The sequence below is a fragment of the Alligator mississippiensis genome, chromosome 2, assembly GCF_030867095.1.
Source record: "Alligator mississippiensis isolate rAllMis1 chromosome 2, rAllMis1, whole genome shotgun sequence".
Classification (NCBI taxonomy): Eukaryota; Metazoa; Chordata; order Crocodylia; family Alligatoridae; genus Alligator; species Alligator mississippiensis.
The window spans coordinates 229,796,264-230,764,692 of NC_081825.1; the positions used below are offsets into that span (position 1 = coordinate 229,796,264).

The 968,429-nt window shown below is 43.2% G+C and overlaps 9 protein-coding genes and 4 long non-coding RNA genes across 37 annotated transcripts; 7 read left to right on the forward strand and 6 right to left on the reverse strand.

Annotated features, from left to right (window-relative positions):
- Window positions 1–9,436: 9,436 nt before the first annotated feature.
- On the forward strand, window positions 9,437–14,485 carry LOC132248764 (uncharacterized). The gene is made up of 3 exons (XR_009460136.1): window positions 9,437–9,603; window positions 11,592–11,659; window positions 11,785–14,485. It is a non-coding gene; the product is annotated as an uncharacterized LOC132248764 (long non-coding RNA).
- Window positions 14,486–42,012: 27,527 nt separating this feature from the next.
- On the forward strand, window positions 42,013–673,738 carry GPHN (gephyrin). Of its 15 annotated transcripts, none has more exons than XM_059722870.1 (26): window positions 42,013–42,164; window positions 277,981–278,059; window positions 346,694–346,751; window positions 411,556–411,648; window positions 425,641–425,679; window positions 452,973–453,067; window positions 465,488–465,554; window positions 470,375–470,647; window positions 472,019–472,126; window positions 488,386–488,520; window positions 527,356–527,412; window positions 569,912–569,954; window positions 585,640–585,777; window positions 596,838–596,894; window positions 598,942–599,034; window positions 603,047–603,102; window positions 611,242–611,361; window positions 614,132–614,190; window positions 614,412–614,565; window positions 615,716–615,837; window positions 650,962–651,049; window positions 652,602–652,660; window positions 657,423–657,487; window positions 660,628–660,731; window positions 670,623–670,719; window positions 672,730–673,738. In XM_059722870.1, the coding sequence occupies exons 1-26, from the start codon at window positions 42,101–42,103 to the stop codon at window positions 672,861–672,863; spliced, it is 2,457 nt and encodes an 818-aa protein (XP_059578853.1). In that variant the 5' UTR covers window positions 42,013–42,100; the 3' UTR covers window positions 672,864–673,738. The 15 variants fall into 15 exon arrangements, with proteins under 15 accessions (XP_059578853.1, XP_059578856.1, XP_059578852.1 ...); XM_059722869.1 differs by having other exon boundaries at window positions 42,014–42,164; window positions 652,587–652,660; XM_059722873.1 differs by lacking the exon at window positions 472,019–472,126 and having other exon boundaries at window positions 652,587–652,660.
- On the reverse strand, window positions 235,055–360,967 carry LOC109280500 (uncharacterized). The gene is made up of 4 exons (XR_009460138.1): window positions 360,662–360,967; window positions 326,086–326,299; window positions 283,836–284,004; window positions 235,055–236,622 (listed from the first exon to the last, which is right to left on the reverse strand). It is a non-coding gene; the product is annotated as an uncharacterized LOC109280500 (long non-coding RNA).
- LOC109280499 (uncharacterized) lies at window positions 503,275–510,598 on the reverse strand. Its single transcript, XR_002086843.2, has 2 exons — window positions 510,349–510,598; window positions 503,275–503,594 (listed from the first exon to the last, which is right to left on the reverse strand). It is a non-coding gene; the product is annotated as an uncharacterized LOC109280499 (long non-coding RNA).
- LOC109280498 (uncharacterized) lies at window positions 519,136–631,978 on the reverse strand. Its single transcript, XR_009460137.1, has 3 exons — window positions 631,832–631,978; window positions 596,675–596,868; window positions 519,136–521,257 (listed from the first exon to the last, which is right to left on the reverse strand). It is a non-coding gene; the product is annotated as an uncharacterized LOC109280498 (long non-coding RNA).
- Window positions 673,739–681,431: 7,693 nt separating the features above from the next.
- GARIN2 (golgi associated RAB2 interactor family member 2) lies at window positions 681,432–692,799 on the forward strand. Its single transcript, XM_059721344.1, has 5 exons — window positions 681,432–681,585; window positions 682,559–682,761; window positions 683,648–683,951; window positions 687,846–688,108; window positions 692,658–692,799. Exons 1-5 carry the CDS (start codon window positions 681,436–681,438, stop codon window positions 692,773–692,775), a joined length of 1,038 nt encoding a protein of 345 aa, XP_059577327.1. The 5' UTR covers window positions 681,432–681,435; the 3' UTR covers window positions 692,776–692,799.
- Window positions 692,800–708,796: 15,997 nt separating this feature from the next.
- PALS1 (protein associated with LIN7 1, MAGUK p55 family member) lies at window positions 708,797–803,469 on the forward strand. 4 transcript variants are annotated; one of them, XM_006266428.4, is made up of 16 exons: window positions 708,797–708,857; window positions 734,700–734,776; window positions 745,362–745,447; window positions 754,172–754,685; window positions 767,963–768,171; window positions 775,317–775,394; window positions 778,958–779,104; window positions 782,897–783,058; window positions 784,038–784,115; window positions 786,088–786,271; window positions 787,367–787,438; window positions 788,422–788,493; window positions 790,470–790,637; window positions 791,765–791,967; window positions 794,367–794,477; window positions 800,311–803,469. In XM_006266428.4, the coding sequence occupies exons 4-16, from the start codon at window positions 754,319–754,321 to the stop codon at window positions 800,485–800,487; spliced, it is 2,028 nt and encodes a 675-aa protein (XP_006266490.1). In that variant the 5' UTR covers window positions 708,797–708,857; window positions 734,700–734,776; window positions 745,362–745,447; window positions 754,172–754,318; the 3' UTR covers window positions 800,488–803,469. The 4 variants fall into 4 exon arrangements, with proteins under 4 accessions (XP_006266490.1, XP_006266491.1, XP_019332305.1 ...); XM_006266429.4 differs by having other exon boundaries at window positions 767,966–768,171; XM_019476760.2 differs by lacking the exon at window positions 745,362–745,447.
- Window positions 803,470–804,375: 906 nt separating this feature from the next.
- Window positions 804,376–820,533, reverse strand: ATP6V1D (ATPase H+ transporting V1 subunit D). Its single transcript, XM_006266430.4, has 9 exons — window positions 820,357–820,533; window positions 817,414–817,531; window positions 815,495–815,574; window positions 813,166–813,233; window positions 811,973–812,017; window positions 811,374–811,477; window positions 810,666–810,732; window positions 806,523–806,601; window positions 804,376–805,114 (listed from the first exon to the last, which is right to left on the reverse strand). Exons 1-9 carry the CDS (start codon window positions 820,395–820,397, stop codon window positions 804,973–804,975), a joined length of 744 nt encoding a protein of 247 aa, XP_006266492.1. The 5' UTR covers window positions 820,398–820,533; the 3' UTR covers window positions 804,376–804,972.
- Window positions 820,534–820,650: 117 nt separating this feature from the next.
- On the forward strand, window positions 820,651–836,263 carry EIF2S1 (eukaryotic translation initiation factor 2 subunit alpha). The gene is made up of 8 exons (XM_006266431.4): window positions 820,651–820,867; window positions 824,330–824,571; window positions 826,136–826,215; window positions 826,802–826,953; window positions 832,124–832,230; window positions 833,940–834,037; window positions 835,005–835,148; window positions 835,703–836,263. Exons 2-8 carry the CDS (start codon window positions 824,331–824,333, stop codon window positions 835,826–835,828), a joined length of 948 nt encoding a protein of 315 aa, XP_006266493.1. The 5' UTR covers window positions 820,651–820,867; window position 824,330; the 3' UTR covers window positions 835,829–836,263.
- Window positions 836,264–848,580: 12,317 nt separating this feature from the next.
- PLEK2 (pleckstrin 2) lies at window positions 848,581–864,498 on the forward strand. The gene is made up of 9 exons (XM_006266432.4): window positions 848,581–848,711; window positions 853,265–853,429; window positions 854,396–854,577; window positions 855,685–855,776; window positions 856,286–856,473; window positions 857,058–857,159; window positions 859,312–859,395; window positions 862,310–862,388; window positions 863,794–864,498. The coding sequence occupies exons 1-9, from the start codon at window positions 848,664–848,666 to the stop codon at window positions 863,919–863,921; spliced, it is 1,068 nt and encodes a 355-aa protein (XP_006266494.1). The 5' UTR covers window positions 848,581–848,663; the 3' UTR covers window positions 863,922–864,498.
- A 923-nt stretch (window positions 864,499–865,421) lies between these two features.
- LOC109280563 (galectin-related protein) lies at window positions 865,422–876,985 on the reverse strand. Of its 2 annotated transcripts, none has more exons than XM_019477217.2 (4): window positions 876,738–876,985; window positions 869,473–869,561; window positions 868,515–868,689; window positions 865,422–867,904 (listed from the first exon to the last, which is right to left on the reverse strand). In XM_019477217.2, the coding sequence occupies exons 2-4, from the start codon at window positions 869,514–869,516 to the stop codon at window positions 867,761–867,763; spliced, it is 363 nt and encodes a 120-aa protein (XP_019332762.1). In that variant the 5' UTR covers window positions 869,517–869,561; window positions 876,738–876,985; the 3' UTR covers window positions 865,422–867,760. The 2 variants fall into 2 exon arrangements, with proteins under 2 accessions (XP_019332762.1, XP_019332761.1); XM_019477216.2 differs by lacking the exon at window positions 876,738–876,985 and adding an exon at window positions 872,685–876,401.
- A 190-nt stretch (window positions 876,986–877,175) lies between these two features.
- ZFYVE26 (zinc finger FYVE-type containing 26) lies at window positions 877,176–947,826 on the forward strand. Of its 7 annotated transcripts, none has more exons than XM_019476813.2 (43): window positions 877,176–877,272; window positions 879,053–879,363; window positions 880,847–880,925; window positions 881,699–881,788; window positions 884,406–884,958; window positions 885,435–885,565; window positions 886,343–886,507; window positions 888,123–888,211; window positions 888,507–888,667; window positions 894,871–895,056; window positions 895,917–896,573; window positions 897,502–897,591; window positions 899,513–899,581; window positions 900,938–901,089; window positions 902,972–903,170; window positions 903,786–904,049; window positions 904,225–904,344; window positions 904,983–905,147; window positions 906,172–906,399; window positions 907,800–907,905; window positions 908,274–909,013; window positions 909,546–909,742; window positions 912,368–912,472; window positions 913,294–913,416; window positions 917,057–917,233; window positions 918,549–918,795; window positions 920,740–920,838; window positions 922,271–922,419; window positions 922,876–923,045; window positions 924,123–924,179; window positions 924,367–924,398; window positions 927,400–927,533; window positions 927,652–927,872; window positions 928,572–928,719; window positions 932,861–933,070; window positions 933,805–934,023; window positions 936,345–936,542; window positions 937,795–937,997; window positions 939,527–939,668; window positions 941,432–941,491; window positions 942,654–942,836; window positions 943,577–943,621; window positions 945,304–947,826. In XM_019476813.2, the coding sequence occupies exons 2-43, from the start codon at window positions 879,173–879,175 to the stop codon at window positions 945,511–945,513; spliced, it is 7,764 nt and encodes a 2,587-aa protein (XP_019332358.1). In that variant the 5' UTR covers window positions 877,176–877,272; window positions 879,053–879,172; the 3' UTR covers window positions 945,514–947,826. The 7 variants fall into 7 exon arrangements, with proteins under 7 accessions (XP_019332358.1, XP_019332360.1, XP_019332359.1 ...); XM_019476815.2 differs by having other exon boundaries at window positions 933,808–934,023; XM_019476814.2 differs by having other exon boundaries at window positions 927,403–927,533.
- A 1,782-nt stretch (window positions 947,827–949,608) lies between these two features.
- Window positions 949,609–960,892, reverse strand: LOC102567292 (retinol dehydrogenase 12). Its single transcript, XM_006266433.4, has 7 exons — window positions 960,731–960,892; window positions 957,660–957,778; window positions 956,684–956,839; window positions 955,616–955,720; window positions 954,863–955,072; window positions 953,832–954,021; window positions 949,609–951,351 (listed from the first exon to the last, which is right to left on the reverse strand). The coding sequence occupies exons 1-7, from the start codon at window positions 960,805–960,807 to the stop codon at window positions 951,249–951,251; spliced, it is 960 nt and encodes a 319-aa protein (XP_006266495.1). The 5' UTR covers window positions 960,808–960,892; the 3' UTR covers window positions 949,609–951,248.
- Between the last annotated feature and the right edge of the window lie 7,537 nt (window positions 960,893–968,429).

Sequence of the window (968,429 nt, forward strand, 5' to 3'; positions counted from 1 at the left end):
AGAGGCGACCTTGTGGCTGCCTATAAGTTCATCATGGGGGCACAGAAGGGAATTGGTGAGGATTTATTCACCAAGGCGCTCCTGGGGGTTACAAGAAATAATGGCCACAAGCTAGCAGAGAGCAGATTTAGATTGGACATTAGGAAGAACTTCTTCACAGTTCGAGTGGCCAAGGTCTGGAACGGGCTCCCAAGGGAGGTGGTGCTCTCCCCTGCCCTGGGGGTCTTCAAGAGGAGGTTAGATGAGTATCTAGCTGGGGTCATCTAGACCCAGCACTCTTTCCTGCCTATGCAGGGGGTCGGACTCAATGATCTATTGAGGTCCCTTCCAGCCCTAACATCTATGAATCTATGAATCTATGAAAAAGAAAAAAAAAAGGAAGGAAGAGACTTTTTTTGTTTGTTTTGTGTGCTAATCAGCTGCCGCGGGCAGTCAATTAAGCTGGCACTGCCGCAATTACAAAGGAAAGAAAAACATCTCCAGTTGCTCGCAACTCCAGCAGCCAAGCATCCATGGTGAAGATAAGTACAGAGAGGGGTTGTCCCGAGTCCCTGCAGTTGGGAAGGGAGCTCGGCACTGACAACAAGAGGTTTTTTTATTTCCCATTTTTTTTGTTTTTGCACCTAAACTGGATCTGACAACATAAATAGGTGCCAGTCGTTGTTGGGTTGGGGAGTCACCACCCCTCACATTTTATTTAAATCATCAAAGTCTTGGCAAGTCAGACACAAGAGAGGAAACCGACCCAACCATGCTGACCAGCACCAGCCTGTGAAAAGAAGTGGGCCGGTGAACATCAACTGGGCGTAGAGGCATGCACCCGTACTCGGTGACCTCCCGACACTAGGGTTCCCTGTTACAGTGACCTACCCTTTGTTTCCTTTTTTAACTAGCTGTCAGTCCACAAAAGAACCTTCCTTCCAAACCTGTGGCTACAGTTTTTTTAAAAGCCTTTGTTAAGGGACCTCATCAAAAGTTTTTTGTCAACTGGATCTGTCTTGTCCACATGCTTGTTAACACTCTCAAAGAACTGCAGCTGATTGGTGAGGCAGGATTTCCTTCTACAAAAAACATGCTGACTCTCTCCCAGCAGATCATAGTTGTCCATGTGACTATTGATTTTATTCTTTACTATAGATTCTACCAGTTTTCCCAGGATGGAAGTGAGACTCACTATTGTGTAATTCCCAGGATCACCTCTGGACCCCTTTTTGAAGATGGGTGTTATATTGGCTACCCATATTTTTTGTATTTGGCTACCTGTGTATTTTCATATTTTTAATGCTTTTGTACAGTCAAAGTAATTAACACAGTGCTTCCTAACAGAAGACCATTTTTAGTGTTCAGTTTTGGCCATAAAATATGTAATAACTACTTGTTCTTTTACTCCCTGAACTGTTAAAACAGTTCAGAAACTACTAACAAGGTAGAAGCAAAATAAGTGGGAGGCACATGGTGGGGAGGGGGAAAGAGAGATGGACAGGCAACAGGGGACAAGGCATGGGAGGGTAAGGGGCAGGGATCAAGCCCCACCATCTGCCTCCACACTGTTTCCCCCCTGCCCTTCCCACCTCCCATACTGCCATCTACCTGCCTGCCCCTCAATGCCTTTCTCGCTGTCTGCACCCCCCACCTACCCTCCCACTACCTTTCTTCTACTGCCTTCCCACCAACTGCTCTTCTACTGCCTTCTCCACTGCCTATCCCCATACCACCTCCCCCCCTGCCACTCCTTTCCCCACTGCAGCAATGGGGGGTGGGGATGGAATTTAAAATGACCCTCCAAGAATTAATTCTATACATGGAAAATCATAACAGATTTATACATTTTCCATCTATAGTATCTAAATATTGGGAGGTCATCTTAAATTCAGGTTCATTTTGGCTTCAGGTAAATATGGTAGCCCCCACAGCCTCCCTGGGTGTCACTCTTATCCCCTTCCCCTACCCAGCTGGCTTCTCTGCTCTGTTTGCTGCCCTGTACCCCTGGCCAATCTCCTGCTCTGCTTTCTGCTTCCTGCCTTGTGCTCCCTGCCTTTCTGCTCTGCTTTCTGCCCCCTACCCCATCTACTTCTGTGTTCCCTGTCCTCTTCCCAGTCTGCTACACGCCACACACAGAAGCTGCCTATACCATTTATGGCACAAATGCCACAGGTTGGTTACCTTTCTCTAGAGAGCGTATAACCAATAAAAGCCAGAGCTACCGGAAGAGTATAGCTGTATCTCAGTAGAAGATGAATAGGAGAAGGAAAAACACCACCACACAACACTGCTCCCCCCCCCCCCCAATGAAGAGAAGAGAAGAGAAGAGAAGATCTATTCCTTTGCACTGGAAACACTGAGCACCTATACACATGCTCCAGGGTGGGGGTAGGGGACATTTTAGGAAGTCACTCTAATTAAAAGTCTTAGGCATATGGGGTTTGTTTTTTTTGCCTTACCCTTCCAGAATGCAATTTTAAGTTTTTCTTTTAAGTTTTATGATGAGGTTTTAAAAAAAGAATACCACAGCTGCCTGTTTGGTAGAACTCTGACATTTTCAGACAGTCAAACACCATTAAAACACAAAATATTAATTATTCATACTGTCTGTGTGGAACACAGAAGTAGTAATTGTAAATAATACCCTGCCTGGGTATTTCATACATACAACACTTTTTAAAAATTGCCTTATAAGCAAAAAAAAATTCCCTACTTCTTTCAATTTTACCTGAATAAGAGGTATACTGGTGAGCTGGCTATTTGAAAGGCAGGACACAGATATAAACGCCAATCTTTTACTGGATGTACCCAAGGCACAATATACACATTGCCTATTTGACTGCCCCTTACAACAGAGCCCAAATTCTTACAGCATTCTCAGTGGGAAGGTAACCAACACAGGCATGATCATAGTGAACTTAGCAATAGTTCCAAAACATAAAAGACTACAATCTTCTGTCTGAAATGTCATTTATGTATGTAGATAATAAAGATGGTGCCTATATTTATTCTCATGACCAAGATGGTTAGAACTAAGAGTCCATTTTAATTTTATTTATTCTAAGACACACCTGACCAATTTTTTTCTTGCCTGCATTATTTTTAGTCATTTAAATAGGTGCTTAATGAGGGCAAAGTGGGTATAAACACAAATAATGATCATTATTTGTGTTTCATGCTTGGAATTACGCTGCTGTAAAAGACTACAAAAAGTAGCCTGGAGACAGTGGAGAAAACTGGTCTATTTACAACTGGACAGCACCCTCCATCATCCAATGTTGGCATAAAACTGACTTAGATACAGGAAAAAGGGAGGCAAAAGAGCCAGAAAACCTTCTTGGCTGAGCAGGGAAATCCAGGAGAGCCTTCAGAGGAAGAGGCCTACAGGCTGTGGAAGCAGGGGGCAGCCACTGAGAAGGAATATACCTGCTTGGCTCACGCTCGCAGGGAAGCAGTGAGGAAGGCCAAAACAGATACAGAACTCAAGTTGTCAACAAAGATTAAGGATAACAAAAAGTCCTTCTTTAAGAACATAGGGAGCAGGAAGAAGATGCAAGGTAACATAGGGTCGCTACAGAATGGACTAGGGCAACTCTACCTGACTCAAGAAGTCTATGGGCCAATGAGAGGCAAAGCGCTGCTCGACCTGGTGCTGGCTACTGGGGAGGACCTAGTCGGTGACCTAGTGATCGATGGGAAGCTGGGTGACAGCGACCACGAGCTGATCACCTTCACCATCCGCCGAAAAGCTGGCAAGTCGGTCAGCAACACGCAAGTCCTTGACTTCAGGAAAGCCGACTTTGACAAGCTCAGGAGGCTTGTCAGTGAGGCCCTAAGGGACTGTGACCACAGGGAGAGGGGAGTTCAAGACGAGTGGTTGCTCCTCAAGGGAGCGAGCCTCAATGCACAAACTAAGTCTATTCCATCTCGGAGGAAAGGCAGCAAGAGGGCACAGCAGCCCCCCTGGCTCTCCAGGGACCTAGCAGACCTCCTGAGGCTAAAAAGAAAGGCCTACAAAGGATGGAGGATGGGAGTCACCTCCAAGGAGGATTATTCTGCACTGGTCCTGTCCTGTAGGGAGCAGACCAGGAAAGCCAAGGCTGCAACTGAACTCCAGCTAGCTTTGAGCATCAAGGATAATAAAAAGTCCTTTTTCAGATATGTGGGGAGCCGGAGGAAAAGCAGGGGCAACGTTGGACCCCTGCTGAACCAGATGGGGCAACTGACAACTGACGCTCAGGAAAAAGCCAACCTATTAAATAGGTACTTTGCGTCGGTCTTTCATCAGCCCCATGGGACGCCTGTGCCTGCTACAGGGCTGGGAAGTCCGGGTGAGGGTGATCCCCTGCCCTCCATTAATGCTGACTTTGTGAAGGAACATCTTGAGAAGCTGGATACCTTCAAGTCAGCCGGCCCTGACAATCTTCACCCCAGGGTACTCAAGGAGCTGGCGAACATCATAGCCCAGGCTCTAGCGCGGATCTTTGAAAACTCTTGGCGCTCTGGTGTAGTGCCCGAAGACTGGAAGAAGGCCAACGTGGTGCCTATCTTCAAGAAAGGGAGGAAAGTGGATCTGGCTAACTATAGGCCCATCAGCCTGACTTCTATCCCGGGGAAGATCTTAGAAAAGTTTATTAAGGAGGCCATCCTTAATGGACTGGCCGACGCCAACATCTTAAGGGATAGCCAGCACGGGTTTGTTGCGGGTAGGTCTTGCTTGACCAATCTCATTTCCTTCTACGACCAGGTGACCTATCACCTGGACAAGGGAGATGAGATTGATGTCATATATCTTGACTTCAAAAAAGCCTTTGATCTGGTGTCCCATGATCGTCTCTTGGAGAAACTGGCCAATTGTCGCCTTGGGTCCCCCACGATCCACTGGCTGGAAAATTGGCTCTGGGGTCGGACCCAGAGGGTAGTAATTGATGGAAGTCACTCATCATGGTGTCCTGTGACCAGTGGGGTCCCCCAGGGCTCTGTCCTTGGACCCATACTGTTCAACATCTTCATTAACGATGTGGACACTGGAGTCAGAAGCGGACTGGCCAAGTTCGCCGATGACACCAAACTTTGGGGCAAAGCATCCACGCCAGAAGACAGGCGGGTGATCCAGGCTGACCTGGACAGGCTCAGCAAGTGGGCGGATGAGAATCTGATGATGTTCAACGCCGATAAATGCAAGGTTCTCCACCTTGGGAAGAAAAACCCGCAGCATCCTTATAGGCTCGGCAGTGCTATGTTGGTTAGCACTATGGAAGAAAGAGACTTGGGGGTCATCATTGACCACAAGATGAACATGAGCCTGCAATGCGATGCTGCGGCTAGTATAGCGACCAAAACGCTGGCTTGCATCCATAGATGCTTCTCAAGCAAATCCCGGGACGTCATTCTCCCCCTGTACTCGGCCTTAGTGAGGCCGCAGCTGGAGTACTGCGTCCAGTTTTGGGCTCCACAATTCAAAAAAGATGTGGAGAAGCTTGAGAGAGTCCAGAGAAGAGCCACGTGCATGATCAGGGGTCAGGGAAGCAGACCCTACGATGACAGGCTGAGAGCCCTGGGGATCTTTAGCCTGGAAAAGCGCAGGCTCAGGGGTGATCTGATGGCCACCTACAAGTTTATCAGGGGTGATCACCAGTATCTAGGGGAACGTTTGTTCACCAGAGCGCCCCAAGGGATGACGAGGACGAATGGTCACAAACTACTACAAGATCGTTTCAGGCTGGACATAAGGAAGAATTTCTTTACTGTCCGAGCCCCCAAGGTCTGGAACAGCCTGCCGCCGGAGGTTGTTCAAGCGCCTTCATTGAACACCTTCAAGATGAAACTGGATGCTTATCTTGCTGGGATCCTATGACCCCAGCTGACGTCCTGCCCTTTGGGCGGGGGGCTGGACTTGATGATCTTCCCAGGTCCCTTCCAGCCCTAATGTCTATGAAATCTATGAAAACTTGTAACTGATAGGATGGAAAAAGCAGAGCTCTTCAATAATTTATTTGCTTTTGTTTTCCTGGACACAGATACAAATATACCTCCCAATAAGTCTTTAGTGTGGAGTAAGAGTAATACCAATCCACTAATGGTTAGCACTGACCTAGTAAAGGGGCACTTGGAAGGGTTGGATGTATTTAAGTCGGCAGGCCCTGATGATCTTCACCCAAGGGTACTAAAGGAGTTGGCCAATGACATAGCAAAACCACTAGTGCAACTGTTTGAGCACTCATGGAACTTGGGACAGGTCCCAGAGGACTTGAAAAGGGTCAACGTGGCCCCTATTTTCAAGAAGGGTAGGAAGGAGAACTCGGGTAATTATAGACCAGTTAGCCTCACCTCTATTATCAGCAAGATCTTAGAAAAATTCATAAAGGATCACATTTGCAGGGGGCCAGCCGGTAACTCAATGGTAAGGGTCAACAAGCATGGGTTTATAGCAGGCAGATCCTGCCTGACTAATCTGGTTTCTTTTTATGACCAGGTCACGAAGTGCTTAGATGCAGGAGCGGAAGTAAACATTATTTACCTGGATTTTAAAACGACTTTTTGACAGTGTCGCACCCAAATCTTACAAGCAAACTGAGTAGCTGTGATGTGGATTTTCTCACAGTAAGGACCCCTACTGAACAAGAAGGAGCAATTAGTGACAGACAGGGGGAATAAGGCTGAGCTATACAATGAGTTTTTTTGCCTCAGTGTTCCTGAACAGGGCTCAAGGTAAGTCTCCTAATGGGCTCTTAGATGGACATCAGAGGGACACCAGCCCACCAACTGTCGACGCTGACTTGGTGCAGAGTCACTTGGATGGACTGGATGTGTTCAAGTCAGCAGGCCCAGATGAGCTGCATCTGAGAGTACTGAAGGAATTGGCCGGTGTCATAACAGAACCACTGGCACAGCTATTTGAGAACTCGTGGCGCTCGGGTTGAGTCCTGGAGGACTGGAAAAGGACCAGTGTGGTCCCTATTTTCAAGAAGGGGAGGAAGGAGGATCCGAGAAATTATAGGTCAGTCAGTCTCACCTCCATCCTTGAAAAGGTCTTTGAAAAGATTATGAAGGATCATATTTTGGGGAGTCCAGTGGGAAAAATAATGCAGCAGGAAACCAGCATGGATTCGTAGCAGGTAGATGATGCTTGACCAATCTGGTTTCATTTTATGACAGGGTCACAAAATGCTTAGATGCAGAAGTAGAGGTAGAGATGCAGAGGTAGAATAGAGATGTCATTTTCTTGGACTTTAGCAAGGCCTTCGATATGGTATCTCATCCTATTCTCATAAATAAACTAAGAAGCTGTGACATAGATGTTTACATGGTCCGATGGGTGGCAAATTGGCTTAGCGGTCACACCCAGAGAGTGGTAGTAGATGGGTTGGTATCGACCTGGAAGGATGTGGGTAGTGGGGTTCGGTCCTTGGACCTGTACTCTTCAATGTCTTCATCAGTCACTTGGATGTGGGTGTAAAGTGTACTCTGTCCAAGTTTGTGGATGATACTAAATTATGGGGTGAAGTGCATACTCTGGAGGGTAGAGAACGATTGCAGGCAGACCTGGACAGGTTAGAAAAATGGGCAGAACACAATAGGATGCACCACAACAAGGACAAGTGCAGACTGCTGCACCTAGGGTGCTGCACTGGCTGGGAAGTGACCCTCTCAGTAGCACAGAAGTGGAAAGGGATCTTGGAGTCATAGTGGACTCCAAGATGAACATGAGTCATCAGTGTGACAAAATCATCAGCAAAGCTAACCGCACTTTATCATGCATCAGCAGATGCATGACAAACCCAGAGAGTCGTGGTGGATGGGTCGGTTTCGACCTGGAAGGGTGTGGACAGTGGGGTCCCGCAGGGCTCGGTCCTTGGACCGATACTCTTTAATGTCTTCATCAGCGACTTGGAAGAGGGAGTGAAATGTACTCTGTCCAAGTTTGCAGATGACACAAAGCTATGGGGAGAAGTGGACACGACGGAGGGCAGGGAACAGCTGCAAGCAGACCTGGACAGGTTAGATAAGTGGGCAGAAAACAACAGAATGCAGTTCAACAAGGAGAAATGCAAAGTGCTGCACCTAGGGAGGAAAAATGTCCAGCACACCTACAGCCTAGGGAATGACCTGCTGGGTGGCACGGAAATGGAAAGGGATCTTGGAGTCCTAGTGGACTCCAAGATGAACATGAGTCGGCAGTGTGACGAAGCCATCAGAAAAGCCAATGGCACTTTATCGTGCATCAGCAGATGCATGACGAATAGGTCCAAGGAGGTGACACTTCCCCTCTTTCGGGCGCTGGTCAGACCGCGGTTGGCATACTGCGTGCAATTCTGGGCGCCACAATTCAAGCGGGATGCGGATAACCTGGAGAGGGTCCAGAGAAGGGCCACTCATATGGTTAAGGGCCTGCAGACCAAGCCCTACGAGGAGAGACTAGAGAAACTGGACCTTTTCAGCCTCCACAAGAGAAGGTTGAGAGGCGACCTTGTGGCTGCCTATAAGTTCATCATGGGGGCACAGAAGGGAATTGGTGATTATATATTCACCAAGGCGTCCCCGGGGGTTACAAGAAATAATGGCCACAAGCTAGCAGAGAGCAGATTTAGATTGGACATTAGGAAGAACTTCTTCACAGTTCGAGTGGCCAAGGTCTGGAACGGGCTCCCAAGGGAGGTGGTGCTCTCCCCTGCCCTGGGGGTCTTCAAGAGGAGGTTAGATAAGCATCTAGCTGGGGTCATCTAGACCCAGCACTCTTTCCTGCCTATGCAGGGGGTCGGACTCGATGATCTATTGAGGTCCCTTCTGACCCTAGCATCTATGAATCTATGGATCTATGAAAATAGAACCAAGAAGGTGATACTTCCCCTCTATGTGGTATTGGTCAGACCACAGTTGGAGTACTGTGTCCGGTTTTGGGTGCCGTACTTCCAGAAATATGTTGATAGACTTGAGAGGGTCCAGAGGAGGGCCACTCATATGGTTAGGGGTTTACAGGACAAGCCCTATGAGGAAATACTGAGGGACCTGGACCTCTTCAGCCTCTGCAAGAGAAGGCTGAGAGGTGATCTTGTGGCTTCCTACAAATTCATTAGGGGGACACAGCAAGGGATCAGAGATGCTCTGTTCACCAGGGCGCCACTTGGGGGAACAAAGAACAATGGTCACAAACTGACAGACAGCAGATTTAGGCTAGATATCAGGAAAAACTTCTTCACAGTAAGGGTGGCCAAAATTTGGAATGGGCTTCCAAGGGAGGTGGTGCTCTCCCCTACCTTGGGGTTCTTTAAGAGAAGGCTGGATAGGCATCTGGCTGGGGTCTTCTGACCCCAGCACTCTTTCCTGCCTAGGGCAGAGGGTCAGTCTCAATGATCTGTTGAGGTCCCTTCTGACCCCTAGCATCTATGAATCTTTGAATCTATAAGTCTGGGAGTCAATTTTTGCTATGGATCATATACAGCTTGTGGCAGAGCACAGGGTGTCTCTGCTACTTTAAGGGCCTGGAGCTGGCAGCCTCCAGGTGCCTGATTAGGGCAGCCATTTTGAGGCTTAGGCTGCTTATATAAACAAGGCAGTTTGGCTGTAGGAGGTCAGGCAGCAACATTGTCTGGCTGTAGGGCTGCTGTGAACGACCTGGAGGTAAGGGGGAGCTGCAAGGGGTTGGCAAGGAGGCTCCTGGTCCTGGGCATGACCTGAAACTGCACCCTGCTGGGAGTGGGTGGTCTGGTGGGGCTCTCAGTGGCGCGGGAGCCCCCAGGAAGTGCCAGGCCAGTTATCACCCCGGTGAAAGTTGGGTCGGGGTGCCTTAACCCCTAGCTCCCACCAGCACCGGGTGGGTAACCCTGCATATGTTGGAGGGCCTAGAAGGCCAGTGTTGTGAGGGGCCCAGAGAGGGCGGACCCCGAGAGTGGGAGTGATGTGGGCGTGGTGCTGCGGTTACCCCCGAGAGGACAGGGAGTAGTGGCACGGTAAGGCCCAGTGACAGAGTGAACGGCTAGAGAGACCCAGCCCAAAGGGGAGAGTACCCTCGACTGGCCCAAGCTGGGGCCAGGACTATGGTAGTCAAAAGGGCTGGGGGCCCACCGCGAGGGACGCCCAAGAGCCGGGGGCCTGGGGTCCCGACTGGCCTTGAGGTGGGCCAGGGCTAGGTAGCCGAAGGTTCCTGGAAAACCACACCCGAGAGTGGAAGATAGCTTCGGGGAGGCGAGGTAGCCTGGATGAAGGTGGAGTGGCCGCCTGATCAGGAAGGATCAGAGAGGGGTCCTGTTAGGACGATTCTGGGGCCCAGTATGGGGCTGGTGATTATAGTAACACCATGATGCCATCTGCGAGGCTTGGGCTGCGGTATTAGGGGAGGTTGGAGCCGCAGAGCGCCCCCTGGCATCGGGGCACTACAATGGGCAGCCTCCTGCTTAATTGACATCGATATATGAATCAATTATCATCAAAGGCGTGGTGGGCGAGATAAGCGGGCGGTTGCCCAGAGACAGGCGGGCGGGCCACGAAGAGCTCGGCCCTGAGTAGGCCTCCTGTCACGGTGACAGGCGGGCGGGCCACAGAGTTCGGCCCCAGGTGGCCCCCTGTCACACAGCTATTCTAATATTATAAAAGCCTAAGTCTGTCTGTCAGTCTGTACGTAATGCTTTATTCACACTCTGATTGGCTGACAGAAACAGTCAATCGGAGTGCTCCAAGTGTGGGACAGCACTACCATTATTCCAAAGCTGCGCCAAGGACCAGACAGAGGGTGGGGGTGCCAAGGCCAGCACTGCACCCTGCTCCCTGCAAGTGGTGCTAAGAACTGAACAGGAGGTGGGGGAGCCGAGACCAGCAGCGCTGGCCTTGTCTCCCCCATCCCACTCCCTGCAAGAGGCAGAACAACAGCAGCATGGGGCATTAGGTGGTAGCACTCTATCCCAGACCCTTCCCCCACGCCCCGCCCCTGTCATTCTTGACGGTCAATTGGCTAGCTGTCATATATTTATCATACCAGAATGCTGAGGTAGTTTCCTCTGTGACCAACTGAGCGAGATCTTAATGAAACAATCTATCTGATAATTAAGGTAGGATAAAAGTGTTACTAAGAGATTCAAGAAGCTACAATAGAGTTGATTTTTGTCCAACTGTTGGTGGATTTACTTAAACTTTGTTAAAGTTAACAATTTTGAGTTCCTCTAGGAGAGGGGTTTTCAACCTTTTTGGGTCAGTGTACCCCTGGCGGCCAGTCGAGAAGACAGGAGTTCCCCACTGGCCAGACAAGTGGGGAGGGGTCTGGGGGGGTCCCCCAGCAGTCAGTCAACAAGTGGAGGGGTCTCTCAGCAGCTGATTGGCAACAGGGGAGGGCATGGTAGATTGGCAAGCATGCCAGCTGCACAGTGGCAGCGGAAGTGTTGGTGGTACCCACTGCCAAGTACTTCCTGAAGCCATCCCAAGTACCCCCAGGGGTACGCGTACACCCAGTTGAAAACCCTGCTCTAGGATTTTCACAGCTGATAGCAGAACCTGGGGCAGTTTTTTTTGACTCCGACTATGTTTTTTTTTTAAATTACAAGTGTGTTTTTGTGACTTTTTTTATCCTGATCCAAACTTCCCCATAGTAATCCGTACTTTTGTGACTTTTGGACTAGGTTGCTGCAGTATGTTCTTTATAGGACTACTCTTGTAGACCATTTGAAAACAACAGCTGGCACAGAAGGTAACTGTCTTCAAAAGCACCATTATTTGTTTAGTATATTATACCAAATATCATACACCATCTGTAACAAATGTACTAATTTCATATTCATGTTTGGATGAAACTCAAGATGTTTATCTTTAAAGCTTTACAAGGCTTGGATCCTTGATACCTGAAGACTATGCCTCTCCTCAAGAGTACCGTTTTGAATTAAGGAGGAACTGCCTTACCTAATGGCTCCCAGATTTGAATGACTTGGAGACGGTGTGAGGTATGCCTCAGTGGCCTCCACCCCCAGCTCCTTATTTGCTTGCCTCATACAGGTAGGATAGGGCATGTCAAGCAATGGAATTACATGGAAAAACCTACTCTTACCTTTTAGTCCTTTCAGCATTGTAAAGAAAATAAAATTTAATGCTGTAGTAAATGCTACATAAAAAAACTTTTTTTATAAATCTTGAAGTCAATAAATAACTTTTTTTTTTTTTGTCACAAAGGCTACTAAACCGATATCGGATAGTAATTAATAATGGGTTACTAATGACAGGCTGAATTTAAGCCAGCAACCTAAAGTTGAAAGGCTTCATATACTATTACTATCTTCCCAAGACATACAGTTTCGTGACCTCATGTAGATTTGCGTCAATAAACTAGAAGTAAAAGTCTCTGTTTCCCATTACTGATCCACTGAGCCAGCTAGGCCCCGACCTCACTTGGATTTGCACCAATGGAACAGAGATAAAAGGCTATGAATACCATTAAGTATCCATTGAACCAGCTATCCCCTGACTTCACTTGGATCTGCACCAATGGAGTAGGGGTGAAAGGCTGTGTCGCATTGCTGATCCACTGAGGAAGCTAGCCAGCTTCACTTAAATAAAGATTTAAAGTATGATGACGTACTGGAAAAAAAATAAGGAGCATCTGAGAATTAGAACTATATAACAATAATATTAGACAAGTATCATAAATATTCTTAAGTATCTTGCTTTCTGACAAACTTCAACCAGCTTAGTGAAACAGTATTCTCCTTTAATGCCATTAAATTGCCTCACTTTAATATGATCAAGATTTTTGTATATAATAAATATTTTCTCATGTACACTCCATCTATTTCACACACCTGATTCATTAAGGTAGACCCTATGCAGTGTCTGTGATATAAGAGACCTACTGTTATGTCAACTAATAGCCTAAGACATTGTGGTATAAACCAGAAAAAAGTGTTTCATGAGACAAAGTTCTGTTAATTCAGAGGTATTTTGATCATTAGTTATGGTGAGCAAAGTAACGTACAAAAGTACAGACAGTTTCATGGGAGTTTACTAAAAAAAGTATATGATTTATAGCTGAGATGACCAGGACAAAATGTGAGTAACCATTTATCAAGTGTGCATTGACTATTATGAAGAACATCTGTTGTTCTCTGGACAGGCAATATGAAATCTCTGTTGTGGATTGTGAGCATTATTTCCAAGGATGATTGGATAATAGTAACAAGTACATTACAGACCTGTGGGGCACAGCATAAATCATGTTCAGTATTCATTTGCTTTATACCCTGATGCAAGCTTTACCACAAAAAGTAACTTCTGTTTACAATCTTCATTTAAACTGATGTAGTCTCATTTTCCTGTAATTTCATTAACAGCCTAACTGGTACCACCATAGATAAATCCTGCAATACTGAGTTGATTTTTTTGCTTGTGACTCATTATTTTTTTTTTTTAAATTAGTGTAAGCTGTTTTGTACCATCCTCTAATACATTCTTAAAATAAAGATGGTAATTCAAAAGTCATAAAATACAAAAGGTAAGGTTATGCCTATGACATCTCAACTCTGTCCTTCCCCGTATTGGTATATTAAATAGCAACAGCTCCATAAACTAGGCAAACAAAAGTGAGAAGATTGTGTGACGGGCTAGCTGGCAGTGACTTAGCCCAGGTGTTTTGAAGGGGCAAAAGATGATTGGAGGACTTGGGATTCCCTTTCCTCACCAATCAGGCCCCAGATACTCACCCTCCGTGTCCCCTGATTGGCCCCTTGGGTCACCTGGAGTGGAATAAAAGGGGCAGCACAGCTGACTCAAGGGGGGACCAGTGAGGGACCACAAGGAAGGAGCTTCAAATTGCTGGACCAGCAGGGCAGGAGCAGTTGCCCCAGAAGCACCTGAAGGAGTGGGACCTGCAGGCAGCAGTTGGACCCTCAGCAGCGCGGCATGTGGCCGGCAGGAGAGGCTTCCTGCTGGGCTCCAGGTTCCCCTATGAGAGGCTGTCACCAGCAGGAGAGGCTTCCTAGCTCCAGCAAAGATTTGAGCAACAATCTGAGAGGTTCCCAGCCCTGTTTCCAGCTTCTCCAATAAGAGGCCAGGCAGCTCGATGTGAGGCGAGGGTTCCAGAAAGGGCAAGGCCCCTCACCAGTGTGCATAATGCCAACAGTGGTGGCTGTGTGGTAGTGTTTCTGCCTACCATGCAGAAAATCTGAGTTCAAGTCCCAGCTGTGGTGACTTGGGATAAATGAAATAACAAGGAGAAATCTTTGTTGCAGTGGAAAGTGGTCATTATGTTTTCCCTCTTTCCCCCCCTCCAGGTACCCAGGCCCTATATTCCTTGTTACTTGACATTTTGTATTTTGTGCCTTTTATATTTCCCCAACCAGTATTGTTTGTTGTGCTGTTTGTGTTTATATATTTTGTTAACCCTGTCTTTTGTCAATGATTGTAAGTGTTTAACCTTTGTTGAATCCTGCCCCCTTGGGGCGTTGTATTTTCCCTTATAGCTCTTGGTTTATGCCTGTTATGTTCCCAGTACTGTTTTTTCATTAAAAGGTATATGGTTAAGGCCTCATTGGTGGTCTGGCTCTGCTCTATAGGGGAAGGAGTCCCTACACTTCCCACAGCACTTGTGCACATGCTTTGATCCCTTCAGTTGGAGAGGGGGTATCTCTTGGAGTACCGCCCGGGTTACAATGGTGTGGAAATTTTGAGGAAACTGAAAAATGTCATTAAGTTTCCTGTGTTTTAGAATAGTGGGGGATAATCTTTTTGGCAGGCATGCCACAAATTAACCCTGCAACCTCCTTGAGTGCCACTCTACTTCCTTTCCCTTCTCAATCTGCTTGTCAGCTTTCTGCTCCCTGCCTGATCTGTTGCTTTGATTTTTTTCCTTCCCTGTGATCCCTGCTTGACTTCTTGCTTTGCTTTCTGCCCCCTGCCCTATCTGCCATTCAGCTGCCTGTCCCTTCCCCAGTCTACCACATGCCACACAGAGGCTGCCCATGCCACTTGTGGCATCCATGCCTTAAGTTGGCCACTCCTGTGCTGGAAGATTTCAGATGAGTATTAAAAAAACAAAAAAACCCACCCTTTTGCTCCATTAATAAGATGGCACACTGGCAATTGTACTAACAGCAATGATGTAATATGTCTGTATTCACCCTACTGTTTTGCATGCTGGTTTACTCCCATCCACTTCTGCATCATACTAAATCAGTGATGCCCAACTCATAATTGCAGTGCCAGTACTTTTTGGGCCTGGAGCTATGGCTATGATAGTAGTGTTTTAGCAAAATAGAAATACTGGCATATTACACCACCAAAGCACTCCTAACTATACTAGCAAAGCTGAGCTTTGTTGTAGTATTGTAAAACTACTCAACATGACCAAAGCGAGCTGTATCAATAAAAGCATAGTTTTTGCTGGCATGACTGCATTTATACTAGGGGCTTCTGCCAGCACAGCAATGTCAGTGAGGGATCACACTTCTTCACTCCCCTATAACCATGCTGGCAAAGTCTTCAATATAAACCTAGTCTGAGCGGTGAAAAAGGGTATTAAAGCAGCTGGAGATAGCCACTCTTTATGCTAGCCACACATATCCTCAGTTTAAGGTAAAGGCTGGGGGAATTGCAGGGATGGAAAATGGATAAGACATGGAGGGGAAGCATTAATTAGGGCTGTCCCCACGCACCCCTACCTTTTGCTAGGACCAGTGGCCTTGAGTCTGAGAGTAGTAAGTGGCTCTCTGTATCTGTCCTACCATTCCTTGTACAGGTCTCCCAAAACTTATATTTGGAAGTTAAAAGGTCAAACTGCCATATATTCAAATTCCACAAATTTTTTTGTGCAAAGGGACTTCCCAGGTTCTTCTTCTAAAACACACTCAGTTCTGATTCAATGGTCTGGGACAGACATTGCATACATTGGTTTGAGCCAAATCAGTCAAGTCTGATACTACATTCAACTCGGGTTTATCTCAAACCGGTTTTGGCCATTTTGAAACTGGTTTATGTGCAGTGAATGTCTGTTCTGTTACAGTTTTAAACAAGTTTCTGATCAGTTAAACTGGTTTATGTGTAATGTCTGTTCCTAGCCAATAGGCAGTTTTTGCTGGAGTTTTTTAAAAGGCCATTAAAAGGTGTTGGAGGCAACTGCAGCATAGTAGTGAGGGGTGCTTCAATAGTACCTGAAGAAACCCTCAAGCATTGGACACCCATGCACCCACACTCCCCTCATCAAGACTGGTAGCATGCTATACTAGCTGCTGATTTTAAGTGATAGGATTTATTTGGGGTTCAGACCAAAACCACATATTGATAGTATCGACTGATTTTTCAAGAAATGAGCACAGTAGCTGTATACTTTCAGGATAAAGAGTCATTTTTGAACTTCTTTAGTGAGCTAGCACAGATGTAAATGCAGCACAGCCTGAGAATGAGCACTTTCTCACCATATTAAAGGTATTTATCATCATTATACAGAAACTGGTTACTCAGGATAGTTACCAACATGTTGGACACTACTGTGATGTAGGATGTTCACAGTTCAGAAAGGAACGCTCCTTAATGAAAATTCAGCCATTTTTTCCTTAGAGTAGCAGGTAGGTTCAGTCCTTTTGTAAATGATAGATATTTTGAATAAGGACAAATAATACAAGGGAAAAGCTTGTTAACAATTCTGCTGGATTATAACCTAACTTTTTCAAATATACATTTGGCACAAGTTATGAGAGAGATAAGAAAGCAGCTATTTTTTCAAGTAAGGGCTGAAAACAGGTTGAGACGCTCAGAAAAAAATTCTTCATGGACCAATTAACAGATTTATCTGAAAATCTTTAGAAGATCCTCTCAAAATTATGGCTGATGAGTAATCAACCATTTTTAAAGTTTCTCATGACCATGAAATGCTTGGCTTTAATCCTGTGAATTTTCCTTTTTTCAAAATAGCCTCAACTCCCATTATTTTCTGTTGTTAGAAGTATTTATGACTGAAACCAAACTGCCCTCAGTGCAAAAGGCCACCATTCTCTACAGGCTTATTCTGCATGTTCACTTCCTCAGTTCCTACTTTTTTCCTTTGATCATGCTGACTTCATCTATTAACATTTTTTTCTTTCCTTCTGTTCCACCATCTTCCTAGCTATACAACTTTGTTTCTACAACCTAATTGAATCCTGCATTCTACGCTGTAACTGTTAACCACCTTCCCAAACCCCCTCTGCTGTCTACCTCTTTCTCTGCTATGGACATCACTAGTTTCTTCACAGAGAAAACTGACAAAATATTACATGTACCTCCCCAACTCCACTGACATTTTCTCATTTCCCCCTCTTACAACTCTTTCCTCCACACCCTTTCATCAGCATAGATGTTTCTAACTTTTCTCCTCTAGCCCCTCCAATTGTCCCAGTGGCCCCTCCTGTCCCATCTCTTGATCTTATTCCCACCCTTTCCTTGTTGCATAATCTCTCATTCTCCTCCGGTTCTTTCCTTTCACAATGCATGTGTCTATATGTTCATTAATGCACTGTAGTTACTGCACATTAAGTTTAGTACCAATGGGCATTTATACACATATCATTTGTTGTTGGACTTGCTGAAGATCTGGCATGTCAGAGCAGACTCAATTAATTAACTCCACACGCGAGCTGATGTGCATGCACCCTGCTGCATTGCTTGCAGTTGTATAAGTAGCGAAATGCGTGTCTGCGTGCAGAAAATGGCTGTGGCGCAGTTTTGAACTACAACACCTTCAAGGTGTTTCAGGTCAAAAGTGGATTGCTATCATTTTCTGCACGCTGACACGTATTTCGCCGCCTGTACAACTGCATGTGTCACAGCGCCAGGCACTTTTCAAAGTGTCCCACGCTGTGGCACATGCATGCATAAAAATGCCCTGTATTACCAGGTATTAAACAATGTGCAGTAACTGGTACTACTGCTCAGTAGTGCCGGCGCATGCCTTTTAAGTGATGCTAATGTGCACTACACTAATTCTGCTATGCATTAGCGTATTAGCATGGTTTCTGCTGTGACGCTTGCGGCTGGGCACCAGTGGTGCCTACCACTTTAAGGGCTAGATCAAACACTCAGCAGGTGTTTGATTACAGTGGCCATTTTAGAACTCTGGCCACCTATATAAACAAGAGCAGTTTACTGCTGGGAGCCAGGCAAGAAACACTGCCTGGCTGAGCTGCTACATGGGAACATCTTGTAGGTAGGAGCAGGAGGCTCTGGTCCTGGGCATGGCCTAAAACTGCACCCTGCCAGGAGTGGGTGGCTTGGTAGAGCTCCAGTGGCATGGGAGCCCCCAGAAAATGCTAGGCCAGTTACCACCCTGGTGAAAAATGGGTAGGGGTGCCTTAACCCCAGCCCCACCTTTGGGTGGGTAATATGTTCCATCTAATCCAGGGAAGGCCAGGTAAGATTCTTGAAGTGCCTGAGCCTGCTGGAGTAAGTGACCCTGTGGAGCCAGGCACGCTTTGTGAAGCACCTGAGCTGGGAATGGGGGACCCTGATCCCTGAGTGCAGGCAGGAGGCTACTGAAGGACAGGATTGGTCAATGCTGGGGCCAGGACCCAGACAGGGGTCAAAAGAACCAGGGGCCCACCACGAGGGACGCCCATATAGAGCAAAGAAGCTTGGGGTCCCGACTGGCCTGAGAGGGGGCCAGGGCTGAAAGGGAAGCTGAAGGTCCCAGGGAAGGGGCCACAGCTAATGGGCAAAGGAGATGGTTGAGTTGGCTGCCTGAGGTGCCATCTGCGAGGCTTGGGCTGCAGCATAGGGATGGAACGGAGCCGCAGATAGCGCCCCCCCCAATATCGAGGTGTATAATGGGCAGCATCCTGCCTAATTATTACGTCTATATTATTACATCAAGGCGTGGCAGGAAAGAGAGGTGGGTGGGTGGCTGACCCGTAGACAGGGGGCATGCCGGTACTTGCACCAGGCATGAAAGCTTCCCCTGTCACAACACACTAATGCATAGTCGAATTAATCCACTGTGCATTTAGTGTCTCGTGTAGGCACGCCCAATTGAGCATACTTTAGTCTTTCCCATCCCTACTATGATACATTATCTTTCCAAGTGCTCTCTTCCAACTTCTTTTCACTTTTTAGCTAGACAGCACTGACTGTCCTGTTTACAGGACTGTCTGCTCCTCTAACCGTATTTTGAATTTGGTTTCTGATCCTTGCATTCCATTGAAATCAGTCTTGTTGAAGTGTCAAATAATCTCTTCCTGGTCAGAGACCAGAACCAGTATCCTGTTCTTGTACTCTTGGATTGTCAGCCAACTTTGAAAGAGTCATCCATGCTTTTCTTGAAATCATCTACTCCGTTGGCTTTCATGACTCAGTTTTCTCTTTTATTTTTGTCTTATTCCTCCAGTCCTTCCTTTAGCATTTCCTTTGAAATAACTTCATCATCCTACCTCCAGCTTTCTTTGAGGGTTCCACAGAAGTCTGCAATTGGCCCCTTCTTCTCCTTCAACAATTGATCTCTGGATAAACTCATCTGCACACACAGATTTAGCTACTATCTCTGTACTGATGACTCATAGATCTGCTTTTGTATTCCAGACCCTTTCTTCCTGTCCAAAACAAAATCTCAGTCTGTTTCTCTGATATCTATTTGCAAATGTCCAGCCACGAGCTTAACTTCAAAATGGCTAAAACAAACCACGTAGTCATTTCTTACCAGCATCTCTACCTTCTCCCCTTCCTCTTTTGTCCACCACTATGAATTCCAATACTATCCTTCCTCTCACTGAGGTCCATATCCTAGGTGTAATCTTTAAGTCAGCCCTCTCTATTGAGCCTGACATCCAGCCTGTGTCTAAATCTTACTGATTTTTTTTTTCTGTATAACATTAAGAAGAATCAGCTTTCCTATTTATCCACACAGCTATAACTTTTGCCAAGCTCTCCACAGCTCATGTCTTCATTACTGCAACATCCTGTTCTCTGGCTTTGACTAATACAATCTTACTGTGCTGATAAAAAGATCATTTTCCTAACTCATCAGATTAGCAGTCACTTCTCTCTCTCATATCCATTCACTGGTTCCCTTTTCTTGTCTTTGATTTCAAGTCCTATTTTACCCTATCCTCCTCTCCATCATCTATCATCTTCCATTCACTAGCAATACACCAATTTGCACTGCTGCCCCATTTATTATGCAAACTTTTAACTGTCTGCTTAAGTTTTCAACAGGATCTTTGTGCTTCCTCTGATGCTCCCCTTCACACTTGATAGATCTCTTTAAATATCCACAAAACTACCATATGTATCTGAATCAAAGACAACTTTGAATTTAGGATAATCCCCCAATAGTTAGATTCTATTCTGTACAGAGTAAATTTATACATTTTTGTTTTATAATTTTCCATGTATAGAGTCTGATTATTGGAGAGTTGACTTAAATTTGTTCCCCCACAATGCTATAATGGGGAAAGCAGCAGCAGGGAGGCAGACAGTAGGGGAGAGGTGGGGGGGAGTCAAGTGTCTCACCCCTCCCTCCCCCCATCACTTGCTCCCACTGCTGACTGAATTCCCCAACATCTATCCCTTCCCTGTAGTGCCTGAATCCCCTGGCACCTTGTCTTCAGCCACCTGTCCCCTTTGCCTCCCTGGCGATTGCCACCCTGCTGCTTATCCTCACTCTCAGATCCAGCCCCAGTCCCGCTCCACCTTCGGACATGGACAAAGTCACTTTGCCCCCCACCCAGCCACACAGCAGCAATTACAGCTATGGTAACTCCAGACCTGTCCAGAGGGTAAGTGTTGGGGGGCAAAGGGGTGGAAGTGGTGGTCAGGGGGAGAAGCAGGGGAAGGTATTGGCTACAGCTGTAACTATTGTGCGGGCCGGGGAGCAATCCCAGGTTCTCGGGGGCTTTTGCGCGGCGCAGGCTGTGGCCAGCAGTCCTGGCACGCAGGTCGGGGAATGCAGGCCGGCGGGCTAGAATTAGGCACGGACGCTTAGCGGTTGATTAAAGATTATTTTACTTACACCGAAGATGGTCGCAGTGCAGGCAGGAAAACTTGCTTGAGTTGCGGTTACAGACAGAAAAGAAGAGAGGCGGACAAGAGTTCCTTCCACATGAACCTCTAGTCCAATCCGGTTGAAGGCTCTAAACATGCGAGCCCGTCGTGTCAACCAAAGAAAACAACTTGAAGCAGAGAGCTCTGGATACACTCACGCAAAGTTTGCTAGGCTCCGTGGAACTTGCACACAGGGAAGGGTACATCGAGGGATCGCTCGGCGACGGGGAGAGGCCAGAGGTTGATCAGACCCCTGTAGCCTTCTTAAGGTACACGCTGGGTCCGATAGGCTCCGCAGCGCTTAGAGATCTTCACAAGACGTGAAGTTCTCCTCCTCCAGATGGTTGTGGAGTCCTCCAACTTGGGCGGAAACCGCTCAAGCCTCTTATACGGCTAGCAGGCCAATCGCTAGCCGCCACGTGGGAATAATTTAGAACTGGCCAATAGTGGGATGCAAATTTGCATGCGAATGGCGGGAACTCCTTGCACCGTGCATTTCTCTTTTGCAACTAAGAAATGCACCCTGCAAAGAAAGCTCCGAGTGGTGGGAAATAATTTAGCAGTGCCGAAGTGCACACAAACAAAATCACACCCTTGGGTTGTGACAACTATGACCTGAAGCCTAGGTTGGGGCCAGAGTTGGAGCCACAACAACTGCTGCCTGCTCCACCCCTGCCCAACACGCACTCGAATCCAAGATAAGGGGCTGTTTTCTCCATATCCAATGCAGGGAAAACAACCTCATCTTGGATTTGGGTAAATACAGTACCTTGTTATCTCCCTTTTTTAAAACTCTTCTTTGCCATGTTGCCTACAGAAAAACTTGACAACAGTTAGGCAGCTGGTGTGCTGTACCTATCATATATAGCAATATTGTTTCCTTGTGCTTTCCCATCTGTCTGTCTCCACTTTGTCTTTTGCTTTGTACTTGCATTGTAAGCTGTCTGGGACAGTACTCCCTAGCAAAAAGGGGTACAGGACACTAACAATTGAAAGGGAGGGGAAAACGCAAGGAAAAGTGAAAGTAAGGGGTGGTTTATACATATGTAAAAGAGTCTGTGTGTGTGCTCGTGTGTGTAAAAAAAAAAAAAAAAAAGTCAAAGGTCCACCTGATCCAGCAATCCATTGGGCTAATATGGTCAGGGCATGTCACTATCTGTAGCCAACAGCACGTGAGAGTGTGATGTTACTTGTCTCAGACGGCCGGAGCCGACTTGAGGTGATCTACAAATTGCTCGGCCGTTGGGCAGGCTGGTGAATGGAGAGGCAGACAAAACGTATTGGTTGCAAAAAGGCTTTACTTACACCACTAGTAGCCGCGACGCAGGTGGTCCGATCGCGTAAATAATTACACGAGTTGCTCCAGCTGGCAAAAACCCGGGCCAGCAAATCCGTAAATGAACCAGGCATGCAGAAAAAGGGGTTACGTCGAGGGATAGCGTTTGGCGACAGGGAGAAAAATCGATAGTTGATCAGGGTATCGATTTGCTCTGCCACGAGTCAGGAATTCTCTTAAGTCACTCTGCAGTGTGCTCAAAGTTCTCCGACTTGGGCGGAAGTCGCACAGAACTTTATGCGGCTAACAAGCCAATCGCTAAACGCCACGTAGGAATAATTTAGAATCGGCCAATGATGGGACACAAATTTGCATACGAATGGTGGGAACTCTTGCACCGGAGTTTTCTATTGCAACAGAAAACTTTTGCTGTGCACAGAGACTCTCATGTGGCGGGAAAAATTCCATCGTGCCGAGGCACTTAAAATCATTGGGTTATGACATGCCCCCTTGCCGACGGCACAGCTGGAATTTTAAACACATGAACGTGCCTCAAGTAAAGTTCGTCTAAGGACTCATTGGTTTTGCAACGCTTAAGTAACAAATATATATATATATATATATATATATATATATATAGACAAATAACTTTATAGACCGGTCTGTAACAAACTATAAAATATGACAACTTGAACTTATAACAATAATTATTAATCATCAGTTGACTGGGAAACATCTACTTGACACTCTTCCTCTATGTCAGTCGACGGAGTGTGGTCCTCAATGACATAGTTGCCACGGAACGTTTGTCTTCTTCCATAACAGATAACTCCAACTAAAATGCTTACAAATATTAGAAAGAAAGCTCCACCCTTTACACTACCGATAATGGTACCCCAATTGCTTTCCTGCATCGCTGTTCAGGTTAAGGCCGATGCCAAACCCGCAATGTTATCAGTCAAAGGATACCATGGAACCATGGATGATTGTGTAGTAATAATAGAAGGATCTAATATCTGGATAGTTTGTTGATCGCTTCTTTGACCAATGGAATTTGTCACCCTACAAATATAGGTTCCAGTGTACTCATAGATTAATGGGCTGTTAAAATATAGCGTATCACTCATGGACACTAAACCCGCAGGCCGCTGTTCATCTAGCCTGGTCCAGGTGACTTTTATAGGTGGCGGATTAGAATTAACATTGCACTTAAGCTGAACAATTTCTCTGCCGAAAGCCCAATTTCCGTCATAACCAGTTATTGAAACGTCAGGGGCATATTGGATGTCCAGTACATGAGAGTGTCTTATTTCTTTGTTTAAAGCTGGGTGTTTCACGATACAAGTTATACGCCTTCCCCTCGCAAATTTAGTGGGAATGATCTTATATCGGCTTATAACTGTTACCGTTCTATTTGGAAAGGAAATTGAATTATATTACATTTTACCAAAGTCTCCTTCCCAACTTATATTTGCAGCGGGTTTCCCAGTAGCTGCTGTACAAATGGCTGCCACTGCCCACTTTCCATCATCTATTAGAGAATTTGGCCCTTTGCTAAAACTTACAGTGGACTCAACAAGTACAGTTACAATTGCTAACGATTGTGTATTTCCCAATGGGAATGTAGTTACTTTGCATATATACTCTCCTTCATCAGAGAGACTCACATTATGCAGACTAATCGTTGCATTAATGGGCGAAGAACTTCTAGACAACACCCTCCCGTGGTATTTTTTTTTAACAGAGACCCCATATTCGGGATTATGCACAACAATAGTTTGTGCACTTTTATCATATATCTTTTCCCATGAAACTTGTATTATGGTTTCATTTATGTCAATCATACATTTTAATGTGACATTCTTCCCCAAAACTGCTGTTACGTACGGATCAACAACAGGTCTAACTAATACACTGCAGCAGAAATGAGAGAGGAGCAGCGCCAGAGCGAGTTCTGGCCCGGCAAACATTCGCTGCCTCGGTGCCCCCTCCATAGCCGTTACTTCGTTGACTCGAAGGAACTGCAGTTGGGTGCTCGACGGATCTCGCAATCGAGCAGTTGTAGATTATTGCTTTGGTGAGGTCACGCCTGTAAAGAAAGAAAACAACAAAACAAAAGAGAATCGTAATTGAATTTACTATAAAGATACTAGGTGAACGTCGGAACGACGAGTCATCCAGTTGTGATGAACGATAATAGGGGGACGATTGGGCTTTTCCTCTAATAGGACAGTATAGGTATTAGGGTACTGTCCCAATCGTAGAACTGTTCCTTTGTGAACTTGTGGATGAGATTGGCAGGGGTGCGATATTGAGACCCACACTAACTCATCTGGTTGGAATTTAGGTTCCCAAGGTAGAGTTTTTTTGACATTAGCTTCGTCCCATAACGTTTTGGCGGTGTTCAGTGAGATGAGAACATCATGATTGAATTTAGTCCAGTTTTTAAACGTCCCTCCCCCTCTGAGATGAAGTTGTTCTTTGTATAGGCCTATGTGTCTTTCTACAACGCCATTGGACTGCAGGTGGTACGGCAGATGGAGATGCCATGCTACATTGTGAAGACGAGCAAATTTGTCTAGAGCGTTAGAGTTAAAATGGGGTCCCCCATCAGACTGAATCTCATGAGGAGGTTGCCAGGTGGCAAATACAGCAGTTAAAGCAGAAACAACAGCAGTGGCATTGCTTTTTCGTAAGGGAATGACTTGTAACTGTCTTGTTCCTAAGTCGACGACAACTAATCCTTTATTTGGCGGCTTAGACCCTGGGAGGGGTCCTAGCAGATCTACCTGCCAGACTTTTCCTGCCTGGAACTGCGAAGAGTCAAAAGCTCCAAGCTGATGTTTGGTTCGATGACACTTCTCCTTAGCACATATCTCACAGGCCTGAGCTACCTTTTCCCAATCGCGCCGAGCTCCATACGAGGCCAGCTCCGTAATGGTTTGGTGCCAACGTTGATGGCAAGCTCGCGGTCCTGGGTGACCCCAATTTTCATGAAGCCACGCAAGGAACGGACTTACTTCAGTACCAGAGTTAGTGGTAATGGGTAACACTACGTCGGTCTGAAGTGGGTCTTCTAAGAGTTTATCGATGACCTCATGCACTGGGTCAGTGTCCGGACGATGTGACTTAGTGTGCCTAACCAACGGGAGCCGTGCAAACTTAGTTAATGTTTTCCAGATGTCTTGCCAATCATCCAAATTTTCGGTGGGAAGGGCTGTACCAGTAAGAATCTTGTAAATATACTGCGAGTCAATTGCGATAATTGGAACTGGGAGCGTATCGTCATGGTGTGTCAGACAATGCTTCAGTACCTTGAGGAATCCTAACAATTCACATTTTTGGGCCGAGTTATCATCCAGGTAGGCTTGAAATATTTCCCTATCGTGACAAGCCTTGCAATAGTACCCATAGCCTCCGCCATGTCGGGAGGTTCCATCTGAAGCCATCCATGCCGGGGCAGAGGTTCCATAGAGTGTAGGGACCTTTTCCTCATCTCCTGGGCTAGGATTGGGCGTCATATCTTCAAACTTCCAGCAGTGCCAGCTGTAATGGTGGGTAAGCACCAACATATTCCACGTTTTAGGCTCCCCCTGAAAATGCGGGTCGACTTTTTCCGCATCCAGCAAGGGTAACAATGTGGCACTGGGAGCGCGTAGTGTCCCATGCCCCCTTGCTAATGGTTCCACTAGTTGTCCAGCCAGGAGGATTTTTCCTATAGCTCCATACCGGTGTTGTGCCACTTGAAGCGTCTTATGGGCAGTGTATACTAGCTCATCGCGAGGGTTGTGCACAACAGCCCATACGTGATTTGTGGTGAACCCAAGGGTTACGATTAATGGCTCACCAAGATCAATTGAGTGGAGCTGTGTGTTTTTAACCATGGCTAACAGACGAAGTAGGTTCCGCTGATCTCCTTCCGTCCAAGGTGTGGATTTTCGGGATTTGTCACGGATCTGTCACTGTAATTTAGTAAGGAGCGCCAAACAACTGGGTTCAACATAATGCTGGTACCAGTTCAAGTGACCCAAAAGCTGTTGAAAGTGTCTCTTAGTGACAGGGAGGAATGTCTTTAATGGATCAATGTTGGGACCATCATGTGAGATTCCGTGGCGGATGGAACCAATATATCGGGTGCCGAGGAATGTGATGTCATCTACAGGATGTAGGCATGACTTTTCCTCGTTGATCGTCCATCCTTCACTCTGAAGGTAAGCGACTAGTTGGTTAACTATATTAATAACGACGGAACTATCACGACCCATGACAGCAATGTCATCGACATAACTCCAGATTCTTAATTCCTCCTCTGGGGGGAAGAGAATGTGAGGCATGAAAATTCTTCAGGGTATTGTTCATGACACCACTAGCCAGCGACAGAGCGTTGCGATACCCCTGCGGGCAAACCGTCCATCTGTACATAGTGCCATCAATATACATATTTAGTACTCCTTCAGGGTCAGTTATCGGAATTGAAAAGAACATGTTTTTTAAATCCAGTGTGACCCCGACCCACTTACTTCGCTGGTATTGAGCCATCTCGAACATGCATTGTGGTAGAGTAGAAGGATTAGGTTGTTGAAGTACTTGACATCTTTTGTTGGCCTCCCTATAATCGACGACTAGGCGGGCTTCGTTGGGTTTTCCAGGTTTCGCGACTCCCCATCCTGGTGACAGGTAGGTGCTAGCAGTAACGGTTTTAATACAACCTCGTTGCTCGAGTTGCCGCAGGAGGTCAGTAAGGGACTTTTTTAGGGGACCCTTGGTTGGGATTGGTCAATACCGCCAGGTGGAGATGTTACGAAGCGTTGGTCGATGCCAATCCTGTTCTGGAATAATAATGGGTAACGCTTGTAGCACTTGTTCTTTAAGGTCAAGCGCTTTAATCCCCGGGATTCCTAGAATGTTGATGCCCCCTAGTACGGCCTCTAGAGTGTATTGATGACCTTGGACTAAGAATTTGACTTTTGTTGTGACTGCAATAGCGCTAAGTCCTTGTACCTTAATCATTTTGGTGGTTTTCTGGTGGGGTATCGTTGAGGTAATTACATTAACTTGAGCTCCAGTATCGAGGAGGAAGAGCACTCGTTGTTGGTCATCTGGATCAGCAGAGTTGTAGACAATAAGTTCGGCGTAAGGACGAGGGTCAGTGGGGTCAGGTTGGAGTTGGAGAAGGCCGCCGGCGGAGCCAACGGCCATTACTCGTTTTCTGGCTGATCCTTGAACTTGAATCCCAATGCTTCAGCCAGACAGTGTTGGGTCTTATCCCCCAAAATACGCAATTGCTGTTTTGTGAGTCCGGAATGACTGAGAAGGAACCCGAACCTGGTTTTTTCCTCCAATGTTCTTTGAGGTGACCATCATAGTTCTCGCCGGGGGTTAAATTCTTGGCGTCTTGGTCTCGGTGCTTCAACCGGGTACGCCGAAGGTCGGTCTTTTACATCATCAGAAGTTCCTTCACTTTGCTTCATGAGCACCTGCAGTCGTGGGAGATGGCCCAAGAGGTTTCCCACCGGCTGACCCACCATCGGATTCAGAAAGAGTCGGAGCGTAACAGCATTTGTCCCTCCATATACCTCTACACAGGCGTCTATAGCTTCCAGAGGCGTTGGAATTGCTCCAGGGTCTGATAGGTGGCGATGAGCCCATCTCTCCTTGTGTTGGGTTGCCGTTAGCCCCACTGGATTCGCTCTTGGGCTCCATGAAAGATATGACACTCCAATTATGGCCAAGAGAAGTTGTTCCGCAGTGGCCTTCTGCGGGCGACCCTCATGCCAGGTGTGGAATTTGTGGGTTACCTGTCCCACTACAAGCGCCGGGAGTGGGATGGGCCAGTGTGTACTGTCTGTGACCACATTCAGATCAGTAGCACACCCTCGGCTCCACGCCGCTTGTCGGGTCAGGGCATTTGCTTCTTCCTTGTCTAAGATGTCAGATCCAAATTCTACTATTAGTCGCCCCAGTCACATGGCCAAAGTCTCTTCCGGTTTTATTTTAGATTCCCTGCAAAGTTCCTGTATTTCTGGTTGGGTGCATGTGCGAGGTAACAGTGGTACGCGTGGTACCTTCTTCATCTACAACATGCTTCATTACAGCTATCGGGTGAGCTGCGGCAGAGAGAGAGTTAAATTCATCAGGCAGGAGTGCTGGATACATTCCTCCTCCCATTGTCCCCTCCCCGTGGCAAGGAGGCGGGGCTGTTGGGAACAACATCACCTCAGGGGGCGGGGTTGCTAGGCAGATTCCCGCCGGTTCTTCCGAAGCTCCGCCCCTCTTTTCCGGGTTCTTCGGATGGCTCACGTTTCTCTCGGCGCCATTTTCTACCAGCAGCACCATGCGGCCGGCACTATTGATAAGCGTCACTCTGGAGTTCTCCGCCGTCCGCTCCAGCAACTCCTTGCCCGCCGTATGCAGTTGAACCTCCAAATTTGCATATTCCCTTAGTAGACCCGCTACTGAACAGAACAACACATTCATCATTTTTCCCTTTTTCCACTTGGTTAAACCCCATCTGGTCGCGTGACAGCCCTTGGTCTCCAGATCCTCCTGGAGCTGAACAAGGAGCTCATGACCCCGCGACCCAGGCACCAAATCCGGACAGTTGAACCAGTCCGTTGGGGTGGGTTCCCATCCTTCCCTCAGGTATCAGGTGCATTGGGCAAACTCCTGAGCGGGGGTCAGCTTTTCTGCCTTCCGCGCCTTCACCCTGGCTAGGGATGTGGTCGATGTTTCCTCGGGGGTCGATAGTAGACCCGGTTGCTCCCTATTATACACCCGAACTCCCCAAGGGATAGCTTTGTTCTCCACTCTTTTATGACTGCTTCTTTTTTTATGGAGAAGTAGCCGTCAATATTTTGTTTGTTCCCTTCTACCGCCTGGTGGTAGGCGATATGTGCCCATAGATCGTTTGCATTTTCCACGCGGCAGATCCCGGTGTGCCAAGGGCAGCACCCAATTAGGTTCGTCTCCATCGCCGTGCCCTTAAATCCCATCCTCGTCACCATGTCTCAGACGGCCAGAGCCGACTTGAGGTGATCTACAAATTGCTTGGCCATTGGGCGGGCTGGTGAATGGAGAGGCAGACAAAACGTATTGGATGCAAAAAGGCTTTACTTATGCCGCTAGTAGCTGCGATGCAGGTGGTCCGATCGCTTAAATAATTACACGAGTTGCTCCAGCTGGCAAAAACTCGGGCCAGCAAATCCGTAAATGAACCAGGCATGCAGGAAAAGGGGTTACGTCGAGGGATAGCGTTCGGCGACAGAGAGAAAAATCGATAGTTGATCAGGCTATCGATTCGCTCTGCCACGAGTCAGGAATTCTCTTAAGTCACTCTGTAGCGTGCTCAAAGTTCTCTGACTTGGGCGGAAGTCGCACAGAAATTTATGCGGCTAACAAGCCAATCGCTAGCCGCCACGTAGGAATAATTTAGAATCGGCCAATGATGGGACACAAATTTGCATACGAATGGCAGGAACTCTCTTGCACCAGAGTTTTCTATTGCAACAGAAAACTTTTGCTGTGCACAGAGACTTTCATGTGGCGAGAAAAATTCAATCGTGCCGAGGCACTTAAAATCATTGGGTTATGACATTACTAAAGTCACATTTAGCCACCTCTGACTCCTTAGCCTAGGGGTGGGCAAAATACAGCCCATGGACCTCATCTAGCCTGTGGGGCCCCTCCATAAGTCCTCTATAAGCCTTGCCCTGGGCTGCCCCCTGCAAGCCAGTGCCTCCATGCAGGAGGTGCTGCTCTAGTTGCTAAGCAACCCCCCACCTCGCAGCCTGGTCTGACCCGCCCAGGGCTAGGGGGCACTGGAGACAAGGAGCCTCTGCTTGGCAGAGGCTTTTGATGGTGACGCCACGGCTGTTCCCAGCCTCCTTGCCTGAGAGAGTGGGAATTCAGGGAAAGGTCCCACCGGGCTGGGGCCAGGGACTCTCACTGAGGGATAGGGAACCAGGAGCACAGGGAGCCATGTACTATGGGACAAGGCTGGGCTGGCCCTGCATATTGTAGGAGCTGTGAGGTATGGGGCCAGATGGGGCTGGCCCTGTATGCTGCCACTACACGCGGCCAGGAACTTGGGCAGAAATGTGTGGAGCTGCACGTTATGAGGCTGAGTGGCGCTGGCCCCAAACCCTGCCTCCACGTGTGGCTGGGGACTGGGCTGGGAGCACGGGAGCTGCATGCAGAGACTGGCACCCAATGGGGGTGACTTGAGACCCTCTGGGTTAGAATACGAGGGGAATGTGGTGAAGGGGATATAATGGTAGGAGTCTACTACAGATGTCCAAATCAGGAGCAAGAGCTTAACCACGGATTTGCTAGGGAACTGGCTGAGCCTACACGCTATTGGTACATGGTTGTCATAGGAGACTTCAACTACTCAGAGATCTCATAGGAAGCATACTCAGACAAATCCGATCGGTCACAAAGCTTTCTCACATGAGTGGATGAGCTCTACCTGTCTCAAGAACTTTACAGGCCAACAAGAGGTAAGGCGCTGCTGGACCTGGTATTGGCCAAAGGGGATGATCTAGTCTGCAACCTAAGAATTGAAGAGAAGCTGGAAGACAGTGACCACAAGTTGATCACTTTAACTATCCATCACAAAGCTGGCAAGTCAGTTAGCAATGAAGAAGTCCTCGACTTTAGGAAAGTCGACGTTCATAAGCTCAAGAGGCTAGTTGTTGAGGTCCTGAGTGGCCATGATCTGACAGGGATGGGAGTTCATAATGAGTGATTGCTCCTTAAGAAAACAATCCTTGAAACATAAGGGAAGTCCATTCCAGCCCATAGGAAAGGTGGTAAAAGTGCTTGGCAACCCCCTTGGCTCGTGAGGAACTCATGGACCTCCTACGTCTAAAAAGAGAAGCTTATAAAGGATGGAAGATGGGAAACGCCACTAAGGAGGAGTATCCAGCACTGGTCTGCACTTGTAGGGAGCAAACTAGGAAAGCCAAGGCTGTTACCAAACTCCAACTGGCTACACAAATCAAGGAAAATAAAAAGTCCTTCTTCAGATACATAGATTCATAGTTGTTAGGGTTGGAAGGGACCTCAATAGATCATTGAGTCTGACCCCCTGCATAAGCAGGAAAGAGTGCTGGGTCTAGATGACCCCAGCTAGATACTCATCTAACCTCCTCTTGAACACCCCCAGGGTAGGGGAGAGCACCACCTCCCTTGGGAGCCCGTTCCAGACCTTGGCCACTCGAACTGTGAAGAAGTTCTTCCTAATGTCCAATCTAAATCTGCTCTCTGCTAGCTTGTGGCCATTGTTTCTTGTAACCCCCGGGGGTGCCTTGGTGAATAAATACTCACCAATTCCCTTCTGTGCCCCCGTGATGAACTGATAGGCAGCCACAAGGTCGCCTCTCAACCTTCTCTTGCAGAGGCTGAAAAGGTCCAGTTTCTCTAGTCTCTCCTCGTAGGGCTTGGTCTGTAGGCCCTTAACCATACGAGTGGCCCTTCTCTGGACCCTCTCCAGGTTATCCGCATCCTTCTTGAAGTGCGGCACCCAGAATTGCATGCAGTACTCCAACTGCGGTCTGACCAGCGCCCGATAGAGGGGAAGTATCACCTCCTTGGACCTATTCGTCATGCATCTGCTGATGCATGATAAAGTGCCATTGGCTTTTTTGATGGCTTCGTCACACTGCCGACTCATGTTCATCTTGGAGTCCACTAGGACTCCAAGATCCCTTTCCACCTCTGTGCCACCCAGCAGGTCATTCCCTAGGCTGTAGGTGTGCTGGACATTTTTCCTCCCTAGGTGCAGCACTTTGCATTTCTCCTTGTTGAACTGCATCCTCTTGTTTTCTGCCCACTTGTCCAACCTGTCCAGGTCTGCCTGCAGCTTTTCCCTGCCCTCCGGCGTGTCCACTTCTCCCCATAGCTTTGTGTCATCTGCAAACTTGGACAGAGTACATTTCACTCCCTCGTCCAAGTCACTGATGAAGACATTTAAAGAGTATCGGTCCAAGGACCGAACCCTGTGGGACCCCACTGCCCACACCCTTCCAGGTCGAAACCGACCCATCCACCACGACTCTCTGGGTGCGACCCTCCAGCCAATTCGCCACCCACCAGACTGTGTAGTCATCCAAGTCACAGCCTCTTAACTTGTTCACCAGTATGGGGTGGGATACCGTATCAAAGGCCTTCCTGAAGTCTAAGAATACGACATCCACCCCTCCTCCTGTGTCCAGGCGTTTCGTAACCTGGTCATAAAAAGAAACTAGATTGGTCAGGCACGATCTGCCTGCCACGAACCCGTGCCGGTTTCCCCTCAGCATAATTTGTCCTGCTGGGCTCTTGCAAATGTGAGCCTTGATAATTTTTCAAAGACTTTACCAAGGATGGAGGTGAGACTGACTGGCCTATAGTTGCCCGGGTCCTCCTTCCTCCCCTTCTTGAAAATGGGGACCACATTGGCCCTTTTCCAGTCCTCCGGGACTTGGTCCGTGCGCCACGAGCTTTCAAATATTCCCGCCAGTGGCTCTGCAATGATGTCGGCCAGTGCCTTCAGCACCCTTGGATGGAGCTCATCCGGGCCTGCCGACTTAAAGGCATCCAGTTCTTCCAAGTGACTCTGCACCATCTCAGGGTCTACACATGGTAGTCTGGCGCCTTGCTGCTGCCTCTCTACAACCCCAGTGAGAGACTTGTCGTGCCCCTCACTTAGGAACACTGAGGCAAAGAACTCGTTGAGGAGTTCAGCCTTGTCCCCTCTGTCCGTCACCAATTGTTTCTGCCCATTTAACAGGGGTCCTATTCCTCCCTGGGCCTTCCTTTTACTCCCTATATATCTAAAGAACAATTTCTTGTTGTCTTTTACTTGGGTTGCCATCCTCAGCTCCATGGTAGCTTTGGCCCGTCTAACTGCCTCCCTACAAGCACGAGCAGAGGAGGTATATTCATCTTTGGTGATCTCTCCCTGTTTACACTTTTTATGTGCTCCCCTTTTGGCCCTTAAGCTGCCCTGGATTTCTCTGGTCAGCCAGGGAAGCCTCCTGGCCCCTTTCCTTCTTTTGCCTCGCTCAGGGATCGTCTTGCTTTGTGCCCGAAGGATCGTTTCCTTAAGGCACAGCCACCCTTCTTAGGCTCCCATCACTTCAAATCTCCTACTCTGCAGTGCGTCCTTGACTAATCGCCTGAGTTCATTGAGATCAGTTTTCCTAAAGTCTAGCACTTTCACCCTACTAGTTACCTTACCCACTCGACGTCTTATGGTGAATTCTATTATTAGGTGATCACTGTCCCCCAGATGGCTACCGATCTGGAGGTCCCCTACCATGTCATCGCCCGTTGCCAATACTAGATCCAGTATGGCATTCCCCCTAGTGGGACCGTGTACCTCCTGTGTCAGGTGGAGGTCCTGTACACAGGATAGAAACCTGCGTGAGCTGTAGTACTTTGCTGTCTGTGACTCCCAGCAGATGTCCAGGTAGTTTAGGTCCCCCATGACTACCGCCTCTTTAGCTTTTATGGTCTCCGAGAGCTGCCTCAGGAGCCCCGAAAATCTTTCTTCCCCTTGATGTGGGGGTCTGTAGCAGACCCCTACCACCAAATCCCTTTCTCCTTGCCCCCCATGTAGCCTAACCCACAATCCTTCTATTTCCTCATCCTTGGATTCCGTCTTGATGAGGGTTGATGTATATTGCTCACTGACATAGAGTGCAACCCCTCCCCCTTTCTTCCCCACCCTGTCCTTTCTGTACAATCTATAGCCCTCAATATGTACCGCCCAGTCATGGGATGAATCCCACCAGGTTTCCATTAGCCCCACTAAGTCATAGGTGTTTAGTGCAAGCAGGAGCGCTAGTTCATCCTGCTTATTTCCCATGCTCCTAGCATTAGTATATAGGCACTTGAGCCCTGCGACTGGTGCCTTTGCTGCCCCCCCGCTCCGAGTCCCAAGGGGCCCTTTGATTCTTACCTTCTTGTTTCTTACCTGTGCCGTAGTGCTGGCCTCCCCATGGCTTTCAGGTTCCCAATGCTCTCTTTCTTCAGGCTGGGCTGTCCTTGTGGATGCCACATGGTTTGGTGGTTCACAGCTTCCCCCGCCCTCATGGGAAGTTGGAAAAAAAAACAAGTGCAACATTGGACCCCTTCTAAACCAAATGGGGCAGCTGATAACCAATACCCAGGAAAAAGCCAATCTGCTTCATGATTACTTTGTGTCAGTCTTTCACCAGCCCAAAGGGACCACCCTGCCTGACAAGATGCAGAATCCCCAGAAAAAGGGTGAATATACATCCACCATTGGCGTACACCTTGTGAGGGAACATCTTGAGAGGCTGGACACCCACAAATCAGCTGGTCCAGATAGATTGCACCCTAGAGTGCTAAAGGAACTGGCTGACATCATAGGATGGCCACTGGCAAGGATATTCGAGAACTTGTGGTGGTTGGGCAAGGTACCTGAAGATTGGAAGAGGGCCAATGTGGTGCCAATCTTCAAGAAAGGGAGGAAGAAAGAGCCGGGAAACTACAGGCCAATCAGTTTGACCTTAATCCCTGGAAAGATCTTGGAAAAAATCATCAAAGAAACCATTAATGACAGGCAACATTCCAAGGGATAGCCCACACGCCTTTCTTGCGGGTAGGTCTTGCCGGACGAATCTCATTTCCTTCTATGACCAGGTGACACATCATCTGGACAAAGGATAAGAGGTTGATATCATATATTTGGACTTTAAAAGAGTCTTTGACCTGGTGTCCCATGATGTCATGGCAAAATTGGGGAACTGCGGCCTCGACAACCCTACAGTCTGATGGCTGGGGAACTAGCTCTGAGGTCAAACCCAGAGAGTGGCAGTTGACAGAACCAAATCAACATGGCACATAGTGACCAGTGGTGTCCCCCAAGGCTGTATTCTTGGACCTGTAATCTTTAAGGTATTAATAAATGATCTGGACTCTGGTGTTAGAGGCAGACTGGCTAAGTTTACTGATGACACAAAACAATGGGGAAGAGTGTCCACACTAGAGGATAGGCTGGTGATCCAGGCCGAAATCAACAAGCTTACAAGGTGGATGTATGAAAACCTGATGGCATTCAACACTGAGAAATGGAAGGTGCTCCACCTTGGAAGGAAAAACCCGCATTGCACTTATAGGCTCGATAGTGCTACACTCTCTAGCACCACGACTGAAAGAGACTTGGGGGTCATGATTGACCACAAGATGAACATAAGCCACCAATGCAATACCCCAGCTGGCAAAGCAAACACAACTCTGGCTTGAATTTACTGATGCATCTCAAACCAGACCCAGGAAGTCATCCTCCTTCTGTGTTCGGCCTTGCTGAGACCGTAGCTGGAGTACTGCATCCAATTCTGAGTTCTGCAATTCAGAAAGGGTATGGAGAAGCTTGAAAGAGTCTAGAGGACAGCCATGCACGTAATCAGTGGGCAAGAGAGCAGGCCTTATGAAGAGAGGCTGAAAGCCATGGGACTCCTCAGCCTGGAGAAGTGTAGGCTCAGGGGTGACTTGGTGGCAGCTTATAAGTACATAAGGGGCATGCATCAGGAACTGGGAGAACGTCTGTTCACCAGGGCACCCCAAGGGAAGACAAGGTCCAATGGTCACAAACTTCTAGAAGACCACTTTAAACTGGATATAAGGAAAAACTTCTTTACTGCCCTAGTCCCCAAGGCCTGGAATAGACTCTCCCCAGAGGTGGTGCAAGCACTTACTCTGCACACTTTCAAGAAACATTTGGATGCCTACCTTGCTGGGATCCTTTGACCCTAGCTGACTTCCTGCCCCTTGGGCAGGGAGCTGGACCCGATTGATCTTGCAAGGTCCCTTCCAGCCCTGATGTCTATGAAATATATGCTATGGGACTGGTGGGGACTGGCCCCACATGCTGCCACCACATGCAGCCAGGGACTTGGGCAGGAGCACAGGGAGCTGCATGTTGTGGGGCTGGCCTCCCACCTTGCCACCACATGCAGCCAAGGACTCAGGCGGGAGTGTTATTGGGTTGGGTGGTATGTGGGCTGGCCCCACATACTACCACCACCTGTGGCCAGGACTGGGGTGGGAGTGTGGGGAGCTGCATGCTATGGGGTGGGTAGGAGTACTCCCGGAGTACTTCTGGGGTAAGAGGAGGGACTTCCAGTGGCAAAGGTCAGGGATTAGGGGTGGGACTTCCAGACCCAAGATGGTGACCAGGGGGCAGGGCACCTGTCAAGGGGCGGGACTACCCTTGCAGCCCTTGACAGCTCACCAAAATTTAAGCAGTTTTCCAGCCAAAATAACTGCATGCTCCTGCCTTAGCCTGAAAGAACAAGTGTCCACTTACAAGATGAATTGGGAGCAATGCCTCAGTCATACCTTTCACAGCAGTAGCAGAATGCTTTAAGAGTTCCTTTCACTGCACCCCAAAAATCTGTATGGCATACAATTCTGGTTGTCATATTAAGTTGTTGTATTCTGAGTGCCTTGATATAGGTAGAATTCACATTCCATTACTGGTAGACCTGTGTCAATTATCTTCTAGACTTGGAGCAACAGATGATTGCTAAATCCTGATGTCAGCCATTTAAATGCAAGTACCTTGGTGTAATGGGATGGCTGAAGAAGCTTAATAAAACTAGTCCAAACATTTTTTTCTGAAATAAAGGAAGGTTCAAAGAGTGTGAAATTCCCAAACAGAATTAAGAATGTACGTGTGAATGCTGCATTTCAGAAGCTGCAGGAGCCTGAGAGGCTGAAGGAGAACTCAAAAGGAAACCACAGACATGCAAGGCCAGAGAAAGTTTTTTATAAAGCAGAGAACTCTGCTTCTATTAAACTAACCAAAGTGAAACCAAGCTGATCTGAGGTGTAGAGACTTATTATTCATAAAAGTCATGAGCTGCAGGAAAAGGATGTTGAATTTTGAGTTAAGCCTGGATAATACTTCAGGATTGCAAGAAAATGCAATGTGTCTAGAGGTGGCTGTATATCTTTCATGCTATCTAAAGAGTGATTGTTTTTAGGAATTCTTTAAAAACCTGTGCATCTTTGCTTCAGCTCTTACATATTTGATAAACTGCAAATCCAGAGCTTCAACGAGGCTGGGAGAGCCCTGGGAAAGGCTGTGCTTAAACTACTGAAGAGTCGCTACTGTTTACGGAGGCCTCAGGACACCTTGGCTGTGAGACTGAATTTCTGGGAAGGTATAACAGACAGAGAACTGGTGCCCAGAAAAGGTGCCAGAGACACCCAGCGGAAAGAAAATGCTGCAACTTGTCAAAGGGAAAATTATAAGAATGTAGGCCCATCTGTGAAGCTCAGGTGCAAAGGCCTGATGAGTGCCCAGCTGCAGACTCCAGGAGTGCACAAAACAAAGCCTGGAGAGAAAATGATTTAGAACAACAACGAAGAGGAACAGAATGGCAACTCTCCCATCCCAGTGGATAAGATTTTTTTTTTGAAGGGATGGGAGCCCAAGAAGTGGCTGTGCCTTAAGGAAATGATCCTTCGGGCACAAAGCAAGACGATCCCCGAGCGAGGCAAAAAAGGGAAACAGGCCAGGAGGCTTCCATGGCTGACCAGAGAAATCCAGGGCAGCCTAAGGGCCAAAAGGGGAGCACATAAAAAGTGGAAACAGGGTGAGATCACTAAAGATGAATATACCTCCTCTGCTCGTGCTTGTAGGGAGGCAGTTAGGCGGGCCAAAGCTACCATGCAGCTGAGGATGGCAACCCAAGTAAAAGACAACAAGAAATTGTTTTTTAGATATATTGGGAGTAAAAGGAAGGCCCAGGGAGGAATAGGACCACTGCTAAATGGGCAGAAACAATTAGTAACAGATAGGGGGGACAAGGCTGAACTCCTCAATGAGTTCTTTGCCTCAGTGTTCCTAAGTGAGGGGCACGACAAGTCTCTCACTGGGGTTGTAGAGAGGCAGCAGCAAGGCGCCAGACTTCCATACGTAGATCCTGAGATGGTGCAGAGTCATTTGGAAGAACTGGATGCCTTTAAATCAGCAGGCCTGGATGGGCTCCATCTGAGGGTGCTGAAGGCACTGGCCGACATCATTGCAGAGCCACTGGCAGGAATATTCGAATGCTCGTGGCACACGGGCCAAGTCCTGGAGGACTGGAAAAGGGCTAACGTGGTCCCCATTTTCAAAAAGGGGAGGAAGGAGGACCCGGGCAACTATAGGCCAGTCAGTCTCACCTCCATCCTTGGTAAAGTCTTTGAAAAAATTATCAAGGCTCACATTTGTGAGAGCCCGGCAGGGCAAATTATGCTGAGGGGAAACCAGCACGGGTTTGTGGCGGGCAGATCGTGCCTGACCAATCTAGTCTCTTTCTATGACCAGGTTACGAAATGCCTGGACACAGGAGGAGGGGTGGATGTCGTATACTTAGACTTCAGGAAGGCCTTCGATACGGTATCCCACCCCATACTGGTGAACAAGCTAAGAGGCTGTGATGTGGATGACTGCACAGTCCGGTGGGTGGCGAATTGGCTAGAGGGTCGCACCCAAAGAGTCGTAGTGGATGGGTCGGTCTTGACCTGGAAGGGTGTGGGCAGTGGGGTCCCGCAGGGCTCGGTCCTTGGACCGATACTCTTTAATGTCTTCATCAGCGACTTGGACGAGGGAGTCAAATGTACTCTGTCCAAGTTTGCAGATGACACAAAGCTATGGGGAGAAGTGGACACACCGGAGGGCAGGGAACAGCTGCAGGCAGACCTGGATAGGTTGGACAAGTGGGCAGAAAACAAGAGGATACAGTTCAACAAGGAGAAATGCAAAGTGCTGCACCTAGGGAGGAAAAATGTCCAGCACACCTACAGCCTAGGGAATGACCTGCTGGGTGGCACAGAGGTGGAAAGGGATCTTGGAGTCCTAGTGGACTCCAAGATGAACATGAGCTGGCAGTGTGACGAAGCCATCAGAAAAGCCAATGGCACTTTATCGTGCATCAGCAGATGCATGACGAATAGGTCCAAGGAGGTGATACTTCCCCTCTATAGGGCGCTGGTCAGACCGCAGTTGGAGTACTGCGTGCAATTCTGGGCGCCACAGTTCAAGAAGGATGCGGATAACCTGGAGAGGGTCCAGAGAAGGGCAACTCGTATGGTCAAGGGCCTGCAGACCAAGCCCTACGAGGAGAGACTAGAGGAACTGGACCTTTTCAGCCTCCGCAAGAGAAGGTTGAGAGGCGACCTTGTGGCTGCCTATAAGTTCATCACGGAGGCACAGAAGGGAATTGGTGAGTATTTATTCACCAAGGCACCCCCGGGGGTTACAAGAAACAATGGCCACAAGCTAGCAGAGAGCAGATTTAGATTGGACATTAGGAAGAACTTCTTCACAGTTCGAGTGGCCAAGGTCTGGAACGGGCTCCCAAGGGAGGTGGTGCTCTCCCCTACCCTGGGGGTCTTCAAGAGGAGGTTAGATGAGTATCTAGCTGGGGTCATCTAGACCCAGCACTCTTTCCTGCTTATGCAGGGGGTCGGACTCGATGATCTATTGAGGTCCCTTCCAACCCTAACATCTATGAATCTAAGATACGGTAAATGAGGTCCTCATTGAACAGCCTGTGTTAAATGCGTGTTTCTTAATTTTAAATCTAGATGTTTATATAAAATTTGTGGGAAGGCATGTTCCCCCAAAAGTTCATGACTCAGAAATCAAACTGGAAAAAAGGTTAAAAAAAGGAAAAGTTATTTAAGCCAATCTCATGACTGTTAAGGGAGGGAAATTAGTTTAATATTTTAAACTTTTAAGCTAGTGTTTCTACGAATTTGGGGAAGTTATGCTGCATTATTCCTGAAACACTGGGGTCTGTTTTACATACAATGAGGGATTAAACCCATTTGAGTTTAATCCCTCTTTATATATAAAACTGAACCCAAACTTAATTATGAGTCCAGAAATGCCTCTGTGGTAACTTAAATATATTGAGTTTTGGTAGTGCTGAAGTGATGTTGTTGCTGTGATAGCCCAGGAAATATGAGAGGCAAGAATTCTTGTGGGTGGTATCTTTTATTGGACCAACTGCATGGCTGGTCAATGCCTATCTTCAACTAATACCAACCATGCAGTTGGTCCAATAAAAGATACCACCCACAAGAATTCTTGCCTCTTAAATTTACTAGGTAATTTAAGGAGTACAGGAACATAGGAATTTCTACATGGGATCAAACAAGCAGTCTGTCCAGTCAAGCGACCTGGCTAAAATACTGTCCAGTACAAGCTGTTTCACACAAAAGCTGCAAGAAGCCCTTGAGAGGGTCTTGCATTTCCTTATGCCTACAAGCATGAGAAATGTTATTCCTTCCAAAACTACGTGATTATGGAAAAATGCAGCACATGTGAGTCCACGGTTGATCGGAGTGGTTGAATCTGGTGCAGTATCCATATATCTTAAATGCAATGTATGCATATGCAATAGCATATCTACATGGAGTGCAGGTGAATATAGTGCAGTAGGTGTGGATGCAGCACAGTATGCAGCGATGACAAAAAGAAACTGGGAATCAAACTGCAAATGCAGTACAGTATACTCAGTTCTAGTGCACAGTCTTGGAACAGAAAAAAACCTATGTATACACTTACCTGGAGTATCAATTTATCTGAACTATATGTAATAATGGATGCTTCTTAAAGAAACCATATTATTATAAAGGGAAATTAGTAGCTAATGAGCATAGGAGTTAGGGGCATAGCCTCTGAATTCAAACTTCCTAGATCTTAAAGCCTGGAGGTGACAGGTGGGAGAGAGAGGGGAAAAGCCCAGGTCAGACCCAGTTCACTCCCCCTGTCAGTAGCCTCTCTGCCAGTGTGATACAGGCCTTTTTAACGCACAGAAATTTCATGGCCATGTGCCCACATGGGCATGGTTAAGCCCCCTTCTTGTGCAAAGGGGCTACTGGTTGCATGCCAACTGATTTCTAGGGACAACTTAAAGCAATTACGGGGATGGGGTGAGGGGCAGAGGTTGCTAACAAGTGCTCCAAGGGGGGACACTGAGCTGTGCAACACAGGATACTTGGCTTGACCCTGACCCAGTAAAAGGATTCTCATGGTAGCCCATTTTGAAGCTGTTACTGGTGGCACAGAGCTATGAGGCACGTTTCCTGAGTGAGGCATGCTGACCTGTACTAGCAGGCCCCTGCCTGAGGAGCCCCCCTCGTTTCCCAAGGGCAGATCCAGCGGTCTGCAATGAACTTCTCTGTGTGCCATTCAGTCACAAAAAAAGGGCAGCAGGGCTGATCCACCTAACGCCACCTCAACCCCCACCCCCAAACCTCCCTGCAGCTTGGCGCCACGTGAGCACCAGGGGCCGTGCAGCGGCACCAGCTGCTGCTGTGGGCTTAGCCCCCGGCCCCAAACTTCCCTGCTACGGCTGTGGCACCACCAGGAGGGCAGGCGCGTGGCGCTGTGCCAGATGCAGCGGCCCGGTGAGTGGCACCTGCCTTGCACACGCGCCTAGCGCAGGGCATCTCAGCCCACGGGTGGCGACCCAACAGCGGTCGCAAGATTATATGGAAGGGCCACGAACAAACTTGAAAAATGGATTCTCCTTTACAGGAGAGAACAGTGAGAACCGGCGGCTTTCCCCTTCCCCCGCCGGCCCCACACACTGTGCCAGGCGGCGCGGCACAACAGGTGACGCCGGGGGGCGGGGACACCGCTCGGGGCTCGACTGCTCCTGCCTGAGCTCCGCAACGCATGCTCGGCTGGCACCGCCTGGCTGGTGCCGCCAGCTCCGCCCCCCCACCGTAGCCCCGCCTCCCGTCCCAGTGTGCTCGCGCCGCTCTCGCGCTCCCTTCCCTCCCCTCCCCTCCCCTCCCCTCCCTCCCCCCCGCCCGCTCGCTCCCGGCAGTGCGGTGGCTGCGCTGGGAAACATGGCGTCGGAGGGGATGATTTTAACCAACCACGACCACCAGATCCGCGTCGGCGTCCTCACAGGTAGTGGCGGCCGCGGGCCGGACCGGGCTGGAGGGAGGCGGGTGGTGCGGGCCGGTCTCGCTGCTCGGCCGCCTCGCGGGCACCCCCCCCCCCTCCTCCCCCCCCGCGCCAGCCCCGGGCTCCGAGGCGCCGCTGCGCAGGCAGGGCCGGGGCGGGCCGGCCCGGGCAGGGCGGGGAGCCCTGGCGGGTAGAGCCGGGCTGGGCCGCGGGAGCCGGGCGCCGCTGCCGCATGCGGGCGGTTGGGGCTGGCGCGCTCGCTCGGGCCACAGGTGCGCGGGGGGGGGCAGTGGCAGGGGGGGTCCCCGCCAACCCCTTTGCCCGCTGAGGGGAGCCCTGGAGGCATCTGGGCAGCGCCCCCTCCGCGGCCTGCGGGCACGTGCGCTGATGCACGGATGAGCCTCTCATGTCCCCCCTCCCCCGGCCCTGCCATGCGGCGGCTGCTGCACCGCGCGGCTCCCGGCCCCGGAGGAGCCGCCGCGCGTTGCGGGCTACGGGGGGGCAGAGCCCGGAGAGGGGCCGTCCGGCGCCTGAGGGGCCTCGGGGGCCGAAAAGCTTGGCAGAAAGTTGCCGGGGGGCGGTGGGGACGCGGGTGGCCGCCGGCGCCGCCGCGGAAGCTCCCTGGGCAGGGAAGCGAGTCTGAATGTGAGCTGTAGAGGGAAACCCCCGGGTGCTGCTGCGCTGTTCTTGCCGCGGGTGCTGAAATCGCCGCCGGCGGAGCGCAGGGAGCGGGCGGGGGCAGGCAGGCTGGCTGGGTACCTCGGGCAGCCTCAGCCGGAGCGGCGCAGAAATCCGGAGCGGTGCTGAGGTCGCCTGACCCTCAGTGAGAACCAACCGGTTTGGGAAGGTGTGAAAGTCAAAGTGCAAGTGGCTTTTTTTACCTTGTGTTCTTGTCTGCCAAGGCATGGGTGCTCGTGTCTTACGAAAGTTCAGGTGTGTGCAGGGAAGGGCCTGGGAATGAGAGAGCCTTCATTGCATGCTGTGCGTGTCCTTGTGTTGCCTGGCTCGGGTCTTTCCCCTGTTGACTTATGGCTTCGAAAAGTTCTTATTAATTCCTTTTTTTTTTTTTTTTTTAATGTAAAATGATCTTGGCTATAAGTGGTGCTGCAGTCTGTTATGCCCAGATAGTGTGTCAGTGGTCAAGGCTCATTCTTGCAGGCTTCGCTTTAAATTTTTATACTTGTGCATCATAATTGTGACTTTGATGAGAGGGAGGCCTTTTACCCTTCTCAACTAAACCTCCTCCTCCAAACCAAAGCGCACTCCTTTTTTTATTAATGACATGATTTTGAATTCAAGTATTCTTTCCCGCGATGGTAAGGGAGGTTTGGGTACTTAATAATATTAATTGCCTGTTGCAGTTTAGCCAGTGTACATTCACAGACTTGCACTCCTGTTATATAGATGTGCTGTTTGCAAAGGATGCCATTGGCTGAGCTTCATTCTCTTCTCTGGCATTTCAACTTATTGTTTCAAAGTTAATATTTGCATTTTGAGGATTTTCACCCTCTGGATGTTTTTATCTCTTCTCCAGCTGTGAGTTCAGCAAATTTAGTATGCCGTCTATTGAAATTTCTCATAAAAGTGAACTAATAATTGTATGTTGGCTAATGTCTCAAAGAATAAGAGTAGGAAGAGAAATGTTTAATATTAGCACTACTTTTTCTGGCTTAGCTATTTAAACTCATTCAGAAATTAGAAATCAGATAATTAACATAGCATGGGCTCTTTAGCTTTTCTAATTAATATCGTAGTCATATATTTAATTATGTGAGTTAGTACACACATATGTGTTTATCAGCGTAAACACATAGATTTATATTACTGTCCAACTCAGTGTATTTTAATTTAGAATAAATTGGTATTGCAGCATTACAGTAGAAAAGGTTATCTGTGTTTTTGTGATTATGCCTCCTTAACAGTCAACTTATTAAAGGTGCTCTCAGCTGCTTTTACTTATTTTACAGATTGAAAATAGTTCAGTAATAAATGATAGCTAAACTGAATATCTGATCTTGTAACTTCAATTACACTCAAGTAGGTTTTCAGGATAAAGTTATTGTAAATGATCGGGTTGAGTATGTGCTGCTTTTTACAGTTTGCTATTTAGAAATAAACTTTGTTGATTTATCTCTTAGTTTGACAATTGTAATAGTAATAAGAATTCTGCTATCTCTGTGATAGGGTATTTCACACTAAAAAGTATACAACAGTGGCATCTTAATCTCTTGTTCCAATTAATGCTGCATGTTGCAGAGTTGTCAAAGTATTTGTTAATTAAGGGTTGACAGGAAGAATTGAATTTGAAAAGAGGCCAGCATTTCAAAATTAAGATGCTCTTTGAAATTCATAAATTTCCTTTGTATTGTACAACATGTAAAAGCTGACTTGCACACTTTAATTCACACTTATTGTTCTGTCTTTATTCAGGAAGGTGTGGGTTTGATACTCACTTCTGAGAGTGGGATGGGCAGGTATAAACAATAACAAAACTATCAACTTCAGAGCTTTCTGTAAACTTAGGACATATTTCCCCCATGTGTAGGAAATGCCATCGGCTTATGGACAGATAAATGCTCAGTAGTTTTTGTGCAGTGTTCCTTTCAAGACCCTCTCTTTTCAGAATGTGAAGAGTCTGCCACCATTAAAATATCTTAGTATAAATCTGGTGTTGAGAGATAAATGTATCACCCAGTTTAATTTCTAGATTTCAGTTTTCTAACTTGGCTATATTGCTCATCATATATATTAATGGTACACATACAATGGTCATGAATAATAAACATTCACATTAACTCCTATCTGATGAGGTGAATACAGCATTTTATAGGTGCCTATGATTTTTCCCTTTGGCAAAGCAAGGGAATAAGCTAACACAGTCCTCTTGATTAAGGGCTCAGTTTTGTAATCTTTCAGGTATTTTGCTTGTCGGAAAAGAATGTAAATAGCAGAGACAAGGAGGAGAAGCGGAAAGAAACTGATCTACCTTCCTGCTGTAATTAAAAAAAATAAAGGGGAAGTGAAGTGGCTGGAAAACTCCACTGTTAGTGGCCTAACATGCAGTCAGATTCCCATTGACCCAAGAGATGCCAGAATCATTACCATATTTCAGGAAGGAGATGGATCCGATTGCAGCAGTTGGAATGTGTGGATTTTGGGTTGGCCACCTCAGTCATCTGTGGACTCACTGATGACTTCCCTGTTTACTGGGAGACTGTCGGATTTGTATCAAGGAATTGCCAACAACCAACATGTCAGTTGCCAGTTATACTAGAGTACTGTGGTGGGGATCTACCTTTAGGAGAAGTTTCAGCACAAGGAAGTTGGCTAACAGGGCAAAGGAAATAATGTACACAGTATCTAGGCATTATCATGAGTTGATGCCCCTATACAGCAGTGATTCTCAGCCACGAACACCTTGGGGGTGCCACAGTCTTTTGAAGGGTGCCATGAGGTATGAGGAGATAAATGTAGGCTCAGTTTAATCCCTGCCTTCCCATGGCCCTAACCCCACTGTCTGGTCTCTTGGCAAGATAGTAAGCATTGTAATAAATCAGGTTTTGAAATGGGGTGCTGTTCAGTTCAAAAAGAGTTATGATGGGGTATTTCAAGTCAAAGGAGGGGTGCCTCAAGTCCACAAAGGCTGAGAACTTCTGCTATACACTAGCAGGCTATCTTGCATTAGCAGTGATAATGATTGTCATATCATCTGTCCTAACAAGGAAAGAGGTATATTGTGCTATGGAATAAGGTGGCTTAGGGATAACATGCTGCTGCTGCTACTGTACAATGTTATGCAGTATTTAGGCTAGGATTTGAAGTGACCTAGACAAATTAGAGAATTGGACCAAAAAAAAAAAAATCTTGTGAGGTTAAATAAGGACAAGTGCAAAATCCTGCACTTAGGACAGATCAGTCCCATGCACCGGTGTACAGGCTGGGGACCAACTGGCTAAGCAGCAGCTCTTCAGAAAAGGACCTGGGGGTTACAGTGGACAGTAAGCTGATTATGAGCCAGTAGTGTGCCCTTGTTGCACAGAAGGCTAACAGCATACTGGGCTGCATTAGTAGGAGTGTTGCCAGCAGATCGAGGGAAGTGATTCTTCCCTCTATTTGGTACTGATGGGCACGTCCAGATGAGCACGCATGTACCTCTTGCCCCATCTCAAAACCATTTTAGACAGGGCAACAGAAACATGCAGGAATGAAAAAATGTTCCCCACTCGGCAAGTTTGCAGCACGGGGAGAAAATTAGACCCCTGGATATCCAGGAGTCTAAAAAAATAGAAGTTTAAAAAAGCGGAGCAGGGCACAGTCTGGGACCGTGCCCTGAGGCAACCGGAGGCTGGGTCCTCCACGGAGATGCTCTGGCTGCCAGAGCATCACTGTGGTTGGCCCCTCACCCTCATGCTGAAACATGCGGCCAGTCAGGTCGCATGTTTGTCATCAGGGCTCCAGTGCCGGTGAGTAAGAGGGGGAGGGGGGGGGTTGGGGGAGGGGACCGTGAAGGGGACCCCTGCTGGCCCTGTCCACTCCCCCGGCCCTGCCCCGACCCCTGCCTTGCCCAACCCCACCCCCTGCCCGGCCCTTCCTCCTGCCAGTCCCCCCAAGGCCCCAAACCCCTGCCTTGCCCTGCCCTCCCCCTGCCAGGCCCCCCCCCGTTGGGAGACCATAGCCCTTGTGTGGGGGCCGAACCCCTTGTGGGAGGGCAGCAAAATATATATTCATGTATTCATGAATTCATGAAACATGTATTTAGAGTTCACTTTATTATTATGATAAGAGACTTGCTTTAACACTGTAGATATATCAATAAAACATTGCCCAACTGATCGCTCACTCGCTCGCTCATGCGCTCTCTCTCTCTCTCTCTCTTTTTATAGTGGTCTTTTGTTTTACTTGTGGAGGAACATGGATTTGGGGGTATTTTACAGAGTGACTTTGGGGGGTTTTTTTAATCAGGGATTTTTCAGTTTTCCAAAAGGGAACACCAGAATTCCTGCTAGGGAGGCCAGTTGCAGGGCCCTGCCTGCTCAGAGCTGGCACCTTGAACTTAGCTAGCTGTGGCTGACCTCCTGGCCAACTGGGGCCAGGAGGGTATGCTTTGTCAGTTCAAAGCAGGCCACCACACCTGGAACATCTTCCGGGCGATAGCTGCCCAGATGGCTGGGCAGGGGCACACATGGCAGTAGTGCCACACAGAGGCCAGCACTGCAACCACAGTCCACTGGCAGCTGGCCCAGAGAGGCAGATGCCACTGCTGGCTCTGCAGTCCCCATCTGAGTCTGGCAGGTACACAGCAGGTCACAGCCAGGCAGCAGCTCCCACTGCCAAACTACTGCAGTGGGTAGAGGGTGCAGGGAACTCTTAGGGCTGCTTCAGCAGTCCAGCTGGCACAAGGGGTAGTGTCCCCAGGTACCAATTGGCTGGGCCCAGCAGCTCCTGAGAGCTAGTAGCCCTGAGCTACTTGCCAAGGCACTTTTTTATACTGCTGGGACCAGGACAGGACAGCTTTTTATACTGATGGGGCCAGCACAGGTGCTGGCCCCAGGCTCTAGCTCCCCCTGGCTACAGATCTGGGAGGAGCCAGGCAGGCTTATTTTGTTCCACGTGGCATGGTTTGCTCTACAACAAAGTGCATGTCCGAGCACATGCACTGAGGCAAAAAGCCCCGGCTCAAATTTGCACCGCTTCTATTTGAGCTGCTGCAAGCGCACATGCTTGCATATGTGGACATGCCCAGTGAGGGCACATCTGGAGCACTGTGTCCAGTTTTGGGCCCCCCACTACAGAAGGAATGTAAACAAATTGCACAGTTCAGTGGAGGGCAATGAAAATGGTTAGGGGGCTTGGAAACATGGTGAAGCTGAAGGAGCTGGGTGTATTTAATCTAGAGAAGACAAGACAGAGGGGATTCAACAAAGCAGCGTTGGCAACTGCCTGAAGGATGGTTCCAAAGAGGATGGAGCTAGACTATGCTTAGTGGTGGCTGAGAACAGAACAAGGAGCAATTGTCTTAAGTTGCTACAAGGGAAGTTTGAGTTAGATATCAGGAAAAACTCACATCTGTGTAGTAAAGCACTATAACAAGTTACCTAAATGCCTAGAGGGGTGGTGGAATCTCCATCCTTATAGATTTTTAAGACCTAGGTAAACAAAGCCTTGGCTGGCATGAGGTAGTTGGAGGTGGTCCTGCTTTGAGGTCCTGTCCAACCCTAACTTTCTAGATTTGGGGTACAAAGACTTCAGCCATCTCAGTTCTGAGGTACCATGTAAAATCTTTTAAACCTTTTCTTGAAAATGTGTGTGTGGAAAGAAGCCAATCATTTTTATATAACAAAGGCTATTTTCTGTTTATGTCTGAAAATAAGAGTGTGGGACCAAACATCAATAGTCTAAAAGTGTAGTGTATTAGAAGTTCAGTCTAATCGGTAACCAAAATAATGAAAGACTGGATTGTTCCACCAGTCACTTTTTTGGGGATCTTTAAATATGGCTAGCCTGTCACAGAGGATTATAATTTACCATTGAATCTGGGTGCACTGGTAAATCGAAAGGGGACAACTCTACCGCTGTGGCTGTTACTGCCACTGTGTTATTGGACCTTTAGTCCTTTGTTCTCCAAATTCTGAGAGGTGTCCTGACTTGAGGGAGAGGGACACACTCATGTGACATAGTCTGTGATGATGGAAATGGCAAAGTTCTAAACAATGCATGGAATGTGAGGCTTGAGTTCTTGTCGTCATCCTTGCCTTGTTTGTCCTTTTCTTTCCCCAACCTATTTGAACTCTCTTGCACTCACTTTCTCTCTCTCTTTGCAAGCATCTGGCTTAGCTTCATCTCTTGCAATGTGGCTCTGTGGTCTGTGACCAAAAAGGCAGCTAAAAGCAATGTCTGAAACATCCAGAAGCTCATACAAGTTAGACAGATCTTGGCATCCTGATAAGACCGTATGCTAGGTCTGTCTTTTGCCTGCAAGTCAGAATCGGCATCAGAAACAGAAGCTACAACTTCTGTCTTTGCTGTTCCTTTTCTTTTCCTTACCTTTTGTGTGTGCTTGTCTTGTCTTTAGGGATGTAGGATTGGGCTTTGACAGTAGCAGCAGCAACAACTTCAACCCACCTCAACTTTTTTTCTTTTTTTTCTCAAAACATGTTACCATGTTTACCATCTAGAAGTTGGAAGTGCGTTTGTTCCCTATTCCCCATAAAATCTCCCTACAAATAAAGAGAATAGGTGTTAATATTAAAACTAAGGCATTAATTAATGCTTCACATTTTAAATGCTTTGACTGTTCTGCCTTACTTCTTAATAAAGATATAGAAATCCTTTCTTTAATGTGAAGTGGTACTGTGTAACTAAATAGGCCAAGGTCTCCGTACTCAACTTCAAACTTTGTTTAACTGTTTAGTATTGCACAGTAATAAGGTCACATTAACACCTTTACTCTAGTCTCTGGACTCATTTATTTTATCAAAATTAACATAATCAGTACCGCATCGGGGACTTTGAAATAAGAATCTTAAATGGTCAGAATCCTATGTCTCTGCTTGGTAGAAGATATCAACTACCAAGATAGTTGATACCTAGATAGACTCAACATAACTGAAATAAATGGTATTTTAGTATGATATATAAGTATCTAAGTCTTGGTATAACAAATGGGGAACACACATGCATACCTTCTAGCCATAAGAAAAATGTTCTTTATGGTGCATGTGTTTAGGGTCTGGAACAAACTCCCCCCAGAGGTGGTACAAGCACCTACTCTGGACTCTTTAAAAAAAACAGGTGGATATATTTCTTGCTGGGGTCACTTGATCCCAGCTGACTTCCCACCTATGGCTGGGGGGGCTGGACCCGATGATTTCATGAGGTCCCTTCCAGCCCCTAATGTCTATGAAATCTATGACGTCTATACTGTACTGGTCTTATTCATTGTCTGTGCTCTACCAGAATGTCATTGAGTTTAGCACTTGCTTCACACACAAGTCTCATTCTACCAGCTTTGGAGTTAAAGTTTCAGTTTCCTCTGTCCTTGTCTCTTCTGTTACAAAGACCAAGTTCTTATGATTTCTCTGAGAAACTATCTTGAAGAGCCTGGAGGATTCGGTTATTTTTGCCCTTATTCATAAAGGTCTTGATTGACTTCAAGCAAAATGGGAAAACAAATTTTCCTGGTTCACCTGAATTTCAGACATTTATTACAGGATGTGGTGAACTCTTTCATTGATTTCACTCGCTCTCCCCCTCCTTAAAAATATGTCTGATGAAAGACAGGACCTACTTGCAGGCTCTTGTGCAATGTCACATTGTCTTAAGGGTTGTGACAGTTAAAGCTGGTTTGTTCTCTTTATGATCCATGTAACAAAAGACAAGTTTCTTTGGGTAAATGTGATCTCTTTTATTAGACCAACCAAATAGTTGGAAAAAATGTTTTTGCAAGTTTTCCAACTATTTAGTTGGTCTAATAAAAGATACCACATTTAACCAAAAAACACTGTCTGCATACATCCTTAGAGACCAACACTGCTACAGCCAACACCCACATAACAAAAGAGGCATTTCAGCAGCCTTTCCTCTGAGAACTAGGTTCAAGCCAGTGGCTTTTCCCAGGGTCCTCCCTGATCTTTAAATAAAACTGACAGGGGGCAAACTCAAGGCTGCATCCCAAAGCAGCCCACCCACCTGCCTAGGGCAGTCTGCCCTGACTCACCTGCCACGACTTGATTGTTAACTAGATTTATTAAGTGGGAGGCTGCCCATTCCTTGCCCTGATGCCAGGGGGTGCTATCCATGGCTCTGACCCTCCCTATACCAGGGCCCATGCTTCGTGGCATCCTGATTATGATTGGTCCCTGGTCTGAGACCAGAGCAAACTCAGTCCATAGGTTGGGTTCCATTCATTCTCACATTCACGCTGCACCCCACTCTCACAGGGTCCTCTGGCATACCGCCTATTACTGGGCCATACTCTACTGCCCTTGCTCCTCTTGAGCAGCCCCTCTTGGGCCATCAGGCTTCGCTATTTGCACCCTGGCCATAGCGCACGGTCCTTCAGTTCCCACGAGTTCCCCTACTCTACGTGGCCTAGCCTTGTGCCAAACCCCTCACCAGGCAACTGCTCTCATGCTCACACTACTGAGGCTGGCCCATGTACTGTCCTTCAAGCCGCTTTCGCAGCCCTACTCGGTACGCCTCTGGTGCAGTCCTTCAAACCACTCTCGCAGCCCTACTCTGCATCCCAACACACTCAGTACTTCAGGCACCCCCTACTGCACCCTACTCTGAGTGGGCCCTCACACTATGCTCCACAAGCTACCCATTCTGGGATCTCACATCCCTGCTGGGCTCAGGTTTCTCACTAATAAAACACCTGGCCCCCCTTGTTCCCCCTGCTCGCACTATTACCCTCCAGATGGTGGGGCTGGAGTTAAGGCGCCCCAACCCACCTTCCACCAAGGAGGTTCACGGTCCTGGCACTTCTTGGGGGCTCCCCCACCACAAGGAGCCCCACCAGGCCTCCTTACCCTGTCAGGGTGCAGTTTTAGGTCCTACCCAGGACCAGGAGCCTCCAAGCCATCCCCCTAGCTCCTGCTCTTACCTCCAGGATGTTCTATCCCATAAGGGAGCTGGATAGTGCTGCTTCCTTGGCTGGCGCTGCCTGTCTGGCCTATGTTTGAAAATGGCCATCCTAATCAGGCACTGCCGGCTGCCTGCTTCAGCCCTTAAAGTGGCAAGCACCCAAAGGTGCACTGCCACAAAAACCCTTTCTACTAGTTGTCTCTTCAGCTGAAATAATAGGGTGTGTTAGATGTTACAGACAGGAGTAGTTTTTCTTTTTCACAAGTATAGGTCTGTTCTCTGTAGAGTTTTTGGGTTCATCTCTGTATTAGGCCCATAATAACTGAGAGATCTTCCTGTCTGCCAATTGCTCAATGCTCAGACTCCCTCCTTTTCTGTCTTCAGTAATACTTTCTTCTAAATTTCTGTCTTCACTGATCTTAATCAGACAGTCCAGTTGGGCTCTTTGTAGTATGACAGTGTTTTGGGAAAGGAATGATTCTTTGTTTTTATATCTATATGGCGGCTATAGGGCTCTGAAAACTTTTCTCTTGTAGCATGGGAGGGTCACAATATGCAAAAGGGTCAGAACTGCAAGCAGTTGGATAAAGCAGGCTTCTCTGCTTATGTCTCGTGGTTCATTTTCCATGCTTTGCTTCTACCTTTTGGACCATGTGGTATGGAGTCACAGGAGATAAATGGCATAAGCAGTGATTTATTGCTTTTCTACATGATGGTGTAATTTATTTTTATTTTTTTTGGAAGACGGCAGCTGTTGCTCTGAGGGCCCGTTTGCCCACATAAAATAGGGGCCAGCGAACCCTGCTATTTAATGTTTCTTCAATCAGTGTTGAATCACCTAAGTACACGTGTGTATATATGTTTGACATTCAGTGGAATGGGAAACAACCAAATTATAATCCTAGGGAAGTAATCAGAAGATAATAATTGCATCTCTTCTCCACTGAAGGAGGAAAATGATTTCAAGTTTAAGTAGAATTAAAATAAACTTTAAAACTTGCTTTGTATGCTGAGATTTCAGGAGAGTAAGGAAAGTGGCTTTAGTTAAATGGCTGGTCTTTTTGTTTTAATGATGTCAGAGTAAACTGATCAGTCCATATTGTTTAATGCCCAGCTTACAGAAAACTGATATCCAAACATAGCAGCCTTTCTCAGCCTTAGTATTACATTAGCACCAGTTTGGTTTATTTTTTTTTTGAAAGGATAAAGGTCTGTCTACATTTAGGAATGCTGTTAAGCCACATTGGCATTTCACCTGCATTTTGAGATAATGGGAGCAAATGTGCTGGAAAGAAATGAACAAAAAATACTTCTACATTGAAATACCTTGCTTGAAATACAGAATTAAAAAATATATTGAACTTCAAACTTAGCTGATTTTGTAATGAATATCATTATTTCACTGTTTCAGTTATTCAAGAACAAACACTTAATAAGGCAATATATGGAAAAAGGGGTACTTTCATGCTTATTAATTCAAACGTTTCCACTTTTGCCTGAGCTTTCCACAAAGGAAGACCACGTTTAGAACATTTTTGGATTTACATGAAGTCCAGAATACAAACAGCAGCAACAAAAAATGGAGGGTATGGGGGCTAAAAAACAAACAGTAACAGTGTAGTCCTTGTTACTTCAGCTGTTCAAATGAAAACTAGTTCTCATTTTGAGCTTATATGTTTCAAGTACCTAGATATGACTTCAATGTTTCCATCCTGTGCCTGCCTGTAGGCGCTTGACTTTCTGAAACGGTTTACCCTTTGGGTGAAGTATTACAGACTTGGTCTTTATCTACAGCTAAATTATTTTTTGAAAGTTTTTTGAAAACAAAAATAAATTAGGGGAAGTCAATTCTTACATTTTTTTTAATCCTGTAAAAATCGGTGCCGCCTTTAGTGAATAGAAAAGTAACGTCATTAGGTGTAGAAATTTGTTGCCAGGGTGCTCTTATCAACTGATTTTGTTTCTGACCTCTTCGAAGATATTCTTCTGCAAATATGAAGCTCATTTTTGTAGAGGTTTCTTGCTAATTTAATGGAGTGTACTCCTAAATGCATACCTAATTTAGTTGTGAAGTGAGAAAGTTTGCAGAAATTTGTAAAATGGCTTACTTCATTGTACATTTAGCAAGTTAAAAGCTTCATGTTTCCAGAGGTCTACACAACAAAGGTTCGTTCCTATGGAGCTCTCGAGGAGTATGAGATAGCATGTTTAATGTTATCTAGTCAAAACATTTTGCATGTTATAACTCCCCTCCCTTACATTCAGTCTAGGCTCCATAATTAATCATTCAAAAGTATTTTTTCAGTTTTACTTAGTGTAATTTAATTTCTATGACTATATGGAATGTTGTAATTGGCTTACCTTTAGAGAAGGTAATTTTAGTATGTCTTAACTTTTTAGGGCCTGTTCTTATACTGTGAAGTAAATGGCAAACTTTCCAGTGACTTCATTGGTGAAGCTGCCCTGAGCCTTTCTGGGTAGGATGGGATATAAATCTAAACAACAGTATTAAAAATTATTTTTCGATGCAGTAACAAAGCATATTTTTGCAGGAATAATTGTTTGCAAAGGTAATTGAACTGAAAATGTAAGTGGGTTACCTATGCCTACCAACTTTAGTATTGTTCTGTGTTGTGCTTAATAGAAAACTTCTTTATTTTTCTTCTTGTTCTAAAAATAATGTTAAGGAATGCAGACAGTATGATGTAGCAGTTTATTACTTATGTATATTAAGGTATAATTGTGGAAGAACTGTGTATTACAGATAGTGATTGTTTAAAATGTTATATGTGCAATTTGGACTTCAGCATTTCTTGAATTTTTAAATCCTTAACTATTCATAGATTCATAGATGTTAGGGTCGGAAGGGACCTCAGTAGATCATCGAGTCTGACCCCCTGCATAAGCAGGAAAGAGTGCTGGGTCTAGATGACCCCAGCTAGATACTCGTCTAACCTCCTCTTGAAGACCCCCAGGGTAGGGGAGAGCACCACCTCCCTTGGGAGCCCGTTCCAGACCCTGGCCACTTGAACTGTGAAGAAGTTCTTCCTAAAGTCCAGTCTAAATCTGCTCTCTGCTAGCTTGTGGCCATTGTTTCTTGTAACCCCTGGGGGCGCCTTGGTGAATAAATACTCACCAATTCCCTTTTGTGCCCCCGTGATGAACTTATAGGCAGCCACAAGGTCGCCTCTCAACCTTCTCTTGCGGAGGCTGAAAAGGTCCAGTTTCTCTAGTCTCTCCTCGTAGGGCTTGGTCTGCAGGCCCTTGACCATACAAGTGGCCCTTCTCTGGACTCTCTCCAGGTTATCTGCATCTCTCTTGAATTGCGGCGCCCAGAATTGCACGCAGTACTCCAACTGCAGTCTGACCAGCGCCCGATAGAGGGGAAGTATCACCTCCTTGGACCTATTCGTCATGCATCTGCTGATGCACGATGAAGTGCCATAGGCTTTTTTGATGGCTTCGTCACACTGCCGACTCATGTTCATCTTGGAGTCCACTAGGACTCCAAGATCCCTTTCCACTTCCGTGCTACCCAGCAGGTCATTCCCTAGGCTGTAGGTGTGCTGGACATTCTTCCTCCCTAGGTGCAGCACTTTGCATTTCTCCTTGTTGAACTGCATTCTGTTGTTTTCTGCCCACTTGTCCAACCTGTCCAGGTCTGCTTGTAGTTGTTCCCTGCCCTCCGGCATGTCCACATCTCCCCATAGCTTTGTGTCATCTGCAAACTTGGACAGAGTACATTTCACTCCCTCGTCCAAGTCACTGATGAAGACATTAAAGAGTATCGGTCCAAGGACCGAGCCCTGCGGGACTCCACTGCCCACACCCTTCCAGGTTGAAACCGACCCATCCACCACGACTCTCTGGGTGCGACCCTCCAGCCAATTCGCCACCCACTGGACTGTGTAGTCATCCAAGTCACAGCCTCTTAACTTGTTCACCAGTATGGGGTGGGATACCGTATTGAAGGCCTTCCTGAAGTCTAAGTATATGACATCCACCCCTCCTCCTGTGTCCAGGCGTTTCGTAACCTGGTCATAAAAAGAAACTAGATTGGCCAGGCACGATCTGCCTGCCACGAACCCGTGCCGGTTTCCCCTCAGCATAATTTGTCCTTCTGGGCTTTCACAAATGTGAGCCTTGATAATTTTTCAAAGACTTTGCCAAGGACGGAGGTGAGACTGACAGGTCTATAGTTGCCTGGGTCCTCCTTCCTCCCCTTTTTGAAAATGGGGACCACGTTGGCCCTTTTCCAGTCCTCCGGGACTTGGCCCATGTGCCACGAGCTTTCAAATATTCCCGCCAGTGGCTCTGCAATGATGTTGGCCAGTGCCTTCAGCACCCTTGGATGGAGCTCATCCGGGCCTGCCGACTTAAAGGCATCCAGTTCTTCCAAGTGACTCTGCACCATCTCAGGGTCTACGCATAGAAGTCTGGCGCCTTGCTGCTGCCTCTCTACAACCCCAGTGAGAGACTTGTCATGCCCCTCACTTAGGAACACTGAGGCAAAGAACTCGTTGAGGAGTTCAGCCTTGTCCCCCCTGTCTGTCACCAATTGTTCCTGCCCATTTAGCAGGGGTCCTATTCCTCCCTGGGCCTTCCTTTTACTCCCTATATATCTAAAAAACAATTTCTTGTTGTCTTTTACTTGGGTTGCCATCCTCAGCTCCATGGTAGCTTTGGCCCGTCTAACTGCCTCCCTACAAGCACGAGCAGAGGCGGTATATTCATCTTTGGTGATCTCTCCCTGTTTCCACTTTTTATGTGCTCCCCTTTTGGCCCTTAGGCTGCTCTGTATTTCTCTGGTCAGCCAGGGAAGCCTCCTGGCCCCTTTCCCTCTTTTGCCTCACTCGGGGATCATCTTGCTTTGTGTCCGAAGGATCGTTTCCTTAAGGCACAGCCACCCTTCTTGGGCTTCCATCTCTTCAAATCTCCTACTCTGCAGTGCGTCCTTGACTAATCGCCTGAGTTCATTGAAATCAGCTTTCCTAAAGTCTAGCACTTTCACCCTACTAGTTACCTTACCCACTCGTCGTCTTATGGCGAATTCTATTATTAGGTGATCACTGTCCCCCAGATGGCTACCGATCTGGAGGTCCGCTACCATGTCATCTCCCGTTTCCAGTACCATATCCAGTATGACTACCGCCTCTTTAGCTTTTATGGTCTCCGAGAGTTACCTCAGGAGCCCCGAATCTCTTTCTTCCCCTTGATGTGGGGGTCTGTAGCAGACCCCTACCACCAAATCCCTTTCTCCTTGCCCCCCATGTAGTCTAACCCACAATCCTTCTACTTCCTCATCCTTGGATTCCGTCTTGATGAGGGTTGATGTATAATGCTCACTGACATAGAGCGCAACCCTTCCCCCTTTCTTCCCCACCCTGTCCTTTCTGTATAATCTATAACCCTCAATATGTACCGCCCAGTCGTGGGATGAATCCCACCAGGTTTCCGTTAGCCCCACTAAGTCATAGGTGTTTAGTGCAAGCAGTAGCGCTAGTTCATCCTGCTTATTTCCCATGCTCCTAGCATTAGTATATAGGCACTTGAGCCCTGCGACTGTTGCCTTTGCTGTCCCCCCGCTCCGAGTCCCAAGGGGCCCTTTGATTCTTACCTTCTCATTTCTTACCTGTGCCGTAGTGCTGGCCTCCGCATGGCTTTCAGGTTCCCAATGCTCTCTTTCTTCAGGCTGGGCTGTCCTTGTGGGTGCCACATGGTTTGGTGGTCCACAGCTTCCCCTGCCCTCATCTTCCCCTCCCCCCGGCGAGCCTAGTTTAAAGCCCGCCGGAGGAGATCCGCCAACCTAGAAGAAAACACACGCTTACCTTTGGGGGACAGGTGAAGCCCATCCCAGCTGAGCATGTCCCTCGTCGTGATGTGTGGGTCGTTGTCCAGGAAGCCAAAGCCTGCCTCGAGACACCACTGCCGAAGCCGCCAATTGGTCTCTCGGATACAGTTCTCATGCCGTCTTCCGCGTCCGTTCACTGGTAGGATGGAAGAGAATACCACCTGTGCACCGAACTCCTTCAGCATGCCGCCCAGAGCACTGTAGTCCACCATCAGGTGATTGGGGGTTCTCCTGGCCGCATCATTAGTACCCACATGGACTAGGACCATGGGGTAATAATCGGTGGACTTGATCCTTGCCTGGATTACCTCCGTCACATCCCGAATCTTTGCTCCAGGGAGGCAGCATACCTCTCGTGCCGAGGGGTCCTGGCGACAGATGGGCCCTTCCATACCTCTCAGGATGGAGTCGCCTATGACGAGCACTCATTGCCTCCTCATCTGGGTCCTTTTGGATCTCTTGATCTGTTTGGAGTGTGAAGAATGTGGTGTTTCTTCCTGCCCAAGGGTTTCCTCCTCCCCTTCCATCTCCTGCAGGATCGCCAGGGCCTCGTACTTGTTCTCCAGTCGAACTGGAGAAGCTGGTACCGATTTTCTGCGAGCTGCTCCGGTCCTGGATGTGACCGTCTGCCACTCTGCTGTGGAGGGCATTCCCCGGGCTGCTTCTTCCTTCGGTGCCTGGTCCTGCAGGGAAAGGAAATATCTGTCAATTTCATCCTCCACCTCCCTGATTCCCCTCAGCCTGCTTACCTCCTCCCGGAGTTCCCTCACCTGCGCCTCCAGAGCCCCAAGACGGGCACCTGCTGGACAGGTGTGGGTGGAGGCCTCAGACCAGCCCCGGTTAGCCTTGTCCCCCTGGGCAGAGGCCCTAGCAGCACTCCTCGTAGACACCATTCTGAGCTGCTGTTTGTAGATCTGTGTGGTGTCTACTCCCTACCCGTACAGGAGTCCCACTCCTGGCCCTCCCGGCCCGCCCGCCGGCGGGAACACTCGCGCAAACGCCGGCGCGCTCTCACAGAGCACGCCTGTTTGCACGCTCTGTTCGCACTGCGCAGCTCGGGAGCGCGGCTCCCTACCGGCTCAGCTATATGGGACCCGGGGGGCTTCCCCTCCGGATCCGGCTCAGCTGTGCCGGGTCCCTCCACCCCACTTACCTTCGGGGGATCAGGTGTTGCTGCCCCCGCTGCCGATTCCTCCGCTGCTGCTGCTGCTGCCGCCACTGCCGCCGCCTCCAGTCAGTCAGTTGGTTAAGGGGGCACAAGTGCGTGCGGGACACGCGTCTGCCTGGCTCCTCTCCTTCCCGCTGCAGGTTCCCGAGTGCTGGGAACTACGTCACCCTGCGGCTTTAAAGCCCGTGGTTTGAATTACCTGCCCCTGCTCCAACGGCCAATCAGGCGCCCCGGTCTACCCGGAAGTGCCTGCCGGCAGTTCTGCCCCCTACGCTCCCCTGCTGGTGGGATCTGCTGCCGCCGGAGCCTGCTCCCCAAGGGTTAGCCCCGGGGGTGCTCCCTGGCCTGGGGGGACAGTCCCCTCCCTAGCCCTCCCTGTTTGCGCACTCTGTTTGCACTGCGCGGCTCGGGAGCGCGGCTCCCTACCGGCTCAGCTATATGGGACCCTGGGGGCTTCCCCTCTGGATCCGGCTCAGCTGCGCCGGGCCCCTCCGCCCTACTTACCTTCAGGGGATCAGCTGTTGCTGCCCCCGCTGCCGATTCCTCCACTGCTGCTGCCGCCGCCGCCGCCTCACTATGTCACTCTTGTTAGTGGCTTTTTAAAACATTTGTTCATAATTTTCATAGTTATAAGAAAACTATATATTTCTGGGAATATATAGAATTATATAACTTTAATTTTCATCTAGTTTTGATAATAGAAGAAGTTGAATAAATTAAAAGATAACAGCTATTTATGACCAGAGGCTATTTATGTCCACAGTAAAGGGTATGGAACTGTAACATACCATTTCAGGGTGATTTAGCTGAAGTGTATGTTGAATAATATTGATGGGATTATTGGTCCACCGATTTTAAGTTCCTGTTGTCAAAGTTGATTATGAAATACAGACAAAATTATGCATGCTTTATCATATTTTAAATGTAGAAAATAGCATATAAGTTGTTAAGTTTTATATAGGACCACTATAAAATGTGGGACGGGAATTACCCAAAGGACTAACTAGCTTACATCCAGGTATAATATGCTAATAATGTTATTATATCAAGCAAGCAGAATAAGGAAAATAGGGGCATGTTAAAGGAGGTCTTGGGTTACTATTCTGAAGACAAATTTGGCCCAGATCCTATTCCAGCTCAAAGACATGTGTAATAAATACATGGCTTCTAGGTACCAATGTTACTAAGATAAATCCTGTTCCATCTCACATAGTAGTCACAAAACTAGTAAAATGACTAGATTAATTATGTGCATCCATTTTCCTTAAAAGAGTCCTTGGCAAATGGGCTTGATTTACTGTACATGCGTAGAAGTAAGCCAAAATGGCTGCATAGATGCTTAATTTCACCTCAGTTCTGCTGCAGTTCAGTTTTATTCAAGAAGCTCACAGATTCTGCATAAATTCTTGATTTCTTGGATATAAGAAATGCCAAGCTGAATAAGCAGCTTGGGATGATGTTGGTAGCTTGCTGAAGGAGGATGTGCCATACTTCTGCCCAGATGTCTAATGATAAAGGCACTTCCCACAACTGTTGTAAGCATTAGGATATTAGGGGAAAAGGTGGGTGAGGGGTCCTCCTCCGAGTCGTTCTTTGCTTTACATTGAGTGCAGTTCTGAGTTAGATGTACCAATTCCTGTAGATGTCTCCTTTCTGACTCCTGGTATAATGAAAGTTCAGGGAGATGTCTTTCCTCTGTGTGAGCTGAATCCTAATATGACAGCCACATAAGGCTGCTTATTGAAAAATGGTGGTACTGTGCACCACTTCAGGACTAAATGCAATTGATTTCTGGAGGCAGGCAAGACTTTCTGCTGAAAGAATGGGAGGGATATATGCATCCCTATTTGGAATAGGATTGTTCCCTGGATTTAGATGTGTATTTTGGGGGAGCAAGTGATTGCTAAGTCATAGAAACATAGAAAGTTAGGGTTGGAAGGGACTTCAGGAGGTCATCTAGTCCAACCCTCTGTTCAGAGCAGCACCATCCCCAACTATATCATCCCAGCCAAAGCTTAGTCTAGCCGGGTTTTGAAAACCTCCAAGGATGGAGCTTCTACCACCTTTCTAGATAACCTGGTCCACTATTTTATTACCTTCCTAGTGATAAAATTCTTCCTAATGTCTAACCTAAACTTCCCTTGCTGCAACTTGAGACTCTTGCTTCTTGTTCTCTCATCTGCCACCACTGAGAATAGTTTAGCTCTATCCTCTTTTTAACCCCCCTTCAGGTAGTTGAAGGCTGCTGTTGAATCCCCTCTTAGTCTCCTCTTCTCTAGACTAAATAAAGCCAGTTCCCTCAGTCTTTCCTCATAAGTTATGTTCCCCAGCCCCCTCGCCATTTTGTTGCCCTTCACTGGACTCTCCCCAATTTGTCTACATCGTTTCTGTAGTGGGGGCCAAAACTTGAACACATTACACCAGATGTGGCCTCACCAGTGCTGAATAGAGGGGAATAATCACTTCCCTTGACCTACTGGCAACACATCTACTAGGGCAGTCTAGTATGCCATTAACCTTCTTGACAACAAGAACATACTGCTGGCTAATATTCAGTTTATTGTCCACTGTAACCCCCAGGTCCTTTTCTGCACAGCTGCTGCCCAGCCAGTCAGCCTGCAGCCTGCGCTGGTACATGGGATTGTTCCATCCTAAGCGCAGGAATTTGCACCTGTCCTTATTGAACCTGACATTCTTTTTGGTCCAATCCTCCAATTTGTTTAGGTCACTCTGAATCCTTTCCCTACCCTCCAGTGTATCTGCTACTCCCCCAGCTTGGTGTCATCTGCAAACTTGCTGAGGGTGCGCTCCATCCCATATCCCAGGTCACTGATGAAGATATTGAACAAAACCAGCCCTAGGACTGACCCCTGGGGCACTCAACTTGACACCAGCTGCTAAATAGACATTGAGCCATTGATTACTACCCTCTGAGCCCGATATTGCAGCCAGTTTTCTGTCTACCATATAGTCTGTTCATTCGGCCCATATTTCCTTAGCTTGCCTGCGAGAATTTTGTGGGAGATCGTATCAAAAGCCTTGCTAAAATCAAGGTACACCACATCCGTCGGTCTCCCCACATCCACCGAGCCAGTCATCTCGTCATAGAAGGCAATCAGGTTGGTCAGGCCTGACTTGCTCTTGGTGAATCCATGCTTGCTGTTTTTAATCACCTTCTTGTCATCCAAGTGCTTAGAAATGGATTCGTTGAGGATCTGCTCCGTGACTTTTCCAGGGACTGAGGTGAAGCTGACTGGTCTGTCATTCCCTGGATCCTCCTTTTTCTCTTTCTTAAATATGGGCACTATGTTTGCCCTTTTCCAATCATCTGGGACCTCTCCTGATTGCCATAAGTTTTCAAAGATGATCAGCCAACTCCCTCAGCATCCTCCGGGGCATCCATCCAGTCCTATGGACTTGTACGCATCCAATTTTTTTTAGGGAGTCCCTAACATATTTTTTCGCCACTGAGGGCTGCTCACCTCCACCCTGAATTGTGCTGCCCAGTGCAGCAGTCTGGGAGCTGACCTTGCCTGTTAAGACAAAGACAAAAAAGGCATTGCGCCCTTGAGCTTTTCTGCATCCTCTGTCACAAGTTTGCCTTCCTCATTCAGTAATGGACCCACACTTTTTCTTGCTACGGACATTCTTGTAGAAACCCTTCTTGTTTCCCTTCACATCACTTGCTAGCTGCAATTCCAACTGCACTTTGACATTCCTGACTTTATCCCTGCATACCCAAGAAATGTTCCCTAGTTATTGGTCCAAGTTTCTGCTTCTTACAAGCTTCCTTTTTGTGATTTAGTTGACTGAAGAGTTCCCTGCTAAACCAAGCTGGTCTTCTGCCATACTTGCTAGTCTTCCTGTGCATTGGGATGGTTTGTTCCTGCACTCTCAGTAAGACTTCTTTAAAGTATAGCCAGCTCTCCTGGACTCCTCTCCTCCTCAGACTGGCTTCCTGCCTGTGAGTTCCCTGAGTTGAATCAAAGTCTGCTTTTCTGAAGTCCAGGGTCCCTGCTCTGCTGCTTTCCATCCTTCCTTTCTGCAGGATCCTGAACTCAATCATCTCATGGTCACCGCTGCCCAAGTTGGCATCTACTAGTACATTCCCCACCAATTCTTCCCTGTTTGTGAGTAGCAGGTCAAGAAGAGCATGGTTCCTAGTCGGCCGCTCCAGCACTTGCACCAGGAAGTTGTCCCCAACACTCTCCAAAAACTTTCTGGATTGCCTGTGCATTGCTGTATTGCTCTCCCAGCAGATGTCAGGGTGATTGAAGTCCCCCATGAGGACCAGGGCCTGTGATCAGGAAACTTCCACTACCTGTTTGAAGAAAGCCTCCTCCAGCACTTCCTCCTGTTCTGATGGTCTATAGCAGACCCCCACCACAATATCACCCTTGTTGCTCTCTCCTCTGAACCTAACCCAGAGACCCCCAGCAAGCTTATCTTCAGTTTCATACTGGAGCTCTAAGCAATCATATGGCTCTTTTACATAAAGTGCAACTCTTCCTCCTTCTCCCCTGCCTGTCCTTCCTGAACAGTTTGTACCCATCCATGACAATGCTCTAGTCATGCAAGCTATCCAACCAAGTCTGTTATTCCAATCACCTCATAGTTTTGTGATTGTGCAATGACTTCCAGTGCTTCATGCTTGTTTCCCAGGCTCCACACATTTATGTACAGGCACTTGAGGTAACTAGTTGATTGCCCTGATTTCTCAGGAAGTATGAGAGCACCTCCCCATTCCCTCTCCTGCTTGTTCTTCCTGCAGGTCTCCCGTTTCACCACTTACCTCAGGGCTTTGGTTGCCATCCCCCAATCTTATATCTGGTAGGTGAAGTAAAAGTCTTACATTTGGTAGGTGAAGTAGAATCTAGGCCAAAGTATTTTATTGAGCAATAGGGAAAAAAAGTTAGAAAAGCAAGAATTATTTTATTGCCTTGTATGTGATTAAGATGTGTTGTATTTTAGGTCTATACAGCACCTAACACAAGCCTTATTCCCGCTTCAGGATTACACTAATATAAATACTGATAATGGGGGAATCTTGTGTGCTTGGGTCCCCAAGCATTGGTTCTTTTTAAATCAGTGATAATGTTTTGCCTTTGCCATTCAGAAGAAGCCAAGATTTGTATCGGCAGCATTATTTAAGTATAACCTAGTAAGTAATTTCAGTACCTCCCTTTTTACTGTACTAAGTCTGATCTTTGAGTGTTCAAAGTGGAGAGGAGATAATTTACATTCTCCAGTCCAGTGAAGTGTGAGTATGTAAAAATGGCCATAGATCAGAGGTACTCAACTCCCAGCTTGCAGGCTAAATCCAGACCATGAAGCCATGCAATCCAGGCTGTGGGGCTCTCCCTAGGTCTGAAACTTTGCTGGGGGAACAGGGGTAGTGTTAGTTGCTACTCCCCTGCTGCCAAATTTCTGCACCACTTATCCAGACCATGGGGCCAAAAGATTGAGCACTGCTATAGGTCTTAGGTTCTCAGTATCTTCTGTCAGAATCCAAATATATTTTTTGTTGGTCTATATACCTCTTTTGTAATAAGCTTTAGTATTCAGATGGCAGAAGAACAGGTTCTTAAAGGGCTGATTCTGTGTGTTGGTCCCTAGAAGTGGAGTCCAGTTATGTGGTATTTTTGAAAAATACAAAAAAAGCTTTATTTTGGATGAATTTAAGACCTCCTTAATCTCTAGAAAGTATTTGATTTGGGTACATTTTAAGATCTGCTGTTCCCCATTTAAGGCAGGCATGCAATATATTTGTATATTGGCCAGTTTCTTTCACATGCTGCAAATGGGGGTAGATGGGAAGCAAGAGGAATTGGAGGTTATGTTGTACAAAGACCATATTGCCACCTTGTATGCCTGCCAAATTCTCAGGTTGTAGTCCTGGACCAAGTACCTGAAGAAGTTCTGTATTGTGCAGCATTTGAAAATTTGATGTTTCCCAACATCTGCTCTTAAGTGTGGTGTTTGTGTAGTCATATGTTTTAACAGTACTATCATTGGTAATGTTGCTGTCTTTGAAACTTGGACCTAAGAGTTTTGCAGCCACAAGTGGACATGTACTGTTAAATTAAATTTTTTTTGAGAATTTACCGTGGCCATTTTTGTACCCTCATAAGTGTTTTGATTCAGGTACACTGATTGCAGAAGCAGTTGGCTGTTGACTCTTCAGAGTTCTGCAAATGAACCTTGCAAAAGATATCTTCATCAAGATATCTTTAACTACTTTAAGACTCTCGGTCATTACTTTCTGATGCAGCTTTTTGTTTAATAAACTTTCAAATGACATCCCCATGCAGATACGATGAGTAGTTTCATATATTTTATAATATTTTGTGTTTTTCATAGTTGTTTTTCAGTATCCAACTTTGAAATATTTAAGAAGCAGGTTTAAAGCACAGAAATCACATCCTGTTACAGTAATTTGTAGATATTTGTCTGATGATATCCCATTCTGGTTTCGTATTACTAGCATTGTCAGTCAACCAAGTTAACACTTCCCTTTTTTTCCACTGTCGTTTTTAATCTAGTATTTTATTGAAGGACTCAGTCAAGGGGACAGAGCTTCAAGGTGGCAGCTGTTTCTCCTCTCCAGTTCTCAGTGTCTCCAAATCAAACTCCACTTCAAAGATAGAAATCACTAGAAACAGGCATGCAGTAATCTATAAGAAAGACCACCTGTATATACTTCTATTTTCTTGTAAAGGTGGTAGTGCCCTTTACTGACTTGGGTCATTAATAATATGCCTTCGGTCCGTGGTCAAATGAGCGGCCCCAGGGGGCAGATGAGTGGTGCAGGCTGGTAGGCACCCAGATGTCTGGACCCAGATCACATTTACCCTGCTGGGTCCCATGTGGTGAGATCAGAGTCTGAGGACCCTACACTACTCCTGCCCCCATTCCCTCCTCCCACATGCTGGGCTCAGGGCCCTGAGACTCTATGCTGCTTCTACCAGGCTCCTTGTGTCAAGATTGGGGCACCAGGACTTTTTCCTGCCTGTGCCTGGTTCTGTGTGGGGATCAGGCTTCAGGGCCCCATGCCATCTTTATGCCTTAGGATTGGGCCCTATGCATTGGACCCATGGAGAGCCCTATGGGCCTGATGACAAGGTGCCAGAGGGCCGGATCTGGTTGATGGGCTAGGAGTTGAGCACTACTGCCTTGAGGCAAGGGGTGGGAGGTAGATAGATGTTTGGGCCTATGGTAAATAGGAACTGCAATTCAGAACTTACTTTTTACCTAATACTATACTTCAATTGAAATATTTAGTTTCCTCTGAGTAACTGTCCATATCCACCTCTTCACTGGTGGGTGTGTCTTGTCCTGAGCTTTGACCAGGGCTTTTTGGCCTTGGCACTATTCACTATTTGCTTCTCAACCTCCTTGAAGGCTCAAATTAAGTGTAGTATACTGTAGTGTCATGCCTCCTTGTGCCCTCACCCTGAGGGGATAAAGGACTGTATGTACTTTCTGTTCCTTAGTTCCTCTCAACTGCCTGGCTTGAAGTGCTTCATCTCTAGTTTCTAGAGACCTTTGAGCTTCAAGATATACTGCAAAGCCACAGTCTGCTGGCTGCTTGCTCTTAGAAAACACTTTTAGCCATCCAGGAAGAGTGTTTGAGATGTAGTATGTAGGTTACCTTCCCTTCAGGGACAGCCTGCTGCTCTTGAGTTTTTGGATTGGTGCCTGCTTCTCTGCCCCACTCTTCCCCAGAATAGAAGACCACAGTTTGGTGGCTTTCTCTCTAATACTTGGCTGGACTGTGCTCTTCCCATACTTACCTGGGCTGAACTCATCCTTGTGGATGCAGGGCATCTTTTTAACCTTCACCTGGCTACCCAGCTCAGCTCCGATGCTTAGCACTGCTTGAGTCCTATTCAGCTGAAGAGGCTGGTTGAGGCTGTCTTCAAGCACCAGTCATGGACTAGCTCATGTTTTCTTGCCCAGTGGCCTTTCCTTAAGTAAAGGACCTAGTCCTACATTGGGACTTGAATTTGATCCTTTCATTTTTAATGGCAGTTCTGTTTAAATCTGTAGCTGCCTCTACTCCACTCCATGACAATGGCTCTTCTGGTAGCTGTTAAACTCTGAGAACTCATCACAAGTTCCTGCCCAAAGTGACCTCCAGTTGGAACAGCAGCATTTTATCTTGCTGATCTTCTCTAAGCCTCATGTGTCCTGTTTAGAGGCTTTGCATCATTAAGCAGATGCAAAAAAGGGAAGGAAAATGGCATTAGCCTATTATTTTCACTGAACAAAACCATTCAGAAAATCTCTTTGGCTCTTTATAGCTAAGGGATCAATTCAATTTCCCCTGTACTCCCCCATCTCCTGCAAGAGTCTTTTTGTTTTTTCTGGACACTTGCATATCAGCTCCTAATTTACTATTGCAATCCAAAGCAATGTGTTAAAGGGTTCCCCCCCGGACTTCTCTCTCTTCTGTGCAGTTTCTCTGTCTGCAGTCTGATGCTTGAAGCAGATAGTATGTAGTTGGAAGTGGTTTCTAGATTGGTTTTTGGTGTGGTAATCACTTGAGGTTTAGCAGAGTGGACCTCTGCAAGAAGCTATTTGGGAAGGACCTCAAACTATCTTTGTCTACTAGGATATGGAAACTCCCTGCCTGCTGTGGCTGATGAGTAAAAGCCATGCCTTCAGTGAAGTGCAAGCAAGAAAAAACTGCAGTATGGGGGTCTACTTAATTTAGGACTAGGAGAAAAGAATTTGGGGGAGTAAGTCAAGATATGTTTTCCTGTTTCACATGTAAACTTATTCATATGTGAGCTTATCTTTATTCCTGTGAATAATAGCTAGATGGGCACATAGTCCACTCCAGGCATGTGTGCCTGTTGTAGAGCCAAGTATTTAAGGAACTGAAGAACTGGGAAGATTCGACAGTAGGCCTCTAGAACGCTCAAATATTAAAAGCTGATAGGAAAAAATTATCTGACTGGATAAATGAAGAGAAATTAATCCTGCATCTTATATTAGTGGAGAAGTAAGAGGAATGAACTTTAAAAAAGCCTTTAAAAAAATGACAATTGTCAGTTTCAATGAAATGCTTAAATATAAATATATACACGATAAGAAATTCTTTTTACCATGGCTAGGCTGAGCCTAACAAAGAGGAGAAATTTGAACACTAATTGCTTATGATGGGGACATCTGCTGTAGTCTAGTAACTTCCTTTATTACTATTTCTGTTATAATTTTAGTGAGCTTCAGTGTTTGGATGCCACTGTAAGAACTGAATAGATTCACTTCAGGGTATATAACAATACTTTTTACTTTAAATGACAGTTACATTACCTTAACAAAGGTCTGTAGGGCAAGAAAATGCAACTTAATTAAGGTTCGGAAATTAGGTTTGGAACCTTTTCAGCATCTAGGTCAAGGAAACCTGTTTTACAAGATTTACTGATTATGGATTTTGGCAAATATGACTTATACAACAGGACAGGCTAAAGCTGATGACAGTAAAGTTCTGCTAACACAGACTTATTTTTATAGTTGCAATTAATAATTATTGTTTTTAAGCATAATTGGGGGAAAAAGTACTTTAATTAAAAGTTCAGCCTTACCAGATCTGGTCTTCCTTATATTCTGTAGGCCATACACCATTCATAATCTGTCACCTTGTTTGCATTAGGAATTGTTTATTATGCCTAGACACAATTTTTTTTTCAATCACATTGTCAAAAATAAACATCATAAGTTTGTGCTCTGTGTTGTCTTGTTTATCTTCTTGGAGCTGTTTTATTTTATTTATGTATTTATTTATTTATTTATTACCAAACAGTGTTCTTATTTATAGTGACAGCAACATGCTAACTGTTTAAAAGTTTTATTGATTTATTTATGAAATGTCTTTTGACCTGAATACTTTCCTCACTTTTGAAATAGTTATGTTTTAGACTTATACACCTGAGAGAGAGACCATATTTATTCACATGCCACTCTTCCCCCCACCCACTTCCAAATAATATATACACTTTGTTTTGGGAAGGAAAAGATAAGAATCTGGAAAAATCTTTTTCTTAAGTGACCCAGCATAAGGTCAGCATGGCTGAAAGCTGGCCTCAGACAGGAGAGGCAGAGCCTACTCCTCAGCATTATTCAGTCTCTAGCTGCAAGTTCAGAACTACAGTTCTACTGGTCAGCTGCTGTGAACTTAAAGGCTGCATACACACAAGTGTAGACATTTGGTTCCCTGGGGACAATTAGCTGCGACACACCTTGTGCCATGGCTAGTTGTGCCTGGGGAATAGTTGTGTCACACGCCCTCTAGCGCACAGCAGGTTACCCCAGGTGCTGGAGCCAGCACTGGGCTGGCCGCAGCAGCCTTACCTGGGGTCCTGAGGGCCTCCCGGGGTGCTGCAGCAGCAGCAATTCTGCCGCTTAGAGCCTGGCTGGCAGCTGGAACGTGGCTCCGGTCAGCTAAGCTCTGGTTTTGAGCAGTGTGCGCTGTCTCCGCATGTACCACTCTGCTCTTTTTCTATACAGGTTTTTTTGACCTCTGGATATCCAGGGGTCAACCCCCCAGCTCCACCCCACTCCCTTGCAGCACAGAGAACAACTGAATGTGCAGTATGTGATGCCACAGATATGTCTGCAGCGCCACATATTGCACGGTCACGCTTGTCTTGATGTGGCCAAAGGCTGTACTCTATCTCTTCCTCCTGGGCTGGGAGAGAAGCACAGTCCATGGCAGCCATTATATGCTTGAGCTCTGGTATAAAATTATTTTCTTTGATTAAGGCAGACAAGGTTTTTTGGGTGAATCTAATATCCTTTATTAGACCAACTTAATTTTTTATTCCATCCAGGAAGAGTATATACCAACTGCTGAAACTTCCTCAGCCCGACGAAGGGTTTTTGAAATACTTATACTTGCTTAAAATTTTTTTTCCAACTATTTAAGTTGGTTTAATAAAAGATATCAGATTCACCCAAAGAACCTTGTCTGCCTATGTCGTTAGAGCAACACGGCTACAACCTACACCTCTGTTTCCTAGCTTACGACATACATACCAATTTGGGAGGGCTGATTTTTTGGGGAAAAGATGGGGGATGGGGGTATGTTCATGCACATGTAAATGTGGTAACTATTAATTGTGAGAGATTGTGCCAATTAAGCATAAGCTCATAAGGCAGATTGGTCACTGACATAATATGGGGTGTCCTTCAGGACCAGGAGTGCAAGGAAGACAGGAAGCTTGAGTACTGGGGTGCTATTAGGGGGAATCCATCTGTTACATAAAAATGTTGTTATGCATTTACTAAAAGACAGCTCTGTGATAATATGCTACAGACAAGTGTAGTACATGCTTAGTCTTCATGGGTACTAATTTGTATATAGACATACACAGTGTTTGGAGATCAACTGGCTATGAGGTTGTTTAAATGGAATTTTAACAGATGTATCATATGTGGAGTCTTCGCTGCCCACCATGCAGTGAAAGGAATGGGAAAATCTGCTTCAGATGGGTAACAAATTCTGAAATGCAAAGTAGCCACAGAAGAAAAAACATCCTAATGCAAAAGAAATAGGGATTGTACTACTTTGACCATGGGATGTTGTTTCAAGAAGGATTGCTGGGAAGAGATGGGATCCACCTTACAAAGAGGGAAGAGCATCTTTGCAGACAGGCTTGCTAACCTAGTGAGGAGGGGTTTAAGTTTCACCATGGGATGGAGAACAAAACCCTAAGGTAAGGTGGGGAAGTGGGTGACCAGGAGGAAACACAAGCAGAAGGATGCAACAAGAGAGGCTATCTCATTCTTTCTGAAAAAGTAGGGCAATCGGCTAGTTACCTCGAGTATCTATACATGAATGCACAGATTCTGGGAAATGAGCAGGAAGAATTGGAAGTCCTTCATAGTCATGGAACTCTGTTATTCCAATCACAGCAGAGTTTTGGTGGGATAGCTCACATGGCTGGAGTTCTGTTATGGATGGGAATAAACTGTTCAGGAAGGAAAGGCAGGGGAGAAGAGGAGGAAGGGGTTGTGCTTCATATAATGAATGTGCCAGGATGAAACTAGAGATGGGCCTGTTGAAAGTCTTTGGGTTGGGATAAGGGGAGGGAGCCACAAAGGTGTCATGGTGAGGTGTGTGCTGTAGACCAACAGACCAAGAGAATGAGGTGGATGATGCTTTCTGCAAACGTCTAGCAGAAGTTTCCCAATCACAGGCCCTGGTTCTCATGGGGAATCTCAGTCACCGTGATATTTGCTGGGAGGGCCTTATAGTGGTGCAGAGGCAATCCAGGAAATTTTTGGAAAGTGTTGGGGACAACTTGCTGCTACAAGTGTTGGAGAGACCAACGAGGGGCCATGCTTTTCTCAACCTGTTTCTCACAAATAGGGAAGAACTGGAGGGCAATGTAACAGTGGATGGCAACTTGGGCAGCAGCAACCACGAGATGACTGAGTTCGTGATCCTGAAGAAGGGAAGGAAGGAGAGAGCAGCACAGTAAGGACCCTGGACTTCAGAAAAGCAGACTTTGACTCACTCAGGGAACTGATGGGCAGGATCCCCTGGGAGGCCAGTCTGAGAAGGAAAACAGTCCCGGACATCTGGTTGTATTTCAAACGAACCGTACCGAGGGCATAGGAACAAACCATCCCGAAAAGCAGGAATACTAGCAAGTATGGCAGAAGGCCAGTTTGACTTAGCAGGGAACTCTCTTCAGTGAGATGAAACACAAAAAGGAAGTTTACAAGAAGTGGAAAATTGGACAAACAATGAGGGAGGAGTATAAGAGTATTGCTCAGGCATGCAGGGATAAAATCAGGAAGGCCAAAGCATGTTTGGAGTTGCAGCTAGCAAGAAACATGAAGGGTAACAAGAAGGGTTTCTACAAGTGTGTCAGCAACAAGGGGAAAATTGGGGAAACTGTTGGGTCCTTTACTGAATGGGGGAGGTAACCTAGTGACAGATGATGCAGAAAAGGCTGAAGTACACAATGCTTTTTTCACCTCAGTTTTCATAGGCAAGTTCAGCTCCCAGACCACTGCACCTGGCAGAACAGTTTGGGGTGGAGTTGAGCAGCCAACAGTGGCAGAAGAACAGGTTGGGGACTATTTATAAAAGCTGGATGTGTACAAGTCCATGGGGCCGGACACAATGCACCCAAGGGTGCCTAGGGAGGTGGCTGATGTGATTGCAGAGCCACTGGCCATTATCTTTTGAAAACTCATGGCGATCAGGAGAGGTCCCAGATGATTGGAAAAAGGCAAATATAGTGTCCATCTTTTCAGGTAAGGATGAAGGGGGAGGATCTGGGAAAATGTAGACCAGTCCCTGGAAAATCAAGGGGCAGATCCTCAAGGAATTCATTTATAAACATTTGGAGGAGAAGGTGACTGACTAGAAACAGTCAGCCTGGATTCACCAGGGGCAACTCATGCCTAACTAACCTGATTGCCTTTTATGATGAGATAACTGGCTCTGTGGATGCAGGGAGATCAATGGATGTGATATAACTTGACTTTAGAAAGACTTTTTGATACAGTCTCCCACAACATTCTTGCAAGCAATCTAAGGAAGTACAGGTTGAATTAATGAACTGTGAGGTGGATAGAAAACTGGCTGGATCATCAGGCTCAGAGGGTAATAATCAATGGCTCAATGTCTATTTAGCAGGTGGTGTCAAGTTGAGTGCCCCAGGGTTCAGTCCTAGGACTGGTTTTGTTCAATATCTTCATCAATGACCTGGCATATGGGATGGAGTGCACCCTCAGCAAGTTTGCAGATGACACCAAGCTGGGGGGAGTAGTAGATACACTGGAGGGTAGGGCTAGGATTCAGAGTGACCTAAACAAATTGGAGGATTGGATCAAAAAATGTCATGAGGTTCAATAAGGACAGGTGCAAAGTCATGCACTTTGCACAGAACAAACCCATGGATCCATACAGGCTGCTGCTACTGTACAATGTTATGCAGTATTTAGGCTAGGATTTGAAGTGACCTAGACAAATTAGAGAAGGGTGGTTCCAAAAAGGATGGAGCTAGACCAGGGGTAGGCAACCCCCGGCATGGGTGCCAGAATGTGGCATGTGAAGACATTTTGCTTGGTACATATGCCTTGGGGTGGATGGTGGGGAAGGGGTCAGTGTGGCACTGCCACAACAAGGATGTGGTCTCGCATGGCTCCCTCACCATTCACCCCTGGCACTCCAACATCTTACAAGTGGAGGTGGTGGGTGTTTTTGGCACTGCGCCTAAAAATATTACTGACCCCTGAGCTAGACTGTTCTTTGTGGTGGCAGATGACAGAACAAGAAGCAATGATCTCAAGCTACAGCAAGAAAAGTGTAGGTTACAAATTAGGAAAAACTTTCTCATGAGGATGGTGGTAAAGCACTGAAACAGGCTACTCAGAGAGATTTCAGAATCTCCATCTTTGGAGGTTTTTAAGACCTGCCCAGACAAAGCTTGGGTAGGATGATCTAGATGGGGTTGGTCTTTCTTTTAGCCAGGAGGTTGGACTTTGGTGACTTCCTGAGGTCCCTTCCAACTCTAATTGTCTATGATTCTGTGTAAAAGACCGATGTGATCAGGGGCTTTTGAAGGACTAGAATTAAAATAATGGAGTTCAAGAAAAAATGTGAAAAAAGAAGAACTATACAGGTTATACAACTGAAGAAAGTGGTATTGGAAAATACTTGCTGAAATAAAAAGGAGGTTGGTATATTTCATGGCTACTGTGCTTTAACTGTCTTTTAAAATATTAGGATGATTAGGAGGTTTTTGCTTTCACTTGTTTAGTGAATATGATACACCTGTTAAAAAGACAAAATTAGGAGGAATGGTTTAAAAGTAATTAAGTAATCTGAACTTTGTAAAAGCAACTAGTTTTAGTAGATTCTCTTTACTACTTATGGAGTTTTTCCTCTTCAAGATTTTTCTAAACACTGGAACTTGCAACAACTCTGAGGTAAATCAGTATATGTTACCTCCATTTTACAGACAGTGAAACTAAGGCATGCCAAAATTGTTGTTCATCTAAACAGGAAACATGCAGTGCCAGAATTTTACCTCCTCTGCTGACTGGTATCTGAATCATTCACTATGTATTTTCTGAATACTTTTGAATCTTACATCTTCCAACAGCTTTGGTAAAGGGTACAAGTCACAGCTGGTGCTTAGGAGGCTCTCTAAGGGCCTTTTTATTTTTTTAGTCTAGTGTAAAATGCTTGTATATGCTGCTCATTCTTTCAGTACTAGACAATATTTAAAGAAAATAAGGGGCAATATGGGTTTGTCAAACATACAGAATGTCAAAATGGTCCTTCGTTGTTTTTCATACCAAACTTTTTTGGTTAAGCTAACAAGCAAAATTAATTAAGGAAATGTAGTGAACTTAGTATACTGCGACCCTAGCAAGGTTACTAATATGGTTTCATGCAGCACTTTCATGGAGGGTTGGAGTGGGAAATGTGGATTAGATTAAGCTGTTTATACAGTTGGCTACAGAAGTCTGATAGAATTTTATATTGTTTTGCTTTGACCAGGATACTGCTGTGTTCATTGTGACTTTAAGCGCACTTAATGAATTTCAGTATTAATGACTTGAAGGATGGAGTGAGAGAAGAGGGGCGTGTCTACACACTGCCATATGGCAATGTTGCTAGGGCACCATGCTTTAGTACTTCCTTTTGGAAATACTAGTGCACAGTGCAGTATGGGTGGTTACTACAGTGGTGTAGCTGATACACATGTGTAAATGTATGTGCTTAGTATGTCGCCATAGCACGCTGTATGGCAACGTAGCATGTCACTACATTGCCATAGGGCAACGTGTTTACCTCAGGCACGTCTACTTGGAGATAAAGTTTCCAGGATGGTATAAACATGGAAGAAATTACATGTTCATAGAGGATATATATTTAAAAAAATCAATACAACATTGATAAACTGAGAATAATGGGATGAAACAAATTTACTAAAACTTCAGTAAACAATAATCCAAGAGATATAACCAGGAGTCCACTAGTGTGCAGGGTACCTGTTCCTTGGTTTTGTAGTTCTCAAACTCTGCTCTGTAGCCACTGATGATGTGTATATCTACGTTTTGAGAGCTAAGTATATGTTGAAAGGAGAGTTTAATGTGCAGAAGATTTCTTACACAATGTGAAAACGGATGTGTTAAGTAGCAATACTTGTTGAACAATGTAAAACCATCTGTTGATAATAGACATGGTGTTGAGTGAAGCAACAATGCTTGTTAAAAAGGCAAGTGTTGCGTTGAGCTGTATTAACAAAAGAACTCTTTATAATACTTAACTAGTCCATTTCTCCTCATATTAATTAAACTTTGTTTGGAGTACAGTATTGCATGCTGAGTACCAGGTTTTTTAAAACAAAGGCATTGTGATTGCACAGATAAGTCTGGTTCTTTTTTCCCCTCCCATCCCCAAATAAACAATGTAGAGTGTATGATTTGGAGTCTTACTAACTGGAGAATGTGCTCCCATTCAGTCTGACAGATTTCTACCCTGCTCTGCCCTCTCCTTCCCTTCCCCCACTCCCTCCAAGGAAAATACTTAGTTGTTCTCCAAACACAGACAACCCCAAGTAGATTTATTTCTCAAAGTAGAGACAGATAGTTGTCAAAAGTTAAATTTTGCAGTTAAGTAAACAAAAAAGGTAATTGAGAGGCTATTCTACTCAGTTAGCTATGTGTACCAAATTTTATGACTCTTTAGATACTTAAACTTTTAGGGCACTTGCACACATGCAAGGAGCCTGCTCTGACATGTCAGAGCAGACTCGATTAATCGAGTCTGCGGGAGCGCGGGTATTGACACACTGTGGCAACCTTATGCGTCATATATCAGCAGCACAGCATGCCTCTGTGCTGAGAAAATGTCAGTGGTGTGCTTTGAACTAAAACATGTTCAATGTGCTTTAGTGCAAAGCGCACCACCACCATTTTCTCAGCGCAGAGGTGTGCTGTGCTGCACACGATGTGCACACGCTTTTAATTAGCGTGGCTTGCTAATTAAAAACACCCAGTACTGCGTCGAGCACATGTAGAAATGCCCTAACTGTCTCCTATATATTTTCAGTTAGTCTTTTGACCACTAATATGTGCAGTAAAACCCCCAAGTGCTTGTTAAATTCTGAGCTAGCCAAAAAAGAGTTAGAGGTATCTAAAGCTGTAAGTGATTTCTTTTTTCTTTTTTTTTTTTTTTAAGACTTAGCAGGAGAAATTTTGGTTCTTCCCTTTTAAATGCTAGGAGAGAATGTAGGAATTTGTTCGGTTAGCCACTCTTTAATCTCTTCTTCCTCCTCTTGGCTCAGTTTAATATTACTATTTGGAATGAATCATATTGGAAAATGTAATAGCTCTTCAGAACTTTTCCTTGTGAAAGTCTGACTCTTTGGTAACTAAATCAGGACAAACTTCCATTGGGACCCTCAGTTTTTTTTATTAGCCCATAATCTGACAGATTGCATAAAAGTATTCTTCATTTTCTTTCTCTAGTTGTTCTTTATTCTTTTTGGGTTTTTGTGTGCATGCGCCTCTTGTTTTTTCTTCTTTTTAATGGGCATAAAATGAAAGCTGTCTTTTGATCAACTTAACATTAGAAAACTGGGGCATCAACCTTTCTTCCTTTCTCTTTTTTTTCCTCTCGCCTTTCCTCTTTTCTCTCTTTTTTCCCCCCTCCTTTCTCTTTTTTTTTTCTCCCCCCTTTTTTCCTTTCTCTTGACTTTTTGAAAACTATAGCTGTTGTGGACCTTCTGAACTCCCATAATGGTGTTTGGGACTGAAAGACGCTTGAACAGCAAGCCAATCATCCATATATCAGAAGTTTAGGATGATTGCATCTTCTGAAATGTATTCATCTTTTTGTGGTTTGTTTGTTTGTTTTTTTTTCCTTGTCTGAGCAGATGTCAAGACCTCTTTGTCATTTTTCTTTGCATTCTTGAATGGCATCTTCAGGAACTTGGACAGAAAATGTTGTGATCGTATTCCCTCCTTTTTGGACATAGAGTCAAAAGCTTTAAGAAGAAACACATTATCCCTGTATGGCTGCTTGTAACCATTATTATGTTTTGACCATGTTGCCAGTGCTGATTCTTTTAAGTCTTCAATTTTTTTCCTTTTGTTTCTTCATTTTGCAGCATTCCTAGTGGACCTACAAGTTGTCTACTGTCTGGAGGAGTATATCCAGAGCGAAGTGCTTTTATATAACACAAAACGAACAATTGAAAGAAATGATTGAAGGTGATGGCATAAAAGGAGGCTGCAGTTTTCTTATCAAGTTCAAGTCTTTGCCTCTTCACTTTTTTTTTTTTTTTTTTTTTTTAATGGCTTAATCACCAATTGATCTCTGCCCTTTTTTTGGGAGAGAATAATGGACAGAGCTTGTTCCAGAATGAATTTGATGGTGATGGAGGTGTTGGAAGGCTTGGAACAGGGACTTAAAATATCATCATGGCATCAAAAATCTATCTTGCAGGAGCCTCTGACTCATAAATCTTCTGGTTTTTCTACCTCACTAGATGTTTAATTCAGTGGCCTTTTTGTTTTTGAAGAATCTGAAGAAATTGACTTTCTACATATTTGGAATGAACGCTAACTTTTCAGTCTTGCTGCTTAAATTTTTCTTCACGCTACTGTTTACTTTAGAATCCTTCATTTTTGTTATTTTAGGCCATTGCCTGCTTCTTACTACATCATTCAAGTTCAGGCATGTTGAATCTGAGAAATTAATATTTATGTTTGATAAACATCAGTTCCCCATTTTGCAATATTCATCGACTTTCCTGTTTAGTGTCTAGTAGATATAATGCTGTGAGGACTGAGAAGATAAACTAGCTTCCTTTTTATATTGAGCCATAGGATCAAGTGTTATGCTGAGTAGGAGACCTGAAGGCAGGGTGGCAACTGGGGCAGCAGCAGCTCCAGATGCCACCACTTTTAGGGGTGGGATGGTACAAAAGCAGCCACCATTGCAGTGGTGGCTGACTTGGCTGTTGTAGTCAGCATGGCAGGAGCCAGCAGTACCCCCTGCTGCCTTGCAGTTTTCCCAGGTGCAGAGCTACCCTTTTATGCCTCTGGTTATGCCATATTCCAAAAGTTGCTAGATACTAGCTAATCTAATCCTTCTAAGTAGTTACAGTGCCAACCACTCCTTTCTTTTAGTTGCCTAATCACAGTTGATTCCACCTACTAAATGCATTTCTTTGCCCACTCTCCAGTATGTCCCATCTGTTCCCTGTAGGCTTATGAACTATTTTATTCCCCATTTTTAGATAGTGCTACTTATTTTTGGAAGGGTCAGCATGGTAAATCTTTAAAATGAGTTGAATGTTCATAAAGGACACCTGTCCCCTAACAATTTAGCACCTGTATCTCAAGTTCAACACCCCAACATTGAGTTAGTGAGTCATTAGTTTGTAAAATGTAAGCTTCTCTAATTTTTCTTCTTGTTTCCCAATAGATGTAATAAGAACCATGTTGTTTTTACTTCCTTGTAAACTTTATAGAAAAGTTTAAAGGAGAACCTAATCAGAGGTCATCCAAAAATGAAAGAAAATTCTGTGAAAATATGTATTCCTTTTTTCCCAACTAATGTGAAACCCAATTTTCTTTTATTGTGTTAAGAATAACATTTCTACCAGTTTAATTAAAAAAAAACATACAAAAACACCCTCAAACCGTCTTTTTTTTCACCATATTAGATTTAAAGCTGATCATCTACAATTTCAAGGCACTTTCTAATGCTCCTGTGGGAAATGAAATTCAATATTGCTCACAGATAAAGAACTGAAAAGCAGGGGAGTTAATTGACTTTCCTCATAGGGCATTGTCTGTATTGGAGAGCTGCTGGCACCTTGACTGTGGTGACAGAGCAAAGCTTTCTAGTGAAGACATGGCATATGATGGCAAAATAAACTTTTCATGATGGTTTGTCTACACCAGCTTCCTGAATGATGGAAGCTCCCTGAATGATGGAAGCTAAGTCCATATAAACTGCCTTCTGTCTGAAATACATTTATGCCAACAGAGTTTTGCTCACATAATTACATTGCTTCGCAGGGTGAAAAGTCCATAGCTACAGGTGTGATCTTTTTGCAATATTAGCCAACATTGCTACACAGGTAAAACTTGCCATTTAGACCAGTCCTGAGACCAGTGATTCTCAGACGCTTTAAGGGGTGCAAAAGGAGGTGTGAGGAGATAAGCAAATAAGGGGAGGCTCACTGCCTAGATGGTCCCCTGCCCCCATTGCCAAGCCCCTCTGCAGAGATGACCATGGAATAAATATATTATTTTTTGGATTTGGTTGCTGTTTAATTCACAAAAGTTACGGAGGGGTGCCTTGAATCTAATGAAGTGCCTTGAGTGTAGAAAGGTTGAGTACCACTGCCTTAGATGCAAGCATTTGACAAAGCTGAGAAGCAGATTCTTCAGGTAGTACTTGAGAGAGATCCTCCTTCCTTTCCTAGTCAGAGAAAACCAACTTCAGCAGGTTGAGGTGAGGAAAGAATAGTGGGATAACAGCAAAAATACATATGATGTACATGAGAAGAAAAAATAAGAAATAAAAATCCAAATAACTGTCCTGCCTCTGTTTGAGTTTGTATTGTGTTCATGTCTACACACACCCAACACCCGACTAATTCAAATGTTTTCTCCGTGTCTCTTATTAACTCTACATTGTAAATGTTGTTAAGTGAAACCGTGCCTCTTTCTGTGTTAGCCATTATTAAAATGATCAAAATTTCAAAACTCAAGTTTATTGGGTTGCTAATATATTATAAGAAATTCCTAAAAAAATGATGTGAAACAAATGGTGTGTAGAGATCTCAGTGTCATGTATTTTCAGTAATATTGCTTTGTGGCTGTTAGATTACTTGGCAGAGCATTGCCAGAACATAGCCAGGGATTTTACTGTAATGCTAATTGATAACTCTCTAGAAATATCAAAACCTGTAATAAGTGGCTTGATTATGATTCAAACCCTATAAGTTATGAGGGGCACTACACCATGTGCCAGCTGTATATTAACAGGCATAACATGATATAGATTTCCTTCTGTAAGTCAGAAAAAAAATGACTGTATTCTCTGCATGTATACTAATTGTTCATAGATTTGTAACAGGACTCCCAAGTCTAAAATCTAACGGCTTCTATTTGTGATAGGTACTAGGTACTAATGCAAGAGTGCCTTCCATTATTGAGGTCACAGGTAGTGTCACAAAGTAGGACGTATTGTTTTTACCATAATGTAAACATGAAGTCATATTTATCAATGTCAGGGTGCTGCTTATTTCAAAGCTTGCATTTAGACTTAAGCTTTACTTATTAACTTAATTCTGATGTGAATCTATGGCCCATTAGTTTGACTCAACAATTAGTGTGTGTTATGTTGAGTCAGGAGTTTGCAGTTACTGGGTTAAGGTATAAATGTAGCTCTGAGAGAAAGTACAATATCTGGTAATCCCATACTTTGGGGATTTTGCTAATTGCAGATTGGGGCCAGGAAGACTCTCTCTCCACTGTCCCCTTAATGAATGCTACTAGCTTTTCTTTTTGGGCTCATAGGAAAGAAGAAAGGTCACAGCTAAGACTGGGGGTTTTAGCTGAGATACGTTGAACTTGTTGCCAGAAAACCTAGAGGTTCCTGACTAGAGGGTCTTGCTCTTTTGCTCAGGGTCATAGTGATTACTGGATTTGGGATCAGGAAGGAATTTTTCCCCTGTGTCAAATTGATACAGACCCATGAAACATTTTCCTTCCTCCATAGCATGGGACATGGCCATTTTCCTGGGATCTTCTGAGCACATATTAACCAACTAATTCATTATTGTTTGCATTGGTAGCACCTTGGTTGCCTTGCTTTTAACCTATGACATATTAGAGGGTGTTCTGGGTATTGTCTTGTAGTTGTGTATGGTGGTTTGAAGTTATTTTTTGGAGACTTGTGGGGGTTAATGATTGTCTTTTGATATAGGTGACTGGACTTAGTGCCCCAGAAGCCCCTTCCAGTCCTGTGATTTTGGTTTAATAACTTCAGAGTTGAGCTGTTTTCACTGAGCAGATATTTCCTTTGGACACTTCTGTCCATGCACAAAACTATTCTTGATGATTTTTTTTATGCACTTCCACAGACAACCCCAGATGTTGAGTATATAAAATCTGGATACATAAGATATTATAGGTAGTTCACAACATACAGTCCTTCAGTGACCTGCATAGATCTGTTTGGAGCCTAAGCACTTAGGCAGCAACATTAATGGCTACTAATTGCATACACAAATTTAATCATTGCTTTGCAAATTCCTATAGTACTTCTAAGGCCATGGTACATTTGCCACCTTGGCAGCGGTATTCTCAGGTACACTGTGCTGCCCCTGGGTGGCCTGTTCCCTAAACCAGAAGCAGTCTAACCACATCTGCACAGCTTTTTTGACAAGCCAGTAAGCACAGCTTAATGATAGTGCCAAGTAGCTCACCATATTCTATCTAGCTTGCCTGTGGCACTGCATTTTTTGTCACTTTTTTTTTTTCTTATTTCTTGTAACCCATGAGTGAAGGAAGAATTGAATATGTTCTTGTAATCAAGTTTAGTTGTAACTTTGTATGTGAAAAATTAGTATTTGTAAGCTGTTAGAAAGGCTCAGCATCTTAATTCAGGGTAAGAGAAAGAAATTGATTTTTATAACATCTAAGGATCAGCTTATAAAAATTACTTACATGGAGAATCTTATTGGATCAACTAAAGGTGTGAAATTAAACCAGTGTAGTTAAACTAAGCTAACCCTTATCTAGGCACTTTAATTTCAGTTTGAAAATGTCTGTTTTGATTTAGTTGGGTTAATTAGACACAGGTTTAATATAAACCAAATGAAAAACCCTGTAATCAAACAGTGTCCACACATTGTTTTGCATTGATTTAGTTAAAGTAGTGCAAGTTTTTTTGCATAGACCAAGATTAAGATGGATTCTTCTTTGGATTTGATAAATAATTTAAGAAAGGTTTAAAAATATAAATATTTAGGGAAGTTTACTTACCTATGAGAGAAAATCTATAGTCTACAGTAACATGTAAAGAAATATTTTTAAATTAACCTAACTTCCAGATTCATATTTCAGTAGGATTTCTTGGTTTCTGACAGTAAAGATGTTTTATGGGTTGAAGTGGAATAATGTCTTTCATTGACCAAAGTTTTTAGTGAGGTTTTTTAACTAAACAGGCACTTGCTGGGCACAGACAGAGATAGCAACAGGACTTTGTGTCAGTGGGAGAGGAATAGATGAGGAAGACTTACAGGTGTTTGTTTAGGGGACAAATGCAGCTATTAATTCCCAATTTTTATTAAGGCATATTTGATACCTGTACATCATACGGTTGCTTCCTTTTAACTTGCCGTTTGACTTACAAGAAAAAACAAGTAAGCTGTGGTTCATGCTTTTAATCACTTTTTGCTTCTTATTATTCTAAACATGATCATTTCATACATATTATTTTGCTGTTTGGCAGTAGAGTAAAGATTCTTCTTCTGAATTGCTTTTCTAATTTGTGTAACTATCCTGGCTTGGCAGATTAAAAATACTTCATTCATGCTGTTCCATCCAGCTTTCTGTCTCCATGCATAAATGCAAGAGGGTCTATTTAAGCTCTTGGCTTTTTCATGTAAAGTTTCTTTGATCATTACCTTTACTGTCTTCTAGTTTAACAGCAACTTGACTGTGAAAGGCAATACCTATAGCAACAAGAAAAAGGTTGGAAAAACTTAGTAATGGGGCAGTTTAGGATTCATTTATTTATCTCCTTCCCACCTTCCCCTGGTAACTGGGGTGTAGTGCCTGAAGTGGCTGTGGAAGGAGAGGCAAAACTGGGCTTTCCTATCTTCACCACATAAACTTGCTACTCCCCAAAACAGGTTACTTCTTCAGGTAGAGCAGAGCATTTTAACTGCCAGCAACAGTGCAAGGGGGGGTGGGAGGGGAGCAACTCGGGTGGGGAGCTCCTGATGCTTATACATCAGCAGGATGAAGTGGAATCACCCACATGGTGGTGGCACTGGGAGGGGGTCTTGGGTGGTAGCAGTGGGAGGTGATTACTTCTGTGGTGGTAGTGGCAGGGGCAGCTCACACACAGTGGGGAGGTGGGACTTGTGCTTCTCTTTGGTAGCAGTAGGAATCACCCATGTGATGGTGGCAGCAGAAGGGCTCATGCCACAGGAGTGCTGCACGTGGCAGGGATCCTGTGACCTGTCTGGCATGGAGCTTCCAGCCATTCTGACATTGGAGGAGCTTCTAGCTTAGATGCAGATTGATCCCTTCCCTTGGCATTTAAACTGTAGTAAACCCTGAACCCTTTCATCTGTCTCGTTGGATAAGTGAAAGAGAGAAAAATTTTGCTTCCTCAAGTTACAGACTGATTATAAAATGCTTTCTCCAGCCTTTGCCAAGCTGTATTAGGAAAAAAAAGGTTGTAGATGCAGCTTTTAGGCTTGGGGGCTAGGATAAATTAAAGTTATTGTATTTACTCATATCCAAGATGCGGTTTTCCTCCTCCATTTCACATGTGGGGGGAGGGGAAAGGAAAGCCCTTCATCTTGGTTTTGAATAGGAGGTTGGTGTGGGGGGCAGGGGACAGGCACCTGCTGTGGTTCCAGTTTTGGTGCTGGCTGGGGTCAGGGCTGAAGCTGCAGCTACTGCCTGCCCTCCTACCACCTCCCCGGGGCAGCCTCAGCCCCTGTAACCTCTACTTCCCCTCCCCTTGCCTCCCCTCTCCTTATCTTAATGTAGCTGCCTTAGGTTCTGTGCCTCAGGCTGGAGTCAGAGCAAGGTTAAGCAGCAAAGGGGTGGAAGAAAGTGGGGAGGAGCAGAGGCTGTAGGGAGGCAAGCACAGGGGGATGAGGGGTAGAGGTCAGGTTGCTTGACCCCCACCAGCTGTGGATTTTTATTAATATTTTGAGCAGCCTGAAGCTCTTGTGTGCTGTATTACTGCTCTTTCCACTCGCTTCAGAGCATGTGTGGCTATACAGCCTTGCCTGCTTCGTCATTTTAATGGACCTACTGCTAAGTTTCCTCAGCAATGAGGTAAGTTGTCTAGCCCTTGGCCACTAGCCTGCCATTGCTAACTGACAATCCTTATAGCTGGAACCTGGAGGAAGGGTAGGCCTGAACTTACATGGTGAAACAGTCAAGACATTAAATAGGACCTGATGGCAGTTCTCCTCAAAGCATCTGAGGGATTGTTTTTATTGCAGCTATGGTATGTGGCATTTGAGGGCTTGAGTGTGCCCTGTTCATCCTGCCTGCCCAAGTCCGCAAGTGTGATCCACACTTGGGCTAAATAGTCAAAAATCCCAAAGCTGAATCGATTCAGGTACACTGATGTTTTTTTTTTTACAGGTTAGTCTAAGATGCAGAGATTAAACAGAAACAACTGGACACACATTCACTTTTGATTCAGGAAATGCAGCCACATACCTGTAGTGATTCGGGCCAGAAGCCAGTGCAAGGTGCTAGTGCACAGCTCTCTGGCACAGCCAGCATGTGCTGGGTGTTCGCTACTTCTTCCTGCTGCCCCCAAAGTCTCTGGGATCTGCAGCCCAGGATCACAGAAGCAGGACTCTGTGGGGTTGCTCAACACTTCTTCTTCCTGCTTCCAGGTGCCTCTGAGATTTGTAGTCCACAGTCACAGCCAGCAGTAACTTTCAGTAAGTTTAGCTGGGCATGGCAGCTCTGTGCTGAAGAAAGGGGGATTTAACTGGGGGAAGGAGGGTTTAAACCCCCTCCCGGCCCCAGACAGGGCTCGTCTGGCAGAGGCAGTCCCTGCCTCAGCCCAGCCCGGCGCTGGAAAGCACACGGGTGCTGGGGGACTCTGATTTAACTTAAACCAGGAAGGGGTCTGGGATAGAAGTTTCATAAACTGATTTGACCCAAATCAGTTAAATCTGGTTGAATATAGTATTAGACTTATCTTAAACCAGTTCCAGCCATTTTGAAACTGGTTTATGTGCACTGAATTTCTGTTCTGTTACAGGTTTCAGTCAGTTTCTGATGACTTAAAATAGTTTGTGTAACTTCTGTCCCTAGCCCTGGAAGCTCACAATGGGATACTTTTGGCAATGCAGCAGTGGGCTTGAGAGCAAGATGGTAAGGGTGAGCCTGGGTTAGCCTCACTGGCAGTCTTTTGGGTTTTGAAACAAAGTTGTAAATTCATGGTGGGGTGCGCTCAGTCCCACTAGAAATGGGATGTGCTGCTGCTGCTGTACACACAAGCCCTGTAGGCATGTAGTTTAGTAGCTTTTACTGCTAACTGATGTCAGCGCAGAGTTTAAATGTTTATATTCCTTTAGTATTCGGTCACTGCCAAAGAACAAAAGCCCACACCATAGATTCTGTTGAAGTGGATATACAATTAAGTTATCTGTCTGTAGTGCCATTATAGAAGGAGGGATAAATTTCAATAACCAACATATAGAGAACTTGGTGAGCTTCTAAAAGTGTAAATCCTTTGTAGGATATTTTGGAAATTTTTAGCTGCTTTTCATAAAAGCCTAATGTGACTTGTTTCTTCAAGCATTTTACTGTGCTCTCGTTTTACTATTTTCTAAAAGTAACTTAATTTTTAAAGACTTCAATTTTATGACCTTGTAGAGCCAATCCTCTGATAAAATCACCTCCTTCTTGAAGAACAAAAAGGCATTTCTTTTAGTATTCAAATCATCAAGAAGACTTGAGTGATCGGAGACCCTCACCTGCAGTCTTTTTTATTTTTTTTAAAGGTTTACAAACTCTCTCCTTCCAAAGACAAGTACAGTCTTTCACCTAACTTACTACCTTGAGCTTCTATTCTCTAGAGATACAGCTGAATTGTTAGTTGGTGCACAAAAAAAACTTAAAAAAAAAAAAAAAAAAGAATCGGAGTTGGAATTTTTTTTCCGCATGGTGATATTAGAAAGACTGCAAAAGCATCTGACTGCTGTTTAAGTAGATAAAGTCAACTGCTTTTTCTCATATTCTGTTTGTATTCTCCTCTCCTTTGTGGAAGGCTGTCTTGCTGCTTTCCATTCTGTTTAAATGACAGAGCACTTAGCACTTAGTGCTTATGCTGAAAAAGGTAAAAATCAGTTTTCTTAAATTTTCCTTCTGGAATGGGTTGCCTGATATTTTCCCTTAGAAGCCTAGCCCTATTACATACCTCAATATTTTGTTGTAGAGATATTTGATCTTTCACCTTCCTTTCTTTGTGGGAGAAACAAAATTCCTTTGAGGTTCATTTGAGTTATCCTCTTCTGTTTTTCATGAGCCTTATGAAAGTTTGGTATGGGGTTGAAGTTTTTCCTGGCATACCTACCATCAGACTTGATTTCCCATCCTTCCCTCTGCCTTTCGATCAAGCCAGCTCTGCCAGTAAAGGCCCTGTTGGTAGATGCAGTTTTATCAAAAGACAGCCTCTTTGTGCAGTTTACTCAATTTGAAGAACTGATTCAAGCTTTAATAGCAAAAGAACACTTGCTGGTACATCTACACTAATGTGGTTTGCTGGTATTGCTTGACTTACAGATCTAAATTGGCAAATGGTTTCAAGTTGGTAGACAAGCCCCAGTTTCCACATTCTTTGTATCTTTGTATCTGTTGTGGTTTAACAGGATAAATAGGCAACTTTTTTCCCTAAATTCAGGACTTCTCTTGAATCAGTTGGGGAAATAGTTGGTAATCAAAAGGAAAACAAATGCATGGGAATAATGAAAAATCATATGAATGATGAAGTGACAGGCATCTGTTTTGAGCAGGGGTTGGCAACATTTTGCTACCCTGGACCAGGGCTTGCTCCCTGCTGTGGGCCACAAATCTGTTCCCTTGGCGAGCTCAAGCTGCCAGCACTTTCTCTTGCTGCAGATACTCAGTCCCTGTTCTATGACAGTAAGCGCAGGCAGGAGAGAGCAGGACTACTGAGGAGTGTGCTGTGGAGGAGATGGATGCTTTAATGCAATTGTGTGCTGCCCAATCCTCTCTGCTGCCCTGGTCTGGGGTGGACCTTCCTAGGCTGGATCCAATATCTCTACGGGCTGGATTCAGCCTGGAGCCTGTAAATTGCTTACCCCTGGTTTAGGGAATGTAAAATTATGAGGAATAAAAACTGCTCATAACTTTATTTTTTTTCTACTTTTGCCTAATTATAGCAAAACACTTTATGGTATTTCATAAAAAAATTCTATATAAAATGCCAGTTTTAGTTGGTAAAATGCTGTTTACTGAAATTAAAGTAACTTAAAAAAAGAACATTTCAGTTTTCTTCAGAGCACAAGAGCAAAATCAGTGTCTGCAGACTGGAAAACGGCAAAAGTCAAAATAATTTATCAAATTACAAGAGAACATTGTAAATGGCAGTGTCAAAGTGTCTTGAGCATTGGGTCTAGTATAACTTTAAAACATGACAATTATATTTTCCTAGAACTGGCAAATAGCTTTTCACAAATGCTTGTAATAGCATACATTGCTTTTGCTAAGTCTCACACTTAGCTGTTTCTTGCTGTCTTGGTGGTGATTTTAGTCACCTACAGAGGCTGGTCTCCTTTAAATACAGTCCATCCACAGAAATGGCTAAAGCATATTGACTGAGTTTCCATTCTTAGGTCTTGTGTTGATAAGCAAAAAAGGCATAGCTTTCAATTGTGTTAGATCCATTTAAGTTTGTGTAACAGTTAAAATGCTCCCCCAGGCTATATGTAATACAGCCATCTAATGTACATTTAAGACATAGTAGTCTAGATCTTCCTGAGCATTAAGATGGAATTGAATCATGTTTAAAGAGTATTTTTTTCATGATGTTTATTTCCTGCCCAGAAAGGCCATTGTGGTGATGCCTTGGGCTCTGAAATATTAAGAGGGCTCATGTCACCACCCAGTACTCAGACTGGAACTGTTGTGTGATCTGTTGCTGTGATTTATTACATATTTGTATAAATTTTTTAAACTGGATCATATCTTTGTGTAGATGCTTTGCTTTTGAAGTGGTAAAAAGAGAGGCTAGAATTTGTACTTTTGCTATATAAGAGAACCCAATTATGTTTCAAATTATCTTAATTATATGGGGCGTTTACTTCAAGGGTGGAGATGTGATTTTTCGTGTTAGGGTGCAACCTGCCGACTGTAACATGTTTTGTAAATTATATCGCCTGTTCAAAGCTTAAGCTAAATTTAATTGTTAAACTAAAATGAGATGTTAGCATTTGTTCCCGCAAATATAGCTCTCTCTCCCTTCCTTTTAACACTGGAAGAGAAGTACCTTACTTTACTTTTCATCATGGATGGATAATAATGGTCACGATGTCATGGGCAATAATGATAACAAGGACAGGTTACATTATTTTTTTCATAAATGCTTATTAAAATACAGACTGACGATACTAGCTCATTTTTATAAATTGTGACAATTCTGTCAAAGTACATAATTTCTGATTTTTAGCTTTTAATATTAAATAAGAAAGAATATTGTAAGAATTCTAAGGTTTTGCTAGACCTAGACACCTACTGGACCACATAGATATGAATACATGGGAGTTGTTTGTTTGTTTTTAATTTGGAGGAAAAACAATGATTAACAGCTAATTCTTTCATTTTCCTACTTTGTCAAGTCTTGTAGTCTAGCTGTTTTGGTTTAGGGAAAAGCTGTGTTAATGTAACTTGTATTTTGACTTTGGTTTCATTCCCCTGTGAAGACCTAAAGAAAAGAGAGCCAGGGAAAGTCCCAGGAGGGATTTAGAGGAAGGGAAATATGAGAAAAAGCTGGGAATTGATGCATCTCTTATGGGGAAAAATGGAAAGTGTAAAAAATCTATTAAAAGGATTTGTCTCTGTGGGAGTATGGAAAATAAAGACTTTCAGATCTCATATCTCACATAAAATACTTTTCTAAGACAATGGGGAAATATGGGTTGGCCCTTTGGGAAATGGAGTATCAGAATTGGATCAGAAATAATCTTGGTTGGGATGGCCGTAAGGATCAGCATGCCTGGTATACTTCTGCAGTTTGAAAGGCTCTCCTCATGGACTTCTTTGCTTACATAAATACCAGTGGTTCCTTATGAAAAAGAAGTAGGAGATTTGAAAACTGGGAGATTCTTAGTGCAGGTGGAGGCTAACAGAAAATAAGAGTATATAAGCCACCATCCTATTTTAGGCAACATTTATATTTTTTCTTTTTTAATACTATCTGTAAGATGAAGCTCTTTTCTGAGGGATTCTCAAGCAGATCCCAGGATGTCATCTTCTCGCTGTGCTCGGCCTTGGTGAGGCTGCAGCTAGAGTACTGCATCCAATTCTGGGCTCCACAATTCAAGAAGGATGTGGAGAAGCTTGAGAGAGTCCAGAGGAGAGTCACGCGCATGATCATAGGGCAAGAAAAGAGGCCTTATGAAGAGAGGCTGAGAGCCATGGGACTCTTCAGCCTGGAAAAGTGCAGGCTCAGGGGTGACTTGGTGGCAGCCTATAAGTACATCGGGGTGTACATCAGGACCTGGGGGAACACCTGTTTACCAGAGCACCCCAAGAGATGATATGGTCAAACGGACACAAACTCCTCCAAGACCATTTTAGGCTGGACATGAGGAAAAACGTTACCGTCCAAGCCCCCAAGGCCTGGAATAGATTCCCTCCAGAGGTGGTGCAAGCACCTACTCTGGACTCTTTTAAGACACATTTGAACATCTACCTTGCTGGAATCCTTTGACCCTAGGTGACTTCCTGCCTCTGGGGCAGGGGCTGGACTCAATGATCTTCCAAGGTCCCTTCCAGCCCTAATGTCTATGAAATCTATGAAATATTCAAACCATTTTAACAGCTTCCCTCTTGCTTCCAAACATATCCACCTTAATTCCTACCTCATCCCCCTCCACAAGGACAAACAGCATGTTTACATTTTAGGCTAGGGACAGAAATTATGCACAAACCTGTGTAAGTGATTGGAAACTGGTTCAAATCTGTAATGCTACAGAAGCTCAGTGTACATAAACCGCTTTCAAAATGGCTGAAACTGGTTAAGATAAACCTGGAAGGGGGGCAGTACCAAACTAAATGGATTTAGGTTAAATTGGTTTTTTGAACTTTTGCCCCAGATCTCCTCCAGCTTCAAGTTAACTCTCAGTCCCTCAGGATCCCAGGATGCTTTGCACCTCCACCAGAAACCCACTTTGCAGCGTGGGTGGGCTAGCCTTGGTCCAGACTGTCTGCTCTAGCTGAGCAGAGGCATGCTGTAGTGCCCTTTGGCTTCTGACCTGAGCCACTGCAGGCATGTGGCTGCATTTCCACAATCAAAAGTGAAGTCTGTTCACTTGCTTGTTGGTTTAATCTACGTGACTTAGACTAACCTGTGAAGATTGAATCGATTCAGCCTTGGGCTTTTTGACTGTCTGTCCTTAGCTTTAATTACAAAAGTATTATCAGTGCATTGTGCTTTCCTAACTTCTCCCTCCGCATGTCCCCACACAAGCCCTACTAAAGTGTCCACCCTTTCCCATCCCTACCTCCCCACCTAAAGTAGGAAGGTACTTCATTGCCCCAAGTAAAGTCAGTAGTTTACCTGACTTTCCAGTATGGTGAACTCCTTGGTGGCCCACTGGTTGCTACCTTGGTTGAAATCATGGTATTATTTTATGGACTTAAAGGATCAGATCCAGTGGAGGGAGGAAACAGATAACAGGCCAGTCTTTCCCCCAGGGGCCACTTCACTTCAAATCAAACTTACGTCTCCCCTCATGCCACCTTCCCTCTCGAGTCTTTTCTTCTTTCTTTCCTCCCCTCCTTGTTTTAGAAAATTAGGTTCTCGCTTTTAATGTTTCAAACCTCACACAAGTTTTTCTATCCAAATCACATCAGGTAGTGTTCCAAACATAAGCAGGATTTACTTTATATAAAGAAAATCCATTCCTATTCATTTTCATGCAGGTCTTGCAAATTAGTAGCTTTAGAAGTCTCCACTTCAGGTTTCCTATATGTATTTGCAAAGGTCTGTCTCTTTTTGTTGACAATTTTTCACTCTTTTTTTTTTTGTTGCATGTTTCAACATCTGTGTCTGAAACTGCTTGTGCTTTGGAGTTGTCTTCAGAAATTTTAATCTGCTGAGTACTGTGATTCCTGCCTTATCTTTAATGGTCTATTGTTATCCTTCCTGAGCAAATAGGAGCTTAGAGGGATAGCCCCATCTATATTTTATTTTTGCTTCTTGGAGACAGGCTGCAGTCTCTTCCCGCTCTTGTCTTTTTTCTTTGGAGAGGAGTATGATATATCTTGGAAAATCTGTTCTTTGTATCCACCCAATTTAACTGCACAGAGCTCTCTAGATCTTTTCATAATCTGGGCTTTTTGTTTTTGCAAAGTAATGCATTCTGAGAATTCTGTATCTCGATCACTCTCTGTGTTGGAAGGAGCATCGAGATCTGTGTGCTCTGACTACGGATATTGGTGCGCTTGTTTTCAGTTCTAAAAAGGTTTCGATTGCTTCATTTCAGAATTTAGTAAGACCCCCTTTCTCTACCCTTCAGGGAGATCCTTGTTTCTGATTTTTGTTCCTATCAGCATGGTTTTCCAAATCTCCATTTTTTTTTTTCTGAGAGCTCCTTTTTCGTCTTTTTTTCCATAACAAATTAATTTTGTTTGGGAGTTCTGTATTGGCTTGAAAGCTTTTCTCCACATTTTTCCTCAATATCTGTAAATTGTTTCTAAATTCTGCTATCTCTGATATATTTTTTATCAAGCTTTTACTTCTATAAAAGATTTGAGAAACCTGAATTGTGATATGAACTCACCAAAGTAGTCTGTGGTGATAAAAGCTGCTTTGCTCTTCTGTTTTTCTGCCTTTTTTGGCTTTATTTCCAGCCCCAGTAGCCATCTTCAATTCTTCAGGGTCCACCTGCTGCTCGGCAGTTTCTTCTTCTTGGGAGTTCCTTTGGAGAAAATAGCTTCTCATATGTGTCTCCTTATATACAGCTGCCCTCTAACATTTAGGGGAAAATATTTCTGAAGCCTGAAAGGGGTCAAGGAGAGGCGATGCCTTTGGACTGTGCCAGATTTTCTTGAAGCTCTAGCTCAAAGCAGCCATTTTCCCCAGCAACATCACATGACTCCTCAGGTAATGTATTTTTAATGTTTGCATTGCCATGGTATCTTGACACCAGACATGGCTTGCCTTAGGTTTGTTCCTTAGGACCTTAGAATCATTTGGTCTTTTAACACATCTTCCTATTTTGTTTCTTGTTCTTCTTTGAATAGTGTGGCTATAGGCCTTCAGAGAGAGTCTTTCTGTTTTCTTACGCCTTTTGTGAGTTTTACCGTTAGCCTGGTCAGCTATTATTGTTTCCATTTAGATGTCTGCGTTATATATATCACAGATGGAGAAGTGTTTGCTAAGTCACTTAGGACTACAAGTCTTGAGCTAATATTTGGTTTTTGAATCCTCATAATTAGCTTGAACTCTTTTTTTAATAACTAGCCTCCACTGCTCCCTTAGGGAAATAAGAGCTCCAGGGTGATTTTAAAACATATGGCTTATTTGTAACACAGAGTTGCAGAATATTTAAGAATTATTTTAATAGTGCATTATCATTTAATGTTTAAATTGCAGGTCTCCGGAGACTGGAACCATTGTAAGCCTCATTGAGCTAGGTATTGTATAAACATAATAAATGAGATCCTTGTCCCAAAAAGCTTAAAATGTGTGAAAGGCAAAAACTTAATGTGTGGATGAACCAAATGCCACAAGACAAATAATTCTGATTGGGCACCCCATAACACACTGTAATGTAGCTAGGCCATATTCATTCTCCATTCTGAGAATTGTTTGGTTCTTGTTGTTTTGGGGGTTGGGGGTTTTTTTTGTGGGTGGGGGGGAGGGGGGGCTGAGTGTTGTGAGAGACCTACTGAAAAAAAAAAGTCAAACTAAACCTCCCTTGATTCTGTTTTTTCCCTTCATTCCATTATCCTTCTTAGCATTAAAATCCAGCATCATTTTCAAAGTGCTATCAGAATATTAAGGGTCGCTTTCCTAAAAATCTGCGTGGAGTTGACCCTGGAGCTCCAATGATAGAATACCTACCTAAGATTTCCATTCAGTTTGGAAAAGTGTATGGCCATCAGTATCCAGAAGCTTGCCATCCTAGTTGTTATCAAGTAGTAACTAATTAGGATGGTGTTGGTAGATCAGTTGTGTTGGACACATATGCTGCTATCAGGAAAGTGCTTAAAGTTGTATAGATTTGTGCGGTTGGGCTTTCCAGAATGCATTGTAACCATTCATGGGAACCAGGTATCACATTTGCATATTTTAATTAATCTAATTGTAAATAAGAGAAGATTTTATTGATCGTTATATAACACAGAAGTTAAAAAACATTGCACAATTAACAGCAAAGTGCTGAGTGAACATATGGGATAGCAATTGGGAGAACTGCCAGAGGTGGAAGAATTGATCCAAAATGGATATGCATCCACAGCGAACTTGTTGCAGGAAATCTCAGGTTAATTTTAATGTGGGTTGAGATGCCATAGGATTTGAAACAGAAACTTTTATTTGTGGATGCCAGGATCCTGAAAAAAAGATTCAAGTTAACTCAGACCAGCTTGCAGGAGGGAAGGTGCTAATGAATCTTTACTTATGTGGAATTCTACCAAAGTATACACTTTTTGCTTACGGGTTGCTGTATTAAATAGCTGGACTAAGTTCTGTATGCAGCAGCTCAGCTTCGAGGAGTCCTTCCTGTCCCTTTTTTGTGTCTTTGTGACAAGGTAGTTAACAGAATTCACAGATTTGTTGGAATCTGACAGGCTGTGCCTTGAGTGCTTCTGCTATGGCTTCAAACTTGCAACCTCTGGGCTGTGAACTGTGGACTGTGCAACTTTTAGTCCCAGCCCCAGCTTTTAGGAGTGAATGTGAACTTCTCATTGCAGGGCAATGATTCCTCAAGCTAAATTATATGAATATTTGGTTTGCTTAGTTTCTAGAAGCTAAATACTTCTAGAAATGGGTCTCCCAAAAAGTTTGTTTATTTTATTACATTAATGGAGAAACCAAGGTCTTATTTAGTTCTCCATGGCTGGAAGTTTGATGGATGTGGCATAGGATCTTTAGAATTCTGCCCAAGGCAGCAAAAATTGTGCCAAGCTCCTCAGGACTATCAGGGGAAATTTGACATGTTAACATCAAAATGTTGAAATGAGTTGAATTCTAAAGATCTTTTTTATTTTGACTGAGTTAATTTAAGTAAAATATTGTACTGATTTCATGTTGTAAAATACATCACAACCTAATTACACAGTGAAATGTTTTTACAGTGTTATAATAAACCAGACGGAAATGCTCATTTGGAGTCTCTTTTCCATTTGCTGCCAAGGAGTTGTATGTAATTAATGTTTGATACCAGGTTAAAAGTCACTGTGAGTTGAGGATGTCAGTGCTTTAGCAGGGGTAGTTGAGTCAAGTACAGTGGGTGTGCAAATGATTGCACAGACCTGTGTGTTGAGCATCTTTTGTTTTGCAGGGTATGGATATACTTACCATTTAGATTATTTAAAATGCAGTATAAACCTGAAGAAGATAGATGTATAGTCTGTTAAACTGGTTTAAAGCTGCCTGGAATTACTCAAGAGTGTACCTGGAAAATTAAGTACTCTTCTGAACCAATTTTCTGTGAACTGGGTCAGTGTTACATGTGGACACCAAGTACTCCATAACATGGTGGTCATGGTTGATCCGGTGAGTATCCCACACTGCATCACTGCTCAGCGCCCCTCCCCTACTACTGTAACTGGCTGCTCTAGAACTTTCCTGCCCCTTTTCATGTCCTTTTCTTCACACTTTTTTATCAATGACTTCCCTTTCACTGCTTGTTCAAGAAAGGCTGACTTTCTTAACAATCAGCTTCCCACTCCTTACACAACCAACCCAACCTGGTGGCCTTCTATGACCAGGTCTCAAAATCCTTAGATGCAGGTGTCGCGGTAGACATAGTCTTTCTGGACTTTAGGAAGGCCTTCAACACTGTCTCTCACCCCATTCTCATTAAAAAATTAGGCAACTGTGGTGTCGAAGCCTACACCGTCAGATGGGTTGCTAATTGGCTGGAGTGCCGCACCCAGAGAGTGGTGGTGGATGGGTTATTTTCGACCTGGAGGGATGTGGGCAATGGGGTTCCCCAGGGCTCGGTCCTCGGACCCCCACTGTTCAACATCTTCATCAGCAACTTGGACAAGGGGGTGAAAAGCACCTTGTTCAAATTCACAGATGACACTAAGATGTGGGGAGAAGTGGGCACACTAGAAGAGAGGGACAGGCTACAACTAGATCTGGACATGTTACAGGGGTGGGCGGATGAGAACAGGATGGGTTTCAATACTGACAAGTGCAAGATATTGCACCTGGGGAGGAAGAACCAGCAGCATACCTACAGGCTGGGGAACTCCCTTCTCTTCAGCACAGAGGCAGAAAAGGATCTTGGAGTCATTATTGATGCCAAGATGAACACGCGCTGCCAATGTGGGAACGTGATCAGGAAGGCTAACTGCACCTTGTCATGCATCCATAGATGCATCACAAACAGGTCCAAGGAGGTGATCCTCCCCCTCTATGCAACATTGGTCAGGCTGCAGTTGGAGTACTGCATCCAGTTCTGGGCGCCGCACTTCAGGAGAGATGGTGGCCAGCATTGAGAGGGTCCAGAGGAGGACCACTCACATGATCAGGGGGCAGCAGGGCAGGCCCTACGAGGAGAGACTATGGGACCTGAACCTGTTGAGCCTCCCCAAGAGAAGGTTGAGAGGGGATCTGGTGGCCGTCTATAAACTGACCAAGGGAGACCAGCAGGCAATGGGAGAGTCCCTGTTCCCCTGACCACTACCGGGAGTAACAAGGAATAACGGCCATAAGTTAACGGAGAGTGGATTCAGACTAGACATCAAGAGGCACTACTTCACAGTCAGGGCAGCTAGGATCTGGAACCAACTTCCAAGGAAAGTGGTGCTCGCTTCTACCTTGGGGGTCTTCAAAAGGAGGCTGGATAATCACCTTGCCGGGGTTGTTTGACCCCAGCATTCTTTCCTGCCCATGGTAGGGGGTCGGACTTGATGATCTGGTCAGGTCCCTTCTGACCCTACCAACTATGAAACTATGAAGCCCTTCATCATGCTTCCCCAGCCCCTGGGAACCAAAAAGCCTGAGTTCATGTATTCTTTCCTAGGTGTCCAAAGTCAGGCAAGAACACTTCATAGTTTGGTAGCCTGCACTTGACTGGATTTTATTGACCTCCATATTCAGGAGAGAAGTGAACACAAAGTGAAAATGCCCCTGGCCAAAGATCAGTCACTCCTTGGGATTCCCAAAGCATGGCTACAAGATCTCCTTATTGACTGCGAGGCATACTGGGCTAGGTTCTTACCCCCCCTGCCCCTCCCCCAGCATTGGAGCACAGCATTTCAACACCTAAAAGTTGACAGTTCTGGCTAGAATGCTAGGACAGTATATATATGGACATTTATGACCTGTGACAACTGTGAACCAGTTCCAAATCAGTAACATTTGGGAATGGTTCACTTGTGACGTGTGTCTACATCCTGACCTCTGACAACTGTGAATTGGTTCCCAATCAGTGACACCTCTGAAGTGGTCCCGTTGTTATATGTGTCCCACACCTGCCATTTGCATTGCTGCTCAACACGTGAACTGGCTTACTATTGCTACTGACACGCTCTTTGCCTTTTGCACTTTTCCTGCCAAGACCAGACTGTTGGTGATGATCACACAGATCTTTGCCTTCCCTTTCCTGGGTTTTCCATTGTTGCATATATGTGAATAAGAGCTCAGAAGAGGCTTACCAAGTACTTTATTGGGCAGCTCTACTGTCTTCCTCTGCTGCAGTTCATGATACAGGAGGTCTTTGACGACATGCCAGTCCTTTCATGTATCGATCAGGCTGAATATCAACATCGGAGAAGAGGGAGACATTAGTGAATTTGAATTGGAGTGGGGGGGAACTACTTTGGGATTTCTGTAATGTGAAATTGAATTGTTTCTAGAAGTCAAAGTATGCACGTATTTTTGTGGTCAGACAATTTTTTGATGGCTAGCTATCAAAAGATTATAGAAGCATATGATAAAAAGTGAGATTTAAGTTACCTTTTTAATTTTCATTGCTTCTAACAAAATATTAATAAAGATTTTTAATGAGCTGGATAACTCATGAAATTACCATCTGGTACTACATTTACTACAGTTGCTGTCAACAAGATTTCATTGATACCAGGGTTTTTTAAACACATGCTGTACTAGCCCAAATATGGCACAATCTTAGCTTGTTTTAATTTGACATGGGGATACCCAGCGTTTACCCAAGTAAATTCTACATAGGCAATTTGCCAGGAACTGAAAGGTTGCAGCCAATTTGCATCAAGTTGATCAAATTGTTGTCGCTCTTTAATAGAGTTTTGTTTGGGGAGGCTGCAGTCCCAGTACTCCATGTTGTAATACATCTGAGCAAAAGACAGGGAAAAAAAATGCCTCTAAGGATTTTAATTTTCTGTGGGCAACTTTCATATTTCAGAAAGAAAAAAGAAAAAAAAAATCCCATGAGAAGCTGTAAACCATTCTTTTAAGATCCATGGGTTAAATTTGGTCTGCCAAGGTATTCTTTGTACACCAGCAGTCTAGAGTTATCTGTCTATTATTATGATTATGATGAAGATTAGATGGCTGGTATTTCAAAATTAGTTGCTCTTGCCTAGGTCTACATGTTGAGACCAAAAGCTAATGCTGATGTGAGTTTAAATGTTACTCTATAAACAAATTACAACAGAATAATATGCTAAGCAGCATGTAATGAATGTGGTTAGTGTGAGTTAATCTAACAATGTCTGCATCCAGCGATCGGATGTTTCTTATTTTCTTTCTAAAACAAGCTCTATTTGACTAAGAGTATGTCTACATTACAATCACTGCTGTAATTGTGGTATAGTGTAGGAATATCTAAGCTAGCTTTAAACTTGTTAAGTATGCACTGGTAGCAATTTAGCTTTAACACCATGGGGCTCTGTACAGGCTGCTAATCCTGTAATTACTTCGGTGGCTGGCTTGCACTGAGCTTCTTGATTCACAGCTCCCCACACCTTGGAACATGTAGTGCCAGCTGCATGCCTGGGCATCCCATTGCATGGTTTAAATTAACATCTGCTGGGGGCAAAAATATCTAATTACTGGAGAAAATCGGATACTTGTTAGGATTGTATAGGGCAGGGGGTAGCAAGCTGTGGCCCACAAAGCCATTTAATCCTGCCTGCAGATGTGGGACTTCAACAGCCTGAATAACCCATTTGGGTCAGATCTGGGAGGGCCTAAAGTAGGCAGGTACTTGGACCTGCTGTCACTGCCACTTTCCCCAGCGGCTATACAGGGAAAGTACCCAGCACTGCCTCTTTTTCCTGCAGTGGCACAGGGAGGGTGTCCACAGCTAGTGCTTTTCCTTGCAGCGGCAGGGAGCTTCGGTAGCAGTTGCTTTCTCCTGCCTCTGTGGGTATGAGCGCCAGCCAAAAAAGTTGCTGACCCCTGGTACAGGGAACCAAAAATCAGTTAAAAGTTAAGATTCCACACCATGTGAAGAGCCCGTGAATATTATTTCTAGAGAATTTAATTCAAGATTTTAGGAGAACAATTTTATTTCTTTTTTGGATTTCTGTGCTTACAGGGAGGGCTCAGACATGGCTATTTCCTGGTTAAAAAGGCCTGTTCTTATTTTACATGACTTGGATTAAAAATGTGCAGTCTTTTCTATATTTATCTATCACTAAAATTCTCTGAACATTTTAAATACAAAAGAGATGCTCACAAAGTTGGCTTTTCCATCTTTGGGTAGAGATAGCAAGCACTAAGTTTTACTTTTTACTATACCGTAACTCTAACAAAGTGCTTATCTGCTGGGGTCTCTCAAAACATACGAGATGTCACTTAATTTGGTTACTTTATATTAAATTCAGGTAGAAGGGAAAACATTTCAATTATTTCGCCACTTCTTGAAGCATTTCTTCAGATGGAGAAATTTTGGAATCCTCTTTTTTGTTCTTGGTTTGCCATTTGTCACTTCAATTTCTTATACAATAAATAAAGAATAAGTTTTTATTGTGCTTTGAAATGTGTGTTATTTATAGGCAGAAGGCAAGGTAGAGGTGTACCTTTATAGACTAACTGAATCAAAGAAGATAAATTCTCATGATCCAGAGCTACTTGTCAGCTATAATAGTTGCCTGGGGTTTTGGAAGTATAATCCGTATCAAAAGGGATACAATCTAAACTGTTTCCCTTTTTGGCATGATGCTAAGAAGCTGTGGGGGTGAAGGCATGGGGGTCTCCTTGCTTGAAAGATGAGGAAGAATAGCCCAGTTTAATGGATCAGCGAGAGCCAGGTGCATATTTTGGAGGTAAAATACTGTCTGTTACATTTCTCTGACCTCTAACCTCTTGATTCACATCTGGTATTGAGGTACCCCAAAGCAAAAGTAGTATTTTAGAAATAGCTGTAAATATAATGTAAATGGGGATCATACCTTCTTTGTAACAGCATTTCATTTACGCACCAATATTTATTTATTTATTCTTGCATATACACCAGGGTAGCCCAGCTGGTGGCCGATGAGCTACATCCAGTCTATGAGGGGTTAAAGTGCAGCCTGTGGCCTTCCACTAGGTTGTCACATCCCCTATCACTCCTGTATCTGTGGCAGCAGCAAGAGTCTGGGACAAGAGAGCATGGCAGGAGGGGGCCTGGTAACCTTGCTGCCCATTTGGAGGGGGAAGGGGGAAAAGGGGCTCACAGTAGTGGTGGTGGGGCTCACAGGAGCAAGGGTGGATGGGCTCTCATGGCAGCGGAGGTGTGGGGCCTTGCCTGCATGGTGGCATCAGTGGCGGATAGGATGGCCATCATAGAGGACATTCCGTTTTTCTGCTTCTCTGTCCTCTATTGATATGAAACCAGAGGCCATGAAAACATTCAGTTTCATATCAATAGAGGGCAGAGGTCCTCTATTATGGCCACCCTACAGTGGTGGGGCTCATACAGCAGTGGCAAGTTGGGGGGGCTCACCCACGTGGCAGCAGGAGTGCTCACGCTGTTCGCCCTCAGCTGTATGGTGGAAACAGCAGGAGGGCTTGTGCTGTTGATGTGGCAGCAGCAGAGTGGGATGGCATGGGGGCACTCCCATGTGGCAACAGCACCAGGGGCTTGTACTGCTTGCATGACCAAAGGGGCTGCATATGTGGCCCCCATGGCATGCAGCCTTCACGGTGTGTGGTATGGAGGTCCCATCTGCTCTTAAGTTGGACAGCCCTTATTTATGCAAACATTCTCTTTGGTTGATGTGTATCTCTGACGAATTGTTTTTAATCTCATTTGTCAGCTTCTGACATTGGGTATTCTTGTCCTTTAGTACTGATAATGTTTTAGTTTGAGGGAAAAGAGTTCAAGATAGCTTTGTAGATACCCAGTTGAAAATGGATGGAGAAAATCTAGTAGTGGTGAAGGCTTGAAGTCTGGTTATCAGGTCACTACTCTTTATTATCTATCTCTGTTATCATTCTTAGTATCTACAACATGTTGTGCTTTGGTGGAATATTCCCCCTAGGTGGAATGCTGTTTTTTTTTTATTAATACTCAGATAGTGTAAGTATTGGGAAGCACTTCTTGCTTTAAAGAGGTTGATATGTATAATATAAAATAAAACTAATTTTTGTATTAGCTGTTTATACAGTTTGACTTCACATTTTTCACTTTATTTCCATGGGGGTTTTTTGGCAAGGAAATCCTCTTTTTAATATTTGAGTTCGATAAGTGAGCCACTTAAGTAAATCTTTCATTTAAGGGTTTGTGGGAGTTGCTTTTTTAATACATGTACTGGGATGAAAAAGGCTGACTCTGCTCTAATAAAACTAAAAGTGCAAGAAATCATTTGGAATATGGGGAAAATAATTTGGTTACTCTGAAATACTTTGGACATGCTCATTTGAAATAAGGGGTGCTGATTAGGCAATAATATACTCCATACACACAGAACTATCCCCAGAGACTTTTGATAGATAAAGTACTAAAAAAGTCATATTCCATTATTCTTTTTATTTCAAATATATTTTGTATGATAATAGGCAGGTAAGGTTCTTTGGGTAGATGTGATATCTTTTATTAGACCAGCTGAGTAGTTGGAAAAAAGTTCTTTGCAAGCTTTCAGGTGCAATCACCCTTCTTCAGGCATAGGAAGTCTTTCATTCTTTTTTTATTAATGTTAGTGAGTTCTAGTAAAAAGTGAATCATGGAATAGGCACTGCCCTAGTGTTGGAAAGTGTTGGCTATCCTATTATATATCGCATCAGAATAGTGTTATGGTTAAGGTTGGGTTCTATTTTTCGTGTAAGACATAAAGTACATTCTCTTTTGATGTTTGTAATGGTGATTGTCTGAATTTTAGAAAATAATTTCTAAAAGATGCTTAAATTTTCTGATACTTTTAAATAAATTGGTACCAGTTATGAAATTGGCTTGAAATTCACCTTAAAATTAATGTTGTGAGTTATGTGCTTTTTTTTTTTTTTTTTTTTAAGGGCCTGCTGTAGCTTAATGGCCACAAAGTACTTTTTTTCTATAGAGGAGTAGTTTTGTTTGGTTTGGGGATTATGTGACTTTTGTTTGTTTTTGTCAGCAGCATTCCTTGTCACTGAGTCCTTATGGGCACATCTACATGTGCAATTAATGCGACTGAATAAACTCTCATGCAATTTGAGCTAAACTAATCCAGACATCACTGTCTCCACACGTGTTTAAGTTCAGTAATTTACTCCACCTTTGGATAGTACTCTTGTCCGAGAGCACAGTAAATTTAGTCCAAACTGACCTAATTGCACATGCAGATGGTTATGCTTTATTGCACAGCAAATTAGTCTACTGTGCAGTAAGGCTTACATTTTTTGTAACTTCTGAATCTTTTTGAATGGCTAAATCAAGTATGATATTATCTTTCATCTTATACTTCCTGTAATATTCCTTGCATTTGAAATTGTGCGATGACCAGTGTGATGTTTTGTTCCTCTCATTCCTCCAGAGCTACACAGGCTACTTAGTGTTTGGACTTCTCCTTGACAAATGGCAGTGAAATGCAAAGAAATTAGTAGCATAAGAGTGATGTGTGGTACCCATGATGATTCAGAAATAATGTGCAAGACAAGGATTTTTTAGGGTTATATCTTTTTAATGGACAAACTATACAAGTTGGGATAAAGTTAGGCAAGCTTTCAAATGCAGGACGCACTTTGTGAGGTCTCTGATCACAGGAAGCCAAGCATAGTAAAGGCACAGGCCTATGCTGTACCTGGCTTCCTGTGATCAGAGATCTGATAGGTTCTATAGGAAACCTCATCTATCTCTATATCGATATAGATATTAGAAAGACCATATTATTTATTTTCCAGAAAATTGCAAGGATCAGCTGTTCAGTGAATCCTGGAGTATAGTTTTTGATCTGTCTGAATATTTTCTTGGAGAATATTGGTATAAACATACATACTTTTTTTAGTTGCTTTAAAAGGGAAGGCGGAGCTGCTACTTGGGAGTGCTCTGTAGTTGTTACAGTCTAACTAATCTGCATGATCCTGTAGTAATACAAGTTACCTAAATCACCCAAATTTTAAGCCTGAATGAAGTAGTAGCATAGCCATTTGTACCCATTCTTCTAGCATCTTCTTTGCAACCCTTTGTGCATATAGTTTCACAGAACTTTGTAGGAGGATGCTAGAGGTCCTGTGGTCTAAAGGGTGGTAGAATTTGGAGAAAGTGATGTTGGAATGCTAGTATTTGTACTGGTGCAGAGTTGCGGGTTGTATTCTCTGCTGTGGGGTGTCTGCGGTAAGGTGTAGAATGTATGAGTTGTTGGTTCCTTTAAGATCTTATTTTTTCTTCTTCACTTTCTTGCTTTCTGGTTTGTGTTTGGCTGGCAGTTTAAGGATGGTGTATACCAGACATGGCCAACCTGTGGCATGGTTGCCACAGGTGGCACAGGCAACCTCTATATGTGGCACATAGTAGAGTGGGGAGGAAATGGGCAACATAGTAACAGAAAGCAGAGCAGCAGGTTAGGCAAAGAGCACAGGGAAGGAGGAAGAAAGCAGAGCAGCAGATCAGGCAGGGAGCACAGGGCTGGAAGCAAAAAGCAGAACATCAGTTTGAGCATGGAAAGGGAATTGAATTGTTATTTGGGGAGAATGCAGGGCTGATGTGGCATACCTGCCAAAGAGGTTGACCCCCATTGGCCTATGCAATGAAGTCTTTATGTATAGTTTATACAGAAGTGTCTCAACAGATTTGCACTGTGGTGTGTGTCATTCTCTTAGGTTTTTTAAGTAACTTTCCAACTCCTATTTCTGTTAGTTGTAGGTAATCCCAATAAGAAGCAAGGGGGGCAAGAGTGCCCGAAAGCCTCCCTGGCTCATCAAGGAAGTCCGGGAATGCCTGGTTGCCAAAAAGGCGGTGTACACGCGGTGGAAGGAGGGAACTATCTCCAAAGAAGAGTATATCTCCACTGCTCAGGCCTGTAGGGGGGCTGTTAGGAAAGCTAAGGCGGACATAGAGCTAGGACTAGCATCCAAGATCAGGGATAATAAAAAGTCCTTTTTCAAATATATAGGGAGGATGAAGAAGGCGCTGGGAAATGTGGGGCCCCCTGCAAGATACGCTGGGCGATCTGGTGGTTGTGCCAGAAGAGAAGGCAGACATCTTTAACAAATTCTTCACCTCCGTTTTCTTGTGCAGGGACTGGGACTCCCCCACAGTGATTCAAGACGGACTCGAGGGGAATGCCCCAAGACCTAAGGTTGAGGAGGACCAGGTTAGAGTGCTTCTGGAGGGGCTGGACGTGTTCAAGTCAGCAGGTCCAGATGCTCTCCACCCCAGGGTGTTGAGGGAGCTAGCGGGGGTTATTGCAGGGCCCTTGGCACGGCTTTACGAGTGCTCGTGGTGCTCGGGCCAGGTGCCAGATGATTGGAAGATAGCCAATGTGGTCCCCATCTTAAGAAAGGGAGGAGGGAGGACCCGGGCAACTATAGGCCCGTCAGTCTTACCTCAATCCTGGGGAAACTCTTTGAGAAGATCATCAAGGAGCACATCTGTGATGGGCCGGCATCAGGGGTGATGCTAAGGGGCAACCAGCACGGTTTCATTAGGGGCAGGTCATGTCAGACCAACCTGATTGCCTTTTACGATCAGGTCACAAAAGCATTGGATGCAGGTGTCGCCGTGGATGTAGCCTTTCTGGACTTCAGCAAGGCCTCTGACACTGTCGACCACCCCATCCTCATTAAAAAACTAGGCGACTGTGGCATTGATGCCTACACGGCCAGGTGGATTGCTAATTGGCTGAAGTATTGTACTCAGAGGGTGGTGGTGGATGGGTCATATTCGACCTGGGGGGAAGTGGGCAGCGGAGTCCCCCAGGGCTCAGTCCTTGGGCCTGCGCTGTTCAATTTCTTTATCAGCGATTTGGACGATAAGGTGAAAAGCACGCTGTTTAGATTCGCTGATGATACCAAAATCTGGGGTGAGGTGGGCACGCTAGCAGGGAGGGAAAGACTGCAGAAAGACCTGGATAGGTTGCAAGGGTGGGCTGACAAAAACAGGATGCGTTTCAATACGGACAAGTGCAAGGTGCTGCACTTGGGCAGTAGTAACCGGCAACACACTTATAAGATGGGAATCTCCCTTCTTGAGAGCACGGAGGCAGAAAGGGATCTTGGAGTCATCATTGACTCCAAGATAAACATGGGCCAACAATGTGAGGTCACAGTCGGCAGGGCTAACCGGACGCTATCATGCACCCACAGGTGCATCTCAAGTAGAGCCAAGGAGGTGATCCTCCCCCTCTACGCGACACTGGTCAGGCCACAGCTGGAGTACTGTGTCCAGTTCTGGGCGCCCCACTTCAAGAGGGATGTGGACAACATTGAGAGGGTCCAGAGGAGGGCCACCCGCATGATCCGGGGACAGCAGGGCAGACCCTACAGTGAGAGGCTACGGGACCTGAATCTGTTCAGCCTTCACAAGAGAAGGCTGAGGGGGGACCTGGTGACCGTCTATAAACTCACTAGAGGGGACCAGAAGGGTTTGGGGGAGACCTTGTTTCCCCTAGCGCCCCCCTGGGATAACAAGAAATAACAGCCACAAGTTGTTGGAGAGTAGGTTCAGATTAGACATCCATAGGAACTACTTCACAGTTAGGGTGGCTAGGATCTGGAACCAACTTCCAAGGGAAGTGGTGCTGACCCCTACCCTGGGGGTCTTTAAGAAGCAGCTCGATGCCTACATGGCTGGGGTCACTTGAGCCCAGTTTCTCTCCTGCCCAGGCAGGGGGTTGGACTTGAAGATCTGCAAGGTCCCTTCCGACCCTACTTCTGTGATTCTAGGTGAAGTTGCATAGCTTACTTATTGCACGTTCAGGTCATCAGCCTATTCGAAATAGCTCATTCAGAAAAGTAGTTTGGTAACAAAATAGTTCATCTACTTTGTTCTGTGACTTTTAGCTTTCTTGATTGCACATTTATGTGTAAACAGTTAAAATGTATTAGAGTCTTTTGTCAGGAGAACCATTATGAAAATAAGAGATTTGTCATGATCAATGCGCCCAGTGTTTCACCTTTCTAGGCAAAGGCTTTTCTCCCTGGCACCGATCCATCTATCACATTCACTCAATCCAAGGACTGACTTGTAGTAAAAATAGTAGGCTGACAGTAATCGTCCTAGAGCTGACCTTATTTGGCATGCCTGTCAGCACTGAAAGAAATCTGACTCTGTGCAGCAATGGAAAAAGTATGCTTCTAAGATCCTAATGCAGGGGAATAGATTTATGGTTGTAGGGTTTTCTTTTTGTTTATTTATTTTTGGTTTTTGTTTCTGCTTTCTCTTTGCTTTTTTGGTTCTGGTTGTTGAAAAGTTTCATAGGCATATGAATGTAATTGTGCAGTAACATCAAAGGTTAAAGGCTTGTATGTGATGTTTATGGGCATTTTGATTTGGGAAGGATTTATTTAATAGATTTTTGTAGTCAAGATCAATATGTGGTCCTACATCTGAAACTAGGATTGCTTGGCAACTGTGAGAGTTAAAGGATGCAAGGTAGCTTTTTGTCATCCCCAAGTGAGTCTCCATATTTTAGGATCATAACCTTTAACAACTGAGCACTCAACCCCTCTTTTTTTCTGCTTCTGAGGATCTACTGTCTGTAGATCCTCTGTTTTGAGCCTTTCTTCTCCTGATGGTTCTAAGGCTTTCTAGGAGAATAATAGTATAACTAGTTCAAATCCTAGACCTTTTAAAATTTATATAGGATGCTCACACCCTGCTTGACATTGGGGTACTAATGATACTATCTCTATAGCATTCTAACTGTAGGAATTAAGAGCCATGGACTGGAAATTGAACTTTGGTCTCTTTCTTGGTAAAGCAAATAACTCCTAGTTGACCATGGCATAATTTAAAGTAATTTGTTCAATAGCATGTAATGCTAATTTTACTTTTAAGTATTGAATTAAAACCGTGAGATAGGTGAACACTTCCTTTACAATTCCTCATAGTGGTAAACCTGTTTAATTGTTATTTTGCATGAGAGCAAGAGGCTGGAGAGGTCTTTTGGATGCATCTGGGATGAGGAAACAAATACTATATGATCCAGGAGCTGCAGTTTGTCAAAACAGAAACCAAGCAAGCGAAAAAGAAGAAAAGAATTGTAAAGTTTATGTAATACACTAAGAGCTTGAAGAAACCAGCATGTAAACTTGTAGAAGTGAGTTTTGTTTTTCAAGCTCTATTTTTTTTAATATTGAAGGTCCTCGAGGTGTTGCAGCATCTTTTCCAGGGATAGCTTCATTTCTGAGCTATAAGTCGGGATCCCATGCAACATGGGAATATCAACCTGGGTCTTCAGGCTTTTGTAAAAAAATTTTCCCAAACTATTGACAGGCTTGTCCCTAAGGTACTTGGAAAAGAATGTGGCTTTCTTCTTGGCAGTCTCATCCATGCAGACAGTTTTCATCACATTAATGCGGTGTTCTTTCCTGATAAAGTGGTCCTGAGGCCATCTTTCGACTTTGATCACAAGAATACAGAATTTCACCTGATGCAGTTAACTTGATTATTTATAGGGACCTACATAAATCACAGTGAGACTGAACAATTTTCTCTGGTTGGTTTCAGCATAAAGAGCAAATTTCATGGATATTTCCCAATGTGCTCTGCCAGCCCCGCCCCTTGGCACTGATTAGTGGAGAGGCCCCAGAGGGGGAGGGGACAGCATCATCTTGAATGCTGACTGTCTTTTGTGCGGCCCCACCCCTCAGCGCTGATTGGTGGAGAGGCCCCACCGGGGGAGAAGTGATGTGACGACAGCTGCCATCTTGTCTGCTGCCCTTCACTCCTCCCTGCCAGTCAGTGCCTTCCTCCCCACACCTACCTCCTCTTCCCCAGGTGAGTTGCAAGGCTGGGCCGTGGCAGCAAGGACCACTGGGGAGTCAGCATTTTATTTTTATTAATTTTTTTTTTAAGTTGCTTTTGTGGACAGTCCCACATTTCATGGTTTCCATGAAATCACAAATTGAGTAGACCCCTAATTCTTTACTTTTGTCTGAAATTCATCTGTGGAAGAAAGTCATATAAATTATGCTACTATTTGATGCTATTAATATTTTATCTGTACAAAATAAGTAGGAGAAATTCTGATGCTTTATTAGTTTTATACAGGAAGTTTTTAGAGAGCTGAAAAAGTTTAAAGGCAACTATTTCCAGGTGGATTAATTGCACTGAAGTTTTTAAAATCATCTTGCTGCCAGTAAATTCCCACCGATGAGGAGTTGACTGTCCTTACCAGATGCACGGTTTCATTTTAAGCAGAGAAGCAAGAGGTATCTTATGATTAAACAAGCAGGTTATTTATTGACTTCAGTACACGTCTTAATAAAAACAAAACTAATATTTGCCTCATTCTTTATTCCCCATTTTTCGGAACACCGAAGACCTTTTCCTGTTCTAATTTTTTGTTTTAATTAGAATTTTTATTTTTTTTATATAACTATTAACATATGTGGTTTTCCATAACCTTTTATTTATGTATGTAATGGAAATAGATTGCTCTCTTATAACCTTTTATAGAAAAAATTGAATGATTCTGAAATTCTGTGGCTTTGTGAAGATTATTTTTTGCCTTTAAATGTCACAATAATGGAAATATTTTTATATTTCTCTTTCCATTTGTGGGAGGATCTTTCACTGCCTTCTGCTTTCCATTTTGTGATGGTTTTGGTAGCAGCCTGCAAGCACACTAGGAAAAGGGAAAAAAAATTGTAGTAACTTTGGAACAGCAGATCTTGGTCAGCTGTCATACATTTCTGTTAAGCTAAAGACAGTCTTGTTTTAATTTTGAATATTTCCCCATTGCTTTTTACAGTTTTTAGTTAATTTTCCACAATGTTGTAGTAAATCTGAGAAACTGCATGTTTGTAATGACATGCTGCAAACTAAAGAGTGCTTAGGGGCAGATGACCTAAGGACCATTTTATCAGGACAGAACAACACATTAATGTGATGAAGACTGTCTGCATGGATGAGACTGCCAAGAAGAAAGCCACTTTCTTTTCTAAGTACCACAGGGACAACAAGCCTGTTAATAGTTTGAGAAAAAACTTTTACAAGAGCCTAGAGACCCAGGCTGATATTCCCATGCCGCATGGGATCCTAACATATATCTCAGAAATGAAGCTATCGCTGGAAAAGATGCTGCAACACCTTGAGGACCTTCAGTATTCTAAAAATAGGGCTTGTAAAACAAAGAAACTGGGAGGGCGCAAGTTGAGGGTATTTGGGGTATTGGTTCTTGATGCGTGAGAGGCAGAAAAAAATTGTCATGTGAAGTCTTGTGAAGCAGCAAGCTCACACACAAGGAACATTTTCTTTTTTTCCCTAGGTTTTTCCTTTTTTCCAAACAAACCAACTTTACAATCTAATGAGCACTTAAAATTTCTGTCATCTTAAAGTTGACTTTTGGGGCTGGGAGGAATATGGATAGGGCTGAGTGGGGGAAGTAAGTTGATTCACTTGCCAAGCCTGCCACTGAATCTTTTTGAAATAAAAGAAAATTTTATTTAGCATAATTGTTTACATACATTTAAAAAAAGTCAAGTCTGAGGCAGCAGTTTGAGTAGTTAACTGAGGGTAGCTGTGAGACAACTGCATACGTTCTGTACTGTTTACTATTTTAACAATTAATTCTGAGTATGAGGTTTTAAAAGGTAGCTAATATTCACTAAAGCCCCATTTCTAGACAGCATACCTACTTAGGTTGGCATAGAAAGCCCCTTTCTATAACATGGAATAATATCAGTGACTTAAGTGCTTTCCTGATTTGGGGCCTAATTTGTCCAAGATTATAACATTTCATATCTGCCCACTTTTATTATAAAGCAGTTGGTGCTTAAAATTTGGTAGATCACATTTTATGGGTCAGATCCTGCAATCAGATCAACAGAGACAAATGACTACATGGACTACTGATTTGCCTGTATTTTTTTCCTGCCTAAGGTACATATTTGGATTTTGTGGCTGTGATAAGACATCTATAGAACCTGTCTTGCAAGTATTCTTGTATGAACCTAGAATAATGCCTGGACTTGCTAGGACAGTTGTCTTAAGTTCTTTCAAAAACTTGCTTCTTACCAAAAATAAGCAGAGTATTCTCAGGTTTAAGGTAATGAGGTAAAGTACCAAGGCAGGAAATTCTAGGATAGTTTGAAGCTTTCTTTAAATGGTAAAAGAAGAAAAATAGGTATCAAAAATAGTTACTTTCTTTAACACTGAGGCTTACATAGTGAGAGAACCTCAATATGGTTCTTTGCCTCTCTTTTTAAATATCCTGAAAGTGTTATGGAGCCCAGTTTGTCTTAATTTTGTCAATGAATTTCTGTATAGGATTCAAAATGCTATGCAAGTGATAAAGGATTTTTTAACTATATAAACATATCTTATTGGCAAAACCAGTAAGGGAGGCTATGTAGGAGAGTTTGACAGGCTTGGACCTATACACTAAATCAAAGCCTTGAGTGAATTTTTCACATTTGAGAGGCAAAATAACTCCAAAAACACATCAAAGAGTTACTCAACACAGCTCACAAAGACACTCTTATGGACCCAGAGGGACAGACTTCCATCTTCAGCTCCCTCTGTGCAAAAAAGTTTATTTCCTACCTATGGGGACTTTTTACCATCTTGTACCATCTACACTTTTCCCAGAGCCTGGGAAGGGACTTTGATCCTGAAATCTTGCAGAAAGGGACAATTGTCTTGCCATTTTCCAGTTGGTCTAATAAAAGGTATCATTTTGGAACCAAGAGTTCTAGTTTTTTGTATGTCCAAAAACACAGGGTATTCTATAGAGATACTTGTGGTCTTCACCATATATATACTAGCAGGTGCCATTATAATAAGACAGTGTTACTTCACAGCCTCCTGATGAGTTACAACATCACGATGGCATATACTCCCACTCAGAATTTATTTTCAGAAATGACAGAAACACCTTGTTATAATTAATCATTTGCATAAAAGCATTGGAATGTACTGAGGAAAATATACAAAGAAATCAACAGTCTCTGGAGATCAAAAACCGAATTAATTTTCACTGTTAAGTTCTGTAATCTGTGCAGTGAGAGACGAGATGTCAGAGTGAGAGGAAAAACAATACAATTTCACTGTCTGTTTTTGAGGTGATACTCATTATACCTATGTTTAGATTTATTCTGTGTAGCAGACCTTTTTCCTTCAAAAAAATCTTTCTCTACTTTGTCTAATGCTTTCTCTACTGTGAAACATATTTTGTTAAGTAAAGTCTACTTATAGGGTTGTTTTATTTAATGTCCATATCTGGTTGCTAGAAACTGCAGTCTGTAGAACAGATCTTATAATAAAGTCCTTTTGAATGGCAGAACATTTGATCCACTCACTAATAGGTGATCTGTTGACATTGAATCCTATTGTCATGACAAAACAGTTTACTCACTGATTGCTGAAAAGGGGAAGTCTCTAGAAGAGAATCCTTTTGAAAATAATGATGTTTACCTCCATATCTGTGAGCAGTCCATATCCTTTCAGACTACAAGGATCAGAGGAGCATTTTCTTACTGTTGGTACAAATGTTTCCATAGCTGAAATAACCTTTATTTCTGCATTTGTCATTCTGAAGGTAAAGTGAATTTATCAGCATTTAGTAAACATGAAGTTGGCTCTTCCCTTTCAGGGTGTACAAGGGTATAACTCTTTAACAGTGGGGACTCTGACCTGCACTTTTGATAGATGGATCACTCATGCCTCCCTTGGGTTGTAAATCTGGTACCAATTTTGTTAACCATGCCTACCTTTTGCATCTTTAAGAGGAAAAAGAATTGCTTTGCACAGTTGATCTAAGATTAGTTTCCTGCTAGCTGCCCAATCAGTTAAGGGAGCAGGTTTAATGAGAGCCCTGTCATGTTAAAAAAAAACCAAAAAAACAACAACAACAAAACAAAATCAGTGCCTGGGCTTTCTTGAATATATTTCCAGTGATTCTTTTGACTGATTTTAATGCTTCATTTTGAAAATAGCAGTGCTGAGTACTTAGAACCAGTGCAGGACACAATTCTAGCAGTCGAAATAACAGAAGTAAGATCTTGCTTTCTCTATTTTGTAAGTGTGATTTCTCTTGTGCACAAGTCTTAGAGCAGAAAGGGTAAGTGTTATCAGACAAACTGTGTAATATCCAAAATCATTTTTAGTTTTATTAAAATCTCTAATTCTAGTGTGTCCATACATCCAATTTTTGCTAGGACAGACCTATTTTAAACACCTCTCCTGGATGTCCTGTTGGTGCATTCAAATTCTTTTGTCCCACTTTTAGCGGGACACCAGAATGGGTGTTTTAAAATTCCACTGGATGAAAATGGGACTGTCCCTGCCCTGGAGTTTGGTGATAGTTGAACGTATTGGAAAAAGCCAGTGGCTTTTCCCCAGCCCTCAGTGGCTCTTGACAGCCTTCCTCTGGGGGGTGTAGAAGGTGGAGTGGTGTCCCACTTTCTGTCCAGGAAATAGTCACCCTGTCCAATGTAGGAAATGTGCTTTAATGCAGCAAGGCACATTTTTTTAGGAGCACAGAAGAGCTCTGGATGGAGCACTGGTGTGGGCACGGGGCAGGCCTGAAGTGCTGCAGCTACCTCTAGAGCTGCAGCTCCTGCCAGCAGCTCCAGAGGTAGCTGCCGCACTGTCTGGCATCTGGGCACACAGGGTGTGAGATGTGTGGGTGGGCGTGGTGTTTGTGGGGGAGGTGTGGAGTTTGTGCAGGGGTTTGGGGTGGTGGGTTTGTGGGGGTGGTTAGGGGGTGGGGTTTGTGGGTAGATTGCGGGGGAGTTTCTGGGTGTTGGGGGAGCTCTGTGGGGATGGGGGGACTGTGGGGTTGAGGGGGGACTGCTTGGGTGGGTGAGTCCCCTGCTGCGAGCCCTTCCCCCCCGCAGCAGCGGCCATTGGGATGCTCATGCTCACTCCTGGCTGAGACCCCTGGCAGCACGGGGCTGCTTCAGACTGGCAGCTGCACATGGCATTGACCTGGCCCAGCCCACACATCCTCGGACAGAACTGGGCCGGCTCCTGCTGTGACCTGCAGCTTCCAGCACTGCAGGCAGAAGCTGCATGCCTTTGGGCCAGGCCGGGTCCTGCTTGCATGTACCCCGTGTGCTGTCACGCTGGGCCAGCTCCATGCAGGCAGGATCTGGCCGGGCCCAAGGGCATGCAGCTTCTGCCTGCAGTGCTGGAAGCCATGGTAACAGCAGGAGTTGACCCGGTTGTGTCCAAGGGCACATGGGCTGGGCATGTGCCCGTATCGGGGTCTAAAACACTGCTGCAGCCTTGCCTCGCTCCTATTTGACTCAGCACACTGGGACAGCCTTAGAGATGTTCTGGCCAGGTGCCAGAGTGTCTCTTTGTAGGACCCAGCCTCTGGTTGCCTCAGAAGCATGCCGTGTACCGCTTTTTCCCAGTGTGTGTTGTTGGGGTTTTTTATACTGGGATTTCCCAGTATCAAATTAAAGCCCATGCTGCAAATATGCAGCACAGGGAACATTTTTTCATTCCCAGCATGCCTCTTGTGGCATCTCAAACTGCTTTCTCACTCATGTGCTCACTCATCTGGACATGACCTAAGGTGCCATCCTGTCCTACCTTTTGCCTGACTTCAAACTAACATGGCTAACTGCCTTTCTTGTAAACAAATGACTCCATAACCTGGGACTTTAAGGAAAAGCACTGAATATTGTGAACTTGTGATACTTATCGCCCTCAAATTTTGTGTCCTTCTTCTTTTCATATAGCTCCTGTCTCTTGCTGTTCAATTCTGTCCCCAGCAGAAGTAGAAGTTCTCTGTCTGGTGTATGTAGAATGAGGGTGAGGTTAGGTGGAATGGGAGAATACTCTCAGTTGTTAGAAGAGTAAAACAAGGCTGTAAACACAGTGATGAATAGTCGGTCATTGGCATAAAGAGAGAGGCAGGGAGCACCAGCTATAGGAATCCTGCTTACTCAGCACACTAGAGGCAGCTTACTCCATCCACTTTATAGTCTTAGAGAAGTAGGGCTGGAAGGGACCCTAAGAAGTTATCTAGTCCAAACCCCTGCCTGAAGCAAGATTATCCCTGTCCAAAACACCCTGTACAACCATAAATCTAAACCAGAGGTCAGCAACATTTTGGGGCAGAGTGCCAAAAACACCACAACCTTGACTTGTAAGATGTTGGTATGCCAGGGACAGATGGTGGGGGAGCTGTGAGGGGGCCCTATCCTTGTGGTAGCACAGCCCCAACCCCTTCCCTGCCGTCTGCCCGGAGGCATCCGTGCACCTACCACCAGCAACAAGCTAGACCAGGGCTCTGCAGATCTTGGTGCAGCAGCTTGCAGCCTCCTGGCCACCTGCTACAGCCAGCCCAGGCTCTGGGCAGGCCCCTGCCACCCACTGTGAAACCCGGGCTGCTTACAGCAGGCAGCAGGGAGCCTGCAAGCCATTGCACCCAGGTCTGTGGAGCTCCGGCCCAGCTCACTGCTGGTGGTGGGTGCACTTGCACCTTGAGGCGGACAGAGGGGGATCTGCGAGGGGCCTGATCCTTGTTGTGGCAGTGCAGCCCTGGCCCCTTCCCTGCCCTATTTGCATGCCAAGCAAGATACCGTCACATCCCACATTCTGGTACATGTGCCAGGGGTTGCCAACCCCTGATCTAAACTCTACATAAGACTACCCTCAACCCTGAGACACTAAGTAAATTAGAGTGACTGCCCCGTGTTTTGTAAAAGTATGTTTTAAGATGCACAACCATCACTAGGGGATGTGGATATCACCATTGTAAATACTCTTGTGATACGACCTTAGAAATTTTGCCAAGTTATCCTATATACTAGTGGCTCACTTAGGTGAACCAGTCCTGAACTGCTGGCACGGTGTACAACTGGAGCTCTATTTGAGCAACAGTAATTGCTTTGAACAAGATAAAGGTCTGCTTTCTTTTTCCATTTTTGGAGCAGCCAGTTGTGTGTTGGGAGACTATGGCATATGATCCTGGTCTGTTACTTGTGGGTGAGTAACAGCAGCTAGGACCTCCCTTTTGAACAGTTGCTGTGGTTCGGTAGTGTTGGGGACACATTGCAGTCACCTGTTTGAATAGCCTGCTCTTCTAATCTCATTGTATGTGTTTGTGTTACTTTTGTAACTTGTCAATATCAGTGATAAAAAATAAGGCCTGGCCCTTCTGGCCTTGGAATCTGAGACTGTGACTATCCCTCTTCAGAAACATCTGTTGGGAGAACAGAAATGTCTTCATTGCCTCAACATACTAATAACATTTGCATGTTAAGATTGTGACTATCATAGGACATCAAGTTCCAGGACTTCCAGTTGTCACTTGCAAGATTCAAGAAGAACATTTTCCCTTTAATGAACATCTGACTAGAGGCACGAGAAATTGACTGCAGAGATGGGATGTTCTGCAGTGGATGGGTCCTCTGAGGTGGCCTGGAAAGTTCTGTTTCTAGATGCCAGCCTAATGTGTCCTGCTGAAGTATTCAGGGGCATGCTGATGTACAGATTTGGGGGGGAAAGGAATTTTCTTTCAAGCCAGATTGGTGGCGTTTTCCCAACATGTGGGGCGTGGATCAACTGCTAGGGTCATTCTGGACTTTTCTCACCTGATCAATTTGCTCCTATTTCAGGAATTTTTTGGCATTGATGGCATTTCACTCTAGCTCTCTGCTTGTGCCATGCAACATTTCAGTTGTCTTCTGAAGAGTGAAATGTTCCAGCTAAACTGAAGTCTGAGTTTGATATAAGGATATCTGGATAAAATTTGATGGTGTGTGATTATGTAGGAGGACAGACCAGATGGTCTAATGGTCCCTATTGGCCTTAAACTCTGAAATATTTGTAGTTTGAGGTTAACATGGGGAATGTAGATTTTTCTAAAAGTGTAATTACTTCAAGTTAATTCACAGTCAGTTAACTTGAGGTGTTAAAAGTCTAGGCCCAGTTACTTTAGCTACTCTCAAAACCAAAAACAATTATAACCCTAATTCTTTACCTGCTTCCCACAACTCCGCAAGGGTGAAACTAATTCCTGGTAACAATGATTATGCCCAGTATGGCTGATAGATCACAAACTTAATGGGATTTTTTGTACTTTGTAATGTCAGTGTAGACAGCCTTCTGCTGCTGAGCCAGAGCCCACATGCATACATACAGTATTTAGGTTGTGTCATATGATATAAGGTACAATTTGTATTTGCTATTTTTTGTGTCTAGCTGCAAAAAGGGAGGGGCTTTGTGCTTCTAAATATTATTTTCCTAAAAGGTTCTGCCCCCACCCTCCCCTCACCTGGTGCTAGCTAGATTCTAGCTCGGTGGCTCAACTACAGTGTTGCTAAATTCTAGAAAGTTACAGAGGGATTTCTTGAGGCTAAAAAGGTTGAGAATCGCTAGTCTGTTCCTTTTTCCTAGCCATAGTAACCGTGCCTGTTTCAAATTTGGACCAAATGTGGGGTTTGTTTGTTTTTGTTGGGTTTGGGGGGGGGGGGGGGGGGCTTTTGTAGGTGTGATGACGGTGGTCTTATGTACGTAGTCACCCGCTGGTCAGGTATCCCCTCCCCCTCATCTCGTCTGCCACGACTTTGCTGATAAACTCTTACGAGGAGGGTCCTAGTGCAGATCTTCTTGGAGGGGTCCCTTCCCGACACGGGTGTACTCAGTTACGGAGTGCGTTGTTCCACGGGGCTCCACCGCCCCTACACCCCGTCCACTCGCCAACCGGTCCTGGGCTGGTAGGATGGTAGTCTTCACTTCCCCGTCGGCTTGCCCTGCCGCCGGACTCCAGCACGGAGGGATTTGGGCTAAGTGCTACAGCTCAGCCTGCTCATCCCTTGCTTTCTCTCTGTCTTTTAGTCCTCCTCGTATCTCTTTGTGCCTTTTCACCTTATCCCTTTTTTAGAAGTAGAGTTCTTCTGGGACAGGGAGGCTCATGGAGCTGCCTTCCCCTTCCCAACGCCTTCCAGGGGTTTCTGCCCCTCTCCCTTGCTCTTTCTTCCCTAGCTCCCTGTATCCACAGGGGAGTACAGATTTCTCCCTGCTCTCCTCTTGCTGAAAGCTCAGGGCTTTCCTCTTGCTTGTCCCCAGAAGAGGATTGGAGGCGTGCCCTGCCTCCCGTGCCAGGACGGCACAGCCTGACTTGTGCCTCTCCCCAGCAGAAGCGTCAGAACAGCAGGCGTGCTGCCCGCTTGCTCGCTCTCTTTCTCGCTCCCCCTCCCTGCGGGTGCTGCTGGTGTTTTTAAACCTTCCCGCAGCGGCCCTGTTGGCCGCTGCAATTGGCCCAGCTGCTTCTCTCACTGGGAACAGCTGTTTCAAAAACTGCCGTAATGGCGGCTCGCGCGGCAGTAGCCGCAGCTGCGGCTGCCATCACGGTTCCGGCTCCTGCACCACCGCGTTTTCCAGAGGTTAGTCTTCCCCCCCCGGGGTTCTACCTTGGGGTTTTGTGCACCCCGCAGACCTCTCTCACTTCCTCTCGTGCTTGTGGAGGCACGCCGCCACCACAGTAGGGAAATAAAATTCCTAATTTTGGGGAAGAAAGAAACCTTTCTGTCAGTTTAGGGATATTCTTAATGCTAATAAGACATGTTATTCAGTGAATGTGTCATGTAATGTGTCATGTAATTTTGGCTTTTTATTTTTAGTGTCATCCATTATGCTTTTTTCCTATGAGTGGAAATGATGTGTAGATAGTATCTTTAAAATAAAATTTCTTTAGTGCCAGAGGATGTCTTGCCAACCTTGCATTATAAGGAAGACACAGAGTTAAGGATCTCTTGAGATAATTTTTTTAAGTATTACAGGTTATTTAATTTTATTTTCTTTAAATATATCGTCTGCAAAGGAATCCTACTCTTCATAGTTGGTAGGGTCGGAAGGGACCTGAGCATATCATCAAGCCCGACCCCATGCCATGGCAGGAAAGAGTACTGAGGTCAAACAACCCTGGCAAGGTGTTCGTCTAACCTCTTCTTAAAGACCCCCCAGGGTAGGAGCCAGCACCACTTCGCTTGGAAGTTTGTTCCAGGTCCTAGCCGCCCTGACAGTGAAGTAGCGCCTCCTGATGTCTAGTCTGAATCTACCCTCTGCCAGCTTGTGACTGTTTTTTCTCGTCACTCCTGGTAGTGCTCGGGGGAACAGGGACTCCCCCAATGCCTGCTGGTCCCCTCTGAATAGTTTGTAACCGGTCACTAGATGCCCCCCTCAGCCTTCTCTTGAGGCTGAACAGGTTCAGGTCCCTTAGCCTCCTCGTAGGGCCTGCCCTGCTGGCCCCTGATCATGCGAGTGGCCCTCCTCTGGACCCTCTCCATGCTGTCCACATCCCTCCTGAAGCGCGGTGCCCAGAACTGTACACAGTACTCCAACTGCGGCCTGACCAGTGCCGCATAGAGGGGGAGGATCACCTCCTTGGACCTGCTCAAGATGCATCTGTGGATGCATGACAAGGTGTGGTTGGCCTTCCTGACCGCGTCCCCACGCTGTCGGCCCACGTTCATTTTGGCATCAATAATGACTCCAAGATCCTTTTCTGCCTCTGCACTGACGAAAAGGGAGTTCCCTAGCCTGTAGGTATGCTCCTGGTTCTTCCTCCCCAGGTGCAACACCTTGCACTTGTCAGTGTTAAAACCCATCCCGTTCTCATCTGCCCACCCCTGTAACCTGTCTAGGTCCAATTGCAGCCTATTCCTCCCTTCTAGCATGCCCACATCCCCTCACATCTTAGTGTCATCAGCAGATTTGAACAGGGTACTTTTTACCCCCTTGTCCAAGTCGCTGATGAAGATGTTGAACAGTGTAGGCCCAAGGACCGAGCCCTGGGGTACCCCACTGCCCACATCCCTCCAGGTCAAAAATGATCCATCCACCACCACTCTCTGGGTGTGGCCTTCCAGCCAGTTAGTGACCCATTTGACTGTGTAGATGTTGACGCCACAGTCCCCTAGTTTTTTAATGAGAATGGGGTGAGAGACAGTCTCAAAGGCCTTCCTAAAGTCCAGAAAGGCTACGTCCACTGCTACCCCTGTGTCTAAGGATTTTGTGACCTGGTCATAGAAGGCCACCAGACTGGTCTGACAGGACCTGCCTCTAATGAACCCATGTTGGTTGCCACTAAGCATAACCTCCCCTGCTGGCCCCTCGTGGACATGCACCAGGATAATTCTCTCAAAAAGCTTACCCAGGATCGAGGTAAGACTGACTGGCCTATAGTTTCCTGGATCCTCCTTCCTCCCTTTTTTGAAAATGGGAACCACATTGGCCCTTTTCCAGTCATCTGGCACCACACCAGAGCACCACGAATGCTCGTAAAGCCGTGCCAGGGGTCCTGCAATGACCTCTGCTAATTCCCTCAGCACTCTGGGGTGGAGATTATCAGGACCAACTGATTTAAATACGTCCAGTCCCTCCAGAAGTTCCCTGACTAGATCCTTACTGACCCTAGGCCTGGGTGCGCCTCCCCCGGGGCCTGAGGGGGTCCTGGCGGGTGAGCTGATCCAGTCCCTGCTCAGGAAAATGGAGGCAAAGAAATTGTTAAATAGGTTAGCTTTGTTGTCTGGTGTGATGACCAGATTTCCTAGTGTGTCTTGCAGAGGCCCCACATTACCCGGCACCTTCTTTTTGCCCTCTAAGTATTTAAAAAAGAACTTCTTTTTGTCCTTGATCCGGGTAGCTAGTCCCAGTTCCATCTCCACCTTGGCCTTCCTGACCGCCCTGCAGCCCCGGGCAACCGAGGTATAGTCCTCCCTGGTGATGGCGCCTCCCTTCCATTGGGTGTACGCCTCCCTTTTAGCCAGGAGACGTTCCCATATGCTTTTGGTGAGCCATGGGGGCTTTTGCACCTTCTTGCCACCTTTGATCCGTGTTGGGATTGTGCGGGCCGGGTCAGGCCCCGGGCCCTTTTCGTCGCTCTGCACGCGGGCTGTGGCCAGCAGCCCGGGCAGGCCGGGTCGGAGAGGGAGGTCGCTGAGCTAAAATTAGGCACAGACACTTAACAGTTGATTTTAAGATTGTTTACTTACACCGAGATGGTCGTGGTGCAGGCTGAGAACTTGCTTGAGTTGCGGTTACAACAGAAAACACGAACACATGGGGAGTTTGCTAGGCTCCACACAAACAGAACACGAACAATCACGTGGAGTTTGCTAGGCTCCACGCAGACAGAACTCCGGATGTCCAGGACAAGCGCGCATAAAACTCGTCAATACGTCTTATAGTAGGCTCCGTTCAAAGACGGGAAGAGGTGGGCGGTGGATCAGGCCGCCAAACTCCTCTGAGCAACACACAGGGTTTCTATTACCCTGCCGCGCACACCCAGAGTCCCCACAAGATGGATGCGGAGTCCTTTTCGGCTTGGGCGGAAACTGCTCAAGCCTCTTATACGGCTAGCAGGCCAATCGCTAGCCACCACGTGTGAATAATTTAGCACTAGTCAATTGTGGGGCACGAATTTTGCATACGACGAGCAGGAACTCCTTTGCACCGTGCATTTCTGTGTTGCAAAGAAAATGCATCCTGCAAAGACAGCTGCAAAGTGGCGGGAACTCTCTCCTTTGCACGCGGGTTCTCTGCACAGCAGAACTCCTCCGTGCAATGAAGCTGTAAACCCACGGGGATAATTCTTAGTGCCGAAGCACACACAAAAAATCAGACCTTTGGGTCATGACAGGGATTACCTCCCTTTGGGCTTGGAAGATCGTCTCCTTAAGGAACGACCACTCTTCTTGGACACCTGACTCACCTCCCCTCTGGGACCTCAGTGCCTCCCTGACTATTCTCCTTACCTCATTGAAATCCACCGTCCTGAAGTCCAGGGCTGCTGCCTTGCTGCAGGCTTTTGCCACCTTGTGCTGGATGGTGAATTCCAGCAGGGGGAGCAGAGGGAAGCTTTTAACAAATAAAAGCTCAATTGATAAGAGCTTAAGTGTCATCTCATTTGTATTTAGATTTACTCTGTGGTACTTGGATCTAAAGCTGTGAGCAAGAAAAATAGAGTGGAATGCGTGTCTTGTTTCATCTATTTCTTTACTGGCTGTAGTTTAACTTTATCCTTGGGTAACTTTCTGTAGATTTTAATTAAACTCCTCCAAAATGTCGATTTACAGAAGTTTAGAGCAATTGCACAATGGTTTTTTGCAGTTTACATAAGGCAAATAGAAATAGACTTCTGTATATTCTCATTACTCCCATCTCTCACCCTTCCCCCTGCTCCCTCAGTAAAAATCTCTTCCAGGAGGAATTTTAAGCCATTCTGAGGATGGTTGAATACAAAAAGATTTTAGCCAGGCTTTGGCTCAGTATGTTAACTTCCCCAAAGGCAAGCCTGGAGATGTAGGATACTTGCAAGGAAGTATCCAAGGAATCAAGAGGGGAAGCCCAATGCAAACTGATAGGAGCTCCAAACAATCTGATATAGTCTGAAGGCTTTGCTGCTATATCTGGGCACCCCTTATGTTCTGATTGTGACATGCATCAACTGTGCATTGTTATAAATATGCATACACAGGGGAAGACAGTCTGCACTTCTGTAAAGTATTCACCTCCTGAATTTTAACCTAGCACAGTTCATACGTTCACTTTTCAGTCCCTCCCTCAAGCATTCTTACAGCATTTATCAATCAGTAGCTATCAAGAAGGTGCCTTTTTATTGGTAGGCGGGTGAGTGAGCAGTGCTGATTTGCTTCCCTTAATATAGTAGTCTACAAGGACAAAATCACTGAGATTCTGTCTCAGATTTATGGCAAAAGTGGTCTGAGATTTTTACCTGTCATAGGTTTTACTTTTGGAAGTCTTTTCCAAACTTCCTGCTCATCGAGTGGAATTTTAGTTTTGGTTTGCATTTGTTTTTTTTACCTGCAGTAAATGTAAAAAGGGTGCTTTCTATCAAGAAAATAATTATTGCATATAGGTATAATTGTTAAGGAAAACGATTAGGAAGCAAACTTTTTTCTTTGTACAAGGAAATAATGTATTGATACACTTTAAGTAGAAAGTGATTCCCGCAGTTTAAAGATGAACTATACAAAAGTCATGGAAGTTTCAGTAGCGTATCTTATACAGGTTCCCCGATGGAGTTTTGCTAAGAAGAACTTAGAATTCTTTATTCACCTTTGAAAATTTTACTCTCTAGACTAAGCATTATGCTCAGATGTGAAGTTTGCAAGAGTAGTGCTACAGTTCATATTTAACTAGAAGCCCTTCTAGGGCACCGCTTTCTAGCCTCGTGTTACTGGGAATGCAGAGGGGTGTTTGAAGAAAAAAGGTTACTTAGTAGTAACTGATTTTTGAGAATTGCTCATACATTCCCATTTCTTGCTCACTTTCCATTCTCCCTCAAATTCTAGCCCATGTAAATAGGATTTTCTGGTATATGGAGAAGGAGCAAAGGCAACCGTGGCAGTGGTGGATTCATTATTTTATATGGGGCAGGACAATGATGTCATTCTCACCTGAGGACACTCATTCACCTCACATTAAGTTATGGCTTGTTAAGGCAGTTTTGCAATTTGATGCCTGGGTGTCATATCCAGGCATGAATGTCCAGAAGCAACTTTGAAAAGCAATTAATACTTGCATCTAATTCCTCCAAAGCTGTTTATTAATTTCAAATTTACACTTGAAACATTTAAAGCAATGTACAATGTATTGGTTGAAGAGGAAGTTTTAAGCATTCAGAAGAAGTAAACGCTGAAGTTGGCAGGACATTTATGCAATCCTAACTGTACGGATTACTCTAGTCCTGCTAGAAAAACAGAAGGGAAGAATTAAGTACCTGTCATAATCAAAGAACAAGTGTTTTCATCTAGAATTTAAATAAAGGGAAAAGAGGTGAGGAGACAAAACAAAGGAAGGCTGTTCCAAATGTCAAAGATCTTCAAGCTCTTTCATCAGCAATGGTAAGGCTATGTAAAAGGACAGAACTGGCCAATGCTAATTGAGTCAGTATAGCTGATTGGAGGTTTGGCACAGCTCTCTACCCTGTTTGGACTTGGGAGATGCTTCCAGCATCCCAAATGTTCAGCTATCTTTAGATTGCTTTTTTAATTCTTCCCCGGTTTTAGGTTGTTCTTTTAGCTTGAATTTTTTTAAAGCTCTTCTTTAAGCTTTCAAATATCCTGAATACTCTGTCCTATGGATATATTACAAAATATGCACAGAATATTTAGTTCACTCAGGTTGACATAATCCTATGACAAGTAAATTAAATAATTTAGTTATGTTGCAGCTCTAAGCTTGACTTAACTAATGAATGCAAATGTTAGTCTATGAAGCAGCAAAAGGAAAGATTAGAAAGGGAAGAAATAATCAGGACTTACTGTAAGAAATGGAGTTTGTTTCTGCTAAGTATGCAATTATTTGTCCTCTACAACAGCTACGTGAAAAAACCCCAACTGTTGGGGCTGCAGATATATAGTTTATTCCCAGAAATTCAACACTTGAGAAATTATTTTGGGTATGTTATAAAAGTAGTCCTAATATCATATTTAAAGAAATGGTCGGTTCTTCACAGCATTGTGATACAGTATATCATGGCATAGTAAAAAAAATGGTTAGTCCATTTTAAGCCCCCTCCTCCTTTTCCTTTAAAAAAAAAAAAAAAAAATTGCAGATTTTTTTTTCCTTGTCTGCACCAGCAGAACTTGGTGAGAGACTAACTGTAGGATTTTGTGGCTTGTTTAACTTTCTAAATATGCAGGAAAGAAGAAGCACATAAGAAGCAACATTTCTTAATGTATGATTTCTACCAGAGGGTCAAGGTAAGTATGAGCACCACACATTTGAATATCTTGGAAACAGTGCAGCTGTACTCCGGCGCTGATTGCCACTTTCTCTTTCTTTCCTCACACATTTCATTTGAGAATACTCTACCCTTGCCTTATTCTTGCTACTTGCTGGGACCCTCCAGCCTAAGCAGCACCAATAGACACCATTTTACATTAGGTATGCTTATATGAAAGTATGAAAATCTGGTCCTTTCAGCTATACAGCTGTGCCCAAGCCACCAAGTAGCATATCTGAATTATAAGAAAAGTAAGGCCAGGGCATGAGGTTAAGTACCAGAGCTTGTTCTAAAAATGTTAAGTAGATAGTTACAAACAATAGGTAAACTTCTCTAATTGATAAGTAGAGGTCCTCTAATTGATAAGTAGAGGTCCTCCTAAATAATGGCCACAAGCTAGCAAATAATGGCCACAAGCTAGCAGAGAGCAGATTTAGACTGGACATTAGGAAGAACTTCTTCACAGTTCGAGTGGCCAAGGTCTGGAACGGGCTCCCAAGGGAGGTGGTGCTCTCCCCTACCCTGGGGGTTTTCAAGAGGAGGTTGGATATACATCTACCTGGGGTCATCTAGACCCAGCACTCTTTCCTGCCTATGCAGGGGGTCGGATTCGATGATCTATTGAGGTCCCTTCCGACCCTAACATCTATGAATCTCTTGAAGAGGACCTAGGAGGAGTCTGTGGATAAGCCTTTAAGGCTAGAGACAGACATTACACATAAACCAGTTTAAGTAATCAGAAAGTGGTTTAAACCTGTAACAGAACATAAGTTCAGTGCACATAAACCAGTTTCAAAATGGCTGAAACTGATTTAAGATGAACCTGGTTGAATGCAGTATCAGACTTAATTGATTTGGGTCAAACTATGCAATGTCTGTCCCATACCCCTTCCTGATTTAAGTTAATCCCAGATGCTTTGTTGGGCTGTGCTGTGCTGTGCTGTCTACTCCAGAGAGCAGGGCTGGCCCTAGCCAGAGCTCTGGTGTAGACTGCAGGCACAGCAAGGTCTTCCTGGTTTCTCCCTGCCCCACCCCCACCTCCCTGCTCAATGCTCAAGCAGAGATTCCCCCCACCCCACCCTCCTGCCCATGTCCCACAGCACGGACCTCAGCCCCACAGACCCCTAGGCATGTGGTATGCTAGCTAATGCTGAGAGGTGTCTGTGTGCGTCTCCAGTTTCACTGAGATAGGCAGACAGGACACTGTCCGGTTAGGGATTTTTGGAACTAATCAAGAGGTCAGCTGGTAATGTCCCTTTATTCCTTCCTTGGAAAAAGCTGTTTAAGAAGAGCTTGAACTAATGAGAGAGGCTCTTGTTTTGTTGATGGGCTGTGTTATCAGCTCCCTGCTGGCTCCCTCGCTTGTCAGGTTTGCAGACGATATGAAGAAGCAGGGAGAGGGAGATTGAAAAGCTCAGTATCATCAACAGATGCATGCACTGCATACCCCCACTTTGCCTCAGAGTGCTGGCTGGGGTCTGGGGTCTGGCAACACTCCCGCCCCTTGAGCAGTGAGCAAGTAAATCCTGGGACTATGTAGGCAGGGTGGGGGTTTAAAATCCTCCCTAATCAGAGTCCTGCTGGCCACACCCCCCTCAGCTCAGCACTATGGAAGAAAAGGGCGGGCTGCTCTAGCGCCCCCTTGCTACTAGCCTGAGCCACTGCAGGCAAATGCATTTCTTCAGTCCAAAGGGAATGTATGTACAGTTGCAAACTGATTCAATATAGGTAGGTTAGACTAACCTGCAAAGAATGAATCAATTCAGGCTTTTTGAATGTCTGTCCCTAACCTAAAACTATCTCTGACTTCAAAGCTTCTATCAGAGTAGGGGTGGGCAACATGGTAGAGCTGGTCAGCAGCTAGACTTTATTTCCCAGCAGCCCCTGCCTGCTTTGCTTTGGCTGGTCTCCTCCATGGAGACCCCAGGAGCAACAGAGCTATGATGGCATGGGGCCTTCTCCTTGGGAGTGGCCTGAGTGGTGCTAGCAGAGTGTATGGCTAGGTGGGAAGCTGCTCCAGGGCCGAAAACGTGTGACAGTGACAGCGTGGGCCAGAGCCAGAGAAGAGCCGCGATCTGCTGCCTGCACTGCACACCTCTGGGGAAGTAGACTGCAGCTGTGCCCCGGCTCTGTCCTGCACTGTCACCGCTGCAAGATCCTTGACCAGCCCCAGAACAGATCCTGCCTATCCATGCACCTTGCCACCACTGCTCGGTCCAGTCTCCATGGTGACCCTGGCCCTGAGCTGTCACAGCCCTTGCTGCTCCTGGGGTCTCCATGGAGACCAGCCAGAGTAACGCTGGTAGGGGCTGCTGAGAAATGGAGTCCACTGTGGACTCCTTGATCCGGCCTGCAGGCCAGACTTTGCCCACCCTTGTATTAGAGCCAAAGTAGCAAGTATAGGGAAGACTGGGAGTAGATGCTTATGGTTTGGAAGGTATATAGTCCCAAAAAGAACTGCAAATATATATAGAACTTACTGAGGGCAAAGATGGACAATATGGCTAAACAGAGACAGTCAAAAAGCCCAAGGTTGAATTGATTCAGTCTTTGCATGTTAGTCTAAGATGCAGAGAATAAACTGAGAAACAACTGGACAGACATTCACTTTTGATTCGGGAAATGCAGCCGCATATCTTGAATGGCTCAGGCCAGAAGCTAGGGGGTACTAGAGTACAGCATTCTAGCACGTAGCCAGCATGGCCTGTGTGTTTGCTTCCTCTTCCTGCTGCCCCCGAGGTGTCTGGGATTTGCAGTCCAGAATTACTGCAGCAGGACTCTCCAGGGTTGATTGCCACTTCCTCTTCCTGCTTCCAGGTGCCTCTGGGATTTGTATTCCACAGTTGCAGCCAGCAGTAAGTTTTTAACAGGGCAGAGCAGCTCTGTACCTGGGTGAAGGGAAGTTTAACCCCCCTCCCTGGCCCCATACCCCAGCCAGGGTTTGCCCAGGGGGGCAGAGGAAGGGGTGGGGAACAGTCCCTGCCTTCCCCCCACCATCTTTTCTCTCTTCGACTAGACAGCATAGCCCAGCCCAGGGCTGTAAAACATACTGGAATGCTGGGGGACTGTGATTTAACTTGAACCAGAAAGGGGTCTGAGACTGAAGTTTCATAAATCAGTTTGACCCAAATCAGTTAAGCCTGATTATTACAACCAGGTTTATCTTAAATCAGTTTCAGTCATTTTGAAACTGGTTTATGTGCACTGAACTTCTATTCTGTTACAGGTTTACACCAGTTTCTGATAACTTAAACCAGTTTATATGTAACTTCAGTCCCTAGCCTATATGATGTCTGACAGTGTTACCAGATCCTGAGAGTTGGAGAACCTAGAAACTTCTTCTGCATTTTTGTAGTTCATATAGGAATTCCGTGGCGTTTCCTAGATAGGAAGGGCTGAAAAAAGCAATCCATGGTTTATCCAAGGCAACTTGTGCAGATACAAGTTGGCTGGGTTTCATTTATGGAACCTCTGCCACTTACCTTCTGTTCCTCATTTTCTCCATTCTTGTACCACCTGTGCAGAAGACTCTCCAAGCAAATTGACTTAAATGGTTTCCCACTGATCCATGATCTTTTCATCTTCACAGCCCCTGTAGAATGAATGGTTGCCTTTCCTGATTTTTCCCCTCTTTTATGTCCTGCTCCAAAAAGTACATCTGCTGATAAGTTAGTCAGCCCAGCCTTCTGCATGCCATCTGTTTCCTGAGGGAAATGCTTGCAAAGGGACAAACATAACTGCTGCTACTCTGGGTGGAAATTACTCAACAGCTATCTCCATAATATTCATTCTTTTAAAACCTCTGCAGCTAGTAGAATTGATTATTTTTCTGATGGAGTCAGAAGTGGCACTAGAAAATATTATTTGGGGCAGGGGGGGACTGGGCAGTGCAGAGTGCACCTGCCTGACCCCACCCTTCCCTCCCACAGGGCCATTCCAGGGCTGGCACGTGCTGGTGATGTGCGCACAGCAGCGGAGGAGAGTGCAGCGGGGGTGCAGCTCTGTGATGGTGGTGCTAGAGCTGGTGTCACTGTCTCAGTTTGGGGAGCCTAAGCCCGATTAGCCCTGGCCTTCCGCCCTGTGAACGGAGTCCTCTTTGTCTTGACCTATCTTAGTCAGTATCACTTATTTTGGTATAGTGGAGGACAGAGAAGGAGACCATTCTCTATTATGAACTGGAGATGAAGAAAGTGTTATCTTGGCAATTTTATATCCAGAGCAATCAGTGAGGAATGGTGGTGAAGTTGAGAGGAGGGCATCTGTCTTAAGTTCAAGCTCCGTGGATATTTTGTGAATTTAGTCTAACTTGCTAGTAGGTGATACCCAGTAGTCAAATGACCAGGGGTATTAGTGAATGCACAATGTAAAGCTGCGTATCTCTGGAAAATGAATAGAAATTGGTTGGTACAAAACAAAAAAAGCTAAAATGCAAATCCTAGCTCTAGGTTAGGACTAGGCTTGCCCTTGTTCCCAGTGCTTTTTTTCCCTTAGACTAACTCAAGCACTTTCAGGCCCCAAATATGTCAAGTGCTGCAGTCTCTGTAGCAGGACTTCTGCTAAACTGCAATCAGGGAAATTCTTCAATAGTACCTCATAGCTTAGATTATCTTCAGTTAGTGGAGGATGTGGATTTTATTTCCTTGATTTTAAGTTCCCAAGTACAATGTGAAATTTTTGTTAAAAGTTTTACATATTTTTCTCATAATATCTTCATATTCTCCATAATGTTTTCCGGGAAAAGTTGAGGTAAATCATTTGTGCCATCATCCAGTACCTACCATTTATTGACAACGCAAACTCCTTTCTTATTCTTATCCCACTTCTCTTAGTGTTTCCAGTCAACGTCAGAGGACAATCTTGACAGATTTATCAATTATGCCCATCCTTTCTCTCAACTTCTCCAATGGGCTAATTAAGGCTCGTTTGTTGTGTGTGTGTGTGTACATGCTGTTGTTTGTCCTTCTGATTCTCATAATGTGAACTGTAAATTAATCTGAATGCGGGGAGGGTCTTCAGATATGCTGCATTTATCTGAGACTATGAATCTTTGCATCATGAGCAAGTTAACCAGTGTCTCGAGCTTGACAAAGAAACAGTACTTGAGTGAGTGTATAGGATCTCAAGTGAGCCATTTTAAGCATAGCAGAAGACCACTGCTGAAGTTAACTAGCCTGCAGTTTTGATAGTGTAGAACTTAGAGAATTCTGGCCATGGATCCTGAACCATTGCATTTAAATTTTTCAGTTGCATTAAATTAGCAGTATATATTAGTAGTGATAGATAATATTTCATGCAAAATCCTATTAGAAATTTTTTTTTCATTTTAATGCAAGGCAGTTTGTTAAGAAAAATATTCCAGTCTTGTCTTCAGAATTGCTATTTTAACTGTATAGCACTAAATCAACTGCTTCTGCAGTAGAGTTACAATATATGACAGGCTGCTAAAATATTTTAATAAGCTTTATAAGAAAAATGTCAACATCTCTAGGAAACAAAACTTAAAGTGACTAGTGATATGTTAATATGTCTAGCATTTTTTTGAACTTCCAACTTTTCAGACTCTGAATTGAGATTCCTGTTATGTTGATGTAATGCCTGTCAGCATTTTCTGCACTGGATTTGGTTTCTGTACAATGCAAAATTTTACTTTAGAATTAAATAATTGATTTACTCTTCTTTGGGCTTGCAGTAATCACAAAAAGTAGAAGGAAAAGAACATTTTAATGATTTTTTTTATGGAGTAATTTGTTGTAAACTATCAGGTGTCTATTTCAGTTGTTTCCTAAATTACAGACAAGAATTGAAAACGTCTAGGATTTTTGTATATGTACACTGTTACTAGGAATGCTCAGAATAATAGAAAGTAGGTAGGCGATGATTCAATCTCAGAAATATACATTTTAAACCTTTCTCTCTCAAAGTTGGTTTAGTCTGGTGTCACAGTTGTGCTGGCATAGCTACGTCTTTGGAGCTGCCTACTGGGGATGCAGTATATTAAGACGAGGAGATTTCTACTGACATAGCTACAGACCCCACCTCCAAGAATGACATATGCCAGAGCTGTTTCAACTTCCAAAACATCTGTGGCCGTGTGCCCCATGGACTGCACACAGCAGTGGCAGCACCAGCAGGGGCCACAGGCCCTCAAGGCTGCATGCCCTGTGTGCTTGGATGCAGGTACTTGCCCACTGTGCTGCAGCATACATGCAGGTTGGCATCCCCCTGTGATGCACAGTGCCCTGCCTCACTTTCAGCTTCCTGAAGGCTCGCTCCACTGTGGCACTGTCATGCAGGTACTCTGGGCTGTCAGCTGTCCCACAACCATAGGTTGCATGGTGCTGTGCTATATTCTACCCTATGGGGCAGGGCCATGCACCAACAGCCAAGGAAAGGAGGAGCCCTGGCTGCAGAGCGGTGGAGGCAGTGGTCAGGTGGGAGCCCAGAGGCCTCATGTTAATTCCTTGTGGGCTGTCAGCTGGAGACAGATGCGAAGGAGACAAAAGCATTCATGGCTGTGTTGGCCTCCCCACTTTTCAAGCTGATGTAGTTGTGTTGGCAAAACTTTGCAGTGTAGACATGGGTTTATATTCTCACTGTGACTTTGAAATGTTTTGAATTCAGGATACCACGCTTAGCTTTTGAAAACAAACATTAGAAGGCTAAAAGACTTCTTTCTTTCTGTTCTTTCTATAAAAAAGGTTATTTTTATTTTAATCTGAATTACTGTACTTGTTTTAGGATGCGCTTGGGTGTCGCTGTGGAAAAACAGGTTGGATATGAATAATCCCAGTATTTTCAACTGTGTTCTTTTTTGTTAGTTGGGATTTCTGCCTACAAGGCAGGGAAGAAATCCCAACTTTGTAGCAAAAGTTTTGAGATTAAAAATTTTAAACAGGTTTAATATAACCTTGATTTATTTCAAGTCTTGGTTTTTTTTTATCAGGCTAATGTAATTCTTTAATGCCTTATAAAGGAATCCAAATATGTGTAAGGAATGACTTCTTATTGACTTTCATGACTTCCTCATTTTTAAAAATGACAGCTTTATAACATTAACACATATTGGTCTTTCCATATTAAAAATGTAATATTCTTCTTCTGTGTTTCTTTACCTAATGAGTGCTGCTTTAAAAAACATTTGATCATGTACAGATGAAGGGAAGATCATCTTTTTAAATTTGTCATTAATACTAGATGCATGTGATGAGGTGTTTCTGTCACTGAGATAAGAAATACTGATATCACTGCATCAGTTTTTTCTGATAGTTCAGGTAACAAATGTGCGGGCTGGGAGCAGTCCGAGGCTTTCGGGGGTGTGCAGTGGGCTGTGGCCAGCAGCCCTGGCACGTGGGTCGGGGAATTCGGCACGGTGGACTAGAATTAGGCACGGACGCGTAGCGGTTGATTAAAGATTACTTACACCGTAGATGGTCGCAGTGTAGGCAGGAGAAACTTTGCTTAAGTTGCAGTTACAAACGAAAAGAAAACTCGCACAAACAAGACCCGTAGAAAACTCGAGCCTCTTAAACCCGGAAAGAGCTCTGGATACCACGATGAGAGTCCAAAAGGTGACTCTACACGAAAGCGTGCAGGGAAGGGTACGTCGAGGGATCAGGCGGCGACGGGGAGAGGCTAGAGGTTGATCAGGCCCCTATATCCTTCTTAAGGCACACGCTGGGTTTGTTAGGCTCCACAGCGCTTAGAGTTCTTCACGAGATGGATGTGAAGTCCTCCTCCTCCACGAGATGGTTGTGGAGTCCTCCTCCTCCAACTTGGGCGGAGACCGCTCAAGCCTCTTATACGGCTAGCAAGCCAATCGCTAGCTGCCACGTGGGAATAATTTAGAAACAGCCAATAGTGGGAAACAAATTTGCATGCGAATGGCGGGAACTCCTTTGCACCAGGGTTTTCTCTATGCAACTGAGAATTGCACCATGCAAAGAAAGCTCCTCGTGGTGGGAAATAATTCCGCAGTGCCGAAGCATACACAAAATCATACCCTTTGGGTCATGACAACAAATATGGTGACAAACATTCCTGTTTCCTAATTTCCTAATGGGAAACTATTGTGAATACTTACTGTCAGTCTAGCTGATTGTTTGAACTAACTTGACATGACTTAACTACAGAAGAGTTTCAGAGTATTAACTCAGTTTTCACAATTGTGAAATTCCCTATCCGCCTATCTATATTTTAATGTGTTATATAAATTATGTTGTTAGGTAGCCAGATGTGCACATGTAGCGTGGATATATATTTTTTCCTCCCCTTTACTACAACTAGGTTAATCTAATTGTATAATAATATACAAAGCTTTCACGATGCAGAAATATATTTTGACTGGTGTCAGCAAACACAAATGAAAATAAATGTGAATCTTGATGGGCGTATAATTATGCAAACAAATAAACACCAGAGTATATTGCTCCGCAATTTAGTTGTATGCAGCACATTGAGCCCAGTCAGAGCAGTCCTGGCTGGCAACAGCCCAGGGCTGCTCTGACTAGGCACAGTGTGCTGTGGAAGGGCTGGCTGGGGCACAAAGGTACTTCAGTGTGGGGCTGGCAAGCTGTATTGAAGCATCCTTGTGCCCCAGCCAGCAAGGCAGCATCTACATGTGTGCTGCTGCGCACAAATAAACTCCAGAGCAGGCTAGTATTTGTATTTAAAAGTACTAGCCTGCTCTGGAGTTTATTAGTTTCATGAGCCCTAATAGGGGTACATGTGCAAACACAGAAATGTTTACTGCAGAGCTAATTAAGCAAATCTGTAGTAAACATATCATGTAGTTGCCCAGTGTTTACTCATCTACTGCTTTACTTTCCCCTACTCCAAATAAAAATAATAAAATAAACCATAACATAGGCCTGGGAGACCAGAAATTCATAACCCCACTGCACAGTAAAAAATCTGGGCTTAACACAGACAGTGCCTTTGTGGCTCATTACATTTTAAATAGTCACACTATACCACTACCTTATATATTCTAATGAACTTTTTCTATCTTTGTAAGGGCTCCTAATAATACCTCTTCAATTTTTAGGGTGAGGACTGACCTAATGCTTGAACCTTCCAAGAATTCAATTTAAATTCCACCTCCCCACTTTAAAGACCTTGCACTTCAGGTACCCAGGTTCATTTGGAGCAATGGGAGAAATGGAGGGGCACTTGTTACTGGGAAGCTTGTCCAACAACTCTCCCTGCTATGCAGATGGTTCACTAAAACATATCACAAAAAGCCCTTGCCTGTTAAAAAAAAATGCTAGGACATTTAGCCTTTAGTGGGTACATCTATATGTGCAATTAAGGCAAAGCAATAAACTCCAGAGCACTTTGAGCCAGTGTAAACTGCTCCCGGACACAACATCTACACATGCACTCAAGACAGCAACAATTTGAGCTGGGGTGAAGCAGGCCCGGGCTGGCAGCAGGCATCAGGGTTCAGTCCCGAGCTCGTGGTTACAGCATCAGGCCGCAGAGAGGCTGGCAGGAAGCAGGAGTCTGGTCCCTGGCTGACTGGGCTGACCAGGTGCCCGTGGTCCTGTCCACACGTGCTGTCACATTTCATTACTCTGCCTTGGGATAGTATTGTACCTGATGGTACTATATTATGGAGTTAATAGTTAACACTCTAATACTGGCACACATGTAGATGATGATGTATTACTACAGAGCTGGTTAGTTAGCTCTGCCATAAAGCATGTGTGTAGATGCACCCAATTTTAGTTAACAGCACTGAACCCTGCATGTCACCTTATGTAGAGAGGGAAAATTTTACATGGATAAATACTGTAATTCTTTTTTTCTTCATGAGGATTGAGAGAGTCTTTTTTTGTTTTTATTTGGTCTAAAATGATGTGAAGTCAACTACTGTTTGGTGTCCTGTGGCATTATTGATGTGTATAACATCAGAATTGGGTTTTTTTAGTTTGTAAGTGGTTAAGTGAAAATCCTCAAGAGATTGTACAAGCCTTTAACTTTTCAAGACGGAATCCAAGGATGAGGAAGTAGAAGGATTGTGGGTTAGGCTACATGGGCAAGGAGAAAGGGATTTGGTGGTAGGGGTCTGCTACAGGCCCCCACATCAAGGGGAAGAAATAGATGCGGGGCTCTTGAGGCAGCTCTTGGAGACCATAAAAGCTAAAGAGGTGGTAGTCATGGGGGACCTAAACTACCCGGACATCTGCTGGGAGACACAGACGGCAAAGTCCCACCGCTCACGCAGGTTTCTAACCTGTGTACAGGACCTCCACCTGACATAGGAGGTACACGGTCCCACTAGGGGGAATGCCATACTGGATCTGGTATTGGCAACGGGGAATGACATGGTAGGGGACCTACAGATCGGTAGCCATCTGGGGGACGGTGATCACCTAATAATAGAATTCACCATAAGACGTTGAGTGGGTAAGGTAACTAGTAGGGGGAAAGTGCTAGACTTTAGGAAAGCTGATTTAAATGAACTCAGGCGATTAGTCAAGGACACTCTGCAAAGTAGGAGTTTTGAAGTGATGGGAGCCCAAGAAGGGTGGCTGTGCCTTAAGGAAACGATCCTTCAGGCACAAAGCGAGATGATCCCTGTGTGAGGTAAAAGAGGGAAAGGGGCCAGGAGGCTTCCCTGGCTGACCAGAGAAATCCAGGGCAGCCTAAGGGCCAAAAGGGGAGCACATAAAAAGTGGAAACAGGGAGAGATCACCAAAGACGAATATACCTCCTGTGCTCGTGCTTGTAGGGAGGCAGTTAGATGGGCCAAAGCTACCATGGAGCTGAGGATGGCATCCCAAGTAAAGGACAACAAGAAATTGTTTTTTAGATATATAGGGAGTAAAAGGAAGGCCCAGGGAGGAATAGGACCCCTGCTAAATGGGCAGAAACAATTGGTGACAGAGAGGGGGGGACAAGGCTGAACTCCTAAATGAGTTCTTTGCCTCAGTGTTCCTAAGCGAGGGGCACGACAAGTCTCTCACTGGGGTTGTAGAGAGGCAGCAGCAAGGCACCAGACTACCATGCGTAGACCCTGAGATGGTGCAGAGTCACTTGGAAGTGACTGGATGCCTTTAAGTCGGCAGGCCCAGATGAGCTCCATCCAAGGGTGCTGAAGGCACTAGCCAACATCATTGCACAGCCACTGGCGGGAATATTTGAAAGCTCGTGGCGCACGGGCCAAGTCCCGGAGGACTGGAAAAGGGCCAGTGTGGTCCCCATTTTCAAGAAGGGGAGGAAGGAGGACCTGGGCAACTATAGGCCAGTCAGTCTCACCTCCATCCTTGGCAAAGTCTTTGAAAAAATTATCAAGGCTCACATTTGCGAGAGCCCGGCAGGACAAATTATGCTGAGGGGAAACCAGCACGGGTTCGTGGCACGCAGATCGTGCCTGACCAATCTAGTCTCTTTTTATGACCAGGTTACGAAACGCCTGGACACAGGAGGAGGGGTGGATGTCGTATACTTAGACTTCAGGAAGGCCTTCGATACAGTATCTCACCCCATACTGGTGAACAAGTTAAGAGGCTGTGACTTGGATGACTACACAGTCCGGTGGGTGGCGAATTGGCTAGAGGGTCGCACCCAGAGAGTCGTGGTGGATGGGTCGGTATCGACCTGGAAGGGTGTGGGCAGTGGGGTCCTGCAGGGCTCGGTCCTTGGACTGATACTCTTTAATGTCTTCATCAGCGACTTGGACGAGGGAATGAAATGTACTCTGTCCAGGTTTGCAGATGACACAAAGCTATGGGGAGAAGTGAACACGCCGGAGGGCAGGGAACAGCTGCAAGCAGACCTGGACAGGTTAGACAAGTGGGCAGAAAACAACAGAATGCAGTTCAACAAGGAGAAACGCAAAGTGCTGCACCTAGGGAGGAAAAATGTCCAGCACACCTACAGCCTAGGGAATGACCTGCTGGGTGGCACGGAAATGGAAAGGGGTCTTGGAGTCCTAGTGGACTCTAAAATGAACATGAGTCGGCAGTGTGACAAAGCCATCAGAAAAGCCAATGGCACTTTATCGTACATCAGCAGATGCATGACGAATAGGTCCAAGGAGGTGATACTTCCCCTCTATAGGGCGCTGGTCAGACCGCAGTTGGCGTACTGCGTGCAATTCTGGGCGCCACAATTCAAGAGGGATGCGGATAACCTGGAGAGGGTCCAGAGAAGGGCCACTTGTACGGTCAAGGGCCTGCAGACCAAGCCCTACGAGGAGAGACTAGAGAAACTGGACCTTTTCAGCCTCCGCAAGAGAAGGTTGAGAGGCAACCTTGTGGCTGCCTATAAGTTCATCATGGGGGCACAGAAGGGAATTGGTGAGTATTTATTCACCAAGGCACCCCCGGGGGTTACAAGAAATAATGGCCACAAGCTAGCAGAGAGCAGATTTAGACTGGACATTAGGACGAACTTCTTCACAGTTCGAGTGGCCAAGGTCTGGAACGGGCTCCCAAGGGAGGTGGTGCTCTCCCCTACCCTGGGGGTCTTCAAGAGGAGGTTAAGTAAGCATCTAGATGGGGTCATCTAGACCCAGCACTCTTTTCTGCATATGCAGGAGGTCGGACTCGATGATCTACTGAGGTCCCTTCTGACCCTAACATCTATGAATCTATTAACTGTCATTTAACTTTTAATTCTGTAGAGAAATTGCATTATATGCCTTGTGTCCCAGTTTGAAAGTAGAAAGCTAAACTGCTCTGCTGTAAAACTATGGTAGACTGCTAGAATGAAATCTTGTATTGAATACTCTTATTTAGTGAAAGGCCACTCCTTAAAAATGTTTAGTGAACAAGCACTGAGAAATTCAGATATAGATATGGTTCTGTGGAGTGCAAAATGGCGGAGATACTAAAGCAAAGGGTAATGAAAAATGATGCCTCAAATAGTCAGTCTTATACAGTAAGGTGTCTACAAGAATTGGTGTTAAGTATGTTAAACAACACCGTATCTATCCGTGACAATCACAGGGTAAAGTGCATGCAAGTAAAATCTCTGTAGGCCTGGTGGGGCTACACAAACATATAGTATTTAATGAGAACTGGGCACTAATTCTTTGACTGCAGTTTTAAAAAGGGGACTGGGAGTTTTAAGGCAAGATAGCTCAACTGTCTTGCAGTCAGCAAGCTCCTTTTATATAGTGTTTTTTCCAAAACTAGGGTCCTGGTCACATGTTCAATTTAAGGCGTTACACAAATGAGCCACAAGGTTATTTAGTTTATAATGTAGATTATAATGCATCCCAAATGATGTGGAATAACTGTATGGCTCATATACTGCATTATCATGTCCTAAATTGAGTTGCATATGTGGCCAGTTACTATTTAAGATGTGATTAACAAGTTAATCACATCTTAAATTTAAGGTGCATCAGAGGCCTAAATTCCTTGTTCTTTCTCCCCCTGCTGTAAAACAGAAGATTTAATCCATAGTTTGGGTTTGAATAGTAATATTTTAAGGAAACCACCAAACAAACTAAAAATAAATTACTCTTCTTTCTCTCATTTGGAAAAAGTGAAACTTTTTTTGAATTACACAAGCATGCAAACAATAACTTTGACCAGCCTGTGCTTTAAAAACATCAAAAGCTGAAGCTTGGAACTTCAAACCTTTTTTCTTTCATAAATCTGTTACTTACTAAAGTTAATTTTATTAATATTTTTATTTATGTGGGGCAAGAACCTCAAGATTCTAAAAACTTTCCCCAGGTTTGATTCTGGACATCCTCTTCCCTGTGCTGGTTGTGTGCAATTCACCTCTGTACCTGTTCTCTGCACTTACTTCACTTCAGCCTTACTCTACCTGTTGTCAGTGCTATCTCCCCTCTTCCTTTTCCCTTTCCGATCCTTTTAGCTAACCTCTTTCCAATGTCTCTGTTTTTTTCTTAATATTCTCTTCACAGAGCTCCACCTAAATTATTTTTAAAATAAGGCAGATATAACATTCCAAGTCATCACACTGTTCATTCTGCCTGTATATAATAATCCCTTTTATTCTGTCTTTTGCCTCATGGATTTTAGAGTAGCGTGTCCCTGAATTTTATGGTCTTACTCTGTGCTTGTTCATTGCATAACACAGAGGCGTCAAGCAAAATTGGGGCTTGCTGAAGTACTACTGTAATTCTAGTCAAGGATTGGAACCCATTAGTACTTCTTTTGTTTATTATCGGGCATGTCTATGTCTATCCTGAGTCTCCTAGGCTACGTATAGACTTTCAAAAAGTTGGGGGAGGAATTAATCTAAGTTATGTGGTTTTCTCTAGGTGACCTAGTTTATATTGGGAGTGAACAGCATACACTTTCACCCTGGGGGTGTGGGAGGAGAGGAGCACAGCAAGTCTGCACTGGCAGAGGCTTGTAGGTGAGGGATGCTCCTGCACACCTAACATGCCCTATAGGGTCCCCAGGCTGCTGGAGACTGCCAAGAGCCTGGGCCACCTCTGAGTGCCAGGTGTGGGCAACCCTAATCCTAACCCAGTACCTCACTGTGGACCCTCCCCCATACCCATCCAAGCTCTAGAAGAGCTCCAGAGCAAGTGCCCTCCCTTGTTAATTGCACGTGCGTTAATTGCCAGCCCGTACCTCACCATGCTGCCACGCTGCCTGCTCCCAAGGCTGCAGACCCAGGAGCTGGGGTGTGTCCTGCTTGTTACCCTGTGTGACTCTTGCCAGACTCTGCAAGACCTCACACGTAGCCATCTGGACATGACCCAGCAGCCAGTAGTCATGGAACACAATTTCCTGCCTCCGAGCCAGCAGCTAGCCATCCCACTTGGGATCAGCTACCCCACACTGTGCCCGCCAAACATCCTGGACTGGGCCATCTATTTCTACATGGCCAATAAGGACAAGGCCACCCAGGATGCCATGGAAACTGGGGTGCTCTGGCCCCACCTTCAGACCATTAAGTGCTGGTTCTAGACCCATGCCACCAGCAGTGACCATTGGGAGTGGATCATCGTGGACACTTGAGATGACAAACAGTGAGTCCAGACCTTCTGCTTGCATTGGGCCACTTTCATGGACATTGCTGCTCAAGGGCTCCCCCCCATGCCCGGTTGTGTGCCAGGACATCACCATATGGCCACCCTTCACTCTGGAGAACCAGGTGGCCATGGCCATCTTGAAGCTGGCCACCCCCAACAGTCTCTGCTACGTTGTCAACCAGTTTGGTGTGGGCAAGTCCATGGCCAGAGAGGCTTCCTGGGAGAGGTGTGTCTGGTCATCCAGGGACTCCTAACTACTTCATCCACCTCATCAACCCACAGGAGGTGGTCACTGGCTTTCACCATACGGGCTTTTCCAACTGCATAGGGGCTGTGGATGGCACCCGCATCCCCATCCTTTAACTGCCCCAAGTTGCCTGGGTTTTCATTAGCTGAAGGGGTTACTTCTCTGTCATCCTTCAGGGTGTTGTTGACCACCAGGGCCTCTTCACACACATCTCCACCATCTGGAAGAGCAGTGCCCACAATGCCCATGTCTTCTACAGCTCCCCTCTCCCCTACATTATGGAGAATGGTGCTATGCTCCTGGGGTCCCCAGTTTCATCATCAGCATCATACTTGTCTCTACTCTTATCCTTGGGGACTTGGCTTTACCCCATCCTGCCCTGGCTCATGAAGCCCTACACTGGGCAGCTGGACTGCTGAAAGGTGCATTTCAACTACTGCTCAAGCAGGTGTTGTATGACTATGGAGTGTGCCTTTAGCTGCCTCAGGGTGTGCCGGTGGCCTCTCAGCATGTGCCTTGTGGTGGAGGAGAACCTGCTGTGCTTTGTTGTCATCACATGTATCCTCCACAATATCTGCAAGACCAGGGGGAAGGTCTTCTGTAAAGCCTGGTCAGAGAAGGCACAGCATGCATGGCTTTGGGATGCTGGGAAGGGACAGTCTGATGGGAGCACTGGCCCCACACACTGGTAGGGAGTCTGGGTCTGTGAAGCCCTGTCTGACTGACTACCACCTGGCCATGGGGACTGGGAGTGCTTCCCTGATTCATGTCTCCGAGTGCCTGTGCCCTTGCACCAGGACAATTGATCTCTTTCCCCAGGCTGCTCTGGCCGTGCATCCCAAGTGGCGCTGTCCACAGCTCCGACTGCCTGGATACTGTTCTGCTTTCCTCCACCCCACACCCCTGAGGGACACACACCAGGATGCTGGGGATTGTGGCATGAGGAAGAGATGTGCTTCTGTCTACAATGTTGTAGTTGCCAAACTTTTCTTGCTTTTAATAAAGGAAACCTGTTGAATGTTGCCTGTTTCAGCCCTTGGTCTGCCTTCTCATTGATACAAACCAGCAAACCTTTGGCTCAGGGGGGAGGTTTGTGAAATGGGTGAAATAACCTGGAAGGGTGGTTAAGATGGGGAATGAGGAGGGGGTTGGGGTCAGAGGGAGTACTGCAGGGGCAGGACTTGACTCAGAAACATGGAGTCAAAGCGCAGGGAGGGGGCTTTAGACATGGCACACTAAATCCCAGACTCAGGAGTGAAGACCAGGGCCAGGTGGGTGATCTTGCACCCAGTGTCCACCTGAGGGCTGCAGTGGGGAGGAAGAGAGGCAGCTGCAGGGTGTGGGAGGCATCACCACAGCAGGGGCCTTGTACTCCTGACACTCCCTCATGGGAATCCCACCCCCAGGTTTCAGTCTCTCTAGGGACCCTGACCCACCTGCACTGGCTCCTGCTTGGGAGGGGGATCTCTCTCTGCTGGCATCTGCGTCACAGAGTGCCTGACTCCGGCCTCTTAGATGTGATGTGTGAGTACCAGGGTCAGAGGCTATGGGGCTGGGCCCAAGCAAAGGGCTTCTCCTGGGCTGAGTGTTGGGGTCTACCTCCATGTACAGGGTGGGGTGCTTCATGATGGGGTGTTGCGAGTTCAGGGGCATGGCCCGAGGACTGAGTTGCCCAGGTCCCAGGGCTCATGTGGGGTGGACAGACTTTCCCCCATTGCCTGCCTTATGTGATATATATTGTGTCTGTACTGGGTGGCTCTACCACTATAGCTATGGCAGCAGCAGCCTCATGGGCTAGCGACAGAAGTCGCACATAAACCGGTTTAAGTGATTAAAACTGGATTAAAGCTGTAACAGAACAGAAGTTCAGTGCGCTTGAACTGCTTTCAAAATGGCTGAAACTGGCTTAAGATAAACCTGGTTGGATGTAGCCTTAACTGATTTAGGTCAAACTGGTTTATGGAATTACTGCCCCAGATCCCATCCTGGTTCAAGTTAACTTGCAGTCCCCAAGCATCCCAGGATGCTTTGAAGCTCTGGGCTATGCTGTCTGCTCTAGCACAGCAGGGTCTGCCCTGCCGCCTAGCCAGAGCACTATCACTACTCTGGCTGGTTGAGGAGGACCAGGGGGGAAACTGGCATTGGACCCCTAGCCAGGTGCTAGTGCTGGGGGTGGGGGAGAAGTGTGTAATTGGGGGGTTGACTGCTCCCTGGAGCTGGTAGCCAGGCTGGGGTCCTTTAGCTATGCCTCTTCCTCAGCCTCTGGGCTGGCTGAAGAGGAGGGGGAGCCCACAGCGGGGGATTGGCTCCACCCCTCAGGGACTGAGGGGGCTCCCGCTTCTGGGGAGGGAGTCAAGGCCCTACTGCAGGCTTCCTGCCTGCCACAGCCAGCCCAGAGGCTGAGGAGGGGGCATGGCTGGGGGACCTCAGCCCAACTCTTAGCTCTTGGGGGCAGAGCCAAGTCCCTATCACAGGCTTCCCCTCCACCCCCCAGCTGCACCCCAGAGGCTGAGGAGGAGGCATAGCTGGGGGACCCCAGCCCAGCTGCTGGCTCCTGGGGACAGAGCCAAGCCCTCACTGTGGGCTCTTCCTCACTGTAAAGTTTAATATTAAGTCTGGTAACAGGGAATCCCCTACTGTGCTAGGTGCAGGGCTTGGGGGACCCTGCCAGGGGTGGGGAACCCCCTCTGAGGCTCTGGCTGGAGGGACTGTTCCCCCTGGGGGAGGGGGACCACAAGGGTTTGGGGGGCAAGTGATGGGCTGCCAATCAAGAATGAGCCCTGTTTGGCTGCATTTGGATGCCTTCAGGAGTGGCCAGCAGGCTGGGAGGTATGCTCTTCAGCTGGTCACTGCAGGGGTCTGACTTCCTTTCTGGTTTCAGAAATGAATGTCTGTTCACTTGCTTATCAGTTTAGTCTGTACAGTTTAGAGAAACCTGCAAAGATTGAATTGATTCAGCCTGGGGCTTTTTGACTATCTGTACTTAGCCATAGTGTAGGCATGGCCTAAGGTTTTGCATTATATAGTTTACTGGAGTCTGTTTCTAAATTGGTATACCCAGTATAAAAAGCTTTGTGTAGATCCGTTTATTTATGCACACTTCATTTCCTTAAAATTCCATCACCACTCCTAGTTCCTTGGCTATAAATCTTTGGACTTTTGTGGTATTTTAATTTAGGCTCCAGTCCTGAAAACCTTCATATATATATATATATATATATATGAGTAGGGCTACTTGGGTGGCTTAAACTCATTCATAAGTGTTTGCAGGGCTGATATCTTGATTATTAGAAAATAAAGTGCAGAGTTTGAATTTCTACTATGTTAAAAACTTTTTTTTAAATTGCAGGCATTTTTCATTCATTATAAAGGAGCACCCCCCCACCCCCTTTTCTTCTGCCCACCCCAAAACCTCTTAAACCAAGTTTTTTTTACTGTAGATCACTGTTAAGATTTCTTTCACATAAAAATTACAAATTGCTGGTGCAGTGTCTGGTAGAGCTGGTGCTTTCAGGACCAGTGCTCTGGTCCTTTTCTGAACTGAAAAATGTAAACGTTTTTCGTTTGGAATCTGGCAGGTATGTAAATTTGTCCCTTCTCTACTATCTTTTAGATAGCAATTAAGCTTGATGTTGTAAAGCCACTTGAACCGCTCAATAAAGAGAAAGTGTTTATTTTTTAAAAATTGGAGCAGACTCTTGTCATCTTTAACAGATTATTTTTAAGCAGCCCTAGCAGTTATTTGCTCACCTGCAGTGTTAGTTTAGTACTTTGTTATGCACTTTAATTAAAGTGAAATTATCAAAGGCATCAGTTTTTTTAATGCAAATGCCAACATATTTCCCTCAGTCCTGATTGTTGTTTGGTGATAAGGAAACTTGCATTAAAATCAGAAAACCATTTTACTGTGACTAGTTTATGTCTAATTATTGCACTAAAATTAAAAATAGAGGCTAGCCAATCATTGTAACCCCAAATTACTTGTTAAAGTTTGGGGAGTAGCATTATTATATAAATGTTCCAGCAGACTGAGTGGGGTATACTCATGTGAAATTAAAAACACACATCCTAACAACATTATAATAAATAATATATTTTGCTTTGGATGCCTCACCATAGCTTGATACCCTTTCCACAAGGTAAAACATACAGCCCAGATAGTTTATATTAGAGGAAAATTTAAAAAATAAGTCTACAGAGCCCTGCAAATCCTGTTGTCTTTGTCCTGTAGGATTTACAGCTAGACCAAGTCCATGTCTTCAGTGTTAGCCATACTTGAATTCCTGTGAGGCAAAAGAAGCATATATTCAGTCTTGATATTCAGAACTTGTTGGATTGTTTGCTTACTGTCAACAACAAGAGTCTATAGATGCTTCTAACCTGAATCCACAAATGATTGTGATGCTGAAAATATTAGCTAGTTTTACTGAAGATGAAATGGATAAAATAAAAAGGATGACACTCAAATTTGTGAAGCATTCCATATTAAAAAAAACAACAAACCTGAAGTAAAATAAAGTTGGCTCAACCTCTGCAACATTCCTTTTGTAAACTCTTCTGTACTGTGATACTGAAAATACTTTAGTTCTTGTGTGAGTGAAGTAGAACCTACATTTCTCTACTTATCTGTGAGGATTTAACATAGCTTTTGAACATTGATTGATTGATTCCTGGTATTGTCATGGACAATAGAGAATGGTTGGGACTTAAGTCACAGTTGCTCAGTAGTCATGGCTTTTGATTCTTTTTATAAAATGAATGATAAAACAGTCTTTTTTGTAACTTCTGACATATGCTTTCTCTGTTTCTATAATCTGTTCTTCTGGTGGCTATGTAGCATTTCTCTATTTGGATACATCCACAGTTTTCATTGTTACAACAGTGAAAAAGTTCATTACTATTCTTATAATGGGAAAATACTAGCACACAGTCCTAGTATGGCAATACGTTCTTCAAGATCAGAATGCAGCCACTAGCATACGCCATAAAGTGATGCGTTAGGTTAGGTCTCTGTGTACTCTTGGAACGAGGAGGGGTGTCTTAGTAGAAGTTCAGACTAGAGATTTCTGAGGCTTAGTTTTTCCTGCATAAACTTATCCATTTGGATGGTCTTCTTCCTGTGAGAGGCTGGAGGCCTGAGCTACTGCTCCACGATTTTGCTGAGGGAAGTAAGTGGATGGTGAGGTTAAATATCAGAATGGAATCCCACCCATGTACAGGTGCTTTTGTCGCACTTTTTTATAAACACATTTTTTTTCTTAAAATAGCTATTTCAAATAATCTATGAACAGAAACCTTCTAAATTTTTGTATTTGTGTATGTATTATGTATGTGTTCATACACAGATGTCTACTCTCAACATCTAAGGTTCTAAGTCTGTTTTAATAAAAGAAATCATCTGCATCTTCTAGAACAGAATATTGGCATCATGTGTAAGCAATACAGCAGTTGAGAATAACATAACAGAATGGAACAATTCCACAAATTTGACACTACTCTTTAGAATTAGATTACTATAGAATATAAATATGGGGGAGTTCTGTGAAGGAGTGTAGTGAAACAGAGCTGATGATAACTTACATCTACTTTGATGTGACTGCTGTATGATGATAACCTGCTCACACTGGGTGATACTTCATTTGCATACTATTTTTTGTAGAAAGAGTACATACAATTTTATTTTTGGTGATTTTTCTGAATTTTCTTATGATAGAGCCCCAAGCAAATGTAAAATATGAGATTAATCTGGCTTTATGCTGACTGTATAGTTGGCTTTCTTTCATTGCAATTACAGGTCTGTATTACATGTACAATGAAACGTTTAATTAAAAAGGGCAATATTTTCAAAGGATTGAACATAAACTGAATTTTCATTTTTAATTTGTTAATTTGACATTCTTAATACACAGTGGCAAGAAAGTCTTACGCTCAATGGGTGCTCGTACACACAATGGGGGTTTAGTTCTCTCTAAACGGAAACAGTGGGTTTTTAATTGTGTTGTTTAAAAGCCCACTGTTTCAATGTAGGGACTTCTGTCACCTGCCTCCCCCCCCCCCCCAACCTGCTGCCATGGGCAGGCTCCACCAGAAAAACAAAAAAGTGGTGAGGCGTGATGGAAGCCGCCAATCCCAAGTTTCCCCGAGCACGTCTGGGCTTCCAGCGTCCTGTACACCATTGTACTTTGTTACACAGCAAACTAAAATACCTTGGATGGGTTTTACCTTGCTACGTAACAAGGTCATTTACAGCGAAATATGCTGCTGAAGGTGTAAACAGCAATGCAATTAAAGCAGGGCAAAAAGGCAATTAAGCCGCTTTAAAGGCCAGTTTTGTCACATGTACAAGCACCCTAAAAGTCTTTGACAGAGAACTGAGGCTGAAAATGCCCTCTCAAAAAAAAAATAAATAAATAAAATAAAAGGCTGTCCACTTTGGTCAGAGGATGGTCCAGCAGAGGAACTGACACATCTCAAATTGCTTCTGTTGCACAACGTACAATAGATTTATCCAGCATCAGTCAGATCTAATGGTCTGAAGATCAATTAATCTAGGGGTGGACAATGCAGCTCTGTCCTGGCTCTAGACCACACTGTCACTTCTACAACATCCTGGCGCCGGAGCAACTCCCCGCCCAGCTGTCTCTCCTGCCAGTGTTGCTGGGACCAGTCTCCTTGGAAACCCTGGCCCCACACTGTCACACTGCTGCTACTGGGGTTTTGCACCATAAATGTTTTAATTTCTAATCTAGACAGAAAGAAGATGATAAGGGAGATGGATAGACAGGGGAATGGGGGCATATCTAGGCTCCATGAGATAGAGAAGAATGGAGGCAATGATGCAGGTTGAGGAGAGATGCTGGAGTATTCCATGGAATCCTTAAACTAGATGAAACTGCCACTCGGGGAGCTTGTAGGGGTGCATGGAGGGATGTAAAGATTCCCTGAGGAGAGCAGTGAGCTCAGCATATAGTAATAATGAGACATGTGGTTCTCTAGTTAACAAACTTGAATATTCTCTTCTGGTTCCTTCATCAAATTAATCTGGTGGGTTGTAAGACTTGGCTATTTTTTCGCAGTTGAGTGAAATGTATTTGATGAAAGCTTGGCATTCAAGATAAGCTCTGGTCTGAAAATGACTTGGTGAATATGGCATCAGAGTTATACATTTGTGTCTCAATTACTTGATATCTGACTTAATCAGTTTCTAAATCCATTTGTAAATCCAATTCTTTTGCCAGCCCTTCAAACTTAATTCTGAAAGCCTATCTGTATGCCTTCCTGTTTTCATGAATAAGGAGTAATGAAAAAAACCACCAAATGTGGCCATCTGTACCACCCTGTTATCCTCAAATATTCCCCTTAATTACCCTCAAAAGCCTATTGTTGTCAGAGTGGTTGTACAAGTGTTGTTGATAGTATAATTTGAAAACGGTAGGATTGCTCAGGTGGCACTGCAGTTGAATCATAATTAATAATTTTAATGGTGTTTCACAAGCTGTCATGGAATCCTGTGTAGTCTCCTAAAACTTGAATTGGTTCTGCAGGGCAGACTAGTAATATATTCTCAGATAAAACTTTCAAAGGAGCCCAACAGGATCCGGCACTTGGTTAGAATGTTAACTTTCTTAGGCTTTAAAAATTCTACCTCATCAATAAAATAGGTAGCCACTGGATACATGTAATAAGCAGATCTGCTGAGTAAAATACCACTATTCACAGTCTTTTTCAGAGTAAATCTTAATTTTAAAGACATTCTGTCTGATATGTCATTCCTCTCATTGGTTCCCCTTTAAAAACTAATAAAAATGATTCTTTGCCTACCATAAGGCCAGCTTTTTAAAATTAAGCTAAAAGTTAAAGTTTTCATTATACTTTCCGTTTTCCTTTAAGCAATCATTTTTAATAGAAATGGAATCAGTCTTTGTGGAAGCATGTACTTTGGCATGTTTTAATTAAAATGGATACTTCCACATTTGATATGAGCTGTGTCCTGTATATGATGATGGCACTGATTACAGAACACTGTTCTTCTAACACATCTGTTGTTAACCAGGGCTACGGAATGGTCCTAGGGGGTATGTGCGGGTGGGCAGGGATGGAGCACCACTATCCACCACCCTGTGCTGCTGTCTCGCAGGAGCAGGGCTAGGGGCGGTGGTGAGGGCACAAGGCCCCTCTGCGGGCTGCACAGGCGTCACCTAGCCGGATGGACCTGGACAAGGGGGAGTTGGAGCTCGCATGCGGCGGCTGCCACCGCCTTCTACCAGCCCGCGCCTTTGCCGCCACCATGTGCGATCTCCCTTCCCCACCTGCTCTGCATCCAGCTGCCACCATTGGAAGGGGTACGGTTCTTTAAAAAGGTTGAAAACCTGTGTTCTAACGTGCTGTTGTTTTCCTGAAGTATTTTATAAATGATTTAAGAATCTAATATTTAAAGATAGCTTCAGCAGACTTGAAAACATATTTTTCTTAATATTTTAATATATTTTGATTATCTTAACTTCCTGGAGTGCTTAATTTTTGGAAATGTAAATCTCTAGGTATTTTGCAAGGTTTTTATTAAAACGTAAAACATAAAGTGCCATTAAAGCAATCTGAAGTTATAAATACATTTTTTTTTTTTTTGGTTTATTTGTTTTTTCCAAAAGAGTAGATTGGTAAGCTATACAACATTTGTTTTCTGCATGCTTGAAATTTCCTTACAGTCATTTGAGACAGATCTACATACAACTTTTTATTATATAGGGTAATGCCTATCCTGTGTTTTGCATCTTAATACAACAGAGCCTAGATCTCAATAAAACCTCTTGATGTTCCTTTATTGTAAATGACGATACAATTTAACCTTCTGAGCAATGGAAACAATATCAACCTTTAATTTGCCTCCAAGCAAACTGGTATTATATTTAGAAAGTGTTAAAGAAAAGTATCTGACTGTCAAAAATAGTAAGAAGACATCTCAAATATATCATGTAGATGTTCTGTGCTCTAAATTAAGTATTGTTTTCTCTCCCGTACCCTTTTTTTAGGATATAGATTTTTTTTTAAATAGTCGTTTTAAGGTCAATACGGCCTTAGAGAAGGTCTACTGGGCTTTGTGAATGTTAAGAGGAAAGACTAATGTTACTCAAATATCTGAAAGCTGGTAACCTGTAATAAAGTGCTGTTTCCCTCACTGAAACTAGAGTAAGGGGGAGCACAAGGAATAATTTCCAGGTTTTTCCACGTCCTTTTTTTCTCTCCCACTTTTTTCATTTCTTTATCTCAGGTTGTGTCAACTTATGTATATGTAAGATTGCTAGATTCCATAACCATACATATAGTAATTCAGGTCACAATTTATATTTACAGAGAGGAAAATCCTCTATGTATACAAATGTGAGTTTTCAATACTTAAGTTTTGCAGAGTAAGTCTGAGGATGTGAACAGTGGATGTAGGATAAAGTAAGTGGGAGTTCTTCCATTGACTTGAATAGATAGGGCCAGGCACTCTAATACAAGCTTCTGAATTAACTAGCTGGAGATTGAACACATCTTGTATCTTTTCCCCTATGCTAGGGTATCTTTGGCCACACCTATACATTTGCCCCTCCTGCCTGGTCCCAGGTCTGTTGCCATGGCAATCCACACATCCACTAACTCCCACTGGTGTATATGAGCAATTAGGCAATGCTGATGATGTGCAAGTCCCTGAGTGAGCCTGAGTGACCCCTATGGCTGGACCTAGGATAACTTTCTTGAATTTATCTCTGTCCCAGTTGAGAATCACTGAACTAAAATCTAAATTCAGAAACATGACAGAGAGGTCCCTTGAGGCTAAAAAGTTTGAGGACTGCTGACCTAGTGGGTGCCAAGTGAGGGCAGTGGTGACAAGACTCACCTTCCTGTGCTCCACTCTCTCTACCACCTGTCTTCACCCATCCCAGATCTGTACCTAAAGGGACAAGGGAGGCCACCACCTCTGAGGCTGGTGCTTCAGGGTTTTACAAGCTGATGACTAGAGCCATGAGACCTGCCAGCCCTGAAAGAACGGGAGGAGTGTGGGGTGGGGGGAAGAGTGGGGGAGGTTGAACTGGGTGGAAAAAGTATTGCTTTGGCCCCACATCTACCCACTGCCCAATAGAGCATGTTGCTCAAAGCATGGGGATAGAGAGAGGACCAGTATGGGGGCTGCCTGGTCATGAAGGGTAGCAGTGGTAGAGGACCCCAGAAGAGCAACTGTGGGCACCACTGGGGTAGCTGGGTAGGCACAGGATGCCAGGCAAAGGGGGAAAAGCCCTTACCTCCTCACATAGGGGTGGGGTGCTGCATCACATTCCAAGGGATCTCATGGCACCTTGGTTGAGAATCCCTGATTCATACTGTAATAAAAGGTAAGGAAGGAGGAAGAGAAGATGGTTCTGGTAACCTCTGTTGGCTGAGGAGCTCAGGGCTTTTAGATTTGGTTAGTCTTGGAGTTGGCCTGCTCAACTGTCTATTATGTCTTCTTGTCTGAGCCCAGTAATGCCCAAGAATTGAAACGGCTATACTTCATTTGAGAGTTCAGATAAATTAACAAGTTCTTGGCTTGGCCAAATAAAAGAATGACTTAAAGTTTCACCAGAACATGCTCCGGATTCAAATTCTGGCACAAGGAAAATGACATGACTCTGGTCGAGGCCAAAAACAAGACTTGGAGTTATTTCAGTAGAGATTATCCATAATCAGTCTTTGCTATCAGATGAATATATATGGTATATTGGTGACAATCCGTAATAAACCACGTATTTCTTTACTTAGAAATTGAAAGATATCCAATTGGAAGACTTTTGCCACTGTCTCTCACAACATTCTTATTAACAAGTTAAGGAAGTACAGACTAGACAAAAGTAGTGTAAAGTGGATACATAACTGGTTGGATCATTTTTGCTCAGTGGCTCAGCATCTAACTGGGAGAAGGTATCAAGTAAGGTTCCCAGGGATCTGTTCTGAGTCTGATATTGTTTAATATTTTCATTCATGATCTGGACAGTGGGTTTGAGTGCACAGTTAGCCAACTTGCAGATGACACCAGGTTGGATGGAATTGCAGGTACACCAGTGGGGTTGAACTAGGATTTCAAATTACCTGGATAGACTGGAGAAATGGTCTACAATCAAGCAGATGAGTTTCAGGAAGGACAAGTGCAAAGTCCTACACTTCAGATGGCAAAATTGCATATACAGATACAAACTAGGGAATGATTGGCTAAACTAAAATACTACAGAGAAAGACCTGGGAGTTACAGTAGACCATAAGCTGAATATGAGCCAATGGTGTGCTCTTGTTGCATTAAAGACAGCAGCACACTGGGCTGCATCAACAGGACTGTCACTTGAAAATCAAGGGAAGTGATTCTTTTCCTCTATTCAGCACTGGTGAGGCCTCACTTGGAGTGTCCCATTTTGGGCCCCATACTTCAACAAGGATGTGAACTTATTGGAAAGTCCAGTGCAGAGCAACAAAAATGATTTGAGGCTTTGGGAGCAAGACTTATGAGAAAAGGTTGAAAGAGCTACGGTCTGTGGAAGGGAAGACTGAGAAAGTCTGCAACTAGCTGAAGAAGTGATTATAGAGAGGTTGGAAATGGGCTTTTCTCTGTGGCCATAAGGGACATAACTAAGAACAATGGCCTCAAACTGCAGCAGAGGAAATTTAGATTGGAAATTAGGAGGAACTTTCTGACTTTGAGTGTGATCAAACATTGGAACAGGCTACGTAGAAAAGTTGTGGAACCTCCATCCCTGGAAATTATCAAGAGCAGGTTAGATGGATACTGGAATCGTTTAGTCGGGGATGCTCCTGCCTCAAGTAGGGGCTGAATTAAATGACAGTGTGAGGTCTCACTGGTTTTTTTATGATTTCATGGTAGCTGCACTAGTCAATTCTCTGTCAGTATGCAGGATGCAAATACACGCACTTTTTATCTTTAAAAACACTAAACAAGTGTCCTCTTTACCTTATGCAAAGGTGTGTTTCTTGTCTGTGATTAGCCGTATATTTTCAGTAACTCAGCTTGAAAATTTTCAAAACTAACTAGTAAGCCACAGGATTTTACTTTCTTAGTGCTGCTTTTATCATCCTGAAGTCGACTCTGCCTTTGTTTTCCAAGGCGGACTCCAGACTTCTAGGCTAGGGACAGACATTCAAGAAGCCTGAGTCTGAATTGATTTAATCTTTGCAGGTTAGTCTAACCTGGCTAGGCTAAATTACTTGGTAACTGCACAGAAATCCCAGACATTCAGGCACATGCCTGCAGTGGCTCAGGCTAGAAGTTGTGGGGAGCTAGAGCAGCTTTCCCTTCCCTTGCACATTACTGAGCTGAGGTGGGGAGTGGTCAGGCCCCAGCAGGACTCTCTCTGATTAGCCCAGCAGGGAATTGATAAGTGTTTATCACCCTGTTAAGAAAACAACAGAGATGTTACCAGCTGTCTGTTGATTCTACCTGTTGATTCAGCATGAAGGGTAGCCAGCATGTGGTCTGCTAGCTAATACACAGATGCCTCTTGGCCAGGCAGAGGGGAGGGTGGAAATCCTGCTTAGCAGGGAGTGGTGAGAGGGTGCGGGGGAACAAACAACTCTTTTTAAAAAGTGTTTCCAAGGAAGGACATTAAGCTACCTGTTGATTAGCTCAAAAATGCCTGTCTGCCATCTCCCACAACACAGACTGTAGCCAGCATGTGGTCTGCTGCCTAATGCTGAAGTGTCTGTGTAAGGCAGAGGGGAGGTGGGAATAACCCCTGTTTAGCAGGGAGAAGCCAGGCAGATGCTTTGTGCCTGCAAGTCACTGCCAAGGAGCTGCAGCTAGGGAGCAGAGGGGAGGGGCCAGCCCTGCTGTGAAGCAAGGAGCCCTGCCCAACCCAGAGAGCATGCCAGGATGCTGGGGGAGTCTGGTTTATCTTAAACCAGCAAGGGGTCTGGGACAGACATTGAATAAACCAGTTTGAGCCAAATCAGTTAAGTCTCATACTGCATTCAACCAGGTTCATCTCAAACCGGTTTCAGCCATTTTCAAACTGGTTTATGTGCACTGAACATCTGTTCTATTACAGGTTTAAACCAGTTTCTGATCACTTAAACTGGTTTATGTGTAATGTCTGTCCCTAGCTCTACAGTCATAGCAGGCACTGTTGCTTACATATCATTATCCAAAACATTCACCAGGAAAAGTGGTGTCCTTCTGATGCAAGAAGGATACTCAGCATTTTGGGGAACCAGCTTGAAGCTTTGAAATGTTTTCTTTTATTAATGTTCTACCATCTGGCAGCTAAGGACAAAAATGAACATTTTATAGACCCTCTCTCTTCTGTGGGTGGATAGGCTGAGTAAATGGCTCAGAGAGGCCATAAACATTTGCCCCAACTCTTCTCTCAGGCTTTGTGCTTAATTGCAGCGTTTGGGTGCACACAAGGATGGAATATTTAGCTAGGGCTTGTTTCTTGGCAGTGATCCTTGGTTTGGTAGGGGGAGGTGGCTTAGCGATTATTTTGTTTACCTGAAAAATTCCTGCCTTCCAGTAAGTAGATTACAAATTAATCCCCACACTGGACAAACTTTAACTTTTTATTTTGTAGCCAGAGTCTTTTGGCAAAAAGGAATAGATTGTTCAAGTAATTTGTTTTATAGTGAAGCTGAAGATCTTCCTAAATTAGCTGTAACATCAGATTTGTTAAAACAACTAATTACATGACAACAGGTAGAGGAGTTGGTTTGAATTGTCAGAATGTTTAGGGGTCAAAATACTTTCTTTTTGATAGCTGTAAAGAAGTCTTGTGTTCTGCCTCCTTAACAGGATATAAAAGTAAGATTCAAAATTAGCTATTTTATAAACTTTCATATTAAAAGAAAAGTTATAAGAAAGCACAGATACATTTTCCTGTTTTCTTTTATCAATAGCAAATCAGTCAGATTTGTTCATCTTATTAATCACTCATTTCCTCCTCACTTCTTTGTAGGACTCCTCTACTCTGCCGGCCCTGCTAAACTCTAAACACATAGGTGACTCACAGATTGCCTCCAGAAGGACATTCTGGAACTGAGATCTGTAGTAGAGATTAAATATCGTTTAAAAAGTGTCTGTTTAACCTCCTCTAATGATCGATGAAATGGTTAACCAATAACACATATCTAGTCCTGGCCAGGGAGTGTGGAGCTGAGAGCTGGTGCCTGCCCCACCCCACCACCAGGGAGGGGCTTCAGCTGCCTGCCCAGAGCAGTACAGGAAGCCAGGGACTGTGCACAGACCCACTCAGACACAGCTGCTTCTGGGAGCTGCTCTCCAGGGCCTTTCATAGTTTCATATTTTTTAGGGGCTGGAAGGGACCTTACAGATCATTAGGTCCCCCCTGCACTTGGGCAGGAAAGACTGCTGGGGTCAGATGACCCCAGCTAGATTGATGGGAGAAAGGAGGCAGCGGCAAGCCCTGCCAGACAGCATAGCCCATGTGAAGCCATGGCTGACAGCAGCAGGTGAGGGACTTCCCAACCTGCTGCAGCCACCAATGCACTGGGAGGGAGGGAGCTGACTAGCTATAGGTCATAGTCACCTCTCGCCCCACTGCCTCCTCTCCTCACTCCTCCCTGCATCCTGCCCGCCCTGCTGCCTTCCTGTTCCTGAGGCCCTGTGCTGCTTCCCTTCCCTGCCCGACTGCACCCCTCAGTAAACTTTAACTGGTAATGCAATACTGGTGTTAGTACTCGTACAATGTACTTAGTGTTTAAATATTTAAAGGTTTAACTTCTCACATCCCTAATTTCTAGGTCTCCTTTTGTTTTTTTCTTCTTCATTCCTGTGAAAAATACAGCAGTCCCAGATACTCCGCTTTAAAATAGCCAATAGTATATGGACCACTCACTTTGTTAACCCATAGCTAAGGCTCTACTTAATTCATGTGGAGGCGAAGTAAAAATTGTGGGCCATTCACAGTGCCTGCCACCATTTTGTGGTCTCTTTACAGTGAGCCCGCCACCCCCTTCCATTGCTGATTGGTCAAGGGGCCCTGGCAGCCCTGCCCCTCACCAGTGATTGGCCAAGTGAGCTGCCCTTCATGCAACCCTCCCCCCCCCTTGCTGCCGTTTGGCAGAGAGAGCAGGGCCACACAAAAGGCAGCCTTGTCCACCAATCAGTTGGGAGGAAAGGGGGGCAGGGAAGCTGCCATCTTGGCTTCTCCCCTTTGTGCCAGTGGCTCCCATTGTCCCCAGCGGGCTTTGAGCCTGGGCTGTAGTGGCCACTGGCTCCTACTGGGGTGTCAGCCTTTCAGTTTAAGGTTGTTTTTTTGTGGGGATTCTGTGCAAAATCAGAGGGAATGCCAAATTTGAGGTGATTGTGGAAACTGCCTTTTTCCATGGTTTCCTTGAAAATGGCAAAATTGTAAATTGCGTAGATCCCTACCCATAGCAAGTGGTTTTTCAAATGGGAAGAAATGTCACAAAGATGCAAATTCTTTATATGAAATTTTCTGAACCTGCTGGAGGTAGTTTTGGCCATTCTCCGAGAGGGGCAAGTAGAGCTTGAGTAGCCAGACAGGTGTTAGGATCCTAGTGCTGTCCCAGGCATGTTGTCCATTCTGCTTTATTCAGTTACCTCTTTTTTCATGAGCATTATGACAAGCCCATCCCTGGGGTACCCCTAGAGCCCAGAGTTTCTCCTTGCTGCCCCACTGCTTGTGCCAAGTAACAAATCAAGGTTTGACCTGGGATAACTCTCTTTATCCCTGCAAGCCTCAGCTCTACCACCCTTGTACCAGACCTTACAGCTGCAACAGGGGAATCTCTGCCAGCTCCAAGTAGCTTCCTTTTGGGTAGTGAAAGAAATTTTAGGTTTCCCCCTTCTGTAGAATGCGCTAGTCTGGAATATCATTAAACCAGATATCACTTTTCACCATAGGCAATCAGTAAGGAGTCAAACAACAAAAGGATTTATTATATAGCAGAAAAAAAAATCATACCAGATAAATTGACCACAAGTTTGAAGACAGAACAAAAAGACAAGTAAAGTTTCTTACTCTGTCCACTGGCTACCTCCTAGCCCCATAACAGTTCTGCTGGTATCTCCAGAAATCAGTCTTCTTGCTGATTCTGCCAGCCCTGGTTGCTGGGGACTTGGACCCTTCCCTAGCCTGGGAAAAATCCAGTGGCCCAGAATTACACAGATAGCCTACTAAATAACTCCAAGTCAGCTCTGTCCCCTCCCCCCCACCCCTATCAGTACTATCGCAATTGCCCATGGGTTTAAAAATTCTCTAGAAATTTATCTTCCTGGAACAGCTGGTATTCCTCTGGCTAATGGACCATTTCTCTTGGGTGCCTTTGCTATAATGGAGTTGCTTTTCCTCATTACAGGCAGACACTGCCTTGGTTGCCCAGCCTAATAATGTCTCCTTCTGCCTGTGTCTGGGAGTTGCAGTTCTTCTTGCCCTAGTAATACAAAAGCAAGAGAGATTTAGCAATTCCACCCACTCCCTTTTCCTTAAGTATGCATCCCTCAGTTCCTTGGCTAAACTATAATGATATATACAGACAGCATAACATAAGCCATAAAGTGATAACAACAACATAAATGGATACAGCTTAACATGGCCTTTTCAACAAGACCACACACCATAGCAGTGAAATAAACACACGAAAGCGTTTATGACCATGGGTGGACCAGAATTTTGCAAGGAAGGGATGTGGGAGCTGTGACCTGCACTGCGGGAGTGGCTGCACCTCCCACTCCTACCCCTCTACCCTTCCCACTGGGGCAGGCAGATTTTGCCACAGAAGCAGCAACAAGGAACTATTTTTTTAAAGTCCCTAAAACAGATAAATCTTCCCTCCCCACTCCTTTCCCTTCCATGCTCAGTGGCATGTTCTCCTTCCTACCCCCTTCCCCTCCCTTTCCCCCTCCTGCCACAGTCCCCAGCTGGCCCTGGGGCAGAGTGGGCACTCCAGAACTTCTGCCCCACTTCGGGCAACACATGTAGCAAGGCTCAGCTTGAGACAGCCGGGGCAGCTGCAGCCGCTGGTGGGTTCCAGCTCCACCCCCAATGCCTGCTCCCAGGCTAACAGGGAAAACTGAAGTCGGGGAATGGGCAGGGATGAGGGACCCACCTGCTGCTGCTGTTGTCCCTGGCTGAGCCTGGCTCAGCATGGCAGTGGACAGCAGCAACTCTGGAGCTCCACACCCTGTACCCGGGATAGCTGAAGACAGCTAGTGATGGGGGAGGGAAGGAGAGGTGCCACTAAGCATAGAGGAAAAGGGATGAGGGGATTCGTACTTGCTTCAGGGACTTGCAAAAACTCCCCAGTTCCTGCTTCTGCAGCGTGGTTGCCTAAAGGTGCATGCATTCATCCATACTGGCTCTGCTCCTACACCCCCAGAACCCCAGAGGAGTTTGAGACAAGTGCCATCATTCTTAACAGACATTGCTTGCCATGGTATTAAAAGAGAAAGGATTTGTGTCCTAAAGATGCTACAGTTAGATCCTTTCATGATCATCTCTAATGTCTGGCATTGCAGCCTTACAAACACAGACAAAGCCTTAATTACAGATAGTAAATTAGGCTTTATAACCTGCAAACTGTTTCAGGCATGTGACTGATTTGCTAATGGAAGTGCTGTTACAAATCATACTGAGCTCACTGGGTATTAGTATATGGCTAACTAGGGCTACTTTGAATATCCAAATATAAATGGTTGTTCTTGGATTTTATAGAGGGAATCTTCTGAATGAGCAAAGTCATTTTAATAGCTCTTGCTTTTCTATGTCCCAGTATGGGCTAAAATAAACACCTGTTTTCTCACACTCTAATTATGGGATAGAATTAATAGTGCTAAACCCCTTGCAAAAGTGGTAGACTTAAACAAAATAAATTGTTTTCTACCATGAAGTTTGGTATCAGTTTGACAGTGTACCTCCTCAAGTACAAGTCAGCTTTATTGCAATGTTTCCATATGTAAACATGTTGATTGTATTTTGAATCAGTTCCTATCTTCAGAAGATTCATCCAGAGATGCTTTTTACATATGACCAAATATCTTGGGGGCGGGGATAATTTATTTATTTATTTTTTTTGCATTCTGTAATTCAGGCCTGTCAAATATATGGCCCGCAGGCTGGATCTGGCCTAATGGAAGTGATCCATCTGGCCTACTTGCAGGCCAGGGAATTTAGAGGTGCAGCTAAGAGGGGTGAGCCTGCTCCGAAAGCTGGGCCCTGAAGCCCTGCTGGATATGGCTTTTGATAGCAGGCAGATATGCCAAGACAGTCCTGCTCACCCTGTAGCTACTTGTCTCACTGCCACCACTGCTTTTGATGCCTCCACTGTGGCATGCTGCTGTTTGCTTCTGCAGTATCTGCCACCATTTGTTGGTCCAGGAGTAACCCCATAGTCCAGATCCAGCCCTTGGCCTGGCATGAGTTGCTACTTTTGCCATTATCCATTATTTGGATGTATGGTTTTATGGTCTGATGCAATATGGAGATTTAAGTTCCTACAGCATTCATTTGACTTTACTGATTGCCTTAAGCCCTCCACTGTGCCTTGGAAGTGAGTTGCATTGACTGATGCTGTTTTAACTGTCACATTAAGAAAAGCTTAAGTTTAGAATTCCTTTCACTACTCCTAATGACAGACAGGTAAATAAAATGCGTATGGTTCTACCTTGCAAAACTTCGTTAAGATTGGTTTAGATCATAGACCTGCTTTAAGAAATTTCCGTTTTATAAAATGAGTACAGTGGTTCCTATTTCACACTCCTCTCCTCATTCAATACCAGAGATGTCACAGCAATGCCTGACTGCACGAATGGCCTTTTGAAACTGTTAGAAACCACAATGAGTTGGAGCTGTCCATAGAGTAGCTTCAATATGTACCATAATGTACTTTGAATGGAGCTGAGGGTTGAAGCCTGTGTGTGCTGACTGTTACAAGGGCCAGTTATTTTTGTCCAATTTACTGTTGCAATGCATTGATTTCCACACACCTCCCCCTAATCCCTCCCCGGGTTTGCCACTTGGGCCCACAGGAAATGTGAAGACCTGAATTTGACCTTAGTCAAGGAGTGCTATATTGAGAACGTAAAACAAGAACAAGCTGCTTGATCACAAGCAGAAATATCTGTCGACAGTTTTGTGCTCTGATCTTGGGAATATCGTTTGAAGTGAAAGAAAAAATACAAATATTGAGAAAAATGATAAAGCAAGGGAGTGAATAACTCTGTGTGTAAGATGCATTTATTTAAGAATCTATTTGTGGATTGGGGATCTAATTTTAGGCGTCCAGTTCAAAAAAAAAATTCAGCCTATATTTGTTTTCTTTTAAACTTATAACATGGGAAAAAATGTTGGATTCATATCAAAAGGATTAAATCATTATTGTTGGAATAAATGTATCAAAGCAGAACTCCAGCACCACTATTCACCTGGAAAGCTTTTGCAAAAAAGAAAGTAAGTTTTAATACAACAAATTTCTTTCGATTTGCCATTTTTCTCAAGCATTCATACTATTTGTATTTTTCCATTCTCAAATTGCATTTCCCAAAACATGACAAGAAACCTGCACAGGTTTTTTGTTTTTTGTTTTTTTGTTTTGGTTTTTTCGGGGGTTCTGGTCTAGCTCGCCTGCAGATCTTTGGTACTTCTGGAAAATCAGGTAATTGTTTACTTACGAGTATAACTTTAGGTAGCCACGTTAGTCAGGAGTTTCAATTTTTAATATTTCAAGAAAATGATTCCGACTATATTTGATATATTACAACTTAAATCCAATTAGTATTAGAATTGTAATACACATCTTAATCTGCAATAAGTAACTATGCTATTTACATTTTGTCCTTTCTTGAAAATATAATTTTATTCCTTCATCAAGCCCATCCCTCAAATAAAATACAACATCTGATCTACTGAATCCCCTCTTCCATGCTGTTCCCTTTTAAGACACACATTTCTAAATGTAATGATGTTTTGAATGTTATTGAGATGATTATGTTTTATTGTTATTTACATGAAGGTTTTTTGCCCCTTGTTCAACAAATATATTATTTTGTTTAGTCCAGTACAGTGGAAGACATGACTGGAAACATAACGGGTTTATAAGTACCGCTGATATCAGCAGACAGGTACACACATCTGGAAACTTTACATTGTAGGCATCAAATTATTTTTGATCACACCAAGTTGTAGATTGACTCTTAAAATGGCTTGACTCTTAGATTGGCTCTTTAAAATGGAAAACTTGTATATCTGATGTTCCATTTTGGGGACATTTGGTCATTTATTGTCTGGTGCAGTGCCCTACATTGTAGTAGTTTTTCATTCTACTCTCCTCCTGTTGTACAGGAGAATTTCAGGCAACTAAACTAGCATGGATCCATTTACAAGGATGCAGAAAATTGCAAGAGCAAAGGAGATATTCAGAATCTACCAGCATGTTAGTAAATGTATCCCCCTCCACATGGCTGCTGCAGGGAAAGCAGTGGCAGCAGCGGGGCAGGTGATAGGGGAGACTGTAGAGGGGCAATAGGGGAGCAGGCAGTGGTGGAGGAAGAGATGTGCGGCTGGGCAGTGGTGGGTGTCAATCACCTTGCCCTTGCCCTCCCACACTCCCCCTTGCTACCTGTCCCTACCTTCCCCCCCCCTGCCTCTGTCCTCCCACCCTTGTCTTAGATTTGAGTAAATATAGTAATACTGCTTTATCATTCATTCTGTTTTCTCATCCTGTAGAAAACTGTAGAAGATGAGTGTATGCAGCAAGTAGTCCTAAAGACTAGGGACAAACATTACACATAAACCAGTTTTTAAGTGATCAGAAACTGGTTTAAACCTGTAACAGAACAAATCGTAAGTGTACATAAACCAGTTTGAGAGAAACCTGGTTGAATGTAGTATCAGACTTAACTGATTTGAGTCAAACTGGTTTATACAATGCCTGTCCCAGACCCCATCCTGGTTTAAGCTAAATCAGAGTCTCCCAGCATCCCGGTATGCTCTCTGGGTTGGGCAGGGCTCTCTGCTCCAGAGAGTTGGGCTGGCCCCTCCCCTCTGCTTCCTGGCTGCAGCTCTAGCAGAGACTGCAGATACAGCACCCTCTGTCTGCCTTCCTCCTGTTCCTCCCTTCCCCCTCACCACTCCTTACACAGACATCTTAGCATTAGCTAGCATACCACGTGCCGGCTATGGTCCATGCTGTGGGTGACAGGACACAAAGGCAGACAGCACAGTGTCAGCTTAGGGGTTTTCAGAGCTAATCAACAGGTAGCTGGTAAGGTCCCTCCATTTCTTCCTTGGAAAAAGTTGTTTAAGAAGAGCCTTAACTGATGAGAGAGGCTTTTGTTTTCTTAATGGGCTGATAAACACTGAATTAGGGGTGATAGACACTATGTTATCAACTCCCTGCTGGGGGGGACACCCCTCCCTAATCAGAGCATCCTGCCAGGGCCTGGCCATGCCCCCGCTCAACTCAGCATTGTGGAAGGGAAGGGAGGGTTGCTCCAGAACCCCCTAGCTTCTAGCCTTAGCCACTGCAGGCATGTACCTGCATTTCTGGAATGAAAAGGGAATGTCTATCTACCTCCAAATTGATTCAGGCTTTGCAAATGAGACTAACCTGCAAAGATTGAATGAATTCAGGGTCAGGCTTTTTGAATGTCTGTCTCTAGCCATAAAGGAAAGCAATCCTATTTTAAGAAGTGGCATGGAAAACTTTGATATAGAGATATCTTTAGCATTAGTAAAGCACAGTAAAAGTGGCAAAGAACATATATCAGCTCTTCAAATTTTTGGAGTCTCAACCTTTTTTTCTTCCATCTCAGATACAGTATGTCTTTTAACAAGTCAAATTATTACAGGATTTTAGCCAATGACTGACACAGGCCTTTGCACAAATAGCTACTTCCCACTTTGTTTTATAAATAAACATTTTTTTGAACTTCTCAGAGCTTAAGAAAACTGTTCTTCATAGTCTCCTTTTGAGACTTAAAATGTGGTAACTCGATATTATCCTTAATAACTTTATTTTGTAGGAAAATTAAAAGACAGAGCAAAGGGGAGTAATTACGAGCTCTTTGAACTTCACTTAAAACTACCCCTCCTCAGTTTCAGTGATCTGCAAAGGGGAAAGAATAGTAGAAGAACAATTTGTATGCTGCTCAGGACTTCTCACATGCCTTAAGCCTCTGAAGACCCATTTAAATTCATCCATAAAAATAGCAGGTACCCTTCCAACTATCCTGAGAAAAAAAACTACCTTGTGGGGTCAAAACACATTTTTGCTGAGTAGGTACCTGAGCTTTCTCTGTTCGCCTCATGTTTTATGTATTGCTTTTTGTTTAGAGGAGCTATAATTTAGTAGAAAGAACCTTCATAAAGAACTGCTTTCTCTAGTTTTCTGAATTGCCTGTGACAAGCCTTTGTGGGAAACAAATTATTAGCATCGTCTCATTTTACAGTGTTTTATTTCCAGTGACATATAACTTCTTAAGTTCCATAAGTATTAAAGTAAGTGTCTCCAAGTCTCATAGACAGTTGGTTTGTGTGGAACATACACAGTTGAACTTGGATTATATTTTTCTACATTAAAATGTGGTAACTGTCAAAATTGTGACTCAATAAAAAAAGTCTTTTAATATTCACTCCCCCTCAGTGAATTCCACATCCATTTTGCTCTGCAAATATATCAAAGGTAGGTATTTCTAAGTGAAGTGTCAGTTTGTACTGGAAAAGAAACCTCCGTGTCTGCCCTGTGGATCAGTACCAAACCTAAAGACTTAAAAATTGGAATACAACTTGTCTTTTTGATGATGCATGATGTGTAAAAACTAAGAGAGTTCTGCTTGGTCTCTCTCTGGCTATGTTGTTTTTTTCATTATCAATAATCATTAAAACTTGGCTTTGTTAATAATTGCAAAGAGATGATCAGACAGTACCATAGAGTTTGTTCCGTTTCAGATTGGATGGAGCATTGGTGTTAGCCTCTTCTCTTCCTGCAGCCTCTCTGTTGTGTACAGTTCTCCTGTCTCAGCTGGAGCAACAGCAGCTGATACCTTCTTAATGAAGCCCATATTTTCTCACTACTTCACACTATTGGAACTTAAAGTGAAGCAGAAAAAGTTGGAAGAAGACAACATGATGTCATGAGGAAGGAAAGAAAAACCTCAGTCCTGCCCCCCAGTCTGCCCTTCTCTGAGGCTGGCATAACGTACCTCTTCCTGCTAGCTCCTGTTGTTCCATCTGGCTTTTTCCCTTGGTACTGTCATCTGCCACGTCTTGATGGAACAAACTGACCCATTGCCCCAGTCATGCCACCTTTCAGTCCCTGACAGGCTTTGCTCTTCTGGGCTCAGAACTTACCCCCTAGTTTTTATTCTTTGTCTTCTCAAACTTTTGTGTTTGAGACCTTGTACATTTTCTGCTATCAGGACTTCGGTTGTCTAAACAGCAACATTTTTACTAACTTATACCTGTTGGTATTGTATAAAAAACTGCTCCCTTTTTAAGTTTTATTTTAATACAGTAATGTATCTCTAATCTGAAATGTAATATGGTACTGTAATTTGGAACTGGTATTGTATGGTATTCTCTTTTATGCTTTATTTAATGCACACAATACTTTACTTTTAGAGATTTGAAAAACTTAAAGAATATGAGATTTGGTAAATGCGTCACATCTGCAATGAGAGACTGATTATTTTTTCTATAAATAGCTTTAACAAGCTGAACAAAAAACTTTTAAGGTTAACAGTTGAGTTAATCATGTTTTATAAATAATTATGCAAGAAGAACTAGAAGATAAAGGCATCAAGAAAACTAATAGTTAGAGTTTAGAGTTTTGGATTTGGAAGTTTGAAATGGAAAGAAACAGCTTTTCCACAGAGTGTAATTTTAGAACAGATTATCAAAGGGACTGGTAAATTCATCATCATTTTGAGATTAGATATCTTTCTTTACAGAAATATCTTTCATTTATGTTCTATTTGAATCATAACATGTTGGGCTCTACAGTTTTCATTTATGTAGTACAGAAGAAGAATCCCTTTCACCATGGGAAATTCTATTGAGTATATCATACAAGAATGTTAGGCTAGGACTAGTTAACCATAGTGGTCCTGACTGTTGAAGTTGATGAATAACTGTAGCTGGTTTAATGGAGACATTATTTCATGCTATGGATCTATGCACTTAAATTCTAGATGCTAAGTTACTTAAAAAAAAAAAACTTGGCTTTAATGTACATAATCCATATATGTATGCACATGTGCATACATATGCACACACACACACACACAAATAGTCAAACAATCGGCATAGTTGTGTAAAAGTTCCCAGAGTTGCTGGACTTTGAGTTCTGCCCCTGTAATTGCCACATAAGTAGAAATATGGATGATACATTGTGGTACTTTTTTAGTGACGGTTTGGGCAAGGATTTTTTCCTGCAAATAGCTAACATTTTTCATATTAGTTCTAAATTATAAATCTAGTTGTTTTCCTGTACTAAATATTTTTTTTTTGTAAATTCTGATTTTCATATTAGTTCTAAACTATATATCTAGTGTTTTCCTTTAATGAGTGTTTTTGTAAATAGTTATTCCTGAATTATTCCAGCTGTTGACACTTTTATTCTAGAACAAGAATGTCCACACCTGGAGATATTCAGGATTATAATATGAGGGAAAATGTTCTGTATATAGAGGAGAATGAACCAGTAATCAAAATAATTATTTAAGGGTGTGTTCTTGCATGTACATTGTCTCTTTTCTTGACCTTTATAAAATCTATTTTGTCAACTCTTTGGGGCTGGAACAGTGTCATACTCTATACAGTGCAAGTATAATGGCTTCTTGATTTTTATGTGGGATTTTCCAGGTGCTTTAATATTAATAAAAAAACTAAGTGCCTTCAAATTGTTTGGAAAAAATATGGGAATTTCATTTGCTTACAAGAGGGGATTTTTCCCATTTTTTTTTATATGTTGTCATGACTCTTTTTTGGTTTCTTCAGCTTTTACTACAGGAATCATAATATTAACATGTAGATGGAACACGTAAAATCTTCCTGAGGCCTCAAAACTACACTCTTCATTAAAACAATTTCCCCATGAGTGTTCTTTTTGGAACGCTTACAGCAAAACGTTTTTATGTAAAAACCATTTTTTGCATCTTTCCATTATTACTTACTTGGAGGATAGATGTGCATATAGGTAGATGCATCTTTTAATTTAAACTACTCTTCCTGATTCACTCAATGATATCACACACCAGTGAGTTTCTACCATCACAACTGTTTCCATGACAACAAATTGTGTCAACACTGTGAATCAAATTTGAGATTTGGGATGAGTATAAAAGGAGAGAGTTTTTATTTACTCTAATGTCTTGCTAATTGGCAGTGATTGAAAGGAAAACATAAATCATGTGTTTAATGGGATTTTAGCAAAATGTTGTTAAATGTTTGCTTGATTCTTCTGGTTCTTTAAGACCACTTTTCTTAAACAGTTTTAACTGTAATGTTTGAGGACAAATTCAGTACTTGTCAGAGTGAAAAGTCAATACAGTGTAAAACTCTTAACAACTTTTGTTGTCTGAATATATTCATTTTTGTCAATACAGTTACTGAAATCCCCTGTGGCTCTGCCACCCCATTTGAAACTTGACATTTCCAAAATGGAAATATCTCACTGAATTTTGATGAATTGGAATGGCATGAGAGAGATTTTTTGTTTCCCCCTAAGGTCCGGGGAAAGATCTGGCAGAGGAATTTTTGGAAGATCTTCTTTAAACACTGTCAAGGATCCAGTCGTTCCATTTTCAGCAATCAGAAAATGAGGGCAGTATTCCAAGCATAATATAGTCATTGGTGACCTTTGAAGTTATGTTATCAGTACTGAGTGCACAAACCGTAGAGTCCCCAGGTGTACAGTCACTTGGCTTTTCAAAACCTCATGTTATTGCACATTACTCTAGTACTAATATTTTCTGTTTCTAAATATTGTAGTTTGCTCTCCCTCAACCTTTTCTTGTTTAGGTCACTTAAGGCACTTCAGCAAGCCTCATAGAATCTACTTAAAGAATAATGGCCACACAAATACTTGCTTAAATCTTGAAGATATTTTTAGGGGGAACAGTTTTATTTTTTTAATGTTAAATCTGTCATTCACAGTTTGTATTCAGCTGTTGCACAAGTGGAGTTTCAAGCAGATAAAGGGTAATATATGATCTCATACATGGTGTGCCTATAACACCAATGGAATTGTGGTGTAGTGTGAAGCTACTGGTATGTTCTGAGATCTGAAGTTTCACACGACAGATCAGCCAACCGCTGGTATGTGTAGATACCTCATTGCCTAAATCAGCAGTCAACAAGGTTATAATGGCAGGCGGAATCATCCGGCCTCAGATTCAACCTGGGCTGGTGCATCTGGCCCAACTGCTACTGGCTCTTCTCCTGGCTGCCTGATGACTGTCTAGCTGTGTGGCTTAGAAGCATCCCAGGCTCTGTGGGCTGGATCAAATGACTTTGTGGGCCGTATATTGCCTTAATGATTAATTGCACTTATAGCGAGTGTAGTGATGATGAACAACAGTACTCATGAGTATTCCTCCTGGCAATGTCTCAACTGTGTAGTACATCAGGAAGCACACACAGTTTGTGCATAACTACCTTGTTAATGTTACTTCACTTTTTCCCACTGAAGGAAGGATTAGATTACTTGAAAAAGCTTTACTTATAAAGAAGTGCATCCAGTATTAAGTACAGTACTAAAAGTTTTATTTCTATTTTAAATGTCCACCAATATCTCTGGTTTTAAAGACAATTCCTGATCCCAGGGCTACTTTTGGCTCCTTGTTTATAGCCTTGTGTGAAGGAAGGGATTGGAAGGGCAACACAACCACTGTGTACCATGGTGAATAATTAAGTTAAATGTCAAGAGATTCCATCATGTATTACAAAAGTGATTTTTAATAACAGCTATCCCATTTATATGGAGCATTTCATCCTGAAGGATGCAAAAGAATTTTACATACTTGATGCATACCTTGCTGGTGCCTTATATTTTCATATATTAGGGAATATTTAAATAAATTTAAACAAAATAACTGACAGTTTGTATTTGTAGAAAAGGCTTAACTTAACTAACTTCAAGAAAAAATATTTGTTAGTAATTTCCTCTACATTTTAGACTCCTCTACTGTTTGTTTCTAGGCTCAAGAGGAAGTCTCAGAAATGAGATTATTACAGCAAGATATCAAGTGGATATTTGAAGATTAAAATTAGGTAGACAAACTTTTGGGTGTTTTTTATTTTTAACTCCAGATATGTGTTTTGCCTTCTTTACATAATCATAAGTGATATATTTTGCAACTGGATTTTAGCTGCTTTGATGATTTCCAGGGCAGAAATAGAGTCCATGTTATAATTCTTGATTTGTATGGGCTCTGGATTTAAAATGTGTGTGTCAGCAAAGTCAGCAGATGTGAATTATGACTCACAGGCAGCAGATAGAAATAATAATATACATAGGCACAGTCACTTTTCCAAGCATAACTGTACTTTTAATTTTACTGTGGGTCTCAAGTTAATACAGTATTATACAACAAACATAAAAAGCTGACTGATTCTTTTATTTTTTCAAGTCTTAAAAATCTATTCATTTGCTTTAAGTAATTACAATAATTATGTTAGAAGCCATTTTATAAAAGACAGAAGGACCGGATAAGGAAGGAAGGGAGAATCTTATTTGTGAACTATTAGCAGTCTTTCATTAAGAAATGTAGTAGTTTTTCCATGTGTAAACAGAGTGCTGTGTTTTTAATCATGGTGATTTTAAAAGCGTGTTCGGCTTTTTCTTAGATGAGGTGAGATAAGTGGGAACAACAATAAGTAACTAGAATTGGATTTTCGATTACTTTAACATTGTAGAGGTTTCACGAAGGGTAATATGTTTGAGTCGGGGAGGCTAAGTGACAAACTGTGTCTTGCAACAAGCTATGACTTCTGGGTAATATATTGCCAGTCATGTGATATAGTGTATCATCTACAGAACAGGTTCAGCTTCTGACACAAAAAGTCCCATGGTTCAAACAGGACCTTTTAGGTTCTTCTGCCCAAGGTTAGGTAGATTATGTTTAACAGTATTTGATTCTTGTCAATGTCAATGCAAGTGGGAATAAAAGTGAGCAATCAGAATAATATTTGTTGTTTATTCCGAAGGTATAAAGGATTTGGCTGCAATCCTTCTAGATAAAGGCATGCTTTATGATATTAGAAAAGTAATTCTTCCTAGGTATTTAATAAGCAGTGTTTGATTTACTCTTCTGAGGCTTAAGTGTTGTCATGTAGGTGATAGATAAACAGGTAAAAATGTGAGAGAGTAGCATGTTTGCCATATTGTATCAATTAATAGAAGAGAAATTTTAGCTACCAGAATTTATTCATTTCTAATATTAAACTTATTTACAAATGCATGCATTCCTCTAGAAATTCCTCTAGAAATATTATTGGCTACTTTTATGCTGTGACTGAATATATTAATCAAAATTGCAGAGTAGATACATTTTAAACATAAAATATTAATAATATCAGTTTTGGGGTATTGCTATGCTGTATATAAAAAAAAATAAAAAATACAAGGCACTTGTTTGCCTACTGGTTTTTACTCGTGTGCTTGATGCCCACAATGAGAAACACATGGGGTGTCTGATTCCTGTTTTTATTTATTTAAAATAATTATTTTCTTTCAAATCTTCTGACCAGCAAGCTTGGATTGCAGTTAAACTGAATTGTAGTGCCTACAGATCCTGCTCTGTTTCAGGGAAATCAAATTATAATCTCGTAGATGGGAGGTTCGGGAGAAGAATACAGCAGTTGTGTAGGGTGTATGTATGATTGCTTGTCACAGGATATTTTTTGTAGGAATACCAACAGTGATGAGTTAGTAGTTCATCAGATGACAGAACAGTGATGAGTGGCAGTATATGGCACAAAGAATACTCAGATCATTGCCAGAGTTGCTAAGATACACATTTTTTCTCTAATATCTCTCTTCACTCCTGTAATACTTTTTTTAAAGATGATTGCATATATTGATATTCTGATTAGAAATGCATCGTTCCTGCTACATGAAAACTAAGAAAATAAACTGTTGGCTGCCTGGGAGATTTATATCCTGTTCAGACAAATCTACTGTAAACCTTTAGGCTCATGGTATTTGACATCATTAATAACATAAACTATGGTAAATGACACGCATAAAATGCATAGAGATAGATGGTATGACTTCCGTTATATCATCATTTATAATGTTTGTACTCAAACATATTGATATTCATTTGATGACTTGCAGAGTCATGTGGCAAATTAATTTATCCTGCACTTTGACTGTTTCACTTGCCTTCATCCTATTCAGTTATTTCCATGTGACTTGCTGTAAGTTTTTGAATGCCTGAATAGCACCAGAAGCCACCATTTCAGTTAAAAATAAACTAGCTAAATGTTAACTCCCTTTTTCAAATTCTTCCCACCCCTGCTATATGTTACAACTTTTTCCAGGCCCAGAACAGACGAGACTCAGTTCTGCACTACTGCCAGCTTTTCTAGAATGTCTCAAAATTTAAAAAGCTTTTATATTGTCAACTCGTAGCACTAGAAATAAAGGCGTCCTGACTGTACTTCCTTTCCTCAGCTGAGCCTTCTGTAAAAGTAGTATAGGAACCATTATGGGAATTCTGTCTTCCAAGGATTCCTCCATAGTGAAGGAATTTTCATCAGTTTCAACTGGTGGGTTTGCTTAAGGCTTTCTAAATATTATGGCAGGAGGTGGGTTGTGGAATTTTTATTCAGGGAATAGGGATGACCTTGTTGATCATTTGCGATTATCGTTCTTTATGACAAAGTCCACACTCAGCATGTGCTTCCCAAAAAAATAAGGGAATAGTCTGAAAATTTGAAAATATTTCACTTTGTTGTTGTTCTGAATTACATTGTTCTCTCCAAGTTTATTTTTATGACATTAAAATTTATAAAGGACTTGAAAATCAATTAACTGTTCAATTAGGATTGTCTGAACATATATGTAGTTTGTTGGCCTGTTTGCTCATATCTGGTGTATCTGGCACTATGACTGGCTTAGCTTTTCTGCCCAGGCAAGCCCTGCTATCAATTGCTAGGCTTAGCAGCTGAGAGCACCGCTCTGAAAACTGGCAACCATACTGAACCCAGACAACCAAGCCCAAACTTGGCAGGTTCTCCACTCACAAGCCCTCTCCCAAGACAATCTAAAGCCTCCTAATTCTGCTGTCTTCTCAAGAAGGAGTCCCCACGGTTTGCTGGCCTGTTTGCTAGTTTCTAGTACTGTTTCCTCCTGGTAGAATTTAATAAGAGTCTTCAGATATCTGAAGCATGATTATAAATTTAGAGGATGGTGCTTTATGGTGCTAAACTATTTTGTGTCTGAAGGAGACTGGACAAAAAGCTATGGTTTTAAATTACATCAAGAGAAATTTAGATTGCATACTAGGAAGAACTTTCTTGCCAGAGTTTATGGAATCTCCATAAAATCCTTGAAAGTTTTTACGAGCAGGTTAGGTGACTGATTGGGATGATTTAGTCAGGGGTGATTCTGCCTGGAGCAAGGGGTTACATGACCTTGAGAAGTCCCTTTTACTTTTCTGTGATTCTAACTTCAGAATGCTGTAACAATAATAACTAGGTACATCTATAACAGGCAGCTATTATTAGATCAGTAGCCAGCTACACAGAGTTCGAATTATGGGGGAACTTGCGGGGGCTGGGCCCTCCATAAGAGACTAGAGTCCCCCTGTAAGATTTGAAAATTATAACCTGGGGGATCTCCAGTTTTATTAGGGCTTCATGATGGTCAGCCCAAGTTTTTTGGGGGTTTTTTCAGACCCCCTCAAGAGTCAGTGCAATTCAAACCCTGCAGCCACAGATACAGGTTGGCAATATCTGTGTTCTTTCTCAGACCCCAGTACTGCATGCAGATGTTGAGTAAGGCATTGGTTTGATGATTTTCATGTTGTTGAAGCTGTTCAGTCTCCTGTTTAGCTATTTAAAAAAAAAAGCTGGATGAGACGCAGCTAAGAGTAGCCTATTGTAAAGAAGAACTGGTCAGACAGCTGGAGATAAGGGAGCAGACATTTTAAATGGATCTCTTACCATCATTCAGTTGCTCTATGGATTTTAAGCTGCCTTAAAGGACAGTGCATTATAGTTAGCAGCAGCAGCTGGTGATGGGAGTCTGGTTTAATGTCCACGCCAGTTGGTCTGACTTATGCTGCAGGTGACTTACCATGTAAAGAAGAAACTCTCTGATTGTTTTCAACTCTGAGGCTACGGACAGTTGTTATATTTGTGCCAAGAGAAATACTGTTTGTGGGCTTTTTTGCAGAAGAGAACTGGAGCTTTTTTCTTCTGCAAAAAAATGAGATCACTTCCAGACGGGAAGACTTCTCCTGTGCCAACTTGAGTGACTGTGTGCTTTTCTCAAGTACTGAGGACCCCCAGTATCCCATAGTTTTCTGCTCCTTCCCTCCTCCAGGGGGAAGGAAGAACACTGGCTCCCTGTTAGCCAGCCTAGTGGTGAGCTGTCAGGGAGCCCTGTGGGGGAGATGGGCAGGATGCGGGGTGGGAACACATGACAGGAGGATGGACCCTGTTACCATTGTTTAAACACTTGACAGTCCCTGAACTATTCAGGCAGTGGTGCCAGTGCCCCTCATCGCCCTGCCAATGTGAACAGACCTGGGTCACTCTGGGTCTCTGCAAGGAGTTGGAGGGGGCATTCCCCTAAAATTCAGTTTGTCCTTGGTGTTCCTAGTATGGGTCAAGCCATGGGTTTCTACAACCTGGGCCCCACTGATCAGTAGGACTGGGCAAGGAGGAGGGGATGCCATTCCCCATGGCTTAAACCATCCTAAGGCTCCATCCCAGGATCTTGAGATGATTCAGCTGTGATGCATCTGCCTCCCACCCCATGCACAGCTCGGTTACCCTGAAACCGTGCATAGGGCTAGGAGGATGCTTTCATGGGTTGAACCACTCTACATCTCCAACACCATTCCCACCATGGTACATATGTCTACCACCCCTTGCACAGAACTGGGGTGACCTTGGTCTTTCTGATTGGCTGCTGGGGAGAGCAGTCTCCCCATTTAGTTGCACCTGTGGCACAAAAGAACCAGGTCAGCCACTGGTTCTTTTGAAGGTATCCTGTGATAAGCCTTTCTAAATCCTGTACTCCTGGTTCTCCAGCTTCTGACCCTGCTTGGTATTGTTTCTGGACTACTGGCTTTTTGGAAATTATCCTTGGATCTGGTAACTCGGTCTCTGACTATAGAACTCTGATTCAGCCTGTAACTTGGATGTGGACTCTGCCTCTGGACTTCCCTCTTGGTTCTGGTAACTTGGATTAGCTCCTACCCTTTCTAGTGGCCTAACCATTAGGCAATATCACCTATGATCCAGCCCTCCACTAGGCCACACCAGCTATGATTCCGGTTGGCCAGGAATGCTCACCTTGGTAACTTTGTAAAAACATGTAAAAAAAAAAAAAATTACTACATTCCTTTTCTAGGGGGCAAGAAAAGGAAAATTTACTCTTTTGGGGGTTTTTTTTATCTAGAAGCAATGCTACTGTCAATATGAGGCTCTGTGGCCAAGAGACTCACTTGGCCATTCATCTAGTGGCGATGTCACTGGTTACATACAGGAAGATTCCAAGATCATAAAGTGGCTAAAACAAAGTAATATGGTAACACTGTGTTCATGAGGGTGCAAGATCAAAGTAGTAATGCATTCTCATTACTAATACTGCGACTATGGCTCATGGCATTAACAAATAAAGTGTAGTAAGTGGCCACGACACATTTGATGTTTGCTGGTGCAATGACATAATGGAGAACAAATCCACTGCTGACTGCCTGGAAAGGTAACTGGTGAGGCCCTTGGCGCTGACCCCTCACAGCTCAATGTGTGTACTGATCATCATAAATTTGGAGCATCAGCAGTTGAGCTTTTTGCAACCCAAATAAATTCTTCACAGCAGTGCTGCCCAACTTCTGAGTGGCCAGGAGCCGCATGCAGCGCTCCTTGCAGACTTTGGGATGCACACCATGCTGGCCACATACTGTAGAGGCTGTGTGACATGTGGGCTTAGTGGGTGTGTTCAGATATGCGTGGATGTGCAGTGACATGTACACATGCAGGCATTCCTCTTGCTGCTAATTTGTAGCACGGTGGAGGGGTGGGGAGAGGAGGCAGAGGGGTGACATCAGTAGATCTGGGTGTAAAAAAACCTGCCTTAAAGCAGGGCAGCGCACATTGGTGGTAGCGTGTGCCACTAGAAACCAGATCCTGGCCAGCCAGAGCCACACCAGCTGCCAGCCAGGCTCTGTGCTGCTGGTTTGCCATGGCTGCAGCCCCTGGAGGCCTTCAGGAGCCCAGGTAAAACTGCTAGGGTCAGCCCAGGTGCTGGCCCCAGCTTCCCCTAGCCCACCTGGGGCTACATGCCATGTGCCAGAGTGTGCATGCACAGGAGTTTCCTGGGGACAAGCAGCAGCACATGTGCCACAGCTGTTTGACCCTAAGGAAATGCACATTCCCACTTGTGGGGATGCGCCCCCTGGGAGCAACAGTACACTGCCTGTGCATCCCCCTGCACCATGCAGGCAGTGTGAGCCACTGTGCTGCCTGAGTCCCTCTCCCTATTTGTTGCCACCATGCGGGTCCCTCCCCCTTGTTGCTGCTGCATGAGCTCCTGTCCTACTATGTTTCCCTGCCACAGAGACCCCAGGTGATGTAGCAGCAACTTCAGTGGGGGGACTGGCAACCTCTGAGGGGCTGGATGTGGCCTGTGGGTCACCAGTTGGACAGCCCTGCTTCACAGGAAACAGCAACAAATCATAGAAGCCACAGAAGCCTCTTGTCTGTCAGAAAGGTTCACTCTTTTTCTTTAGTTCTCTTCTGCACTGAAGTTCTGGAACAGAACTTCCATAATAGTGCCATTCTGTCTATGTGGGACTCCATTCACAGAAAGAGCGATTGCCATTGTATTCTCTTATGCACCTAATTTTCAGGGAAGATCTAAAGTCCTGAGATCTTCTGAGATATCCTTGTCCAGGAAATCTATCATTTTAGCTTGAAATTTGAGAGGTGACTACAAGGGTTATTCAGCATTCATAAATACACACTTGTTTTCAAAACCTTGGCCAATTCAGAAGATTCTATTTCTGGTGTGATCCAGTGAAGGCAAAACTGAATTAGTCAATAATCATTAGATCTAAAGATAAAATACCTTTCCTAAATATTCCTTAATCTTTAGTGTATTGAAAGTGATAAAACAAGGTTGAATTTCTACATATTTTTACAAGATTTTTCAGACTAGTGGTGTTCCTGAATTTTCAGGAAGTCCTTCATGTACCAGATTGGAAACTTTAGTTGGAAAAAGGCCTCTGAAAGGGAACATAAACTGTGTAGCTTGTTTCTTTATTTCAGATTATTACAGTAGTCCTAATCATGGGTAACTTTCTGTTGTGGTTCAGTGGTATAGTCTCTTTGTCTGCCATGTGGGAGACCTAGGTTCAATTCCCAGGACACTTAGCTAAGATGGCAATGGGAGATGTGCTCTGGCGCCCTCCTGTCTACTGGCTTGATGAAGACCCCAAGGTGGGGTCTGTTTCTATTTGACAACAAAGGGGCTAGAGGGTTGTTAACCCTCCTCAAAACGTTGGGGGAGCTTCATGAAATATTATCTCTGTAGGTTGGTGGATTTAAGGCTTTGATTGGTCGGGTATTGGTTTACGGCTCAGCCGCATCTGACACCATCAGAATGCATAAAGACACAAAAAGTTGAATTAAGAAATTGTATTAATAAACAACATTAACCAATATGAATGTACAAACAAACAGAAAAACATATTCAGGGATGTATTATAAACAGGAGAACAGATTACACACGCTACGGACACTGGGTTAGATTCATAGATTCATTGATTTCGTATTGAGGATTTCTACTCCTTTCCTCTCCTGGGTACTTAGCACGTCAGGCTTAGGGTGGGTAATACGTTACCAAATTTAAGTAAATGTTGAGGTAAAGGAACACTAGCTTCAGGGAAGCCTCCAACTGCTCACCAGGGTATCCAGATAAGTTTCTGTTCTTTACACTCATACATTCTTACTCACTTTAGAAAGCAACAGACACACAATTCAGACACTTGCTTTGCAGAGAGCAGAAAACAGATAGCTATTAGCAAAAGATCAAAGAGCAAAGAACAGAAAGAGCACAGAACGGAGAGAGCAGAGCAGAGTAAAAAGGCAGAACAAAAGGCAGGAAAAGCCCAGAACAAACTTATGCACCTTCTAAACATTTTGAACTCCCATACATATTAATCAAGTCTTCTCCAATCATTCACAGGAATGACATGTCACCGGATGTTTATTACAGCTCAGGTCAAGTGGACAGGCTAGACACTCTTTGAGCCAGAGCAAGTTATTTTGCATGTATAATATGTATATCTAGGTCATGACCTCAGAAAGGGCAAACGGTCAGCTTTTCCAGAGCCTTTGTTCCTTCTGTTCATGTGAGCATGCTCACAGCATAATCAAGGCTGAGAACTAGGGGTGTCTACCTGGGTCAGTGCAGACCTTCCCCTGCTTTCCCAATTGACAGCTGAATGTCAGTTCAGTTGGTTATTGGTTCAACCTAGGCAGTTTAAAGGAAGCTCTCTAGGTTGAATCGATTCATCCTCAGGCTTTTTGACTGTCTATACTTAGCCTTAAAGTGAGCAGAAAGCAAATCTTTGCTATTTGGGGTGTTGATAAAATAAATTATACTTCTGATTGTTTGCTTGTACTTTATATGTATTATATCAGCTTAATTTGAATGGAGTCCCAGGCAGCTAGGCTTCTTTCATGCATTTCTTTCTTTTAGACTTCAATTAAGTTATTTATGAATAAGGAGAGTTGAAAGAAATGAAAGGGGAAGATGTTAGAAGATAATGCTGCTTTTATATTAACAGTTTGCTATTCTTAATGTAGGACAGGTTGGTCTCCTGTATGTACTACAGTAGGCTGAGTACCAGCATTACCTATTTGATCATCCTGCCTTGTCTCTACTGAATGCAACCAATTTGGCATATCCAGTGCCTGTTCTCATTTATCTGTTCAGCTATACTGTGTTTGGGAAGAGAGCTTAAACAGCGATGTAGCATCACTGCAAATACATCACCCTTTCTTCTCTTATCTCTAAAATATGAAGGAGAGTTTGTTTTGAACCTTCAGTTTCTGCTCCTACCTTCTGCTCCTCTCCTCCCTAGAAGACAGACTTTGTTTATAGCTATTTTAAAATGGCAGGCATTTAAAGTGGCGAGACATCTCATAGATTACCCTAGCAGGGTTTAAAAAAAATCTCTGCTGTGTTCAGCTATATTTCTAAAGGAATCTATATTGACTTGAAACGTTGTCATTGTCATATCACTGAAGTTTTCCATGAAGCTGGGAAAATTCATATGAAATTCTTTAAAAAGAAGATGAAAATTAGGAAAAAAAGAGACTTCCATTTTGAAATGTACTGTGTTCACATTTAAGATGCATAATTAGGGTTATGGAAATACTCAAAGGTTATATCTATATGGCTGTGTAGAAAAGCAATTCTTTCTCTCCCACAGCAAACCACTTTTTTATTGGAAATAAGTTGGTAAACTATATAAGTTATGGTAATAGAATCTCAACACAGTGCAGACTTGGTATACAAGATCTTTATAATGACACTAGGTAAATGCTTGCTAGCTCATACGCAGTTTTTTACATAAACATTCATGTATAGGAGAATGCTTTGAGTCAGATCAGAGATGTGAATCTCACTGTTCCACAGGTGAACAATTTGTCCAACAGCTCATCAGCTATTTTAATGTTGGTATTTAGTTGGAGATTAACTCCTTTGTATAAATAAATAATGGAGTGGGAACTTGCAGTTCAGTTTACCGCATCCCACTAGATGCAAGATGAAGGGCCATGACCGCTGGGTTGTAGCGTCAGTTTTTCTTACTCTGCGGCTCAGTAAATATTTAATTAGCCGTAGATAAGTGGAACAACTGCAAAAGATGAACTTGAGAGACAAACAGTAGTCCACCAGTATAAAAAAGTCAAAGGCCAACATTTGTCAAAGGTCCACGAGAACAGAACCATCTCATGTGATAGAACTTTGGTATCTGTGTTCTGTCTACCCATTACTTAGGTAGGGAAAAGACTGCCTAAGCACCTACATGCCCCCTTTTGCTATAATACCTGAATACCATAATCACATTAATGAATTTTCTTCTTACTGCATCTGTGGAGTAAACAATTATGCTTTTAAATAATTTTTACAGAACAGGAATGCAACCCAGTCTAATGACTTAAAGTAGGGCTCAGCAGCTTTTAGAGTGGTGGGCAACTGCTTGTGACCTCGCTGTAGCTCCCTTCTGTGGTGCCCTCTACAGCACCTACATTATCTGCTTCTGCCTCCATTATGTGTTGCTGCCTCTGCCATGTACCACCAATTCCCATCCCCAAAGGCAGTAGGAAGGGGTGAGTTCAGCAGTGATAGTGAGCTGAACATGTTGGAGGGGGCAAGGGAGTGCCATGTATGTTGGGGTCAGCAGCATAACATGGAGTGGAGAGGCGGGATGCACTGGTCAGTGGTGCATACTTCCACAGGCTTTATCTGGCTGGTGGGCCATAGGTTGCTAACCCTCCTGCCTTAAAGCAAAGATGATACTAAGGGCTCATCTAGACCTTCATTTAAAGTCATGATAGGATCTGAAGCATGATCCACACAATTGTACTTCCTGCCATAACACACATTAATGGTAGGAGATGTGATTGTAGGATCCACCATTAGATCCTATCATGCCTTACGGGCAGTATAGGGGAAGCTTTGGATTTCAATCCAAGGTTCCCGTTGCACCAGCAACTAAAAAGCTTCTGCAGCTGTGAGTCCCATATGACAAGACTTGCAGCCATGGAAGAATCTCACAGCTGTTGGGACTGAAGAGTCCTGCAGCTACAGACTCTCTGCCCCAGTGGCACACCACAGAGCCAGACACAGAGTCTCACAGCTGCAGGACTCTCCACCCTGGTGCTGTAGAGAGCCCATTCAGCTGGGAGCCTGGTCAGCAGGTAGGGCTCCCAGCCACAAAGGTAGACCCCGCTACATGTGCAAATTAAAGCTGGATAGCAACCAGCTGTAAACTTAGTACACATTTTTGAGGTCTAACTTTATAGCTGGTTGGACCTTTAAATGGCATGATGGGTACTTTGCACATGTAGCTGGTCTCAGTTAATTGTGCTATACCAATAACATGTATAGCAGGGCTGGTATTATCACAAAACCATCCTGGGATATGTCTTGCTACAATCTTTTCTCTCCCTCTTAATTCAGGTTTTTCCCTTCTTGAGCCAGTGAAGGTTGAACCTCATTTGGGGACTAAGAGATAAGAGTGACTTAAGACTTTCAAGTAAGACCGCAGAAATCAGCACATCAGTTGCAGCCCAACAATGTCATAATTTTTTGGTGGGGGAAGGGTTCATATTTCAAGAGGCCTGATCTATCAGTAAGGGGGTTGCAAGGTAATTGAAACAGTTTGTGTTTGTTTTACAGTGGAGTGCAAAATATTTAAAGGCTCTTTAAAATACCTATTTATAAACAGAAAACTGTTTATCAGGCTTCTAACTAGACTTAATCTGGTTCATCAAATTTTGCACTCTCTGGATTTCATAATTATTTGGTTTTGTTACTGTTCCCCTTTCTCTCTCATTTTTGAATAAACCAAACTTTGGTACAGGGAATGGGTCTTACTCTGTGATTGCTCAGTACCTACTAAAGTGGAACCCTGATCTTAACTGGGGATGTTGGTCACTGTAATATTGCAAATAATAGCAATAGCATTCATGTCACTTCCCATATATTCCTCATCTTTTTGCAGCATCTCTGACATTATAGTGTAATTATGATGTCATTTGCTTTTAAGATTTCTTTTTATCAAACTTTCTGAAAAAAATTTATTATTGATACTAGAAATTGTGGGATCCTTTTTTCCTTGTTTGCGGTTTTTCCGGACAATATCATCTTCAGTGTTCTGCATGTTGACAGCTCTTCAAAATTTTGTTTCCATTGTTTATTCTTTGCTTGCTCATCCTCAATTATACCCACTTGCTTGTCAAAGATGAGTGCTATATTTATCAAATGAGTATCAGTTGTATATATGTTTGTGAGATACAGTGTATAAGCATTTAATTGTAACAGTTATGCATGGAAGAACATACACATCTGCTTAAATATCATGTGTAAAATTGTATGTTATAATATTGCTATAATATGCATTCTGAGCAAGAGTGAAAAGGGGATCAATGGTGAAAAAGGAAGCGAGTAGGAGACAGTGACCAAGAATATCCACTGTTCTATAACTGTTGGATGGATTTTCTACAGACGTTGGGCAAAACAATGGGAAGAACTGGATTTTAAACAAAGAGCTCTTCCTACCCCTGTCCCAAGGACAAAGGTTTATATATATAAAGTTAAGGTACACTTCACTGTAGAAAGCCAGAAATCTAAGGGCTGTTTATATTACACCCTGGAAGTAGATTTCTCTAGAGAGTGTGGAGCTAAGTCCTATCCCTGTGACTTACAGGTTTGGTCCTGCCATCTAAGCTGCAGAGCAGTGGGTAAATGCATTATTAGGAATAGTGGACCTGTTAATTCAGAGAAAAGAAATTATCAGGTAAGAATACATTTACCTTTCCAGTGTAGTATGATTTCCTAGCTGCACTCTTAAATTCTGGGAAGTTTCTGCCTTGTAAAGTAATAATTTGGAGTTTGAAGAGAATACAAATATTTAAAATGCATTGTTTTCACATTTTAATGCATATCTCATATAGTTCCTTGCTGTAGACCACCTTATTATGGATGATATTAGAGACAGATGCATTTATAGGGAGGAATTGGCACCTAGTTAGAAGAAACAATTTCCCATTGATATTAACTGAGGGATTTGGACCACAGTAGTGTGGCAAGTCAGGGTAGAGCTACTTTTGGAGGGAGTAGTGGGGTGGAGGGCTAAAAAAATATTTTGTTTCATTCTGCTCTCTGTCAATCAGTGCAGCTACTAGCTGCCTTCATTGATTAATTTTGTGGGCAAAAGAAGAAGGGAGTATAATGCTGAATTGGAAGTAATCCAAGAGTAGATAGCTAGTGGGACTGGGGCTCAAGAATCAAATGACTGCTGAGGGCTGGATGCTCTGAAAAGGAGCTGCAAATTACTCCAGAGGAAGCATTCTGAGGAGTCAGAAAGGCAGAAAAAAGAGCTTTTTTTCCTATCTGTGTTTATCCTACCTTCAAAAGTGTAGTGACAAAGGAAAATAATTATACAATGATTATTTTATATACAATTATTTTTATATTATAATTATTTTTCTTGGTTTTAGTCAAAGGAATCGGAAAGTTGGTCGGTGGTAGGCTACCTCAGGAATATATTAGCTTACCTGCTCATATACTTTAGCCTGCTTATAACTCTGGCATTCCAAGTTGTCTTGCTCATTCTTTTGGTTGCCCTCCGGTGTCTGTCTGCTGTTTCCTCCAGTTTTTTCTAGATAAAAATTAAATTAGGAGTTAAATTCTCTTTTATCTAAATGTTGAGGCATGTCACCATGTTGAGTTTATTTTGGAAGAGACTGAGTTTTGGTAACGTTCTGCTGCATCTATGTAATAACATATCCAATGACCATACAATTGTAATTAAGACATTGTTAGCGTTTGTATTTCCTGAATTAGACAAAACTGATTTTTAAAGATCCAATTTCTTATTTTTCATCTCAAGCTGTATTAACAGGTTAGAGGTAGGGCACCATAGCAGTCTTACCCACAGCTTTTGATACCTCACTGTATTTCTAAAATTGTAATGTGTGCATTTGGGATAATTAAAGCATTTGTTTGGTTTCTCTTGAATCTGTGATATGTCCTCTCAACCTTAGTTTCATTTGAATGTAGCTTTTTGTCTTGAAAGTTCTTGGTGCTTTCTAAATTTTATATTTTGTGTATGTCTTTATAAAAGACAGATTTAAGCATGTTATGTTATATATACAGCACTAAAACCCCCAGACTGAATGCTACCTTGCAATAGTTCCAGTTATTTGAATATATGCAGCATTAATATTTATTATTTAATTTTGTTTAAATGTAAAGGGCAGGTTTATTTGAACACTAAAGCCTCATAAAGAAGTTAGCGCATACTGGATAATTCAGTTGTATTTCCAGCTGTTCTCTGTCACAAGAACTGTGCAGAGCCACTGGAGTGTACCATCTGGATCTGACTTTTAATTTGCTTTTGATTTATTGGTTTAGAAAGGTGTGTTAATAAGAAGTCTATGATGTTTATGTTGGCGTGGCAGAGGTCAGTCACTTGACTCCTGATACTGAATCTGCCCTTGAGAGGTTCCTTCATACTCCTGCCCCAGTTACCCTGGCACATCTTTGCATTCAGTGAAACCAAGTCCTCATTTTAATTTTCTTGTGCATTGATACTACTATCGTTTTTGGTTTGCTTTTTGTTTTTGTTCTAAGTCTGCTTTCTTTTTTCTTGTTATATTAAGTGGTCTTTTCATCTGAAGCTGTTACTTTCCAAACCTGTTCTTTCTAAGATAATTTTAGATTTGTGCAGACAGACCCCCAAATCCTCCTGCTGTAACTTGAAGTTGGTGGAACTCTGCATATATGTAGGTTTCTAACTGCATGGGTTACATTGCCAAATTGGGGCCAGAGTCTGTAGCTTCTGCTCAAATAGGTTCCATGATAAAGACATTGATTGTAGTATTTAGCTATTATAAATAATCAAATAACCTTGGCTTCAGCTTCCAGCTGCTGGGGCAGGGGGGTAGGCAAAGCACTCTGCTACTGACACAAAGTCCCCAGCCTGCATTGTACTGAAGCCAGGTTCTTGTCCTGCAGCTTGTAGAAGTTGCTGGCTGCTGTTCTATGCTGTAAAGAATGTCACAATAAAGTAAAAAATGGAGATATCTAGTAGCCAGTGTTCTCCCCCAAACTGGATTAACTGGTATGTTATACAGGCTCTATTTACATGTTATACTTAAAACATGATTAACCAATTAATCATGCCATAAGTGGTCACCTGGCCACGCGGTCATTCAATTAATGGCATAATAAAGAGAGGAATAAGCAGCAAAGTTATTCCACAAAATGTGTAAAACGTTGTAGCTGCTTCCTATAATTGATTGAATGTGTGGCCAGAGGCCCCTGTGACTGGGAGTCCTGTCAGCTGCACAATGCTGCTGGCAGGGAGGGTGGGGAGGAATCTGGTTTACAAGCCTGCAGTCATGCTTCCTGCCATGCACATGTGGCACAGCAGGAAGTGTGATTATATGGATTGCACGTTAGATCCCATCATGCCTTTTCCTCCATTTGGAGAGCATCTCTCAGGCTAGCCTGCACCCTAGCAAAGTGATGCTCATGGTTTTGCCTTGCAGGCCAGATCAACGGCACAGGGCCAGCCTGTAGGCTGGATCAGGCTTCATACTGCTCCTGTGCACTGGGAACCTGCTGGGCTGAGGGTCCAGGGGCTCTGCATGCTAGGATCAGGCTCCATGCCATCCTTTGTGCCTGATCTAGTACACAGGACCACAAACTGCAGGGCTCCCCACAGAGTCGTGGCAGGCCCCATGGGCCGAAGACGTAGCATGGGAGCCAGATGTGGCCCGCAGGCTTAGGGTTAAGCACCCCTGCCCTAGCATATTTGATAAGATTTGTTCCCAGGGAATTGAGAGCCTCAGCCCAGAAGACTTCAATGCTTGGTGCTATACTTGATCATTTTCTACTTATTCTGCTGCTGCTTAGATTTTTTAGACACGTTATCGGAAATATAAGTCCTGGAGAAAATTAAACAAAAGGTTAGCGTAACATTATAAAGAAGCATACTTCTGAATCTCCCAGAGGGCTGGAGGAGTCCTACAATTTTTAAATTAAAACAATTTCAGAGTTTATACACAGTGAATGATACTGCTGTAGGTGGATATTATTCTGTTGCTTACCCAAAGTGGCTGCTGTTATTTGTACTAGAAATCTGTTATTGGCTGAAAGAAATTGGTACGGTAAAATAAAGAGATATCATCAAAGGTTAACTAAATCTATTCATATTTAGAGAAAAATACACCTCTTAACAGAGGTTGATAAAGTACAGAGAGCACAATTTTGAGGTAATAGGGTAAATAAAACTCTTGTCACTTAGATTCACAAAAAAATAAGTTTTTCATATTGTAATATAAGTCACTTTTCCAGCCTGCCTAAGGGATTTTTATGTACTTAGTTATTTTTTCATACATTTACTCCAGTCCTTATAGCATGAGTTAGTAGAAATACCTGTAGTTAAGGTTGCTTGACCCTTTACCAATTCTTATACCTTTAATAAACTTTTACTCTTCACACTTACATTTTTCAGCTGGGTGTCTGGCTGAGAGTTGAATTTTCTTTGCAATTTTCATATTGTTCAGCCATTTCTGACTCTGAGAATGAGGTCAGGGCAGTATCCTGTTTTTCTAATTTAAAGTTCTTGCAGCTGTTTCATTGAGATATCATAGGACTGTCTTGCTTTGAATCAGCTTGACATTTGGATGGCAAATCACTGTTTGCTTTTCATAGTCCTTGGGAAAATCCACCCAAGTTTGGACAGTTTTTAAACCTCTAAAGCCATGATTTGCACATGGTTACTAGAAGCTTGTTAGAAGCTGGCAGAAAAGTTATTTATTTTGTCTCCACTGACTATGCTTTTGTCCCACTGAGCTTTATACCAGTCATTTTGAACATGTTTTACCCCAGCGGGGCTCACTGAACCTGTAGTAACCTGAGGCATAGGAGAATTTTCTCCAGCTCCTTTTGCAGCCTAGATGACAGTGAGATGTGCTACTGGGCACCAGAACTGAAGGCAAAACTGTGCTCTTAAAACTCCTTCTGATCAATACCAGACAGCAGGTTGCCATCAGAAAGAAGCAGTCAGATTAAAGTGCCACGGGGTGAAGAGCAGAGATGGGGCAGTAGTAGGCTGGTAATAAGCAGGGAACATGGTTTTCTCTGATAAATAAAAAAAATCGCACATTTCTGATGAAAACCTGCAGATTCTCTGATAAAAACACCAAATTCTGTGATTGAAATGAAACACCGCTATGTATATAAGTTTCGGTTGAACACAATGTTTTATGAATATATTTACAATTTTAAAGCAATTTGGAAGCTTACCAGTGCCTCAATCACTATAATAAAATTAATTATAAATACCTAAAAATATTGGCATTTGATTTTGGGTTTTTATCATGGAAAATCAGAACTCCCCCTGCCCCCTTCACTTACCAGGACACAGGTCCAGGCCCCTTACTCCCAAGCCACAGCCCCTTAGCAGTGCGCCCCCCAGCCCTGCCGGAGAGGGACTTCAGCTGCCAGGGCTAGGGGGCCAGGGACCTGGGTCCTCAGTCCCCTGCCTCCCACAGCATTCCCAAGCCCCAGCTGCTGCCTGTGGGAGGCGATGGCTGCTGTGGCCCAAGTGGGGAGCAGAGCACAGACACTGGTGCCCCCTTCCCTGCGGGTGGCATGGTTGGAGTAGAGCCCGTGGGCAGGGGCAGGCTGCCTGCTGCAGGCTCGGGCTCCCTGTCTTGCTGCCCTCCCCCTCGGGCCTTTGCAGCCCAGCGGGTGGGACCCAGCATGGCAGGGCAAGGCGGAGCCAGGCAGGGAAGCTCTTTGCTGCTGTGATCCCTGTGCCATCCTGGCAAAGCACCATGGACCTCCCCAGCAACAGTGAGGGGCACAACTCCATGCCGCTGCTCCTGCTGTTGCCAGGCAGGCAGGGGACACTTTGCCAGGGTGGCGCAGGGCTCACAATGGCAGCAAGTTCCCCCCCTGGCCCTGCTCTACCCTGCCATGCTAGATAGGTCCCACCTGCTGGGCCATAGAGGCCCCAGGGGGAGGGCAGCAGGGCAGCCTGCCCCCACCCATGCACAAATCTGGGGGGGCACGTGCCTCCCATGACCTCCCCAGAAGTGCACACAGCGGCAGGAAGACAGCCCCAGCCCCTACTCCAGGATGAGCCGCCCATGGCCCTGACCCACTCCCTGCCGGGGCCCTGCGGCCACACATTCTAGCCGCAAACCCCAAACACCCCTGACTGGGCAGCAGCTCCATCCCTGCCCAGCTCCCTCCTTCCCTATGGGGGCCTCTATCACCCCTTCCCCCATTTACCTATGGGAGCTGCTCTCCAGACTGCCTGGTGCCCATGTGCAGGTACATGAATATGATGCTCCCTGCCTGATCGCCCTCCTCCCACTCCTTCCAGTCCCTTGCAGGCTGGAACTCTACGAGCCTGCAGATTGCCCTTTGCAAAAGTTGAAAATCCATCTGTTAAAATGAGAACTCTGCTTTTTTCTCAGTTAAAAGAGAAAATCTGCTTTTTTTTCCCCCTGTGTTTCCATGGAGTAGACAGAGAATTGGGTGAGCTGGAGAAGAGGAAGAAGCAGAATATGGATGGGTTGGAGAGAATGCCTGTCAAGCCAGGCCTCTCTTGGTCTGCTATCTGGTGCCATGTAAACCAGTACAGCCTGTTCCATGGTCGGGTTGTTGGTGACTAAACTGGTGACCCTACCCGGGCTAGCCTGGAGGAGGAGGGTGTATGGACATCCAGCAGGACTAAAAACAAGACCTGTCAAAGGGTGGATGAGCTTCCTGTGAGCCAACAGCCATCCATATCTGGAGAGGAGATGAATGCCATCAGGTCACTTTACCCAAAGAATCACAAATGATGCACAGCATTTAAGGTACCCCAACAGTTGCAGTGGCCTTGGGACTGACTGGACTTGACTTGACTTGACTTGGGGAGAAGGAGGAAGAGCAAATGGAGAATGGGACAGGCTGGAAGTGCAATGACGCAGGCAAGGGAAAAAGCTGATGGGGGCATACCAGGGAACAGGGGTCTATAGCTATTAGAGTAGACTTCTCTAAAGTAACTGGATTCCTGAGTCCCAATATTCCTTTGTTGTCTGAAGTTAACTGTGAAACATTATGTCAAACTGATTGTTTCATCTTTCCCGTGTGACTACCCGTATAGAGGGATAATCATCCGCTACTATTACTTGATTCGAGTAATAGAGGTTTGTGCTGTGGATCCACTCCTGCCTATGACCATGTGAGGATCAGCATTTTTTCACATGATAGCATCTTTATATTTTTGTTAGCTTAAAAAAAGAGGCAGGTAATTAAAGACTGTATATAAGGTATGTGCACACGGGGACAAAATTAATGTTGCACATGCAGCGTATATTCTGGAACTTCTACATTTCTTAGTCTGCAATATGAATAACTTGCTTTTAATGTAGTTTCTTAAAAATGTAATATAAGATGTGTAATTAAGATCCCTGGATTCTGTAGTTCTCTGGTAGAAGCTCATGTTGATTTAGCATTTTTAATTAAATTTATTTTTTTTGGAAAGGAAGGAAATATTCTTCTCTCTGGTATTTTGAGTTTTACAGATTGTTTTTGGATTACTTTCAGTCTCACCTTTCTTGGCTAAGATACTCTAGCTGGAGATATTTTTAGTCAGTTTGTATAGCACTTTTAATGATTCATCTTTTAAAAATACTGCACAAAAATTGGCACACTTTCATTTTGCTGTGGTTACTATAATGTTTAACTTTTTCCCATTAATCGTAAAAGCATGTTAAAAATCAGTTCAAGTTGTAGAAGTCAGCTTGTGTTTATGGGTGGGTGAGAGGGACAGGAAGACATCAGGTAGCCAGAATATGAGAACTCTTCCTTATAATTTGCAACAGATGGTTAAGCAAAGAAAGTGCTGATTTAGGAAGAAAAGGGGAATTGGGAGGCTGTTGGTTGCTAAAAGTGTTCTAGTATATGAATTTTGTATGTAACCAAACTTTCATTTTTACATTATTGCCATACTGTTCTTTCCTGCCATATGCATATACACCTAATATTATGCTGATGATTTTCTGGAATGGATACTGTTGAAGTTAAAAGAGATATATAGATATTGTTTATGTGTTAAGAGATATAGATAGGGCTTGGACTTCAGGTCATATGAGGAGAGGCTGAAGGAGCTAGGCATTTTGAAGGAGCTTAAAAGGGGACACGAGAGCAGTCTTTAAAAGACATGAAGTGCTATCATAAAGAAGAAAAAACATCTTTTCTCTCTTGCTGCAGAGAGATCCATGCAGATCTATGCAGAGATGCAGTTCAGTGGTTTAAAATTGCAGCAAAGTAAGTTTAGATTGGATATCAGGAAAAACGTTACTGTTAGAACAGTGAGTCAGTGGAATAGACTGCATAGGGAACTTGTGGACTCTCCATCACTGAAGGTGTTCAAGAAGAGGTTGGATGGCCACTGGTCAGGGATGATTTATGTGTAGTTATGCCTATGTTCCACTATGGGTATTTCTAATGCTTCTGGTATTTGCTGGTTGCTATGTGGGTCTGGAAAGGACTTCCCTCTTCTTCCCTCCTCCTGCTGCTACATGCATCAAGGTTTTTTTGCAGGGGGAGGGAGAGGGGTTGTTGTTTTTTTTAAGCCTTCCTCAGAAGCATTGGGTGTTAGCTTCAGCCAAGGCCGGGAATTGTGACTGGGGTGTGCCAGTGCTCCTGTTGGAACTTAAACCTGGAGATTCCTGGTTAGAAGTTCTTGCCCTTCTACTCAGGGTCAGATCAGCTACCATATTTAAGATCAGGGAAGAATTTTAGCCCATAGTCAAATTGGTATGAACTGTGGAGAGTTTTGCCTTCCTCTTTAGTAGAGGGCATGGCCCTCTTCCTGGATCTCTTGAATATATATAAACAACCTTTACAGCAGCAGGACACTGGCAATCATGGTCCCCCTGCTTGCCCTGTGGCATGGTAAGGTGTTATGGCTGGTGTTGTCAGGGTTTTCCGTGTAGTTCTGCAAAGAGGTTAGACTGGATTTATATGGGATGGTTTGAATAGGGATGATTCCACCTCAGGTAAGGGGTTGGCCTGGATGACCTGCGGACTTCCTTTCCAGTTCTCTTCTCTATGGTTCTATGCTATCAAAGACACTAATGATTGAGTGCTATTAACATGTATATTTGGAAAAGAAAATAATAGACAGTAATAGAAATGCTTTACATTATATTTGGGTATGGGGTAAAAAATCATTTGACAATTCCATGTTGAATTTTTTCAATATGTGAGACCATGAGTGTCTATAAAATTATGAACTTTAATTTCATTGTGGTGTGGGGGGGAGATTCTAGCACTTGCATTTTTTTAAATAAGCCTCCAAATGAGATCCAGCCTTGTCCATCATCCTGAATCTTGCTTAAAGCAATAAAGAGGCATAAACTACTGGAGGTCAAAATGCTCGGCCCAGTCCATTATGCAAGAATTTGGATTCTGCCTTGAATAATTACTTTGGGATTAAAGTGGGAAAGGAATGTGTCACTTAAACTGTCTGATCTCACAACAGAAGAGCTCCTTTGTTGCCACTTAAAACAGATTTGAGCTGCACCTGTCAATTTTAATCTCGTGGCTTCATAGTCATCTGAGATAAGAACAAACTAAATACAGCACAGTCCATTATTCATACAAGGACTAAAATAAACCTTTTCAGCAGAGACCACCTAAATGGGGGATAGCAGTTCAATCATTTCTCAGTGGTCCTAAGACGTCGATAACAATGCATCAACAGCTATATTTCTAAGGTGCAGATAGTGGCAAATATTTTCTTTTTACATTCTTCAGATGGAAGACGGGAGAAGGATTTTCTCACTTGAAGAGCAAAGACAACTGCTATAAACCACCCATCAAAAAATTTTGTCAAGTCTCAATTTTTTACCATTCATGTTAACAAGATTAGCTGTGGGCAGCATCAGTCTTTCATGATGTGACTAAAGAAATAAGAAGGGTTAGAATGGATAAAATAGAATCTGTTTGAATTAAAATAATTTTGGGCAAAAAATTTTATGTGGGTGATGCTAGGAATCTGCTTTAGATCCCTGTCCTGATTGGAACTGGGTATGGATAATAATCTCCAATATCATTAGAGATAAGTGCTACAAGGGAGACACTAACTTTCCAGATATAAAGTGAGTAATAATAGTAGCACCCAGATAATCCTGGATTCCTGGCTATGGTAGTGAGTATGGTATTTCACCAAATAGTCACTAAAACTAGAAGAGGTTAGAGTTATACTAACTTGGATTAGTAGTGAGGACATCATAGAAGAATTGGTCATAGAACAACCTAGCCTTGAATCAATCACAAACTGATTAAACTTGAATTAAAGATTGATGCAAGCAGGTCTGCAGTTAAGTTTCTTGACTTCAAAAGGGTGTATTTTGAGGCAATAAGGGAGCTAATTAGTGAAGTGACTTGAAGAGCTGACCTCCTCTTGAAACTAACTTGAAGAGCTCAAGGACTTGCTTGTGAAGGCTTGTAATTTCTTTATGTATCTCATGAAAGGGGAAGAATGTGTAAGCAGGTGCTCTGAACCCCACTATCCCAAAAAGGATAGAAGTAAACAAAGATAAGATGAGATGCGATGAAATGAGATGCAACATGGGTTTGCCAAAGGTAGATCATGCTAGACTATCTGGGTATCTTGTCTAAATAATCTGGTATCTTATTAAAGAGAAATCTAATATATGTGGACTTTAAGAAGTATTTGATATAGCACTGCATGGGAAATTATTAGTCAAAGTGAAGAAGATGAAGATTTGTATAATAATTTGTAAGGTGGGTAAGAAACTGGCTGAAGAAGAAAGGGTAATAGAAGTAGTAGCTGGCTGGGAGAAGTTATTTCCCAAGGATCAGTTTTGGATCTGACCTTGCCACAAAAGTGTGTATTACAGAAAGTTATTAATAAAACAAAGCTAAGAGATAATATCACAATAAATAAGACTATAGGAATTGGATAACCTTGAGGACTGGAATAACTGAAATGGGATGAAATTTAAGGGTATAAAATGCAAGGCCATGCCTTTAGAGACTAATAATAAGAATTTCTGTTTTATAGGCTGGAAACTCATCAGCTAGAAACAACAGAGGAGAAAGGTTTAGGCCTACATGTTATTTGCAGGATAGCTGAAAGACATCAATGTGATGTGGCCATGAAAAGACAAATGTAAGGATAGCGTTAGTCTAGGTTATTTCCTGCAGAGATGAGGAAGTATTAATACCATCATAACACAATATACTAGCTTGATATCATTTGTAACATTGTGTACATTTTTGGTTTCCCGTGTTCAAGAAAGAAGAAATTCTAATACCGCATTGAAAGGATACTTGGCTGGTCACGGTAGTGGAGAGCCTATTATAGGAGATGAGGATAAGGACTTGACTTATTCAGCCTAGCAAAATGAAGGCTGAGAATGGGATATGATTGTTCTCTACAAATATGGACCATGTTACATAGGACACTTAGTATGAGTTAACTCTGTGGAATGTTATACAGTATTAAAGTTAGAATGGATTGAGAACAGGTGCATGATAACGCTTACTACAAACTCTAACATGCACAGTTTGTATTCTGCTACTAGGGGGCAAGTGAGCGGGCATCCTGGCATGTCATGCGGGAGCCATTTTTTCCTAATTTTATAATAGTAGTTGAAAACAACTGAGTATAGAAATCAGTGCTGAATGACTGACCATTTTGCTGAGGATGCTAATTCCAATCCCTCCTTGGCCTGGCATGGGATCTCCAATCCCTCCTTGACTGACTGTCCCAGCTGGGATTGGATCTCCAGGGGCCTTCTGAAAATGATGGATGGTGGAACTAAATAAATCCTTGCCCTGGCTATTCTAATCCATAGGCACTCTGTGCTTTGGCAGTGTGAGCTTCTTTGAAGATCATGATACTACCATGGGCATCATGCTGGCCCACTTGCAGGAGGCCCAACATGATGCTGCAGAAGCTGGGGTGTTGTGGCCATGCTATTGGATGCCACTTGGTCACTGCTGAGCGTTACCAGTGATGCTGGACTGGTGGGAGCAGCTTTTGCTCAAAGCCTGGAATAAGGAGCAGTGGCAGCAAAACTTTAGGATGTCCCATGGCACATTGATGGATCTTTAGCTGACCTGGTCCCCTTGTAGGGGTTGGTCCTGGGGCTGGTTTTGTTCAATGCGTTCATCAGCAACCTGGAAGGTGGCTTAAAGTGCATCCTCAACAAGTCTGCAGATTACACCAGTTTGTGGGGAGTAGCATATATGCTGGGGGTAGGGCTAGGATTCAGAGTGACCTAGATAAATTGGAGGATTGGGCCAAATGGAATTTCATGAGGTTCAACAAGGACAAGTGCAACGACCTGCACTTAGGATGGAACAATCCCATGCACCATTACAGGCTGGGGGCTGACTGACTGGGCAACAGCTCTGCAGAGAAGGACCTGGGAGTTACAGTGGACAATAAGTTGAATATGAGCCAGCAGTGTGCCCTTGTTGACAAGAAGGCTAACAGCATACTGGGCTGCACTGGTAGGTGTGTTGCCACTAGGTCAAGGGAAGTGATTATTCCCCTCTATTCAGCACTGGTGAGGCCATATCTGGAGTGTTGTGGTCAGTTTTGGGTCCCCCACTACAGAACAAATGTGGACAAATTGGAGAGGGTACAGCAGAGGGCACCAAAAATGGTGAGGGGCTGGGGGACATGAGTTATGAGGACAAGCTGAGCTAACTAGGCTTATTTAGTCTAGAGAAGAGAAGATTGAGGAGGGACTTAATGGCAGCCTTCAACTACTTGAAGAGGGGTTCAAAAGAACTGTTTTCAGTAGTGGCAGATGACAGAACAAGGAGCAATGGTCTCAAGTTGCAGCAAGGGAAGTTTAGGTTAGATATTAGTAAGAATTTTCTCACTAGGAGGGTAGTAAAACACTGGAACAGGTTACCCAGAGAGGTGGTAGAATCTACATCCTTGGAAGTTTTTAAGACCTGGCTTGACAAAACTTTGGCTGGGATGATCTAAGTTGGGGATGGTCCTGCTTTGAGCAGAGGGTTGGACTAGATGACCTCCTGAGGTCCCTTCCAACCCTAATTTTCTATGATTCTATGAATGTGGACAGCAGACCACAGATATTCCTAAAAAAGTGAAGAATCAGCACAGAGTTGAATAAACTTTCTTCAGAGTTAAAGGGAAAAAATTGGCTAGTCAACAGGAAAGGTTGCTCAGTAGATCAAATTTCAGTGACCCATGTACCGTAGGAACTAGACTAGAGAAGTGCATTGATACATAGTTTTTCATTCTTATCCATGACTCTGTGTATGTGTGTGTGTGTGTGTGTGTGTGTGTGTGTGTGTGTGTGTGTGTTAGAGAAGGGGGGAGGAGGAAGGAAAGAAATGAAGACATAAAACTAGTCACCAATTAGTGTTCTCTGATAAACTCTTTTTCTGTTGGACTTATCAATAACTGTCTAGAATTTAAGCCAGCAAACTTCTTAAAATCCTTTGAATTATAGCTCTAAGAATATTCTATAAAAAGGGAACAAACATGGTTAAGATGAATTGGCATCACAGAAAGTGTAGATTTGGGTATACTCTATAGCAGGGAATTTCCTTTCTTAAAATGCTTAGATTTCCTGTCAATTTTACAGTGAAGTTTTTAAATATTCTTGGAAAGGTAACATACTTTCAACACTAATACATACCTACAGTTCTAACTTCAACAAAATAATTGTGACATTAATAATTTTTTTAGGACGGTTTCTATTTATTGTCCAATGTAATGTATATAGTCCCAGAATGTTTAGGGAAGGGGGAGGTAGAACACGGTGGATTCCTTTTTCTTTTGTCTAATGCATTGCTTTTTCAGACCTGAAGGAGTATGAGGTCAGTAAGAAAATGATTCTGTTAACATCAAATTAATGGCATTATTATGTGTAATGCTGCTTTGAGGTCACATAAGGAGAATAGCTATAGTGAACACAAGGCATGGATCACAGAGCTCTGGAGCTTCTGCTCCAAAGAATGGCTCAATTCTTTCTAGAATCATTGCATTATATGGAGGTAAGAAGGGAGGCTGGGAGGGATGTCATTATTTGAAGAAGGATAGGAATTAAGTCTCTCTTATTAGCTTCTGTGGCTGCTTTTTAATCAGATTCGTTCGCCTGGGATTTTTACTGATTTCTTAGAGCACTGTTGCTAAGCAATTTGTTCCTATGGCTATCTAGTGAAACCATAAAATGCTAACATTGCAATTTGAGGGACTTGTATTAATATTACATATAACTTCTTGTCACATTTTAAGCTCTCTGTATTTTGTTGCATCTTAAGCCCCTTCTGCAATCATTAAATATATCTGTGAACTACATAAGGGTGCCCTTGGCTAAAACAAAGATTTCAGACTAAAAGTTCTAGTGTTACTGATATTAAAGAACCTTGTTTTACACATGGACATTCTTCAGAAGCTCCCCTTACCTATCTTTGAGGTATTCAGAATTGCACACTAACAGCCAGTCCTGGTTTTCCTAGTCTCCTTTTGATACGCTTTTGGACACGTACCTCTGAAGTCATGTTCCTCTGTGCCATTTATATTTTGGCAGCTCTATGTGGGTATTTGTTTTACTAGTTAGCTATGGGACTTTTTGGATGGCATCTTCCCTTCTAGAAGAAGCTGCTTTAACACTGTTCTTCACACTGTTATAATTCTGTTCTGACCAATTTGGTGCTCTCTTCTTTAACAGAGGTTACATTTCCAATCAGCTGGTTAGAAGCCATTTGCTGCTAATAATCATCACATCAAACTTAGTGTAGAAGTGCTTTGTGTTGTACAACACGCAATATGGGTACAGTTTCATTATTTTATCTCAAGCCCTTCATCACTAGAACTTTGACTGGTGTGTGTATAAGTGGTGGTTAGCCCTGCAAGTGAGAGAACACAATTCTCATTACTCAGCAAATACCGCTACTTGCTATAAGGAGCACCATGCTGAACTTTTGAGAGAGATCCAATCTTTCTTTCTACACAAATACTGGTTATACTGCAAGCAGACAGGGTTCTTTATGTGAATCTGATCTCTTTTATTAGACCAGCTCATGTAGCTTGAAAAATTCTTCTTTGCGCAAGCTTTTGGGTACAAATATCCTTCATCAGGCTGAAGCAGCATCTGCAGTTGGTCTGTGCTCTTCCTGGGTTTCTTGCATGCATACCGACCTCTGGCTTCTTTATTATTCATTCCATCCAGGAAGAGCATAGACCAACTGCAGATGCTTCCTCAGCCTGACAAAGGGTATTTGTACCTGAAAGCTTGCACAAAGAAGAATTTTTCCAAGTACTTGAATTGGTCTAATGAAAGATATCAGATTTACCCGAATAATCTTGTCTGCCTATGCCTTTAGACCAACATGGCTCCAACCTATACGGCTATACCACAGGGTAGCACAAGCATGATGGATTTTGAAATCAAAACACTGCAAGCAGTGATCATAGTGCACAAGCTGTGTAACAGAATTCTTACTAGATAATGCTGCAGAGAAGTTTTGAGCCTGGATTTGGAGGACAATGAGCTGACTTTGTGGCTATTCATAGGGGGTTCCTTCCATACATGCAGGGCACGGAACAATGAAACTAATTAAACAAATGAATGATGAAGGCTGGCTGTGGTGGCGGATTAGGGATGGGAGTCAACATTCCAGTAACATGTAAGAAATGACAAATAGGGAAAAGTCAGTTGTGAGGCCCACAGTGGATTGATTTAAACTAAAGGCAATTTAAGTCAGTATTTTAAATAATTAATTTTAATCAGCATTTTCACTTGTACTTCAGTTATTTTCTAAAGGCAGTTATAGTCTCATTGATTGATAACTGTTAAAATATGTAGATGTAGTTAATATAGCCTTTATGCTAGATTTGGTACTTTTTTGCTGCATACAGGGAATGCTATAACCGTATACACTTACTTAAGCAATTTTCATTTACATTTTTTAGTTTTAGTATGTTAGCATGTGGTGAATGATGCATTACTTATTTACTAGACGGCTAACGTTGAGCTCATGGTGTGTGTCAAGCAACTGCTTCAGAATGGTAACTGAGATCTAAGTGAAGAAAAAAGTTTACGAAAAATCAGAAATCCATTAGAGTGAAACAGATTGGGGTCTGAGGCCACTCAGGGTATCTCAGTGGATAGTCAAGATGAGATATATGAAGATGTCTACTAGTCATAGGTTAGGACCTCATACACGTGGTGGTTTTTCCAGTCTTTTGCACATGGTAGCTGAGGCATTGGTCCCATACAGGATCAGATTCTTTTTATGTGACCTGTTTTTCGGTATCTATAAAGCTTGAACTCAGAAGTTAAATTTTTCCCCCCACTGGTTCCTCCTTTACATAAAAAGTCACACAACCTGTAAATCAGTATCTGATAGTTTCTCATAGATCTCTTGAGTGCATATTAACAACTGTTACAGAAGTAGGACATTGGCTGCCATGGTCATCCTGCTTTACCTGTGGCAAGTTAGGATGTTGTCTAGTGTTGGGTCAGGGTAAATGGCAATTTTACTAAGAGTTTAAATTATGCACTTATGTAGGATGGTTTGGATAGGGATGATCCTACCTCAGGCAAGGGGTTGGACTAGATGACCTATAAAGGTCCCTTTTAGCCCTACCTCTCTATGAGTTTATGGGATTCAGCATATTTTTATATCTAAATGTTTTAAGAAACTGTAATAAATTTAGGCTTTAACATATTTTATATTCAATTTAGATTTCATTTAAACAAGTTTATATTTAAAAGACAAATGTCATTTTAAAGAATAAGAATATTATCTTTTTAAAATTAAAATAAAATACTTTTCTATCAACCATGGAAAACACTTAAAAGAAAAGAAAAATCATTTGAGTTTGCTGCAGTGGATGAAGGGTATTCATGGGAGGAATGCATGTTAAAGATGAGTCAGGACCATTGTCCTTGGAGCAGTATTTCAAATGAATAATAGTGGAGCACAGGAAAAGACTATAGTGGTCATTCAAGACACAAAATGAAGGCTGGAATGCCAGGTTTTATTCATGTGAACCAAAAGGGAAGTTTGGGCTTTAGAACAATCATTGCAGAAAAAAACGATGGAAGTTAGAAAGACAGTGGGTATGAGAATAAGGTGGTTAGTTTTCTTCTTTTGAAGCAGGGGTATTCTACCACCCAGCCCACACAGCTGTCATCTGGCAAAAATTTGGTGGGAGGGGAGCAATGGGAGCATTCATTGCTACTCTCCTGCTGCCAAAATTTCTGGATTTTTGGCAATGGATCACAGCTCAGTCCCAGGCTCAGCTTGACTGTCACCACCCTGCAATCCTGATCCCCCACCCTGCCTACCCGTTCTGCTCATGGATGCTGCTCCCTGCCTGTGGCCCCATCCCATCCACCCAGTCATGTGCCCTACCCATGTGGGTCCTGCCCGCAATGGTGGGTGTAGGCACACAAGCCAGCATGCCCAGGTTGTAAGGCCAGGTCAGGAGTGGCATCCAGAAGGAGCCACTGCTGGGGCTGCCAGAAAATGGGAGTCCAGCTGCCATGCTGCCCCAGCCCTGCAATGTACCTAGGGATAGCAAGACCAGCCGCTTACACCGTGGCCCAGACTGCCCCCTGTACCTGGGCTGGACGGGGCCAAGGGACCCAGTCTGGGCCAGACAAAATGCCTTGGCTGTGTTTTGCCCACCTCTGTTATATACAGTTCTATCAGTAGGATTTTCAGTTGCTTGAACTGAACTGCTTAACTTCTATTGTTTCATTTGAACATTTGCACACACTTTTAATCCAGGGGAAGGATGACTAACCTGGTTACAGTCCGGTCACTGTATTTAGGAACGATTTCAAAACTCCTTCCATTCAAGCTAAGCGCAGATATGTCCAACCTGGGAAGGGGAACACAAATAGAAGAACTCCAGGAGCAACTCCTATGTAAATTTTGTGGAGGAAAGAGTGGTCCTGAGATTACCAAGGACTTTTAGTGTAAAAGTTGGTCCTGGTTAACAATCAGATGAATGTTTTTATACCATCGTATATACCTTGTTGCTAGTGTATCTGGGAGGACACATGCAAGGTAGTTTCAATGAACAGTTATTGTGGTTTGCTATTTTTGTTGCAGAGGCATCTGGTGGTCCCAGCTAAGATTAGGTAAGGCTAAATGTGTGTAGGCACTGTATGACCACACAGTGAGGGATAATCCTTGCTTGCAAGAGCTTAAAATGTAAATAGATAGGACAGGCAGACTGTTGGACAGGAAAGCTAAGCAAAGAATAATTAAATGACTTAACAAGGTCATAAGGCAAGTTGGTGACAGGGCCAAACCCTCCCCCCTAGGTCTGACTCTGTGTACAGTATCCTTTTCACTAGAACACACTCTCCCAGTAACAATAGGAACTGTTAGGAGTTTGGGAGGTGTATTTGGGGAATTAAATTAAGCTTCTAAGTCCATATTTATACATCCAGGGTGCATCTACACGTGCAATTAATGCAAAGCAATAAACTCTGGAACTTATTGCTCCAGTGTTTATTGCTTCCAGGTGCACCATTTGAATGTGCATCTGGCACCGCAACACACTAAACCAGGTTGGAGCACCTGTGGTGGGTGGGAGGTCCTGGGGGTCAGCCTGCCAGCCCAGGGATGCTCCCCCCAGCTCAAGTGCTGTACAGGGGCTGGCTGGGGCACAAGAATGCTTCAGTGTGGGGGCTAGCCAGCAGGCAAGTACTATCCTGCTGCAGAGTTAATTAGTTTACTCCAGCCTAATAGGGAAACAGGTGTAAGCACCCAATATTTACTGTGTAGCTAATAAGTTAACTTCACAGTAAACCTCAGGTAGACATGCCCCCATTGTATTAACATCTTGACCAAAAGTTCTGTTATTGTCGTCTTATATTTTAGTCTGTTATCATATACAATCTACAATTATCAACTCGGTTTTATATTGCCATAGCCAATTCCATCCCATTCAGAATCTGGCCTTTGGAGCAAGGGTGACCCACTTCCATTTCAGCTGGGGATTCCTCTCCCTAATAGCTTGGCTGCTAAAGAGGTGGAGCTGTAGGCTAAGTACAAACATTCAAAAAGCCCAAGCCTGAATTGATTCAATCTTTGCAGGTTAGCCTAACCTGTGTAGATTGAACCAATTTGCAAGTGAATAGACATTCACTTTGATTCCGGATATGCAGCCATATGCCTGCAGTTGCTCCGCCTAGAAGCTGAGGGGTGCTAGAGAGAGACCTCCCTTCCTTTCAGCAGCAGCCACAAGGCTGGAGAGAAGCTGACCTGGGGGGTGGGAGGTGTGGCCAGGCTCTGGTAGGCCAGAGTATGATGCAGAGTATGATGCTAGGAGGGGGTTAAACTCCCACCCTGGCCTTCAGCAGGGGTGTGCCTGGATGAGGAGGGGGAAGTAGCTGTTGCTATGTTTGTCCTTGGGGTGGGGCATGGCCAGACACTGGCCAGAGCAGCATCTCAGGTGAAGGGAGGGCATGGAGGGGGATTAAACTCCCCTGTCTCCCCTCTTAGGCATGGGCATGGGGATCCCAGCTGCGATCTGCTTGGCTTTCTGCCCTGCTGTCCACTTGCATGGCAGGGGGGCTTGCCAGAGCTGGCCAGCATGGCCACGCCATCTGCCCACCTCACCTGGGGCTGAGGCTGTGGCTGGGGCTGCAGGGCTGAGCTGGGCCAGCCCGCAGGTGCTACTGAGGGCAGGTGCAGAGGGGCCGGCTGAGCTGCGGGGGCTTGGCCCTTCTCAGCCAGCTGTGGCTTAGGCTGGGGCCATGGGAGCTGTGCGTCCAGATTGTTCCCAACTCACTGTGCCCAGGCTGGGCCAGGCTTTCATAGAGCCACAGCCATCTGGGAAAGGCTGGCTGCTCCATGCCTGGACTCAGCAGTGCCTGCAGCCAGCCTGGCTTGGCCCCAGGTGAGACAGGCAGGTAGGAGCACTGGCCTGGGCTGGGCCACAGGGGTAGGGCCCTTCCCAGCCAACTATGGCTCTATGACAGCCTGGCCTGGCACGCACGGGAGGCAGCTGGCCAGGCAGCAGTGCAAAGGCGACACCATTGCAGCAGTGGGCAGGCACTTTGTCAGCCGGACTGGCTGGGTAGGACGAGTTCTTTGTGCCCATGGCTACCCAGTCCAGCTTGAGGGCACCGGCAGACCCAGAGCCCAGCAGCCGCCCACTGCAGGGGCTTGTGTACCCACAGCCACTGTTCCCCCTGCATGGTGCTTATCCATCCGTGTGTAGCTGCTACATGAGATAGATGAGCAGGCATCATTTGGGGCTGGACTCGATGATCTTCCGAGGCCCCTTCCAGCCCTAATGTCTAATGTCTATGAAAGGCACTGTGCAGGGGACATGGTGGTGGTGGCTGCGGGCACACAAGCCCCCATGGCAGGCAGCTCCTCGGCTCTGGGCCTGCTGGCACCTCCAAGCTGGCCCAGGCAGCTGTGAACATTAAGGACTTGTCCAGTATGACCACTCCAGTTGCCAAGATGCCTGCCTGCAGCTGCAGTGGCGTTGCCTCTAAGCCCCTGCTTGGCCAGCCACCACCTGTGTACGGGCCAGGCTGTGGGGGTAGGACCTTTCCCAGTCAGCTGTAGCTCCATGACAGCCCCAGTCCAGCCTGGGTGTGGGAAGCCAAGAGAATCCAGTCACACAGCTCCCATGGCCCCAGCCCACACTGCAGCTGGCTGGGAAGGGCCCTGGCCCCGCAGTCCAGCCTGGTCTGACCCCTCCACGCCTACCCTCAGCAGTGCCTGTGGTCTGGCCCAGCTTAGCTCCGCAGCCCCAGCCTCAGCCCTGAGTGAGGCGAACGGATGGCAGGGCCATGCTGGCCAGCTCTGGCCATGTCCCTGCCCCTGCCGCTAAAGCGACAAGGACCCTGACGGGCGGCTCCGCCTCAGCCAGGCAGAACCCAGCTGTGGTCCCCCAAAGGGAAAGGGGAGGGAGGCCAAATAAACCTGCTCCTCACCTCAGGGGGCCATGCCATCTGGCATCTGGTCAACCTCTGCCCCTGTCCCGGCTAAAGAGCAGAGGGTCAGGGCCACCCTGCTTTCTATGGCAGACAGCACAGCACAGCACAGCCCAGCCCAGGGCTCAAAAGTATGCTGCAGTGCTGGGGGACTCTGACTTAACTTAAACCAAGAAGAGGTCTGGGACAGAACTTCCATAAACCAGTTTGACCCAAATCAGTTAAGACAGATTTAATTTTATTAGTAGATGTTAAGAGTTATTAAACCAAAAAGATGACAAAGCCACGAGGGAAATACAGAGCACCCGAGCAAGGGACTAACATGAGAGGGGTGGGGGTAAGGAGTGGAACGCAACTAGGTTACAGAAAATGCAATGTTAGCCAACTAACTCCCGGGGTGGGGGAGAAAGGGGAGGGAGGGTGTTCGCAGCGCTGAGAGGGAAGCAAGATAGATGCACACAAACCTGTACAATGGTCCGCAATGGTGGAAGGAGTAGGTTCAACCTACATTCAACCAGGTTTATCTAAAATCAGTTTCGGCCATTTTGAAACTGGTTAATGTGCACTGAACTTCTGTTCTGTTACAGATTTAAATTAGTTTCTGATCACTTAAACTAGTTTATGTGTAACTTCTGTCCCTAGCCCTAGAGACAGGAAGTATATCGTCACTGGCATCTCAAGTTGTCTTAGCTTCTAGAATAGAATCTATTTGGGGACTGACTTGAATACAGTTTGATTTGTTTAAATCAGCATTTATGAGTTTTTTTCTTTTCATTGAAAGCAACCAAACAGAACATTCAGAGGACACTATTTTTAACAAACAGATACCTGTGGGCAATGGCCAGCAGGGTTCTTGGTTCATGTTCTACTCTGCTACTCCTGCCTAAAGAGTATTAAAAAAGAAAAGAAAGTTTACCTATGCATCACCAGTTTGGCATTCAGGCTACAGAATGGAGACTCTTACAAGATGATATATTCATGAAAGTAGATTCACACATAATTAACTTGCCCTTCAGTGTGTGGATGAGGGAGAAGATTAAATTGGTATGCAGAGGGAAACCTGGGGAAAATAACTGAAAAATGAGTTTTTAAGTTGTTTGGAGTTGTATTTAATTTTTTTCTGGTAAGATAATTATTTTGATTCCTGAAGTTTAGCTGAACCAGAATGTGGCAAGAGAAAAGGGAATCAAAAGTTAAACTAAAGAATTTTTTTTTGTGATATGTTCTTGATAACAAATTGTCTTAGTACTATCTCTCTTCAAAAAATTCTGACAGGGTTCTGAAATTATATGTCTTTACAACAGTGAACTCTAAAGCATGAGATGCTGTTCTTTCCAGAGTCAAAGATAGAACGTTTCATGAATAGTACACAAAATGACAAAGAATCTGGATAAATCAGAGAAAAGCAATAAAAATAGAAAGAAAAAATGTAGGCAGTAAAGGAACAGGTGGTAGAATATTCAGGATATACAAAACTGTGTATAGATTGAAAGGAGGGCACCACCTGAAATTTTGGATAACGGGTATTTTGGAGCGCCAGTGAAGAAGTGGGTCTTGGACATATGATAGTATTTATGAAAATCCTCATGTGTAAAGTACTGAGCCTCATTTTGAAGGAGGACCTGTTTTCTGTTGTAATGGCTTCATAAATTCTAATGTGAGAAAAAATAATTAGAAAAATTAAGCAAAAATTTGATTTGTATTTCCAGTATTCACAGCAGGGAATGTATACGTTTGTAAGGATGCCCTCTATGAAAGGTGCAGACTACTATCCTTCAACTGAACCCCACTGTGAAGGCAAGTTCCACAGTGGACCACTGTTAGAGCGGGGTGAGGTATGTGCATGCGTGCACCCACATCTGTCCTAGTAACAATGGGAATCATTATATAACAGCTAAGAAATTGAAGAAGTTTATAAAAGATGAACTAAACTATGAAAGAAAATACATAACTATCTCTTTGCTTGTATTCTTTTCTTGTTTCCTACCTGGCTAATTTGTCAGCTTTTCTCGCAATAGTTTTTTTTCTGCCATGCATCCTGAGTGCATGATACTGTCTCCCAGAGTTTATGTGCAAGACCTCTCCCTACCCTGTTGTATTTAAGTTTCTGTTAGCATATGTAAGCTTGTTTTCGTGACCAGCTTCCACCCTGCTACTTCCAGCATTTTTAATCAACTTTGCAGGCCTTTTTGTTTGTTTGTTTGTTTCCTTTTTTCCCCTAACATCTGTCTATCTGCCTGTCTTTAGAGAGTTAGTTCATTGAATCATGGAGCATCCCTTCTTTAATGTCTGGAAAGCACTAACATATTGTGGTTATTCCATAAACACAGAATACTCTCTGGCAAGTGGTGATAAAAAGGAAGGCTAGGCTGAATAACTGTTTGAAAGATATGAACCTTGATGGAAAATGAAAACATTACTGGTCAATACAATGAAAGTTTAGGAATATGGTTAGTATTTTAAGGGCAGAAAAGGAATTCTCATTTTTATTTTCATGATGTAGCTGTAAAAATGATACAGATATGTCCAATGATACATTAGGCCTTCAAAGACCTGTCTGAAGTCTTATATGAAAGGACAGTTTGGCTTCAAATCAGAAGCCCAGTCTAAATCAACTGTTCAAATTTCAGTTAAATTGAGCGAGGGGAGTTGCTACCATTGCAATCAGCAGTCTTAGTGTGCGGACCGGGAGCGATCCGGGCCCTTTTTCGCGCCGCGGGCTGTGGCCAGCAGCCCGGGCACGCTGGGTCGGAGAAAGCAGGCGACACGCTAGAATTAGGCACGGACTCGTAACGGTTGATTCAAGATTGTTTACTTACACTGAAGATGGTCGCGGTGTAGGCTGGACAGTTTCCCAGGCAAAGCTCCTCTTAAATCCCCAGTTTGAGGACTCAGACTGTACTCGGATCACTCCCACGGAGTTGTCAAGGCTCCGTGGATCCTTTTGCACGCAGGGAAGAGGGATACGTCGAGGATTGCGCTCGGTGACGGGGAGAGGCTAAAGGCTGATCAGACCCCTGTTGCCTTCTTTGAATACGCTGGGTCCAATAGGCTCCACAGTGCTTAGAGATCTTCATGAGACGTGAAGTCTCCTCCTCCTGATGTTCATGGAGTCCTCCCTTGCGGGGTTCTCCTCGGAGTTCTCCAACTTGGGCGGAAACCACCCAAGCCTTTTATATGGCTAGCAAGCCAATCGCTAGCCACCACGTGGGAATATTTTAACACAAGCCAATAATGGGGCTCGAATTCTAATACAAATGGCGGGAACTCTTTGCAAAGCGCATCTCTGTGCTGCAAAGAAGAAATGCACCCTGCAAAGAAAGCTCCAAAACGGCGGGAAAATAATTCAGTGGTGCCAAAGCACACACAAAAACAAAATCACACCCTTGGGTTGTGACACTTAGTTGGGCTATTTACTTATGATGATGTGTCACTGATTGTTCAAAAGATTAATAACTGAAATACACATTGCTGCAGGATAGTTTATGAATAATAGGCCTTTATCACCCATGATCTCCACAGCAGCAAAAATGCATTTTTATCCTGTTGCTTTCCCAGCCCTACTCATCATGGTTTATATATTACTTTAAAATTAGTGTAGAACCTGAATGAAATAACATTCCTGAACGTGCATTGAAGGAATCTGTTAATTTAAACTATTTTTTCTTTAGAAAAATAATAGTTTCACACAAAGCTGAAAACATTTACATAAAGTCTTATACTAGCTCCAAAATGCTACTTTAAAAATATCTTAAGTCCCCTCCCCCAAACTAAAATTGCTGCTATATTATTTCACCTGGTTTAGAACATCTACATTTATTTGCATCTACACATGTATGTGAAAAATCAAATAAAAGAATAAAGCCAATCTCCATCCCTTATTCTATGCCTTCCCCCAAAAGGAAGAGAACTGAAACCTTGTGGAGGGTGATCTCCCTTTGCGTAGTGCCCCTTGCTGTAGTTAACTCATCTAGAGGAATAAGAGTCATTTCATATCCTCTTAAAGTCTCCTTCATGGATATATAGCTTGGGTCAGAACCCAGTCTCATGTTATCAGAATATATCAGGGACAAAGTAGTGACTCATATCTTCATAATTAAAAATGTACAAGAAATCTGACTCAGATTACAACAATTTTTGTATTGAAGGTTTTGTTTACTCATTTTTCTACTAGAAATGTTCGTGTGTTTGCTTTTATTTATTATAAAACTAAAAAGATTTTTCAAAAAATTCCTTAAGTATTTACTGTGCTGCTGTTTGTTGACTTGCTTTTAACCATTTTTCATTAATTAATTGCATCAAACAACGAAAAACCAAAATCTGAGGTATGTATTAGTAGGGCTGCGTGAAATTTCACCAGCTGTTTTGTTTCCAAGCTGTTTCAACATGTTTCAAGCTTGAAACAGCAAAATTGAAATGAAACAAAAGGCTTCAAAACAGCTTTGAAACTAAACGAGGGCACTTGAAATATTTCGAAAGTGTTAGATTTCTCCTGGGGGTGCGTGCCCCTGCATCTGCATGTCAGATGAGAGGAGGCTGCCTCTGCCTCCTAGGACCAGCTCTGGGCACGGGCTGCACCCAGCACCAGGGAAGATTGCTGCTGCCACTGGTCCCAGGAGGCAGTGGCAGCCTCCTCTCATCTGGCGCACAGATCCAGGGGCCCACACCCCTGGGAGGGCTGTCAGGCTGTGCCGGACTCCTCCCAGGGGTGCGAGCCCACGGATCTACACACCAGATGAGAGGAGGCTGCCATTGCCTCCTGGGACCAGCGGCAGCAGCAGTCTTCCCTGGCACTGGGATTAGGCTGTGCCCAGTGCCAGTGCCAGTCCCAGGCGGCGGCGGCAGCCTCCTCTCATCCAGTGCACAGATCTGGGGGCTTGCACCCCTGGGAGGAGTGTCAGGAGTTTTGCTTTGAAGTGTTTGAGGTGCAGTTTCTCAGAAACCTCTGTACCTATCTCCTTGAAACTTGGCAGGCTCAATAAAGGACAAAGTTTTTGGTATTTTCATGATTCCCTATTATAGCCCATGGATGAAATGTCAAAATGCGGCAAAACAGCGAAACAGTTTCGACGAAACAAAACAGGACAGTGCTTCAAAACTAAACAAAACACTGTCCCTTTGAAACGTTGAAATGGATGTTGAAATGAAATGGTGTTTCGCAAAGCCCTATATATTAGAATCATCATAATTAAGAAGAGCACTCTCTAGACGTTGCTATTGGTACACCTAATTTTTTAAAAAAGAAAAGTTTTTTTTATCTTTTGTATTAAAGGCAAAGTTAAGAGAGAACTTTTTCATAAACATAGGAATGATGCATTCTGCTGATATTGTCCAATAAAAATGTAGAGATTATCATACAGTAAAATTACTGATTGACAGTTTCCCATGTTCTGATCAGCTCAGACAATTCAGCTTCATTTTGTAGTGATGTTTTTGATGGCAAAATATATAAATATGGGGAGTAGCTTTTGTGTTTAGGTAAATGCCAAAATGTCATTGAGAGACTTGAAAATAAAAATGATCATTGTAAGTATATTTCAAGTATGTGAAGGTTATATATACTGCATAACTAAACTGGATTAAGTTAAGAATGCTTTCGACTTGGCTCCTCCATGAAGTGATATACTTGGGGTTATACATTCAGAATTAAAAACTGGCATAATATTTGGTGCATCTTCCTTAAGCTACCTGCTCCTGGAGTCATGTAAATGTGACAGCCTTGACTGTCATTTTTAAAAATGTTCAAGTTTCTAATGTAAATAATTTTGGAGAGGCCTGATTCATACTTTTTAATTGCTTGGGATTGGCACTGGTGATTTTATCTAAGACAAGATGTATTAATGTGATATTAGCAAACATACATAGGTATCTATCAAGTTTAAGGAGCTGGCCAATTTCACGGGCAGATCCTGGGGCCGGCCACCGTTTTTGCGGGCTGAGTGGGGTGCCCTCCCCCCCCCCCAACCCCTGTGCTTCTTATTGGCGGAGGGGCCCTGGCAGTCCTGCCTTTCCCCACAGATAGCCACATGGTCTGAAACCATAGTTTAATTACCCTAATTAAGCCCAGGGAAGCCATTAATCCACATGCGATTAAGTGTGGATTAATGGCTTCCCTAGGACTTAATCAGGGCAAATAAGCCACAGTTTGGGGCCATCCCCAAGAGGTGGGATTTGTGCTTTTGGCAGGCTTGCTGCAAAAAAGTATAAATGAACTTACCAGCAAACAGAGGAAAGTGTGTGAGAAGCCTTGTAGTCTTGGAGCATGGCAGGGAAAAGGTTGGAGGGGGTAGGAAGGTAACAGGGGAGAGGGGAGTGGCAGGGAGGAGGGGGAGTGGGGTGGGGCTGTGGTCAGTAGCCTGCTGTGAGCAGCCCAGTCCCCCACAACTCCCTGCCCTCTCCCCCTGCCCTTCCTCCTCTGCCTTCCCCACTCCCCCATGCTCCAAAGCATCAGGGCTTCCCCTACACTTTTCTCCGCTTGCTAGTAAGTTTGTTTGTTTATTTTTGCAGCGAGTCCACGCTTTTTATGCGGAGCCTGCCTAAAATTGTAGTTTCTGCAAAAATCGTGTAATCGCAATTTTGTTAGGTCCCTAAACACACATGAAGTCTAGTGAGTACAACGCATGCTTCCTTTAAAATGCACTAAACTGGTACAGCTAAGCACAGGCAGGGCCACTGTGGAGAGCAGGCTGCAGAGCCTCATTTCCCCTTCTTTGGGGGGCAGATATGGAGTGAGGGGACAGAACATTGACTCTATTCTCTGATCTGATTTGTGTTCAGAAACAGGTGAAATAATAAAGTAGCAATTTTAGGTTCCCCCTTGGGCAAACCACCGCACCTCCCATACTAAGGGTAGATTTTGATTGGTCCCAACAGCTGTGCTAGGAAGTAAGGGGAAAAGGAGACTTCCTACTGTACCAACTGAGCAGCAAAGCTGCTGCAGTTCAGGAATGGGGAAAAGGGAAAGTAGGGGCAGTGTCCAGTTACATTCTTCTACCTGAAAAGGCATTCAGAGTACACTGAGTATTCAGATCAAACTGATTAACAACAAAATCCAGTCTGAGGGTCGTTTGCCCTGTGCAATATTTAGAACTGTTACAGGGAACCCTAACCCTATTAACTGAAATCGAAGCGGGAGCAGGACTTTTGTAGGTTGCAGGATCACTGCCTCAATGGCCAGCCCCAACAAGAACTCCAGCCTTGAGGCCTGGGCCTGCTAATGACCTTGGGAAAGCTGCAGGGTAAGAACAGCCTGACAGCTTATTAAGCTAAGTAGGAAATGCTGGGCACATCTCCTGGGGCAACAGTCAGCTGACCGGAAGAGGCATGGCTTGGCTGCATATAAACCCACTCTCTTAGTCCAGGCCTGCAGGCTGCAGGGGAAAGCTGGGAGGCAGAATGGGCTGCCGGGGGGAAAGGAGGTACCCTAGGGCTGGGGGAATTGAGGCCACGCCTTATGATGATGACATTAGTTGTAGACTTGAGGGGGTTGAGTTGGAGTTACAACCTTTATGGTTAACCCCTTATGTCTTGGTTTTCTTTTCTTTATTTAAGTTTATGTCCAGAGGATGAAGTGGGGCTGCAGGGAAGGTCCAGAGACCACAGGGCAGGTTGCCAGGGGTACTCTGTGTAAAGACTAGCTTTGATCAGAGACATGTGGGATCGGGGCCCTGGAACCCAGAGTCCAAGGCAGTGGACCTGGACTGAGGGGGTTCAGTCATATAAAAAGGGCAAAAGCTGAGAAGGCTGAAGCCTGGGCAAGGGTTTGGGGCCTAAGGAGCCTACTGTCTATTTGGGACCAAGAGATTCTTTACAAGGGGCAAATGAGTCATCTGTGAGGCAGAGGCATGACCACAGGGGCAGCTGGAGCTCATGATTCTACACCCTAAGGCCACTGAGTCCCTTTAAGGAGGAAGTACACCTATGGGGATGAGGACAGAGAAGTAAAAGGCACCAAGGAATAGGTCACCCCAGCCCCTATGGGCAGCCTCTCTTTCCTATATGCAACATCAAGTCGTGGCAGCTGAGAGACAGGAGATAGAGGAGACAAGAGAGCATGGGCAGGCCAGTCTGGCCCTAGGGGCACTGGAACCTGTGGAAGGCAGAATACCTGAGCCTGTCACAAGCTCTATAAAAGCCATGCTATTGGTTCATTGTAAACTATTAAGGACAACTTGTTTCACTGCATAATCAGGTACAATGAATTATGGTTTGCTTTCTTTAAAAAAAAAATGATTGCCGCAATAAAATATACATGTAATTATTTTAAAATAATTTCTTTGAAGACATCACTCTGTGATCTTCATCATTCATTAAGTTATCTTGTTTTCCTTTTAAGCCTGACAGAGGCCAGATGTAAAATACTTTCAATTAAAATTCAGATTAGTGTCTTTAATTATGCAGATTGTATTGGTTTCTTAATATCTGTGGAAACCTTGAGTTGAATCTGCAAAGGTTTTGATTTATTTTGGAGTCAGATACAAGTTCATTTAAAATAGTATGTGCCTTTATACATCATCTTTCTTAAACAACTATTTTAACGATAAACTACAATCTTATTATTATAACTGAGTTTACTGTATGAGTTATGACAGGTCTCCTGGAGTTGCATTTTTTTCCATTAATGTGTGTAAGTTTTCAATCCCTTGTCTTACAGCAATAGTGCTCAATCTCCAGTCCACAGACATGTGTTGTCTGGCCTGTGGGGCTCTTCAGAGGTCTGCATATTTGTCAGTGGGGGAGCAGTAGCAACATTAATTGCTCCCAGAGCTGCCACTGCTCCCCCAATGCCGAAATTCTTGAACCACGCATGGGGAGCGTTGCTGGTTGAGAGGACATGATCCGCATGCCAAATCACTCTGGCGTGTAATTGCTTCTCAGATAGATCTGGTGCATGGGGTCATGTTGTGGTAGAATTCAGATGTACGATCACGTCGCTGCGCAGGACTGCACCCATAGACCTACCCCATGTTAGATTAGGCCTCTGGACTGATTCCACACTACTCATCTGGCCCTTTAGACTGGAGAAGTTGAGCACAGTAACACATTTGTTTTCTGAGGGTCAGTAGTAGGGAAGGGAAGAAGCTATTTAATAATCTTGGAACCTTGTAGTACTGTGAGAGTCCCTAGCCAGCTACACTCTTTCCACGGTTTGCAATTTTTTAAAAGTATTTTTGGTTTTTGTTGGGTGTTTTTTTTCTCTCCCACTTATCTTTCTTCATTATGACAGCTTTTAATAGTAAATGTTACAGCTTAGCCCACTGGGCCAAGAATTATGAATTGCTTGGTCTATTCATGCTGTGCATGCAAAACATTCTTGCTTTAGCAAAATGCTGTAATTTTTATATGAAGATTTTTTTTAAGTTTTTGTCATTTGAAAAATGTTTAAAATACCCACAAAATCTTCAACATATGTCTTCCAGTTGCAGCTGCTGGTTTTACTTAACCTGATAGCTACTGACTTCTGGTTCACCTGAAGTGTGTAAATTTGAAAGAATGAATTAGATTCTAGTTTTTTCTTTCGTGTCCACATAGGCCAGCTTCAGTGCTGATTGCAAGGACGTGTGATATAAGTAGACTTAAACTTTGCCAGCAATTAAGACATTATTTGCCCATAAACAGCATATAATTTGAATGCCATGGAGTAAGAAAAATTATCTATGACATTTTTTGGACTGTTACTGCAGTTTTAATAGAAGCTTATTTTAAAATGTTTTGCTTGGTTTTTTTTAAAGAAATATCTAGATATGGTAGCATGTGGATAACTAGAAATATAGTTTAAAAAACATTTTCCAGACATTGAGAATTGGACTAAAGTTCGCAATAAAACAAGAGGTCGTGTCACTAACCTAATCAGCTCTGAGTACAAAAGTGAGGTACAGATTACAACTTTGTGAAGGACATTTGTTTTTACATGGGGACTGCTCTCTTATAAGAATAAAAATAAGATACTATATTAACTTTCAGTTTGCTCACACCTACAAATCTTTTTACTGTTCCTTGTTAATTTTCCTTAAATATTCTAAATGCTAAATGGATATTTAAATATTACATGGACATGTTGTTGAATTTTATTAATTTATCTTTCTAAAGATCTCTGCCTTTCTTATTAAATTACCATCTACATGTGTCTTTTACATTATATATACTATATACTACTCTATGTAGTACTATACATACTGTATTTATATGTAGGTACATTCTTTAAATTGTTATTTTTTTATATTTTAATTTAAAAATTAAAAAGCAAATATTTCATGTAAAAAAATTAGTTTGATTTACAAGTTTTCCTTAGTCACCTTCTTATGCTTTGTCAATGTGACACAGTTTGTAATCTGTAATTTAGCTATTTTGCCTGCATTCATTATGATAGTATATGAATGAATAAAAGTTTAAATTAGGAATCCATTACATTTCTGCTTTCAAATTTTAGCTTGCACTTGCATTTTGACTACCATATTGTTATGAACTATAAAAACGAAGTAATAAAGACAATAAATATACCAATCTAGCATCTGTTTCTGTGTCCTTACAGTATGATCTGATTTTTTTTTCAAACCTGTTTACTCTTCATATATTTTATTATGCATAGAGCTGGGAAAATACCACAGAAATGTTGAGCAATAAAATAAAAACAGTAAGCTTATTGCTATTCATTAGGACTGTGTGAAATAGCACCATTTCGTTTCGACTTCCATTTTGCTGTTTTGATGGGACAGTGTTTCATTTCAAGTTTTGTTTCATTTCAAAGTACTGTTCCGTTTAATTTCATTGAAACTGTTTTGCTGTTTCAGTGCTGTTTTGACGTTTTGCCCATAGGCTATAATAGGGAAGCATGGAACTTTATCATTTTTTGGCAGATTTGGATGAAAACAGCAGAGATGGTAGCCCCTTTTGAGGGCATGAAGCCTGCCAAGTTTCAAGGAGATAGGTTCAGGGGATTCTGAAAACTACCTCAAGCTGCTGACAAGTAGAACTCATGACATTTGTGACTTTGTATGTGTGTTAAGGCATGCCCTCACTGGCCCTGGGGCCTCTACACAACACAGTAGTATGTCCCAATGAGGTCTCCTCCTCCCCTATAATCTCAGCATGATCCACCACTTTAAATAACAGCAGGTAATAACTTAGTAAGCAGCACACTAGCACCAGCAGCATCTCAGGCAGCCCAACTGTCACAGAGCCTTCCTTTCCTTTCCTGCAGGAGCTTCTTCTCCAACAGCTGCCAGATAACTCTCCCTGCCAGCCCCAGCCCTGGGACTTAGATGTGCCCAGGGCCCTGCGTCCTTCCGGTCAGCTGACGAGGGACAGGTGCTTGGGGTGTTGGTCTAAGGACATGGCACTGGTCGACAAGGTTCTTTGGGGCAATCTAATCTGGTATCTTTTAGTAGACCAACTGAATAATTACAGAAATATATCTTAGCAAGGTTTCGGGTTGAAAAACCTTTTGTCAGGCTGAGGAAGCACCTGCAGTTGTGTGTCTGTTGTTCCTGGATGGAAGGAATAGTAAAGAAGTCAGAGGCTGGTGTGCAAAGCAGGCAAGAAAGCCAGTCACTTAAAATAGAAATGGAGGTGTCAGGGTGAGGGACAGGCTGTGGGGGGGAGGGGGGTGTAGCAGTGCAGGTAAAAGTGGAGAGGTGCCTGGGGAGTCAGATGTCTGGCAGGTTGTAGGAGCTTCTGTGCCTAGGAGGTTGATGAAGTGCAGTTCATAGGCTCATCTGTGAAAAGTGATGTGTAAATTCAAACTAGCACTGAACCTCACTAACCTCATCACCAGAAGCCAACTTTCTACAGCCCGAAACACACCAAATGGATCTAGGCCATGCCATGATAAGACATGCAAAACCCACCAACAATATCTTCAGTATGGAGATATCTTCACAATACAGTACATATACAGTACACCAAGTGCCCTGATGGAAAATATGTGGAGACACCAAGCAACCACTGCGCACCAGAATGAGCGCACACCAGAAATCTATCAAAGCCGAGAACAGAACACTACCTGTTTCCAGTCTCTCAGGCCTCATCCTCAAAGGGAATTTACAAACTACTTTTCACAGATGAGCCTATGGACTGCACTTCATCAACCTCCTAGGTAGTAGGTGTGTATATATATATATGTGTATTTATGTTATGTATATTTGTTTGTATGTCTGTATGTATTTATGTAAGAAAATAAAAATATAGAATTTATATAGGAAAATACATACATACATACATACATTTATATATTATAATATGCAGTACAATTATGCTGTGCTTCCCTACTCAGTGAATGGAATGCACGCTGTGAGAGAGAGCACAGATTTGAAAAGAATCAAAATAGACTAAACAAAAAGAGGATTTTGAGGGAGGAATAAATTGAAAGGAATCAATAAATATAATAATAATAAAATAAAAGGGTATAGAAACAAAGCAAAAGGTATTGCTGAATCCCACTTGCTAGACTAGCAAGTAGGAAATGACTGGTAGGCTTTGTTGTCTAACACTGCTGAGCTTCTGGAAGACAGCTCAGTAACTGGCCCCAAGGCAGAAAGCAGCCCAGTTCAAACCATGCTGTTTTTATGCTGTTTTTCCATCCCTACCCCAAAGCACTGGGATTGGAAGGGACCTCAGGGAAGGATCACAGTCATTGGCCAGCTACACAGTCAATATCAAAGCAGTCTTTTCCCACTCTTCCCCCTCCCTTTCCTTACTTTCTGTTTCCCTGCAGGCAAGCCCAGCTTCAGCTTTGAAACTTAAAATGTTTCAACTGCCCTCATTTCATTTAGTTTCGAGGCTGTTTCGAAGCCCTTCATTTTGTTTCGATTTCGCTGTTCTGAGCTTGAAACGAGTCAAAACAGCGTTGAAACGAAACAGTGGGTGAAATTTTGCACAGCTCTACTATTTATGTATCTTTAAAAAAACAAATGACATGCAAGATTTTGTTTGGAAGACATTGCAGAGAGAAAATGTGATTTTTTTTTTTTTGTGCATACATATTTTTAAATAAATGTGTGGCTATCCACATCAGTATTAACACCAGAAGTAAAGCCATCTTGAGATCAATTTGGGGGGACAATGCCATATGAACTGTCCACGGGATAGCTAGAAAAACTCAAGGCAATAGTCATGGTAAATAGTTTGCAAAAGCATGTAAACTAAAATGTATGTACTGACACTATTCTTCAAAATCTTTCAGTTACTAAACTTTGTCATTTTAAATTGCACTAAATTTAATAACAGACAGACACCTGCCATTGTTGCATCTGTTACCTGAATGGACTTGCCCACATGGGTATGTTGAAGGACTAGACCCTGTTGAGTAAATAGTTGTGAAGTTATGTAAGATATAATCACCATGGTAATTTCTGCATTTATTTAGAACCTTTCTTCCTAATAAGTGGATTCTCCAGAGAAGGATCACTCTGCAGGTAATAAATGCTAAATATGATAGACCCCTTACAGATAAATGATTTGGTCCACCTAAATATTTCTAAATTTTTTTTTTTTTTTAAATCCTGAAGATTCTGCACTGCTTTCACAAAAGGCTTAGAACATTGTATACATTCAATTAGCCTTAGATTTTAAATAATCTGAAGAATATGTAATGGGGTGTAATAAATACTAGAGTCAATGAGTTGCTTAAAAATTGGGGACAGAAGTTAAACTAACTCTTGGCTGAGGATGAAGTCTCCTTAGAGTGACTGTTGTACTTTAAAAATGGTCAGAGTTCAAATATACTGCCAAGTTGCACAGTTTTTAATGTTGCTTAAATTGAGAATACATAGAAAATCATGTATCTGGCTGCCAGAGTTGGACTGATTTTTCCAATGGGTATAATGTAAAACACTAAAACCAGCAGCTCAGCCCAATTCCCCAACAGAACACAGGGCCAGATACAAGTAGCCAGAACACTTCATTTGAGCCGAAGCATATGCCCATTTCCTGCCACTACTAGCCAGTGTAGGTCAGCCAACCTTTTACCTTTTCCCATATAAGACCCTGACCTGGAAGGGGAAATGTCTGGGCTACAAGGTGCAGCCTTGTACCTTTGCTGCTGCCCCCTTGGATTGTGCTGCTACTAGAAGTGCAGTGATGCATTGGTCTGTATCATATCCGTACCAATAAAAGAAAAATTGACATTATTGGCAATCGGCCTTTTTTGGCTGATATGGTTGATAATGTTGCCAGTAAATGCTACGTGCATGTGTTCAGCGGCAGCATTCGCACAGCCGGGACTGCAGGCCAGCAGCGTGGGGAGCTGTGTCCAGCTGGTAAATTGACAGGCGAGGGAAGGGGAATGGGAGAGGGAAGGGGCTTAGGGGGCAGATTGAGCCCCCTGCATTGAAGGAGGGAGTGGGGCTGGGACTGGGGCAGGAGAAGCCCAGCTGGGTGAGGAGCATGGCGCTGGACGGACCCAGTGGCTCATCTGGGGTGTGTGAAAGGGGCAGCTCCCACTTCTGTGTGCACCCCCAGGGAGGCATGGGGGGCATGTGCCCCTCCCAGATCTGTGTGCAGGGCAAGGGTGGGCTGCAGCTGTGTGCTCAGGGCCAGGGCTGTTCCAGCCTCTTCCCGGTGGCTGTGCTTGGGCGGGGTGGGTGGCAGCAGCACTTGGACAGGGGATTCGGGGGAGGCTAGAGCCACCTCAGAATTTATCAGCCACTCCTCCCAGTGCTGCTGTCACCTACCCTGCTCTGCCCAAGTGGAGCCACTGGGAAGAAGATGGAGCAGCTCCAGGTGTGCCCTCTTCCCATTCACAGATCTGGGAGGTCACATGCTCCACCATGCCTCTCCAGGGGATGTGCACAGTGGTGAGAACTGCCCCCCACCGTCCCTGGACAAGCCACCAGTTCCATCCCACGTTCTTCCCCACCCCAGCTGGGCAGTGCCTTCCTCAACCCCAGCCCCACTCCCTCCCTCACTGCAGAGGCCTCGATCTGCCCCTGCCCCACTCCCTTCCCCTCTCCATGCTCCTTCTCCCAACAGACTTATAAGCTGGACACTGCTCTCCAAGCTGCCAGCCTGCATACTGGTAATCGGATCAGCCGATATAGCTGGTCAATAATCGTCCAGCAGTATTGGCCCAAAATATCTTTATTGGTGTACCCCTAGCTGCTACTGACTTTGAAAGATTCTGTGAATACCTGATCCAGCTAGCCTCCTGACTTCACACTCTCTCTGTCCCTTTGGATCTCTAGCTTGATTTCCTGGACAGATCTCCTTGCTTCTGAGTTACTGGCTTCTCCTGACCCTGAGTTGACCCACAGATCTGGCTGCCCACAGCCTGGCATCGGACCAGCACTGGAGTAGAAGTCATGAGAGCACCTTCCAAAGTTGCAGTGAAAAGCAAGCATAGTCAAGTATCTAGATCTTGTAGTTCCAGTTCAAAGCACAGCAACAACACCTCCATTAAAATAACTTCCCCTCAAAAATCAGGAAATGCTATTGTACACACCTGGCTTCTTGGAGTGTCTCTCCCGTGGGCCTGGAGCAGGTGCTAGGGGTCTGCTGTGGAGGCTGCTCCTGCTGCCTCAATGTGTGGTCGCGTTCTCCCTGAAGGATACCCCAATACTGTCCTGCCACATCTTGGATATTATGTTCGGTAGTGAGATTCTCTCCCGCAGCACCGAAAGCATCAGGCTTCATCACTACTGTGTGTTCCTGTGGCTCCACCTCCTCTACACCCCAGCCATGCGCCAGCCTATTGGGACAGCCAAATGATGGACAGTTCAACTCTGCTTAGATGTTATATCCTACTCCTTCTCTGCCTTTCTGGCCCGTGGTGGTCATAACAGTTTTCCCTGCCCCAGCACACAGATGTACTTGCGTCGGTGAGGCAGCCTCGATGATGGGTCTGGCCTGTCATCATCAGGATCCCCTGAGTGGCCCCAGCCCTCAGCGGCAATCCTGTGGCCTTTCTCCTGGCCCCAGGGCTTCAAAGTAAAACAAAAGATGAATAGATAACCGAAACTCCAGGGAGAGGCCTCAGCCCACTCCCCACTCACGCATCCCATGTCTGACGGCTTTCCATGACTCAGTGTCCTTCTCCAGACTGACTCCCTTGCTGTCTGAGGTGACATGTCCCTTTTAATTAAGCCCTGGACCCTTCTTCTGGGTCCCTCTGGCCCTTCCTTGTAGGCATTGGGAGGCCCCTTCTCGACTCAGGGAATGGTCCCACAGCCACCTCCCTGCTGCGTCCCCCTAGCTGATTCCCCACCACAAGCTTTTATCCCAGCTGGACAGCGTTCTTTGATGACATCATCAGGCCACACTGGCCCTAGTCTCAGAGAAAAGTGGCCGATGAACCACATGGGTGCTCCTCCCCTCTGTCACTTGTCTGGCCTGACTGTTCCTGGGGGAAGTAAAGTTTGCCCTGTTCTCTTATTTTTCTGGGATAGCTAGAATTAAGGTTGCCTACACAAAGTATATTGTCAGAGCTTTTACAACAATAACAGGCATGTTAAATAATTCACTGAAGTTTTTGTCTATTGTTGCTTCATGGCTTATAATTCAGAAGATCATAAGGTCTTCAAGAAAGGTTATTTCCTATAGCCCAAGACAAACCAAATAGGCATTATTGCATGTATTTCAAAAATCTTTCATTAAATGACTAGACACAGAGGGTATCATCTGGATAGGACTGATCCTATTGGAACTGGAGTTATAACTTCACTATAAAGGAGTCCAACAGAAAAGTAGGACATGTACAAGCGTTATGTTTGGATTGACCTAACCAGGGTTAGGTTGATCTAAATGCCTAATCATTCAGGTGTGTAGAGGGCTCAAATCATCCCAGAAATGATGTGCCTGATCTAAGTTAGTTCACTTGTACATGTTCACAGTGCAGCCCTGGATCTGGAAAAGCCCATTTGCTTGCCCCAGCCCCAAAGCTCTGTTATTCTGATCTGTTCTGACCCTGACATTTTAAGCCCCCAACCTCCTGAACTGACAAGGCAACCACCCCCTTCCCCACTGGGTCCTGCCAGACCTCCCAGTGGAATCACTAGGCCCCTTCTCTCCCCACCCCAAATTACTTATTCCAGTTTCCCTTTCTGCCACTCCCGCTCTGTGTTCACATGGTTTAAAGTAAGCTGCCTGAATGTAGACTGGGTATGGCAAATGGCTACACACTCCCTCAGATAGCCATGTCAATCATGTCAAATTTCCAAATCTAATCTACTTCCTACTTCTAGAAACTTGGAAGCTTTTTAAATTTTAGAGTAGGTGAGCAATAATTAATGGAGGTTTTTTTGTCTTCCAGTTCCAGACTTTCTGGAATTCCTAGTAATGGTTGTGGATTTGGGTCTGAATGTAAGCTCCATTAAGATATTTTATATGGTACTGAAATATCATATTCTATAACATACAACACACTTTTCCCCCCAAAAAACAGTCCCCAAAATTGGGATGCATGTTTTAAGCAGGGAAGCTGTTTTCCTTGCTGGAAAAGAAGCATGGCTGGAGACACTGCGTGACATGCAGCAGCCAAGAGGGCTGCTGCCTGTGTCTGCTCAGCAGACTAAAGTCTTATATCAGGGGTGAGCAATTATTTCAGGTAGAGGGCCGCTTAACAAGTTTAGGTGAGCTGTTGAGTGCCACATGGGTAACCCCGCCCCTTGATGGTTGCCCCACCCCCTTGTCACCACTTTGGATCTGAAGTCCCACCCCTAACCCTGACCTTTTGCCATTGGAGGTCTCTCTCCTTGTCCCCTGGAAATATTCCTTTTGGGGGTGGGGGGGGTGCAATCTTAGAACCAGAAAAAAACCCCAATCATACACTAAAAGTCAAACACCTACTATAACATTTTAAAATATTATTACAAAAAATATTTTTGTCATGATTTGTGTTTGTGTACTGTATATAGAGATAATTGAATAATAACTCTAAAATAAATTCTTAGTCTTGTATATTGTGGGGGGGTGTATGGTGGGGGCATGGGTTTGGGGTATAAATGGCAGATGTGAGTGAGGTGTATGGTGTGTGGGTGTGTATGGTGGGGTGTGGGTGGGATGTGTGTGTAGGGAGAATTGTGAAGGCTTGTGGCTGTGTGTGTGGGGAGAGAGAGTGTATGTTGGGAGGTGTTTTTATGTGTGGGGTTGTGGGAAGTCCTGTCCCTGCCACTTCCCTACCTGCTGCCTGGAGCCAGTGGGAAACCAGGAGAGCAGAGCAGGTCTCCAGGGGCAGCAGCAGCAGCAGCAGCCCCACCCAGAAGCTGTTTGCTGGCTGGGCTGCGCCCTTCCACCCATGAAGGTGGGAGTGAGGCGCAATAGGGTATGTTTGGTGCTGTGTCCACCTGGGCACCTTGTTCCCACCCTCATGGGTGGAAGCACTGTGGGGGTGCAATTTGTTGCGGGGGGAGCGGGGGAGGCACTGTGGGCTGGATGAAAGTGCTTGGATCTGGCCCACGGGCTGTATTTTGCCTGCCCCTGTCTTACCTTAACCCAATCACAGTCATAGCTAATGGTTAAGCACTGTAGCTTGTACTTAAAAGTAACAACTGGGCTGTTAGTAGTCTCCTGATAAGGCTTGCAATGTGTAAACAATACTTTATTTTTAGAGACTTGTATAAAAACTACTTACAGTAAAGAGCTAATAATCTTGTTACTGCCCTTGCAAGAGTCTGGGATTTAACTTTGCATAGCATAGAGTAAATCCCCCTGGAAACATAGTGTCCATGAAATGTGGCATCACAGGAGACAGTCTTCCACACCAGGAAGTTCCTGATGCTCCATTTCCTGGACGCTCTATATAGTTGCCAGGAGGATTTACTCCATCATACAGTGGCCAAGACTGAAAAAATCTGTTTCTACATTCTGCCTTCCAAAAACAAGATATGTTTTTTTATTTTCTGGTGTTTGAATACAGGAAAATATAGTACTTCTCTTGTGGGCTGTTACCCAAATATGTCCAAAATACAGAAAACTTTGGAAAAAATAATGTGGATATGTAAGCCTCTCTCCTTATCTTTCCCTATAATTTGGTGTTCAATGTTTCATGAGATGTGCGCTTGTTTTTTTTCAAGTTTTTTTTATGACATCTCAACGCCCTGGAGGGGATCTTAAATTATCAATTGTACTTGAAGGTCATATTGTACATGGCTATACGTTATGCTAGAAGATCATGGAGTCTCAGGCTCTAAGCTCTAATGGGCAGTATATCATTACAGAAAAGTTGTCCTTAGGCTTTTTTCTTGAATTGGGCCTTATGCAAAAGAAAATCCTCTGTGGTGTACAGGGTTTTGGCCCTGTGATCCAGAAGAGAGATTCAAAGACTGTCTGCTGGTTGGAATGAGCCCTGTGTGCCAGGATCAGGCCATGGGACCCAGCACCACCCCCTCTTGCCCACAGGCCTGATGTAGCCTCCTTCTGCCCCCACACACTGGGACTGGGAGTTGGGGCCCAGTGCTGCCCCCTCCTAGTTTTGCACACTGGGATTGGGCACCCTATCCAGCGCACAGAGCTCGGGGTTCCCCATGGGTCCAGAAATTTGGCAGCAGGGGAACAGTGGGGAGCCCTGCTTGCCATATGACATGGTACTGCAGGCCAGATATAGCCCACAGGCTGGGGGTTGATCACCCCTGTTCTAATTCATGAAATTCCAAGTATGTATTAAGTGGAAGTAATCCTGACTAAATCTTCATTGTGCAGTAGAGTATCCATTTTGTACTGCCAGAGTGATCTGTAATGTACACGTCATCTCATAAAGATTAAACTTACTCTGAAGTACGGAGTACTATCAGGCTGTTAATTCTTTCATAGTCCACAAACACGAGGGTGAACCAATTTATTCTTACAAACATTCTATCGCAGATAAATAGTAAGGGCTTATTTTATTAATCGTTCATGTAATGATATTGCATGTGAAATAGTATAATAAATCAACATAAACTTGACAAAATTAAATGAACACATTTTAATTTGGTAATGTAGCAACCTATGTTTTTAATCATATTTGTTTGCCTATTTAGTAATCTGTAATGGGTCTCCTAGTCATCCATTCATATTTAAAATGTTTTATTATAATTAAGTTATGCAAATTTAAGTATTTTACTAATGTTTTTTTCTTCTGTTTCTAATCAAATGATCAACCGGTATATATAAAAACAAAAGAAAACAAAATCCTGCCAGTATTGAATCATAGAAAATTAGGGTTGGAAGGGACCTCAGGAGGTCATCTAGTTCAACCCTCTGCTCAAAGCAGGACCATCCCCAACTTAGATCATCCCAGCCAAAGCTTTGTCTAGCCAGGTCTTAAAAAACTTCCAAGGATGTAGATTCTACCACCTCTCTGGGTAACCTGTTCCAGTGTTTTACTACCCTCCTAGTGAGAAAATTCTTACTAATATTTAACCTAAACTTCCCTTGCTACAACTTGAGACCATTGTTCCTTGTTCTGTCATCTGCCACCACTGAAAACAGTCTAGCTCCAGCCTCTTTTGAACCCCCCTTCAAGTAGTTGAAGGCTGCCATTAAATCCCTCCTCAGTCTTCTCTTCTCTAGACTAAATAAGCCTAGTTAGCTCAGCTTGTCCTCATAAGTCATGTCCCCCAGCCCCCTCACCATTTCTTTTGCCCTCCACTGGATTCTCTCCAATTTGTCTGCATCCTGTCTGTAGTGAGGGGCCCAGAACTGAATATAGTACTTCAGATGTAGCCTCACCAGTGCTGAATAGAGGGGAATAATCACTTCCCTTGACCTACTGGAAACACACCTACCAATGCAACCCAGTATGCTAACTAATAGGATTTAAAGATGGTCACAGTAGGTTCTTGTTTCTTCCCGTATTATATTGTGATAACTATTTTTTAAAGCAGTTTTCACAATGTAGGAAAATAAGATCAAATAGATCAAATAGTTTTGGGCTTACATATATTAAATCAAAATTTAGAGATGGGTAACTTAATATATATGAGGCAAAAGAGCAATCAGTATCATTATCGTGCATCCACAGGTGCATCTCAAGTAGGGCCAAGGAGGTGATCCTCCCCCTCTACACGACACTGGTCAGGCCACAGTTGGAGTACTGTGTCCAGTTCTGGGCACCCCACTTCAAGAAGGATGTGGACAACATTGAGAGGGTCCAGAGGAGGGCCACCCGCATGATCCGGGGACAGCAGGGCAGACCCTACAATGAGAGGCTACAGGACCTGAAGCTGTTCAGCCTTTACAAGAGAAGGCTGAGGGGGGACCTTGTGACTGTCTATAAACTCACTAGGGGGGACCAGAAGGTTTTGGGGGAGACCTTGTTTCCCCTAGCACCCCCCAGGATAACAAGGAATAATGGCCACAAGTTGTTGGAGAGTAGGTTTAGATTAGACATCCATAAGAACTACTTCACAGTTAGGGCGGCTAGGATCTGGAACCAACTTCCAAGGGAAGTGGTGCTGGCTCCTACCCTGGGGGTCTTTAAGAAGCAGCTTGATGCCTACCTGGCTGGGGTCATTTGAGCCCAGTTTTCCTCCTGCCCAGGCAGGAGGTTGGACTTGAAGATCTACAAGGTCCCTTCCGACTCTACTTCTATGATTCTATGATTAAAGGAAACTGCTCTTAAGATAAAAAAAAAAAAACAAACCAGGACAAATGTAGCAAATACTTTGAAAAATCAGTAATTTTCTTAGGCAGGTGTTTCTTGGGTTATCTCAGTCTGAGACTAAATCATAGAACAGTGGGGGCCAGCCTTTTTGATAGATATGCCATAGATTAGCATTGTAACTTCCCAGAATGCTACTGCCATTCCCTTCCCCTGCCTGATCTGTTGCTCTGTGTTCTGCTCCATACCCTTTGCTCTCTGCCTAAATCTGATGCTCTGCTCTCTGCTTCCTGCCCTATCTGCCACTGTGCTTCCTGTTCCCTCTCTAGTTACCCACGTGGCATACACAAAGGCTGCCTGTGCCACTTGTGGCATCTGTGCTAGAGGTTGACCACCCCTGCCACAGAAGATGCTATCCCTCAGCCTGTCATTCCACTCAGCAGTGAAATCTCCGATTTTGACCTTAACAAGCAATGTTTCAAGATTAAAAAATCTTTTCCGTCTAAAATTTATTCCTATAATTTACATCCTTGATAATGCAATATGGACATGGTGATATTCCATGGTACTAGCTTATAAATCTTCATAAACAGTTGTATAGATTTGGCCTGTAAGAATATGAGCATTCCATTATACAGGAAATTATACATGTACGCAGATCAGTATTCCCTTGTCACCAGTCATGGTATAGATTCCACACTACATTTCATTTTTACTGTGGGTAAGAAATTCCTACAAGAAGAACACCACCACTTATGTCAGATTTAAATGTATCCTTTTATCTTTTGTAACCTCATCTCTTTGTTCAGTTGTCTATCACACTATGGTTGAATGTTAAAGAAAAATGGGTAAGATAAAAATTGTGTTTTAATAGCTTGGCTAATTAAAGTTTAAACAAATTTGTTGTATTTAATTATTTTTGTTTGTTTACTTTTAGTATTTCACTTAGCATGGGCAATGAAACAGAATGTTATCTGTTGTACTGTGTTTTCTCTGTGGAGCTTAGGTTGAGAGTATATTTAGAAGAAGTGATGGTATTCTCCAAAGGGCAGCCTGCAAGCCAAAACTCACTAATTTGAGATGCCAGATAGAGACATAACTTGCGGCAGAATGTGCAGGTGTAAACTACAGAGATGATGCCCCTCATAGTCAGCTTTCTTTCATTGGGGTTCAGATGATTCACTGGTCAGATTATAGGAAAGAAGGTAACTATTTATACATGGTTGATGCTCTGCAGTTTCAAGCAAATAGTACTGTTTTCATTTACACTTGGTTACATTTTTCCAAGTTTTACCCCACAAAACCTTGCTGACTTAGTGGCAGAGGGAGTACAGAAATAAAGCTTCTGCTGCTAGCCCAGCAGCATTTGCTGCTCTGTGAGCCACCTGTGCCCACGGCACAGAACTACCCAACTAGGCCACTGAGGACCACTGCAAACATCCTTGAGGTCTCTGCCCTTTTCACTGGATTTTGAATAATTGAAATCCATAAAATAGTTTCAGCATTCAGCAAGAGACTTTTGTTCCTTGTTTGAAAGTGGACTGCAGCATAGGGGTATGTTGGCATGTTCCCATGAAGTTGCAAACTTCTGAGCAAATGTAGAAAAAGCAAAATCATATGATTTCATATGGGGTAAAAAGTGAAGTCATATGATAAATGTGAAAGATGTCACAATGTACTTCTGGAAGGTGTTCCAATATTATAGTAACAAGGGCTCGGAATTTCTTCATCTTTACCTTCCCCTTCTCTTTGTCCAAAGCCACATTACAAGATTTATTTTCCCCTGATTTCATGATTCTCATGGGTATTTGGCTCCACAAAATTCTGTAATCATTTTGACTTGGGGCCTGTGAAGGCAGAATAACCTTCCAAAAATAAAAGGGAAAGCCAGAAGCTGTCTTCTTTGTTTAGTGTTTGCATTTAGCTTTGCTTAAAGGAAGATTTTTATTCTTTTTGCTCCTAGAATGGTCTCTGCAGTAAGATCCTTTTTTCCCCCCACATACTACCTGTTAGTTGCTGCTTCATTAGCCATTCAGTCCACTATCCAGTCCATGTACCCATGTCCTGCTCGTACATATGATTCGGTGTTGTAAGTCACTACTGCCCTTTTGGTTGAACTGAGCACTGATCCCCAGGAACATCATGATGTTGTAGCTGCTTTGAAGAAATAGTGGTTGTACCTCCACTTACACTTGGCTCGTTAGAACAAAACCCAGTCAAGCAGTTAAATTAGCAGTCAAAACTTTCTGGAAATGTATGGATGGCTAATAAGCAAAGAGAATAATTCTTTACTCCTTCCCAAGAACCTGGAACCAAAGCCATGCTCTAGGATGATTTAGTTATTTGCTTGTCTAGAGAAGATGGAAACCTGTTGTTAGCATCTTGAATGGAGAAGTTATTTCATAAAGGAAAACACACCTTTATATTCATATTATAGTAAATTTGGTAAAAAACAAATCATAACTATAAACCATTCTCAACTTGACCACTTCTTTAAATAGTTCCAAAATATCAGTGATTCCCTCCACTATAGTGCCTCAACTGAAAATTATTACTATTTCTTTTCTTATCAGTTTTGCCATTTATGAATATCCTATGAAACTTTTATCAACATAAGGAAGAATATATGAATGACCAAGCATGACCAAGCTATAATTGAAATGTCTACTTAGCCTAAAACCAAAATTACAGTGAGCATGTTTTTGTAAAACTGCAACACAGTGAGCTTTTTTCAAGGTCCTTAACATTAAGGACCTGCCACATGTGGCATGGCAGGAGGCACGATTGTGTGGATTGCGCATTAGATCTCACTGAGCCTTTACCTACAGGTGTAAACATGCCCTAAGTAACAAAAAACGGTTCATGTTATCAGATGCAAAACTGTGTCTTTATATTCATTAGGGTCACACATTTTTGGCCTGAAGAGTTTCCTGGGTGGCTAGACTTTGGGCTACTTCAAATTCTCCAAAGCTATCTACCTAGGCTGCTTACGGATGTGAAAAAAAAACCAAAACAAAACAAAAAAACCTGCTGCTTTATTTTAAACTCGGTGCACTCTTACACCAAGCCCAACACATGCCCAGAAGAGGCAGCATGTTAGTTGGACCTGGCTTGCCCAACATCTGTATAGACTGAACACCTTAGTGGGGCTTTTTTGGTGCTTTTATGTAAGAGCTGATTGAATCAGCTTCAGATAAAAGCACCAAAAAGCCCCACCTAAGCACCCGATCTATACCAATGCTGCACAGTGAGGTCCAACTAATGTGCTGCTACTTCCAGTAAAGTGTGGTTTGTTTGGGTTTTTTTTAACATCCTTAAGCAGCCCAAGATGTGTAAATCCTGTTTAGGGCCCATTGCAGTCTAGATCAGTGCTAGGCAACAGTTTAAGTCCGTGTAAGTCCCTGATTTCTTGAATGGCTTTTGGACTAACTCTAGCAACTCTTAAATAGTAAGAGCAGTAGAATGGGTGTGGTGCCTGGAGCAAGACATATATATTTTAGGTGTTGCATTACTTAAGTGGAGGCACCTATGTGGTTGATTTGGATCTGGTGCTAAGATTCTGTTGGTCCATCCCTCCCCATCACTCCCCAACAGATTCTTTAAAACAGGTTTTAGAACTGTAGAGCATATCAGTACCCACCTTTTTACATCTTTTCACATACAAGTTCAATCGAGTCATCAACTTTTAACTGATTAGGTGATGCCCAGGAAATTATTAACAGTTTGCAAAAGATCTTTCAGGGGCAATGGCCTTGCCCTGTGTGTATGAAGATATGATCAGAATTTGTTCTGCTGATGAAATGACTTAGTTCCACTGATTGCAGTTGTTGTGGCCTTTCTTCTGAATTTAGGGGGCAGAGTGCTGTAGAAACCCAGAACTAATTCACTAACAGTTTAATTAAGTTCTTTTTAGACTGATATCTTAAATACTTTTCATGATCCTTAAGAATTATATTGCTTCCAATGCAATTCAGTCATGTTATAAATTTTCTTTCAAGTCCATAGGTTAGTTTCATGCCTATAGCTATAGGCAACCATCAATCCTCTGGATCATAGTGTACATGTAAGAGATCTAGTCAGATGCCTGATGAATCTATTTGTGACTGACAAGCCCAATTTGAGAGTGACATGTCATGTTACAAGTTTCACAGACCCATATGTTGTCTGAGTTGGAGTCCAGGATTACAGCATGCTGCTTTCTTCTTTCTTGCTTTGTTTACATCCTCTGGATCAAAGCTGCTTAATGTTGTTCTGTACCCAGTGACAGATGTTCCCTCCAGATCAGACAAGATTCTGCACACTCCTCCCAGCTTTCTACGTTGATATTGAACAACTTCATATAATTTTTGCATGGCACTGCCATAGAAGGCAACCCTACATTCTAGAGCCATCTCAAATCATCCTGTTATACAAAATATTCTAAAGGATATGGTCTCCTCCCACTCTCCTGACATGGTCAATCCATTGCAACCTCTTCTTCTTGATAGTGGTTTCTAAATGTGTCAGTCCTGTGTCCAGTATCTCTGTGTTTGGTATTCTGTCTTTCTACTTTATTTTCAGGATCTTAAGCAGACATCTCACGTAAAAGCTGTTCAGTCTCTTAGTGTGCCTAGCACAGGGATCAGCAACCTTTGGCACACGTGAGGAAGGTGGCACATGGCATGCTTTTGATTGGCACGTAGACTGCTTCCCACCCCTTGGGGTGGGAAGAGCCGTGCCCAGATGGAGTAGCAAGTGGCTGCTCGGGAGCAGCCTTGCGCTGCCACCAACCCCAGCCTGGTAAGAGCCCCTTGGGCCCCAGACCCAGCCTGGCACCACTATCAGCCCCGGCCCAGTGCCGCCCCTGGGCCAGGGGCCATCGGAACCCGTTGGCCCCGGCCCCATCCTGATGTTGCTGATGGCCCTGGCCCTGCAGTGGCAGTGGGCTGGGGCCAGCAGCAGTGATGAGGGCTGGGGCCAGGGCCATGGACCTGTGCAGGCCCTGGCCCCAGCCATGTGCTGCCAATGAGCCCGGCCCTGGTCGGCACCACCGCCAGTCCCAGCACAGTGCCGCTACCAGGGCCAGGGCCCGCGCGGGGCCGTGGCCGTGTCTGTGGACCTGCTCAGGCCTTGGCCCCATCCTGGCGCTACCGACCACCCTGGCAGCCAGCTGGTGCTGAGCCAGGCGAGACCCAGGCCCCGGCCATGGCGGTGGTGCCAGCTTCCGGCGGGCCCAGCCCCAGCCCTCACCACCGCCGCCACTGGCCCCAGCACAGTGCCGCTGCTGAACTGGGGCCATTGGCAGCGTGGGGATGGGGCTGGAGCCCGCATGGGACCTGCCCCCATCTCGGCGCTGCTGACAGCCCCGGCCACGTGCTGTTGGTGGGCCCCAGCCCTGTGTGGGCCCAGGCCCAGCCAGCACCACCAACACTGCTGCTGCCCCAGCCCTGGGCAGCCCCAGCCTTAGCCCGCTGCTGCTGCCGGCCCCATCCTGGCACTGGCGACGGCCCAGCTGCAGCTCCAGCCCCATGCGGCTGCGGGGCCCAGCCCAGTGCTATCAGTGGGCACTGGCCCCAGCTCCAGCCCCAGCCCCGCACTGCTCATGGCCAGGCTCCAGCCCCAGCCTCTTGTTGCCCGTGGTGGTGGGGGCGCTTTAACTAAAGCTTGTTGAATGAGCTTTAGTTAAACCACCCCTGCCTCCATTTTGATGTGTGGGATGCTGAATACACATGACACCACAGATGCTTTAATTAAAGCAGTTCTCAAAGCCTCTCAAATTAAAGCACCCTGTCCATACCACCCCAGAGCACATGTATAGATGCCTTCAGTGCCTCTATGGTTCTAGTTTCTGCCAGAGAGCAACAAATTAAAGCTGATGCTGACTGCCTAATTCCTCAGAAAGGACATATTTCTGTCAGGGTGATGTCCTTAGCCTTTTTCCAACCGAGGAATACTTGCAAGGTAGTGGGGGCTAGGGTTTTGAGGCCTAAATTCCCCTAACTCAGGAGTTTGCAACATCATGGTATTTCATAGGAGCTATCTTGCCACGAGTCGCCCTATCACATTGCTACCTAGCTCTCCAGTTGGATGTAGTTTACAGACATACCCAGGACCTACTGAACTACTGAACAGGTTAATATTTTCAAAGCTGTGACTTTTTTTATCTCTAATTTCAATCAACTACGTTCATTTTCACAGGTGTCCAGCAGTCTTGGAATGTTTCAGTAAATACACCTTTTTATAGAATTTGCTTTAATGACATTTTGAGAAACATTTTTTGCCAGCTTGCTTCTGTTATATTAAATACACATTTTAATGGACGCTAGGAATGTCAGTATCTGTACTGGAAAATTTTGTTTCTGCTGAAAGGGAGAGCTCATTGATGTGTGGAAGTGGTGCTGTACTAAGATGGCTACACTACTTCTTCAGTGCATGTGATATGAGCCCAGCCTGTCTCAGTATGGTGGTACCTGGCACCTTACTTGACCTTTAAAAACCCATCAGGTGGAACATTCAGTTCTCTCTGGAAACACCTTAGGTTTAATATCAGCTTGCCCTCTTTGGCCAACACTTACGAGCAACAAAGTTGGCTCAAAAGGAAAGCTTGACTAACCTTTGGTTAAAAGAATTGAGAGGATCTTTCATAGATTCATAGATTGTAAGGCTGGAAGGGACCTTGGAATCTCATCGGGTCCATCCCCCTGCATGAAGCAGGAAAGATAACTAGTCTCCTCGTGAAGATTTCCAGGGTAGGTGATTGCACCAACTCTGAAGGGAGCTTATTCCACAGGCTGAACACCCTGACTGTAAAGAAGTTTTTCCTAATGTTGAGCCTGAATCAGTCTTCTAGGAGTTACTCAACAACCATCTTTGACATAGGGAGTGAAGCTACATAAAAAAGTAAAAATTCTGTTAGAAAAAATTGACTAAAGTTTTGTTCAAATCTTACATGATTTAAACAAGGTGTTCTAACAGTTGTCATGAAATGATGTGACTACTTTCACAAAGGTAAATTATTTGATAATAAGTCTTTCATATTCTGAATAATGTGAAATTGAACACTTTTATCTTGGATTTGTTGCCTTGAATTTAAACAGAAAACAAACCAGGAGACTCCTACTGCCCTTTGAATGAAATACCAATAAGGTAAATGGTCCAACAGAAGAGAGCCACAGGACACTGAGGGGAATGTATGGTTCATTACTGTGGTTTGTTTTCCATTCAGATGTTGAGGAAAAGGATAAAATAGGAACAAAATTGACTTCTGCAAATAATGGTTTTATGTCAGGGGTTTTCAACCTATTTTAACAGGAATCCCCCTTCTGTCTCAAAAGTTTCAGCTCATGTACCCCTTTATATTTTTTCTTGTTTTTAATGTGCCACCCGTGCCCCCATGGTAGGAGCACATGGAGCCCCCTCAGCACGGGAAAGCCACACAGGCCCTTTATGGCACAAAGGGAACCAGCTGCAGCTGCAGCCATTGCTAGCTGGGGTAATAATACTGCAGTGCCCCTGGCTGCCCCCAGGTGCTGCTGGCTGCGCGTGTGAGATGGGGTTGAATTGTGCCCTGTGTCATGTCTGTCAGGGCCAAGGGCCGCGTAGCCACTGACCCACCTACCACATCGCTCCCGGCAGCAAGGCCCGGAGGGAGGGTGGCAAGGGCAGCGGCACCACCCAGCTGGCTGAGGAGGCTTGCACAAGACAGCCACCACCACCATGCACCATGATGTGTCGCTGCCACTGCCTATGGCCACGCCCCATGCCACTTTTCCACAGCCAGCCGCGCCTGTGACTCCACGGGCTGCTGACGGGCCTGGCCAGTTGTGCACCACCAGGGGCGGGCACAGAACTCATTCCCCTCCTGCCATTCAGACCCTCGCAGTTCTACAGGAAGGGGGTGGCCACAGTGTCTCATTGCCATCGGCTATTGGCTGAGGGTGGCGGCCTGGTGGCCAGAGCAAGCTGGGGTGGGGGGCCGGGATGCACCTCAGTGTGCCGCGTAGGGCCAGCAGCACCCAGCATGGCCCCCCACCTCCCTTGGGTAAGAGGTGAAGCGTGGGAACGTGCCATGGGAGATGCCACCGCCACACACCGGGGTGCAGTCAGTCCCCATGTGCCTGCCTGCATGGCCCCAACTCCTGGTGACATGAAGTGGCCTGTGTACTCCCTACAACCTTTTTAAGTACCCCTAGGGGTATGTGTTCCCCCAGTTGACAACCACTGATTTATGTGTTTATATAAACTTAAACTGGTTTTTTTTAATACTGTAGTTAATTCTATGAGATTGTATATAAACGCAGATGAGTATTCAAAAGGATGAGTTATTTCATACTTATCTTTGATTTTTTTTTTTTTTAGCTTTTTATAAACTCTTTCATATCTATAGTGGTAGTTATTGAGATACCATAATAGGTCAATAATTAAGTTGATTTTGAAGAGTTTTTTTTATGTGCATTGTCTTTGGTCATTTTTTAAATTCAAACAGTATGAACGATTTCTCTCAGTGCTGTTCAAAGTAAATTAGTTACAGTTTAATTACTGTCATATTTTGATAATACATAGGAACTTGTAGCAACTGGTATTGATTTTATACTGAAAATTATAGACATCCTGAGAATCAACATTCATACTGCATTTCTAAATTCTCCTTTCGGTGAATGTTTTACTGTCCTACTGTAACTGGAGAGGTCTAGAATGTTAATCAGAGCAGTGTTTTAGGTGGGGAAAGAACTCTTCACAGTCGATGTTGCTTGCTGATTACAACTCTAAAAGAAAAGCCACACCTGTCTGTCACCTCTGTCTCAAGTTTCACCATCTGTAAAAAGTGATATTTAATCTCCTCTAAGTGTATATTATTTTTATCTTGTCTCAGGAAGTAGACTGTACCACAATGTTTCTTCATTTAGATCAGTGTATAGAAATTGAATGAGAATTTCCTTTCATTACTGCAAGCGATTTGTTTTGAAGTGGTGATGTGGAGATAAAAGGCACTGTGTCGCATTGCTAATATTCTTGGTCATCCAGACAGTATTTCCTTCTCCCGTTTCCATTTGCATATCTGTAAGTTTGTAAATGAAAAGGGATGTTGGCAGAATAAAATCATGATTTAAAAATATTTCATTTCATATACTAACAGTATTGCATGTTATAAAAACCAAAAGCATTTTTTAAAAGTTTTTAAGAACCTAATTTATTTTTCCTAATTGTTTATATTTTACTTTTTGTCTTGAGCCTAGGCATGAAGGTAGTATATATTTGAAAATGCGATCTTGGCATAGCTTTACCTTCTAACTCTGATTGTTAATAAAAGAGTATTACTAGCAATACCCATTAAAAAAACTCTGAAAAACCATGTATGTTGATTATGTGCTTCTTGAATCTGAGATGGACAAACAAATCAAGATAAATAATAAGAAGAATCTTTTACAAGAACTGAACACCCATCAGTTCTCTGGATGTTACTTAATTCCAAGTATCTGATCATGAGAAGTAAACACCTTTAGTTTTATCAGTCAGCATATCATAGGATCAGGCTCTTAGAGCAGTGGTTCTAAACCTTTCTAGACTCAAGGTGCACACTGTTAAACCCAACACACCCCTAGTTAGACACAAGGCACCCCTCGGAAAATACCAGCTTTTACTTTTCCCTCGTTTTTTGACTAAAGACAAATAATAGGGTAATTTTCTGTTGCAAAGAATTCAGAGAGATCACAGCAGATCAGAATGTTTTTAACACAATGAATTCCTAGTTGAAATCTCGGTTTGTTTGTAAATCACGTTTGCACACCTAACAGCACTAACATTACATGGTGCCCCTGGCACCCTTCAAAGGACCTCAAGGCACTCCAGGGTACAATGGCACCTTGGCTGAGAATCACTGCCATAGAGGTGTAGTATCATTGATATCAGTTGCTTTCATAGACTTTTTACCCAAACAAAACTTCACAGATGTTCAGGCAGGGTCAGTCAGAGAAAGCTTTTATCCTTAAGGTGCAACTGGGCCAAACTCTAGCTAGCACTAACACTGATCAGCATTTAAGCAGCTCAAAGTGCAACGTGTAACAACGCCCTTACTTAATAACTATGCTTTATAGCCTCCAAAGTTCAGTGGATAATTCCACAAATGTTTTTACATTGAGCTGTCTTTTCATACATGTGTTTGGACTTTGAAACAGATTGTCACAAATTGTTGTTGAGGTCAAGAATTTAGCAAGAGGGGTTGGATATTTGCAGAGATAACAGAAATATCAAGAGTTATAATACTTAATGTTAAAAATATTATGGGGGCTGTGAACTTTGTATTTCAGAGTTTGACAGTCTTTAGCTACTAGATTAAAAATGCAACTTTAACGTAAGTCAGAATTTCTCTTATCTGCCTTCTGTGGGTTTCTTGCACCTTTGTCTCTAGCATGTTGTGGTGGCTGCTGTTGAAGGTGAGATACTGGAGTAGATGGACCACAGGTCTGTAATTGCACACAATCTAAAAAACTTCCTTTTCCCTATTGCCTCATTTTAAAGGCAGGCCAAATTCTAACTCTAAACAAAATATGTCCCTTTAAAAGGACAGAGTGATGAATAAGATTTTGTTCTTTATCTTGGAAGTGTGTGGGTGGCTAGATAGATGGAAGAGATACTTCAAGCTGTTTGCTCAGAGCCTTGTTCATGTTGAAATATGCACTTACAGAGCTGCTTCGTGTAGCTTATTCCTAGTGGTTCTGATTTCTTTGCTTCATCCTGAAATCACTAAGAATTTTAATCGTTCTTTGGCTATTTTAAGATTCCAACCTTTTATTTTCTGCTGTTTCTGTGGGAGTGTGAATCTTCATATATTTAGCATCTTGATTTATCTAGCATAGAATTTACACTTAGCAGGGATATATTCAATTCCAGTTGAAGTGGAGTTGTATCAAAGATGAATTTGGCTCATTGAGTCTTGTTAATGTTAAAACTCTGATATTTGAGAGGAAAGAGATTTAAGAAAGTGTTTAGACAAATCAGCCAAACTTGGATCCCTAGAAAAATTCTGGAACAAAGTCTGTAAGTAACTGCAAAATTATAAAGTGATAAGCAGGGATCCTGGCTTTCTCTGTTAAAAAAAAAATCCAAAATTCTCTGATTAAAAAACCCCAAATACATGTTTTTTTGTGATTAAAATGAAACTATATATATTGGTATCAGTTGAACACAATGTTTTATTGATATATTTATAATTTTAAAGCAGTTTGGAAGCATACCAGTAGCTTAATCCTTATAATAAAATACATTCTAAATACCTATATATTTTGGTGTTCAGTTTTGGTTTTTTTATCATGGAAAATCAGAGCTCCCCCTACCCTCTCCACTCACCAGCTGCAGCCATCCCTCCTGCTGTGTTGTGGTGCTGAGAAGCCCTGATATGCTAGTACCCTGCCTGTGCCGTTGCCCTTCACGCCCAACCCACAACCTCCCACCCCCTCCCCAGCCATGCTGGTGCCCCTCACTCCCGACCCGGTGCCCCCTGCCCCAAGCCCCCTCAGTGTGTGGGGCATAGGGGATGCCATAGGTGACATGGGGCATGGGAGGGTATGTGCTCCCCCATTCCCCTTCATGTGCTGCCTATGCCTCCCAACCTCCCACGCATCACCTATGCCCCCCCCACATCACCTGTGCACCCCCTGTCCCTCTCCGTGCATTGCCTATGTTTGCCCCATAGACTTACCTGCAGGGAGCTGTGGGAGATGCTCTCCACTGTGCTTCCTGGCTGCATTGCTGGCCATGTACATCTGTGCACTCAAAACATGCACATGTCCCCCTGCCTCTGATTGCCTTCCTCCCGGTCCGCCCATCCCCAAGCACCCCTTACAGGCTGGAACTCTCCCAGCCTGCACAGGGAAACCTGCAGATTCCTGGGGTTTTCTCCTTTAAAGAGGAAAATCTGTGATTTTCTACGGGAAATGGAAAACCTGGATCCCTGGTGATAAGCAGCCAATGTGGACTTATCAAGGATATATATTTCAAACAAATGTAATTTCCCCTCATAAACAAGATAAATTGCCTTCTGTGTAAAGGGGGGATCAATATATATGTTACACTTTGACATTAGTCATGCTTTTGACATTGTTCTATGGCATTCTCATAAGTAAGGTAAAGAAATATGGTCTGGTATATAATTACGATAAGGGAGATACATAGCTGCTTGCAAACCAGCTCTCAGATTAATTATCTGTGGTAAACTGTGAAACCAGGAGAGTATTTCTAGTTGGGTTTTGCAGGGGTGTTTCTTGAGTTGATTTCTATTCAAATATTAGTGGTAACAACTTGGATGATGGGACTGATATTTCATAAAATTTGTGGATACTGCCAGTCTGGAAGGATTTGCAAATGCTTTGAATTCTGATGCTGTCCTCCAAAGTTCGTAAACAGTAGAACAGGCTACCCTGGAGAGGTTGCACAATCTTCTTCATTGAGGATTTTTAGGGATAAGTTAGACAAACACCTATGAGAGACAGTCTAGTTTGGGGGTGGGCAATTATTTCAGCTGAAGGGCTGCTTAACAACTTTTGGTGAGCTGTTGAGGGCCACAAAAGTAGCCCCGCCCCCTGACCACCATCTTGGGAGCAAATGTTCCACCCCTAACCCTTCACCTTTGCCACCAGAAGTCTCCCACCCCCCTCCCCCCTTTTCCCCCAGAAGTAGTCCTTTTGGGAAGGGGGCTTGCCATCTTGGAACCAGAAAAAAAACCCCATATACTAAAAATCAAACATCTTCTATAACATATTTTAATTTTATTTCTGAAAAAAATGTTATCCTGATTTACGTATGTTTACATAGCATACACAGAGGTAATTGCATAAAAGCTCAAAATAAAATATATTGTGTGTGAGGGGTGGATGTGGGATTTGTGGGGGGGGTGTGGGGCTTATGGGGGAGTGGTGAAGGGGTATGGGTGTGGGATTTGTGGGTGGGTGGGTGTGGGATGTGTATGTGTGTGGGCCTCCCTGCCACCCCACATTGTGCACAAACCTCACTGCTAGTGGCGGCAGCAGGTGGCAGGCCCTCAGGCACTCCGACTGGCCCATGGCAGTCAGAGCCCCCAGGCAATGCATGGCTCTGGCTGAATCCCAGGATCTGCATGCGGCTGCATGGAGCTCTCCCAGGCCAACTCACTGGCACACGCCTTCAAACCAAACGAGGCTGCTCTGTGCCAGCATGTGGGGCTCCCAGCGCTCCAGAGGAGAGCCACGCACCATCAGGCCAGGCTGGCTCCGTGCCTCCACATGGGGCTTCCAGCACTCCAGCAGGGAGCCACATGTGGAAGCACAGAGCCCACCTGGCCCAGTGGTGTGCATACTGGGAGCCACGGGGAATTGTAAACCATTGGGCCAGGTGGGCTCCATGCCTCCACGGAGCCCCATGTGGAGGCACGGAGCTGGCCTGGCCTGGCCTGATGGCACACAGCTTCTGCCTGCAGTGCCAGGAGCCCCACGTGCTGGCACAGAGCCAGATCAGTCTGGCTTATAGGCACACACCAGTGGGCTAGGTTGGCTCCATGCCACCACATGCAGCTACTGGGATTCAGCTGGAGCCGCATACTACCGGGCGGGTCTGCCTGCAACAGGCCAGGAGTACCCCAAGGGCCTGCTGCTGCTGCTGCTGCTGCTGCCAATGACAGGGTCTGTGCACTGTAATGGGAGTGCCCACACCTACCTACAAACCCCACCCCCTTCCTGCAGTCAGGAGCTCCCCTCCCCACTCACCAGCTGTCCAGTTGAATGCCATTGCACTCAGTGCCTCCATGTGGGGCTCCCAGATGGAGCCCCACAGAGGTGGAAACACAAAGTCCACCTGGTCCAATGGTGCACAACCTCTGAAAGCCCATCTCCTGCTGGCTTTTAGAGGGGCAGCCACAGGCTGTTAATTGTATTTTAGAGGGACCCCACAGGCTGGATAGAATGACCTGGTGGGCTGGATCCAGCGTGCAGGGCCATATTTTGCTTTCCCCGAGTCTAGTTATATTGGCTCTTGGCTTTATGCAGGGGGCTGGACTCTTGAAGTCCCTTCCCAACCCTAAATATCTACAATTCCCCTACTCAGCTTTCCTTCCTGATTTGTTCTCCCCATTCTCTTGCCTTCCTGCAGTCATCTTTGCCTTTATTAATAGGACAGACAAAATCATGCTGTTATTGTAGAAAACATGAGATTTGTCTCCCACACATACCTCAAAAATACACGGATATCTTTTTATACTGTTAAATTATGCTTTGAGCATACCTAAACTAGAAACAAAATGCATTTAACTTCTTAGGGTATTCATTTTATCTCTCAAATTAGTTACTCAGGATAAGTCATTACTTGCAACAACAACCTCTAAAGAGAACTTCAGGTACTACTGAAAGAAGTTTAAGTGATTTAGCAGGTTACGTGGCTAATCACTTAGATAGAAAGTGGTATCATCTAAAATTCAGGTCTGTTCCACTAATTTTATATCTGTGTTGGCTTGACAGGACATTTTTCACTAAGGTACTAGTGGAAATCTAACTCCAGACGGGTAGAATCTGCACCATTAAACACTGCCCTCAAATGAAATTATTCTGATTAGGATTGTCTTTAAAAGATTCATGTACCTCTCCAATATATAGGCCACCCTTGAATCTACTGCCTGTAAGAGGGTATTGTTTTCCATTAAATTGTTCAGGAAAGATAAAGAGTATTTCAGCATTAAGTTACAAACAATATGTGGAACTCTGCTGCTTTTCTCCTACAGAACTGTTGTTGAAATAGGTATGAAGAAACTCATCAATTATTGCATCCTTCTGCAGCTTGTGAAGGTGTAAACCACATATGTTTGAACAAGGACAACCAGATAAAGCACCTTCCAAAGATTGGCAGTGGCTTTAACACCATCTTGGCTTTCAAATAGTAAACATGAGATGTATGTGAAAGGCAGTATACAAAGAATAACATTTCCTGTACTCTACTTAAGACAATTATTTTGGCCAACCATCATATTTGTTGAGTCAGAAACTAATCCTCTTGTATTTGTTTATGGTATATTGTAGTCCATGTAGACAGGTTTTGGAGACAAACATGGGTTTCTGCACTTAGAGAATTGCAAGCAAGTATTGCCAGAAGATCTTGCATCCTGATCAAGTTACATTAGAGCATGATACAAATCTCCTTGTGGTTGCTTGAATCATTACAGCAAAAGGTTCTCACCTGGCATGGTTCATAGCTGACTGTATATGATATTCTGACAGTTATCTGGTGTTGGACTGTTTTGTTCTTCCAAATTTGTGTGATGGGAAAGATGAAAAACATCACTTTAATCAGCCTGATGAAATGATTAGCGAAGTCATGGGGAATGACATGCTATGTCATTCTCGACAAAACAGCATTTCAGGAAAATTAACCTCTTTCGAATGACTGCTGGAGGATAACAGAATTTATATTCTGCTATGCAGAGACTGATACTACACAGGTTATGTGTTTTGAAGCTGTCAGATACTTCCTTAAATCGTTAATGCCAAATTGCTGATACAGATATCTTCATATTAGGCTGCACAATAGGCATGTTTCTCAAACCTTTGTTTTCCTTACTGAATGATACCAGTAACCATTCTGGTTTAAATATGTGGCAGCATGTGTGATGTTTTTTAAGAGCTGTAAAAGATGGTTTTCTGCAGTGATACAGATGCAAGAGGCTTATTAAATATATGCATATATTTTAAGGATAATCATAACTGAGACGATGCAATCTTTGATAGGATGCCTATCTTCTTAAAATTATTCCTTCAAAAATGTACTTATGGAAAGGAAAAAAGTGTGGAGTACTTTTATAATTCTTATACATGGGTATTGCACAACTCAGTGGAAAGCTCTCTGAACATAATGCACATGAAACATATTTATGCAGTTAAAACATGAATAAAATATAAATTGTATGCATTTTAGAACCAGACTGTATACACTGGAAAATTAACAATGAACATGCAAGAAACATGAAGCATTCTTTTTCTTTTTTCTTTTTTTGTTTTAAGAGAGATTAACCTTCAAATCTCTAGACATTTAAGTGTTTTAATAATATTAAACATCCTAGTAATTAGTATAAAACCTTAATCTAAGCAGAATTTTCTATAATGCAGCACAGTAGTTTTAAAACTCTTGAACATTTTGAATAAAATCATTTCACTTGCATTCAAAACATTTAAAATAATTTTATAACTTTGTTTTGACTATTTTGATCAAGTACATGAATGTATACATTATTCAACAATTATACTAATGTGTTCAGGTTGTTTTAAAAATCACACTACAATTGTCCAAATACCTACAAATACTTCATTTTTATTTTAATTTTTCTTCACTCCTACTGCCTAGGACTTCATCTGTGCTGGAGACCCACCAATCCTCATACTCCACAAAGAGTTGCTGCAGATTTCCAGGCAGGGAAACTGTATAACAAGATGCCATGGAAGGGGACTGGGGTAGGAGAAAAGCTGCTGCTAGGTCCAGGACAGATAAAACCAGTGGGTGGTAGGAGACATAGAAGTGCTATTGCTGTTCCCGGCACCTTACCTTTTCACTGACCCGTCTACCTTTCTCATGCTGTCTCATGTCCCTGAATCCTCTCTCTGCTGTAAAGCTGATCCATAGATGAAGGCAGGAGTCAGTGGCAGCCCATTTCTGTGTCCTTTACCTGGAGATTTGTGTCGAGTTCCAGCATCATTTCCAACTCTGAAAATTGAAACAAAGGTGTGTCTCACATCAGCACAAAGCATCATACAGGTAACAGAATCCAGTAGTTCATGTTTAATTTATGAGGTGTGATAATACTGTGAAGAAGTTGGGGAGATTAATGGGAAGAGGACAGTGGGAGCCTTGGCAAGAAGGAGAGAACTCTGAGACGGGTCAGGGACCTGGAGGCAGATCCAAACTGAGAGCCAGCAATGGGGGAATGGTTGAGTGAATTACAGGGAAGACATCTAATAAGAAGTTGAGAGTGTGAAGCAAACTAGCACTGCTAGGGGAAAAAAATGGAATGAAGAATCACAGAGTGGAGAGATTGGGCCAATGAACCTGAGGGAGGGGAAGTTGAGGAAGACTGAAATTGGCAGCTGGGGGCAGAGATCAGAAGTAGGAGCCACTTCAGGGGATTGGAGAATGCAACAGAAGCAGGTGTGAGGAAAGAAACTCATGAAAACCACAGCCCAGGTGAGTAAACATTTCACAGAGACCTGTTTTCCCTCCTTCACACTAGTTGGGGAGTAGACAGAAACTTGGCTGTGGTCAGTGTGTCAGGCAACACAGTTCTTATCAGATGCAGTGAGAGTTGTGGATCCTTAGCACCTGTTGAGTCTTTGAAATCTTTGGATTAAGTAGTGTAAATAATATAGAATCATAGGGCTGGAAGGAACCCCGAAGGATCATCAGGTCCAGCCCCCTGCATGAGCAGGAAAGACATCTGGGGTCAGACAACCCCAGCCAGGTGACTGTCCAGCCTTCTCTTGAAGACCTCTAGGGTAGATGATTGTACCACCTCTGCAGGGACTTGTTCCATAGTCTGGACACCCTAGTTGTAAAGAAGTTTTTCTTAATATTCAGCCTGGAACTACCTTCCAGGAGTTTGTGGCCGTTGTTTCTAGTTTTCCCCCAGGGCACCCTGGTGAACAGTTGTTCACCAAGCCCCTGACGTACGCCTCTGACATAGTGGTAAGCTGCAATCAAGTCCCTTCTCAGCCTTCTTTTCTTTAGGCTGAAGAGTCCAAGATCTCTCATCCTCTCCTCATATGGCTTGCTATGCAAGTCCCTGTTCATGCGGGTGGCCCTTCTCTGGACCCTCTTGAGCTTTAGCACGTCCTTTTTGAAGTGCGGTGCCCAGAACTGGACGCAATACTCCAGCTGCAGCCACACCAATGTTGAGTAAAGCAGGAAAATCACTTCTCTGGATTTACTGGAGATACATCAATTGATGTATGCCAGAGTTTTATTGGCCCTAGCAGCTACTGCATCACATTGCCAGCTCATATTCATGCTGGGGTCTATTGTTACCCCCGGATCCCTTTCATTTGTAGTGCTGGTCAGGTTAGCGATTCTAATATGAATTAGGAAGAAAAACTAATTACTAAATATATATGCGAATTCCTTATACTGGGAAGCAGAAATGTTGCAGGTATCTGACAGGAAATTAAAGAATCCCAGCTCCTGAAAATCCCAAGTGGAGATGGTAAAGGGCTCAGCCCCTGTTGAAAAGGAATAGTTGTAAAACTATTTATTGAACTTCTGTCCCAGATCCCCACCAGATTCAAATTAACTCACAGTCCCCCAGCCTCCCAGGATGTTTTGTACCTTCCCTGCGAACCCTCTCTTGCAGGGTGGGCGGGCTAGCCTTGGCTCAAGCTATCTGCTCCATCTGAGCTGGGAGGTATGCTCTAGGGCCTCTTGGCTTGTGGCCTGGGCCACTACAGGCATGTGGCTGCATCTCTGGAATCAAAAGTGAATGTCTGTTCACTTGCTTATTGATTCAATCTACGCATCTTAGACTAAGCTGTGAAGTTTCAATTGATTCAGCCTCAGACTTTTTGACTGTACTTAGCCCAAATGTCATAATATTTTTGCAAGGTGAAATGTATTCCTTCCTCATGTGCTCTTTAATTCCTCTCTGGCTGGGTTTTACATACATGGTTTCCATTAAAGAGAATGGAACTAAGTAATGATAGGTTCAAGAAAGTGAACTCAGAACATAGTTTATGGTTTCCTAATCTACTTTGCATGAGAATAGAAAACTAAGTAGTTGAATAAATTACGTCTAGAGATATCATGTACGTATTCATATTTAATATACATGCATATTGATACAGAGGATATTCTTCCTTTTTTCTAATCAAAATTACGTTGCCCTATGGCATAGGATGGATAATATTTCTGTGTTATGTTTAAACTTTGCTGTCCTACATGGATATGTACTGGAAGACAGTGAAGAAAGAGACAGAGGCTGCCTGAAGAAACAGAGGCTGCCTCTTATCCAGAATTGATCATTTTGAGATTACTCTTTTGTCTTACCTATGTCAAAAGATTACTAGTAACTTCCACAATGATCTGTATTAGCAAAAGTGGTATATTCATTAATGGTATGAAAAACAGGGGTGTCAACAAAGTGGCAAAATTTGCAGAATACAAGAATTTATTTAGGTTATTCAGTAGAAGAAAAGATCTCAATTAAGTAGGTGAATGGACAAAATGATTACAAAGAAAATTCAAGTTTGTTTAAATGCATGTTGAAAAGAATGTTTTTAATTTAGAGATCGTTATGGATTTCTAAATTTCGGGAATAACTCTTGATCATCAACATTGAGGTCATCAAAGTTAAAAAAAAATGGAGTAAAAAGATGAAGTTTGGGAACTGTCAGTGAACATAATTATATATGTATGGAAGAATTTCTATTGGAAGCACTGGAACTCTCTTATTTGGTGAAGAACCAGAGGAAGCACAAGACATTGCAAGGCCATGTATGGGATAGGGAAGTTAACAAGGTGCTTCTGTTTGTCCTTTTGTAGAACAGCAAGAGGATGTTCCTTTGAATTGAAAAATAACAAATTTAAAACTAATAAAAGGCTGTTTTACAGAGTACATAATTAGCTTGCAATACTCTTTGCCATAAAATAACCATGATACTAGGAGCTTAGCAGGGTTCTGGAAGTAAACTGGGTGCCGCAAGTAAACTGTATGTTCTGCAGAACTTTAATTGAAACTTAACTTTTGAAAAGTATTTAATTGAATATTATTCCAGATAGCAACTTCTGATATTTAGTTGGATAGTCCTTTCATAGTATGTGATATGCCAATAGTTTTTATCTTGAAAACACATTGTAGAACTTGTCAGGGGTGAAGCAGTAGGTTTTGACAGTTGTCTGTGGAGCAGATGGGACTTTTGGCACTTTATTGGAATTGTAATACAAATAAATTAGTTAAATGATTCTTCTGAAATGATCAGCAGTGAACTAGTTAAATCGGTTCACTTTGAAACTGCCTCTTTAAGGTTTCATATAGCTCAGTAAAGCATCTGGCAGGTATTAAAACAATGGTGCAATTGTGATCAAAGGACATTATACTGTACCCCACACAACACACCTCCTGGCATGGCAGGAAGCACAGTGTTTAGGATTTTTCGATACTAATTATGCCACTGTGGAGCTGTCCCCAGCCCAATCCTGCAGATGAGGCAGGAAGCTGCTGTACCCTGGACCCAGGGCTGCCCCCAATCCACAGCATCCCAAATTTGTCAAACCCAGCTCTGGGTTGGGTTGGAAACCCTAGGCTGTCTGTGGCTGGGTCTCACAATCAGCTGGTTGTCAACCAGCCCTGGAGCAACCCCAGAAGTGCCCAGCTGCACACATGATTTTTAGATGTCCCAGTATGGGGAAGCCTCTCTCTCATCTGGGGTCCCCAGGTCCCAAGCCATCTAAAAAACACCTGTTCAGCTTAGCAACCCAGCATTTTAAAGTTCCTTGCCCTGCAGGCTGCTTTGTTCAGGGTTCCCTGGTTTCCATCAAGGGGGTCCCCTTGGCTTCCTGCTCATTAGAACCTTGCTATCCACTCCCCCTACAGCCCATTTTTGGCATCAGAGCCAGGACTATCCTGATCCTGATGTTAATCCCCCTCCCTACGCTGATGCTGATAATCGGCGAATGTGATCCTGGGGTTGCTCCAGGGCTAGTTGACAACCACTGCACCTTGGGATGCCAGAGGATCCTTCAAAGACCTATTACTAGGGACCTACTTAAATCACAATTTTGCAATTTTTGTGGAAACTGTGAAAAACAGTGGTTTCTGTGATCACTGCTAAAAGTTGTATTTTCCACGATTTTGCATGGAGCTGCCCAAAGAAAATAACTTATTGGAATACAAAGAAAGTGCTGCAGTCCCTGCAGCCCTAGAGCATGTGGTTTGAGAGAGAGCTACTGAGAGGCTGAACTACTGATGTAGACTCAGTGAAGGCGCCAGTCAGAAAAGCGAGAAGGTTTTGGCACCATCTTTTAACAAGTCAGTTGCAATGCTGCAGCAATGCTGCTGCCTGAAGATGATGAGTGAAAAGAAATCCAAGGAAGCTAAATACATTTCAGCTCAGGATTGTGTAAGGCAGTTCCCTGTAGGAACCTTGCATGCAGATGGTGGTAAATTGTTTTGTTCATTCTGCAGTGAGACTGGATGAGTTGAGGGAAAACAGCACTGATCCACGTTTAGAGTCTGAATTGCATATAAAGCAAACAGCTAGCTGCTGCAGAGACTGAAGGTCAGAGCAAGAAACAAGTAACTGTGTTCTCAATCTTTAAAAGAACCACTGAAAGTAGTTTGACCAGAAGAGAAGCTTACATTAGTGCTAGTGGAGGCATTCATGTCTGCCACCATTCCTCTGGAAAAAATTGATAATCCTCAATTAAAGGACAACTTAAATAAACATGTGCCAAATGCTGGCAGTTTCCCATGTGCAACTTGAATAAACACGTGTCAAATGCTGGCAGTTTCGCCAAGATTATCTACCAAGAGTAATTGCTTCACATATTCAGTCTACAAAATCTGCACTGGCAGAATATAAATCAATCTCTATTGTAGCAGATGAAGCAACCGATACCCAAGATAACTATGGTCTGCACATTCTAATTGTACCTGGGAGCTGGATGGACCGCGGCCTGCCTGTTTTTCAAACAGCTGGTTCACCTCATGCCTGTCAATTTTTCTACCGTGGCACAAGCTGTAGTGAAGGCTGCTGTAAACTATGGCTTAGAATGTAACAAGATCTCAGCATTTCTGTCTGATAATGCAATGTATATGTGCAAAGCTTTTTCTGATGTGCTCCATGAAATGATGCCCAATTCAATTCATATAACCTGTGATGCACACATTCTTTCTTTAGTAAGTGATATCTGGCGTACACACTTTCCTGATGTGGATAGCCTGGTTTTCTCATTTAAAAAAGTATTCAAACATTGTCCAGGATGTAAGCTTTGATACAGGGAGTCCATCACCAATCACAGCAGGGATCTACATGCGACTGTAGATTCCACCAGAGCCAGTGCTTACAAGGTGCAATTTGTGATTTAATGCAGTTCATTACCATGCAAAGTATATGAAATATTCCCAGACAAGGTTCTTTGGGTAAATCTGATATCTTTTATTAGACCAACTCAAATTTGAGGGGTGGGGATGTAGGATTTGCCCTATGAACACATTTGCATACTCTGTCCCTCCCTCCCTCATTGTGCCTGCACGCAAACACACACACACATATGCACGCACACACTGACTCTGTCCCTCCCTCCCTCATTGGACACACACACTCTGTCCCTCCCTTGTTGCATGGATGCACACCCCACCCCCCCTACTCCTAGCCCTAGGGTACCAGTGCAGGTCCTATGCTCCCACGTTCCGGCCATGCAGCCAGGAGCCACGTGGTGCAGGAGTGGCTGGTGAGCAGGCAAAAAAGTGGTGAAAGCGGCAGGGGGTGTGTGGAGTGGGAGTGAGCACGTGCACAGAGCACAACAACAGCTGGGTGTCAGTGTGGGGCCCACATCGGTGTCCTAGGGCCAGCACCGGTAGGACCCAGAGTGGTGTGGCAGGAGCACAGGGCTCAGGCCATCAGGAGATCTGGAGACAGGCTGGCTCTCCCCTTTCCCTGCTGGCACAGCCTGGCCTGGCTGCATAGATCCCTGCTGGTCCCAGCCCCGTGCTCCTTTGCCCCGCTCTGGGCCTCGCCGGCGCTGGCCCCAGGACACTGGTGTGGGCCCCGTGTTCCACACACCTGCTCACTCCCCCCCCCAGTCGCCACTTTCACCACTTCCCTGCCTGCCTGCCCACTGCTCCTGCACCACATGGTTCCTAGATGCATGGCTGAACCGTAGGACTCAGCTGGAGCTGGCCCAGCTGGACCCTGAGGACAGGGGTGATCCCTGTGCCCGTCCCCTGCCTCCTCCCGACACTCTTTCTTGAATTTCCCTCTGGTGCAGGGAGGTAGGTAGGAAAGGTCCCAGACCAGAATGCTCTGCTAGGCAGAGGCTTCCAGGTGGAGGAGGGGGGTGGGCTGGAGGTGGCGGGGGCTGGGCAGGCTGTGCTGCTGGGTCTTCCCTGCTCCCCTGGGTCTTACTGCCCCTGGCACCTGTCATCTTTGACATCTACTGCCCCTGGCTCCTGTCATCCTGCCCATGGGCCATATGTTGCCCGCCCCTGCCTTAGACCAACACAGCTACAACATATACCCCTGAAATATTCCCAGCAATTCCCATGCAAGGAGCTTGAAATCACACCCAGCACACAGTGCATACTTAAAGTATGTGATCTTATAAGACAGGGTGACAGTGAAGATCAAGTTAAGTTTGTGGCTGAAAATGTGATCCAGTTCATGGAGCTTCTAATGTGGTTTGAAAGTTGGCATCCTTTGATCCACCAAGCACACAACAAGCTAATGGATTTGATAAGCTGGGTTGAAGACACGGCATCACAACAACTTTCAAACTGTCAATGTGAAAACCAGCAGAGGCCAGAACTGGTCCAGGCAATAGCTGTGAAGTTGAACCAGTACTACAGATATAAACGGTCACTACCACTGTGGTTTAACAATTGGCTGCCTCCTTTTTTTAGTGCTGCTCACATTTTTTTACTCCAATCAAGTGCCTTTTTTGAGTTGTAACCTTCAGCTACTAAAATCAATCCCTGGAAGGCAGACAGAGTATGACAAGGAATGTACTGCTTACATGAACTTTGTTAAAAAGTGCTAGATGCCTTTGACTGTGACTGTGTTTTGGGATCCTGTTTCTGATCAATTTCCATATCTCTACAACTTGGCAAAACACTGCCTTACCATTCCAACCAATTCAGTGGACACAGAATTAGGGCTGCGCAGGACTTCGGTAGCCGATTCAATTCGGAAGAGATTCAACCTCATTTGGTGGCCGAATCTGCAAATCCAGATTGAATTGGGAGGCCAATTAAAAGGTCCGAATTGAATCAGAAGCCTCCGAATCTATTTGGAAAAGATTTGGTGCTGCTTCAGAGATTCGGCCATAGACTAAACAAGCAACAGTCCTCACCACGCTGGACACAGCTACCTCCAGCTGGGAAGTCTGTTGTGGTGGGTGGAGTGGAGAGGGAAGAGGCATGGGGGAGGGAGAGATTGGGACTGGGGCTGGGACAAGCTGCCCAGCCGGGGCGGGGTGGGATGGGACTTGGGGAGGGGAACAGCGGGGTGCAGGATGCGGGCATGACAGTGCTGGGAGTGGGGGCTATGCCCTGCTGCCACTTGTCTAGCCGAGGTGGGGGGGGCTTGATGCAGGTGCAGCTCGCTCCGGGCAGAAGGGGGCAAGTGGCAGCAAGTCATAGCCTTCACTCTCAGCACTGCTGTGCCCACATCCCATGCCCCCCCACCTCCCTCCCTGAGTCCCGCCCCCCGCCCCGCCCTGGCTGGACAGCTTGTCCCAGCTCCAGCCCCAGTCCCTTCCTCCCCCATGCCCCTTCCCTCTCCCTTCCACTCATCACAACAGATTTACCAGCTGGAGGCAGCTGTGTCCAGCGTGGTGAGGACTGCTGCCTGTTTAGTCTATGGCCAAATCTCGGAAGCGGCACCAAATCTTCAGATCCTATTCGGTCGAATCAAATTGGGACAGTGATTCGAATCTCTGAATTGAATCACTGTCCCTCCAAATCAGCCGAATCCAAAGCGAACACTTGCAGCTTCGTACAGGCCTACATAGAATGTTCAATCTCAGTGTATGGATAAATGTTCACACCACAGAGACAGAGGATGTCAGCTGCAACTGCTGGTGGGTGCTGCATGCTAGTGTTTAACAACTAACATAAATTGTTTCTGACAAGGTTAGCATTATTGAGTATTACTAAACTTTTTGTAGAACACCAATAATAACTTATGATGACATTAGTTACAATTCATATTATGTATAAATTTATATTCATAATATATTTCAATTTAGATTTAATACTTAGATTTATAATAAAGCAGTACCTAATTTGATATTTATGCTGACTTTGCTATTCAATTTTGCTGATTGCTTGCCTCCCAACCAATCAGCAGCAAGGGCCAGGGCCACCCAGACCCCTTGGCCAATCAGTGATGCGAGGGAGGAGGCTTGCAGCAAAGAGACCACAAAATTGGTTCTATGCACCATGAGCAACCTGCAAAAATCCCTTTGTCTCACTGTGATTTAGGTAGGTCCCTACCTATCACCCTGTGTGTAACATATCATATGTTCAAATGAAAGCTTGATAAAAACCAACTACAAAAGTATTTTGCATTTTTTCAAACAATATCTTCATAGTTGGCTGGCCATTTTTATCATGCAATAATTATTATGCACATGTAGCATGTCTAAATGTTTTGTGCAATTATCCAGTTAATTGCATGATAAATGTAATGTGTGTCAGGGACGTAAGGCAGTTTACACTTCTTCCAACTATTTTTGCAGGATATCTGCAGACTTTACAATTAGTTCCCTTTTTCAAAGTTTTATTCAGAACTATTATAAAACGATGATTGAAATCTCATGTACCAGTTCCAGGTCAGTGTTGTGGCAAGTAGATAGTTCCCTAGTTGTACAATTGGGGCACTATTTATAAGCATACTGAAAGCATTCATAGTTATACCAGATAGATTAAAATAAGATTTGAGATTAAATAGAATTCTCATTTTTTCTTTCTCATCCCCATCAAGTTAGAAGTGTGGAATAAAGGATAGACTTCCTGTCCTGAGCAGAGATAGCCAGTGGAACATTCCTTCTGTGCTGGAGTATATTGCCAGCAGAAAGCAACTATGCCAACAGGCAACTATGCTGCTGTCCTGTGCCAGTCATCTTCTCTTCTGCCTCAGCACTGAGGGCAGGGGAAGGGACATACGAGGGCTGAAGAAGATGAAGATTCATGGAGCAGATCCTTGCTACATCTGATCTCTTTATACCTTTGGAGACAGGAACTGGAGAGACTTTGTGCCAGTGCCATAAGTTTTAAGTGCTTCCTGACATCTATAATTTACACTGTACCTGGATAGTCAGGTCAGACCAGGCCAAGTCTGCTACTATTATGACAGTAGACAGTACTACCTGCAGCTGTCAATGCTGAGAGCTGGGTGGTGGGAGATAGCCTAGTAACCTCTATGGTTCCAACAGCTTTGGGTGGAGGAGTAACTTAGAGAGGGGTACTAGCCCTTACCCCTGGTGGAGGCAATGCCACCAAAAAGCAGATGCCATGGCAGGGTGGACTGCACTCCAGCCTTGGTTGGCAACCAGTCTAGGAGTAGAACCCCCAGAAGGTGGATGGATTGAAGAACTACTTCATACCAGCAGCTCCTGTAATCAAGCTGGCTCCAAACGTACTGGCTTCTGCCTTTCCTTTGGAATCAACCAGCTAAGCCGAGAGGGGACCATTGATATATGGGCAATTCACGCATCTCCATATCAACTGCCCAGGCCACTGCAGCCCAAACTGAATGGAGAGGACACTCCATCTTTGCTCCTTGTATAGGCACAACACAGAAGGGGACAGTCAGATTATAAACTTCACTCAATTAGTGTACAGTAGAGTGCTATGGATCACCTTCATCACAGGAGGAACCAGTTATATTCCACTGGTCAGCTACTGCCTGCCTTAAGCTGGGCAGCCTCCAGCCAATAAGGTGCTGACCCACCATGGTCTGCCTGCCTCATTCAGTGTGTGTGTTGCAGTTAGAAGTGGGATTCAAATCTAGTGCAGTTAAGGATTGACATGGCACCTCGTTCGATTAATGGCAGAAAGGCTTTAGTAACTGTACCACAAATGAGCTATAAAACTAAGTGACAAAAAAGACTCCTTCCAAATGAGCTATCACAAAAGTCCTGCTATATTGTAGCTGCTATAGTGTCCAGTGTCTCACATCAATGCAGGCAGGTAGTGTTTTCAGTCTTTGCAGCCTTCACTGGGCATGGATCCATGTTGAGAGTGATCAGCTGGGCATAGGTTACAATGTTGCACTGATTTCTACCTCTCTCTCTCTCTCTCCTGAGCATGCATTTTGCCAGTAACTCTGTTTCGTTCTTATACTCATCAATTGTATAGCTTCAAAGCATTCCTCCTTGATAGTTGGTTGATTAGAGTCCAAACAAAGCAGGTAGGAAGGAACCATCATAATACAATTGCTAACTGCTTGGATCCTGTTTTGGGGAATCCAGTTGTGAAACTTGTTTTTGATCAGTCTGGAGGATACACGTCAATCAAGTGGAATAGGTTTTGATTGACTGAATGGGATACCTTAAGGCAAAGGTTCCCAAAGTTTTTATGCCGTGGCCCAGCAAAGCGCGGCCCACAAGTGGCAGCTGCCCAGTAGTCACAGCCGACCATGGCCAGAATTTCTGGCCAAAAGACAGGTAAGGATACCTCCATCCCCCCCACCATGGGGGAGTGGGCCAAACCCCGCACTACCATGGGCCCTATGGAAGGAGCTGTGGCCTCCCCACCCAACTCTGGGAAGGCAGGAGTGCAGAAGATACTGATCTACATGAGGCCAGATTTGCAGTTTGCAACAGGTTGGTAAAAACCACCATTGAAACCCCTACTGGAACATCAGATTGGATCATCTCACTTCAGCTATAATAAACTGACAGTTTTGTTAACATCATTAATGTCTATGCACTAGGGCTGTGAGAAGCTTTGGTCCCTGATTCAATTCAGCGGAGATGCGTCCTGATTTGGTGGTCGAATCTCCAAATCTGAATCGAATCAAAGGACCCTTTAATCTCTCCGAATAGAATCAGAACCCTCCAAATTGATTCAGAGAGATTCAGAAAGATTCAGAGATTCAGACGTAGAGACAGCATTAAATGTTTTTTCTACAAACCTTTAGGGAGCAGGGGCTCATGAGTACTGCAATGCTGGTGCACATGGAGTGTCCCACGTAAGACGATCCCCGAGCGAGGCAAAAGAGGGAAAGGGGCCAGGAGGCTTCCAAGGCTGACCAGAGAAATCCAGGGCAGCCTAAGGGCCAAAAGGGGAGCACATAAAAAGTGGAAACAGGGTGAGATCACTAAAGATGAATATACCTCCTCTGCTCGTGCTTGTAGGGAGGCAGTTAGGCGGGCCAAAGCTACCATGGAGCTGAGGATGGCAACCCAAGTAAAAGACAACAAGAAATTGTTTTTTAGATATATTGGGAGTAAAAGGAAGGCCCAGGGAGGAATAGGACCCCTGCTAAATGGGCAGAAACAATTGGTGACAGACAGGGGGGACAAGGCTGAACTCCTCAACGAGTTCTTTGCCTCAGTGTTCCTAAGTGAGGGGCACGACAAGTCTCTCACTGGGGTTGCAGAGAGGCAGCAGCAAGGCACCAGACTTCCACATGTAGATCCTGAGATGGTGCAGAGTCACTTGGAAGAACTGGATGCCTTTAAGTCGGCAGGCCCGGATGAGCTCCATCCAAGGGTGCTGAAGGCACTGGCTGACATCATTGCAGAGCCACTGGCGGGAATATTCGAACGCTCGTGGCACACGGGCCAAGTTCCGGAGGACTGGAAAAGGGCTAACGTGGTCCCCATTTTCAAAAAGGGGAGGAAGGAGGACCCGGGCAACGATAGGCCAGTCAGTCTCACCTCCATCCTTGGTAAAGTCTTTGAAAAAATTATCGAGGCTCACATTTGTGAGAGCCCAGCAGGGCAAATTATGCTGAGGGGAAACCAGCACGGGTTTGTGACGGGCAGATCGTGCCTGACCAATCTAGTCTTTTTCTATGACCAGGTTACGAAACGCCTGGACACAGGAGGAGGGGTAGATGTCGTATACTTAGACTTCAGGAAGGCCTTCGATACGGTATCCCACCCCATACTGGTGAACAAGTTAAGAGGCTGTGACGTGGATGACTACACAGTCCAGTGGGTGGCGAACTGGCTAGAGGGCCGCACCCAGAGAGTCGTGGTGGATGGGTTGGTATCGACCTGGAAGGGTGTGGGCAGTGGGGTCCCGCAGGGCTCGGTCCTTGGACCGATACTCTTTAATGTCTTCATCTGTGACTTGGACGAGGGAGTCAAATGTACTCTGTCCAAGTTTGCAGATGACACAAAGCTATGGGGAGAAGTGGACATGCCAGAGGGTAGGGAACAGCTGCAGGCAGACCTGGATAGGTTGGACAAGTGGGCAGAAAACAACAGGATGCAGTTCAACAAGGAGAAATGCAAAGTGCTTCACCTAGGGAGGAAAAATGTCCAGCACACCTACAGCCTAGGGAATGACCTGCTGGGTGGCACAGAGATGGAAAGGGATCTTGGAGTCCTAGTGGACTCCAAGATGAACATGAGCCGGCAGTGTGACAAAGCCATCAAAAAAGCCAATGCTTTTTGGCTAAATAAATCCACTTTATCATGCATCAGCAGATGCATGACGAATAGGTCCAAGGAGGTGATACTTCCCCTCTATCGGGCACTGGTCAGACCGCAGTTGGAGTACTGCGTGCAATTCTGGGCGCCACACTTCAAGAAGGATGTGGATAACCTGGAGAGGGTCCAGAGAAGGGCAACTCGTATGGTCAAGGGCCTGCAGACCAAGCCCTACGAGGAGAGACTAGAGAAACTGGACCTTTTCAGCCTCCTCAAGAGAAGGTTGAGAGGCGACCTTGTGGCTGCCTATAAGTTCATCACGGGGGCACAGAAGGGAATTGGTGAGGTTTTATTCACCAAGGCGCCCCCGGGGGTTACAAGAAACAATGGCCACAAGCTAGCAGAGAGCAGATTCAGATTGGACATTAGGAAGAACTTCTTCACAGTTCGAGTGGCCAAGGTCTGGAACGGGCTCCCAAGGGAGGTGGTGCTCTCCCCTACCCTGGGGGTCTTCAAGAGGAGGTTAGATGAGTATCTAGCTGGGGTCATCTAGACCCAGCACTCTTTCCTGCTTATGCAGGAGGTCGGACTCGATGATCTATTGAGGTCCCTTCCGACCCTAACATCTATGAATCTATAAATCTATAAGCATGGGGGGCTCCCCAGTGCACTCAGCAGCAGACCCAGGAGTGGACCAGAAGCACTTTCAGTTCACTTCCAGGTCTGCCGGAGAGTGCGCAGGGGGGGCCCCCCGCACCTCCCCAGCTCAGCAACTGGTGCCTCCTGGGTCTGGGGGGGTACCCGGGGTCCCCCTGAGGCTGATCACTGAGCTGGGGGTGCAGGGGGGCCCCCCTTGTGCTATCCAGCACACCTGGAAGTACTTCCAGTCCACTTCTGGGTTCATTGCCGAGCATGTGGAGGAACCCCCTGCACTCCTGTGGGACAGTGCCCTGCACCAACTCATTGAGTACCTACCATCAAACAAGAGGCTTCTCCTAGGACTTTAATGCTCGAGTAGGTGCGTATTATGACTCTCAGCCAACCTGCCTGGGACATCACGGCATTGGGAAAATGAGTGAAAATCGCCAACATCTTGTATTGTGCACCTTAAACCACTTGTGTATCACTAACACCAACTTTGCAGGCAAAGAGCATCAAAAAGTATCATGGAGACACTCCTGATCTGGCCACTGGCATCAATTAGATGTTGTGATCACTAGAAGGAAAGACTTGCCCAGTGTACTAGACACCCAAACTTATCACAGTGCAGATTGTGACACAGACCACTCCCTTCTTGTCAGCAAAGTGAAAGTGAGACCAAAGAAACTGCACAGAGCCAAGCAAAAGTCAGCCAAGAATTAGCATACACAGCACAAAAGTTCAAAGCAAATGCCTTGACTTTCACGGTACCTTTGAGCTAGCGATGTCTACAAAAGCAACAACTGCAAATGCTGAAGGAACTTCAAGTGGACTAAGAGCAGTCATCCAAGAAACAGCCATAGAAGTATTTGAGAAAAATAAATTGTCAAATAAAAACTGGTTTGAGGCACACTCCACAGAGATGCTACCACTTGTTGAAGCCAAGAACACAGCCTACTTGAAATACAACCAGAAGCCAACAGAAAGTTCCAAGGCTAAGCTGAAGCATGCCAGGACAGTGGTACAGAAAACAGCAAGATGCCATGCAAACCAGTACTGGACTGACCTATGTCAAGAGATTCAGTTTTCCTCAAACACAGGAAACCTGAGTTATGTATGACAGCCTGAAGAAAGCCCTTGGCCCAACTATCACCAAAGTTGCCCCTTTCAAGTCTTGAGATGGCAAAATAAAAATCACCAATAAAATAGACAGATACCACGTTGGGTCGAACATTACTTAGAACTTTACTCCCATGAAACAGACGTTTCAGAAGAGGCACTGAATCAGCTTCCAATACATGCCACAGTTCAGTTTTGAGATGAAGAGTGGAGTGAAGCAGGGTTGTGTCCTAGCACCCACACTCTTTGGGATCTTCTTTTCTATGCTTCTGCAATACAGGTTTGATAGCTTGGAGGAAGGCATATACCTTCACAGAAGTTCAGATGTCAAACTCTGCAACCTATGACGTCTAAAAGCCAAGACAAAAGTGAGGCATACTTATTAGAGAGCTACTTTTTGCTGACAATGCTGCATTCACTGCCCATGAAGAAGGCCAACTACAAATACTCATGAATCGCCTCTCCCATGCTTGCAGGTTTTTTGCCCTGACCATCAGCATCAAGAAGACTGTGGTCCTATGACAGGGTGTTTGCCAGTCACCATCTATCAGTCTTGACAACACACCTTTAGAGGCAGTAAACAAGTTCTGCTACCTTGGATCCACAGTGGCTGACAACCTATCACTGGATGAAGAGCTAAATGTGCGCATTGGAAAGGCAGCTACCACTTTCAGTAAGCTCTCCAAATGATACAAAGCTCACAATCAAAACTAACCTGCTTGTGCACAAAACCTGCATCCTCAGTGCCCTGATGTGTAGCAGAGACATGGTCAACATATGTATATCAAGAAAAGAAGCCGAACAGCTTCTACCTACTCTGTTTACAATGCATCCCTGATATCAAGTGGCAAGACAGAATCACCAACACAGAGGTCATCGCCAAAGCCATTGTACTACTTAAACAGCAGCACCTACTGTGGCTTGGCCATCTTCACAGGGTGGAAGATGGGCGTGTCCCAAAGGACATTCTGTATGGGCAAATTGCAGGTGGGGAGAGAAGAGTAGGGCACCTAAAATTGTGCTTCAAAGACATCTGCAAGCAGGATATGAAGGCTTTTGGAATCAACCCAAACCTTTGGGAAGCCTTAGCAGGTGATAGATAAAGTGGAACAATCATGAAGGCCAACATCATGATGAGAAATGGTCACTTGAATTACAACAGAAATGTGACCCAAGGAAACAGCCTGTCAGTACAGCAGCCTCTAATGCCACATACACCTGTGACAACTGTGGCAGGGCATGCATCTCACATTGGTCTGTACAACCACAAGAGAAAATGCATCACCAGTCAGTAAAATAGCTGCAAGGTCCACCATCACTTACTGATGAACAGATGCCATATGCCTGGATAGTTCAGATTTAAATAGCTGCAGTGAGTTCCCTGATGCTGCTCTCGTATCATCATTGTGTCTGGATAAAAGTTGGATGGCATGGAATATCTATTCCATGGAGCTCTTCTGATCTGCTAGCAATTTGCTCAGTGGTAAGCATCTTGTAATGCTGTTTGGCAGAGCTAACTTTAGCTGTGCAGAAGTGGAGCAGACTGTGCAGGAAGAAAGAGTTAATTATTGACCAGATGTATGCCCACTGCCAGATTGCTTCTAAGGCACAGGAGGTGAGTTGAAAATTAGTAGATAGAAGGGCTGGAGAATAGATGTCTAGGAATTTTGGGAGAGCTTTGGCGGACTACCTAAACATAAGCACAGCTGCACACAGTATTAACACAAAGGGAATGAGTTGGGGTTGAACATGCCATAAAGTCAACACATGTACTTTATCCCACTTCCCTGACTAAGCATATGGGGTGATGTACTCTAGCATAAGACCAGATAGCTGGCTCTTATGTACTCCCACAGGAGTACTAGGCAATTTGGTCTTACGCTAAAGCCAGCTATCATCATTTAAAAGCTATGCTTATCTTATATGCTACAGAGTGTTTTATATTTTGTTAATTAGTTCAGAGATTTAAAAAAAAATCTTTTTCCTTCACTGGATGAAACCTGAGAGAACAAAATTAGGAAAAGGGCATTTTCCAGAATAATAGGAACTTCTTCAGAGAATGTCTAGAAGTCAGGAAGACTAGGGACAGAAATTACACATAAACTAGTATAAGTGATTGGAAACTCATTCGAATTTGTAACACAACAGAAGTTCAGTGCACGTAAACTGCTTTCAAAGGCTAGGTACAGTCAAAGAGTCCAAAGCAGGTTAGTCTTTGCAGGTTAGTCTAAGCTTCAGAGATTAAACTGAAAAACAACTGGACACACATTCACTTTTGATTCAGAAATGCAGCCACATGCCTGCTGTAGTGCAGGCCAGAAGCTGGGGAGTGCTAGAGCACAGCTCTCTGGCTTGTAGCCAGCATAGGCTATGTGTTCACTTGCTTTCCTGCTGCCCCCAAGGTCTCTGTCTAGAATCACAGCAGCAAAACTGCAGGGTTGCTCATCACTTCTTCCTGCTTCCAGGCACAGGCATCGACTGCTTCCAGATGCCTCTGGGATTTGTAGACCACAGTCACAGCCAGCAGTAAGTTTGAGCGAGGGAAGGGGTGTTTAACCCTGCCCCTTCCTGGCCCCAGGCCCCAGCTGGGGTTTGCCTGGCTGGGGGCAGTCCCTATCTCTCCCTCCCCAGTCCAGAGCTGGAAAGCATGCTGGGATGCTAGGGGACCATGATTTAATTTGAACCAGAAAGGGATTTGGGACAGAAGTTTCATAAACTGATTTGACCCAAAATCAGTTAAATTTGATACTACCTTCAACCAAGCTTATCTTAAACCAGTTTCAGCCATTTTCAAACTGGGTTATGTGCACTGAGCTTCTGTTCTGTTACAGGTTTAAACCAGTTTCTGATGACTTAAACTGGTTTATGTGTAACTTCTGTCCTGAGCCAAAATGGGCTAAACTAGTTTAAGGTAAACCTGGATGGGTAAACCCAGATAATATCAGACTTAACTGATTTAGGTTAAATAAATCAGTTTATTGAACTGTCCAGTTCCCTTCCAGATTCAAGTTAACTCTTAGAGCCCCAACATCCCAATATGCTTTGCACCTTCCCTACAAACTCCTCCTTGCAGAGTGGATGGGTTAGCCTTGACCTAAGCTGTCTGCTCCAGTCAAGCAGGGGGGTATGATGCTCTAGTGCCCCCTGGCTTCTGGCCTGAGCCACTTCAGGCATGTGGCTGCATTTCTGGGAGTACATGTGAATGTCCATTCTCTTGCTTATTGGTTCAATCTGCACAATTTAGACTAACCTGTGAAGATTGAATTGATTCAGCCTTGGGCTTTTTGACTTTCTGTATTTAGCTGAAGGGTGTAGAATTGTTAGAAGACATGCCTGCAAAGAGATCCTATACCATGAAAGTGTTTGTCATCTTCTGTAAACAAAAATTCTTTAACTTGTAAGCATGAACGCCACACGCCCCTGGAGGTTGGGGGGGCATGGCGAGCTCCCGCAGGTGGCAGCAGCACTGTTGGCAGTGGGGGCATGGTGGCCATGGGAGCTGGATACTAGCAGTGGTGGCCAGCAGCAATCGCAGACCACCCGCAGGCACTGCCAGCAGTGTTGGAGGTGAGAGGGGGGGCGGCAAGCGGTGACTGCCCGCAGGTGCCTCCGGCAGTGTCAGAGGTGCCTTGTTGCAGGGGGTGCACCGCCACACTCAGGGGGTGCACATGCACCCCCTACGCATTGGCAATGCTTGTAACAAATTGGCAATGTTAAAATAATCTTCTGCAAGATGCTACTTACAAACAAGTTGATTTATTATATTTTCCCTTGGATGAAAATTCCCTCCCCTCCTCCTGTTTCTCCTCTTACTCTATAAAATATTTTTATAATTCCAGTTGAGGTAGCTGTAGCAATAGAGACATTCGTAATAGAAATATCTGTTGAAATAAAAGTAATGACTCTTTCCTGAAAACTGACAAGAGTCCAATGAGGACATGTCGCTTTCAGAATTTAATTCATTAACTTCAAAGCACTGGGAATTTAGTATGGTGCGCAAACTACTGTAAGTGTCATTGCATGTTGCTGCTTTTTATCCTTGCAGAATCCAACCTGACCATTATCAAGAGGATAGCACAGCTGAGTTGAAGTGCAAGTGTGACTTATGCATAAAATTAATACGAGATTTGAAACACCAAATAAGTTTAGTGGCCCTGGGCCAAACAAATATTGTAAGATTTAAGAGATACATCATTAGAAACAGTTGTAATACATGGGGTCACTGAATACAAAGGATAAATGTCTTGTTTAATTAACATTGGAGAATGTGAGATGCCCAAGAGGATTTTGGGAGGTTCACAATCTGCAAATCAGCTGCTTCTGAAATATATTGTACAGCATATGACTAGAAGAAACTCCTGGGTCATTGACTTCAGTCCCCTGCTATCAAAGGCAACCCTGTCATTTATTTTGTTCATGAATCTGTCAGACTTAATCTTAGGTGGCTTGTCCCCACTCTTATTAGAAGGAGGTGCCAGAACCTCATTCCTCTTATGCTTGGAAACAGTCTAATTTTCAGCCTCAATTTTATTCATAACCAGTTTTTACCCATTTTATTATGCCTACATTATGCTTTAGCTTAAATAGCCTCTCCCTCCACCTCCCTCTCTCCTTTGCTCTCTCTCCCCCCCTCCCCTCCCCGCCCACCTCCTCCCTCTCCGGGTCTTGTACCGAGTGGCTAAAGGGACCATGATCTGCATGGCAAATTTCCTTCTGGGCCAGGTCAAGATGGCAACCCAGAAAAGCTGCATAAACCAGCTTGCAGGGGCTGGCTCCAATAACACCCTCTAACTTTCACTTCTTGGTCTGGGCATGTCTCATTTGTGTTTGGACACTTTGCCTTGCAACTAAATGTGAACTAGTTGGGGTCACACGGGGCCCTTGAGGAGGCTGTCTGTGAGGTAGAAGATGGACAACTAGTCCTAAGTGAAGAGCTTTTGTGGGGGGTGGTCAGTCTCTGGTGATATGAGTGCTTTTGGTCTGAGAAGTTTTTCATGCTCAGACTCTAGGAGGGCCCACTTACACTTCCGCGCTTACTTTCACTTTGTAAATAAAATAGTTTTATAATAAAGGTTTAAAAGTCAAGGTCTTTCCCTCGTATATTTATTCCTACCTCTCTCTTTCTCTCATATATTTATTCCTACCACAATATATTTATAGATAACAGTTATATCCCTTTTGTTTTCCTGGGCTGATCAAGTGAAACACTTTTAGTATCTTCTTCTGCAATAGGCACCCCAAGATTTCTCTTATCATCCAAGTAGCCCTTATCTGAATTTATTCGGTTTGGGAAAGGCATTAGAATGTGCATTCAGTGGTGTTAATACCTCACTGCCTCTATGGGAAATCTCACCTGATATGTTCAAGGATCTTACATGCCTTTTTCATGGCCACAGCATATTTATGGCTCCTTACTGGAATGTGATAGATTCATACATTTAGGTCTTCCTTTTTCTTTGTTTCTGACTGATGAACCCCCATAACACAGCTGAATTTCTTGTTTCTTAGTCTCCAACAGCATGACTTTGTACATTATATTTTATCCTATTTCAATTGCTTCAGTTCACAAGGTCATTCTGTTCCTTCTGTATGATGTTCAGAAGCTGCTCTGTATCGATGGTGCCTCCTGGCTTTGTGTCACGGACAAATTTCAGAAGCACAGTCCTTTTTGTTCTATTTATAGATAATCTGTCAATCCCAAAACTAATTCTTGAGGAAATCTGCTAGTAATCTCCCCCCAACTCTGACAGTTGCCCTTTCAGCACAAGCTGTTGTTTTCTCTCTCTTATCCTGTTCCTTACCCATGTTTATAAGTCTTTTACTAGTCTCCATCTTCTCCAGCTTAGTTAAATGTTCCATTCGGAGCTTGAATGAAATCCGGATAGAAGAAATTTAATGCATTTTCTTTCTCTAGAAAATCAGTCTTTCGAATACAAGTATCAGGCTAGTATGGCATTTCTCAGAAATAGATATTAGGTTTGCTATTCTCCAGTCATAAGGTACCACTCAGGAGTTGATAAGTTTATTAAAATCCATTGTTCTGGACTTCTGATCTCATGTGCCAACTCCTCCTGAATTCTGGACTAGAGATTATCCTGTTCCATATATTTGAGCGTGTTAGGTTCTTTGAGTTTTGTTTCCACTTTGTCTCTGGTAATTTCTCTTTCTGTATGTTGATTATCAGTAGTCATCTGGCCTCTGCTCATACCTTCTGTTCTATCATCCATACTGAAAACAGAGGCAAGGTACTGATTTAGTTTTAGTGTTATACTTTAATCCCTCACCCACCCTCACCGCATGGTAGCCGTGTTTCTTATTCCATTTTCCTCTAAATTTTATACACAGGGCAAAAAACTAAGAAGGTTAAATATTTGTTTTAATTTCATTTGCAAGGTATAGCCCACTTGACTTTTGACAAGTCTCACATTCTCCCTACATTTTATGATTTCCAGAGCATATTTTTTTACTGTGGCTTGTAGACAGCATGCTTACTCTCTTGTTCTTTCAGGCAGTTATTTATCCAAATAGGTCTGAAGCCATTCCCTGCAATTTTTTCCCCTTTCTTGCAATACCAAGTTCAGATAGGCTTTTTGTCTTTCACTAAAAGAAATCCCAAGACACCTTTATATTCAAGTTTTCATTCCAGTTCAGAAGCATAGCTGAAGGAGAGCAACTGGAGAACCGGCCCCAGGCACCGAGTTGGAGTGGGAGGGGGAGGCAGGCATAAAAATAGCACCCATGGCCCTGATGACCTGTCTGATGCCACCAGCAACACAGCCACTAATGCTGACCTGTTTAGCACAGTGCAAGGTGAAGAAGTGTACACGTACACCACTGGTCTAGCTGACATCATAACTAGATTGCTTAATTGCTCAGTTTCCCCTTTTTTGCAACTGAAAACCTTTAGTTACTGATCTGTTTTTATTTCTTTCTATTTAATTTAAACTAAATCAACATGTCTCCCACAACATTCTCACAGGCAAGCTAAGGAAGTATAGGTTGGATGAATGGACTGTAAAGTGGATAGAAAACTAGCTGGAGCATCAGGCTTATCAGGTAATCAATGCTTCATGTCTAGTTGGCAGCAAGTATCAAGTTGAGTGCCCCTGGGGCCGTTTTTGTTCAATATCTTCATCAATGACCTGGAAGATGGCATAGAGTGCACCCTCAGCAAGTTTGCAGATGACACTAAGATGGGGGGACTCATAGATATGCTGGAGGGTAGAGTTAGGATTCAGAGAGACCCAGGCAAATTGAAGGATTGGACCAAAAGAAATCTTATGAGGTTCAATGAGGACAAGTGCAAAGTCCTGCACTTAGGAAAGAACAGTGCCATGCACTGGTACAGGCTGGAGACCGACTGGCTAAGCTACAGCTCTGTAGAAAAAGGCCTGGGGGTTACAGTAGCCAGTAAGCTGAATATGAGCCAGCAATGTGTCCTTGCTGCCAAGAAGGCTACCGGCATGCTGGGCTGCATTGGTAGGAGTGTTGCCATCAGATCAAGGGAAGTGATTATTCCCCTCTTTTCAGATCTGGTGAGGCCACATCTGGAGTACTGTGTCCAGCTTTGGGCTGTTGCTATAGAAAGGATGTGGGCAAATTGGAGAGAGTGCTGTGGAGGGCAGTGAAAATGGTGGAGGGGCTGGGGCACATGACTTCTAAGGAGAGGCTGAGGGAACTGGGATTATCTAATCTGGTGAAGAGAAAAAAGAGGGGAGATTTAATATAAGCCTTCAACTACTACCTGGAGAGTGGTTCCAAAGAAGATGTATATCAGGCAAGTTAGTCTCCTATAATGATACAATTACCAGCACCATTTATTTCTCTAATAATATTACAAATATCTTTATCCTTTTACTGTATTCCCCAGGGTCAGATTGGATACCTTGATTGCTACACCATTAATACCTTTTTTACCCCAATGATTCTGTGTTTTATGCATGGGGCCTCATTTCTTTTACACTCAATTGTATTTTTGATACATAGCACTGCTGTACTACCTTAGCATTATTTTTCTCTTTCCTGACTGTGCATAAGCTTCAATATTTGTATTCCAGTCATAAATTGCTTTTCCATCTATGTTCATGTTATCCCAACAATATCCAGTTTCACATCCTACACCAGTAGTTTGAGTTTCTATCATTTTGGTTCCTTCACTCCTTCAATTAATATACAAACAACTCTGGGTTTTTTGTTCTGATCTCATGCAGTTTCAAAGATGGGTTAGATATAGTCCTTTCATTCACTGTTTCACCCACCTGTTCTTGGCTACAGCATCTCTCTGTGTTTTTCCTCAGTGGGTCCAACTGGTCTGGCACCTACAAAAGACTTCCTTTTGGGAGCATAATCACTAAGCAGATGCAGTGAAACAGAACAGCTTCATTGAAATAAAGTGTTATTTATCCACAGGGACATAGCATTCAGAGGGAAAGGGGTTAAAATAACAAAAGGCATGCATATGTCTTATCTAAGGCTTAGGCAGGCAAGGCTCCTGCCTATATCCTTAGACCATCATGGCTACAACTGAAAACCCAGGTGTCTAAGACGTAGCATTTCCCCCAAAAGTTTAGGCAGAATCAATTTATCCCCCTGCCTTTGAGGACTGAGTTTCTTTCTGCTTTCTTGCTGATGCCACCTGTGCTCCTTTTCTATCCTGAGCTTCAGGGAATAGGTGTTTTAAAGCAGGCAGACCCCTTTGATCTGTGTGTCCACAAGTTGGGGTCCCAGTTCTTGTCTAGTGAGTGGTATACCAGGAATAGAAAGACAATCAAAATGAGTTGAGTCATTGTCTTATAAATGTTGATGGATGGCTGTCTGTCTGAAACAGTTCTACTCCCTGTGGAAGAAACTTTAACTAACTCCCTAGTTATCATATGGCAGACCACACCATAAAAATAAAGATCTTCCACATTCTTTATGGAAAACCTTTAACAGAAATAGAGAAGATAGTAAGAGTATTTTTATAAAATGCAATTAGAGTCCATCATGCTTTATAGGAATGACAGATGCAGTTCCTGTGCCAAAACAGTTACAGCCTAAGTTTAGAAATAACACTATGAATTGTATTAAGTTTGGAGAGAAGAGACATTGAAGACTATGTGATGATATAAAGTGATTTATTTCTCTGGTATCCAGGCATACTTTTTTTTTTTCATTCTGATTTTTTTATGTCAATTTGAGATTTGTCTATCTTTACCAACTCTTTATCAGAGAATGATATAGTTTGGAGAGATGACATTACAATCCCCCTTATTAGGAAGAAAAAAAATCAAAGAATTTGTGAACAGCAGCTCCTTTTTATAGACCACAGTCTATCTTCTCCTTTTTTAGTGCTTTTGCTTCATTCACTTTGAAAGCGTGAATTCTTTTATTCTCCTTCACTTCCTCCACCTCCATCTTTTCTCACCGTCTTTGCTTCTTTTTCTACAAACTCATAATACTTGGTATTTTCTGGTGAAATGACAGAGCAAGATTTAAAGTTTAACACTTTTTATAAATTTGCAACTGTCTTACCTGCTGCTATGGGCTACTTGCCCATATATGATCTATAACCATCCTCATTTAGATAAGTGTGACTTATGTTCAGTAATTTTTTCATTTTATTTCTTCTACCTTATCATTATTTGTAGGTGTGCACTGACAGAGATTTTTGGGCCCAATACCAATAGCTGGTTTTTAAGGAGACGTATCAGCCGATACCAGCCCAGCAGCTTGGAGAGCTGCATGCAGCTGGTAAGTCTGGTGTGGTGAAAGGGGCATGGGGGGGGCAGGTCAAGGCCCCCACAGTGAGTGAGGAGTGAGGCTGGAGCAGTGGCTGGGGCAAGCTCTGCCCATGTGGGTCAGGCACAGGTTGGAGCTTTAGCTCGTTGGCCCATCCAGGGGCTGCAGGGACGGGTGGGGGGCAGCTCCCACTGCTGCATGCTGCTCATCCAGGAGCCGTTGGTCCAGTACTCACCTGCTGGTCCAGTGCTCACCCGCTGGTCTAGTGGTTCCCACTGCTGCACCTGCCACTTGTCCAGGAGGGCATGTGGGGACAGGGGGGCATGTGCCCCTGGATCTGCGCAGGATGGGTTGGGGCCAGGATTGTGTGGGGCTCTTCCTGGCCCGGCCTGACCTGTCCCACCCCACCCCTTACAGATCTGGGGGCACACCCTCCCTTCCGCCCACCCCCCTGCCATGCCCTCCTGGATGAGTGGTGGGAGTAGCAGCAGGAGCTGCTGGATAAGCAGACGAGTAGCAGCAGGAGCCACCCCTCCCCACCTGCCAATGAGCCGTAGCTCTGTCCAGCCCCACCCTGGCTGGGCAGTGTTTGTCCCTCCTCACCCCCAGCCCCAGCTCCACTCCTCCCTCACCACAGGGGCCTTGATATGCCCTCCCCATGCCACTTCCCTCCCCCTCCCTTCCACCACACCAGACTTACCAGCTGCATGCAGCTCTCCAAGCTGCCGGGCTATGCTCCTTGCTGTGCTGTGGCTGCACACATGCATGGGCAATGCTTGGCCACATCAGGCCAATTTCCAGTACAATTAATTAACTTTATATCGGTGCCGATCCAATGTCGGACTGATGTATCGGAGCACCTCTAATTATTTGATAATGTTGAACTGCTGACTACTGTTCTTATGCCATTTTCTATCTACAGATTTTGTTTTTGTGCTATAATAGGTCAGGCCTGAAAAAGAAACTACAGTGTTTTATTTTGTAGTTCTTTGTTTTTCATAGTTCTAGCAAGCTACTGTTAAACTAAATCTTAATCATATCATCTGATGCAGAGGAACAGGCTCTTGAGGCCAATAAAGATCTTTGCAAACACAAGGGTGTGTGTGTGTGTGTTTTGGGATTGCAATCTTACTCAAAAGAAGGTTTTTCCATCAATCTATGCCCCATACAGTATTTTGATGAGCTCTTGTACTGCTTGTTTTTTAATGTCTAAATTCAGTCTTCTCCCTTAGAAGTGTATTTTCATAACTTTTTGTCTTTCTGAATATTTTCTGTCCATTGCAAATAGCTCACTTCATTTTCAGCTTATCATTATCAAATCAGAAATTGTGTAAAGCTGTATATGTAAATGCTTCGTTTTGTTCAGCAAAGGCGTACACTTAAACTCATTCTATTTAGTTTATCAAAGAGAAGGTTGAGAGGTGATATAATGAGTGTCTACCAATTCCTATGGGGGCAGCAAATGTCTGATGACTTTTTAAGATAACAGGCAAAGGTACTGCAAGATCAAATGTCTATAAATTGTAGCTAGACAAATAGTCTTCAAATGTTTACCAGTGTTAGTTGAAACTATTAGAGAAACTGGTGGATATGTTGCATTCTCTGTCATTTAAAGTCTTTAGATCAAAATTGTGCATCTTTCTAAAAGTTGCTGCAGCTCAAGCAGAAGCTATGGCAAGTATTATGCAGGAAAACAGGGTAGATGATCACAATGGTTCTTTCTGACCTGAACATATCTGAAATTATGTTCTTGCTACTGATGCATTGTTTGTCTGTGATAATGGTATCTGGTAGAAGGGAAGATGGAGGAGCATGTGTTGGTAAATCAGCAGAAGCACAGGAACACTTTTGGTGGGTGGTGAGGAGAGAGGCTGGTGTTTCAGAGCTGAGCAAATTGAAATCACCTTGCATAAAATATATTTATATTTTCTTACTGCTGCTCAGATATGTCTCTTTTGAAGTGGCTGCATTAGCGTCAATTAGTTAAAAGGCAGTTTATTTGTGGAAGATATACATCTCATACAGCTGGCATTTTCATTCAAGGAGGTGAATCTGCTGTAAATGAACTATAATTTACAATTCCTCGTTATTAAGAAAAAACACAGGTGCACTTTTTTCCCCAAAGGTGCTGAGCCTACGGTTCTCATGGAGTTCAGTTGTATTAAGGCTCCTCAAAACCCCTGAAAGTTAGTTAATACGTAGTCCTGTGAAGTTAAGTTTGAACCATTTTTTTTTATGAACCACTAATGTATATCCTGTTAGTAAATTTAAACTGACAACCAAACAACAGGATTATCCTGTAACCTCATGATTTAGGTCCTGAATCTCACTCATCTCTAACTCCTCTCAGTGATATCTGGTAATGTTTATGTGGGAGTTAGTTGTTGAAGTAAATAAATTTATTTGCAGTTGTGCTCTTAAAGAATGCTTAGTACTGGTATTCAAGCTGTGACTCTTGATGAAGGCTCATTGTCAGTAGAGAACCGAATTATAGGTTTGAATGTTTTTAAAGCAACTGCGTTATTCTAAGAAAAGGGAATAAAAACAAGCAGAAAGAATTTCTTGACATGAAGATCACATTTTTAATCTGTTAAATGCTACTGTGAGCAGATTATAAAAAGAAATGAAAAGAGGAAAAAACCCCAAAACCTGAGCTCAGTATCATGCCTACCATTCCGTGGACAATGAAAATAAACAGGACTGAGACATTGTAGTATTACATGCATGACAGGTGTCCCTCCTGCTTGTCTACACAATTGCTGGGGCAGCATACACTGCCAGAAAGGGAGCCTGGCTAGCTAGAGCCACTCTGGCTGCTAGCCAGGCTCCAGGCAGCTGGCCCGGCATCACTGCTGCCCCAGGAGGCCGCCAAAACCCTAGTAAGGCTGCTGGGGCCAGGACAGATACTGGCCTCAGCCTCCCCTATGCCATACGGGCCACTTTGCTGCACACCAGAGCACGTGTGCAGGGGTGTGCCCAAGGGACAAATAGCAGTGGCATAAATATGTGCTGCTGCTATTTGTCCCGTGGGAAATGCGCACTCCTACATATTCACACTCATCGGGATGTGCCATAGCAGTGCAACATTCTGCTGATTTTTGTAATTTTAAAAAAAATTATTAACACAGACTCCAACATCTGGATCTCTCAGATGATAATTTCTTCAAAGATTAAATGAAAAATGAGTTCACACAATGCAAACTTAATCTTTGTCTAATTTGGCAAAAGCCATACTGCTTCCAAGATCAGCTTGGATGTGAAAATACTACCGCTGTAAGAAAGGCTTTTGGTTCCCTGGAATTACTGCTGCTTCTTGTGCATGCTTTGACAGTCAAGTTATAGTAAATACCTGAACAAAAGCAATTCAACATCCTGACTTTAATAGTACAATATTCTACTATTTGTATTTTAAACATGATTTCTTCTCAGTTTAAAGATATCACTACAATTTATGAATTATAGATTTTTTTGGTTCCCTGCTATTATTTTACTATAAGGAACCATAGACATTCTTGTCATTTTTAGGCATATATGAAGTACACATGTATTTAACAAAATTGTTTTTGGAGTGACCATTTCTAATTCTGCTGTGATTACTATTACTATTAGCAACATTTTAAATCTTCTGTTGGAGCAGCAAAATATATTATTTTAAGTCTCATAAATAAGAGGTTTAGTTCTATATTATTACCATTAGTTCGGTGCATGTGTGTTATAAAGGCATACATTTTATTGGAATTTCATACCAGTCTCTGTCTGTCTGTCAGGTTTCACAGTAATTCTATATTCACCAAAGCCAGGATAGAAGAAGAGGAGACCTGACCATATTTACCTGAATCCAAGACGACTCTGAATTTTTAAGAGGACCCAGTACTTAGATTCTATACATAGAATATTTATAACTCTGTTATAATTTTCCATGTACAGAGTCTATTTACTGGGGGTGTCATCTTAAATTTGTTCATCCCTCTGCCATTACTACAGTGAGGCAAGCAGTGGTAGTCGGGCAGGTGGTAGAGGAATCGAGCACTCTGAACCCTGCCTGCCCCAGCACCTGCCCCTCCACAAGGCCTGTCTCCCCACCACTACCCCCACCCTGTTCCAGCACCCCCCTGCCATCTCCTTCACCTCAGCAGCCTCTTCCCCCACATCTTCCCTTCCACTGCAGCCTCTTCCCCCCTACAGCCATTTACCCTCCAGCTCCTTCTCAGACCCCACTCCAGCCTAGGGCATGAAGCACATGGTTGCTGTACGCTCTGTTCCCTGGGCTTGGACCCAGGACTGGGGGGTAAGTGGTGGTGGCAGAGTAGATGGGAGGACAAAGGCAGTGAGGGGACAGGTAGTGTGGAGAAGGGAGATGTTGCAGCCGGGTGGTAGGCATGGATGAAGAGAGCAGGGGTGAGGTAGTAGGGGAGTAGCAAGGGGCAGTTGCGGGATGCAGAGGCAGTGGAAGGGAGCTATGGTTGTGACTCTGACTCCAACACCCCAGGTTAGGGCTGGAGTCAGAGCTACAGCAGCTGCTTGCCCTCCCTCCTGCCATGTTAAATTGGGGGGGGGGGGTTGTCTCCTATTTAAGTAAATATGGTATATAAGTGGGGCTCAAATTCCGGCCTGTGGACTAGATCCAGTTGATGTTGCCATGTTATCCAGCCTGTGGGCTCTCCACAGGTCCAGCAATTTGGCTGTGGGGGAACAGTGGCACCATTTCTGGACCTGTGCAGAGGCTCATGCTCTGCTCACTGGATCAGGTGCCTGATCTGGTGTGCAGGGCTAGTGCTGGACCCCAGCACCCAGAAAGGGCAGTGTTGGGCCTCAGGGTAGGCTGGGGAGGGGGTGATGCCAGACCCGTGAGATCTGATCCTGGCATGTCGGGGTCTGGGAGGAGCAGTGCTAGGGCTCAGCACCCATGTTTGGAGCAGGGAGGGGATGATTCTGGGTCCCAGGGACTGATCGGGTGCTGGGTTTGGGTCCCAGGGTCCAGTCCTGGCACGTGGGGCTGGATCTAGCCTGCAGACCGGCCTTATGCTTCTCATCTTGCCCATGGGGCCAGAAGCTTGAGTGCCACTGTGGTTTATTAAATATAACATGTCAGCAACTCTTTCATTCTTTTAATGAGTTCTGATAAAACAGGACCCACTTTAGCTGGTCCGGTTTTACAACACTGGTCTGAATATGAATACCCTTTGAAGTAACACTTTATCTCTTATAATCCATATACAGCCTTAGCAGGTTTTTCTAGCATGGCTGTTTCTTATGTTTTATACATGACAGCTACTTGCATCTAAACTGTGTTTTGAATTGGCTGCATTACTACATGTTTTTTGCCCAATATTACATATACTGGGTGCATCTACAAGAGACATTTACTTCAGAGCTGCCTAATTAGCTCTGCAGTAAAGTCTCAGGTTCTATACGTGCGACTCTATTAGGCTGCAGGAAACTAATTAACACTGCCTCAGGTTAGTACTTGTAAATGCAAGTACTGTTCTATGGTGGAGTTCTTTAGTGCACAGCAATGCATGTGTACATGCTGACATGGCTGGCTTGGGTACACGGATGCTTCAGTGCAAGGGCTTGCTTGCCTTCTGGGTAGCCCCTCAATGGAGCACCCTTGTGCCCCAGCCAGCCTCTCTGCAGCACGTTGAGCCAGGTCAGAGCAACCCTGGTCTGGCAGGCTGACCCCCCAGGCTCCTTGCCAGCTCTGACGCAGCTCAACATTCTGCAGTCCCAGGCACACGTTCAAATGTGGTGCAATAAACTCAGGCACTATGTGCACCGGAGTTTATAGCTCTGTGCTAATAGCATGTGTAGATGCACCTCTGTGTAGTTACCTAACATACATTAAAGTGATATAACTAATTTTTCCTTTTTCACTCCGTATTCATTTCCCATCTTAGGAAAGATGTTTAAAAACATTTTTCCCCCCAATTTCTTCTTTTTTTAAAAAAATAGAACCTGGATATTTGGCCTTTAACAAAGATTGATGCTTTTACTGTTTGAAGTAAGCTTATTTTTCCTTTAGCTATTAAGTTCATTAGGGTCTTTTTATTTTCTGTAGGTGTGTATGTAAAAAATGCTTTGGGTTTACATAGAGTATTTAAGTGGAGGTTTCAAACCCAGCTTACTAACTTAAGTATTCATGGCTCAGATTCAGTTTTTCTGGACGGAACTGAACTGTCCACAGCCTACTGGCATATGTCAGGGACTATAGTGTTGCAGTCCATTTGCAGCCAAGCAATAAAAATCATGTATGCCAGAACAGTTTCTTGTCAAAAGGTCCAAGATGTTTAGTTAATGTTCCTTCCACCAGGAATACAGTAAAGAGGATGGACTTTGAAGCGAGCAGCAGTTTGAATAGTAGGCCCACATACCCAATATGCCAAGTCAAACATGTGCCAAAAAGAGGCAGACCTGAAAAAAATTTGATTCTTAGACCAGATCCAGTGAAAGATGCTAGGGCTGTGTAACAGAAGACTTTAAATGACTCCTATGCAGCTACATCTCATGGTTTTAGGGGTCATGCTACAGGTCATGCTGATAAAGATGTTATTCAACATCTTTAGCTGGTCCGGTTTTACAACACTGGTCTGAATATTCAACATCTTTATCAGCAACTTGGAGGTGGGCGTGGAAAGCACACTGTCTAAATTCACTGATGACACAGAGATATGGGGAGAAGTGGGCACACTGGAGGGGAGGGACACAGAATCCAGCTAGATCTAGACAGGTTACAGAGGTGGGCGGATGAGAATAGAAAGGAATTCAACGCAGACAAGCGCAGGGTACTGCATCTAGGGAGAAGGAACCAGCAACACACCTATAGGCTGGGGAACACCCTTCTCAACAACACGGTGGCTGAAAGGGATATTGGAGTTATTTTTTACTCCAGGATGGACATGAGCTGCCAATGCGAGGAAGCGGTCAGTAAGGCTAACCACACCTTGTCGTGCATCTACAGATGCATCACAAGCAGGTCCAGGGAGGAGATCCTTCCCTTTATGCGGCACTGGTCAGGCCGCAGTTGGAGTACTGCATCCAGTTCTGGGCGCCACACTTCAAGAGGGATGTGGCTAACCTTGAGAGGAGGGCCACTCGCATGGTCAGGGGGCAGCAGGCCAGGCCCTACAAAGATGGACTAAAGGGCCTGACTCTATTCAGCCTCTGCAAGAGAAGACTAAGAGGGGAACTGGTGGCAGTCTATAAACTCACCAGAGGGGACAAGCAGAAAATAGGTGAGGCTCTGTTCCCCTGGCCACCTTGGATAACAAGGAATAACGGCCACAAATTGATCGAAAGTAGGTTCAGGCTGGACATCAGGAGGCATTACTTTATGGTTAGGGTTGCCAGGCTGTGGAATGGGCTCCCAAGGGAGGTGGTCATCAAGAGGAAGTTGGATAGATATCTGGCTGGGGTATTATGATCCCAGCACTCATTCCTGCCCAGGACAGGGGGTCAGACTTGATGATTTGTTCAGGTCCCTTCTGACCCTAGAAACTATGAAAGGGAACGTAAGCAGGACTTGATTTCTAGCTGGCAGAATGGCTTCTTGGACCAATAGTTACCCAATGCAATGACCATCCAGTGCCAGATTGATATACATTAATAATAGGACTCTACAAAAATGAGTTAAAGCCACTGTAAAGAATCTAACCTCAGAAGCCAGTACTACTACATCCCAGACGTAAAAAAAAGAAAGAAAAAAAGGCATACTTATGTGATAGGAATGCTATTTCTGATTAAGAATAGGTTTTCTTAAAGAGGCATTTTTTATTTTAAAGGAGAAATTTATTGCTGTATGTTTAGAACTTTAGGTGTTAACCTCCAAGAGCAGTGTTGTTTATAGCTTGAGGTTAAAGGGGATTGTTCTTCTTGTAAGTCAGATTGAGCTTTATTGATTTACAGGGTCTGGTATTTGTAGAAGTAAGCTCTTAGTCTTTGAATCAGGGATGATGTTTGGAACAGGCATGGCCAGTCAGGAAGGTCATCTGTTATGCAAGCAAAGTCCGAGGTCCAGGAAGCCAGGTGCCTGAAGCCAGAGTCAGGGGGAACCAGCAGCCAGTACTGCTACTGGGTCAGGGTGAGCCAGGAATCCAAACTGGAATCAGGAGTGGGAGCCAAGTCAGGGTGTGTCAGAGCCAGCATCATAGTCAAGGCGTGCCAAGGTTCAGAACCAGAGTTGGGGTATACTAGGAGTTAGATCCAGAATCAGAATCCAGAGCCAAATCAAGGTAAGCCAAGAGTCAGGGCCAAAGATCTGAGAAGGAAAGGAAGGAAGCAGAAGAAAGCCTGGAGCACAAGTACCTAAGTCTTTAACCAGAGTACTGCAGCCTGGGTCTAGCTTTTAAGGGCTGGAGTAAATAAGGCCTGTTGCCTTTGGCTTTAAGGTATTGGCTGCCTTGATTGCCCCTGTAGGACCAGCTGCCCCATGGCAGTAATTGGGGCTGGCTGCAGATAGTGCCTGCTTCACTGCAGCTTCAGCGGGTGAAGTTCCATGACCCTCTTATTGGGACTACCTGGGCCTAGGGTTCTGATCTGGCCTCATTACAGGAACAATAGTATGTAAATTCTTCATTGGGATTTCTTGGTATGGTTGTAATATAAACAGTAATAATTATTTTTAAAAATTCTATTAAAAAATCAGTCAGTTGTGGAAAGTCCATAGAAAAAAACATCCTTAAGACAGCCAGGTCAAAAGAGATCAAGACATTTCCTTAAGATGATTTAATAGTAAATTAATGATTTTTGCCATTGTAAAGCAAAAATAAAGAGGTATTTTACAAGAAGAATGCAAAGTATGTAATCTATCCATATATCAGGCGGTAATAAGGTACTGCAAGTATTAGTAGCTAGTTTTAGAAAATTGATTTATGAGTAGGAACTAAAGAGACTAGGCTTATTCAATTTAAAAATTATGCTTGAGGGGGGACATGGTTATAAGGGTTTACAAAATACTAGGCATATCTATATGAGATGTCTACTGTGGAGCTGCCTAATTAGCTCCCAGTAAACGTCTTGGCCCCTACATGTGCACACGAAACTAATCTACTCTGGGTGTAGACTAGTACTTGTAAGTACAAGTATTAGCCTGCTCTAGAGCTTTTCTGTGGGCATATGAGGATGCTTCACTGCAGGGGCTGCCTGGCAGCTAGCCCCATGCTAAAGCAGCTTCATGCCTCAGTCAGCCCCTCCACAGCACATTGAGCCTGGTAGGAGCCCATTGGGGCTGCTCTAACTGGGCCCAGTGTACTGCATACAAACTCCAGAGAAATATGCTCCAGAGATTTTTGCTTCCAGGCGCACATTCAAGCAGTGTGCCTGAGAGCAAAAAACTCCAGAGCAATTTTCCAGAGTTTATTTGTACACATTGATTACATATATAGATGTGCCCACTAAGTGGTAAAGTGAAAGTAAAGAGGAATTTATTATATACTATCTCGCACAATACAAGAATTAGGGGGGGCACAAAATTAAACCAGTAGGTAGTAAGTTTAAAACTAACAGAAGGAAGTTCTTTTTCATGCAGCATGCAATTAAACTGTAGAACTCATTGCCAAAAGATGTTGTGGAAACTGACTGTTTAGCCAGATTCAAAAACAGTTTGGACAAATTCTTGGAGGTAAGGGGCATTGGTAGCTATTGAGCAGGAGAGTTAATGGTACAGCCTCTGAATCAGAATTTCCTAGACTTCTGGCTAGGGATAGAAATTACACATAAATCGATATAAGTGATTGGAAACTGTTTCAATCTGTAACACAACAGAAGCTCAGTGCACATAAACCACTTTCAAAATGGCCAAAACCAGTTCAAGATAAACCTGGATGGATATAATATCAGACTTAACTGATTTAGGGTAAATTGATTTATTGAACTTCTGTTCCAGATCCCCTCCAGATTCAAGTTAACTTTCAGTACCTCAGCATCCCAGGATGCTTTGCAACTCCCAAGCAACCCTCCCTCCATCCTCCCCACAGGGTGGTGGGCTAGTCTTGGCCCAAGATGTCTGTTCCAGCCAAGCAGGGAGGCATGCTCTTGTGCCCCTTGGCTTCTAGCCTGACCCACTACAGGCATGTGGCTGCATTTCTGCAATCAAAAATGAATTATTGGTTCATTCTGTGCAGTTTAGACTAACCTGCAAAGGTTGAATCGATTCAGTGTTGGCCCATGCTGGAAGCAAGCTACAAGTGGGAGAAGGGAGAGGAACAGTGGAAAAAACTCTGGTCATTCCCTCCTCACGCTCCCTTTCAGCATCCACTCTCTGCCCCCGTGTGACAGAATACTGGCCAAGGTGAACCTATGGTCTGACCCAGTTAATGACAGTTCTTATGTTCTTATTTTTGTTGGGATTTGTTCTTGCTATAAGACAATGGAAAGGCCATAGCATTTTTCATAGTCTAAATTATTTTTTAGCCATTGTTAATTGAAGCTAGTCAAAAACCAATAGAGATGTCTGGAAACCAGGAGAGAGGAATTGGGATAGGAATTAGCATATACATTTTTACATTGTTCTAGAAATAGAAGGAAGAACTGAATTTTTTTTTTTTTCAAAATTACAGGATACCTTTTTTTATTTCCAGAGCATAATCCTAATTCAGTCTCATGGGTTATGAATGACTGTAACAAAAACAGTTAAAAGGGGAGAGGGTTGCTTTGTTGTTTTGTTTTTAAATGCTTCATAATAATTTTTACTCTGATCTGGGAATGGTCAGTTTCTATTAAAGGGATAGATTATGATTTTGAAACTACAGCCTTGCATAGGGGATGGTACAAAATTACAGAACACAGACTGCATCCTGTCTTCTTGGAAGGAAACCAGGGAGGTTTATACTTTAAGCTAAAAACAGATGACTGGGGTTAGACACAGAACAGCCCCAAAGATCAATAGTTGGAGGCATGGTGAGTACTGACAGAGCTGAAGCTTTTGTGATGTTTACGTTATGTTTGGACTCAGTAATGAGTAGATGGATAAAGGCAATAAATAGCAGTGATAAAAAACTGGACTCATTTCATTCTGGCATTTTTTGGGAGTCAGAATAAAGTCAAGAAACTTCTACTGTGCACACCAGCTGGTGGTTATTTTCTGCAGCTCTGCCTCAAATTTAGCCCATGTGCCACATTAATTTCATCTCTTAAAACAGGGGTTTTCAACCTCTTTTAACAAGTGTACCCCTTCTGCCTCCAAGTTCAGCTCATGTACCCCTTTATATTTTTTCTTGGTTTTAAGGGATGGGGGGGTGCAGATTGAGGCCCCCATGGTGAGGGAGGAAGTGGCGCTGGGGCAGGGGCAGGTGCTGCAAAGCTGGGACAGAGCTGCAAGAGCAGTTTGTCTGAGAGGTGGGGGGGGGCAGTTCCTGCCACCGCATGCACCCCAGTGGAGGTCCAGGAGGCACATGCCCCACAGATCTGTGTGTGGGGCAGAGGCAGTTGGTCTTCAGGCTGGACTCTGCACCTCACTGTCCCAAGAGCCACGCGATCCCATGTACCTCCTGCAGCCATGCGGGCAGGACACACGCACACACACGCACACAGATGCAGGCACAGACATGCAGATGCAGACACAGACATGTGCGCACACACACGCAGACAGACACATACCCCAACAGGTAAGTGTGTGTGGGGGGAAGGGGTGGGGCGGGGGAGAGGGATTGGACTAGCGGAGGCAGATTGAGAATTCTGGGGCAGCAGGGCTGGGCGGGTGAGGGCAGCAGTGCCCTTCTGCGGGCCACATACATGCCAACCAGCCGGGGGGGGCGGGGCTTATACGCAGCAGCTGCCAATGCCCCACACTGCCACCCCCACTCTGCTTTCCCATGGCCAGTCGCACGTGTGGCTCAGCAGGCTGCTGACAGGCAGTGCGCAAGGTGCGAGGCACATCAGCAGCCTGCAGAGCCACATATGTAACCAGCCACAGGAAAGCAGTATGGCTGTGGCACGGTGGTTGCTGCATGCGCGCCACCCTCAGCCCTGGCCAGCTAGGTGGTGTGCGTGCAGCCTGCAGAGGGGCACCGCTGCCCTTCCCCCCACAGCACTGCTCCTGGGAGCGGGCACAGAGAGTGAGCTGAGGTGGGGGGTGGGGAGGTATTGCAGTGTGCCATGTGGGGCTGGGGCCACTGGCGCCCGGCACCTCTCCCCCTCCCCTGGGTAACAAGCAAAGTATGGGAAGGTGCCAGGGGAGATGCCACTGCCACACTTCAGGGCATACTTCATCCCCACCCGTCCACCTACCCTCGCATACCCCCTATGGCCTTTCTAAGTACCTCTGGGGGTACATACACCCAGTTGACAACGTTCTGTCTTCAAAGCATGTTTTATGTGTGGGGAATGAGCTTGCTAGTCAAAATGATTAGGTATGGTAATTGTGAACTCATCAATTTTGCAAATGCCTACGTAATTAATGGTGAAAGTCTGGATCTCTCTAATGCGAGTTGCTACGTGTTTTAGCAGAGAAAGAATGTGCACCCTGGAAATTATGGGGGGGCATAATTTAACAGAAATGTATATTAGTGGAAACCTCTTCAATCCTGTTTACTTAGTTATAAGTTTAAATTTGAGTCATTTAATAAAATAACAAGCATTTTGCTGATGCTGTTCAAATGAAAGTAATGTGTCATTTAGTCCATCTTCAGCCATATTTATCAGTAAAAACAGTAGTGATTTATTTTGTCCATCATATGCAGTTGTTTCACTTTTTGCATTCTTATTTTCATGCATTTATTTTTGCATTCCATAATATCTTTTTAGCTTTCGATTGTGCATGCAATACTCAGTGAAGCTAATATATTTTAATTAACTTTTCTTTGTTTTTTGCCTTCTTCAAGAGTATCAGCAATTGTTCTCCTTTTCTGATATGTGCAGATCAGAAGCTATGCTAATGAATGTATGTGTGATTTGTGAAATGCAATTTAATAATCCAGTAACGCTCCGTAAAATATGCGCTCCAGAAGGCTTGAAGTTAAAATGTTTACCACATTTGTGAGAAAATCTTAGTCTTTTGCAACAAAACTTTACATTTCAAACCAGGGTGGCAAAATTCTGCCTGAGGAACACATTTTCATAAATGCCCTGTTCAAAGTCTCTACAAAAGTGGAAGACAGGGTGCAAAGGTAGTAATAACCTACCTTTTCTCTTCCACATTATTGGGTTGGCTGTTTGCTCTAAGGCTGCTTTCATTTGAATTGAGCAATAACACCAGAGTCCTGGTTATTCACAACTGGATTTGAAATCAATCAAGAGTGAGAATATTTCTGAAGTGTCACCATTTTCTGCTTCTGGCTGGAATGGTCACGTTGTACAAACAGATTCACTTGTGGTATTTTAGCATTTCTACATTTTGGTCATAGGTATGAATCAGAAATGTTGGGGGCGATTAATAATAATAATATAATAATGTTTCTTATCACTATTATCATTTCATCATTATTATTAAGAGCAATGATGATGATAACAACAACAGCAACAACAGAACAAACTTCCAAAGTTTGCCAATATGTCAGTGAGATTTGTAAATCTTTGTTTTAGCTGATTAGCTGGGAAGCCAGCACTACTAGTTTCATGGAGTGGGCTTTTTGTGTGTTTATGTCTGTTTACTTAAAAGACTGTTATTTTACTGCCATAGTTAACATTGCACTAGGATTTGCATTTTAACAAGAGTGAAAACTGCTTGTAACAAATCAGTCTTGAATTGGAAGATTAATTTTAAATGCTTATTGCAATTTAACTTTTAGAATTTTCTATAGCCAAGTATTGGTTATTTTTGCTGTTCCAATAAAAAGTCATTTATGACTTTAAATTATCCACTTTGTAGCAGGAAAGTTCAGTCTTACCATTGAGACCTTGAAAACTAGGTAGCAAAGAGGCTAGACTGGTGTACCAAGCTGCTGCTCTCGAGCAATTTTATTTTTTCAAAAGAGAAAGGAGGTTGAGGGAATTGGGTGATATTTGTTAAGTATTACAATGCTGCAGTACAAAATGGGATCAGTGTATTAAAGACCAGCAATATTGGGTTGTATATTAGTAAATATTGTCACATAATGTTTTACTGGCTTTCAGGATGCCCTTGTGGCTGGGAGATCACAGAAGTTGCTATCCCCCAGGCTAGGTACAGACATTCAAAAAGCCTGAGGCAGAATTGATGTAAGTTATGTGGTTTACGTTAAGCACCCTAGGTTAGATCAGGAGTAAAGAGAACACTTGTTCACCCTTTGGTGAGGGGGCCACGCAGGCTGTCTGCACTGACCAAGGCAGGCAGTTGGGGGCACTCCTGCATGCCTCCCAGCAGTCTCCCCGAGCTTCTGGACACTGCCGAATGCAGTTGAGCACGGCTGAGTGGCCGAGCCACCCCTGATTGGCTGCCGGGTGCACACACTTCCCCCTGCTGCCATGTCATCCATCAGCCACAGGCATCCATCAGCTGGAAGCAACCAGTCCAGGGTGGGGGTATGGGTCACTCTAATTAAAAGTCTTAGGCATATGGGGTTTGGATTTTTTGCCTTACCCTTCCAGAATGCAATTTTAAGTTTTTCTTTTAAGTTTTATGATGAGGTTTTAAAAAAAGAATACCACAGCTGCCTGTTTGGTAGAACTCTGACATTTTCAGACGGTCAAACACCATAAAAACACAAAATATTAATTATTCATACTGTCTGTGTGGAACACAGGAGTAGTAATTGTAAATAATACCCTGCCTGGGTATTTCATACATACAACACCCTCAAAGAACTGCCTGGGTATTTCATACATACAACACTTTTTAAAAATTGCCTTATAAGCAAAAAAGTTCCCTACTTCAGGTAGGACAGAAGTGGCGGGGGGCAGGAATGGGGCTCCCAAGCTGCTGAGGGGAGGCAGCCCCAGTGGCACACCTCACATTCCTGGCACAGGCTGGCAGGGCACAGAGTGTGTTGCCCCCCCCCCCCCGTCCCGGTTCTGTCTGAGCCCCAGGACCCATGCACTGGAGCAGATCTGAGAAGGGCTCAGAGGATTCATCCTCACCCCCAGCCCTGGAGCCAGCACAGAGCTCTGGTTGAAGCCAGGAGGGATTGTTGGGGGGTTTGGCAGAGATAAAGATGGATCTTCAACTCTGCCCAGCCAGGTGAGTCCAGGACCTAGAGCCAGACTGCAGTGCCAGGGGCCAGCAAAAGACCCCAGGAAAGGCTCTTGCCATGCACACTCGCACATACTCATTACACACTCCCCAAATCAGGGCATTGGCTCAGGACTCTCCACACTGCCACCATGCACTGCAGGGAGCTAGGAACCCATGAGATGTGTCATGGTGTCTCCAGGAGCAGGGTGGGAGGGGGCAAGCAGATGCCTGGAGCCCATGGCTGGTCAGGAAAGCACTCATCTGGCCCCAGCTGGGGTTTTGTCCTTTGTTCCACTGATTCACTCTATTCCCAGGTGCTGCTGATAAGAACATGCTGGAAACAGACTTGCCTGAGTCAAGCCAGCCCAGCCAACAGCAGTTAGCAGTCAAGTGGCAGGGAAGGGACACTCTGTGCCTTGCCAACCTGTGCCAAAAATGCAACATGCACCTCTGGCACCGCCTCCCCCCCAGCAACTCACAAGCCCTGCTTCCCCCTCTCCCACCTTTGTCCTGCCTGGGTCTGACATCTGGCCTGAGGCAGGAGATGGCCCACTAGGTGCTTGGCCAGAGCAGCTGAACGCAGGCTGAGTTCCAGTGCACCTCCCTGCAAGAGGGGGCTAGCAGGGCCATAAAGGAGCCTGCCTGGGATGCTGGCAGAAAGCAACCTAACTTAATTTGATAGGGGATCTGGTACAGAAATTAGATGCACCAGACTAACCTAATTCACATAAATTTGAATGTGCATCGATCCAGGATAATGTTAGACTGGGTTCCACTATTTTTACTCTGGTCTATGTGCTCCAAACTTCTGTATGATTATGGGTTTGGCTCAATTTCTAAGCATGTAGTCTCGATTATGTATAATGTCTGTACCTAGCCCTAGCCACAGGGGGCACAAGCTATATGTGCTGATTAAAGCTGGATAGAAATCAGGTGTCAAGTTATTACACATTTTCAGGCAATAACTTTATAGCTCGTAGGACTTTTTAAGGTGCCATAGTTAATTTGTATGTGTAGGCAGTCTAAATTAATGTCACAATTAACGAGGTAATTGAATAACAGATATAGCATGTAGATGGGACCTTGGTGTCACATACCAGCAGGTGTGAATTTGAGAGGTATGCTGCTCATCAGTAGAGATGTTGGAGAGGGAGAACAGGTCTGCCGGCTCTTGCAGTTGCTCTTGGTTACATTGCATCTTCTTTCCCAAAAATGCTGGAGAGTCTGTCATGTTTTAGGAAGTGAATGACTATGCAATTCTTCATGGAGGGTCCCTCAAGCTGGCAGGTTATTTCATTGCTGCTAAATGTGGTTGGTTGCAGTTGACAGTGACTTTCAGTAACTTTTCAGTCTGACAAATGGTTACAGCCAAAATCCTCTTAAGACACATCACAGTCTTTCATATTCTTCAGAAGTCTTGACACAGTCTAGAATATTTTAAGTTCCTTAATTTTATTGACTTTTTTTTTTCCATTAAAGCAATTGCCTGCTTTTTTCTTACTCAAGCATAGTGTTATTCCAAAGGGAAGTATGGATGTACAACAAATCAAAGAAATAAGATTTGAACACCAGATTTAAACAACAGTGTGCTTAGAAAATAAAATAAAACACTTCTTCTTTTAAACTTAATCCTATGTAATTGTTGCAGTAAATCTTGAGTGGGTTCTTGCCCTGGAACTGTTTTCAACAGAATTCAGAGATTATTTATAAGTTATGTTCCTGATTTTGCTATCTAAATTTTATGTTTTACATATGTACAAATAAACAATTTATACTGGCGTGTAAACTATATCAATTTAAAATGAAACATAAACATACAGCTATTGTCAATATTTCAAATCATATAAAGAGGTCTAAATTATGTATGATTAATTATTATAATTACGTGACTTTGTGCATATTGAAGCCTCTAGTGTTGGGTTGGATAAAATTGTGTGGTTGTGTAATCAGAGCAAAGGAGCAGGTGTGTTAAGGCTCCTAATTGAAATTCTTCCTGATTCTCACCATATGACCTGTGGCAAATTGTTTAATCTCTTCTGCTTTGTGAACACATCTGTAAGTTAGGTAGAGCCTCACTGAAAAGCTCTAGATTTCCTGGGGATATACACTTATCTCCAAACTAAATGTTTTTAATGGTATGGCAGAAATTGTACACAGTTCCCCAACTTTAAACTATTGCTTTTCTCTCTTTTTAGTGAGTGACAGTTGCTTCAGGAACCTTGCTGAGGATCGTAGTGGGATAAACCTTAAAGATCTGGTTCAAGATCCTTCTTTGTGAGTATCTGGGGTTTTTTTACAGCTAAGCATAGAAAGCCTCCTCATGATCACTTGTTTCTGGAATTTTAATTAGGTACAGATTTTAGTTATGATGCAGGAAATTTTGTTTAGTGGCAGCTTGTGTGCCATGTGCTGGGTCTGTAATACCAGCAGATGTGACCAGAACCATACATTGTCTTTCACAGTGGAGGTAGGGGAAAAGGAATGGCTTCATTCATGATTTAATTCCCAAGGAGCACAGATAATAGACAATACTGTGTCAGCATAAGAATGGGATCAGAGGGAAAATAGTCTGAGAATATTACTGATTTAAAAAAGATTGTGCCCATCTTTCTCTTCCCTCTTGGTTTGTAGGCTGATTATATTATCAAACTAGATATGAATATCCTGATTACAAGTTTATTCTCAGTTTTCTTAGGAGTCCCTCTTCATATATTTTTAAAACTCCTCTTTTCTTCAGTATTTCTTCTTTCATGCTAAATAAAATGTTGGTAACTTCTCTTCTGACTAGGAAAAATGTCAGCTACTGCCCCTCATGTCATGAAACAGACACAATCATTGGAAGTCTGAGCAAGAGACTGAAGAAGCATAAAGGTTTATGAGTATGCCTTATAATTGTACTTACCTAGTGCAGTCATCTTTCCATTTATTTCTAGTTCATCATGTAAACATAAGTTGTCCTTACAAGTCCAGAACTAGGAAATGGAGCCATGTTTAAGATAGGGTCAAACATGACTTTTCCTAGGTTCCTCTTTAACTAATGTTAAAAATGTTTTCCCCACTGATGTAGGCTGTCAATCACGTTCAACACCTGCTATTAGAAAATGTAATCCCCTCTCTTATGGATTGTCCCTTGTACACTGGATGTTGATCATATTTGGCCTTGTTTATAACAGCAGGGCATCAGAGTTCAATCCTGGTCAAGTATTAGCAAAGAGGAGGGCATATCTGATCTCTAATGTCTGTTCAAGCATGGAAGATTAATAGTCGATGCAGGCTAACAGTTCCATTTTTACTAGAGTAAAGAAATCAAATACAAGTCTTGAATTTGCAGATTGAAAGAACAGGCTTATAATATATTTGATGTTTGATAATCAGTTTCACAAAAAAGTATAAAGAGGAAAAGATGACGAGTATGTTCATTACCTGAGGTTAGAATGGTTAGAATCAGGAGTCATAATCTGCAAAAATGATTAGATCAACGGTTCCCAAACTCTGACAGATTGCGCACCACCAATTTATAATGATACAACATAAAGTAATTATAATAAATCTGTTAACACGTACCACTGACAAGTTGTCTGCGTACCACTGGTAGTACACATACCACATATTGGGAACCATTGGATTAGATATTTTAGTTTAGCTTTTGGTTTGGGTGTCCAGTTTAGGACCACTTCAGGAATCTCTTTATCAGTCTGATTGCTTTGTGCTTTATTGATTCTGGAGAATTTTACCTGCTGTTACAACAGGCAAGTTTGATTTCCAGAACTATACCTAGCAAGAATCTTTGAAGAGTTAAATATAACTGGAGGCCTGTGGTAGGGATTCCTTACCAGGGATGGTGACTTTTGCTTATTGTGGAGTATCAGATTTGCTTTTTATTACCTCCAAAGTAATGAAATTCCTCCCTTGCCCATAACCTATATGAAAAAATTGTAATCCATTAGTTTGTTTAATCTATGGAAATAAAATGCAACTCTGTTTCTGTAGCATAAGAAGCAATAAGTGGCTACTGTGATTGATTAAAATGTGAGAGGATCTGAAGGATTGTATTGATGTTAGTCTTAAAATATCCATTACTTCCTCAGAGATAATATTCAGGACATCTCTTGTATGGCAAACTATATTACAAGGGGGGAAATGTATTTTTCCCTCTTAAGAATATGAATATGTTATACTGTTTCTTTGGCTTTTCTAATGGATACTCTTAAGAGGTGAAAATGCATACTGAGTAACTGTATGAGCAGTTCTCATAAATGTGTAATTGTGTGAGGGTATGGCCAGTATGAACACTTAAGGAGTGTTTTTGCACATGATGCCAAAAACATCTGTCCTTTTGTAAGGGGAAATGCAAGCTAGCTATTGAAGCCAAATTTTTGTCTGCCTTCTGCTACCAGAGCAGTGCAAAAGGACATAGAAGAGACAAAAGTCAGTTCTACAATGTTAATAAAGGAGTTGAACCTAACATTTTTGTTAGGAGAATAGTATTTAATTAAATTCTGAAGAGCAGGTGACTGAAATTATTTTTATATGGTGTCATGTTGAATAGCAGCACTGTGACTGCTTTATTTCTTTCCATTAAGTTTCTTTGTCTCTGTCATGTATGACATTAGAATAAAAGACAATTAGGTAAAATTTTCCCAGTGCTTAACTTAGAAATTGCTGACCTGCCAACAGATTCCAGTACACCTCTTATATCTGTCACAAGTAAAACAGAAAACTCAAGAGAATTTAAGTTTATTAATTTATATTATTATTGATCACTTGTATATAGTGTTAATATTTGAATTGACATTATCCTCATATGATATAGGTTCTGGATAAAAGGTGGTAGAGATGGGTTATAATACTCTTGCCACCTGACTTGAAATAAGGTTTTCTTTTACACCAAACCAGCATCATGTGATATAAAATGTTTGTGTCAAATACTTTCCATCTCCTGCGTGTGGTTCAGTTGCTTTAACTATTTTTTCAACGATACAGTCATTTGTCATTTTAGCTCCTGTCCCAGGTCTAATTTCTAATTTTGTTACCAAATAGAAGGTTATTCTATTCTGTAAAATTGTGATTCTACCCTGAAAAAGGACCCTGTACACTTAGGGTTTGGGGGTTCTATCTTTAGCACCTGAGTGATATTGTATCAAATATACTGAAGTACCAGTAAAGGATCATTAGCGACGCTATTAATTCAAGCAGTGGTCTGATAAATAATATTCTTTCCTTGTCCCACAACATTATCAGAGTATAGGTTCACTTGGCCAGATTTGTCCATCAGTCGCTCTTAAATATTTGTGCTGTCTTGTAATGTACAAGTTCCAGGTCAATTGCCCTGAAAATGTAAATCAATAACATTTTCATTAATAATACACTGAAGTCAATCATATCAAATGGAAAAATCGAGAGTTATAGGGTAGGAAGCTGTATGGTAGAAAAATATATCTTTTGATAGACTCTCTGATCCTTTGATGAAGTTGCAATTCCCAAGAAGTCCTCTGAAAAAGACAATTTTACATACTACTCTACTGTGTGAAATCCCTGTCTCTGGGGCAAGAGAAAAAGAGAAGATTAAAAATTGCCTCAGAAATCTGCCTATAAAGTTTCCTCAAATCCCAGACAGGTGTCTTTTGAAATACCAAAACAGAGCAGAATAAGAAACTTCATGCCCTCAAAAAAGAAAATATCTAAGATTACATTATTGTCTCTAAACATTTCAGTAGCAATACATTCTTAGTCTCCACTGGTATGGTTTTTTTGATACTAGCAAATTATCATATTTACCCAAATCCAAGATGACCCTGAAATTCAGATGACCCCCTGATAATTAGATTGTATCCATGGAAAATTTATAAATGTGTTCTAATTTTCCATGGATAGAATCAATTTTTTGGAGGATTATCTTAAATTCTACCCCCTTCTACCCCTCGCCCACTGCAGTGGGGAAAGAAGTGGTAAAGGGCAGGTGGTGGGGAAAGCAGTAAAAGGGCAGGTGGTGGGAGAGGCAGTGGGGGCATGCAAATAGGGCATCTGGTGGGGAGGCAGTGCAGGGGCAGGTGATGGGGGGCAGTGCAGGACAGGCTGTAGCAGTGCAGATGGTAGGGCACAGGCAGTATGGAGGCAGAGGGGTAGTCTGCCTTTTGTCCCACAACCTCAGGTCCCTGTCTGTCCCTCTATAGTCTTGGTCCCCTTCCCCTCCTCTCCTTCCCCCTATCTCCCACCCAGGCAGCTTCTGCCCCACCCCAACTACAGCATCTCTCCCCATATCCACTGCTGCTTTCCCTTGCTCTGGCACTGGCAGACTTCATCCCCACTCCAACCTGGGGCACAGGACACAGCTCCAGCCTGGCCCTATAGCAGCAGTGCCAGCTCCACATTAATGCTATGGGGCCATGCTCTGTGTCCTAGGTTGGAGGAGGGGCAGCAGGGGGCAGAAGATGTTCTCAGGGAAATAAGGGAGCCTAGGGGGCAGATAGAGGATCAATGTGGAAGGGGGAGAGGGCAAGGTTGCAGGGAGGGACAGGCAGCTTCAAGTCACTCAGCTTCAAGATGCAAGGAAAAGTTATCTTTGGTACTGGTACTTTTTTTTCTTTACTGTACTAGAAATTTTTTTCATGTCAAATTTCCCAGAATCTCCCATTTTAAATTAACATTCTAGACTTACTAGATCGGTACGAGGCACCAATGACAGACACATACTGGAAAATTATTTTTTTGCCATGTGAGAGATTCTCACACAATATCTATGGACTTCATCACACAGAAGATTTTGGTACTTCTGTTTCTTTCCTTATTTTTATTTCTTCTGAACAGATGGAGAGAGAATAGAAAGGAAGAGTTTAAAAATAAATTAAATCTCTAATAGGAGGCAAGTCAAGTCAAAGTGTCTGCTGATCTCAGCATGTTGAATAGAACACGCACACATTTGAACATTCATAGTAAACACGTACATAACATCTACATAACATGTACATAACATCTACAATGATATCTCATTTCCAAAGTTCTGTTGAAAAGTCTGTGCTGGTAAGAGAAAAAAATAATTGCAGTGTATTACTGAACTGAAGAGAATTAATGGATGGCCCAGAAACAAACCTGTCTTTATGTCTAGGAACAGACATTCAAAAAGCCTGAGCATGAATTGATTCAGTCTTTGCAAGTTAGTGTAACCTGCCTGTCGGGCTGCCACCATCTAAAGTGTGCCCTTGCACCTGATGGACATTCACCTGTCTTCTCCCACTCGTTGTAACCCTCTGCCAGCCTGCTCAGGGTGGCTCTCCCTCTCCCTCTCTCTCTCCCTTCCCCCCCCCCTTTTATTCCCTCCTGCCACGACTTTTGATGGTTTTTGAAGATGTAAAGAAAGGGGAGAGGAAGGGGTGTTGACATCACTGCCCCGATCACTGCCAGCTGCTGGTTCATGCCCGGATTTTTGCCCAGCGAAAAACCCCCAGAAGAAATGAAAAGCCGAAAAGCAAACTTATTGGATCCATTGGTCCCTTCCTTGGTTGTCGGGATCAAGACAATTTCTTTTACTTAGTCTGTCTTTTCTCAGACATTTGAGCCTCAGCGTTAGAGACAGATCGAGTTTCCCTTTTCTTCCTTCTCCTCTTCTTTATCCTCCCTCTCTCTCGGATTGCCACAACGTTTGGCTTAATTGCCTGCTGGAGGTGGTTAATCAATGTAAGACAAGCCACGGGAGAGAGTATCCGCCGCTCTCTCTCCCTCTTCCTGTCTGATTGCTGCCGCGTTTGGGTCAATTGGCTGCCCACAGCGGTCAAATTAGCGCCAAACAAAAAAGGAACCAAGCTGGGGGAGAAAACACCCGCTCCTTTCGCTCTTCCACTCTGATTGCCACCGCATCCAAATTGATTGGCTGTCGGCAGCAGTTAATCAATGTTCAAATTAAAAAAAACAAGTTGAGGGAGAGAGTGCCTGTTTTCTCTCTTCCTCTCTCTCCCTCCCTTGGATGAGGACTCCTCCAAGCCCCAAGACCCTTTTGGCATCTTGCCCCATTCCCGGGGCTTCAGTCTCAAGCAGGACATGGCCATCTTCTTACCTGCCCACCGCCTTCCATTCTCTCTCTCCCTCCGGTTCTCTGCTCGGCCCCTGGATATTGCCCCAGCTGCTGCAACCCATCAATCTGCTTCACCTGGCAAGGTGTTAAAGTGGATCTGGTGCACGCTGGCAGCTCCCGCTGTAGGATGGAGACTTTATTTTGGCTGGCCCTGTTGGGGAGACACACCAGGTGAGTATCCTCTGGTCTTTCACACTGCCTAGGTTGAACCGTTTTGCAAGTGTACAGACATTCTCTCTGGACAGAGGAAATTCAGGTACATGCTTGCAGTGGCTCAGGGTAGAAGCTGGGGAGTGCTAGAGCAGCCCTCCCTTCCCTTCTACAGTGCTGAGCTGAGGGGGGACATGGCCAGGCTCCAGCAGGATGCTCTGTTTAGGGAGGAGTATAAACCCCTGTCTTGTCTGTACAATCCCAGGCTTTCCCAGGGTCGCTGCTCAAGGGATGGTAGTGTTGCCAGTCCCCAGCAACACTCTGAGGCAAAAGGTTGCAGTGCATTCATCTGTTGATGATACTGAGCTTTTCAATCTCCCTCTCTCTGCTTCTTCATACTGTCTGTAAACCTGACAGGCAAGGGAGCCATCAGGGAGCTTATAACACAGTGTCTATTAGCCCATCAACAAAACAAAAGCCTCTCTCATTAGTTCAAGCTCTTCTTAAAAAGCTTTTTCCAGGCAAGGAATGGAGGGGCATTACAAGCTGACCTGTTGATTAGCTCCAAAAAGCCTTAAGTGAACACTTCTGTCTGCCTGCCCCAGTGAAATTGGGACAGGCAGACAGGCACACACACACAGACACCTCTCAGCATTAGCTAGCATAGCACGTGTCTAGGGTCCATGCTGTGGGAGATGGGAGGGAGTGAGAGGGGGATCCCTGCTTGAGCAGCGAGGGGGGAGGGCTGGGGGAAGCCAGGCAGACCCTGCTGTGCCGTCAGTCTCTGCTGAAGCCCTGACTAGGGAGCAGAAGGGCAGAGTCAGCCCTGTTCTCTGAAGCAGAGAGCACAGCCAAGCCCAGCACCACCCAGCCTAGGGCTGTAAAGCATCTGGGATGCTGAACTTCTGCTCTGTTACAGGTTTAAACCAGTTTCTGATCACTTTAACCAGGTTATGTGTACCATCTGTCCCTAGCCTACATGCTCTTACTTAATCATTTACAGTCCTTTCATAGCACTGACAAAGTAGGTTGTTGCCTATTAAAGCTCATGCTACTCTGAACTAGTTAATCTCAGTAGTTGCTGACCAATGAGGAAAAAAAACCAAGCAGCGCTTTACTGGAAGAGACATCACATTAGTTTCACCTGACTCCCCAGCATCTGTATAGATTGGGAGCTTCAGTGGGGGTTTTTGGCACTTTTATCTAAAGCTGATTCAATCAACTATTAGATAACAGATCCAAAAAGCCCCACTGAAGCGCATGATCTATACAGATGTTGGGCGAGCCAGGTCAAACTAATGCAATGTCTCTTCTGGGTATATGCTGTGCTTGGCACAGGGGCACACCGAGCTGAGAGTAAAGTACTGTTGGGGGGAGTGGGGGTCATGTTTATAAGCAGCCTAAGGTACCAGCCTGTCCTACCTTCTGCCTGTTCTAAAGGGAAAATCTGAGATCTGTGAATGTTGGTCAACTTGAAATATATTCAGTTTCACAAATTGAATTAAAAGTAATTTAATGTTATGTGCCTGTCTTTGAATGCCTGGGCAATGGTGTGTTTTTATAGTTGCATTTTCTATTTTTTAAGCAACTCATCCTACTATTTGAAAAATGAACACAAATGACAGACAAAGCAGATGTAATAGGATCCTGATCCTGCAAATAAACTCTTGTGTAACTTTATATACATGTTTAAAGTTGTTTGTGTGATCTGTGTGTAAATGCCTGTATACAGTAAAATGGAGACTCTGCCAAGTGCTATCAAACATACAAAGTAAATTATGAAATACAATCTGTAATCACTGCCATTTATGTTAACATTTGCTATTATTACTTGCAGTAATAGCAGATTAAATTTTTTTTTGACAGAATATTATTTCACCACTGAAAATTTTGTTTTTGAATTCTAGACACCTAGCAAGCAAATTCCCAGGTAGTTTTATCTTTCTTTTCCTTAAAGCCAAAGTCTAAAATTTTATAAAATGCAAGAGACAGTACACCTAATTACAAAATTAGCCATCACACACTCCTCCTGGGTGCATCTACACGTGCACTTTAATATGCAGTAGCCTATTTTACTGCACATTAAGGCATCACATCAAAAACTGTGCTAATACGCTAATGCACAGTAAAAATAGGCTACTGTGCACTAAGTGTCACTAAAAAAGTATGCTTTTGCTACTATGCATTAGGACAGCCTATTTAGTACCTCACATTAGATGTACTAAATTTAATGCACAGTAGCAAAAGCACATTAATGAATATGTAGACACTCCCATCTTTTCTTACTTTTTTGGTTTGGGGGGGGAGGCGGGGTTGCCACAAACTTTCTGCTTTTATTTCTCTACCTACATTTCTGAAGCATTGCCCCAACATCATGGTATTTTAAGTCCTTCCTCCTTTTCCATGAACATGTGAGATCATTTCATGAAGCTCTTGGTTTGGGAGGCAATGTAATAGTAGAATTCTTTATTTCTATCTGTGTATAGAAACAGGTCTGACAGACCGTGGCTGGAGAAGCTCGTTAAGTGCACATAATTAACACCACAGCAAATAAATTGTCATGTCTATGTCGCTCTATATTCATACCTATTATATTTGATACAGGTATACAGGGAATATGGTGGTATGGTGTAATAAAAGGTACTATAAATATGAGAATGATAGTTGAATTATTTATGAATCATAAAGCTGAGTATGGTAGCAGGAATAGCTAAAGCTGACAGTGTTAATAGGAGCAGTTGTTCTGTCTGTTCTCTGCCTGGAGCTGTATCTGCATGTGTGTTGTATTCATATGCTGCAGGAGACATAGTGGGGAAGCACGTGAAAATATACTTGCTACGTGCAGAAAATTAAGGAGCTAGTGTTGAACAAGTTTTTGTCCATGTGCTCAAAAGTTTTATGTGGCTTCAAGCTTTTTGGAGTCCTTTTCTGGGTCCTTTTTGGAAAGAGAAAATCTAGCTGTGGAACCAGAAGATAACAGATTTGAATATCTGATGCTTTTTTAAAAACATAATTTGCTGTTCCAGTAGTGAATTCTGCCCATCATTACTGTTGGGTAAGCATAACATTTTCCCATTAGAATTATATATGTATAGTGGAGTAGGAAACAGATAGATTTTTTTTCTTGAGTTAAGGCAATGATCTGTTTTTAAAAAATTGGAGTTTTAGAGTGTGCCCCAAGAGATGAATAAGGCTAAGCACAGAAATTACACATAAACCGGTATAAGTAATCAGAAACCAGTTCAAATCTATAGCCCAACAGAAGCTGAGTGCACGTAAACCTCTTGAAAATGGACAAAACCAGTTTAAGATAAACCTGGATGGATGTAATATCACACTTAACTGATTTAGGTTAAATCAGTTTATTGAACTTCTGTCCCAGATCCCCTCCAGATTCAAGTTAGCTCACAGTCCCTCAGCCTCCCAGGAGACTTTGCACCTCCCGCACAGAGTCAGTGCATCCTCCAGTTGTTTCATATATTTTATAGATTCATAGATGCTGGGGTCGGAAGGGACCTCAACAGATCATCGAGTCCGACCCCCTGTCTAGGCAAGAAAGAGCGCTGGGGTCAGAAGACCCCAGCCAAGTGAATGTCCAGCCTTCTCTTAAAGACCCCCAAAGTAGGGAAGAGTACCACCTCCCTTGGAAGCCTATTCCAAATTTTGGCCACCCTTACTGTGCAGAAAAAGGTTAGCCCCAACAAGATGGATAACCAGAGCTCCGCAGTGTGGCCCAGCCAAAGAACAAAAGAGCCCCGGAGCCTAGAGCAGGGCCTGGGAAAGGGGAGACCTAGGCATAAGGCTAGGTAAACCCAGCCAGCAGCAGCTAGGTTCCTTTGGCCCCTCCCCCCCCCAAGAGCTGGAAGAACTCTCAGTGCCCAAAGCGTGTCACAGGGCCAGGAGGGGACGTCTCAAAGTGACGCAGACAACACTGGTGGGGCCTCTGATTGAGCAAAGGGCTCTGAGGCCCAGTCTGCGGCTCCTCAAAGAAAACTATAAGTTGCTGGCAGAGTCAAGTCCCGCAGGGGAGGCATTCCTGAAATAAGGCACTGCCCCCGCCCCTCCAGAGGGAAGCCCCGGGTGGAAGTTTCCCTCCCAGCTAGACCCATAGAAGGGGAAGCACCCCTTGCTAGCTGGGATCCAGGGGTAAATGCACCTTATATTGTGTAAAACTGTACCTCATATTTGGTATAATTGTTATCATAATTATGAATATGTTGTACAAAATGTTATGAAATTGGGTTAGTTTGGTATAATAGATTTTTGGCTTATCATATTGTAAATATTTATTTGTATACCTTTGGTGTTGTTAAAAGATATTGCTAAGAATATTTTTTGGAAAGTTTTCTTTTGTTATCTATTAGAATATTTACCTATATATATTTTGAATAAGAAATAAAATGTATATTACAATTCAATAAACTGTAAATAGTTAAGAGTATTGGCGTGGCGTTGACTATAGAGCAGGGGTTGTCAACCCCCAGCACACATGCCGAGCATGGCACACAAGGCCATTTTCCTTGGTGTGCGTTGGGGCCAGGACCAGGGCAGGGAGGCAGCAGCTGTTTGCAGTCTCCCGGCTGCAGCCAGCCCCAGCTCTGGGGAGCTGCTGCCAGCTGTGAGCCTGGGCTGCTCCCAGCAGGCAGCTGGGATGCTGGAAGCCCTGCTGAAAGCCTCCAAGGCTCTGTGGGACACGTGCAGCAGGGCCCTATCCAGCCATGTTGAGGGGGGTGGCAGGCAGCCTGGCCCCACAGGGGGAAGGGAGAGTGGCCCAGCCCCAATCAGGCCCCATTGAGGAAGGGAGCATGGGCCAGCCCCAGCCCATCCACACAGAGAGAAAGGGGTATGGCCTGGGCCCTATTCAGCTGCACTTGGGAAAGTGTTTTGGCTGTGTGCGGGGAGGGGATGTGGCCTAGCTCTGACCTGACACATGAGGCTTGGGAATTTGATAGCAGGGGAGGGTGGCAGTATTAATGGTCCCCACTGCCAAATTTTCCAACCCATGGGGAGCCCTTCAGACCAGATGCCATAGCTTCATGGGCCACAGTTGCCCTGTGGGCCACAGGTTGAACATCCCTATCTTAGATGAATCTGAATCAAGAGAGCAGAAAGAGCCAGCAGAGACCAAAGACAAAAAGTCTGGCAATTAATATTGTACTTCAGTAGTTTTGTGAACAGAGTGTTACTGCATATGAATATTTTTGGCTTGTTGTTTTACCAAAATAGTGACGCTTAAAGAAAGTGTAAGCCAGTTCATATTTTAAATACTAATAGTTTATATAGAACTTTAAAGTCAATGGCATCAGAGCACTTAAGGAACCAAGCAAGAATTTAGCCTCATAACCCATACATGGGAAAGGTAAGTTATGTTGCCTTCTATGCTCAGGTGGTTAGATAGAATATGCAACCTGGCAGTGTTGTTTGTTGGGATAAAAGCTATATGAAGCAAGTCAAATGTATTCTTAGTACATATATTTTTTTATTAATAGAAAAGGTAAAAATCCACAGGAGAAACAATAGCAGCAGTCAGTTTATTTTCTCAAGAATCCCCTCATGTGCTAGGCTAGCAAGCTCTCTGCCTAAGAAGCTCTCTATTTCTTTGTTTCCTTTTAAGGACCATGCTCACACTTCCTCCTGTCTTGCTGTCTCCAAACACATAGCCTGCTGTCTCCAGGCCTGTTAATCCATCTGGTTTAGTTCTGCCTAGTCTCCTGGCCCAACAGAGTCAGTGTGTGGCAGGGTACCTGGAGTGGTTGCTGCACACAGAGGTAGTTGCAACTTCTGGTTGCCTGTGCCACTATAATTCCAGTTGCACAGCTGAAGCAAAAGCTGGTTGTTTTGTCTCCCACCCCTGTCAGCCCCTGGGGTGATTGCCTCTGTTACCCTGCCCTAGTTATGTTACTGCTGTGGCCTGTTGCTTTGGGCTGTAATCCCTGCTTGTGTCCAGCTTATTCTAAGGAGGTTGAATTGGTTTGGGCTTGTGGGGGGCGGTGGTTTTTTTCCTGTTAAGTCTGGAATAAATGGCTTGACATACCCCCTGAACTTCGTGAAGTCTATATTCATCTGAGGTCCAAGACTCCACCAATGGCCACCATTTGCACTTATGAACATAACACTGTTATTAACCTTATTCTACATGTGTGGAAACGACTATTAAAGGTGAGCTGCAGACACTGTAAATTTACCAAAGCCAGCTTTAAACTACTAAAGCAGGTATGAATAGCAACATAATTCCAGCAGATCAGCACTCAGTGCAGACTAACCACCTGGGCATTTGTATTTCTCTTCCAAAAGGTCATCTAGCCCTCTCTGAGTTGAGTGCTGCTCTGGCTATATTATTATCAATGCCTGGGCCAACTAGTTAAACACTAGGTTAGCTGTGTCTACATGAGTTGCAGTCTGAGCAGTGCTTCGCATTTAGATGACTTGCCTGAATCAGAGGTAATGTCAAGAGTAGAACTTGGACCTTCTGACTTCCTATCTGATTCCAAAAGGCTGTAATTATATGGAATAAAATCACTTCTATTCTGGAGTAGAAGATCTACAAGAGAAGTAATGTTGGTATGGTACAGTGCTTTAATTATACCACTGTAATTGCCATTCAGTTTCCCTATGTAGACAAACCCTTGATTTCTGATTTTGGAAGTTTGAATTGGAAGACTTTCAAAATTAGTCTCAAACTTCTTAAACTGTTGAAAATCATTATGTATTCTCTCCCTTTTTGTGTTACAAAGGATAAAGTACAAAGTGTGAAATATCTAGAATATTAGAAAGGCAGAAATAAGGCTGAAGGATTTTCACAAGTAAAATATTCTTGAAGAATTCATATTCCCCACTTCCTACACAGCTCCAATCATTTTTAGCTTTCAGCTTCAATATCCATCTGACTTTATAGCACTTTTAGTTATAACAAGAGTACAAAATTGCAAATGAAGTTTGCTTTGAAGTTCATTTTTACTGATGCCTTGTCAGATAAATTGAAATTGCTTCAACCTTTTCACCTCACAGGTTTTTCATGAGTTCCATCATTTTCACTAAAAATCTTCTTTCAAACAGCTCAATTTGTCTTGAAGCATCTAAGTGAATGATAGTCTATAAGGGAAAACCCAAGCTTTCAAGAGGCTAAAAAAGTCAAATTATGTTTTGCCTTTGTATGTCTGAACTTCAAGTGCAGGACCTCTTGGTATCTATTTGGAGAGACAGTGACCCAATTGATCACAACTGCTATGAAAACACTGCTTTTCCATTACTGGAGGCAACACCTCCCCCACCCCCCAAAGAAAACACCCCACCCGCCCCCAAAACAAAACAACATACTCGACTCTAGTGTTCTGTAGCTGTAATAAGCATGAAGACAACAGAATGTCACTTGCTATAGGAAGTTAGAAAACAGCATTTCAGCAAAAAATAGTTTGCTACAGTGAAAATCTATTTTAAAAACCTTTGATACATTTACCATTGTGTCTGCACAAAATGAATCTGCCAAAAGGAATTATATAAAAAAACCAAAGAAAGCCAATAGTATCCATATTTAGTAAATAAAACACTTAGTAAAGTAGCAAAGATGCACTGAACCTCACCAAGTTTTTAAACTACCATGAATTTTTATAGCTCATATTTTGAATACTGAGCATACCACCCACTCCCAAATAAAACTCCTTTTTTTTTTTTTATTCTGCCTTACCAAAACAATAATGTTTCACTCTTTGCCAAAAGCTAAATGCATGGCACACCTCACTCACCCTCAGCTAGTTCACTGACTGCTTCAGGCAAAAGTTAGTTTTAACACTGTCAGAGTCGCTTTCACATTGGTAGTAGCTTTTGCCTGCCAATATGGCAGTGACTATGAAAGGGTTAAAAGTAGACTGCTCCTGCTGAATGCTAGCTGGGAAGAAGCAGAACCATTACATGCTTCCATTCCAGTGGAGAAGTCAGCTTCCCTGCTGATTTCTGACAAGTACCCTAATTTGGAGAGCTAATATTGGGGGGAAACATGATATGTGAGTAAATACACAATATCCATATGATAGAAATACAGTGCAGGTTTCAAAGCTTGGTTCCTTTCAAAACATTTTGAACCCCTGGAAGTTTGTGTTGAATTTGAGGTAACGATTCAGTGTGTTACGACTTCATCCAAAAGTAAATTTTATTTTTCTTTTGTCAATACTGTGTACATTGTATTGCATTAATTTTTATAAAGATAGAATCATGATCATTTTTAATTATTTGTTTCATTGTACTGACATGAAATACTTTTGGTAGATGAATAGGTAGTATAATCTAAACAGAAATTTTAAAATGCCTGCTTTCCATTTTTTTCATACCACTGGTCTCTGTCGCTTAGCCTCACTCAGTACATTAAGTGAGACAGGAACCATACCTTGCATGTTCAGAGAAATGTGCCAATATTTTCAGGGGTTAAAATGTATACAGTTTCCCCAAACCCTTAATGATACAGGCCAGACAGCCAGAAAGTCAATCAGTTCAGTAGTTCAAGGTAGTCCAAGCAAATCAGATTATACTTCATATTATGACCTGCCAGGGCTTCAGCCTCCCAGAATTGTAAGTCTTCATCCAGGACTAAGCTGTCATTGTGTACCTTCAGTGTCTTCACTAAACCATTTTACTTGACTGCTACTTACATGTGGTTAGCAAAAAAAAAAAAAAATGTCTGCCAGAAACTTGCTTTTGAGAGATTCAGAAGTATTGTAATTCAATTCTCAGCTATGTTAGCCATAGCTGATAGTAATTTAATTAACTTTGTCATTCTTGCCAACCTAGAATTCCCTGCCTCACCTTCCTAGAGGTTGTGTAACTTGCCAGACTCTTTTCCTCTCCTTGGAACCCTCTGGGATGGGGGAGTGGGGCAAGAGGAATGTTCCCTGTGCACATTACTCTCCAATGATTCTGGTGGCTCACCATGCAGGTATCCTGAAATCAAAATGGAATGACGTGAGACTATACATAGGCCACCCAAAAAGCTTCAGTTGCAAGTGAGTAACTTTCATTTCTGACATCCCTGTGGATGAGTTGTATGATTTACAATGCACAAAAAATCTGTGGTTGGAGATTAGCCATTAAACCATTTAATGTAATGGTGAACCAGGGACTTGTCAGAGTGAAGTGAAATAAAAATGTTACTAAGAAAGAACATTAAAAATGTGTGAAAAAAATTACAAAATATGTGTTTCTATTTATTTATTTTTCTGGACTGATTCATTTCTTGTTAAGCTAAGAGAGATTTTTCTGTCCTCCACCAACATTTTGTGGGCATGTCAAGAAATAAAATTAAAAACTCAGCACTACAATTTTAATATTGCTCACTTGGGATATGATCATGGACACAAAGAGCCTTGGGTATTATATGTTAAGAAATAGAATCATGAAGATGATTAACAAGAAAAATTTGGTAGACGTAAGATCTGTGGAATATTTTCTCAAGAGAAGTGATACTATTCTGATTGTTTGTAACTTTCTAAACAAGACCAAACCCAGCAGGGGAATACACAAATAATACTGGAGCTTTTTTTTGTCCTCCAGTTTTAATTTGCTCATTGATACCAGTGGGAACATTCACTTTATTTGTTTAGGTATTGATATGTCAATGGGCTCTTCTCTACAGTGTCATATCACTGCAGCAGCGTTAATGAGATTTATTCCAGTAACATAAATCAGTTAGACCACTTTCATTATGTCTGTATTACAGATGAGACATTGAAAACCTCAAAAAGAGTACCATGTTTTTTCACATGCCACACTCCTCAAAATAAGGCATGCATTTAGGCTCATCATGGCTGAGTGCTGCTGGTGTATGTCTCACTCTTTCTTCTTGCAAACTGCAGTTCAGACTTTAATCCTGTCACCATCACTGTCATTTTGGCAGTGGTAGTGGCAGGTTTAAAACTTGAGCTGCAGAGTTTGAAAGGAGAGAGTGAATGACCTGAGCTGCAGACTCCACCTCTCTTCCATGTGGCCGGGGAGAGAAGGGAAGTCAGCATAGCACCTGGTAGGCATTACAACATCCTCATACCTCCTTTCCAACCCAGAATTAGCTTCCTTGCTTGAAGTGTACATCCTGATTTAGGATTGCTAAATTTTGGGGGAAAGGTGCTTGTAGTATGGAAGTAAATATAGTAAGCAAATTGCTCCAGGTGTGTTAGAAGTGTAGTGAAGAGCATATATCTAAAGTATACGTAACATTCCTGAGTTCTATTCTAATGCCTTGACTCCCAAAGCATCTGTCCTCCCTAATGTTGCTTAGATGTGCTCAGAAAAGGCTTGATGGTAGGATGATGTTCTTTGGAATTTACTACCTCCTTAACTCAGCTGGCCTGGATGGAATGTACCATAGAGTGCTAAATTGGGGGTCTTTAAGAGGAGAATGGACAAGCAACTGGCTGGGGTCATCTGACCCCACTGCTCTTTCCTGCCTGGGACAGGGGGTTGGACTCAATGATCTGCTGAGGTCCCTTCCAACCCTAAAATCTATGAATCTATGAAAAGAACTGGCTGACATCATCATAGCTTGGCCAGTGACGAGGATATCTGAGAACTTGTGACTCTCTTGTGAGGTTCCTGAGGATTGGAAGAGGGCCAATGTGGTGCCTATCTTCAAGAAAGGGAGAAAGAAAGATCCAGGGAACTACAGGCCAATCTGTTTGACCTCAATCCCTGGAAAGATATTGGAAAAAAATCAAAGAAACCATTAACAACAGGCTAACAGAATGCAATGTTCTGAAAGATATCCAACATGGCTTTGTTGCGGGTAGGTCCTGCCTGACCAACCTTATTTCCTTCTGTGACCAGGTGACACATCACCTGGACAAAGGAGAAGAGGTTGATATCATCTATTTGGACTTCAAAAAAAGCTTTTGACTTGATCTCCCATGAAGTCCTCATGGTTAAACTGGGGAACTGTGGCCTCAACAACCTTATGGTCTGATGGGAACTGGCTCCGTGGTCAGACCCAGAGAGTGATAGTTGATGGAACCATGTCAACATGGCACATGGTGACCAGTGGCATCCCCCAGGGCTCCGTACTTGGACCAGTACTCTTACATATTTATAAATTATATGGATTTAGGTATCAGAAGTGGACTGGCTAAATTCGCTGATGATACCAAACTATGGGGAAGTGTGGTCACACTAGAGCAGGGGTAGGCAACGTTTTTTGGCTGCAGTGCCGAAAAAACCACAATGTCTACCTTTGAAGGTGCTGGAGTGCCGGCATGCCAGAAAAACAAAAGGGGGGGGAGGGGAGGTACATGGCAGGACACATTGCATATTAGTATATTTAATAATCATAAATGTTGCCTTTGTTGTTGTGTTTTCCTTTTTTGTTGAGCAGGTTGCAATGAGAGAGAAAAAAAGAAACAAATAAGAGAAAGGAGAGAGAGAGAAAAAAAGGAGAGAGAACCAGACACATGCACACGCACACATTTTCCCCCAGCAAACTTCCTGCCCCTTAGGCAGTGGGCTGGACCCAATGATCTTGTGAGGTTTCTTCCAGCTCTAATATCTATGAAACTTGCTCTGAAAGACCTAGGTTGATTGTTAGGATACCTTGCAAGGCCTCCTTATTTACCTGAGCTTTCACTGAGGGGCATATTAAATAGAAAGGAGTATAATTCAGATGTTTAAGAATTCTTTTGATGCCAAAATTGTTTTTCAGTCTTTTTGTAATAACTTTTCAAAAGATGATTAACATGGGAATTTAATAAGATGTCCCACTTCAGCTTCCTTTCTAGCCTTTTTTCTGTTAAAGATCCATATGTTATCAGGGATCTCTTTCCTATCTTGTTATTTGTAGATGGTGATCAGATCTCTCTAAAGCATCCTTTGTTAAACTAGATTTAAATTCTATATTATTCCACTATAAAGCATATTTTCCAGAACTCAATTCATTCTTGTAGCTCTTTTCTATATCCCTTCCAATTTTCCAATAGTCTTTTAAAAGTGTAAACACCAAAATTAGAAACAGTACTCTACAAATGGTATCATTTTGACAAGGTTTACTGGTGCACTTACATCCCACTTTGATTTCTAGTCTACTCAAAGTTTAAAACCATCTCCCTAGCAGTGGCAGCAGTATTTCTAGTCTGGCAGTGCTAAAGCTTCTATTTTACTTAATTTCAATGAAGTTATATTTGTTTTTGCTTTAATCTTAAACCAGATATTACAGCCATAGGCCCTTCACATATCAGTAAATCTTCTAGTTTATTTTTAACTGGAGAAAGATATGTTTTTATATGTGATGTTACACCTCACCATCTCCACCCCTCTTTTCAAAAGTCTAGATCTGCCCATGATATCATTAATATGGTGGCAATACAGTTCTCCTGCTCTTACTTGATATTCCCTTGCTTATTCATTCAAGGATCTTTGTTTGCCTTTTAGCAGCAGCAGCATTGGGTTGGGAGCTCATGCTTACATAGTTACGTGTTATGATATCTAAATCTTTTCTAGTTTCAGTACATTCCAGGATACTGACTCCTATCTTATAAGTCTGTTGCACATTTTTGTTCCTTGATATAAGACTCTGCAGTTGGCTCTGTAAAGCACAGTCAAATGAGTGTACCTTACCCAATGATCCAAGATGGCATCTCTTAATGACCCATCCTCCTCATTATTTGCCATTCCATCAGTTTTTGTGTCATCTGAAATTTTTAACAGCAATGACAATTAACTTTGAGGTGTGTGTGCCAAGCAAACTGCTTTTGCATGCCACATTCTGGCATCTGTGCCAGGGGTTGCCTACCCCTGCTATAAAGCATATGAAGAATTAATGAGGCTATCTAGTTCTCAGAGTTATAAACATCTAGTATCCCCATATATGGAACTAAGTAGAAAAGAAATTCCAGCTTGTATATGAGTAGTATTGTGGATAGGGAAATTAGTTAGCATAAAATCGTAATTAAGTTAGTCCTTTAAGGCAAAATCAGATCTTCTGTGGGTGGTCAAGAAATAACTATTCACAGAATATTACACTTTGACTTTCTGTGTGAAACATCAAGATGCATGCAATTTCTAGCTGTAGGCTTCGAAAACGGAAGGACTAAAGTTCAGATATAGAGTGGCAACCAGTAAGTTACTGGCATTTTCTAAGTGCTGGATGTGTTTGGTGCTTTTCTTAAGGAACAATACAATGAAAATATGATACATATCACTGTAAATAAACTATCAAAACAACCACATTGGGAAATTTAGAAGCAATTTTTTTTCAAAAGTGACTAAGATTTTGGGTGCCGTTAAGGGAAGACATTTATATATTTCTTCAGTGGTAGGGCTATCAGTCTCTTGGATGCAGGGAGCGTCTTGGATGCAGAGACCAGATTAGCCTCCCAACAAGGAATATATTGTTGTCACATTACCAGAGGACCAGATTGATTTTCTATAAAACAAGTCTACATTTTTTCAGTTTAGACTGCTGTGAATCGACTCGATGCTGTCAATCTATGGCTCCTTTTAGATTAATCCTATGACATTTTTTATTTTATACCCCAGTAAAAATAAATGTGAATGCTCATTGCCAAAAGTTTTATAAAGCTCTTACTGTGCATGTCTACACTTGCGCTTTAATGCACATTAGCTTATTTTTATGTGCATTAAAGCATTACTTTAAAATTTGCTATTGAGTTAATGCTCATTAAAATAGGCTAAGAGGCATGGGACCATTCAGCCCAAAGAAGTGAAGGCTCAGGGGTGACTTGGTGGCAACCTATCAGTATATAAGGGGTGTGTATCAGGAACTGGGAGAATGTCAGGTCACCAGGGCACCCCAAGGGAAGACAAGGTCTAATGGTCACAAACTGCTGGAAAACTGTTTCTGACTTGACATAAGGAAAAACTTCGCTACCATTCAAGTCTCCACAGTCTGGAATAGACTCCCCCCAGAAGTGGTGCAAGCATCTACTCTGGATACCTTTAAGAAATGTATGGATGCTTATCTTGCTGTGAAGATCTGACCCCAGCTGACTTTCTGTCCCTTGGGCAGGGGGCTGGACCCGATGATCTTGTGAGGTCCCTTCCAGCCCTAATGTCTATGAAATCTATAAAGCCTTAATATAACGTTTGAGCTTTTATTTACAGTAGCCTTATTTCAGAAAAAAAAAATTATTTCCAAAGTTGGAAACTGTTGTTCATATGCTGTCCCGCTACTACTGGCTGATCTATGACATCTTATCCAGGACTGTTTGGTATAGGATCATAATGCATCCTTAAATATTTAACATTTTCTCTAGCTCTCACCCTATCAGTCTCTCCTATTTTGTCCCTTGACCAGACTGTTCAAATCAGAGTCATTTGAGATAATCCACATGTAGTATGAATTTTAGGCTTGTATCAGTTGTTGAGGCTTGTCACCATTCTTACTTACGTCTCTTTGCTATACATTTAGATATATTATAAGGCCAGATTTAAAAGATCTAACTAATCTTATGTCCTTTTTCATTTACCTTTTCTTAAGTTCTCTGTAAAGGGTTACAAAATAATCTCTTATGTATAAATAATTGAATTTGGGTACACACAGGCATAATAATGGAATCAGTTTCTGTTCATCAGCTTCTCCTAGTGCTAAAAGTTGTCTATATGATGTAAATTTATAATGGCAAGTAAGATTAATGTATGGAAATACAATATTTTCCATAGATCAAAGAAATATGTACACTGCTTCTAAGCATTTGCATAACAAACAGCAAATAGATGATATCCTGGTCCTACTGAAGTCAATGGCAGTACTCCCATTGAACTCACGGAGGCAAAGATTTCACTCCATTTGTTTCTCTTTAAAATATACTATAATGTTCATATTACCATCTACTAGGAACTGCAGAAGGAAGCAAAAATATAGTAGAAAGGCCTGAAAAAATTGAAAAGCCAAGAGATTTTAAAATACTCTAGGTTTTTGGGGTTTCAGATTTTGAAACTTTAACATGCAGTGGCTGAAGTAAGTTATATTGGAAAGAAATCAAATGAAGCTAAGGATACTAACAGGTGTGGATTTTTTACCTCCCAGGCCTATTGGTCTTTTTCCTTCTTTTCTGCTTCAAGCATTCTAATCATTTGAAACTGGAATGGCAGTGTGTTGCTGGTGATCTAGTTGGAAAAGTTGAGTTAATAGCTTAAGTGCTGAATTTAATGGATTATAAAAATGAGAAAATTATTAAAGCATTATCAAAAAGTAGACCTTTGCTAAAATACAAATCTTGTTTCCATAGATTGGCTTAATACAAGTAAAAATATAAACGTGGCACATTAAATTAGCAACAGTATTTTTGTGCTCTCATACCAATTGCAGATTTTTTCTCCTTTTTCCCTCTATTCCCTCAGCTATCACATTAGTTTTTGCCAGAAAGTGTATAACTTATTTTGCTATATAACTTATTTTCCCTTGCATTACCAATTTCCTCTAAAAATATTCACAGAAGATGTACTTTTAGTAGCTGAACATTTTGCAGGAAGTTCCCTCCTTCCTCCCCAACAATGTAGGTGTTGCAACAGGAGGATAGAAAGTCAGTTTTTCTGTAACATTTCACTGGAATGTCCCATGTATGTAGGGAGGAAAACTTGTTGTGCTGTCTGTCTTTATGCAGCTGCTGAGGAGCTCCTCAGTAAGCTGCTAAATACTGTGAGTTTTTTTACAAGTAAATGATTTATATCAAGAGTTGTCCAAAAAACTCCCAGGTAATCTAATTTGTGGGAAGAATCTAGGGAGCTCTTCTGAAAAGAACCCCCCCCCCCCCCAACAAAACTCATTTCTTAAGGATCTAAATGAATTGGAAAAGATGATCAAATGCCTTTAGAAATAGTTTGTCAAAGTAATGGCAAAAACCTATGACCTCTTGCCTCATACTAGAATCAGAATCATTATAAGCTTCCTGCAGTTAAGGTGCAAAAGAGAAAACAAAGACTGTTGTAGGGAAGTTCTATTGATAATTTTTTTATCATAGAGCATAAACAATAACAGCTATAAAATGAACACAACTGTGGCCAGGATATAAGTAAGCTTCTTTGTGGCTTAAGGAACAAATAAATGCCAAAGATGAAACCTGTAGAATCCAAAATGTTAGAAATGAGTCTTGTAAGAGTATGGATACATGCAGTCATTAGAATTTTAAATGCCTTTAAAATGTTCCAATTGTTACAGGTAGCTAGAGGGCCATTTGGACACACATACAAGCCCTTCAAAATGTTCTGTAAGTGTTTGAAAAGAGTATCTCTTTACACGATATACCACTCTGAAGTGGATCACTTTTGGTTGTGTGCCCAGGAGCACGTGGGAGCCAGGCTGAGGCTGCAACAATCCCCACCTTTCTTACAGGACCCCTTGATACCTCACCGACATCTAAACTGAACTTTCCACCCTTAATCCTCTCTACCCCTCCCCTCCCAGAATAGGTTTGGGCTATCTGAGAGCCTGCCCCCACTTACCTATTTCCCCTGCCCGTGGCTCATTTACCTCTCCATTCTGCTCTGCTCTTGGCTCTCCCGCTTCCTCCCCCCAGTGAAGGGAGGGGAAGGAGGGAGCTGAGAGTGGATGGTTGTGCTACACATTCAAATTAAAGCTGGATAGAAACCAGCTATGGATTTTTCAAGCACTAGCTTTGTAGCTAAGTTGCTCTTTTTATAGTTGCATAATTTTTATCATGTGATAATTACTTTGCAGGTGTGGCTGGTCTAAATTTATTGTACAATTAACCAGTTAATTGTGTGGTAATTTCTTTGCACTTGTGGCTGGTTATCACATGATTAACTAGTTAATTGGGGTATAGTACACTGATGGTTTTTTCATCCCACTTAAAATTGAACATAGTTATGCTATAGGAAAAAACATGTATTGGAGGGACTCTAGTCAACTGGGAAGATTCTACCACATATGGTGGACATGTCCCAGAATCAAATGGTTCTTTAACAAGGAAAACAACAGGATGTCAGGGTGAGGAAAAGAAAGATGACCCTTGTGTGTTCTTACTGAGTCTTCCTGAGTGATAACCAGGGATCTGGGTTTTCAGTCTCCCATGGAAAAACAGCAAAAACCATGGATTCCCTGTTTTTATCGGAGAAAACATGGATTTCTCTTTTTAGCAGGCTCAGGCTCACAATTGCCCTTTGCCCCTGGAGCATAGAGGTAAGTGGGGCTGTGGGGCAGGGCTGGGAAAGATGGTTGGGGGCTGAGGGACTAGGGGGTACTGCTGGCACATTGCAGCTGGGAGCAGGGCCAGGGATTGAGGGCAGGGGTGCCCCTCTGCAGGGGGCTTCACGGGCAAGCGATGCAGGGCGCAGTGTGGTGGTGCCCGCCATGTGTGGGCCATGCGCATGCCAACTGGCCGCCTGCCTGGGGGAGGGGGAGAGGGAGGTTAGCATGCAGCCGGAGCACAACTCCATGGCTGGCTCTGCAGTCACGGTGACGGATGGGGGCACGGGGCAGGACCGGGGGGGCTTGGGCTTGCACACGATGGCTGCTGCCACTTACCTGGAGGCCTATGATGGCTGCTGCCTGCAAAACCTCCCGCTGCCACCACGCAGCCATGGCCGGAGCTGTGCAGCTGGTGGCAGTGGCGCAGCGCGGCGCAGAGTGGTGGTGGGGATGGGAATGGCTGCGTGCCACCTGGCCACCACCACCCAGCGCTGTGCCTCTGCTGCCAGCCACACAGCATGGGGATGGCTCTGTGGCAGCAGTGGGAGGTTTTGTAGGCAGCGGCTGTCACTGCTGTCATGGGCCTCCAGGTAAGCAGCAGCAGCCGCCACGTGCCAGCCCAAGCCCCTGTGCCCCCATCCCTCTCTGTGGCTACAGAGCCAGCCACAGAGCTGTGCTCCGGCCGCATGCCAGCCTCCCTCTCCCCCTCCCCTGGGCAGGCAGCAGGGCGGCATGTGTGCGGCCCACACATGGCAGGCACCACCACACTGCGCCCTGCATCGCTTGCCCGCAAAGCCCCCCCGCAGAGTGGCACCCCTTCCCTCACCCCTGGCCCTGCTCCCAACTGTGATGTGCCGCCTGGGGGCCAGCAGCACCCCCCACTCCCTCAGCCCCCAAACATCTTCCCCAGAACCTGGCCCACAGCCCCCAAACCCCACTTACCTTTAGGATCCAGGGACAGAGGGCATGGCTTCGTGGTGGCAGTGCTTGCCCACAAGGCCCCCCCACCCTGCATGCAGCCACCACCACCCTGCAATGCCGCAGAGTCGTGCAGCCGGTCACAGAGCATGCCACTGCATGCAAGCCCCCCATTTCACCCCCTGGCTGTGCAGCACATATGTGGCATGCACATGGTGGTTGACACTGCACTGCCGCTGCCACGCCCTGTGCCACTTGCCCACAAAGCCATACAGGTGGCTGTGGGATGGTAGCACAGAATGCAGAGGCAGAGTTGGAGTGGTGGCCTCCGTGTGAGAACCTCCTGTCAGGCTGGCCGGCATGTGTGTGGCCCACAGAGTGGCACCTCTGCCCTCACCCCCTGGCCCTGCTCCTGGGAGTGGGCACAGGGGCACACTTCCCCACTTCTTGATCTACCCCCCTAGCGCCTTCCCTTTTCCCCCAACCTGCCCCTTCCCTTCCCCCCACACACACTTGCTGGGGTGTGTCTGTATCTGCAGTGTCTGTATCTGCATGTCTGGAAGGCTGTTGCGAGGAGCATCAGGATGGCTGCTGAGACTGTTGGGGTGAGTGTGGGGCACCAGCAGTGCTGGGGGGGGGGGCTGGGGGGGGCTTTAATTTTTATCACAGATTTTGGGTTTTTAATCAGAGAAGTTGCAATTTTTAATCAGAGAATTTGCAATTTTTAATCAAAGAAAACCAGGATCCCTGGTGATAACTACCTCTGCAACATACAAAAACTGTAAGGAATTGATCACTCATCTTCTAGCAGCTGCAAAAATTACATTTGCAAAAGCCCGGAAAAGAAGTGATATCCCTATAAGTGTTTGACTGGTTCTAAAAAGTTTGAGTAGTTTTAGTAATGCCAAAGTTGTCCTATCAAGTCAGTGTTTTACAAGGGAGAAGATAAAAAAAGGTGCTTATTTAGAAATTTGTTGGAAATTCTTGTAACATGCTAAAAAAAAAAAAAATCTCTTGGCTCCAAAGCAAAAAGTTTGAGAAAATGTTTTGAATACTGAAAGAAAGTACAATTTTTATAAGTTAACACTTTAGAACAAATTTGGAATAAATTTAAAATTTAAAAGCAGAGATGAGTAGAAGATAGTGAGATTTTCATTTTGCAGAGTTCTGACTAAAAAAGAGGTGAATTTTTATATAGAGATGATGAAACAATGCTTAATATTGACTGAAACATAAAAGAACTGTCAGAAATTGAAAGGAATAAAAGAAAAGAGCATAAAACTCCTGTAGACATTGAGTTAAGGAAGTACTGTAGATGGAAGAGAAATATCTGTTTTAAGTATATGTTAGGGGATTAGAGGTATCTTTAAATGTTGTATTTGTTATTTGATAAATTGGGTTTGTTGCACCTTTGTATTGGCTGAGACAGTAGTATTAAGATTAACTTGAGCATAAACTGTAGAGAGTTGTGAATATAAATTTCCAACTGTAAGGGAGGAAACTGCAGTTAAACTGGATTCGTATTTACTGTTGAAAACAGCATATCAGGAGGGCTGCTCAAAATTGAAGCTCTTTTGAAATTCACTAAAGGTACTTATATTCACACCACTGGCATTTACCCAGCCATGTAACTTCCACCTTTGGCTATTGCATACAGTTATCAATTCCACATGCAGTGAGGGCATGCAAGTCTTCATATAGCTACTGTGCGTGCTCAGTAGGGTGTGCGTTGGCAGGGCAGGTATGTCTGAGAATCAAGATCCTCCCATGTTTTAGCACAATAGCTTTGTCAGGGCAGTCATCCAGGAAGTGGGAAATTCAGACTCTAGGGCCACCCACACCCTCAGCCAGAGTGGGTTTGAAGCTACATTTTTTTCAAACAACTGACCATTGTTTCCAAATCATATGACCTGGGACTCATAGTGGACTTTGTCATGATATCTGCTGATAGGCTAATGTGGCAATGCATAGGCTGTCCATCAAGTTTTTGAAGTGGCAGGGATAACGTTTTAATACAGGTTGTAGAGAGGCTAAGGGGCAATTCTTCTCAATACGCTGAGAAGAGAATTGGTTAAGAATTGTAAAGGTGGAAGACAACCTGGGTGACAATTGACAGAATTCAAACTGGGATATGACAGGATAGGCTGCAGAAAAGGATCTGGGGGTTATAGTGGACTATAAACTCAATATGAGCCAACAATGTGCTTTTGTTGCAAAAAAAAAAGAACCCAATAGGATATGGGCCATATTGGCAGGAGAGTTACTTGCATGTTTAGGGAAGTGACTCTCCTGCTCTATTTAGCATTGTTGAGGCCTCAGCTAGAGTACCATGTCCAGTTTTGGGTACTCCACTTCAAGAAACATGGACAAATTACAGAGTCCATTGGAGAGTGCCAAAACTGATTAGAGGTCTGGGAAACATGACTTACAAGAAAAGATTGAAAGAATTGTCTGGAGAAGAGAAGACTGAGGGGAGATCTGATACATGTTCTAACACCTAAAGGATGGTTATACAGAGAATGGTGATAGACTCTTCTCTGTGACCTCAGGGCATGGGACAAGACATAATAGTTTGAAGGTGCAACATGGGAAATTTAGGATATCAGGAAGAACTTTCTCACTAGGAGGGTAGTTAATCATTGGAACGAGCTACTCGGAGAGGTTGGGGAATCTTTATCCTTAGAAATTTTTAAAAGTAGATTAAACAAACATTTGTCTAGGATGGTTTATTTAGGGATGATCCTGCCTTGAGTAGAGTTGTTGGACTAGATGGCCTCCTGAAGTCCCTTCCATCCCTACTTTTCTGTGATCCTGATCTCTCTGACTTCCATTACAGCTAAGAGGGGGAGGGAGATATATGGAGCCAGGTGGAAGAGAACAAACTACAGGATGTGTGGCTAAGTGAGGTGGCTGCTACCCTGAAAGGGAGGGGACCTTGGATTCTAGTCTGGATCTTTGTTTCCGGTGGGGCAGAAACATTTTCAGTGGTCTTCATTTGTTTTATCCATTGAACATTAAATGACAGGGGAAGATTCAGCTTTATCAACAGGGCTGAAAAAAGGACTGAATAATATCTAACCTGTGGCCTGGTGGTTAGAACTTGTGTCCACATGATGTGTAAGTACAAAGGTGGCAGTTATTTGGCTGGGCAAGTTCTTATGCATTTGAGTGCATAAAGAACTCAAAACAGGATATTGCCGTAGGTGCATAAGAGGAAAGATCCTTAATAAATCTAGTGAGGTTGAAAGGGTAGAGAATAAGATGGTAGTGAGTGGAAAGAAAGGAGGTCTCTCTTCAGTGTTCCCCACAGTACCATTGTTCTATCATCTGCATGTACTTAATTGTGGTAACAGGGCAGCCAAGATATGGTTACCTGCCATCACTGTCACAGCAACTCCGCAGTGCCATTTCCATTATTACCAGCCTGATACCACCCGCAGCCACATTTTTACTCATGTATTGGGTTCATTTCTTAGCATACAGTCCTTTATCTGCAGCACCTAGCACCTTGTTTTGCTCTATTGGAGGGGGAGAATCAGCCAGGGAACAAGCAATTGCAGCAGCATGGGAAAGAGCAGACACAAGCTAAGTCCAGGGTATTTTGAAAGTTTAGGAGCTGGTTGCTGTGGCACAGGAAAGACTAGGAAACCCCAGGGCTGCACCATACCCAGCTGGAGAGAGATGTGCCTCCTGTGATGGGCTGAAGCCATAGTCTTAATTTTGTTCCAGGCTTCAGCTTTAAGAATATGGGCCAATCTCACACATGGAAGAGAAAGAGAAAAAACATAAAGGGATCCTCCTTAGTATTTGCCCCATTAGTTGTTAGTGACTATTTAATTGCTAGTTAAGAGTTATTTTAGTTTCTTTCTTTGGTTTCTGTTGTGTTGGAAGGCAGGGACCCATTACACCACTGCAGGGACCCATTACATCACTGGCCTGTGCTGGCTCCCAGCTGTGCATAGTATGCACTTGATGTATATTAAAGTAGGTACTCACCATAACACTACATCTTGCTTCCCACTCTCAAGGAGACTTAATGTACAAAAATTATCTAAGTTACATTATTCTATTTCTTGCCAACAGCAGCATAAGAAAAAGGCAGTAAAGCTTTGCAGGGTGTGGGGCTTTGAAGTTAATTAATTAAATTATTACTGTCTCATACCACAGCAGAGCCACCACAGATGGAGGACTCAGTACCTGTGACTACTTTGCTGGGGGGATCCTCCATAAAACTGTTCGTGCAAAAAGTTAGCAGCCTGCTCTCTTTGAGCAAACACAAACAGATCTTTTGTCATGGGACAGCAGATGCCTGTAGCTAAACTGAACTAGCCAGAAATTATATATACTCAGCTAATCAAAGAACATACAGGGCAAAGTGTGTTGGACTGCAGAGAAAGTCAGAAAAAAATATTAACATTAAAACAAAATATTAAAGAAAAAAGGAAACAGGAAAGCTCTAAAGAAAGTGAAATAAAATACTTTAATTTTTAGATCAAATTATACTGAAAAAATGTAATTGAAAGCTTGTTAACATTGATATAATTTCACAACAGTTTTCGGTGGGAAAAAAGTTTTTAACTAGTAATTATCCAGGCCTCTTGGATTGGCTTCAGTGAAGTTATGCCAATAGGGAAATGGCCCACTGTGTCCAATGGCTCTATTTTAATTGTTGAGACATGAAGGATTTTTGGTACTTTTCATGCATAAAGCTCTGTCATTGATAATTCTCATACAGTGCCTTTGTAATCTTGCTTTATCTACATAATATTTTCCAGTTGCCTCAGTATAGTTAATACTCTACAGTTATAGTTCAGTGATTTACAGTAATAGTAATAGTTATAGTTCAGTGATTTACAGAAGCTCAAACAATCTTACCAAAGCCAGTAATAATAGAAGAGTGCTATAAGAAAACAAAATAAGCAAACACACATTATTTTGTACATTTTAACTGTTGGCCATTTATAGATGGAACTATGACATACATGGAGCTTTCTTCGTATAACTGCCTGAATTTGGCCCAGCTTGCCAAGTCACTTATTTATGGATTATTTTAATGGCAGTATAGTTTAATAACGGGTTTATTTTAATTTATTTTAATGATAGATAAAGAGGAAAAAAGCTAAAGCTTTATATTTTATTTTTAAAGTAAATTCAGTGCTAGTAAAAGGTGCCAAAAAGACTGTCCTGTGGACTGAAATCTTTCTTTGAAGCAGATATGACTCAAACAGTTGAGAGTATAAACTTTTTGGTACTGTCTGTGCACCAACTCTGAAAGTCAGAATCTCTGGTCTGGTTCAGTTTCCATGACCCATTTAATCTTTGGCTTTTCTGCTAAGATTACCAACCAAAAGCACTAATTAATGCAAAATTTAAATGAGGGATTTGTTTGTTTGTTTGTTTGTTTTAATGAAGGTGCCTGTTCACTTAGAATTCTAAGAAACTGTCTTATTTTCACAAATCCACAAATAACTGACTTGTAATTGGGCGCATCTACATATGCAATTAGCACAGAGCAATAAATGCCAATGTATATTGCACCAGAGTGTATTGCTCCCAGGTGCTGCATTTGAACATGTGCCTGGGACTGCAGCTCGTTGAGCTGGGTTGGAGCAGCCCCAGGTGGCTGGGGGCCCTGGGAGTCAGCCTGCCAGCCCTGGGCTGCTCCAGGAGGGGCTGGCTGGAGCTCAAGCCCCTGTGGAGGGCCTGGCTAGAGCTCGAGGGTGTTCCAGGGCAGGACTACCTGGCAGACAGCCCCGACACCGAAGCACCCTCGTGCCCAGCCAGCCCCGTCCATGTCTACCTATGCATTACTGCAGAGTAAAGAACTCCACTGCAGGATAGTACTTGTATTTACTATTAGTTAATTTAATGTTAATTAATAGTAACATAGTGGAATTAATTAGTTTACTCTGTCTTAATAACACCACACATGTAGACAGTGGTGTTTTACTGAGGAGCTAATTAGGCAGCTCTGCAGTAAACAACTCATGTAGACATGCCCCCTGGCAAGTTGGGCAAGACTCAGGTACCTTTCATGGAGAATGTTTCATGTCACAGTTGCAACTATATTTCTATTTATTTAGATGTATAATATTGTCACTCAGTTGCTTAATTTTTATATTTAAATACACTATTAATTTGCCTCATTTTAAAAATCAAAATTCATTTGTTTTAGCTGCCATCTCTGTAAACTCAGCCTGAGATTCAGAAATGCTTCTGAAATATGTCTCCAACTCAGACATCATAATCAGGATCTACAATGAACATTTAATTGGAAAGATTTTGATGCGTGAGGCGAAACAAAATCTATTTGCTCCCATGTGTTTGAATTTGTTCCTGTAGAATTAATAGCAGTTAAAAGTGGTTCAGTTAACAGGTACAATTTCCACAGAATCATGAAACACATTTATCAGGTCTATTGTAGTTAGCCTGTTGACTGTCCCAGTGCCTTATGTTTGCTCCAGGATTTTGCCACAAAGAATCGTTACTTTTCATTTGTCACAAATTGTTCTAAATTTGTAGTTTATTTTGAGAAATTATTATAGAAGATAATTCTATAAAGAAGACAGGAACTGAAAGCACATTTTTACCTACTGAATGGGTAGTTTCCTTGATTAGGCTGAAAAAGGGACATTCTACCTTTAAAACTGAAGCATCTGGAATCTAGGCTCCAAATATGTGAAGCTATTTGCTAAGCCACATGCTGCCTTTGGTTTACATAGACCAGTAAATCTGACCTGATAACCATTTTGTCAGCTTTTAAGAACCACAAGCATGCATTCCTAGTAGCTTAAGGTATGGGAACATTGTAACTATGAAACGTATCTTGATGTTTATCCTGGGCAGCACCATACACCACCAATAAGCATTTCAAATCAGGTGATGTGGTTTAGGGAAATATGAGCTAAGGCTTTAGTTGCTGCTATATAATGATAGCTCTGCTGTTTATAAGCTGGATAAAATATTTCTGATAAAAATACAGCTGTCTGATACTAAGTCATAAAATGTATTCTATTAAATCTACTTACAGGTACTGTAATAAAAATAATTCATGTAAGATCCAGAAAATATGCAGTTTGCAATTTCTTTCATAGATTTCATAGACATTAGGGCTGGAAGGGACCTTGGAGGATCATCGAGTCCAGCCCCTGCCCCAGAGGCAGGAAGTCAGATAGGGTCAAAGGATCCCAGCAAGATAGATGTTCAAATGTTTCTTAAAAGAGTCCAGAGTAGGTGCTTGCACCACCTCTGGAGGGAATCTATTCCAGGCCCTGGGGGCTTGGACGGTAACATTTTTCCTTCTGTCCAGCCTGAAATTGTCTTGGAGGAGTTTGTGTCCATTTGACCATGTCATCTCTTGGGGTACTCTGGTAAACAGGTGTTCCCCCAGGTCCTGATATACACCCCTGATGTACTTATAGGCTGCCACCAAGTCACCCCTGAGCCTGCACTTTTCCAGGCTGAAGAGTCCTTTGAAACTCTCTGGTTCTCTTTCCAAACCCCATTCTGAACCCCATCCTTTGAGTTTTACCACTGGACAGGGAAATCAAGCTGATGTTTAGTAGGGGTGTGCAAAATTACTGTATTCGATTCGGATTTGAATTTGGCCCAAATCGGGGACAGTGATTCGATTCATTGATTCGGATCACTGTCCTGATTCAATTCAGCCGAATCCAAATCTGAAGATTCAATGCTGATTCAGAGAATCAGCGATTCGGCCATAGACACAGCTTTAAATGTTTTTTCTACCTACCTCAAGGTACCAGGCATGGCTCGTGAATGCTGCAATGGTGGGGTGGATGGAGCATCTCCCAGAAGCATGGGGGGAGCCCCCACATACTTGATGGCGAACTCGGAAGTAGACTGAAAGTACTTCCGGTCCACTTCTGGGTTCGCCTCCAAGTGCACAAGGGAGACCCACAGCTCCCAAGTGCAGTGATCGGCCATGGGGGACTCTGGGTGTCCCCTAGACCCAGGAGGCAACAGTCGCTGAGCTGGTGGGGCACAGGGTGGGGCCCTAGCATGTTCCCTGGCAGACCCAGAAGTGGACTGGAAATGCTCCGATTCACTTCCGGGTCTGCTGCCAAGCGCACTGGGGACTGCCCCCTCCCCCCCCCACACTCCTGTCACTCCTGTGGGATGCTCCATCCGCCCCACAGTCTCAGCATTCATGAGCCACCTGGTACCTTGAGGTATGTAGAAAAAATATTTAAAGCTGTGTCTATATCTGAATCTCGGAGGGTTCCGATTCAATTCAGAGAGATTAAAGGGTCTCCTGGTTTGATTCAGATTTGGAGATTCAGGTGCCGAATCGGGCCAACTCTCCGTTGAATCGAATCAGTGACCGAAGCTTCACATAGCCCTAATGTTTAGCAATGTTCAGTTTGGATAATTATTGCTACTAAACCTCTGGCTCCTTGCTGTGGTGACAACCTGGTCTGGAGCAGGGGCAAAGCTGCAATCCCCTGACTGTGCACTCCTGCCCGGAGCATGCAGACTATAGATTGTGGCTCTACCCTGGCTCCCAAGCAAGCTGCACACGTCGCAAGATCCCAATGGCTCCGAGCAGCCCCCGCTCTGCTCTGTTGCATCTGCTGCCAGTGCGGTTGAGGCTGGTCTCCATGGCAACCCCAGCCTTGAGCTTTCTCAGCACAGGTGTGGCTGAGGTATCCATGGAGACCGGTCCTAGCCATGCAGGCAGGGGCTGCTGGGAAATGGAGTCTGACTATCGGCTGGATTGGCCATTTTGCCCACCCCTGGCATAACAGTTTCTGTGGTACTATTCTTGCTTATAGAATGGCAAAACTTTCACTTACTTAAATGGGAGAAAAAGCAGCTGTAAAGGCAAGAAGAGACGATGCGATAGATCTAACAAAGAGCTTTGGGCATGGATAAATAGGTTGTTTACTGTGGGTTAAGAAATAGGGAAGCTTTACTACGTATCAGCTGCTCCACAGTAACCGCCTGTGTGCATGTTTCTGTTTCATGGTTAGTGGAAACTAAACTTATATGCTCCTCAGGTTTAATTTTTGGGGGATAGAAAAAATGTCTAGACAGAACACAATCTCTCTCCTTTAAATGTAATGATTGAAAATATTTCAGAGAGGATCAGTAGAAAGGTTTTTTATTCCCAATATTTCTTTCCTACAGTAGATTTCAACTTGACTAGTTAATATTGTATTTACTCAAACCCAAGACAAGGGTTTTTTTTTCCCCCAAAGTGCCTGGGGGGAAAAAAACTTTCTTAGATTTGAGTACCTGCCCAGGATAGACAGTGGCTCTGCTCTGGCTTTAGTGCCAGGTTTGGGGCCAGAGTTAAGCTGGAGCTGAACCACAGTTTTCCACAGGCTGAGGCAGCTTCTGTGGTGGAAGAGAGAATGCTCAACAGGGGGAAAATGTAGGTGGGAACACACAAGACCCCAAAGCCTACCCCCCTCCTCCTGGCCACTTGCATGAGGGACAGAGGAGCCAGGAACAGGCACAGGGGGCAGGGCAAGGGGTGTGAGGACAGGCAGAGTTGGCAAGAGGCAGGGGTCTGGTCCCTTGCCCCCTGCCACTGCTTCAAGAGGATGAATTTAAGATGACCCTCCAATAATTAGATTCTATACATGGAAAATTATAATAAATTTTCCATGTACAGAATCTAATTATTGGGAGGGTCATCTTAAATTAGAAGTAGTCTTGGGCTCAGGGTTCTATAGTAATTACTGAAATACAACTGGCCTTGTCTACATTAGTTTTAGGACACGCTAGTTAAACTTTCTAGTTAATGCAGTCCAAAAATGCCTCTTTTTATCCTAAGTTAGACATGCTGTCAAGATGCATAAGTATAAATAAGGAAAATGTTTGGCCTGCAGAACCTTTAGGGCTGGTGATAATGCATGAGAAAGAACCCAAACTTTGACTTTTAGATTCCAGCAGAGACATAACCGAGTAGCCACCAGTACCTAGGGCAGCACTGGTTGTTGTAGTGCCAATTGCACTGACATGATCAGCTGCCACTGCAGTTGCAGCTCTTTTCATGCTTTCATCTTCCCAACAAAGGTGGCTCCTGGGGCTGTCCTCCCCCACCTTCCCCCACCCCTGAGTTACACTACTCAGAGGGATTTTAGAAGGAGCTTGCAGGGTTGGCTAGTGTGGGAAAAAAATTACTTGTAGGCTGAGCAGTGTTGAACTTGAATTTACTGAGAAACAGATAGTAAATAAGCGACTGCAGTTCTGTTTTTAACAATACATTTTCCTGGTAGAACTGACTTTACCTATGGAGCTTGGTTTGAGGCTAGCAAGCCCCAACCATGTGTAATTCTGTAGCTATATTCATCACCAAGGATCCGGGTTTTCCATTTCCCATGGAAAAACAAGAAAAAAAGGGTGGATTTTCCCTTGACCAGAGAAAAATGCAGATTTTTCATTTTAACAGAGAAACACATGGGCAGGGGGTGCATCACCAGAGCAGCACGGGGCTTGCAGCAACTGCAACAAGCTTCCTCACCCGGGTCCAACCCACTGGGCTGCAGAGGCCTTGGGGAATGGCAGCATGGCAGGGAGCCCAAGCCCACAGTGGGCAGCCTGCCCCATGCACAGATCTGGGGGGGTATGGGTCACCCTTTCCCCCCTCTGGGAGTTTGTACAGCAGTGGGGAGCCAGTCCCACCCCTCCACCCAAGTCCACAGCAGGCAGCCTGCACCTACCCCACCACGGGCTCCACTCTGGCTGTGCCACTGGTGGGAAAAGGTGAGCTGGGCTCCCCACTTGGGCTGCAGCAACCTCCTAAAGGTGACAGTCAGGGCTCAGGTGCTGCTGCAGGGGGCAGGGGGAAAGTGGATGCGGACCTGGCTCCCTGGCCCTGTAGCCCTGGCAGCTGGGGGCCACCTCCAGCAGGGCTGGTGGGGAGCAGGGGGCTGTATGTGGGTGCAAGGGACACCAGCAAGCCCCAGGGGCCTGTGAGTAGGAAATGAGAGACACCAGCAGGTCTGGGGGTTGTGGGTGGGGAGTGAGGGGCCTGGACCTCCATCCTAGTGAGCTAAGGGGGCAGGGGGGGGACTCTGATTTTCCATGATAAAAAACTGAAAATCAAATACCAAAATGTATAGGTACTTAGAATTTATTTTACTATAGTGATTGAGACACTGGTAGGCTTCCAAATTGTTTTAAAATTGTAAATATATCAATAAAACATTGTGTTCAATTGTTACCTATATATATAGTAGTGTTTCATTTTAATTGTGGATTTGGGGGGGGGTTTATCAGAGAATTTGCAATCTTTTTATCAGGGAAAACCAGGATCCCTGTTCATCACATCAGCATACCAAATTGCTGGCTATGGTAGCAGCTCACCTAAAGCATCAGTAGGTAAATATCTACACCTATTTAATTGATTGGTTAATGAGGGCTCACTTATCCCTAGAAACATACTCTGCCTCCAGGCCATCTGCTGTCAGTTTCACTTGCTTGGACATCCATACTAAATCAGATGATAATTTTCACAAGAGTTGCTATGATTATGATTAAATGATGATATTAACCTCCTTCATAAAGCACTTTGAGGTCTACTGATGAAAAGTGACACATAAGATAAATGGTCTTTCCCAGGAATTGGGCATTCCATTTTCTTTAGCCAGGGGCATACAAAGGAGTGAGGTTTCTGTGGCCCTTGATACACATTACATATAAGACACTATTAACAAGTGCCTTAAATAGTAACCTGGCCACACGTTCAAGTCAATTTAAGGCATGATAATGCAGTAAATGAGCCACAATTTTATTCCACATATGTTTGCTAGGACTGTGCGAAACAGCGGTGTTTCATTTCGACTTCCATTTTGCCGTTTTGAAGGAACAGTGTTTCATTTCGCTGTTTTGAAGCACTGTTCCGTTTTGTTTTGTCAAAACTGTTTCACTCTTTTGATGCTGTTTCGATGTTTTGCCCATAGACTATAATGGGGAATCATGAAAATGCCTATAACTTTGTCATGTCTTTCCTAATTCAAATGAAAACACCAGGGATGATAGTCCCTGCTGAGGCCATGAAGCCTGATAGCTTTCAAGGAAATAAGTGCAGGGGTTTCTGGGAAACTGCACCTCAAACTGCTAACAAGCAAAACTCATGACTTGTGACTGACTGTATGTTAAGGTGCAACAGGGTGAAAACTGCAGGGATGGTAGCCCCCGCTCAGGCTATGGAGCCTGCCAAGTGTCAAAGTGATAGTCTTAGGGGTTTCTGGGAAACTGCACCTCAAACTCGTGTCACTTGTAAGTGTAAAAACACAGAGAAGACTCAGTTCAAACAATGCTTTTTAATTTTATGCTGTTTTTCTGTCCCGCCCCCAGAGCACTGGGATTGGAAGGGACCTCAGGGAAGGATCACAGTCACTGGCCAGCTACACATCAATAGCAGAGCAGTCCTTCCCCCCTCTTCCCCTTCCCTCTCCTTAGTTTCTATTTAGCTGCAAGCAAGCCCAGTTTCGAAATTAAAAATGTTTCAAAATTTTCTAAGTGTTTCGAGTGCCCTTGTTTCATTTCAAAGCTGTTTTGAAGACTTTCATTTTGATTTAGCTGTTTCGAGCTCAAAATGCCTCAAACCAGCTTCAAAACAAAACACCTGTCAAAATTTCACACAGCCCTAATGTTTACCAACTTAATGGTTCATTTGTATCCTGCCTTAAATTGGATGTGTGGCCAGCAAGGTTGGGACTGGCCTATGACAAATCCTGGCACTCAGTTGAGTGTTGGGATCCACCATGGGGCAGCCCCAGGGTCTGGGACATAGCTGTCCCCTACCTAGCTGTGCCAGGGGGAGAACTAGTCCCTGAAACTAAGACCCCTGCCCAACCCTGAAGGCATATGGGGGTGCAGTGAGCCCAGCACTGGAGAGTGACTCTGATCTTGGGCTCATTGCACCCCAGACCTTTAAAAATTGCATGTCCAGCTGATCCCCATGGACTGGGGATGTTAGAAAGCCACTTGTGCAGTTTAGCTATACACACAGATTTTAAAGGTCCCAAGTGCAATGGGATTCTGGGATTAGGGAAATCCCAGGGTCCCCATGCTCCAGGATCTGTAAATTCTATGTGCTGGGTGGCAGAATTTACTCATTCTGATGCATGGGGACCTTTGGTTTGTACTGCTGCAGTCCAATCCTGAGGTTCCTGTGCAGGGTTGAGTAAGAATTATGTGTGCTGCCGAGCTGGGGTTTTGACAAGCAGCTGACTGTCACCAGGGGCTGGAGACTGGATGGAGGCAGTTGCAGACCCCAATTCAGTCCTAGGCCCCAGCTGACAATCAGCTGATTGTGGGCATCTAGCTTTCAACTTGCTGGTGCAGCGGGAGCACAGAATCATGATGCCAGGCTCTCTCTGCACCGGCAAGTAAGGGATCTAATCCCCAATACCAAAACTGCACATCCTGCCATATGTGTATGGCATGGCTGGAGGTGCAATTGTTGGTATTGCAGATCAGATCCCTTCATGCCTTTAAGCAATTGTAGGTTAGTAGCCTAACAGCTTAGAGTGCACAGCCTGAACAACCAGGTACCCATTTATGGATAGTCAACAGGTGGCAGTCTTCAGCATGAGTCTAGAACAAAGCTGAAATTCTTGCCTCTGGATCCATACCAAAGCACCTTAATTATTCTACTACTTCACCTGGTACTACATATGAGCTAGCTAACGCCCAGTTGATACTCTATATCTTCTGCAGAACTGATTTTAGGAGATAATAACATCTACTGACAGGGACTGAACCAAAATAATACAGAAAATATGTGATTTATAGTTTATTTGAAGATAACCAAACCATAGCCAAAGACATCTGTCTGGTTCAAAAAGGAATTTTATTTGTGTTATTTGTGTTGTTGGCTTATGTAGTTATATTAAAATCCCTGCTGCTCCTTTTCCTTCCTTTGCTTCCTTCCTCACTTTGATTTCTATTTCTTGATACATTTTGTTCTCATATCTCATCCGTAGATTATAAACTGTTCAGGGTGAATTATGTGTGTATATAGTTGCACAGCACTTCCAATCCTGATGAGAAACCTTTAAAATCTACTCCAATACACACATTTTTGGCATGGCATGTTTCAAAGTAAAGGAAAATGCTCTCTGCTTATAAATTGCCTAAACAGATCAAACTGTTGTATTCAAACATAGCATGTCCTTGCTGGTGAATTAATGTTTGAAATCTTAAAATACATTTCACCAGATATAAAGAAGTTTCCATACCAAATCTGAAAATGTCCTTTTATGTAATGCTGAAGTGTAGCTGAGCTCATACAGTTAAGGTATTACCCTCTTGACCTGGTGACTAGATGATATCTATTCAGAATAATCCTGCTCTTTTAAAATATGTTTTCCTCAGACTCATTAGAAAGTTATTTCTAGTTTATCTCCCTAAGGTAGGGATTGATAGAGACAGTACAGGGAGTAGAAAGAAAAGTTACTCATCAATAACTGGTTCTTTGAGTAAATCCATACTCCCCACCTTCTGTCACTACTTCTTCAGTATTTCTGATGTGGTCTCTGATTATGTTAAAGGAACTGACAATACTTGAGGCAATGGTTCCTAAAATATCTTGCACTGAATATTTGTTTTTATATAACAGCATGTGCACAGTCAAAATGATCAGTGTTTTTTAGGTTTCTCTCAATATCAAGTGTGCAAGCATATTCCAGTGTAAATTTATACTGTCAATACATTCAAAAACTGTAGTTTCTGGTAAGTAACCTTTCTTTGCTACCTAGCATATCCAGCTTTCCTTAAATTAATGTCATTCTGAATGGATTGAACATTTCAGTATTTTAAATAACTGCTTAAAGGTTTCAAGGGTTAATGTTGGTCTCAAATTCCTCACTGTTATGGCATATGACAGGTGTTTTGAGAAAATATAAACAATATACATAAGGGAAGCATGCATACAATTGAATGTTTATATGGTTTTGAAATGTGTCAGATGTTACTAATAAAATGTGCCAACTGGAGCAGTTCCATCCATTTTTGCATGAAAAACTCATACACTTCATTTCTTTACAGTTTATAGCAGATGTTAATTCAGAATTTATTTGCTGTAAAATTCAGTTTTAGTGAATAAAAGTAAAAACAGAGTTTATAAGTATAATTATGAGAATGGAGGATAAATTCTTCAGTTGTTTAAAGCCAAACAAATTACCTTTAACTTTTTTTTTACTGTCTTTTAAAACTGATTTGTTTCAAATATCCAAATTGGACACAAAAAACAGTCATGTGATAGAGTTATTTAATTCTGGATCCTGAACACTTTTTTAAAGTAATCCTCTAAAATTTAATATTTGGGATATAACATTATTAATGAAGTATAAAACATAAAGTTCTATACATTATTTCAAATAGTGATTTAAATGTCCTGCAAACAAGTGCTTTTTTATCTTAATATACTTCTATTTTTTAAAGTAGATCAGGCAGGAACAGAGCTACTCAGTTGAGGATAAATTGTCCACTGTTTCAAATGGCATGCTGGTAACAATATAATTTGGCCATATACACACAAGCAATGGGCAACAGCTGATTTTAATACTATTCTGTGTTTGGTGTGTTTTGATTTTCCAGAATGAGAACAAAGCTTTAGATATCACAGTTCTCCCTGGCTATGTTTTCCTCTTCCTGCTGACAAGTCCTTGGTGTTCTGCCTCTAAAATTGCATAGACAGGTAGGGCAGGGCGTCTTTATATGTATTCCCGAGAGGAGCACTTTAATTAGAACAGCTCTCAGGAGCCAATCTAACTAAAGCGCCCACAGCATCTTGTGTATTCAGCATCCCAAACTTCAAAATGGTAGCAGGGGCACTTTAACTGAAGCTTGTTCAAAGAGCTTTTGTTAAAACGCCCCACCACCATCTTAAAGCATAGAGACACTCAGTGCACATGATGCTGAGGCTGCTGGAGCCTGCTAATTAGCACGCTCCAGCAGACTCAATTAATTGAGCCTGCACCAATGTGTTCAAATTAGAAGGCATCGGAGCAGGCGCTGGGCATGTGAATAGGTGCCCTTAGAGACTGGTTCAGGAGAGTCCTGAGCTTTGTATGTCTTCAGATTTTATTTAAAATGTTCAAATGGATTCCTTCTTGTTTTCTTTGGATGTTTTCATTATCAGTTTGAGCAGACTGAGTTTACCGAGACCATTATCATAGCATTTTCATTGCCCCTGTTTTCTTGCTTAGGTAAAATAGCACACAGGTTAAGGAAAGCCAAGCAGGAACCAAAGATCAGCTCCTGGAGTTCCCTTCCTCCATCTTGATTTAAGGGAACACTCTTTCTGCTGGGCTAAAAAAGAAAAAAAATTACACAGACACTAGAAGACAGTTTCTGCCTCAGAGTTACTCACTATTCCAGCATCAACACAGCTTACCCTCCCCTCATCACCCTCCAGTGAGCTACAACCTCTTCTCAGTCAAGCACAGATTCTCTGGGTACTGTTCTTCTTCTTGCTTCTTCAGGTGCTCAAGAAATACTTGCCCAAAGATTAATCTGTAAATCACTCCTCCTCAATGCAGGAGACTTCACTGAACCCCAACACTTTAAAACAGAAGATCAATACTAATTTTACTTACTTTTTTAGGAAAGTTCCATTGGGAGCTGGAGTCTGGGCTTCTGCAACAGTATCTGCTCAGTGTGCTCAACATGTCTGTCTTTATCATGAGATTCTCACCTACCATTTTTCCTGTTCATCCTGCAGTTTTTTCCTTAAGCTGGTGGATGGATTGATGTCTATGGAAATTGAGCTAAATTTTATCTCCCACTTCGTTCTCTTTTGTCACGTTGTGTGCATGTTCTGTAGTGGCCTTACACCAAGGATTTTGTCCTGTGATACAACCCTGTTTTCTGCCTAACGTTATTGACATTCCTAAACTTCTATCTGATCAGCCTGAGAAATCAAAAATACAAATACAGGATTTTTTTTGGTAATATTTTATTAGACTAACTGTAGAGTTGGGAGAAAGATTAGCTGTTAGTCTAACATCTCTCCCAAGTCTGCAGTTGGTCCACTAAGAGGTATCACCAAAAAAAAAAAAAAATCCTTGCCTCTTGCATATTTTCTGGGCCATCAGTGCTACATCACTCTAGCTCTGCCAAAATATATAATAATAATTAATAAGATAGACTGAATCTGTGGACAGCTCTTCTGAGCACCCATGTTCCTTAGCAGTGGAACCAGTTCCAGGTCCAGAATGAAAAGGAAAATTTGCTTCCCGATTTCATGCTCTTCCATAACAGTATTTTAAAGTTCTGAGCAGTTCCCAGCCAAGTATCTCAGACTTCTGCAGTGAACCATAGCTATTATTTGTATTACTGTAGAACTTAAGAGCAGTGGTTGTGGACCTAGATCTAGGGGTGCACCAATAGAGATTTTTGGGGTCAATACCAATAATTGATTTTTAAGGAGGCATATCGGCCAATACCGATCCAATTTCTAATACACAGTCTGGCAGCTTAAAGAGCAGTGTGCAGCTGGTAAGTCTGTTTTGGCGGAAGAGGGTGGGGAAGGGAAGGGGTGTGGGGGGCAGATCGAGGCCTCTGCAGTGAGGGAGAGAGTTGGGTTGGGGCTAGGGCTGGGGCAGACGCTGCCCAGCCGGGGTGGGGCAGGGCACGGGACAGAGCCACAGCTCGCCTGGGGGGTATGGGGGGGCGACTCCCACTGCTGGGTGCACCCCGGGAGGGCACGGGGGGGCATATACCCCCTGGCGCATCTGCAGGCTATGGCCAGGGCAGCGCTGGGCTGTTCCGGGAGGGGGGTTGGCCCAGGCTGCGCTCTGGGTAGGCAGTGGCATCTCTGGGAGGGGGGCTACAGGAGGGAGCTGCAGCCATTGCAAAGTTTGCTGTAGCCCCTACAGGCCCTCCTCCTAGTGCCACCACCCACCCTCCCCAACTGCAGCCTGACCCAGCCCCTGCTGGGAGGAGCCCGCTGCAGGCCCCCCCCCCGCACAGATCCCTCCCCCCACCCTTTTACACCACAACAGTCTTACCAGCTGGAGGGACCTCTACAAGCTGCTGAGCTGTGCTCCTCACTGCCTACGTGCTATGCTGTGGCTGTGTGTATGCATGAGGCATTCGTCAGCCACACTATCAGCCACATCAGGCCGATTTCCAATACAGTCAATTTTCTTTATATTGGTGCCAATCCAAGATCGGACTGATGTATCGGTATACCTCTACCTAAATCCCATTATGATGGTAAGTACTGCACACAATAAAACTCCAGAGTTTATATTCTTTGGAGAATACAAGTTGATGAAGAGGTTAACAGTAGTGTATAAGGAAACAATGAGACAATATTGTAAGCATAATAGAAAATGGCCTTAGCTTGCTAGCACCCTACTTATCGTTGAGTGTTTAGAGATAGGGCAATACTGAATGTTCAGGAAGGATTTGAACTGTGACATTGACTTAGTTTTCAGGTGTATAGGGAGCGCTCCTTCCAGGCATAGGGGGCAATATGAAGGAAAGCAAGAAGATTTGAAAATATAACAAGTGAATAATAGCATTTTGAGTCAACATCTTGGGTAGTGAGAGAGACAGTAGATAGGATGGAATTTTGACTGTGATGACCCTTGAAACTGAAGGCAAGTATCTTATTTTTAATGCAGTAGAGAAGTGGGGGAACCAGTGCAATGATGCAAAAAGAGGGATGACATCATTAAATGACAGGCTAGAAAAATTATTTCTACATTAACACTCTGAATAGATGTGGGAAGGGCAAGATAGTATTTGCAAGGCCAGAAAATAGGATATTGTAGTAACTGGAACATGTAGAATTTTCTAGTACTTACATAATTTTAAAAAATAAACCGTGGCTTGCTCTGCCTCAGAAATTTAACTGGGACCTTGATAATGATATCAGCTTCATAAGAACCATATTCTGGTTTCAAGGGCAATAACTTTTTCTAGTTTGTTTACTTGAGCTAAATGGGTTTTTTTCCTACTCAAAAAGATATTCCAGATGTTGCATATATGATACCTGTCTTCCTTAAACAGGTACAAATTACAATAAAAGTGTAACATAAAACAGATTTGAATTACTAATTTTCCTGAGATGTAGAAAGAGACATACATTTCAGTGTTTTTTTCTGAAGGCTTCTGTGATCTGCAATGATGAGTCAGTTTTTTTCCTGGAAAACATATTCTCACAAGGGAGGCAGGGTATTACAAAAATAAGCTCTTTTTACCCCCTTTCTTTAGGCTTAGCTCGTAAAGGTTACAGAATTTAAATTTTATTTCTTTTATGTATAAGATTCATTGTTTTAATAATATCTCTGAGGACAGCACAACTTTTTCCTTGTACTTGCGGTTCTTCAATTTTTTTTAACATCCTTTTTTATTATATTGCTATTAGTGGACTTCATTTTTTCTATAATTCACACACTTATGTGTAACCAACATTGAATTTTCCATTAGATGGCTTAATAGTTGAAAGAATTGTGCCTTGCAGAAGGCATTCCACCTGTAATAGTTTAGGACTTACCAAGAGAAACCTGCCATACCTGCAACTAAGATATATCCCCTGCATACCATAAATAAAATAGGGAAAATATAGCCTTAGGATCTCCTTTATGAATATCGACTGCCTTATTGCTGTGCTGTAGGCATTTAAGGGAGAAAACGTCTCCAAGGCTCTACTGGAATTATTTTTAAAATATCACTTGAAACTATCTTTGAAGACATAAAATCCTTTATAAAACATAAGTTATAATTCAAACAACCACAAAAGAAGGGGTGTAAACCAAAAGCAAACATCCCAGTGCAACAAAAGAACAGCACTAAATCATAGGTTGGTAATGGAACTCACAAAAGATCCATCTCTATGTATCTTGTTCAAATCAAGTTGAAGAAACTTAATAAGCTTTAAACTGAAATGAAACTTTGACACTATTTCCAGTGGAAAAGCTCCAGTAAAACTAAGTGCTAGGAGTTTCACACTTTTATCAAGTATGAACTATTTCCAGTAGACCAGCAACACATTACACTGCACCAAACACCACAATTAGTAAAACCTGCTCTGCTTCCAGGCTTCCACCTCTCTCTTCCTGCAGAGATGTTAGACCTGTTTCAGACCCATTTGTTTAGTCATGTTGCTAGGTACAGACATTACACTTAATTCAACTTAAGCGCACAGAAACTGCTTTAAAGCCGTAACAGAACTGAAGTTCATGGCACATAAAGCACTTGAAAAATGATGGATCCTGCTCTAAGTTTCTCCTGGATGGATGTGTACTAATTAAAATTACTTTCTGTTAGAGTGCTTTATTGAATCTCTGTGTCAGGTCTCATTGAGGGTTAACTTCGGGCACAATTGCCATCATCCTAAGTGGCATTGTGCAGTAGGGCTGTGCGAAGCTTCAGGTGATGATTTGATTTGGAGGAGATTTGGCACGATTCAGCAACCGAATCTCTGAATTGAATCGGGATACCAATAAAAAGGTCCAAATCAATTCAAAGCCTCGCCAGGCCCCATCCCCTGCCTACTCCCCCTGAGCACCCCCCAGCCCCCACCCACTCTTGCAGCCCTGTCAATGGCTGCCCTGCCTGGCCCCAACATCCCAGCTTTTTTGCCTTTTTTTTTTTTTTAAGTCCTGTACTCACCGGCTGCTGCAGTGTCTGTCAGGGCTTCTGGGGGCTCGTGGCAGAGCCCCCCCATGCCGCACGGGGCAGTGGGGGCAGCAGGGATCACCCCCCCAACAGCTGGCAGGATCTTGTGAGTGCAGGACTTTTTTTTTTTTTTTTTTTTTTAAAGAGCCAGGAAGCTGGGGCCAGGCAGGGCAGCTATTGACAGGGCTGGGAAAGTGGGCAGGGGATGGGGCCTGTTTGATTCAGAGATTTGGCCAATTTGGCGGTGGCTGAATCTCTGAATCAGATTCTGCTGCATCAATTCGGGACCGTGATTTGAATCACTGAATCAAATCACTGTCCCCCAAATCGACCGAATCCAAATCCGAACCGAATACTAGCTGTTTTGCACAGACCTATTGTGCAGGGCTATGCTCTAGCCTCAGGCAGAGGTCATTTACTGTGCCCAAGCATCGGGTCAGCCCTGCCCCCCCGCCCCAAGCTGTCACTGACCCGAGTCACTAACCGCCTCTGATCCCAGTCCTGTGTTCAACCTGGCAAGAGTGTGGGGTGAGGGAAGGGCTCTGGGGTCTTCTCCCCCGCCCCACCATGTGGACCTGGCCCACCTACTGTTCTCAAGATCCCAGCCAGCAAGTTGTGGGGGCCTCATAGTGGGGAGGGCTCCATTTCCTGCCCTCTTCCCTGATAGCCACTGCTGACTGTTGCCAGCTGATGGGGGGGGTGCAACTGGGGAGAAATGCTGCCCTGGCAGCCTCCTGGGAGACATCTGGCAGTGCCACCATTGGCAAGTGTGGGCAGGCTACAAGTCCTCCCCACCAAACAGCAAACATCTGTTTGGTTGGCTTCCACTCTAGCACTTTGAGTAAAGTGTAGAAGTTAGAGCTCTCCTGCTAGGGGCCTTTTTGAACATCTGTACTGAGCCATTGTAAGCAAGTCCTCTATTAAGGTTCTAAGAAGGAAGCTGCTCTCTGAATTCGCCACAGTAAAGGGACACCTGAGACAGAAAAATAACAGGGAACTGATTACTCAAATGTGATGAACAAAATTGGCACTTCACTTTTTTGGCTGGATGGATGTTCCCCTTAAAAATATTTTCTTGCTCCTCAAGTTGTTTCTCTTAAATGCTTGCTCAGCTCACATCAGAAGTGAAAACAGGCCTCTTTCAGAATTACTTTTCAGTTAATTTTTCCCTTGATGGAGCAATTATGAGAATGGTATCTAGATGTATTTATACAGGTTCTGAAAGCATGTATAATCAAGGAAAATTATTTCATAGGCAGCATGAAGTAAAACTACCTTGGGGGATCTGTGGAAGATGATATTCTGAATCTCTCCTTCCACCCTTTAAAAATATTACTGTTTTAATGGTTTGTGGTTTAATAGTTGCATGCATCAAGCAAGAATATAATTATTTTTCCATTGTATGAGAGACTAATATATATTTTTCTCTCTTTATTTATCAAACCAAATCCTGCAAATTCTGTGACAGTCACTACTACAACTTCGCATCCTGATTCATATAATTTAGTTTCAAGCCTCATAGAAGGGTTAAATTGCTAGTGGGTTTTACAGCTAAAGAATAGATCCAGTCAACTGGCAGTGTATCTTTAGGGTCTTACCTTGTCCTTAAAGTTCAGGGTAGAGGGATTGATCCATTTCAACTTAATATTATACTTTTTCTGCTGGGATTGATACATAATCACCTTTACCAGTATTGATATTTTATATTAAATATCTAAATTTGAAACACATTTTCTTTTAATATAACCTATCAACCTACATATTTTCCTCTTTTTTTTGATTGGGCAAGCTTAATTTTCTTTGCTCTGAAACAAGGAAGTGGGGGGTCCAAATCATGTGCTCCATAAGTCCTTAAAATATGTAAAATTGATCATTCTTTGATAGTTCCTTTTAGCAAGGAACAAATTCATACCTATCTTGACTTGGTCTAAATGCAATTTTTTCACTTGGGGCACTGACAGACATGAAAAACAAAACAGCACTTCACCAGAAGAGGAAGCACATTAGTTTGACCTGGATCCCCAACATCTGTATAGGCCAGGTGCTTCAGTGGGGCTTTGTGACACATTTATTTAAAGCTGAATAGATAAGAGCACCAAAAAGCCCTGCTGAAGCACATGATCTATACAGACGTTGGACAAACCAGGTCAAATGAACACAATGCCTCTTCTGGGTATGCACTGCACTTGGCACAGGGGCACACCGAGGTGGAAGTGAAGTGCTGTTTTTTGGTGTTTTTTCACATCTGTAAGCACGAAGATTATATTGATTGGCACACAGAGTTCACTTGTATTGTGATTCATTTGTGCCTGTCCCAGAAGTTTACACAAGATTGACATGAATATAAGATGGTGGAACCTCTGCAGAGTTGGCCTACTTCTATGTGCACTATACCAGTGTTAGTAGTAATATTATTAGGGTATGGACACCCATAACACTTAGACCAGGTTAGGCATAGTTTAAACCTGAAGTGGACAGATGTATGAATCAGTACAGAAGTACAAGCTGCCTGGAATGGTTCAGTGTCCCTGGAAAATCAAGTACTCTTTTGTACTGGTTCACTTGGAACCACATCTTTGTACACAATGTGCAGATACCAAGCATTCCATGACACAAGTCCGGTTGGTCCTCCACACGCATCCCACACTGCATCCTCCTCACCATGTGCCCACTGCTCTGTTCTTCAAGTAGTCATTTTGGTACTCAGCCAGAACTGTACTGCCCCTGCCAATGTCCCCTTTTCCCCCTTTTGGCACTTTTTATCAATGAGCTCCTTGCACTGCATATTTGATAAAAGCTATCTTTCTAACAAAGCTGTATCCTCACTCCCGACTCAACCACTTCATCATGACCCCCCATCCCTCTGCAACCCTAGGAACCAAAAAAACAAGGGTTCAAGCACCCTCTGCCCCAGCACACTGCAGAGTTTGGTCAGTTGCATGCTACTGAGTTTTACTGCGCTCATATTTACGAAAAAAGGGAAAACATAAAATTGAAAATGTCCCCCGTTGCAAGTCACTCACTGCCTGCAACCCCAAAGCACAAGTGCAAGCACTTCCCCCCTGACCCCTGCTCACCCATTGTGAGGCATGCTGAGATAGGTGCTCATTCTAATCTCTTGGTGTCGGAGCCACAGCACTTCAGTGCATGAAAGGTAGTAACCATTCTACATGGATGCTAAGGCACTATACACATGTACACCTCTGACCTGTGACAGTTGTGACACTTAAGAATGGTTCAATTGCTACATGTGTCTACACCCTTAATTACTGGGATTAGTTATTTGCATTTTGAAAAAACAAGGTTTTTTAGTTAGATAATTAGTCTTAGGTCATACATATGCACACATGTACACAAGCTCTACAAGTATGGTGGTTTCTTTTTTTCAATTCCAGTCCCCTTCTCTTTCCTACTCACCTTTTTCACACCATTTTGTCAAAATAAGAAGTGGACATTCTTACATCCTTCTGCTTCTTGGAGGTAGAGAAAATATGTCCTTGAAGTTCAGGGTAGAGGGGTTTAATCCAATTATTTTCTGCTCTCAAAAGAAAGAAGTCCATTCTAGACTAACATTCATCCATAGCCATTATGTCATATGTGGTAGTGACCTCCAGATGCAGGGTCTGGATGCCTGAGTGAAACAAGATGAACAAATCTATATTTAATAGAGGTATTTTTAAGCAGGAAGAGAGCCAAATCAAGAATTTATTTTTAACCACTGAGTTGATGAATCTTAGAGAAACCTTTAGCCATAGAGCAGGGGTGACAACTTGAAAAAGGCCTAGCATGCTAAAAATGTTCAATAGAATAAATGACAAGTTTACTAGGTTAAGCTCTTGTCTTTCCCCCCTCCACTTTCTAAAAGGAATTGCTTCCCCCCTATCAACTTGCAGAACCACCATTTGGCAATCAAGGATTTGGCATCCTGTAAAAATTAGCACTGGAGAAAAATGTTGCTGTGTAAGTCTAATGATGTCATCTCACTTTTAGCACTGTCAATACCTGCTTAATTGACCCATATGTATAGAGGTTCCTTTTAGCTGTCAATAGAAGTTATTTCTTTATGGAATCATTCTATTTCAGTCGAATGAGTCTCATCTTATACTGAGTAGATTAATTTTCCTCTCAAAATCAATCAGATATGTAGTGTATTTTAAAATAACCAAACAAAACTCCCATGAAATTAGGAAGGTTAAGTTAAAACCTAACTTCCAAAGAGGAGAGAAGAAACATAAAAGTTAGTACAGATAGGACTACTAATATACAATGTAAAAACCATAAAACATTTGGAGAATCTTAGTGAAAAAACGTATATATAGTAACACTCAGGGAGTCCATCTACACATTCCATTAAAGCAACGTGATAAAACTCTAGCAGAGTTTGTGCTAGAGTCAGTTGCTCCTAGGAACAGCATCTGCACATGCTCCCAGGACCTCAGCAGTGTGAGCTGGGGTGGAGCAGCCCTGAGCTGACAGCAGGCTCCAGGGATCAGCTCTGGGTGTTGGCATTGGGCAAAAGAGTGCTAAAGTGTGGAAACAGGTGGAAGGAAGGCCCCACACTTTAGCACCCTCATGCCCCAGCCAGCCCCTGTCACCATCTACACATGCTTCAGTGCACATACTTATTCCACTGTAGGATAGTACTGACCTCTACAGTACAATCCATGGCAGAGTTAAGTTACTGCACCCTAATACTAGCACATGTATAGATAGTAATGCTTTACTGCAGAGCTAATTAGTCAACTCCACAGTAAAGCGCACGTGCAGATGCACCCAGTGTGAAGTTACAGGTTACATTTAGACTATACTAAGGTCACTTAAAATGCAAGCGTCTGTACATTAAAGTTATTTAACTCATGCTAAGTGCCCTGTCAGTGTCTCAAAGTTATGCCACTTCAGGCAAGGGTTAACTCTGTGCTGTGCTATCTAGCATGTGTTAGGGTAACTTCAATCTGCTCCATGGAGCTAAAATGAGCAACTTGCAGCCCTTCATAATCCCAGGATGCATGACTCCTAGTGCCATCCTCCCCAGCCAGAGCAAGGATAGAGCCCAAGTGACCTGGCTCCTAGCCATGCCCTTGTTTGCCAGCCCTCTAATGGCAAGCCAGAGCTGTTCAGGCAAGAAGTGGTATTAACCTGTCGCATGTGACTGCTTACAGCACATTCTAACTTTAAACCGTTTAACATTCCACAGGTGTAGTATGGTCTAAGTGTCATGTGTAACTTCACCTTCAGTCATGTAACTACGGTAGGGCAAGTGGGGCACCATCCCCAAATGCCAATTTAGAAGCTGTGCCCGTACTGCAAAAGCAGCAGCTCTGCCTCCATTCTTCCCACCTGTCACACATTTTTTGGTGCTTGGCACTGTGAACTGTCCCTTGGCAAGGAAGCACTTAGGATAATACAAGATTAATAGTAGTAATATTTATTATCTTTGCAGTGCTGTTACAACTAGGGACCTCAGATAGGAATCATGGTCTTTCTGTGCTTTACTCTGTACAAATACAAATGTTCAAAGAGTTTACAATCCAAATATAACATGAGAGGCAATTTGGGACTATACCAGAAATAATAAGAATGCAAGATCACAATGAGGCAAGTAAAAAGCTTTGTGAGAGTGGGATTTATGGAAAATATATTCCATCCTGAACAAATTGTTCTTCAGGATTTGAGAAATGCATTTTGTCCTACCTATTATAAATGAATGCTATGGAAGATGGACATGAAGGTCTAGTTCGGGGGTAGACAACCCCCATCATGGGTGCCAGAGCGTGGCAAGCAAAAGCATTTTGCTTGACACATGTGCCTTGGAGCAGACAGCAGGGAAGGAGCCAGGGTGCACTGCCACAACAAGATCGGGCCCCTTGCAACTCCACCGCCATCTGCCCCTGGCATGCCAACATCTTACAAGTTGAGGTTGCGGGTGTTTTTAGCACTCTGCCCAAAAACGTTGCTGACCCCTGGTCTAGTTAAACATTTGTATGCAATCCGAAGCAGAATATAAATGAGGAAATTTGCAAGGAAGTTCTTGGAAAGTGTTAGACTGACATTTTCATCAAAATAAGTCAGCTTAATTCTTTGATTTTATTCACGGTCACTGCTCCTATAAATTAGAGTGACAATCTCCAATCTTTAATATGATGGCAGTCCCCAGGAGAGACCCAGATCCTCCTTGTAATTACCAACTTATTGAAGGGTTTTAAATGTGGATTACTTGAAATTGTTTCTGATATACAGTCTCCTACAAACTGATTGATTGTGAAAGAGCAATCTCTGTGGGACTGTCTCATTCTGTATCTGAAATGGTTAAGTATTTCCTTGCACCTTCTACATGCTCTTACTCCTGAGTTAAGAGTCATTTGGATTTGTCTCTTAGTCATCACTGACAGTTTTTTCACTGATAAATTTGCTGGAGGCATACCCACATGGCATGCATGTGGAAAGGGCTATATATGATCAATCTTTTCCATCTGTATTCTATGATTCATTGCATGTTATCCTCCAACACCAGCAGTAGCTGTGGTTTAACTCAGGGTGAGGTCAAGCACCTGCAGTTCCAGTATTTTGACTTCTGTTTTGGCCTTTTAAAAAAAAAACTTGTCTGCTTCCTAGCAAAGAAGGAAACCTCAGCCTAGGCTTTTCCATGGGTGTTGCTCTATGTATTGTGTTTATTTCCTAAGAGAATTTTTTCCTCAACAGTAGCTCAAGTAGACTTTTATATACATCTAAGATGAAGCTAGTATAGCTCAGCTGATTCAGTGGAAGGTGTCTGCAAAAATGACTACAGCTCTACACACAGGGTTCTACAACCTGAAATCAAAAGAATCCAGCAAAAGGATTTGCTTTTCCATGCAGCATATTACAACTTCCATCCCTGTTATATGAATCCTATAACCTGAGATGTCTGCAGACTGTATTATTGGCTCTCCTCCATGTTATGCAAAGTGTTATCCTCTGACACCCAACAAATTTGCCTTCATTTGAGCTACATGTGGGTGTCTCTTTGATAATCCATTCCTGGCTGTAATGCTGCAAATTCTCTGTGCTTCTCCTAGCCATGTACTTACTTTCCAAAAAATATTCAGCCCGTACAAAAAAGTATTTCCAACAGGGCAAAATAGGAAATTTTACCATGACCACTACTATAACAGTTCACTCTGCTTTCTAGAGTCGTCAGCCTGCCAATTGAATCCCAAAACATGAAAGCATCCTTCTTTGTCTAAACCATGAGAATTTATGACTGGTTTTATGAAGATGATTTTTTCTGGTTCTGCATATTTTTTCTTTCATGAAGCTTCAAATCTTGCTCATGTTGTTTAATGAGCTGGCTGGTCAAGCATCTGATGTCCCAGTGGGAACTTTCAAAGTCACTGAGCACATTTTTACTTAAACTTGGCTGACATTTCTGTCTGTTTGATTTAATGTATGACTTCCATAGTTAAATTACCAATCAGCTGGAGCATACTAAAATCAGTCCTCAGAGCTGTAAACACACAATCATCCAGCACACAATTCATTTTCTTCCTCTATATAGCAAGACAACACTCAGGTTTTGTCAGCATTTGGAAGCAATTTAGAATGATGTTTTACTTAGAAATTATTAAAATTCTTTATCCTATTTTCAGCCCAGTTGAGATACAGTGCCTCCCCTCCTCCTTGTAATCTGCTGGAACAATTGCAATAGAAACAATGACATGGTGCTCTTTCATCTGAGGAAATGCGTCTTTTAATGGTCCATTTGCTTGTGGTTTCCTTATACTAGAATGCACGTTTTCAAAAGCTGCTTTATGTATCAGTGCTATATAGAGCAACCTGCCAGATTATTTGGCAGAGCTAAAAAAAAAAAAAGCCATATATATATATATATATATATATATATATATATATATATAATGTCATTTCCATATTGTTTGTCCATATACAGGGATGGTGGCACATGTGGCATGTGGTCAGAGCCCCAGCTTTCACATGATTCCAGGGCCTAGGGGATGAGTACTGCTACTCCTTCCTTCCCAGTCACCCCCTCCTTTCCCCTGCCACTGAATTCAGCACAGGAGGGAAGAGTGAACAGTATTCAGCCCCTGGTATCTGGAGCCATGCAAAAAAGCAGGGAATTCAGTCAAACCCCACCCCAATCAGCTGGTGCACTCAGAGTTTGTGGCCCATGCAGAGCTCTGGCAAGGCAGCAAGTTCCCTGTGCATGCGTGGCACAGGCAAAGTGGTGATGGTGGGGGGAGTGGGGCACAACCCCTCTTGCCCCATTCTTGGATCTGCTGCTGTAAATATAAATCGTTTTTTCATTCAGGCATCTTGAAGCACTTTTCAGTTAACTAAGACTCCTGATCCCAAGTGTGTAGATATCATTAATGATGGATGCATCCTATGAGTTTGAAGTGCTATGAGCCTTTTGAATTCTTTTTAATTAGTTTGTTTAGTGAAAACTAAAACAGTTGGAGAAGCACATGCAACTTTAGTCTTCCTTTTCTGTCTTCTTTCACTTGGAAGGAGCAGTCATGACAGTCCTGACACCTTTCACCTCCCCGTTCCTTCATTGGTGAGAAAAAGTAATAATGAGACTACACCTTATCCATTTTTCTTCAGCAGGTTTTGAGCTACCTCTTACTGTATTGTGTGTCTTCTTAGGACCAACTGCTCTTCCCGCCATCATTTTCTGGGCCTGCATACTCCCTCCAGGCAGCAAAGATTTTTATAAATACTAGTACTAGGAAAAGAAACTTCACAGGACATGCAATCTACTCACCAGCCATCTGGCTATGGAAAGACCTAGAAGTTGTCCCATCTCATTATACTATCCCTTTAAACACTGTAGTGAAGAGATACCTGGCAGGACATTAGATTGCGTGAGACATCATAAATCACATTCACCTCTACATAGGATAGCTCTCTTAGCTAGACGTCTTTTAATGTAATGTTGTGCAGTTTGGGTCATTTCTGCTCCATTGTACTCAAACAGTTGTTGCAGTAGGACAGGGAAGTATTATTTCTTAGACCTATTGCTACAGGGCACTGTAGATGACCTGTCCCCTAAGCATTGGGGTTTTTTTATTTGGAGTATAAAGAAAAAGCCTCCTTCTTTCTCCCAGTGACACAGAGTTGGTGAAAGGGTAGTCTGTAGGCAGAGAAGATACAAAAGGGCTTGCCATGTGGTACTCTCCAACCCAGCACCTTATAATATATCAATAGTAGAAAACAGAATTGTTTTTTTGCCAAAAGGGAATTAAAGTGAGATTGTCTCCATGACCACCTCTGTGTGGGAGGAATAAGAGATGGATATCAGGGATCTTCAAACTCCCCTTCTCCTTTTAATAAGTACCTTGGCACTGGGCTCTGCAACTGCAGTTGTTGGGGCAGGGGGAGGTTAAGGAAAGATTTTTTTAAACAAAATGTCAATATAAAACATTTCCAGAGAGGAGCGGCATTTTTAAGCACATTAAACTATTTGAAATTGTGGAAAAATACCCAGATTCTTCAGTCTTTTATACTCATCTTTCCTGAAGAAGAGTAGAGAAAATACGTTTTAAAAGTTTAAGAATAGAGAAAATAACTCTTCCTATGAAAAAAATCACATTTTATTCTAGTTAAACAACAAAAGAGTGGAAGAAAATAGGTTTTTTCACACTTTCTTATTTTTTAATTTATCCCATGGGAAAACCATGATTTCCTAACAGCAAAGTTTTGACTGAAGATTTTTCTCCTGAAAATTCACCAGGGGAAAAAAATTCCATTTTTCAGCCAATTTGTCCTGTCTGAGTCGCAGGTATTGTCGTCAGCAGCAGACAAAGCTGAGAGAATATGTATCTTCCATCATTTCACTTTTTTGCTTAGGTTTGAGACTACAATGGTCAAATGTGCTTAAAATTAGCAGATTGAAACCATCTCCCTGGTTATTACGGCCATCTTCAGAAGAAGGACTAGATCTGCAGCATGCGATACATCCCACAGCTTAGCAGTTTGGAATTCTTTTCAGTAGGAAAGTTGCTATATGGTATACCGTAGTGAAGTAAGGTCTGCCTCTGGTTCCCCATCTGCTTGTATTCAGTTGTATTGGAGCTGTGGCTATAGTAGTGTACTTTGGAAATCCTGAATACCAGTTGCTAGGGGGACAAATATCAATTGCTGTAAATTAGAGCGGTCCTGTGTCAGGTTTCATTTATACTCCCAAATCTGGGGGAAAAAAACAAAGGTTCTCTGAAGATACATTAGCTGCCTCAACCCTTTAGTCCTACACTGTTTGCAGTCATCTGGGCTTGACGTTCTTAGATACTGCTATTTGCTTTATGTCACACAAGTCAGCACTGGAGTTGAAAATGGAGCACAGAGATCCTGACTGCCAGTCCTTTGATCTTCTCACAAACGTAGGTTCATTCTCAAATAACATTTCATATCTCTAATAACCTGCTTAGTTTATAAATCAATCAAAAGACAGAGTGCCGTTTTGATAAATAACATGAACATATTTGTGAAATAGGGCTGGAAAAACGTGACCAGAGTGATTTTTGTTTGGCTGTTTTAAAGAGGAAAGGAGAATTTCACTGAGATCTTTAATGACATGTAGCTTTCTGATGGCATTGAAATCTTTGACATCATTTAGACAGCATGATCTGCCTGAGAAAAGATTAATGTTAATTAAAGTGGCATCTCAGAACTTCTGCAAATGACAGCAGCCAGGCTGGGTGTATGGTTATTTTTAGAAAACTCCATTGCATTCAGCATGACTCATTTATTAAGTTTAACAGATGAATCAATAGCTCAGCTTCTTATGGTAGTCACTAAACATAGAACTATATATGACATCCTGCATTCACATCTTTGCTCAGAGCTTACGTTCTGGAAGCCAAGCAACACTGCATCAGTCCAAGGGCACCAGAGAAGCTTAAGTATATATATATATATATATATATATATATGTGTGTGTGTGTGTGTATACACACATATATATGTGTGTGTGTTTTATATATATATGTGTGTGTGTGTGTGTTTTATATATATATATATATATATATATATATATTTCATAGCAGACTAAATGTATTTCTAAATGAAAACAGAAAAAGGTAGTAATGACAGGTAAAGCCCATTACAGTTCTAGCTTGTGAACCACACAAAAAAATTGGTGCAGACAAAGGGATCCTGACATTTTTGGCTTATTTTCAGACTACTAGAATTTTAAAAAATGAGAGTTTTATTTCTGCTTAACCTACAGCTCCAGAACATGAAACATCAAGCAGGTTGTAAGATGCATCTGTATTAAAATAATAATTTTCTCTCTATCAGTATTGTCTGATATAGAACAATACATCAGTTACACTTTATTATTTATCTCTTTTTTACTCCTCAGTTTCTGTCTGCCTCCACACAGTCCCTTTCTGGGCTACAGCCTTTTCAAACTTTTTTAAACTTGGTGCCTCTAGAGATCCCGTATCTGTCTGGAAATTCATGCCTATCCTGTCCTGTGGTATTTAGTTTTTGATTACTGAACAATTAAACTTCTGCTTGCTTCAGCCCAAATTATCCTGGCTCCACTTTACTGTGCACTATTCCTTATGCCGTTTCTAGTCCTCAGAGTACTCCAGGATCCTTTCATAGCTCTTTTTAAAATCTCTTAACAAAACATTTTGTCATAGGACATCTGTGGCACCCCTTTCATAATTTTTTTCCCAACACCTTGTGTTTGCATAAAAAGACATGAACTTCTGTCCTGTCTCAGACCCCTCCCCAAATAGAAATACTCTTCCTTCTAGGTTCTCTAATCTATCTGGCTTTTTTCAGATTCCCTTCTTACGCTGATTTATACCGGCTGAGGATATTGTCCACCAGATTTTTTTAATTAGTCTCATCACCTACGTTGGGAAGTAATTTCACTTCTTCCTTGGAGAGGTACTTAGAAGGTAAAAGGGTCTAAATCATGGGCAGGCAAAATATGGCTCCCAGGCCAAATCTGGCCAGCCAGGCAATTTCATCCTACTCACAGGCACCTGCCAGCTAATTGTACCCTGCCCAGCCCACGCACCTCTCTCACACCGTCATGGGCAGAAGGGCTCGACCTAGTCATGAGACAGCTTCTGGGTGGGGATGCTGCTGCCACTGCTGCAGCCTCTGGGGGACCTACTCAGCTTCCCTGGCATCCCGCTTGCTCCAGGCATCAGGTAAGGAAGTGGTAAAAGCGAGGGGGTGGGAAGCTGCAGCTAGGCAGGAGCGTGGAGCTGGGGCTGGTGGCAGCATGGAGAGCTTAGGTGGGCAGGGTGTGGGTGTGAGAGAGGGTGGGGACCCCTAACACACTCCCCCTCATGGCATGTTAGGTCTGGCGGTAGCAGCAGCAGGCGGTGGGCTCTCGTCGCCCACACAGGTGCTGCTTTTTGGTGGCACACAGCTTTGGCCAGCACTCCACATGGCAATGAGGAGCACAGCCAGACTGGTTGTCTCTATTGTGTGGGGGTCCCCACGATGCACATGCAGCTCCTGGCACTTGTGCACTACCAGGGGAAGCCCCACATGATGGAGCCAGGTGCCTTTCCTGCCCTTTGCCATGCAGGTCCCAGGACTCCTCCAGAAGTGGAAGGGAACCCCGCCCCCTGCTTTCTGACAGCCAGCTCCATCACACGGGGCTTCACCCCAGTGGCACATGAATGCTGGGAGCTGCACAGGTGCTATGCGGAGCCGTGCGTGATAGAGACGGGCTTCCTGGCTACAGCTGCAGACTGCTGGGTGGTGACACCTGCATGAGCCACAAACATCCCAAGCGCCCACCACCTGCTGCTGCTGATGATTGCGGGGGCTGTGCACCATGAAGAGTAGTGCGTGGGGGGTCCCCACACTCCTCCACCCTCTCTTGCACCCCACAAATGCCACACACCCACACCCTGCCCCCCACAACCCTCCCACATATACACCCCTCCAAAATACCCTATTGCCCCCGCACACACATAGCCACACACTCTCACAGCCCCCCACGTACATGCTCAACCACACACCCCCACACAATATACAATAAAACTTTTATTTTTGAGTTATTATGCAATCACCTCTCTATATAGTATGCAAACACAAATCACGACAAAAATGTTTTTTTAATAAAATTCAAATACGTTGAATAAAATTCAAATATGTTATATAACATATGTTATATGTTCAAAAATGTGTTTGACATTTAGTATATGATTTGATTTTTTTCTGGCTCCGACATGGTAACCCTCCCCCTCCCAAAAGGAGTACTTCCGGGAGGCAAGGGGAGGGACTTGAGGTTCAAAGATGGCAGCCAGGGGGCGCGGCACCTGTCAAGGGGCAGGTTTAGCCTTACAGCCCTCAACAGCTCACCAAAACTCATTAAGCAGCTCTCCAGCCAAAATAATTGCCTGCCCCTGTTCTAAATGCCATGGAAGGGTTAGGTTCATATTTCACCCTGTTACAAAGATTCTCCCAATAGCAATAGAAATTTGAGTATATACAGCTTCTGCTTTTGAATATGTGGGGGCATAGTACTGGCCTATTTGAGCTTTGTGTTATGAAGCAAAACCAGAGACATTTTTGAGCTTCACCTGTTGTTGTAGTGGTATAGATGTGGGTCCTGGTCCTACACAAGTCCTTTCTGGTTCAGCCTTAAAAAAACCCTCAGTTATCTGCTGCTTCTCTTGGCCCCAAACACACATACATGTATGTCTTTGTGAATAACAAAGCAAAGCAGCTTGTATTGAAGTAAGAGTAAGTGTGCTATTTAGTAATGTCCTTAGGTAGGCCAAGGGGAAAGAAACGTTGTTTGGGGAGAGAGAAAAAGTGCTAAGATTTCTGCTGAAAAGAGTAAAGTAAATGCCCAGTTTTTCTTTTAATGTCTGTGACTGTCAGCACTTGACCAATCATTTATTTGTTAAGGGAGAAATAACTCTATTCATGATTTTATTTAGGATGCATTATAGTCAAGAATATAAACACCACTGTGAATACTGTTTGCAAAGTAACTGATCCTCTGCCTCTCTGGCTATAATATTGTTTCTCTGCCAGTAAATATTCTGATCACAAAGTGAAAAAGTTCGCCCCTCATTGAGAAGTCTTGCAGTGAGTCCATGAACAAAAATAGTGCTTGGGAATAGAAATAAGACTGTCCCAAAGCACTGTGAGAAAAATGCATTAAAGTACAGGTATTGTGCCACATACATTCATGTATCATATCCTAGATGCATTCATTAACTAAAAACTGACGTGTCTTTGTCTGAGTTGCTTGGTGTGTCCCCTTTCAATATTCAATACTGTCAATATTCAAACCTTGGATTTGCAGATTGATGATACATATACATCCATGCCAAGGTTATAGCAGTAATAACAGATGGAAGTACTTCCCCAAAATCTTAAAAATTATATCTTTCAGTCTTCCTCTCATTGGATGCAAGAATTTTTGGGATGCATTGCGACCTTGGTTCAATTTTAATATTTTTCAGATATATAATTTTCTTATCACTCAGCATGACATCTTAAGCTGTGGACAGAGGTTAAGCTACTTTTTGTAGAGTGCTACAAAAAGCAGGTATAGACATGCACCCCACTTGTAGGTTAGAGAAATGGTGCAAGTGCTCCAGAAATGTTTCTGGTTGAAACAGAAATGTCACTATAGTTCTGCATTTTGTAGTACCACATGTAGCACCTGTACAGTGTAATGTAGGGCTACAGGGGGTCTCGAGCCACTGTTGCTGCCACAGCAGGTGGGATTGCAGAGGGCAGCTCTCTGTCAGAGAGCTGTCACTGCTGTCCTGGCCCCTGGACATGTGGGGCAGTGAACTGTCAAAAAGCCCTGTTTTTTGTTAAGTTTTAAGGTGCAATCCTGCCCTGCTTTCTGGGATGATGATTGAAGACACTGATGTAGTTTTGACTCAGTAAGTCCATCCATTTCCCCAGCATCAGAAAACCTCTGTTCAGAGCTACATATCCCAGGATGTCCTTCACGGAAGCCTCACTCACTTGCTCACACTCCTGTGCAACTGCTGCCATTGCTGCTCTGCCCTCCCCACTGCCCACAACTGCAGGTCTTATGCCCCTCACCTACCCATCCTTATGCTACTGCACAGTTCTGACACCTGATTTGAAGTATCACTTTGTAGTTCTAAAACATGTTCACAGCCTTAACAAAAATTAATAGTTTGATTCAGCCATATGAGTCTATTGATTCAATTGCTCTGAATTATTTAGGTCCCTGGCAAATGCTATTTTCATTGCGTTATGGGTGCTGAGAAATTTTGTCACATGATAGAAACATCACCCGATGTACCTGGCTTGGCACTCTAAGGGCAGGCTGTCCTGAGGAGAAAAGTATTGTGCAAGTTGTACTACCAAGTCTCAGCAGTTGGGGAGCTGGAGAGCTGCTGTCAAGGGTGATCTAGGTCACCTGCCCCCTTCCTTCTGTGCACCACAAACCCCTGTCCTGCCAATCAGCTGATCAGTAAGACCAAGCAAGGGGGCATTCCCCTATGGTTTGACCCTTTCCAGATATCCCTGGGAAGGGTTGAGCTGTGCCAGCTCTTTCTCCATCCCTTGCACAGAACTTGGGGGATGGTGATGGATCAGTCACTGTCCCAGTGTGGCAGCTGGGGCTGGAAATGCAGCCCGAGTTTGCTGGCAGGATGGTGCAGAGGCAGGAAGCAGTGTACCTTGGAATGCAGGAGGACCCAGCCAAGCATGTGGAATAGGCTACACATTCAAACTAAAGTGAGAGGCAAAACAGCCACAGAGCTGTTCCATATTTAACAAGTAACGTCTTTAAGGCTGCTTTACCATTTTTATCATGAGAGAAATTGTTTGAACATGTGGCATGATACAACTTATTGCAATATTAATGCAATATCTGCCAGTGGCCTTATTGACTTGATCTGGGAAGATGTATCATAGATACAGTCTTTGGTCGGCTAGGGCTACTTTGTGTCTTGATGTGACCAGCGGAGAATTCTCCCTCCGTAGAACAGTTTCCCAGTGTTGTATATTTGGCTCTTTTGGTTTCCATGCATACCATTTCCACCCCTTCAGGTATAAGGAAAAAGAAGAGATATGTTCGGGTGGGTCAGGGGTGTAGGATAGCTGGGAATGGAAAGGAGAGGTATTGCAGAAGGAAGTTCAGCTACACCTGGTCTGCAGTGACATAAATTCCCTCATGGACATTACTTCAGTAGCATTAAGGTTTGGCCCTAATTTACACCACTATAGAGTGGATTTTAATTATGTTACAGCAACTAGCTCCCAGAAGTTTTCCCTCTAAACCACATCTAAGGGAAGGTCAGGCATGAGTTTGTGTGTTATACTATCACTGGGGGGGGAAAAAAACAGAAAACAGTAATTCTTCACCAGTGCAACTCTGACTGAGGATAGCAACAGCAGAAGCTGCAGCGTAGTGAGGCCTGATGCATTTCTATACATGTCATCTACCAGGTCACAATAAAGTTAGAAGGCATATGATGAAAATGTCTTTGCCCTGCCTATAATTAAGTATTCACCACTGCTAACTAACCTATGGACATACACATTGTGTGTGTGTGTGTGGGGGGGGAGGAACAGAAAACAGTAATTCTTCACCAGTGCAACTCTGCTTGAGGATAGCAACAGTAGTGGTAACTTATGAGGAGGATTGTTTCTATGAATCACGAAGCAAAGCAGCAAATTCATGAGGAGGGTTTTTGCTCTGTATCCTTTGTACAAAGCATTCCAACTCCATGTACCACAATCATTTTTGAAGGTGACTAGTTTGCAGAGAAATATATAAGCAGAATACATGGGGGAGATCTTGCATATTTAAACTGCTCTTTCTTTCTCTCTTTTTATTAAAAAAAGCACAATGCATAATAAATTAAGCTGTATTTCATTATGATGTACCTGTCTGTAAATCCTTTTCATTCAAAGAAAAAAATCTAAGACAAATAATAGAGAGATAATTTATCTGTATAAATATTTTATAATTCTCCACTGGTGTGCCATTAAATTCTTTTTCTAAATGGCTTCCATTTCTATAGGACCCAGAAAATGATTAGTGCTATTCTGCTGCAGAGCCAGCAGGGGGAACATTAATTAACTAAATGATATTTCCAGAACCGCATTATCATTTTCAGTGGTTCTGCTCCATGAAATGAATGAAACCATATTGACACATCCTGGGAGAAGAACATAACTGCATGCGAAATAAGGACCAAATCCTACAAATACCATCAAGCACAGAACTTATTACTATGAATCTTAGCATGATTTTTTCAACAAAAATTGCAATAGTCATTCGTTGCAGCATGCAGCCTTAACATGCATATCCTTTAGAAGTTCTCAGTGGTTTCAGGACAGACAAGGATGTGATTTCTTTTCCTATGCCAGTTGCATTACTTCAAATAATCCAGATTTTAACTAAAAAAGGGCGCGTCTACACATGGTTATTTAATGCGGGTTAGCCCAATTTAAGCCGCATTAAGGGTGCGTGTCTACACGTGTGCCCTTAATGTGGCTTAAAAAATGGCGATTTTAGGCTATGTGAGCCTAAATTTGATACCTGCCCAAACCAAGTATCAAATTTAAACTGGATTAGTTAATGCAGATTTAACAAATGTGTAGATGCATTACTCCACGTTAACACAGGGAATAGTCCTAGGTCTGCCCAGCCACTAAGGGGCTGGCTGAAGCCCAGCACCAGGGCTCCTAGCTGGCTGTCTCTCCTCCCCCATGCCTGGGCTGTTCTCTGTATAGTTTGCCACTTGTACATGGTTTTTTTATTGTTGGTAGGTGGGGAGGGTGGTGGAGGTGTGCTGTTTGTTGCTGGGGAGGAATGAGGGATAGGTGTTATGAGAGTAGTAAAGTTTTTTTGTTTTAAGCATGTGCATACCTTGAGAGTGGTGCTGGGGGTGGCAGGCCAGGTGGGCTAGAGCAGGGAGTGCAGGAGGAAGGGATCAGCCAGGGCCTCCTGCAGCCGGTGCCCTGGCCCCTGGCTGGCGGGTACATGGCTGTCCTGGGTTCTGGGCATGGGGGTGCCTGCTGGGACCAGGCACCCCACTGGTCATCACTGGCAAGGGCCAGGCTGGAGCAGCAGGGTGCAGGGTGTCACTGGCAGGGGCAGGGGCAGTCCTGGTACAGGAAGGCAGGATGGGCAAGGAGGGAGCTACCGTGTGCTGCTGGGCACCTGGTTCCTGGGCAGGGAAGGGGCTGACCAGGGATTAGAGGGCAGGGGTATGTTTCCAAGATGGCTTCCAAATGTTGGCATCTGGCTCTTTCTTCAGCATGGCTGCCAAGTGCTGGCATCCTTGAGTCCAGAGGCTGGAGCTGCCCCTGGTGGCCACAGGGGCACTTGGCAAAGTGAAGCGACTTGGGACTAAAGTTAGTCCCAAATTCCACCACATGAAGACACCTGCCAAAACCATTTTAATCTGCATTAGATTAATGTACATTAAATTTAAACTGGCTTAAATTCACATGTGATTGCACCCAAAGTGAACCAGAGATTGAGAGAGCTATGGAATACATATTTTTGTTCAGCAGTTTGCTAGATAGACTTATCTAATTTATTGAGAAATTGGCAGTATAACTAGCCTATACTCCCTGTGCACAGATACTTTCAAGTTAGGTATTATATTTATGATCTTTTTTGAACAATTGTTCTATACAGAATTTTAAGTGATAGCTTCTGGCTGACTAGGAAGCAGGAAAGTTAACTGATTTATATTGACATTTGCAGGCTGCTTTCCTAGCAAAGAAAAGTCTATGTTTAACATGTCAGTAAAAAAGATTTAAATTGACAAATTAACCCAAAAACTAGATATCTGTTAAAAAGAACCAGCAACCTCAGCTTGTATTATAATAAAAGAAATCTTTAAGATATTGCTTCATTGGTACCTCAGGGCAATCAGGTTAAAAATATATCAAGCTTGAATACTGCAGAACACTGGAAGTATGGGAATGGAAATTGTATATGTATATGGTGAACATGTCTAATCATTGGAGAATATTGGGGTGCAATATGTAACCAAATATTACAGGTTGTTAGGTATGTATTGCCAAGTGATCCTTTGGTACTATTCTTGTAGCTGTCATGTTGCTGATAAGTGATAGTCTTCTTGGAAAGAGAAAAATAGCCCAAAATTAGGGAAATGTTTCCCAAGAATACAGAAGATATACAAGAAAATTAAATCTTTCAGTTATGCTGCAAAACACACTGAAGATGAGTAGATACTTAAATTGTTGGAATGAATGGATAGTGACTATGTAATGAATGCTCAAAATACATTTGCCTGCAAAAAAAAGGGCATACACATACAGTGTTTTTTATAATAGCATTTCATACTTATGATTGGTTTGAGGAATATAGATAGGATCAGCAGTTTCACTCAAATTTAATAAAATCAACTTGGAGGCATAAAGAAGTTCTTGCTGTAGTATGGTTACATCCTGTTCAATAGGAACATTTGATGATTATGTAACTCCATGTTGTTTTTTTCTAAACAAAATAATGTTTGTCAATGCATGTTTAATGATTTATTCTAAAGATATTAATGTCAATGATTTGTAAACCTGATAAAAATGTTAAGTAAATAGTTGTTTATAAAAGGACAAAACCATTAAGGACTTTTAATTATCAGCTGGAATAGGACCCCTGCTAAATGGGCAGAAACAATTGGTGACAGACAGGGGGGACAAGGCTGAACTCCTCAACGAGTTCTTTGCCTCAGTGTTCCTAAGTGAGGGGCACGACAAGTCTCTCACTGGGGTTGTAGAGAGGCAGCAGCAAGGTGCCAGACTTCCATGCGTAGATCCTGAGGTGGTGCAGAGTCACTTGGAAGAACTGGATGCCTTTAAGTCGGCAGGCCCGGATGGGCTCCATCCGAGGGTGCTGAAGGCACTGGCCGACGTCATTGCAGAGCCACTGGCGGGAATATTCGAATGCTCGTGGCGCACAGGCCAAGTCCCGGAGGACTGGAAAAGGGCTAACGTGGTCCCCATTTTCAAAAAGGGGAGGAAGGAGGACCCGGGCAACTATAGGCCAGTCAGTCTCACCTCCATCCTTGGTAAAGTATTTGAAAAAATTATCAAGGCTCACATTTGTGAGAGCCCGGCAGGACAAATTATGCTGAGGGGAAACCAGCATGGGTTTGTGGCGGGCAGATCGTGCCTGACCAACCTAGTCTCTTTCTATGACCAGGTTACGAAACGCCTGGACACAGGAGGAGGGGTGGATGTCATATACTTGGACTTCAGGAAGGCCTTCGATACGGTATCCCACCCCATACTGGTGAACAAATTAAGAGGCTGTGATGTGGATGACTGCACAGTCCGGTGGGTGGCGAATTGGCTAGAGGGTCGCACCCAAAGAGTCGTGGTAGATGGGTCGGTCTCGACCTGGAAGGGTGTGGGCAGTGGGGTCCCACAGGGTTCGGTCCTTGGACTGATACTCTTTAATGTCTTCATCAGTGACTTGGATGAGGGAGTCAAATGTACTCTGTGCAAGTTTGCAGATGACACAAAGCTATGGGGAGAAGTGGACACGCCGGAGGGCAGGGAACAGCTGCAGGCAGACCTGGATAGGTTGGACAAGTGGGCAGAAAACAAGAGGATGCAGTTCAACAAGGAGAAATGCAAAGTGCTGCACCTAGGGAGGAAAAATGTCCAGCACACCTACAGCCTAGGGAATGACCTGCTGGGTGGCACAGAGGTGGAAAGGGATCTTGGAGTCCTAGTGGACTCCAAGATGAACATGAGCCGGCAGTGTGACGAAGCCATCAGAAAAGCCAATGGCACTTTATCATGCATCAGCAGATGCATGACGAATAGGTCCAAGGAGGTGATACTTCCCCTCTATAGGGCGCTGGTCAGACTGCAGTTGGAGTACTGCATGCAATTCTGGGCGCCACACTTCAAGAAGGATGTGGATAACCTGGAGAGGGTCCAGAGAAGGGCAACTCATATGGTCAAGGGCCTGCAGACCAAGCCCTACGAGGAGAGACTAGAGAAACTGGACCTTTTCAGCCTCCGCAAGAGAAGGTTGAGAGGCGACCTTGTGGCTGCCTTTAAGTTCATCACGGGGGCACAGAAGGGAATTGGTGAGTATTTATTCACCAAGGCGCCCCCGGGGGTTACAAGAAACAATGGCCACAAGCTAGCAGAGAGCAGATTTAGATTGGACATTAGGAAGAACTTCTTCACAGTTCGAGTGGCCAAGGTCTGGAACGGGCTCCCAAGGGAGGTGGTGCTCTCCCCTACCCTGGGGGTCTTCAAGAGGAGGTTAGATGAGTATCTAGCTGGGGTCATCTAGACCCAGCACTCTTTCCTGCTTATGCAGGGGGTCAGACTCGATGATCTATTGAGGTCCCTTCCAACCCTAACATCTATGAATCTATGAATCTTTCCAAGTACAAATTTTAAACTACGGACACTTGAAGGGGGAAAAAAGCCAGCTGCTTAAGAAACATTTCTCTGTGGTGGTTGAAAAAAATTAATTTTTCAACTCCTGCATTGATGACTGTCTGTAGAGTGAAATGTACTTTAAGTGCTCCTTCACATACCTTCTAATGTACACCAGTATAGAAGTGCTGGCACAAAAGAATACTACGTTGGCACTGTATTGTGGAATATGGAAGCTTTAAATATTTGATTTGTATTTCAAATATAGCATATGCTGGTAGTGGTGAAAGGTTTTTATCACCTAATGCTGTTGCTGTCTGAGAGCGTTTATTACTTATCTGATCAAAATAGACTTTGACTTCCATGGGTTTGGTATTGGATCTTAAAAAAATAATAAACAGAATATAAGGGGTAGTGGCTTTTTATTGACCAGGTTAGGAAATACATTCCATTGACAGGAACCAACAGGAAAGAAAGTGCAGAGCTGATCTTGAAAGAAACAAACAGGTCAACTGATTTTACTATATTGATTTATTAGTTTTCTACGTATCGGTTCTGTGTAGCCATTGTTTAAAAAAGATCCCTCTTTTACCATCCTGCCCTTGCATTCCATCCTCTGTGGAATAATTGTGTTATTCATATTCATGTTACCTCAGTCCATCCAATCTTGATACAGCTTCCCTCTTCCTTCTTGGAGTTTTGTGTGAAATTAATTTTCCAGCTCCACAGGGCAGATCTATAATGTCTTTTTATATGAATTGGAATTTAGGTAGTATTAAAATAAAATAATAGTCTTTGTTCTCAGGTCTGTTCCTAGTGAAAAGGTGTACATGTCTCGAAAAACCATCACAACAAGGGGAAAATAACCTGACAGCATGATAAGAGTCCTGAAACTGAATTGGGCACAAAGCTTGAATGTTCCTCTCATCTCAAAAAATAGTGTATAGACTTCAGAACTGAGAAGGGTAAGGTAGTAGTAGTGAGGCAGAGCATGTCTACAATACAATGCTATGTAGCTTGGGTACCAAAAGCAATCTAGCTGCTTTAGTGTGGAGCTGTGGCTGCTAAGTAGTAAATTAGCCAGGGCAGAGCTACACATTTAGATGGCTAGCTGCTTGTAGTTACCTCATTGACCTCTTAAGGTGTGTACAGAAGTGCTCTGTACACGTTTTACAGTGCTGTAATTTAGAGCACTTGTTATAGCATTATAGAATTACAGCACAGTGTTTTTAAACATGACAGAAGTGCACTGTCAGGTGTGGGGGTGGCTCTGTCAGGTGTGGGGGTGGCACTTCCCAGGTTAGGAGACACGGGGTGCTCTACAGCCTCCTGGGGCTTCTCCACTGATCAGAAATTTTACCAGCATACAGAAGTTACTTAAGAGCACAAGCAGAAGTGTAGCTCCCTGCTATAACTGAGAGTGCTTTGCAGAAAGTGTTCTGAGTTATGATCCCCCAGACCAAACAGAAGTTCACTCTTGGTTCTAGGGTAGAAGGGATGCAGCTGCTGTCTGTCAGCCTGTAGCCAGTTTCTCCTAGCAATGACCCCTCCTCCGTGCCTGCTCCCTAGCACTGTTTTCAAATGGGAGGAGGGAGAAGGGAGCAGAGGGAGCTCAATGTAGGGATTCTTCAGCCAGTGCTGGAGCATGGGGTGCTCCAATACACACGTCCCACCTTCCAGCAGTGGCTGAAAAAATCCCAAACCAAAGTCCCTCCAGTCCCTTTTCCCCCTTCTATTCTGAAAACAGCAACAGGCTGGGAGGCAGCACAGACACAAGTTACAGAAGATGCTCTGTTTTGAAATGTCTTCATCTGAACACCCAAGTGGCCATTTTTTAAGCAGTCTGCAGCCATGCATATATGTTTGCTTATGGCTATAGACCGCTTTCTGTAGCCAGATTGGGCAAAAATTGTCACTTCTGTCTGCGTCCTAAATTACAGTAGGTTGCTAACGTACTATAAAATACAGTGCATCAAATTTAATACCTCATTTAACAAAAGTTAATTTAAAGGACCATACCCATTTTTAAAGTGCTATAAAACTGTGCATTTCTGTTAAGCTATGGCAATAAAGTGCTTTAAATGGTGAAAAAAGCAACTTCTGTACACACCTTTAGAGACAGCTCAGGTATCTATATATGACACTGCATTGTTCACTGTAGATATACCTAGAGAGGAAAGAAAGCTTTGCACTGCCACAACCTATATTGTACAGTACAGGTATGCATAATTAGAGGTCTTCATCCTCCAAGGCATTCAGGCACATTTCAACATAGAATTTACAAGAAACACTTTTAAATTGATGGAGCTGTCCAAGTAAAATTGTGATAAGCACTAAAATAGTTAAACTCATCCATGCCAAAAAAAAAATAAATCTTGGAATCCAATATTTAGTGACAGTTGAAATAAAAAATAAAACCACAGTGATGATAATTTCTGCTCGGTTGACCTACTTTTTACCTTTCAGGCTAGTCAAGTACACCTTGCTTCTAATGCTTGTTTTGGCTTCTTATGGGAGATTTTTATTTGGATAGTGACAGAAAAGTTTTCTGAACTGCTAAAATGCCAAGATGGCTTTATTTGTCTCTGATCTAGCAGCAACAGAATTAACACAGTCCATACTTTGTGTTATTGATTTTGAGAATATTTTCTTCTCCCAATTTCAGGTTGGGTGGGACTATATCTGCATACAAGATAGTGCCAGACGAAATAGAAGAAATCAAGGTATAGTATTACTACTGTCTTTCAACACTCTGGAGTGTTTTGTTGGAGAGAATACCCAACTTGTTACAAGGAAAAGGCAGACCTTGTTTTGTGCTTTGAAATGCACAAAGTATGTATGGTCTTCATTTTATACCCTAACTAATAAATATTGAAAATAGTAAAAAAAAAAAATCATCTTAAATATTGAATAACTGACTTGACCAACTATCTAGAGCAGTCTGTGAAATTAAAGAACAGCTTGAAGATAAAAATGAAACTTTTGTCTTTCCCGTACACTTCTCAAGTCCCCTTTTCTATCTAAGCCCTAACTACTAATTATGTTTGTTGAATATGTTCAGTGATCTGTATCTCTATAGGGCCAAATTTTTGGGGTCAACCTAAAGGAATCTCAGTACCACAGTCACATTTTCCCCTTCAGTTTTTCACTTGACACCTTTATTTGAAACATTTGGGGCCTTTTATCATACAGTCAGTATTAATCCAAGGTTATGGCCAAACTTTGCACAGCCCAGTGTCTATTTAGTTTCTTGAATCCAAGTTTAGAAACCTAAAATAAACCTAGCCTGATTTTCAGAGGTACTGATTACCTTTAGCTCCCATTCACTTTGTTAGGTTTTATTGATGTCCAGCAGTCATGTAGTTTAAGTCTCAGGATGGATTCAGAAATGTAACTGTAGACATCTAACTTTGAAAAGGTTTATCTGTTTTAAACTTTTACAAATATGTAATCTGGTGTTCACATTTGTTCTGAAATCAAAAGCACATTTAGGTTTAGCAATGCTATCTTTTTATCTTAAAAAGAGGTAGATGGAAACAGTGGGCACACAAAGAAGCTTCAAGAATTCTTTGATTCGATGGATGACGGTTTTTCAATTAATAGGTTATAGCAGAATTCGGTCAAACCAAATACACTCAAGGAAAAAAATATAGCAATTTGTGTTATTTCTTGTTGTTCAATGGAGTGATGTACATTTACCCTAGGTTAGAATATAGCTCTTAGCAGTGCCTGTGTAACTGGTGTTGTAATGATATCTTGTGAGACTTAAAATAAGAAACAATCAACTTGACTATCCCATTGCCTTGCACCACTTATTGTTATTTAGGGTTGTACAAAGTGAGTTAAAAATGGCTACAAAAACTAATAAATCAAATAATTAGATATTATAACCATTTGACCCAGTTATGACTTCACAGTGTGCAAAAGCATTAAAATATCAGGCATTCTAGACCAAGTTCATATTTAATGTAATAAAATATAACTTCGCTGTAATTGCACCTTCTCACACGATAGCAGAATCTATCTGTTTGCCACCACTAAAAAACCTAAGCTTCTCCCTTCTTTGAAAATTAGTATCATATTTCATATTCTCAAAAAAGAAACATGAATTGCAAATCTGAGAAATTGATTAGATTTTTTTTCATGAGATTTGGAAAATAGCACCAATTTTTAATTTTAACTCATAAACTCCTTCAATTTTGGAAACCCAAACAGTGGCAGCTTGCTAGTGTATAAGAAATGGAAAGTGAAACTGACTTGCCAGATTTCACTGGGTAAATAAGTGAAATGGAAAAAGAAATAAGAAAGCAAATCAGTTGTATGATATGTTCAGTTTCAGTGTAAGAACACAAAGTGCACTTTAAATGTTTTGCTCTTGAAACCTGCTAAAAGGCTGTAGATAGAATTAATTAGTGAAACATTTCCGACTGAAACACACTTAAAAGCATTTCTTAAAGGAAACCTTTCAGCCAGGGGACACATTCCTGTGCAGTTCCTGGCTGGAACATTTAGAAACAGAACAGCCTCCTTTTATGCCAACCAGTGGGTGCTAGAGAAGCATGCAGTGTGACCTGTGGCTCTATACTTCACTCTCTCTTCCCTCCCCTCACAGGGATAGGAGGTAGAGCAGAGAAGTTGTGTGGGAGGAGGGTTCCCTAACCACACTGCTAAAAATCTGACACTCTGGCTCCAGTACCCTCTACCTCTCTTCTCCCCCTCTCAGGCAAATGGAGAGGCAGAGAGGACTGTAGGTCCTGGAGTTGGCAGGTGTCTGGCAGGGGAGCAGCCAGATGTAAGCCAAACTCCAGGTGTTGCTTGGGTTACAACCTGACAGCTCCCTGCCTCCCCTGCTGAGACATAGCAAAAAGTAAAATAGTATCTTAAATAAAGAGGTCCTCTTTTGGAATAGCTATTTTTGACTTGGCTCCAGGCATTCTCATGTTGGTCATTTAGTGGGATAGTTTAGTTTAATTTTTTTAAGACTCTCCACACCTGGTTTTATATAGAAATAGTTGTTCTGGAACAGCTAGTCCTGCAGAGGTATTCTGGAATAATTGCCCATGTAGGCAAGCCCTAAATAACAGATGCTTTTAGAGCAGGGGTTTTCAACCTTTTTCAATAAGTGTACCCCTGGTGGCCAGACACAGAGCGGCGGCGGCACAGGGTGGTAGGTGGCGGCTGCCGCATATGAGCTTCCTCACTCCCCTCTGCGTCCAGCTGTCCGGGCAGTGCCTGCATGGCCCACTGCCCTCACTTGACCCCAACCGTGGTCCTGGGAGGTGGCGGCATGGGGTGGTGGGTGGCAGCGCTCCATCCCTACCTTCCTGTGCATACTCCCTAGGGCCTTCCCAAGTACCCCCAGGGGTCTGCATACCCCCGGTTGACAACCCCTGTTTTAAAGCATTTCAAAGGTGTACTTGCATACAGCTGGTGTTTGAAATGTTTTAATTATTACATGTGTCCTCATTCAACAGACTGTTTTGGTCCACTTCTTTTCATCTCTTGGTACTCAACTACCTTGAGATTCCAGAGGGGAAGAAGTATGTTCTTCCTTCACCTCAGTACTGTCAGTGTAGCTGTATAAGAAAGAGTCCACTGCACTAAGCCAGAGACCTTCAGCTATTCTGAGCAGTTGAAGAAGATGCATGCTTTTCTTCTCTCCAGTAACTATCATCTCTTGTGTGGAAGCTGTTTCAGGGTTTGATGTTCACATAACATGCTCTGTGGGTTTATACTTTGTGTATGTGTGTACAGTGTGTCTGTTTTATGCTATATATTCATCTCTTTATGTACATTTAAAGCATGTGGTATGTCTATACACAAGATGTATTCAGAGTATGTATCTCTTCAGTACATATGTGTTGCTGCATGATCAATTTGGGGCAAAACTCCCACTCCCAGGCAGCAAAAATTGTGATATTGTGTGACTAAGGTACCACAGATGACGCATGGGAGCTAAGCTGTGTAGAATAACCAAGGTATGTGATTATAATTACTTTGATAATAATCAAAGTGATTGTAAACATGATTTAATCAGCAAGCAGGAACTTTGGCTTAAATAATACATTTTAATCTTATCTGCATTTTTACTTTTTAATGCTTCTTTGGAGTGTGTGTGTGTGTGTGTGTGTTCCATTGCAGGGTTCACATGCAAACAAGAGGGTTCTACCAACAGTGTTTTCCAGGCCCACACATACTCTATATTTGCATTCAGTTGCAAGGGTATATTCAGCTCCAGAGGTACATGAAGTCCAGTGTGAGAGCACCTTTCACTCCAGTCCCTTTAACTTGGCCTTGGTCTCAGGTGGAACACCAGAGTCTTCAGCTTCACTTAACTTGTTCAGGTTCTTATTCTGTTTGTGTGTAGCTCTAAGTTCTTTAAGTTTTTAAATATTAGTATATTAGTCATATGCGGTGAGACTAAAGGGGCTAGGTATGTTCAGCTTGTGGAAAAGACACTTAAGAGGGACATGATAGAAGTCTTTGAATATTTGAAGAGCTATCATACAGAAAAGGAAAATCACCTTTTCTCTCTTGCTGCAGAGAGGAGGAAGGATGTAAACCAATAGCTTGAAGTTACAGCAAAGTAAGTTTAGTTGGATATCCAGAAAAAACCTTCTTCACTGTTAAAACAGTGAGGCAGTAGAATAGATTGTATAGGGAAGTTGTGATATTGTGCACTCTCACTGGAGGTGTTTAAGAAGAGGGGTACAGCCACTGGTCAGGGGTGATCAAGATGTAGTTATGCCTATGTTCTCTTATGGATATTTCCTATGTTTCTGGGCTTCGCTGGTTGCCCCTTCACCTCCCACCCCTTTTCTGTTACATGTATCAGGGTGTTTTTAAGCCTTCCTAGTGGCATTAGGAGTTGGCTACAGCCAAGGCTGGGGACTTTGACTGGGGTGTGCCAATGCTGCTCTGGACCAAAGCCCCTATCTTAAATGTGCAGAATACACATAGGAAAAATTATCAAAATGTTTTTATTTAAAATTAACAGCTTTATTAAGCAAAGGAAGTATCTGTAGTTAGTGAATTAAACTGATGGATTCTGGTCAGCATGTCCTTCAGTATTTTAGAAATAGTAGATCATACTTCATGTTTATACAAAGATTAGAAGAAAACACTTCCCTGTTTTTTTCCACATCCAGACTGACTTCTTAGCCAGCGCCCCATGCTGCAACCGCTCACAGCCCATGTGGGGCTGCCTGTGCCTGCTCAGGACAACCCTGTGCAAGCTGTGAGCGGCTGCAGCAGGGAACGCTGGCCATTGGGGGGGGGGGGCGCTTTTCCCTACACTCAGCACCCACTCATTCACTGCTGGCGATCGCAGGGTCATGGCTGCACACTGCCCCCCACCTGTACCGTGGGGCTGAGGGGGGTACTGGGAGTGAGCAGGCACGGGAACCAGTGGGAGCATGCGGCCCACACTGGTGTCCCCTCTTAGCTTTAAATGAGCTAAATTAGTTGAATAAACTGAAAAGGAGATATTCTCTGAACATGTAGAAGAAGCTACTGCACTCAGAACCTGGCGTAATACATCAGCGAGTGCCAGTTCCTGGGGTTTAGCCAATGACTGGTACCACTTTCTCTAAAATTTTGCAACAGAATATACTTGAATATTTTTACATCTTTAAGCTATTTTAATATAGTATAGTAAATTTAATCCCTAATTTAGGTTGTTGATTTCAATTTTAAATTTTAAGTTATTGTATTTACTTACCTACCATAGGCACCTTTTCCCAAAAATCAACCCCCATTTAATGTCCTAAGCAGGCAAGGTGATTTTCTGCCTGCAATAGAAGCATCCTGCTTTGATTCCTGCTCTACCCAGCAGCAGCAGTGGCATTTCTATTCATGCAGTTTGGGGAGTCATTTTATTTAATGACTCATTGTTCTTTGCTCTACTGTTGTTAACAACCATCTCTCCTTTTTAATGGTCTTGATGTTCTATTAATTAAGTGAATCTTTTTTCACGCAATATTGCTGCCTGCTAGCTGTTCCTCATCTCTCTTCCTCTATTTCACAGACCTTTTTTAGCTCTTTTTAAAAGAACTCTGACTATGCCTTGAACTAATCCTAATAAAATGGAGCCTTTTTGTAGGTGGCACTTTCCTTCAGCTGATATTAGATACAAGAATTCAAAAATGTTCTACTTGGGAATGGACTTTTGTCCCTTATGTCCAGAGCCTGAGGTTTTTATTAGAATCACAGTGTCCTACATTAATATTCCTCCCTGGGCAACAGTTTGCAATTTATTAGGGGGGAAAAACACTTGATCTCACCCCCTGTCATGTAAACGTTATAAATAGCCCTCCAGAGCTATACAATATAACTGCTAAAGGCTCTTAGAAGCAGAGTTAGTCCCCTGGCTTTGAATAAATGTAGATGGCAGCAGTTATAAATTGCCTTCTCCAGACAGTTGTGAAAGAACAAGCTCTTAGAGTGGATAGAGACCTTGATCTATCATCTGCCATCCTTCCTTTTCAGTATTGTGAAGGAGACAAAGCTGTGCTAGGTCAAAATTCCTGAAAAAAATGTCAACCCAGATTCAGGATGGAGGTACTCTCATTTACTTTGGATGTGACCTCCCAAGGGGATTGCCTCTCATCAGGACTATTTGAGATAGGTTATTTGGGCATTGTAACAAGATAATTTTGCTGACGGTTCATGCAGTTCTTCTATAGTGACCAACACTTTCAGTATTCTTCAGTAGCAGTGTTTCTGAGGTTTTTTTGTAAGTTTACTAATGTCCATTCTAAACCTCTCAAGCAGAAAGGTATCCATATGTGCCACTTCCTAGATAAACCCTAAGAGGAGCATCTTCATAGGAGAAAGCAGAAATCATTACCAGCAAACAACTCAGCTACTTCAAGAACATAGCTTTGTCATAACACAGAATAAGGGCCAAGTGATTCCAGCACAACTGAGCATATTGTGTAAAAATGAATAGATATGCTGCTGATTATAGGATATCTGACGCACAGAGTTTTGTTAACAACATGTAGTGATCTGGCTGATCTGACTGGAGAACATATGCAGAGAGAAATTTTGGTTTAAGGACCTGGTCTGAAGTAGAAATTAGATGCTGTAAATCAACTAGTGTATGCTCTTGTGTGAAATACCCACAAGTTGCTCACAGCAGCAGCGTACAACAATAATAACTGGGTGATGACAGATAATACCTCTCTAATGCTTGAATCAATGGTCAGAAAAGAATCAGGTCACTGATGCTTCAGTAGGATTCCAGCCATGCATATCTTCCACATAAAAAGTTGAACAATGAAATACATTGCCTAAGCAGAAAATCAAGCAAGTGCAGCTTATGTCCTGAACTATTTGAATTCCAGAATAATATCTCAGGAGAAGCTATAATCAATCTGTTCATTTTGAGGTTCAAGAACAATAAAACTCTAAAAAGAAAGGACCAGAAATAGAATCCCAACAGCACAGAAGTGATGGTAGTTGACAGATCTCATGATTTGAGGGAGATAGGGATACCTATCATTGATGGGGTTCATTCTCCCCTTATCACTCAGGTTCTTAGTCTGGGGGTGCTTTTTGATCCTTTGCTGCACCAGTGTTCTGAGATTGCAGCAGTGTCCGTGAGTCCCTTTTGCTAACACCATCTGGTGAAAAGCCTGTGACCTTTTATTTTGCATTCAAATTTGACTGCCATAGTCTAGGCTTGCAACCTCAAGGCTGGACTACTGCAATGGGGCTACCTTTGGTAACTGTCTGGAAGCTGCATATAGTGCAGAACACCCACTTTCTGATGGGTGTGAGTTACCAAGAGTGCATTTACTTCAGTGCTCAAAATTCTGTACTAGCTTCCAGTAGATTTCTGCGTGCAACTCAAGGTGCTGGTTTTGACCTATAAACCCCTAAGTTTAGCCTGGCTATATATACCTAAGGAACTACCTGCTCCCCTATATTCCATCATGATCCCTAAGGTTAGACAAGAGCAACCTCTTGCAAGCTCCTTCTACACACCAATGTTGCTTGGGAAAAATAAATGAGCAAATACTTTCAGGAATCACTCCTGAGCTTTGGAACTGTCTTTCTATTGAGGCCTATCAGAGCCCAGGCTTGGACATCTTCCACAAATACATAAGGCCTTCCTATTTGGGTATGCTTTTAGCAGGTGGCGTTAAGTTCTGTGGCATTGTTTGGAGTTATTGTAGGGGATTTGGTTTATTCCTTTTTTTTTTCTTTAAATGAGAAATCCTTGGCAATTGGCACCTTTAACTAGAGATGCCTAAAATCTATGCTGTTATCTTCCTCACAACTATCAGTTCTCTTGAGTTCAACACAAAGAATGTCTGGAAGGAGAAGTCTGAGGCATTCTGATGGCCATGTGGTGGCCAAAGAGACCACAGTTCTCAGACCTGATCAACTATCAGTTCATCTCTTTTCCCAGCAGAAAGAACCTCTTATCTGAGATCCAGACCTACATAAGGAACCAGAAGACATTAGCTTAGATGTGCATATTAAAGCAAATTAAAAAAGAAAAATATGGTTAAAAAACCCAATAATTTCCTTCTTTGGCTTCAAGGAAATGGTTGCTAAGTAGGATATGTTCCAGTATCTACTCAAAGTTCAAGTACTAGTACTGAGCCAATAAATGTGACAATATTCATAGCCACGAGATGGCCTAGAGATCCTTCAGTAAAGTTGTCAAACCACAGACAATTTAAAGTCAGTTAGTGGTCATATTAAAAAAAAAAAAACAATAGATAGAACTTGATTGTCTGTATACCTATGCTTTAGTTGGTTATTTTTGGCATCCTTATCAATTACCTTTCCATGAATATAAACGATTGCAACAATGTAATTATGGACTTCCTTTTGAGTCACTGGGAAAATATGCTTCTACTTCTCTTCAGCTGTAAAAATGTCAGAGCACAAAACGTTATCTACAGCACAACAATAATATACAGCACCTTCCATAAAGCTGTAATAGTACTGATGGCCAATTTGCCAGCATTCACACTATGCCTATCATACTTTGTAGATACTTGAGAGATACCCAAAACATCCACTATAAAACTTAAGATGGTTTGGCTGCTGTGTGGAAAGGGATGAAAACAACGAGAGTAATTGAAAACCTTTGCATGATCTACTGAGGTTTCTTCTCAAAGTATGCCATAATTTTTATAGGGGATGTTTTGGGTATCTCTCAAGTATCTACAAAGTGTGATAGGCATAGTGTAAATACTGGAAATGTCATTATGCCTCTGTTCTTTGGTGTTTAAATTTGTCCATACTATTATATAAGTACCACTACAAGAGTGGATCTTCATACAGAATAAAAAAAACACTTATTTTTATTTACCTGCTGTCACGGCACACCTCGCTGCCCCGCTCCTAGAGAGGGAAAAGCCCCAGCAGCCATAATGAGTACAGCTGCAGGTTGCCAGGGCGACTAATAAGAATCAGCTGCCTGTAGGGGGCAGGGCCTGGCTCCTATAAAGCTAAGAGTGAAGGCCAGGCTAGCAGTGGCCTGCCAGCAGCCAGGGAGGTAGGAGCTCTGGGAGTGAGGATGCGGAGAGGAACCTAGCAGCAAGTACTGCTGATATGGAGCAATGTTGTTGGAGCCATAGGGCTTTGAGTTTGCATTATAGCCAGGCGGCTTGAGTTTGCGTTTGCATATTTTACACTGGAGGCTTGGGTGAGGCTGTAGGGGTTGGAGGAGGCCTCATAGGGACCCCATAGGGGCGAGGTGCCCTAGCGCCAGGGAAGGCGCAACTTGCGCGCCAGTGGAGGCGCAGTTGAGTGCAACCAGTGGGTTGCGGGCGGGGAACTGAGACCCCGGGTTGTGTGCGGGGTGCATAGACCCCAGCCACAGAGAGGCGCGTCTTGAGAAGGCCCAGTGTGGGCACAACAGGTCCCAGAGAGAGGGACGATTTTATTAGGGAGCCCAGCGTGGGCACAGTGAGCCCCAAAGAGGGGGCAGCACTACTAGGAAGCCCAAGGCGGGCACAAGGAGCCCGAGAGGGGCCAGATTGAGAAGCCCAGGACGGGCGTAGTGAGCCCAGTAATCGGCTAGCACTGCAGGGAAAAACCCAGGACAGGGGCAGGGTGCTGCGGTGGACCCAGACAGAAAGGGTTAGCAGCACAGCGCCCCAAGAGAAGGACAGGGTGCTGCGGTGGTCCCCAAGGAAAGGGGATAGCAGCACAGCGTCCTGCAAGAGGGGAAGCAGCGCAGTGGGCCTGAAAGACCGCAGGCTCGAGGTAGGAGTCCCAAAGTGAACAAGGTCCCTGAGTGGGACAACATTTTTAGAAGAGGCCCCAGAGAAGAGGGGCAGTGTTAGAGAAGGCCCCAGAGAAGGGGGGCAGCATTTTAGGAAGCCCAAGGAGGGCACGGCGAGCCCCAAAGAGGGGAGTGCCTTGTGAGAGAAGACCACAGAGAGGGGGCAGACTATATAGAGAAGGACACACCAACGTCAGGTACATCAGTGAGGCTTGGGGCATGGTATTAGGGGTGGTAGGAGCCACGCATGGCCCACAAGGCTAGGGTGCTTGAGTAGCACCCATCATACGTGGAGACCTACGAGGGGTTCAGGAGTTTACGAGCCCGAGGAGATGCAAGGCAGCCTCCCTATTACATTTTCCTTAAGAGCAAAGACGTGGCGGGCGAGTATGGAGGGTGCCCTTGGGCCAAATTAGCGCGGAGAGAGGGCCTTGAGGAGATCACGGCCTTCCTGAAGGACCCCGCCATGACACCTGCATATTTTGTTTCTTCTAGTAGACAAACCCACCGATCTGTCCTTGGAAACCTTTTTTGATATGTTCTAATAATCATCTTTTTTTAATAGAGGAAGTGCTATACTTCCAACAAAAGTCCTTGTTAGTAATTTCACAATTCAAGAAAAGAGTCTTTATAATTGTAACTTTGAAAGTTACTGCAAATTGAGTGATACCTCAGAGACTGGTGAATATTTCCCTGCCTATGACTGACAGGTCAGGGTCTGTTTTTTGTACTGTACAAACTCTGAAATCTCACTGTAAAAGATCAGTAGATCATCCTACTGCAAGAAAAAAAATGTTCAGGTAAGTCTGGGTGCATTTTCAGTTATGTCAAATCTTAATGCTCCATAACTGTCTTGTATTTTCAGTTTTTCATGTTTCCTGCATGCACAGAATCTTACAAAAATAATCTTATAAAAAGAGGGCCTCGGGCAGGGTGACAGAGAGACTAAGAGGCTGTAGTAACATAAAAGTGACCTGAATACTTTGTTTGGCTGAGGAAGGATTTTCTTTAATATAAGTGAGATTAATAGGTATTTGTTTTACAAAGGGACTTAATGGGATGAGAGTATTGCTTTGCTTTTTGCCATGAAAGATTCCAACCAGTGAGCCTGATCCTTCATATATCTGTATGCGTGTGTGTGTATAAAATACGCTCATAGATGTGTTGGCACATAAATACGATAAAAATAAATCCTGCTAACCATTGACAGAAATGTAAATATGATTTTCAATCCATTAAATAAATAGATTGTCTAAATTCAATTTGATGCATGACCATGCTATATGTGACCATAGAAAGAAGCAGACTTATTAAGGAAATAGGTGTGCTGTTCAGCATAGTACCTGCAAGGATCATTTTATGAGGGATTCCAGTATGAGGATGTTCCTTTCGAAGCTATTTTTAGTATTCCTCGGAGGGAACATGTACTGCATCTCTGAAATCATCAGCTTCAGTAGGCTTGCATGGTTCCCTTTGGAAACTCATTTATAACTTTAGTTTACTGTCAGATATCAGATGTTGACTGCAGTACAAAAATAAACACGGTTCAGTTAATTTTACTTTGCCAGGAACTTTATAAAAAATTTATTATGCAATTTTCCCCAAGGTAAGGTTAAAAAAAAGAGCATAATATTTTATTTAATATGTGCAAGTTCTTTCAGTCCTCCAGACTTTTTTTACCAGCCAAGATTATTAACCTGTTTGTGAAGCAATTACTCTAAAAAACAGAATTTAAAAAGCAAAGGACAGAATTAGTTCTGTAACTTAGGCTTTCAAGAATAAATAAAAATATGTTTTAATCTTAAGTGATTTTCATATAGGATCATGATCTACCGGAAAAGACAATGAAAATATTAGATTTGATACTCATTTCTTGAAATGAAGCCTGTGCTAAATTAATTCAATCAGATTGCTTTAATTTCATTGTCTAATGTTTATCAGTCCTGAGATTTTCAAGTATAATACGTGTATATTTTTACATAACCACAGAATGCCTCAAAGAAATTTAAAATAATATCAATCTGAAAATGGAAAAAACCTAACTTGAAGGATATACACTGTTTACAGCCTGCTTTTTTGTTATCTGGCAGAATGGTTATACCAAGATTGAGATGATTTCACCAAGTTTTAGAGAAAACATAACAGGATATTATAGGCTTGATTTTAAAGTTGTGATCAAACATGGAAAACTCAAGTCTTAACAGATCAGAGTAAGAATGGGTGGCAACTGTTGATCCTCCTGGATCATGGTATATGCATGAGGGACACCCAGACCTTCAGTGTATATGCCTGGGTAGGAATTTTTGGAGCAGTGGAGGCTGCCCAGACCTTCCATCCTCCCTTTAGGCCACTGAGACAGAATCCAAAGACCAGACTGAGTCCAGATGTTTGATGTTTCCATGGCTGTAGTTGTATAAGTGCCTGGGAAACTAATCCAGGTCTCCTGTGTGGTAGGCCAGGATTCTACCACTGAACCACAGGGGACTCCCTGAGTAAGAATATTTTATGTGTAATTAATTAGTTTAAAAATTTATGTGCAAAAATTAAGATTATGCAAACATATAGTCTTATGGGGGTGGAAGATTGGTTGTAGATTCAACTTATTTGAATCCCTTTATTGCTGTTCTTGTACAAATGGAGCTAGTCTTTCTTTTCCCCTGGTTTGCAAGTTGGTTTATAAGAATGGAAGAAAAGTACAGTGTTGTCCCTCTTAATGCAAGCTGTTAGTCCAGAGGCATAGCAAGCTCCTTCAATTTGCTGGGGTGGGGGGTAGGTGAGGAAGAGTATTCCAGCCAGTGGACGTGAGTGGGGGGGAAGGAGGAGTGAACTCTTACCTGGTTCAACTCTCAGACTCTGGTGGCAGCTGTTACTGCTGTGGGACAGGCCCACCGCACACCAGCTGCAGCATACCCATGGTACTCCATTCACTTCCCACCACCTGCCCTTCCAATACAGTGCTGGGTGTAGGGCTATGCCTGTCCAGCAGCTATGACCAGACAGAATGGAGCTGCACCTGCTATAGCAAAGAGTCCTGGGGATTGGATGCCATTTTGATGCCCTGCCTAAGCAAGCACCGGGGGCTTTGCTCTCTCCACCTCACTCTCCAGTTATGCTATGGTTTTTGCCTAATATTTTGGGCTTCCCTCACTTATCCTGGAATGGGAACTGATTATATGAATCAGGTATTTCTTTAGCACAATTCCATCTAGTTACCAAGAATTTACACGAAGTCTAGTTTCCCCAAACACAGCGGGAACAAACAACAGATGGCAATGTCATTGTTCACAGATTCAGGCCTGCTTTCCAGCTAGTGCGGAGCCAAAGAAAGTTCTCACTTCTCTTCCTCCCAGAGGTGCACTGACTGCTCGTGCTCTGGCTTTCCTGCATGGCCCATTTTTAACACACACAGATGCACACAGTTCTACAATCAACACCCCAGCCCCTAGGTTTGCAGGCAGACCCAGAAGGACACTTACTAAGACTTGTCTACACTTGAAGCCTCTACCACTAGAGTGTAACTGTCTTGGCAGAGCAACCTAGTGAAGATACAGTATATGCTGGCAAAAGCAGCTTTTCTGCCAGCATAGCTACACCACTTTCCTGAATAGCAATCTGAGTAAGTGGTGCTCAACCTTTTGGCCTTATGGGCCAAATGAGTGGTACAGGGCCCATCTGTAGGCTAGATTGGGCTTGGAGCCTGGAACTGCCCTCTCCCACCTCCTGCTTACCAAGATTGGGCCCCAGGGGCCTGGGGCTGCCTCCACCCAGCCCTGTGCACAGCAATTGGATGTTGGATGCAGCATGCAGGGTCCAGGGGTCTCCACAGGTCTGGAGATTTGACATCAGGGTAGTGGTACCACCACTTCTCCCCTCCCCTCCACCAAATTTACAGGCCAGATGACATGGTGCCATGGGTCAGACCTAGCCCAAGGCCTGAGGATAAGAATCCCTGATCTAAGCCAACAAAACCTCTCTTCTGTCAACATAGCAGCATCTGTTCTGATAGCTAGGAACTGGTGAGATGGCTCTGTCCATTCCTCTACCTTCTTTCCATATAGAGATAGATATATGGGACCCAGAACTACTCTTCCTGATCCCCTCATACTGGCATGTGGTAAGCCAGCAGTTTCCAAACTGTGAGTTGCAACCCCAAATGGGGTCACAACATCAGCAGACAGGGCCGTGGTAGTGAGGGGCCATGCTGAGGAAATGGGGTCATGCTGAGGAAATGGGGCCATAAATAGGGTCATGCTGAGGAAAAGTTTGGGAAGCAGTGGTGGTAAGCCCTGCACCTCTGAGGAAGTAGGAGTTCCTTCCCTGTCTGCTCCCATGGGTGAGCTTTGGATACCTAATGTCTAATGGAGAGGGGATGAAAATACTCACTTAGTTTAATGGAGTAGGTCACACTTTTCAGAACTGTTGTTTCAAACTCTATTAATCTCCATCCAGTGTTCTCATTCAGATGGGAACATCCCATTGAGATGAACTAGGTGCTTCACAGCTTTCTGAGTCTCTTAGACGTAGATAGATAGAGACATAGGGTGCATCCAGACAAATGCGGCCATGCGGCATATGGCACCACAAACATGTCAGCAGCGCCACATACCACACAGTTAGGTGTTCTCTGCACTGCAAGGATATCCAGGGGTCAAAAAAAACCTGCGGGAGAAAAAAAGGAGGAATGCATGCATGGGCAGTGCACACCGCTGAAAAGCAGAGCCAGGCTGCCCGGAGCCACGCTGCAACTACTAGCCAGGCTTCGCCCAGCAGGATCGCTGCTGCTGCAGCTCCAGAAGGTCCCCAGGACCCCAGGTAAGGCTGCTGGAGCCAGCACAATGCTGGCCCCAGCCTCCCCTACCCCCCCTCAGGCAACTTGCCACAGCTACTTGTCCCCAGGGAACCAAACATCCACACTCATCTGGACACAGCCATAGGATTCAGATGTGAGGCAGGGAATCTCTACTCTCCTGCCCCTTTCCTTGCCCAGCTGGTACCTGAACTCTTTACATCCACATCACCTTCTCAAGTCCTCAACTTTACCAAAGGAATAGTGTGGCAATGAGGAACATGAAACTAGCTTGTGTGCATGCGTGTGTATGTACATGTCTGTATATGGAAAAAAAGGAGAATGGTTGCACCAGTGGTGTGTAATGTGTGTGGTCAGAATAATGTGAAAATGGCAATAGAGTTAGAGGTGGGGATGTGCAGTGCTCAAATACTGCGTTGAGCAGTGAGGTACAAAGATGGGAATCGGATATGTGCAATGTGTATTGCTGGAGAGGTTTCCTCTCTGTCTCCCGAAAGCCTTCCGTTGTGTTCTTCAATATGTGTCCCTCCATTTCAAAATGTCCTTCTGCTTGTGTTAGTTTCTGCATTATTTGTAGATCTTTATCCCGAACTCCCAAGTCTTCACCCTGACTCATAGTTATGCCAGACTAATTCCTCCATCATTTGATAGAGCTTCACTTAACACAGTGAAGGTAGCTGGAATGCATATAAATAAATGCCAGGTTTCAAATCTGTGAAGTACAATGTAAATACTGGATTTACATGAATCTAAGATGATCCTAAATTTAAGATGACCCCCACAATATTTAGATTATATACATAGAACATGTATAAATTTGTTATATTTTTTCCATGTGTAGAATCTTCTTATTGGAGTCATTGTAATTCATCCCCCCCAACTGCCCCGCCCGCGAGGGGGGGGGGCAGGGGGCAGGCAGTCAGGAGCCAGATGGTATGTGGAGGTAAAGCATTTTGCCCCCTGGTTGTGCCTACCCCCCTGCTACCTCTGTTCTCTGCCTGTTCCCCTGCAGCCTTGGGTCCTCCCTTCCCCCCCAAGCTTCTGCTCCCTGCTTCCCCACAGCCTCTTCTCTGTACCAGCAGGCTTTGTCTTGTTCTAGCCTGTAGCACTGAGTAGGACCCTAGCCTGGCCTCATAGCAGTCATGTGGGCTGTACATTGCTGCTATGGGGCCAGGCTGGTGCTGTGCTCAGTGCCCCAGGATGCAGCATGCACAGAGCCTGCTGGCATGGAGGAAGGGTAAGGGGAGGAGGGAGAGGGGCAGGGGATCAGAGGCTGGTTGGGAAGCAGAGATGGAGAGAAGAGGCTGCAGAGGGGAGATTGTGGGCTGCGGAACTGGTGGGGGAGGTCGGGCAGAGAGCAACTGTGGCTATGGTCCTGACCCCAGGTACAAGTACAGGCTAAGCCACAGCAGCTGCCTGCCACCTCCCCACTCCCCGACCTCATACTTGATTCTAAGATGAGGGGCTTCCCCCCATGTTAAATGGGGAGAAACCTCATGTTAGAATTAAGTAAATACAGTAGTAACTTATTCTCTTAAATCCTTCTGATTATTATAGCATACCCCTTATAGAACCTGTGCCAATACCATAGGACAAGGTTAAGATTACACTGTGGGGGTTGAAATGAACATTACATTTATTTCCTGATTTTCAGAGTTTTACATTTTCATCACCTTATTAATTCCCTAATATTCAGAGGTTTAACTTGAAATATTCTCCACATTCTGGAAGGGGATAAGTCTCTACTTGGCAGCTTCAATTCTGCATTAAAAAGTTTTGGCTTTTAATATAGTTTTAGGTACTAAAAAGTGTTGATCATCTAGGTCAAAAGGGTCATATCACCTGTATTCTAAAAACAGGGAGGTCGCAGTTGAACATCACAGTTTTGGTAATATAAAGAGTAAAAGGGTATATGCAACATAGGTAATTTAATATAGTTATGAAATTTAGTTAATGTATTTCTTGTCAGTTGAGTTTGAAAAATGACCTTCCATGAGTGATGGTAATATTGCACCATTCCCATTCTCATTTGAACAGTAATTTTCCACTATTTGCATTTACCCCTGAGTTAACAATTCTTTTGTAAGTCCTTTTCCTAAAAGGCTCATACCTAATTTCAGAACCATGATTGGAGGTCATTTCCAGTTTCACCTCTCCATTTTTATTTTGCATTCACAAAATGCAACAAAAAAAACAACATCAGTAAAATTATTGGCAAAATATTATATCATTTTGTAGTGTCTGCAGATAATGAAGCTTGTGCCTGGAGTTTAATAGAGATGTTCACAAGTGACAAATTAGTTAAATTCAATAATGTACTCCCATGTTTTTACTACAAGTTTTAAATGTACTTTCATGCTAAATTTACATAAATTGAAAGGTTAACTGTAATCAGGCACTGGATATGCTTTGGATATGTATTTCCTACTGCTTACTAATCTACTGATTTTAGGAAAAATGAATTTCTAGCAGCAGAAAGCATTTAATATGTGAACTGAGGCAGCAACAATGTCTGAGTGTAACCCAGCAGAGATATCTGTTCTTTGGAAATCAATTGAATAAACTGTACTTTTGTGGAAGATTTATAACCTGTTGGGTACACATTATTCCATAGAATGAAATGGTCTTTGCTTGATTTGTTTTGTTGTTGTGTTTCTGTTTCTATGCATGTTTTTACAATGAGAAAGTTATTTTCTTACGGTTTTCTTTTAATGGCTAAGATGACATAAATATATTTGAATTTATTCTCTGTGGGGTAACTTCTGTTTTATTACTGTGATGCTTAGAATTTCACACTGTTTTACCACTGATTAAACATCTCTTTGACCCCTCGTCACTGGCTGAATGTATCCCATTAAACAAGGCTTATGCTGATGCTTTCCCAGTTAATCACTATCAAAAGGCATGGTTTCTAAGTCTGAACTTAGTAATTTGAAAATATCCCTGTAATATGAAGTTGTTCCAGTTTACTTCAAGGAGAGACCAGGTAAACCTGAGCCAATTACTCCTGCCTCAAGTAGAGGAATGGAAGAGGTTAATCCCGGGACGTCATTATCCCCTTGTACTCGGCCTTGGTGAGGCCGCAGCTGGAGTACTGAGTCCAGTTTTGGGCTCCACAATTCAAAAAGGATGTGGAGAAGCTTGAGAGAGTCCAGAGAAGAGCCACGTGCATGATCAGAGGTCAGGGAAGCAGACCCTACGATGACAGGCTGAGAGCCCTGGGGCTCTTTAGCCTGGAAAAGCACAGGCTCAGGGGTGATCTGATGGCCACCTACAAGTTTATCAGGGGTGACCACCAGTATCTGGGGGAACGTTTGTTCACCAGAGCGCCCCAAGGGATGACAACTAGGTCGAATGGTCATAAACTACGACAAGACCGTTTCAGGCTGGACATAAGGAAGAATTTCTTTACTGTCCGAGCCCCCAAAGTCTGGAACAGCCTGCCACCGGAGGTGGTTCAAGCGCCTACATTGAACACCTTCAAGAGCAAACTGGATGCTTATCCTGCTGGGATCCTATGACCCCAGCTGACTTCCTGCCCTTTGGGCAGGGGGCTGGACTCGATGATCTTCCGAGGTCCCTTCCAGCCCTAATGTCTATGAAATCTATTAATTTAAATTAGAGTTAGACTCGAAGGGCGCAACCAGATGAGCATACACATGCCTCTTGCAGCATCCCAAACTAATTTGAGATATTGCAAGAGGCACGCTGCGAATTAAAAAATGTTCCCCACCCTGCATATTTGCAGCAAGGGCTCAAAATTTGATATCTGGATCACCAGGTATCAACAAAAACAAAACAAAAACAAAAAGACACAGGGGGGGAAAAAGCAGGGCAGGTAACCCAGAAGCTGGTCCTCCAGAGTTTCGATTCTGGCCAGAGTATCTCTATGTGCTTCTGCTGCCCCAGCACATGGGGCATGCACCCTTAGAGTGCTGGGGCAAGCAGAAGTGCAGCAAGGGTCTGGGTTGACCAGGACCCAGGCACTGTTGGGGTAAGTAGGGACTGTTGGAGGGGATTGTGGGTGTGGCAGGGGGGGTTATGCTTGTGTGGGGGGGACTGTGGGAAGAGGTTGTGTGTGGGTGGGGGGGCCGGTTGGGGGGGGGTGTGGGTCCCCTGCAGAGCTCTGTCCTGCAGCAGCAGCCATGGGGCACTCAAGACCCACTGATGCCAGTCCCGCCATGGCGTGGTGAAGCCCCGGCCTCCTTAGAGCCAGTGCTGCCTGTGCTGCTTGTTGCAGGTATAGCCCAGCTCAGCACAGGGTCATGCGCCTTTCTGCAGCCCAGGGCCACTCAGGCCGTCACCTGGGGGTCAGTGCTGCTCACGGGGACCATGCGTCATGCTGGGCCAGGTCCTACCTCCATAGAACCAGCCTGGCCCAAAGGTGCATGGGGCCCATGGAGGCAGGACCTGGCCTGGCACAACACACGGTCCCCATGAGCAGCATCAGCCCCTGGGTGACAGCCCAAGTGGCCCGGGGCTGTAGAAAGGTGCAGTGCCGCAGCAAGCCAGGTCACACCCGCCAGGCAGCACAGGAGGCCCTGGCTCTGAGGCAGCCAGAACCATGCCACACTGTAAGGGAGCTCTGACAGCAGTGGGCCCCGAGCACCCCACGGCCACTGCTGCTGCATGGGTGAGCTGTGGCTCCCGCGGGGGGAGCTGGCGCCCTGTGTCGGGGCTGTGGGACTTTTGTAGGGGGAGCTGGGACCCTGCAGGGGGGCTGTGGGCTTGCAGGGGGGGACTGGGGCCTTGTGGTGGGGCTGTGGCCCTGCAGAGGGGGACAGTCCATGTGCTGCGGGAGGCTGCACCCTGTGGGGGGCAGGGAACCCACCCTCCTGAGCAGCCCCCCACAATCCCCACCCACACACCCCATGCCCCCCCACATCCCTTCACACCCACCCACACTCACCGGCATCCACCCACATGTCTTCCCACCCCACTTCTGCAAACCGCACATCCCCCCATTACACACCCATCATGCCCAGCTGCCAGACAGGATGAGACCTGCTGTCAGGAGCTGTGGCTGCAGGCACAACTGTCCCCACATCCTAGTTAGTGAAGGAGTCAGGGGGAGCGCTAATTGTTCTATGATAAGAAAACCAAAAGCGAACATCAAAACGTATAGGTATTTAGAATTTATTTTATTATGATGATAGAGGCACTGGTAGGCTTCCGAATTGCTTTAACTTTGTAAATATATCAATAAAATTTTGCCCATCTGATCTATTGATCTCTCTCTCTCTCTCTATAGATACATAGACATATATGGATATATAAATATATAGTGGTCTTTTGTTTTAATTGTGGAAGATCATGGATTTGGGGACATTTTAAATGAGTGAATTTGGGATTTTTTTTTATCAGAGATTTTGCAGTTTTTAAATAGGGAACACCAGAATTCCTAGTAAGGCAGGTGGCAGGACCCAGGCAGAGGAGCCTGCTCAGGGCTGGCACCCAGGACCCAGCGAGCAGTGGCTGACCTCCTGGCCACATGAGACCAGGAGGACATGCTTAGACAGTTCAAAGCAGGCCACTACACTGAGAACATCTTCCAGGCAATAGCTGCCCAGCAGGGCTGTGCGAGGCTTCAGACTGCGCTTCGGATTCGGAGAAGATTCGGACACTTTGGATGCCAAAGCAGCATGTCCAGATTGAAGCACTGGCAAAACTCGTGACATAGATGACCCTGTGTGTGTTAAGGCACAGCAGGGTGAAAACTGCAGGGGCAACTACGTCTGTCTTGGGGCGGTGGGGGACAGGACTACTGCAGGCCTGGCTGCTAAGCTACTGTTACCAATCAATCATGATTCACTCAGGGATCAGCTCAGTATACAGTAGCTAGCTAATGTAACCAGTTAATGAGCAAGGATTAACACCTACAAAACCACAGACTAAGGAGAGGAAAGAATCAATACAGACAATCAACTGCCCCAGGACAGACGCAGTCAGTTGCACAAGCACACATGTCATGAGTTTTAGACAAAATTAAAGTCAGACAAAACTAGTCAGACTCAGACCCCTAAGCAGTCTGTCAGCAGCTAGGGGTGCAGGGCCCCAGAACCCCTGCACCTATCTCCTTAACAGCTGGCAGGCTTTGTGGCCTTTGCAGGGGCTAGCAGGCCTGCAGTTTTCACCCCACTGTGCCTTAACACACACAGGGTCATTTATGTCACGAGTTTTGCCTGTTCGCAGCCAGAGGTGCAGGGCCCCAGAAGTCAGACCCCCCCTGCACCTATCACCTTGAAACTTGGCAGACTTTGTGGCTTCAGCAGGGGTGACCACCCCTGCAGTTTTCACCCCACTGTGGCATAACACATACATGTGACATGAGTTTTGCTTTCAAGAATTTGGGGTGGTTTCCCCAAACCCCCCCATACCTAGCTCCTTGAAACTTGGCAGGCTTTGTGGCCTCTGCAGGGGCTACCATCCCTGCAGTTTTCACCCTGCTGTGCCTTAACACACACAGGGTCATCTATGTCATGTTTTACCTGTCAGCAGCTTGAGGTGTAGTTTCCCCAAAACCCCTGCACCTATCTCCTTGAAACTTGGCAGGCTTTGTGGCCTCTACAGGGGCCACCACCCCTGCAGTTTTCACCCCCCTGTGGTGTAACACATACATGTGACATGAGTTTTGCTTTCACAAATTTGGGGTGCAGTTCCCCACAAATCCCTGCACCTATCTTATTGAAACTTGGCACGCTTCATGCTCTCAGCAGAGGCTACTATCCCTGCAAGTTTAATCCAAATCAGACAAAAAACAACAAAGTTATAGTTATTTCATTGATTTCCCCATTATACCCTATGGCCGGATCTCTGAAGCTTATTTAAGCTGCTGCAAGCGCATGAGCCTGCATGAGTAGATGCGCCCAGAGAGTTGTAAACAGTCTGACTAAAAATGTCTCATTATATAGATTGCACAGTGTAACAGGTATCTGCTCTGGGCCAACCTAAACGTGGCCCACACTGGGACTTCTCAGCAATGCCACCTTCTCTGGGGCTTCTCAATTGCCCCTCTCTGGAGCTGGGGTCTATATACCCCGAATGCTGTGCTCTCACTGGCACTTGGGTCCCCACACTAGTGTGAGTCCCCTATGAGGCCTCCTCTAACCCCTAATAGCCTCACCCAAACCACCAGTTTAACAAACAGCAACATAAACACAAGCCCTCTGGCTATAACTTAAATGGAAGCTGCTTGGCCATAAGAACATTCAAGCCTACCCGGGGATTACTCTATCCCTCAGCAGTGCCAAACACTGCTCCTGCAGTCAGGCCTCCCCTCTCTTCCATAACAGAGCTCCTTCCTCCTGAGTTGCTGGCAGGGAACTGACTCTGGCCCCAGCCCCCAGGGTTTATAAGGGAGCCAGACCCTGCCCCTTCTGGTCAGCTGACCTTACCTGGTTGCCCCGGCAACCTACAGCTGGGCTCCTTATTCCCTACTAGGGAGGAAGCCCTAGCAGTTTCCCCTCTTTGGGAGCAGGACACTTCAGTGCTCTGTGACACACAGTTTATAATCTTTTGTGATATCATAATCTGTCATACATAAAGTCCACTATCTGAAACAGTAGGAAACACCAGCTATTTCTACGATAAAGCAAAAAAGGAAATCTTATTTGACTTCAGATTTCCAGGGTATATGGGCAAGATCCTTGACCCTACTCTGGCAGTGCAAATGACTTATAAAGATGGCTTAAATGGCCTCCTAAAGATTTGCTCAGGTGTTTGTCCTGTTTTCACTGAAGTGAAAACTTGAACAAAGATGGCCTTATCTTGCGCATTTCACGTGTTATATTCAGCCACTTAGAAACAAGAGTGTGAGTTCAGTTAAAATTTCAATCCGCTCTTAAGAGGAAAGCAGTCTAAGTACAATCAGATAACTTGACAGATGTTGCAAAAAACATATTAAGGCAGTAGTAGCAGGGTAATGCCTCCATTACAAAGGTTTTGTAAAGAACTAGCAAAATAAATTCTAATAGCCATTCCAATTCTCAGGCAATTCTTCTATGCAGATCTTCCAAGCCTCTCTGATTGACTGTCCATAAACTTACCTCTAATTCTGGATCTCATCTCCTAAAACCAGCAAAACATCTTGATCCAGATCTTACAACACTTCAGCTAGCAGTATAAATGCCAAATGGTTAGCTACCTTTGAGAGAATTAACTACCTCTGATATGCAGGATACGCTCACAGTAAACAAACTTTCACTAGATCTTTGTGTGTACATAAATAAAATACATTTTCTATTTGAACTTGGCAGCAGTGACCACCACTGTCAAAAACTCGGTTCTCAGCCGTTCTGGACTACTTATTGTTCCTTAAGCAATCATGTCTATTGCCACTTTCAGAAGGTGCACTTGGCATCTTGGCCATATGCCTGTACAGGAGTCTTCAGTATTGTCTTACCTGAAAGTGAAGTAATTTATGAACATCTGAAGAAGTGTCTTTCCTCCAATTAAAGAAACTATTCTGGTTGGGCTTATACATTTTCATTCTGTCAGGATTCATGTTGTTTTTAAACCTCTTGCACCATGCATTGCTCCTCACATTTCTATGAAAACTATGAAAACAGCTTTCTTAGTGACAATACTGTTGGCTATGACAGTGGGAGAATCATAAGCACCGCTGGCACAACTACTATACACAGTTTTCCAAAATAACAGATAATCACAAAGCCACGTTCTGTTCCTACCTCAGGCACTTTCTACCTAAAGTGATTGAAACTACATAATTCACTTACTAGTATTTTTCCAAAACCACAATCCATAAAGGGAATGAAATGTTACATTCCTTGTTGTACACAGATCATTTTTTCCTGGATAGAAATAAGCTCTTCAGAAAGTTGCCAGGATTGTTTGTGGTTTATGAAAAAATGTCAAAGATGAAGTTGTCTCAGCGCAACAATATCTCCAATTGGATCTTCTCTTGTGCCAGGTTTTGATATCCATTTGCTGGTAAAATCCCATTTGACACACTAAGGCCCCCTCTACATGTGCAGGTAAAGGCGTGGTGGGATCTAATGCACTATTCACACAATCACAGCTCCTGCCATGCCACATGTACAGGCAGGAGGCACAATTGTGGGATTGCACATTAGATCCCATCACGCCTTATTGCCAGGGCAGGAGGGATCTGGGATGAGCACCAACAAGAAGCAGGCTCCTGCAACTGAGAAGCCCCACACATCCCAGTTGAGGGGCTCCCAGCCATTGGGATGCCCCATGCACCACCAGGACTGGAGAATCCCTGCTGCAGCAATCCCCCTGCCCCAAGGATGTGAGGAAGCCCCCAGAGCCAGAGGATCACTACTGGGGTGATTCCCTCACCCCAGGGATGCAGGAAACCCTCTGGGCCAGAGGATGATTATGATCCTCTGGCCCCAAGGGTTTCCTGCAACCCCTGGAGCCAGGGGATCATCCCTGTGGTGGTCCTCCAACCCTGGGAATCTCCCTGCACCCTGGGACCCTAGATCACAGCAGCCATGATCAGTAGGTCTTGGGATGCAGGAAACCCCTGGACTCTGGGGATCACAGCTGCCATGATACCTAGGGCCTGGGAGTTTTTCACTGGGCATGGTGCACCCCTGTGGCTGGGAGCCCCATCAGCTAGTAGGGCTCCCAGCAGCAAAGGAGACCTTCTTACATGTGAAAATTATAGCTCAATAGCAACCAGTTACAAAGTTATTACACATTTTCAAGGTCTAACTTTTTAGCTGATTTTAAAGATTTCATAGACATTAGGGCTAGAAGGGACTTTGAAAATCATCAAGTCCAGCCCCATGCCCCAAAGGCAGGAAGTCAGCTAGGGTCAAAGGATCCCAGCAACATAAGCATCCAATTGTTTCTTGAATGAGTCCAGAGTAGGTGCCTGCACCACTTCTGGAGGGAGTCTATTCCAGGCCTTGGGGGCTCGTACAGTAAAGAAGTTTTTCCTTATGTCCAGCCTAAAACGGTCATGGAGGAGTTTGTGACCGTTGGACCTTGTCATCCCTTGGGGTGCTCTGGTGAACGGACATTCCCCCAGATCCTGATGCACACCCCTTACGAACTTATAAGCAGCCACCAGGTTACCCCTGAGCCTGCGCTTTTCCAGGCTGTTGAGTCCCATGACTCTCAGCCTCTCTTCATAAGGCCTATTCTCTTGCCCTCTGATAATGCATGTGGCTGTCCTCTGGACTCTCTCAAGCTTCTCAACATCCTTCTTGAATTGTGGAGCCCAGATTTGGATGCAGTACTCCAGCTGCGGCCTCACCAAGGCCGAGTATAGTGGGAGGATGACACGCTGAGATTTACTTGAGAAGCATCTATGGATGCAAGCCAGGGTTTTGTTTGCTTTACCAGCTGCTACATCACATTGGTGGTTCATGTTCATCTTGTGGACAGTCATGACCCCCAAGTCTCTTTCAGCCATGGTGCTAGTGAGCATAGCACTGCCAAGCCTATAAGCGTGCTGCGGGGTTTTTTCCCCCAAGGTGGAGTACCTTACATTTTTCAGTATTGAACGTCACCAGGTTTATATCCGTCCACTTACTAAGCTTATCCAAGTCAGCCTGGATCACTAGCCTGTCCTCTGGTGTGGACGCTATGCCCCAAAGTTTAGCGTCATCGGCGAACTTGGCCAGTGCACTTCTGACACCAATGTCCACATGGTTGATAAAGATGTTAAAGAGAACTGGTCCAAGGACAAAGCCTTGGGAGACACCACTGGTCATGGAGCGCCATAATGATTCGCTACCATCGACCACTACTCTCTGGGTCCAATATCAGAGTCAATTTCCCAGCTCTTGGACTGTGGTGTAGCCGAGGCCACAGTTGGCCAATTTTTCCATGAGGTCATGGGACACCAGATCAAAGGCTTTTTAAAAGTTCAGATATATGATGTCAATCTCTTCTCCCTTGTCCAGGTGATAAGTCACCTGGTTATAGAAGGAGATGAGATTGGTCAGGCAAATCCTACCTGCGACAAACCTGTGCTGGCTGTCCCTCAGGATGTTGCCATCAGCCAGCTTATCAAGAAGGATCTCCTTGATAATTTTCTCCAGATTCTTACCCAGGATTGAGATCAAGAGCTTTTTATTGTGATAAGTACTTTGCGCATGTAGTTGGTCTCCAGGTAATTGTGCAATACCTGTGATGTGTAATACCTAAGTAACGGCCCATTCAACAAAAATTCAACCCTCCACAATGTCTTGTCTCAGGAACCTATCAATTCTGGGCATATGTAAAAAAGCAATACAGTCCTTCATTTACATGTTGCTCAGAATTATGTGATCATCCAGGTTTCTAGAGAAGATACAGCTTCTGTAGAACTGGGCTATATTTGCTTTTTAAATAGACTTCTGCAGTAGAATATAACAGTAGAATATAAATATGGGCAGTCACTTGAAGAAGGAGAAAAGGAGAATTGGTCACTTATCAGTACAGAAACTGTGGTTCTGCAAGATGTGTTGTCTCTAGATATAACCCATAACCCACTCTTGCCTTGCTATTATACTGGTCTTTCCACCTAAGATTCTGAAAATGATGGAGGAACTGGGGACAATTAGAGATGTACTGCAAACTTGAAAACCTCTAGGTCACATATTGCCCCAACAGGTGCTGCTGACTAAAAATGTCCTGCTTGAGTGCACTGTACATTCAGCCAGTAATGGTGGAATATATATATTCCATACATATATATGGATGGATGGATGGATGGATGGATGGATGGATGGATAACAGGCAACACATTTCAAAGAAGCAGAGTTATTGCTGAGGAACCATTTCTGCATTTGTATTAATTTCACAGTTAAGTGACTTTGCATGCAGTCAGCTGCAAAGTTGAGAGTGACCCTGTCCTGCTGTAGCCACATGACCAGACTTCCTCTCTTTGATTGCTAGGAAAGTAGAATATGGTGACCTGTGAATTTTTAATCAGTTTTCACTGTCAGGCTGGTTCTTTGTTTAAAATCTACTGTGTTCATTGTCACTTATAAAAAAATAGTTGGTATTTTAAACTAAGTAATTTTTTTCTTGTTTGTGTTCTTACTGGATGCAGTATCTGCTGTAAGCACAGATTAATTTCTGACACATTTTTTCCTTATATGGAACTGTAGGGTCACAGTAAGGTGAAGATCATCTTTAAAGCTAAAATAAGAAACTGTAAGTGAGAAACTCAGATCCTTAAAATAAAGTCATAATCAGAAAAATTACTTTGAGGAATGAGTTCCAAAATCAATGTGGTAAATATAATTTCGTTTGAAAATGGTTAGTCAGTAGTATTACAAGCTGTTTTTACATGCACCAAGATTTACCACAATATATCATGGGGTTCTACATTTATTTTCTCTAAGGCCCACTGACAGGCCTTAAGAAGAAGATACGATGGGATCTGATATTCAGGGATCCTGGTTTTCTCTGATTAAAAAAAAAAAAAAATCCCTGGTTTTCAGATTAAAAAAAAGTAACCCAAAATCCACATTTTTCCGTGATCAAAATGAAACACCACTACATACCATCTATTTATTAGTGGTGTTTTATTTTAATCACAGAAAAATGTAGATTTAGGGGGTGTTTTAAATCTGAAAATTGGAGATTTTTTTTTTTTAATCAGAGAAACCAGGAACCCTGCTGATGTGCAATTCCAACAATCAGCCTTCCTGCCATTCCACATGTGCATTGTGTCCTGGGCTCTGCCTGCACTGGTAATCTTCACTCCTGCTGCTGCAAGCCCTGTCAACTGATCGGGGCTCCCCAGCTCCTGCATTGGGAGTGTGCTCCAGAGGCTGAGAGCATTGACCACATGTTCAGTTAAAGGCGTGATAGGAACCCCACCACAAAGTTATTATACATACTTTGTGGAATAACTTTGTCATTTATTCCTGGTTTTATCACTCCATTAATTGACTGAACATATGGCCAGGTCACTAGTTAAGACATGATTAACCAGTTAATCATGTCTTAAGTGAAACGTGTCAGGGACCTAGCTGTGTTAAGTTTAACTCTAATGTTAAAAAAACTATATGGAATCTAAAAATCTATGTTGATACTTACTGGCTTCCATCTCACTTGGAATTCAAATTCTATAACCAGCTATAAATTGATATTTCTATTGGTGATAAGAAAGATAAAGTAGACTGCAGCTTGATCTCCCCATATAGCCTTGGCTTTTACTGAATAGCAAGAATAAGTTTGTTTTTTGTTGTGAAGTTAGCAATTTCAAATGCATAGAAGCAAATATATGAAACAAGTGGTCAACTTACAGATAGTTTCTAATAATTTTGAAATGCAGGGATATCCAATTAGAATGATTTGCAAAGATCTCTTTCCTTTTGAAATTAATTGCCATATTCTTAGTTGCATCACATATAATCCCCCATCTCTGTTTCAGAGAGATATGTGGTGTACATGGATGACACGTCCTGACAAGCAAAGATACTTTTTTGATTTAAAAAGCCCTAGGGTCTTGTTGTTTTGATCAAGATGTTCAATTGCATATTGATATATGCTGCTTATGTGGGGGAGATTTATTTCAGGTTTTAAAAGGGCTATTTCTTGTTTCTTCATACAATAAAAATTAAAACCTCCAAAATTGCCCCATAATTTCAATAATTATAAAAGACCATAAAAGTACATAAAACACTAATAATTAATCCATTCCCTCTCCAAACACACATACAACCCCTTCCCAGAAAAGCCTATAAAAGGATGATCCTTGAAGTATTTGCAAAAAGATAACCTAGATCAAAGTAATGAAAGATATGACTTAATAAGATTTGGACACCCCATACAGAACATCTAGTCAGCAGCCCCACTTCTTTCATACACAGTGATAGTGGGGGCAACATTTTTGGCAGGTATGCCACAAATTAGCCCTGAACTCTGGCTGAGTGTCAGTCTGATCCCCTTTTCTGTTGAACTTGCTTTCTGCTCTCTACTCTATGATCCCTGCCTGATCTCCTGCTCTGCCTTATGCTTCCTGCCCTATCTGCCACTGTGCTGCCTGGCCCCTCCCTGATCTGCTGCATACTACTCAGAGGCTTCCTGTGGCACTTGTATGGCAGGTTGGTCACCTCTGCACTATGGTGTTACAACATGGACCACTGTGCAAGAAAAGTCAAAGGACTCTCACCTACAGGGAAGTTTTGGATAACAGATTATATTTGTTGTAAAGAGTAGCAACCAAAGGCAAAATATTTGCTTTTCTGAAATACCTTTGAGAGAGAGGGGGGAAAATGTCATTTCTGAAATACAGTCAGATCTTGATTTACACGGTGGTTTCATTCTTGAAAAAACACCATGCAAATAGAAATTGTGTAAAAAGATACCAAAGGTCTATGGGAAATAAGGGTTTAGGTTCCAGATGCGGCTGATAATTTGGCTAATAAATGCCTGTGCGTGTGTGCAGCCACAGCACAACACACAGGCAGCGGGGAGTGGAGCCCGGCAGCTTGGAGAGCTGCATGCAGCTAGTAAGTCTGGTGTGGTGGAAGGGGTGCGGGGTGGGAAGGGGCATGAGGGAGGGAGATCAACACCCACCCACCCCTCACAGTGAGAGAGGAGTGGGGCAGGGGCAGACACTGCCCAGCTGGGGCGGGACAAGTGCGGGTCAAAGCTGTGGCTCATCTGGGAGGCATGGGGGGGGTTGGCTTCTGCTGCTGCATGCTCCCCAGGAGGGCATGAGTGGGGCATGTGCAGGCAAGCTGCAACTGTGGGCTGGAGCCAGGGCTGCACCGGGCTTTTCTCAGCGAGGGTTGGGCAGATGGCAGCAGTGCTGGGAGGGGGCTATGGGGGGACTGCAGCCACCCCAAATTTCACCGTAGCCCACCCATAGCCCCCTTCCAGCACCACTACTGGCAGCCCCAAACCCAGCCTGGCTCATCCCCTGTGGAGAAGAGCCCCACACAGACCCAGCTCCAGCCTGCAGCTGCAGCACACTCCACCCCACCCCACACAAATCTGGGGGACACATCTCCCCCAGTGCCCTCCCAGGGTGCATGCAGTAGGAGCCACCCCTCCCCCCCACAACTCCTGGACAAGCCATGGCTCTTTCCCACACCTGCCCCAGCCTCTGCCCCATTCCCTCCCTTACCATGGGGGGCATTGATCTGCCCCCCCTATGTCCCTTCCCTCCCCCCTCTCCTTCCACCACAACACAACACACTTACCAGCTACACTGAAAGCAGCATGGTGGAGCAGGGGAAGGAAGTGACCAGCTGATTCTAGACTCATCTGTGCATCTTGGCCACTGCACTGCACCATGTAAAAGTGAATCCATACCATGTACAAAAATAAAGGGTCACAGTTACTTCACTGTGCATAACTATAGGCCAGTCAGTCTCACCTCCATCCGTGGAAAAGTCTTTGAAAAGATTATTAAGGATCATATTTGTGCGAGTCCAGCAGGAAAAATAATGCAGACGGGCAACCAGCATGGATTCATATCAGGCAGATCATGCCTGGCTAATCTAGTTTCATTTTATGACCAGGTCACAAAATGCTTAGACACAGGAGTAGAGGTAGATGTCGTTTTTTAGATTTTAGAAAGGCCTTTGATACGGTAGCTCATCCCATTCTCATACATAAATTAAGAGGCTGTGACTTAGATGCCTACACGGTCCGGTGGATGGCAAATTGCCTTGAGGGTCGCACCCAGAAAGTGGTAGTAGATGGGTCGGGATCAACTTGGAAGCATGTGGGTAGTGGGGTCCCACAGGGCTCAGTCCTTGGACCTGTACTTTTCAACGTTTTCATCAATGACTTGGATGTGGGTGTGAAGTGTACTCTGTCCAAGTTTGCGGATGATACTAAATTGTGGGGGGAAGTGAACACTCTGGAGGGTAGGGAACAATTGCAGGCAGACCTGGACAGGTTGGATAAGTGGGCAGAACACAATAGAATGCACTACAACAAGGACAAATGCAGAGTGCTGCACCTAGTGCGTAAAAATATCCAGCATGCCTACTGGCTGGGGAATGACCCTCTCAGCAACACAGAAGCAGAAAGGGATCTTGGAGTCATAGTGGGCTCCAAGATGAACATGAGTCATCAGTGTGACAAAATCATCAGCAAAGCTAACCAAATTTTATCATGCATCAGCAAATGCATGACAACTAGAACCAAAAAGGTGGTACTTCCCCTCTATGTGGCATTGGTCAGACCGCAGTTGGAGTACTACATCCAGTTCTGAGTGCTGTACTTTAAGAAGGATGTGGATAACCTTGAGAGGGTCCAGAGAAGAGCCACTCGTATGGTTAAGGGTTTACAGGCCAAGCCCTATGAAGTGAGACAAAGGGCCTGGACCTCTTCAGCCCTTGCAAGAGAAGGCTGAGTGGTGATCTTGTGGCTGCCTACAAATTCACTAGAGGGGGGAACAGCAAGGAACTGGAGATGCTCTGTTCACCAGGGTGCCTCTTGGGGTAACAAGGAGCAATGATCACAAACTGACAGAGCAGATTTAGACTAGACGTCAGGAAAAACTTCATGGTAAGGGTGGCCAAAACTTGGAATGGGCTTCCAAGGGAGGTGGTGCTCTCTCCTACCTTGGAGTTTTTCAAGAGAAGGCTGGATAGGCATCTGGCTGGAGTCATCTGACCCCAGCACTCTTTCCTGCCCAGGGCAGGGGGGCGGACTAAATGATCTATTGAGGTCCCTTCTGACCCTAGCATCTATGAATCTATGAACTGAAACCATGCAATTCAAGGCCCAACTGTACATGATACTGTCTAGGAAGTGAAACCCCTTCCTCTCCCCACCCATCTCACTTCCTAATATGTTTTCTTTCTAATTGGGCATCCATATTGAATTAGAATTTGTTGCTCCTAATTTTCAAAATTTATATCTCTATATGTTCTATGCCGTCTCTTTCTGGATAAGCTAGCAAATCATCTTAGTGATAAAATGGTAAAAACTAGCATTTTGTTTTGGTAGCGTTTCTGTTTGCACTTTTGAATTATCAGTCGGGTTTCAGAAATGTTTAACCATCCTTGGAGGAATAGACGAGGAAGAACATTCCACTGAGTCATCAGAGTTCAATAAAGGTGCAGGAGTAGCAAAACTTTGCTTTTTAAAAGAGTTGTTTCAAGGAATATACAGGGATATTTAGGATGATTCTATAAGAAACTTTTGCATTTCATTTCAGATGCATGCTTGGGCATCATTTATAAGCACTGGCAGAAGTAAGTGGAATATTGTCAGCTTTATTAATAACACTTAAGGCTGGCATTTATATATTCATTTTCACTTTAACCACATCTACAATCTTTGTTTTTTCCCCCTGTTTTACTACTATTATTATCCTATATTTCCATAACTAAAAGAGTGGGTTGCTTTTAATTTTTCTTGTTACAGTTTCACAGTGGTCTCCTACCAGAAATCTATCTGCTTTTCTGCAAATTCTTCTGGACAGCTCTCATTGGTAGGGTGGTCTGGTGTTTGAATATGGGTTGAAATCAGTGGGAGCGATTGGATATTCATTGCTTGAAAATGAAGCTATTTATGTAGGTTTCAGCCCCTAGTTTTTAAAATCGTGGTCCTATTTCATGGAGAGAGGGTGTTTTTGTAATATCTTTTATTGGAGCAACTGTATATGTGGGAGAGCTGTTAGATAAGCTTTGGGGCTGCAGGTGAATTCAAAACAACACTATATAACAAGTATGAGATGAAAAATGCTAGATTCCAATTTAAACTGTTATTTGAAGAGGCAGAGTATAAAAAATGAGATTGGAATTTGGCCTGGACATTAGAATTAGTAGGTTAGTCTTACAAGCAGTATTATTATATTGTTAATGATGAGAGGCAAGGATATCTTAGGGTGATATCTTTTATTGAATGCAAGTACTAGTCTTAAAACAGTATTATTAGAATGGCTTGGTTTGGCTTGGCTTGTTCAAGTCAGACCTGATGAAAAATGTCCTGCATTCTAAAGCTTGCATAACTCCATCCCAACTATATAGTCGGTCCAATAAAATATATCCCCCTAAAAAATCTTTGCTTCTCTCATAATTTCTGGACCATCACAGCTACAACATCACTCTTACACTCCCATTGTTAATGTCAGCATATGATCAGGACCTCAGTTTTTCATCTTTTCTGAAGGGTAACACACTTCTAAATGCTGAAATAGTGGATGTTTTTAAACAAACGTATCTTGGATATCAAAAGCAAGTTTATTTAGCACATAACATTTCTCTCCACATACATGATCTTTTCAAGAAATAAGCAATACATATCCTAATGGGTTTAATACACAGGTTTCAAGTTTATTATTAATCTAGCAGCTATGGGCCATAGAACACAATAAAGTAAATATAAATTCTAAAATAAATCCATCCCAAAAAAATGAATAAAGATTTAAAAAATGCAAAAAATAAAAACACTTAAACAACCCTACATTACAATCACTAAGCCAATATTACAAAACAAAATATCAGGGATTAGAATTACACTATTTCATGCAGGTGATAAGGAGTCATTCTCTCACATATTTTTGCCTTGCTTTAGTACCCAACCAGCAAGTAGGTTGCCTGGTGGGCCAAGAAGATATGATTGCTGCAGAGAGGGAGGGAAAGCCAAATTTTATGTACTGCTTACAAATGGATATGAATATTATAGTTTATCAATATACAAAGTCTTTTAGTTTCATTTTCCCTATATTCTCTTAACTTTCTAGACAGTCCCAGGTCTTTAAGGGAGACAGATTCCAGTCTGTGCCTGACTCTCCCCAAACTCAGCCCATATAATTGAGACATTTTTGCTAGATAGCAAATGTTCTGTTTTTTAAGCTGGCATCATAAAAGGCACCTGAGCCATGAATGTGACTAACCATTTATTTCTCTGCTGGCAATATAAATCATGAAAATGTAGATAGTGTGGTAGCTCTTTAGTCTTGCCAGAGCCACATGAGCAAAAGCAACTAAAGGTGCTTGTACACGTGATGAAAATTGGGCATTCTTACAGTTTAATTGCATCACGCTGTACACATGTGCCGGGGGGGGGGGTTATGATTTAAATACGTTTGCTACATTGCGAACTAAACCACATCCGCGTGTAGTTTAGTTTGTAACATAGCTATTTGTAATGTTGCAGCCTTTGACATCTCACCTCCTCCCACTGCGGGCAAGGTGGGCTGAAAGCAGAAGCAGAGGAGCCCGATCCTTACAAAGAATGCCTGCATCTCCTGTGGCCGGGGGGTAAGCTGCCAGTGGGCCACGTGGCCCCTGAGCTGCAAAGGGCCCCAGTTCTTCCTTCCATGGTGGTGGTATTCCATGGGGCTGCCCGAGCAGGCTGCAAGCAGGTGGGTGCTGCCCCAGCTCAGGCTCAGGGAGCAGTTGGATTGGACTGGGTGCTGCCTGCAAGCTGGGGTGGTGCCTGCCCGCTAGCTGCCCACCTGGGTGGCCCCAGAGGATGCTACCACAGTGGAGGGAAGGTCCGGGGGGCCCCACAGCTCAGGGCCTGCTGGCAGGTCACTCCCCAGCCATGGGAGATGTAGGCAAGCTTGGTGGGAGGGAAAAAAAAAAAATCAGGCCCTTCACCACTTTTTTTTTTCCTTAGCAGAGCCTGCTTGCATGAACTGCCACCGGGCCATGCAGCCCCTGAGCTGCAGTGGGGCCTGGTCCTTTCCTTCATGGTGGCAGCATCCCACAGGGCTGCCTGGGCAAGGTGCCAGCTGCGTAGGTGCTGCCCCAGCTTGCAGGGAGCACCCGCCAGATCCAACTCTTCCCCAAGCCTGTGCGCTGGAAGCCTGCCAGGCACTACTCCCCATGTGGGCTCTGGGAAGAGTTGGATCCAGTGGGTACTGCCTGTGAGCTGAGGCAGCACCCACACAGTTAGTACTCTGCCTGGGAGGCCCCAGGGGGCACTGCTGCCATGGAGGGAAGGTCCAGGCACTCCCCATTCAAGGGCTTCTGTCATCACTACAGCTCAGGAGCCCAGTCCTTTTTTTTGCTGCAGAGTCTGCCCATCTCTCCTGCAGCCTGGGGACAAGCTATTGGGAGTCCCTGAGCTGTGGGGGGCCCCAGACCTTCCCTCCACAGCAGCAACACCCCCTTTATAGCACCCGCCCACTAGCAGCCCTGAGGGACACCGCCGCTGTGGCGGGAAAGACCAGGGCCCCTGCAGCTCAGGGGCCACTTGGCCTGCCAGCAACTCTCCCCCTGGCTGTGGGAGAGGCAAGCAGGCTCCACAAGGGAAAAAGAAAAAAGATTGGGCCCCTCGCTACAGTGATGACAGAAGCCCCTGAATTGAAATGGTACCATTTTAATTGTTGTAATTAAAAACCCACCATTTCAATTTAAGGGATTAAACCCCCATAATGTGTGCAAGTAGCCAAAGGCTGCATCTAGACTGGAAACTTATCCTACCCATTAGTGGGAACCTCAACCAGGCTGCCTTGATGCTTGCAGACTGCTTCCTGAACCAGAAGCAGTGGAGCCAAAGCTGCATGGTGATAGGGTAGGCTAATTAGGATACTTTTGCTTAGGGCTGCTAATTAGTCCACCCACAGTGCTACTCAGAGACAGCTACAGGAGTCTGCATCCAGTACAGGAGGCAGATTAGGTGAAACAGTACAGTGTGCTTGAAGGTGCCAGTCTCATCCATGATAAGTTTGCAGTCTAAATATGGCTTTGATGTCTCACTAGCAGCATACTCCCCTAACACATAGAAGTCATTAGCTGTGTTAGTCTGATGTTAGAAATAAGGGCAGGTAGCACCTTAGAAACTAACTTTTTCAGAATGGTTTAAGCTTTCACAGGCCTACATCATGACCTACAGCAATGACCATGAGATGACTGAGTTCAGGATCCTGAGGAAAGGAAGGAAGGAGAGCAGCAGAGTATGGAATTCAGAAAAGCAGACTTCGATTCCCTGAGGGAACTGATGGGCAGGATCCCCTGGGAGGCCAATCTGAAGGGGAATGGAGTCCAGGAGAGCTTGCTGTGCTTTAAAGAAACCTTACAGTGGTGCAGGATCAAACCATCCCAATGAGCAGCAAAACTAGCAAGTATGGCATAAGACCAGCTTGGCTTAGCAGGAAACTCTTCAGTGAGCTAAAGCACAAAAAGGAAGCTTACAAGAAGTGGAAACCTGGGCAAGTGACTAAGGAGGAGTATAAGAGTTTTGTTTAGGCATGCAGGAAGGCCAAAGCACAACTGGAGTTGCAGCTAGCAAGGGATGTGAAGGGTAACAAGAAGGATTTCTACAAGGATATCAGCAACAAGAGAAAGATCAGGGAAAGTGGGAGTCCATCACTTGAATGGGGGAGGCAACCTAGTGACAGGTGATTGGTTAATTGTGCAGTTACCTGGAGACCAGCTACACGTGCAAAGTAGCTATCACACATTAAAAAAACTCCAGCCAGCTATACAGTTAGACCTTGAAAATGTGTACTAACTTTATAGCTGGTTGCTATCAAGCTTAATTTGCACATGTAGAAGGGTCTCTCTGCTGCAGGGGTACACCATGCCCAACATAAAACTTCCAAGCCCTAGGGATCATAGTTGCCACAATCCTAGAGTCTTGGGGGTGTAAGAAACCCCTGAACCCTGGGGATCACAACTGCCATGAAACTCCATTTCATGGAGTGCAAGAAAATCAGCAACTCCAGGACAGGGAGATCATTACAGCAGTGGTCCTCCAACTTCAGGGGTATGTGGAGTGCCCCTGTGGCTAGAAGCCCCTCAACTGGGCTGCATGGGACTCCAGCCATGGGGGCTTGCTTCTTGCAGGTGCTCACCCCGGGCTTCCCCTGTCCCAGCAATAATGTGCAATGGGATCTAATGCACGATTCCACAATTATACTTCCTGCCGTTCACTTAGTCCCCTCTGTTCAGCACTGGTGAGGCCACATCTGGAATACTGTGTACAGTTTTGGGCTCCACACTATAGAAAGGATGTGGACAAATAAGAGAGGGTGCAGTGAAGGATAACAAAAATGGCTAGGGGCTGTGGCACATGACTTCTGAGGAGAGGCTGAGGGGAACTAGGCTTATTTAGTTTGGAAAAAAGAAGACTAAAGTGGGATTTAATAACAGCCTTCAAGTACCTGAAGAGTTCTTAGAAAGAGGGTGGAACTAAGCTGTTCTTAGTGGTGTCAGATAATAAAGCAAAGAGCAATAGTGTCAAGTTGCAGCAAGGGAAGTTTTCGTTAGATATTAGGAAAAACTTTCTCACTAGGAGAGTAGTAAAATCACTGGAACAGATTACCCAGAGACATTGTGGAATCTCCATCCTTTGGGGCTTTTAAGACACGAGTCGACAAAGTCTTGGCTGGAATGATATAGTTGGGGGTGGTCCTGCTTTGGGCATGAGGTTGGATTAGATGACCTCCTGGGCTAGGGACAAACATTACACATAAACCGGTTTAAGTGATCAGAAACTGGTTTAAACCTGTAACAGAGCAGACATTCAGTACACATAAACCAGTTTCAAAATAGCCAAAACCAGTCTGAGATAAACCTGATTGAATGTAGTATCAGACTTAAATGATTTGGGTCAAACCGATTTATGCAATGTCTGTCCCAGACCCCTTCCTGGTTTAACTTAAACCAGACTCCTCCAGTATCCCAGCATGCTCTTTGAGCTGGGCTCACTGCTTCAGCCCAGCCAGGCTGGCCCCGCCCCTCTTCTCCCAAGCCAGAGCAGGGACAGGCAGGGCAGTGGTCTAGCCAGAGAGGGGTTTAATTCCCCCATCCCTGTGCCACCAACAGGACCCAAGCCACATCTGCTGGGCACTCCCTCCTCACTGCTGTAGCAGCGGGGCACTATGGCCCCTGAGGCAGAGGGGGACAGGGAGGAGGGTTCGTCTCCCCTCTACCCTGACTGGCAGCTAGGTCTGCCCACCATTGCTGCCACACTTGCTCCCTACCCTCTGCTGTTCCCTCCACTGGGTGTTAAAAATATCCAAGTATTTCTTTTAACTGCGGTTGTTCCTGAGATGAGGAAACCAAGGGGACATATTTGTTCTATGGACAACTACCATATATACTGGTTTGCACATATATTCTGCTCTCAGCTTAATTAAAAAATTTGCATTCTTGCCTCCTGTCCCAGCCAGGTCAGTTTCCAAGAAGCCTAAGGAGTGGAGAGAACAATAGATTGGCTCAATATAGGGAAAGCTTAGCTTTATATCTTATTAAACACATCTTCCAGACATAACCTTGGAAGGAGGTCCAGGCTCATGTGCTGAATATACAACCAGTAATTGATAGAGTGTCCACTTAAAGTGGAGTTTAATCAAAATAATGTGCCTACCCCTGTTCTTAATAAATGAACTGAGATATTTGGGAGGCTGACCCTTAAATTCCCCCCAAATTCCCCACTATGCAGTGATCATATGCCTTGGCCCACCAGACAACCTATTGACAGGTTGGGTGCTAAAGCAAGGAAAAAATGTGAGAGAATGGGTTGACAAATAAATTATTATTTTTGCTGTTGTTACAAAAAAATATCCCTACTGAAGATATTGAAGGTCTTAACTCTCACAATTTACCATAAGCTTAACATAGCCCGTTGCTACCAACTTCCCAAATAGTGATGAATTTTTCTCTGTTCTACCAGTTGAAATTCCTTCCAAAGAGTCTTTAATAATTCACCTTTTTCTTGAGGTATCTCAAGGTGAGAAATTCACATGAAAGATTTAATGATTGCTCTCCACTATCTTGCCATTGAAACTTTAAGGACACCCTACGGGCATGTCTACACATGACACTACGTCGCTGTAGCAACGCATTACAGCAATGTAGAATCAGCAGGCAGAAACCGTGATACCACGGCTATATCACCATAGCAACCCACTCCTTCATTATAGTGCGTTGCTATGGCAACGTAGCATCTAAAAATAACTATGTGCTGCTGGCACGGTGTAGTACAGGCTGTTATTGCACCATCATTTAGTACTTCCAAAAGACACAGTAACAACAGCACCATAGAAGCACGTGTAGACACGCCCTATGATGATTACAATCGGAATTATATTCTGGGACCCTCTAGGACTTGTTGTCTCAAGTATGAATGGTTTGACATCTATAGTTTTGGTTTAATGAATGGTGGAAATAAATGTACCTATGGCAGAATATAGAACAGTAGCCATGGAGTCCATATAACTAGGCCATTTAAGTTTTTGTTGTAATATTGCCATCTCAACTAAAACTGGATCTGTCCACCACCACCCTTCTTGGATTCCTTGTATCCACACAAACACTTTCCATTACTGAAAATATTTCTGGATGACTTTATGACTGTGTAGACCAGTGATTCTCAACCAGGGTGCCGCAAAACCCTGCGATGTTTTGAGATCCTTTCAAGGGTGCAACAGGGTGTCATGCAATATTGGCATTGTTAGGTGTGCAAAAATTTTTCACAAGATAAACCAAGAGCTTTCATATAACAATCCATAGTGCTAGAAACATGCTGACCTGTTGTGGTCTTTCTGAGTTCTTTGCAATAGAATTGCTGTCTTATTTTTTTGTAGTCTAAAACCAAGTGAAAACTAAAAGCTGGCATTTTCAGAGGAGTGCCTTGAGTCCATTGAAGGATGCCTTGAGTCTAACAATGTTGAGAACCATTTGTGTAGACACTTTATCACTTTCTCATAGTAAGCTTGCAGCAATCTAGAGATTGTGTATCCCTCCCCCACCAATCTTCTGCATTATAGTCCCCCATCCCTTCTAAAGTTCTTTGGGATAAAAAGAGATTACAAAAATGTATTATACTTGTAATTAGTACCAAGAAGTCTGGCTTCAAAACCACACCAGCATATTATTGTATAGCTAAATCCATAAAAACAATGTGTTTGTAAGATTTAGTGTAACATCAGGTTTTGCTACTAGTTATAAAGATACTTAAAGAGATCAATGTTCTCATGTAACAGCATAAATTAGACATATTAGGAAATGAGATTTTATCTCATACACCAAAGAGGTCTCAGTACTTCTGAAGTGGTGTTTTTAGAGTATATAAATAGCCTAGGATTCTTTAAAAGGTTACTGTGTGTGTCTTTTAGAGCTTCAACACAGAGGAAGAAAGAGTACTTCCTAGCCTAGAGGGGTTTCTTTGGTTTCACAACTCTAAAAATGACTCATGTTTGAGCAAAGAGATTTCTGTTTCAGTGAAGCATCAGAAATTTCAGACAGATAAGCTCCACTTACTGTCTGATTCAAACGCAGCAATAGCAATAAGGATACAATTTTTTTGGCTAGAACCTTATGAACCTACAGGGGTGCTCTCAGTACAACAGTTTCTATGCTTATCCCTTTACAAAAAATCTTCAATAGATAGAAACATGTTAAGAGAGACTTATTCTCTCTCTCTCTCTCCGGAAAAAAGAACCTATCTGTATGTGAAGAGACTCCATTTTGGTGAATAATAGCAATATTTCCATGATCATTTAATTGGAAGATGTAGACTACATCACTGTCCTAGATAGATATCTGAGCCTTGATAAAAGAAGTCAAAGCAGATTTTAAAAGCCCGTAAGAAATGTTCTCAAAATAGAACAGAACAGTTACAAAATGCAAACTACGAAAAACACCTCACTTAAGATTTATAGTTAAAATGGGTTATAAAAAAGTCACATACCCAGTTATTGGTTAAAAAAAACATTAACCCTTGATTATAATTTTGAACAGCCTGAAAATGTATTTCAGGTGTGAAAAGTAAAAATAGTGGAAGTTCTGGCTAGCAAGAGTTAGCAAAACTCAATGACTTTTGCAGATCATTTTATCATTTGCAATGTAGTGTTAATGATGTTATTCTGAAAAATGACTAAAACTGACATTGTGGAGTTCTGTTTGTCTCTCATGGTGAAATTTCAATTACTTTAGTTTACCTAAAATGTCATTCTCTGTGATTACCAGGTGATTGATTATCAGACCACCCTAATGTTTCATAACCTATTTGAAGGATGCAGAAATTAGGAAATACGAATGTTAAGTTTGTATGCATAATCCTAATTTAGTTCCTTTGTGCATATTAATTGGTCTGCAAATTTAAATATATAATCACACACTTTTACAAATAATATATGATCTCATACACTTTCTACATCCTCAGATACACATGTGCAAAAATTGTAGTTATAGCATATAAGACACAATCAACAAGATTCGACAGGAAGCACATTGAGCAATTCAGAGGCTCCTTACAAAGGTCTCCCTAAGTATCATTACAAAAATGAACAAAGTAGTATCACTGCACTGTAAGTATTCATGTTAGGACAGAAAACAGGTCTGGAAAATTTCATCCTGAAAAATGAAAGTATCTGACAAGTACAAGAAACTGAAAATACAATGTGTGGCCTACTTTATAAGCTCTAAAAAATGTTTGTATAATTTTTAGCCATGCTAATTCACCCATGCTTCTAGGAGTTAAACTGGATTCTCTCTTGTTTTTTGCTTATCAGCATCAGCAGTAAAGGTTCTGCAAGCCCTGTTATGCTTCAGTGATACATATGCAACATTCATTATATTAAATACATTTTCACAAGTATAACTAAGTGATGAAAACTTGGTAAGTAATTCTTTTAATGGTGCACAAAAAAGACAGACTCCAACTTCATGTCTTTCAGCTGTTTTGGCTCCGCTGCTCTAATTACAATGCAACATAGACTAAAGCTACACAAATGGAATGTGTCTTTTGAGTAAGGGACCAGTATTACCACATTGATTTACTTGGAGCAGACCTGCAGGTTCCTTCGGGTAACAATTCTGCACACATTCGATAAAAACTTTAATTCCTAAAGTGCTTGTTGACATATGTTCCACTTCTGTTGCATGTGTTCCCTATGCACCAAAAAAGAGACCACTTGAGCTAGTAGTGTCCACTGATTGCACTTTTGCCTTCATGCCCCCTTAGTGTGCATGTAAGTAGGGATAAAAATCCCCAGCCCCCAGTTCGTTATAACTATTCTGGCTCAGAAGAGTTTTATCTAATTTGATGTCTGGTTTGGCAATTGCAATATTAATAGTTTTCCCTTTTTGAATCATTTTAGTGCAGGTATAGTTATATGTTGTTATGTAGATTTTATATCCACATTTAGTCTTTACTTCCAAGTCTTACTTATAGCCCGATACCAGGACAGAAGTTTTAATTCTTTTTGCCCTGTAGCACTGTTATTGCTTAGATTGTAGACACAATAGGAAAAAGTATAGGAACTGTAAATTCTTCATAAGAAGTGTGATTAAGTCTGGGTATAATAAATTAAAATTATATCTACTAAAAAAAACAAGTGATGCTTACTTTGAAACCTGGTTGGAGATTTGTGTGGCCCAGAGCATTCCTTGCTGCAGCCACTGCTACTCTCTCTGCTTTAATGATAGAATCCCCCTTTACTGTGGTTGATACCCATTTTGAGGATTATAAATACCACTTTTCAAAGTAGCAGAGAGGTAGGATCTTCTTAGAAAACTGTTCTCTAGTGAGAAGGGGAGAATCATGTGGGCTAAGTACAGACAGTCAAAAAGCCCAGGGCTGAATCAATTCCATCTTTGCAGGTTAGTCAAAGCTACATATATTGAACCAATAAACAAGTGAACAGATGTTCACTTTTAATTCTGGAAATGCAGCCATATGCCTGCAGTGGCCCAGGCCAGAAGCCAGGGAGTGCTAAAGCATACCTTCCTGCTTAGCTGGAGCAGACAGCTTGGGCCAAGGCTAACCCACCCACCCTGAAAGAGGAGGTTTGTGGTAGAAGTACAAAGCATCCTGGGATACTGGGGGACTGAGAGTTAACTTGAATCTGGAGGGGATCCGAGACAGAAGTTCAGTAAACTTATTGAATCTAAATCAGTTAAGTCTGATACTACATCCAGATTTATTTTAAACCAGTTTTGTCCAGAAAGCAGTTTACATGCATTGAACGTCTGTTGTACTACAGATTTAAACTAGTATCTGATCACTTATACTGGTTTATTTGTAATTTCTGTCCCTAGCCCTAAAAATGAAATGTTGATCCACCTGGTGCCCAGATAAGGAGGACTTCATTAGCCCTTAATTCCCCTGTGTAAAGATCTTCATTTAGTTGGCTGCCATCCCCTAACTATGACAGTTGACAGTACTAACACAGTCAAAACCATTGCTTTCACACTCAGTCCATTCAATATGCTGTCGATGCTGCTGCATTTGGTTTCTGTTCATTCAGAACCAGCGCATTATGGCACTTACCCTTTTGGAACCAGTATTGATGGTGTCCTTTGCACCAGTGTTCCATGCTGTTCGGTGCCAATACTCTGAACCTCAGAACTGATAGGCATGAATGTAAGTTCACAGCTGGTACCAGCTTACATGGTACTAAGAAACTGGCCATTTGGGTTTTGATGGAGTCCAGTTTCTTGGCTTCTGTAGAGCCAATTATGGATATATCCAAGACTTCCTCAGCAACGGTGAAGAAGCTTCATCCTGGATGAATCTCAGGTAACTAAATAATTTTATAAACTATCATTTAGTGAAGGAAGTCAGATATATGAAATCACAAAAATGTGACAGTGAGGAGACTAAGCCCTTATTCCAAGTAAAACTAATGTTCATGGCCCTACTGGTTTCTGTGGCCTCAATGACACTCCAAACACACTTTGAGGTTCATTTAGAGAGCTAGATCACCCTCTTTACAAGATCCCCTGTTCCACAAGAACAGCAGCTTCATCAGATTATGCTGCCTTTAACAGAATCTTCACCTTGAGTCAAGTTAGCAGGGCTTACCTTAATATGAATTCCTGCCAGCACATATGTTGTCCTTACCACCTGACAAAGCTGTAGAATTTCGTGCTGTATTTCCACTGGATGACTACTAACTGTCCCAAAACTTCTACAAAGTATGCGAGAGGCACTAAAGATCCCAATGCAGATATTTCAGGACATGTTAGACATTCTGCATATTGTTCTCTCCAAGAGACTTGCAGTGCTCAAGTGAAGGTGTATAGAACCAGCTCAGTTGTAGCAGACTTCAACTTTGTTTACACCAGCTGCAAAGATTAATAGATTCATAGATGTTAGGGTCGGAAGGGACCTCAACAGATCATCGAGTCCGACCCCCTGCATAGGCAGGAAAGAGTGCTGGGTATAGATGACCCCAGCTAGATGCCTATCTAACCTCCTTTTGAAGACCCCCCAGGGTAGGGGAGAGCACCACCTCCCTTGGGAGCCCATTCCAGACCTTGGCCACTCTAACTATGAAGAAGTTCTTCCTAATGTCCAATCTAAATCTGCTCTCTGCTAGCTTGTGGCCATTATTTCTTGTAACCCCTGGGGGCACCTTGGTGAGTAAATCCTCACCAATTCCCTTCTGTGCCCCCGTGATGAACTTATAGGCAGCCACAAGGTCGCCTCTCAACCTTCTCTTGCGGAGGCTGAAAAGGTCCAGGTTCTCTAGTCTCTCCTCGTAGGGCTTGGTCTGCAAGCCCTTAACCATACGAGTGGCCCTTCTCTGGACCCTCTCCAGGTTATCCACATCCCTCTTGAATTGCGGCGCCCAGAATTGCACACAGTACTCCAACTGCGGTCTGACCAGCGCCCAATAGAGGGGAAGTATCATCTCCTTGGATCTATTCATCATGCATCTGCTGATGCACAATAAAGTGCCATTGGCTTTTCTGATGGCTTCATCACACTGCCAACTCATGTTCATCTTGGAGTCCACTAGGACTCCAAGGTCTCTTTCCACTTCTGTGCCACCCAGCAGGTCATTCCCTAGGCTGTAGGTGTGCCGAACATTTTTCCTCCCTAGGTGCAGCACTTTGCATTTCTCCTTGTTGAACTGCATTCTGTTGTTTTCTGCCCACTTGTCCAACCTGTCCAGGTCTGCCTGCAGCTGTTCCCTGCCCTCCGGCGTGTCCACTTCTCCCCATAGCTTTGTGTCATTCCCCATAGCTTTGTGTCATCAAAGGTGATGAGATTTTGTGAGATCAAAGGTATCAAGTTCCTTCTGTAGTATTTTAATCCACCTGTTCTCATCTTAGTCCGTGCTATTTAGATATTATTGCAACTCTAGCAAATACAAATCCCAAAATGCTCCTAAAGTGAAGGAACCAAAGAAGTTGGAACTCCTAGAAAAAACAAGGCTATGCTTCTGCAAATTTACAACTTCAAATAGCAAATTATCAAGCTCTTTTTTTCTTTTCTCGCTAAGATTATTTTAAAGTAAAGCCTGGACAAAATCTCTCACAAGCGTAGAGATGAGTTTAAGTCTTTTATCACAGAAAGGTCAGATAATGGCTAAGACATCCCTAACAGCTCCAGCTGACATAAAAGTTTCCATATCAAGATCTATGGTAAACTTCTTAACACGTTTAGCCCAATTCAAAATCTTTACATAGCCAAAAGACACAGGAGACAAAACTTTCAAGATGCACATACCCCAAAGTCATGTATCTGTGCACAGTACCTCCGCTGAAATAATAACTTGTCATTAAATGTCTTCTGTTCAGGTGCTGCATTTTAAACTGCCTGGAAGCTGCACACAGCTTACAAGCTGCAGTTTGGCATTCAGATTTATTCACAAGACATAATATATCATGGCCACAATCCTCCAGGCTCCTGAAAGAGATTCAGAATATGTTGTTGGATCTTCTCTTTGAAGGGAATTCTCTTTTTGGTTAAAAAATAGATGAAGCCTTATACACACTAACATATTTGCCTGCTGTGTTAGTCTTGGGTATTTAACAGGTATTTCCTGATCTTTGCTTAGATCTGGAAAATGTGACCTTGTCTTCCAGTGCAATATATTATAACATGATTCCTGCACTGTTAACAAAATTCCTTAGAAAAAGCAATGGCATAGAGCTCTTCTATAGCGATCACAGCTGCTCATTGACCAGTGCCTTTCTCAAAGCATTAAGTGTGATGGTTATACATCAAGAGTTAGCATGAAGGGAACTCACTTTACAATGTAACGAATCAGGATACATTCCAAGACCTCGACTGTACTGACCCCCAGACCTATTTCTACCACTTTTACAAGACAGTTTTGGTACTCACAAACAGAAGAGTGCACACAAGCAGAGGGCACTACCATAATGGGGATGGGAACTATAGAAACACGTGACAATGAGCGAGGAGCACAGATCCACACAGGAGACTATATTTTGGTGTATGTCACTCCCACAATGCACCGCACAAAGCAGCTGACTGCAGGCTTCCACCACACTAATCACATAAGAGTGAATTTACTTCACATACAACATAGACATAAGAATATAAATCCTGAAATAGGTCTTGAAATCTTTCAGATGATGAAAGAACTCACAACTAGTAGGTGTGTTCTCTTTGCTAAGGTAGTCCCTACTATATAAACAGTGCTGATGCCTCATCATTACAAGGATAGTGAAATCACCTTGAAAATCAGATGCTGAAAGGTTGCTGGTCATGATGGGATGACTGTCTTAATATCATTATGTTTAACCAGAAGGCAGTCTGTCTTCTTAGATGAACAGCATCAATACAATGTTCTCCAAGCTGGCCACCAAGGAAGTACCAGATCTACCCCCTTATGCGAAAAAGACTTATCTGGAACTGGTGTTTTTGTCATAAGCACAACAATGTTAATAATTCATCTTCCAACTCTCCAAAATACTCTCAGGGATTATCTTAGAAAACATTTGTCTCACAGCCACGAACGGGTATTCCATTGCTGGGTATTCCCCACAGAGAGGTGTTTGAAACTGAGCACGACAAAAAATGCAACACCTTCTGTTCCAAAAGAGAGTAGAGTCCAAATTCCCAGTAAGCTATCTTTCTAAACCCATGACCTTACAGTCTACTTTATGCTTATTCTTAAATCCTTTTGGTCCCACAAATATGAAGAAAGATCAAACGAGACAAATCCAGGACCATATTGGTGGCTCCACTTTGGCCCAGACAGTATTGACTCCCAGAATTAATAAGTCTTTTGTTTACTCCTCAAATTACTCTGTCTTTTGTTCCAGCTTGATCAGCCAGAACAATGAATGCAGGCCACATCCAGCGCACATAAAATGCCACATCACCATTTGTAAGTTGTTTGACTATACCAGACCTAGAGAAAATTTGTTCAGAAAACAGGTTTTCTGTTTTCTTGTATCTTGGATACAAGATCTACATGTATTGCAAAAATGGCTCTTCTTTTTGTGGTACTTTCAGGAAAACGTATCACCTACAAGGGCTTAGATTGCCATACATTCTAGAATATTTGTATTCAAAGCCTAGTCTTTTTAAACTGCTAGGCTATATTACATGTTTATCTGACAGGTAATTCATCTCATCAACCACAAATTTAGGATCATATGTGGTTCTGTCATCCTTCAGTAATTAACTTTTTAAAGGGATGTATCAGAGCTTTTTCCCAGTATTTTTTCTAATATGAGAGATGGCTCCATCTTGGGATCTTGATGTGGCATTTACCAGTCTCATTTGTCTATGCTAAAAAGGAAGGCTGTTTTCAATTATCTCCAGAAACAGAGTTGGTGAAGTTCAAATCCTGATGGCCCTGCTTCCATTTCATATGAATGAAAAGCCTCACCCTGAGTTCCTTCCAAAAGCTGGGTGAGATTTTTATTTATACAAGCTCACATATATACCTCTTTTCCTCAGCCTAGTGTACATTAGGTGTCCTTTGTGCACTATTTTATTTAAACAAAACATGGTTATTTTGAGTATTCCCCTAGACTTCGCATTTTTGCTGCTGAAAATTCAAGGGGTAAAACTATCTCAACCCACATAATATTAAAACGGGCACTGTTGGGTTGCATTAAATTAGCATAGGGATAGGTAAGCTAGACTTTTCTACTTTTTTTTGCATTCTAGCAGGGCTCAGAAAACCCTTGTATTTTGCCTGAGGAGTATCCCTTCATATGGCAGAGTTGCATCTGCTACTTGGAGTAGGGTTCATAACACAACTTGATTGTTTGGACATCTTGTTCAGATGCCTGTTTTGGTATAGACTCTTTGGGTAGATTAGCAGCACTCTCCTCCTTTTGGTGCATTACTTGTTACATTGCATGTTAATCAGCCCAAGTGTAACACATAGAGAAGCATTCAAAGAAAAAAAAAGTGATTTACCTGTTTGTAATTGGAAGTCATTGAGATGCATTGTCTTTGTGTATTCCAGAACTCATGCTGCTTTGCTTGATGCTGGTCAGTCAATTAATATAGTCTTGGGAGTTCAAAAATATTAGTTGCTCTTCCTCCTGTTACATGCTGTCTGTAAGAGAAGTTTCTAAGGCAAGACAAAGCATTCCATTGTGTGGTGTCTTGACTACATGCACACCAAAGTGCAACATAGATAGCACAACATACTGAATTTCAGTCATAAATATATGTGACTCTATGTTATCATGACATAGGTTTTTAAGGAAGAAAATCAGGAGGGAGCATTAACTCCTGTATCCCAGCACAAAGATGAAAATTGACATATGCAATGGGAGGGAAACAGATTTGGTAGAATCTGTTACGTCCAATTAATCTGAGGGTGGTGTCTCCAAAACCAAACATTTACATTCTAGGATGAACAGCATCCACCCTTTAAAAAATATAAGAGGAGAAAAGTTATCCAGTAAAAACTTCTCAAAACAATAACATTCTGGTTCAGTATGAACAGGAAGCTGTTCTAGATTCAATCAGTTGTTTTCTTTTTTCTTGCATTTTAATCTGTAATTGCTGTTTAGCCTATGTTGTTCTGGGAATAAGCATAGGGATGTATATCAGATGCCAGTGGCCCAACTGGGAGAAATATCTTAGGCAAGCAAGAGTTAGGATTTATTTAATTTTTAATTGGTTGCAAGTAAAATTCTGAGGAGAGATTTTAAGTTTTTATAAGCTCCATAATGTTTATTTTAGTAAAATAAAGATTCTCTGTTGAAAATATTACATTTATAATTGAAAGAAGTGACTCACACTGAACTTTGGTATCTTTATGAATATGTAAGTTTATACCATGAGTCTGCCAGGTAGAGAGCTAATTGTGAAGACTGTGTCAGGAAATAGATATACTTGAAAAATATGTGTGTTTAATTCTGACTCTTGTGACCTGTCTCAGCATTGTTGCTACTTCCAAGCTCTGGAAAGCATGATATCTACTGAAGTGTAAGGGTAGCACAGTGCAGCAGCATCTACTCATGTGCAGCCACCAGATTAATTTCCTCTGCCTATTCTGGGAAGGCATAAGTGGTAGCAACACAAGCTGGAGGAAGCATTGCACTCAAAATAAGCACATGGACCATTACTGTCTTTGTCACTGTGTGGATTCTCATAATTCATCTGAAGTTACAGACAGCTTTGTCTTCATTAGGTTTTATCTCAAGTTTGTTAACTTGCATTAATAATACCTCTCTTTCCTTTTTTTTTCCCGCTGCCCCAAAAGATTTCTACTAGCTACCTTCTCTCTGAAGCTTTTGCCAATCTCATCTCTCCTACTTTCTTTCTATTTAACAAGTTACCTTAAAATTGTGACTCCCAATCGTAGTGCTTTGGCTACTATATGCATAGCCAGTGTTTGTATATCTCGTCTACATCCTGCCTACTCACTTGCATAGACTGGACATACTTAAGCAGTATAATTCAGTGTCTCTTTTTTTTTCTGGAACAAGGATAATTATCATGAAAAAGAAGCAGTTGTGTATGGGAAAACTAATTTACCACAATACCTGCCAAAAATATCAAGTTTGGAATAAAGGCTGAAAAACTTTGAAATGAAATGGAGAGACTGAAATGGAAATTAAATTAAATGGAGTGATCTTGAATCTGAAGAGGGATCTTGAATTGGAAGCATAGAAGACTTCCGGTGGGGTCTAACCTGTAAATTAGGAATTTAAGGAGCAGCCAAAAAAATGCTTGGACTGACTCAAGTCGTATTTTCATTAGTTTGTTTATAAATTCAAACTAGAAGATAGATTGAATGTTAACTTTTCACAGGGATCATGTCTTAGATACTTGGAAGAGTAGCCTGCTCACAGAAATATTTTAAAATTGCAAAATTTGGCTGAATAACAGTCAGTATTCCCAAGCTGCAACTTCAGACACTTCTTTTTAGAACTAACTGTAAAGATATTTCTATATGCAGTTATTACAACTCATATCGTGGAATGATATGGAATGAAGCTCCACTCTGAAAAACTCCAACTAGTACAAAATGAAGCACAAAAACAGCAGACAATAAATTATCCCACTGCTCTGCTCTCTCTACCAGTTTCTATTGATTACAGAGCCCTAGTCACTGTCTCTGTCCTGATACTATAAGCGATTCATGAGATTCTTCCAACATAAGTGAAAGGTTGCTTCTCCACATTTGGAGAATGATTTCATAGATTTTCAGGGTCAGAAGGGACCTTAGTAGACCATCGCGTCCGGCCCCCTGCCCTGGGCAGGAAAAAGTGGTGGGGTCAAATGACCCCAGCCAGGTGTATGTCCAGTCTTCTCTTAAAGACCTCCAAGGTAGAGGAGAGCACCACCACACTTGGATGCCCATTTCAGATTCTAGTAACCCTTACTGTAAAGAAGTTCTATCTTATTCTAGCCTAAATCTGCTCTCTGTCAGTTTGTGGCTGTTCTTTCTAGTTACTCCAAGAGGCGCCTTGGTAAACAGAGTTTCTCCTGTTTCTTGCTGCCCCCCCCCAACAAATTTGTAGACGGCCACCAAATCCTCCTCTCAGCCTTCTGTTATGGAGACTGAAGAGATCCATGTCCTTCAACCTTTCCTCACAGGATCTGTCCTGCAGGCTGTTAACCATACGAGTGTCCCTCCTCTGGACCCTGTCAAGGTTACCCATATCCCTCTTGAAATGCAGCGCTCAAAACTGAACTAAGTACTCCAGCTGCTGCCTCACCAGTGCGGCATACCAGGGAAGTATCACCTGCTTTGACCTGTTCGTGATACACCAGTTAATGCATGATAGAGTGGAGTTATCGCTATTGATCACTTTGTCACATTGTCAACTCATGTTCATCTTTGAGTCAACTATGCTTCTGAGATACCTTTCTGCTTCTGTGCTGCTTAGAAAGTCATCTCTCAATCTATTGATCTCCCACAACAGTGATATTTCACCAGATCAATGAAACTCTCAACCAGTAGGTGAAAATTGTGAGTATAGTGGCATATCACACATTGGGTGATAAGTCTTTTGTGGGTCCTCCAGCATCCAAAGGGGCACTGCTTCCTCCCCCGCCTCACTAGCCACCTATCTGCATGGGGAGAGAGATCATCATTGGGACTAGGACTCCTGAGGGGCTCTCCTTCCCAGAAACTTGGTAACCCCCAAACCTGGCAGCCTTTCCTGCCTTTTCTGCCATGGAGGGACTTTAGGGCATAGCACTTTAAAATGCTAGCTTACAGGGAGCCAGGTTGCACATGCAATTTTTAGGCATCCTGGGGTCCCAGGGCTCCAGGATTTCTAAAAACTGCAGTCCCAGGGCTATCCCAAAGCAAGCTAACAATCAGCTGATTGTTGGGCCCAGCCCCATATAACTCAGGGTCTCAAGCCAGCCCCAGGATTGTCTGGAGACAGCTTTGATAATCATCTGATTCTTGAGCCTAGCCCCAGACAGCCCAGGGTCTGGAACCTTCTGTGGGCTAAAGCTTACAGGGAGCCTGATGAAAGCTAAAGGCAACCCTGGGTCTGAGACAGTCACACCCTGATTGGGATTGGAGGAATTATACCATCCCAATGTGCAGCAAGAGTAGCAAATGTGGCAAGTGACCAGCTTGGCTTAGCAGAGAACTCTTCAGTGATCTTAAATACAAAAGGGAAGCTTACAAGAAGTGGAAGCTTGGACAAACAACTTGGGAGGAGTGTAAGAATATTGCTCAGGAATGCAGGGATGAAGTCAGGAAGGCCAAAGTGCAAGTGGAGTTGCAGCTAGCAAGGGATGTGAAGGGTAACAAGAAGGGTTTCAAGAAGGGTTTCTACAAGTATGTTAGCAACAACAGGAAGATCAGGGAAAGTGTGGGTCCCTTACTGAATGGGGGATGGGATGATTAATAAAAGGCTAAAGTACTTGCCTTTTTTACCTCAGTCTTTAAAGGCAAGGTCAGGTCCCTGACTATTGCACTGGGCAGCACAGTTTGGGGAGGAGGTGAGCAGCCCTCAGTGATGAAAGGACAAGTTAGGGACTATTTAGAAAAACTGGATTTGTACAAATACATGGGGCCAGATGCAGTGCATCCATGGGTATGAGGGAATTGGTTGATATGATTGCAGTGCTGCTGGCCATTATTTTTTAAGACTTTTGGTAATTGGGGGAGGTCCCAGATGATTGGAAAAGGACAAATATAGTGCCCATCTTTAAGAAAGGAAAGAAGGAGAATCCAGGGAACTATAGACCAGTCGGCCGCACCTCAGTCCCCAGAAAAATCAAGTTGCAGGTCCTCAAAGAATCCATTTCTAAGCACTTGTAGGAGAAGAAAATGATCAAGAACAGTCAGCATGGCTTCACCAAGGGAAAGTCATGCCTGACCAACCTGATTACCTTCTATAATGAGATAATTGGCTCTGTAAATGTGGGAAAAGCAGTAAGCATAATATACCTTGACTTTATCAAGGCTTTTGATACCATCTCCCACAGCATTCTTGCAAGCAAGCTGAGGAAGAATGAGTTGGACGAATGGACTGTAAGGTGGATAGAAAGCTGACTGGATTGTCAGGCTCAATGGATAGTAATCAATGGCTCAATGTCTAGCTGGCAGCCAGTGTCGAGTGGAGTGCCCCAGGGGCCAGTCCTGGGGCCAGTTTTGTTCAATATCTTTATTAAGGATCTGGAAGATGAGATGGATTGCACCCTCAGCAAGTTCACGGATGCCACTAAACTGGGGGGTGTAGTAGATGCACTGGATGATAGGATTCAGAGTGACCTAGACAAATTGGAGGATCAAGCCAAAATAAATCTCATTAGATTCGACAAGGAAAAGTGCGAAGTCCTGCACTTAAGATAGAACTATCCCATGCACTGCTACAGCCTGGGGACTGACTGGCTAATCAGCTACTCTGCAGAGGGACCTGGGGGTTACAGTGGACAATAAGATGGATATGAGTCAGCAATGTACCCTTGTTGCCAAGAAGGGTAACAGCATACTGGGCTGCAGTAGAAGCACTGTCAGCAGATCAAGGGAAGTGATTATTCCACTCTTTTCTGCACTGGTGAGGCCACATCTGGAGTACTGTGTCCAGTTTTGACAGTCCAGCAGAGAGCAACAAAAATGGTTGGGGACTAGGGCATGTGACTTATGTGGAGAGGCTGAGGGAACTGGGTTTATTTAGTCTGCAGAAGAGAAGACTGAGGGGGAATTTGATAGCAGCTTTCAACTACCTAAAGGGTGGTGCCCTAGAGGATGGAGCAAGACTGTTTTCAGTGGTGACAGATGACAGAACAAGGATCAATGGTCTGAAGTTGCAGCAAGGGAGGTTTAGTTTGGATATGAGGAGAAAAATTCTCACCAGGTAGGTTGTGAAGCACTGGAACAGGTTACCTAGAGTGGTGGTGCAATCTCCATCCTTAGAGGTTTTTAAGGCCCGTTTTGAGAGAGCCCTGGCTGGAATGATCTAGTTGGGGATGGTCCTGCTTTGAGCAGGGGGTTGGACTAGATGACCTCCTGAGGGCCCTTCTAACCCTAATTTTCTATGATTCTATGATATGTTCCATCCCAAACATCATACCTCCTGCCATGCACATCTGGTATAGCAGGAGGCATAATGTTTTGGATGAGGCATAAAAGTCCTCTGATCCCAATCGTGCCATTATTTTAACATCTAGCATGGGCCTAGTAGACAGAACTTCCCCAGGCCCTGGGCCAAAACTATAGGACTCAATCCCATAAGGTACTAAGATGACTAAAGGCTTCTGTAGAGTCAAACTAAATGTAAAACTCGGGGGGGTATTTACCATCCCCAGAATTTTTTTGGTTTGTTATTGTCATATTGCTATTCTTCAGATGTTTTCAAAGTTTGATCCTATTTCATTTTTAGCTTTCTGAAGAGCTTCATAATATGTTTCGTGCTCTAAGTTGCAGTTATTTGATGGGATCATAATGGAAATATTAGGTGCCTGAAAAAGAGTCAAATATGTGGCAAACCAATCTTTGGTAGGGTCTCAATAGCTAGGGAACATCTGTGGCTACCAGTAATGATTACTGGACCCTTCCACTTACAAGGCCAAATAGAAAAAGATTACTTCACAGGGATTAAGTACATTCTGGTGGGAAGTGTGCTGTTTGCCTTGCTGTACATGACCCTCTGTTCAATCAATGACAAAAGAGCATGAGTTTTGATGTTAGAGAATGATGTCTGATTTATTTTTCTAGCTGTAATTTGGTGACAAGTCCTTAAGATATTGAACCTGGATTCTCTCACTCTGGTGGATTTTTTTTTAACTTGGGGTGAGAGAGGAATCTTGAGAATCTCTTTGGAAATAATAGGAGCAAAAGGAATGTAATCTCTCAAGCCAGAAAAATCAACAAGGGTTTTCCAGTTGTGTGTGATAATCCCACTGAAGTAGGTATAAGCTATGTGTGTATCAGTAGGCAAAATATAATTCCAGATGAAGTGAAGGAAAAAGAATATGCATGGATCTCTTTTTTGTACTTGGATCCCTTGCTGCACCTAGAGTCTTAGCTTGCAGTCGTGGCTATGAGTACCTTTCACCATTTCCATCTGCTACCTTTCACCATATCCACGCCTTCATAATATCGAGGCTAAATTACAGCAATGCACTTATGTGGGGCTGCCCTTGAGAACTGCCTGTAGGCTACAGCTGGTGCAGAATGCAGCAACCTGCTTTCTGATGGACACAGGTCACAAGGAGCACATTACTCCAGTGCTCCAGAGTCCGTGCTGGCTTCCTGTAGCTTGTTGGGTACAAGTCAGGGTGTTAGTCTTGACCTATAATGCTCAAAATGGCCTGGGTCCTGTGTACCTCAGGAACTACCTCCTCCTTCATGCTCCATCAAAATCCTTAAGGTCAGCCAAGAACAATCATTTCTGTCCTAAATTCACTTGGCCAAAACACTTGGGATGCCATTCTTGATTGTTGCTCCTAAGTTCTGGAACTCCCTTCCACTTGAGGCCCACCAGAGCCCAAGCCTGGCCATCTTTCAGAAGTAGTATAAGACCTTCCTATTTGGTCATGCTTTTAGCAGCTGGGGTTACATTTTCAATATTCTTTGGGGAAGTTTTTTATTATTTTATCTGTTTTCATGACTTTATTATTGCAAGCTACCCTGAGACTTTATGGAGAAGGCAGCATAGAAATCAAAGAAAGAAATCATGTTGGGACAAGTATGATCTTGGAAACAAAGTAGTCTTATATGGGTCTCTGAAAACTGATAAGACCCCCATTGATACAGATGGTCTGCCTTGAATCAACAAAAAAGGTGGTTTATCCTGTTTTTTGTAAATGATTCAGGTTATTAAATGAAGAATCTGTTGGTCAGCAGAATATATCAAACTGATTCCAACCCAGTTAAATAAATAATCTGAAGAGCCATCTTCCCACCATTTCTTCCATACGTTCTCACTTTACATTCACCCATTCAAGGCAACGGACATTATAAAAGTATATATAGTTAACTGTGTTCACACTGTGATTATAATATTGTATGACTTAGTTTACCTCCTTAGCCTATGCACAAAGAAGGAGAGGTTAAGGTACAAGGTTGACTACAGGATAGAGAAATACACCTTTAGCATTAGCAGTCTTGAATGGTTATGTTAGCATACTGATGGAGATGAGATGGCCAACCTCCAGGGGTACAAACAGGACAAAAGGGAGAGCAGGCTAGAAAGTCTGGGGCCAGAAAATTCAGGGGGAATGAGAAAAGGTAAAAGATCTCTGGGGAGCTGGATCAGACTAGAAGGGAACAGCTGAGTATCTTTGGGGGTGATCAGGGCTGTGGAGACTGGATTCAGGACACAGCAACTGCTTGTCCCCTTTGGAGGGGACAGAGAACCTCTAGCCAGCTGGACTCTGCCCCAATAAATGCTTTTACTGACAAAAGTGTCTGCTATGCTGCTTGGAACTGTGGATTGCACGGGTCACCCATGAGTGACTGGTGCCTCCCGAGTCTGGGGGGGCACCAGATTGCTGGGGGGGGGCAGCCGCCAATTGGCAAAAAGGAGAAGGGGGTCCCCCAGCAGCCGATTGCCAAGCCAATGGCGAAACCGGAAATGCACTTCCGCTGGCACTTCCGGTTTCATAGCTGGTGCTTCCAGGGGGTGCACAGCTGATCTCAGGGGGTGTACGTGCACCCGTGTGCACCCCCTACGCATCACCAGTGGGGTCACCCCAAGAGAAGGGGAAGTCCTTCTCTCAGAAGAAGACTTGGATGCTAACTCCCGTAATCAAGAACACAGAGAACGAGGGGGATGAGGGTCTGCAAGGCCAGAGTCTCGGAGTGGAAAGGAGCTAAGACTCTTCCCTTTCTCTAGAATCTAAGCATGGAATGGATTCAAGAGTACTCTTAGAGACCAGACAAGGCTCCACTGGTCCCAAGCAAGCCCCCGCTTGGGGGGCTTTAACAGTACCTCACTATATGCTCTAAATCCAGTTACTTCAGGGCCGGATTAACCCTTTAGTGGGCCCTAGGCAAACAAACTCATGGGCCCCTACTTTTTTCACTCAATAATTATAATATGTAAAATAAGTAAAAGTAGGCCCCTTCTTCACTTAGGGCCCTAGGCATATGGCTAGTTTGCCTATGCATTAATTCAGCCCTGGTTGGTAACCCTCACACCAATACATCAGCGCACCCATGCCCCATCAATTTTTCAACTCCTTTTAGTGCCACATCAGAGTTTTTTTCTCCTTCTTCCAATCCCTGAGTTCTCCAAGCCCCCCTCATTCGTGTATCCTTTGCAGACGCTTTCTAAATCCTCAGTTTCAGATGTGTGGGAAAATAGCAGGTCATATTGTTTCCAGATGACAAATAATCTTGACAGAATTAAAAAAAAAAAAAAAAAGAAGAAGAATCTCCTAATATCACTTCTCTGTTTAAGTAAATGCTGTAGTTGCCACAGTGTTAGATATTTGTGGAATAAAGAAGAATCTATAGGGATATCACCTAATAGAATGGACTTTCAGCCTAAATGTCTTGTGCTTAATTTCATCCGAATACTCCTAGTTATTGCTATCTTGTACCATCCTAAGCAATTTATCACTCTCTTTGGTATTTAAGCTTTTACCATGCTGTGCTTCACAATGGCTACCATCGCTTCCAGCTGTTGTTTCAACTATATTGCAGAAATGGCTATCATATCCCCTCCAGCTGCTGTTCCTACTAGATTGCAGAAATGGCTATTGCATTCCCTCCAGTGGCTGTTCCTGTTGGGCTGCAGAAATATGTTTCTCCTGAAGCAAAAAAATTTTGGTTTCCAAAAGCATTTCAGAATGGCCTATTTAAATATAAGTGTAAGATTTTAGTGTATTAAAGGAGAGGCAGCAATCCTCTTCTGCTCCATACCGATTCTACCCTGACACACATCTGAGCAATTTAGTTAAGAAATGTTGATGGCTATATTAATAGTTCCTTTGTAGTCGTGAACCAGATTCATCATCCTGAACCTTGGTCACATAGGGAAAGTAGTAGATATTCTAAAGAAACTTATAAAGGTTTTAAAATCTCTAACAGAGCAATAGCTATGCACTTTGTGAAATGAATTGGCATAAAAAGTCAAATTGCACAGAAGGCAATCTAAATTCCATATTTTTGGGTATGATCTCTTATCTCTTCCTAAAAGGGAGGCTACGGCCAGAGCAATGTCAGCAATCCAGAGGAGGTATTTGCAGATGCACTTTGCATGCATAGTATGCATGTATGTAAGAGTGAGCACGTGCACATAACTCTCTTTCAGTGTGTAATGCAAATAAGTATCTTTCTATTCTGTCTCCTGTTTCAACTTAGAGATCTGTTTGGTAATTTCAGTTGCATAATGAATATATCTAAAAGATTTTAAATGATTGCCTCAAACTGGGTAAGTGGTACGTATATAGAGAGACAACTTGAAGTTTGAATTGTGTTTTAGAAACAGTTAGCAAGTGTGTCAAAATACTGTACAAACATTGTAAGCTATGGAATTAATTAACAGCAGGCTTAAAGACTGAGTACAGCCCCTTTTAAAAAGCGTTCTGATGCTGTATGAAAGCTTGACTGTTTGCATCTGTTACTAATTACTTAATTCTTGTGATACATCTGTTTTAAGTTGTGGAAAGTTATGAGTCATATTCCATAGTTGAAGATATACCAAAATAACACATCTTATTGAAAATGATTTTACAAGCAGCATGTACAACATAGCACAATAAATGGTGTTATAGACATCAACCGTGGAAATAGCCATTATGCCTCCCTTCTAAAAGAATACAGCTTCAGCCTTCTTGGAAAATGAACACAACTGGAATGGATTTATACCTGTTTAGCAAAGGGGCTGATAATGCCTTTTTCTGGTAAGACTGACAAATGCTGGCAAAAAGAGTTATTTCTTCATATTTTAAACATTAGACGCTTATTTTACATCAAAATGTATTAAAGCAATATTTTATTCTTACCAAAGAGAATAAAAACAAGAACCAAGGGAAATGTCTTATCATTTATTAAAGATGGAGGTTCAGTACATTCATGAAAAAAATACTCTGCCAGCCATTAGTATTGAGAGGTTCCTGGAAAGAAAATGCCAGATACTGAAGGGCTTTTTGAACTAGTAGAGAACCTGTGGCTAAAAATGAAAGCCAGGCAAGCTTTTAACAGGGAAGGTGATCAACTATTGAAATAAGCTATCAAAAGAAGTAATGGATTGTCCATCTCTCAATTAATTCTTCTAATCAAGACTGGATGTCTTTGCCTTATGCTTTAAGGCAGTGGTGCTCAACCTATTTGGCTGGCAGGCTAGATGGGCAGAGCCTGTGCTGTCCGCAGGCCAGATACGGCTGATGTTCCCGATCCAGCATAGGATGGTTGCGACAAGGCCCCATTGTGATGCACAGAGGTGGGTAGGCTTCAACCTGGGCCCACACGGCCCAGCCCCAACCTGACCCCAGGGGGTATGGCCAATCCCATGAGGGGAAGAGGGCCCAGCCCCAACCCACCCCTGGGGGGGGGCATGGCTGAGCCCCACAGGGGAAAGGGGGCATGGCCCAGCCTTAACCCAATCTCAGAGGGGAAATGGGGCTTAACATGGCCCCGCAGGGATGGGGGGGAAGTGGGCTTGAGCTGGCCCCAACCCATATCCATTGGGTAAAGGGGGAAAGAGGGTGTGACCCAGCCTTAACCCAGCCCCATGGGGGAGAGGGAACTTGACATGGCCCCGCAGGGGTGGAGGGGGAAGTAGGCTTGAGCTGGCCCCAACCCAGCTCCATTGGGGAAAAGGGGCATGGCTCAACCCCATCCAGCCTGAGGGGAGAGATATGGTCCAGCCTCATTCAGCCATGGGGCTGGGGCGGGGGGAAGGGGTGTGACCTGGACCCTGGCGTGGAGCTCAGGATTTGGGAATTTGGCAACTGGGGAGGGTGGCCATATTTATTGCCACCAGCCCCCTGCCACCGAATTTCCTGATCCTTGGGCAGCCCCACGGGCTGGATACCTGTGGATCTGTAGGCCATGGAGCACCACTGCTTTAAGCAAATACAATTTCTTGGTCTTAGTACAGAGGAATGTGGATGAAGATTAAACCGCATGACCTTCTGGACTTAACATTTATGAATGTAAAAAGCTGAGGACTCACAATCTAGACAAAGAGACTCAAAAACTATAGGAAAGTGTCTTTGCAGTGATGAAATCAGGATCTTGGTTATGAAAAATTTCTAACCCAACCAATTGCAAAATCTTAATATAAAATTGAAATCAGTTCAGCTCTGTACAAGGTATAGGGAAAACAGCAAGTAATTTCAGGTTATGAAGGTTTTGGAGCAAAGTGTTTTTTTGTCTGATGGCTTAGCTCAAAATGAAATCTCTCTGTATATAGTTATAGCTGAGTAGATAGTTTATTTTGAGCTTAGCTATCAGAGGGAATTCATATATATACAGGGGCAGATCCAGGATTTGCCAAAGGGGGATTCCAACTGCAGGGGTGACTGTACCCACAACTCCCAACCTCTTCCCACCCCCTCTCACTCACAAGTGTGGGCACACCATGCCATGAGAGTCTCTGGGGACTTTTTAAAGTCCCAAAGTAGATAAGAATCCCACTGCCCTTCTCCTCCGTGCTCAGAGGCATGTCCCCTCCCCACCTCCATTTCCCCCACCTACCGCCACTGCTACTGCCCTGCTGCTTCAGAGCCACTCCTGCCTTCTCCAGCCAGGGCTGGGTGGGGACTGGGCTCAGTTAGGATAGCAACAGTGGCAGCAGAAGTGGCAACGGAGTGGGGAGGAAGAGCGTTCCCCCACCCTGCCCAGTCCCCAGGAGCAAGCAGTGAGGGGGAACCCAACCCATCATTGTTACCACAGTCCCCAGCTGAGCCCAGCCCTGGTGCAGCCTGGCTGAAGCTGGCAGAAGCAGCTCTGAAGCTTTCCCCGCCCCAGAGACAGTGGGGAAAACAGCAGTGGCAAGCAGGGAAGGGGGAAAGGAAAGGGGACATGCCTCTGAGCATGCATGGTAAGGGAGGGCACTTCTCTTTACCTGCTTTGGGCACTTCAGAAAAGTCTCCAGAGGCTCCTGTGTGGTGGTCCACACAGAGTGGGGTGCAGCCATGCCACTGCACCCCCTCTGGATCCACTGCAAACTCCAGTTAAGGTTTAAGGTTTAACAGAGCTATAATATGCATAAGCACAAGGAATCCTTTATATAAGGAATTATGTTAGAGAGTGCAATGTGTGTATTAATGGTATTGAGAAGTTGTATGTGACACTGATCAAACCTGAGCATTAGAAAAGTTGATAAGGATTCTTGACATTCTAATGGAGAAACTAAACAAAAGGATAACGATACCTTGACTGCATGGAAAATCAAAGAAAAAAACATTCAAAAGGAATGAGAGGTGAGATAAAATTGAATGTAATGTCAGACATAAGGAAAATATAGATAACAATGGAGAGGAATCAGTCCTAAGATGTGGACTGATAAAACCATATAACTAATCTGCTCCAAAACTTACATAGAAAATGAACAGACACTCCATTTCTCTGCAACAAAGAAATATAGCAAACACTAATGATTCAAGCACTTAAGTGAAGCCTAATTTGGTCAGAAGCACAATTGTGATCTATCTGAGTAAAAGTAGTCCAGAGGAACCAAACAGAACATACATGACCTCTTTTTAACCCTTTAAGTAGAGAAACTGGGGAGAGAAGTGGCTTAAAAGTGTTTTTGTTACTTATTATTAAAAGGCAAAGATATTTATTGTATTCATTTTTTCTATGTGGGCTGTAGTCTCTGACTTGAATAGTTCTTTTTACACTCATGTTTTCAGGCCAGCTCCTCTGCCGGCATATATCAGCATAATTTCATTTAGTGTAGTGGAATGACACTGATTTAAATCCCTCTTGACCAGGCCCTGAATGTTTATATTTCAGATGTACCCAAACCAGACAGCAACACAAAGATTATTCCAAGGAGCCTTGTTTTTGAAGTTTATATAATTGCTACTTTACTTTCTTAGCACCAATATAAAATATGTGGCCTTGTACTTACCCTGGCAAACTTATAGTCTGAAGACATATGAAGTACAATCCTGTGGAAAGCAAGTACAAAATAAAGCTTGATTACAGGGTGCAGAAATCTGGCTTTAAGCCCTGCCCTCCATTAATGACAGGCTGAGATTCTTGTTTTTAGGTGCTTACCGTTTAAAAAAATATTTTGGAAATATGCTTTTTCATTGGAGTTATGCTTTAGGAAACGGGAAGATTTCCAAACTTGACTGCCTGTTATCTTTCTTCTTTATGATCTAGACAGTGGGACATATAGTACCAAAGTGGTCATAAGTTAACCTGTAGGTGGATTTGAAAAGCAATGCCAACATTTTGCAGGAGTTTGGAAAAGGTGACTTTTGGGGAGAAGAAGGGATTTATAATTTATGATTATCAGGTTTCAAGGGCTAACTCTTTAAACTATTATATTCTATGGCATTAGAAAGATGTAGTATTGTTTCCTGTAAATTGGATGAGTGCATTTCTGTAAGATGTTGTCATTTCTTTCACTTTTTATGGAGAAGAGACAACAAATACATTTCAGATCAACACAGGATACATTTCCAAACAATTTTAAAGATCTATGTGGTCCAATAAAAGCTTCTAAAGTGCAGTGAAATTCTAACTTAGTACTTCATAATCAGAGGCTTGAGTAAAGGAAACTAAAGAAACATCAGCATAGCCAACTGTTGATAAAGAATTATGCCTCTGCCTGAGTGCAGCCATGGAATAGTTGTAATACTATTCAGTTGCTGAAAAGAACAGTTTGAAAAAGAGAGCATTATTTATCTTTTCCTCCTTGTAGGATGGCACATTAAATTTATTCTTCTCCCTAGCAATGCCTTAAAATATAATCAATCAATCTGTCACTAAACTGTGGCAAAACTGGAGTACATGAAAGATGTATTCTCTCCATAAAGCCAAGTGGAATTTGGCAGGTTTTCTTTTGTCTAAAGAAGAATATGACATACAGATACTGTACTAAAAAGGAACACAAAGCCCCCTTCTTTCTATTCTCATACTAACAGATTTTGCTTGAGGATGATGAATTTTTAGAAAAATTTGCAATACAAAACTTGTGCACCATACCACACTGAAGTTCTGTTGAGTCACACTGTGAAACTTGCTACTATTGAAAGATGAGGCAAATTCTGTTTTTAGATAATCAAGGGGCTCTGACAGGATAAGTCATCTATTTAAAAAAAAAATAGATCGTTCGTATCTCTTTTGCTGATAAACATCTTGAATTATTTTGTTTAAAAAGAAAGATCTATAAGTGCAGAGTTTTTTTTCTGATTGACCTCCAAGGTATCTTCTACATAGACACTTACCCTCTACCTAAATCCTAAGTCACAAGTCCAAATTGACCCCCAAACTGCTTTGGTGCCTAGTTTCATTAGTTGCTTTCATTTTGGCCTGAAAAGATCTGTGGGTTCATGGAGTTGGGGGTTTTTATGCAGGGGTATCAGCCTTCAATGAGAGGGCAGTCCAGATTTGGATCAGGGACTTCTTTCAGGCTAGACAACCCACATCTAACTCCAGATCATGAGGCTTCAGACAATCGCTACAATCACTGCTGTGTCAGTGCCAGCAGGCAAGGAGATAATGCTGCCACTGCTGAAGTCCCATTGCTATAGGTGCTAACAGAAGCCACAGGGTCCGTACAGCCAGCACCCAGGTGGTGAACACTGCAGATTTTAGTTGCCAATGCTAACACTGCAACTCCAGGAGCTATGGCAAGTGGTTGGCAAGGGGATCGATTACTTTTTGGCTTCTGGTAGCCTCTGCAAAAAGCCCCACGGGCCAGATGATCCACCTCTGATAGCCAGATCTTTTCCATGGGCCATATTATTCTAATGTATAATGCATAGTGTCTCCATACTAAAGGATTAGTCAATTGTGTTTGCCCTATTTACTGCATAGGAAGCCTAGGTTCCTAAGTATGTTAATTAGGTACCTATATTTTAGGTATTGTCATGTATTAGCTATTGTCATGCATAAAATACAAGCTGCATAAATGGAGGTGCCTCAGAGATCATTTAGGATCTGGGCCTCAATTTCCTTTCCACTACTAATGTTATTTGTTTGGTTTGCATTTCATTCAGCTTGGAAAATCAAACTTAAGAGCTGCTAAGTTTTTGACATATTATGCACATTATTTAGTGAGTTTATTTGGAAATAATTTCCACATGCCCATATATTTTAGCATAAAAAAGATCTGACTCTTTAACCATAAGTGCAGATGGTGAGGTTACTCAGACAAATGACAATGACTATCTCCAGGAAATGAAAAATGTCAAAATTCTCTGGAGACAGGAATGGAGCCCTGGTCCCATCAGGCTGTCTGGGAGGTTTCCTGTGGTCATGGACCCTGGAAGTCCTAAATGTCTCTCAGTCTGCATAGGAGGTCTTCTTGTAGATGTGGACCCTGGAAACCCTAGTGCTTCACATTTTGAAATAGGCAGACTCAGAAAAGTAAAAATTTTTGGAAGGTGCTTGGAACCCTTGCTTGGTTCCTATTGTAATTTCAGTAATACTGGTTCATCTCTTCAGAATGCTTCAAAGTCAATGAATCAGCAAATTCCAGTGATAAATATTTTCCTGGTTTGGGGTTTGTTTTTTTTACTAGCTCTAATAATACTCTTCTACTTGGGGTTTTTTAATAAAATATAGAAAGCTTTAGATAAAAGCATTATTTGATTGAAGTAAAAAAATCTTTCATGAGAACAGACCTATTTACAATAGGACTTGTGAAATGCCCTTCTTCCTCCTCTCCTCTTCCTGGGGTGGGGAGGAGAACCTGTCAGTGAACCCAGTCACCAACAGCCTGCCCTCTCCCCTCTTGGGGAAGGAGGACCACCAGGCATGCTGTCAGGGATTGGTGGGCAACTGGTGATCACTGACAAATCAGCAAACACTGGTGCTTTCTTTCACAAGGGCAGCAATGGTCCCTACCACCACAGCAGCGGTAGTCCCTGCTGCCCTAAAGCAGCATCAGCAAGTCCTGCCACCACCACCAGGGCAGCAGCAGCAATTCCTACCACTGCTACTAAAGCAATAGTAGCAATTCCACTTCAACCACAGTGGCAGCAGCAGCAGTCCCTGCCTCTTGAGGCAGCACCAGTCCCCACAGTCACTGTTGGCAGAAGTACTGGACCCCGCTGCACCAGTGAGCAAAGCTGCAGCCTCTGATCCTCAATGGGCTGCAGCAATGCTCCCTGACAAACTGTCATTGAGTCAGTCACCTTCCCTCTCCATCCCTGCTTGGAGGTGGGGTAGGAAGAGCAGAGCTCTGTGGGATGCTGAGAGAGCAAGGAACTTTGTTCTACTGAATTCTTGAGATGTAGGGAATAGGGCATAAAGAAAAGCTGAGTGAGGATCCAGAGCCACCTTTGTGCAGCTGAGTTCAGCTTCTTAAAGCTTGGTCGTAGAGAAGCTTGCAGTGGTGTTGCTCTCATTATCATCAGGTTATTGCAATGGAAATTAGACCATAGAACCCACAGCTACCAAGCAGGGTAAACTAGATGCATGTACTGTTTAGATACAAGTTGGGATGATATACTTGTATTTCAGACCTGTGTTGGAATTGCCTCATGTATTACAATATCAAAATAAAGCACGATTTAAGACTTTGAATGCTGCTTATTTATTAGGGGTCAAGGGATGGAAAGTTTTTATACTCAAAATATATTAATGTTATGGTACACAAATTATTCTGTATGTATTGGTCATAAAGATTTAAAATATCTTTAACACTTTAAGTGACTCTATGTAAGTTGTCACATTTGATGCTTTCAATATTCATTTATTTCATGATATGTAGATTAGTTTAATTATTGGCATTATTGCTACGTGAAGATTTCAAGCTCTAGGCGTTAAGCTGTAGATGTTTTTATATATGCTAGATCTGACAGTGTTGATGTTCTCTTTCAGGAGACACTGATAGACTGGTGTGATGAAAAGGAACTTAACTTGATTTTAACAACTGGAGGAACAGGGTTTGCACCACGAGATGTCACTCCAGAGGTGAGATAGTCCTGGATTTAGAACAGTCTGCCCTTTGGGACAGAAACATCCTCATTTACAGAAATTTCTTTCACTGAGTGCTACATAACAAGGGAGGAGCAAAAGCCGTAGGAAGCACAGTGCAAATGAACGAGTTAAAATTCTGAATCTCTGATTTCAGAGGACCAAAAAGTCTTTTGACTAAATTTTGACAGTACTGAATAGAGTTCCATCCACTACACATAATAAAATTGCTGCAATATTTTGGGATAATGTTTCTAAACACTGCATTTCAATAATGTACAGTTCCATAATGCTAATCCCAGTCACAAATGTAACTTGTGCAAGGCATCCCTTCTATTCTCCTACACTGGCTACAGATACGTACATTACAGCATAAGGGTGAGAAGAGGAAGAGGTACCTCCACAAGACTCTACTGCCTGTTCCACAAATGCTGCCACAGCTGTATCACATTTCCAGGAAAGAAATACAAAGTAAAGGCAAGCAAACTACCTTAAATCTGCTCTCTAGTAACCTTGTGCAATTACCTAGTGATTGCCTAACTGTTACCTAATGATTATGATCGAAGTATTTTAGTGGCAGTAGTCCCAAATTAGATTAATCTGATTGTTAAAACTGAGTTTGTTCATATTTTTCACCTTCACAATCTCATTAGAGGGCAGAGTTGAGGTTGCCTGAGTGCCTTAATTGTATATTTCCTTAATCCATGTGGGTTTAAGTATTGTCATAACTCCAAACTCTTGAGATTTGTAGCTCTTAGCGTTGTGTTGGTTACAACATACCTGTAGTGCTTTCTTCCCCCTTGAGATGTTGATATACAGTGTCAACCTCAAGTGTACATTAAAGTAGGTTTTTGACTGGCAATTTTTTTTAAAGATTTCGTAGATGAAAATTAAACAAGAACCCAAATAGAATGCTAGGGGCAGATTCATCAGGAAGTGAGAAAAATGTGAGGCAACCTGAGCATACTGCTTAGTTAGGCGGGATTTACAGCTGCTTTGCATTATCAAACTAGCCAAAGTTTATTGGTGCATCTGATCCCTAATTTGCAATTGACTTACTGGTTTAGAAGGTATAGGTCCTGTGTGAAAGAAAGGAAAGGGGAGAGCCCAATTCCCAAGTTCTTATGTCCCTACACTCTTAAGGATGAATCTTTACATCTATTTCAGTCTCTCCAGCAATACTCCCTTGTTTACAGAGAAACCAAAGCAGTTAAACCATGGGTAGGTAGCTTTTCAAGTAGTGCTGATCAAAGCTAGTTGTGGGCCATCAAAAGCAATGGCAGTTTAGACAAGTAACCTGCAACTTGGAATGCTTTACACAAGCATGCAGTCTCCCTCCCTCATTGCTTCATTACAATCAATAATACTGTTGAATTCAAATTAGTTATAGTTAGAAGGATAATACTGATGTGTTGAGTTGTCTCAAGTTATGACCGGCCAGCTTAAATGTTATCTGAGCTGTTGAGCTGACGCTTGTTATTGCTCACATTATATAATTATAACATCTAAATAAAAATCAGTAAATTAATTGCAATCTTACCACTTTCCACATAACCAGTGCACAAGTTTTCAATTGATTTTTAGCTGTACTGAAAGTTTGGAGGGTCTGCATTATTTCCTTATTAAAAATCATTGGGGTGTGGGGAGGGTGACTGATACAAAAGATTTCTTAAAGGATCAGTTTTTAAACATTTAACTCAAACCAAGTAACAGATTTATTTATAAATTGTCAAAAAAATCAGTCTATACTTAGAGCATTGTTACCTAAAAGGCTAAATCCCTACTTTCATTAAAAATGAAATTCAGTCTTAACTACGGAGTTTTGATTAGTGTCTCCAATATGCAGTAATTTTAAGGGTTCATTGGAACAGATGTTAAAGAAAACATCAGTCTGTCAGAAATAAAATAACAAGAGGGTGCCAAAGAAAAGACTGTTATTCCAAAATGAATCACTTCTCCTTAGAAATCAGTTGGAGGGTAAATGCACATGAGAAAATCCAGTACCTCAACATGAGATACTCAGATAGTAAGAAAACTTAAATTGTCACAGAAAGTAGAATTAGTATCTGAAGTGAAACTAATTCAGTTAATAGTGAATTAATAAGATCTAGAGTTTTGCATTTCTAAGATGATGGGGGGCATTGTTCTACTGAAGATGTCATCTTTTAGATGTGATTTTTTAAAATCAGTGTTGATCAGTTACAGTAATTGAAAACCATATGGCATTTTTCTCTGCAGTAGAACAGTCATCCCCAGTGTCCTTAGTCCAGGGGTTGGCACTGTTTTCTAGCAAGGGGACTAAAAGACCTAGCTCAGGTCTGAGGCAAGCAAGCATCAACACCCAGCTGCCTCTGCTGCTTCTCCCTGCCACCAGGCTGTGACAGCACAGCACAGGCAGAACTCCCCACCATCAAATGCTGCTGAAGCCACAGCTCCAGGGGTCAGATTTAGCCTGCGGCCAGAGGTCACTGACCTTTGCCTTAGTCCATGGTCAACTTGAATAATTATATTCAAATTTGCTTAATCTAATTTGCTTCTCTAAATTATTGTAGTTTTAAATTGGGCAGGATTGCTTTTCATTTTCTGTCCAGAATTACTGTGTAGTATTGCTAAACATTGTTATTATAAAATTGTTGCTTTCTATACCATATTGTATGGCTAGGTTGATTCCTATATTTCCAGTAAAAATATTACTTAAGATGCATTTAATATTGTAAATAAATATGTTAAATTGAAAAAGCATTCCTAGAATAATATAGTTATTAAAATAAAAGCTCAAAACTCAGGAAATGTATAACTAAGGTTCACAAACAACCTTTCCTCTGACACTGTATCCCCATCTTTACTCCACATATATTTTGGAGTATTACTTAAATCATATGGGTTACTGCAGGTAATTGGAGGCTGAAGATTTTGCAAGTTGACTTGTAATGGTAGATATGGTACCATAAATTATGGACTGTCTATGTGGAGATAAAAAGATGCTTCTCACTATCAGTGGAAAGCTGAATTTGAAGGCAAATCTGTCCTTGTGTCTGTAGGTGTTCCCTAATGGTAATGGTTACATGCAATTTTGTATCTGGAGTATGGTAGTTGATGATACTTCCTATTTCAGTTGGAGCCACAACTCATTGTTGATTTAATCATAGTTCATGAAAACTTTTCTGTTCTTACAGTATGGATACAAATTGGAAATATGGAAAAGGTGTGGTGGATTGGTTATAGGGTGGGTAGGTATAAGGGAATTGTGGTTGATCAATGGATGAGCTTGACATTGGGTCTTACTCGAGATTATCTGTGCTATTAACTTTACCATACATTTCCTAATGTTCAGCCTTTTCCCTAGAACTGCAAAATAATAAAACTAATTATTTAATTAATATGCAGGTGCAGTTTTATCAGAACATCAATTATATTTTGTCTTAAGCTTTGTAGAAAATATTCTAAAGCAATGACATTTTATAATTTATTATAGATCCTTATGTTCCCATCTGATATAAAATATATATTGCTGTATCAATCACTTCATTCAAGGAAAAAGACTCTAGTCTAGACAACCCCTTTATTTATTCTTCCCACACAATTTTTCACATGCATGTCTTTGCAAAATAAGAGCAAATATGTATGTTCCTGCATTCCTTGAAAAATATATTCTTCTGCCTATTTTTTTTTAAATCTCATGCCCGCTCCCATACTTTCCATCCCTGAAATTTCTTGTATGTGTTTGGTGCCTTACAAAATTCACTCTGTCTACCCTCAGAAAAATAACACATTGCCGCTAATAGGTGTCAGCAATTAGTGCAACTAATCTGCAGTTTGGATGCTGTTTAGCTGCATGCATTGCTAAGGGCAAAGCATGTTTAGCTTCACCTCTCTTGACAATTGTCAATACCTGGAATTTTGGGAATGTGAGACCTTTCAAGATGATATGGATGTATGCATATATATCACATACTTTCTAATCCACCAAACAAACACGTATACTTGTATTTTGTTTCTTTTTTCCCATTTTTCTTGATAAGCCTCTTCCTTCTTTGTTTCTATCTGCTTCAAATATTTATATACTGCTTTTATATACATGGAAATATACTTATTCATCCTTAAGATTATCAATGCAAGTTTACATGTTTGAATCTGTCTTCTAAAGTTAACTCCTCTAAACTATTGAAAAATGTTGTTAATTTTCTTTGAACTCCTTCCATAGTTTTCTGAAGGAGGAGGTGATCAGAATGGAACACCATGATCTAAATGCAACCACAAAAGTCTTATATAGAGAGAAAACGTCACTTCTTTTGTGATGTAATCAATCTGTGTAGCAGCCCAAAATTGCACAGCCATTTTTATAACCATTTACTAACCCATGTTTGCTTAGCTTTCTCCAGGCCTGCCAGGTCTCTTTCAGCATTATTGCTTCCCAAGCATCTCTTTTTTTCTCATGTTTTGGTTATTTTTTTTCAAGCTGAATCATATTTTATTTACTGCCCATTTTGTAATCTATTTGTGTCCTTCTGTACCAGTTCTCTGTACCAGGTGGTATTTACAACACCTCCCAGTTTATGTCATCTGCAATTTTTGTAGGTGCTCTATTTACTTCTTCCAGATTTTTCCATGGTCCAAGCATATGTTACTCCAGTCGGTGTCCCCATCACACTCTCACACACAGAGATTTTGATTTATTAAGACACAACTCAAAATAAGCATGCAATTCCTTTTGCCTTTTTATATTCAAACAATTCCTCTCTAGGTCCACAAATTCTCCTACACTACTCCCTTTAGAGACTGAAACATATCTGCCCTTGGTGCAGAGTTCTCAGCCCCCCTGGAAGCTGCACCTAATGTCTTTTAGTTCTGTCCCTAGGTTCCAACAAATTATTTTTCTCTTTATTAACTGGCTTTCAAGATCACAGTAGAGTGGGAAAACCATATCTTCCTTCTCTTGTGGGTCACTGAGTTAGGAACCATGTGAATTATGGTATCAACCTTTACCTGCTCAAACTGTTGACTTCCTGTTTCACAGTGGGAATTCAAGGCTCCCACCCCCCCCCCCCCCATTATATAAAAGCATGTTTTCTATTGTCCATCTTAGTCTTCTCACAGGGTCCATTTTCCTGCCACCCTCCAACTCACTTAGCTGACAACTAACTTGTTGGTCTGGTGTAGTCTCCCGAAAAAAACTGTTATATATGCTGAAAACTGTTCCACTTCCTTTGAGTCTCCCTCTCAAATGAACTATAGGCTTCTTTTATAGATAGTATCTCATCTGATAACTGACCCTGTGGGAACTATAGTTCTTCAAACCCCTTGGAGAAATGTGTAGGCCAACATGTCTGCTCTTAGGCTAAATACAGAGAGTCAAAAAGCCTAAGGCTGAATAGATTAAATCTTCACAGGTTAGTCTAAGCTGCACAGATTGAACTGATAATCAAGTGAACAGACATTCACTTTTGATTCCAGAAATGCAGCTACATGCCTGCAGTAACTTAAGCCAGAAGCTGATGGGGGGCGCTAGAGCACACCTCCCTGCTCAGCTGGTGCAGACAGCTTGGACCAAAGCTAGCTTGCCCGTCCTGCAAAGAGGGGTTTGCGGGGGAGGTGCAAAGAATCCTGGGATACTGGGGGACTGTGAGCTAACTTGAACCTGGAGAGGATCTGGGACAGAATTTAAATAAACCAATTTAACCTAAACCAGTTAAATCTAGTACTGCATCCATCCAGGTTTATCTTATACCAGTTTCAGCCATTTTAAAGGAGTTTATGTGTATTGAATTTCTGTTGCGTTACAGATTTGAACTGATTTTGAATCACTTATACCAGTTTATGTATAATTTCTGTCCCTAGTCTTAAAGAATCCACAATTTGAATGGTATCAGCTGTCCTAAACAACCACTATCTTTCAAGCAGGGTAGAAAAAAACTAAAGGCAGTTATTGTTCCTGGATATTCTTTAGATATTTGTTATGGTATGATTTAAGAACATAAGGATGACTATATTGAATTAAACCAAAGGTCCACCTCATCCATTATCCTATTTCTAACAGAGGCAAGTGGGGGAAGAAGATAAGAAACAGGGCATGTACAGAGTGATCTGTTTCCTACCCTGCATTCCCAGTCACAAACAGACAAAAGATTTAGGAATGTCCTGTGCCTGAGGCTATAATTTATAATAGCCTTTCTTAATTACCTTCTGATGGCTGTGTTTTAGAAATTTTTCAATCTATATGCTAAGATTTTTAGTCAAGCTAATTTGAAATAACTTTTCTATAAATTCCATAAGGTGTTTGACATACTGTATTAAAAATTTTACAAAAAAATTACTTAGATATACTATACTTAATACATTCCCTTAGGCCTCTGGCAGACATGCAAGTAAAGGTGCAGTGGGATGTGATGTGGGATCCCCACAATCACATTTCCTGCCATGCCACATCCAGTATCAGATCCAGTCATGCCTTATTGCCAGTGCAAGTAGAGCCCAGGATCATGGTTCCAGGCTCCCCTTACACATAAGTAGCAATCACCCAAGGCTGGGAGCCCCATCAGCTGATCTGAGCTCCCAGCTGCAGGGGTGCACCATCTTTTTCAAGGTGACCTCATGCATCCCTGTTACTGGGAATTTATTAAGCAATATACCCCTCAGAAAAATGAGCTGAAGATTTATAGGTAAACAGCCATAGTGTTATACAAAGGTCTGATTCAAAGTTACTTCTCTACAGATTTCTAGGCATGGACAAAACAGAAGAGGACAAATAAAATAGTATATGACTAGGAGTAGAGAAGTAATTTTACCTCTGTATATAGCGTTGGTGAGTCTAATACTGGAATGCTGCATACAGCTCTGGTATCTATCTTTTTCAAAAGGATTTTTAAAGATGTGATAGGGTGCAGAAAGTGCTCATAAATATTGTTTGGGGGTTAGAGAAAATGCGTTAACAGGGAAAGACTTAAAGAGTTTATTTTTTTAGTTTATCAAAAAGAAGACAGGGAGGTAATCTGATTACAGTGTATAAATATCTTCATGAAGAGATAATAGTGGGAACGAAAGGGCCCTTTCATCTAGTGGAGAAAGGCATAATAAGAAAGGCATAACAAGGATCAGTCTGGAATCTGAAATCAGATAAATTTAAATGAGAAATTAAACACAAATTGTTAAACACTGGAACAAAATGCCAGTGGAAGTGATGTATTCCCTACCCTTTGATGTCTTCAAATGAATACCTTTGTGGAAAATGTGTCCGTATTTGACTACAACATAAGAAATTGAGCTCAATCCAGTACTTTTGGGTAAACTTCGTTGAGCAGTGCTGTACAGGAAGTCAAGCTAGCTTCCTCCCGGCATACAAATCTATGAAACAACATCAATAAGGTCAGTTGGATCAAATCCATAAGAGAATTTTCAAACTGGACCCTGAAGTTAACAGGTAATCAGTTAAGTATATGAGGGTGAGAGATTGTTATGGTTGCATCTCATTTTTCTTTGGGTATATAAGAAAAATAGTAATACTATGGCAAAAACACCTTTAAAAATCCTTTAGTTCTGTGAAACTGTTAACACGAGGAGGACATAAGGATGCTGACTATCAGAATTTGGACATTTATAGGATTATTTTTTCCTACGTTAAAATGTTTATTAGCCAATCAAGTTGCTTATTTTTATTTTTGCCCATTTTAGATATAGTATTGTTTGCTTTACCTCAGCCTTCACTAGTACCTTAAAATAACAAGCTAATAATAATTTCTGCATGTCTTCACCTTGTATGCAAGAGATTCACAACCCTCTGCAAAAAAAAAAAATGAAAACTTTATAAGATTCAGATGTTTCATACAGAATAAAAAAACAAAACCTGAGATGTCCTATTTTCTGGTCAGTAGTGGATTTAATTTGAATTCAGTGTGTAACATTTTTATTCCAAGGTAACACCAGAAAATGGAACTGAGAAGAAGACTTGGCATATCCCAAGAGCAGATGATTGGATCATTTCCAAACTATTACTGAAACAGTAATAATATTGTAATTTATATATAATTACAGAAAAGCAACAAGAAAGGTTCCTTTGCTACCTGTAGTCTTGCTGTATTTGGGCATGCTTATACTGTAGCCACTGCAGTGAGTAAAACTCTTGTAAGCATACCTGAATTAGCTTTAAACTAACTAGCTTTGGTCCTGCTAACAGGGTCTACACCTCAGTGTGGATTAAATGCCTGAGAACTTACTGAGCATCTTGGGTTGGTTTTGCACCTCTTACTAAACTCTGTTTTGCCTTGCCTACACTGTTAGGAGTATGTAAATTAGTTCGTTTAAAGCTAGTTTGTGTATTCCTGCATCAGTTGCAGAGACTGATAAACAGAGTAAGAAAACTCTATGGAATGCGGTAATAACAATTCATGCCAAAATATCCAACTGAAAGTCTACAGTGGGTGCATCTACATATGCACTTGACTGTGCCGTTGTTACTATGCAGTCATTTGGTACTTTAGGAAGTACTAAATGACTGCACAGTAACTGCCAGTACTGCACAGCCGCTGTGCTGCATGGATCATTTCTGACCCTACTGCACAGCTTGTTGCTACTGCACAGTAGCAGTGGCATCACGGTTCATGCCCACCGACACTGCGTCGCCACAGTAATGAGCTATATCTCCATAGCTCATCACTATGGTGATGTAGCATCTTGTGTAGACGTGCCCAGTCTCTCCATGAACAAATGACTACAAGTATGAATAGAGTGACTGGACAGGACAGTCCCAGATTCCATAGGCTGGTCCCGGCCAGTTGCTCAAAAGCCCTGGGCCAGAATCTGGAGCCTGGAAAAGACAAGACTGAGCAGGATTTGATAACATTCTTTGAATACCTGAAGGGTGATTATAGAAAGGATGGAGATGGACTTTTCTCTGTGGCTGTAAGGGGTAGGACTAGGAGCAACAGACTCAAGCGGGAAAATTTAGGATGGAGATTAGGAAGAGCTGTGAAGGTGTTCAGATATTGGAACAGGCTACCTAGAGAAGCTGTGGAATCTCCATCCTTGGAAACGTTCAAAAGCAGGTTAGACAGACACTTGGCTGGGATGATTTAATCAGGGATGTTCCTGCCTTGAGCAGGGGGCTGGACTAGATGACCTTATGAGGTCCCTTCCAGCTGTGCTTTCCTATGAACCATTCAGCCTGAAAAACTGTTTTTGTTACAGAATAGTTTTTAAAGTTCCTATCTCAAGACCATTTGAATGCACTTTGCATAAAGGATTTAAAATCTCAGGAAATTGAGCTGATAGTGGAATAAAGACACTGGTCCTGTTATGCTAGATGATAGGAGGTGGGACTCCCAGAGACCACCTTCCATATTCTTGTTCATATTTAATAGGTTAATACCAAAACAAAATATCTTTTGTGTTGTGTTGTACTGTACTGTAATACAACACAACACAACATTGTTCCATAATTAAATATGGTCACTTCTCATAATGCTACCAGCTTCCCTGTCCAGAGTTGCTTTAGCTATATTGTTTTATTCTATATTAGGTATGATATGTATCATGAGCAAAATATATAGTCATTAAATGGAACATTATAATTCAGGGGTGTCAAACATACCGTCTATGGCATGTGATCTGGCCCATGGGTCACTGGACTGACCCCATGTACTGGCCCTGACCCTGCATGCTGCTAGACCCAGCACTATGTGCTCTGCATGCAGCACAGAGAGACAGTCTGGGGTATGCATTGTGTGTGATGCCCTGCTAGACCACCATGGTGCACTAGCTCCAGGGCTGGTCTGGATTGGGCAATGCTGGAACCAGCATGAAGTCACTTTATACAGTGCATGGCCAAGCTGGCCCTCTGCGCTGTGTGCAGCGTTTGCGCCCAGTCCAACCCTGTGTGCCACATACAGCATGCAGCAGCCCCAGAACCACATTCACAGCAAGCCCAAGGGCTTGTGAGTGGTATGTGCAGCATGTTAGTTGTATCCATCACTGCAGGCACTGCCCAGGGGGTCAGTCCCAGTCCAGCTCCCAGACTGGCTCAGTGATACTCAAACGGCTCACAGTACCAGATGAATTCGATACCCCTGTTGCAAATAATAGTGGATGAGGGAATGGATGGGATTAGGCCTAAAAAATTATAGCCTGTATGTCAGGAAAGATTTTCTAATAGTCTGTGGGATAGTTTCCATTGGGAAATGTTAAAAAAATCTTTATTATAGCCTTTTACAATTGGATTAGAGAAAGCAATGAATACTGTATTTTAGAGAACAGTCTGCACTGGCAAGGGGAATGACTAGTAGTCATCTAAAGGGTTTCTTCTACAGTTTCTGTGGTTGTGATTAACATATTTTAATTCTGTGTATTACAGTGCCTCCCACCATCTCTCTCTGTCATACACTTCTATTTTAGCACCAGGTAGGAAAGCTGCATAGGGATCTATGTGTATTGTAATTTGATATATAGTTACTTAAAAAGCTCTATGATAGGGTTCTCATAGTCTAATAGAGGAGAGAAAATAATGATGATTGCCAAAAGAAATTATCATATTACTGGGATTTTCATTCTAACTCAGTCTTTTGAATCTTCTTTTCTAAGCACCTTCATGAATAGTTCAGTTATAAAACATTTTCTCACCACACAGCAGCAGGCAAAGGCAAAAACAGAAATAATACTGAAAATATTGTTAGATGACCCTTACACCGATTTTTGTTCAATTCTGGTCATACCCTTCAAAAAAGAAAATAATAGAAACAGAATAAAGTCAAGAGAAAGGACACAAAAGGAACAGAAAACTGGAAAGACTTTCATATGAGGTAGATTACAAAAGATGAAGACTAGAAGACAAATAAGAGTTGAGATTAAAGGTATACAAAACATTGAAATTAGTTGCTCCTTTTGAACAAAATATTTTGTTTAACAAAATGTCTGCTCAGCTGTGAATGTTGTTGTTGTTGTCCAACTTCCAACAAATTCCAGAGTTAAACTATTGTTTTCTCACTTACTCTGTCTCTTTTCCTCGTGAGAGGTATCAACTACACTCACTGTGAAGAGGAACTAAGCAAGGCACTGAAAGCAATTTGCTTTTGTTTGTGTTCAAGGGAATATTGGCATCTCAGCTGTTGGTCATTAATCTCCCTGCCTTTATTAACTACCATCGTATGAAACTCTGAAAATTCCTTTGACAAAATATTTCCTGATCATTAGACACTAGTGAATGAGCACAGAAGGCCTGTCCTTTCCCTTTCAAACAGCAAAACTCTTGTCAGTAGTGGGTGAGAAAATAAGCAAATATTTTTATACCCTTCATTCATACCATTCACAGCCATTGTCACAACTTACGCCCTGACTCATGGTTTTCTTTTTCCCAATTATTTAGTATTACGAATATCTGAAACAACATGAGCTACATAGTCCAGTGCTTACTGTTTTATTATTATTGTTTTTGTTATTGTTGCTGTTATTATAATTATTCACATTTTAAACCTTTCTCCATTTTTAAATTGCTTTGTTTCTCTCTGTTCAGCATTCTCATAATTGAAGGTTGCCTCGTGTGCTGGCACTAACTTATTTAAGTTTATTCATGTCTAAGCCATGACTAGATCCTGTACCTTCAGGAAAGGATGTCATAGGCATTGTGGGTGGGATACAGTGCAACTAACTGACCATTACTGTCCATGAGAACACATATGCTGCTGAAGCCTCCACCAAGTAGTCTAACTACCTCATTGTACTGTATTAACAGCTACTCTGGTTCCATTGCTTGTCATTAACTATTATTGGCTAGTTTATGCCCCTTATATATTATGTGTTATTGCTGGCTATTCTTTCTCCCTCTCTTAAGGCTAGATTTTCCACTACGGTGTTGCAAATCCAAGTCACAGTGCCTTATAAGACATGGGTAGAGAAGAAATTCCTCTATAAATACAATTTGTAAATCTAAAGTGATATTAACTCCTCCACTCTTGTGCATTTCTCACTTGAGGAAATAAGTGAACAGTGACCCAGAGGATACCTGTAAATACTGATCCATCAGCTTCAGTCTGTCAGTGCCTTACTGTGCCTCACAAATGCTGCTTCATAGGACTGCACAGCTTTCTATCTGTGGGATCTGTGCATTTCCCAAATCCTGGCTCATTGCTGTAGAGTAAAACTAGTGCTGCTTTTCCCTTGTGTCTGAGGTTCTCTATAGCTTGAAGGGTAAAGAATTGTTTTCTTAGTATCAGCTAGCCCAAGTGGAAGATAGGTATTTTTAATCTTGCTGCTTGAAAATAATGCATAGGTGGCCATGTGCATGTAATAGAACTAGGATGTTTATTTCTGTTAAGACCATTCAAATGGGAGCTGCAATCACTGAGATAAAATGCTAGGGAAAATATCTGAGTAGAAGACACCATTCCAGAATAGAAGGGCCAGGAAGCCATGATAGCACTGATTCAGTAGGAGATGGAAATTGAGAGACCTAAATGAGTTAGAAGGGGTGGTTGAGAGTGGGAAATCAGGCAAGTCCAACAGTCCTACTGTAGGAGTGTAAGTCAGAAACTTTCTGTAAAGTATGAAATAACAGGGTCAGATAATAAAGACACTGAAGGACAGGTTATGGAGAACAGGCATTAGAAACCAAAGAGAGGGATCAACCAACTTGTTGTGAAAGAGTTTCAAAACTGAGAATGGTTTTGACCCCATTGTTGGATGGGATCAGTGAGAGGGAGATTGCAACCAAGGGAGTATGTGCTGATCTTGTAAAGTGGCATAAGGCTGAGAAGGAAGGAGCAGTACACTGAGACAGGTTGGGAGCTGGGGAGAAGATGCTGATTCTTTGGGTAACAAGGAAGATGGAAGAAATAATGTAGAGTGATAACAGATACAAGGGAAAATAATGTTAATCATTAATATCCTTTGAGGTCTTCTAATTTTTCTAGGACATGCCTATAACTCCTAGAAAAATGGGGGAAATCTCAGCTTTTTTCTAAATAGGGACCCTAGAACTCTTGAATAAGTAAAATTTAAATATGTTGAGAGTTTGAGTAAATATATAAAAATTCACAAACTAGTTTGAACCTGTAAGTCTTCAGGAAGAATCTTCCCATAGATCCCCAGCTCTAGTCTCTCCCCCACCCCAGTTTGCATGCTATTATCTTACAAGAGGAACATCTTTAAGTATGTGCAGAGGTGTATGTAGGCAGCCTTTTGCAATGCAGATTAGTTTACAGAAAGACAAATCTGGCCTTCTTTCTGACTTCCCAGGAAGATTGTCGTAATCTTCAGCCAAGACCTCTCTTCAGTCTGAAAGAGGCAATCGCAATTGGATGAAAAGACCCAATAGTATTTCAATTGTGTCTGGCTTCTGCTGGGAATTTCTCAACTCTTATGTCCCAGATTTCATTATGTGTTTCTGAAACCAAACAGCAGGTGGGATTTCTGAAACACAGTTTGAAATGGTGTGAGTTACAGAGAGCCTATGAATTGGATGAGAAGAGGAGAATCAAAGTAAAATAAAGAAGTTGCTAAATTTCCACATATATAGCAGCTGCTATGAAGAAGAAACATCCCCCCTCACCCTTACCCCACCCCCCCAAAAATGTCATCTAGAGTTAGAAGGTGTTTGTCTGGACAACTGCTAACACCAACCTTCATTAGAGATAAACTGGGATTAATGAACCTCTTTGACATGTCCCACAAAATGATCTATATCAGCCTGCGGGCATAGTTCACAGTCCTCAGAAGCCATCTTGCAGTGGATATGGGAGGGAGCACACAAGCATGTCTCCCCTCTTACATGCTTTGCACTAGAGGTAAGTGTTGTACTTGGAAATATGGGGGGAGGTCATAAGAAGAAAGTGGTGTGGACTGCTTTAAACCTTTCTCAAAACTCAGTAAAAGCATAGTTTTGGGGATGGGTGAAGATTCAGGCAAATTCTTATTTTGCCCAAATCAGTTCCCCCAGTCCTAAACTGACCTGCTTTTCCTTGAACTGGGAGTCAGAAATCCCTTTTCTCTTCTGTTTTTCTGCTGCAGAAATTCCCAACATTCCCATTATGTGGGCTCCAGAGAGGGGTAAGCAACATCGTCAATCCCAGCAAATCATTTCCAAACTAATTCTTTGCTAGTATTTTTTTGCTTTTGAATCATCAGAAACAATTTCCAGACACGTTTTTCCCATTTGTTTCATTTCCTTGTGGATTCTCATATTTCTGTTTATAGAAGGGTCCCAAGGCCTCCCCAGGTGCTAGGGCTCAGTTTCATGCTGCTGTTTCCATTTTGTGTGCTATTCTCTTGTAGATTTTCATGGTTCTCGCTGTTAATCTAATAGTGTTATTAGAGGGTGAGCAACTTGATTTGGTTGGCTGCTTTACCCACAGTCTCCTCAGTTACCTGGAAAGCATTGTCTCCCTGCTGCCCTGCCAGTCTGTTAATAGGTTTCTGCTTTCTCCTTGCTGGCAGTTGCATCTGATTGTTCACAGGAATTGCCTTCTTGCTACCTTGCCTGCCTAGGGATGGCCTGGCATTCATTGCCCTCTTTCTACTCTCTATACCTGTTTCCTGTTTGGCATTGCCCTCCTGAAACACTGGCCTTTTGCTTGACTTGCCTGCCTGGCGTTGCCTTCTTGAGCAGATAATTGCCTGACATTGACTATTTACAGCTCTATACATCCATTGAATGGCTTGCATTGCCTCCTTGTCCATTGTATCCTATTATACATGGGCACTGACCTGCTGCCCTTTTGCCCCTCTTTTGAGTGCCTGACATCGCCCTCCTCCTGCTGTGTGCATCTGCTAACTTTCTGAACTATTCTCCTCCTGCTTTGTGCACTTGTTGACTGTTTGATACTGCTTTATCAACTTGCTGAATGTCTAGTGTTTCCCTCCTGCCTTTTCACCTGTTTCCTGGTTACATTGTCCACTCATTGGCAATTACCCTCTTACTGCCCTGTCCTCTGGGTGATCTGCCTGGTATTTCTTTCATGCTGCCCTGTACCATGTCCTGCGATTTTTACTTCCAAATATGCACCAGTTTGAAAATATATATATTTAATGTGAGGAACAGGAAAAGGCTGTTATCTGGCTCCACTATGCCCTGGTTCAACCTGAAAAACCAGTGCTTAAAAATTAATTTCTCTACCCCCTCCTGCTTTTTCATAGGACTACTCAATCCCTCCTCTGAAAAATATTGAGGGATGTCTGAACCTCATTTATAGTATCTGTTTCTGTCACCTTTTCTGGGAACCTTTGTAGAATGTGTACGCTGTTATTCACTATCAAATCACTGTACTAATGGTACCCACTGGAATCTTTGCAGTTCCCCTGTAAGGTAGGTAATTAAATATTGATCATATATTAATGAGGTTCAGAAGGATCAAAGGTTGAATTCTCAGCTATGCCCAGTAACTACTGGGTACAGTTGAAGGAGAGGAGCTAAAGAACCTCTTTTTCAGGTCCTTGATTCTGAAGCTGCAGGTCTAAACAGTAGAGGCTTGCAACTGGCTCAAATGTACCATTGTATCAGCAGGAGACTACCAGACTGTAGAACGTCCCAGCAGTGACCACTTTCACTCTGGCCTAGCCCTGATGCTTCCTCTACACTGTAAGAATATTCACCTGCCCATTTATGGCAACTTTTGGCCTCTTTGCATGGAGCAGGGATAAGGACAATGAGCTAGTCACTGTCAGAGCTTGGAATAGAAATGTGCAGTTCCTGCTTTCTGTCCCTGGATTCCACTCACTAAACTGCACTACTCTTAAGCTGCAATAGAATTTTTAGGTACCTCCCTGTTTTCTCGATTTTGAGCCAATATCAAAGTGACTTCATCCACCCCCATCAAAATGTCATAGAAAAAACTGTTGTCTCAAATTCTCCCTTCATATAATTCAAATAAAAACAGCCCCTTCATTCTCCTAACACCCGTGTTTCCTTATAATATTTTATATAGTGCCCAAATATTTCAGATAAGATCTAACAGTTGCCCCTTATTGGTCAGTATTCCCTGAAGCAATACATAGCATCCCCTGGGATAGACCCTGTATTTCACATAGTATGGGATTTAGCAAACACTTTATAAAGTAATAGCTTTTTCCGTACAATAGTTCCCTCCTTGTAAGATGGTTCCCACCATTAAATGCACGTTGTTGGTTTCTAGCCCATTGTTTGGGGACTGGAATCAAAAAGGAAGCAGACCAGAGAAGTATGACTGAAGATTTTCTGTAATAGAGTACTGGACCTTTAAATGAATTTAATTCCAGATTCCTCCCTAACAACCAGAACTTTACTTTCTGTGTAGTATCCCAGTGGCTCTCCTTAATTCTTTAGAAAGTAGCTAGCTCTCAAATGCTAACCAGTTCTGTAAGGTTTAAACTGATCAAATTATAGTAGTGTCATGAAGCAACTGGCTGAGGGGCACCAGAATTTACCATTTTTCAGTGTTCAGAATTTCTTGTTTCCTCAGTTAGAAATTGTAAGTAGCAATAAAATCAGGACAGCTGCTCAGCAAGGTGTCAAGGCAATCAGTCTTGCAACTGTGATATTCCAATTATGGTGTAAAAATTATTATAATTTATTTAATAGGTTGTGTTCATTTGAGAGAGAGAAATATATATATAGTATTTTACATCTCAAATTTTGACATAATTTTATTTAAAAAACAATGAAAAACATCAAACCAAGGCATTGGAAAACAAAAATTCAATGTATCACATCCCAACACATCTCCCCTGTTTGGCATTCTGTTCCTCTGTTAAAATGGCCACATTACATGTGCTGAGTAATTTTACTACAACTGTGCACTTTGTAACTAAAGCAGTCTTAAGATTAACTTCTGGAGTACTCCAAAGGAGTCATAACCCCTCCAAGCTTGAAAACCTTCCCATTCTGGCCTTTCTATCATTTCTGATTTCAACCAAGTTCTCCCCCTAGTCCTTTGCCATTTAACTCTGATAAAGAAATTTATCAAACACTTTTTTATTTTAAATGTACGTTATTCATTGAATTGTTTCTCCTATATCCATATCCTCCTGACCGTCAGTCAGTTTTTCATTGTGTTCTCCTACCACAACACATAAGAATTTCTGTACAAAACTAACAAATGTTCAACTCTCTGAATGGGTAGCTTCCTGGTTTGTCTGTCACCTACACTGTTACTTGGCAGTACTCCACTCTTTCCCAAAAATACCCAGATTTCTAAATACCATCTAAAATTCTTCAACCTCTTTGCTCATTGTCTTTAAGCTCCTGTGTTTTGTCTGTTTTAAAGGAATCCTATTGATACAGACATTTTACATCATTCATCCTGATTCAGAGCACATTGGGTTTTTTTTAGCTCTTATCCCTATAAAACTGATTCTTGACTAACGCAGATCTTCATCCTCTGCCTCTCTAAAGACAGAAGTAGAGTGACTTTGTGACATTTCTGCTGCCATCTGATCCCCAAATAGAAGTATTCTACCTTCATGATCCTCCTGATAGATGCTCACTGCCTTCAGGCTCAACAGATCTCCATTTTTTGGAAGGGTCATCACTATGCTGTGCAAAGTTACTCAAAACATAGCATTGTGGATTTCTACCTTAGCCTTCCTGATCAAATTTCAGATATGTTTTCTCTAACTGCTAATGCCTCACAGTCACTCACAGTGTAAAAAAATGCATATGTTTTCTGACTCATGCATGATTATGAGTTATAGAGGTTTGTTTTGTTTATTTGTTTTTTCCGTTAGAACTTATATGACAATTCTGTTAATATATTCAACACAGGATAGGCTCCAGTTCAATCACCTGGATTGACTGTCTAGAAGGAATAAAGAGTGGTAAATATGTGTTTTGGTCAGAAAAATAGAAGATCTGCCCGCTGTGTGTATTTGCTTATGCTTATGTGGCCACTTTTGTGAACATGAAGTCATAGAAAAATAGGGACTTGAGACAGGGCTCTTCAGTTCAACCCTTTGCTCAAGGTAATATCATCCCTATCTAAACCATCGCAGGCAAGTTTTTATCTAACCTGCGCTTAAAAACTTACAAGGAAAGAAATTTTACAACTTCTCTTGTCCATGGATAAGTGACTTATGGAACAATGAGCCATTGGATCTGGTCTATGAAACTGAGGTTCTGGTTGCATTTGGCAGTATGGAGCTTTGCTCAGGCCGCTGCCAGGTTGCTCAGCTGCCAGGTGGCAGAAAGCTTCACCCTTGCTGCGATGCTATTAGGTGGCAAATAAAAGTGATGGTGGGAAGAATCAGTAGCGGCAGCTGGGTCATACCACCAGGCGACCTCAGACTGGAGCTGAGCCATTCCAGCCTGATGTTGGAAAACAATGCTAAATGCTGCTCTAGACAATCTGTTCCAGTGCTTAACCACCCTCACAGTTAGATTCTTTCAAATATACACTATAAAATTTCCCTTGGTGTCATATGGGATGGTACTTCTTTTCTTGTCCCCCTGTGAAGACCTAAGAGAGTCATCTCCATCCTCTTTTTAAAACCCTTTTCTATTTGAAGACTGTATTCAAGTTCCCACTCAGTTTTCTCTTCTCCAGACTACATTACCTGAGTTCTCCCAACTTGCAAGCAAGCTACGGAAGTACGGGCTGGATGAATGGACTGTAAAGTGGATAGAAAATTCACTGGGTCATCAGGCTCAACAGGTAGTAATCAATGGTTTGATGTCTAGTTGGCAGCTTATCTCAAGTGGAGTGCCCCAGGGTCAGTCCAGGGGCTGGTTTTGTTCAATATCTTCATGAGTGACCTGTAGGATAGGATGGAGTGTACCCTCAGGAAGTCTGCAGATGACACCAAGCTGGTGACAGCAGCAGATACACTGGACGCGTAGGGCTAGGATTCAGAGCAACCTAGACAAATTGGAGAATTGGACCAAAAGAAATCTCATGAGGTTCAATAAGGACAAGCACAAAGTTCTGCACTTATGACGGAACAATCCCATGCACCACTATAGGCTGGGGACTGACTGCCTAAGCAGTAGCTCTGCAGAAAAGGACCTGGATGGTTACAGTGGACAATAAACTGAATATGAGCCAACAGTGTGCCCTTATTGTAAAGAAGGCTAACAGGATACTGGGCTACATTAATAGGAGCATTGCCAACAGATCAAGAGAAGTGATTATTCCCCTCTATTCAGCACTGGTGAGGCCAGTTTTGACCCCCCACTACAGAAAGGATTGGAGAGAATCTAGTGGAGGGCAACAAAAATGGTTAAGGGGCTGTGGCACCTGACTTATGAGGAGAAGCTGAGGGAACTGGGCTTATTTAGTTTGGAGAAGAAAAGACTGAGGGGGAATTTAATAGCACCTGAAGGGTGGTTCCAAAGAGGATGGAGCTAGTTCTCAGTGGTGGCAGATGACAGAACAAAGAGCAATGGTCTCAAGTTGCAGCAACTGAAGATTATGTTAGATATTAGAAAAAACTCTGTCATCATGAGGGTAGTAAAGCACTGGAACAGGTTACCCATAGAGGTTGTGGAATCTCCATCCTGGGAGGTTTTTATGACCCACCTAGAGAAAATCTTGTCCAGGATGATCTAGTTGGTGATGGTCCTGTTTTGAGCAGGGGGTTAAACTAGGTGACCTCCTGAGGTCCTTCACTACCCTAATTTTGTGTGATTCTATGATTCTGTAAGCCACAAAGTTATTATACATATTTTGTGTAATAACTTCGTGATTAGTTTCCATCATGCCTTAAATTAAACATGTGACCAGCATTGGTCAGCTGATTGGTGCTTCCAGCCTCAAGAGTACACTAGAGCCGTTCAAGACTCCTGTGTGCTCCTGAGGCAGGGGGTTAGACTAGATGACCTCCTGAGGTCCCTTTCTACTGTCATTTTCTATGATTCTGTGTTTTCCAGAGTTCTAAATTATTTTTGTTGATCTTAGACTGTTTCTAGTTTTTCCACATCTTTCTTGAAGTGCGGTGTCCAAAACTTGACACAGTACTCCAGGTGAGGCCACATCAGTGCTAAATAAAGTGGAAGAACCTTTTCTCCTCTCTTCTCTTTTCATTTGATGGCTTGTATGCAACACTCCTGCTAACCCAGAATGCTGTTGGCTTTTATTTTGAAACAATGGTGCGCTGCTGATTGATGCTCAGCTTGTGGTTCACTATAAACCCCTGTCCTTTTCTGCAGTACTGCAACCCAGCCGGTTATTCCCCAGTTTGTATTTGTGCATTTGATTATTTCATCATGAATACAGTACTTTCCAATTTTGCTTATTGAATTTCATCCAATTTAGTTGAGACCACCTCACCAAAGGGTCAAGATAATTTTGACATCCTAATCCTGTCCTCCAGCATGTCTACATGGTGTGATCTGTGAATTTACTAGATATGCACTCAGTGGGCATGTCTACATGAGAAACTTCATGTGCATTTAACTAATTCTACTGTACATTAATGCAGCTGGCAAAAACTCTGCAAATGTTACTTAAAATTGCCAGTAGCTCAAATTAAGAGCAAGGCCTGAAAAGAGGGATAAGGCAAAATGCCATGTTTATTGATTACATGAAACAGATACATGAGCTTGGACACACCAGTCATACCAACAGACATACACAGACAAAACCACTCCAGTAAGACGTTATAGTTACCAGCAGATGTTGCTTAATATTAGCAATATGGCCGGGTCCAGGTTTATTGAGGGTGATAGGAGTGGGGGTATACAGGTATGCATGCCTGTGCTCCATGAGGTTGCAGAGAGTGGATTCCCCATGTTGGCTTGTCTGCATCTCACTTTTATAGGGATTTCAAGTCTTTGTTCAGCACTGGGGCTTTTCCATGCTCAGTCTTTAATTAGAGGTTGTTTCTTCTTGTTATCTCAACTTGAGGTCATTCCAGTAAAGTTGGTTCTCTCCACTGAAGCATTGTGTAGTTGGTCTTGAAGCATTGGCAGGATATGCAAAATGGCAGGATATGCAAAATTCCTTCTTCTTTGCACGTGATCACTGACAAGTTCTTCAGCCATCCAGTTTACTGTCTGGTAACTTACACATTGACGCCTTGTTGTTTACACAATCAATTAAATCTTTTTCTGTTTTCATGCAAATAGTTATCATTCTTTCACCATTCACCTTCTCACACAGACACTCACGTACACGGAGCATACAAAGTTCATCTACTCGTGTTAAGGAGGGATCAAGCACAAAATGGAGTTTTAGTTGTTCGTACAATCATAGGGGTTGATCAATTCAATGCTATTATCACTTAAGCATAATAACTAATATGCAAAAATTCATACTACACTAATGCACAGTATACTTAGTCCAATATGCATTATGCATCACACAAAAAGCATGCATCTGTGCTAATGCACAGTAGTGCTGATTATAGTGCTTTAACTTAGTACCTGTAATTATGGTGCTTTAATGAACATGTAGATGCACCCAGTGCCATCCTTGAAGTCACTAATGAAGGTAATATAAATTCTCAAGACTAGATCCAAGGCAGACCACCAAGGAAACCTATCTGACTCTTCTTCCTGTGCGGGCCGGGAGCAGTCCAAGGCTTTCGGGGGCGCGCAGCGGGCTGTGGCCAGCAGCCCTGGCACGTGGGTCGGGGAATTCGGCACGGCGGACTAGAATTAGGCACGGACGCATAGAGGTTGATTAAAGATTATTTTACTTACACCGTAGATGGTCGCAGTGCAGGCAGGAAAACTTGCTTGCGTTGCAGTTACAGATAGAAAAGAAGAAGAGCAGACATGAGTTCTAACTGCGAACTCTGATCCAAGGCCGGTTGAGAGCTCTAGAACCGCGAGCCCGTCAAATCAACCGGACGAAATAACCCGAGAAGAACTCTGGATACCACGATGAGAGTCCGAAAGGTGACTCTTCACGAAAGCGCACAGGGAAGGGTACGTCGAAGGATCAGGCGGCGACAGGGAGAGGCTAGAGGTTGATCAGGCCCCTATATCCTTCTTAAGGCACACGCTGGGTTTGTTAAGCTCCACAGCGCGCTTAGAGTTCTTCACAAGATGTGAAGTCCTCCTTCTCCTCCTCCAACTTGGGCGGAAACTGCTCAAGCCTCTTATACGGCTAGCAAGCCAATCGCTAGCCGCCACGTGGGAATAATTTAGAAACAGCCAATAGTGGGACACAAATTTACATACGGGTGGTGGGAACTCCTTTGCACCGGGGTTTTTTCTATGCAACAGAATTGCATCATGCAAAGAAAGCTCCATGTGGCGGGAAATAATTCTGCAGTGCCGAAGCGCACACACAATCATACCCTTTGGGTCATGACACTTCCCAATTAGATACACTCTTTAGGTGCATCTACCCATTGCCCTACGGTGCCATATGGCACTCTATGGCAACATAGCCGTCACGTATGTGTACACATGATCGCCAGCTACGTCACTGTAGTGGCACACTCCCTGAGTATAGCATAGCACTACAGTAGCGGCCAAATCTACCTGTGCCCTGCGCACGTGATGCAGTAACCACCCGTACTGCACCACGCTTTAGTACTTCCAAAAGGAAGTACTAAAGCACAGTGCTGTAGCAATGACACTGTGCAGCAATGTGTAGACGTGCCCTTTGAGTATGATAATCCAATCAGTTATGCATCTACCTTATATTACTTTCATCTAGACCATATTGCCTTAGCTCCCTAATAAGAAAGCCATGAGAGGCAGTGTTGAAAACTATGTTAAAACTAAAATGTATCACATCTACTGTTCTCGCCCCATCCACGAAGCCTGTCACCGTGTCAAAGAAGGAGATCAGGTTGGTTAAGTATGATTTGTTCTTGGCAAATCCATGTTAACTGTTCCTGATCACCTTGTTATAGCTACTTGCCTAGAAATAAATTCCTTTATTGATATGCTTCAGGTTCTTTGCATATACCATGATCAAACAAAGTAATCTATAATCTAGATCTACCTTCTTCCCTTTGGGCACTATATATACTCTTTTTCAGTCATCACAGATCTTGCCTGACCTCCATGACTTCCATGGCTCTGCAGTCATCGCAACCAATTCTTTGGGTCCTATAGAGTGAATCTCATCTAGCCCTGCTGATTTAAAAAACATCCACTTTGTCTAAGTAATCTCTAACCTGTTCTTTCCCTGTGCTAGGCTGATTATTTTCTCCCATATACTTTCTCCTAACCATGCCTGTTATCTGACAGCTGACCTATTTTGTGAAGGCTGAAGCAAAAAAGGCATTAAAAATGTCAATCTTCTCCGTATCATCCATTATTAGATCCCCCCACCTCCATTCATTAAGGTATATAAACTTTCTTTAGTCTTTCTTATCATGCTTTTTCACAGACTGGTTTCTGTTTTCTTTTTACCTATTAAACATACACTGCATTTGCATATGAAAAATGAAACCTTATCCATTATCAAAATCCCTCTTTCTTATAGCATAGCTTTTAAGTGAGTGTAAATAGGGAAAATTTGCATTTACTGTTCTATTTTTTTAAATGTAGGGGAGGTATAATTATAACATGGTCTTTAGCTTGTTCCCTTTCCATGAAATAATATCTGATCTTCAGATTGTTGAGATCCCACACCTATTAATATAATAGATGCACAGAAGTTAGACATGGAAGAGATTTAATCGTCCATCTTTCAGTGTCTAGTGCTATTGTTCTCTACAATATAATTTTCAATGGCTCTGTAGAGGGAAGTTTAAAATTTTCAATTTGTTAGAGGTTTTACCACCTTTCTTGGAAACTTGAAGGTGACTTAATAAATTTCATGGTTTCATATGATGTTATCCTTAAATTTTGGCTTGATTTCATCAATTTACTGCTATTTATAGTAACTTATAGGCAAAATAAATAGCACTCTCCACCCTTGCTGTTTATACTTTTCAGTATTTGTAAACTGTTCCGATGTTTTCTTTTAATTATTGCTTAGACAGACTCTCACAGGTACAGAGCAAGCTGTGTTTAAATCGGGGTGAGCAAGATATGGCCCATGGGCCGGATCCGGCCCACCATCCAATTCCTTCTGGCCTGCGGGGCCCCTCCATAAGCCCTGTGTAAGCTTGGCCCTGCCCTGCCCCTCTGCAAGACAGCACCTTCATGCAGGAGGTACAGCTCTGATTGCTAAGCAACCAGTCCCCCACCCCAGCCTGGCCTGACCCTCCACCAGACCTGAGCCAGGGGGTGCTGGAGACAAGAACCCTCTGCCAGGCAAAGGCTTTTGCTGACAACCCCATGGCTGTTCCCAGCTTCCCTGCCTGAGAGTGGGAATTTAGGGAAGAGCCCCACCAGATTGGGGCCAGGGACACCCGTTGGGAGTGCAACCTGGCCCCACATACTGCAGGAGTGCAGAAGCTGTATCCTATGGAGCTGGGTTGGGCAACCCCACACCCTGCCAACATGTGTGGCCAGGGACTTGGGCAGAAGTGCTATGGGGCTGGGTGGACCCACATGCTGCCACTACCTGCAGTCAGTGACTGAGGTGGGAGCATGGGGAGCTGCATGCTATAGAGCCGGGAAGGGCTGGCCCCACTCATTGCCACCACACGTAGGTCCAGGGACTGGCACACTCCAAGGACTTTGAGGGCCCTCCTCCCCCTACACACACACACCCACACCCTCCCACATACCCCACCCACCATACCCATACCACACACACCCACACACACCACCACACATCCCCACATACAATATACATGAGTAAGACTTTATTTTAAGCTATTATGCAATCACCTCTAGATACACTATGCAAGCACACATAAATTGGGACAAAAATATTTTTAAATCAAATGAAAATAAGTTATAGTAGATGTTTGATTTTTCTTACTACAGGATTTGGGGGGTTTTTTTTCCAATTTTAATATGGCAACACTCTCCCTCTGAAAAGGAGTACTTCTGGGGCAAGGGTAGGGACTTCCGGTGGCAGAGGTCAGGGGTTAGTTGTGGGACTTCCGGTCCTAAATTGGCAGCCAGGGGGTAAGGCACCCATCAAAGGGCAGGGCTACCCTTGTAGCCCTCGACAGCTCACCAAATCTCGATAAGTGGCCCTCCAGCTGAAATAATTGTCCTCCCCTGGTTTAGACTCTGTTGCATTCTTTCTTGAGTGCATCCACTCATAGATTTCACTGCTGTCACCCTAATTATTACAGATGACATTCTGTAACTACTCCCAATTACCAATATCATTCTGATAATGGGCTTCCCAGAATAATTGCAATAATTTAAATGTGAGATATGAGTGTACCTAAGCCCTAAAGAGAAGAGGACTGACACACTGCTCTCTACTTATTTCACAATCCTGTAATGCCTCTGCAGGTCTTAAAAGTTCCCACTTTTGCCAGACAAATCTATGATCCAGTTATGTGTTCTCAGCATAAAAATCATTATACTGAAAATTGAAAATGCAAGGACACTGAATTCATTTGAAAGATTATTTTTAAAATAAAGCTGCTGCATGGTTTTCAGTCTATTACATGAGCAGTAAAGGTTGAGCTTGCTTCAAAGTATACAAGGCTTTGCTTTTACAGCTGTGATTGTTTTAATATAAATAGGTTAATGAAAATCATGATGTTCACATGTATTTTATCAAAAAGAAATCTACACTAGAGAACATTAAGGCTGAAAAGTCAGTATCTGAAAAGCTTAAGAAATATCAGAATTAATCTTTTGTACACAACTCAACATTACATTGGCCTGATAGTACAGTGTAATCCCAGCTGAGTCGTAACGAGTGGATTGAGTTTGTTTTTAAACAGCATATGAAATATATTGTTGCTTCACTTAGACATGGAGGGCACTGGTGTTTTGGACAAGCATGTCCTTCAGAAAAGACTGTAGGGACAGCCAAGTTTGAGAAGAATTTTTCTTCTGATGTTTGTGTTCTATTCTTAAGCTAAGAGTAAAACCAAATGCCTAGAGAGAAAAGTAAATTTATATTTTTTGCTATGAAATTTTTATTTAAGCAGGCCCAGAATCCTACCTGTTGAGATGGGGATTTTGGTCTATTGTGTCACCCCCCCCCCCCCCCCCGAGACTCTCCAGAGCACAAGCCCGGATATCTTCCAGACACGCCATAAAACCTTCGTGTTTGGGTAGGCATGTAGCAAACAAAGTTAAGCTGAGAGTTCAGGGAGTTTTATATTTTAGTATTCTACTGTCTTTTATGAGTTATTTTGTTCTATTACTGTAAGCCTCCCTGAGCCTTTATTGGGAAGGCCAGCACATAAGTCTAAATAATAATAACAATCTTGAAAGATTATCACACCTATTCATCTCCCCCACAGTTTAGAAATTGCATTTTCTGAGGGGGGGTTTCTGTAGGTTATATTTTTAATCTGACACTGATCAATTTGAATTTGCCTTTCTTGGGGGAAGCACCAAAATTCAGATGGCAAGAGAAATGTGCTATCACGAATGAAGAAACCAATTAGACCATTCATAGGGGAACAAGTCTATTTGGCAGAGGATAGCACATGACAGATAGCATGGGGCCAGGCTTGCTACCTACCATAGAATCATAGAAGTAGGGTTGGACGGGACCTTGTAGATCTTCAAGTCCGATCCCCTGCCTGGGCAGGAGGAAAACTGGGCTCAAATGACCCCAGCCAGGTAGGCATCGAGCCACTTCTTAAAGGCCCCCAGAGTAGGAGCCAGCACCACTTCCCTTGGAAGTTGGTTCCAGATCCTAGCCGTCCTAACTGTGAAGTAGTTCCTACGGATGTCTAATCTGAACCTACTCTCCAACAACTTGTGGCTGTTATTTCCTGTTATCCCGGGGGGCGCTGGGGGAAACAAGGTCTCCCCCAAACCCTTCTGGTCCCCCCTAGTGAGTTTATAGACGGTCACCAGGTCCCCCCTCAGCCTTCTCTTGTGAAGGCTGAACAGGTTCAGGTCCCGTAGCCTCTCACTGTAGGGTCTGCCCTGCTGTCCCCGGATCATGCGGGTGGCCCTCCTCTGGACCCTCTCAATGTTGTCCACATCCCTCTTGAAGTGGGGCGCCCAGAACTGGACACAGTATTCCAGCTGTGGCCTGACCAGTGTCGCGTAGAGGGGGAGGATCACCTCCTTGGCCCTACTTGAGATGCACCTGTGGATGCACGATAGGGTCCGGTTAGCCCTGCCGACCGTGACCTCGCATTGTCGGCCCATGTTCATCTTGGAGTCAGTGGTGACTCCAAGATCCCTTTCTGCCTCCGTGCTCTCAAGAAGGGAGTTTCCCATCTTATAAGTGTGTTGCCGGTTACTACTGCCCAAGTGCAGCACCCTGCATTGTCCGTATTGAAACGCATCCTGTTTTTGTCAGCCCACCCCTGCAACCTATCCAGGTCTTTCTGCAGTCTTCCATGCTAAGGCTTCCTGTAAAAATCGAGCACCTTAAGAACAAAGTGAATTCAACTAGTTTCTGCCTTAGAAGCTAAGGCTTAGTAGTAGGAACACAAAAGAATTAAACCTTAAGAGGGTGAATCACAAGGAAAGATTTAACATTTTTGCTTGGGCCAACCATACTGAGAAAAGGTACTGAAGCTAGAACTGTGGCTCTTGGTTTGGTTGTGTGGATGTAATTATAAACTAGGTCTTTTCCTTTTGTAAAAATCCAAGGCCACCAGTGATCAAAATAACCCAGTTTCATGTGTAGGGGGATGGACAACTTGACTAGAATCTTCACATTTTATCTATTCAAGGTTCTGGTTGGTAGTTTTCCAGGAGCCCAAGGGTAGAACTTACTTTGCATTGAATGGAACAAACTTCAGCCAGACATATTTTTAATACAGAAATGTAATCTGAAGAGAGTAGAAATTCTCACCAGATTAAGTTGGAGCACCACATACCAGAACATGTATTTTTTTATGAGCCAGAATGCCTCATAAATGATAAAGTTCATTGCATTCATAGTAGAATTCCAAGTGACATATCAGAAGATCTTTAGCCTTATGTATCTCATCTCTAACATACAATTCTGGGATGCATATTACCACTCCAAAGGTTTAAAAAAACTAAATGGCTCTTTCCTTGCTTCTTCTCTGCCTCCACAGATCATTTGGAATTGCCTCTTGAGGGGTGTCATGCATTCAGCTTACTGCTTACTAAGGGCAAAAAAAATGCAAGCACCCTTGTTCAAGAAGTTTAGCATGTGTTAAGTGCCCCCATGGCACTGCAAAATTGTTCCCTTTCAGGTGAGGGTTATCTCCTAGCACTTATTAACTTTAATAGGTTATTGCATTCCAATGATTTGTAACTGTTGCAAGTGAACATTTGACAAGGCCCTCAGTCTTGTACTGAGTGTTTCACCTCTATCTGTCCTGCACCAGAACAAGAAGTGGCAGTATAGTGTCCATAGTGCTGGAAAATGTCACACAGTACATCAGTTTACTATCTGCAGAAGTACTGATTTTCTTATCTGAGGTTTTCAGTTAGTAAAGCTATGTAAATCTGGTGAAATCCTATGTTCAGTGGGGCCAAGATGTCATTAATTGTGTTGTTTAGTTTTGGTTCTGATTATGGTTGGCAGATGGTTGTAAGTGAGGGTTTTTTCTTGGTAGTAACAGCACGTTCAGAAGAATTCTCATCTATTGAGGACGTGGACAAATGTAAAGTTGGAGACACTTAAAAAAAAGGGCCCCCACAGAATCTGTTCATGAGCCTGTAGTGATACAAAGGGAGCAAAACCACTTCCACTTTAACAAGGAGTCATTCAGGCCAGATACAAGCATTATATTTTACCAGTATAAGTGATTAGAAACTGATCTAAATCTATAACAGAACAGAAGTTCAGTACACAGAGACTGATTTCCACCTCTCTCCCCCACCACGAAAGGTAGATGTGTGTTCTGTTCACAACCAATCTAAACTATGCCTCTTACAGAAAACCGTGTAACTTAGATTGATTCCACCTTGTACTTTTTGAATGTCTGTACTTAGCCGCAGCTCACTTAAACTGCTACAAGATCGTGCACATGTAACAGTCAGTTACAGCATAACAGATGCTGCGCACTCCAAAGTAACAGCTTCCCCCGCCTCGTCTTTTGAAGTTGCTCCAGCTGTACTTTTGTCCATACCATGAGTCTCCTTTCCCACACATTTATGTGCATGTGCATATACGCTTACCCCCTGCCCAAAGAACTTCACTCTAAGAAGAGTTTCAACCTACCTGAAGCATACTGCTTATGTCTAAAACAACTTGGGACTTTCATTCAACTTCCCTAGCATGCTTTTTTATAATATCTGAGTTCTGTGAGTTCACAGTATTCTTTTGCAACAGTTCCAGGAAGGGGTGGATTCCCTTTAGTCTTTGACACATGAGTTGCTCTTTTCTCTCCTTTTCCAGCAAGAATCTGAACTACAAATTCTATAAAATTTCCTTCCCATCTGATTATGATTGTTCTCTGTGCTATTTCTTTCAGAGAAACCCCACTGACCTTATATTTTTCTAACCCTGTAAATTTCACTCTTCCATTATCTTCTCTTGTCTGCATTTGTCACAGCTAACAATACCTTTAATGGGAAAGCAGAACACAAGGAAAGGATCAGATAACCTATGTCATTTTAACCTCTTTTTATGCCTTTGCTACTAAATCTCTAAGGAATTTCCTACGAAGTGAACTAAATTTGCACTTTAACAATTCAGACATTTGAACAGACTAAAAAAATATCTTTTAAGAGTCAAGATGAATAGTGGATCTAAATTCAGATAAAATATTGAGTTCTATAAAGCAATTGAAGAAACATGGAGAGGGTAAGAAAATAAAGATACAATAAAATTTTAAACGTGAGTTTCTGTGATACAAAAGTTGCATCACTGCCTTTCCCTTTCATCATCTTGAAATCAGAATAATTTTTCTTAAGAAGTTAGGGGCTTGTGGAGTCAGTCTGCCATAAAGTGGTGCTCTGAGACAGGAAATGCATCACTTTGTGAGTGGAAGAATAATCCTGAGACAAAAGGGTTTCCATGTGACCCTTTTCTCTGATTCAAGTTTGGTGGCTAGGGTCTAAGGGTGTTTTTACACGTGCTCTGGGGTTTGGGGGGAGGCGTTTTAATTAAAGCAGCTCCGAGAGCCACTCTAATTAAAGCGCTGCAACATCTCGTGTATTAGTGTCTCTGTACTTCAAAATGGCGGGAGTGCACTTTAACTAAAGCTCATTGGATGCTGATACACGAGACACAGAGGCTGGCTGGAGCATGCTAATTATCATGCTCACTTAATTGAGTCTGCTCTGATGCACTGTAATTACAGTGCATCAGAGCAGCCTCTAGGCATGTCTATAGGCACCCTAACTCTCTTTAGCTGTCTGTTATAAGCAAATCCTCTTAACCCATTTCCTTCTGCAAACACTGTGCTTCTTAATGCTGGCTTAGTACATATTTCTCAAGCTGTATATTATACTCTAACAGATACTATAATGTGGTGCAACTGGCAGGCTGTATGGATCTTTCCCTCAACCATTCCCATCTCACCCACTGCAATAGAGAAAAGCATTTGTTGTCTTTTTTCTATGCTTTTAACCAACAAAATTACTGTTTCTGTATCAATAAAGGATAGGCTCAGGAATGAAATAAAGCTATGTACAATTTGTAAAATTTTCTTGCAGTCTTGCAAATAAATTTACTGGGGTCATAGGACAACAAATGTTAGCAATCAGAGCTGACCCAAGCAGGCTGCAGGGCCCGGGGCAAATCAGCCCATGCAGGGCCCCGTCCCCTCTCCAATCCAGGCCCCGGACCTGAAGAAGCTGCCACCGCCGATACAACCAGTGGCATCGGCGGCGGAGGGGCAGTAGCAAGCAGCTGGATGTGGAGCCGCTGCTCCGCCCAGCTCCACACCACCACTGCTACGGGGCCCCCCCCCACAAAGCGCGGGGCCTGGAGAGGTCGCCCCGATTTGCCCCCACCTAGGGATGGCCCTGTTAGCAATAACATATTCTTCAATGTTTATTAGTAGTGGTACTTACAAAATATCAATTATTCTAATATTCATAAATCATTATTTCAGTAATACTTGTATTACAGAAAGGAGACAGACCAGACACCTCATATTTATGCAAATCAAATATTCATAAGCAGGATTAAATAAAAATTTAACAGAAATCTGATGAAGTGAATCAGAGAATCTGATCACAACTCCATACTTACATTTCCTCTGACTTTTTTTTTTTTTTTACTAAAGGCTAGGATTCAAACTTCTTAAATTGTATTTTTATAATAATTCTCCCTAATTTAGATAATATAATTCTAAACTGCCAGGGTTTTAAAGTAAAAATTTTTAATAGTTTGTTAACAGTGATAAAAAGCAAGCCCTTTGAGAAATGTTGTTGAAAATCTTACTCTTTTTTTGGTACCATGCAATTAACTCATAACTTGTTAATATTCCTCTTTCCATTTAGTTAAAAACAAATTGAGAGCTTGCTAATAGGATACATTTGAAGAAATGAGGATGAAATGAAACAAAGTTATTAATAACTGTTGTTCCTAACCTATTATAGTCAGAGCTCAGATCATTCTTATGTTAGTGCCATGATGATACCAGAGGTAGCTCAGCCACCTATCCCATTTCCTCCAAGTTAATTTGCATAGTGCAATTCTTCTCATTGAAATTTATTGACAGAGTGAAGGGAATTGCACATGCACACCAAGAGTTGACAAACTGGAACACTGAATTGAAATTAATCAGATGCTGTTCATTCCTACAATAATTTTGCTTCCTCCATGGATAAGGTGACTAGGAAGGTCTGTTATTAATGTGCTCTGTAGACCATTACATTTTATTGGAAATCTTGGTCATCGTGTATTCAATGTATATAAGGACATAGGAAACTCCAGGTCTGGACTGAGATGTTCTATAATTCTTGTCAGTGGGAGCATAGTATTGATGCTGAAATGACACTAGTCTGTGGATTTCATTTTTAAATGAAAATTGATATAAATACATAATGATAGCTTCCAATAGTTGTTTCTTGAATCCTAATGCACAGATAGCTTTTACTGTCAGTGGGGACTAAGGCATTACTATGACGATGAAGCATCACCAATCCCAGGTACACCTCCTAACTGTACAGCACAGCTAAATAAATGTAAAGCCATGGCTACAGAGAGAATTCCTTTTAAAACTGTGCCTTTCAACTTGTTCACTAATGCAGTGTCTTTGGTCTCTCACTGGCTCTTGAAACAGAACTCAGCACCAACATGTAACAAAGATATTAAGACATAAAATCAATAAGGACAAACCAAGGAATCTTTTTCATAGCCTGTTTTGCCCTCTAGATTACAGATTCTGTGGGATTTTCTTTTTCTTTTTCCATGAGCATACTAAACTAACATATTTTTTCCTCTAACCTGAGACATATTGTCACCTTTTCTTGTCACCTTGACAGTTTGGATTCAATACATTCAGTAGACAATTAAATGCCTTGTAATATAGCAAGTATACATAAGGGCAGAAGATCAGTTGCAGTAAAACTAGTAGTAGAAATGCCATATTACTTAAAAGGTGCTAGTCAAAGAGAAATTCATATAGAGAATAGGATTTATGCTTGTAATTATCTTGTTTTGGATATTGCCAAGAAATGTTCTCTAGAAAATTACTTTAATTCAGGATACCTTGATATTACTGTTGTGTTAGTAGAATGGATTAAAAATGGATGACCGTTTCATTTCTGTGAATAACCTCTCAGTCTGGGATCTAGCCTACTTTTTACATCCTGTTGTTGAACACCTCCAACACTTACTGGATGCTAGGTCCATCCTAACTCTCTAGTTCAGGGGTAGGCAACATTTTGGCCAGAGTGCCAAAAAACATCACAATGCCTAACTCGGAAAGTGCCAGAGTGCTGGCATGGCAGAAAAACAAAATGAGGGCAAGGGGTACATGGCAGGATGACCTGCTTGTGCCCCTTGCCCCCACCCAAAGCCCCTGCCCCCCAGCCCTGCTGCCCCCTGCCCCCCACTCAAAGCCCCTGCCCCCATCCCTACTGCCCCCTGCCCCCCACCCAAAGCCCTTGCCCCCCAGCCCTACTGCCCCCTGTCCCCCAGCCCTACTGCCCCATGCCCCCCACCCAAAGCCCCTGTCCCCCCAGCCCTACTGCCCCTTGCCCCCCACCCAAAGCCCCTGCCCCACAGCCCTACTGCCCCCTGTCCCCCAGCCCTACTGCCCCATGCCCCCCACCCAAAGCCCCTGCCCCCCCAGCCATACTGCCTCTTGCCCCCCACCCAAAGTCCCTGCCCCACAGCCCAGGCTCTGTGGCTGCCAGCAGCTACCCAGGCTCCAGGTAGCTGCTGACGCCCGGGCTGCTCCGAGCAGGGCTTGCAGTGTCCCAGCTGCCTTCTGGGAACAGCCTGGGATCCCAGCTGGCAGCAGCTCCCCAGAGCCAGGGTCGGCTGCAGCCAGGAGGCTCCAAACAGCTGCACCGGGCTCCGGTATCAGCTCCGCATCGGCGCATGTAGGCGCACCTCGGAGCGGGTGGGGGAGGGGCCTGAGGCAGCACAGCCCCGGTCTCTCCCCCGCTCCCAGCGACAATGATCCAAATCAAGTAATCAGATCACTGTCCCTGATTCGGGCCAAATCCGAATCAAATAGGGCCTGTTTTGCGCACCCCTACTTCTGAACCTCTGTGGACTCTGTTGTTATTTCTGAGGCAAGGCCCATCTGCAGAGATCAAAGAAGCTCATATGTGTTCCCAGCACTAAATCTATATAATTTGTAAAGCATAAATTATGTGCAAATATGCACATTAATTCATTAAACAATTTTCTCAAATTATTGTACATGGACATGACAGCTTTATTAAATGTTTTAGCAGAGCCGCACACCAAATATTGCAATACAAATAAAGTTTACCAGGGCACTGTTCTGTCTGTCCAGGCATTCATAAATAAATGACTGTAACAACAAGCATGGGAAAGAATACTGACAGACTGGCAAGCATGGAATATATTGTAAAACGTAAAGTAAAACTATACATAGCTTGCCATTAGCAGATTCCACAGAAAGTAATTTTAGATTCACATATGTACATTCATCACATTCACATATCTCACAGGGACATCTGACCATTTTAATCTCACCTAAGATATATTGTCTTCCTGATTTCTTAATGTGTAGTAGTCTGAAATACAGAAAAATATCCTTCCAATATTAGAGAAAATATATCAGATGTGGTATACACATGCAAAAGTGTTACAAGTGATTAACAAAGTAAGAGGTTATGCTCCTATATTTAAAGATTAGAACAGAAAGCTCATAGTTTTCTTAGCATTTCAAAAAGGGGAATATTTGGCCTTTTGAGAAAATCAGTTTACAGTGTATGCTTGTCATAGAGGCTGCCTTTAGGGCTTCCACAGCTCAGGGTAATCTACTGACTACTCTAAAGCCAAGTTGGCAGTAAGCCATCTGCCAAACAACCACAGCTACATCACAGATGCCCCCAAATAGACCAGTTTGGTTATCAGCATATTGCCCTCATTCAAAAAAGAAAGGGACTTCAAACTAGAGAGAAAATTTGTTATTATATTTATACTTATAACAATGAAATGTACACAAAAAATTCTGTGGACTCCTCTACTGGATACTGAATATTTCATGCAATAAAAATTAAAAAAACAGCAGCCTCAGTTTATCCTTTCCTTATTTCTGGGGCTACCATTTTATTCCTCCCCCATCACTATTTTGTATCGCTCCATTCCTACTCCACTCAACCTCCTTCCCATTCACACTTTTCAGCTGGGTTCCCTGATATTGTTTTCCCAGACCAAACCTTTAATTCATTTGCAGTCACATTTTCCTTCTCTTCCCTTTATTTTATCCTACTCTGTAGCTTTTCTCTTTGCCATTCCTGGTTTTCTTACACCAGGGGTGTGGAAGATACACTGTCTATGGGTCTCTGACCGGCCCTGCATGCCGCATGCAGCATGTGCCAGCCCCAGCTCTCCATGTTGCAGATGATGCATGAAGTCAGTCTGTTGCACTCTGCTCGCAATGCACGAAGTGTGCACACTGCTCTCTGCATGTGGGCTAGGTCTAGGGCATGCACTGCACATGGCATGCACGATTGGTCCAGAGTGCACCCTGCATATGATACCCACAAAGCATTGGCCCTGCATACTAGATCTGGCACACAGGGCCAGCCGATGACCCTAGGGCTGGTTTGTGTGCCAGATTGGGCCTCTCATCCAGCTGGGGCACAATGTGCCTTGAGACAGGAGCAGGCAGCCCTGGGCTGGCTGCTCCCCTGTCTCTGCGTGCCTCAGTGCGAGGGCTCTGCTGTGGAGACCGGGGAGCAGCGCATGGAAACAGGAGAGGAGACAGGGGACTCCTCTGTCTCCACATTTTTCCCAGCCCATAGCACTTTGGTGTGCTTTGTGCCGCTTTTTTCCCCAGGATATTTGTAGCTACCAAGAAATCCCAGTAGCAAATTTTGCCCCAGCACTGCAAATTAGCAGCTCCACGCACGGTTTTACATGCAAAAAGTCCAATTTGTGGTGCTGCAAAAAGCTTTGCACACCACAAACCACATGTGCTTGCATGTTTGCATCCAGCCTATGTGCCTCCCAAGGCTTCTGCTAGCTCCATGCCAACACAAGCCTGAAACTCCATGGGGCTGCTGTCACTCAAAACCAGGACCTTTGCCTTCCCAAATAGTAGCTTTGCTGGTTGTGGAACATTCCTTAAAAAAGTTAGAACTGTTCTGTGAAATTCAAGACAAGCAGCGACTGGACCTGGTCTGTATGTTCCACTGTCTCCTTTCACTTTCCTTCTACTCCACACATATTCCTGCACCCTCTGCTTCCCTCTGTATTTCTTCTTTATTCCCCTCACTTTTTTCTATACCACACATTCCCCAGAACTCCCTGTCTCCACTTTCCCATTTGTATTTCATTTGACCATCATTGTCTCACACCTACACACTCAGAATACCTTACCTTTCCCTCTATCTTCTCCTGTTTTCCCAGCACATCTGTTTATGATGTAAACCTTTGTTTCTCTTGTATCTCTTTATTCTTCCTCCTCTATTCTTCCTCCTCCTTCTCACATGCCTTTTCCTCCCCATATTTTCTAGTACATTTCCCTGACCATTGGGTAATAGTCACCTGTCTCTGGTGACTATCTTGTCCTATTGATAACAATGGGAGCTGGTGGCCATTTTCAATATGGCCAGCTTTACTGCCATATACAAACAACTAAAAAACAGTGGTCATCTTGACTGGGGGCAGTTTGTCTTTAATTTCATTGAACATACCACTAACTATGTAAATAAGAGAAAAATCAAGAGTTTGATGCCAGCAATCTTGAGATCATGGAATGTGTTAACATTGAAACCACAAATATTGCAAGACTCAGAATAAATCATGACAGTTAGCAATTTGGTGACCTGGTAAAACATAAGCACTGTCTACTTGAGTAGATTAGTGACAGGGCTAGTGTACCATTTGTGCCTGCTGCTGTAGTATGGATAATATTTTTTTTCTAATGTTAATATGCTCATATATTCTTTTCCAGTAGATTTTTCCCAAAAGCAACATCTCCAATTCTGTCAGGCCAAGAAAGAAAAGTGAATTCTGATATAATAAAATGAATTGGGTCAAATGCTGATCTTTCAGGAATGGTAATAGTAGTAATCTAAAGCATTCATCACATGGTGTTTAACTGCCTTGCCACACCTCTAGTTTTGGTGCAATACAAAGAAGCTGAAGCATTGTATTTCCTTAACAATTTGTATGCAGGTCATTAAATGTACCTGTCTGTTAGCTTCTGAGCTGGGCACAGATATAAATATTAAATTAGCATTTCTCTTCCTTCTGTTCCATTTTACAAAGAAATTATTTAAAAAGCTGGTTAAAAACACTACAGAAAATAACTGGTTGAAGATGGAGTGTTGCAGATGACCACAAATAATAGGCAAACCATCAGTCCCAACTAATTTAATTAATTTGCATGTGACTAGTAAACTGCATGCTTCCCAGTTTCAGGAAAACTGCAATCCCTGTATACTGCACGCTTATTTGCTTGTTATTTAAGGACCTCCCAAAAGTGCAGTCTCCAGTGCCTGATTTAGTAGCTGATGGCACTGTAAAGAATGTAAGTTAGCAGCAGCCATTTTGATTAAATCATCCAGCCAAGCTGCAAGTGTGAGAACAGGCAGTGCTCCCCACTTCACAGAGTCTGCCTGTAATAATAAATGAAAGCATATATACTGAGAAAGCAGTATATTTAGTGTCTTATATTGAGGGTCATACAGCTTGTCTGGACTTTTGCCCTTTCAGATTTTGCTATTGTGTCATCTGTACATATTTAATAATCTCATTGCCTACTGGCAATGACTTTTGTCAAGGTCATTTTTCTTGTGCAGTTAAAAGAATAGGTTTGAATTTCACTGCAGATCTCCCTGGGCTTGCAAGATCATTGTTTATGGAACTCCTCTGTATCTTGCACTATCTTTGAAGCTCTTGAGAATTTTAACTAATGACATCCTCTGCTGAAGAGTAAAAATGGGTTTCAAAATGTAAATTATGTTTAAAACTAGTTTTAAGTAACATAGAAAGTATTTTTTTAAGTGAAGGTAAAATGCATATGGGTAAAGAGCATACAGGCAGGTGTGTGATTTTTCTGTATGTGTGTGATTGTGTACATGTGTGAGTGAGTAGACTACCTACTTTCGTCATTTTTGGCAAGGTGAAATTTCAGTAACTTGTTCCAACACTGCGGTAAAATATTTTTTCTGCTGTGGAATAGTAGGTCTCTTGGATTCTCTCCAGTATTTTAATGTGTAATTGATAACTTAATATCTCACCAGGTATATTTTTGGCAGAACATCTCATTCAGCATCAAGATTTGAGTTTTGTCCACATACTGGTTTTTTTCCAGAGCATGTCTTGCAATTTCCTTTTCTCAGTGATGCAGATGTGAGGCTCCATTTATATACCTTTTTGCTTTCTAAACTAAAGATGGGAGATAGTGTATGCCACGTACAGCATGCATGATCTGGAGAAAAATGTTTCCTGCTACTGCATTAATTTCTTTGATTTAGCATAAGCCAGATTTCCCCTTGTCCAGTACTGAACACGCAGAACATTTTGTATCTTAATAAAAATTGGAGGTTTTACTTAGCGGCTATATCTTATTAATATAGGATATTAAAATATTAATATTTGCCTCTAGAAAATGTTATGTTGCTAGTGACAATACAAGAAAATAAGGCTAACATAATATGAATATTCTTTTTTTTTGACCACTGCTACCTGAAAAATATCGTGTCAAGGGATTTGCAGATAGGACAGTGCATTATTTTCTTGGGACCTCCAGTTTACTTTGTGACCTTGCACGATCCACTTAACTTCTCTGATTCAGTTTTCTCTTTTTTAAGATTGGGAATGTACTTTCATTTTCAAAGGTAATATGAGAGAGAATTCATGTTTGCAAAGTGTTTTGAGATCTTTTGATTAATACTGCAAAATAAATACAAAGTGTTCCTAATATCAACAGTGTTCCTCCCAGTTCCTATTTTCTTTTTAGGAACTGTAACATCTGTACTGTGTCTAATAGCTGAAACTGTAAGAAGTTAAATTACTATAGGGACTGTGTTTTCAACGTTTATTTCACTCTTCCTTTGTGCCACTAGTTGAAGGAAAGGCAGTCCTTGCCTTTCCCTTAGTGTACGTACCTCTCAGCTAATAATGCATTTTTCATTAACCAAAGACTATGGGTATGGGAGATGGCGATAGGTAAAGCATATAGCACCCACACTGAGTGAGGTACTAGCTAAGTTCCTGGCCTCGGATTGAGATACCATTAATGCCAACCTGTTCCAGACAAGTCCCCTGAATTAATGAGATTGTCTATGGGGCTGCTGACAAAAGCCTGAAAATTCAAAACCTAAAGTCTCAAACACAAACAAGGTAAATACAAACCACCTGCAATTTATTGTTTGTAAATTTTTAATAATTGTAAAGCCAAAATGTTACTTTAATAAATGAAATTCTCATGCTATTGGGAGGTAAGGTTTCAAGAAAAAGGCAATAGCCACATGGCACAGCAGTATAGAACCACTGTACCCTCCTGGATCATATCACCTCCTGGGGTCTTTACTGCAGGGGTAGACAAAATACAACCCGTGGGTCAGGTTCGGCCTGCCAAGAAATTCTGTCGGGCTCTTGGTGGGTCCATTGGTCCCCCCTGGCCCAGGCTTGTGGGAGCAGCCGGGGACGTGGCACTTGCGGCTGGTTGTGCTGCCCCCAGGTGCACAGGGCAGGGCCAGCACAGCAGCTAGACTCAGCTTACTGGCAGCCACTGCCACTGCCTTTGTCACCACCACTGCTGGACCCAGCCCTGCTGCCTGGGCAACCCAGTCCCTCTGCCTGCCACCACCACCAGGAGCACCAGACAGAATTGGGGGGGGGGGGGTCTCCATGGAGACTGGCCTGGGACCCTTGTGAGCACAACATGCTTGGCCAGGTAGATGGGATGGGGCTGCGGGCAGGCAGGGAGTGGCATCTGGGAGTGGGATGGACTAGCTGGGGCTGGGATTGTGGGGCAGAGCCACAATCCACTCCCCACACATCTCTGCCCATGGAACCAGTGTTCATTGCAGGGATGTGCGGGGAGTGGATCATGGCTCTGCCCCAGGCCCTGTCCCCACACTGTCACCCTCCTGCTCACCCATCCTACTCCCAAACACTGGTCCTCACCCTCCTGTGGCCCCATCCCATCCACCTGTTCAAGCGCACCCTAACCACAGGGGTCCTGGCCACTCTCCATGGAGACCCTGCTCTCCTACTTTGTCCAGCTCCCTGGTGGTAAGAGGGGGGCAGATGGGCCTTGGGCCAGATAGGATTATTTGCCCCTCACCCTACCCTGCCCCATCACCCTGCCCCTCCCCAGGCTCCAGGCTGGGACAGCACCCCACCCCTCCACGTCAGGCCAAGTCAGATTTCCCCCTCTTCCCTACAGCACCAGGCCGAGTCAGCACCCTCCCCACCCAGCCCATACAACACCTTACGTGGCCCTCCAGCCCAAATAATTGCCCACCCCTGTCTTACTGGATCACTGCAGTTCTGTACTGCTTACTACTGCCAGAGGGTTTGTTACAATGGAGCAATTGCCCCAAAAACTTGTAAAGCACCTCCAGGTCAGGCTCTTCTGAATGAAACGTGCTGTATACATACAATGGATGTATAATGTCTTTACCTTACAATAGTTCTTAGCCTATGTTTTTTATTTCCATTATCTTAATGGGTCCAACTGAAAAATATTATGTAAAGTGAGTTTAGTCGATTAAAAGAGCCCTTTGTGTTCAAGGAAGGCTTTTTTTTTCCCCTTCCTTACCACCTCTACTGATCACTGCAGTATCAAGTCATACTACTGATCAGTTTTTGAAAATTCAGTCTAGAAATGCTATGAGTTGTTAGTTTTTTAATTATACCAGGTAAAAACAATAATCCAGTATCAGAGCTCAGATCATAAACTGGCTCCTGCAAGCATCAGGAGGATTCCTTCCTGCTATAAAGCATCTGTAATATTAGGTGCATTATGGGAGCAGGGGAGAAGGGAGTTTAACCTTCCCTTTTGAAATGTCAGGTATTAGCCAATGCTAGAGTTTAGAGATTAGAACAGATGGTGTAATCCAGTAAGTAAAATCCTGTTTTATGAAGTACCTGCTAAAGTGTCTGCAAATGCCAGGAAAATAATTCCTCTCCCCATTCCTTATACAAAAAAAAACCCTATGCATTTTCTGACTGTGCTCTCCCAGCTTGCTGATTCCCACTGCGTGTGAACTGACTATGAACACAAGTCACCAGCTTGTTTAGAGCCACCCCTTGGCTGACATAATTGAAAAGGAAGGCTGCAGCCTTCCTTCTCACCCTTACCACCTCAAGCCATTATCATTACCATTTTCACTACTTTCTTGTCTGTCACATGGGCTTCACTTAGCAAGTTCCTTTCCCTGCCTCCTGTGCAAATTGTTTTAACTTTCACATGCCCAAGAAAAGTTGAATGGAAACTGTGCATGATGAAAAGGAGACAGCAGTTACAGTTAGTTGTCTACTTGCTTAGTTGCCATGTGCTGTTTCATTCTCGGTAGAGGGAGTTCTCACAGCTCTCTTGCAGTGATGCTTAATGGTTCCTGCAAACGTACCATTCCCAAAACACCCAGCTTTCAGGAGTCTCTGAATGGGTCTCTGCACTAATGCTAACACTGATTTTCAATGGTTTACTTTCCACAAGCAAGAGCATTTTCATTAGAGATGAGTTTCAGAATCCAGTTTCCGTATGAGGGGAAGGAAGATTTCTGATCTTATAATGCCCCCAGATGAAACTTTTAGGCTGATCACTTTTGAGAAAAAGAGAAATGTTCGTTTACAAATTTTAGCCAGTTTCACATTTATTTTTCTTTCTTTTTGTTGTTTTTACTCAGTCTGCTGTTTAATCTTTGATTACAGGCCACTAAAGAAGTAATAGAGCGAGAGGCCCCAGGGATGGCCCTGGCAATGCTGATGGGATCACTTAATGTTACTCCTCTGGGCATGCTCTCTAGGTAAGAATGTTACCAACAAAGTAAGAAGAGAACTATTTGACTTGAAGTATTCAAGCTGGTGGAATGGCTGCATAGTAAAGAACTAATGCTTGTCACTTTTCTCCAGAATTGGTAGGGGTCTTGCCTCAGTGAGATGGTCACAGTCCAACTCTAGCAATTGCATTCTGCATTGTTAAATACCCCTCACAGTTTCCACTGGATACTGTATTCTTCTGTACCTTCCATGCCAAATTGTTTATAGTTTGATTGTATTCTGTTAAACAGCTGTCTGATTCCACCTGTGTGCAGTTGCATTTGAGTTCCTTTTATGTAGCTTGAAAAGTGCTGAAGTTTCCTTTGGGATAAAAAAAATTCTGGCTAAGTGGAAGTACAGTATTTTGATGGTGCAAAACTCTAGAACTCTTGGTTCAGAGATGATACCTTTTATTAGACCAACTAAGAAATCACAATGATGTAACTTCTAACATTAGCAAAGAACATCCATGAGAAAACATTGAAAGTGAAAAGTGAGATCACATTTCTGGGGATTTTTATACTTTAACTCTTAATTTTTGTTATTTACTGTCTAGTGACAGACAATATTTTCATTCTTTTGGTGTCTTCTTCAGTCAGTGTCTTCTCCAGTCATTCTGTGCTTCTGTGCCCAATTTAGGATAGACATATCAATATGGTTTATTCTAGTTATGCACTTGAGGTCCTTAGTATCATGGCTGAATCTATCTACTGTCAGAGACATTTAAGTAGAATAGATATATTTGGGTTAATTAAGTTATGCTTGCTATTTATCTGCCATTTTAAAAAGCAAAGCAAAAATATTGGGGGTCAGCTGAGAAACAGTGGCTTCTGTATCTTTATTCTCAGTGACAGTGATGGATCTAATAATAAAATAATAATACTGGAGGGATTTTGATAATACAAGATAATTCTTACTTAAAAGCTTGCACTCTTTTAAAGAAGATTAGACTGAGGGTCATAGTAATTTGACAGTTTCTGTTTGAAAACTTAGTACCATAGTGTGCAAGTGTAAGTGCAACATTCTCCTCGTTAACATCTTTCAGCTAACACTTGAAAATGCCAAGTGTTTTTATTTCCATATCTGATGTGCCATTACCCATACATCATAGTATGTATTTATAGGGCCCCAGGGGAGAGAATTCTCCATTATCAGTCACACACAAAATACAGGGGATCAAGGGAATTCTCTAGCTTGGTGGTTGTCAACCGGGGGGTAGGCATACCCCTAGGGGTACTTAAAATGGTCATATGGCATACATGGGGGCTTCCGCCACTGCATGCATCCCAGCAGAGGCCTGGGGGGCACATGCCTCCCTGATCTGTGTGTGGGGCAGCGGCAGTTGCTGCTGCGTGCTGGGCTTTGTGCGCCGCTGCTGTTGCTCCAGGAACAGTGTGACTCCACATGCCACCACTAGGCTGCGCTGTGCCCTCCGCCTGCCTGGGAGTGGGATGCACATAGTGTCACACTCTTCCCAAGGCAGCTGCACCAGTGCGCAAAGCCCAGCGTGTAGTGGCAGATGCCTCTGCCCTGTGCACAGATCCGGGGGGGGTGCACATGCCCCCCAGGCCTCTGCTGGGGTTCGCACAGTGGCAGGAGTCCCCCCTGTGCTCTTGGACGAGCCGCCTAGGATCTGATTGTCCCACAACCTGGCCTGGCCAGAGCCCCATTCACCCCAGCCCCTGTCCCTGTCTGTGCCCCACTCCCTCCCTCACTGCGGGGGCCTCAATCTGTGCCCCCTCACAGCCCTTTCCCCTCTCCTGCAGACTTACCTGCTAGGGGGGCGCGTGCACTCAACCCCCCCCAATAATTTTAATATAAAAGGGTACGTGAGCTGAAACTTTGAGATAAAAGGAGTACACTTGTTCAAAAGTTTGAAAACCCCTGCTCTAGCTCCACTGTGTCAGCTGATTATAGTGGGGATTAGGATTGACTTTGTACAGCCAGCCTTGTTTTGGTGAGTCACACAGCTCATATGGCTGAAACCAGGCATGTGATGGTGAATGTTCAGTAGAACAATGGAGCACACCTGTCTTCTGAATCCATAGGCAAAATTGTCTAAAGAGTTATCGTATTTAATTTTTCAAAACAGATGACGGTTCTCTCTTCTGTTCCTGTCAGTCCCTCACCCAATTCAAGTCCTAATTAGAGAGATTAGTAAACAGGAGGAAAAGTACCTGAGACATTTGATCTTTCAAGCCTTTCACATAATTTTGAGAAACAAGACAGACTTCTTATAAAACCTTTTAAAATGAAATCTTTTACAAAACATGAAGTCCATATCAGTGGTAACTTTTTTTATTTCTGTTTCCTGTTAATGCTGTCTTGGTTTTTAATACATCTTGCAGGCTCAGATGCCCCTGATCAGCTAAAAAACAGCTATGCTGCTCTGGGGGTATCAAGTGGCTTTCCATAGCTCTTCTGGTTCACAGATGTAGGAGAATCTTAATTACACTATCAATTTCCATTATTTCAGAAAGTTACATTGATGAATCATTTTCTTATATGCTCCAACATTATGATAGGGTATGTTATGTTTAAGGTACTGTCTTTTGAACAAGACAAGAAGTGAAGGTCATGATTCTTTATACCATTAAAGAATTGCAATTCTTTAATGCAGCTTTTCTGTATAATTATAAGTTTTGAGCCCTCAACTGGTTATAACTGAAAAGACAAAGAGTTACTTCATTTGGAACATGGAGTTTAACATGTTGATTTCCTGACTTAATATGGTGGCTTTAGTAACCATAACATGGAATGGAGATACAATAAATCAAACCTGGAAGGGAAGATTGTGCTTTATATGATTATCTTGTGCTATCCATGATCGCAAGCAATATGGTACATTTCAATCAGCAAGACTGTTATGTGATTTCTATCCTAACTTCTATGGATCATCTCAGCTGAAGGCCCCCCCATCCAGCTTCATGTACTATTCTTGATGATTTCTGTTATAGTCAACACTGATCATAATTGATTTTTTTGGCTTTCCATTTTGTAAAAGTTCTTCAACACCTTAGAGGTATCTTCTAAAAGCCAGCTGGTGTGCCTGGTATGACACTTCAGAATCTACAGTTATGATTTATCCTTCCTTGTTTCCATTAAGGAAGTTTACTGTGGATTCTGTGACACCTTGTTTAAAGCTGTGCATGTGTCCATCCTAAACAAATTACATCCAGTGTATGTGGGTCATCCGATAGGGGCCAAAATATCTGCCTGTTGCACCTGCTCAGAAAAAGTAACATCCAATCTAGACTTTACAAGAAGAAACTAGAAAATCTGGAATGTTATTTGTTGGTTTGTTAATTACCCAGAGAACTCTAATTCAGAGTCACTTTGCAGTCATGCAAGCCAGGTTACAACTCATCTACTTAAAGTCAGAAAGGCTGTCTTGAGCAAGATGCTCAGTCAATGGCAACAATTCCTTTAAAAAGAGTCTACCAAAAGTGTCTAAAAGCCATTATGATTATTGTGGAATTTGGTGACCTGATGGATCTGAAAATTGGTACCACCCTAAGGGATGACAGTATTTCATATGAATTCTTGAAGCATCTTTATTATTGTACTCTCTGCAAGAATCCTTTCAAGGAAAACTTCCTAAGTCACAGCAAAATTGAAAATCATTGCCCGGATAAGAGGCAAAGATCCATGTTCTACAGTGTGATAACACTTTACATTGCTGCTCAGTGTTTGCTGCAAGGTACTAGCAAGATCCTTTGGAAGATAAAACATTCCAAGAGGTGACAACCTTTTAACTATAGAGTTAGCTAGTCTTCATTGTTGTGATAGCACATATGATCAAGTTTTTACATTGATAACTGACACAGAAAGTATCAGAAAAAGTTGAAGATTGCCAGTTCCTTCCTCTATTTGACTTCTACCACCAACATAATATAGTATAGTGGACAGCTAATTAAACTCTCTAAATACTCCTTAGTTAGTTTGGAACTTCTTTTGCACAAATGCCATTTCACAGTCCTCATGAGTGAAACAACCATTTACTGGAAAAGCCAACTTGAATGGTCTTCTTCAAGGTTCTTTACCAGCTCTAACTCTTTTATTTTAATTTATAAATAATGATTTGTGTGAAACTATCCCATAAACTCATCTGCACTGATGATATCTTCTTTGGCACACAATCTCAGGTGTTTATTGATTTTGAAGACACCTCAAATCCTGATTGGTTTACAACTACTGCTGGTGCTTGCAGTTGAATACTCCAGAATCATCATGGTACATTTTCCCCGCTCGGTAAACCCTTTGCAACATGGGAGTTGAGTGCATGTCTTAACAAGCACCCAGTAAAAAATAAAGTATATCTGATCTGTTCCAGTGTTACTCTTGACAGGTGTCTGACTTACTGCAACCCTCTGATTTAAACAAAGAAGAAGAAGCCTGTTTTGAAGAGAATGGAGGTGTGATAAATGTCAGGCTTGGACCCATTTTCCCTTAAGGTTGAAAGAAAGTGGGTCCACCTGCAGATCCAACACTCACATTTCTAGGACAACGGTCCTCGGCATCTGCCACTCCACAGCAAAATACTGTGCTTTAAACCTGGGCCCATATGTCCCATACTATATTGCTTTATATACAACTCCATATAGCCATGCTCCTTATGCCAGGGATTCTACAACCCACATCTCGGCTGAAAGTTCTGAGTAGCGTTGTTTTGCCACGTGTTCCTTATGCAGATGCTTCAGCCAAAATGGTAACAAGGATTGAAATTCCACCTGACCTCCCACTGTAACCTTAATCTCTTTAACCCTTCTGTAGATGGCCTCAATTTGCGACATTCCTAGTGTTATAATAGTCTTAAAGTATTGGTGTAGCTGTGATGATCTGGCGAATACATGTGAAGTGAGATTTGTTCGACAGAAAGAATGAGGCCTTGTTCAATGGTAACTAACAACCTTCCTATTAGATTTTGACCTATTTGGCAATCAGGTTTTAATCAACTGTATCACCTCCAAAACCTTCCCAAATCATTTTTGCACTGTTTGAGATCAGTGCACTGCCAGCAGACAGCAATGGAGGTTTTGGGACAATCCAAATTAAAGTTACAGTGAGGTGAATATTATGATTCTTATGATAGAGGACTATCTTCTAATCAAGTTGGATGAGAGTTTTAAGAGCATTCATTTCTGTTACTGATAATGCCATAGCTTAACTTAAGTCAAATAGGCATACACTAATAATTATGAGTATAGTGTTCTTCATGCCTTATTATATCCTCCAGTTTATTGATTCCATGTGCTATTAATCAGCTGCTGAATTCCACCCTATATTCAGCTGCAGTTAAGTGGCAGGTGAAAAGTAATTTCTGCTTGGGATCCTTTTGTACGCTACATAGATACAAATGATATGTGTGTATGTATATGTGTACACATGTGTGTGTGTGTGTGTGTGTGTGTATTTACATATTGCTGTGCTATGGCAAAACATTAAATAGTTCACAGTCTTTTTTTCCCCCCAGATCGACAAAAAATAAATAGTACAATTTTTTTTTCATGTACAATACACACCTTTTCCCCTCAAATTGGAGTGTGTGCTTTAAGTAGGAAAGCTGTTTTGTTCACTGGAAAAGGAGAGCTTCTGAAGAAACTGTAACTGCCATGCAGTTGTAAAGATGGCAGGCATTTGTGTCTGCTCAGCAAACTGAAGGAGTGGAGTCTTGCATTAACTTTCTCACAGTTCTAGCTATTGGCTGAGCACTGTAGCTGTTGCCCAAAGCAGCAAGCAAGCTGTTGGTAGTATCTTGGTAAGGCTTGTGATGTAGAAGCAATGCTTTATTTTCAGTCTTATATAAAGAACTACTTACAGTAAAGAAGTAACAGTCTTGCTGCTGCCCTTTGCAAGGGTCTGGGGCTTAACTTCATATGACATCAAGTAAGTCCTCCTGGAAATATAGTGTCCAGGAAGTGTAGAATCACAGGAGACACTTTACTACACCAAGAAGTTCCTGATGTCATACATACTGGACATACTGGCCGCATCCAGCTGCCTCTACTTGTCCCTGGGGATTGCCTGTGCCATGCATGCTTTGGTGTGCAGCATGTTACCCTGGGTGGGGTAGGGGAGGGTGGGATCAGCACTGGGCTGGCCCCAGTAGCCTTACCTGGGGTCCTGGGGGCTACCCGGGGCTGCAGCAGTGGCAGTTCTGCCACATGGAGCCTGACCAGCAGCCGCAGCACAGCTCCGGGTGAATCGGCTCTGCTTTTCAGTGGTGTGTGCTGCCTGTGCACATGCTGCTCTGCTTTTTTTTTTTCCATGGGTTTTTTGATCTGGGGTCAAAAAAAGATGGAAAAAAAAGCAGAGCAGCACACACATAGGCAGCGCCTCCTTGTACCACAGAGAACATCTAAATGTACAGTATGTGGTGCTGCTGGGGGGGAGGGAAGGGTTTGACCCTAGGAGATCCCAGGGTCAAAAAAAACCCACACCAAAAAAAAAAGCATAGCGGCTCACATGGCAGTGGTGCACACCACCCAAAACCAGAGCCTGACCTGCCAGAGCCATGCTCTGGCTGCCAGCCAGGCTTCCTCCTGCAGGAGCACCATGGCTGCAGCTCCTGGAGGCCCTCAGGACCCCAGGTAAGGCTGCTGGGGCCAGCACAGTTGCTGGTTACCCACCTGGGGTAACCTGTTGCGTGGGAGAGCACCTGTGGCAAAGGCATTCCCTGGGGACAAGTAGTAGCAGCACCAAATGTGCTACTGCCACTCGTCCCTGGGGAAACACATTCTCACTCATCTGGATGCGCTCAGTGATGCCAATTCTCACAATTTTATCATGACTCTTGCAGTTCTTTATTTTTTTACTTAAAAGGCCTATTCCTTGAAAAATAGGATAATATTAGAATGTGAGCTTTCATTAAAAAAATACGGGTCAGATTCTATTCCACCCATTGGGTGCCTAAGTGGTCTTAGGTGCCTAAGTACAATTCTGTTCTACACTGTTCAGGTCCTGGAAATCTACTAGTGCATTTGTGTAACCCACCATCACCTTACACTTAGGATTGAATCACAAAAAAGCAGAAAAGACCAAACCACCTTTTGTTTTAACAGTTTTTTTTATAGATTCAAACAGGATGGAATAGGATTCCACTTAGGCACCTAATAGGTGGAATATAATCTTAGCCTAAGTGTCTCACCTTCCTGTTTGCAGAGGAAAAGATTCTTCATGAATAATTTGGTCCCCTTTATTCTGGGCTTTTGTCAGATGTTTTATCCCATATTTGGGCCTCACCAAATTGATCTGTATGGATTACTATTTAGAAGCCCTCATAACATCCACTACGGTAGCTTGCAGCACCAGATACATTTTCTGTAGATGTAAGCTCTTTATCTTTGTATTTCTTATAGCAGTGGTTCTCAACCTTTTTAGACTTGAAGAATGCCTCGTTTGACTCAAGGCGCCCCTCCATAACTTGTGTGAATTGATCAGCACCTGTGGCAGTGCATTGTTTGTGCCTGCCACTTTAAGAACATCAGGCAGGCTGTGCACTAGCCGGCAGGTGAGTTCAGGCCAAGTTAGGTGGTCACCTGACCACAGATGGCCTCCCGATTGGAGGAGGGCTGGGCAGGGTGTGTATAAGCCCAGAACCTGGAAGCAGGGCCAGCAGTTACATCTGCGGAGCTGGAGGAGAAACATTCCTCAGCCTGAAGACTGAAGCTCCTGGAACATCTGGAGATTAGGGTAGGAACTATGGAGATGGACGAGGTTCCTCTTGGTCCTGGGTAAGACCTGAAACTGCACCCTGCTGGGGTTGGATGGTGCACTGGGATTGCCTGTCACGAGGCAGCCCACAGGAAATGCCACGTGTGCCTCCCCAGTGAAAGGTAAGGATGGGGTGCCATAAAGTCTCATCCCCCCACTGCCTTGTAGGTCACCCTGTAGTAGGGAAAAGTTTGAGACCAAGGTCCACTAAGAGGGACCTGAGGCCCAAGGGGCAAAAGGCCCTGAGTGTGAGTGTGTGGCCCAGTAAGAGGGCAGAGTGAATGTGTGCCCAGTAATGGGGTGGAGTGAGTGTGTGACCCAGAGACAGGTCAGAGTGCGGTCCAGTGAGGGGCTGGGGAGTGGTCCACTGAGGGGCCAAGGTCCACCTAGAGGGACCTGAGGCCTGCGTAGGCCAGAGGCCAAGTGCAGCCCAGTGAGGGGCCAGGGGAGTGAGTAGTAGTGGATTTGGATGCTATCTGCAAGGCATGGGACATGGTGTAGGGTGTAGGGATGGTTCAGAGCCATGTATTTGGTCCAGAATACCAGGGCCACAAATGGGCAGCCTCCCACATTTTTTACATCAGTTCATTTTTACATCAAAGGTGTGACAGATGAATGCAGGGCAAACTGCCCTAAACTGGGGGCAGGGGGGCATCGATCTCATAGGGTACTGGGGGATACCCCCCCCCCCGCTACAGCACCCCATTTCAAAACATAATTTATTACAGTGCTTATCTTCTTGCACAGGGGCTGGGCAGTGGGGACAGGGCAGTGGCTAGGCAGGGAGGAGCCTGAACACCTGTGCTTATCTTCTCTCATCTGTTTATCTTGTCACACCTAGTGGCACCCTTCAAAAGGTCTTATGGACCTGTGGATGTTCTTTCCTAACACAGAGGACAGATTGTGTGGGAGGCAAATTCAGGAAAATGTTGTTGTCAAGTCCAACCTTAAGCCAAATGTAGTAGTTGCTGATGTATACATCTGCTTTCTTTATATTATTCCCCCAGCGTATACGTGTTATTGATGTCAGACAAATATTCAGGCTCTACACAGCATGAGATTTTATATAGCTATATACACTAGCAGTAATCTGATGGAATCCCCTAATTTGCATATATTGCACATGTATAAACATTTGCAAGCCACATTTAAAAGCACATCTTTTCTAGAGTAATGTAAACCACAGATTTCTTTACAAACAAAATTACATAAACTTCTGTTAACATGACACAAACTATATACAAGTTTATATTAAGACCTCAATTGACAGGCTGTATACTTTGGACCTTCTGTGAAATAATTAAACCTTGGCTTGCACATTTTTTTAAAGTTATTCTGCCTAATAAACTAGACCTAAGAAGTATAAACTAACAGCTCACATGAAAGGGTAAGTGTCATTTTTACATGGTGCCATTTTCTGTGGCAGACTGTGGAAGGGAAGAACAAGAAGAAGGAAAGATCAGCACTTTCTTATGCTTAAACATGTGATTCACATTATCTAATAGACAAATTGCCACTTGAATCTCTGCAAGATATCTTTAAGCCCTAAGCTCTTACTGTGTTTCTTTGAAAAGAATTTCAAAACTGTGCAATATTGCCCTTGAAATATGCAAATATGGGAAGCAGAGCAGACTGGGAGACAGGACACAATTGAGCTCACAGTCAAAAACAAGATTTGTTCCCTATGTGGGTCAACTTAATTGTGGTGTAAAAGGCTCATTTTGAGGCTTTGAAAAGCCACTGCAGACATTTTGGCAACTATCACTAGAATACTTCTGACTTTGCCAGAAAATGTGATATAGCTTCTAATGACATTAAGTATAATGAATGATTTATGTAGGAAGGAATCCAGGGAAATTCCTTTCCCCACAAACAAGTTATGTTCCTTGGTATTAAATGTTGAATAGCATATAAGCAAAACAAAAAAAAATGGGTTCTCTTTCCTGCTCTCTTTTTCTTTGTTTGGCATTTTCATTTGCTAAATGATGTTATACATTATTTTTTCTTAGACTACGACCCTACATTTTCTTGTGTCTTGTTTTTATTTATGTTTTTCATCCCAAGTTTTTTTTACCAGTTATTTGTCCAGCTCTGTGGATTAAACTGAGAGGTTCTCTTATGACATCCAGAGAGCTTCTAAAGGTTGTTCTTTTTTTCCTTTTTAATTAATTCACCCTTTTTTTTGCTAAAAAGAAGATTGTACAAATACTTTAGCTACCATTAGTTTGGGGAACAAGTATAGTGTAAAAGGTAAATTTCATGGCTCTTTTTGGACAGACTCTGACAATTCAAAAGTAGCTGAGTACTGCAGAAAAAAGTCCTTCTACTTTTTTCTTTATTCTTTTTTTTTTTTCTTAACAAGAATTGAGTTTGGCCATTTATTTCCCCTTTTTGTTTTTGCTTATTTTAGACTCCTTCAAGAATTTTACTAGCATGAATTTCTGTAGAAAGTAAATTTTGCACTCACACAATATAGTACTCATGGAGCGCATTCCCACTTCTGGGGGCTGTACTTGCAGTGGCAAAAATAGCAGTGGCCACTACTTTTTGCCGCAGTGCACACCCCTGCACTTGCACTTGGGTGTAAGGCAAATTGCCCCGGTTTGGGCAAACTGCCCTTTCGCCGCTCCTCCCAGCTCCTGGTGTGCTCAAGGAACCATGGCACAACTCAAGAAGTGGAGACTCTCTGAGTGGCAGCCAAAATGTCTCCCTGGAGGACCAAGCCTCCGTGTCTACCAGAGCACGCTCATGTCACATGCGCCAGGCCACTTTTTTGTGCTGGGTTTTTTTTGTTTTGTTGTTGTTTTTTGCGGGGTTTTTGCTATCAGGATTTCCTGGTAGCAAAATTTGCCCCCAAATTTGCAAATTTGCAGGGCAGGGCATAGTTTAATGTTCTGGGTGCCTGGTTTGTGGCACTGCAAATAGTATTGCAGCACCACAAACCGCACATGCCTGCACATCTGGATATCACCATGGGGTGTATTTCACTTAATCTTTTGCCAGTTTTTCTACCAAGTTATTCAACTGGAAAATCAAAACAAGACTATATGACTTGTACGACTAATCAGAACCAAATGGTATAATTCAAGTTTCTTATTTTATATATCAAGCAGTTAAGGAAGGAAAATTTGTAACTGATTCTTTCTCGTAATCATGAAACATTTTCCATTTCTTCATAGATATTTCACAAACAGGAAAAAAAGTGTAATAAATTTTCCTTACATTGTATTTGTTCACTAGGAAATAATCAGAAGCTATGGCAACTGGAAAAATTCTGTAGAACCTCTTGAGCAACCGCTCCTCATTGAAACGGGCTCAGGAGGAAAAAAATTATAGCCATCCACATTGTTAGGGCTCCCAGTAGCACAAGTACCCAGGAAACAAACTGTACTATAAATATGCAATATTATAGTATCTAAATTGCCGTTCTGGTTTGTATCATTCAGGTTGACTGCAGGTAAAGGGCAAGGACTTTCTATGCAACCTGATCTGTCCTTTCTTGGTTTTGATAAAATAGTCTTTGGCTGAGTTTTGGAGAAAAAATATCTCCTGCAAACTCTTTTTGATTCCATAGGTTGTGGACTCTTGTACAACCAAGGGGTTTGGATTGGGTTACAATTGGCAAGGGTTAAGATCTTTCTACTGGTGACAAAGCAAAACCTGCCTTTTGATATGTTTACAGTCACCACTCATAGCTTGTGGGTAGAAATGTTGTATTTGGAATACGGTGTTGTAAATATGGACACATAAGTAAGTTCATTTCAGCCAATAAACAATAGACTGCTTTGTCTTTTTCCAAGTTACTTAAAATGCCTTTTCCTTCCCCTCTCCATCTGTAAAAAGGAGATAGCAGTACTTGCTGGCTTCATGGAGTGCTGTATGGAACAATTGATTAAAATGTGGAACTCTTAAAATGTATAGTCTTACATGAGTGCATAATAATAGTATTATTATTCATTTTGATCTTACATGCTGATGTTACAGACTCTAATTTCAAATTCTCTGATGTAAATCATAACTTCATCTTAGCCCTTTCATTGCTTGATGTGCTGCTTTGGGGTGCAGAACAGGATCTCTGGAAGAATGGGATTTGTAAAGAAGTTTCCCTTTAGTTTTGAAATGTACATACTACAACTCCATCCAAGTGGCTCTATCAAGAGCCCTTGTGATTAAATTTCTATATAGGAAAATTATTTTATCCTTTCTGCTTTTCATATGCTATAATTCAAAAATATATATACAATAGAACAAGTATGACTGAGTGACTTTTTATTATCTGTTGTTTTACTTATTGGCCAAAGTATTTTTGGTGCCATCAAGCCAGAACCAAACCAAGAATTTGAGCAAATGGAAAATAAATTAGATCCTCACTTTATTGTGAATAAAGAGTGAAGTTGATAAAGTTACACAGTATGATGCTAAATGAAGATCTAGCCCAGTTGATGTCTTTTTTATATTTGATTATATGTTGAAATCTTATTTTTCACCTTGCCTTATGCTGCCTCAGCTTCTCCTGAGAAAATCCTACCTTTTCTCCTAGTTCAGCCATTTTTTCCATATGTGGTTCCCAAGCATTTTCAGAGATTGCAGACTAAACTGGCACATGGAGATAGCTGGTTAGGATTACCCTTTAGTGCTATGTTTTCCCGTGAAGGAAAATACTTGTATTTCAAACTCTTTCTGTTTCCTTTCAGGCCTGTGTGTGGAATCAGAGGAAAAACTCTCATAATTAACCTACCAGGTAGCAAGAAAGGGTCACAGGTAAGAAGTATTCATATTGAGTCTGTCTTTACATTTGATCCTATTGGATTCAAAATACTTTTCTTGAATATGACAGAAGCTTAGCTACCACAACCACTTTTACAAAAATGCCTAGAGCTGTGTAAAGCCCATATAGCCAGAAGTGGAATCATTCGCAATGTTACTTACAGTTAGAAGACTCTGAAGACTCTCCAAAAGAGTCTGGAACAACCTAATAGTGTGGCAATGGTCTGAAAAATTCATAGATTTCTTACTACTACCTTTGCTAAGGAAAAAAAGAAAAGAAAATCATTTTTAAACAGTTAGCAAAATAAGTATATTTCAAATATTTTTCTTTCATTTATAGATTTTTTAATATTTGCAATTGAAAACTCATAACTGAAATTTACATTTTTATGCTTTGTGTTGTTTATTTGTTTTACATTTCATTCAGGCTGGGCAATGAAACTAGAATGATCTTTTTTTTTTAATTTGTAGTCATTTTTGTTTGCTAATTCTGATGTCAACCTCATTTATGTTATATTTTAGAGTTTCCATCACTGCAGAGGAAAGTTCACATAAGAATAAGATTTTTTCTCCAGATATACTATGATTTAAAAAAGAATGAACACGTTTTGATTATGAACAACCCTGAAAAAGTTCTCAGGGTCTATGTAGCAATCCCAAGGAGCCACATTATTTCAATATGTTATTTGTCTCTCTTTTTATCTGCTAGAGATTGATGTCCTCTGAATCAAATTATGGAGGAGGAAGAGTGGCATTTGTCTCTGGTCATTTTTATTAATTACATTCAGCAGTGTCTACAATATGCTAGGTAATTTCCAAGCTGAGAAAAAGCATGATTTCTGCCCCGGGGCACTCACAATCTAAAGAAAGGCAAATAAACAGCAGGTGAGGAAAAGGGATACAATACAAATAGAGACAGTATAACAAGCATATTTCATATATGCAAATAATATGAGATCACTCTATTGGAAAGGAAAAAAATACTGCTAAGTTTCACTGTATAGCAGTAATTTTTGTAACCTGATGAGTTGTCTACCATGAAGGTAAGCTTTTCACTCATCAGGTAGTACAGCATAATAGATCCCACAGCTCTGAGATTTCAGCAAATATTATTACAATTCATGACGGAGAGAGAGACTCCCTGGCAGCAGAGACCTCACGAACCCAAAAAGATGAGTTGGTAAATGAGGATTTCCTCTTTTTCATGTTCTATATTACTTCCTTTCCAGTTTCAGTAATAAAACCATAAATGAAGCTATATATTTTCTTCAGTTTTATTATATAAATAAATGAAATGGAACTAATATAACCTGTTGATGATGCACTAAATATCACTGGAAAGCAGAGCTGGACAAGATATAAGACTAGTTTCTGTAAAAATGGGGAGGCTTAAAGCCAGTTATAGTCTGAAAAGTTGAATATATGAACTTTCTTCCTTCTGTGTATGTTTCCTTTATATTTTAGAAGAAACAATTGTCATCTTCACTTTTTATACAAAGGAGAATCTGCTGTCATAGCCCTGTAGCACCAATGGAACTCTGAATCTACCTTAAATTAACTTGGAATTTACTCAATAAATAATGACAAAGCACCAATAATGTGCTAACTCAGGTCACAAATATAAAAATATTTATATTTTACCACTATACCACAAAGGTTCAAATTTAAGTGTCACCATCAACAGAATCAGTAATGAAATAACAACTGCAGAATCTTTATAACTAGGAGGAAGCAAAAATAGCAAGCTGCAAAATTAGGTTGAGACAGTTTGGGAAACTAGGCACCTGAATTGAACTTAGGCAGGATTTAAGAAATACATTGTATAAAGCAATCCAGAATATCTCTGCTCTACCACCCAAGCAAGCTTATTAGGTACCTAAAGTCATTTAGCAGCTATGTTTTGGAATGATTCCTGCATGACTAAACTGTTTCTGTCTAAGTTCGGTCACAAACCAGGTATGAGACAGAACAACAATTCACCTCTGCCTAAGTTCTTGGAGGTTACTGATTCACTAGTCATGCTCTGAGCATGCCTCACAGCAGCAGCATGGGATTCCATATAATATACAGCAAGCAAGGCCAGTCTTGTTCAATAACACTGTCAAAGGAGGAGGTAGCCAAGTGGTTAGAGTCTCATGACTTTTGCATTATCACATGTGTTCTCCAGAGAACAGTGGTGTAATTAGAGCAAGGGGAAAGGGACAACCACTGTAGGCACCGACTTGGTGGAGAGGCATAAAAAGCAACCATTATCAATAGCCGGACAATTATGTGACAACTAGAAGTCACCGCCATCCCTGTACCTGGGTCACCCACCCCATCACTATGCTACTGCCAGAGAACTTTCTCACAGTGTGCCACAGAATCAGCCTTTGAAGGAGATTTCCTCCTCTCTTTGGATGCCCCATTGTTTTCTTTAACATGGCTTCAACAAAATTTGGAGGAGGAGATCCTTGTCTGGTCTAAATTTTGATAGGCCCATAGCAATTATTGCTCCTATGACAAGTTATATGGAAAGAAATTCTGCCACAGTGTTCTAGCATTTGCCAAAATACTATAAATAATGCAAATATTATAATACCTGTTTAACAGTAGTCAAGCCATACTGGCTTACTGGTGGGATGTTTATTTTCCTAATGTGTTAATTATTTATGAATTTCCTCACAAGTTCATTGTATTTCATGATGGGTCAGCTCTTGCTTTCCTTTTCCACTGTTCATTTCCCATTTGGTTGTTGAGATTTAAAGTTTAGCCAAGTGAAGATAATTGTGCGCTTGGATATGTCTAACAGGAGTTTTACAAACCACATACACATATACATCCACTCTTCAGAGGACACACAGTCCTAGTGAGTTTTAATTTTATTCAGATATTCCTAAGTACATGGCTTGTATGTGAACACATCCTGTGAAAACACAGCACACTTACAACTGATGTTATACATAGAAGAAGTACAGTGACTCCTGTCAACAGGGGCCCCTAATCCCTGTTACCACAGTAAGCAGTGTTATGCGACTGCAGAGTGTAGCACGTGTGAGCGGCAAAGTTCAAGGGCAGCAAAGCCCAGTCTGCAGACTGCAGGCAGCAGAACATCAGACTACTTAATAATAGATGATTAGAAGCACCTGGGCCCTGTTGAAAAGAGGAGAGTCAGTAGGTATATAGGCCTGGCTCCAGAGCTAGAGAGAGTTACACTAGCCCACATCCTTGGAGGAGAAGCAGCTGTACAGGAAAGCCTGTTTCATGCACAGATAACTGGTTTATGTTTCTGTTTTGCAGGAGTTATGGGAGTTGCTACAGGGGAGCAGAGAGGGCACAGTGGCTGATTTGGGGAGGCACTGTGTGTTTGATTAGTTAGCATGAGATCCAAGAGGGGGACGCTAACATGCTAGCCCTTACTAAGGACTGTTGGCAGAGTCCAGAGCCAGAAGGCCCTGTAAAAGAACTGTTGGTGGAGGCTAGAGCTATAAGGACCCAGGAAGGATAGGTCGGGTAGAGATTGCAGGCCCTAAGAGGAACTGGTCGGGGGGTGCAGACTGTAGGCCCCAAGAGGGAGAGAGAGAGGACCCTGAGCACAGGGGCAAGAGACAGAGCCCAGAGTGTTAAAAATGAGGGTGCTAGAGAGAGAGAGAACAAGCCCCAGAGGAGAATAGCCATTTGGGGGTGCTAGGGGAAGAACAAGCCCCAGAAAGAGACAAAAAGAGTGAGTTGGCTGAGGCCAATTATAGGGAGAGACTCCCTGTTCAGGGGACCGAGTCCAAAGATCAGGCCAGAGCAAAGGGTTAATGATAAACAAGTCAGAGTGTAGCACTTCAAGGCTCAATCCAGTATTCTAAGGGAAGTTTCCCAATCTTAAATTTATTTCCAACAAGGTGTCACAGTTGAGGATAGGGCAACAACCTGGGAACCCAGTGTGAGATGATACTACTTATGATAAATAATGCAAATAATATAATTGCAGCAGGTGATATGGCCATTCTCAGAGGCAAGAGTCTGTTACACAGTGTCTCTGCAGTTTTTCATTTTTTCCAGCCATAAAATGGAAATGTCCTATAGTCTATTACAAGAAAACAAGATGAAAGAATTAGAAGACAAATTTTATATGGATGCTGTAAAATTACTCTGAATTGTGAGAAATTATGATGATATCAGCAAGTCTGTCACTCTAAAAGTCCACAGAAAAAAGCCAATGAATAAAAAATAGTATATCTTACTATAGAGACATCCTTATTAAGAAACCCTTCATGATGTGAATCAATCTCTAGATATAAAAGGAACAAAAAAGTGAAGATTTGAGGCTAATGTCACAAAAGCTCATTTGGATAGGGCTGGCTATAAATCAAATAAATAAATAAATGAAAGGGTAGCATTAAAGTTTGTTAAGTTTTACATTTCTGTTGGAGTGTGGTGTTTTTCATATGTTTTGTAAGGTTAGTTGAATGATTATGCATTCTATAACTCTTAGATTGGCTGCTTTGTTATGTATTTAATGGGACTTAACTGGTGATTTCCTGTATGGTACTGTTTGTGGTCTTGGTTAAAATTTAGCAGTTCTAAATGTTGTACAACAGAGAGGTTTCTGTGTATAAATAATATACTGCATGCACCCCAATTTACCTTGGGATTAAATTCTGGCTTACTTCTCTTAACAAGCAGTTAGGTTTTGTTGAGGTTTTTTGTTTGTTTGTTTGTTTGTTTTCTGATCAGATGGGAAAACGAATTCAAATCAATTAACCCTTATGACAGAGCTGACAAATCCCTATTTTCTTTGGCAGGTAAATTTTCAGTATAATTTCTCCTCTTCTTGTACATAGGAATGCTTTCAGTTTATACTGCCAGCCCTACCTCACGCCATTGACCTTTTGCGGGATGCCATTGTAAAAGTTAAGGAGGTACATGACGAACTTGAAGACTTACCTTCGCCACCACCGCCTCTTTCTCCTCCTCCAACCACCAGCCCTCACAAGCAGACAGAAGACAAAGGTGTACAATGTGAGGAAGAGGAGGAAGAGAAGAAGGATAGTGGAGTTGCCTCAACAGAGGACAGTTCTTCTTCACACATAACTGCTGCAGCCATTGCAGCTAAGGTGAGTCTTGGCTATTTGCATGACAGGCACTTAGGTTTCTATCTCAGGTACTTTCCACCAACACCGATTGCATTTTAGGACTGTTTTTGGCTTTGATTTTTATATACTGGTGGATGTTGCACTGTCTAGAAATTAACATTAGCCAGCTTTAGAGAAATATGTGAGCCCTGCTTTGAAATTAAGCACAGACTTTGTAAGGCACTATGCACATACCATCTGTTATTGGAATGCTGTTATGCTTTTAACAATACCATTTTCTGATGTAACTCCATTTTTTTTTATCAAAACATCTGCCATGCCTAAACATATTAGCTGTAGTAGGTGGTATTTTAAGGAATTATGTTATTAGCATTTTCTGATATGACAATGTCCCATTAGAAAGGATAATACTAATTTCCAGAAATGGTGACAGAAAAATATAGCAGGTGGCTAGTGGACAATAAAACACCCAGGTTACTTGTATTTCCCTGTGCATAGCTGCATTCTGGGAACAGAGAGCTAGAGGTATGGCATTTTCCTACCATAAATAAATAAGTCATCACTATTTAGACTTCATTGCTTTAGCCAGTTTGATTAGGCAGATGCATGTGATCCAAACTAGAATATAAACTTGGAAGTATAAAAGAAAAAATCACAATATTTATACAAATATCACTTGGAAAAGTTTGATTTCATCATGTAAAAATCTATTGACAAAATATTTCTGTATAACTTTCTCCAAATGAATGATGATGTTTTAATCGGAGTACCCTGTTTTAGTACCCTTTTTACTTTGTAGGTTCAGTTTTGAACTATAAGATACATACTTTCCTAGATGTTTGGAAAAGATTATCCAAGTTAATTCAGCTTATATTTGAATAGTCTATACTTTTTCAATTCTCATTGACCAGTGTTTGTATATTAGTAATTAATTTTAAGTATATCAAAATCATGTTATGCCACTTTTTACTTAAACCATAAGAGCAGCATTCCTGCTCTCAGAAGTTGAACCTTAGGAATACTTCATATTCTCAGAATATCTCCAACTGAGATTATTTTCTCACTTACAAAAATCCTGTTTATGTATGTATGTTTGCAGGAATAGATGCACTAAGTTAACACTTCAAGTTGTACTTTTTGTTAATGTTAATTTTAATGTAAGGTCTAAATAGATTACTTAGTTCACCTGAAATGACAAGAGGCACCAGTATTCAGTGCAGTTTTAAGGACAGAAAATACCTGAGATCTAAACTGTTTGTGTTCATATAAGTTTGTAATCATTTAGCATTTCAGTGTCCCACCTGTTTCACCCTTGTTCCTTTTGTCATTTTGCTTGTGTAGTTTCATGTTTTCCTATCACTGTATTCATAGCTGTTATGTATTGTACATTAGAAGCATCCATCCTACACCAGTTCTGCTGTTATCATGGCAAAAGGTGAACAGCCCATCCCTGGTCTCATCTGTTATTCCCATCACGCAGCAGGCAGTGCAGGAGAACCGGTAAGACACACCTACAAGAGGCTTTTGAATTAATAGTATCTGCAAATATACTGCCTGCCTCCTCGCCTAGCGTATAAGGAGATGCTGTTATTTGTTATATTCTAGCAGTTAGACAGCAGCGATTCTTTTTTAGAAAATGTGTGTGTGTGTGTGTGTGTGTGTGTGTGTGTGTATGTATATATATACACACACACACACACACACACACACACATACACACACACACGTGTGTGTGTGTATGTGTATATGTGTGTGTATATATATATATATATATATATATATATATGTATGTTAAGTGCCACTGAGCATATTCTGTGTAGGACACAGAAATTAACAGGATTTAATTTTTAGCCGGAATATTTATTCTAGGACTAAGATAATGTGGGTTGTGTCAATGAGTTTGCATCATTTGGCTGCCAAGAGGCTCATTGCTCTGAAACTTGAGTTTCTGATTCAGCAGACTCATCATCTCACTTATTCAAATTATCCAGCCCAATTAAAATAATCCCCCAACATTATCCCTTGAGTTGTAGAATTTTGGTAACCTTTTCCTCATCAACTTACATTGCATTATGTTTCTCAGTGATGCATGTATCAACATGATGTATCATATGTGTTAATTCCTTCATATTTTGCTTTAATTGTTTATAGCTTCTCTTAAATTCTACTGTTGTGTGCTTAGAAAAAAAGGTAGGATTTGATATGACAAGCCCAGCTTTTGGACAGTAGCGGCCAGTTTAGATAGGCGTGCCATAGTTCAGGCTCTAGCAAGATGATTTATTATTTTTTCTCACCCCCCAAAAATTGAACCTTGGTTTCAAGGAAGAATGTGCAAAGGTGACATCAGAAGACCATAATGTATTATGTTCATAGCTGCAGGTTAGTGAGACCCAGCTCCGGCTGGTTATCGAGGCTTATGCTATCTTATTAGCTCATATCTCATTGAATAGCAGGCTACTTTCTCATTAATTCTTGGTAAAAGTTCTTTAGACATTATATCATTAGTCTTTTTGACAGAGGCCCTGTGGTTTTGCACTTTGATTTTCACCTTTTTGTCTCCATAGACAGGTGGTAATCAAAACCATCAATCAAGCATGTAATGCTTCTGTATTTCAGACATGACACGACATGTTTAAAAAAAAGTCACTGGAGATTGGGGAAATAAGGCTTTTGAATTCATATAGCAGATGGTGAATCCATATTTAATATATGAACTTGTACCAGTACCGATATTCTTTGCTTGGTACTGCTATAATAAGCAACTATATTAATATTATCCTATAGCATTCTCAACAACCTATTTCTAAGCTGTCATCTAGGCTTAGATATAGGCTTTTGGCTAGCTAGTCCGCAGGTTTCATATTCTCACTGTCTTTATAAGCATTCCTTTGTACAATGGAGAGGAATTCCATAGTCCTAATCTGATTTTAATGCGTCATGTTAGGAACTACCTTAGTAAGAACTTTTAAAATTGTATACCTTCCTTCTTTTGCATCTACAAGAAGTTTCTGCTTTTCTTATTCGTATCACCCTTGTAACAACCATGATAACAATCAGGATAACTTGACTAACACCTTGGAAGCCCTGTCAACAGCTCCTGAGGCCCTCCTGGAGGGAAAATAAGGAACTGTTTTCTTTGACTTTTCCCCTCTCTTGTCACTACTTTATTCTCTGATCTCAAAACTTACAAGAAGAAAACAGCTAGGAGAAAATGGAATGTCAGGCAGAAAGATTTTCTTCAGAATCAGAATAACTATAATGATGGCTGGCAAGAAAGTAAAGAAAAACAGTAGACAGCTTTCTTCCTTGGCCAGGAGGAGTAGCAGTTCCTCAGTTAACAATTCACTCTTCACTGACTGCAGTCCTTCCTATTGAATTCATTTTCCTCTTCCAACTTGATTTGTTTTCCATTTCTCCTTCCCTCAAAACATTTCTCCTCCTCACAGCTTGTTGCCATCCTCCACTACCACTTCAAATCTTGTTACCTGCAATATTTCGTTCTCTCCATTCCATGAATCCTCAGATGTTAAGAACGGCTTGACCTGTAGATAGAAATTGTTCCAAATGACAAATATAATAAGTGCCTCCGCTGAGGTGAAGAGCCCATTATGAACAAATGCACTGTTTGTAGATCCTTCTTTAAGAGGACTCAATCCTCTCCTTTACCTCATTGGAAGCTTGATGTGCTTGGCTTCCAATCCTGGCCAGCCCACGACTGATCGTGTAGACCAAAGCTGTCCAACTGGCAGACCATTGGCTGCATGTGGCCTAGAAGGGGTTAATGTGTCGCTTCCTGAACTCCCATCCGGCTGCCACTCCCCTCCATCACTTCAGTTGCAGCAGCAGCCAGGATCCTCAGACTCCTCTCCCTCCTCCAGTTTCTGCTTCATCCTCTCATCCCAGAGGGTAGGACAGCACTGCACAGCCCACAGTGCTGAAGGAGCCTATGTAGCAGGGGAGCCCACAACCAGAAAAGCTCAGAGCAGGGGCCAAGGCACTCTCATGGTGCTGGTGCAACAGGGGGTGCAAATGCAGCATGTGGCCCAGCAGGCCATGGGTAATGTGGTATGTGGTCACTGCTGGTGTAGCTTGCATAGCATGCAGGCCCAAACACTTAGAAATAGACAGCCCTGATTTAGACTAAATATTCTCCAAAAGTGCTGTCAGCTACTTTTCCTTCAGCTGTTCCTTCTATGAAGAACTGAAGCTCAGAGTAAGGAAACCTTGGAAGACCCGGAGGGAAGAGAGGTTCTAGTCTACAGCCTGTTATCAAAAGCTCCTAAGAGTCCAGCTGTTTGGAGCTTAAGAGTGGGTGAAGACCCAGAAAGCATTCCTGAGCAACCAGAGGGATTCTGATAATCTTACTCTGACTGACAAGGTTTCTGTTACATCAGCTGGAACTGGTCCAGCTTGGATGCTGCTGACAGATGTTCAGTTAAAGATACAATGAGATCTGATCCACAATCCCAACAGTTGTTTCTCCTGCTATGCCACACGTGCATAAACCCAAATGTGCATGGCAGGAGGAATGGTTGTAGGATTGGGAATCAGATCTAAATCACAGCATGTTGCTGGTGCAGGGCAACAGCAAATAGCAAGCTGGGTGCCCAGTGGTCCCGTGGCTGGGTGTGCTAGTCAGCTGATCAGTGCTCCCAGTTGTAGGACTGCATTAGAACCCTTTAAGATTCTGGTGCACTTGTGTGAGCGGGAATGCCAGTCTCCTGTGGCTGGAAGCACCAGCGCTCCCACCCATGACTGGAAGCACCACTTAGCTGACAGTGCTTCCAGCCTCTGGAGCATACTGGAGCCTTGAGGGGCTCCAGTGCACTCTTGAGACTGGGAGCACCAATCTACTAATCGGTGCTGGCCACACATTTAATTTAAGGTGCGATGGGAGACTAACCACAAAGTTATTACACAAAATATGTATAATAACTTTGTGGCTGATTCCCTATTTTATCATGCCATTAACTGAATGAACATGTGGCCAGGTGACCACTTACGGTGTGATTAACTGGTTAATCATGTCTTAAGTGCAATGTCTGTTAGAGGTGTGCAACATGGGCTGTATTCAATTTGGATTTGGCCCGAATTGGGGGCAGTGATTCGATTCATTGATTCAGATCACTGTCCCCAATTCGATTCAGCCAAATCTGAATCTGAAGATTCGATGCTGATTCAGAGAATCAGGGATTCGGCCACAGACACAGCTTTAAATGTTTTCTCTATATACCTTGACATACCAGGCGTGGCTCACGAACGCTGCGATGCTGGCATGGATGAAGAGTCCCACAGGAGCATGGGAGAGCCACCCGCATGCTCAGTGGACAACCCAGAAGTGGACTGGAAGTGCTTCTGGTCCACTTCCAGGTCTGCTGCCGAGCATGCTGGGGAGCCCCCCGCACTCCTGTGGGATGTTTCATCCACCCCACCATTGTAATGGTCATGAGCCTCCTGGTACCTTGAGGTATATAGAAAAAACATTTAAAGCTGTGTCTATGTTGGAATCGCCAAATCTTTCCGAATCTATCCTAATCGATTTGGAGGGTTCCAATTTGATTTGGAGAGATTAAAGGGTCTCCTGATTCCATTCAGATTTGGAGAGTCGGGCACTGAATCGGGCCAAATCTCCTCTGAATCGAATCAAGGGCTGAAGCTTCACACAGCCCTAATGTCTGCCACTTCCTGGTTCTGTCTGCATCAGTTCACTTGCTGTCAGTAGTAGTCACATCAGTACTTTATGCTTCATCCACTCTAGCAACAACAACTCTAACATGAATAACATCACCATAGTCATACTCAATGCTGATGACTAGTATTAATGCTCTAAGTGCCATTAATTCTTCAGAGGCATGCTCTGCTGCCAGTGCTGGATAGTCCTTTTCTGGCCCTGTAGACAGAATGGTGAGTGTGTTTAAAGTTCTTTAAAAAAATAAAAATAAAAGTTCCGTCTGGAGGCAGCAAGACCTCAGGTCCTTTTATTAAAGTCCTTATGGCATCCTTTTGGTCCCTGTCTTGATTCCTCTTTTCTGGGAGTTCCAGACTCTCATCTTTCCCTTCAACCTTACTTTGACACTGAGCTTTGAATCAGAGGAACTCTTCATTTGACTGTTTCAGTTTCTTTTTTGTACTCTTTTCTTCCCTCAATCAGTATGTAGTGTAATGTTAAATAACAACACACTTATCTGTAGCTCACCACATGGGCCCTTTATAAACCTGGATTTATTATCTATCTATCTATCTATCTATCTATCTATCTATCTATCTATCTATCTATCCTCATATAAAACGATCTTAAACAGATTTCTTGCTGCTCCATCCTGGTCCTTTAGCTTTATCTTCCACCACAAACTGTTCTAATTTAATCTTATAGAAATTTCCCTAACCACCAGAAAAAGAAGGGCTAGGAAGGAAAAAAAACAAGATCCAAACCCTACGAACTAAAAAAAACAGAGCTCCTACCATTCTCTCTTTGGGAGTTCCATGTTTAGGAAAATTTAAAAACCTCATGTCACGTGAGAAAAATCAACTTTTTAAGGTGGGATTTTCAAAAAAATATCTGTTGAAAAGTAATGCTCCTTATCAAAACCTGATAAGCTTTTATAGGTTTTTGTTACTTTCTGGAAGTATGCATTTGCTCTCTCTTACACCCATACATGTATAGATAAACCCTGTCTTGTCATTTCTTTTACTTGTACATAGACCACATAGGCCTTATAGAAATGTTTTCCTTCTGCTGTTTCCTCCTCTTAAGTTATTAGTGTGTAGTGCTATAGAGACAATATCAATACTGTTTTTTGTCAGGCAGCACACTCCCCAGTCACAGTAGAGAATAACTCTCTTGTCAGTACACTTGCTGTCTAGAAACTAACCTATTTCTCTTCATGAGAACTAATAACGGGTGGTGTTAGCAAGCTGAGGTTTCTCGCAGTGGATATATAACTGCATTGAATTATCATGCTGCACTCGTCCCCGTATTAAGTTTAAAAACTGTATTTTTTCCTGTCTATGCCCTGAATGTTATTTTGTTATAACTTGCTTTCAGCTTTGTATAATATAGTGGTAGTCCAAATGAGCAAATAAACCAACTTATTTCTAATCTAACCTTATTCCTATTAAAGGAAACTAACCTGTGCCTTAAGTGGTAATCCAGCCACATGTTGATTCAGTTAATGGCATGATAAAAAAGGAATAAGCCACAAAGTTATTATACATATTTTGTAGTAATTTGTGGTTGGTTTCCATCATGCCTCAAATTAAATGTATGATTGTATGAGTTGATTGGTGCTCCTAGCCTCAAGAGTGCATCAGAGCCCTTCAAGACTTCAGTATGCTCCCAAGGCTGGGAGCACCAGTCAGCTGATTGGCACTCCCAGCTATGGGAGTGCATGGAGCCCTAGGCTGGTGCTTCCAGCCACAGGAGACTGGTACTCCCATTCATACAGGTGCATCAGAATCTTAAAGGGTTCCAGTGTGGTCCCACAGCTGGGAGCACTGATCAGCTGACCAGCACACAGCCACAGGACTACTGGGTACCTGGCTTGCTACTTGCTGTTGCCCTACACCAGCAATATGGTGTCATTTGGATCTGATTCCCAGTCCCACAACCATTCCTCCTGCTATGTACGTGTGGATTTATGCACATGCAGCATGGCAGGAGATACGATTGTTGGAATCATGAATCAGATCCTATTGTATCTTTAACTGACCATCTGTCAGCAGTCCCAGAGCTGCACTGGTACCAGCTGATGTACTTGTCAGTTAGAATAAGATTGTCAGAATCCCTCTGTTTGCTCGAGGAACACTTTCTGGATCTTGACTCATTCTTAAGCTCCAAACAGCTGGAACCTCAGGAGTTTTTGATAACAGGAAGATCCAGAAAAAAGATACAAACTACATATACAGTAACTTAGTGGTTATTTCACTGCATGTTCACAAAGGCAAAGATACAAGGAATAATTACTCCTGTGATGAAAATACCTATGGGCAGCATTTTCTTTTCCCTGTGCACTTCAACTGATTGCTGCCCCCACTGGAATCCTACTTGACTTTTATTTTCTCACAGGAGGAAATAATCTCTGTTCCATGCAATTCAGTGTTGAGTAGAGCTTTTGGTCTTTTTGTCACACAGAAAGGGGCTTTTGCTCTGAAAGAGCTACAAAAGCAGCCACTTGCCCTTAGGGAGTGAGATAAAGGGTGACCTCAGGTTGCTCTCCGGTAAGCTCTGCTGACCAAAACTTCAGACAGAGCAGCCAGACCCAGCTGCCTTCTGCCAAAGGGGAGGTTCTTTGTCTTTTGAGGTCTTTGAGGTTAAAAGAGAACCTCTACATACTTTAGCCACACACATACTTTTACTGCAGAAGAATAAATGCATTTCCTCATTTGAAGATCTATTAGGATTCCCTCCGTTCATAGATTCATAGATTCATAGATGTTAGGGTCGGAAGGGACCTCAATAGATCATCGAGTCCGACCCCCTGCATAAGCAGGAAAGAGTTCTGGGTCTAGATGACCCCAGCTAGATACTCATCTAACCTCCTCTTGAATACCCCCAGGGTAGGGGAGAGCACCACCTCCCTTGGGAGCCCGTTCCAGACTTTGGCCACTCGAACTGTGAAGAAGTTCTTCCTAATGTCCAATCTAAATCTGCTCTCTGCTAGCTTGTGGCCATTGTTTCTTGTAACCCCCGGGGGCGCCTTGGTGAATAAATACTCACCAATTCCCTTCTGTGCCCCCGTGATGAACTTATAGGCAACCACAAGGCCGCCTCTCAACCTTCTCTTGCGGAGGCTGAAAAGGTCCAGTTTCTCTAGTCTCTCCTCGTAGGGCTTGGTCTGCAGGCCCTTGGCCATACGAGTTGCCCTTCTCTGGACCCTCTCCAGGTTATCCGCATCCTTCTTGAAGTGTGGCGCCCAGAATTGCACGCAGTACTCCAACTGCGGTCTGACCAGTGTCCGATAGAGGGGAAGTATCACCTCCTTGGACCTATTCGTCATGCATCTGCTGATGCACAATAAAGTGCCATTGGCTTTTTTGATGGCTTCATCACACTGCCGGCTCATGTTCATCTTGGAGTCCACTAGGACTCCAAGATCCCTTTCCACCTCTGTGCCACCCAGCAGGTCATTCCCTAGGCTGTAGGTGTGCTGGACATTTTTCCTCCCTAGGTGCAGCACTTTACATTTCTCCTTGTTGAACTGCATTCTGTTGTTTTCTGCCCACTTGTCCAACTTATCCAGGTCTGCCTGCAGCTGTTCCCTGCCCTCTGGTGTGTCCACTTCTCCCCATAGCTTTGTGTCATCTGCAAACTTGGACAGAGTACATTTGACTCCCTTGTCCAAGTCACTGATGAAGACATTAAAGAGTATCGGTCCAAGGACCGAGCCCTGCGGGACCCCACTGCCCACACCCTTCCAGGTCGAGACCGACCCATCCACCACGACTCTCTGGGTGCGGCCCTCTAGCCAGTTCGCCACCCACTGGACTGTGTAGTCATCCACGTCACAGCCTCTTAACTTGTTCACCAGTATGGGGTGGGATACCGTATCAAAGGCCTTCCTGAAGTCTAAGTATACGACATCCACCCCTCCTCCTGTGTCCAGGCGTTTCGTAACCTGGTCATAGAAAGAGACTAGATTGGTCAGGCACAATCTGCCCGCCACAAACCCGTGCTGGTTTCCCCTCAGCATAATTTGCCCTGCTGGGCTCTCACAAATGTGAGCCTTGATAATTTTTTCAAAGGCTTTACCAAGGATGGAGGTGAGACTGACTGGCCTATAGTTGCCCGGGTCCTCCTTCCTCCCCTTTTTGAAAATGGGGACCACGTTAGCCCTTTTCCAGTCCTCCGGAACTTGGCCCGTGCGCCACGAGCTTTCAAACATTCCCGCCAGTGGCTCTGCAATGATGTTGGCCAGTGCCTTCAGCACCCTCGGATGGAGCTCATCCGGGCCTGCCAACTTAAAGGCATCCAGTTCTTCCAAGTGACTCTGCACCACCTCAGGAACTACGTGTGGAAGTCTGGCGCCTTGCTGCTGCCTCTCTGCAACCCCAGTGAGAGACTTGTCGTGCCCCTCGCTTAGGAACACTGAGGCAAAGAACTCGTTGAGGAGTTCAGCCTTGTCCCCCCTGTCTGTCACCAATTGTTTCTGCCCATTTAGCAGGGGTCCTATTCCTCCCTGGGCCTTCCTTTTACTCCCAATATATCTAAAAAACAATTTCTTGTTGTCTTTTACTTGGGTTGCCATCCTCAGCTCCATGGTAGCTTTGGCCCGTCTAACTGCCTCCCTACAAGCACGAGCAGAGGAGGTATATTCATCTTTAGTGATCTCACCTTGTTTCCACTTTTTATGTGCTCCCCTTTTGGCCCTTAGGCTGCCCTGGATTTCTCTGGTCAGCCATGGAAGCCTCCTGGCCCCTTTTCCTTTTGCCTTGCTCGGGGATCGTCTTGCTTTGTGCCCGAAGGATCGTTTCCTTAAGGCACAGCCACCCTTCTTGGGCTCCCATCCCTTCAAAACTCCTACTCTGCAGTGCATCCTTGACTAATCGCCTGAGTTCATTGAGATCAGCTTTCCTAAAGTCTAGCACTTTCACCCTACTAGTTACCTTACCCACTCGACATCTTATGTTGAATTCTATTATTAGGTGATCACTGTCTCCCAAATGGCTACCGATCTGGTGGTCCCCTACCATGTCATCCCCTGTTGCCAATACCAGATCCAGTATGGCATTCCCCCTAGTGGGACCGTGTACCTCCTGTGTCAGGTGGAGGTCCTGTACACAGGTTAGAAACCTGCATGAGCGGTGGGACTTTGCTGTCTGCGTCTCCCAGCAGATGTCCGGGTAGTTTAGGTCCCCCATGACTACCGCCTCTTTAGCTTTTATGGTCTCCGAGAGTTGCCTCAGGAGCCCCGCATCTACTTCTTCCCCTTGGTGTGGGGGTCTGTAGCAGACCCCTACCACCAAATCCCTTTCTCCTTGCCCCCCATGTAGCCTAACCCACAATCCTTCCACTTCCTCAACCTCGAATTCTGTCTTGATGAGGGTTGATGTATATTGCTTACTGACATAAAGTGCAACCCCACCCCCCCCTTTCTTCCCCAACCTGTCCTTTCTGTACAATCTATAGCCCTCAATATGTACCACCCAGTCGTGGGATGAATCCCACCAGGTTTCTGTTAGCCCCACTAAGTCATAGGTGTTTAGTGTTTAGGTGTTGTTACCGCTTTATCAGAAATTCACGTCATATCACTTTCCCGAACCACAGACATTAAAAAGAAGCCTTTTAAATATAGGAAATAGCATTGTTCTGGCAAAATGAAATCTATGGATGTCATCTCTTTTATGTATTTAACTTCAGCATATTTAAGCAGGGATGCCAGGAGAGGATGAATGGGAAGAAGGGAAAAGGAGTTTCTAGCTTCATACTCTGTACTGTTTGCCTGACCAGAATCTCTTTGTCCCTATTTGCCTTTTATTTGTACAGGCAATCCTCAGACTTATGACACAATTGGTTCCTGAAAACCACTTCTTAAGTCGAAGTGTTGTAACTCGGAACCAATTTTCCCATAGGAAACAGTGTTATAAATGGGGGATTAGTTCCTGAACCAAGACCCAATACCATATTTTCACCAAAAATAACCCAGAATTTTGTACTAAATCAATTATAGATGAGTAATATAGCTACATTAATGTATTTATATTGTAAATAGCATTCATATTGATTTGGAAGGACTTCTTTGAGGAGACTTTGCTGGACTTTTTGAAGGGTTCTTGGCTGGAGTCTTGTCAGGAGTCTTGGCTGCAGGTTTTTCTGGAGTCTTGTCTCTTTTCTTAAAGAAAGTGTCCAAGGAAGTTTGGACAGATGTTCTCCAGGGAGATGGGTGATGCAGGGAACTTGTTAGCTGGCATGGCTTGGCGTCAGATCAAGTGTTGTAAAGTCGAAACTGATGCCAGAAAGTTGAAACAGGGTGGCAATTTATAAACGTTGTAACTCAAAACATTGTAACTTGAAATGTTGTAAGTCAAGGACTGCCTGTATTAGCTCTCCAGGGCCCTTTTACTGCAAACCAGAACACTTAAGGAAGAGATGGGTTGTTCACCATTACTGGAAAGGGAGATATCCCCAATTTAATTTTCCATGATGAATAGAAATTCTATTAATTTTACAATTTATAGTTTGAAATTATAGTGTGGGTTACTCAGGGTTGAAAGAGCCCTCGAAGACAGCATTTTAAAACAAAACTGCCAGGAATGACTGAAATGAAAAATGCTGTCAGTTCCGGAGCGCAGCAACAGAACAAGAAGCAATCCTTGTAAGGGGGTGAAATCCTCTCTTGTTATCTCATCTTTGGGGGATTATACCTTAGTTCACACATTTTTTACTCATTCAAGTTCCTGATTTCCACTTCTTTACAAAAAATTCAACACTCCTGTTCCTTAAAAGAATAAAATATTGTCTAAAATAAAATATGAAACCAGTTTGCTGGTTTTTAAGGTGGACTGGGTCAGAAACCAAAGTAAAAGTTTGTCACTGTAAAAGGCAGACAAGGTTCCTTGGGTGAATTTGATATCTTTTATTAGACCAACCCAAATAGTTGGAGAATAGTTATTAAGCAAGCTTTCGAGTTCAAAAACCCTTCGTCAGGCTAAGGAAGTTTCAGCAGTTGGTGTGTGCTCTTCCTGGATAGAATGAAAAGTAAAGCACACACCAACTGCTGAAACTTCCTTAGCCTGACGAAGGGCTTTTGAACTCGAAAGCTTGCTTAATAACTATTCTCCAACCATTTAGGTTGGTCTAATAAAAGATATCAAATTCACCCAAGGAACCTTGTCTGCCTATGTCCTTAGACCAACACAGCTACAACCTACATCACTGTAAAAGAACATTTTCAAAACAAAAATCATGAAGTATATTTAATGAGAGTACACCTCATTGTTTCTCATCAGCATTGTGTGATGAAAAGTGAAAGAATTATTATTAGAAGTGAAATAATTTTCAGACTTGTCTTCCGACAAAATTTAGAACTTTGGCAATCCTTTAAGTCTTTATCAGGCAAAAGATTTCATCCTGTGTGGCACTCTGAACAAAGTCCTAAAAAAGTGTGTGACTCCTAACCCTAACTGGTTTCTGGTGTTTAAACCTGTTGACAGAGCTTAGAACCTCTTGTTTCTAATTAGTTTATAGGATTTTTATGTTTCCTAGTTTTAACTTATTCAGCTTCTGTTCTTCTGATAGTTAATTTCTAGGGTTTTATTTTTAATTTAGAAAAAAAAAATCTTTTTTAAGGCTTTGCTATCACTATGCAATTATGACTAAGGAAATAAGTCATCTGGCTTTGAAAGCTATTTTTCATATGCACAGAACATGTCTCTAGTGTACGAAAACATCGTGGGCACAGGAAATAACCTGCACAGGAAATTTTCATGATGCCAGAATATGACTCCATCAATAAATTCTTAAATATCAACCTGGAAAACATGGGAAGAGTTTTATTTTGTATTTCAGTCACTTCAGTGTAGTCTATTTAATATGTTTTTGCATCCATCTTAATTAAATTAATATTCTTATTCCCTTGAGTCATACAGTTCTTTACTTACACCACATTTCAATCTTCTACCCAGTAATTGCATTATGTTAAAGTTTGTTCCCCATGTGTCCGTATTTTTTCTCAGTAGACTAGAGCATTGTTGCTTATAGTCTGATCCCATGTGTTTGACATATTAAAATCGTACTGCTTTAAGGCGGTGACTTACCTGTAACTCTTAGTGGCAAAATTTGACACTGTCCACATTGCTGCATTCACTGTTTGCATTTTAGTGATAGTCTGTGATTTTCAAATTAAAACAAATCTGTTTCCACTAAACTTATTACTGATATGAGAAGGTCTTAAAAGAGGTTATTAGGATGATGAAAGGTAGGTCCAGGCCCCACAGGCTCTTACCCTAACTCAAAGTTATTACCTGTTCCAGGCAATAAGAGTACTTTCCCTGATGTATGGGATTTCAGACCTCAATGTCTGCAGAAGGTGTTTTATTGTTATTATAATTAGGTTTCTAGTTCTTTGGGACTTCAGGGTTTTTTTCATTGCTCATAGCTTTCCCAACTGGCAATAGGATGAAAGTAACAAAGTTACAGGCAGTTTCAGAGGCAGAGTGGCAGAGTGGTTAAGGCTTCTCCATGCAACTCCAGATGCAAATTCAAGCCTCAGTCTAGACTTGTGCCAAAGGAACAACCCAGCTGTAAATCAGTACCCAATCAGTTACGCTGAGGAAACATGCTGGCAGGTGGCCAGGCATGATGCTAGTCACATTACTGTCTTCTGTGCTGCTGACTGCAGAAGATGTTGTGCCTTAACTATGCTAACCTGGTGGGCCTTCCAGACTCAGATGAACCATGGCTAACTAGCAGTCAGTTTCACTGATTCAGAATTCTGTATACAGCAGTTAAATTGGTCAGAATCATTTCCATTTAACCCTCTTGATACAAAAGAGGTGGGGATCCTCAGTTTAAACACAACCATGTACATACTATCCAGGATGGTAGCAGAACAGCAGAGAAATATTTAAAAATTGCAGAATCATGAATATTGGTGGAATTGCAAAGTGAAAGAAAAATTCCATGTCAGGGTTGGAGAGAAGGGGCAGATTTAAAGAGATCCCCTTGCACTTTCTATAGCAAAGAGGATCCCTCCAAAGGAGCAGATTTAAAGAGATCCTCTTGCACTTTCTACAGCAAAGAGGATCCCTTCAATGGTCAGGAGGATAGGGTGGAAGAGGGAACTTTCTACTTTCCATCAGTCAGTGGAGGGAGGGAAGCTTCATATTTTCAGACACCTAGAGTTAAATTAATTAATTTCCTGGTATAGGTGCCAACACAGAAAATAAGATGAGGCAATTAACATTAAGATGTTGCCAGAGTTGTTTTGGTTTCTGGACCAGGCATCAAGGCTACCCTAACTTCCACCTTGTTGAAGTGATCCCAGTACGCTAATTCATGTGTAAAATCACTAGGGAAATAAGCATACCATATCAAGTATATCTTCCTGCCCCAATGCACATCCATTCTTCTTCTGGGTCTTCCCTAATCTGCCCCTACAACTCTCCCAACCTGTGCATCCTCTATGGCAAGACCTGTACAAAGGGGGTATTCCCTAGGTGTCTTCAGCTTGCCTTGAATTTCTGCCTTCCTAACAACTGAGGATAGGGAATTTGGCTACTCACCCAGGCTTCATCTCAACCTGTTAACCACAAAATATTGTTAATGTGGCTCTATGAGTAATAATAGTTTTAGTTCTCTAAGTAGTGATACATTTACTTCTGGAAATTAGAAACAGAACTGTTAGGTTGCATCTACACATGCATTTGATCTGGGATCAGTTTACTCAGGAGTAAACAGTCCCAGGCAGGCATCTACATATGCAGGGAAGTAGGAACAGATTTGCTGCTAATGGCAGCAAATTACTCCCACTTCCCGAGGCCCTGAAATAGGCTTCTGCCCCCACCAGGGGGAGGTCTAGGCTCCCCTAGGTGCTAGCCCAAGGGTTAGCAGGTAGCACCAGGCCCCTGGGGGCTGCCTGCTGCTGGGATGGGGAAAATGTCCCCCTACCCCAGCAACAGGGAGCTCCTGGCCCTGGCCCCCCAATCAGGGGCAGGGGACTTAGAAAGAGCTGTAGGGGAGGGGCATGTCCTAGCCTCCTGCCCCAGTGCACCGGTGAGGCAGCTAGCAACTAGCTTGCTGCTAGCTGCCCCACTGGCAGATCAGGGCAGGGGGCTGGGACCTACTACCCAATCCCAGCAGTTCTTTTCAAGCCCCATGCCTTGATCACCTGATCAGGGCATGGGTATGGGACCTGACCTGACTAGGACAGCTCCCAGCCCCCACCCCCACCCCGCACTTGGGGCGGAGGCTGGGAAGCCTGTTCCCTGCTCAGCTCAACAAGTGTGGAACTGGGTGGGGAACAAGCTGCCTTGCTCCTCACCCACCTGTACACTTGTGAAGCTGAGCAGAGAGCAAGCTCCCCAGCCTCTTCCCTGCCCAGTTCCACACTAGCAGAGCTGGGTGGGGAACAGGTTCCCTAGCCCCCAGCAGTTGGGAGCTCCGCGACCACAGGGCTGGCACTGGAAGATAAGGATCACCCAGCCCCCGCTCCTTGATCACAACCTCAAAATGGGGGGCATGGAGCTCCCTGCTACCAGGGCAGACAGACATAGTCCCCACCTGGGTTCCAGTTACAAAGCCTGCCCCAGCAGCAGGCAGCTCCTTGGGGCAGGGAGCAATCTCCCACACCCTGGTGAATGGCTGACTGGGAGCAGATTTTCTCCCGGTCAGTCGTCTACATGAGCGCAATTGTGCCATTACTATCTGACATTTGCAGATAGCGGATTTACTTATGATTAGTGAGGTTTACTGCATAGTAAGTATGTGCACGTGTAGACACACATGCTGACTTTGCAGTAAACTACACTACTGAGTAGTTAAGTGTCTCATGTAGATGTGCCCTTAATGTCTCATTGAGAAGAGAATTTGAGATGTCATTAAGCTCAAAAATGTCAAAATTGTTTTTTCCATGGTCAACTTTACACTATGTTGTCCTCTGCAGCGGTGGAATACTGAATGAATAATTTGAGGTAGCAGTCTAATTATATATAATAAACAAATTTGTATCTCTGGTTGGTTGGATCCAAATGTCACTTGGGGTCACAAATTTTCTATAATTTAATATTTTAGAAGCAAGACAATCTGCTTTTTAGATTCATCCCCTTATCTCTCTTCCTTGGTATTGGAGATAAAGTTGAACAAAAGAGAAGAAAAATTGAAATGAGATTTACTTGCACTGCCTTAAGCATGTAATTTAATACTAAGGCCAGCTCACCAGGAAATGTAAATTGGTACAACTCTTTTTATTTCACTGCAGTTATGCTGATTTACATCACCTGAGAACCTAGTTCTTAAACTGAAGTATAAAAATGAAAGACCAAGATCTAATCTGATATACAGAAAGAAAAGTATTTTCTCTTTCCCCTCCAAATTAGAATTCAGGGTTGGTACAGATAGTTCATATGCTACTGATCATACTCTGTCTGCTTCCTGGATAAATACAAGATTTCAGGTCTGAGAGGTGTCAACTTCTTTCACCAACATCAAATATAGTTTAAAGGGTTTTTTTAGAAAAAATAAAACCTTGACCACATAAAACAAAAAATATATACTCATTCAGTCTTTGGCCTCTCCTCTTAGATAATCAGGGAGATCAATTACTACTAATACAGCAGTTGATAATTCTGATCATGTTACTAACAGGAAATCAATGGTTAGCCTAACTCCTTCTAGACAGGCAATGAAAGAACCATCACATGTGAGTAGTCTGGCTACTACTAACCTGTTAGTTGGTTTTTTTACTTCAGATCCAAAGACAGAAAACTCCATATTTTATTGTCAGTTCCTTGACATTTCCAGATGTCACACCTATGACCTTTTAGTTATTGCATATTATAGCATGTCTGAGTGCAGTCATAGATTTTTCAAGATCCATTGTGGAATATTCTGTGTGTGTGCAACTGGCATATGACCTTATTCTTGTCAGTGGATTATTATTGAAAATAAAAGAAGACAACACTACTGCTACCAGAACAAAGAATTGTGATGTAGATTGCGAACCAAGGAATGGGGCAGTTTTAGATCTGAAAAGTTTTAGAATGAGGTGTAAGGTTTTTAAATAATTTTTAATTGGACTGTTAACTGCATCTCTGCTCCTATTCAGATTCCAGATTCCATCATTTCTCGTGGTGTTCAGGTGCTTCCGCGAGACACAGCCTCCCTTAGCACTACCCCTTCAGAATCTCCTCGTGCCCAGGCCACCTCTCGTCTCTCCACTGCATCCTGCCCAACACCAAAAGTAAGTACAGTGCTTTGCCAGCTCTAAGCTCATATATTTATCTTTCTGATTAATATTTCCCTTCCTCTGGTGAAGGTTGGCTCGCATGCAAGATTATGTATTTCAGAATTACAGAGACCGAAAAATAGTGTAGTGCATTCCTACATAAATCATTATACAAATCACAGTGCGGGTCCAGCAACAGGTTACCAAAGGTAATATATAAAATTGCTGCTCCTCTCTGCCCATAGCGAAGCATATTGTGTATCTAAAAGTACGTATCTGCTGTTTTATATTATGATACTTAGCATGAGTATAAGAATGTTAATCTTTTGAAAAATTTTTATCCATCCCCAAAGAGTCTAGATAAACTTAGATTAACAGGATTAAACAAGTAGTGTTTCTTCACCAAAATGGTGAGTGCACATTTCTAGCCTGGGCTGGGGCAGCTCTCTGCCTCAATAAAATATTGATGGATTTGAAACACTTTCAAGCCAACTTGTTTTGTTCTAACTTGGATACTTGCTGCCTGTTATTTGGAAACAACTCTAAATTGACTAGAAAGAAAGTTTTAATGCCAACCTTGTGGGATTATTATTCAGTTTTTGTAGGTCATTCTATACCGATTTAATTGATTAATTGATTGAACCCCATTAATGTGCTTTTCGTATCATGCTTTAAATACAGTGAATTGGAAGCTAAGTGAATGGACTAGTTGCAAGGCTAGTAATGATTATGATCGCTTTCTGCAGAAGAGATCTCCATCTGTGTTCAATTAGAGATGTTCATGTTAAAGCTCTTGATACCAACATGTTAATAGATTTGTAGCAAATGGCAAACAATAACGTTCTTTGAGATTATTCTGCTTGCTAAGAAGATTGCACATATCTGGCAGTTCAATTTTCTTGCCATCTCATTTCTTTTCTATCAGCAAATCGGATTGACCTGCAGCCACCTGTAGAACTGCCTGAATTTAGAATTTCTGACAGTTTTATGAACTACACACCTTGACTATAATAGAAAGGAAATGATTCTGATGGGCAACATACGATGGGTTTCACTGTACAACTCCTTTTCTTTAAAAGATATTCATTGAACTTTCTCCTTTGTTTAAGTAAGGAGTGTGGGAAGCCAAGGGTGAGCCTGGGTCATACAGTTCAGTGAGAGGTTGGAGGGACAGAGCTTGAAGATCGGGAGTCACAGGCACATAGTGCAGTAGGCTGACATGCAGTGTAGTGGTGTTGGGGGACTGCCAATATGCAATATAACAAAGGGGTGCGAGGCACACAGTGCACGGGGTTCACAGTTGCGTGATGACAGGGGAGCGTCCATGGGGTGTGCAGTGTGAGGGACTGTGGCTCATACCAGTGCAGCCCCTGTTAATGTCACCCCCAGCCACTTTGAAGTTGGGCAGCCCTGGTTTAAGTATTTTCTTTCATTTTATTTCCTAAAAAGATTATCGTTTATCTAATGATTTAATTTAAATAAAGCCTTAAAAGATACTAAAAGACAATACACAGGACAGAAGTGGACTACAAAAAAAGAGAGGGAAACAATGGACATACTTTTTTCAGGAGCCACAAGCCCCAAGAACTAAGAATATCCTAAGAAAAGCACTTGTGGCCAATAAGAAGCATAAACAATAGGCACTGTTTATGCTATAGGCACACTAACAAAAGGCTTCAAATGAAGTCTAAGTAGCTAAAGCAAAATACCGCAAAGCAAAGGCGCATATTATGTCAGTTCTGAAACAGAATTGAAACCTCACTATGGGACTGTCTTCATGAGATACAAGATTATACAAGGAAACTGCAGAAAAATGTGAAGTAGGTGATGAAACAGGTTTTTCCATGGGAAGTTGTTTAGAATGAATCCCCCCAAAACAGACCACAACTTTGTCCAGTCAATTTATATCATGTTGGTCACTTCTTACCATAAAATCAAGTGCATTTTCAAGACAAGATTGAGGAGTGAGCACTTTTGAGAACACACAAGTTGCCATGCTGGAATCAGGCTAGTTGCCCAGCTTTTCTGACAGTATGTCTCCAATATTGGCCAGTCCAAGTTGCTTCAGGAGAAGGTTCAAGAAAACCCATCAGCAAGCATCTAGGGAATGACTTACCCTCTGGGAAATTCTTCTTAATTGCCTTAAATTAGAGGTTAAATTATGCCTGGAAGCTTGAAGTTTTATACCCCTCACAAAGCTTGTGGCTTGTTTTAATACTTGCTAGAAAACTCTTGTTCTTCATACAGCTGCTAAATTCACAAGAAATAGCATTTGAATGTGTATCATCCTCAGGGATTATGTATGTTTCTAGGCATCATGTTTCTATTTCAGTATTTTCCTCTTGAAACCTGAATTTTTAAAAGAGCTTCATGAATGCATATTGCACTAGAGTTAATGTAAGGTAATAGAGTCAAAGAGGAAGTCTAATTTTGGATGCAGTTGATTTATTAGATTCAGATATTTAACATTTTTATTTTTTTATAGCCCTGTTTTAGAAACTCTCTTTAGAATATAAAGAATCATAAACACATAGGGATTTTATCATATTAGTCTTAGCAAAAAAATCTCACAATTTGCTTGATTTATAATTGTAACATGAGACTGGAATTGTAGTTTGGTAGTAAAAAAGTATTTGGAATTAAGACAGTAGATATATTTATGCAGTTCAAAATTATTGCATTTTTCTTTAAAATGTGCCACAGTCTCAGTGAGCACGCCTACACATGTTCCCCACTGCACAGTTATTACTTCAGCAAGTACTAAATGACTGCGCAGTAACTTCTGGTGCCGTGCAGTCCCAGTGCTGCACAGATCATTTCCAACCGTACTGCGCAGTAGCAATGAGTTTGTTGCTACCACGCAGTAGTGGCACTACAACTAGGTACATCACCATAGCTCGTCACTATGGCAATGTAGCATCTCATGTAGATATGCCCAGTAACTCTCTGTGCTTTTATTACTGAATCTACTGTTTTAGGAAAAATTATAGGACCATCAGTTTAAATCAAATTTAGCAATAGAAATTTGTTGAATGAATGTAAACTAACAGGAGGCAGGTTACAAAGGGTAAGTGTGAATTAAATGGCATGGTTACTCAGTCCTGGTTGGGTAGTAAGGTAAGGAAGAGTTAATGTCTCCTGAAGCTTATTATGTAAGCATGTAATTGTTTGGATCATATATGAACCTATAAAATATAGACAGGCACATTTAAAATCAACCTTTTTTTTGTAAAAATATTATTTTTCTACATTTTTAGCAATTTCTCTCAACTTTCAGAAAAATTGCCTTGAAGCTGGTACTAAATATAAAATAGTAAACTCAACCTGGCTCTTTGGAATTGGTCTTCAAAAGTTCCGTTGCAGTCCTAAACCATTCTTCAGTTTTGTCCCCGAGTTGTTCCTATTTTTTGTTGGCATTCAGGCCAGATTTCCATGGAGACTGTTGACATGGTGTCATGAATCTGTAATCAACTAAGTCCCTCCAAATCCTCTTTCAATTGATTTTGTAATTTTTTACATACATATCTATAGAGAGCATTTCTTATTGTGTAGACTGCATGCTGCATCGTCTTTCTTGAGTTCCATGCAAATATCAATATTTATAGTAGCTGGTTATAGAAGAAGAGACAATTTAAGAGTTTTACTGATGGGAAACCAAGATAACAATCCTCTATTTTCACTTAACCACCATAAAATGGATGATAGTTGTAGATTTTTTTCAATTGTGCAATGTGCTTTAGAACTACATTAAATATTTCTATTTTTTCAATGTATTTTAAGTAATGCGCTTAATACCCAAAGTCTGCTGTTTAGAATAATATCTGAGCAGTTTTTGCAGACTTCCATGTCATTCTTCTTAGCCAAATAAATTCAAAGACCTCATTATCATACTTTTCTCTGTGTTTTTGAATGGCATATTTACCAGCTTAAACATAATATTCCTTTCAGACAATGGAACAACAACATTAGAACCACTATATTTTCCCTAAAAGGCTGCATACAGTCATTACTGAGTAATTTTTTGGACCATTATCTTGCATTGATGTTGATGTTGCTTTTAAGTTTTGCAGTTGTTTCTTTACTTGCAGGATCCAATAGTAGCCATGCAAATTAAAATAAATCTGAAAGAATATATTCGGGCTAAATGTTTAAGTCATTCCACTCAATTCCTTGTTTTGTGATACAACGAAGGTGATGATATGACCATAAAAGAAAACTGTATCTTTTCAAGTTCAAGTCTTTACCTCTTACTTTTTTAATAGTATAACCAATATTTAAGGTTTTTTTTCCTTTTTGTATATCCAAGTCAAATAAAGCAGATATTGAAGACCTGCAAGAAAATCATGGCCAAGAATTTAAATTATAAACATGAATACATTTCAGTGAAATTAGTGGCAGCAAATATATTTCATTTGTGATATTTTCAAAACTATCAGTGTCCTGCTCTTGTATTTCAGTAGAGCAGATTTCATAAGAAACTAGTTTTCTATATTATTTGAGCTGGGCACAATTTTTCTCTCTTACTACTTCATTCTTGACAATATTTACAAGTTACTTTAGTAGAATCATCTATTTTCTTTAATCCACTTTCTTGTTGTCTACCCTTTTCTATATGTATAGACTACTAAATCAAATTCCTATGCTGATCTAGGGTAATGAGTTCACATTAGTTGTCCATTTACAGTAGTGATAGAAACTTATACTTTTACTAAGTGTAATGAGAAACAACTATCTAGTGAAGTTACCACTGTGTGAAATGAGATACTAATTAAATAAATAAAAATATATAAATACTTTTAAACTAAAGCCAATTTTGATTTTATGCTTTCAGTTGAGTGTTTTGGTTTCTCTGTGCCACAATCTTGTTAACTGAAGGCATTAGCAGACTAGAATAGAGTTTTTATCAATAAAGAATTGGGTTGAGGGGAATCTCTCTGTTTAGGTAATTTCATTTTCAACTTAAAAAAGGTCAGATTGCTTATTAGAAAATCTCACCAATTGGTAAAAGTGTTGATCAAGACAGTAATTGGATTTAAGAGTGTATAACGTCCTTCATGGTTTATGCATTTTGTATAGACATGATTCCAAATAACACAAAGCAATACAAACAGGCTTACTTCTCCCAAGATTCCTATGTCCATGGTTTCACAGTTCTTGTATATCTTGTTTCTGGGATTTACAGCCCTCTCAGCTGAGGTTTCTTCCTGTTTCCCCTCCTTACTCCCAAACTCCTTGTCCCTGAAAGTACTGGCCTCTCAGATTTTTCATTCAGCAGTCTTAAGATCTCTGTCTGCTCCTCGGCCTGAGGCAGAAGGTCCTATATGCAGTTGCAGGTAGGATATATTCTTAGAAGCATGTGACATACAATTATAGCTTGCAAGGCCAAAAGAGGTGCACTAGGATATGTTTCCCAAGGTTCAGTCCCCTGTTGCATGTAAACCCTCTTTCATCAGGTCAAGGGTTAGAAAGAAATTCTCATTTTCCCATAATTGCTTACTGCAGGGTTGCTAATGTGTTCCTATGAAATACCTGGTACTAACTACTGCCAGAGATAGGATACAGAACTAAATGGGTTGCTAGTTGGATCCAGTATATCAATTCCTATGTTCCTGTGACAAATTACATGTTTTATTTCCTCTAAATTTTTCCACCACATAACTCAGGAAGAACAAATAAGCCCTAGTTCAATGGAAAGGGGTGCTGAGAGTGTTCCTATCAGGGACAGAAATGAAGAGGACTTTTCTTCCAGCCTCCCTCTCCTAGCTGAGTAGTCTAATAAGTAGACTACATAATAAGGTTCTCTCGCTTACTTTTTCTGGGTGCATCTACATGTTCAATTAGAGTGGTGAGAGAAACTCTGGCGCAATTCGTGCTGCTGGTCAATAACTTCCATGCACAGCGTCTACACATGCACCCAGGACCACAGCAGCTTAAGCCAGGACAGAGCATCAGGCTTGGGGCTTCGGCCCGGGCTCCAGGTCACAGTGTTGGGTAGCAGGAAGACAAGAGTGCCGAAAGAGCGGAGCCATGTGCCTAGGAGGCAGGCAGGGATCTTGCCCCCTGCTGCCTGGGCTGACGGTGCAATTTATACCAAAATCAGTGCTTACACGTGCATTTAGATGCAGTTATTTTCTCTGCCATAAGGTAGTGCTGTCCCCAACAGTACTATCTCACAGCAGCAAAAATTAGTTTGCTGCAGTCTAAAAGCATCGCATGTGTGGAGTGTGACACTTTACACTGCAGCAAATTAGTCTACTGTGCAGTTAAGTGCATGTGTAAATGCATCCTCCAACTCTTTGAATCTTCCATTCTTGGATGCACAGCTTGGGTAGCCCAGCTTCAGTGCAGGGGTGGAGAATATCCTTACACATAATAGCCTATATTTTGGATGGGTAGGACATTCTCAAAAAAGTCCACGATGTGGGTTTGAACGCACCCCAGCTAAGGAGGGTCTAAATATCAGGCCTTCCATTTTCTGGGCAAGTTTTCTAACCATGACACTTGTATACAGAAGGCACAACCACTACTTCAGTATTGTAAAAGAAAAGAGTCCTGTACATTTCTTTCATTGAAGAGTTGTAGGTGCCTACTCAGGAATGGGTTGCAGACTCTTAATCCCAACTGCTCAGAGTCATCTGCTTTGGAACCTTCATTTCAGATGCTTAAACTCCTCAGGAGGATAAGAGTTCAAATACACCTTGTGCGTAGGATTTCCCGTTTCCTGGCTCTAAGTGGCTTTCTGGTCAGTATACTGCTTTTTGGATCACCATTCTGAGGCACTTATCTATTTCCAAGTACACCATAGGGTGCCTTGGTCACTTAACTCTGGAGGCAGGTACTAAAATATTTAGATGGTGTAACATCTAATTTATAGGTACCTACAACCTTTACTGGATCAGGTTCCTATAACTTACCTATTTTTAAATCATTATTAGGGTGTGATGCCCTAGGAAGTCATTGAGTTTTTGAGTCCTAACATACCTCACCATTATTTTACTTCACAGTTAAGAAGAGAGGCTATTAATAGAACAGACACATTATTTCCCAGAATTTCAAAAGCAAAAGTCTATAGCTGAGAGAGAAAAAAGAAAAACTGGATGTTTTGTCGTTTTTTGTTAAATCCTTAAATAGTAAAAGCAGAATGTACTAAAAATACTGAATTAGAAATAGAAGCTTTGTGTTCTCCCTGTAAGACAAGTTTTTTTGAACACCGCAATCTTTTTTTATACATTCATGACCAAAATAGGCCCATTGGTGAGTCTTTAAGGAACTACAATAAAAGTTTACATCACGGGGTTTATATTGAATGCTGAATTTTATTAAGGAGCATTTATTTGCTTGTGTTTAGTTTTACTTCTTTTTTTAAAACATTTATAAAAAAAAAAAGGCATTTGCTTTCTGTGTCATTCAGACTGATTTAAATAGAAAAACTATGCCTCTTCTCCAGTTCACCGGACCTGGAAAATCCTGAAATCAGGTGTCTGCAAGTAAAAAAGCTCTCAGTTCCCCTTTCACAAAAGAGAAGAATACTGACATATTTCAGCACTGTATGTTCCTGACAATTTGTACAGACCCCCTAAGGGGTTTACAGGCAGGGTGAGAAAACCCTTTCACTAAGCAGAGAATTATCATCAGCTGTCTGCCTTCTTTACAGAAATTGCCAGGGAACCCAGCCAGGTGAAGAGAAGTAGTTTTCAGAAGAGCTAAAAGAAGAGTTTGCTTTTATATTTTTAAGTGTTTCCCTTTTTCTCTCTCTCTTTTTTTTTCCTGGCTGCCAAAAGCTGTTTGCCTTTGTATAGGTAAATCTTCTCATTTCAAAATACTGGCACTTTTTCTTCATTTGTTCTAGTCCTGGCCAACTTGCTATAGTTTTTCCTTCTAAGTAGATTTTTAACTTTCATGTTAGCTGTTTTTAGAAGCCCCTAATTATAATAGGTCTTGATTTTGGTTAATTGAAGAAGATACTGTTCTTCTAAGGAGCTCCCAAGCAATATTTTAAGCTATGAAAAGAAAATCCCACGCTGGTTTGTAGATTATATGAACGAGTATATATGATTATGTTTATATGACTAGTATAGTGCATCAAGATCAGAACTGAAAAGTAGCCATTTCGATTTTAACTTGCTGGACTCTGCATTTGACAGTTGCTGTTGAAATACTCTTACACTTTAAAGCTAATAAAATGAAATATCTGAAGACAAAGTGTGTGCAGTCAGAGCTGGGGAAACCAAAACAGAGTTGCTCATTACATTTCTTCAGTAAATACCTAAAGATACTTTAGGAGAGCTTCTGATAAAGCCCAGTTTTCTACTCCATTACAAATTATTTAATGAGAATTAATTATTTACTTAATAATTTATTTAATTATTTTAATGAGTTGCACCTTATAGACCTCTTTCTCTGCTTATAAATTGTTTAATGTCAGTGCAACTCCATTGTGTAAAAGCGGTATAGTAGAGTATAGCTGTTTCATAGGCCTAGATCCACAAGGGAACTGAAGTGCCACATGAGCAACACTTGTCAGCTGACTCCTCCCCCTCCGCCCCCCCAGGGAAATCCTTATTTTGATAACTTCTTATTTTCAGAAAGCAGGGTAGATATGCACCTTTATAGACTGACTAAATAAGATGTATACAGAGAGAACACATGCTATTGTGAGCCCAAGCTCACTTCATCAGATGCTGTGAAAGGATGCACAAAAAGCAGTCTAAGAAGACAGAAATTAGAATACAAAAGACAAGCCTTCCCGCCACTTTTTTTTAAATTAAGGCAATTACATAGAGATCCTTTAAAGCTAGGGTTAATTTATCCTCTTTGAGATAAAAATTACAAGTCTTTGCTCAAGTTTCAGTGGTTTTGCCCAGGTCTGAGAATCCCTTATCCAGAATTCCCATAACTTGTTCAAAGTAACAACTAGACAGCAGAGATCTATTTTAAAGAGGCTCTTAACTGGGGCCCTGGAAGAAATCATGCTTTATTTCTTTCCAGGCCCTATCTGCTATAATGTGAATGCCAAGGGATTGGTGCCCATCTCTCTTTTGCTTCTTTCTTATGGCATGCTGTGAAGTTTTTTATCAGGTGCTTTGTGGCTATGGTATTGAGTAGGGGCTAGGGTGAATACTCCTGTGGGTCCTTTTGGAAAAAGAGTTGCCTACAAATAAATGGAAATGGGTTTGATGGCCTCCAATATGACTTTCAGTTCTATTCTAATCTACTCCCTTGATCGCATTATTGGTACATACAGGGCACATCTACACAAGATGCTTTACTGCACAATAGCGTAGTTCGCTACACAGTAAGCTTGTGCGTGTACACGTGCACATGCTTACTGTGCAATAAACTTTGCTAATCGCAAGTAAATTTGATACCTGCAAATGCAAGTAGCAAATTTACTTTTGATTAGTAATGGCACAGTTATGCTCATGTAGGCACCTGACTGGGAGCAAATCTTCTCCCAGTCAGCCAGCATCCAGGGGGCAGGAGATTGCTCCCTGCCCCTGGGACCAGCCTGCTGCTAGGGTGGGCTTTGCCATCAGAGCCCGGGCAGGGACTCTCAGAGCTGAGCTCCCCAGCCTGTACCCCACCCAACTCCATGCTCATGGAGCTGTGCGGGGAACAAGTTTCCCAGCCTCCACTCTGTAATCATGGAGCAGGGGCTGGGAACTATGCTGGTCAGGTACATGTCCCAGCCTCATGCCCCAACTGGGTAATCTAGGCATGGGGCTGAGGTAGGTCCCAGCCCCACCCACCATCTGCCAGTGCTAGCTGCCCCAGCCATGCATTGGGGCAAGGGGCTGGGACCTACCCCACCCCTGCAGCTCTTTCTAAGTCCCCTGCCCCTGATCAGGGAGCTGAGACCAGGAGCTCCCTGTTGACAGGGCAGGGGGATACGCACCATCCCTGTCCCAGCAGCAAGCAGCCTCCGGGGACAGGGTTTAATGTCCAACCCTGGCCAGTTCCTGGCCTGGTTCTCCCTGCCAGCCCCTGAGCTAGCACCCTGCTGGTGGCAGAGGCCCATTGCAGGGCCCCTGGGAACAGGAGCAATTTGCTACCATTAGCAGCAAATCTGCTCCTGCTTCCCTGCACATGTAGATGCCTGCCCAGGAGCATTTACTCACGAGTAAACTGATCCCAGACTAAATGCATGTATATACGCACCCACAGAAATGGAGAAACTGTGAAATACTGATTCAGTTCCAGATGGCTAACTTCATGAGAGTAGAATCCCATGCTTCAAGGTTTTACAAGTTTTTGCCAGAGGTTAGGACATCTTGCAATAAACTAGGTGGCCTCAGTAATGACTTGTAAATTTTCCTGGTTCTAGTCTGCAACTCCCAAACCCAAATCTTTTTTTTGAAAATTCCTTTGCAAGGGTCTGAGTAAGGAATTGAATTATTGTTTATCTTCTCTTCCATTATTCTTTATTCAATGTTTTCTTCCTTCAATGTGTTGAAGAAATGGAATCAAAAAAAGTCTATGGAAATACTGCTTTCTTCCTCTTGGCCTTGCTACAAGTGTTTGTTTAAATCTCTGACCTGTAACAAGGACAGATCTCTGGAAACTCCCCAGGACTTCAGGTTTTCTCTTTCTCTTCAACCTCCACACATCAGGGTCATTTCATGGGGTAAAGTTTGTGTACTGTGGTATTAGAATGCCTGGTGAAGAGCAAAAGGATGTTTAGAACTAAGATGTGTTCTCATAACTGGAAGACCTTAATCATATGATATAATGCAAGAAGTATTATTGCTCTATCTTCATTTTTTACTTTCTAAGAACACAGTATTTGATCTTTTACCAAATTTCACCTGAAAATTAAGTACAAAGTTTCACAGGGATAACGTGTTCCCTTCACTTCTCTCCAAACTCCATTTTATCCCAGGATTACAACAACAAACTGCACAACACTTTTGAACACTTGCCAGATGTGAGATGTGTTCTGTTTTTATCTCTTTTTCACAAGAGTTTGATAGCCTCACACAAAGGCAAAGCTGCCACAAAGACCAGCATTGCCACGTGAGCCAGAGGATGCATTTCAGAAGCACTTGATTGGTCCATACAGCTAAAGTGTGGAATGTAGCAATTGACTTGTCCCCTCATGAGATTAGATGATGTTACTAACTAGACCTCACTCCATTGTAGGGTGCTCTTGTCAGTCTCTTTCAAAATATTTCAAATGGCAAAATCATGTAAAACTTCCTTTGCAGGATATTACTTACTACATGGGAATGTGAAAAGTACAACACAGAAAATAATTATTGATCCACTTGCAGTAGACTTCTCCTCTCCTATTTTAGTTTCCCCTTTGCCTTAATCCTTTTCTAATTACATGAGTTAGACAGTTGGCAAGCTGAGACTGCCATTTTTCTGATGAACTACATTTTATTACTTCATCTTTCACTCCACTGCCACTTTACATGTTCGTTTTGCCAGACCGTTGCATCCTGTCTGTTGGTCCTATAGATTAGCACAATAGGCTTCTGTTCTTTGCTAGGGGGTTCCTTGGCACTGCCATAAAACAAGTAATGAATAAGAATAGTAATATGATATAGTTTTTTCTAAAAGATTTTATGTAGAGCAGTGAGTTTCAACCTGTTAAAACTCAAAGCACTCCACCATAATTCCGAATTTAGTGCCTCCCCGCGCATTTCAGAATGTTATACAAAATAAGTAGTGATGTGCTTATGAATGGGCTTCTTTTTTTCTGAAATCCCTTTACCTTAAATTAGATCTCTTTTAAAAAATCTTTTAGATATTTTTTAAATTAAGAAAATGAAAACAATTTGTACTTGTCATTGAACCTCATGAGATTTCTTTTGGCCTAATCCTCCAATTTTTCTAGGTCTCTCTGAATCCAGCATATCTACTATTCCCCCCAGCTTGGTGTCATTTGCAAACTTGCTGTGAGTGCACTCTATACCATCTTCCAGATCATTGATAAGGATATTGAACCAATAGATTACAGTCTTTACTTCCTTTCAGAGGGGTGTGGTGAAAAGGAATGTCCAGCCAGGGACAAGTGTGAGCCTTTGCTTATCTGCTTAGTTTTTCTACTTACCTCCTAACATCTCATGGTACCTTTCAAAAGATCTGGTGGCACTCCAGAGTGCCCCACCCCCCGGGTTGAGAATCACTGGACTACATGGTGGGAACCATGATTTGCAGCACATTTGTGAGGTACTGTAACTTCCTTTCTTTACCAACAGAGCAGTTGCTACCTTCTGTTTGGCACCAGCAGTCTCACACTAACAATTCAGGAACAGAGACACTCACTGCAAGGCCCCAAGCAAAGCCTCTTTTCCTGCAGATTGGATGCAGGAGCTGGCACCTAGAGACTGCTTGGGAAGCTGGAGGCAATGGGTGCACACTTGGCCTGAGGGAAGAGGCAGAGAATAGATTATGGGAGCTGTCCAGCACCCCAGTGAGGATGCAGCCCCAAGCACTGGCTCCACACCTGCTCCCAGCCCTACACTGTAGCCCTGAGCCTCTGTGCCTGCCTCCTACTCACTCTGGGGCTCCCGCTTCTCCCTACACTGCTTGCAAGTAACTGCAACTCATTCTCTACGCAACATGTCCTCCCCGGACTGCTCCATGGTCAGCTAGCTTCTCCCTACTGTGAGCAGCGTCACAAGACCCCAGTGCAAGAAAGTGACAGGTCACATCAAGCCACTTCCAGGAGAATGCACACACCCTGCAGCACCCTTAAAAGCATGTTGCAGCATCCCAGAGTGCCATAGTATCCTGGTTCAGTATCACTGCTATAGAGGGAAAGGAGAAACCTGTTAAGGCGTGCTGTGGCTGAATTTTACAAATATATTGCCACCTTGCTTCCTTGTAGGGGGAAGTTATTAGTGCTAGTATCTTTAATATTTCTATGGCAGGATGGGTGTTGTAGAATGACAGCAGAGAACAAATACTAAAGAAAATTACTAATTTGCCCATAAAAAAGCACCGTCCAAAAACCACCATTCATAGCTCAAGTAAAAAATTTAACAATATGCAGACCACAGTGTAAGTGAATAAAGTAAAGGCACCTGGAGAGGGTAACTGAATGCCCTGTGGACACAGAGAACCTTTAGCCTTGGAGAGACTTCCACCTTGCTGCAGCTAAATTGTATACATTTCTTGAGCCTGGTTCTTCGTGGATAATAGTCAGAGTTAAAAAGAACATCTTGCTGGCTAATTTGTACCAACATTGCATTTTTGTTTTACACTGGTGACATTTTTCTATTCTTTCTTATCTTAGCAACACCCAAGTTCTCATATTTTAGAAGTGTTTCTACAAAAGCCTTAAAATCCATTGTCATGCAATGATGAGATACAGACATTCGTGAACCTGCAGGCACTCTCAATGTGTGGGTCCTAAGGAGAACTTAGAACATAATTATCTTCATTTAGTATTGATTTATTTTTATTTCTTTATGAACTTTATGTTTTCAAAACAAATTCATCTTGCTTCTGTATGTTGAGCTATAATAGGTTGCATTACAGAAACTTTTGATCATAGAAGACCAGGCTAGTATCTTAGCAGATAGAATCTACCTGACACAGGACAAAGGATCTCTTGAGTATCTAGCACAGTGGCATTATTACTTCTCTATCTATACTGGGACTACTGTTCTTGATATTTGCCGAGACATTATGTTTACTTTTTTAAGCCATCATGTTTGTGACTCATAATCATCCTTGGACTGACTACTACAACAAGGTTTTTTCCTTCTGCAACTTTTCCAACTGATGAGCTCCCAGCATGTAGTGTAAATTATTGTTAATCCCTAAGGGCATGACTTTGTACTACTACATCTCTCAATTTATATAGATCCAATACTCAGGGTCATTTAGTGCCTCCTGCATGATACTTCAGTAGTCTTATTTATTAACAATGCCTCATACCTTTGTCTTTTCAGCAAATTTAATTAGCACACTTCAGTTTTTTGTACCAGGGTCATTAATGGAAATATTTTATAAAATCAGTTCCAGGATCAATCCTTGTGGAAATCCATTATCTACCTTTAATCCAAAAACTCCCTTTCTGGCGCAGTCCCCTGTTATCTCTCCTTTAGTGATTTCCTTGCCCATTTACAATTCTTTCACTAATTCTCATCTGAATTTTTGTTGTCTTAAAAAAAAAAAAAAGTTATCAAAGATTGCCATTAGCCATCCTGCCTTTGCTCATTATCCTTAACGTCTTTCTTGAAAACATAACTAAAAATATTCATTCTGTTTCTGGACCTTACTTAGACTGACTTCACTTCTTTCCTTGTTCTCTTTTTGGTTAGATGACTAAAGGTCCTCTTACACTTTATTTTTAATGTCCATTGCAAGGTCTAACTCAGCTTGATTTTTGGCAAGTCTCACATTGTCCCAAAATCAAATCTAACCATTTATAGTTAAGTGACTCATCTACTTTATTATAGAACAGGATAATATAGATGACATTCATAAACTCCCAAGGCTATAATAGTCACTTATTTCCTTAAAAATAAATGCTGAATCTTACCCATATATACTCTGTACCCCAAATGTATGTCTAGACATCTATGTCTTCTTTGTGGAGCATCTGGGACACCCGAAAGGAAATTTGGGGGTTTCAACAAGGTTCTAAATACTCTTAGAAAATGCCTTTCAGATTAACTCTGGGAACTGTGTTGCAGTCCATGATATACCAGAACTCATTTATATTATAAAATCAAAATGACCAGTAAGCACTGCCATTCATTAATCAGAAACCTGAGGTGTTGGAAAGGGCTACTAGATTGATTGTGTAGAATGTTAGCAATGAATTTAAGGTTAGCTGTTTAATTTCTGAATACATTTTTTCATTCAATTAAATACACCTTTTAGACAGGTATTTTCTTAGTCCTCCAGTCCCTATCAGGTTTTCTTCCATCCTTATGACAAAAGCCCACCATTTTGTTCATTCACTTAAGATTTGGATTGCATTGCTCCAGCTCCTTGTATTCCAGGCCAGCCGTGAGTATTTGACATTATCTGCTTGAAGTGCTTTGACTGCATTTAAGGACATTCTTATTTAGTTTTGCCACTTTCTGTTAAATAGAATATCGATCCAAAGCTTGTTCTCTTCTGTAGTTCTGTGTAGATGACAAGAAAATGGAAAATGAACTGCAGAGCTACAGGGAATTGTCTTATTTTGAACACTAGTTGTCAATCTAACAGTTTTGTATGACTGTCCCTTGAAGGCATTTTGTAAGAAAATAGCATTTAAATTCCTCTGCATTGTGTGCCTACAAGATTGACCAAGACCAAACAAACCATGACACAGCCCTGATGCCTTTGTCAGCTATGGGTTTATATGAATATGTTTCCAAAAATGTCAAGGTAAATACAGGTATAATGATATATTTAGCTGATTAATATCAATACAATTAAAGTGCTAAAGATCTATGTTTATAACACTGAAAAAATATCCCTTAACATCTGAACTTCTTTCTTTTTTGTTATAATGCTGGGTTGTTATAGTTAAATCAAATATATACAACTTACATTTTGCTTGTCTATTTAATTAATTTTTGAATTGGCAAAATGAAAATTACCCCCTCAGATTAGACATTCTTGAAAAGTTACTTGAACAGGTTGGAGTCACATTTTTGCACATGAATCTGCCTTTTTTCAAATTTAAGTGGTGGGAAGATGTTATTTAGTTGTTTCTGAACCATTTACCTGGCATTAAAAAGTATGCTTTCTCAAGAGTTTCTCTGTTTCAGATATAGTTATGACTCAAAACTTTAATACAATTATTAGGAATATCTTCTAGACTATTTTCTTACACATTTTTTTTTCAATTCTTTTTCCCTTCTGGGAAAATCTTTCCTTAATTTTCTTGAGTGTATCTGAGACACTCACTGTTTGTTTGTTAGAGAAACATCCCTTAACTGTGATACCTGCTTGTTCCCATTTATGGTTTAGTAATCTCAGTTCAGTGTATCAAAATGAAAAGAGAAATTGCTTAGAATGGTAAAAGGGGATTTGACAAAGACCAGTGGGATGAATGCAAGGGTAGGAAATTTGGAAAAGATTTCCAATTTTGCGGTTTAATTATAGCATGTAATATAGGTACATTGTAGGAATGGTCTGATAAGCCTAAGGAAGGCTTGAAGGTGAAAAAGGAACTTTACAGAACATAACAGCCAAAGTAAATGATGAAGGTTGTCAGATCCCTGAATTTTGGTGATATTACTACTTGTCAGTAATCCTTCCTAGCATCAGGTTTAGTGAAAACTTTTAATCCCTATATGGCATGGAAAATACAAATGACAGGTATATGTGATACACTCTAACCAAAGTTTTATTTATTTCTCTTAGGTTTATAAATCTAATCTCTTCAAGTCTCCTTTTTTGGCACAGTCAGCATACATATTCTTTTCCCTCATGCACTTCCTCAGAAGTTCTGACTTCTTGCACCTTACCCAGTTTCTAATTCACCACTTCTGTAAGGGCATATGAAGCGTGTTACATGCTTCAGGCTATTCTTGTGTCTTTGCCACATAGCCCATATCTAAACTGCAGATTTGCTGTGCCTACCATCAGTGCCCACAGGCACACTACGCTGTTCCCTACAGATAATCTCCTAAACTGTAATATTGTAACCACTTCTGAACCATATCAAGAGCAGCACCACTAATTAGCCCATCTTTGACACCCTGTTGCAGATACTGCACTCTCTCTGGTGTGGGAGGTAGCCTGGGTGGAACAGTGCAGCCTGTTTAAGGATGCCACTGCCAAGCACAGAAACCCTACAGTCTAGATATGGCCATACCATAACTTTGTGACATCATCTGTTAATGTACCTCAGGCCTTTGAATAAAGAATAATTCCTGGACAAGTTTGTTGAACAGGTTTCTGGAATTCACCATTTAGTTCATCCCATGTCCATTCCAGAATATTTATAAATCACAACTGGTTTTCCAGGTTAATTAAGGGTCACTGAACACTTCAATGGCATGTGGTAGCATACACATTGTAGGCTAAATTCCTTGGTCCACAGAGAGTCATAAAAAAAACTTTTAAAAGACCAGAGAGCTAACAGAGAATCTCATTTGCATAGAGAAACTTACTGATAGCAGACAGCTGGCAAAGCCACCTGTGCCTCAGGAGGCTTTAAGAGCAGGGCCTGGGTAGGGTGGGAGCATGTTGGAGTGCATTTTTTCCCATGAACCTTTCATCTTTGATGCAATTTAGTTTGTCTCCTGTTGCTGGACTTCTACCAGGGACTGGTGTCATAGGCTAAGTACAGACAGTCAAAAGGCCTAAGGCTGAATCAATTCAGTCTTCACAGGTTAGTCTAAACTGCATAGATGGAGCTGATAAGCAAGTGAGCTGACAGTAACTTTTGACTCTGGAAATGCAGCCACATGCCTGAAGTGGCCCAGGCCAGAAGTCAGGGGACTCTAGAGTGCACCTCCCTGCTCAGCTGAATCACACACCTTGGGCCAAGGCTAACTTGCCCACCCTGTGAAGGCGGGGATTTGCAGGGGAGGTACAAAGGATCCTGGGATGCTAGGAGACTATGAGTTAACTTGAATCTGGAGGGGATCTGGGACAGAAATTCAATAAACTGATTTAACCTAAATCAGGTAAATCTGATACCACATCCATCTACGTTTATCTTAAACTGGTTTCAGCCATGTTGAAAGTGGTTTATGTGCACTGAACTTCTATTGTGTTACAGATTTGAACCAGTTTCTGACCCCTTATACCAGTTTATGTGCAACTTCTGTCCCTAGCTGTAAGGTCCAGGAGCCACAACTTGCTTCTGTGGTCAGCACTGTTCATTATGTCCTCACTGAGCCAGGAAATATTGGAGCATCAGAACCTAAACAAGCTATTCTGAGCTCTGAGATGTCTTGTACAGTGAATTATTGTTTCTCTGACCATAGGTAAATACTATTTGATACAGGGTGATATGTTTGGTCTTTTATGTACACACGCACGCACACACGCACACACACACTTCAAATTGACCAAAATCACAAGATATTGCTAGTTCACTCAATGTATTGCAAATGATTCAGTGGGATCATCAACTATTTGCATTCTCCCTTTGAATTTGCACTATTCAAATATGATATTTTAGTGTTGACTAAAATATTTTAGTCAACACTAAAATATTAGCTAAGGGTGCTTTTTGACTCTTGAAACATACTTTCATTCTCTGTTAATATAAGGAAATCTTTTGTATATAATACAGTTGCTCACTTCAATGTATCCACATCATACAGTCCTCCAGCAATATCACAGAAAAAGAAAGAGTTTGCCCACATTTTGCATACTGATCTGGGTAAAATCTGGCTAAATGCTCCTTGTGGTGGTGTTCACCAAATTGCAATAAGGAGATCCAGCCCCTGACCTCCCAAGATTTTTAAGTTTTTGGGGTATGAACAGCCCAAGTACTGCCTCCTTGTCTCTAGACTTGCCCTCCATTTAGCAGTCTCTCCTAAGACCCAGAACTGAGTCCAGTTTCAGACTCCCCCCAGAGCTTAAAACAACCACTTTCTCAGCATTCTAATCTTCAGGCAGCAGATCATATGTGAGCAAATATGCACTTCCCAGAGTTTCTAAACATACCATCTTTTTTATTTACAGGATAAAACACACAAGGAGTTATAGCAGCAGTTTCTGATCTTTTTTCCAGCCTCAATCCCACCTACTAGGGCTGTGCGAAACAGCACCGTTCCACTTCAACTTCCATTTCAACATTTCAATGAAACAGTGTTTTGTTTTGAGTTTTGTTTCATTTCAAAAGCACTGTTCCGTTTCGTTTGGTCAAAACTGTTTTGCTGTTTTGACGTTTCACCCATAAGTTATAATAGGGAAGCACGAAACTGCCTATAACTTTGTCATTTCTTGCCTGATTCTTGATGAAACTTGCAGGGATGAAGGGCATGAAGCCTTCTGAGGGCGTGAAGCCTTCCAAGTTTCAAGGAGGTAGGTGCAGAGGTTTCTGGGAAACTGCACCTCAAGGTGTTGAGAAGCAAAAGTCCCGTCACTTGCCGGAAGTTGCAGCCTCCTGTGATCCTGCAGACAGATCTGGGGGCCCGCACCACCAGGAGGGATGCGGGGCTGCATGGGGGTGTGTGCCTCCAATCTCCCTGCCAGATCACAGGAGGCTGCTGCTGCCACCTGGGACAAGCGCTGGGCACAGCCCGCACCCAGTGCCAAAAAGGCCAGAGGCCACACCCGCAGGAGGAGTCCGGCACAGCCCCATAACCCTTCAATCTGCCTGCCGCATGACAGGAGACTACTGCTGCCAGCTGGGACTGGCGCTGGGTGCAGCCTGTGCTGAACACCAGGAAGACTGGTGCTGCTGCTGGCCCCAGCCAGCAGCGACAACATGCTGTCATCCAGTGCACAGAACCAGGGGCCCACACCTGTGGGAGAACTAGGGGCTGTGCCAGAATCCTCCTGGGGGGCATGGCCCTCAGATCTGCACCAGATGACAGGAAGCTGCTGCTGCTGCTGGCTGGGACCGGTGCCGAAGCCAAGTAAGCCCAGCTTCGAAACGCGAAACATTTCAAAACTTTCAAAACATTTTAAGTGCCCTTGTTTCATTTTGAAGCTGTTTTGAAGGCTTTTGTTTTGTTTTGATTTAGCTGTTTTGAGCTCAAAATGCATCAAAACAGCTTTGAAATGAAACACCTGGCGAAATTTCGCACAGCCCTATCACCTACAGTGCAATAATTTTATATAATCCTGTACACGTACTGCTGTTTGTGTACCTACAGTTAACAGCTGCTCTACCCTAGTGACCTGTGCATGCTCTTACTCTGTGGTAAATTAAAATCTGGACAGGTAACCCCTAAACAAAACACAGCTTATCTTTTACTTACTACAGAATGGGAGCAGAGACCTATAGACACGCATGCACCTATACGCATGCCCAACACCTGCTCCACCACATTCAAATTAGAACACATCAGAGTAAACTCAGTTAATCGAGTCTGCTGGAGTGTGCTAATTAGCACTCTCCAGTAGCCTCAGCATCATGTGTAGTCAATGTCCCCGTGCTTCAAAATGGTGGCAGGGGTGCTTTAACTAAAGTTCATTAAACATGTAAAAATGCTCACATTACCAAGGAGTAGTTGATATATGGTAAGTCTCTTTCCCCTTTTAACTGTGAGCACATGAATTGTTTATGTGTCTCTAGTTACTCTGTATTAAGTGCAAGTGAAACTGAAGCAATTCAACCCTGTCTCATTTAGAAGAAATCTGCCCTGGTTTTCATCTCCCCACAGGGCAAGTGAGAGTCTGTGGACAGTTTCTCTGGAGCAGGTGACATATGGTACATCTCCATCCCCTGGTAATTCAGGCATATGTCCCATGACCTCCATCAATGGGAGTGAGGACTTACTAGAACAACCATGTAGGGTTGGCAAGCTGGTCAATAGAGTGGTCAAATATTGACAATTTTACAAAAAAATTACATTTTTTATAATTTTCTTGACAGAAATATGATTTTTTAAATTGTTGTTGACATATTACTTGATGGAAAAGTTGTCTTTTTTCTGTTTACTATTTGGACCTATTGGTAGTTGTTTACAATTTTTTACCAATATTTGACAGGTGAATTGACCAAATTTTATTTGATCTGTCAAATATCCAACCCTACAACCATAAGTGTCCGCATGTACATAATTAATAACCTGATCTGCAGTACTTTTCATTTTTCTGCTCTTACACCATCATGAGAGCTACACAAAGATTGTTTATCCCTGAGTCTAAGACCACTAAATTGCTTTGGTTCAGCTTTCACTTATCACAAGGTAACTGCAGGAACAGGAACAGTTCAGCAGAGCAGCTGAGGCACAATAAAGCTGCGCCTCCCAGTAATTGCAGGCACACAGAGAATTACAGCCTTGATGGAATTAGCAGCTTCATGGAATTTACGATTCCACTATTCTATTTGTTGTGACCCCACTTCCGTGAGACCCCATGTTTGGGAACTGCTGGATTATAGGCCATTAGAAAACAACAAATCCACCAAATGCAATGCTCTTCAGTCTAGCTCATGCCCCCATGGGTCTGTCTGTATTTAGGAAGGCATGGTTTCCTTTTGTCTCATTGAGCAGCTCTCCCTCAACTTGAGCTTCTGAAATGCCTTACAGCAGGGCTTTTCAACCGGGGGTACACATACCCCTGGGGGTACTTTGGAAGGCCCCAGGGGGTATGCAGTAGTGGCAAAGAGAAGCCTCTGGCACTTCCGGGTTTGCTGCCACGTGCTGTGCCAGGAACCGCCCCCACCCCCCACCCCGCCCCACCTCTCATCAACTGGCTGCTGTCCCCTGCCCCCCAACTCATTGATTGGCCGCTGGGGGACTCCCTGCCTCTCAACCAGCTGCCAGGGGTACCCTGACCAAAAAGGTTGAAAACTCCTGTCTTACAGGATCAAATACCTCAGCTCCTGCCAATTTATAATGTTCTTATCCCTTCAACAATTGATTCCTTGATTAGCCCACAATATGTAAAGACAGATTACTGGTAAGTGACGTAATTGTCAAGGCAAACTTTACTCTGACAACCCATTTCTCTTTGATTAAAGCCAGCTTCTTGTCTCAAGTGTTTGTATCCAAACAGAGGACTATTCTTTTTAACGGCTTTCTGTTGCTAGATCTGTGCTACTATCATATGAAATATCAGACCAATAGAGAAGTAAAAAATGAAGATGCTCTCTATATCCAAATTGAGACAAAAGGAGCTCACTTTGTCAGACAGGGCCCTGGAATAAAGATTGAGCATGCCTGCCTCTTCTCAAAAGAATCACTTTATTGGAAAGCTAACAAGTTCAAGTAGTATTCAGACCAGACGATGTAAACACAAAAGCATACTCACGTTTGGGTGTAGGCTGGACCCTGGGATCTCCGAGCTCTTGTTTGTTGTTCAGTTCCCCCAACAACACAGGTCCATTATTCCCCAAACTCCCCAGGTTTACAACCAGAGATGCACAGTCATTAATCGTATACATTTATCCACACTTTGATGAGATGTATTCAAATTTCTTTGTTTTGCTGAAGCTTTTGGAACTGGATTAAACCAGTTTTCTTGTGGATGTAGATTTATGTTCTTGTGAATGTTACACTTCTGGAAGGACCGGTTCCTTATCACCTTCCTTCACCAAGGTGGAATATTAAGTGCCACAAGTTTATTTTCATTAAATTATTTATGGTTGTCATTGGCAAGGCTGCTCTGTTTTTTTTGCAACCTATCTAGGACACCTAATACAAATACATCTATTAAAACTACATTTAATACATTTGGTTACATCTATTATTTCTATTAACATGTATAAACTGTGATATAGTTGTAAATTTGGATTATCTAATGTAAGGCCTTGTGCTCTGTTTAATCTGATCTGATTCATCTGGGCATGTTAATTGCTTTCTTTTCTTTGCTGACCAAGCTAATTGCCTGCAAAGGTTCACATTGCATTCACTCAGAAACAGGCTTTTGGGGCCTTCTGCTTTTAGCCCCACTTCTGCAATTTGGCCCAGAATTTCTGTTATTTAATTATACATTTATAGCAACAACATAATGGAAGATATGTACAAGGTGGAGACACATGTGCCAAAGCCCCTAATGTGTTTCTTACAAAGGGCTACACATTCAAAATGGAATTGGGACGTTGTAAAGAAACACACAGAAAGTTCATGTGACAAAGCACAAACTTTGAGGGGCCAAAATCTGGGATATAGTCCCAGGGTCTGGACAAAAATACACTTGTAGCTGCTTCAGAAAGTGAGGGGAAACTACAGAGTATTTTAGCATCTCAGCAGTACTCTGGTGCCAAAAAACATTTTGGAGTGTCCAAATTCAGGAAAAAAACAGTCATTTGAGGAGATACCATGGCACAGACCTAGCAGAAAAGTACAGATAGTTGGTCACTTTACATAACCTCAGACAATTCATACTTTGTATAGAGAAATTCCCCTAAAGTCATCACAACTGCATGCAGATGAGCAGCACTGAATTTGAAAGATTCGGTTAATGATGTTATGGTTTGCTAACATTCTCAAATATCCTCACTATATTGCTCTCTTATTGCCAAATTGCTGTGTCCTCAAAGAAGCAGAGAGTCTAAGGTTCAATAAAGCATGATTATCTAACTGTTACTGTCAGCAACATAATGAATGAGAATAGATCCCTAAACTCCACAGCTGAGATTTTCAGTCACATGGGGTTTTGGATGCCCAGTTCCTTTTAATTATAATCATAAATAGGTGTCCAAATAACACTGGGGGCTTTGAAAATCTTGACCTATATATGTCCATGCATATATCTAAACTGTACAGTGAAGTATCATTTAGAGAGAGCACTCAAGCTAGCTCATTTAGATCTACAGGGTAGATTTTCACCTTATCGACTAACCAAACTATCATAGAATCATTGAGAGATAGGCCTTGAAGGGACCTTCAGATGTCATCTAGTCCCACACCCTGCTTGAGACAATCATGCCTATCCAAACCATTCTATTAGCAAAAGAGTAACCTCTTGTCTAACCTCACTTCATCAGATGCTTCAGCCCATTAAAGCATGTGCTAATACAAATCTACCCTGCCTTCTACTTGACTTCAGACTAACGTGGCTAACAATGTCTCTGCTCATTTAGATCTAGTCTTTTATCTCTGTCTTGCACTTCACTGGGCTCATCTACACATGAATTTGGTCTGGGACCAGTTTACTCATGAGTAAACTTCTGTGGATTAAGCACTCCCAGGTAGGCATCTGTACATGCAGGGACTAGGCAGCAGATTTGCTGCTTTTAGCACCAAACTTCCTGCAGTCTTGCAATGGGTCCCTGCAGCCACCAGGAGGAGCTCAAGGCTCCGGCTGCAACTTCTAGCAGTTGGCAGCCATCTTCAAAAGGCAGTCCCGCTCTCTGCTTTCTGTCCAGCCACTTCCCTGGCCAGGAGCAGCATGCCCACGACAGAGATATCACGCAGCAGCTCTCTCCTTGCCCACTCTGCCTCCCCACACTATGGCTGCTCCAACCTGTGTCCCTGGCAGTGATGACCAGCATCCCAGGCTCCTTCTGGCTGCTATATTGGCCCTGCTGGCTCACCACACTGACCACCCCCTGGCCATCTGGGCCCTCATAGTTCCCCTACATGCAGACCACCTGCCTGGCTGCAGCACACCATCTCAGTGCTGCCACCTCCATTGCACAGCTGCCACTGGCAGGGATGCCAAAAATAGGCTTCTGGATGCCACCACTGGATCCACCATCACCCTCCTGGGCCTACAACCCCACCACCTCTGGGCTCTTCCCGAGCCATCCAGGCCTGGTGACCGCACATCATCCAGCACACCTGGGACAATGAGCAGTGGCTGAAGGTGTTCTCCATGACCTGGGTCTGCTTCTGGAGCCTCCTCAAACAGCTCTGGCCTCATCTGGAGTGGCAGGATACTGCCATGTGGCCATCCCTCCCTGCAGAAACCTGGCTGGCCCTCATCCTGCTCAAGCTGGCCATGCCCACTAGCATCTTCTATGTTGGCCACCAGGGAGGCCATCCTGGAGGTTTACCTGCCAGGATGTGCTGAGGCCACCATGCTTTCCTGCCAAGTGTGGCCTCTCCCCTGTGTGCAGCTGCAGGACCTGCAGAGCCATAAGAAAGAAGCTGTTTGTGAGAGTTTGCAATATTTCTCAGATAAGATGCTCTGTACTAGGCGCCATGCACTGCATGGCCTCAGATAGATGTATCGGGCATTCACAGGTGCCCAGGGACCATGGTAAATTGGCCAGGTAGGCCCAGGCTTAGGCACCCATCAGCCAAACACCCCATCCCCACTTACTCCCAGCGCAGGACAGGCTAGGCTCCTGGCGGCACCTGGTACTGCGGATCCAGACCCTACTCCCCCCAGTCTTCTCCTGCAGGCCAACCACTTTCCTGTGCTGCCACCCAGCCCATGGCAGCCAGGCTCGGGTGGGCACGGGGCTCCTGCATGACTGGAATGAGGACCTGCCCAAGCCCCTGCCCTCCCTGCAGGGGGCCTCTCCAGGGAGGTGCCCTGGGGCCAGCCCCCTGGTGTGCCAGCACTGCTCACCGAGTGTGACCCTGCTACTCATGTTGTAGGTAGTGTATGAGGAGCTGTTTGTGTGGCCTGAAGGGTGCCCAACCCACTACGCCCTGCTAGTGATTGCCATGGTGTCCTGGGTGCACCTGTACACCTGGCATGGGACCCTGAGCTTCAACAATGCAGGGAGCATGCCTGGGCTGCCCCGCAACCTCCACCACTGCTTGGAGGGCTACCTGTGGCTGCACTTCATGTTCCTGCCCCCCACAGCCAAGGAAGACATCTCCACCAGCATGGATATATGATTCTGTGACACATTCCTTGTCCCATAGCCACAAAGCACCCTATAAGAGTTTTATTATGTTTTATCTAGGAAACTCAGTGTAAAAAAGCAGCTTCTTTGCTGCACTGTCAATGTAGACCAATATATTAAATAAACTGATCTATAAGGGTTCATTCAGATTCTCTTCTCTGTTGTGTTAACAGAGGATTTATCCGTGTGTAATATTTACATGATAAATTCTAGACCTGTGTGATAAATTACATCTATCTTCTCTCATTAATTGTCCCACTTCTGCTGTGCCCATTAATTGATTTCTGCATGGATAGTTTCTAATTTTTCAGACTTTTTCAAACAAGCACCCTTTAAAATTAAATTTGTTACAAAAAAAATCTTCCCAACTCCATATCCAGAATTTCCCTAAAAATTACACTAGTTTGAGGTGTCTGCTTGGTAAAATTATGATCTGAATTTTTGGCCGATATGTCCTGGCAATGAAAAAACAGTTTTATTTTCATTCTTACACCCCACCTCCTTTCCAGTAGAACACATGATACTTTATTCTAACCCAAGTAGGTTATAAAGTAGTACACCTTAACATTTCAATAGTGGGCACTTCTACACATACACTTCAATATGCATTAGCCTATTTTAATACACATTAAAGCGTCACTAAAAATGTGGGCTTTTTAGTTAATGCGCATTAAGAGGATAATGTGCATTTTCCTAGTATCTCACAATACAGGTACTAGATTTATTGTGCATTAACTAAAGCACATTAGTTAATGCACGTGTAGATGTGCCCACTGATCAATTTTTAAAGAACTACTATAGGTAAGATTTTAGAGCTTTTAAAATGTATTAGTTATTTTCTCCTCTGGAAGACTTATAGACTTGGACTCATTAGTGAATCTTGGCTCTAGAAGCAGAATGATCTGAAAAATAATGCCACCTAATGAAAAATATATAGTATAATTTAAAACAGCAGTCCTAAAACTTTTGGGACCAATGGACCCTTATTAACTATAAACATTTCTCATGGAGCACCATTCATCCATGTCACCAAACTTTTAACTGAAAGGAGGGGGTAGTAATGCAATCCATAGACCATGTGCCACAGTATCACAGACCATTAGCTTTGCACATGTTAAAGTTTAAGTTTAAAATAACATAGATGGCATGAGCAAAATATATGGTGGTATGATACAGTGGTTTATTTGGACACGTTTGAATTAAGCTGCATAACCCTTTCATAGCTCAATTTCTTCTGAGAAGTGTGGGAATTCCAAATTGATGCCAATAATCTTTCTACCATATCACACTTACAGGAGTATGAGTATATGTATTTATTATGGGAAATAGTATTTTCTTTTACTATTTATTCAGAAATTACCAACTTATCAGGTGCTGATCTGGTCCATACATAAAAGCTTTTTCAGATAAAAGCTGCTGCTTTGATTTTGGAAGTGGTTAGTTATAAGTGAAGGAAAAGTTATAGCAATTAATGTAATGTGTTTAGCTTTTTTTTGAGAAAAAAAACCCTCAATTTGCTATAATAGACTAATCATTTTAAACCCTGCTTAATGATGAAAGGTACTTACCAGCAGTATAGGCTATTGTTTCTCATGGAGGAGAAACAATAGCCATTGGAGGAGAAACAATAGCCACAATCATGTTGTGATGTGAAGTGCAGCGTCGATATCTGCAAACCTTAAGTTCTTTACCTATATTTTCTGTTGTTGCTCAGGCAAGCAATGGTGATAGAGATGAGTGTCTATTTGAATAATTTCCTATGTAATTTTGAGACATTGGCAGTCACAATCCCCCAAGCTGAACTTGTTAACAAGCACTAGGTAATTACTTCACTAATTAAAATGACTTCTTGCCAGCTTCAAAAGCCTGACAGTTTATGCCATGTTTCCAGCCTGTTACTAGTGCTAAGTCCTTCACTGAGTTTCAATTTGCTCCACGCTGTGGAACTCTGACAAATGCTTCTAAGGTTCTGATCTAAGTGTCATAAGGCTTGGTAGGATATGACCCTCTCTGCTGTTTGAAACCAGATTAGCTTCTTTCATGTGAGCCCTGTGACTACTCTGACATTTTTGTTCCAAGACAATGAATGTGAAATCACTGCCAACTGGGCTGTCATTGTCAGGTGTGTCTCGTTATAACAGGAACTGTGGGCAAGTTTTGTTTTTTTTTAACAACATTTTCCTTCGACAAAACAGTTTGATAAAGTATGTGTTAAAGCTTTTATGTTGTCTCTGTATAGACCTATCCACCTTTTTCTCCAGTTAAATATGGAACATCAATTTGAGGAGTCTACAAAGTTTTGATAATAAATTCCAACATAAATCTGTTCTTTCCTTTAAACAACTCTCCATTTATTTTACTGTATTCTTTCAAAGGTTCTGTGATGTGGAGGCTGTTTAATGCCTTTATGGTTCATGTTTAGTTTTCTTTCTTTACACAGATTCACAGAAGTTTAAGGCTAGAAGGGACCTTGTGAGATCATTGGGTCCAGCCCTCCTGCTCTGGGTAGGAAAGATTGTTGGGGTCAAACAACCCCAGCAAGGTGTGCATCGAGTCTCCTTCTGAAGATCTCCAGGGTCGGTGCCTGCACCACCCCCAGTGGGAGTCTATTCCAGTCTGGTCACATGAACCATGAATACATTTTTCCTTATATCCAGTCTGAAACTTTCTAGTCTAAACTTTCTATATTTTAGTCTTCACGGTCTACTTATCCTTGACATCTTTCAAAAGTTATTTGCATAACTCTTCACTGAATCACTTGGTTTTGTTTCGGTTAGCCTAACTAGGACTGGAGAAAAGATTATTCCAACTCTCTCTAGAATTTGACCTTTTCCCTTGAATGTCCCTTGGAACTAATGCACACTGGAACATGTTGAATGTTTTCATATACATCTATGCTAAAAGAAGTGGCCATTTCCAGACTATGACAATGATAGGTTGAATGTTGTATATAATTTTATGCTATAATTTTTCAGAACTACTTATATTTTCTTATCGCAATGTACTGTAACTTGTGACAAGGAGGCCACTTGAAGAAATTTAAAGGCAAGTAAATTCAAAGCAAATACGGAAATATTTCTTCTCACCACATGTGCTTAATTTGTGAAATTCAGTCTCATAGAGACAGATTCAGTGGATTTTAAAATGGGTAGATAACTTTAAGAGTAATTATATTTGTAGTTTTCAAGCAAAGCAAGGGTAATCAATTGTTATGTGTCAGGACATAACAAGATCAGGATGTAGGAAGGATTTTTTCCTCTCAATGGAAAGCATGGAAGCATTGCACATTTGATTAGGTGTATTAAGTTGGAGAGTGGAGAAAGTTTTTGTTTCTTTTTGCAACCAGGGAAGATAAGACTGCAGCCTCTTGAGTTGTCAACTGATAATAGGAAAATACGAGACTTGATAGGCCAGTGATATGGTCAAATATATTTTCCTGTGTTCCCCTATCTTACTAGTTTTCTTTAGACATTTAGTACTGATCTTTGCAAATTCCAAATCTGAGAGAGTTGTTATGTGAAAGAATTATATTGCTTTCTCTTGTATCCTCTAAAAATCTCAAGTTGACTCAGGTCATGTGTAGCACATTCACCTCCCACCCTACTTGTTAACTACCTGCCCTGCCATTAAAAATAGCTAAAATCTCTATTGCAAAAATCTTCCTTTGCTAGAATTTCATTAATTCATTTTCAGGAAGAAATTGTTTGTCTTCATTTAATGGAATATCTGAACTATTTGTGAAAAGAAGATGGTATCTTGTCAGAAATAACTAGGTACTAAATAACTGCAGTAGTGCTCACTAGACTAATTCTAGTACATACTAGTGCAATAGCACAGCTTTTGCTGTGATGAACTAATGTGCAGTAGAATTAGTCTACTGCACATTTAGCATCTCATGTAGACACACCCACAGGAAACCAGATACAAGTCTTACAGCATCTTAGGTAGGAGTCAAAGAAGAGACCACTCCCTAGTGAAGTCCAGGGGAAGCAGCCAAAAGGGAGGGTAGTGTCGCAAGGAGCTGGTGAAGCCTCAGACAGATAGTTCACAGGATCTTGATTTACTTGCTCATGTTTTGGAATTCTTGCTTTAAAATAAAATACCCCTGAGGAAAGGATCTTAGATTAGTTGTCAGCAGCTCTCTTCTACTTTTCTAGCTAGTAAACTTGATTACTGACATATACGCCTTAATGGTTTTACCAGCTGAGTTTTCTAAAGGATTTTACTGGGTGTACATGTGAGGATTGTGGTCCAGTGGACAAATGAATTGTGGACCAAAATATTAGGGGCCATCAGTGCTCCCATGGTGGGATGATAATATTGGAATAATGTATGTGACACCTGCTAGAAAAACAGTACTTGGTCCCTCCTCTTCTGCAGCATCTGCCTGACATGTATCTTCTCCCAGGTTCATTAAATATACTGCAACTCAAGTTACCTCCCCTGGTTGCTGACCTGATCTTCCTGACTCCATCTAGTTAGTTCCTTCTATTGGCTTCTTGTGTCATTCTGCTTCAAGTGCAAATTTTAACCTGTTCCTCAAAGCTCAGCACAGAGACAGCCAGATCTATGTCTTGGTTTCTACCATGCCTCCTTATGAAAAAATAAAAAACAAAACAAAAGTGTATTTAATTAGAAATCAGGACTCATGGTAGAGGTGATATCTTTTATTAGACTAACAAGATTTTTGCAAAAAAGATTCTTTAGTTGAAAGTTTTCAGGCACAAACACCCTTCATCAGGCATCAGAGAAAAGATTGTAAAAGTTCTCCTGGGTAGAAATGAAAGTTCATATTTCATAGGATTTCACAGAGGAGTCAATAAATGGAAAGCTCCTCTAGGGAAGCAGTTCTTAGCTGGTAAGGAGTCTTTCAGTTCTCTTGTGAGGCTCTGTTATGATGCAAATTGCCTTGAACCAAGGCAGGAGCGGTATCTCAGGTTTCAGGTGGTCACAGTTGCTTCCTGCTTGGGAAATTGTGAAGATTTCATTTTAAAAATTGGCTAAAATTTGATATCTTCCAGGTATCAGGTATCCAGGTTGTAGCTGTATTTACTCAAATTTAAGATACCCCCCCCCCCCAATAGTTATGTTCTATACACAGGAATTTTTTTAATTTGTTACAAATTTCCATTTATAGAATCTAATTATTGGAGAGTCATCTTAAAATTGCCCTCCCTACTGCAGGGAGGCATGGGTATAGGTGGTGTGGGGAGGTTCCTACCCCCCTGCCACCTCTTCCCCCTTCCTGCCCCACTTGTAGCCTCAGGCACCCCCTTCCTCCTCTGCTCCCCCTCCTGCCCTTCCCCCACACCTCTGCTCTCTCCAGCCTCTGCTCCTTCCTCTCTCCCCTCCTCTTTACTTCATGCTGGCAGGCTCCATCCCTGTACTAACCTGAGACATGTAGCTTGGCCCCAGCTCACCCCCGGTAGCAGTTGTATGGGCTGCGTGCTGCTGCTGCAGCCTGAGCTGGGGCTGCACATAGTGTCCCAGGCTGCAGCATGCATACAGCCTACTGGCATGAGCAAAAGTAAGGGCAGGAGAGAGAGGGGCATGTGGGGGAACAGAGGCTTTGTGAGGGGAGAGATGGAGGAGAAGAGGCTGCAGGGGAAAGATGGCAGGTGCAGGGACAATAGGGTGGGGAGGGGCAGGAAGTAGCTACAGCTGCATCTATAGCCACAACCCCAGGTAGAGTCTGGAGCCTGAGCCACAGCAGCTGCCTGCTCCCACGCCACCTTCATACATGATTCTAAGGCAAGGAGCTTCCCCATTGCCATGCTAAATGGGAGAAAAATCTCATTTTACAATTGAGTAAATGCAGATTTTCTGTTTTATTATCAAGCAGGAAATGTAAGTTTTTGCATCATTTTAGCAGCACGTAGGCCTTGGCAATTTGATGTCTGAGTTTGAACTGATAGGAGTAAGATTTGTGGCCTAAACTCTCACAGGTTTTGAGATCCACCTGTCACAGTTGTACATATTTGCTGTCTTTTTGTTTTCCATAATCTATCCAGCTCAAGTGGGAATACCCACTCCCTTTTTAGATAGAGACATGGCCAGAAAAATATTTTTAAAATATCATTGAGTTAAATGAGCATTACTTAGGTTGCAAAATCAAGTTCTTAAAAGACAGACCATAATTTAGATTGCCTGTGCAATCTTCATGTTGGCCTCACATGCACATGCATTATGCTTTTGTCCTTTTTTCCCATCTCATCAATGCTCAGTATAGAAGATGCTCACAAAGTGCCTCAACTGTCCAAAATTTTACCTTATTGTTTAATCAGTGACCCATTACCTTTTTGCTACAAAATATTAAAAGCAACAAATGAATATAGAGTTATTCATTCCCTTAGGATTTTTTCTAGGAAATTAGGGCAAATCTAGATAGCAGACTTACCATGTTCAGGCATACAGGACTTCTTTGCCAGTGTTACCTTCTGAACCATAAGTAATGTAGTAGCCATCATTGACTGTTCTCTAGATACTTGTTAGCACTGCTGAGAGGCAGAACCCAGCTTTATGACTCTACTAGGGTTGAAGGTAGGGTAAAGAGCTCTGTGCATGTCCCTTCATAGCATCTGATAAAGTGAACTCTTGCTTACAAAAGCTTACACATCTCTGATTCCATTAATCTAAGAAGGTGAATCTCTACCCTGCCTTCTGCTAGACATAAGACTAGCATAGCTAACTACCTCTCTTTGCCAGTGTTTTAACACTGCTTTGAATTTGGGAATCCAAAGCATATGGAGCAGCAGGGCATGTTTGAGCAAACTGCTGCATGGCACAGTAAGTTGGTGTGTAGATATGCCTTCAGTGTGGCCTCGTAGTGCACCACAAATAACTATTAATGAATATATCTCCTCATCTCCCTTGAAAAAAAAATATTATTCACCTCATTTTACAGATATAGCATCAGAGGTAGAGACTCACCTAGCCCACACCTGGAATCAATGCAGGGACAAGGTTAGAATTTAAGATCTTCCAATCATGTACTTATTCCCCCAGAATGCACTGCTTCCTTGCCAAAGATATGGAGCAATTATAAGTCATCAGCAGTGTTTACCAATTAAACTTCTTGTTCCATGAGGTATTTCTGCAGTCTTGGGGATGCCCTGCCCACCCCTCCTGCTCACATACATCAGACCCAAAAGTGTGATAGCAAAAGGTGCTCCATGGGTGACCTCCAAGGCTGATATCAAGCGCTTCAAAGCAAATCTTAAAAGCAGCCATGATAGTGGTTAGGTGGGGCACTGCTGAAAAGCGGCTCTCCTTGGGAACAGCATTAATGTGGTTTCGACACATCCATTGACATCAGTGAAAAAAGATTCATTGACTTCAGTGGGGCCAAGATTTCACACCTCAACTTCAGTTCCAGTTTTGAGTGTTCAACACTTCCTGGTGGCTCATCTTGGGCACCTAGGAAAATGAGGAATGAGGAATTAGTAGCTACCTATTTGGTTTTTAGGACTTCCTCACCCTTGTTTGAAAAGACTTTGGCAGAACCGGGGGTAGGACTAAGTTCCTCTGTTTACCTCTAACCCTAAGATGTTCTTTTCTCTTCCTTCAGTTCCCCATCACATTCTCTATATTGTCCCCATCACACAACTCCTATAGAAAGTGAGACAGTGGTCGTACGACCTCATTCTTTATACAGCTCTACTTCATCCTTAAATACCACCCATTCTATTCACTAAATTATGCAAGGCTCTAAGAGAAAGAGTAGCATGTAGTCATGGAATTAAAAATTGTATTGTATTGCTTATGCACAAGGATGGAGAATTAGGTTTCCCTGAGAAATCTACATTCTAGCATGTCCTAACTTTTAAGTGCCTGTCAAACTAATAGATATATAACTTAGATTTCTTTGCTTATGAAATTTCCTGATTTTTAAAAGTGAAAAGGTCAAAAAAAATTATATCAGCACATGTAACAATCCTGCCTGAATCAGTGATCGAGCTTGAACCCTGAACATTTAGCCCTGAAGCACACTTGAGCTGTTAAACTAACCATGTTAGTATCACAAGGCTGTTATCATAGATTTCATAGACATTAGGGCTGGAAGGGACCTCGGAAGATCATCGAGGCCAGCCCCCCGCCTGAAGGGCAGGAAGTCAGCTGGGGTCATAGTATCCCAGCAAGATAAGCATCCAATTTACTCTTGAAGGCGTTCAATGTAGGTGCTTGAACCACCTCTGATGACAGGCTATTCCAGACCTTGGGGGCTCAGACAGTAAAGAAATTCTTCCTTATGTCCAGCCTGAAACAGTCTTGCAGTAGTTTATAACCGTTTGACCTCCTCATCCCTTGGAGCACTCTGGTGAACAAACGTTCCCCCAGATACTGGTGGTCACCCCTGATAAACTTATAGGTGTCCATCAGAGCCCTGAGCCTGTGCTTTTCCAAGCTAAAGAGCCCCATAGCTCTCAGCCTGTCATCATAAGGTCTGTTTTCCTGACCTCTGATCATGCACGTGGCTCTTCTCTGGACTCTCTCAAGCTTCTCCACATCCTTTTTGAATTGTGGCACCTAAAACTGGACGCAGTGCTCCAGCTGTGGCCTCACCAAGGCTGAGTACAAGGGGAGAATGACGTCCTGGGATTTGCTTGAGAAGCATCTATGGATGCAAGCCAGCATTTTGGTCGCTTTACTAGCCGCAGCATCGCATTGCAGGCTCATGTTCATCTTGTGGTCAATGATGACCCCCAAGTCTCTTTCTTCCGTACTTCTAGTCAGCATAGCACTGCCGAGCCTATAAGGATGCTGCAGGTTTTTCCTCCCAAGGTGGAGAACCTTGCATTTTTCAGTGTTAAACACCATCAGGTTCTTGGCCGCCCATTTGCTGAGCCTGTCCAGGTCAGCCTGGATCATCCTCCTGTCTTCAGGTGTGGATGCTTTGCCCCGAAGTTTGGTGTCATCAGTGAACTTGGCCAGTCTGCTTCTGACTCCAGTGTCCACATCATTAATGAAGATGTTGAACAATATGGGTCCAAGGACAGAGCCTTGGGGGACCCCACTGGTCACAGGGCACCACGATGATTGACTTCCGTCAATTACCACCCTCTGGATCTGACCACGGAGCCAATTTCCCAGCCAGCAGATCATGGTGGACCCAAGGCCACAATTGGCCAGTTTCGCCAAGAGGTGATCATGGGATACCAGATTGAAGGCTTTTTTGAAGTCAAGATATATGACATCAATCTCTTCTCCCTTTGTCCAGGTGATAGGTCACCTGGTCATAAAAGGAAATGAGATTGGTCAAGCAAGACCTACCCGCAACAAACCCATGCTGGCTATCCCTCAGGATGTTGGCGTCGGCCAGTCCATTAAGGATGGCCTCTTTAATAAACGTTTCTAAGATCTTCCCCGGGATAGAAGTCAGGCTGAAGGGGGAATATAGGCTGCCATCTATCATGATTTTTTCTCAAGTCTTGTAGTAGTTAATGATTTCCTTAGAGCATAGTTTCATGTCATTATGTAAGAATCTCTTAATCACTTTCAAGATTCTAGCCCTCATGGTTGTGGAAAAAATCCTGGAAACACGAACCTTACAAGCTGAAAAACCAGAAGCTAACTAAAAATAACCTTACATGTATTTGTTATAATCTCATGTTTTAAAGTCAACTTTATGATCTTGATGGCCTGACTCAAGGTGTTTGAAAATGGCCTGCTGGATCTATGTGCATTTGTTCCAAAGCGGTGATTGAAGCTTAGCCTAGCTCTCTTTCTCCATTCCCATTCCAAGGAGATAGAGGAACCCCCCTTTCCAGACAGTATGCCCAAAATGGGGGGATAGACTCGGCCATGTACTTTGGTCCAAGGGAGAGACTTGTCACATAGAGCACAGCTCAGGAAGATGATGGTTTCCCTGTGTAACCTGAGCTTGAGGTACTGTTGCTGCTTCTGCTGCTGCTTTGTCAGTGGTTTTCCCTGGCTTTAGATTAGATTCTTCACATTTACTTACTGTTTTGGTTCACTTGTCAACATTTTTGGTGACAATGTATGCAAATGACAGTTTTTCAACTCAAGCTAAACTTGACTGGGATGGAAAAAGCACTTTCATGGATGGTTTTCTCCCTGATGAGTGGAAACGGCTGCTGCAAAAAAAATGTAAGACATTCCCCCCAAAAGCCAAAGGAACTTTTCTAATGGAAAATGCTCAACAACCTTAAAAAAGAGTTGCTACCAGTATTCCTATGATGTAACATTGTCCCTTTCCCCATAGCTCTGAAGGGGTCAGCCCCAGAGCTGAGATTATGTTGAGTTGCTTAGCTTTGATAATAGTGTTTACACTGGGCATGTCTACACATGCACATTTACTGCACATTTAATTTACTGCACAGACACCTTACTGTGCAGTAGCCCTTTGTGTGCAGACTGACTTCGGACTAACTTTAGTCCTAGGTCAGACCAATGCGCTTTAACACCTGCATGTGTAGCCGCCAGCCTATTTCCACTTACTGCGCAGTAAATTTAAGACGGTGTAAATGCATGTGTAGACACACCCACTGTTTACAAACAGCCACTGAGTTTGCTCCACAACTCGCTTCTCTTTTGGTAGTGCTGAGGTGTTCTCTTTTGGATTTTTATTTTTTCTGATTCCCACTGTTTTTTGCATATAAAGAAAGATAAATATAAATCCAAGAAATCACTTTCCTTGATTCACTATTACTCCCCCTTTTGGGACTTGAGAAAAATAAAATATTATTATATAAAAGCATGTAGGTTATAAGCATGAATATATTTAAATGGAATCTGTTTGTTTACAGGGGTCTTTTAGTATAACTGGGTTATTCATTGTGGGAATACCTGAATTGCCTGAAGATTTACTTATGTTCTATCATGAAAATAAAAGTAGGTGTTTCACTTATACAGGATGAGATTATTATAATTTAATAGGACCCTTGAAGTTATACAATACATTACAAAAAATATTTTGTACATCTGATCAGAATTAAAGTCCTCCTTTCTTAATAATGCTTAATTGCATTTTTCCTTGTGAATTTGCTGCTAAAGAAAAGTATTAGATTGACTTCCCTTGAGTGTGAAGTCCCAAACTTATCCACACTTTAAGTCCAACACCCGTAGTGGTGGTATAGGCTTCGGTGCGTGCATCTGCATATGCAATTATTGTGAAGCAATAAAAGCTGGAACATTTCAAGCCAGAGTAAACTGCTCCTGGGCACAGCATCTACACATACGCCCAGGACAGCAACAATTTGAGCCAGAGCAGAGCAGGCCCCTGGCTCATTGGGCTAACGGGCACAATTTATGCCCCGAGTCAGCATCTACAGGTGTGTTTCTGTGCAGTTAATTACTCCCCCGTAAGATAACACTATCTTCGACAATACTATCTTACTATCCCTGACAGTACTAATTTGTTTACTGCGTCTTAATGCCAGCTCACATATATACAGTGACACTTTACTGCAGAGCTAATTAGTCTACTCTGCAGTAAAGTGCACAGTAGATGCACCTACTGACAACCACCACTCTTGCCATTGTCTCTCAGCCTGACCTGAAAGTATCACTTATAGCACTGTGTGAAGAGTTGATTTTCTGTGATCCTTTCAGTCTCTGGCTTGCCTATTGAGATTATCAAAGGAATGCCAGTTAAGTCATTTGTGATGCATCCATTGTTAACTGGACCTGAACACAACAACTTATTTTACATAAACTGTGGGACAGCCATCAGATCGTAAAAACTGTCAGCCACTGCCAACCTAGGCTGAATGCAGACCAACAAGCAATAAGTGAAAAATTCAATCTCATCTGTCGACAGACAAGGTTCCTTGGGTGAATTTGATATCTTTTAGACCAACCCAAATGGTTGGAAAATAGTTATTAAGCAAGCTTTCGGGTTCAAAAACCCTTTGTCAGGCTGAAGAAGTCTCTGCAGTTGGTGTGTGCTCTTCCTGGATGGAATAAAAAGTAAAGAAGCCAGAGGCTGGGCTGGGAAGTCAGTTGCCAGGCAGATTATAATATATCAAAAATCCAATGTCTACATTTAGTCCATGATCTCTAGTATCCAGGAGGTTGATGAAATGGAGTTCATAGGCTCGTCTCTGGGAAATGTTGTGTAAGTTTCCCTTGAGGATCAGGACTGAGAGATTGGAGAGAGAGTGGCCCTCCTGTGAGAAATGTGCCCCCACCGGTATTTGGGTATTTCTGTCTTTGATGGATTTCCGGTGTGCGTTCATTCTGGTGCGCAGTTGTTGTTTGGTTTCTCCTACATATTTTCCATCAGGGCATTTGGTGCATTGGATGAAGTATATTACATTTCTGGAGGTGCAGCTGTAAGATCCTGGGATGCTGATGGCTCTGTTGTGGGGTGTAGTAATTGTGGGGGTGGTGGAGATGTGTTGGCAGGTTTTGCATTTCTTGTCCTGGCACAGTCTGGATCCTTTTGGTGTGTTCTGGGTCTGAGTAAGTTTGCTTCTGGTGATGAGGTTGGTGAGGTTCGGTGCTTGTTTAAAGATATCAAATTCACCCAAGGAACCTTGTCTGCCTGTCCTTAGACCAACACGGCTAAAACCTACACCCCTGCAATCTCATCTGTGGCATTCAGCCTCACTTCTCTTCCTCTTCCACTCTCCCCTTTCCTCAAATAAAGTGATTTAGTTTTAATTTCAGTACAGAAAGGTAACTTTCTTTAGTAGAGTGTTAGTTCTGGATGGATCTCTTACTTCAAGTGGGTTTTTCAGAACATAACTAAGACAGCAGCTCATCTGTCATTTGAAGATTTTGTTTGACACATTAATAGTGACGTGAAAGACTGATGAACAGCAGCTTCATTTGCTTCTTCCTTCCTTTACATCTTCTAGAAAAAGACTAGTATAATTAAGGAAAAAGAACCAGACAGGAGGTGCTAAGAATGCAGCACAGACATATTATAGTAAATCTTATATTGGTCTGGCATTAAAATTTTCTGGTTGGGCAGCACAGTTGTTTAATTGGGAATCTTAATGGCAGTGGCTAAAACCTCTAGGCCTGGGTCAGTATGAAGCTGGATTTCATTCTTTCAGGTATCTATAATGATACTTGTCAGGATACCTCAATTTATATCACACCTCTGTTCCTAATAATGTTGTTGATACCTTCTACTTCCAGTTTATAAGACAAAGTTAAAAACATTAATTGGAGTGAAAGATACTTGAGGGGAGGGGAGGATTATCAGTGTCTTAGGACTTCACTGTTTTCCATAGCCAAATTCAGGTGATCATGAAATTCTAAGTAATACGCATTCTAAAAACACATTGATAGTGGGTTTAGCATGCAAACTTTCAGTGTTGAATTTTTAATATATTTAAAGAAAGAAGTCTCAGTGAAACAAGTTTAAGATGACATGATGAAGCATCACTTATTCCAGAAATTAGTTTGTGTCCTTGTCCTCTAGAGGTGTCTCAGAGAGTCAAATTGATGTCTTGCATGTACTGCTAACTGATTGTGTGGAAATTTTTTTAAGTTCACTTTTTCTTTATTCTTCTGTCTTTTTTACCCATCTTCCCCCATTGTAGCAAATTAGACGGCCGGATGAAAGCAAAGGAGTTGCTAGTAGAGTTGGATCCCTCAAAGTAAATATGTTTCTAACATTTATTTTGCAAGTTTTCTTCTATAGCCTACACTTTTCCTTTTGGAGAGGGGGAGGGAAAGGGAGGGTGGGAAGGGGCTTTTCCATTTCTCACCATCCCATTGTTTTTATTTCAGTAACCTTATTGCTGTTGGGTCACATTTTGTTTGTTTCTGTGCTACACATAGAACAACCAGCTGAAGGCAAGCTGCCAAGTAGCTAGCTTTGAATGTCACTACAAATAAGAGACAGTAACAGCCTGCTTTAGGTTCCTATAATTTGGGGCTTGTGATTAAACCACTTCTCTGATTAATGTCATTCAGTGTGTCTTAACTGCCTGTTACATAGAGAAGTGACTTGTTTTTAGAGGACTTTTTTTCCTTTTTAAGAGTAATTACAGTGTTGGTTTAGTGCTCTCACTGTTTGGAATTAGTTCCTCAAAATATCATTTTCATGAAAATTGATTATTTAGTATCCATGTGCTTGAGGTGTGTGTGTGAGAGAGATCCATGTAAATTTAATAGGTGTGGAGCTATTACTTAGCAAATAGTACTAGTCCTTTTTCTGCCTTCTTTTTTAAATATAAAAAGCTTCAGCCATTTATAGCACTTAAGAAAACAGGCAGATTTGTAAACTAGTGCCCACTCTCATACAGTAGCTTATATGAACAGACATTAAATATTCTCCGAGAATACTTTCTTGCTCATACTAATGTATTTGAAAACCATATCTGAGTAGCCCAAATTTACCAAAATGCTGAAGGTGCACAGGGTAGACAACCAGGTCAAGATTCAGTCTCAACAGTAGCCTCTTTTTGAGTCATTTCAATACTTCACCTTTTTTCCACTTTATTTCCTTTTAGAACTTTATGAAGCACTAATTATTAATTTCTTCTTCTGCACTCTCCTTGCCTTTCCTGCCTTCTTGATTTATGTTTTTTGTTTTCTTTTTGTATGTATGTGTGTTGCCTTTGTTCCAGGACAAGCCATCCTCTCTGTTCTCTAACACTGCTGTACAGCTGCTCTCTGTGAAAGCGCTATTTCACTGAGCATAAAGAGGGGGAGGGGAAGGATTAATTATGCACCTATTTCCAGTAATGACACCATTTAAATTGATTTCAGTATAGCAAACTAATCCAGATGCTATTTGTTTATACCAGTGAAACCTAGAAGCACCTGTAGCATTCCTCACTGTCTAGCTGTGAGGCTTTAGCTTTTCTTCTCCCTTTGTCACAGTTTCAGTGTACAGGAGGAAAGCACTGTATATTAATGATGCACTGTCATTTCAACAGAACACAATGCAATACAATCTGAATTCACGGAAGGAAAATAATATGAGCCACAGTTTCTATTGTGTTTTTGAAATTGTCTGTATAAATAACTACTTTGATTTCTGCTTTTTAATGAGACTACATTTATGCTTAATGCATATGTATAATATGTATGCCTACCTTGAATGAAAAAAAAAACATATTTTGGATTGAGACTTAATATTTTTTTTATGAGTCAGGCTTTAATATGATAGTCTGTCAATTTAAAAAGAAATAGCTGGGGCCCACTTTTCAAATGCTGATACCTAATTTAGAGTTCCGAGTTCTTCATTGGAACAGCAAAAATGGCACCTTAGCTAACTAACATAGTTTCTTAGGCATCAGAGTCCAATATCAAACATCGAAATATAGAATGGAGAACCCTAACTGTGGTCCTCGCATTTGAAAACTGGCTCCAAGAAAGTTTTCTGTCACTGGACCATATGCAGCACATGGCCTTGCCAAAAAAAAATATGCACATAATCTTAAAGAAAGCAAATATCTTTAGAATGACTGTCCCTTTATTTAGTTGTGTTTATTTTTCCCATACTGAAAATACAGCATTGCTAATCAAGAAAGAATAGATCATTTCCAGCTTGAGAGTTTACTGAGCATGTATATTTGTGTTGTGCAAAGAAATTTGATGTCTTGAAATGTTTTGCCAAAGGCAGTGAGAAATGTTTTATGCTATGATCTTATTTAAAAAAAAAAAAAGAAAGAAAGAAAGAAAAAAGAAAAAACGTCAAAAGAGAACAGGTTGCTTTTTCAATTCATTTTCTGATGTTTACATGTAGCTCCATCGAAAGCTGGAGGAGCTCAGAGATCACCTAGAAGGCAATGTCAAAGGATGCTCTCTCCGAGTAAATGTACGATTTCACTCGGTGATTTGTTTTTTTAAAACTTCCGCTGGCTGGTAACACCAAATCTGATTGGTTTGTCCGCTCATCCCCATCTTTTTCCTTTCTCTCTCTTTCTCCCTTTGTGTTTCTTTCTTTTCTAGCTGGGGTTTCATTGTAATGTCTGCGAGAATTCTGACTTAACTAGCAGGGTTTGTTTGAAAGAAAACCCTAGTATATTTTTCATGAATGTTGACCAAACTTTGACTGTTTTAATGGCAACAAATGACTGAACAAACAAAAAAAAATCCCTTTCCAAAATCAAAACTGTATGTGTTGGAGGTTCCTGAATAGTAGAATTCGTAACAAATTCAGCAGATAGCCTCAGTTTAAAGGGAAGCCTCTTCTGTCTGTTACAGAGAGCTTTTGAACTGAAAGCTGTGACTGGTTTCAAGTAATCCTGATGCAGCTTTAGCTACTACCTATTTCTCTCCATTGCCTTTGATGTTCTTCCACTCCCTGTTTGATCTCAAGAAAAAAAGATAAATATTGGTGTCAGATGCAAAGCTAAGAAAATATCTGAGCTCGTTTTGAGTTAACAGAATCTTTTTAGCACACGAAATAACATTCAGCACCTTTCTTAGATGTTACATTTATGCTGTAATGAAAAAAATCTTGTTTGGAACTGAGAAAAATCACTTGAAATAACTATTAAGGTTCATCATATTATTCATGACACCTCTATATGGTTCAATACTCCCAGAGCCAAAGATGTCTTACAAATTGTATCAAACAGAGCAATACAGACAGTGCCTCTTTCCTATGAGAATAATCCTCTTGAAATATTGGACTCGCCTCTCAACTGTCTTTTTACAAGCAGGTCAAATTACACCATGCAATGAGTTAGGAAAACAAGGAAAATATGTGGGCATAAAGACATAGTCATTTATAACTGCATTTACCCCCAAATACCAGTTATATGACTCTCCATTCAGTGAGGGCTCTCAAAATAATGTCTATAGACCCTTCTCCTTATTTATGTCTCCATATACTGTGGCAGTTGACATCATCTGCAGCATTGCCACTTTAATGAAAAATCCAATATGGTGATGTAGTAAAAGTAAAAAAGAGGTGTAGACCTTCTTATGTTTCTGTACATTTCAGTTTAAGACTAAGCCCAAAGATTACTCTTGCTCTTTTCAAGTAGAACACCCTGTTCTTACACAAGGTCGTATACAAGAGAGTTGAGCTGATGATACACAAGAGCTCTTTACAATCAAATTGATGAGAGCACTTTGGAACCCATGTAATTTTACTAAGCAAGCTGTCTCATTGGGCATAACCTGTGTGACTTTTTCATTTGGGGATATGCCGAATGTATTAGCTTTTAGAAGGACAGAAAGAATTTTTCATTTTATGTGTCTCACCCTTGAGTCCACTTTAGTTCTGCTGGATAAACACTGATCTTACAGAAAGTGAATAGTGAAGCTGAATGTTGCAAAAATTGTTCTGATCATACATCCTCCCACAAAAAGTTGCACAAGGAAAGGTGCAAAGTGAAAAGATGTGGCTCTAATTACCTTCTGTATCTCAGGAATTGTTTAATTGGACGGTTGGAGATTGGGATACTGATTTAAAATAAAATAGCTGTCTTCATCTATGTCAGATTATTTCTTCTAATATGGCCCTCTGCCTTCAAAAGTCAGCCATTTTAGATGAGCAAGGAGGTCAAAGTCTGAGTCAAGATATTTATTGTAGACTCCACAGGTGCCTTTACATTACCTCTGAAAAATGAAACTATTACAAGTAAGGTATTAAATTCAAAATCTAAAACTAATTGCCAACTTAAATTATCTATCTGATACAGGCCATGATAATGGATGTTTTTCATAAAGCAGCATAAAAAAGAAGAGACCACATTTTCATTGGTTAAATCAAAAACTCAATTCTTCATAAATGGTGGGCACCTAGAAAAAAGTAATGAGGAAATAATTAATAAATGTACTTTCAAATTATTATTTATAGTCTCCATACTGTTTTTGGAAAGGGGTTTGAATAAAAATAGATCACATTATTATAATGTGGCAACTGGTGTAGGAGGGGAAAAGGTAATAGCTATTGTCCAGCCCAATTATGGAAAAATTAATACAGTTGCAAAGTCTTGTATTCTATTAAGGTGGAAACTTTGTGTTATAGTGGATTTCAAAGATACATTTGACTCGTTAATTGGGACACCTACTGGAAATATGCACAAATTTTTGCCAAATTTTTAGAATTTTGTCCTTGATTCTGCTGAAATGTTTGGAAAATTTGCTCGATTTTTAAGTGTTTTAACTCAAAACGCATATATAAATACTAGTAAATTAAGACTTGAAAATGTATTGAGTGATTTTAATTTTAAAATTACTTTTTTTATCAGTAGTCATGTTTTTTCTTTAAAAAAAAAATCCCAAATTGAGAATTTTTTCTCCCCCCCTGAGATCTTCAATCAAATATACTCCATTTGCCTACTCCTGGAGATATTCTAATTCCCTTTATAGTTAATATCTGTCATCCTTTCCAGAATCCTTTGCTGAGGACAAAAGAAAATTAAATATTTCATATATCAATTAGTTCTTTAAGATTTTAGACTTTCTCAGCTTTTGAAATGAATGCAGTTACACTAAATAGAATACATCAAATGTTAAAATTATCAGATGCAAACTACTTAATCAGATTAGTATCTCATTTTCAAAATTGACACCTCCTTGAATGATTGAATCAAGCAGATTAAAAAACCAGCACTGCATGAGTTTATGTTTAGAAAAGGTATTTATAACTATATAGGCTAGAAAATAAACTTTACATTCAAGTTAAAAATCTCCAGAAAAATACTGCAGACATATAAACTCCATAGGGGTATTTTAAATCTATAGAATATCTAGAAATTCTAGAAAAATATGGCCATCAACCTTTGAATGCAGTTTATATCAAAGATTCCAATGTTAAGACCAAAGTAAGAGCATCCAAAATGTATCTGGAAGGCCAAATATGGCACATTTATATTCTATAATGAAACCTGGGGCTACTGTCATCATCTTTCACACAGAGGTTTCCCATGAAGGCTTCAGGGCCCAACATGCAATGTTATGTCTTGATCTTAGCACTTGCCTTCTTTGGTCATGAGGAAGGATTACATTTATAGAACTTTTATTCCCTTTTAGTGATGTCTCTTTTTTAAAGATAAGAGACATGGGTCATATGGTCCTCAGATTCATGGCAAGTTGCTAATGCAGGCTTTGGGCCAGTTTCTTTGTTGATAGAAAAGCATTGCCTATTTACAAAGTCATTTGCACTATAGTCATTTTTAACAATTGAGGATATGTATCTTTATTTGGATTTCTGATAGAAAGAACAGCTCAGATCCTGGTACATTTTGATTAGCTTCATCTGAAGAAAAGTGTAGGAGCTATGTGATCTCTTGCGAAACAAAGATAATTTCTCCATCTAAGTAGAAGGAAAAGCTAGAAAGGTTCATCTCTTAGGTTTGCAGATGGTGCTAAATTAGGAGGGAATTGAAAATACAGTAGGTCACAGAGAAAAATTACTGAATCATTGAAAGAGTTTAGAAAAATGGGTTATTTAATTTAAATAATGTTATAATACCATTAGGGAATGTTTATACCAGGCAGAATTTCAAAATGGAAGATGGTCAATGAGAGAGCAGTGATGCAGAAAGGATTTGCGAGCAGTTAGCATGCAGCAAATTGAACATGACCTCACAGTGTGATTCCATTGCAAAGAAAAGCAGAAGCTACACTGGAATGTGCACATGGAAGTGCCATGTGTGAAAGGAGGGAGATCATTCCTGATCTTAAAGCCATGATAAATCCACACTTGGAGCACAGTTTTGAGTTCATCATTGTAAGGAAATGACACAAAATAGATGGGGGTCTCTAATTTATGGTTGAATAAAATTAAGAGAAAATTTGGCATTAAGTGAAATTAAGGAAAATTAATGTATGTATCATCGAATGCCTATAAATAATTAAGAGGTTTAACACAGGAGAAGAGTAAGGTAGCTATATGTCAGAAGGAATAAAAGTCTGAAGCTCAATAGTAAAGGAATATTTGAGTGAAGGTAACTAGACCCTGAAATAACGTGACAAAGGAAGTCATAGAGGCCTCACAAGAGACTATATAAAACACACCAAGATTTAGTACACAGGTAACTTTTGCATATGAGAAATAAAGTACATGAGGTCCTTTCTAGCTCTGTTAGATACGATTCTAAACTCCCTTACTGCTCCTGTTCCTATTTATTTAATTTCTTATGCTTTAAAAGCTGCTGCCTTGATTATTCCTGCTAATACTGCATTCTTTAGATCCTTAGCTGCTAAGCTGAAGCTAATGGATATTCTTTCCCCTTACTCTCACAAAACACTTGTGAACTATGGTTGGAAAATATATATTGGTGTTGTAACTGGGGACTCTGCCAAAGGTCCTGAAGAAATAACAAGATTCCATGCTTTATAATTAAACCAAAGACCACCCACTATCTCTTGGGACACTGCAAAAATCCTCTCCGAAACGATCTTGCTCTATGTTTTGTTGTTTATGCACTCATTCTTTTAAAAAAGGGGCTGCATAAAAAATGGTCTTTTTCAGAATTCGTCTTCTGTTATTTGTAGTCAACTGAAGTAGTTTTCTATTTGTGACATTATCTTTTTCTGTAAAAAAAAAAAGCTGCTGTACCATGTGGTCACAAAATTATGACAGAGAGAAATAAATGTTGGGCACATATGATTATTTAAAATAGTCCATATTCATACAGATTCATTAAATAGCTGTACATAGGCAGAGGAAAGGAAATATATACAGAATGCCAAAGAAGAGAAAAAATGTTTTTAATCCGAATATTTCAGTATCCTGGAAAGTATAAATATCTCTATAAAATATTGTAGTAGATTCATAAGGGAATGTAGCCAAGCATAAAGAATGGGATTTTCCTGCAATTGTACCCTTCCAATTTTCATAAAGAAAATTAGATGGCATCATGTGTCTGATACTGAAGAACACCCACATGTGAATTACACATCAGTGTCTTCTTCTAAGTACACTCCATCATGTTACCTAAGTGGGCACATATTTTTTTGTGGTCTGGTAATATAAATGGAACTTCTCCTTGTGCTCATCTTGAATGTATATACATCTAACCTGATTTTAAGAAGCACTGACCACTGATTTGAATGAAACCAGTTGGAGTTTGGGGTGCATTTCTGAAAATCAGGTCATTCATTTATCCAACTTTGAGGAAAAAGTCAAAACAAGATTTTTTTACTTGTTTGTATTCCCTTTTCATTTTTCTCATTTATTAGACTGTTTTAGGTCTTTGCAACATTTGTCACCAGGGTAATGCAAGTTTGGCAGAACTTGATGGGGAATTGACACTGCGGCAATTCTTAAAACCCAGATTAGTTGATGATCCAAGACATGTGATGTGTAAAGGACAGAACATAGCCTTTGGAATTCTTGCTCTGTGTGAGGTGTAAAATATTACCATCAAGGGAAAGGGTTTGAGGTTCAAAAACATTCCAAGTTTCCTAGTAATGAATAGAGACTCTTTCTGATTTCTAGTTTTGAACATACATCTATACAAGGAGTGCTTTTTACCATGATAGGAAAGCTATCAAAGGGCAAAGGGATCCTAGTATGGATGCAGCTATATCAGTAAAGTTGTGTTTTATGCCTAGATAGTACAACTAAACCACCTGATCAAAACAAACTATCAGTAAAAGCATAGTTTTGTTTATAAAACTGCATCTGTACTGTGGTCTTCCTCCAGTACAGCAGTCCCAGAAGCACGCAGCTAGGTAACCAGAGGTTTGTATTGTAGACCTAGTCTTAGTAACATACAAAACATTGGTTGTGCAAGAGCTGATGGTCTCCCATTTTTTGGAGAAGTTGGAGACAGAAGAGAGAAGCCCATGATCAAAATGCTAGTACTGAGCATCAACTAAAATGACATCAGGATGATATATAGGAAAGGTGAGAGCCTCTGGTGTCTTTTCACACTGCATGCTTTGCAGAACTATAATAAAACCATGAGGGTTAAACATGAGAGATTTGGAAAACCTTATCCCAGAATACTGAACTGTCCTAACAAGAATGTTCTTGTTGCATTGCCAGCTCTCTGGGGGAGGAAAGATTGAATCCTTACTTCAGATTCATTACTAGTTGTAACCATTATTGAAGGAAAAAAAAGACTTTCCATCTTTTAAAAGAAGCTTCCACCTTAAATGGCCTAAATTATGAGGCATTTTGGTACTGAAATACCTGGTCTTTGGAAATAAATGAACCCCCTGCTAATGTCTCAGTGCTGGAACCACCTATACAGAAAACCTTCTGAGACCCTTACTGTGCCACCATTTCCTTTTTAACAATGTTTTCTTTTCCTCACTGCACAACCAGGCTCGGCTCCCTTCGTGCTCATCCACCTATAGTGTTTCTGAGGTATATTTGCACGTGTTCTATCACAGTCAACATGCTTGTCCATTACCCTTGTCTGTTTTTTAATTTTTTGCCTTGCACTGTGCACAAGAGGGGAAAAATCACTTTGGGGGCGGAAATTTTGCATGCTTACCCTGCAACCATGTCTGGCATGGTTTTGGTATCACCATATCAATCTGGGACCACAATGGAGTAAAGTCCAACCAGGGAACTTTTACTTAACATAGGATCATAGCTTACAGAAAGAAAAGTCCTTTTAATTACTTATTACTTTAGGATGAGAGTTTTACCTGATGGACCTAGAGAAGTCCAAACTACAAAACACTTTTGCCAGCCGGCTTGACTGTTTCAACCATATGCTCAGTAGTATCATTAACATGTCACTAATTGAAAGGCTACACAGGAATGGCCGTGGGACTTTGATTTATACTTGCCTCTCATGAACAAATCACTTTATGGACATCTAAAATGCATTGTTAGTACTGGAGTCTAAAATGCATTTTTGCAGTATAGCATGACCTTTATCTTCTAAATTTACAGGAAATTGGCACAACCATTAACTGTTTCATTAAACCGTTCTCTTTTTCATTTGTATGAAGTTAATTCTTTTGTTTTCTATCAGTGAAATAAGTTCTTCCCTAATAAGATATGCCCAGTAGTGCAAAATTATGAGTCATGGTCCTTTACTAAAATACAATGGAATAAGATTTTAAATTCTTATTCTTATTCTTATATATTTTCTGTTGCTGAAAAGACTAACCCATGTCACTTTGTCTCAAAAAGGTATTAATTTTAAATACTTTTCCCATGTGGTTCAGGACAAATCGTCTGTATTTTAAAGGGCTGCTATTAACTTAGTGAAACCTGGAAATAAAAATAACTTTAATTTCAGATACGATGAAAAAAGTTATAATGGAAAACTGGCCCATTCTTACTTCAATACATTATTTTGGGAGATGAGATTGAATACAAGGCAATCTGAATCATGATTATAGTGAATTAATGAGTATCAGGGAGATGGAGGTAGGCTTTTGCACCATATTAAGTTTTTCTAGAGTGCAAGCATCCCCAAAAGTCTTTCAAATTGATAAGAATTCTCACAGAGAGAACCACTAGCCTCCTGCTGTAAAGTCACAATGAGAAGAAGCTCTGTCTCTGATATTACATTGAGCTCTATGTGAGTAGACTTCTGTGCTCACATGAAGCTTCATATAGGACAAAAGCTTTAGTTGCTGGTTTAATCCATTGAGACATTAGTCTAGCATAAAAACAGACTCTGTAATACAGTCAGATGAATGCCATGGCCCACTAGGTACTGACATCAGGTCTGTCCGCTCTACCGTACACTTGAGCACTCAGGTATCTTCAAAAACAGAGTCCTCCATCATTTGAGCTAAGAGAGAATAGTTCAATTTGACCATTTCTATTTATTTATTTATTTTGCATTGGCACCTACAGCCTCACCTATAGTGTATAAGCATATAGTAAATAACAGTCCTTGCAGCAGATTGCTTACAGTGTAGTTTTCTCATAACAAGTAATTTGTCACTTGAGAGAAAAGTGACAAAGTGACCATGTTCACAGGCACTCAGGGAAGTAGCTCAGCAGTCAGAATTAGTAGCACCCAACTGTTCCTTCTGTTGAAAGCATAGGAGGTAACTTCCAACATTTAAAGTGCTTTGCAATATGCACATGTGAAAAAGAGAGAGCATGCAACATTTAGGGAACATAGAAATTGAGGGAAAATATAAAACTGAAAGACTATGATAACTTCTTAGCCAAATGGCATAGACAATACTCTATTTCCCTCTGCTCATGAAGTGGAAAATGCTGAAGGAGCTGTTTTAACTGTCTTTCTGTGTGATTCAGTAATTACTACTTAGATCGACTAGGAAACAATTGTTTTAATGGCAGTAAAGTCTTTGTTTTTACAATTCCGTTTTATCTAATTTATATCAATTTCCTGTTTAATATAGTATCCTCAGACTCTTTAATGTATCTTTCTTCAAATACTGCTGTAGGGTAGGGAAATGCTATTGTACTCACAGGGCACTAAGACACAAAGGGCACTATACATGTGCCCAACGCCTGCTCTGGCACATCCTAATTAGGACTTGTAGGAGCAGACTTGATTAATCGAATCTGCTGGAGTGTTCTAATTAAAATGCTCTAGTAGCCTCAACGTCACATGGATCCAGCATCCCCGCATTTCAAAATGGTGGCAGGGATGCCTTAACAAAAGCTCATTGAATGAGCTTCAGTTAAAGCCCCTCTGTCACCATTTTGAAGCGCAGGATGCTGAATACATGAAGTGCTGCAGGCATTTTAATTAGAGTGGCTCTCAGGAGCCACTCTGATTAAAATGCCCCCCTTGCATCCCAGAGCACATGTAAAGATGCCTGACGGGACTGATTTTTTTTCAAGTTAGAACAGGAAGGAAAAAAGAAATTGAACCAAAGTCTCACAAATCCAAGGCTGCTTCCACAACCACTGAATGAAACAAAATTGTTTAATTTGTATTACAAATATTTGATTTATACAAATAAAATGTTATGGCTTAGAAATGCATAGTCTTTTGTAACTTGGAGTAATAGCCTGAATGTCAAATTAAACATATAGTGAGGAGACTGAGATTATTTGCCCTATATATAAATCGTAGTAGTAAACTGTTGCTTTGGATTATGCCGGAGTGGTCCACTGAGAAGGGAACTAGTCACTTTTTAGTAGTCAGTTACCTGAAACTCCAGCTATTTGGCAGTCTTCTTGCCTGCCATAGGGACCACTTTCTTTAACTCCTGCAATCCATCCCTGGTTAGGTTATCACAGCTGTTCCACCATATCAGTGGCAGGCAACAGAATTAAGAGTGATTTAGGAATACCTGGATTCTTCTCTTGACAGAAGAAAAGGTTGCTGAAGTTTCAGATGCAGGAAAGCTTAATGAACCATGTTAACAAAGAACACCATCAGGCTTTGCAAAGAATCTTTCTCATATTGAAAAATGAGGGTGTCAGCCTAGGCCTCATATCAACAATTTCTTCTTTATAATCTATCCAAAGAGAAGAGGACTTTACACTTAAAAGAGTGCATGTCCTGGCTGTCAGGTGAATCAAGTGTTGTAATGCAGATAAGGAGCTCTGTCCTAGGTGATTGTAAATCCATGTAGTGACTGTCCTTGAACAACGCTCTGGGAGACCTGAACCTTCCTCCCTCTACACACAAACTAGAAATGAACATCATGTATATATTCTTCTCTGGAAGAAGCATTAACTCACCTAAGATTTTGAAGTAGACTCATGTAGCTGATGGCAGACAAGAAAAAAAGGATCCCTAATAAAAATGGAAATCCAAGACGAACTGCACATATTTGAAATTAAGAAAGATGGATCAGAATATATATTTCTTTCAGCTCCAGGGAGTACGCATTTCTCTACTTTCTAACCTCCTAATTCTCCTCATTCAGAAATACAGCTTAATGTCAAGATGCAACTCCAGGAACAATCAGCAGCCCCTTTTCTAATACTGGAAGGATCCACCCCTCTGACCTGAGATAGATTTGGTGAAATTGCCCCCAGAATAAATCAATGGCAAATGGAGTCCTAAATAGGACTTCATTTGGTCTGAGCAAAAGAAAGTAAAGAAAGGACAGGAGATATGCTAACCATTTCACAGTGGCTGGCACTTGGGTCAGTTATGTGGTTCTTATTGATTACTAACAGCTAACTAATGCTTAGCCATCCATAGAAGAGGAGAGTCTGGACCAGTCATTGCCCCTTAATTTATGGAGGAGGAACTGATTGAATTCATTTTATCTTTGAAATCTTAAGAGGCCTCTGTGAAGTAACAGCCCTGCCAGAGGAGCTAAAGGCCTGTTTCTTGTACTTGCCACCATCTTTGTGGTTCTTGCCCAAAGTGAGGAAATATTTTCCTTAAACTGGACCCTGAGGAATTACTTGAGTCTGAAGCTTCCTCACTTGTTTTCTTCAAGGCTTTTCCAAACAATTTTAGACAATGAAAATCTTTATTTCAAAAGAGAAAACCTCTAGCGTAGGACATGCTCTTGTTTCTCCTACTGTCTTTCCTGGTGCAGTATATTTCGGAGGCTCTTGGGTTTTATGTATTAAAGATCCTAAGCTGATTACAAGAATTAGGGGGTGTGCTTTGTGGCTGATGTCATGTGAGGGGGTCCACTGTGAACATTCTTGTGAACCTTTCAGGTCTTAACAGCTATTATATGGCTGCTGGTGATCACAGGAGATTAGACTGTGATTTGGTTGATCCTTTTCAGTTCTGTATTCCTAAATAACTACACAGATCTCAGAAGTAAAATGGGATCTGAAAAACAACATAATGTCTTATCATATAAACCACTAAGCTGTTTCTATAGAGTCTTTAATTGAGGAGGAAATCGCAAATCCTTCCAAAATTGGACCTGCTTATTAGACCACATGTAGAATGAGAAGCAGAATTTTCTTCCTGATGTCTTTTTCAGAGCAGAATCCCTTATCTGTCTCAAAGCATAACAAATAAAAAATGCTCCTTATTTTAATTTATATCATTTCATTGTCAGAGGTCCCTGCTTATTGTCTGTATGCAAAATGTTCTCAATTCCCAAACCTTTCTGAATCTCAAAATAATTTTCCTTCTGAACTGTTATCAGGCTCAAGGTGTTAAAAAGAGCTAAAGAAAACAAAGCATTCCTCCTGAGGATTAAGGAATCCTACTTGATGGTCTCTGGTTTAGTTTTAGCTTTCTTAACAAGTGTCTTTTTTCTGAAGGACCAGGAGAAAGGGGAGAGGAAGCATAAAGTATACAAATAAGAATAAAAAAAGGGAAAACAATGTCTGAGATATCAACCCAAACAGTACAGGGATGGGGGATAACCCCTACTGGCTGGATGAGGTGAAATACAAATAGGGCTCAGCTATGCTTGCGGTCCAACATAGCCCTCACTGGGCACATCTACACAAAACGCTATGTCATTGGTGACATAGTATTGGCAGGCACAAACTGTGATCCTGATGCTACTGCACAGTTGCTACTGCACAGTAGGGCTGGAAACAGGACTGCACAGTAACTAGCTTTCTCAAGTACTAAATGACTGTGCAATAACAACTGCATAGTCAGTCGCACATGTAGATGTGCCCACTGAGATCATTTGGTCTGAAGCCTACAGAGGAGCAGCTAGGAAGGGACTTAGCCTTACCTCAGGAGATTTTTTTGTGTAGAAATGAGCTTTCTCATCCAACAAGTAGTTACATCTCCCATATACCCTATTTTATTCACATCTACACTGTCCAAAACTTCTTTCACCACAGACATCGTATTGAAGTTTGATTCCTCCTCTCTTAAAATATACAACAGAACTTCCTACATGGGTCGATTGTTGCCTTCTCCTTCCTGAAGATCCAGTGTTTGCCAAAACAGAGGCATGGGGCAGTCCCTCACAGCTGGACGAAATGGGCACTGGCGCGCAGCTGGTTAGTTGTATGGCCTGTGCTTAACAGTGTTCATGCTGTGGTATGTCAGGTATTGACAGGAGGGAATACTGAAGAATGGTGTCTGCAAAACTCAGTCTGAGCCAGTTTCAAAGTGACAACAGCATGGCAAGCTGTTTTAGCAGATGAGGCTAGTACACTGAACTTATGGCATGGTTTCACGGCCAAAATTGCCTTTATAAGTAGGGTTACCGTATGTCCCAGTTGGGCCAGGTCACTCCAGGATTCTGTAGCCTGGTGCCAGCCAGTTGGTCAAAAGTCCTGGAAAGGCCAGAGTCCTGTGGCCAGAGTCAAAAGCAACTTGAGGTGGAGTGGCATGGTGTGCCAGGCAGGCAGCTGGGCAGGCACTACTGCTCCTGTGTGGGAGCAAAGCAGGTGGACTGAAGCAGGTGCCACCCCACCTGCCTGTTACATGTCCTTGCTGCTGCACAGGAGCAGCGGTGCCTGCCCAGCCATCTGCCTGATGCACAATGCTGCTCCACCTCCCTGCCAGACTCTGGCCCGGGACTTTTAACCAACCGGCCAGGACCGGGCTATAGAATCTGAGAATGTCCTGGCCAAACCAGGACGTATGGTCACCCTATTTATAAGTGCCCGTGGGCATGGTCAACTTAAGTCTGTTCTGGACTGATGGACAGATAATACATAAGAACCTCCATTTCCTTTGTATGGTTGTTGGTTTCTAGGTACTATAGAGCACTAGCATCCTCCATTAGCTCAGGGACTTTTCTGTTCTCTAGATCTCCAGCCAGTACGATCCCAGAGCATTGTAATTCTGCTTGTCCTGCATGAGCTATTCTAGCTTCCAGGGAAACAGAAAGCTAAATCATACAGCATTGATTTCCTTTTTTTAAAAAAAATAGACATTTCCATTTCAGGAGCAATGGAGTTTTAATGTTTGGATACTGAACACACTGTACATTTATGTTCTACCTGTTTCTGTGATAAAACTTCACAATCTATATATTTTTTTCCTCTAGTGAAAATCCTGTAAATTCTAACAGGAGTATTTAAATTATCATTATGAAAGAGAGAAATATATTTGTTGACAGTGGTGCTAACTTAGCTGCTGTAAAGTGTATCTGGGCCTGTCATCAACTCATTACATAGTTGTTATAAAATGTAAAAAACTACACTTTATTTTTCAAAATAGTAATAATTATTCACTTTACAAATTAATTACACCAGATAGGATGCACTTATATATTTATAAGTACTTGCCCTTTAGCTTTATGCTTAAAAACTCTGTATTCAAATTATAAAACTGCACCTCTGATTGACATTAATGAAAGGTCCAAAATGAACCATTTTATAAAACCGTGCTTAGAGGGTATTCAGTGGCCCCATTATTTTCTCTTTCTTTGTATCTCAACCATTTTATAGTCATCATCACTTTTCATCTCTCTCTCTCTATCTTTTTTTCTCTCTAGCTTCTGCATGTGCTATGTTTATGAAATGGCTGAGGAGCAATGGAGGAAGTCTTTCAATATGTTTGCTGAAAGCATAGCAGCCGCCATATATTCATCATAATGACATCCCCCACTTTCCAGAAAGAAATTCAAGCATGAAAAATTAGTTGCAAAGAGGGAGGCACCAGTTGTGCACTGTAGTGCTCATGTTGTCCTTTTTAGGCATAAAACAACTCATAGATGAGAGGCAAGATGACCTGTTTTATGAGAGGTCTGCAGTAAGGATATGTATAGCTTTTTCTCTCCCCAAGACAAAATGTTATATATGGAAAGGTAGCTGTGAAATGTATACTGACTGTGGAATTGATTGTCCAGATTTGTTTATCTACTGATCCTTTATATTAAAACACTATATATTATTATTTTGCTTATATGAGAATGGATAAGCCATATGACAAAGTTAAGAGCTAGTAAAACTTGAAGAATGAGCAGGAAATGCTCTTTCATACAGCATGTAGTTAATCCATGGATTTCATTCTCTGGATGTCACTGCAGAATTTTTCATGTCAAATAGTGAGGGTGGGCTTTTAAAAGGCCTGGACAAAGTTATAATCTTTACGAATAGTTGTAGTAATATATATGCTAAATTATGAATAATTGCATCTCCATCTTTAGAATCCAAACTGGTGTAGGAGTAAATGTTTCTCCCTCAGCAGTGTGCACCTGACCAGGGACATTGGGCTGCATCCAAAAAGGGACCTAGGGGCCACAACACTGAGTATCACAACACATGATTTTTAAGTGTCTGGTCCTTAGAGTAGAATCAGGAACCCTGAGTTAGGGTCCAAAGCCCTCTGTATAGGGTATGAGGACAGTTAGGTGACACAGAATGGGATCAAAATCAACCCAGTATGCTGAAACAAGAGCCACATAAAGTCAAAATGCTCAGTATAGACTCATCTCGAATTAGCCAGTAGGGCAAGGATTCTCAGCCAGGGTGCCAGGGCACAGTGGGGTGCCTTGAGATCCTTGCAAGGGTGCTGCAGGGTCCCAAGAAATGTTAGCACTCTAGGTGTGTGCAAACACTTTTCACAAGATTAAACCCAGAGATTTCAAATAGGAATCTATAGTGTTAAAAATATTCTGAATTTTCACGGTCTTTCTGAGTTCTTTGCAGTAGAAGAATTGCTCGGTTGTTTTTCTGCTCTCAAAAAATGAGTGGAAACTAGAAGCTGGCATTTTTCATGAGGTACCTAGAGTCTAAAGAGGGGTATATGCCTTGAGTCTAAAAGGGCTGAGAATCACTGCAATAGGAAAACACTGAGGAGGAACTTAACTTCAGCTGTCCCTCTTAGGGCTTAAGTACTTTTCTCAGGGCTGTAGAGAGGTTCTTCCATCCACATGGAAGCCACAGATGGGAACCCTTTCCTGAAGGTAGGCATCTGCAAATTCTCTGTGAAGAACAGAAGTCACCCTTTTCTCTTAAAACATGACTAGAGGATTCTTCCTTCCTGCCCCACCCCTCTACCCCTATTTTTTACAATTAGAATAGTCATTAGAAATGTCATACAAGATGTGGCAGACCCAAGTTCAGTTCAGTCATCTGCCTGAAGGAATTCAAACTGCCTGGTGAAGTGCTCTAACCACCAGCCTGTAAATTAGTCAAGTGAGGGCTCTACCCCTCCTGTAGAAGTTTGCATAGTGTTCAGAAAAGAATTCCAAGATTTATTTGGCCAGAGAGAGTTTGTAGCTTAGTTGTGAAGATGCTTATCTGGGATGGGGAAGACCTGAGTTTCAATTCCAGCTTCCAAAGACATATTTTTACATTTAACTGTCTTTGGAATTAGGACAACTGAGCAGGGGCTGTCAGGACTGAAATTTTAGACTTAGGCTCCTAACTTCTAAATTCTGCTTTACAACTCTGGCAAATGTTACTTCGATCAAGCAAAAGGCCTTCCCTTTTCCCTATCCAGAAGGGAAAAAAATGTGTCTTGGGAACTTGCTCAGAGCTGTCATCCCTCTCTGCAGATGTGCTAGGAATAAGTCAGCTGGGCTCCCCCTGGGTAAGAAAGCTGCTCCCCCCCACTGTTGTGCAGCTCCATAGAGACCCCATGAAGGGCAGAGGGAGCAGGAGTGGCAGGGCTTAAGCTCTGAAGGGACCTCATGAGTTGCTTTTGTGCAGTGGCGACATGTAGAGTGTGCACGCAGGTGCACATGCATCCCCTGAGATTGACGGTGCACCCCCTGCAAAAAGTGCCACTTGCCACCCTCATCCCCCAACCACTCACACTACCGCGGCCGCCTGCGGGAGCTCCCCACTTGGCCCACCACCAACACCGCCATGGCTGCCTGCAGGAGCTCCCTGCTCACTGCTGCCATGCCCCCACCAATGCCACCGCCACCTGCAGGTGGTCACCGTGCACCCCTAGCCTCTGGGGACACACATTATTCATGCTTTTGTGCTTGTGCTTGTCCTGGCACAGGTTTCTGAACAGATTCTCTCCCCCATCTCTCCCTGTTTCAGACAAGTAAAGTACTGAGTGTTTACTTATACTCTCAGAGAGGGGTTTCACAGAGAAGTACCAATGGCTTGAAGGCTGGTTGAAGAAAGAGAGGAGGGGCAGTGAGTCATGACATCTCTTGCTACCATATCCTGAGGCAGCAGAGTTAAGCATGAGTCCCTTTCTTGAAGGGCAGGGATGGGGGTGGAGAGAAAGAGAGTAATTTACCATGGAATACTGAAGGACCTGGCCTAGTGCTAGCACCCTGTGTTTGACATCTACATTTTTTTTTTTGATCTGACCCATTATGTTTCTGCTTCCCTTTGCTTTAATGTAGGATACTGACATTGAGAAATCAATATTTTGTTGCCATGAGCAACGTAATACATTTACAATCTGAGTAGAAATATGTGAAGCTGAATGCAGACATTGTTCACAGACTCTATTCATTTAGCTCTGTGTTTGGGCAAAAGAAGTGCCCATGGAGTAGGATGCACAATTTTTTTATTTTTGAACCCCAACCCTTTCATCCTTGTGCTTTTATCTTGCAGTGAAGGCGGTACATACAACTATTTTGTCCTTAATAAAAGGATTTGGGCTTGCCACTGCATGCAAATATTGACTGCTTAAGAGTGAATGTAACCTCTTCCTAGATGAGAAATTCATGAGGACAGTAGACTGATAGGTTAATAAAGAACAGTTCGTACAACTGTGGCTGAAATTATCCCCCCCCCACCCCCCCCCAGCAGTCTCATTTTGGAGGCATGCAGTTTGTGGTTGCAAAATTTATACCCCCATTCTTCATCTAACACTGAATGGTAGGCACAGCTCTGTATACTTGCCACCCTGATCACAGATGCCTGTGGCCTTCAGGGAAAGGAAGATTGCAGCTCCACCCTATAAAATATTACCCCTGTGGCCACTAAGGTCACTAAACCAATATATTTTATGGTATTCACCAATACTTCTCAAGAAAATTGCTTTTGAATGACTTTGTGTCACTGATGGTCTTGGATACTACAAGAAATCTGATGTCTTTTCTTTATCAACAGAGAGGAACAGCATGAACAACATCAATGTAAGCTTCATGTGGCCTATCTCCACATGTCAGCATGCTTTGGGTATAACTTAGAGTGTATCAACACTGCAATCCAGAGAAAGGATTGCTGCTTGTATAAGCATATCTGAGTTAGCATTAAACTAATGACTTTGGGCACTGTTAACAGAGTAGCTATAGCAGCATAGTGTTCAGCCTTGACTAACTAATAGAGTAGTGTGTATCAGGTGTCTTATGATGAACATCGTGCTGCCAGTGGCTTCACTTGTGGTAGAATCCACTTTCATTGGTGGGTGATCATTGTGCATCTATTAACTATTAAGTCAGAGTGATTCTGTTCTACTAGGGAGATGTCTGTATGTCTCTGGAGGATGATCCTGTTCCTATAATTGGGGCACTTACTCAGAAGGAGTAATAGAATTGCTCCTACACAATTGGCAGGTAGCTCAAAGTTAATCTCAAACTGCACTGTAGTCGTCAAGTAGTTGAAATAGGATTTTGCTCTTGGGGTGCTTATGGTGGTGGCACAGCAGGGGACACTACTACTTAGAGACACCCACCTCACTGTGCTAGGCCCAAAACCTCACTTTAAGGGTCTCCCTCAGGGAGCCTATTGCCGGCTGTCCCGCCTCCTTGAGAACCCCTACAAGCCTAGGGTAATGCTGCCACCACCTGGGCACTGGTCTCTGGCAGGGCTCTGTGCAGCCCAGGGCACACAGACCCCACAAACCTAGGGGTGCTTTGCCCACAGTAATATTTTTGGGTGCTTCTTTCAGCCCAAAGCATCCCAAGATAGCATCAGGAAGAACTGAGGGAAAATAAAAAGGCAAACTTTGCTGGCCAGACAGGGGCGGTAGGTCTCTCCCTCTCTCAGTGCCCAACAATGCAGGTTGTAACACAACACCTGTATTGATCAGGGAGGGCAAGGGGGGAGGGGTTGAATGCCAAAGTGAGAGTATACTTTGAGCAAACAAAAGCAACTTGAGTCTTTACAGAGATTGGATACAGTGACCCTTTTAAGATAACGACTTACCTATACATAATTCCTGTCTCCTGGCAGACTTCCAGGTTTCTACTTACAGAAATCACTGGGCCACTGCCTGAGGTACATTGCTTGTAGCTTCAAGATGCCCACTGGAAGAAAGAGAGAGCTTCCTCCTCCCCCCAGGAATTTTGTTTGGCCAGGTCGCCTGATTGACCAGCCTGAACCACAAGGACTAGGGAGGGAGAGGGGTCACCTGGGCTGACCCAAGTGAGGGTCAGAGAGAGGGAGAGGGGATTTCTTCACACTTATATGTAAAACTTAAGGGTGCATTCATCATCCATAAGCCATTTGCACCTTTTCCTATCTTCAGAGACTGCCAATGAAGGAGTCGATTAAGGCCATCTTTATTTGCGGTTCCTTTTGCTGTTGTAACTAAGTAAAACTTTCTAGTGATGGTTTGCCAGATATTAGGAGAAATGTAGATGGATGACCTAAGCAGTAGTAATTGTTAGGGAAATTAATAAGTAGCTGAGGAATGTGAAGCCTCAGCTAGTTATTCATTTCCAGATAATACTTGACCTTTAGAATAACTAGTGTATGTGTGAAGTAGGGTTTTGTTCTTTTTTTTAAATATCATGAAAATATGTTTAATCAAAAAACTAAAAGAATATCTATTAAAATAATCTTTTTATCTAAGCTTGAACTGCATGTTTCCAAGTTATGTTTCTAGAAGTCTTTAAAAAACAGTAGAGTAGCTAATTGAAAAGTGGGACTTTGTTCTCAGTATTTTACTAAACAGCTGTAATGTACAATGTTCATGGTCCTTGGATTTTCAGGTATAATGAGGAAATTATGTGTTTTTATCTTGTGTGGGGTTTTATCAGGAGAATGACTATTTTGATGTTCTCCTGTGTGCCAACTTGATTAACTCATTGTTTTTAAAATATATAATATGCCAACTTGTCATGGTGATTGGTACATAGTTAGCAATTAAACAAATAGAAATGAATCTTTCTGTGATGAAAGGGAAAACGCAAATAAAAAATTAGTCATACTTAAAGGACACTGATTTGTAGGAGTAGATTTTTATTTTATTGTTTTTACTTTTCAATGTTTGTGTCTAATAAAGAATTTCTTGTATACAAGAAGTTCTCCTTTGGCCATAAACTAGCAGGTTGGCCACATCTTTTACCATCTGGCTCTCATCTTGGCATAGATGCAAGGAAGAAGTGTTTCAGTTCAATGGCAGGGATCTTCCACTCATCCAATCACTCATGGGTGACTGGTGCCTCTTAAGTCAGCAACTGGGGGGGGGTCCCCCGGTGGCCAATCCCACTGACTGTGGAGGGGGTCCCCCATGGCCGATCTCACTCACCAAAAAGCAGCTATGCCACTTCCAGAAGTCCCACAGACACTTCTGGAAATGGCTTGGCTGCTTTTGCTGGCAGCCCCACTCCCTGGCTGGTGCTTGCAAGGGGGGGCGCTGGTGCTCCCACCTGCCCCCCTGCCTGCTGGGGGTGCACCGGCACTCTCATGCCCATGCACCCCCTATGCGTTGCTACTGCAGTCACTTACACCTGATCTTTTAGTAATCTAGGATCAAAGAGGGACCATACTCTCATGGCATAAGGTAGAACTGGTCCTCAGTACTCATAAGTTATATTTGGATGTTGTGGTACATGACCAAGAAGCTGCAACCAATTCTCTCCAGTTTCTTTTCCCCACTGCATCCAACCAAGCCTTGGTGAGGTGAAGAATCTCATCTTAAATGTATAAAACATAAACACAACTGCCAGTCTATCACAGAAAAACATATTAAATCAGTATTGCCTACCACAGGTGCCTTATAAACACTTGCTTATTGTACACTCTTTAAACCTTGAACGTGACATTTATTTTTTCATGCTAGTTCTGTTTTTATTTGGCTGAATATTGCTAATTTATACTTTGTTTGTGAGCTCATCTGTAATTTTGCCAGTTTTGTCCTTCTGCAGCAGCTGCAACTTGTAAATGGGTCACATAAGTATCACGCCTTTTCATACCTGTGGCTTTGATGACTCAGAAAATCTCTGAGGAATGAGTTCAAAAGGAGAGAGCAAATGAGGAAGCACTATATATTGTTATGCATGAAATTATGTAAATATTGCTCTTGTTTCCTTAGGTCATATTTTATTACTTGACTGAGTAGTAACTTTTTCAGCAAAATTTAAATTCATAGGAATTTCCCTTTCAGATTCTAACAAAAGTTCAAAGTTTGGGTTTTAACTGCTTGACAGTTTCCCTGTATTGTGGATTACATTTTTACATGATTTTTTTTGTTGTTGGTTTTTTTCCCTTGCTTAAATTACCAGTTTTTCTTTGAGCTTCAGAGAAGAAAATAAATCAAATGTAGACACATTACTGTGCAGTAACCCAGGGGGCCTCCCTGCTGGGTCTGTCCATCAACTAGGGGGCCAGCCTGAGCCCAGCCCCAGGCCTCCTAGCTGGCTGCCTATCCTGGCTTCAGCTTGGGAATAAAGTTAGTCCCAAGAACTAGCGGCCAGCTCTGGCTTCAGTTTGGGACTAAAATTAGTCCCAAAAACTGGCAGCCAGCTCTGGCTTCAATTTGGGACTAAAGTTAGTCCCAAGGGCTGACAGCCAGCTCTGGCTTGAGTTTGGGACTAAAGTTAATCCCAAGGGCTGGCAGCCATGTGGCTAGAGGCTGGATTTCCCCCAGGTGGCCACAGGGGCACTGCACAGTAAATTTAAGCCAGCGTAAATGCATGTGTAGACATTAGGGCTGTGCAAAGCTTCAGTCCCTGATTCAATTCAGTGGAGATTCAACCTGATTTGGTGGCCAAGTCTCCAAATCAAATCGGGAGAGGGCCCCCCCCACACACACACACCTCCTGGCTCGGCAATTGGCCGTGGGGAGAACCTGGGTGTCCCCCAGACCCAGGAGGCACCAGTTGCTGAGCTGGGGGGTGCAGGGGGGGGCCCCGGTGGATCTGAAAGTGGACCGGAAGTGCTTCTAGTCCACTTCCAGGTCTGCTGCCAAGCACACTGGAGAGCATCCTGTGCAAGAGTTGGAAAGATTCGGCGATTTGGACAGACATAGCTTTAAATGTTTTTTCTACATACCTCAAGGTACAGGGGGCTTGTAAATGCTGCAATGCTGGGGCAAATGGAGCATTCCACAGGAGCACAGGATGCTCTCCAGTGCGCTTGGCAGCAGACCTGGAAGTGGACTAGAAGCACTTCTGGTCCACTTTCAGATCCACCGGGGCCCCCCCCTGCACCCCCCAGCTCAGCAACTGGTGCCTCCTGGGTCTGGGGGACACCCAGGTTCTCCCCACGGCCAATTGCCGAGCCAGGAGGTGTGTGTGTGTGGGGGGGGCCCTGTGTGATCAGCAGCAGACCTGGAAGTGGACCAGAAGTACTTTTGGTCCACTTCCACGTTCACTGCCAAGTACGCAGGGGGCCTACCCCCGCTCCTGTGGGATGCTCCATCCCCCCCAGTATCGCAGTGTTCACGAGTTGCGCCTGGTACCTCGAGGTATGTAGAAAAAACATTTAAAGCTGTGTCTATATGGCTGAATCATTGATTCTCCGAATCATCATTGAATCTTCAGACATGCCTTGTAAGAGCTTTGCCAGTATGATCATCACTTGTTTTCTTAGGTTCAGTAGTCCCATGGAAAAACCTTCATAAGGAATTCACTGTAATATATCAAAATAAAGTGTCTTTCTGACATAAAAGCTAATTGAAATATAAGGTAAAGTATTGGCTTCATCTCATGAGTGAACAGTTCTCTAAATTTTCCTATTTTAAAATTTGAAAGAGAAAGAGATTATAATACTACTGCCTTGTAAGCAAGCTATACATAAATAATTACATTTTCTGCTCTTTGGTATCTACCATAAAATTAATTTTAGAAAACATCAGCAATTATATTTGTACTTGCAAATTACTTTTTATTTGTCATCTTCCATCTGCCTAGTGTTTACATGCAAGCTTGAAGAATTGGCGTTTACCACATTAAAAACAGAAACAAAATATGGATCACATCCTACTGGGATTTTTTTGCTCCTAAAGCTACCTATGACTTCTCTTTAAGGAGTCCATGGAAGCACTCAAAAAACCTCTCCAAATTAAATCATTTTTCACAGAAGGGTCTCCACAAAGTTAGCCAAGTCCTCAAGAATGGAAATGCCTAACTTCTTTTTTAGTTCATCCCATTTTATATTTTTTCCCATTTTCTCTCTAACTTTACTAAATCTATCCTGGCGTAGTAGGTCTGTGATAATTCAGATAGATTTGTTTCAACTTTAGGGGGGGCAGTAAAATCTGGGCTTATAAAGGCAGTCTCATTGTATAATGCAGATTTTATTGAAATCATAACTGTTCATCTTCTACAACTTAGATAATTAATACACTTCTAATTTTCCTTTTGTCATAATGTCCCAGAGATTAAAGAAAAACTCAGAGTATCCCACACAAAATCAAAGAGTCTAAGAAATTAAATGATAGTAACAAATATATCATACTAAATAACATTGGCAAGGATTTTTGTGGGTATTTTTTATTGAACCAACTACATGGTTGGGGTAGACTTAGCCTGCTGAGAACTGGAGAAGTATGCATGGCATTCAAAGCTTGTCTAAGTCTATCCTAACCATGGAATTGGTCTAATGAAAGATATCACCCACAAAAATCCTTGCCTCTTGTACATTTTCTGGACCATCATAGCTACAGCACTACTGAACAAAACTGAAATCCTAAACTCTTCCTTACTATTTCCAAAATATGACACTAAAATTAGTCCAAATCCAGTTTTATATGTCTGTCTATGTATTTCTCCTTCCTTTTACAGTTCCACAGAGCAGGAAGGTATTTCATCCATAACTGTAGTAGAGGCTTATGTCTTTCTACGATCCTATAAGAAATAATACTACATTGTCTGTGAGGGTAGAATTAGAAAACTTTAGACCTTTCTGCCTTTGCTCTGACTCAGTTCATATAGCTTACACTCATATGCATGATCTACTATTGTATTTCCCAGTTTCAGTCTTTTCTTCATTTGCTAATAACTGCATTCAGTTAAATAAGGTATATTCATAGGTTTTTCCTAGGTCAGTGGTTTTCAACCTATGGTCCATGGACCCCTTGGGATCCACAGACTATGTCTAAGGGGTCTGGAAAAGATGACTATGATCAATCAACAGTAAGTGAATACCCACACTTACAATTCCAAGGGGTCTGTACCTCCATTCAAAAGTTTTTAGAGGTCTGCAAATGAAAAAAGGTTGAAAACCACAGCCTTAGATTATACCTTACCTACCCTTACATTATGTGGAACCAAAAAATCCTGATTAAGTATACATCCTGGGTTTCTGTTTTAGCAGGTTATTTAGTTTTCTTTATTCAGCTTCTTGCTGCTGTCCATTGTACAGCACTTATCATTGATCCATTTAGGTGGCTGTTGTTAAACATTCTTGCTGAAAAGCAACACAGTGGCTTATGCACTGTTGTTTAGAAACAGTGGTTTGAGCAGCTGTACTGAAGGTCCACTTCCCTGAAGCAGTCTAACTACTTAGGTTTAGGTTTGTCTCACTAATAATAAGCTTCCAGATCTCGCTCAAACCCTGGGAGAGCAAAGGGATTTCCCTAAAGAGTGAGAAAGAATGAGAAAATGAAAATAACTGTGGCATCTTAAGCAAGCAGGTGTTGCTAAATCTGCACCTAGTATTCCCTCTGAGCTGTGCAGCTTGTGCAGTCACAGAGGCGCCCTCATGCTGCGTTGCCAGGCATGCCTGCATGGACGTGCACACCGTGCAGCTTAGAGGGAACGTTACTCAGGTGTTGGTGCTTGTTGGCTCTTGATGTCTTTGCCAGCATTAAGCACCTGTTCTGGAAAGCAAGATGCATAAAGTCAGAGGAGGCAAGACATCAAAACCAAACTGAGTGCAAGAAAAGCATATGTTAAACTCCAAAGCCTGAGACACTATCAAGAGCAGGACCCATGAAAAATTGGCCCACTCTCTGAAATATAAACAATTAAAACAAATTAAAATTTACTTTAATTACATTAATTATAGATTTCATGACTCAATCATCAACAGAAATTGCCATCGAATGTGACCTAACGTTCTTGTGTCTACAAGCCAGAGCACCCCAAGGGATGACAAGGTCAAACGGTCACAAACTCCTCCATGACTGTTTCAGGCTGGACATAAGGAAGAACTTCTTTACTGTCCGAGCCCCCAAGGTTTGGAATAGATTGCCACCAGAGGTGGTTCAAGCATCTACTCTGAACGCCTTCAAGAGACATCTGGAGGTTTATCTTGCTGGGATCCTATGACCCCAGCTGACTTCCTGCCCCTGGGACGGGGGGCTGGACTCAATGATCTTCCGAGGTCCCTTCCAGCCCTAATGTTGATTAAATCTATGAAATAATAGTTTGAAACTGTTTTTAAGAAGCCACATGATCATTTTCAATATTATGCAGCTGTATCAATATCAGCAGTTTATAGTTCAAATGTGAGTCTGTTCTCATCAATGTTATTTACTATTTATCCTAGTTTCCAGTTTAAAAATGTAAACTTATTATTAAGCTGAAAAAGAGTCCCATTCCCCTACCAAGCCTCCCTATCTGTTTATCTGTGATTTATGAAAAAGTCATGTAAAGGGAAAGGAATGTGCTCACCCCAAATATATTGATTCCCATTTTCTGTATCCCCTTTTCTGTAATCAATTTCCCAGTTTCAGTGTTGCCTGAAATCCATGTAAGTCTATGTTCTATTCTCAGTATAATGCACCAAGCATTTCATAGATTTCAACAGTGTGGCCTACGGTTTCCACAGTGCAAGGCCTAGTGAATTTCAGGAAGGGCACTGCCATGTTGAAGATGGTTCTGAAGGAATCTGATCCTTCCAGTTCCTGGCAAATCACTTCTGAGGTGATCTGGCATTTTTGGCAAAAAATGTAATGCAAAGCATGCTTCCACAAGTATTATTAGTAACTGCTTTTGGAAAGCCATTACACTTTGTTTAAAGATATAGGGCAAGATTCATTCCATCTGTTGAGCACCTGGTAGATTTAGGCACCTAAGTGCAAATCTGTTCCATGCTGCTTTAGTCCCTGAAAAACTGTTAATACAAAAGGTGGGTGGGTCCTCGTCCTCTCTGCTGTTTTTTATGACTGAATCTTAAAGATCAGATGATAGCATGTTACAAAGTAGATCCATTAATGGATTTTCAGGGACTTGTGCAGGGTGGAATAAAATCACAGTTAGGCACATAAGCTCATTAAATGCCTACAAGGTGGAACAGATTCTCTCCCAGGGTGCATCCCCAAGAGCAAGAACATGCATTTCACCAGGGGCAACTAGCAGCGGCACAAATATGTGTCGCTGCTAGTTGTCCCCAGGCACAGCCCTGCATGTGTACTCTGGCACATGGCAAATTGCCCTAGGTGGGGTAGAAGAGGCTGGGGCCAGCACCTGGGTTGTCCCCAGCAGCCTTACCTCGGGTCTGGTGGGGCCTCCTGGGGTTGCAGTGGCGGCGATCCAGGCACACAGAGCCTGGCGGGCAGCCAGCATGTGGCTCTGGCTGGCCAGGCTCCAGTTTCAGGTGGCACACACTACAGCCACATGTGCTGCCTCATTTTTTTCTGGCATGAGTTTTTTAGATACCGGATTTCTGGTGAATAGAATCATGAACGCCACGTGCATTTTGCAGCACTTCCAAAGGCTTTGAGGCATTGCAAACCGCACATTCCTGCTCATGTTGACATGGCCCAATAGTTCTTAGTGCACCATTTGCTCCATTTCAGCCCCTCCTAACCCTATATCTTAAAAACTGAGTAAAACAAAGCAGGTACTAAGCCATGGTGATTCTGATTTCACTTTAAAGATTTCCCAAGGAAATTATTGCTGCCTCCATAAATAACTACCTCTTCATAAAGCAAATTAATCTTGCTTTAGACTTGCAATCAGCAAAGAGATTCATATACTGTAGTTTTACTTACTCTTCAGTGCTTGATGATTGTGATGTAATTTACTTACTACTTGCAAAAAGAGTAGAGTTCATTTTTACATGTGTACATGTATGCCATGTTTGCCTCTCCAGATTATTGCCTATATTGCTTACCACAATGACCAGTATACTGATGGCTAAGATTGTTATGACCAACTTTTTTTATTGACAGTAAATTTATTGACAATTGGCAACCCTGTCATAGGTGCAATGGAAGGGTGCAGAGGAGAAACTACCACACAGAACCTCCTATCCTTCTCCCCTTCAGTCACTCTCTGAATATGCCTGTGTGTATATGACAATTTGCACAGTTCCTACATGCACATACCCACACACAACCAGATATCTAAAACAAATTAATATCCAGCATCTGGGCATGCTTTCACATATGAATGCACTTATACGGCATGCCAGTTATCAAATCACTTTTTGCATCTCTTTGAAAGTCAGAAAACAAAATTAAGTTCAAGGCTTTTAGTCCACATCTCCCTAGGAATCTTTTTATAGCATAGAAATACCAGTATACTAGGCTGAAAAAGAGCTCCTGCTGTGAGTGCAACTGTCAATTTGTTAGCATCTGGAGGAGGAAAGCCTGATCAGGAGCAGCCAGCATGGATTTGTTGAGAACAAATTATGCTAGATGAATCTGATTATCTCCTTTTTTGACAAAGTAACTAGTTGCTTGGATGGAAGGGAATGCAATAAATATAGTGGACTCGGACTTTAGTAAGGTTTTTGCCGAAGTCCCCCACATGACAATATTACAAATAGATTAGAGAAATAGAGGTTAGATAAAATTGCTACAGTGAGGATAAATAACTGGCTCAGTAGCTGCAAACAAATGGTAATTATAAATGGCCTTGTGAAGGAATGTCAGGAGGTTTTGAGTGGGGTTGCATAGGGGCCTGTCCTGGTGCTGGTGCTGGTACTGGTGCTGTTTAACATGTCAGAGGATGTGATATGTGGATTTGCATCTGCAGTTCCCAAGTTGTAATGCAGAGTACAGGTTGTCTGGTTATTTCATGCTTCTGGGGTTTTTTTCACCTTCTTCTGAAGCATTAGGTGTTGGCCTTTGTCAAGGCCACAAGTGAGATTTTGTCTGAGGTATACTTATGATCTTGCTGTGAATTTTAAAAACAGCAGAGGTTCTTGCCTGGAGGGTTTTGCTCCTCTGCTCAGGGTCAGACCAATCACCACATTTAGGATCAGGGAGGAATTTTACCCCATGGTGAGACTGGCATGGACTGGGGCTGGGGAGGTTGTAGTAGGAGGCATGGGCCTCTTCTTTAGAGTATATTTTAACAAACTACTTCCTTTCTTTGCAGTTGCAGGACATTAACAGTGCCCTCATTCCCTTGTATTACCTGTGGCAACTTAAAGAGAGTTTTTGATGTTTCAGGCATTATGCCCATAGGCTGCTTGTATACAACATGGGGGTTTAATTTGGTTTAGCTCTCCCTAAATTGAAATAGTGAGTTTTTAAAAACACTGCTTCACTTTAGAGAAAATTAAACCAAACTAAACCCCCGTAGTGTGTACACAAGGGTTGGGACCCGATCCTTACCTGCCTCTTTGGTGGCTAGGAGAGTTGGACAAGCTGCTGGAAGGCCAAGTGATCCCAGAACTGCGCAGAGCCCCCCAGGCGGCACCCATGCACTGGCACCCGGCCCAGGTGGTCCTGGGGAGCGCCGCAGCCACAGAGGGAAGCACTACCCCTCCCGCCCCCCACCCCTCAGCCACGGAGGGAAGCACCAGGCCCCCGCACAGCTCAGGCAAGCAGGAAGGTTCCAGGGAGAAAAAAAAAAGAAAAGATCAGGCTTGCTGCTTTTTGCTTTTTTCTTCAGTGGAGCCTCCCACCACTCCTGAGCTGTGCGGGGCCTGGCAAGCCCTGAGTACATCATCTTCCAGTGCCCAGTGCACTTGCACTTTGTAAGGTAGCAGACTAAAACACTTCAGAGGTGTTTTATCTTGCTACATATTAAAGTCATTTAAAGCAGAATACACCACCAAACATGCAAACAGCAATGCCATTAAAGCAGAACACTACCAAATGTGCAAACAGCAATGCCATTAAAGCAGTGCAAAAGGGCATTTAAGCCACTTTAAAGGCCAATTTTATGGCATGTACAAAAGCCTGTAGTTGTGTATGAAGATTGTTCCTGAAGTTTTTAAGAACTGTTTAGAGAAGGGGTGGCCAACCTGCAGCACACACAACACAAGTGGCATAGGCAGCCACACTGTGGCATGCAGCAGATCAGGGAGGGGATGAGCAGTACGCTGGCAGACAGGACAGGATACAGAAAATAGAGCAGCAGATTGGGCAGGGAGCGAAAGGCAGAGGAGCAGGTTGGGCAGAGGAACAGGATCAGAGTGACCTTCAGAGATGCTGAAGGACTAATTTGTGGCATGCACCAAAAAAAAGGTTGCCCCCCAATGGGTTAGACAAATGCTTGTTCAGGATGATTTAATAGGGACAATCCTGCTTTGAGCAGGGCATTGGTCTTGAAGACCTTCCAGCCCTGTTTTTGTGTGATTCTGTACCCCAGCCAAGTTACATTTCATGTTGATATAATGAATCCCTGCCCACAAAAACAAAACAAGCTATGCTAGTACTGGTATAACCACATCTTCAATAGGGTCTTCTGTTAGCACAGTTTCTTTGGTCAGGTCTCCTATCTTTTTACACCCAACACCAACATGACAATGTCAAAAGTTGTTAGTGTAGATCTCAACTTAGTTTAAACTATTTGGGTACTACCTCGGCGCATCTACACATGTGCCCCACTACCCACTTGGGACTGTGCTAAAGCAAATACTAAATGACTGCACAATACCTGCTGGTCCTGTACAATCCCAGCAGTGCACAGGTCATTTCCAACCGTACTTTGCAGTAGCAATGAGCCACTGTTGAGTAGCAGTGGCATCACGTGGAGTAGCAGTGGCATCACGGTTAGTGCCTGCTGACACTATGTCGCTGTAGTAACGAGCTATGTCACTGTAGCTCATCACTATGGCGACGTAGCATGTAGCTATGCCCCCTGAGTACAACGTTTCCGATCAGAAAAACGATATGGAAAAACGAGTGATTTTTCATTCTAAAATAACTGAAATATAATCCACCTACTTTTATTCAAGTTCTCCAAATTATTTTGGACTGACATGGAACATTCAAAATGTCAGCCCTACTTGTTTGAGAGTGCATCACTAAGAAGAAATTTTATAAGGGAAGTGTGAGTTTACCCTCAAAGGTAACCTAGAAAGAAAAAAAAAGAGTCATGTCCTTTACTTATTTGTTCATAATGTAAAAACCTAAAATGTTGGTTAATTTCTTGTTCTTAAGAGTTTTTTCCTTGCCTTAGAAATGTCAGGCATTTTCCTGCTGCACTGGTTACAGGTGTGAACGGTGTGAAAGGCAGGTTGTCAGCTCTTTCAGACATTAAAAAAAATCAACGGATAGATTTGCACTGACTCCATAGACTTTGCATCAGATCTTAATCAAAGTGTCAGAAACAATAAATGTTTCACAAATAAATATTTCCTTTTCCCATTAACTGTTTATTCAGACATTGACAACAAGTAGGGGTTACCAAAACTAAAGAAACAACAACATTTTTTCCCAGATATATTTTTATTAATCTCTGACCAGGCAAAATCTTAGAATGAGACTGCAGCACTGGAAATTAGTACATACAATGTTTGGTTAATGAAGTTGTAAGGCAGGAAAGACCCCTGCCTCTTTCATGGAAGATGTTGAAAGATATGAATGAAAAATAGACCACAAGAAAAGAAAAATGATGCTGTCATTTAAGGCACTGGATTGGTTCCAAGAAGTACTGAGTTTTATTCCTGTCTCTGCTAGGTCAAACTTCTCAAGTGTGTCTAAGCAAGTCATCTACACCAACATTTTTAGAAATGTCAACCAGTTTTCTGTGTGTCCTTCCTAGGGGCTGACTTTCATCTGAGCTAAGCTCTTGCAAAATTCATAAATTCAATTCAAATCAATGAAAGTTCTGGGTGCTTGTCATCTCTAAAATAAATCCAGCCCAAGGCACCACAAGTTAATTAATGGCCATTTCTGAAAAGTTTGGTTAAATAGCTCTGTGCCACAGTTTCACACTTTAAAATCAAGAATGCTTCCCTATATTTCAGGAGCACAGTAGATAAATTCTTCAATGAATGTAAGGTTCTTGCTACTATGATAGTGAATGTAATAGAAAAGCCCCTAAGGAATTTTATTTTATTTTATTTTATTTATTTTAGAGGCAAGGATTTTTGAAGGTGATATCTTTTATTGGGCCAACAGTATAGTTGGGATAGAGTTAAACAAGTTTTCAAATGCAAGACATTCTTCATCAGGTCTTTATTTATAGCAGACTTTGGGCACTCACTAAACAATGCAGATTAAAAAATATCAATCAGACCGCCACATTCATTTACCATTCTGCATCCTATGGCAGGAACTCTATGGAAAAAATAGTATATTTTGATGTAATTAAGGTTTTACTATAATGTGTATACACAAGGAAAAATTAGGAGTGCACAGATAACTTTAATTCTACTGTTTCCTAACTTTCAAGTGCTTAACTTAATGTAATTCCTTGAATATATTTTGGGAGGGAATATAGATTACATTTTTAAATTTGTGATACTTGCATGTAATCCAATTAAAAAGAAATAGTTTCCATTTCTTGCAGTATTGCCTGAATTAGTTCATTGCAATGCTGCAGTTGATTTGGCTGTTACTATGGCCAAAGGAAGAGAACTGGGAAAGCAGTGGAAATTCTCATTTTAAAACAAAGAATAAGGAAAATAAGAAGACTAGAGCTTTATTAAAAATGTTAATCTTGTTAATGTGTGCCATGGGGTCAGACAATAATTCATTCTGTGCCAGGAGATAAAACCTTTATTTACAGCACTGTCAGATTTTCAGCCTTCCTGACAGTTAAAAAGCCTATTGAACTGGAACAGACAAGAAGTTTGAAAAGGTTTTAAAACTGGTCAGACAGGAAAGAATTTAGACAATGTAACAACATACTCCTAAAGCCAAGTAATTTATCAACTTGCCAGTGGCTGAGTTAGTGTGAAAGTAAGACAGAATGGAAGCCTGATGGTTACATGGGATGCAGAATTACCTAATCCCCACCATACAAGCTTTCCATACAAAAGACTTAAGGAAGGATGTTAGACTTGTTTTTCTCTAATGAACACTGAGCAATAAATGCAATAAGATAATCAGTGAAATAATGTTACAATGAAAAGTATTGCTGCAAATTAGTATGGTTTTGGTTGCCCACCATGCTTATTGCTAATTCTGTACTTAAACATAGAAACAGAAGCTGGAGGTGTTGAAATATATTGGCCTCTAACAGATGCACAAAGTACTTGAGGCAGGTTAAACTCTTCCCTCCACAAACATCACTATCCTGTACACAAAAACTGTGCGAAATCATGGTTCTTTCTAGGAGAAAACTTGTGTGTGTCCAAGTATGAGTTGATCTTGTCATTTATATCTCTGGAGGAATAAGAGGAGTTTCCAGTTCCTCAGCATTTAATTCCTTCCAGAAGCTCCAGGAAATCTTGCTGGGGATCTAGAAGTAAGTAATAAATAGGGTAACTTTACAACATTGCCTGTTCCTTCATTATTGTATATGTTAGCTCCGTGGTTATGGCAAGTGACACTGGTGCTAGAGGCACCAGAATCATAGCCAAGAAAAATATGTCATCCCTCCTCCCCTCCCCCCTAGCTAACTCCAAATAGACCCAAGCTTACACATTAGGCAGTGTGAACAGCTCAGAGAAGGCCATGCACAACTGGAATGGTCCTAAGTTTGCACCCCAACACTGAAGTCAGGCTGTTTCTTGGGAGACCCTGTGTGCCAGAATGTGCATTCAGGGCTGCTCAACATGCTCAGGGCTTTTCCTGCGCTGCCTGCACTGCCTGATTTGTGGGCTTGGGTGTGTGTGTTAACTGAGTGGGTGTATTTCTCAACGGCATACCTGGGCTTTCTGCAGGAGCTATACATAAGACCTTTGAGACACTACACCTTTCCTGTGCTTCTCTTGGAGCACCACATCTACAATATGTACCAGATTTGGCACTTCTCCAGAAGGCACAACCCAGAAAGAAGTTATTTTTTCATACTCAAATAACTGTTTCAGAATGATTTTTACACTAGTATGAAAAGGCATTCCTTATTTCTTTGCCACTCTCTATTCCTAACCAGAAGGTGGAAGATTATGTAGCTAGCGTGCTTTCCTTTTATCTTTCTGGCCAGAAGCTTGCCAACTTTCTTCCCTTCATCCCTTTTCTTAGTATAAAAAATGCTTTGTACACACAAGGGCTTCTTCTGTTTTATCATTTAACAAGGTGTTTACTCTGGTATATAAACTGATGCATACATAAAGAATTTTTTGGAACATTTTTTTAATTAGACACCTTTTGGTTTTACATTGCCTCTACCAACTGCAGTCTGCTTTACAGATTTTTTGTCTGTCTTTTTTCAGCTATGAGGCTGTTAGTAAAGTAACTTCTAATCACAGCCTTATTTGCATCTGAGACAAAGCGCCTTTGTATGTGTCTTAGTCATGATATTCCAAATGTTGGTTAATATCTTTTTAAAACATTTTTTCTCTTATAAAATAGTTCATCCTTCTAGTCTGCTTATAGAGGGATTTCCACACTCTATACCAAATCTACACCCATGCCCCAATTTAAATGTTAGGCTGGTTGGAGCATGTTCTGACCATGTAATCTTATGTCTGTATTTATAATTGGAAGGGAGAAAGGGTGAAGTATTAGAGATAAGAATAATATCTATATATGTATATGGAGTTTCTGTGGATGAGAGTAAAATGAGCAAAGATAAAACTCTTTTGTCCTGTTTTTATAAAGACAGCATCCAGGATATGCAGTTCTCTTGTTGAGTGTCTGATGTATCCAATCTAGCATTCAACATATTGCTAAAATCTCTTTCTAAAATTATTTCTCTTTGGGGGGTATAAAGAATCGTAGAGAATTTATTTTTAAAACCCTTTTTATTTGGAGATATCTTTTCTCTCATTAAATCTTCTTTGAGGATACAAAAGCTACCATCAGTATCACTCATTTGAGCTATTACTGGTGTTTGCATAAGGGCATAACAAAACCTTCCCTTTTAAAAGTTTGTTAGCGAATAACAGATTTGCCCGAAATGTATTCCCTTGAGTTCACTTCCCTTTTCTTTTCTTTTTTTTAATGTTTCTGGTATGCATATGATAGGGTTTTCTTTAGTTCTGCACTGACTTAAGCCCCAATTCAGGATAGCAGTTAACCACATTGGGCATTTTTACACATGCTCCAGGAGTGGCAGGGCAGGGAGGGGCACGCTTTAATTAGATAGGCTCCAAGAGATGCTCTTATTAAAGTGCCTGGGGCATCTTGTGTATCAGCATCTCAGCATTTCAAAATAGCAACAGGGGCACTTTAAATTGAGCTTATTGAACAAGCTTTAGTTAAAGTACCCCTGCCACCATTTTGAAGTGCGGGGACACTGACACATGAGACACGGCGGCTGGTTGGATTGTGCTAATTAGCGTGCTCCAGCAGACTCAATTAATCAAATTGGCTCCAACATGCTGTAATTACAGCATGTCGGAGCAGCCCCCAGCTCATGTACAGGCACCCATTAAGTCCGTTCCTTTTCAGAACAGTACTTAAGTGCCAGCTTAAGTGCTATCCTGGGTAGGCATAGGGTGGCCATCATAGAGGACGTTCCGGTTTTCTGATACTCTGTCCTCTGTCCTCTATTGATACGAAACCCGACGCCTTTATGTCCTCTATTTTTCTCTTCAAGAGAAAGATAGAGGACATAAAGGCATCAGTCTGCATATCAGTAGAGAACAGAGGACAACCAGATTGTCCTCTATGATGACCACCCTCGGTAGGCATGATTTCATAAATTGGGTCTTTTAATCTTTTTAACAGCATTATTTATCTCTTAACAATTTTAAGGTAAGTTCAAAATGATTTTGTCATTCTATATATTTTTGCCACATAATGGGACAACCCATTCAAAATTGGCATTATTGTATTTTAATTCAACCAAAGTTCAACCATATTTTGCAACGTTCTTTAGACTACATTTAAAATAAAATCAAAAATTTTCCAATAAACATTAAATCTCAATACATTTCTCCAGGCCTTCCCTAGCTCAGCTACCTTATACACAATGTTTCATTGTAGTGAACCAAAAGCGTTATGATTTACCATGTTACAACATAAATCTGGCATAGTGTTATAAAATACTGTGATTTCAGCTTATTTAGATATAGACAAAGCAATACCAGAGCAAACCCATATTTTTAAAAATAGGACAGTGGGATCATTGATACCTGCTTAAGGCAGGAAAGTCTTCAGTATTTATAGGATAATGCAAAAAAACCTGACAGTGATCTGCGTGGATTATCTAGTAATTAATAATTGCTGGTAAATAAGAGAAGCAAAAGCTGAAGAGTAGCAGAATTTGAAAAGCAGAGCAGTTGTATACTCTATAGTTCACTGGCTGCCACTTGCATGCTACCAGAGTCTTACACAGAAAAGCAATCCAAATACTACTGGGGGGTTGTATTCCAGAGATGGATTATATATTATTGACACACTCCAGGTCTCCTATGAATCACAGATGGGAAATGATAGCAATACAGAAAAGACAGCAATGGCAGCAGAACAGAGTAGAATTATGTGGTTTCCCTATAACTGTTGAAGTCTTAGAGAAAGGTGATGAGAGTTTGGTGTTAGCCCCAACTTTGATTTGTGGTAGATGCAATGATGAAAATAATTTTGTTCCAACTTCTTAAATTAAGAACTTCTTGTTCCAACTTCTTAAATTTAAGAGACAGTTAAAGGAAGATAGTTCTCAGTTTCATAACTGCTGCTGTGCTTTGCATATCCTGCTTCCTTCATTACAGTTCGGCTAACCCATTCCCTTCCCTGTATCTTAGTCCTCTGTGTGTATGTATATATTTGGGTTTCTGCTGGTGGTTCCACATTCTGCATGCCTTCTTAGTACTGGAGCATATGCTTTCCCATAAATGATATAGATTATGGGTTAGCTTCCTACAGTCTTCTGTGTTCTTGAGAAATGGCTTCTATCTGTTGTTGGTGATAAAACCATGTGTTTTGATGTCATTGTTCTGAATTGTCTTTGTGTTGTAAACCTGCATTGAAATGTTCTTCCCTAAGAGTTAGTTTTTCATATTGGGCTGAAAACACTTCATCCTTGTGTAGCAGTTCATTTTACTATAACCTATGGCTTTTAATTGTCCCTCCCATAATGAAGAGCTGACTTAATACTCTGTGCTAATCTTGTTTTGACCTATAAAAGGTAAGTAATTTCTCTAACCATTCCTAAAGATTGTAGTAATGTGTTAAAAGGTTTCTCTCTTCTTGTTTATCTTTATTTATTTTTACTTTTCACATCAATTTTTCACTTGTAGCATGAGCTTTTCCTTGTGTCATTCTCTTTTACTTGATAAAATACCCTTGTGACCACTATGATTTAAAGCACACCATATCATGTATATTTAAATACATCTAGTCTGTTGCAAACAGTGATTCCATGTATCAAACCAGTCACAACTGATAGATAGAATTTGTCATCAGGTTTCTTGTTTTTACCATTCCCTCCCTTTGTTTTAAATTACTGTATTTCACATAATGTTTAGTGCTTCTGCCCATTCAAAGAAGGCCTACTTTGCATTTCAGAGCATTGAAATTATAACTTGCTATAATAAAATCCTATATTTAAAGGTCAGAGCAATAGAAAGTGGAGGTTCTCCTCTCTGATATTTTCTGCCTGGGTCACATATGATTGTGGATGAAAGCCCAGTTTATTCAGAGGTCCTCTACAATGATGTATTGTGTGTCAGGGGGATGTAGACAGGAAAAAAATTAGGACTATAGCTTTCCTGTGAAATACCGTAGTATAGCTAGGTACATAACTATGTGTGGAGTAGTCCTCTGAGTAAGAGAAGAATTAGTTGTTACAAACCTCTTCCAACAAAACATGATACAATATGTGACAGTACACAAGACTATTTAACCTAAGTTAGGTGTGAAACAAATACAAATTTTAAAAATGTCATAGATTCAAAGAGGCAAAGCATAAGCATGAAAAAGACACACATAGCAAATGGCATTTAGACAAAGCTCCACAATAGGTTAAGGTTATAAAATACTGTCTTTTTTTTTTTTAGATTTAAAGTAGCAATTATAATGAAAAAATGTTTTAAAAAACATATATGCTTAGGATATAAACATGAAATATATAACATACAAGAATATTTGATTATGCCATCAGTCATGTTAAAATACAGTGTGCAGCCACAGCTGTGAGCACAGGCTGGGAAATGATTGAGTCGAGCTGATCAAGCTCTTTTTTTCATTGCCAACGATTCCTTTCCCACAGCTGCTTTTAAAATTTATGGAAACAAATTATGTCCCATACTGCATATGTTGTCAATCAGGTGAGTGATAAAAGTGTAAACTTCAGGTCTGCTGTAAGACACCACAAAGCACAATTTAGCTTGGTTATTTAAGTCCTCTGTGTGCACAGAATAAAAAAATGACCTCCAAGAGGCTATGTTTGAAGCCAGCTGTCTCATTGCCACTGTCATTTGGACAATGAAAGAGAGCGCTATTCTGTCAGCACGGTTTTATAGTAGAAGATTTGACCTGCAAATCTCAGCTACTCTGTTCATTATAAATCTCTTGTTTTTGTCCATACACTAGCTCCACTATAGGTTGGAAGGGCTTAAAGATGAACTCAGGAGGAATAGAGGCTACGACTCGAGAGTAACTATTACTGCTCAAAGGAGCTGCTTTCCATTCGCAAACATTGCTTTGCGCTATGGGTTTGGGCTCCTTCTGTTCCTCTACCTTGTTGAAGACTCTTTTTACTCATTTTACTTCTTTAGCACTGTCTTTGTCCACTAACATTTTTCCTCTCTCTAGTAGCTTTATCTGTGTCCTTTGGAGCACATATTTTTAATTAGTTTGTTTTAAGAGATTGTTTCTGAGTTGTTGTGTTTTGGTTTGGTTTGGTTGGGTTTTTTTCTTTAGGAGTGTGTTGTCGTTTCACTAGGTTTCATTCCACGGTTTGCTGAATTGCTTGATTATTTTGCAGCAGGCCCATTCCTTATTTTCTCTTTCCATGTGGTTTTCAATAAAAATTAGAGTGCCTCTTTCATTTTAAATGATATCTTATGCATATAGACCCATCTCTCTTTTTGCATACCACATCTTTGGAGTCATCCTGTACCAACCCCAATTCTTTCTCTGTCTCTCTTTCTCTGTCCTTCTCTCTATGTCCCTGTCTTTCTCTTCCACTCTCTCATACCATTATACCTTCTTTTTTGGACCAGAATTGTTCTTCAGTAAATCATAAAGAGATATTTTCCTCTTCCACTGAGCTATTATTTTATCCTGTCTGTGAAATCTAGAAAAACAACTCTGGGCCAAATTGGGGCATCACTGACATTTTGTTTGGAATTTCCCTTTGTGGTATTTTTGCTGGGAAGAAGGGTGGGTTCAGTTTTTTGTTTATTTGTTTTTAAACACAACAATTTTTTTCAGGGAAGGACACCATAAACCACTCTAAGTTGCAACATTACTGTCATAAATTATTCCATTACAATAAATAGACTGTGTTATGCTGTAGACTCTAGTTTGTTCTGTGACTATACATTTGGGGCAAGCTGCTGTGGATGGAAGAAAGAGGATTAAATATCAGGGAGGAATCAGTTTCAGACTTAAGAGATGGCTCTATTTTGAAAAGAGAGTAAAAATGGCATTTTGGGGTTCATCATTCCTCCATCCTTTCCAGATTAAGTTACAGGCAAAAAGATGTCTCTCTTGGCACCAGCCCAGCAAACTTGGTTTGATAACTGAAAGTTAAACTGGGCTCTTTCTTCCTAAGCTGTCTTCATCAGTGATAAAGATTTTTTGGAGAAAATTATGCCCTCAGTGTACCCTGTGCAACTCCATTATCTGGGAATCATTTGCTCAGCTGTAATTTATTAACCCTGTCATTTAAACATAGTAACACTTGTATTGATGAAGCACAAAAAGGAAAAGAATCCAGTTTACACTGTCTTTAGGACTTATCTTCCCTGCAAAGTTCACTTCAATTATATAAATCAAGCATTGGTCCTCACCTGAGTCCCATTCTCACACAAAAGTCTGTCACTCAAATGTGGTGATAGTTTTAACACAAGTTGGCGAGTCCACATGGAAGTAAAAATTACAGTTTAAGATGCAACAATTAATCACATCATCCGTGCCTCTTGAATGTTGTTTCATGATGTGGCCGTTAGGCAAACTTGAGAGAAATTAACTCAAGGGTAGATACCTTGAGTTACCACAGGAGTGAAGACATAGGCCCTTTGCACACACCACAAAATTGACCTTTAAAGCAGCTTAAATGCCCTTTTGCATTGCTTTAATGGTGCGACTATTTACACTGTCGGCAGCATATTGCACATTAAATGATCTTGGGACACAGCAAAATACAACATGTCCAAGGTGTTTTACTTTGCTACCTTACAGCTGTGGAGGGAAATACCAAGCCCTGTGCAGCTCAGGGGCTGTGTAGGCAGCCTGGTGGCAGCCCGTACAATCAGGCGTCACTGAAGGGGGGAAAAAAGCAGCGAACTTGAACTTAATTTTTTTTCCTCCCCGGAGCCTACCTGCCTGAGCTGCTTGGGGGCCCGGTGCTTTCCTCCACGGCTGTGGGGGGACTGGTGCTTCCCTCCACAGCTGCGGTGCCCCCTGGGACTGCCCGGGCCGGGTGCCTGCAGGCAGGTGCCACCTGGGGAATGCCACTGCCACCGCGGAGGGAAGCACCGCCCCCTCTCCCCCACCACCCCCCCGCAGCTCAGGGATCACTCAGCCCGCTGGCAACTTGCCCTCCCCTCCTCCCCTGCCATCAGAGAGGCAGGTAAGGATCAGACCCAACCCTTGTGTACATGCCATGGGGGTTTACTTTGCCCTAAATTGAAGCAGTGTTTTTAAAAACACACCAGTTCAATTTAGGGAGAATTAAACCGAAGTAAACCCCCGTGATGTGTACAAGCAGCCATAATCCAAGCAGTGATGGCTCTGTAGAACTAACACTAACAAAAAATTATTATATTATCCATAGCAAGCAGATGTCATTTTAAATAAATGGGATTTAATTTACCACTGTTATTTCAATGTTACATGAATGTGCACTATTAATTTCATTGGAGTTACACTAGCATAAAGCTTGCAAAAGTTAAGGCACCTTAGGGTGTCTTTACATGTGCTTGAGGGAGGGGGAGGGGTGAACTTTAATTAACATGGTTCTCAGGAGTGTCTGTAATTAAAGCACCCAGAGCATCTCGTGTATTCAGCATCCTGAGCTTCAAAATGGCAGCAGGGGGCGCTTTAACTAAAGCTCATTCAACAAACTTTAGTTAAAGTGCCCCCACCACCATTTTGAAGCACGGAGATGCTGAATACACATGATGCTAAGGCTGCTGGAGCATGCTAATTAGCACACTCCAGTAAACTTGATTAATCGAGTCTGCTCCAGTGCGTGCTAATTAGCATGCGTCAGACCAGGCATCCGGCACATGTGTAGGGGCCCTTAGAGACTAGCTTCAGACTAATCAGCTGACTGCCTCTTAGCATAAAACTAGAGTAACACAGCTGGAATCAAGCCTACAGAGAACAGATCAGTTGAATAAGGAAGTGCCATTTTTATACACTCTTCGAAGTAGAGCTACACTGTAAAAGTCACATTAAACAGCATTTAGCTAAACTAGACTTAAACAACTGAGTAAATTCATCTAGCTCCAGCCAGAAGCTGTTTGTACAGCTGTGAAGCAGAACCATTAAATGTTTTCAGACGCAACGCAGTCTAACTTGGTAACATTTTGATCTTTTGTTTATGACACCTTGGTGATTCAACTGAAAGTGGCAATAATTAAGTTTTCAAACAGATTATGACTATATACTTTTGTTATAGTTTTTGTCTGGGGATAAATTATACAGGATTTAGGTTTAGGTTTACTGCAGTAACAATTATATATGAGTGAACTTGGCATGTTAATGTAAAATTGAAGTTTGAATGTATTTCTGAAAGATTTGTAGTAATTTTTTAACATGGCACTCTGTCCTTTAGGCTGGCTTGTTTGTTTTTTTAATTGCTGATATCAGATTCAGGTTGTCAACAAATAACCTTGGGCTTAAATATATGCATCATATACATACTATATAAGACTGTTAATGTCCAAAAATATGTAGAGCCTCTGTCTCTAGATCCCAGGAGCTTGCCCATTAAATCTACATATCTTGCTATGGGTGTTATCTGTGAAATCTCACAGAATCTGTTCTCTCTCTGCAGGTCCAGTCCAGGTGCAGCAGCAAAGAAAATATCCTCAGAGCCAGTAAGTATTGCAGCCTTCCAGCCATACATTTGAACTATAACTCCTGTTTTAGATAGGAAGGGAGCAGCAAGTTTCAGTCATATTTTGGTGGAATAAGAGGAGGACAGGAAAGGGTTCATTTAAGTACCCAGCAGGAACGGAAAAAAATAGGTCAGTGGATTTTGAGACAAAAAGAAAAGGGAAAGAAAGGAAAAATATAAATAGCCTTTACCTTTCTAAAATAGCAGTTAGTGTCTATACGTTAATGGGTATTTTCTTAGTTCTCATTTCAGTCTATGCTTTTTAAGTATATACTAAGTATTTAAGTATATATAAGTATATACTACTAAAAATGATAGAGACTTTGCCATAGTGCACATACAAATGTCACAGAAGAATTAACACACAAAAATGGAAATTCTTCAGAATAATGTAATGATTTTGGGGGGAGGAAGGTTAAGAAAAGCTGAGCTAAAGAAGGAAAAATAAAACTGGATACCAAACAAAGCTGGAGAGAGGCTTGGTCAATGCCCTGCCCATCACCTGGGGATTAGACTGCTTTCCTGGGAACCAGGAGATACAGGCTCAAAACACCTTGGGCTGCAGGGGGAGGGAAGGGAATTAAAATGTGGTTCTTTTGCTCCCTTGGAAAGTGCTTTAACCACTTGACCCTCTGAGCTAAAAGGTCAGAGGACCCTCCTCCTTTTCCAGCATCTAACACCCAGTAGTTATAGTTTTTCTGTGACTAAAGTTTTGGGGCTTATCAAGCCTTATATGTATACCTGGGTGATTCTGTTTTCTCACATAGCTGCCCAATCATAATCCTACTGTGCATGTTTAGTAGGTTAGCACAGGCAATGCTAGGCACTTCTACATGTGCATTAATGCTCTGTAGTTACATGTATTAAGTTTAGTACCTGTAATAACAGGTACTAACTCAGTGCTCAGTAACTGACACTACTGTGCAGTAGCGCCAGCACACACCTTTTTAGGTGCTAATTCTACTGCACATCAGTGCATTAGCATGGCTTTTGCCCTGACACGCTAATACACAGTAGAATTAGTCTACTGCGCATTTAGTGTCTTGTGTAGACACACTACTGGCTGAATTGCAAACTGCAGGTAAGTGCTAAAAGCAGCAATTAGGCAGTTACATACACATTATACTTAGGCATGTACAGTGTCCCTCTTTTAAGTAAACCACTCTCAGTCCAAAACTGATATAAAATAAATGTACTATTTGGTCTGCGTCTGAGCAACATGGGAAGTTGGTCATATGGTCAAACAGAAGAATGGTATTCAGGATTCCTGGGTTCTGTTGCTTGTTCTCCAAATGATTAGTTGAGTGGCCTTAGGCAAATCACTTCACTTCTCTGCCTAAATTAATTGACTTCTGGTATGAGTATTTTATTAGTTTATCATAGAGAGCATAGTGGAATGTAATGAATTATCTTTAAAGCACTTTGGGATAAGTGAATCATTCTTTGGCAAGACTCAGAATCTCTTAGGCAGTCTTGACAAACAAGAACTCTGTCATTCCATAAATGAAATAAGTATCCTTATAAGTTAAAGCTGTCCATTAAGGGTGTGCGAAATGGGCCGTATCTGATTCAGATCAGCCCAAATTGGGGACAGTGATTTGATTCGTTGATTTGCATCACTGTCCTGATTCAATTTGGCCAAATCCAAATCTGAAGATTCAGTGCTGATTCAGACAATCAGTGATTCGGCCATACACACAGCTTTAAGTGTTTTTTCTACATACCTCAAGGTACCAGGCATGGCTCATGAATGCTACGATGCTGGGGTGGAGTGTCCCACAGGAGTGGGGGGGGGGTTCCCCTGCGTACTCAGCAGCAAACCAGGAAGTGGACCAGAAGTACTTCTGGTCCACTTATGGGTCCACCGCAGTGCACTCCCTGGCAGACCCAGAAGTGGACCGAAAGTTCTTCTGGTCCACTTCTGGGTCCACTGCCAATCATCCTAGAGACACCCCCCATACTCCCGTGGGATGCTCCATCCACCCCAGCATCTCAGCATTCACGAGCCCCCTGGTACCTTGAGGTATGTAGAAAAAACATTTAAAGCTGTGTCTATGTCCAAATCATCTAATCTTTCTGAATCTCTCTGAATCAATTCGGAGGGTTCTGATTCATTTTGGAGAAATTAAAGGGTCTCCTGATTCAATTTGGATTAGATTCGGGTTCCAAACTGGGTCGAATCTCCACTGAATCGAATCAGCGACTGAAGCTTTGCACAGCCCTACTGTCCATGTAAGTGAGTGTTTTCCCCTCAATTTAGCTAGTTGACACATCAGAAAGAAATTAATTAGAAGGTGGGGAGTGGAAGGTCTGTATGTTTCCTTCCTCTTTTGTACATTAGTGTTATGATTTCCTGAAGGGTGCAGTGACATAGCAGTTTTGGTCTCTCACTGTGGCTCCAGAGGTATGAATTTGAGCCCTACTCTGGGCTTTTGCTGAAGAATGCTCCAACTATACATGGGCATATGATCATTTTGGCAGGTGCGTCAAAGGTGGGTGAAATGATGCTAGCCATAAAACTCCCTTGTATGTGGTGATATTTATAGGAACTGGCATGTCTTAAGTACACTAGTCAAATTGGCTATCTATGTTCAGGTAGACCTTTGATTTTAATTATGAATGTATACAAAAGGTTTGTTTGGGTTGCATGGGTGTCTGGTGCCTCTTGAGTCAGGGGAGGCACATGCCCCCCTCCCTCCCCTCCCCCCCCGCCCCCGACACCAGTCAGCGACCAGGGCAGGGTCCCCCAGCGACCAATCCCGCTGACTGCAGCCACTTTTGCTGGCAGCCCTGCTCCCCAGCCGGCTCTCACAGGGGGGCAGTGGTGCTCTGGTGTTCCCACCTGCCCTGCTACCCACCAGCTAAACAGGGAGCGCAGCCTGACAGGTCTTATTTTGGGTGTCTAATAATGGTTTTAGTGCAAAGGAAAACCTAAAATCATCAAATTCACTACAACAGCTAACAGAAACATTTTATGATTGTATTCTCTCTTTCTCTCTCTCTTACAATCAGATAAATGTATTTTATAAAAATAGTACTACTTTACCAAAAGTACTGTTCTAGCTACCAGTATCTTTTATTCCTGCTAATACAACAGTGGGAGACTGAGTTGGATTCTATTACTTCTATTAGGAAAGAACTGTCGGCTAAATTCTTGTTGCAGAATTATTAATCTTTGTAGTGTCCATCTTGGAAAAAGCCCAGTTGAATTATCAGATCACAAGAGAAGTTTGTAGGTCTGTTAGGAAATATCGCCTGTTTTACTTTTAAACTAAGCATACTTTATCTGGATTGACTGAGAAGCCCTCTGTAACATTACAGTTATCGTGCAATTAACTGGTTGCTACTGAGTTTTAATTTGCATGTGTAACAGGGTCTTCCCTGTGGCTGGGAGTCCCATTAGGTGGCAGGGCTCTCAGCCACAGTGGTACATTATGCCCAGCCGGGGCTGAAAGTTCTGCAACTGAAGGGACTCTCAGCCCCAACAACAGCTGCCAACTCTGGGTCCTGGCAGCACCCTGCAACTTCCAGGACCCTGAGTCCTACAGCTGTGAACAGGGCCATCCCTGGGGGGAGGGGGAGGGGGCAAAATGGGGCAACCACCCTGGGCCGTGCAGAGCTGCACTGCTGCCAGCTTCACATTCAGCCACTTGGCACCCCCCACCCTCCACCACTGAATCTGCCGCCAGCTTCCTCATGTCTGGGGATGGGGCCCCGCACCCTGCTTGGGTCACCTCTGGCTGTGAATGCTGGTTCCCCACCATGTGCCTCCCGGTGCTGGGACCCAGCTAGGACTTGGCAGCCAAGGGTGTGGCTGCAATCTCCCAGGCCCAAGGGTGTGTGAAATCCCTGAGGCTGGGAGACCATGGCAACTGCAATCTCCCAGCCACAGGCGTGTGCAGGGCACCCCCACATCTGGAAGCCCCTCAGCTGAAGGCTTGATTTTTGCAAGTGCAGGGGGAGGGATCGGGATTGGGTTCCCCCTGTACCAGCAATAAGGCAGCATGGGATCTAATGTGCAATCCTACAGTCATGCCTTCTGCCATGCATGTGTGGCATGGCAGGTGGTGCAATTATGTGGACTGCACATTAGATCCCATTACACCATTACCTTCACGTGTAGAGGGGCCCAAAAAGATTGAATGTAGGAGCCCATGTAGGGCAGCACAGTCTGGGGAGAAGGTGAGCAGCCCTTCAGTGGTGAAAGAAGAGGTTAGGGACTGTTTGGAAAAGCTGGATGGGTACAATTCCATGGGACCAGATGCAATGCATCCAAGGGTGCTGAGGATGTTGACTGATGTGATTGGAGAGCCACTGGCTGTTTCTTTGAAAACTCATAGCAATTGGAGGAGGTCCTGAATGACTGGAAAAGAGCAAATATAGTGCCCATCTTTAAGAAAGGGAAGAAGGAGATTCCAGGGACCTACCAGTCGGCCTCACCTCAGTCCCTGGAAAAATCATGGAGCAGGTCCTCAAATAATCCATTTCTAAGCTCTTGGAGGAGAAGAAGGTGATTAGGAACAGTCAGCATAGATTCACCAAGGGCAAGTCATGCCAAACTTACTTGGTTGCTGTCTGTGATGAGATAACTGGCTCTGTGGATGTGGGGAAAGCAGTGGGCGTAACATACCTTGACTTTAGCAAGGCTTTTGATACCATCTCCCACAGCATTCTTGCAAGCAAGCTGAGGAAGTATGGGTTGAATGAATGGACTGTATGGTGGATAGAAAGCTGGCTGGATTGGAAGGCTCAGCAGGTAGTAATCAATGGTTCAATGTCTACCTGGCAACCAGTATCACATGGATACTCCAGGGGGTCAATCCTGGGACCGGTTTTGTTCAAAATCTTCATTAATGATCTAGAAGATGGGATGGATTGCACCCTCAGCATGTTCCTAGATGATACCAAGTTGGAGGGTGTAGTAGATACACTAGAGGGTAGGGCTAGGATTCAGAGTGACCTAGACAAATTGGAGGATTGGGCCAAAATAAATCTCATAAGGTTCAGCAAGGACAAGTGCAATGTCCTGCACTTAGGATGGAAACATTTTGTGCACTGCTGCAGCCTTGGGACTGACTGGCTAATCAGCAGTTCTGCAGCAAGGGACCTGGGGGTTACAGTGGACAATAAGCTGGATATGAGTCAGCAATGTACCTTTGTTGCCAAGAAGGCTAACAGCACACTGGGCTGCATTATTAGGAGTGTTGCCAGCAGATTGAGGGAAGTAATTATTCCACTCTATTCTGCATTGGTGAGGCCAGATCTGGAGTACTATGTCCTGTTTTGGCCCCCCCTACTACAGAAAGGATGAGGACAAGTTGGAGAGAGTCCAACAGAGAACAACAAAAATGATTTGGGGTCTGAGGCACATGACTTATGAAAAGTGGCTAAGGGAACTGGGTTTATTTAGTCTGCAAAAGAGAAGACTGAGGGGATTTGATAGCAGCCTTTAATTCCCTGAAGCGGGGTTCCAAAGAGGATGGAGCTGGACTGTTCTCAATGGTGGCAGATGACAGAACAAGGAGCAATGGTCTCAAGTTGCAGCAAGAGAGGTTTAGGTTGGATATTAGGAAAAACTTTCTCACTAGGAGGGTGGTGAAGCACTGGTACAGGTTACCTAGAAAGGTGGTGGAATCTCCATCCTTAAGAGGTTTTTAAGGCTCAGACTAGATGACCTTCTGAAGTCCCTTCCAACCCTAATTTTCTATGATTCTGTGATTCTATGATAGTTTTGCAGTCAAAATTCAGGATATGAGCACACTTGAAACTTGCCTTATTTTGGTGGAGAATGTGACATGCAAATGATGCATGTAATATGAAAACCATTCAAACAGGACTTGCCACAGACTTCCTAGTGTCTGTTGTGGTAGAGTCCAGTTGTAGTTCCATGGAAATCAGATCAATCCGAGCACAGCAGCTTACTTTTGCTTCTACATACAGATTATATGTTTGTGGCTTGTATAAACTTGCAAGGATCAACAAGTGATTATGCAGACGGATAGGGTTAGAAGACCTATCAACTTATACATCTGCGATAGAAATTCCATCATGTTGTGGTACATAATGTCATCATGCTACATATAGTTTGATGTACTTGATCACAGGATATTTTAACTCTATTGTCACGTGTTATTTGCAAATAGAAACACAGAAATTATGATCCTCTGCAAAGCATACATCACCATGTCCTCATTGGTAAGCCTGCCGTTAGATACGAGGTTCTTAAGACAAGAATGTAACTAGATATGGAATCTGTACAACCAGGATTGTATTATCATTCTGCTCCTAATCTTGTGTGTTTGTATGGGTAAGTGTGGGTCATTTATGAAGTGTTAGATTTTGGAGGAAAATAACTTTAACACAAGTGGTTCCTGTACACTTGCAAGATTTTGTGAGGAACATTAGAGTAGCTTAAACTGAAATAGCATAAGCTGCTGATGGCCAGTTTAGTGATGTACTAACCCATCAGCAGGAAACATGCATTCATTTAAGATCACTTTAAAATATAAAAGTAAAAAATATGTCACTGTTCTTTGTTCCCCTTACCTTCACCCTGAGTGTATTGGTGTGTGCTAAGAGTGTAAGGTTAAGTAGGTCCAGGCAATGTGCTTGTAAAGATTTATGTATATGACTTGTTATTATTTTTGACTATGCAGTTTAGCAATAGTATTAAAACAGAAAGCAAAGGATTTCTATTTAGTGACATAGCAGTAGCTGATGTTTTATCAGCCAGGTAGTAGCAGCATAAAGGAAAATTGTGACATAGCACATTCCCTCTGGCTATGACTGCCATGACAACTTTTTCATAGTGCACTCCTTCACCTTTGTATTTGCCTTTGAAGAAAAGAGAATACTGTTGTATATAACTCACATAAGCCTGTAATGTTTCTTCTAATGCCAATTATGCACTAAAACATTTTCTAAATGCGAGGCAGTCTTTCTCCCCTGCTTTTAAATGCTTTGTTTTCGGAGTTGTCAGCCTCCTGGCAGCAGTAAGTAAAAAATGTCCCTTTGAAAAGAGGGCAAAAGGAGAATTGCAATGCATAGACATTATTTTGGGAAACTTAATTCCCAAGCTGTTCTGAGCTAAGTACAGAGGGTTCCCAAGTAAATGCAGGCTTTTGACTGTTCAGAAAAATGTCTTTGACTTCATTTAGTAATAAAATGTTATTGCTTCTGTGTATCATTTGAGAAGCTGCTGATCTCAAAGCTAATAATCAGCCACAGAATCTTGAAATGTAGGTTTGGAATAGACCTCAAGCGGTCATTTCTAGTCCATCCTCCCCACCCAGAGGTGGCATAAGTATACAAAGAGCATACTCAACAGATGTTTTGCTGACCTGTTTTTAAAAACCTCCGAAGAAGGAAAATCTGCAACCCTCATAGGTGCTTAATTATCCTTATAACTAGACAGTTTTCCTTCTTCATGTCTAACCCAAATCTTTTTTGCTATAAATTAAGCCAAAATACTTCTTGTTCTACATCCAGTGAACATGAAGAACAATTGATCACATCTTCTGTATAACAACTTTTTATATATTAGAACAGGGGGTTTCAACCTTTTTTAATAAGTGTACCCCTGGAAGCTGGACTTGGGGAGTGGGGGAGCAGCATGCAACTGGACGTGAAGCGGTGGCAGTGTGGGGTGGCGGCCATGGGTGAGTTTCTCCCCCCACTGCATCCAGCCAGACTGAGGGTGCCTATGTGGCCTGCAGAGGAGCACCGCTGCCCTCACTCCCCGCCCCCCACCCCTGCTCCTGAGAGGTGGCGGTGCAGGGTGGTGGCCCTCTGTCCTCACCGGCCATGCGTACCCACTAGGGAAGGGGTTTTCAACCCTTTTGGAACAGTGTACCCCCACTGGCTGGACGGGGGGGTGGCATGTGGCGTGCAAGCTTCCTCCGCATCCGACCAGGTGGGCAGTGCCTGCACAACAACATGGGATTGTGCGTGGCAGCACTCTGTTCCCCATCTGCTTATGTGTACCCCCTAGGGCCTTCTCAAGTACCCCTGGTACCCCCTGTATTAGAAGAATGTTAATATGTGCCCCTTTAGTCTCCTCTTGTCTAAACTAAACAAACCCAAGACTTTCAACCTTTCCTCATCAGTCATATTTTCTAACATTTTACCATACTTACCATAGCATACTTGTTAGCATAATTACCATTCTTACCATACTTGTCCTCTGGACTATCTTCAGTTAGTCTACATCCTTCTTAAAGTGTTCAAATTGTACTCCAATTAAGACATCCGAAGCATTGAGTAGAATAGAATAATTATCTTCTTTGTATTGCTTTAACCCTCCTATTAATATATTCCAGAATTATAGTTGTCTTTCTCACCACATCATCACTGTTAACTCCTATTCAATTTGTGATCCACTGTAATTTCCAGATCCTTTCCTGAAGCAGTTTCCTTACCAGCTATTCCTCATTTTTTATTTCTTCATTTGATTTTTCCTTCCTAAGTGTAGTAGTTTGCACCTGTCTTTATTGAATTTCATCTTGTTTGTTTCAGGCCATTTCTTCAATTTTGCAAGACCATTTTGAATTTTCTTCTCTAACTTGCTTGCAGTACCTCCCAGATTGGCATCACCCATGAATTTTATACGTCTTCTCTTTCCATCAGCTAAGTCATTAATGGAAGTGTTTACTAGAATCAGACCAGGATATATCTGGGAGGCCCACTTGAGATGTCCTTCAAGCTTGATAGAGTGCAATTGATAATCTCTACTTTGAGTACAGTTTTTGAACCAGTTGTTGAAAAGACCTTAGGGTGTTTTCATCTAGATGATATTTCATTAGTTTGCTTTTGAGAATATCAGGCAGGACAATGTCAAAAGCTTTACCAAGGTCACGATCTATCACATTTACTACTTCCCTCTTATCCATGAAGCCAGTTTTTCTGTCAAGGTAGGAAATTAGATTGGTTTGACCTCATTGTCCTTGACAAATCCATGTTATCTTGTTCTTATCCTCTTACTATCCTTAAGGTGCTTATAAATTAATTATTTAATAATTTGTTCTAGTACACTTCCAGGTATCAAAGTTGGGTGACTCATCAATAATTCCCTGGTTCTTTCTTTTCCCTCTTCTTAAAGATAGAGACTGTGTTTGCTATAGAACTTAGTTAATAAATGAGGTACAACATAATACATGCGAGTGAGGGTGCATCCATGTTGAAGTGAGCTTTGTGCAGTCATTACTATACTGATTCATCATCATCCTCCTTGGAGAAAATGGGGCTTCTTGGCAGTGTGCTTATAAAGTACTTTCACGGGAGAGCACAGTGGAAATACTATCTTTTGCTTCAAAACACCTTTTGTTAAAAAGAAAAGGAACATACAGCAACAGATAGGATAGTTTGGTAGCTCTGGGGACCCTGTGGAGATAAAATCATGCATTATTTAAATCCCTAATCTCTGCTACTGATAACACATAATATTATTCCAAATGAACAGGTTTGTGAAACCAAATTTAGTACAGCATTTATGTTGTGTTTTATCTTTTAAACCTATTATAGATCAGTGTGGGGTGATGGGAAAGCAGATGGAAATGAGTTAACAGAACAGCTGAGTGGGAGGAGAGATGGGAGACACTGAGGAAGGATGAAAAGATTGAGATGAACATAGAAAGCAAAGAGATTGAAGCTGACAGTAGAGAAACTGAAGAAGGGAGTTAGGGGAGGATGGAGCAAGAAACCAGCCTGCTGAGAGTCAGAACATTCTGCGGTCAAATTGACAAAAGCAGTCTGGTAAGATCACTTGCTATTAGCAAGTAGGGGCATAGAGGCAGGGGTGGGAGGGGAGGGCATGATAGCCCCAGGTGGACCTTTGTCTTTCTACCCTACTGCCAACAACATGGCCAAGAGATTCCTTTGTGCTTGAACTGCCTTTGCAGTTCAAGATGCCTTCATTTCTTCCCCTGGCTCACGTAAAAGTTAGAGGCAGCACTTGAGGTCTATTGCCCTTGTAGGGGATTATGTCCCAAATTTCACTTATACTTAGGTCCAAGCCCAGAGTCAGTAGAGGAGCCCTTACTGTGCCACACCCTTGCCCCACTGCAACTCTTCCTGTCTCTAATCCCTGCCACGGGGAGACTTTTTTTCTATAGTAGCTCTAACTTTGATTCCTAAGTGCTTTGTGTAACTGTACGTATCAAACCTGAGTCACAGACGTGTGGATCACCATAGCAGGTTTGTCTGATGGAATGAGGAGTAATCTTCTGGATACAGGCAAACCCCACTTAGCGCTCTTAATTGGTTCCAGAAAAACCAAGTGCTAAGCGAAACTGCACTAAGTGAAACCCATTTCCCCATAGAAATGAATGTAAATAGAGATTAATTGGTTACTGCCCGCCCTGCTGCCACCTCTCCCCACTCCCCTGCCCACCTGCTGGCACTCCAGCCCCACATACCAGCCCAGGCCTGTGCTCCTGCTGCTCTGTTCTGGGCCCCCGCCAGTCCTGGCCCTGGGCACTGGCACAGGTCCCATGCTCATGCCCAGCGCTCCCTCACTGCTTCTCACTACTGCCACCTCTCCCCACCCCTCTTGCCTGCCCGCTGGTCTCTCTGGCCCCACTTGCCAGCCCAGGCACTGACACTACTGCAGCCCCACTCTGGGCACTGGCCTCTACTGGCCCTGGCCCCGGGCACCGACACGGGCCCCATGCTACTTACCTCTGTTGCCACTGCTTCTCCCCACCCCCCCACCCCGTCCAGCCTGGGCACCGGCACTCCTGTTCTGGGTGCAGGCTTCCATTGGCCCCAGCACAGGTCCCACACCCCAGCACAGGCCCCATGCTCCTGCCCCCCACCCTGGGTGCAGGCCCCTGCCGGCCCTGGCCCCGGGCACTGGCATGGGTCCTGCGCTCCTCCCCTCTTTTGCACCCGCTTGTCTCCACCACTCCCCCCCGCCCACTCCGGCACCATGTGCCAGATGTCCCACCCTAGGCCCTCATGCCTGCCTACCCACTCACTACCACTCACTCAACTTCCACTTGCTGCTGCCACCACCGCTTCTCCCTGCCCCCCTGCCTGCAGAAACTCTGATTCCACTCAGTGCTATAGCGAAACTGGCTGAGTGCTCAGCAGAATCAGATATTAATTCTAAATGAGCGCTATAGAGAAATAGTGCTAACTGAAACCACGTTAAGCAGGGGTTGCCTGTAGTCAAAGGTGAAAGAAATCATTTTTGCTGCTGTTTGCACGGCATATCATCCAGTTGGTAATCCTTTGGCCAGGCCAACTTCCTCCATTACATAGTGATTCACACCTCCTATGGTTCTTCCATCTCCTTAGGTAAGCAACTTGAGTTCTTCAATTGAATCGATTCTTGTGCTGCAATTCTAGCCACCTCTTCATCACTGTTGATTCACTCCTCAAATTTATCCTATCTCCTGCCTCTACTTCCCTCTCCAAACAGGATGTCACTAATTTCTTCCAAGAATAAATTAACAAAATAGAACAGAAAAGATCTTCCTCTTTCTGTTAACTCACTTACCCCTTCCCCTACTGTCACTTCTCCTCCTCCTCCCCTATCAGAGACACAAAGTTTCTTCTCTACTTTACTACTGTAGGCCCTCTGTATACCCCAGTGACACATTCCCATTTCATGTTGATTTCCTGACACCCACTGTCACACCTCTTTAGTCTCTCATTCTTCTTTTGCTGTTTTTCTTCACAATTCAACATGATTTTTAGTCTCTCCCATTGTTACAAAATTATAACCTTAGCCTTTACTAGTACAAATATGGGTCTACCTTCTTTCTTCTTTTCATCTGTAAGTTCATTGAACATGCTTTTGCTCTAGCTTTCTTTGGGCCCATTCTTTCCTCCCTTTACATCTTATATCTGGGCAAGTCCATTTCCAAAGTCACATTCTATTACCATTTCTAGGTGAAGAACTCACCGATCTACCTCCATATTCCAGATCTATTTCTGTCTATCTGAACCAAAATCTTGGCCTGTCTCTGACATTTCCTTGTGGATGACTAACTAACAGATCAAGGTCCACATGGCTAAAACCGCTTCCTTCCAACCTCCTTTCTCAAACATTGTGATCACCAGGGATCCTAGTTTTCTGTTCACCGCAGAAAAACGCAAAATCCATGTTTTTCTGTGACCTACCAAAAGCACAACAGCATCCCATGGAGTGGGGTGCCATTTCTGCTCTCTCTTATTTTTGCCATGGTTTTTGCCTCTCAGCCAATCAGTGAGGGGACAGCGGGGCACACTGATGATTGGCCAAGAGCAGAAATGATGCCTTTCATCACAGGATACCACTACAATTTTGTTAGGTCATGGAAAAATGCAGATTTTTGTGTTTTTTACATGGAGATTTTCTGCCTTTTTTTCCCCTGGAAAACTAGGATCCCTGATGATCACTATCACCATCCTGACTGTCACTCATGTGTATAAGCAAGGCACCATCAATAATTTGGAATTCTCTGGAGGTGCTTACTTTCAGGCTGGATCTAAATCTTGTAGATTCTTGCTACATAATATTTCTAAGATACAGCCTTTCCTGTCCATCTGCACCACTTAAACTCTTGTCCATGCTTTCATTATCTCCCACTTTAGCCTGGAAAAGTGCAGACTCAGGGGTGATCTGATGGCCATCTATAAGTTCATCAGGGGTGACCACCAGTATCTGGGGGAACGTTTGTTCACCAGAGTGCCCCTAGGGATGACGACTAGGTTGAACGGTCATAAACTACTACAAGACCATTTCAGGCTGAACATAAGGAAGAATTTCTTTACTGTCTGAGCCCCCAAGGTCTGGAACAGCCTGCCACCGGAGGTGGTTCAAGCACCTACATTGAACACCTTCAAGAGCAAACTGGATGCTTACCTTGCTGGGATCCTATGACCCCAGCTGACTTCCTGCCCTTTGGGCAGGGGGCTGGACTCGATGATCTTTGGAGGTCCCTTCCAGCCCTAATGTTTATGAGATCTCCTGTTTCTATTATTATGACACCTGTATGTCTGGGCTTCAGAAAAACAATTTTCCCTACATACATTCATCCGTAATGCTGCTACAAAAATCATTTTCTTAGGCTGTTGGTTTGACATTGACACTTCTCTCACAGGCACGCATCAAATGTTTCTCCATAGCATCAATGGCTATGGCTACACAAAGAGGTCAGGATATGAATTAACAGTGCATCAGCTACTCCATAGTAATTGCTCATGTGCACATGGATGTCCTGAACTAAATTCCAGATAGTTTGCTTCTCAGTGAAAGTGGAGTAAGTTTTCTCACGCTTACCTCATGGTAAAAGTTTGCAAGTGGGCAGTGACTGTGAAATAGCTGATGCACTGTAAGTTCATACCCTAGCATACCTTGTAACTTTTTCTTTGGCCATTCCCAAAAGTATCCTACTTATCTTTACTTTCAAAGCCCTTCACCACTTATTGCCATTCTACCAGTCATCTCTCATTTAGTCCTGAGAGGTAAACTCCTGTCACCAGTCTGTCCATGTTATCTGTTTGATTTTCAAACCAACATTTTGTGCTTTCTTGCATGCAGTCCCTCACACTTCGGGGGAGCTACCTATAAATCTCTGCAAAGCTACCTGCTTATACTCCTTCAGATCCTTCATTAAAACTCTCCTTTCTGCAATGCCTACAAAAAGCTTGAACATGGATAGGCTGCCTTTGGTTTAAGACCACTGCCCACTATGCTGAGATTTGTCTCCTTATGTTCCAGGGCAGGGAACAGGGGCCCATATGTATCTATCTCATGTTTCTTATCTTAGATTATAAGCTTTCTTAGACAGGGACTATCTTTTTGTTCTGTGTTTGTACAGTGAGGTCCATGACGAGTACCCTTGAGTGTTATAGTAATACAACAAATACTCCTCCTCCTCCTCCTCCTACTACTATCATATTTACTCACATATCACATGCACCCTTTCCCCAAAATTGGGATTCATGCCCTGAGTGGAAAAGCTGATTTTTCTTTGCTAGTATAGAAATAAGCAAGTATATTAGAGCACATTGTCTGCTTGTTCTGGCTGTCAAAATGGCTGCCACTTCTTCCTGGCTCAGCAAGCATAAGGGGCAGAATCCTGTGTTAACCCTCCCACAGTCATGCCAGAAGACGCAACTGAGTTGGCTCAGGGCAAGTGAGCTGCTGCTTGTAATCTATACAGTCTTGTTGAGGTTTGTGAGACAGAAGCAACACTTTATTCTTTACAGGAATTCATATAAAAACTAAGATGAAACAGTCTTGATGCTGCCCTTGAAAGAGTCTGGGACCTAGCTTTGTTGCCATCCTGTGACACCAGGAAGTTCCTGCTGCATCACCCAGACTGTCTCCTAGGATGCCACACTTCCTGGACACTATGTTTCCAGGAGCACTTATTCTATGTTCAACAGTTGGCCAGTGCTCTGGAAAAATGTTTTTTTTTTCTACATTGTTTTCCAAAATCAAAGTATGCGTCTTATTTGGGGTGTGCGGTATGTGAGAAAACATGGCATTTGGGGTGTTTATAGACATGCTCGGGGGGGGGGGGGGGGGGAATGTTAATTAGCACAGCTCCAAGAGCCGTGATAATTACAGTGCCTGAACTGTCATGTGTATCAGTGTCCCTATGCTGAAAAAAGCAGCGGGAGTGCTTGAACTAACACTCATCGAACAAGCTTTAGTTTAAAGTGCCCCACCGCCATTTTTCAGCATGGGGACGCTGATACACATGACGCTGGAGGCAGCTGGAGCATGTTAATTTCCACACTTCAGCAGACTCGATTAATCGAGTCTGCTCTGACACGCTGGAATGACAGTGCATCGGAGTAGCCTCCCTGCATGTGCATAGGAGCCCTGAGTGTCTATCAAGTAGAAGTCAGTGTTGACATGCATGAGTGGCAGACACTTTCTTTTAAGAATAATGGATTGGTGTGGAATACTGCTGGCTACCACATCAAAGTACCAAGCTCTACACATTTTCTTGGATTTAACTTTAGCCACTTTGAGTTGTGCAATTGCTGATTTTATTATGCTTTGGAATATCTAGGAAAAAGATGTGATTTGTATTTAAGATGAAGTCAGTGTATGTTGTTCAGTACCATCTGCCGCCTGTTAAAATTTAAGGCTAAAAGTGTAAATATATATATTAAATGAGGGAAGGAGAGAAAAGAAAGTATGGAACCCCAGAGTCAGGGGCCCTGATTGTTGAATTATATTCACCTATCACACTGCTATGGGTGTAGTCTGTAGAGGAGGAACAGAACCATCAGAGTAGGTTGCCTCTAATGCTAACTAGTTCCAAGATCTAGAACATGCTCAAATCATGATCCTGGGGGTCAAATGCTACACTTCCTTTTGGACATTACGTAATGGTGATGTAATGACTTCTCGTGGTCACTAAAGCTTCTAGAGCATTTTTTCTAAGAGCAGGAATAGTAGCCCTATTTCAATTTTATAAAATACATATTAATTCCTTTAATTTCTTAAATGGCTATGCAGTGTTCAACAGCTGCTGTAATTCATCTCATAGGTGAAGGCACTGCATTTCAGGGATAAACAAGGTTCTGCCCTTATGCAATTTGTAAAACATGTTATGATTCTTCTGAATGACAGTAGCTGTAATACATCTAAATCATCCTATGGCACTCCCAAGGAAAATGTCGGTGATTATTTTTTTAAACTAGATGCTCTCCCTCTTCAGGTCACAGTGCTGTTGACATTACCAAGGTGGCAAGAAGACACCGCATGTCGCCGTTTCCTCTTACATCTATGGACAAAGCCTTCATCACAGTCCTAGAGATGACTCCAGTGCTTGGAACAGAAATCATTAATTACCGAGGTACTTCACAAATGGTTGGGTTTTATTTCATTTGGGTTAGGTAGTTACTTCTATTATATCAGTTTTTAGTACTTGAATTTCTAGCAATTGGTTAAGAGTATGGGAACAGAGGCCAGAATTCAGGGATCCCTCCCTTCCAGGGAAGTCCCCACTTTTCTAGGAGTTGGACCATCTTGCATACTGTCTTTCTGGTGCTGTGATATTTGCATTTTTTTCTAGAGCGGGATGGGCAAAATATGGCCTGTGAGCCGAATCTGACCCACCAGGCCATTCTGTCCACCCCCCAGGGTCCCCTAAAATTTAGAAAATTAATATTTATCTGCCCCTAGCTGCCTGTCAAAGATGACAACAGCCAGGGGCAGTAGGACCCAGGGAAAGCCACAGCAGACTCCTGCAATAGCAAGGCCCGCCCCGCCCCACTCACCCCCTAGCCAGAAGCCCCTGCTCAGCAGGGGCTTCTAGTCTGGGACCATGGTAATGTTTGCGCCTCCCTGCGCCAGAGCGGGAGATTCAGGTAAGAACGGGAATGGCCGTGGGGGTGAAAGTGTGCAGGAGTTTAGGGCCCACATCGGTGCCCCAGGGCCCATGCCAGGGCCCCGGGGCCAGCTCCGGCAGGATCCAGAGTGGGGCGGCAGGAGTGTGGGGCACAGGCTGGCAGGGCTCTATGGAGCTGGGCTGGGCTGTGTCAGCAAGGAAAGAGGGGAGCCAGCCTGGCTCCATAGAGCCCTTGCCAGCCAGGACCCCGCGCTCCTGCCACCTTGCTCTGGGCCCCACCTGCACTGGCCCCAGGGCACCAGCATGGACCCCATGCTCCCATTGGGCTGCCACACGCCTGCTTACTCCCAGCCCTGTCTGCCTCAGCCCTGTGGTACAGGCGGGGACAACCACGAGCACCCCTGACCCCATCCAGGCTGAGCAGAAGCAGCGGGGAACGAACTGGTGCTCAGCACAAGGGAAAAGCCGCCCCCCCCGCACCACCAGTGCTCCCTGCTGCAGCTGGCCAGAGCCCACACAGGGCTGCCTGCCTCTCTGCCGCATCACCAGTGCCCCATGGGGCAGCAGTAGCAACAAAGAGCAGGTACAGGCAACCCCACATGGACTCCAAGCAGCTTCAGCAGGGAGCGCTGCTGGCAGGGAGGCAGGGGGCCACTTTTCCCCTGCGCTTAGCGTCAGTTTGTTTCCCTTCACCACTGCTAGCCTGGGCCCCATGCCAGGTCCAGGCTCACCTGTTGGGCTGAACGGCAGTAGCAGCTGGGCACAAACTGCTGCTGGGGCAGAGGAAAGCTGGCTCTGTGTTCCCTGTCCCACTCCCATCTCCATGGCTGCGCCCAGTAAAGTGCACCAGGTACCGGGGCCCACACTGGGCCAGGTAGTACCCTCCAGCCCCGCCCACAGCTGGGAGCAAGGGGATGCAGGCAGGGAAATGCCTGGGGTGGAGGACAGGGAGGCAGCTCTGCTGCTTGCTCCTAGGAAAGGCAACAGAGCCCCTTCTTCCTGGGCAGTCTCACCTGTGTCCCCCCCTGCCACCACCTGCGCAGCCCCTTACCCTGCAGGGTCCCCCAGTGCCCCAACCCAATCTGATCCTCGCAACCCCACCCCTCTCCCCATAAAAATTAAATTTAAACATGTAAAGTAAATTTAAATCTGTAAATTATATAGTTTGCAAGTCCACAGTATAAAAAGGTTGGGAATCGCTGCCATAGTCCCCTGCCAGCCTGCACCCCACACTCTGGGCCCTGCTGGTGCTGGTCCTGGGACATCGGTGCAGGCCCCCCATTCCCACCACTGCTTTCCCCACTTTCCTGCCCATCTGTCAGCTGCTCTGCACCCCGTGGCTCCCATACCCACAATACCATACCCACACACACACATTTCCACAAATCCACATACCCACCCACCCACAGCTCCCCACAAACCCCATACCCACCCAAAACCCCCCAACACCCCTGCACAGCCCACGCAATATACAAGTGAGACTGCATTTTGAGCTATTATGCAATCACTTCTACATATACAGCACAAACACACACAAATCAGGACAAAATATATTTTTTTAATTAAAATATATTATTATGGGTGTTTGATTTTGAGTGTATAATTTGTTTTTTCCCCTAAGATGGCAAGCCCTCTTCCCCAGTGGAGTACTTCCAGGGGCAAGGGGAGGGATTTCCGGTGGCAAAGTTCAGAGGTTAAGGGGGTGGGGCTTCCAGTCCCAAGATTGCAACCAGGGTGTGGGGCACCTGTTGAGGGGTGGAACTACCCATGTGGCCCTTGACAGCTTGCCAAAACCCAGTAAGTGGCCCTCCACCCAAAATAATTGCCCGCCCCTGTTCTATAGTGCACCAGCTTCAAGAGGAAGGGGACAGGATGCCACCAGCCCTGGCTACCTCATAGCTTGGTAGTTAGAGCACTTCCTGGGAAGTGTGAGAAGTATATTCAAACACCCCATAGCTAAATAGGGTCTAGAATGCAGTCTTCTACTTTTGAGCAAGTGTCCTTACTAGCAGGTTACAACAAAAGTTAGATTGGCCCTCCTCCTCCTATCAGACAGCCTTTTTTTTCTCCACTTATTTCATTGGTCCTTTGGTTGGTGAGTGGGATGGAATAGGATCATGCCTAGTGACTTGTGCATGTAAGAGTCATGTAAGTGGCTAAAATATCTTAGAGCCAAATGGAATGTAGGCCAAAACGTTTAATTCACAGAGTAATTTTCAATACTGAACAGTGTTCAGCATCACTGATGTTGTTATCTTCATGATAGCTGATATAAATATTTCATCTACTTAAATGCAAGACTTCTTTCCCCGAGAGCATTTCTTCTTAAAATAAAAATAAAGCTGGTGAAAAGTGCTAGACTGATAGTTGTAGAGATCATGTAAAGGAGATGCTAGGAATAGATTGTAGCTTTCAGGTCTAACCTTACAAATTTCAGTAGAACTCTAAAGAAAAATGACTACCCATACACTGTGGAAGAGCAACATGTAGATTAAATTAGAAGAGATCATTTGTTTATGTGGGTGTGCATAACATGGGCAAGGTGCTCCAATTCCAGCTGGACCCCCTCCATATTGTGTTCTGTTGCCCTGTAACCTCTCCTTGTGGGACTGTTCACCCCTTTTTCAGACTGATCTTAAAGGTTCAGTTGGAGCAATTATTTGCTCTAATCTACTCTATTCTATTTCTGTTTCTTCACTTACTCCTCTCTTCCTACCTGTCCAGCTCCAGTTTGATGCAGAGGCCACTCCAGCGCTCTCCTCCTCTTCACCTAGTCAACCCAATCCTTCCCTTGGTCTCTGCTCTGCCATTAGAGAGGACCCCACCCTGCCATTGCTCCATTCTTTCATCACATCCTGACTGCTGCTCTACTTTCACTCCATCAAACTCATGATAATCCCAGTTGTTGGGAGGTCTCCAGTCATTTGCCGGTTGGACCTCTGAATTTATATGTGAAAGCTAGCTGCCAGACTGCTTGCTCTTTCACGGAGATGCTGGCTGGTAGAGAGCCTTCAGACTAGGAACAGATTAAAGTTTGGAATGTCTATACATAATCTTCACTCAAACTTGAAACTCACATGTCAGAATAAAGCAGCCTTTTGACTGAAAATAAATCAAACCCATAGATGTTATGCTTAGTACAAGCTGAAGCCCCCAGAGTCCCACACCTGCATTGCTAAAATGTTTGTGGATTTTAATGGAAATAGAATTAGATGCCAAAGGTAATGTTTGGAATTCAACTTGTATGTAGGCATGGATTATTTTGAAGGTACCTCCCTCAAACTAACTGCTTTGCCAAGTATCCAGTGTGGGACCTTCCATTTCACTTAACATACAGGAGGATTTAAAGCTAAAAAACTTTTAGATTTATGGTGCTGGTTCAGACCTGAAGTCTTTTCATCAGCACAGAACAACTCTTTGATGGAAGAGACATCAAAGCAGTGCAACATGAAGTAAGAAATATCAGAGCAGAGCTATACTACAGACCTAAATTTCTATTTGCTGGATTATATATTGTGATATCTCTATCTTGCAGCATTTATGCTGTTGAGTGTGAGACAAGCGTTATTTGTCCACAATGCTTGTATTTGGAAACAGTAAGCTCCTATGTGCGGGTCAACAAGATAGAAATCTTACCGGCAGTGCTTTGCCTGTATTAACCTCACCCTGGACTGCTTGAATCTCAACAGTCAAGAGATTGGATTGTGGCTCAAGCACCTTGCAGCACAGCCACGTTAAAGTTGGACCCTTGATTATTTTGAAGACTCAAAACACTGATCCCAATTGAGATTCTGTTCACCTAGTACTTATAGTTGTCCCACAGAACTAAGCCACTGAGGCTTTCTCCTTGATGGAAATGAAATACTGGTTAGGTGTTGTCATCTTTTTATTCTATCGTCTAAGGTCAAAAGCTTCAATGCCTGGCATTCTTGAAGTATGTAGTATAAATGTAGAGATCCACATCACAACATACAAGTAGTGAACCAATTGTTTGATTTGATAGGATAATACGCCAGTAGCAGAGACCTGAGAAACCCATCCTAACTATAGTGTTAGAGTGATGTAGTTATGATGGTCCAGGAATTATGCAAGAAGCAAGGATTTCTTAGTGTGATATCTTTTATTGGGCCAACTGTATAGTTGGGATAGAGTTAGACAAGCTTTCAAATGCAAGACATTCTTCTTCAGGTCACCTGAAGGAATACTTGGTAAAGCAGCCACTTGGAGGTCCCATGAATGGACCCGAAGAAGAATGCTGTGCATTCAAAACTTGTCTAACTCTATCCCAACTATGCAGTTGGCCTAACAAAAGATATCACCCAAATAAATCCTTGCTTCATCCTAAACGTGGACTTGTTGACTCATAAAATGTAAGCATACACACAAAAGTGCAGTTTGTTCGAAACTGTAACTTTGTTAGTGTAATAAAGTCTCAAACTGAGTTACACCAACACATGTCTTTAATTTGCCTCAGATATATGGCATTCCTTAAAGGCTTTCATTTTCACCACATGCATGTCCAGAACACCAGACTTCTTTTAGGGTGCTTATATATTCCCAGTTTCTTGTTCAACACATAAATTGAAGGGTGCCTGGTTTGGCCATGAATGTGTTAAGAAATTGTTAAGAAAAGTTAAGCTTTAATTTGATATATGGATAAGTTTCTATTTAATAAAATTAGATACTTCAAGTTATGAAACCAGGGTATCTTCACAGCTAGTAAAGCTGTCATTAAACACTGATTATTTGTTCTTAAGGCTCAGAAATTGAACATTCCTCTCTTCCAGAACTGTGGGACCATATTAATAGTCTCTAGAATACATGGAAGAAATTGGATTGCACTGAATTTTGAATCACTGCAATTTTAAATTTTTTATTATTTAGTATTTAGTGCCTTGGCAAACTTAATTGTTAATCATACTTGGAGGACACAACATTATGTGGGTTTCAATTCTTTACAGTGCTTGACACATGTTGGAACAAGAGGACCTATGTTTATAGGTCTTTTAGTAGACAAATAGCTTTATAATTCCAGGTCCTTGCATTGCTTCTGATTGACTATTTGAAAATTGTTCTATAGAGGAATCATAAAGCGGTGGAGCTTCTCTCCTTGAGGTCACATTCTACATAGCTGATATCTTGGTGGGGCACACCTTTGTATTGCAAGATGGGAACTCTGGACTCTGCTTGAGAAGCAATACCTAGATTTCAGTTTTGTGTGTTACTGTCACTGCCTTTCAAAACAAATAGTTTATCAGAGGGCAGAGCCTAACCTTTTTTATATTTTTCATGTGATAGAAAATCATTTCTGCTGACATTATAGGAGTCTCAACAGAATAAATCTAAAGGTTTTTCAGTAATACCTGCTGTATTTGTTTCCTGCTTTAAAGTATCAAAGTGGTTGTCTACATATAATAAAGTAGAACTGTGTTAAACTGGGCATGTCACCTAGTAACAAACTTGGTCATTGTCTGATATAGTAGCCCTCTTTGTTTGACAGAAAGAGGATCTTGTGATTAGGGCAGAATAACTTGTTCTTGGTCAGGAAGGAACTAAATAGGGCTTCTGAGTCAGACTAGTTCTACCCTCACTGTACCTGTCCTCCAGTCAATGCCTATAAGGAGAGAGTAAAAGAGGGTAACCTGTTTCATGCTGTGGGGGGAATCAGATGATGAAAATGAGCTCTGCTGCAATCAGGTAGTTCTGTGAGGGAGAGCTCAAGGAGAAGACCTTGCCCAACCTGAACAATCAGGGGACACTGTGAACAAACTACTTGGGAGCTGCTTTAAGTATGTTGTTACAATACAATGAAGAATGTAGGCAAATGAATGATACTAACCTGTCTCTTGGAGGGTTGGACTAACTCTGGCCAATGGGGGTGGAAAGACTGAGGAAAACCTGGTGTCAAACTTTCCTTCTCATCCATAGATATGGAACAGCTCGTCAAATTAATTGCTAAGCCCAGTTGCCAACATCAATGCCAGCAGTAACAGCTGCTCCATCAGGTGGCCTTCCAATAGCAATGGACAGCTAAAAGCAACTGGTGCAACAAATCACCTCCATGCTACAGCAACCTACACCAGCAGCACATGGAGTATAGGAGTCCATAAACCCAGGTTTCATCTTCAGGCTCACAAAGAGGAGGTCCTACCCAGAAGTATGTTTGGAAACCTTAGAAAGCATACTACCAAAGGTCCTGTCAACGCTCAGGAGAGACAGATATCTGATGATCTGAAGAGCCTCAGAATGATCCAAATCAGTTTGTTCACAGCTCTGTCAGAGATGGCCTAAGCCAATCTACAAATATTGAAAACATGATTTTAGTCTCAATAACAAAGCATACTTTTCCTCAGCTAGCCAAAAGCCCTGTAACTACAGTAGAGATCTATAGTCTTGTCTGTGTAGTTGTATTCTCCTAATATCTTGAAACACCTGCAGGATCTAACATGTCTTTTCCAGTGGACATGTGGTGTGGGGCAATCAGGCCCAAGGTAACCACTTCCCTTGAGGCACTTCAAAACCATGTGGCTATTTATTTCAGCTCTCTGAATCTAACATAAAGATTAAAGTTGGCAGCTGTGCCTGTCTATCATAAATTAGGTGAAGTTGAACCAGTGTCTTCACAGTCCCCTGTCAGTCAAGGCCATGTAGCACTTGATATTAAAAGAAAAACAAATAAAGATTCAGATATTCCCCGTGGTGCAAGGCCTGATTTTGACAGCCCTGTAGGAGAGCTTGTTTTGAATCCCTCCATACTGCAGAATTTAAAATTTCTTACATGGAAAATCATGCTTCTGGAGTCAATTATATCAGCTCATATACTTTAGGCATATGAGTGCATAAACTTTAGGCACTAGTGACTGGTCTTGTTACGCTGCATCTTGTGAGAAAAAGGTGATGCTTTGGACTCAACCAAGTTCTCCCCTCAGAGCAGTATCATCCTTCCATGTATGAATGACATTTTATTCTTATGGCCTCATGAGCACATCAAGCAGTGGACCCTCCTCCATATATTCAGCAATAATAAATCTCTTTGAAGAAGACTGAAATCCTTTGAAAATCCACCCAGCTTTTTGCCTCTGAGCCATACAGCTACCAAGTGGGCTTGTCTAAATGGAAATTCAAGTGTACACCTTTTAGTTTTTGGCCTGGCTGAGCAGAAGTTAGAAGGCTCTGTCAAGGGTCATTCAGCACAAGATAAAACTACCTTGGCTGCTCCTTATTGCAGACTCCTCTAGATGTCTGTCCCTATTGCAGACATCTAGAACAGAGTGTCCTGGCCCATTCCTCTCCACAGCAAATAATACTGGAAGAAATCAATCCATTTCTGAGACTTCATTTTCTGAAATTGTTTTCAAGATAAAGAAGGCCAAATGTTCTCATTACAAAGAAGTCTTATTTTAAAAAGTCCATCTTTTAAATTAGCCTGTTGTCATATGAAGCTTTTTTCCCTATATTACTGCTTACCTTTGCAAGTTTGAGCAGTTGGTCTGCCTAGGCACTTAAAAGATATCTACCGGGGGTGGGTTTCCTTCCTTTTCTTTTACATTAAAAACAAAAGACTTTTGTTCTCACCATTGGCAGTGGCTTTATTGCTGCTTATTGCAGCCTTCTCTCTTTTTTGGGGAGGATTCCTCTCAAAATCCATATTCCCCAGGAGCCAAAATCTGAGCTAATGGCATCCTTGCAGAAGTGGAAGTTATTTGTGTGCAATTCTGTTCATTTGAAGAGATCAACACTACACAGTGCTCATTATCCCTCCCACCTACCCTCACAATTTGGAGATTGTATAATCTTAATATTACTCGGATTCTTTTTTTGCTCTAGGGTATATTTTTCTGACATTTTAATAATTTTGAATTAGCCTATAATTACAGGAGACTGATTGTATTGTTGGGAGGGACAGCAGGGGTAGGGAATAGTGCATGACAGCTAATACAAGGCCTAGCTCACTATTCTGTGCCACTACTGTTGCCCTGCTGGGGAAAAAGTCTTAACAGTAGTGTGATTTTTTTTTTTTTTATGAAACCTGCATTAGAAAAATTAAGACCCCAAAATGAAAATCATACTGGAATAACATCTTCAAAGAAGCAAATTTAGAAGTAATTTTCTTTTTTCTGTTAGCCCCAGAAAACTGTGATCGTGGGGATGCATAATATGATGACACAAAAAGAATTTCACAACTTTATGTTTTAAAATCAAAATTAGCCAAAATCAGTAAAATGCAGAAGTTTTTAGAGGAGACTGCAAACAAAGGAAAGTGAAAAATTTACTTCAGTGTCCTTTAAGTGTTGGCTTGCTTCTCTTCTCTTCACTTCGTGCTTCTCTTCAGCAATCACATTTCTATTTCTTTCCCTATTCTTAACTAAATGCTTTCCAGCTCCTGGCTAGACATTCATTCACCCAAATATCTTGTGGCAGAATGCCAGGAACAAAATGTCCAACTTCTCTCTCTAAGCGGTGGGCCTTTGCATACAGAAAAGTAGTAAAATAAAGATGCAGCATGCCTATTAAAATTAAGAATTCTGCTTTTGCATTGGCTTTGGTGTGTCTGTGAAGAGAAGGGGCATTTACCATAGTTCTCTAAAAACTGGCTTTTCTGTGATCTAGTTAAAAGGTCTGTGTATTGTCCCATTCAGTCCAAGTACCCAAGCTTTTTAGCAATCTTTCTAGTGAAAATCAATTAATCTCCACATTGTTTTATCATATGGAAGCATTAATGCACATTGTAAAGGTGCCTTTCAAATTATTACACAGAAGGTGAATCCTTATTATAAAAAAGGCATTCTAAAATATATTATAAATAGTTGCTCCAGGCTGTATATTGATATATTTGGGTATCAGTACAGGAGCAACCAAGTATAAACTACTGTATTTACTGAAATTTCAGTTAACCGTGAATTTAAGGCGACTTCTCCCCCAGTAATTAAATTCTATACATGGAAAAATTATAAATTTGTTATAATTGTCCAGGTATAGAATCTAATTATTGGAGAGATGTCTTAATTTCATCCCACTTCTACAGCTACAGCAGGAAAAATATTGCTTGGGGTGGGCTCAGGTAGCCCCTTGCCTTCTGCCCCCCTCCCCCCTCCCCCCCTGCAAATTCTTCTCCCTGTCGCCTTCTCTGCCCCCCCCCCCCCCCGTTCCCACACCCCCTGGCTCCCAGCTCCTCAAAGCCTCTGCTGCTTTCTCCCCTGTGCCCCACAATCTCTGTCCCTACCTCCCTCCCCACACCTTTACTGTCAGACACTGCTCAGGCTCTGTTTCCTCCCGGAGCACAGCACATGGAAGCTATCTCTTGCCATGCCATGCACCAGTGTTATCACTGCTGATTGGCCAGGCAGGAGACATTTTTCATGTGCTCCATGCCCAGGAGGGAACCGAGCCTGAGCCAGATCTAAGCTGCACCTAACGGTAAGGAGGGGGAGAGGGGAGAGGGGAGGGCAGGAAGCTGCTGGGGGTCTGACTCTGGCCCAGACCCAGACCCAGGCTCAGGCCCAGAATTAGAGCTATAGCAGCCACCTACCCCCCACCTCTGTTTTGTGTACAAATCTAAAACAAGGGGCTTTTTCCCGTATGCTGATTGAGGGGGGAAAATTTATCCTAGATTCAAGTAAATATGATATTCTTGTTGTTATAGAAACTATATTTTAAATTGCATTTGACTGAAGGTCAGTTCACCAATGTTCACAAAGGTATGGAAGGGCAACCCGTACTCATACACTTTTCTGCCTCCCCTGCCAAAGTCCTCATGCACACACAGGCCTCTCAACCCCAAATCATATACAATTTTCTGTCTCCCTTGGAAAAAAAAAAAAGGTGCATGCAAGAATGTACATACAGCATCTTAGAATTACTCCAGCGATATAAGTGCTAGGCAGTTTCTCCTGCTTTCCATACTGCCTCCTACAGAAGAGGAATAAACTTTTTAATAGCCAGAGCACCTTCTCTGTTGGCTTGACAAAATTAGACCCACAGAAGGAGCTAGGGTTGGGAGATAAATAGTTTAGACCAGTGAATATAACAGTAAGGCAGGGCCACATTAAGTTTACCCAGCACCTTATCCTCAGAGGCCTAATGAGAGCAGGGAGAGGGGTGCCACTGAGCACCAGCGGGCATGGAGTGCTGAGAGCAGGGGGAGTGGGGAGTCTGACCAGCTCTGAGAGCACAAAAAGTCTTCAGCTGATGCTGCCATGTCATGGTCTGCTCACCCTAGTTGCTGCTGCAGCAACAGTGTGATCTGCATCCACCTAGCTGATGCTTCAACAGCAACAGCTTTGGGCTGCTGCTTCTGCTGTGGCACAGACTCCCCAGGGAGGCATTCTGGCATCTGACTAAGTTGGTGCCCAGGGTTGACGACCTGCTCACCCACCCCATGTTACACTGTTGTTAAGCATACCTTATATGGGTTTCCTGTATTCTGGCCTTGCCCCTCTACACTAGGGCAGTGCTGTCCATGCTGCACAGCCTATTCCTATTTGAGACTGCAGTATTTATGCATTTCTCTCCCAGTCTGTTGCAAAGTGTGGCAGTGTCTGTGACAGGGTCTTCTTTTCTCACAGGGTTACATGGAGGAGGCAGCAGACGTAGCCCCTGCAATGAAAAGTTTACAGTCCAAGGTTAGAATTGTAGACAACAGATGGTTATTAGAAGGAAACAATAAGACAACTCTTGTACAAGGACTATAAATATAATTCCTTAATCTATGCATAAAACTAAATTTAATCTAATATGAAACCACAAATGATAAAATACTAAACTCATAATTGTAGAGTTATTCAGCAGCATTGGTAGAGGGCAAAGTGAAGGTGGTTTAGGTGCCTTATATATTTTTATTCTTTAATAAGTTTGGATTTATTTTTTATAGTGACTTTGATAGGCTCAGATACTTACAAAATTCCTATAATTTTCTTACCTTAAATTACCAAAGCATACTCTCAACCTTACTTTTTTAATGTTATATTTGTCCTGGAATATAGCTGTATTTATATATTAAGATGAGAGTGCATACTAGAACTTTTTGCCATGCATACAGAAATAAGACATAGGTTACAGTTACAGTTGGTAAGTGCAATTGAAGAGAAGATATATATACCTTCCATTAAATAGAAAAATTCCTACTAACTAGCACCAAAATCAGTGATTCTCAACCAGGGTGCCTTAAAATCCTTTCAAGGGTGCTGCAAGGTGTTGTGAAATGTTAGCACAGTTAGGTGTGCAAACTTGATTCACAAGATAAACTCCGAGGCCATGTTCAGACATGCATGGACGTTTGATTCCCCAGGGACAACTAGAGGCTGCGCACCTTGTGCCACTGCTAGCTGTCCCCGGGGAACACATGTACCACACGGCAAGTTACCGCAGGTGGGGTAGGGGAGATTAGGGCCATCACTGGGCTAGCCCCACCAACCTTATCTAGGGTCCTGGGGGCCTCCCAGGCCTGCAGCAGCAGCGATCCTGCCATATGGAGCCTGCCTGGCAGCAGAGTGCAGTTCTGGCTGGCCAGGCTCCAGTTTTGGGCAGTGCATGCTGCTGCCACATGTGTGGCTCCGCTTTTTTTTTCCATGGGTTTTTTTTGACCCCTGTTCCCTTGCAGCGTGGAGAACAAATGAACATGTGGTATGTGGCACTGCAGACTTTGTCTGTGGTGTCACATAGCATATGGCCGTGCTCGTTTGGACGCAGCCCAGGATTTCAAATAGGAATCCATAGTGTTAAAACATTCTGGTCTTTCTGAGTTCTTTGAAACAGAAGAATTACTGTATTATTTTTCTGTAATCAAAAATGTTTGAAAAGTAAGTGCTGGCATTTTCCATGAGGAGCCTTGAGCCTATAAAGGGATGCTTCAAGTCTGAAAAGGTTGAGAACCACTGACCTAAACAATTTACTAGTGTTGTTGTAACAAAGCCCTCACCAACAGCTACACAAAATAAATGAGCCAAATGTTGCATTCATCATATAGCAATTTTTTAATTATACATAAAAAACTCAATAGCACATTCTAATTTAGAGAATCATACATAAATTGTAGAATCAGTAATACTTCAACAATTAAGGCCACCTTAAATCCAGTCTGTCTCTGTCTGTCCATATAATTAAAGTGTCTTTTAGTGGCCATGATCCTAATATCTGACCATCCAAATTGTCATATTTTCTTACTGGGTAAAATAATTCTAAGTACCTCTAATTAATGTTATATTAAGACAGAAATGATCTATATTGGCTCTCTGGGCTCAATTTTGCACCTTTCACCAATACAGAATTTTCTTTAAAACATTATATTTGAAGAAAAGGTTAAAAAAATTGAAAATGCAAAAAAGAATTATTGTAAATGCTCAAGAGGTCTTAGAGTACACTTATTTTAATTTTGTCTCAGCTAACTGCTTTGGGTCAGGATATTGTACATCCAAATCTATTGCCAACAAGCTCACCCTAAACAGAAATGCAGGTTGACTGAACCAGATCTTTTATCTCTGCCTTCAGACTGTATTTTCCATTCATTTCTCTATTGGTTATGACACACATCGAAAGCTTGAAAGACCTGTTTATGAGATATGTCACAGACCCATGAATTTCATCCATGGGAGCATGCTCCTGTTGCCGTCTATTCCCTTTCATTAGATTCACTAACATAGAACATTCTTTTTGCTCTTTCTCCTCTTTTAGATGGAATGGGTCGAGTCCTTGCTCAAGACGTTTATGCAAAAGACAACCTCCCCCCATTTCCAGCATCAGTGAAAGATGGCTATGCTGTAAGAGGTAAATGCAGTACATCTTCTGAAAACTTAACTGTACACCAGCTTGCTTGTACACCTGCACATTTCATCACAGCCAGAAGCACTTATTTTTTCCTTGAAATTGTATTTATTTCATTTTTAGAAATCTAGATCGTTATTGAATTCTTGTTGTGTAAAATTCAGCCATTTTAAAGGAAGACTATTGTGCTTATTGTAGTTTTAACCCTTTAAATAGGTGCGCAAGCATGTATTTGTACCCATGCATATTTGCCAACATACTTACAGTTGCAATGTGAGCAATATCGCTCAGTTCTTTACTCCCTTGGCTGTACTGGTCCTGGTGCCTCTTATAGTAGAATCTGCCATCTAACAGTTGCTTTCTAGAAGGAAGTCTGGCCCTAAGACATAGTTTGAGATGCAAGTAATGGTGTTTCCTGAATGAGAGGCAGGAGGATTTCTAATATATCAATAATATTTTATATATAACTCTATAGATGGATAGATAGATATAAAATACACAAAATCATGCAATCACAAATTTGTTAGGTCCCTATTAATTAGTGATTGCATAATTTTCATGGAAAACGCAAAATCAGGTGGGCTCCATAAAAAAATGTCAAACTCCACAAAAAACAGCGGGCTCCATGATTTTGGCAGGCTTACTGCAAAAAAACCCCCCAGTTTGCACCCAGGTTTTGGGGATTCTGGGGGAGGGGCGGGAGGATGACTTGTGGCTGAGGCCATTTTTACTTTTCTGCTTTCCCTTCTGTCCTAAACACTAGGTCAATAAGCTTCAAAAGCCTACAATTGATCAGAGTCTGTGTTGTGTGCTTGCCTGGTTTTGAGGGGAAGGAGTGCTTGGACCCACACTTTTAGGTTCCCGGGGCAGGGATGGGAACATTATGAGGGGCTGTGGTTGAGTAGAGAGTGAAGACACAGATGGTTGTTAGAAAAATAGCTTTTATTGAACAGCGGTGCAAGGGAGCTCATTGATAAAAATATCCAACAAAAGGAGGAAAGAGGTCTGTAGAGTTTCTGGCTGTGTACCAGAGTGGCCAGTTGCAACAGGCTGGGGGGAGTTAGGAGCGATGCAGCGTGGGATGCCTGGAGAATCGACCAGGCCCATTTCACAGAACACTTGGTGTCCACACATAACATCAAACAGGTTCACAGCAAACCAATTCATAGTGCTTGATTTTCCACGTATACTTTTGAACCATTCCAGGCAGATTTAAACCAGTTAAACAGGATTGTGTGTCCGTCCACTTCAGGTTTAAACAATATTTAAACTATGCTATGTATTATGTGTGCCTGTGTCCTTAGATGCACTGATGAAAAGTCCTATGTAACAGCTAGGTATTGAGCAGTGGGTATGTTGTTATGCTAGAGGTTGGACAATTAGATTGGAAACCGAAGTTGTTGGTCATGACAGGCACTTTCAGCTCGGGGACAACTGTTTTCTTCTCTTTTTTTTTTGGAGTAGATAACTGAAACACTGGAAAACCACTCAGAGAACTAAACCATAAGCCATATAACAGTCCAATGTGTTTCTTGAGGGTCTGGTAACAAATACAGGGGTAGAAAATTAATTTGATTTCAGCTGTGTGTGTCTGTGTGAAGTGCACGGGGAAGCCCTGGACAAAGCCAGAGAAACAGAAGGGCTGAGAGAGACACCTGTGGGTAGAAGGTTGGCTTGAAAGAGTCTAAGAACTGAAAACAAATAAATGGTCTCCTCCTATTGGATTCCTATTGTGTGAAAGGAAGCAGGACTTTATGTACAGTCTTTATAAATTAATTTAATTACATCAGACAGTTATTTGACACTCTTCCTTACAGAAACAACTAGTACAGTATTTAGTATTATTTATATTGGAAAAATTAATTCATTTTCAGGAAATATTGGAGCCATTCATAAAGTGTGTGTCTTTCATTAGCACTATTTACGTGGTTTGCAGTGATTTATCCATCTGAGATTTTTTTTGGACTTGTCTTTCCCAGATCATCTGCTCAGGTATATGTGCACATCTTTTAAAGATAACACCGAGCAATCTGTTGAATGTGCACTATTCAAAGACTGTACATGCAAGTTTTCTCTTCTGAACCACAAAGCAAAAAAGTGATAATCTCTGATAAAGATCATGCCATGAAATTCAGAAAGAAATTTTGCTAAGTGAGTTTGATTTACCCAAACCCAATTTGAAGTGATTGCTTTTGATTAGATGTGATGCGGAGGACACGGTAGCAGTTTTCAAGTATCTGTAAGGCTGCCATAAACAAGATAAACACAAAATGTCATTCCTTGCCATATAGGGCCAGACATAAGGTCATGGATTTAAACTACAAAAAGCAGATTTGGATCAAATCTCAGGACAAACTTCCTGATTATAAGAACACTGGGACAGGAGAACAAGCTGCTTGGGAAGCTGTGGAATAGCCTTCACTGGAGATTTTTTTTAAAAGTAGGCTGGATAGACATCCATGTTGAATGGTTTAAGAACAGCACATCCAACATCTGTGCAGTAGATCGGACTTAAGTTCTGTTGACCTTGAGGTCCCTTGTAGCCCTGTGTTTCCATAATTGACCAGGAAGGCAGAAAATTACTGAGTCTGAATTAAAGAAACAGTGTTACCATAAATGTCTGACCAGTCTATTTTATGCAGTTCAGCCCATGCACTGGTCAGTAGTCCATGTGATTGGGTGCAATGTGATCTTCCCACAATTCAACATCCATCTGATTGATGTGGTCATCAATGAGACGACAATCTGATTAATGTGGTCTATCTGCTTCTAAGGTATAGTGTGGAAGTATCAAACTCCTCTGACCCCAAAGGCCAGATGAGGGACGGGAGGCCAGTCCACGGACCAGATCAGGTCCATACAATGCCCCACATACCAGAGCCATCACTCAGGGATCCAATCTGGACCAGCCCCATATTCAGCACACAAGGCCAGTCTGGCACAGTTGCCCAAACCAGCACCACACTCCACATGCATGCTGTGTGCAGCGAGTGTACCAGACCAGCTCCTTGCACTACATAGAGCATGGGCTGGATGATAGGGCTCCACCGGTTGTATCTTTGATACCCCCAACATAGTGTCTTCATTCAAACTGAATAAAGACACCTTCAGTCCACACATGGAACTAATGAACACTAGCACCAATTTAGATCAGTGATTTGGCACCAGTGAGCCTTAAAAATATTTTTGTTATCCTTAATAAAACTAATACGGCTAATTAACATTCTTCTTATATGAGAGACAATAAGGTGGTCATATGCCATATATTGTGCATTAGCTTTCTCAGAAAGCAAAGTCTAAAATAAAATAATCTAATATTTAAAGCTTAAAGAACCACACACAACTGTCACATAACTCTCTCTTATTTTTGAGGACGGTTCTTTAGACGTCAGTATTTCGGCACCAGAACCACTTGCCACTAAAAGGGGAAAAGTTTGACTCCTTTTAGCTAGATTCATCTACTCCACTGTTATTTTAGAGTCTGAAGTCAAGTTAACATTGTCCATTGGGCTCTTCTAAGTTAAACCAATCATTCCTTCTGCTGATACTATATAGTGTCTCACTAACATGGTTGTGTTACTTCTGTATCAGGAAGCAGTGTGTGCAAATTAGGCAGTATGTCTCAGTATAGCTGTATTAGGTGATTATAGCCAGACTTTCTCTGCCATGTAACACAGAAAATTCTTGTTGCTAGAATAATCCATAATGGTCTCCTCAGACCTCTCCATTCTCTTACAAGTGGAACAGTGAGTATATCTGCACAATTTTGTGACAGAACATATTATTCTACCAAAGATAATAAATGTAAATATGTTGAACTTTTAAAGATATCTTAAAATCCCTTAAGGCTGAAAAAGTTTCACATAACAGTTATATCGTCTCACATAGAAACTAAGGAAGCAGCTCTGAACTGAACTGTGCATTATTCTAAGGTTCTTCCTTGCTTGCTATGTTGTTTTCTCTTTTTTTCGGTGTTTTTATCTTTTTATAATCTTTCTTCTGTGCTTTCTTACAGCTGCCGATGGCCCTGGGGATCGATTCATCATTGGTGAATCCCAAGCTGGTGAGCAGGTAAGCATATTTTTTTTTATCTCTTCTCTTTTTCGAATATTTTTTTATTTCCTATGAAAATAAAAATCTGATTTTTTATTTTAAATTATTATTTCATATTATTATTATCTGTTGCTGTTCTGTGCAATTTCTAAAGTGTTCCAAACAATAAACTTGTAACTGAAGACAGCTCTGAGTAACTACACATTTGTGTGCATAGTATCTAATCTACAACTACACATGTTGAAGTATGATCTTAGAAGCTAGTGTAAAATCAGAGACTCAACCCCAGTATCCTTCAGAGAGTGGTACTGGTGGTTCTCTAAAGGGTCATATGAGGTCTGAATGTGCACAGCAATTCCCTAGTATAATGTTGGCAAGCACTTTGCTTCTGCTGGAGTTGTCATTCATGAAATCTAGAAGCCCAGGGTTTCAGATTTTGAACAGCCCTCAACCCAGCATCTAATTGCACAAGTCATTTGTGTGTTGGATTTTTGCACACATCACTTTGAAGATGCAGAATTACATGCAAGTGATTTTCCCTTCTGCTGAATCGCCAAAGCAGGTGATGTACTCTACTCAAATTTTAGGGAAGTGGGAGTAGTCTTCTCAGGTCACCAAAACTTTGAGCCATCTGTTGCTTTCATTATCTGTCATGCATTTGCCTTCCTTCTCAAGGGACCAGAAGGATTCCACTAAAGGCCACCTAAGCCTCCACCTATTTAAGCATTTTTCCCAGTCTGATATATTCATCCTTGATCTATTTCAATAGGCATCTGGCAGTGTCATTTGTCCCAGTGGGAAGGTCAAGTGGACTTTTCCCTGTTCCCATCAACATCTTTCTCCCTGAAAATCCATATTTTATATCCTTGCTCTTGATAGGCAGCACCCACTTCAGCTTCCTAGACCTGCTCAAGTAACACACACATTGATTATTCTGAATAAAGAGTCCAGAATTACATACACCTGCCTCTTGTGGGTGCCAGGGTACATTTCAGACTCTCTCCCATCTATTCTTCTTTTTGTATATAGATCATTCTGTCATCTATTCTCTCTCTTACTTGCCTGTATATCATCCTCATTTCTTATTGGGCTCACATTCCTAGCTCCCTCCATCATCTCTTCCTGTCTCTGTTTGAACTGTTTTCCTTTCTTTTCTTCCTTACCACCCCATCTCTTACCTGCTTCTCCTCCTCATTCTCTAGTATCTGCCCTGCAGCTCTTGTTTCTTCTCTACTGGCTTCTTCTCTCTTGGTCACATTCTTTCATAAGTCAGTTTCCTGATCTAGAAGTTTGCTCTCCAGGTTCAGCAGGCCTCAGGAGTTGCCCCTGCAGCTTCCTGTCTTCTGTCCTCCACAATATTTTCAGATCTTTGTCTGAACTCCACTCTCTAGTGTTCAGATCTTTTCTTTCATGAGCTGTGTCAAGCAACATTTCATATCTGAAAAGATTCTGGCCTTGTACAGATGTTCATTTTCTCCTGAAAGCTACAGCTTTCCCAGGACAAACAAGTGTACAGATGTTCAGGCTGTTTCTCCCAAAGTGAAAATAGCCACTTCAGGAGAAAAATAACTTGGATACAACCAGGGTTAAATCACTTCCAGGAGAGTTTCTCCTGAGAGAATGAATGTCTGTACATGCTGACAACATAGACTAACTATGGGCAATCTGGGTTACCCAATCAGGGCTGCCCTATACACTGCTGTCATCTGTTGTCAGGCAGACTAAGGAAACCTATAGCCCATACAGAGTTGTATGCACAGGCCCTCCCACAGGCTGCACAGTGTCAGCACTGCACTCAGTGTCAGCATTGCAGGCTCTCCACTCTTCAGGACCTCAGCATTCAAATGTCTGTACATGTGGCTCTGGGTAAGTTTTTCTACTACAAGAACAAACCTGGGAGAATTCTCCTAGATTATTTGAATGTGTATATGCAGCCTGTTAGGCACCTCTCAAGGTTAATACATATCCTTCAGTTTCTGTATCCACTGCTCTGCTTTTGTGTTCTCTCATGCTAAGGTCATATCTAGTATTAATACAGTACCTATCACTGTGTTTTCATGTCAGTGTCTATCCTAAAGGAAAAAAGAATGAAAATCCTTCAAGTTGCAAGACAGTATACCTTTGTGTATACCTGAATAGTTATTCAGGAAACAAATGAATAGGTTCAATTTAACGAGGAGCAGAAAAGGAGTTTATAAATATGCAGTCAACAATAATCGTTGTAAAACACCAGGTGCTATGCATAAGTATATTTAGATGCTTTAAATCATTTGAAGTGGACAACTCAGAAAAGCGTCATTATGCTAATTCACCTAGCAGTAAGCTGCAAAAGCATGAATATTTACAGTACATTTTACCATAATTAACCTCACCCATTGAATTCCGGCACTTTTCTAGTCATGTTATGCAACTTGTGGTCCTTCAAGCCAAAAGATAACCCATTAAAATCAGAGGGATTTTTTTTAATGCATCTTACAGTTAACCCTTGAAACCCACTGATACAGGACAAAAACCACTTAATAAATTTAAAACAATATTATAACTTTATATAAAGAATGGTATGTTCATTATACTATAATTAAGATTAAATATATAAGAGCTTTCATTTCTTATGTGTCAAGGGAAAAGCTGATGGTTTTGTTTCTCAAAGTCTCTCTTTCTGACAGTCGTACACAAAATTCTAGATTGGATAGATTATTTTTCTGCCTAGAGAAGGCAAATCATTTTTAACTACTTTTTAAAAGATTTCCAGATAAAATGTACCTACAGCTAATGTAGTTGTGGCAGTTTCTGTATCCCTAGGTCAGAATATCTCTATAAATTCCTTAAAAGTGAAGCTAAGTATGAGAGCCAGGGATGATCTATGCTTGTGTCCTACTATGAGTAGTGCATATGCTCTGGGTTTTGCTGGTTTTCATATGGGGCCAGGAAATATTTTCCCTCTACTGCAGCTACATGTGTTGGTGGCAGGAGTTGGGATGGAGGGAGACAGATTTGCATTCTTTAGAAACACTGGCTGCAGCCAAGGCTGGGGATTTTGACAGGTGTGCCAGTGCTTCTGCTGAAATTTAAACCCAGAGGTAACTGGCTAGAGGATCTTGCCACTCTGCTCAGGGTCAGATTAGCTGGAGTTTATATTTGGGGTTCAGGAAAGAATTTTACCCCATGGTCAGATTGGTATGGAATGTGGGGGGGGGGCAGGGGGGTTACCTTCCTGTGTAGCAGGGGGCTGTGGCCCCCTTCCTTGGATCTCTCAAGCATATTTTACCAACATTTGCAGCAACAGGACACTGACCACTGTGGTCCCTCTGTATTAACTGTGGCAGGTTAGGGTGTTATGTCTTGTGGTTGTGTTGGAGCTGACTGTGTAGTTTTGCTAATCAGTTAGACAATGGCTCTGTATAGGATGGTTTGAATGAGGCTCAGGCAGGGTGTTGGACTAGATGATCTCTGAAGGTCGCTTTTAACGCTACTACTTATAATTCTGTGCTTCTAACCCACAGAATATCGTCACCTGAGCCATCCAGAGTGCTTACTAAGATGCATAGGAATGACCTAGATTCCATTCTCCAATCACCCGAGACGTACTATAATATGCTCCCTGGATCAGAGGGTTAATGGAACTCTAGGCACAAGATGTCATAATTACAGCCTTCTTAGTTCTCATTTTGCTTGTCCTATTGAAAGCTCCCTTGACCTTAGAAGTCCCAAAACTAAATTCAGCCTTGTCTTGGGGGGGTCAATTAACCATTCTAATGCAATGAGACCCAACCTTCCAGCCCCATGGGCCTGATGACTGATGCAGGGTCGGTCTGTAGGCAGGATCCCACACAGGGTTGGTGCTTGGGGTTGGTTTGTGGGTGCAATCCAGCATGCCATCTTGACCCTGGATCCAGCCACACACTAGCCCACCCCACATGCCTAGATCTGGCCACAAATCAGCCCAGCCCTGCATGCCAGCCCAATTCTGCATTCCTAGATCCGGTCACGCACTGGCCTCATCCTTCATGCCTGGATCCAGCTAGACAGTGTCCCAACCCCACTTGCCTGGATCTAGCCTTGCAGTGGTACAATCTGCTGCACAAGGCAATGCCATGGGGCTCCCCATGGCTCTGGAAATTTGGCACCAAGAGGAGCAGCCATTAATGCTGCCACCACTCCCCCACCCAATTTTCAGACCCTTAGGGAGCCCCATAGGGCAAAGGACACAGCTCTGCAGGCTGGGTCTGACCCTTGGATTGGGGCTTGAGCATCCCTGCACTAATACAGCTGATAAAGAAAATTACCCTCCCTCTAGAACTGCCCCAATGTGCTGAGTACATCAGCTTTTGAAGTACACGTTCCAGATTTAATTTGGCACTTTCGAGAATATCACTACACAAAAACTGATACAGAAGGATGGACGGAGCAGATATGCAACTTTGCACAAAAAATCACATTTGCACAATTGCACTTTACTTTTATCTTCCATTTTACTAACAAGGTCTCCCTCCCTCCTTCCCTCCCTCCCTCCCTTCCTTCAGTGACTGTGGCCAAACAATAATTTTGACTGTGGATTTTGAAAAAAAAAACATAGTTATAATAAATTTATTGATGATGCAATTTTTTTTAAATGTTCACATCATTTATTTCTTCATGCTGCTGTTCATGGATTCACAGACATTAGGGCTGGAAGGGACCTCGTGAGATCATCTGGTCCAGCCCCCTGTCTAAGGGCAGGAAGTCAGCTGGGGTCAAAGGACCCCAGCAAGATAATTGTCCAAGCACATCTTAAGTGTGTCCAGAGTAGGTGCTTGCACCGCTTCTAGGGGGAGTCTATTCCAAACTCTGCATGCTCGAACAGTAAAGAAGTTCTTCCTTATGTCCAGTCTAAAACTGGACCTTGTCCAGTTTGTGACCATTGAACCTTGTTTTCCCTGGAGGAGCCCTGGTGAACAAATGTTCTCCCAGGTCCTGATGAACACCCCGATATATTTATAGGCTGCCACCAAGTGCCCCCTGAGTCTACGATTAGCCAAGCTGAAGAGTACCATGCCTCTCAGCTTCTCCTCATATGGCCTGCTCTTTTGACCTCTGATCATGCATGTGGCTCTCCTCTGGACGCTCTGAGCTTCTCCGTGTCCTTTTTAAAGTGTGGAGCCCAGAATTGGATGCAGTACTCCAGCTGCAGCCTCACCAAGGCTGAATAAAGTGGATCTTGGGTCTTGTTTGAGATGCATTGGTAGATGCAAGCCAGGGTTTTATTTGCTTGGCCGGCTGCAGCATTGCATTGGTGGCTCATATTTATCTGGTGGTTAATCATGACCCCCAAGTCTCTTTCAGACATAGTGCTACTGAGTGAAGCACTGCTGAGCCTATAGGTATGATAGGAGATTTTCCTCCTGAGGTGGAGCACCTTGCATTTCTCTATGTTGAAGGTCATTAGGTTTCATCTTGCAAGCCTATCCAGGTTGGCCTGAATCCCCAGCCTATCCTCCAGGGTGTCCATGCTTCCCCACAGTTTTGTGTCATCCATGAACTTAACCAGTTTGTTTCTGATGCCCAAATCCAGGCCGTTAATGAATATATTAAAGAGTACCAGTGCGAGTACTGAACCCTGAGGGGTGCCACTGGTCACCATACGCCATGCTGACTCGTTTCCATCAACAATCACTCTCTGGGTCCAACCACAAAGCCAGTTCCCAAGCCATTGGACCATAAGGTTGTCGAGGCTGCAGTTCCCCAGTTTTGTCATAAGGACATCATGGGAGACCAAATCAAAGGCTTTTTGAAATCTAAGTAAATGACATCAACCTTCTCCCAAACCCCGCCCTCCACCCCCCTGGTCCGGGTGACGTGTCCTGGTCATAGAAGGAGATGAGGTTGGTCAGGCTCAGCCTACCTGAAACAAAGCCATGTTGGCTGTCTCTCAGAATGGCGCCTTCTGTCAGCCTGTTGTTGATGGATTCTTTGATAATTTTTTCCAAGATTTTCCCAGGGATTGAGGTCAAACTGATTGGCCTGTAGTTCCCTGGATCTTCCTTCCTCCCTTTCTTGAAGATGGGCACCACATTGGCCCTCTTCCAGTCTTCAGGAACTTCTCCTGAGTGCCACAAGTTCTCAAATATCCATGCCAATGGTAGAGCTATAATGTCAGCCAACTTGTTTACCATTCTTGGGTGCAGAGCCCACTGACTTATGGATGTCCAGCCTCCCAAGGTGTTCCCTCACAAGGTCTTCACCAAATGTAGGCATATGGTCACCCCTACCTTTGTAGTCTTGTGCCCTGTCAAGAGGGGTGATCCCCTTAAGCTGGTGGAAAACTGACACAAAATAATAATTGAGGAGATTAGCTTTTTCTCGAGTGTCAGGTGTTGGTTTGTTGCAGAATGCTGGCTTCTTAAGAAGTTATATTTTTTCTGCGGAGGCTTTGAACTGTGGTCTTGCGTGGTTATCACAGAACAACTTATTACTGCTGTTGCTCTTGTTCTTGTTGCTGGTGCTATTGCTGCTCTTGTCAGAAACTGGCATGTGGCCAGTCAAAGGGCAGTGATTAGATAAGGATTGAACACCTCAGGTCTGAGCCAAAATTGCTGTCCAAAGAACAAGCCAAGGTCAGGAACCACTGATCTATACCAGAGTCAGGTGACTCAGAGGAAGTAGAAGGATGAGACCCTGCAAAAAGCTGGATCATACATTTGGGCAGACAGAATCCAGGCCAGGGATTGGATCAAGACTTAGCCTTAGCAGAACTGCTTAAAGTCTAAAGAAGGTACATTGAGCAAGTATCTACTTGCTAGCATTCTGCTCAAACTTTTACAGCTGACTGTAAGGAAAAGGGCTGGTCATCTAGGAGCAGGGTTTAATGCAGAGCATGGCCTTAGTCCAGATGCATCAGGCTAACCTATTCTTGCTCCCTGGTACTTACACATCACACTACCCCACTCTTCAGGGAGCATCTTCCAGGCAGTTTTGGCCCAGGTTTTCAGGGTTCTCTTGTACTAGGTCAGGAGTGTGGATGTCATATATTGGCTCTCAGGATTAATCAGTGGGCATATCACCTTCTAATAAGGTACCAAAGTCTTCCCTGAATGAATTCTGAGTCAGGCTTCTCATACCACATTACCTGTATTGTAATGTGGAATGGAGGATACCCCTCCCCCATCAGGGGAAATTTTTTACTGTAGGGTTTCAAAAGCAATGCAAGGAAAACTGATTGCAACTTCAACATGTCTGGCAGGCAGAACTCAAATGTGACTGGGGTAATTGGGTTATTATGTCTGTTGGATAATCTAAAAAGATCCCAGGTAACACAAATCCAGCTCGCCTGAAAGATATACAGAGGTAAGGATTTTGTGTAGACAACCACACCTAACCCCTGTTGCAAAGCTGGGCTGTCTGATGAATGTTAGTCAGCATAATAGTCATCAGTGTCCTCAGTGGCCTGGAGGTGGTCTTTCAGTTCCTATTGAATTTGATGCAAATGACTGAGTAGCTCAAGCCCATGTGCTACCAGCTCTCTGAAGCCTTAGGCACAGGGTAGGGTCAAATTGGGGTTGATAATTATTATTTACAAAACCCAGCTATGTTGTTTGAATCTTTTGCTGAGAAGCATGCCAGTTTTTTACCCATTGTGATCAATGTTTTTGTGGACAACCCTCCACTGAGAACAGGACTGAAACCACTAGCTCATTTCATGCATCCATCATATGGTAATGCATGTAAACCATTAATACCTGAGCCAGATATGAATCTGTAAGTTATTCTTGTTTAATTACATGGGGTTTTTCTCTTATTCATGACAATAATAGTGCATCAACAGTACATGGAAAATAAGCCTTACTATATATGGATTTTTTCATTCCAAATTGTCTCAGAATTTTTAAACACTTTGAGGTTTTCCCTTTCCCTTTTTAAATTTATAAACTTATAAAATCAAAGAAAATGGAGCTGGAAAGGACTTCCAACCCCCCAACCCCCCCCCAACTCAAGACAGGATTGTTCCTATCTAAACCATCCCAGACAAATGTTTGTCTAACCTGTACTTAAAAACTTCCAGCGATGGAGACTGCATATCTAAGCATGTTCCGTTGCTAAGCCACCCTCACAGAGAGGTCTTCCTAATATCTGATGTAACCAAGTGAGTTCTCATTTGCCTTTCTTGTTTGTATTTTCCAGCCAACTCAGACTGTGATGCCTGGTCAGGTAATGCGAGTTACAACAGGTGCTCCAATCCCCTGCGGTGCTGATGCTGTGGTACAAGTGGAAGATACAGAACTCATCAGGGAATCAGACGATGTGAGTCATTATTAAAAACTTACTTTGCTTCACTTCTGTTTGCAATAACATGATACCAGGGATTGCAGAGAAAGTCTCAAAAGGAGCAGTATTTCATAACCTTTCTCCATTTTTTTTTTTGAGACTGGGGTACCATACCCACAAGGAGTCAAAATGACCAACCTCACTAACTCCAATGACCTGACTCCTTATCTTGAAATGTCATAGACCTCTCAATATTCCTACTATAGGTAATATCCTAGTCCATGCAGGCTTACTGAAAGGTCTTTTGTCTCTTCCAGTATACTGAAGCAGGAAGAGACAAAAGATGTATTGCATTGAGATGTAGTAAACTTGTTACGCTTCGAGAACTTGCCAATCTATATTAGCAGCATATCTACAGGGAGCCTCAATCATTTATTGGATTGTTGGTAATTAAATTAAGAACCTCTTTCAGTGTTCTTAGCCTGAATCAATGCATGAAGAAAGTTATTCTGATTTAACTGCCTCTCCTGTTAGTGGAAACATGATGACCTCTACAGCTTCAGTGCTTTTCCTTACGTTACCAGAACAACAGTTCAGGTACCATCTCTCAGTTAGAGTCAGTAGGGATCAAACACAAGCTGTCACTGGATTTTATTAAAGTTTGCCCTAGACTATGTGACAGTGCCTATCCATCATTTAAAAGGTGGTATTACAGGAAAAATAGAACCTATCAAAATAGGAAGGTAGAGAGAAGCATATTGCCCAAAAGAATATTCCTTCATTATGTAACCAAGAAAAATATGGAGGGGGAAAAGGTTGATGTTTGGCGAACAGAGTCCTTTTCTTCCATCGTGGGAGGGAAGAAATGCAACAAATGGTCATGTTAAATATGTCTCTGCCTGGGTCAAGATCTGAGCCTCTGAAGAAAAGTTTATATAATGCTCTAGATTAGCAAAAGAAATGATGAGAAAAAGAAAGAATTCCCTCTGAGGTTTTTTGATTTATTTACAAGATTTTTGTTCAAGCAAAATAGCCCATATCTTTTGAGTTTCTGGCCACGTATCTTCCATGCAGTTGAACAATCTGTAAATTCCAGACAGAACTATCCAGTATGCCTCTGGAACTCCCCATCCTGGTTTCTGGATTGTGGGTTTTCTGTTGCTTTCTTTGAAATCATCACTAAAATCCTTGTTGTCTCAATAGTAAAGAATCAAACCTCATGAAGGTAGCCCAGTCCCATTATAAGGTTCTTGCCTGACTGCCTCTGATACAAGCTGTGCTTCTAGCTTGGGACTTGAAAACACCTTCTGGGATATATCAGAAATCCCTCTACTTTGTCCTTCAGGTCAGCTTGCCTTCTTCCAGAGTCGCATCTAGTGGGAAATGATTTGACTTCACGCCACCAAAAGAAAAAACCCCAGATAATTCTTTATTTCTACCCTTAACTGGAGCTTCCTGTAGATTTTCTCTTCAACTCCTCAGACCTAAGCCATTTTGCTCAATGTAAATGGAGACCATGTTAATCATGCATGTTTTAAGTGGTGGGGACTGTACTACAAGGTTTATATCACTTGGATCCTAAAATGGCAAAGAATCTGAGAAATGGTTCCACCTTCTCTGCCCATTAGGTATTAAAAGACATTCAGAGCATACATATGGCTCCAATGAATACTAGTGGTCAGAAGAATCTGATCTCATATACAGGACCTCTCTGCTGTGATGAAAATAACAGTCAATGGGTCCTTTTAATAAAAGTAAAGAAAAGCCCCACTGACAAGTCCAGCAATGAAAACCAGACTCTAATGTCACATATAGCAGGGTAGTTATTTCTAAACGTTTGTTTGCCTTGCAAAACCCGTGTCTGACTCATGGCTTTGAGGCGCTACAAATATGAAAGGCATTGATATAAAACAAAATTCTGCTCCATTCTAAGTATAGTATAAATTCAGTGTTGCTGACAGACTGCCACTTTTCCAGAGCTGAGTATATTTATCACCCACCCACTCACAGGGTGTATAAAGTTAAATATTTATAATACGAATCACATTGTCCGTAAGTTAAAATGTTCAAATGGATTCATTGCTGGTTGAGCAAACCACCAGAGCATTGAAATCTTGAATATATGAATTCAAAAGCTCTAATAGAAAGTAGGCCTTAGATTTTCCTGCCACTGTCCTATTCAAAGTCCATAAACACGATGTATTAACTACGCTCAGATATGTTCATAGTTCCCAGGAGGAGAAGAGATCTTTGCACTGCATAAATGCAAATAACCTCTAAAAATTTGGGCACATGAGTAGTTGGCAAGGTGGATATTTTCTTACTACTTATCCATAACTGCAGTGCCACATTTTTTGCTATGCTTCTTGATTTGTTCCGTAGATGCTATTTCTGAAATTACTTTTGAGCACATCAGGAGGGGAAAGAATTCCCATGACAGACAAAATCAACAAAGAACCTTAGTATATTGCATGAGAAAGATAACTGAACATTCAGTCATAAAACAGGCAAGCAAGCAATGTATTCAAAGCAGGTCCTTTTTGGTGAGCTCAGATAAGAAATAATTATTGTAAACTCTAACTTGGAGCACATATTGTGATGAGCTCTTGATGAGCAGATAAAGAGAAACTAGGTGATACTTCGGCCATATGTGACAAAGCAATCATTGCAGCAAACACATCAAAGAGTGGCATGATCATTTGTGAACCATAAATAAATTGTATAGAATGATGAGAAATAAAAGCTGATTAATTTTGTTTAACACATTTGAACTTGTGCAACCTCTCTCTTTTTTTTTTTTTAATAGGGCACTGAAGAGCTAGAGGTTCGAATTCTTGTGCAGGCTCGACCAGGCCAAGATATCAGGTTTGTTAAAAATCCTCGTTTTAAAAAGGTGAATACCTCTTTAAATATAGAATTTACAATATATTTTCAAGATACTGTTTTCCCATAAAAAGCATGGATATTTAAAAAAATATGACTGCCATAGGGAAACGCACCGTTCGCTTGAAACCTGACCAACTAGTGCATGTCATTTTCAATGGTATTCTCTTTTTCTTTCCTTTCTTGTGTGCTATAATTTTCAGACCTATAGGACACGACATTAAAAGAGGTGAATGTGTGCTGGCTAAGGGAACCCACATGGGTCCATCAGAGATTGGTCTCTTAGCAACTGTTGGAGTCACAGAAGTAGAAGTTAATAAATTTCCAGTTGTCGCAGTCATGTCAACAGGGAATGAGGTAAGAAAGTATCTTTTCTGTGTCTTTCTTCTGCAGGCACAGAAGTAGAATTTTGAATAGCAATTCCCATCTTAATTCCAAATGGGCCTGTTTTACTGCAGGTACTAAGCTCCTGCAACTCTCACTTTCTTCTGATGTAATCAGAGATATTTGAATCTCTAACAAGAACCTGGGTCATATCCATTGTCCATTTGCACTGCTCTAGTGAACTTAAAGCAAACCTTATTTTAGGGACTTCTCAGCAGACATAGAATTGACATTTCCAGTCCTGACCCAGTCAGTCGTCCTACTGCTCAGAAGGAGTGTTAGCAGTAGAGTCAGGCTTGTAGTGTACTCTGCCTACCCTAGCATGAAGAACAACTCCTTTTGAATCACTGTCCTCTGTAACTATTCTGGAATAATGAGACAACCTGATTGAGGACTGGCATTTTCTGAGGGGTGCCTTGAGTCTAAAGAGGTTGAGAACAACTGTGCTAGTCCATCGTAGGTTGCCACATTTAAAATCTCTCTAAGTGAATAAACAATAGACCTTATTACTCCTGCATCAGCAGCCTTAGATTAACATCCTTGACTTTTCAGTAATCAGAATCACTTGATATATCCATCAACTTGATTAGTTGCAAATTCAGAGCTTGTGTTTTGATTTATACTATGAGGTTGGTTTATATGATATGAGGAAAAGAAGTTTGCAGATATGGATCTGTTGATTATGCCAACGCACAATTCAGTGCTGTGCAGAGATACCCAAGTTTGCTGAATAAGCTAGCTCTCCTATCAGAAGCTGTATACATCCATGAGTGCAGAACTCCACCTAGTCTTAATAGCCCTGGTGAGATGCAGTATATATTAGCCTGGGCAGAGTTCCAAGCTGTAGCTGGCACCACATTATGCTATATAGACATACCCATCAAAACAATTGAAAAGGGAATCCTAGACGAACTTACTTTTTGGCATTACCCGTGACTCAGCCATATATCTTTTAGTTATATGCTGCTGAATAGTCTCTAAACTCTCAGAATCTGCCTAGATCAGTGTATGAAATAACTTACTTGCCATAGGTGCCTGTCAGTAGAAACATTATCCAATCTCAGGAGCTGGAAATTTCAAGTGCACAAAAGTACTGAGGATACTGATGTATGTGGTTTTATAGCTATTGAACCCTGAAGATGACCTCTTACCAGGAAAGATCCGAGACAGCAATCGTTCGACTCTCCTAGCTACAATCCAAGAACATGGCTACCCAACAATCAACTTGGGAATTGTGGGAGATAAGTAAGTACCACATGTTAATAAAGATTGCTATCCACTGACTTGTTCATATGGCGTACTTTAATACACCACCAGTGAGGAAAGGGAAAAATCACAAAAGCTACATTCATAATGCAGCTCACCGCAGGTGCCTGAATTTTGTGTTTTTTCTTTTTCTCTAGAGTTTAACAAATCCATCCAAGCAGGAAGAGGAATAGTCTCATGAGGATGTTTTTAATAAGTGGTGTTTGTTAGGGCTGTGCAAAATTTTGGCAGCCATTTCATTTTGGATTCAAACATTTCAACGGTCAAAATACTGAATCCAAAACGAAACTCAGGGCTCTGGAACAGCTCCAAAATGAAACAGGCCATCTGAAACGTTTCGGAAATTTTTAGGCCCCCAGATAATACGGAATGACAGCAGGCTGCCGCTGCCAGCTGGTGATAGCAGCGGCTCTGGGCTATTTCTCCAGCTGGTAGCAGCAGCCTGCTGAAACCCCATGTGCAGATCTGGGGGCCATGTCCCCCAGGAAGAGCTGGGGGAATGATCAGAGAGCTGGGGAATCAAACCAGGAGCTCTGGCTGACAGGTGGATCCACCCCAGCTCCCAGGCAGCACATGTGCCCTGCTGAACAGCACTGCACCTGTGCAATAGTGGGGGGGGGCGGGCGATCCCTGCTGCCCCCTGCTGCATGGCGAGGCTCTGCCATGAACCCTCAGAGGCCCCAATTGCCACTGCCAAGTCCAATGAATGTGTGGCTTTTTTTTTTTTTTTTTTTTTAAAGCTGTACAGTCACCAAGCTGCAGAGCATGCAGATGACAGCAGGCTGCTGCTGCTGGCTGAGGCCAGCACCCGAGTCTACTGGTGCAGCCTGCACCAAGTGCCAGGAAGAACCCGGTGCTGGTGCTGGCTTCAGCCAGTAGTGGCAACCTGCTGTCATCCCTTGCACAGATCCAGGGGCCCCCACCCCCCAGAAGGGTTGTGGGGCTGTACCAGACTCCTCCTGGTGAAAGCGGGCCCCCAGATCTGCATGCAGGATGACAGCATACTGCCGCTGCCAGCAAGTGATACTAGTTTTGTTTTGTACAGTTTGAGTTTCCCAGAAACCCCTGCACCTGTCTCCTTGAAACTTGGCAGGCTTCATGGCCTCAGAAGGGGCTAGTATCCCTGTAAGTTTCATCTGAGTCAGGCAAGGAATGACAAAGTTATAGGCAGTTTTGTGATTCTCCATTATAGCCCATGGCCGAAACACCATCAAAATTCCAAAACAGCTCTGCAACAGTTTCGGCCAAAATGAAACAGAACAGTGATTCAAAACACCAAAATGAATCACTGTCCCTCTGAAACACCAAATCCAAAACAGAAAGAAACAACCATTTTGGACAGCCCTATGAGACACTGAATCTAAACACTGTCCCTCCAAAACCAAAATGAAACGCAGGCATTTTGCACAGCCCTAGTGTTTATCTTGTTTAACATTATACCCATTGTTAGCAATTCTAATACTACTTCTGTTCCCTGCTGTATTTCCTAATGTCTCTTGAGAGAGGGTAATAGAAATGCCAGTGTTCCTGATCTTTAAAAGACAATGAAGATTTCTCTTTCAAGAGCATATTTGCCATATTAAGATTAATTTAGAATGTAACTTGGTCAGTTTTTTTGAGTCACTGTCTCCTTGGCAAACGTCACTCTTGACTGTTGGATATTGCTGAACTAGAATTGCACAAGTGTACCAAAGTATGTTAAAAGATTTTCACCGTTATCCTTCATTGAGCTTTCTGACTGGACTGCTATAAAGCAGTAATATATGATCAAAACTTTCTTCTTCTGACAGTTATTTTATGGTGGTTCTAAGTAGGAATGAAGCTGAGTTCTGCTGCTTTTGAGAACACTAGCTGAAATGATTGAAGTGCTTGGTCTTCTGTTCTTGACAAGGGGCTACAAACAGACATCATGTTTTTCAGACATTCATATCCATTGGCCTGGCATGAATCCAAAAATGTTCACAGGATAAAAAGTACTAACAGTTTATCCCAGAACATCACAGAGTATGTCTGAATGGTTGTCCCAGGAATGTATCATTCAGTGAACATAGAAAAACAGCAGTGTGTTCAGCCACTTATTAAACCCTGATTAGAAGGGTGATGTGTGTACACCCCAATCCCCGGATATTTCTGTTCTAAAGCAAACTCTGGCACAGCTTGTCCAGGAACAAATGTAACTTCTGTTCCTAACCTAGCTTGTGGTTCATTGTATGTTTCGGTAGTAGTCCTATGAAGTCAATTTCCAAATAGGCCAAAGATTTAAGCTTTGGAATAAAGTCACTTTATTTTGTAGCTGCCATGGCTGGAATTTCAAATGTGTTAACTCCTTAGAGCCACCAGTGAGGATTCTGCTTTTGAGGAAGATGAGGTAGTGTCTCACTTGGAAAAACTAGAACACAAAATGGGAGTAACATGAATTCCTTAAGATACCCTTTGACAGGTGTAACCCTGGGTGCAACACTACCCATGCCCTCACCTGAATAGTGGGATCCTGGGGTACCCAGTAGCCGGCAGCCCTGCTTAGCTCCCTGGTTAGCTGCTACAGAGTCTGCAAGCGGAGCACCTCCCCTGACAATCAAAACAACCTTGCAGACCATTTTCAACTATTTACAGAATTTAATTATTTACAAGGTAACATATAACTAATACAATAACACAAATAATGTTACACAACATTACCCAGCAATGGTGACTTAAGGGTTCATGCTTCTCAAATATATATTACACCAGGGCAAGGCATACAAATTACCCATGATAAATAAAGAGCAAATAAATAAATACATACACCAACTAATAAACCATCAATAACCTATTTACACACTCAGTCTATAACTTGTATGCTCCGGGGTAACTATAAGGACCCTGTGTACACTGCCACTCTGCTTGGTTTCTCAGGGATCAGGCCTGCTTCTGTGTCCCTGGCACAGGAACCGTGGGCAGGTCCCTGCTGCTGGCATCTCTCTCATGAGCTCCAGGGGTCTCAGGGCAGTAGGCAGTGGCTTGCCCTCTGCGATCCCTGCAAGAGAGCTTATTCTTGCCCCGACCCTTGTCCCCTGGCACAGTGGGGAGCAGTATCTGGGCTGCAGGTTGTACCAGTTCCCCGGCCAAGCACACCCTCACCCCACCTGGCAAATGCAGCCACTCCCAGGGCTCTGCCTGCCCCAGGGTTTCTGGTGGGCTGGGATGGTCCCCTGCCCCTTCTAGCCCAGTGCTCCCTCTGGCACACTCAGCCTGCCCCTCCTCAGGTGCTTTCTCACTCACGGAACAAATCAGGGCAGTCTCCCCCTGGTCCTGTATCCCCCTTCTCTCCTGTGCTCACCCATACCACACGGGCTTGTAGGAGGGTCTTCCCGGGCTCGGGGTCTCCTGACAGGCAGGTCCTCTTTTGTGCCTGCCCCAGCAGGGCTCCAAGGGGGATAAGAGGAAGAAAGGATATATTGTGTCTCTCTGGTGCAGCCTCTCCGCTATCCCTGCAGGGGTCCAACAGGGGCTGTCTGACAGACAGCTGTAGTGAGGTCCTTTTCCTGGCCTCCAGCCTGTCTCTCTTCCCCTGTTGTTCTCCTCTCCATAGAAAAAATGCTCCCCCCTTTTAAACAAGCCTTCTCAGCAAATCCCAGGCCATGACTCTTCCCGGGCTGTCACAGCAGGGTCCTTCAGGAGAGCCGTGATCTCCTTACGGCCCCCTCACCGTGCCAAGTCGGCCCAAGGGCACCCTCAAATTCTCGCCTGCCATGTCTTTGATGGTTAGATAAAGTTGGGAGGCTGCCTTACGACTCCCTGGGCACAGTTAGCTGGGACCTCTGTCCCCGTGTGTTCCCGGACCCCCTGGGCGTCTCCCGGTATGATGGGTGCTCCCCAGGCACCCTAGCCTTATGGGCTACGCGTGGCTCCTACCAACCCCTAATACCACGCCCCAAGCCTCGCTGATGAGATAGATGCTGGTATGTCTCTCTGTGTGTACACAGCCTGTCTCTGGGGCCTCTTTTATGTACTCTAGCCCTGCTCTCTGGGGCCTTCTCTTCTGTGCTGCCCTCTCTTGGGCTCTCTGAGCCCACTCGGGGCAGCACAGAAGTTATCTCCCTGTAACGTTGCCCCTCTCTGGGACCTTCTCTGTAGTGTCGCCCCTTGTCTGGGGCCTTTGCAATAGTGTCCCCTCCTGGGACTTTCCCTGTAATGTCGCCCATACTCGGGCTTCTAAAATACAGCCCCCCATCTGGGGCTCTCTGCATCCGCTCTGGGGACTTCTCGGCAACACCCCCTGACTCTCGGGCCCACCGCGCTGCTACTCCCTTCTCCCAGGGCTCACCACACCACTACCCCCTCTCACTGGGGGCCATCGCAGCACTCCACCCTGCTCCGGGGTTTTCCGCAGCACTAGCCCTGTTTCAGAGGCTCACCGCGCCCACACTGGGCTTCCTAATAATATGGCCCCCTCTCTGGGGCTCATTGTGCCCGCACTGGGGCTTCTCAAAGCTGCCCCTCTCTGGGGCTGGGGTCTACGTACCCCGCAAGTTGCACCCTCGCTGGCACTGGGGTTCCCATACCACTGGGGTTCCCCCTTGAGAACACTGCACCCTCACTGGCACTGGGGTTCCCATACCACTGGGGTTCCCCCCTTTATGAGGATACTGCACCCTGACTGGTGCTAGGGCCCCCACACCCCTGTGGGGCCCTTTTTGAGGCCTCCTCCAACCCCTATAGCCTCACCCAAACCACCAGTGTAATACCAGAAGCAAAGAAACTCGAGCCTCCTGGCTATAACTCAACTCAAAGCCGTCTGGCTAAACCATGGTGCTCATACCTCTCAGAGCTGCCATCCTTCACTCAGCTAGAGCGGTACTTGCTGTTAGGCTTCTCTCCGCATCCTAACTGCAGGGGCAGGGGCAGGGGCTCGGGCTCCGGCTCCGGCTCCGGCTCCGGCTCCGGCTCCGGCTCCTCTGGTTGCTGGCAGGGAACTGCCAGCCTGGCCTCAGCCCTGGGCTTTATGAGGGCCAGGCCCTGCCTCCTTCTGACCAGCTGACTCACATTAGTCGCCCCAGCAACCCGCAGCTGTGCTTGTTATGTTCTGCCAGGGCTCTCTCTCCCTGGCAGTTTCCACACTCTAGGAGCAGAGCACCGAGGTGCCCTGCGACACGGGCTTTTGCTAACGTCCCTGTCATTCAAACCCCTGCTGGGGTTACATCACTCCTCCCACTTCAAAGATGGCTGTCTCCAAAGCAGCTTTACTCACCCTCAGGGCAAACAATGTCCCTACTGGGGCAAACTCTCTCTCTTCACACTGTCCCTCTGCAAGGCAGCCCTTCCTATCCCTTCAGATGAGTACAATTTTAATGCTGCTACACAGGTTTTTCAGTTGTGCCTCAGTTCATAAAGGGTATTAACTCTGGAGGACAACAATATCAGGTAGAGAGATGATCCTGGCCTGTGATGTTATACACCAGCAATCCTCAACCAGGGATCTGTGACCCCCTGGAGGGGTGCAAGCAGGTTTCAAGGGGTCTGTGGATCTGGCGAAGTCATGATCTCCTTGGTCAGCTGGAGCAGCCAATGCCCAAGCTGAGCCCACTATCACTGCCACCGCCAGGTTCACGGAAAAACCTAGATTTTCTCCTTTAAAAGAGAAAAACATGGGTTTCCCCTTGCAGGCTGACAGCGTTCCAGCCTGCAAGGGACTGTGGGAAGCAGAAGGAGGCCAATATGGCAGGGGGCACCATGTGCATGCGTGTGCATGCACACATGCACGTGACAGCCAGACAGCAGTGGAAAGCAGCTCCCACAGCACAGGTAATTTTGGGGGCAAGGAATAGGCAGTGGAGGGGGGCATATGCTCCACCCCCCACCCCCGATTTCTGTACCTACAGCAGGTATGGGGCTGCAGCCTGAGTGGACCAGCCAGTGGGACCTGCCATGAGAGGGCAGAGCTGGGTGGCAATACTTGTTGCTGCCACTGCCAGGACCCCCACACCAGCTGCACTACCAGCAGCAGGAGAGATAAAATGACTAGTGGGGGCCGTGCTGCCCTCACTTCCTCTCACCGCTGGAGGGGAGGTGGGGTGGAGGGCAGCATGAGCTACCTAAGGGGAGTAGTGACAGCTGGGCTATACCCTTGCCCCCTGCCCACCCCACCACAGGAGTCAGGAGTGAGGGACACCATCAGGGCTGTGGGGGTGAGGAGCTGTGGGTTGGGAGTGAGGGGCACTAGCAGGGGCAGGGGGCTGTAATCGGGAGTGCTGCAGATCAGGAGTGAGGAGGGCCTTGAGTCCAAAAAGGTTGAGAACCACTGTTATACACTATCTTCTGTGCACAAAAAAAAAAATACTTCACTCTAAAAACTCTGGCTGTTTCATGACCTCATGCTCTTCCTAGTTCCATTAGTGTTTTGAGTCTCCCTATTGCCTTCAAAATCAAGCCACTTCAGCAGGGACAGGCCAAGATTCAGTGTAGTGAAGTTATTTGCATTTAAATGGGTGGGAGGACTTATCTGATCCCAAAAGCATATTCTGCGTGGAATAGCTCCAGGACAGGGATCATAGTTTTTTTACAAAGAAAGTCCAAGATGACTGACTTTCAATACAATTAAGGTATTTCATCCTAGAGTCCCGAATTGAGTCTGTAAGATTCATTCAAAATAAATGTTTATCAGTCAATGGCTAGAAGCCATCGCATCAAGTGTTACTGGATTTTTATGATCCAAGGTCAAACAGTACTATGAAAGAAAGTTTTTAACCTTGTCAAGTTCTCTTCTCACTTATTACACAGGTAATCCACAGCTGTGTAGATTTAGTCTGGACAACTCTTGGTACACGAGAGATAGTTGCAAAGATCTTTGCCTAAGGGTGGATCCCCTCTAGAGTGGTTACAGACCTCTGGACTCCAAAGCAAGGTCTGCAGAAAGTCTGACATGCTTTTTCCAGTTCTTTTCCATACATGTATTCCATTCTGGGTATAGGTACGCCCATGTACACCCTAAGAGAAGAGGTGTTTGGCTAGTAGCATCCATTCAGTCTGCATGGCTACACTGAGAATTCTCTTGTCTTGGATCAAAGGTAGAAAGGGCAGTGCAAAACCAAATACAACTTAGATTCTTCTTGCTGCCCATTGCTTGAAACGGAGCATAAGGGGCCAGATCCTATTCCACCCTGTCCAAGTCCCTGAAAATCCACCAACTTTTGTAATATAGTGTCATCTTACCTGGAAGACTGAGTCACAATAAAGCAGTGATTCTCAGGTGTACATCTCTAGCAGAGAACATGTCACCCATTGTCCTGCCTGATCAACAGGTGGTGCTGTTCGCCCTGGATTTAGGACCCAGATGCCTTGTTCTGGGGGGAGGGGGACCCACCATGATCTTTCCATTTGATAACAGGCAAATTTATTGATACCAATATCAATATTGTTTCAATATCAAAATTTATTGATACCAATATCAATACCAATATTGTTAGTGATAACAATAAAAAAAATACAATCAAGCAATTCTATAGCTACCAATTCTAGGGCTGTCGTCAGAGCCAAAGTACATCTGGCCAGGACACAGTCTTCACTCTGAGGCTCTCTTAGGTGTCAGATGTCAATATATCAGCAGCCTGGAGTTGGGATGCTGAGACCCATACTCCCCCTCCAGTGGGGTGGATGAGATGGGCTGGTGGTGTGCCCTCTGTCCAGGGTGGCCTCAGGAACCCCTCCCAGGGGACGAGGACAGAAATAGGGAGATGGAGAAGGACAGGGAGGGACATGGGCTCTTGTTACTCTCAAGTCTCTGCTTCTTCCTTCCTGATGACTCTTGAACCATGGCTATCACTGATTGGTCTCTTTCTGTGTTAGTCACACCCTCTATTTTACATTCTGTCAGCATATTCCAAGCTCATGGGAGAAATTTAATGCTTATTTCATCTTTGTCTCTGATCCCTTCAAAACAGTCTAATCTGGATTACAATAGGAGTTTTTAAGAATTTATGAAAAGAGCAGAAGACTCTTTTCCAGTCCTACATGTTAATCTGCTAACATCCATACTAAAATGAGTTGCTCTTCCAATCAGCAAGACCCTTTTAGAACCTTCCAAAAATATATGGCAGATTTTAGCTACCTTCACTCTAACATCTGAAAAGGCTGACAAAAGTAGTATATGCCTTCTGAAGTGACCAAGTATTTATATTCCCATGTGATGCCAGACTCTCTTGTAGCTGCTGCAGATGAAAAGAGCAGGTAATACCATTTTAAAAATGACTCAAGCCAGAAAGAATCTGAAACAATTAGACCTGTTTAGTCATGAAAATTACTCATCTGCATTCTTACAGTGTAGAATATGTAATTATCAGGTATTTGTAGTGTGCTATGGTTTCTCAACTACAACAGGTTCATGGAGTTTAATGACAGTTTGTCTCAAGAACACAGGGGGCAGTTTCAGTCATTAATCACAAAAGACTGTTTAATAGCCAGAACTTATTTACATGCTTCCCTGAATGATACAAATAGTCTTTCATTTTCCATGGCCACTTCAGCTGCAAGGCACTTGTCTCCAGACATCAGAAATATCTAGAGAGGTCCAATCTATAATGAGGAATGACCTGTTTGAGGACCACAAATTTTCTTGTGAGGAAGGAGATGAAGCCCTCTCTATCGTGAGAATCATAAAGAAATAGGGCTGGAAGAGACTTCCATAGGTCATCTAGTCCAATCCCATGCCTGAGGGAGGATCATTCCTATCCAAACTATCCTATACAAATCAGCTAACCTATTAGCAAAACTTAAGCTATTAGCAAAACTACACAGTCAGTCCTCACACAACCACAAGACGTAACACACTAATTTGCCAAAGGTAAAGTAGAGGGACCACAGTGACCAATGTCCTGCTGCTAGAAAAATTGTTAAAATGTGCTTAAGAGAACCCAGGGAAAAGGGCCATGCCCCCTGCTACAGAGAAAGGCAAAAGCCCCCAAAGTCTGTACCAGTCACTGGCTATCTCAAAGGCTTTGTCTAGACTAGGATTTTGAAGGTGTTTAAAGAAATGTTGCCTCTTCTAAATAAGACAAATATGCTTTTAATAACTGTTTAGTCCAAGGTCAAATACCAGCCTAGATTGCTTATGTGTGTATGTATATATGTGTCTAAAATACTGGGGTGACAGCAAGGTGATGCTGGAGCATTCTAATTAGAACGTGAAGCAGACTTGATTAATCGAGTCTTAATCCACTAATCGAGTCTGCTCCAACACATTCTAATAAGAGCATGAGCAAGCACATTTATAGGAAGCCTATTTTTTCTTTGCTGGGGCATCATTCTTATCATAAATGGTGTTCAACTTACAGTGTCTTGGAAGCTTTGTTTTGATACAGCTAAAAGAACTGACTGGATATTTCAGAGGGCAGCATGTATGTATAGTAGGGCTGTGCAAAGCTTTGGTCCCTGATTCGATTCAGCGGAGATTCGGCCCAATTCAGTGGCTAAATCTCTGAATCCGAACCAAATCAGGAGACCCTTTAATCTCTCCAAATTGAATCAGAACCCTCCAAATCAATATGGAAAGATTCGGCGATTTGGCCATAGACACAGCATTAAATGTTTTTTCTACATACCTCAAGGTACCAGGCGTCTCCTGAAAGCTGCGAAGGTAGGGCAGATGGAGTGTCCCACGGGAGCGTGGGGGGGTCCCCAGCGCGCTCAGCAGCAGACCTGGAAGTGGACCAGAAGCATTTCTGGGCCTGGGGGGGCACCAAGGGTCCCCCTGGAGCTGATTGCCAAGCTGGGGGGCGGGAGGTGTCACCTGAGCGCTCCCCAGCGGACCTGAAGTACTTCCAGTCCACTTCTGGGTTCACCACCAAGCACACAAGGGACCCCCATACTCCTGTAAAACACTCCATCTGCCCCACCATCGCAGCATTCATGAGCCACACCTGGTACCTCAAGGAATGTAGAAAAAAAAATATTTAAAGCTGTGTCTATGGCCAAATCACTGATTCTCTGAATCAGTATTAAGTCTTCGGATTTGGCTGAATTGAAAATCGGGGACGGTGATCCAAATCAACTAATCGAATCACTGTCTCCGATTCGGGCCGAATCCAAATTGAATACAACCCGTTTCGCACACACCTAATGCATAGCAGAGTGTTGCATACAATATCCATGAGGGGGTATAGTTTCATATACGTCATTGTATTCTGTTCTTTTTACATTCAGGGGTCAGAATTCTTTAGAGGGAGAGATTTTTGACAGGCCTTAGGCTTGCTGGTTGCAGTGGATTTGTGAGGCTCCAGGTGAGCTCAGCTTGGCCACCTGGGATGCCAGCTTTCGGGTTGAAAAAACCCTTTGTCAGGCTGAGGAAGCACCTGCAGTTGGGGGCGGGGAGCGGTGTGTGTGCGCTGTTCCTGGATGGAAGGAACAGTAAAGAAGCCAGAGGCTGGCATGTAAAGCAGGCAAGAAAGCCAGTCAGTGAAAATGGAAAAGGAGGTGTCAGGGGGTGAGAGACAGGCTGGGATGGGAGGGGAAGGGGGATGTAGCAGTGCAGGTAAAAGTGGAGAGGTATTTGGGGAGTCAGATGTCTGGCAGGTTGTAATGTGTCAGAATTTCACTGTCTATATTGAGTCCATGAGTTTCTGTACCTACTACCTAGGAGGCTGATGAAAAGTGGTTTGTAAATTCCCTTTCAGGATCAGGCCTGAGAGACTAGAGACAGAGTGGTTCTTTTTGTGAGGAATGTGCCCCCACAGGTAGTTGTGTATTCTTGTCTTCGATAGATTCTGATGTGCAGTTTGTGGGGGTACTGGAGATTGTTGGCAGGTTTGGTGTTTTGAGCTGTAGGAAGTTGGCTCCTGGTGATGAGGTTAGGTTAGCAAGGTTTGGTGTTTGTTTGAATTTACAAATCACTTTTCAGAGCTGGGCCTATGAACTTCATTTCATCAACCTCCTAGGTACTGAAAGTCATGGACTCAATATAGACATTGGATTTATGACACACTACAACCTGCCAGACATCTGACTCCCCAGGTACCTCTCCACTTTTACCTGCACTGCTACATCCCCCTTCCTCCTACCCCCATCCTGTTCCTCACCCCCTGACACCTCCATTTCCATTTTCACTGACTGGCTTTCTTGCCTGCACTGCACGCCAGCCTCTGGCTTCTTTACTATTCCTTCCATCCAGGAACAGCACACACACACACCAACTGCAGGTGTTTCCTCAGCATAACAAAGGGTTTTTCAACCCGAAAGCTTGCTAAGATATATTTCTGTAACTAACTATTCAGTTGGTCTGCTAAAACATACCAGATTAGATTGACCCAAAGGAAAGGATCTCACCTGCCAGTGCCACATTCTTAGACCAACACCCCTAGCACCTGACCAAAAGCAAACAGGGCCCTGGGCACATCTAAGCCCCAGGGCTGGGGCTGGCAGGGAGAGTTCTCTGGCAGCTGCTGGAGAAGAAGCTCCTGCAGGAAGGGAAAGAAAGGCTGTAGACTGTGAGAGTTTGACTGTCTGAGATGCTGCTGGTGCTACTATGCTGCTTACTAAGTTATTACCTGTTGTCATTTAAAGTGGTGGACCACACTGAGGCTGTAGGGGAGGAGGAGGCCTCATCAGGGCACACTACTATGTCATGTAGAGGCCCCAGCACCAGTGAGGGTGCACCTTAACACACACACAGGCACACAGTCACACAATGAGGATGCGCCTTAACACAAACGCTGGAGAAGAAGCTCCTGCAGGAGAGAAAAGAAAGACTCTCATACAGTTTGGCTGCCTGAGATGCTGCTGATGCTACTGTGCTGCTTACTAAGTTATTGCCAGGGATCCGGGTTTTCCATTTCCCACGGAAAAATGGAGAAAACCACGGATTTCCCCTTTTAGCAGAGAAATCTGCAGATTCTCCATTTTTGCAAAGAGCTCTTGCAGGCTCCAGCCTGCAAGAGCCAATTGTAGAAAGGGTGGGAAACTCCCAGCTCTGGCTGGAGGGAGAGGGAGAGGGGGGAGGGCAGAGCCTGAGCCTTTGAGGCAACCAAGGCTGGGCTCAGGCTCAGACTCACCCTTCGCCCCTGGAGCACAGAGGTAAGCGGGGCTATGGGGCATGGCTGGGGAAGATGGGGAGTGAGGGAACGGGGGGGGGTGCTGCTGGCCCCAGGCAGCACACCACAGGTGGGAGCAGGGCCAGGAGGTGAGGGCAGGGGTGCCCCTCTGCAGGGGGGCTTAGCAGGCAAGCGATGCAGGGTCAAGTGTGGTGGTGCCCGCCATGTGCAGGCCTCACACATGCCGGCCGGTCACCTGCCCAGGGGAGGGGGAGAGGGAGGCTGGCATGTGACTGGAGCACAGCTCTGTGGCGGGCTCTACAGCTGCGGCAAGGGATGGAGGCATGGGGGGGACAGGGGCTCGCACATGGTAGCCACTGCCACTTACCTTGAGGGCCAAGATGGCAGTGACAGCCGCTGCCTACAAAAACTCCCACTGCCACCACAGAGCTGTTTCCAGAGCTGTGCAGCCGGCTGCTGGGCGGCAGCAGCAGCATGGTAGTGGCTGGGTGGCACACAGCCATCCCCACCACTACACCGCGCCATGCCGCTGCCTGCACAGCTCTAGGCACACCTCCGTAGTGGTAGCAGGAGGTTTTGTAGGCAGCGGCAGTCACCGCTGGCATGGGTGGCCACTGCTGCTTACCTGGAGGGCCACCCATGCCAGCAGTGATTGCCACTGCATACAAAACTTCCCGCTGCTGCCGCAGAGCCATGCCCGGAGCTGTGTAGCCAGCGGCAGCAGCACAGGGTGGTGATGCGGATCGGAATGGCTGCGTACCACCCGGCCACTACCAGCTTGCGCCACTGCCACTGGCTGCACAGCTCTGGGCATAGCTCCGCGGCAGCAGCAGGAGGTTTTGTAGGCAGCAGCAGTCACCGCTGGCACGGGCAGCCCCACAGGTAATCAGCAGCAGCCACCCATGCCAGCGGTGACTGCCGCTGCCTACAAAACCTCCCATTGCTGCCATGGAGCTGTGCTCGGAGCTGTGTGGCTGGCAGCAGTGGCATGGCGCAGCACGGGATGGTGGTGGGGATGGGTGCAGGTTGCCCAGCCACTACCACGCAGACACTGCCACCCAGCAGCCAACCACACAGCTCCAGGCACAGCTCTGAGGTGGCAGTGGGAGGTTTTGTAGGCAGCGGCTGTCACCATAGTCACGGCCCTCCAGATAAGCAGCAGCAGCCGCCAGGTGTGAGCCCCCCCCACACCCTCATCCCTCACCACAGCTGCAGAGTCAGCCATGGAGCTGTGCTCCGGCCACATGCCAGCCTCTCTCTCCCCCTTCCCTGGGCAGGCGGCTGGGCGGCATGAATGCGACTCACACATGGTGGGCACCACCACACTGTAACCCGCATTGCTTGCCTGCAAAGACCCCCTGCAGAGGGGCACCCTTGCCCTCACCTCCTGGCCATGCTCCCAGCTGTGGTGTGCTGCCTGGGGCTGGCAGCACCCTCCACTCCCTCAGCCCCCAACCATCATCCCCGGCCCTGCCCCACAACCCCCAAGCCCCACTTACCTCTAGGATCCAGGGGCAAAGGGCATGGCTCTATGGTGGCAGCGTTTGCCCGCAAAACCCCCCCAGCCTGCATGCAGCCGCCACCACCCCACACTGCCACGGAGCTGTGCAGCTGGTTGTGGGGCATGCTGCTGCATGCAAGCCCCCATTTCACCCCCCCAGCCAGGCAGCAAGTATGTGACCCGCACACGCTGGTTGCCACTGCGCTGCCACTGTCATGCTCTGCACCACTTTCTCACAAAGCCGTTCAGGTGGCTGTGGTAGCGCAGGATGCAGTGGCAGAGTCGTGGTGGTGGCCTCTGTGTGCAAACCTCCTGTCTGGCCAGCCGGCACACGTGTGTCCCACAAACTGGCACCCCTGCCCTCCCCCGCAGCCTTGCTCCTGGGAGTGGGCCCAGGGGCACACTCCCTCCCTTCTTGATCTTGTCAGCAGCCTCAGGTGCAATTTCCCAGAAACCCTTGCACCTATCTCCTTGAAACCTGGCAGGCTTCATGGCCTCAGCAGAGGCTACCATGCCTGCAGTTTTCACCTGGCTGTGCCATACACACACGACACGAGTTTTGTTTGTCAGCAGCTTGAGGTGCAGCTTCCCAGAAACCCCTGCACCTATCTCCTTGAAACTTAGTAGGCCTTGTGGCCTCAGCAGGAGCTACCATCCCTGCAAGTTTTATCTGAATCAAGCAAGAACTGACAAAGTTATAGGCAGTCTCGTGCTTCCCCATTATAGCCTATGGGTGAAACGAAATAGCAAAACAGTTTCAGTAAAAAAAAAAAACAAAAAAAAACAGAACAGCTGTTTCAAAATGAAACAAAACTTGAAACAAAACACTGCTCCGTTGAAATGGAAGTCAAAACAGAACGGTGCTGTTTTGTACGGCCCTAACATTTAGGTGCACTTTGGAAATGACTTTGTCTATTAATCACATCGCAGTGGTCCACTCAAAATTGGACCTAGAGCTTCCTCTTAAGAGTTTTGCCTCTTAATCTGTATTATCCCAGACCTAACCTCTCCCCACTTCCAACAAGTCTGGAAAGAAGCAAAGGGATTTTGTTTGTTTGGGTTGTGTTTTGTTTTGCACTTGGTGGGGTGGAGGTTGTGAAGAATAAAACTGGTTTGGGAAGCAGAGCACAGACTGACACACAGGTTAAGTAACCTGCTTATAGCCTAGCATACAAAATTCAAAATAGCAACACATGAAACATGGCCACCTATAAATAAAGTCATAGAGATATGAAATTAAAGAGAAAAACCAGCCTGGAGAATTCAGTTTGGCTGACTCCAGGGTGGCTAAAAGCCACGTTTACCTTCATTCTATTCCTCAACACATGGAAACTATATTTTTTGGGGGAACAGGAATTTCAAAACTTGCTATGAGACAAAGACAGAATGGGAGGAAATTTCTGAAGAACAAGCCCAAACCGTAACAAAACCCGTAAGGCAAGAATTCTTCCAGCTCTGTTTGTGTCCTCGTTAGAAGTTTACTTTTCAGTACTTTGCCCATATGAAGATAGGGTAAAAAAGGTCTAACAACTGCATTTCCTTGCTCCTGTTCTATGAAATGATGATCTCATTCTGTAGCAAACAGTTTTAAAAAATTTCCTTCTTTGTCTTGAGTAGCTGAACCTCTTTAAATTGATTACTGTTTTGCATGTGTCCATGCCTATGTGTATCTGTTGCTTTAAAACTGCCTTTTTGTGGCCTTCTTTGTACCTTCTTCTTCAAAGCTACATAAAAAAGAGCCAGCTTAGCTCTGGGGAATCTTTATAGAATAAGACCCTGTCACAAAGGGGTTTGGTGACATCATCACCCTCCATTTTTAGCCATTCTCTTCCTAGAGGGTATAACCAGTTGTAACAGGGTGTCATCCTTAGCTGCATTTGGAAATGCCTGGGGGCATCCCAGAGTCCCTTTATATTTGAGTTTTCTTCTGGGAAGACTTCCCTTCCACTCTCCTGCCACATCTTGATGTTTCTTTGGTTCCCAAAGAGGAGGCTGCCCCCGGGCTTCCCAGATATGGTCTATGCTCACAAACACCTGGAGGTAATGCGCTTCTGCCTCAAGGGCTATTTGCACAACTCCAACCTCCCCTTATCATGCCCCATTCCTCACAGGTGTCATTTGCATCTTCTGCTCACTCTGGGGTCTCAGCCAACGCAGCTTCTGCCCCTTTTTTATGTAGCTAAGCCATCCAGCTCAGATCCACTATGTTGGGCCCAGCTTTGAGGCACTAGCTTCAATCAATATGACTCTCATCTCCATGCTATCTAGCTCCTAAAGTTGCACCCCTACAGCACTAGGCTCTCTGGACCCTGAAGCTGTGTCTCTGCAGGCACTAATGAAGCCTCCACCTCCTCTACAACCTCAGCCACAAACCATTAAACTTCAACATAAACACTAAGCTCCTGGGCTACAACAAAGCAAAAAGAATAATAGAGGCAATTAGCCTGCTTACCCCTGGCTCCACATCCCTGGATCACTCAGCCAGGTACTCTCACTGGCAGGGCTGCTTCACAGTTTCTTGGAGTCTTCAGGAGTACACTCTCAACCACAACCTGGGTTAGCCACCCTCTCCCCTGGCTGGCTCAGCTCAAAGGCTTATATAGCCCTGACCTGAACTCCCACACAGTCATGTGACCACTCCCCCAGTCAGCTGATCAGCCTGCAGGGCTACCCTTTAACCCCTGCTGTCCTGGCAAGCTATGCTCAGAAGACTCTGGTGTTAAAGAGGACGCTCTGCTTCTTAGTAACAGGGCTAGGGTTCCCTGTTACACCATCCTTAGACTCATCCAAGGATTTTAGTTTAGGGATGGACCTCTGAATCTTGGCTATGGCATAGTACCTAAAGAGTTTGTTTGCTTGTCTTTAGGTCTTAATTATATCCCATTCACTTGAGTAAATTGTCTCATCATGGGTTATTTCTTGACTTCTTCCCTTATCATTTTATTCTGTACCATTTGTGTGATGTTAGTTACTTCCATCTGTATTTTTATTATGTGACCATATAGATTCATAATGGAAGGAGAGGGAATTTGTTCAGAATTTCATAAAATTTACATAAGATGAGCCTTGTTGAAATGCTAAAAAAATGCTCAGAGTAGTCAGAAATTCATGGGCAGCCTGACTTCAATTTACTTTGTGTGATGAATCAGCATATAGGTTTTTCACATTAGAAGTGATTTTTCCACACGGATGTGACTCTCTTTTATGACACATTGACATAAAGCTCCAAAGTGACATGTAAGCCTTTTAAAACTCATCCTTGTTTTTATGACAACATCACTTTGTGATATCCCTAAAATAAAAGCTTTAAGAGAGCCTCTTCTGTGTTCTGGAAGGAATACCATGCCCTGACTCATCCAAGGATTTTAGTCTGCTTGAACGTTACACTTGCCAGGAAAAGAGAGATCTAAACCTTTGTAGCTGTATGGGCTCCATGTAATGACCAGACTGTTAATTCAGAAACATAGAGACTGTTCAGTTGAGGGAGGAGGTATGTGTCCCTCTGCCTCAGTTTCTAAGGCACCTCTCATTTTGATGTATGTATCTCCCCTGTCTATTCCATGACATCAAGGGCACAGACAGAAGACAGCAGCAAAACCTTAGGACCAAATCCTAATCTGCCTCTAAACTGCAATTCTGGCAGCTTTGGGCATTTTATACAAAATGTGCAACAACTGCTAAATCACAAAGACATTTATGTTGTTATACAAAAAGCAGCCGTAACTCCTGTTGAAGCTGGCCTAGTGTGTCCCTGTGAGGAGGACACTGGCCTAAGATAGAGACTTAGGTTCTGACCCCTACTCCCAGGTTGTGCCCCCAATGTGTTTTTTTTACATTTTGCATTGGATAATCAGTTAATAAAATGCAGGGAGTGGGAATCAGAATTCAGGGCTTCCCCCAAAACAAGTGCCCTCCTCATTGGCCCCATGACTGTTTCCTCTTTTGGCTTTCCAGTGGGCTGGCTGTCCTATCTAACTTATGGCCAAGTGACTAGGACACATTGTTGGGAAGTAGATGTGGGTCCAACCCCCCTTCCTCATCCCAGCTGAAAGAACAGAAGACAACTATATACTTTCCTATAGGATTAGGATCAACAAAGATTGGCCACTGTCAAAACAGGAGAGTTGCACTTCTTTGCAGGGTGAGCTACACTTGGTCCCTGAGGACACATCAGGTGCTTCACTGAGAGACCAGGAGACCTATGCATCTCCCTGGGTGTATGCAGATGGCCCTCCTACAGTGAGAGGCATACTTTTTGTGCTACCCACAGAAAAGGTTTGGAAGTGGATTAGATATTGGGCCTTAGTGCCTTGTCTACAGTAAATAGGAGTCCAATGTCTGCTTTAGATTAAATTAAACAGGTATTCCAAGTAAAATGATATTTATGAGTATGATGCTTAAAAGAAAATCTGTTAGACTTAATAGTAAGACAGCAGTTCAAGTGCTAAGATTTTGACCAGATTTTATTTCTAGATCTGGTCAAACATGTTGTTATAGATTTCAGTCATAGGCTAAGGCCCTGGCAAACATTTTAAAATGGCACAACTGGGATTGGAGGAAGTTTATGCACCATCCTAAAAAGTGCACCCAGCAGGTTCCACACTCCATGCTGTCCAGGGCTGGATCTGACAGTCAGTTGATTATTGAGTGACCCTGAAATAGCCCCAGGATCACCCAGCTCCACTCACATTTTTCAGAAGTTCTAGGACCGCAAGATTCTGGGATCTGGGAGCATCCCACCCATTCTTGGGTTCCTGTGCCCTGGGACATCTAAAAGCTACGTGATCAAACTGGCTTCCTGAAACCTGGCATTTTACAGGAAAGGCTTCTGGACTTGGGGGTTGCCAGGGTCCTAGCAGGAGGAACCCCTCAACTCCCCCTACCAAAAAGCCTTGCAACCAAGAGGCAGTACCAGCCTCTTCCCAAGGGGAGGAAGAGGCTGAGGTGGACTAGACAGAAAACTGGGGGGACTGAGCTATACATCTTCTGGCCAAACATACTTATTCATTTTTTTAACCATGCCCACTTAAGGCTCCGTGCCTCTGCAGGCTGTGGGCAGTATCGGGGCAGGCTCAACTGCACAGGGTGGGTGGCAGCAGCCTGGGGAGAGGCAGGGGGCTTGGACAGGGGTGGCACTAGGAGGGATGGCTATGGGGGGGCTAAGGCAAATTTTGGGGTGGTTACAGACTCCCCAAACCCCCCAGCATAGCAAGCCTGAGCCCACTATCTTAGAAGTCCCAGTGCCAACCACCTTCCATATGCAGATGTTAACAATCAACTGATTGTCAGCATTGGCAGACAGGTGGCTGGTGAGGCTCAGAGGAGGGAGCAGTGCACTTTAGGATGCTGGAGGACCTAGCAAAGACTTGTTACCCAGTGTGTGATGTAACACACATACAAATGAAAAATTGATCCAAACCTGCTACAAAAATGCTCTATACCAGGGGGGTTAACCTATGGTCTGTGGGCCAAATGCAGCCCGTAGAGCCATCACATATGGCCTGTGAAGCCTCTGGAAATTTGGCAGTGAGGGAGTGCCATTAATATGGCCACCATCCCCACTACCAAATCCTTAAATCCCAAGTCCTGCATACCTGGTGAGAGCCAAGCCATGGCCCCTTCCCCTGCAGGGCTGGGTCACATCCCCTTCCACCTCCCCACCCCCCTCCATGGGCCAGGACATGCCTCGTTTTCCTGTTGGGGCCAGGCCACACCCCCTCCCTTTTGCAGTCCACATGCCAAGCCATGCTCCATTTTCCCTATGGGGCTAGGTTAGTGCTGGGTCATGTCCCCTTTTCCCATTAGGGCCAGACCATGTCCTTTTCCTCCCTGTGAACCAGGACACACCCTCTTTTCCCTGCAGGGCTGGTTTGGAGCCAGGTCATATCCCCTTCCTCCACCCTCCATGGGCCAGACCAGGCCACCTTTTTCCCGTGGGGCTGGGTTGGGGCCAGGTCATGCCCCCTTTTCTTGTTGGGGCCAAGCCATGCCCCCCCACAGAACCAGGCCACACCCCCTTTTCTCGGTGGGGGGGCAGCCTGGGACTGGACCACATCCCCTTTTCCCCATGGGGCTGGGTCATGTCCCTCCCTCCCCCCCACAGAGACAAGCTGCCCCACTGCACCCCTCAGTGTGGCCAGATGGTGACCATGGTGCCAGCTCCTGGCACTGGATTGGGACCACCATCTGGCTCACAGTCAGATCAGGCACTGCCCATCCAGCCTGCATGGGAAAAAGGTTGAGTAGCACTTTTCAAGCAACATCCTTGTGGCTGGTTGGCCATATTTATCATGCATGTCTAAATTTATTGTCCAATTAACCAATTACTTGCACAATAAATGTAACATGTTTTATAGGCCAAAGGGTCTAGGAATACTAGTCACAACAATCATGTCATTTCCTTCTTACAGAGCATACAAAAAATAACCTCTAAACAGAGAGTAGCTGACTGACAAATGAAAAACTGTCCTAGCCAATAATGACGTGAAAACTTCCACTGATAGATAATTCAAGCAAAAGAGGGAAGAAGGAAAAAATACTTGGTATAAACTAGGTTTTCTAATTGTAGCGTAAAATTTCTAGTGTCTGAAATTTAGAATTTATCATATAAATCAAAATAAAACTTACTCCCTTTCTCACAGAGATCATACAAACCCATCTCTGACTAGTGAATTCTCTACTTTTTCCTGAGCTAATATAGATTACCCCTGCTGACAAAAGGAAAACAGGATTCTGCCAAGGTTGCTAAGTGAAATGAGAAGAATAATGTACATGAAACTTTAAGTCTGTATTTTTGGAAGCTTTGGGGGATCCACAACCTTTACTGTTCACTCATTGCAATTTCTGCATAGAACAACAGGAAATAATTTATACATTTTTGTATATTTACATGTCTTTACCAATTCATCTTCACAACAAACATGGGAAACAGCTAAATACTATCAATATTAGGCCTTAAAGAAGTGTGAATCTCTCTTCCTCACTCAAAGTTTGAGACAGACTCAGTATTAACATTTAGGACTCCTTCACTTCCAGTCTTTTGCTTATTTTTCCTAAGCACACTATATCAAAATCTGAAAAACTTAAAGAGCAGCTATGCTCTGAAAAGTGACTCAAAAAAGAACTATTACAATTCTATATTTGTTGCTTCCTAATAACTCCTTATTAGATTTGTAAACTTCAGAATAAAAGGCTATTTTTCTAGTGCTCTTTTGTCTTTTCTTCTCTCTCCTTTTTACTGAAGCTCTAGTTGTCATTTCCATACACTTTTATCAGTCATAGCTAATTTTGACTAAGTTGCACTCAGCCATATCATGGTGAATTTGACCCTCTGCCACAGTCAAGTTTAAATCTTTATAAAATGATCATAAGGTAAAAAATACAATGATAAGAAACTAAACCAGATCACCATTTATCAGGCTCCATGGCATTTCTGTGCCACTGTCTGTTGTCTGGGAGCATTTGGCACTGATTATATTTCTTTTTCTCTAGCCAAGCCTCACTGTATGGCATCTATCCCATCTTCTTGCATGAGTGCTCTGGAAGAGCACCAACTTTGACACCACATGTAGTCTCAACTTCACTGGTGAGCTGTCATCTTTCTTCGTGTCGGCAACTTCTTTGATGCTGATTATTGCTTTGCATCATTTAATCATCAGTGATGCTATTCCCATCTAACCACAATTGTAGACATTTCCCTTGAGAGCTGAAAACTAGAGGTGCACCGATACATCGGTCCGATATCAGATTGGCACTGATATAAAGAAAGTTGACTGTATTGAAAATTAACCTGATGTGGCTGATAATGTGGCCAATAAATAGCCCGTACATGCATGTAGCTGCAGCACAGCATGTGGGTGGTGGGGAGTGCAGCCCAGCAGCTTGGAGAGCTGCATGCAGCTGGTAAGTTTGTTGTAGTGGAAGGGGAGGAGGAAGGGAAGAGGCACGGGGGGGGCGGAGAGTTGCAGATCAAGGCCCCCGTGGTGAAGGAGGGAGTGGGGCTGGGAGCAGGCACTGCACAACCAGGGTGGGGGACGGAGCCAGGGCTCATTTGGGGGGCCTGAGGGAGGGTGGCTTCCAGCACTGCACATATCCCAGGAGGGCATAAAGGGCGTGTGCCCCTGGATCTGCACGAGGCGGGGTAGGCTGCTGCTGCAAGTTGGGACTGGGGCTGCACCAGCTCTTCCCGGTGGGGGCTGGGCCAGGCTGTGCTTGGAGCAGGGCAGGCAGCAGTGGTGTTAGGAAGGGGGTTGGAGGGGTACGGCAAATTTTGGGGTAGCTGCAGCCCCCCCACTCCCAGCGCCACCACTACCCACCCCAAGCACAGCCTGGCCCAGCCCCAGCCCACAGCTGCAGCCCGCCCCGCCCCCACGTAGATCCAGGGGGTGCGTGGCCCCCCCGTGCTGTCCCAGGGTGCACGCAGCAGTGGGAGCCGCTCCCCATGCTCCCCAGATGAGCTATGGCTCCCCACCCCAGCTGGGCAGCGCCTAACCCAGCCCCTGCCTCAGCCCCAGTCTTACTCCCTCCCTCACCACAGGGGCCTCAATCTGCCCCCCTCCCACTCCTTCCCTTCCCCCTCCCCTTCCACCATAACAGACTTACCAGCCAGACACTTCTTCATGCTGCCGGGATGCATATCGGAAATCGGATCAGTATTGGCCAACATGCCTCCTTGAAAATTGATATCAGCCCAAAAATTCTCTATCGGTGCACCCCTACTGAAAACATTTAAGTGCATCCATGTGGCAAAGGACTAAAAAGACCTTAAAACTCTTAGTTGTGAAAATGCAGTCAGCTTTCTGGAAGAACCAAGGGACCTGCTTGCAAAAATTGTGTTGGAATCCACCAGCTTCATTGTCCTCAGCAACCTCAGTACACTATTAGTAACCTCAGTACTTTGTAGTTAATGGAAACTTTGAGATTCTGTCAAGCTCAGTCAGCATTCTTCCATTCAGCTGGACATACTCTGGACCTGATGGGCAACTTAGAAAGGAACATGGCCGGGGAGTCTGACCACACTTTCATCCTGGCATAGATCAAGCCCTTAGAGAATTCAAGAATTTCCTCATTTTCAAAAAGTTCTAGGAGAGCAAGTCACTCAGCAGCAAAGCTAAAGCACTCACCATTTGGTCTGATAGCACCTCTCCCTGGTGACTATTGCCAATGAAAGTATTTGCTTGAGCTTCCCACACTGACCAAAATTTCACAGGCAAACTTGCACAGATGGAAATGCAGAGATAGGCAGTTAGAATCTAAAATAGCACAGAAACAGAACAAAATAGATCTGTCATCAGCAGCATAATGACTGCTTACAGAATTGTGCCATTGCAGTAGAACAGTGATTCTCTACCCAGGTGCCACAAGATCCTTCCAGAGGTGCCACAGGCTGCCATGCAGTGTCAGCATTGTTAGATTTGCAAACATGATTCACAAGATAAACTCAGGGATTTCAAATAGGAATCCATAGCATTGAAAACACTCTGACCTGATGTGGTTTTTCTAAGTTCCTTGCAATAGAAGAATTGTTCTATTATTTTTCTGTAGTCAAAAACATGAGAAAACTAAGAGCTCGCATTTTCTGAAGGGTGCCTTAAGTCTGAAAAGCTTGAGAACCACTGCAGTAGAGGCGTTTCTACTCCTACATAAGGAACCTTCTACTCTTACACCATCACTGCCATCTTGGCCATTGCTCTCACCCCTTCTCATTCTGCAACAAAAATGAATGGGTGCCAGCTCAAACAGTTCATAAGGGCAGGAGAATAAAATAAATGCCCATTCAAACACAGAGAAAATAAATAAAGGAATTAAGATCTTATGCATGTTGTTCCAGGAGCAGTAACTGAAATCTTTGTTGGGCCCATGGATGTAGATATGAAACTGTATTGTCTGGGAAACAGTATTCCTGTTAATATCAGTTAGGAAAGTGGTAGAAGATAGTAGAGGCTAGGCCTTTCAGCTTCTGTCTGACAAAAGGTGAAAACTATACAAAGCCTCCTCTTATCTAATTAGCCACAGATAGCATCATCATTCCAGCCTTACTCAGATACTGGCCTATATTCTCAGGACAAAACTGCACCATTTTGAACAGATCCAAAAATAGGAAATACCACCAGTACAGTGAAGAAGCGTTGTCAGAACATTATGAAATAGAATTGTAAAACAGAAATAATTTAAGATTAACTGAAAGAAGACATATGTATGCTTCTATATACACATCAGAGTGAATAGACTTCAGTGTTAGGAAAATATATTACCCAAAAATACAACATTCCCATTAACATTTAAAAAAGCTCTGTCATTGGAGAAGCTGTTTCACTGGCCAAATTAGATATGGCAACTGTTCATTTTGAAAATTACTGATATGCAGAACATTCTTCACAGTCATGGCAACATAATACTAAAGTGGGTGAGAGATACAATCTTTATGCCCAGTTACATCTATACATTGATTTTGCAATCTGTAAATGTGAGAAGAAAAATCATAGCTAAACACACCATGGGCAAAATCCTTATTCAGCCCTTACCCAAACCAAAATCTTTATAACCTTCAGAACTTGATCCTGTGAAAACAATATCTTGTCCCAGGCTGAAGTTCTGTCAGCATATATTTCCACCCTTATCTTACTTCCATTAAGATGCTTTTTAACTTATTGAACTGGAAGGTTGCAGCCCCAGGAATTCATAACTGGGGGAATTCTTAACAGGGTCTAATGGAGAACCAGCAGAGCCAATCCTTACTTCTTCTCCTTGTAATCTCCCAAATAGATGGTAGATGTGGATGCTGAGGAGATGTGGCCAGAATATACCACAAATTGGCGCTCTCCAGATGGCACAGGGTGTTCTGAAGCACGTATCCAGATGGTGTACTTTAAAGCAGCAGCCCCCAAGTCACTTTGATCTGCGTTTGGACTGATGTACAGCTAACACCAGCACATCAGCAGCCAGCTTTCTATCTCTGCTTTGACCAAGACTGTGCCAAAGCCCTGTATCTCTAATTTCTCTGATTTGATAGGGGGAAAAATAATTCTTTCAACCTGATTTGCTTTCAAGTACAGTATTTGGAGGCCAAAAAGATTCTAGCATTCTGGTTCTGTATACACAAACTGGCACTTCTGTATGTATCTGCAGTTCTTATTTTGCATGTAAATGTGCTTCTCTCTTCATCTCCCTCTGCATCTTTCTCTCTTTTCCTTTTCCTCTCTTTCACTCATATTTACGAGGCACCTATCACCATAAATTCAAGATGAGGGATGTATGCACACACAAATTTTACAGACTAACTAAATCAGAGGTGTATAGCGTAAACTTTTGTAAGCAGAGGGCTTTCTTCAGATGCTGTGAAGGGACTGCAAGAGGCAGACCTGCTAAATAGAAAGCAGTGATTAGAATACAAAAGGTAGGGAAGGGGGGAGGAAAAAGGAGGAGGCAGTGCTAAGAGAGGCAAGGTGGGTAGGAGACAGAAAAACAAAGTAGTTAACCCATTGAGGGACACTGGGTTTATAAAAGCTAATCCAGGTAATGGGATAAGAATCTGTAGTCCCTATTTAGACCATACTGAACACAATCCAGTCTGTGGATGATTGCTTGTTCTGCAATTTCCCTTTGTATTCTGATCACTGCTTTCTATTTAGAAGCTCTGCTTCCTGCAGTCCTTTCACAGTATCTGAAACCTTCTGCTTATAAAAGCTTATGCTACACAGCTCTGACTTAGTCTATAAAGGTGTAAATCCACTCGTCTTCTGCCTAACTTCAGATTAACATGGCTGACTACCTCTCTCGAATTTCAGAGGTACAGTTTTCTGAAAAAGCCTCCTCAATGTCTTGAAAATGAATTTATAAAGCCTTTGTTGAAGCAATACAGAGTACAGATGTCACAAGTGGTTTCATTAGTCATGTAGTCGTAATAGCTGTATCTGCCAATATGTTAACAAAAAGGACAGGAAGTGACTGTCAGATAATGAGAGGTTCATTTGAATGAATGAGACCAGCACAGGAGAGAATTCTATGGAAATGGTCCAGGAAATCTATAATGAACTATGGATTTTGTACTGTGACAGCACCTTGATAATTCAATCCCAGGTAAATGCTTTCAGTTCCATTTTGCAGACACCACTGATCATATTGCAGAATGGTAGGTGATGGTGCATTCTGTGTGTGTTATTACTTATTTTTCAGATTAAGTGACATAACTGGATGATCTGACTGCACGTGTTTCAAACTGCTGATATAATGGGTTGTCACAGAAGGGGTTGCCTTCTTTAATAAATAAGTTACTGTAAAATCTCTCATAAGTAAGCACTCAGCAAAAGAATCAGCAAAATACGAGTTGTTTTAGCAGAGGCTGATCTCTGAGGGTCAGACAAAAATTGTACTGTAAATCTGAAGATACTTTAAGGTGATCCCTTCAAACCCTGAGGTACTTCCTGAAAGAGGATGCTTTGGTACAGGGTTAATTGTAGTTGTTTTATTATCAGAATAAACAAAAACCTTTTGCACTTGTGCTGCTGAGGTTAGCATGAGGTTGGCTAAGGTTAGCATGGCTTTCCAGTTCAAATTATTGAGCTCCTGTTTACTTCTCTGGCTCACAGACAGCTCAGTAATCAGTTGGTTCACAAATGCTAGTATGGGTATTCCACTTACTGACCTGGAGGGTCAGAAAATTCCCATGATCATGCAAAGGGATCCCCTTTTAGTAAAAACCCATCCTCCAAGCCTTTTGCAAACTGACAAACTCAAATGGCAAGTCTGCTGCAATGTCATGCATCAGCTTGCTGGATTTTGTATTGCACGTTGCTGCTGCCAATTTACAACGCCTACCCACCATCTCCTCACTAGAGCATACTACACAGTCTGCTCCAGAGAACAGAGAGGATGGGCAGGAAAATGAGACAGCAAAATTGGTGTCGTGCTTGTCAAATTGGCACCGTTAGCAGAGAATACCAAGACAGATTTAACAGCACACTGACTCTTTAAGCAAAGCGCAGTGTCTGCAGTCCCAGAAATGTGTGCACAAAGCACATCCCTGCTTCTTAGTGCAGACACGATTTGCTGAAAGTGAGGATTTGTAATTATCTAGGGGAAGTTTGGATCTCTGCTTAATTAGCTACATGCACAGCTTTATAAATTGTACATTTTCCTTACAGAGCAAATATTCTTATCAGTTCTATCTACAGTAGAAACAAGGTTGGAAGTAGCTGTAAGACACAGGGTATGATTTATGAATCAATGTTAGCAATACCTTATCCTTTTGTGTGTGTCAGAAGGGCTAAATTACTTTCTCTTGAGGAATGAAAAATGAGTGTGCAGACCACCAGGGGACAGTGAGTATCTTAGTTACCTGGAATGAGACTTTTCTGTGAAAATCCCCCTTAGGTGTAAGCTGTTGATCTAGTCCCACTGGTCATAGTATCAGAATATCTTTCACCATTGTCTCAACAAGAGAAATCTGTAAGAATGGCATTTTCCTCAAACATATACAATCATTTGTCATGCCAGATCAGACTAGTAGTCCATCAAATCCAGTATCCTACATGTAGCATTGGCCAGTATTCAGATTAAGTCCAAAACCTCCAGTTCCTACTTGCCCAAAAATGCAGTGCTCTAAGTTGTTCTTCCTGAACTTCTCAATTACTAGTCCTTTACCTTTGAGAATGAGCTTGATTATCCCATTAATGCATAGCTACAAGTTATATTTTCCCTGCTCTTTTAGAATGTGAGTACTTTCCATATCATCCTTCTCTGTCCCCATCAGTCTAGAATGAAGTGGTACAGCAGAAAAGATGAGGAGTAAAAATTAACAGCTGTTGTCCGGCTGTGCAATAAATCTTTTTTTTTAAATGCCATTCAAATGCTGAAGCCAGAGAAACATGTTTGGTGCTGTGTTGTTTGGAAAGTACCACGGCATTCCCTCCCCTCTCCCCCCAACCCTCCTAGGAAACATACTGTATACATTGTAAAGCAAATGAAATTTAATCCTCAAATAGAGTGCTCACCAAAAGTTAATAAAACAGACTTGGGCTGCCAATCAAAAGTAAAGCTGTGATATAAGGTGAGCATGGTGCTTAATCAAAAGGACCCTCCAAAGAAAAGGGATAAAATATTGAGTGAGTTATATCTCTTCATAATAAAGCCCAGCCACTGAAATTACACCGGCACGGTTCGTAGTTGACACTAAGCAGCAAGGAAGTGCATGATCTATGCCTCAGGGTAGGCTGACGATCCAGGTGGACCTAGACAGATTAGTTAGATGGGCGGACCAGAACCAGATACTGTTCAACACTGAGAAGTGTAAAGTGCTCCATCTGGGGAGGAAAAATCCGCAACAAGCTCACAGGCTTGGTGGTGCTACACTAGCTAGCACCATGTCTGAAAGGGACCTGTGGGTCATAACTGACCATAAAATTAATATGAGCCACCAGTGTGGTGCTACAGTTAACAGAGCAACCAATATGCTGGCATGCATCTACCGATGCATCTCAAGCAAAACTAAGGAAGTTATTCTCCCGCTCTACTTGGCATTGGTGAGGCCGCAGCTGGAGTACTGCATCCAGTTCTGGGTGCCACACTTCAAGAAGGGTGTGGAAAAGCTTGAGAGAGTCCAGAGAAGAGCCATTTATGTGATTTAGAGACCTGAAGAGCAAGCCATACAAACAAAGGCTGACAGATATAGGTCTGTTCAGCCTAGAAAAGAGAAGACTTTGGGGGGATTTGGTGGCAGCTTACAAATATATCAGAGGTGGGCATCAGGGGCCAGGCAAACAACTATTCACCAAAGCGCCCCAGGAGAAAACCAGGAGCAACAGTCATAAACTCCTAGAAGAAGGTTTCAGACTGGATATCAGGAAAAACTTTTTCATTGTTCATGTGTCCAGACTCTGGAATAAACTCCAAGTAGGGGTGGTACAGGCATCTACTCTGGAGATCTTTAAAAGGAGATTGGACGCACACCTTGCTGCAGTTATTTGACTCAAGCAGTCTTTCCTGCCCAGAGTAGGGGGGCTGGACTCAATGATCTCACAAGGTCCCTTCCAGCCCTAAACTTCTGTGAACTAAACTTCTGTGAATCTGTGAAATCTTTCTGTTTCTTAAAATAATAAATCACATAGCATCTGTGATTCTAAATGAACCTAAAGCATTTTGAAAACATCTAAAAAGAATTTGCCACAATGTTGCATAAAGATTCCAATGACACAAAATTTGGATGTCCCACCTTACTCAAATGACAAAGCCAAAGCGATGTTATGTGCATCATCTCAAATGAGCATTAATGAAATCCTTACATCTTTTTATACAGACAGGAACTTCTCACGTCACAAACTTTTCCAATTGGTTTAATGCAGTACTGAATTACTCAAGTTTTATCCTGGCAGAACGCCATTAAAATGAATAGTGTTATGTCATCATAAAACTGCTGTAATACAGCTGTGAATTAGGCCCTCAGTTGGCTTTATTTTGTATTTTTCTTCATCAGTAAATTATATATTTCTGTTGATTTGTAAATAAAAAGAACTAAAAGAGTTCCTACTCCATTGCTCCAGGTGTCCTTGGCTGTTATGAATCCAAAGCAAAGTTTTTCCCCTGTTCAACATGGGAGGGGCAGGCAGGGGGAAGGCTTTATATTGGGTTTGAGTACTGACCCAGGGCAGGTGGCTGCTGCGGTTCTATCCCAGCCTCAACACCAGCCACAGCCACAGCCTGGCTGGGACCAGGGCCAGAGCTGCTGTTCCTGTTGATGCCGCTACTGCTGCCGTCACGTGGCCAAGCCTGGAGTATAAGGGACCAGTTTTGTCTAGTGGTTAGGCCACTGAGGGAAGGCAGGAGCCAAGGGCATAATCTAAAACACAAGCTAAATCTGGATTTGGGAGCCATTACTAGATCCAAGGCAGGATACTCTGGGGAAGAATGCAAAACACAGGCTAAGTCAAGGTTCAAGAGGATGAGACAGAGTTACCAGATCCAGAGGGAAATCTAGGGGCAGATTCCAAAACATAGGCAAGTCAGGGTCTGGAAATTAGATGCCACATTCCCAGATCAACAGGAAAACTGCAAGTTGGAGTCCAAGAACAGAGTCAAGCAAGTTCAGGAACCAGGAAAGCCAGACAGCACGGGAACAGAGAGGCTTTTCCAAAGCAGATCTTAATCAGAACTATTGGACCACTAGGCAATTAGCCCAGGTGGAGCCATCTGTTAGGGCATGTTATGGTGTGCTGGTGCTGGGGCGAGAGCCTGGTCAGGGCTGAGGCTGGAGCCACTGTATGCTTGGTAGGCCTGTGCAAAGTGGAAAGTATTCGCTGCAGATTTGGTGACTTGGAGGGACAGTGATTCAGTATGGTGATTCGAATCACTGTCCTGATTCAATTCGGCTGAATCCAAAGATATTTGGTGCTGAATCTTATTTGGCCATAGACTGTATAGGCAGGCACTAGGCAGTGCTAGTGGGAGCAGCTGGGGGAGCAGCTGGACGAGCCCCAGCTTGAGTCGGCAGCCCTGGGAGAAAATCTTAGATAGAACAGTATTGGGCCAAGTTATCCAACCCTGTGCCTGGCTGCACATGAATGTTTCCTGAGCAGCAGCTACACATACACCTCTGCAAGGGAAGCTGGCAATCTGCCCTCCCTCAACACAAACAATTTCAGTCAGGAATGAACTCAATACTTCCCCATCAGCCTCCAGAAGTTAGCAAAGACCTGCATAGGTTGTTGACTAATCAAGCTGCCTAGACCCAAAACAAGCTGTTAATCAAAACTTTACAGAGGTTGTCATGGAGGCATTTGCCTCCCACACAGCCATAGCATAAGGCCTTAATTTTTTTTTTTTATTATAGTCAGTTGACTAGATCCTGCAAGGCAGTACCAGCACTCTGTTCTGTATGTGGTTTGCAACAAATAGAAGCGGGAGGGAAGACAATGTGACCTGTTGGACTAAAGCCTAGGGAGAGGATGCCTGAAAACCACCTGACTGACAGCCAAAGACACAGTGTTATAGAACATCATCAAATCACTGACAGCTGATGGACTACTGGGGAAGAGGTTGCCCCATCCAGAGTCCTCCTAAATTCTCAGGTTCAATTAATTTCTGGGGGCAGGCCATCACTGCAATGGACCGGTGACCCCTCAAATTGAATAGAAAAATACCATCTGGCAAAGTTGGTTGTTGTCTTCAAAAGCTCATGCCCAGGGGTGTATCGGGGGGTGCACCCCCTTCTACCACTGCCACTGCTGTCCCTGGATGACCTGGGTGCAGAGGGAGTCCTAGAGCTGCTCCTGTCCTGCATCAGCCATGGGCTGTGGCTGCACGTGGTGCCAGGTTCAGCAGGGGGTCAGACTTGGTAGGGGACAACAGTGGCAGCAGTAGTGTGTGGGTTTCCTCTTTCTGAGTCTGCTCCCTGCTCCCCCTCTCCCCCCACCACCCCACATCCCACGCTGGCTGGTTGCAGGCATTGGAAGGAGGAATCTGCCCCTCACTGCTGCTGCTGTCACCAGCTGATGCAAGCATGGTGTGGATCCCCAGAGCCACTTCTTCCCCATTCTAACCACAGGCTGCAGAGAGCAGCTGTACAGGAAGCCAGTTCAGCAGACAACAATAGGAGCGGCACACAGGTTCCTTCCTCTAGCACCTGTTCCTTGCCAATGGGGGACACCTCAAGGTGGGAAGGAGGGGCCATGAGCAGGTGCCAGGAAGAAGAAACTGCATACCACCACCATTGTCCCCATCCAAGTCCAGCACCCCCTGCAGCTGCTTCTTATAGCCCATAGCTGGAGCAGGGCAACAGTGGCTCTGGGGCTCCCCCCACCCCACAAGTCTGCCAGGGACAGCAGTGGTGGTAGCAGCAGATGGGTCCCCCTGCCTTTCCTGTGCCTGCTCCCTGCATAGCTCCCAATGTCCCCTGCCAGCCACACACCTCCATCCCACCACCACCCCCCAGTCTGGCGAGTGATGTCACTCTTCTCCTTTAGTAAATCCTGAATCTGCCCATACTCATACTTTTATGAACCAGTTAGTCTCTTAGATGCCAGCCACCCTGCCCTATGTTCTGCCTGACTTCAGACTAAGGCAGCTAACCAGTTCTGAGATCCAAAGAAGGTAATCAGTCATTGGTCCATGAGTATAATTTCCAAATTTCCTATCTCCAAGCCCATCCCCAAAACTAACACAATTCCCACCTTAGTAGAGTATCAAATAAAAAATATGATATTGAAGGAGCATTGCACAGAATCCCAGAAATTAGTCAAGTCCCTGTTGGTTCAGGGTTATTCCCTGCAGTGTGTGTGAGAGCAATACTTTCTATTAAAAGAGCTCATATATAAATGCTGTGGATCTAAACTGATTTTAAAGTAGCTTGGCTTCACAAATCTGAAAGTTATGCAGGGTTCCCTTGGCTCTGTTACGTAGTCTGTTACTCAGTAGCTCCACCCCTTGCTCTCAAGTCATGTAATAGCATCAAGACTAATGTTAGTCATTATCTTCAGACAGCTGATCGGTATTACAAAATGAAAATGTCAGTGTTTGCAAAAAAATAAACATCCCCAGTATATTAGAGACTGAAAAATGGGAATCACACTCAATTTTTATCTTTCACTTCCACAGACTCCTTGTATAGATGAACCAGTATGTTTTCCCCCTCCAGTGAGTTGGGAGACAAACTCCCCTTTGCATGTCCCCAGAGAGAAAATGCCATATCCCTGAGCAGGGCTTGCACTGCAGCGTTGTCGCACTCACTGGGGGAAATTTGTGGAAAAGTACTAACGGAACTCTCACTCCCTAAATATCTGATATATTAACAGTAGGATTGTGGACTCTCTATGTAATATACTACAGGAGATGATGCTCCCCTTGTGTATCTTAGATAAACAGCCTCCACAGATAGAACTGTGAATAGCAAAACCTGTCTGGCCACAGATGGGAAGAGCAGTGGAAGGATGAGGCATCTCCAAAACCCATGGGCATCAAGTGTTTTCATAAGATGTTGTTGTGCTTTATGGATTTTGGAAATTATTTTCTGCCTAAGCTCTCTGGGGCAGTGATCATTTGTTGTTCTCAGTACAGTGGAGTCCTAGTCCATGCTTAGGGCTCCTAAGCATTACTTCCATACAAATAATAGTATTTTTCCATTTCCTTTTCTTATTCTCCATCATAGCCCCCCTTCTCTGATAACCTCACTCTACCTGCTTGTTCTCTATGTTCTTCCATCCTCTGTCCTTTCTCTTGCCTCTGATTTCCCCCTGCCCCTCAGTGTGTATATTATAGACTTGTAGATTTCTATACCAGTTGTGATCATCTAGTCAAACCTCCTTTATAGCAGGCTCCAAGATTGCACCTGTAGGAAACCCAATTTGTAAGTGAATTAAAGTGCATCTTTTAGAAACACCTTCCAGTTTGTAAGGTTACAAGTGACAGAGATCCTTCTGTACAGTTCTGCCACCACATGGTAAGTTTTTCCAGTTAATTTCCCTTTCTGTTAAAAAATGTGACTTTTATTTCCCATTTGAATTTGTCAAGCTTCAGCTCTGGCTGATTAATTCTCTTTCTTCTTTCCTTCCTTGTATTTTTTTTTTAATTGAACCTGACAGGGCATTGCCACAAATGTGTGTGTTGTGGAATCTTGAATGAGAACTCTGCATAAATAGGATGGATGGATTAGAGAACATTTTTCTAAAGCTTTTTATGTACAAATTAACTTTGCCATAGTCCTGCGGTCTGTGACACTGTCCCCATACCCCCCACCTTCGCTTCCACACCCACACTCTGCCTCCACAACCCCCCACATACACACAACCCCCCAACATGCCCTGTGCCCCCACACACACAGCCACACCCCCTCACAAACTCCCCCACTCACACCCACACCCCACCATACACATCCACACACACCACACACCCCACCACATCCACCCCGCAATACACAAAACTAAGAATTTATTTTGAGTTATTATGCAGTCACCTCTATATACACTACGCAAACACACATTATGACAAAAATATTTTTTTAATAAAGTTGAAATATGTTATAATAGGTGTTTGACTTTTAGCGTATGATTTGTTTTTTTTCTGGTTCTAAGATGGCAACCCCCCCCCCCCCCCCAAAAGGAGTATTTCCAAGGGGGCAAGGGAGGGACTTCCAGTGGCAAAGGTCAGGGGTTAGGGGTGGGACTTCCAGTCTCAAGATGAGGACAAGGGGGTGGGGCAACTGTAAAGGGGTGGAACTACCCATGCGGCACTTGACAGCTCACCAAAACTCATTAAGCAGCCCTCCACCCAAAATAATTGCCCATCCCTGCCTTAGCACCAGAAGGTATTATAAGCAGCCTCTGACCATTTTTGTGCCAACCCCAATTACCACCACTCTTGATGTCTGCGAACTACTTTGGCCAGTGCATGGGCCATGTTTCAGTGTGGTGCAATGATTGGTGGGCCATTGGACATTGTGCAGTATGCAATAGAACTCTGGCTCATTTGGCATACAAATTTCTGCTGCTTGGAGAGGGTAAATGGCTTGTGATCTGAAAGTTATTTTAATCCATATCACTTAGATTTGAAGATGGTATTTTAACCAGTGGTGTACTGTGGGTCTTTGGCACCCAGGGGCCAGTGCTTGCATTTGCTCCCCTCTCCCCCCCGTCCGCAGCCAATCGCTGAGTGGGGGGGGGGGGGCTCTCAGCAGCCGATTGCTGAAGGGGGGGGGGGGGCCTCCGGCAGCCAATCGCTGAACCTGGAAACGCTGGCAGCAAAACCAGAAGTGCCCAGTGGAGGACCCAACTGGCATGGCCCTCCCGCACCCCACCCTGTCGGTACGCCAATGTATTTAACAATGAACATTTATTCTTCAGAAAGTTATCAGTGTGGTAGAAGGAAGAGATTTATCAGATATGGTGTTAAGTGGCACCCTGTTACCAAGTCTTACTTACAGTATATCTACCATTGGTTACATTCTACAGCAGCTTAAATCACCACTTCAGAAGAGGTTCTTGGAGTACTCATCAGATCTGAGGGCTGGTATCTGATGCTCTATCAGTCTATTTTCTGTGTGGTGACAGTCCCCCTTTCTTGACTTTGGTATATGACTAGAAAAAAAATTTGAAAAAAGCATCACTCACACCTTATCGTTAGTTTATTAATTGATTTATTGCTCATGACAGTGGAAGACTAACAGTATGAACCAGAGTCTGGCATGGTGTAGACAGACACTATGCAATCTTTCCACACCTGTCCCAGTGTACTTAAATCCTAACTTGCAGTTTCCAGTGCCAGTTCCTGCTTGTGCCAGGTCTACGAGTACAGCTCAGCCCTGATCTGTAGTGCCCCATACTGTGTTTGTGCTGCATCCTCACACATCACTAATAGTGCTCCTCAGTCCCTATCTGAAACATCCTTCGGTTCCAGTCATAGATCTCTGGGGCAGACCTATCTCAACTAGCGTGATGCCTCATCACATGCTCTTGAGTTAAATAAAGCAGTTATGGACTCTTAGGAAAGAAAAGACATTCAGTATATTTTACTATGATGATATGTTTGATTTTTTTACCTTATACTGGTACCTAAAAATATTTTCTAGGCACTAATCTGTTTGTTTTGATTTTCCTGCAGCCCAGATGATTTACTGAATGCACTGAATGAGGGTATCAGCCGTGCTGATGTCATCATCACATCAGGGGGTGTGTCCATGGGGGAAAAGGTATGTAAGAGCGTAAATGGACCAGAAGAATTTTTATGGCTCATGAGATACAGGAAGGAAAGAACTGAGAATGATTTTTTTGATCCTTGGTTGAATTCATAGGCTTGGCATTTAAAATAAACATCTCTCTATTTATAGCTTAGTAGGTTTTAACCATAGTCACTGAGAGATGATAAACACAAAGCTCCATGGTGTCATTACTGAGTATAACCACATTGTGAAGGTCTGGTGTTTCACAAAAAGGAGAAAAGTATGAATATTTTCTTGTATTAGAACCAGTGATGTTCAAGTCCTTTAAGCTTCTGCAGGTCTTGGAGCAGTGATTAAGAAGGAAAGTGCTCATTCATGTATTGCAAAGGGGAAGTGTAGTGATGGAAACACATAGCCACTAGGAATGGGCTGAGCCCACCACTTTTTTTTCATGAAAGCTATCAACTATCCCTTGGATGCAAATAACTTTGTTCAATCCTTATCTATACTGCAGCTTCCTAACTGTGAAAGGCTCCATATTTCACTACCAATTCCTTGAGGCATCCCATCGTCTCACGTTGGACTTTTGGTGGTGGAAATGAAATACCTGTGAGCATGCAAAAAATGGCAAATTAAAATGAGGACTGAATGGAGCCATCAATCAAGAAATTGTCTCATGACAGGAAGAAGTTGTAGCTTTCCAAATACTTGAACATAATAGACTGATGAGAAAATGAGAAAACTGATGGGAACTTCAGGGGCTATTGTTTCTACAGAGGCTTGTCATTGATGGTTTCAGTATTCCATGTTCCCATGTGGACTTTTCTGATAATAGTATAAGTTCTTCTAGGATGAAGTTAACTAAGTCCCAGAGCAGCAGCATCTTGAACCCAACTATTTTCAGCAGAGAGTGCACAAAGAATTTTGGATTTCTTGAACTAATGGATTGATCCAAAGTATGTAACTTATGCACAGGAAGTGGGGACTCACTAGTATTTTCCTTTTAAAGAAAATTTAGACAACTATGATCTATGGGTGTGAATTATACAGTGTACTCAAGAAATCACAAGAACTGATGTCATATTGGGAGATTGAATTCTTTTTGCAATCTTGTTCTCAAAGAGACTGACTAGCCATTGAACTCCACCAGTAGCTAAATGTAGTCTCAAAAGAAACTGCACTTGATGGTTTTGAGTCTTAGCTTTGACTCATATGTTAATCATTGGACTGTACATGCTAGATTTCACAATGTGGCATTAACATTTTCTCTGAGTCTTACAGACATCTCCAAGATTCTTGTCATGCAACTGACTTTGTATGGATAAATCACAATGCCTATATTGAATCAACTGCAGGTTCAGAGACTAAAATTGCTTTATTCCACTTTTTTCCAGTCATCCTTCTAAAATTATCCCTTCCAATACTGGAAATACCCCACAAGCTATAGTACATCTTAAATTTGTCAGGATCTCAAACTATACTTGACTTTGATAGTTCTGAATACTTTGATGTAACTGTAACATACTTGGATGTTATTCTACCATTTTTTCTTTTTTAATTTAAACAGGACTATCTTAAACAGGTGCTGGATATTGACCTTCACGCACAGATTCACTTTGGAAGAGTTTTCATGAAACCAGGGTAAGAAATATTTATAATTCTGTGATCCTATGAAGTCTATCTTGGGCCAACATACCACTAAGTGTTTTTACCCTGTTTACCTACAGACATATTTCTAAAACACACATAAACCATTGGGTAGTTGAATAAGGGAAAACAAATGGCATCAGCCTTAATCTAACTGTTCCTTGCTGTTGCTATTAAAATTCATCAGAAATTAAAGGTTTTTTTATTGACCAGTAATATTTCTATATTAATGGAAGAAAATTCAGCACAGTTATATACAGTATTGTGTGTGTTCCCAAAGCTCAGGTTATAGCATTGCTATGAAAAACCTAGGAAATGGAAGGGTTTATAAGTGATTAACATTCTCATTAAGCATCTGACCTCACTACAGAGTTAATACAACCGGTATTACTAGAAAAAGGAGCTTTTAAACTACAGGAGGGTGGAGGAGGAATTCGCTTACAAAGCTCTTTCTTCTGAGGACATTGCATATAGAAATTCTGAACTAAAACAGACATTTTATGCACTTGTTTTACATACAACACAAAGAGAGCATGGCTTCTGCCTCCCCACTTTTTCACTGTTTTGCTGGTATCTGTTTCTGGTGAAGGCAGTAACAACTCTGTGGCATCTGAAAACAGATTGCTCTTTGAGAAAGTCCAGGATCATGGAGTCTTTCCTTAAGGTTGTATATGACTAATCATTTCATGTGGTTTATTTACAAGTTAGGTACCATATTTCCCTAAATCCAAGATTACTTCAAATTTAAGATGACCCTCCCCCACACACTTAGATTCTATACATGGAAAATTATAAATTTCTTATAATGTTCCACATATTGAATCTAATTATTGGAGGCTCATCTTAAATTCACCCCTGCTCCCCCACCGCTGCAGCAAGGAAAGCAACAGCAGGGAGCAAGCAGTGAAGAGGCAAAGGGCAGGGAGCCGGGCAGGCAGCCTGAGCCTGGACCTTTGCCCTGCTTTACCTTGCCCCCATGCCACTTCTTCCCCATCCCTATTCTGTGCTGGAGTTTACCCCTACCCCTAGCTCTCTGTGCCTTCTCCCCTAGTGTCTGCCCTCTCCGCACCACACAGACACAACCCCCTTCCTGCTTGCCCCCAGCCACTTGCCCCCCCACACCACCTGTTCCTCCCACTGCCACATGCTTCTCTCCCTAGTGGCTCTACACAGGGTCCCTAGTTGCTCCCTGGCTCAGCAGAGAGCCAAGGAACAGTGTAGGATCCAGCACAGAGCCAGAGCGTGGCAGAGAAATCAGTGTGGAGCCAAAGAGCAGTGAGACAATGCGGATTCCCTCATTGCTCTCTGGCTGTGTGCTAGGTCTTGGGCTGCTTTCTGGCTTTGGGCTGATTCCCCTGCCTCTCCCTCTCAGCAGTGAGCCAGAGAGCAGCGAGGGAATCAGCCCTGAGCCAGAGAACAGGACAGAACCCAGCGCTGCCTGCAGGACTTGAGTCTAAGACTAAACTTTATTTTCCCCATGATGAATGGGGGAAGAAAACCTCAACTTGGAATCAGGACTCTAAGCTTTAGTTGTGGCTTGTCTGAAAGCTCACTGTCACTAGCAAAACACATGGGCATCTTTGCCTGCTGACTTCAACCGCTTGCACACTCTCATTGGCACACATATATGTGACCACATGCTTTTCCTTAAGCACCATTAATTCTGTCTGAAAAGCACCTGAATTACTGTTATTCTGTACTGACCTAGAGTTGGCAAAGTCCCGTGAGCCTAAACTGGCAAAGCCAAATAGTACTAGAAGTTGGGTTATATCACTATATTTTGCTGTACCAGCATAACTCAGAGTGACTCCTGGGGTAAGATATTCTTCTACTTGGCTTAGGAGGCTGCTACACCCATGTGGAATTGTGGACACCCTTCAGAAACAGTACCAGAGACACACTCAGCCACAGTATTGTTAAAAGAATAAGACTTGTCTTGCAATTAGAAGTTTTCCAGTGCCATTTACAGCTGTTGTGGTTGTTATGTGTATTGAAGGAAGGATATGGAAGAATAGGTAGCTTGGAACAGAAGCATCTCCCATTGGGTTAGATTGGAAAATAAATTCTCTCTTTTCTTGATGAGCTGCATATATTGGTGGCAAACTAAGCAGTAATAATTCCCAGTCATTAGTCCCATGAAAATGCCCTCCACAAATGTTTTATAAGATGGAAATGAGTAAAGAGGGATATATGGAGTAGATTGCAAGTAGTACACAGAGGACATCCCTAGAGCATCATGCATCTTGTGGTAGCCACTCAGAACACTTGAGTCATTTCCCAGTCAATTCCCATTATCTGAGATTAACTAATATCCCTTTAACAGAACAGTGGAAGATAAATCTGAAAAAGAGATGAGGTCTTTAGTTATAAACCTAGATCACAGCTGACTACAGCTGTGTCTGACTATGTTCATTTGCAGAAGACCTAGCATTGACCATTAACTATTCTAAAGTCCCTACTGCTGTAGGCACTGGAATAACATATAGAGTAACTGATGTGTTATAGAAAACTTTGGAAATAATTCCAGCTCTAGCCTGTATAATTTTAGTGCTTTCTCTGTCATTCTTCCTCAGACTATTTTCAGGGAGACAGAATCTGGATTTTTGTTGATGAGAAATTCATTTGCTCTTGCTGGTGTTTCCTTGCTGAAAGCAGGAGTCTCTCTTGTGATTTCATAGCTGGATGATACTGAGAAATTAATCTGTAACCACACACAGAGTATTTTGGCTCCAGGTTGGAATAAGCAGCGGGTGCTAATGAGCTGCTAAATGAGAGCAAGAGATCCTGTCTTTTAGCAAATGTTCTTATTAATAAAGAACAGATATGAAAAGTAGGGACTATGTGCTGTAGCTGCAGGACTGGTTCTGTGTAAACTGAAGGGTTTGGGTAGGCTCTTATCCCTTGCAGTGACCAATAGTCTAGTGGTTAGTGCATTTAACCAGGAAGTAGGAGACCTGAGTTCTAGGCCTTTCTCACCCTGAGGACATTTGAACTCTTGAAACTAAGCTACTGTCCCCCTATACCAAAAAGTGCCCCCCCCCCCCCAAATGCAGCAATGTAAGGCACCCTATTCTTGAAAGTGAGTTAGGCATTCTGTATTGCAAGTGAACAGGTGGTTAATGTGCAGCTTCAATTAAGCATTTAAGACTCTGAGAGCAGTGGAAGTTCAGACTCAGCTTGTCCTTTTAGCCTTTCCTATTGGCTGCCTCCAGGCATCTCCAGGCTTTTGGAGGTTACCCTGTTCTCTGTATACACACCTGTGCTTAAACCTGAATTGTTCTTCAGAAGCATAGGCAGTGGAAGGGGGGGTTAATGGGGCTGAGTTCCCCCAAATGTGGGGCAGTGATAGGGCCACAAGACAGCCCAGCCAAGGGCTTCCAGCGCAGCAGGGGTGGGGAGGGAGTGGGGCTAAGGCTAGGGGAGGGGCAGGCACTACAGCTAGTGAGGTGCAGGACTGAGCCACAAGCAGCTCATCTAGGGGCATGGCTCCTGCTGCTACCAGCACCCTGGGAGGCACAGGGGGCATGTGCCCCCAGATCTGCATGGGTCAGGGCAGGGCAGGCTGGGGCTGGGGCTGGGGCTGGGGCCAGGGCTGCGCTGGGCTGTTCCCAGCAGGGGAAGGGGAGGGCGGGCTGGGAAGAGCCCAGTGCAGCCTCTGTCCCAGCCTGCAGCAGCACCCTGCCCTGCCCCGCGCAGATCCAGGGGCACTCACCCCCCCATGCACTCCCGGGACATGTGCAGTGGTGGGAGCTGCCACCCCCTCCCAACACCCCCCAGAGAGCAATGACAGCTTGGGGCAGGGTGGGCAAAAGGGTTCCGGGGGCTCCATCTCCTCTGGTCCGGTGGTGCAGCCAAGGCTGACCCTGCTCTGGCCCCCCAGCTCTGGGGCCCCCAGGCAGTGCAGGGCCAGGGCTGGTACAAGACTGGGGTGCAGTGGTTTCATTGGTGCAGGAGGCACCAATGCCAGGCAATGATCCCAGGCGTGGGTGAAGAGGCAGCCACACAGGCGCAGCAGGCCCCAGACCCAATCCTGGGCACATTTCTGGCCTGCTCCCTTCCAATCCCTGCTCAGTCCCAGACCAACTCCCTCTCCCCACTCCCATGCTCCTTTCCCTTCCCCCCGCAGACTTTCCTGCCTGTGGGGAGGGTGCACACTCAGCCCCCGCCCAAAAAAATTTTCTCCCAGCAGTTGAAGTAGTTGCTGAGATAGAGCTAGGGTATCAAGGACTTAGAGATGAATGTAATCATGGCAAGTTTTTCAACACAATTTGATTAGGTTGATTATACTCAGTGCTGTAAGGCAGTGATTCTCAAGTATGGTGCCACAACACCCTGAGGTGCCATGAGTTCATTTTAAAGGTGCCATAGAGTGCCATTAGCAAAATTAGCCCAACTGGGTGCACAAACACCTACACATGATTCACAAGATAAACCCAGAAATTTCAAACAAGAATCCTAGTGTTGAAAACTTTTTGATCTGTTGTGGTCTTTCTGAGTTCTTTGCAACAGAAGAATTGCTATATTATTTTTCTATGGTCAAAAGATGAGTGAAAGCTAAGAGCTAGCATTTTCCGAGGCATGTCTTAAGGTTGAGAACCACCACTCAAATGGTTAAAAAAAGAGTTAAGAGAAAGAAGATATAGAAAATGGCAAATTACAAAATGACTGAAAAATATTCTGCATGCTAAAATAGCATAGCTGTGTTCAGTGAGAATTCAGTATACATATATACGTAAACGACTTTCTTTTTCTACAGCTTGCCAACAACTTTTGCCACTTTGGATATTGATGGTGTACGAAAAATAATCTTTGCACTCCCAGGTAAGACGTGATGTTTTATGAGGCTCAGAGACCTGACACTTGCTCCCTCAGCACATAGCATTTGAGATTTTTCCACCAATTTGTACTAAAAAAAGATGTGATAGAGTCTTTACCTCTTACGCTATAGTTCTTCTACCCAGAGCTTCTTTTGTGCTTATAAAAAACATTATACAGATTCTCTCTCTCCCATTTTCTCCACCCTCCCAATAAACATTTCCTGTTTTAGTTAAATCTGAAGTATCACTAATTGTGATAAGAAACTAAACAGTCACAGAACTGCAGTGTTAATTTTCATACCCAGGCTCTGTGAACCAACAGAGGGCAGCATTGATTAACCTACTGTGTTGGCTCTTACTAAAAATCAGTGAGAGTGAAGTGTTGTGTTGGAATCTGGCCGCAAGCCTGCATGTTCTCCACCAAGGAAGAATTTGCTGTGCTCTGCCTTCAGTGGCTTGCATGCATTTCTGATCACACAGGGCTCCAGTTCTCACTAAGAGAGTGATATATCAGAAACACACTTAGAGATTCTCTCTCTCCTGCTTCAGATGTGCTACAATATGTTTTGCCAGAAGAAAGTTGGGTAGACCATTCTTCTCTAGTATGATTACTTCTAGGGTAGTCACAAAGGGCAACACAGCTGTCTGTTGAAAGTGCTATTGGTTAAAAGTAGGTGACACCTCTCCCTTTTGAGTCGATATTAAACTCCTGTAGCTGTTTCCTGGGCTGCTGAAACACATTGCCAGTGTGATGTAAGGGGTGCAATGTCATTATTTATTACTGTGGCAGAGCACAGGGTGTCTCTGCCACTTTAAGGGCCTGGAGCTGGCAGCCTCCAGGTGCCTGATTAGGGCAGCCATTTTGAGGCTTAGGCTGCTTATATAAACAAGGCAGTTTGGCTATGGGAGGTCAGGCAGTAACATTGCCTGGCTGAAGGGCTATTGTGAATGACACGGAGGTAAGGGGGAGCTGCAAGGGGTTGGCAGGAGGTTCCTGGTCCTGGGTATGACCTGAAACTGCACCCTGCTGGGAGTGGGTGGTCTGGTGGGGCTCTCAGTGGCATGGGAGCCCCCAGGAAATACCAGGCCAGTGATCAACCCGGTGAAAGGTGGGTTGGGGTGCCTTAACCCCTAGCTCCCACCACCACCGGGTGGGTAACCCTGCGTATGTTGAAGGGCCTAGAGGGCTAGTGTTGTGAGGGGCCCAAAGAGGGCGGACCCCGAGAGTGGGAGTGATGTGGGCGTGGTGCTGTGGTTGCCCCTGAGAGGATGGGGAGTAGTGGCACGATGAGGCCCAGTGACAGAGTGAACGGCTAGAGAGACCCAGCCCAAAGGGGAGAGTACCCTCGACTGGCCCAAGCTGGGGCCAGGACTATGGTAGTCTAAAGGGCCGGGGGCCCACCGCGAGGGATGCCCAAGAGCTGGGGGCCTGGGGTCCCGACTGGCCTTGAGGTGGGCCGGGGCAAGAGGCTGAAGGTTCCGGGGGAACCACACCCGAGAGGGGAACATGGCTTTGGGGGGGCTAGGTAGCCCGGATGACGGCGGAGTGGCTGCCTGAGTGGGAGGATCAGAGAGGGGTCCTGTTAGGATGATTCTGGGGCCCAGTATGGGGCCGGTGATGAGGAACACCATGATGCCATCTGCGAGGCTTGGGCTGCGGTATTAGGGGAGGTCGGAGCCGCAGAGCGCCCCCGGGCATCGGGGCATTACAATGGGCAGCCTCCCGCTTAATTGACATCGATATATGAATCAATTATCATCAAAGGCGTGGCGGGTGAGATAAGCGGGCGGTTGCCCAGAGACAGGCGGGCGGGCCACGAAGAGTTCAGCCCTGAGTAGGCCTCCTGTCACGGTGACAGGCGGGCAGGCCACAGAGTTCGGCCCTAGGAGGCCCCCCTGTCACAATTACTATTAGTTATTATTTGTTTTACCATCACACCTAGTAACCGTAGTCATGGACCAAGATCCCGTTTTGCTTAGAGCTATAACACACAAAGAAAAAAGACTCTTCTTGCCCCAGAGAATTTTCCGTCTAAATATAAAAAGGGAGAAAACGGGGAGACAGAGATGAGCATAGCACAACAAAACAGCAAAACTATCTTGGTTAGAGCAATGGAGCGAGAGCGATAGCACAGCAGAAGCTTTCTGTAAGCATTGCGGCATCATGGCAAAATAGAGTGAGGAGCTATACTTCATTGAATAAATCCAGGTTTTGAGATGTGTGATTATTAAGGATCTTGTAGCTAAATTATAATCCATTAAATTACATTCTGTAGTTCTAAATTTACCCTTCAATTTCAAGTGGATATAGTATTCTACTTTACTTCTTATCCTGGTGGGTAAGATAGTAGAAAAGTAAGGCTGGAAGGTATCTCATGACCTCATGAGATCAGGTCCCTGCTCAAGGCAAGCATCCCTGAATAAGCCATCAGTCAAGTGTCTGTCTAACCCAGTGATTCTCAACCAGGGTGCCCCAGCCTGGGATGCTTTGAGATCTTTACAAGGGCACTGCAGGGTGTTGCACAGTGTTAACACTGTTAGGTATACAAACATGATTCACAAGATACACCCAGAGACATTCTGACCTGTCGTGACCTTTCTGAGTTCCGTGCAACATAATTGCCCTACTATTTTTGTGTAGTCAAAAAACAAGTTAAAACTAAGAGATGGCATATTCTGAGGGGTGCCTTGAGTCTAGAAACTTGAGAACCTCTCGTCTAACTCATTCTTGAAAATGTCAGGGATGGACATTCCAAACCTCTCTAGATAACCCGTTCCAATGCTCAACCACCCTCAGTATTGAGAAAGTTCTTCCTAACCTCCAATCTAAATGTCCTGTGCTGCATGTTGAGGCCATTGCTCCTAGTCATGTCCCCTGCAGCCACAGAGAATAGTCTAAATTGTCTAACAATAGTATTACAGAATAGTATTAGAAACTATTCTAATAGCAGTATAGCTGTGTACTAAACAACTGTCACATGCCACTTCAAACTAGGATGATGTATTTCTTATATACAGAACATAAAAAAGCTCTGAAGACCCTAGGGAGTGCAGGTTTCTATAGAAATGTGAGCTCATTATCAGCATTTCACAGATGAATTCCAAATTACTCCATGTAAACTACTTTTGTGTTTTGCTCTACAGGGAACCCTGTGTCAGCTGTTGTCACCTGCAATCTCTTTGTTGTCCCAGCACTGAGAAAAATGCAGGGCATCCTGGATCCTCGGCCAACCATTATCAAAGCCAGGGTAAGGGCTTTCAAACTGGATGAGCTCCTTTTATGATGTTGAAACCCTGCTCTCTGTGATGCCCAGTGGTACCCAAGAGTGCTCTCTCTGGTTTGGAGTAGTTCAACACCAGAGAAATGGTAAATGAAAGCAAGTTTTCACAGAAGAAAAGAATCTGTTAAGGCAACCAGAACCCCAGCCCTAAGAAAAAAATAGTTGCAGTCACATGACTCAGAATCATGAATTCTGTCCAGCCCAGGAAATTTTACCTGAGTTACCCACCAAGGTGGTTTCTTCCTGGGACAGCTGTTCATATGCACAAAGTGGCCTCAAGGCTATTTCTGCTATGCTTTTGCCTCAAGGTTCCCTGTCTTACAGCAACCATTCAGGTGGCCATGACCTAAGTCTGGGGTGGCCAACCTGCAGCATGGGTGTCAACCTGCAGCACAGCCTCTTCATGTGGCACACAGCAGGTTGGGGAAGAGACAGGAAGCACAGGGGCAGATAGAGCAGGAAGCAGAAAGCAGAGCATTGGATCAGGCAGGGAGCACAGGGAAGGGAACAGAAAATGGAGCAGCAGATTGGGCAGGGGAAGGGGATCAAAGTGGCACATGGGGAGGGTGTGGAGTTAATCTGTGGCATACCTGCCTAAAAGGCTGGTCCTTACTGGCCTAATTAGCAGAAAAAGAGGTATTTGCAAGGAGTGACTAAAAGAGCTAAAATACCTGTAACTCAAAACTCGATTTCTCCACTCTCCTTCCGAAGTCCATGGCCATAAAGCCTCTCTTCCAAGATCCTGTCAGGCCAGAGAAGTGAAGGGTGGATATAGGAATCGGGGAAACCTTACGCTCCATCACAGTAGGGCAGAGAATCCCATGAGGCCTATCACCCCAGTTTGTTTGCAGATATGCACATTTGACTTTGTTCCAAATGTAGTTAATTATTTTTAGCTCCCGAAATCACCACTTGCACATGGTTGCATTTCCACTGCATATTTCCCAGACCTTCTCACCATGCCAATCATATAAGTCTCCCTACTGCCAAAGGAAGGGGAAACTCACTGAGGAAGGAAGACCACTTTTAATAGTCAACCCGTTTTATAAGCAGCTGAAAGAAGTTTCCCACAAGCTCACTTGTCTGTACACCTTCTGGGATTTAGAGGAGCTAAACTCTCCACTGCTGGAACTTTCTGTCACCACTGTGCAATGGCAGAACAGCAGCATTTCTGTGAAGTGCTGCAATTTCACTGGCTGTACATTCACAGATGAATGGGGTCCATTAGGCAGAACTGAAGCAAGTGATGGAATATTGCACAGATGTCTAATCTCAGAAGGATCAGAAGAGCAATCCTTGCTGTTCATCAGTAAATGTTGGTGTTCTGGACTGACACTTAAGATTTGCAGTTGACACCATAAAGTACTGAAATGTTTAAAGGTCAGTGACACCAAGCAATGTTCTTCTGAATAGTACCAAAGTTATGTCGCAAAACCTAAACCTGTCAGGTTATTTTAGATTCTTTTGTGGTTTGCCAAAAAGTGAGTGTATGTAGCATTTAGGAAGACCAGAGATGTGTACATTTAGAAATATAAAAGTAGCAGTGCCTGTCAGGGCAGGGCAGATGGCTCCAACAAGAGGGCCTGCTGGAAAGTATGGCACTTAGACTGAAATGATGAAAAGGTAAAGGAAGAAATAAGAAAAGGGGATTTCTATTCAATTGTATTTATCTTCTAAGTTAATTCAGTAGGTTTCTTTAGAGATGTAGGCAATACAGTGTCAATTCAACCTGTTTAATGTGCCAAAAATTTATTTTTTTCACCAGAAAGTGGAGAATAGACAGTCTTTGAGAAAATGTCTATAGATGGCTGTTGCATCCAGGTTCCTCTGTTCTTAATGGCACCTATTTCAAATTATCTCCATTAAGAAAAATGAGTTGATTTATAAACTGCTGCAAACAGAACCTGGGATCTGAAAAACAAACGGTCCTTCTCTGCCTTTTACCTAGCCATGCCACTCCGTCCTGTGGTTCCGTCAGCCCCACAGGTTAAGAAAGTTTGAAATGAATGGGGGGAGGAAGGGGCTGCTGGTTAGGCAGCAGATGTCACACTCCCTTAGGAGTCAGTACCCTACCGGTACTATCTTATAGCAGCTTGGGAACTGTGCTGTTGAAACACTCTTTCAGACAAGATGGAAATCTGCAGTTCTGACCACTTGACTTCCTCATGGATTTTTTTTTTTAAAGTCACAGGTTATATCAGTCCAAGGTTTTTGAATAAGCTGCAACCAAGGTGATCACTTTTTCCCGATCTTAATCTCCCTAGATAAGTTTGTCAGCACTCTCACTTACGAACAGCTGTGTTGTGCTGCTCCACAGGTGGTAACAACCTGGTGGATTCCACCTCAGAACTATATTAAACTGACTTATTGCGTTCAGTAGGCATGTCACATGAGTGGTTAGGTACTTGGGATGAAATATTTTAGCTGTATGAATGCGAGGTTTACACAACCTTCACCAGTAATAAACATCCTGCAGTCAAAACTGAGCAGACTCTCCTGTTGCTGGTGACCAAAGCAGAATAAACACCAGCTCCCCTCCGATAGCTGTGTTAGCTGTGCAGGACAGGAACAGTAAACTATCTGTGTCATTAAAGTCAGAAGATCTGACTGAGGGGCACAGGAGGCAGATAAGTGTAATTAGAAGGCATGATTTTGTAAAAATTATTTTCTGACTACAACCATATTAACATGTATATTAATGCTAAGAATATTCCGTGCTCATATGGAGCTGATTGGACTCAGGACCCCAAGCCCCATTAAAGCAGTTAGATTGGGTGTTTTAAATTAAGTGGGGTGAGATTAATAATGGAGCTGTCATGTACTGAAGTGAAATACAGCATGAAAAATTACACAGCTATACCTTACTCTCGGTGCTGCGTTAATCAGAAATCCAAGGGGATGTCAAAGGGAGTTATTACAAAATAGCTGTTCCTGATTAGTGCTGCACTGGAAAGATGTTCTTACTCTGGAATAAAAGAGCCTTATTTTGAAGTCTACTGTGGAATTGGATTCAGCTGTAACTAGAAGTGCCCGGATACATTGGTCCCATATCGGATTGGCACCAATATAAGGAAAATTGACAGTATCAGCAATTGGCTTTTTTTTAGATGTGGCCAGTATTGTGGCTGATAAATGCCCCGTGCATGCACGCAGACACAACGCAGCACGCAGGTGGCCAGGAGTGCAGCCTGGTAGTATGGAGAGCAGCTAGATCCTGCTGGTAAGTCTGTTGTGAGGGAAGGGGCGTGGGGGGGGGGAAGATTGAGGCCCCAGCGGTAAGGGAGGGAGTGGGGCAGGGGCAGGCACTGCACAACCGTGGTGCACAAGCAGCTCATCGGGAGGTGGGGAGGGGGGAAGCTCCCAGAGTTGCACATAGCCTGGGAGGGTGTGGGTGGTGTGTGCCCCCGGATCTGCATGCGGGGTGAGGGCAAGCTGCTGCTGAAGGCTGGGTGCGGCACTGGGCTCTTCCTGGTGGGGGCTGGGCTGGGGCTGCACTCAGGGTGGGCAGCAGTGGCACTGAGGGGCAGGAAGGGGAGTTGAGGGGGCTGCAGTCTCCCCCATAGCCCTCTTCCACCACTGCCACCTCCTGCCCCAAGTGCAGCCCAACCCAGCCCCGCCACTGGAAAGAGCCCGGCACCACCCTGGCCCCAGCCCGCAGCAGCAGCCCACCCTCACCTCACACGCAGATCCAGGGGCACACACCCCTCATGCCCTCCCAGGGTGTATGCAGCAGTGGGAACCACCCCCCTGGACAATCCACTCATGGCTCCATCCTGAGTTCTGCCCCAGCTGTGCAGCACCTTCCCCTGCCCCAGCCCCACTCCCTCCCTCACCACTGGGGCCTCAATCTGCACCCCCCCCACACACACACCCTTTCCCTCCCCCCCCTTGCCCTTTCCTCCACAACAGACTTACCAGCTGGATGCTGCTCTCCAAGCTGCCCCGGTCACATATCGGAAAGTGGATCGGTATCAGCCGATACGTCTCGTTAAAATCGGCCATCGGTATTGGTCAAAAAAATCTCTATCGGTGCACCCCTAGCTGTAATCCTTCAGCCAGGCACTGGTTGGCAGCAACAAATACCAGGTTCAAATTTTAAGGTACCCATTCATTTTTTACTGTGGCTTAAGACCCCACCCAGAAATTTCAGATCACTGAATTTGGCTGGGGTGTCCAACATAAATAACACCCTCTCTTCACAAGCAGTGTAAACATAAAAGGACAGATTTATTACAGAAAACACAGGCAAAGAAAACAAAGGAAACACCAAATGCCATTTGAAACACTATCAACTACAGGGTATAGTCTCTAGTTTGCACCCCTTTTGGGGAGACTCCACCCACAGAATCATAGAAAACTAGCTGAAACCCGCAAAACATTTGCAATTAAGTTTTTATTGCAAAAGTATTCATTTGTATACAGGATTTTTAGTTATCCTTTGACCAAATACTTTAATGGAATCAAAACTTCTCACCCTCGAAAAGGCTACATAAAGCTGTCCATGTGTAAACACAGGTTTAGGAACAGAAATACATATTTTGTCAGAAGTCTGACCTTGTGACTTAGTCATAGAATAAGAGGGCCCTTGTACACATGAGGAAATTGACACTTTTAGTGGTTTAATTGTCCTTTTTAATTATTTATTTATGTAACAGTGTCACTTTGGCAGCATGTTACATTTTGTAACAGTGTACACATTTGGCAGCGTATTTCGATTTAAATGACTTTTTTACATAGCAAACTAAAATACATCCCATACATTTTAGTTTGCTACGTAACAAATTACAGCAAGATTCTTCACATGTACAAAGGTCCTATCTGGAGAAGGCAACAGGGATGGTGTACAAGGCACTGGAAACCAAGGCATGCTTGGGGAAGCTCAGGCTTGGTGGGCTTCTAGTGCCTCATGCACCATCCCCGCCACCTTCTCCGGCTGCCAGCACATCAGGCCGCCATCCTGCCACCTTCCTGGGGCAGCCCATTCCCGGGTGGCCCCAGGCAGCAGGAAGGTGGCGGGGATAGTGCATGGGGTGCTGGAAGCCCACCAAGGATGAGCTTCCCCAAGCACACCCGGGCTTCCAGCACCCCACCTACCATTGGATCCACTGGGTGCTGATTGCAACATGGGGCCGCACCTGCACAGCTAGCACCCCACCTGGGTGGCCTTGGGAGGCACTACCTCCACAAAGGGAAGCACTGGGCCCCTCCCCACAGCTCAGGGGCTGTGCAACGTGGTGGCAGCTCATGCAGGCAGGTTCTGCTGAGGAAAAAAAAAAGTGGCAAGGGGTCTGATCTTTTTTTCTTTCCTCCTGGAAACTGCCTGCGTCTCCCACAGCCAGGGAGTGAGTTGCCAGCAAGTTGCACAGCCCCTGAGCTGTGGGGGACCCCAGTGCTTCCCTCTGCAGTGGCGGCACCCCCGGCCAGCTCCCACCCAGTGGCACCCCACCTGGGCAATCCTGGGGGGGGTGCTGGTGCCATGAAGCACCAGGGCCCTCTGCAGCTCAGGGCCTGCCAGCATCTCACCCCCTGGCCACGGGAGAGGCAGACAGGCTCGGGGGGGGGAGGATTGGGCCCATAACCACTTTTATTTCTTCTTCTTCTTCTTCTGCGGAGCCTGCCCACTCAGTGGCAAGGGTGTCTTGGTGCTTCATTCTAGCTCTGACTTGCCTGAATATCTGTTTGAAATACCTCAGGATCTATAGTAATAACATGCTTATTCTGTCTGTCCGGAGCACTGTCTGTCCGGAGCACTCTTGATTGGTTGTTTCAGTAAGCATTGTGATTGGCTGTCAGAGTGCTCTGGACAGACAGAATAAGCCTATTATTATTATATTTTAGGGTTGGAAGGGACCTCAGGAGGTCATCTAGTCCAACGTCCTGCTCAAAGCAGTACCAGCCCCAACTAGATCATTCCAGTCAGGGCTTTGTCAAGCAGGGCCTTAAAAACCTCCAAGGATGGAGATTCCACCACCTCTCTGGGTAACTTGTCTCAGTGCTTCACTGCCCTCCTAGTGAGAAAGTTTTTCCTAATTTCCAATCTAAACTTCCCTTGCTGCAACTTGAGACCAGTGTTCCTTGTTCTGTCATCTGCCACCACTGAAAACAGTCTAGCTCCATCTTCTTTGGAACCACCCTTCAGGTAGTTAAAGGCTGCTATCAAATCCTGTTGCAGTCTTCTCTTCTCCAAACTAAATAAACTCAGTTCCCATGCCCAGGCAGGCTCAATGCACCGTTATACCTGCAACTCAGCAACAGGTGGGGAAGAGGGGCCCATACTGTAGAGTCTTATAAGCTGTTCCTAGGGGTTCAGTGCACCTCAGGGAGCTCCTAGTGTCTGCCGGTCCCTCTGCATTGCAAAGGGGCCCCTTGTTGCTCCCTGGGAAGTTGTAGGGCGCCAATCTCTACTCCAACATGGTAACTTTGAGGGGGTGACTATGGCTCCAGTTAGCATATTACACCCCCAAAATTCCTAGTCCCAATCCCACAGCTCCATCTGGGACAGAAAACTGCAAAATAACTTTAAGGGGGGCCAGGCCTACCTGCACCAGCCCTGGACTAAGCAACAAACAAGATAAGGCCTATTTGCACTAGGGACTAGAATACAGTGGGTCTCAGCCACGCAAACTAAGCTGAGACAAAACAGCTGCAAAACAACAAAAGGGGACCAGGCCTATTTGCACCAGGGCCTGGACTACAGCAGGGCTCAGCCACACAAGCTAGGCTGACATAAAATAAATTGCAACAGCAACAAAATGTGCCAGGCCTCAATCCTGGCCCAAATCTGCCAGCAAAACTGCCAGGCTCTACCCCTGGTCAGTTTGCTTCAGGAATTAATACCCCCATGGCATTGTTCCACACAAAACTCAGGAAAAAGAGAGAAAAGAGGGAGAGAAGCTGAGTCCCAAACTCTGAGACAGACTCTCTCTACCTTAAATTTCCCCATTACATAGCTTCAACTCAATTCTCCAGTGACAAGGTGGGGGGGACCCTCCATGGGGAGTTCTCTGCAGCTCAGCTCAGCTCCCCAGTTTTGCAGCAGCACTCTGTAGCAGCTCTGTCCCCCTCGCTGCCCAGCTGCAAGATTTCTATATATACCTTGGTATGGCATCACCCTAAATTTTCCAATCAGGGTTTGCCATGCTTTTAGCTTTTCTCTTAGCCAATTAATTTAAAAGAACATTGCTCAGACTAGCACTTTTTCTAGCACTCTTAAACATATTAGAAGTGCAGTGTTTGGTAGGGGGAAGGCCTCTGAGCCTCTCTGAACTTTCCAGGCTAGGAGGCAGGGAGTGCTCTGCAGCCTCCTAGGGCTTCAGGAGACTGTGGGCAGCAGCAGAGCAGTGGAGGTGGAACTGGGATGAAAGGCTGTCACTCTGGGAGCGCACGTGCATTTACACTGCATTAAATTTATTACGCAGTAAGCAGAAATAGGTTGGCAACTACACATGCAGGCATTAAAGCGCATTAACGCTGTGTGGTCTGACTTGGGACTAAAGTTAGTCCCAAGTCAGTCCACACACACAGTGTTACTGCACAGTAACGTGTCTACATGTGTGTTACTGAGCACTAGCTAATCTGGTGTAAATTGGATACCTGCATCATGCAGGTATCAAATTTATGCCCAAATAGGCGTAAGTCACCACAGTGACTGTGCAGTATGGGTGTCTACGTGTAGATGTGTGCCCATAGTGTATAGTAATTTAGGTTACTGTGCAGTAAATGTGCATATGTAGACACACCCTGGGAGTGGGCACCACTTCTGCCATGGGCCAGACAATAGCTTTCACCCAAGCAGGCAGCCCAGCTCCAAGTAGCTGGTCCCCAGCCATGCAGGGTCTCAGGTGTATGTGTGTATGTGCGTGTGCCACTTGCAGCATGTCCAAGAATCTGGTCCCTCCCCAGTCACACAGGGCTTTGCGGGGGATGTGGGTGGGGGGGAGGATGTGTGGCCATTTCACCCAGGATGTGTCTCTCTCACCCCCACCCCCTTGCCCCTCTTTGCTGGGAATGGGCACCACATCTTCCATGGAGCTAGACAGCAGCTCACAAAGCCCATGAGATACTGGCAGAATAGCCAGAAATTTGACCCATGTACAGAAGTTATTTAAAGCACTGTAGGTTGCTAAAGTGCTGTGAAAGACAGTGCTTCAAATTTAATACCTCATTTAAAAAGGGTGAATTTAAAGCACTATACCCATTTTAAAGTGCTTAAAGGCATGCACTTCTGTTAACTCACAGCAATAAGGCACTTTAAATGGCAAAAAAGCAACTTCTGTACACATCCATAAGTTTATTATTATGAAATGATTTTCCTTTTGTTGCTTCCTTGAAAAAAGCAACAATAAGCTGCCTTTTTCAGCTTCAGCTCTGGCTGCTCAAACTGAGTGGTCAGTTAAGGATCATTGGTGCACCAGGAACTGACCTGTGCATAGAGAAGGGAGAATTGGTTTCAAGCATCTTCCTAATACTTAACCTGTGGTTTAGTTAGAAGCCCCAGCCTTCCACTGTCTTTGCTTCTGTCTCCTTTGTCATTCCCACCTGGCAGCCAATGGGTGCCTAAGGCAGCAGGCCAGTAACTGAGGCTTCTTCCCTCATCATAGCTTAAGATTCTCTCTTTCCCCAGAGCTTCATATTCTGCTTACTTCCTCCATTTTCTTGTGTCTCATTCAGATGCTTCTTTTTTACTGTTCTCTAGGTTTTCCTTTCCTTCTATGTTTTCTTTTAAATTCTTTCCCCTTTTTTTAGTCACCATACCCTCAATATGTCCCCATCCTGCACTTCCTCTGTGGTCCCAATTCCTCCTTTGTCCTTTGGCCAAAATATTTAAAAGAAGCCAGTGATATTGGGTACTTCAATTTTTGGGACTCCAATTTGGAATGCCCTTGGCCAGACTGAGAGATGCTCTTGCTTAATTCAATTAGGACTTTTTTCTCCTCCTCTTTCCGTCTCCTCTTTCTTGCCAATGACTGAATATTTCCCCTGAATCATAACTGGAAGTAGTTTGAATGTGTATCAGAGTCCTACTGATTTGTACCATAATCCAGGAAAAATGAACAAACTCTAAATATTTTTTCTCCACCAAGCTGTTCTCTTCAAACCTTAGTGAAAAACCAGCTTTTAAATACAGGTTTCCCTCACTTTATGTGGGTTCTTTATGTGTGAATTCGCTCTTATGTGATGACCCTTTTTATACCAAAAGTTCGTTATATGCAAGGTAAATTCACTCTTATGCGATCAGTGTGGTGGAAGCCCGCAGTCAGCTGCTTTGTGCGTTGCATTGTGAGAGTGCTGCATACCAAAATATAGTCTCCTGTGTAGATCTGTATTCCACGCTCATTATCTGCAACATTTGTTTCTGTAGTTGCTTTCCCCATTATGACAGTGCCCTGTGCTTCTGTGCGCTGTCTGCTGTTGGTGAGTACTAAAATTCTCTTGTAAAAGTGGTAGAAATAGGTCTGGGGGTCAGTACAGTCGAGGTCTTGGAATGTATCCCTGTTTGTTACATTGTAAAGTGGGTTCCCTTTATGTGAATTTGCGTTATGCACTGTTTTCCAGGAATGCATGTACAGCATAAAGCAAGGGAAACCTGTATCTGTTTTACAAAAACAAACTCCCAAACAATATTTGATATTCTAATGCCATAATCGTTGTCCTCCAGCTCCTAACACATTTCTTCTCAATGCCACCGCTACCACCTCTGAGCTTTTTATCTTACCCTAAATGGGTCTTGCACATCAGACCCAAACCCAAGTTTTAAGGAAACAAGAAAGAACAAGTTGGCCTGACAATGTGGGTATCTTGGATAATGGACTGTGAATGACAGGCTGTCTCTTCTTCCTTTCTCTGCCTCTCTTGCAGTTATCATGTGATGTTAAATTGGATCCTCGCCCAGAATACCATCGGTGCATACTGACTTGGCATCACCAAGAACCACTGCCTTGGGCACAGAGTACAGGTTAGTCACTTACACAGACAAACTCAACCACACAAATATTTACAACCAATCAAACACATACATGCATTTGTTCCCAAAGGCTCACTCATACATATATTTGCTCATTCACCAGCATATACTTACACTAGGCCTATGCAAAGCAGCTAGTATTCAGATTCAGATTTGGAGGACAGTGATTCGAATAAGTGATTCAAATCACTGTCCCGAATCAATATGGCTGAATCTGATTTGGAGATTCGGACGCTGCCGAATTGGCCAAATTTCCAAATTGGACAGGCCCCATCCCCCACCTACTCTCCCAGCCTTATCAATGGCTGCCCCACCTGGCCCCAGCATCCCAGCTCTTAAAAAAAAAATAAATAAAAAAAATAAAAGCCACTCACCGGCTCCTGCCAGGCAGGGGGCCAAGCCCCACTGCATCTCACTGCCCCACACTGTATGGGGGGCTCTGCCACAAGCCCCCAGAGAGCCCAATGGCCACTGCAACAACCAATGAGTGCAGGGCTTTTTTTTTTTTTAAGAACTGGGAGCTGGGGCTGGGCAGGCAGCTATCAACAGGGCTGGGAAAGCGGGCAGGGGGTGGGGGCTCATGGCAGAGCCCCCCCATGCAGCATTGGGCAGTGGAGGGCAGGGGGGATCACAGGCCCCTCTCCCCTCTGCCAGCCCCCCCTCCACCTCCTACTTACCAGCACAAAGTCTGGGTCCAGCTCCCTGCAGTGGCGAGTGGGGACTAATCTCCGAAGCTTTCCAAATCTTTTCTGAATTGGGCCAAATCTCCTCTGAATCGAATCAGCAACCAAAGCTTTGCTCAGCCCTAATACACACCCATGCATGTACACTAACATGCACTCATGATGTGGCAAACACATTTGCTAGCATACTCAAGCGTATGGTCACATGATTGCCTATCCATGCACTCTCTCTACGTGCATGTTTTCTTGTGTACATCTTCCTGTTTGTGTGCATACATTCTGTTGCACATGCATTCATACATCTTTGCTTTTGCACACACTTGCTTATTTTCATGTTTCCACTAAACACAAATATAAGTTGGGGTCTGAATGGAGGCTGCCAGGCTGAATCTCAATTCAGATAAAAACAGAGATGACGTTAGCTGAATGTGAGAAATAACCAGAAGAGCTGGCAGATGGTAAGTGTTCTCTCAGTCAAAATCACTTTCTGTTAACAGGGTTTGTGATGTGTGAGGGTACTGTTAGATCCTGAATTGATCCCAGAATTTCTGGTAACAACTACTGTTGAGCACTTTTTCCATCTGCGTGGGCGTGTCTACATGTCGCCCTATAGCAACGTAGCGATGCAGTATGTCACCATACAGCACACTATGGCAATGTAGTGATCGTGTGAGTCTACATATGATTGGCAGCTATGTTGCCATAGTGGCGCACTCCCCCATTATAGCATGCGTAGCGGCAAAATCTGTGTGCCACACACATGGTGCAGGATGGGCGATTACTGTGCTGTGCTTTAATAGTTCCAAAAGGAAGTACTAAAGCATGGCTCTGCATAGGCTAGGCGTTTGACCCTGCCCTCTACACGCAGCCTTCCTTGGAGGCCACTGGGCTCTTCAGTTAGCAGAGATTGTGACTTGCTAGCACTCCACAGTATTGGTTTCCCAGACTGGAGAGGCTCTGATTCAGTTCTACATATTGATTCAGTTCCAGAGGTATTCGTTTTTATCTGCGAGGTACCACATGATTGAATTTTTGGTTTTCCTATGCACTGTCTCTCTTGTCCTGTTTCAGGCAGAAGGGGTGCTCTTATTGTCAGTCCTCTGGTTTGAAAAGCAGGAAGCAAAGGGCAGAGCATTCTCTGTGATGACTTTTGACTCTGTTCACTTCTCCATTGGTCCTGAGTGCCCAGATTGTTTACCTTCAGGACATGTTGCAAGGCTGAGGGTACCAAAAAAGACTGAGAATATTAAGTTCTTCTGAACTGATGTTTTGTGGCATTTGTACTGCTAATTGGAATCTTTCTTTCATTTCCCTCTAGGAAATCAGATGAGTAGTCGTCTGATGAGTATGCGCAGTGCCAATGGACTGTTGATGCTACCTCCAAAGACAGAGCAGTATGTGGAACTTCACAAGGGGGAGGTGGTGGACGTCATGGTCATTGGAAGGCTATGATGCCACCAGAAAGAGCGAAGCTTTGATGCATGTCCACATATCATTGACTGTATCCTGTAATATGCAACGGCACAGCTAGTTTTTCTGATTTGGATAAAAGTTGATCAGTATAGTCAACATCTTGAACTATATTTCAAATGGAATTTAAATAAATACCTTTTAAAAAAATCTTTAAAAACAAATCTTAACAAAGAAATTTATTCTGATTATATCAAAGCAACTTTTTCCTTTCTTGCAATTGCTTTGTGTGTTCAATGCTAGTTCTGATAGCAGTAGCTTTTAGTAGACAGCAGTAGGTGCCTGCAGAACTTGTGTTTTTTCTCATCTTTAAGATACAACTACTTATGCTCTTAAAACAAGGCTGTCTGCTTATTTATACTAGCGTAGACAACACTTGGATTTCCCTTATTAGTATGCTTCATAACCGCTTCACAGAGAGCTTCTGCTTGTTCTTTATCTTGTATCTCGTGTTGATGTGCACAGTGCCAAAAGCAGAGTGGCTGCACTGGGAACCCAATGAAGCCCCGAGGTTTCCCCCCTCGCTGTGCATTCAGGGATCTCTCTTGTCCCAGCAGCCACCCAGCTCAGTACTCTTGGGCAGTAACTGGATACCTTTTATTTGAACAAACAAAAAAAATTGCTTCCTTAAGTGCTGACAGCCTTTTTAACCAATACATTTAAAAATGTACAGAACTGAAAATTAAAAAAAAATCAAAGACTGATCTTGTACAGATATTAGTGTTACCAGCATTCGTGTGGAAATTAAATGAGCAAAGAAATAAAACTAATGTTAAACAACTCTGTACCATAACATTTTCTGTAATGATATTGAAACTTAAATGAATAAAAAAAAATCCTTGATCATTATTTAAAAATTCACTGTTCTAGCCTTGTTTTTTTCAAAACATTTCTTTCTTTTTTGGGGCAGTGGCTGGGATTAAAGGAATTGTCTATGGTGAGTTAGTGAGTAAGCTGAAAAAGTATGGTTCTAAGTAAGAGGGTGTATAAAAGTCTCTTACAGAAAGAGGTAGAACAGTGGCTTTTTCAAATCAGAAAAAGGCTGAAAATCATATTGTGCTTTTGCTGCATTAGATGGCAAATATGCAATAATCTCTGAGATATACTAGCTATGATCTAGCCTTCTTTCCCCTTTTCAACAGAGTTGGGATGATCCCATGTCCAGCACCGATGCCATTTACAGGTTACAGCCCTTTACAACAACCCTGTACTTGGGATTTGGTGTGTCAAATGCTAGCCAGCTTACTGTGGTACATTTCTGTCTGTGGGTGTTTTCTGGGTAAGGCCTAGGATGGGAACTCAACTGAGTCCAGTTCCTGACTGTCACAGCCTCTACCACTGTGTGTAATGGGCCCGTTTAATTGCTCTGTGCCAGTTTCACAAATGTTCAGTGAAGATACACTTCTCTACATTGCAAGGATGGCATTAGGATAAATTCATTCATGTCTGTAAGATGCTTAGTTACTGCTACTATGGTACCAGGTTCTAGTTGTACCTGGGGAGGGACTGAGTGGGGGAGAAGGGGCACAGGTACTTCAAGTTACAAGTCACAGGGAGATGTTGTGAAAGGCTTCCCCTTTCAATGCAATGTGAAGAATTATATAATTTATTAGTACTAGGCAAAAGGCAGTATAGAATATAAAAATTAGTATTCATAAGCTGCATAACCTCATTACTAAGAACAATTTTAGGGGAGAGAGTTCACATTGTTGGAGAGCCCATGTTACAGAGAAAGATAAGGCAAGACTCAAGAAAAACCTATAAATAGCACTTAGGCCTGTTCAAAGCTATGCAATGGGTGCATCTACACCTGATGCTGTGTCACTGTAGCAACGCACTATGGCAAGGTAGTGTTTGCAGGCGTATACACATGACCAGCAGCTACTTCGCCAGTGACGTGCTCCCCTGCTATAGCATGCCACTACAGTGAAATAGCTACTAAAAATAACCATGCGTATGGTGCAGTACGGACTGTTACTACACCATGATTTAGTACTTCCTTTTGGAAGTGCTAAAGCCAGTAACAACATTGCCATAGTGACATGTGTAGACACGCCCAATTTTACTCAATTTGAATAAGAGTTTTGAACAAGAATGTTAATTGACATGGTCCTGAATATTATGGTTGAGTCAGTTTAGCCCAAGATAAATCCTGTCAGCATCATGACTGCTAACCATCATTGTATGTGAATACAGCAGTTAAAAAAAATCTGAGGGAATAGTTGTGTCACACCCTACTGCTGTTTAGCATTACCTCACGGGTATAATGGAATTGCCACTACTGCTGTCTCATGCTGTTCTTTCATGGAGTTAATTTTCCAGAGATGGCAGCTCAGTTCCTCTAAGGCGGTGTTTCCCAACCAGTGTGCCATCAGAAATGAACAGGTGTGCTGCAGAATTTTGCCATGGCAATGAGCTACAATAGGTATGAAGGTGGGGAATGCCTTAACAGGTGTGCCGCAGAAAATTTTTAATAATGTAAGTGTGCCTTAGGCTGGAAAAGGTTGGGAAACACTGCTCTAAGGCCCCTGGCAGACATTACACATAGGATGTGATCAACTAGTTAATAGCATCTTAAAGTGTCATACAGCCACAGGTCCAGCCAATTAATGGTACAACAAAATGAGAAACCAGCCACAAATTTATTACACAAATATGAGTAATAATTTTGTGTCTGGTTTCCTTCACAACTTAAAATGAACCCGTGGGCAGGTGGACTGCACTTGGGTCTCCAGCTGGTCCCAGTGTGGTCCTTACTGGTTCAGCTGACTTACTGGCTCAGCTGATTGTCCGCACGGTCCCTGCCAGCCAACAATCAGCTGATTGGCAGTAGTATTAGGACAGCACAGGGCAGCCCCAGTGTGACCTAGCGCTGCCAAGAATCAGCAGATCAGCAGCACTGAGACTACACCAGGGCTTGAGCCCCTCTGCCATCCCTAGAGCCAGCCAAAAATCAGCTGATTGCTGGCAGGATCAGGACCTCACTGGGATTCAAACCTCAGTGCAGTTTCAATACTACCAATAATCAGCTGATCTGCAGCTCACTTCAGGGACCACAGAGGGGCTCACGCTAGCTGTAGTTGGTCCCTAGAGCCAGCCAACAATCAGCTGATTGTTGAGCACCTTTCCCAGCCCAGGGGGAATCCAGGATCATGATGGGCAAATAGGACATCATCAGGGTCTGATCCCCAATCCCAAACACTGTGCATTCTGCTATGCACATGTCATGGCAGAAGGCACAACTCTTGATATCTATCAGGGATGAGATGCCATTGTGCCTTTACATGAATGTCTGTCAGCAACCTAAGAGAACAGTAACTGTTAAAAAAATGTACTATACTGGCAATCACCCGTCATCCCATAAGAACACAGACCTACCATACTACATCAAACTAAAAGTCTGTCTTCAGTATCCCACAGTTACAAGTAGCAGTTGTTTTATAGGAATAGCATAAGAAACAGGGCACGAGTAGTGATCCATCCCATTCTATCCTCTGAGGCACCAGCAACTGAAAGCTAAGGAATAACCTGAGTTGTGATTATATTCCTATCTGTTGTCTGATGGCCCCCAAATCGACCTATCCTCCATAAATTCATCTAATCTCTTTTTGAACTTGGTTGTATTTTTGGCCTCCACAATGTCCTGTAGTAGTGAATTCCACAAGTTAAGGGAGCGTACAGAAGTTGCTTTTTCACCATTTAAAGCACTTTATTGCCGTAACTTAACAAAAGTGCACAGCTTTATAGTACTTTAAAAATGGGTACAGTGCTTTAAAATCATATTTTCTCAACCTGTGGTACGGATACCCCTGGGGGTATGCGAGACACAGGCAGGGGGTATGCGGGTACCCCAACACTCTCTCTCTCTTTTGCCCTCTTTTCCTCTCTCTCACCCCTTCCTCCTCTCAAAATATGGCAAAAAAATTGGTACACCGCACACTGCTTTAAATTCCCTAGTAATAATTTAGCATCCCACGCTTTGTGTGGCACTGGGTTCAGCCCTCCTAGCTTTGGCCAATATCACCTCCAGCCCAGGTACATACTCGAGTTGTACACCCCTGGTGTAAAAGGTGGCAACCCTACCCACACCAGATCAGACATCTGTCATGTCACGGCCTTATATACACAGCCCTTCTTTCAACATATGGCACGCATTAGCCTGTAAATATAAAATCCCCTGGAAAATTGAATGTTGGGGTACTTATTACAATTTTCAGAAGTTAGGGGGTACTTGTTACTTAAAAGGTTGAGAAACACTGCTTTAAATTAACCCTTGTTAAATGAGATATTAAATTTGAAGTGCTGTATTTTACAGCACGTTAGCAATCTACAGCCCTTTAAATAACTTCTGTACAGTGGTCAAATTTCTGACCAGTGGAGAAGCCCCAGGAGGCTGCAGATTGCCCCCTACCTCCTAGCCTGGAAAGTTCAGGGAGGCTCAGAGCCCCCAACACTGCACTTGCTGTAACTTTAACATGCTATAAAAAGTACTCTAAATTACAGTGCTGTGAAACATGCACAGAGCACTTCTATACACACCTGTTTTTCATTTTGTAAAAAAAAAAAAAAAAAAATTATCTCCTTCTGTTTGTTTTAAACTTGCTGCCAGATAATTTCAGTGGGTGTCACCTAGTTTTTGTATTATGAGAGGTCATTCCCTAGTCATTTTATTTACACCATTCATGATTTTTATAGCTCTGTATCAGATCCCCCTCAAGTTGTCTTCTTTCCAAGTTGAAGCATCACAGCTTTTTCAGTCTCTCCTTAATGGAAGTTGTTCCATGACCCTGATAATCTTTGTTACCTTTATTACCTTTTCTAGTTCTCCTATATCCTTTTTTGGTATGGAGTGACCAGAACTGCTTACAGTATTTAAGATGTCAGTACACCAAAGATTTATCTAATGGTACAATTCTCTTACATTTTCAATTCAGCAGCGCTGCTTTGCTACCATCATACCTCCAGCATACCATCCTGCCACTAGCATGTCATCCTCACCATCACTTGTAAAGGGGGTGGGGGGAGCCTCAAGCAACAGCTTTGCAGCCATCTCCCACTGTTCCAACCCTGTGAAAAAAAATCCTCCCTTGGCCAGTTACAAGTCTTTAAGGGTGCCCAGCACTGTAAAATGCGATTGAAAATAATAGAGCAGTAAAATATGACAGCGGAAAATACATTTAGCAGGCACTGCCTTCCTCAAGGTGAAATGTTCCCTTATACTTCAGTCACATTTTTCTCTCCAATTCCAGCTAAGAATTAGCTGGAATTGTTTCCCTAAGAGGACAAAACTTTCAATTCCTGTTGTAGGAGGCTTAAGAAATCTGGGAAAACACCTACCTTTCCTTCCCCAAGGGAAGGTACAGAAGAAAGATTAGACATACTGGACCGCCCAGCATTCCCACTGACACCAACGTTCTACTGAAGTATTATTACCTCAGTGCTCAATAGGCGTTCTCACGGAGGATTTGATGTCGCTGCCACTTCTACAGCTATGTGCTGTTGACCTGATTTGTGACCACTGAAGAGACAGAGGAATGTCATCTGCTAAAGTCAGGGTGAAATCAGAGTAGACTAGTAGAGCTCTGGGGAAGTGCTTTTCATTGGAAAACTTTCCTTACCCTGAAAAAATGCATTGAGCTAGATCTTTGGTTGAAGCTATACTATTTCAAGCTGAGGATCTGTCCCACGCTAGACAGAAAGGCCCTGCTATAGTGGTTTTGCAGCTATGTTATGTTGGTGGCACTGTTTTTAATTCTTATTACTGAACTTTTACTGCAGGCAAACAGTCAGTTGGATTGTCCACTAGCACCAGCAGTTTAGCGATGTGGGCTGCTGCTACATTTTGCCATAGAGAACTGCTGGCAAGCCCAGTAAGTCCCACACAAGGCAGCTGATGCACATGTGATGACAGCCAAAAGAAAAAGTTCAGGGTAACATTTTCCTCTAGCTAACGTGCATTTGGATGTGCTCCTGGCACAGGCAGGTTCATGGTAAAGGCTGGTGGGAAACCTTTTGGAATGTAACATTTAATAGCCACGTGGTAGATGGGATTTGCTGCATTCTTAGAGGATTAGCTCAGTGAACGTATTTATAGCTGAGTGAGCTGAAGCTGGTGCAGAATTTGGCAGCTTGTCTATTCCAAGGTATACCAGTGCTTTTAGATACCAGTGGAGCTTTTAGATACGAGTGCTTGTAGATCAGCGCTGTGTATTAAAGACTGGGTAAAATGTAAGAAGATGAACTTGACTTACAAAACCTGAAATGGCCCAAGACCTACTTTTCTCAAAGATCCTCTGTGTGTATATGTACAGTAGCACCTGAGCTCACCTAAAAAGAAGGTGGTAGATGGCAGGTGTTTCCAATGTTACCCCTTTGGAATTTACTCCCCATGGGCTTGATTAAATTGATTTGGCACTATAGAAAGCCATAACAGCAAGGAAAGAACAGGTTTGTTGTGCTCAAAGCAGCTTGTGTTGCTAGGGAGACATGCTGCTGCCTTCTGTACTAGTTGGAGTTCCACGAGGGGCAATGGTAAGGGATGCCTGGAAAACAATTCTGCTTCAAATAAAAGAATTATGGGATTTCAAAATTTGTTTTTATTCCATCTCACCTCAGAAACATGACCTAATTAAACTGCCCATGAAACATGAGAGACTCATACTCAAGTAGCCAATAGCTCTATGTCAGGATACTCCCAAGGTCTGTTGGAGACTCAGGCCCAAGCATATTCTGGGTCTTCCATGGCCTTATTGAGTTTCCCAATATCTGGGCAATAGCATCAGTCTTTCTCTGCCTGTTTCTCCTGTATAAGTAATTCTGTATTCATGGGGACACAGGGAATGACATTTCTGTTTTGGCAGAACACCATCTTTGACAGAGCCACGCTGCTGATGACTGTATGTCCAGGTATGTTGTATAGCTGTGATCCAGCTAGGACATGGTGCATCTTTTGAGGCCAGGTCACTAACCACCAGAATAAAAGTCTTCTTGCCAAGTGGAGATGGTAAAAAATATTACTGAGCAACATTGTGGCTCAGAGTGTTCCCCTTTCTCAGCCAGCATAATTTCCACTTTATGTGGGCTCAGCTTCAGTCAACAGTTATTCATCTACTGACCTGAACTGGGCCAGTTTGCTGTCCACAGTGGTGTTATGTGCAATGAAAGCAAGATTGAGCTATATGTCATAAACTGTCCATGTCTTCTCCTGCCTGCATGGAGCAAAGATTGAAGGATCCATAAATACTAAGTTTCAAACCAGGGTAAGTCACATGATTACAAGCCCCATTTTACATTGCTGCAATTCATTAACACTATCTGCACAGAGGCACTAACTCATGCAGAAAACTCTCATAAAAAAAAACCCTTGAGGGAGGGTTATATGCAGCATGGGACTGGGTACATCTATGCCACCCTCACTGTGCCCTGATTCAGCCAATAAATGTAATTGATGCCACTGTCCTATGAGAGCACAAGCCAACCCAATCCATTATGATGCCTTCCCAGCTCCTGGCAGCCAACATGACCAGGATGCACAAAACTAGTAAAGGCCACTTTGTTCCTGGGCCTGAGCTACAGTGAGCACAGCCCCAGGGATCAGGTCCATTATTTTTAAAGAGCGTTGGTATGTTTCCACAAAAGATGCTATAAAAGGGTAAATTGTTCTTGTTACCCTCTTCATCTTAACAGTGGCAAACAGCTATTCTTCACTTAATTATAAACCAAGAGGCACAGGCTAAAATACAGCAGCCCAGATATCAGCTATTTTGTGATTCACTTGGAATTGTGTAAGTTTTATACATAAACAATCTATCTTTATTCTTAGAACTGCTTCATAGGAGATTTCATGAAGAAGAGGGGGGAAAGAATAAAGGTACAAGAGTAGTTAGTGTAAGTGATATAGAATAGAGGTATTAAAAGGTATTAAAATTATTTCTGATTTATTTTGAAAAATAGTCCTCCTGATTTATTTATGAGTGCTCTCCTAAAAAATCCCACTAATCAGGGGTGGGCAGTTATTTCAGGTGGAGGGCTGCTTACTGAGTTTCGGCAAGCCATTGAGGGCCACGTGACAGGCAGCCAGGGGCAGATATATATTAATTTTCTAAATTTTTTAGGGGCCTCGCGGGCCGGATAGAATGGCCTGGCGGGCCGCATCTGGCCCACGGGCCGCATTTTGCCCACCCTTGCACCAACTCCATTCCCAGAGATTGTTCTCTTCCCTGAGACCCTTTGGAAGGTCATACTTTCAATTCTTAGAACCTAGCCAAGCCAGTAGTTAATTTGATTTGTTTGTGACTTGAACTTTCTTGTAGAATCACTATAAAAAAAAAAAGTGATGTACTGAATATTGAGCTGCCCCTGACGCACGAGAATGTACATGCTCAGTAATGTTGTTTTTCTGTTCTTTAATGACATGATGTAGCCTCTAAAGGGAAAGTCCATGTTTGTTGTATTTCCTAACCTCTGGGGTTCCGCCACTTGTTGACTCTTTCTCTGTTTTTTGGAACAACCCCTCTTAACTTGTTAATTTGTTCCTCTTTTGTGTATAGGCAACATGGGAAGCCACTTTACTTTTAAGAGCTTCAGTACAAGCAAATTCTCGTGGAGCCAGACGTCCATTATGGGTGATCTTCAGCGAGTTCTTAGTCAAGGCGAATATGCCCCTTTAACATGTGCTCCCATGTTTGAGAGTAATTTCATACAGGTAAAAAACAATTCAACAAAATTTGACATAGATTGAATAGACTATCTCCACTTTCATACCCTAGTTGGAGAATTATCTCCTCCTATATTCAGTCTTACTATTCTCAGTCTTTATTCCACTCTCAATGCAATGCCAACTAGCACACAGGAAGGTATATATAGTATATTCCCCCTCTCATGCATGTTTCCTAATCTCCCCTCACATGCAAACATAACCTGTTATCTCTCATTTTCTTATTGAGATGTTTACACCACACCCTGCAATCAGCCCGTGATACCAACCTCCATCACTCACACTCTGAATTTCTAAAGAAAAGCACCTTTAGGCATCCTCCCATGTTGCAATCCTGTTCTTTGATACCTGGAAAAAAAATCAGACAACAGCTGGGGGCGCTGGTTAGTCTATTGTGCTGACCAATACTCTCTCATTCCTTTGTGAGCCCTCAACTGTCTGTATCCATCTGTTTTCTCTTCTTTTACATATGAATTGTAAGCTCTTTAGGGCAGGGACTGTGTTTTTGTTCTGTGTTTATACAGCGCTTAAACATAAAGGAATCTAGCCCCTGAATGAAGCTCATAGTTTTACAATAACACAGATACTTGAATAAGGACAGATCACAAGAACAAAGCACTTCTCCTGCCACGCAAAGCAACATGAGGTGGTTCTGGAGAATTAACTCTGTGACATCCAAGCATTTTTCCTACATTAGGCAGTCAGGCAACATGCTGATGAGCCCAGTATAAGAGCTAGATGGCTAGATCTCCAGGTAATTGATTTCCAGTCCCTCTTTACTCAGAATAGGTTCCTTCTCCCATTCTTCACACGCATGTCCCTCTCATTCTTCCACCTTCTGTTCTGTTCTCATTCCCAAAATCTAAGCAGTGAGAATCCCAGGCCAGTGATACCATATTTGGTCTGTATTATAATAGTGTCACTCCGTAACATACAGCCATGATTCTGTTTTTGTGTGCAGGTTAATAAGAGAGGTGAACCAATCTATGTTCACAACCGTCCCAACTGTGTGACCATAGGCATCTGTGCATCCAGCCCCAGCTTAGATCTGCCCAATGTGATGCTGCTAGCACACACAGTGCCTACACCCCAACAGGAAGCTGTATCAAAGTTCTGGAAGTTCTCAAAACAGCCATCTCATAAAGAACAGCTAGTACTCAGCAGGTGAGTCAGCACTGAAAAGGGATAGATGGAACACTGTTCTCATACCGGTTGGGGTTTTTTTGGAGCCGTCTCTTGGTCAAAGGTTAATGATTATTTCTCCTCTCATTACTAAAGTTCCTTCAAACATAAATAAGAAACACAAACCTGCTACCCTGTAAATAATAACTTTGTACACCTCGTGATAGAGACTTCTGCCCAGGCCTGACACAACAACATGGTTCTATCTGTTCAGTAGTTCTGTCCCTTGAGTTAAGCATTAGCTAACCATGCACCTTTGGATTCCTCTCTGGTAGCCATTCCAGCCCAAAGATTTAAGCTAACAAACAAATAAAACCACTAACTTAGTAATTCTGTAAGTATATCAGAAGCTGACAAGGTATAAGAGGATTGATGGGGTTTTCTGCATGAAGGAGCAATTAAGAGGGTTAGTGCTTGATTATAAATTGATTATTTTGTAAACACCTACACAAAAGATCTGTACATCATTGTAGGCAGCAAAAGAAATCCTCTACTCAAGGTACAACAGTAACCCAAAAATCAAACAAACTGCTATGATGTATGAGGGACTGGATAGAATGTATAAGCAAGTAGACAGAATACTGCTTGACGTGTATCAGTTCCTGTGTTCCTATGGAAATTAAAGGCCAGAGGTCACCTTTCAAGTGATTTGGGGTTAATTCTAGTGGTCTGGTCAACATACTGTACTAAAAAAAACCCAAAAAACCCCAGACTTCTTGAGTCGCTACTGAGCCTCTCTCCTGCACATAGCTGGAGGTACCGAAGAGAGGAGTAGCCAAGAGCACACACCATATTGTTTCTGAGCCAAAAGACACAATGCTGTCTTTGAGAAGTTTCCATCTGTACTTTAGCATGTATTCTCCTTCAGATCACCCTATGACAAAAGAGAGTTTTCTTTTAGGTTTTTCCCTTTGAAGTTTGTGAAGCTCTCCATTCACAATCCTGAGAAGTGTCACCTCAAGCTAAAGCTGGTGAATGGCCGCTGCTATTACCTGGAGCTCTGTGCCACACCAGAGAAGCAGCACCCCCTCTTCCTTCAATGGGTACGGCTCATCTCCCTCCTTCGATTTCCCCCAGACGGCAATAGCAGTGCAGAAGTCAAGGTGGTGTATCAGAATTTTAGTGCACAGTCAACAGAGGAATGGCAAGGCACAAAGAGCCAGTCAGAGAAAGTAAGTCTTTGGGAGAGGGGTGTTAACTTTGGTGTTAGCAATTTCTGCAAACTTGTTGGTCAAAAGAGTTTCATGCTTGTGACAACAGCCTTTATTGCATGGATGAAATGAACTACAATTCAGTTTACATGAGATGTATATCAAAATGACTAGCCTGTTATAAGCTCCCTACAGAACCTGAGGGCAATGGAGGCCATGGAGACAGAGTAACCCTTTTGAACACCAAGAAGTGGGGTATCTGATACTGGCTGCATCTACATAAGACGCTGACTGCACAATAGCCCAATACTACTGTGCAGTAGCGTCACGTAGCAACAACGATTATACAACACTACTGCACAGTAGTATTAGGCTACTGCGCAGTAGCATCACAAAAGTGACATTAGTTGGTGCTACTGTGCAGTAACTTAGGTTTACACAAGTACTAAATGACTATGCAGTAGCAACTATGCAGTCTGAGTCCCATGTAGGCATGGCCACTGTTATTCTGGATGTCATTTTCCTGATATTTGAGGTGATGGCAATATTTGGTGACTGACAGGTAAGAAACATTAGGTATTTGGCTTACTGGAATGGAAGTGAGTGTTCCAGCTCTGAAAAGAGGTGCCAGTGGAGAGCTAGGAAGGTAGAAGTTATACATGAGAGATAAAAAGGAACCAGGAGCAGAAGGGAAGCAGGATTCCTCTTGAAGCCACCAGAAGCAGCATATTCATACAAGGGGCTTTTACCAAAGGGACAGGTGGAAATTCGGCCTTGGGTCCACAGTTATCAAAGGGACCAGGATGGCTGCTGGTGCAGAACATACTTTTTCAAGCTACTATACCAAGTCCCAAGAAGCAACAGTCTTTCAGCCTAGCTGCCTCTGTCTCTCTCTCATAGTCACAGGGTTTAAAGCAATCTCAAATCTCATCTAGTCCACCCCTGTACAAATACTGGATACACTATTCCTATACTGTTCCAGACATATGCCTATCCAGCCTTTTCTTGAAAACCTCTGGTGAGGGAGATTCTACTATCTCCCTGGGCAATTTGTTCCACTATCTTACTGTTTTAACAGTAAGAAAGTTTTTGTCTGGTATTTAAATCTGCTTTGTTGCAGTTTAAACCCAGTGCTCTCTTTTATTCACACTGCACACCTGAGCTACTTTCATCTCTACCCCAGATACCTTCTTCTTCCTGAGCTAGGATCAGGGAGGGAAATAATAATTATTTCTAAACCCTAGAAGGAGAACTAGAGGGAACTTGAAGAAAGATTATTCTGTAGAGAGGAAGACACTTCTCTGGACTCAAGAAAGTCTGTTGAAAAAGGATAAATTAGGTCAATGGGTAAGAAGGGCAGAGAAAAATCAATACACCAGGGTATGTTTGTGCACCATTTTCTTCATCAGAGACCCTGATAAGGGCCTTATCTGTTTGTTGTCCTCAATTTAATTATTTTTTCAAATACCAGTTTAAAAAGTTATACCCTCACTTTTCTAATAACACCCAGAGAAGAAAAAAATAGAAGTGTGTTTCATATGATAATTTCCTTTCTTCAGCTATACTTATATAATCAGCCTTATCCCAGGTTTTCTGCTTTCTCTTATCTGATGTCAAGGACCAAATATTTGCTGGCCTTAAAATGAACCCTTTTGTATGCTGGTTCCTGTGACTAAAAGAGATGTTGATTGATGCCTTGATTTACTGAGAATTATGTTGCAGCCCAGGTATCTGTGATTTCTCTTGCAGAACAGATTAAATTCTGGTAGAAAGATATGTATCCTTTTTGCTATTCAGATTTTATCTTTCTTTGGGTCCCTTGAAGCCTTTCTTTGGCTACTACTCATCAGAAATTTTTTCTGACAAATATCCTAAGTCAGCTATCATTTGTTGTGCCTGAGAGTCATTTATCTGGGATCTAAGGAGGAAAGATAGCAGCCAGGGGGCAGGTTGCGAGTTTCAACGAATCTAGAGAGATACCCAGTAGGGGGAGGTGCCACCGATATTATCTTTTGCGACATTGCTTTTGGGCTTTCTCTTGAGATTAATACAAGATTTTGTTCCCCCAAGCAAAAATTGCCTGTGAAAAACAAGTGGGTGCTATAGAAACAACAGGAGTAGAAACAGATGCTTAATCTATCTGAAGGTACAATCTTATTTTTCTTGTGTATTGAGTCTTTAGATTGGAAATGCTCCTCTGAGGTGATCATGGTGTTCTTGACAAATATTATGCTGCAGCATTATTAGTTTTTGTGAGAATTCAACAGTTCTTTTTGCAGAGGCAAGGACTTTTGTGGGTGATATCTTTTATTGGACCAACTGCATATTATTAGACCAGTAGTTCTTTTTTGGGGTGTGGGGGGGGGGACTATATAATATGTTCTTTTTAATTTGTGTGTTTAATTGCTTAGAATTATTTGGGGTGTCACACTTAGTTTTAATTGTGCCTCCCAAAAGTCGTATGTAGGCATAAACAGAATTATTTCTGATATTTACCATTTCTATTTCTCTGTGTGTATATCCAACTGGAAATCCAAAGCATCAATTGTCTTTGTTAGAAATTGTGCGCAGAGAAAGGGGTTTCCTTTGGCAATACTGGAAGCACAGCCTGTGCCTTCAGGGGCCCACAACTTCCCCCATAGTAACTAAGCATGATAGATAAGCTTAACGGCAGACCTGTGCCTTATTTGGTAAAACTTTTTAAAACTTTATTTTGATTGGAGCTTACGCTGCAGGTGAAAGAAGAGTTACGCAGTACTAGTAATTTTCTGCTAAAGCTTTGCGCATGCGAAAAGCTCATGTAACCAGAGAATATAAATATGTGTGTGAGAGTGCAACCAGGGCCCCTCTGCCTTTCTAAGGTCGGGGGACCTTCGGCCCAATAAACTGGAAAGACCACACCCTTGTCTCCTGCTTGAGTCTCAGCTGGGAAACGAGCCCCGTTGGGGTCAGGAGTATTCGCAGGTGTTCCCTTTCCAGGTTGGGAGCTTAAGCGAATAATTTCTCCGACATCTTCTTGCAATATTCACAAAGAACTAGAAGGGAAATTTCTATCCTGTGACTCATCAGAGACTCCTGGTTCAAGTTCTTCTCCTTTTGTAGGAAAGAGAACTTTTTTGGATTAAGCATGCTTTTATTTTATTTTCCTTTAACTTCTTTAAACTTTAATTAGGAAATCAGCCTAAGAAAGGGTTGTTATATCAAGTTCTTTCCCTTCCTGCTTTCTTTGATTATATAAAAGTCTGTCCTTGCACAAGGGAGACCTGGAAATTTCTCTGCATTTACCAGCTGAAGGCAGAAAATGTGGGCTCAATTTACAAGGGAGCAATCTTAATACACAGACAGCAGACAGAATAGCTGATCTCTGTTCTCAGATAAGAGGAAAGAGGAAAAAACATAAGGAAAGGAAGCTTAGAAACAGTGGCATAGCACTAGGGATTGCACTCTAAGCAGCAGCAATGGAAGGGGTGGCAACAGTGGCTGAGCCAGAAACAGCAGTAACTGCCATTTTTGTGCCTCTTTAAGTGGGCCCTCAAGGACCCCTGATATTTGGTGTCCTGTTTGCCCACTGTCCATATAAGACTGCTGCTTGAAAATGGAGGGACGCAGAAAGGGAAAAGAGAATTAACACTTAGGCCATCAAACAACTAGCACTGCCATTCATGAACTCCCCACCCACACCTAGAAGTAGGTCTACGTCCGTATTCATTGGCAAAGGGGTGTAAGAAAGCTTTAAGTGCCTGACACCCTTCACCAACAGGAAACTCAATATTTGTAAAGAATACATAAATAGTAAATTATATTCCCATGGTCCTCAAAGCCCCAGTCACACAGAACAGCCCCAACCTGAACATTTCCTTTGTGTCTTTTCTTATTGTGTCTTGTTTGCTGAATGCCTTCCTTATTTCCTTAAAGAGAGATGACCACAAAGAGATTTCAAAATGTCCACCAATCCCAGAGGCAGAGAAAGAGGAACCTGCTAAGCAAGCATCTTCCAAGCGAGTTACCATCTCTGGCATAGTGGGTCCTATTGAAGAGAGTAAGAGAGGGATGGCAGTTACTTCCCACAGCTCCCTGAAACAGAGCATGACGCAGTCCACCGTGCAGTCAGAGGAACAACAATGTAATGACAACCTGCATGAAAAGAAGCACAGAAGCAAGGAGAGGAAGCCATCCAGGTAAGTATGGCTATGGGTATATTGATTTTGATGCAGAGATGGTCTTCATGCATGAACTTTGGGGAATGAAAGATGGGACATTCATGTCATCAGAGTTATTCTTAGAGCAGCTTTTTAGAATTATTGGGCTAAGCTGCAGAATGTACAGTAGGCTTTTCAAAAGGTCACAGCCACTTACATCCTTTTAAAAATCTCACCTCTAAACTGACAGTTAGGACCTAAATGAAGGTGGCCTGATTTTCATGAGGGTTGACTGCTCACTACCCTCTCTGATTGCCGGAGGATCTGCAAGTATACACAGCACTTCACAAAACTGAACCACTTCAAGTGCCTCAGTGTACAATTAGGTGCCTAACTTTGGAAACCTGTGTTTTAAAATTTTGTCCATCATATTTTTCAAACTAGATCAAACTATAGATCTAGCTAGTCCAGTATCTTCCATCCTGAGCTACTAAACCAGAATACTGGTATATGGAGTTCAGGGTCCTAAGCTAGTGTCCTGCCTCTAGAAGTACCTATTCACTGACGCTTCAGAGGAAGAAAAGCTACCGCCTATGCTACAGTGTGCCATACTGTACTAAGAGAAAGAAAAAGTCCTTCCTCTCCCATGACTTCCCCTCTACTCCACAGGTAGTTTTATACCTCGGGAAGTTTTCAAAGTTATGCAAACAGGTACCTGAGACCTACTGAAAGTCACTGTGGGCTAAGCATCTAGCTGCTTGCTATTTGCCCACTATTAATAACCAATAAAAAAATAAAATCCTTTACCCTCAGATAAAAGGAAAGTTGCACTGAAAAAGAGAAGGGAAGGGAAGGTATGGATGATGTAGCAACTTAGCTTGTAGAGCTCAGAATACCACCTTGCCTAACTGTACACACACACAGAGATTTAGCACAGAAAGCCATAAGCATGCAGCACACCACCTACAGTAACAGTGCAGAGGGCTTTGTTCTTTACACTCTTGCCTATATAAGCTTATATATGTGTGCTACAAATCTCACACTTTATTTGGTCCCCTGTGTGAAATGAATGAAGTTCTTGTCCCATTTTTAATAGAGAGGTATTTAGATTATAAATACCTATGCCAAAAGGACTTTAACTACCATTGCCCCCCTTGCCCCACAACACTGCTTTACCTGTGCTGTGACAGCTATGCCTTGTACAGTAGTTGTGTGACAGGGTTTATTGCATAGTTTAGCAATAGGTTAGACAAGGATTTACATGGGGTGGTTTGGATAGGGATGATCCTGCCTGAGACAGAGAGTTGGACTAGATGACCTCCAAAAGTCCCTTCCACCCCTACTTGTCTATGATTCTATGATAAACCAATTGTCACAATAGCATTCTAGTTGGTTGTCCCAGTGGAGAGACCACAGAGTCATTAGATTTTGGAGATTCCACTTTCCTCTCACCCGAAGGGATGATCCTGTGTCAATCAGGAATGAGGCATATTGGCCAGGCAGCGCAAGAGAAGCTTGCACTGCCACAGTTCATACCGCACCAGTTCTGTAGGTGAATGAAAGATTTCAGTGTCTAAGGATATTGGTCAGGCATGTTTCACCAACACTGAAGTCAGTGACATATGTGGTTTAATAAGCCAACATAAAACATTTAATAACATTATTTGAAAGAGTATATATTGATTTTTGATGGCTTATTAGTACATTTAACAAGTACTTACATGTAAGAAAGGGACAGGGTCTCCAAGAAGTTCTGCCAATTAGAAGTATCCCCATTTACTCTAGTGTCATTACAGGCAAAAAGTACCTCTGTTAATGTGGTATGATGTTCAGTGTTGGTGTCTCAGTCATTCCATTTCAAATGCACTCATTTTGTGTAAGAAGTGACTTTTTATTGCTGGGATTCACAAACACTCCTGGTATCTTATTTTGCTGAGGATGCTAATTCCAATCCCTCCTTGGCCTGGCATGGGATCTCCAATCCCTCCTTGACTGACTGTCCCAGCTGGGATTGGATCTCCAGGGGCCTTCTGAAAATGATGGATGGTGGAACCAAATAAATCCTTGCCCTGGCTATTCTAATCCATAGGCACTCTGTGCTTTGGCAGTGTGAGCTTCTTTGAAGATCATGATACTACCATGGGCATCATGCTGGCCCACTTGCAGGAGGCCCAACATGATGCTGCAGAAGCTGGGGTGTTGTGGCCATGCTATTGGATGCCACTTGGTCACTGCTGAGCGTTACCAGTGATGCTGGACTGGTGGGAGCAGCTTTTGCTCAAAGCCTGGAATAAGGAGCAGTGGCAGCAAAACTTTAGGATGTCCCATGGCACATTGATGGACCTTTAGCTGACCTGGTCCCCTTGCAGGGGTTGGTCCTGGGGCTGGTTTTGTTCAATGCGTTCATCAGCGACCTGGAAGGTGGCTTAAAGTGCATCCTCAACAAGTCTGCAGATTACACCAGTTTGTGGGGAGTAGCATATATGCTGGGGGTAGGGCTAGGATTCAGAGTGACCTAGATAAATTGGAGGATTGGGCCAAATGGAATCTCATGAGGTTCAACAAGGACAAGTGCAACGACCTGCACTTAGGATGGAACAATCCCATGCACCATTACAGGCTGGGGGCTGACTGACTGGACAACAGCTCTGCAGAGAAGGACCTGGGAGTTACAGTGGACAATAAGTTGAATATGAGCCAGCAGTGTGCCCTTGTTGACAAGAAGGCTAACAGCATACTGGGCTGCACTGGTAGGTGTGTTGCCACTAGGTCAAGGGAAGTGATTATTCCCCTCTATTCAGCACTGGTGAGGCCATATCTGGAGTGCTGTGGTCAGTTTTGGGTCCCCCACTACAGAACAAATGTGGACAAATTGGAGAGGGTACAGCAGAGGGCACCAAAAATGGTGAGGGGCTGGGGGACATGAGTTACGAGGACAAGCTGAGCTAACTAGGCTTATTTAGTCTAGAGAAGAGAAGATTGAGGAGGGACTTAATGGCAGCCTTCAACTACTTGAAGAGGGGTTCAAAAGAACTATTTTCAGTGGTGGCAGATGACAGAACAAGGAGCAATGGTCTCAAGTTGCAGCAAGGGAAGTTTAGGTTAGATATTAGTAAGAATTTTCTCACTAGGAGGGTAGTAAAACACTGGAACAGGTTACCCAGAGAGGTGGTAGAATCTACATCCTTGGAAGTTTTTAAGACCTGGCTTGACAAAACTTTGGCTGGGATGATCTAAGTTGGGAATGGTCCTGCTTTGAGCAGAGGGTTGGACTAGATGACCTCCTGAGGTCCCTTCCAACCCTAATTTTCTATGATTCTATCTTAAGATCTAGCCATAGTAATTATGATTCTGTAAACAGAACCAACCTGAGAGTTAGACTGATGATGATACACAGAACATGCCAGGGAAGTCGCATCCCTTTCTATGCAGCTTCTTTCTAACTACACATGTAACATTATATTCCACTCTGAGAATCACAGCGAATAATCTGAAAGATGCAGATTTCAAGGGCCAAATCCTCCTGACTTCAATGGGAGTTGCAAGTGCTGAGCACCTTGTAAGATTTAGGCTCAAAAACACAGAGCAATTGTGTGGAGTGTTAAACCAGGATGGGAAGAAGGGGATGAAATTAAGAAAGAGTGTATTTAAAATGAACACCCATGATAAATTAAATACAACCTGTTTCATTTCAGAAAAGTTTGCGGAGGGGAGTGGCAGAAGTCCTAGGAACTTTAGCTTTTTAAATAAATAGAAGAAAGCACTAAAAAGGATCATAGTAAATACTTCAGCAGAGACACGGAGATGAGCAAAGAGACTTAACAGGTGTCTGCTCCATGCATATTCTCTGATGTTTTGAAACCAACAAGAATCTAGCTCATCAAGCTGCCGCATGGGCTTTAAGTTTTTTATCCTCAAAGCTAGAAGCTCTGATTCAGTCACACAGGACACAGATATTATGGGCTAGATAGTGCTTTTAGGACACAAGCCTATGTTGAGGTTGCCACACTGCCTCAAGGGAAATACCGAAAAGGATTATACATTCCAAGTATACAAGACACTTGTACACAGTGCACCATCCTAGGTGAAGCCTGCGTGTGCTCTGTGCTCGGCCTGCTCAATGATCTGGTATAGAAAACCTGTGGGACCTATTTATGTCCTTGGAGGTGCTGAAAAGGGGCAGTCTGCTGCATCCATAGATTAAACAAAGGGGACAAAGAAGAGAGACAAAGACTCATTGTACCATTCACCTGGACACCCACACAAGGACAAGGAACAAACAAACTTTTATTATCATCACTTTCCAAATCATAACCACATGTTAGCAGCATTAACAGTTCAGTTGTGTGCTATATAATGGCAGTCTATAGCATTCATATTCCTTGTACATTTTATCATAACTTCATTTCAAAGGCAGCACTATGTTGCACAGTTAGGGCATATTTCTGCTGCTGACATAAAGTTTCAAATAGCATTGATATAACTATTAATATCTGATCATGTTATTAGAATAATAATAGCTTGTAGTTCTTTTGTGAGTATTTGTGGCAGAACTTGTTAAGTTTTTGTTTGAATTTTTTCTTTCCAGGGAAAATAGGTCAGACTCTAAAATTGAAACCAATTTGCATACTTCAGGTAGGAATGAAATATTTTCACAATTATTTCTGTCCCTGCCCCCACAAGCAGTGTTGCAGCTCTGTGACTGAAGAGGAGAGGGACTGAAACTAGAGTAGCATGGAGCTCCTCCAGATAGCATTTCTACAGCATTGCCTCTAGGGATTTCTACAAGGCTGAAACCCCACTAAGTTCTCTTAGACTATTTCAGTCTATATGGTGTCTATCTGGAAATGTAGTGTCTGTGAACTTCCTTTCTGACAGCCTGTATTTCTACACCTTTCCCCAAAATACTTCTTATTGGACACTAAGTTGTCTCATAACCCATACTCCTGTATTAATATTTTTCCTTATATCTTCAACTAAAAAGTGCTTGCAGTCTGGGTCTGCCAAATGGTGGCAAGAACCAGAACCCATTACTTAAGTCACCTACCCTATATCTGAATATGTTGCATGAGTATCTTGTATACCAGTAAAGCACACACTTGAACCAAGATTGTTATGATCCTCCCCCATGAACCTCTCTCACTCAGGCCAAGCCTCAAAAGTTAGAATGATCTGTTCTCTAAAGAAAGTTACTTTTGCATACCTTACGCTGTTGTTCTGTCCACTGTATGTCATTCCACATCCTCCCTGCCAGCTGGTTTCTTGTAGTGATTCACATGGCTTGATTCCTTTGGGAATATTATTTGTTTTATTTTGCACCCACATTTAACTTTTAAAAACATATTAAACTATTTTTGTGTGCACACATCTCTCTCCTTTACCCATTTAGTATGTCACCTTCCATCTGGCTGAGAGTCTACTTGCATTTCTCTGTTTGCCTATGGTTATGCATATGAATCTTTGTGAATGTGTCATCTATGATTCTCTCTTTCACACTCTCCTCTCCTCCTAGAATGGCCGTTCAAGTCAATGTGGGGTAAAGGCCACAAGATGTGAACCAGCACATGCCTAGCTCTCTATCTTGGTCCCCCAACCATGCATGACCACATTTAATTTTCATCAGGAACATTACTGAAAATGTTATATTTTTATATCTAATACAAGTAGTAAGAGAGCCATGGATCACCATTTTAATCATCTACATGTATTTGATTTCCCACATTTTACAAAATTTTCAAGGCAATCCCAGATATAAATTGTTCAAAAAAAGTTAAAATACCTATTACCACGGAACTCCATGCTAAAATATTGTGCCTACACTAAATTAAATAATAATGAAATATACTGCCAACAAACATATACCAAAGCCACTGGAAACTAAAAGTTCTTATGTATTTCCTCACCACTCACACACACCTATTAAGGCATTCAGAAAAACAGCATCAGTGTTGCAAAAACTTAAGAAAACGCTGCAAATAAGCTATATAAAAATATCCTCCTTTATGTCAAAACAATATGCTCCCCCGCCACTGCCTATTTAGGAGCAAATTTTTCAAGTATCTTATCCCCTCAATCATGCCTCCACTACCTGATACACCAAACCAATTATTTGTACGCCATCTGTAGTAATGTTCTTGCAACAAATGTTCTACAAGCAACAGATAGTAATTGATTTTCTCCCCTCTGGTTCATTCTTTTCTCTGTTCCTTCGTTTTCTTCCTGTATCTAACTACTTTACTTTCTCAGTCATTTACAGTTTTTCAGCTTTGCATCTGATTAACTTGTCTTTCCCTCCTTTCCCTTTCTAAATAATGTAATCCTTTCATATCCTTTCTCCAACATTGCCAACCCCACCATGCCAAAAATCATAAGACAAACTCTTAAAAAATCAAGAGACTGGCACATAGATCATGAGATGCTATTTTTTGAAGTGTGTGTGTCGGAGCGAGCAGGGGGGGAGCCCAGGGAGAGAGTCCCCACGTACCCGAGCAGGATGCAGGGTACTGTAGGTCAGAAGGGGCAGCAGCAGGGCTGGGGGGGCTGTGGCTTGGGAGTGAGGGGCAGACAAACAGAGATGCAGACACTGACAGACACATAGCAGTGTGCTGGTAAGTGGAGGGAAAGGAGCGGGGTGGGGGGGAGACGAAAAACAGGGTCAGATTGAGGCCCCCACAGTGAGGAAGGGAGTGGGGCAGGAGCAGACACAGGGGTGAATGGGGCCCTGGGGCTGGGGCAAGTCGTCCAGAGGCACGGGGGAGAGGCGCCCCCACCTCGCAGCAGCGCACACCCGTGAAGGAGGCATGTGGGCATGTGCCCCCTGCGGGGCAGAGGCAGGCTGCCTGCTGCGGGCTGGGGCTCTGTGCCCTGCTGCCTTGCCCCAGGAGCTCAGTATGATGCCATTGCTGCCTGCTGGGTAGGCAGGAGACATGGGGCATGCTGGCTGCGTGGCATATCTGCCCACCCGGCAGCAGGAGGCACACTGGGATCACGCAGCTGAGCTCCCAGAACAAAGGCAGCAGGGTGCAGAGCCCCAGCCCACAGCGGGCAGCCTGCCTCTGTCCCTCAGCCAGGCGCCTCTGGACAACCTGCCCCAGCCCCCATTCACCCCAGTCCCAGCTCCTGCCCCATTCCCTCCCTCACCACAGGGGCCGCCTCGGTCTCTCCCCACTGCCGCCTTTTCCTCTCTCCCCATCCCTTGCCATCCACTTACCAGCTGGGAGAATCTGGAGATCACAGGGTTTGATCAAGAGATTGCGAGTTGGAGTTGTTTTGACTTTGAAATCCCAAGTCTCACGATGGTTTTGCAACAGTTGGCATTACTGTTTCTCTTACTTTTGATATCTTGCAGTCCTGTTTTTCATGCATTTCCTCCTCCAAATAATCATACTTCCTCTCATTGACCCGTTCTCCTCCATCTCCCCTTCTTCTTTCCTTCTCTGCCCCTGCTCCTTCTCAAATGCATGCTATCAATGATTTTTCAACCTGCATTTCCCAAAGCCACTCTCAGAAAAAGGAAGTTTCTCCTCACACTGGATGTACTGTAGCTTAGACCGTGCTGTCCTCACACACTAGTGATCATCAGCTTTTAGTGAGGAAGTTCACACCTTGCCAAATAGTATCATGATGTATGCCAGAAGTCTGACACTACCAGGTCAACTAGTATCGGGGTTTTTTTTACATCTTTCAGTAGTTCTGTAGAGAACAGACCTCGTTTCTGCTCTCAGGTAAACAGTTGAGAAAGGCTAGTGAGACTGGCTGAAACAGCTCTGCTGTAAGGAAGGGCAGGGAGGCACTAGTCTGGAAGATAGACCAGAAATTCACTCTGCTATGGCTGTGACTAGTAGCAGTAATGAGAAAAATGAGAAGCCATTGCCCCTGAATGCACGCTCTCTCTCCCTCTTTTTCTCTCTGTATTTTATATGTGTGTATACATGCTTCTGTCTCTATCTCTCCTTTAGTTCCTTACTTTCCTGGACTTTATTTCCCTTATGCTCATCCTGTTTCTTTTCAGGAAAGGTCAAGCGCAGCAGTAAAGCAGGGGTTGTCTGTTGCAAGTAACATTTCATATGGCTTGTCAACAAGAAGGAAGAAAAGAAAAGAAAAGAAAAGAAAAGAAAAGAAAAGAAAAGAAAAGAAAAGAAACCTGACTGAAGATGAGATAACAGTTGGAGGAGAAGGGAAAAGATATACAGATAGAAGAAAAAGATTTCCCTAAAGCTGTTTCTTACTTTTTACTATGATAAAATTAAATGTTGTATTGAAACACTAGCACCTTGTTTCTCTAATGGCTAATCTAAAAGAGAAACTGGTTTTGGTCTTTTGCAGTGGGGATCCATATTCACATTGATGGGAATGAGACCATTTTTCAGAGAGATGACTGTAGCCTCCAGCCACAGGCTGAGACAGCCATTTTAATTGTAACATTTACAAAATCGTAGCTTTGAAAGACACCTCAAGTGTCATTTAGGCCAAATCCCTGCACATATGTAGGATACACAACGCCTAAACTGTACCAAATAGAGACCTATCCAGCCTCTACAATCTTCCAATGAAAGAAATACCGCAATTTCCTTTACAGCTCATCCTACTGCTCTAGCAATTATGAAGTTTTCTCTGAGATTTAATCAAAAGTTGTTGTGCTGCAGTTTAAATCCATTGCCTCAGTTCCTGCCATCTAGTCACAATTTCTCTCTACCAATATGACCCTCCTTAATCTTTTCTCCAAACTAATTCTCTCAACCTTTCCTCATACAGCTTAATCTCAACACACCAGGGGTCTGAGATTGGAAAGCAGGCCACACAACTTTGCACCTTGGACAGGTGCCTGTAGTCAGGCAAACTTGTGAACTGGTCTGAGGTATGTTTGAGTGGGTAGCAGGAGGGGGAAAAGCGGCTCCCTAGCCCAGCTGGTAATACAGCTGCCAGGGAGCCTAGCTCATTCAATATCATGAGATGCAAAAATAGAGGCTACCCCTACTATGTGCACAGGCTAGCTCAGTGGTTCTCAACCAGGGTACCAAAGCACCTGTAGTCTTGTGAGATCCTTTTAAGGGTGCCGCATGGGGTGCTAACACTGTTGAGTGTGCAAACACTTCCATATGATTCAAAGAATAAACCCAGAGGTTGTGTCCAGAGATGAACACGACCATGCAGTATGTGGCATTGCAGACACGTTTGTGGCGCCACATACTCCACAGTCAGTTGTTCTCCATGCTGCAAGGGATATTCAGGGGCAAAAAACCCCAGGCAAATAAAAGTGGAGCAGCACACATGGGGGCAGTGTGTGCTGCTCAAAACCAGAGCCTGGCGGGCTGGAGCCACACTTTGGCTGCTGGCCAGGCTCCAAATGGCAGGATTGCTGCTGCTGCAGTCCCAGGAGGCCTCCAGGACCCCAGGTAAGGCTGCTGGGCCAGCCCAGTGCTGACCCCAGCCTCCTCTACCCAACTCAAGGTAACCTGCCACAGATTAGAGGGTGTGTGGCACAGACATTCCCCAGGAACAACTAGTGGTGGCACAAGGTGTGTCACTGCTAGTTGTCCCAGTGGCCAGAGGTTTCAAATAGAAATCCACAATGTCAAAAATATTGTGTCTTTCTAAGTTATCTAGAGTAGAGGAAATACCCTATTATTTTTCCACAGTCAGAAAATATGTGAAAGCTAAGAGCTGGCATTTTCTGAAGGGTGCTTTGAATCTAATGGGGGTATCTTGAGTCTAAAAAGCTTGAGAACCACTGGACTAGCCGCTATGCTACAGGGTGTCAGGGCTGAAGGTCAGGGCCTTTGGTTTAAATTCCAAGAGCATGAAGAAAAGAAGGCAGTTTCTGAGGAAGTCCTGTAGGCACAGAGGCCAGTCTTAAACCCTGAGCCTTGGCCTTTGCCAGCAATTCTCCAACCTGGGGTGAGAAGCAGAGGGAAGTAGATATGGGAAGCCTCTTCCACACTGTAGAGCTCCTTGGGTAACTTTTTGTCTCTCACTTTTGTAACCCCACCACCTTCTCTACATACTTCTGAAAATGCAGTGTCCCAAACTAGACACAGTTCTCTAACTAAGGCCTACCCAGTGCTAACCAGAATGGTACTATCACCTCCAATGCCTTGCACTTAATGCTTCTTTTAATGCAACCCAGAATTGCATTTTTTTAAGAGAGTCCCACTTCTGACTCGCACTGAGTTTGCAGTTTACTATAAAAACCACATTTCTCAGCAGTGCTACTACCTAGTCAGTTATCCCCACTATGGTTTTCCCTCTACATACAACGTCTCACACTTGTCTTTGCTAAATGTACTTTTGTTGGTGGATATAGCACATTTTTCCAATTTATCGGACTCCTTTTCATTCTAATCCTATCTTTCAAGTGCTTGTTACCTCTCCCAGTTTTGTATCATTTGCAAACTTAATCAGGAAGCTCTTTAACCTTGCAACCAAGTCAGTGGTTCCTGAACTGTGGGTCGCAAGCCCAAATGGGGTAACATCAGTGGATTGGATCGCAGGGGTGGGAGGCTACAGGTTGGGAGTGAGGGGACATGCTGAGGAAATGGGGCCATAAATGGGGTCACGCTGAGGAAAAGCTTGGGAAGCAGTGATCTAAGTTGTTAGTAAAAGTATTAAACAGCACTGGACCAAGAACAGACCTCTGAAGAACCTCACTTGAGACACCTTCTCAGTCACATTGATCCATGTACAGTGATCATTGGCTAGCATTTACAACCAATTATATATCCATTCTATCTAGCCCACATTTCTCCAGTTTACTACTAAGAATGTAATGTGGGACTGCGTCAAAAGCCTTACTGAAGTCCAGGGTAAAGTATACTCATCTAGTTACCCTGTCAAAGAAGGAAACTAAGCTGGCTGAGTGTGATTTGTTATTAACAAAACCATGGTGGCTGCTGTGATTACCACTTCTTCCTTCAGGTGTTTAAACATCTACTCTTCTATAATTTGCTCTAGTAACTTCTCAGGTATTGAAGTCAGGCTGATTGGTGTATAATTCTCTGGATTCTACTTCTTTTTAAAGATGGGTACTACATTAAACCTTCTCTGGTCCTTTGGGACCTCACCTATCATCCATGACTTCACAAATATTATTGACAGTGTCTTTGAGATTCCTCAGCTAGTTTCTTCAGCACCCTGAGATTAATTTCCTCAGGTTCTACTGATTTAAATTAATTCAATGCTATCAAAAGCTCTCTGACACACTCTTTTATTATTGTGATCCATTGACCTTCTTTGTTCATAGTAATTTTGTTAGTTGTCTGGTCACACTTTTTTTTTCTTTTTTGTGAAGGATGAGGCAAAATAGTCACCAAGCAGCTCGGCCTTCTTTGTGTCTTCCATGAATAGCTCACTATCACCATTGAGCAGTGGACAGTATTTCAAAAGTCCAGTGAGAACAATGAGGTAGGAGGTAATAGTCAACAGTGTCAAAAATAACAGAAAGATCAGTAAAGAGGAAGAAGTGGAGGATTAGAATAGACACTGAGATGTGAAAAAAAAATCATTAGAGGCCATAGTGAAAGTAATTTCAGCAGATGAGAGGGCCAAAGCCAAATTGGAAGGGATCCAAGATGACATTGGAAGAGCAAGTGCATCTGTTGTAGATTGTTCAATTGTTCAATTTAGAGATAAAGGGGAAGGGGGAATTATGGGGCAGACAGATGGGAATTAATCCCCCCAACAATGCTGACATTGACAGTGCCTCCATTGTGATTGTGACAACACAGCACACCCACTTTTGCCATGGTTCATAAAAAAGCCTCAAAAGTAATGATTCACTGTCTGTTATTTTTACCTTAATCATTCTGTGATTTTTAATTCTCCCTCCAGAGGGCAATGGTTTCAAAGAAAATATTTTGGCCTGTTAGTCATACAAATCAATTCACTTTCTGGAGCTTTTCCCCTTTTGTATAGATTTTCGTTAGATAGATTTAGAAACATCAAAGGCTATACTGGCAGCTTGCCAGAGACCAGAAAGTCACTTATTTACATACAAATATGTTTATCAAACATATTTATCTGTAATTATATCTACTTAATCAATAAAAGAAAAAATGTTTGTTGACAGAATTCATCAGCAATAAAAAAAAAGTTTACTAACTGAGAACTTCAACTGTCCAAATGTTAAGCTAATGTGGAGGGCTTTAAATTAAATTTAATTGGGGATGGAGAAAAAAAACCCCATGTAAGTAAGGAGTAAGGTGACCTAAATAAAGGCCAGGTAAGGGAAAGCAATATTGGGGGTCTTAATAATAATGTCAGAGGGAAATTAACAGGGCAATTGGCTAGAGGTTTCTATGTCTAGGACAGGGCTGGCAGCGTATTTGGGCAGAGTGCCAAAAACACCCACAACCTCGACTTTTAAGATGTTGATGTGCCAGGGGCAGAAGGCAGGGGGGCTGCAAGGGGCCCAATCTTTGTTATGGCAGCACAGCCCCAGCCCTTTCCCTACCTTCTAGGTGTGCATGCCAAGTAAAATGTCTTCATGTGCCACACTCAGGCAACCTTGCTGGGGGTTGCCTACCTTAGTTTGGAAGTTTATAGGCTAATGCAAGAAGCATGGGGAGTAATAAAAAAGAATTGGAAATCCTCATATGATGTACCATGTAATTCGAATAACTGACTTTTTGGAATAGTTCATATGAGTGGAATACTGGCCCTGTTTCTTGGTGGCAGAGAGGGACAGAGATGGGAGGAAACAAGCCTGGACCTGATGCAGCAGTGGGGGAGGGGGGAGCAGAGGAGAATGGGGCCAGATGAGAAGCAGGGGCAGGGCCGGATGCAGGGATCCATCCCTGCCTGCCCCCCCTCCCCCCATGACAGCGGGGACTGAGGGGCCAGAGTGAGGGGGTGGGGCCAGGGGTGCTGGCCTTGCCCCCCCCGCCGCTCTAGTGCACAGGGCTGGACATGGAGGGTGGGGGAGGGCACATGGGGCTGGAAGCAGAGTGACAGCACCACAGGGTGCTGGGTGGCAGTGCTCCATCCCTGTCCACCTCCCCTTGTCATGACGAGCAACAGCAGGGATGGACTAGGACGGCAGCGCAGGGTGGTGGGTGGCGGCATTCCGTCCCCGTCCCCCCGCCCCCTGGCATTCTGGACGGGCAATTAGCAAGTTTTAAATAAAAAGTGACATAAACATGTTCTGAGGTGCAGTACAAATTGGGAGGTTGACCTATTAAAAGTTAAGGTACAGGGGAAATGCCATGGTAGATTCCTGCTATACACCACCAAACAAGGGGGAGGAGGTGGATGAAGCTTTCTTTAAACAGCTAACCAATGTGTTTGTATTGCAGAAACTGGCACTGATGGGAGACTTTACTTACCATGACATCTGTTGGCAGGGTAACACAGTTGTGCACCAGTAGTCCACCCTGGTTTTGGAGTCTGTTGGGGATAACGTTTTGGTATAGACGGTGGAGAAACTGAGTACATAGGAAGGTTTTTTTCAATGTGTTGCTCATGTATAGGGAGGAAATAGTTGAGAGTCTGAAGGTAGAAGACATCAGCGATCATAAAATAATAGCTTTCAAGGTCTTAAGGAAAGAAAGGAAGGAGAGTAACGAAACAAAAACCCTGGACTTCAAAAAAGCAGATTTTAATAAACGCAGGGTACTATGAACAGGATCCCATGGGAAACAAGTATAAAGGGAAAAGGAGTCCAGGAGAGCTAGTTGCACCTTAAAGTGACTACACTAAGGGAACAAGAGCAGGCTATCCCAATACGAAGGAGGATAGGAAGTGCAGCAAGAGAATGGTTTGGCTTATTTATTTATTAGAATTATACGCCACCCTTTCCCAAATAGGAACATTTTACAGAGCTTCTAGAAGATGTCCAGACTTGGGCTTTAGAGGGCCTCAAGGAGGAGTGAGTACCAGAGCTGAGAAACAAATACCAAGAACAACCTCCTACGTTTTCACCAAGTGAACTTGGCACATCCATGGCACTTGTTCTTGACTGACCTCAGAGATCATTTTGGGGCATAAGCGAGAAGTTGATCCCTCAGGTACACAGGGTCCAGAACATTTGCTGGTTAAATAGCATACTGTTTGCGGACCTGAAGCTTAAAAAAGGAATTAAAAAAAATGGGAAACTTGGCCATATTAGTAAGAATGAACATGAAAGTGCATCATGGACATGTAGGGAGAAGGTCAAGGCACAAGTTGAAATTCAGCTAGCAAAAGGCATAAAAGGCAACAAAAACATTTTAAAAGTTTGTTAAAAATAAGATGACCTAGGTCCCTTACTGAATGGGGAGCATAATCTAGTAATGGATGATGCTGAGAAGGTTGTAGTATTTAATACCTTTTGTCTTCCCAAATGAGGTCAGCTATCAGATGACAAACACAGTTAGCAGCAAGGATAGGGGAGGAGATAATCAACCTGGAGCAGGGAAAGTACAGATGAGAGAAGCTGGATGCTTTTAAGTCAGCAGGACTTGACCAGGTTCATATCAGAGGTAACTGTAGAGTCATGGGCTATTATCTCTGAAAACTTACAGAGTTTGTATGAGGTGCCAGATGACTAGAAAAGAGCAAATATAGCGCCCATCTTTGAAAAAAAAAAAAAGAAGGAGGAGGATCCAGGGAATTACAGACCTGCCAGTTTAACTTCAATACCAGACAAGGTTATGGAGCGTATCATTATGGAATCTATTTCTAAGGGCCATGGAGATAACAAGGTGATCAAGCTGGATTTCTCAAAAGCAAATCTTGCTCAACCAATCTGATTGCCTTCTCTGAAAAAGTGATAGGCTTAGCAGTGGGGAAGAGCAGTGGATGTTATAATTTTAACACTAGAGTTTTGACCACATCTCTGGGAAGCAATATTGTCATAATTAAAACTGGTAAAATTTGTAGTAGTTAGGATGATAGGGGCTTGAGCAAGTGCTACCAAAAAAGTTAATATGTTTACCAGTTTGAAAGGAATAAAAAATAACTAACTGCAACATTTGAACAATTCAATATGGAAAATATATTTTAATCCTTAGTCAATATGTAGGATGGCACCAGGAAGGGGAAAATTATATATTTTTGTACTTCTCTAATGTCAAATGAGAGGATATATTCCTGGGTGTACTGTACATGGAATTGTCTATAATGGATAATACACCAATTTTTCCCACTTAACATTCTTAGTTTATACAAAAAATAATTTCAGATAGTTATTAATGGTATTAAATAATGTTCCAGACTATTTATTTTCTGGGGATTAAAACAAAATGTAGTCTCAGTCATTCTGTTAATCATTTGAGGTCTATAATGGGGGCAAGTTCGTTATTTTGCTGTTATAAGCATGAATGCTTTTCCCACTGCTAGCTACAGCTTGTAGAAATAACTCGTTGTGGTAATAATTTGTCTCATCTTCTTTCTATACTACAATATGCAGGGATAAATTTGACTTGAAACCACCCACCTGTAAAAACAGCATTGCTAACACTACTCTCTGTTGTAAGACATGTTCAGAAGAGACCTCTTAACTGACCTCTTCATTTTTAGGATGATTCTTAATTAGTAAGTATCTTTCAACCAAGTATATTCTGAATAGGCTGCCAGCTGGCCAAAGTCCAATATTCATACTCCATCAGGGTTGTGGAGCAAGCCTGAGATCTGGAAGGAAGTAATTAATTACCAACAAAACAAAAAGATCTTCAAGTATGTTAGATATCCAAGAAATCTATCAAGCTCAGCATTAACCTGACCTGGTGACCCATGCTGACAGAAGATCAAAACCATCAAATAAAACTATCAGAGAGCAAAGGACAGAAAAAGAAAGTTTAGAGCCACTGTACACGGTTGTCTTCTTTATGAAGAATTGCAGAAGATACTGCTGATAATTGTACAAGATATTTTCGCTCAACCCAACAACTTGATCTTAGGCATCATGCAAACCCCAGCCACTGTGGTTCCCAGTGGAAAAGAAGAGAAAGACACTATGATCTGGGAAAACAAGAGAAAGCTTGAATTCAAAGCTTGTGGTCTTGTAGGGCCTGTTTGGGCCAATCTGGGGTATAGAGAGGATGGCAGATTTAGTGATAATCTGGTTAAAGATTACTAAAGGTCATTTTTGCACCCAGTAAATGGCATTTTATTTGGACTTGTATTTGGACTTTTTGCACCCAGTAAATGGCATTGTATTGCTACACTTAGCCAGCTATTGTAGCCCTTGTGACTTTTATATAAGCATAAGGCTTGAGGAAGGAATATTTGGGTCCTCATGAATTGCTATTAATGTTTGTAAAAATGCATTTAACCTAAGAGGAGAATGGTCCACCTCTGTTCCTGTTCTACCCTCATTAAACACTCTTACTGCTATTCCCTCCCCCCTTCTCATCTACAGCAGTAGTCAGCAACATATGGCCTCCAGGCCAGATCCAGTCCCTAGCAGGCTGCAGAGCTGGGGTTTCAGTGGCATTCAGTAGCAGGAGGGCTTCATCCACACCATGTCAAAGACGGGCAGCAAAAGCAGCAGCAATGAGTAACAATGGCTGTGTCCTAGTGCTGGCCTTCCCTAGACCCGAGCTCGGTCATTCTGAAATCTCCCTAAATTCAGATTCTATATTACTTCCTAGTCTTCTTTCTCCTCTACTGAATTTGCCAGATGGACCTTTTCTACCAATGTCGCAAATTCTTGGCTTGTCATGCACAGTTATAGCATGCTGCTGAAGAAAAAAAACAAAACAAATAATAATAATAGTAGAGGGGGGGCCAAACAAATGGTGTGGAAGCGATTTTTTAAAAAGCAGTATAAAACAATATGTGAAAAGGTTAGACATTGGAGCTGTTTAATCTCAAGTGGGAATGCATGAGAGTAGCTGAACAAGATCCACAGGAATGGAGGATCAGTTGGCCAATTTACATGCCAAGAAAAGAAAAACTGAAGGATCTCTTTGCTGAACCTCAAAGGGAACTGGAGCAAATGCACAGGCTTGGGAGAAGACATAATACAAAGAAGAATATGAATGGTCAGGTAAATTATAGGTCAGTTAATAAACAGTGGTTGGATACTGTTATAGAAAAGTACATGGAGCATGTCATGGACCTACATCGGGGGACAAAGATTAAAGGAGGCAGCTCTTCACTGTTTTGATGGTTTAATAAAAATCTGCTGCCATTATTTTAGGGCTGTATGAAGCTTTGGTCCCTGATTTGATTCTATGGAGATTTGGCCCAATTCAGTGGCTGAATCTCCAAATCCAAATCAAATCAAAGGACCCTTTAATCTCTCCGAATCAAATTGGAACCCCCTGAATCGATTCAGAGAGATTCGGAAAGATTTGGCGATTCGGACACAGACACAGCTTAAATTATTTTTCTACATAGCTCTAGGTAGCAGGGGCTCATGAATGCTGCGATGCTGGGGCACATGGACTGTCCCACAGAAACACGGGGGGCTCCCCAGTGTGCTCGACAGCAGACCTGGAAGTAGACCAGAAGCACTTCCGTTCCACTTCCGGGTCTGCTGGGAAGCACACAGGGCCTCCCTCCCCCCACCCGGCTCGGTGACTGGTGCCACCCAGGGTCCCCCCATAGCCAATCACTGACACGGGTGGGGAGGGGGGGGCCAGCATGCTCCCTGGCAGACTCAGAAGTGGACTGGAAGCAGACTCAGAAGCGGACTTCCAGTCCACTTCCAGGTTCACTGCCGAGCACAAGGTTCCCTCTAAGGTGCACACGTACGCAGCCACACACAACTAAAAGCCTTTTCAAGGCTGTGCACCAGGACAGGCTGGGGCAGGAGCCTGACGCAGGCTCCGCCGGCTCCGGGGAAGTGCTCCGCTCCCCCCAATCTGGGCCGGAGAGTGGAGCACTTCCCTGGAGCAAGCGGAGCCTGCGCCAGCCCCCCACCCCAGCCTCCATCCCTGCCTTGCCTCACCTCGGGGAGGAGCTGCTACCTGCCCCAGTGAGGCTCTGCTGGCTCCGGGACACTACTCCACTCCCCCGCATCGCCTTGGGGAGCGAGGAGGCACGTGGAGTCAGGGCTGGGGAGCGGAGCAGTGTCCTGGAGCCAGTGGAGCCTCACTGGGGCAGGCAGCGGCTCCTCCCTGAGGTGAGGCAAGGTAGAGATGGAGGCTGGCATGGGCAGCTGGCGCAGGCTCCGCCAGCTCCGGGGAAGTGCTCCACTCCCTGGCCCTGATGCATGGGAGCGGAGCACTTCCCCTGAGTCAGGGAGCCCACACCAGGCTCCCGCTCCAGCCCCTGGTCCATGGCTCCAGCCCCTGGCCCCAGCCCCCAGCCCCTGGCTTCAGGCTCCAGCCCCTGGCCCCGGCCCCCGGCTCCCAGACATGGGCCCGTGGCCCCAGCCCCCGGGTCAAGCCTCCGGCCCCTGGCCCCAGCCTCCAGCCCCAGCTCTAGCCTCCTTCAGTAAGCGTCCCACGCCGGTCCAAGGCGGCACGCTCACGGACGGTGGCGGCATGCTCATGGACCACTGCTCCTCACTGCTGTGGGACACTGGTACCTTGAGGTATGTAGAAAAACATTTAAAGCTGTGTCTATGGCCGAATCACTCTGCATCGAATCTTCAGATTTGGATTCAGCTGAATTGAATCAGGCACAGTGATCCAAATCAACAAATCAAATTACTGTCCCTCAAGCCAATTCGGGCTGAATCCAAATCCAAAAGGACCCGCTTCACACACCCCTACTGTATTGCTGGACAGCCTTGATTCTAGCACCTTCTACCCACTGTCTTACCTTCTGAAACACAGAAAATGCTCTGAGACAACATGGCCCTTAGTTTCCCATTATCCTATGTCACAGCTCAACTGTCTGCTGAGCGTGGAACAGTTGGGTAGTGGGCCCTGCCTAGGAGGGGACCAAGATCAGCCAGGCCTTTCTCTTATGTAGGGAATATTGAAGGGTTACCATATTTCTAGTTCCAAAAAAGAGGACAGCTGCTAGGGAGACACCTCACTCCCCACCCACAGCCCCCTGGCCTTGCCAGTGCCCTTCACTCCCAATTCACAGACTCCTGGGCCTGCCAGTGCCCCTCATTCCTTACCCACAGTCCCTCACCCCCCCAAGCTATGTTAGTGCCCATCACTCCCGACCCGCAGCCCCCTGTCCCTTCTGGTGTCCCTCACTCCCAACCCACAGCTCCTTGGCCCTGCCAGTATCCCTCACGCCCAACCCACAGTCCCTCAGTCCTCCAGGTCATGCCGGTGCCCCTCACTCCCGATCCACAGCCCCCTGCTCCCCCCAGCCCTGCCAAAGAGGACCCCCAGCTGCCCCCAACTGGGCCAGAGTGCAGCAACTCCAATTTGTGCTGGTGGTACAGCGAGTCCAGCCCCAGCATGGGCAGGAGAAAAGAGGAAATGCCTGTGGCACTCCCCGCCCAGCGCCACATCAGGCGGCCTAGCCATGACCTCCACAGGCAGTGTATCCTGGCCAACCCGGCCCCACGAGCAAGGGCACTGGCCCTGGTGCCACCTGCCCAGTCACAGGCCTCCCCACTGCCCTCAAAAGCGCCCCCTACCCCCATCCCCTACTGGAGGGGCAGGTGCCTGCCCCCCACCCTGTCTGCCCTGCCACAGCCCTGGCCCCCAGACAACTGCCCCCAGCGCCATCAGGCACCTGCCCCCTCACATACCCATCCTCTCACACGTGTGCATGCGCACACACGTGCACACAGATGCACGCGCGTCTGCTGCCTCCAATCACACTCCCTGCTACTCCCACCAGTGGAGCAGAGCAAAATCCAGGATACTGGTTCAGATTTCAAAAAAACATCCAGATGGAGATTGGAGGGTCCGAAAAGAGGACGTTGTCTGGGAAAACCCGGATGTAAGGTAACCCTAAAGCAATGGGCCTGGGCCTACCCAGAAAACTATAAGCCTCTGCTAGATATATAACAAACAATTTTGGGGCAGCGAGATCAGGAGGGAAGCCTCGGACACAGACGGGGTGATGCTGAAGGAGATGGTGATTGAGAACAGGGATTCAGGAGGAAGGGATGCTAAAGGAGAGGATGGTTGAAGCTCTGGTACCCAGAGAGTGAGGAGGGAGGGCAGGGAACAAACCAGGGGGCGTGTGACAGGCCATCTCAAGGAGCTGAGGAGCGGCTGCAGGTGCCGCTTAGCTCAGTTTGGTGCCACAGGGCATTAGTAAAACCAGGGCCGTGGGTTTGGTCTCCCAGCGGCAGGTGTGGAGGGGCCTGGCTTTACCAAGCTGCACGGTGGGTCCAGAGGCGAGTACAACCTCCCTCTCAGGCAGCATTGCCAGGTCTTAAATATGATCATATCAGGAGCTCCAAATGTTTCTACTTGCAGAAAAGCTACCGCACAGCGGGAAAAAAAACCCGTGCAAATAAGTCTGCAGCTAAGTCTAACTGGCTTTACACTGGGCCCTGTCACTGCCAGAGTGAGCGAGACCTGGGGCATCACCACCGCGGAGGCCTTGTTTTGAGGCAGGCAGTGATCAAGTGCTGAGAGCAAGCCCGACACTCAGTTAAAGCTCCTTGGTAGTGACTTGCACGTGCTGCTGCATTCACGAGCTGCCTCAAAACATCATGGCACGTTTTGAGCGCTTTTACTATTATTACCAGGGTTGACGTGATGGCAGGAACGCGATTGCGATCATCGTCATTATCATCAGCGTCGCACAGCGCCGGCCCCCCGGAGGCTCAACCACCCCATAACGGCCGCCAGCGGGGAGAAGGGGGGGGTCGGAGCGGGCAGCGCTCTACGTGTCGGCGAGGGCGGGGCGGGGCCGCGCCTGCGCAGCGGGACGGGGTGGGGCGGGGGCCGCGCCGCGCCGGGGCGGCGCCTCCGCTGGGCTTCGGCGGCGGTTGGAGCAGGTGAGCGCAGCGCTGGGGGCGGCGGGGTCGGGGCGCTCCGCGGTGCGGACCTTGCCCGGCGGGCGCTGCCGAATGAGTGCCTAATGGCGCCCGGCTCAGCCCCTCCCGGCCCGGGGACCTGTTGCGTGCGCTGGGTCCCGGCCGAGCCGCGCGCGGCCTCGCGCCCTCAGTGGCTGGGGCAGCGCTCCCGGGGCGGCGGCGGCGGGGGGAGCCTTCCCCGAGGTCCTGCGTGCCTGCGCCTGAGTTTCCCTTCAGAAGCGCCAGGAGTGGGAATATTAAACAAACAAAACAAAAAAACCCCAACAACCCCCCCCTCTCAAAACTCCCACCTGGCTCCATGAGCAGAAAGGCTGAGAGGAGCCGGTCGTTCCGAATCGCTTCACCTCCTTAAACTCCAGCTTTTGGGGGGTGCTGTCAGATTAGACCCCAATCCCGCACTGGTCCCGTTTCCCATCCAGGGTGCCAGTGAAACACGGGTTGTTTAATACCGCTCGGTTGTTAAAACACGTAAATCGGGGGGTTAAGGTAGTGTCAGAGTGATGTTGTAGCCATGATGGTCCAGAAGTGATGCGAGGGGCAAGGCTTTCTGGCGGGCTTTTCATGGGACCAAGTGTGTAGCTGGGATAGAGCTAGACCAGCTTCCTGAGGAAGTGCCTTGCATTCAAAAGCTTGTCTCGCTTTATCCTAGCGAGGTAGTTCGTCCAGTAGAAGATGTTGCCTGAGGAAGCCTTGCCTAATCAGGGGTTAAGGGATTTCTGGTTTGTTTTTGTTGTTTTTTATAATAGCTGCTTTGTAGTTATTAATGAAGTCTTGCTGCCAAATCTTTAGTTCTGAACTGGCCATGTAAGAGGCTATGGCTGTAGGGGCCTAGATTTGGGTAAATTGATTGAAAAAGGTACCAGAAATAAAAGCAGGTTGTATTTAGAGCTGCAGGATTTTAGGTTTAGGAGTCAGCTGGTCAGGAGTGCTGAGAGTTGCTGACAGTTCGGATCTCCTCTTGTGCTCCAGTAGTTTGGTTTTAAACAGCGTTTGTCACCACTCAGTTGGAACTTTGAAATAAAAGCAGGTGTCTGTGATTGTTGCCTTATTACTGTGTAACATTGCCCTGGAAAATCTTTTGCCGAGAGAGGTCTGCTGGAATGAGAAGAGCGAATGGCAGCCCAGGATCTTTAAAGTTTGTGTTCCACCTGGCAGTTCTTAAGGGTCTTGATTTTAGTTTTTCTCTGTGGTGGCTTTGTGGGTGACTGTGACTCCATCTATGATAACTGGGTGCATCTCCTGTGCTGCTTGTCCAGCTGTAAATCTTTTCCAAAACAGAACAATGATTAATTTAACAGAACACCATTTCTGTTTATTGGCTTTGCTTTTTGAGTTGCATTACGCAGAGCTTTGGACGGTAGGAGCTGAATTACATTCAGAAATAAAAAAAGCATTCAGTGCACTACATAACTACAATCCTTCATAGTGTACTTATGTACTGATCTTCTATGCGATAGATGATGTTCTCCTAGTGATCCTGGGGGGGTGGCTGGTTTCATGTTCAATTTCAAATACTCTAGAAGGGCTGCATTCTTTAAAATAAATTCTTACTGGTTTCCTAAGAATCTGATGTTCTAGGGTGACATGTTGGCCACCCAAAACTGAGTCGCTCCTAAAATTTTTGGCCCTCCTGATTTTTTTTCCCCCCCCCATTCTTAAAAATCTCATTTTGTAATTAAAAGCTACTCTTATTTCTGGCTACCTCAAGCTGGGACATGACATGCGTAAATTTAAAGTTATTTATTTAGGGTTATACTGCATGTCTGTTGCATAATACGGGGGGGAGGAGGGGGTTGCCTCTCATTATATTTGTACAACTACCAACAAAAAGCCAAATAGTTTAAGTTTGTATGTTTGCATACCAATTATTCATTTTAATCCATAGTTGGCTGTAGAGATGGTCCAACATCAGGGCCTTATATTTAGCAGTCCAGTGGATTTATGCATTGTTGAATGGTGAAGCTTATTCCTTCTTATTGTTTGTTGTAATACTATCAGTTATTTCTCTTTTCTAAAACTCCTTTTTAGATTTCACATCTCTTTTGAATGAGCTGCTGTATTTAACATGTAGTGTTTCTTTTTTATTACTTCTATGTGTTTATTTGTTTATTTATTTTTGGCTTAACTAAAGAATCAGAAATGGCTGTCAGTCAGGGGTCTAGGATTGGAGTAGTGTTGCGGCTGTGATGCTCCAGGAAATATATGAGAAGTAATACCCAGGAGAGCGCACAAACACCAACAAACTCTCCCTATGCCTGAAGAAAGGCGTTTGTGCCCGAAAGCTTGGAAATAACTTTATTCCTACTGTTTAGTTGGTCTAATAAAAGATATCGCATTTACCCAAAGAACTTTGCCTGCATATGTGCTTAGACCAAAATGGCTACAACCAACAACCCTGAAATTCTCCTTGGAATGTATAGGTGTTAGGCCATGGGGAAGAGCATATTTTTCAGTAATAGAACAATATGGGATATAAAACTAATTTTAAAGAACAATGTAAAGTTTAGAATTTGTACAATGGTGTATGTGCATATCCATGGGCAGTCAGAAAGTAATGTTTCCTTGCATGAAAAATTCGTATATCATTGCTGAACATGCAGGTGGTTTTTTTTTTTAGCCTAGTAGTATTCTCTGTCAGTGGCCTCTTACCACCAGTGAAGAATGGTATGTATCATGACATTGTAAAAGCCCTTGTTGCATAGCCACTGTCACAACAGCCTCCATCACTTGGCTGGCATCCTGAAAATATTGCCCTCATAGTCTTCGTCCTCCGAGCTGTTGGTTGGGGTAGCACAGTCCACCCAAACAATGAGATTGTCTCTGTTATGTGCAGGCTGGTGTGTGGGTGAGCACGTGTGCAGACATCACTTCAGACGTGTTTCTGTTGGGCTCTTTGCAGGCTGTTTCAGGTTCCTTAAGGTCTTGATATCAACTTCTGAGCTTACTGTGGCTCCCTTAGGCCAGTAGTCAGCCAGAACACTCTCCATGTTCATGGCCTATTTAGGAGATAAAAATTAGGGGGCATTACTTTCTGACTGGCCTTTGGCACACTTAATGCAATCTGGATTTAATGTGTATTTTTGATAGTTAAAAGTATTTTATTAAATTAAATAACTGTCTTGAATCATTTGCCATAGATTAAGGCTTCAATATGTAAGAGCTAGTTGTTGAAATTTGGTATGGGAATAAGGTCTACTGTACAGACCCTTTATGAAGACTTGGTAAAATTTTTAAAATAATTTTAACCCACTTAAGTCTGGGTAGCTGAGACAATCTGCACTTCTGTTTAACCAAAGGAAGGTAGGTGGTCATGGTCTTATGAAAATGGTATGTTCTTGTTTGGAATTCTGAAGCCTTATAATTCAATGTTTGCATATTGATCTTGATGTTGCTAGCATACAAAGTTTCATGCAGATTGGGGGACAGGTATGCAGTGTTGAAGAATTCTTAGATTTTGTTTACGAGGTTTTTGATTGTAGCCATGTTGGTCTAAGGATGTAGGTAGGCAAGGTTCTTTGAGTAGATATGATACCTTTTTATTAGACCAATTGAGTAGCTGGAAAAAAGTTCTTAGCAAGCTTTTGGGCACTGTCACCCTTCTTCAGGCATAAGGAGTCTCTGCTGTTTTTAGGTTTTGCTTATAAACTGTTGCATAAGCTGATCATCCTTTAAATGACTTTCTTTGTGTAGGTGGTAGGGGCATGAATCTCAAACCCAAAGCTATTCAAGGCTTGGTTTGGTATTATGGCAGTATTCTGAAATAATCACAGTTTGGGGCTTTTCATCAAAAAGAACCTAGGAAGGTCTTGTCACTTGGGGAAGAAGACTGAGTATCACTGATTCATAAATGACTCTTCAATTTATTACATGTGGCTGTTTGTTAGAAAGTATGTGGTTTTTACTATACACATTGAGTTTGTCTTCCTGCAGTCATGAATAATGCAGCCACATGTAAATACATGCTGGGGGAAGAAGGGAGAGTGACTGACTGACTGTGTTGTATGTGTGTGTTGGTTTGAGGTTTTTGTTTGTGTTGGGTTTTTTTTAATTTTAACTGGATTGTGTTTGGTTCAATTCATTTAGGGTTGTAGATATCATAATGCCTCTTTGGTTAACACTGGCTGCTCATGTCCATTTTTTTGTGCAGGGACCAGGACTCCCCTACTGAGATTCAGGAGAGACCCCGCCAGGCCTAGGGTCAGGGAGGACCGAGTTAGGGAACTTCTGGAGGGGCTGGATGTGTTTAAGTAAGCAGGTCCAGATGCTCTCCACCCCACGGTTCTGAGGAAATTGGCAGGGGTTATCAAGGGGCTCCTGATATGGCTTTACAAGCACTCATGGTGCTCTGGCCAGGTGCCAGATGACTGAAAGAAGGCCAATGTGGTCCCCATTTTTAAAAAAGGGAGGACCTGGGCAACTGTAGGCCCATTAGTCTTACTTCGATCCTGGGGAAGCTCTTTGAGATTATCCAGGAGCACATCTGTGAAGGACCAGCAGGGGGGATGATGCTCAGGGGCAACCAGCATGGGTTCATTAGGGGCAGGTCCTGTCAGACCAACCTGATTGCCTTCTACGATTAGGTCACAAAGTCATTGGACGCAGGTGTCATGGTGGATACAGTCTTTCTGGACTTTAGGAAAGCCTTTGACACTGTTTCTTATTAAAAAGCTAGGCAACTGTGGCATTGATTCCTACACAGTCAGATGGGTCGCAAATTGGCTGAGAGGCCACACCCAGAATGTGGTGGTGGATGGGTCATATTCGGCCTGGAGGGATTTGGGGAGTGGTGTCCCCCAGGGCTTGGTCCTCGGGCCTGCACTGTTCAATCTCTTTATTAGCAACTTGGACAAATTCCAAGCAACTGTTCAAATTCGCTGGTGACACCAAGATTTGGGGCAAGGTGGGCATGCTAGAAGGGAGGGACAGGATACAGCTGGACCTGGACATGTTACAGGGGTGGGCAAATGAGAACAGGATGAGATTCAATACTGACAAGTGCAGGATACTGCACTTGGGCAGTAAGAACCAGCAGCATACCTATAGGCTGAGGAACTCCCTTCTCGAAAGCACAGTGGCAGAAAGAGATCTTGGAGTCATTACCAATTCCAAAATGAACATGGGCTGCCAATGTGAGGACACGGTCAGTAAGGCCAACTGCACCTTGCCATGCATCCACAGATGTATCACAAGCAGGGCCAAGGAGGTGATTCACCCCCTCTATGCGACACTGGTCAGGCCACAGTTGGAGTACTGCATCCAGTTCTGGGCACTGCACTTCAGGAGGGATGTGGCTAACCTTGAGAGCGTCCAGAGGAAGGCTACTCGCGTGATCTGGGTACAGCAAGGGAGACCCTACGAGGAGAGGCTGCAGGACCTGAACCAGTTCAGCCTTCACAAAAAAAGGCTGAGAGGGGACCTGCTGGCTGTCTACAAACTTACCAGTGGGGATCAGCAGGGAATGGGAGGGACCCTGTTCCCCCGAGCACCTCCCACAGTAACAAGGAATAATGACCATAAGTTGTTTGAGAGTAGGTTCAGGCTGGACATTAGAAGACACTACTTCACAGTCAGGGCGGCTAGGATCTGGAACCAACTTCCAAGTGAGGTGGTGCTGGCTCCTACCTTGGGGGACTTTAAGAGGAGGCTTGATAATTACCTAGCTGGGGTCATGTGAGCCCAGTATTCTCTCCTGCCCAGGGCAGAGGGTTGACTTGAAGATCTACTTAGGTCCCTTCCGACCCTACATCTATGAATCTATGTGGCCCCTAAGCCAGCCAGGAAGGAGTGTCAATTTTTTTTTTTTTTTAGAGGTACACTAGTATATCAGTTGCATATCAGATCAGCACTGATAAAAGGAAAATTAACATTATCAGCTATAGGCTTTTTTTGGCTGATACCACCGGTAAATACAATATGCCTTCTGACTGGGGGCCCTGGATGCCGCATGCATGTGAACAGCCAAACACATGCACATGGCCAGGAATGTAGCCAGGCAGCATGGAGAGCAGTGCCCTGCAGGTAAGTCTGTGGAGGGGGAAGGGACATGGGGGAGGGAACAAGTATTGAGGCCCCCATGGTGAGGGAAGGAGTGGGGCAGGGGCACGGACTAGGGATGCTGCCCAGAAAGGTCAGTGAATGGGACCCAGTTTCGGGGCAGGGAGCAGGATACAACTGCAGGCAGCTTATCCGGGGGTGCAGGATGGAGATGGGGTGGGAGGGCAGGTTTACACAGCTGCGTGCACCCCCTGGGGGGAGGCATGGGGGGGGCCACGTGCCCCTCCACATTTGTGCGTGGGGTGGATGCAGGCTGCTTGCTGTGGGCTCAAGGCTCTTCTGCCTTCTTCTCAGGAGCCCAATGCCAGCTGTACATCTGCTGCCCACCTGGCAGCGGTGGGGGCAGTGAGTTATGCCTCCCGCTGTTGGGTGGGGAAGGGGTGTGCAGCAGGCATGGGGCTCCCAACAGAAAAGCAGCAGAGCAGAGAGCCATGAACCCACAGCAGGCAGCCCGTATCCACCCTCGCCCCGCTCAGATCTGCTCCAGGTAAAAGCATTCCTGCATTTAAAAATGGTGGTGGTGGTGGCACTTGAACTAAAGCTCTTTTGACGAGCTTTAGTTCAAGTGCCATTGCTGCCATTTTTAAGCACCAGGATGCTGATGCCCTGGACGAGCTGCCCGTGGCTCTGTTTCGTAGTAGCTAGGGTCAGGAGGGACCTGAACAAATCATCTAGCCTGACCCTCTGCCACAGACAGGAATGAATGTTGGGTTCGCAAGACCCCAGACAGGTGATCATCTAACCTCTTTTTGAATTTACCCAAGGTAAGGGCGAGAACCACTTCCCTGGGAAGTTGGTTCCAGATTCTGGCCACCCTGACTGTAAAATATTGCCTCCTGATCTCTAACCTAAACCTATTCTCCGTCAGCTTATTACCATTGTTCCTCATCACCCCAGGTGGTGCTGGGGAGAATAGGGCTCTTCCTATTTGCTGATGATCTCCCCTGATGAGTTTGTAGGCAGCCACCAGGTCCCCCCTCAGCCTCCTCTTGCCAAGGCTGAACAGGTTCAGGTCCCTCAGTCTCTCCTTATTGGGCCTGTCCTGCTGTCCTCTCACCAAACGGATGGCCCTCCTCTGAACTCTCTCCAGGCTGGCCACATCCTTTTTAAAGTGCGGCACCCAGTACTGGACACAGTACTCCAATTGCAGCCTGACCAGTGTCGCATAGAGGGGGAGTATCACCTCTCTGGACTGGCTTGAGATGCATCTTTGGAAGCATGATGAGGTATGGCTGGGCTTGCTGGCTGCAGTCTGGCATTGGCAGTTCATGTTCATCTTGGAGGCAATAATGACTCCAAGATTCCTTTCCGCCTCTGTACTTTCAAGAAGGGAACGCCCCAACCTGTATCTATGCTGTGGATTCCTTCTCCCAAGGTGCAGCACCCTGCATTTATCTACATTGAACCCCATCCTATTCTCATCTGCCCACTTCTGTAGTCTGTCTAAATCTAGTTACAGCCTCTCTCTCTCTCCCTTCAAGAGTGCCCACCTTGCCCCACATCTTAGTGTCATCAGCAAACTTATTCCACTTCCTACTCGGGTCCCATTTACCGCCCTGACTGGATAGTGGCCCCCGCCCCTGCCCCACTCCCTCCCTCATCGTGGGGGCCTCTATCTGTCCCTACCATGCCCCTTCCCTCCCCTCCACCACTCCCCTTTTCCTCCATAGACTTACTTGCAGGGAGCTGCTCTCCACATTGCCTGGCTGCATTCCTGTAAATTAGTTATCGGATTGCTATCAGGTGATATAGATGGCTAATAATTGGCTTTTGATATTAGCCCAGAAAATCTATCAAAATTTTATCAGTGTGCCCCTACTTTTTTATATCTTTATTTTCACCACTCCCACCTTGCATTTGAAATAAATTGTCCATTTGTAAGTTTCATATAACAATACCAAAGTGAAGTACAGGTTTCCCTCGATTTATGTAGGTTCTGTATGTGTGTATTCACTCTTGCGCGATGACTCTTCTTATAGCAAAAATTTGTATATGCAAGGTAAATTCATTCTTATGTGATTGATATGGTGGAAGCCCACAGTCAGCTGCTTTGTGTGGTGCATTGTGGGAGTGACACGCTCAAAGTGTATTCTTATGTGTGGATCTGTGCTCCTCACTCATTGTCTGAGACACATACTTCTGTAGTTGCCATCCCCATTATGATAGTGCCCTGTGCTTGTGTGTACTGTGTGGTGTTGGTGAGTACCAAAATTGTCTTGTAAAAATGGTAGAAATGGGCCTGGAGGGCAGTACAGTCGAGGACTTGGAACATTTTGTTACATTGTAAAATGGGTTCCCTTTATCCAAATTGGAGTTATGCACCATTTTCCAGGAACACGTGTACAGCATAAAGCAAGGGAAACCTGTACAGGGGGTTGGAGTGACTTGTTATACGGTCATATAATGAGGCATTGCCTACAGTAGAAGGTTTGCTATACTGGCAAACCCTGCCAGTGGAAACATGGCTTTTATCACCACAGTAATTTGTGTTGTATAGTTTTATATCAGTTCAATGAACAAAATCAGTTAGGGGTTCTTTCACCAGCATATCTCCCTCCAGCAATTTTGTGTATTGCACAATTCTGCTAGCTTAATTATATCTCTTAAGGAAACGATGGGAAACTCATATGCACTCTCTTGCACACGCTCTCATGCTCTCACACACTCTCTCTGTACTATCATAGCTACACTGATAAAATGTTTACGTGTAGACCACGCCTAAATGTGAAGCAGAATTGTAAACAGAAGTGAGGAATCGTGGTCTGTGCCTTAAACAGTAGACACTTACCCTCAGAAACTTGTTCTTGTATGGATAACAGTACTGCTGTTCTCTCTTAGATTGTTCCTTTGACATATCATGGAATACTTTTTTCAGTAAAATCTGTTTAGTACATAGGTGTAAAACAGCTGCTATTTTTAGGTAGTTATAGATTTTTTTAAACATAGGAACTACATTTTATGACAGAGTAAAGTGCTTCAGATATCTTTCCGGGGTGTACTTGGTAGCCGTGTTGGCTACCAAGTGTACCCCTGAAACATGGAAGATGCCAAATTTTAGCCAATTTTGGGTTTTAAACTTCATTGCAGAACAACAAGAAAGATTTTTTTTTTACCTCGCCTGCCATCTGACACTTCCAGGGAAGGAATTCTTCCTGATCTACACATCAAAGAGCTACTCAGCACAGCTCACAAAGACACTCTTATGGACCCAGAGGGAACAGCCTTCCATCTTCAGCTCCCTCTGTGCAAAAATGAAGCTTATTTCCTACCTATGGGGACTTCTTACAATCTTGTACCATCTATACTTTTCCCAGAGCCTGATGAAGGGGCTTTGATTCTGAAAGCTTGCAGAAAAGGACAACTGTCTTGCGATTTCCCAGTTGGCTAATAAAAAGTATCATTTTGGAGCCAAGAGTTCTAGTTTTTTTGTATGTCAGATATCTTTTAATATTCTTTGTCACAATATATTTTTTTCTGGCAGGTGTACTTAGTTAACAAGGTAATATGTACTATTTAATCACTACCTAGGAGTGAGGGGATATTGAGTTGCATCACTCTGTTTGGGAATTTAACTCTCAATTGGTCTCTTAGGAATTATTTTTCTCTGACCTCAGTGGGAAGATTTACATTAACTGTCTTGGCATTTGGATCAAGCAGTTAATCGATTTGTATATTACCTGTTTAGAGAGAGGTAGGTAATAATGTTAGTTTGAAGGCAGGCAGCAGTCAGGGTAGACTTGCACATTTGCAGTATCTTTATCACATGCTAAGGAGGGACATAGGTAGATGCTTCTAAGCATCTGATTAATTAAGCAGTTACTTATAAAAGCTTATTCATCTCTGATTTAGTTAGTCTATAAGGTTTAAATCTACCCTGCCTCCTGCTGGATCCAGTGTGTGTCCTGGAGTGGCTAGAGCAAGTGCCACTTGTAGTGTGCCTCCAAAGTGGCCAGAGCAGGCACCACATGCGGCACCTTCACTCTGACCATGTTTGTTTTGCTGATTTTAATTTAGGAGCAGCATGGTTTTCAAAAAATGTCAGTAAAGGTGGTATGTATTTTGCACTGGCATAGCGGCCATAAGATGAAGCCATACTCAGAGATGTTTGTGGATCAACAAAATGTAACTCAGCTATCCAAGAAAATTCAAGACATTTTTGTTGACTATGTGCAACTAGGACAGGTTTGGTAGTTCCCATTGAGTACTGTTTATCTAAGCTCAAGTTTTGCCTTGGCAAGGAGAAAACAAAATTACAGATGCTCTTTGGTAGTATATTCTGAGTGTTCTGTAGTATCTTCACAGACAGAGTATATGAGTTAAATATATTTGCCTTGTTGGATCTCTGAGTCTTGTTGAATTCATTGTCGTAGAAGGACACAAAACGTTGTTGGAAAACATTAATTCTGTGCCAAAGAATTTTTTTTTTTGACTGTATATGGACCAACAAACTACATACTGAGAGATTAAAGGGGAAAAGATTTTCCATCTTTCCTCATGTGTGCATGCTCCTATCTTATAGTAAGTGGACGTTAAACCAAGTAAGCCCTCTTTCTCTGAGTCATAGCTAGGATATATCCCATTCTTGCTTTTTACCGTGTAGCGCATTTACTCCTATTCTGTCTTCTCACAAACAAGTCCCACATTTACTTAGTGTAAAAGTGATGTTGTAGCTGTGATAGTCCAGAAATTATTACAGAAAGCTAGCATAGAGGAGGGGTTGAGAGATTTTCGGGGTAGCAAACAGGCAATTAGCAGAAGAAAAGAAGCTGAATAATGGGAGATCAAGGCCTACAAAAGGGTGTGGGGGGAATCTAGCTCACCTTCCTTGTTTTGAAAGAATTCAGGAGTTGGATAAATTATAATGGACAATAAATCCAATATCAGTGTTAGTCCTTGGTTCTTAGTGGTCAAACAGCTTATGAATTTTTGTTCCCAAGTAACTCAGTTGCTGTAATAAAAGATATCACATCTACTCAAAGACCCTTGCCTGCCCTGTTCCCAAGTTTGCCTCTTAAAGGGGTTAGTTAGGTAGATTTTCCTTCCTAGCGCAAGCATAGTGAGGTCAGAGACAAGTGGTTGGTTGTTCTGTGAATAATATGCTTCTACTATATCTTTCTGTGAGAATTCAATCTCTTGCATAGTTGCAGTTTAACCCACATAGTTGCCACAAGGGCATTTGGTGCATTGGATCAAGTATGTCACATTTTGGGAAAGGCATGGATTCAGGGGGCTTCTTTATGGAGGGGATGTTGATAGTAGTGGCAGTGGCGATGTTCTGACAAGTTAAGCATTTCTTGCCAAGGCAAGGCTGTGTTCCACTTTGTACGGGCAGTGGAAAGTAAACTTTCAATGAGTTGGGCAAGGTTAGGGGGCTGTTTGAAACCCAGGAGTACTGGGAATATTTTTCTCCAGGACTGATGACAAGAAATAATGGCCACAAGCTAGCAGAGAGCAGATTTAGATTGAACATTAGGAAGAACTTCTTCACAGTTCGAGTGGCCAAGGTCTGGAACGGGCTCCAAAGGGAGGTGGTGCTCTCCCCTACCCTGGGGGTCTTCAAGAGGAGGTTAGATAACCATCTAGCTGGGGTCATCTAGACCCAGCACTCTTTCCTGCCTATGCAGGGGGTCGGACTCGATGATCTATTGAGGTCCCTTCCGGCCCTAACATCTATGAATCTATGATCTTTGTCAGGTATAGGCTGTAATTGTTTGGGAGTTCTTCTGATCCGTTCCAGCATGGGGTGGAAGGTGATGACCAGCGTGTGCAGTCATAGGGGGTTTCTTTTTGTATTTGTAGCAGGTTACTTTTTGATGTTTGGATAGCTCTTTCAAATGTGTGGACTATTTTCAGTAGAGAAATAAAAGCTATGACCCTAAGAAATCCTTGCCTCTCCAACCATTACTTACTTGTCTGTGCTAGTGTTACCTTGAAAAAGTGGGTGGGAAACAGAGGAAATATATGCCCAAGATCCCGTTGTAGAACAGCAGCCCAACAGACACAGGAACCCAGGTCTAGTGATTCCAGACCACTAGTCTATCCATAAGCCTGTGTTTTCTCTGCACCATACTGTATAACAAGTTACTATCTCTCTTGCTCATCATATTATCACCTTCCATCTGAATACTGGTCTCGTCTGTAAAGGTAAAGGCTTTTAAAATGAATGCTCATACACAACATTTCTTCCCCTCTGCTACTACATTCCCAGTTCTTTTGATCCTTCCCAAATTTTCCTGGCCTCTTATCAGGGCCACAATGAGAGGTGGGCCCCGCCAATGATTCCTACTGAAACAGAAGTACTACTGGATCTCTACTGCTTGTCCCTGCAACTACTGACTTAAAACAGATTTTGTTTCTACTACCTAGCTTCAATAGATGGGTTTGGTGTCACTAACTGCATGGGAAATAGGGTTCCCACTGACAATGTTCAGAGCTGCAGAAGTTGCTGTTAGAGATTTATATGGCAAGATAACCAAGTTTTGTGAAATTTAATGTAATGGGGCAGATTCTTAGTTTCAATAACATGATGAACACATTGCTCTTAAAATGGGACTTCAGACAATCTAAATAAAGAATATTGTTCTTGTCCTGAAAACTCTGATTTCTTGCTTACTGAAATCTATCCCCCACAAAGTTAATACTAAATAACATGATAGCTTCCCCCTACATGAATGCTGTATGTCCCCATAAATAATAAATTAACTGTTACTTCCCCAAAAAATCATCACCTGGAATAGGAAAAGAACACACAGCCTTTGCTGAGGTGAGCATTTCTCATATTTTTTCTCCTGAATTAGGCTTCACTCAAACAGAGTGATAAGTAGAGGCCTTCATCTGCCCCCCTGTTTGAGGACTTTTGTCATTGATGGCTCCCATGTGAACCCACCCCTTTCTTGAGGTGGCATAACACAGTCTTCATCTAGGGTAGCAGGAACTCTTTACTACTTTTTACTGTGGTATATCAGGTTTGACAGGTAGACCATATATACAAAACCTTCTTGAGCATTTCTGGGACCTACTAGTTGCCCTAATGGCAGACCTAGGAAGACAATACATCTTTTGTTTTATACTCGGGTGCTCAACTCCTGGCCTGTGGGCCAGATATGGCCCATGGAGCCATGTAATTTGGCCTGTGGGTCTCCCCACAGGTCTGGAAATCTGGCAGGGGGGTCACAACACTGCCACCACTCCCCACTTCTCCCCTCCCCCCACCAAATTTCCAAGCCCTATGTAGCTGGATCAGCCCCAGCAGGATCAGTCCTGTTCAAAGGGATTGAGGCCTGATCCAGCCATGCACAAATGGCCTGGCCAAGACCTAAGGCAGCTGCATTGGGAGGGAGGGAGGCCCAGGTGGACCATTCTTGCACAGTTGCATTGGACCCACAGACTGGATCTGGTCCATGGACAGACCTGGCACCACTCATCTAGCCTGCAGGCCAAAAATCTCAGGCATGACTGGTTTATATTGTTTTCACTTAAGAGATTTTCCTAGAAACTCTAAGGGCGGGAGACCAAGTTGGGGAGGACAGGGGGGATGGGGAATCCAAAACCTGAATACAGATTCAGCAGAAGCTGATGTTTGCTCAAAAGAAATTGCTACATGCTCTGCCATAGCTGCTCAGCAACTGAGTCATCTCAAACTCATCCTGCTCCCTGGATCTGAACTGTGGGGTTTCTCACAGACTGGATCTGAACATAGTGGGAAAGTGGTGTCACGTGCCAGTGCCCAGAACTTTGAATGAGCCCTGCCCCTGCTTTCCCAGCCCCTCTAAAACACCTGTTGGCCATAAGTTTGAAATCCTTGTTGTAAGACATGATGTCTGTTTTATAGAAAGTGTACCTATTATATTTTGATGAATATTTTTGTGTCTCTGTGGATGAGACATTCTTTGAAATACATTTTATAGCTTGTATTTTAACTTACAGCATGTATTTTAATGTCAGAATAAATTCCATCTCTCAGTGCTGAGGTATTAAGCTTGCAAAAAAAGAAATTTCAAATTTAACAACTTTAGAGCTGGACACTTTTTTTTTCTTTTGTAAATTTTCCATTAAACCAGTTCCTGACTTTCAGCCACAAGCACATAATGTAACCTTTCCTGCTAAATATTTGTATAGAAGTGAATTGCAACATGTTGATAATGAGAACAACTGCATACCCAGATGACTGGTTGATCTTTCTTTAATGCAGACTTGTACCAAGAAGAGAGAACAGAAATATTCCATTAGGTCTAAAGTATATTTAACAATCTTAATATTCTCAATTAGAATTTTAAATGCTGTATTTTTTAGTATTGCTTATACATTTGGCAGGGTATGGACTAATTAAACAAAATCTCACAATTAAATAAACAAGTATTAATGCAGCTTTGAGAAATAAAGTAGTGAAGTTGATTGTTCAACCATAACAGGGTATAGCGAAGTAAGTAATGTCTGTCCAATCTTTTAAATTTCTGTTGTTATAAAAAAATACCCACTTTTCATGACAAAAAAGTGAATGTAGTTTTTTGTCAGAAACATGATGAAGAATGCTTTATATTTGAAAGCTTGTATAACTTTATCCCAACCACGCAGTTGTTCCAATAAAAGATATCACCCAAAAAATTCCTTGCTTCTGCATATCTAACAGTTTGTATTATGCATCTTTTAATCAGGCTTTATATAGTCTAAGTTTCTCTCATTTGGTAGGACATAAAACATGCTAGACTGGGGTTAGACTATCTAAGTTGGCCCATACTGGGTACATTTAGCCCAGTGTCCTATAACTCTCAATAACCTTATTTCTGCCTGACTACAGACTAATATAGCTATCTCTTTCTGCTCAATAGCAAACAGGAGAGTATTTATTCAGGGGTATCCAGGTTGACGTGTCCCTTGGCCTTCTCTTAAAGCAGGGGTTTTCAACCTTTTTTGGTTGGGGTACCCCTGACAGCTGGTCAACGAGCGGGGGCTCCACGCAGCAGCGAAGCTAGAACTGCTGCCAGCTTCTCTGTGCCGCTGCCGTGTACCCCCTGGGGCTTTCCAAAGTACCCCCAGGGGTATGCATACTCCCGGTTGAAAACCCTTGTAAAGTTTCCAGCATTTAGAGGATTAGGACATCCTAAGCGGAGGCTGCAGCTCTACTAACATGTTTAATACTTGCTGATGGACCTATCCTGCATGAATTTGTGCAATCCTGCTTTGAACTTGATTGAATTATCAGCCTCCAGAGCATCTTGTGGCAATAAGTTCCACAAGTTTAATTGCACGCTATGTGAAAAAAACTTTCTGTTTTTTCTAAATCTGCTTCCTAATTTCCTTATATCCCCAAATTCTAATCTATGAGAGAATAAATAGTAAAAATCCCTATTTATTTTGTCTATGCCAGCCATTATTTTATAGATCTCTATCATAGTTTCATAGTAGCTAGGGTCAGGAGGGACCTGAATAGATCATCTCGCCTGACCCCCTGCCACAGGCAGGAATGAATGCTGGGTTCACAAGACCCCAGACAGGTGATTGTCCAACCTCCTCTTGAATTTGCCCAAGGTAGGGGTGAGGACCACTTCCCTGGGAAGTTGGTTCCAGATTTTGGCCACCCTAACTGTAAAATATTGCCTTCTGATCTCTAACCTAAACCTGTTCTCCATCAGCTTATTCCCATTGTTCCTCATCACTCCAGGTGGTGCTGGGGAGAAAAGGGCTCTACCTATTTGCTGTTGATCTCCCCTGATGAGCTTGTAGGCAGCCACCAGGTCCCCCCTTAGCCTCCTCTTGCTGAGGCTGAACAGGTTCAGGTCCTTCAGTCTCTCCTCGTAGGGCCTGTCCTGCTGCCCTCTCACCAAGTGGGTGGCCCTCCTCTGAACCCTTTCCAGGCTGGCCACATCCCTTTTGAAGTGTGGCGCCCACTACTGGATGCAGTACTCTAACTGCGGCCTGACCGAAGTCACATAGAGGGAGAGTATCACCTCTCTGGACCAGATTGAGATTCACCTTTGGATGCATGACAAGGTATGGCCGGGCTTGCTGGCTGCGGTCTGGCATTGGCGGCTCATGTTCATCTTGGAGTCAATCATAGTTCCCCTTAGTCATTTTTTTTTGTAGGCTGAAAAGTCCTAGTTTATCTACCCTTTTTTCATATGGCAACCACTCCATAGTCCCAATCATTCTTATTGCCCTCTTCTACTTCTACTATTTCCTTTTGGAGGTAGCAGGAGGTCCCAGACTGCATTCAGTATTCAAGCTGTAGACTTACCATTGATTTATACTGTAAATATTTTCTGTCTTTTTTTAATTCGCTTTTTAATTCTTATGTGCAATTTATCTTAAAACTAATATATATTCTTTGCTAATAGCAACAAAAACATTATGAACAAAAAAGGACAGCATTAAAAATTTACCCTTTAAGTCCCACTTTCAAAAGTGACTTAGACCTTGGACATGTACTCACATCATGCTCCGGTTTCCAGCCCTACCAGCTTTTAAATTTGAGATCTGAATGTTTGACTTCAGATGTGGCAAATTGTTCTGGGAGGAAGGAGTAGATCCTGCCATGTTAGGTCACAGCTCTTTTTTCCTTTGTCTCTCTTTGTCTTTCTGCCTCCATAGTATGGCAAGTGCAAATTACCTAATTTTGAAACTTTATTATGAGTGTTTGTGTGTCTAACACACACACTTTAAGGAACACACAGTTTCATAGTAGTTAGGGGTCAGAAGGGACCTGAATAGATCATCTAGTCTAACCCCCCGCTACTGGTTGGAGCACACGCTGGGATCACACGACCCTAGACAGGAGTTCATCCAACCTCTTTTTTCATTTACCCAAGGTAGGAGCGAGGATCACTTCCCTAGGAAGTTGGTTCCAGATCCTAGCTACCCTGACAGTGAAATGGTGCCTCCTAATCTCTAACCTGAACCTATTCTCCAGCAGCTTCTGGCCATTGTTCCTCATCACCCCAGGTGCTGCTGGGGGGAATAGGACCCTTCCTGTTTGCTGCTGATCTCGCTTAACGAGTTTGTAGGCAGCCACCAAATCCCCCCTCAGCCTCTGCTTGCTGAGGCTGAACAGATTCAGGTCCCTCAGCCTCTCCTCATAGGGCCTGCCCTGTTGCCCTCCAACCAAGCAGGTGGCCCTCCTCTGAACCCTCTCAAGGCAGGCCACATCCTTCTTAAAGTGCGGCGCCCAGAACTGAACACAGTACTCCAATTGAGGCCAGACCAATGTTGTGTAGAGGGGGGAGTATCACCTCTCTGGACCGGCTTGAGATGCATCTTTGGATGCACAACAAGGTGCGGTTGGCTTGCTGGCTTTGGTCTGGCATTGGCAGCTCATGTTCATCTTGGAGTCAATAATGACTCCAAGATTCCTTTCCGCCTCTGTGCTCTCAAGGGGGGAGCTCCCCAGCTTGTATGTATGCTGTGGATTCCTTCTCCCCAGGTGCAGCACCCTGCATTTATCTACATTGAAGCCCATCCTATTACCATCCGCACACTTCCGTAGTCTAAGTCTAATTACAGCCTCTCTCTCCCTTCGAGCATGCCTACCACTCCCCACATCTTGGTGTCCTCGGCAAACTTGGACAACGTGTTTTCCACCCCCTCGTCCAAGTCGCTGATGAAGATGTTGAACAGTGTAGGCCCCAGGACCGAGCCCTGGGGGACCCCACTGTTCACATCCTCCCAGGTCAAGTATGACCCATCCACCACTACTCTCTGTATGCGCCCCATCAGCCAATTTCTGACCCATCCAACTGTGTAGGCATCAATGCCACAGTTGCTCAATTTATTAATGAGAATGGGGTGAGAGACAGTGTCAAAGGCTGTCAGAAAGAACTCTTAAATTCTAACACTCGGAAAGAACACTTAAATTCTAAGAAGTAATACGTATTTTGCAATCTTCCAGGAGAGGTTTTTATCTTGGTCTTTCCCCAAAGCTTACAGTACTTTACATTGCTTTCCAAAATTAAAGAGAAGTGTTTATTTAATGCTAGGCAAGGTTCTTTGGGTAGATGTGATATGATATCTTTTTTTAGACTAACCGAGTAGTTAGTGCAAGCTTTCAGGCACAATTGCCCTTCTTCAAGCATAAGAAGTCTGTGCTGTTCTGAGACTCCAAGGAACAAATGAAGGTAAAGGTGTAACAGGATGTCAGTGAGAATGTAAATAGGTGGAAATTAGGAAAACAAAAGGTAGAGCAGGGAAGGGAGGGGAGGAAAATGAGGGGTAAAAAAAGCCTATGGTGAGTAAGGGAGACTCTACAGTAGTAGATTTTCAAGGTAGAAAAGAGGATGACTGAAAATGTAAATAGCTGGAAATTAGGAAAAGAAAGGGCAGAAAAGAAAGGGAGGAAGGGGGGAAAGAAAAGTGTAAGAGGTCAGGTCTGGCAGGTACCTGGTGAATCATGTGTCAGACAGGTTCTAATGTGTCATAAATCCAATGTCTATATTGAGTCCATGATTTTTTGTATCCAGAAGATTTATGAAGTGAAGTTCATACGCTTGTCTACAAAAGGAGTTTTGTAAGTTCTCTTTGAGGATTAGAACTGAGAGATCGGAGAGGGAGTGATTGTCCTGTGAGAAGTGTGCTACACACACCTGCTGTAGACTTTAAAAAAGCAAAGTTAGACAGCCCCATCTCTCCTTATTTAATCACATTCAGCTGTGAGTCCTGCAAATAGAAGTTTTGATAGTCAGCAAATCTGGGCCATTTTGGACCAGAATACTTTGGAACTTTGTTCCAAAGTTTGAGAGCCCCTCACAAAGTGCTCCACCATTAGTTTTCCCCTGACCTTTTTTTTTTAATTTTTTAACTAAAGGGAAATATAATTTGAGTACCTCCATTAAACACAGAATCTGTTGCAAAAGGCAAAAGAGAAGTTTTGAAGGGAAGGAGGTTTGAAACTATTTAGAGTTTAATTGTATAAAACAATGCCCTTTAAATTTAATCTAGAAAACAAAAAGCAGCCACTGCAGGTAATGGACTCCCCACTGGTTTGTCATTTGTTGCTGCTTAGCACTGTTTGAAGCCTGCTGAATTGTGAACCATCAAGTTTCCAGACTGGTTTAAGGTATAATCCGTGTAGATTTCAATTGGGTTTGAAAGGTCAAACACAGAGATCCTGCACAGTAGAAAGGTATGCATCCAAAACAATCTGTTGCAGTTTCCTAGCAAGATGTTGCTTATAAGAAGCAATTATAAACTTTAGAAATGGTGGCAAGCCTGAACAAGTTAGATTCTGTCACTTTGTAAAGCTAGTGATCATGATTTCTTTTGATACTTATCTCTGTCCCATTCCAACAAAATATTTTTATAAGTAATAAATTACCTGTTGGTCTCAATCTGGAGTTTTCTTTGTCTTTTTAGAATAGTTAAACTTTAAGTATGTGTCTGGTAGGTGAATGTTAGAAACAGTATTCTGAAATAGACAATTTTCTTTATTAAAAGAAAACAGTAGGTGATTGAAACATTTAAAAGGACTTGCTCCTTAATCTTTAGCAAATATTTGCATGCCGTAAAATCTGAAAGGTTCATTTAGAAAGTAATGGCATATCTATCCTTATTTAAAAAATGCCAGGATCATTGGTACGTCCCTTTGTAACTGCACTTCATAAACAATAATTGCTTTTTGTCTTCCTTGTTTGTTACTAGCTACAACAAAGTGATTTCTAAGAACATATATGGGGTGGGATGGTGGGAAAGAATTTTTAACATTTGGTTACTTCCTAACGTGGAAGTTGTGCTTTTTGACATTACAGCAAAGTATTACAGAATGTATTCACCCTAGAAATAATGTACAGGCTTCCATGAAGTGCCAGATTTTATTATATAAAATATTAATGCTTGCTGATTTGTACCAAGTTTCAGAAATGCACATAGATTCAGTACTGTAGGTGATCCAGTCTGTTCTATAGCAAGAGGGCAAAACCTTCAACCTCCTGAAGTTTCCTCTATTTTGCTGCTCCCCAGTGGTCAGCAAAGGTTTTTTTGTAATATCTTTTATGGCCATGGTTCTCAACCTTTTTCAACTTGAGGCCCCCCTCACTCCTGACCTTTAGCCCCCTGGCCCTGCCAGCCCCTCATTCCTAACCCACAGCAGGGGGTGGGGCAGGGGTGCAGCATGGCCTGGCTGCCACCTCTCCCCTCAGGCCACTCATGCTGCCCCCCCACCTCCCTTCCCTTCCGGTAGCAGGAGGAGGTGAGAACAGCATGGGCTCTCCCCAGTCCCATTACCCCTGCTGCTGGCAGCACGGCTGGTGTGGGGGTCCTGGCAGTGGCAGCACAATGAGTGTTGCTACCCTGCTCTGCCCTTCTGTGCTAGGTTCTGCTGAGCGGTTTGGCCATCCTGCAGCCCCATTCTTGTTGTGGGTACAGGAATTGGGGCGGGGCACATGCCCCCTCACCCCCTCCAACACGTCACCTATGCCCCCCAATACATTGCGCATACCCCCGCCCCAGCTTACCTGCGGGGAGCTGCTCTCAACCGCTGCCTGGCTGCCACGTGCGTGTATGTGTGAACACATGTGCATGTGCTGCCCCTTGCCATATTGGCTTCCTCCCGTTCCCTTCAACCCCAAGCAGCCCAGAACACTGTTAGTCTGCAAGGAGAAAGCTGCGGCTTCCCACAGTTTTTTCCTTTAAAGGAGAAAATCCACCTTTTTCTGTGAACCTGGTAGTGGCAGTGAGCTCAGCCTGGGCATGGGCTGCATCAGCTGACTTTGGAGATCACAATAGTGCCAAATCTGCAGCCCCTGTGGGACACCAGTGGAGAACTGCTGTTTTATGGAACCAACTGAGCAGTTAGGTAGCGGCTCAACTGGGTCTCCCTGTTGCATAGCTTTTTGAGGGAATTTTTAAAAGTTTCAAATTTCTGAGAGTTCAGTGATGTTTAGTGTACTGCTTATGTGTCTGTCTGGTTGTCCCTTTAGTTCTTTCCTTTCTGAGGTTGCTGTTTAAGCAGTCTGCATTAGGCTTTGGGGGGAAGCTTTGCTTCCACACTGAAGAGAAAGGTATAGCTAGTAGGTCTGTGTGAAGCTTCAGTCGCTGATTCAATTCAGAGGAGATTCAGCCTGATTCAGCAGCCAAATCTCCAAATCTGAATTGAATCAGGGGACGCATTGATCTCGCCTGAACCGAATGCCTCCAATTCAATTCAGAGAAATTCGGCAATTCAGCCATAGACACAGCTTTATGTTTTTTCTATGTACCTCAAGGTACCAGACATGGCTCATGAACCCCGAGATGGTGGGGTGGATGGAGCATCCCACGGGAGGATGGGGGGCCTCTGCGCACTTGGCAGCGGACCCGGAAGTGGACCAGAAGTACTTCCAATCCACTTCTGGGTCCACCACCAAGTGCGCAGGGATGCACACACACCTCTGGCGACTGGTGCCTCCTGGGTCTGAGGGGGGCAACCAGGGTCCCCCCGTGGCTGATTGCCGAGCCCGGGAGGTACAGGGTGGGTCCCCCCACACTTCCATGGGACGCTCCATCCACCCTGCCATCTTAGCGTTCACAAGCTGCGCTTGGTGCCTCAAGGTATGTAGAAAAAACATAAAAGGATGTGCTTATGGCTGAATTGCTGATTCTCCAAATTGTAATAAAATCTTCAGATTTGGCTGAATCGAATCGGGACAGTGATCCGAATCAGCAAATTGAACCACTGTCCCCTGAATCGGGCCAAATCTGAATCCAAATCGAATACTGCCCGCTTTGTGCACCCCTAATATCTAGGAGACGGAGACCCTTCCTGCTGCTTCTGGCTTTTCTCAAGTTGGTTAAGTTTCTGTGATATTTTTGCCTTTTTCAAGGAAAGGAAATCGTGTACAAATTCCAGTATTAAATGCTTTCTTAGATCCACTTTATTCCAACTCCAGAAAGTCCATAAAGCATTATCTTGAATGTCATTTTCTCTTTTCAATATTACTCAGATTGACACCACCTCTTGGGGGGTTCATTATACTTTTATCAATGACTAGGCCTCCTGCCGGCTGCTATCTGCAATCAAGGGAATTATTTTTATTGCAAATTGGGAGCTTACTCTAACTACCTGGGATTGTACCTTCTAATTTGGAGATGGAAGGCATGCCTGCGCTGCCTCTGGTGTGTCTAGGAACATGTGAAGCATGCCCACTTCATACATGCAAGTCCATAAAGTGAGGCAATAAAGCTGCCTTAAAATAGTGCTGAATGTGCACTCAGGGTGTGGATAGACTTAACATGTAGGATGGTCTAAATATGCTTTAATGCCTTAAGAGTCTAGATGGACATGCCAACATTTCAAACACAAAGCGGGAAAAATGGAGTACTGTTCTGAGCTGTTCTTCTGTGAACCATCTCAAAGTTATGCAGGGACACAGAGCACCCCATGCTTAGTGTCTGGTCAATCCTCCAGGTATACCAAACTGCGCTGCTTCTCCCACGCCTTTGAATACATGCATGGCAAGGGGCTGCTCTGGAACACAGCCAAGACTCTACAGTCCAAACATCCACTCCCAGCTTCCACCTCCTTCCCCCTCCCTCCCACTCCTAGTCCAACTGGGAACAAAAGCAGCAGCAATAGGCAGGTTCCTTCTCTTTGCCTGGTCCCCCAGGTATTCCTTGGCAACTCAGGCACAAGTGTGGCTAGGGGGAACCTGTCTGCCACTGCTCTTGTCCCTAGCTGGAACAGGGCAGGAATGGCTCTGGAGCTGCACTCCCCCATCAGCTGGGGACAGCTGGGACAGCAACAGTGGGGGAGAGTGGGAATGGAAGGGGAGGGGGCATGCTGCTGAGAACAAAATACAATTTAAAAAGATAAACCTATAAAAGGAAAAAAGGTGGATCTGCATGTGGTTCAAGTAGCATTTTTTTCCTTGGAATCCATGCAGTAGACCCCTTTAAATGGCAAATCAGTACTAATGGATGTTGTGGGGTAGGGCATTCAAATTGCTCTGTCTAACTTCGGGGGGGGGGGGGGGGCTCCTGGTCTCCTATGCCTACCCCTGCCATGGAGATAGCTGTCAGATGCAGAGCCCCCAGGATCAGATAAGACGTACTGACCTTTGTGCAAAATTCATGGAGCTTAATGTATCCAAGACGGAAAAGGTTTGCATATGTTGCATGTGTCCATTTTAAAGTCCTTTGTTCAAACAAGAGGTAAGTTGAGTGCCATGCCTAGAAACACGTTACTGCCCTGAAGGATTAGTGCAACCCCCTGGAAATCACAGACAGGCAGCTACACAGACTCCCAGCACCTGGCAACTTCTTCATCTCTCCCTAGAGGGCATGATGATCTGGATACTCTACCACCCACTGGTTATGTTTGTTAACAGTAATCTCTGAAAGGTGAGGGTTCTACTTAGTGTGTGTGTGTGGATACTTCTGTCCAGGGACAATTGTGAACCAGTTCCCCATCAGTAATATTCTTGGAATGGTTCAAGTGTCATGTCTGTCCGCACCCTTAGTAGCCCTCTTAGGTTGGCTATCTCAGAAATGCTTATTGACACTCATTAAATGCAGTTGTGAAGTGCACTTAATGCTTCACTTCTGGAATTTTTGTATGTGGAAAGCATGCTTTGTAATAGTGCTCCTGGCTGTAGGACAAAGAGGGTGTAGACTCCTCACTACTCTTAAAGCTCTCCTGTGAGTAAGTGCAAGGTATTCTTCCTTTTGCTTAACCATCAAAATCAAAAGTATTAAGCAAATTAGTATCTTCAGGACAGAGTAAGTATGCCCTCTGTATTCAGATCTATTAATTAATGACCTGGCACTCATAGGTGCACTAAATTGTATACAGCCCTTCAGTTCTAGCAGTTTCCTTTTCTTGAGCAGATTATCTTCTCCATACATTAGTATCCCATGCAAGGTGGAAGAGAAGTCAGATGCAAGTATTTTGTTGGAAGTCCACATCCACAGGATGAGCCTGATTTCCACCTGAGAGACAGAGAGCTGTGACCATTCTGCTGTATTGTATATGTGGATCTTTATCATAAAGAATAGTCAAGTTTCCTTTCCTTACCTGAATTTTCTTTCTTCAAGTATTAAGGTCCATATATTAGGCCCAGTTGAGGATAAATGAATCCATTCAGAGTAAAAATGGAAACCAATATCCATTTGATGAGAGTTAATTGTCCATTAGTTAGAATAGTAGGGGGGATTGTTGTGCACATTTTCGCAAAGTATTGGTAACTTAGGAAAACAGACTTCTGGCATTGTAATTGATCCTGTAGTTGTAATAGTCCCCTTTAAACATGTCCACATGCCTACTCATTTGGAGCCTCTTACTCATCAGTATGAAGATTCTTAGTTATCTAAGGTCCTGAGACTGTCCACCTGTTCACGGGTGTGTCGTGTCCCAGCCCCCCCCCCCCCCCCCAAAAAAAAAAAAAAAAAACTTTGCATCTGACGGCATTGGTTTATATAACATTACTGCATGACTGACTGACCAAATTTTTTCACTTCTTTGATCTGATGCATTTTATGTATAAACTAAATAGTCATGTTCTATATATTTCTTAATGCTTGTATTACATTTTTAGGCAGTGTTCTAGTCACAGCCTTAATCTTGCATCAGTAGCATAAAGCCAAGTCATTCTCTGTTCTGAAGTTTTTTGGCCACATCCAGAAATTTCATGGTTCCTCAGTGCTATTTAATGTGGTGTTATGCCATTTTTCTGTAACTGTTGCTTCTACTTTCTTTAGGAATTCTGGATTATCGTTGCTGGAAACAAACAAGCATAGGTGGCATAGAGCACAGAAAATTATTTGCATTGCAATTCTGCTGCTTTGCAGAACTTTGCTCAAATACCTACCTTCCTTGAGGTTTTGTGGTATTAAATGATTTTGATCTCCATCTGCAGGGAGTCTGTTCCTTGTCTAGAATGACTATTTTGGTAAAAACTGGTGGGGAGGGATAAATTATTTTGTACATTTTGGGTTTTGGATATTGGTGAAGCTCATTTCCTGCTTTGAAAAAGAACCGGCAAAACATTCATGGGCAATGCAGAAGAGGCCTTTAGGTATCAAAGTTTGGAACAGGCTGCAGAGGACAAGAATGCCTTTTAAGATTAAAAAACCTCCTAAACATTAGATAGTGGAAAGTTTCCATGACTCATAATGGGTGGACAAAATTTGAGGAGCATTAATTCTGCGAGGTATTTTAAGAGAAGTAGAATGGCAAAGGATTTCTCTCTAGAGTACACTGGTGTCCATCTGCTCTAGTTTCCTGACTAATATGAGCTGGTACAAAATCTTTAAGATGGTGCAAAAATTATGGAATAGGCTGTTTGGGGGTATGCTTTTCAACACCCAGCACTTAATGGTTGCTGTTTGGGGGTATGCTTTTCAACACCCAGCACGTAATGGTTAGCTTGTGGCCTGAAACATGAGGGTTTATATGTTTTCCTGTTTTAACTATAAATGTACCATTCCAATGTGTTGGAATATTATGAAACTCTTGGCCTCAGTGATACCATGAAGTAATGGGTTCTATAAATTACTTATGCAGGTGTTTGGAAGGAAGGGGAACAACAAAAGTAAAGTCCTTTTTTCATTTTTTTGCATTGAATACAATAATAAAGACTAGTCAGAGTACATGAGTTAATGGAGTATAGAAAAGTTATCTTTCATCCCCTTTTTCACACTGTAGCCTCTTCATGAGGCAGCCCTATCATATCACCTTTGCCCTTCATTGTTATGCTCTGGATCCTCTTCTGTCTCTTATAACAGAATAAGCAGAAATGTACTTTATCCAGGTGAAGGTGCACCACTGACTGATATTTATTTTCTCTTTAGTTTCAGCAAGGGACTGTACTGAAACTCCACCTACTCAACAGTTTTCTCAAAGAATCTGCCTGCAAAACTGTAACAAGGTGAGTGAGAACCTCCTTTTTTGGAGAACAAAAATACAGGAGTTTCCTCCATATTCCTGTTACTGGATAAAATATAATTGTTCTAGAATAGTTTACTTTATTTGTGGAATGGTGCCTAGCTTTACCATTGCTTTTGAGGCATCACTAAAAGTTAGTGGCAAATACCTTGGAACAAAATAGGAAAGAGAACTGCTAAGAAGATGAAATGCAAACAAATGGTGGGAAGTAGCAGAATTGTCAAATTATAGTTTGCTTGCCAAAGGATTTCTTATGCTAGTTGACTTCCTAGCTCTTGCCCCCAGGCAGAATCCAAACTCTATCTTCTGTAAATGGAACTCAAGATTCCTGCCCCTGGCTGATGCATGAGAAGGTAATCAAGATGCCAGTTAGTGCTGTCAGACAAATGATGAAATTGCCAGCAGCCAAAAAGTACTTTGTTATTTTCTTCCTTTCTGACTTGCATCCTGGAATCACATGCACTCTTTCTTAAGCGTGATCTTGAACTGGTCTATTTGCCCCTAGTAAGACAGACTACTTTCTTACTCAGACTTTCTGCATGTCCTGAAAAACTTCAGTTTGATAGGAACTTCCTGGCTAGTGTGTTGAAAAATTGGTATTTCAGCTGTTTTAGGTAGTTTCCTGGTACCTCTTTAATACCCATCTTGTTATCTGAGTCTTCCTTTTTGTCAGGTAACTCATGGATGTGTTAAGCAAAAAGTATTATAGGAATGCTGAAACCAAACACCTTTTGTTTTGCTTCCTGAGGCAAGAAGGAAACAGGTGAATGCAAAGGTGCTGACAGGTTTTTCCTCCCATATCATTCTTCCACTCTCCTTCGAGCTTTTTACAATTTTAATTTCCTTTTCTGTACTTCATCATCATAATATCTCCCTAACCACATAAACACATTTCTCCTTCCTGTAATGGTGTGGTCTGGCTTGGGTATCACTAGTTTGTATGCTTAGTAGTTCTGTTCCATAAGGCACAGCAAGCTATTGGTTTTTTTCCAACTGTTGAAGCTTTCAACTGGGAAAACTGGCTGTTTGCAGGAAGAGAGTGACTGAGTATGAAAAATTCTAGTTCTAGATTGCAAGGGCGGAGGAAAAGACTCCACTAATACAAACTAAAAGTTTTGCCTTTCTAACTTCTAGTATTAGTTTAATGTGCTTAAGTGGGACGTTTACAAAATTCGCTATTACGTTAAATGTGTATTGTGCTTTAAGTAGCAAACAAATTACACTGTTACACTGTGCCTCTTGGAAAAATAATTTGCATGTTCTGTTGAGATTTTGAGACTTGCTGCTTGTTTTCATGAGAAAATGTTTAAGCCCATTCCAGATCCATACCAGCATCTATTATGACACTGAACATCAGAGCCCAAGGCATGTTTTATTGTATTTTTGCTTATCAGTACCTTCATGACTTCATTACAGTTTCTAGAAGATGACATGTGTATGGTGTATTTTTTTTTTGCTGTCACATGTACAATGCAGGACATTGGTATGATATAACAGTGCTCAGTGGTCTGGTTTTGTTGATTTGGTCTCCTCCAATAACACTAACTACATTTTCTTTCTTGGGTCTTGATGCTAATGTAAAGCAGACGAGTCTGTGCGCTTTGTGCTGGATGCATGAGATCCAGTAAATCACAATTTAGTCATGACCTGCTTTATATACTGAAACAGTACATCTTGAACTATAGAAATGTAAAATTCTTTTTTCTTTAAGCTAATCCAAAGGCTCTTTTTCTTAAACGATAGAGGTAGTAATATTTGAAATATCACTTATCCAAAAGTTTTACTCAGTAATCTCAAATACAACTGCCAAATAAATAATAATACATTAAATAAACTCAGTTGTGGGGAATTGTCTCTCTAAAGTTTTGGATTTAATAGGCATTTATCATCAAGTGGATGGCATCAATCTGCCTTAGGAAGCTTAAACTCCTAGTTATATTACTTTCATTCTTTTAGAATGAAACTAAACAATGATTAATAAAATGGGCATGGCCATATGTCAACATTATTTTAGGTTTACTTTAATAAGATTATTTTTGGAAAACTGTACGAGGGCTCCTTTTTGATCTCTGGAGTACCCAGAACTATAAATTGTAAGTATTACTGTAAATCATGAACTGCACTGTGAAAAGAAACTAATCAGCTACATTGTCTCAATGAAAACGTGCTTGTGTTAGTATCTCTGGCATGTGCAAACTTGTACAAACTTATTTGTACATCAAGTGTTTGTTTTGTAGAGCTTTGATATATATTTGAGTATTGTATAACATGTTGCTCAATAAAATAGCTTTTAGATTTCTTCTTCTTTGCACAAAATGGAGGTGAATGTTGAGCTGTTAAAATGCAAACATCCTGCATTCCCCATTTCAAGATATTCCTCCCTGCCTCTTTCTCATTAGTATATAATGTAAAAATAGTCTTGGAGCAGATAAGATCTGCTTAAGCCTGGTACCACGTGGGAAGCTATATCTGTGGTAAAAAATAAGAAATTTGTTGACTCCCTTTCATTCAGCCCTAATTTAACCATTTGATAGCAAATTTTTCAAGAAGTCTTAGTTCATGAATGTATCATGACATTACTTGTCCATCTGTCTTTCCTGTTGAAGAGGCAGCCTTAGTTGAATGTATTTGATGCACTATGGGAAGAGTATACTTGAGGGAAAACCTGGGTAACAGAGGGAGTCAGCGGTTTATGGGATGCACCTTTGAGTCCTGAATTTGTTCATTTTCTGGTAGTGTTGGCAAGTCATTGATGTTAAAGATTTTGTTTGAAGTTACACCCCCAATTTACTCCCTTTTCCCAACTAATTTGTTACAGACATACCTTTACTACTCTGGGGATGCATGCTTAGTGCACTTGAGTGCAAGTCCTTTGTTAATGGTGCTGTTGGGCCAGTACATGCCCGTTTGTCTTCATGCTTGCAATCAAGTTTGTAAAGGGTGTGGTTGATCTGATTCCTTCTCATTTTTTGTCTGTAGCGAGAGTCAGAGCTCCCTGTTTGAGTCACAGTTTCTCAGTTAGTGTACTTCCACTACATTGTAAATGGTTGGTACCTAATGTTGAGTAGTTATAATTAGTCAAGTTGTCTGAAATAGCTTTTCTAGAGCCTTTTCCTTAGAAGTAATAAGTCTTCAGAAGCATCCAGACTTCAAATAATCTTCTTCCTTCAGGCCAGTAATGTGTTTCTAGTCATGGCATGCAACTTGCCTCTTGTTTGAACAAAGGACTTTAAAAAGACAAATGCAGCATATGCAGACCGTTTCTGTCTTGGATACATAAGTTTCTTGAATTTTGCATAGAGGTCAGTACATCTTATCTGATCCTGGGGACTCTGTACCTGACAGCTACCTTCATGGCAGGGGTAGAAACAGGAAACCGGGAGTCCCCGCCCCCAGGAGTTGGACAGGGCAATTTGAATGCCCAGCTGTACAACATCCACTAGTACTGATCTGCCATTTAAAGAGGCCTACTGCATGGATTCCAAGGAAAAAAATGCTACTAGAACCACACATACAAATCCATCTTTTTCCTTTTATAGGTCCATTTTTAAATTGTATTTTTGATCAGTCCTTGAGAAATAAAGCAACACTGCAGTGTTTAATTGCATCAGAGGCTTTTCCTTTTCATCTGTAATGAACTTGGTCATTCTAATTGAATGACTTAGTCATGTGATGTCTTCCTCTTTATCTGTAGAACATTTGAATATTACAAAAATTCAACATTCAATTTTAACATCCATATGGAACCAAACCAAATCAAAGCATTGTCAAAAAGCACAATTTTTATGTCTGATTCAGTCATGTTTGGTTCCTACCAGCCTCTTCCTTATTTGAGCCATGTTGATTTTTAATCCAGTGGCATTTCCCTGATATACTGATATATGCATGAGTTTTGCCCCTTTGTTTCCAGCACCTATCAGTTGAGCTGATGTTTGTAAACCAACTAATTGAAGTTAAAATACATGTACAGATGTATTTATATTTGCTTTACTTCACAGCTAGTTCTGTGACTTCTGATTGAGATATATACATCTACCCACTCTTTGACTGTGATATCAAAAACAATTAATCACTGCTTAGAGCATAGTTTAAAAGTAGTTATATTAATTAAATTATAAATGCCCACAGAATTTCCCCATAATACCATAAATATCTCACTTGGATATTTGGCAGGGTAATAGTTCTAGGTCTCCAGATCTGCTTTTAAACCACATAGCATATATAGCTGGCAATACAAATATAATGAAAAAGATGCTATTCCTGGTGTAGCTTTAGAGTCTAAACATGTGTGGTGTTCAACCTTATAGCCCATGGGCTGGATTCAGATCTTGAAGTGACCAGATCCAGCTCACAGCATGGTGGACCAATGGTAACCAGCTTGACCCAGTGGGTCCCCTTCTCTGCCCTACCCTGTGCCTCTTACCCCTTCCACAACCCTTCACGTTCTGCTCTCTTCCTCTCTCCCTCTCCTCCCTCTGATACTGTCAACCATTTCCCTCTTCCTTTACTCACTTCCCCTCTACCTTCCCTTGCAGAGGGGAATGGTGGCCTGTGGGACAGCCAGGTTGCTAACACTCAGTCCAGTGCTCTGAAAGGTTGAGATGCACTAGTCTAAACCAGGGATACTCAAACTCTGGCCCACAGGCCAGATCCAGACCATGGTTCTGTGACAGCTGGCCCGTGAGGCTCCCCATGGGTCCAGAAATTTAGCTGTAGGAGAGTGGTGGCACTGCTCCTTCACCATCATTTCCAGACCCCTAGAGAGCCCCAGGTCCTGTGCTCTAGGACTAGGGGCCAATATTGCACATAAACCAATTTAAGTGATCAGAAACTGGTTTAAACCTGTAACAGAATAGATGTTCATTGCACATAAACCCATTTGAAAATGGGTGAAACTGGTTTGAGATAAACCTGGTTGAATGTTGTATCAGACTTAACTAATTTGCGTCAAACTAGTTTATAGAATGTCTGTCCCAGATCCCTTCCTGGTTTAAGTTATATCAGAGTCCACCAGCATCCCGGCATGCTCTCTGGGCTAGGCAGGGCTCTCTGTTCCAGAGAGCTGGGGCTGGCCCCCCTCCCCTCTGCTCCCTGGCTGGAGCTCTGGCAGATACTTGCAGGCACAGCAGCATCTATGTGGCTTCTCCTGCCCCCTCGCTGTTCAAGCTGGGATCCCTCCCTCCTCTCCCACAGCATGGACCATAGCCAGCATGTGGTATGCTAGCTAAAGCTGAGAGGTGTCTGTGTAAGGGAGACAGGACAGTGTCTGTTTAGGGCTTTTTGGAACTAATCAACAGGTAGCTGGTAATGTCCCTCTGTTCCTTCCTTGGAAAAAGTTGTTTATGAAGAGTTCGTGCTAATGAGAGAGGCTTTGTTTTCTGATGAAGTGCTCAGTGCTGATAACAGAGCTGATAAATACCATGTTATCAAGGAGAGAGAGGGAACCCCTCCCTAATCAGAGTGTCCTGCCAGGGCTGGCCATGTCCCCCTCAGCTCAGCACTGTGGAACGTAAGGGAGGGCTGCTCTAGCGCCCCCTGGCTTCAGCCTGAGCCACTGCAGGCATGTGCCTGCATTTCTTCAAGCTGGAGGGGATGTCTGTATGCTTACAAACTGATTCAGCCTAGGCAAGTTAGATTAACCTGCAAAGATTGAATCAATTCAGGCTCAGGCTTTTTGAGTGTCTGTCCCTAGCCTAGATCAGCGCCCAGTCCTAGTGCATAGGGCTGGGTGGGAATGACATTAGGATCCAGGGCCCAGTCTCTGCATGCCCCCAGGGACCAGGAGTAGGAGGCACTAGGCCCTCAGGACCCCAGCCCAGCAAGCTGGAGTGGGAGGGGCCTATGCCAGGCCCGTGGGAAGCAATTCTGGTGGTAGAGGATGGCATTGGGCCCCTGGAGACCAATCCAGGCACATGGGGGCAAGAAGGTGTGGTACTTGGTCACAGGGCCCACTCAGGGCAAGGAGGGGGTGGTGCTGAGGCCAGGGCTCAATCCAGCCAATGGACCACCCCACCCCATCCCACTTGTGTCCCATAGAGCCAAAACGTTAAGCGCCACTGGTTTTAACCTATAATTCCATCTCTGATAGACAAGGTAATTGTTATCTGAGACTCCTTCCAGCAAACCTATGGCACAAACATTGACGTACATTACAAGCATCTACAAGGAAATATTGTCAAGTGCTAACTTTCTAATCTTTGTCCTTGTACATAGTCCTGTGCACCACTGGTTGCCTGATTATATGGCTCTTTTTATTTGCTTTAAGACTTTATATCTTTCTCTTGTTTTTTGTGGTAATCAAGTGGTATTCTTATTTGTCAGTATCTTCTTATGCATTAGCTATATTGGTTAGACCTTGCATTGTGATACATGTGTTCTGAGTCTCACTGTGTCAACAAGAGTAAGGCTTTCTATTGGTAATTTCCTGATTTGCTCTTGTACCTTCTCAAAATTAAAGTATCAACATTTACTATTCACTAGTCCTCCAGTACGTTAGTAGAATTGGAACATGTACTGTGTTTACCATACATACTGTTTTCCCAAAAATCTACCCTTCAACATTGGGGTGCATGTCTTAAGTGTGGAAGCTGATTTTCCTTCACTAGAATAGAAGCATGGAAAGGTAATGCTACAGGATGGCTGCCAGCTTCTCCCTCTGGCAGCAAACTGCAATTATGCTATCCAATGTTAACTCTTACCCAGCCAAAACCTGTTTCATACTTGAGAGTGTCTAGGAAAAGATTAACACTGGATGCCACCTGTCTTGCTTGTTGCCTGAAACAGAAGCTGGCAGCTATCTTGCAGCATTGCTTCTCCATGCAAAAGCTAAATCTAGGTTGTGACTGGAAAAATCTTTTTTTCTTACATTCTGCCTTCCAAAACAAGGCATGTGTCTTATTTGGGGATGTCTGGTATGCAGTGTTTTTCCTTGCAAATCAGTAAACTCATTCTTAAGTGCTTTCAAAACCCTATAGCATAACATGCAGCACAAAATCTTGTCCTTTTGCATACAAGAAGCTTTTAGCCCAAGATTGCTCCATAAAATAGAACCAGTTTTGATCACAGCTTCTACCACCTTGATGGTATATATATATGTGGTTGCTAAATATTTCATTTTTTGAAATTTCAAAATACCACCCGCAATTTACAGACTAAAGATAGCATTAATCTTGGTTCAGAATCTGTTTACACCTGGGAAGTGAAAGCATTCATAAGAGAGTATCTAAAATTTTATACTGAATTAATAATGGACCGACTCCTATAATTAGAAGAGACAGAGACAGACTTTTGGGCTTTGTGTGCCCTTCATCAGGTCCAAAATCTTACTTCTTCTGTCTCTCAACTATGCAAATTGGTTGAATAACAGGTGTCCTGCTTCTTTCATCCCTGGAGCATCACTGATAAAACACCGCTACTCAGACATAAAGTTAGATATGAGACTTAATGATAGATCCATTGAGCAGGAGTTGCAGTGCATCAGGTTTGTTTAGTCAGGGAAAATCTGTTCTTGGACATTATAAAGCTGGAATCTGAAATAGCTGATCATTTTATGGGGAAAAAACTGTTGTGGGAATCAAAACAACAGAACTGAAAATCTGGTCAATATGTAGGTGGTGTAGAAATGAACATGGTGATTTTTTGGGGGGAGGGGTTAAGTGTGCTAAGGCCATATTTAGATGAGATACTCCTCATCTTGTGCCCTGTATCAGCCATAGAACCATAAGCTTTCTATTGTGGATTTTAGAAGTTATCTATATTTTAAAAAGCTTGAATTTGTTTTGAAAATATTCTCTTCAAATTCCAAAAGATGGTGGCAACTACAAACTTTTGCAGATTGTCTTCTTATTTAAGACAGCTGTGAGTTATATGAAGATGGGGTTGGTTACAAGTCAGACCAGAGCACAGAAGACAACGATAAAAACTGGTTTCTTTGCCATCGTGCACTCAGAAAATATTGCAGAAATGAAGTTTGGGAGCCAAATCCTGATATGGGCAGTTTCACTGAGATCAAAGCATGTAGAACTGTGGGCACATATTTCATAAAATAAGTAACTGACATTGTGAGTAAGGCTTCTGGCAAAACCTCTCAACAGTAATCAAAGAAAAAGCTAAAAATGCTATGATGAATTTTGCAGAGGGTAAAAAAGATGTTGACCCCTTGTGTCTCAACCTCCTTAGGAACTGCAAATTTGAAGTAGTAAAAAGTTCTGCCTTTGTGAGCAAAGGACCAGGAAAACTGTTTTTGAAGCTCCCCTTGGGTGTCAGATTCACCAGGCTACAGCAACCACCCTTTGCATGTTTTCAATACTTTGAAAAATTTGATTGACAGTGATGCAATATAAATTCACTTTTCTACTCTTCAACTTTACACAGATAGTCTCAGATTGGTGCAGCTATCACATTTTAAATTACTTAAATTAATTTTAAAGCAAGGACAAACTTGAGATCACTTGATTCAGACATTTAATAATAGAGGAATAAATGTGAGATCCAGGTACAATAATACAAAACAAAAAAACAGAGTGCAGAGACAGAACCAGAACAGCAACAATATTTCATTTTAATTTCACTGAGAGAATGAAATCACAGTTTGAAACTAGGACAGGCCTGTTTACTTTCTCAGATGATGAAATTTGAAGTTTGTGGATGTATGATTGATAACAAGCCACTTATTTCTTGTCAAGTCTCTGGATTCTCCTTTGATATCTGTTAACATTTACCTGGAATTTTAGGAATTTCTTTAATATGCATCCTTCTGCCTTAAGGTTTTCTAAATGTTTAGGGTCAATGCTATAAAAGAGGGGTGGGGAAAGGAAATACAATTTAACTGATTCAGCAATTTTATTTTCTTTTGTGTTTTTAAAATGTCCATTTTATCCACTGCCATCTACATATATCTGTAGTGGAGCAAGAGGTTGATATAGCAGAGTTGGTTTAAAGCTGGAAATTTAGTTGTAGTAGCTTCAAAGGCAGTGGGCATATGAACTAAGTTGGGGTATAGAGCTCTCTTATAAGCTGTAATGCTGTCACTTCTGTGCTTTTCATTTGGTTCATGATTCATACTGTCCAAATTTCGAATCTGAACACGCACTTCTTTGCCATTCATCTGAATCTCCAGCCCACACTTTTCTTTTCATTTCCTTTCTTAAATTACTGTGGTGACTGGTCTCTGCCGTACTGTTTATTCAGTTAATAAAAGATTTAGTTATCTTTGTGAGCACTAGCTGTGTAATAGGTAGTGAGATATGGAAGCCTGCATCAAGGGCTGAACTATGGAGCTGTATTGGTGAAAGCACAATATGACAAAAGGCAAACAAAAGGCAAGGAGCCTATAGTTAAATTCATGAGTTGACCTTGGTGACACTAAGACTGGTGTAGATTAATGGTGAATTTTAGTAACAAAATTTCAAGAATATTATCAGCAACTGTGAAGCTTGTAAAGTTTTCCCTTTTAAACTAGAATTCTAAGAGATGTCAAAAACCTGCACATCTTCCCTCACAAATGCACCTTTTTATGTGCTGCTTAAGAATTCCCAGTTAAATCATTTAGAATAAGCAAACTTCTCACTATATTTTTAAATTAAAGGATTGAGGCCAGACAAACTAGAACACTCATTGCTAAGTAATATTGGCAGCTGCAGTGCCCACTGAACTACCCTTGAAAACAGTTTGTTAGTGTAGCCAGGACAAAACTATTCATAGCAGCACTGGAAAGTTGAGACTTGCTGAGAATGAGTGAATGCTTTTGGTTTCGGTTTTCCTTGTGTCATTTAAACTCTTCTATTCCAGTTCAGGGGGCAGACTGACTATCCTTGTCAGAGAAGTTTCAGTTTCCTCTTGCATACCAGACCCTATTGTTAATCCCACTATTGGAATTACCTTTAAAAATGATTATATATATCTCATGTAAGAAGGGGAGACTACCGCTAGATCATATTTGAATTATCTGTAATTGTTTGATCAGGGGTGTCAAATTGTGTGTGTTGTGGGGAGTAAAGGGCATGGCCTGTCACAGAATTTGAGTCCCTGTTGGACAAGGCCATCAATGGCCTTGGCAAGTGAGGGCAGTGCAAATACAGCTGCCACTGGCCTTGCAGATCTGCCCTGGGAGGAGCCCCCGTGGTTCAGATCTGGCCTGGGGCCAGTTTGATACCCCCTGTATAATCTATAAGTAGTTGTGGTCTTCCCTTGTTACATGAATGATTTGTAATTTTTACTCTTGTTCTTAAATTCCAGTTTCATCATTTTTATTATTCCATTTCTATGAAGTATTAGTTTTCATATTTAAATGGAGCTGAAGTATTTTTTTAAAAGTAATCTACTGTTGTGTATCCTGTATAGCTTTTAAGCTGATTGCATTCACCTGAGTCATTCAGCTTTAAGTGTTACTCAAATGATTGACGTAAGTAGAACAGATAGTTTAAGTGTTGTTCTTCAGAGGTTTATTGACATTATTACTGCTACTTACTGTGAAGTTTTAGCCATCTGCCGACTGAACCTCATACAGTTTGCAGAAAGGTGTTTTACAACTCTGCATTTGAGTAATCATCTAATTTTCTGTCTAACAGGCTTAGAAGACTGTTACTGCTTAAAAATAAGAGGAAAAGAAGTTGAGCAAGTGGACAGAGGAAAAAGACATTTTTGATTGTATGATGTAAGTTCCTCAGCTCTTTGCATGAACCTCATGCTAGCTGACAAAGCTGTTGCTATGGAGGCAAACAGTCCAGCTCCAGAGAATGTCAATGGAATGCTAATCTGATCTAAATGAGAAGTTCCAGCTGCTGACCAAAGGGAGTCGTAAAAGAGGGAGTAACAAGGGGAAATAAACAACTCGCAGTATTCCAGACAAGTGCGTCTGATCTGTTCTGATATAATTTCAAATTCTTGCCAAACATGTTACTGATCTTCTTGTTGCAGTTGATAATAATTATAAGTCTTCCATTGCTGCTGTCATTTCAGGAAACTGAAAATGTCTCATGTCAAGTCTCTTCTCTCTCAAGCTGGGGAACCAAGTTAAAACTATTACAGGCTGTTTTATCAGCCTTTGATAGTGCTCTCTGTTTAATGACTTTTAAAACAAAAGTGGCATGTGATTTCAAATGGAAAATTACTTAATTTTAACCATTGGATACACTTCATAAAGCAACTTGTGCTTCCAGTTCTATAGTAAAACACATCAGAATGCACTGTTACCTGTGAGCAAAATGGAGCCTTTGATGGAGCAGCAAATGTTTCTTGTGTACTTCTTTATTGCAGAAGCATGTGGCCCAGGGAAGCAGATCACGCTACAAATAGCTCTTTTTGCTTCTTAGTATCACGACCGTTACTTGATAGGACTTCTAATCTTAATGAGCCAGGCTTCCATACTAAATGTTACCTTACGGTGCATTCAGTAGGGTCTTTTAATGTAGCCAGTAAAGATTTAGCTATGTTTAGCAGTTGCATTTTTAGCTACTGGCATTGTACCTACTGTTAAGATTTGAGTTTTAGCACTGTTCTTAAGCCTAAAAGTTGCTGAATAGTATTTTAAGTTCTAAATTTTCAAGCACTCTGGTTTCTCTTCTGTTCTGTGATCCTTGAAGCACATACTAATGTACATCTCTTGCACTACTATACTTGCACACCAAGCAATGCTGTATCAAAGATCAGAGTCTAGCCCTAGTTTTTACAAAGATATAATGTTTCAGATTTCATGGAAGTCCTGAAATTTGTCACATGACTAGTTACCATTTTTTAATCTCTCCCATACAAAGCTTAAAGCAGCAGCACAACATTCCTTTTCTTAGGAGATAACAGTTTTCAGTTCTCATACTCTAGATTCATTCTCAGTTAAATTTACGAGACCTGTGATATGTTAACACTTTTTGGCATGTCTGAAAAGACTTTGAAATCTCCATGTTTAAACTGATGGTGCATAGCATATTTTGTAATGAATAGTGGTTTGAAGCAGTTAATCACCTGGGAAAGGGAAGAAACTTTTTCTGTTACAAATATTCTTCTAATTATAAAGCAAATTAGGTAGAATATTTTAGTAGATTCTAATTTGATTTTTAATTCTTCCATCTTAAACTTACCTTTTCCTTTCTGTTTTGTATTCTCTTATTCCTTGTTAGGAAGCTTTTGAAATCAAGGGAAAATACATTGTGTAAAGCTGCATATTGTAAGCTCTGATAGCTAGAAATGTTGGGACTGCTGTACTATTTCTAATATTTAGTTTGTTTGCTCCTGTATCCTGCCTGTTAGTGACCTGTACAAGATGCCTTGGAGAAAAGTGCAAGAAACACCACATAGAAACTTATTTTGTAATTGGTACCATGGTGGACACTTCTTCTTTCTCCTTATTTATTAAGAGTTAGTTTTGCACCCTTTGAAGAATGAGGATTTATATACATTTTGCCCTCTTATGTTTAGGTAATGTCCAAACTTCTTAATACTCGTGATTCATCTAAATCAGGGGTGGACAATTCTTTCAGGCAGAGGGCTGCTTACTGAGTTTTGGCAAGCCAGCCAGGGCCGCATGACAGGCAGCCCAGAGCAAATTAATATTAATTTTCTTAATTTTTTAGGAGTCCCACGGGCCGGATAGAATGGCTTGGTGAGCCGCATCCGGCCTGTGGGTCACATTTTGCCCAGATGTTATGTATCCTAAGTGAGAATTGTTTTGGTGCTTTTTACCTCTGTGATTTATAGGGTTTTATTTCTATATTGATTAGATACTATATTTTTTCACAACATGCAATGCACCTTCTCCCCCCCTAGATCAGCTCCTCAGTTGGGTTACCTGTGTTTTCTTCTCTGGAAAAGCAGCACATATGGAGATGCCATGTATGCCATGCAGCTGCCAAGATGGCAGAGTCCTATGTTAACCTTCCCATACCCATAACTATTGGTAGAGCACTGTAGCTTGTGCCTGATGCAGAAAGTGAGCTGCAGGTAATATCTTGATGTGGCTTGTGGTGTGGAAGCAACACTTCATTTGCAGGAACGTTTTTAAAAAAGAGCTATTTACGGTAAAGAACTAACAGTTATGTTGCTGCTTTTGTAAGAGTCTAGGGACAATCCAGGACTGTCCTGGGACTGGGCCCAACAATCAGCTGATGTTGACCTAACCTTGTGACAGCCTGGGGTCCTGAGCACACTCAGGGCTGTCTGGGACCAAGGGTGACAATCAGCTGGTTGTCAGCCCAGGTCCCAACAGCCTCAAGTCTCAAACAGGAGTGTGGGCTGTAAAGGCTGGGACTGACAACCAATGGATTGTCATCCCTACAAGCTAGGGTGCGGCACACAGTTTTCAACTTGTTAGTAAAGGGGAGCCTGGATCATGATCCTGGGTTTGCCCTGCACTGGCAAATAGAAAAAGTGTGACTTGGATCAAGGATCAGATCCCATTTCTCCATTAAATGATGTGTGCCAAGGGCCTACCATACACATGACTTCAGAAAGCTGAAGCCAGGTGGGGATTCTGAGGCTCCTGGTAGACAATTGCTATGATGCAATTAATATATTAACCACACCATAAATAGTAACTCTGCCACATATTCAGGCAATTAATGGTGCAGTAACATGAGAAACCAGCCACAAGAATGATGCATGTGTTCCATTATATGTGAAACATTTTTGTAGTTGGTTTCTGTCTTGCTTTAAATTTGAATGTGGGGTGGGGTGAAGTCCTGCCATGCAGTCCAATGCTGTCTATATGGCTAGGCTTTAAGAATACCAGCTAGCACGATACCAAAATCCCCAGCTGTGTGCTCCCTAGGTCTGTGGCACTGGCAGCTGGTCATGGGAGAGTGTTGGGTGCCAGAGGGTGGAGAGCTCACCAGCTGATATCACATTTTTCAGAGTGCAGGGAGCAGATCAGCATGCTGATAGCCACACAGTGCAGCCCCATGCAGGCACTCTGAAAACCCTGTGTATTGGCGCTCTGAAAACTGCATAGTGAAGCTCCACACAGCATGGATCAGTCCCTGATGCCATGCTTTCCGTGGCCCCTTTGAACATCTGGGCAGGCTGGGAGCCCATCATCAGGGACTGAGTCCCTAGTGTTGGACTCCCCACCTGTTTGTCATGTGATTGGCATCTGACAAATCATATTCTGGATCCCAAAAATTCCATGACCTGCCATGTATGCATGGCATGGCGGGATGTGCAGTTTTTCAGATCCATGATAAAATTCATCATATCCCAATTGTGCAATTAAATTAACTTTTGTCAGGAGCCTGAGTTTCAACATTTCTGTGCTGTCTGCCAACAGGATTCCTAACCATTTGCAGTAGGGAGGTCCTCTTTAAGAAACCCTACATGGAGACAGCAGCTTACTATTGCTACCAGCTATTCCATTAATTTGCCTGATTGAGTTATGTGCTGTGAATCAGAGTTTCAACTCTGCTGACCCAGATGAGAGTTCATTGTGTTGTTTTTCTTTTTTTCATTTTAATTGATAAGAAAGTCACTATCAAAGAACTAATAGACCTGCCATTCATTTTCCAAACTGGGCTGGATCCATCAGCAAATATAGATGTTCACTCTTTAACCCAGGAATATTCTCCTCTTGGCAGGGTTAAGTGACAGAACCTTGACATTTCTAAGCAAGTGTCTCAAATCTTCCTGGTTCTGTGAGAGCAGTTTTCCAGATGGATTCATAGTATGACTAAAAAAGATTTATTGTGTTGCTTTTAGCTTTTGTGGCCTCCTTTTAAATGCCACATACAAGAATCACTCACTTTTTTTTCCTTTTAACTAATTGGTTTTCAGAAAAATAGCATCTGTTCACGAACTGTTTGGGTTTTTCTAAGATTTTGGAACAAAGTGGACCAGTATTGTTTGTCCTGGTCATTTTTGTTTATTGTTAATGCAAGAGAATTCTATTGTAGGGGGCATAGCTTTCAGTTTCTTACTCATATGACCTAGGTTGCTGAAAGACATTAAAGTAAAGGTGCGATTCATTGATTAATCAATTAATCACATCTTAAATGTAACATCTGTCAGGGTCCCAGGATTCCTTACAGTTGGTTCTTGTGCTATTTGAAATAGAACAGTTGCTACAACAAAGATCCCGGGTGTTTTGTCCCTTGCAGCACACATTTCAAAGTAACAGTACTGGTGTTCCATTCTGGGAATGGACTATACTCCGGCCTTTCAGACCTGCAAAGCCCACCTCCTCTATGGAGAGTTGTAGCTTTTGGCACATCCCTTCTCTAACTCAGTCAAATAAGAAAGTGTTCTTATCAGAGCATCTTTGAGGCTGTTTTTTGTTTTAAACCCATCCAAAACTTTTATGGAAGTGCCTGGTCCCTCTTTTTTAAAGTCTTTTTGACTAGTTATCAAACACTGGCTGCTTTTTTAACTCTTTTGCTTTTCATGGTGTGAATTGTTGTTTTTATTCAATCGGATATCTCAATCTACGTGATGTATATGTGTAGGATTGCTGTGGTAGAATGTTTAAAGAAAGTTAAATAGCTTAATCAGGGCTGTCCAACTTCTGAGCAGCTGGGGGTTGAACAACTGCAGGGGCCACTCCTTCCCTGCACTAAGTTCTTTCTCCACTGTGCACATAACCCAGCTCCCCTCTCCTGCCACATGTGCAGCACCTGCAACTCCCTCCCTGTCTACACATCTCATGCAAGAAGCCCACCTTTAGTATGCTGCAGACACAATCTAGCTTTCTCCTTAGCCTCCCCTGCTGTGTGCATAACACCTGCCCTGCACCCAGGAGTACAGGCAGAAATCAGAACCTGGAGGAGGGGGGGGGAGTCTGGAGATCCCAGGCATCTTCCCCAAAGCAATAGGAAGAGTGGCAGCCAGATAGGAGTCCACAGGTTGCCAGTTCAACAGCCCTGACTTACATATTCTCCTATCCACCCACTTCTGGTTTTAGGGTCTGCTATTTTGCAGGGGTGGTGGTTTGTCATTAAAGTGAACATCAACCATTTTTTTCAAAAATGGAGCTGAAATTTTGAGAGCATCTGAATGGTACAAACCACTACCTGAAGGGGATGAAAGTTTCACCTCTGTGAAGATATATGGGAAAATAGAGCTAGAAGCAGATGACATTTAGCTTTCCAAACTCTTAATGCTTTGGCTATTTTGCCCAGTTTGCACTGGATTCTTAAACTAGAGTGAAAATCCTTTGTTCTGTCATCTAAGAAATAGAATTTCCAAGTAACCTAGTTCATGTTACCTTGGCAGTTGCCTTGTTTGTGTTTTGCAGTGTTCCTTTTATTCTGGGACAATTCTTGAACTGCTTCCTTTTGAGGAGCATATAGGATGCCTTTAGAGAAGGGAAAGTTACTTTGTAATTCTATCTATAAAGATAATTTTGCAGGATCTTTGCCTTCTCTTCTTTGAATTTGGAAGAAGACCCCTGAAGGTTTTAACTTATTATCCAGGCCTTTCTGAAGCATTAAATTCTCATTTTTTTTGGTGGTAAATTTTTACTCTTTAGGGAGCCTTCCTGCCCAGAAAGTTCAAGAACATTAATTAAGTCTGTAGTACATAATGGTGGAGGGTGATATTTTTTGTTCTTCCATGCAGTTTGTCTTGACATAACATTCTCCTCTTTGCTTACTAAAAGGCAACTGTGAAATTTCAAAAACAAATAGTGAAACTCTGCTACTATATGTGTTTAAATAGTACCTACAGGCCTTTCTACGCACCACAAAATTGGCCTTTAAAGCAGCTTAAATGCCCTATTGCACCGCTTTAATGGCATTCCTGTTTGCACATTCAGCAGCGTATTCCACTTTAGTGGCATTGCTGTTTGTATGCTTGGTGGCGTATTCTGCTTTAAATGACTTTGGTACATAGCAAGATAAAACACCTCTGAGGTGTTTTAGTTTGTTACCTAACAAAGTGTAATAGTGCACAGGGCTCTGGAAGCCGACGTGCTCAGGGCTTGGCAGGCCCCGCGCAGGTCGTGGGCTGTGGGACCCAGTGGCAGCCCATGCAGGCAGGCTTCACTGAAAAAGAAAAAAAGCTGCAAGCCTAATCTTTTTTTCACCCCCCCCCCCTGCTCGGAGCCTGTCTGCCTGCCTGAGCTGTGTGGGGGCCTGGTGCTTTCCTCCATGGCTGCGGTGCCCCCTGGGATGGTCCAGTACCAGCAGGCGGTTGCTGCCTGGGGGACCCCCGCACAGCTCAGGGACTGCTCAGCCCATCAGCAGCTCATGCCTCCCCTGCCACCAGAAGCAGGTAAGGATCAGGCCTCCACCCTTGTGTACATGCCATAGGGTTTTAATTCTGTTTAATTCTCACTAAATTGAAGCAGTGCTTTTAAAAACCCACCATTTCAATTTAGGGAGAACTAAACCAAATTAAACCTCCATGGCATGTACAGTCAGCTTGCTTGAATGGTTTCAGTAACTCTAGCAACAGTGGTTAGGTAGAGGAAATGGAGTAATTTTTCTAGGCAGGTTGTATGTACTCTTTGCTTTGCTTTTTAAAATGAAAAACATCATTTCACTCTTGGAATTGCAAGCTGGTACAAACTTGTGTAGGAGTTACTAGAGCTTCTTCATTACCTTGCTATTTATATTTAGTTTTCAGTATTATTCAAAACTACAGCAGCCTCCTCCAAATGAAAACATTCCTTAAAAATAAAGGGAAAAAACACACTAACGGGAGTTTTAATCTGAGGCCATACTATGTAAAAAAAAAAACAACAACAAACAAACAAACAAACAAGAAACAAAACAAAACCAACCTACAAGAAATGTCATGACTTAGTTTTTAATTACAACAGTAATAGGAATTGCCAAGTTTTAAACTGGAATTGAAGGGATAAAAGGACTTAAAATGTAACTATGGTCATCTTAACCAATCTTTTCTGTACAGTTTTCTTAGGTGCTGTTCTGAGACAAAAGAACAAACTCCCCCAGAATAAAAAGATCATCGCAACTTTGTTACCTTCTGTTCAAGGATGCTTTTCAGCTTGCCTTATGTAATAATAATCAGGCAACAGTATATGTATGAAAACCTAACAGGTGTCAAAGACATGGCCTGCAAGCCAGATCTAGCCCTAGGTGTTACCCTTGGGTCTGGAGTTAACCTACATGCTGTGCGCTGGACTGGCTCCATGTACCAGTGGCCCTACATGCAAGGCCCAGGATCCCTGCTGCATTTGACACCTTCTCCAGCTAGTCTGAGACATGCATTATATGTGGCACCCATCCCGGCTCATCCAGAACATTCCTGGTATGTGGCGTCTGCCCAGCTGGCATGGGATGTGCACTGCACATGGTGCCCATTTCAGCCAGCCTCAGATGAATGCTGCATGCATTGCTGCTCCTAGACAGACACTGCAGGCAGTACAAGTCCCAGATTGGCCAGAATGGGCATCATGTGCAGCACAGTCCTGGAATGGCTGGAGCAAGCTCTGTTGGGGAGCAGGGATGGGGGTCCATGGGCTCTGTCTGGACCATGGGACCAGCCACATGCCGTTAATCCAGCTTGTGGACTGGCCCTGCACCACTCATCTGGTGTGACAAATCTGCCCTATAAAAATAACTTCTCTTTTTTTAACCTTCACATTTCTCCCCTTTGCAAAGGCTGAGAGAACAAACAGTAATTGACAGATGTTTGTAACATTGCTTACTTGGTGCAGCATTGGAAAAGATTCAGATGACATGGTGGTGAACATACTATAAGAATTTGTATCTGATTGGTAAAGAATTTTACCAAAGGTATGAAATTGAGGTCATAACAACTGGTTCTGTATCTCACAATGCTTTTCATAGAAATAATTATTAGTAGTTTACACACTCCAAATCTAGTTACTGACTTTCTTCATACTTTAATTCCTGCTTTTCAGATGTATAAATATCCTTAATTACAGCAGTTTTGAATAAGTATCCTATTAAATAGTAGCTGTCCTACCCCAGAGATGTTTGCTACTAGTGAAAAGGTGCTTGTGTGGATAGGCCCAGGTTCTGCAAGTAGTCTCTTTTAAAATCCAGGTGATTACATTTCTGTATAAATTTATTCACACATTCAAGTATTTGTAGAACTTGAGGCATAGTTTTTTTGAAGTCCTTTAGAATGGAAGGATAAATGTAATTAAAAATGTGAATAGAAACTTTCAGAAAAATGCCAGTTTTCAGTCTTGTACATTTAAGTGCAAAATCTCCATTGCTTGATCTGAAAAATATTAAATGCTAAGTTTTTTAACAGTTATAAATTTAATTTTTTGAACACTGACATATGAGGGTTGCTAAAATGTGTTAATCAGATTCTTGAGGATGCTGTAGTAAACTGTTCTTAAATAGGGAATGGAATATGTGCATGATAGATTTAGAGAGATGTCCAGTTTCTGGCATTATGAAACTAACTGGCTTTCTTACTAATTTAGTTAGTTGGTAACTTTTTGTAATCTTCTTCCCATTAGATTTCCTTGCTGGATAGTTCTTCAACTTTGTCTAATGGAAGGGAAATATTTTTTGACATTATAATGGATTTTAAGTGGCAGCATAAAGCAAACTGGCCCTGTCACAGAATTTGTGTGTGAGAAGTAATACAGTTTATTACATATAACATGACAACTTCTCACATGAATGGACACGTAACAGATGATTCTGATGGTGAAGCAAAAAATGTGGATCTTACATCTTCTGAGGAGTCACAAAAGCACAGAGAGATGGCTGTTGATTGTCCTGGGGATTTGGGCTCCAGGATGATGCCAATACGACGAAGCACACAGCTAGAGCGGATTCGCCAGCAACAGGAGGATATGAGGCGCAGACGGGAAGAAGAAGGAAAGAAACAAGAACTGGACCTTACTGCTTCAATGAGGCTTAAGAAACTAGCGCAAATTCCTCCCAAAACTGGAATAGATAATCCTATGTTTGACACAGAAGAAGGAGTCATTCTGGAAAGTCCTCATTATACTGTGAAAATACTAGGTAGGTAAAAAGTACAAGTTAATGGGGAAAATACACCTTTTTATAAAAAATACTGTTAGACTACTGACAATATTAAACTGATGTTATGGGAAGAGCAGCACTGAAAGACAAACTTTTCATCCTATCTTAGTGGAAATAAGCATTTAAATTTCAAACTGCAATCTCAAGCAAAAGTTGAAGAAAGTAAAAATATAATAACATTTTAAATCATTATTTCCATCTGCAGTAGAAATTTAAGATTTGTTTCTTGTTCCCAGCTTTTAAGAGACCTTTGGCAAATATGTTTTTTTCCCATGCTTGACTACCTCTAATTCTTCAAACATACATTTGGAGTTGGTTGATTTTAGCATACAAAGGTATAAAGTTTGTCTCGCACCTTAAACTGGTTCTTCTTCCAATTGGTCAAAGCTTCCTGCAGAGTGTATCTAGGAAACGCCCACATAATAACTGCTTCATTATTTGGGCAGTTGAACTCATTCGGTATCAATGGGTTGCTGTTGCTGGCCTGATCCTTTCTGTGCTCTGATCCTGAGCATTCAAAACAATTAGCACATGGTATATCAAACATCAACCAATTTTTGTTTCAATAGTAGTTAAACATTAAACACTTTAGATATAGCTCAGATTTTGCAGGCAAGAGTTGCCTGTGGTCTCATTTTATCATGTAGTTTTTCTTAACTTTTAAAGTGTGTCCTGGGTGCAACTTTTGTTCCTAGTTAACTAGTCCTGTAGTTGACTGTCACATTGTCAAGGCTGACTTTCTTCCAGGTTTTCTTCACACTTTTGCATTGGAAATAAAATCCTGCCTTAATAAGTTTATTTCTTGTTAAATGAAAACTGTTTCTAAATTACTAGGTGCTTTTTTTCAGTTTGAAATATTTGGGAAGCTTTATAATATATAGCCCATCACATCATGTCTCACTCCAAAATTTATCTGTTACATTCATATATTTTGAGCTGTTCAGATGTTCTTGCTGATGTGTACATCTGTAGGATAGAGGTGCACTGATAAATCAGTCTGATATTGGATTGGAACCAATATAAAGAAAATTGACTATATCAGAAATCAGTCTGATGTGGCCAGTAAATGCTCGTACGTGCACACGGCCACAGTGCAGCACACAGGCAGCGAGGAGCATAGCCCGAAAGCTTGGAGAGCTGCATGCAGCTGGTAAGTCTGTTGTGGTTGACAGGGATGGGGGGAAAAAGGGGTGGGGGGGGCAGATCAAGGACCCTACAGTGAAGGAGTGAGGCTGGGGCTGGGATAGACAATGCCCAGGTTGGGTAGGGTGCAGGACAGAGCTGCGACTCGTCTGGGAAGTGCAGGGCCGGGGGAGCAGCTCCCACTGCTGCATGCACTCTGGGAGGGCACAGGGTGTGCCCCTGGATTTGCGTGGGGTGGGGCAGGATAGGCTGCAGCTGCAGGCTGGGGCCGAGGCCCACACTGGACTCTTCCCAGTGGTGGGGCTGGGCCGTGCTGCACTTGGGACAGGCAGCGGTGCTGGGAGAGAGGGGATAGGGGGCTACAGCAAAATTTGGGGTGACTGCAACCCCCCTGTAGCACCCCTCCCAGCGTTGCCACCACCTGCCCCGAGTGCAACGCGGTGCCCCCCCCTGCCCCTCCCGGGAAGAGCCTGACGTGGTCCCCGGGGCCAGCCCACAGCTGCAGCCCACCCCACGCAGATCCAGGAGCAGCCCACCCCCATGCCCTCCCAGGGTGCGCGCAGCAGTGGGAGCCTCCCCACCCCCGAGGCCCCCTGGATAAGCCAAAGCTCTGTCCCACCCTGCCCCATCTGTGCAGCACCTACCCCAGCCCCACTCCCTCCCTCACCACAGGGCGGCATTGATCTGCCCCCACGTCCCTTCCCTTCCCTCTCCCCCTCCACCACAACAGACACAGCTGAACACAGTACCAGTTGGACACAGCTGTGTCGGAAATCCAATTGGCATAGACCAATATGCCTTAAAAATCAGCTATCAGTATCAGTCTCCAAAATCTCTATCGGTGCACCCCTACTATAGGATGGTATCTCTGATGTAATGTACTAAGGAGTTAGAAGCTTTTTTTTGCTGGCAGTGCAGAGATTAGAGCATCTGCCACTCCAGTAGCCAGGCTTTAAGAGGAACAGATCCACAGGGCTAGGACAAGGGTTCCTCAATCTCTGAGCTGTGGAACTATGACATCTGACCCCTGGGGCTACCAGTAGGTAGGGGAGTTTGGCAGTGGGGAAGCAATGACAATTCATACTGCCATTCCTCCCCCACTGCCAAATTTCCAAGCCAGGCCACATGCCTTCCGCCCCTGTCAGCCCCCCATGTGGCTGGATTGGGACTGGGCTGTGCCCTACCCTTCCATGCCCCCCTGGGCAGCTAGACTGGGGCACCCCCTCCCCTTATGGAGCTGAATTGAGGCTGGACTGCCTCCTTCCCCCTTTTGTGTGGCTGAATGGGGCCCTGCCATGCCTGACCTGAGCACTGTATCGGGACCACTATCTGGATTAGAGAGATCAAGCAGTGCCCATCTGGCCCACTTGGCAAAAAGGTTGAACACCACTGGACTAGAATAATGACCTCCCACAGGGTTTTACCCACTTCTAGTGCTCTCTCTCTCTCTCTCTCTCTCTCTCATCTTTTAAGGGTGAGCTTACTTAAATTTCACACACATCCCAGACTTTAATTAGAAGGATACAGCAAAGGTTTATTTTACAGTTTATAAAGTATGATCAAGTCCTCATTCGTATTGCTTTCAGATGACAAATTGCTTTATTTCAAACACTCTCTACATAAGCAGCCCCTGTATTTCAGATGCTGCCTATTTCACTATCCACTTTTAAGCAGAGTTCAGTAACCTTAATTTGGATTTCAATTAAAATAGTGCCAGATGAGGAAGGATTATTTTCCTGTGTAGCTTGTAAAGCATGTAATTTAATGAGACTTCAGTCTGTACTGGGACCTTTGGGCATTTTATTAATATTTAATTACAGGTGAAGCTAGGGACACTGCCCATTATGGACCTTATCCAACACTCCTGTTTTGTGAAAACAGAGATTTATAACTTTGCAGGACTTTAATTGCTTGGGCTTAAATTTTCCATGCTGGCTGATTGCTTCAACTGTTTATTTCTTCTTTTTTTTTAATTTTCATTTCAACCCAGATGGCTTTACTGTTGGAAAGAGATGGGCAAAAATATCTGGATTATGTGCAAATTCAGAATGCTCTCAGGCAGGCTCTTATATTTATGTACTAAGGACTTGAAATTTGGCAAGGGATGAAATTTGGGCCAAGGCTTCCCCATATCTAAACATCACCCAAACATGGCCAAATGTATTAGCCTTTGAAAAACAGTAGTTCACACCTGCTTAGTAGAGACTTGCTAGAATTTAACAGCTAAAGTCTGTAAAGATCCCATCCTTAATGAGCACGCTTCATCCCCTTAAGCAGGCCAAGTTCTTTGGGTAGATGTGATATCTTTTATTATCCCCTTAAGGTTATTTTTAAATTTTATTAACATTATTATTAAAATATCACAATTAATATATAAATAGATATTAATTACATATTATTACAATATGATTAAAAGATATTATTTTAAAAGATTATTATCTTTTATCATCCCCTTAAGGCACCTACACTGGTACTGGAGGGGAGGAGAGAAAAACTGGCAGTTGGAAGGGGAGCCTGGGACTAGATAGGCAAGTACACTGAGCTATATGGAAGATCTGGTTGAGATTGAATGAGCAGAGATTGGGAAGGGGCTGAGGGACATGAGGTCACTTGACACTGGACACAGAACTAGAGACAGACTGAGATTTAGCTGGACAAGGAAACAGACTAGGAAACAGTGGGAAAGAATAGGGGAAGGAGATGGAGACACCATCCTGAAAAGGAGTCAGCATAGGGGTAAAACTCAGACTGGCTGATAAGGAACTTTGGACAAGGTATTGTGAGAAAAGAGGTACGGTAAGGTGCAGGGAGATGAGAAACTGGGATTAGGTCTTTGGAATCTTGGGATTCCAAAGAGGAAATTGAGCAGATGAAAAATGAGACCAGTTAAGCAAAGGTGACAAAAACTAGTTGGAAAAACCTGAGGCTGACATTGGGTTTGAATTGACCAGGAGAAAAGAACTGAGATACGGAGCCAAGAATAAGGAAGAGATAGGACTGAGACAGGAATGGGGTCAGCAAGTTGATCTTGAAGAGAAGTGGACAGAAGTTTATACCCATTAGAACAAACCCCTCCTATGCCTTGAGTGGAACCCAAGATTCTTGCACTTCACCATTCTTTGCTGTCAGCAAGTACGTATGAAATCCACTGGCAAAGTCTCTCTCATGCTCTTATAGTACTGGTTCACCAAAGTATTCGAATACCATACTGATGAGCCCCCAGACCAGTGGTGCTCAACTTTTTGGGCCCATGTACCAGGTGAGTCACATGGGACCTGATCCACAGGCCAAATTGAGATCTGCACACTAAAATAAACTCCTGGGGCCTGACAACACCTTATTCCTGTCCCACACACTGGGATTAGGCCCTGGGAGCCTGGTGCCACCCCCTCACACCCCTGTGTACTGGGATTGGGCCCTGGGATCCCAGTGCTACCCCCTCCCACCCCTGTATGCCAGGATTGGGCCTTGGGGGCCTGGCACCACCCCTATGTGTTGAGTTTGGGGCCTGGGAGCCTGGCACTGTCTCCGCAGGCTGAGATTAAGGTCTGGGGCCCAGTGCTATCCCCACCTGGCCCCACATGCTGGGATTGTACCCCCAATCTAGCACATTGGGCTTGGGACACCCCATAAATCTGGAAGTTTAGGAGCAGTGAAGTGGTGCAACTGCTCCTCTGCTACCAAATTTCCAGACCGCAGGCTGGGAGGTTGAACACTCTTGCCCTAGACAAGCCTGTGTAAATGTAACAAAGACTGCACTGTTCTGCCTTGGCATTCTTTTGCTATAGTAACAACTTGTTTCAAATTGCCAAAATACAAGTGGAAAAACAAAAGATGTTAAAAAAATATGGATGGCTGTTCTGTGAAGCATGGTTAATACTGGAATTAGCGTGACCTAGAGGTCACATCAGATTTCACGTGTTGCAAAGCTCAAAAACTTTGTTTCATATTTAATCGTGTGACCCTCAGGTCTATAGTTGCCCATAAGGAATCAGTGTTCAGCTACTAATACAATTGATCTCCAAATCATAATTTTCTTTTCATAACACTAAACCCTAACAAAATGGTTCTATGGCAGAACTGTCTTCCCCCAGCGTTCTCGCTTTAAAAAAAACAAACCAAACAACCCTATGAATGTGTCCTATTTTTTCCACCTACTGGATAAATCAATTTAAGATCTGACACTTTTGCTAAACTTCAAAAGAAGACTTTCCTCTTCTGAAAGCTGTCAGCCCCTGTTACTGGGTGAAGAAACTAGTTTAAGACCATTTTTTTTAAATAATCTGTGAGGTGGGGAAGATTTGAGCCCATAGTATCAGTTCACCTGAAAATTTATTAAACGCTCAGTGACAGAGGCCAGAATATTGCTTTTAATCATAAAGGCCAGGTACAGACGTTACACTTTTACTGGCATAAGTGATTGGAAACCGGTTGATACCCATAACGGAACAGAAGTTTGACACACATGGACTGGTTTAAAAATGGCAGAACCCGGTGTAAAATTTGCGCACACACCCCCAGCCAAGGGGCAAATGTACGTTCTGTTCACTACCGATCTAAACTATGCCGCCTATAGAAAACCACATAACTTAGATTGATCCCGCCTCAGGCTTTTTGAATGTCTGTACCTAGCCAAACTGAGCTTTTTGGTTGCCAGGAGAGTCACAAATTCTATGACTTAAAAAACAAAGCAAGAAAAAGTAGGGGTGTTTAGAGTGTTAAATTATCCAGCTTAAAACACAGATTGTTGAGATACTACCAAACCCCTAGTTCGTCACCAGGAATCCTGGTTTTCCTTGATAAAAAAATTGCAAAGTCTCTGATAAAACCACAAATCCTTGATTAAAATGAAAGGCCCTCCAGTCCCTGTCCCCTACACACACACACACAGCCCCCTGGCCCTGCTCATGCCCCTCACTCCCCAACCATAGCCCCCTGTCACCTTCAGCTGCCAGGGCTATAGGGCCACAGACCCAGATCCACAGCCCCCTACCCCCAGACGAGCTTCTCATGGCCCCATCCCACTCCCTGCTGGGGCCTGCAGCCACACATTGCAGCCCCAAGCCCCATCCACCACCCAGTTGGGCAGTGGCCCCGCCCTGCCCAAATCCCTCCCTCCCTATGTGGGCCTCAATTCCTCCCCCCTACCTCCCCTGGCCCACCCAGTTTACCTACCGGCGCTACTCTCCAGGCTGCCTGGCGGCCATGTATGTGCACATGGTGCCCCTTGCCTGGCCGCTGTCCTCCCGCTCTATCCCAGCCCCTTGCAGCCTGGAACTCTGCCAGCCTGCAGAGAGCTCTTTGCAAAATTGCAATATCTATGGGTTTCTCCAGTAAAATGAGAAATCCACATTTGCTTCTGGTAAAGGGAAAAATCTGTGGTTTTCTCCATTTTTTCCATGACAAACGGAAAACCTGGATCCTTGTTGATCACTGACTAGGTTTAAAAATTGGGATGGACAAAAAAAAAGTTAAGCAGACTTTTTCCTATAAGTTTAATCTGTATATATAAAATACAATAGAAGTTTGGAATTGCCAGTCTGTTTTAGAGGCTAAATTTAAATAATTTCAATGATATAAAAAAATCAAGTAGTACATATTTGCCAAAAAAAATAAACTGAACTACTGCACTGGGCAAAGACTCTGTTTAAGCTCATGGAAAAACAGTGCGCTGAAATGCTAAACCAGCTTTTGGTGGCAATAGCCTCTTCTGTAGGTGCAGAGAAAATACTTTATTTTCATTTCCAATTACTCATGTTTTTCAATTCAATGACCAGTTTGTTTATACTTAGTTTCAAATTGGTGTGCTTCACTGGTTACCAACCAGGATTAAAATTGCTGATTTAAAGCTAGATTTTATGCCAGGTAATTTTAAATCTTTCCAACTTATTAAAAAAGCACCATGTTTGTTTCCCACAGCTATCTGGATACTGTAGAGCAGCAGAGAAGATTTAAGTTCCAGAAAAAAAATTAAAATTATGTATCACCGGTGGCAATTTGGATAAATTAGTAGTATATGCCTTAATTTGTAATAGCTAATTCTTCTGCCATTTATAATTTGTATTTAAAAAGACTAACAGCAGCTAATTCTTCCTTTCCCTCCTTTTCTAGTCTGCTAACATGCCAAACTACAACCGAATCCTCCCCTGCAGTTGCGTATTTCTTTTTCCTGCCAGTCTTTTGATTAATACATACATTACATAGTGTTAGGACATCTTCCTGCCATTTCATAAATCAGCAGAAAAGGCTGCAAGTGTTCTCCATAAACACAGGGAAAAATAAGCGTTTGGGTGGCAGAAGTTGCATATTTATTGGACTCGCAGTAGTTAAAAGAAGCCTCGCTTTGTCTGTAAGTAGAGACTCATTATTTTTTCAGTAGTCTTTGTTTTTTCTCCTAAGAGACATTATTTGGAAGTGTTCTGAGGTGGGATTGACTGTAATAGACTTGTTTCTCTCTTGTGATGATGGGGGCATGTTAGTTGGCGTTTTAGATGTACTGTACCCAGACATAACCTTCTTTTATCTAGGATTTAGAAATTTGAGCCTTGGAAAACTTTAGTTTCAGCAAGCTCCACAAATTTTTATTTATACATTGTCAGTACTTGTTGTGTAATGGGCTACATAGGCATGTCTCTTAAGTTGCCCTGCGGGAAGAAGTAATTCCACAGAACTTCCCTTATTTTCCCAAGCAGTTTCTCCTCACTTTTTTTCTTGCTGTTCCAAGAAAATTCTTTTGTCATATGCAGCATAGGACGCCGCCCTGTGACACATATGAAAGATCAGTGTAGACTACATGCAGAAAGACAAGAGTGGTATGGAGGAGCAGCATGGTGTGGCAGGCTAGTAAGAAGGGGCTAGGAAGAAAAAGAGGAGCTAAAAACAGCCAAATGTTGTTGGAATTCAGGTAGGTAGAAGTCTATACAGAGAGAATTTTCTGGTTTATTCTTAATGGGAAAAGGATGAAAAAATGCATGACAATTAAGACAAATGAGTGGAGGGGGTAGAATGAATGAGTATTGGAAAAGCAAGATATTTATTGCTTATGTTACATTAATTGTATTCCACTGGTGGTAAAATTCAAGTTAGATTGTTATATGTGTAACTACATTCAGCAAAGGAAGGTATTTCTAACAGCAGGGTGGTTCTGCTTGTAGATGAGCCTAAATGTTTGAGCACAGGAATTCCTTGTCAGTGGGCATCACCGAGCCAGTGTGATCAGCATCACTGGCTATACGATGAGTTTGCCAGATACCACTCTGGGGATCGGGCGCATGATGTACATGGTTTATTAGTGAAATGCTCATGATCTTTGGCACAGCTCATTCTAGTATGCTCTGGACTTCACTCGTGGGATGCTCAGAATTTTGTAAACTGATTTGAGCTGCGTGGTATCTGGCAGGGAGATGAGACTGGACAGCTGCTCCAGCACGCTCCTTCCCCATTTCCTTGGTGTAGGCATAAGGACATTAAAATACAGAAAAAGGGTAAAACAGCTATTCCCTGCAGACAAGAAGCCTTTGACCTGTAATAGGCAGAAGAGTGCCCCTTTCTTCTTTGGGCTTGTGCCAGGCAGTGTTCCTTAAATTCCTTTCAGTCCCACAGGAAAGGACCTTGCTTGCATTTCAGCATCCCTCTGGCTTTCTCATCCAGGCCTCCCTCTCTGGTCCGTGTGCATCATTGATCACTTCCTTCTCAGTGGTCTGGCTACCCAAAACAGACAGTTGGGGCAGCTTTAAAGACATAGGCGGTGGAAGGCCAGGGCTAATGGGGCTTAGCTCCCCCAAACCAATTTCACAGCGGCTGGCAATGCCAGCAGCACCATGGTGCCACTGTCCTGCAGTGCCCGGCACTACTCAGCATGCAGCCAGGCCAGCACCCCACACACACTCAGCCTGGCACAGCTTCACTGCTTCAGCATCACTGCCACACCCCACCACAGCGCTGTGCCCAGCGCCCCTGCTGCACACTCATCTGCTGCTGCATACAGCACCAGCATGCAACAGTCCTGCGGGAGGGAAAGGCGGGGGCCAGGCAGGCAATTTTACTCAGTTCCCCCCCCCAAATAATATTTTCCCCTGCCACCTATATTTAAAAGACTTCAGAAGGAGTTACTTGGAGCTTAGAAAAGCTATATAACTGACTCCAACCCCTTTCGTAAAGCATTTCCTCTTGTTTGCTTTAAAAGCAATGTCAATAGTCTCTTCTCCAGCCAAAAACTTCTTTGTAAACCTAGGTTTCCTGTAACGTCAAACAAATTCTCTCTGCTCAGTGTTCTGAGTAAATTGACACTGTTATGGCTGTGACTATATCAGTGGGGGACAACCTTTTGGGCAGGCATGCTGCAAGTTAAGCCTCGCAGCCTCCTTGGGGGCCACTTTGATCTCCTTCTACCTGATCTGCTGCTCTGCTTTCTGCTCCCTGCTGCTGTGCTCCCTGCCCAATCTGCTTCATGCCAGACACAGAGGCTCTGTGTCACATGTGCCACACATGCCATGAGTTGGCCACCTGTGAGTCATGGATTGGCCACCCCTGTTCTATACAGACTTGCAGCCAAGCCTGGAATCCTGGCCTGGAAAAAGCTTCTTTGCACTTGGTGTATGCCCGAGCTAACAAATAGACTGAGTAGCTTTGTCCCTTAATGTAACTCTGATAGTGTCTGGGGTATGTATGCAGGACATCTCCCAGCTCTTTATTCTGTGTGATTGCTAGCCTTGGAAGTATGGGAGGAAGTGGACAGGGATTCTTTGTGAACAGGGGAAGCTGTCAAAACATGGCCTTCAAAGCCAGCTACCTTCTCTAGCCTTCTAGAGGAACTCCAACCAGAATCCTCATCCAAATTTGAGTTTTTGAAAGGCACAGGTGAGTAATTTAGAGAGCAAAGTTTGTTGCTTGCATATAAGATGTTGGACCTTTAATGCAGCAGTGGCATTGTTGGGAAGGAGGGGGAAGAGCAGCAATTCTGGCACCTTGGGCTCGGTTCGGAAGTGACCTGTGCTTGGGCTATGCCCTGTTAAAGCAGCCCTTCCTGTAAAATGTTGCCAACACCTGAGTCGCAAGAATAAACCCATGAGTGAAACTTAAAGAATGACCAGTGGAGACTAAGCAACTGCTTATCCCATGCTACCCTGCACAGAAGAAAACTGCCTATAGAGTTTTATGTTCTTAATATGTCTCCACCAGGGTCAGAGGCTTTTCAGTGCGTGCTTAGTTTAACCCTGTGTCAGTATGCTATGTTAGTTTTTTCCTGCTTATTTATCCTCCCTCTGACTTTTTTCCTTATAGCCTGTCAAAAACACACAATTGGATTGGTTCAATTTTTTTTGTTACAAAGCAAATTCAGTCAGAATAAAATTCATTGGAGTGTACTTTGTTGAAAGAAAATTTAAAAGCGTGGCATACAGATGAATCCATATCATTTAGGAAAATATGCTTTATGTCCATTGGCCAACCATCTCAGGTATCCCTTCTACCTGACAAGGGGTCCAGCCATGAGTTGAATGTGGCTATCAGTCCTTGAAGTATGCCTTTCTCACTTCAACCAAGAAACCTGGTGATGTATCTTAATTTTCCCCAAATTGGACGCCTGGATCTATACTGATTATTTTATGTAAAAATATTTTTTATAAATTTAGGTTGACAGTTTGGTAACCTACAAGTGACTTCTTTAATGAAATTTAATAACAAATAAGTATGATATTTACTCAGTGTTTGTTGGTAAGGGGAAATTTGATAGACTTCTGAAAAGATCAGATGTCAAATTTTCCAATTTGGAATTAGTCTCTAATGGGCTATTCCTTTAGGAAGAGCACCACAGATTTCAGGACTTTAGTTGAGTTTTAGGCTAAACACTAAAAATTACTATATTAATAGCATCTCTAAAAACTTTACAGTAATTGGTGTATTTTATAAAACTTGTTCTCATGTAACTGGGGTAGTTTTGGAGAAATTATTCTGTATGTGGACTGCTTTTGGTTTTTGAGTAACCTAGATGATAAATTGATCTCTTCATTTGGCTTTTAAGCCAACATTTAAAGTGTCAAACAATTTCTTCTAAGCCAGGGGTGGGCAAAATGCGGCCCGGGGGCCGGATGCGGCCCACCAGGCCATTCTATCTGGCCTGCAGGGCCCCTAAAAAATTTAGAAAATTACTATTTATCTCCCCTGGGCTGCCTGTCATGCAGCCTTCAATGACTTGCCACAACTCAGTAAGTGGCCCTCTGCCCAAAATAATTGTTGGCCCCTGTTCTAAGCCAACATTTAAAGTGTCAAACAAGGATATATTTTTTTAATGATATATTCAAAATGGTACCAAAGAGTTGATATGGCTAGTTGGTTATATTTAAAAGTTAGGATAAAAAACTAGTTAGTTGGGTGATGTGGTGCAGTCTTTAACACTACCCCCAAAAGTACTTTTAAGTACAAAAGAGTAATAATGAAACCAGTTATTAAGCCATATTAAAGTTCTATATTCCAACTAGAATTCTCAGTCTAAATGGTAAAGAGATTTTTAGTCTGAATTGTCTTGTGTTATGCTGAATTCTAAAAGTATTTCATATTATCAGGAGAAAATTTTTCTATCCTTCATCCTTTTACTCTTTCCTGCCAATATTCTAGTTCAGACTTGTTCAACATTGTTTTCATTTTAGAAATTGGATACAAGTACATTTGTCAAGCAGTAATTCTGAAAAAAAGTAAATGGGTAAATACAAAACAGAGTTTGCTGTTAGCTAAATAACCTTTTAATGCAAATGCTGAGATTCTGTGCAGATAATTTTTTTTCTTAAAATACTTAGCATATCAATGACCATATTTACCCAAATCCAAGATGACTTCAAATTTAAGACAGCCCCCCAGTTATTAAATTCTAGACATGGAAAATGTATATATTTGTTACAATTACCCATGTCTAGCATCTAATTTTTTTTTGGGGGGGGGGGGGGCGGTCATTGTAAATTTGTCCTCCCACCATTGCAGCAGGCCAAGCAGTGGGAGATGGTGCAGGGACTGGTGGGAAGGGAGTCAAGTACCTGTTCTCTGCCCCTTGCCACCTGTCCCCCCTACCACTTGCCTCCCCCTCAGCTGCCTGCCCTTCCTGGTGCTCATGTGCCCCATATCTGCCCCCCATTGAGGTTTGTACCCCCTGCTACCTGCCTCCGTGCTGCCTGCCCCTCTCCTACCTGCTCCCCCATGCATGTGTCCCCTGGTGCCTGCACCCCCTGGCACTGCCCTCCTCATTCCCCCCCACCATTGCCTGCCCCCCTTGCCTCCAGCTCCCCCCCTGCTTGGCTGTCCTCTGCCCTCCCCTACTGTTGTCCTGCTCCCTCCCTACCCCCTTCACCACCACGTAACCTTTCCCTCTCAGCTCTGGCTGGGGCCCTGCTCCAGCTTGGGGCAAGGAGCCCAGAGAATGTGCTGCCTCCAGCCCATACTCTGTAAGTAAAAGGTAAGGTGGGGGTGGGGCTGCCGGGGAGCAAAGGTCAGGAGGAGGAGCAGAGGTGGCAGACGGGCAGCAACTGCGATTCTGACCCCAGGCTAGATCAGAGCTGCCGCTGCTGCTCCCCCACATGCACTGCTACACACACACACACACACACACACACCCACCCCCCCCCCCCTTGTACTCAAATCTAAAATGAGGAGCTTTTTTCCTCCTCTGTTGAACTGGTGAGGGTGGTGAACCTTGTCTTGGATTTGAATAAGTTTAGCAATAACAGTACAATAGTTTAGCAAAGTATCCTTCATTTTGATGTTACAAAATATTCCATGTTTTACAGTGAAAATTGTTCATAAGCTGTGATTCAGACTCTCACATCAATCTTTATTTCAGGGAGGTGGAGGAATGTGAGGAATGAATTGCAACTGTCTAATGCTGCTTCAGAGACTTCAATCAACTTCTTTATTTTTCCTAATTGCATTGAATTCTCTTATTCTAGTTCTAATCAGCTATTCAGTATAAAATTTATTAGTGGAGCAAATAATAGCAATGATACATACAAAGTTGTTTGAATCAAACTGAGGAGAAAAGTTTCTGGTACAAGCTTGAAAAATTTTAAATGTACATAATGTAATAATCAGACTACCCTCACTTACCCCTTCTTATTTTTTTCACCCAGAAGTGGAGGAACTATTAGCTTCTCTTAAGCATATCCAACACATTTTGGCAGACCCCCAGAGTCAAGAGGATATCACCCTCATTTTACAACTTGTCCAAAATACTGATTTTCAGAATGCATTTAAGATACACAATGCTGTCACAGTGCACATGAGCAAAGCCAGCCCTCCATATCCTCTTATCTCCAATGCACAAGAGCTTGCACAAGAGGTATGTACAGTATGCTTTTGCATGATATATTTGTAACTTGTAATTACTGCTGTGTCATTGGAAACATTCACTTTTGATCTGTATCTGTTAGGTAACCTTGCCTAAGTTGTTAATCATTTTTTGAATAAAATGGATCAGAAGAAATGAACAGTGACTGTCTTGCATCTGGTTTTTCCAGATTTAAAAATAGCTTCCAGGACAAAAATAATCTTTGATAAGAAATTTAACTGAATTGCAGTATTTAAATCCAGTTAAAGGAGCAGTAGTATATCTGTTATCCTTTACCTCCCATAATTCATTTCTAGTACAAGTGGGTATTGTTCGGTTAGTCCATTATCACTGAGACATTATTTTGAGCATTGATCAATATTTTTAAAATTGGAAGACACCTCTTAGAGTGGAATCATACCAGAAATTATAGTCTTATCTTTAAACTTAACTCCCAGTTTTCATGTTGTGGTTACCACTATCACAAATCACCAACTCTGATCCTGGAGCCAGCATGTCTAATAATAGAATTTTCAAATTCCTACATTTTGATGTCTCGTCCATCAGGCTCCTTTCACTAAGTGGTAGTCTTGCTTGCCATCAGAAACAGTTGGCATCTGGCTGATTTACCACTGCATTTTGTTTTTTATTTTCTGGCAAGCTGACTTTTTCTGTCACTGTGGGCCTGGATAAGCTGGAAAAGCAGAGACTGTGTTAAAACCCTCTAATCCTTCTGTGTGATTTTTTCAGGATACCTACATTTCACCTTCCTTTAGCTCCCACAGGACTGCCATTCCAGGAACATGCAAATGTGGTGGTAGTAATTACAATATGAAATCTCTGAAGAAAGTAATCTTCTGCATACCTAACTGAATTTAAATCCTTACATCTTTTGTATTTTGGGACTGTAGGTGGCATTCCAGATTTTGTTACATGCAACTCAATTATTGTCGTATTCACCTGGATGGATAAGACTACCTATTCCTTCTATTACCACTGATTTTTAAATAATTTCCATTTTTCTGTGTTTAAGAAATGCATTTGATTATAGGAGAAATGGGTTGCAGTATTCCTAAAATTGTCAGTTACAAAATAACATCTTAAGGCTTGTGGGGGCAGGAAGCTTCCTGAAAACTCAAGTAGAAGCTGCTTAGGACTTCCAAATTACTTCAAGAATATAGATAAAAGGGCTGAATTCATCCTTGCACCTATGCATGGCTCAATATCTTAATTAAGATACTGTTTAATTAGCCTTAATTAAGGTATGGGGTAGTGTGAATGTTTGTTACTTTCTTCCCTCTTAGATCATAAGGCTGATGGGGAATATCCAAAGCCTGGAACTTTCTGGCCACTTTCCCCTCCTGCATGTCCCCAGTATTCCCCATGACAGGCTCTCTTTGTTAATTCTGTGCCTGATGGTAGGCAAGGTCTCCTGTTCTGGGAAAAAGGTATATAGATTCATAGGTGAAAGAAGTACTAAACACAGTAAGCAATACTGGAATTAATTGTGGATGGAGAAAATAGAATATACTACATTAATTTGTTAAAGGCCTACTCCCCTTGTTAAATAATTTTGGCTGATTATTGAGCAGCTTCCCTATTGAGAATAAATTACCATATACTCTCATATATAACGCACATCTTTTCCGCAACATTCAGCTCTTGGAAATTGGGGTGAGCATTTAAGAAATCAAGGAAACTCCTATAGTCATTGAATAAGATAACAGAAGTTTCTGTCACTTAACCCTCTGCCAGGGCTCCCTAGCTATTGGCTATGGACACTTTTTCTTTCCCTCCTTCCCTTCCCCCCCCCCCCACACACACCCTTTTGAGGCTCTCCAGAAAGATCTGTTTTTTTCCATTCTGCCTTTCAAAAACAAGGTGCAGTTTTTATTCAGGGGCATGTTGTATACAAGAAAATACAGTATTTTGCTAGCAGAGGTTACTAGAAGTCGCACAGAATCAGCAGATTGAAAAAAATGCATATTTTGCCCACACGTGACAGTAAATTTTAATTTTCACAGGATGCATCTTCACAGTAGACTAATTTGCTGCAATGTAAAGCATTGCAATCTACATATGTGATGCTATTAGGTTGCAGCAAACTAATTTTTGCTGCCATAAGATAGTACTGTCAGGGACAATGTTGTCTTATGGTGGCAAGAATAACTGTACCTCTAAACACACGTGTAAACACTAACCTGGGCATACATTGTGCCCGGTTAGCCCAGGCAGCAGGGGGCCAGACCCTTGTCTGCTGGCTAACCACAAGGCTCCACACACTGGGGAACTCCTGTGCCCCAGCCACCCCTTCCACCTCCTGATACCACCACCTGGGGCTGACCTCCCAGGCCCACTGCCAGCCTGGGGCTGCTCCACCCCAGCTCAACTGCTGCAGTCACACCCTAGACTGCAGCAGTTAGAACGTCTATACAAACCATTAAGGCTCCATGTTTACGCCGGATTTTATTACATGGCCTTATTGGCATATGTAGATGCACCCACAGGTGGCCAAGCAATTAAGGAATTGTCCAATAATTTTACTTCTCTTCCCCAGCCCTTTACACAGGGTATGTCTACACTGCAGAAAGTGTAACAGCAGCTTGTGTTGACATATTGAAGATAGCTTAACCAAGTTGCACGGGTACCAATAGCCACATGGTTGGAGTGTGTCTGCACACAGTTCAGTGTGCCTGCAAAGTCTGCCTGAGAAGCCAAGTAAATGCTCAGGCTGGTGAGCTGGTGCTGAGTTCTGTAATGCTACAGCTACATTCCTATGAGTACCTGAGATAGCTAGTTTAAGGCTAACTCAGGTGTGTTCCCATAAGCTGAAGTTGTACTTTTGACTGCCATGTAAAAACCCACTGTTTCACTGTAATTCTAGATGCATGCACTCTCTCCTTTGGTATCCTCTGGTTCTTTACTGCCTGTCAGTAGGGCACAAGTATTTTTGGCACATATGCACATGCCTTTTCCTCAAATTTTCTGTCTTTTGAGGAAGTCAGAAAGCCAAAGTGGAACCTCATGCTAAAGTATCACCATCTAAACCAGACCCTTTATGAGCTGTGGAAGACTGAGACACAAGTTCAAGCTATTTTGCAGAAGCTGAAGGGGGAAACTTCCAAATGTTTATTGCTGCAAAATGTGCAACCCATTTATTCTAGAGGTTGGGTTTATTGCAGCTCTGACTTAAAGAAGCTGTAGTTTGTAGGGCTCTTGGTATAGCTATTTTCCTACAAAAAGGCTAGTAAAAATAACAACTTAAAAACATATTTATAAGGCTACAAAGTTAAAACAAAACCAAAAAAAAAATTTACTCTGGTAATATTGTGTGTAAGATTGTACATACATAGAAGTTTGGATTATTCTTTCAACTGTTTGGTTTTAGCTACAGTACGTGCCATTTGCATAAACTAAAATTGCCATGAGAACTTTCTTGCTCTTTTTAAAAATTTGCAATACTTAACATTAAATTCAAATAAATGATTGCCATTTTATTAATTTTTAGGGCGTTCTTAAGAGTTACACTGTGCCAACTCTAACAGTTGTACTGTAATGTTAGCGAGAGAAAGTGTTAACTGATCAGCCGGAAAAACTTGCAATTTGTCTTTTTGAGAAACTTTAATTAAATTAAAAGGCTGAGCAAAGCATTCAAGCTTAAGGAATTTATGTGGAGATTAACTCCCTAAAATAATTTAGAGCACTCTACCTCTTGAATAAAAATAGCTCTTTGAACATCAGAAGTAATTAAGTTGATTTTAAAGCCAGTTAAACTTGACAAAATTGAGGGCTAGGATTAGGGAAATATGGCTTGAATGTTGACCTATGACAGCATTTGATACAGTATTCAAGCAGGTTTTAATTTCTGGCACGGAACAGCTTGTAGCAGAGCACATTAGCAAGAACATTCTAAAACCATTCTTGTTAGACTTAAATTTGTCATGCTTATATTGGGTGAACTCTACAAGTCTTCCTCCCCCGCCCCCAGCAATGAAAATATATTGTGCTCTTTAGCAAACCTATGTCTTGCATTCACTATGATGCCTATATAATAGAATTGCATCAACATTTTAAGTAGAGTAAACTAAAATCTTACAACTCATGTAAAGTTATCAATATGCATACACCTACATTTCTGTATATGTTTATATTAACATGGGATTTGAGATAAAATTGACCTGCTGGTTCTGTTTAAATTCAGGAAAACAATTTTTTGTTTATACGTTTAACTCTTTTTTTTCCCCCTCCAAATTATGATTTGTAATTTGGCATCCACGTTAATGATTCTGCTGTCTATTTGAGCTAAAATACAATGGAATGTTAACGGGCTGTTTCAGACCAATAGCCCATACACAGAAATATTTTTATGGTAATACCAGATTTCTTTTAATAGGGTCTCTCAGTTGGAAGCTGTCAGGGGATGGGGAGGGGCGAATAGCTTGGTGTACAATATTAATTATAAAACCAAAAATGGGTCCAACTGGTATTAATCTGTCATTTTTGGCAAGTCAGCTTAGATTCTGGTTCTACTTTCCTATCTGTAAATAGAAACATTCATATCTGTGGCATTTATTACAGGTGATGGCATAGTAATCTGACAGTGTAATAAACATGTAATGCATGGTATATCTACTGGAATGGAATCTTCTAGGCCCATAACAATGATATTAAATAAGGAAAACATGAAATTTCTCTTTATGTGAATACATTCCTTCACTGTGCTTAAAGAAGAATTAAACTCTTCTAAACAGAAATCATTTTGACATGAAAACTTATATGGTATTAAAACAAAGTCTGGTTGGGTTAAATTTGTAGGTACGGATCCTAGGGGAAAGAAGGAAGAGGGAGTAATTTCTGACATTGCCGTCATAAAATTTTCTCTTAAAATCACTGCTCTAAAACCTTGAAGAAGTAATAGTCATTGAACCTGTCTATACATACCAAGGCATAAGTGGCTTATCCCAGTTCAATCCCCACTTTTATTCCTGTCAGATGAAGCAGTATAGAAGCCTTTCCATTCCACCTAAGTATCATGCAGCGTCTAGGAAAAGTCTCAAGTGTGTGTGTGTGTGTATTTCCCCCCAGAAAATAGTTTATAGTAAGGTCCTTGTTCCTTTTTTCTTCAATTTTGTATAAATTCACATTGCTATATGTGCCTACCCTATAAAACTCTTGTGATACATTTTATAACAGATACAGTTTCATGCAGTGTGCTCTTGCCCCAGCTCATCCCCACATCCCTTTTCAAGCATTCAGAAGGTTGTGTGCCTGGGTTGAGGGCCATTTGTACACAGAGGAATTTTGTCAAGTGCTTCTTAAAAGGGCCCCAAAAGATGGACAGGTGAGACTTCAAAGTTTTGTAAGGCAAAGAAGCTCCATCAGGCAAGGAATTGGAGAGCTTCTGAGAATGGCATACATCAGGAAACAGATGGTAGTTCTGTGAAGATACTTGGATGCTACACTGTACCATGTCCAAACAAATGAAGAGGGGCTGCACTTGGGAAAATGTTCCTCTAAAGAGTCTTTCCAGTCCCAGGAGACACCCCAGGATCCAAGCTTCCAAAGCAGAGGTGGGGACAGTGCTTCTGGCAGCTTCGTGCCACATGCTGTGGACAGAAAAGAGTCTGTCTGCACTCTTTAGTGGATGTGAACAGAGCTTGATCCCTCAGTCCTTAGGGTTCTGCAAAGGAAAAAGAACATTTACTCAGATCTGATATGGGTGGTTTCTCCCCTTTTCTCTGAGGTTTTGTTAGACACACTAGTCTTAATCTCCACAAAACATCCTTTAAGGAGCTCAGTGGAGGAATTCTTGGGCTTCATTAACGTTCTTCATACCATAAATTCACTGTCTCCTTGCCATGGAGGGAGCACTTTGATATTCTGGGAACCTTTGTTCCAAGGTATCTGCTTGGTACTTGTGGTATTTTGGCTCTATTCACTGCCCTGATTTTGTCAGGTATGAGCAACATTCTCCTAGGACTTCTGTAGGCCATAAGTACTTCCTAGGATCTTGTTTGGACTATTTAAGGATATAATTTGTTGATTTAATGTAGCACTTATGCTGATGAGCCCAAGAGCGCCATTATTTTCACCTTTTGTTACATTACTGCTAAGAAGGTGAGATGAAAGAAGATCCCAAGAAGGTAAAGGAGAGTCTCAATCCAAAAAATAAAAAAATGACGGTTTCTGCAACGGTATTTGTCATCTCCTGACTTTACACACAAAAATGTCAGAGAGATGGAACTAGGAATAATTATTTTAGGAAGTACCCCCTTATCGTCTCACCAGATTAGGATGTCCTAACTGCTGCTGCTTTCTACCTCTGCAGTCCCAGGGCCTTCAAGATCAGGAAAACAAGATGCAAGGAAGATGCAAGTCTATTTTCATAGTGGCATAAGAACTTCTAACTTTTTTATATGCTAGAGTTGCAAAAGAAGAAAGCATCCTCTGTATTAACAAGGACTTTTTGGAGCCAGCTAAAGATGTCTGTACCACTCTTCTTCTGACCCTTAGTATTTTGAAATGGGGACTCTTACCGGGTTCTGACAGACAGTTTCAACATGGTTGCTGAAAGCCATTTACCAAAATCTTTGCCTCTGCTCTTGAAAGCAGAAGTGTAAATGGGCTTCATCTTTCACCCCTAGGAAAAAGGAATCTATACTGCTAAATATACCATAATAGACTTTTTATGATAACTGATATATAGACATCTGAGAAATATCTGCATTAATAGCAACATACCAATAAATTGCTGTTTGAATAATTTACTAACTTTTATAAGTACGTGTGTACTTTTTAATTATTACTGCCCTCATTTTACATATCATTTTATTTAGTTTTGTCTAGCTCAGCACTAGTCTCGCCCAATATCATTCTACATGATGTACTGGTTAATGGCTTAGTTATAGCTTCATAGTTGTAGCAGGATTTATTAGGCAAGTTCTTGTGTTCTCATAAGTTTCTCATATTTTTTAAAAGTTGTAAAATGTATAGAAGCAGAGTAACAAATACCTGGATATACTTTAAGTTGCAGTCAGCAAAAAACAAAACAAAACCAGACTAATTAAAGCTAGATAAAACTTTCGTAATTATAGCTTCAGGCAGGGCTAAATTTGCACACCATGCAAAACAAATCTTTGCTCCTCTGTCTCTTTCAGGTACAGAGTGTTTTGAAACCCAGTCACCAGAAGGATGGACAGGAGCTTAATGCTTTACTGAATGCCCCTCACATTCAGGTAAAACTGCAGAACTGCACAACATCATTTATCTAGTTTAGAATGGATTTTTTTTTATTGCTTTTCATCTGTGCAGCATTTCTTGCAACTATTTTAGTTACTGCTTTATGAGGTTTTTACTTTTCAAGATTAAACATTCCCTTTCTAATCTGTATACAGTAAAAGCTCTGTTATTCGGCATCCCCCGGGAATGGGGGATGCCAGATAACAAAATGTGCCGGTTAATTGAGCAGCCCCGGCTGCCGCTTGTCCTGCCATGTCTGAGGTGTCCCTCCGCCCCTCCCGCCATATTGCTGCCCTCCTGAGGGCCCCTCGGGATAGGGAGGTGGTCCCCGCACAGCCCGTTATGCCCCTGGGCCGTGAGGGCTTGGCAGTGCAGGCTGCTTTGCCCTCTGCCTTCGGGGCTTGGAGAAACTGGAAGTACCATGGTGGGCATTTCCAGTTTCACTTCGTCTTACAAGCTGGCATGCTGGTTAGTAGAGTATACCGGCTTGTAAGCTGCCGGTTAACAGAACTTTTGCTGTAGTAAATTTCTGTATGCTTGATATGTTTCTCTTGGGGCAAAAGTCTTAACTTGCTAGTAATGAAATTTTCTACTAGAGTGAAGTGAATATTTGGTGTTCAGTCCCATCTGGCAAACATCAGATCCACTTAGTCAGATGCCTAGGAAACCATATTTACACATCATATGTATACTTTAAAATATAACCACTGCAAGTGCAAAGCTAGAGTATGCATCTAATACCATTTTTTCCTGTGTCAGAGTACAAAACCTCAGTCAGAATTAGATTCCACTGTCTTTAGCACTGATAGATAGAAAGACATCCTCCTCCCCTGAAGAGCCAGTTTAGAATCCAAAAATGAAGGGGTGGGGGCTACATCCACATGAAAGAGGGGGAAATGGTACAGTATGAACCACATGATCAGGGTGACAGTGGACATACAGGAAAGCAAAGCACTGCTGGCAGAAGTAGGAAGCAGCTAAAATTAGCTTAGAACAGTCATTTATCAGATACACAGGGGGCGCATCTACATGAGCCACTACAGCACAATAGCAACAAACTACTGTGTAGCTCAAGTGCTAGATGACTGCGCAGTAGCAACTGTGCAGTGTGTCATACATGTAGACACGGCCAGTGACATACAAAGTTCAGCTAGTTTGTCTAAAACAAAAAAACGGTACTGCTTTGGTGGTATCTGCATAGTAGGAAGTTGTGGCTGTGGTTCCTTGCTTAAACCAGTTGTGCCCAAGCTTCCAGTCCCATAGACCAGATGAGTGGCATGAAGCAGATCCGTGGACCAGATCCCAACAGGGTGGCTGTTTGGGATCAGGCACCATGCAACTAGATCCCACCTCATGCCATCCAGATCCTGCCTCTCGCCTCCTGTATCAGGCCTTATGTGCCTAGACCCCACTTCACACCACCTGGATTGATCTCTGCACTGCTCTGGCCCCATGCACCTGATGTAATGTGCAGGGTTATGCTTCCACTGGGCTTCCCACAGGTCTTGAAATTTGGCAGCTGGGGAGTGACAAGTAATGTTGCCAAATTGTTTTACCTGTGAAGAGCCCTGTAGGCCAGATGACAGCTTCTTGGGTGGGATCTGGCCCACGGGTTTAGCTTGTTTAGCACCCCTCGCTTTATGTATTGCTAGGGAAATATTTGTGCTATTGCCAGTTGGGGAAATCTTCTCATTGGGAAATGGTTACTTCTCTCTCCCTCCTCTCCTCAAAGACAGTTCAAGAGAGTAGAGGATCAGAAACAATAGGAATGAATTTCAGGGCACGCCTCTAATGTACAAACAAGACTTGACAACCAGTGAAGTTCACAGTTGAGTCATGTGCACAAAAGAATGTGTTTAAAGTACATCTCTGGCAACTTACAGGAAAAACAGCTTTTATCTTGCTTCTTCGCAAAGATTTGAGAGTGCTGTAATAAAGCTCCTTTTCTTTAAACTTCATGATATTTTAAAAAATACCTTTACCAATATGCAATGAACTCTGCAGCAGGTTTCCTAACTTCTGCCATGTTTTAATGTAAATTCTCAAAATTCTGATACCATTTCATATTTAAAATTGTAGTTTGTACTGCACCTTCCATTTGAGATTTCATTGAACAATAGCATTTCTGTCTTCAGATGTTTCAGTTTTCAGTATGCTATATATTTGTCAGCAGGGGAAGCAGTGGCAGAGGGTCAGATGGTAGGGAGGCAGGTGGTCGGGGAGTTAAGTGACCTGATCCCTGCCCCTTGCCTCTTGGTGTCTGCCCCCTCACCACTTGCCCCTTCTGCTCCCTGTGTCTGTTGCCTTAGTACTTGTCATGCTGCCCCTCACCCCCCCCCCACTGCATTCTCTGGCACCTGTCTTCATTCTCCCTCCCCACCCCTGCTGGTTACCCTCTGCTGCTTACCTCCAGCCCCACCCCAACCCAGGGCATGGAGCACATAGTTGCTCTGGCTGCAATCCAGCCATGCAGCAATCATTGCAGTGGCAGCAGCTCTGGCCCCAGCTGCTACATAGATTTCATAGATTTTCAGGGTCGGAAGGGACCTCAGCAGATCAAGTTCGACCCCCTGTTCTGGGCAGGAAAGAGTGCTGGGGTCAGATGACCCCAGCCAGGTGTTTGTCCACTCTCTTCTTAAAGACCCCCAAGGTAGGGGAGAGCACCACCTCCCTTGGAAGCCCATTCCAGATTCTGGTAACCTTTACTGTAAAGAAGTTCTTCCTAATGTCTAGTCTAAATCTGCTCTCTGTCAGTTTGTGGCCGTTGTTTCTAATTACTCCAAGGAATGCCCTGGTAAACAGAGTATTTCCTATTCCTTGCTGCATTTCCCTTCCACCCTGGTGACAAATTTGTAGATGGCCACCAAATCACCTTTCAGCCTTCTCTTACGGTGGTTAAAGAGTTCTAGGTTCCTCAACCTCTCCTCATAGGACCTATCCTGCAGGCCCCTAATCATATGAGTGGCCCTCCTCTGTACCCTCTCAAGGTTATCCACATCCCTCTTGAAGTGCAGCGCCCAAAACTCAATGCAGTATTCCAGCTGCGGCCTTACTAGTGCCACATAGAGGGGAAGTATCACCTTCCTAGACCTGTTCATAATGGTCAAGCTGGGGTTGGAGCAACCATGTGCTTCATGCCCTGGCCTGAAATGTGTCTGGAACTGGAGTTGGAGGGTAAGCGGTAGCAGGGGGCAGAGACTGCAGGGAGGCAGGTTGCAGTTCTGACTCTGACCCTTACCTCAGGTTGGAGCCAGAGTTGGAGCCACTGAAGCTTCCTGCCACCCCTCCCACCCCCCTGTGTCTTGTAATCAAATCCAAGACAAGGGGCTTTTTCCCCCTATGTTAATTGTGGGGGCAGGGGGGCTTCATCTTAAATTCAAGTAAATACGGTAGAGCATAAACATGTTGTTATGGTGGATCTTCCTTTTTTTAATGCTAATTTGGAAACTTTAGTAATTTGCAGTGAATTTCACAGTAGAAATTAGCAAATCTGCAGAAATTTCACATGGAGATAAAAGGCATAATTATATTTAACTGTGCTATTTTTATTTAACATTAGGCACTTTTATTGGCTCATGATAAGGTTGCAGAGCAGGAAATGCAGCCGGAGCCAGTGACAGAGGAAAAGATTTATGAGAATGTTGGCCTGTATGGAGGAGAGACGGTTAAAATAGTTCGAATTGAAAAAGCTCGAGATATTCCACTGGTAAGTATTGATACTGTGACAGGCGTTCCCTTTCTCAGGGAAGAAAATAAAGATAGAACTGTCCTTTTTGCTTTTATTCTTCCAGACTCCTTTTGGAAGACGTTGCCCTTACAATGTTTTTCACACCTTTTATAAATGATGGTAAGTATGATGCTTGTTTTCCCACAAATGTGTGAAGCAGGACACAATTTTGTTTTTCTTTGCAGATCACTGTTACTGTTCTGGAACTTGCAGAGACATACTGCTTAGACTTTGATTTGACATTTGTCATTCCTTAAATGATAAATCCTTATAGCTAACAGGGTTTTTGGTTGTAGTAGTGTTGGTCTAAGGATATAGGCAGGCAAGGTTCTTTGAGTAGATGCGATATCTTTTATTAGACCAACTGAGTAGTCAGAAAAAAGTTCTTGGCAAACTTTCAGGCACAGTCACCCTTCTTGAGGCATAGGGAATCTCTGCTGGTCTGAGACTCCAAGAAATCTGATAGTGGGATTGAAGTCCTGTACTTCAAAAATGCAAATTTCAACAAGCTTAGGTCACTAGCAGGGGAAGTGCTGTGGGACCAGGAACTGAAGGTGAAAGGTGTGCATGAAAAGTGTGCACGAAAAGTGGTTGTTCCTTAAGGACACGATCTTGAAGCACAAAGGAATTCCATTCCCATGTAGAGAAAAGGTAACAGAAGGGCTGGGAAGCCCTGTTGGCTAAACAGAGAAATCACGGTCCTCATAAGAAAGAAGAAAGAGGCTTATAAACAATGGAAGCTCAGGGTGGGCCCCAAGGAGAACTATTCCACGATGGCCCACATTTGCAGGGAACAGATAAGACAGGCTAAAGCAGCTACCGAACTTAGATAAGCAACAGGAATCAAGAACAATAAGAAGCCCTTCTTCAGGTACATAGGGAACAGGAGGAAAACAAATGCGAGTGTGGGGCCATTGCTCAACAACTCAGGAGAGCTAGGAGAAAGCTGCACTCCTGAATAACTACTTCACCTTGATCTTTCACTGGACCAAGGGGAAAACAACACCAGGTGAAATACAGGATGAGCACAGTAGGAATAATCGTCTTCCTAGTATTGCCGTAGAATTGGTGTATGACCAACTAAAAAATTAGGCATATATAAGTCAGCGGGACCAGGTGATCTTCATCCGAGAGTGCTGAAGGAGCTGCCCAAAGTCGCTCCTGGTGAAACTCTTCCACAACTCGTGGCACTCTGGAGAAGTCCCTGAGGACTGAAAGAGGGCCAGTGTTGTGCCCATTCACAAGAAGGGCAGGAGAGAGGACCTGAGTAACAGGTTAATCAGCCTAATTTCCATTCTAGGGAAAATTCTACAAAAATTCATCAAGGAGTCTATCTGCAGTAAGCTTACAGAACGAATTACATGTGCCCCTGCAGGCAGCCGCAGGGGTGTTGGCAGGGACAGGCTGAGCAGGGAGCTCCCCTAGGCGGCCACCGTGGTGTCGGCAGCAGGGGTGGGTGGCAAGCTCCAACCGGTGGTCAGCGTTCACCTGCAGATACTGCCGGTGGAGGCCAGCGGCAATCAAGGACTGCCCGCAGACACCGCCGGCAGGGAGGAGGGGAGCAGTGAGCAGCAACCGCCCACAGGCACCACTGACAGCATCATCAGCGCTTTTCACAGGGGGTGCACGTACACCCATGTGCACCCCCTACATGTTGCCAATGTTGCAGAAGGTAAGATTCTGAGTGGCAGCCAGCATAGCTTCATTGCAGGCAGGTCTTGTCTTACCAACCTCATCTCCTGTGACCAGGTAACTTGCCACCTGGACACAAGAGAGCAGGTTGACATTGTATACCTTGACTTCCAAAAGGCCTTTGATCTAGTATCCCATGATGCCCTCACTAGAAAATTGGAGAATTGTGGGCTTAACTCGGAGACAGTCAGGTACATGAGAAACTGGCTGCAGGATAGGACCCAGAGAGTCATAGTGAACGGATCTATCATCCTGGTGAGAAGTAGGCAGTGATGTCCTGCAGAGGTCAGTGTTTGGTCCAGTACTTTTCAACATCTTTATTAACGATTTGGATGTAGGGTAAAGAGGTCACTGGCCAGGTTCATGAATGACACCAAGTTATGGGGAAGTGTGGTCACTCTTGAAGATAGCTACAGATACAGGCAGACCTAGACAGGCTAGCAAGTTGGACAGATCGGAATCTGATGAAGCTCAACGTTGCCAGATGTAAAGTGCTCCACCTCAGGACAAGAACCCCAGAACACACCTACAGGCTTGGGGGCACCAAACTGACTAGCACCATGAATGAAAGGGACCTATGGGGTAATAATAGCCAGCAGTGAATATGAGCCGTTAGTGCGCCAGCAGGGCAGATAATACTCTGGCATGTATCAATCAGTGCATCTCCAGCAAAACCAAGGAAGTGATTCTTCCACTCTACTCAGCAATGGTGAGACCCCAGCTGGAGTACTGCATCCAGTTCTGGGCACCACCCTTTAACAAGGAAATGGACAAGCTTGAGAGTCCAGAAAAGAGCCACCTGTATGATCACAGTCTTATATGGCAAGCCATACAAGGAAAGGCTGAGGGATCTGGGACTCTTCATCCTGAAGAAAAGAAGGCTGAGAGGAGACCTGTTAGTAGCTTACTGCTACACTAGGGGAGTACATCAGGGGCTTGATGAGCAACTGTTCACCAGGGCACCTGAAGGGAAAACCAGGAGTAATGGTCACAAACCCCTAGAAGACTGATTCAGGCTCAACATTAGGAAAAACTTCTTCATAGTTAAGGTGTCCAGACTGTGGAATAAACTCCCACCAAAGGTGGTGCAATCACCTGCCCTGGAAATCTTCAAGAGGAGACTGGACGATCACCTTGCTGGGGTCACCTGACCCCCAGTTATCTTTCCTGCTTGGTACAGGGGCTGGACCCAATGATCTTCTGAGGTCCCTTCTGGCCTTATTTCATAGATTCATGGATTGTGAGAGAAGCTAAAGGTGTGGCAGGATGTCACTGAAAATGTAAATGGGTAGAAATTAGAAAGACAAAAAGTAAAGCAGAAGGTGAAGGGGTGGGGGGAAGGCTGAAGGGAGACATTACAGTGATAGAATATAAGGTTGAAAAGAGACACTGTCAGTGAAAAAGAAAGTAGTAGGAGATCAGGAAAACAGGACTGAGAGAAGTTCAAGGTGTGAGAGGATGTAGTAAAAATATAAATGGGTAAAAAAGAGAAACAAAAGGTAAAGCTGGGAAGAGAGGGGGAAGAAAGCATGGGAAAGAAAGGCCAAAGGGAAATATTACAGGGTAAGATAGCGGCTCTCAATGAAGAAGGAAATAATAGTAAATATAGCTGACATAAATTTTATATATTTGAGCTGCTTTATTCTAAAACTGAAACTTGCGGTAATTACTGTTTACAGTAAAGTCAGTACAATCTCTGGACTGTCCAGTGGGATTGAAGGGAGAGTTCCCTAAGACACTATCTGAAGATGCATTGAAATAGAGTTAACTCCTTGCTGTGCCAAGCACTCTCAGCATTTCTATCTCATCTGTTTTTCATCTGCTAAGAAAAGTAAAAAATTTTCTCTGGAAAAATAGTTTCTGTCATATATGTACAGTTGAATTCACTGTCTGTTTATCATAGGTTGCAGAAATTAATGTGTTTTTTTAATCAAAGCTTTAGTTGTATGCCTCTAAGTTGTTGCTTATTTTCATTTGCAGTTTATACTTGTTTTTATCCAGTGGTTTGAAATATATGCAATAGCTATCCAGGAGTTTCTGAACTTACTACGAATTGATTCTTGGTTTGCAATTATTCAGGGTGCTACAGTACGCAATGAAATGGATTCTGTTATCATTAGTCGAATAGTGAAAGGGGGTGCTGCAGAGAAGAGTGGATTGTTACATGAAGGAGATGAAGTTCTGCAAATTAATGGTATTGAAATTCGTGGAAAAGATGTTAATGAAGTTTTTGATTTGTTGGTAAGATTGTGGTTTTGTTTTTTCCTGTTATAATTTCTGGTCTGAACCTTTAAAATTGCTTCATCTACAAAAAGCATGCTGGATCTGAACTGCATATTTGTAGTTTCTTAGTCATTGACTTGAATGCAAAATATCTCTCCTGGCATCTCTGTTTAAAAAAAAAAAATCATCAGAATTCAACCAAGTCATAGGTCTCCAAAAATCACAGTTTAGACGTGCTTAATAGCATTTTGATAGGCTATGTCAACATTATTTTATTAAGATTTATCTGCAGAGAACTTTCTCTGTTCTTGGGTGAGTTCTATGAACAAGTCTTATTTAAAGGATTAAACATTGTATAGTATAATTAAGGCCTGTATCATAATGTATGTGTTCAAAGGGCCAAGTTTTATTTGCAAATTTAATTCTCGCATTTCTGAACTTTTGAGTATCTAATTTTTCAACCTTAACATTTCTTTTAACATTGATTTTTATTCAAATAATATTTTTATGGTGTCTCAAGTCCAAAATTCTTAACAATTATTCACCAGTTAACCCTTACAACGTGTATGGAAGATAAAGAAATGATTCTTTTAACAAGTAAAGAAACCTGAGACAGATTTAACAACACCTAGGCTGAATGACAAACCAGTGTCACTCAGGATGTAATTTAAGAATTATATCCATGCTTGGCCCACATTCATTCTTGCGTTACTCTAATTAATGTTGGTTGCTGTTAAACATGCACCGTTTCTAGAGGAATGAGTAGTATGCACAACCAGACATTCCAGGGTTCCTCCTTATGACAGTCAGCATTTACTCTTTATAGTCCTGGGTCTGTACGGGAATCATTTCAGCCTAAGTGGTGATATGATGCATCCAGTGCATCTCAAGTGTCTTGAAACTTGTGTGCTGTGCAGCCCTACAGACATAGGTGGCTTTATTGGAATTGCTGCTTGAAACAGTTGTGTACATTACTAAGGAGTCTTTTTCATCACAGGCTGACATGCATGGCACTCTGACATTTGTGCTGATTCCCAGTCAACAGAGCAAGCCGCCTCCTGCTAAGGAGACAGTTGTAAGTACTTTATACATAAACTTTAAATTGCTGATAAATGTGACTGTTTGTCTGGTTGGGTTTTTTTTCACCTAATACTCTGCAAAGAACTTTCTGGGTGATTTTACATTGGGAAATAGAAGATACTTAAATTGATTTAGACTAGGGGTGTCAAAAGATATGGCGCACAGGTCAGATCTGGCCTGCAGAGATCCCTTCTTCTTTTATATGTGATGAGGCATGGCTGCAAAAGCCAAGTTGTTTGCCTCCTTTACAACTCCTTTCACATGCGATACTGGAGAGTTTTGCCTTATCTGTAGGCAGGCTCTGAGCTTTTCACTGTTAACGCTCCTTTTGTGTAAGCCTTCCAGAACTCCTTCAACACAAACATTCTTGGCCTTAAACAGGAGCATTAGTGTCATGCGCTATCTGTGTCATAATATATGCCCAGGCCAGTTCCTTTTTGACAGCCTCTGCAGAAGAAGCACTTTCCTGTGATCAGTCTTTCCTTGTTCTGCAATACTTGATAGCCTATTTTTTGCCTGTCTTTAGCTAAATTCTATATTAATTTGGCTGATGGGCTTGGGCTTTACATGCATCCGATGTCTTCGTAAGTGTTACCATGCATTTTCTACTTCATCCAGTTTAGGATGCTCTGGTGTTTGGACAACATACTGTTAGCACATAGGTCTGTTTAGTCTCAGTGCATCTTAAATTCTTGTTCCAGTTATTTTTGGTATCTCCTTGCTTTTAGTCATCTGAACCTGCTTAATTACAGTTCTCTGGTATGTGGGTATTTTGCTAGTCATTTTCCTTAACACTGTATCATGTTTTCCTTAGTGTGCTCTCCTTCTGAGATTCATACACTTTTGCCTGGACAGTTTGACCAGGCCTACATGGTCAGTGGATGAGTGGTTTCCAAGCTGGCTGATGTTTTTTCAGAAAAGGGAAATACCAGGAACTCAGGAAGATTATCCAAGAGAGTTTAGATTTCATGTCATGTTAACTGTGGATAGTCTTTGGTGTTGAATATGGTGGCAACAGCTGCTGCTTTGGATGAATACTTTCAAGTCATCTTGGCTCCAAGCATCTAACTCCTGCCCAAAGTAGAGAATCAACTTAGGAACCTGCTGTAAGCCAAAGAGAACATGCTTGGGGAACATGTGAAAATTAGTGGAGTCATACTGGGATCTTTGCACAAAGCCCTGAGGTCGCTGCAGGAGTGGAGAGTCCCAGGGCTTTTCTCCATTTTTTTTTTTTTTCTTTCTTAAAGAGCCAGAGCCACAGTGGGCGAGGTAGCCATGCAGGGGCTGTGGGGCGGGGGGGGGCGGTTAGGAGGCTAATATAGAGCCCCCCATGCAGCATAGGGCAGTGGGGGGCAGCAGGGATGTTCCCTCTGCACCGCCCAGCAGCACCCAGTAAGTACCGGGACTTTTCTTTAAAGGGCCGGGAGCTGAATTGGGCGGGGCAGACATGGGGGGTCGGGGAAGCTTCAAATCAAATCTTTTCCAAAGATTCGGAGAGCTTCAAATCGATTCGGACCTTTTAATTGGTCCCTTGATACGATTTGGATTCAGAGATTCAGCCACTGAATCGGGCCGAATCTCCTCCAAATCGAATCACCATCCAAAGCTTCACACAGCCTTACTTCTTACCCTCATTTCCAGTTTCGGAACTTGCCCCAAACTGGCTGCACCATATTTTTACCATAGTGTCTGTCTAATGTTCCTTTGTCTATGCAGATGAAATTATTCATTGCAATGTTTCACTTCATTATTTACTAGAGTTAGATGCTGCTCTTTCCAACAGAGGCCCATGGTGGCTCTTTGTCAGACTCAAGATTGAATAATGAAATCTCAGCTTGCTATGTTTTTTTTTATTGCGTTTGTTCCTTGGACCCCTTGCAACCAGTAGGAACAAACATTTTGGGAAAATTAATTCTTGGAACTCTCGTACGTTTTTTGCTTTTATTTTTGTATCTCTTGTTTCCTAGATACACGTGAAAGCACATTTTGATTATGATCCTTCTGATGACCCATACGTCCCTTGCCGAGAATTGGGCCTGTCTTTTCAAAAGGGAGACATACTCCATGTGATCAGTCAGGAAGATCCAAACTGGTGGCAGGCCTACAGAGATGGAGATGAAGACAATCAGCCTTTGGCAGGCCTTATCCCGGGTAAAATGCAGCATGATTGAAAATCTAGATCTACAGAGATTTTGGAGTATCCTGAGAGACCAGCGTTTTTAGACAGTCAGATATTCTGAACTGGGACTGGTTAAATGTCTGTTTGTCATTCAAACCTTTTTTTGAGCAAAAAACAACAACTTTGATTTTTTGTTACTTTCATAGTCAATAACAGTTGCCTTTTCAAAAAGTAGATTTTAATTGTTTTTACAAACGGGTGTCCATGGGAGTAGACATTAGCCAGATACTTGCTCATTTCAGCAGAAAGCAGCCTCTAATTTTTCCCCTCTTCCAAGAGTTCAGAATTCCCTCTGCTGGTTGCTTCTTTAGCAGCACTGCACTTTAACAATAGTTTACTCTGCCTTTATTTGAAAGAGCAAATTTAGACTAGTTAAATGATGAAAAAAAAAGCAGACGATATTCTCCTTTGACTGACCTCTGTGTGAACCCAGTTTGACTCTCAAGTCATGGCTGATTTTGTAGCACTGGAATATAGTAAGCATTTTTTTATATGCAAACTGGGCATATTTAATATAGAGCTATTTGAGAACTGAAGCCTCAAAATGCCTCTTTATAATTAGGTTTCAACACAGAACTTCTCAGATTGGTACTCTTTGAGGGGTATGAGTTTGGATCACTACAGAAAACACTACAATTTTCTGAGTAACTTTCTTCTGAAAGTGTCTGCATGGTATTTCCCAAATAATTGAATCTTACCATTTAAGAATCATAGAAGTAAATAACCTTACTTCCAATATTGTACATTTTAGACAATACTATTTTAGTTGTTTCATGCAAATTCATCTTGTTTTTATTTTAATTTTGAAAATTTATCTTAATACTTCATTTATCATGAAACTGAAACCATAGAATATTGTTTGCCGTAAACCCCATAAAATTTAAAGTTTTCTGAATTTATTATCATACACCATGTCCTATTTGAGACTTGTCAGGTTTGGAGGTATGATAACAGTAGTGAAATTGAGATGTGATTCTTAAAAGAAAATTGGTATTTTACTTGTCAATAGAAATAAGTATGGCTTCCCATTTTAACTGCTGTTGTACATTTTTTTTTTATTCATGAAGGAAAGAGTTTTCAGCAGCAAAGAGAAGCAATGAAGCAAACTATAGAAGAAGACAAGGAGCCAGAAAAACCAGGTTTGGAAGTACACGCTCTAAATCAGGGGTGGCCAACCTGTGGCACAGGCAGCTTGTGTGTGTGGCACAAAGCAGATAGTAGATAGGACAGGGAGCAGAAAGCAGAGCAGTAGATTGGGTTGGGGAAGGGAATCAGAATGGCATTTGTGGCACACCTACCTGAAAGGTTGGACCCCACTAAACAAAAAACTCTGACTGTGATGTCTGGAGCCTTGTCTAGATTGAGATTTATAGGGCATTCTCTCCCTGTTGGTCTTGCAGAGGTGGGATAATTCTCTGAAATTCTTGTTTTAAGTAAAGATTTGGGGTGTCAGCTGGTTTATGTTCTCATAGCTAAGCAGATGTTGAAATTATTCAGGAATGCTTAGAGGTTGACCCTCAGTATTTCTAAACTGAATTGATTCTACTCTTTCTGGTTTGAAGATCAGAACAGCAATAGTAAGAGACAAGTTTTAAAAGAAAACTTCTAAAAATCTGCATATTCCACCTGTGATCACCTTAATTAGACAAAATTGGGTGAAAGCCAAGTCAATTCAACCATCAAAGGATGATTGTAACAACTGCCCTACATGAAGGGGCAGGGAGTTTAAGAATATTAGAGAGATCAAAGAATGCAAGTTTATAGATAGTTGAGGCACAAAACAAGAGTCAAGAGTTTTTTAATAGTAGGAAATGTAAAGGATTTTGGAAATGGGGAGGATAAGCAACAGGTTTTGTTGGATATATTGGTTAAGAGAGAAAAACGTGTTAGAAAACTGCATGTTGTGGTCGGTGTTAGTATTGAATTTTTTTAGAGATACAAGAATAAGTTTTATGTATCAAATCACAGAAAGGACAGAAAGGATATCTTATTTCTTAATTAAATATTAACTGCATAAGAGATTTGAAAAACAAAATGTATGCTTTTACTTTTTAGGTATGCAGGGAGAGAGAATGCTTTTTTTTATTTATAGAAATGTGACTTGTGATTTTATTTTAACCAGGAAAGCTCTGGTGTGCAAAGAAAAATAAAAAGAAACGGAAAAAGGTTCTGTACAATGCCAATAAAAATGATGGTAAGTAGCCACCTTGACGTGAAGTGTTTACCATTGCAGAACAACTACAGAAAAATCGTGGCATGATGTATAATTTTGGTGTAAAATGGAGGTTGTTTGGAATTATCTAATAAAGTGTCCTGGACACTCAGTTATGACAAACCAATCTATTATAGCATCTATAAAGTTGGTCTCTGTTATTCCTAATGTAGTAATCATTTCAAAGTCAATAGATGAGAATGAAACCATGCTTCCAGAAACAATTTCTTATAGTTAAGTTTATACTGTATTCCTGCAAAGGACTTTGGAATTTATGGTATACATTTATGTGGAGCAAAATCTGATAAAAATTCACATTATTGTCTATAATTATTAAGACCAGGAAATAATTGCCAAATGAAGATGTCTTTTGTGTTTTGCTGTAAATGTAGTAGGCTTATCAATAAACCCAGAGGTTTCCCAACCACCAGGCCCAATACCGGGCCACGAAGGGTTGGCCGCTGGGTCATGGCACAAGCGCCCCACTCAGACCCCTGTCTGTCCACCTGGGCAAGGGGCTTCTGCCACTGGCAGTCTTGCGGGGTTAAAGCTGGGCAGTGGGGCAGCCCCGGGAGGGAGGCAGCTGGCTCCATGCACCCCATCCCACTCTTGCTGGTCCACAATATAAAAAAGGTTGGGAACCACTGAGTAAACCTGTTGCCTGGCTTGTGCCATTACTTGTCAATTGGGCCTGGTAATAGAGTGGCGGCAGCACTCTTCCTTACCACAAGGATAGAAATTGCTACACACAAACAAATCTGAACAGATAAACAGAGTGGAGGTGAATTGATTCAGATGTTAGCCAGAGGGCTGGTACAGTTCTCTCAGGCTCCTGGCACACATTCATTTAGCAGTGTAACAGGATCTGATCACCAACTCCAGCAATCACACATCCTACCATGCCATACATGCATGGCAGGAGGCATAGTTTTTGGATCAGGGATCAGATTCCAGTCATGCCCTTTCTACTTGCTAGTGCAAAGGAACCCAGGATCATGATCCTGGGCTCCCCCTGCACTGACAGGTTGAAAGCCAGGTGTTCACAACTTCACATGTGAGACTGTGGGTGGGCACCTCTGTGCCCTGTGAAGGCAAGAGGAGGGAGCCAATTGGCTTCCCCCAACACAGAAAGTTTAAGACCAGCACCCACAGTCCCACATGCAGACTCTAAGAGCTGCTGGGGACCTGGGGCTGATGCCAGTAATCAGCTGATTGTTGGCCCATAGCAGGTTCAAGACCCAGGGCAATCGGGCTGGGGCTGACAGTCAGCTGAATGTCAGCCCAGGCACCAGAAAGTCCTGGGGTTTTAGAAAAACCTGTGGTTTTCAGACATCCCAATGTCCCCGGACATCTAAAAACTGTGTGCAGCCCAACTCCTCTCAACCCAGCATTTTAAATGCCTTGTCCCACAGCCTCTGTGGGTACTGCAGGGCAAAGCCAGAAATGCTGCCAGGCATAGTGGTTGCCAGGTCCCCCCTGGAAGGGAACCTTGCAACCCACTCCCCTAGCAGCCCATTTTGGCATTGGGACCAGGGCTGTCCCAGTCCCCATGCCAATTCCTGTCCTGATGCTAATGCTGATAATCAGCTGATTGTTAGCATTGGGACAGGAGCATGCTACACATTCAATTTATGGTACCATACAAACGAGCCACAAAGATGTTCCACATATGGAACATCTTTCGTGGCTGATTTGTCACTTTATGGTGCCATAAATTGGCTGAACGTGTAGCACTGTTACTAACATGTTAATCACACCAGAAGTGTAATATGTGCCCGGGACCTCAGACTCAAGCATACAAAAGGCACATACAGTGAGAGGGGAAGAAAGAATGGGTTTCCTTAAGCCCATTATAGCAAGGAAACTTGTGGCAGACAGTGCTGCTGTAATGCAGCAATAGCATCAGCTGTGATAGTGCCTTATAACATTTTCACATTTTTTTTTCCTTTTCTCTGAAGATTATGACAATGAGGAGATTTTGACTTATGAAGAAATGTCACTGTATCACCAGCCAGCAAATAGGAAAAGGCCTATTGTTCTGATTGGTCCACAGAACTGTGGCCAGAATGAACTGCGCCAGAGATTAATGAATAATGAAGCAGATCGTTTTGCAGCTGCAGTTCCTCGTAAGTCTACAGGGTGTAGTGTAATCCCTAACTACTGTAATCTGCAACTAAATAGTCTCAGGCTGACGGGCAAGGTTAGGAATTTTGCAAGCTGGACTGAGTAAAGTTAGCACTTGCTAAACAAAAAATAGTAAAGAAACAGTGAAGAGAAATCTTCTGAAAGAGAATGGCTTTGGTGAATCTGTTATTAACCTTAATGTCTCAATAAAATGTTAAAGGAATGCTGGAGCAAGTCCATGTTTATCAGATGGTTCATAACACTAGGATCACATGCCATCATTTAAAAAAAATTTAAAAGGTGCATTTCCCAGAACTGCTCTTAACCTAGGTGTCTGGGCTAAATTCCAATTAAAGGAACTGTACTGTGCCTTCTTTAATTTCCCCTGGAGTTTCCATTGAATATATAATTTATGACAAATAGTGGAGGATACCATAGTATTTCTGCATTCTGTTGGTTTTCAGCCAAATGCAGCTATATGAGTGAAGTGATTTCTTTTCTAGTTGGTAAAGTGTTTTTGGCTCCTCTGGGTGACAAACTCCACCTGTGAGATTGGTCTGCAAATTCAGCAGGTGTATATGCCCAGAGATATCACTGGAGAGAGATATCATTGTTGAAAAGAAAATATGTGCCTGTAAGTAGGTTGGCTAGCTTTCTGGCTTCTGCAGGCAGCTTTTGCTTCCTGAGGAGCTCCTCAGCTAGTCCTCCCACTAAAACACAGTCCTTAAGCAGCAAAACAAGGAAACAAAACTGAGCCACTCTGCACTGTCCCAGGCACTAGGAGGGGAGCCCTTGGCCTTTGCCGAGCACAACAGCCTTGGTCTCTCCTGGTAGCAAGCTTTTTTGCTGACAACTTAACTTCTTCCTCCCTCCCTTCCAGTCTGGGAGCTTTTTAACGCTCCTAGCAGAACACTCCCTGTCTGTGGGTCATTTGGATAGGCAAGCTATCTCAAAAGGTTCGCCTGTTTCCTCTTACAGGGACAGACCGCCCTGTTACACTGGCCATTTTTCCCCACTGGATAGTGCACAGTACTGTAGTACAAAAAAAAAAAAACGGTTTTACTCCAAAGCTATTTGGAATTTCAGAAGTACACTTTTTTCATAATTCCTTTTTGGTTCTTATTTTCAGATACCACTCGGAGCAGGCGAGAGAATGAAGTAGCTGGCCGTGATTACCACTTTATTTCAAGGCAGGCATTTGAGAATGATATAGCTGCAGGGAAATTTATTGAATATGGAGAATTTGAGAAGAATCTTTATGGTACCAGCATAGATTCTGTGCGGCAAGTAATCAACTCTGGCAAGATATGCCTTTTAAATCTTCATACCCAGGTACACCAAGAGCTGTTATTGCACATTGTTGGATTTTTTGGCTGGTGTTGTAAAAACTGAAAATATAAAAGTGCTGTGAAGGCATATGAAAGAACTATATTTGGTACAAGTAATTCTGCACTGGTGACCTGTGTGAAATGAACTCAGTTTATTAGCCCATGTATGTTCAGTCTTTTTAGACTGTGAGGGGCCCTTCTAAACAAGGTATTTGATAGTCAGGAAACAGGGAACTGATATCCACAGCCTGATCTATGGATAGGGGAGCTTCAGTCTCCAGAACACTGCCCTCCTTGCCCTTTTCCTCAGAGTTCTGTTACTCTCTAGAGTCTAAAGTAGTTTAGGGCTATACTTCACAACCTCAGCTCTCAGTGTTGTAAGGTAGTGCCTAGGCACTTCCTACTTGGCAAAGCTACAGATGGATTAAATGCACCAATGTTCTTTTTTTTTAACTTAATATATTAACATCCAACTTGCCAAGTCACAAATTTTACATTTAAAATGCATCCAATCCCCTAAAATATATAAAGGCAAATATCTATCTTCCATTGCTTGTGCTCCCTTAAGAACTTTAGTGACAGGCAACTCCCGTTTAGCACTCTTAATTGGTTCCTGAAAAGCGTTAAGCGAAATGAGGATTAAGTGAAACTGAAAATATTTGACGATCCAAGATGGCAACTGCAAGTGTTTTTAATGACTCAAGATGATGACTGCGAACATTATAACGAAACTCATTGAGTGCTAAGTGAAATCAGGCATCAATTTAAAATGAGTGTTATAGCAAAATAGAGCTAAGTGAAACAGCGTTAAGTGGGGGTTGCCTGTACTGGTAACTTGTTAGCCTGTGATACCTTAAAATTATAGTGCATACTTGGAGAACAAGGTGCATCAACAAACCCCATGTTATATAACGAGCCTTTCTGCCACAGTCCAATGGAGGGTCATGAGTCAGAACTACACTGCTGTCATTGTAGAACATAGGATTCACTAGTCATGGACCAGAACCCCTTTGTGTTAGATACTGTACAAATGTGATGGCCCTTGCTCCAAAGAGTTTGCAGATGAAGACTTAGGGATCTATGGAATGATAGAATAACTCAAGGAAGGGGAAATTAATTTAAAATGACAGAGAATTTTGATTAGAAAAGTAGCTCTCTCTTTTGACTGGTAATACTGGTTGCTATAAGTAATGTATATTTTTTCAGTTATTTACCAGACTCTTTTTAATATAGTTACAGTAGACAGAACTGGTAATTTTTAAATAGCATGAAGAATTGCACTCTTTTATTTAACAATTTTGGACAAAAGCAAAAAAGATATGTCAGTGAATTTTATTCATATAATTTTGTTATTATGTCAGTGTTATTTTACACAGTTACTCAGTATTTATTAAATGTGTCTTAAATTGTTCTTCCTTGAACTAATTAAGTATGAACAAAGAAAAATCACAACTGTGTAAATTACCAAACAATAATTGTTTCTGTTGTTTCTTGTTTTAAAAACATATACATGTGAAGAGCTTTTATATCTACTTTAACTGTTTTAAAAGGTCATCATTTATGTTTAGCATCAGTCCCAAAAAGTGTGTGCATGTACACACCATTCCACAGAAATGTAAGGGATGGGAAGAACTCAAAACAAGTAACAAAGGTTAATAAAGTCAACTTCATAATATCTTATGAGCCTGATAAGTAATCTCACTTTGCAGATCAAGAAACTAAGTCACAGAAGCCTTTTGAGCGCCAGTAGTAGAATCCATTTCTCCTGACTCAGTGTCCTTTGCTCTTTTCATATAACTATGCAAAATGAATGTTTGATATGCTACTAATGAACCTGTTTTGCCTTGGAAATAGTATATAACCTTAAACAGAAAAAAAAAGTCATTATTTAAGTATGAATTTTTTAAGCACATGATAGAACACACCTTACAACTGAGAACTAGATGTGGAAAAACTGCAGACGTAGCTTCAGGTTATTTTTTTGTATTAAAGACCTGAAAAAATGTAAATTTCAGTCAGTCTATTGACATGTTTCAGTTCTGCCAAATTTATTTTGGTCAGGACTGTTCTTATCTTGCTAAAAGGAACATTCTTGAACAAGAATAAATATTGGAGTTCCCTAAGGGTGAAAATACCCATCGCATAAGAAATGGTAAATAGCAGTAAAGTCAGTGATAATTAGGGGCATCATGTTGCCAAGCAATTAGAATGTAGCTATTAGTGAATGCTACACATAAAAATAAATGCTCAAAATTCATAGCCAGGTATATTAGCAGTAGAATTATATTAACATTTGATAATATTATATGAACTAAGTGTCATTGCCTACTTTTCCTTTAAAAACTTAGTTAATAGTATTTATTTTTTAAATAATAAACAGCACAAATGTGTTTTTTCCTTCAGTCATTGAAGACCCTACGCAACTCTGACTTGAAGCCATATATTATCTTTATTGCACCACCTTCACAAGAGCGGCTACGTGCATTATTGGCCAAAGAGGGTAAAAATCCTAAGGTAATGAACTGTAGTAATTTAAATATTTATTACAAAGCAGTTTGGGGCTTTGTTGGCAAGTGTGGAGCTCAGTTTTTCAGCACAACTTCAAAAGAATTCAGCATAAAACTATTGCTCATCATTATCTAAAACATATATGAAAATTTGTGGTAACCAATCTGTTGCAGTGGAAAGGTTAGACTTACTGAAATAAGCAGGAAGGTCAAAGGTCCACTTGAGCCTGTAGTCCCTTTGAGCTAGTTTTGTTAAGGCACATCAGTTTCTGTACCCAACAGCACAGAAGGTTAGCGTTGGTTCAGGCTGCCTTTGATTCCCCAGTCTGAATTACCCAGTTCCCATCAACAGCTGGGTCAGTTGGAGGTGGTCTTTGGCATCAGTCCAGAGCAGGGCTTGGATTTGCATTTCATAAAGCCATAATGAGATACACTAACCACTCTGCCACCACACTTCTCAGTGAGACCATGCTGTCTAGGAACTCCTCTTTGACTATGCATCTGAGGGTGAAGTTACACATCACACTTAGACCATACTAAGAACCCTTAAAACAGGAGCCTCCACATACCAAAGTTTGTTAACCTGTGCTGAGCGCCCTCTGAGCATCTCAGTTACGCCACTTCAGGCAAGGATTAACTCTGGGCTGTGCTACCTAGTTCACGTTAGGGTAACTTCAGTCTGCTCCATGGAGATAAAGTAAGTAATCTGTAGTCCTCCAGCATCCAAGGATGCACTGCTCCCAGTCTCCCCCAACTCCGAGAGCAGGGATAGAGACCAGCTGGCCTGGCTCCTAGCCATGCCTCTGCTTTCCAGCCATCTAGTGGCAAGTCAGAGCTGTGCAGGTAAGAAAAAGTATTAACCCCAAATGTGCAACTGCTCACAGCAATTTCTGACTTCAACACTGCTTAACATTCCACAGATTTAGTATGATCCAAGTGTAATCTGTACCTCCATACTTATATGGGACAGAGAATCCAAGTGGCCAGCTTAATATTTCTACAGCTGATACATCTTTTTTCTGTCATTTTCCTTCAGTAATAGAAATCTAAATCAAAACAAGAAACTGAGTATTGTACTATCTCATTCTCTGCCCACTGTTCTGCATCACTTGATGGCATCACTTGATGGCAGTGACTTTCTTTGGAGCCTAAACTTCTGCCTTTTACCCTGGGTTCAGTTCCTGTTTTAGTTCTTTCATCCTTCCAGGCAAAGGGGTCATGCTTTTAGGTATTTAACTCCAGAGCTGTAGGTGAGCCACCATTTAAAAATATTTGGAAATGTGGTAAGCAGGCTTTAGCTACAGCTTTTGTGCTCAAAAACAACCAAAGCAATAGAAGCAGAAATTCAAATGTTATCATAGCTAATAAAGGGCAGGTATTGATTGATACTTCAGTTCTAACCAGTTGTCTTTCCTTCTTTTCCCTCTTGTCTTTTTTTTTGCAAATCTTAGGCTCCTATATTTTTTTTTATGATTGTATATATCCAAAATATGCCTCAAAATGCCACATCATATCTGAATTGCAGAAGTAACTCACTGAACAAACAGATAGGATTTTTGCATTATTCAAACATTTGAAAGTATCTGTAGCTTGTGGTAAGACAAATATTACTTTCCTTTGGATCTTTGTTTCAGTAACTTTACTACTACATACCACATCAGCCATTGAAAAGACATTCTAGTCCATTCAGTCTGAACTCAAGTTACAATAGAAAATGCTAGTGCATGCCACTGCACAAAGGGATCAGTATGTGGTACACCAGTTGCATAACAACATGACATTCCTGAATGAAAATTAGGGAGCAAACTGTGGCTAAGCCAAGGCTTAGTATTTTATAGGCAGTCTATTGTGTTTTTTGAAATCTGATGTCAAATTCAGATTATCATAGGACTGCCTCTATTATTTATTTTAATACCTCTTTTTGTTTAATTTTAAACAATAAAAGTTACACAAAATATAAAGGAAATAAATAGTTTCAATTATAAGTATTTGGAGATGTTGCAAACACAATCTCTGTGCTAAATGTTTGACCCTGAGTGGAAAGAATTCTGACTTATTTAAACAATTATTCTCCTGTTCACAATCCAGACTGGTTTGCTTTGTGATTGGACTCTGTCTGGTGGACATTTCAGGACAAAGTTAGTGAAAGAGCTCATTTGAACAACATGAATTGTAGTAGAATTGAATGCAAGTCACACATTGTGGAACAATGAACAAATTGACAAGAGGAGCATCTATTCTGAAATATAGTGGCAATGAAAGGAATTTAAGAACCATGATGAATAACCAGTGGACCAAAAGCATAAGCATCTGTAGACATGTCTGAAGTGAACATAAGCATAAGCGTTTTTCCACATAAGCAGAAAAATGCCAAGTAGGAAGATTATATCAGCTCTTTATACAGAAATAGTGGAACCATTACTGAACCATTGTGATCAGTTCTGGTGTCCACACTTCAAAAAGGATGTTGAAAAATTGGAGAGCATTCAGACAGGAGAATTAACAGCTGAAGATCTGGAGGCATATCAGAGAGTGGCCAAAACTCAAACTAAGTATTTTATCCAAGAGAAAGTTAAAAAAGAAGTGGCTTTATAATGGAGTATGAGTACATACATGGGGAAGTGCTTTCTGATGGTAGATAGCTCTTTAATCAGCAGAAAAAGGCTTGAAATGTCTTACAGATCTGTTTCTCTAGGCTCTTCCTCTCTATTTACTCTTTATTCTATTGTTGTTTCCTTTCCCTTGGTACTTTTTTTGTAAATCAAGAAGACGTCCTCTGAGTAGTGATAATACATTTATTTTATGTTTGAGCAAGGTTTTCGAAACATTTTGAAAGATTTTATGTATCTAGTTGAACACACGCATACAAGAGCTGCATATAGGCATATAACAGTCTGGCCCTCTGTTTCAAAGGTATATGAAGAAGTTGCTTTTGGATTTCCCACAGTTTAAACACAACTGAGTCTATTACAGAGATAAGGGAGTAAATTTTTCACTTGGCATCTAAATACCACTCAGAAAGTACCCTGATGAAAGTTTGCGCCAGGTACCTTCAGGGATATTTGTTTAAATAATGAATATGTTTTCAATGTATGTTTTTCAGAATTAAGAAAAAGGATATTACTTGACCTTCCATGGGAAGTTTTTATGTTCCAGCAGGGTTTCGAAATGGTTGTATAAGATCTCAACAGATCCATACCGGACTGTTTCACCAAGCCAGAAGTTAGATCTCTACAATAGAATAAAACTTGGAGACTTGATGAGGGAACCTGAAAGCTAAGAGAAAAGCTTTCCAGTAGTTACTGGGTACTTTTAAGCACATAGATTTCATAGACATTAGGGCTGGAAAGGACCTCGTGAGATCATCAGGTCCAGCCCCAACGCAAGGGGCAGGAAGTCAGCTGAGGTCAGATCACCCCAGCAAGATAACCATCCAAGGAGGTTGCCCCCTTCCCTCCTTTCTGTTCCGTGTGTCATTGGGTTTCTAAGCCTCCCCCAGAGGTGCTGGCTGCAGCCCAGGCTAGGGAAGGGGGCTGAGCTGTGCCAGTGCTTCTGCTGCTTAGCACCCCCTGTGATGGCATGGTAGACATGGGTGAGAGCTGGCAGGGCTTCATCAGGACCATGTGAGCCTTTGGTCCTCTCTGAATGTGACCCCAATGAAGAAGCACACCAGGCAACATTACCAGCCAGGAAGGCCTCACGGATGGACTTTTTTGGGACAGAGGCTGTGTAGCAGCTCCTTGTCAGCTTGGCTGGTTTCAACCACCGAGCTACCAACAGGAAGCCTGGGATGGCCCTGCAAAATGCTGCTAGCATAGAAATGTGTATTGTAAAGCTAATTCAGTTTGGTTCTTCACTTTTAATGTTAGTGAATAATCTTCAGCTAGACCATACTGGAAGCACTTTGCCTGTATAATTATGCCTGTAATACTGTATGGCAAAGCAATCCCATTATGAATACATCTACCAACAAGAGTCTTGCCAGTATAACTGTATCATACCAGGAGCTTTTGCTAGCCAAGCTACACCAGTCCAAGGGTCACTCATTTCACCGGTGATCAACCAAACCAGCAAACATATGTTGATTTTAAAATTAAATTTGTTTGTTGTCATTTACTTTCCCACTGTTCTTGCATTTTTTTTAATTGGCAAATATTGCATATTCGCTAATAGGTTGAGATGCAAGTCTGCTTGATGTTGCAGGCTAAGCCCATTGAGGGTAAGAGCTTGCTTAGATGCTACAGAAAGTAATGTAGGAAGGATTCACTACACAGCACTCTTCCATTGACCCGGTCTGGTATGAGGTACTGAACGTGACCCTTGAAGCATTAGAAATGCTAATGCTAGAAAATGTTTTTGTCAGATTCAGATTCAAATTATTACATTTTCTCTCTTTTTCTCAGTTCCCACTGCCATTTCAGGTGGATCTGGCATTCATTATACTCCTGCTGAGCAGTTACGCAAGGCTGATACCTTTCAGTGTCGAATAAAATAATTGTGTGCTTAGTTTTTTGTCACAGTAATTTAAAAAGCATTTGGGATGGATGTGGGTATAGTGTATTGCTGGTGGTGGGAAAGTGAGAATATGTTTTTGGTTACAAACCATTTCCATCTTTAATGGCCCAGTTGGGGATTACATAACAGGAATTATTTTTTTGGTTTGACAGAAGTTCCCACTTTCTTCCTTCCCCCAGGAAATACTTGGGGTAGTGGATTTTTTTATTTATTTTTTTTTAACTAAAGCCCAATAAAGTTCAGGCTTAAACTGCAAAACTCGGGCTAATTTAAAAATCCCATTTACTAAGTATTGTAGTGAAATAACTATCTGCTCTCTCGTGCAGTCTTTCTGGCTCTGCTACCTCCGCTTCCACTGCCTTGAAAGTGCCTTTTCCATTTTTCCTGAAATATGTATTCAGTGTTGAGACGATTCCTTCAGTTTGCCTTGTGTGGCTTTTACCTTGTTTCTCACTATAGTTGTCTGGTCCATTCCCTAGATGTTTTCAGGGGAGCATATTTTAAGTGACAGCTGTTATCTTAAACTGTGGTGTAATAACTTGTTGCATGTGTTGTTACACCTGCAGAGTTGTGGTTTTTTTTCTTTCTGTAACTGAGTTCACATTTACATATAAACAAAGTCATTGTGACAGTATTTCAATATCACTTGTTCTTCTTGTTGAAAGGTGGTGGACTTAGGAGCTTGTGTCATTGTTGCCCCTTACTTCAGATGAAATACTTTCACGCTCACTTCCTTCAGAGGCAGTCGCATGCTGAACAGTGCATTGCAGTGTTCATTCTATATTTTTCTTTGCATTCTCTACAGATATCTTTACTCAAAACTGCATCAGTTTAATGAGGCAATAAGACTTAGTGTGACCAGCAACTTTCCCTCTAAGCTGCACAGCCGCACAGGCACTCCTGACAGCGCAGCATGAGCATGACTAACATGGCCACTCACGCCACACAGCTTAGAGGGAACACTGGTGACCGGTTGCTACTAAAGACTTCAGCATCATTTTAAAGCACATACTACAAACTTCTTTACATATAAGGAGCTCTCAAAACATGCAGAAATATCTGATGCCTTTCTTCCCTTTTAGTGGCAGTTTGAATCATATATTATAGTTGCACATTTCTGTATTTTTCTCAGCCTTTTGTGTATGGAATTTGATTTTTCTAACAGTTTGCTAATCAGATTTGCCAATGTAATGGAGAGCTGTATGGGAAATATAAGAACTTTTTTATGCAAGTACTTTTGTGCTTTCTTCAATGATTCTAGATAGAGGTATGTGATATGTTCATATGTTTGCAGTAATTCAATTTCTCTTGCATTCTCATTACAGCCAGAAGAACTAAGAGAGATCATAGAGAAGACCAGAGAGATGGAGCAGAACAATGGACACTACTTTGACACAGCAATTGTGAATTCTGATCTGGACAAGGCATATCAGGAGCTACTTCGTCTAATAAACAAACTTGATACAGAACCTCAGTGGGTGCCATCCACCTGGTTACGATGAAAATGAACAATTCCAAGGGAGGAGAGAATTTCTTTCTGGCAATCTGTCAGAGTGAGATTGTGCAGATTGTAATATTAGGTGGCAGTGTGAGCTCTAGACCTCTATGGTTGCACCCCTTGATAGTGTATTTGTGAAGAAACATCCATTAGGCAGCTTGTAAATAGAAAGATTAACTGAGTGTTTGAGTTTTCTTCTCCTCTTTGGACTATAAGTGGAAACTGCAAACAAGCCAGTAAAGTTTCTAGACCTTAAGATATCCTTTCTATAAGCTGCTTTAGACATAATAAATGCACCTATCTTCTACTTAAAAATCACCTTACTTTAAAGAGACTTTAAATGTGTATATATTCAGTCCATATGGTCACAGTTATAAATATTGTTATTTAACACTTAAGTTAATTATCTTGTGGAACACGATGCGAGTTTGAGCATATACCTTTTGGGTAGAGGAATAATATACGCAAGAAATTACGTTTGTATTCATTAGGAAAATCTTCCCTTAAAAAAATAAAGGTGCCACTTGGTTCTGGAGCTGCCCTGTTAGGCTTGAATTTTTTTAAATGAAAAATGACATTCCACTTTCTAATAGCACTGTACTTTGATAAATGTGTATAATGTAAATATTTCACCTTCTTTGGTCTTTTTAGTCAAACTTTGTAAATCACACTTGACTGCACATTAACTTTAGGTCCAATGAAAGATGAAAATATACTGATCTTTTTAGATGTGATATTTTTATGGAATTTTTTTCTTTAAAGCATATCAATTGATTGGAGGGTCTTTGTTCCCCACAGATCTGTAGAGCTATTTAGAAGGCAGAGGTTATATTTTTATGAAAAAATAATCATTGTTATAAAACATGCTGATTTTTTTTAATTCTTCCTCAGTGTAAACAGTTCTCAAGTTTCTAACAAAAAGGTTACTGACTAAATAGGATAATGTAATGAACGTTGGAAGATTGTCTTCTATTTTTGTATGGACATGGTGGCTGCTTACAGACGTGGCAGGAAAAAATGTACTTTCAGCTAGGTGTACCGCACAGTGCATGTCCAAAAGAGGCATTATGTTAGTTTGACAAGCTCACCTGTCTATATAGATCAGGCACTTCAGTAGAGCTTTTTGGCACTTGAATTGGCTTTAGATAAAAGAACCAGGAAGTCCAACTGAAACTCCTGATCCATACAGACGCTGGGGAGCTAGATTAAACTAGTGTACTTCCTCTTCCGGTAAAGTGTTGTTGGCTTTTTTTTTAAGAGGGTGGGGGGGTCCACATCTGTCAGTGGCTGATATGTTTTGTTGACTGTTGGTTACTAACTGGAATTTAGATTTGCTGAATGTAGCTGCTGTGTAATGTAAACCAGTATTTAATTGACCAGTAAGTTACTGTTTTGCATTTGCTCAGTTTTACTGCAATACTGAGTGTAAAGCACTGGCAACTGACTTAGAAGTCACATAGAAGGGGAATTTAAAAAAACCGCCAAAAAAAGGAAGGGGGAGAAAGAACTTGAGGAACAGAAATGTAATATAAGGTCTACGTTCTACCATATTCTGCCAACTAAGATCAGAATGTTCCTACACCCTGAAAGAATTTTCTGACCTGTGAAGATTTAAGGGCTGCAGCTGTCACATCTGTAGCAGTGCTGTTTTAAATAGTGAAACTAAAGAGTAAGTATCTTGTTTTTGCTTTTGGATCACGTGAACAAACTTGAATGTGATTTTTTTGTTTTCATTTTAGGCATACCATTTCCTTGTTCCCTCAGTTAAACACTGGAATTACATCAATAGGTAGTTGAATTCAACTTAACATTGAGGAACAAAGTTAGCTGGTTTTTTACTTTGTATTGTGTATACTTTTATTAACAAAGTTTAATGGAATGTATTCAGGCAAAACCCTTGCCTTTTTATGTTCGCAGTTGAATGAAGAGCTGTAGGGTACATAGTGAGCAAGTTAATGTGAAAAAGTTGTTTCAAGTAACTTTCATAGTTAGTGGACTAACATTCTGTAGTGAACAAATACACTGCATTTTATCTTCACTGGCTAGAGACCCCTAGCAAGTCGACTGCCTTAGAGAAGTTATGTGCTGTTTAATAGGATTCTAGAGCTGGGTTAAGAGAATAGTCTGTAGACAGGCAGCAAAAGGAAACTTTAAATGATACGGACACAAACTTCCTGTCATATTAGAACTGTATTCAGTGTAACAGTGACTGCCTTGATGCAGCATTGTGGCCATGTTGTCAGACTGTTAATGTTTATGAAGGCTGGTACATTGTTCTTCCTTTTGGACTAATAAGCGCTTTATTTTCTCTCTCATGTTCCCCTGAATTGTGTGAGATGAAAACTTTATTAAACAAGTTTCTCATATGTAGATTTACACTTTGTTGCCAGATGTTCAGCTGTACCTGCTCTTCATTTTTGTGTGTGCTCTTGTAGTTCACAATGAGATCAAGTTATGGAAGTCAGAAGTTGGTAGGTCATAGTGCCTAACGCTGGCTTGGTCTCCAGTTATGGGTAGGCTTAGGCAATGCTGAGAAGTAAAACAGGCTCTGCATTTTCCACCAGTTTTAGGGCTGGACCTTGAATTGCTTTGAAATGGAGTAAGAAAGCACTTTCTACCATTTTATCATGAAGGAAAAATGTATTAATTCCCTTTGGAGTTAAAGACAGTGGAACACTACAGCATTATCATAAGCTTGAAAGGGGAAGGTATATTTTTTACCAATCCAGACTTACTGAAAAACGCATTTTGTTAGCTGAACTGAACAAAAGTATTAAGGAGTATGAATGCAATTGTGGCTTTTTAAAATAAGATGGGGACTTCATGCCTTAAAAATTAAGGTATCACTTAACTGTGGTTAGCCCCATGTTGTACTTTTATACATGTACCTGCACTCTGTATTTTGAGACATCATGAACTGCACGCTGATGTAAAAAATGTAAAATATTTCTAGATTTAAAATAAATCACTGTACAATTTTATCTGATGCAGCTAAACTCAAAGTTGTTTTTTCTGTATTAGCAGGTACTTAAGCAAAGACTGCATTGGGTGTTGTGAATACTGTTACTTTAGCATTTCAGTTGGTTCAATAGTGTCACTCATCTGCGCAAAAAAAAAAAAACGGTGCTGGGGAGGGGAATGAAGTGTCCTTTGGGCATCCAAGTAGATAAAAGTATTGGCTGCTTCTGCAGCAGCTCATTAGAAAACATTTGATAGGGAAGATCCCAAATTAATGGATGAGCTTAGTCTGCTCTTGTACTTATTTCTCAGTAAGATTTGAGGGCAACAGCAGAAAGTCTTCCCCATGCCCTCATTATATTAAGGTTGCACTACCATACACTCATGGTAGGGAGTGCATAGTGGAAGTTATGCAGTTCTGTACATGGTGTTAGTCTAATGATCTTAATGCTGTTTTTGAGAAGACCCTATCCTCTTGCACTCCACAGCAGACTGCTCATTTGGCAGGTGGTAAGTTTGTACACTGTCATAACCCTGCTCTGAACAGCCTTATTATTATAGGAGGAAGATTGCCTAACAATGATTTTTTTCCCTCATAGGGAAGACTAAAAGAAGTTGGGGGGGAGGGGACTTATAAAAAAATTCATCCCTTGAACAAGAACCTCCCTGACATGCCAGGTGTTTGGTAATTAAGTTTTTTTATTATTAATGCAGATAAAAATGCCTATTCAGTTCAGTTTTGAGTTGCATATAAATGTTTATCCCTTATCTGTGGTAAGATGACTTGGGAGTAAACACAGAGTTATAAGTGAACATAGAAATAACCCTGTCATGGTAAACCCCAGTTCAAGTTGAGGGTACCTTTGCACTGATTCCAGGGTTGTCAGCTTACAACTTTCTGCCAGCACTTAATAAAGCATTATAAAGCACCACAGACATTTAAGATTCTTTTACTGTTATACAGCATAGACATGCACATGAATTGGCAAAATCTAATCACAAAATGAAAGATTTTTTTTCTAGGCAAATGGTAACAATTGTGCAACAAATGTGTTCAATCATATAAGACTGTGGATTTCACTAACAAGTTTAGAAAGCTGGGTTTTCACACTCATCATCTTCCAAGTTGTAGAAACACATGTTTAACTTTTTTCAAGTATCATGCATTTTCTTCTCCCCACCTGTTATTTTCAACCATCTAGAAAGAAAAGCAGAGGGACTGACTATTCTGCATTTTACACATGCCCTGAAAAAGGAAGGGGAGTATATATTCATTCTTAATGGGAAATGTGTGTGGTAGACAAGACGTACTAGGCCACTATCATACACCAAAAAGCTTTTCTTGTAAGAATGACAAAAGACCAAACTTTACCCTCAGCAGTCATCTTCCCAGAATTCTAGTCTCTCAGGAAAAAGCCACAGTCCAATCCGATTACAAGGCCAATACACCAAATGAAGAGCCACATTTATAAATATTTTCCAGAGTAATATCCCAGTGAACACACCACCCTCTGTGTCCCCCTGTACAGAGCTACTCAAAGAGGAGGTCCTCATCCTTCTCTTCTACTAGCAGGTTGGCAGGCTCACGTTCCTCACCAGCTGCTCTCCACAACTCTCGCTCTTTTTCTGACTTCTCTTTCAATATTTTCTTTTTCTCCTGGATTTTCTTTAACCTACAGGAAGAGAGTCCAGGTGATTTACAAAGTCTTCACTGGTAGCACACCTGTGCTAAACACAGTATGACAGAATATTAGTCACTTTTTGCCACAAAAAACACTCCATCCCTCTGCAGTTTAGAGCACAAGTAAGGAAGAGACTGAATGAGGCTGGCAGCTGACCATTTAAAAATCTGATGTTGCCACTTTGATTAGGAGTCAGTTTCCCCCCTCCCTCCATCTGTGAATTAAGCTACTATTTATTTACCTACTTATTTGGGGCTCATGTTGGTTATGAAGAAATCCTAAAAACTTCATCCATCGCTTACAAGGTAGAGTTAGAGTTAGTTGACAGACAAGAGAAAAAGAATGTAACCAGGCAGGAAGACAAAGAAGTACACAGGAAGATTACAGGTACAAAGGAACAGAGATGGGGAATGAGAAGTCAAAGCAATGACTTTGGGGAGCTCAGTGCTTGGGAAAGCTTAATACTAAGAGGTTAAACAGAGGGATAGAAGAAATGGCCCAAAAAACAGATTTCCCTTAGGTCAGAAAGAAGCTCGTATTTGAGTCTGCTACCTTCTTCTGATAGCCCTTCCATATTAAAAATGACCTTCCCAAGATCCTCATTTCTGAAAGCCTTTAAAAAAACCTGCAGATGCATCCAAGGCATATAGTTTGCTTCTTGGCTCCTTATACCAGGTGTTAGAGCCATGTTCAGCACCACAGCCTAACAGCATGAGAGCACCTTGAAGAACAACTTCCCTTTTAATTCACTAGCACACATGGCACTAAGCATTCCTTCCAGGGAAAAGACCATCTAAAACATTTTTACATGTCTTAGTGCACACAGTGTGCTCTTTTTGTAAACAATTACTCCTCCACCTCTCTCCATTCTATTATTCCCCTCCCCACTTTTTCTGTCAGCTTGAAACTAGGATGACAACTAGCATCATGTCTAGACAGGTGTCTGTAAGCAAGAGCTTCAGTACCCATTTAGGAATCCGATATAAAGAGCTGAAGCTTTCATTTTAAAGGATGCCCACAGGCCAGGCTCCATCAAAAATCCTATCAAAGTTCTGGAAGAAGACTACCTTTGGTGCTGTGAAAAACCACCAACCTTGCTCTGTGCAACAAGTGTCCTTAGAGCAAGACACTGTACAGCAAGGATCCCTCCCAAGGACTTAGCCCCAGGATGTAATGTCAAGACCCAAACACAGAGGCAGGGCTTTATTTCCTCCCACCCCAACCACCCAGCTATGAATCTCTGTTGTGCAGCTTTGATGAGCTTGAGCATTCCTAGACACAGAGGACAGCTCTCTCCTTAACTCCCCCTCACCATTTCTTTATTCTCCAAAGGATCAGTTTGGGGTAAGGAAAGGGAAGTGATAGAACCAGCCTGGTCCCAAACACCTAGATGTCATACCTGTAGAACTCCTCTCGCTCTCTCTCGTCCAACTCCGTGATGATATAGGACAGTGTGCGCTCAATCCTAGGAATAATCACTGAGAGAAACAAATAAGGAAGTCATTTAACTGCTGTCAAACTAAATATGGAGCTGACAGAGTGCAAATGACAGATTATGCACGCGTCAAGTCAGCCCAGTGATCAGTTCGTCTGGGAAAGGTTTAAAGTCGGGTCAGCAACCCTCGGCACATATGCCAAGCATGGCACTCAAGGCCATTTTGCTTGGCACACCACCACCAGCTTGGGCTTTAAGCAGCTGCTGCCAGCCACAGAGCTCAGGATGCTTCCAGCAGGTGGCTGGGAGGCTGCAAGCCCTGCTGCACATAGACTGGGCTCCGTGGGTTGGCTGCAGCCAGGAAGCTGCAAACAGCTGCTCCAGGCATGTCGGCACTCCTGCACCTTCCAAGGTAGACATCATGGTTTTTTCAGCACTCCGGCCAAAAAACGTTGCCTACCTCTGGTTTAAATGCTTCCGTCAGAGCACATGGCCAATTAAATGCTGTTTTCTTTAACCTTGTGTTCTACACCAATGCTCTAGCACAGACAGCTGTAGGGGGTCCAGTGGAAACAGAAAAAGAAGTTCAGTCTGTTTTTCCTTGACGAACTTTTTTGCATGCGTCTAACTTAAAACTTGTCTTTGGACATCTTCAGGTCACTAATCCTCTCTCACCTTTAGACTGAACAATCTGCTCTCTTTCCACATCCCTACAGTCTTAAACTGCAATCTCCTCCCACCCCTTCCAAATTAAGCTAAAGAGGTCAGATTTTTTCATTACTAACAGTATAGGCTTCCAAGAACCATCCAGTTGCTGCAAACAGTGACCAGATATGCTGTATACTGGGGCACTATGCTGTGGGAGAAGCTTTCTTGAGTGAGGTGGAATGAGATCCACCAATACTACTTTGATCACTTGGATCACAGGACATATCTACGGACACTGAGGTATTTAACAATACTGGACAAATTACAGTTTTGGAAATGACACTCTGCTATCAGGTTCTTTGAGCAGCTCTACTGAATGGGTATTTCTACCCTCCTACTACCAGTCTCAAAAGGTACATAGTTGCCACATTAAAATCTTCCACAATAAAACCCAAGTTTATGAAGTGCTTTAGTATCCCTTTTTCAATGAAGGAAACAAACAAGCGTTGTAAAATGTCTTTCACACAAAGCTGGCTGCCAGATGTGCCCAACTGTGTGTGGTGTAAAAACATTTAAAATATTTGCCATAAAGACAGAAGGTGGCAACTTTTTAAAAGGTCAGAAAGGTTACAGCAAGGGACAAGACTGGCAAAGGCGGTGGCTTGCACACCAACACCACCAAGATTAGTTGGAAGGCCAAACAGGAAGCCACTCTCACAGTGACAGGATCTGAGTGGCCAGAAGCAGACAAGGCCTGACAGTTCAATAGGGCAAGTCCATGGAAAGCAGTATTTTAAGTGAGGAGGACAGCTTAAAACTGTAGTCCAAATGAAGCAGTTCAAAGAGGAAACAGGAATGTAGTGCATGGTCATGTTCCCTTCTTGTGAAAAGGTAGATGTCTCCACAGCCATGACTTGATGAGGCTTTTGAAATAATCATGTCGTGTCTATACACAAGCTTGGGGGAAGGAGGAGGGTGGTATTTAGAGTGGCTTTTAGAAGCCGCTGTAATTAAAATGCCCACAGCATCTCATGTATTCAGTGTCCCACGTTTCAAAATGGTGGCGGGGGTGCTTTAACTAAAGCTCTTCGAACAAGCTTTAGTTAAAGTGCCCCTGCCGCTATTTTAAAACGTGGGACACTGAACACAAAATGCTGCAGGACGCTGGAGCATTCCTATCAAAATGCTCCAGCAGACTCGATTAATCAAGTGTGCTCCGACGCCTTCTAATGAGAATGTGCTGGAACACATGTATAGGCACCCTTGGTGTCCAAAGATGGAAATTGGATAACAAATGTAAGAAGAAATGGCAGAAATGTAAGAAGAAAATGTACTTTTGCACATGGACAATACTGCAGAGCTGGCAAAAGGCAGGAGGTGCAAATATCAAAAATATGGAAAATACTTCAGGGTTGGGGATGACACCAAAAGGTACACAAGATAACATCCATCTCAGTCAATTAATGGCATGATACAGTGTTAGATGACATTATCCTAGGTCCAGAAGCACCATCTTAAGCACCTGTATATATCTGATATCTTCAGACAGAAACTTGATGAAGCACATCATTAAAAGTACTTTTAATGAAATTCACAGAATGACTGCCACCCCAGAGTCTGTTCTGCATCAAGAGTTATCAAATGTCATGATCCCCATTTTAATAGATTGCCTCTCACTTGCTTTCCCTTGCACACCAATCACCTCCCTTGCCTTCCAAAAAGTGTCACAGAGCATTCCCATGGCAACAAAAACAGTTGCTTTATGTTATGCCTTAGTACGGTGTATTAAATCTTCCCTTTCCTTCCAGACAACCCCATGTGACTCACCAGGTTTTTGCAGGTCACTAGCAAACTCTGCAGACCACCATTTCGGAACAGCTGACCTACAGGACCTAAAAACAGCTACCTCAATCTCTCTTCCAATGCTCACACTACCTTTGTTTCCCTATGATGAGCAGCATTGCATGGTTTACTGTACGTAAGTAATATTGATAGCAACTCTTGATCTGTACAGAAAGTCCTCAAACAGTAAGGCAGACTAAGAAAATGATCAATTAAGTACCAAGACTGTGCTCAGAAGGAGCACAGTTCCAAAGGATCTTGAAAGATTGGAAAGCTGGGTTGGAACTAACTGGATGAAAGTTCAGTGCTGACCAATGCAAGGTGCTACACCTCAGGAAGAATAATCAAAAATACAAAATGCAACACAAGTGACATCTGGGTGGATGGCAACGCTACAGAAAAGAATCCAAGTGTCTTGATATATCACAGAATCAATACGAGTCTGCAGTTGTGATGCAGCTGCACAACAGAAGCAGTATGTGCAAGATGCAGGAGGCAATAATGCCTCTCTACTCAGCACTGGCCAGGCCTCATTTAGAGTACTGTGTGCAGTTTTGGACTCCACATTTTTAAAAAGATGTAAAGAAGTTAGAGAGGGTCAGGGGACTGGGGGGGCACAAAAATAATAAGGAGCTTGAAAGACAAATCATACAGGAGAGGTTGAAGGAAATAGACATGTTCAGGTTGTGGAAAAAGTGGTTTAGAGGAGACGAGATGGTAACTTTCAAATACCTGAAGGGTTGCCATAAATAGAGGGAAAATATTTTTTTTCTCTTGCTAGCATAGGCAAGACTGATGGCTCAAAGTTGCAGCAAAGCAGGTTTAGGTTGGATAGAAGGAAAAACTTCTTCATTGTTAGAACAGTGAGACAAGTGGAATAGCCTCCCTAGGGAAACCATAGACTCTCTGTCACTGGAGGTGTTCAAGAAGTTGAGCAGGCATTGGTCCAGGATCTAGGAATACCTGTGCTTAAGCTCTACTACAGGTATTTTCCACGCTCCTGGGTTTTGCTGGTTGCCATTTGCAGCAGGGAGGGAATTTTTTCCCCCTTACACTACTACATGTCAGGGGTTGGGGTTTTTTTGTTTGTTTTTTTTAAAGTCTTCCTCAGAAGCATTGGGTCTTGGCTGCAGCCAAGGCTAGGGATTTTGACTGGGATGTGCAAATGTTCCTGATGGGACTTAAACACAGAGGTTCCTGGCTAGAAAGCCATGCCCCTCCATCCAGGGTCAGAGCAATTGCCACATTTGGGGTCAGGAAGGAACTTTACCCCATGATCATATCAGTACAGATTGTGGGGGGGTTTGCCTTCCTTGGTAATGGGGAGCATGGCCCTCTTTCTGTGATCTCTTGAGCATATTTTAACAACCTTTGCAACAACAGAATGTTGACTACCATGGTCCCTCTGCTTTAACTGTGGCACATTAGGGCCTTTTCTCTTGTTGCTTTGTCAGAATTGACTGTATAGTTTTGCTAATCATTTGGATAAGGATGATCCTCCCGTAGGCACAGGTTTGGATTAAATGACCTCTGGAGGTCCCTTCAAGCCCTACTTCTCTATGATCTCCTAAAGAGGCTCAAAAATCATAATGGTCTTAAAGCTTCCAGTGCACTTACCATGTTCAATGGCATTCACACGCCTGTTCGTTATCTTAATGGCTTCATCCAAAGTAACAAAGGAAGTCTGACAAAATGAGATTACATAATTAGCAAAACAATGAAGGCCAGCATTTTCAACATACAAGCAAAACCAACTGGCTTCTGTAAGCCAAGTCTGTTGTTCTGGAAGGCTCAAGTCTACCCTGGTATAAACAGGTTGATTGCCATTAATGTTATGGCTCCCTGCTGCTGACCAAATACTGGCAACCTACAGAGACATTATTAGCTAAGCATCACAACAGATTTCAGAATAGCAGTGAGATACACCTCTTCAGTGACCTCCTTGTGGCCTATCTGGGAGTTGCTAAACGAGCCCTTCACTGTCTCTCATATTTTCAGCAGGAGGAAATATAAGTGAAGGATCAACAGCAGACAAAGAGGAGGCATTCAGTGGCTGTGGCTGCCAGCAGGCACCATTGGTGAAGGATGGTGGTGGGGCAGAAAGAAAAGAGAAGAAACTGCAGACCCCATTGAGAAAGAAGGGACACACTGAAAAAGGATTGCGGAAAAGTAAGAACACTGAAGCCCTTAGCTGCCAGGACTTCACAGCTCAAAGGGTGAAGGTACTCATACTGAGAAACTGCAGAGATTGTTGTGCCTCCAAAGCTAACAACTGTTAGAAAGTGGAAGCATGAGAAGCACTTTTGCTGGTCTTCTCTCACCCACCTGTAATGAGGCCAGTTCTACAAGCAGCTCCACTGCTTTTGCATAGTTCCTCTTCAGTTTTGCCAGCTGTTCCCCACCTCTTGCTAAGCCAGTCAGCTCATAACCTAAAACAACCCATCAATTTTAGTATCCCTAACGATAAGGATCAGGTTGCCACAAGTTACAGGTATGGGGAGGGTTCCAGCACTGGCAATGGGATGCTGAACCTTTTGCCTCTGTCAGATGTTCTAGTCGTGCAGAGGCTGGTATGTGCGGAGAATCATAACTGCTGGATAACTACACTACAACGTATACACTGTCAACCACTCCCATATTAGTTGCTCACAGACATATTTACTATCAAAAGCAATCTTCTACTATCAAAAGTAACCTCTGCATTTTGAATCTCTACTGACATCTGAAGTTAAACTCCTCTCCAATCCCTGAAGGCAACTCCTCCAGGTCAGGGGTGAGGAACAAAGGCAGAGCACCATGGAGGAAGTTTGCATTGTTACTGCCTGTGCTGATAAAAATACCCAGAACCATTAGATACTTTCACTAGAAACTTTCCTCCTACTCCCAACACACATCTGGAGATATAAAACGTGTTTTGTACTTACTATCTCCTCCTTCTTGGTAGTGCTCAAACACCGGCAGGGTTACACCTGTTAAAAAGACATGAGTTTAAACGGTATGCCAAGATTTGTTACTCAAACTATAGTGCTATGTTTGCAGAAGCAGAAAATACTGCACTACAGCTATAGATATTTCAACTTGAAAAATAGATTTAAGATAACATTAAGAGACCCTACATGCATACAGCTGAGTTAAGTGAAGACTGTGGGTGCAATACTCATAAAAGTATTTAAAAGGAAAACATCAAGAATATTTAATAATAGAATGAAATCAGGCTAAAGTTTAGGCTGCATGTGAGAAAATGCTTTCCTGATGGTGATTGCTATTAGAATTGGCTTCTGGGAACATGACAGCTTCTGCCACTTAGTCATTAAGGCTGCATAGAACAAAGCTCTGGAGAACATGGGTTTTCCCTGTAGGTCAGCTGATTACTGGGATAGGAACTTAATAACCCCAGAACCCCCGTCAGTTCCACAGGCAGAAACACTAGAGGATTCTCTGCCTCCCCTGAAGGCAGATGGCAGAGGGGCTGGAGAAGGCTGTGTGTAATGTTATGAAGGTAGTGACTGTTAGGGGGTAGCAAGAGAGGGTACTCCCTGCAAGAAGACAGGGGAAGGGAAGTCCCTATTTGAAGGAGCTAGCTGTGACTGAGGAAAGGTTGACCCCAGGGGATTTTCACAGGAATTTTTATGAGGGCTGGATGGTAGTCTGCAATGATTCTGTCAGTCTTCTTGTACCATCTGTTGCCAAAGCATTTGATCACTTTTTCTATTTCATACCATTTGTTCTTCCTTTTAATAATCCCTTTTGCTTTACCAAAGTACCTGTAGTAAATCACGATTTCTGCCCTAATTAATAATCTGAATTTACCCATTCAGCAGAATGGGGGACCAATAAGTTTATACAAACTCAGGCTGTATCTCCAGGAGCACCCCAACACTCAAAGGTTTTGCCACAGCAAACATCCTACTAACTTCTTATTACCATTAAGAAAACAAGACAAATTTATAGGCAAAAGTTGTTATTTTCTCAGCAAGTGTCCTTACTACTAATGGAGGAAGGGAGAAACATGACTGTGGGATCACAGATTTAGAAACAAACCTATGTATTCCAGAGTCTTCCCAGGAAAAACCAATGGGAAATACCCATGCTTGGCTAAAAGTTGGAAACTAGTCACCTGCTACATTGTCTTTCTTAGCTCTGATCTTGACTTGAGCCTTGTTCACATTCTGGATCACAGTGGTACTGAAAGGAAGCAAACGTATCTTGATTAGGCAGAATCCAATTGTACTTTAACTGATTATTGTGTGCATACGGCAAGCAGCTGTCAACCTGCTTCAAAAAACGGTGCAACTAGTGTTCAGTTCAGGCAGACAGTTCACTCACAAACACTAGTAATTCAGTGCAGCAAGCTTCTTGCAAATGAACTGCAAGTTAACACAAGAGCAATGAAACTCCAATTGCAAAACTAAAGCAGTGCTTGCAAAACTAAAGCGGCAAGTCCAAGTCTGTTAAATGTATATTTGACCATTGGCCATTAATGTACTTTTGAGCCTCATATTCGTTCCCAAAAACTAGCAGCATACTTGGCAGGCAACTTCACAGGGACTTCCTAGTGGCATTCTGTGACTAAGCTGCATATTACCCCAAGCTGACATCCAAGTCCAAGTTCCAAAGGCCAACTTGGTTGAGAGAACAATCAAGACAAATGGAAAGAAACATGTAAGGACTGTCCACCCTCAATACTATTGTGTAATAAAGTCAAGTTTCTACAGTACTTAAAGGACCCACAACGATTTATAACCTATATGCACGTACTTGCTTTAAATGCACATAAATGAAGTTCCTTTAAGGAGAAGAGGATCTGCCCGTGTTTACAGCTCAGCACTGTAACAGATTAGAACAGGAAGTGAAAGGTACCACTTCCAAATGAAACTGCAAGATTTTAGGGAGGTTGTACACCTCCAGCAAGAAGTGGTATCCCAAATCCTACATTAGGGTATTTACTGCTGCTTCAAAAGAGAAGAGCTATCTACTGCTGGGGTCTTAAACATATGGCCTGCAAGCTGGATCCAGACTGCAGAGACATGATCTGGCCCGTAGATCACTGGACTGACCCCACATACTGGCTCCAGCCCTACAAGCCATGCACACAGCACAGGTGGTTAGTCTGGGTCTGCAAGCAGTACCTCTCCAACTGACCCTGTTGGCTCTGGCTCGGGAGCTAGCACCAATCTGTATTGGACCCTGTTAAAACCATTGCAAAGGACTGGTCCAGCAGGGCACTGCATGCAGCATGCACCCATGCCAGCTGTTTTGCCAGTCAAACTTTGTACACTGCATGCAGTACATGCCACCCACAGGGCTCACTGTGCACACAGCATGCAGGGCACGTGCTATGCATGGCACACAGGCTGGAACTGGTACTACATGTGGCACAGGCAGTCTGGGGTATAGGCTGCATGCAGTACTCTGGACTGACCCCTGTGCTGCCTGCAGCACCAAGTGCAGCACGTGTGCTGGGGCCAGTGCACGCCAATGTTGGCTCCATAAGCTGTGTGCGTAGTGATCCCTGGAACCAGTGTGTGCTGTGCACCATGGCCCTGCACAAAGGGTTGGCCCCCATCTGGGTTGCAGACCAGCCCAGTAACCCTTATCTGGCCCACAAGTCCTGATGGTTTCAACACCCCTAATCTACTGAATCAAAAGTACATCCCCATGCCAGAATGATGAGAGCCCTTATTTCCAGCAGTAAGGATACCAAGCCCTGCTTGGCTTTACCAAGTCTTCTGTCATCCCAGTCCAAGGCAACCTGGTTGCCTCATTTGCATGAGGGTTTACAGAAATTCATTCTGATCAGGTGTAAACATGGCAGAAAGGTTTAAAAAAAATATATAATATCTTTGATCTGAAATAATAATTTACTCTTGAAAGAAAAAAGGACTACAAAAGTCAGAGAACTGTGATGAAATCAAAGAATTATTATTCTTAATTTATATGTGCAGCCCTCAATAATCCTATGATGAGCTGCACTCACCCAGAAGGGAGAAAAGATCCCCTTCTGAGTCAGTAGCATAGGAAAATTAGAGTAGATCTCCTCATGACAGTGGTAAGTGGTGATGTATCCAGAGAAGAAAAAACCCTGCCTTTCTAGCTTCGCAAGAAACAGCAAAAGGAAAACTAGTCCAATGTTCTGTTGCACACTCATGTCTCTCTGCATTTCAGAGTCCAACTAGCAAAAGCTGTTACTTAATCAACTGAGGATTTACACTTGCATGAAAACCAGGGCTGTTAATTTACATATGTGTTTCACTTCCAAAGTACATTTTCCTAGCACAAACTATTTTGTTCTCTTACTGTTTCCCCCCACCTTATCATGAGGCTGCCTTTTTCCTTTTAATTTTTCCACTCGTTCCCCAAAAGGGAAAAAAGTCAACAGCTGATCACTTCTGCAAAGGACACTATTGAGGATCCTCTGTGCCGAAATGCTAATCAGTGGTCCTCACCTGAAGTCTCCTGCCGTGAACTTTGCTTCGGCAAGTGAAAAGGCAGCTTCTCTCATCACCTCACCCATCAATAATTTGGTCTGAGAGGAAACAGAGAAGCAAGTTTAAAACATAACAATCATCAATCCTGAAAATCATGGAAAATTAGCAGTGTAAAGCAGACAGCTGCCAACATTTAAGACAAGAAGAAGAAAATCCTGTATTCCAAAGTTTCTCCAAAATTGTTGGTCAAAAGCATGCAGGAGGTTACAAGCCCTGCAAGATTCAGTGCACAGTACAGTTGGATACACAATATAAGACCAATTATAATATCTCCCTTTAAGACCTCTGTTTTATCACAAACTGAGATCCTCAATACAACCTCCCCACCTTTAATTCAGACTCCCACAGGTTCTTATACCTCTCAGTAGATTACAGAACACGTGCCTTTTTTTTTTTTTTTTTTTTGCAACTCTTCCCAACACAGATAAAGCTTAACCCTTATGACTGCAAAGAAAATACTGAAACGAAAATCTGGATATGAACTAACGCACTGCTGCCTTCCCAAGTCTGAAGGCAACTAGCTTGGCTGCCATGTTCTTGTCTGACCAGTTCTGATGGCTTGTCTATAACATGAAACAGAACCACTGCTTGCAGAGGTTTTCAGCAGCAGTTTCAGTCAAAGCAGTGCTGGACACAGGTCAGTTGCAAGAGCAAAAAACAAAACACTCAGCAGCATTCCAAGCCTTGGGCCTCCTCCTGGTACTGCAGAGAACATGAATGCCTAAGAGCACTGCTTGCCTTCATAAAGAAACAAGAGCCATCTAGACAGGACTGGTTATCCCTACCTACTAGTTTGCTTAGCATGCAACTGATATTACAAGTCAGCAGCACCCTCCCAAGCCAGGTGCAATTCAAAAAAAAGGAATACATGGCTAGTTAAAAACTAGTCCTATGGCACATTATACCATCAGCCAACTTCCAGCAGAGCCTAGACAGACCTTTGGGTACGGAAGGAAGCAGGTCTATAGGACCATAGGAAAGTAGAGCTAGAAAGGACCTCATGAAGTCATCTAGTCCAGCTCCCTGTTCAAGGCAGGATCATCCCCGACCAAACCAGCCCAGTCAAGTGTTTGCCTAATCTGCTCTTGAAAACTCTGAAGGAATCTCCATTCCACAGTTTTTCTGGGTAACTTTTTCCAGTGATTGACCATCCTAATAGAAAGTTCCTCCTAAACTCCTAAATTTCTCCTGCTGAAGCTTGAGGCTACTGCTCCTAGTCTTGTCCCCTACAGCCACAGAGAAAAGCCCATTTCCATCCTCTCTGTAAATCAATCAGGTATTTGAAGACTGCTATCAAATCCCCCCTCAGTCTTCTATGGCTGCTTGTAGAGGGAAGAGATTTGAAAGGTGCACCACAAGCCAGGAAAACCACTTCTGTCCACCTTCCCCTAAACATAACTTTTATTTATCATCAGCACTGAATCATTTCCCCCCGAAATGAATTTTGCAGGTCACGTCAAAATACAGGCTTTGATGTTAGAAAGCGTGCAAACTGCATGCATCCTATGCGGGGGATGGGGATCACACCCAAATCCTTCGTGAGCTACCCGAGTACCTGAGAATGCAGGTTACCCACAAAGTTGTTCCGAATTCCAACAAAAAAATATATAAAAAGCATATATATATAAAAAATATATAAAAAAAATAAGTCAGATAAAATATATAAAAGATTATAATATATATATATATATATATATATATATATATATATATATATATATATATAAAAAAGCAGTAGCAGCTTAAGCAGTGTGGAAATGCAGGATTTAGAGAAAGTACATACTGAGTTCCTGACAGAGTGAGAAAGATGATCTGCTCAGATCCCTTCCGACCCTACAAATTAGGAAACTATGAAGAAGAGAACACAATTCACATACCTCAATGATTTTCTTGAGGATCTGTCGGAATCGAAGAGTCAAAGCATCAGATTTTTTCTTTAAGAGGTTGCGACCTGTCTGGGCCCCTTTCAAACGAGCTTTCATGATGGTCTGAGCCCTGTTAAACATGGAAAGAGAAGGTCTTTCTGTTGTAACCTAATGGTATCAGGAGAAAGTTGAAAATATTTCTGAAGCAGAAAATGATCAATATTAGGAAGTAACAGAACAAATTCCTCTTTCTTGCCACACACAGGCATTTCAGCTTTTTACAAACTGGAATTCATAATACCACCTCACAAATGGGGTTTACAAGGTTAGTGATTGTAAAGCTGAGGCTCTCAAAGTGCTGTAAAAGGCATCATCACTCAAGTAATCCTTCAGTTATTCCACTATACAAAGCCCTTCAATGAGCGATCAAAACTCCCAGAAACTTAACTGATCTAGAACCAATACTGAAAAGCAAAATTAACCCACTATTGCCCTGAGTAGATTAGATTTACTTTCTGATATTTTAACTCTTGAATCTTCTCAACACCCAGCAAATACTACCAAAAAAAAAAAAAAAAAGATAAGGATTCCTCGTCTGACCCAAGTTCATTAAATATTGATACAAACCAACTTTCCTATTTTGCCTCAAATGCAACAAATTCATACACATGTGTAGAGGAAACACTGTCCAAAGAGTGGGGTAAATCCCTATCCTAAGAAGCAACTTGGGAAATTTAGAAGTTACTGAAATAATTTATGACTGTCTCCAAAGTAAAACACTTATAGTGTAACACATCCCCTATACCAGAACAGAATATTAAATTCGCTCCTTGTGCAGACTTAAGAACTAAAGTCAGAAGGGCCATGGGTTTGGTCTCCATCTCAGCCACAAAGCATGTCCTCACTGCAGAGTTTAGTGGTAGCAGTCACATTGCAAAACAATAGTCAAGCTACACACAGTGGCTGTTAGCAGGCAACAAGTTGTGCTAACTTGAGCAACAACCTAAGCATTCCTAGCACACGTAGAAAAGACATTAAAAGTATTGCTCAGCTTGTCTCTGTAGTGGGGACAAGGCCACAAGCTTCCTGTGACCTTGGAAAAGCCATTTAACTGCCATTTGTCTCAGATGCCCACAAGTACAGTGGCAATACTACAAAGGCATGTTTCAAGAATAACTTCATTAAAAGTCTGAAAGATGTTCACATCCCATAGTGATGGAACAACATAAGTATAGAGGCAGACAAACCCATGTGCATGTACACACACATACTTTTACTGCAAATGTCAGCAGTACCTTAAGGAACAGAAAGGAAGCTTCCTTTTTTTTTTTTAAAGAACTAATTGCCTGAAACATCACAGGTCTGGAGGTTTCACAGCCCTGTATCAACTGGCTTATTCTGTCATCTAGCTATCAAAGGCTGGTTCATTTTCTGGTCCAAGTAAGATTTAACAGGCTCCATGTATAAACTACAGACAATTCTGTTTACCATCAGAAAAGGGCAAAGCAGGTACAGCAAATGACTCCAAGCTTCTGATGTAGAAAGACATATGCTAACACGATACTTAACTCTCTCCAAATGTTAAAGTGAAATCACATTTCACTTTGTGTAACCAGTCTTTAATGGAAAACACATACTTTATCAAAATGACTCAACTCACAGAACACCTATTCTAACCCTGGAGTCCCTACATCACCAGGGTTAGCAAACTGCATTTCAGGAGTGAGAGGCAACTGAACTGGAGGTATCAAGACTGAGGCAATGACCTTTCTGAGACACTGATCACCACTGCATACAACAAACAGGAGCCTCCCCACACCGAGCCCGAACAAGGAGGTGAAACTCACAGCCTGAACACCTGGATCAAGACAGCAGGGCTGGAACTACCATTGCCAGTTTCCTATTAAAGGTGTGGGCAACAGCTGGTAATTTCAAACAGACTAGGAATGGTCTTGCTGCTCAGGGCAAAATTTGGATGCCCCTGGAGAAGTTCAACAACACCATAAGAATAGCTTCATAGCTCAAGCATCTCATGTTCTGCTGCAATGATAGCCACATTGCATGCTTTGTCAAATACATCTGACTATGTGACAAATCATTTGCTGTTAGGATCTGGAAAATTACTAAAATATGGTTTTACACTCCCAAGTATTTAACTTCCTCTCTTTTCTTAATCTCACATGTCTCATTTCCCCACATGCTGTATTTCGCTATAACCATGATGCAGGAGCATTTCTTATCTGAATGAAAGGAAAGGCAAGTTTCAGTTCACCTTCCCCTACCAGCTCTATAAAGAAGACTTTAAAAGGTCTAGTTCTGCCTTCAGGAACAGCCTACAAGTAGCATGTGCATTCAAGCAGAGAATCAAGGCCTCACTTTCCAACTCACATAATGTCACCTTCTCTTAAAGAGTCAATTATCTTGCTCCTAGCCCCTAACCCATTTTTCATGTCTAAGTCAGGGCTATGCTAGCGCCTGCTGTCGATACCCTTAGGTCACAGGTTGCACCCCAGACCAAGATGGGGATCTGAGCAGGAAGAATGGCGAGTACAGATGGTTCTCTCAGCAAAGCTGCGCCTCTACCAGTACCCAGTGTTTCACGCCCGGGAGGAAGAAGTAAGCGGGGCTGACAAGGATACAGCACTGACCCCTCAGGAGCTACATTTGCTGTCTGAGCTCACTGCCACGGCTGCTGCCGGAAGGCACCAGCAAAGCAGCTATCCCGCAGACCTGCACTCAGCAGCACAAGCCCTGGAGCGAGACCCTGAAGGTGGACCGAAGCACCATCCGTCCGGCAAGGGGACCCTCACTCAGGGTGGAGCGGCCGCCAGCCCCTCCACCCGCCTCCTCTCCAGGCCAGTCCCCCAGGGCCCGGCGGGGGAAACATGCGAGGTGCAGAGCGAGGCCCCGAGCCCCTGCTAGCAACCGGCCGCCGCAGGGCCCCGCAACACTCACATCCGCGAGGGAAAGACCTCGATCCGGTCCTTGCCCGACATGGCGGCCGCCGCTCGCGCTCTCCCGCGCCGCCGCCACCCGAACGCCCCGCCACCAGGTGCAGGGACAGGGACACCGGCCGACTCGGTTCCGAGATACTCAGCTAGCCCCACCCCCCGTCGCTGAGGTAAAGGAAGAAGCCACGAGTGATAGGCTGCTACCGCTGCCACCGCTTCCGCTTCCGCTCCCGCTCCAGTACATCCGGCTAGTAGCAGTCACGTGGCCTTCCGTAGCTGAGGTGCCATCTTACCCTTGCCACAGGAAATGACGGGCAGAACTGATTTCTGGGGGTGGTTTGTGCCACCCGGAAGTCCCCGCACCCCAGCGGTCCCTTAGGAAGGAGCCTATCCGCCTCCCGCGTTGCGCGCGAGGCTGCTGGGCGGAAGGGGCGGGTGCGCGCCTGCGCAGTGCCGGGCGGACACAAACGGAGCAAGACCCCGAGAGCTGCCAACGGCCCGCGCGGACCCGCCAGGTAGCGGCGGGGACGGGATGGGACGGGGCGGTCCGCGCGGGCTGGCTCCTGCGGGCGCCGGGCCGGGCCAGGCCACGTGGCTCCTGCGGCGGCCGCACCCGTGCGGGGCGAGGCAGGGCGGCCCGGGCCTGCGGCGGCCTCTGGCGCCCTATGCAGTGCGTGTGCCGGCTCCGCGCGGGCGGCCGCGGGCAGCGCCCTGGGTGCATGTGAGCTCTTATGGGATCAGCTAAGTAGTTGGGAAAAAAAATGTTATTTCCAGTTTCTGGGCACAAACGCCCTTCGGGCAGGGGGAGAGCCCACTGCTGGGTTGTGTTCTCCTGGGAGCAGTAGAAGCCAACTCATGGAGCCCCCCTGCACGATATATTATGTAGAGATGTGTTATGAATGCTCTGGCAAATATTCTATATCTGTGTGTTTCTATCTAGATAGATAATAGTGGGTATATAGGGGTATATACCCCTAGAGAATGGACGTTCCAGCTCCTTGTGCCAACATGTGTGCATAGAAAGGTATAAATATATATTTGCATGGGCGTGTACACACAAGGAGTGGCCAGGCTCCAGGGAGCTGCTCCAGCTGGGGCCAGGGTCTTGCGGTGGTGACAGCCCAGGGCGGGGCAGGGGCAGAGCTGCGATCCGCTGGCCGCGCACCTCTGCAACCAGGGCAGGGGCATGTGGGCAGCAGATCATGGCTCTGCCTCAGCCCCACCCTGTACTCTCACCACTGCCAGATCCCGGCCCAAAGCAGCTCCCTGCCCTGCACACACAGTGCTTGGCCAGTCTTCAAGGAAACCATAGGAGCGTGGGGACATGACAGCACCAGGTCTGGCTAGGGCAGAGCCCTGGGTCTGTGACCCAGCGCTGTCATGTCCCAGTGCTCCCAGGGGTCTCCATGGAGAGCAGCTGGGACCCAGGGCTATTGCGAAATGGAGTCCACCGTGGGCCTGATCTTGGTTGCAAGCCAGAATTGCCCACCTCTGGTCTAGACACGCGCACAAATATATATAGTGTGGTGGAAGCCCACGGTCAGCTGCTTTGCGCAAGGCATTGTGAGAGTGACGTACACCAAAATATAGTCTGTGTGATTCTGCGTTCCTCGCTCGTTGTGTGCGACACGTGTTTCTGTAGTTGCCATCCCCATTATGATATGCTTGTGCTTGTGTGTATAGTCTCCTGTTGGTGAGTACCAAAATTGTCTTGTAAAAGTGGTAGAAATGGCTCTGGGGGCACAGTGGAGGTCTCAGAATGTATCCCTATTTGTTACAGTGTAAAGTGGGTTCCCTTTATGCAAAAATGAGTTATGTGCCATTTTCTAGGAACACATGTAGAGCATAAAGCAAAGGAAACCTGTATACATAACGCACATGTTCAAAGCTGAAGAATTCACTCATCCTCAGAGGTTCCCTCTGCCCAGGCCCCCCTATCCTGGGGAGTCCCCATCTGTCACACTTCTTGCTTGCCACTGTCCTCTTTCCTTCCTCCTCACAGGTGTTGGAGGATGGAGACGAAACCATTCTCGCTGGGGCCTGACCCACCAACAACTTTGAAATATCCAGATTGAGGCTCTGCCCTGGAAGTGGGAACAGATCTTACAGAAGTGGGAGGAGGGTCTGAGCCTCATGGTGCTGATCTCATAGTAGGTTGGCTTGTTGAGGAGGGCAGTTCCAGGCAGCAGTGTCTGAAACCTTGGCAGCAAATATTCTAGTGGGGGTGTCCTAAAACAGTGGTTCTAAACTGGGATGCCATGGGGCTTCTTCAGGGGTGCCACAGCAGTACAATCAACCAACAAAGCTGTATCATGCCATACAGCTCTTTCTGGTCTGCACCCTCTGTGTCCCTTCCCCCCACCCATGTTTCCCCCAGATATGGCAGGAAGAATGTGTGCACATGGCACAGCCCTTCCCAGACTACCCATGCAGCTGGGGCAGTTTTACAGCCCTTCCTGGCAACAGAGCGCAACTGAGAAGCACTCAGGTAAGATGAGGTAGCACCAGCTCTGGTTCTCAGGCAGGGGTGCCTCTGCATTCCAAAAAGTGGTAGTGGGGTACCCTGGCCCTGAAAAGTTTGAGAACTACTGTCCTAGGGTAATGCAGTTACACAGTATGTGGATTACCATGAGCAGATTTTCCCTCAGAAGAAGCAACAACTTCCTACCAACTGAAGATTGTAGAATGCACCTTCTTTACCTCATGCTACGTGATCATCATCTAGGGTTAATTCTGATTCTGACTGGATCTTGTGAAACTTTGCACCAGTTGGATGAGCAGATTGAGAGAATTCACTATAGGAGGGGAGGAGAAAGTTCCATGTAATTCTTCAGTGCTTCCTCCTGCTCAGCATCTACGTGGGTTAACCTGAGTTTCTCTAGGACAGGGGTGGGCAAAATAAGGCCTGGGGACCGGATGCAGCCTGTCAGGCCATTCTATCCGGCCCGTGGGGCCCCTAAAAAATTAAGAAAATTAATATTTATTTCCTCCTAGCTGCCTGTCAAAGATGACAGGAACCAGGGGCAGTAGGACCCAGAGGAAGCTGGTGGCAGGACCCATCAGCAAGGCCTGCCCAGCTCTGCCCCCTCAACCAGAAAGCCCTGCCTAGCAGAGGCTTCAGGCCTGGGACCATGGAGCTATTTCTGCTTCCCTGTGCCAGAGAGGGAAATGTGGCCCTCAACAGCTTGCCAAAACTTGGTAAGCAGGCCTCTGCCCGAAATAATTGCTCACCCCTGCTCTAGGACATGGTTAGGTTTGGATTGGTCAGTGCTGTCTTCCACTCTGATAGTTCCTTTGACCCTAGCCTCCAGAAAGCCCCTTTCAGAGGATTTCCCAAGTAATCTGCACTGAGTCTGGGCTCCCCACAGGACACAGAAGTGTACTGTATTTCCCCAGCCGTAACTTCAGCATCCTACTTATCCAACAATATTTGTTTTCCTGTGAATGCCAGATGTTTTCCTTGTATGTTTTTTCTTGTTGCTGGTGAAGTTTGCAGTTTTGCAACCTGTTGCAAACCAGACAGTTGAGGAACCTCAGTATCTCTCCTTATCACCTGCTCATGGTGGGATATAGCACCTCATTAAAACCGGATAATATGGTGCCTGGGTGACAGATCAGGGCAGACTTGGAATTTACTTACTTAAAAGGCCTTACGCATGTGCACGATCAGGCATTGTGCCCAAAACCAGATTTAATAGTTTTTAGTAGCTTTGTTTCCAGCATTATTGTGCTAATACAGATACCAGTTTTAAAAGGAATACTTTTTAATAAATTACTTCTGCTGAGTGAACACTAATGCAAGCACAGCGTTTGTAAAATTGGATGTCTGCCCAGTTCCTGATCCCAAGCAGGCAAGTGTTCCTCTTCATCCTGCACCTGCAGTTTAAATCTCACCCTTTTTCCCATAATAGTGGATTAGTTGTGTCCAGTGTTGTACTGAGGCAAACAAAATTCTCTGCTTTTTCCTCCCATTCCAGAATGCCTGGATTAAACTGTAGATTCTATCAACATAAATTTCCAGAGGTGGAAGATGTAGTAATGGTCAATGTCAGGTCCATTGCTGAAATGGGAGCATATGTCAGTTTACTGGAATACAACAACATTGAAGGCATGATTCTCCTTAGCGAGCTGTCCAGAAGACGTATCCGCTCCATAAACAAACTCATTCGCATCGGCAGGAATGAATGTGTTGTGGTTATAAGGGTTGACAAAGAGAAAGGTATGTTTAGAAGTATTTGGAGAGACATCTTAGAAAGTAGTTTTGTTGGCTTCAAAGGGACTCTACTCACAGGAGTGAGGACAAGCTGCAACAATGAGGATTTGCAGGATTAGACCACCGGGCTTGTATATAGATATGTGTTTGTGTGTCTGTATGTTTATACATATACATACATACAAAGGCACACTCCAGTGCAATTTATTGACAGATATATTTTTGTGTTTGTATATTTTCAGTTATTTTCATTGATACTGACTGATGAGAATCGTGACCAGAAACTGCTGTTTTAGACAAAAGCATAAAAATCAGAGCTCCAGCACACAGAGCAGTTTCTCTGTGCGTTAGGACAAGAATCCCAACCCTAGAATAGTAAACAAGCATGTAATTCCTGTACCTCATAATGCATACGCACAGAGTAGAGTTAAACCTCGCCCACCAACCTTAATCCAACATTTGTCATTCAAGTAATTGACATCATTCAAGTCTTTTTTTATGTATTCTTGTGTAAGAGATGGTATTTGATGCTATACTGAGTATTGGCATTTAACAATGCCATCTCAAACCTGTTTTCTTGCACATCTGAAGAATTAATGAAAATGCTTTCTTAGAAGCTGGAAACTAGATTGCTTAATTTGTTATGGTAAAATGTATTTCTGAAATACTTATCAGAATTAAATATAGGTTCAGAGTTAACAATAAGTGATAGAAAAGGAGTGGGCAATTGAGAGGCTAAAGATGAGGGAAAAGATTTTCAGAGGAGACTTGAAATGATCTGGAGAGATGCAGGAACTCTGTTCCAGATGAGAGAAACTGTGTTGAAGGACACAAGCTACTTTTCAAACAAATTCAATTCTTCTTTACTTAACTTCTAATGCCACTTCCCTTATTGAATCTTGAGGAGAGCCCCCCTGGCTTGTTTTAGAGGAGAACTAGATGGATTCCCTTTCAAATCATCAGTGCTGCTCCTTGATTAGCTGTGATTAAGCAAGAGAAGGCATGCCTACTCACTGTATATGGGCATCTCCCAGCAGTGCTTCCAGCTCTTACACAAATGTGATCAAGGAACTGTATCCAGAAATCAGGGTTAGATTTTGCCTATGATAGTGGAGAGCCATACCTAGATAAACTACCAGAGTATCAATGTGAGTGTTTTCTAAAAGTGTGTAGTTTCTGTGTGCCAGCATCATTGTTAACCAAGACTGCACAGTTCAGGGAAGAATGATGATTTGGTTGAAATAGAGCATTAGGGGGGAAATGCACTGAATTTGGGGACAAATATTCTTAAATGGAGATAGTATTTCAGAAACATTTGGGGGAAGGGAAGAGGTGGTTTTAGTAGATTTAAAATCCAAAAAACAAGTCTTAATGTCCTAAAACAATTTCAGTCTTCCTGATAGTCATTCTGGAGCAAATTAATTGTCTTAAGCTTCACTTGGCTTATAACTGCTGTCAGTGGCAAGTGGGCACAGGGAGGAGGGGGTGGTGAAAAGACAGCAACAAGGGGAAAAGCAGCAGTAAAGAATATTGTGGATTTTTTTTATTCTGAAATTTTGTCTCCTCTTAGGCTACATTGACTTGTCAAAAAGAAGAGTTTCCCCAGAAGAGGCAATCAAATGTGAAGACAAGTTCACCAAATCAAAGACAGTAAGTTATATGATGCTTTCCAGCTGTCAGAATTGCCCACTGTATCCATAAGTAAAAAGAAAGCATGGCGCTGACCCAGGATGAAAATGAAATACTGTTCTAATTTAATTAAATATATTTTCTAATGTTTCCCACAGCACTGGGAGCTGGGATTCCTAGGTTCTGTTTCCAATTTGGCTAACTCATATTGTAACTTTGTACACTCTTAGTGTCACGTGCTACTTCAGGATCTTTAAATATACATAGCATCTTTTTCACACACATGTGATGAGGGCTAGTATTTATAAACCACTTTGATACTTCAGAAGTGCCTGGAGTTAAGCATACTGTTGTTTTATGCACTGGCTGGAAGGTGGGGGATTGTAAAATGTCAGCATCATACAGTTTAAGACTTAACCTTTTATCATGGATGCCTCTTACTTGAACAGTTTACTTTTACTCTCCATTTATTGCAGTAGCAGCTAGTGGCCCAGACATAAATTGTTTTTTTTGTGTGCAAACAGGAATTCCTATAGCACAAATCTTAGAATCTGAATAATAATCTCCCCTGAGTCCCTTCATCCCCACTCTTTTATTTGTGTCTTAGGTTTACAGCATCCTTCGTCATGTTGCTGAGGTGTTAGAGTACACTAAGGATGAGCAGCTGGAAAGTCTATTCCAGAGAACTGCCTGGGTGTTTGATGACAAGTACAAAAGACCTGGATATGGCGCTTATGATGCATTCAAGCATGCAGTCTCGTAAGAGCACCTCTTTGCTTTTAGCGGTTTAGTTGCAGACACATTTCCTGGGATAGACCCACCAAAATTTTCCTTTTACCTCTCAGACAGGCAGCAGCCTGGTTGTAATGCCCTAGTCAGATAAGTGCATGTTACCATCTGGAGGAGTCATGGTGTCATGAAGGAGTTTAAAGTCCAGCTCATCATTCTTGTATTCTTCTGTAGTCATTGCACTCCTTTAGTAATTATTCTGTAGAACTACTTATGTCAATCTAGTGCTTTAGGAACCAATTGAGTCTCATTTCAGTTATCTCTAAATCAGATATTCTCAAATATGTGCCTATCACAATATAGAAATACGTAGCTGTTGAGACTGATATATTCAAAAAGGATGTTGTTTACCTGTAATCCTACAGTTTTGCTAGATTTGATTTTTTTTTAATAGGTTCTACCTTATTTTTCTAGGGCAGTAGTTCTCAAACTTGAAAATTGCTGAGGGTTTCAGCAGACCACTTAAACTTTTTTTTGTTCTACAAATCAAAGCACGCAACTCATATTTTAATATCAGTAATCTTACCTTACAAGTACAGATATCCTTGATTGTTCCGCAGCCTTTCTGTGGACCAACTGAATGGAGCTCAGGGACCACAGTTTGAGAACCTCTGTTCTAGGGCATTTAGAACAGAGGGTGTGTATCACTTTGAAGTCTGATCCGTTTATGTTCAGCTAAAATGGAATTGCTTGGAATGTTAGTCCACTTTAAATATAATGATATAGTAAGACCTGTAGTTGATTCTAATGAGACCTTCACAAGCCTTGACTAGCAAACTAGACAGACACTGGTTTCTCAAATATGTCCCCTTCCACTTCTCTTTTAAAAAAAAAAACAAAAAACTTAAGAACTGTAAAGAATATGACTTTGATCTACCACTAGGTGGCAGTGACAAGTTATATTAAGGCAGGGTGTCCTTTATAGACTAACTTAATCAGAGATGCATAATGTTTTGTGACCAAGAACTCCTTTCATCACATGCTATGAAAGGACATGGACAGAGCAAGCTATTGAGTAGAGGGGATGATTTGAATACAAAAAGCAGGGCAGGGAGATGAACAGGGCAGTGCCAAAAGAGGCAACAAGTAATAAATCCATAGGGACAAAGGGGTTACAAAAGATAATCCAGGTAGTGGGATAAAAATGTCCCTGTTTAGACCATACTTAATGCCATCTGGTCTGTGGATGATTGCTTGTTACTCAATTTTGCATTCAAACCAGCTTTTAAATGTTTGCTGTATAAGAGCGACTACTCTGAGGTCAGCAATGGAATGCCCAGGAAGGTTAAAGTGTTCTGCCACAGGCTTTTCTGTGGTTTTGGTCTTAATATCAGATAGGTGTTCCCTTCATTCTTTCACGTAGAGATGGTCCTGTCTGTCCAATATAGAGAGCAGACAGGGCACTGTGATGGCATATATGACTTTGGTAGAGGTGCAGGTAAATGGACTTTGGATGTTGTAATCCATGTTATTTGGTATTGATGATCGGATACAGCTTGCATCTGGGTCTGTTGCTAGGCCCAGTGCCTTGGTGAGAATAGGCAGGTAGCCTGTTACTTGGATGATTCAGGTTGTGGGGGGTTGCCAGTAAGCAAGAAATGGTTTGTCCTCCATGGCTACTTTGAGTGAGTTGTCATTTTCAAGGAGGGGTTGGAGGTCATTAATGATTTGGAAGGTGTTCAGGCTGAGCACTATAATTCACAACAGAGATTCTGTTGTTCTTGTCTTGGGGTCAGTATTGTAGCAGATTGGAGTAGATTCTGAGTCTGGCTTTATTGATTTGAGTGGCTATGGTTTTGGGTTTGTAAGTGTAGGACTCCCTGCTCCAGATATTTAAACTGTATACTGTGGTTGGTGGGATTAGTGTAAATAGTCATAATGTGGAGCTTGGCTGTAGACAATGGCTCTAGTGGTGTGATTAGGATGAAAGCTGGTGATACAAAAGTAGCTGTGGCATTTGGTAAGTTTCTGATGCAGTGTGTTGGTGATGCGGTGATTGCTGACTTTCGCTGAGATGAAATTCGCTGGTGGAGTATTTCAGTCAGTTTTATGGAGGGGCGGAAGATGTTAAAGTCCTGGTGGAATTTCTCTATAGGGCTTCCTTCCTGTGTGTGTGTCTATATAAAGATGCAATTGATATATCTTAGGTATAGGTGAGATGAGAGGGGCATTTGCAGAGGAAACAGACTTCAAGGTCTGTGACAAATATATTAGCCTATATGGACAAATATATTGGTCATACTTATGCCCATGGTAGTGCCAGTCATTTGTAGGTATAGGGAGATTCCAAACCTGAAATAGTTGTGTGTGATGTCAAAGGAGGAGAGTGTATTGGAAACTGAATCAGTTCTCTTGTCAGGAATAATGTTCCTTATGGCTTGTAATCTTTTGTCATGGGGGGATGTTGCTAGACAGCGATGTGACATCCATCTGATATTGGCTAGAAGCTTGTCAGTGGAGGCCAGTATTTTTAAGAAATCTGTGGTGTCTTTCAAATACCTGGCAGCTCCAGTGGCAAGTAGTTACATGATGGAGTCACTGTTGCCCAAAACTCCCTCAGTGATGGTGCCAATGCCAGAGACAGTGTGGTGGCCTGAGTTGCCAGGTTTGTGAATCTTGGGTGATAAGTAAAAGTTTCCTGGCCTGGGTTCCTGGGAGGTGGAAGCATTAATCTTCACCTACATTTCCAGAGGCAATACAGGCAACCCCCGCTTAACGCTGTTTCTCTTAGCACTATTTTACTATAACACTTATTTTAAATTGATACCTGATTTCACTTAACACTCAGTGAGTTTTGTTATAACGCTCACAGTCACCGGCTTGGGTCATTGAAAACGATTGCGGTGGACATTTTGGGTCATCAAATGCTTTTCGTTTCGCTTAATGCTCGTTTCCCTTAACACTCAGTTTTTCAGGAACCGATTAAGACTGCTAAGCTGGGGTTGCCTGTATTTTTAAGAGGTCGGGGTCCTTGGTCAGGAGTTTGTAAAACTCCACATTGGAAAGTTGTATCTCGGCTTTCTGTGTATATGCTGTTTTTTCCATGACAACCCCCGCCTCCCCCCCCCCCCCCCCCCCCCCCATCAGCCTGTTGTATGATACTATCAGGGTTGTTTTTAAGGCTGAGTATGGCTCTCTGTACTGCAAGACTGAGGTTGTACCTTAAGGGGTAATCTCAGAGTCAACATGAGGCAGAAACAGTTTATATAGAGGTCCAGAGTGGGGCTATGGCCATCAGGAAAAGTCCAGGAGTTGTCCTTGTGCTGTGTCTGGTCTGTAGTGGGTTGATCATTGCATGCTTTGTCATGGAAATATTCCCTTAGTCTTAAATGGTGGGGGAAAAAATACTTAAAGCAGACAGATTAAAGGGAGAAAGCTGACTGATTAAGGGTAGATCAGGACACATTGCTCCAAAAAGAACCGCAGATCTTGCTGTCAAACTGAGACAGTCATATACAGTAAAATCCCTGTTAACTGGCATGAGTTGGGAATGGGGGGTGCTGGGTATCTAAAAATGCTGGTTACTTGAGGCCGGCAGTTTTCGGCTGCATGCAGAGCAGGGGGGCATGGTGGCCATACACAGAGTGACTGCAGTGTCCAATGGTGGGTGGCGGTGGCGGCCACTGCCACATACAAGCTTTCTCCCCTCCCACCTGCATCCAGCCGGCTAGCCAGAAATTCCGGTTAATAGAATTTCTGGTTACTTAAATGCCAGGTAACAAGGATTTTACTGTACTTGAGATGGCCGTCTTGTACATCTAGAGACCATTGTGAGATTTAAGCCTATCAAACACATAACTCATCATAACTCTCAATTAAGATTAGGGTTTAGAAGATTGTAAAAAAAACAGTTTTATCTGAGATACCTTTAGTTCTGCTTTTATATGCTGTCTTGATAGATAGCCTCAGGAACTAGATTCAGGGCTGCCCAGGCAACCTTGAGGCTTTCTGACATTTGAGAATGTTTAACTGAGGAACCATAATTCTTACTGTAATTGAATATATTTTCTATACAGAATAAACTGCAACAAAAGAGAATGGAGGCAGAATGAAGGTTATAGCTATGCACTTTCATAAAATCTGTGCCGTACTTGTTTGTATTTTTAGCTTATTCACATTGGCCCTTATGCTCTATCTTATATATAAAGCCAGTAAAAGGGTATCATGATGTAGCAGAAAATAATCTCCAAAATGCTTAAAATTAAGCCTGTTGCATAGAGTGTGCTGGTTAATATGTAGTAGAAAAAGGTACTGTTTATTAGCTAGTGGTGTTTCAGGTGGTTGTGTTGTCACTCTGTTTCAGAGAGTTGTCACTCTTTGAGCTTACTAATTGAGGCCTCTGAAGGGAACTGGTAGGATTTTGACTTCCTGAGCAACAGGGAATGACTTGCTCGGAAGACTAACCACTAAGTGGCAGTGGCGTGCTCTTGGTGAGAACTGTGCTGTCAGAAGCTCATCAGTAGGTTCTGCTGTTTGTGTAGCAGTGTGTTGAATATAGTAGAACAATAGAGGGAAATGCCACTGCTGGTAACCACACTATTTTGTGTGGGTCAGCAACAGCAAAGCTTGCATATGGGGTCTGGTTCTTAAACCATTTGTTTGCAGAGGCTGTTAACAGATTAATCAGTTTGTGGCCCAGCCACCTGCAGAGGGAGATATAGCACTACACTTCTTGGGTAGAGGTTGCATAGTCTCAGTTCCAAATTCATTTCCAGATGAATAAAAATTTGCCCCAACCAAAGCATTGTTTTTAATAGACCATTATTTTAGATCTTTCCATTAAGGTTTACTTTTTCACATAGCTATTCCTCAGTTAAGTAAAGGATAGTGCTGGAACATTATGCAGCCAGATGCCTTTTCACTTAAAGAATAATGTGTGCTTGCAGCTGGGCAGTAGTTATTTCCTCTTTTGAATTAAAATACTTTGTCATGTAGTGTTACTTCCTCTGCATAATTTGAATTAAAGGTTGAAACAGCTATGTACTTCCTGTATCAAGAAATGCTTCCAGAGAGAGGGGTTTTGAAATTGTAGCACATGTTAATGTTGCTTCTTGTCTTTGCTTTTCCTCACTTGCACATGTTTATCAGTTGCTATAGCGTTATTATGTTTAATATATGTGTATTGCTTTGTCGGACTCAGAGATCCAGCAATCCTGGATAGTCTAGATTTGACAGAAGATGAGAGGAAGGTGCTGATTGACAACATAAATAGACGACTGACACCACAGGCAGTGAAAATTCGAGCAGGTGAGTCCCCTGTGGCTATGTGTTTGAGGGGCAGAGCACTTATACACAGAGCACAGTTACAGAAATCAAGTTACAAATGCTGTTAAATTATAAACCATGTTAAAATTGTTACCGTTGTAGTAACACAATATTTGAATGAATTTGCTGTTTCAGAATTAGGCTGTCCTTGAATAAAACACCTTATGACTGTCTGTCTCCATATCCCTTTTCTGTACTTTTTTTTAGGAGAGACAACATAGGTAAGGCCGATTGAATTGACACTAACAATAGCAAGTTAGATTCTGGCTCAGTTTTAAGATGCATTGCTTCCTTAGGTATTTCATAAGCTTGTTTCTGAGGTTTTAATCTTTGCGTGGTTGAAACTGGAAGTTGCTGCTTGGGAGGTAATCTAGTTCATCCCCTTGTCCTGATGCAGTATTGACTTAAAATATGCGTCAGCTGTGTCAGATTGGTGATTTCCCAACCTCTGACAGCTTCTTGTTGCCCTCTGACAGGATCTTCCATACAGGATACTTGGCTATGTAGCAGTATAACTCAGCAGGATAAAAACTCACCAGCCAACAACATGTAGTGGATACTAACCAAAATCAGTCTGCTGTGCAGGGATAAAAACTGCCTCTGCTCCATAGTGCTTTGTTAATCAGTGTTAAAGCTTTTTGGCAGAATGATGGGGTCAGGGATGATCCAGATGTGTAAAAACAGGGATATGGAAAACAGCATAAAATAAGAAGCGTAAAACTGCCCTTGCCTGCATCTTCAGGCTATTTCTTCACTGCAGTTTGTGAATGAAAGTTAAGACTTCATGTAGCTATAGAGGTTCTTATCTCCATACTAAATACAGTAGTCAGAACAAATGCTCTTTGACCAGATTCTTATAAAACCATTGGGACAACCTAAGCAGGTTTTTTTAATTCTGTCTTTAGAGAGTACATGGGATTTTCTTGTGGGATTACAAGGGTTAGACTGAGACTGACTAAGGTACTAACCCTGTTATCCAACTGTAATTGCAGCCCCTTAGGACTAACTTGATGTATTATGAATCACCTGGGAGGTGAGACTGATTTGCAGATATCAGGTGTATACAGCTGTTATATTAAATTTAAACCTACAAATACCTTTGTCTAGTGAGTAATCGGGTAAAAACAGACGCATGCTTTGTGGTTCTGTGTCTTTGTCGTGAAACTGGTAATTCATTAAGTGTGTATGTGTACATGTAGTACAGATCTCAACCACAAACTAACGTAATTTATGAAATTCCTGTTGCCATGAGGAGATGCTTCAGGTATTAGTACAGACAGACTCCTTGATTATTTGGAGACAACAGTTTCTCAGCTTTCATCTTTCTAGATGGAGCTTTCATCCTGATCTCTTCTGCTATCACCATTTTGATCTAAGTCTTTTTTACCTTCTTGTCATCGCTTACTCAGTACATGCAATAACCTTGTCATTGAGTCTATTTCAGTACATTCTTTTAATAATTAATTGATGTATTTTCACTACGAAGCTGCATATGAACAATAATAATCACAAACCTTTTATTAGAGCATAAGTACTTTCTCTATTTTACAGATGAGGAAACTGAAAACAGGGCAGGCATGAATTTTCCAAAAAGCAGTGAAGACATTTTGCTTGTTGTGTACTAGTCCTAGAATGTGCAGCTTTTAAAAATGGTGTTATTTTTTGCATTGAATTGTGTTTGTCTGCCTTAGATATTGAAGTTGCCTGTTATGGGTATGAGGGCATTGATGCAGTGAAAGAAGCTCTGAGGGCTGGCTTGAAGTGTTCAACAGAGAACATGCCCATCAAAGTAAGTGATATTGATAACCCTAAGATTTTGTCCTTGTTACTACAGTGCTGTGTTCAGATCCCTGTCAGTAGCAGCATTAGAAGTTTGTCAGGTGCTGAAGTCAGGAAATAGTCCTACTTGTCAAGCATTTTACACGCTTCTCTTCCCAAATATTTGGAGGAAAGTTGTTCCTTTGTCAGTGCTGTGACCTTGCAGACCTTTTTCCAGGGAAGTTCAACACATTACATACTTTCTGTTGACCCTGGTAAGCCTTGTCAGTTAATTCACTTTATACATAAACCATACTTCACAACTGCTGTTCCTGGTTCTATCTCTAAAGTCAGAAGGGGATAATGGGTGTGATTTGTTGAGACCAGCCTGGGTAGAGAGGGGTTGCTTTAAGCCCAGGTAGGTTTGGTTTCTCACTCGGAGTCACAGAGGGACTACTATGTCCAGTCAGTTCTGCATAGTTTTCTGTCCAAATGATTACAGCGTGTGTTCTTGGATGATCACTTTCCAGAAACCCTGAATTGTTTGCCACTTTCTGGAAGCAACTAATATTTCTTATGGCTGAGCAAATGTCCCATCTTCTCACACAAGTATGTAATCACTGTCTGGATTTTCAAGCCTGCATTTCTGGAAAGGTGTGCAATGGGTCCATGACCTCTCTGTACTTCCATTTATCTGTCTCCCAAAGGTTGATAATATCCCCTTCAACAAAGTCTTTAATGAAAGATGCTAGATGAAACCTAGATGAGACTTAATTTTCCAGTATGTTTCATAAACTGTAAACTTAACTGTGTGTCATCATAAGTAGTTCATGTTACTTGAAAAACCATTCTTGATGGAGGTGCGCTTTTATCACTATTAATTGTGTTGTTATGCTCTTTCAAATAAGAGTGGTGTTTGGTTATTTCAGTTTTTGTTGTCATCTTTCTTTTCATTGAATCATACTTTTTTTTCCTTCCCCATCAACCATATTCTGTAGATTAATCTGATAGCTCCTCCTCGTTATGTGATGACCACCACAACACTGGAAAGAACTGAAGGCCTCTCCGTTCTGAATCAAGCCATGGCTGTCATCAAAGAAAAGATTGAGGAGAAGAGGGGAGTTTTCAATGTGCAGATGGAGGTGAGAACAGTTCCTATATTTAAAAGTGTTTCTTTTTTCCTCTATTTTGAGACCAACTCAGGTAGACAAGGAAAATCTCAGTCTAGGATCTAATAAAAAAAACCCAAACAAACATCAAGATAATGTCACCCTACTTCATATCTTTGTATTGAACAAATCTTGGTCTTGATTAAACGCTCAGTATCAAACTTGTTTGTCCCAAAAGGCTTCCCTGTGTTCCTTGTGATGCTCTCGGTTGTAAACACAGATTTTTTTAAACAGCTTTGTTCTTTGGTTGTTTTAAGGATTGTTTTGTTTTGTGTTCTGCATTTGTAGTCATTTTTCAGCTTCATTTTCTTGCAGTAAAGCCCTAGGGCTTGTTACCAGCACCACAGGGCATATCGAAGACAATAAAACTTGTGTTGTGTATGATCTGAGGTGGCGTTTATTTAACAAGTGAAAAGAAAACTTGCAGAATGTTCTGATTTTCCTATCCCATGTGTGAAATTTTACATTGAGTAAATGCTATTAAAGAAAACCTCATTAACAGTATGCATGTGTGTTCTATTTTTCAGCCTAAGGTAGTTACTGACACAGATGAGACTGAACTTGCAAGGCAGCTGGAAAGGCTGGAGAGGGAAAATGCTGAAGTGGATGGAGATGATGATGCTGAGGAAATGGAAGCCAAAACTGAAGACTAAAAATGTTATCGGATGAGTACAATTTAAGGATGAAAAATTAAGGACCCAGATACAGACACCATGGACTGAAATTTTCCAGTATTGAAAACTCCAGAAGCAAATACTTCAAGTATTTGACTATTTTGAACAGACCAATACATAAAATCCTGTATAAAATAGAGCTGCTTTATACAGCAGCTTGTACAAATTGAATTTGTCAGAAAAAGGTGCCTGTTGTCACTTGAGACTCGAACTCTGTGGGCCAGGGAGGGGCCATAGACCTGCTTTAACGTTTTCATATCTAACAACGCCAGACTTGGAGCTGTAAGCTCTCTGTCTCTCTAAGTGAGGCTTCCTGTCTCTAAGTGAGGCTTCCTGGGAACACCAAAACCAGGCAGCCTTCACCTTTCTGCATAGAATGTATTCAAGCAAATAATAAATTTCTGGAATATTTCACTTCAAGATTTTTTTTTCTTCTTGTCACATGTTCTTGAATGTAGGGTCTTCAAGGGGGCAGTGAAAGGGTGACTTTTTATTATGGCAGCAATTTGTTTAAATGTATACATCTCTTTAGCTTAAAAAATGGATTATTTTCTCATAGGTTTATAAATGTTAAGATTTACCTAAAAGCGCTTTTTCTTTTGCCTGTACAGATGATTTTAGAGCTTGGAAACATGAATTGTTACCACTTCAATAAATGTAGTTAATTACTAGAAAGTAATACTTAGTTGCAGTTTGCTGCTGCTGTTACACATACTAGAATGATGCCAACATCTGTTGCTTGTGAGGTCCCTTCCAGCCCTACTTTCCTAGGATCCTTTATCAGATCTGAAATTTATTTGGTTCTTGCTAAGCATGCACTGCCACATAAAGACCTTTGAGTTGAGTGTGATTTTTTTTTCCAATGACCAGTTAAGAGCAAATCTAGACCTGGTGCACCCTAGAAGTGACCATTTTAGATTAGGTTAGTGATTAGAGAGACTAGGCACTACCTTTCTACTTTATCTTGTTACATCTCTCTATGAAACTCACCTCTGCCATGGTGTCTACAAATCTTGACAATATTTTGGCGGCTGGTGTGTCATGAACAGTACTTACATTGTTACCTTATACTCTTTTGGTGTTGAATCCACCCAGTTTCTTATCCTTGAATTATACACTGCTTGGGAAAGATATTGTCTAGTACTGTGGTTTTCAGCCTGTGGTCCACAGACCTCTACAGATCTACGACTATGTCTAAGGCAGGGGTGCACAAAATACCTCCCATGGGCCAGATGCAGCCCACCAGGCACTTTCATCTGGCTTATGGCACCCACCAACAAATTGCACCAGGCCCAGACCTTCCGCCCATGACAGTGGGAGTGAGGTGCCTACCTCTGCCCTTAACATACCCTGTTATGCCTCACTCCCATCTTTGTGGGCAGAAGGGCCTAGCCCCATCAGCACCGAGAAGGGCTGCTGCTGCAGTCTTCCCCAGCGTCCCGCTGGCTCCAGGCAGCAGGTAGGGAAACGGGGTGGCGGTGGGGCTGCTGCTGGGTGGGAGGGCAGATTGTGGTGCTGGGGCTGATGGCAGTGTGGAGCCTACGCCCAGGGGAGTGGTGGCAGCATGTACCTCAGGTGGGAAGCGTGTGGGTGTGAGGGAGGGTAGGGAGAGACCCTCCCACACTCCCCTCCTCCCTTACTCCCCCCTATGACACGCAGCCCTGGCAGGAAGCAGGGGCAGCAGCAGCGGGGAAGAGTGGAGGGACTCTCGTGCTTGGCACTGGTGCCTGGCTCCAGCCAGCGCTACACATGGCAGTAAGGAACACAGCCCTCGCCAGGCCATCTGTATCACCGGTGCTCCTCTCACTCGCATAGTGCAGGAGGGAAACCCCAGGCACTGGAGCCAGCTAGGGTGGGGAAGGCAGCCAGCTCTAGCACCTGGGGCTTCCCTCCCCTGCAGGGTGAGTGCAGGGAGCACTGGCAATAGAGACTGCCCAGTGTGGGCTTCACGCCTTGCTGACATGCAGCGCTGGCCAGAGCTAGGTGCCAGCGCCCCTAGTGCCCCTGCCTGGTGCTGCGCTATGGCGGAGGAGATTCTCCCCACCCCTCACACCTGACAAATGTCACCCCCACACTACAGTGTTGCCTGTGCTGACTGCAGGAAAGGACAGTGGTCCAGAGACCAGTGTGTTCCAGAGCCATCCACCCACATCCTACAAATGCCACACAACCCACAAACATACCTTATCCCACCCCCCACACACACAGCCACACCCCCTCACAAACTCCCCCTATACACACCCCCACTCCTACCATACAGACATCACCACCACATCCCACCATACACATCTACACCCACACCCCCCCATATCCCACCATACACCTCCCACACACACACACCCCACCATACACACACCCCTATCCCCCATCGTACACACATACACCTCACACACCTAACCGTTCATACACATATACACACCTACCACTACACACACACACGCAATATTTTTGAGTTATTATGCAATCCCCTCTATATACAGTACACAAACACAAATCTTGACAAAACTATTTTGTGTGATAAAATATGTTATAGTAGGTGTTTGACTTTAGTGTATGATTTGGTTTTTTTCTGGCTCTGAGATGGCACCCCACCCTCCCAAAAGGAATACATCCGTGGGCAAGAGGAGGGATTTCCAGTAGTAATGGTCAGGGGTTAGGGGGTGAGCCTTCCAGTTTGAAGATGGTGACCAGGGGGTGTGGCAACTGTCAATGGGCGGGGCTACCCATGCAGCCCTTGACAGCTCACCAAACCTCATTAAGCAGCCCTCCACCTGAAATAATTTCCTAAGGGATCTGCAAAAGATTTCTATGATCAATCAAAAATATGTGAATATCCACCTCCAGTCAAAAATTTTTAGTGGTCTGCAAATGAAAAAAGTTGAAAAGCACTGGTCTAGTACAATGGTAACAATTCTTTGGTTGAAATTGAGATTAAGGGCCCCATTACACTAATTTTAGGTGATTTCTGGAGCTCTTAACCCCTGGATTTGCTGCACATTAACACCTTTTAAGTGGTTGCACTTATAGTTTCACAGTGCTCAGGGTTGGGAGGGACCTAAACAGATCATCAGGTCCAACCCCCTGCCATGGCAGGAACGAGTGTGGGGTCATAACACCCCAGCCAAATATTTGTCCAGCCTCCTCTTGAAGACCCCCAAGGTAGGAGAGAGCACTACCTCCCTTAGGAGTCTACTCCAGAGCCTGGGAGCCCTAAGTGTAAAGTAATGTCTCCTGATATCCAGCCTGAACCTTCTCTCTAATGATTTGTGGCCATTATTCCTAGTAACCCCAGATGGTGCCCAGGGGAACAGAGCCTCCCGCAATTCTCGCTGGCCCCCCGTGGTGAGTTTGTAAACGGCCACCAGATCCCCTCTCAGCCTTCTCTGGTGGAGGCTGAGTAGGTTCAGGCCCTTCAGCCTCTCTTTGTAGGGCCTGACCCACTGCCCTTTGACCATGCAAATGGCCTTCCTCTGGACCCTCTCAATGCTAGCCACATCCATCTTGAAACGTGGCACCCAGAACTGGACACAGAACTCCAACTGCAGCCTGACCAACACCACATAGAGGGGAAGGATCACCTCCCTGAACCTGCTTGTGATGCATCTGTAGATGCACAACAAGGTGCGGCTAGCCTTGCTGACAGCTTCCTTGCATTGGCGGCTCATGTTTATCCTGGAGTCAACAATGACTCCAAGATCCCTTTCTGCCACCGTGTTGACAAGAAAGGTGTACCCCAGCCTTTAGGTGTGTTGCTGGTTCCTTCTCCCTAGATGCAGTACCCTGCACTTGTCTGTGTTGAATTCCATCCTATTCTCATCCGCTCACCCTCTGTAACCTGCCTAGATCTAGCTGGATTCTGTCTCTCCCCTCCAGCTTGACCACCTCGCCCCACAGCTTGGTGTCATCAGCAAATCTGGACAGCATTCATTCCACACCCACAGCCAGACCGCTGATAAAGATGTTGAACAGTATAGGCCCCAGGACAGAGCCCTGGGGGACTCCCTTGCCCACATCCCTCCAGGTCAAAAACAACCCATCCACCCCCACTCTCCGGGTGCGACCATCTAGCCAATTTGCCACCCATCTGACTGTGTAGGCATCAGTGCCACAGTCATCTAGTTCTTTTAAGAGATTGTGGTGGGAAATAGTGTCAAAAGCCTTCTTAAAGTCCAGGAAGATGACATCCACCTCAACACCCTTGTCCAGGGACTTTGTGACCTGATCATAAAAGGAAACCAGGTTAGTCTGGCAGGACCTGCCCTCAATGAACCCATGTTGGCTGCCCCTGAGCATTACCTCCCCTGCCGGGCCCTTGCAGATGCGCTCCTTGATAATTTTCTCAAAGGTCTTCCCAAGGACCAAGGTGAGACTAACTGGCCTATAGTTACTCGGGTCTTCCTTTCTCCCCTTCTTGTAAATGGGGACCACATTCGCCCTTTTCCAATCCTCTGGTACCTGGCCAGAGCCCCACGAGCACTCATAAAGCTGTGCCAGGGGCCCCGCTATGACCCCCGCCAATTCCCTCAGCACCTTCTGGTAAAGAGCATCTGGACCTACTGATTTAAATACATCCAGCCCCTCCAACTATTCCCTAACTAGGTCATCCCTGACCCTAGGCATGGCAGTGCCTCCCCTGGGTCTGTCCGTAGTCCTAGTGGGGGAAATGTCCTGGTCCCTGTTCAAGAATATGGAGGCAAAGAATTCGTTAAAAAGGTCAGCTTTTTCATTAGCTGCAATCAACAGATTGCCAAGCCTGTCCTGTAGGGGCCCCATGTTCCCCTGTGCTTTTTTACTTCCTATGTATTTGAAAAAGCACTTTTTGTTATCCCTAATTCTGGTTGCTAGCCCTAGCTCCATCTCTCCCTTGGCCTTCCTAACAGCCTCCCTGGAGTCATGAGCAATGAAGGTGTAATCCTCCTTGGTGATAAACCCTTGCTTCCACTGTTTGTACGTCTCCTTTTTTGCCCTCAGGCATTCCTGGATGCTTTTGCCGAGCCATGGGAGCTTTTTAGCACTCCTGCCCCCCTTGGTGCTCATTGGGACTGACTCCCTTTGAGCTTGGAGGATCGTCTCCTTGAGGAACAACCACCAGTCTTGGACTCCCATCTCATTGAAGCTGTTATTTGGTTTAAAGTTATGCCACTCCAGGTCAGGGTTATCTCTAGTCCGCCTAATTTTGCTCCTGTTCCATGAAGATGTGTCCACTCTTCACAGCTTTTCTGCTCAAATTGAAGTCCTCCAGTATCCCAGGATGCAGTGGCCTCTCCAGAGGTGCTCACCCCTCCTGCTGACTTGTGTTTGAAACTGTGCCCACCCCTGCGCTCTGCTGCAATGTGTTTGCTTTCCGGTGCCTGCCCCCTCCGAACCTGGACACATGCCCTCGTGGGGCCAGGTGGCTAGAGCAGGGTAGAGCTTGGCAGGTGCAGTGTAGCAGCCTGAGTCCAGTTCTCCCTGACTCCATGCTCTGCCAGGATGTGCAGGGTCCAGCCACCAGCTCCCCTTGCCTAGCTCACTTGGCAGCAGCCATGGTTGGCAGGCACCTGAAGCCCCTGAATCCCCTGTAGCAGCCGGGTGGCTCTAGGAACAGAGTGCAGGGCTCAGCACTGCCCATTTAAGCTGGGGCTGCACAGAGCAGGCAGGGAGACTGTGCTGCTCACAGCTGCCATCCAAGCCCAACAGAGAGTCCCGTCCCTGTATCACCCCCTACCATGTTCCCATACAGCTGGGCCCAAGCTGGGCCAAGAGAGAGAGCTCCAAGGCTGTAGCACTGGCTTTGCTCAGCAGGAGCAGCAAGCCTTCTCATCCTGGTCATGGGGGTTTGCAGGAAGAGGACTTCCTGCCCCCACCAGGCTTTAGAAGCAGCTGTGAGCAACACAGCCTCCCTGCCTGCTCTGTGCAGCCTCAACCCGGTCAGACAGTGCCAAGCCCAGGCTTCCTGCCTGGAGCCGCCCAGCTGAAACTGGTGGGGAGGGGACTCAGGGGCTTCAGGCCCCTGCTACCCACAGCCAGTTGAGCTTGGCAGGAGTAGCCAGCAGCTGGACCCTGCACAGCCTGGCTGAGCTTGGAGTCAGGAGGGACCAGTCTCAGACTTCTGCACTGCAGCCACTGAGCTCCACCCTGCTCCAGCCTCCTGGCCCCGCTGCAGTGTGTCCAGGTCCTGGGAGCAAGATCCTTTTTTTTTCTCCAGGGTTTGCTGCCACTAGGCTTCTCCAAGAAACCTGATCCTTTTTGGAGCTCAGGTGGCACCCAGCTGGCTAATGGCGGCTCCAATTGGGGCAGCATGGGGGGGCGGGCTCTGGAGAAAAACAGTGTCTGGCAGTTTGGAGCTGAAGCAGCATGCCAGTTTAGCCAGCAGTGAGAGGCACCGCAGCTGTCGGGCTCTCTGGGAATGTGACACATTCTGCCCACCAGTAGCACCAACAAGTTGGTCCTGCCCCTAGCTCCTCTGTTCACCAGACCTGTAGTGGCAAATCACAGCTGTGCAGGTGAAAGACAGGCAGTGATGGTTTTTCACCCTACAGTGTGACGGGTGCATTAAACAGAACAACACTAAGCCGATTAACCTTTGTTTGGCTTACAGCATAATAAGGTGTAACAAGGCCTTTACTTGTACTCTGATAGAAGAGCCATTGCAATGTAGGCAGGATAGAAAGAGTTCAGAAGGTATTCATTCTTGCAATGAACAGGTGTGCTGTAAACCACAGTTAAATACCAGACAGGGTGTTTTCCACAATCTCAATATAAAAATACAAAGAAGTCAAGTGATCTTTAGCTCTGAGAAATTGTTAGTAAGAAAAGGTCTGAAAAGTGCATGCCGTGTTAAAATGTGCAACAAAATGCTTTCTCAGGTCACTTGTATAAATGGTCACTCTTAACAATTAGAGTAATAAGCATTTCCTTGCTTGAAGTCCTGTTTGTGTAGCAGGCTGCTCCTCTCTGATAATTTATGTTCCCTCTTATCATTAGAACTCTGTTCCGGACTAGCCTCACAGAGGAAGGCTAAAATAGAAAACCACACCCCAAAATAGCAAATTGACTTTCAGCACTTGGAAGGTCCCATGCCAAAATATCTCTGTTTATAAAAGAACAGAATATTCTTTGTTTTGATCTGCACCTCAGATTAGTGCATAGAAGTGAGGCATTTGGAACAAGCAACTTTGGCTGTAGTTGGCAATCTTAAATAATTAAGGAAGAATTTGAGCTGCATCTGTCTCCCAGAGGGCTGCAATCTTTTTAACTTGATGCTTTTCATCTCATATTGTCTATGTGAAACCTTATCAAAATTGTTCAGTAGCTTCAGATCCTTTCTAAATAGGACAGTCTCAGAATACTGTTCTATGCAACTTGGTGAGAAAATTGCTGCTAACTGAAATGCTGGAGTCTAACTGGAAAAAGCTGTTTCTGAGGGGTGAGGCCAATAAATAGCAGAGCAGCATAAGACATGTTCAATTCAACCATTTACTCTTCCATAGACGGAGCAAAGCTCTGCTTTTGTTGCTTGAACAAACCCTAATTATCTTGAATTAAGGGCAAAGGAAAATGATATTGGGAAAGGCACTACAAACTGACTATGTTTAGAGGTTTGTCAGCTGGTCATATTTGGTGTAGCACTGATTTATTTTTAATCATATACATTGCCAGTCTTGCTTGCTCTGGCTATTGTTAATGGTTTATATGGAGTATGATTTAAAAGATTTTACAGTTCCTTTTTAAAATGATGTCTTTTAATGCAGCATATCTGCTCTGTACCTATCTAGAACTGCATGTGTTTATTATGTGAATAAATAGGTTACAACTGTCTTGTAGAGCCAATATTATGAACTGGAATATTCCTAGCAACAGAATAGCTTACTAAAATCCACATGGGCAAATTCTCTAGTTATACCTTTGCCATCAGTTATGGCACTGTTTTGGTTTAATTATAGCTGAGGACAAAAAATTGGCCTACTTGCTATCTATTATTAGTGATGACCAGACAAGAAAGAATCCATCTTGAATTCTGTTCTCAAGTTGAAGTAAGACTAGCAGTTTAATACATCATTTCAGTTATCTCAATTATTCCAAAGCAAAGAGAGGTATAGTATGATAACAGAAGAGCTAGTGTCATTCCATAGAACAGAATATGCAGGGAGGTGATATTTTATTTGCGGTAGATTTTAGCACAGTATTAGAATGCAAAACGCAGCTCAAATCTGGGTAGCCACATGCCCCTGCAAACCATTTGCTGCCTTGATCTGCAGCTTTTCAAATGCTTTGAAATTCTGAAACCTTTAGAGCAGCTGCCAGCTTCTTTCCTGTTACCTGGATACTTTTGACTGTATTCTTCTTTTGATGTGGTTTGTTTTTATTGTAAGCATGTCCCTACCTCACTTCTAAGAGCTCAATTTACTGTTTCACAATGGAAAGTGAGGGACATTTTTAAAAGGATGTGGAGAAGTTAGAGAGTGTCCAGAGGCAGGCAACAAAGATGATCAGAAGCTTGGAAAGAAAGTCATATGTGGAGAGGCTGAAGGAGCTAGGCTTGTTCAGCTTACGGAAAAGGTGCTTAAGAAGGGACATGATAGCAGTTTTCAAATACGTGAAGGGCTGCCATAAAGAAGAGCAAAACCACCTTTTCTCTCTTGCTGCAGAGTGGAGGATGCAGACCAATAGCTTGAAGCTGCAGGAAAGTACACTCAGTTTGGATACCTGGAAAAAATTCTTCATGATTAAAACAGTGAGGCAGTAGAACAGACTGCCTAGGGAAGTCGTGGGCTCTCCATCACTGGAGGTGTTCAAGAAGAGGTTGGACACCTGTGGTCAGGAATGATCTAGGCATAGCTGTGCCTATTCTACCATGGGTATTCCCCATGCTTCTGGGCTTTGCTGGTTGCTCTTACTCCTGCCCCCACCCTTTTTCTGCTATATGTGTCAAGGTGTTTTTAGGCCTTCCCACAGGCGTTGAGTGTTGCCTACAGCCAAGTCTAGGACTTTGACTGGGATGTGCCAATGCTCCTGCTGGGACCAAAGCCACAGGTTCCTGGCTAGGGGGTCTTGCCTCTAACTTCAGGGTCAAACTGATCACCTTTTTGGGGGTTCAGGAAGGAATTTTACCCCATAGTCAAATTGCTATAGACTTTTTTTTGAGGGGGGAAGGGTTGCCTTCCTCAGGGGGCAGGGGGCATGGCCCTTGACCTGGGACCTCTTGAGTGCATATTGACAACATTATAGAACCAGGACATTGGCTGCTTTGATTCACCTGCTTTACCTGTGGCAGGCTAGGGTGTTAGGTCTATGCTGAGTCACAGCTGATGGTGGTCTTATGTAGCATGTAGTATTTAGATTATGGTTGTATGGAGTGATTTGGATAACGATGATCCTGCCTCAGGCAGGGGGTTGGACTAGATGACCTCTGGAGGTCCATTCCAGCCTGACTTCTCTATGACTAGTATTCTTGCACCAGGCTTGAAAGGCCTGTGTTTACAGGAACCTGAAATTTGCCTGCTGGTGCTTTGCAATCTGTATTCTAAGGAAGGTATTTTGGGATCATGCAATCACTTTGGAAAGAACTTTTTCACCACCTATTCTCAGTGCTTGTTGGTGACATGTGAAATCAGGTGGTCTACACTGACATGGAATGATGGTTTTCATGTCAAGACACTGCAACAGAGGAAAATCCTAATCTCTCTGAAGGCATATGGCGGGTATTCCCTACCCTCTTCTTAAACCCAACCATTGTCTGTTGCTTTCCTCACCTCAGAGATGGCTGCAGTTCAGTCATCTTAATGAAATAACAGTTCATTCTAGAAGATGATCATTATCATTGACACCGGTCTCAATTAATCAGTATGGTGTATTGTGTATACATATTGTTTATGTACCCAAAGGACCATATTGGGACTAGCTACATTTTCTAAACTAATACATTCATGTCATTATCTAATTAGAGAAATATTTTTATAAATTGTTGTCCACCTTAAGAAGTTACCACTTCACTGTGCAGTAACTGCTTTCAGCAACAGAGTTCTTCAGTACCTCAGGTACTTCCCCGCAGAAGTTGTCCAGGTATGTCTTTAGCTTTTCTGCAAAAGCTTTGGTGGGCTGTATGCAAGAGAAAAAGTAAACTGCTTGCTCTATGTAAATTCTCAACAATGACTTGCTTGTATGTAATTCTGAGATCACTGTCTGATTAAGAGAGAACCATGCAGGTTTCTACCTGTTTTCCCTAGCATGAAGTCATGTTATCTACCACATTGAGCTGCCTGTGATAACAAGTTGAACAATGCTGAAATTCAGGCCTCAAACCTTAATGCCATATGGTGGAATATTAAACTCCAAGTACTGTTTATCTAAAGAGTTCATTTCACAATATATGTCAATGGTAATAAGATAGACTATAGTCTGTTTTTCTTATATATGGCTTTTCTTATGCAAGCTGCATCATCTTATGAATCTGCTTTTCTAAGAAATTAATAACTTTAATTCATCACTAAAACTGTTCAGGAAGGAATTGTAGGCCAGCTTTCAATTCTAACAAATGTCATTTAGAAACCTGCAAATGTGTCTTCTGTCCCATGACATTATTTGCCTTTACATCTCCCACTTGCAGCCAGCAGTTTTCTCCCCATAGCATGGGGAAATCTGTAGCAAAACCACAGTCAGCTGATTATGTTGTGCTTCAAGGCCTCAATCATACAACTATGTAACTTCATGTTAGCAGTCCAGTGGATGTTAGCAGTTCAATGAACATCTCTTGGGTTTAAAGTTGTCACACACATGTTTAAAGGTTTAGGGTAATGAAGCAGCTGCTACTTATCAAAACGCTTTAAAACTAATTTCTCAGCCATTACAAAATACAACAAATAATTTAAAAAACTATGGCATAGTTTAGGCAAATACCATCATGAACGTATCTGGGTTTTTCAAAGGAGTCTAAGGGAGTTATTTGGCTCCCCTAAAAATCCCAACCTATGTTTTATTATTTTTAGAATTTTTTTTTTTCTGAATTTTTCAGTTTTTAGAAATGATTTTTTCTAATTACAAAAAATAAATGGGAAAAATAGATGCGAGAGTTTATACACACATGTAAAAGTTAGGCTAGTCTCTTTTATATGTGTGTTCCTGTGTGTGCACATGTCTATGTGCATGCACGTGCGTGCGCACACACACACGCACACGCGCACACACACACACACACACACACACACACACACACACACAATCCTATCCATTCTATTCCTGCTGGCTTGTGCAGCTTCTCTAGAGCTCTGTCAGATACCTCTGAAGTATCTTAGGCAGACAAGGTTCTTTGGGTGAATCTGATATCTTTTATCAGACCAACTTAAATAGTTGGAAAACAATTTTTAAGCAAGCTTTCATGTTCAAAAACCCTTGGTTGGGCTGAAAAAGTTTCAGCAGTTGGTGTGTGCTCTTCCTGGATGGAATGAAAAGTCAAGAAGCTAGAGGCTGGGCTGGTATGCATACAAGATGCATACACCAACTGCTGAAACTTCCTTAGCCTGACGAAGGGTTTTTGAACCTGAAAGCTTGCTTAAAAATTGTTTTCAAACTATTTGAGTTGGTCTAAGAAGATATCAGATTCACCCAAAGAACCTTGTCTGCCTGTGTCCTTAGACCAACACGCTACAACCTACACCCCGTCTCAAGTGTCTTTACGCTTCTGGCCGGATATCAAGTGTCTGCAGAACAGTGTTATAAAGATAACATTTTTACCTACTTATTCCTTTTTTTTAACATGGGAAAGTGTGACCAGTGTTTGGACCCATCAAAGTATGCAACAGTTAGTGACTTATGCTTCCTGTCCTGTGACTCACTCTGTTGGGGACTTTGGACTGTTGTCTGTGACAGCAGCCAGTTTTGCTTATTATTTATCCTAATGGGTGTTTCTTACAACAGTCCCGAGTATTTTAAATGTTTTCTTTGCCATAGGAAATGCAAACCATTCAAGACAGGCTTCAAATATTTCTTTGACTGAAATACAGTTAGCTTATGTTTATTTACTTGAGCAAACCCCAAAGAAAGCGATTTATCTTAGTCAATATTTTTTTTAATTTCTAATGTTAGGCCTCTTAGCCTCTAATATTTTCTACGGAAACTGCTGGTGCCCATCTCTTCTGAAATGTAAGTCTAAAATTTACACACCTGAATATGAACTATTTGATCCTCTGAACTTCTAAAAATCAGTTTTAGTTTCAACTAACCTAACTATTAACAGTCATAGTTGAGAATCTTGGTCTACATCTTCTGACATCACCTTAAGCTTAAAATGTGGGATTTGTAAAAGTAAATTTCGGAAATGAACTTTTAGACTTAAAAATATATATATATTGTAAAGAGTATTGTATATAGTATCCTTATATTTATTAAAGGATAAAGCTCATACTGTTAAACTAAGCTGTCTGGAGTCTTGATAGGCTGAATATTCAGCTTCTGCTCCTCCCTTTCCCACCTACACAGTGTCTTGTCTCTTTCCTGATTTGTATTATTTTGTGGTTGCTTGTAATGTTGCCTGAGTCACCAGATAGGTGTTTTCCTCCTGTTTTAAGCCCTATACAAGTCACACTGCAATCCTGTTAATTTTTTTCTTGATTTCCCTGAGGGTTGGTGCCTTATTAGAGCCAGCTCAATGTTTAACTAATGTTTCATTGGTAGGGTTGAAAGGGAAAGTGGAGGAGGGTGGGAAGGGGAACGTCACAGATGATGGGGGAGGAGGAGGGCAATTTGTACCTCCTTAAAAATCTTGAGTGCTGAGAGACAGGTTAGGACTGCTTCAGAGCTTCTTCGCAAATGCTCAGCCTGCTTACCTGGGGCCAGGATGGAAGAAGCAAGTGGAGTGCTGAGGAAGGGCTTCCTCGTTAAACGGGTAAGGGCACAGCTAAGACAAGAGTCCAGCTTTCTTACCATCTTGAAATGCTTTCTAAATATATAACTACCTCACTGTTGCTTCTGAAGTTAGTCTGATAGAGTTAGATATAGGGCACTTAGGCCATATCCAATGCAAGTGTTCAAAGTTTGGGTCCCTTTGCTATTACCCCATCTTTACAATGGAGGTCTATTTCTGAAATATGCAAACCCCTTTTAAAATTGTAGAAATATTTTAATTATAACCACAGCACAACTAAAGTAAATGAATTTAAAGGGTTAACCTCCCTGATTCTGCTTCCCTAAACCAGTGTTTTCCTAGAGGGTGGAGGGAAAAAAATTGTTATCAAAAAACTAACATTGGACACACCTCAGCAAATTATGTGGAAGCAGTAGGATGGGATAGGCTTGAAGGTAGGGTGAAGAGAGATGCTCCTAGAGGAGACTGACAGCCTCTTTCCTCTGGCACTGGCTTCCACAACCTGTGCAAGGGGACTACAGAGAGGGAGAAAGAGAGAGGTTTTATAGAGGTACAGAGCAAATCTGGTCCCTTTTTTATCATGACTATGACTGTGATCCATTTTGAAATAGGCAATCTATTACAGGCTTCAGCTGTTATCATTATCTGTCCCCATAGGGCTTGACCCTGACTGATAGTGGAGAACAGAACTTTTTACCAGCACCAGTAGCTTCTTGGTACTAAGGCACTATCTCAGTTTCTTAATAAAGGAGCTATTTGCTGTGTGCCAACCAGCCATTTTTGGACAGAGAAGCAGAACAACTTGCAGTTTTTCCTGAGTATCTTCTAGCACAAAATAGTTTCCAGCAAGAACAACAATTTCATGCAGGCATTTGTTGTTATTTCTGGTGGAAAAAACAAAATGAGGTGTTTAATTTTGGAGGGGTTTGACCAGAGGTGAAGCATTTTGGATTCTTGAACTGGCACAAAACATTACATTTATCAAACAAGTGCACTTCCATCTTGTGGCATGTTTTCTGATGGGTTTCATAGTAGGTAGGGTTGGAAGGGATCTGAGCAGATCATCAAGTCTGACCCCCTGCCATGGGCAGGAAAGAATGCTGGAGTCAAACGACCCCGGCGAGGTGATTGTCTAGCCTCCTTTTGAAGACCCCCAGGGTAGCAGCGAGCACCACTTCCCTTGGAAGTTGGTTCCAGATCCTAGCCACCCTGACTGTAAAGTAGTGCCTCCTGATGTAATGTAATGTATCTCAAGCTCCCATTCTCCTGCATGGACTGAGCTCTGTGGGCAAACTGCACCTTCCATGATGCAAGAATTTTCTCTCTGAGCAGCATGGTGCATTGTGGACTCTGGCTGCATAATGAAGGGAAAATGACGGCACATTGAACTACAACTTCATGACAGAATGCACCGTTACAGGGAAATATGGTTTAAAGCAGGGGTGTCAAACTCACTCCAGGCTAGATCCAGACCACAGGGACTCCTCTTAGGCCAGATCTGTGGGGCTGCATTTGTGTGACACCATGGGTCCACAAGTGTGTGGCTGCACAGAGCCACATTTGTGCAGCTCACAGCTGGGGGCATGCATCCATTAGAAGATAGAGGCATGTGGCAGTGCAGAGCCCTGGCTGGGCAGCAGCATGGAGCAGGGGGTGTGCAGCAGCATGGAGCTGCATTTGTCCAGAGCTCTGCACTAGTGCATGCCCTGGGCTCCACACTATACAAGTGCAGCTCTCTGCAGCCACACACCCTCAAACCTATGCTGCCACACCTGTCTGGCACTGCCAACCAGCCCAAGCTCCATGCCACTGGGCAGCAGCATGAAGCTATATTTCTGCAGCTGCGTGTCCCCAGCTCTGTGCCTGGGGGCATGTGGCAGTATGGAGCCAATGGGCAAGACACTTCTGGTAGCCCATCAAACCACTGGTGGGCCAGACACAATGGTTCCATGGGCCAGATCGAGCCCACAGGCTGTATGTTTGGCAGCCGTGGTTTAAAGATTTGGACTGGATGCCCTGCGGGGCAGAGCTGTGCTGCTACCCAGCATGTCCACAGGTGATGGATAGTGGAATGACAGTCAGGGAAGGTTAGCTGTGAAATAAGCAGGGGTAACTCCGATGAATTAAGCAGTTATGGACCAAGCAGTAGCAGCACCACCAGAATGTGGTAAGGACAGCAGATGGCAATGCTTTCCTTCCTGAAAAGCTACATATATCCTTTGACCGCATTGTGATAAAGCAAGTACAGGTTCCACTATAATAAGTCTGCCCAGCCCCTAGCCATGGGCCCACAAGTCCTCAGTGGTGGAGCAGGCAGAAGAAGTTAAGAGTCTTAATGTCTGCAAAGGGAGATGAAGGCTGCAGTGGAATGAGATCCCCAGTTGTCTTGGTCTCTGCCATTGGATCAAGGCCCTGTTCTGTCAAGAGCCATCTGGAAGCTGATGTGCAGCAGCTTCTCCACAATAAAAGAAGTAATGCACAGATGTCTTCCATCAAATCGGCGGCAGACAATCATCCTTGATTGCAAAAGAAGAAAGATTCTGAATCCAATTTTTTTGTGAACATTGAAATATTCAGTTAAGAATTCCAAAGTATTTATCATTGTCTAATAGGCTTTTTTTTTAATCTTGTCATTTTGCAAATAAGTTTGATATTTTAAATATTGTTCCAAAAACAAATGTCAAAACATTCTGTCCCATTTTCTCTGGGACAGAAATCCCAATTTTCAGTCAGCATAGGTGTCATTGGTCTAGAGACTATTTACCTGATGTGAATGAATAGAGCAGTCATTTTTTCTTTGCCAGGGGAAGAACTGAGTAGAAAAATCACTGGGGTCTGATGGTAGCCTTCAGCAGGGGGAAAGCAAGTATGTATGGACAATAGAGCTGGGTAGGATAAGAGGAAGAAGGAGAAGGAACAGAGATGGAGAAAAGTGATATGGGGTCAAGCAAAAAGGCTGATGTGGTGTAAAAGATTTATGGGGAAGAGAGGAGAAGCACAGGTGAAGAATTAAGAACAAATATAAGGCAAATCAAGTGAGAGGTAGAAACTATGGAGAGAGAATGACTTCCTAAGGGGGAAAAGTGCCAGCAAAGGAAGAAAGGAGAAAATTGTTTGGGGGGGAAAAGTTAATTGAGAGAGCCCACAGGCAGTGAAAAAGAGCAAGGGAGTGAGAGTGAAAGATGAGAAGCCACAAAGCCCAGCAATTAGATTTTTGCTTAGCCTGAGCAAGATGTCACTAGTCTTAAAGGCAGGTTAAAAAAAAAAACTGTAACAGAAGTTTTCAACGGGAATCATATTCCCCTCTGCCCCTAGAGAATGAATGAGCCTTCATTCCTGCTGTGACGGGACCTTACATGTTCCACTCTATCAATTCACGAGCATCAGGACCTCCATCTCCCATAAAAATGTGAAGTCAGATCCCTTGCACCAGAACTAACACCCCAGGACAGGACCTAGCATGTCTATGCCAGATCCTCCCCACCCCTTGGCAAGCTGTTGTTTAGCCACCATAGCAAAAAAATAGCCTTCAGGCTCCAGTTATTCACAGCTGTGACTAAAAGGGGTGGGTTTTTATGCATAATAGCCCTAGAGGCAGTAGCAGTCACCACTCGGGTTCCAATAAAAAGATCATGTAGGAAAGAACATTGTGAGCAGGTTAGTCACAGAAGATGAGAGACAGATACAATATGACTAAAGCCCCAATTAGCAGTGTTGTCGGGGAAACTGTGTAAACCAGGAAAAACCCCACTGCCCAACTGCAAGTTCTCAGGGCTTCTTCTAACCTTATATGCTACCACATGCCAGAGTGATTGACAGAAAATTAAACTGATATGTACTCCTTGAACACCAGGCAGAAACTCCACAGATAATAGCTCCCATTGACTTCAGGCTCCAGTTCAATACGATAGACCTTCCTCCCTATTCCTGATGCTGTAGACCAAAGGATGCCTATGAATGGCAGTTCCTCTGAATCATTCATCTGAGCTGTGCTTCTGGAAGTAAAATGCTTGCCATCAAAGAGGAGGCTTATTCCAGGGAAATATCTGATCTCTTTTGCTCAATAATTTTATAAAATCAGAGGAAATACTTTGTCAAACAAGATGATGGTTTGTGTCTGAACTCCTGGATTTCTGCTGGTGGTACATTTCTAAAGATTTCCAGGTTAGAGAGGTGGCTGAACACAAATAAATGAAGTAAACTGAACAAAAAACAAGGTAGGCAATTGTTTTTTAACTCAAGTGTAATAATTATAAATATTCTTAAAAGATATTGAAAAGAGCTCAGTTCAGAAAACAAAGTTCTGAGTAGGCCCAGGGATCTCCGCCGTAGGACTTTTGTTAAGGGGCTTTGCTGAAATTCCTGGATAATGGTCCTCACTGGTTAAGCCTGCAACCTTGCTGGTAGGGTTATTACGACATTGTACATAATAGACATTATGAAGAGAGTAGTGAGTATGCATATCATAATGATAACGGCACAATGCCTTTAATGTAAAACAGAAGTGGGTAGAGAGAAACATGTTTCTCTCACATCTGTATCTCTACTAATCATGGGAATTTCTTTTCCTGCAGGGTCACATTGTCCATAACTGGAAGGTAAGGTGGTTTGTTCTGCTGCAGGACAAGCTGCTATATTATAAAATTGAAGGAGGCAGGAAGGAACCACCTCCAAAGGGCAGGATCCTCTTGGACGGTTGCACTATCACTTGCCCGTGCCTGGAGTATGAGAACAGACCGGTATGTCTGGAAAAAATAGATGGCATCCTTTTCTTTTCCTTTAGTTTCTCCCAGTCTTTTCCTGTTCTTGACTTTTTTAATCTCTTTGTCCCTCATCACCCTATATACTCTCTAAAACTGGGCCCAGCTGATACTAAGCGACCTTTCAGCAGTGTGGGACAAGTCAGGATCAGATGTTGTACTGCATTTCTTCATGCTGTCTCTGATTCCCACTCCTGTTGGCAAAGTCATTCTCCAAACGCACTAGTTCAGATATGGAACCATGTATTTAAAAACAAGTCTGCATATGGGAGATGTGGGCATAGATGAAAATGCCTCAACTTATTCCACTAAGGAGAACAAGGGAAACTTTCAGCAGCAGCCAATTCCTGTTAGAAAACAAATAAAGGAAGCAGATTAAGCTGGCTGCTAGCCCACATATGCAGGACAGGGCAGTGCAGGGCAGGGAATGAAATACAGAAGATGCAATCCTTGAAGAAAATTAAAGAAACTATACCTCCTTCCTCTTCTTCACCCCCTCTGTGTTTTACTTTGCTCTTCTTGGAGTGTCTCTGTCTCCCTCCAAATGAAATAAGTTGGTTTAATGCTTATGTATGATGCTTAGCCTGAACTGTATGTCAATAAATCCCTCATTAGAATGATTGTAGTAATGGCTTTTGGCTCTTACCAGGTTAGGGTGAATTGGAGGTTCCTAAGATCCTTGCATTCTCCAATGTTTGGCTGGTCTGCTCACTCAAATACAGCGGCTCTATGCCACAGACATTTCTTGGAGCTAAGCAAAAATCTGCAAAACAAATTTCCAAAGATCCCTTCAGAGTTGATCTGGGGCTGGCCTCCCTCTGGCCAAGGACTGACCAGGATTCTGTGTAAAATCCAGCAGGCCGCCTTATTTGTCTCAGGTGGCACTAAGGAAGGTGGAGCATTCCTAGTTGATTATAAATGCTATTACTGTTTCTCTGCCCCTAGCTGGTAATTAAACTGAAGACAAAAACCAACACAGAATATTTCCTAGAATCTTGCTCCAGGGAAGAACGGGACTCTTGGGCTTTGGACATTACAGGAGCCATTCATGCTGGGCACCCAGTGCAGGTTCAACATCTTCACAGAATGAAGAACTCCTTCAAACTACCCTCAAACATCAGTCTTAAGTAAGTGTGCAGTTTCCTGCCCTGTAATACTTCATGCAGCCACAGAGCTACATAGTCTACACAGGTACCATGGAACCCAGATCATTTCTATCACTTAATTTGACAACCCAGTGTGAACTAAACGTGACATCCTCAGCTGTTTGCTGCAGATTTTACTTCAAAGAACCCAGTTTCTTCACTCAGCCAGAGCTCATCAGCAGTCCTATGCAGTGACTGGAGAATGGGTGCCCTTCGAAGTAAAAGCCACAGCAAACAACTGAAGGCCCTCAACTGCACTGCATAGGGTTTACTGCAGCTCTGTATGCCCTTGGTTACTTCACAAGCCCTCATCTTTGCAGGGGGTGGAAACTAACCCTGCTAAAAATTCTGTTTCTGTTGTATCACCCAATGCCAAAAGGGCCCAGGTAATCTCCTCCCAAAATACCTCTGCCATTTTGGTCCTGTATTGCTATTCAATCCAGTTGTGATCTGCAGTGCACCCTGTATCTTATGGCTGACCTGAGAACTTTCTAAGTCCTAGCATCACTAGTGATGTATGTAAACCTAGAATGTGTCGTGTTGGATTGAGTGTCAAAACGTGGTCTTTATTGATCATCATTCACTAATTAGGCAGGTGGCTGGTAAGATTTACAGAGCTATTATCTTTCTTTTGGAAGAATGACCAGAATCCATGTCATGGCTTTATGGAGGTCCAGATTTCTAGGGACTATTTCTACGGCTGCAAAAGATTTCAAGAGGTCATTTAGTCTAGGCTGCTACTCAGAATGAAAAGAAAATAACCCTGACTATAAAATAAATAGGTCCACAAAATAAATAGCTCCGACATAAATGTCTCACTCTAAGAATGTCTCACTCTTGAAACAGAAGGTCTCCAAGAGTCATTAAGCCTGTTGCTCTGTACCATGGGACTTCAGATGGGACATTTAATCCATTTTTCCTATGCTGTGCTTTGAAAGAAATGTTAGCATGGTGTCTAGTCTATTCCCCCATATTGGAGCAGAAAGTAGTTATCTATTCTTGAAATAATGCCCCTGCCTCTGAGGCAGTAAAGCATGTGGCCAATCCCCGTCTGTCCATGTAACACTGTTCTCCTTTGCTCTTTTACAGCCACATTGTGGACAAAATGCATGACAACAGTTGTGGAATTAAAATGACCCCCAATGTGGAACAAGGCAACACATACAAGGAGACCTTCACAGGTATGCAAAGCCCAGATAGCCATTCTTCCAGTGTCTGAGACTTTATATTGCAGAGAAAAGGAATCCATTGGAGAGAGCCCTTAGTTAGGGACAGATGCCTGTACAAGAGAATGTACTGGCCCATCTGAGCCCTGATTGCTTTGTTGTCCACTCTCTAGAAATATGAAAGTCAATATAGGATCCTACATCTTTGGTCAATCCTGTACATCAGCAGGATTTAGCTTCTAGGGCCTCCATGCAGAGGTCCAGTTTGGGGATCCTAGTCTTTATTAGATTATCATGCTAAAATGTAACCATAAGGTAGCAAATGCCACTAGCAACCTCAGGCCTGCATGTAAGCTGCATGGTTCACGCTGCCCTAACACTGTCACTGTTGCAAGGCTCAGCATTGACCTGTCTTTGCTATGATGTTAAAGCTAGAATGCATTGGGGGAGAGGGGCCAACAGGGATAGTGATCAGTCTGTCGGTCACTGTGATAGCTGTTTGAAAGCTGTCTTTCTGTTGGTAGGTTCTGCAGTGGTGGACTGGCTGATCTCCAACAATTTTTCTGCCTCTCGACTTGAGGCAGTCACACTTGCTTCCATGCTGATGGAAGAAAACTTCATCAGGCCTATTGGAGCCCGAAGCACTGAGGCCATGCGCAGTGGCAATCTAGCTGAGCAGTTCCTAGATGACTCCACAGCACTGTACCTGTTTGTAAGTGATGTGACTTCTAGCAGTGGCATCTCCCCATGTCTCGTGACATGCTTACTTTGGGGAGTGGTAAAAAGCATGTGGGGAGATCATTTGTATGTGTTAAATGGCAAAATATATATAGAAGGTGAAAATGGATTTGAAGAACAACGTAAAGATGAGAAGCTTTGGGATTTCTAATAGTGCCAATGCTTTTATTTTAATCAGAAAAGAATAACTATTTGGGTAGGGAAACACCTACCAGTTGAAAAATAAAGGATTTGAATGGGGACTCCTGCTGCAAGCTTAGAGAGCCTGTGCTTGAACTAACGGAAGATAGAAGGAGGCTTGGCTAAAAATTAAAATCATTGTGGTGTACATTTTGTGGTCTGTTGGTTGTTGTTTGTAATTGTATAACTGATGAGATATGCAACAGCAATGCAGAATTAGATATATTTATCTGGAAACAAAATAACATATTAACAACAGCCGTGTGCAAGATGAGAAAATCCATACAAAGGTATTCTGTATGTTATTTTACTAGTATTCACTGGAATTAACATTTTAAAAAGTTTTCCAACTATCACATTTTTTTTTCCCACTTGCAGGCTGAAAGCTATAAGAAAAAGACCAATTCTAAGGAAGACATGCACCTCAGCATCCTGGAATTAAGTGGAACAATTGTAAAACAAGGATATTTAGTAAAACAGGTAAATACAACTTTTGATTATCTTATTAAGAATCAAGACTCTGAGGCTACATTCAGGGTAAATATGAATATTAAGAGCAAGAATAAAGTGAGGTAGCTGCAGAATTATACCTTGTGTTAATACTGCAAAATAGAGAGCAAGGGTGGAAATGGGAAGGAAGTCTCTTTGTTTATAGAATGACATGTAAGAAAACAGTTGAACTCACTGCTGCACAATTCCATCTTGAGTATTACATGTGCCTCCATAGGGCATCATGCTAAAATGTAACCATAAGGCAGCAGGGGCCACTGACTACCTCAGAGCTGCATGCAAATTGCATGTTTTGCACTGCTCTAACATTGCCACTGTTACCTATTCTTCTGCCTCATACTTCTTGTAATCTGTTTTGTGGTGCTGTTAAAGACCTGTTGTATCATTGTCACAGAGCTGGCTGCATTTCAGTGCTGAGTGATTAATTTATACAGAAATAAATTCTATTCCTGCAAACAGTTACATGTATACATATAGTTGCTCGTGTGTTAAGTCCTATTGACTTCAAATGTAATTCTACCAATGGGTAACTGTTTGCAGGCTCCTAGTCTTCGTTTGTGAAAGTTAGACTCTGACACTTACCAAGAACAAACTGGTTTTTTAATCCTCGTGTTTCATACTGTAAATTAATCACCTGCACAAGGTGATGTCAGGCAGTGGGTTTAATGGGGTAGGGGAATCTCATTAAACCTATTGCCTGACAGTTGTTACAAGAGTGAGAGGTCTGTGAAATGGGGTGGACAGAAACACAAGGTTTGGAATCCCATTTGTCAGCTGAGCAAATAAATGTGTTCTGTCCTTTGCAGCCCTCTAAAATTGACAACTTTTACCTAAATCCTCCACAACTCCTTTCCTGCAGCAAGATCCTTTTTCCTCATAAAGCCCCTTGCCTTCCAGTTGCTGGCAAACCTACCCCTACTTCCAAAGGCGCAGCAGTTCTTTATGTGCTGGCATAGAACAAAGCTAGGTTCTGTGCCATTTCTTTTTCTTTCTAGCCTCATCATCATGTTCTGCTGCCTCCTGCTGGTTCCTAATCTCAGAGAAGAGTGAGGAATGACTAGTGGGTGGAGACTGAGTACATTAAGCAGAAGAAGTGGGGGCAGTTGAGACTTTAGGAAGGGGTTTTACCTGTCCCTGTTCCCTAGTGGCTCAAAATCCTCCTTTGAAGTTGTACACTACCTCAGGGACCTAATCATTCCAGAAGTTAGTCAGTGCTTCTTTATCAGCCGTTAACCTAATGTTTGACCTCTGTAAATGCCCATGGATTGGAACAGGGTCAGTGAAATATCAGATGTTTCTAAAATGATGCTGGAATAGTTTTATCCTGATGAAGAGAGGAAAATCCTATGCCTAGTCACATGGCTGTAAAACCCTAAGTACAGGGGAAGGCAACCAGGACTCACAGTAAAGATTATATCTTTTTTTAGACCAACACAATTTTTGCAAAACACTATTCTTTAATTGCAAGCTTTCAGGCACAAACACCCATCATCAGGCATTGAAGAAAAGATTATAAAAGTTCTCCTGGGTAGAAATGTAAGTTCATATTTCACAGGATTTCACAGAGGAGTCAATAGATGGAAAACTCCTCTGGGCAGTTTTTAGGTGGTTTGGAGCTTCTCGCCTGCTGTGAGGATCTGAAATATGAAAATAAAATATGAACTTTCATTTATACCCAGGAAAACCTTTACAGTCTTTTCTCCAATGCCTGATGAAGGGTGTTTGTGCCTGAAAGCTTGCAATTAAAGACATTTTTTTGCAAAAATCTTGTTGGTCTAATAAAAGATATCATATCTACTACAAGTCTTGATTGCCTTTTCCTCTAGACCAATACAGCTACAACCTAGATATTTAAGTACATGGGAGTCTGTTCAGCTTGCTGTGCCTGCTGGGAAGAAAGTCCCAATCTGGGTTTAGCAAAGGAGCAAAATTTCAGGTTTGACCTCTACCCTCGCCCTGTTAGCACCACTGTGTCCACTCTTGCCTGAAATGCAAAGCTTGTGCTCTTCATGTGAAGTGACATAAACTAATGGAAGTGCTTTCCAGGAGTATGTTTAAGGACTTCCAGGACCTTTAGTGAAAATGAGAATGTTAATTCTAGTTACATTTCTTCATTTCTCAGGGGCACAAAAGGAAAAACTGGAAGGTCAGGCGCTTTGTTCTGAGGTCTGAGCCTGCTTTCCTGCACTACTATGACCCCACCAAGGTAAGTCAGACTTTTTAAAGTTCCTCTAACGCAGGGGGTCAGCAACCTTTTTGAGCTGAGTACCAAAAATACCCACAACCTCGACTTTTAAGATATTGGCGTGCCAGGGGCAGATGGTGGAGGAGACACAAGGGGCCCAATCCTTATTGTGGCACTGCAGCCCTGGCCTCTTCCCTGCTGTCTGCCCTGAGGCGCATGTGCCAGGCAAAATGCTTTGGAATGCCACACTCTGCACCCATGCTGGGGGTTGCCTACCCCTGGCATAATGCATATGAAGGTCCTCCCTCCCTTCTCCTTCCTGATCAAAAGCCCACCCCTTCTCTGCCCTTTCCCTCTCCTTGGCCCTCCTCTACCTGCTTTTCCTTGCTGTTCCAGGGCAGGGAAGCACCAGAGCCATTCCTGCTCCTGGTGAGGGGGCTAGACCTAGCTGAGAACATGAGGGATCTTCTACCCTGCACCTGATATAGGCAGGGTGGAGGGAACTACTCTCCTGCCACACTGTTGCTACTGTCCCCTTCCCAGCTGAGCCCAGCTCCAGCTCAGTCCAGCTGGCTCTGGAGCTTCCCCACCCCCAAGCAGTGGAGAAAGCCACAGCAACAGGCAGAGGAGTTGGAGAGGAGGGAGCTGACCCACTGAACAGGAAGGGGAAAGGAGGTGGGGGGTTTCACCTGCATTAGGGATTTTAAAAAGTATGCCCATGCTGGTGTGGGTGAAGCAGGCTGGGAGCAGGGGATTCAGCCACCCCTGCAGTGCAGGTTGCTGCTCCCACACCCCTCTTTGGGAAATCCTGGATCCACCTCTCAATGGTGGTGGCCTGGGGGACCTAGATCTAATTACACACATCTTGCAAACCAGCAATCGTTAGATAATCATTTACTTACAAAGGTAATAAGATTTCCCTCCACACCTTTTTTCCAAGGTCATACACTCTTTTGATTTCCACCACTCATTCCCTAAGGCCTGGACCTCTCTGGGGGACCTGTACCTAGTGTGATTCCCATTGGGGCTGTGCAAAGCTTCATGTGCTGATTCAATTCAGAGGAGATTCGGCCCAATTCGGTGGCTGAATCTCCAAATCCGAATCAAATCAGGGGACCAATAAAAAGGTCCAAATTGATTCAAAGCTCTCTGAATCTTTGGAAAAGATTCAGAAAGCTTCGATGATTTGGGCAGCCCTTGCTGGCTGCAGCAGAAAGCTGGAGCGGGACTTGGAGCTGGTAAGTATTAGGGGCTTGGGGATGGTGAGGGGAGGGGACCATGGGGGGACCCCTGCCAGCCCCCAGCCCCTGCCTGCTCCCCCAGCCCACCCTGCATGGCTGCCCACCTGTCCCAGCTCCCAGTGCTTTAAAAAAAAGCTCCCACTCACTGGGTGCTGCCGGGTGGGGGGGCAATCCCTGCTGCCCCCACTGGCCCACGCTGCATGGGGGGCTCTGCCATGAGCCTTCCAACCCCCCCAATCCCCCATGGCTGCCTCAGCTCTGGCCCTTTAAGAAAAAAACCCTGAAAAAAACCCCAAGACTCACCAGCTCTTGTGGTGGTGTTGGGGCTTCAGGGGGCTCAGAGAAGAGCCCCTCATGTGATGCAGGGCAACAGGGATTTCCCCTGCAGGGCAGGAACTGGTGAGCCCAGGGTTTCTTGTGGTTTTTTTTCTCCTTAAAGGGCCAGAGCTGGGGTGGGTGGGTGGGTAGCCATGGGGGGGCTGGGAGAGTGGGCGGAGGTTGGGGGGCTCATGCAGAGCCCCCCATGCAGCGTGAGGCAGTGGGGGGTAGTGGGGATCGCCCCTTTGCCCGGCAGGACCCAGTGAGTCAGGTCTTTTTTTTTTCAAAGAGCCAGGGGCTGGGGTGGGCAGAGCAGCCATTGCCAAGCTAGGAGAGCAGGTGGGGGATGGGCCTGGGTGATTCAGAGATTCAGCTGATTCGGCAGCAGCCAAATCTCCGAATCAGATTTGGCCAAATCAGTTCGGGACAGTGATTCGAATCACTGATCCCCGAATCAGCCAAACCTGAATCCAAAGTGAATCCTAGCCGCTTTGCACAGACCTAATTCCCATATTTATTTTCCCACTTATGCCTTCTCCCTTCTGGGATTCCCATTTCCCCTCCTTTTGTACCCATGTGCCTCTTGGATTCTCTCACAAACATGCTGGGGCCATGCTTTTTCTGGGATCCTTCTTCTCCCCACGTCTGGGGCTAAATTATCTAGGATTTTCAATTCTCTTATTCTCGTCTTGCCTAGGACTTGATCATAGAGTGCTCATAGAAATGTCTGCTGTTCACTTCTGTGTGATAACTTGTGTGGTGAAGAACGGCGTTTATGGCAAGGTTGAGTCATTGCCTTCATGTGCAGAGGCATGGTGCCTAGTTCAGTACAAAATTGAGTATGAAAACAAGTGTCATTGGTGAGATTTATAGAAAATATTAAATGAAAATGTTATTTGATTTGAAACATTTCCCTTCAGTGCTATCAACTCAAATGCTGGAGCCTTGGAATAATGAAAGGGAACCTGGAATTGAGGCTGATTAAGGTTTATTGTTCAAGCTGAGAGAACATTAAAAGATGAACAAATAGGATCAACAGGGAAAACTATATTGAAATGTTTGGGTTTTTTTATGTTAGCTGTTGTTAGTAAAATAGTGAATAGGTTTCAAATATCATTGTTATCCTGTGTCTGTTTAAGCAACTACCTCTGGTATCCATATTAAGGAAAACCCCTGTGGTTGAGAGGGACAAGGTAGAATTACATCTGAATAAATTTGCCTGGCAGAGTTTTCTTATGAAATGGGTGGTCTTGCCTTAATCCACAGTATTCAGCATGGTCTCTTGTCTTCACATCTACAAAATAACAGACCTGCCTCAGGAAACACTTCAATTCTACCACCTTCTAAATAAGCCCAACTCTTCTTTCTCTCCCCAGGAAGAAAACAGGCCAGTTGGTGGATTTTCTCTCCGCAGCTGCCTTGTCTCAGCCCTGGAGGACAATGGAGTCCCAACGGGTATGCATGAACTTGTACTTACAGACTTGCACTAAAATTGTAGAATCTGTTTTCATTCACACGTTCCATTACTTGGTGCAAACAGACCAGCCTGGGACTCAAATGCCGAGCAGGGGAAGCAGCAGAGCACAGAAGGTGACACATCTGTCTCCTGCCACTGGACTCATGTCTGAGAACATTTTAGGGCTACTTTTTGTATAAACCACAAATTTCCATTTGCTTATTTTGGATTTTTCAGTCAGTTCTGAGTGACTAATGGTAATAGAGTAGGGCGCTGGTTGAGATTCCAGATGTAGCAGTAAAGTGGGGAATTCTTTGTTGCTGGGTAATGCTGATACCACTATCTAGAGGCATTTCTTGTCCCCCGTGCTCTTTTTTTCAATTTGCTTCAGTTGCTTCCTCTCCTATTTCTTCCAACCTTCCAAGGTCCAGATCTAGTGGACTTAAAATATAACAGTGAAAAAGCAGTCACTTATGGAAAATCAATCTGTTTAACTTAAAAACATTGTCTGGGACCCCAGCTGTGCGATTCAACATTTCTTCTGTCAAAATCATTTATCATATGAAAGTAAACTAGCACACGATGTATGTAGGACAGAGCTAAATGTGGATCTTGAATGGGAAACATTCTTCCTAATGTAAAATACTCAAGAAGGGTGATTCCTCTTCCTTCCTAACTAAAAAACTACCCAGTAACAGAGATCCTAAAAATTAAAGCTGTGATGGGCTGGGGAGGAAGGAACTATTATCCCATGAAAATGGGGCTTGAAGATGAGCAGGAGCAGGCAGGAGCTCAAATCTAATCTATTGTAGAGTTTTTGCCGTATCTGACCTCAACGAAAATATTTAGCATGCAGATAGCACTTTACAGCACATAACATTAACTAGTTAGTCCTACCCTTGCCAGGTTGTTCTGTTTTTTACTACCCCCATTTTTACAGACAGAGGGTGTGTCTACACGAGATGCTTACATTGCTGTAACGATGAGCTAGGGTGGCATAGCATGAGCAGGCACCGACTGTGATGCTGCTGTTGCTGCGCAGTAGCAATGAGCTACTGTGCAGTAGCTTGTTGCTACTGTGCAGTAGGGTTGAAAACAACCCAGGCCCCACTGGGACTGTGCAGTACCCACTGGTACTGTACAGTCATTTAGTACTTTCTAAAGCAAGTACTAAATGATTGTGCAATACCAACTGTTCATTCAGGAAACGTATAGATGTGCCCAGCGAGACTGAGGCACAGAGGGATTAAATGGCTTATGCAAAGTCTCACAGCAAAATTTCACAGAAGAATCTACTAGGTTTTAGTTAGTACATTTAAATTCCTCCCTCAATGAAAATTCACACCTGCTGCAAACCAGTTCTCCATGTACTCTCCACTAACATATTGCTTGCTTTCTGTGCAGGAGTGAAAGGGAATGTGCAAGGCAACCTCTTCAAAATAATCACCAAGAATGACATTCATTACTACATCAAAGCCAGCTCCAAAGCAGAGCGAACACAGTGGATCGAGGCCATCAAGCGACTGACATGAACCAAGTGGACTCTCCATATGATATGGAGAACGGGTGAATGAGTTGCATTCAACAGTAAATTTGCTGCTGTCTTCACCTGGGAGCATTATTCAATCTTGGATGGCTTCTTATTATTTATTATTTGTATGACTATAACATCTTGGAGACCCAGGCTTGAAGCAGGTGCTGGGTACTGTACAGACAGAACAAGATTGTCCCTGCCCGACAGAGCTTACAATCTAAGTTAAGGGAAAGAAATGACAGATGGATATGAACAGATATGAGTGTATGAAGAGACATATTATGAGATGAAAGAATGAATCCTGTCATTTAAATAGTCACCCTGTATCTGGCAGATCTATATTGTGCTCCACCTCAAAGCAGAAAAGCCTTATTGGTTCTCCTTTGCTATGAGACTTGTAAATTGCAGTAGTTGGTGCTGACTGCGCTGAATGACAAAAGCAAGGCCTGTGGGTTGGCCAGAGCCAACACAAGCTCTGGGCTCCAAGGCCACCTCCCTTAAGATAACATTAAGTAGTCTTATTCTGAGTGCACTTTGATCAACACACTGGAATAAACTAAAGGTTCACTTATCAATCTGTACCAGTATTCAGTTTCTTACTAGGCTGGAAAAGATCCAACGTTCCTTTAATCCAGGGGTGGGCACAATATGGCCCGTGGGCTAGATCTGGCCCACCAAGGGATTCTATCTGGCCCATGGTGGGTCCCTCAGCCCCACCCAACTTGGGCATGGTGGGCAGCCTCAGCCATTGTGCATGCAGCTGGTCCCACCACCTCCAGGCGCACAGTGGGACAGGGACAAGGGTGGCACAGTGCTCAGACTTGGCTTCCTGGCAATCCCCATGGTGGTGGCTCACTTTGCCCAGCTTCCACTGCCAATATCTCTGCTGCTGCTGGATGCAGCCCCACTGCCTGAGCGCCTCAGACCCATCCCCCCCACACCCACTGATGGGGTCACTGGACAGAGCAGTCAGGCAGGCAGGAAGGGTCTCCATGGAGACCGGCCCGGGACCCCCACAAACGGCACGTTTGCCCAGGCGGATGGGATGGGATGGGATGGGATGGGATGGGATGGGATGGGATGGGATGGGGCAGTGAGTGTGCAGGGAGTGGCATCCGGGATGGGCAGGCAGGGCCAGGATCAAGGGGTGGTGGCAGCACGGGGCTGGGGCCCGAGGCAGAGCTATGATCCACTCCCTGATTGTGGCTCTGCCCTAGGCCCCAGCCCCACGCTGTCACCCTTCTGTGATCCCGACTTCACTTGCCGTCCTGCTCCTGGATGCTGGTCCCCATCCCCCTAGTACCCCATCCCATCTGCCTGGCTGAGTGCACCATGTCTGTGGGAGTCCTGAGCTGGTCTTCATGGAGACTCTGCCCACTCACTCTGTCCATCGCCCCTGGCAGTGGGTGTGTGGTACACAGCTCCCTCCACACTGCAACGGGCTGGGTCAGCACCCCGCCAGCTCACAACAGCTTACCAAGCTCCTTAAGTGGCCCTCCAGCCCAAATAATTGCCCACCCCTGCTCTAATCCAATATGCAGACTCCAGATATGCTGGAAAATCCCATAGTGTCACATGACCATATTGATTGTCATACCCAGTTGGATCAATAGTCCATCTCCTTGGATATCAATATCCTTAACAGTGGCCAGTTCTTCATATTTTAGAAGAAAGAGGGGAGAACTTCAGAACTAATTTATGATAAGGCAGGGCTTTTCCTCCTGGCTTTCACTCTAAATCAGTTTCTGTGCAGCACCATTAAGATTGATAACTCTAATAATATTGTACTAGTTAATGTTGTTTCCACTTAGAACCATTAAACTTTACTTTATTTTTCTATTAAACTTGACTCTTGTTTCATTAAATCTAGGAAATCTAGGAAAAGCTTAGTTTTCTTGAGACAGCCTTTTCCTTTCATATGATCTTTCCCAAAGGTCAGATTGGGGTATGTGGAAAATAACAGTACTTCACTTAAGCTACATGTTCAAACTGAAACTTCACCCATAGTTTCTCAACATTGTTGTTATGGAATAATCTCCTATGCACGATTCACAGGACCCTTCATGTGAAGGACTTGCTGAAAGCAGGGAGACTGGCATATTGATGTATGGGGAAAATTTTCAAATGAAAATGAGAGGGATCTTTTGGACTAGTTCTCCCTCAGAGCATGCTAGTACCCCTTTTTCATACTGATAATATGCCATTGCTTACAGACTGAAAACGCGTGATTTATGTGAATGATTTAAAAAATACCCAGATAGTCCATTTACTCATTTAGAATATCCCTCTTGGTTTCTGAGCACCAGTAGACATATCCTCTACAGAGCATCCAAAAAAAATCTATGACCTTCTGTTTTATATCTCTCCTCCAACATCACACAGGAAGTTGATGGCAATACGAGAAACAGAACCTATGATTCTTAAATCCCATTCCAGTACTTTATGTAACAGATCATGCTTCCCTGAATAGCACCTTTTTGTCCACCCACTTAATGTATATACTGAGAAAATATCCTCCCTTCATACAGAGGATTTCATCTCCTTCCTATATTGTAAGCACTTCTTATTGGACAAATTAACTTTCTATAGATGCAATTTAGGACAGCAATGCACAGTAGGGGATAGGGAGAGCCAGATGTTTTTGGTTGTTAATGTTAATCAGCATGCCTAGAGGAATTGGGAAAAGATGACGGGGGGAAGCAGCATCAGAGGGAGAACCCAGAGCATAGGCAGAACCATTGTCAGCAGCAATTTGATATGCTGAAGTATGCCTGCTGCATATGTGATCAGGCTAGTGGAGTTACTCCAGATTTGCACCATGATAACTGAGATCAGCATATGTTCCATTGTCAGCAAAAGGGAGAGTCACAAGAAAAAGAAGTCAGAGGCATGTCAATTGAAAGTCTCTGGGAGGGATTATAGTTCTTTCATAGTTCACAAAGCACAAAATCCATTGTGATTATAATGCATATATATGTATTCATTATAGCTACATGTTTGGAAGCTTTGCAAAACATACAGGTGCAAATAGTCATCACAACATTAAAGTGGTACAAATATTAATTTAACAAAATAGCTAAAGGGATTTGCAAGTAAGTAGGCATTTTCAGCTGCATATAAGAACAAAGGACATACAGAACAGAACAAAACAGGTGATAGGTTTAGCTACAGGCAACATTGCAGAGGACCAGTTCAGCTAAGGCTTCTAAACTTGCAGTTACAGAGGATTCGGAATCACAGGGGCAGCCCCAGGAGAAACAGAAATGCTTGTGGAGCAGTTACTACTTCATGGTGTGAAGAACTAGGGGTTTAGTGCTGACAGAGAAGTGTAGTGATGGCTTGAGCTCCCTTGAGTATTAGGCTTGCTCTCCCTCTAACATGAATCTAGTTCATGTATTTCAGATTCTCTCACTTATGTTGCAGAAAATCATCATCCTCTATACCTTAAGCCCAGCCACAATCACACTTTTCAGTTTTAGACACATGGTTAATGCCCACCTCTACCCTCAGGGTACTGAACCCCTCCAGCTGATAACAGCTTAGAGCTGATGAGGGTAGGGAAGGCTGCATACTGAATCATAAGCCTTTCAGTTTGAGAGGTCAAGTGAATGGCTTTGCATTGGGCCTCAGATTTGTTTGAACCAGCCCTGCCACTGCAGCTCTACAGTCTCTATGAGAAAAAGCAGATTTTCTGAATTTGTGAACAAAACTAAACAAAACCAAATCAAAGTCCACATTTTAGATCTCAAGAAATACTCAGAAGAGAAGGGAGATCACTTTTCTATCCAACCAGAAGTGCATCTGTCTTAATCTACTGATAAGATTGGGGTCTTTCTTTCAAGCCACCTTGGTAAGTATGACATCCCCTGAGATGTGTAAAGATGTTATCATGCTCAGGGTCTGAATGCGGTGAGTGAAATCACAGAATTGCCGCCCATCAATCAAGACCCGCATCTGCTGGTGCTCACACAAGAGTTCCATCTGCAAAGAAACAATGGCAAAGTGGACATTAGAAGTCAGCGTCACAGATTTAGCAGCCTAGAACACAGAGTCACAGATGCTCTGGGAAGTGCTGTGCAAAGTCTGTCTAGAACAGGGGTGGGAAAAATGTGGCCCGGGTGCAGCCTGCCAGGCCATTCTATCTGGCCCACAGGGCCCCTAAAAAGTTTAGAAAATGAATATTTATCTGCCTGGGGCTGCCTGTCATGTGGCCCTCAATGGTTTGCCAAAACTCAGTAAGTGGCCCTCTGCCCAAAATAATTGCCTGCCCCTGGTCTAGAACCTCAGTTTCCCTCCTGCATAGAATGCATTTTACTGCTGCTGAAAAGCCACCGTGTGGTCTTTTGTTTTACAAGTTCACAGTAAACTGGAGAATTGAGTTGCTCACAAAGGTATTTCTTTTAGTCAACAGGTGTTGGGAGAAGCTTGCATTGCTGCTGTTCCCCTTCCAGTACACTCAAATGGCAGATAAAGGAAAACTGGTATAACTAGGACCATCAATTTGGTAACTTTTGATAATGATAAAATGTGCTGTGATATACTCAGTGAAACCCTCGATCTAGTTTCTCCTCACCCCACCTAAAAAGATTACCTTAAATGTGTCCCCTGCTGTGAATGGGAAGTAGGGAATATTCTTCTCCTCTCTTCCCCATTTCCCAGCAGTCCGTGCATTCCGAGTGATAGACTTATCACTAAAATTGACTGCAAACAACAGCCCGACATCCTTGCTTATATCCATAGGGTCAGAGAGCAGAGTCACTGAAAAGCTGAAGGAACCAAGTAAATGGTCAGGAACAGGATTTCAGGAAACAGTTGGCATGACAGATGTCCATAAGGAGATACTGTATCCACCATTATCATTCAGTGTGCGCTAGGGCCATAGTTTAATGACCTGATGGTTGTAACATTCAAAAACGATCTCTGTGTTTGGATTTTGGAATAAGTGAAGAAGAGCCAACTAACCATAAAGAATCCATTTCAAGTTTTGGCTTTGGAGGTGCTTAGCCAATCTTATACAGACCTCGTGCCAGTGTGGTCACATTCAGCAAGGCTGGTTACATAGGACATGACGACACTGTAGTTATAGCCAATTACACTGTATTTATAGCCAATGTATTGACAATAATGTAGTTATAACCAATGTATTTTAAAAGACTTTAATGTGTGATCACAGATTATTTTTCTCCTTTGTTTTCTTTGAAAAAGGAAAAGAAGAATTGAACCTGATACTGTCCAAGAGAGAAAAAGGCTAAATGTGCACACCAGATGGTATATACCAACCACACAGACAAGCAGAAGAAGGTATTTGATATATCACTTTCCCACATTTCAGGGAAATTGGGCTGTGAATTCTTGTCCCAGCTTCAGTTTTGCTGTACGAAGGGAGAGATTAGATTAGCCCATAAATTAAATCAGTACGGCTTTCCTTCCCCCTCATCCCACCCCAAAAGGGTAGACTCTCCAGGAATCTCTTGTACTTATGACCAGCTATAGAAGGCAGCTACTTCTGTACATGACACAACCAACTAAACAGCAGCTCCCTCACTTACCTCTTGGGCCTGGAACTTATGGCCCCGATGATAGTGATTTTCATGGCTGGTTTCAACCCTCCTTTAATTTCCCCAACATATTGCTCCACCTAGTGAAAAAATCCCAACAATATTATCAGTCCATCTATATTTATGGATGCATGTGGTGGTGATGTCTAAGATAAGTTGCAGAGCCATGTGACAAGTTGCATTTATTATCACCTTGAGTTCTCTCACATGCCTTCTATCCAAATAATCTATTTATCCGTTTAAACTTCTACCATTTACACACACATACACACACAGGCTTCCTAATTAAATCAATTCAATCTTTATTATACCAAGTAGCTCCCGGATCTGTTGCAGGGGCTTGTGATGATTAACAGAGGCAATGGTTAATGCAGAGGTATAGAACAAAGATTTCCATCAGATATGAACAGAACAAATGGTCTGTGAATTCGTGCTTATAAACTGTTTTGAAAATGTAAAATGCTATAAACAAGCACTATGTAATTGTATCAATTCATTGTGTATACAGGAGTTTGAATCTCCTCAGAGAGAAGGTGTTATAAAAATGTGGGGTGTTATTGGCAGTTCACTTCATTATGTGCATTATTTTCCTATTTGTGTGAAGAATTAAGGCTGATTTTAGAGGCAAAAGGGTAACTCTTCCTGGCCTTATTCTGCCAAAAGACCAAAAGCTCTGCCCAAGTGAGGTATTGCAAGGTTTAACTCAGGAGTTCACAACCCCCAGTCTGCAGGCCAAATCAGGCCCCCCACTCTGAGTCATATGGCCTGCAGGGTTCCCCACAGGTCTGAACTTTTGGTAGTGAGGGAGTGGTGGCACTGCTCCCCTGCTGCCACATTTCCGGACCTGTGAGCTGGATTGTATGGCCCTGCATGCTAGATTGGGGTGCACGGGGTGGTGCAGGTCCTGATCCCAGGGAGTGGGGCCAGGAGGAGGTGGCATAGGGCTCCAGGTCCCGATTCCAGAGCGCAAGGGTGATGTAGGGCTTGGATCCATGTGTGCAAGTGGGGAGGGAAGAGCATGGGACCCAATCCTGGCATGGCAGCCCAATCTGACCCACGAAACATTCCCACACCCCTCATCTGACCCACAGTAGAAAAAAGTTCAGCACCACTAGCTCAGCCCAGGAAGAAAGAAATTAAAAGAACAAAGTGGGTTGGTCAATAAATATATGTGACAAACTCCTTTGAGTAGCACAGGTCAAAGCCCATTAAACATTCCATCAGTGTAGCAGTTTGCATAGCCTTTTGTTCTAATAAAGCAATTTCCATTCAGGAGTAAGTATTTCACATTGTGTTTTGGGTTATTTTATAGAGCTAATTGGAAAATTTGATCAGTATTAGATCTGTTGCAAGATTACACCTGAAAAAGGACTAACTCTGCAACTCCTAAAACATCTGTCCCTTTTCAGGAGGAGTTCCAGAGCTGAGGAATGACTAAAGAAAATGGTGTCCCACATGTTTTGATGAAATGAACGTGGCGCATTGATGTGACTTACAGGAGGTTGCTCTTGGCTGACCTCAGGGGTTGTGATGTTGCATAAAGGAGAGGGCTGTCCCTTAGATATGTAGGGCCCAGAACTTTTATTGTGTATTAACATGTAACACACAGGTATAACAGAGCAGCTCTGAGCTGACTGCTGCACTGCCACCAGTAGTGCAGCCAGCTGCCAGCAATTATTTGGCAGTGGTTATTCCCCACTGCCTCCCCACCAACTAAGGCAGTGCCTGGTGCTGCTGCCCTGATCCCCACTCCTCAGTTACAGTACTGCCTGACTTCAGACTTATATGGTAACCACCTAAGAATACCCAAGTAATGCCTGAGCCTGCACACTTTCCAAAAGCACTTTAAGACCTTCCCATTTTAGTTTAATATTCCACCTGCTTTTATAAATTGGCTTGTTCTTCTTTTGTTCTCTTGTTTTATAAGTTTTTTTTCTCTTACAGTAAGCTGCCCTGGGCCTCTGTTGCGAAGGGTGACATATATCAAATATATAAATAAATGCGAATATGAGATAGAAATGGTGTCTGTCTCCCTGGGCCTCATGTGGGAGTGTTCCAAGACTTTTCCTAGAGGCTACTTTGGCTTTCAATCCCCTTGGGAGACGATTCCAGGTGTACTTTTTGGTATTTGGATTAATGTTTCCCTTTCCTGTTAAACAGATATAATTGGACTGTGCATTTTTGTTTGTTTGTCTAATTTTATTTTAAATCAACAAAAATAAAACTTCTACATTAAAAATGTACAGATGTAATAATAATACACAGTTGTTCACTGTAGGAGGCTGAGACCTCAAGAGTATAATTCAGGCTGTCTAGCAGAGGAAGAGTACCTAACCTAATGTGAGATTTATTAAACTGCAGAGTAGCAATAGTAGTGGCAAAGTAGCAGAGAGTTTAATGTAGGGCACAAACCAGCACTGACCTTCATCACTGCATAGGTATGTTTTGATTTGAGGCAACCTTGTGGCTGCCTATAAGTTCATCACGGGGGCACAGAAGGGAATTGGTGAGTATTTATTCACCAAGGCGCCCCCGGTGGTTACAAGAAACAATGGCCACAAGCTAGCAGAGAGCAGATTTAGATTGGACATTAGGAAGAACTTCTTCACAGTTCAAGTGGCCAAGGTCTGTAACGGGCTCCCAAGGGAGGTGGTGCTCTCCCCTACCCTGGGGGTCTTCAAGAGGAGGTTAGATGAGTGTCTAGATGACCCCAGCTCTTTCCTGCTTATGCAGGGGGTCGGACTCGATGATCTATTGAGGTCCCTTCTGACCCTAACATCTATGAATCTATGATTTCATCAACCCTTCTTGCTTTATTTTGTTATAAGCAGCACAACTAAACAATGCTTAGTAATCTGAATGGGGCTGAAAAGATTAATTAGTGCTGGAAAGTCCCTACACCCTGAGAACAGTTGTTCATTTGCATCTGGTTTCCATGTGATTATAACATTCATCCCTCATGCTCTGAATTGTCAGAGGTCTGATCCTTCCTAAGCCATTTTTTGGCTGAGCAGGGCCTGAAGGCACTCTTGGAATCTGCTCATAGATCCAGCGGGAGGTAGCAGCAATAGCTCTGGAAGGGTCTTAATTTGGTCACAGGAGGGCTCAGGAACCTCTGGCAGTTTTGTCTTTTTCATGCACTTACATATGCAAAAAACATATTTCTAGCAACAACAAAATTTCCAGTAAATTATTTCACTTACTTTTGTGTGCTTGTCATTTTCTGTCATGGCTTCTGTCTTTACAGTTGTTTCTTTGCACAGCACCCTAGGAACTATGTTTACTTTTCTTTTTGCATGTGTTTAAGAAAAAAAAGCTAGTGAAAGTCCCAGAAAAAGGGAGGATGTAGTAGGGGGCATTATCTTTGTCAAACACTAGATAGACCCACCCGCCCAAAGAGCTGAGTCACAACAGCTTACTTCTCCTCTTCCAGTGATCGGCCAAAGGAAATAGAGAAATTGGAAGGGACTGGATGGCTGAAAAGTTTGGAAACTGATGGATGCTAATAATCAGTTCTAGTCTTCAGCTAGAGTGCTCAACCATCACCCTGAAGTGTGGCCCTATGCTTCTGTGGTGAGCTGCAGTGACTTTAAAAAATTCATGCAAGAACATGCAAGAGCTCAGTACAGTATTAACATCGGTCATGAGTGAAAATCATATGACTGCTTAATGGCTTCTGTATTGGTGGTCCCAATCCAGTTTCTCTTAGGACCTTTTACCATAGGTGCCAACTCTGTGGGTGCTTCAGGGATCAAGCACCCATGGAAAAAATTAGTGGGTGCTTAGCACCCACAAGCCACATCGGGCAAGACAGGTTGAAGTAATGAACTGCCTCTTCTGGACATGCATGGGGCTCAGCATGGGAACACAAAAAAATAAACCACCCACCAGCAAAAACCAAAGGCAGTGTCTATGCATCTTACCCATCACAAAAAGCAGCATAAACAATGGCAGTAAGTGGACTCTTTGCTATGAGTTTAAAAAGAAAAAAACAAGGATGGGATGGGTGTGAGGGGCTTCCTATGTCCTTCATGGTTGCATGCAAGGTGATTCATAGTTGAGATGTATCAAAAGTGCAGTGTGCGAGATGTATGTACTGCCACTGCCCAAGCTGTATCTTCAGGGAGTATGCAGAAGATTTAATTCTCCAGGGCTGTCAGTCAATAAAGTTCCTTTGTCCAGCATTAAATTAACATACTATATATTTTTAAAAAGAGTAAATTAGGTCAACTTTTATTTCAAACAGATGGATGGGAATGAATTGGCAAGTCTTCCTGGATGTCATGGTTAGTTTGTTAAAAGAAAGGCCTAGAAAATGCTACCAAAAGTGGAATTTTTTTTTTACTTATTTTATATTTGACTTGAGTTCTGCACTCTCTGCATAAGTCAATGGTTCTCAACCTTCTTAGACTCAAGGCATCCCTCAGAAAATGCCAGGTCTTAGCTTTCACTCATTTCTCGACCATCGAAAAATAAAAAAGCAATTCTTCTGTTGCAAAGAAACACCGAAACAGGTCAGAATGTTTTTGACACCATGGACTCCGTTTTGAAATCTCTAGGCTTATCTTGTGAATCACATATAAGTATTTGCACAACCAACAGTTGTACAGCACGCCATGGCACCCTTAAAAAGGATCTCACAGCACTCTGATTGAGAATCACCCAGGTGTATAGCATGGACAACTCTGATTGCTTTATCACAAATCTTGTAAGTACTGTTTTGCTTGAAGTCCAGCTGTGATATTTCCTGAAACTCTTGGATTTTTGTAGTTATTAAAATGAAGTTCTTAGCCCTTGTGTTTGTTAAGAAATCTTGTAATACGAATCCTAGAGGATCAACATCCAGAGGGCAGTAGATGGAAAATTAAAGAAAGAAAATATATAATGTTATATATTTTTTAAAGTCTCATGAGTTTTGGGGATCACTTCTAGCTCCTGTTTGGAATTGCTGCTTACGTGATTGCGCAAGGTACAAGAAAACCCCCATCCTCTCCTCTGGGAGAAAGGATTCAACAGACATCAGATAGCTCTTAGTAAAGCCGTGGTTTCTTGACTTTTTTAGACTCAAGGTGCCAGAGGGGTGGATCTATAGGCAACGCATGGGTGGGGCATGACGGGGCATATGCCCCCCTAGATTTCTGCACCAACAGCGAGGTGCAAGGCTGTAGCCTGGATGGAACCAGGGCCTGGGAGCAACAGGGTGGGGGTGTGATTTCTGCCTCTACAACAGGGCATAGGGTGCAAGCCGGCAACCCAAATGGAGCCAGCACCTGGTAACAGAGGGGGCCGCAACAACAGTGTGAAGTTCTGGCCCCCCACTGTCAACACTTATGCATTATCTATCAATGGATCCAGGGGGAGGTACAATGATATAGTTGCATCCCCCTTTGATTCTTGGTTCACCCAAAGTTTAAAGCCAAGTGCCTGGAAGTAGCAGTAACATTTCTAGTCAGACAGTGCTAAGAGAGTCAACTGACTTCATGGCTCATTATAGTCTACTACCCCATCCCTTCTAAACTCTTCATTTCACAGGTGTTAATGACTGTCTCCTTTTTAATGGTCTTGATGTTCCCCAGTCAAGCTATCCTTTGTTCTGCAGTTCTGCTATCTGTTAGCCGTTTTGGGTAATGATGCTCCTATATCACAGCCCTACAAACTGTTTTTAGCTCATTCTAATTAAGTTACATATTGTTTTGCTTCAATACAGCCCTAGGCTCCTAGCATATGAGTACAACTCCTAGTTCATTTTTAACTGGAGAAAAATGTGTTGTTTCATATGTGATGGTGCATTTCACCACCTGCATCTCCTTTTTCAAAATTTTAGATCTGCCCATAAGAAACTCATTGGAAAATGATGGCTCTTAGTTTTCACTCAATTTTTAACCACAGAAAAATACTAGAACTATTTGTCTGTTGTAAAGAATCCAGAAAGAGCACTGCAGGGCCAGTGGTTTTGACACTCTGGAATCCTATTTGAAATCTCTGTGTTTATCTTGCGATTGATATTTGTGCATCTAGTGGTGCTAACATGGTGCGGCACTCCCTGATGCCCCAGCCCGCAGGATCCAGCATGCACTGTGGGAAAGTAGCAAGGGGCAAGGAGCAGCTGTTGAGGAGGCAGGCAGGAGGATGTGGGAGGGAAGGGTCTCCTGTACCATCTACACTGAGAAAGGGAAACTCCAGCCTCAGGGTGGATCCAGAAGGGGCACAGTGGTGCACCTGGACCCTTCTTTGGTTCCTGCTGTACCCAAGCTTTAAAACTAACTGCCTGGGAGGGGCAGTGACATTTCTATTCAGGCAGTACTGCTTCTCATTTGTCATCACTGCTACTGTGTGACACCGGATACTGGGCAAGTCTGGACCTATGGTCTGACCCACTAAATGGCAGTCCCTATGTTTTTAATTCTTCTCTCTCTGATTCCTGTTAATCTCTCTCCACTCTACAGGAGTTAACCACCCTCTAAATCTTGACGTTTTCCTATTCAAACTATGCTTTCTTCTGCAATCCTGTTGCTGTCCTGTTGGCCAGTCCTGGGAAGGTTTCTATTCCATGCCACTGCTCTGCAGATTGTTTTCAGCTCTAATGACAAACATGTGCGGTCATATTAATTCAGGTGCAGAAAAGATTGACAGTGAAGTAGTGGAGGCACTGTTAAAACACTCCAGGAGGCTACATTTTGTTTAATGAACCTGAATAAGAGATGCACATCTAACTATAATGACCGCAGAAGGACTAAAGATACAGTATCTTTTGACATTTTTTTTTGCCTAGTTGGTTGGGTTTTTTAAAACTTTATATATACTGTAGTTCAAGGGTGCTCAGCCTCTGGCCTGACAGCCAAATCCAGCCTGCGGAGCCATGACATGGCTGGCCGGGCTCCCCCATGGGTTGGAAACTGGGCAGCAGTGAGCACTGTAAGCTCTGGGGGGCTGGCTCCAGCCTCGCCACCCACTGCTTGCACAGTGGGATCCCTGCCGCCCTCCACGCATCCCGAATGGGCCAAGCTGCTCCTCCCACCCACCCACCCACACATTTGGATCAGGGTTCCTTTGCCCTCCCCCTGCCCTTCGGATCCAGACAGGGACCAAAATTGGGACCCAGCTGCCCCCCTCATCCAAAGTGGGGGCACCCTGCCGTGACCCACACGGGGTGTTTCAGGGTTGGGTTACGCAGCTGACTGGGCCGGTGGACGGGATCCAGCCTGCGGAGGGACCTGGCACAGTCCATCCACTGCCATCCCCCATCTTCCAGTCACCCTCTGTCCTGGGCACCGCTCCTCCGGGCAATGCCTGCCCTGGCAACAGCTGTGCGTGGTTCTGCTTCAGTCTGCAGCTGCCTGGGGGCGAGGGGCGGAGGAGGGGGTCCTCCTTTCTCTTCAGCTGCAGGAACACGTGTAGTGGGACCCTCCGCACCCAACCCTGGATCCGCACGGCCCCAGGGCGCAGGTGTCCGGGGGAGCGCCCGCTCAGCCCCCGCCCAGCTCGCGGCTTCAGCGGCGCTCCGGGGCTCGGCCGGCAGGGGGCGCTGCTCCGCTTGGTAGTCCGCGTTCTACAAAACAAGGGCGGGGCTTCAACGCCCTCAAGAAAGATGGCGCCTCATTTGCATCTCCCAGCCGTCGGACCAATAGGCGCTTCTCCTTCAGGGGGTTTCGGCGAGCGGGTCGGTCACGTGAATAGTGTTTCAAGATGGCGCCAGTGGCGGGCGGAGTGTCAGCGGCGCGGACCGTTCCATAGCCCCGGGTGCGGAGGGGGAGCCGGGCCGTGCCACCGCCGCCGGGCAGGCCCCACCAGGTGCGTGCGTGCGGGGCGGGGGGGCTGCACCCGGGCTCGGGCCGGTGCGTGGGCCCTGGGGCGCCCGCAGCCTCAGGCAGGATCGTCCCTGTGTCAGGGGGTGGTTACCGCACCTGGGTGTTGGCTGCAGGCAGGGCGGGGGTGCCAGTGCGCCTGTGGGACCAGAGCCTGTGGGTCTGGCCCCTCCGCTCGGAGTGGCATCCATCCTGAATCGGGCGTCAGGAAGGGAACTTACCCTAGCGTCAGACCGGTCTGGATGGGTAGCCCTCTAGCCTAGGTAGATGGCCCTCTGCCCTGCCCCAGGGATCTCCAGCATCCATCAGTGAGGTTTCATCGGCGCCGCGGTTGTCTGCGGTGGTTCTCCTGCTCTACCCCACTAGGTTTGGGTGCCAGGCGTGCATTGTCAGGCAGTCTGACGTAGAGCTTAGATCAGTGATCACCAACCATCAGTGAAGATCACTTTTTGTGGGGTAAGGGGCACCCCAGGATCTGTCTCGCCCTCCCGCCCCACATGCCCCTGGACCGCAGAGACTCACAGACCCAGCCGGGCTGGGGCCCCACGCCACGTTCCTCTGGCTGCCAGGCAGGCACAACTCAGTCCAGCAGCAGCACAAAAGTGGGGTCGGGCCCCCCTCATGTGAGTGCCTGCTGCTGAGCTGAGCCGCGCCTGCATGTGGCCAGCTGCAGCGGGACTCGAGGTGCAGCAGCAGCTGCCTCTGTCACCTCCACCCCGGCAGAGATGGGAGGGAGCCCCCCCACACCCCTGGAGGAGTTCCCCCGGGCTGCAATGCTCCCACCACCTGGCCGGGCTGGAACCCTGCTTACCTTTCCCTGCCCTTGGCTGGGCCGAATGGTCAGTCACTCGCCCCTTCCCTCCCCCACAGATTGGTCTGCTGGGGCTGGGGGTGGCAGGTGTGTGCATGTGCACATGTCCAGCTGTCTGCCCAGCCCAGGATCAACCTAAAGAAGCTCTGGGATCTACGGGTTGATTGGGATCCCCAGGTTAGTGACCACTGGTTTAGGTTGTGTTTTATGTGGGGTGATTCGATAGGGATGTGCCTCAGACAGGGTCTGGATGCGATGACCTCTGGAGGCCCCTTCCAGCCTGACTTCTCTAGTGTACTGGCATCCAGTCCCACAGACCAGACTAGTGTCCCTCAGCTGGTTTGCGGGACTGACCCCTCCAGCCTGTCTGCGGCACTGGGTCCAGCCTGCACTCTGCAGGCCATGGGCTGTTGCAGGCCATGGGCTGGACCCAGTGCTGCACACGAGTTCTGTGAAGCACCCTGTGCTGCCTGCAGTGCATGGGATCCTGGGGCCAGCTCGTGGCACAGGGCGCTGGGGCCAGTTCAGCAACGCACAGACCAGTTCATACAGCAACACGGGCCAGATCCAGCCCACAGGCCATATGTTTAATACCCTTGTCCTAAGGGAAAAGTAACTCATGCTGAAGGTGTTCTGTTGACTTTAGCTTTTTGGGCTGACAAGCCTGCCCCTTTTACTTTCCCTGCAGAGGTCACTAGGCCAGCACTCTCTATCAGCACTGTGTTTTCCTTAATAAACAAACAGGTGGATCCCTGGCATTTCCTAAGAGCATTGGATCTCTAAACAAGTGTCAGTGTGTGTTCCACAGTGCCCATGCTTGGGTCAGCTGCTAAAGCAAAGGTTGGTGTTTGAGTCATGTTGCTGGCTTGGAATGCAATTCCAGACTTTCAAAAAACCCTTTGTGTTGGTTGATAGCTGAAACTTGGCTTCTAACACTCGTCCTGTTCTGTTCCAGGCTCCCCATTTAATTTGTTGAAGATGCACTGAGGAGATACTTGGTGTGACAGTTTCAGGACAGCAGCTGGTCTCTTTGGATGTTTGTTTCTGCTCCTGGGAGTTCAGTTGCAAGGGGAGGATGCATCCTTTTGGTAAAGAGGACACAGCCTCACTGGAGCATCTCTTTGGGTTTTTCTGTGAGTGTGTACGACGGGGCGATTGGGAGCTTGCACAAGCTTGTGTTCCTCAGTTACATCAGTGGCAGGGAGACGACTCTGAGAAAGTGGAGGAGATACTGCATGCTCTGATAACTTGTCCCTCTCAGCTAAGGTAAGTGCTGGATGGTACTTTTTTGTCTAATGGGTGGAAGTAAGCATGTTAAAGGCAGTAAATACTGCAGTTCCCAGCAACCCAGAGTTGTGCTTTATTTTTGCATGCAATATGATCTCAAAATATAACTTGCTTCAGTGCCAAGCTATGTTCTCTTTCAGACCAGTATGTTCCCATATGTGAACTGCATAAACAGTTATGAAAGAGTTTCAGCTCCAGTGAGCTTACAACTTTGTTCTTTCACATGATAAATGAGGGGTGGTAAAATCTTAAGGATGCTCAGAAACCAAAGAGGAAGTCAGTTTTGAGACTTCACTGAAATAGCACAAGTTCAAGGAGGGGCTGGGGGAGTTGTACTAGAACTGTACTGCTGCTGACAGTCATCACTTCATCTTGAAGGTGACTTTTCTAAATGAAGATGTCCATATTTATTTAAAATGTTCTCTTATTACTAACAATGCCCAATGTTGTTAAAACTGAAAATGCTTAAACGTTTCATTATTCGATATTCGTCACTTACTCTCTTTACTTCTTGCAGGTCTTTCATTTTGGCTATTGAAACAACATTTGGTTTTTACGTTTTTTAGTTGGTTTTGCTCTCTCAAGCACTTGTGTAAAACTCTTTCAGGCTGGGTTTCTTTCAGTTCAGTGGCATGTTTATAAATTTTAAGAAGAGTTGAAAAAAATACCCCTCACCTCTGCTTGTTGAGTTTTGTAAAAACATTTTGTAACAACTCTTGGGCATGGACTTCATTGATAGTATCCTAGGAATTGCTTATGTCTGGAGGAAAAATGCATAAAATAAAAATAAGAGTTGTCAGCAAATATGCAGGAAATAACAGGTATGTTGGACACCTTGATAGCTGTACCATAGGTGGCACTGATTCCGTCTAGATTGTGAAGGGTGCTGGTCCTTCCTTCTTCTCTCCCACGTTGAAGTTTCGTAACACAGTATATCTTGGCTTGCATGTAAAGGTATTGGGAACGTGGTAAAGCAGGTGGGAATTGTATTTATCCTTTTACTTTGCATTGAGCACAAATGGTTGGTTTCGAGCTTATAGTTGAATCTGTGTGCAGTTGCGAGCTAATCGCTTTCATTCTTTGGGGGGAAGAAATACCAGGAGCAAGACTTAGCAGTACTTGGCAAACGCACAATTACCACTGAAATCTGCTGAAGTGTGAAAAGGCTTTTCAGCAAACTGAAACTTAGACAGGAAATAAGTTGTATCGTGGTTGGAAGCAGGGAACTATGGAGATAATTTCACATGTGTCGAACACCAATTTGCTTGTACAGTAGTGGTCACTGGAATCTTTTTTTAAACAGTGTCCCCACTCACCGTTTGACTGATCTTCAAAGTTTGAATCACCTTCCTTTTTATTCTATACAGAAAATTATAAAGCTAAGCTGAACACTGGCATTTTTTTTCTGGGTTCTGAGAGTTGGATATGGACAATCCATGCTATGTATTTATTATATTTATAGATGTGGGAAGAATTACAGCCCTCAGAGACTTGCATGGCTTTGGCTCCTTGTATTGAAGAAGTGGCTGACATGCAGTAAGGTAAAAAAAAAAAGTTTGTTCTAGCTGGCTTCCAAATGGAAAGCAGTAGTAAGCAGGAAAAAAAAAATCTGTAGTTGGTTACTAATTTGCCTCTGCTAATAATTCCAGTTGGTCCCTGGGCAGTCTTTTAAATTTAAACCAGAATGATTAGCAGTCATTTCTTAATATTTCAAGCTTGTAAGCTGGAGGGGCAAATGAGGATTTTTTTAGGCCTCATGAGTTGAGTTTTTTTAATGTGGAATGTTACTATGAATGGAAAGTGGGAGTTAAGTTATATTTCTGTAGTGCTTTTCATTCCTGAAATAGCCCCGACACTGAACAGTTCTTTATTAAGCCTCTTTTCAACCTTGTATTCTATCACTGTAATGTCTCCTTTTGGCCTTTTTTCCCCTACTTTCTTCCCCCTCCCTTACCTGCCTTACCTTTTGTCTTTCTCATTTCTACCTACTTAAATTCTCACTGACATCATGCCACACTCTTAGCTTCTCTTATTCCTTGGAGTCTCAGACCAGCAGATACTCCCTATGCCTACAGAAGGGTGACTGTGCCCAAAAGCTTGCCAAAAACTAATTGCTAACTATGAATTCGGTGGTAGTGACGTGAAATCCATTAGTGCAGGACCAGACACTTGATAGACTGGGATGGGAGATTAAACAGATACTTCTGGACAGAGGTCTTCAGAGGTATTTCAAACACCTGAAATGTTTCTGAACCATATGTGTTGACTGACATCTTTGCCATGCTTTTATCTCTTCCTTTTGTGTTGACTTCAGAAAATAGTCTCAGTTGTTCTCCAAAGGGAAACAGAATTCTTACTGCTACTGGAGGAACTGCAGAAGGATGTCTCTGATGATGTTTTAAAGGTGAGTTACTTTAGTGTAGTCAGTACTTTCCCCCTGTTAAGAAGTTTGGGTGGAGTGCTTGCCTCTTTAATCATTGCGATCAAAATTAATGCTCATTGTGAACTTTAACTGATTCTGTGTGTGACAGTTGAATGTCCTGTTGACCTTCTGTGGATAAAATAAAGACAAGTGAATGAACAATTCGAGTTCTACTCAATGTAGCAAGTGAAATGAACATAAAAAATAGCAATGACTATGTGGGGAGAGACTGTATAGACAGATGCTGAACAAATTTCTTCTCCATGTGATTTTGTTAACGGACCTCTATCGTGATTTCTGCCTACTGTTTCAGTTGTACCCAGACAGTTGTAAGTGGATGTATCTCAGTCTTTGTCAAGCCTGTTATGTCAGCCTGCCATGAACTGATAATAGTAGTTTTATGTCAGCTGTCTGGTTTTGAAGAAATGGGGACCAGGATGATGGCATTATACCTGCTTTCATATTCCACATCAAACTGAGATGAATTTTGGCCTCAATAGAAGAAAGGCTAATGTACTAACTTAACATACTGCTGAGCCGTCTTTCTGATAGCTTTTAAATTTCTGACAGCAAGAATAGCATTAGTCTTCAAAGTATTTGTTATCTTGTGCCTACATCTCACTTTCAATTGTGAACTGAAATTGATCAATGAATCAATTGAAGCTGATGCAGATGTCTGGAGAATGGTTTAAGTTTATAAATGCTATTTCTGAGAGAACTTATTTAAGGACACTTGCTGGATTATGGCTGTTCTTTTTGCAAGAGAAAATCCCAGTTTTGGTAATGGTTAACTGAAGGGACTTTGCAACCGCTCTCATGGAGAGTGCAAGATCATAAGAGTATTAACATTGTATTGGACTAGTGTTCTATCTGATAAAATTATTCTACTTCTTGACATACTAGGTCAGACCTTACATCTTCCTGGCACCCCATCTCGGACAATGACCAGTGCTGGATGTTTGAGGCCCGTGAGGTTCCCATTTTTGTGATATTTATCACTGTATATCAGGGACTATTCTTTCTATGCGTGATCAGCTGAGGTCCACAGTTGTGATGCTTGATTAGCTTTATAGACAGCATTTGAGCCCCGTGGGAAACTGCAGTGCTTTAAGCACTGATGTCAAGTGCTGGCCAAAAGTGCATTCTATCTGGATGGAAACTGAATACCTATCCTCTCCTTCTACCATAGCATTTCCTGGAACTCTTAATTGTATATGTATATAGGCACAGTTCCTGCTTTTATTTTTCTACTCTGGTCCTAAACTCAAGGTTTGAAGTTATCCTCTTATGACTTTCAGATGAACAAAGTACATCTGTGACCCCACTTAGTCCACCCAGTTTTAATTTTGGTTTTGATGGCATGAAGAAGGGTCTTAACATTTTGGAAATTGGTGCTTTTGTTTTCCTCATTTAGAGGGAGATTATCTTTGACTGGAGAATTATGTCCATGCCATTTCAAATCAAATCAAATAAAAAAATGAAAACAAATAAGTAGATTGCAGAAAACTTTGGTTGAAGGCACATATGGCATGTCTCTTGTGGCTTTTTGATCTGTTTAAGATGAGACGGGGATTAAATTCCTTTGGGAAGAATATGATGCCTGTGTTCCTTACTGTTTGAAAGCTCATGTGCTGCCAACTGATGACAGTTATGAAATATGTTCTCTAGGCTTTAGGAAAGGTATGTTTCATGAAGGTAGCTTGACAAAACATTGAGATTTTCTAGAAACTGGATACGTGCCTTTTGCATCGTGATGATAAAAGGTGGGGAAGAGGTCACTGTGGTGAAAAACATTGTTGCCAGAATTGTGAGAACTAGGTGGTATAGCTCAGGAGGATGCAGCTGTCTGCACGATAGTTTTATTTGTGATTAACTTCTTCAGTTGGACAAAAGAGGAGGTCATCCATGGGGACCCTCTCTTCTCTCAAGGCCTTTTCTGTGCCTATTTAGCAAGTCATAAGGTCAGGCTAGTAGTCTGAAATCACACTCACATGCTCGCTCTCTCTTTGTTCTTTCCATCTTAGTTGGGATTATCTGTATGGAGTGGAGGGTATAAAGAGGTTTGAGTTTATGAAGAGCCTCTTAAATACAGTAACAAAATTAAATCTTGAAAACATATTTTGGAGTGTGTAGAAGAATAGAAAATTCTTTTAAAGCCCTTGCTTTTAATATTCTAACCGTGGGGAAGGAGATTTGTCTTTATATAGATAGGGGTGTGTGTGTGTGTATGGGGATGCACACAGATGCACCTAGACAGACACAGAAGGATCTGCAGCCTTCATGACATTAACTGACCATCAAGGGGGCCACTAAAAATCCCTCCCTCACACATGGTGAATTGTAGAGTTGGGCCCATTAAGTGCTTCTTATTCATGTATATCTGCATTTGGCCCCTGCAATAGACAGGACACCTGACTAGATGTAGTAGGATTCCTGTTCCTTAAATAGGGTTAGTTTCTAGGGTATTTTGATGGTACCAGGTGGATTTATTTATTAATATTAAAGTTCCTCCTTCAATATGCATGTACTTTTTTCACACACTTATGTGAAAACGAAGAGGCTGCCAGCTTTCCAAATGTACTTGTCTGATTTCCCCCAGGAACTTTTTGAAGCATTTGAATGTATCCAGAGCAGGCATGAACCAGATAGGAGAAGGAGAGATGGTCACACTCGCAGATTCAGTGTGGAAGCAGTTTCGGCTCTCTGCAAGCTTTTGTTGCGGACTCCTTGGCGGGCCCAAGCCTTGCTGGAGTTCCTGCCAGGAGAACAAGGTACACGCAATTCTGCACAGCATCAGAGTTGCTCTCTACAAAGCATCTATGTTGACTTTCTCCGTGACTCCTTAAAATCTCTTCAGAGGCTTCAATACAATCCTGAGCTGTCAGCAGAACTGGATCAAAGAGAGACAGTAGATGCAATTTACAGAGCCCTTAGTGTGCTGCATTTTGAGGTGGAGCATCAGATGGGTGAACTACGACACTTGTGCAGGGAGCTGTTGAATGCTTGCTGGGTCGAAGGAAGCCTCCTGAGAGAGGAAAAACTGTTGAGCTGCATGCTGAGGAAGCAGAGTCATGCCTTGCTCAGTCTGTATAGCAGTGTCTTCACAGAGAGGACAAGAGAGAAACTTCTGGGGCCAAAGTCACTAGGAAAAGGTTTGTTTCCTTTTGTCATTGTGGCTTTGCAAGCAAGACAAGTGTGGAATGGAGTTATAGAGTTAATGTATGGCTTTTATTTAACATGAGTCCTCAATTGCTCTGCTTTTAAAACCTTTTCCAGTTCCTGATACGGATTCCTTGTAGGTCATTAGTAGTTCTAAATATGTGGCCATATGCTAAGAGGAGTATTTTATTCTTCAGCTCAGATATGGGTTACTTTGGTGGAAACACCTCGCACAGTGTTTCATTCGTCATTTGTTTTTCTTTCTTTCTTCTCTTTGGTTTCTCAGTGTGCTGTGCCCTGTTAACCAGTAGCACCATCTTGGGGTCTTAGTTATCAAAATGCAATTGTTGGCTTCTTATTCAAGACAGTACAGCATGTTGCTCTATAGTATCATGCAGCCTGCCTTCCTGAAAGGTAGCTCCCTGTGTTTTTGAGTATACTTGGAAGTAACCCTGTTTTTGTGCATCAGGTTCATCTGAGCAGGTGGACACAGAGAGGGCAATGATGACTTTATTCTCGGACCCCGAGGAGGATTATTCTTGGAAAACTGCCTATTTCTACTGCCTGAGCAGCAGCAAGCACTTTCTGGAGCAGATTCTGGTATGACCATAAAGATGATAGTGAGTGAAAAAACCCAGTGGCAAATTTTAATTGTTATTCTTAAAACCAAGGTTTAACTACCAATGTTTTTTATAATCTCTTGTTATCAGAACCAGTTTCATCTGCATGATGCAATTAAGACATCATGAAAGACTTCCCTCATTTGCAGCCTGTTGGTTAGATTAGAAGATTTGGGAGCTGGGACTAGTGTGTTCAAGTCCCAGCCATGCTAGTTATTTCTCTCTGACTTGCTTCATCGTTTTGGGCAAGTCGTTTATTTCTTGATTCAAGTAAAATGAGAATAACGATTCTTTACAAAGAGTTTACAAGGTTAAGTTAATAATTTTTAAAGTGCTTCGAAACCCATGAGTAAAATATACTATATGAGAAGGTAAAATTATAGTAGAAAATAAAAATGCATAGAGGATGTTAGAATCCAGGCAGGTGATCCTTTGACATGTAAGAGAAAATCTTGGAACAGAAGTTCAGTAGTCTCTTCTAGTTGCTTCATAAGATATGAGGGAAATATGAAGAATAGAAAGAAGCCAGCGAGACTGTAAGAAGCGAGTAAGTGTGGATTCTTCAGCTACTCCTTGGAATGATTACTTCCCTTTTGGAGACCAGTTGACTAAAATGCATAAAAATAGTCTGGATATGAGGAAGTTCCAGTTGCAGAACTTCACAACCTTTTTTTCCCAAAACTATTGGAAAAGTCTTTTCCCACACCACTCTTTTGGGATTCTGCACTTTTTACTGCATCTTCCTTCTATTTTCTAGGTAACTGCATTAACATTACTGAAAAGGGAAGACTTCTCAGGCTTGAGCAGCTTACTGAGGAGAGAATTCAATCCTCTTGGCCGTCTCTTGGTATTGCTCGGATGGACCCACTGTCATAGCTTGGAATCAGCAAAAACATTGTTGCGGACACTTCACAAAACTCAGGCAAGCAAGCTAATGGTGATCAAGGTGGAAATGGCAGGATGAAATAACTCCAGTCTGATTCTAGTTTGTGCAAGTTAGTTGCATGGGTTATTAGTCAGTTCTGAAGTTTGTGTCTATTTTTTCCCCTAGTTTTGAAAATAGTGTGGGGAGGGGGGTTAATTTCATGAGAGTCTGCAAATATCCTTCCACACACAGGAATGGTACAGGTTAGGGCTTTCACCTTTTTCTTAAAAGGGGTTTTCAACTCTCAAACACTCAAAGTGTGTACTCTGTTCAGGCCTCCTTTAGTATACTTTAACACAGAGCTGTCCAACTGGTGACCCATGCAGGACTAACATAGCCTACAGGCTTCTGCCTGCGGGGGTTCTCCTCGCTGCTTTTGATGCAGCAGCTGTAGGGTCTCTAAGCTCCCTTTCCTCCCTGGCTGCTTCTTCCTGCACCTACTCCTGGGGGTGGGCGAAGCAGTACAGTAGAAGGGGATTAGGGTTCCTGTGATACATGTGTAGTGGGGGTGGGACCATTGAGAATCTGGATAGCCTTGTTTTAACAGCAACCAGAATATCTCATCCTCTGAGCTACATAGTATTTAATACTCCAGGGCCCATTCAGCTCTTGGCCTCTGAAACTACAGGAAGCCCAGGAATGTCAGCTGTCGTGAATCTTTGGTGTTGGGCATCATTTGGGTCTCTAAGAACTGACTTATGAGACCTGTTTCACACAGGCCAGTGAACAGACATTGGATAGTGACAACTTTTAAACCATTGTTAATCTAAATTGAGTGCTGCTAATCATAGATGAGTTTCTCTGTTCCAGGTCATCCTTAATCCCAACAATAAAATTAACCTAACCTAAATGGCAAGAGCCAAGATGAGGAGGATCTGCCTTCCTCCTTTTCTGGTTTTACAAAACCTCCTAATACTGCTATAGATACACAGATAATTCTTGGCCTCTAGTTCCAATCTACGTGATCTTTAAGAGTGGCTGTCCTGGGAGACTGATAACAAGACAGAGGGGGAGCCTTTTGCTATTAGATCGGTGAATCAAATCCAACCCAGATCAGCTGTGTCTTTATGGAGTTCCCGTGTGGTGTCTGCCTGATGTCCCATGTAATCTGTCAGTATTGTGTCAGTTTTAGTGGGTAGGCATCCACAGCAAAACATAAACATGTTGGACAAGGAGGAAATTTGGGAAATCTGCACATCTGTTACTCAATACAGTATCTGTTCTGGGTATGTAACCAGAATGGCAGTTCTGGAGATTGTAGTTCTGTACTAGCTTTTAGACGCATTAAATTCCTGTTTACAAATAAAATGTAAAAGAACTAGAGGGATAGTTTTACAGACCAAGGAAGATGGCTGTGTCTAGGTTCATCAACCTTGAAGGTGCCCTTTAAGCCAGAATACAGCTAACAACCTTTACTTAATTTATGCATGAAAGCAACAAGCAAACATGCAATGATTTATTCACCCGGTCTATTATGGGTAAAGGAATTTTATGACATCACATATGTGAACTAAATTTTGTTGTGGTAGTATTCTTGATAAGAGATATGGTAGAAACGTGATCTCTTTCCTTTATGCTGGTGATGTTAACTTGCTTTGTTTCTCCTTAACAGGACCTGTGTAATGACTCAGTATTAAAAGACTTCTGTGATGGGCTGTGGGCTCAACTGGAGGTTCTTGAATGGTGCATAGATCGAAATAGGTAAAATGGACAGAATTACTCTCTTGCTAACTCCACTAGCCAGAGTTACATATGCTGAGGCTACGTATGCAAATATAAAATATTTTTTGCAAACCTCTGCCAAGCCTCTGTTAGTAACTCCTTTGCGATAAGCTACAAAAATTTGCTGCTTGGATTTTGTCTAAACTTTTTTTTTTTTTTTTTAATTCAGTTGAACCAGGGTTGGACCTGGAAGTGATCCATAGTGTATATAAAGCTTAGATAGGTTGAACCCATTTCCCACCACCATTTTGATTAACACTGTTTTCTCCTGCAGTATTGCTATCCCAAAGAAGGTGCTTTTGCAGCACTTGCACAGTCTGGATTGCCACTCTGCACTCTACTCTCTTCATCACCTCACCAACCTTCTGGCACTGAATGAAGAGGAAGTCATTGAGCTTCTTCAGAAGGTTCCAGCCAGAGACCAGCGGACACAAGGTAAACATGCAGGCATGTGTGGTGGCGGTGAACTTCAAAAACCACTTGGCATGTATCTCTTGAAATTGGTATCATACTGAGAGTACTTGTGTCGGGGAGGACCAGCATGTGCAACCTACATCTTGGAAAAACTTTACGTAACTCTTAGCAGAACTTAAAAATGAGGTGAGAGTATGTGAGGAAATGATTCTCATGCTCATTCTGCAGGGGAGCTGTCTCCTTATGAGGAGATTGTGAAATCCAGTTTCCTTTAGGATGCTGATGAACTCTATATTTAGCACTTTCTATCACAGTACTTTAAAAATACTTATTTTAGACTTTCCTTGTATATCACTTAGTAAAACCTGAACCAATATTAAACTCTCATACTCTTTACTGCTATCTCCCTACATTTTATAGAATTCTTAGCTTGCAAAGTAGAAGCAGAGTGTTCAAGTTTCTCTTTGGCTCCCTTGCAGCACAGAACCTAAATCTATTTGCTTTAGGTTTCCAACTGAAAAGGATTAATTGAATTATACTTACTTTTTCAGTGTTTTAAAAACATTGCTGATACAGAAAACCCAAGCCATTTTCTAATATTACAAAATCCTCTTAAAATTTTAACTTTACACCTATGCTACCTGATTGACTATTTTGAATTAAAAGAAAAAATCCAGTGTTTGAAAATCCCTTTAACATATGCTTTTCCATAGTAAATTATTTATCAATCTAAGATATTTGAAGAAGTTTCTAAAGCCCCTGTTCTTGTTTCTCCATTTAAGTGATGTTGATGTGTAGACTAGTGGCTGGTGCTAACAAGAGAGGAAAACAAACACAGTTATAGCAAACCTAGATTTAGAAAAAGCTTATTACAGAGTGGATCATGATTACATATTTGAGGTGCTGCTTCATGTTCTGGTGACGCCGATTTCCCTCATCAACTTCAGATTATGTAGGCTGTGCTTCTTTCTCAAACCACCCCTTACTTGGGGAGTGCAGTAACAAAGTGTCATCACACTGTGAGGGGAGAGAGCGTGGGTTGGTGTGACGCACTGTGAATATTCAAAACCGCGAATCGCAAATCTGCAAATAGCGAGGGTTTCCTGTATACAGAAGCAAAGAGCGTAGTCCAAATTTAAAATCTTTAAAATCTAAGCAGGGCCTTTAAAATCTATACTGGGTGAGATGAGAGTGCCCACTGTTGCCGCTATTGTTTGCGTGCATCATGGAAAATTTAGCACAAAGAATGAGAAAAGACAAGGTTATAAGCAGAGTAAAGATACTGGGAGGGGGAGAGGTAAAGTGCATATTATACATGGATGAGATAAATGTAATAGTGGTAGTCTTTCAACGGAAAGCAGAGTATGGAGAAGTGATGGGGGCTAAACTAAATAGATCAAAAAGCATGATGATAGGAGCGGGGAACTAGAAGGAATTGGAGAAGTTGGGCCTTCAAATAAGAGAGGGAGAAATTGGGAGTGCTAGGGGTCCTGATGGATGCCGAGGGGGAAGGTACTACAGCATGGGAAAAGTTGATGGCAAGGCTATGGCAAATACTTTGATTATGGTCCAGAAGGACACTGTCCTTTGCAGGAAAAGTGGCGACTGTTAAGGCTGTGCTACTGCTGAATTTTCTATGTACAGGAATTGTATTCCCATCGACATGGCAGCAGATAGCAAAAGTACAGAGGGAAATGCGTGTGTTCTTTTGGAATATCAAAAGAGAAAAGTTGGCTAGAGCTGAATAGTATGAAGCAAGAGAGATGGGGTGATGGGGGCTGTTGGACTTAGGAGTGTTCGTCTATGTGAATTGTGTAAATGTGGTATGCAAGGTATTAAAGGAGGGAGAAGGGAAAGCATGTATCACCCGATTTTCATGCAGCTGAAATTTGGAGGAACTGGGGAGTATATCAGACCTCTTTGAAGAGTTCATGGGCATGACAACTGCCAATTCATTACATCAGGGTGGAAAGATTCATGCAGAGATAATAATAGGGAAGGTAGGACTGGATGTCCTGAAGGATCGTAAGAAACTGATGAAGGCAGTAAAGGAGAGAGATGGGATGGTGCCAGTGGAGAACATCACAAAAGGACAACTGAAGAAGGCGTGGGGAGTGGCTCATGCTCAGTGCTGGCTGCATTTAATCAACTTCACAGTTGGTTTCCATTACTGAGCACCTCCTGCATTTGGCAGCGTTTTAGTGATAGTGTATTTAATTAGGTTTCCATGTATGCAAATATAAGACTAGGGACTTTTTCCTGTCATACTGATTGGTGGGGAAAAAACTTGCCTTGAATTTGATTAAGTACGGTATATAATTTCGGCCTGAGTTTGTTTTTTTTAAATGATCCAACAACATTTACAGTGGTAAAACTTGTAACAGCTCAGCTTTCTGCTTTCAGAAGCTTTCTATAGTGAAGCTGGTTCTTCTTCCTCTTCATATTATCTGGGTTGTCAAATTGTTTCATGTTTGGGTTTTATTCTAATTGTAAAAAATAGAATGCCTAAACTTGTTTGTCCTCTTGACAGCACTAACTGATTTCCACAGTAAAAATAAACACTTTTTTTTTTTTCTCCCCCTGCCCTGTGCTCAGGAAAAGGCCTGTACAAATGACAGTTTGAAACCAAAGAGAAGTGAAAGCTGGGCTGCAGTTGGTTATAAGGCAGGACTGTGGTGAAACCCACCCCCAGGGCTTTCTTCTGTCTTGGTGTTTATCAGTAAATTACTACACTGAGTCTCAATAAGCTTTGAGAAAATGATGCCATGGATTGAGATTTTTGCTTTGCTGCTGTTACTGTTCCATCAGCTTACAACGCCTTGCCCTTCTTTGCAGTTGAATCTGTCTATGACAGAGAGACACAAACGGTGGCATTTCTGCCACAGAGTCTCTAGGTTTTTGCGTGCCAGTTGGTGCAAGAATTTAGAAACCTCCCTGGGGCAGGGAAATGCATCTTAGTCAGATTAGCCTGAGTTGTGCAGCTGTACAGAGGGATAGGTCTAACCCTGTTTTCACTTCTCCTCTGAGGCTGCTTCAATTTACAGAAATATTTCATGAAAACCAAGCATCCCTTTTCTATCTCAGGAGTTATTGCATTTAAAGTAGTGTTGTAAAACTTGCTGGCTTACATTTTGATTTGCTGACAGAGCACCTCTAAATAACACAACCAGAAAGTTAAGTGGGGAGGAGGGCAGAAGTTGTGAGTTTTCTGGCTCTTCTTGTTTAGGTGGACCCTGGACTAGCAGGACCAGACAGGCACAGGCTTCCATCCACCTCCCTTCCTTCCTGGGTCCACACCAGTTTGCTGCTGCTTCGTTTTAGATTTTGCTGTCCTGTTACTGACTAATGCCCTAATGCAGGGGCTGGGAAAGAGCATGAATCTGGACTCCCCCCCCCCCCCCCCCCCCACAAGTCAGGGCATAGGATGGCATTACTGACTGCAGACAAACCAGTGAAACTGACATGTAGATTAAGTAATATTGGCCCAAAACCCAGCAGCTGGTTTTTTCTTCTGTGGCTGTTACCATGTACAGAGCTGCAACTTTTAGGGAAAGACACAGCCCAATTGGCATCTGACGCACTTCATTTAGTCCCTCTCCACAATAGAAACACAGTGGTATTAGTTACAGAAGTGTTCAAGTGCTATTGTTTATCTTGCTCTCTCTCCAGCTTATCCAGATAAATACCTCCTGACTAGCCATGTTAGTCGGTTCCTACTTTAGACTCTCTGGCTTCATCTCCTCTGAGGTATTTTTTAAAAATCTCCTTCCATTACTGTCATAAGAAAGGATGTATTAACTAGAAAATTGCCTGTCATGGGGGGTGGGGCAGGGACAGAGCACCGCCACCCAGCAGCCCGCAATGCTGCTGCTGCCTGCCACTCCTGGTGTGGCCCTGTGTGCGTGCGTGCGCCACCCGCCTAAATCTACTCTGAGTAGATTTAGCAGACAGGATGGTAAAAATATCTGAAACCTGTACTGCAGTCTCCACCATTGCCATCACTTGTATGTTATGGATCTACGATCTGCATCTTCACTGTCAAATTATCTTACAACATTAAATGTATTTGTTATAATACTATAACATATAAAACACGTTATAAGTACATTTGTGTAATAGTAATTCTCAGAAGATTTTTTTTTTCCCCTTGAAAAATGGTACACTGCTTGAGTTGTGTAATAATAGTACTGAAATGCTATTCTAGTGAATTTAGTTTAGTTGCAAGTGTGTGGACTTGGACATGGACAAAGCAACTCCAGAATATTTACTTAAATAATTTGAACATGCACTCTTCACTCCCACTAGGCAGACAAGCCTGGTTTATCCCTTCTGTAAAGATACCAGTGTCTTCAAACTGTGATCTGAGATACCAGGATAAGCATATCATGGATTATATTAGTTCTGTCTCCCCACTCTTACGATTTTCATTTAAAGTCTCATGGTAAAGGTGCCGAAAATTTTGAGGGTGATTGTGGTCTCTAGGCCCAAACTTCGAACTCCACTGGATGATGGATATTGTACAGCAGTATTACTTAATCAGTCTCAAATAGTGTTATTACGGGGTTTGAATAATACTGTACAGTAGTGTAGTATCTATTAGTGAACAATACACCTTTCTACAATGTGTAAGTTCTGCTAGAAACAGAATTAACATACACAGGGATTGACTCAGACACCGTATTGAATTCTATTCTTCTGTTGTGATCTGAAGGATCATATGACTAGCATGTGACACTTTTGCTGCTTGTGAAATAAAGAGAAGAAAGGAAAACAATTGGTGTAGGGGATCTTTCAAGCTGACTGTATCATGAAGACAAGAGTACAGTCTCTCTCTCTCCTTCAAAGCCTTTGTGGGTCTCCTGTAGTTTTGCGTATCAACCATGCTGTAATGTTGAAGTAGAGTAGCACTCAAACCAAATTTTTATCTGTTTGGCCAGCCAGTGTGACTGGCATCAAACCATAATGCAGATTGGTAAATATAGTTGTAACCTAGTTTGGCCACAATTCTAGGATAACATAGTATGTTGTGGGGGACACTTGCATTCAACATGATTAAGACATAGTTTGGCCTTTCAATATAAGTGGAATCCAGTCCTATCTGTTACAAGACCCACCCATGCATTAAGTATGGCTGTTTTTTTTGTTGTCACTGGGTCTTGAAATGCCAGGATTTCAGGCAACGTTTCACTGAAAATTAAAGTTACAGGCTTGTTTTTTTCTGTAGACCTTGTCTTGCTCTTTATTTTCTTCTAAATGTGATTAAATAGTGGTAGAAGGCTAGAGAGTGGAGGTCAACAAGGGAAGGCTTCTATGTGAAATGTGATTGTTTAAAAGATTGATATTCTGAGACTCAGAGAACCTATAAAGCCTAGGGATATAGAATGATAATATGAAGAGGACAAAGTTCCTTGTGGGAGCAGGAGACTAAGAAAACATCAAGTTGATCTGAATCAGTTGAGTGTAGGGTTTGAGTAGGAGAGTGGCAAGAGTTGCTCACAGTCTTAATGGGTGAATTTGTGAGAAGGACAGGAATCCAGTGCAGAGTCTCAAGGCAAGATGATGGCATAGTTAATGTGGCCAGCAAAGGAGCAAAGATTGTGATGTTGGAGGAATTTATTGGGCATCAGGTGGAAACCAGAGTGAATCAAAAAGTGCAGTAATTGAGGCAAGAGATGAAAGAACAAAGGTTTTGAGAAAGATTTGAGAGATAAAACTTAGCAATAGTCAGGACTGGGTAGGAAGGGTGAGCAGTCTTAATGCTAAGGTTTTAAGTCTGCATGATAAGAATAACGGTGGAAGAAGCCCTAGAATTGTTAAATCTCCCTCAATAAGGTATTAAATTTTGCGGAAGCATGTCTTTAATGCAAGTGTTTTTGGACTCTTCTGTTTCAACTTGAAAAATCTTATGTTTGTCAGATCACCTTACACCAATCATGAGAATTTTATTACGTGACTATCCACAAGCGAAATGAATGGAGACAAATTACTTTACTTTTCTTTCCACTGCGTTTTACTTTATAGAGGAAAACCAGTAAAATTGACTCTATAGAGTAAGTCAGTTTTTTCCCTTGTTGAGCCCTCCTTTATAAACGCTAATGCAGGAAAGGAAGAAAAAAATCTTATTGAAATATAAAGAAAGAGTGATAAAGTAGAAATTCCAAGACCTTTTAGAAACTAGTCTATGAGAATTACCCCTCCAGTTTCCAACTTGCTTTACTCTGCAGGGGCATCACTTCCTGGCCTTTTGAATCAGCGACGCAATCTGGCGCTCTTCCGGGCGTTTTGTGCCATGAAATATGCAATCTATGCACTGTGTGTGAATTCACATAAACCTTTGAAGTGCAAGGATTGCATGCACAGCTGCCTCAGCAACATCCCTGAAGACTCTGACCATCTTAAAGAACTGGAAGGTAATCGGCCTCCTTGTTCGGGTTCAGTGGTTTCTGCTTGTTTTAATGATTCTATGGATATGGGTTTATTATTGTGATATGGAACTGTGCACATATATAATCCTTTTATCCAGAGAGCTCTGAGCACTTACTAAAAAAATCTCACAGCATCTCTCTAAGTTACGTGTTACTATTTGCATCTATTATTGTTAGAGACTGGGTATTCACTTTGAAGAACCTTTTAAGATCCTCAGATTTAAGAAGAGCTGCATAAAGGGAAAATGCTGCTGTTAATGGGATGTTGTAGCTGGGATTTCTTCTTATAACTAATATTGGTTTCGTAATCTAAACTGTAGGTAATCAGTCTGTGCACTGGTGTATAAGGTGAACATTACCAGAGTCGGGGAGGAATAGTGCATACCCTTGACCAGAGACAATTTGAGCAGGGCCTGGGGTAAATCAGCCTGTGTGGGGCTCCACCCCCAGATGCAAGGAAGCTGGCAGCAGATTGGGGGGGGTGCCAGGTGTCTGGACTTGAAGCTGGTGGCAGCATAGAGTTGCCGCGGCCGCTCCGCCCAGCTCCGTGGGGCCCCCCAAAGCGCAGGGCCTAGGGTGGTTGTCCTGCCCTTGACCCACAACATGTAAAGCACTTCATGTTTATGTGCTTTGAGGGAGAGAAATTCACCCATATACCACTAATATTGGTCAATATTCTGATCAGATGTAAAGTTTACTGCTGTCTTGTTCTATAATGTGTCTCATGATTCTCCTATTCTTGTAAACTTTGTTCCCTATTATGGAATCGTAAAATGGTTCGGGGGTGGGGGAACAATTCCTGAAAATCTTGTAAATGTAATGTAATTTTATTTTTACATATACAGATTGCTCAGCTGTCTTTCCTCAATACCTTGCCAAGTGCCAGCAGTTCTTACGGGGTGTCCCTGCTCCTCTGCGCCTGGAGCTTCTGGAGAACATCTTCTCCTTGCTTTTTGTCTCCTACAGTGATCTTTATACAGAGACACTCCAGCCTGAGGACTATGCAGAAGAGGATGACCTTGATAAAAAGACTTGTGGTGCTGGGAACTTGGATGGCAGTGCCAGCCGAGGCTCTTCTACCTCAGAAAGTCCACAGCACTTTGTACAGCCTGAAAGGAAAATGGACAGGTGTCCTCAAGCCCCTCAAACAGTCTACCACACTGCACAGATTCTGCTAGGTTCAGAGTTGAGTGGTGAGAATGGCGAGACCTCCAGGTTGAGCTGTCTAGATCTGAAACACTTTACCAGCAGTGGTACTGGCTTTCTAGTAGATGAGTTCGTGATGGATGCCTTTCTGAAGATGCTTCTCAATCACCTGGAAGAAATTCAGAGTTCTCTGCCTTGGGACTTGAGCAATGCACCCCGTGAAGAGCTGGAGGTAGTGGAGTGCTTGAATCTGCCTGTGAATAGGGATGGCTTTGGGATCCGTGTATCACAGTTTTCCAAATACCTTTCTGAAGCTCACTGGCGCTACAAAGTAGTGATGAGTAATAGAAATGCAGGTAAGATTCACTGGGGCTCGATAGGCTCAATGTTAGGATTGATAAGTTGAAAGATATGTAGCAAACATTGAGTAGTTTGCAGGCGTGTTAAGCAGGGTGTAAGCCTTTAGTATAGTGTCCGAGTCGCTTCTGATTTGTTAATTTCCCAAATTTACCCCACTTTATGGAACTTGCTTTGGGGGCCCAGGACTGGGAGCATGGAAGGTGACATATCCAGCTCTCAAGACTGCTCTAACTTCTACGTGGCACCTCAGTTCCATAAGCATTCATTCTGTTCTCCCATTCTTAAAGATTAGATTAAAAGAACCCACTAAACCATGTATGTAATTTGTAGTCAGAAATGCTCCTCATACCTTAAATTTCTCATTGGTAAAGTGGCCATATCAAATTCCTGCCTTGCCTTCCTTCAGCCTTGTTTAGCAGTGAATCAGTTTAGGTCTTTTGTATGTGACAATTGATTGGTCTAGTAATCAGGATTATTAATTACTAATCTTGTAGGTCAGGATTTTTGTCAGACTGCAGCAATGGAAATTCCAGATATTCTAAGAACAACAATAATTAGTACCTTTTTAATAGGTAGAAAGATCTAAAATAGGTATATGTTAGACACTTTATATGCATATTTCAAAAATAAAAGCGGCGATGGTTGTCACAAACTAGAAACATTTTGTTGATCACACAGATCATGGTTTAGTTGCCTTGTTTCTTCTCTGAGCACTAATTTACTCTCCTCTGGGATTAGTCCTACTTTTAACTGAACATCTTAGTCTGTAGGGGTAGCTAATGTGGAATTTGCTGTGCTTATGTCTGGGTATTATGTCTTCATGTCACCAAATCTTTAGTTTAGGTACAAGCTTTTTCTGTTCCAACTTTTTTTCTGCTTGGCAGTGCATTTGTGTGTATTTAACTAAGATGGCTCCTCTTTCAGAACATCAGCTTGCATGCTCCAGGAGACTCTCCTCATTAACCAGGTGCTCAAGCTTCAGGAAGCGCAGTCGAACTCAAAAGTACAGGCCAGGTGGGTTGAGGAACTGGAAGTCTAGAAATTACATCTCCCAAATGATGTCAGGTGACCAAGAGAAAGAAATTGAGCCTTGGCAAGATGTCAGTATAACTAAGCATGACTATCTGCCTCACTGACTTAGTTTTCTCTGCCCAGTCCCACCCTTCTAGCTTGCTAATTGGCATGATAGGTATCATTGGTGTGCCAGTGTGAAATGTATCTGTCTGTTCCAACTTGGAAAATTGTTCTTATGCCAAAATCTGCTAATACAATTAAAAGGTAATGTGTAAGTAATTACTCCTTCTGCATGTAATCTGATTGCTCTATGACACTTGCTGGTGCAGGTTTATTGGATGCTTGGGATGGGGAGAGGGGAAAATAAATATGACTGAATGAGAACAGCACCTATAGGGATAACAGTTAAGATAAAAGTGGCAGGAGGCAGGGGCGGGGGTTTCTTGTTTCAAGACCAAAATGATCACCTGATCAGGGGGAAGAATCTGACACTTTCCCACTCTCAGTAAAGTATTATAGAACTAGAGCTAGTTTTGGATGCGGACAAATTAAGGTGACAGCTTTCCTCTGAAGCATCTGATATTCTCTACTAGCAGACAAAAAGCCAGAATGGAATGACCCATTCTTTTCTCTGAGAGCCATATATGCTTACAGCAGGGGCAGGCAATTATTTCAGGCGGAGGGCCACTTACTAAGTTCTGGCAAGCTGTTGAGGGCTGCTTGGGTAGCCCCGCCCTTTAACAGGTGCCCTGCTGCCTGGTTGCCATCTTGTGACTGGAAGTCCCGCCTCCTAACCCCCAACCTTTTGCCACCAGAAATTCCTTCCCTTACCCCTGGAAGTACTCCTTTCAGCAAGGGGTTTTGCCATCTCTGAACCAGAAAAATACCAAATTATAGTCTAAAAATTGAACATCTACAACATTCATTAATTTGATGTCAAAAAATATTTTTGACTTGGTTTACATGTGTTTGTGTAGTGTACATAGGGGTGACTGCACAATAGCTTAAAATGAAGTCTTACTCTTGTATATTATGGGAGACATGGGGTGGTGTCTGTGGGGATTTTGTGGGGGGTGAATAGGTGTATGGAGTGAGGGAGCATGTGGTTGTATGTGGATATGTGGGGCTTGTGGGGGGATGTGTGTCACGGGAGGATGGCTGGGGTACATGAGGGGATATGGGTGTCGGGGTCTGCATGTATGGCAGTGCGAGGGGAGTGCATGTGTAATGGTGGGGTGTACTTGTATGACTCGCCCTATGAACACACACACACACACACACACACACACACACACAGAGTCCCTTCCTGCCTCATTGCACACACACATGCACTCTGTGCCTCCCTCATTGCTCTCTCGCTCTTTCTTTCTCTCTCTCACTCTCTCCTTATCTCCCCTCACTGTGCATGTGTGCACGTGCACACTCACTCCTCCCGTTCCTGGCCCCGGGGTACTGGTGCAGGCCCTGTGCTCCCACAATCCGGCCATGCAGCCGGGACCACATGGTACTGGAGCAGGTATGCAGGGAAGCAGTGAAAGTGGCTGCAGGCAGAGGCTTTGGGGTGGGTGTGGGAGGCCGCAGAGGGGCGGGGCTGGGTCAGCCTTGCTTCTGAGTCCTTCTGGCTTCCCTGGGTCCTACTGCCCTTGTCTCCTGTCAAAGATGACAGGCAGCCAGGAGCAGATGATAAATATTAATTTTCTAAACTTTTTAGGTGCCCTGCAGGCTGGACAGAATTGCCTGGCGGGCTGGATTTGGCCCACAGGCCATATTTTGCCCTCCCCTGGCTTACAGGGTAGTCCATCTCTAGGGACCCCATCATGGTATCTTCTTATTACTTAATGATCTTTCTTACCCATGGAGGTTTTTCTGCTCTGAAAAACAGTTTTGATTTTTACATATAGTTCTTATTTTTCCATTTTAGATTTTAAGGAGGGAACTTCAAGTCCATCGCTGGAAAGTATGAGCAGTGAATTAAGCACTAGTACCTCAGGTATTGAAATTATCTGGAAAGGATTTCTTGGTTTCCTCGCTACATAATGAGATTGCATTAATTTGATTCATTGCTTCTCTTTACAGGTTGTAGTCAGAGTTTCCCTTCATAATGGAATTCTTCTTTACTTTGATTAGCACAGATGTGTCCTTTTGGGGAGTAGAAGAAACAGCATTTTCCTGCTGCATCTGTGATTCTACACAGCTATATATACAGTGCAGTGATCAGTGAAACAGAAGGAGGCAACAGACTTAGTAGAATATAGTTTAATTTAAAACTCATATTATTTCTTAGGAAAAATGATTTAGAGGACTGCATGTGCTTTCTTCTAGACAGTGGAACACCATGCCCCTGAATTACCTTCTTGCAATATATAGAAGTAATACCAAATTGTGTGTACCTGGGCTGAGTGACTTACTGTAGGAACTAGAACTATGACTTTTGCTGTTGCACCTTCAAAAATCTGTCCCAAACTTGCACTAGTCAGGAGTCTGAACTGATGCCAAGTTACCTTTCTAAAGCATCTGCTACTGTAGTGTTGTGCAAGTGCTATGATTATCTTATGGTTGTTTTTCATGTTTGTTACCTTGTGGGTTCATAGCTTTTTGCCTGCCTCTAGCTGGCAGTTGTTTTGGTTTACTTTGTATGGATGCTGCTGCATAAAAATTCTGATGCATTTTTTAAATCAAAAGCAATAGGTCTCAAGTTTGCTCTTGATTTTCAGCTCTTCCGTTAAGACAAGTTTTTTAGCCTGACAGACTCTCTTGCCTCAGGTTGTATGTCTTGGCTAGTTTTTCAAGCCAAGCAAAGTTAGGCTGGATCAGCATTTGATGTTCCTTGGTGGCCTGCCTTCATAGGGTCCCAAATCATTCTCACCAATTCCATACCCAAGGCTTGTCCCTCTGTTGCTATCAGTGCCCCAGTGTAGTCTGAAAGGATGGTGGACTGTGAGCGTTTCTCATTCATGACCATATGGAGTCTGCAGATCCCTTGAGAATGTTAACAGGGTTAGGATTGTTCAGTTAAAAGCTTTCCTTTCTTCCTTTCTTCAACAGCTGTGTAATTTTTGCCATGTCCCATTTAACAGCTTCTACTTGTGCAGTAGAAACCAATTTATGGATACATTGATCCTTATCTAGCACTTCACAAAGTGCTCTGGGGTTTTTTTGTAGTAGGAATATTACATGTGATAGCTGCATGTTTGTCACTTCCTCTATACAACCCCCCTAAAAATTAATGTCTCAGCACAGAATTTTGAAGTAGGGTTTTTCATGTTAAAGCTGAGAAGCATTGCCTGGTACAGTCTTTTCTTTCCACAATGATCTGGCATGTTGATTCACTCTTCTTCTCTTATAGAGGGAAGTACTAGTACTGTGTCTGGCTGGAGTGACCTGGAATGTAGGCTGAAGCCTCAGCCGCAGAACCCCCTCATTCCTATGATGCTCTCCCCACCAGAGTCGCTCCTCATCTCTTGTATCCTGAGGGGGAACTTTGTAGAAGCTCATCAGGTAACTGTCTTTATACAGCTTTGGAAGCATAAACTGGCAGTGGCTGATGGAATTTATATCCCTGCTGCACTGGCCAGATAGTTGCTATAGACAGAAATTTGGGAGGAAGAATAGAGTGTAACTTTAGGTACAAGAGTGCATTCAGTAGCAGAAGAGGAGGAGAGAAACAAGAATACCATAGGCCACCCTCTCAAGCAACCTGTTGCTTTCTTTTAATTTTAGATAAACTTGTGTGGTCCTGAATTTTCAGAGCTTGCAGAGGCTTTATCAGTCCTTGTTCTAGCTTAGCACTTTATCTGAGTGAAGAAGCAGAGCTCATATATTAACTTGTGTTCTCTCTTTCTCTCTCTCTCTCTCTCAAATGGGAGGTAGCATTTAAGATACTCATGGTCATTGAATTGAAAGATGCGACTCTGTCCCCCTCCCCATCTCCATGGTGTGTGCTATGCTGTTCTAGTGCCATGCTGAAAATCCTTAGCTGCTGACCTGGCCTGCTGTGTGTGACAAAAAGCTTTTAAGGTGGTGTTTCTGTGTCTATACTGTTAGCACAGGAGGCATAGGGTCTTTTGTGCAAAACTCCCTGACTCTTAGAAGCTCTGCAGTTAGCCAGTTTGAACATTTGCATTGTGACACTCAGTTTGAATTCCCCATATGTGTCTGCATATAGTTTTCAAACAGCCCTTACTGAAACACTTAAGGACATTTTCCAAGAATTGAATCCTCTACAAAGTGTAATGTGTGAGGCAGTGTTAAGTGCCCTAACATTAAGAGCAAAATAGACAGCAGCTATATGCTCTCCTGTAGTCTCAGCTATCCTTGGGAACCTGTGGAGGCTGAGAGGTGTACATAAATGCCTGCTTTCCAGCCTGGAGAGCAGAAATTGGAGTATGATTTGGAGTGCTTCACATCTTTGCATCATCAATAAGTGAATGTCATCCTTGTTAGTACTTTTCAACTAGTAAACAGGATATTACATTTGCTTCTCGTTGATGGGGCCCACAGGGCTTTGCTTTCTTTGCTTTCAGCACCAGTGATGCTAACATTGCTGTGAAACAGACTTTAATTTTTGTTCCTTCCCTTTGGGTATTAAACCAACAAAGCTATGTGGGCTGCTAATGTAAGGATAGATATGCTGTCTGAAGTGCTCCAAGTGCCTTTAAAGTGCTCCAGGCAGCAAGAGTTCAGATATTCACATTGAAGAAGCATTTCAGAAATGGCTTTCAAAAAAATGAGGAACATCTTCAATGTGCTTCTTGAAATAGCTGTATTCTCCAGCAGAGCACAATAGGGGGTTGCTCAGTTCTCCAGTATCCCATATTACTCTGCTCCCCACCCCATCTCCTGGGGAGATAGGGATTAAGAGCAAAATAGACAGCAGCTATATGGTCTCCTGTGGTCTCAGCTATCCTTGGGAACCTGTGGAGGCTGAAAGGCGTGCATAAATGCCTGCTTTCCAGCCTGGAGAGCAGAAATTGGAGTATGATTTGGAGTGCTTCAAATAAACATCTGTCCATACTCTCATCACAGAATATTTTGGGTGGTGTTTCTTGCTTAGCAAGTATTTCTACTTGATCCTTTTTAATACATCATGTATTGGAATCTTAAAATACCCTTTTGTAAGCTACTTGTGAATCTAAATACAGCTTTGTGTCATTGGCTAGCAGAGCTGCATAAGTTTAATTGCAAAGGTGTCACCGTTTGTAAAGTTTTGTCTTTTTCTGAGTGTGTGTATAGCTTTCTGAATAAAAATAGTCTGTTGAGCTGAAATTGTTTTCATATGTTTTCAATTGAGGACTTTTTAAAAAATGTTTTTGGTAAGACATTGGCTGTGTAAAGGTTATTGTGATGTAATCATCATTTGCATTCATCATTACCCCTATAGGTGGCTTTGATGTTTAATCTGGAGTCTTCAGCTTGCTATGGTGAATTGGTTTTCATGGAACGTTATCAGGAAGTGGTGCGGGAGATGGCAAAAGTAGAGCATAAGATTGAGAATCAGTCATCTGATGGTACTGGAGCCCTCAGGAAATCTGGTAGTGGCCGATCAACACTTCAGGCTATTGGGAGTGCAGCTGCAGCAGGTATGGGTTGGATCATAGCATTTTACAAATTAAGAACAGTGATACAGCAAAGAGGCAGAAAACAAATGAGGAGAAAAGTTTGGACATAAGTGCACCAGGAGTGGAGTAATAAATTGTCCTACTTTGACATAGGATGATGTTAACAAACAGTGAGATTTCCCAACAAACTGTGCAAGGAACAGTATTTCATGTTTTAATAATAGGAATCAGAGGGAGCTGGCAGTCTGTGCATAGTATAGGATTGTCTAGGCTGAGATGATGGTGAGAGTAGAAGCAACTGTAGGGAATTTCTGCATATCCTAATAGAGTTGGAAAACTGAGCAACATGATAAACAGAGGTTAGGCAATGTAGAGGAGCACAATGTAGTGGCTGTTGGAATGATTCATATTACCTCCCTGTGCTGGTATAGTTCTGGGTTTTACATTGGCTAGAACAATTTGGGAACAGTGAGATGTTCACAGTCATGCCTAATTAAAATTAAAGCTCATGCAGCATTTTTGCAAAAAACAGACCAGAAGGGAGTTGTATTAATATAAAGACTAGAGAATAATTGCTACTGGGGGACATAGAATAACTGCCTGCTTTAACCAGTGACTGTTTGCTGGGTTGTGTAGGCATGGTATTTTATTCCATCTCTGACGTTACTGATAAGCTGCTTGCCACTTCTGGAAGCCTTGTCCCTGCTCTGCAAGAAAACTTTTGGACAAGCTGCATCCAGTTGGAATGCACAGATCCTTTGCGTGAAGTCCTGGAGGACCTCAGCCCTTCAGCGATGGCAGCATTTGACTTAGCTTGCACTCAGTGCCACCTCTGGAAAACCTGCAAGCAGCTGTTGGAAACAGCAGAGCGACGTTTGCATAACAGCCTTGAAACCAGGGGTATGCCTCCCATTTCTCTCTCCATCTATGTGGGCTTTGGTGGGTGAGGAAATGTTTGCATGCCTCCTGGCATTTAAAATAATTGGCTGTGTTCATTTGTGTAAGCTCCAACTTCACTATTGTTTTCCTACTCCTCAACCCTTACCTTGCCTTTCCTGTCCAATTATTCTTTTAGGCCGAAGACTCGACTTCGTTCTCCTGCACTGTGATGGCATAAGAGGTTTCCCAGCAGTTCTTCAGCAAATAAGTAAAATTCTCAGCTACCCTTTCACATCACAAGGGCAATCCAAATCAGGTAACTGGCATGTGGATCCCCTTCTCCCAATTTCCAGCCTTTAATTTCTTGCCTTCTGCTTGGTGGCTGATCATTTTTTCAGGGTTAAGGAGCATTTATACAGTCTTCACTTTGCTTCTGAAAATACATTGTTATGTTTTGAATATGTATTGACTCCCATTACCTTTTTGCAGGGTGTTTCTATTTCTAAGTGACTTGGAAAGGGGGCTCAGTAGTTGGGTTGCCAAGTTTGGCAGATGGCATACAAATTATTCACATTATTGTAAGAAAAATGAGAAGAATTCTGTTTTAAAGATAGGTACTTGATTGACAATGATGCAGTTAAATGTAGTACATGAATTTTACCTCTCAAAGTATGGTAAATATGACTTTGGAAGTGTGATGTTTTGACCTTGCCTTTAATTTTCTGCCTGAGAAGTCCCTTTATATAAAGTCTGTCTGTCTCTAGCTATTACATCTCAATGCTTTTATCTACTTACAAACCTAAAGCTTCTGTTCTAGTTGGGCTGGACTGGGCTTGAGTCAGTAAACTAGAAGTCTTGTAAAGTTCCTCCTAGTTTTTTGATCCTCTAGGTATAAAAAAAACACTGATGCCTGGTATTAACTGTCATTATTCTTACTCTCTTGTTTCTTAACAGAAGTCTTGGATGAAAAAATAAGTAGTCATTTTCGATGCAATATTGTGGACTTCTTGCAGATGTGCTATCCTACCCTGACTGAAGATGGTATTGCTAATCAGATTGTTTTAACACAGCGCCTTGATGAAATCCTGGAAACACTGAAACAAGTTGAAGATTCTCTTGGTGAGTTGCATATATTTTTTTGTTTGCAAGGTTTTTTAGTGCTAACATGCTTGTAAAAAGCTGGATGTGGACAAATTTATTTTTTAACTGCTTTAGAAGGAGAGGAGTAATGGCAACTCAGGATTTTGTGTCAGCTCTTATGATGTAATTGTTAAATTTTCATGCCTCTGTAGCAGTACAGGATAGCTAAATAGCTGTAACTAACCCTGAATGTGAAACTAGATTAAATTTACAGAAGTTTTACTATGTTTGTGTCACTACAGGAGCATGTAACGCTTCTGTCTTAACATCTTGTATCAGTATCATTTGATATCAGTACAGCTGTTATACCTTTGTATACCTGCTGAAACTGAAATAAGCAAATAGAGTTTGGTAGACCTACAATATGAACAGTAGGGGTGTGTGAAACAGGCCCTATTCGGTTTGGATTTGGCCCGAATCAGGGACAGTGATTTGATTTGTTGATTCGGATCGCTGTCCCGATTTTGATTCATCCAAATCTGAATCTAAAGATTCAGTGTTGATTCAGAGCATCAGCGATTCGGCCATAGACACAGCTTTTAAATGTTTTTTCCACATACCTCAAGGTACCAGGCATGGCTCGTGAACACTGCGATGCTGGGGCCGATGGAGTGTCCCACAGGAGTGCAGAGGAGCCCCTTGCATGCTTAGTGGCGAACCCAGAAGTGGACCGGAAGTACTTCTGGTCCACTTCTGGGTCTACTGCTGAGTGCGCTGGGGAGCTCCCTGCATTCCTGTGGGACGCTCCATCCACCCCAGCATCACAGCTGGATAATGAGGTGTATTTTGGGACTTGCACACTTTTGCCCCCCTCTCTGTTGCTGTAAGCTAGACAGGGTAAATGGTGTATTTTATTGTAGTAATTTCTGTTGCTTTCTGTGAAAGCTCATCTCCACATTGAAGGATATATTTACAAGGGTAGAAATAAAATCACAACACAACTGTATTTTTAAGTATTTCATTTCTAGTCTAATCTTGGATTTTTATTTTTTGTTTAATTTAGATTCCAAAGGAAGTCTGCTCAGTAACTTGGTAGAACAGGCCTCTGTGAAACCATCAGAATTAGAGGCACACCCTGTTCGTAATCAGACCCAACTCCTGCTGAAAACCCTGGACCAACACATCCTGACCATGCCAGGAAGCAGCAGGCAGATAGATTTTGTGCAGCGCTGCTTTCATTACATGAACACATTGGCTGCTATTGTGCTACGAAGCCTGAATACAGAACTAGGTATTGATTCTTTATTGCATGGCTCCACTCTGGAAGGTAACTGGAAAAATGGCTGGTTGCAAAACATACCTGGAGCCCTTGCACATTCAGATCTGTTCATTTTTACTGGCTATTTTGCCATTTTTTTTAAACCTATTAACCCCGTACAGTTGTTGCTTTGAGACAGCTGGATTCCATTTTGGTGAAAATGTAGAAGCTAGAAATGTTTACACACTTAGTACTTTCAAGCCCAGATTCTGTACTTCCTTGGAGTCTGACCATTGACCCATAGAAGTTGACAGGTATCTTTCCATTTACTTCAGTGTGCATTGGGTCAAACCATTAGCCTTTTCCAGTAATCTTAAAGATGTTTGTTGTATCATGTAGAGTACTGAAGACAGAGAGGCAATGCATATCAATGCAGATATGTAATCAGGCAGAATTTGCTCACAGAATCCATTGGTGGCCCCGGGGAAACAGTTTTGGCATAGCTGGGAGAAAAAAAGATTTTTGTATTCTGCACCACTTTTTAATTTTGAATGGCTGAACTGCATTAATGAGGATCTCCTACTGAAATTAAATTTCAAGTTACATTCTCCACCAAAGGAGAAGAAAACAGAGGATTTGAAGCCTTTTATTAAACTTTCTGTAATGGGCTAGGCCACTGTGTAGAAGGTACTTGTACCCTGATATAACAATCCCTTATGATAATGTTGAGGGTTTTTTTTATAACTGGAAAGCCATATGAGCCTATAGTTCAGTGGTAATTCATAGTGTCCTGCTGCATTGGGAGGGGAGGGCTATTGCATGTAGCATTTCTTTGTAAGAAGCTACTAGAAACCCTCTGCCTTTTTAGTGGGATGTGCAGAGGCATTTTGGCAAAACTAGCTCAACATTTTTCCCAGTTTAACCTTTTATTGGTTTTTTGTTTGTTTGGTTGGTTTTGCTCATCTTAAAATATCAATCATATGAAGTGAATTCATACACAGAGAGTTCTCAGAAGAAGAAAGTTGTAATGTGGATGTTTTGATTCTCACAGGTTTGTTCTGCAACTATTCTCTGTGGTTGTTTTTGTCTGATCTTTTTTGATGCTGATACAGTTTTGCTTAGTCCTTTGCCATCAGATTTTGTTCAGAGGCCAGTGTCTCTCCCTGGGACACCTTGCTGGTTCTTAGGATACTTCCTGTGAGGCTCATTGTGATGGTTCAAGAGACTGGGAGTCACATCTTAGAGCAGTCAGAAGGTCACTGTGTGGTCCCAGTTGACTTTAATGTGAACCTTAGGCCTCGATGAGTCTGGGCAGAGAGGCTTCAGATGTGTAGTGTATGATATAACTTTTTTTGAACAAAACTCAGTCTGTGAAATAAACTTAACATGTTTGTGTTTAAAGTCACTCTTCAAATTCTTGCCTTTCTCTGTAGATCTGTCTGCAGCGGTGAAGATAGGGAACCCTTTCATACTGCTGCAGCAGAGCCCATCTCACTTACTCTCCCAGCTCTTGTTTGAGAGGCAAGTTCCTCCTGACAGGTAAGATTCCGCAAGTACACTTACATAGTTGAATTTAGTGTGGGTATTGAGCTGGACTCAAACTAAGACTGGAATTCTCTAATAAACAGGATAATTAAAGGATAAAGGCAGTGCTGACTTCGTCTGCTCTGTAAAGGCCCCTGCCCATCTCTGTCTAGAGAAATGACAACAAGGAGTTAATTTTTCTCATAGCTCTGCTATTTGAATCCTAGTGATTATTGAACATGGCACAAGCTGTGTGTCCATTTCCTCTGAAAGGGGCAGTGTGCTCCTGAGGACTTGAATAATTTTTAAGAAACTTTTATGAAAAGAACTACATAACCATTAAGTATTTTAACAGGTATCTGCTTCTGTTTTCAATCCTGCAGGCTGTCTTTACTGTTGACTAAAGATGGTTTGAACTTAAATGTGCAGCAGGTTATCGTTAACTGTTGCTGCGAGCCACTACCTCTGTGCACTGCTAGGCAGAGCAGCCAGATACGGTCCTTTCTGACTAATGTCAGCAGCCTGGCACATCTGTATGCCTACAACTGCTTGCCAGATGTTGGAATACCTATCCACAATCCAGCTGTGGACTCTGAGGATGTTTCCAGTCGGTCCTCTTCCTCCATGACTGAGTTGAACCAGCACATGCTCACTGCCTCTTCTCTGACCTTCCTGAAATCTCAGTCAAAATTAATGGCTGCTGTGGCATGTCTGAGCACATCCAAGATACAAAAAGCCCCCAAACCTAGCCTGTCATGGAAGGAATTTCGGGGCAAAAAGGAGATCCCACTGGGCATGGAACAGATTTCCAAAGAGTGCGACTCATTGCTGCAGGAGTTTTCCATATTGGAACACTTTCTTCTTACCATGTCTGAGCCACTTCAGGGCCCCCTAGAGGAAGGCACTGGTTCAGTAAGTGACCTTTGTGGCAAGACGTACATAACTCTGGTTCTCCTGGGATTGCATTCTGCTGCTGCAGTTGAAGTATTAATGGACGTCTTTGAACGAGCTCTCATTGCAAAGGATTGGCCCAGAGCTCTGAAGGTCTTGGACCTGTACAGTCAGGAGATGGAGGATCTAGCCAGTGTGCGTGATGCTGTGCTGAGCTGTGCAACTGCTGATGGTAAATGCAATGTTTTCTTTTTCTTTTGTAGAGCATACAGTGCAGAACAGGGGTTTGAAACTGGGGATTAAATTGATGATACATTAGTAAATATCAGGAACAGAAATCCTTTCCCCATTTGCTCAGTCTAAATGTATGTGTTGCCCACTACAAACACTCCCACAAAAATTGAGGAACACAACTTACTGCAACGTAACTGTGGATGTATCTGCCACGTAAAGTGTTTCCTGTCCTGTTCAGCTCTTTAGACTTAAATTGTGATACTGTTGCTGTAATATCCACTGCCTTTCTATATTCCATTTTTAAAGCCTCCCTATAGCATATGTTCTTTGTAGAAAGGGACCATTTGGAATCTCAGCAAAATGGCAGTAACTTGTTTTTTAACTACTGTTGAGTAACTTAAGACAAACCCAGCATGCTTTTAAGCACCATTATCGTTGTGTTCCACGCTTTGTCACACATGATGAGTTTACTAGGTTTTTCAAAGTGTAAAAGCTAAACTTCATACCAGTAGTTTGTGTTGCCTTTACAGATCGGGATGGTTGGCAGTACCTATTCCCAGTAAAGGATGCCATGTTGAGAAGTAGACTGGCTTTACGCTGCCTGGATAAATGGCCCCTGGAAGCTTGTCTGGAAATCCTTGCTTACTGCATCTGTGATCCAGGCATAACTGAAGAACTGAAGTTGGATCTGCAGAGCAAGACACGAGAACTGCAGGTTTATCAAAAGGTACAAAAGCCATTTTATTAGGTAAGTAGGTACAGAATGTGCTTACCTAAAAAAAAATTGTTCTCGTTTCCCTTCTGAACATGAAGTAGTTTCCCCTGATTCTTCTTTTTTTCCTTCCTTTTTTTCATCCAAAAATCAGACAGCTTTTTTTGGAACATACCAGAACATCTGGTTAACTTTTCTGTTCTGTTTGCACATGTTTCTGTACTTCCAGTTTCTAGGTAAAGTTGAAGAGTTTAAAAATAATTAAACATCTAAGAGAAGCCAGTTTTTTCAGGATGGTGTTCTTCCAGCCTGTAAATAGAGTACTGGAGAGTCTCATACAATTTCCATCATAGTTTTTGCAGTTTAAGATTTTTAGAGGCATCCAGATTCCTGAATTATGTGTCTGGTACATAGAGGTACATCACAGCAACACACCTGAGGTACTTCTAAGTTTATTACCTTAGATACCAGTAGCAATCTATCCATGGCACAGAAGAGCTTGGTGCACACTGTAACATGTCCTTGAAAAGCTGATTAACATCTCGTAGCGCTTGTACATGTGACGGTCATCACAATGTATCTGTGACAAAAATGTAATTCATGTGGCTTAATGGCATCATGCATTACACATGTGCCAGTTTTGGTGGTTTTAAATTACTTTGCATCACTGCAAACTAAACTACATCTAGATGTTGTTAACTTTGCAATGTTGCAAATTGCAACAATGCAGCTGTCAGCTTGCCCCCTGGCTGTGGGAGAGGCAGGCAGGCTCCACAGAAAAAAGAATAGGGCCCCTTGCCACTTCTGCTTTAAGTAGGTGCCTGGCTCCTGCTGAAGGTGAAAATAGCAAGGGACCGGTCCCCATGGTTAGTTTAGTTTTTTTTCCAGAGCCTGCCTGCCTCTCCTGGGGCCAGGGACAAGCTACTGGTAGGCCAAGCAGCCCCTGAGCTGCAGGGGGCCCCGGTCCTTCCCTCCATGGTGGTGGAGCCCCCTGGGGCCACCTGGGCTCCTAGTGGACAGGTGCTGCCCCAGCTCAGAGGCAGCACCCAGCTGGATCCAACTCTTCCCCAAGCCTGCCAGGCTTCCAACACCCTGTGCACTGTTCCAACTATGTGGGACCGCCCAGGAATAGACTTGGCTTGCCCCTGGAGCAGCATGGGGAGGCAACAGAAGGGCAGCTGGGGGCCAGAGAAGGCAGTGGGGATGGTGCACAGGGCACTGGAAGCCTGCCAAGTCTGCACTTCCCCAAGCCTGTCTGGGTCTCCAGCTCCCTGTGCACCATCCCTGCCACCTTTTCCAGCCGCCATCATACCCAGCTTCCCTCCTGCTGCCACCCCACACTGTCCCAGGGGCAAGCCAGCCTGTTTCCAGGCAGTTCTAGGAGGCAGCAGTAGTGCACGGGGTGCTGGAGGCCCTGGCAGGCTCGGGAGAGTTGCATCCATGCAGGTGCTGCCTCTGAGCTGGAGCATCTTCCACCCACCAGGAGCCCACCCAGGTGGCCCAAGGGGGACACTGGTGCCACAGAGGAAAGAATCATGGCCTCCGACAGCTCAGGAACTGCTCAGCCTGCTAGCAGCTCATCCCCTGGCTGTGGCGGAGTTAGGTAAGCTCCACCAGGGAGGGGGGAAGGATCAGACATGAAGGCAGCGTGGGGGCCCAATCCTTTTTTTTTTTTTGACAGAGCCTGCCCATCTCCCCCATGGCCAGGGGAGTGAGCTGCTGGTGGGCCAAGCAGCCCCTGAGCTGCAGGGGGCCCTGGTCTTTCCCTCCATGGTGGTAGCACTCCCCAGGGCTGTCCAGGCAGGCTGCTAGCACATGGGTGCTGCCCCAGCTTAGAGGCAGTACCCAACCCAATCCAACTGTTCCCCAAACTGACGCAAGGAGCAGCACCTGGCTGGCTTCCAGCTGGTGGGCTCAGGGAACAGTTGGATCGGGCCAGGTGCTGCCTCCAAGCTGGGGCAGCACCCAGCCTGCTAGCAGCCCTAGGGGGGCACCACCACCGCAGAGGAAAGGACCAGGGTCTACTGCCTCCCCCCGGCTGCGGGAAGGCTCTGGCTGTGACGCACACGAACGCACACGCACACGAACGAACACGATCAGGCCCCTTGGTGTAACATGACAGAAAAATTGAAATGGTGGGTTTCAATTAAAAACCCACTGTTTCAGTTTAGGGGACATAAAATAAAACCTTGGGGTTAAACCCGCATCACATGTACAAGTCCCCTCTGGTAATTGGCCCACACAAAATTCCCTGCTGGCTTTTTTGCGCTACTATCAGTACTCTAGTTAGCTTGATTACATCTACTCTACATGACAGCAACCACAATGAAGACATAACTGATATAACGTAGACCCCGCTGACTGATGCCATGCAGCATATTGGAATTCTGTCAGCAATCAGCTCAGACAAATTAATTCAGATGACTGAGAAGAATCCCTTACCCCGCTTGGTTGTAATGGAGCTCAGTAATTCATCTTAGCTTCTTTTTGGTATGATAAATTCATGAGTCCCTTGACTGTTTCTTGTCTTAGGACAACTCAGTGCAATCATTTCAGCTCTCCACGTAGATCCAGCGATTTAAGTTTTTTTCCATACCATTGAAACATATGCATACACACTTTAATCTTTTATTTTGTTAGATTTTGAATTTGCAAGATGTCCCTCCATGGCATGATTGGCAAGACCTGAAAAAAGCCTGTACTGATGATCCCCAAGCTATCATGAGTGTTATTCTGGAAGCAAAGGTTTGGAATTTTATGTTCACTCTTACTGAAAGCTAGAAAATGTTACTGCTGGATCTTCCTGTCTTTTTTGTTGTCAGCCAGTATATTTAGATGCATGTTTCAACAGACTTCAAGTTCCTAGAAAAGATACTTTAATAAATTGAATAATTTGGAACCTGAACTACTTGCTGCCAGAATTTGAATGAAAAGCAAGTACCGTAAAACATTTTTCTCCCAAAATAACCCGTTCCTTCCTTTCTACTTTGGAAGTTGGAGGAAGATTGTGATCTTGGAGGGGTCGGGGCGGGGATGTGTATATATGAGAGTGATGTGCTGTTTTCTCTAAGGAGAAGCAGAGCTTGGTGTATGGTGTTTTTAGTTGTGGCAGTATGATTTGCATCTCCTGAGAATGCCAGACCTAAAAAACAAAAAGAAATTTCTAGGCAGAGAGAGGGAGCTTACGTTTATTTTTTCACTTAGATTTTAAAATTTAAAATACAGCTGCAGCATACCAGCACCAGCTTTGTGGATCCAGTGGAATATTTCCTTCTGAAACTATAAACAACCAGGATGGGAACCCCAGTAGTGCTTATGAATATGTATAACGGTATTTATCCAAAAGCCCTTTGCCTTAACTGGCAGGTTGCAAAGGTCCCCTCAATGTAGCATTGGGCTTTGGCAAGACTGCATCTTTTTATTTCTCCAGCACTAATTATTTTCCTTCTAGAGGAAGAGGAGTAATGTAAAGCTATAGAACTTTTCTTGCAAAGTTAATGGGAATGAATGTCATGGGCATGCATAGCCATAATGAAGAAAGTTTGCATTTTGTTTTCCTTGTATAGGATTATGAATTGTGTGAGGAATGGGGTCGCCTGTACCCTCTTCCAAGGGAACATTTGATTAGCCTTCACCAAGAACATCTCCTCCACTTGCTGGAGATAGGAGACATGGAAAAATCTTGGCAGGTAACTAGTTGCCTTACTATCTTTAAAGAATAGGTCACTAGAGGACTAGGGTACCCAAACTACTATTTGAGGCCTCAGTTGGGCAGTTTGCTCAGAACTTTGGCTGTGTAATCGAAATAGGAAGCTCCTGTCTCCATTACAATATACAACAGGACCCAATGTATGGTACAGCTAGCCTGGTAGAATTCACTTGAAATGTTGCCTACAGCGAACCTTGGTCTTGCCGTCTGTTAAGGATCGTTTTGAGCCTTGCTGTGGAATTACACTATTGCTAAGCACAGGTATATAAAAAAAAAAAAAAAAAAAAAGGGGGTGGTGGGACAGACTCTTATAAGAACTTAAATTTTTTTAAAGTTAATTTATTCGATTTATTTACATTTTAATGAGTTTTAGGTTTTGTTTAATTATCATTTGATACTTCACGGTTATCTTTTCCATTTCTTCTTTGTAACCATGAGAGTTCTCAACAATTTCAATGGCAGCTGAGATTCTCACAAGCATCCAGACTCTACAGACTTAAAACAAACACCAAATACTATGAGACTCGATTACATGAGCCAAATATTGCTCATATGTTGCATGTTGGCTACTAGACCATTGCAAAGCAAAGAGGGCTTTGTGAGTGTCCTGCTTCAAATTATGTGGATTTTTCTAATGAGAGTTCTGTTGAGTAGATTAGATGGGGGAAATTTACATTTTATGAGAAAATAAGGATATTAAACAAAGCAATATTAACTGGGTGGGTTCCCCTAATTAAGTTAAAACATTGGTATTTTTTTAGTTTTGATTTCAACACTGGAAACCACAATAGAACAGTCTTGTGTTGCTAGTGAAGAAGAACTAGGAAGTGAAACTAGCCAATATACTGATCAGTCTGGCTTCACTCCTTGTTTAACTTGTATTACTCATTACAAAACTATGTATCCTTATTTGTCCTTCCTCATGGATTGTGAAATGGGGCAGTTAGGAAGTGATGATCTATAGATTCATAGATTCATAGATGTTAGGGTCGGAAGGGACCTCAATAGATCATCAAGTCCGACCCCCTGCATAAGCAGGAAAGAGTGCTGGGTCTATATGACCCCAGCTAGATACTCGTCTAACCTCCTCTTGAAGACCCCCAGGGTAGGGGAGAGCACCACCTCCCTTGGGAGCCCGTTCCAGACCTTGGCCACTCGAACTGTGAAGAAGTTCTTCCTAATGTCCAGTCTAAATCTGCTCTCTGCTAGCTTGTGGCCATTGTTTCTTGTAACCCCCGGGGGCGCCTTGGTGAATAAATCCTCACCAATTCCCTTCTGTGCCCCCGTGATGAACTTATAGGCAGCCACAAGGTCGCCTCTCAACCTTCTCTTGCGGAGGCTGAAAAGGTCCAGTTTCTCTAGTCTCTCCTCGTAGGGCTTGGTCTGCAGGCCCTTGACCATACGAGTGGCCCTTCTCTGGACCCTCTCCAGGTTATCCGCATCCTTCTTGAAGTGTGGCACCCAGAATTGCACGCAGTACTCCAACTGCGGTCTGACCAACGCCCTATAGAGGGGAAGTATCACCTCCCTGGACCTATTTGTCATGCATCTGCTGATGCACGATAAAGTGCCATTGGCTTTTCTGATGGCTTCGTCACACTGCCGGCTCATGTTCAACTTGGAGTCCACTAGGACTCCAAGATCCCTTTCCACCTCCGTGCCACCCAGCAGGTCATTCCCTAGGCTGTAGGTGTGCTGGACATTTTTCCTCCCTAGGTGCAGCACTTTGCATTTCTCCTTGTTGAACTGCATCCTGTTGTTTTCTGCCCACTTGTCCAGCCTATCCAGGTCTGCCTGCAGCTGTTCCCTGCCCTCTGGCGTGTTCACTTCTCCCCATAGCTTTGTGTCATCTGCAAACTTGGACAGAGTACATTTCACTCCCACGTCCAAGTCACTGATGAAGACATTAAAGAGTATCGGTCCAAGGACCGAACCCTGCGGGACCCCACTGCCCACACCCTTCCAGGTCGAGACCGACCCATCTACCACGACTCTTTGGGTGCGACCCTCTAGCCAATTCGCCACCCACCGACCGGACTGTGTAGTCATCCACATCACAGCCTCTTAATTTGTTCACCAGTATGGGGTGGGATACCGTATCAAAGGCCTTCCTGAAGTCCAGGTATACGACATCCACCCCTCCTCCTGTGTCCAGGCGTTTCGTAACCTGGTCATAGAAAGAGACTAGGTTGGTCAGGCACGATCTGCCCGCCACAAACCCATGCTGGTTTCCCCTCAGCATAATTTGTCCTGCCGGGCTCTCACAAATGTGAGCCTTGATAATTTTTTCAAATACTTTACCAAGGATGGAGGTGAGACTGACCGGCCTATAGTTGCCCGGGTCCTCCTTCCTCCCCTTTTTGAAAATGGGGACCACGTTAGCCCTTTTCCAGTCCTCCGGGACTTGGCCTGTGCGCCACGAGCATTCGAATATTCCCGCCAGTGGCTCTGCAATGACGTCGGCCAGTGCCTTCAGCACCCTGGGATGGAGCCCATCCGGGCCTGCCGACTTAAAGGCATCCAGTTCTTCCAGATGACTCTGCACCACCTCAGGATCTACGCATGGAAGTCTGGCGCCTTGCTGCTGCCTCTCTACAACCCCAGTGAGAGACTTGTCGTGCCCCTCGCTTAGGAACACTGAGGCAAAGAACTCGTTGAGGAGTTCAGCCTTGTCCCCTCTATCTGTCACCAATTGCTTCTGCCCATTTAGCAGGGGTCCTATTCCTCCCTGGGCCTTCCTTTTACTCCCTATGTATCTAAAAAACAATTTCTTGTTGTCCTTTACATCCTTTAGATGGATGATTTAAAACAGAGCTGTTCAACTGGAGGCCTGTGGGCCACATGTAGCCTGCAAGGGGTTATGTTGTGGCCTTTGGGGTTCCTGGTTGCTGCTGCTCCTCCCTCCACCCCCCATCCCTCTGGCTGCAACAGCTCAGGAGGTGGGGCAGAGCAGTAAAGCATGACTGAGGGGAGCTGACAGTGAATCACGGCATGTGGGTGCACAGTGGGAGGTTGTGGATGTGCTGTACAGCATTGGGGGCAGCACCTGTGCAGGTGTACAGTGCAGCAGTGAAAGGAGGAAAAGTATGCACAATCACATAGTGCAGCCAAGCAGCAGGTGCACAGTGCAACATTTGGGGGGGGGGAGTGTTACCATACGTCCTAGTTTTCCTAGACATGTCCTCTTTTTTGGACCCCTGTGCTGTGTCCAGGCAGGTTTTTAAAATAAGAACCAAATGTCCAGGCTTTTTGCTGTTCCTCTGGTCTCCCGGTTTGTTGCTTCAAGACTGACTGTCGGGGGTTGAGAGAGAGAGAGACTGCATGACGCGGAAGCTGCTTAGGCAGCAGGGCTGGGGGTCGGTAGTGAGGGGCACTGGCAGGGCTGAGGGGCAGGGGGCTACAGGTTGGGAGTGAGGTAGGGAGTGTCTATGCAGTGTGTGGCCCTGGTCTAAATCACCTTAAGATACTTAAGAGATTGTAGCAGGTTAAATAAAATGTTTGAGGGGCTAACTTTAGAGGTAAATAACCTGCTTAGTCTGAGGCAGTGGACCAGCAGACCTCAGATGTTCTCCAGCTGCGTGGTCAGGATAAGCTGCCTATTGCATGTTTTTGCTTTTTAGCTCTTACAAAGAATAGAAGACCCTGAAATTCGCCTTGCCATAAGTGAACAGTCTCTTGACCAACACCCCAGCTTGGCAGCCTCTCATTTCTTAGCTGATTACCTCACTACGCACTTCTGCAAGTACCTGACAGTTGCACGCCATAATGAAATCCAAGCACTTTATATGGGATCAAAGGTGAGCAAAGTTATTGAATTTTTGCCTGTACAGTAGCGCATAGCTCTACAAGCACCTGGTTAAAGATCTAGCAGGAAAGATCTCTGCCACCATGTGGGAGGCCCTCATTTCATTTCTCAGTCCCTACCTGTCATGACAGCATAAATGGGGGCAAACAGTTGGCTTTTAACCACCTTTGCATTTGCATTTGTTGTATGCTGGGGCTATTGTCACTGCCAGCATCCACAGAGCAGCCTTAGGGGCTAAAACGTTGCAGGAAAACAGAACAGATCACGATGTAGAAGATCAAGGGGGAGGGAAGTAGGGTATGGCATGTGTGTAGGGGCTGTTTTTTTGTCTTTGGCAGAAGTATAGGAGGGTCTCTTGCTCTGAGAGGAAAAGCATAAAGTGATAAAATTAGCAGGCTTTAGTCATCCTTTCTTTGCAACAGCTGTTTATTCAAAACAATCTAGACATGTGGATCTGGTACCTAGGCAAAATTCCTTAGCACTTAAATATAACAATTTTTTTGTTTCAGATGAGCAATTACAATTCCTTTTTCTGTATACAGGAAGTGAGCACACAGAGAGAGCATCTGTCTTAATGCAAGTTAGATGCAATTCATGTCAAAGCTGGGAAAAGAACTTGACTCTCCTATCTCTGGTACCCCTGCTCTAACCACCAGCTGTACTACCCCAGTTTAAACATGGATATTGAAACAAATAGAAAAGTAATTTGAACTGTGATTGTTCTTTCCTCTAATGTTACACTAGCACACTTATATTCAGAGCTCAGTGAAGTGCCAGGTACTTCTTTCATGGCCACTTCCTTTGCCAAAATTACCCTTTATAAGGCATGATGTTGTATTAAAAAGTGGCCATAATAAGAGGCCTCTTGTTTTTTCTTTCAGTTTTTTTTGAGACTCCTTCCCTCCCTCCTTCCAGCTTCTTGGAGCAGTGGGAGCTAAAAAGGGAAATCATACGGATTAAGCTAATTGTTTGTCAGCTTTGTTTTTTTGATGTAAGGATACAGTTCTGCCTTTCTGTCCATCTCAGTCAGCTTATGAAGTGGAAGTTAGGTGCTGTGAGATCACCAGATTATAAATATGATTAAAACATTTCTTTCAAAAAAGAAAAGAGTAGGAAAGTAATTAAGTGAATTGCCAAAGGCTGTGATGGCCAGGAACAGATTCTGAAAGTCCCCGCTGTGTCTTGACCCCTAGCTACCTCTTCCAAACATCAACCAGCCGATTAGTTCTGGTGGGGATGGGAGTGACCAAACTTTGGATTCTGGTTTTGTGATTTAATGGTCTCCCTGTGTCTTTTTTGTGCCCAAGGTGTTGCTGACTCTTCCTGAGCCTTACCGTGTTAACTACTCACACCTGTCCTCCAAGCCACTGCTCATGCTGGAGCAGCTCCTCATGAACATGAAGGTGGACTGGGCAGCAGTGGCCGTGCAAACACTGCATCAGCTGTTGGTTGGGCAGGAGATTGGCTTCACTGTAGAGAATATTGATACTTTGCTCTCCAAGTATGCAGAGAAAGCCCTTGATTTCCCCTACTCCTTAAAAGAAAAGAGATCAGGTGATTTATATTTCAGAGTTTCTCATTCCACAAGGGAAGGCAGGGGCAAAAGCTTTACCCTCAGGAGCACCCCACACCATGAATCTGCATGTGGCTGCATCCTTTCCTTTTTAGCTTAGAAAGGTTCCTTTATGGTTCCTCTCTCTTTCATCAAGGCAACTTACTACTTCACTTAAGGCCTCCTGGCTCGTGCCATTTAATCACTGACAGTTCTGACATGCATGAAGTCTAAAACCAAAAAAGCAGTCTAATTCCCTAACTTTCCTTCTTCCCCGTCCCCTCACATAGTACAGATTGAACCAGAAGTCATTATCTTAATGGGAATATTCCCCACCCCGCCAAAACAAGATAAAAACCCGAGCCCAGTTTGGGTGCAGTGCAACTGACTTCTCTTTGCTTCGAAACCCAAGGGATGACAAGGTCAAACTGTTATAAACTCCTGCAAAACCGTTTCAGGCTGGACATAAGGAAGAATTTCTTTACTGTCTGAGCCCCCAAGGTCTGGAATAGCCTGCCATCGGAGGTGCTTCAAGCACCTACTCTGAACGCCTTCAAGAGAAAATTGGATGTTTATCCTGCTGGGATCCTATGACCCCAGCTGACTTTCTGCCCCTGGGGCAGGGGGCTGGACTCGGTGATCTTCCAAGGTCCCTTCCAGCCCTAATGTCAATGAAATCTATGAAACATCTCTGACTGGAACAGCAGATTGTGCCACAGGTTGAGAGGTTGGTTTCATAGATTCATAGATGTTAGGATTGGAAGGGACCTCAATAGATCATCGAGTCCGACCCCCTGCATAGGCAGGAAAGAGCGCTGGGTTCAGATGACCCCAGCTAGATACTCATCTAACCTCCTCTTGAAGACCCCCAGGGTAGGGGAGAGCACCACCTCCCTTGGGAGCCCGTTCCAGACCTTGGCCACTGGAACTGTGAAGAAGTTCTTCCTAATGTCCAATCTAAATCTGCTCTCTGCTAGCTTGTGGCCATTATTTCTTGTAACCCCCGGGGGCGCCTTGGTGAATAAATCCTCACCAATTCCCTTCTGTGCCCCCGTGATGAACTTATAGGCAGCCACAAGGTCGCCTCTCAACCTTCTCTTGCGGAGGCTGAAAAGGTCCAGTTTCTCTAGTCTCTCCTCGTAGGGCTTGGTCTGTAGGCCCTTAACCATACGAGTGGCCCTTCTCTGGACCCTCTCCAGGTTATCCACATCCCTCTTGAAGTGCGGTGCCCAGAATTGCACGCAGTACTCCAACTGCGGTCTGACCAGCGCCCAATAAAGGGGAAGTATCACCTCCTCTGGTTAGCAGAGTTGTGTTTACGGTGTCTGCCTGTTTTATACCACCATCTAACCACTGAACTCCATTTCATAAAATGTTTCTTTTAGTCACTTGACAACAAGTGGCGAATGGAGTCTCACGCTGTTCTATTAGTTGGGTGGTTTGCAACCATTTTAGGTTCAGGGCACCCTTCCATAACTTTTCTGTGTGGTGGCAGTCCAATTGAGTATTGTGCTACCTCAATGATTCTCAGATAGCAGCACAAATGCAACATCAGGCAGCCTCTATATCTACCCTTAGTCACCATTATGAACAGTTTGTTTGGTGGAAGTCAGATTAACTGTAGTCTAATGTTCTGTAGTCTAATGTTAGTGAGAACCATGGTACCTGTCATATTAGTTTTGGATTTTTTTAATGCCCCTGTGCCAAGGACCCTTTATCTGTTTTAGGCCTCTTAGTGGTAAAAGTCTTTTATTTAATTTTTCTGTAGTTTAAGGAATCATTTATTGTCTGATTGTTATGCAAGTTGTGTGAAGCTCATCACAGCAAGTAATTCTGTTTTTTACTAACACATTGATGCACATTGCTGTGAACAGATTATTTTCTAATCTTTTTCTTGCTAGATAAGCGCATGACCTAGTATTTATCTGTTGTTTCCTTTGCCCTAGATTCTGTGATTCGCATCCAAGAGAGTCTCAGTCAGGTGTCAGAATCAGAAACCTCATCTAAATCAGGATCAGCAGAATTAGTCACTGCTAGCTGTCCTGGTAAGCTGCATTGCACTGTGCCTCTGTGTTTTTTCATGCTCTTTTTGTCCTCCCATCAGCCCTAATTCTGCATTCTACCCACTCTTTAAGTGATAACTTCCTTCTCTCTTCCAATTCAGCATAAGTCAATAGTAATTAAAAGCTGTTTTTTTTAGTGCATGTAAAGTGAGTTGCGGGGTAAATGGATGCCTCTTGGGTTCTTGATGCATAGCTGTCAGCATCGCAGACTACTTGCAGTTGGCACCACATGGTCCATGAAGATATGTTGAAAATAAATGGGCTGTAGAGACTGAACTTCAACTTCAAGAGTGAGAAAGTTCCCTCCATACCAGGGTCAGGACAAATAGCTGAGTGGTATAGGATTATGCAGAGCTTCTTCAGTATCTACTGGTGTCCTGGGAGGTCAACGTGACATTTTTTTTTTTTTTCAGGGCTTGTTTGCATTTATAAACCTTCTGCTAACAGATGTCAGCTGCCACAGGGAAGTTACCACAGTGTGTACATCCATATAGCTTTTGGTACCTTGATGTGGCTTGTGACTATCACAGCTGTGCCAACAGCCTTGGACACCTGAGTGGCTGCACTACAACTGTACCAGCAGCATGTGCAGCCTGCCCTGGAAGGCATCAGCTGTTTAAAGGGGCCATGGCAGGCAGCAGAAAGCATGGGCACATCCACACATGCTTTCTTTTGCCTGATGGGTTGGGGTAGAAGGCTCCTCTAGGTCAGAGAGCTGGTGGTGTCCTTCCAGCAGAAAGAAGGGAGTCTGCCATCACAGGGGGGTTGTGAATGAGTGTGTTCTGTTTTGCTAGCAGGAATCTGTAGCATAGACCAAACCTCATCATCTAGGGCAAGGCTGTCCAACTAATGGCTGTGGGCTGCATACACTGACCAATGGTTAATATAACAGGTTGGACAGCCACTAATCAGAGATGATTTAGGCATAGCTGTGCCTATGTTCTACTATGGGTATTTCCCATACTTCTGGGTTTTGCTGGTTGCCTTTTCCCTGTGTTCTGCTGTGTCAAGGTGTTTTTAAATCTTCCTCAGAGGCACTGGGTCAAGGCTGCGGCCAAGGCTTTTGACTGGAGTGCACCAGTGCTCCTGTTGGGACTAAAGCTGGAGTTTTCTGGCTAGAGGGTCTTGCCCCTCCACTCAGGGTCAGATCATTTGCCATATTTGGAGTCAGAAAGGAATTTTACTCCATGGGTAGATTGGTACGGACTGTGGGGGGTTTTGCCTTCCTCTGTAGCAGGGGTTGTGGTCTCCTACCTGAGATCTCTTGAACGTATATTAACAAACTTTTATAAAGGCAAGGAGGTCTCATTTGTGCGCGTTATAATACTGTCAAAGTTCTACAACAATAGAACTACAGTGTTCCAGTAAGTGGCTTAAATTTGATTCCCCGTGTGTGTTCTCTTGGCTGTTTAAGGCATCATCCAGTCTTCAAGTCCCAGCCTACAGCGAAATCTGTTCCCTCAAGAATTTGTCCCACCTGAGAAACCACCACCAAAGCATCAGTGGATACCCGATGAAACTGAAATGATATGTATGGTGTGTAAAACTGAGCGTTTTACTATGGTAAGGAGCAAGGATCTAATACTTCTAGAGCTCAGATGGGGCATGATTTGTTTTCAACTGGTGATATAGTCTGAATAAGTGTTCATATGATATCAATAAGCCACAGTCTACAGAACTTCATCCTCAGACTCTAATTTAGAAGGTAGTGTGAAAATGTTAAAAAGCTGTAGTCCAACTGCGTATGGGATTTTTGTTTGTATTTGTTCCCTGCACCCACCCCCTTCCTTTTCCCAAATCAAATAGGGCACGTAGCAGGGAGGGGACAGTTCTTGGGTAGACCTTAACAGAATTCTTGGAGTTTAAAAACATCTAGCCATTTTGCTCTCTGTTCTTAGTTGCCTTCAATGGAATATATTCACTTATGAGCTAGGGTTGTTCATGTGAAGGGGAGAAATGTCAGCTGCTAATGCATTACATTTTTGCAGTTCTTAACCATAATTGCTTCTTATGCCCCAGTTTAATAGGCGCCATCACTGCAGACGTTGTGGTAGGCTTGTGTGCAGTTCTTGCTCTTCCAAAAAAATGGTGGTGGAAGCTTGTAGAGAAACGCCTGCTCGCGTATGTGACCAGTGCTACAGTTACCACAACAAAGAGCATCCATGTGGCTTAGTCAGAGACGCAAGCCTGTAAGTCTTTGAGCACGCATTCTGTATAATTCTGTGCACGTGTCCTCAGCTGAGTGTGTATTTCAGCATAATTCTCAGAGATGAACAGTCTGGGTTCATGGTGTTTTAGCTGGATAACTTATTTCAGAAGCCTAGTGATGTGGACTCAGCGGCTGGAATTTTCCAGCACTAGGTACCCAATATCTTTCTTTATTTTGTAACATGGGAACTGCTGTATTGGCAGCCCAGGAAACTGATCACCTCTTATCCCCTCAAAATCTCTGTTTATGTGGTAACGATACAGGCTTCCTGCATTTACACTACACTCTGCCAAGGCACTTTAATTTTTGTCCCCATGAAGACCACTCCCAAGGATTGATTGATTCAATTTTATATGTTCCAGAAGTGATTTAATTGAATAAGCATATGGGGTGTTTATGACAGTGGGTATGTGACACGGTCACTTGTGTGGTGACAATTGACATTGAACTTATTTTGCACGGACTAGATAAGCTAGTGGAGGGTGTAGTTAGGAGAGGTGAGGAACAGTGACCCTCCTCCCTTTCTCTCCCCTTGCCCCCTCCACTCTACTATCAGTCTGTCAGTTGGAGAGACAGGAGTACTCTACGGTTCTTTGATAGGATGCATCAGAAAAAAAAAACAGGCCTATGAAAAGTTATGGTGTAAATTTGAGAAGCCTTGCAGCACTATCAGAGTAGATCAATAGCTCCCTGTCACACTGTAGGCAAGCACTGAGCTTAAGCTTCTCATGTTAATTTTGTTCTGTGTGGGGCATTGTATGAGTGTTTGAATTTTTTATTCATGTAAGGGCACTTCTCCAGGGCAGGTTAGTTAAGGGGAGGATAGTTTTGTGTAATAAGGAATAAGAGCATTTTTTCTGTCTGTACTGTAGTTGGCAGCTTGCATTGGGCTGAAGCAGCATAGTCCCAGTGGGACAGAGCTCAAACCTGGAGGCCCAGAGTTCTGATTTATTTTTTAAGGTCTAAAATGCTTTTTTCTTTGGCGTGTAATGCAAGTTTCCCATTGATCAATGCTGAAGTCTCCCAACAGCTCAATATCTGTTCCCTTTTGATACAGTGGGCATGATGATCTTCTCCCACAGAAAGCTACCAGGATTCATGTTGCTGGACTGTAGTATGTACTTGGCTCTGTCCCTATTTTCTATAAACTATAATCTGAGAGAAGTGATTAATCAAATAGTTTTTTGGCTAGTACTGTAAAAGTGATAGCTATGTTGAATTACTTTTTTTTTTAATAAAATAATCATTTTGCCATGTGTTCAGATGGATATAAAGGTTTTTTCTCTCTGTCTTTCTTTTAGCACAAAAGAGGAAGAACAGGACTCAACAGAAAGTAAGAATCCAGAATAGCATTCAGTCTCTCTTTTTAAAATGTACCCAGTATATTGGGTGTATTGGGTGTCATGACCAGCTCTTAAACACTGTGACCTGACCATGAGCAAGTCACTTATACTTGTTGTGCCTCAGAGTTTCTTCTTTTTTCCCCCTTGTTTCATAGAATGGAGATAAATAGATAGTGGTGTCCTCACAATGTCACAAGTACTTTTAGAAGCACTATGGACTTTGTTAGCTATTTTCATCAAAAGATCTCAAAGCGTCTCATTTCAAGAATTGAAGTATTTTTCTTTTTGGTGCCTGGTTTAGAAGTTAGAACCAGCATACTTCAGGCATATCTTCAGTCCTGCAAAGTGTTTCCAATCATGGTCAAACAAACCCACAAAGCAGGGTGGCTCTCTGGAATACTGGGAAATAGTAAGGGCATTGTTACATGTTACTCTGTTAGCTGCAGAAATGTTGATGATCATCTTAGTGTTATCTTGCAGTCTCGCCTTCAACTCGTTGGCACATCTGTGGGGAGTGGCCACACCTTAATGAAACAGGAGCTGGGTAGTACAGATCAGAGAGAATCCTGCCCTGGAGTGGTGTAACTTTGTGCCATACAATGAGTGCTTTAAGCCACTTAAAGGTATTAATGTGCGGACAATCCAGGGGTTGAAGTTACCATCAACCACTGAAAATTTCAGGAGTCACCCAAAATTAATGTGTAACAAGGCCCTCATTGAAACTCTCCCTAAATCCTAAATGTTATAAAACTTCTCAGGTAGCTCATGAAATGCTTAGCAGTTGGTATTTTCTCCTCTTCTGTGGTTCTCTCTCCTGGAGAAGAAAATAAACTGTTTAAGCACTTTGCTGTTTTAAAACAGATCTTGTTACTATAAGCAAAAGGAGTTGCAAAGATCTAGCGAAGAGCAGCATATACGAGACTTGTATGACAAAGGCAAAGAGAGACTGAAAGAATTCAAATAATACTCTTAGTGGCTGCATCTCACATCTCTTTCACATTTTCTGTCTGTCTGACATTTTCTGAACTTTTATCTCATTGGACATTCATACCTCCTGTGAAATTTGTCAAGAGAGAACAGCAGCAAGGGAATCAAGACTTTCAGATGTAATGGGAAAGGATTCCAGAAGAGTAATGCTAACTTTATTGTTTCGAAGCAATTGGTTTGTCTTAATGTACATCTGGCCCTGTCTCCTAGTTCCATTTGGGCATAATTCTCTATTTATCTTTAATATCATGTACTGCCTTCATCACTATAGTATCTGACTGGTCTGTTAAAATCAATAGGAATAATGAAGTCTCTGTCACTTTCCCATCTTGAGGGTAAAAATCCTGTACTGTGTTGAGAGTGGGGTCTTTAGGAAAGGGGTGTTAAAGTGGGGGAGAGAGAGGGGTGATAGGAAGATGGTAGCAGTGTTGTCACTTTTAATATCTTTCCACTCTTATCAGTCAGTTATCAAATCAGTGAATCCAAGCAAAGCATTTTAAACTGATTTCTGATGCTAGATAGCTTTTGTCTGTTTACAGCAGTTCATAGAATCATAGACAATTAGGGTTGGAAGGAGACCTCAGGAGGTCATCTAGTCCACCCCTCAGCTCAAAGCAGGACCATCCTCAACTAGATTATTCCAGCCAGGGCTTTGTTGAGCCGGACCTTAAAAACCTCCAAGGATGGAGATTCCTCCACCTCTCTCTATCTAGGTAACCTGTCCCAGGGCTTTACCACCCTCCTAGTGAGAGAGTTTTTCCCAATACCCAACCTAAACTTCCCTTGCTGCAAAGACCATTGAGACTATTGCTTCTTGTTTTGTCATCTGCCACCACTGAGAATAGTCTAGTTCTAGCTCTCAATTTTAGCAGAATAATTCTCTGTACAGAATTCAAGTTTGGACCAAAAAGGCCAATTCAGTAATTGGAATCACCCAGTATCTTTTTTTCCCCTTACTATTATATCTCATGCATTACAGTACTAAGGCCATAAGCTACAAGCAAATGCTGTATGTCGCCTGAAATTCCCAAGCCTTCCATTATAGATAGGGTGATCAGGGGCTGGTTTCTGAAATCTGGGACTGTCCCAGCCAATTTCGGATGTGTGGTCACCCTAATTATAGATGTATAGATTACAGCAGACACTTAGTCATTATGGTTTGAAGTGCTGCACCTTTGAAAATGTGTTGGTCTCACCTCTCAAACAAGCAGTTCTGCTTTAGTCTAGGACAGCAGGTTCTGGATGCTTTAAAAAAAAATCATGTCCCAAACAATGTAGTGGACTAGATCTGAATTTGAAATAATGGAAAGAAATAAAACCTGTGGAAAACTGTAAATCTTGTGTAGAAAAACAAGACTCAGGCTTTTACCTGGAAAAAAAGATGGAAGGGCATTTTAAGAATTTTTTCCAGTCAAAAATTCAATTTCCCATAAAAATATAGGTAACTGTCCCTTCACAAAGACCTTCATCTTAGAGTAAAATTTGCTAGATTGCAGATCCATCAACCCAAATCTGAAAAAGAAAACTAGCGGTTAAATTATTAGTACCTCCTACAACGTGTTCATCAGTGTCCCTTTTTAAGCTCCCAATTCACTTCTCTCTTCCCTTTTTCTGACCAGTAAATATTAATATTTTACTTTGTGGAAGGTCAAAGAAAAAGTTGGATATATTTTGACATTAAGAGGCACAAAAAGGTTCAAACAATTTGAAAATTCATTTCAGGGACCCGAGTTTTTGTTAGCTGGAGGTGGGTGTTATTTAGACTCAGTTTGCATCTTGAAACAACAGGAGAATATGTTTTGAAGAAGAAATGTCTCTGGTTCTGTGTGCATGCTGAACACAATGTATGAGATTGCTTTATCCCATTGACTTTGAGCAGTTGTTTACTAAGAAGAGCACAAGTAGCTATTTACTATTATATACAAAAGAACTTTTCATTACTTTTTCAACCACATTTGCTGCCCTTTGTGCTATTCTGATTAACTGGTTGCTCATTCTCACCAGCAGGGATGCCTAGTAATGAATGCTTGGGTTACTCTGCAGTGATGCGAATACCAAAGGCAACTGAACTTGAGTGGTTGCTTTCTCTGAATGAAGAAGAGAATAAAATTGTACGCAGTGAATTTTACTATGAACAGGTGAGAGAGGAAGAGGGAAAGAGGAGTCCAATGTAATTTCCTCAAAAAATGTCAGCAAATACGGTTTCAGTGCGTCTTTCAAAAGCTTTGTAGTCTTTCTTTCCCTCTTAATTGTCAGGCTCCCAGTTCTTCCTTGTGTATTGCCATCCTCTGTCTACACTGTGATAGCATAGCATGTGGCCACCAGCTTATAGAGCACTGCTGCAGATTGTCCCGTGGTCTGATTAACCCTGAAGTGGATGCCGGGCTTCTCATGGACATCATGAAACAACTGCTTTTCAGTGCCAAGATGATGTTTGTCAAAGCTGGAAGGAGCCAGGATCTAGCTGTGTGTGACAGGTAAAGTGCCAGATGTCCTTTAGGACTCACAAGAGTCTTGTCAAGACCTTTAGTCTTACGTATCTTTTTGAAGAGGAAGTCAAGCAGTGTTAAGAAGAGAGGTGCTGTTTAGTGTTCCTAAAGGCTACACTTATTCAGAAAAGTTATTGAGAAAACTGGATTCTGAGTAGAGCTGTTTGCACTGACTATTTAAATTTGCTATCTGCTGTTAGGGATCTTTTTGGTCTAATGTTTTGTTGGTTTTAGCGATTTGTTTAGTATAAGGTTTTACAGTGGAACTTGTTAGGAACTGGAACCTTATTCCTTCCTAGAGCTTCACGTCAAGAGGAATATAGCAAGAAGTAGAATATATGGCTTCCAACCTGTTGGATAAATAATCCTCAAAATTAGGTTCAGATCTTTTCTGTCTTCAGTTTTGTTTATAGGTTGCATTGAGGAATGCACTAACCCGTACATTCAGGTGAGAAGTGGGTAGCAGCAGCAGTAAAAGGAGTCTAAGACAGTGCATTAATTTATGAAGATTAATCTGAAAGGCTAGTGTGAAACTTGGAAGTAACAGTGATTGAGAACCACCATTGTAAAAGATGTCTTGTGCCTACGAGGCCCAAAAGATACTTGTTTAGTTTTGTTAGGGCATGAAAGCATGTTGAATGTATATGTGCTCATTCAGTTTCTGCTTGCTTTTCTCCTTCCTAATAGTTACATCAGCAAGGTGGATGTGCTGAATATTTTGGTTGCTGCTGCCTATCACCCTGTTCCATCTCTGGATCAGATTCTGCAGCCAGCAGCTGTGACAAGGCTAAGAAATCGGCTTTTGGAAGCAGAATATTATCAGTTGGCTGTTGAGGTAAAAGGAGTGGAGGAAATGAAGATATTAAGTCCTGCTTTTTAATAATCTTACTGTTTTTGTTTGTATTCCCCATTGATTTTAATTCATGTGATGTATGTAACAGACAACACTTTAAAATACAAAGTAGTTACTCAACTTTGGTCACAATTGAGGGATTATATTTTGAGAAGGTGCACCCTTTTCCCCTGATGTTTAATGTTAATTTCTTTGCTATGAGGTACTTTCTGCTGGGGGCCAGTTGGCCCCAAGGGAAGTGGTATGGGAGCCCCATTGCTTGGGAGAGTTAACCTGAAAGGATGTAAAATAAGGAATACAATTTATGGAGGAATCCTGAATCTGATAGGAAAGCTAGGACCTCCAGTCCAGTAGATATTGGTTTTCCGCAGCTTCTATCCTTGTGCGATTCCATAATAATACCTAAAGTCCCTGCTAGAACTTTAACATGCATTCACATGTGAAACAGCTGTGGTGAGTAAAGCTCTGAGAGCTTTACTGTACTTTGAGAGCCTATATACTAACACCAGGAGCATGAGGAGCAAGCAGGAGGAGCTAGAGCTCCTACTCTCCATTGTGCATTATGTTCTAGTAGGGATTACAGAGACCTGGTTGGATGCCTCACATGACTGGAGTGTAGCTGTAGAGGGCTACACCCTGCATAGAAGGGACTGGGTGGGGAAGAAAGGTGGAGGTGTTGCTCTCTATGTGAAAGAGCAGCACACCTCCTTGGAGGCTGACATCGGCTCCAAAAATGGACAGCTTAAAACCCTCTCTGGGTCAAGTTGCGGGGAGGGGGCGTGGACGCATGGTAAGAGAGACCTAACTGTAGGTGTATACTACAGACCACCAAACCGGGGGGAAGAATTTGATCTTGATTTCACCTGAGAATTGACCGAGGCCCCACATGCACATGACCTGGTCATCATGGACAATTTTAATTATCCAGACATCTCCTGGTAGGAACACTTGGCCTAGTTGGATCAGTCGCGATCCTTCCTGATCTGTGTCAAGGAGCTCTTCCTGACTCAGGAGGTGCATGGGCCAACCAGAGGTGGCATTCTGCTAGACTTGGTCCTGGCCAAAGGAGATGACCTGGTGACCTTCTTAAATATAGAGGGAAGTCTGGGTGATGGCGACCATGAAACCATCATGTTCACTATCCAACATAAGGTAGACAAATCAGATAGCAGAATTGAAGTCTTGGACTTCAAAAATGCAATTTTCAACAGGTTTAGGTCACTAGTAGAGCAAGTGCTGCTTGACCAGGGACTGAAGGCAAAAGATGTGCATGAAGAGTGGTTGTTCCTTAAGGATGCGATCCTTGAAGGCCAAAGGTAGTGCATTTCCATGAAGAGAAAAGGTTACAGAAGAGCTGGGAAGCCCTCTTGGTGAAACAGGGAAATCACGGTCCTCTTAAGAAAGAAGAAAGAGGCTTATAAACAATGGAAGCTCGGGGTCGGCCCCAAGGAGGACTATTCCACAATGGACCGCATTTGCAAGGAACAGATAAGAGGCTAAAGCAGTGACCAAACTTAGATTAGCAACGGGAATCAAGGACAACAAGAAGTTCTTCTTTAAGTACATAGGGAACAGGAGGAAAACAAATAGGAGTGTGGGGCCATTGCTCAGCAACTCAGGAGAGCTGGCTACCAGCACCCTGGAGAAAGCTGAACTCCTGAATGACTACTTTGCTTCCATCTTTCACTGGACCAAGGGGAAAATGATGCCAAGTAGAACACAGGATGAGCACGGTAGGAATAATCGCTTTCCTACTATTACAGTAGAATCAAGGACTCTATATGCGATCAGCTTGCAGAAGGTAAGATTCTGAATAACAGCCAGCGTGGCTTTGTCACAGGCAGGTCTTGCCTTACCAACCTCATCTCCTTCTATGACCAGGTAACTTGCCACCTGGACATGAGAGAGCAGGTTGACATTGTATACCTTGACTTCCAAAAGGCCTTTGATCTAGTATCCTTGTGAGAAAATTGGAGGATTGTGGGCTTAACTCCAAGACAGTCAGGTGGGTGAGAAACTGGCTGCAGGATAGAACCTGGAGAGTCGTAGTGAACAGATCTGTGTCATCCTGGTGACAAGTGGACAGCAGTATCCTGCAGGGGTCAGTGCTCGGTCCAGTACTTTTCAACATCTTTATTAACAATTTGGATGTGGGGGTGAAGAGCTCACTGGCCAAGTTTGCGGATGACACCAAGTTATGAGGGAGCATGGTCACGCTTGAAGATAAGCTATAGTTACAGGCGGACCTAGACAAGCTAGCAAGTTGGGCAGATCGAGAAATGTAAAGTCCTTCACCTTGGGATGAGCAACCCCCAACACACCTACAGGCTTGGCGGCACCAAGTTGACTAGCACCATGAATGAAAGGGACCTGGGGGTAATAATAGATCACAGTATGAATATGAGCTGGCAGTTCAATGCTGTAGCCAGTAGGGCAAATAATACTCTGGCATGCATCAATCAATGCATCTCCAGCAAAGCCAAGGAGGTAATTCTTCCACTCTGGTCAGCACTGGTGAGACCACAGCTGGAGTACTGCATCTGGTTCTGGGCACCACACTTTAACAAGGATGTGGACAAGTTTGAGCGAGTCCAAAGAAGAACCACCCATATGATCAGTCTTAAAAGGCAAGCCATACAATGAAAGGCTGAGGGTTCTGGCACTCTTCAGCCTAAAGAAAAGGCTGAGAGGGGACCTGGTAGCAGCTTAGTGCTACACTAGGAGAGTACATCAAGAGCTTGGTGAGCAACTGTTCACCAGGGCACCCAAGGGGAGAACCAGGAGTGTAAAGGCCACAAACTCCTGGAAAATCGATTCAGGTGCAACATTAAGAAAAACTTCTTTACAGTTACAGTGGCCAGACTGTGGAATAAGCTCCCACCAGAGGTGGTGCAGTTGCCTACCCTGGGAATCTTCAAGAGGAGACTGGACAGTCACCTTGCTGGGGTCACCTGACCCCCAGTTATTTTTCCTGCTTGGTGCAGGGGGCTGGACCCAATCATCTTTCAAGCTCCCTTCCAGCCTCACAATCTGTGAATCTACGAGCTCCTTGGGTGTGGATTATTCTGTCTGCCTCCTCCCAGTCCCCATGATTTCTTAGGCCTCTTTTGTGGCATCACAGTTCATCATTATGGAGACAATTATAAAGGCACAAACAAGATTAGGACTGCTGAGAGGGCAGGGAACAAGTGGCAGCAACAGATGAACTGTTAAAGCTAAATGGTCCACGTGTGCCCACATTTAAAACTAGAATGGATGCAAAACCCAGGAATTCAACGTACAGAGGAATCCTGCATCCGGTAGGGAAGCAAGGACTTCCAGTAAATAGATATTTCTTATCTACACCTTCTGTGCTCCTGTGATTCCATTTGTGCTTAATGACATCCTGAGTCCCTGCTAAGAGGACTTTGACTTCCTTTCACTTGTGAGACAACTAAGAGGGTAAAACTTTATGAGCTTGTTAGGTTGTGGCATACACTTTCTCTGAATCCTCTCAATTCCCATGATTTCATAAGCCTTTCTTTTATGGTCATTATTCTAGAGATAATCACAATTCATTTTTTTATTAAAAATAATGATATCACCAATAAGATTAGGATTTACAGGAGAGGAGGGAATACGCAGTAGCAATAAGTGAACTGTTAATCAAAAACAGTCTCTGCACATAAACCCTTCCACTAAAGATCCTTCGGACTGTGTTTCAACCAGTGAAATTGCATGAAACTTAATTTTGCTGTTAAGAATCAATAGTTGTTTACAGTAGAAACTACAACTTTCCATCTAGACTAAATACCCATCCAGTAATAAAACACACACACAAAATCTCCGCTGAAGGAGAAAATTTTACCTTCATGAATTTAATTTTTTTTTTCTAATCTTTCCTTGATTTCTGGTAGATTTTTAAACTCATTCATTACATGTGCAGTAGGAAGATTTTTCCAAATTCAGAATTTGTTAGAAGTGCAGTAATTGGCAAGTAGTTGCTAATTAGGAATTAGTAGATGTGTGTGTGTTTTTGCAATAAGTAACATCTTTCTTCTTTGGGCAGTAGAATGTCATGGATCTAGCCTGGGAACCTTGTGCTATATTTGTCATGTACTACTAATCAGTGGTTTGGGTTTAGGTTTCTACGAAGACGGGGTTGGATCCCAGTGGAGCATGGCATGCATGGGGCATGGCTTGCCTTAAAGCTGGGACCTTAAGTGCAGCAAGAGAAAAATTTAGCCGATGCCTAAAACCACCTCTTGACCTGAACCAGCTGAATCATGGCTCAAGGCTGGTCCAAGATGTGATTCAGTATTTGGAGTCCACAGTGAAACCCATATTGTTGGTGGTAAGAGCCTGTTATTTTACTCCCTCTTCTCTCGACCCTCAAAAGACTGTCAAAGTGCTCAGGCTTTGGTGCAGGCTTTCAGGGAAGATATATATCTAGAGTATTTTTATAGAAGTAAATGCTGGAGGAGTGTCATGGAATTGTTTTTCTCTTTGACATGCATTGGAACGGGTAGTGCTAGGTTTTGCACCACAAATGCTGAAAGTGATGGAGATGCTACACTGGCTGCATCCCACAGATGAGCTAGGAATCGCCGTATTTCCCCTCTGTGACATTCTTTATTTAGAATGCTTGTGATTCGGATTTGGTGTAAGCTATATGTAGGTACCAAAATTATTCAGACCCCTAGTAATGCTTTGAATTTAAGTCAGCCAATATTCCAAAATATCCTTTGCCAATGCTGGTGCTGAAATTTATAAACAGATGGCACATCTGGGAATTGAGTGCATGTTTGAATGTCCACTGTGCTGCATATCAGCAGTGAAAACTTAAAATACACTTCTATCCATTCTGGAGAACAGAAGCATATACCTACAACCTTGCATAAGTATCTTTGTTATTAGTGGGTCAAATCATTTGTCTGGGTAGTTTGGATGGAGTTTCATTCCACCTGTAAAAGAAGAGAGGAGGTTGGATGGAAAACATAGGCTGTAGAGAGGATTAACCCTACACAACACCCCTTTTGTTTAATCCTTCTTGGAAATTTCTATATAGCTTATTCTCTTTCTTAACAGCAGGATGATGACTACTTTGCCACCCTGAGAGAGCTGGAAGCAACACTAAGGACGCGAAGTCTATCTCTGGAAATGGTATCTGAAGGGAAGATCCAACACAATAGCTACTATCAGGAGTGTTTGTTTTATTTACACAATTATGGCACCAACCTAGGAATTATAAGCTTTTACATGAGACATGACTGCATGCGAGAAGCACTGCTACATTTGTTAAATAAGGTGAGTAATGGAATAGGTGAATGATTAGATTTTCTTCTATCTAAATGAAAGCTTAATAAGCAGCAAGGAGTTCTTCAGAGATCATTCAAAATGGCAACCAGGATTGTGCAACATCTGTGCCAACTCTACAGAATCCTAAACTCCTCTATTCCTATTGAGGCTGTAAATTGTGTTTTGACTGGTAGCAACACCACAAGTTTATTCCAGAAAACTGATCTCTGGTACAAGGTTAATTTATGAAAATGAAGAACCTTGTAATATCACCCCATTGTCATACCAAAGGAGAAGTAGGTAGGGCAGAGAAAACTGATCTGTACTGCCCTGTGTCATTCATTGTGCTCACATCAGGACTCCCAAGCCTTTGTTCTCAGAGCCAAAATCCCAGGCCGGCTATTATGCAGTTCAGTTGGAAGTGTCTTTTTGGTTTCTGACATGCAAAGAACCCTAAGCTATCATCAAAGTGGCCTTCTCTGTCTATTGCCACAGCCGAGAGCTTATTTAATTAGAACGTGGTTTATCAAGAACAGGACTGTGTTCTTGTATCTGTAAATTAGGGAACCCAGCAGCTGTAGCAGTCTAGCCCAGTGTTTCCCACCTAGTGCGCCGTGGCACAAAAATGTGCTATCAGAAATGAACAGGTGTGCCGGGGAATTTTGCCATGGCAATGAGCTACAATAGGTATGAGGGTGGGGAATGCCTTAATAGGTGTGCCATCAAAAATTTTTATTAATGTAAGTGTGCCTTGGGCTGGAAAAGGCTGGGAAGTACTGGTGTAGATTTAGGTGAATCTGGTGAAAGTAATGCTTTCTATTTATGACTGTACAGAAACTTCCCTGAGATTGGAGGGCTTCAGAATGCACAAAAAGATAAGCACTGGTGGAGCAAGGAGATACTATTTTTGTGAATGACACAAAGAAGACTTTTGCTTCTTCAATCCTCTTTAGGAATATGGAAAGGGTGATTGAGGGGAGGGGAACAATACAGATTTTGGTCTCCAGAAATACAAATCGAGAACTTCTCAGCAGCCTGAAAGCTGCTGAAAAATTAAAAATCTCTGAGGTGTTTTGGGATTGTACTTTTTGTTCATTGACCTTTCTGGAACTCACATAAGTCTTAGAGAAAACATTCCTTAAAATACCCAATTCTATTATCTCCCAACTTTTAATTAGTTTAATAATAAATAATTACCATATTTTCTCACATACCACACATACACACACCCTACTTTTTCCCCACAAACTTTTTTGTTGGAAACTTTCACACAAGTGCTAAGTAAGGAAATACTGTACAGTAGTAGCAGCTTTTGCCAGGGGAAAGAGAAAATAAGGCTGCCTGTGCTGCACAGGGCCATAGCTCCAAGCTGTGGACAGTAGGAATCCTGCATGCTCACTGCACTTGAGGGTGTCCCTCCAGCATATACACAGGATTACTTTCTCTTTCCTACCCCCCACCCCACACAGACTCCCATTTCACTTGATCACAGGGGACACTGTCAAGCTGCTGCTCAGGCAGAACCTGCTGCTACATGCACTGCTGCTAAGGAGGAATTGTCCACAGACAGCGAGCAACAAGGGGTTTAACAGAGTAGCCACAGGTTGTTTCTCCCTTCTACTGCAGCTGCAGAGGTTTTGTCTTATTGGGGTGAGGGGTGGTATGCAAGCAGATACGACAACCAAGTGGCCTTATCAGCTCTGCTTTCACCAGTGTGGTCTAATTAGCTGCAGTTGAGGATGCCTGTTCTCAGCCCATATTTTCAGCTGCTTGTTCAGATTTGCCTTTAGACTGCATCCTTCCTTCTGTCATCTTAGAAGTAAATTCTCTTTGAAGAGAACACTCTTTGAGAGGTCATTGATGAGAGGCAGTCGTTCTACCAACTACAGGTTTCAAGTGCTTCAGAACAACTCGAGGTGAAAACCGAGTACTGAAGCTTGGGTATTGAGACTTAAAACGACAGCCCAGTGAAACCTGATCAACCAGTGATATGTTTGGAACTATAATTGCAGTTCAGTAGGGAGGATGTATATTAACATGTTACTTTGTCATCACTGAATAATTTTATGAAAATATTTCTGTGCATATTGGGTTTTATAACTTGCACTGGGTAATCAGCTTAAATTCCAAAGCCATTCAGTCCCCTGAACATGGGGATTTAAGTACTGCAGCAGTGCCCTTTTTAAAAAGAGTTTACTGGATTCCTTAACAGGGATGGAGCCACCTTCTTTCCATAATATTAACCTTTCTGTCATTGGTGTTCTCTCACACTTCATGAGATGTCCATTCCTGCAGCTGGTGGCCTGAGGCTTTCTTTTCACCTGTTGTAGGAGTGTCCTTCAGAAGTCTTCATTGAAGGGATTTTTGTCCCAAGTTATAAAAGTGGAAAACTGCACATGTTGGAGAACTTGCTGGAAACCATTGATCCAGGGCTGGAAAGCTGGGGCATCTACTTGATTGCAGCCTGCAAACACTTGCAGAAGAAAAATTACTACCACATTCTGTATGAATTGCAGCAGTTTATGAAGGTAAGATGAGGGTAGACAGGTACTTCCTCACTGATGAAATACTGAGTACAGCCCTCCCGCCCCACCCCCTGAAGGAAGGGTAGTATATGAACGTGCCTTGGTAAGGTTATATTTTTATCTGAATTTCATCTAGTTTCTTTTTTCTAACTTTATTTGTTAATGATCCCAGCTTATCAAATAATATATTTATCACTTGAAGATATATCCAATCCCCTAAAAAATAAATACAGATATTTATCTTCTATCAGCAATACCACCATAACCCAAATCGGTGTCCACAGAAGTCATGGTCGTCTTTTCGATTTTCCTTTATGTTTCTGTCAGTATTAAGCTTTTGTGTTTCTTCATCTCTGAATAATAACTCGCCCCCTCCTTTTCCATAGAACTCTGCATAATACAAATCTCATTATCTTCTACTCATCTCTGCTTTTAAATTTTAGATTTATTCTAAATTTGTTCTTAAGTTTATTCTAAACTTGTTCATAGAATTTGCCTGTCAGTATTTAAAAAAAAAAAAAAATCATTTTTGGGTTTGGAGACAGGAGAAGACTTTCTTGGCAAATTCCAAAAATGTTCACCAGTTTTTCAAATAAGCATCTTTTTGCTTTCTCCCCTATAGGGCATGGCTTAATAGGACAAATTCTTCCTTTACTAAAATTTTCCAAACTTTTTTGAAAACAGGCAGTGATTTTTTAGGGGTGTCATGTCTCTTCCAAACTCTTGCAATTGTAATTGCAGCCACTAGGAAATGCGTGATCCATTCCCTGTGACGCATGTTATAGAGGTCTCAGATTTTAATAGGAACAAGTTTCTTCCTATACTTTCCACCCCATACTGTTGGGTTATGATGCTGTGCTCTAAATACTTGTTTTATCTCAACCTGGTGGTGGCAACGTTTCTGCGATGGGTCAGATGGTTCATGTGTGTTCAGTTTTGTATATAACCTTTGTGATTCGTGTGTTGAATGAGCCTATATTAGCACTTTGTTCCTGTTTTCATGTCTTCCTTATTGTAGGGTTGCCTTGTGGCTGGCAAATCCTTGTGCTTTACTGATATACAACAGGGTCTTTTTATGTTAACTCTTTAAGAGTATAACCTACTAGGAATTTTCTGATTGTATAAAAAACAAGGTAGCCCCTTATTATGACATCAGGACACTGTCTAGTCACTTCTGCTGTGCTTATTGTCATGGATTTGGTCTCATGACCCCATTCCCCCTCCTTTCAAAGATGATTTTTCATGTTTGTCCTAGGATCATGTCCGTGCTGCTATGACCTGCATTAGATTCTTCACTCACAAGGCAAAGTCTTACACAGAGCTGGGAGACAAGCAGAAATGGCTCCTGAAAGTCAAGGACCATCTCAAAGTCTATCTGCAAGAGGTTTCAAGGAGTTCAGGAAGGAAAAAAATTGTTTGCACTTTTCGGAAGAAAATGTCTGCAGTGGATGTTTCAAGGTACCTGCAGAACAGAAAATGAAATTCTGGGGAAGAGGTTTCACTTGAAATTGTCTTGATTAGAGAAAGCATTTGTGTCTTAAGTCAAGCTTAGCCAAACAGAACCTTTTATTTCTTTTTCCTTTTTTTTTCCTACCATGGGTGTGAGATGAACAGTATATTTCTTAACCAAGACCATCACTTGTGTGGCATTGTCAGGTTGTGTAGCACCCACCCTTGAATACAACAGTTAAACTGAAAAAAGCAGTAGTCCAGGGGTGTCAAACTCATCAGACCCTGTGGGATGGATGATGATTATGGGGCTGGTCCATGGACTGGATGAGTGGTGCCGTGCTGATCCACACTAGATTGGGTCCACAGATCAGCCCCATGTGTCATGTGCCAGACTGGCCCTGCATGCAGCACCTATGCCCCATGCAGATTCAGTCCAAGACCCACTGTCATGAGTCTTGGGCAGCCAGGTCTGGGCTCACTTGGGGATCCAGATGCTGATCAGGGTCAGGAGGAGTGAGAAGAATCCAGGGACAAATCAAGTCAGGAAGCCAATCTGAGAGCAGGATGTTAAGAACAAGCCAGTTTGGCAAACCAAGAGATCAGGCAGAGAGGGAGTCAGGTCAAGCAGCCAGGAGATCAGGCAGACAACAGAACACAAGCTGGAGGGAACAGCAAAGCATCCTGGGATCAGGTTGAACCCATTTACCTGGACACTTTGGTGACAGAGTGGGAGGAGGGCTAGGCCCTGATGGAGGCTTCAGGCCAGCCATGTCCAATCTGGGTGGTCAGCTATAGGGGCAACAGGCCAGGATGAGTGACTCTACTGGTTAGGCCAAGGACCTGGGTTCAAGATCACAGTCTGCCCAAAGGCAGCACCCCATGGGCTGTACCTTTGCAGTAGATTATGCTCTGTTTATATTTATCTGTCTAAAATTGTTACCCAGACAGCAGTCAGCTCTTGCAGTCCCATTCCGGGTCACGGTTGGTTTGTTTCTGGGAGCCCTAACTGAATTCTCATATTTTCAAATGTTGGAACTTTAGTTTAGCCGTACTTTTTCTAACATTTGGAGCACTTGTAATGATAGCTTTCCTATGTGCATGTTTGTTTTGGTTCTGCTACAGCTTTTTCTTTTTTTCCCCAACTGAACTCCTGCTTAACCAAGGTGTGTGCACCTGGGGATCCAAGTTCCCCTGCTGCTCTTTTTCTGGAATTAAGTGCTTTTTCTTTTTTTGGTGCTTGAGTAATGCTAAGAAGCACTCGCCTGAGGTTCACAATGCATGTGAAATGCATAGTTCCAGAGAGCATTTCACTGTTGCAGGCGGCACTAGACAAAATAGTCTAAAATATTAATACTGTTCCTACTGTATATCCATGTTGGCTGCAGCTGAGATCCCATTTTTGTTTAGTTCAGTCATTCCCGTTCTGAGACCCCTTTTTTTTAAGAACATGTAGTACCTGGGGATTGAAGTCTCCATTACTGGTTGTGTGAATGCTCCTTTATGTTTAGCAAACTGAGAATTTTCTCCCCACATAGGCACATCAACACAGTAGAGCTCCAAATGGAAGTGACCAAGTTCCTGCATCGATGTGAGAGCTCAGGGACCTCTCAGCTAGCTGGCTTACCCTTGCCCACGCTCTTTGGAAATAATAACATGAAGATGGATGTAGCTTGCAAGGTATTGGCAGCCAGTTAAAATGTATTGCTCTTTCCCTGAACATACAAACTTGACACTTAAGCTTGACCTGTTTTGTGGTTTAAAGGACAACTTTAGCCCCTAGAGCACTAATCTGGCACTTCTTCTTAGTGCAATACGCACTGGAAATCACACGCAAGTACAATTTGGAGATGTTTGTTCAGAATACTTTTTTTTAATAATTAAAAAAAAATTACAGGGTTGGAATAGACTTTGAAGGTTATCCAGTCTAACTCTTTGCACAGATGCTGGGTATGCTATTCTTAGACCAGTGATTCTCAGCCAGGGTGTCGTGGCACCCTGGGATGCCTTGATCTTTTCAAAGATGCTACTGAGTGCCACAGAACATTACCACTTCTAGGTGTGCAAACATGATTCACAAGATTAACGCAATGGATTCCTATTTCTAGGTTGAAAACATTCTGACTTGTCATGACCATTCTGAGTGGTTAGTATAGCAGAAGAGTTTCTCTAGTCAAAAAGTGTGAAAACTAAAACCTGGTATTTTCTGAAGGGTACCTCATAACTAAAAAGGTTGAGAACCCCTATCCTAGACCAGTGGGGGCAAACCTTCTTGACAGGCATGCCACAAATTAGACTTGTACTTTCCTTGAGTGCCACTCAGATCCCCTTCCCCTGCCCAATCTGCTGCTCTTTCTGCTTTCTACCCATTGCTCCCTGCCTGATCTGCTGTTTTGCTTTCTGCTCCTTGTCCTGTCTGTCACTGCCGCTTGTTCCCTCCCTGATCTGCCACATGCCACACACATTCCTGTGCCACTTGTAGCATACTTGCTACAGGTTTGAGCTTCCTCTCCTTTTAAAAAGCTTGAAGTAAATTCTTCTCACAATCCAAAAGTCTAGAGGGAACTACTTCCAAATAGTAATTACTAGGGCCTTTCATCTGTAGAGTTCAGTCCATTTAAAAAAAAAAAAAAAAGGAAAGATGATTTTACCTGTAACCAAAGGATAAGTAGTAGCTGGCCTAGCATTATCCAGTGAGAGTGGCTTAATTGATTATGTAACCCATGTCTGTGCTTTTCCTTTGTGGGTCCTGCTGTCTCCCATTGTTGAAGGTGCTTTTTGGCAAGCCTATAAACTATATTTTGGTGAAAGTTGTCACAGCCCCAAATTCTTTCTTCAGTTGGCAGTTAAGCATCTGTATTGTTTTGTGCTTGGGATGTCAAACTCCCCTTGCATCCTGTGCCAGATCTGGACAGCAAGGCTCCTTGTTGCAGCCCAGGGTACAGGGGTGTTTTCACCCCAGGGGCATGCAGCAGTGGCACATCTGGCTCCATCCTGGGCACATAGTGGAGTTCCATTATCTGCCTTGTGCCCTATGCTGGAGCTAGAGTTGGAGGCAGCACCGCTGCATGCCCTGTGTTGTTCTGTTGGTAGTTCTGGCTCCAGCATGGGACCCATAGCAGGTCAGTATGGGGCAGTGGCAGGGCTGATGGCCAAGGAAGTAGGGCCACACCAGCAATGATGGGTGAAGCCATCAGCTTTCAGTTGACTATCTGCTCCTGATCACCATGTCTTCCATGGCCCAAGGCCCCTGAATTCTGCAACAAGCCACTCCCTGGCCATGCCCTCCAATTTGTGGTGGCCTACCAGTAGCCTGGTGGGCCAGATAAAGCAGCTACCTGGGTCTTACGTCTGACACCCCTGCTTTGAGCAAATGAGCAGTTTGCATATTGCTGAGTAAGTGTGCTGCTCTCCTACAGCTGATAATTGCAATTTCTCCTTAGGTCATGTTGGAAGGGAAAAACATTGAAGAAGGTTTTGGAATTGCATTCAGAGTCCTCCAGGTATGGGAAACCTGAACTGTTGCTGCAAGTAATGTTGATCCTTCTTCTATGAATTACCATAGTTAAGCACGGGACCCTTAGCCACATGCACCTTTGTCCTAAAGGTTTCAGATCAGTCACTATGTTCACGTAATGCAGACACTTGCCTGTTGCCTAGATTCTAAACCTTTGTGTCTTGTCAAGGACACCTTTTTGGCAAGGGTATGAACTGTCTGGCTTTAAATTAGCATTAGAGTAAAAAGACCTCAAAAAATTTACTTGCCATTTCTTCTTTTTGTTGAGCTTATTTTTCAAGAGAACTCTTTCAAAACTGCGGTGATGGCCCTGGAAGCTCTAGGTCAGCTAGAGGGCTGTGTGTCTGAACACAGTGGTGCCTGTTCATCCTACCAAAGGATGTGGAGAATGGGAAGACACTCAAACAGCGTGAAGGATGAGGCTTTGAGTGCCATATGGAGAGAGAAATAGGCTACTGTCTACTATAGTGCAAGAGATCACCTCTGCCCTGAGCCTGCTCCCGTCAGAGTCTATGAAGTTGCCCCAGGGCTTGCTTGTTGGGTTTATAATATATTCCATTCCTCCCATTTGCTTCACTGACTTGCACCTTGTTCATTTATTTGCACTGTGCAAAGCATTTTCCCAGGTGCAAGTGGAGAGTTCACTTTGGCAGTGTTTTATCACCCACCTTGCCCAATCACTGCACAGTCACTGCCAAGTACATGAGCTATGAGGAAACAAGTCCAAAGCTGTTTATACTCCTATCTGTGCCCAACCAAGGCTGGGAATATAATTGAGAACTGGTTTTGGAACTCACAAATTTCCAAAAAGTATGGGAGTTGGAGGCTGGTATAGTATAGTAGGAGTAACCCAGAAGACCATCCACATTAACTTAGCAGGAGCTCAGGAGCAGAATCTGGCTGGTGTGGGGGAAGAACAGATTGCCTTTGCTGCCACTACAGAGGTATCTGTGTATGAGCCTGGTGTTTCAAAGCAAAATGCATACTGGAACTTCTTGCAGGGATGTACCTTAACATGGAGCACAGGAGTGGTAATGGCTGTTTAAGCCATATCAACTGCTCTTTAGAGCACCAGAATACAGCTCCTGAACTGGCCTGATAGGATCTGCCCTGAGTGACCATGTTCCTTTGACACTTGCCACCTTCAGGACTTCCAGCTGGGGGCTGTGGCTGTGTACAGTAAAGTGGCCAAGCAGCTGGTGAAGCAGCAGAAATACAGTGAGATCCGGCAGCTCCTCAAGTGCGTCAATGAGTCTGGAGTTGCAGCCAAAAATGATGGGGATGACATCATCCTAAACTGCCTGAATGAGTTCAAGAATATCCCCTCAGAGGTAAGGCTGCCCTCACCACACTGCCCTTCTCAAGAGAAGTAGGCAGAGGAGAAGTAGGCTATCTATAGTCTACTGGGAAAGAGGCCATCAGGCTCTTCATGCCCCTTAATTTATATGTGGTGGTTAAGAATTAGGTGCGTGTTCATATGATAACACATGGCTATTCAAGGGGGATAGCTGGTCTACCTGCTACACATTCCTAACCCTCAACTGGCCTGGCATGGAGCTCTGCAACAAGTACCTGTAATAAATCCCCTTCTGTCGGATCCTCCCTATGGTTGCTTTTTGAGGTGAAGAGAAGCTCCCTTCCATGCACATCTTGCTGGCAGAGATGGTGGAAGAGTGATGCCAAAAGTGTGTTCTCAGGAACTGCTGTGCATGTAGGGAAGTGCCCGTTGAGGCTGTCCTGGCTATGATATAGCCTTGACATTGCTGTGGAGAATGGGGATGCTCCCTCTGCTTGAGGTTGCTTGGAAGGGAGTGGGGGAAGGAAAGCTGTCCTATCCTGGTCCCTGAAGACAGTGCATAGATGTGGGCCCAGGGGTAAGCAGACATAAAGGGAAGACTTCGACTTGGCACCTTGTGCACCTTTTGGCAACTGGCAGCTGGGGTGACTTGTACCTGGTTGTGAGCTCATTGACCACTTACCTGTGCAGTGGTTTGGTCCCTGATGAGACAATGATTTGCAAATCATAATCACTGTTAATTTATATCAACCACTTTTCCTTTTCTGGGTGCAGGATCTTGACAATCTGATCCAGGATATGGAAAGTGATGAAAATAAGGTGAGTAAAGCCTGGTGGGCAGAACCTTGAACCATTGGCAGGAGCAGTAGCTGGGACATGCAGATTTGCTCCTCAGGCTCTCTGCAGGCAATGCTACTACTACTCCATGTTCCATCCTGGCTCCATAGAAGAGTTTTGGGGCCTGCTTGTTGGACCTTATTTGTAGATATCTCTGTACCTCCTTTTGATACTGAGAACATAAGGATGTTACAGTAGACTTGGAAACCTTTGATTGTTGTCTCTCTTCCTCCTCCCTTGCTTTGTAGTGGGCATCCCTGGGTTTGACAGTGGCATGGGGAATTAAAGGCAGCTTGAACAATCACTTGGTTCCATTCAGTTCCTTGCCTTGATTTCTCACAGGCTTTTTAATTTCCTAGGCAGCTGATGGGGAATCTGGTGAGCATTCAGTTGTTCATTGTTATTGCAGGAATCTAGTTTCATTAGGTAAACACCTGGTACCCCCTCTCTCTTTGTTTTGACAGCTTTTCTTTTTTGCAAGGGAAGTTTAGGATGCAAATGCATGAATCATAGGCACTGTCAAGTTCTCTGCTCTCTTTAATACAAGGCTCTCAAATGGTTTTACATTTACATATGAACAAACTGGCCCAGAGTTTAAGTGATTTCTTAGTCCAAGGTCACAGAGCAAATCAGTGGTAGAGCTGGGAGTCCTGACTTCCACCAGACTTGCCATTTTACATAATGTGAGAAACTGTTTAATTCTATTGCAAAAGGCTCAGTAACTAAAATGACCCCTTAGGCTCAGACAGTAGGAGAAAATCTGTCTATGAATGTTAGCTGTGGAAATTTGGAGGTGTTTAAACATGAACTAAACCTAATGACCATAAAAGCATCAGGATTTTTAAGCTTTAATGAAATGCCGGTCAGTGGCAAAGGCTAACAGTATAAACAGACATTGTCAAATGTCATGGATCAGCTGTGTCAGGATACATCATCCGTTGTTCCATCTGATGCTACGGGACAGTGGATGAAGTGCTCTCCCAGGGCTTGAGGAGCCAAGTCCTGTGTACCCTGGGAATTTCTGCGTGGAATGCAGTCCCTCAAGCCCTGGGAGCAGCTCTCTGGCTTTCCCTGCTTCCTGAGATGCACCCCTGGGATCTCAAGAGTAACTCAAATTGGTACTAGCTGTATTGTGGCCGTGTTCATGTCATGAGAAAAGGCATGGACATCTGTTTACAGTCAAAGGTTTCATCTGTTTCTTGTTCCTGAAATCACCACTCCTATACCTCTGTTGCATCAATATACACACCCTCTAATCCTACAGCCTGATGAACTGGGTTTCCCAGTAGGTCCTCATTCAAACCTGTCAGGGGCGACACATAGGGGGTGCACATGTACCCCCTGAGCGTGGCAGGACACTCCCTACAAAAAGGCAGCGCCTGTGGGCGGTCGCCGCTCACCACCCCGCCGCCAACACTACTGGTTGGTGCTGTCTGTGGGCGGTCCATGATCCCTGCTGGCCACTGCCGACACTCCTGGCGGTGGCTGTAGGTGGTCAGCGCTTGCGGCCCCCCCCACTGCCAACAACACCAGCGGTGTCCATGGGAGCTCCCCTGCTTGTCACTGCCATGCCCCCCCAGCCACTGGGGGCACGAGTCATTCATGAAACCTGTTATAGGTTAGAACTGTTAGAGGTTTCAACTGCTGGCTTTATTTTGTTTCAGATCCGAGCCTACCTGCTGTGCAACAAACTGCGTTCTGCCTACCTAGTCTCGGTGAGGCAAGAGAACGCTAGAGCCATTCAGCTGGTCCAGCATGTACGTCAACTGGCTGAGGACAGTGGAGAAGATGTTGTACAGACCATCTGTGCCCAGTGGCTTTCAGTACACCAGCCCAAACCAAGGAGCTGGCTCTCCCAAACCACTAGGAAATAACTATACAGCACCTGTAAAGGGAAGACTGAATATGGCACAGGGATGTGTAGTTCAGTGATCTCTCATTGAGAGGGAAGTCTCTTGACTGGCTTTGGTGGCAAGCAGGAGATGTTAATGTGCCTCAACTAAAGGGAAAGGAATTACTTCATGCAAGTGCCAATCTTGTGTTGTGGTGACCAACAAGCTCTACCTCAAGGGGGTGTTTTATAAATGTTAAATCTGAACAAACAGGACTTAAGGATGATGGAGAAAAGCACTTCTCCTGTGTTTTGAAAGGCACTAAACATTGTTGGCATTTTGTTTTAACTCAGCAAACCTGTGCATAGATGATGACAACCAAATCCCATGTCAGTTCAGCATAGCTTGTAGCAGACTCGTTGATTCCTATTATCCAGAACCATTTTATAGAAAATCCATAATCATGAGGTGGGAGAAATTTTGTTTCCACTTGCATAGATGTGACTGAATTTTTGATGTGACTTTTTAAAAAGGAGCTATACTAATTATTATCACTAACTTTTTTACACTAGCACAATGTGCACAAATTCCTTAGTAGGTTTTCTGAAAGGTAGAGGCTGGTTTTATTTAGGAGGTTTCTGTGTGCAGTTCACATGAGCAGGTGTTTGCCTACAGGGCCCTTAATGAAGAGAGGCAGCCCAGGGATGCATTTCCTGATGAAAGGAAAACTTTTAAACTAGGGCAGGCATGTTGAACAAATGACCCATCTCTCTCTTTCCTAACTTATCCTCCAAGCAGATTAAATTGCTTTGTAATAAGTATGGCATTGGATGGTTGAAAGGACCCTTTTTCTCTTCATTTTTCTTAGCTGGAGTAAATACCAGCTGAATTAGAGCATTTCAGCACAGTGGGAAATGTAGTTTGCTTTAAACAATGAGGTGTGCATGGCAAAATTTAACAGCCTTTTAGAGATGTTTCACATGAAGACCTATCCCAAAATAGGCAGCACTTGTTCTCACTATAGCAATCTTTCTCCTTCAGACAGTTATACACTTTAGACTGACTTTTTTATTAATAAAGCTGTATTGCTAAGGTCATCAAATGGCCACACCCTTGGTCTGGAATGCACTGGAGATGGGCAGAAACCAGTGTGGCTCAAGTAATGTTCCTTCAGCAGTTGTTGCTGCAGAGTCTCTTTCTCCAGGTGCCTGCTGCTGACTTGGAACAAAGCAAATGCCACGTTCTCCCAGTCCACTTTGCTTGCCAGGATGCATCTCTAGTGTGAAGTGGCTTTATTCTGGGATATTGGAATAGGCTGCTACTTCTCTGCTGCTTTTATCCAGAGAGAAGAAATGAGCAGCAGACATGAGGATTTTTAAGTGTTTCTAGCTCTGGCCTCCCCAAAAAAACACCTGTACTGACACTGATGTAGGCTGCTAACTTTTACCTATGGAGAACCCCATTTGTCATATAGCAACACCTAGTGCACTGGTTCTTCACTTGCCCCAAATGCGGTGTTTAGTTTCTGAAGTTCCACTACATGAGGAGGCCAGTAAATATCTTTGCACCATTTTTATACTTGTTACACCAACAAAGCATAGATCTCCAGGAAAATGAAAAGGAGGTAGTTAATCTTCTCTGGAGTGTTTTATGACCACTGTCCTACTGACATGTGCCTTGCCCTGCTGATGATGCTTAGCTCCTTGGAGTGTGGCATCAGAGGAGCTAAGCAGTTGGCAGTGACTACATTTATCTTATAGAATCCTCCACCCTCAGTTTCAAAGAGATCCCAGTAGTGAGCAAAGCTTAATAAAAGCAGCTTTTATCATCCTAGCCAGACTGAACTAGCTTTCCACTGTGTTGCAGGGTCAAGCTAATCCTAAGCATATGTTGGAGTAATACCACATTGACAAGTGCAAGGGAGAAGTTAGTGCTATCAATGAATACACAGATAAGCACAGCTGTAATAATGATTTGCCTGTTCAAGATCTTCCCACAGCTCTGTATTATACAGGAAAAAAATGGAGACTGCCACATTGAACAGTTATTTCTGTCTCTGCCTTTCTGCTTGACCTCTTTGCACTGTACTTTATGCACTTTATACAGTGTTTGTTGCAATTTGATAGTCCTTAACTCAGTGTTGTAGGGATCCTTTTTTTTTTCCTTATCAGCAGAACTGGAATTTCAATCCTGACACAAACTGGCTTGTATCATGAGTATTGCGATTATTCATGGGCATAGAAACCCCAGGCATCAAATTAAGTGGAGCACTGACACTTAGAAGAGTTTGTATAGTGGTGACTGGACTGTTTTACAGTGAACAAAGGATATTAATAAATATTATTAGAAAAGATATTTTTTCTCTGTCCTTTTTTATTTTACTGCTAGTCTGTTTGCTGTTTTGGAAGTATCTAGTCTGCAGATACATCTAGCTCAGAAACTAAATACCACATTTACTCGCATACCACACAGCTTCCCCACCGCAACATTAGCCATTGAAAACTGGTGTTGTGTCTTTAGCAGAGAAGCTGATTTTTCTTCTCCTAGTAGCAGTAGTAGCTACTGCCTTCTCAAAAACAAGGTCTAATTTGGGGGTGTGAGGCATACATGAAAAATTGGGTCAGCAAAAATGCCTGTTGGATTGTTTAGACCAGGAAGCCAGTGCATTGTGTTTAACTGTACCCTGCACTTCCTAGTTGGAACAAGATGCGAAATTTGAAAGCACTTCAAAATTTAATGAGGGAGCCAGCGTACAATTTGTTTCTTATGCTAGATTTACAAGTTCTTAACCTAGTTTAGTTTTTCACCTAAAGCCATCAGAAGATTGTGGAACAACTCTGTTACTTAGCAGCATTGCTTCATACCCCAGCCTGTTTTGGTTAAATTGCACCCTGGTCCTTCAGAAACTTGACAGCATTTTGCAATTTAAGTCACCCAACTGGTACAGCAGCCCCATGGGATAATCCTAATAAGCTTATAGTCCCCATTTTGGTGCTTAAGCCTGGTAGAAGCAGACTATGATGGAAGCCTATAATACAGCAGACACTGAACTCTGAAATTTAGTTCAGAATGCTTCTAAATACTGCTACATTAACCAGTCTCTCTCTTGCCCTCTCAGAAACGCACCTCTTCTTCCTCTTTAATAGTTAGGATGGAAAGGAAAGACACTTTGAGTCAGGTCTGTTTTTGTTTTTTTATTCTAAACACATTATATAGGACCTGCTCACCTCTCCCCATCTTGAAGAATAATTCTGACTCCCAAGGCAGACTTTTGCCATTCCAATCTACTGAGGAACCCATGAAGAAGTTCTGAAGCGCTCTGCTATCATGACTTGCTTGTGTACCTGGGACCTGCTAGCGTGAACTCCTGTGAATGGGGGACTTGTGCAAGGATGCTGAAAGAGCAATGACTAAGATGGGAGTTAAATTCCAGCCTCCCAAGCCCATGTCCAGGCTGCCAGGCAAAAGCACCAATGCAAAACAGCTTTATCACAAAAACCCCTAGATGAGCTTCCCTCCATGGAACATTTGAAACCAGTGCATCTAGGCATATATTACATTTAAGATGCGATTAGTCTATTAATCACATCTTAAATAGTAACCCAGCCACACATTCCAGCATTTAGTGATGCCACAAAGAGGGAAACCAGCCATACAAATATTACACTTTTTGTGTGCTATTTTTGTGGTTGATTTCTATCACACCTTAAACTGACTATGTGGCAGAGTTGGGACTGCACTACCGTCTCCAAATAGCCCCAGGGCAGCCCCTTCCACCTGACGATCTGCTGACTTGGCTGGGTAGGGGACTGCTCCAAGGCTGGGACTAGCTCCATGTCAGTCCCAGTCAGCTGACGGTCAACTGTCCATCCACCAGCTCCAGGGGCTTCACTGGGGTCAGTTCAAGTCCCAGTACAGTCTTGGAGCCAGACAACAATCATCTGAATACTGGGCACCTGTCTTAACTTGCTGGTGCAAGGGGAGCTTGGGATGATCCCCTACTTCCTCTGCACTGGCATGGCAGGAAGTACAACTGTTGGGATGGAGGATCAGATCCCATTGTGTTTTTAAATTAATGTCTACCACCCACTCAAGAATGACTAGATAACACATGAAGGAAAACCTAAAACAGTGGCATCGAATGGGAATTGCTTTATTTAGTAAACCTCAAGAGATAGCTGGGGCTCGACTTGCAGTGCCAGCCTCCAGCTAGAAAGTTGCTGCTAACTTAACAAAGAAATAAAAACCTGTTTCTTAAAGCAAATGCTCTTCAGAAGTGACCATATTATGGACAAACCTAAAATGATCTAGATCATCTCCCCTGATTAGAAAACCATACCAGCTGTGCTACCCTACCTGAAGTGAAAGTCTTTAGGCATGTGACCCATCCAAAAAAATATTTCCGGTTGGGTGTACAACACAGAAGCAACATTGCAACTTGGCAACTGTTTCTGTGAGTGTTTGGCTTTTGTATAGGTGCAGCAGTTACAAACTTGCCCTTCACAATAGAACAAGACTAAAGTGTTGCTAGGATCATCTGGGAGCCTTAGCCATTCTCTTCCTAGATTTACTGAGTAGGACAATGTCTTTGTAAAATGAGAGATGCCCTGTGGCTACCGCCACTTTGGACTAGGGCTGATCCCTCCTTGGCCTGTCTACTGCACATATAGCTTCACTTCTAAGAGCTGCTATCAGGTGAGCAAACCCAGCAGCGTGGGCTTGAATTCTAGCCTGGCTAAGCAGATGACAATTTCTAGCATTAGACGTATTCTGCATAACATATTCTATGTTACCTGCTCCCCTCCTCCACAGGCAACTCCCTCCCTACTGTGTTGAATTGTAACACTATTCCAGTACATGTCGTTTTTACTGTCACAATATTATGACCTCAGTGTAGAACAGTGTAAGATATGTTAAACTTTTCTCCTTTCAAAAGTAAAATAGGTCCTTTGGCAGCTCAGCACAGCTTGTCTCTCGCAACCCACATTAGGTGAAGTGACAAAAAGGAGGCATTAAGTGCTTACATCACTCTTGAATACTTCGGTCTCAGTCCCTAAAGATTTAGGGAGTAGTGTTTTTCATTAACTGTGTTTAAACAGTGCATAGCACAATGAGACCTTGGTAGAAGGTTCAAGTAATGGACAATAACAAAGGCTACAATTTATCTCTAAAAATTAAGAAACTGCCACTTGTGAAACAGCCTACCACTCAGAGAGGAGAATATCAAGAAACCTCAGGCCAGTATTTGGCTGAACCACATCTTCCGAAGATGTGGTTCAGCCAGATACTGGCCTGAGGTGCTAGGTCTCCCAGCTAAAAGAACCTGCTCCCAAGTCATATAGCTGAGATGACCAAATGGCTCAAAGTGCTAGGGAACATCTCCAACTAACCTGGTTACAGTTGGGGTTCAGGGCTGCAAAAAGACCCTTCCAAAAGCAAAATCTTTATGTTGCCTTGCATTACTAACCAAAATAGCCTGCAGTCCCACTTCTAAGCTGACCCTGGGGAAAGAATGCCAGCCATGGGATAGCTTGGGGGAATGCAAATCAAAAACTGTAAGAGAAGATGCCAACTTACTGCATTTCTGTCCTGAACCTGTACCCACTGGTCTCATTTCTTTTAAACATAAAATATTTACAAATTTCAAGTTAGGTTGTGTCCAAAAAACACTGGTAGGGCAGCTGGATGCACAAAATGTTAGGTGGACCCGTTTCCAGTTCCCAGATGAGAAGATTACCAGGAGCCACGGAGCCCATCCAGCTATTAATTTCTACTGTTCACTCCCACTGGATGCCCAGGAGCTCACAGCTGACTTTCCAGAGCTTCTTTGCTGTCTCGTCATCCCGACCATGAGCAGACACATATGCTGGCTGACAGTCACTGCAGAACAAGAGAGGAAGCTTTCATCAAGGGCTCAAATCTGGAGCAGCATGGCTAAAAGGTTGCTGCTAACACCTGCCAGATAATCTCTTTCAAATCCAATTTAAAAATAAGGATGTTGGGAAATTACCTAGCAGCATAGCTCAAGAAAGGGGAAAGAGTAGAGGCTGCTAAGGAGTCTGGCACACAGGGCTTCATTCTGTGTAGCACCTGACCAAGCAACCTCAGCTTCTTGGTCAGTGTTGGAACTGGAGAGGAGAGCTGGCAAATGAAAGCTCACTGCAACCCCTGTAGATACAAGTTGAGTCTGCTGTTTGAACCTTTACAAAAGCCTTAAAGCAATAGCCCAATACTACAGCAGCACACCCACCTTTCAGGGAATTACCATAAAAGTAAAGGGGGAGATCAGGATCTTACCTTTCAGTGTGTATGGTTACAAAGCTCCACACACCTCTAGGGATCATATAAGCCTGAATAACCCATGGGTAGGTGGCCATGGGAAAAGGAAATGATGATGGCCCTTCCATGCCAGAAGCACAGGTGGGCAATAAACTGTGCTTGACGCCAAGATGGGAGAAAAGTTTATTTTTCATACAGATGTCAGTTCCCAAAAAGACACTGGGAGACTCGTACCTCAGCATATTCCCTTCAGGAGCTGGCAGCTTGAAGGTAGTTTTCCAAGCCACCATGGGTGGTGTAGGAAGCTCATGGTGCATGGTGAGAGGTTAGTTGTATTAACCTGTGTCCCCACTTAATGACCAAGGCTCTTCTATGTTTTTATATTCTTGCTCTCTTACAGGAATGATACAGATAAACTGATATCACCAAGAAAGGCAGTTCCACATTTACTGACTCCAAAGCTCCTCAGGAAGAGCATGGGTGTGACTGGAGAAGCCAGAGTCCTTTATTTTTTAAAGTATGTTAAAGCCTCAACATAACCTTCTCCCTCTTGGTGGACACATCCCTTTGGCAAATATGTAGCCATTGCTATTACAGCCTTGTCAGCCTGTTTCCCTCCCCAAACCTCCTCTGCTTGTTACTTCCTCCACTCCCCCTCTTTGTTATATAATGCCTGCTAAAGACAGATTGTACGCGCTTTGGAAGAAGTATCATGTTCCCATCTGTAGTGTTGTACAATAATGACCCAGATCCATTTCCATCCTCACCAATTCTCCTCTCACCTACTTCCTCCCTACTCCAAAGATGGTCCCACAGCACGTCTTTCCTTAACCTCACGCTTGGCCTTGCAGTCTCTTCTTCAACCCTGGTAGACTGATGTTGCCCAAAACTGACAGGCTGCTTTCCCTCAGCACATCTGCAGCTGCATGTTTGCAGGTGCTTGGTGATCAATTTGCCTACAGAAGCAGGCTTAGCAAGGTGTTCCCTTCCCTTCCCCCCACCCCCACTCCCCTTCCCTCTCCATGTTGGAAACACTTCACATTTACACATAATGTATATACCTGCCCCCACCAAAGTCTGGCATTCTCTGCTGCAAAGGAGAATGCCAGAATATAAGTAGCCGATTACTGGAAAATTTGATTGTAGTGGCAATTTAAATAAGGAAGTAAGATTAGAACTGATGGCAGAGGCACGAAACGTCTTGTGATTTTCACAGCTCATTTGGGACGTGGCAAATAAAAGGGACACAAGCTGTCCCTAAAAAGAGTCAGGGCAGTCTCCAGCTATTCCATGCCTCCTCTCTCCTACAGAGGTTATCTTCAATACTAGTGATGATCAAACTTGGCAATCAAGTGACTAGAAGCTCTTCTAGAGTAGATTCAGTACAAAATTAGACACAAAAAAGAAATGAAGCTGCTACTTTGCTGATTGTATCCTTCCTGCATTCACCAGTTTCCTCCTTTAAGAGCCTGAAATCCACTTAAAGTTCACAAGCTCTGGTGTATGGGAGAGCCAAGATTCACATATGGGGTATTTATCTGGTAGGAGATATAAGCAGTCAAGGGAGGATTAGGGGCTCTCTTTATATAGCCACAACAGATCAGGACAGTGCAAACACCACACCTGAAAAATCAGGCAAATGCACATACTGCACTAACTGTGGATCAGTCACAAGAGAGGGGATACAGATAGGAGTTCTGTCTCACATGGGCTGCAGTCAAGCTCATGCCAAAGGTCAGTTTTCCTAGCCAATTCCCAAATGTGATGTGGTCCCACTGACTGGGGAGCATAAAGGTACCTCTGAGTGAAGTTGTTCAAAGGCTTTCTCAGAGCCTAGCACAGGACAGTTCAATGATTCTGGCCTGGGTTTTGAAAGGGGAAACAAAGAAGGAAGGAGGGAGGTGCTGTGCAGGTTGACTGAGAAAAGTTAACAGAGGTCTGAGCAGCATCCCATGCACAGGGGTTTCCCCACCAGGAGCTGCCCATAACATACACAGCAGCTCAGTACGTTGTACTTAGGAAAATCAGGCTGCTTTGAGAAGTGCCTGGATTAAACTCTTTGGCCAATAACTTTCACCCACCTGAAATACTGTCCTGTCACGGATTCCAGCTCCTCTGCTACTGCACAATAAATGCTGGTCTGGGCTCCTTCTTGTGGAGTCTTCAAGAAGAAAGAAAACATCTTCCACAGCAGGGACACTACAGATGAATACCGGGTCAACTCAGACTGCACAGTGCCAGGATGCAGCGCATTTACTGTAACTCCAGTGCCTGCAGCAAGACAGAGGAGTATAGTTCAAATTAGACCCTGCTGAAACATGCAAGGGCTTCTTTCCAAGGGAAAATTTAATATATTTCCTTGTTTTACCTGTGTACATCTAAAACATTAGGGAAACAAAGGCCCAGAGGTGAATACAGGTAAAAAATTAAGTTCCCTCTTACACCTATTTACTAGAAAACAGGGCAACATCCCTGCCAGTTGCAAACCACTGCCTAGAGGGTGTGTTAGGCCTTTATAAAGCAGCCTGCGAAGAGGCCTGGATGCCAAAATACTAGAGTCTTGTGCCTTGCTTTTGAAAAAAACAAAACCCCACAGAAACCCTCCAGTTTACCTGGTGCTAGGCCTATAGATAAAAGACCTCCTATTCCATTTTTCTAACCTGTATTTAAGACAGCTGGGGCACTGCAGCTTTTTCACTGTGGATTTCAGTGCATATGCCAAGCACAGCAGCATTTAAAGCCTTTCCAATACCAGCTCTTATAGTACAGCTGAATCTTTATCTGGATGCAGCTTGTCCACAAATGTTGTTTTTTGGTGAGAATTAAAAAATGACCCATTCATCTGAGCAAGGGCACCTCCTGCCCTTGTCTTTCTACTGTGGGTATGAACATAGCCTGAGAGGCCCTGGCTCCTGAAGATTGACTACATGGGCTCCCTGGTCTAAACACCTGCCAGGGGCCCAACCAAAGCCACTCACTTCCACCTTGAATGTCATGATTTCTAAACAGGGCCTAAAAAGAGCCTCTTCCTAGAACCATCTCCACACCCCAAGGTGTGAGAGATTGAATAATATCTCAGCTGGCATCTGGTCAGCTTCCTTCTCAGACTTGCCTTGCAGCCGCCTGGCCAGCTCCCGGGTGAAGTGGACATTGGCCACTTTACTTTGACAGTAAGCCAGGCCCCGTTGGTAGAATTTCTCCCCTTGGAGGTCATGGAAGCGGATCCTGCCCACAAGATGAGCCAGTGAGGACACATTTACAATGCGGGCTGGGGCCGACTGCTTCAGGCGTTCCAAGAGCAGGAAGGTAAGGAGGAAGTGACCTAGGAGAGAGGAGATTGAGGATACTTTGTTCTTCTTTTGTGCCTTCTGGACCAGGATCTCAAGAGTGCTTGGCACACTGAGGCAAGTCATTATTTTCCCCATTTACACATGGCAGAAGCAAGGTCTGAACATGTCAGTGCCCAAATTTTGGGTGCCCAACTTCAAATAGCTAGGGCTGGTGAAAAGTGGCAGTCCCAGATGATATGTTCAGACTGTATATTATAGTTTTTATTATTTATATCTAACCCTATCCAGAAAGGCTCAGAACAGTCTACAATAAATGACAAACAAACCAGGACATAAGTCTCTGTAGTATGCGACAGGCAGCTTCCTTCACACTGCTCCTTCTTGTGAAATTTAGGACTTGCCCAAAAGCATTTAGGGTTAGGAGATGCTCCCCTTCAATTATTTCCCCAATGGAAAACAGTTTCAGGATGTGGGGAGTAGTCCTGGAGACAGACTCCCACACTGAGATTTGTTATAAAATTTAATAAAACATCCTGCCCAACCTTTGCCTGCCCTGGTGTTATTCAGTCTCTTACCAAGGTGATTGACTCCTAGATGCATCTCAAAGCCATCAGCTGTCTTGGCATAAGGGTACAACATTACTCCTGCATTGTTAATGAGAATATGGAGCTCTTTCTCCTCTGAAAGGGACAATGGAGAGGATGGGACATTAAACAAAGAATCAGACAACCACCCACATCTAAATGGAACAAATCAGCCACAGAACTGGGGCAGACTAAGCTGCTGCCATCTCACCTCTCCAAAAAAAGAGAGGCCTCTCTCATCCCAACCTATTCCTACAGCCTCTACAGATCCCCAGCATGGAAACAAATGGTATCTTTCCAAGCAGGGGCATGCAGGCAGGGAATTCAGTGTCTGCCAAAGCCCGATAGCATAGCATGCCATCTCTCTGACTTGATTTTATTTATTTTGTGAGTTTTGTAGATCCATTTATAAACTCATTTGAGTTTCCAGCATCTCTAAAGTTAAATATCAACAGACAACCTTTACTACTTACCAAAAATTAAGATCAGCATAACAGAATTCCCAAAGATATTCCACCAGAAACTAGAGAAATCACATCAATTTACAGAACACTTCTACAAAATAAAAATATTGTACCTACTATTATTGCTAAAGTAACTAGTACAAGTTATTCTGTTTTCTTCTTATTTATATTTTAAGATTCTTTTTAAACTTTGTACACAGTCAGTTTTACGGTTTCCTCAATTTATGCTGCATTTCAACAAAACAGCAGATAAATAAGGGGGGGAAAGATAGATCACAACCACAAATATTGGAAGTGAATTTAAAGACATTTTCCTTGAAAATTAGCTGGGTTTCAAGATGAATCTCTTCCATCTATTTCTACTATCATGAAACCTACAAAAGGCTGATGCAACATGTAATGATAATTTGCCTTTGATAGATGAGCCCAACCAGATTATGTGCTCATGGGTGGTCTCCCTTCTTTAAACACGTTTTTTTTAAACAAGCATCCTGCTCAATCCCATTCCTGTTTCAGTTCTACAGAGCAGAGAGCTACTGTTGACCAAACATACTCACCTAAAAGCAAAGGCAACAGCACCCAAGGAGGGCCTTACCTGCTAGAAAGTTCTCAGCAAACTGTCGAATAGACTTAGTATCCGCCAAATCCAGTTTCTTCATAATTACTTGTTGGTTTCCTGTCTCAGCTCGGATCTCACAGGCTGCCACTTCCCCCTTTGCTGTGTCTCTGCAGGCCAGAATCACTCTGGCACCTGTACAAGGAAAAGGAAGAAGAAACATGAGCCAAGAGCTGGGAAGCAGCATGGGGAGTAAGTGCAAAGGCAAGCCAACTGGCTCCCCTAAGGTACACCTAATAACATGAGCGAGATCAGGAAAGGCCTCAAGGGGATAGCTGTCAGGCAGAGAGCCTTTACCCTGGAAGTTCTTGGCTCCAGTCCATCTCAGCTAGGGAGCAACAATCAGTAACTGCCATCTTAAGACTGCTCTTGGGCTGTCACGCAAGTCAGAAGAGTGTCCATCCAACTCCTCCCAAGTTATAGCAAGATTTACACCAGTGGAGCTAAGTGGGTTCCCAGGCTCCCCTAGTTGGAAACTCATGAAACAAGGGATTTCCAAGACTCTTCAGGAAAGTTCCAGTGCAGAGGTTTTCTGTTTCTTATAAACTACTTAACTGCTCCTGCATTATAAGCTCTGAGTCTGGAGTCCCAGCAACATTGGCTTTAGCACTAAAAGCATTAGGGCCCACAAACAGTAAAATTATGATCCGTTAAAAGGGACCTGATCCCAACAGTTACCAGTTTAAGTGTTAGGTGGGATCTGTCATCAGGGACAACCCTGGGCTGCATGGAGTTCTAGTTTAGTTACTAAAACTTAGTCAAGACATCTTTCAATTCTGCCTCACCAAGTGAGAGGAAAACCCTGTGTAACCCAGCCTCCTGACCCCAGGATAGCTGTAGAGCAGGTGGGTGTCAAGATTATCCCTTCCCCACCCTGGTCCAGGAAGGCAATGTTGACAGATAACATAAAGTACAGGGGACGGGTATGGGACATGTAGTGGGATAGGTGACTTGCCTCTTTTTGCGAGATCTCTAGCTGTCTCTTTCCCAATGCCTGTGTTGGCCCCTGTGATCAAAACGACCTTCCCATTCAGCTTAGCCTTTGACTTACAAACGGCTCCTGCAAAGTAATTCCTAGAATAGAGAGAAGGAGTCATGGAGAATTCATCTTGCCCCTGTGTCCTCCTCACTGGGTTTTCACGAATGACTGTTGTTAGAATGACTGTTGTTAGAATAACTGGAGAAACAATACAACATTTACATGAACTGATCCCAAGCTCCCCGTTTCATACATCCCTCATTCATAGGCCTCATTCGGATTTGAAGCCAGCTGCTTCTCTCCTGAGGCTAAGGTCTATCTACCGTACTTCTTACTCCATCACTATGCATAGTAAAGGCATTTTCATCTCAATGCACATAATCCCTGCCACCCCACAGACAGTGGTCCAACCACTACACATTTAGCAGGCAGTTTCTGTGATAAACATTTGGTGTACTAAATGTCTTGCTGAGCTGCCTGGGCACCTGGAGGGGTTGAATGTATTTAAGTCAACAGGTCCTGATGATCTTTGTCCTAGAGTACTTCAGGAATTAGCTGGAGTCATAGCAGAGCCACTGGCACAACTGTTTGAGCACTCATGGTGCTCAGGACAGGTCCTGGAGTAGAAGTAGATGTTATTTACTTAGATTTTAAAAAGGCCTTTGACATAGTGTCCCACCCAACTCCTATTAATAAACTAAACAGTTGCAATGTAGATTATCACAGAGTCCGGCAGGTAGAAACTTGGCTTATGGGAGGCACCCAGAGAGTGATGGTAGGTGGGTCAGTTTCTACCTGGAGAAATGTAGGTAGTGGAGTCCCCTAAGGCTCTGTCCTGGGACCACTCCTATTCAATTATCTTCATTGGTGACTTGGACGAGGGAGTAGAAAGCACCCTGTCCAAGCTTGCTGATGACACTGAACTATGGGGGGAGGTACACAAACTACACGGCACGGAGTGAATCCAGGCTGATTTGGACAGGCTGGGGAAATGGACCGAACAGAATAGGATGCTGTTTCACAAGGATAAGTGTCAGTAGCACACCTGCAGAAAGGGATCGCAGAGTCATAGTTGACTCCAAAATGAACATGAGTCACCAGTGTGATGAGATAGTAAGTAAAGCTAACCTCACCCTGTCTCGCATAAGTAGGTGCATCACAAACAGGTTTAGGGAGGTGATACTTCCCCTCTGTGCAGCACTGGTCAGGCCACAGCTGGAGTACTGCATTCAGTTTTGGGCTCCACACTTCTGGAGGGATGCGGATGGCCTGGAGAGGGCTCAGAGGAGGGCCACTCATCTGGTTAAAGGCCTACAGAAACTCCCCTATGTGGACTTAGCCTTAGCCTTTGACTTACAAACAGCTCCTGCAAAGTAATTCCTAAAACAGAGAGAAGGAGTCATGGAAGATTCGTCCTGCCCCTGCATCCTCCTCACTGGGTTTTCACAAATGACTGTTGTTAGAATAACTGGAGAAACAATACAACATTTACCTAAACTGATTCCAAGCTCCCCGTTTCATTCATCCCTCATTCATAGGCCTCATTAGGATATGAAGCCAGCTGCTTCTCTCCTGAGGCTAAGGTCTATCTACCGCACTTCTTACCCCATCACTATGCATGGTCAAGGCATTTTCATCTCAATGAACATAATCCCTGCCACCCCACAGACAGTGGTCCAACCACTGCACATTTAGCAGGCAGTTTCTGTGATAAACATTTGGTGTACTAAATGTCTCACTGAGCTGCCTAATCAGCCTAGAGTGGTGAGAGTTACCCCATTGGCTACTAGGATCAGTTTTTTCTGTTTATCCAATAAGCTTCCTCTCATCTAGATTCTCTGAACCAAAAGCAATGTGATTGAAAAAGCAGGAGATAAAAAAACCGAAACAAAAAACAATCCATTCCTGACACGTGGTTTTAGGACTAAAGGACAAGGCCAGAGGAACCCCTGGTGTAACCTGACTATGGTTATGGTAATACAGTTCAACCGAGGAGGAAAGCTGACCCTTTCCCTGTGTGTTCAATAATTATCTATTTCTTAGACGCTTAACATTTCTGAGAGTAAGCTGCTCCCTTACAACAACAAAAAATTAAGAGCTGCTGAAAAGGCAGCGTCAGGAAAGGCTTCCCCTCCACTTCCCATCTCCAGCTTTTTTAAATCACATTGCATTGGTTCAGAGAGTCTAGATGCAAGGAAGTAGTTCACAAGGCACTTCAAACTTTAGGCACAGCATTAGCATAAGGGAGGATTAAGTTACTGCCAGCAATTCAGGGACTTGATCTCCTCCATTGAAACCCAGTAACTGGTACTGAGAATCATAGAAATTAAGGCTAGAAATAAGTGGTAGGTCTCAATCCAGTCCAAGTTCCAAGCTGAAGGAAAGATTATTCCCTACAATACACTTTATGCAGCATTCCAAAATCGTTTGTTAAGATATTTGTCTAGTGCAGTCAAACAAGAAATTAATTGCATCTATATGAATTTACTAGAGCCTTTTGGAAACAAAAAGACTTTGCTTTTCATTAATCATCTTCCCTGAGCTTTTAAGGTCATAATATAGTAATGGTACTAGGCTATAGCACCTTATGGCTTTTTAAAGTGCTGTACAGCCATTAATACATGACGCTTAATAACATTGTTGTAAGTAATTAGTTCCATCTTTACAGATGAGGAGCCTAAAACACATATAGAGCTTGATCAAGACTACTAAGCAAGTCAGTACCACATTTAGGCTTCAAACCAAGTATATCCTGACTACCAGTTAACTGCTTTAATTGTCAGACTGTTACTGCCATCTCAAGACACAGAGGGTTGAAACTTTAGACTCCTGACTAATGTACTAAGTCAGGTGCTTAGCATCCTGGAACTTCTGCCCTTTGAGATATGCTTATCTCTTGGCATATCACTTTCATCACGTACTCCTCCACTACGTCCCTATAACAAACACACTGATCTTCCTTCTCTTCCAACTATTCACAAAAGTATAGAAGTGCTAACAGACCATCAAAAATGTTACAAGCTAACCCATCAATCTTCAACACAGACCTGATGTAGGGCACTAAAATGAACAGAGCAGGACCAAAGATGATTCCCAGAAGGGTTCCCAAGATGAGGAGCATCATTGCTGCTGTTCCTGCTGCAGGCTGTCATCCAGCAGGAGCAATTGGAGAACAAGGGGGAGGAAGAATTAAGTATAGGCAGGGACCAGAGCATTCTGGGAGCAGAAGTCTAAACCGCCCACTATGTGTGCAGAAGGGAATAGTACTGTATGCTGGGAGTTGTAGTCCAGCAACATGAACAGTGCAATGTCTACTGTATCACTGAAAGAAAAAGAAGAGTGATAGAGGCAGTGTGAGGATCACCTATATCACTCTTCCCCTACTAAATAAACAAACCCTGTGGCTGCTGTGGCCCCTAGGATGCTGGGGGGCCAGGGAAGCTGCAGCCATGGTGCTCCTGTATCTGGGAGCCTGGCAATCTGCAGTGTGGCTCCAGCTGGCCAGGTTCTAGCTTTGGCCAGTGCATGCTACTGCCACGTGCGCCACCTGCTTTTTCTCCACGCAGGTTTTTTTGACCCTGGGATCTCTCATGGTCAAAACCCTGCCCCACGCTACAAGGTAGCAGTACAGGGAATGCCTGAATGCACAGTGTGCAGCACCACAGATGGCTCTGCTCAGGTTGCCAACCCTCCAGGATTGCCCTGGAGTCTCCAGGAATTAGGTATTCCAGGGCAAATTGAGGTACTACGGGTCAGGTTACAGGGGGGTCGGGGTGAAAAGGACTTGGTAGTGGGGGTCGACTACAGACCCCGACACCAGGGGGATGAGTTAGGCCTAGGATTCTCAAGACAGCTCTTAGGGGCAGCGCGCTCAAAGGACCTGGTCGTCATGGGTGACTTTAACTTCCCAGACATCTGCTGGGAGAAACAGGCAGTCAGGTCTGCCCATTCACAAAAGTTTCTAACTTCCTTACAGGACCTTCACCTATATCACAGGAGGTACACGTTCCCACTAGGGGAGATGCCTTACTAGACTTGGTACTGGCCACAGGGGACAACTTGGTGGGGGATCTGCAGGTGCAAGGTAACCTAGGGGATAGTGACCACCTATTGATAGGGTTCACTATCTGGAGAAAGGTGGGGAAGATAACTAGTAGGGTGAAAGTGCTAGACTTCAGGAAGGCCTACTTCAACAAGCTCAGGAGATTAGTTAGGGAGGGACTGACTGGTAAAAGCCTTGGAGAGATGGGAGTCCAGGAAGGGCGGGCATTTCTCAAGGGACTAATCCTGCAGGCACAGAAAAGGACCATCCCAGTACACATAAAAGGGGGCAAAAAAGCAAAGAAACTTCCTGGTGGAGCAGGGAAATCCAGGAGATCCTGGAGGGAAAAAAAGAGGCCTACAGGCTGTGGATGCAGGGGGCTGCCACCAAGGAGAAGTATACCTGCTTGGCTCGAGCTTGCAGGGAAACAGCGAGGAGAGCCAAAGCGGAAATGGAGCTTAGGCTGGCAGCAAAAGTTAAGGATAACAAAAAGTCATTCTTTAAGTACATAGGAAGCAAAAAGAAGGTTCAGGGTAACTTAGGGCCCCTTCAGGATGAACTAGAGCAACTGGCAACAGATAGGATGGCCAAAACAGAGCTTCTAAATTATTTCTTTGCATCTGTGTTCCTGGACACACATACAAAATTGCTGGGAAGAGCAGTCAGCCAGGTCTGACCACTCATGTAGGTTTCTAGCTGAGATACAAGACCTCCACCTAACCCAGGAGGTGCATAGTCCCACCAGGGGGAATGCTCTGCTGGACCTGATCTTGGCCACAGGCGACGGCCTGGTGAGGGAACTCCAGGTTCTTGACGACCTGGACGATAGTGAGCATCGCCTACTGGAATTCACCATCCAGCGCAGGGTGTCAAGGGCCTGCAGCAAGGCAGCAGCTCTCGTCTTCAGGAGGGCCAACTTCCATGAGTTGAGGAGATTGGTAGAAGAGGCATTGCGGTCCTGGAGAGTATGGGAACTAGGTGTCCAAGACAAGTAGTTTTTCCTTAAGGAGACGATCCTCCGAGCCCAAGGGGTGACAGTCCCAACACGAGTCAAAGGGGATAAGGGTGCTCAAAAGCCCCCTTAGCTCACCAGAGGCACTCAAGAATGTCTGAAAGCCAAAAAGGAGATGTACATCCAGTGGAAGGGAAGGGCTATCACCAAAGAGGATTATACCTCCATAGCGCAAGTCTGTAAGGAGGCAGTTAGGAAAGCTAAGGTGGAGACGGAACTAGGGCTAGCAACAAGGATCAAGGACAACAAAAAGTCTTTTTTTAAATACATAGGGAGTAAAAAGAAGGCAACAGGCAATGTGGGGCCCCTGCAGGATACACTTGGCAATCTGGTGGTTGCACCAGATGAAAAAGCAGACCTTTTTAACAAATTATTTACCTCCCTTTTTCTGAGCAGGGACTGGGACTTCTTTCCCACCGGGATTCAGGACAGACTCAGGAGTGACTCCGCCAGGCCTAGGGTCAGGGATGACCGAGCTAGGGAACTTCAGGAGGGGCTGGACGTGTTCAAATCAGCAGGTCCAGACGCTCTCCACCCCAGGGTGCTGAGGGAATTGGCAGGGGTCATTGTGGGGACCCTGGCATGGATTTACAAGCACTTGTGGTGCTCTGGCCAGGTGCCAGATGACTGAAAGAAGGCCAATGTGGTCCCCATTTTCAAGAAAGGGGGGAGGGAGGACCCAGGCAACTATAGGCCCGTTAGTCTTATCTCGGTCCTGGGGAAGCTCTTGAGAAAATTATCCAGGAGCACATCTGCAAGGGACCAGCAGGTGGGAGGATGCTCAAGGGCAACCAGCATGGCTTCATTAAGGGCAAGCCCTGTCAGACCAACCTGGTTGCCTTCTATGATCAGGTCACAAAATCATTGGACGCAGGTGTCGCGGTGGACGTAGTCTTTCTGGACTTCAGGAAGGCCTTTGTCACTGTCTCCCACCCCATTCTCATTAAAAAGCTAGGTGACTGTGGCATTGATACCTACACAGTTAGATGGGTCACTAATTGTCTGGAGGGCCACACCCAGAGAGTGGTGGTGGATGGGTCATATTCGACCTGGACGGATGTAGGCAGTGGAGTCCCCCAGGGCTCAGTCCTCAGGCCCGTACTGTTTAATTTCTTTATTAGAGACTTGGACAAGGGAGTGAAAAGCACTCTGTTCAAATTTGCTGACGACACCAAGATTTGGGGCAAGGTGGGCACTCTAGAAGGGAGGGACAGGATACAGCTGGACCTGGACAGGTTACAGGGGTGGGTGAATGTGAATAGGATGGGATTCAATACTGACAAGTGCAGGGTACTGCACTTGGGCAGTAAGAACCAGCAGCATACATACAGGCTGGGGAACTCCCTTCTTGAAAGCACAGTGGCAGAAAGAGATCTTGGAGTCATTATTGATTCCAAAATGAACGTGGGCCGCCAATGTGAGGACACAGTCAGGAAGGCCAACCACACCTTGTCATGCATCCACAGGTGCATCACAAGCAGGGCCAAGGAGATGATCCTCCCCCTCTATGCGACACTGGTCAGGCCACAGTCAGAGTACTGCGTCCAGTTCTGTGCGCCGCACTTCAGGAGAGATGTGGCCAGCATCGAGAGGGTCCAGCGGAGGGCCACTCACATGATCAGGGGACAGCAGGGCAGACCCTACGAGGAGAGGCTACAGGACCTGAACCTGTTCAGCCTTCACAAGAGAAGGCTGAGAGGGGATCTAGTGGCCATCTAGAAACTTACCAGGGAGGACCAGAGGTGAATCTGAGAGACCCTGTTCCCCTGAGCGCTGCCCTGAATAACAAGGAATAACAGCCATAAGTTGACAGAGAGTAGGTTCAGGCTAGACATGAGGAGGCGCTACTTCACAGTCAGGGCGGCCAAGATCTGGAACCAGCTTCCAAGGGAAGTGGTGCTGGCTCCTATGTTAGGGGTTTTTAGAAGGAGGCTTGATAACTACCTAGCTGGGGTCATATGAGCTTAAACTTAGTAGGGGTCATATGAGCCCAGTATTCATTCCTGCCCAGGGCAGGGTGTCGGATTTGATGATCTGCTCAGGTCCCCTCTGACCCTTCATCTGTGAATCTATGAATCCCATTAGGACCTTAGGTAAGCCCAGTATAGATACCAACCCACCAACTGTTTTTGCTGACCTAGTAATGGGGCACCTGGAGGGGTTGAATGTATTTAAGTCAACAGGTCCTGATGATCTTCGTCCTAGAGTACTTAGGGAATTAACTGGAGTCATAGTGGAGCCGCTGGCACAACTGTTTGAGCATCCTCGTCCTAGAGGATTGGAAAAGGACCAATGTGGTCCCTATTTTCAAGAAGGGGAGGAAGGATGAACCGGGTAACTATAAGCCAGTTAGTCTTACCTCTATCTTTGGCAAGACCTTTGAGAAAATTGTTAAGGATAACATTTGTGGGGGACCAGTGGGTAAAATGATGCTAAGGGGCAATCAGTATGTGTTCATAGCAGGCAGATCCTGCCTGACTTAACCTGGTTTCATTTTATGACCAGGTCACAAAATGCTTGAATGGAGGAGTAGAAGTAGATGTTATTTACTTAGATTTTAAAAAGGCCTTTGACATAGTGTCCCACCCAATTCCTATTAATAAACTAAACAGTTGCAATATAGATTATTACAGGGTCCGGCAGGTAGAAACACCCAGAGAGTGGTGGTAGGTGGGTCAGTTTCTACCTGGAGAAATGTAGGTAGTGGAGTCCCCTAAGGCTCTGTCCTGGGACCACTCCTATTCAATTATCTTCATTGGTGACTTGGACGAGGGAGTAGAAAGCACCCTGTCCAAGCTTGCTGATGACACCGAACTATGGGGGGATTCATAGATTCGTAGATGTTAGGGTCAGAAGGGACCTCAATAGATCATCGAGTCTGATCCCCTGCGTAGGCAGGAGAGTGCTAGGTCTAGATGACCCCAGCTAGATGCATATCCAACCTCCTCTTGAAGACCCCCAGGGTAGGGGAGAGCACCACCTCCCTTGGGAGCCCGTTTCAGACCTTGGCCACTCGAACTGTGAAGAAGTTCTTCCTAATGTCCAGTCTAAATCTGCTCTCTGCTAGCTTGTGGCCATTATTTCTTGTAACCCCCGGGGGTGCCTTGGTGAATAAAACCTCACCAATTCCCTTCTGTGCCCCCGTGATGAACTTATAGGCAGCCACAAGGTCGCCTCTCAACCTTCTCTTGCGGAGGCTGAAAAGGTCCAGGTTCTCTAGTCTCTCATCGTAGGGCTTGGTCTGCAAGCCCTTAACCATATGAGTGGCCCTTCTCTGGACCCTCTCCAGGTTATCTGCATCTCTCTTGAAGTGCGGTGCCCAGAATTGCATGCAGTACTCCAACTGCGATCTGACCAGCGCCCAATAGAGGGGAAGTATCACCTCTTGGATCTATTCGTCATGCATCTGCTGATGCACGATAAAGTGCCATTGGCTTTTCTGATGGCTTCGTCACACTGCCGACTCATGTTCATCTTGGAGTCCACTAGGACTCCAAGATCCCTTTCCTCTTCCGTGCCACCCAGCAGGTCATTCCCTAGGCAGTAGGTATGCTGGACATTTTTCCTCCCTAGGTGCAGCACTTTGCATTTCTCCTTGTTGAACTGCATTCTGTTGTTTTCTGCCCACTTGTCCAACCCGTCCAGGTCTGCTTGCAGCTGTTCCCTGCCCTCTGGCATGTCCACTTCTCCCCATAGCTTTGTGTCATCTGCAAACTTGGACAGAGTACACTTCACTCCCTCGTCCAAGTTGCTGATGAAGACATTAAAGAGTATTGGTCCAAGGACCGAGCCCTGCAGGACCCCACTGCCCACACCCTTCCAGGTCGACGCCGACCCATCCACCACGACTCTCTGGGTGTGACCCTCTAGCCAATTCACCACCCACCGGACTGTGTAGTCATCCAAGTCACAGCCTCTTAACTTGTTCACCAGTATGGGGTGAGATACCATATTGAAGGCCTTCCTGAAGTCTAAGTATACGACATCCACCCCTCCTCCTGTGTCCAGGCGTTTCGTAACCTGGTCATAAAAAGAGACTAGATTAGTCAGGCAGGATCTACCTGCTACGAACCTGTGCTGGTTTCCCCTCAGCATAATTTGTCCTGCCAGGCTCTCGCAAATGTGAGCCTTGATAATTTTTTCAAAGATTTTGCCAAGGATGGAGGTGAGACTGACTGGCCGATAGTTGCCCGGGTCCTCCTTCCTCCCCTTCTTGAAAATGGGGATCACATTGGCCCTTTTCCAGTCCTTCGGGACTTGGCCCGTGCGCCACGAGCTTTCAAATATTCCCGCCATTGGCTGTGCAATGATGTCGGCCAGTGCCTTCAGCACCCTCGGATGGAGCTCATCCGGGCCTACTGACTTAAAGGCATCCAGTTCTTCCAAGTGACTCTGCACCATCTCAGGGTCTACGCACGGTAGTCTGGCGCCTTGCTGCTGCCTCTCTACAACCCCAGTGAGAGACTTGTCGTGCCCCTCACTTAGGAACACTGAGGCAAAGAACTCGTTGAGGAGTTCAGCCTTGTCCCCTCTGTCCGTCACCAATTGTTTCTGCCCATTTAGCAGGGGTCCTATTCCACCCTGGGCCTTCCTTTTACTCCCTATATATCTAAAAAACAATTTCTTGTTGTCCTTTACTTGGGATGCCATCCTCAGCTCCATGGTAGCTTTGGCCCGTCTAACTGCCTCCCTACAAGCACGAGCAGAGGAGGTATACTCATCTTTGGTGATCTCTCCCTGTTTCCACTTTTTATGTGCTCCCCTTTTGGCCCTTAGGCTGCCCTGGATTTCTGTGGTCAGCCAAGGAAGCCTCCTGGCCCCTTTCCCTCTTTTTCCTCCCATCGGGATCATCTCCCTCTGTGCCTGATGTACACAAACTACACGGCACAAAGTGAATCCAGGCTGATTTGGACAGGCTGGGGAAATGGACCGAACAGAATAGGATGCAGTTTAACAAGGATAAGTGTCAGTAACACAACTGCAGAAAGGGATCGCGGAGTCTTAGTCGACTCCAAAATGAACATGAGTCACCAGTGTGATGAGATAGTTAAGTAAAGCTAACCGCACCCTGTCTTGCATAAGTAGGTGCATCACAAACAGGTTTAGGGAGGTGATACTTCCCCTCTATGCAGCACTGGTCAGGCCACAGCTGGAGTACTGCATCCAGTTTTGGGCACCACACTTCAGGAAGGATGCGGATGGCCTGGAGAGGGCTCAGAGGAGGGCCACTCATCTGGTTAAAGGCCTACAGAAAACCCCCTAAGTGGACTGACTGGGAGAACTGAACCTCTTCAGCCTCCGTAAGAGGAGGCTGAGAGGTAATTGCATGGGCGCCTACAAACTCATTGGGGGGGGGGGTTAGCAAGAAATAGGGGATACAATGTTTACCAGTGCGGCTGTCAGGGTAAGTAGAAATAATGGCCACAAACTGGAAGACAGCAAATTCAGATTGGACATCAGGAAATAAAACCTTTATAGTGAGGGTTGCCAAAATACAGAATAAGCTCCAAGAGAGGTGGTGCTGTTCCTTTCCCTGGAGGTGCTTAAAAGGAGATTGGACACCTGGCTGGAGTCATCTGAGCGCATCCGCATAGAACCACGCCGCCGTCCGCACTAGCCCGGCACTCCCGTGACCGCCTTATGACTGTCCCTACGCCGGCCTACAATTCCCAGCATGCCCTGCGCGCCCCGG

Excerpts from the sequence above, each read along its gene's own strand:
- GPHN (XM_059722869.1), top strand. The coding sequence starts at position 42,101 with ATGGCGTCGGAGGGGATGATTTTAACCAACCACGACCACCAGATCCGC. Across the intron at positions 278,060-346,693 it reads CTGGTTCAAGATCCTTCTTT|GTTGGGTGGGACTATATCTG; the intron begins GTGAGTATCTGG and ends TCCCAATTTCAG. Across the intron at positions 411,649-425,640 it reads CACGAGATGTCACTCCAGAG|AAATTCCCAACATTCCCATT; the intron begins GTGAGATAGTCC and ends TTTCTGCTGCAG.
- GARIN2 (XM_059721344.1), top strand. The coding sequence starts at position 681,436 with ATGGGAAGCCACTTTACTTTTAAGAGCTTCAGTACAAGCAAATTCTCG. Across the intron at positions 683,952-687,845 it reads CAAAGAGCCAGTCAGAGAAA|AGAGATGACCACAAAGAGAT; the intron begins GTAAGTCTTTGG and ends ATTTCCTTAAAG. Across the intron at positions 688,109-692,657 it reads AAGGAGAGGAAGCCATCCAG|GGAAAATAGGTCAGACTCTA; the intron begins GTAAGTATGGCT and ends TTTTCTTTCCAG.
- PALS1 (XM_006266428.4), top strand. The coding sequence starts at position 754,319 with ATGACAACTTCTCACATGAATGGACACGTAACAGATGATTCTGATGGT. Across the intron at positions 768,172-775,316 it reads CACAAGAGCTTGCACAAGAG|GTACAGAGTGTTTTGAAACC; the intron begins GTATGTACAGTA and ends TGTCTCTTTCAG. Across the intron at positions 787,439-788,421 it reads CAAGGAGCCAGAAAAACCAG|GAAAGCTCTGGTGTGCAAAG; the intron begins GTTTGGAAGTAC and ends TATTTTAACCAG.
- ATP6V1D (XM_006266430.4), bottom strand. The coding sequence starts at position 820,397 with ATGTCGGGCAAGGACCGGATCGAGGTCTTTCCCTCGCGGAT. Across the intron at positions 815,575-817,413 it reads TCCTCAAGAAAATCATTGAG|ACCAAATTATTGATGGGTGA; the intron begins GTATGTGAATTG and ends GTTTCCTCTCAG. Across the intron at positions 805,115-806,522 it reads GAGCGAGAGGAGTTCTACAG|GTTAAAGAAAATCCAGGAGA; the intron begins GTATGACATCTA and ends CTCTTCCTGTAG.
- EIF2S1 (XM_006266431.4), top strand. The coding sequence starts at position 824,331 with ATGCCTGGATTAAACTGTAGATTCTATCAACATAAATTTCCAGAGGTG. Across the intron at positions 826,954-832,123 it reads GCATTCAAGCATGCAGTCTC|AGATCCAGCAATCCTGGATA; the intron begins GTAAGAGCACCT and ends TGTCGGACTCAG. Across the intron at positions 835,149-835,702 it reads TTTTCAATGTGCAGATGGAG|CCTAAGGTAGTTACTGACAC; the intron begins GTGAGAACAGTT and ends TCTATTTTTCAG.
- PLEK2 (XM_006266432.4), top strand. The coding sequence starts at position 848,664 with ATGGAAGAAGCAAGTGGAGTGCTGAGGAAGGGCTTCCTCGTTAAACGG. Across the intron at positions 855,777-856,285 it reads ATACAAGGAGACCTTCACAG|GTTCTGCAGTGGTGGACTGG; the intron begins GTATGCAAAGCC and ends TTCTGTTGGTAG. Across the intron at positions 862,389-863,793 it reads GGACAATGGAGTCCCAACGG|GAGTGAAAGGGAATGTGCAA; the intron begins GTATGCATGAAC and ends CTTTCTGTGCAG.
- LOC109280563 (XM_019477216.2), bottom strand. The coding sequence starts at position 872,711 with ATGACAGAAAATGACAAGCACACAAAA. Across the intron at positions 869,562-872,684 it reads AAAATGACAAGCACACAAAA|GTGGAGCAATATGTTGGGGA; the intron begins GTAAGTGAAATA and ends TTTTTTCACTAG. Across the intron at positions 867,905-868,514 it reads CAGCAGGGGACACATTTAAG|ATGGAACTCTTGTGTGAGCA; the intron begins GTAATCTTTTTA and ends GTTTCTTTGCAG.
- ZFYVE26 (XM_019476813.2), top strand. The coding sequence starts at position 879,173 with ATGCATCCTTTTGGTAAAGAGGACACAGCCTCACTGGAGCATCTCTTT. Across the intron at positions 884,959-885,434 it reads GCCAAAGTCACTAGGAAAAG|GTTCATCTGAGCAGGTGGAC; the intron begins GTTTGTTTCCTT and ends TTTGTGCATCAG. Across the intron at positions 936,543-937,794 it reads AATTGCAGCAGTTTATGAAG|GATCATGTCCGTGCTGCTAT; the intron begins GTAAGATGAGGG and ends TGTTTGTCCTAG.
- LOC102567292 (XM_006266433.4), bottom strand. The coding sequence starts at position 960,807 with ATGATGCTCCTCATCTTGGGAACCCTTCTGGGAATCATCTTTGGTCCT. Across the intron at positions 956,840-957,659 it reads TAGAGATCTCGCAAAAAGAG|GTGCCAGAGTGATTCTGGCC; the intron begins GCAAGTCACCTA and ends TTCCTTGTACAG. Across the intron at positions 954,022-954,862 it reads GCTGGCCAGGCGGCTGCAAG|GCACTGGAGTTACAGTAAAT; the intron begins GCAAGTCTGAGA and ends GTCTTGCTGCAG.